Here is a 1,153,433-nt window from a genome sequence, read left to right on the forward strand (position 1 = left end):
ATAAACGGGAAGTACACATAAAGTGCTTCTGCTGCGTACTGAGGTATGATGGTTGTTTTGAGGAAAAGTACTCGTGTGATTGAATTAAAGCTGAACTAGACTCTTTTTTCATGGAACACCATTTTTACTGGAAAAAAAACAACTGAAAGACAAACTGTAGTTATTGAGACATGAGTATTTGGCAGACATTTCCTTGAAAATGAACAAAGTGAGCCTTTCACTTTAAAGAAAACAATCAACAGCCAATCGCTAACGAGTAATTGTGAACGAGTTTTCAAGCAAAAATTAGAACTTTGGAAAATTTGTATCTGCCACCATAAACTTGACATCTTCCCCATACTTAACAACTCTCTGACTAGATGAGTAGTGATATTAACAAATGTGATTTTTTTGATATTATATAATGAAATATATCAACATTTAGAAGATGTGCATAAGTCAGTGAACCAATATTTTCCAAATGAGTAATGCATGATGTTACAAAAGCATGCATGGGAATGGGTAAAAGATCCATTCAAAGTACAAGACAGACCAATGTGTTTTAAGATAAAGAGTACCAAGAGTTCATTGATATGATTTCAGATTCCCATTGTAAATAATCTTTAGGAAACTACATTTATCCAGTTTTGCTGTATCAAAGAATATCCACAAATATTTGAAAGGGTTATTAAAATCTTCCTCCCTTTTCCAACTACCTGTCTGTGCTCAACAGATTTTCTACACATACTTCAAACAAAACAACATATTGTGACCAATGGAATGCAGAAGCAGATATGAAAATTGAGCAGTCTTTTATTAAGCCAGACATTAAATAGATTTGCAAAAATATAAAAACAATGCCACCCTTCTCACTACACTTTTTTGTTGTGGAAAATATAGTTATGTTTTATAAAAATATGTTAACAATTAATGTTTGTTATTATTTTAAAATAATAAATGTTTTTAAATTTCCTCATTTTTAGTCTCCAATATGGCAAATATCAAAAGATACAGGCCACATAAACCAAAGCTCTTTGGGGTCCTAATAATTTTTAAGGAAGTAAAGAGTTCCTAAGACCAAAAAGCTTGAGAATCGTGTTCTAGAAATTACAAATTGCCAAAACTGACAAATTGTCAAAATAGAGATATGAAGGCAAATCAATTACCAGAGCAAAAATTAAGAAAGTTTATAGTTAACCCTCAATAAAACATGCATTCCACCAAATCTTTAAGGCATGTATAACCACATTACTATATAAACTTTTCCAAAACATGAAGGAAAATCTTCTAAATTTGTTTCTTTGACACCAAAACATCAATACACACACACACACACACACACACACACACACAGAGAGAGAGAGAGAGAGAGAGAGAGAGAGATCTAACAATCTCATTTTGCAATACACTTTGTGAAGAGATATTTATTCCAGGAATGCAAGGAAGCCTCAATATTGAGAAATCTATTCACCATATTAATACATGAAAAAGAAAAATCACATGAATATGTGCTTAGTTATTGAAAAGGTATTTGATAAAATTCTAAATTCATTCCATAATTAAATCATAACATTACTACAAGAAACCATGGGGTAATATTTTTAAAATAATCTCAGAATGTGGAAGTTCTTTCTTAGCAATCAATTTCTTGATGAGTCCCAATCCAGTGGGGTATAAACAGGGAAAAGTTTTAATTTTTTTTCTAATAACTGATTTCAACTACATTGTGTCAAATCATCTTTTCCCATGCCTTAACAAAAATCTAGAAAAGAGGCTATGACTTTCTGGTAACTTCAGGTTATTAAAATACAGAACAATTCTGTTTAAAACTCTTAAGTGGATTCAGTTGAAAGCTTTCTACTACCATGAGTTAGACTTGTGCTTGAGTAAGGAGATCATAAAATTTATAATCCAAATTCGGGCACTCTTGAGTGAAAGTTGGCACTAATAATAATGATATTTTGGCCATGTATTGAGGTTGTATATATCTCACCAAACCACATGGATGACCACCCTAGGACAAAGGACTTGAAATGGGAGAGGGGACCCTCCTGTGATATTTCAAGCCTTCTCTCCCCATGGATTCTAAATCTAACTTCTCTGGTGTTGGGGAACATGAAGGAGGGATAGAGAAGACAAGCCATCTTGCATGTCTGGTAATATGTTAGTGGTGAGATATCCTTGAATCTCTTTGGTTCCACACAATAGCTTTTCAAATTTGGAGATCATCTAGTTCAACATCCTCTTTTTAAAAAGAAAACTGAGGCCCATGTAGATAAAATGACTCTTGAGAGGTGGCATACCTCGTAAGTGGTAGAGCTCAGACTTGAGAATGTCCTCACAACTCCTTTCCAGGGTCCGCTTTGCTGTCATACAGCTTGTCACGTGGGGAGTCATGCGGGGTCTCTGGTCCCGCTCCCCACATAAGAACGCAGGGCATGGTGAGGCCAAAAAGGAACACCCATGGAGCCATTGATAGGGGAGTCATACCACTATATTTTCGCTGGCAGAATATTTTAAACAAAGAATTTAAAACAAAGAATTTTAAACAAAGAATTTAAATATCAGGATTACTGACTTTTCCTTCTGCCTTAAGATCTAATAGCCATAGCTTTAGATGTCTAATATTCATCTCAAACTGAACATATTTAAAACAAAACTCTCAATCTCCATCCTTAACTTGTCCCTTCCTCAGGTTTCTCCATCTCAGTAAATGGCCTAGTTCATCAGGCTCGTCCTTGATTCCTCCGTTTTCCTTACTACCTACAACCAACTCATCAGCAAGTCACATATAATCTACTTCCAAACTCTATTTCCAATCTCCAATTGCCTTTATCGCCAAGGCTACCACTCTTGTACATACCACTAAGATCATCCCTGCAATAGCCTCCTAACTTCTTGTTTTCACTGTCCTCTTCTTATAATTCATCTCTTTAAAATGTAAATCAAATCACATCCCTCCCCTGCCAAAAACCTTTGGGCAGTACAGAGGATTGAATAATATCTCCCAAAATAATAACACTCAGTATCTATGAATGCAAACTTATTTGGAAATAGAGTCTGCAGATGTAATTAAGTTAGGAATTTCTGGATAAGATCATCCTGGATTTAGTGTGGTCCCCAAATCCAGTGACTTTGAAAGTGTCCTTGTAAGAGAAAGGAGAGGGAGATTTGACTCAGAGACAGGCTTTGAAGATGGAAGAAGATTGGAGTGATGAGTCCACAGAAAAGAAACTCCAAAAGCTGGTAGAAGAGAGGCATGGAAGGTAAAAGATATGAAATGGATTCGCCCTCAGAGGCTCCAGAAGGAACCAACCTTGCCAACATCTTGATTTGGGACTTCTGGCCCAGAATTGTGATGGAATAAATTTGCTATTTCAAGCAACCGAGTTTGTGGTAATTTTTTATAGTAGCCCTAATAGGAAGCCCTATAGGAACCTAATACAGGCAGCTTCCTGTTGCACTTGGAATAAAATCCTAGCTCCTAGTGCTACTTTACAAGGTACTACATTACCTGGCTCCTGCCCTCTCCGTGACATCATCTCCGTTCACCCTCTCCCTCACTCACTGTGTTGCAGCTTCTTAGTTTCTCAAATACGGCATGCCTACTTCTATCCTATGGAGACTTTGCTGTCCCCTTTGATTAAGAAGTTCTTCCCCCAGATTACTACATGGCTGGATTCCATTACTTCCTGTCATTCCATCCTCTGCTCAAATGTTACCTCCTGAGTTGACCTTTGTTATTCTCTTTAGTTACACAGCTGAAAATGCCAGATACTACTTTTCCAGAAGCTTGGCCATAGCCATATGAGCTAGGCTCTGCCCATCGGATGTTGGCATAAAGAAACAAGGAGGGGCAGACGGGTGGCTCAGTTGGTTAGAGCTCGAGCTCTGGGCAACGAGGCTGCCGGTTCAATTCCCACAGGGGCCAGCAAGCTGCGCCCTCCGCAGCTGGAATGAAGTCAATGAGCTGCTGCTCAGCTCCCGGGTGGCCGGATGGCTCAGTTGGTTGGAGCGTGGGCTCTCAACCACAAGGTTGCCGGTTTGATTCCTCAACTCCCCCAAGGGATGGGGGGCTGCACCCCCTGCAACTAACGATAGCAACTGGACCTGAAGCTGAGCTGTGCCCTCCACAACTAAGATTGAAAGGACAATAACTTGACTTGGAAAAAGTCCTGGAAGTACACACTGTTCCCCCATAAAGTCCTGTTGAAGGAAGGAAGGAAGGAAGGAAGGAAGGAAGGAAGGAAGGAAGGAAGGAAGGAAGGAAGGAAGGAAGGAAGGAAGGAAGGAAAGACAAGGAAGGAAAACAAGGAAACATGCAGAATCCCTTTTGGAACAAATGGTGACCACAGCACTGCATAGATCCAATTTCCAGTGGTAGCAGACACAGTGGCTTCAGCATTGTCTGGTGGCCACTGTCTAGCACAGGTGGAGTCAGAAAAGCCTGTTGCAACATTGGAGCTCATCCTCTGGTCACAACTGGGGCATTGTTCCTGCAGCATACTCTCTAAGTCTGCTTCCCCAGGTTGGCTACATATTCTTCTACTGCATTATAATCTGCCCAAAGTGATCCAGAAGTCATTTCTGTAACTTGTAACTAGGGGCCTTGACTGATGCACACTTCTTCGGAAGACTTCCCTGACCACAGAGCCTCTGCCCTCACAGTCATGTTCCACCCACTTATCCTGTGTTCTTTCTTCATGGAATCTATCTATGCCTGAAATTCTTATGTATCTGTTTCTCACAGCTAGTTATCTGTCCCTTCCACTGAAATGCATGTTCCATAGGGCAGGAATGAAATGTCTTGTTTTCCACTGGATTCCCAGTGCCTGGACACAGTGGTCAGTCCATAATATCTGTGTAATGATTAGCCTTAATAAAAGAGGTAGAAAAAAGACAATAACTAAACTTTAAGTGGTTTTCAAATGACCAATAACTTAACAGTAATTCAAACCATAATTATGAATTTAGCTTTATAAAAGAACTTTAAGGGAGGTAATGCAGCTACTCTGAGGTTACACCTCAGCACACAAAGCCAGGCAGAGGTACCACTGGAGACAAGCACATCGGAGGAACATGCTGAGCTTCAGGATTATGAGGAAGTGCAGCCTCCATGCTATTGGCAGGTAAGCTTTTCACAAAGGCAACAAGAAGGAACTCTGAAGGAAGGTATCTTTTATACCATAAGCCTGGAATTTTACCTTCCCTGCAACAACATGAGAAGTTCAGTATTGTCTAATCACATATAACTCAGGTTGCCCTTTTGGGACTCCTAAATGACAATTTTCATCAGTGTGTATATATTAATACAATGTGTTAGTTATCTATTGCTGAATAACAAATTACCACACATTTAGCATCTTAAAACAACACACAGTTATTACCTCACAGTTTCGATGGACCAGAAATCCAGACTAGGCTTAGGAGGGTCCTCTGCTCAGGGGTTCTCATTATGGCTCCAGTCAAGGTATTGGCCAGTGCAGAGATCTCATCTGAAAGTTCAACAAGTAAGGATTTGCATCCACAATCACATGGTTATTGTGATAAAAGAATTTCAATTCTTTTTAGGCCCTTGGACTAAGAATCTCAGTTCTTTGCTGGTTGTGGGCTACAGGCTGCCCTCATTTCCTTGACATGTGAGCGCCTCCATACTGCAGCTCCCAACATGGTGGCTTGTTTCCTCAAAGCTAGTAAGAGAGAAAGTGTGCAAGAAAGAGAGAAGTCAGAATCTTATTTAATCTATTCAGGGAAGTGACATCCTTGCACTTTTTCCAAAATCTAGTGTTTAGAAGCAAGTCACAGTTTCCTAAACTTAAGAGGAGGGCATTCCACAATGGTGTGCATACCAGGCAGTGGGGACCACTGGGGGACATTTGAGGCTGTCCACCACACAAAAGCAATGCAGCAGAATTAATTAGTGTGGTTAAAACCATAGGTTCCAATCTTCTCATAAAAGAAGGCAAATGGTAGAAATATTTTTTTCAAAGTTGTATGGAAATTATATATAACATGAAAATCACAGGAAAAGGTGACTGATAGATAAATATACCTCTGGCTTCCCTGCATGATGTGAGAATAACAAAAGTGTGGCTACGGAAATCCTCTGCTATTTAGCTGCTAAAGCTCAGAAATGGCACTATGTGGCAGAAGTAGACCAGTAATTTTTCTGATTGTATTTCAAGAAACTCAAATCTGTAGACGTGCAGGCCAGGGAACAGGAGAAGGAAGGGGGTGGGGAGAGTACTAAGAGGCCTACTGGATAGGACATTTAGTTCCCACTCCCACAGAAAATTCTATGAACTCTGCAGTTAAACATGATTGAAAATTACCAAGCAAATGCATGTTCCATATGAGTCATTCTAGTAAAAAGATCTTACTGGGTCTTTAGTTCTGTTCCATTGCTTACTTTAGTGAAATAATTTTAATAAGCAAATAGTCTTAACTGGCTTGGGTATCTATGGAACTTTGAACTACAAAATGAAAGAGTTAAAAAAATGAGGATTTGACCTTATAACACATTAATAGCTCAATAAAATTTCTGATCTCAATTAAAGTGAAATATATAAAGCCCTTATGTGTCATGCTATTTAATATGATTTTACATCTCTCAGATATAGCATTGCTACTAACTATAAAGACAACAGATAACAGATAACATTAATGGTAAAGAGGATTCTTTTTCTTTTTGCTATTCAGATTGGGTGTTTTATGCCACCTTATCTTCCAAATCACTGATTCGATTCTCTGCTTAAGAGTGTTTTAAACTCTTTGTGGTTTTTATTCTTAAATTTTAGACTAAAGAGTTTTAACATAAATTTTATTTAGTTCAAAAATTCTGGAAATAGGGGCCGGCCCAGTGGCTCAGGCAGTTGGAGCTCTGTGCTCCTAACACCAAAGACTGCAGGTTTGATTCCCACATGGGCCAGTGGCCTCTCAACCACAAGGTTGCCGGTTTGACTCCCGCAAGGGATGGCGGACTGCACCCCGCCCCCCCCGCTCCCCCCTGCCCCCCCTCCGCCCGCAACTAGCAACAGCAACTGGACCTGGAGCTGTGCTGCACCCTCCATAACTATGATTGAAAGGACAACAACTTGACCTGGAAAAAATCCTGGAAGTACACACTGTTCCTGTTCCCCTTCCCCAATAAAATCTTTAAAAAAAAAAATGTGGAAATAAAATAGTGTCCAGTCTCGTCCATGTTCATTTCACATTTTGTCTTTATAATTTTAGTCATAAATATACATATGTGTACCATGAATAAAGTAGTTTTAATGGCTGTTAATTTCCTTTTGGAAGTAGTACAATAATACTGTTATTGCAGGAAAAGACCAGTAGATGGCTGTCCACAGAAAACACACATACTTGCAGTAATAGTTACAAGATACTTTTAAAATAACTATAAAAATTAGTGAAGGAAAGCTATGAACAGAGATATTTAAAACATAGTTTGTAATAATCTTAAAAATATTTTTAAATTTTAAGATGAAACGGATATTTAATTCTATTTTTCACACAAAAATCTTTATTATACTGCTGGAAGAAGTATCTATTTGGGTATAACTTTCCCAGAGGGCAACTTACCTAATTATTTAAAACATGCTTATTCTTTAAGCTATCAAAGGGTAAGTATATCTAGTAATTGATCTAAGGCATTAAGAATGAGCTAAAATATTCATTTACATCAGTGGTTCTCATGGGGGGGGCGTAGTTAAGGGATGCTGTGGGGGGGGGGTTAATTTTGCCCCACAAGGAACATTTGACAATGTCTGGAGACTTGTTTGACTGTCACAACTGGAGCGGAGACATTCCTACAGGCATCTAGTGGGTAGAGGCCAGAAATGCCACTAAACATTCTACAATGCACAGAACAGCCCCCGCAACAAAGAATCATTTGGCCCAAAATGTCCATTTTGTTGAGTCTGAGAAACACTGGTATAGAAGCATGTATTTCATTGTATTATTTGTAAGAGTGAAAAATGGAAAAACACCCTAAATGTCTAAAAATAGAGGACTAATTCAAGAAATTATGAATGAACCATCCACACAATTCAATCATTACAAGGGATGTTGAAGAAGTATATCTATTGTAACAAAACAGTCTGTGAATAAAGCAGCTCACTAAACTGTATATAGAGTATAAGCCTTTTTTTTAAAAGAGATACATACACACCTGAAAGTGTAAATAAGTGGTTTATCTCTGAATGGTAGCATGATGTATTTTCTTCTTCTTTTGTGCTTATTGTTAAATTCTACTTTTTCTCCAATCTTACATCTATACTACAACATTACATTTTATATTGAAATTTGGGAACTATAGCAGCTGATAACTTTCAAGACAAAAATACAACAAAATGTTTGAAACTAAACCATGTCAACTTGGAAAATAGTAAAGTTTTTCACGACGTTTGTCTCATATTATTTCAACCAGCTGTTTTCTTAGTTCCAGTCACATGAACAATTTTTCCCATACGTGCCTGGCCATATTTTGCCTTTGTCTATACCAAGATTCTTTTTCTATGGTCAAGGAAGTTAATTTATTCACCATTTCCTCAAGTACTTGAAGGGGAAGGCAAGCCTAAGAATAGATGTACCAGATTTGTTATTCAAAAAAATCACCACTGTACTTCTCGAGCACTCCATCTTTGAATTTCTGATTATTCTTTGAGCATTAGTAAAACATGAATGCTGCTGTAAGTTGTCTCTGAAGATGCACATTCACCTTTGGTACTAATGCAATGGTGGTTGATCACATCTCAGGGAGCTTAGGCAATTGCACTTTTGTCTGTTTTTTGTTTAGTGGTTAGCCATACCAGTAAGTTAAAGCCCTAACTTATGAAGTCACATTTTGGTTACAGCTAGTAAAACAACAATGGAGGTTCTCAATTTTTTTTGCTGCAAATTCTGCTAATATCGTATTTACAGCCAATGGATAACATTTAAAAATAACTGAACTGGACACCATCCAAATTTTAACACTTAAATTAATTATTAAATGTCAGCAAAATCTAGTATATATTCTTTGTGAGCCAAAGAAAGCCAGCTATTAGCCATTTCCAATTATCATCAAATACATAAGTCAATACTGTTTGATTAAAGTTTCAAGTAGAATTTACCTCCAAGGAACAGAAGAGCAAGGTTCAAGAAAGAGCCCTAACTGGAGGGGTCAGAGTTCTGTCATTCACCATTTTGGGGAAATAATTCTTTTGTACCAGAGGTTCACATGCAAAATAATATAAGGTTATTTATTCTTCCTTCTGCCCTGTATCAAAACCCATCTCATCAATTTCATTCTATCCTTCATCTTTAAGTTTATATATTTTCACTATGCTATCTATCCCGGCTGCGTAGGTCGGTTAACCACTGGGTTTTCCCATCGTACTCTGTTCCATATTTGGTTATGCTAACAGTATTAGGGAGATCTTGAAGGGTCTTACTGAACGTTACTTTATCAGAACAGAGAGGAGATAACATGTTTCAGAATTAGGTAGATACTCTGGGTTTCCAGGCTGGGCCTCCAGATGTGCAACACGCTCCAGTATAATCCCGACAGCCTGGCATTTTTGCCCCCCGTTTCCCAGAAGGGGAGATCCCAAGTTCAGGCGCTTTCTAGAAACAGATGAGATGCTTCTACAGGCCTGGGAAGCCAGAAGATGAAATATTACAAAAGGATTATTTCAGGCTATGAAAAATAACTACCTATTAATTAAAAAAAATAATAATAATAACATGCCCAGGTTATCAGGATCATTTTTCCTAATACAGATGTGAGTTAAACTCAGTTACCCACTTGCTCAGAGAACGAGTGTCTCGGTTTGTATGGGAAGCAAAATATGCACGGTAAAAACCACAGAAGTCGTTTTTATTTTGAGGAGGCCGGGGGTCTGCTCACCTAACACGTGAGTTTTTCAGGTTTTAGGCCAAGTTGCTGTCTTTCTGTCATCTTTGCTAGGTGGCTAGCCAGAGGACCTTGGGGACTACGCGGCCAGGACCCCCACCTCGTGTGGCTCTGACTCCCCCGGGGCGACAGGGGGCGCCCGCAGCCGCGCTATTTCTGCCAACTCTGCGGCGCTCCAGCTTCGACTCGCGCAGCCGCCTTGTGAGTCTCCAGTGCCCGCGGGGCTAAGCGGCTTCCGGGGCAGCGCAGAAAAACGTACAGGACCCGGATGCAGACCCGAGCGGAGCTATATAAGCGCCACGCAGCCGGTCCTCCTTTCTCTTTGAGGAAGGCGCGGTCGTGGTTCGATCGTCGTTCGTTTTCGCCCGCTCCTGCTCCTGACTCACCGCTGTTCGCTCTCGCGGAGGAACAAGTCGGTCAGGAAGCCGCGCCGCAACCATGGTGAGGCGGAGTGCTGCGCCGCTCGGTTGTGGCCGCGGCGGGACTCGGCCCCGGGTCTCGCTCTCTTCTGGGGACCGATACCGGGATGGGGGGAGGCGGTGAGTAAACGGCACTCACCAGTGAAGGAATTCCTGAAATGGTGGAGGAACCCGGTAAGGTTTCGATAACGTTTGTCTCCAGAATTGACAGGCTTTATAAAATGTTGGTGTTTTTGTTGTCTGTATAATAGGCTTTTAAAGATACCGGCAAGACACCCGTGGAACCAGAGGTGGCGATTCACCGAATTAGAATTACTCTAACCAGCCGCAACGTAAAATCCTTGGAGAAGGGTCAGTACAGTAGTTTCAGGTTGAGACCTTTGGGTCAAAAGAGAGATGAGTTTGACTTGTTACTGTACAAGATTGACTTCGAATTAAAGTCACAAGTTGCTTAGCTTGAAAAGACAAAGTAAAAATGGTCTACACTTAAATTTTACTGTGTCTTTTACTTCATAGTTGGCGATGAGGAGATAATTACTGTGTTGAATTATGGTGATAGTTTTATACGCTATTCTGAGCCAGCAGCAGTTAAAAATTTTTAAGCGACTTTTGATGGTTTTGAATGAACTGAAAGATGCTTTTATTTCCTTGTAGTGTGTGCTGACTTGATCAGAGGCGCAAAGGAAAAAAATCTCAAAGTAAAAGGACCAGTTCGGATGCCCACCAAGGTGAAGTAAATCATAGGGGCAGAAAGTAGGAGTTACCTATGGTCTTTGTATAAATCCAGATTTTTACCATTTAGGATAAGGGGTTTTTGGCTCCCAAAAGTTTTGTATAATGGTGCTAATGATACAAACCCAAATAAAACTTGCTGGTAGAGATTGGTTCATATTAAGTAAGTAACTTTTAGAGGTAACGGTTGAAGCTTCTTTGCTGCTGTATCTTGGTGTGGGTGCTTCACAGTCATAAGCTTCAAGAGCGGCTGAGTGAAAATGGACTTAGTGTTATAAATTGATAGTATATGGGGACTATGTAGAGGAATGACACCTTGGGAAATTTTCAAATGGAATACTTCAGAGTAATAGTTTTCCAGATGTTCTAGAGATGAGCATAAAACCAAAAATGTTTCGTTTCTTTTGTCTTTTGTTGCAGACTCTGAGAATCACTACAAGAAAAACTCCTTGTGGTGAAGGTTCTAAGACTTGGGATCGCTTTCAGATGAGGATCCACAAGCGACTGATTGACTTGCACAGTCCTTCTGAGATTGTTAAGCAGATTACTTCCATCAGTATTGAGCCAGGAGTCGAGGTTGAAGTCACCATTGCAGATGCTTAAGTCAATCTTTTTAATAAATTGACTTTATCAGTTGTTAAATTTTGTTGACTTTTATTCATAATACTGGCAGATCTTAGGACTATACAGTGTACTATGAACTCACTCTATTTTTCAAGTAGAAAAATCAAAATTAGATATGGTAGTCTATCCTGTTTTCATTATATTAATATTTCGTAGAGGCCACTAAACCAGTTTACACTTGGAATTACAGGACAACTGAATTTAATTAACTAAAAAACAACCCGTGAGACCAGACCACTGATGATCATATAGTGTGGTTTATAACTGACTGTATGTTCTTCCAAAGAAAATGGTCTGCGTCCTACCGCCTGAAATTCTGATTTAATTGATGCTATCAGTCTTCTAAACAGTTTCTGGGGTGATTCTCAAGTATACGGCTATGGTTTAGAGCCTACTGTACTAGAGGGCAAGTAACCAGCAAAATCTGAAATTCCCACCTTGGCTCTGTCAAGTCATTTCTCCTTTTTAAAAAGGTATTCAGCTAATGAGTGAACATAGCAAATTTCAAAATGTTTTAGGAACAGTTGCCCTTAATCAATTTTACGTACATGATGTAAAATTCATTATATTTTAGATTAAACGGTTAAAAAAAATTCTAGTACTAGCTGACATTTAGGATGTATCTATAGACATGTATTTTTTTATATACTTGAAATTCTTAATGTATACAGGTCATTCACTGAAACTTAATTATGTTCACTTTAGGACTGAAAAGCATGTCATAGGCCAAATTCATTTAGCTAAATCCCTGTTGGCACAATAATGGATAACATTAGCTACCAGGCTCTACTTACATGCTTTATTTTCTTGAATTCTATTCCTACTGTGTAGATCTAGAAACTGGCTTTGAAGTTTTTAATTTGCCCAATGTCCTGGAGCTTGATGGTATAATAGTGTAGCTGAGATTTAAATGGGTTTACAGGATAAGAATCCATCTCTAGACACCCCATTAGAGTGTTAAGTTTTTGCTGTAGAATTTATAGTTGGATATCTTTCTAAATAGGTTTATTAGAGAATTTCCAGAGGTACTTCTGCCAAAAGTGTATAAACATTTTTAGAAATTATAATCCCTTTAGAAAATGAAGGCTCTTAATTAGATTAGTCATGGAAGTTCATACCTTTCCACTGGGTTTGTGCCTAAGCCTTCACTAGACTGGTCCACGGGCTTCAGTTACCAAATACATTCAAATTGACTAGGCCCAGAATTCAATTATGTACACTTGTACCTCACACAGCTCCAAAAGTTGGCATGTCAAAGTGGAATCATCTTCCCTCTCTAGAACCCTCTGCTCCCTCCATCCATGGTCCAAGCAGCCACACAAGCATTGGAGTCGTCATCCCTTATCCCTCCCTCTACTTTGCAACATCCAAGTCCTGTCCAACCTTTGTTAGATCTCCAAAACAGATTTTGAACATCAGGGATTTGAGTGGAACTGAATCTGGCAAATAAGCCAAGTACTTTTTAAATGCAAACTTGAACTACTTATAAAAATTTTTTAGGGTAACAGCATTATACCAAATCAACTTTAATTAGCTTGGGAAACGATTTTCATTGTAACTTCAATAAACATTTAACCATAAACATACTAGTTAAATGATTACACAAGTCTGGGTTCCTGAGGCCATTTCGTAGAACACTTGGTGGTACTGATTTAACTCGAGGTGAAATTATTAATCAAAAGCCAGAGTGTGAGCTACTAACCTGTCTCTAGCCCAATTAAGCATTTTCTACCCTAGTGCTAAGAGCACTGCTTACATAGCAGTTAAGATCTTTTAAGTAACCTGGTATTGTGTAAGCAGCCCCCAGACAGAAGTACTTGTAAGCTTGTTTTAATGAACAAAGTATATTGCAACAAAGAAGTCTGGAATACACTCAATATCCTGACAATTGGTTGAAAAACAATCTTCTATGAAAACATTAAAGCCACTTAGGGCTAAACAATAGATTCTTGTGAAAAATGTGCCTCTAAATTGGGAAGTATTGAAAGAACAGCTTTATGGCTTTCGTACAGTTCTGAATTTTATCTGATAGGTGCCAAAGAGACTGCATCAGCTATTATAATTTAACACTAATAGTTGAGGTATTTAAGCTATAGATAATAACCTGCAATACAGCGAAATACTGTACTTTAAAATTTGGGAATTGCTATTTCCAATTCTTTAAACGTTTAAAAATACCTACTTGGAAATGAAAACCCCTACAGGGCCTTCAAATATTGTTAGTAACAAACTAAAGATAGGTTAAATAGAGCTGTAATGATGCCAGTGATTCTGAGAGGCCAGCTTGTCTGGATTAGGGAGGTAAAGGAAGGTTGAAAATGGGAGTCCTTACTCCCAGTCCTTACTCCTTAGTCATATGCAAAATGATAATACAGTATCTAAGGGGCATATGTGGGTATCCCTTTATCTCTCTGGGCCTAGGTGTACAGTGTTTACAAAAGTCTTCAGTAGTCTACAGTAATGTACTAGACCTTCACATTTTCACCATCACCCAGAGCAACTTGCAGTCCTGCAAGCTCCATTTATGCTAAGTGCCCTGTACAGATGTACCATTTTTTAATTTCATGGTATTTTGCTGTACCTTTTCTATGTTTAGATACATTTAGATCCATGAATATTTTCCGTTGTGTTACAATTGCCTATAGTATTCAGTACAGTAACATACTGTACAGGTTTCCAGCCTAGGAGCAATAGTCTATACCATACAGCCTGGGTGTGTAGTAGGCTATACCATCTAGGTTTGTATAAGTGCACACTATGGTGTTTGCACAAGGATAGAATCACCTAATGACATTTCTCAAAATGTATGCCTGTCCTTAATCGATGCATTACTATCTTTTCCCATACTTTTAGTTTTTCAGCCTATATGTGTCCTAGATCCAAAGTGAGTGTGTTGTAAGCAGCATATAGTTGGGTCTTGTGTTTCTTTAATCCAGTCAACCAATCTGTATCTTTTGATTGGGGGAATTAATCTGTTTACAGACATCACTAAAATGAATAGCAACTAAAGTGGAATCACACAATATTTGTCTTTTTCAGACTGACTTATTTCACTGAATATAGTGTTCAAGGTTCATCCATGTTGTGTAGAATTTTACAGGATTTCCTTGCTTTTTAAGGCTGAACAATATTCTGTGTATATACACCACATTTTCTTTATTCATCTATTAATGGGCATTTAGGTTGTTTTCCACCTCTTGGCTATTGTGAATAGTGCTATTATGAACATGGGTATGCAAGTATCTCTTCAACTTCCAATTCTTTGGGATAAATTACTGGATCACACGGTCCACCATCACTTCTTACCTCGGCTATTGCAATAGACTCCTTGCTGGTCTCCCTGCCTCCATCCCTGTGTTCATTCTCTTTTTTCATAGATGCTGAAGTTAACTTTCAAATATTTAAATCATATCATGTTATTTTTCTGTTTAAATTTCAATAAAGACTTCTAGTTTCTGCTTGGGATGTACAAAACTAGTAAGAAAGTCATTCCCACCCTTTCAACAATAACAAAAACTGAACAAACCTCAAGTTCATGATTTTTCTTGAACTCATCAGGGAGCTAATGTCTTCAGGTAACCAACTAATTGAATCTAACGAGAGACAGGCATCTTATGAGACGATGCAAATGTTAACCTAGGGCAGATGCAGCTGCTAAGAGGAATCAAAGTTTTTTCATCCTTTGTAATGTCTTAAGTTTCAGAAACACCTTGAGTAGGGAATGTTGTGTTCTGAAAAATAATTTTACAGGTTACTAAAGTTTGATCCTTTAATTTCCAAGACTTTTGTTTCATCCATTTTCAATGGAATTCTTCTAAAATGTGCTATTTTCCCACTGCTTTATTAAATAGAGTATACCACTTACTAGGATTTTATAGGCTAGAAGATCACTTTGAACCTCAATTGCAATACTGTGCTAGAAGACCATCATGTCCTCAAGGGCCATTGCTCCATGAGAGGCCCTGAAATTCATTTAAAGAGATGCTGTTCTGGCTGTTCTCTTTCTTCAGGAAACCCCTAAAGACTGTCTTCCCCAGTGGCATAATGTCTAGTGGAAAAGCTACTCTTTGGAAAGATCAAGGCAAAAGTCCAATTACCCTAGCTCTCAAATAGAAGGTACCAGTAAACCAAGTAAGAGTAGAGTGGACAGGAGCCCATATAGGTCCCTGGTTGATCTTGTACCTATATGGTCATTGTGGTTAGAAGTGGAATGGAGAGAGTCCTATCACTATTAGAAATTTTCAGAAAGTAGAATCTATATTTGTAAATAGGTTGAATAGTAGGACGAAGGGTAAATGAAGAGTGATGCAGTGTCTTGAGCATTGGACAGCTGATAGGACATTTAAGAGAACATTTAAGGAAGGTTTGGAGGGCTGATTTGACACATTTGAAGTGGCCATGTGACATCCACATGGAGATACATGGTAGATTGCTGGATAAAGTGGATACAAAGATTAGGAGAGGAATCTGAAATGGAGATACAGATGTGGGAGCCTCAGCAAATAACTGCAGTCAGACATAGATGAGATGGTCCAGGAACATGTGCCAAATCAGATAAAAAGGGACTAGATGGAACCGTAGAGAACAAACATCCTGAGAGGAAGGGAACCCGTAAGTGTGTTCAAGTAAACTAAGGGACTATGGAATGAGGTAAGCCAAGGAAAATATTTCAAGAATGAGGAAGGTGTCAACTGGGTCAATGTCACAAATAATCTGGGAAAAGCAAAGCAAAACCACAGTGAGTTATTACTTCACATCACTAAGATGGCTATTATCAAAAAATCAAAAGACAATACGTTTTGGTGAAGATAGGGAGAAATTAGAACTCTTGTACACTGTTGATGGGAATGTAAGATGGTTTAGTTGCTATGGAAAACCATATGAAGTTTCCTCAAAAGATTAAAAATAGAAAAATAGAACTGCCATATGATCGATCCAGCAATCCCACTTCTGGGTGTTTATCCAAAAGAATTGAAATCAGGATCTCAAAATTGGTATGGGCACTCCCCTGTTCACTGTTGCATTATTCACGATAGCCAAGATGTAGATACATCCTAAGTCTTCTTGATGGATGAATTGATTTTTTTAAATGTGGTATATACATACAGTGGAATGTTATTCAGCTTTTAAAAAGGAAGGAAATCCTGCAATATGTGACAACATGGTTGAAACTTGAGGACATTGCACTAAGTGAAATAAGCCATTCACAGAAGGGCAAATAACTGCATGATTCCACTTATATGAGGTAAATAAAATAGTCACTTGCCAACAGGTATATGAAAAGGTGCTGAATATCAGGGAAATGCAAATCAAAACCACAATGAAATACCACCTCAAAACTTAGAATGGCTGTTATCAAAAACACAAGAAATAACAAATGTTGGTGAGAATGTGGAGAAAAGGGAACCCTTGTGTACTGTTCATGGGAATGTAAATAGTGCAGCCACTATGGAAAACAGTATGGAGGTTCCACAAAAAAATTAAAATTAGAATTACCATATGACCCAGTAATTCCACTTTGGGGTATTTATCCAAAGGAAATGAAAACACTTACTCAAAAAGCTATCTGCGCCCCTATGTTCACTGCAGCATTATTTACAATAGCCAAGACATGAAAACAACATAAGTGTCCATTGACGGATGAATGGATCAAGAAAATGTAAGATCACACACACACACACACACACACACACACACAAATGTTATTCAGCCATAAAACAGAAAATCCTGCCATTGGTGACTACATAGATGGACTTGGAGGGCATTATACAAACTGAAATAAGTCAGAGAAAGTCAAGTACTATATGATCCAAAAAACAAAACAAAACAAACAAACTCATAGATACAGAGAACAGATTGGTGGTTGCCAATGACGGGGTGGGAGGGGTGGGCAAAATGGGTGAAGGTGGTCAATGGGTACAAGCTTCCAGTTATGAAATCATTTCTGGGGATGATGCAGCATGGTGACTATAGTTAATAATACTGTATTGTATATTTGAAAGTTGCTAAAAGAGTAGATATTTTTAATTTTTTGTTCAGGAACAGTGTGTTTTCCTGGCCCATCAGCTCCAAGTCAAATCATCCTTCAATCTAGTGGAGGACACAGCTCAGCTACACTGTTTTCAATCTTTAGTTGCAGGGGGCGCAGCCCACCATCCCATGCAGTAATTGAACTGGCAATCTTGTTGGTAAGAGCTTGCATTCTAACCAACTGAGCCATCCAGCCACCCCAAAAGAGTAGATCTTAAAGTTCTCATCACAGGAAAAAAAAACTGTAAGTATATATGGTGATAGATTGTGGTAATTATTATTGTGATGATCATTTTGCAATATGTGCATATATGGAATCATTGCATAAACCTGAAACTAATGTAATATATGTTAATTATATCTCAATTTATTAAAAAATATGCTTTTGGAAAAAGATCAACAAATTCAATTAAACCTTACATTTCTATCTAGTGAAAGAGTTTTAAAATCTGCCTTCATAAATCACATGCCTCTTCTTTATGAAGAAAAGATATATATCAAGCCACAAACATCCCATGTGAGGTAATAATTATTGAAAATATCTATTAGGAGGATAAATGGGCTTTCATATTACTGAGGTGACAAAGCAAATACATCTGAAAAAAATGATTTAAAACAGAAAAGCTGTTCACTCTGCTGAACAAAGGAAATAGCTGACTCCCTTGAGACCCTGCTCCTAGATTCTTCTCCCAAACATCAATCCCTAACCACTGCCCCAACTCCATCAGTCTCAGTCCCCAGATACACAAACATACACCCTCGGTGGGAAGCAGGGATTCAGAGAGGCATGACGCTGCCAGTAGTTTATTTTCATCAAACTACTTAGTACATCAACTACTAAGATGTACTTTTAAGACAAAAAGAGAACTCCACATATTTTATTCAACTTCAAGGAGCCAGTGCCAGAGAAAAGTTATTTTAAAATACAGCACAGAATTTATCACTGTGTTTGTCAACTGCCTAGCTTGCACAAACACCTGAGTCATAGTGAGTAGAGAGGCTGCTATAAAAAGCAGAAGAAAAATCTCTCTAAGACATTAAAAACAAAGGGAAGCCTTGTTTCCTAAACCACATAGCAATTAGGAGTGAGGAGAGTATCTCTTGAGGATTACAGGCACCTTAGCTGCAAGTAGGTCATACATATGTTGGCGCCTCTGATTGGCATCAGCAGAGGTAGATCTCATTGTTTTTATTATAAATTATATATATATATATATATATACACATATGTATGTACATATATATGTATATGTATATATGTACATATATATGTATATATATATGTGTGTGTGTGTATATATATATATATATATATATATATATATATATATATATCTATCTCCAAGTGATAGACCATGAAATACATGAATGAAAGGGATGATGTGCAACAAAGAAAGATTCTGATAATTACATTCTGGCAGAATGAAAGAAAGTTTAAGTATATGTTGATAATCTCATAGCAATATTCAAATTGTGATTTTTATGTATACAAACATCCACAAAATGAGGGGTTGAAAATGACACAATACTTGCTAGCAAAGGATATAGGTTCCAGTTCCTGTTCTTTCCTCTTATTTTTCCTTGAGCAAGTAATCGGACTTTTCTGGTACTTAGATACTTGCTGTTGCCTTACAACTGCCAAACTGTTTGTTCCCCCGCGCTGTTTCCAGGATTTCACAAGGAAGTTCCTCAGCAAACCGAGGCCCATTGGAGAGATATCGGAAAAGCTCCTTTGAGAGGAAGTCTCAGCAAACTGAGACCCAATAGAATCATATCGATGCCTCCCTTCAATGGATTCCTTGGAGTTGTGCGTGTGTGTGAAGGCAAAATACAAGCTGGAACACAATGGGAACTTTCGGGAAGACAGCCAGCAGGCTATGTAACACACAGATCTTGAGATTAACAATCTTTTACCTCCTTAGAAGTTAACCAATAAAAACTATGCATTGGCCCGATTCGGGGCTCAGTCCTTGAGGCTTGAGTCCCTTGACCCACTTGCACCCTATTCTTGACTACTGTCTTTTCTTAGCCCTGCACTGCCCTTCTCGCTTCCTACAGCTCTTGTTGTGCTGGACGCAACATCTGATGCCCAACGTGGGGCCCTGATTCTGGGACTCACTTGTGGAGCTTGAGAAGGAAGGTTGACTTCCAGTTGAAATTTAAAGAGGTTTCACGGCATGGGGACCCAGGAGAGGTCGTGACAACTACTGGAAGAAAGTAGGGTAACTCTCGGAGAATTTAACCAAGGTAAATGGGGAAATTTTTCTCTTTCTATGTGCAAGAGAGTGAATGTGTGAATGTGTGATCATAGTTCCACAGCTACAGCTACGTAGCTTGTGTGGGCCCTAATCTGCCTTTCTGTGGTCTGGCTTATAAGGCAGAATGGTGACTTAGCGCCTGACGGCGTTAACCAGGCCCGGGGTTTATATGGGTGCACCTTAGCCAAAGACCGACTTAAAGTCCCGCAAGGGACGCGGCCAGACAGGCAATGCATTCGGAGTGAAATTCTTCTTTCTCTCTTTCCTTTTCTCTATACCTAATGGGGAATGTTAATAGCCAATATAGTTCTTATATTTGTTTGCTTAAACACCTTCTTAAGGCTGGAGGAGCCCGAGTGTCAGATCAGAAATTAGAGGAGCTTCTCAAAGTAATTGAAACTTATTGTCCTTGGTTCCTAAACTTAGGGACGTTAGATTTAAAAAACATGGGAAAAAGTTGGTATGGAACTCCGTGGATTATATCATAAAGGAGTTTCTTTCCCAGTAACCATCTGGGATATGTGGAAATTAATCCGGTCAGTTTTAGAACCTTTACAAACTGATGAGGAAGATGAAGGAGAAAAAGAAAAGACAGGAATCTGAGGAAAAGGGGGAAGGGTCTCTAGAAGCTCCCACTGTAATTCCCAAGTCATTATATCCACCATTGGAGGACTGTCCTCCTCCCTCAGCTCCTTTGCTTGACTTGCCATTACTGCCTGCTTTTACAGCACATGAATTGGATTCACCCTTGTAACCGGCGAAAAGTACTAATCCTTTTCTCTCTGCTGCATGTGCACCTCCCCCTCCTTTAGGGGGCTCTCACGCACCTCTGTCTGTGATGGAAAAAGGTATAGGGCAGGCTAGACTGGAAGGAGACTTAGAGGCATTTGCCTTTCCTGTTGTCATTCATGAATGCATTACTCCTGATGCGAATCCATACCACCCCAACATTGTTCAAGAATTTCCTCATGAGCCATTTTCGTTTAAACTTCTGAAAGGAACTCAAACAGGCTGTGACTCAATATGGCCCTACTTTTCCTTACACGGAGTGCAGCTGATGGCAATTGATTAATTCCCACAGATTGGAATACCCTGGCCAAGACTTGTCTTTCCTCATCCCAGTTTTTATAATTTAAAACTTGGTGGATTGATGGTGCTGAAACTCAAACTAGACATAATCAGGCTTACAATATAAATATACCAAAGATCTATTGCTAGGGAGTGGCTATTGGGAAACTACCCAGGATCAGTTAGGGATGACTGAACAGGCTATTGACCAATTATGAAGAATTTGCTCAATGGCATGGGAAAAAATAGAAATGGAGGGTAAAGCCTCGATATCATTTCAAAAAGTCTTACAAGGTCCTCGAGAACCATACTCTGAATTTATTGCCAGGTTACAGGATGCTATTAACAAACAGGTGACCAATTTACAGGCAGCTGGGATAATTTTACAAATTGTGGCATATGATAATGCTAATAATGACTGTCAAAAGGCTATAGGAAATATGAAAGGGAAAACAGATACAATGGGATACATCCATTTGTGTCAAGGTGTAGGAACTGAACAATTTAAACTACTATGTTAGCCCAAGCCATGACTGGATTCAAAATGGGTCAAAATAAATTTCCTGGTTGTCATGCAGGGTCTCAGCTCCCGCTTCCCACATAAGAATGCAGGATATGGTGAGTCCAAAAAGGAACATTCACGGAGCCATAGATAGGGGAATCATACCATTATATTCTTGCTGGCGGCTGGGTTAGAGACACAGGAAGCAGGAGCCACATGATCTGCAACCTGCCATCCTCTTTTCTGCCAACCAACCAATCCCACTTGCTAGCTGCAATCCACGCTTGCTAGCTCAGCCACCATCTTCTTGCTATTCTCCCATTTTCTGCTAGCCTAGCCACAGCAGTTATATTAGTGGCTGGTTATAGCTGACGGCCAACTAGCCACAGCTGATGGCCATCCAGTCACAGTTGATGGCCACTTACTACCCGAGTGAGCACCTTTCCACGTGAGGGTGAGAGCCTGGAAACTGCACTCCTAGCTCTATCCCCACACCCTACCCCTACAGGGTCTCGCCTCACAATCTATGCAACAAGCATCTTCAGCGAGGGGCCCTGTGCAAGGAGCCTGGAGGTGAATGCAATATCTTGGACACAGCCAGGCTCTCTGGACACAGCCAGGGTTTCTCAGGGCACCACCAGTCCTTCTGGACACAGCCAGACTTCCTGGGCTTCTTAGGGTAACACCAGTCTTCCCAGGCAGAGCCAGGGCCTCTCAGGGCACTGCCACTCTCTCTGGGCACAGCCAGGGTGTCTCAGGGCACTGTGCTTGAGCAACAGTGGCTCACAGTCAAGGGGCTTCCTCACACTGTGTGCCCTTACTGCAGGGCGAGGGCTCCAAGTCCTCCCCAACCTGGGGGTGAGGGCCTCAGTAAGCACTTCCCAGCCCACGGGGCTACAACGACCTTCGCTTTCTCTGGCCTATGCTGGTCAGAGAACCATCCACATCTTCCCACCGCTCCATGGGGGTTCAGCTCTTCGGCAGCTGCTCCTCCTGGTCTTCCTGAGACTGGGTGTTCATACGCACAAACTGCTCCACTGCCCTTCGGGGAACTTTGGCCGGCACTATACCCTGTTCGCTGTGCCATTTGTCACACGGGGTGTCATGCGGGGTCTCTGATCACGCTCCCCACATAAGAACACAGGACATGGTGAGGCCAAAAGGGAACACCCATGGAGCCATAGATAGGGGACTCATACCACTATATTCTTGCTGGCATCTGGGTTGGAGACACAGGAAGCAGGAACCTGCCATCCACTTCTCTTTGCCAACCAACCTCACTTGGTAGCTGCAATCCACCGTGCTAACTGCAATCCACGCTTGCTAGCTCAGTCACCATCTTCTTGCTAGCCCCCATTTTTTGCTAGCGTAGCCACAACAGTTATATTAGTGGCTGGTTATAGCTGACAGCCAACTAGCCACAGTTGATGGCCATCCAATCACAGTTGATGGCCACTTACTACCCGAGTGAGCACCTTTCCAAGTGAGAGTGAGAGCCTGGAAACCGCACTCCTAGCTCTGTCCCCACACTGGTACTTGCTATAATTGTGGAAAACCAGACCATACCAGAAAAGAATGCAGAAAGAAAAATAAAACCAGTTCCCATTTTCCTAATGCTGATACTGTTGCAGGACCTAAACCACCTGGACTGTGCCCTATATGCCAAAAAGGAAATCATTGGGCTAAAGAATGCAGATCAGTTTTTCATAAGGATGGAACCCTTATTCAGGGAAACGGGAGGTGAGGCCAGCCCCAGGCCCCAATGACAAAAACTGGGACATATGTGAACCAGGCTGCTCCTCAGAATTATCAGACAGTACCTTCCCCCGACTTTCAGTTCAGCAATAAAGTCCTGCTACAAAAGGGAGTGCCGCTGTAGATCTCTGTACAGCGCAAAATATTTTATTACTTCCTGGAGAATCTCCTTTATGTGTGCCCACTGAATTTTTTGGACCAATTCCCCCACGTACTGTTGGACTTCAACTTGGTCATTCTAGTTTAACATCCAAAGGAGTTACAGTTCACACTGGTATCATTGATTCTGATTATGAAGGAGAAATTCAAATTATAATGTCCTCATCTGTTCCCTGGACCACTAAAAAGGGAGAATGGATTGCACAATTACTGTTGCTCCGATATATTCTCCCAGGAAAAAAGGGAACTCAAAAAAGAGAAACTGGAGGTTTTGGAAGCACAGGACAGGCAGGAATTTTTCTAGCAGAAAAGATATCAGAAATTCGCCATTTGTCAAATTGAGATACAGGGTAAAAGACTTACAGGACTCTTAGATGCTGGAGCATATGTTTCAATAATGAGCTCTCAGAAGTGGCCAAAGAATTGGAAAGTACAAGAGCCAAACATTAGCATTGTAGGGGTGGGCCGAGCTTCAGGTGTACGCCAAAGTGTCTGCACTCTTCCCTGCCTTGGGCGAGAGGGACAAAAAGGATTTTTACAGCCCTATGTTGCAGACATTCCAGTTAATTTGTAGGGTCGAGATCTGCTTACACAATGGAAGGCAGAAATTTGGATACCACCTGGACAATATAGTCCTCAGAGTCAACAAATTATGAGTTGAATAGGATATCAACCAGAAAAAGGTTGTCGTGCGGGGCGGCTCCCACTCCCCACATAAGAACGCAGGATGTGGCTAGGCCAAAAAGGAACACCCACGGAGTCATAGGTAGCAGAGTCATACCACTATAGTCTCACTGGAGGCTGGATTCACACGATGTGCAACCTGCTGTCCGCTTTTCTGCCAACCGACGGACACCCCATCCCCAGTGCAGCTGCAGCAGTTATATCAGTAGCCAATTGGCTAACCGGCTACAGCTGACAGTCAACTAGCCACAGCCGATGGCCATCTACTACCCGAGCCAGCACCCCTCCGCGTGAGGCAGAGAGCCTGGAAACTGCTCTCCGGGGCTTTGTCCCAACAAAGGTTTAGAAAAATTTAATAAGGGAATTACATAGCCAATTCAGCCCCCATCCCAACAAGGACAAGCAGGATTGGGATATTTGAGAGAAACACAAAAAACCTTTTTTATAGGGGCCACTGTTGAACAGCTAGGGACTCTGGTAGCCCTTAAATGGATGAACAATAAGACTCTATGGATAGAACAGTGGCCCCTCTCTAAGAAAAAATTAGAGGCATTAACAGAACTAGTACAGATTCAGTTAGAACAAGATCATATAGAACCTTCTACTAGTCCTTGGAATTCTCCTGTATTTGTTATTAAGGAAAAAAATCAGGAAAATGGAGAATGCTCACAGATCTATGAGCTATTAATGTTATAATTGAGCCCATGGGTGCTTTACAGCCTGGGTTCCCACAACCTTCTATGATTCCAAAAAATTGGCCTTTAATAGTTATTGATTTACAAGATTGTTTCTATAGAATCCCTTTACATCCTCAAGATTGTCCTTGATTTGCTTTTTCTGTTCCTTCAATTAACAATAAGAAACCTATAAAGAGATTTCAACCTATAAAGAGAATTCTCCCACAAGAAATGCTTAATAGCCCTACAATTTGTCAGCTTTTTGTAGCCAGAGCATTACAACCTGTAAGAACTAATTTCCAAGATTATTATATTACTCATTATATGGATGATATTCTGTGTGCTGCATCTTCTACAGAGCTTTTAGCAGCATGCTTTGAATTACTTAAAAAACAAACTTGATTTGGCGGGACTCTACATTGCTCCAAATAAAATTCAAACTACAACACTGGTCCAATATTTAGGAACAATTCTGGACCGCCAGTCTATCAAACCCCAGAAAGTTCAAATTAGAAGAGATCAAATTTCTACTTTAAATGATTTACAAAAATTGTTAGGAGATATTAATTGGCTACATCCAACTCTGGGTGTTCCCACCTATGCTCTCAGTAATTTGTTTGCTCTTTTTCGGGTCTCCTCTCAACTAGATAGTCCTTGCACCCTAACTCCTCAGGCCAACAAAGAGTTAGAATTGGTTGAAAAGAAAATTCAAGACGCTCAAGTTCAACGCATTGATCCCTTCTATGCCTTTACAAATGTTAATTTTCCCTACTCCACATTCCCCTACGGTGGTCATTATTCAACAAAATGACCTGGCAGAGTGGCTTTTTCTGCCTAACAACTTTGTTAAGTCACTCCCGAGTTATGTAGAGTTAATCTCAGAACTCATCACGAGCTCGCACTAGGGCACTTCATTTAAATGAACAGAAACACAGTAAAATAGTGGTTCCCTTTAGAAAACAACAAATAATACATTTAAACATTCATTCTGAATCTTGGCAAATTGCTATTGGTGACTTTTTTGGAAAAATTGACAATCATTACCCAAAAAATAAGTTATTTCAGTTTCTCCTAAAAACTAATTGGATTTTACCTAAAAAACTCAGACAGACTCCTATTCCTCAAGGCTTTACAGTTTTTACAGATGGATCTAATAATGATAAAGCAGTAATTGTCAGCAAAAAAGGTCATCAATTTATTCACACCAACTGTACTTCAGCACAAAAGATTGAGTTGGTAGCAGTTTTAATCGCTTTACAAACTTTCTCAGATCCTTTAAATATTGTTTCTGACTCTGCTTATGTTGTTCATACAGTACAAAGTATTGAGACGGCATCTCTTTCTAATAATTCCAATCAATCTCTTCAGATTGTATTTACCCAACTCCAGCAGATTGTAAGAAATCATCACCCACATCTGAGCTCACACTACATTACCTGGCCCTATGACTCAAGGTAATTTTATTGCAGACTCATTAGTAGGAAGTGCCCATGTTATGGAGGCAACACATTTCCATTCTTTGACCCATACCAATGCTGGTGGTCTTTGCTCTCGGTTTCCTATCACTAATAAACAAGCTCGACAGATTGTTCAAACATGTCCGACTTGTCAGATTCTTAATGATTCACAGGAATGCCCTGAAGGAGTAAATCCTAGAGGTCTTGTACCTAATGCCCTTTGGCAGATGGATGTAACTCATATTCCCTCTTTTGGACATTTGTCCTTTGTACATGTCACCATTGATACAGCTTCTGGCTTCCTTGTAGCTATGGCTTAAAGTGGTGAGACTACTGCCCATACAATATGCCACTTGTTTGTCTGTTTTTCAATTATGGGGCTTTCTCTAGCAATCAAAACAGACAATGGCCCTGCATATACCAGTGCCAAGTTTACAAAATTCTGTACTAAATGGCACATTACTCATACCACCGGTATTCCTTACAACCCACAGGTTCAAGCCATTGTTGAACGTGCTAATACCACATTGAAAAAACAATTACAAAAACAAAAATGGGGAGAAATAGGGGACCCTCCCCACAGATACAATTATCAAGAGCTATGTTTACTTTAAATTTTTTGAATTCATCTGGCTCAGATACCAAGGCTCACCTTGGACACACTGCAGCTGAGAGACATTTTAATAGTCTCCAGAGTCCAAAACCTTTAGAAAATGTGCCTATCTGGTGGAAGGACATTCAAACTAATCAATGGCATCTAGGAACTTTATTGACATGGGGACGAGGCTTTGCTTGTATTTCCCCAGGTCCTGAAGAATGACCTTTGTGGATACCTGGTCAGTGTGTTAAACCATACCATAAGCAGCAGCCCCTGAAAGAGATATCGCACTTGGCTGAAACCCTTCACAGGGTACACGGAGACGGTGGAACCTCCAGCAATCGAGATGTCCAACCTCTCCTTCCAACCTGCTCGCCCGACCACTCGTCCAGAGCTCTCAACCCCCGTTCAAACCGTGATTTGATAGATGACAGCACAGACGACCAGTGCCCAACCTCCCACTTGAATGCAACTGAAAAAGTTGGCCACATGGCTGAAAACAGGTTGATTGAAAAGAGAGTTCCCAACACTGACGTCAATATGTTTTTGTCCATGTTGGTGGTCATCTCTGTTGTAAGTTGCCTCCCACTTGGCGTTGCAGCCGAGAATTTTACTTATTGGGCTTATTTACCCAAACCCCCATTATTGACACCTGTAACTTGGAATGATGGTCCTCCTCTTATTTACATTAATGATAGTTCTTGGTTTCCTGGACCAGAGGATCAAAGAGGTCTGGAATTTCCTGAGGAAGAAAGCCAAAATTTTACTCTTTCTGGCCATACAGCTCTAGGCTATTTATATACACCCATTTGCATTGGTCCCATCCCTCTGTGTCTTCCTCTTTCCGATCAAGCTGGGGTAATTCCCAAAGGAGAAGGAAATGACTCTTACAAGGATTTGTCTATTTCATTCTGGTAAAGGATTTCAGACACAGGAGTTAAACACTCATAGTTTTCCTCCTCCCCTTCATCCATGTCCTCAAAATAATAATTGGATTGATACACATTCCCACATTCATTGGGAAGAATGTAGGGGAAGCCTAGATCGGGTGTTTTTTAATAATTCCCATGGCACTGTAGTCGATTGGGGCCCTTATGGGATCGCAATCCATGTATGTTCTCGCTTAAAATGCTCTGACCCTCAGTCACTTAGAGAACAGTTGCTCGGTCAAGGCTTTCCAAAAACAATTAAATCACCATTTAATATTTCTATCTTTTGGAAGGATAAGGTTCTTGCCCCACCTCAGTTAAGAATGATTAAACCCATCCGAGGCCCATTACAAAAAACTTTATGGAAAGTGGCTTTAAGCCTAGGACAGAATAAGATCTGGAAAGGAAATTATACTAAAAATGAAAACAAAAAATATACCTTTAGATTTGAAGAAACAAATGTTTGATTTACAAGTTTGTCTTAAAATTCCTTTTGTCTTTTTATTAGGAAAGTTTACAATTAATCCAACTTTAAAAGTAGTTGAATGGCCTCAATGTCGTTTATTTACATGCCTTACTTCTTCAATTTATAATCCCTCCCACAACCAAATGATGATCTTAAAAAGAAGATGGGGTTTATGTATACCAGTCCAAGCTTCTAGGGTGTGGGAAGGCTCCCTGACTGTTCATGTTGTTCTACAACTTCTTCATAAGATTTTACATAGAACTAAAAAATTTATTGGAATTTTGATTGCTGCAATTATGGGAATTATAGCAATAGCCACAATGGCTGCAGTCTCTGGAGTAGCATTACATCAGACTGTAAAAACAACCCAATTCGTACAAGAATGGCATGAAAATGCTAGTAAGACTTGGAATCAACAAATTAGAATTAATCAAGAAATTAGTGTTACATTAGCTGATTTAGAGAAAACTGTAGTTTTTCTTGGAGATCAATTAGAAAATCTCCATACCATGATTACTTTAAAATGTGATTGGAATGTTTCTCCTTACTGTGTGACTCCTTTCTCCTACAACCAAATTAGGACCCCGTGGTCGGAGGTACGAGCTCACCTCCAGGGACATGCTCCCAACCTTACTGCAGATATTCTATAGCTACAACAAGTAGATCAAATGTCCCATGCCAAGCTCCCACTCCTCCCAGGAAAGGAGATGCTTTCCATGGCTGTGGAAGAACTATCTCATTTTAATCCATTCACTTGGGTGAAAACCCTAGGTGGAGGATTTGCGGGTGTAATCGCATTTCTGTTAATTATTCTTATTCTATTTTGTTTAGTCCTCAGGTGTGGACAACAAGCCCTCCAACGGGCCGTAAATGAGGAAACTGCCAAGTCTGTGTTTCTCCTAATACAAAAACAAAAAGGGGTAGATGTTGCCTTACAGCTGCCAAACCGTTTGTTCCCCCGCGCTGTTTCCAGGATTTCACAAGGAAGTTCCTCAGCAAACTGAGGCCCATTGGAGAGATATCGAAAAAGCTCCTTTGAGAGGAAGTCTCAGCAAACTGAGACCCAATGGAATCATATCGGTGCCTCCCCTTCAATGGATTCCTTAGAGTTGTGCGTGTGTGTGAAGACAAAATACAAGCTGGAACACAATGGGAACTTTCAGAAAGACAGCCAGCAGGCTATGTAACACACAGATCTTGAGATTAACAATTTTTTACCTCCTTAGAAGTTAACCGATAAAAGCTATGCATTGGCCCGATTCGGGGCTCAGTCCTTGAGGCTTGAGTCCCTTGGCCCGTTTGTACCCTATTCTTGACTACTGTCTTTTCTTAGCCCTGCGCTGCCCTTCTCGCTTCCCACAGCTCTTGTGCTGGACACAACAACTTGCTATATAACCGAGACTAAATGATCTCAGAAGTCCCTTTCAGGTTTGAAATTCTCGAATTTCATGATTACATTGAAGAGAAATAGTTTTTCCATGATCCTAAATGGATGTGATGCTAACTTCCTCTGATGGCTATAAAACATAATTAGTAGGAATGATGTTATACTCCATAATTAAAGAGGATTTCCTCTTGTTTTAATCCTGGCTAGAGATCTGAGAATATTGGCTTGGAGAAGTGTTAGGATTTTTATTTTAAAGTGGCTACTGCAAAGAGTCTAGTAATATCCAATAAAACAAGTCTTTTGTAGGAAAGGAGTTCTAGTAAATAATAGATGCTAACTTATTTTTTATTTTTAAATAAATGTACACAGTACGGAAAATCCAAGGGGATGCACAAAACTATAGAGGTAATAAAATTAAAAAAACAATGTGAAGAGAAAAAGAAGTTACTTTGTCTCCTGGCCTTTGTTGCCTTTTATGATATGAGTGTGGCTATCAGTAGCTGTTGCCCATACATCCCAGTTTGCAGGGATAGTCCTGGTTTATGTCTGTTTCCCCCCATGTAATTAATGAAATCGCTTTCTTTTACTCTCAAAAATGCCCTAGTTTGGATGCTATGTAATGAAGTCACCCTACTGTTAGTAGATTCCTTTCTGCTTTGCTTAATTCCTAAACCCACTTCAAAGAGGTTCTTCATCTGGTTCTCAAATGTTTTACCTCTTCAGATGGGCCTTATGAAAATCAATTGCAGCCAGAAGAGTAGATTTTTCCTCTTTCTTTCCTTTTCGTTTCCTAGGTGCAGCATTATTAACATCCAATGTTGATCCAAATTGCTGAAGTTAGAGTGGTTTCTGCTCTGACACGTATAGAGCTCAGAAGTTGTTACTCCCCTCCTTATGACAAAAAAGAAAAAGCTGGTAAACTGAAAATCTAAAACTTTTTCTTGTACCTATCAGAGAATTGAGGTCACAGGGCACCCCCCACCCCAAATCTGTAGAAGTGGTCACAACCAGAAAGATACCTGGAGAGAAGCTGCCAAATGCCAAGATGGTTGGAATATCTAAACAGTAATTTTGACAAATGCTGGAGACTGAGTGTAGACTAGCATGAGAGTGCAAAACTCCTGGAGCCTACAGTTATGGGGTAGGGCCCATACTTTCACAGATTTTTCCTTGAGGGACCCCATCAGGTTTTCACAAGGATTCCCAAAAGCTCCCTGAGTTAATGTCAGGGGTAGAGAAAGAGTAGCCGTGGTGAAACCCTCTCAGAATTGTCTCCCTTACAAAGCCCTGACCTCCAGGGTGAATGACTAAGGAGACAATTCTGAAACATTATCCCATCTAAGGAAGATAACTCAGCCACACTTCAGCCTACTTCAGCCTGTCTGTCTCACCTACGAAATGCTAACTAAATAAGTTTATAGTCAATAGGAATGGAGATTTTGAGGGAAAATTCTGGGGTTGCTGAAGCCAAAAAAAGGGACTGGGAGCACAAGGGGTAAAGCTCTACCGGGGGAAAAAGGACAGAAACACTTCTGAGCCACACTCCTGAGACAGGGCAACTAAACAACTGAGAATTAGAAAATTAAAGAATGCCCTCTCTCCTACAACCTATCACTACTCTAACAGTAATAATAACTGTAGTAATAATGGATTAGAGCTGAGAGCACTGAAACACACAGCAGTTCAAAGAGAAACCCCAAAATCAAGAAGGGAGGAAAAGACAAACCCATCAGAGGAATTGGTAGCCTGTAATGCTTATAGCTGCAATAAACACTAAACACAGCCCAACTCCTAGCCAGAGTAACATAAAGCCTTATACAAATGATCTGTTTGCCTCAACTTTTATTTTATTTTTATTAAAACATATCCAGCTTGAAAAAAAAAATCAAGGCATGCCAAAAAGAAAGAAAAACACAGACCTAGAGATAAAACAACCATCAGAATCAGACCCACACATGACACTGATATTAGAATTATCAGAAAAGTAATTAATAATAATGATGGTGGATATGTTAAATGCTCTAATAGATAAAGTAGATAACATTCATGAACATACAGATAATGTAAACCGAGAGATGGAAACTCTAAAGGAGAATCAAAAGGAACTGCTAGAAGTGAAAAGCACAGTAGCATAAATAAAGAATGTCTTTGATGGGTTCATTGGGGCCTAGACACAACTGATAAAGGAATGAGCTTATAGATAGGTCAATAGAAACTTCTCAAGTTGAAATTCAAAGAGGAAAAAAAGGAAAAAAACAAAGCAGAACACCTAAGAATTATGGGGCAATTATAAAAGTTGTAACGTGCATAACTGGAGTACCAGAAAGAAAATAAAGAGAGAATGGAGAAGAAATATTTTAAAGTAATAATGTCTGATAATTTCCCAAAATTATTGACATACACCAAACTACAAATCCCAGAATCTCAGAGAATACTATGTCAGTTAAATACCAAGAAATTTGCAGCTAGGCATGTTGTACTCAAACTCTAGAAAAGCAAAGCCAAAGAGAAAACTGAAAGAAGTCAGAAAGGGGAAAAATACTTTACCTAACAGAGGAACAAGGATAAGAATTACAGCAGACTTTTCCTCAGAAACCATGCAAGCAAGAAGAGAGTAGAGTAATATCTTTACAGTGTTGAAAGAAAAACTGTCAACCCAGAATCCTACATCCAGCAAAATTATCCTTCAAAAATGCAGGAGAAATAAAGACTTTCTCAGACAAACAAAAACTGAGGGAATTTATTGCTTGCAGACCTACCCTAGAAGGTTAGAAGAAAGTCTTCAGGCTGTAATGGAAAAAGTAGATAACATTCATAAACATATGGGTAATGTAAACAGAGGCAGAAGGAAAATGATATGGGTCAGAAACCCAGATCTACATAAAGAAAGGAAGAATATTGGAAATGGAATAAATCAAAGTAAATAAATTCTTTTTTTTTTAAATCTGTAACTGATCTGAAAAATAACTGTTTAAAGCAATTATAACCAAAACATGTTAGTTGTTTATAGCATATGAAGGAGTAAAATGAATGCCAGCAATGTCACAGGGATGGAGGAAGGAATGGGATTACTCTGTTATAAGGTACCTGAATTGTACATGAAGCAGTATAGTAATATTTGAAGATGGACTTAGATTAGTTGTAAGGTATATTGCAAACTCTAGGACAACCACTAAAATGTGTTTAAATGAGTATAAATGATGGAAGAGTAGAGAGATAAAATGGAATCAAATAAAATGCTTAATTAAAACCAGAAAAGGCAGAAAATGGGGGTTGGGGAAGAATTACATATGCAACAAATAGAAAACATTTACAAAGATGGTAGATGTTAATTCAACTATATTGACAATAATTTTAAATGTGAATGGTTTAAACATACCAATTAAGAGATAGGGATTGTCAGGTTGGATTTAAAATAAATAAATAAAAGAGTCAATGGCCGGATGGCTCAGCTGGTTAGAGCGCAAGCTCTGAACAACAGGGTTGCTGGTTCGATTCCCACATGGGCCAGTGAGCTCCACCCTCCACAACTAGACTGAAGACAATGAGCTGCCCCTGAGCTTCCGGAGTGGCGAATGGGCAGCTCAGTTGATTAGATCGCGAGCTCTCAACAAGGTTGCCGGTTCAATTCCCACATGGGATGGTGGGCTGCGCCCCCTGCAACTAAAGATTGAAAATGGCAACTGGACTTGGAGCTGAGCTGAGTCTTCCACAACTAGATGGAAGGACAACAACTTGGAACTGATGGGCCCTGGAGAAACACACAGTTCCCTGATATTCCCCAATAAAATTAAAAAAAAAAAAAAATTAAGAGTCAATATACTAACCATGTTTCTAGCTTCTATAAACTTGATGATTCATCATATGCCCTACATGTATATACTGGACATGTCTTGTTCTAGACAACCTGATAATATGCCTGAGTCACCTTGCCTTGACTTCCTGCCTCCCTCATCGCCCGCCCCTAGAGGAGTGTGCTTTTCAAATACAAGCCAATAAGTCCACAGTCCACACTCCCAAGCACTTCTTTTATTTGGCTCTCATCTTCTGGGTCATTATCCCCTTTCTCTAATCACCAGGGCCAGGTGCCCCTATGCCCCAGAAACCAATGAAATTATTCAGTCCTAAACTTGCTTGCCCTTCTTTGCTATTTCCTTCCCGAGAATCCACAGTTCCCCTCTCTCTTTGCCTCTTGATTGCTTCCCAGTGTGGCCCACCCTGGCATTGTGTACTCCCTCCACTTGAGGACTATAACAAATTATCTTTTTAATGGCAATTGTCTCCTGATCTATCGGCTTTACTATACCTCAGACTTTCTATTACTGCACTATATTTTAAAACCCTCATATACATAAACAATAAAAGGATGGAAAAACGTATATCATGTTAACACTAACTTTAAAATCTGGAGTGACTATAGTAATTTCAGACAAATTGTACTTACCTTCTGATAGGAAAGGATGAGGGTTTCTAAGCCATTGTGCAAGCACTGTGATGTGCTGAGATTTCTACAATCCCTTGTAATTTTCTTTAGAGAATTTTTACAAGAGTTTATTTGAACCAAAATTGATAATAGTTACTAGGAAGCAAGATCTCAAATGCTTCCATCCCTTGTAATTTTTTTTTAGAAAACCTTTGTAATTTAAGTTTCCTGTCTACCAGCATAAGGCTTCAGGGTGGAAAGGATAATGTGATTGTGTTTTACATTTGGATCTGATGTGTGCTGTGCATAAAAGTGTTAAAGGTAAAAATGGAGATGTTACATGAACTTTCTCAGAGACTGATGGAGGATTAATGATGAAAGCTATGACCTGAGACAAGTAGCATCCAAACAAGTGAACGACCTGCTGGGTTTGATGGGGAATGTATTTACTTTCACACTGAAATAGCTTCACCACTTACATGAGCAATGATTCAGATATAGATAGAATCATTGGATAAAGTTCAGTACTCTCTTTTCTGTGATGCATTACTTGTACTGAAATGCTATTTGACATCAGTCAGAAATCTGAACCAGGTTAAGAAGGTGCCAAAGAAGAAGTATTCTCTTTTTGTGGAAGCTAAAAGGGAAGTTTTATTTCTTAGAATTCAGAGATTCCACAGTGTGTTATAGAACGTCTGTATCCTATGGACCTGTCCACAAATGAATATGCCATCATCATTTGTTTATTCATGTCAGATCAAAGAGGCTAAACATTTTACATAGTGAGCTATATAGTAAATGACATTATTTAATCTATGTATAGGGACATTAACTTTGCAATTAATTATACTTCCCGTTAAAAATTAGCACTAACAAATGTCTTGACACCTTACTTATTTCCCCCCTTGCATATGAATGCCCTTAAATTTCCCAGATATCTCTTGTCTTGACTTAGTTGGCTTAGTATGACTCTTTTGTGATTCTGGAAGTGAGTGGCAGGGTTAATCTTGGGCACCCTTTTTTCTGTAATTACCCTGAAAAAAACCTCAACCTTCCCCAAGTTGGATCTAAAAATTCTATTGTTCATTGGTGGATGTTATTGAATTGATTTAGCCAACACATAGTAGTGCATCAGAGCATGCCTGCCCTGACCTGGCTGCCTTATAAACTATTACCGTGTTTCCCCAAAAATAAGACCTAGCCAGACCATCAGCTCTAACGCATCTTTTGGAGCAAAAATTAATATAAAACCCGATATTATATTATATTATATTATATTATATTATATTATATTATATTATATTATATTATATTATATTATATTACATAAGACCCGGTAGTAAAATAAGACAGGGTCTTATATTCATTTTTGCTCCAAAAGACTCATTAGAGCTGATCATCCTGCTAGGTCTTATTTTCGGGCAAACACGGTAGCTTTCTCCATCCTCTTCTTACTCTTCTACTTTTTCTTTTTTTTTTTTTTAAGATTTTATTGAGGAAGGGGAACAGGACTTTATTGGGGAACAGTGTGTACTTCCAGAACTCTTTTCATGTCAAATTTTTGTCCTTTCAATATTAGTTGTGGAGGGCGCAGCTCAGCTCTGGTCCAGTTGCCATTGTTAGTTGCAGGGGGCGGAGCCCACTATCCCTTGCGGGACTCAAGTTGAACTGGCAACCTTGTGGTTGAGAGCCCACTGGTCTATGTGGGAATCCAACCGGCAGCCTTCGGCGTTAGGAGCACAGGGCTCCAACTGCATGAGCCACCAGGCCAGCCCTACTTTTACTTTTTTTTAAAGACTCCTTTTCTTTTCATTCCCATGCCAGCTCTTCCCTTCTAAAAAAAAAAAAAAAAAAAAAAGGAAAATATTTATAATTTGTTTTTTTCTTGTTGATGAGAACATGAACATAAAGCACTTAACACAGTACCTCACAGACCAGAAATATTAATTTCTTTCTCCTTCTTTAGGGGAGATTAAAACAAACAAAACAAACAAACAAAACTCCTTGCTTTCTGGGTCTCTCTATTGACTCCCTCTTAGAAGAAGGTACATTTGTAAGAACTTGAACAATCTGATTTTATCGAGGGTCCCTTCTTTTTTTTCCTTCTCTCATATAGTTCCTTATCCCCATCCCCAGCTCCCAGGTTGCATCTATCTCATCCCAGGGGGTGTTTTGCTCTTTTTTGAGGACTGGGCTGGTGCCCTGACGTTGGGGCCTGTATTTGGCCAAGCCTACCTCCTTGCTATCTGCCAAAGTGCTCTTCAGATGACATCACTCTCTTTTCCTCAGCTCCCAATGACCCCTCATGGATTTAGTACTAAGGTAAAATTTTCCTCCTACCTTTTTCACCCAGGATAAGTCTTTTGAAAAGTACTTTATTTGGGGGTAGCTGGTTAGCTCAGTTGTTTAGAGTGTGGTACTAATAACACCAGGGTTGCAGGTTCGATTCCTGCATGGTCCACTGTGAACTGCGCCTTCCTTAAAAAAAAAAAAGTGTTTAAAAAAAAAAGTTCTGGTTGCAGCCCATTAGCTCAGTTGGTTAAAGCGCGGTGCTTTTAACAACAAGATTTCTGGTTCAATCCCCACATGGGCCACTGTGAGCTGTGCCCTCCACAACTAGATTGAAACAACTACTTGACTTGGAGCTGATGAGTCCTGGAAAAACACAAATAAATAAAAGTTTTTTAAAAAGAAACAAAAAGTACTTTATTTGAAGATAAATTAAGTTGATGTGGAATTTGGGGAAAATCAAACAAATAACCCCAACTTGTGTGCTGGGATTTTATTTCTTCCCCCACCACATGGACACACACTCTGATCTAAACTTTATCATGGTTTTTGGTGCCTCTTTCCATCATTGAGAAATACCTGTGTCAGTACAGGATTTCCTGTGCTCACACACTACTCTTTTCTTTCTCACCCCTGGGTGGGAAGGGAGGTCTTTGAAAGACAGAGTGAAGAGTCATCCAATTTATGCTCTGATAGTCCTAGAAAATCTTCTATTTGCTCCCTTCTGATGAATATGCAAGACCCTCATCTACTCTATGGTGCACAGTAAGGATCCTCTACTGCCATTGCAATACATATAGTCAGCTGTCAACATGACTGGAGAACTTTTGTTGTCATACAGGTGGACTTGCCAGAACCCTGACAACTACTCAGGCCAACAGGGACCCAGGGAGGGACAGGTAAGCCCACAAGGTAATTCATCCTCTAAAAACAAAGCAAAAAGTCTTTGTACCATATGATTTCATTTATGTGAGATTTTAGAAAAGACAAAACTATGATGACAGAAGGTAGATCAGCAGTTGCCTGGGGGATAGGTGGGTGCAGAGGTGCAAAGGAACATGAGGGAGTGTTTTGGGATAATGGAAATGTTCTACATCTTGGTTGTAATGGTGGTTAGATGATGGCATAGACCTGTAAAAATTCATCAAATTGTACCTTTAAATTTATACCCCAATAATTAGCAGATTTTTTAACAAAAGCAGTGTAAGACACCCTTACTTAAAGCAGATCAGAGAACCAAGAGTGCAAACTGAACCAGCTCCCTCTATTCCTTTCCTTCCATATCTCCTGGGGTTCTCCTTCCTTGGAGATCCATGGTCTGGATGTCCTGGATGTTGACAGAAGAGAAGGAGCCCCACAGAGTGGGGCTGATTGCTTTGCTTATTTTCCCTCTCTTACTGCCCTTGAAGCTCCACAGGTGTTGTGGAGGATAATAGCAGTACATTATAATAATGGAATAAATCTGGAATCAGGTTCAGCTCTCTTCTTCTCCTACCTGGACCTTCTTGAGAACCAATGGGAATCATAACAAAAGTCCCAGATTCCATTTCCCCAGGTCTTTCTAAACACAGGTGCTATGCCATTCCTTTTCCTTTGCTGTTTTGCAGGGTCTAGAGAACACAGCATCCTACCATGCCACTACCTGGCCCCCTGGTGGCATTACACCAGACCTCAGGTTCTTTGCCCTCTCCATCCACCGTTTTTAATAATGTCTCTACAGTTCTTCAGGAAGTTCCAGAACTCACTTATAGCACAATGTATCTTTATATGTTTTTATTAATCCCAGGGATTTAAGATTGGTATGAAATTTATTACAGCAAATTTGAATCATTGCACAATTTAACTGCAACTTTGAAGAGATTTCCTGAGGGAGTTTTTGGTTTTTTGGGTTTTTTTACTTGAAAATTTAATAAAATAGCCCCTAGGTCATTAATCTGCCTGCGCAGTCAGTGGGGAATGTGTTCATACCTGCAGTGACGTATACTTCAGACCTCATTCAATTATAAATCTGTGACTTCAACTTACCTACCAAGGGCACTGAAAGTCATGAAAGTATTTTAAATCTACTCGACCTTAAGGGATATCTTTATAATTACAGTTATGTATAAAATTTTGCAAACTCAGTAAGCAATTCTTGAAGCTACTGAAGCTACCATAAACAAACACAAAAATGATGAGGAGTTGCCTTAAAATTGAAATCCTACTCCATTTAATCAACAAAGAAATGCTTTTCTTGTCTATAATTTTCATTTATTTTTAAATCAACATATAACCATGATGAAAGGACATTTCTCAAAGAAAAGTTGACTAAATCCACCATCCTTTTGATATTGGGAGTGAGTGAGCGAGATCTCTGCTGAAACCCCACTCTCTCAGGAACATGCAAAGGGAGAGCAAATGCCCACTCAGGCTTCTATTTGTTGACTCAGGATTTGAGCAATAGAGGACCAGGGGCCACTATGTCAGGGCTTTGTGACTTCTTATTTCATAATGTCTATTTCTCTATGATAAGAAATTCTTAAAGAAGAAATGGCCTTATATTCATCTTTGGAGAGAGCAAGAAAATGGGAGCTGAAGAGAATCCTGTTTTGGAGAACAAACAGCCCAAAGAAGAGATCCAGTGGTGGCTGCTATCGAAAGGAAAGCATTTTGGGGACCCTTGGCAAAAAAGAAAGGGGAGATCAGGGAGCTGGTGTGGGTTTAAGGTACAGGGGAGTAGAAATTGTCCACTGTGTCATGGCTTGAGAGCTCTTGTTTGCCTCATGGGAGAGTGGGAAAATCATATCGCACTTGGCGGAAACCCCACCTAACACCTGGAATATGCCTATTGGATGCCTAGCATTTCTTACTTGAAAGTATCCTTATCTCATTTTCTGAGCTCTGAAAAATAAAATCTTCTTTGAGTGTCTATTCAGTGCCAGACATTGTACCAAATGTCTTCACACACAGTAGCTCATTTACTCCTGAATATAGTCTTGTGAGGTGGATGGCAGTATCCTCAGTCTACAGGTGAGGTTTAACTAATGAAATGCAATAACAACTGTCACTTGTGCCCTCCATAGATGGTGATGGAGAGTCCCACAGAGCCTCCAGGTCACTGCAGGTGAGCCCCGTGCCCAGCATGCCCATGGGCCTGCTCCCACATATTTGCCTAATGGGGCACCTCTTCTGGCACCTGGCTGGCACTCCTCTGCTGTCTGGGAGATGAATTCGATCTTCCTCACCCAAGGACTCACCATTCTTTTTTTTAAATTAGTAATATTTATTTGTGGTGCATTGCAAGTCGCTCAATTACATCCATATTTATTCTGATTGCTTTGCAAGTTGCTCAGTTATGTCTTTTTTTATTTTATTAATTTCAGGTGTACAAAACAATGCAATAGACAGTTCGCCCCTCACAAAGTGATGACCTCCCTCCCCAATCTATTTTCCCTCTAACATTGTATATATCTATTAAAATTCCATTGACTCTATTCCCTATGCTACACTCCATATCCCGTGACCATATAAATCTCTCTCTCTCTCTCTCTCTCTCTCTCTCTCTCTCTCTCTCTCTATATATATATATATATATATATATATATATATATATATATACATACATATATATATACACATATATATGTATATATATAGATGACATTCATCTATATATATATATAGATGACATATATATATATTATAGTTGACATACAATATTATTCAGCTTCAGTTTCAGGTATACAGTGCAGTGATCAAGCATCTACACTGTCCATGAAGTGGTCTCCCTAATAAGACATGTTCCCATCTGACACTCTACAAAATCTTTACAACATTATTGATTATATTCCCCAAACTGTCTTTCATATCCCTGTGGCAATATTGTAGTTACCAATTTATGCTGTCTAATCCCTTCCCCTTCTCTCTCATTTCCAACCCCCTCCCTTCTAGCAGCCATCAGTTTTTCCTCTATATCTCTGAGACTATTTCTGTTTATTTTGCTCATTTATTCAGTTCTTTCAATTCCACATATAAGTGAGATCATATGGTATTTGTCTTTCTCCGACTAACTTATTTCACTTAGCATAATGTTCTCTAGGTCCATCCATATCATTGCAAATGGTAAGATTTCATTGTTCTTTAAAGCCAAGTAATACTCCACTATATAATTGTACCACCGTTTCTTAATCCAGTCATCTACCGATGGAAAACAACTTGGGTTATTTCCAAGTTTTGGCTACTGTAAATAGAGCTGCAATAAACATAGGGATGCACATATTTTTTCGAATTAGCATCTTGGATTTCTTTGAATAGATATTTAAGAGTGGAATTGCTGGGTCATAAGGTAGCTCCATTTCCAGTTTTTTAAAATACCTCCATACTGATATCCATAGTAGCTGCAACAATCTGCAATCCCACCAACAGCGCACCAGGGTTCCATTTTCTCCACAACCTTGCCAGCACTTGTTGTTTGTTGACTTATTGATGATGGCCATTCTGACCAGAGTGAAGTGGTATCTCATTGTGGTTTTTATTTGTATTTCTCTGATGATTAGTGATGTTGAGCATTTTTTCATATGTCTGTTGGCGATCTGTATGTCCTCTTTGGAGAAATGTCTCCTCATGTCCTCTGCCAATTTTTTAATTGAGTTGCTTGTTTTTTTGGTGTTGAGCTGAATGAGTGTTTTATAAATTTTGGATATTACCTCTTATCAGGTGTATCATTGACAAATATCTTCTCCCATTCAGTAAGACGTCTTTTTGTTTTATTGATGGTTTCCTTTTCTGTGAAAAAACCTTTAAGTTTGATGTAATCAAACTTATGTTTATTTTTTCTTTTGCTTCCCTTGCCCAAACGGATATAACAGTAAAAATGTTACTCAGGGTAATGTCTGCAAATTTACTCCCTATATTTTCTTCTAGGAGTTTTATGGTTTCGGGTCTTATATTTAAGTCTTCAATCCATTTTGAATTTGTTCTCATATATGGCATAAGGAGGTGGTCCAGCTTCATTTTTTTTTTTTGCATGTGTCAGTCCAGTTTTCTCAGCACCATTTATTAGACTGTCTTTATCCCAATGTAAATTGTTGCTTCCATTGTCATATATTAGATGACCATATATGAATGGATTTGTTTCTGGGCTCTCTATTCTGTTCCATTGATCTATGTGTCTGTTTTTATGCTAGTACCATACTGTTTTGATTACTATAGCCTTGTAGTATGATTTGATGTTGTGTAGCGTGATACCTCCCAGTTTGTTCTTATTTCTCAAGATTGCTGTGGCTGTTTGGGATCTTTTATGGTTCCATATAAATTTTAGGATTACATGTTCTATTTTTGAGAAAAATGTCATTGGTAGTTTGATAGGAATTGCATTGAATCTATATATTGACAATTTAACTATTTTAATTCTTCCTATCCATGCACATGGTATGCATTTCCATTTATTTGTATCTTCTTTGATTTCTCTCTTCAGTGTCTTATAATTTTGTGAGTACAGGTCTTTTACTACATTGATTAAATTTATTCCTAGGTATTTTATTGTTTTTGAAAAAATTGTAAATGGGATTGATTTCTTGATTTCTCCTTCTGATAGTTTATTATCGGTGTATACAAATGCAATTGATTTCTGAATATTAATTTTGTATATGTGCCAACCCCCTTGATGCTAAGATTTTAAGATGGTTGAAAGCCTTTAAATCTGAGAAAACCATTACAGTACAAAGCATTTATGATATAGATTCAAAATGAAATGCACCATATCCCAAGATTTTAGTAGACTGATGATAGTAACTCGATATTTTCTTTAAAATGTCTTAGAGTATGAAAAAGAAAAAAGTTGAATCTTCAGAATCATAAAGCCTGCATTGACATAAAATAAAAGTCTGTCTGTCTTTGGTCATCATAAAATACAGACTGTCTTTTACTTCTGGGATCTGGGGTGTCATGAGACGTCTTCTTGTATCATAGGCAGTTTTTGTCTCTGCTGAACATTTGCTTGTCCCTTGGCCTGCTACAGCTCAGGAAGCAAAGCAACATGACCAAATGGTGATCATAGTTCTGACAAGTTCACGTTGTGAAAGGAAAATATTCCCTAAGGACTTAAAATAATTGTGACCACCATACGGTGGCTGGAGGAAGACCCTAGGCCTTTGTCCCCAAGACTTCTTGTGTCTTCTGCTCAATCGCTCTGTTGTGGGCCATCTGTTTCTTGTGCACATACTCTTAAGTCATGTTCCCATTATTTGCACTGTTTAGAGCCTCATAGGCAGAGCATTGTGAATTGCTGCTTCTTGTTTCTACAGAGATTCCCAGTACAGATCAGAGCCATTGTCAAATCAGACTCTTGACTTTTCCGCAAATTCTTATCTTCTGCTTCAGAATTATCACTTCCTTGGACAGCTTCACTTTCTGTTCATTTCTATCACCAGGAAAAGTACATGGCTTTCTCTTTCTGTACCAGGGGAAAAACAACTTTTTTGTTCCATCTTGTAAGTGTGACCATGGATATGATGAGGCCTGGAGAACAAAAAAACATGGCTGACCCAGGATGCTGGACAGTGCAAAGGCACCTGGCTTGTGCTCCTTGCAGCCATGAACCCAGAGTGGATTGAAATGGGGGAGGGAGGTACAGGCTTCCAGATAAGAAGGGGAGACAATTCCCAGTCATCACCATGTTTATCAGTCAGAATCAGTGTCCATATTGTACTGTGATGCATTACTACATAATTCTCTTGAGGCTAAACCTTTTAGGATAAAATATTCTGCAACTCTCTGCTGTGTATTTTACATTTCAGAACATTTTCTATTTTCTGCTGTCACTGGTTTCTGTTTTGTTTTGTTTTTAGTAGCTGTATAGATTTAATATTTTCAGGGCAAAGACATCAACTAATACAATGGGGCAAATAGTAAGTTGCTCATTTCAGGAAAACTTTTGTGTTTTTTTTTAAACAATGTTGAGAAAAAGGATGTTTGTTATTGTGACTTGACCATAAATTGTAATTATCAATTATAAAAGTTACATAAATGCAGGCTGATCATCTTTAAAGTCTCAAAAAGCCAAATATGAATAAAGGACAGACAATAAATTCAACTGAAAAAAGTTTTGACTTAATTCTTTTACATGTTATATGAAATCTTAGGAAGAATCATTGCAATAATTATTCAAAGTAATATTAAAGGTAACACAAGAGATGTTTGGTCTTAAATGTAAATTTAAATGTATAGTGTCTACAATAATAGATCAGAGCAAAAGTATATCTGCAATTTCTAACAGAAAAAATAAGTTAGTTTGCAAATACTGTATTATTTGTAAGAAAGCAGATCAAGGATAAAATGTTGGATAGTCTTATGAACCAGGCCACCTTTTAAAGATAATATTTCAGGGTAGTTAAAATGAGCCACAATAAAGTTCTATACATATAATTAAATTGTTTGTTATACTGAAAGCCAGCACAGTTGATCCCTGAACAATGCGGAGGTTAGGGGCGCCAATCCACGGGGCAGTCGAAAATCCACATATAACTTCAGTGGACGCTCTGCATTCGCAGATTCCCAACCTCGGAAAGAAAATACTGTTTTTGATCCATGGTTAGTTGAATCCATGTATGCAAAACCTAGGAATACAGAAAGCAAACTGTGTATTTATTGAAAAAAAATCCGCATATAAATGGACCCAGTCAGTTCAAACTTGTGTTGTTCAAGGGTTAGCTGTATTTTTATTTGTAGTTTACAAATCAAAACATAACAAATAATTATACATCAGTATTGGTAGGAATACCAAATATTATTTCACGATTGCCACTATGTGTTTCTTCTTCTCTAATGCAATCGGCACAGATCCAGGCTTGCTATGTTTGAGATGATCTGCTCCCTTTCGTTGACGAGATTCTTTCCTGATGTGCTGTTCTTGAATCTCGTGGATTTGAATCTGATAGATTTTGGTAGATGGCGGTGACAAGCAATTCATTTTATATGAGGATGATATTGAAATTTCTCCTTCAACTTCTGGTTATAATTCTTGGCTACTTTTTCTCGTGATGTAAGCACACCCCGTTTTTCAGAAGCATTAGCTTTACACAGACAAATGTTCATTTCATCAGATCTACACATAATGTACTTGCTGTCAGAAGTCCATTTTACATAGGTAACGTGTTGCATTCTTTTTGTGTGATAGACTTCCCTGCTTCTGCTTTTACCCACAGGAAAGATTCGAATAGATTTATCAAAACTGGTGGACACAAACTCCTTCCCAATGGGGGCGTAATCCACATCAAGCACTGCAGAAACATGATCTATGTGGACCATTACAGGAGTGTCCAGTGCATGCATGTCAAAAGTATGTAAGTTGTAATCTTCGTTTGCTGCAGTGAAAATGAAAGCTTCCATTGGGTTCCAACAAATTGTATTTCTTCTCATGTCTAAGATGACCTTTCTCAGAGGAGTAGCTTGCCTCATATCATATAGTACTATATTCCTGTCAGAAGCACAACTTCCCAAGAGAAATGTCTCAACTGGATTAAACTTAACACTACTTATACTGTCAAATCCCCAGGTCATTGAACATATAGGACTGATTCTTTGTTCATCCCAAATGTCTACTTGCTGTCCACATGTGTCAAAAACACCTTCTTTCCAATAATGATCAATTCCTGTATACATTGTCTTCCCTAATATTGTATGCAATGGTTCTTCCTTTTCTCCAAAACCTGGTCCATCCATTTTCCACTGCTTCACAGTTTTGTCATCACCAACAATAAAAAAAGGAAGTCCCACAAAAGCGAGTACATATTCCGCACACAAAACCTTCATGTTGCTTGTATTATAGGATAGTTTCGTTTAGTCAAGTTCCAAATTCTAACTGCTCCATTACATGCCCTGGAAAGGACAATAGCCAGGCTCTTTGGATGCTTTGCCAAGCGATTGACTCCATTTCAGTGACCATCCAGAGAAACAAGGAATGGTTTTGCAAATACGCATTCCAGTTTGATAGCATTTAAAGCTCTTACATATTCTTGTGGAACTTCAAGAGGATGTAAGGTAGGATCATAGTTTGTTCGTACTCACTGTAAGTCCATCTTGGTTTCACAGACATAGTTGTCCGGGTTTCGGCTCAGCATCTTCACCTTCATCTTGGGAGCCAGTTCTCCCCAACTCCACGAGCCTTTCCCTCCAGGTCTGGTTACCGCCGCCTCTTCCGGCGAATTCTCTCAGGAAAACTTTTAAGCCTCAAACCTAGGGAAGTTTTTATGTGGAAAAAAACACAAACAAAAAAACTAGGATAGATTATAACCTGGATAAATTGTTATCAGAGCCTTTAAGCTCTCTACCAACTAAATCTTAGTGAAATCTGAAAAACAAAAACAAAAACCAATCTTACCTGGAAGATGACTTCTTAATACAAGGCTGCACCCCTTAATCCAACGTGTGATGAAAATAATTACTTCAAGGGCATATCTTAATATGTCTTTGTGGTCAGAGAGGGCAAGAAGTATCATTCAAATTACAGTAATCTCCTCTTATTTATGTGGTATATATTCCAAGACTTTCAGTGGTTGCCTGAAACCGTGGATAGTACTGAACCTTATATATGCTATGTCTTTTCCTATATAGACATATCGATGATAAAGTTTAATTTATAAATTAAGCACCATGAAATATTAACAACAATAACAATAATAAAATACAACAAATAGAACAACATATATAACAAAAAAAGTTATGTGAATGTGGGCTCTCTCTCTTTCTCCAGTAATTTGTACATTTTTTTACTCCAAACCTTCTCCTGAATCTCTGTAACCCACTTACTTGCAGTAGATGACTTGGTGTCATTTATTTCAGGTGATCCCTTGCTGAAGTCTTTGTACAGGCTCAATATTTTCTGGTCCAACATGTTACTGTCAATTGGGATTTGTTTTCTGTTGATGTCTTCTATCCACAGATTTAATGTCTTTTCCATCTTAACTAAGTATTTATCAAGCACTGTGGCTGTAATGTTTGAGGTATGACAACAAAATTAGCTCTGGTTTCTTTTTTGTTCTTCACAATTTCATGGGTAGAAGATTTGTTTTTATTGTAGATCTAAACAAACTCAGCATACTCGTTTTTTGTTGCATCCAGTGCAACACTGGCAGTGAGGGTGAGAGAAGGGGCGGCTTGGGTTAAGTTTTTAAGAAAGAAACAAACAGAGACTTAATGCAGTTAAATCTCTCTGAAGGCCAGGGGTCTGTCTCTCAGTCTCAGAGGACTGGAGCCCAGAATAAGGCCAATTGGAGGTTTTTATTGATAGGTATACAGATACAAGAAAGTTACATTGTTTCTTACATGGTCTGTGCGACTCATACATCATATCAGAAAAATGTTTATTTCAATCACCCTTTGTCTGTAAACAGCCGAAGCACAAGGTCCCATGATGTCTTAATTAAGGTATGTACCCTCTCAGGGTCAAGTCTCTCATATTGTAACAGCTCCGTTGAGATAAGTGGAGAGAACTGATCTTTATTGTCTTCATGACTTCTCTCACAAACAGGTGCAAGGGAAAAGCCAGAGCTAGCAATGGCTTTTCCCAGGCAGGGGGAAGGGGAGGCAAGGCCCCTTCCCATATTTTTCTAAGGCAGCTCACTGGGGGTCCTCACTCGGTTCCACCTGGCTTATGTTGTATCTCCCGTGAGATATCTTACCCGTCTTTGGCTGCAAACCATCTTTTGGGGACCAGACAGAGACACATAAGGTGTAAACACAAGGATGGAAACAGAGTCCCAGAAAGGCACAGTCTCACAGACCCTTCTTTCCTTAAGGAAAGACACAGGGTGGGACAGTTGGCTAGGCTGTTGTGTGACTACAGTTTTTTCACTTAAGGAAGCACTTACAGTTTTTCTTTGGCACATACAAATTGCCAGCATCACTATTTGTGTGCTTTGGAGCCATTATTAAATAAAATAAAGGCAACTTGAACACATGCACTGTGTGATACCCGAACAGTAGATTTGATAACCCAGATGGCTACTAAGTGTCTCTACAACATAGAGACACTGAACAAAGGGATGATCCAAGTCAAGGGCTGGATGAAGCAAGATAATTGAGATTTCATCACACTACTCAGAACTGTGGGCAATTTAAAACCTATGAATTGTTTATTTCTGAAATTTTTCATATAGTGTTTTCAGACTACAGTTGACTGTGGATAACTGACACCAAAGAAAGTGAAATCATGGATAAAGAGGGAGGACTACTGTAATAACTGAAGTGGGTTTTTTTCCAGCCTATTCTATATGCCAAGTATATAGGAAATTTGGTGGGGACAAGGGGAGAGGAGGGAGTAAGTTTTTGCCACTTATATTGTAGGCAAACTACTACTTTGGTTATCTGCAGCTGGAAGGTGCCAATTATTTCAACTGTGTTTCTTTCCTTTTATGACATATTTCAAAAAATCATTCAGGTGCAAAACCAATACATATTGACTAATTTGAATTTTTTTAATTGAGATGTTTTAGACCTTAACTGAGCTCATTTTCCCCTCTTTTACTATTTATTCTTAATAAAGGCATAAAACTTTATGAATAATAACATGATATTAAATAAACACAAATTTATTAAGGAAGGAAAGTTTATGTGTGTTTGGTTAAAGTTAAATTAAGTTAAATATTAACTTATAGCTTTACTGTTCTGGAACTGACACTTAGAATTGAGAGCTGTTGTCTTATAAGGTTTAAGTTGTTTTGTAACTTTTAAAAAGTGATCATATTATTACACTTTCTGTGAGTTTGTATTCTGATAAAATCTTTTTCATACACATTAGTTTTGGGTTGAATTTTTGAAAATAGAAGTAGGTATTTTATATACAGATTCTAGGCTGGCGTTGTAAATGAAACCAAGTTATTTCCATTTGATTACTCAAGTTAATTGAGATTATGAGCACTTTCTTGGGGTGCTTTCTTGGGGGATAAATGCTTCAGTTTCATTACTTTTTTCAGTTTGGAAATAGAATTTAAGGTAATGCATTTTCGGGCAAAAGAGAAGTAACTGGAACGACCATTGGTTCCTTTATGCGAGGTAACCCTAGATGGCGCTGTCCCCGAGGGAATTGATTAAAATTGACTACCAAGCTTTTTAAGCCTGTTGCAGGGGTTGATTTGTTATTTTGTGTTTTCCAGAAGTCAGATAAGAATATTCTCTTCAATTTGTGTTCTTAATGAAGTTCTGCCTTTATGAATAAGAATTTACAATAGAAACAAACATGGACTTTTTAAATAATGTAACTGAGATATTGGGTGAAGGTGAATGACCGGATGGTAACTCTTTACGGCTTCATGGTACCAGGAACAGACTTGTTTACCTTTTTGTTGTTGTAAATAAACTATATTTTTAGAACAGTTATAGATTTACAGAAAAATTGCAAGGATAGTGCAACAAATTCCCATATGCCTTGCGTCCAGTTGCTCCTATTACCATTCCATTAGTATGGTACATTTGTCATAACTAATGAACTAGTATTGATATGTTACTATTAACTAAAAACCCCACTTTATTCAGATTTCCTTAGTTTTTACCTAACGTCGTTTTTCTCTTTCAGGATCCCATCCAGATTACCACATAACATTTAGCTATCAGGTCTCCTTAGGCTTCTCCTGGCTGTGGCACTTTCTCAGACTCTTTGTCTTTGATTAACTTAATGGTTTTGAGGGTTACTGGTTGGGTATATTGTAAGATGCTCCTCCATTGGAATGTGTCTGATGTTTTTCTAATGAGTAGACTGGGATTATGGATTTTGGGGAGGAAAACCACAAAGATAGAGTGCCATTTCATCATATCATATTAACACACTATCAATAAAACTAATCACTGTTGATGTTGACTTCTATCACCTGGCTGAGGTAGTGTTTGTCAGGTTTCTTCACTGTAAAGTTACCTTTCCTCCCTTTCCATACTGTACTATTTGGAAGAAAGTTACTGTGCACAGTGAACACTCAAGGAGTGGGGTGTTATGTTTCGCCTCTTTGAAGACAAAGTATGTACATAAATTGTTTGGAATTCCTCTGCATGGGAAAATTTTCTCTTCTCCATTTATTTATTTATTGAACTATTTATTTATACCAGTGTGGATTCATGAATATTTATTTCATACTCTGGGTTATAATCCCATACTATTTTATTTATTTTTTTTACTCAGATTGTTCCAGCTTTGGCCTTTGGGAGCTCTTTCAGTTGGCTCCTTTGTCACTTTTACATACCTCCATTAATTTTTTTTTTAAAAAAATTTGTTTACTTTTTAATAGATTTTGTTCCGTCTACAAATACAATTTAGCTCCATTATTCTGTGAACATTCCTCTTTTCCATTATTAAAGTAATACATAATTATGAAAATTGAAAGATAGATAAAAGCAGAAAGAAAAAAAGCCCAATTCAATTTTTGTTATTATTTGAGTGTGTTCTCCTGAAGTTTTATATTTTTTGTTTTCATTTTTGTCATACTTTTTTTTTTTTTTAACTTGTATTTATTTAAGTGTGTTTTTCCAGGACCCATCAGCTCCATGTCAAGTAGTTGTTTTCAATCTAGTTTTGGAGGGTGCAGCTCACAGTGGCTCATGTGGGGATCAAATCGGCAACCTTGTTGTTAAGGGCACCGTGTCTCTAACCAACTGAGCTAACCGGCCGCCCCTATTTGTCATATTTTTTGACATTTCTTTAAAAAAAAAATAGGTCTAATCATTCTTTGTAAATAATTTTATATTGTGATTATTTATGGACATTTTCCTGGTTTATTACATATATATCTCTTAAATTTTTCTACATATTTCAATTAACAGTTCTTTTATAATTGACTAAAATTGGCCCATAAATATCTTCAGTGTATTGCATAATTCTGGCTGCATAGCAGGTCTTTAATACATACTGACTGAATCAATCAGCTCTTTAGAGTTTCCATATTTTTGAATTATAGTAATGAAATGAGTACGTTTGAGTCTACAAGTTATTTAAGAATTTTTACATTATTTCACATATTTAAGATTTCTAGAAGTTGACTGGGTCCAATAATAGCATCAATATTTTTAAAAGTTTTGATTCATAACGAGACTTTATAAAACTGGGAAAATTGTATGAGGCTAACCCATGGAAAGAAAAAGATATTGTTCAGACTATGCAAATAAGCAAGATGTCACTGGTTGAGAATCTAAACAAAATGAGCTGATTAATGAAAAATCAGACATTTCATAGAAATGATTTTTAATTCAGAGCCTGGGTGCTGTCCTTCTCAGCACACCTTCTCATTTCTATGCTGCGACTTGAGGATATTATGCAGCCGGTTTAATTCAACTTAGTTCAAGGAAGGATAGGGGTGAAGAAGCCATGTCCTGGGAAGTATTCCTCACTAACCCTCCCAAGACTCTGATAAGTGAGCCTAATAGTGAGAATTCATAGTTCTTCCTAAAATCTCTACGTAATTACGCTACTGTGCTATCCAAAATGTTCATTAGAAAGTTAACATAGATGCCTGAAAACACCAGCAGCTAGAATCCTACATCTGATAGGAGGTGGTATATTAAAAGAAAGAAAAGAGATTTCTTTTTGTCATTTTTTAAAAAAATTTAAAATGATTTTTCTCTCAAAGGAGAGTCCAGTTTTGCATCACTTGGTGTAATAACATGGGAGTTTCTTTGTGGGGGTTTCACCTTCACATTTTAAACTTTATGCACATTGTTGAATGTTGATTTGAGGATATGTGTATGGAGGGAGTCATCACTCCCAAATTATCTGTGAGGAGCCTGAGGAGTTTTCACTTCTCCCTCTGCCTCAGGCTTATGTCGGCTCCTAGAGAGTGGGCCCTAATTTTTAAATCCACGACCCTTGTCCCAGAAGTTTGTATATATGTGAATTTATTCCTTAAAGGAATCCTTTGTTATGTTATTGATTAGTAAGGGCAAAAATATTTATTCTGGTCAACTCCTTGGAGTGAAAGTTTTAATCTGATTTTTAAGTTTTTCATACTTTTTTTTTCTCTTTATTTTCTACCACAGAGTGAGCAAATATTTGGAATATGGTTTGGATTTTTTTAAAGCTGTTGATGATGGGAAGCTGCTAATCAGAAAGATAAATGATAACATAAATCACTGTGGGATGTGTGTGGGGGGTGATATTTGTGTCTAGGTCTTCTTTAGTATGAAATATATTCCAACGAGTCCAGCACCAATTGAGTGCCTTGCACATAGCAGGCAATCTATAAATCTTAATTGATTGAATAAATGGATGAATATCTGGTATTTTCTTGTTATACATTTCCCAGAGTTGAGAATAATTTACCTATTTCCTATCCATGAGTTCTGATTTCTTTAGGAACAGGAAATCATTTGCAATGACAACATCAACAACAAAATAGCACACTCTCTGAGGATTGTGGCAAGGAACATTAGGAAAGTGTTCTGTCTCCTGAAATAATTTTGTGTTAAAAAAAACATACATGCGTATTCCTTGGGATAATGATATAGTGGAGGATGATCGCTACTGATGATAATTACTACCTGTGTGTGTGTACGTGCGTCTGCACATGATTGTGGTTGAAACACATGTGTTCATTGTGTTTTTCCATCATAAGAATCACAAATCACTCTGTGGTTGTTGTCGGTGCACCAGAGCCCTGTCCAGTTTTGATTCTCCCTCTGGTGCTCACTGATTGCCTCCGGAAGGTGACTGGGGACCTGTGGGGCAGGTACCCCAAGGTACTTGTTCAAGGTGCCTGCAGAGTATTGGAAGCAATGTTGCTCCTCACTTCTGATGTCTCTCCTCCCGTCCCCAACTCTTCTCTCTAGCTTAAAATGATCCTTATTTTAAACCCCCACCCAACAGCTACTTGGGAGACCACCCCTTGCATGCACCTCCATGCACTGTATTTCTGTCTCAGTAAACTTGGCTTCACAGCACTTGATCTGTTTGAGCGGTGATTTTGGTGACAGCCTTTCTCACTATGACCAACATAGTCCACTGTAGACAGGGATGCACTTTAAAATCATTTTCTCAGTTGATACACAACAGCTCTCAGGCACCTGAAAGAGTAGGTCTTGAGCAAACTAGGGCTCTGAACAGTCGGAACGTCCTCTAAATTGGCCAGAACAGGAGGTGCAAAGCAGCTACAGTGGGAGTGAACAGGCTTTGATATTAGCTTTAGGGAAATAAGGACATCAGACCTGTGCTCTGCGCAGCTAGTGCAGTTAGATGTCATCTCCTTGCCTCTTTAGTTCATAGTCTCTATTTTCTGAGAGACTGAGTATGATGGATGAATTGCATCCCCCCCAAAATTCACACATTGAAGTCCTAATCCCCAGTAATTCAGAATGTGAGTTAGGGTCTTTACGGAGGTAATTGAGTTAAAATGAGGTTCTGAGAGTGGGCGCTAATCTGACATGACAGGTGTCCTTACGAGAAGAGGAAATTTAGACACAGACATGCACAGAGGGAAGACCATGTGAAGACATAGGGGAAAGGCGGCCATCCACAAACCAAGGAGAGGCCTTCAGACCAACCAACCTTGCCAACAACTTGATCTTAAACATCTAGCCTCTGGAACTGTGAGAAATAAATTTCTGTTATTTAAGCCACCAGTCTCTTTAACTGTTTGCAATCCTTTTTCTCCCTCTACTTCCCAGAAAGAGCTGGGGTTTAGAGAGGCTTTTCTAGGTGGTGGGGATGGCACACCAATGGGGTGGGATTCCTGCCCTTCGGGAGCTTATCCTCCTCTCATGGTAAAATCCTTCTTCGCTGTGCGCTGTTTTTTATCCTCTTCCACATTATTGTTACCTTGATACTGTTTGTTTTGTTTTTTCTGTATTCTGATGCTTGGACATCTGGGGCCGCACTGATCCTGGAAGGATGGTCTCTCCCAGGGTTAGCCAATTGCTAGAGATAGTAAATGACTCTCCTATGATTGTACCTTTCATATACAAACCTACCAGTCCAGAGTCCACATCCCCAGCATCTCTTCTATCATCTTTCATACTCAGGGCCACTGTGACCCTGCCCTGATCACCCCAGGACCAGGTACCAGACAACTAGGGTCTCCCCACAGCCTCCTCACATTATTCATACTAGCCAGTCCTAAGTCTGCTCTCCTTGCCTTGTCTCTCCCATAGGAACCACAATAAAGGTTCTTGCTCACATTTTATAACACACTGCTACCCAGCCTCATCCTCTGGACTCTGGGTGACATACCATCTTAGCTCTTCTAGTTTCTGCCTTAACAACCCTCCTTTATCTTTTTTGCTGGCACGACTCAACTCTTCCTAACTGTAGGTTATCCCTATTTTTCTGTTTTCACAATTTTCTCTTTTATCAGCCATATCTGTACTTTCACTAGTCTGCTGCATTAATTTGCTACAGATGCTGTAACAAAGTATCACAAGCTAGGTGGTTCAAAAAAACAGAAATTGATTGTCTTACTGTTCTGGAGGCTAGACATCCAAGATGAAGGTGTCAGCAGAGTTGGTCCTTTCTGAGGGCGGGGAGGGAAGAACTGTCCAGGCTTCTCTCCCTGGCTGATAGATGGCCGTCTTCTCCCTGGGTCTCCTCACATAGTCTTTCTTCCCTCTATGTGTGTTCTGTCTATACCCATGCTGTTCATTTTGTAAGGGCACCAGTTATACTGGCTTAGGGGCCTACCCATGATGTCATCTTAGCTTAGCTAGTTATATCTGTAACAACAGCCCTATTTCCAAACAAGGTCACGTTCTGGGACACTGGAGGTTAGGACTTCAATATCCCATTTTGGGAGGTCACAATTCAACGCATAACAACATGGCAACTCCAAAATTGAATTCCCTAGTTGAGTTTCTCAGGGTTGGAATTTGAATACTTCAATGAAAATCACAGATTCAGAGGTTGTTTAAAACTCTCTCTCTCTCTCTCTCTCTCTCTCTCTCTCTCTCTCACACACACACACACACACACACACACAAGCAGATCTCTGCACTTCAGCCCAAATCTAGAGAAACCCAGTCTCTGTGTGGGGTGTGTGGCCACAGTGTCTTCCACAGCAGGCCCAGGCATCGTTTGGGAGCTTATCTTTCCTCCATTGGGACAGCCATACTAGCTTCTCGTTGGTTTTCCTGTCCATCCATAATGAAATACTACTGCATTTATTCCTCATAACAACCCTGTGGGGTGAGTACTGTTCTCACCCCCACTTTGTGGCTGAGCACAGTAAGCAAGGCTGGGGTCGGAAGCCAGACAACGAGGCTCTGCAGTCTGTGGCAGGGCTCTGTGCTGTGCTTCTTCAGGTGAGACTCTCAAATGTGCGGTGCTGCCACCAGCACGGACTAGTGCACTAGTGAAGTCCACACCCTTCACTTGGAACCCACATTTTCTCCAACAGGTGGCCTCTTCCTAGAACCTGTACATCTAGTGGGTCTCAAAGAGTGGCCCAAAGGCCAGGAACAGGGAGGTCAACTGCCATTCTCTGGTTCTTCCCTACACCTACACCCCAGAACTAGACATCGGGGAGTGATCTGTTGTAACAGCCTTCCAGTTGATTCTGATGCACACTCAAATTTGAGAAAGGCAGCCCTAATTCTACCTGTCTGGGGGGCTCTGTCCTTCGATGCTCCTCTCATTTCTCTGCCCCGGCTTCCTGACTTGCTGCTCCTTGTTGCGTCTTTTTCTCTGAAGCTTCTCTCTGCAGTCTCCTTTTGGGTTTCCAGCACCCTGTGACCCTTCAAAGCCAATCGCTAATGTCACTTATTTATGAAGACTTCTTTTTTTTTCCCGTCCCCCACCCCCAACTCCAGTTAAAGTCATTGTTTTCAGTCTAGTTGTGTAGGACACAGCTCACTGGCCCATGTGGGAATCGAACTGGCAACCTCAGCGGCGTTAGCAGCACAGCGTTCCAACCATCTGAGCCACCGGGCCACCCGAACACTTGGTTCTTTACTTCTCTGCCTGTTCTTGTAATCAGCATTGTGATCTCTCCTTAGAAATATCCTCACATTTTGTACCTATTTTTTCCCTTATAATACTTTTCTTGATCTACTTATATCATCACTGTATTTGTCCCCTTGAAGCAGGCAATTTGAGATGAAATGCCCATATCCCTCACACATCTACTACAGTTCCTGTATTCCGGTAAGAGTTTAATAAAGCATTGTATTGAATGACTACTATTAACCCTCAGAACACCTTATTTAAAGCACATTGACAAAAAAGAGATGACTTACTTTGAAAAAAATCTTACAAAGAAGGACTCAAAACATAATTCTTTGACAGAGCAAATGTTTTTAAATGATTTATCTCTCTCATCAAAACATCTGTCCTGTGACTTTCACAGACTACCTAAAGACTTCTTTATTTGACAGGCTCCCACATCAAAGTGACTTTTCCAGGGTAATGAAGATTTGAGAATCTGCTATTAAGCATTCAGAATTGAATATAATGCTCCCACGTGGACTCACGTTCATGTTATGAAAGACCATCTCTTTTTGTTTGTGGCTTTTTTTGAGCTCTTAACGTAGCTTACTATATTATAAGGCATTCCTTAACTATTTTAACAACCACAGCACACTGGTAGCTCTTGTGGTCAGTTAATACCACTAGGTATTTTTCCAAACTTGATCTGCTAAGTGTCAGCCTTCTCTGAGGTGTATGTGATATGAGATTATATTAATGACCATGTTGTTTTAAAGAGACACATTAATATTTAGCATCTAGGGACATGCCCGCATAACATGGGTTTTGAGAACAACAATCCCAAATGTCCTCCATTTGAATCAGATACACCACTGATACTAAAAGGTCTTGCAAATTCTTCAAGCTCTCTGGGTACAGATCCATCCCCTTATCCATAATTCCAAAGTCCAAAAAAAAAAAATCTCTGAAAATTATTTTAAAGCTCATTTGGTGGCAAAATCTGACCTGAAGCTATTTATAGTCTAATTCATCCCATTTAGTATGAGTTCTGGCATTTTTTCTGCAGAAATGTTTTATTTGATTAAAGGTTTCTTCTCCAGTGTTCACTGAGGTTTTGTTAGTAAATATTCAGTATATTCACTGTATTAACCTTTTAAGTAAAACACATACACACACACACACACACACAACACACACGAGATCAAAAACACATCTGACACTAAGGATAGCAGATGAGGGATTAAGGATTTGTTGTCCAGCTCAGCATAGGGTAATAAACAAAATTCAGATGGTTTTCTTGCTTTGTGATGTGGCCCTTACTTTTGGTGCTGTAAATAAAGCCATCTTTGATTCCAGAAGTTGAGTTAACATTGCACATTGGACAATCCAGATTATTTCTGATTAATACCTTCCCAAAGACCTAGAGATGAAGGCCACCAAAACTGTCCCTATCATTTCCACATTTTAGGAATATACATACCCCAGATTACACAGTGGCCATCTTGGGAATCCTATGACATTTTTGCCATTCAATTCTATTTGAAGTATTTAGATTCACAAGAATATAAGAAATTAAATTGAAAGGCTTTTCTCCTACACATCTATCAGATTAGAACTTTCTGGGATAAAATTTTATCAGTTTAATACATCTTCATGTTATGAAATGGAGCATAAATGTTATCAAAGCATTTTATTCAAAAGTGTAGTATGTGTAACTTGTGTTTTTTAAAAATGTGAGTGTTGAGTTGAATTCTTGCATGACTTTTCTTCTAAAAATAAAATTACCTAGAAGAAATTTTCCCTCACATCTGTGTGAACTCCAGTAGAACATTTTGTAAGTAATTCCTTTGCCCACTTAGAATACCCAACTAAGAAGTCAGGGAGATTCCATTAAAAGATATTTCATTTGCTTTATTTCACACAGAAGTAACATGAAAAAAAAGCCCATCTATTCCCTCTGTGGCCTTAAATGCACCTGACTTCTCAGTTGTGAAATACTGGTAGTACCAATCATACCTTTAAGGCTTGTTATGTAAATTAGAGGTAATTTTTATAATGTGCCAAAGCACAAAAGAGAGCACTGAGAAAATGGTGGGTGTGTGAGTATCTTTGTGTATTTATAATCACTATTTCCATCAGGAAGAATGGCAACACTAGTCTTCATTTAATCTAATAACCTCAGGTAGTCTAAAAGTAGGAGACAGCGAACTGGAGTCTCCATTCAACTAGGCAGAAGTAGAAAATTATGTTAATAAGGGGAAAAGTGGGTAGGGTGATCTCATCTGACAGATGCCCTTGGCTGAGAATACGAGAAACCGACTGGTTGTGGAATGTGGCATTTAAAATCATAATGGCTGAAGAGATGAGCTACAGGATGAACATTTCTTTTAATTCAGTTGAACTTAGCAGGTGCTGGCGTTTCAGTATTGAGTACCTTTTAGCAGCTACTGCCCCATGTAGTTTGTTTTAGAAAAGGGAAAGATAAAGGGAAAGCCATTACCACAGGCAAAATTGGAAATGAGTTTATACTTACATCTCAGTGCCCTTGACCTATCCTGCTGTGTAAGTAAATAAACATGGTCCCTCCTTCTATTGACCTCTTATAAATTCTTGGACAGAGGTCAAACTTCTGGGATGGAGTACCTCCCCCTGAAAGAAAGCCTGGGCAGTATGCTTTCCAGTGGGATTCTGGCAGAATAGAATAGAATAGAATAGAATAGAATAGAATAGAATAGAATAGAATATAGGATAAGCATGCTTGGAGAGGTTACAGAGGCATCAAGCGTCCCCTTCTGCTGAAAACACCAGTGTCAAGTCTATGAGTTTCACTTTAGGTTCAGTGAGCTTCATGTTCATCAGAAAGGAAAAAACATTTTCTCCTTTTTCCTCCTCTACCCCTCCCTTGGGAAACCAAATCATCTGAGGAAAGAGAAGGCTGGCATTGTTTTGAGAAGATAACTTTGCAAAAGGGGTCAAAGCAGAGGAGTGGCCTAAGAATACATTATATTCACCGGGGAAGCTTTTCAAGTACAGTGACATTCATCCTTAACTGCAGAGCAGTGGAGTCAGATCTCAGGGAGTAGCCATTCAATTTTCAAGTTCTCAATAATGAGCTGGGATGTGGTGATCTAAGCCATTCTGCACATCACTGGAGACCCCAAGATTATACAAAAATCTCCTCAGCCCCTCATTTTGCCATGGGAAGGCTGGAATCCTACTGCCCAGGGAGGAGACTGTGCTTGCTGTCCCCTGAGTACTATGTGGCTGGAGCACATGCAGAAAGTAAGTGATGTGGCCTGATCTGATGAAGACACGTGGAGGAAAGGACCACATACTTGACTGAGAGGGAATGCAGAATGAAAAATGGCAGAAGGAAGCAGACTTGAGAGAAGAAAAACAAGGTGAAGACAAATTTAGTAATTTTCTAGAGACTTCTTTTTGCTCTGGGGATTCTTTTACACCTTCTCTTTATGTAACATGTTGGATCATATGTGTGATTCTGAAAAAAAACATGAACAGGTGGATGTACATGAAAAACTTACCACTATGAATCAGTGACTAGCTGTAGAGACATTAAATGATAATAGTATTCTATCTTTGTGAATATGGCACTTGCAAACTGAGAATTTTAGAATATTTTTAAAGGGACTTTTTTAAAAAAAAATCACAGGAAAAGAAGATAAAATTTAGGGAAAAGCAGAATATTTTATCCCTTCCACTAGGCACCCAATGCCTAGCCAACACATACAACATGAAATTTTAGTGGTGCCTGCTAAGCCTATTTGAAAATAAATCTTATTTGGCCCCCATGAGGGATGTTCAGGTATCCAGGCCATGAATTCTTCAGTTCTCCAATCTGAAAATGCCAGTTGAGGGAGGTAGAATTTGTACAAATCTTTTAAATCATGTAATTATATGGAATCACCTTTCATTTTCCCAACTGGAACTCATTTTTATGTTGACAATAGTTGGAAATGTTAAACACAGTAAAAAACTTGAGATGTTATTGGGTTAGGTGTATTAAAATAAAATCAAAAAAATAGAAATATTAGGTATATACATGACAGCATAAGTGAAACATGATGTGACATAGTATTTTCCATTCAAAGTTTACAGTAGAAAAGTTTAGTAAGCCAAACCTCCTGTGTCCCTGCTACATACAGTGGCTCATTAGAACCTCCTCAGTCACTTATTTTCCTTCATATTCTGTATAAATAGTCTCACACACATCTTACACCACTTAGAAAAGATTGCTGAATCACAAAATAGCTCCCAAATATGGTGTTACTTTGAGTACAACTAAAATTAATATTTGCTCATTAAAATAACATTCAAGTCATTTGAAGCAATAAAGAAAATTCTTATGTTTTATAAAGTCCTATGAGGTTCTGCAGAAATTAGAATCTTATCTTTCTTTCAAACTACATTGTCAACAAAAGTCTATATATAAGAAATTGTGGAACTGAAAAGCTGGAGACAGTTTAAAAATTGTCCTTTTTAAGGTGGAGTAGTTTCTGAGGCTCCTTTCCCTTTCCTGGGAGGTCTGGGCAAGGCTCGGCATCAATGGGTTCACGCCGCTGAACACAGCAGCTTTGCATGACTCACAAGTGACACTTCTACAAGGAAGAGACCAAAAAAGCGTGGCTGCTTTATGTTTCAGGGTTCTGAGCAGTCTCCATGGAAGGAAAATGTTTAACAGTCTCAGATTTTAGGGGGAGGGGTGATTACTGAAATATGAGAAAGACATTTTTAAGTTTCTGACTTCACCTGCAAAATCTAACAGGTTGGATTAGTAATTTTTAAACAAATAAGCCAAAGCACAGAGAAAATACAAAGAACTGCCGCAATAGGCTTCTGGTTATTTTACTTTTATAAATGAGTTTAGTTCTGCTACTGCTTGGGAATTATAAAAATGGCCTCTGAACCTTTGAGTCACACATCCAATTGTAAACAAGAGGCCAAAGTGGGTGCATTTTGGATAGAAAAGGTGTTTCCTTCTCAGAGGGCTGTATTCAGATGTTGGTCTAGAAAGCAAGTTGGCCAGCTGGGAGCAGGCCAAGTGGCAGAGCTGTGGGCCTCAGCCTATGAGAAGAGATACTTTTCGACGTAGAGAGTGTTTCTTCCTGAGTAATTTAGCCTCATTTCGGGAAGCAGGGACAGTAGATGGTCTTAGCACATGAAAACTACTGCAACCAGTGATTGTTATTGCTTCTTTTTTAATGAGGCAGCAGTCCCTGCAAACGGCTACGAGTCTTCTTGTGCTCTAAGGCTGCTGCTGATACTGGCCTTCCGTGGCAGTGTAGAAATCATCCAGGACACTCTGCAAATAATCAAACGTTGGCCTCTCTTCTGCCTTTTCTTTCCAGCACATTTTCATGATGTCATAGAGCTCATCTGGGCAGTTCTCCATGCGGGGCATCCTGTAGCCCTGTGACAGCGCGGTCATCACATCGGCGTTAGTTCTCCCTGAAACAACAACAAAAAAACCATACCATTTAGAACACTGGCTGAACAGTAAACATTGCAGTGATCTTTTTGCTACCCACATCCTGCACGACTACTGAGGCAAGTTCTAAAGGTTGCTATGGTCTGAATTCTGTCCCCCACAAATTCATATGTTGAGATCCTAGCCCCCAGGCCCTCAGAACGTTGACCGTATTTAGAGATTAAAGCCTTTCACGAGGTCATCAAGTTAAAATAAGGCCTATAGGGTGGGCCCAACCCAGTATGACAGTGTCCTTATAAGACGACATGAAGACACAGAGACACCGGAGACGCATGTGCAGAGGAAAGGCTGTGTGAGGACACAGTGAGAAGATGGCCATCTATAAGCCAAGGAGAAGCCTCAGAAGAAACCAAATCTGCCAACACCCTGATCTCAGACTCTTGGCCTCCAAAATCGAGAAAATAAATTTCCGTTGTTTGAGCCACTCAGTCTGTGGCATTTTGTTATGGCAGCCCTAGAAAACTGATATGAAGGCAAAGGAAATTTCTGTAAACAACTAAATAATATAAATTTTAATATGAAGGGGATCAAGACAAAATTTAGTTTGCCAAAGGGTAAACAGGCAAATGTGGTGAATTGAAGACAAAGGAAGTTCTCTTTCATAACAAAAGGATATTGGACTTGACTGACCTTTTGAATGAACTACTCAAGCCCAGTCCTAACCCTTAATCTCAATTTCTTTTGTAGTATTTTTTTCAGCTTCTACCTGTAATACATCTACCAAAAAATCATTTGCACATACATTTATTTATCTCATACCAATATTTTTTAAAATATCAGCTTGTTATTGTAAGTTTATTTAAAGAACTCAGGATCCTTAAATCAACTAGATCAACTGATTATATCACTAAATTGTCCCAGTGTTCAGCACAGACCAGAGTCAAAGCTCACACTGACTCTGGAATGTGCATTTTCTCAACACTCTGTAAGGGAACTAGCGTTTTCACGATGCTTACTGAGCTCTGTGAGAGGACTGAAAATGGACCATAGCTTTTAATATGGTCAAATGTCTTAGGGTAGTTCAGAAGCTGAACTTTGACCTTTGTTACTGAAATAGCTTTAAGGGGAAAGACAAGATCATTTAAATAACATATTCTTCCATTATTAAAATGGGATAGAGAAATGTGCTCATGTAGGATTTTAGTAGCACCTCCACATCTGTATGTTTTGCCTATTTTGCGTATACATTTTTCTGCTGAGATATGGACTCCCCTATAGAGGAACTGTATTTCATGCAGAATATTTTCATGTAGAATTTGTACACTATTTGGCATATGAGGAACTCCATTCATCACAACCTATTTCCTTTCCATAGCCATAGATTTTACCACTAGTGTTCAATGGAAAGATTCTGAAAGGTAGCAGAAGCTCTAGGAAAAATATCTCTTACTAGATTTGGAACAGAACTTTCTTTCGAATTTATTTTCTAAGCAGTGTTTTTCAAATTACAGGCCACCACCCATTTGGGATCAACAAATTCATTTTTTAGGGAGCTACCAGTATTTTTAAAAATTGTAACAATAAAAAAAATCAGAATGTACATAGTAAAAGTAAGTGTGGTTTTGTGAAACTTTTGCTTTATATATGGAGTGGGTTTCTGTGTATTTCTTACCATGGGTCATGATCAGTGAACTCTGAACTCTGCCCTTAACTAATCTTTCTTCTTCTAAGGACACAGTAAATAAAGGGCCCTGCCTGGATTTAAACTCCTGAAAGAAGACATGATTGTTTCTGTCTTGGAAGTGCCCTTGGTTTTGAAATTGAAAGATCTGAGCCAACTTTGTAACTGTTAAGATCTCTTGAAAGTTGTTTACATGGTAAATTAATTTTGCTCAAGTCTATTTCTGAAATGCCATCTTCAAATATTTGTGTAACTGGAGTGTTCTAACTGGAAGATTTCATTTGATTCTCATGGCTTGAAGCCAAGGCGCTCATTTGCATCACTTTCTCTATTTGGGGTTCTGGTCTCTGTAAATTTTGTGGCTTTGGCATTGCCCTGGCTCTTGGAACTAGCCAAGCTCACATGGATAAATTTCAGAAGAAATCTCTGCGTTTCCTTCTATACAAGGGTTGTGTGACTGTCTGGGATCCTGGTGAGAGGACTAATATCCAGGACCATAGAAACAGCAGCTGGATCGGCAAACTTTGTTAGGAATTTCTTTTACTTCCTTCCTGGGGAACCCCCAATTGCATAAAAAGTCAGAATGTTCCCACAGAAGATAAATCTTTCCAAAGTCCCCTGGCTCTATTCCAGAGTTTTCTTTCTTGTTCTTTTATGTTCTCCTAATGCTGAAGAACTCTCTCAACGATCCAGATAAAGGCCGCATGCTCCATCCCGCTTGGGGAATTTTATTCGATAAGAGGAATAAAAAGAAGGAACTCTGAAGTCTATCGTTTAATGTACAAGTAAACCAATGAACAAAGTAAGGCCACTAAATGACAAATCTTATGGACGAAAGAAAGTGGGAAAGAGACCCCAACCAGACCCTAAGATTAAACTTGATATTTGGTAATTGGTCTGTTGTTAGGTTAAAGATAGCAAACACCCATTGGCTGGTGATCTTACAAGGCTAGCACTTTAATATTCCATCCTTCATTCTCTCAACAAGCATTTTTTGGATACTTCCTATGGGTCATTAGCTAACACTAAGCTCTGAGATATACAAAGGGAATTACGACAGACTTGTCCTCAAGTGGCACACTTTAGCACAGTGGGGACAATGCCCCCAGGAGAAGGAGGCGGGTGAGCAGGAAGTAAGATCTGGTGTGGGTAGGAATTAGCAGAGACTAAAATTTGGTGAAGGAGCACAGGAAGGAGAAAAACGAAGTACAGCAGAGATTAGAAAGGAACAGGGGGTTCTTGACAGGAGATGGGAGCCCAGTAGCTTCAGGAACCATGACAGTCTTTTTAAAGACCAAAGAGCCCTCGATGTGTGTGTGAGAGAAGAAGTACCAGCTACCATGGGACCGCAGTCTCCCACCCAATAATACTTCCAAAAGGGTAAATTCGTTTTTTCTGAGCACTACTTGTGACCAACATGAGCATTTGCTGCAGGATGAGTTTCCTGGTTCCGATTCACATATAGCACTAAGATGTTACATATATGTGGTAAGACACAGCTAGAAAAGTCATACTGCTTCAGAAAAACTTTGTCATTTTCAAACCCCCTTTCTCTTTGTAAGAGCAAAGCAAAACAAAACCCCAACCACAAAGATCCCCTCTAATTCCTTCAGAAAATTCCTATAATAAGATTGCTACAGTTGTTCTTTTAAGGTGAAGTAAGGACCTTTTGCCCCATCTCTTTTTTTCCTCTAACGCATCCCCAAACAAAAAGAGAACAAGAAACAGAAACTTAAACTCTATCTTTGATGAAACCATGCGACACCTGTCAGCCCGAGGCAGAAGTGGTCTGAGCCAAGAGGAGGAACGTGAAACCACAGTGCCTGCAAGAAAGGGACAGGCAAGATGTTTTATCCCACCAATTCCACCTGGGGAGGTTCCACATAGAGTTACCACACATGCAAAGGAAGGGGTGAGGTCGGTGGCTGCAGTCAGGACTGTATCTAGAGCCTGCCTGGCAGGTGTGCCAGGTTAACGCTGTAGAAACTGAAGGAGAGAAGCTCTACGTTCAGGAACGCCAGGCCCAGTGGAGGTGGGGTAAAGTGTGGGATGGAAGATGGAAATATGGGGAGTGAGAAGAAAGGCTAAACCTGAAAAAGTGATACACTTCTGACATGTGTCACAACATGGGTGAACCCTGAAGACATTATGCTGAGTGAAATAAGCCAGACACAAAAGGACAAATATGGAAGGTAAGATTCCACTTATGGGAGGTACCTAAAGTAGTCAAATTCACAGGGACAGAAAGTAAAACAGAGGTTACCAGGAGCTGGGGGTTGGAGGAATTGGGAGTTATTGTTTAATGGGTATAGAGTTTCAGTTTGGGAAGATGAAAAAGTTATGGAGATGGATGGTGGTGATGGTTGCACAACACTGCGAATGTACTCAATGCCACTGAACCATATACTTAAAAGTGGCTAAGATGGTAAATTTTATTCTATGTATATTTTATCACAATAAAAATATACCAAAAAAGAAAAGACACCGATGCACCCTCTCCAGTGAGCTTCCAGAATGCTGACAGCCAGGCTTGTACCCCACAGGCAAGGCCTGGAAGATTCTCTTCTGAAGGAGCTGAATGGTCCCAGGGAACAAGCCTGAAGATACCCCTGACCTGTGAGGGTGCTGACAAGTAAGTCTCGTGGTCCAAAGGCGCAAGGTAAGCCTAAGGGCAGTACAGAAGGACAGAATGACAGAGACAGAAGAGTAGACACGAAACTCAGACAATCACTCCAGGAGGTCTACCGTCTTACCGGCAAGTGACTCAGAAAGAGAACAGAAAATGGAGAGGAGGAAATTTTCGAAGAGGCAATCTAGTATGAAAATTTTCCAGAATTTATGACTATAAGTTTCCAAATAGAAAAGACAAAACAAGTACCCAATACAACATAAAAATGATGAAAGCACCACACAGAAGTACACTGTCATGAAATTTCAGGAATAAAGTGAGATCTTGAGTTCTTCCACAGAGGAAATGAGATCCTAGACAGAGGACGGATTCAGAAGCCATCAGCCTTTGGCCTAGCCACTTCAGAAGGCGGGCTCAGTGGAAGGATTTGTTCACAATTCTAGGCGAAAGTGTTTTCTGTTTTAGCATTCATAACATAAGCAAATTTGATAAATTGTACTTATTGAGCTACTTAATTTTATTTAGGTTATGAGTCTCTCAAGAAAAAGTCCTATTTGGGAATGTATTCTGTCTTCCAAGTAGAAATTAGAAGCAGAATACTAACTTTGATGTCTCAAATTTTAATGAGGACAAACTCCAAAGCCATGCACAGCAACAACAGGGATAAACTACCTTTACTTATTCAGTGCTAACTTAACAAAGAGAACAAGAAAATACTTGAAGAAAATAATTGGAGTCTATGGGGGCTAAAAAATGTTAAAACGCAACAAAAATTTGTTGAAATGGACCAACAGTAATTGAAGACCAATGATTTTTGAGATTTGCCTGAAGTATAATTAATAGGTACAAAGACTTTTTCTAGAAAGCATGCTACAGAAAAGCATTTTCCTGAATTATATTCTGATGTGCACAGAAGTTCATGGTATTAGAAGTGTCTGCTCAAAGTATCTATTCCAACGAGTAGGACTGCAAAAGGAAAATGACACTCCTATACTATACTCCCATACACATAGAGACTATTAGATTCTTAATAAGTACTTTTTATTGACAAAATTGTATAATTTATTCCCATATTCCCAGAAGGTTGTTCTATGGTGGCTGGAGAATAGGGGTGAAAGGCACATCTTCACTTTGTATCTCTTGAATTTAGAAACACATCACCATATTCTTATTTAATAATAAGTAAAATCAGGGGGAAAAACTTTACTTAAGAAATAATAGTATGAGTATCATAATTAGAACTATGGGCAGCACATAGCAGCGATTTCTTTGAGGAGCATCAGCAAGCATGAGGCCAGAGAGGCAATTTTTCATCAGAAGCCTTTTTGCATTTCTTGATTTTTTCATGTGCATATATTAGTTAGACAAATATTAAAATATTTAATGAAAGCATAATTGTAAAAAATTAGAAACTTCAGAAATTTATGAAGAAGAAAATTAATATAACCTATGATCTCATTGCCCAAGGATAGTAACATTTCGATATACGGTATTACACTTTTTAGTTTCTTTTTCCTATAAAAATAAGTGTTCACTTTATATGGGGCTTTCTTATTTCTTTCTTTCCCCTCCTTTATTTTATTCCCTTTTTATTTTGCAAAGCTAGGCATATAACTTCTAAACCATTAAAAAACACAAAAAACAATTTAACATGCCCAGCCCTTTTCCAGGTAAAGAAAATATTCTCAGATAACGCAGTGATCAGTGGGGTCTCTCCCATGAGCACTTTTATAACAGTGATGGAAATGGCATATTTTGGCAGTGTTCACCAATTTCTATGCTATCTCTGAATCGAGTTTTCTGAGATTTTAGTAAACAGGATTGTTTGATCTGTTCATATTTCTTAATGCTAGAGGACCTCATAACATACAACTCTTGTGACTGGAAAACCTCTTCAATCCAGAACTCCCAAAGGTACGTCACATCCTTAGTCCTTACAAACGACAAGCTAACTGGGGAATAGACCAGTCAATACTACCTGGTTGGTCCCATTGTTTTGTGTGTGTGTGTGTGTGTGTGTGTGTGTGTGTGTGTGTGTGTGTGTGAGAGAGAGAGAGAGATTCTCATCATTTTTGTACTGGTTCTTTTATATTTTTTACAGTTTTCACCCCAAATATTTTCAGATCCTGGGCTTTGAGTACAGTGGGCAAGAGTAAGATCCTGGGAGGCACCCGGGCACAGGGTTCAGAAGCAGCTCTGTCAGGAGCTAGTGACATAGTTCTGAACAAGAGTCTCCTTTTCTGAGCCTCAGAAGGCTCATCTGTCTGTCACAGTGGAACATGTCATACATATCACACAACATCATTTCATGAGGTGATACGTTTATTTGATCAGGTATCAGATTATATATACAATCTAAGTACATAATCTTTCTCCAGAGATAGATATAGATACAGATTATAGATATAGATATATAATGTCAGACATCAGGGTGATCAAGAAATTTTTTCCCTACTTTACAGTAGTGTTGTTCATTAACTCAGAGTCTAGAGCAGAGTGGCAGTCAGAATGTGAAATGTCAGCACAAAGGGGATTTCATGGGCGAGTCAGCTCACTGTACAGGCACCACCTGAAGGCTCCCTGCTCCCAGCTGGCCCCTCACTCCCAGCTCTGTGGTTCACCCCCAAATGGCAGTGAGGGTGATCAGCAGGAAGACCACATCACCACTTTGTCCAAAAGCCTCCCATGGCTTCCATCTTACGCAGAGTAAAATGCAAAGCACTCCCGTGGCCTCTAGGGCCCTACCATCCACTCCACCCCAACTCCAAGGCTGCCTATACCTCTCTCACCACCCACTTTCTCATCCATAGCATGGAGATGATCTAACGATTAAATGGCCTAGGAGTGTCATTCATTCAGCCAATTCTCACTGAAGCCCAAACCACGTGGCCTCTTGCTCCTGTTTGGGGTCCCATGCACTGGCTGTTTCCCCTGTGGGACACTCAGCCCCCAGACAACCCCACGGCTCCCTTGCTCGTGTCACGTCACAGAGTCCCTAACTGTATACAACCAGCAGCCCTTCCCCCCCGACCCCCCCACCCTGTTAATCCCTAAACCACTTCAACGTACTCTCCATAGTGTACTTTATCTGACAGACTGTCGTCTATTTGTCATCAGTCTCTCCCTACCAGAATATTATCTCTCAAGGGCAGGAGCTGTGACTGCTGCATCCGGGCACCTTGAGAGTGCCTTGCACCCTCAGATATTTTTTGAATGAGGGAATGATTTAAACATTAAAGATGTAATTTTAAATTCATCAATGTTATCAATCAATGTTGATAACTTATCAATCAATGTTGTTAAAAGGCAAATATTAATAAGAATGTGAAGGCTTTGGGAGAAATCCCTCTCCTGCACATTCCAGCATAGATCATGGAAAAAGGGAGGACTGACAGAATCGGCCTCCAAAAGCTTCAGGTGTTAGGAATCTGGAAATACTGAATGCTGTTCTCACATCCAGTAAGCGATCTTTCACTGATAAACAAAGGTGGTTACTTCTTGAAGAAGCAGACACTCTAAAATGCTTTATACAAACCTCTGTTTCAGAACAAACCAAAAAGCATTGTAAATCCCCATTTGTATGTGTGCGTCCTCAAGTTCATGGCTTTGCAGGAACACCTGTGTCTAACCCTCTAATCCACCCTCAGATCTGCAACATGCTGCCAGGCACCTTCTAGGCATGAAGTAAGAAGTGTAATTAATTAGTGAAGAAAACGAATATGCACTTAAATAAGAAGGCAAAAAGTGTCTAAGTATATTTTAGAACACTTTGTACTAAAGATAGTCAAAATCAAGTTCTAGCACAAAGGGCTTATTACTCGTAGCTTTTGGACATGTTTTGTTTGTTTGTTTGTTAATGCCTCATGCCTTTGGCTTTTTTCTCATATATACCATTTGAATGGAAATAGGTAAGTAAAGGATACCTGGGTAGGGAATTTTCCCATAGGTGACGATTTCATACAGGAGAATTCCGAAGGACCACACATCAGACTTAATAGTGAAACATCCAAAGTTGATTGCTTCTGGAGCTGTCCACTTAATGGGGAATTTAGCACCTAAGAAAGAAGACACAAGAGTCTTATTTGGACCTCTGAGCTGAAACAAAAAAGTCATGGGCATGTGACCCTCACAGTTCCCTTATTTTTGAGAAAATGTTAATTTTGAATAGGTAATACACACATAGTACAAAATAGAGATGGTACAAAATGTTATAGTTAAAATGCCTGCTTCCCTCCTGTTTCCCTTTTGGGCATTGCCCCCTGTTAAGAAGCAAGGTTTTTTTTGTGTCTTCTACCATATATCTTAACTAGCCCACTTTAAACATGCAAGCACATGACACAGGATATAAAGGCATTTATTCTTAACTTGTACATTTTTGTCCCTTAACACCAGCCTCTAAAGTATATACATATATACAGGTGGTGCCAAAGAAATGTATACAAGTAGATACTTTGGTCAATGTTGCTCAAGCAGTAGTTCGCGTACTCAGAAGTGTCTGGACATTGATGGTAGCCAGTTTGAGCACAACTTGTAATTGCAGAAGTCAAACATGACTTGTATTCATCTTTTCTGACCGGTATATATTGAGTATTACAATTTTTTAAAAAAAATTTTATTGGGGAATATCAGGTAAACAGTGTGTTTTTCCAGGACCCATTAGCTCCATGTCAAGTCGTTTTCAATCTAGTTGTGGGGGGCACAGCTCAGCTCCAAGTCAAGTCATTGTTTTCAATCTAGTTATGGAGGGTGCAGCTCACTGGCCCATGTGGGGATCAAACAGGCAACCTTGGTGTTATGAGCACTGTGCTCTAACCACTGAGCAAACTGGCCACCCACCAGTGGCTCAGCTCCAAGATCAAGCTGTTGTTTCTCACTAGCCCATGCGGGAATCGCAGTGGTAACCTTGGTGTTATGAGCACTGTGCTCTAACCACCAAACCAACCGGCCGCCAAATATTAAAATTTTAACAGTTTTCCTTTCTTGAGATGTGTATACATTTTTTTGGCACCCTCTGTATATATCTTTAGGGCTAAGATTTTCTCTAGTGAACCCATACTATGTGCCTATGGAATATAAATATCTCTTGATGTGTACATTGTTGTGGATAAATCTCTTCAAGCCCATACCAATAGGAACTTCAGCTGCTACTCCAAACTTCAACATCTCATGCTTTCATTTGATAGGACCAAACATTACTACATGTTTAAGAATTGGGTAGGATGATGATCTATCTGCCCAGAATGATACAGTGATGATACTAGGTTTCTTATGAGGAGCTGGTGTGACTAAGGAACACCTAACCACCGGGTCACACGAGAGGCAAACCTGGCCCGAGGAACCCCAGGGTCACTTTGAGAAAAGCAGGGACTCAGGCACAGACTGTCACTCCTACAGCCTGGAAAGGCTAGGGGTTTCCACCAACCACTTAAAAAAGTTTAAAACATATTTGCCTTCATTATGTCTTTGCTTTAGAATTTTTTGGAATGTCAGATCAAAATTGGAAATCCAAATAAGAACAATAAGAACAACAGAAAGCCTGGTGGAGCAGCTATTGGGGGTGTGTGTGGAGGGGCGGTGACTGGAGGGGCACCACTGTCACACATTCTGGCATTAAACCTCCTGTCCCCCAGCCAGAGAGGCAACAGCGACAGGGGCGGGGCGGGGCCCTAGTTGGGGGCTCCGTCAGCACAGCCCAGTTGGGGTTTGAATCCAGGTTCTGCTGATTCCAGCTTGGTGTGACCCTGGCAAGTCACTTACTGTCTTTGTGCCTTCTTGGCACCTTCATCTGTAAAATGAGGAAATAACAGAACCTCCCCCAGGTTGTTTTCAGGGTTAAGTGGGTTGATCTGCATGCTCAGCACAGTGTAAATACCAATGAAAGGTAAATAGCATTACTATTGCCCTGAGATGCTTACTGTTTAATCTCAGAGCCCAAGTTCTCTACACCAAGCCACCTATGTCGTGTCAAAACAGGTATTTTTGTGAGACTCGAGGCTTATCAAATGCAATAAAACTAGTAGAATAAATTCTAGTTCATGTACTTAAAAAAAATTTTTTTTAAATTTGTTTTAAATATTAGTTTTAGGTGTAAGGCTCATGTACTTTGATGCTAGGTCTCCTGGGTTTGAATCCTGGCTCTACCACTTACTATGGGACCTCCAAAGCTGCAAAACCTCTCCTTTTCATCTATAAGGTGGGAACAATATAAGGTGGGTCACATAGGGTCATTTTAAAGATAAATGAGATAATGTACAAAAAGCACTTAGAATAGTGCCTGCCCTACTGCAAATGCTCACTGCATTTTAGCTATTGGTTTGTTTTTTTTTAACTCCTTTTCCTCAAACTGTTCTCTTGCACCTGCCGTTTTGTTGAGGATAATTAAGGCAAAGAAAAAGCAATAACCCATATAAGAGAACATAAGCTTGAAGCAGGAGGAGAACCACCTTAAAAATGATGGACGCAAGAGATGCTAACCAAATCAAAATGATTGTTTTCAATCTGCTTGTCACCTCTGCAAGTCCTGTGGACATCTTCCAGAAATAACACACATGTAGTTAAAAGGAAAATAATCCTTGTTTAACAACTCTTAGGAATGTCAAGAAAGTGCTTGGCTCTTTTGGGAGAGAGAAAGCACTGCAAAAATAGTCACTCAGCTTTTGTGAACGAGACCTTCAGACCTCTCAGATCACAAGCAACATGGACAAGTCTCCAGAAGGAAAGGCCAGTACAGCCCGAGACGTGGCCCCGCCCCAGAGCAAAGTGCCAGGGACTGGGAGATTTATGCCTCTTTGCATTTTTGATTCACATCTATAATATGGAATGTGGGAAAATAAAGGAGTGTAATTTTTGTAGCACTATATTTACATCTATGTGTGTAATAATTTCCATGTTTTAATTTGTAATTAAAAGGCCAGAATATAGAATATAAAATTATTGTTACAAGTATTTTCTCTATACCGTAGCTAAGGAACGTGTACTTCACTGTTTGGGTGAAAAACTTTAACATAAAATATGAACAAAGAATCTTGACCTTGCCAAATCTCTTTTTGCTTTGCTTTGCTTAATTGAAATACAAATGATAGCATTTGTAAACATTATAAAAGTATCATGTGGAGTTAATGAAGAGAGTAATTTTTCAAAGCAATTATTATACTAGAACCACAAACAGTAACTATGGTACATTTTGAATATTTTACCAAATGAGTTCTTTTTTTAAATGATGACTACTGTGATTTTTTTGTTAAAAACAGACAGAAACAAAATAAAACTAAACAATAACGAAACACCTAAAGATCGTTAGGGGAACACACCTTCCCTTGCTGTGTACTCGTTATCTTCAATTATTCGAGCGAGGCCAAAATCTGCAATTTTGCACATGAGTGACTCAGAGACCAGGACATTAGCTGCTCGTAGGTCTCGGTGAATGTAGTTCTTTCTTTCGATGTACGCCATTCCTTCTGCGATCTGAAAACAGAAAAATGTTGTCATTTTCGATTTAGGGTAGGCCATCATAGAGGGCCATCAAGGAAAACCAAAAAACTGATGACTTCTTGAAATCTCGTCATGTATATCGTCCTGATCATCCCAGTTTAAAAAACAGTGAGTAAACTGCAATCAACATTTTAAATCCTTTCTAAAATAATTGCTCCCAAATCACCAATGATGGTAATCACGTCTCAAAATGATCTTTTAAATAGCTACACATCTCAACATTTTCTAATGTGTGGAGAATCTTTTTAAGATCCTACTAAATTCTTGCAGGTAGATATACAGATATTGTTACTCAGTTTTTCAAGTGAGAAAACATGAGCTGAAGACATGCTAATACAAGTAAGTTATTAGGGTATCAAGAACAGGCTGTCCTTGGTCAGCAGCATCCTCACCGCCAGGTTAATCAACAACCCACAGAACCAGGTCTCCAAGTTCTCTCTGCACGTCCCTCCAGGATGACCAGACAGATTCACTATGACACCAGAGCATGATGGCAGGAAAGAATTCAAGATTTAAACAAAACAGTAAAATGGGGAGGTGAAACTACTATTCATTGCTCACTAGAAAATTGGGTTTTTAAGGAAAGCAGTACCAAAATATAAAGATAAGTATCTAAAAGAAAGGAAGGGAGAAAGAGAGGAAGGTAGGAGGGAGGGAAGGAGGGAGAGAGAGAGGGAAGAGAGGGAAGGAAGGGAAGGAAAGGAAGGAAGAGAGGAAGAGAGGGACAGAGAAGGAGGGAGAGTGAGAGGGAGGGAAGGAAAGAGGGGGAGAGAGAGAGAGAAAGGAAGGAAAAAAAAGAAAAAAGAAAAAAAGAAAAGAAAAGAAAAAAGAAAAAGGGAGAGAAAGAAAATGGACGCAGACCAAGTAGCTGTATCTGGTGACAAGTTAGATGGAAACTCTAATTAGGATCATGTCACAGAGGCATGAATATATTCTACCAGGAATTCCAGGCTCAGAGAGAAGACGAGACTACCCCCACTCATTTGCAACAGTATCCCTCATTATGGCTCATTTCAAACTCCAGGTTCATCCAGACCATGTTGCTTAGCAAAGGTGTATCTCCTCAGTACTGGGTATGCTTCTCCTTGACCAACGCCTGGAATGCCTCTTTCCCACCTCGGCCAATCCGTTGGCTCACCTTCTGCCCAGAGGGCCTTCCCTGAACTCCTTTTGGATAAGTTCTCTTGCTCCACACCCAACCTCACTGGTTAATTTGTATGCAAACCATTAGCACGTACTGATCATAGCTGTGTCATTATTTTAATGCTGTTTAATGTGCTTATTGTTGTCATGCCAACATACAGACAGTAAACACCTCTAGGGCAGAAGCCACACATAATATTTCTTCTGTTCTCACTGGTATCTATTAGAACCTTCAAACTTTTTATCTAACCTCTTCTCAGCCAAGGAAAGTTCTTTGCGAAATGTGCTGGGTTTTCAATGCTACCAGAACACTGTGTTGTTGGCACACAGCTGCAGGAATTTGGCAGATGATATTTTTGTAGCCAAACAACCAGTTAGCAGCAGGTCAGTCCAGCACTTTGCATCTGACCTACTGTCCTGAACAGAGAAAATCATAAATCAAAAAGAACAAAAGCGGTCTGACTTCTGTCTTTAGTAGAAAAGACAATTTAATAAAGTACAGCTTCTATAACCAGAAATACCCCGTGTGGCACTCAAGCACTGCCCTACCATGGAGACCAGGCTGCTATGTGATGCTGCCCGGTGATCTTGGAGTCTAGTCACTGCCTAGCCAACTTGGCCAGCTCTCACTTCCGTAAAGGTTGGGCTACCACATTTTAATCCTTTGTGCAAGTCCAACCAGGTCACTCCCTGCTTAAAACTAGCCTCAAGACAATGTCTGAATTGTTGCCAAGGCCCTGCATGACCTGGCCCGTGCTTAGCTCTCCCACCTCTTCCCTGTGACCGTCTCCTCTTCTGTGTCCCGGCTTTCACACCTGCCTCTGCGTGGAACATTTGCTCCCTGCCCCTTTCACCTGACCAATTCATTCTGCAGGTCTCGGCTGAGAGGTCACTTCTAAGAAGCCTTGCCTGACTCTCCTCCTTCTCTGTTGTGTGTGATCCCAGGGCTCCCTGCTCCTCACCTGTTTACCTGTTTATGATCATGGCAGGAATGGAAACCGCTTAGGGCAGGGGTAGTGTACGCACATTTCTGTTCTTGGGCATTTATGTAACATTCCAATAACTGTATGCAAACTGGGCCAGGAACCCAGAAAGAACCAAGGTTGGCTGCAACCCCAATTTAGGCCTGAAATTGCAGTTGACGGAAGCAATGAGGAAGCTGTGCTGGAGATGCCTCTGAGGATGCTGAATGACCCACAGGTGGCATAGTGGCCAAGACATGGGGCCTCTAAGACATGGCACCATGAACCCACATCGCTCTCATTCTTGGTGACGGATTTTAATGATCAGCTCATTAATTAAAGTATTCTGGGAACTTGTGGGTAAGGTTTTAATCACACCTACTCCAGTTCGGCATTTACACAAATCTGAAATGCATTTTTAAAACCGATTCTCTGAAATAACAGACTTGCCACAAGCCCAGTTTACTTTGGCTTTCTTTTCCATGTCAGAGTGCTTCAAGGAGCTCATATTCCAAACAATAATAACAGTATTCACCAAACCAAGATTCAAAACACTAGCTTTAGCCAAGTTGAATAAATAATAGACATGGGAGCAAAATAAAAGCTTTCAGATATGACTTGCCTTTGAGGTCATAAAAGACTACAGTTTTCTTATATAAAAATTATTCTTTCACTGGTCTGTATGTATTGTCCTTTTTTTTTTTTTTAAAAAAAAACCTTAATCTTTTTTTTTTTGTTATATTTACTTTGGCTGAAGTAAATCCGGCTCTATTTTGCAACAGCAGGAAGAAATCAGAGACCACTTTGGCTAATGGAATCTAGGACTAAATTTTCTGTCATGGAATACCTTCTTCCTCCCTGAGGCCAGTTAGTCTAACAGTTGTCAGCACTGCAGACAGAGCTGTCACATAAATGCATCACACCAAGGCTCAGCTGTCCATGGGGACCCAGGGAGAGGGGAGCGCTCCATTAGCTCAGCAAGGCTGATCATGAAGCAAGTTGTGTGGAATTGCTCAGGTCTCATGAGGAATAGATCTGTGATTCAGTAGACTGTTTTGTGCCCACAAGTATTTTTACTGTAATGATGATGCGAGGTAGGCTGATGATTGATAGGTAGGTAGGTAGATAGATAGGCATTAATAATCACTACATCTCCCACTACTAATCGAGCACTTACTATGTACTAGACACTGTATTATATCCTTTATCCCCACTTCATGTTTCATCTGAGTAACAGATCTACCACGTAAGTTTTATTTCCATTGCACAGAGGCAAATGAAGCTTAGAGAAGTACAAGAACCTGCTGAAAACCACAGACTGAAGGAGAGAGCCAGATTTACACCCAAATGTGTCTGGCTTCAATACCCACACTCTCAGTACATTCTAGAATGTCACATCAGCCCAAGTTTCATCCCTTAGGTGGAATCTCCCCAGGTAGAGTTTAGGATATCCATCTCAGAAAGTACATACAAGCATAGTTTGGGTTGTCTTTGTCTAGAACAGTGTTTCTGAATCTTTTTTCATTATCATTCCCTAAGGAGAAAAGTTTAAATTTTAAATTTTAATTAAAGTTAATTTTTCCTTAACAGCAGAAAATAAACACAAAGAACTAAGATTATGTCAGGTAGGTTTGACCTTTGGAGACCCACAGACTATTGTAATATATAAGATTTCCTGATTCGTCAGGAACCAATTTTCACTCCTTTGGGGGCATGCCCCTATTTTGAATGCTTGGTCTAGCAGATGCTAAATCGAACAAAGAATATTTAAAGCCAGTTTTGCCCTGTGACTAAAAAGAGGGAAATAAGATGGATGATGATATATGTTTGGCTTGGGTAAAGTTAACACTCTGACAGAATGAAAACAACCAGGCTAAAATTAAGCAGAAAAACCCTCTTTCATCCAAATAGCCCTATATGTTATGGCATATATATATATATATATATATACACACACACACACACACACACACACACATCTATATATATGTGTGTATATATATATATATATATATATATATATATATGGCAGTAATTGTCATTCCCTTTGCAACTTTGATGGGGCTGAAAGGAAATTGCTTTCCCAGAGTCACACCATAGGTTAGTGCAATGGTTTGGAAGTGAAATTAATTTCCCTTCTGTGCATTTAGTGGTATAAATAAGTTTTAACCCTTATGCCAGTATTTCTTAACTCTGGTTGTGTACGTGGGGAGCTTTGAAACAATACCACTACTTGGGCCTCATCCTAAACCAAGTGAAACTGAACCTAGAGGAGAGGGGCCTCCACAGATGATTCTAACATGCAGTCCAAATGGAGAACTGCTCTAGGCCCTTGCAACACTAAGTGGGGTCCTCGGACCAGGAGCAGCCCTGACATCATCTGGGAGCTCATTAGAAGTGCGGCATTTTGGACTCTGACTCTGATTTATTCCATCAGAATCTGACTTTTAACAAGATCTCTGGGTGATCTCTTTGCACATTAAAGTTGGAGAAGCACTACACTAGATCATATGCTTTTAAACCTAAGCTATTTAGGATTTAAAGTTCTAGATCGATTGGAACAAAATCTTGGTTTCAGCACGTTGCCTACAAACCACCTCACAAGTGGATTGTCGTCCTCAAAATGCTTGGGAAAGGAAGTCCCAGTGTGATTTAGCTCAAGAGAAGGACCAAGATGTGCTCAGCCAGAAGTAAGGGCCCAGGCCAGAAGGTGGTGTCACGTGGGTGCTGGGCAAGGTACAGGACCAAATGACAGAGGTGCTAGGAACATCTCGTTCACCTTGTGCAGTCTGAGTTCATCAACAGCTTGGATCATGTGTCTTGAGCTTCTGTCTTTCCTATAACTTGGGAGGACTCCTTTGGCCTCACAGCTCAGAGGCAGGGGACCCTACTGTCTCTCCGTCTCTATCATATCATGGCCCTGGGGCTGGGTCATTACTTAAAGGGTTTGGCAAACCGATTTAACCTTTAGGTTTTAAATCATCTGAGGTGATTCTCTTCATCTTGGACCATGCCAGCATCACGATGCCAGGCCTGGTGATGTGGGAATATGAGAAAACCTCGGCTTTCTAAATCACCTGCCAATGAGAAAGAAGTTTCGCAACTAAAAATGTCTCATCCTGATGAGCTTATTTCTAACTCTGAAAATTTGAAGTGAAAGGCATCCCCATCACCTAAAATAAGAATAATCATATAAGAAGACAATGTGAGCGATGTTTTGTACTCCTGGTTTAAAGTGAACTGATTTAGGTTTAGATGTGCTTTGCATTTCTTGTGCTCTTCAGCTCAAACAGCATGGCGAACATACACTTCTTAGTTCCTCTTTTTGTAACTTCAGTGGAAATATATGATGACATTTTATCCCTTTGATGTTCATGGGTGTGTGTGTGTGTGTGTGTGTGTGTGTGTGTGTGTTGCTGTCCTGGGAAGACAGAAAGGAATCACTAGGTAAGAGAGTGAGCCACTGGGATCCCAACCTGAGCTCGTAACCCAGAGGGGTTCTGGTGAAATTCCAGGTATCTAGTACCCAGTGAAAGTTCTACGCACACAGAAGATATTGAAAATGATGTTTCCTGAGTTAAAGGGCACAATCTAATCCTGTCAGATGTAAAGAAACAGACTCCCAGTCTCATGCCATGCAAGTCTTCCCGAGAGACCTTTCAAAAGCACTGTGAGGAGAACAGGAGTTGGCTGTCAGCTTCCACGAGCTGGAGAACTGACAGGGCTAGAAGCACACATGTGACCAGAGAGAGAAGTACAGTATTACCGAACGTCTGACCCCAGTATTCAGGCCTGCCTCTCCTACAACTGGTGTAAAATAGGAAGTGTCAACCCTCCCGACAGATGTGGGAGGGACCCCTCTAAGGTCCACAGCAAATTAGAAAAAGGTACCACTTCCTCCAGGTGGAGGTGACCCAGCTATCTTGGCTGATGGGTGAGCTGGACTGGGGATGGATTTCAGTCCCTCATCGGCATCTCCGAGCCATTATGGACACACTCGACATGTTAATGTCACCACTGTTTGTCTATTTTCCGGTATATCCATACCTACATGCATGATTTTATACACACACAAATACATACAAACCTGTGGAAAGTTTTCAGAACCCCAACATTTCATAGCATTACCGCTTCTGCTCCCTCTGCTCATCATTGCCTACCATGCACACACACACATACACTTACATATGTGCACACTTACGATGGGGACAGGGTGCAGACAGAACATGAAATCTGGAGTCCTATTTACTTTGCAAATAAATTTTTTCTAGGGTACGAGATCAGAAACATTAAGTTAGACCAAAGTTTTCAGAAGCATTTGAATTGAACATAAGACATTTATATTACCTCTCCTATATCAATGTTTAAGTAGAAAGTCCGTCCATATTTCCAAAATGATTAGTAAATGTTGTGGGCAGTCTCAGCAGACCATCCTCACATACTCCTGCCAGGACTGCTCTAAGGCAGGCAACATAGGTCCGTCCCTCTCAATGAAGTATAGCTTTGCTCAAGTACATTTATTGAGAAGAGTTGCCAGTGACCAACTAGGGGCTCACAGTACAGCTATGCCTGGGGCAGGAAATACCTAACAACTCAGCCCTGGGATATATGTAAGATGGAGTCATTTTATATGGAATACAACTCTAGAGAAAAAAAAAATCTTAATCATGTTTTACATACCAAGGCAGAGTTCAACTAATGCCCCTTGCAAGTGACTTTCTTTGCGAGTGATGACCTCAGAGGTCACCCATCTTTTCCTGTTCTTCCCAGAAGCCCAACCAGAAACCTGTCAACCCCAGCATCCCACACAGTGCACCGAAGCTATCAGCAGGCTGCCTCCCACACAGACGCACAGGCTCTGAGCCATTAGGCGCCTTCCTTCTCATGCGTGTCCTCTGAAGGATTTGCTCAGCACACATACTGGGCTGCTTTCACTGGAGAACTTGAGTGATGCTTTGGACAAATAACAAAATGTTCCTGTGATGGCCTTGCTCTCCAAGTCTTGCTTTAGTGTTCTTGTGTTCATCCTAATGACTATCACTTTTCTGAGAAATTGGCAAGTAACAGGCTATCTGGCTCAATGAGTTACTCTTTATTTTAATGAGAAGAAACCCACACTTGAGTCAGATGATGGAGGACTAAAGGGATAAAAGGAACCTAAATGAGGGAGTACAATGTGATCTCTCAAGCAAAGCTAAAATCTACCCCAGGAAATTCCAGCCTAAATGAGAAACTGGAACTGAAAACTCAACCTGTCTTAGAATTGGCTGGTTGGAAAACATTTGTCATCTAGACAAGCAGTGATAGAAGTTAAACAAGAAACCTGCCAAAAGACAGGAAAGAATAAAAACCTGGTTTTCTTGTTGCTTTACCTGTCCTATTAGGCATTGTTTGCCTCATTCTCTAGATATGTATTTCCTTCCTATGCTTGAGAAAAGTAGAATTCAAAATATTAATTACTTTTAAAAGCCTTAGGAAGCATATGAAATAATAATAACATTAATAATAACAACCTGAACAAATGAATAGCAATTGGGTAAAACCTAGAGTCTCTTTGAAGGGTCCTTCATACCAAGGAGCCCCTGGGCTCAATCCCAAACTGACCTAAAAAGACCATTTAATCACAACAGAAAATTACAATGTAAAGGAAATAAGGAGTTTGCAAAAAGAAATTTTAAGCAAGAACACATCTCATCTGTACTCCAAATGTGACAACAGTTGTTTTATTTCACTTGACAATTTTTACAGAGCACTTTCCTATCTCTTACTATTCACTGATCCTCCATACTCCATCCCTGCACTCTTTAATCCTTAATTTGGATGGAGGAAGGGATGGAAAAAAGAGTTCATTCTTGCTATGTTTTGGGATCAAAATTTCTTAGAAATTTTGTTTTAGCTTTATTGATTATAATATTCTTCTTTATTTATCTTTTCCAAGCAAAACTGCTAAGAAATAATGAAGTCTATTACTTTGATTATGCTGGTGATGATGATAGCTGCCACATATTGGCTGCTTACTCTGCCTAGAAGTCTTGCTGGGCATTTATTTATTTATTTATTTATTTATTTATTTATTTATTTTTTTTTTTTCTTATTAATACAGTATTTATTTGTCTTCCTTCTGTCAAACCCTGAGCCAACCACTTTCCCCAGGCTGCCTGGGGAGGTATAGGAAAAGGAACATACAGGGCAGACAAGACATGGGAGAAAGAACTATGGGAGGTGGAGACGGCTCCTTCACATGGCGAAGAGGATGAGAAAGGCCACCATCAGGCAAAAGAGCCCCATGGCCTCTGAGAGGGCAAAGCCCAGAATGGCGTAGGAGAAGAGCTGTTGCTTCAGAGAAGGGTTCCTGGCATAACCAATGATGAGGCTCCCAAACACAGTCCCAATTCCAGCCCCAGAACCAGCCACCCCTACTGTGGCAGCCCCCGCCCCAATGAACTTGGCTGCTGTGTCGATGTCCCTTGAAATGGTGCTGGTTTGGAAGCTGCGGCTAGGAATAAATGAGGTCAGGGTCTGTGGGGCTGCCACGCTGCTGAGGCTCTCATCTGTCAGTGTCTCTGGTCGTTTCAGCACCACTGCAGAAAGCGATCGGCTCAGCATCTGAGAGGTGCTCCTGACCAAGGAGGGGGTGGAAACAAACTTGGCGCACGCGTACATTTTCAGGGGATATGGGGCTGTGGCAGGAGAGCTGCTCTCAGGGCAGAGAAGACGGAGAGGGAGCTTGCTGGGCATTTATAATCTTTAAAACAAGCCTATGAAGTAGCCAATACTCGTAGTAAGGTGAGGAAGCTGAGTTTTAAAGAAGCTAAATTTTTTCCTAGATAGACTTGGATTTGAATATAAGTCTGGCTGGTTCCACCAGCAATGCTTTTAACCATTCATCCATATTGGCTTCTTCCTTTAAAAAGAGGAACACACAGTAGAATGTTCACAAGTTGAAGGCAGGAATGAGGGAAAAGAGAAATAAGAAAACTAGAAAATTTAAAAAGTGGCCAAGTTAAAGTTTGCACTCTGTCATACTTTCATAGCTCAAAGATGAGAGCAAAGATTGGTATATACAAACTTAGGGCTGGTTAGGTTTCTGTGACTTGTCAAAATATAATCAATCCAATAGCACACAAGGACCCACAACGCCTCAGGGGGACATGACTTCCATAAAGATAGCTTCACTGAAGAATCACTTTAATCAGTAAGTTTTCATGGAAGGGATTCAACTTCGTTCAAGTCTGAAAAATTTGTCAATTAATTCCCACAGACTTTCTCTAGCAAAAACTTATTGGTCCATTTCACACTCATAATGATGGCTATTATAAAAACAAGCAAGCAAGCAAACAAACAAAACAAACAAAACAAAAAAATAAGTGCTGATGAGGTGTGGAGAAATTGAAACCATTGCGCATTGCTAGTGGGAATGTACTGTGTTTCCCTGAAAATAAGACCTAGCCAGGCCATTAGTTCTAACGCGTCTTTTGGAGCGAAAGTTAATATAAGACCTGGTCTTATATATATTCTATAAGACCCGGCATTATATTATATTATATTATATTATATTATATTATATTATATTATATTGTATTATATTATATTACATAAGACCCGGTCTTATATAATATTATATAAGACTCAGTCTTACATTATATTAAAATAAGACCGGGTCTTATATTAATTTTTGCTCCAAAAGACGCATTAGAGCTGATGGTCTGGCTAGGTCTTATTTTCGGGGAAACACAGAAAAATGGTGCAACAGCTATGGAAAACAGAGTGGTGTCCCACAAAAAATTAAACATAGATGTACCATATGGTCCATTAATTCCACTTCTCAGTAGATACCTAAAAATACTGAAAGCAGATATCTGTATAACATCTAACAGATATATTTATACCCCTGTTCATAGTAGCATTATTCACAATAGCCCAAAGATGGAAACAACCCAAGTGTCCATTGCTGGATGAATGGATAAACAAAATGTGCTACATCTACATACAACGATTGAGTATTATTCAGCCATAAAAAGAAATAAAATTTTGACACATGGTACAACATGCATAAACCTTAAGGACATTATACGAAGTGAAATAAACAAGGACAAAAAAATATTGTATGATTCCACACATACGAGGTACTTAGAGTAGTAATTCACAGATAGAAGATAGAATGGTGATTGCAAAGGGCTGGAGGGAGGAAAAATGAAGGATTAGTATTTAAAGGGTAGATTTTCAGTTTGCAAGAAGAAAAGGATTTCTGGAGATGGATGGTGGTGATGGGTGCAAAACAACGTGAATGTACTTAATACCACTGAACTGTGCACTTAAAAATGGCTGAAATAGTAAATTTTATGCTATGTATATTTTACCACAATTAAAAAATACAACTACCCTGGAAGTTTCCAGCTGCAGGAAAGCAGGAGCAGAAGCTGGCAGAAGCTTGCTGCAGGGAGAGCAGCCAGCACTCGTCTCCCACATCTGTGGCAGTGCGGCTTACGACCAAGGAAAGGGTTTGGCAGCTGGTGGTGGCACACTGGATGTGAGTGCCAATACACACCTGAGCAGGACCAGACCAAACTGAGAAGTGGTCAAAGCTCCTCCCTTATCACTTCTTCCCCCTTAGGCTGCTCCTCAATCCAACCTCAAATAAACCTGGCCATAGTGTGAATATATATAATTAGGGATTGCAGGAAGTAGAGAGATTACTGGCAATGCTTCAGAAGATAGCTGGACAGTTATCACTCTGGATCAGACTTTAGAATGAATCAAGTTGGGTTTATATAAAATGAGGACAAGTTTCTTCTCAAAACCTCAAGTTTTCCACTCTGCAAAATGGTGAAAATAATAATATCAACCTGGTAGAGTCCTGATGAGATTGAAATGGAGAATGATAAAATTCTCAATGCAAGACAGATATTGTTACTATTATTAATATTAATACTACCATTATTAATAATAAAAGGACTAAAATCCATATTTGGTTCATACTGGTGAAATGACAAACAGTAGAACTGATCTTTTACAGCCAAGGCACAGTTGGTGGGAAGCTGCCCACAGGTACACAAGTGCAGCCTCAGGCACGACATCTCCCTTTTGCTGAGTGGCCACCACCAACCTTCAGGACTCTGCTTCCATTTAGTGTGACCAGGCTCCCTTGTACCAACTGCCTAAGTAAAGGGGTATCTGTCAGTGATCCACATTCTTCCCATTCATGAAAGAGACTCACCACTTGTGTACATTCAGGACAGGACAGTGAATAATAAATGACACTGTAGGATTAGAAATCTCCTTTGCTTACTGTCCCCTCTTCTAGCTACTGAAGTGATCTAAATAACCTAACCCTTGATCTGTGGCTAATGGGTCATGCTTGTCACTTTGAAAGGAGAAGGAAGCAAAAAGCTCTCAACTTATTCCACTGATGGAAAAAAAAGAGAAAAGCCACTAGCTCTTCTTTCTATGGTTTCGCAGGATAGGAGTAGAATGTGATCTGACCCAATATACCCTAAACAGCTCAAACTGAGAAACAATTCACTCTGTTCAAATGCCAAATTTTGCTCAGTGAAAACAAGTTGTGAATGTCAAGAGACTTAAAAACCTGACTCTGGGTGGTGAACACACAATGTGTGATACAGAATGATGTATTACAGAATTATACACCTGAAATCTGTGTAACTTTACTTACAATTGTCACCCCAATAAACTTCAATTAAAAAAAAAAGACTTAAAAACATTCATACTCTGATCTTGTTATGTGGCTACTGTGGGATGGGTGGGGTTGGATCCACAGTAAGGAAATAAAGTGAAATAAATAAAGGTTTGTCCACAGAAATGTTTTGTGTTGTTATTTATATTAGTGAAAAATTCGAGATTCTCCAAATGTTTATCTATAAGGTAATGTTAAGGGAATCATGATACAGTGATAGGAATATAATACTATATTGTAATAGGTACATACATGTTTATGAAGAGTTTTTAATAAAATGAAAAACTATAATATTCAGATTGATACATACAAAACAGCACATACAGTACAAACCTAATGTGTAATGAAAAGAAAATTGAAAAGGATGGATGGTGATGTGCTAATGGAAAAAAAATGGGCCAAGGGCTTTAAAGAAAGAGTTTCCAGAAAAACTGTAAAGAAAGACTAAATATAGGAAAAGGTGCATAACCTCATTTTTATTAAATAAACACAAATTATAATAATGAAATACTCAATTTCACCTATCAGACTTGATTAGAGAGTGTTAGTAAGACCCACTTTGGACAAGGGGATGAAGCAAAAGGTACTTTTTTTTTTTGGGAAAAACTTTTAGGAATAACTTTCAAAATTAAAAATGTATGCACACTTTTGGTAAAGTAGATCTACAACTTACAATTTACCCTTCAAACATACCCTTCAAGCATAAGTATACAAACATATATAAAGATCATTACCACACAATATTTGTCGGTAATATAAAAAACAGTAAAAAAACAAAACAAACAAAAAAACCCCAGAAAACAATGCAAATGCCTATCAATAAGAGAAGAATTAAATAAGTCATAGGACACCTATACAGGAGAATACCAAGCAGCTTTAAAAGAATGAGAAGGCTCTCTGTATTGATATGAAAAGATAGACAAGATATATTAAGCTATAAAGTTGCAACATGATTTTTATTATACAATCCCAGCTCCGGGCGGGGAGGCCATAATCTATGCTAGTATCTGGAAGGGTCCATTAGAATTGTTCAAATTGGGGCTAAGGAGTCGGGGTATGCAGTTTTTAGTTCTTAAGTGATAGAATAATTTGACTTTTCTTCTTTTTTAATCCATTATAACGCTAATGTTTTTAAAAAATCATTAGAAAAACAAAACACATATCATGAGAACACAACAGGAATGCTTGTAACAGTTACCTTTGGAATCATAGGATCTGAATGTTATTTTTTTTTTAATTTTTCAACAATTCTATAATAAACACACACTGACTTCTGGTAAGGAAAAAAGAAACCCTATATTTTAAAATGAGATCTGATACAGATTCACATTTTCCAAGAACTTCCCAGAGCATGAACACTTGTTTTATGCATATAGCTTTAAACTTTGAAAGACTTCTCAGATTATTCACTAAGTATATATTCACATTTATGTAATCATATCAATACATACGAGTATATACGCCACAATGAGTTAACAGAAAACAGCTGGGGGTATAATTTAGAGTTCTGGTCACTTGTGGCTTCACTAGGATGCTACGCCTGTAGGACACTCATATATTAAGAGGTCAATGTACTTCTGAGGCAGGGTCTTCCATTAACCTACGAGGACTGTCATTCATTTGTCCATCCATTTACACAGTCCTGCCTGCCTGCTAGGAGCCCAGCCCCATTCCAGATGCAGCAGGCAACTAAACACAGTCCTGCCCTATGAGGTTTACTTCCTAATGGGGAAGAAAGAACAAAAAGAAAATGAACACATCAGCAAATAGATATACACGTCACACAGCTAAGACATGAAGAAAATACACAGTAGGCACATGCATTATATTTCAACTCCAACAAAATACCTTAAAGAACTTGAGTTTTGTTAGATAGAAAGAACTCCCTTGCAAGGCCTGACCTCTAGCTCTGAAAATGATGCGAGTTATTTGTCCTGTGACAAATTTAAAGGAAGTCTGTAACGAGAACGGATAAATTCCAAATATACCTAAACAGATTTACTATAATCTTTATTTATACTTCAACCATTCTGAAATGAGTTTTCAAAATAATGGAGGCTGTGAAGGTTTGCTCTCTACAGCTGCTCATGCATTTTCCTTTCCCTAAGGATATGGGGCAGGAGGTGGATAGGGAGTGCTGGAAATGACCGAATTGGAGGAAGAAGCACTGTCAAGCATTTTGCTCAGCAGGTAGAATTCTTCCATGCCTAATGATATGGGGAAACAATTACTGAGCTTCACTAACTTTAAATAATGAGAGAAGTGTAATTCCTCCCTAGCCGCTACAGCTTTAGGATGAGGAAAACCAGCTTGCCTTTGGAAGATGTAAGACCTAGGAAAAGGCTCACTCACTTCGTTCATCACATTCTCAATGGACGTGCTTCCTAGACTCATCCCAGCCTTCGGGACACCTGCAGCTTGTCCTGGGCCCCACAGATCTATAGATTTCAAACAAGAGCCCAAGGTGAGGCTTATGTGAGGCAAGTAAATGAAACCCTGCAACACAGATTTCCATACAAATAAGAGAATAGAAAATGTATGAAAAGACTGAACTTCTGAAAGATAATCTATGACAAGACTGACAGTGCAGGCGAATAGCCATTATGGTGCCTTCAGGTCATATTCTCAGTGAAGTAAAGAGCAACTGAAGGATTGAGAGGAGGAGGGTGTAGATCTGATTTATGTTTTAAAAGCAGCACTCTGGCTACAGTGTAACAAATGGGCTCTGACGGAAGCAAGAGTTGAAGCCCAAGGCTAGAACCAGGTAATTCATCCTGAGAGAGTTCAACTTGGGTCAGAGTAACAGCGGTAGAGGACTTAGGAATGTGAATCTATTTAAAAAGTAGAATCAGATGGATTTGCTTAAGGATTGGATATGTAACATAAGAGAAGGAATCAAGAATGATTTCAAGGTGTGAGGCGTGACAACTGGAAGAGTGGTGTTACTATTAACGAAAGGGGAGAAGAAGGGGTTGGGGGGGTTGGGGGGGGTGGCCAGTAAGGTGGGAGGAAAACCAGAGAAGGATGTCCCAAAAGTCAAGCACAGTGTGTCTGTGAGGAGAGACCAACTGCACCAAACACTGCTGATGGGCCGCCTGAAAAGGGGCTGAAGAATGACCTTGGACTTAAGTGTCATGGGGATCACCGATGACATGTCAAGAGCTGTTTGATGGAGTGGTAGTGGGTTCAAAAGAGAGATGTGGAGAAAAGGGAAGACTTTATTATAATTCCTATGGGAGTGGTACAGAAATGGGGGGGAAATGCTAATGCAGAATTTCTAGAACAATCTCTTGAAATGGCAAGAGAGCATAGGACCTGGTGCATAATGCAGGTGGCTGTCACAACAGGAAGTTGGGAGTGTGTGTGGGCTTTCTGCAGATGGCTTCTCCTTTCTCAGGGAAAGAGACATCCAGGTAATCCACAGAGAGAGGGAAGGGGAAGGAGGAAGGTCTGGGGACAGAGGAAAAGGAGAAGGTGAGAAATAGTTGCCTAAGAGTGTGTATGAATGGGATTTTTAGGCACGTTGGTTACTGGTCTTGAATCAGAAGTGCAAAAAGCCAGTATGTCACATCAACGCTGGTCACCGCTGTTGTGTGGATGCAGGAGTAAAAGAGGTAAAGAGCTGGATGACAAAGGGAGAGGGGCAAGTGGGTCTACAGAAACTAGGTAAGGAGAGAGGAGGTGGGTGGAGGTGGAACAGGTGGAAGGTTTAATGGCTTAGAAGTGCTGGGAAGGGGCTGCAATTGTTGGAGTAGGAGTCCTAGAGAGTGAGCCAGGCAGCGGGAGGCGACAGGCTGGCATGGGCGTCACGGTGGAGTTATTGGTCATAAGCATAAAGTAGCTGAGGGTTGTGAGGACAGCATCCTGGAGAAGAGGAAGAAACACACAGGCCCGTGTCTGAAGGTCTATCTGCATGACCACTGTGGACAATGGCAGCAGGTGGAGAGGGAGCGGGCCAGAGCCATAGCGCAGCAGCGGGAAGAAGTGCCCAGGGATCCGGGGATGGTGGCAGGGGGGCCTCAAGCAAGCAGGATCCTGGTGGCATCAGAAGATCTGAAAATGGTGAAGAGGACAAAGGATGTATGACCTCCTTGTCATACATCAAGATCTCAGCTAAAACTCACTGTTGATCCTGCTTGCCAATACTAGCGTAAATGTGATCTTTATCAACAAATGTGCAGGTAGTTCTACAACATGGCATTACCCAGATAATTATGTTCTAGACACTGGGGGACATGTGTATGGAATAATTAACAAGAGCTGGAAATCCTAACTTGTCAAAGAAGAATCTGCCAGCCCCATCATCACCCACATTTCAGCATTATAGCCTCTGCCAGCTCATGCAGGAGCAGATGAAGGGCTGTCCCGATGCCAAGGAAAAGGCCACAGAGGACTTGAATGACACTCTAAGAGTAAAACTTGTTCATTTTTGCATTTTTCCCAAATTAAATGCATCCACCACGGGCTTCAGTGCTAAATATTTCATTTATAATTTTTCATTGCTCCTGGCGTTCTTTACAGAGTATGCAAAACAAAGAATCCTCTTTGTCTTTTCATAAAAGCCCAGGTACTATATTCTACATCCTTCTTTTCTCACTTTTACTTTGATCAATAGGGTAAGTTTTGTGTGGAAAAGTAAACACAGAGGAAGGGGAAGAAGAAATATTATCAGGAAAATATTTTATGGGTAAACACACCTGAACAGTGACTGAGAGAACATTAAAAAAACACGTCCTTCTAATTACTTCTTCAGAGCTGTCTGAAGCATAGAAAAAGAATTTCGTGTTTTAAACTGAATATAATAATTTGGCCAATATAGTCATTCAACAAATATTTACTGAGCACCTACTATATACAAGGCACTGTGCTAAGTGCTAGAGATACAAAAATAAACAGGAACTTACCAAAACATTCAAACGGCAGTAAGTGCAATGAAAGAAATGAACAAGAGGCCATGATAGAGAAGCATGGAGTGAGCGGGGCAGGGGATGGAATTATTTTAGGGCGTATGCAGGAGGTGGGGCAAGGCCCGGAGCAAAGGGGTAGTTTCCAGGAGTGGACTGGAAAGAGGAACTAAGATAGGAAAGAGCCTGGTGGGCTCCAGATCTGAAGAAGGCAGGATGCTGGGGAGCTGTGTCCACAGGCATCGGGACTCCTTACAAGTGTGATGGACTCCACTGAAGATGATTAGCTAGGATGCAAAATCATCCAATTCAGGAGGGACCTTGAGTAGTTAAATTCATAGAGACAGGTAATAAATAAAAAACACAGGGGATGCCAGGGGCAGGGGGAGAAGGGGAATGAGGAGTTAGTGTTAAATGGGTGGGGACTTTCGGTTCAGAAAGTTGAAAAAGTTCTGGGAAGGATGATGGTGATGGTTGCACAACAATGTGGACATACTTAATGTCACTTAACTGTACACTGAAAAATGGTTAAAATGGTAAATTCTATATTATGTATATTTGACTATAATAAAAAATGCAAAAATAAATGTACCAAATTGGCTGTTAGGACTCTGTGGAGCTTGGAAAGAGGACAGCAAATAGATAGGAGAAAGGCAGTAAGAGTAGGGTTGCCAGGTAAAATACAAAGGGAATACTTCTATTAAAAATTATTCATAGTGTACCCAAAATTCACATACAACTGGGCACCCTGAATTTCCACTTGCCCAATCCGGCAACACTAGGTAAGAGGCAACTGCAATCGTCCAGGTGAGAGATGATGGGCAGAAGAAGGGAGATCTATTTTGGAAGAACAAAGGAGAAGGTCTGCTTCTCCTTTGCAGGGGCAGAGGGAACTGTGGGGTGGAGGGTGAAAAGAAGAGAGAACCATGGAACCACCAGGGCCCCCATGGAGTCGGGAGGGCCGTGAGAAGCGATTATCCCAGAAAGCTGGCTGGGAGGACCCTATGGGACCGCCACCCGGCCACCAGGACCTCCTGGAAGGAGAGCCGCCCCTGCACACTCGCATCTGGGGGACTGGAGTTGGGGCCTCCCAAGAAGGGGTTTCGGTGTGGGGAGGGACTGAGATTGCATGGTGGCACTCATTGCTGGGGCTCCTCAGGACCCTCTGGCGACCCAGTTTTCTGTCACCCTTGGGTCCCTCGGTCCTTTGGATAAGACCTCAGGCTGTCTGCAAGGCAGAGATGAGGTGACTCAGATAGGGTACCAGGGAGGCCAGAAAGACAATTTCCCAGCAGGGGACACTGAATCAAGGCTCTGCTATACTGGGTGGTGGCTGTGAACAGACCACAATGACACCTGGGAAAATGCATTCCAGGTGCCCAACTGGCCTCAAATAAACTCTTTAGAGCTTATTGTCTTTTAAGACAATAAAATTGTTAAGACAAATAAGTTATTGTCTTTTAAGACAACAGAGTTGTTGTCTTTTAAGACAACAAACTGTCCTTAAATTGGGGACGGAGGTCTACTTTTGGTGACTTAATTTAAAATAATTACTACATTTTATGAAACCCCATGAGCAATGTAACACAAACGTCTTGAAGCACATCTTGCAAGGATGGGGGAAGAAAGATTTTTTTCTACAGAAGACTACAAAGCCATATTTTTTAAAAGACCAATCATTTAAGTAATTCTTTAAATAATTCTATTTCATGTTTTTTCCTTCATAGAAAAAATGAATTATGAACCTGCTTTTAAAAATAAGGACTATATATAATTCCATTTAAGTAACAACAGAAATAAGCTGTTTCAAAAGTGTGGCTGGGAAGTGGTTGGGGAAGGAATGAGGGCGCAGAGGAAGTGGAGGAGAAAAAAGGAAGAGTAACAGCATGAAGAAGAGCCAACCAGGCTTAGAGAGGAAGCTGGGGAGACAGAGAAAAGGATTCAAGGAATCAGGAGCAGAGGAGAGCCAGCAACAGGAAAGGGAAAGGAGGTCAAGAGTTTGGCTTCCATCTAAACCACTACTCTGAAAATGGGCTAGCCAAGTTCTCCAAGGACTTCTTTGTCACAAAATCCAATAGCAGTTGCTCCGTTCTGAACAGGACCTGTCTCCTCCTTTAGGCTGTCTCCCAGGACCACGCCCCTGGTCTCCCCAGGCTGGCATTTGCCCTTGTCTCTCTCGGCCTGTTCCCCAGGGTTCTGCTCTGGGCTGCCTGCCCTCTGCCACCTCCACTCATTCTGTCTGTGTCCTCCTCACACCCCTGCTGACTGTCCACAGAACCAGCCTCCTGGGACTCTCATCAGCTCTCGTCCTTCTTCCAAACCCCAGACTCTTATATTAGAATATCTGATAACCCAGGACATCTGACCTGGGTGCCCGTGACACCTCAAAACCAGCAAACTGATTTCATCAGCCAGCATCCTCCCCACCCACCTAAAGCCTATGCTCATGATGTCAATTGCTCTCCTGCTCACTTCAAACACCCGAGCGAATGTCATTCTTCACTTTCTCTATTTGTGCACAAGTGCGATGTGGAGCACTGACTTCACTCATCCCCGTGCTCTCCCCGGGATCCCTGGATTCTCGCTTTCCTTCCTCCCTTTTTGTCAGGTTTATACACTGTGGCCAGGGCAATCTCTACAGCACAGATTTCATGGTATCACATTCCTGCTTTGTTGTTTAATTGCTCCCCATTAGTCTCAGGAATAAGGAACAATCTCCCGCCCAGCAACCTGCCATGGATTCACAGCTCGGGCCACATACCTGCCTCCTGGGCAACATAGGGAAGCCACTTGGTTGAGAAGTTTAATTCTCTCCAGACTCAGTGTAAACTCCCTTGGATTTAGGTCTCCCAGACCAAGGTGCTCTTGGGCTTTGGGTTGGCGGGAGGGGGCAGGGGGCAAGGGAGGGACAGGAACAGGGCTGGGTGCTCAGAAATCTAACTCTGAATCTGAAAGTTAGAATTCGTCCTGTCCATTTCAGAGTGTATCCTTTAAAGATGAGCTCTGGTTTGGAACACAGACCCTCCCATTCCTCTTCCATTTCATCTTTCCTAGTCTCAAGTTTAGAAAACAAAACAAATAAAACAATGGGGTGGGGGGGGGGCCGGGAACAGTAACAAAACAAAACTGCGGGAGCAGAAAAGCGGAGCACCCTGCGGTTCTCCAATACTTAAAACGGACCAGTTTCTATAGCGAGCACGTGTGTGCGCACATGCGCGGTGGGTGGGGACGCACGGATTCATATCACAGTAAATACAAACAGCAACCACTGACTGCTCAAAGGTAAAAGAAAACTAAAAGAGTAAATATGAGAGATTATTTGCTGAGTATAATCATTTTTTGTTTTTCTCAAACACATTTTTCTCAGTTATCTACAAAACAGTCGACTGCTCCTCCTACACAACTCAAGAGTTAACAATACTTCCAGTTTCCTCATTGTCCATGTCTATCTCTCTCAGTGTCCCTGCTCCCATTCTTTCTACACATTCCCATTTACACCCCCTTGTACACATTTTTTTATGCCCTTATGCACCAAGCTCATTCAAAGACTCCTCCCTACATTCAACTCCTTCCCAGGCTAGCAGGGTTAACCCTGCCTCTTGAGGTCACCTCTTCCAGGAAGCCCACCCTCTTGCTGCTACCCCCACCTAATGAGTTCCATCCTGTTCCACCTGCTCTGAAAGCAGCCCGCAGTGCCCATCCCAGACGCTCTTGCCATGTCCATTGCCCTTGCCTGTTACTTATCGGCCTCCCACACCAAATCATCTGCTCCTTGAGGGAGACCCACATGTTGCTCATCCCATCCTTGGCACATGCCTGGCTGTGCTCAGTGTGTTTGTGGGTGAAAAGGAGGAAGACATACCAAGAGGGTGAGGGGAATACAAGGAAACCAATCCAAGTGCTTAAGACAAAGATAAGCTGGAATTTACACTCTGCCGCTCACTTCAAAGTTCTTTCATTTCCACTTTTAAATTGTGAACACTGGTAAAGAACTCTGCCTGCTCCTAAACTATTTCAATTTAATTCTAGCCTTTAAGGCTCCCATGACGAGTACCTAAAGAGGAAATTATTTTGTGACTTACAGTAGTGCTGACCAGAAATTCCACCCCTGGACAAAATAATACCAAGATATGAGGCAGCTGACACACAGATCAAACGTACCACCACCTCCCCTTTACATTAGCTTAAAGCTTCTTATTGGTGCTAGAAAGTTATCCAATCAAAATTGAAACAAGAATAACTTCTGCCTTATTTGCTATTTTAAACAACCAGTCATGGTTCTTCTGCTTAAATAAGCTAAACACCTTCCTCCTACCATCTACCCTCCCCCCTCTAAAAAAAGTTCCTGTTTTATACTATTTTTAAATGACAGTTTCCTATTTTTTCAACTTTTTCAGATAGAAACTGCATATTATCCAGTATTGAAATTCTGACAGTAACTCTAGTTTCACTTGTCCATTTTGTAAGTTTTCATGGTCAAAGTTTAAGCCTCAGTCTTAAAACTCATTATTCAAAAAAGATAAATGGAGCATTTACATTCTCAACACCTGGATACTACATTCATGTGACACATTTATATTCCTTTATTTAGAGGAATGTCAAAATCTTATGTTGACCGGCCCGGTGGCTCAGGTGGTTGGAGCGCCATGCTCCTAATGCCAAGGTCGCCGGTTCGATTCCCACATGGGCCCGTGAGCTGTGCCCTCTACATCTAAGATTGTGAACAACAGCTCTCCCTGGAGCTGGAGCTTGGTGTAAGCTGCCATGGGCTGCTGAGTGTTGCTGTGGGCTACTGTGTGCTGCCAGGAGCAGCCGGTGGCCAGCGTGAGTGGCTGGCAGCCAGTGTGAGCTGCCATGGGCTACTGTGTGCTGCCACGAGCAGCCAGTGGCCAGTATGAGTGGCCGGCAGCCAGCACAAGTGGTCAGCAACCATTTTGAGCAGCTAGCAACTGGCGAGAGCTGCCGGGAGCTGCTGTGAGTGGCCAAGCCGATGACTGGCAACCGACTGCCTCAGCTGGGGGGAGCACAAGGCTTATAATACCAGCATGGGCCAGGGAGCTGTGTCCTACACAACTAGATTGAGAAACAATGGCTTGAACTGGAGTGAGGGTGGGGGTAGGGGAGGCGGAAGAAAGGGGAAAAAAAAAATCTTATGTCAATACACTCAAAATCATTAATTACAAATTTTGGGTGACGATCCACGTAGGTATTCTAATTGGGAGGAGACTGTCTGAGTCATGATAGAGTCGAGACTGTGGGAGACTTAACCTGTGCCTCTTCTTTCAGAGGAGCAAGGACCTTGGGCCCGTTTTTCCCCAGAGAGGTTTCCCAATTCTCAGCTCAATGCTCTCTCTACCATAACATCACCAACAGCTCCATTTACAAACTGACACTGATATTTCTCATATTCTACAGGCGATTCTCATATTCAATCGTCATGTCTATATTTTATATTGAGAATGGCTTCCAAGCAATCGCTCTTTGATACACACTGGGGTTCATCACATCCTGTTGGCTGTATAGCCCCTTCAGCCAGTGTAGTCTGGCTCAGCTTATTTCATGGAATTAATTATCTCCTTATTGCTGGTCATTTCCCCTTGAGGAAGCTTTTGTGCTTAGAAGAAGAATTGGGAATGGTGCGGGGGGCCCTCAATATAGAGTCAGGTGTGAGAATTCCTATGTAAAGAGGTGAGATTAAATATGAGGTGGGGCGGAGATCCGGTCTGGCATTTTTCCTGGATGAAATGCAAACCAAGTCTGTCACCTGAGGCTTCTACTTGCCACTGAATCTGATTGAGCATCTCAATGTAATTCTTCCTTCAGTTTAAGTCAATTAAATGTGATGACATATCAATCAAAGCTCAATAAAGGTTCAGAAAATAAAGTTGTGACCTTATCATGATATTATTGGGGGAAGGGGTGGAGGATAGCCGTGAGCTGGAAAATGAGAACCTAACTTATCTTTTCAGAACCTTTTACAAAGAGACAAAATAAGGAGACCCACATCTGATAGTATTGGCAAATACTCTAGACACTTCCCCAGAACACCCCCTCCAGACATTTCAGACCTGATTTACCACCAACAGACTGGTGGGTCCAACCTAGCACTATTACAAAGAATTCCCAACCTATATATTGTTTTCTCAGTGATAAGATACTATAATGAGGGAGTACTCAAAAAGCTCTGATGTCAAAAGACCTTCCTACTCAAAAAGGTTGAGAATTACTTGAAGGTAGACTGAGGTTTCCTACCTTCCTTGTTTTACCAATTTCCAACTTAAATGTGACTTAGAATTTAATACTAGGGAACAAAATATATATTGAGCATTAACACTATGTGATGGAAAGATCTATGTCTTAGCAACAGAGATTTTTTAGAGGAAAAAAAAAGCTGAGGATATCATTAATTCTGATAAATAAAATCCACGTCAGCATAGTGTCAGGTACAAAATGATCATAGGAGCAACTCTGACCATAGAATGACAGCGGGGTGCAGAGAAAAGAACCAATTACCTAGAGTCAGAAGACCCAGGATCAAGTCCATCAATTCTACCTACCAGTTCTGTAATCTTGGACAAGCTCAAGGTCACCTTCTCATTTGTAAAATGCATTAAATAACAGTATAAATGCTTTCAAGTTTGTGGGGCAAATTGATGGAAGTAGAAGTGCTTTATCAATTAGAAGGAGTTAAAGAAATGTTACCTGTTGCCATGATTGTAACAACCACTTTGATTTTTCAGTTTTTATTTCAATTTTACTCATACCTAATTGTCCATTTCATTCTTGGTAATATTTGCACTTCAAACTTTGGTTGCCACCAAACAGCAAGAAATGCTTTGATTCATCTGGCCTGAATTATAAGATGACTTATCTGATGTCCATATTGCAACTGTGAATTTTCCACTTTTTTCCTCTCAGTTTTACAAGTCTACTGAAGCTGATTTCATTTCAGCTTCAGCTGAAGGAAATTCCCACATATTTCAACCCCTAGTCTTTCCAAGTTCATTTCTTCTCTTACATGAGGCAAAGGCTGGAAGGGAATTATGCAAAATTTCTCTGTTCTGAAAGTATCAAATTTCCTTTTCAAAGGGGTAACTTTCCTATTTCAGCACAAAAAGCATAAAATTGCTTCATTTAATACAAGAAGAAAAGCACTGGGTAAAGCTGCTTTAGTCGGGGCTGAGAGATGGGTTGGAAGTATGGATTATACTTGGGCTCAAAAGAGTCTTTTAGAACTCATCCTGAGACAGGAAGTGATGAAACCAGCTCTCACATGAACTGAGGTTATCGTGTGCACCCACCCCACTTCCTGTCTCGACTGGCACAGGGGGAGAAGGGTAAGGGGAAAATAGAGCGTGGGGGAAGGGAAGAAGAGGCCAGAGGACAGACTGTGGGAAAAGTCCCAACACTGCCCCTCAGCCCTGTTCCCTTATTCTTTTGGGTTGGGATTAAGTAAACTGGTTTATTTCTACTGTCAATCTTCCATTGTGAAAAACCGCTGAATTGAACTACATTCTTTGTGAACACTCAATTTCCCAACGCTTTGATGCTATTGACAATGCTAATGGAAGAAAGTATAAAAATATTTTATAGCTTACTAGTTGTCAAATACCAAATGGACTTCTTCTGCCTTACCTATTTCCACTCTAAATAGTCAAGTGGAGAAAAGGTATAGGGCAGACTGTATTATTAAGTATCCGGGCACCAGGTATCCTCACATTGCCTTGGGCCAGCTTTATTAATAGCTACTATTCTCATGTTATTTACTATGGAAAAGTGACAAAGTTAATTGGCGGCACATGATGAGGAAAGGGGAAAAATTCAGAGCTGACTTTCTTCGCATAGAGAGATCATTTCAGAAAGGTGTATGAAGGAGAAGGACAGGCGTTGGGTAGTACCAGTCACAAAGGGAACTGATGGTATGTATCACAGCAGGACCAGTTATCGGGTGTGGTGAACAGAAAGCGGATGTGTAAGGTATGTGATTTCAGATGGAGATTCAGGCCCCTTCCTCGTGTTATGGATATTACAGTGAAAATGATAATTAAGGGTGAGGCAACAGATGGTTCCACAAGCTCCACCCTGAGGGAAAGACTGGGGAAGAGTCTGGGTGAGGTTTGTGCCATGAACAAAGATGAACTTAAAAGGAGATGGTATTCAGTTGTAAGGAAAATGCATTTTGTGCTGAACCCACTTGCTTAGGGACTTCCTGGGTGTTGCTGACTGCTGACTCTCCCAATGACACCTAACACTGCAGGCACTTAAACTAGATATTCCACTAATTCTTCCCAGTCTTCACTGCTAGGAAAGAAACCCTGAGACAGAGAAATAAGAGCTCATCCTGCATGAGCTGGATTCAGTACAATGGCTTAGATGGAGACCAGTAGTAGTGGCCTTGATTGCCCCCGGCCTCTCCTGGAACCTACAATTTGAAAGTCATGGTCAATGCCAGGCTCTGTGATACTTTCTCTACTTTGAAAGCTACAAAGGCTTAGAAAGCAACATTTCCGCCAACTCATTTCTAAGTTAGAAAAAGTTGCCCTTTGTAGTAATAATAGTAATTTATGAAGTTAAAGGACACACAGGCCTTGACTTAAAACTTTGACTATATTAAGATAAGGTTTTATGAGATAAGCTATGCAAAATCAAATACAAGTCCTTCTCCAGGTACAGGACACACTTCAATGTGCATAATTTCTACCATCCAGAACTATAGGCACAGATCAGGCCCTCAGGCAGAGTAGAAAGGCTGCGACCACTCAGGCCTCCAGGCCATGTGTCCCACATTTCTATGTCCCTGTCAGCCCCTTTCCCTTTCTGAGGAGCAGGTGTGACAAACCTTTGTTATACTCCTCAGTTCTCTCATCCAATTGGAAATGCCCAAATCACCAGCCTCATTTAGCTGTGCCGAGTGTGGTACGAGTTTATCAGACTCCTGCTTTCTCCATTTCCTGACTCCCTATCTGCATAGTATCAAGAGCTGCACCCATCAGTCATTTTTCCTCCTATTGCAGGGCAATGGTTTTCAAACTGTGGTCCTGAGACCCTGGCAGCCCCATAGAGACTCCAGGGAGCCCACCTGGAGAATTTGAGCAGAGGGGTAAAAAGTCAGGGCTGCTGGACCCTTCCCTTCCTCCATTTGTACCACAGCAATTGTGCTTATTTCCATGTTAGATAGTGGAGTTCCAGATGATATTTGAATTTCCTACTTGGATAAGGAACTTACTAAACTCACCAAGTTCTAGCAGGTGAGATGAGGGCTGAGTGAGATGACGTCATCACATACCTTTGCTGAATGATAAGGAATGTCACCCACAGGATTTCCTCAGCTTCCACAAACAGGCTCTGAAGTGCTTGTATCCAGACAAACTCATGTGATTTGACTCGCAACATCATCTCCTTAAAGTAAGCATTCCCATTCCCACTGGATAGATGAATAAACTAACCCAAAGAGGCAAAGGGCTTCCTGAAAATGTCATGGCTATTGAGTGGCCGAGCTACGACACAAATTCCAGTCTCCGGTTGTTGAACTCCAGCTCTGCCCACGATATTGGATTACAGAGTATGTGTTCTGATCCTACCTTACTTGAATGTACTCCCTGATTCTTTTGATCTCATCTCCCAAGAAGGCCTTGTCAATTTCCCAACTAAAAGAGGGTCTGAGGAAGAAATGGGAGTAAGAAGAAATGAAGATCATAAAGAATTTCTGGAAATCTCTTGTGTTACTTGGGTTTTATGGTATGTAGCCTTCCCAACATGAACCAACACTGAGAAACAAACAAATTACTGAACATAACTAACCAACACAATGAAACTATTCAAAGTCAGTAGCTGGCATCATTCAAATATGTACTTCCTTGATATACCAGGCACATTGCTGGATTTCTGGGTAATTTACCTCTGCTCTTAAATACACTTCTGGAAATGTGATTACAATGTAAACAAATTTGCAACTTCTGGGCTAGTTCTAGAAATATTATAAATGAATATTTCTCAGTACCTTAAAGACATACACAACAGAGAAGGACTTAAAGGGGGGAGTAGGACAGTAATATTGTTCTTTTGTTTCAAGAACCCCGAGGACTTAAATGTATCAGAACATTGCATCAGTAATTTAGATACATAGGCATCATTTAGAAGGTGCTGTGCTTACACTGCCTGGAATAACTTCTCCAAAATGCAGGGCAGGGCCAAGTGATCAATTTAGCTACACTGTTTCTATCACTTGTGCAGACATGAATATAAATATAGAGATTGACTTGTGTTAAAGATGACATCCAAGTCAACATGACACATGCATCCACATTCTCTGTGAAACACCCCGTATTGTCTCTAAGGAAGTATGCTCCTAAATGCTTCTGGGAAGCATTCAAAGGAAATGCCTTCTTCTGGAACAATAATTTCACTGTGACACTAAAGCAGGGAGGTCTTTGCAAATTTACATGCAGACTGGTTTTTTCATACTCCACCTGAGCAGAAAAGTCAATTAGCTTTGGAAGTAGCACTTTGCCCCCTTCATCGCTCTTCAGGAAATCCAGCAAACTGCCTGTTGATAGAGGAGGAACAAGTTAGTGTAGCTCAAATACAAAAGAAAACAAGTCCAAATAAAATTCAAATGATCATTACTATGGGGGGAGTAACCCCACAAAACGACTGGCTTTGCAATTCTGTATGGTCATAGTGCCTTTTCCTAAGGTTGGTCAAACCCAAGCAAATTCTAACCTGTTACTTTTGACCTGATCTGAAATGCACCTGTGTTCTAGGTAAAAAAGGGTGATGGTAGACACTGTTTTTCTTGCTACACTACAAGTGTCTTGAGAGCAATGCTTTTCAGAGCACTGTGTGCCTGACCCCAAGATACATTTACTGCGGCCACCTGATCTTCAGAGCTTCTCTGAGACAAAAACCAGCAAATCACCATAGCGGGCCTGCCCTTAGCAGGTACTCAGCTAGCTTGGCTCCTATCTGTGTCCAGCAAAAGCACAGAACTCGGCATATACCCTACGTGCTCGGTGAGTATTTGATGACCAAGCTGTGCTTAGAAAAAAGTTAGACCTACCTAAAAGGGAGTGTGCCCACAGAAAAACTCTCCTGCTTCCTATGGCTTCATCTCTAAGATCTGCTTTTTCCCTTTAAAGTGCTAACTTGAGGGCAGCCTTGGGCAAGCTAATTGCCTGGTCTAAGTCCCCAGACAGTGGGCATGTCCTAGTAGATATATCAGAGTCCTTGTGAGGATGGATTAAAGCATGTGCCATGGCGCTTGGCAGGTAGTAAGTGCCCCATAAACGTTCTTCTACCTTATTCACAATTCAGAACAATGGTACTTAGCCCTCAGATTGCTGGAAAGATTGAGTGAGATCACCAGGGAAAGCATCGTGAACAGTGGTGTATAGTAAATGCTCAATTAAGGTTAGGCATTATTATCAGGAGAAACTCCTATTTACATTTATGATTAAGAACACTATTAGTTAATTAATTCAACTAGTATTTACTGAACTACTAAGTGTGTAATCCTGAGACTGGTTTCTGGACTATAGCAACCTAAGGCATATGGGCTAGGTCTTTTTTTTTTTTCCTTTTACGAAAAAAGAAAAACAATGTTCTTTATTGAAAGGACTCTGAGTGACTAACATTCTGAAGTATTAACATATATTAAGAAAATATTCATCTTTCTAACCTCTTCAGCTATGGCATCACATTATAATTTCCATTATGCATGACATGATGGTTAATTCTGGATTATTGCTTATATTTCTTTTCTTCCTTCATTCCCTCTGAAGATTTTTAAAAAATTATTTGGCAGTTTATTAGTATCTCTACTGAACTGAAGGAAGAAGGATGGCCTTTTTATCTTTTATTTTTATCTTTTATTTTTATAAACCTTTTTATCTGATGGTGAAAGCAACAGGAGAAAAGATGGTTGCTTAAAACCTCTTCTTCAATGATGCTATGGTTATGGAGGAATTCAACCTCAACAAGTTTTAAAAATGTTAACATTTTGAAGTGACACTCTGAACATTTAGACAATGCTAAAGAGGAAAACAAACTAGTTTTAGGATTCTGAGAACTCACATTTTAAATATGTAATAAAAATACTCTTATGTAAAATATATATTTATTTATTTGACAAATATTTACTGGGGGCCTAGTAGGTATTGGATACTATTCTTAGGGATAATATAAATATGGAGATAAATGCAGAGAAAATAGGAAGACTATTAATTTTATAACATAGATTACTTATGAGGGGGTGGTTTATAAAAATGTTTTGTTTTCCCATATTTTCTGATTTTTCGGTGGTGAGCACGCTGTTTTATAATTAGAATTATTTGAATATTACTGGAACATCTAGACATTTTACTTTTTGAGGTGTAAGCCTTTTAACAGCACTAGGCTTTCGCGGGGACGGGGGGACAGAGGGAGCTCACCCTTGGCCATGTACTCCGTAATGATATAGATGGGCTCCTCTTTGGTGACCACTGCATAGAGCCTCACCAGCTTGTCGTGCTGAAGGGTCTTCATGAGGTTTGCTTCTTCCAGGAATGCTTGCACAGACATAGTGCCTGGTTTCAGGGTTTTTACAGCCACTTTGGTACTATTATTATAGTAACCTAGAAGAAAGAAGGGAGGGCATGCTGTATCAAATCGAAAATCCAAAAACTTCATGCAGAGTTAGAAGAAAATTTAGTTACAGATAGAAGAAAACATATAAAATTCTATATAGTGTTAACATTAGGGGAGGCTGAGTGAAGGGTATATGGGAATTCTCTGTGTCATCTTTACAAAAAAATCTAAAATTATTCCAAAATCAAAAGGTTTTTATAAAGCAATAGTTTTTTTTAAAAATGTTATATGCATTACATCATAGGGACTAAGATTTTCCTCTAATTAATGAAATGTTCTCTATCCAAGATTAAAAAAAAAAAAACCCACACCAAAGCTCTACACACACACACACATTTTCTGAAAGAAAATACGCAAAAATACACCAAATACTGGCTATCTCCAATGGTGCAATTATGGGTGATTTTAATTTTGTTCACCATACCTTTAACTATTTAGCAAATATTCTATAGTGAATATATATTATTTTTATAATCAGAGAAAAAGCTTTGCACTTAAAAATTATTTATATATACGAACTTTAAAGTATAACATACTAGAGTCAAATAAGCATTTCCCAAAGTTTTCAAAGAGAACTGGACTTGGGTGATTGTCCACCCAAGCAAAGGGCTCTGTGCTGATGTCTGGGGACCACTGCCTGCCACACCCTTCCCCCACCCAGGAGATGCAGCAGAAGTATGGAGAGCTCTTCAGTAAAGAAACCTGTCTGACTTGGCTAACCTCAGCATTTCCCACACTTTCTTGACCACAGAACACTTTTTCATGTACCTTTTCACACCCCATGGAGCACACTTAGGGAAATACTGGTTCCTTAACAGAGGTCCCCAAGGCACCACTTTTTTGAGACGTGCGGCAATTATGTGCTTAATTCTGAGCCTGATTTTCCTCTGGGAAAGCCTTTTCTCAGTGTTTTTGGCAAAGCAGAAGTATAGATAAAAACATTCTCCTTTTCTTTCCTCTGTTTGTTTTAGAAGTGTGTGGGGGGGGAAGATGACGAGGGAGTGGCTGTTGGTTACCACCGGGAAGCACAAGCTCCCTGTGCGTTACCTCTACCTGGTGTGTTACAGTTTTCTAGTACCTGCCCTAAGAAAAATACAACTCTAAGAAAGGGTAATGTATAGTGTCTCGTCTCCTTTTTCAGGCCACATAATTATCTGTGATGACTGGAATCATGCTCAGTGAAACATCAACAATGATGATCTAGGGGTGGTCGAATTTGGGGTAACTTTTACATTCTTTTGTTCTATTTTGATTAAATTTGTGAATGAGTACAGTAGTTCCCCCTTATCTGTAGTTTGCTTTCTGCAATTTCAGTTACCACAGTCAACCAAGATTCAAAAATGTTACATAGGAAATTCCAGAAATAAACAATTCATAAATTTTAAACTGTGCACTGCTCTAGTAGCCTGATGAAATCTCATGCTGTCCCCATATCTGCTCCAACGTTAACTGTCCCTTTGTCCAGTGTCTCCGTACTGTGCACGCTCCAAGCCTGTTAGCCAATTAGTAACCATCTTGGTTATGAGATTGACTGCTCTGGTATGGCAGTGCTTGTGAGTTCAAGTCATCCTTATTTTATTTAATATTGCCCCAAAGCGCAAGAATAGTGATGCTGGCAATTCGGCTATGCCAAGTAGAAGCTGTAAATTGCTTCTTTTAAGTGAAAAGTTATGTGTGTATGGGAAGAAAACATAGTATATGTAGAGTTCGGTACTATCCATGGTTTCAGGCATCCAGTGAGGGTCTTGGAACATGTCCCCTGTGGGCTAGGGAGGACTACTGTATGCATCATTTTTTTTTTGAAAAACAAAAAGAATTATTTTTAAAAGGAAAATAAATTATTTCTATTTCCACTCCACCAAATGGGCAAAAAAAAAAGTATTAGTTTATAGCCAACAGTCAACCATAGTTAACAATTTTTCTTCTGATCATTAACACTATTTTCTCTGTTAAAACTTTTCCTTTTAAATCTAACTTTGATTTGTACTTAGTAGCCTGCAGTGACCTACAGCAAAATGAAGAATGCTAAAAAATAAGTGTTAGAATTATGGATAAGAAAATGATAGAAAACTGACAAAAAAAACTGTCATTTTCAAAAGCTACAACTACACAAAATGGAATTGTGAATATATTAAATTGTTTTGCTATCTAAATGCATAATTACAAACAATATAACCTTTCTTATGGCTCTTAAGAGTAAATTTAAAGTAAATGCCACCAACAAGTCTTTTAATGTTGCATTTGAATCAAGAAGATTTCATTATAAATTTGTGTAAAAGTTTATAAATAAGACCTCAGTTACATGAATATATCTGTGGCAAAGCACAGCAAGAAAATACACTTTCTCTGATACATGTAACTGACAAAAACTAGTATCTAGAATATATGAAGAATTCCTACATATCAATAAGAAAAACAGGCAAAGGCTTTGATGAGCATTTCAAAAAGAAAAAATCCCAATAACTAATAAACATATGGGAGGAACTCAATCTTATTAGTAATCACAGAAATGCCTACATGAAGCCATAGGTAGAAACCACCACCCAGCTTGACAAAAATTAGAGTGCTGGTGAGCACATGTCTTTCAGTAGACCAACCAGGGTGGCTCCCCTAGGCCTTTTTTGTACTCTTTTTGAGCACCACTGAAATTCAGTTGTAAAGCTTCTTCTGTCTTTAAAAATATCCCCAAGGGGCCAATGAAGAATGTTGATAAAGCAACCTCCTTTTAAGTGCAATTATTTTGAGTGTCTACCCCACCCCCTTCCACACACACACACACACACACACACACGCACGCACAAGGGCTGTGCCGACCTGGGCCTCCTGTACATTGCTGGTGAGAGTCTAAACTGGGACAAGCACTTGAGAAATTAAGTTTGCAGTATTTAGAGCCAGACTTTTATGATCCAGCAAATCCTGACCTGGTCGCCCTAGAGAAACTCATGTACCCTCGCAGCAGCACAGAAATGTTTAGCAGCATTGTTCAAAGTAGCCACACCCAAGAGCAACTCCATTCCATCAATAAATAGTTAATAAATAAATAATAATAAATAATAAATAAAATAATAAATAAATAAAATAAATAAATAAAATAAATAAATAAAATAAAATAAAAAATAAATAATAAATAAATCAATGAATAAGTTGTTGTACATCTTGAACATAAATTCAACACAATACTATATAGTAATGAGGATGAATGAACTGTAGCTACATCCAAAAACATGAATGAATTTCACAAACATAATGTTGAATAAAAGAGGCAAGACATAATAAAAGAGTACATTTGCTCTGATTCATTTGTGTAAAGTTCAGAAACAGGCAAAACTGAACTCTATTATTTGGGGATGCATACCCCCACATACAAAAGCAGCAAAACTATTAAAGGAAAGCCAGGACCTTATCGCAAAGATCAGAAAAGCAGTTGCCTTTGGAGGACAGGCGTGGCTGTGACTGGAAAGGTATAAGTGGGGGTTTCTGGGTGCTGGCAAGTTTCCATTGTATGATCTCAGTGGTCACCACACAAGTTTTCATTTTGCAATTATTTGTGATGTTGAATATTTGTGTTGTACACACTTTTCTGTCTGTTTGTGATATTACATGGCAATAAAAGAGAAAGAACCCAAACTATTCTCCTATGTCATAAAAGCAACGGAACTCATTGAGATTTTTACATAACATAAAATTATGGGTAAAGGATGAAGAAAAAATGCTTTCCAAAGGTAGGAAGGAAAGTTATCAGGAAATATTGCAGTGGCTAAAGATATTTACAATGCTGTTAAGGAGTTTGAGATGAACAGTGAATAAAACAGCTGTGTCAAACAGCCCAAGAGTGGCAGCAGCTTCCACTTAATGGTGTCTTAGGGCAGTGACATTTAAACAATAGGGCAGGTTTTCATCATGATTTTTATTCAGCACTAAGGATCAAATTGTGCTTTACCAAGATGTTCCCCGGTAGAGTGTAGGTTTAATTCACCTAGTCATGGAGACTTGAGTTGGCAGATGAAAAGTGATTTTAAAAAAATCTTTTGAAAGCAGTAAAGATTTTCTTGTGGAGTGCCACTTTACCACAGTTAAAGAAAACTGATGTGACAATTTGAGAAAGTTCAAATTGTGCACGTGTGACTAACTTGAGAAAAAGCACCTATGGAGGCTGGTTTTAAAAAGATGCATGTAGTTGATTTTGGAAGTTGGTTGGTGATTAATTTCAGTGCAATTGGCTCGAATGAAAATTTATCAAGCAAAATTCAATTCAAAACAAGTTTCCTTTTTTTCACAAACCTTCTGCATAGACCAAGGGGTAACAGGAAACATCATCCTTAGCTTCACTGATCAGTCAGTTCCCTTGGAGTTCAACAATCCATGGAGGAAAAGATGTCACCAAGCCATGTGTCAAGAGGATCACCACACCAAGAGGAAAGAGCTTGAGAAACTCCTCTTTCTTTAATGCAACCCCTTCTATCCTGAGCCCCCAGAACAGGTCACTTCCTAGTATTTGTTCACTGTATTTCAGAACAAAAAAATTCAGACCATAAAATGTGACTGGTAATATATGAACCATTCACATGCTTTATAAAAATATTAACTTACTTGGTTAATAGTGATATAATATTTAATTTGTTGTTCTTTTTCTGTCAATGAGAAAAATTAGCCTGCTTATCCTTTTGAGAAATACAAGATAATTTCTGGCAGCTCTAAATTGCACAGACTTTGCTGTTATACCAGCTGGTGGACAGTCAGAATGAGATGCACAAACACACATGGGAGGGGGGCATCCTCTAACCTCTAAATTGTAGCATAACATCAATAATCACTATGTTTTTCTTTTATTCCCAGTATTTCTCTGATAAATGCATTCAACATATTGATGTTATTTCAATAGCTAAGGAGGAGCTCCCTGACTGATAGCTAAATTTACAGAACCATATCTGGAAAACATCCCGGATCAAAGTTTTCTATTTTTTTCTTCTTTCTGTCTTTCTTTTCCTTCCTTTCTTCATTCCTTCCCTTCCTCCCTTCTCTTCTTTCCTCCCTCCATCTCTCCATTCTTCCCTCGCTCCCTCTCTTCTCTCCTTTCTTTAATACAAGACTAGAAAGAGAAAAGCTCAATTAAAAAACAAACAACTATAACTGTCAATATCCTGGCAGTGATATTGTAATAGTTTTGCAAGATGTTACTACTATTGGGAGAAACTGGGATTTTCCCCCTAAAGGTTACACGGGATCTCTTTGTATTATTTCTTTTATATATATGATAGCTTTTTGAAATATAATTCATATACTATACCATTTACTCAGTTAAAGTATAAATTTCATTGGTTTTTATATATTCAGAGTTGTGGAACCATCACTATAATAAATTATTGGAACATTTTCATCACCCTCCAAAGAAACCCCACACTCATGAACAGTCACTCCCCCAGCCTCCATTCCCCCAGCCTCCATTCCCCCACCCGAGGCAATCACTCATCTACTTTGTCTCTACAGATTTATCTATTCTGGACATTTTATATAAATGGAATCAGATAATACGTGGTCCTTATATGTCTGGCTTTTTTCATTTAACAGTGTTTTCAAGGGTCATCCATGTTGTAGCATGTGTCAGTACTTTATTTCTTTTTATTGTTAAATAATATTCCATTGTATGGCTTCACCACATTTTGTTTACCAAGTCATCAATTGATGGGCATTTGGGTTGTTTACACTCTTTGGCTATCATGAATAATGCTACTATGAACATTCATGTACAAGTTTGTGTGGACACATGCTTTTATTTCTGTATTATTTTTTACAATTGCATGTGACTCTACAATTATTTCAAAATAAAAAGATTAAGTAAAAAAAAAAAAAACAAGAAACAACTTGTGTTGAGTGGGGAAATCCTGGATGATTTCTCCCCTCTCTTTCATAGTCCTTGCTCTAATTTTACCATATTTTCTTTATAATAAAATTAAACATTTCATAGTAACAAGGGTTCCTTGAATGTTGTTGACTGGGCTAAGTACTTGCCTGCATCATCTCATTCAATCCTACACCATCCCTACAAAGCTAGGTTCTATCATAACCCCATTTCAGATGAGCCTCTGCTGCTTCTCTCTGTTAAAACATTGTTGGCAAATCAAACAAATAACCCAATTAAAAAGTGAGCAAAGTATTTGACTCGATATTTCTCCAAAGAAGATATACAGAGGCCAATAAACACATGAAAAGATGTTCAACATCACTAATCATTAGGAAAATGCAAATCAAAACCACAATGAGACACCACCTCATGCTCATTAGGATGGCTATTATAAAACAAAAACAAAAACAAACCCACCAAAACACAGCAAGTGTTGGTGAGGATGTCGTGCAACTGAAATCCTTGTGCACTGTTGATGGGAATGTACAATGGTGTAGCCACTGTGGAAAACAGTGTGGCAGTTCTTCAAAAAATTTAAACATAGAATTGCCAAATGATCTAGCAATCCCATTTCTGGGCATATACCCAAGAGAATTGGAAGCAGGGTCTCAAAAATATTTGTATACTCATATTCATAGCAGCACACAACTTCCAAAAGGTGGAAGCAACCTAAGTACCCATCGATGGATGAATTAATAAACAAAAATGGAATATTATTTGGCCTTAAAAAGGAAGGAAATTCTGACACATGCTACAACATGAATGGAACTGAAAGACATTATGCTAAATGAAATAAATCAGTCACACACAAAAAGACAAACACTATATGAATTCACTTCTGTGAGGTACCTAGAGTAGTCACATTTACAGTGACAGAAGCAGAATGATGGTTGACAGGGGCTGGGAAGATGGAGGAAAGGACAGTTGTTTGAAGAGTATACAGTCCCAGTTTTGCAAGTTGAAAAGAGTTTTGGAAGTTGGTTATACAATGTGAATGTCCATAACAGTACTGAACTGTACCCTGAAAATTGGTTAAGATGGTAAATTTTATGTTATGTGTATTTACCACACACAAAAAAACATTACTAGCGAAGCTGCTCAAATGATAAACTGTCACAAGATTTTACCCTCTTTCAAAAAGTTTAAATAAAAAGTAACATTCTGGAGAAAACAATTACCATATTTTGATGTGTATAATGCACATTTTTTTGCCCAAATTTGTGAGACAAAAATAAGCATGCTCATTATACATGGGTAGTACTAATTCCATATCTATATAAATGTTTTACGTTTTTTAATTTATGTTTATGAGTTAAAAGTGGAACTCTAGAAATCAATAATGATATCCGTTTGCAAAATAATACCCTGGAATATGATAATCGGTTTTGTTGAACTTACCACGAACTTGCAATGAAGTAGAGTTCTTGGCCTTCTATGATGTGTAAATACCATAAATTTGTTACCAGTACATAAAATTTCTTGTATTTGTATCTGTTCTTGTGTTTTGTTTATTTGTTACATAAAATTTCTTGTACCATAATATATTTTTTAAAAAATGCTAAAATTCCTTTATAATACCAAAAACAAGTGCCTAAATGTAAACAAACAAATATTTGAATTAAAATATTAAAATGAAAGATGTTTTCCCTGAAAGTTTGGGCCAAAAACGTGGGTGTGCATTATGCACGGGAGCACATTATACAGGGCAAAATACGGTACATATTTTCCAATGCCTCATTCTCCCCTCTTCTAAATCTTGGTTTCTCCCAGGCACCCCCTGGGTACATGCTAAATAAAAGTGCTAAAAATCAGTCTGAACACTTAGCATGTGGCACGTTGGAAGCCCATGAACAGGAAAGGGTGAGAAACAGGCAGGAGAATTTAATGTATCTAGAATTGGAAGCAAAGAGGTTTTCTCAATCCCAGAAAGGACGAATGTGCTTGAGCTCCAGGTGACAATTTCAGCGCAGGCTTCAGCTACTCATGACAGAACTATGCTGTGCGCAGGTCTATTCAGCCTTGTGACCCTCCCCCCGCCCCTGCTACCTTGCTCTTGCTTTAACACCACCAGCTCACACCCTCATCAGTGTCTTTGGCATGGACGAGTTGGGTTGGCAAGTGGCACCTGTGTGTGCCACCATCTTGCAGCTGGTAAAGAGCTTACCATTCTACTCACTAGTAGCTAGTAGCCCTCAAGAAAATTTTAAGAAGGCACAGGAGGACTATCATAATCTCTTCCTCCTCAAAGTCAAAGTGAGAACTCCCAGACCAGCAGATCTCATCTCTTATCTCTCGGGTGTCAATAGCACATAATTTGATGTTTTAATCATGGCTTCACAGCTGAACATGAGGAGGTTGGCACAAAACTCCAAACCATCACTTCATATGCAGGGCTACACTTTTAGAGCCAACGAGTACACCCAGTTAAGCTCCCTCTATTTGTCCCTTCATGACAGATAAGCAATTCCTTTGTTGGAAAATATCCATAGGAAGGTCTAACTGGAGTATTTGTACTTTAAATTTATGATTAAAAGTGGGGGAAATCCATTGAAATATAGCTTCCAGAGCCTATAGTCAAATACTGTAAAATGAAAATAATAAAAAACAGTGCACAGAGCTAGATTCTGTAGGAAACATCAGCTACACAATCTCGTTTTTCCGTTCAGCAACTGATGAGAATTTTGTTTGTCCATTTTAATGATGAGGAAACTGAGGATAGGGACCTTAAATTAACTTGTAGATAGCTTAGCAAGCGAGTCCAGGTCTCTGGGATGCCAGAGCAGCTGGCTTTTTCACGCCTTGAAAGATGTGGGGCAAGTTGTTTCTCTGGTTCTCAGTGTCCTCATTTCTCAGATGACGTTAATTCTCACAGTGATATTACAGCGAGTACATGAGATAATCGATGAAAATGTATGTAGAGGGTGCACCTTCTATAGAAGGGGGCCTGTGGACACAGTATAGCTGGGGCATTGTTTTCTCTCCTCCTCCCATTCTTCTTCCTCCCCCTCCATATTTTGTCATCTCCTCCCCACTCAAAGTTATGGTAAATACAGAAAGGAAAGTGCACTCAGGTGGACTCAGAGACCTGGAGGACAATTAAATGTAATCATGAACATGTATTTTCCTGCCAATACTCTCAAATAAAGAGACAAGGCTGCAAAGAGGAGGCCAAGGAGAGAAGGCAGAGCCCCTGGTTACCAAAGTGAGCCAGTGGGGCTGGAGGAGACATGGTCAGGGGAGTGTGGGAGGAGGACAAGGATGGTTGCAGCTTTTTAAAGAAGTTACAGCTTCCAAGAGGGAAGAGAATTCAAAATGAGCAGATAATGCTGAAACCATTTGGGGGAAGTTCTTTTGGAGCACAGGATATTTACATAATCATAAAGAACGTCCCCATAGATTATTATTTAATTACAAAAGGGAATTAAAAAGTAACATTTAAAATGGAGAAATCTGGTGGACCTCCTAAAAATCAAAAAGAAATCACCAACTAATATTCTGTGCCTACTGATGGATGCACTGAGGATACAGCATCGCTTAGTACTATCTATGCACAGAGATATAACCTGAGGCAAAACACAGTAAACATCAAAACAAACAAACAAACAAAAAAACCATGAGTGGCATTCTACAAAACAACTGACCTGTATTATACAAAATGTCAGTATCATAAAGATGAAGATGGGCTAAGGGATTGTTTCAGACTAAAGGAGACTGAAAATATGTCAACTAAATGCAAATATATGATTCTAGAGAGCTATAAGGACATTGTTGGGATAATTCGGGCAATTTGAATATAGACTTTATATTACATAATAGTATGTATCAATGTTAAATTTCTTTAATGTCATCACTATTGTGTAAGGTAATGGCCCTGCTCTGAGGAGACACATGCTTACGTATTTAGGGGGCATCACGTCTCCAACTTACTCTCAAGTGGTTCAACAACAACAATAAAATATGTATGTGTATGTGTATGTGTAAAAAAGATAAAGCAAATATTGCAAAATATTAACTGGTGAATCTAGATGAAGGGTATACAATGTTTATTATACTATTATTCCTGCCCCTATTTTGTGGATTTGAAAAACATGTATTAAGAAATAAATACAAATACCTCAGGGGGAAAAAAAGAAGGCAGCATTTTTTTTTAAATGAGCAGCTAATAGCTTGATGTTTCCTCAAAAAGTTAAATGTTGACTCACCATATGACCCAGGAATTTCACTCCTAAAAGAATGTATATACTCAGGAGAAATGAAAACATTTATCCACACAATAATTCATACATGAATGTTCATAGCGGTATTAATCATAACAGTCAAACGGTGGAAACAACCCAAACGTCCATCAACAGATAAATGGGTAAACAAACTGTGGTGTATCCATACAATGGAGTATTATTCAGAACTTAAATCAGAATGGAATTCTGAGACATGGTACGGCATGGATGAACCTTGAAGACATAATGCTAAGTGAAATAAGACAGTCACAAAAGGACAAATACTATACATTTGCACTTATATGAGGTACTTGGTCAAATTCATAGAGACGGAAAATAGAATGGTGGTTGCCAGGGACTGAGGGGGGAAGGCATGGGGAGTGACTGCTTAATGGATACAGTGTTTCTTTTTGGGGATGATAAAAACATTTTGGAATCAGATAGAGGTGGTAGTTGCACAACAATGTGAATGTAGCAAATGTCACTGAATTGTTCACCTTAAAATGACTGATTTTATTACATGCATTTTACCTCAAAAAAAAAGAGCAGCTAGAGAAGGGAGGAGGATAATATATGACTTAGGCAACAGAGCGTGAATGAAAAAAGACCACACCTAGAGCGAGGGAGCGCTCAGCCTATGAATCTGCTGTTTGGAATGGAAGCAGAATGCCTGATATGCACTGTAGACTGGTTCTGAAATATGCCAACCCAATGAAGAATGTGAGGTGTGTAATTATAATTTACCTGAATTCTGTAAATATGTTCACAGAGACTTACAGTGCAGCAAGAATTAATTACATGCTGGGTTGCTATCTGCCATATTTAAAAGACACTCCAGCTAAAGTAGAGTGACCTGGAAAAAATGGGCAAAGCTGGGATCCCAGGGGCCAAGATTTTAGAGGAAACCCTCACAAACCCTGGGATCAGGAAGTAAAATGACCGCGTGGTTGCAACAGGCCGGACGAGGCTTTAGTTTCTGCTCAGCTGGGGCTGGACAGTTTTCAAAAGCTGTCCACCCTTTCTTCTCTTCAGAAATCATGTTTGCTTTCACACATACAAAGCTGGCACAGAAAGAGTGATCCAGTAAGCTGTTTATGACGTAGCATGTTATCCTTTCCAGAAGTAACTGCATTTTCAGTTAGAACCATGAAGAAAACATGATGCTTTAGAAAAGGTGGGGGGGAGTGTCTTATATCACAAAAGAAACTCACATTCACTATAAAAACTTTAGAAAAGATAGACAGGCAAAAGAAATCCCCTGGAGAAAGCCATTGCCATGATTTTGCCAGCCTGGGAAGGCAGTACTTAATGGTAAGAAATGGTTCATTAATGACGGCACCTGGAGCATCTTTAGAAACTTTCTTGGTGAGAGATTGCAATAAATGTGAGGCTTCCTTACACCCACTACCAAAGATGGTAACTAAGAGCACCTTCCCCTGAGATAGAAGCAAATTTCCTGTACTTATAATGTGTGTCCAGAGACTCTGGTAATGAGAGAATCATGAAAGTGGAGACAGAACAGTTAAGATAAATACCCACTACCCTCTTCCTCAGAGACGTTCATTCTAAAAAAGAATTACTAAGTCACAAGGAAGAGGAAGAATCTAATGAAATTATTTTGTAGACCAGTTATTGGTGCCAGGTAGACAGAGAAAAACAAAAGAAGTGATGCTTCTGACACAATTAAGTATTTAGCTGAGAAAAGTGATAGCAATTGGCTTGAGCCCTTATGTTTCCTGTTGTCACCTCCACAGTGGACTCTGGCATCAAGGCCACACACTCACCCATCCAGACTTCCCCGAACTGTCCAGCACCAAGCTTCTTCACCAATTTAATGGATTCCCGTGGGATTTCCCAGGCATCTTTATCCCATGGCTTTTGTGGTTTGGGACTAATGCATGCCTTCTCCAATCTTCTGCACAAGCCATCTGACTGCTCTAATTTGAAAGAGGAAATAAAGGTTAAAAACATCATGCTTTGTATTTTACCAGTATCTATAGAGAAGTTTCGACTATTAGTGTTATTTCCAACTTGCGATAGTCATGAACCTAAAATGCTTATGGGGGTATCTTTTTTGTAATAATGACTTTTGAAACTCTTGAATGGAAGACCATTTAAAACATACTTGATTTTATTCATTAGTCTGGCTAATCTATTAAAACAAAACAAAAAAATATAACGAGCAGATAAACAAAGGCTGACAGGCTGTCACACTTAAAATGTAGTTTCATATTGCTGAGCCCACATAAGCTCATTAGGGCACAATAGCACAGGCTTGGTCATGTCACCAGGGGACCAGAACAGGGCCAGAGCATAACAAGCACTCAACACACATGCTGAACGAATAAGTGAATGGGGATGACAGAGAGGGAGGAGGATTCCACAAAATCTGGAGTACCTTGCTCTCTCCATATTTTGGGGCCTAAGCAAACCTATGGTGCGTGTTCCCTTCGAGCAGGTTGTAGAAATAAGCAGTAACAACAGCGACCCACTACAACAGACTTCAATCACACTGGGAATAAACCTAAAGGCTAGCCATGGGTTCAGTTTAATGGGGCTGGCAGAGTGGCACTGGTGACACAGGACCAATGACATGTCACTTCTAAATATTCTGGTGTTGTAAAAATATGCAGTATGTGAAAATAATATTCATTTTTCTCTTCATAATTCTGAAATACCAACTGTTAAACAGCAGGGACGAGGTACGAAGGACTGCAATAATTATTCACGAAGATCAAATCTGACTTTGAATGTATATGTAATTATAGATGAATTTAGAATCAATTATAAAATATGATCCTTCAACTTTATCCCAAAGAAATATGAATAAAAATATAAATAAAAAATTTTAATATAAACAAGTTTGACACCATATATTTACCATAATAAACATATTTTGTCTGGTCCGACCTTTAGTTTTTACTTACTTTGGTAATGCTTAATCATGTCGCTGATACAAGGAAAAGTGATTCTTGGAGAGATGTAATAACCTCCATTGTCCAGACTTCTAATTTTGTAGTGCTTAATAACATCACCATGCACTGGGTCATAATCTCTGACAGACAGAGAGTAGCTTCCTGTTGGGGAAAAAGTACACGGAAAGGTTATACCTATATCTTATAAGTAAGATCTACATTATACAATACCATAGTACACATGTTGCCATAAAATACATAAATTAAGTATGTACATATATAATTTTCCAAGTCCTAAAGAAAGTCTACATGGTAAGAGGCTAGCATGTTTGCTATGAAGTTAACGAGAGTGCCATTTTCCTTCTTTATGATAGTTTTTTAAATCTCGCTGAATTGAAAAGTTATTTTGATTTCCTTTCCCTTAAAATTTCAAGATTTACTCTAAATAATAATGTAAGAGACTCAGCAAACATAAAGCATGGGGAGGAATGGTCATAATTATGTCTGTTTTCTATGTTACTTTTAGTAGCAAAACTAACAATTTGAGTTTGTTATCAAACTATATTTATATCAAACTATAAACTTTCATTACCAGAACACAGCATATCCTTTTTTTAAAAGAATTCCAGAATAGTTTCTAAGAATGATTTCCTAAATTGCATTTTATAAGAAGCCTTAAGCCACTTCTTACCTTTCAATGTTTCACTTTCTCTGATGAGAAAAGCTCCAGGGCTGTTCCCTGGGGCCAAAAGCTGCCTTTCTGCATCTTTCCTGGTTATATCCTTGAAAAACCACCTGAGAAGATATTTTAACAGTTCATGGGTGTTATGCTCCAGGGAAAGAAAAAGATAACAAATAAATAAGAAATCCAATGCAGCAAACAAAACCATGAAAGATAACATGTAAGAACTCACTCTTCTGTTTCCAAGGTGTTGACTTTGGCTACGTAGTTGCTGGGGATGAAACCTTCTCTCTTTGTTGAAAGGGATTTAGCTTTCCACCACTCTCCATGCCTGGAATAGAAACACACATCAAAGGTGTGTGTGGTCCAATGACTCAAGAACTACAACAGCAATTATCTAAAGGTTTTGTTTTGGGGAGTGAGAGAGGGTGGGGAAGATCCCTGGAACATCAGAATCCAGTGAGAAAATTCACTCCTCTTGCTGAAATAGAAATACGTTCAGAGACTGAAGCAGAAAAAAGGAAAGAAGGAAGGAAGGAAGGAAGGAAGGAAGGAAGGAAGGAAGGAAGGAAGGAAGGAAGGAAGGAAGGAAGGAAGGAGGAGAGAGAGAGAGAGAGAGAGAAAGAGAGAGAGAGAGAGAGAAAGAGAGAAAGAAAGAAAGAAAGAAAGAAAGAAAGAAAGAAAGAAAGAAAGAAAGAAAGAAAGAAAGAAAGAAAGAAAAGAAAGAAAGGAAAACAGCCTCACAACTTGTGAGTCACTGTGCTCAACTCTGCACAAACAAGAGTTGGTGACAATGGTTCCCATCCTGCAGAAGCAAAAAGTTTGTAATCCCCCCCCCAGGATATCTAAAAAATGACTTAAGATTCTTATAGGAATGGAAGTCAAGGGAATAATGAGCCATTGTTCCTATGCTATAAACTCCTTTGTTAAAACATGTAGTTTCCACAGATGGACACCATGGAAAAAAAATAGAAAACCATAAAATAATTCCTAGCAGGTAGCCCTCATCACTGTTGCCCTCAGCATGGAGCTGAGGAGGAGGCTGTGGCAGTGACAGAGAGGGGAATGGATGGGTCCCTAGGAGGCTCAATTATGTTCCCCTTCAAATTCCCACATGAAGACGGGATCCTTGTCTGCAAGAGAAGGAGAACTACAAGTGAAAGTAATCCGTGCCTCTATGTGCCTATACTATGTGTATCCGTATGCACACACGCATGGAATCCTCACATCAACCTATGATGAAGGCACTGTCATTCCCATTTCATAAGGGAAGAAACTAAGGTATTCAGTTGAAGTGACTTGTCAAGGTCACACAGCTATAAGTGGCAGGGCCAGGATTAGGCCCAAGTTCATGCTCAGCCTGTAAACATAAGTGCTCTCAACCACTTAACACCTTATAGTTAATAAGGAGTCTCCCTCCTCTAACCCTGCTTGGCAAGCCAGGGTGACAATGTATGCAAGATCAGTAGGAAAAGCAAGCTAGAATTAAGACACTTGGAGTTCCTTATTCTCAGTACTGTTCTCAACCCCTGTAGTCTGAACAGGGTCACAGGTCTGTGAGACAGCATGGACAGGGTCAAGGAAATGATGATGTCCAAATGTCTTCACAGAAGTACCACACTGCTGAGTAAGGACTTTTCCAAGATGACTGCTGCTTCAGCAGAGAGCCAAATCAATCCACTTGTAACCCATAAACCCAGTCTGAATTTGAGGAATATAGCTAAATAAAAATGGCATTAAAACAACATGCAAATTCCACACACACCCAAACTACTTAAAGTGGCACAGATGGATAAGAAAGAACTTGTTTTCTGTCTTCAAAGGGAAACCTTCTGGAGACTACTCACAGGTAAACTTCAGAGGAAAATTCCTTTGGCCCTATTCCTTCCACTCCTAGCCCTCCTGCAGCAAGGAGGCTGGGAGGCCTCGGGCCCACAAGAGGGGAATCTGGCTATGCTGTGCACGGGAAGCAAAACAGCAGGGACCTGGGGAAAGGACAGCAGGTGCAGAGTGCCTGGTACTTACTCCTCCAGGACTTTCATCTTCTCTCCTTTCCTGAAAGACAAGTCGTCTGGGTGGATGCCATCATAGGGGTACAAGGCTACCACAATGTCTCCTTGTTCATCTGGATCTGAAAAAGAAGGACGCAAATGAAGACCTTTAAGAACCCATCAGAAGAAACATTTTAACCTCATTGGTCACAAAGGATGAGATGATACACTGAAAAGAGGGGCGACTGAAATAATGGTATGTGTTCCTTCCTAGTGGTGCTCAGGGCCTACATGGTGTAGGGCGGGTACCATGCTGTGCACACTGTATGCAGTATTTATCGCAAATACAGACCTACAACTGTAATTAATTCCAACTCTATATTTAAGAAATGGTACACCCACGTTCATAGCAGCACTGTCCATAATAGCTAAAAGGAGGAAACAATCATGTGTCCAGTGACAAATGAAATGGATAAACAAAAGGTGGCCTATATACAATGGAATATTATTCAGCCTTAAAAAGGAAAATCTGACACTGGCTACAACATGGATGAACCTTGAAGATATTATGCTCAGTGAAATAAGACAGTCACAAAAGGACAAATACTGTATGATTCCACTTATATGGGACACCTAGAGTATCAAACTCATAGAGATAGAAAGTAGAATGGTGGTTGCCAGGGGCTGGGAGGAGGAGGGATCGGAGTTATTGTTTAATGGGTGTAGAGTTTTAGTTGGGGATGATGAAAAAGTTCTGGAGATGGATGGTGGTAATAGTTGTACAACAATGTGAATGTACTTAATGCCATTGAACCGTACACTTAAAATGGTTAAAATGATAAATTTTATGTTACGTGTATTTTTCTACAAAAATAAATAAATAAATAAATAAATAAATAAATAAATAAAGACACCCGGGACAACTACTTTTGCTAGTATCTCTAACAGTAAAGAAGAGAGAGGAACCACCATGCTGCTATGAAAACATACCTTTAGTTTGAAACCTCTGTCCTGGTAAAAGCTGAGACTCTGTAACCTAGGAGAGAATATTTGTTAGAAAAAATTTTTTGTTTAGCTTTTCTTACATTCCTGTTGTATGTTATATCATTTTTCTAACTGTAACAAATGAGGCTTATATTTGGTAATTTATTAAGCCAGAAAGAAGAGCAGTACAGAGAAAAAATTCTGTAAAACGACCTGCATGGCTCTTCCTTCTAAAAGTGATCATTTGCCTGTGGTGGCAGGAAAAGAACAGGGCTCTGGGCAGGGGCTGCTAGATGCTTACCCAGTCATCACTCTCCATCTTATTTGGTAATAGAGCCCCAATATTGTTTGGGAGGCAGTTTGCCCAGCAAAATGACTATGCTTCCAAATTCTCTACCATTCTAGGTAGATGGAGGGAAAGAGTGTATCTATAAACAAAATGGTTGTGTGGGGCCTTGGGGCTGGCTGGTCTTTTGCTTTGCCCTCCAGGTAGGTAAAGGCTGGAGTCTCAGCAACCATGGAAACTAGGTACCAGAGACAGCAAAGCAAAGACAGAAGTGATCTGGAGCCCCGGGGACCTTGTGGAACTGCCACCCCAGTCCAGAACTGCTGATCTCCATGTTTCCTAGACTTCAGGGCTCTGTCCCCTGCCCTGAGAACAAGTCCTAACCCATTCAGGCTTTTTATGGCTGACCCTTATTCCATCATGGGGACACAAGTCATTCCTTTTTATTTTAGTTGAAGGTGAATTATTAGGAAGGGTGGTCTGGTGATGCAAAAGGCCACCTCAATTACCTTTTAAATCTATTTTTTTTTTTTTCTGTCAGTGACAGTGAGGAGGATGTAAAAGACCTCTAGGACCCTTTTATGGAAGGTACTGTCAGAGACCTATACTCACAAACTATGTAACTTTTCTCTTTGATTAAAGTGATTTAAGGAAATGGGACCAAAACACTTTGTACTGAAATTTAAATTTCTGATGAAAGTTAGCCCATAAAAATCTCCAAATATGGGGGGAGGAGGGGTTACTATATTTTCCGATATCAGAAAAATCATGGATCTGTATTATCCTTCAATACTTACTTCAAGAATTTTATACTAATTTTTTTAATCATTTAGATTTGCATAATTAGAATGTATATCAATTTTAAATGACTTAGAGGAAATAATTAGAAGATGAAAAACTAATTAAATAATTTTGAAAGGTGATAATTTTCAAATATCAGAGTCTTTGGTTTACAAATGTTTTAATACATCTTTATAAGAACGAAACACATATATGCAACTCATCTAGCACCGCTCTTTTTCTTTAAAATGTCTTTTCCTTAGAGTGTTGTTAAATTTGCATCAGTTCAGCCCCACCCTCTCATCAGAGCTCCTCTTTAATCAATCCAGGCCATGCATTTTGGCACATCTGGCCAGAGCTGAGAATGTCCTCTATGGCCATGGAATAAGGCCAAACTAACTAGCTGGTGAAACAAGGGCATCTGTAACCACAGAAGGCACAAACTAAAATACAGGAATTGAAAGATTTCAAACATATTTACTACTTCTGCTTTCTAAATTAATTTTTAACGTCCTTTACTTTTAACAAGAGGAAAAATGGTGTGTACATTTGTACAATTTTCCTTTACTTTCTTGAATAAAGAGTATCTTCATTCATCATTAAAAAAAAAAAAAAGAGTTTTAAAAAATGTAAAATCTGGTATACGTGATCCCGAAAAAGCCAAGTCCTTTTTATGAGACCTTTGAAGTCTATAATAAGAAAACTATTTGTAACTCCAATTCCTTATATCATTTTATTTTCTACTAATCCTATTTATATAATATATAGTTCTACATCTATACCTATTTATATAATTTAAAAATATATATGTATTTATCACTAAATTATTAAAGCTGTTAATAATCTTATACATTTTGAGTTTCAATATAAAATTACAATATTAATTTATCTATCCAGAAACATCATGTACAATATATTCACTCTTCATCTCCACTTATTTGTAAGAAGGTCAATAATGACTTATCGAATTCAATGATGACATGAGACTTTGACATATGTTATACCTGTAGGATAATGGAGAACAGTGGGGGTAAGGGCTGGCTGAAGGGCTTGACAACAATAATATACTTCTAGAATGCCGAGGCATTTAAAAACATATCAAACAAGAGAAACTATAAAAACACTTAACAAAGGCATTTGGGCTAACTTGGAATAAGCTGCTTCCAGCTTAAGTGCTGAAGAATTCCATTAAAACCAAGCTACAGAATAATATACATATATATATATAGTGACAGAATTGATGGAAAAGATGTAATATCTGAGATAAAGTGCATTTAAGGTTGTAGTTATCCAAAGCTCTGTTCCTCTTTTCCATGAAATGTGATAGTAGTTCTTCCTGTGTCAAGTATTTTCAAATGCATCAAATAGCGCATCACTCATGTAACATTTCTGGTACAGATATTTGCCCAAGGTTAGCAGGTAGAATTAGATGTGTGTGTGTGTTGTGTTTTTTTTTTAATCTTTTAATTACAATAAGTCATGATAATTTCATTATCTGTACTGTTATTCATTAATTGAAGAATGACAAGATCGAATAAAGTATGATATGCCAAAGGTTGTATTGGCGCCTATTTTAGCTTCTGAATAGAATGCAGCATTTCTTTCTGCTTCCAGACCATTGCACTAATCTCACTATCTATTCTAAGTTCACACAAGCTCAGATAGACATGTATATCTTTATATATAAAGAGTGGGTATTCGCACCAGTGCTAGGAAAGATGACTTTCTCTACATATAAGAAAGTGATCAAAGGCCACTTAACTTTAAAATGCCCTGGTTATCCCTCAAATAGTCACAAGCTCTTTAACGGATTTAGTTACAAAGCACATAAAAAATTGAGGCCAAAGTAACTGATGTGATTTTTGCATGCACATGTTACAGATATGGTGTTTAAATTACGCAGCCATGCTTTCATCCTGCTGTGGGAATTCTCCCCTGAGACTATCTACTTACTGGCCTTTGCTGTTTATTGGACGTTGGATCTCTCACATAAATAGTTCGGTCAGTATTACGTACTGGTTGCGTCTTCAAATCTACTCCATCGTCATTCACATTGTCTTTCCTTTTTGATTTTATACATCCCATATTTCCTGTTGGAATATAAAAGCATTGACATTGTTTTACCATTCTAGAACTGGCTTCAAGCCACCGAAAGCTCTCCATTAATGAGGAATAAAAAAAAATATATCCTTTTATTTTTATCTTAGATAGTTTAACATACTCAAATGTGGATATTGCTCACAGACCAGTTTGCTTGTGTATTCATTTGTTCATTCATTCTTTCAACAACTATTTATTGAGCATCAACATTATGGCAGCAAGACATAATCCCTGCTCTAAAGATGCTCATATTCTTGTGGTAAAGATGTGTGAATAAAATTTACAGTACAGTGAAGAGTCAACGATAGAGGATACACTGGACCTAGGAAAAGACATCTAACTCAGGCAAGAGGAAAAGGCGGTGGTCAGGGGAAGCATCCTGAAGGAAATGCTCTGTGAGTCAAAATGGAAGTGATGTCAGCCAGGTGGCAAAGTCAGTAAAGGGATTCCAGGAAGAAGGAATTTCACATGGAAAGTACTCACCCTGTGATAACACAGTCCCTTTAGGGAACTAGTACAATCTCACCCCTTTAGGAACTATTTCAAGTTGATCCCTTCAGGGAACTAGTTCTGTAATGTAAAACCCTGTAGCCAAAGAGCAGGTAAGAAAGGCCAGGAATTGGACTTGGGTGCAAAGCTGAGCAGTTTGTTTGTTTGTCTCCCCACCCCCAAGATGAATGACACAATGTGCAAGGTGAAGTGATGGGGCTTAAGGCTTCAAAGGCAAACATGATTATGAACTAGAATGCATAGAACCTGGCTCCAACTGAATGTGGCTTGGGGCTTGGAGAAATGGTGGTGGTCCTCACCAAGACCGGAAATAAAAGAGGAGACACAGATATGGAAGAAAAGATGCTTGTAGGAACATCCAAATGATCAAATCCAGTAGGCTTCCCAGTAAGATACGTGAGTGTGGAAACGAGGAGAGATGGCAAAGCCAGAGGCACAAATGATGGCATCAGCAAGCCATGATTGTGCATACAACTTCAGAGGAAGAACAGTGGACAGAAGGGGTCTTGTGCTGGACCAGTGTAGAGGGACATAACCATCCTTCTAAATGCTAAATTCTTATTTGTTTATTTAATTGATACTAGGATGTGTACAGCACCACACAAAGCACCCTGGGGACTAAAAAGATGATTTTAAAAATTGAAATCAGACATGATTTCATGTCTTACAGTATAGATTCAGTCAAATCTGTAAGTTGAAAACAAAACAAAATGTGTTATGAACTCCATTAAAAGGTCCTATAGGCAAGTGGTTCCCAAACCTGAAGGAATACCAGAATCACGTAGACTCAACAGAACAGATTCCCTGGACTCTTTCCAGGAAATTCTCTGGGGGTCCAGTAGTGGCAGGGCGCTCCCATGTGATCTGTGTAATTTTGAAGCAGAATTTGGCTACCACTGCCTGGGACTTTAGAGGAGGGGAAAATGATTAAGAGTTTGGGGAAGGGGCAGTAGTGCGAATTAGGGGATACCTCCTGGGGGAGGAACTGTTCTAAGAAATCTCAAGAGGCTCTCTCTTAACTGCTGCCACAGCCCATCTGTGCATTTTTGCATTTTGTCCTGCAGGCTTCCAGTTGGCCCTTCAACTTGTTTATCACTTCATTAGCTGAGGTAGAAGCCTCTGAAGGACAGTCACACCTCTTTCTGAAACTAGCCAGCTGTAGTTCCCAAAATAAAGGGGAAGCAAGTACTTCTTTGATTCAAAACAGCACTTTTTTTTTTCATATGCTAACGTTTCTAAAATGAAAATGGGTTTTAAAGTTGATTTGGAAATAAGCGAGATGGGTTTTGGAGTTCATCTGTAAATAAACAGGCGAACTCTTTTTTTTACCAGTCCCAATCCCCTCTTCCCACCCCCACCCTCCAAGAAGCAGTGCTATATAAATGAGGGAATACGGCACTCCGGAAGGCCTCTCAGCGCGGACCCCAGAACGCACAGCGAGCTCGAGGGGAGGAGCCCAGGCTGGTCGGCTCCGCGCACAGGACACAGGAACCACACCAGGGCCGGGGCTGCCCCATCGCTTCCCCCCAGTCGCCTCGCCTCCCTTGCCCTTTCCCTTCCTTTCTCCTTCTCTCTCGCCTCTCTAGCTCTCTGTTTTCCAGACCTGGACAGAAATGTTACCCCGCCCCCAGACAGATCTTCACTGGTCCACCCGATTGAAAAGATCTCCGCTCTGCCCATTCCCCATGCTTTACAGTCTTATCTTTCTTATTACGACCTACATTCCATTACATACTGGTTTATTTCTGGTCATCTCCCCAACAGACTGCAAGCTGTCGGGGCAGGTCCCATTGGTTTCCTCACTGCAGGATTCCCAGTACCTAGAACAATGCCTGCTCAGAGCAGGTGCTCTGAGAATACTATTTATTGAAAGAATGGATCAAGCAGCTCTGCCTGCTGCACCTGAGGCTTTCTACATGCTCATCAGGACCACTCTTGCTGAAGGTGGGCAAGAAAAAGGAAAGGAGGCAAGCGGTGCCCCGCTCAGTTATTGTTGTTTTAAAAGAGACAGAGACCTCTAGAGCTAACTTCTTCTTTATAGGAAATGCTGAATTAGAGGAACAAAATGAAAAATCCATGATGTGCACTAAAGATAACTAGCCTGGATACTTCAAAAAGTACTACAGGGAGAGGGATGGGGCACAACCATTCCATATTAAGAGAGACTGAAGAGACACAATGTGTGAACATTGAATGAATCCTAGATGGGAGAAGGGAGAGGATGACACATGCTAGGATAATTGAGGAAATGTGAATATGTTTGAACATGGTATTAGGGAATTGTGTGTTTTACAGGCGTGATAATGGCATTGTGGTTATGCCGAGAACATCCATCTCTTAGGAGATACAAGTACATGCCAGGTGTGTGGCGATGAACGCAACTTTTAACACTTCAGCCAAAATGAAAAAGAGAAGGGTGGGGGTAGAAGAGGGGACAAATGTGGCAACATATTAAAGAATTAGTGAATGTAAATTAGGATATTCTTCCATTATTTTCTGATTTGAAATTTGCAAAATAAAAAGTTGGAGGGTGGAAATAAGAGGATATTGTAAACAATTTTACGTAGAAAACTTTTTCAAAACGTTAGAAACCTCTGTTAGTGTGGGAGGGGGGCAGGAAATGAGATTAGAAAAGTACTTTGTGGGGTGTTATTTATGTCATGCCAAGCAGTGCTAGCTTTATTTATTTATAGCTGTAGAAAGGTTTTTAACCAGAGACAGGACACAAAGACATCTCTACTTCCGAGAGAGAATTCTGTAGGAAGTGAGGAGGGGGGAAGAGCTGGAATGGGGAACTCCATGACCCAGACCACTGAAGGGGTCCAGATGAAGAGATGATGGGGATTCCGAGGGCAGTGGCCCTGGAGAGGAGGAAGAATGAAAACAAAAGGCAGGTGGATGTGAGAGGGGTGGTGAGAGTCCATAGATTAGCATTTATTTATGCTTAATTCATGCTTTCCCCTCCCCCGTCACCATGGACAACTGACAACCAAATGCATGTTTTGCAGATGAAAACAATTACAATACTACTCCACCGGGAGAGTCACTTTTGCTCAGGCTGAGCGGGCCCTGCTGAGAGCCCACTGGCACACCAGGTCTTGCAATTCCTTGTGATGTGTGAAGGTACCAGTACAAAATACAATGAAATCCCAACAGAAACTGAGAAAGTGGTTACTTGTTTGCAAATGATATGAGCTATACTTTACAATGATTTATACCTTAGTGTTTTTTAATTAGCGTTTGTAATTTTCTAAGCATCTCGTTTAATCCTTAAAGAAACCCCATGAGCCAGGTATTATTAACCTCACTTTACAGAGGAGTAAACTGAGGCTTAGAGATGAAAAGACTGGCCCAAAACCACAGTGGTAGTGAAGGGTGGCATTGGGACTCATACACAACTTTAGCCAAAAGTCTGAGCCTAAAGTCTGTCCTCTTCTGTTTCTTATACCATGGCTATTTTGAAACCTTTGTTTTATCTATTTATCAATGATGCTGAATGAAGAGATTACTTTTATACCTTACTTCTTTCTCAAAAGGATCTGAAATGCTTTCACACACACAAAAAAAGTGAGTTTAATAAAAAGAAAATAGAAAACCCAAGCCAAAGAAAAGAGGAATGTGGTAGCACAGTGGGTAGCAGATATGCTGTAGCAGATTTCCTGGCAGGAAGAGCCAGAGGGTAGCGTGAAGGGAAGAGGAAGCAGACGGGAAAGTGAGGTCCCGCAGAAACATTCTAAGGTTTCTTATGATGGACTTTACATAAAGTGCTGTGGAAGATGTAGTTGGTAATGCTTTCTTTCTTTTTTTTAACAGTAAATGAAGGCACAATTTATATGTGGAGACTTTGGGTTAATAATAATAATAACTGATGGTTTCACATGCAAATGTGACTCTAGGATGCTCATCACACAAGCTCAACTAGATGGTCTGAAGAGACCTAAACAGCTGGACAACACTTTGCTCACAAAGAGACATCCACCAATACATCCAGAAAATGGGAGAGGGGTGACTTTTCTTTTCAAAATTTATTTCACTGGAACAAATATCCATTAGGGGGGCTCATCCTCATTGAAAGACCTTAGAATACTAAAATCCTTTTATAAATAAACAACCAGAAAACAGACTTGAAGAAAAGACTAATTATGACTCCTCCTTTATCATCCTGCTGTCTCTGCTAAGATCTAATAATGCCTTATCCACCTGCTCAACAAAGAAGCAACTGGACACTTGGAATTCCAATTTGGGGATTTGTTCTTTTTTTTTTTCTAGCTGTATTGGGATATAATTGTCATATCCATTTGTGTAAGTTTAAAGTATACAATGTGATGATTTAATATATGTATATATTGTGAACAGTAAGGGCTCAAAACGAGTCACCCAGGATGTGCCTCTGTGATATGTGGACTGTTTTGAGCTAAAAGCAACTCAGATACTGTGGGCTCAAAAGAAACTTCTGCCCCCACTTAACTACCTAGAAGAATTTAAATTAGGGGCCTTGTCCATAAAAAGAGATTATCAGAGATAACCTTTCTGACCTAATTATACGGCAGGGCAAACTACTAGTTACTGAACACCTGCTCCTCTTATTCTCCTGCAACCACCTTCCTCCCCTCTGAAGCCCTGGGCACCTTACCTCATCCTTAGCTCAGGATACCATATATATGTCTCTGACTCTTTCATGTATGTGGGGTTCCAATATGTCTGTATGTAAGTAAATTTGGTTATTTTCTCTCGCTAACCTGTCTCATGTAGATTTAATTATTAGACCAGCCGAAAGAAACTTGACAGGTAAAGTTTCTTCCTCCCTCACAGAATTATTACAAAAAAGTTAGTTCACACATTCATCACTTCTCATAGCTATCAGGTTTTTGTTTGTTTCTTTCTATGGTGAGAACTTTTAGAGGACTTGTTCTTTAAATACACTGGCACAAGAGCACAAGGATATTCATACTAGCATTATTTATATTATAGACAGAGACAATGTAGATGTCCATCAGTAGGGAACGGTTCATTAAATTACGTCCAACTGACATATTATGAGTGGGATGGGTTAAAAGGAGAGATTTGTATAATTCAGATATTCTTGATCACTAGTCATTATTGACTGAAAAAAAATTTATATGTATCAATTTATATAATCAATCAATAATATATATACACACATATATACATATACACACACATATCCAATAAATCTTGTATATTTAATATGCACAGAAAAAGTCTGAAAGAATACCCACCACCATGTTGGTTAAGTTCTAAAGTCCACTTGTAAGGTGTTAAGATCCTATAAAGAAATATTCTTTTAAAAATTCCTTAAGAAAGACACTATGATTTGCGAAATATTTTTGAGAAAAAAGACTGGATTGCTAAACTCAAATCCTGGGTCCATCAATTATTAATTGTGTGATCTTGGGCAAATTGCCTAACCTCTCTGTGCCTCAGTTTCCTTCTGACAAAAGGAAATAGCTATCTAGTTCATTAAGTTGTTATGAGGATTAAAGAGTTAAATTAATTAATATTTGTAAAGTGCTTAGACATATACTTAAAACAGCACACAGTAAGATCTATATACCTGTTTGTTAAATACATAAATACTGTCCAAATGCTGGATTTTCCTCTAACATTAGAAGAGAAACAGTGCCATGAAGAGAAGCATAAGGATAACCCCCATCTCACCACAAAGAGGGTATAGAAGCACATCTCCCATCTCGGTTTTGGGCTGGCACATGGACCACTTGTACCATCCAAATGGACATTTTCTGCCTCTCTCTCTTCCCTCTTTTGGAAAAGGTAATTATATGCCATGTTACTCTGCTATAGACTTGTATTATATGTTGGCGTGAATGTAAATGTATATATTACTCTGTAATTAAGAAGGAAGAAATTGCACAATGAAAGAGTTTCCTGAGTTTGGATATAACATACATTTTGGGTAATATTTTGTTTTTCATCCTCAGTGTTAAAAGGTATTCCACCACATACATGTCAATCTGAAGTACATACAAATTCACCTCCTTGTCTGTTATATAAAGGTTTTAAATCACTAATTTCTCATATTATCAAAGCTTAAAGAAATAAAAATAGGAAATTGGTTGCCACTTCCCCCTATGAAATCTGAACATATTTTTTTTAACAACTATGTCACACAATAATTGATCTTAAAAATTAAGAACAAAGTTACTAGACTTTAACCCCTCAGAACCTAATTTCTTGCCTTTATGAAGGGCTACAAAAGAAACTGTCTATGTTGGTACCATGTTTTGTTTTTATTATAACTTGTGCATTTTTTTCTGCCTTTATTTCAGCAGCCCCCAAAAAGAAACTAAAAACTTTTTTTTTTTTTTTTTACTTCACCACAACTTCCCAAACTGAATGCTTTAATTAGTATTGAGTTTTCCCAGCAACAAGTGAATTTATCATCTGAAGGCTGGTTCATTGGGAGCTCTGAAGTCTTCCTCTTGTTACTGACTTTCTCTTGCCCGACCTTGCAATACCAGTGGTCACTGGAGTAACCAGAAATGTTTATGAGGGTAGTAGACAAAGGGGGTGATGGGGAAAAGGGAGGAGCATGTAATTGCCTACTTTGTGCCTGGCACAGATGAGGGAAGCAAAGCCCAGACATAAATCTGTGCCAGGTAATCACAGGTCTTAGGTAAAACTAGAACTTGGTCTGTCGCCTTCTTTACCCACCCAAGGCCTTGCCGCCTCTCTGTGGAGGGAGCTTTGTTGCCAAGAGTTTTCTGAATTAGGGAGCTCAGAAAAACAAGAGAAAGTGAAAGAAATCCCCAAGGAGAGAGAGGTGGGTGGTAATGATCCCAAACAAGTGAGCAGAGCTTCAAAAGTAGGTTGAGTTTGGTTCAAAGGTCATTCATAGGAATTCATCCCTAAAATAGTGTCCTCCAGTTATACTTGCATTCCAGGGCCAGTTGTTCACTAATACGATTTACTTTGCCCGCCCAAACCCCTGATTATTTTCCTTCTCACTTTACTTTCAGAAACGAAACTTTAGAGACTTTTCCAGAGAAACAAATTCTATGGAAGAGTTGCAATGTTTTCTCCAAACTTCTTATAAAGAAAAGGGGGTCAGGAAAGTTTCACTGGTATTCTCAGGAGAGCAGAAGAGGAGAGAGCACCTGAATTCAACTCCACAACCAACTCCATCGATTCCTAGCTTAAATGGTTGTCTTTTCTTTTGTGAGTTTTCCCAGATTCCTTTGAAAAGGGTGTAACCAGATTCTCTTTACTTAGGCAGTTACGATGTTTCTCCTTACCTACCATGGTAAACATTTCCAAACATTCTTCATATTTTTCCTCTATAAAACCCCCCAGAAAGCCACTGTTAACACAGCTGGCAAGTTGGTACCCAAGTACACCTGGTTCCAGAGCCTTGCTTTCTTATTTGACCAGCCTCTAACAAAAGGCCCTCCCTAAGTTTGAAATACCATCTGTAAATGGAACAGTGTCTTGGGGCAATTTAATCAATGTCATCATGGTATTTGGTAATCCCTAGCTCCCAGTTTTTGTCCGGGTTCCATATCAAGAGCAAGTCCTTGAAGACTTGGATCACACAGCTGCTCCTATGGTATGGACATCACCTCCAGTCTGTGACTAAGGTTGAGCATCGAGCTCCCCCTAGAAGAAATGGGAGAGAGGAACCTGAAGGAGTACTGGAAGGAGTAAGACTGGAAAAGAACCTGTGTCCCAGGGACCTGCTATCCCCCATCCACTTTTCCTATTATAGGGCCAATTGGCAAAGGTGTTGGGGGGCGGGAGGACGGGAGAGTGGCTCTAAGAGTAGCTAGAGGGTTACAGGTCCAAATCCCTAGACCTAGGCTGCAGGAGGCTCTAGGTCTGAAGGAGGGGCTACTTCTTGTCCCACACAGGGTGAAGTATGAAGGGAAAGGGGGTGTCAAGACAAAACAGCCAGAGTTCTGTCTTGAGGCTCCCTTCACTCAACGTGTTGAAGGTTTTAAGGGGATCCAGAACCTTCTGAGAGTCCTGATGTGGTCCATTTGCTCTCAGGGTGGGTGTCAGGATGGCATTCCCCCAAATCAGCACTGCCCAGTCATATCTCATCAGGCATACCAAGAACAGGAAGAGAATCTGTGGCTTCTTTCCTCCCACAGAAACCTTGTATCTGCCTAGATACCATCTTGGAAAGGAACAGGAGAAGAAGAAATGTAAAGGACTAAGCTCTTATCTTAAAGAAATGGAATCATGATGGAAAAAAGGCTCTTTAAACTGGAAAATTTTCGAACCTTGCTGGCAAATGTAGGGTTGTTTTCCCACCTGTGCTATTCAGAGAGCTGAAGAGAGAATATGTTAGAGGATATGAGGCCTTTCTTTTTTTTTAAACAAATGAATTGCAGTGTGTAAATTCTGCAAACACAGAACAGTGGGTTCTGGAATTAGACAATTGTGGTGGTTTTGTAGTGTTGTGATTATACTACAGACCACTGAATTGTACACTTTAAAAGGGTAAATTTGTGTATGTGAATGACATCAATAAAAAATTAATTAAATAATGCTCTCCCCCAACCCCCAAAAAAGAGAGATACAGAACAGTATGCTTGGTTTTTTTTAAATTACTTTTCTTTATGCCTTTGTGATCAAAATTGGATATAATTTTAATTTACCTTATGTTTACTGATGTCTTTATTGGTTTGAAAACATTTATTCACTATATGCTTTACATAAGCAAACCACAGGAAGACCCAGAGGTTCTGTAGTTAACTATAATGTGAATGTGTAGTGTAAAAATGTAAAGCTAACTTGACACTGAGATATTCTGAAATAATGATGCATAAAAACAGCAAACTGTCTATATTTATGGGAACTTTACTAAACATGCACAGATTTAATCACTGCATTTATTAGAATGAGTCCAGAAAAGAAACACAAGAACATTAAAGAGATATATGAGGGTTTCAAACATCTAGAGGTTTGGAGTCTAGACCAGAGAAGTGAAGAATTTGGCTCTTGCCTGGAAGAGAGCACAAAGGGGTAATGAGAGGTGAGGGAGGTTAGGCATCAGGAAGCCTGGTAGCTGGGTCCAGCTTTGACAATCCTCTAATTGTAGACAAAACCACTCTCCTATCTGGACTCTAATCTCCTCACCATAAAATGAAATCGTTGGGCTTGGCAGGAGAGGGTCAATGATACAATCTAACTTGACAATATACCTCTATGAAAGCCCTTTAAAATGTATGCACTTCTTAACCCAACATTACCATTTCTAGCAATAAATTATTTCTAAGAAAACAACTGGGAAGGTACACAAAGCTCTGCATAAAGATATTTATTCTGGGACTCTCTGTAATACCATACAATCAAAAATATACTTATTTGCCAAATAATAGGTCACTGGCTAAATAAATGTAGACCAGCTCTCAAAATTCATTTCACCCAAAGCCAGTTCTCTGATGATTTTCAATTTATAAGATGATCGATTTACCAAAACGTGTATCTTTTAACTATTTGTGAGGTATATATAATTTCATATTAGGTGGGCTGGTATTAACAGCTTAAGTTTACAACAGTTTGTATTAGTTGGAATGGTTTTAATAGCTTAAGGGCATAATAATTCTTATCAAATGCGATTGTCTTAAAAGCTTTTGAAGATTTCTATGATGGCTTTTTAAGAAATGTTCTATTTTTAAAACTAAGGAGGGCAGCCGGATGGCTCAGTTGGTTAGAGCGTGAGCTCTGAACAAAAGGGTGCCGGTTCGATTCTCGCATGGGCCAGTGAGCTGAGCCCTCCACAACTAGATTGGAGACAAGGAGCTGCCACTGAACTTCCAGGAGGGGCAGCAGGATAGCTCAGTTAGTTAGAGTGCGAGCTCTCAACAACAAGGTTGCCGGTTCAATTCCCACATGGGATGGTGGGCTGCGCCCCCTGCAACCAAAGATTGAAAACAGCAACTGGACTTGGAGCTGAGCTGAATCCTCCACAACTAGATTGAAGGACGACAACTTGGAACTGATGGGCCCTGGAGAAACACACTGTTCCCCAATATTCCCCAATTTAAAAAAACAAAACAAAAAAACAACTAAGGATTATTTAGTCTTCTAGGTCTATAATAACCTTAGTTAATAGTAATTTAGTAGCTTAATTATTAAAAATATTTATGAGACAATTGGAGAAATACTGTCATTGGATATTTGATGATAATAAGGAATAAACATAAAATGGAGACATTTTATGTTTAATGGTATTAAATTTACATTGAAAACATGAGCATTTATCTTTTAGAGACTAAAATTAAAATATTCATGGATGTAATTTAAAAACAGTAATTAGTAGCAATATGAGGTAAGGTTGTTTCTGCAGTTTCCTAGTTCATTTCTTACTTTACCCATCCTTACATTTTAAGATGTTAAATTAATTTCTAAAAATTCTTTAACCCTGGTGACATGTTTTTTTACTTTTGTAGCTCAAGTCTTCTGCTTCTTTCTAGAAATTCCTCTACATACCCTCCTTTCCCTTCCACATCTCAAGATGATTCTATCAAAAGGTTTTGCAAACGCTATCAAATCAGCATGTCCTAATTTCTCCTTAGAGTCTAGAGTTTTAGCATGTCATAGGTGTTGGGAATGTTTTGGTCATTTCCAATTTCTATCTGATGCTTCTAAATTGAAAGTTAAAATTTTAATTTTTTTTAATTGCAGAAACCTCATTTGAAGAACTAGCAAGAGAACATTAAAAATGCACGAAGTTTTTCTGAAAAATAGAAATATTCAAGTAGTTAAAAGAAACAAGTCTTCTGGTAAACTGAAGCATTTGATAAATTCATCAAACTGGCGATCAGGCAATTGGCTTTTAGAAAATTGATCTAGAACATGATACCTCAACACAAAAGAATACTATATATAATTAAAATATTGTACATGTGTGTCTCTATATATATATATATAGACATATATATATTTCTTGACATAAAAAGATACTCACAATATATTTTAGTGGAATAAAATATTTAGTGGAAAAAAAATAGTACAGATAGAACAGCAGCATTTTGGGGAGGGGAAAACATAAATGTGTAGAAAAAAAGTCTAGGAAAAAATATCTTAAACTATCATAATGTTCATCTATAGGTGGTGGGATTGCAGGTGTTTCTGGTTTTGCCTTTCCAAATTTTTAAATTTTATATATATATAAAATTACATATATCTATATCTACAGAGTTTGAAGGACCAAGTCATGTGTTTGGTTACTCTTACTCTAAAATTTAATAGACATTTCCATTTTGTATAAATTATGTACACATAATACACATATATACATGCACAGACGTACTATACAATGTATGTTTATTACATATAATAACATGTAATATATACACAAATATATGTGTGTATTTATATATAAACTTGTGCAAAAATGGAACTCATTTCTGAAAATTTTAAAACAAAGTAAGAGAATCTGAATGCATGGCTTAAGGTCCCTCAAACCCTGATAATCTGTGGGAGTGGGGAACTTGCAGAAGATGTAGGTGTAGCCATAGTCTTCGCTAAGAATTTAAAAGGAAGTGAGATGGAAACTGACAAATCATGAAGATTTTTACCAAGCATAAGGAAAACTGCTTGATGTCCAAGAGATGCAGTGTGCTCTGGAGGGACAGCAAGAGGTGACAACCACTCAGTTCCCCCAGATGTGAACACAAGAGGCAGGTCCAGTTGATAACCTACAAGTAACCTTCTCTTTGACAAGTAGCAAAGTTGAAAGGTCTAAGGGAGGGGAGGAGTTAAAAGTAGAAGAAATGGGTTGTGCAAAGGGCTCATGGAATGAGATATGAAGCAGAAAAGGAGCTAGTATGACCGGAATAAAGTGAGAAAGGACCTGAGTGGCAAGAGAGAAGGCCAGGACCCTGAACTTCTTATGACAAGTGTTCTGCAGACAACAAATACACCAAAGACATAGGTGATATGCCTCCTGATCAATGTGCAGTAAGTAAGGAACCTCTTCCACATGGCTGAACTCCATTTGCATAACTCTTAGTTGAGCAATTTCACACAGAGGAAGACAACAGGGGATTGCTGAAACAGTGGGGTTTTTTGGTTTTGTTTCTCCTGACAATAAAAGGGAACACTATGAAAACAAGATGAGCTCATGGAAACTTACATGTCATAGGGTAATGTGTCATTTAAAGGACCAGAAAGGAAATTAAAACCCGAGTCTGGATTATGGATGTACAACCAACCGAGTATATTAAACATCATTTTTGTTTCTAGCCTCAGATTTTTATGATCAACAATCCAGCCACCTATATTGAGGAATATATATATATATATATATATACATATATATATATATATAAAAATTATGTATTGATATACCACTTTCAGTTAAGTCAGCTTTATATAAATGCATGTAACATAATAGATGCTATTACAAAATCAGGAAAAAGTGAAACTAAGCCCAAAATGGCTAAAAGAAGCTGACTGTTATACCATAAGTTTCTGTACCATTGTTGGATGTGGACTGCAAATCTATAAAAGTCTATCTAGGTCATCTAGAGGCTAAGCAAAGAGGAAAAGGTTCCCACAGATATAAATAAATCTGCTTCTCTACAACAGGGATCCTTAGCCCCAGCGCTATTGACACTTCGAGCCAAAAATTATTGTTGTGCGGGGCTGTCCTGTGCATTGTGGGGTGGCTAGCAGCATCCTTGACTTCTACCTACTAGATGCCAGTAACACCCCTCTCCAGCTCCTCACTACCAGTTGTGACAACCAAAAATGACTCCAAGCATTGTTAAATGTCCCATGATGAAAGCTGCATGGCAGGAAATCTGATGCTTTAATTACAGATAACGACGATAAGTACTGATATTTTCTGTTATAGATTGGGGCCAAACAATATACTTTGTTAGTCATCAGTGAAAAATAGGTTTAATATCCCATTATAAACTGTACACTCTGCCTGTACACACAGACAGACCCAAAGACACACATACAGACCTGGTATCTATTGGAAGAGACCCAGAAACTTTTTGTGAGAAAATCATCACCCTGACTGTATACTTAAATGTAAACTAGTCTCATGAGATAAAATTAGAAGAAATAGTAAAAATGATCTCCTCTACCTATCCCCCCTTTTAGGAAACTAAGGTTCAAGTCAAACCAAGATAAATTACTAATAGATTTTGTGTTCACTGACGGTTACAACAACAACAATAGATTTTGTGTTCACTGACAGTTACAACAACAACCCCTCATTTAAAAGTATATTGTGAACAAAACAGAGAGCCCAGAAATAGACCCACAGAAATACACTCAACTGATCTTTGACAAAAGAGCACAGGCCGTTCAACAAATGGTGCTGGGAAAACTGGATACCCACATGCAAATAGCAATAATAATCTAAACCCAGATTTTATATCTTTTATAAAAATTAACTCAAAATAGATAACTGAACTAAATGTAAAATGCAAAACTATAAAACTCCTAGAAAATAACATAGGAGAAAGTTTAGATGACCTTGGGTTTGGCAATGACTTTTTAGATAGAGTACCAAAAGCATGATCCATGGAAGAAAAATTGGTAAGTTGGATTTCATTAAAATAAGAAACTTCTGCCCTGAGAAAGACACTGTTAAGGAAATGAAAAGACAAACCACAGACTGGGAGAAAATTTTTGAAAAATACAAATAAAGGACTAGTATCCAAAATATACAAAGAACTTTTTTAAATCAGTTAACAAACAACCCAATTAAAAAATGAGCAAAAGTTCTGGACACCTCACCAAAGAAGATATACAAATAATATATACAAAGAAGATATACAAGATGGCAAATAAGCAACTTTTCTCATAATTGTCAAAACGTGGAAGCAACTAAGTTATCCTTCAGTAGGTGAATGGATAAATAAACTGTGGTACGTTCAGACAATGGAACATTATTCCACACTAAAAAAAAAAAATGAGCTCTATCAAACCACAAAAAGACAAGAAGGAACCTTAAATGCATATTAGTAACTAAAAGAAGCCCATTTGAAAAGTCTACATACTATATGATTCCAACTATATGACATTCTGGAAAAGGCAAAACTATGGAGACAATGAAAAGATCAGTGGTTGCCAGAAGTTCAAGAGGAGGGAGGAAGGCAGGGATAAATAGTTGCGGGTTTTTAGGGCAGTGAGCTATTCTGTATGATATTGTAATGGTGGATACATGTCACTATACATTTGTCAAAACCCACAGAATGTACAACGCAAAGGTGAACCCTAACGAAAACCGTGAACTTTAGTTAATAATAATTAATGTATCAATACTGGCTCATGAATTGCAACAGATGTACCACACTAATAATGCAAGATGTTAATAATTAGGGGGAACCTGGAGGAAGGGGTGAGTGCTATATGGGAAACTCTGTACTTTCCACTCAGTTTTTCTGTAAACCTAACACTGCTCTAAAAAATAAAGCCTATTAACTTTTTTAAAAGTATATTGTGACAGAATAGGCACCGGTCCACATACTTTTGTGCCAGTCTTTTAGAAAACAGATCCTCAATTTGGGAAGTACTATTGCCTTGAAATATATCTGCTGAGAAAAACTGCATACAACTATACAATGTGCTTCTTCTTAACACCCAATATTCTTTACAATTATCAAGGGTGGGCTTTTGCCTGCTCTGCCTGAATAATAATGACATAAAATACAATAAATTTCATTAAATATTCTTGGTTTAATTCCCAAACCTCTACACTTTTAGCTTGGGGAAATACATGGTAAAAGCTGAGCCATCTTTTAATGTTTAATAATAACATCATTATTCCTAACAATATGCCTGTAGCCATTTATGATAAACACAAGGTACAAATTAAGCTTATAAAAATCGCGAGACAAAGTACATCGGACAATGTAGGTCTGAGGTTACACACAGATATTTGCACAGTGAACAGGATTTTACCAGCAATTAGTAATTTTGCAGAACCACCACTGTCAACCAATAGTTCCTTAAGACAATTAATAAAAATAGGATGGTAGCAGGTACATAACTATATAGTACCATTCAAGGGACCACCGCAGAGCTGCTGAAATTGAGGGTAAGAAAGTGGCTGGACCTGGTGACTAAAACTGGATCGGGGGAGCTAGCAAGGTGGAGCAAGAGTCTGCTGTTTCAAGCTTTTTAATTGTTTTAGTTTTTAAATTATGTGTACGTATCATCTTGAAAGTGATAAGGATTAATATTTTGAGGATGGCTAAAATAACAATGTAGCCAAATTAAAAATGTCTATAATGTAATTTTTTTAAAAGCAAGATAAAAAGCTTTATATACATTATGATTACATTTGTAGAAAAGGTCTGGAAAGAAATACTAAAATCAAATTAAATCAAAATTTAAAAAAATTGTATGCTTCTATGGTGAGTCAGTTTTTATTTTTCTCCTTCTCCATTGCCAAAATACCTACGAGCTACCATGTTTTACTTTTACGAAATATGGTTGTAAGATTGAAAGCCAAACACAACAAACCACTTATTTATAAAGTCAACCCCACCCATAGTGGCTTCTTTGACATTCCCATTAACTGGGAGACAAGCAACACCTAGCGGAGCTGTTTCTGTCCTGCTGTGATGCCTCGATGTTATAGCCAGCCTCAGGGACATTTACAAATTTCAAGGGAAACACAATGACATGAATGGGGTAATAACAGCACTCATCCACAGTGGAGTTTAAATGGATTCAATGGAGATAAAGGCATAGAAAGCCCTTCTTCCCCACGGCCTGGCACCCATATGAACTTGTGGTAAAGTATGATGGTTAAAAGCCAGGCAATGATTCTAACCTGGAAGACCAGAGATCACAGGGCCAACATTTTAAACACAAAATACATAAGGTAGAATGAGAATTGGAAACCATTCTTTGGACTAAGGTTGAAGACAAAGCAGTGACTTACCAAGTTAGTGTAAGATACAAGTGGACTGGAGAGAGTCACTTTAAACTTACTCCAGGAGTTTAAAAGTGAAAGAGGAAACTGGAGGCCATGGCTGGGTCCCAAGTTACTTTCTTGAAATGGGTGTGGCCAAGAAGTGTCATAAAATTAAGGAAAAGAAAAAGAGATGGTAGAGAACAGGCCTGTACCATGGTTCCCAAACTGTGTGCCAAGGTACCCCTAAGGTGCCACAGAAAATTCACAAGTGTAGCTGGGGATATTTACAAATTTCAAGGGAAACACAATGACATCTATCAGACATCATGAGAACTATTATCTCAAGACAGTTCAGTTTTAACATTACATGGTGCTATATTCCTTTTAACAACCTCATACCTGTGCGGAACCAGGTTTTCTATAGTTGCAGTGATAAAAAGCAAGTGTCACATGAAGATAAATATGGTACAGAAAGTGAGGATGGTGGTGTCCAAATATGATTCCAAGAACTGAGACGTTGTGTGACATAGTCGTGGTCATTTAAGAATAACACAAAACATTTTTGCTTTCAACGTGTGTGTATTTTTTCAAATGGTACTAAATTGTTCCAACAAATACAAATTAAGTTGTTTGGACCTAACTACCTAATGCATGGAACTCTTTGGTATTTCTTCTGCTCTAAGATTGCCATGAAAAAATATTGCTGAGATACTCAGGGTGCTGTGAATCAAAAATGTTTGGGACCCTGTGCACCCATAATTTAAAAAGTGGGTAGCAACAGATAGCAGGTTAGACAGAGCAAGTATGTGCTGTCAGCTTGAGCAGTGAGGCAGAAAGACAGCAGAGGATGGGGTCATTGGCCAGGTGCACCCCAGGGAGGAGAGACAAGGTAGCCTCACCCTGGGAATCCATCATCTTTACATTTCCTTTTGCCTCCACTGCTGTGAGGAGAAACCACTGCTTCTGGGTAAGTATTAATACTGTAGAGGATGTGCTCAACTAGTTTCAGAAACTTTTAATCACTTAAGCAGTATGACAGATATTCTGTTGAATTTCCATCTTTCTTAGTGAAAATTTCTCATTTTTCTTACCATCCTAGTCAACCCAGGCTCTAAAGCTCTGTCATCTTTGTGACCTCCGTATCACATTTCATTAATAGAAGCAACTCTCCACCACACCCTGTCAGTTTTACAATTGTTGGTTTCTAGGCTTAGGAAAAGGCATGGACCATATAAACAATGTATTTTGATATATTTTCCCCCTAAATAAGTCTTCTTTCTCTACTAATCCGTACATGATATTAATTACTAAAAGATCCATTTTAGATTTAACTATCCTGGCTTGTTGCAGTTGACTCCTAGCTTGTCCCTACGGCATCAGTCTTTCCCCGACTCTTAGCTCAACTTTGTGAATTATATTTTCATCATGTCACTTTATATTTGAAACTTTTCAAAGACAGCCTTTTGTTATTTACCTGATTAAATGACTTAATGCATACCTATACAAAGAAACAAGCTTTAAAACTGTGACGTCCTCTTGTTCATCCCCTCCTTGCTCACTTCGCTGTAAGATTTTTCACAGTATTATTACAAGAATCTAGATTTCAAGAGATTACAAGATGTGTTTTATCAGCTGTCCATCTCTCCTCACATGAATGGGAGCCATTTGAGAGCAGAGACTTTTGTCAGTCCTATGGTGTCAGTGCAGAAACGGTGCTTGGCACTTATAAATGCTCTATACATATTCATTTGTTGAATAAAGAGAATAGGAAACCAATAAATGATAGATATTATTATTACTATGACACCATCACCTCTATTGCTACCAATACCACTAAATAAAATCTCAAATATTCAACTTGCCACTCATAGCACCTCACAGCCTAGCCCTCACCATTGCCTGTGTTACTCCAAACAGACGACTCCTGTCACAGATACTTGTATGTATTGACATGGCAGCATCGTCCTGTCTTTGCATCTTGGCTCTTGCCCATTTAGGCAAATCTTACCTATCCTCCATAGCCTTACTCACACCCAATCTTGCCTGGTCCTCCACAGCCCACGTCCTGCTCTCCCTCTGGTTTCTTCTCTCTACAATCAATTTGGAAATTAGCCACAAGCCCCAGGACATCTCTCAATGTGCTGTTTTATGTTTTATCCATCTCTTGAATTGTCTATCAATGCGTGTATTGCTGTCTCCTCAACTAGACTGGAAACTACTGGAGTGCAGGCAATGTTTATTTTACCTCTTTGTAGACCACCCTCCTTCCACACCAAAACATATATAGAACCACCACCCAGTTACGAGTCAGCAATAAAACACCATTTGGTGAATTAAAGTTTAACTTAGAAATCCCATGGACTGTACTTTGCAGCCAAAAGCAAATCTATAAGTAGAACCCATTGTTTTTATTAGGCACAATCTATTTGGCTTATAATAGGTGATCAGTAAATGTTAGTTCCCAAAATTATTTTAGTTTCAGACATATCTAGACTATGGCAGCAACCAAAATGCCGTCATTAAATGAGAATCTGTGATCATTCAAAGAATTTGGGCTGAAAAGCTCTACTTTAAAAAAATAATTTTCCTGAGATGAAGTAGCAACGGGCTTCAGAGTGAGGACACTTGGGTCCAATCTGGTTCCTCCATTTATTAATAGTCATATAAACATCAGTAAGTTACTAAATTAAACTTCAATTTTACTCATCTGTCCCATGTAGATAATACTCCTCCTTAAGGGTTACTGTGAAGATTAAATGAAATAGCATGTGTTAAATGCTTTACCCAAAACAACTGAACAATGTGTTACTTCCTGCTTTCCCTCCCTGTCCCCCAAAACAAGGATAGCCTGATTATAGGGACATCATTGTACTTAAATGAAGGAAGGCTCATGTGACCTTTTGCACAAACAAAATTGTTAAATAAAAATCGCTAAGGAGGCTTTATGAGTATGGATTCCACTAACAACTAAAGCACTACAGTATTCACAGCACCCCAGATACATTCTAATGACCCCACTCCATCTCCGCCTCAATTCTAGTCCTCCCTTTGCTTTACTGAAATTTAAGTGGCCCAGATTTCAGACCTTTCCCCAACTCACACTGGGCTCCCCTCAATTAATCTGCTAAATCGTTTTACTGTATTTACAGCTCACACATTTGGCAGGAAAACAAACTCTGTATTTGCAGATATTTCTTTTTCAATTGGCTTTGATTTTTTTCTCTGAGTGACTTTTTTTCTCAAGCCAGTAAAAAATGAAGAATTCTATTTTTTGGCCTCAAGGTGTATTAGATTGAAGGACAACGGGGCAAACAGCAAGAAACAGCCACCCAGGTCCTTTCTTTTCCCAGGTGTACACAGAATTATAAAGCTGCCTCTAACCAGCTTCTTTGCCTTCAGAGCCATGTTCCAAGCCTCAGTCAATGTGCATTCAGTTTCTTGTCCAAACTGGCACATTCTCTCTCCTCATTACCCCTTCACCTCTTGGATGCCTCCCCAGCCAGCCTCACACTGACAGGAAAGCGACTCAGGACAGGCAGATTAGGGTTTTCAGCAGTCCCAGGAGGAGGAAGTTACTTGTTCCCACGGGCCTGGGTTTTTCTTTTTGTGGGTGTGTTTTCTCTTTCTGAAACCAGGAAGCTCAATTTGCCTAATGGTTAAACCCAAAGGATTACAGATTCTTTCTTCAAGAACCCACAGAGGCCTGTCGTCCATCCCTCCTTATTAAAAGCAATTTGTTTTCAAATCACTCTGACAGAGGAGAGGCTTTCTGGTCTCCTCAGTGGAGCCTATTCTATTCCATTATTTGTAGAAAAAGTACTTCACTGACAAATCATTCAAATTTATGTTTCCCATTCTTCTCACCAAAACTCTAAAAGTGCAAATACTAAATTATATCTCAATTTCCTAAAAAGACAAAAATCAAAATTTCATTTCCCCCTCCTCTAGTTCTTTCTCCTGTCTTAATTAAACTACTTTTAGGTTCAGACTGTCACACACTTACATGCTTCACATTTCCGTTAATGAGCTCTGAACACCCAGTAAATTCTGCTTTTCTTGCAATAATTGAGATCCTCTTTCTTGCTATCATTTTGCAAAAAAAAATTTGTTCTCCCTTGGTAATATACCCCAATACTCAACAGTACTCCCTGTCACGATGTCTTACCAATGTCATCTGTCACCATTAAAGTCACCTCCCTTGATGTTAACTTGCAGACAGATGGGGAATCCTCACCACAGCCCCGGCGTTGGCCCGACAAGGGAAACTGTGAGCTTGTCGCTCAGAATCTCAGCACACTCGGCCCAATGGTTGTGTTGAGTTTGAATCCTGAGCTACTGGTCGAGCTTGGGAAATCATTTAATAGCTCAGCCTTAGTTGAGTCATTTGGAAAATGAGAATATTGCCCCCTACCCCACAGGGCCACTGTAAGGATTAACTGAGATCATACATCCACAGCATGGAGCCAGCACTCAATCTGGGAGGGCTCCTGTCGAGATCACTTATGCGTGGTTAGCTACAAATGCCTTAGTATTTCTTTATCCTTTCTAGATTTGTCATTCTTAATTCTTTTAAACCTATTTCCAGCTGCACTGGTTATAGCAGCATGTTCTGTATTTGTCCCAGCAATATATCAGGCCATGGTTCTTAACGTTGGCTACACATTAGAACAACCTGGGGGCTTGTAAGAAAAATACATGTACCCTGGCTCTACTCCAGACCAGTAAAATCAGAATCTCTGAGGGTTAGGCCTGGGTATCCGTATTGTTAAATCTCTACAGGTAAACAATAGAAGACTTTTAGGTGGTGGTAAGAGCAATGAAGAAAAAGCAGAGTAACGGGAAAGGGACGGGTAGGATGGTCGATCAGCAAGACCTGTGTGAGCAGATCATGCTTAAGTTGAGGCCTCTGAGGAAGGAAACAGCCATGCACACTCACATTTGGAGTAGAGACAGAGCAATGAGTGGGCTGAGCTGAGATGGCATCAGCAACAGGAGACCTGTGAACTGCTGCTATCCCCACAACACCCTGGCTCCTTCCCACTGCAGTTTTCCTTGCTCAGCTCTTCCTTCTATTCGGGGAAATTTTGTGCAATACTTCAGCTTCCTTCCAATAATTCCCCATTTTTGCTTAAGCTAGCCAGAGGAGGTTTCCATGGAAACCCTAATAGAACAAGCTATATGGTTTAAATTAGTCTTATTTCTGTAGTCATATTTGACAGACATGGAACTTCAAATCAGGAAATGTGGGGGCCTCTATTATAGCTTCTACTACTGACTATCCCAGACATATTCCTTAGCTTTCTCTGGGTCTATGTATTCCCCTTACTTGTAAAACAAATTGGTCAAACAAAATAGCCATCTCCACCGGCTCAAATCCTATGCATCTGTGAATCTGCGATCATTTTCACTTGTTGAATGTATTGTAAGAGACACTGGAGGTTGTCTTCCCATACCTATAAGATATGGCCCTCTCCTCAAAGAGCTGAGCACATTATATATTCCTGTTAATGGAGAATAACTATCCAGTGGGCACATATTTAGGGAACTCTTTTCCCTTCCTTCTTTCTTTAGTTCAGATCACCAGCTTTCCCTTCCTCACTCCCTCAACTTCAAGTTTGACAAAATATTATTAGTGTATCCAGTATATAAAAACTTTTAGAGTAGTTTCAAAATCATAACTCTCCCTGACCTCAGTCATACTCCAAATTAACAGAAACTTGGTTTTTTATTTTTCTGTCTAATGCAACACACACACACAAACACATACACCACACACACAGTCTAAGGTAGCATTTAATTAGTCTGCACAGCATACAGCGCAGTGTTAGCATTCCCACATTTCTAGACTAGAGCCAGCGGGAGATCAGTCTATGCTCTTCTCACAGGGGTGGGGACATTGTGACATTCGGTACATGATGAGGGATTTATATCTTCCTTAACATCTGGTGTTCAGGAATTATCATCAAACACAGGATAGCCATTTAGAACAATTGTTCCAGTGTAACAGTCTACACCAGCTGCCCATAGATGTAAATATGTCCCCAGTGCTCTGTGCTCTACATTTTGTACACACCCTTTCAGAGTGGTATCATGTTTGGAAATCTTTCAAAATCTTCCAAAGGATTTTGACAAAGCACCGAAGAAGCAGGAGGTTTGGCCTTAGAAGCATTATTTTTAAATGAGAAGATAGACAAAAAATGAAGAATGTCTACAATGGGTAACACAACCTTATCAGTTCCAATTTACTGACATTAAAAGCACATTAATGTTGAACACATACAATATTTCTCTCCAGTATTCTCAACCCTTCTCCCCTCAAAAAACAAAATAAGTGTTTCTTTAAAACAAACCAGTTCTTCTTTAGCCAATGATCAACTCGATAATTTTTTTTTCTGAAGTCTTAGTTAACAAATGGGACTAACACAAGAAATAATTTACCATAAAGTGGAATTACTGAATTTACTTACTCAAGTTCTGTGTTTTCCTGAATTTAACATACATTGATTTTTATACAATCATTTTATGTACTGTTAAAAAAAAGGGAAAAGAATGACTATCTTTCAAAATATTAAGATGCCATTAACTGTGATTTCAGAGGTATTAAAATGTAAAAATATGCATGTCTTAGAGCTTGTGAAGTGCAGTAAATACATGTTTATTGAATGTCCATTCCTTTATTTTAAATATCATAATCTCTGTTTTATTCTCAATGTCAGTTTTGGGTTTTTTTGGCAGCACTGCTTCACATTCTTTTTAGGTAGGGAGAATTTAATTATTATTAAAGTAAGTTTTAATGGACATGAGTAAGAAGCAGGTCTATCTTTTTTACCCATTTAATTGTGAAAATGAGTAGTATTTTAAAAGCCTGGTTTATGTAGGGTAATTGTATTATCATCTCTAATCCACACTGAACTTGCTTTCCAATTCAAGCATTGCCCTGATAGTAACTGATAAAAACTAACAACTATTTAACACTTACTATGTACCTGGGACCGTCAAGCACTACACGTGAATTGTTTCATTCAATCCTTACACAAGTCTTTCAGAAACTTTTATCCCTATTTAACAGATGAGAAAGTTTAGGCTTAGAGAGGTAAAGCAACTTTTCAGAGGTAACAGAGGCAGTAAATGATGGACTGAGTTGGAATGCTTGCTCTTGGGTAAGCACCATTTGCTGTTCAGCGGGTATTACGGGGGACGGGGGGCTTAAGGGGGGCAAGTCCGCACTTCAGACTGCACAGTGAAAGTGAGGACAGCTGTCCACTGCTGCTCACCCCAGAATGCCTCCACACTGTGAGTGGGGTGCGACCTGGCCTTCAGATGCTGACAGGCAAAGAGTTTCTTAGTGGGTGGGGGGAGCTATTGGAACAGAGAAACATGACCACAGGGGTGAGACTGGAAGAAGGTTGCAGGAGCAAGAAATAATTACAGAATACACCTGTGAACGTTGAGGGCCGAAATGGGCAGATACAAACGTTTGTGCAGGATATGTTTCAAGTCCCCTTTTGATGCTTTTACAAAAGAACATAGAATCAAAATTTTTGAGCTGGAGAAGACTGAAGAGGTCATCTAGACCAGCAACCTCAGCATCTCCTGGGAGCATGTCAGAAATGCAAATTCTCAGGCCCCACACCGGACCTGTGAAATCAGACTCGGGCTGCAAAACCCAGCAAATTTGGGTTTCAGAAAACTCTCCAGAGGATTCTTATGCCTGCGAAAGTTCTGAAACCATGGATTAACTAATTCAACCTCCCTATTTTACAGACAAGACAGTGATGCCCAAGGTCCAGCAGCACGGAGATGGAGAAGTGAGAAAAACAGAACCCCAGCCTTCAGGATCTTAGTCCAGAACCTCAGATACTTCATTCAGGGTTTGGTTCTGATTTCACAGAAGTATCAATTTCCAAAGGACTTGAATTTAATAAAATATATTTAAACAAACTATAGTTAACAAAATTAAATCTGGATATCAGAGGCTTGAGGATATCCGGAATTATGATGTATAAATTCACAAACGATCAGGCAAAGAACAGTAAGAGTTGCAATATGGAAAACAGATAGCATTTAATTCTAGAATTCCAGAGAGACTGGACAGCTGCAACGTAGCATGATGGAAACTGAAATAAGAAGATACATTTTCAAAAGGAAGAACAGATAATAGATAAGGCTTTAACATAGAGTGTGACCTCAATCATCAGCCTATGGTTAAATATGATAACCATTATAAAATGTAACATTTTCATCTAATCAACAAGCCCATTTGTATTCTCCCAGTGTAACTGGATGTTATTAAATTATCCTAATTCAAAGCAGGTGAAACCTCAAGCACACAAACAGATGGTTAAGAGCCAATTTCAAGTTTAGCTGGCCCTGAATCTCACTTGAAACCAAACCATTAGCATTGTTCACCTTTTTTGCATTTTCTGCGAAATGAATGGAAATGGGAGTTAAAAGAATAACTTCCTCAATCTTTATTTTACCAAGTAGTAAATCTACTGGATTTTGTTCTGGATAGTGTTTTCTCACCTCAGGAAGGGGAGAGGAAGGCTGTTGGGAAGGAAGCACAAGGAACACAACCACCACGGTGACTGTTATCCGGAGTCCAAGGAAAGCCTGGAAATGGGAGTTCTCCGAGAGAGGTCCTAGGGCTTGGGCTAGTCACTGAGAGCACGCAGATGGCCGGAAGGGCCGTGGTCTCACCAGGGCCCCTGGTCATAGCAGCTGATAGGGCCTGATGTACCCACATAATTATACCCTGAGCACCAAAGGAACGGAACACTTCTCACACTAGGAAATAAGAACATTGTCTCTTTTTCTTCTTCACTCTCACTTTACGGGAGCATTTGCACCCTAAAGAATGGGGTCCTGTCAACATATTTCATGTTAAATACATAACATGCTTTTAGGGGGCAGCAGGGTTGGCCTCCTGAGGACATGTTCAATTTCCCCCCATTCCCTTTAGAATTAGTCCCTCAGTAATCCTAATCCTCTTCTCTATCCCACTGACTTACTATGGGACCCTATTATATCTCACCATAGCTGTACCAAAATCTCTCCACCTGCATTCTTTTCTCTTGCTTTTCCGGTACCATTATTTCTGTGTCTCTCTGTCTCTGTCTCTGTGTCTCTGTCTCTGTTTCTCAGTCTCTCTATGTGTGTCTCTGTGTGTGTCTCTCTGACACACACACACCACCACCACCACTACCACCACCACCACCACTTTCCACCTGGCACATTACTTTTCCAGTTATCTTTCCAAAAACAACTACAAATCTCTCTCCCCTCTGTTTCCTCGTTCCTCATACTTGGCAAGAGAGCTTAGCAAGTAACTGCCTTCACAATAAGCTACCTTCCTGGTTTTGTAAGCTGCTCATCTCATTCGAACTCATCCTACAGACCAGCCACTGGAAACCCAATCCCCTAAGACCTTTCACACCTCCTCCATGTCTTCGCACCTGCTTCCTTCCTGGAATATTCCACCCTATAAACAGCCTTCCTCTTGTTTGAAATAACCCATTTCAAATACCACATGCTGTGTGGAAAACTGAACCTCCAGGAAGAATTGCACATCCCTCCTTCCATGTCTCTACTTATTTCAGGTGTACCACTTATTCATATCTTAGTCAACTTAGTGTTGTCAGTGTCCAGGCTCTGCCAAGCCCATTAGAAGACATGCAGCAAACTTTGCTGAATTATTTAACTAATAAAATAATTTATGTGCAATGATTTCTCCTCCATCCTCTCAAAAGGCATCTTAGCTCATACCTTTAATATAGTTGGAATTCAACAATTACAACTTTAATCCTTTCACTCAAGCCAGTGTTTTCCAGATTTGCTAGCTCACAAGAATGACCAGAGTATTTGTTTAAAAATACAGATTCCTGGATTCTGCACGAGGCAGATCCCTGAATTAGAACCCACACCGGGGTTGCAAACATTTGTAGCAAACAATACAGGTAATTCCCACAATTATTTGACTTAGGCAACACTTTGTCCCCTAATAAAATCTGAGTACCTTTAGAAAGACAGCAACATAATAAACTTTATCAGCTGTTTATAACTTAATGTGAATTTTTAGTAAAATCCTTCTCTAATAAGAGGGTGGAGAAAAAGAAAACAATGGAATGCATCCAGTTTTGATTTTTGCACAACACTATCTGGATATAAGGCCATTTTACATCCAAACCCTCTGTAATCATAATACTTATCTAGTAAAGTGGCTTCAACAGACACACCTCTCACTAACTATATTACATATGTGATTTGTATTTTTTATATATAGCATCATCTATCCTTCTAATGGTTAAATGCTGGTAATACCTGTTTTAGATCTAATTACAGAATTTCTTTGCTATATAAGAATAAGATCAAGACGAATAAACTTTTTACACAAGGGCTACTTTAAAAGAAATTATAATATTTATAGTCCATTTTTTTAAAAGATACATCTTTATTATCAGGAAATGCAATATTGCCACTGTGCTTCTGTATTCTTGCTTTTTCCTCATAATGAAAGAATTTCTTATTTGGGCTAAAATTTCAGAAAATATTTAAGTGCAATCAGATAACAAAACATCTAATTGTATGGAGTATTATGCAGCCATAAAGAAGAAAGAAATCTTACCATTTGCAACAACATGGATGGACCTAGAGAACATTATGTTAAGTGAAGTAAGTCAGACAGAGAAAGACAAGCACCATATGATCTCACTTATATGTGGAATCTAAAGAAAAGAATAAGTGAATGAACTAATCAGAAACAGTTTTGGAGACATAGAGGAAAAACTGAGGGTTGCTAGATGGGCGGGGGGGTGGGGGTCAAGGGGAAGGTGAGGGGATTAGAAAACAGTCAGTAATCACAAGATGGCCACGGGGTTTTGAAAATTAATTTGGGGAATGTAATAAATAATATTGTAAAGATTTTGTAGGGTATCCGATGGACACTTGTCTCATTTGGGAGACCACCTCAAGGGATGATGTAGATGCCTGATCACTGCACTGTACACCTGAAGCTGAAGCTGAACAATAATGAATGTCAACTACAAGTTTGTATGTATATGGATATATATATATACACACACACACACACATATATGCATGTATATATGTGTATATGTATTTACTTACAAGAAGCAGAGTACAGCATTAGGAATAGAGACAGTGGAAATGTAATGGCTCTGTGCGATGTCAGAGGGATAGTGGATGGGGGAAGGGGGGTTCACACAGTGTGAGGGATATAAAAGATAAACGTCTAAGTATTACTTTATCTTGTGCACCTGAAACTAATAAAAAAAAAGAATTATTTATATCATAGAACAATAAAAAAATCTAATTATAATATTGGATTTTTTTAAATGTTGTGACTAAAACAGTTTGAGCCTGGTAGATCCTGTCTGTCCTTGACTGCCCACATAACCACCTTATTGCAAAAAAATGTTGTGTTTCATTATGCCTATCCCTAAAGATACATTGCAAAAGATGAACACAGAAATCTGTTACACGATGAAATAAAAATATTCTTTAGTTCGATTCCTATGAAGAACATTTATTTTTCCTACCATTTCTCTTAGCAGCAGCCTAACTAGGGGTTAAATGTTCATTTAGGAAGTAGCTCCTCCCAGTCACGCTGTGGTCTGAATTGCTTCTCTTTGCTTCCATTTGAGCAGAGACACACCAGATGAGGGTGTGGGAGCAGGCTGAAAGAGATGGGAATGGATGGTGGAACAAACCACGATGATTTCTAGCTCATTCAGAATCTAACTTCCACATCTGCACATCACGCCTACCATACCCTGAAATAAGACTTGTCCACATCACATGCACACTAGACCCGCTCCTCCCATCTTCTCCATCTCAGAAAGGCGCCCTCAGTCTGCTGAGGTTGAAAACCTAAAAGTCATCCTTCATTCCTTTTTATCTCACTCCCCAAATCCAATTCATCAGCAAGGTCTTTCGATCAACATGTACAACCTATGCCAGCTGAGTCCTCTTCAGCCTCCTCCTGCACGGGTGCCCCAGATGTCAGATAAAATACAGGACACCCCTTTACACTGGAAATTCACATAAACAGCAAATCATTTTTTAGTATAAGTATGCTCCAAATATTGCATGAGACATAATTATACTAAGAAATTATTCATTATTTACCAGAAATTTAAGTTTAACCTGGCATCCTACATTTTTATTTGCTGAATACGTCAACCCAATCTGCTCCCACGTTCCCCACACAGCTGAATCTTTACTTATTGATTAAAAACCTCCCACAGCTTTCTTCAGAATTTAGAATAAAATTTCAGTTCTTTACCAAGGACTTCAGGGCCCTTGGTGGGAGACGACTGGAGAGGTTGGAGATGGCCCTCTGCTTCCTTCTCCAATCCCTCTCACCCTCTGGCTGCAGCCACAGCAACCTTCTTTCTCTGCAGACACCCAAGCTCAGTCCCACCTCAGGACCTTGGTACTTGCTATTCCCTCTGCCTAGACTCCTCTCCTGCTCCTCGTCTTTCACAGCATTCCAATCACAGCTAAAAGAGACCCACCTGGCCAATCTAGCTGAAGTAGGGTCCCCCAACACTCACACACTGTCTCATTACTCAGTCTTATTATTTTCCATAGGGTCCTTCATCCAACCTGAAGGTACTTATTACTATATTGTCTTTTTGTCCCCATGGGCAATGTATGGACCATTAGAGCAGAGCCTTGTCTCCTGTACACCGTCTCCAAAGCACGTAGAACCTGGCATTTAATAGTCCCTCAGTGTCTATTTGCTCATGAGGGAATGAATAAGTATCCCATCTGTAAAATGAGATTTCCTTAAATTCTAAGCAATCTTTTTCACTTTTGCATGTTCAACTTTCATAAGAATACGTTGACATCTTTAAACAACCTTTCCTGCACCCAATCCAGAATTTTTCCCTTCAACCAGCACACATTTTCATCTTTTGCATGGTGATGCTGCCCATCCCTCCAAGTTCAGTCATCAGCAGCGGTGTCTTAATCAGTGCAAGGGGATAGTTGGTGCAGTTAGTTGAGTGCCTCATTGTGTTTTAAATTTGTAATTTTAAACATTTAGTAGAAAGCCAAAAAACCAAGATGTTGACATAAATGCTATAAAAAGCAGAGATGTCATAAACCTAATTCAACTGCAGCAAGATGATAATCACAAGGGAGGCTGAAAGCAGGGTCTCTTTACCCTTAAGCAAAACACTCTTTTTGGTGTAAGCTGGTAGCCTTATTGTGAAGAAAATGCATAAAATTAGAGACAAGGTATGAAATAAATGCTGAACATATATTGAAAATTATGTCTAAACAGGAATGTGCAATGAGAAATGTACAAATTGTTTAGCAGTCTAGGAATGGAAGCCTTTATCACATAGAACTCTATTTTTGGCTTTCAGGCTGAGAAGAGGAAGAAGGGGCTGCCTGTGGACTAAGGCCCAGCTAAAAAGCAATATTGCCAGATCCTCAAACAGCAGCATATGATAATCCCTCCTGTTAATTTATCTCCCTCCTTATTCCTCAGAATTGTTGGGAGTTTCAGAAGGAGAAAAGTGTGACATTCTGTTTCAACTGTTCTGAGCTGCTAGGAGAATGAAATATTTGCAGTGGTCGTCCAGGCCCTTTGGTGTTGTTTAGATAGACAGGCAGGACAGGAAACCACAGCGCACAGGAGGAAGGGAAGTGTCTAGGTCTCAGTGTGGGGTATGGGAATCCATAAGCTGACTCCAGCAAGAAGGAAGAGACAAAGCACACAGGTTAAATAGAAGCAAATGGTTGCAGAAAAACATACTAAATGCTCTCCATTTCAGGATTCTAAATTTTGACATAGTTTATTTAACCATTTACAGATACAGCTGTGAAAAAAATATGCACATATTTTCTTTAAGAAAACCTTGGAAACGTCCCAAGCCAAATTCTGACATGGGAACCACTTGGCATTCAACACTTTCATGAAAGCCTTCTTTACATGGATGCCAGGAAAACGAGGATGAGCAAGGCAGTTTCTACCCTCAGGAGATCAGGGGACAGAGGGAGAACCAGGCAAATCTATGCTAATGATGGTAAGACGTGGAAGCTGCCACAATAGAAGAATGTTCAAGGCTTTCAGGGCCATGGTGAAGAGCAGACAGCCCTAAGTGACAGAGTTGGCTCCAGGTATGCCCAAGGTTAATATAATACCTCAATCATGGCTTAATTGAACCTTACTATGTGACATTATTTCTAGCTTCCTTTTCTTACTGAGGTAAACTTTATATAGTGTTCTGGAGATGGATGGTAGTGATGGTTGCAGAACAGTGTGAATGTACTCAATGCCACAGCACACATAAAAATGGTTAAGATGGAAAATGACATGCTATATATATATTTTACCACAATTAAAAAAAAAACACAGAAAAATACATTTTTATTAACCACCACAAAAAAAATGTACAGGCGCGCGGCCGCGTTTGAACGGTCCTGAGTGGGGCTCGGCCGGGAGCCGAGGGACTCTCTAGGCTTCCGGGCGCAGTTCGTCAGCGTTAGGACTGAGCTGAGGCGCCGCGGTACCATGAGGCGCCGGTATTCAAAGAGATTATGGCATCGGAAACCCACGATGTTAAAAAACGAAACTTTTGTAACAATATCGAGGATCATTCCATGGATCTTCCTAGAAAAAGAATATCTAATTTTACTAATAAGAACATGAAGGAGGTTAAGAAATCTCCAAAACAGTTGGCTGCTTACATAAATAGAACAGTTGGACAAGCTGTGAAAAGCCCAGATAAACTACGTAAGGTGATCTATCACAGAAAGAAAGTTCATTATCCTTTTCTAAATTCTTGTTACAAAAAAAAAACAGTCCCCTAGAAGTGGGGGCTGTGACATGGCAAATAAAGAAAATGAACTGGCTTGTGCAGGCCACCTGCCTGAAAAATTACACCATGATGGTCGAACATATTTGCTTAACTCCAGTGATTCTGGTTCTTCACAGACAGAAAGCCCATCATCAAAATATAGTGGGTTTTTTTCTGAGGTTTCTCAGGACCATGAAACGATGGCACAAGTTTTGTTCAGCAGGAACTTGAGATTGAATGTAGCTTTAACTTTCTGGAAAAAGAGAAGTATAACTGAACTTGTAGCTTATTTGGTGAGGATAGAAGACCTTGGAGTGGTGGTGGATTGCCTTCCTGTGCTCACCAATAGTTTACAGGAAGAAAAACAGTACATCTCACTTGGCTGCTGTGTAGACTTGTTGCCGCTAGTAAAATCACTACTTAAAAGCAAGTTTGAAGAGTATATAATAGTTGGCTTAAACTGGCTTCAAGCAGTCATAAAAAGGTGGTGGTCAGAACTATCTTCCAAAACAGAAATTATAAATGATGGAAATATTCAGATTTTAAAAGAACAATTAAGTGGATTGTGGGAGCAAGAAAACCATTTTACTTTGGTTCCAGGATATACTGGTAATATAGCTAAGGATGTAGATGCTTATTTATTACAGTTGCATTGAGAGACTTCATCTAGTAAAGAGCATTTGATTATTCAAAACATCCCTGGCTTATATGATTTCCAAAATGTCTCATCAGAGAACTGTGAACTATGGAAGAAATCAAAACCTTTTTTTTTTTTTTTTTTAAACCACATAATGAAACCACTAATGAAACCCTAACAATCTACTTCACATTGAAGTGGAAAAATACCGAAAGGAGCAGCTTCAACTTCAATGAGGTGAAAGTGCACTATGGAGATTGTTCACCTTTGCTGCATTTGGGATTTATATGGTATTTGGTGACATTGTTTAAGAACTACTGGATCTTAATGCAATCCTGCATAAGAATATACTTTATACTATGTGAAAAATATAAGACAACTTATTACTAGGAACCACAAAGACCAATCATCATTACTTTTTTTAAGATTGTGTTTTATAAAAAACACTCAGATGTGTGCAGCTATTTTCTTATGCTGTAAAGACTTGGAAAGTTTAAAACATCATAACAAATAATCAATTTGTTTTTTGTCCATCCTGAGATACTGTGTATACAAAATGCCTTAATTAATAAGCCAATGTGTATGATACCAATGTCTGTTTTAAAAAAATTAAAACCAACCATGCTTCTGGCATAATAAAATCATGGACTCAAATCAGGGGTTTCCATTCATATAGAATGTTGTTAAAACTTACTCCACACCATCTTTAAAACTTGAGAATATTTTTAATATCTCTGATTTTTTTTGCCAGAATCATCATGTCATGTATGTATGTGTTATTCCTATGTAAAAGAAAAGGTGAATGTGTATTTATATGAATGCTTTGCTGGAAATGTTCATGGAGTTGGCTAATTTATATTCACTTTCTATTGTATATAGATTTCTAATATTTTCAGTTCTGTATCATTTAAGCTTCCTTCATTTGAGTAAATTCACTAAATATTTCTTAAAAAAAAAAAAGTACATACAGTGAAATGCACCAATGTTAAATGCTATGTGAGATCAGTTTTTATATATGGCTACATCCGCATCCCGCCTTCCAAGGTACAGAACATTCCTATCACCTCGACAGTCCCTTTGTTTCCTTTTCTAAGTCACTCTCCCGTAATCACTTTTTCTGAACTTCATACAGATGAAATCATACCATATGTATTTTTTTCTGATTTATTTCACTTAATATAATGTTTTTCGATTCAACTAGTTGTTGTATGTATCAGTATCTTTCTTTTGTCTGAGTAATATCCCATTTTATGCATATATCATCCAAATTTATTGAACTACTCTTCTGACAATGAATATTTGAACATTTCCAAGGTTTTTAAAAATGTACAATGAAAACATTGTACACATCTTCCTGTGGACATGTTCTTATTTTTCTTGCATAAATACCTAAGAGTGGAACTGCTTGGTGGTGAGGTAGAGGTTGAATTTCATATGAAACTGCTAAAGATTTTCCCACAGTGCCTGTCCCTTTTAATACTCCAGTCTCCCCACATCCTCACCAGCACTTTAGTATTGTCAGTCTTTTTTTAATGGATAGTAATGGCTCATTGAACGACCCTGAATGATGCAGAAAGAGGAAAATAACTCTGAGAGAGGGTTACTAATTTCCTGAGGGCTGTTCCTGTTCTTCTCCCTGGGGCTCAACTGGAATTTGAATGGGGTTCAATTCATTTTTTCCTCTTCTTTTTTAACAAAGCACTTTCACAACCAATCCTGATAAGGAATTCTAACAGATGGCCAGAGACTTTCAGAGATGGGGTCATTCACCCAGAGTTCACAGGGCAGACCTCATCATCCCAGCCCTTGGATGAAACAGGTGCCCCATTTCTGAGCATATCAGTCAACCTATTGTATGTAAAGAAGAAAAGAGAAAAAAAACTACTGAATGATGATTTATGATGGACTTATGCTACTTTATGGTTTCATACTGCATACTCCTTTCTCACTCATTGGTTGCTTTGCAAAAGACAAGACAATGGGAAATCCTCAGAACTACTGAAGCCATGTCCTGGGGGAAGGGATGTGCTCCATCCTCACCTTGCACTTGTGAGATACCCAAGCCAGAATGTGAAGTCCTCAGGGTGTGAGAAGCTCTGTGCACCCCCACACAGAGTACAACAGCCAAGACAATGCTGTTTTGGTGAGTGAGGCTGTCCCAACAGTGTAGTGTCTCCCAGGTCCCATTTCAGATGGTTCTCAAGTGCGTGGGGGAGACTGAGTGGAGCTAGCACCTTAACCCCCTGGGAAACTATTCACCCTCCCTCTTGGTACCCCATTGTAGTCACCTTTCCTCAGGGGATACTTTGACATAGCTTTTCTAGGGAAGTAGCTATTCTAGGCACATGTCAGCTCGTCAGCTCGTTGATCTGAAAAGGACCACCCTAATTAATTGACCTGAACATTTTCTTATAACAGCCCAAAGATTCTAACAATGCTACTTCATGTTTAAAACCTCAAAGTCTACATAAAGGATAAAACAGTTTAAATTCTATATTAATAAACAGTAGGCAGACTAATCATGAATAGAAAACAAATCACTTTCTAAGGGAGGGTCTCAATAAACCCCAGGGTATTCAGATTAGACTCTAGACACAGAAATAAAAAGAACTTAAGTAAAGAAGAGCTTCTTGGGAATAATTTATCCCCTGATCTTAAAGGTAAAATTTAGAACAGCAGAAAATTTCCAACCTGTTCATTTCATGAAATGTGGGCAGTCAATATCATTAGAAGTAATTCTTGTTGAGGTTCAGTTCATCTTTTTCAACTTTACCCCACAGGTCTTGTATACAGAAGCCTAAATAATTTTCAATGTTCTCCACTAGTTAGTTCATGTTGTTCTTTTAAATACTTTAAACAAATACCTCAAAAAAGGGCTCCATTCTTCTATTGGCTCTACTGTGAAGACAGCTTCCCATTTGTTTAAATACATTAACTCCTCACTTTACATCATAGATAGGTTCTTATAAACTATATATAACGTATAATGAAACAACATATAATGAAAACAATTTTGCCATAGGCTAACTGATAGAAACACCACTTAAGTTCCTACAATACATTTCTGGTCACAAAAACATCAGCAAACTTCTAAATAAAGACCCAAAGCACTTCTAAATGTTAAACAGTGAAATAAATGTGAGCTATACATACATTTAGAAAAGATGGATGAAAACAAGATCATTATTTTCCATCTTATTCCAGTTCAGGGTCATGGTGGCTGGAACCTCTCCGAGCAGCTCAGAGCTCAAGGTGGGACCCACCCTGGAACTGACGCCCTTCCATCTCAGGAAGACTCACACTCGCCCACACTCACTCAGCCTGGGGCAATGTAGACACACCATCCACCTCACTTGCACACTTTTGGGATGTGGGAAGAAACCGGAATCCCCAGAAAAAATCCCCAGACATGGGGAGAGTGCGCAAACTCCATACAGACAGTGGCCTTGGCAGGGAATCCAGTTTTTTCCTCATCAGAGTTATAATGAAAGAACATTGAAAGAAAGGACAATATTCAAGGACTGTACGAGACATTTTTTTAATGATGATACATCATCACTGACTCAGTTGGCTTTTCTAAGCCCAGATTCTTTCCTGTGTCTGTCCAGTAATGAATCCATTACTACCGTGGGGTAGTATATTAACCCAAATCACAGTCCTAATGCCCTTTTTGGTTTAGGTTCCTCTCACCTGTTTATCTTTGGTTGAACTAAGAAATGCGACTAGGTGACTTAGCTCTCCCCTTGCTGCATCCAGTTCATCCTCAGAAAGATCTCACGTGGTCGGTCTAGGATGAAGCTGTGGTTCTGTGGTCCAAAGGTTCTTACAGGTCCAGCAAAGGGCGCAAACTGTCAGTCAGTGAGATTTATTTAAGTGTATGCCCCATGATCCTTCTAAATCAGCATGAAAAATATTGATACAAGACTTCTCATCTTTACCCTCAGCCCCACAGAAAGCAAGAGTGACATATCACCTCTGCCAGACGCCAAGACTTAAGCTACCATATTTGGTACTATTAGTCCAGGGAAATCACCAAAAGTGGATTCATTTAAGCTGTGGTGTACCAAAGAAGGACCCTGCCCGAGCCCAAGAATGAGCACAAGGACTGACACTGAGATTAAACAGCTCCTTTTATGTTAAAGTCAATGTCAAAACACTTCCACTTATACCAACTTCCTCAAGACAAGAGAAAATTGGGGTTTTGTTTAAAGAGTCAACTGACACTCCAGTAAAAAAAGGATGTAGAGGTGATCCTAATCCATTTTCCTTTTTAAAGGAAAAATAGAAATCTTATCTGTTTTTCTTTTCACTTCTTTTCAGAAAGCTATCATTCAGAAATGGAAAGTCATTTATAAACCACACCGGAGACATTTAGTCATGGAGTGCCCGAGTACTAAGCAAAAAACACTGGCCATATAGTTGACACTACTACGTACTTCCCGGGGATTAAACTGGTTTACTTCAGGCATCTAAATGCATTGCAACGAATGCCACAAAGAAAAGAGAAGAGGAATAAGCTGAAGATGACTGTACAACTCACCTGATCCGTATATTCTTTGCCTATTTTCCTGCCTTTTGCCATTGGTAATCTGTTAGTTACAATCTTAACAACTTTTCAAAATCCTAACTCTTGTAGCAGCATTTGAAGGTAAAGAGATAGGAAAATAGAAGATACAGTGATACCTCGGTTGTCTAACGTAATCCATCCTGGAAGACTGTTCGAATTCTGAAACGTTCGAAAACAGCTGACAGTTAGGCCTCAGGATCTTGCACTCAGCAGAAGCCGCGTGACATGTTCGACTTCAGAGGAGTGTTCGAAAACCGAAGCATTTATTTCCTAGTTTACGGTGTTCATAAACCGAAATGTTCGTCAACGGAGACGCTAAAAAACCAAGGTACTACTATATCAAAGAGTTAGTGCTTAATATGAAGAATGCACAAGATAGATAAGTATTTAGAAAAAGAAAAATATCTTAGGAAAAGTATGTACTGAAGAAAAGGCTTAATGCAATCATAATTCAGTCTTAGCTAGAAAACAAGTTATTTACTTTGGTTTGCCAGAAGAGGAAAATTACTCTTTCCAAGCAAATGGTGAGAACTATAACTGATATAAACTGAACTGTCAGCTGAAGTGAATGCAGATAAATTCAACTGGCTCAATGATCATGCTTTAAACTCTTGATGTAACGTTTAAATTTTCAGTGCAATTTCAATGAAATTTTTTTTCTCTTCCTCTTTTCAAGCTGTGATCATAGTAAAAACGACACCAAATTGTCAGAATTGGGGGCTCTCTCTTTCTTTGGCTACACTGACTGGGTTTTTGCATTTGAGCCCTTGTGTTCCCCAGGTCAGAGTGACTGCACATTAGATTTGTGTTGAGAACCAGACTTCATCGGTTCAAGTTCCAGCTCTCGCTCCAGAGTAACACAACCTTGGGCAAGTTAATTAACTTTTACTTATCTGCAAAAAGGGGATGATAATTTCAGAAGGTTGTTGTGAGGATTAAGTGAATAAAAACTTGGCAAGTGTTTAGAATAATGAATGACACACAGTGCATGCTCAATAAATGTTTTCTCCATCATATTTATTATTAGTCTCCCAGGAGCAATCGTATTTTCCTGTGTTTACATTTAAGTTAATATATAAAGTGAATTTGATAAACTAAAGTCAAGGACATTACCTTCTACATATTATAATCATGTTTTTTTTAAATAAACTTTTGAAGTTAAATAAAACACATCAGCTTGAGAGTCAAGCTAGCTCGGATTACATTTACTTAGTAGCTAAAGGAGCAAATTATTTATTATCTCTGAGCCTGGGTTTCCTTTATCAATAACAAGAATATCTATAACAAAACTTGTTAGGAATTAGTCACCTAACAGAGGACACACAATAAATGATTGCTATTTTTATTATATTTTCTGTGAAAGATAATTATTGCCTGATACAAAAGTAAAACAAGTAAATAACTGTGGTGACATCATTATAAAACTCTTCCAATTAAGAAAGAAATTAGCTTTCCCTTCTGTGCCGAAATTAATTATTCCCAGCTCCTTTTTCTCTTTGGTCCTCACCCATCAATCTTATGTCTAAAAAAAAAAGACTTCAGATTGGATCCTGCAGCTCATCATTTGCTAGTCTTCAGTAAAACTGGATTTGAGGCCCAAAGAGCTAGAAAGTTCCTTTAGCTCCCTACAGAGACTAAGCAATGCATGGAAAACTTAAGTCATCCTGGCGTGGGTTTCGCCTTCATCATTTACCCAAACATTCTTTCCCTTTTAGCAACACACTGTCCTTCTAAGCTTTAGCAAGCATTTCAAAACGTAGTGCTGGCTCAAGTCCAAGTATGCATCTAAGTTCAGACTACCATAACCTTTGAAAAATCTTTTCACTCATTTCCATATAGTTAGTTGCACAGGACAAGCTCTCTAAAGACTGCAATGGCCAAAAAGAAGATTATTTTAGCAAAAAGAAAAGCAAATATTAAATATTTGTTAAGCCTCTATTATGTTTCAAATACATCCACATAAATAATCACAGCTAAACTTCAAAAGACCTTCTATTATTCATTGTCATGTAACAGATGGCCACAGGGAGATGACGAGAAGTTAATTGATTAGCCCAAGATTATCCCTCCAACAGTGAGAATTCATACCTCCAAATATGGAGACAGGTCATGTGACCAGGTCTTCTGTCTATCATCCCTACATGACATTACCTCTCACAAAGAATTACTAAAAAGCTCTGGCTCAAATGATCATATTTCACTTGATGCTTGTGAGAGCCCACCAGAAGCTATGATCATGTCCATTCTCTAGGTGGGGGAGCTGGGGCTCACACAGCACACTCCCCAAAGTAAACCTGGGAGTTCAGAGCACTGCCATCAATCACCCCTGGGCAGCAGGAAGGGTAGGCAGCAAAAGGCCCACAGTTTATCCTCAGATAAAACTCAGCTTTGTAGGATTCCCTCCCAAATAACTTCCATTCCAATGTGACTAACACTGCCCTTTACTATCTTGGAGGATTCTCATGGAGAGGACCTTTATTTTTCTTAAGTAGAAGATCTAAAAGAGAAAAATTACTTTGAGTATTCTTCTTGAAAAAAGACACAATAAATTCCCCCCAACAATATTAAGCTTTATAGAAATTGTGTTATAAATTTATACCTCACAATTCCGCAAAGTTAAATTAATAAAATTGGAAACAGTTCAGTCTGAGAAACATCAAAAGCCATGAACAGAATATTAAAAACAGTTGTCTGGAATCTATAGAGACAGAAAGTAGATTAGTGGCTGCCTAGGGCAATGAGGAAATGGGGGTTGGGAAAAATGGGGAGTGACTGCTAATGGGTACAGGATTTCTTTTTGAGGTGATGAAAATGTTCTCAAATTGACTGTAATAATGGTTGCACAACTCTGTGAATGTACTAAAACCACTGAATTGTATACTTTAAATGAGTGAATTATACGAGGCCAGACAACTAAGTTCGTGAACTCATCCTAGAAAAAGTGCTACATAACTCATTGCTGAATATCACTACAGTAACGTACAAAGTATTCCGCTTGGGAAGCTATGCACCAACGCCAGTGCAAAATTGCTATGCACCCTTCAAAGCAATTTTGGAACTCTTTTTCTGGAATGGCCATCAGAGTTGTCGTCGTATTACCCTTGATGTCCTGAATGTCATCAAAATGTCTTCCTTTCAATATTTCCTTTATCTTTGAGTAAAGAATGAAATAACTGGGGGCCAGATCAGGTAAGTAGGGAGGGTGTCCCAATACAGTTATTTGTTTACTGGCTAAAAACTCCCTCACAGATCATGTCATGTCATGATGTAAAAGCCATAAATTGTTGGCAAAAAGTTCAGGTCGTCTAACTTTTTCATGCAAACTTTCAGCACTTCCAAACAGTGAACTTGGTTAACGATATGTCCAGTTGGTACAAATTCATAATGAATAATCCTTCTGATATCAAAAAGGTTCGCGAACTTAATTGTCAAACCTTGTATGGTATGTGAATTATATCTCAATAAAGCCGTACTGTAAAAAAGATCACATGTAGTATGATTCTATTTATGTTACATTTTGGAAAAGGCAAAACTAGAGCAACAAAGAATAGATCAGAGGTTGCCAGAGGGATTGGGAGTTTTGGGAGGTGATAGAATTGTTCTGCATCCTTATTATGATGGTTAAATGAATCTATATATCTATTTAAAATTATAAAGTTGTATAGCAAAAATTTTTAAATTGATAAAAAAACAAAAAAACAGGTTTTTCTTAAAATCAAATGTACTTTCATTTAAGTTTTTGTTACTCTTTTTATTTTATTTTATACATTTTTTTTAACAGGACTTTATTGGGGAACAGTGTGTACTTCCAGGACTTTTCCAAGTCAAGTTGTTATCCTGTCAATCTTAGTTGTGGAGGGCGCAGCTCAGCTCCAGATCCAGTTGCCGCTGTTAGTTGCAGGGGGTACAGCCTACCATCCCTTGCGGGAGTCGAACCGGAAACCTTGTGGTTGAGAGCCCATTGGCCCACGTGGGAATCGAACTGGCAGCCTTCAGTGTTAGGAGCACGGAGCTCCAACCACCTGAGCTACCAGGCTGCCCCTTGTTACTCTTTTTATAAGAAAGAATTGTTTAATAATCTTAAAAAGTTGTTCTAATGGCTTAGAGTGCTATATCCCTTTACTGAAGAGATTTTGAAATATTTTGGAGTACATATTAAGTAAAAGGTTTTCCAACTAGGGGACACACTAAGGCAGAGAAGGCCAATTTAAGAGTGAGACAGAGGGATCACTACCAGCCTGACCGTTGCTAGAACTCGAGGTCCTGCACAGTCAAGCTTCTCGTAAGCACCACAGGTAAAGTTAGTCTGCTCAGCAGCCAAAAAGCTAGTTCCTGACCTCAAAGTGTTTTTAATTCAGTAAGATCAAGTACCGTGTAATTTATTATTGAGGGAGAGGGAGAGTACTTTTTAAGATACAATAGAGTAAACTTTCCTCTCCTTACTCTATGACCTGAATTTTCATTTATATGGCATAAGAGTCACATGAATCAAACCCTAATATACTAATGTTTAACCCTCATCTCCTTGTCAGGAGAAAATAAGCCAACTTATTAGGAGGTCAATCAGTAGGTATGAGTGGACATAGAGCATGCAGAAAATCAGTCCTCTGGTCAGTGCATGGTTTTCCATCCAGTTGATCAGATTACAGTTATTTTGCTGCAATGGTGGATGGGGGCATTCACATGGAGGTGAGAGAGCCTGGGGATGCACCTCTACCAAATTAGGTAAGGTACTTATTCACTGTTTCTTCATCTATAAAACTAGCTTTTTAAAAACTGCATTACCTCTCATGCTTAAGGACTTCCTACTAATAAAAGAAAATGTTTTACATATGCTTTTTGCGTGAACATTTTAAGAAGAATGAATTTGCATCTGATGTGTACACCAGGCTCAGTTTCACCGAGGACTGGTGGTGAGGCATGAGTGAATCCAATCAAGACACTCCAGGGGCACCATGAATGGAGAGAGGGGCAGGGAAAGGCCAAAGGTACTAAAGTTCAATCCAATGCAATACCCCAAAGTGTGTCACGAGTTAGATTTCTCTGAGAACTCTCAAGGATGTTACCTCACTTAATCCTTGCAACACTGCATGAGACATGAGACAAGCACGTTATTATTACTATCTCATGAATTAGGATAATGAGGCCTGATGAGATTAAGGAACTTCATCAAATGCCCCAAGACTAGTACGTGACAGAGCATGGCTGAGAGCCCAATTCTTGTCTCTTTGTTAGTAACTATGACATCACACTGCTCCTCAGACACCCCCAGCTTCAATCCATAGCCACACCTTTCCCACAAGCTACTCTGTTGCTACTAATGCACACTCTACCTTCTTCAGCAGGATACCTGAGGAATCCAGCTAAGTTGTACCTCCATCTTTTTCTTGTTTTTAATTCTCGAGTGAGGAATGCTCTTCTTCACTTGAAAATTATCTGCTCTGGTAAGCCTCGTTGGTCTAATCCTCCTATTCCACCATTCCCGGATTCACTCCTTGTTCAAATCTTCTGTGGTATCCATCGGCCTCCAACAGGTAAGTGGTGAAAATGCAGAGATGCCAAGCATCAGAAACTGTGGCCAGAGGAAAATTCAACTGGGGCTGTGGGAAGTCAAATCGTGGACTCAACGTTGCCTCCTGGCTATTCCTAACCTTGATCTGAATAACTAACTTTTTCACAGGAAGATGGCACCTCGGTACTCCGCTGCCTGTGTGTGTTCTTTCAATTTCATATGAAATAGAAATGTATACTCCTCATTCTAGTTTTTCAAATAGTTTAACTTCCTGAGTATATATGGAACAATTCTGCTTTTGAGAGCTAATGGATGTGACTGCAAGTCCTATACATGCATATTCATGACCAGTGAGGATTCAAGAAATGTTTTCTGAATGATGAATAAATGAAGCATTACTTCATGGATTAATAAATTCCACAGGTCAAACTATGGCTCTCTCTCACCCCCAACAAAAATAAATGTCAAAACTACATGAGGCAGAACAAACAGTCAGTAATAGGGGCACTGTGTTCCTTTACAGCAGAAAAATGAGTCCTATTTTACTGAAGAATATCATAACTGAATGCACAAAACCAGTCAGTACTTTCAAATGTCTATGCAGCACAGACTGGCTCTGTGTGCCATAGCAGGATGTTTGATTACATGTGGGTCACTGGAAACCACCCTTATCACACCCATATTTATAAATTTGCATTTATAAATGTACTTAGCTATGCAGAGATGGGTAGAAAAACAAGCTATATATAGCTGGTGCCATCTAATTTTATTTAGCTAATGGTTGAATAAAAAGGTATTTAAATAAGGCTCTGATCAAACTCATCTGTGTGAATTTTAGCAACTGACTAGCCAGGGTATAAAACAGGACAAGGACCTACTCTCTCACTGCACTGCAGTAATTCAACACACAGGGAGATGCCCATCCAGCCAAATCCACAGCTTGGAAATCTGTTTATCTGCCAAACCAAATCGCTTTGCACTGCTTTTCAATCTCTTACACTTTATTGTTAAAAAGCCGACATTGGAAACTAAACTAAAACTAGAAGCAGGATGGTAGAAGCCTTTGAGAAGAGAGTATGTTGTTTTGGGGGGTGCACAGAGAGACAGTGAGTGTGAGAAACATTCTGCTTTTTGATCTGGGGGTGGTTATATGAGTGTTTGAGCTAGCCCTGTCTGTGTTCTATATTGAGCTATGTGTATGGTATACTTAAAAGAAATAAGCACTCCAGCATTGGGAAAACTTTTTAAAACTCCCCATTAAGCCTACTGGGAAGAACTTCATTGGAAATATTTTTTCCTATTCTGTAATTTGGGATCAGTGAGTACGTGGCTAGAAATAACAGAATTATCTAATCAGAAAGCATCATTAAAAGCTTGTAGCACAAGTTAAGCAGATCTCTTACAGGATCTTTTAGAAAATGCTGGACTAGATAATAACAATAACAATGACAACTACTGGCTATGTGCTTCACATGTGACTAGCTCTAAGTCCACTGCATTCTGGAGACCTTACAACCAACTTCTGAGCTTTATGAGGACACTTAGGCACCTGTCCCACTGCTAGGAAGGGACAGACCTGGAATTTGAGCCCGAATGTGATTAATTCCATTTCCTGTGCTCTAACCACTTCACACACTGCCTTCCTTCTTACCAGAAATATTGGCTTCTGTGCACTGATTCAGGTGCACGTGGATCTCCTGAGCAAGAAGGTTATTGTCCCACCCACAACTACAGCAAATTAATTTGTCAACCTTCTGGTCTGTGAACAACCCAGAGAGATTAGAGTACAATAAACTCTTCTAGGTCAGGAACCTCACACTTAATATTTTTGTTTCCCTCCAAGTACCCACTACAATGTCTAACACACAATATTCAATAAATATACATTTTAAAATAAGTTATGGTTACGGAAGCCCAGTTATCAACATTAATGCCACACTAATCTTGTGTGACTAGAAGAAACACAAAGTGGACAACCACATACCATGTACATTACAAATTAGTAATCAAGATAACTCACAGTATTCTCCTTCCAATTTCTTGACTCTCACATAAGGTCTTTTTTCTTTATCTTTCATCTATCTCTCTCTTTCTCTCTTCCCTCTTCCACTCCTTCTCTGCTTATGTCTTAGGACCATCTATGGAACATTGCTTTACTGATTACTGTCCAAAGTATACCCACTCATGAAGCAATCACTGGCAAGAACAGGAGCCTTTGCCCAGTCATGGCCACCTACAGACAAGGATGGGGAAAACTTCTGCCAAAACTTTAGTGGAGACAATGGATCCTGAAATAATCTGAGTTCTGTTAGGAAGAGAGGTGGAATAATGGTACTGAGTGGGCAGGCAGTCAATAATGTCCCTATGCATCCCCTACTTACAGCTACAGTGAATGGTTATTCAGTCAATCCAACAGTGGCTGGCTTCAAATGTGTGAAAACAGTGTCAGAGGGCAGAACTATGGAAATAAAACATTATAGCATGAAAGAAAAGGCTTTCTAATATCCATAACTATGCAAAAATGAAATGGGCCACTTTGGGCAGCAGGAATATCTCTGTTAGGGTGCTTCTCATGAGGTGACTTCCATCATTTGCATTAGAATCACCTGGGACAGACACTACATTTGAGACCCGCTGTTCAAGGGGAAGTGATTACTGGCTAAGGAGTATATGTAAGATATACCACCAAAATCTCTTCCTTCTTTTAGATTCTATAATTCTAATGTTAGATACCAAGGTGGATAGGTGATGTCAAGAGTCCGGCAGTTGACATTTGACACCAGAGGGGGCAATTCATTTGTGAAATTGGATTGTATACTATTACCTTAGTTTAAGACTTACAACTGTAGCAACCATATAACATTTGAGAGTCATTCACCAAAGCAGAATTTTTTTCTACTAGATTCTTGAAACATGAACTACTTAGAAAGAAATGTAAGGAAAATTACAATTAAATACTCATTTAGTGGTTATCTTAATTCATTTAAAACTTTAAAAATCACTGAAAACCATAAAGTAAAAGACATGCAGGCAATTATGAAATTTAACTTGGTAAAATTCCTTTTTCATATACATTTGGCATCCACTAAATTTGAAATAATTCTAAAAGTCAATGTGGTCCAGAGAGACAAAAACCAACTTTTATGGTGCATAGTTGATTATATTAGTCACCATAAAGTCGATATTGAAAAATCATTTGAAGCCAGGGATTGTGTCCATTACTGTGTTTGTCTGCCACTCTCCATATTGTGAAGCCTCTCATTATTTAAGGATGTATTCCATCCCTGTAACCCAGGCCAGGGGATCCCTCACTTTTCTGGGGACCCATCACCTTTCTGGACTCCCCAGGCTCTTTCACACCTTTGCATTTCCCCTTAAGGCCTCCAGCTGGTGAATTCCTCCTTCCCCTGCCAGACCGTGCTCCAGCCTCTTGTGCTCACTGTTACCAAGAGCCCTTCCTTCTGCTAGCGGAGCACTTTGTACTCTAGGACACCATTGATCACACTCTACGAAAACCACATTTAGGTCCCCATGTCCCCAAGACTTAGGGCATCTTTAAATGCAGAGACCATCTCACTGACCCCTGTAGCCTCTGGCAATTTCTGGCATCTCGTAGGCAGATCAAAAAGTCAACTGAACAAACACCTGAGCCTCCAGTACACGGCAACCACTTGCTAGGTAGGATGGTTTATTATTGACTACCCCACTAGACTCTGAACTTTCCCTGGACTGCGACAGTATATAAACTTCTTTACGCAGTCCAATTGACCCTTGAACATGCAGGTTTAGGGGTGCCTACCTCTGTGCAGTTGACAATCCACAAATAACTTTTGACTCCCCAAAAACTTAACTACAGTGATACCTCAGTATCTGTGGGGGATTGGTTCCAGGACCACCCCCCTGCAGATGCTCTAGACCCTTATATAAAATGGCACAGAACATTGTATGCAGTCGGCCCTCCCTATCCTTGGATCCTTAACCGCGGAGCAAAAATACTATTAATCCCCGAATAAGTGGACCCGCATAGTTCTAACCCGTGTTGTTAAAGGGTCAACTGTATATGTTTGTTGATGGAAGGAATGAATAGAGTCCCCCCCTGTAAGTGGGAAGCCCACAGTCTGGTAGTAAAAGCAGCTCCCTTTTATTGTGTGCCTACTGTGTTCCAGAAACAATATTATGAGATTACGTATTAGCTCTATTAACCACCACCACAAACCTAAGAAGTGGGTGTTATTATCATCATTTTATAAATGAAGAAATGGTAAGAATAAGTAACTTGCCTAAAGTCACAAGTACTGGAGCCTAGGTAGGGATGCAGATCTAACGCAGAAGCCCATTTTCTTTCCACCATATTATATGATCTCCCCTCAAATTTAAAATTAATCAGATTACTAATTTATTAATATCAATAATTCATTATTTTTATTAATAGTATCAACAATTAATTTATTAATAGCCTTTATCATTAATAACAGACACTGGGCACAGTAGATATTCAATATACTAAATCTGATTATGCAAGGTAGTTGCATAATTGGCAAATTATACCATTTTGAGCAAGTATTGCCACTAATTATGGTGATGCTTTTAATAAGCTAATTTATATATCAAAAGCACAACCCCAACACCAAACTGCTGCTCTACAGCATACTCTTCTTTTAAATCAAGTGAAAAATATTGATAAACGCCACAGAGACTTAGCCCTCAACTCCACATTCCTTACTTCTTCAGTAGTGTTGCCATCATCAAGAAGATTCAGATATAAGTCTGGGCAAGAGCATCACCATTTGGGGCAGTTATCAAGTACCTACTCGCTAGTGACTGCAAGGTTCAGCAGTAAATTTTATTTTTTAGCCCCCGATCAATCTGTGTGGAAGTCCGTTAGTCCCTCAGTTAACCATCCACCTACTCAAAGCAATGAATGTGTGCTCAATGTCTCTTCATTGTTTGGCAACATCATAAATACCTGTTTATGAAAGAGTTTAGCGAGAAGTTGATTGTGATGGGGTAAAAAAAAAATCGGCTTCCCACGAAAATGCTTCAACGATTCGCCTTTGTTCACACGATAAAATCCAACCTTTAGTTCCGGACAAAGGTCCTCCGCACTCGAACCACAGTCCTCCACGCCTTCTGACAGACCACTCACCCACACGGAGCTCCAAAGCCTCTGAATGATCTCTTGCTCCAACTTCATCTGCCCTTTTTCACACGGCTTCTTCCATGGTTCACACAGCCCTCTCACTTCGGAATTGCCACCAATATCCGCACATTTGCGCCCCAGCTCTGACACTGTGCTTGACTCACAGTGGGTAATCAAGAAAGGTTTGCTAAACTCAATACTAAATATAACGAAACACCAAAGTGGACTCTGCTTTAAGAAAACAGTATCTCTATGTACCTCACTCCTAGCGCATTAGGTCCTCCAGGGGTGGATATGCTTACCTCGATAACCACATAAACGTGATAATGGCCACTTTTGCCTCAAAGTTTCCTGATGCTTCTACCTTCCCTCTGCCTTCCACGTTGTTATCTCCATGTCATTGCTCATTATACCTCTGTTTTAAAGTCATATAAGTGGTGCTCTTTTTAAAAAAAACAAAAATGAAGATGTACAAAACATAAGCCAGCATTCACCCATCCCTCAGAATCACTATTAAAACTTTAGTATAAAAAATATGGATATGCATAGCTTACAGATTGTGTGTCCCACATCTGAATATGTTATTTCAGAAATGGTACCATATATCACCTGTCAGTTTGTGTTCAGCTATTTTTTTATATCCTTCACATTATTTGTACATCAAATGTATATTTTATTTTATTTTAAATTTTATTGGGGAATATTGGGAAACAGTGTGTTTCTCCAGGGCCCATCAACTCCAAGTCATTGTCCTTCCATCTAGTTGTGGAGGGCACCGCTTAGCTCCAAGTCCAGTTGCCATTTTCAATCTTTAGTTGCAGGGGGTGCAGCCCACCATCCCATGCAGGAATTGATCCGGCAACTTTGTTGTTGAGAGCTCCTGCTCTAGCCAACGGAGCGATCCGGCCACCCCCCAGTGTTCAGCTTTTTAAAAACATCTTTCACATTAGTAAAAGTAATTTAATATGATTTTTAAAGATATCTACAAGGCATTCCATTGTATGGATGTATCTTAATTTGTATTTGTTTAATAAACCTCCCTCTTGGGCTGGAGCTTGCTGGGCCTGCCTCTGAGCCTTTTAAATTCTGATCATCTCACCAAGCTGGCCTCAAAAGGTCTGCTCTGAATCACACTCCCCAACCACCTAGGAGGAGCTCTTTCACCTTTTCTTTTCTTTTCTTTCTTTTTTTTTTTTTTTTGCATACAGAAAGATATGCATTCAGGCACAAGGTCAAATATGTTTCTTGATATGGGTTGTGGTCAAAGAAGTTTGAAAGCCACTGCTCTACCCCAAAAATTTAACCAGAAGCTATACCTTAAGTAACTTAAAAAATATCACTGAACCACTGAAGTTAGGATTAAGACATTTTTGTGTTGCCTAAGCACTAAAGGATTTCCAAACACCTACTTAGAGTTTTGTAACGGTTTCCCTGATGAGGAATTTCAAAACGTACATCTTTCTGTTGCTGAAATCTCAAGCATGGCCACCACAGGCTTTGCCAGAGAAGGCTCCACACTGATGACTAGATTCATTCTTCTTTGCTCTCCCCCTCTCCATTCCCCCACCCGCCCTTTTCTCAAGGGCAAACTGAAAATAAACAGAGCAGAAGGTGGTAGAAAGAACCCTGAGGAAAAAGTAGTGTTGGGTGGTAAGAAAGGTGGGGCTGCAAGCGAATGACCAGGCGTGGGGTCTTTGAAGCTGGAGGAAGTATCACTTCCTTGCCTGCCTCCTCCTCCCGGGGGCCTCCTCTCTCAGGCCTCCTGGTACATTTCTGCTCTCCATGACACAGCTTCCCCGTGGAAAGCAGAAGTGATCCTCCCTCTCCTGATGTCTCTGAAATAAGCTTCTCTGTTCCCCTGACCCCCCATGGGGGTTAACATTTCTGGAAGAGTGGAGGCGCCCAGAAGGCCCAAACACCAAGAAGACATCATTGCTCTGCCTCAGTCGGAGGCAGAATGAGTCCAGACCCATCCCTCCAATCTCACAGTGTACTCTCATCAGCGTCGAAAAGTGGGCCCAGAGAATCATTATAGGTCCCAACCAGATGATGTACCAATAGACAGAGGTTAGGAGATGTGGGGAGGAGCTTCCAATTGGCAAAGAGCATACCAGCATGGATTATGGTCAATAAAGAGCAGTGAGAGTGACTGTAGATGCTCACGGAAAGGTGGGAGTGCTGGCAGGCCCGGCAATATTTGACATTATCTGAAGTATGAATTATAAAAAGGAAATGAGACAAACTTAGGAGACCCTCTGAGCTACACGAATGAAGCCTTCTTTCCAGGGGTCTACAGTTCAACAAGAGCAGAGCCTAGAGCATTAAGAAACACCCATTCAGCTAGATTCTGTAAATACATACCCATTTGTGTAATTTTATGGAACATCATTGATATACCTTAGCATTATGAAAAATGAACAGAATTACCATGATACTAACCAAACATCTTTTTCCTTAAAAGATCAACTCCAATCATACCAATTCATGATTTGAAGGCTTTGTAAGATGTTGGGGAAAGAGTTGAAGAGGGGAGCTAGAGAAGGGAGACTGGAAATAGCTGAGGGTTATAAAGCACAGTTAAATAATCAACACTTTGAAAGAGTTCTATACAAATGAAAACTATATCCTGATTGTAAATATAACTTTCAAGAAATAGTTTTTGGCAAATAATGAATGTTGAGAGCTTATTCAGTACTAAGGGAAAGTTAAGTACAGAACAAGACTGCAGAAAATGCCCACGAATATAATGGCCATTATAAGCCCCTGCAACTAACTTCTCAGCATGAATGAATCTTTTAAACACATCATCCCAAGTAATAATTTAAACTTGCTATTCTAAATTACAAGAGAGTCATTCCAGTTAACTTAAGCCAAAGCTGTTTAAAAGAAGGTCCCAGCCTTTCAACTGGCCTATCCAAAAACTAATTCCTCAGTTGGCAGATTTCCATACTATTTTCTACACTTGGGCTTCTCTTCCAAATGGGAACTTACACAAAATAAATTTTAGAAATGATGATCAAGTGAACATTTCACACTTTAAGTATCAGAAAATTAGGCAAAAGAAAAAAAACCCTAAAGCAGGCTCCTCTTCCATGTCCTTCTCTTCATTATCAATCTTAAAAGATGAAGGCACTGTTTATCTATTGTTGGAGTGTGGGCTTAGAACCGCATCTTACTCAGAGCAGGTGCTTAGTAAACAGGGTGCATGTTTTAATGTGCATCCTGTGGGTTCTGTCTCCTTACTTTGTATTTTCACCTTGGATGATGCTTTCACTGATACAACAACCACATAAGGAGGCTCACTGAGTTCATGGGGAGGCACTTCCAGCAGAGGCTGGAGGGAATCCTTTTGCAAAGTATTAGGTGGGTAATTCTGTACCAATCAATAAGCACCTGATAGCCCCCTAGGCAGTCACTAGGGCTGCTCTGACAGCAGCCAGTACACATATCGCCTTGGCAGTTACCAAAGATCCCCCCTCCCCAAGTAGCAAGCAGTAGTACAGAGAGGCACAGAAGCCCATCTCCCCAGTACAGCTTAAGTGCCCTAGTTGATGGTGCATCTACTCATTTGTCCTGAGCAGTTAGTTACTTAGCTCAGACAATTAATAAGTGGTGGAAGAAAATTACCTTGTGGTTCTCTGTTTTTAAAATGTATATTAAATGGTAAATTAATTTCTTTGCTTTTAAGTAATTTGAATACCTACTACAGGTCCAAAGTCAGAAAAGAAGAAATTCTAAAGCTGGAGCCAGAAAATACACCTACTCCACCCAATGGTGCCACTTAACTAGGTCTATGACCTTGAACATGCCACCAAACCTCTTTTTCAATATCTGTCTCTGCCTACCATGAGGGGCCATGAGAAGTTCAAATGAAATCACAGCTCAGGAAGTCTTCAGAGCCCTGGGTAAGCAAGCAAAGGTGCTAGCACCATCATTGTCAAGAAAAGCCCAAAGGAGGAGAAGTCTGACTGACATTGGTCAATGTCCCAACTAATGATTGTCGTGACCTTTCAATGTTAACACTATCTATGCCTGAAGACATTGAGATCAGCAGTGTGAGGAAGCTGTAACAATATTCCATGCTGTGGACGTCCACACACTTACTCTTATTTACACAGATTTAAAACTAGTCCAGGTTTGTTTATGGATAATATGTTTTAATAGTTTTAAATGACAATTCCACATATTCATTTGAACCAACTCGCATCTCAGATGTTTTGGTGATTTATTTTTGAATACAAATATAGTGGAACTAAAAGTCTTTGAAAATCATTGATGTGCAAAACTGCTGGACTACTTTTCTACTAAAAGAATACAAATTCTCCACATATCTTTGCTACACCAATGACTCTAAGATAAAGTGGGTCTTTTGGGTTGCCAAACTACTTTTGCAGGCTATATCTTATACTCCAAATCAAGCCCCTTCTCCAGGTAATACAGCAGAGTAACCAGTCCTGAGTGGAGTTTCCCACTTAGAGCTGGCTCTGAGATAACTTAACAGTCCAAAAAGTCCCTCAAATCCCCGCTTTAGAAACCAGGACAGAGGACCGGTAGGCTTCAAATGCCTTAGGAACCAGGCCTGTTCCTTCTGCCTTGCATAGGGCCATACTTCATTCGTTCTTCCAAGTAATCTCAACTATGTGAGAGGCTCCGGGGCTAGCATTTCAGACAAGACAGACAAAGCTGTAATCATGGAGCTTTCATTGTAGTATACACACGCTAGCAATTCATAATATAACTCTGATTACTTCTATGAAGGAAACGTTGGCTAAATAAATGGCCCAAGTAACTTATCCCAAATCATAGCTCTGGTAAATGGTAGAACAGACCCTACCTCAGGTTTCCTGGCTTCTGTGTTCTCTTCCCTTACTTTGGGGCCTTCTAACCTTTCCTCAGGAACAGGGTTGTCCCACTGTGCATTTAAAAAGGCCCTATCACCAAAAGCCTCTTGTGATCAAGTTAAAGTTCTTCAAGTCTTAAGACATTTACTTCTTTACCTCCAAGTGAAAACCAGGGATTACCTGAATCCCACCATTTGCCAGCAGAGCTCACTTACTGGAAGGACTTTGAGTACTTAAGAACTGCCTGTATTCTGTCGGTGCCTACTCCCGGTGGCACTACTTTAGGTGTTGCCTGTCTTCCTGAACCCTACAGCCAGCTGAGGGCAGCCAATAAATCACAAGTAAGTCAGACATCCTTATTGGCTAGTCTTAGGGTGAGCCAGACTCCTGGGCCCTGCTTTGGGACAGCAAAACTCTGGTATATTTATTAAGCAGATTTATTAATAAGGACAGGTGGCTAAATCAGACAGATAGTCTTAGGTTTAAAATCATCAAATTGCAAAGAACCAGGGAGCCTTGTTTTTTTTTTTTTTATGGAAAGAATTATTTGCAATAAATAACAGCGCCATTCATTAAATAACTACAACAAATAGCACAGGAGGTAGACAGGTTCTCCCAAAGATGAGGAAACTCAAAAAGGGTATTTCAACCACAAGCCCAGGTTCACACTCAGGTGGGAAATTGTAAGGCCTCCATTCCACTCGGGTTTCTGAGACGGCAAAGTAGTTGGGTGGATTTGGGGTAAAACACAAACACACGTTGGAGACATGACCACAGAACCACGCTGGCTGTACAGCATCTAGAAGCCATCACAGGAGGCCAAGATAACGCAGGACAGTGGGAAGTGACGCTTACACCCTTCCCCCAAGGCAAAAGAAAGGCAACCCCTGAATTCTTAAAATAACTCTCGCTTCCTCCAGGCGGACCGAGGCACGGGACTGCTGCTCTGCAGGCCGAGAGGCGCCTGGCTCAGCGGGAGGGTGCGCACCAGCCTCCACCGCACCCCCTCGACGTCACGCTGCTGCCGGGGCTCTGGAGGAGGGCAACTGCCCGCGGGTCTGGAAGAGGGCCGCGACCGAGCCCCACCCCTCGCCTCTGGGGACCTGGGCCCAACGGGAAGCCCAGATTGTGCAACCCGAGGAATCCCCACCAGGGTCCCGGCCAGAATCCCTGCCGCGCCCACTCTGCGTGGAGAGGGGCTTCCCTGTGACGCTCTGGGAGTGGCCGAGTGGGGACAGCATGCGGCCCTCGGGTCTGCGCCAGAGGGCCTCGAGGTGTGTCCGCCCGCGCGCCCGCTCTTCCACCACACCCCTGCGCGGCTCCCTGGAGGAGACACCTGCTGAGCTGCTCGCCCCCGCGTCCTCGCCCCTCCTGGCCCGGTCACCCACAGGCTGAAGGCATCTGGGTGCCCTCACCGCCCGGCCGAGCGCCAGGACTGGCAGGAAGGGGCGTGCGTCCCACGTTCCCGCGGTCCGCGCCGACCCCCGGCCCCTGGCCCAGGGCCTGCCTCACGCCCGAGACTCCAGCCAGTGGCACAGAGGCGGACCCCGCCCGGTCCGCCCTGGAGCCCGCGCTCTTGGTGCTTGAGACTCACCAGCTCGCGGTGAAAGTAGCGGGGCGAAGGGGGCGGCGGCGGCGGCGCTCCACGGTGACTTGAGTTCAGAGCCCGGGGCGCGACGGGGCGGCCCAGCAGGGCTCGCGTAGAGTGGGGCTGCGGGCTGGGAACCGAGGACGAGCGGCGGGGGTCTGCAGGCTAGGGGCCCGGGGTGACGCGGCCGCCCCGCCTGACACGAGCTGGAGGCTGCAGCGCGTCGGTCCCGGAGGCGCCACGGCCGAGAACGAGCGGCGGGCGGCCGGGCGCGGCGGGAGAGGAACTGGCTGTCGCTGGGCTCGGCCGAGAGGTCCCAGCTACTTCCTGGTGCTCGGATTTGCATACTGCGCCCAGGGGGCGGGGAAGTGACCGTTTGGACCCTGCCCAAGGTTTGGATCTTTCGTGTGGCCGTCGCGCGGAGCTTTGAAGGCAAAGAAACCTGGCGTCCCAGTGAGCGGAGCTGCCTCGGGCCCAACATTCTGTTGTAGAGACGACAGAAGGATCTTCCAGTGAGACCCTCTGGAGTCTTGGCACAGACGAAACATCTTGCTTCTTCTTTCCTTCCCTTCCAACCTAGTTCTCAAGGTATTAGGAAGTGGGGTGTCCCTGACAGGAGAGGTGGCGTGCTCTGATCCCCCAACTTTTGGAGTTCTTTAAAGGTAGGATGAGATGTGTTGAGTTGGTGCTTCATTGAGTTCTTAATGAGTACAGAGTAAGCTCCTTAAGGGTGTACACGGTGGTGTTCAGAGTATTGATGGGAGGCAGGGGGCTCCTGAGTTAAATGGCTTGGCAACTACTCAGTTCCTCAAAACTTAGATTTCCTCCTGGGAAAATGGATGCCTACCTCGCAGGGTTACCGGGAGGATGGGCTCACGCTGTGTCTAGCACACATTAATGGTTGCTAACTTTTTATTCCTACTATCTCCACATCTCCACATGTAACACTGTGTTTGGCACATGACAGGTGCCAAACACAGTGTTTGTTGAAAGAATGACTGCGTCTTCAAGTGTGTATTCCAAGTCAGTAAATGACACTTATAAATCCAAGGCATAATATTAGTCTCAGTCACCGTGGATGCGCACTTGTTCTAAGCAAGATTCTGTTCACTGGGATCCCAGCATTGCACTACACTGTGGAATTTACAAGGAAATAAACAGAACCCTGTAGAAGATGTGGTCTTTGTGTTAATAATAGCAAACACTTACATGGGGACTCTTGGGTGCCGGATACAGCGCTAAGCACTTCAGACCAATTACCTTTTATTAACAATGTTCTTAAGAGGCTGGCCCCACCTGAGGAGGCTACAGCCACAGTCCAGCAGTGAGATCAGCCACCTTGAAACAAAATCCCATAAATCAGTCATTTGTTACTGGTAAGAGAATAGAAGGTTTGCAAACTACTGCCTTAAATGAAAAAAAAAATAAAAAGCAAGGTAGTTTATACCTGTGATGTTCACTGGTATGGGTCTGTAGTGGTTAGTTTCCTGCTGAAGAGGAGGGAGTAGGTTGCCTGTTGGAAGGTGTTGATTGTGTGAGTGAAATCTGTCACAGATTCTATGGAGTAATTCACTGCCTAAGTCCCATTTCCTGGACTTTTCATCAGGTTGACCTCTCAAGTACATTGGCCCTAAATTAAATATTTACTATTACCAGTGAGTCCTTAAGATCCTGCTAAAGGTATGTTGGCAATAAAGAATGGGAAACAAAATATTTGGTGTTGGTTAATCCATCTGGAATAACCTGTGGTTTTTGGTAAAATGTCTCCTGGAGTAAGGAACAAAGCATCATCAGGCAGAGCTGGGCTTTCACTCATCACCATTTCTAAGTCCTCACACAAAAGCATCCTAGCTAAGTTCGTCACTTAATTTATCTAGAGCGCTTACAGTGGGAAACAGTCATTTTAAACCAGACTTAGGTACTTTTTAGCATTGTCTACCTTGGTTTCACATGTTAACTTTCTCTCAACTACTGGTAAATAGTAAATCCCTCTTTGGAAGGCATTGCTTCTTACATTTACCCTTTTCCCATTGTATCCCTCAAAAGTCTTCTTAGGTGCTTTAAAATACTTCGTTAGCATTGATGGATTGGTTCTTGATTGATGGACTGAGTTGTCTCAACAGTCTTCTCTATTGAGAATTGAGCACAGAATGGAATGATCAGAGGCAGGTTGCAAATCAACAAAGACCCCTTGACAGGGGAAGCAGGCTTTGCAGAAGGTGAGGGATGTAAGCAAGGAGGACAGAAGGAAGGAGGAGTGAAAATGGCTTCAACTACGTACAATCCATTCTTAGTTTTTTCAGATTCAGATTCCGCATTTGCAAATTTACCTACTCACTAAAATGTATCTGTAACCCCAAAACCAGTACTCACAGCACTTCATAGTCATTTGTGGACGTGAGCACAGCAGTAAAAATTTGAATCTCTCTGCGTTCACACTCCCAGCCAACGTCAAACAAGGCGATGCCCTGCCTTCTGTTTTAGCTCTAATACTATAAACATGCATCTTTTGTGTGGTCTGTGTAGTGCCTTGGTTTTTCATTTCTGTGCTTTTTGTTTTTGATTTCAATGTTTCACTACCCTCAAGTGTAGTGCTGAAGTGCTGTCTAGTGTCCTAAGAGCAAGAAGGCTTTGATGTGTCTTGTGGAGGAAATACGTGTGTTAGAGAAGCTTCGTTCAGGTGTGAGTTATGGTGCTGTTGGCTGTGAGTTCAATGTTAGTGAGTCAACAATATATATTAAATAAGGTGTCTTTCAGGAGATTCACACATAAAACAAGGTCATCTATACATCAGTTGATGTAAATATGGTGACCAGAGAGACTCACAGCAACCCAACCCTGTATTCGTCCCAGGAACAATGTTTCGATGTTAGCTAATTCATTGTTTGTGGTAACTTTATAGATCATAACTACGGCAAATAATGAGAATTGACTGTGATAAGAACATACCATCATTCACTGGAAGAGACATGAAATCTCTGACCTCAAGGAAATTCTCCTTCAACACAGGCTTTCATCACCACACCCCTGACCATGGCACTTGCAGCCGAGACTGGTCACTCCTGGTGCACACTTTCACACCAGCCTACCCCCCCTGCCGTCTGATCTGCAGCCCATCCTACTGCTTAGCTATGGACTGTCCCTGGTGCCCCTTCCACTCTTCTGGGAGCTGCCTTTCCGGGTTTCAGACTCCTCAGTCCAACACAGGGACTCTTTTGGATTGTCTGCACAAGCCTCCTGGTTGGCCTTGCAGGAAGGGGAAGAGTGGAGGATAAGACTCTCCATCTGACTCTTACAAACATGGCTGCAGACCTGGTTCTTGAGGCCCAAGTAGCACATAATACAGAGCAGTGGCACATGAGACTCACCTGCCCAGGTCCGACCCAGATAATTAAATCAAAGTTGGTGGGGTGGGAGAAAATGGGACCCAATAATCAAGCTCCCTGGATGGTTCCAATAAGCAGCCAGGATTGGGAGCCACTATGAAAGCATCCCAACCAAACATCCTGGGAGAATATGGGACATGTTTGCCAAACAAATGGGTTTCTACCCATCACCAGCATTCCAATAAAATACACTAGAAAGACTCTCATCTGACACACTTGGGCCCGATGAATCAAAACCATTGTTTAAAGTGGGGGAAATCATAAAAATGATATAAATGTGCTTTAGACATTTTACTTGTATTTTAACCTAAAGTATATTCAATTACTGCCAATCTGTTGTGTAATGCCAGGGTGTTTCCTCTGAGTATGAGACCCCTGCTTGGTGTTTCTGTGTCACCTTTCTTACCTAAAAGACACCCATGAAAACTCATCTCTGATTTCTAATTATACCTTTGTGGAAGCAGAAGAAAAGCCGGCAAAGCCGTGTCACTCACTCAGTCTCTTACCTTCTCAGCTACCTTACCCACACCTAATGCAGCAGAATTATTTGCTTTTACCATTATTTACCTGTGACTGCTTTCAAATATTCAACTTAGTTTGCATAGCAATAACATCTTCACTCATATTTTTTAAGTTTCTATTTAATTAAATTGCCTATTTGTAGTAGCAGGCACAAATTGACATGAAAACCACTGACTTTTGGAAAAGTATGTAAGTGTTGCCAAGAGGAGAGGGTTCATTTTGCTGGAGGGATAGAGCGGTGTTTCACAGAGGGAAGCAAGAGTGTTGGTTCATCCAGAGTTCCTTGGGAAGAGGCTGGTTTCTGAAGCTTTCTGTCAGAACTACCTCCCAGAAACTGGACAGGTCGTGTTATGTTAAAGCCTCTAGTCAATCCTCACACCAACCAGGTTTTATTTTCTACATTTGATAGACATGAAAATGGTCTCCAAAGGGGTAGGGAACTTTCTCAAATTCACCTTGCTGAAGTGGCTCCCGCTGGATTTGAACCCCTTTCTGTCTGACTGACTGACATCAAAGCTGGAGCTTGTCCCCTTAGTTTGCAACACCTTCTACAAAGTTGGGGCTTCTCAGCCCGGTACATCACAGAAACAGCACACATTTAGCGCCTGAAAGCAAACAGGGCTAAATGTAGGCCAGGGCCTTCTCAATACTTTCACGTTATAAAGGAACATCCATGCTACCTGAACGAGAAATGTTAAAAACTGAGCCAAATTATAATGGTAATAGCTCCCATAACATAATTAGCATTGGAATCTTATCAAATTTATAGCAAAGTTAATTTGTCCTTCAATGATACACAAAATGGTGCTACATGGTAATTAGACCACAATGTAAAACTATGCATAAAAATATTGTCTCATGTAGTCAGATTGGGGGTTCTGGGGCCTACTGGGGAGTGTCTAGCAGGTAAGAGGGAGAATTGATTCTGACTTCATTTCTGTTTCCTTTCTGAGGAAGGAGGCCCTAGTGCCACATCCTCCTCCTTCCCTACCTTCTGATCTTCAGTGAGGATGCCCAGACCCTCAAATCAAGCTGGTCTCAGGACCTTAGTATCTGCCCTGCCCCCAGTTCTAATTCTAGAGGTGCCAAATCTGTTTTCTAGCTGCTCTGAAGGTATCTAGAACCTCATATATTTAGTTTTTCATTTTGACATAATATCAGACTTAGAAAAAAGTTCCAAAAATAGCACAGAGTCACCAGATATCCTTCCGACAGATTCTCCAACTGTTAACATTTAACCATATTTGTGTTCTATCTATCTATAAACTTGTTTGAGAGTAACTTCCAGACATGATGTCCTTTTACCCCTAAATACTTCAGTGTATATTTCCTAAAAGCAGAGACACTCCCTTATCATGAAACTAACATTACTACACTATTAATTAATCTACAAACCATATTCAAACATTAGCAATTGTCCCAAATATATACTTTATAGCAAAAGAACATCCCATGTCATGCTTTGCATTTACTTTTTATGTCTCCTTAGTCTCCTCTTAATTTAGAAGACTCCCTCAGTCTTTTTGTGCTTCATAGCATTGACTTTCTTTTTTAAGTACAGATGAGTTATTTTGTAGAATTCCCTCAATTGGGGTTTATGTAATATTTCCTCATGATTAGATTCAGGCTATGCATTTTTGGCAGGAGTATCACTAAAGTGAAGTACATTAAGACTATGGCAGTTTGAAGGAAGGCAGAGGGGCAAGGTGTCAAGGTGGTGCCCAGGGCATCATGCAGGGAGGTGGGCTTTGGGGGAAGTAAGTCAGTGAACTCTGGAGGCAGGTGCTGGGTAGAAAGGGGTTTCAGAAAGAGACACCTCCCTCACCAGGGCAAACTTGGCCTGTTGCTCTGGGAGTCCAGGGATGACTCCTGCAGACATTGATCTTGAAAGTTGTCTGTATAACTTAATTCCTTCTGGAAGATGCAGTGCTACTAATCACCTCAAAGAGTGGGCAGAGGCTCTCGACCCCATTGTCAGGAACTGGGCAGGCATCCTCCTCAAGTGGGGTAGGCTGCAGACACGGAAGCCGATGAGGTATGGACCAGTGAACACTCACCTGCAGCACTTCCAGGCTCTCCCGGTATGTTTTTTTTACTCCATCTTTTTTTAAGCTGTCCTCTTCCTCACCTTCCAGAAAGCAAAGGCTGCATGAGGTGTGTAGGTACCATGGGACCGTGAATGTGTCTGGGATAAAGGCTGGCCCAGTGGACTGGATTCTGGTCCCAGTGCTGTGGGTAGAGACCTCCAGCCAGGCTCACTTGCTTCTTCCAGCTTAGGGCCTGTGGTCTGACCTTAGCAGAGGTTCTTCCCCTTCTTAGAGACAGGACTGTCCCCTTTCCATCCATTCCCCCTCCATCTCTTCTCCACTGCACATGCCAGAGACTCATGTCTGCTCTCACAGTGGGCTCCTCCATCCCATGCCTGGAAATCTCACCCAGGGCCCCACCACTCAGGATCTCCATGGTTAAGAGAGTGGCATGTACATATGCGTATGTGTGGGTAAAGTGGTAAGTATTAAAAAAATCAAACCTGTGTTGCCAGCCAAAAGGAATGACTTTAGCACAAATGGTTATAGATACCAGGGAATTAATAAATAAGAAAGGGAAAGCATAAAATCTCTCAGGCTACAGAAAAATGTTACTAATTTTCATAAAATATTATTTATGCACAAATCACCACAAAGCAGAATTTCTCAAAATGTTTATTAAATATTAATAGCTGTTACATGGGAAAAGTTTTCATGGTCAAATTGGTTTGGGGACTTTGAGTTGAAGCCAGTCTCAGAGGCTCCATATAGCACAGTGATGTTGCCATGGATCTCCAGGAAGATACTAAAGTGTCTGTGTGTGCAAACTCATAGGCCCAGGTGATGAGTGTGCAGAGAGATGCACTTGGGACCAGCTATCAAAGAGAAAACACAGATGCTCATGTTACTGAAGACCTCCTGCTGCTGTATGGTGCTAGCTGGGCATGGTGGCAGAGTTTCCTGAGACTGTGCTGCTGCCTCGGGCCCTGTCATAGACATGACAGCAAAATAATTAAAATTGTGAGCATAAAAGTGATGCACATACGTAGATGTCTGCACTGCTTTCCCAGTATGAAAACAAACTCAGCTTCTTTCCCAAAGCTTTACATCACTGTATTGACAGAATTGTCCATCAGAACCTTTCATGATGAACTGTCAGAGGCCCTGTCAGTTGTGGTTAATGCCATCACCTCTCGTTTGTCTACCAACTCCTTTGGTCAACCCGTGTTTCCATTCACTGAGTACCTCCTACGGGCCAGAAGCAAGAGGGCGTGCTGAATTCAATTCCAAAAAAGCACTTTGGTAATAGCTGGGGGGTGAAGACATAGGCAGATGAGGATGTTTATGTAAAGCTGATAATGATTTTATATTCTGGTAGCATTCTTTATCTGCATTGACCAATGTTGTATCATTTTTATGTATGTATATATGTTTAATTTGGTCACCATCTTGGATGTTGTTTCTCAGCCGATATTGCCTTTGAAAGAATTTAGCCTCACATGTTATTTCTGTGTTTTGCCCTGGTAGGAGGCATCAGCTGAATCCCTCCAGTTCTCTGTAGAGCCAGCTTGATAACATTATTTGGTTATTAACACTTCTTATCCATATATGGCCACCATTGGTATAAGACCAGAAGTATTTCAGAAGAATGTATAGATTCTAAGTATATGTGAAGAAATGTTGGTGTGCTTTAGTATGAACCTCATTTGCCTGTCTTCACAGAGCATTCAGACCAACAAGCTAATGACATCTTGTGTCCAATCAAAGTGTTAGGGGAGACCTCAATGGCTTCGTGGTAGTCATTTTTCATTCTTACCTCCACCTCTAGAAGAGTCCAAAAAATGCAGAGTGTTCTTATAGGTCACTCAGTACAATCTCAACCATCCTCTAAAGGTAGAATTCATTCCAGGGTAGGTTTATGGTTTTTTTGACTCTGGGTGTGTCTTTTTGTTGATCTAAATAGTTTATGTGTGCTGTTCCTCAGAAGTCCTGTTTATTTTGATTAGTTATTGTTAAGCTCTGATAATTCTGCTGTCCTAAAAATACAACTGCCTATGAGATATAATATTTGGTTTACTTAGGGATTCCTTAGATCTGACTACATGTAGGATTCAAAATTACAAGAGGAAAAAGTCACGTTAATAAAGTTAGAATTTAAGACTATATATTTATTTACCTTACTACCCAATGGGAGAGTTTTGACTGAACTATAAGATTTTGAACCCGAATTGCTCATTTACATGACCCAAGAATATTAGAAGAGGCTCTTCTGTGATTACTGGGTAAATTATACTCAATTTGGCTTTGTTTGGCCATCTGTAGAGTAAGTCATACCTAGCTCACACAAGTACTGTGAAAGCAGAAAAGGGGCCCAGTTTTCCTAACCTATGCATAAAGGAGTGATGTCATGAGGTGGGAAAAGAGATGGAAGGAGGAACAGAAAGCCAACTAATACTTTGAATACACAGAATACTGAGGATATTTTTATGTGGCTTAGGACACCCTGACAGATAGCTTTAGGTCTTCATTTTCACATGCCCTCTTTCCCTCCATCTTCATGTGGCCAATTCTTATCCATCCTTCAAGGACCAGTTCAAATTCCACCTTATCAAACAAGTCTTGTTACTCCCTTGAAATTCTATGGAAAGTTACCTCTAGTTCCTGTTGACGCTTGTCACTTTATACCTTTATTTTAGTATTGTTATTTATCTACATAGAGCTCCTACACCAGATGGTGAACTCCTGAAGGTAGAACCAGGCCTGTTCCTTTTATTTTGCTTTTTGTTTGTTGTTGTTACTCTAAGTACTAAGCACAGTGCACATAAGCAGCAGGAACTGAGTGAGCAGACTGGGTCTGCCAGTCGAAGAGTTAGTATGGTATAAAAGGCTACTGCTGTGCTGGAACCGATAGAAGCAACATTTTGCTTTGCTTTATGGGGTAAACCTATTAGTCATTGTTATGGGTTGAATTTTGTCCTCCCAAAAGATGTTGAAGTCCTAATCTCCAGTACCTGTGGATGTAACCCTATTTGGAAACAGAATCTCTGCAGATGATACAGTTAAGAGAGGTCATGTAGGGTGGGCCCTAATTCAATATGACCCTGTCCTTATAAAAACAATGAAAATTTGGACACAGATAGACTTGCCTGCACACAGGAAGAATGCTGTATAAAGAGGAAGGCAGAGATCAGGGTGATGCATCTATAAGCCAAGGAAGGCCAAATATTGCTAGGAAGCCACCAGAAGCTAGGAGAGAGGCAGGGGACAGATTCTTCCTCATAGCCTCAGAAGGAACTGACCCTACCAATACTTTGATCTTGGACTTCTGGCCTCCAGAACTAGGAGACACTAAATTTCTGTTGTTCAAGCTACCAGTTTGTGGTAGCCCTAGGAAAAAAAAATATTTTTTGCTACATGATAATTATATCCTACCTCTTACTCTGGACTTTGTGTCTTTTGGAGGGTGGATGGGGCCACACAGATGGATTTTCTTTAAGCAGCTGGAATGCTTGAGCTGGAAAGAAACAAGAAGTAAGATGGTAGTTGTGATAATATTGTGGTAAAATAAATAAAACAATATTTTAAAAGTTATTTTAGAATACATTAATTCATTTACTCTCACAAAAAATATTTGAGGTGGAGAGGGTAGATGTGATTTCCACCCCTGTTTTTCAACAATTTATTGAGTGCTAGGTGTTGTTCGAAGTACATTACATGTATTATGTCAGTTAGCCCTGAAAACCCCACTGACATGGCTACTCTGGCCCTTATTCTACAGATGATAGAAGTGTGATAAAGAGAAACTAAGACACTTGCTCGGGGTCACATAACTAGTAAGTGGGGAGCTGGAATTCAACTCTTCTGAGGCAGAACCAGGGTACATCCCACTGGTCTCTCTGCCATTGTTTAAGGATGGCCCACCTCATCAGTCCATTCTCTGCCTCACATGCAGATGACAGACAGCCACATCCCAAGTCGGTGTTCCACTGGCAGGTCCAGGAGGACCCAGAGCTTCTTTAAGTCGAGGACAGTGTTTTACTCACCTTTATATTCCTGTGCCCAGCCCACTGCCAGGCACAGGAAGATGCTCAATGAGTGTTTGTTAGATGACTTCATTTTTCAGTGTATTACAATTAATTTTATAAACAAAATAATTTTATGTTTTTATGTATGAATAAAGCCTAAGTTCTCTGGGATGTCAGCTGGCAATAAAAACCACCTTTCTCTCGTAGAAAGAACATTATATAGGAATTATAAGATCTCAGTTTCAAGCCTAGCCCCACCATTTATTAACTCTGAAACCTTGGTTTCCTCATTTTTAAACTTAGAGGTCAATCTGCATGGCATCTATAGTAACTTCCATGTTTCAGATGCTATGCTTCTGACACTTTCTCTGAACACTTTCATTACCAGTTCAGGGTGTTTTATCTAAGAAAATAATTCATTGTGACCTGGAGCAATTAATTGAACAGTGTAAAGCAACAATTTTGCTTATGCCAATCAGAAGCAGCTTTTCATTTCAACAAAAAAAATCGTTTGAGTGGCACCTGCATACAAAAGAATAAGTAAGAAGATTGTTAGTATTAAGGAGCTTAAACCTTCACCAACTATTACGGACTTTTATAAACCAGTCCAACTAGATGCTTCTGTTAAATGGAAAAGAAGAAAACCTTACAGTGACTAGAACCCGACACTAAATCTTCTAAAGTTCCTTTGTGAACATTTTGTGATCTGAAGCTGAAAATTTAGAATACTGCTAAAGTGCATAGCTGAAAAAGGCACCTTCCTGATAGAGTGCAAAAAGCCGTGAGAGATCATTTGTCAATTTTTACTTATTCTTCTGGCAGGACCTGGTTTAACCCTAAGAGAAAGAGGCCCCGAAGAAATGGGCTCAGGAATTGATTGAGAACTAATAATAAAGCTATAGTAATCAAATACCTCAGGCTAACCACAGATTGAGAAATACAAAATCCAATTTTGGGACAATTTTTTAAATGAAGTTGAAGAGGCTATACTTGTGTATGTGTGTGTGTACAAAATACATACAAAACACACACACATAAGTATATGTATGGCCTGTGTTATGACATATGTGTGACATAAATCAGGAAACAGGAATAAGAAATACTGCCTCTACCCCCACCCCCACCTCCACCCCCGAAGGCCCTATTGGAAGCAGCTGCAGGATTTAGGATGGATTCGCCTACCATCCAAGACAGTCATTGTCAGAGAACTTCTGTCAGGTAGTAGGGAAATTAAAGATGTGATGAGCTTTCTAAAAACTGGATTCTGTTTCCAGTTTTTCCGTGAATTTATATATAATCTTATACACCTGCACTGCACTAATCAAGAAACAGTGGCCTAGCTAACATAAATGATGTTGAATTGGTTAATAAACTAACTATAGGGTTAATGACAAAATACAAATGAAAACTATAACTATTATTGACTCTTTCTGTACTTGATTTTATTCACATTTGCTACACAAAACCTCTTAGATGTCATCTATTTTTAATATATGCATCATATGTATAAAACTATGATCTATCTTAGGGAATACTGCCATTCTTCTTACAGACTTTAAGACTTCTTATATATTCTTCATATATAGATGAAGTCATCTCTATATGGTAATGGCACTACTTATTTTCTCTAACCAATAAAAATCCACTGTTTTTATTTTTATTTTTATTTACTTTATTTATTTATTTATTTTCACTTTAATGTCAGGGCTAAAGAATCAGAGAGCCAGGCAAGACAGGAGAGTGTACTGGGGCTTCACGTGCTTATTCTGGTTTCATCGCACTACAAGAAAATTGAGGGACAGAAAAGAGAAAATCCTTGTCTGATATTAAACTAGTAAATCGGTGGTTCGAGGAGAGAACACAGACTTTTTGACTCCTGAGCTTGTGATCATTTCATCCCCTCCCCCCGCATACACATTTGCTTCGTTTTCATTATGTACTTGCTTTATGCTATTTTATTTACTTCTCTAAACCATGATTTGCTGTAAGTATTGTTAGTCCCTACATTGCAGATGAGGGAAGTAAAGCTTAGAGAGGCTAAAGTAACTTGCCCAATACAACACTGCCAGTATATGGCATGAAAGAATAATTATCAAAGTCATGCATTGCCTTTGTGTAAATATATTAATAACTACAGTTGAATATTTGACCAAGTTCAGTTAATTACATGTTTATCCTTTGGGTTATAACGAGTTCTGTTTTAACTTGAGTTGGATTATAATTTATTTGTGTGATATAGAATGCTTAAGAAATTTAAGGACATTTGTGAAACCAAACACAATTTGTTAATGTTTACTATAGGTCATTGTCATTATTATTAGCTAAAAAAATCATGAATTATATTCTTTCAGTAAAACCTAAATAATAATTTATGAGTTTCTTAATTGTTCATCCTTTTTATACAGGTTCACTGACTTTTGTTGTACTTCCATGAATCCTCAACAATTTAACTAGTGGAACAGTATACTGCTGTCTACTTAACCTGATACTTCTTTCACCAATCTTTTGGGAATATAAAATCATTTCAAAGTAGATATGGGACCTGGGTATGAAATAGCATGTCACCAAAACAAAAATGTACATCCTGTAGCCTTTCAGAGATGTTCCTTATTTCCCAGTAAAAGCAAAAAATAATAGCCAAAACCAAGCACATGGCAAGGGTAAGAATGAGGGGAGAGGAGTGTAGAAGAAAAAAAATAGAAAGGGGATTTGTGCTCTAAAATAGAAATCTATTTTGTAAGGATGTTATTAGATACAGTCCTCCTCCAATAATGTCTTTAAAATTCTCTTTCTTTTTGTACACAATTGCAACTATAATTATAGCATGTTTTAGTATTTGGTTACAGTTTGATTGCCTTTGCATCTCATGCAAAGCCCAAAAAAGAGAAAGAAGAAAAAATTAGAAGCATTGGAAAAACTTCACAGTGACTACAGGATGTCCTGTTACATTTATCTGGTTAGACAGACCCATGACTCACTATAAAACTTGACACATCGGAAATGGTTTTATTGTGCATGGTACTTTTCTCCTCATAAATATTAAACACATAGATTTGAGGATAGCAAGCTATATTTGTCTTAATACAAAGGTATCTGCTATAATTCTTTTTGAAGTGAAAGAAATTTAACTTAGACATGTAGGTGACGACAACTCAGATCATATAAGCAACAAGTCAAGCCTAATATCTGAACTCTCCAAATTCTAGTAGTTCTCCCTTCTTAAGTTGTTGCTAATAAATTGTATGAGGAAGACATCTCTTGATTGAATCTCTCTGTTTTATCATTGTTTTTGCAAAGCTAGGATACACTTGCTTAACTGAAAAAAACAAAACACTTTAGCCTTCAGCCACGCAAAAGTGACATATTGCAACAACTCACGGGTAATCAAATAATAAGAATAAGAACAGCAGTTTCACATAAAAAGGGATAGCAACTTTCTCATTGTGATGAAGCAAAACAAATTCCACGCTCTCAACTCCATAATCCTTTAAAAAGCAAAACAAAGATATACAAAATGAAGGCACAAAGGTGTCTTCTTCCTCCTCTTTTGTAAATTGTTTACACTGTCTTATTTAAGTTGCCTAAAATGTCTCTGCACAAAAATTTCTCAATTATATTACCTCAAAAGTTCTTTCTCCTCTCAGGATGCATTTATTGACAAATTACATTATTTAAAAACAAAAATTTAACAAAGGAAGACAATTTCTCTCAGTCTCATCATTGGAATTATTAAATGATAAAATATAGCCCTAGTTTCTTCCATTTTTCATCCCTATTCAGATATCAGCCTGGTTGTGCATGTGTGTATAGGGTGTGTATGCGTGTGTAGGTACGTGTGTTATATATTTAGGGGTTTGTGTATAGGAATGGTATTTGTAGGTGTGTAGGGGTGTGTGTATGTATACGTGTGTGTGCAGGGTGTGAGTATGTGTAAAAACATTTGTGTGTAGAATGCGTGTTTGTACTCAGGGGAGTGTGTGGGTAAAGATGTATATGTGAGAATGTGTTGTGTTTATGCAGGAATGTGGCTATGCAAGGATGTATGTGTTTATGCAGGGGTATAGCTATGCAAGGATATGTATGTGGTGTTTTGTATGTGTGTTTACAGGTTTGTGTACATGCAGACATGTATCTATATACAGGTGTGTGTGTGGAGAGAGAGAGAGAGAAATACCTGGGGAAGAAGTTTTGAAAAATGGGTCAGCCATGGGGAGGGGTTATGAGAAGATTAGAAAATAAAGAAGACAAGATGGGTTGAGGCCAGATTGTGTGGTCTGAAATACCCAGGTAAGGAATTGTAACTTCATTTAACGACTGGTGGAGTCACTGACCACATTAGAGGAAGAATGACACAAAGATCCTTTAGGGAATTACCGCCTTTGTGCTGGCTCTTAAGGATTGAGGAGTTGGAACTTGATGGTGGGGGTTGGGAAGTGGGAGGTGAAGGAGGGATGGAGACTGTTGATCTGTGTCTGAATGGTCACATCTGGCAGGGACAGGGGCTCAGCTATCCCTCAACCAGAGGGATAGTTATTGGGAAAACTTGGGAAAGTTATTGAATTCACCAAACTTCATTTCTGGTTTTTAAAATGGAAAGAGCAAATTTTCGTATGTCTCATGTAAAGATTAAATGAGACAGTACACAAAAAGAATTGAGCTCATGAGAAATTCTCAATAGATAACATGAAAAGAGAAGGAGAAGAGGCAAAAGAGGAAGAAGAAAATTCAAGGAAATGCAAGGAAAGCTTTGTTTGGGTAGAGAAACAGGAACTATTTTCTTTTTGACCTTTCAAAGTCTTTCTAAAACTCTCAACATAACTCAGATTTGAGGAGCTGGTGAAGAGAAAGAGAACAATACCTGGGAAGAAAATACAGTGCATTTTTATTTTGTATTCACGAAGGAAGGCACACGCTGGCCATCCCAGGTGAGTGTGTCCGCCGAAAGTGCTTCTTACTGTGATGGCACGGAGGGATTACAGACTCACTGAGGTTCAGGAGGAACTCCAAATGCATTTCCAAGATGAAGGACTTGAAGACTGGGTTCTAGTCCAGTGCACAAAATGTAGTAAAAGGAAAGTATGATGGTTTCTGTAATTTACTATATCAGTATAAATATATGGGATGGTTTGTCCAAAAGAAATGGATTGTAGTTCCTCTAATTTTTAACTTAATTTCTTACACCCATTACTTAATCATTCATCCTATATATCTATAAATAGGAATAATAAAACACTACTTATTTCTCTTTTCCTGCTGCCTTTTCTCTTGGTTCTTCTCCTGGGCTAATAAGCATTTTTGAAGAAGATTTTGTATCCTTTAGGCAATGTGCTAAAGTATATTCACAAATTATTTTTTTTGGTAATTCTCACATTTATTCAACAATAACTTATTGTTGAATATTTGATGCATGTTAGGTGCACTGACAGTGGTTATTACTCTCCTTTTATAGCAGAGCAAACTGAATCTCTTTGAGATCAAGAGTCTTGCCCCAAATGTCCCAGTGGAAGTCTGAGTGCCTACACTGCACACTGCCACTCCCTGAGCTTGTTCAACCAAGCCTATGCAGAGAAATATGGTGGAAATTCCTCAGGACAAACATAAGTTACCTTTAACCACAGGAAGATCAAATAACACACTCATATTACCTAGCATAAAACGCAAGTGAGAATTAAAAAAACATATCATCTGCAAATAGAGATAGTTTCACTTCTTCAAAAAAATAAAATAAATAAAATAAAATGCAAGTGAGCATGGTGACATCTTAAGACAATAAGCCTCTTCAGTGACTTTATATAACATTCTCTACCCCAAATGCTGCATTATTAGAAAACTGAAACCAAAGTGGAAAGAAATATTCTCTGGTCTTTTTCAAACATTGTGCCACATGAAGGAGAAAAGTGAGACTAGGAAGAAAAGTGAAAAAATATCTGGTTAACCATAAAATCAAGCTTAAAATTCTTTATAAGTGAAATTATTTTTTTCTAAAAATAACATTCTACGTTGTTGGCAAGTTTCAACGTAATGAATACTAATTTGGAAAAAAAGTGAGATGAAAATAAATGAAGAAGAAATTTGTTTCTGTTCCCATCCAGATTAGATGTTAAAAAAATGACAATACTGTGAAATGAAGAATAAAATTTTTGAGAAGTAGAAATTTCTGAATATTGTTTTCATTTACCTTGAGGGTCAATTTTAAATAATGAATTTTTAATAAGTTAAAAAATCCTAAAAGGACATTTTTCAGGAAATTAAAATAAATTGAATATAACTGTATTATAGGTATTACGAAGACTAGACCTCCACAGGCCTATGAGAATAGCCTAGAAGTGAAGGAGGTCATGAACTGAAGGCAGAGTTGGCCCATTGCACAATTTAGACTGGGCTTCCCCACTAAATTCCCCACTAAAGTGTAGGGAATTATGATCTTACTTGTTTCTTTTAAAAATCTGGATGATTATTTATTAGTTTTGCTTAAACCTGATGTCTCTTGATTTGCCAAATTGCATGTTGATTTTTCAGGTAAATCAATTGTTACTGGCTGAGTTTTATCCACCCCCATCCCCACCCCAACTCATATGTTGAAGTTGTAACCTTCAGTACCTGAGAAAGTGACTGTATTTAGAGACTAGGCCTTTAAAGAGGTAGCTAAGTTAAAATGTGGTCATATGAATGGCTCCTATTCTGGTATAACTGGTATCTTTATAAGAAGAGGAGGTTAGGACATAACACACAGACCAAGAGAAGACCATGAGAGACCAGAGGGAGAAGACAGCCCATCTACAATCCAAGGAAAGAAGTCTCAGGAGAAACCAACCCAGCTGACACCTTGTTCTCAGACTTCTAGACTCCATAACTGTGAGAAAATAAATTTATGTTGTTTAAGTCACCCAATTTGGGGTATTTTGGTATGATAGCCCTAGCAAACTAATACACCAACCAACCAATAAATAAATGAAAACCAGGAAAGAACCAAACTCTCAGGATCCCAAACCTAGTGGCAGCATCTCTCCTATTATATCCTTTTCCAATGAGAGAATAACATGTTAAGGAGATATAGACAGAGAAATAACTATAAATTGTGGTGTGTGTGTGTGTGTGCATGTGTGTGTGTGTATGCATATGCATGCAAGTGCATCCTTTCATTCCCTAGTTCTGCTCACCAAGAGGGCCTGGGAGCAGCACTATCCCAGTAAAAGTGAATACACCCAGTACCTATATCTTGACTCCTAAATAACATTCTCCTCTTAAAAAAAAAAAAAAAAAAAAAAAGGATTCCTTGGGAAAAATTCAGTTCCAGGGCTGGGCAAGGTAAGTAAAGTACAAGATGAGGTTATGAGGTTAGAACATCTTGTTGAGACAGAACCAAGAAAGCACTCAAAAAACAAACAAACAAAAAAATGGAGATCCAGTCAAGATGGCAGAGTAGGTAAATGCTGTGCTTACCTCCTCTCATGATCATATCAAAATTACAACTAAACTGCAGAACAACCATCATTGAGAACCATCTGAAATCTAGCTGAACCGAAGCCCTATAACTAAGGACATACAGATAAAGCCCTCTTGAGACTGGTAGGAGGAGCAGACATGGAACAGGCTGGTCCCACATCCATGTGGTAGTTAAAATTTGGGAAGGATATCTCGGCTGAAGTCCTCCTGGAGGAGCAAGGGTCCCAGCCCCACACCAGGCTCCCCAGCCCAGGATTCCAGCATCACGAAGACAAGTCTCCAGGCTTCTGGCTGTGGAAACCAGTGGAGATAGTTGTTAAGTGAGACTAGGGCTGCTGCAGTCTCAGGCAATAAGCTTACTCACTGATGGACTCACTGACTCTGAGCTTCAGCACTGGAGTACCTGCTTAAAAATCATCAGAAACATACAGGGAGGAACTGAGTGGTCTGGATTTAGGACAAGGGCTGGAGGAACAGCTTTCTCTTGGACAGAGGAGCTGGTGGAAGCCATTGTTTCTTTGTTGAGCCCTTTGCCCTCCTGGAGTGCAGACACAGGCGGCTGCCCTATCTGAGTCTCCATCAACTTGGCTAATACCATTTGTTCTCACTGATTCCCTGAGACTCTACCCTACCCAAATTTCAGGTCCATCTAAGTCTCTTCCAGGGCTTTCCCATATAAACGGCCTGCTTTGGCTCTCATGCTGTGAACTTTCCTAAACTCTCTCAAAAGTTCACAAAACCCAGACGACCAAAACCTGGCTTCAGAGTGTCCTCCACCTCTGGCTGAGCAGCCCTAAGCCCGGCACTAGCCACAACCAGCCTCGGTTCATGGCCTGGCCTCTCTAGGCACCTCCAAGCCATCTAGGCACAGAAGGCAGCCATCTGAAGATTCCTTTCTGGTGCATGCCAGGTGGCCGCAGGCAGGGCACAGGCCATGGCTGAACTTGGCTTACCGTGGGGCCCCTCCCACGAGGCCCCAACGCTGGCATGCCCAGTGGCCAGCTTTGGACCCAGATGGAGTATCACCCGGCTGCCTCTAGGCACAACACAACCAAAGGGCAGACTGGTCAGGCACCAGAGCCTTGCTAAAGCGAATGCAGCTCTGTAAGGTAAGTCCCTTCGCAACAGCACCTCCACTGTAGTCACAGCCAGTTCTCATAAACAATCAGCCTGAGGGTCAATCTCTCCCATTAATGTACAAACAGCAACAAAATCTCAACTACAACTGGAGGGCACACACAGCCCACACAAGATACACACCTGGAGTACCCAGCTCAGGTGACCAGGAAGATAGCACCGTGAGCCCCACAGCATTCTTACTACATATGGCCTCTACTAAGACTGAGAGACATAGCAGTCCTGCCTAATTCATAGAAACAAACACAGGGAGGCAGCCAAAATAGGAAGACAAAGAAACATGTGCCAATTAAAAGAATACAACAAAGCTCAGAAAAATAACTCAACAAAATGGGGACAAGCAATCTACCAGATGCAGAGTTCAAAACACTGGTTGTTCAATGATCTCAATGAGAACTTCAACAGAGGTAGGAAACATGCAAATGGAGATAGAAAACATAAAAAAGAACCAGTCAGAAATGAGGAATACAATAACTGAAATGAAGAATATATTAGAGGAAATCAGCTGTAGATTAGATGAAGCAGAAGATAGAATCAACAACTTAGAAGACAACATAGCAGAAAACACCCAACGGAACAGCAAAAAAAAAAAAAAAGAATTCAAAAAATGAGGATAGTTTAAGGGGCTTCTGGGGCAACATTAAGCATACCAACAGTCACATCATTGGGGTACCAGGAGAAGAGAAAGAGGAAGGAATTTAAAACATATTTGAAAAAAATGACAAAAAACTTCCATAATGTGGCAAAGGAAATAAACTTATAAGCTCAGGAAGTACAGAGAACCCAAAACAAGATGAACCCAAAAAGGCTCACACCAAGACACATCATAATTAAAATGCCAAAGGTTAAAGACAAAGAGAAAATCTTAAAAGTGTCAAAAGGAAAGCAGTTACTTACCAACAGAGGAGTTCCCATAAGAATGTCAGTTGATTCCTCAGCAGAAACTTTGCAGGAGAGAAGGGATTGGCACAAAATATTCAAAGTAATGAAAAACAAGGACCTACAACCATGATTACTCTACCTAACAAAGCTGTCATTTAGAATCGAAAGACAGATTAAGAGCTTTCCAGATGAGGAAAAGCTAAAGAAGTTCATCAACATCAAACCAGAATTACAAGGAATGTTAGAGGGACTTCTTTAAGAGGAAAAAAAAAAGGTAAAAAAATATAAACAATAAAATGGCAATAACTACACATCTATCAGCAACTACTTTAAATGTAAATGGATGAAATGTTGCCATTAAAAGATAGGGTTGTCAAACATATGGTGATGGAAAGAGAACTGACTCTGGGTGGTGAACACACAATGTGATATATAGATGATGTATTACAGAATTGTGCACCTGAAATCTATGTAACTTTACTAACAATTGTAACCATAATAACCTTTAATTTTTTAAAAAAAAGGTAGGATTGCTGAATGGATAAGAAACAAAGACCCTTACATTTGCTGTCTACAAGAGACTCACTTCAGGTCAAAAGACACACATAGATTAAAAGTAAAGGGGGGAAAATATATTTCATGGAAATGCAAATTAAAAAAAAAATTTAAAAAGCTGGGGTAGCAATACTTACACCAGACAAAATAAACTTAAAAAAAAAAAGGCTATAACAAGAGACAAAGAAGGACCCAGTAATCCCATTTCTGGGTTTTTATCCAAAGAAACCCAAAACACTACTTTAAAGGGACATGTGTATTCATATACTCATTGCAGCATTGTTTATAATGGCCAAAATGTGGAGGCAGCCTGTGTGTCTGTTGATGGATAAATAGATAAAGAGTTGGTGGTACATATATACAATGGAATATTGCTTGGCCAGTGAAGGAAGTGGGTTCTTGCTATCTGCAGTGGCATGAAAGACCTGGAGGGTATTGTGCTGAGTGAACTATGTCAGACAGAGAAAGACAGATGCAGTGTGAATTTGCTCATATGTAAATCTAAAGAACAAAACAAACAAATGAAATAGAAACAAACACATAGATACAGAGATTATTTTGATGATTGCCAGATAAGAGTTTAGGGTGAGTGAAAAAGGAGAAGGCATTAAGAAGTACAAATTGGCTGTTACAAAGCAGTCATGGGAATATAGGGTATAGCATAAGGAATATAGTCAATAATATTGTAATAACTATGTAGGGTGTCAGATGGGTGCTAGATTTATTGGTGTGATAGATAGGAGAGGAGTTGGGGGCAGGGTGATAAAGATGAAGGCATTAAGAAGTATGAATTGGTAGTTACAAAATAGTCATAGGGATGTAAAGTAAAGCATAGGGAATATAGTCAATAATATAGTAATAACTATGTATAGTGCCAGGGGGGTACTAGACTAGTCAGGGGATCACTTCTCAAATTATATCAATGTCTAACCACTGTACTGTATACCTGAAATTAATATAAAATAATATTGAATGTCCACTGTAATTGGAAAAGGAAGAAAAAAGAAAAAGGGGAATAAGAGATTCAAATTTCCAGGTATAAAACAAATAAGTGATGGAGATGTAATGTACAGCATAGGGAATATAATCAATAATATTGTAATAGTGTGGTATTAGTGTCAGGTGTTGCTGGACTTATGGTGATCACTTCTTTAGGTAATAAATATTGAGTAACGTGTATGCCTGCTAATAAAATACTGTATGTTAGCTATATTTTAATAAAACTCTTAAAAAAATAATAATGAGACATGTCAAAAAGCACTGAAGTCACATTTAAGGAACTCCCACTTGCCAAATTTGGGGCAATTTGAGTATAAAATAAATAATAAGAATAACAAATTAAAATAGATTATAGGTAACAGATTATAAACTGTTGAATAAAATAGAAACCATGAGTTCATGCTAATATGTACATTAAAAGTTAGATGAGGAACAGGTTATTTACAAATTTACAAATTTCTCCCCAAAGATATATTTGTTTTATATCAAATAAAATAGACTTTAAAACAAAGACTGTTATAAGAGATAAAGAAGGACATTGCATAACGATAAAAGGGTCAACCCAACAAGAAGCTATAACATTTGTAAATATTTATGTACCCAACATAGGAGAACCTAAATATATAAAGCAAATATTAACAGACCTAAAGAAAGAAATAGACAGCAATACAGTAGTAGGGAAATTTAATATCCAACGTACATCAATGGATAGATCATCCAGACAGACAACCAATAATGAAACGTCAGCCTTACATGACACATTAGACCAGAAGGACTTAGATATTTACACTACATTCTATCTAAAAGCAACAGAATATACATTTCTCTCAAGTGTACATGGAATATTTTTCAAGATAGATCATATATTAGGCCACAAAACACATCTTAATAAATTTAAGAGGACTGAAATTCTATCAAGCATTTTTTCTGACCATGGTGGTATGAAACTAGAAATTAATTACACAAAGAAAACTAGAAAATCCACTAATATTCGGCGATTAAACAACGTGTTACTGAACAACCAATGGATCAAAGAAGAAATCAAAAGAAAAATGAAAAAATATCTTGAGACAAAGGTAAATGGAAATGTAACATATCAAAATTTAAGAAATGCAGCAAAAGCAGTTGTAAAAGGGAAGTTCATAGCAACAAATGGGTACCTTAAGAAACAAGAAAAGTCTCAAATAAACATCTTAGCTATACACCTCAAGGAACTAGGAAAAGAAGAGCAAATGAGCACAAAGTTAGTAGAAGGCAGGAAATAACAAAGATTAGAAGAGAAATAAATGAAATAGAGACTAAAAAACAATAGAAAAGATCAATGAAACTAAGAGTTGGTTCTTTGAAAAGATATACAAAATTGACACACTTTTAGCTAAACTCACCAAGAAAAAAAATAGAGGACTCAAATAAATAAGGTCAGAAATGAGACAAGTTGCAATCAACACCACAGTAATATGAAGGATCTGACACCAAAAGCAAAAACAACAAAAGCAAAAAATAACAAGTGTGACTACGTCAAGCTCAAAGGCTTCTGCACAGCTAACGAAACCATCTAAAAAAAATGAAAAGGCAACCTACTGAATGGGAGAAAATATTTGCAAATCATATATTTAATTAGGGGCTAATATCCAAAATATATAAAGAAATCATGCAGCACAATAACAGAAAAAACAAAACAAAAAAAATCCGATTAAAAAATGGGCAGAAGATCTGAATAGCCATTTTTTCCAAAGAAGTCGTACAAATGGCCAACCGGTACATGAGAACTTGAGGTGTAATCAAAAGGTATGGTGAATGTTTAAACTAAAAAAAAAATGTATTACAGTAAAAGACACATTGCCATTAATCCCCCTCAAAATACTCCCCCTCGCTCTGTGTCACACATCACTTCTGCTACGGCAATTTCTGTCAAATAAAAACATTATGGTATGTCTTCATTCACCTTATTCACCAGATCTGGCACCATGCGACTTCTGGCTCATCCCCAAAGTCAAAATGACCTTGAAAGGTGAACGTTTTGAATCAATTCAGGACATCGAGGCAGCCACAACAGCGCAAGTAGACACTCATGAAAGAGGACTTCCCGAACTGCTTCAGAAAGTGGCAAGAACGATGGGATAAGTGTGTTCGAAGAGAGGGGGAGTATTTTGAGGGGGATTAATGGCAATGTATCTTTTATTGTAATGATTTTTTTTATTTAAACATTCACCGTATTTTTTTAAAATCACACCCGTTCATTCCACATCATTAATCATTGGGGAAATCCAAATCAAAAACACAATAAAATAAAAGATATTGCCTCACATCTGTTAGAATGTCTATTACCAAAAGAGAAAAAAAAAAACCACCAAAAACTAGGAGTAACAGGTGTTGGAGAGGTTATGGAGAAAAGAGAATCCATGTGCACTGTTGGTGGGAATGTAAATTGGTGCAGCCCCTCTGAAAAACAGTATGGAGGTTTCTCAAAAAATTATGGCTCAGTAGACATGTGTCACTGCAATGGTCCCTCATGTCCCTTGCAGTCAGCACAGGATGTTGCATGGCCATCCTCAAGTTCTACCTAATTTGCTGTGCTCTCCATGTATGATCTATTGAAACTTCTCTCAGAACCATAGCAGATTGCTCGGTGCCGTGTTAACACCTTTGGCCACTTGGAAAAGAGATGGTCGATCAGCAGGAGCTATCTGTATATGGAAGTTGCCACCTATTTCCTCTCTCTTCTACAACCAGAAACTGTCCCAAAGTTGTGCTGCACTCAGTGGTTGGTATAAATCTAGTATCCTGTAGCCTTTTCTGATAACTATACTACTTTCATAAATCTACAGCTGTCTTTATACCAGGCCCAAATATTTGAATGAAAAGTTAAAACATTTAATCTGTTCTTCAGATTTTTTGGTGTAGATGAAACTGACCATTTGGATGTTCCCAGAATCTAGCTGTTCAGCGTCATGTAGACAGATCCTCCAATCTTGTTATTTCTCTCCCTTTCTCTCATCACTTACCAGGATTGTATCCCCTAAAAAGCAGGGTAAGTCTTATTCCATGGACAAGTCATTGTAAAAGGATTAATCTTTATAAGTACTAAAAGACTGTGAAGTTAATTTTCCTCCTTTACAAGAACCAAAGAAATGTAAATTGAACAGAAATCTAGACAAGATTAGAGCTGAGATGTCTGGCTCTTCAGCATCATTTTCCCTCAGCTCTGCAATGTTGGGCAAGCCACATCCTCCAGCTATGAAAGAGAAGACGGTACCACGAGAACTGTGATTCTTCCCGGTATATACAGCCAGAAGTATAGATTGTCTTAGTAGGGTGGGGCTCTTAACTGTTTAGCAATACATAGTCATCCTGGATGTTACATTTTCTTTGGAAAAGGCCTGAGATGGATATGGAATTACGGTGGGAAGGGATATTATAAATCTTGTGATAGGGCTTGGAGATTATTAGATGGGTAGGTTAGCCTGTAAGGGGAAAGCCATTCCTCCAGTGTGTAGAGATGATCCTATCTGAAGGAGGAAGATCACCAGGGTCTGTTAATTTAGCTCTGAATGAGGTGACTGTCTCAGACTGAAGAGGATAATTGAGTGGGAGGACTGTGGAAGGTGGGGGACTCAATCAAAGAATGTTTGTTTCGGAAGGTTGCATTGCGAGGAAATAGGCAAGGTCCCTGGAGAAGACTCCCCTGCAAGGCGGGAGATAAGGCCATTGTTTGAGCTACAACGCCCAGTGGAAATATGCCAGCCACTTATGTCATTGTTAATGTTCTAATAACCACATTAAAGAAGTGAAAAGAAACAGGCAGAATTAATTTTAATTACCTCCAAATATCCAAAATATTACCATTAAACATGTAATTGATATAAAACAATATATTTTGCATTTGATTTTGGTACTAAGTCTTTGAAATCAGATGTGTGTTTCCACTTAGAGCACATCTCAGTTTGAACCCGCCACATTTCTAGTTCTCCATAGCCACAATGTGGCTGCAGCTGCTGGATTGGACAATGAAGCACAGGAGACTTGCAAGGAACTGAGTCTATGATCCCTGGGATCCCTGGCTCATCTGGAAACAGAGGCATATAATTAGCACTATCAGAAACTTGTTTGTTTTTTTGAGGGGGGACATTGACTATAGTTATTCTCTAAGTAGTTCTTTCTTTGGTCACCCTTCCCTAAGTTTTATAAATGAGAGGCTGCTGTGTATGCTAACTAGAATCCTGGGAGTTCATTTGTTTGGACCCCTCATGGGAATACTTAACAATAATGTAAAGAGAAGTGGCCCTGGGCTGTGAACTATGGATGATGAGGGAATCACAGAGAGATACATGAGGAAAAGAGCCTGCCCAGAGGGTCCCACTGTCCCTGTCCACTCAGAACTCTTCCTTCCAGCGTTTTCTGTGGTTGGGGCCAAGAGAGCAGCAGAACCAGTGCTCTTCTAGGTGTTCAGTTAAGTGGGGCCCGGAAATAAAGAAAGATAGAGGGAATGAAATAAATGGTAATAGATGGAAAATACATTACAGAAACATGAAGCTGTTGTTTGTAATTCAAACCTACAGAAGCCAAGTGCTGGGACTGCCCCTCCATTATTTGTGGCACAAATAACACAATGTGTTGAGAACCTTTGGAAGGAAAAAAGAAGTGTAGATCAATAATTACAATAGAAGAACCCTCCTTGCAGGCCAGCACAAGTAACAGCAACTGCGATGCCTTTCACGGGCCATTCACCATGAATAAATCCCGGGTGGCCTTGAAGTTGAAACACTCAGGATTATCATCACCAGTAATAAGGGCAATACTTACACTAATCAGTCGGTTTGGGCAAAATTTTGACACTCCTCCGATAATCAAAAATAGTATCATAGATAATTTCATGTATAAAAACAAAATAAGGACAAAATATAATCCTGTTGAGAAAGAACATCCTTCTCATACAAACATCATTGCAGACGAGGCTTCTGAAAAAACCGTCTTCAACGGTGTGGGTAGACAGTCATTGTAAATGCTCCTGGGGAGCAGGCCTTGGGATTAAAGCACTGCTTAGAAAACCAGCAATTTAAAACTGTGACAACATGCTGAGAATTTCCAGTCCAGCAAAGAACCCTCAGGCCCCCAGCGACAGTCGAGACCCGCCCGAAGGCGGCTCCCCAGACCGGTCCAGGAGGGTGAGCGCTGTGCGTGTGATTCCTGCAAAGCCAGCGATGATCGCAGAGGCCACGCTGTCCCGCTCTGAGAAGCTCCCCGCGGTGTGCAGTTTTCTCCTCTCTGGGTCCCGCAGAACTCTCCTGAGTTCACGTTCAAGGGGCACAACAGGGCCTTGTTCTGCGAGTCACAATGCAGAGCTTGGAGGGAGACTGCAACACCCTACTGGGGTTTCCCTTTGAAATCGTTCTAGGGTCTGAGACTGAAAACAGGCATCAGCGAGATCGCTGGGAGCTGGGGAGGCCACACAAAAGGCGTTCAGAGACTTACGCTTATCTTCGCTGGCCTCCACCCGCCCTCTTGACGCCATCGCCATCAGAGGCTTCTCCGGAGAACAGCGTCTGAGTGGCAGCTGGAGCCACTATCTTCCCCCTCACTGTCTCCGACCCTGCCCTGGATTCCTCCTGACCCAGCCTGAGGCCATGAGATTAACAATCCAGACGGTGCAATTACTCCTTCCTTAAAGCACATTTCTGCACATTTCAAGTATATGTTCATATAGAGAGAGTTTAATGGAACTGTACAAAATATCATCCATTTGTCTATATGCAGAATATTCTGCATCTATTCAGGCAGACCTTGGAGATGGACGCTGAATGGGAAACAATAAGGTATTTTTTTTTTTTTTTACAAACCCCCAGCCACACTTCACATAGACATCTTGCTCAGAGGACTTCATTCATTTAGCTACCTTTCATGAGACCGCCTTTGTGGGAGATACTGTCCAGGCATTGGGGACACAAAGACACCTGCCAACTCTACCTGGAGGGAAGCCAGCTTTTCATCAAAATAAGGCCCTGTTGAGTTATAGGGTTAAATGTGCCCATTCAGTTAAGGTCTGTGTGCTGCCACATTACAGATACACCTAGATAGGTGTGCAATGTATTTTTAGTGAGTGACTAGCTTAGGGAAATAAAGGTGGAGCACTAATTATGGAAGAGAGTGGGAGCTTTAAGTAGAAGTTGTAGAGCAGTTTTGGATTTTTATTTTTAAGAAATTTGCGAGGCACTTAATATCAGATCCTAGAGACTGACGCTTGACATCTAAAAGGTAATTTAATGATAACCTAAATGGCTTCATCCAAATTAAGAACCAAACCAAATAAAACTAGGAGAGCAGGCAATGAGTTTAAAAGCACCCAAGTTATCCTCATCAAAGTCATAGCATTCTCAGTCCTCCTTGCCCTGACTGTACTATTCAGCTTGCTTTTATTTTGCATCACCCAAGAGCAGGGAGGGCAGGGCGTTAGGTCTTCTCAGTGCCTTGGGGGACTCCTGAGGCCTCATTCCAGGATCTATGGCAGAGATCTAATTTTAATTTATTTTCCCAAATAGTTAAGTCATTATTGGAGGAAAAAAATCTCTTCCATCAGTATATAAAATCCTTCCTTTCTCGATGGTTTAGCAGTCAACTATTACCAGTCTGTTTACTTAGTCTGTGACCAGGGAAAGAGGGCTTGCAGCTTCAAAGACAGGCTGGACAAATCCAGAAGTGCCAGGGCCTCCACAGATACAGCAGCGCTGTCTCATAACAGCCATTCCTGGCTAGAGTGCCTCTTCAGGTCTACAGAGACCTGGCCAGCTGTCAGCCAGCTGGTCAACCAGAAGGAAGCCCAGGGAATAGAGAAGTGAGAACATTTCAGCAATGTGAGTAAGTGCACAGCCACCCTGACCGTGGCCGGAAAACCACGAATGGAAAAAGAAAAAAACTGCCCTGAGAAACCTTTGAGAACTTGCAGTAAGTGCACAATACCAGTACCAGAGCTTGATTTCTTACTGGCATTCAAGCAAACAAACAAACAAACACTGTATAATTACAGAGACCCCTCTCCCTTGCTAGTCCAAGGTACTGAATCTTACAAAGGGCTCAGTTGAGAAAGGCAAGACTTGTAGGTCAGCTTGAGTTTGGTTTTCAGGGAGAGCGTTGGTGAGTTTGGTGAGTGCGGTCAGCCCAGCTGAGAAGATTGAGGTCCATCAGTTCCCTCAGCCTGTACTCTACAGGCCACTGTATTTGCGGATGGCTCCTCTTGGTTCTGTGAGACCCGCCACGTAGTGGGGTGGGTTTCAGCTCAGTTTCCTCATCTGCCAAGCATAGCCAACAGTGGTGCCTCTCGCCCAGGCCGTTGTGAAGTTAATGAAATTAGCTCCGAGAAAATCACTTCGTAAAGCCTTAAAGCAGTACTTCATTCTTTGGTTAATTATTAACTAAAAGAATCAGTTAGAAATGTCAACCTCCACCCCAAACTAACTTTCCCCCTTTCTTTTTTCACTTCTTCTTTTTTACAGAATCAAGCCACATATTTTGTTACTCAAGTAGGTCAATAAACAGTAAATTCTACAAGGACACTGAGCTAAGTTGGTTTGGTTTGAAACGCCCTTAAAAACCTTACTATCGTATCTAGTTGGGAAAAAACATATGAACACATTAAACGTTTTTAAATGATCCTAGTGTCAAATTATAAAAGAACAATGGAAGAGATCTACTGCATAAATAATTATTGTATTAGTTTGCTACGGTCGTCACAGCAAAGCACAGACTGGGTGGCTTTTAAACAAAAGAAATTAATTTTCTCAGAGTTCTGGAGGCTAGAGGTCCCCAAATCAAGGTGTTGGCAGTGTTCTTGAGGCCTCTCTCCTTGGCTGGTAGATGGCCTTCCTTTCCCTGTGTCTTCACTGTGCTCTTTTCTCAGTGTTCTAATCATATCAGGACACTAGTCCTTTGTTATTAGAGCCTACCCCAATGACCTCTTTTAACTTAATTGCCTCTTTAAAGACCTTGTCTCCAAATACAGTCATGGGGATTAGGACTTCAACATATGAATTTTGGGGACATAGTTCAGTCCATAACATTTACCAAATGAATGGTGGAGACTGGGGGTCCATATGCTGCTAGGAGAGTTCTTGATGAGCCATAAAGGGACTTATTACAGATGGCTTAGACAGATCTAAACATGCAAATCCTTCTTTGGTTCTTTTGGTGATAGGCTGCCTACAAATTAGAGCTATTTAAATAATTTTCTATCTTCTAGTTAAATAAGTTCAATGATTCCTGGTTTATTTTTATGTCTATAGGATATTGTATCAAATATTTAAATGAGATAAAAAGTTCAAATAATCATTTGAATAAATGACTTTGCTTGTGAAAAACAGTAAATTAAGTTTATTGCAATTTAATTACTTCAATCTTTCTCTTCTCTTCTTTCCTCATTACTTTGGAATGAGGAGGGTCCACAAGCTGTGGACACTTTTGACTATAATAAGTGAGCCATGGTAACAACAGAGATGGACAATAAATGCTGAACTGTGGCGCAGGAGAGACAGCGGGAAACTTGGTGGTGTGGAGCTTCTTCATAGAGGAGGTAGCTCTTAAACTGGGGACTTGAGTGAATCAATGTATCAATAGATATGACAATCAGTTCTACCAGATTGTCATAATGGCTGCACAGAACGTCTCTACCGAATTTTAGATAGTATTTCTACAATAGTTCTACATAGTTCTAAATAGTATTTCTCGACATGTATGTACCACAATCTGTTTAAAAATTCACTGTTTTTGGATACCTATGCTCTTTTCAGCTCTTTACTCAAAAGAGCACTAAAATAAACATCTGCAGTTTGTTGTCATTTCGTGTTTAAATTCTTACTCTCCTGTAGCCTGACTTTTTTTTAGTACAAACTTTTATGCCCTCTGGACCTGTAACATTCATGGCTTGCTTCCGGCGCTTAGTCATCAGGATTATACTCAGCTACTGAGCTGGTGTGGCTAGTTCTCTCTTCCTCTCTCTCTCTCTCTCTCTCTCTCTCTCTCTCTCTCTCACACACACACATACACACACACACACACACACACACACACACACACACACACACACACTTCAATGATTGGTTTCCCCTGTAGGAAGACACAAGCAGAAGGAAGGAGTAGCAAAATCAAAGGCTAATGAATACAAGCCTGGAGTGTGGGGTTCAGTGGACATCCAGTCTTGTAAAGGAAAACTTTTGAAATTCTAGGTAGGTCTTACTCTAGTCAACATAATCTGGCCTGCCTTGCCCCCAAGTAAAATAGAGAATGAAGGGAATTATTTCAACACGTCCTGCTAAAATCTTGAATAATTTAGCCAAAGCCTCTAATTTCATTTTGTACAGTATCATTTTCAGCTTAATGCCTATTCTAGAACAATTGTTTCTTTCCTTTTTGAATAAGTATTTCAGAGACAATTATGAGATAAGGAATGCTTATTTGGCACTTGGTTTACAGAATAAAGATTAAATATAATACTTTTCGTCATGGTTTTTCCCTTTGGGTCAATTCCTAAATATTTACAGATTAAATTCTGAAATTAATTTTTGAGTTACAGCACTACTGGAAAATCAGAATTTGCCACATTAAAATGGAAGAATTTCTTGTTTTATTTTTCATTTATTTTTGTTAAACGAAATGGAATGGGAACTTCCCAACTAATAGTGAAGATCTGCTCTTCTAGCTTGAAAGCAGCCACAGACAATATGTAAACAAATGTGCTATGTTTCAATAAAACTTTATTTATAGACACGGAAATTTGAGTTTTATTTCATTTTCACGTGTCACAAAATAAAATACGTTTTTTCTTCTTAAAAACTATTCATAAATGTAAAAACCGTTGTTATTTGAGAGGCCTTACAAAAACATTGATGGGCCAGATTTGGCCCATGGGCCATGGTTTGCTGAACCCTGATGTAGCAGAACTAAGAAATTTCAAATATTTTCCCCTTTCCTTTGATTAGGTATAGGGCATTGATGGACAATTAGTGCGCAGAAAGATGAGGTATTATCAGACAGAGAGTGAAGCTTTCTTGCTTTAATGATTTCTACAGTAAGTCTAGAATTGTTGTATCCCCTCCCTGGTTGCACTGGCTGCTTATTGCGTGATGGCTTTCAACAAGGGCCACAACATGTTTTGAATGAAAAAACACCTGCTTAACCATGCTAACCAGACTCAGAAGCAGAAAGCATAGCAAAAGAAATCTTTCCATCCAAGCAGGCTTTTCCGGTAGTGAAACTAGAAAAGCAGCAGCACATACTGATGAATCTGTTTTCACATTTGGTACTGAAGGGCACGACACAGTGACCACACCTGGGAACTCTTCCACTCTGAGTTGCTATGCAGCGGAAACCAGCAGACTTCCCAAGGGGGACGCTGTCTCATGAATGTTTCATGAGTGGGACCATCACGACCTTTAAAGTTGAATCCTAGTTGTTTAAATGGATTTTAAATCTCATTTTTAAGAGTTGTTTAGGAGGTAACAGGAATTATAACCTGTATTTCCTTCGGACTTTCACAACACCTGAAGCATCATTATCCTCAGCCTTCTCACAATCATTCTTATGTTTCAAGGCAACGCAGTGTCTGAAACAGTGCTAAGTGCTGTGAGCCCCTCAGCAACTAACTGTATGAGATCTGCTTACCTCTATGTTACAGTTAAAGCAAAGGCGGTTCAGAGACACTGGGCTATCAACACAGACTTTTAACTGTATCATGACCTTTAACTACTATACTATCCTATCTCTGTTAATTTATCCTCCCAATTATTTTGAAACCAGAAATGTTATTTCCATTTTAAGGAACAAAGTGTCAGAGATACTGAACGACGTGCCCAAACCGGATCAAATTATGGTCTTGTGACCTCAAGATCAATATTGACACTTCTTTATGAATAAGATCATGTGATCAGGAAAGTGAGGGTTTTAGGTTTAGAAACAAGAAGACATAATAACTCTAATATTCACGCCTCTAACTTTACTTACTTGCAAAAAAAATTTTTTTTTTTCAAAATTCTTAGGAAGGTAGTTTTTCTGCAACAAAAATTAACTGACTATCACATTGTAAGCTTCACTATGGAGAGGCCTGTTTGCTGAGGAACTGAAGGCAGCCTTTGGCCAACAGTCAGAGGGGAGCTGAGACCCTCAGTCCCACAATCCACAAGTAGCTGAATTCTGCAGTAAACTTGTGAGAGATGTTGGAAGTAGATACTTTCCCAGTCAGGTCTGGATATGACCAGCCCTTGTTGATGCTTTGAATGCAGCCAGTGAGAGACCCTGAGTCAGAAGACCCAGCTAAGCCACACTTGGATTCCTTCCCCACAGAGACTATGAGATGATAAATATTGTTTTAAGTCACTAAGTTTTGGGGTAATTGTTATATAGCAATAGATGACTAATACAGACTGCCTGTATTTAAATCTCGTCCCTTATTAGTTATGTGATCTTGGGCAATTAACTTGAATTCTAACCCTCAGCTAACTCATCTGTAAAATGTGGACAATAATAATAACACTGTCTGCATAAGGCTACTGTAGAACTAAATGATTAAATACATATTAAAAATTGAATAGTGCCTGGCACACAGTAAATACGCAGGAAATAAATTTTAAAAACTTTTCTCATTAACAATCTAAGAACCATGTTTTTTAAAATTGAGATATAATTGACAAATAACATATTAGTTTTAGATGTACAACATGATGATTTGATATATGTATATATTGCAAAATGATTACCACAAAACGTGGTAATTACCACACAGACACAAATTCCTTTTTCATTGCGATGAGAACTTTTAAGATCCCTCTCTTAGCAACTTTCATCTTCCTTAATTTTTAATAATTGAGATATAATTTGACTTATTATATTTTTCAGATGACAACATAATGATTTGATATTTGTATATATTGTGAAATGATCACCATAATAAGTCTAGTTAACCTGTCACCATAGTTGCAAAATTTTTTTCTTGTGATGAGAACTTTTAAGATCTACTCTTAGCAACTTTCAAATATACAATTCAATACTGTTAACTATAGCTGTGCATTAGTCCCCTGGGGCTTATAATTGGAAGTTAGTATGTTTTGACCACCTTTAGCCATTTCATCTAACCTCCACCCCTCACTTCTGGAAACCATCAATTTGTTCTCTATCTATGAGTTAGGTTTTTTTAGATTCCACATGTAAGTAAGAGTATACAGTGTTTGCCTTTCTCTGTCTGACTTATTCCACTTAGCATAATGCCTTCAAGGTCCATCCATGTTGTCTCAAATGGCAGGATTTCCTTCCTTATTTTTCATGGTTGAATAATATTCCTCTGTGTGTGTGTGTGTGTGTGTGTGTGTGTGTGTGTGTGTGTGTTTGTACGTTTCCATTTTTTAAATCCATTCATCCATTCATGTCAGTGGACACTTAGGTTGCTTCCATGCCTTGGCTATTGTAAATAATGCTGCAACAAACATGGAGGTGCAGATATATCTTTTTGAGATAGTGATTTTATTTCCTTCAAATAGATAGCAAAAATGGAACTGTTGGATTATATGTAGTTGTAGTTTTAGTTTTTTGAGGAATCTCCATACTTTTTCCATAGTGGCTGCACCAATTCACATTCCCACCAACAGTGCATAAGGGTTCCCTTTTCTCCACATCTTTGCCAACACTTGTTATTTCTTGTCTTTTTCATAATGGCCATTCTAACAAGTATGAGGTAGTATTTCATTGTGGTTTTGATTTATATTTCCCTGCTGATTAGAGATGTTGAGCACCTTCTCATGTACCTATTGTCCATTTAGATATCTTTTTTTGAAAAATGTCTATCCAGATCCTCTGCCCAGTTTTTGATTTTTTTGCTTTTGAATTGGATGAGTTCTTTACATATTTGAATGCTAACCCCTTATCAGATATGATTTGTAAATACTTTCCCCCATTTGGTAAGCTGCCTTTTCATTTTATTGATGGTTTCCTTTGCTGTACAGAAGCTTTTTAGTTCGATGTAGACCCAATTGTTTATTTTTGCTTTTGGTGCCAAATCCAAAAAAATAATTGCCAAGATCAAGGTCAAGGAGCTTACCTCCTAGTTGTCTTCTAGAGGTTTTATAGTTTCGGTTTATGTTTATGCCTTTAATTTATTTTAAGTTGATTTTTGTGTATGGTGTAAGATAGTGGTCCAGTTTCATTCTTTTGCATGTGGCTGTCCAGTTTTCCCAAAAGCATTTTTTGAAGAGACTAGCCTTCCCCTATTAGATATTCTTGGCTTCCTTGCCATAGATAAATTGATCATATACGTGCAGGTTTATTTCTGGGCTCTTATTCTGTTCCATTTATCTATGTTTGTGCTAATAACATACTGTTTTGATTACTGTAGCTTTGTAATATAGTTTGAAGTCAGGAAGTGTGATGTCTCCAGCTTTGTTTTTCTCTCTCACGGTTGCTTTGCCTATTTGGAGTCTTTTGCAGTTCCATACAAATTTTAGAATTATTTGTTCTATTTCTGTGAAGAATGCCATTGGAATTGTGATAGAGATTGCATTGAATATGTAGATTGCTTTGGGTAGTATGGGCATTTAAACTAATTCTTCCAGTCCATGAACATGGCATATTTTTCCATTTATTTGTGTCTTCAATTTCTTTTGTCAATGTCTTCTAGTTTTCAGTGTTCAGGTCTTTCACCTCTTTGGTTAAATTTATTCCTAGGCATTTTCTTCTTTTTGATGCAATTGTAAATGGCATTGACAATTGATTTTTCTTTCTGATAGTATGTTATTAGTGTATAGAAATGCAACTGGTTCTTGCATATGAATTTTGTATCCTGCAGCTTTACTGAATTAGCTCATTATTTCTTACAGCTTTTTTTTTGTTTTTTGTTTTGTTTTTTGTGGGAGTCTTTAGGATTTTCTATATATAATGACACCTGCAAATAGAAAGTTTCACTTCCTCCTTTCTGATTTGAATGTCTTTTATTTCTTCTTCTTGTCTAATTGCTCTGGCTAGGACTTCCAGTAATATGTTGAATAAAAATGGTGAGTGGGCATCCTGGTCTTAGAGGAAAAGGTTTCAGCTTTTCACTGTTGAGTATGTTTGCTGTGGGCTTGTCCTATATAGCCCTTATCATGTTGAGATACATTCCTTCTATAATCAGTTTAGTTTTTATGACAACCTTCTTTGATTCCTCATTTTTCCTTAAGAATAATAATGAGCAATACTAGCTAGTCCTTACTACATTCCAGACACACAGAACACTTTACATATATTAACTCATCTAATTCTCATGATCACCCTATGAAATAGGTTGTTATTAGTATCTCTGTTTTTTAGATGGAGAAACCAAGGCATGGAGAGGGAGGCTCCATTTCTAGACTCATTGTTCATCCTCATATGTCTAGGCCATCGAGGGTCCTGTTCGTTAAGTGTCATTTGGGCAGAACGAAATAATTCCAGAGACAGAGTACCTGGGTTCAAATTCTGGCTACTTACTAGTTCTTTGAACTTAGACAAATTACTTAGTCTTCCAGTACTTCAGTTTCTTGATCTGCAAAAATGAGCAAAATGTTCTACCTCAAGAAGCTAATATACGTAGTTAAATGAGTTAATATACAGAGAGCATATAGAGCAGCCTCTATCCATCGTGAGCACTGCATTATTTCGTTTTACCACAGTTGGAGTCAGCCCCAACCCTGATGATGACTTGTCCTAATGTCATCCATTTTCTCATCAGCTTCCTGTAATGATCAAAGGCTGTGCTGGAAAGTGGCTTAATGAGGAAATGATGTAGGTAAGGGCACATTGAAAATTATAGTTTAATTCCCCATTTCTGCCCACCCCCCACCCCCTGGTAACTATTATTTCTGTCTCTATGAATTTAACTATTCCAGATACCTGACATAAATTGAATCATACAGTATTTTATATTTAGATAAATAGATTGAGCACCAAGAACTGTGTACTTGAGTTAGAAGATATCCATATGCTCCACTCATTTTTTTTTTTTTCACATTTAAAAGCTACACTATCTTTGCTTTTTCATGAGAAAAAAAGCTCTCCAAATCTGGGGGGATACATAGACTTTGGGGCAGGGAAATACTGGCAAAAGTAAAGGATGAGCCTCAGAAGAGGAATAACGGAAGTCATTAAGACATGAAAACCATCCCTGTAAAAAAATAGTAAGGTGAAGAAGGTAGAAATCTCTTTCCCCTTGATGGCCCCTCCATTTTCTCATTTTACATTTTATGCATGTTTTTCTGGACTCTTTCTATATTGGTGGAAGTAATTAGAGCTATCCCTAATAACTGTTTTTACATCTTTACTGTTGATAGGCAGTCTTATGGATAGCGACTTGACAGCTACTTAATGTACCTGTGATTATAATCGGAATGCCTTCAGTTGCAAGAAACAAAAAATCTGACTCAATTGATTTGATAACAGAGGAAATTCATCACTAATGTAGAGTTCAGTAGCAGTGTGGTTTCAGGTATGAGTGAACCCAGAGATTTGTTGCTGTGGTTTACTCATGGTTGTAAGATGGCTATAGCTTCTTGTATACATCTTCTCAACCATGTATGACAAGTCTTACTTTCCTGCTGATCGAAGAGACTTCGATTGTGGATCCACTTCTAATCTAGTCGTTGTGACAGGGCAAACGGGACTATGTTGATTGGCTTTGGCCACTGAGGGCCCACCCTTAGAAGCTAGGGTTCATCTACTCAAATCACATGGCAGGGAGATTGAGGATCCTTTAGGAATGACTGGTAGATTGGCAACCACTAATATCCTTTATTAGTGGGTTAGCAGAAAACCATGCGTATTGTACATGTGTATTGTACTTGGGTTAACAGAAAACCACGTGTATTGTACTTCATAGGGCAATTAGGGAATGTCAATTCAGGGCTGAAATTAAAACACCCCAAGTCAAACTTGCCCGAATCATCAATTGACGTGGGGCATTTTTTTTTTAAAGATTTTATTGGGGAAGGGGAACAGGACTTTATTGGGGAACAGTGTGTACTTCCAGGACTTTTTTCCAAGTCAAGCTGTTGTCCTTTCAATCTTAGTTGTGGAGGGTGCCATTCAGCTTCACGTTGATGTCTTTTTCAGTCTTAATTGTGGAGGGTGCAGCTCAGCTCCAGGTCCAGTTGCCGTTGCCAGTTGCAGGGGGCGCAGCCCACCATCCCTTGCGGGAGTCAAACCAGCAACCTTGTGGTTGAGAGCCCGCACTCCAACCGAGTCACCCAGGAGGCAGCTCAGTTCAAGGTTAAGGTTCCGTGTTCAATCTTAGTTGCAGGGGGCGGAGCCCACTATCCCTTGCGGGACTCAAGGAGTTGAACCTGCAACCTTGTGGTTGAGAGCCCACTGGTCCATGTGGGAATCGAACCGGCAGCCTTCGGAGTTAGGAGCACGGAGCGCCAACCGCCTGAGCCACTGGGCTGGCCCCCGACTTGGGGTATTTTAAGTGCTACATTTGACAGCCTTGACCTCTGCCTACAATGTAACTCTGCTTCAGGGACTGAGTGTTGAATCTGGGTTTAAAAGACCCAAATTGAAGTTGTGGCTCTAGCCCTTAATAACAAATCTGCTCTTAGAGCTGGACTCCACACCTGTGCTTTACAGGGTGCACATGCCACCAACAATATATTTAAAGGCACACAGGATGTTGTCCCTCCATTGGTACTCTTGACATGGCTCCTGCAAATGGTAGGGTCAGGTCTGACCAAGGATTCACTGCAACTCTCTCAATCTCTGCTCGTGTGTAAGGGATGATCACAGCACCCAACATCCTCCTGGGACCATCCGGCTGACCAACTGAGATAGTTAGCTATGTGAAGGTATAGGCTGAGCCATAAAAGCACCACACACAGAGATTTATTGCTACAGAACATAGTTCCTGCTATAAATATTCTCTGGGAGGATATAGACTGCTGTACAGGTTTTGTTTTTTTTTCTAAGTGCCCAAATACTGAGTTTTGATTAAAGATTTTTTCAATGATTTATAACTCCTTTCAACTGGAGTAGTTCTCATATTGCGGGTGTCCATAACTCAAAACAAAAAAAATTATTTTAAAAAGAAATTAAAAGCCTAATGTAAATTTTATAATCATTTGAATAGTAAATAGGAAAATTTGATCTTTAAAATTCACCTTTCATATATGAACAGTAAAAAATTAGACAGACCAAAGCTAGAAAACGAGTTCAAAATTGGCACTTTAATATTGATCACATGGTGATGCAAAATCTAATTTTTCATCATTTTTATCAATAGAATAGGAAAAGCGAATTCACCTTTAAGAGTCCTGTTGGCTATGGATTTTTCCAATATAGTGAAAATGTTCATGTAAAAGACTTCCCTAGTCAAAGGGTATTTGGGGCACATGCAGTGTTTTGTAATGTGGGATATGTTACTTTTCTCATAGGCAGAAAGCACAAATCAATGGATAAGTGAGCATGAATGGAGAGAGGAAGTGTTCTTAAGAACTCAGGGCAGAAGACAAGAGATCCAAGACGACTCAGAAGAATTGTATGCACTGACTTTGAAACTGATAATGCGATTGTGGGTCAATTTCTCTAAACTGAAAAATCAGATGACAACACAAATACTTAATTTTTTTATTTTTTTTTATTGGGGAAGGGGAACAGGAATTTATTGGGGAACAGTGTGTACTTCCAGGACTTTTTCCAAGTTAAGTTGTTGTCCTTTCAATCTTAGTTGTGGAGGGCGCAGCTCAGCTCCGGGTCCAGTTGCCATTGTTAGTTGCAGGGGTGCAGCCCACCATCCCTTGTGGGACTCGAACCACAAGGAGTCGAACCAGCAACCTTGTGGTTGAGAGGACATGCTCCAGTCCAACCAAATGAGCCATCTGGCCACCGGGGAGCTGAGCGGCAGCTCATTGACTTCATTCTAGTTGCGGAGGGCGCAGCTCGCTGGCCCATGTGGGAATCGAACTGGCAGCCCTGTTGCCCAGAGCTCACGTTCTAACCAACTGAGCCACCCGTCCGCCCTACTTACCATGTATTGAATGGAGTAAATTGTAAGAATTGTTTGCCATCTTTCCAGGAAAGTACAAAGGATAATGACAACATAATTATTCTAACTGAAGATATGAAAAGCTGTGGGTAATAAAGGGTTTTTACATTTTAGCAGGGTTTTTTTTGCTTAATGCTTCAGCTCAAAGTGGTCCACAACCTGTCATAGGACAGTGTAAGTAGTGCAGGAAGACACAGAAGCTCAGGGGACAGAGAGACTGATCCCAAGAAGAATTGGAAGAAGGACTGGAAAGCCTCCTAAAGATGTGATGTCTGATCAGTGAAAGCTGAGTTGGTTTTAGTCAGGTGAAGTACAGTGTGTTAGGGGAATATTCCAATTGAGGGAACAGCCTGTGCAAAAGCTGGGAAGAACTGAGAGCCATAGGATCAGGGCTAAATGGTGGGATGAGAGGCGTGGAGGGAGAACAGTGTGGCTGGGCAGTAGGCAGTAGTCAGATTCCTCTAGAATTTGTCTGGGTCCACTTCTGAGCAGCCTGAGATACGATATTAACATGTGGGAAGATAACTGAACTGTACATGAAATTTCTCTGTGCTCGTTTTTCAAACTTTTTATGACAGAAATTAATAAAAAATGAAAAGTTAAAGAACAAAAGCAAATAACATGAGATAATGTGCTAAGTTTATATCAATAAACCAAAATCTAAGTGAATGGATATTTTCCAGGGGATTATAAATTATTAACAAAACTTATGATGGCATTAATAAACGTAAATAAAAAGATGATTTAAAAAAATGCTACTATCAAAATGTCTTCCTTAAAAAGGTATCAGGTCTAATATTCCTGGAGTTCTACCAAGGGTTCAATGAATAAATAACACTAAAGTTATTTAGGACAGAGAAATAAATGGAAGACTTTCAAGGCATAAACAAAACAAAATAAACTAACCAAGTGAAATCCAGTAGTGAACTATAATAATAGTGATAAAGCAGGATTTAATGATAAAATGCAGATACGGTTGCATAACTGGAAATTTTAAGTTACTTAGTATTGTATTCAATAAGAACAAAAAAAACTCCAGGAAAGAAAAGTAGTATCTTTAATTTTAATGCAAGCTACATTAATATTTAATAGAAATGCTTCTAACCTTTCACTGCAAAATAAAAAGCAAGCAACAAGTGCCATTATCATAATATTCCCGGCAGTACTAACCAATGCAATAGGAAAAGAGTAAGAATTACGAGGCATACATATTGGCAAAGAGAAAAACTCATGTGGATGTTATGATGGCCTATTTAGAAAATCAAAGTGAATCAACTGAAAAACTATTAGAAGAACTATCAAAAAGAGTTCAGTAAGGTGATTGGATATAAAAAATTAAAAGCACCGTTACATATTATACAAACAATACACGCATTAGAAAATTTAACGAAAAAAATCCCATTCAAAATCAAACAAAAAATGTGAAATACCAAGCAATAAATTTGCAAAAAATATGCAAGATTTATATGGTAGTGCCCCATTATCTGTAGGGGATATGTTCCAAGACCCCCAATGGATTCCTGAAACCTCGAAGGCACTGAACCATATACATAAACATACATATATACATATGTATTTATAAATGAAATATACATATATATGTATATATACATATATATGTATGTGTATATATATACACACATACATATACATATACACACACACACACACACACACACACACACACACACGCCTGGGGTGTTAAAAACATGTATACAAGTGGACACTTTAGTCAACATTGCTCAAGCAGTAGTTTGCCGTAATCAGAAGTGTCTGGATGCTGATGGCAATCACTTTGAGCACCTCTTGCAATTGCAGAAGTCAAACATGACTTGTATTCATCTTTTGTTACTGGTATATATTGAGTATTACAATTTTAATACAGTTTTTCCCTTTTTAAAATGTGTATATATTTTTTTGGCACCATCTGTATGTTTTCTGTTGTCTTCCACACACAAATTTAATGGCTTTTTCATCTTAACTAAGCTCTTATCATGCACAGTGGCCAAAACTTTTGCAGTTTGAGGTGTGACAGCAAAACTATCATGAATTTTTTTGCTTCTTCACAATTTCATGAATAGAAAATTCATTACTGTAGATCCTAGCAACCTCAGAATAAACTTTTTTTCCTTAAGTTAAGAACTTGCACCTTTTCACTTAAAGGGAGCACCTTACACCTTCTATTTAGCATATCTGAATTGTTAGCCTCACTACTCTTGTGCTTTGGGGTCATTAATAAAATAGGGTGACTTGAATGCAAGCACTGTGATACCGCAAGAGTTGATCTGAAAACCAAGATGGCTACTACCATGTTTCCCAGAAAATAAGACCTAGCCAGACAATCAGCTCTAATGCATCTTTTGGAGCAAAATTAATATAAGACTTGGTATTTTATATTATTATATTATTAATTATATTATATTACATTATATTATATTAAAGATCTAGTCTTATAGTAAAATAAGACTGGGGTCTTCATTAATTTTGCTCCAAAAGACGCATTAGAGCTGATGGTCCGGCTAGGTCTTATTTTTGGGGAAACATGGTAAGTGACTAATGGTTGGGTGGCATACAGTGTAGACACCAAAGGGATGATTGACGTTCAGGGACTGCATGAGATTTCATCATGCTACTCAGAACATCGCACAACTTAAAACTTATGAATTATTTCTGGAATTTTCCATTTAATATTTTCGAGTTACTGAAACCATGAATAAGGGAGAACTACTGTACAACTAAAATGATGAAACTTTACTGAAAGACAAAAGATCAGAATAATGGAGGAGGCATGTGAAGTCTTTGAATAGGAAGTCAATTCTGTGAAGATATCACTCTTCCCAAGCTGAAAATTTAAAATCCTAAAGGATTCCAAAAATAGAACTTGATAAATTCAAGTTCATCTAAAAAAAAGTAAAAATACTCAGAAAGAATCAAGAAAATTTTGAGACTGATAACAGGGGAATTCACACGTATCCACACATATAATGAAAATCATAGTAATAAAAAACATATGGCACAGGAATGGACAAGTGATCGATGGAACAGGAATTCCAGAAAACAGAATTACACACACACTTACACACACACACACACACAGAGTTAGATTTCAAATTAATGAAGAAAGGTTAATTCATTTAATAGAAAATGATATAGCAATTAGGTATTCATTTGGTGAAAAAATTAGACTAACACATGCATTTGGCTAATATATGAAAAGCTGCTCATACCTCACTAGTAATCAAGAGACTCAAATTAAACTAACTTTATTGCCAATTAGATTGATAACGTAAGAACTGAAAATATGCAATGTCTTTGAGGGTGAGGGAAACTGGCCCCTTTCATGCGTAGTTGGTGAGAATGTTTTTGAAAGACAACTTGACATGATATACCAAATAAAAAAATAAACATGACCTTTGACCTAAAATTTTCACTTCTAGAAGCCTACCCTACTTAGAAAAATATCTAAAATTACAAAATCTGGGAACAATTTAAATGTTTATAGTTGGGTAATGGTTAAGAAATTCTTACAGACTTGTACTATGTGACTGTTAAAAATGATAGTGCAGGTGTATATGTGCTGATGTGGAAAAATTTGTAAAGACATATTAAATTAAAAACAAAACCAAAATAATATAAGCCCACCATTGCACTGTGTGCTCACAAGCTTTTACTGCATAGGAAAACGTCTTAAAGGATAGATATCAGGGTTAACTGGTGTTGCCTTTGGGAAGAGGAATGAAAATGTGGGAGATGGGGTGGACAGCAAGGGCTTAAGGCAGGGGGTGGGGGTGAAGGGTGTTTACTTTGTATTTAAATTGTTAAAATACATATTCATTTATAAAAATGGCTTTAAAAAGTTTTGCAATTTAATAAGAAAAAAATGATAGAATTGGACGCTAGCAAGGACTGCTAGCGTCCTCACTTGTTTTATGTTAAGCAGCTCCAAGGTTTTTTATGTTTTGCATATTTGGCTTCTCAGTGAGGTTTTATTTGAACACAAGGGTTGCATAATAGACTAAAGTTCTTTTGAACACTAATAATCTATAGACAGGTCTATAAATCAGTTATATCTGCGTGTGATTAGTGGGCAGGAATACTTAAATCTTGGTCAGGTGTTCTACTCATATAAGGTCATGCACGTTCAGGAAGACAAATTAGTTTTAATATTAACAATGTACAAGTAAGACAATGTATTGTGGAAATAGTGTATGCATGAAAGGCTAAATGACATAAACTAAAAATTAACTGATTTTGGAAATCCGCTTTAACCCCTCCACCTACCACCCCAAGTGGCTAAGTCAAGTCACAGTCTAGTACTAGGGGCCAACAGATAGATCTATTTATGATCAATGCTGCTATTATTTAAAAAAATGGTGACAAGTTTATGATACATACCCTAATGCTACATGATGAAAAAGTGTAAAAATAAAACATTAACAGATTTTGATGTTGTAAAACTAATAAAAAGTAATTTAATCCTAATGACCAGTGCAATTGCTCTATATTGCAAGGCAATCAGACACGTTGTAAAGTTACAGCACACTGAAATCAGCATTGCTTCTCATTCTCCAACAAAGGTGTTTATTATTCAATAGTTAATTTTTTCTAGTACTTACTGAAAATCCCCTCAAATTAGTCTGATTTCTCCAGCTCCATCCCAGTCCAAACCATGTTTTGTTTAATATTTAACATGCCCACATTAAAAGATAAAGGTCCAAGATCCCCAATAGCCAGAGTCCTGTCTCTTTAGTTTTACCTACTTGTAAAAATGAGCGAATACAATTTTTATAATAGATGAATAATGAAGCAACACATATTCTTCCTCCTTTCACTGCCATTTTAATAGAAAAAGAATATAAGCCACATTATAAAATATATTTCACATTGCTTTTGCAATGGAAATTTTAAAAACACTAACTTTATAAACTAAAATGTCAAAAAGCAAATTCTAAGGGGAGCAAAGACCTGAAAGCAAGAAAGTTCTAGAAAAAAGCTTGGATAAATGTATTTATATTGTGGGAGTGGAAAAGATCTTTCCCAAGGACGTAAATCCAGAAGCAACAAAGAAAAAAGACTGATAAGTCTGAGTACATAAAAACTTATGGCAAACAAAACAAAACAAAAATACCCACAAAATACGAGGTGTGATCAAACAATATGGTGAATGTTCAAATAATAAAAAAAGTTTACTACAGTAAAAACTACCTTGCCATTAATCTCCCTCAAAGTACTCCCCCTCATTTCAAACACACTTATCCCATCATTCTTGCTACTTTCTAAAGCAGTTCTGGAAGTCCTCTTTTGTGTGTCTTTAATTGCGCTGTCATGGCTGCCTCCATGTCCTGAATCATTTTGACTTTAGGGAAGAGCCAGAAGTCGCATGGTGCCAGAGCTGGTGAATAAGGTGGATGAGGACACACCATAATGTTTTTGACAGAAATTGCCATTCCAAAAGCGATGTGTGCCACGGAGCATTGTCATGATGGAGGATGATTTATGGCACACTTTAAAACACACCTTCTCTCAACTAGCTCACACCCAACTGACTGAACTGAACAAGATGAAACTTGCCACACACTGTTATTAAGATTCCGCACACTGCTTCCTGTATTGAAGATCCCTGCCTTTTGGTTGGATGGCACTTGGCAGCAGCATTCATCGTATGTTTTGATCAGAATGGAAAGGCTCCATGTCACACATCACTTCTGGTACAGCAATTTCTGCCAAATAAAAACATTACAGTGTGTCCTCATCCACCTTATTCACCAGATCTGGAACCGTGCGACTTCTAGCTCTTCCCCAAAGTCAAAACGATCAGGAAAGGAAAATGTTTTGAATCAATCAGGACATCGAGGCAACCAGGACAGTGAAACTAAAGACACGCATGAAAGGACTTCCAGAACTGCTTCAGAAAGTGGCAAGAACAATGGGATAAATGTGTTCAAAGTGAGGGGGAGCATTTTGAGGGGGGTTAATGGCAAAAGTGTCTTTAACTATAACAACTTATTTATTTATTTAAACATTCACTGTATCTTTTGATCACACCTCATAAGTCTAAAGACTAACAACAAACTGGAAAAACATATTTGCAACACCTACTAAAAACAAAGGGGTTTTAATACATATTAGTAAGAAAAATAATCCAAAAGAAAAACTGATAAAAGATAGGAATAGTCAGTTTAAAAGGGCAAAACTATTTTGAAAAGACCAAAATGTATGGAAATATGCTCAAATCTCATTCATAATTAAGGAAACACACACTAACAGTAAGATACCATTTTCCCCACACATGAAATAGCAAAAACTAAGATGCTAGATGATGCTCCGAGCTGGGGAGGGTGGAGTGAAACATGCCACTCTAACCACAGCACAGAATAGGTGTTAACTAAAAATACCCAAAACAGCCCAATTGTCTATCAACAGGGAACTGGTTAAATTATGGTCTATCCAGAAGATAGAACACAAGATGGCCACTAAAAGGAATGAGGTAGATCTGTATGTATATGATGACATGGAAAGGTCTCCAAAATATATTAATAAAAAAACTCATGAAGTAAAAAAAAGGTGGGGGGACTATTGAACAGTGCAGCAATGAAGGGAAAAAAGTGCATTAAGAGTCTACTACAATTCCTTTCTGTCCTCTGAAGGAATTGTAAGATACTGTTAGCCGCGGGTATTTTTAAATGGATGAATGAAGAGTAGACTTTTATTTTTCATTTGGTACCATTCTGTACTGTTTGTGTTTCCATCCTTGAAGGTTTAACATTATTTATTTCAAAAGGGGTTAAATGGGTAGATAGACTATAACTCATTCATTGTTTTCTCTCTGGATTAAAAAAATAACAATAATTGCTTTTTACACATACACACAAAGATGTTACACAAAAATATCTAAAATTTTATAAAGATACAGACATATACACATATATTCACACACATGCTGACTGACATTCAGCACAGGAGAAAGCCTGACTTTTCCATATCAGACACTCACTGTCCTAATGTACAATACATAGTTAATATTACCCAAAGATCTCAAAGTACTTCATTAACATTCATTAATCTCCTGTAAGTTTCCATTTTACATGGTGATATAAGACAAAGGGTAAAAAATATCAGTGAATACAGAAATTCCAGCGTCTCATCTGAATAACATTCTAACCACTACATGATCTTTTTGTCCTTTTATGTCCTTTTACATAACCTTACTGTTATGATTCAGAGTCTGGTCTTCGGATCAGATCCCCGAAATAAGCAGTGATTGTCTTCAACTTATTATTAAGAAAGTTTTGTTCTATTTCCACTTGCCCTCCAGGCCCAGCTAAGGATGCCACCTAAAAAAAGGAACAGAAGTCATACATACATAAGCATGATTTCAAAATAAATATTTCAATCATATGTTTCATCAAATAATATGACGACTCTGGCTTTCTATTCAAGTCCTTCAAATCATGAGGCATCTCAAATGTTCACTCTTACCTTCCAGGTATTAATGCAGTATTTGGTGGCAGAAATGCTTGTTTCAGACACTTTCGATACTACGGATAAGACGATAGTGCTATTATTGTACAGAACCTAATCTTTCTAATGTCAGAAGCTAAAGAACTCAGAGAAAGAGAAAATGAACACATCCTTTCCAAATATCAGGCTTACTAAGATAGAAATTTAAATAACTCACTTTCAAAAGGTGAACACTTTTGTCCTGTTCACCTTATCTTCCACATCTTACCCTCTCAATCGTTCAACAACATGTACTGAGCTATAATATATGACGCATGATACTAGGGATAATACATCAGAGAGCAAGACAGCTATGACCCCACTCTCATGAGAGTTCTGGTTTCCTACTAAATACTTTTTCCTTCTCTAACTGGTCTCTTTTGCTATTTGCCAGCACGGACTTCTTCCTTCCACCTGTTGCTCTACTGTGTGTGTGTGTGTGTGTGTGTGTGTGTGTGTATTTTTAAATCTACCCCTCCCTATTTTATTGTGGTAAAATATATTGCTCTTTTTGAGGTCTACTAGAACACAGTGATGAATCCCTTTATTAGGAAGCTAAAAGCACTACCCTCTCCACCTCCACAGAATGAACATCAAAAGAATGCTTCCCACTAACAGTGCTTTACCCTAAGTTCTTATTCAGGTAGTTTTGTTTTAGTCCCATATTTTTCATCCAACCTCTCAAGTCTATTAATTAGTAAATATATTACCTTCTAACTCATGTTTTCATCACCAGAGATCAGTTTACAGAGGTAGCAGTGAGAATTAAGGGAAAGGAGAATGCAGTGGGAAGCCCTGGGAGTCACAGAATTGGAGACGCTGAGTGTTGGAGAAAGGGATACCCTAAGTACTATCAGGGACAGGGACAAACAAGAGACATGCATTTTCTTAATTAATTCTGTAACTGTAGTTGGCAAAACTGTAGTTGTATTACTTTGCAAAGAGAGGCACTATTGGTCTAGTTTGGTTTGGAGGCTGAGAGAGCTCAGTTTAATTACACGTACTACACCAGCATTTAGCAGAATGAAAGATTTATTGTGCATTCCTAATGAGTGTGTATTTTAAAGCATTTCAACTTCCTCTTAGAAAAGAACTAGCAGATACAGAAATAGGGAAGAAACAACAGGTCATTCTATGGTACATTCTTAAGAGAAAAAAAAAGGCCAATAAAGGCAGTAACAATGTCAACATCACCTCTGCCCGCAAAGGGACACAAAAGAGATGGGTGTGTTCTTATCAATATGAATAAGTGGCAACACGAATCAAACAGAGTATTTATTATAGTGATAAAAAGCACACGTACATCCCACTGTTTGCTAATAAAAATGTCATGATTAAGTAAACCTAGAAATTAAAATAGCCTGGTAGTCTCAGAGTGGCAATTATTAGGAATAATTGTTTTGTTTTCTATTTTGGTATCTTTATGTCAGTCTGATTTTTTTATAAGGGCAAAATGAAGAATTTTGTCTTTAAAAAAGCATGTTGTCTGGTATATCTAAAATATAATTGTTTCACAATTTTTCTTAAGATATAACTTAAGTGAAGTATTTCTCCCATTCCTTTAACTGCAATTTATTTATAAAGAAAGTGAGATTGGCAAACTGAAGTTTTCTTGGGGTGGGGAAGAACAGAGGAGGAGAAAAAAGGAGCGAACAGAAGGGTTAATAAGAGAACCTAAGTAGAGCTGAAACAACAGCAAAATATTTGCTAGGATGGGTATGGTAGAAGAAAAAGCAAAGTCAGAGGGAAATTTTAACACAAGGTCTACCAATAATTTGCTGCGTTGATTTGGAAAGCCATTAAGATAGGCTTTGACTTTCTAAATCTGAAAAATGGGAATACTATCCATCTCCCCCAAAAAGGTATTTTTTTAATAAGCCATAAATAATGTTATATTAAAACAAATCTCTGAAAAGATATGGTAGTTTCTTTTCTCCGTCTCCATTCTTTAGAGGGTTGCCTGAATTTGGGTGCTTTGGATAGAAAAAGGAATAATGATGTGCTTACTTAAATAGAAGTTTTCTGAGGTCTATTACAAAACAGTAAATGAATTATTTTATTCAACAACTATTTACAGTGCATTTATAGGTTTTTGTTTTAGGCTGTGGAGTGTAGCAAAAAAACAAAAAAATCCTCTGCCTTCATGAATCTTAAATTCTAGCGAGAGTCAGATGATGGATAAATAAAACAAGTACTGCTCCTGATACTAGAGGAAAAGGTGAATGAATCTATGTCAAAAAAAATGACAGGGCAAACCCCACATGCACACTTGGCTCCTGCTTTTAGCACGCTTAAAAAAAATTTTGAAAGCAGATCTGTTTAGTGTTTAGAAAGAAATTTACAGAAACTTAACATACTACTTTCAAGTGTTCTAATTAAAAATAATTTCTGATGGATAATAAAAGGGGACGGGATTAAGATGTACAAATTGCCATATAAAAACACTCATGGGGATGTAAAGTATAGCATAGGGAATACAGTCAATAATATTGTAATAACTATGTATGGTATCAGATGGGTACTAGATTTATCAGGGTGATCACTTCTTAAGTTATATAAATGTCTAATCACTATGTTGTACAGTTGAAATGAATATAAGTATGCTAACTGCAAATGGAAAAATAAAAATAATTTTGAATTTTAGCCTTTTTGCACTTTTTCACATTTTTAGGAGTTGGAAAGGCTGTAAAGATTATGTAGTTCAAGCCAATAAATTAATCCTTTGCTTTAAGCGAACTTAACGACATCAACTTCTAGCTGTCTTTATTTTTCACTAGCAGGTTTAACTGACAAAATATTATTTGGTTCCTTCCCCTTTCCTAAAGTTTAATGGAGAGGAAGAAGGGAGGAGAGGAGAAAAGAGGGGAGGAGAAGAGAGGAGAAGAAAGGAAGAGGGAAAAGGGTGGGTAAGTAAACAAATAAAGATAAGCAGTTCTGATTACATGCTATGTTTTTGGTATATTACCTAAATGTATTAGATTTACCAAAAGAAATCCCAATTAGTTTGGACTGCAACCAAAACTAAGGACTGAATGCTCATCAACAAGATTTTACATCAGACAATAAAGTTGTTCTTTGGGGATGCGGGAAGGAGAAACAAGTAAAGATCACAATGAAGGTGATAACTTTAGTAACAGGTAACACACAAGATTTAAGAGTCAAATAAACACTCAAAACTGCATTATTCTTCAAAAGCAAAGTGATTTAAAGTAAAAATGTATGGTAATTGAATGAATGAGGGAAAATAACTTCCAAACCGGATCCTAATGGAAAAACATAAATATTAAGGACAGGAACACTTTAAAATAGGCAGAAAAATTAGAGCATTGAAAAAAAAATCTCCTTTTACTACATGCAAATTATACCAGGTGAGAATTAAGAGTATTTTTTATGGGGCCTACAGATCTCTGTCAATTACAGTGACAGGAGCAGCAAACATGTGAAATACTGGCTGTGATTAGAAACCTAATGTCAAAAAGTTTGTGCTTTACCCAGATGCCTTGTTGTGATCATGTTTCTTTTGTTATGGCCAATTAAGAACCACACAGAAATAAAAGCAAGTTGGGTAAAAATATTTCCAATGAACACTTATCTGGGAGATAAAAAGTATTTTTATCAGTGGAAAACCAGGCAACACTAAAAATTACAGGTATTTATTAAAATTTGTTCCATTTCTTTGCACATGGTAAACAGAAATGAGATTTTTCTATGCTTAAGTGAATAAAACTTAATATTTTTTGCTGATAGTTTTTCATATAACGTGAATGCTACCTCCGGTTCTCACAAATATTAAAGCTTTGTCCCTTACCTGTTCTCAGAAACAGATACTGGAAACATGATGATTATTCTTAAATTCAACAAGTTACATAAACACGATAGACCAGAGAGTCGGGGAGCCTTTGATATTAGCAAAGATCTTGTATGTAGCACTATGTTTGGCATCCTTCTATTCTTTATCTACATCATTTACTAAAAAAATTTACTCAAAGGAGTGAATATAAGCTTCTATTCAGAAACATCTGTGCCTTTGCACTTTGACGTACAAGGCTAGTTCCACAGCCCATCTGGAAAACAACATGCAGTACAAGAATGAATACTGTTTTTAATTGTTCAGCAGCAAACTTTCCAAGGGAAAAGCTGGCTAATAAACATTAAAGGCTGATCAATGGTATCCTTAATTGCAATGTATGATTAAACAGTGGATTTCACTAAGAACAGAGTTGGTCTAAAAACCTGGGTACCGGCTATTAGAAAAGAGAATACCCACGACAGATAAAGTTCAGCAGCAAATGCCTTTCATTTTGTGGTGAATTTTTAGCCCCGTCGTCTTTCTCACCAACCAGGAACGAAATAAAATGATTCAGCAGAGATTCTATATAATTCCTTTTGCTTCTCTTGTCACAACTTCTATTCACTACTCCCAACCTCAAGGTGGGCTAACTCTGTGATAAGAACTGAATCTGTTCCTTTTCAGTAATGGATACCTGTCAGTGGAGACAGCAAAGCACTCTGAACGCTGCTGCCATTGTGAGCCAGGATGACCTAGCAAATCCCTAGTTCACCCGCCAATAAAACCAGGCTCATAACCTGACTCTCTTACTCCAGAGTTGTTATGATGAACAACGAAAATGTGTAGGGAACCCCATAAACTCGAAGTGTGCCATTAAGAAGAAGTATTTACTAAGCTCCCATGTTGTAATACAGATGCAGGGTACTGGTCCTTTGCAGCAGGAATGTGCTTTGGAATGCTCTGAGTTTTAAAGCCTGGGTATTTTCAGGTGAAGCAGTTTTAGAATTAATTATTCCTACATGTACCAGAAGTCCAATCTAGTTCTTAGCCCTCTTTCAACTCTCTCCTGCTTCCGGTGTCAAAACCTGGACTAACACCTGTTGAGATGACTCCATCATACCGACTATATAGGTAGAGTTTTGACTGTATTAGAGTGCTGCCATTAGACCAGATTGCCACCATGGAAATTTCATTTTCAACAATTTGACACAAATTTCTCATTAATCCTAATATTTAGAAAACAGTAAGGTGCCATTTTTAAATTGAATAAGCAAATACTACGATAGCTTGGAACTGATATTTGCAAAGAAATTAATGGTCAATTTTTACTGTATTCAGCCAAAAGCAAACACTAAAAATGCTAATGAACCGAATTTAGTTGTATTTAAAATGTATTTCCAAATAATTTTACCGGTTTCCATATTTAAAATATTTAATATTACAAAAATATTTAGTTTTATTCAAATGTATATAACTGTATTCTTTTGTATGACAAGTTTAAGAAATGTTACCTATAAATAAGCCCTCTCTCTACTCTTTCCCTAATAAACTATTAGAAGTGTGATGACTGTTATAAGTAGGAACTTTTCCCTTCCGAGACATCATGTATTGGCTCCAATGGGAGCCTCAAGAACTCTACCAACCAGAAAGAGATCTCTTGATTAAATCTAACATTAATTTTTATACTTACGATACAACTTAAACAAATGCAGGATAAGTTCTACCTACAGTATTAGGTCAATTTATAAATATTTTCCTGCTTTATCAGGAAATAAAATAGGTAGGTTTTAGACTAATTGTTATGATGTCTATCTGGGTGGAGTCATAGAAGGCTGTAGTACGTCTACTAGACAAGTGCCACAAACTACATGATGCAGGGCCTCCTAGTTAATTTTCAACACAATTCTTAGGGATGATTCTCAGTGTTGTCCTACTCTCTGGTACTGGTATGAACAAATTAACATGGCCTGAAAAGTACAAATGCTGTCACTTTTATGAAGCTAGACATTTTAGTTATGAAATCAAACAAAGATAAGGAGGTACTATATCAAACCAACCAGGAGCTACTCCTCTCACCAATCCTGCGTCTGCCCACTGTTAAGAGATTCCACCTTGGCCGGCCCGGTGACTCAGGCGGTTGGAGCTCCGTGCTCTTAACTCCGAAAGCTGCCGGTTTGATTCCCACATGGGCCAGTGGGCCCTCAACCACAAGGTTGCCAGTTCAACTCCTCGAGTCCTGCAAAGGATGGTGGGCTCTGCCCCCTGCAACTAAGATTGAACACGGCATCTTGAGCTGAGCTGCCGCTGAGCTCCCAGATGGCTCAGTTGGTTGGAGCCCGTCCTCTCAACCACAAGGCTGCCGGTTCGACTCCCTCAAGGGATGGTGGACTGTGCCCCCTGCAACTAGCAACAGCAACTGGACCTGCAGCTGAGCTGCACCCTCCACAACTAAGAATGAAAGGACAACAGCTTGAAGCTGAACGGCACCCTTCACAACTAAGATTGAAAGGACAACAACTTGACTTTGAAAAAAAAGTCCTGGAAGTACACACTGTTACCCAATAAAATCTTTTTTTTTTTTTTTTTTTTTTTTTTTTTTTTTTTAAAAAGAGATTCCACCTATAGGGTTCTAAAAAGATGGGGCCTGACAATCATAGCTTCATAGCTGTGTAGCTTCCTAGGGGAGACTAAACCATTCTATTCCGCTCAGAGACCTCTATGCATATTGTGCACACTTACTACTTAAAAGAGCTTTTCATGGTTGGAAAGCATGACAGACCCAAAACTAGTATTGGCTGCAATTTTACAGTTGTCAAAGGAAAGAAATGAAGAAAAACATACCATGTGTCTCCAAAAATAAGACCTAGCTGGACAATCAGCTCTAATGAGTCTTTTGGAGCAATAATTAATATAAGACCTGGTCTTATTTTGCTGTAAGACCAGGAAATAATATAATACAATATGATATCGGGTCTTCTATTAATTTTTGCTCCAAAAGATGCATTAGAGATGATGGTCTGGCGAAGTCTTATTTTCGGGTAACAAGATATAGGCATCAAGTAGATAAAATACCCAGGAATCTCAGAATTGAATTTAATCTGTTCTCAGGTAACTACAGTGATTTCAGGGAATGAGGTATATAACTTCTCTCCAAAGTGCCCATCACAAAGACTTTTTAAATTATTCCGTTCTTGAGTTTGATAGTGAAGTCTGAGTAACAAGGAATACGTCCTGGAATACCCCCAAACAAAAAGAGGGAATAAAAGATCGAGGTAATAGGCGACCTAGAAAAATATTTTACTAGACTTATTAGACTCATCTGCTATGTGAAAAGCTTGGCAGACAAATTGTATATAGTGCCTATACTCAGTGTAACTACCCTAAATATAGATGTTACCCAGAGTACAAATCTCCTTGGAGAGGAAATTAATGTTCTTTCTAGTCATTTCTATGGAAAAATGTAGCCTGAATTTTAAACAGCAGATTCATAAACTTTGGGAACCCAACCCATTTGTAAGTTCAGGTTGTTGTGAAATTCTAAACATTCTTTAACAAAAAGTAGACTTCTCTGTAACTCTGCTCTCTCTCAATCTTGCAGTAGTACTCTCTTCTCTCATTTTGAAAATCCTACACATAGATTTTCTTCACTTCTAAAAAGAAAAGTTGATTTCTCACTGTAATTTGATCTAAATCCAATAGCAAACAATATACTTAAAACTTCAAGTTTCCTTTTTTTTTTTTAAAGATTTTATTGGGGAAGGGGAACAGGACTTTACTGGGGAACAGTGTGTACTTCCAGGACTTTTTTCCAAGTCAAGTTGTTGTCCTTTCAATCTTAGTTGTGGAGGGCGCAGCTCAGCTCCAGGTCCAATTGCCTTGCTAGTTGCAGGGGGCACAGCCCACCATCCCTTACGGGACTCGAGGAGTTGAACCGGCCACCTTGTGGTTGAGAGGACAAGCTCCAACCAACTGAGCCATTTGGGAGCTCAGCGGCAGCTCAGCTCAAGGTGCCGTGTTCAATCTTAGTTGCAGGGGGCACTGCCCTCCATCCCTTGTGGGAGTCAAGGAGTCGAACTGGCAACCTTGTGGTTGAGAGCCCACTGGCCCATGTGGGAATCGAACCGGCAGTATTGGGTAGGAGCACGGAGCTCCAACCCCCTGAGCCACCAGGCCGGCCCTCAAGTTTCCTTTTTGACTTTTATTATTCTCTAGTGTCATTACTCCCTCTAGAGGTAAAACTACCAACTGTAATTCTGGCAGGTGTTTGAAATAAATCAAAAACACACGTTAAACAAAAAAAGTTAACTTTCTCCTTGGGCTTGTGTTACTTTAACTAGAAAAAATTTAATCACTGTAACTTTTACAATAAATAGTGAATTTCCTATTGTCATTAAAGTACACAGATAAGCTCATCTAATATTTAATATAAGGATCATACACAGCCTCTTTTGAGACTAGTTATAGAGCTATTTACATATAGGAAAAATAAGAATTATGGAATCAACAGGTTCAATCTTATATGAGTCTAAAATGTAGATCTGAGTCATAGATATGAGTAACAGATATCAGGTTTAATACCAAATTTGTTATAAAAATGCATGAAGGGGACTTTTTCCTTGTAACTGATACAGCCTGTCATATTTGGGAGACCTGATGTTTAGACACAATGGCTCATAAATAGATGATATGCAGCAAGATATAATTTCATTTCCTTCTAACTCAGAGAGTAAGAACTCAGGCTTGTTAGTTTTTATTTACTCTTCTTTTAACCCAGAGAATCTTAACTCTGGCTGCACATTATAACCACTTAGGGAGTTTTAAAAAGATTTATGCTTGAGCTTCATTCCCAGAAAATAAGTTAGAATCTTTCCCAGTGGACCAGGGTATCCAGTAGTTTTAAAAAGCTACTTAGCTAAAACTGTAAAACTCTTAGAAGAAAACATAGGGGAAAATGACATTGAATTTGGAAATGGTTTCTTGGATATGACATTAAAAGCACAGGTAGGGGCCGGTCTGGTGACTCAGGCAGTTAGAGCTCCATGCTCCTAACTCCGAAGGCTGCCGGTTTGATTCCCACATGGGCCAGTGGGCTCTCAACCACAAGGTTGCCAGTTCAATTCCTCGAGTCCTGCAAGGGATGGTGGGCTGAGCCCCCTGCAACTAGCAACGGCAACTGGACCTGGAGCTGAGCTGCGCCCTCCACAACTAAGATTGAAAGGACAACAACTTGACTTGGAAAAAAAAGTCCTGGAAGTACACACTGTTCCCCAATAAAGTCCTGTTCCCCTTCCCCAATAAAATCTTAAAAATAAATAAACAAATAAAATAGTTGAACTAAAAAATACAACAAATGGACTATGATAACAAAACATATAAACCTGAGGAATGAACTAGATAGGAGACCAAATTGAGATAATCTTTCAGAAGGAAAAAGCAGGCAAAACTCCAGAAAATAGTTATAGAAGACTAACATCCACATAATAGATGTCCCAGAAAAAGGAAAAAAGATGGTAAGTAGAACATAGTTGAATAAATAATGGAGATAATTTTTCCAGAATAAGATGAATAAAGCTCAGAATGATAGGGTCAGTTCTCAGAGTACCAAATAGGAGAGCAAGGAAAAACCTACACCTAGCAACACTGTAGTAAAATTTAGAATATGAAATACAAAAGATTTTCAACAGAATGCTTATTACAAAGCAGTATATAGAAAGTGCTTTTAAACAAATCAACAAAAGCATGAAATAAAGACACGGTTGGATCTGTATGAGGCAGTTATATCAGATCAAATTCTACTAGGGAAAAAAATAACATGATTAAAATAAATGTTTATGGTAAGAAAGGAGTAAGAACATTTTCATGTTAGTGAAGTGTCTTTTATATCTCAAGACTATAGTTGAAATTGATCCTGGCCAAATTAAGGTTTTATTTAGGGTACTATTTTCAGGAATACCTAAAATTTCTATTCTCAAGGTAGGTTTCAGTAAAGACAAATCTTGGCTAGTTTAGATGTGAGCATTTGAAACAACACATTCAATCATCCTTTCAGAATGATTAAAAGCCCAGAATGCTTAAAAAAGCCCAGAGCCCACAGTGATTAAAAGGCCAGGAACTGTGGATGGAGATGAAGATGAAATAGTTATGGATTTAACTGTCAAACACTTCCAGTTTTCTAGTAATGGTCAAAAAGCCAGACTTCTCATTAATACATTCTCAGAGAAATACTCTCTATCTTTTTCTGCTCATTTTTTATAATAGTTATGGCAGAGGCTCATAGTTCTTCAGTAATGGCTTACCTGGTCAATATCAGCATTTCTTGGAAGAAAATAAACAATATTATTAGTGATCTTCTGGGACAGTCTGAAGATTTTGAAGGTGATAGCAGTTAAGGAAAAGTAACAAAAATAGCAGTAAATTTTTAATCAGAGATTAAGTTCTTTACTTATTATATCATAACCCATATGTATTTTAATATGTAATAATCAGGCACACATTTAAATCCTTTAATGGAACCTAAGAGAATTAAGTAGCAAATTTTATAATTCAGTAGCACGGGTCAGGACCTAATTTTCATTTATCCTAGTGGTAGGCAACCAAGAGTTAGAAATACACACTCTTTTTCTTTCTGCATTTCCTAGTTATTGTGAAAATAGAAACAGCAGGAAAGCAAAATACTACCTCTTTCCAGTAAAGAATAAAGACAAATAACTGTCCATTGTAGTCTACATTCTAAGTTTTAATTAGCAATTTAGAAACATGTTTCCTGTTAGAGTCAAAAAGATCGTTCTTCTGGGGAGTAGAGATAAAGAAAGGGACAAATAATATGAACACTACTCTTTATGAACTAAGGGCTTGCTTCAGTATCTTGGAAGAATAACGGGAAAAATTTGAAGCTACACAGAGAATGAGCACAAGCCAGTGTGAACTGATGAAAAGCTAAGGGACAGTCACCCAGACTTTAGGGACAAGTCTTGAGGAAATTCCCAATTTCCAGACAATAATTCCAAACAATTAATGCTTTCTAGTTCTTGTTTTGTAATGGTAAAATTGGATAGTAACCAAAGGAAATATGACCCCATATTTGCTATAACTTTTGGAGATCCATCACCAGTTAATTTTTACATATTGTACCTGCTTTTTATGTAAAACTAGAATCTATCAAGTGCTATTAGCTCTTCTCCTCTTCACTAATTTCTCTTTCAAACACACACACACACACACCCTTCTCACAACCAGTGTTTGTGTAAATTCTTAGGACGTTTGAAGGATATCCATCAGGAGACATCATTGTCCTAATGTCAAAGGTCTCTGCAGTAGCGTAGTCTGGCCCTCCCCACGGTGGGCTGAGGAACACAACATCGGCCTTTAAATGAGAAGCCAGCAGCAGGAAATCTCCACAGATGAACTCTATCTTGTCCGCTATCCCATAAACTTCTGCATTATTGCGAGCAAGATCAATCTTAACAGGATCAATATCAATGGCAATCACTAAAAATGGGAACAGGAAAGATGAGTGAAATGATACGGATTAGCAGTTATATAGAACAGTTCACCTTCTGATCAGTGTGTTTATTTTCTGTACAAGAATCCTTTTTAAAGATCAAGTGAGATTTGGTCTTATATACCAGAAATAGATAATTTAATTAAAAATTTTAAATCTAAATTACAAAGATTCACTTATGTTGTACCAAGAAAATACGACTGAAGGACATGGCTTTCAGAGTTGTGTCACTCAGCCAGCTTTACCAAAGCAAGCAGCGATAATCACTACCAAGTATCTAAGAGCCAAGTATGTGCTCATCAGCACTGTGCTCTGTGCAGTGTAAAACCCGAGCAGCAAATACTTGGAAAGGCCCGACTGCACGTAAGGCCTATAAATGCTAAGATGTCTGGAAAGACATCTTCAAAGTCTCTTCAAAATGAGGCAACCTCCGAAGAAGATAAATGTGACAACTTCTATAGTAAAGCAAAATAAAACAAATTTTGAGAAACCTACATAGCCAACTTATAAATAAATGTAAAATCATCTGCTGCTGCTGTTTAAAGAGACATTTTAGGTAGATGAAACACGACAACGTTATGTTTTCACCAAAAGGGCTTTCATTAAATTTATTGCAATTTCATAATTAGCAATGCAAACATAAGTTAAATTTAGGTTACTCATGTCCTGCAGTAAGTACACCTGTATGTACACTAGTGTGTTAGCTAGTGGAAATATTTTACATTTGGAAGGGCTAAGTGGAACCCTGATGCATACATCATGGTTGTCAAGGAAACAGCTGTTTTCTAGAAAATGCTGGTTTCAAAATGTTAACACTTTTGAGATGCAATGCAGGAAATAAATCACTAGAACAATGAATACAAGCAGCAATTATGCATTGCAAAATCATGCATTTACAATGCTATTTTTTCTGTTCTAAATAAACTAACATTCATGTTTGTAAGAGAAAGGATGAAAATATCCTTTTTAGCTGTTCAATCTGCTACATTTATAGTACAGAGACAGATGGAAAGACATGCTGACAACACCAAAAAGTCAATGGAAAAAATGACTTTCAACATCAAATATATTCAGTTAATCTTCATGTTTTCATGTGTACTTCCCTTGGAGGAAGACTTTGTTTTTAGGCCTAACAGAATGTAAGCACTCAATGTATCACATAAATGAAATGCTGACGAATGCTGGATGACACTATATAGAACTATAATAATGGCAGCCACCAGCCACATGTGGCTATTACCTTTAAACTGATTAAAATTAAATAATATTAAGTATTTATATCCTTGGTTACACTGCCACATTTCAAATGCTCAATGGCCACTTGTGTCTAGTGGCTTACTGGACAGTGCAGATATAGAACATTTACATCATCACAGAAAATTCTAAAGAGTAGCACTGATACAGAAGTACTGGAAGACACAGAAAAGGGAAAAATCTTTAACAATAGAAAAATGTAAAACTGGATTCTCTAACCATTCAGTTGGGTATATGCATAGATAACAACTATCTGAGTGGAAATAAGTCTAGTGAAAATAAGAGTAAACAGTGAATTCAGGGAAAACAGGAATAATTACTATTCCAGTAAATATGAAGATAGCTCTTACCCAGGAGACAACGACAAGTTAGCACATGTTGTGCTCTGGAGCACAGCAGTGATTGAATAAGGGCACACACAGTTCATCTGCATTGGTCTTAAAATCAGTGTTAAGTTTCACCTCATCATTTTCTACCTTTTTATATTATTCTTTTCAGAACCATATAATTTTCTAGGTAACATTAAAAACTTTATATAAGTTAATGAAACTCAAGTGAAATTTACTGAAATGGAAGCTATATGTAAACTATAAAGACATTGGGGGAAAGAAACATCTTCAGAATATGACTTAACAACTGATGCCTCTAATATATCACATTATACTACACTTTAAAAAGAATTTAGAAAGAACAGGAATATCAGGTTCAGAAAAAAACGAGTAAAAGCCCTGGCTTCACAACTCAGCTATATCTATTTGGGCAGACTATTCAATTTCGTGAAGCCTTCCTTTCCCTGGGAAACAGCACATGTCTACTTACTTGACACAGTTCTTGGCAGATAGACAGTAATAGAGGTTTTCTTTTTTGTGATTCCAAAGTAAAGCTACTACAGGGATGATCTACTATGTAAAAGACTTTTAGTGTCTTAGAATATTAAAGCTGAAAGATATCACGGAAGTTATCTCAAGTTAATGTCTCCTTTAAGGTTAAATGATGCCCAAAGTCATAAAGGTAGTGAGTGGCAAAGCTGGGACTCCCCGGCTACTCTTCTTTTCTTCTAAAGAATAGTTTCCCAATTTTAATATTTTTAGTTTTCTATAATATAATCTTGGCTCCCCTAAGTGGGGTCTGTGTAATCTTAGGCAAGTTACTTCATCTCTTTATATTGCAGTATTTCTGTGAAATGTAGATAGTAAACGGTGTACTTCACAAGACTGCTGACTAAACACATAGTGAGCACTTACATCTGTTTGTGATAGTGTATGCTTTATATATGCTAGTTATTATTTTAAATATTTGGCATTAAGTTAATAATTATATATTAAATTTCAGCAAAGATACGCTGACGCAAAATGAAACATTTACAGAATAAATTGAAAATAAATTACTTTTCTTCCACTGGTGGCTAATTACCTCTCTTTCCAGTTAAGGCAAACTGAATGGTATTTCCTCCAACTCCACAAAATGCATCTACTATAATGTCACACTTGAAGGACTGACTGACCCGGCCAGCAATGTGTTCAGCGATCTTCTCAGGTGTAACTGAAAACCAGCCTTCTGAGAACAAAGAATATTTCTATTAAGAGGTTCAATTTTAAGAAGCCAAGCTGAGCATAAACATAGCAAACATTACTATATGATATACATTTTTTTAAAAAAACAATTTCTCTTTTCAAAAAATTATAAATAACCTAGTTTTAAAGAAAAGGTCTACAAAGCTTGTTATTAGAAAGGAGCTACTGCTCCATTCCCATTCCTAATTTCCACAAGAGCAACCACCTCAATTCTGGCCCGATTCTTTTGCAACGTATCTCCAAAAACTGAATACAATTTCGATTTTTATATTTCAAGTATTAACTATTATCTACCATGGAAAATAGAAAGTTAGCTATTCTAATTGGCCAACTCCCCAAACTCCAGAATTTCCCAATTATTTAATTCCTAATGGGAAAGCAATGAACCAGACTTGTACTGGATACTTTGGAAAAATTCAACCATTTTTAAAGGTTCAGGAAAAGCAAGAAGCTGATAGCAAAAGGCTGCAAAGCTGTAGCAATAGCAGAACTCTCACTGTTTTCAGAAATGAGGTCCCATGCCCACGCCAGAGGAAGGAGTATACTGCCTTCCTCATTTCCCAATAGAAGAAATTTATATTTCTCAGAAAGATATTTCTCTGAAGAAAATGATGCACCAATTTTCCTGTTTTTTTTCCTTACTGAAACATTAAATGGCTCCTCACTGCTGGAAGAATAAAAATATAAAGTCCTTTTACAGAATTAAAAGCTTTTATCCAGTATTATTTCTCCCCACAAATTCCCTTGCATTTTTCTCAATACATAACCTTTTGTAAATAACTATAAGAGATTCATAGACCCTGAAATGCCACCAGTGATTAAGACCTCCTGATTTTGACCGTTGGTAAACACCTAATTTAAGTAGCCCCAATATGAAAATAAGGATCAACTTGCAGAATTAAATAAGCTGTTCAAGGTCACAGCAGGGAAACTTGAGAAAGAATTAAAAGTTTCCAGGTTTAATATATTAAATTACATCTTTTTTTTCTCTCCAAGTCAAGTTGTTGTCCTTTCAATCTTAGCTGTGGAGGGTGCCGTTCAGCTTCAAGTTGTTGTCCTTTCAGTCTTAGTTGTGGAAGGCGCAGCTCAGCTCCAGGTCCAGTTGCCGTTGCTAGTTGCAGGGGGCGCAGCCCACCATCCCTTGCGGGAGTCGAGAGAGTCGAGGGATTGAACTGGCAACCTTGTGGTTGACAGCCCTCTGGCCCATGTGGGAATCGAACCGGCAGCCTTTGAAGTTAGGAGCATGGAGCTCTAACCGCCTGAGCCACCGGGCCGGCCCTAAATTACAACTTTTTGCAGTAGGTATTTCTTCCTCAGATATTCTGTTGAATAATCTATCAGTTTCTTTTGCTATCTATCCTAAGATGCTACAAATACAGACTAAACCTGAGTTTGAAAATTTAAAAACACATATATATCCAAATTGAGAGACACTAGAAAATAACTGGCTGTTATTCTTTGGAAAATGTCAAAGTCATGGAAGACGAAAAAGGCTGAGGAACTATTCCAGATTAAAGGAAAGTAAAGAAACACAAAAATTAGATGCAATACATGATCCTGTACTAGATGGAAAAAAATGCTATAAAGGATGTGATTAGGATAATTGGTAAAACAAGAGTATGGATTGCAGATCACAATATTGTAACAAGGATAAGTGGATCAGAAAAAACACACTAGACACAGACAGACACACACACAGACACACACACACACACATACACACACAGAGAGAAGGATAAAGTAAATGTGGCAAAATGTTAAAAAATAGCTGAATTTGGGTAAAATAGATATGAAAATTTTCTTATCACTCTTGCAAGTTTTCCAATGGTTTGAAATTATTTCAAAATGAAGTTAAATATTACATATATGTTTTACCTCTGTCCAGTTTAATCCCATCATCAAAACGGGAGAAGAGCCTGTATCTCTGGGCCCAGTATTTTGCCAGCTTAGGAACAGCAGCTATCTCAGGAGGCAGACCAATTGCCTTTTTGTTCTTGTTTTTCTTCTTCTTTTTAATTTCAGCTGCAATAAAAGAATATGAAGAATATAGATGCTCACTATGAAGAAAGGATATCACAGGTGAATTTATCTAAAAGTGCAGCCACATCAAACAGTTACAATTTGGGATTCTGCCCCAGAACATGTGTGCAATGACATACCTGGAGAAGCACGAAGGCATAAAGGAAATAGCACTGACTTCAGATTACAGCCTCTATCTTGCTACTTACTGGCTCCCCGAGTTTGGAAAAGTAATCTAGGCTCTCTAAGCTCTGATTTTTTTAAAAAAGGAATGAATGAATAAGTAGTATTTTATGTACCTACTTCACGGATTGTTAGGAGATATGTGAAGGTACTATTACGGTTATAAAAGTTAATACTTCTGCTAGATAAGACACTGTTTTAGTTGGTGAACTATAGAAATCCAAATTCCTTTCTTTAAAATAAAATTTGCTAAGGACTGATTAAGTTCTAACTCTCAGCTACATCAATCCTCTAAACCCAGCCATGACCTAGAAGTCATAGGGCCACTAAGAAATTGAAAGATGGGTCACTAATTACAGAAAAAGATCTCGATGGTAGATGAGGGGAAAGGGGATCAAATATATGGTGATGGAAGGAGAACTGACTCTGGGTGGTGAACACACAATGGGATTTACAGAGGTAATACAGAATTGTACACCTGAAATCTATGTAAATTTACTAACAGTTGTCACCCCAATAAACTTTAATTAAAAAAAAATGATCTCATTCATTCAGAGACTGACTTTTCTTAGATAAACAATTTTTATTAGTTTGGTTGTTTGGTTTCAGTTCTGAGCAGATCAGAAGATGACAACTAAGTATAAGGACAAAAAGTGATGCTGACAACTAAAACTCTATTACATTTAAATGGTCCTCAAGGATAGGACCATGTCTTAATATGGTCATCTGATCATTGCAAATAGATAAAGCTGTCATCAGCAGCAAAGTGCAGCGAAAGGTTCATGAGAAGGAATACTGACATTTTGAGTGAACAACCCTTACTGTGCGAGACCATCCTGTACACGACTGAACCTTAAGTACTAAATGCCAGAATTCCCCGGTCATTCTAACAACCAACATCTTCCAAATGCCCCTGAAATACTAAGAACTACCAGTACTGTGACAAGTGGTGAAGAGGGAAGTAGGGTAGGGTGGGAAAATGGGAGTTAGGAATCAGACAACTTGGTACTGTGTCCTAGCTATGCCACTTACTGGCTGTGTGACCTCAGGCAAACTTCTTAATTTCTCTGAGCTTTAATTTCTGTATTTATAGAACAAAGCTAATTCCACCTACCTCACTGGGCTATTTTACAGATTAAATGAGAAAGGGCTCGTGAAAGTATTTCAGAAATCTGCAAGTGGCACATGAACATCAGTTATACATAAAAAAATTGTTGCACAATAAAAATATTTAACTACCATAAATATGCTGTTTAGAAAGAAAAGAAGTATGTGATGTAGTTATCATAGATCTAGACACACATATGCATGTATGAAGGGAAAAAAAATCAAGATTCAAATGAGGTTATATTCCTCAAATACAAATTAAGGAAGAAATCATCACAATAAATATAATTGTTCCATTAGGGCAAGTCTGAAATAACTCATCAATAAAACTGAATACTATTTCAAATAAAAATTTCTCCCTTTAAAAGCCTCAATGTTTCATTGAATATAATTATTATTTTTTAAATTATAAAAGAACACTTGCTGTAAATTAAATTCAAATAGTACAAAAGCGCATAAAATGAAAATGCTACTCTGTTCTCCACTCATTATAACTAACTACTGTAAATACTTCTTTATGTCAATGTACCATCCAAAAACAAATTACCACTATTCACAGCCACTAAAAAAACAAAAAAATTAGAATGATCAAAATGAAAGGCAGGACAATACTAAACTTCAACAGGGATAAAACGACTGGCCACCTTTAGCCCATGGCAGAGACCAATCTTAATGGCACAGACCGAGGTACTCAAACACAGTACCTGCCATATGCTTTCCCTTTGATTTTATCATGCTTGCTCAGCCAATAGTAAAGTGTGCTCTGGGTGCCAAATCATTGCCATTAGCACATTCCCACTTAATATGTCTTCTTTCAACTTAAATATAAATTGCAGTAAATCCTAAGTGAAAACTCGAAAAACATATCTAAAAAAAATGTATTTATCTAAATCCATTAGGAAATCGAAGCACATTTAGCCTTACCTTCAGTTTCTACCTGAAGAGAGTCTGGTATATCCTGAGCAACACAATCCTCCTTATCTGTAACAGCTGCGACTGTGCTGTCCCCTTCACATTTTTCTGTTTCAAGTTCACCAACTGAAGCGATGGTGTGACACTTTTCAGGTTCTGGATTGCTCTTCTCCAGTGGGTTATCACCTTTTGTAACAGACATTTCTTGTTCTGAATCACTGCTTGTGCAAGTGTCTTGCACAGTGCCATGATAAACTGACTCCTGCGAAGCTTCCTCATCCACTGGTTCATTAACCCATTTCAGGAATTTTTCTACCTGAGATTGTAAGATGTTACAAGAATGAATTATTTCCAATTATAGGGAATATTCCCACCTGCTTTACCATTTGTGCCCTTACTGATAAGCTGCATCACAATTATTAGCTCTGGTAAGAACACTGATTAGTCAAGCTAATGTGATTAATTCCAAGCTAATTGCACTTTGTTATCTGGACATATCATGACCTTATTAAAGGTTACTTTAAGAGGAAGAAAATATCAGATTAAATACAAGACTATGGTCGTCCTGTTATCAATTAACACTAAAAGGACAAAGCTGAACTCTTCCAGTAGTTTTCCATAAAGACTTCTAACAATATAACTGTCCGATGTGGTATTACCATTATAAATGTACCTACCTATTATTGAGTCATTGATTTTAGTTTTCAAATTATATAGAGTTTTCTGCAATGTACAGGATATAATCCATGTTAAATGGTGCTCAGCACCAAAGATAAACTTTAAAAAGATTTTGTATTAATCTGTTTATAAGAATAAAAACCAGTGCTATCTTGGAAAGAATGAGAGCTGCCTTTTAATGAAGCAACGAGAGCCAGTAAGATGATTCCTAAAAACTAAGTTTTTTCTACGAAATGTTAACAAGGCTCAAGATCAGATGATATATATTTTCTTGCAAACTTCTGTAACACAAATATTCTTCATAACAGACCTTCATGACCTTCCTAAGACTTAGGAAATTAGACCAAGAATGGTAGACAGAAGACGGGCATGGATAACCACCAGAATCTTCCTTTGATGCATAGAGATGGTGCCTATGCATCAATCAGATATCTAAGGACACGACACATTTATTTTTTTCCTGAGCAATACTTAGCAGTTGTTTCTATTCTTCATTTACAGATTGAATTATGGGCACTATTACATCCAACACATTATAAAAGGTCCTATAGGGCTGATTGAACTGATATTGGGAATCTGTTCCAGATATAAGTAGGGGCCACTAAAATATTAAAATAACACCAGCAATCAAAACATCTGAAATACAATAAATGTAAAACCAGCTATAAATTTGTAGCATGTTTTGGAAGAATACTGGAGTTAGGAAGGATAATGTACACTGGGGGAAAACAAAGTCGTGATGGGGTCTGAGATTTGGTTCTGTTGACTTAAAAGAACTGCTGAGATGTGACTGATAAAATGGTTCTGCTCACCTAGAAGGTGCTTTTTTTTCTATAATGGGGAAGGATCACTCATCAAACCAAGCAAAAGCAATTTCAATTACTTTTGTTTTCCAGGTAGTTAGACAACAGGTACAGCAAAGTCCAGGAGAGGGAATATGAATATTCTAGTTAACAATGTGAACAATTAAATTAGCCTTGAATCTCATGTCATTAGGATGAACTTGTTAGTGCAAAGTTTAAAATGTCACCTTTAGATGACCACAAAATTAAGGATTACAATAAAAGCTGTATCAGACATTGGACTTCTAGGATCCTACTTAGCCTAAAACAGATGAGAAACTTCCACTGTCTGTTACCACATACACAAGGCAATTTTACCTATTTATGTTCCCAGAAACTACTACTTTGTAGCTTTTAAAACATTCTCTTTTCATATTATCAACTTAATCTTTTCCAAATTTAGTTCACACAATATGTGCCTTTAGGAAGAAAGGGGGAAAGAATTTTAGGTATCCTTATGTTTGGTAGAAGCAGTGTTTCCATTTGAAAACAATTTTAAGGAGTCAGGCTCACAAAATGAAATTATATCTGTAAATATAAAGAAAATTTATACATACCTTACTCAAAGCTTTGCTTTTCTTGAAACATGTTTTTTCTGATTCTTCAGTAAAGAAAATGTGTTTGTTTTGCATATTTATTTGTCTTCTCATGTCCAAGAACTTTGACTTATACTTCACATCTTTCTGTAGATACCTTACTCGCCTACGACTAAAATTTGAAATTCCACCATATCTGTGACCAAATCAAAAGAAGTTGACTGAAATCTTAAGTTTTGAGTTTGTTTCCTTATATGAAAAGAAAATATTTTCACTATTTTTCTATTAGCAGCTAGTATTTTAATTTCCTTTTTCTAACTTATGAAAATTATGGAATAAAGTTCAAAATGCAGAAGTTTAAGGTCTAGTTTGTATGTTAATTCTCAAGTAAATATGAAACACCAAACTTGGATTATCAGCATATCTTACATAGAGCAGAAAGCAGAAATTAAGTAGTAAAATAAAGAAATAGCAGAAAAATACAACACCACTGCAGTTGGAGAAATATAATTTTTTCTTACAGTGAGGTGATGCCAAAGCTCTTTAACACATATCTGGATATGTTCGAATTATCTTAAATGTGGTCACTAAATTCTTAAGCTAAATGAATCTGAACTCACCAAAAAAGCAAACCCATATTATTAAAATAATTAGAGACTGTCTTTTGATGTAACCATTTGCATTTTTCCTGTCCTAAAAGATATATACATGTATCTGCTATAAAACCTTTTTTGACTATATCAAGTCACATTAACTTCCTCTCCTACAGACTATTAGACACTTATGAGTGTAATATATTACTTAGCACTTATAAACTCCTAAACAGTTTGGTTTTAAATGTCAGGTGTTATCTTCTAGCCATATTAAATACTTCTTTGTAAAAAGTGTATCTTATCTTTCCCTTTTAAATAAAACTGGGTGTTCTAAATAGAGAGAGAATAGTTAAACCCAAGGTAAGAGAATAAATCTCAATGAGTGTATACTAGCAAGAGCTACCCACGTAATTTCTCCGTAAAATTACAAATGGGTAGAAATAAACTGCCAGGAATTTAAATGTGACACTATCAGGAAAATCCATTATTTTACTAATCTTTTTTGTCTTTAGCCTTAAAAGACTATATGAACTATAACTGCTGTGAAGTACCATACGGAGAAATAACCGACAGTCTTTTAAAAAAATATTCACAGTATTATAATTACGAGCATGTATTTCTGAACTGATTTGGATTTAATTTAGGTCAACCTATGTCCTTTTCTTGCTGACTTCATAATATGTAGGTATCTGTTAAAGTTTCACAACTAACAAAATATGTCTCAACTCTCAGAAACATCAAAGACCTTAACTTTGACTTAAGTTACTGGTGCAAGCTGACCAGTAGGTAGGTCTTCAGTGTACCTTAGTACGCAGTTTAGTCTTCATGTCATGTGCAATAAACTCTTCAGTTTCCTTGTATTTAATGCTTAGGTATGTAATCCCATAGATCATTTATACTTTCTGTATACAAAAGTTCATAGCAGCATTATCTATAATAGCAAAATACCACATATAATCCAAATGTTCTTCAATAGGTAAATGGTTGGGCAAACTCTGGTACAACAGTATACGATGGAATACTGTTCAGCAATATGAAGGAATGAATTATTGGTACAGGCAATAATCTGGGGTTACCTCAAAGGCATATGCTTAGACCTTAGGAAACTACCTCGCTGTACATACAGGATAGTCAATTAGATACAAGGCCTCACTCAAAGGATCAGGTAAATGTACTCATAAGGCAGGGTGTCATGGTATATTATTGAACAAAAAAAGAAAGCTGCAGACTATGTATAGTATGATTCCATTTTTGTATTTTATAAAGAGAGTAAGATGTGTGTACATGTACATAATCATAAAAACATACATGAATAAATTAGAAAGGATATATGCCAAACAATGCCTCTCTCTCTAAAGTGAAAGGAAAAATTTTCACTTTATACTTGTTACTTCTATTTTGTTTAAGTTTTACTACTATCAAAATATAAAAGAAAAAAGGTTACTGCAGATTTGAACTTTTTATGGCATGTTCATTATATACTTCAGATGTACACAGAGATATGTGAGACACTAGGTCAAGACAGAACCATACTTAGAAGTCTCAAGAGCTGGGCTTGAATCCCTTCTCTTCAGCAAATGATGTGATTGTTACCAAGTCAAACCCTCAGGAGCTGTAATTACTTTCTCTATAAAATTGGAATAACAACATTGGATTGCTATGAAGCGTAACTGCGTTAATACATGTGAATACATCAAATGTATGGTGATACCTCTACAATTCTTACTAACAAGAGAGGTTAGTGTTTTAATTGTAACATCTTAAGTGCTATAAAATATATAATCATTATTAGCTATCTGAATATCAGAGAGCTTTAAGACAGCTGAAGTGTTTAAGATTTAGGGACAATAGCACTTATGTATAATTACTTTTGTCCTGAGCCATGCTTGAATCCTAGAAGGGAACCATTGTCATCAAAGTCTGAATCTGGATTTTCATCGATGTCCAGTTCATGGCTAAACAAATAAACAAAAGGTAAATACTGATAAGCTGTTACCTCCAGAGCCCACCAGTTCAGGCAAACATCAACAAGTACATATAGTCAACCTACGCAAACTTTCCCATCATAACAATCAACAAATCCAGAAAGACAGGAAAAAGAACACTTTAACTAGGATTTTTCCAACTGAGATAAAGTACCCAGCAGTGTTTGGAACACAGTAATAAGCACTCAAATCTTAAAAACGTTAAGTAATTATCTCTATTCCCGAACATGGTACAAATATGGATCTCTCCATTCTCCTTTGGGAAAACACCAGTAAAAGCTGCTGCCTTAAACTAATCTCCTAGAAAGGTATCTCTAGAAGTTTTTTTGAAAAACAAGGAAACATTTAAGTAACAAGCCAACCGAAAAAATTACAAAAGACAAAATAGTTAAGAAGAATAAGGTTGTGATACAAATGATATTAAGTAACCCAAGATCATCCATCTATTGGGGATAACTTCTAATTCTCCCTACTATCTGGGAGACAGTAACAAGTAAACAAAAATGATGAGAGATTATTCGTACAAACTAAGTTATACTCACTGACCATTTATGGAGGACCTACTGGGTCCCAGGAATGCTAGTGCACACATAGTATGCCTTCGGGAACTAATGGAGGAGTTAACAAGCAATGCCTACTATGCAGAAGGAACACAGCAAAAGTATGCTTTTATCTACTAAGTTGCTCAGCCTCTGAAACTTGTTTACTGTTTTTCTAGATGCTGTATGGAACATAAAAGTCTTATGTGGAGCACTTCATATCCTGTCAAAGAAATGTTTCCAACTAACGTCCAAATTCTAATATCCATCCTTTCCTTATATTTTACATCATTAGCTTTTAACCATATGCTACACCTTTTATTCTTTTCTTTTTTTTTAAAATTAAAGTTTATTAGGGTGACAATATTAGCAAAGTTACATAGATTTCATGTGCACAATTCTGTAATACATCATCTATAAATCACATTGTGTTCACCACCCAGCGTCAGTTCTCTTTCCATCACCATATATTTGATTATATTTGATCCCCTTTACCCTCATCTACCACCCCACATTATTTTTTGTTTAATTACTTGTATCAATGGTATACCAGAAAGAGTACTGTCTCTGAAAGAGTTGGACTAAGCTCTAGCTTTTGAGCTGCCATTGTTGCTGTGTAAATCTGGGTAAGGTATTTATCTTTGTTTTGTCTTAGTATTCTTATCTACAGAATGAGATCGTTAGATTTATCTGATATATTTCAGCAATAAAATTCTGTGACAATATATACCCAGAGTTTTGAAAAATTAAAACTTCCTCGATAAAGAGACTACACCTACTTATGTATCTATTACTAATTGATAGCTACTAAGTGTCAGAGATATTACATGTTATCCCAATGATCTCACAAAAAAAGGCATCAGTTCCATTTTATAGATAAAAAATTATCGTAGAACAAGAGGCAGAGTTGGGATCTGACCATGTTCCAAAGCCCCAGGTCTTGCTTTATCTCTTCTCCTCACAGGATTAGCAGTGTTGTAATGTAACAAGCACTTTATAACTACTTACTCGTGGACAGAGTGCTTATGCTAACACATTCTGGAGAAAGGTAACATGCAACTTACCTCCTCTTGAGTTTGCTTGGCTTATGTTCAGGTGGATCTTCTTCGTTCTCATCTCCATCAGTACCGCTGGGGTGTGCTCTTTCTTTGGCTGTGTTTGCTTTTGAAGATTCCTGTGAATCTAAAGCGGCAGAGATAATACTGTCGATTTCCCCCCTTGGTTTGACAATTCTTCTGCCATTTGCAAAGGTGATCCAAATATTTCAGTGCCTTTCCTGCATTGAACTGTATGTGCACATGAGACAAAGTGCCAGACTACGTCTACCTATTCTGTGTATCTACATGCAGAATCTGAGCATAAAAAATTAGAGCAATGTCTATTAAAGTTTAAAAATTTCTATGATGTAACTACTTAAAAAGTGCACTAAAACTACTTTTTTTCCTGATAACTGTTCAAATCTACACAAACTAATCCACAAAGTTACCTTCTTCATACTGTTAACACATTTTGACGGAATTTTCATCTCAATGACTCTAAAGATGGCATGATCACACTGACTAAAATTAATCTCTTTATTAAGAAGCAAATACATCTCATTGTCTCTAATACAGCTCTTAATAATAGAAGTAACAGAAAAATAACCACCACCATTTAAAAAGAGGATTAACTTGCTATGGCTTTGAGGTCATGTCTGTCTTAGTTCTGTATTTCTTCAGACTGGAACAAAGTAGGTGGTGGAACTGGAAGTGGAGAGGTGTTTGCAATATAGAAGTGGGAAGTTTTGACTGTGCGAGGACAGAATATTTCAGGTAAACGTCCAACCACAAACAGTAGAAAAAATACTTATAGAGAAATGCACTATAGACCTCATGTTTTAATCTCAATGGAGAATCAAAAACAAATCAAAATCTAGAATTCTCAAATCGATCCTGATGGCAGTCACAAAGGAACTAATTACAGAAATGATCAACTATGTACATAATTAAGGGAACAGGAAATAGAAATGGTCAATCTATACACATAGCTTAGGGAACAGGCAATAGAAGACAGAGATTGTGAGGTTCACTGTGTGACGAAGAAAAAACGTAGGAAGGTAAGGGAGGATAATCAAATGGAGTAACACGAAGCAGTAAGATAGGGGCCAATGCATTGACCAATATAAACATTTCAACTTTTATTGCCAAAATAAATATAGAAAGTAATTAGTAGAGAATTGAAGAATAGCAAAAGACTAATATAAAATAATCACATAAAAAGGATAACAGCAGCAAAATAGAAAGGAATGAGAATACTGTACTGAAGTTAAGCTCCATTGTAACAGAACAAAGAGAATAAAGTAGATAGAGTTCTTTAATAACTCTCTAGAGGACTCTCAACTAGATGAAGTAAGATCCGCAACCTGAGATGAGCAAAGCAAACCTAACTATTAAGTAAAAGGCCAAAACCTTTTGCTTCATACAGGAATAAGGCTGAGAAGTCCCTATGAACCAGACTTCCAGTACCAAACATCAAGGATGCCAAGGTAACATCTTAGTGGCCTTCAGGAAAAATCGAAGTTATAAAAATTTCCTCCTCTCCCATTTTCCTGGTGCCTTCAGTTAGTAGTACTGGCAAGAGCATTCTTATCTACTCTTAACTTCTCTTAGCACACCTCTTACTGACTTTCTTTAGTCCTGACAGTGGCACCAGTCTGCATGACAATTTTTTTTTTTAATCACTTAGGCAGGAGTCAACCAAGTTCCTTAGCCTAGATATTTTGAGAATCCTGAAATCAACCCTTCCAGTTAAAAATTAACATCATGTCCTGCTGAGATTCCCTATAGAGCAAGACTTCACTTGTCTCAACTGAATTCCAGATAGGACTCCCATTTAGATTTGCCTAACGTCAAACGTGCACTCTCAATCATTCTTTAATGTGCCTTCAGTTCCTCTCCAAATTAGACTTCTCAAGGGATTTCCAAGTTTTAATTCACTGGCCACAGGCATAAGTGGAAGGAATGATACTTTTGAGAACTCTGTGCAAATATTCTTTTTTATTTATATAAAAAGGTAATAAACAACTTGTGATATAAAAATAAAATGCATTACATAATTTCATTATTTATCTATAAAATGTACCTGGCATTATTTAACTCTACCATAAATTATTAATACTAGTAATTTTGCTTAATAGATGCATTTAGTTAACTATTACTTAGTAGATAAATCTTGGTCAGTCTTACCTTGAGCTGGTTGATTTGTGCTTCTGTTCTCAGATAAGTTGTTGCCTTCCTTGGTTCCTCCATCACATGGTTCACTTTGGCCAGAAGCAGGGCATTCTCTTTGGCTGTTAACAGCACTTTGCCACTGATGTCCATCAGAACTTACAGAGGAATCTAACTGGTTCTGTTCTACTTTCCCTGAATTCAGACTTATATTACTAATTCCATCAAGTATTTCATTATGATCTTTATCATTTGAACTAGAGCTTTCACTACCAATTGATGAAGATGGAAAAGAAAGTAAGTCTGTTTTCATGCAATTTTCATCCTTCTCATTGTTAACTTCTGTTTTAGACCCACAGGTGTTTGTATCACAGCTTTGTGAGGCATCAAAAGTCCAACCCTGAGCATCCCAATACTGAAATTGTTCCAAATAATACCAATAAAGTTGACTATAATGTTGTTCCCATTCTTCCTTTGTATCAGGACTGTTCCAAGGTTCACAACATAGGGTTTCATCTGAATGTTTTTCTTGCCAGCTTTGCCATAATAGTCCTCCACCATATTTGTTCCAGTACTTTTCCCATTTCTCTGTAATTTCTAGCTGTGGAGATAATGTATTTTCAACAGGAAGGTTTTCAGTTTTAATGTCTTTTTTGGTTTGAAGTTTACGTGTTTTGGTGTTCTCATACTGTTCAGCTGAATATGGATCATCTGAAGCCAAAATATCATCTTCTTCATATGCTTGTTTCCAAGATTCTCTCATAATCTCATCTAAGTACTTCTTTTGATATTTTTTCTTTTTCTTTTTTATTTTAACTTTATTTTTAGTATTCATAGACACCTGCATGAGATAAATAACTTGAATATGAAATGCATTTCATGAACTAAAAGAGAAAGTAAAACCCAAGTCTATTTAGACATTAAACAAAAATACCCACAACCTCCCTACCCTGGGCTTTTAGTTACATAAACAAGTGAATCTTACTACCTAAATTTCCAAGAGGGAAAAAAAAAAAATCACATGTGGGACATATCGCAGCATTCAGTTTTGTTTAAATTATAAGTACGTACATTGAAAAAGAGGTGGAGTGCTCTAATTCATGAATGTATTAGATTTGGGATAAAAAAAATTCCATGATATTTTACAAAGAAAACTAAGAAATAACAAAATTAATACTTACCTCAAAATTCTTATGTGCAGACATCCCACCAAATTGAAGTGGCAGTCCCATACTTCTCATGAGTTCAGCCTCAGAATCAAGTCCATTTTCATCTAGGCCTATTTCATTGCTATCACATGATTCTGCAGTGTCATGGGAACGACTACCTTCTTCTTCTATAGCTTGGTCTCCTACAGATAGTATGTTAGCTTAATTTTTGAGAAAATTGAGATGCGAGTTTTATCATCATTTTAATGAAGAACCCGAGATCCAGAGTTATTACATGACTTGCCCAAAATAAAAGTACACAAATGTTAGAATTTTTAAGGGGAAGAAATAAAAAAAGGAAAAAGAGAACTGATGGTAATATGGACTAGTAAAAAAACAGCCAACTAAGAATCAAGAGATAATTTCTAGTCTGTCTTTGCTTGCCACTACCATCTAGCTGCTCATTCAACTTATATTTACTGAGTATCTCCTCTGTGCTGGGCATTGTGCAAAGTACTGAGGACATGAGAAGAAATGCAGCAGAGTAACCATAGGGGAAATATGTACATTTTCACATTCCTTATGTGCAATATTACTGAACTAGATCAGTGGATTTAAAATGGTATTTGTAGTTATTTTAGGAGCTGTTAATAGCAGAGGTGAGAGGTATGTCTTTAGGCCCCTCGTGGGTACTTCCATCGCAACTGGATTTACATCCTGGGACTCTATGGGAGAGTTGACTTAATGAAAGTATTCTGCTATTAAAAGTTTGAGGGCTAGCGCGGTGGCTCAGGCGGTCGGTTCGATTCCCACATGGGCCACTGGCATCTCAACCAGAAGGTTGCCAGTTCAACTCCTCGAGTCCCACAAGGTATGGTGGGCTGAGCCCCCTGCAACTAAGGATGAACACAGCAAGTTGAGCTGAGCTGCCGCTGAGCTCCCGGATGGCTCAGTTGGTTGGAGCAGGTCCTCTCAACCACAAGGTTGACGGTTAGACTCCCGCAAGGGATGGGGGGCTGCGCCCCCTGCAACTAACAATGGCAACTGGACCTGGAGCTGAGCTGCGCCCTCCACAACTGAGACTGAAAGGACAACAACTTGAAGTTGAATGGCGCCCTCCACAACTAAGATTGAAAAGACAACAACTTGACTTGGAAAAGTCCTGGAAGTACACACTGTTCTCCAATAAAGTCCTGTTGCCCTTCCCCAATAAAATCTTTAAAAAAAAAAAAAAAAGTTTGAAATCTACTGAAGTGGAAGAAAAACAAGTTTCACTTTATCCTAATACTGGTATGCTGGTTTTAAAAGCCTGTAACTCATGTTGCAGTTTTCCCCATGTCTAAAGAAACATAAAGGATATGTGTGGAAAGGACAAATGGGGTCCCGATAGGGAAGTCTGAGAGAGACCATGATGGTTTTCGGGTAACAAGGTGAGGCTCAAAGTATAGAACAAATTCTATTATTTGATAAAGTTAACACAAATTATGGCCTCTTTATTTCAGACAAAAGACTATGGATGTTCACTTGGAATTTATCCTGAATCATTTATCTGTACAATTGTTAAAGTATTTAAACAAGGAGGCCATTAGATTGAGATGGCTCTAATGCCTTGGTAACCTATCCAAACAAATCAAAACCTAAGCCAGAGTCAATGCACTTGAACCTGAGAGAATGAAATTTAAGAACAAACAATCACAAACATCTAACTAAGTTTTCCCAATTAAGGCAACTGCTTAAACTGCCAACTAAGTTTTCCCAATTAAGGCAACTGCCAATCAAATAATCTTGTTTTGCTTTACATCTTCTCTATAAAAACCCCTCCCCTAGCTCCAGTCAGCAGAGCATTCCTAGCTACCTTTGGTACCGTACTGTCTGATTTGAATAGATGTATGCCGAAATAAACTCTTGAAAAAATTTAAAATGTGCCTCAGTTTATCTTTTAGCACAATAAAATTTTGTTGAAGAAACTATATGCTCTCTATTTTTCAAAGCTTCAAATTTCAAATTGCTTTTATCTAATGGCAACAACTCAGGAAGGAATGCTACACAGCGCCAAAGAAGTTATCTCATGTCCGTGGAGAAGTTAGCTATAGGAAAAGAAAAGATCTGCTTTGATAGGGATTCTAGAACCATGTTATAATAAACAATAAAGACTGTTTATGATTACATTGTTATTTGCCATTTATAATATTTTATGCTGAGAAATTAATACAGTTTTATAACAAATTATAATACAGTATTATGGTTAATTTTATCAAGAAAGGGTTATATAGTTTTATACAGTATTACCTGCATTGTTGACATTGTCTTTAACATAGTAGCCTTTTAATCCCAAATTGCACAATTTTCGATCTCTGTGAAGCAAATTAAACAGTCAATACTGAAAAAGATTATTAAACTATAAATTTAGAGAAAAAACAAGTTCAGGGCAGCACAGATTATTTAAGAAAAACATTAAGGAACAGAAAAAGCAATCGGCTAATACATTTTCCTCATCTGTAATAGAGAGGTAATAATACTTAGCTCATGGGGTTGTTGTAAGGATTGACAGTATCTGTAAAACCTTAATTGCTGAATTGAATTGCAAAACTGGAGACCAGACCTGCATTGTACTGACCCCACTAAGATACTGCTCCTTTAAGAGCCCTGAATAAGCATCTCATCATCATATCTTTGAATACAATAATCATCATTACCATTTTAGGTCTTTTTTTAATCACTGTACCTGACACATGCTAAATAAATAGTTCTTGGAAATTTCTTAAGTACAAATAGCAATTTCTCTACTGCAAAAGGGCTGTGGATTAGTTTCAAGTATAATAGTAATAAAAGGAAGTCCTTTCTGAAAGTGCCGAAATGAGATCACAGAAATGTTATGTGACTTGTCCAAGGCCACACAGCTGATTATTGGTAGAGCTGGGATGTGAAGCCCAGATAGATATTCTGCTCCTAAGGACAATATTCTTTTAAATTCTGGCTCAGGAACTTGTGGGAAAGGACATATCCAATGATTTTGTTGAGTTTATGATTCTTCTGTATATGAAAAACCAGACATCACCACTAGACACTGTCACATAGGTATGACCAGAGATAAATTCAGGCTCTTCAGTTTCCGCAGCAGTTCTCTATCTCAACTAAAATACATTATGTTAAAGTATTTTAACGAGTCACCAGTGTCAGTGACTTTAGACCACTTAAATACCTTAATCAGAAAGATTCACTTATGTTCTAGACAAATTAAAAGACCTCCAGGGCTGCCACTTACCTGACTGGGATTTTTTTTTAAAAAGGCCATTATTGAGACTACGTTTTCTACTAGAACAAAATAAAGATTACAAGACATATCTCAGGGTGTTGCTGGGATGCTTACATGGGGAAAAAAACAGAATGAAGTGTAAAACAATTAGTGCCTGGCACTCAGCAAGTAGCTTTTATTAAAAAAACCTGCCAATTATAAGTGGATATTTTTTAGTTTTCAATTTGCTTGATATTGCATCAGCTTTCCAATGTACTCCTTTCTTCAAACATTTGGTGACAGTATACTTGAGCTTGTCTTCTACCTTTTCCTCCCCTTTTAATCTTCACAAAATGTTGGAATTCCTCAAAGATGGATCCCACTTCTTCCCAACCCCCGCCCCAAGTGCTAAATCAATGGCTTCAATGACTATACTAGAATGGCTCAAGGTTTTAAGACTTCTCTAGAGCTCCAAACCAATATATTTAAGTACCTATGACATTTAATCTTGGATATCTGATAGCTACTCCAAAATCAAAACACAGTAAGTTGATTATCTTTTTATTATCTTCTGCTATACCCCCCAAAACCCATGACTCACTAGTGACCCCTATCTCAGTGAAACACATCAATATAAGCTGGAAACCAGGGAGTTACCCTTGACCTACTCTCCTCTTTCCCATCTTTTACCTTTCCTTCATTCCCCTACATCCAATCCAATCCCCTAAACTCAACAATTTCTCTCCTATATTTCCTCCTTTCTCCATTTCCACTGCCACCAATCCTTATCCACGCCACGATAATCTGTTGCCTGGAAAATGGTTTTTTTAAGTGGTTCTCCTTCTCTAAACCATCCCCCACCCTGCTGCTAGAGTAATCTTTAAAAACGTAATGATCATTTAAAAATGATCCCGTCCTCCAAAAAACTCTGCATATTTTGATCCTGCCTACTTCATTAACCCTATTTTCTATCTACTTCATGAACCCTATCTTCTGTCTTTCTTTCCCAGTCATTTTGTTTTATTTTCACAGGCTTTCTTTTGCTTTCTCAAGGCTTTCAGAGAGTTCTGATTGGGGAATGCTTCCTCCATTAAATAAACATATCCCAGTTTATTTCCATTCACACTTTAGACCTCTTTTCAAATGCTACTGTACTTCCTTAAAGAAATCATTGTCATCTGTGGAGAAAGGTTAGGTTTCTGCCACCACAGCATCCTGTACTTCTCTTCCATAGCACTTATAACTATAATTAATCAGATAATTATGTAACAGTTGTCTTAATATTGATCTCCTTCTCTAGAAAGTAAATTCAAAGGGTGTAGGGACTGGCTGTGTCTTGTACCCCCGTGCCTACTCGTACATAATACAAAGAAGCACAACTAAGATTTGTTGACTGAATGAATACATGCATACGTGAATACAAAAATGTCAATACTTTCACATAAATATAACATAGTGTTTAATTTCTATCGGATTTTCAGATTACCCCACAAAAACAAATGATGAAGCACTGTTTCAAACTTAAATTCTACTACATTAAGCTACATTAAAATTCACTTCTACAAGTTGAATCTAACAATAAGCCTGTGAGATGATTATGGTAAATACACCTGTTTTAGAGATGAGCAAAAATTAAGTGGCTGAACTCACACATCGAATATAAAGAAAACAATCCCTAGAATATAATTCTTTAGGCAGTTTTCCTACTCACTAGTTATCTTCCATGCATGAAAATTTTAACCCAAAACATATATTTTCCAAAGATAAAGACTGCTCAAAAACGGATGTGATTAGTTAAATCTTTTACCTTAGGTAATTACAAGTTCTATGTGTGTGCTTTTGCGCTTTAATAAATCTTAAGGTTTTAAAAATGACGATAACCAACACAAGTTACTCATCTTTCAAACCATCACCTTGTGATGTCACATCCATTAACGAGATTTCATTTTACATTTCACTTTCCCCCAATTTTAAAATGCCCCTGTATTTACAATGAAAATAAAATTACATATATAAGCCACCACATTTTTTTCCTAACAGCCTACAAAGTAGATTTACTCCTTCACTTAACTGCAGTAGGGGACCACTCCGTAAAGTCTGAGGACTTTTACCCCTTTTTCTTAAACATCACCTTGCCTAAGGGTCAAATACTCTGTCCGTGGTTCCAGGGAGCAGTTACAAATAGTCTGCAACACCTACATTTCTGGGAAATGATCGTGCTAGAAAGGAAGAGGAAGACGTTTTTACTTACTCCACAAACGCCCTGGAGCAGAGGCAAAGGATTTTATAATCCTCCTCTAGGTCTTCAATGAAGAGAATCATTTCAGCCACGCGGCTCCACTTCTCGCAGCACATTTTACCACCTCAGAGGAGGCAGCCCTGCGGTAAACGGCACGGGACCGGCCACTCGGCCTCTGCTGGGTTATTGGAGACCGAAAGCAGGCCTCGCCGGCGCGCCCCGTGGTGTAGGGTGAGGAACGGAGATGAGGTCGTTCCCGCCTGAAGCGAGCTGGAGTAACTAGAGCAAGCTACGGAGCCTTCACCGGAAGTGGCTCGGGGAGGGGCACAGGAAGAGGCGGGGCGACGGGCGGTGTAACGCTCAACGCTGCTCGGGCTGCAGCCGCTTTTTGGCTTTTTCTTCACCGAAGGTTGCTCGCGAAAGTAGGCCGCTCACATTTCTCCGCTTCCCTCGGCTGCTGAGCCATCGAAGAGCTGCCGCCGCTGCTCCAGAGTGAGGGCGAGCCCCCTCTGCCTTCTCCCGCCCGAGGTGCGTCGGTCCCTGCTTTGATCTCCACGCGCTCCTCCCTCCCGGGGGCGCGTCAGTCGCGCGGGGCTGTCTGTGAGCCGCGGAGGCCGCGCGGCTAGTCTCCCCCGGGCTGCCCTGGAGTACCCGGCTGGAACCGGCAGGGACCGGCGGGCTGGGTTTCCCGCCGGCCTCGGCGTTTGGCTCCGGCACTCGAGTGCTGGGGAGGGGAGGCCCTGCCTGGGTTACAGCGATCCGGTTCACCTCGCTCCGCATCTCCTCTCGCCGCTCAAAAACACTCAGTTCGGAGTGTTTCACTTCTTAGTGTTGGAGCGAGGAGTCTTCATCCTTACTAGAGGCCTCTGGGCTTGCCCAGTGTGACCCCCCTGATCCCGGGCTTAGAATCGACCCTACTGTGTATGAAAGATAAAAGGATATCCTGTGGTGGTCACGAGTGTAGTTGAGAGGCCGCGTTGGTGGTGGTTAAGTGTGCTCGCATTCAGACAAATCAGACATGGAATCCTGGTTTATGCCCCTTTTACTACCTTTGTGACCCGGGCTAGCGACAACCTTTCTGAGCATCATTGTGATCATCTGTAAAATAGGGATGATTAATAGTACCTGTTCCCCAGGGCTGCTGAAAGGACTAAATGAAATCGTAAATGAAAGGACTAAATCCTACCTCATATGTGCTATTAATAGTTTGCGTGGGTACATTCTTTGTAAGCTCCAGGCACTGTTGGTCCCCCCGGGTGTGCAGCCTGTAAAACAGGTCTCTGCCCTCAAGCGGCTGATTAATAAGAAAAATACATTTGCACATAACAAGGGTGTCGAAAACTGGAACACCACGGCTAGATTTGAAAAAAGCAGTGTTTGGTGTGGAGTGTTGGTTGAGACCACTCAGGCAGCTTCCTAAAAGAAACACGTTCAGATTCGAACGTCGGCGGAGCTCTTAGGACTCGGTTGGTGCTATTAATGCCGAAATGGCATTGGTATGTCTTTAGAATATTTAAAAACCAGGGTAAAAATCTAGATATTTAGAACAGTCGCTAATATTTTGACTGCATTTACTAGCGAGTGGAATGAGAAGATTAATTTTCAAATACGTTTATTCCAACATTCTTACTGCTGCCTTTTATGTCAGATAAGCTCATTTTAGTGACTCAGGAAGTTAAGAGTGCTGCACAGTTACATATACCTCAGTGTAGATGTGCAACATTTTTGGGATGAGGATAGGTTAAGAAAATAATAGTAGAATGGTAATTAACAGAGTGGAAGCTTTTAGCTGGAAGTTGAAGCACATTCTAGGGTTAAAAAAAATAACCGTGAGAGGTGATTTATATCAGAACCTATAGTTTAAAGCTTGAAATCTAAAAGGTATTGTTTTAAAGATAAAGTGATTGGGTTTGCTAGATATCTTTTAACTGATAAACTTCAGCTTTATTGATTGTTTGAAATCGAATGCTTATCACTAAAACTGAGTACTAAAACCCCTGTTAAGCCATTATTAAATATAAAAAAAGTAAAAGGGGACATTAATTTATATTTCAGCAAGTGTTACTTTTAATTGACATTGTCAGCATATTATCAATGTGGCTCATGTACTAAAAGTAAGAAATGGATCTGCTACCATCATGGTGGTAAAAGTACGGTATAGTGTTTAAAAGTAGATTTACTTCCTTAAGGTTTTGTAGAAAACAAACAAAAAATCCTGTGTTCTGATTTATTAGTTTTTGAAATATTCTGATTTTAAACGTCTGTAAAGTCAGTTATAGTAAATGTTCCTCACCATCAGTATCAATGTGGTGATATTTCAACTTGTGAACTTTTTCTTACACATTATATTAGTTGCAGATGGGAAAATTAAGCTACTTTCTATGTGATGCATAGGTTTGTGTTTTATTGTAGATTTTTTTTGATAGGAAATAATGTGGAATTTTTGGTAACTAAAATGTTATATCTCCCCCAAAACACCTTTTAACAACCATAGTTTTTATTGGATTAAAATAAAGTGGTAGAGTCAAGAACAGAACAGCCTGTGGTAGATTGGAGGAGGAGAAGGGCCAGGCAGAAGTAGAGGGAACACAGAAATTGCAATCTTAATATTTTCAGCCTTTCTGTCAGAGAGAGGGAGAGATTAAAGAAAATGTAATGAAAACCAGAATAGGAAGTAGGAGAACTAGGTTTTAATTTTGGCTCTTGGTTTTTCAGTGAATTAGTTTGGTAACTTTGGGCAAGTCAACTTGGCTTACTGTTTGTTTGTTTTTTTGGCTTTCTGTTTTCAACTTTTGTTTTCTAAAAAATTAAGAGGTTGCGTTCATTGAGTTCTAACACATTTTCTCACATTATCAAAAGTATTTTAGCAACTCAAAAGCTTGTTATTCAAACTCCTTTGTTAATTCTCTAGTAGCAAGTTTTAGGGCACTTCTTGGTCCACATTTTTGTCAAAGACTTGGATAAACACAAGTTTAGATCTATCTGTATTTGGCTGGTGTTTGTGCCTACTATGTACCAGGCATATTATTCTCAGTGCTTTACCTATGTTTTCTCATATAATCATCTATTTGTTTACTGATGCATCTCTTTTTCTATCCCTTTTTGCAACAATATTCCTTTGAAGAGTTGTCCATATTTGTGGTTTCCAATTCATTTACTCCCATTTTTTCTTGAACTTATTCCACCTGATTTTCATCTCCACTGTTTCAAAACAGTTCTTATTAGGGCTTCCCAATGCCTCTTTGTTGTAAAATCCAATGATCATTTGTCATTCTTTATCTTACTGGATCTCTGAGCATCATTCGAAACAGCTAAATACTCCTTTCTTCTTGAACCACCTTATTATTATATCCAGGATGCCGCTCCTGGAAGAAGGATGCTGGTTCCTCATTGTCTTCCCAACTTCTAAAATGTTGAGTTCCCCCAGGCTCAGTCCTCGAAGCTATTTTGTATTCACTCCCTGGAGCAAGGGTGTCTAAACTGCGGCCCACGGGCAAAGTGGGCCGCAATCCATTTTTTATTGGCCCACAGCAAATTCCAAAAATATATTTAGTTTACTTAAATAAACCAGGTGAGGCCATATGTACTTCACCTCGAGTGAGTGGCCTGGCTGTTTGTGTATTTTACCGAATATGGCCCTTGGTGAAAAACGTTGAAAAAAGTTTGGACACCCCTGCCCTAGAGGGACCTTATTTAGTTTTGTGGTTTTGGATATTGTCTATATATGTCGCCAGTTCCTACATATATTTCTCTCGCCCTGATCTTCCTGCTAAACTCTGCTGATGTCCAGCTGTATGTTTAACGTCTTCACTTGGATGTCCAATAGAAACTTAACATGTTCAAAACTGAATTCATGATCTTCATCCCATCCCCAAACCTATTCTTCCTGAAACTCCATCTTTTCACAAGCAAGCAGGTAATATGATGATGATGACGATGGTGATAGCAATACTTAGTGTATACATAGTGGGAGGCACACTTCTAAGCTTTTTTTATATAAAATAATCACAACAGTCTTATTAGGTAGGTACTGTTATTACCCCCATTTCATAGATGGAGAAACTGAGGCAGAGAGGTATTAAGTAACTTGTGTAGGTCAAACAGTAAGTGGCAGAGCCTCCCAGGATACAAACCCACGTTGCCAAAAAACTGTGTCGTCATCCCAGACTTCTCTCACTCACATTGTACATCCACTCATCAGCAGATCCTGTTGGTTTTATCTTTAAAATATATCCAAAAACTGATCATCTCTTATGACCTTCATTCTGCCACACTTGTATGAGCCATTTTCATCACTATCTCAATTATTGCAATAATTTCCTATTTGTTTCCTGTACAGTAAATTCTCAACACAGTAGTCATTTAAAATCCAATTCGGGCAGTCTCACTCTTCTGATGCCTTCTTCATCTCCCATAGATAAAAGCTGGCCCACAAATTCTACAATGCTGCCTCTCTCTGCCCATTTCTTACTGCTCTCCCTATCACTCTTCCTCAGCCTGCCTACCTTGCTGCTCCTTAGACCACACCAAGTATACAGCCTTTGGACTTGCTGTCCTTTTAGCTTGGAATTCTCTTCCAGATACTCACATGGTTTGCTTCCTTACTTCCTCAGGTCTCTGCTGAAATGTACTTTTACATGTAGCCTACCCAGACATAGTGACCCCCTCCTCACTCCTCCCTTGCCTACTATAGATCTCCATATTCTTCTTACCCTGCTGTACGTTTTTCTTTAACATCTGGATTGCTGTACATGCTCCTCTTAATATCAGTTAACTGGAGTCAAACACAGGGAGTGACCTCAGTGGTGAAAGGTTATGAAATCAAGGTCAGAGAAATGGTTGAAAGAAAAAGATTCTGACCAGAAAAGGGGATTTTGTAGTTCATGATCGCTATCCTGAAACTTCCAAGGTTGTGTAATGGAAGAGGTTCTACAGGACAGAACTAGATCCAGTGGGGAAAGGTTACAGCGAGGTTCGTATAAGGGAGATCTTTTTAGTAGTTTGATGGATGGTTTTGAAAATCGAATGGGACGCATTTTGAGTTTTCTGTTCTGGAAGGGTTTAAATCAAAATCAAGGATGACCATTTGTGGAGGAAGTTCTTGCATGCAGCACTGGGGCACTGGTAAAGGACTGCTAGATATCACAAAGGTTTCTGTGTAACCTTTCTCACTGGATGTCTGCCTATGCATTCACTCACTGTCCCTTTCCCCTTACTGTGTGTGTTAAGGATGTATAATAATGCGTCAGAGTGTGTTCCAGGCTAAGAGGTGTAGTTCTATTACCATATTGAGTTGGAGGAGGTACTAAAGAAGTTTTTAAAATCACAAGATTTTATAATCCTATTAAAAATCAGAAATGAGGCTAGATTACTGGGGACAGTTGTATTAAGCAATAAGGGTCAAATCATCTAAATGATTGATTTTTACGCCTAGAAAAAGCTTGTAACATATTTGAGAGACTATTATAAATTTTAGTTTATTAACAATATTTAACAGCTCTTTTTTTGAGATATAATTCACCATAACAATTCATTATTTTAAAATGTACAACTCAGTGTTTTTTAGTATATTCACACGTGTACAACCATCACTACTATCTAATTCTGGAATATTTTCATTACCCCCAAAAGATACCTCTGTTTCCATCAGCAGTCATTTCTCATTAGCCCCTCCCCCAGTCCCTGGCAACCACTAATCTTTCTGTCTCTATTCTGGATATTTCATATAAATGGAATCATAAAAAATGTGGCCCTTAGTGCCTGACTTGTTTCAACTTAGTATAATGTTTTCAAGTTTCTTGAATATTGTAGCATGAACCAGTACTTCATTCATTTTCATGGCTGAGTAATCTGTTACATGGTATAGATAGCACTTTTGTTTATCCATTCGTCAGTTGATGGACATTTGGTTTGTTTCCACTTTTGGGCTATTATGAATAATGCTGTTGTCAACATTCATATACAAATTTTTGTGTGAATATATTTTCAGCCCTCTCAGATATACGAGTATACACCTAGGAGTAGAATTGCTGGGTCATATGATAACACTATCTATGTTTAGCTTTTTGAAGAATTGCTGAACTGATTTCCACAGTGGCTGCACCATTTTGCATCCCTACCAGCAATGTGTGACGGTTCTAATTTCTCCACGTCTTCATTAACACTTGTGTTTCTTTTCTTCTTCCTTCCTTCCTTCTTTTTTTTTTAAAATTTTTTTTAAATTGGGGAATATTGGGGGACAGTGTTTTTCCAGGACCCATGAGCTCCAAGTTTGTTGTTCTTCAATCTAGTTGTGGAGGGCACAGCTCACTGGCCCATGTGGGAATCGAACTGACAACCCTGTTGTTCAGAGCTCGAGCTCTGATCAACTGAGCCATCTGGCCACCTCCCTTCCTTCCTTTCTTGATAATAGCCATCCTAGTGGGGAAAACTTTCACTGTAAAAAGTAAGAAGTTTTACTATGTTTCATTCTCAGTGATCAAACATTGGTAAATTATAGTGGTTTGACTCAGAATGTGATGTAAACAAAGCCCAGGCTTTATGTGTACTGTATTCACTTCTGTTAGCATAACAGGCCCAGATTGCTGACAGGTAAATATTTACAAGAAAATTAGACTAAACCCTCCATCCCTGGAAGAATAAATCAAAGTGCATGTCCTGCTAATAAGCCAGTTAGCAAGATAATCTTGGCATAAACACAACATATAATTGCTTTTGTATTTCTGTTTCCCTCTCTCCTCCATGCCTTTCATTCATTCATTTCCTGCCTCATCCACAAAGGATTTGAGATCATTTTCATTAAGATTATGTTGTATGGAATAAACGTAAAATATCTCTTAGAATCAGAACCAGAGAAAAGAAGAATGGAAAAAGGAAATCTTATATAGGAGAACATGATCATAAGGGCTAATATAATTGTATCATTGAATTTCATGTTTGATCATCAATTTATTATCTGGCAAACTTACTAAAAAGAGACATAATTACACATATTAACATCGTACTTTTTCTCCGAAGAAGCAAGGTTTGTTTTTTATATCTCTAAATTAAAAATAAATAGTCTCAGGTGGAACTTTGTATAGTACAACTAAAGAGTGTATGGGGGTGTTCTCACTAAAGCATTGATAGAGTATAATTTTTAATTCTGATACAATGGTGTGGGGCTGTATTCGTATTTGTCACACATTTGTGCATGTCTCTTGCTATTTTATGGAAATTCTAATTCTAGGCATTAATGATTATCTGTTTTTAATCATACTTTTTTCCATTTGTATACTGTGTTTTCCAGAATATATACATTGAAGCTTGGGACAAGATACTTGTCTAATTTCTGGTAGTTAAATGACTTGTTTAGAGAGTAACAAAATAATTGTATGGCTGTATTTTCAGTCATTTAAGATTGAAGAGAAATTTCAGTGACTAGAAGATAAAAATGATAGTGATAAAATTTTTATTAGTACATAATGTCAAAAGACAGCTTTTCTGTAAACCTGCTTATAAAAGACAGTATCCAAAAATGTATGTCATCATTTCCTAAAGATTTGGGTTACTTTTATTGAATCAGATATTGATGTTTTCTTTTGTGAAGGACAGAGGTATCTCAGTATAACTTATTTAAGATACAAATGTTCAGTATGACCCACTTAAGATATAAGTCAAATTAATAAGATCAATCTGAAATTTCATTCTTCATCAACTTTATTTTTCTCTCTCAATAATAGATTGAGTTCTTTCAAAAGCTAAACCTTGAAATATTTCATGGGTTGACAAATGAAACTTTATAATTTTCACATATCGATCTGCAGCAAAGTTAACCATTTACAATCTACTCGTTTTTGGTGTTAAGAAATGACTCTATAGTGTTTATGCAGATAAAAATTTCAGTTTTCAGCTGTGAAGAGAATAACATTGGATTCTTTTTCCCTTCTAGTGGCAAAATTAAAGACCTGTGATGACAATGAAGAAAGAGGCTGAATTTGTCATTTACACCTGAAGAAAAATGATAGACAAAAATCAAACCTGTGGTATAGGACAAGATTCTATGCCCTATATGACTTGTCTGATTCACATATTTGAAGAATGGTTTGGTGTGGAGCAACTGGAGGACTATTTGAATTTTGCAAACTATCTCTTGTGGGTTTTTACACCACTAATACTTTTAATACTTCCTTACTTTACTATCTTTCTTCTCTACCTTACTATTATTTTCTTACACATTTATAAAAGGAAGAATGTATTAAAAGAAGCCTATTCTCATAATTTATGGGATGGTGCAAGGAAGACGGTGGCAACTCTGTGGGATGGACATGCAGCAGTTTGGCATGGTAAGCAAGATTACTTTGAACTCTGTGTGTTGTAGTTCATGTGTGTAGCATAAAAACTATATCATCATTTATTGATTGAGAAGATACTGAAAAATATAATGGAAGGTATATTTACTATTTCTTGTTATCTATTTGCATGCATCGTGCATATACATGTTTTTCTTAAAATGGGCTTTTCTGCACATTAGTGTCCATTAAAGAAAGAACTATACCACAGTATAGACTATTACTATAAGCTAAAATATTAAAATTTATATGTAAGACATCTGAAAGAATAAAAGACTAAAACCGTATAGAAGACTGTTTTGAAGATACTTTAATTATTTGGCATTTACTTCCATTTTGTTCAAAATAAGTTTGACTTTCTCAGTGTAGAGATTTTTTTAAAAAGGAACATTAAATATAATTTGTATATCAAAATTTACCTTATTTTGGTATGCTGTATTTCAGAAGTCATTATATCTTTCTTAGTAAATGAGATAGCAGTAAGTTTCTCTCCAGAGTATTCATTCTTTTCTTTTGTTATTTTAGAGAATGTGATGTTGTACATTTAATGATTGGTGTACATTTGGCCATCATGAAAATTGCCCTCTAGTGGCCTACTTTCAAGGACTTAGTATTTTTCTCTACTAATTTTTACCTTACTTGTTGGTCTCTTTTTGTTTTGGACTATACAAAAGTACAGAGGATTCAATGGGCTTGTAACAAAGATGTGTTTTCTATATCATGTTGTTGAGCATCAAAGTGGTCTCACAGAAAGACATGGAAGGAAGCACAGATTTTGAAATAGACACGTGAGTTGGTGATCACATCATAAGGAATATAAATGGCGAATCACTGTATTGTACACCTGAAACTAGTATAATATTGTATGTCAACTATACTTTAATAAAAAATATACACTTAAGGATATATATGATTGAAATATAAGGCTGCTGTTAGCAAAGATCACTAGTAATGTGCTTATCAGGCTAACGTGTTGTCATTTTAATAGTATATACCACATTCTTACAAATCTTTTCTGAGCGCTTAACTATGCCATACCCATAAAATGGTTAGCATGTACTAATTCTTTTAAATCTTATAACATGACAGACAGATTCTATGTATTGCCTCCATTTTACAGTTTTCCATGAGGAAACAGGAACAGAGAGGTTGTTATTTGCCCAAGGTACACCAGGAAGCTAGGAAGAAGAGCCAGAATGCAACCTCAGATATCAGGTTCCAAGGCCTCTACTTTTGTAATCTGTTCTGTGTGGTAAATTTGTTGGGGATTCAGGGTCAAAAGTAGTGGTATTCAGCAAACATGGGTTTTGATGTATTGAATTCTTAATATTTACTCATTTATTCTAATGCTCTTGCTAATCAGTACAACACTCATACTCTCTCATGGTTGTTTTACATGAGGCAAGATGATACTTTAGCATTCCATGTGTGCACGTCTATAGAAACTGTGTCAATGTAGACTTCTGTTATTCATTGTCTTTAAAATAATGATACAGAAATTCAGTGACATCGTTTACAATACTCATTGGGAATATATATATCTCCCTCCCACATATGCATCCCTTATTTCTCAGGATAACATACATTGTAAGGAATTTTAATTCAAGCGCTAAACTTATTTTGTAGTAGAATGTATAATTTTGAGGTATTTTATTTACCGAGGTAATTTTAAATATGCACTTTTGACTTCAGAGGAACTATGACATACATAGTTCTTAGGCTCTTTTAATGTTTTATTATAACATATTTTATTAGGATAAGTGGTACTTTTAAAAATGTTTTTCTTTATCCTGTTCTTTAGTGACAAATATAAAAGGCATTTGTATGCATATTTATATTTTGTAATGGTGTCAAATCAGTATTATTAATTCATGCTTTCAAAGGAATCTTCAAAGGAATTTAACTATTATAATGTTTATTGTAAAAATGTGTCAAATTAAAAAAAAATAAGAAATTAACAGTTACTTAAAATTTACCATGCATTAAGTTCTGTTAAAATTGTGTTGCGATTATCAGTTTTAATGTCTGTGGCAGACTAGTGGTTTTCATGTCACTCAGCCTTCTTAGGACTTCTAATGTCTACATGGAACTCTATAAATCCTATAACTAATTTAGTCAGTTATCTATTGAACTTTCAGTTATTTATAATTTGTTTATGTGTCTTTGTACAAGAATCTACCCAGTATTTTCTGTTTTGAAGTAAAATTTTGCCCTCATACTATATATAATGTAAGTGCTGAACATTTTTTAGAAAATTCTCTGATTCTTATGTTCTGTGCCACATAGTACCTACACTATCAAGAAACGTTAATTTGATGTTTCTTTAATACCTATATTTCTAGGCAGTTTGCTTGGTGATGATGGGTCAATGAAGTCCTTATCCTCAAGTTGCTTACAGCCTTTAAACTGTAAAAATTTGACTTATTTTTTAAAAACATTTTCCTAGAAAGTATGAATCATATTTTAAAAAGCTGGACTCTTAATATTTAATTATTTCCCCTGGAAATTAATTCGATGAGGAAGAGTCTTCAATAAGATATCTAGATTTTGTTTGTTTGTTTGTTTTTGTTTTTATATTGGAGAAGGGGAACAGGACTTTATTTGGTAACAGTGTGTACTTCCAGGATCTTTTTTTCCCAAGTCAAGTTGTTGTCTTTTCAATTGTAGTTGTGGAGGGCGCAGCTCGGATCAGCTCCAGGTCCAGTTGCCGTTGTTAGTTGCAGGGGCACAGCCCACCATCCCTTGTGGGAGTTGAACCGGTCAGCCTTGTGGTTGAGAGCCCACTGGCCCATGTGAAAATCCAACCTGCAGCCTTTGGCATGAGGAGCATGGAGCTCCAACCGCCTGAGTCACCAGGCCGCCCCTAGATGTTTTTGAGAAAATTTAAACTATATTTTAGGATGTTTGTAAAGATAATGAGGACCATGACTTTTAGTTTAGGGAAGTAGGTAATATTTTATTTGGAGGCTTTTAGTTGTTTGTTTTATCGTGTGTGTGTGTGTGTGTGTGTGTGTGTGTGTGTGTATGTGTGTGTATTATACAAAAGAATATACTTTGTTCTCTGAAAATGGTGTTTATGCTTACCTAACATTAATAGAACTGATTCAATTCATTGCCAATACAAAATTTTGGAAAAATGCAATGGTTTGATTAAGTAGTCTGATCATGTGGGTTATTATTTATATTACATGAGTGACTGATTTTTTTTTAAAAGGACTATAATAGCACAAACTCAATTTTCTTTTACTTTATATTTTTTAAAGAAATAGATACATTTTATTCACTAAAAGGATAATATGAATTAAACTATATGTAGCAAAATCTATGTGGGAAAATTAAATTGGGGTATCAGGAGAACATTACCTCTCTATTTCCGTTAGATAAGCGTTTCCTTTCAACTCCTCTATCTTTAATGCAATGAAGGACTCCTCAGCCAGACTGCCTGAGTTTAAAACCAGGCTCTCCCCAATTTCTGGCTGGGTGACCTTGGCAAGTTATCTAACATTCTTTCCCTCTTTCTTCTTTTTCCCTTTCCTCTTGCTTCCCTCTTTATGCCCTTCTTCCTTTCTCTTCCTTCCTTTTGCAACAATTATGATTTTTTAAAATTTCATTTTGAAAAAGACTTAGAAAAGTTGTTAAAATAGTATTGAGGGTTTCTGTATATTTTCACCCAACTTCCCCAAATGTTAACATCTTATATAACCATTTGTACAATTATCAAATTAACAATTGTACAGTAGTATTAACTAAACTACAGGTATTATTCAAATCTTACCAGTTTTTCACCAATATCTTTTACCAGGATCTGAATACTGCATTTTGTTGTCATGTCTCCTCCAATCTATGTTAGTTTTACTTTTTTTTGGTCTTTTGTGGCCTTCACTATTTTAGAGAGTACTGCTCAGTTGTTTTGTAGACTGTCTCTCAATTTAGGTCTGATGTTTTCCATAATTAGATTGAAGTTACGCTTTTTTGACAATACCGCAAAATTGATGATGTGTTCTTCTCAGTGCATTATGTCAGAGGTTTGTGATGTTGATGTGTCTTATTACTGGTGACATTAACTTTGATCACATGTTAAGGAGGTGTCTGCCAGGTTTCTCCACCATAAAGTTGCTACTTTTTACTTTGTTACTGATAAATATCTTGGAACTACTTTAAAACTATGTAAATAACCCTTCTCCTCAAATGAGATACTTAACTTTTCTGAACCTCATTCTCTTCTTCTTTAAAATGTGTTGTAAGGATTTAGTGAAATTTCATGTAAAGTATTTAGCATAATTTCTATTACATACTAAATGTTCAATATAGTTATGTGCTGCTTAACGATGGGTATACATTCTGAGAAATGCATTCGTAGGTGATTTCATCATGTAAACATCATAGAGTGTACTTACACAGACCTAGATAGAAGAGCCCACTACGCGCCTAGGATATATCTATATGGCATAGCCTACTGTTCCTAGACTACAAATCTGTACAGCATGTTACTGTACAAAACAGCATGAGATTAAATCAAGCACAAGAGAAAATGATGCAATCAAGAGAAACAGTAAATGAGATATATGAGGCTGCTGCTAGAGTAACATGGCATACTGTTTTATAGCAGAGTGTTTTTAAATAAGTAGAGTACACTCTAAAATAATAAAAAATATACTATAGTAAAAACAAACCAGTAACATAGTCATCTATTATCATTATGAAGTATTATGTACTCTACATAATTGTATGTGCTATAGTTTTATATAACTGGCAGTGCAGTATGTTTGTTTACACCAGCATTACCACAAATGTGAATAATGCTTTGTGCTACGACATTATGATGGCTACAGCATCACTAGGCATTAGGTATTTTTCAGCTCCATGGTAATCCTGTGGGACCACCATTGTATGTGGCCTGTTGTTGACCAAAATGTCATTATGCGGCACATGACTGTAAATGTTAGCTATCATAATTATAGAGCATCTTTCTTGAATTGGAAGACACTAAAATACATCATCTGTATGTTGATCATTGTTAAGTTCAATTTAACTTACCTACTGTGTTCAGGGTTCCTAGTATTTTAAGATACAGTTTTAGGCTATCAGATTTTTGACTATTACTCCTAGTAAGAAATACATTTTGCCACCTAATATACACACATGTATATACTGTTTCATGAAAAGTAAATATACTTTGTACATGTGATTTGCTCTATTTTTAGTCTACTCTCTTTTATTTATAAAGAAAAATGTTTGTCATAACTCACTGAAGTGATTTCATAAGTCACTAATAGAGTGCAACCAGCATTTGAAAAATCACAGATAGGTTAGCATGGACATACCTGTAGTAAGAGGTGTGCTATGGGGCAAAATTCAGACTTTGGTGTTAGACAAATGTGGGTTTTGCATCCGGGCCCCACCACTGTGTGACCATGAGTAAGTTATTTGGGCTTTTCTCACTTAGGTTTCCTCTTCAGTTCCCGATTTCTGTGAGGACTAAATGAGAACAATTGTTATGGGCCCAATACAGTGCTTGTCATGTAAATACTCAGTAAATAGTCATTCTGTTTTCTGCAGGGCAAAAAAAAAAAAAAAAAAAAAAAAAAACACTATTCAGAAAGGAGGTAGCTTTTGAACAAGGCTTTGAAGAATGAGTGAGAAAAATAGTTGAGTAAATATTTCATACCACCATATTTAAAAACTAAATGAAATGGACAGTTTTACAGGAAAGTAGAAATGATCAAAACTGGTTCAAGAAGAAGAGAGAAAAAGAACAGACCAATAATCATAAAATTAGTTGGAATAAAAAGTCTAGAATCCACAAGTTATATCAAACTTTTAAGCAACAAATAATGCCCATCTTAAACTGTTTCAGTGTGTAGAAGAAAATGTGGAGTTATAGAGTTTATTTCGCAAGACTAGTATACTTTGCTATCAAAACTAAGGAGAGCACACCCAAAAAGGAGATTTGTAGGTCAGTCTTAGAAAAATAATTTTATAAAATTCAATATATATGATTAAAAAAATCTTAGGAAGTGAGGACTAAAAAGTACTATTTTGAATAAGAAAGGGACTGTACCAGAAATCTTCAACAAAGATGATCCATAATGGAGAACTGAAGAAGTATTAAACCAATTGCAATAAGTACAGACCAGAACAAGGATGCTGTCACCACTACTATTTAACATTGTCCTGGAGGTCCTAGAAATAAGTATAAAGATTAGAAAAGAAAAGATACACCTGAAAGAACCAAGTGAATCAACTAACTTATCAGTTAGTGAATCAACTAACTTATCAGTTATAGTAAGACTGGTTAGTAAGCAAAATGTGCATAAGATCACCATAAAATTAGTAACTATTCATATACCACTAGTAATTCTCTTCAAAATGGAAAGGAAAAACTTAGTTAAAGACTAAAGCTAACAAAAGCATGTAAGAACTTTATGGTGAAATATTTTACAGATGGAATTCAAAAAAGAGTTGAGGAAGTGGATAAAGAATCTCAATACCGTGAAGATGTCCCTTTATACTTTATAGCCCATACTACCAGTTCATCTGTTAATTCGATACAATTCTAACTGATTTTTCATGCAATAACCGAGGCAAGTTTTCAAAAAAACAAAAGTATTTTCCCTATCATCAAAAACGTTAACTTTATTTTTTTTTATTTTTTTTTACAGGACTTTATTGGGGAACAGTGTGTACTTCCAGGACTTTTTTCCAAGTCAAGTTGTTGTCCTTTCAGTCTTAGTAGTGGAGGGTGCTGTTCAGCTTCACGTTGTCCTTTCAGTCTTAGTTGGGGTGGGGCGCAGCTCAGCTCCAGGTCCAGTTGCCTTGCTAGTTGCAGAGGGCTCAGCCCACCATCCCTTGCGGGAGTGGCAACCTTGTGGTTGAGAGGACCTGCTCCAACCAACTGAGCCATCCGGGAGCTCAGCGGCAGCTCAGCTCAAGGTGCCGTGTTCAATTTTAGTTGCAGGGGGCGCTGCCCACCATCCCTTGCAGGACGTGAGGAATTGAACTGGCAGCCTTGTGGTTGAGGACCCACTGGCCCATGTGGGAATCGAACTGGCAGCCTTTGGAGTTAGGAGCATGGAGCTCCAACCGCCTGAGCCACCGGGCCGGCCGAAAAACATTAACATTTTTAATGATTAAAATTATGGTATTGGTACAGGGAAAGGATTATCACAAATAGATCAAACATTAAAAAGTTCAGAAACATGTGAATCTAGTAAATGATCAAAGTAGTTTTCCAGATCAGCAGGAGAAGACCTAGGAAAATATTTGATGACCTCCAAATATAGCCTTAAAAATGAGTTTTTGATGACAAGTTGAGATGGGATCTATCTCAGGAGAAGATTATCCTTATCTGAATTCATGCTGTTGATGTCTAAAGCCAGTAGGCGGTTAACTCATTTACATAATAAATATTGCTGTGGAGATGAGACTACTGGAGCTCCTTGTAATCATCAAATCCTCTCTCCATGGGCTAAGCTATATGGAAAGCCAAAAAATCAGAAGAAAGCTTAACATGGGGTTAGAGCAGGGGAGGTAAATAAATTTGTACTTAATGGCATCAAATAAGAGCCGTATCATCACAGAGTAGGGATGTTGTTATTAACAAAGCCCAAACTACTCAAAATTTGCATATTGAGGCTCCCCATCCCTGGACAGTGGTTGGATGGACATTGACAATAATTACCTTTGTGATTGCTTTCTCTGAGCTTCTTTTGCTCATCAGAAACCCTTAGGATTGGTGATATATAGGCAGAAGATAATGGAGCTACACTTTGAAACTTATATTGGAAAGAGGGTGTGACAGATTTAAGGCAGTTTCTGGAGGTAGAATGTATAGAACTTGGTGACCAGGTGAATATAGTCTGAGATAGGAGGAATTAAAGTGTGCTAAGATTTTTACTTCTGCTAGATAGAGGACTGTTGGACAGGAAGTGCTTCATTTAGATGTAATCACATGAACAGGAGCACAAAGGTGGGAAGGTATATTTAGGAAGTCACCATTAGTCCATGTCATTCATGAAAGAATCTGACTAATATCACTTGATGGGCAGTTGGAATCTAAAAGGCCTTGAAAATGTTGGACTACAGTGATAATCTAATGCTTTCTGTGCAAGAATTGGTATGATCACACCTATGCTTTGAGAGTGACAGTTAAATAGTATTTGGACTTCATGTTTAGTGTTGCTATGGTAAACTTCAGTTTTTGTCAATAATTGATTAATTGAATTTTTCTGCTTTCAACCAGGTGATTTGGTATTATGTAAGTAGTTCAATTATTTCTTAATTCTTTTTTTTTAACGTTCTGGAAAGCAAGAGAGAACCTCAGAAATATTCTGTATAGAATCCCCCACAGAAATATTCTAGTATTCTTTATTTTTCAGAAAATTTATCTGATGGGACAATTGATCCTTCTGGTAATGTCAGATAACCTCAGTGATTGTTCTGTAGAGCTTAAAGTAAATTGAATTACTTGATTAGAATTAGGTAATTGGAAAGAAATTTTAAAAGTATAGAAATACATAAAATCTTGACATATCATTAAATTAAATTTTTAAAAGCACTCTCTTAAGTCCATTTGAAATATTACCAAGTGGTTTATTCTTTCAATACTAGAATCACAGTTACCACACTTAATCTGTTTGGTGAAGACATTATAAACTAATTTAAAAATGAATTTCCTGCACTAAAATTTACACTAAAATGTTTCCAGTATTTGAATGCTTATTTCTTAGCAAACCAAAAAGGGATAAAAACTTAAGGAAAGAAACTGACAGTTTCAGATTTCCATATTCTGGACTTTCTTTTTGTGTCTTACAAAAAGTGTGTCAGTCCTTGGGACAGCTGTTGTGTGTGGGGCAATATGGTTGTAGGAATTTCCTTTCCTTTTCTGCTATAGCTACTGGAAATCTCCTTTTTACCTTTTTTTTTCTTTCTTTGAGCTTAATTCTGCTCTTGGCCTCTGAATGCTTCCTTTTTTCTCTTTTTCTCTCTCTCTCCCTGCCTCCCTCCCTTCTTTTCTTTCCTTCCTTCTTCTTTTCTTCCTTCGTTCCTTCCTCCCTTCCTCGTTTCCTTCCTTCCCCTCCCTCCCTTTCTTCCTTCCTTTTTGGAGAAAGCCTTCCAAAATAATTATATTTAGCCCAATGGAGTATAAACCAGAGATGGTGTTTCATTTATGACATTAAAAAATAGTAACAGACATCTTAATTTATATATTTATAATTTTTTTCATTTTTTTAAATGAGGTATAATTGACATATAACACATAGCATAATGGTTAGATATTTATATAATTTAAGAAGTGATCCCCCTGACTAGTATTATTGACTATACAGTGGTACCTCGGTTTTCTAACTTAATCCGTTCCAGAGGACCGTTCGAGTTCTGAAACGTTTGAAAACCGAGGCACGGTTTCCCCATAGAAAGTAATGCAAAATAGATTAATCCATTCCAGACCTTTAAAAATCAATCCCTGAAACTGCAAATTTAGCATGAATTTTATTATCTAATGATACCATAGATCCATAAAATTTACGGCATTCGTAAACTGAAATGTTCGTCAATGGAGACGAAAACCAAGGGACTACTGTTCCTATGCTTTACTTTACATCCCCATGACAGTTTTGTAGCTACCAATTTGTACTTCTTAATCCCTTCACCTTTTTCACTGGTCCCACAATGCCCCTCCCATTTATCATCCTGATAAATCTAGTACCCATCTGACACCATACATAATTACAATATTATTCACTATATTCCTTATGCTATACCCTACATCCCACTGACTACTTTGTAACAACCAATTTGTACTTCTTAATCCCTTCTCCTTTTTCACCCATACCTCCCAATCCCCCTCCCATCTGACAACCATTAAAATGTTCTCTGTATCTATGAGTTTATTTTGTCCTTTAGGTTCCAACTATAAGTGAAATCACATTGCATCTATCTTTTTCAGTCTAACATACTCCACTCAGCACAATACCCTCCAGGTCCATCCATGCTGTCACATATGGCAAGAACCCATTCCTATCCATGGCCAAGCAATATTCCATTGTATACGAGTATATATATGATCACATGTTAAGGAGATAACTTCTCTTTACCCATTCATCCATTGATGAACACCCAGACTGCTTCCACATCTAGGTCATTGTAAACAATGCTGCAATGAATGCATGGATGCACATGTCCCCTGAAAGTGGCATTTTGGGTTTCTTTGGATTAAAACCCAGAAATGGGATTACTGGGTCTTTCTTTGTCTCTTCTTATAACATTTTTATGGTTGACAGCTTTTTTATAGTTTCTGTTCTTTCTTATGCTTGCTATCTCTGTGTTGAAGTTCTCACTAAGTTCCTTTAACATCCTTATAACCAGTGTTTTGAACTCTGTATGTGGTAGGTAGCATTTGTTTTAAAGTCCATTTTGTCTGGTAGAAGTATTGCTACTACAGCTTTTTTGTTTGTTTGTTTCCATTTTCATGAAATATCTTTTTCCATCCCTTTAGTTTCAGTCTGTGTGTCTTTCAGTCTGAAGTGAGTCTCTTGTAGGCAGCATATGTAAGAGTTTTGTTTTCTTATCCATTCAGCCACTCTATGATACTTGATTGGAGCATTTAATACATTTACATTTAAAGTAATTAATTGTTGATAGATATATGCAGTTACTGCCATTTTATTATTCATATTTTTTATTTTATTTTTTTGTCTTAAAAAAGTCCTAACTTTCTTTTTAATACTGGTTTGGTGGTGATTAACTCCTTTAGCTTTTTTTTTTTTTTTTTTTGTCTGTGAAGCTCTTTATTTGTCCTTCGATTTTAAATGATAGCCTTGCTGGGTAGACCACTCTTAGTTAGGTCCTGGTTTTCATCACTTTTAATATTTCGTGCCAATCCCCTCTAGCCTGCAAAGTTTCTGTTGAGAAACACCTGACAATCTTATGGGAGCTCCCTTTTAGGTAACTAGTTGCCTTTCTCTTGCCAGTTTTAGGATTCTCTGTCTTTAACCTTTGGCATTTTGATTATAATGTGTCTTGATATGGGACTGTTTTGGTTCATTTTGTTTGGAACTGTTCGCACTTCCTGTACTTGTGTCTATTTCCTTCACCAGTTTAGGAAAGTTTGCAGTCATTATTTCTTCAAATAGGTTCTTAATCCCTTGCTGTATCTCCTCTCCTTCTAGTACCCCTATGATGTGAATGTTGTTAACGCTTGATGTTGTCCCAGAGGTCTCTTAGACTATCCTCCATTTTTAAAATTCTTTTTTCTTTTTGCTGTTCCAATGGGGTGTGTTTTGCTACCTGTCCACTTTGATCTGATCCTCTGCTTTATCTAGTCTGCTGTTGAATACTTGTAGTGGACTCTTCTTTTCAGTTACTGTATTCACTTTTGACAGCTTTTTTATGGTTTCTGTTCTTTCTTATGCTTGCTATCTCTGTGTTGAAGTTCTCACTAAGTTCCTTTAACATCCTTATAACCAGTGTTTTGAACTCTGTATGTGGTAGGTTGCTTGCCTCCATTTTGTTTAGTTCTTTTTCTGGAGTTTTCTCCAGTCCTTTCATTTCGGATGTATTTCTTTGTTTCCTCATTTTGGCTGCCTCTCTGTGTTTGTTTCTATGTGTTGGGTAGATCTGCTACATCTCACAGTCTTGGCCAAGTGGTCTAATGTAGTAGGTGCCCTGTGGGCCCCCGTGACACAATCTTCCTGGTTACCTGTACTGGGTGCTCCAGGAGTGTTCCTTGTGTGGGTTGTGTGTGCCTGCCTGTTATAGTTGAGCCTTATTGCTGTTGGCACATCAGTAGGTGGGATTGACTTTCAGGCTGACTGACTGGCTGTCGGGTTTGGCCATGTCCACAGCTTATGGGCTGCTGTGTGTGGGGCTTACCCCATAGAGCAAGATTAGCCCCAGCAGGCTCTGGTACCTGTTGAGACTGCCCTTCATGTGTGCTGCTTGTGGGACTACTTGGGTGATGCTCTGCTGTGGTTTGAAGACAACCTCCAAGTATGTTGGTTCTGGGGCCTCTTGTGAGGGGCTCTGGTGCAGGCCCAGATCACCCATTGCCTGTGACCAGCCAGGCACTACCTGGTGGGAGCTATAAAGCGTTCCACAGTTGTTGTCTGTGCTACAACTGGAGGTGTGTGGGAGACGCCACACTGTGAACCAAGGATGGCTTGCACATAGCTCCACAAAAAGCCGGGACATCCTGAGGCCTGTTGCCATCTGCCAGTTCCCGTAAGGTTCAGCTGCTTATAAAGCCTTGTGTGGTACATGAGTTGGGTGAGGCGGGGTCTCAGGTAGTCACCTGGGTGGGATGAGTTGTGTTCACCAGGTTAATGTACATTGTGGTTTGGTGCCAGTGCTGAGCCTGGAGCTACTCAGCAAAAGTCTCAGAGCACACCAAGCTAGCCACTGCCCATCTGGGGCCTATGGACCTTTGATAGTTGTCGAAGAAATAGTGTGGGTGGGGCTGGCTGTTTGCTGAAAAAGTGCTTCTGGAGTTGGGAGAGGGGTGGGGCAGGGACCCAGGGAGTCACCAGGGTGGAGCGAGTGGAACTTACCATAGCAATTCAGATTCAAATTTGGCCATGGGCTTGGGGGGAGGGCTCAACATAGGAATGATGGTACCCGACCGCCAGCCACATGGAAGAGCGACCCCACACAGGGAAAAATGCAACTGTCTCTCGAGTCCTCACTCTGAAGCCACACAACTCAATTTCGCCCTGTATGTCTCCAAGGCCCACTGAGTCACTGTCCTCCTGCTGGAGCCTAGGGTCAGTGAGCAAGTGAGTCTGTGCATGGGCCCTTTAAGAGGACGTCTGGGTTTCCCACAGTCTTCCACCCAACAGTCAGAATCCCTACTGTTTTTCACAGCCAGGTGTTGTGGGGACTTCTCTTCCCAGCACCAGTACTCACAGCTGGGGAGGTGGGTGTGGGGTTGGGGTCCCTCGTTCCTCTGGGTGCAACCTCCATGACTGAGATACCCGTCCTGACACTCAACCACCACACAGAGGTTTGATGCTGGTTTGTCTGGGTCTCCACCTCTCCTACCAGTCTTGACATGGCTTCTTCTTTATGTCGTTAGTTATAAAACATCTATTCAGCTAGACTTAAGATAGTTCTCCAGGTTGATTATTCTATAATGTAGTTGTAATTTAAATGTGGTCATGGGAGGATGCAAGCAGAATGTTTATCCACTCTGCCATCTTGGATCTTTCCAAAATTTTTCTGGTTTCTTGAATAGACATTTATTGCTATGAATTTCCTTCTTAGAACTGCTTTTGTTCCATCCCATAAGTTTTGGTATGTTGCGTTTCCATTTTCTTTTGTGTCAAGGTTTTTTTGGGTTTTGTTTTTAAATTTCTCTTGATTTTTTTCATTGACCCATTGGTTGTTCGATAGGCTTTTTTCTTTTGGCCAGGATCAGGTGAGGCAATGGTCTGACAGTGGTGAGATGAGACAGAAAGGAAGGTATTAATGACTAGAGCCATGATCGCATTCCATCTGGTCCTCAGTGTATCAGTTCCCAATTCCTGTGATAAAATACTCAGAGTATTTTTCTTCTGAAACATAGGTAGATCTTACTTAAATCTTTTATATTCCCTGCAATTCACCAGCAGCACAGATTGCTGTAAAAAACTATGTTGGTGTTTGGTAGCAGTATGAAGGACAGTAAGCAGGTTAATTTCTTTAGCTGGAGTAGGAGAAAAAGGGTACTGCCAGGAAGCCAACCTTGAACCTTGAACTGAGATTAAGTTAGAAGAAAGCCTCTAGAGATCATTCCCCTCCCCATCTCCATTACCCTTTTCATCCTGTCATTTGCTTTCCTTGCCGAAACCCTTGTTCCTGGTTATGGTGACTTAGAATAGGGTTTATAATGTGGCAGGAAGAGGAGCTAAAGAATGGCAAGAGTCTCTAATGTGTTACCAGAGAGATGTTTTCTTGGTCACAGTTTTTTCCCCCAAAATGTAGTAGTTAGAGTCAATAATATTATTTTTGTTTTTAAAGAATAAAATGGGAATTCGTGAAGAATAATTTATGTTTATGAATTAAATAAAAGTTTTAAAAATTTACAATGCTATTTAGTTATTCACATGTATGTAACAGTTTAAATGGTGGTTTATTTTGTATTGGGTCACTAGTTAAGAGTTCCTGTTTTTATCAGTAATTATTTAATGACTATTAAATTTTACTCTAGGTTGTGTTACCTCATAGGAAAGTTTTAACTTATTTGTTGTCTCCTACCCTGACCCTTTTCACCCACCCCCCTTACCTGTTCTTTGTACTCTTTAGTAACTAGTCTATATCAAGCATCACAGTTTTAGAAGCTTGCAGAGTCAATGAAGTGTGTGCTTCATGTTTCAGAGATGTATGAGTCCTCCGATAACCTTGATTAGCAATAAAAAATAGTCAAAAATAAGGTTCTTTTTACCTTACAGAGTGTATGATTCTCTGATTTTACATGATTTTTCCATAGATGGCAATATGATTGTTCATTTTATTTGTAGACTTTTAAAAAACTAATATTCCAGGTATTGTACTTATTTTCTTAAATCATTTGACTGTAAGTCCCTACATTGCCCTCTCTTTAGTACTTTCAGTGTACATTTCCTACAAACAAAAATGTTCCATTTAACATCACTAAAATTAGGAAATTAACATTGATATATTATTAACATCTAATCTTTAGATCTCATTCAAGTATTTGAATGAGATAGCCTTTCCATTAGATTCATTGTTTTTTACAATTCCCTTCTATGTGTTGAAATTTCTAACCTGATTATATGCCCACTTTTTCTGCTAGATTCTTAACATGTTAAGGGTAGTTATTTTAAGGTTACTGTCTGATAATTTAAACATTTGGATCTGGTTCTTTGATTAAACAATCTCTTGACAATGGATTTTTTTCCTTGCCATTTTGTATGTCTCATAATTTTTTTAAATGAATTCTGGGCATTGTTTGAACAAGAACAGTAGAGAATGTGGTAAATAGTATTTGTCACTGAAAATTGTCCTTTTTCTGTCAGGTCGTTAGGGAGTGGGGTGGGGGTTAATTCAATTTATTCAATAGTTGAACTGGGATTGGGGTTTGTCGTAGCTATAGTTACCTTCAGTTCAGCACACACTTCAAAATCCTTCTGCTGCCTTGTGCATAATGTAGAACCTAGAGTGCCAGAGGGGTTTTTCTCGATATTCCTACTGCACCCTCAATCCTGTATGCCTGTGCCACAGAAGGGCTCTCTCTTCATGCTCCTACTTCTCCTCCAGGAAAAGGTGGCCTTTACTTTTAACTCCATGTGAGGCTTGCGGTAAGGATGGGGGTGGCGGGGGCACTCCTTGATATTCCTGGTTTAGCCAAAATCTTACACAGGCCCTGTAGGCCTGGGGCTTTCTTAATGGTCCTCTCACTTTTCCCTGTGGCAGGCAAACTTTGCCTTGTATAGATGGGGATTTGAGGTTGGGAGCAAGTTTCTTGCCCTTCCTCCTGATAGATCTCTTCTGTGTGTCATGTCAGGACCATGGGCCTACCCTATTCCGCCCAGTGGAGATGCTTTGGCTTCTACCCTTCCCTGGTAATAATGTATTTTTGCCTGAGACTGGGATGGTGGGGCGAGGCCCGAGAGAGGAGGAGGGGGAAAATGGAGCAGCGCTGTCCCTTCCACCATCAGTTGCATATGCCTTTTCCTTCGAAGGGGTGTCAGGGTTTGCTTTTACAAGAGAAGTTTCCAGGAAGTAAGTGGGGTTTTGGTCTCTGTACCCTTAGCAGGGGCTCTCTTGGGTCCCTTGACTGCCCTGCCCCTAATTTTTCTTGAGAGCAACCACTGAGATCTGTGGAGAAATGTTGGTGAGTGAGTGTGGACTCTTGTTTGTATCTGGGGTGCCCAGGGATTCTACACTCAATACTCTTCCACACTTGGCCTTTAATTATTTAACATTTCAGTTGTTTTCTTACCTACTTTTATGGCACCTACTTCTTCCTCCAATACTCAGTTTTTTCTCTCTCATTAGAGGGGCTTGTCACCTTTTGGAGCTCAGTACATCTGATTGAACGACCTCAGCTTTCTGACATGCTGTTCTTTCTCATTTTTAGGGTGGAAGCAAAATTCGCTTACAACTACAGAGTTTATTCTAATTTTTTCTTGTTCTGTAGTTGCAACCACCTTCTCTAACAGTGAGAAACCTGGCTCACATTATTCTTAATATGTAGACTAATTTGATCAGTTCCCTCTATTAATAACCAATCTGCCATCACTGCCACCATCCTCTACCTCTCACGGGTAGCATCTTATCCCACTCGGGCTGTAATACCCTGTACCAGGCCACTTCCATGTCTGGATGTCATTCTCATTTTACTCGGGCTCTGACCCCCCCATGCATGCCCCACCCTTGGCTCCTCTCCTTTTCCTACTCGGCCCCAGCACCCTGTTCTAGGCTCTTCTCCTGTGTGGATGCTCTTGTGGCTGCTTGGACTTTGACTTCCCACTCTGGGCCACCCCATGTGGAATCCATTCTCACTCAGCCTGGGCTCCAACACTCACTCCAGGCCACCCTCCTACACAGGTATCTACTTCTTGCTGGCCCACCTAATGGCTGTGGACTGATTTGTTCAAGAAGGGAAGGAAGGGAAACAGGAAGGCTCATATACTTCTATATGAAAAAACTGAGTTCCTGAGTTAGTAACCATCCTTTAGTATAAATAACTAATAAATATATTTTAAGTATTGTATTTTGTCTTTAACAGGTTATGAAGTTCATGGAATGGAAAAAATACCAGAAGAAGGACCAGCACTTATAATTTTTTATCATGGAGCTATTCCTATAGATTTTTACTACTTCATGGCTAAAATTTTTATCCATAAAGGCAGAACTTGCCGAGTAGTAGCTGATCACTTTGTCTTTAAAATTCCAGGTAAACTTTCACTGTAGATATGATATAAAAATATTTAATTAACACAATCAAATTATGTGGTAATCTATATCTTTTGCTCTCTGGTATCATTTAGAAAAGCTTTTTGCCTTTTTTTTCCCCCCTTCTTCCGCCTCCCCCTGCTCCACCACTTCTGTTCAAGCCGTTGTTTCTCAGTCTAGTTGTGTAGGACACAGCTCCCTGGCCCATGCTGGTATGATGAGCCTTGCACTTTGCACCTCCGCCCCAACCCCACCCCCGCCCCTGCCCCACCCCCTCCCCACCCCACCCCCGCTAAGGCAGTTGGTCACCAGTCCTTGGTCGGCCACTCACAGCAACTCATGGCAGCTGTCACCAGCTACAGGCTACTCATGCCAACCTCCGGCTGCTCATGGCCGGCCAGCTCCAGGGAGAGCCGTTGTTCACAATCTTAGCTGTAGAGGGTGCAGCTGACTGGCCCATGTGGGAATTGAACCAGCGACCTCGGTGTTAGGAACAGGTCGCTCTAACCACCTGAGCCGCTCGGCTGGCCTGCTTTTTGCCTTTTTATGTAACACACTTGGAACTCCAATTTGGGAGCATGTAATTATCCTGTATAGGTTATATATCTAAATAGAAAAGCATTATGGCCCAAATGTTACCTAATTTCTTTCTTTATTAACAGGTATTTAGTCATTACTTTTCAAAGTTGAATCCTGAACTTTTACTTTAAAAAAAAAATAAATTATAACTTTTGCCGAACAATTGATTTATATTTTGGTATAAAATGTCTCTTATACTTGATTTGCCTGGTAGACTTATAACTCTTAATCTTTTTAATCTGTTTATAAAGGCTGTGTACCTTTTAAAAAAGATTAATTAGCCAAATCGTTTCAAACATAGAGTTTAAAAAAAATAATTTTAAAATAAACTTATTGAGATTAAATCTTATTTTCTTCTGTCACTAAGTCAACAGAAACAATCCAAAAAGTTTACGGTTTGTTCCCTGGAATAATAAAAACAAAAGCCACTCAACCAGACAGACAAACCCCAAGCAGTGAATTAAATAACAGTCTTGTCCGTGCCTTTCTTCATAGACATGGTTAATGTTTTGGATATCCTAATGTCATTAAAACTTCATTTGTACTTTGGGTACAAACTAAATTGGCTATAAAAGGTTTTTCTTTAAAAAGTAATATGATCACTTTATAATAAAGTTGGAAACTAGAGAAAAAAAGTCATTATAACTTTACCGCCTTAACCTAACCTTTTAATTTGCATATGTTCACATATTATACAAACCATTTTCATCTTTTTAAAAAAATTAATGTTAGCACTAATATTTTACCACGTTTTATGAAGAATAGTTTTTTTTTTAGTAAACAATAGTTTTAGTGTATGAGTAAAATATTTACTTACCTAGTTTTCTCTTATGGAACATAAGAGAAATGGTTGCTTCCATTTTTCTTTTTATATATAATAGAATATGAATATTTAGCATGTGGCTTTTTAAAAAAATGTTTCCCCTTTATGATATTTATGATCTTATAGTTTAGGAAACCTCCCCTGTTCATTCATTGACTATGAGAATGCATCTAGTTAAGTCAGGGAGCTTTTAATGTAATGTAGGATGAAAATTATTTCAATCCTACTAATAGTTATAATCTTGCTTCAGATCCTTAAACCTATGAGAAGTTTGGTTAGTCTGCACAGTTTTCACTATCCATTTCCATATTTTCCAGTATCAAGGAATAATGTATACTAACATCAGTCCTCTAAAGTTCCTGTTTAGGATTTGGTTAAAATATTTAATTACTTGGTAGGATTGTTTTTTTTCATCCGCAAATAATTGTAATTTGAAAAACTGTATAGTATTAAGACCTGGAATTGGCTGCTCCTGAATCACTCACTTTATTAAAAACTCTTAATAATTTTGCCATTATTATTGATTTAAAAGATTTAATTGTGGAGTTAGCATCATCGAACTTTTAATTTCAGTAGATTTGATTATGGCTTGCAAATTTGATAGGGCTAAGCATAGTCAGATTCATATTCTCTTGAGTGATTCTCTTTCTTATAGGGTTCATATGCTGATGGGATATCATTTCTGATTGCTCTAATAAATACTGTAGACAATGTTCAGCCATGAGATTCAGTGGAAGGAATTTTGGTCTAGATATACCTGGACTGGAATCTCTTCCCTGCCGTTTGCTAAGTGTGTGACTTTGAGCAAGCTACTTACTCTCTGAGCTAACTTTTCCTCATCTGTAAAATGAGGATAAGAGTTCCTTTTTTCCAAGGTTTTTTTAAGTTTTAATTAAGAGTTTAAACATGTAAAGTAACCAGAGTAGTAGGTGATCACTATGGAGGTAATCAATAGTAGGTGATCAATAAGACATAGCTGTTACTTTACCAGCAATTTTAATCTTATGTTAACCTTAAGAATTCTTGTTGATTGTAAAGTAAAAAAGAATTTACTGATTAAGTATGGAGAGAAAATTATGTAGGTTGTGAAGATACTTGCTTTTGAAGAATTGGACAAGAAGTACTTAAGATATGTTCATACTAATGTTTCTTACAGGGTTTAGTTTATTACTTGATGTATTTTGTGCTCTACATGGACCAAGAGAAAAATGTGTTGAAATTCTGAGGAGTGGTCACTTGTTAGCTATTTCACCAGGTGGAGTTCGAGAAGCCCTAATTAGTGATGAAACCTACAACATCATATGGGGTAATCGTAAAGGCTTCGCTCAGGTTGCAATTGATGCAAAAGTGGTAAGTTGTATAAAACTAAAGTAAAAGTTAGGTTGAATTTATAATAAATGTTTAAATAGTGAGCCAAAGTATATAAGAATTTAGATACTGTCATTGCAGTACTTTAAAAATTAGTGTACATAACTCTTAAAAAGTGTACATAACAATAGAGAAAATACCTTGTGGATGAGAAGCCATCTAAAAAAAATCAGTCTGGAAATTTGGCAAATATCCAGCAAAATTTAATTCTACATTTCAAAATCCAGCTTCTTTTAATCAGATTTGTAAAATTCTTTGTATTCCTTCAGTTATACTTTTTAAAATAAGTAATAGTCAGTCTACTTCTATGTATTTTAATCCTTTTGTATGATTGAGTTGGCCTATTTTAATGATGGTTGTTGGTTGGTTTCATTGCAATTCTTTTATCTGTGACCAATTTATATAACAATAGGACTCAAATAATATATGACTCCTATAATTTTTCATCAGCAAATGTGATCAGCTATCTAATAGTATGAATTAAGATGAGAAATAGATATGGGCATAATTTAGATCTTTATAAAAGGCTTTACAAGTGAATTTGCCAATAAAATTAAATGTTCCTTTGGGATTCACTCTAATTATTGTACTTAGTAGACTGAAGAACATGAATGCCATTTTATCCTTTTCTTTGGCTTTGGAAAGTATTTCTCAGCTTTTTGGCTTCCATATTGTACTTTATCCTATGAAACACTTATGTATTACTTATGGAATGTTTCTTCTTTCTTTTCTTTTTGTTTGCATTTTAGGTTGTCTATCAGGAAAAGAAACCGTAGTACCTTTGACAAGGTGGTTTTCTTTTCTAGGCCAATTAGAGACAGCTGCCAGTGCTTTGACATTTCAATTTTTTTGTGTACTCACTGCTGCTACATAAAGAGACCAGTCTTTACCCTTAGCTTGCCTGTTCATTTTGCAAATAAGACTGATGATTAAAAAGGAAAAGATTATGGATGTTTCACTCTAATCCAAGACCAGTATTTGAAGAAGAATGGAAATTTTCTCTTAATTTTTTAATTGCAGTTATAATAAAATAAAATGCATTGAGCTCTATTCTCTCCTGTATGTATATGTAACTCCTAGAAGTAAGTTATTGCTGTAGTACTTTAATACTGTTGTCCTAGTGTAAGAGTTAAGTTACTTGCCCAAATGCTTAATAATAGACAACATAAAAATTTAAACACTACTGTCCTACAGTGAATTATAAACTCTGGGGACAGGGCAATCTCTTTGTATTCTGATTCCTTAGTACAATGACTAGCACTTAGTAGGCTATTTGTATTTGTTGAATTAGATTGATTTTTTTTTTAACACAATGTTAAACACTACTAGAAAGGAGCCTTTTGAATTTAATTTTATGTTACTAGTATTAGTGATATAGAAAATTAATTTGTGCACATTTTATTTTCCAAAAAGTCTTAAGTACTGATACAGAAAACAAAACCTTGGACTATATTAATAATATGGAATAAAAAAGCGTATATACACAATTGTTCAAAAATTAAGGATAATCAATGTAATGTATATTAAAGCAATGATAAAAGCTAAAATCTAATCAAAGATAGTTCAATTTTTAAAAATATTTTGAAAGAATTATTTCTTTTAAGGTTTAAGATAAAAATGACAAATATAGATTTGGAATTACATAGATTGATCATGGGATTATAATTCCTCATCCTTAAATTTACAGTTTTAAGGAACATTGCCTGGAAGAAGGCCTGAAAAAAATTACAGAGAGAAAGGAACTCTTATTCCAATCCTTGAAAGAGTTTCTAGATAATTAAGATAATCTAGATAATATAGTTAAGGTTTTTTTTTTTTACAAAACTTGAGAAAATTTAATAAACAGCCTTTTATGAACAAACAAAAATCTTTAACGTTGCTGATTTACAACATAGCATTGTGAATTTAATAAGTCACGTACCACCCCAACCTTTTGTAGTCTTTTAAAGGCTTTATGTTGCTACTCCTGTGCAGTAAGTAGGTGACATACGTAATTATTCCAATGTTGCAGATGAGGAAATTCAGGCACAGAGTGCTGAAGGGATGGAGGGATCGGGTCATACAGCAAGGCAGAAGCAGAGCAGAGCACACAGTTCAGGACTGCAGGCAACTGGTGCTGTTGCCATCACTAACTGCATTTCACAGTGAGTCTGCTGACCTTGAGATTAGAGGGGCCTTCTGGATATGAGAGGGAAAGCTTTCAGTCAGTATGGATATAGTTGTAAATGGCTTATGTATCCCAGCTGGAAAACCGCTTTATAGGCCTCACAGAATTATCGTAAACTTTGAGTGAAGATTTAAGACTGTTGTTTCAGGATTAACTATATTTAAATTGTGACATAACAAATTAGAGTGAAAAATCAAGATTGTCAATGCAAGTTCACAAAATATTGGTGGAAAATATTTAAGGTTCATATGAAAGTTATAGCTTTTTGATGTAATATACATCATTCTTATTTTGTGAGTTCTTGAGAATTAAAAAACTTTGATAAGAATTTTTAGGTAACTTATCTAACATACCTAAATAACTTGGGGAAAAAATAGCCTATATACTTTAGTTGAAAAACAAATAACAGATGTAAAAGAAAATAACATTTGTTTCAATAAATTTGTTTATATGTACTATCTCAATTTATAGAAGGAAAAAAACCTTTCAAGATATGATAATTATCCCCATTTTAACATGAAAAAATTGAGACTTAGACATGGTAAGTAACTTATCAGTGGTTCCCACATTTTTAGTTGCAAAGTTATGACTCCCAAGATCATGTTAAGCCAATTCTCCAAGAATAGTTTTTAACAAAATGCACATTCTCTCTTGCACACATGTGCACACACATACATACAGAGACACATGTATACATGTAAACAGAATTTAATTCTAGGTGATTTATGCAACTACCTTGTATATAAAGTGTGCACAAAGAAAGGAATGAGTAATTGTACTACAGCATCAAGTTGTGATAAAGTAATGCTTGTGTCTTTAAGGCTGCAGCTTGAAAGCAAATGGCCTAGAATGCTGAGCCTGCTAGGGTGAGCTTTCTCCTGTTTAGTAGGTTCTAGAAATGTCCAGCTTCTGGAGAGCTAGCTATTTAAAGGATGATATGTAACCTGAAGAGTCATTATATAGCGCATACTTCAACACAAACTTTGGAGTTAATTCCAGTTAGTAGACATAAATCCAGCAGTACTGGTCAGAGAAGGCAAAAGCCGAAAGGTTTCTGTTCCTTCTTGGGCATTTGAAGTTCTCAACTCTTAATGATATAACTATTTAAAGCATTAGAATTTCAGCTATCACTTTATTTTATAAAACTGGTGGTGTCCTAGATCATAATCTGAATTTTTTTATTAAAGTGTCAGTGTACTTTGTCTTATTTGTTTGCTTTGTGAATTAACTCCATCAAATTTTAAATTCATCTGACTGCTTTTCTCTTTCGACTTTTTCCTAACTGGTTTTAAGATTGCTACTGCCTGTTTCTGACTCTTTGTGTTCAGAGAATACGAACTAATTCATTACAAACATTGTCTCTCTCTTCTGTTTATTCATTCCTTCTTCATTTTTTCATCACACTTTCTTTTAGCATCTAGTCTATTCCAGGCAGAATTCTAGGTGTTGGGATACAGCAGTGAACAAAACAATGTCTGTGTGATTAAGAGTCTTCCTTCTGGGGGAGGAGAGAGATACAATAAATAAATGCTCAGTTAGTTATATGTGAGGTAATAAGTTTTATGAAGAAAGCTATACCTGTAGTCTCTTTTCTTCAATCCACCACATTTTACTGTTTTCCAAAGCTGAATAGGAATGGCTTTTTAAATGTCAGCTTATTTAAATGTCTCAAACCCTGGTCACTGAGACAGGTCATTCTGTATTAAGCAAATACTGATGGTAGATTATAAGTAAAGTGACACTCACCCCCTCTTCCCAGTTTTATCTATTCTAAAACACTGTTTATTTTGGTATATTTTGTGTATATTTTAAAGTGCTCAATTTTTTAATCTACTTAAGTTCTACCATGGTATAACTTCTTTACATGATCCTTTGTTACTTCATTGTTTTATGACATTTAGTTAAGGTCTTCATTTTTAAATTTATACTTAATTATTGATACTCATGAAAAATAAAAACCATGAACTTGTGAGCAGAAATCCTCTAAAATGATTGATAGAAAGAATTTTCATATATATGCTTTTCCTTTTTTTTGTGGTGAGTCTTATACTTAACTTTTCATTGATGTTGAACATTTTTAAATTTAATAAGCTCACACAAAAAAATGGTATTTTGCTAATTTCATGACAGCATCTTGCCAAAATTTGTCATTTAAATTTATACAAAGTTCCAGGTAAAATCTCTGTCATATAACTTCCTTCAGTGAGGTTAAAAATAAGTGCAAAAACCGCAGTTAATTTTGAACCAACCTAGTAATTAGTAGCCCACTAAAACCAATTTAATTTTCCACATTCATTTTATTTAATGAAATTAATGATTATAATCTTTGAGTGTCAAAGGTTTATGTGGAATGATAGAACGTTGGTAAATTAAATATTATATATTACCACTAGAGGGTAGTGTTTCCTGTTTATATTACTCCAAATGATCTAGTCTGATAAATCACACTAGTGCTAAAAGTATCTTTATTTTTAAAATACCTTATTTTCATAATCTTAAACAGGTCCTTAAAAGTTTACATTAGTGACTCAATGGAGACATTGAATGGATTATTATATTTACTTTTTAATTCAAATTCTCTCTTTAGCCCATTATTCCTATGTTTACACAAAATATTCGAGAAGGATTTAGATCCCTTGGAGGAACAAGTAAGTTTTGGTTCATATGGTTTTTCTAATTATATTATTTACAATGTAATATTTTAAATATTTGGGCTTTTGAATTCTATAAGGGTTCAAAAGTTAGATATTTTTCTGTTTAGATATTTTTCTATTTAAAGTCTAAATGATAACTGGTTATAAGTAATGGCAGTTTTTAGATGATAGGTTTTCATTAAGTCTCATATACATACTGAAGCTTATTTCTCGGGCTCTTTAAAATTACAGAGAATATTATCTAATTTACTGTATTAAAACATGTTATTGAAGGTTAGGACAAATTTACGTATAACCCAGGCTGTCTTCCTAACTCACCCTTGAAGTTACAGCTTTAAAAATGGATGACAATATGGTATTGAATTAAAATGAACAACCTAAGGAGATACAATTTGCCTTGGTTTATTTCTGTTAGGTTTTTTGTTTTTAAAATATTTTAAACCGTGATACATTTACATTGAAAAGTTCTTTTTGCTGACTTTTAATTAATTGATAATAAAATAAGTTCTGAATCTAGTTATAGGGTGATAACATTTAGATGTGCTTTTCTTTGCAATGTCTCTGTTGTTTTCTTTTTATTTTAAAATTATCAGTTTATTGTTATACCCTATGCTTTATATATTTGGTTGATTGTATTTTATGTCTGTAGTGTTTTATTAGTGTTTTTCTATCCACATTCAAGTCTTCTCCCAAAAAACTTCTCTTGCTTCTTTTATGTCCAGTGTTGGTGTATTGTTGATATTCCATTATGTTTTTTAGGTCTTACTTTCTTTTGTTTTTTTGTTTTTTTCCCCAAAAAGTGGAAAGGTGGGTTGATGTGATGTTTAACTTTTCTTGTGGAATTATTCCCATTTTCCATCAGATCATTTCTTCTGAATTTGAAAGTTGCAAACTGAAATTATTCCTAATTTTGTTTCTTTAATTGCAAAGTGGTTTTAAAATTATTTTTGACTGCTTTTAACTTTGATAGTTGATTATCTGAAAAATTTAGTGTCCAGTGATTTTTTTTTTTTTACTGTTACTTTGAGTCTTATGGTGTATTCTGTGATTCCATATGTAAACAGTGTTATAAACTTCCAGTACAATTCATGATTTATTTATTCCATGTTGCTTGCCTTTCTTGGATTCATTTTTTAAAAACTTAGTCATATAATCCATCAGTTTACATTATCACCACTTTTAATCTTGCTAAATTTTATACCTGGTCACTTGGATTAGTAACTCTTGTCTTTGTTACATTATTCCTAATTTGCAATAACATTTTTAGTCTTTACTGAGTTTATTAATGCATTTTAGTCTCATGTTTATGTGAATTTTTTTTGCACTTCCAATTTTTTCCTTTTTTTTTTTTCCATATAAGTCACATATTTGTGAGTTTCTTGACTTTAGCTCTAGTTTTTGGTTTCAGTCTTTACCCTTTGCAATACTAGTAATTGGTTTGCCTTTTAAAATTCTCATGTTTTTAAAAGCTCATCTTTTTAAAAATTAATAGACCTTATTTTTTGACCATTTTTAGGTTTACAGGAAAATTGAGCAGAAAATACATCGTCACTCCCCAGTTTCTTCTATTATTAACTTCTTGCTCATTTGTTTCAATTGATGAAAAACTCATATTTAAAAAAAAAAAACTAATTATCAGGAGATGTCACCTTCCTCTAAGTCTTACATAATTAATTTGAAAGTTTACAATTACATGCTCAGAATATTTAATCAATTAAAATGATTTTGTTTACTTTAAACAGGGTTATTTAGATGGCTTTATGAAAAATTCCGTTATCCATTTGCTCCAATGTATGGAGGTTTTCCAGTGAAGTTACGCACCTATTTAGGTGATCCCATTCCATATGATCCAGAGATAACAGCAGAAGAATTAGCTGAAAAGGTAAATTATTTCTTTCTTAGTCCTTGGATAGATTTTTACTTTCAATTATTATGTTAAAAATTAATTCATTTACTTATTTTCATGCATGTTCTAGATCAGTGGTGATTTCTTCCCCATAGAACATTTGGCAATGTCTGGAGACATTTTTTATTGTCCCAATGGGCAGGACTTGGGAGGTGGTAGTGCTATTGGCATCTAGTGAACAGAAGCCAGGGATAGTAGTAAACATCCTATGATGCACAGGACAGCTCCCCACAACAAAGAGCTATTCATTCTAAAATGTGACAATTAAAAATGTCTCTAGACATTGCCGTATGTTGCCTGGTGTGCAAAATCTCCCCGGGTTGAGAGCTGCTGTGTTAGGGTATTATGGAAGCACAAAGGAAAGTTATCTAGATTAGATTAGGGACATTTCCTTGAGGGAGGTAATGCTTGATTTTGATTTTGAAAGACAAGAAGGGATTAGGTGGGCAAAGAGTAATGAGGTAGATAGAGGGAACTGAATACATAACAGGATGACAACATGAAATAGCATGAAATCTTCAGGGAGCTGAGGGTAGTCTGGTATAGCTAGACAGGTTATTGTAAGAAATGAGGTTAGAAACTTAGGAAGGTTCTGGACTATGATGGCTTATAATTGATTTTGTTTACTGAAATCCAGGGGAGGTATTGAAAGATGAATGATGTAATGGATTTGTATTTAGAAAGATCACTAGAAGTGATATGGAGGCTAATTTGAGTGAGACCAATAGAATTTCAAAGGGGAAAGAGAGTACTTTGCAAGGGAAAAAATAGGAAAGCTTTCTGAATGAGGGCATTTGTAGTGGGTCTTGAAAGATGGGCATGACTTGGACATGTGGATTTGGGACCGGAGGGAGAGTATGAACAAAGAAACTGGTAGGAACTGAGTTGACTGCATTTACCAACAGTGTTGAGCAGTCTGATGTGATTAGAATAGCAAGGTTGGGAAAGACTGCCCAATAAATTCTCCAGGAATTTTGCAAAGCATATCAACATCTTAAAGATTCTAAGAAGCCCTGCAATAAAGAGGTCTATTTAACTTTGTTTCAAAGAGCATTTTCCAGTCTCAGCTGGCAAAAACCACCTCCCTGTTTTTCCTTGTATAGTGCTTAATAACAGCGGTAGAATAAACTTGGGGGGTGTCACTACCTTAGTGGGTACGGTTTGGTAAATGAAACTGGAGAAGTAAGTAGCAGCTACATTTTTAGGCACTTAAATATCAGACTAGGGAATTTGTCTATCAAATATATTTCAATTAGGATAGGCCTCTGTTTGGAAGTGGCTCGTATCGCTTCTACTCACAGTTTTTTGACCAAAGCAAGTAGATATATAATCTCTTCATCTACAGTGGTTTGTGAAAATGATGCTAGCAATTGTGATTGCTTAGATACAAATAAATAAATGTGCGCTCTTTAAGATCAGAGGTTATGCTATGAATTTTTGTGTCTCCAGTTCCCAGCAGTGTTAGATATTTAATTAGATCTCAATACGTGTTTGATGAATGGATGAGTTAGATAATGATTTCTTTATCTACTTGAAAGGGAAAGCAAGGTACAGATTTGAGACTTTACAGGGATGGAATGTACCAGAGTTGAAAACTAATTCTATATAGGTAGTTAGCTGCAGGACATCTATGTATATATGTTTATATACATAGGTTTTGGGAGATATTTTACTGGAGTTTGGGAGAGAAGTCAGAATTGGTGATGAAGTTCTAGAAGTCATTTGCTGAGACAATTACTGAAGCCATGAGCTTTACAGGGCAGGTTAGAGAGAAAAAGGAGGGGTCTGAGGACAGACTGTAGGAGATGTGACATGTAAGGATTGGGCCATGGAAAACAACCAAAGCTGACTGAAAGGGAAATAGCAGAGGGGTAGGAAAACAAGTAAATTTGTGTGAGAGAAATCAGCATCTGAGGTTTTTTAAAAAATAGGAATGAGCAGTAATATTCATTCCTGCAGACATCAAGCAACATGAGATGAGAAAAGACCACTCAGCTTGCAATTACACTTACAGAGAGTATGAAACTACAGAAAAGCAATAAATGTCATGTAATTGAATCACCTAGAAAATGGGATGAATGTGTTACGACTTTTATACCAGCCTTTTGTATACAGTCTGATTTTTTTTTTAAGTTTTTAAAATTGTGGTAAAAACACTTGACAAAATTTATCAACCATGTAAGTGTATGGCTCAGTAGTGTTGAATATATTCACATTGTTGTGAACTGGTTTCTAGAACCTTTTCATCCTGCAAAACTGAATCTCTCTACCCACTGTACACCAACTACCTCTCTCTCTTTTTTTTCCTCTCTTTCCCTCCTTCCCTCCCTCCCTCCTCTTTCCTTCCTTCCTTCCTTCCTTCCTTCCTTCCTTCCTTCCTTCCTTCCTTCCTTCCTTCCTTCTATTTCATATATATCCATCAACACTTTATTTTGGTTCCTAATTATGGGCTACGCAAGATTCCTTTTTTCCCCCAGCTTTATTGAGATATAATTGACATATAATATTGTGTAAGTTTAAGGTGTACAGCATGAAGATTTGATACATGTATATATTGCAAAATGGTTATCACAATAAGGTTAGTAAACACGTCCATCACCTCACCCTACCTTTTTTTGTGTGGTGAGAATATTTAAGATCTACTCTAAACAACTTTCAAATATATAATACAGTATTGTTAACTATAGTCATCATACTGTACATTAGAACTTACTTGTCTTATAACTAGAAGTTTGTTCCCCTTGACCAACATCTCAGCCTTCCCCCACCACCTAGCCTCTGGCAATTACTATTCTCTCTGTTTCCATGAATTCAGCTTTTTAAAATTCCACATATAAGTGAGATCATATACCAACCAACTCCCCATTTATTCCTCCCCTAAACCCTCGACAACCACCATTCAACATTTTGTTACTATTATTTTTGACTACTTTAGAAACCACATATGAGTGGAATTATACAGTATTTGTCTTTTTGTGATGGGTTCATTTCACTTAGCGTAATGTCGTCAGGGTTTATCATATTGTAGTATGTGACAGGATTTCCTTTTTTTTTTTTTATAAGGCTGAGTAATTATTCCATTGTATGCATATACCACATTTTGTTTATTCATTCATCCATTTATTCCTGGGTGGACATCTGGATTTGCTTCCATTTTCTTGGCTGTTTGTATAATACTACAGTGAACATAGTATGCAAATGTCCAAAAACCCTGCTTTGAATTCTTTTGGATATATACTTAGAAGTGAGATTGCTGGATCATATGTGCAAAGGAAAAACTCCAGTTTTTCCCTCCTGTGTAGAGAAAAACCTGTTTTTCCCTACTATATCTTTCTTTCACCTGCGAGTCTACTTTTGCACAGAACACTTCTGGTCACCAACTATGTGAAGGTTTTTTTCCCCCGCACCAAGCAATTCTCTGACACCAGCTGGATGTCTTACAATTTAACTCAATTCTGACACTATTTACCTGGAGATTGTGTCAGATCCCACAGGTTAAGACTGCTCCCACCACACTTCAGATACCAGTCAAAAGAGTAGGTCCCTAGGTTACCCACAATTTCTGTCCGATTTGGCTACAGATTGTAGGTTCCTATGGCCCCCTCCGCATGTTTCATTAATTTGCTAAAGGAGCTCACAGAACTCAGGGAAACACCTTTGCCAGTTTATTAAAGGATATGACAAAGGATACAGATGAACAGCCAGATGCAGAGATATGTAGGGCGAGGTCTGGGAGGATCCCACTTGTAGGAGTTTCAGTCCCCGTGGAATTGGGGTGTGTCACCATCCAGGTGTGGATGTGTTCTCCAACCTGGAAGCTCCTTTCTCCTTGTACTATTGGGATTTTATGAATGCTTCCTCACATAAACATTATCAGTTAACTCCATTTTTATCCCCTCTCCCCGCTCTGGAAAATGGGGAGTAAAGTTGAAAATTCCAAGCTTCTAATCATGACTTAGTCTTTCCAGTGACCAGCCCTCATCCAGGAGCCCACCCAGAATTGCCTCAATAACAGAAGATGCCCCTAATACCCAGGAAATTACAAGGGTTTCAGGAACTCACTCTGTGTCAGAAACCGAAGGCAGGATCAATATATATTTTCTATTATCTCATAATATGCTAATTCTATTTTTAATTTTTTGAGGAATCTCCTCCATACTGTTTTCTATAGTATCTATGCCATTTTACATTCCCATCTACAGTGCACAAGGGATCTAATTTCTCTACATCCTCACCAATACTTTTTTTTTATAGTAACCATACTAATGGGTATGAGCTAGTATCTTCATTGTAGTTTTGATTTGCATTTCACTAATGATTAATGATGTTGAGTACCTTTTCATATGCTTGTTGGCCATTTGTGTATCTTTTTTGGAGAACTGTCTGTTCATTTGCCCATTTTTTTAATTGTATAATTTGGGTTTTTTGTTGAATTGTAGAATTTCTTTATATATCTGGGTATTAACCCCTCATTAGTTATGATTTGCAGACATTTTCTCCCATTCCTTAGGTTCCTTTTCACCTTGTTCATTGTTTGTTTTGATGTGCAGAAGTTTTGGAATTTGATGTAGTCCCATTTGTCTATTTTTGCTTTTGTTGCCTGTGCTTATCATTCTTTTACATGTGGATATCCAGTTTTCCCACCACCATTTGTTGAGGAGACTGCCCTTTCCCCATTGTGTGGTCTTAGCTCCCTTGTCAAAGATCATTGGATTATATGTGCAAAGATTTATTTCTGGGTTATTTTGTTCCATTGGTCTATATGTCTGTCTTTATGCCAGTTTTTGATTACTGTTGCTTTGTAATATGTTTTGAAATTAGGAAATAAAGAGGCTTGCAACTTTGATTTTCTTTTTCAATTCAAATTTATTTTGGCTATTCAGGGTCCTTTGAAATTCCATATGAATTTTAGATGTTTCTTCCTATTTCTGCAAAAAGTTCTGTTGGGATTTTGATAGGGATTTCCTTGAATGTGTAGATCACTTTGGACAGTATGGTCATCTTAACAATATTAAATCTTCCAATCCATGAACACAGGATATCTTTCCATTTATTTGTGTCTTCTTTAATTTCTTTCAGCAATGTTTTACAGTTTTCAATGTATAAGACTCTTTTCTTTGGTTAAGTTTATTCCTAAGTATTTTATTCTATTTGATGCTGTCGTAAATGGGATTGTTCTCTCATTTTCTTTTTCAAGTTGTTCATTGTTAGTATATAAAAACACACTGATTTTTGTATGTTGATTTTGTATTTTGCAACTTTGCTGAATTCATTTATTAGTTCTAGCAGGTTTTTGTGACATCTTTGGGGTTTTCTACATATAAAATCATATCATCTGTAAACAAAGATAATATTACTTCTTCTTTTCCATGTATAGTCTGAATTAATCCTTACATCAAGACCTTAATATCACTGTTTTATCGATGAGAAAACTGGATGATTTATTCAGCTTTGCTGGGTTATGCTGTGGTAGGAAACAACCACAGAATCTCAGAAAGTTAAGACAATAAAAATTACAAAGCTTACTTATTGTTCATGTTATGTTTTTCCTGAGGTCCATGTCTTGTTTATCTGGGACTGAAAAAGCCCTGTGTGAGTCGTTGCCATTTGCATGACCAAAGGAAAAGGTCAGGAATGGAACCATGAGATGGCTCTTAAAGCTTCTGTTTGGAAGTGGCTCACTAACTCCCACTGACATTTTATTGACCAAAGCAGTCACACGGCCACACTGGACTCTAGTGGACCCGGCCCTGGATTCTCGCACAGCGATGGCCTAGAAAAGAGGGGCCTGGTGGGCAGAGGGAAGGAGTGACTAGAGTACACACTGCCATACTGGGACCCGGCCCTGGATTCTCGCACAGCGATGGCCTAGAAAAGAGGGGCCTGGTGGGCAGAGGGAAGGAATGACTAGAGTATACACTGCCATACTGGGACTCAGAACGGCCAGACACTTAGAAAAGAATTTGCAGCTGAACCAGCTATAATGTTATATTAGATGACACTATTCAAATCAAGCAGCTGATACGTAAGTTTCACAAAGGAAACAATGATACATTTTGTGCCTTGTCTATGAACTTCATTCTTAGAAAACTTACGTCTAATTATTCTACTGGTTCTTTAAGCACACTCATAGTTTATTGCTCTCTTTTATCCTGATAGTAAAATCCTATGACACTGATTTTTAGGATTAGGACATGGTCTCCACAAAGCACGACTCTTTTCTTATCCTGCAGCAATGCCTTTCTGAGATGGCTGCAGGAGCTGTACACCAGACTGGGACCTCACCCTGTGACATTGCTTTTGCCCACACACACTTTATTGTTAATATAACACATTTCTTTGCTGCTCCCTAACAGATGCATTCTCCTTTAGGATATAACTAAATTCTGTTTTGTTCTTTTTACTTTTTTTTTTTCCTGCCTATCTATTAGGATTTAAGTGGGTCAGAGCTAGTTAGGAACACTTTTTTACAGAGACTGTCTTCTTTTTATGGTCAAAATAGAAAGTAATGGAGAGAGAGGGGGAAAAAAGGCCTGGCATGCTTATCAGAGGTTTCTTCTAGGTCTAAAATTAAACGAATCATGTTCCCTTATTTTTCTTAGTTAAGGAAAACGTATTACTGATAAATTCCAGTGACTTGATTTTTCATATAAGAGTTTTTCATGAGAGATACCTTTTAATATTTACTCATACTCATATCACAGGTGGAGTTAGATATTTTATATATTAAAAAGGTATATATACAAGGTTTATATGTATATGTTTATATGTATATGTATGTACATGTACTCATATGTACATACCGTGTATCCTCGAAAAGAAGATCTAGCCGGACAATCAGTTCTAGTGCGTCTTTTGGAGCAAAAAATTAATATAAGACCCGGTATTATAATATATTATATTATATTATGGTCTTAAATTATAGTAAAATAAGACTGGGTCTTATATTAATTTTTGCTCCAAAAGATGCATTAGAACTGATTGTCTGGCTAGGTCTTATTTTGGGGGAAATACGGTATGTACATATGGTTTATATACATACATGCATGCATGCATGCATGCATACATACATACCTTACCAATTCAAACCAAATAAGGAAGGAAAGGCCTTTCTGGAGCATTGAAATACCTCAGTTATTGTCTCTAGTTACTTTATTTACTTCATTGTCAATACTTACAGTAATAGAACTAGTCTGCTAAAAGCATAGTTTAGTAGAATTTCTTGAGGGAATTTAAATATATAGTTGCCATATCCATATTTTTTTTATCATAAGTTGTCATTATTGAGCCAAAGTATCCTTGAAATAAAGAGTACTTGAAATTTTCCTTTTGTGAATACATTGTTATGATTTTTCAATCTTCCTTGTTAATAATACAAACATGGACTATAGCATAAGGATCCCTGGACTGTCACAAATTCAAAATTACTAGCATCCAAATTAATGTAGAAATGAAACCTCATTTAAAAAATGGGTGATAGACTGACTGTTCAGACATTTGATTGTGGAGAACCATTTTGTAAATACTATTTCAATCTAAATTAAAATATACTGTACTAATGCTGAAGAGGACACAGGATATTTCCTTCAAGTTCTTTCAGTCTTAACCTGTTTCTATGTTTACAATATCTGTTTCTGTTTGTCTCTTTGCCTCTCTGTCTACATTCTCATAATACACATCCACCTATGCATATACAGATTTATTTTCATATAAATATACATGTATTATTAAGGTGGAAAGAAGATGGAGAGATTTAAGTGGTATTGGGATGGGGCGATACTAATGGAGGCTGCAAATGGATTGGCTACTTTGAATGAGAAGCAGGAGTCATTAGGATGACTCCTTGGTTTTGGCTTACTTGGGTAGATTCATGGTAGTGTCATTTGCTGAAATAGGGAGGGAACTCAAGAAAGGGCAAAGTATAAGCGGGGGAAGAATGTTAGTTTAGTCTTAAATTAAGCAGGTTGAGTTTGAGATACCTTTAAAACATTCAGGGGGTCATATTGAACATTCCTGTCTGAAACTGAGTGGGCTGGAGATATAAATTTGGGAGTCATTAGCAAATGGATGGTAATTAAAGCTGTAGAAATGGATAAGATTACTGAATCTTTGAAGAATAAGTCAGTGCCTGATTTGGGGATTATAAATCTGCAAAAGGAGATTGAAAGGAGCAGCCTGAAAGTTAGAAGAAAACCTAGCTTTTCCTCTAGTGTGATAGTTACAGAGGCAAGATCAGTGATGATTGAGAGGTCAAGTAAGATTAAAAGAAGGTCTATTGGATTTAGTGACAAAAGGGTGATCTTTGCAATGGTTGTATTTCCTTAATGCGAAGCTCTGACATTTTCTTCACCCCAAAATCCTTCTTTGACACCTCAATTCATACTAAACAACGTCCGTACTTTTTCACTTGGTATTTAACTCCCTTCATGGTTTCACTGAATTCTAATTTTAATGCTTTATACCACCCAGCTTATACACAAATACCTGAAACTCCAGCCTAACTCACTAACTTGCCATTCCTTTGAAGTTATTTTTCTGTGGTCTTTTCCCTCATGCTTCTTCCTGCACTGTTATTGAAATTTTACTGGTCCTTGGAGACCCAGACCAAACAGTACCCTGTTCATGTGTCTTTCCCTGGTCATTGCCTACCAAAGGGGATCACAAGTCTGAATTTCCAAATACTTTCTTTTCACGTCTCAGCTGAAAAGAACGTCTCACAAATAATCTTGCATTTTAATTACTTTGTACTTGATTATGCTTATTAAGTTATGAGTTCCTAGAGATTTGAGACTTGTTTCTCTAATGTTATAGCTTCCAAAGCATCTAATATTTTTTGAATAAGTGAATAAAATGTAAAAAAATACTTTACAGAACACAACCTATGTGTTAGTAACTGTGCCAACTACCTGAAGGCATGGTTTCAATTTCATTTAATCATAATAACTGTATGAAATAGTTCTCATTTCACTGATAAGAAAACTTACGCTTTAGAGAGGCACATTTTTTAAATACATCTTTGGGTTAGGGTTTATTATAAATAAAAAATTATATTTTTAAAGAGATGAAGTTCCAAGATTTGTAAAAATAAAGCTCTTTGAGAGGTTAGCATCTAAAAGGAAGTATGTATATATGTGCATGCATGAACCATGTACATACATAAAACATTATTTTAGATAGCCACAACTGATTTCAAAGTAAAAAAGTGTTGAAATTTGTCATGAATTTAATGGGAAACAAATAGTTTTACATTTCCTGATATATCCTACTTAGCTTTTCCATTGCTATGACTTAATTTAAATTCCTGTCTAGAAATTAAGGTAATGAACTAAAGTAAACTGTGTCAGCTCATTCATTCATAGTTTTCCTCACTTTTTCCTTTTGCATTGCCTGATATAATTGTTTGGTGTGTGTGGTGATGAAAGAAAAATGCACAGAAATCTATTATTCATTAATAGAAAGGAGTGAAGCTTCCATTTGCCTGCTAGAAAATTTCCTACTACTTTTTTTCTTGTGATTTTTTTCTTTATTCTTTAAAAAAGTGTTTATTGTGTGCAAGGCCTTGCTGTGCTCAATGCTGGAGAAATACTAAGATGCATCTTAAAGAGCTTACATTCTGGTGTAGAAAATATCTATGTGGACAATGCTGTAATTCAAGCATAATAAAATGAATATAGGAGATGTACTATGGGTGTACTAAGAATGAAATCATTAATTCTGAGAAGAGATGGGTGCTAAATTAGGGACGACTTCTTGAAAGTAGTAGTACATTAAAATCTTTACAAAAGAGATGATCTATATTGAGAACTAAAAGAATAATGGCTTTTCTTTTGTTTTCTTAATAGACGAAGAATGCTGTTCAAGCTTTGATTGATAAGCACCAAAGAATACCGGGAAACATTATGAGTGCTTTGTTAGAACGTTTTCATAAAAACCAAAAGATCAACTAAAAGAGATTTAATACATTTATATTAATACGTTTGTGTCTAATACTGTCTTCTAAATTTTGTAGGTTCTATAATTAGTATTTTTGTAAAAATCATGGTAATAAGCATCTTTCACTGAACTTGCTGAAAATTGTGTTGTCAATTTTGTGTTTGCAATCAATTGTGTCAAATTTTAAACAATAACTCATTACATGCCTAATAATTCAGAGAAATCACATTTCTTTTTATAAATTCCTAATATTGTATGATAAACATAGTAGAGTACTAGAGTTAAGTTTATTAATAATAGCAATTTAAATTAAATACACGTTCCTAAATAATGCATCTAATTTCTGTATCTGTTCTACTGAGCTAATTTTGCAAGATGGTATATAACCTAGGGTTTTGTACAGATGCTTAAGTTAGAAAAAAAAATGCCCTTTTATCTGCCCCTCATTCCTTTCATGCATGACTTTGGGCAAGTCACTGTAATGTTTTTGTGCCTCAACAATTCACTTTTTTTAAACATAATACTATGTTGAAGAATATTATTTTAAATTCTTTATATTTGCTGATATTGAGAACTGTAGAATTGAAATTATAACAATTAATTAAACAATACCAAGATCTTTTATAAGTTCATGTATATATTTTGTCCATTGGATGTTTAAATTATTCCTTTCAGGTATGATGTCAAGTTGCCAAGCACAATGAAGATGTTCTGTTTTTCAAATTGAATAAAAAAGAAATTAGGAAAAGTAAAATTTTTAATATTATTTTTAATATTATATTTTTAACGAGAATCTGTAGACAAACAGTATAGTATGTACTATGCATTGTCAGGCCTGTAACATGGCGTTAAAATTGCTTTAAGGTTAAAAAATCACTGTCGTGCTCTGCATTTCATGTCAGAAGCTGATTCTAGGCTGATGAAAGCAGAGTTAAAGAAAGCTCTGCTTTCGCTCAATATCATGGCTTATTCAGTTTGACTTTGAAGCCAGTCAAATGGTTTATTGTTTCAATAAAAATATACTTTAATGATGAATATATGTGGACACAAAGCTTTCTGAAAAATTAATGACTTTTGATTTGTTGTCTCCTTGAAATCTTACTGTCTCCTTAAAAGTATTTATTTAAACAATAGTACCAGAAATCAAATGCAGTATCTCCCTCTCCCTTTTTTAGATATTAACTTACTTGAATTTTTGTATATGTTTTTGTATAACAAATGTGTATGTATGTAATGTATATAAAATTAAGCAACATAAAAATAAAACTGGATTGTAATTTGTCTTGTGAAATTGCATGTGACATTTTCTTATTTTAAACTGATTTATTTTTTACCATTCATAGTCATGTGTTTCAGCCATAATGAATAAACCTTACTTTCCAATGTAATAAATATATTTTAATTTTAGTTTTAATGAAGAGTCAATTAATGATTATTTGCAGCTTTCTTTCCTTCTAACAGTGAGCAATGTTTGTTTAAAATTAATAAATATTTCCAGAATTAATGAGTAAATTGATCATAAAATGAATGAGAATAATGTTTTTGGGTGACTATTGGGTTTTAAAAACTGAAGAAAGCAACATTCTTTTCTAATGTAGCAAAAGCTATTTTTTTTTTACAGTATTTAAGTTTTACTGCTTTATTTAAAATGTTGTTTGTTGTTGTTTTCTGATACTCAGACTAAGAGGAGGGCTTCCTGTCTTGCTTGATATAAAATCTTTATCTTGGCTATTTGAATTTAAACCCCATTTAGAAGAATGAGGGAACGTGACTAAATATAGAAATATAAATAATAATGGAAAGGGAGTGTTCTTGACCCTTTTTGTATGGAGTGTTCACAGCGTAGACTCTGATGAAAACTAAGGACTCTATCCAGAAGAAGAATATGGCACACTTTTATGAAAACTCTTTCATATCCTTTAAAATACTCATCTTGAAACAATTTCAGATTTACAGAAAAGTTGTAATAGTAGTACATAGTACTCCCATATATTTTGTACCCTGTTTCACCAATTGTTGTGACACATTAGTTTTAATCTCTTCACACATCCCTTATCCTATCTGTCCACATATATATCTGTACAGTTTTTATTCTGAATTATCTGATTATAAATTGCAGATAACATGCCCCTTAACTGTAAGGCCATCCATTAATAGCACCACAGAACAATGATCAAAATCAAGAAATTTAACATGCATAAAATACTATAATATGGCCTAAAGACTGGATTCAAATTTCAGTTGTCTCAATAATATCCCATATCAGTTTCTCCTCTTGATCCATGGTTCATGGCAGGATCACACAATGTGTTTAGTTTTCTTGTCTCTTTAGTCACCTTTAATCTGGAACGATTCCCTAGCCCTTCCGTCTTTAATGATACTTTTTGGAAGAAGACAAGCTATTTTTTAGGGTACCTTCAATTTGTTTTTATATTTCATCATGATTTGATTCAGGTTATGCATTAGTTCAGAAATACTACATAAATGATGCTGTGCTCTTTCCAGTGTGTCAAATCAGGAGGCACACATAATGATGGTTTGTGTCATTAGTAATGGTAGTAACTGATCACTTGGTTAAAATGGTCCCCACCAGGTTTCTGTCGTTTTTTTTTTTCCTTTGTAAGGGATAAGTTTATGGAGAGCTACTTTCAGACTATAAATATCTGTTTCTAAACAAACACACTATCTTTAGCATCCTTTGAATTCACTATTCCTGAAAATATATTACTAGGAGGGTTTCAAAAATGTGATTTTTCTAACTCTAGTCTACATTTATTGGTTGGCATTCTATAAGAAAGAACTTTCCAATCCCCCCCGCCCTCCTTCCCCACACACACTTATTATCAGTATGGATTGTGAAATTCATATTTTTGTTTAAAGGATTGTATATATTAATTACATATAATTAATTATAATTAATTGTATGTATAATTAAGTAATTGTAAATTACTTTTAAGTAATTTAAATATGAAACTCTTGAGTTTAAAACATTTATGAACTATTGAAATAGATGTTTACAGGGGTAAGCGGGGTGAGTTTTTGTATCTGTGTATATAATTACTAGTTTAAAAATTTTTTTGTTACTTTTTTATTGTGTTAAAATAAGTGTACAATTCCCTGGCGTTAAGTACATTCACAATATTGTGAAACCATCCATTTCCAGAGCTTTTTCATCATCCCAAACAGAAACTATCTACTAAACAATAACTTCATTCCCCACTTCACCAGCCCCTGGCAACCACCGTTCTACTTTCTGTGTCTGTAAATTTGCCTATTCTATATATCTTCTATGAATGGAATCATACAGTATTTGTCCATTTGTGTCTGTCTTATTTTACTAGCATAATTATTTGATGTCTTTTTCTGACATCAAATGACAGTTCCAATGCCAGTTCTCCAATTCTCTTGACACCAACTCTATGTCCTACAATTCCATTAAATTCTGACATTACTGGAGTTAGCACAGACCCAACAGGGTAATGGGGCTCAATTCCCATGAGACTACCCCACTCCAGATGCCAGTTGTAAATGGGGTCCTGAGGCTACCCCCACTTCTGCCTCGCTTACTACAAATTCGGAGCTTCCCATGACATCTCCCTACCCCCACTGGATAATTCAATAGAACCATTCAAAAACTCAGGAAAGTGCTATACTTACAGATTCGTTATAAAGACTACAACTCAAGAACAGTGAAATGGAAAAGGGCAAGGTATGGGGTGGGGTGTGCAGAGTTTCCATGTCCTCTGTAGGTGTGCTATCCAGCACATCGATGTGTTCAACCCACAGTCTCCCCCAAACATCGTGGCACGATTCATTGAATCATTGGCCACTGATGATTGAACTCAGTCTCTAGCCCCTCCTCCTTGGAGCCTGGAAGGGACTGAAATTTCTAATTTTCTAATCATATAGTTTTTCTGATAACCAACTTGCATCTTGAAGCTATCTAGTTTTCCCTCCCCCAATGAGTCATCTCACTATCATAAAAGAGGCATTTCTATCACTCAGGAAAATCCAAGGTTTTAGGAGAGTAGTGCCAAGAACTGGGAACAAAGACCATTCTCTCTCTCTCTCTCTCTCTCTCTCTCTCTCTCTCTCTCTCTCTCTCTCTATATATATATATATATATATATATATATATATATAAAATATATATGTATATATATATATATATAAAATATATATGTATATATACATATATTTACATATTATATATATATGTATATATATTATATACAGGTAACCCCCATATAACATGGTTGTTAGGTTCCTAAAAAATGCCATGTTATGCGAATCCATGTTATATGAAACAAAGAACTAGTACAAAAAAAGGGATTAGATTCCAAAAATTAAAAAACCGTTATATTTTTTATAATTAAGAGAAATATCTTTATTAAAGCAATTTTCACCCAAAGTATAACATATCAATATGTATTAAATAATGTTTTCTTCGTCATCACTACTAAGCTTTTATTAACTTCCATGTTGTTCGGGGATTTCCCTAATTTAGAATGAGATATCTTTTGCTCTTAAAAGCTCTTGTTACGCTCTGTGTTGTTCAGGAATTTCTCTAATTTTCAAACTGTGTTAGAGTAAAACTGTTCTAGGATGCCGTATTGTATGAGGGTTTTCCCCAATTCTCGAACCATGTTAGAGTGAAACCACCGTGATACAGAAGTGCTGTGTTATACGGAGGTTACCAATAATATACATTATATAGTACATGTATATTATATATAATATATATAATATATAATATAATATATAATATATAAATATATTAATAGTTTTTTCCTTAAAATATACACATTTTAAGAAAGGAAAAAAATCGTAATATTCATTGTATACCGATAACAAAAGGTAAATAAATGTAAGTCATGTTCGACTTCTGCAATTACAAGCAGTGCTCAAAGTGATTACCATCAATGTCCACACACTTCTGATTACGACGAACATTGTTTCGTAGACTTCTGTGGCAAGCGTGTAAACTGTTCCAACACCTCTGCAGAAGCAGGACTTGTTGCTGTGTGAGGCCTCCCGGATCTGCCCTGTGCACATCACACACAGTACCAAGCGTCTCAAACTGGTAACAAATACATGCAATTGTTAGGCGTATTGGAGGTTCTCTTGCATACTCATGCCTCCATTGTCGTCGTACTTCCACAACATTCTCGAATTTCAAATACCACTTCAAAATGGTCTTGCACTCTTTCAATGACAACCATTTTCTGCCATTTTCTTTGCTTCTGCCATTTTCTTTGACTGTCCTGCCTGTCGCATGGCGACGCTAGCATTCATTTGATTAATACCATCTTTTGAGCAAATGTCATACTACACATTGCTATCATAATTCAAATCAACTTTGAAAAGTAATACACAGATAACATCTCTTAAAATGTATACCAGGGGTGCCAAAAAAAGTATACACATGACTTGTATTCATCTTTTGTTATCGGTATATGTTGAGTATTACAATATTAATAGTTTTTCCTTTCTTAAAATGTGTATACATTTTTTGGCACCCTCTGTATATTATATACATACTTCTGCAATTACAAGAGGTGCTCAGAGTTGTTACCATCAGCGTCCCGATACTTCTGATTATGGCGAACTACTGCTTGAGCAACGTTGGCCAAAGTGTCCACTTGTACACATTTTTTTGGCACCCCTGGTATATATATTTATATATTATATATTACAATATATATGTATTATGTATATATAATACATATATGTATATATGATTACCATTATATATTTTATATATATATATTTATTCTCTTGATAGTGCCCTTTTATGCACAGTATATATATATATATATATATATATATATATATATATATATATATTTGTTGTTGTTCATGTTGTAGCATGTATCAGAATTTCATTCCCTTTTAAGGCTTAAAAATATTCCGTTGTGTGTATATAATCACATTTTGTTTCATGCATTCATGAATTGATGAACATTTGGATTGTTTCTACCCTTTGTGGCTATTGTAAATAATGTTACTGTGAACACTGGTGTACAAGCATTTATTTGAGTCCTTGCTTTCAGTTCTTTTGGGAATATACCTAGAAGTGGAATTGCTGGATTTTATGTTAATTTTATGTTTAACTTTGGGGAAACACCAAACTGTTTTCCACAGAGACTATACACCATTTTACATTCCCACTAGCGATGCACCAGAGTTCAGATTTCTTCATATCCTTACCAACATTTGTTATTTTCAATTTTCTTTGATAATAACTGTCTCAATGGGTGTGAAGTGATATCTTCTTGTGGTTGTGATTTGCATTTCCCTAATGACTGGTGCTAAACATTTTTTCATGTACTTCTTGGCCATTTGCTTATCTTCTTTGGAGAAATGTCTATTCAAGTCTTTGCCCATTTTGAATTAGGTTTTATTGTTGTTGTCGTTGAGTTTTAGAATTCTTCATATATTCTGGATCTTAATCCCTTATCAGATATATGATTTGAAAATAATTTGTCATGTTTGGTGGGGTATCTTTTTATTCTCTTGATAGTGCCCTTTTATGCACAAAAGTTTTTAATTTTGATAAGATCTAATTTATCAATTTTTCTTTTGTTGTTTGTGCTTTTGGTAGCAAGAAATCATTGCCAAATCCAGTAACATGAAGATTTTCCACTATGTTTTTTTCAGTTTTATAATTTTAGTTCTTAAGTTTAGGCCTTTGATCCATTTTGAGATATTTTTTGTGTCTGGTTTAAAGTAAAAGCTCAAATTTATTCTTTTGCATGTGAATGTCCAGTTTCCCCAGAACCATTTGTTCAAGACCGTCCTTTCCATTGTGTGTTCTTGGCACTCTTGTAAAAAAATCAGCTAACCATAAATGCAAGGGTTTGTTTCTGGGCTGCTATTTTGTTCCCTTGGTCTATATGTCTGCCTGTATACCAGAACCACAATGTTTTACTGTAAGTTTGTACTAAGTTTTGAAATATCGAAGTGTGAGTTTTCCAGCTTAGTTCTTCTTTTTAAAGGTTCTTTGGGCTATTTGGAGTCCTTTGAGTTTCTATATGAATTTTAGAACAGGTTTTCCTATTTGTCAAAAAAAAAACAACAAAATAAAAACAAACAACAACAACCACCACCACCACCTAAGGATTTTGATAGAGATTGTATTGAATCTGTAGATTGCTTGGGTAGTTTTGTTATCTTAACAATATTAAGTATCCAATCCATAAACGTGAGATGTCTTTTCATTCATTAATATCGTCTTAGATTTGTTTGAGCAATATTTTATAGTTTTTAGTGTGCAAGTCTTTTGCATCCTTGGTTACATTTAATCTCTTTCTCTTTTATTCTATTTTAAATGGAATTATTTTCTTAATTTTCTTTTCAATTGTTTGTGTATAGAAACACAAATTATTTCTGTGTTAATTTTGTAACAGCAAGTTTGTTGAATTCATGTATTAGCTATAATAGGTTTTTTTGTAGAATGTTAGGGTTTTCTATATATAAGGTCATGTCATCTGTGAACCAAGATAATTTTGCTTCCTCTGTTCCAATTTGGATATCTTTTATTTCTTTTTCTTGTCTATTAGATCTTTTCACACTATGTTGAATAGATGTGGCTGAAGTGTGCCTTGTTGTCTTTATATGATTATTTTTCATGTTAAAAGATGATGCCTGTTTGTGTGAATGTAACTGAAAAAATAGATATGAATTTATGTATCTCTTCTATGTTGCACATGTTAAATTATATACATCAGGCTGGTTTATGGTAGTAAGGTTATTTGGCATGCTGGGTGGCTTTATGGTATTATTTTAGGTCATAATTCAGTATCTGTGAAACATTTTTCTGTGTTGGTCATCTCATTTAATTTACCCAACAGCTGCTATTTACTTATCCTATTCTTAACCTCTTCTCTAATATGTGTTATCTGTGGTGTTGAAAGCCACTCATTATTTATTCAGAACTTTTGTTCAAACACTACACTTAACATTATTTTCCCATTTAGGACTACTGTGCTATAGATAATACAGAGCACGTTAATCAACCTAGTAGGCAAAATCAAATTCCAAGCAGAAACTCTTACTTTAAAAAATTGACTATCTATATATTATCTTCTACAAATCAAAATAATGACCCTAAACTCTATAGCTCTAAATCAGAAGGCACCATTTTCTCAGAGCTATGTGTTACTCTTTGCCTCCCCTCAAAAAATTCTCTAACATAAAGCTGTCTTTGGCTTATTCTGGATCAATATTCTGGTACTTTCGTTTTATTCTGTCTCCTGAAATTTTTTGCTATTTGTTTAGTAGTAAAGGATTTTCAATTATATCTCTCTATATATATATCTATATCTATATCTATATCTATATCTATATCTATATCTATCTATTTATATATCTATATCTATCTATCTACATATATATAAATTCCATAATTCTATATCTATATCTATATCTATATCTATCTATCTATCTATCTATCTATCTATCTATCTACATATATATATAAATTCCATAATTCTCTGCCATTGAAATTGGACTTGATCCTGGTATCCATTAACTTGTGAAAGTAAAACTACACTCTTATTCTTTTTTAAGAATACATATATCAAAGTAGAATATAGGCTGAATAAAGCTTATAATAAAAAGTTGCAGTCCTCTGTCCTTTCTGTTCCCCCACACACACTCCGGACAAATGCTTTCAGTTCTAGCTGCTTCTGATAATTACCTCTAAATAACATTATAGACTACTATTTATAAATTTATTTGCTGACTTTCCTTCTGATTTTCTACCAAGAAATATAGTGATTTAGTTCATTTACATCCACTATTCACCATGCTTCTATTTCCATTATTCCAATTGAGTTATCACAATTTGGGGTTAAGTTAGTATTCAGTGTTATTACAACCATGCAAATATGTTTATAACTGAATCATTTAGTGTACTATGATTAAGTTTCCTTTCCTGAACAGCCTTCTCCATTCCCCTGTTAAATTAGTAATTATCTCATTTTTCATTTGGCTATTTTTCTTTGGGCCTTAATACTTCGTACCCAAGCTTTTCTACAGAACTGTAGAAAATAGTCAAAACAGATTTTATGATCAAGTACATCAGCCAGTTTTTATTTGCTCCACTCTTTTCTTGGTGTTAACTCTGCTGGAGCCTTCTTTACTTCTGTTGCAATCTGGCATAGTTTCTCTAACCCTGCTGTGTCACTCTAGGAATTTTTTTGACTTTTCTCCTTTGGATCCCTGCTTCCTGGATCCCATTCTTCCTTTTTCTTGGCTTATGTCCATTTTTGGTGAGACGTGTCTTCTTGTAGTTTCCTGAGAAAGGTTGCATAAGAGATACATGTTTAAGCTTTTGAGTAGCTTCATACTTGTTTGGCAAATTACCTGAGCATAGAATTCTATAATGGAAATTATTTTCAGAATTTTAAAATCATTTTATATTATTTTTTAGTATCCATTTTCTAGTATTCATGTTCTAGTATCCATTTTCTAGTATCCATGTTTCTCAAAAGATGCCATTTTGATTCTGAGTGATTGACATGGCATCTGCTTTTCTCTCTGGTAGTTTCATTTTATCCTGCCTCTTGAAATTTTTTGCTACTTGTTTAGTTTTTCATTCTTTAAGCTAGGTATTTGAGGCATTCTTTTAATCTGAAAATGTATGTATTTATTTCTAAGAAATTAGCTTTCTGTTTTTGTTTTTTGGTCTGTAAATTTTTTTAAAGATTTTTTATTAAAGTACAGCTAACATACAATATTATATTCATTTCAGGTGTACATCATAATTATTCAACAGTACCCACCTAGTTTTATACAGTGTATTATTATTTAGGAAGTGATCCCCCTAGCTAGTACCACCTGGTACTATACATACTTTTTACCATATTGTTGATTATATTCCCTGTACTTTTCATCCCCATGACTATTTTGTAACTACCAATTTATACTTCTTAATACCTTCACCTTTTTCACCATGCCTCCAACCCCATTCCCATCTATCACCCTGATAGAGCTAATACCTATCTGGCACCATACAGAGATATTACAAGATTATTGACGGTATTCCTTACACTATACCCTACATCCCCATGACTACTGTGTAACAACAAATTTGTACTTCTTAATCCCTTCCCCTTTTCACCCATCCATAACCTCTTCCCATCTTAAAGAAGTCCCTCTAACATTCCTTGTAATTCTGGTTTGGTGATGATGAACTCCTTTAGCTTTTTCTTGTCTGGGAAGCTCTTTATCTCTCCTTCAATTCTAAATGACACTGGGTAGAGTAATCTAAATGCTGAGTAGAATAACCTTGGTTGTAGGTCCTTGCTTTTCATCGTTTCATATTTTCTGCCAATCCCTTCTGGCCTGCAAAGTTTCTGTTGAGAAATCAGCTGCAGTCTTATGGGAGCTCCCTTGTAGGTAACTAACTGCTTTTCTCTTGCTGCTTTTAAGATTCTCTGTTTGTCTTTAACCTTTGGCCTTTTCATTATGATGTGTCATGGTGTGGGACTCTTTGGCTTCATCTTGTTTGCGACTCTCTGCACTTCCTGGACTTGTATGTCTATTTCCCTCGCCAGGTTAGGGATGTTTTCTGTCATTATTTCTTCAAATAGGTTTTCAATTTCTTGCTCTCTCTCTTCTCTGTTACCCCTATGATGTGAATGTTTGTATGCTTGATGTTGTCCCAGAGGCCCCTTAAACTGTCCTCAGTTTTTTGGATTCTTTTTGCTGTTCTGGTTAACTGTTTTCTGCTACCTTATTTTCTACATCGCTGGTTCAATCCTCTGCTTCATCTAATCTGTTGATTCCCTTTGATATGTTCTTCATTTCCATTATTGTATTCTTTATTTCTGATTGGTTCTTTTTCATGATTTCTATCTCCATTTTTATGTCTTCTAGCTCTTTGTTAAAGTTCTTCTTGAGATCACTGAGCATCCTTATAAACTGTGTTTGGAACTCTGTGTCTGATAGATTGTTTATCTCTATTTCACTTAGTTCCTTTTCTGGAGCTGTGTTCTGTTCTTTTATTTGGGACATATTCCCCATTTTGGGCTGCCTCTCTGTGTTTGTTTCTATGTAGTAGGTAGGGCTGCTATGTCTTCTGGTCTTAGTAGAGTGGCCTTATGTAGTAGGTGTGCTGTGGGGCTCAGTGACACAGTCTTTCTGGTCACCTGAGCCATGAACTCCAGGTGTGTCCCTTGTGTGGGTTGTGTGTACCCTCCTCTTGTAATTGAGCCTTGGTTGATAATTGCACATCAATGAGAAGGACTGACCCTTTGGCTCACTGGTTGTGAGGACTGGCCTTGACTACAGTGGAAGAGTTGTTGTGCAGGGGCTGATCCTACAGAGCAGTATTGGCCTCAGCAGGGCTCTGGTGCCTTCCCAATCTTCCCCTTGGGTGTATCATACTTGAAGGCAGTTGTTTGATGCTCCAGCTCATTTTGAAGCTGGCCACTGGGGCACCAGCCCCAGAACCGCTTTGGAGGAGATCCACTATAGGTAAAGTTCAGGCACAGCACGGGCCCCACCTGGGGCCACCCGGCAGGAGCCACGAAGAAATCTGCAGATGGCTGCTACCCGTGCTGTGCTTGGATGTGCTGTGACAGTCCAAGCCATGAACTAAGGCTAGCTGCCACTAGTGCCGAGCTTAGGGCTGCTTAGCCAGAGGTACAGGACATGCTCAAGCCAGATGCTATGTTTCTGGGTTCTGCGAACCTTTGGAGACCCTAGGAAAGTGTGCAGCTTGAGCTAAGTCAGGTGGTTTGTACAAAAAAGCCACTGGAAATGGCTTGGGTGTGCCCAAAACTTGGGTGGGGCAAGGTCTCCAATCACCAGGGCATGGCAGTGAACAAATGGTGGAGACTCAGATATGTCAGCCACCTATGTCAGTATGCCAGGAAGGGGGAGGGCTCAACAAAAAAACAATGGCCTCTGCCAGCTCCTCTGTGTAGGAGAAAGCCGCCTCTCCAGCCCCCATCCCTAGCCAGAAAACTAAGCTCCCCACCATAAGTCCCTGCCACCTTTCCAGCTGCTGCCCCAGTGCTGGAGCTCAGAGCAAGTGGCTCCGTTGTTGGGTAAGTCCATGCATGGTCCCTTTAAGAGGAGCGCCTGGGAGTGTAGCTGCCCTCTGTCTCAGTCACAATCTCCGCTTGTTTTCATAACCAGAAATTATTGGGACTTCTTTCCCCAGCACTGGAACCCTGGGCTGGGGTAGGGCTGGAATCTCTTGCTCCTCTGGAGGCTGCGGGGGACCTCCACAGCCAAAATATCCCTCCCAATCTTTAATGGTCACATGCAGGTGTGGGACCAGCCTGTTGAGCATCTCTGCCCCTCCTACTAGTCTTGAGGTGGCTTCTTCTGCGCGTCTTTAGCTGTAGAGCTTCGGTTCAGCAAGATTTTAGGTGATTCTCAATGATGGTTGAGAGAAGGTAAGCACAGCGTTTACCTACTGAGCCATGTTGGAATTACCTAATTCTTTAAATTTTTTAATTGTGAAATATATGATTTATCCAAAAGTGACTATAATGTATATGAGGTCTGACAATTAAGTTCGAGGACTCATCCTAGAAAAAGTGCTACATACCTCATTGCTGAATATCACTATGGTCACCTTCAAAGTACTCCCCTTAGGAAGCTATGCACCTAGTCCACCAGTGCCTAGACCACCCTTCAGAGCAATTTTGGAACTCTTTTTCTGGAATGGCCATCAGTGCTGTTGCCATATTAACCTTGATGTCCTGAATGTCATCAAAATGTCTTCCTTTCAATATTTCCTTTCTCTTCAGGTAAAGAAAGAGGTAATTGGGGACCAGGTCAGGTGAGTAGGGAGGGTGTTCCAATATAGTTATTTGTTTACTGGCTAGAAACTCCCTTTGTTTTTGTTCATCAGTGAGCTCCTTCCAGACCATTTTTGCAGACACCTTTTTCATTCCAAGATTTTCAGTTAAGATTTTCCTAACTGCTTCTCTGTCAATGTTTACCTGGTCTGCTATGCTTCTCATAGTCAGCCAATGATTTTGATGCACAATTTGATTAATTTTCTCAATATTTTCAATATTTTAGTCAGTTCTGGTTGTTACTGGCCACCCTGACCTGTCTTCATCAGTGACACATTCTCTCCCCTCAGAAAAATGTTTAATCCATTTGTACACTGCCATTTTCTTCAAGGTATTATCCCCATAAACTTGGACTAGCAGGTCCCTGATTTCACTTCCACTCTTGCCCAGTTTAAGAAGAAATTTAATGCTTGTTCATTACTCTAATTCAAGCTCTGACATTCTCGTATCAGCACAGAAAAACACGAACAACAATAATGAATGCCACTCAGCAAGACACCGGGGCACACATTGACACAAACACAACTCTGAGACACTGATATACCAAGGTTATGAAACCTTATCAAGCTGTTTATACAGTCCTGCCAATGTAAGTGCACAGTGGTAAGTTCTCGAACTTAATTGTCAGGCCTCATATGTAAATTTTCCTGTAATTTTTTTCCTCTAATTTTTGTCAGATTTTCATATCAAAGTTATGCTGGGCTAATAAAACTTATAAAATTGAACTTTTCTAGAGTCTGGAAGAATTTCTATAATATTGCTATTTCTTCAAATTCACCAATGAGGTCATCTGGTCTTAGAGTTTTCTTTATGAGAAGATTTTAACACACAAACTCACTTTTTGTAATAGATATGGTTTTTCTATTTGGCAAGATTTTCTATTTCTTCTTAGTAAATTTTGATAAGTTATGTTTATATAAGAATTTATCCATTTTCTTAAAATTTCAAATTATTTTCATGAAATTGTTCATAATATCTTGTAAGATTTGTAGGATAATCCTCCTTTTCATTCTTGCTATTGATAATTTGTAGTTTCTCACTCTGTCATTGTGTCTTTAAATCCCTTTGACTCTCTAATCTCTCTGTCTCTTTCTCTTTTTGCCTTGATGCTATAGAATAAACTTGTCAAGCTTCTGTAAAAGTGTAAATATTGATGATGTTTGCTACAAACTGTCTTATCTAATATAGTGAGGTTTCAAAGTCTGCAAATTGATTGGTTATTTGTTCATTTATCTTACAAATTTTTAATCATCAAGTAGTTTTAAAATGTCTGTTATATGCCCAAGCATTGCTATATGCCAGGGGCTACGAAACTTTTTCTGTAAAGAGCCAGATAGAAAATATTTTAGATTTTGCAGCCCACTTATTGTGACCACTCAGCTCTGCCATTCTATTGTGAAAGCAACCATAGACAGTATGTAAATATATGAGCATGATTATGTTCCAATAACTATTTGGACACTGAAATTTCAATTTCATATGTCACGAAATATTATTTTTCTTTTGATCTTTTCTCAAATATTAGATAGTGTGAAAACCATTCTTAGCTCATGGCCTATATTAAAATAGGTGTTGGGCTGGGTTTGGTCCACTAGATGTACTTTGCCAACACCTGCTATAGAAAATTCAGTTTCATTGTTCTGTTCAAAGTCTTTTTGTTGTAGCTGTTGATTTTCTTCCCATTTATGTTTACTTTCTTTTTCAATAATTTTTGCTCACATCTTCATTATTTCCTTTTTCTACTTTTTTGGGTTTAATTTGTTGTTTTTATTACTTCTTAAGATGGATACCTAAATCATTGGTTTTTCATTTTTTTATTTTCTAATATGTGCATTTATATTTGAATGCTGCTAAGAGTAAATCTTAAACATTCTCATCACAAGAAAAAATGTTTTTTAACTATATATGGTGATGGATGGTAACTAGAGTTATTGTGGTGATTATTTTGCAGTGTATACAAATATCAATTCATTATGTTGCACACCTGAAACTATAATGTTATATGCCAATTACACCTCAATAAAAAATAGTCATAAATTTCTTTCTAAGCTTTACTTTAACTGCCTCTCAATTTTGATGTCATTCTTTTATTATTCATTTCAAAATATATCTAATATTTTGTATTGTTTCTTCTTTGTTTTCTTTATTTTCTTCTTTGAGAATAGGGTAACATAAAAGTATATTACTTGGTAACTTAAAAGTGTATTGCTTAATTTCCAAACGTTTAAAGATTTTTTTTGTTGTTGTTGTTTGTTTTTAGTTAATTGCTGGCTTAATTTCACTGTGAACATACTTGAATGATTCAGTTATTTGAAATTTGCTTTATGGTCCAGGTCACGGTCAATATTTGCTAAATGTTGTATGGACACTCAAAAAACTCTTTCAATCTGGAATGCAGTCTTCTATGTATGTCAATTAGGTCAACTCTCTTACTTTGTAGTTTTATTATTATTCAGGTATGGTGAGGCAATTTGCTTGAAACAATTGCCATTGAAAAGATAGTTTGTGACTCATAGATCCCAAGAGGAGAGAGACACCACCCATGCAGGGCCACAACGGGAGGCCAGAGGCAGAAGAAGATGGGAAATCTGTGGGTAAGAGCCCTTAGTATGGTTTCTTCAGGAAGGAACAGATAAGGCAGGGTAAGCAGGATTGAATAACTTCAGTGGGCTCTGAGGCATAGGGAATATCCATAGTGCCTAATACCTGGGTCTGGGTAATTAAGGTAGGATGGTGACCCTGATGTGAGAGCTAAATTGAGGAGGTGGTTGAGGGTGCGAGTTCTGAATTGGCTGGTTTGCCTTTGAAAGGTGAGGTCCAGGCTAGTTGTTTGTTATTTCTAGAAACTGTCTAACCCTGGAAGGGGCCGACCCTCCAGGATCAGCAAGGCTGTAAGATGTCAAAGCATCAGAATACAGCAAATAAGAAGATATGGTTAAAACGGGGAAACATGAATCCACATGCATGTGTTGAGTTTTTTCAGGTACCTGTGAATCCGTAAGAGGAGAGTTTCACCGGTGGATAAATGCTCATTTTGAACTAGAGACTTAAATTTGGAGACAGCTTATTAGAGGTAGTGACAATTAGGGGTTTACATAAGGTTATTTATGGAGAGGACATAGGAGGAGAAGAGCATAAACACCAATAGTTTAGGGACAAAATAGAAAGGAGACAGAGCGGGAGAGAAATCATATGAGGGTAGTGTCGCAGATCACAGACGGTGACCACACACCATGAGACAGGCACTCATGCAATCTTCTCTTCTTTCAGGAGGAAATGGCGGAGGAAAAAGGAAGTTAGCAGAGTAACTAGTATATTTCTGCCATGGCTCACGCCTACTTCAGTGCAACCTTTTAGTAATCTTCATGCTTTTACCTTCTCACTGAGTTTACCGGGAACTCTCTCCCGCCCTCCTTTTTTTTCTTTAAATAAAAATTGTGGTAAAATACACAACATAAAATTTACCACCTTAACCATTTTTAAGTGTACAGTTAAATACTGTTAAGGGCAGTCACATTGTTGTACAACCTATCTTCAGAACTCTTCATTTTCCCAAACTGAAGCTCTGTAGCCATTAAACAACAACTCCTAATTCTACCCTCCCTCCATTCTTCCACCGTTCTACTTTCTGTCTCTATGAATTTGACTTCTCTAGGTATCTCACATAAGTGGAATCATACAGTATTTGTCCTTTTGTGACTGGCTTATTTCACTTAGCATGATGTCCTCAACGTTCATCCACATTGTACCATGTGTCAGAATTCCCTTACTTTTTAAGGCTGAATAATATTCCATTATATATAAACTCGTATACCACATGTTTATCCATTCATCTGTTGATGGGTGCTTGGGCTGTTTTCACATTTTGGTGATTGTGAATAATGTCACTATGAACATGGGTGTACAAATATTTCTTCAAGACCCTGATTCCAATTCTTTGGAATATATATAAACAGAAGTGGGATTGCTGGATCATACGGTAATTCTGTGTTTAATTTTTTGAGGAACCACCATACTGTTTTCATGCCCTTCTACTTTTACTACTGGTTTGACTAGAAAAGATGTTTTAGAATGTAACAACTATTATAGAAAAAATGTTTTGATTTCTCCCAAAGGGATGGAAGTAAACTTGGTAACGGGAAGGTGCAAGTGGATAAAAAACCAAGGCAACTGTTAAGGGGAATGACATGTGGACGAACAGGAAAAAATAAAACAGCAAAGCTCAGAGGAGCTCAAGGCAAAGAAAAATATTCAGTTTTAGAATAAATATCATGGTAGCAACTAAAAGAGAATGCTTTCTAGATCCCTGTGCTTTAAGGGAGCACAAACAGAGTTAATATAATAATTGAGTCTTAAAAAAAAATAGTGTAACTTATCACCATTACCACACTCATAAATCTTAAAATAAACATTATAAAAGTTACAGAATTAAAAACCCCGAATTTTGGAATCTGAGCAGGGCCTCCACATTTCCCAACCCAAATCCCTTCCTTGGTAGATGAGAAAACATGTTTTTTTCATAATTTGTTTCTCAAAAGGTTAATGGGAAAATAAGGTGTGATCTATAAAACAATCAGAAGACACAAAGTAGAGGAAAAGGAGGTAAATTATGTGAAATTTATGGAACTTGTTTCAGACAAGAATTTTGACACACTGCACATTCAATGTTTGTCATTACATTTAATCTTTAAGATATTTTAAAATAAATTACTTGTTTAAATGTGGAAATGAAAAATAAAGGTCTTCTAGTATGGAAAACTATGACGTAAGTTTAAATTAAAGAATTAATCGGCTTTTATACACAAATCGCTGTGTTTTAAGCAAAGGATTTAAATCACTAACTTGCAGTCCACGCTCAAGCTGTTCTCAATCTTTTCAGTAAATTGCTCTGGCTTTACCCCCTCATCCAGGGACCTTGATCTATGTACCTTAAGTAAAAAGAGGAGCTGCATCTTTCAGGGTTACTCAGGACACAGATTTCAGTGCCAATAATTCCAAAGCAGAGACTTCCATGAAGAGATCACCTGCAGAGCTGTGGGTCAGGTTATGGGAACAAATGGGATGGTGATGTTTGAGACCACCACTGCCAGGCACCACCTGCTACCCTGTCACTACCCTAAGGGCTGAAGGGCTGGGGGTGTGTCAGTGACACATGGTGCTTCCAAACCCAGGGTGAGATGGACCTTGGAGAATGGGCTGCTGGGAGGGCCAGTAAGATACAGAAGCAAGGAATGAGGAAGGAAAGAATACCTACTCTCTCTCCTCCACCCTCCAATTGCCTGCTGGTCCCTTCTTCTGACCCAACTCAATGGCAACCAGTGGAAGGGAGCCTGCAGGAGCTGTCAGCAGGGCCCTTCCTAGGGTACAGACCAGGGCAGAAAAAGGTGGGAAATGGACAAAGAAGGTATGGGATAGGGGCAGCAGTCAGCAGAGTCAGCAGCAAGATTTGCTAGCAGAAAGTGACAGCCAGTGGAACAAAGCTGCTGACCATTCCTAACCCTGACTCCTTTAAGAAAGGACCATTGTGTTCGAGCAAGCCAAATGGTGAAAGTCCATAGAGGACAGCTGAGAGGTTTAGGATGAATGAAGACAATCCATTCTATCTAGGTGACACTTTTAGCATTCGTTCAATAAATATTTATGAAGCACTTACTGCTGGGCCAAGGTGACCGTTAGTCTGGAGCATGGGTACATGTTGCTGCTTTAGGACACATCAACCTGCAGATGTGTCTTGTTTATTATTTTTCTTTTCTTTTCTTTTAATTTATTGGGGTGAAAATTGTTAGTAAAATTACATAGATTTCAGGTGTACAATTCTGTATTACATCATCTATAAATCCCATTGTGTGTTCACCACCCAGAGTCAGTTCTCCTTCCATCACCATATATTTGATCCCCCTTACCCTCATCTTCCATCCCCCACCCCCCTTACCCTCTGGTAACCACTAAACTATTGTCTGTGTCTATGAGTTTTTGCTTCTCATTTGTTTGCCTTGTTCTTTTGCTGTTTCTGGTTTATATACCACATATCAGTGAAATCATATGGTTCTCTGCTTTTTCTGTCTGACTTATTTCGTTTAGCATTATACTCTCAAGATCCATCCATGTTGTCACAGATGTTCCTATATCATCTTTTGTTACTGTCGAACAGTATTCCATTGTGTATATATACCACAACTTCTTTATCCTTTCATCTATCGAAGGACATTTTGGTTGTTTCCATGTCTTGGCCACCGTAAACAAAGTGGCAATGAACATTAGAGCACACCTGTCTTTATGGGTAAATGTTTTCAGAATTTTTGGGTAGATACCCAGGAGAGGGATTGCTGGGTCATATGGTAATTTTATTCGTAATTTTTTGAGGAACCTCCACACTGCCTTCCATAAGGGCTTCACCAGTCTGCATTCCCACCAACAGTGTATGAGGGTTCCTTTTTCTCCACAGCCTCTCCAACACTTGTTACTATTTGTCTTCTTGATGATAGTCATTCTGACTGGGGTGAGGTGATATCTCATTGTGGTTTTTATTTGCATTTCTTTGATGATTAGTGATGTTGAGCATTTTTTCATATGTCTATTTGCCATTTGTATGTCCTCTTTGGAGAAATGTCTCTTCAGGTCGTCTGCCCATTTTTCAATTGGGTTGTTTGTTTTTTTGTTGTTGAGTTTCATGAGTTCCTTGTATATTTTGGATATTAGCCCCTTATCGGAGGCACTGTTTGCAAAAAATCTTCTCCCATTCAGTTGGTTGCCTCTTTATTTTGTCGATGGTTTCTTTTGCTGTGCAGAGCTTTTAAGTTTCATATAGTCCCATTCGTTTATTTTAGCTTTTACTTCCATTGCCTTTGGAGTCAAATTCATAAAATGCTCTTTGAACCCAAGGTCCATAAGTTTAGTATGTATGTTTTCTTCTATGCAGTTTATTGTGTCAGGTCTTATGCTTAAGTCTTTGATCCATTTTGAATTAATTTTGGTACATGGTGACAGATAGCAGTCCAGTTTCATCCTTTTGCACGTGGCTTTCCAATTCTCCCAGCACCATTTATTGAAGAGGCTGTCTTTCCTCCATTGTATGTTTTTAGCTTCTTTGTCAAAAATTATCTGTCCATATTTATATGGTTTTATTTCTGGGTTCTCAATTCTATTCCATTGGTCTATGTGTCTGTTTTTCTACCAATACCATGCTGTTTTGATTTTTGTAGCCCTGTAGTACAAGCTAAAGTCAGGGAGTGTGGTACCTTCAGCATTGTTCTTTTTTCTTAAGATTGCTTTGGCTATTCGGGGTCTTTTGTGGTTCCAAAAAAAGCTGATAATTTTTTGTTCTATTTCTTTAAAAAATGCCATTGGAATTTTGATGGGGGATTGCATTAAATCTGTGTATTGCTTTGGATAATATGGCTATTTTAACTATGTTGATTCTTCCAATCCATGAGCACGGAATGTCTTTCCATTTCTTTGTGTCTTCTTCAATTTCTTTAAAAAATGTCTTATAGTTTGTAGCATATAGGTCTTTCACATCCTTGGTTAAGTTTATTCCTAGATATTTTATTCTTTTTGCTGCAATTGCAAAAGGAATTGTTTTTTTTTTTATTTCTTTTTCTGAGATTTCATTGTTAGTATATAGGAATGCAGTGGACTTTTGTACATTGATTTTGTAGCAAGTAACTTTACTGTATTCGTCGATTGTTTCTAATAGTTTTTTGGTGGAATCTTTAGGATTTTCTATATATAGCATCATGTCATCTGCAAAGAGTGACAATTTAACTTCTTCATTCCCAATTTGGATGCCTTTTATTTCTTTCTCTTGCCTGATTGCTCTGGCGAGGACTTCCAACACTATGTTGAAAAGCAGAAGTGATAGGGGACAACCCTGTCGTGTTCCTGAACGTAGAGCAAAGGGCTTCAGTTTTTCACTGTTAATTATTAGATTAGCTGAGGGCTTGTCATATATGGCCTTTATTATGTTAAGGTATTTTCCTTCTATACCTATTTTATTAAGTGTTTTAATCATAAATGGCTGTTGTATCTTGTCAAATGCTTTTTCTGCATCAATTGATATAATCATATGATTTTTGTCCTTTATATTGTTTATGTGATATATCACATTGATGGATTTGTGGATGTTGAACCATCCTTGTGCCCCGGGGAATGGACTCCACTTGGTCCTGATGAATAATCTTTTTAATGCATTGTTGTATTCGATTTGCTAGAATTTTGTTTAGGATTTTTGCATCTGTATTCATCAGAGATATTGGTTTCTGGTTTTCTTTTTTTGTGTTGTCCTTACCAGGTTTTGGTATCAGGGTAATGTTGGCCTCATAAAATGAGTTAGGGAGTACTGTCTCTTCTTCAATTTTTTGGAAGTGTTTGAGCAGGATTGGTATTAGATCCTCTTTGAAGGTTTGGTAGAATTCACTAGTGAAGGCATCTGGTCCTGGACTTTTGCTTTGGGGAACGTTTTGGATGACTGATTCAATTTCATTACTAGTGATCGGTCTGTTTAGATTTTCCAGTTTTCATGGTTCAGCCTAGGAAGGCTATATGTTTCTAAGAACTTGTCCATTTCTTCTAGGTTATTGAATTTGGTGGCATATAGTCCTTCATAGTATTCTTGGATGATCCTTTGTATTTCCGTGGTGTCCGTGAATACTTCCCCTTTTTCGTTTCTGATTTTGTTAATTAGTGTTTTCTCTCTTTTTATCTTAGTGAGTCTAGCCAAGGGTTTGTCAATTTTGTTAATCTTTTCAAAGAACCAGCTCTTTGTCACATTAATTTTTTCTATTGTCTTTTTCTTCTCTATTTCATTTAGTTCTGCTCTGATTTTTGTTATTTCCTTTCTTCTGCTGACCTTGGGTTTCACTTGTTCTTCTTTTTCTAGTTCTATAAGGTGTAACATGAGGTTATTTATTTGGGATTTTTCTTGTTTCTTGAGATAGGCCTGTAATGATATAAATTTCCCTCTTAAACCTGCTTTCGCTGTATCCCAAAAAATTTGGTAGGATGTATTTTCATTGTCATTTGTTTCTATGTATCTTTTGATCTCTCCTCTAATTTCTTCTTTCACCTAGTCGTTCTTTAAAAGTATGTTGTTTAATCTCCATGTATTTGTGTTTTTTCCTGCTTTCTTTTTGCAGTTGATATCCAATTTCAAAGACTTGTGATCAGAGAATATGCTTGGTATGATTTCAGTCTTCTTAAATTTGCTGAGGCTAGTTTTGTGTCCCAATATATGGTCTATTCTTGAGAATGTTCCATGTACACTACAAAAAAATGTATTGTCTGATGTTTTAGAATGAGGTCCTCTATATATATGTCAATTATGTCCATTTCATCTAATGTGTCATTTAGGGCTGCTATTTCGTTATTTATTTTCTGTTTGGATGGTCTATCCATAGCTGTCAATGATGTATTTAAGTCCCCTAGTATAATTGTGTTTTGGTCAATTTCTCCCTTTAGTTCTGTTAGTAGTTGCTTGGTATATTTCGGTGCTCCCTGATTGGGGGCGTAAATATTGATGGCTGTTATGTCTTCTTGTTATATAGTACCCTTTACCATTATGAAATGTCCATCGTTGTCTCTTGTTATCTTTTTCACCCTGAAGTCTGTTTCATCAGATATCATTATGGCTACACCTGATTTTCTCTGGGTACCATTTGCTTGGAGTGTCAATTTCCACCCTTTCACTTTGAGTCTATGCATGTCCTTGTAACTGAGATGTGTCTCTTGGAGACAACATATGGTTGGGTTTAGTTTTTTGATGCAATCTGCTACTCTGTGCCTTTTTATTGGTGAGTTCACTCCATTTACATTTAGGGTGATTATTGATACGTGAGGATTTCCTGTCATTCTATTTTTAGTTTTCTGGTAAGGCTGTGTCTCCATTGTTTCTTTGCCTTTTTGTTGTTCTCTATTATTTCTGTGTGGTGGTATTCTATGATGTTTCCCTCTGTTTCTTCTTTTATTACAATATATATATTTCAGTTCTGGATTTTTTTTGAGTGGTTACCTTTAAGTTTATATAAAAGAAAGCTTGATATTTAGAGTATTCCATTTTCTTCATCATGCTTACTTTCTCCATTCCCATATTCCGGTTCAGGACTTTACTCCCCGCCTTTTTATGTTTTGGTTGCCACAAATTGTCCCTGTTGATGGTGGTCGAATAGCCTCCTTTAGTATTTCTTTAGTGAAGGTCATGTATTAGAATATTCCCTCAGCTTCTGTATTTCTGGAAAGGTCTTTATTCCTCCTTCATATCTAAAGGATATCTTTGCTGGATATATTATTTGTGGCTCATAATTTCTGTCTTTCAATAGTTTGAATATTTGGTTCCACTCCCTCCTGGCTTGTAGAGTTTCTGCTGAAAAATCTGATGATAATCTAATGGGCTTTCCTTTATAGGTTACTGTCTTCTTTTCCCTGGCTGCCTTGAGGATTCTTTCTTTGTCATTGATTTTAGACAGCTTCAATACAATGTGCCTTGGAGAAGGCCTGTTGGGATTGAGGTAATTAGGTGTTCTATTTGCTTCTTGGATTCGAGAATCCAGTTCTGTCCACAAGTTTGGGAAGTTCTCATCGACAATTTGTTTGCATATAAACTCTGTTCCCTTTTCTCCCATGGCTCACTCCTCTCATGCATTAGACAGGCTCACCCTTGCCCCCGATGGCCTGAGAACAGAACCAAGCTGGGTCTTGGGCTCCAGAAGATGTTTTCAGTGTAGTTTACTTTCCACAAACTGTAACCTTTTTTTTCTCCTTCCATCGCTGCTCTAGCTTCCCTGTTAACATTTAATTGGTACACTGACAACCGACTTGCCCCACGGACCAACATGTTCCTACTTGGGCTGGATCCTTCCTCTGGGTCTGTTCTGGCTCCTGTCTGGGCCCTGTTGGGCCCTTCTTGCTCATCTCTGATCACTCTGAAAGCTTGGGCCACTCCAGACAAGCGTAGACCAGTTTTTGCAGACAGGTTCAGGGCTTCTAGCAATGGCTCGTCAGGTGGCTTTTCTGCCCCCACCTTCCAAGAACTGGTACCACCCAGCTGTTCCCCAAGTCCAGTTGGCCATCCTGTCCAGGCCCACATCTGTAAGGGAGAATTCAAGTTGTTCAACCTCCCCCACACTGCCATCCCACCTAAACTGCAGCAATATCTGAGGAAGGGCTTGGCTCTTAGTAGAGAAGTTTGTCCGTGGGACCTTTATCTGCTGCTGTTTCTAAGTTGAGACCTTGCGTTTGCAGAGCATGGCCTGACCTCATGGAATTTGGTCACTGAGGATGAAAAGAGATGAAATGTTCAATTCAACCCAGGGTTGGAAGAAATCTTGTTTGTTATGCATTATTTCTGGGGGGCGGGGAATATATATATATATGTCCTATTTACAATGGTTACTTTTGGAGAATGGGAATGGTGAGAGGGAAATTTTTACCTTTTCCTTTCTGCCCTTCTGTACTGATGATGCATTTACTTTATAATAAATGAAAACAAGAATGCCCAATATTTTATTTTAAGGTTTAAGGTTCTATAGAAGTAAATCCTGTCCACATCCCCAAAACCTTAGTAAGACCACTAAAGGGACTGGTGTAAGTGAGATTTTAGGGGTTAAGGATGAATTATTTGCTTTTCTGTGGAAATCAAGGAAAGGGACCAAGAGTTATGACCAGGTGAGTTAAAGGTGGTGCCAAACAAGCTCACTGGGGCCTTCTAGGCAATTCTTGAACTGAACAAATTCAGCAGAAACTAGAGTCCAGAGACCATAATAACCAAGTAGTCATGCTCCTGGTAATTTGCAGAATTTGCTCTTACTGAAATTTCCCAGCAACTCTGCAAGGTAAATATTAATATTACCAATAGCCCCATTTTATAGACGAGAAACTGAAGCTTAGAGTTTATAGAACCTGCTGAAGATTACACACAGGGAAACTAGCAGAATTCAATCTACTAAGTCCCCAGTTTCATGACTATGCTATACTTTCACATCCTCTATGATCTCTGTTTAATATTCCTCTTAAAATATAACATCTAAAGTTGATACCATAATTCCCAAATGACTGAACCGGTAGCAAATACAACAAAACTACTCCTTTTGACCTGGGCACTCTTACTAATGAGCTCAAGGTTGGATTAACCATCTGATACATTTGGCTCATAATCAATATAAATTTATAATCAATGTAAAAATCACAGATAATTTTACAAGAACTGTTTTAAAACTACAGTTCATCAGCAAAAGGAGAATGACATAAGAATTTATTGCTTTGAACTAGACATTGTTGATTGCCTACCCAGTATCCATTCTTTCCTTTCTTTCTTCTTCCTAACAGAAACTTCATTTTATTCAGGTATCCACTCCTTTTCTAGGAAGTCTGCATGTCTCAGAGAATGCTGGCCTCACTTGCAATTCCAGGAGTGGTCTAATTGGCCTATAGGTATTCTCATGTCTTTGATTTGTTAATATGTTTCACCTGGGAGATGGAATTAGAGGTGACTTGAGATTTCAGGAAAAATATTTCTCATTTTTTGGGAGGAAGTTCCTGGAAACGATCCTTTCTCTCTTTGTCTGGATTTATTGCTCATGAATGAGAGTCCTGGATAGGCTGTGAGCTTGTCACTCGCAGGGAGGAGAAAAACCAACATCAGAAGAGGCCAAGTAGAGAGACTTGTAGGGACATAGAGATGGAGCCATTAGATTAAGTCAACCCTCAATGTCATTCTACCTCTGAACTTTCATTTTATTACATTCTCTCTTGTTCAAACCTATTTAAGTTGAATTATTTTATTACTTGCAACTTACATATATTGATTAATATGTGGATGGAATGGTATAACATATAATTTATTATATGCTAGTTTCCTTTCTCTCTGACATTGGAGAATATCATTGTATGGTGGTCATGTGAAAGAGCTTTAGATTTCACAATTCTTAGATAGTTTCCTGGGTCTGCCATGTCGCCATTATGTCACGTTGGACAGCATTCTTACCCCCCAAACCAAAGTTCACGTCTACGAAATGCAAGGCTAATAAAATCACCTGTCTTTCAGGTTTGATGAGAGGATCAATGGAAATCACCCCTGTAAAGGGTTTAGCACTTTGTGGCATCCAGGTGCATAATATATAAAGCACAAAGTATAGGGCCTGCCTCATGGTTACACATTTGGTATCCAGTAATTATCTGCCATTATTATCAATTTTCCTTTAGTGTACATTGTGAGTATGGGCAATTTAACTGTTGGACCTATATTAAAACTTCATATGTATCCCTGTTAAATTTTATATTCTTTATTGCACCCCATCATTTCAAAGTGTAGTGATCTCTCTGATTCTATCATCTGATATACCGATATTTCTTTCTTTTAAAATTTTATTATTTATTTGTTTGCTTTATTCAAACAGCTTTGTTGAGATGTACATTTAAGTTTTGATTCATCCAGGGATTTGATGTGCCAGTTTTCTCTCTAACTAAATCCAAGTTGTTAGTAAACCTTTGTCCTGCCATCAGAAGTCTCTAAGTGCTATTTTGACCCAACCTGATTTCAAGCCCCCAAATACTACTTCTCTTCATTGTCCAAGTCACCTGATTCTCACTTGTAAACTCTACCCTTCCTAAAGTCCAAGAGGGAAGAAAACTCACACTTAGCACCTACTATAGGCTGGGCTTAGTGCTAGGTACTTTATATGTTATGCCTTTTAATCCTCACCCTATATGTTGTACAAATGCAGAGGAAACTGGAAACTCAAAGGGATTAAATAACTTGTTAGCAAAGAGCTGATCTGTCTGCAAAAGTTTTTGACTTTTCCACAAGTACCACCACTACCACCAATTTCAGTCATGCTCGTGGTCTAGGTGTGCTGTAGGTGATCTTCTTTGGTGTAGAGACCCACCATCAAGCCAAGTGAAGTGAGCACTATGTACACCACTCATCCCCCTTCAGGACAGAGGTGCTTTCCCTCAGCTGCTGAAGGCTTAGAGCTGGGTGTCTCCCCTGGCATTGCCTTCTGCTGAAGGGGCTACAATATTACTTAAGTCCCAGGCACTAGCCCACATCCAGTTCCTGGTACATGGGGGCAGAACACAGGCTCAATTCAGGATGTCTCTAAAGCGCAGTTCCAGCTCCAGACCTCTGCATGAGGTTGACAGCTGTTTCTTGTAACTTCTCCTCCTGCCAGTCCTATTTTTTTCACTCTCTCATGGTCCAAAAACCATAGCCCTATGCATGCTAATATCCATCTCAAACACCAACCACACTGTCCAGTTCTGAATGTGCTCCATTTCCAGCTCTGACCAGGTTCCTCAGACCCTAGTTCTGATCATGGAGTCCTCAACCCTAAATCCCTCCATCATTTCTCATCTTCAGCCCCAGGTACCTGTGGATCTTCTGCATGCCCACCTGCTGGAGCCATGAATAGCTTGCTCCTAGGCTCCCAGATTTAACATGTGGTTCTCCTAGATCTCTTGTTAAATTAACTTTCTCTAAAAAAGAATCAAGATTAGTAGGGCATAACTAGTTCTTAGTAAATTGATGCTGGTTTTAGCTGATCATCTCTTCCTTTTCTAAGTATCACTAACCATCTGCTTGATCAACAGAGCTAGAATTATTTCATTAAAACAATTCACTTAGCTTTCAATATCTGCCTTTTCTTTCTTTATGGGTCTGATGTTATCAGAATCCACTTTTGCCCACTTTTGAAAATGAAAACATTCATTCAAGTTCTCCCTGGAATCTTTCGTCCTTATACAGGGAATTTTGGTCCAAAATTCCATGTATATTAGTAGCTGTAAATTCTAATTCATCTGGAATTGGAGATTTGAAAAATCAAAAACAATTAAAAATTACTATGTTACCAATATCTTAAGCATCAATTCTTTTGAAGAAAGCTTATTCACACTTTTCTAGTTTTCCAATATTTTCTAATGAAGAAGACCAAATCTAAATTAAAAGTGAGTGTTTTTGCTTGCTATTACATGTTTAGCTTTGTTATTAAAGGTTTTTAGTTCGTTATTTAATGCTCTGTCATGAAATGTTCAGTACTCACTTATTTCATGATACCTGCCATGTGCTAAATTCTTTATAGACATGATTTAATTCTAAGAGTCCTATGAGGTAGAAATTATAATCTCTATTAAAAAGTATATGAAATGGTCACATTTCTATAGAGAAATAGAAATTTAGGTCCTCAGAGATTAAGGAACTTGCCCACGGTCATGTCACCAGTCATGAAAAGAGGGGAGAATCTCCTGCCATCCCTCAGCTCTCTTTGTTTGCCCCAGAGACTATCCCTTTCAACTTCCACACACTGCTCCTCCCTGGGCCACCAGCCTCAAGCATGGGTCTGTCCTCTTCTTGTTGTTTAAAAACCTCTTCCATTGTCTGTGATAGTTCTATGTCAACTTGACTGGGCCACCAGTGCCCAGATATTTGGTTAAACATTATTCTGGGTGTGTCTGGAAGGGTGTTTTTGGATGAAATTAACATTTGAATGGGGAGACAGAATAAAGCCCATTGCCATCCCCAATGTGGGCAGGCATCATCCAGTTCTTAGAGGCCTGAATAAACAAAAGATGGGGTTAGGAAGAATTCACTCCCTCTGCTTGTTTTGGAGGTAGGACATTAGTGTTCTCCTACACTTGGGCTGGAATTTATACCACAGGCTTTCCTGGTTCTCCAGCTGGCAGATGGCAGATCACAGGCCTTCTCAGCCTCCGTAATCGTAGGAACTAATTTCTAATAATAAATCTCTTTATATACATATGTATCTCCTATTGATTCTGTTTGCTGGAGACCCTGATTGATAATAGGATTGGATTGCCGATTTAGAGTTCCATTGTGCCATTTTGGAACTTGCTCTCGGACATTTGTCATTTCTTCCATTTTTCATAAGTGATCTATTAAAATTTGAGATTTCCAGAGGGCAATTTGTATAACTGCATAGGTTTTGATACATGCCCTTTCATTTCTTTATACTTTGTGCTGATATTGGGAGGACTTATGTAACTGTGCAAAAACTTCACTTTTTAAAAATGACTGTTTCTCTTTTCTTTCTCCCTGAATCAAACTGGCCTTGTCTAGTCTAATAGTACTATGACTCACTTCTTTTCTTATCCTTCTGCGTTTGCACATACTACACAACCACTCCCTTAATCATTAAGCCCTTAGGACCTCAAATTCTGGTCAGCATTCAGTCTTTGGAACAAAGCCTCAGGTTGGTTGATCACAGAAACAGAGTTTCAGTCAAACTAAAGATAATATCTTGACCTTGTTACTGGCATTGGGGTTCTTGAGTTCCCCAAGATAGAAATAGAGAGGAAACCCAGAAAAATTTCCAGACAAATTTTATCACGCTTATGCTTGAGCACAAGAGGAAAGAAATGTCCTCCAAACTGAGGGCTGGCTCTGTTTGGCAGCTTTTATAAACTGGGGACAATGGCAGCTTGCACAAAAAAGCAGGTGTTTTTAAAATGGCAGTCTTTTTTAAAATGGCAGGCTTTTTGAAAAAGGCAGGTTTACTTTTACAGCTGTGTTGCCTGGTAACTATGTTTGCACCTATACTGTGGGGCAAGATGGCAGTCTGCTCATTATCTCCACCCCAGGAAGGTCTTATAGCAGTCAAACCTTGATCAACTGTGCATGTGGAATAGTGGTTTCGACACCTGCAAGGAAGGAAGCAGTTAGAAGGGAGATAATAATCAGCTACTTTTGTACTTTTGTGTAGAGAGTGAGGGAGTGGTGGCATTTTTGTGGTCGGCTTATCCCGTGTTCTTCCTGGCCATCTGGTATTCCTTCAGGCCCTGGTCCCAAGTCCCTATGCTGTTTCAACCTCAGTTGTGTTTCAGCTCCAGACGCATGAAAGTGGAACAATCCTGCCAGCCACATCCCCTTGAAACAAGACAGGATACCATGACTGACATCAAGACCTGAGGCAGTGATCAGCTGCCTCATACCCCAACCCTGACCCAGGACCCCAGCTCCCTTAGCTGCCGTGACTGCTGATCTTTCCCCTATGTAACCATCCTCTAGAAGCCATCAGAGAGCCCTGTCTTTGAGCACTAGCTCACCTGTGTCTCCTCCTGGCTTGGCACCATGTCTTTAAATAAAAATCTGTACTTTCTTTGTTGTAAACTCCTGTTCATGTCTCATTTGGCTTTGATGCATGCAGAAAAACAAACCCCCTTTCATTGGGTAACACTTATATTTTGGATCTCTCATTCTTGTCAAGCCACCTTCCTTTTTTAGAATCTCCAGATACAGAAATGTGCCTATTTTTATCTAAAGTCAAGAGTGTCTATACTCAGAATTCCTTTGCTTAGCTTTAAATATATTACTTTTTACCTTTCCAAACAGTTCTTAGTGTTCACAATTAAGTTAGAATAACAATTCTTTGTAATCCACTCTCTACTGAATGTAGGATGTAATTAACTTTATGGCAAGTCAGGATTTATAAACTGCATTTTGTTTGTTTCTTCTTGGTCAAATGAGATCCTTAGCAGAAGTTTTCATATTGTATCATTTTCTATCCATTTTGGGAGGGTTTTTTTTTTTTTTCCCCTTCTCGTCCTCTACTTGAATATTCCTGATTTATAAAGTCTCCTCTCTTCCATTCTTTATTCTGTTACTTTTGAGCTCTTTGTTTTCTTTAGTACTTCAAAGTGCACTGTTTCATTAAAAAAGGAAACAATAGTTACTACAAGGGAAGTGAAAAATAAATCAGGGGAAAATGTTAATGTCACATTTACTTCAACTTGTCAAAATGACATATTTGTGTTACACTTCATATTCATTTTATTTAGGTCTTTAGTGCCTTAAGAGCAATAACTATTTCTGTTGCAGTGTATCTGGCACTTCAAAGGGCCAGTGTTCAATAGATCAGAGTTTGGAGTAAGGAAATGTTATTGACCTAGGAGGCACCAAGAAAATGGGAGCTTTCTATAGTTTCTCAAATCCATCTTAAGAATGCGCCGAGGTCCAGAATCCTATATATCCAGGGAGGGGAGAAAAGTCAGGGAAAGAGAAGGGATGTAAGGAAAAGCACAAAAGCTCCAAATCTTTTTGTGCCTAGTCAGTGTGTTGAACCACCCTCTGATCTGAGTCTGGCCCGAGGTTCCTGTAAATCTTTGATAAATAGTCATTGTTTTACACACAGTTCCCCACCTCTTCAGCACAGACTCCTTCTGACAAGGGGCTGTTTTTCCAAAATACTCAAACCTCAAGCAGAATTCCTCTAGTCAATTTGCGTATCTACAGCAGCAGCTATGAGCCTGAGTCAGAGAGACTGTGAACATTTCACGCTGTTACATTTCTTTTAAGTAACTTTTATCCTCTACTATTAGCATATCTCATATAGACTTTATCCTTCAGTAAATGCTTTTGGTTGATGTCATTAAATGAAAATGAAAATAACGTATCGTCATCCTCAATGGTCTTTCTGAGGTGAAACAACCGACATTTATTCTCTCACAGTTCTGAAGATCAGAAGTCCAAAATCAAGGTGTTGGCAAGGCCACACAAGAAAAGAATCTGTTCCTTGCCTCTTCTAGCTGGTAGTTGCCAGCTTCTTTGGCTTGTGGCCACATCACTCCAATCTCTGCATCTGTCTTCACATTGCTTCTCCTCTGTCTTTTATGTGTGATCATATTCCAGTGTGAGGGCTTCAGTTTTGACTCCAGAGACAAAGAAACACATTTAGTCTGAGTGCACACAGCTCCCCTCTGATGCTTATTGATGAGGTTGAGGATGTATGAGAAAACCAGGTGTCACTCCAGGCAACATCAACATATTATTTTTTTATGACTGTTTCTTGAATCCTGTACTTCTCTGCAGTTCTTTTTTTTTTTTCTTCTTCGCTTGAATATATTGAATTAGTCAGGATTCTTGGTTGCAAACAACGTAAACTAATCCTGGTTGACTTAAGCAAAATAAGATTTATGTAAGGATATTGGACAGCTTGTATGATTAATGTAAAGTCTAGACTCCCGGGTTTAGAAAATGTGAAGTCACCAAGGGAAACTACTTATGACACTTGTCCTTGGGCTGCTCATCTCTGTCCCAAGATTCTTGGCTCTACCACCCTTGTCAGGACTAATCTTTGCTTCATCACCTTTACACTATTTATCTAGATTCAAAGTCCTAGGAAGGAACATCCAATCAGCTAAGTCAGGAAATTTGGCCATGTCTTGGCTATGAGGGAGTGGAGAAGAAATAGTAAATGTTCCTTCACATTAGCTGCTCTACTGGGAGCATCCTATTTCTGCAACTTTTGTTATCTCCAAAATAGGAAATATGTTTAGCTTCTGGGTAGCCAAAACAAAACAAAAACCACAAATATTTGCCACATTTACTATATAGTTTCTTTTTTAAAATTAAATTTATTGGGGAGACATTGTGTAAGAGACCGTTAGCATGAGAACTGCTATCTTAAGGTCAGGGTTGACAGCCCCTGGCTTGAAACACAACCTAATTGTAAATTCCAAGATGTGGGCAGTTGCAGCACGGAGACCAGAGGTCCTGTAGCTTATCTTATACTCTTTGAAGCTATGTAAGTCCTGTAGTTTATCTTATACTCCTTGTTAAAAATGTAAGTCCTGTAGTTTATCTTGTACTCTCTAAAGCTATGAAAAATTACTGAGTGCCTTGAAAATGCTATATAAACCCTTGGCTTTAAGTGTTTGGGGTCCTTGTTAAAACCCGCTGCGTCAGGCAGAGACTTGGACCCCAGCTAGCTGGAAATAAACCTCGCTGTGTGACTTGCATTATCAGGTATGTCCTCTGTCTGTCTGAGGCGTGGACGATTCCAGACCTTAACAATTGGTTAATAAAATTATATAGGTTTCAAGTGTACAATTCTATAATACATCATCTGTATATTGTATTGTGTATTTACCACCCAAAGTCAAATGTTCATCTGTAAACATATATTGACCCCCTTTATCCTCTTCTACATCCCCCGTTTGCCTCTGGTAACCACTAAACTGTCTGTGTTTATGAGTTTTTGCTTTTTTGTTTGTCTTGTTCATTTATTGCTTTCAGTTTTACATTCCACATATGAGTGATATCATATGGTTCTCGACTTTTTCTGTCTGATTTATTTCGCTTAGCATTATATTCTCAAGGTCCATCCATGTTGTCGCAAATGGCTGTATTTCATCTTTGCTTATGTTTGAGTAATATTCCATTGTATGTATGTACCACATCTTTTTTATTCAATCACCTATCGATGGACATTGGTTGTTTTCATGTCTTGGCCACTGTGAATAATGCTGCAATTTACATAAGGGTACATATATCTTTATGGATAAATATCTTCAGATTTTGGGGGTAGACACCGAAAAGAGGGACTGCTGGATCATATGGTAATTTTAGTCTTAATTTTAAAAAGAACTTCCACCAGCAGTGTATGAGGGTCCTTTTTTCTCCACAGCCTCCCCAACACTTATTATTACTTGTCTTGTTGAAAATAGCCATTCTAACAGGTGTGAGATAGTATTTCATTGTGGGTTTTATTTGCATTTTTCTAATAGCTAGTGTGAAGTTGAGCATCTTTTCATATATCCATTGGTCATTTGTGTGTCATCTTTGGAGAAGTATGTTCAGATCCTCTGTCCATTTTTTAATTGGATTGTTTGCTTTTTCTGGTTGTTGAGCTGTATATGTTCATTACGTATTTTTGATATTAGCCCCTTATCAGAGGTGTTGTTTGCAAATATCTTCTCCCATTTGGTTGGTTGACTGTTTTGTCGTGGTTTCTTTTGCTGTGCAGAAGCTTTTTAGTTTGATATAGTCCCATTAATTTATTTTTGATTTTACTTTCCTGAGCTTTGAGGTCAAATTCACAAAATCCTCTCTAAGCCAAGGTCCATAAGTACAGTACCTATGTTTTCTTCTATGCATTTATTGTTTCAGGTTATAAATTTATTAATTTATAACTAAATTTATATTTAGTTAATTTCGAGTTAATTTTGGTACATGGTGATAAATAGCATTCTAGTTTCATTCTTTTGCACAATTTGGCTTTCCAACTTTCCCAGCACCACTATTGAAGAGGTTTTCTTTTCTCTATTGTATATTTTTGGCTCCTTTGTCTAAAGTTATCTGCCCATATATATGTGGGTTTGTTTCTGGATTCTCAATTCTTTTTTATTGGTCTGTGTATCTATTTTTCTGCCAATATCATGCTGCTTTCATTATTGTCATTTTGTAGTATAATTTGAAGTCAGGGAGTATGTTCTTTTTTCTCTCAGGATTGCTTTGGTTATTTGTGATCTTTTGTTTTTCCATGCAAATCTCATGATTTTTTTTTTTTTTTTTTTTTTTTAATTTTTAGAATGAGACTTTATTACCTTTTTTAGAGCCAATTAAATCAATTTCTTTTAAAAAATGTCCTTCCTGTGGTCCACCAAGACAATGAAATAAGCTTGAATTTTCATGCTATTATTCCCCTGGATTCTTTTTTTTTTTTTTTTTTTTTTTTTTTTTTTTTTTTGAGGAGGTTATATTTTTTTTTTTTTTTTTAATTCTTTTTTATTTATTGGGGTGACAATTGTCAGCAGAACCACATAGATTTCAGTTGTGCAATTCTGAATCACATCATCCATAAATCACACTGTGTGTTCACCACCCAGAGTCAGCTCCCCTTCCATCACCGTACATTTGATCCCCCTCACCCTCATCCCCCACCCCCCAACCCCCTTACGCTCTGGTAACCACCAAATTACGTTCCCCAGATTAATTTTCAAACCCCGTGGCCATCCTGTGGTCACCGACTGCCCTCCAATCCCCTCACCTTCCCCCCCACCCCCCACTCCCCCCGCCCATCTAGCAACCCTCAGTTTTTCCTCATTGTCTCCCAAACAGTTTCTGATTAGTTCATTCACTTATTCTTTTCTTTAGAATCCGCAAATAAGTGAGATCATATGGAACTTATCTTTCTCTGTCTGACTTATTTCACTTAACATAATGTTCTCTAGATCCATCCATGTTGTTGCAAATGGTAAGATTTCTTTCTTCCTTATGGCTGCATAATACTCCATTGTATAAATGTACCACAGTTTCTTAATCCAGTCATCTACCGATGGGCATTTTGGTTGTTTCCATGTCTTAGCTATTGTGTATAGTGCTGCAATAAACATAGGAGTGCATAGAGATTTTTGAATTGAAGTTCTGGATTTCTCCGGATAGATACCTAGGAGTGGAATTACTGGATCATAAGGTAGTTCCATTTTCAGAATTTTGAGATACCTCCATACTGTTTTCCATAGCGGCTGCACCAGCCTGCAATCCCACCAACAGTGCACAAGCGTTCCCTTTTCTCCACATCCGCGCCAGCACTTGTTGTTTGTTGATTTATTGATGATAGCCATTCTGACTGGGGTGAGGTGGTATCTCATTGTGGTTTTTATTTGCATTTCTCTGATGGTTAGCGAGGTTGAGCATTTCTTCATATGTCTGTTTGCCATCTGTATGTCCTTTTCAGAAAAATGTCTCTTCAAGTCCTCTGCCCATTTTTTAATTGGATCGTTTGTTTTTTTGGAGTTGGGTTGAGTAAGTTTTCCATAGATTTGTGATATTAATCCCTTATCAGATATATCACTGGCAAATATCTTTTCCCATTCAGTAAGATCCCTTCTTGTTTTATTGATGGTTTCCTTTGCTGTGAAAAAACTTTTTAGTTTGATATAATCCCACATGTTTATTCTTTCTCTTAGTTCCCTCGCGCGAGGGTGTATATCAGTAAAAATCTTACTCCGGGTAATGTCTGAGAAGTTTCTTCCTATGTTTTCTTCTAGGTATTTTATGGTTTCAGACCTTACATTTAAGTCTTTAAGCCATTTTGAATTTATTTTTGTATATGGTGTAAGGAGGTGGTCCAACTTCATTTTTTTGCATGTGTCTGTCCAGGTTTCCCAGCACCATTTATTGAATAGACTGTCATTACTCCATCGTACATTCTTGCTTCCATTGTCGTAGATTAAATGGCCATATAGGCGTGGATTTATTTCTGGACTCTCTATTCTGTTCCATTGATCTATGTGTCTGTTTTTATGCCAGTACCATGCTGTTTTGATTACTGTAGCCTTGTAGTATAATCTGAAGTCAGGTATTGTTATACCTCCCACTTTGTTCTTATTTCTCAAGATTGCCTTTGCTATTCGGGGTCTTTTATGGTCCCATATAAATTTTAGGATTATATGTTCTATTTCTGTGAAAAACGACGTTGGCAGTTTGATAGGAATTGCATTGAATATGTATATTGCCTTAGGCAGTATGGACATTTTAACTATATTAATTCTTCCTATCCATGAACATGATATGTGTTTCCATCTATTTATATCTTCCTTCATTCCTTTCATCAGTGTCTTATAATTTTCTGAGTATAGATCTTTTACTTCTTTGGTTAAATTTATTCCCAGGTATTTTATAGTCTTTGGAGCGATTGTAAATGGGATTGTTTTTTTAATTTCTCCTTCTGATGTTTTATTATTGGTATATACAAATGCAACTGATTTCTCAATATTAATTTTGTATCCTGCCACTTTACTAAATTCATCTATCAGCTCTAATAGCTTCTTGGTGGAGTCTTTAGGGTTCTCTATATATAGTATCATATCATCTGCATACAATGATAACTTTACTTCCTCCTTACCAATCTGGATGCCTTTTATTTCTTTTTCTTGTCTGATTGCTGTGGCAAGAACTTCCAGAACTATGTTGAATAGAAGCGGAGATAATGGGCATCCTTGCCTTGTTCCTGATCTTAGGGGGAATGGTTTTAGCTTTTCCCCATTGAGTATGATGTTAGCTGTGGGTTTGTCATATATGGCCTTTATTATGTTGAGATAAGATCCCTCTATTCCCACTTTCTTAAGGGTTTTTATCATAAATGGCTGTTGGATTTTATCAAATGCTTTTTCTGCATCTATTGATATGATCATGTGATTTTTATTTTTCATTTTGTTAATGTGGTGTATCACATTAATAGATTTGCGGATGTTGAACCACCCCTGCATACCAGGAATGAATCCCACTTGATCGTGGTGAATGATCTTTTTAATGTATTGCTGAATTCTGTTTGCTAATATTTTGTTGAGGATTTTTGCATCTATGTTCATTAAAGATATCGGCCTGTAGTTTTCTTTTTTTGTGGTGTCTTTGTCTAATTTTGGGATCAGGGTGATAGTGGCTTCGTAAAAAGTGTTTGGGAGTCTTCCCTCCTTCTGGATTTTTTGGAAGAGCTTGAGGAGAATTGGTGATAATTCTTTTTGAACGCTTTGTAAAATTCACCTGTAAAGCCATCTGGTCCAGGGCTTTTGTTTGTTGGGAGACTGTTGATTACTGATTCAATTTCCGTGGTGGTAATCAGTCTATTCAGGTTTTCTGTTTCTTCTTGAGTTAGCCTTGGAAGGTTGTACGCCTCTAGAAAATTGTCCATTTCTTCCAAATTGTCAAATTTGTTGGCATATAGTTGCTCATAGTAACTTCTTAAAACTCTTTGTATTTCTGCAGTGTCCGTTGTCACTTCTCCTCTTTCGTTTCTGATTTTATTAATTTGGGTCCTCTCTCTCTTTTTTTTAATGAGTCTGGCTAATGGTTTGTCGATTTTGTTTATCCTCTCTAAGAACCAACTCTTGGATTCATTGATCTTTTGTATTGTTTTTCTGGTTTCTATTTCATTTAATTCTGCTCTGATCTTTATTATCTCCTTCCTTGTGTTCCCTTTGGGCTTATTTTGCTGTTCTTTTTCCAGATCCCTTAAATGTGAAGATAAACTGTTGATTAGTGATGTTTCTTGTTTCTTTAGGTAGGCCTGCAAAGCTATGAATTTCCCTCTTAGGACTGCTTTCGCGGCATCCCAAAGATTTTGGGTCGTCGTGTTTTCATTTTCATTTATCTCGAAATATCTTTTGATTTCTTCCTTGATCTCCTGCTTGACCCATTCATTATTTAGTAATAAGTTATTCAGCCTCCATGAATTGGTGTGTCTTCCCGTTTTTTTCCTGTAGTTCATTTCTAATTTCATAGCATTGTGATCAGAGAAGACAATTGGTATGATTTCAATTTTCTTAAATTTATCAAGACTTGTTTTGTGGCCTAACATATGATCTATCTTGGAAAATGTTCCATGTGCGCTTGAGAAGAAAGTGTATTTTGCAGCATTGGGGTGAAATGTTCTGAAAATATCGATTAAATCCAAGTGGTCCAATGTATCATTTAAGGCTGTTGTTTCCATATTGATTTTCTGTCTGGAAGACCTGTCCCTTGTGGTCAGAGGTGTGTTGAAGTCCCCGACTATAATAGTGTTACTGTTGATCTCTGCCTTTATGTCAGTCAGTACCTGTTTTATATATTTAGGTGCTCCTATGTTGGGTGCATAGATGTTTACTAGGGTTATGTCCTCTTGTCGGATCGATCCCTTTATTATTATATAGTGCCCATCTTTATCTTTTAGTATGTTCTTCATTTTAAAGTCTATTTTGTCAGAGATAAGTATTGCAACTCCAGCTTTTTTCTCGTTTCCATTTGCATGAAATATCTTACTCCAACCCTTCACTTTCAGCCTGTGTGTGTCTTTTGTTCTGAGGTGAGTCTCTTGTATACAGCATATACAAGGGTCTTGCTGTCTTATCCAGTCAGCCACCCTATGTCTTTTGATTGGAGCATTTAATCCATTTACATTTAAAGTGATTATTGATAGGTACATAGATATTGCCATTTTTAAATTTGTAGTTAGGTTGTTTTGATCTCTCTTCTATTTACAGAAGACCTTTTAGTATTTCTTGCAATGCTGGCTTGGTGGTAATAAATTCCTTTAGCTTATTTTTTTCTGGAAAGCTCTTTATCTCTCCATCAACTTTAAATGATAGCCTTGCTGGATAAAGCAATCTAGGTTGTAGGCCTTTGTTTTCCATCACTTTAAGTATCTCCTGCCACTCCCTCCTGGCCTTCAATGTTTCTGTAGAAAAATCATTTGATAGTCTTATGGGAGTTCCCTTGTATGTAACCCTCCGTCTTTCTCTTGCTGCTTTTAGGATTCTCTCTTTGTCTTTAAGCTTTGCCATTTTAACTATAATGTGTCTTGGTGTGGACCTGTTTGGGTTAATCCTGGTTGGAACTCTCTGCACTTCCTGGACTTGTATGTTGGTTTCCTTCATCAGGTTGGGGAAGTTTTCAGACATTATTACTTCAAATATGTTCTCAATCCCTTGCTTGCTCTCTTCACCTTCTGGTATTCCTATGATGCGCATGTTGTTGCGCTTGATGTTATCCCAGAGGTCTCTTAGGCCATCTTCATTGTTTTTTATTCTTTTTTCTTTTTGTTGTTCCGTTTGGGTGATCTCTGCTACCTTGTCTTCTAAGTCGCTGATTCGATCCTCTGCTTCATCTAGCCTGCTGGTAATTCCTTCAAGTGAGTTCTTAATTTCGGTAATTGTGTTCTTTAGTTCCAACTGGTTTTTCGTTATGATTTCTACATCCTTCTTTATGTTTTCTCTAAGCTCGTTTGTTATGATTTCTACATCCTTCTTTATGTCTTCTCTAAGCTCCTTAAACATTCTTATCACCAGTGTTCTGAACTCTGTCTCTGAGAGGTTGGTTACGTCTGCTTCATTTGGTTCCAGTTGTGGAAGCTTCTTCTGTTCTTTTATTTGGGACGTGTATCTTTGTTTCCCCATTCTGGCTGACTGTGTTTATTTTGATATATTAGGTAGATCCCCTAGAGTTCTTAGTTCTTGCTAGGTTATCTTGTGTAGTATGTGTCCTTTATATTTGACTCGCACCACGTCGTCCTCCTCTGCGTGTGCTCCAAAGGTGAGTCTTGTGTTGTGTACACTGTCCCGTTCAAGAAGATCTTTAATTGCTTCCCGCTAATGAGCAGGTGGGGTCAACTCCTGGGCTGACCTGCCGTGAGACTTGGCTCTGCCCCCCGCAGGGCACTCTGCTGCGTGAGGGTTGACCACCCCAATGTGGTTTGGCCTCTATGGGCTCCAGAGCCTGCCGAGAACCCCCTCTAGGTATGTGACCTGCAGGTCAACCCCGGCTGCACTCAGATTTGGTCTGGAGTTGGCCCCCAGATATGCTGAGTCCCGTGCCACCCAAGCTGGGCCCCGGCAGGGAAGTCCCAGAACAAGGCAAATCACCAAGCACAGCAGCAATGACAACCGCAAAGAAGAAAAGAAAAAAAAAAAAAAAAAAAAAAACAGCCGATAACCCCCGCTCGACACAGGCAAAGATATCAAAGATACAAGATAAAGCAAAACAAAACCAAGCAAAGCAAAACAAAGCAAAACAAAAAGCAGCGACCGTCTCGGCCTGAGCCCATCAAGCAATGACCAGGTTGTCCTCTGCTGTACCAAAGAGCCCCCTGCTTATTGCGCAGGCAGAGCCGGTCACCTGGTGCTCAGAGAGACTTTGGGACTGCAGACTTAAAAGCGTGGGCCTGAGGGGTCTGGATGATAGTCTCCACAAAGTCAGTGCAGCTTCTGCCCTTGTCCGCACGTATGCACACCGAGAGGAGCACCACCAGTCCTTTGTCCAGGGCTCGTGAGTCCTAGGGCACTCCTTCAGTGTGTGTGTATGGGTGCGGGCGGGAGATTTCTGATCTGCTGACCGTGCCTCACAAGCTGGGCCCCGGCAGGGCAGTTTCAGAACAAAGCAAATCACCAAGCACAACAACAACAACAACAACAAAGAAAAATATCAAATACGTTCACATGCAAAAACCACCTGATAACCCCACTCGACAGAGGCAAAGATATCAAAGATATAAAGACAAAGCAAAACAAGACAAAACAAAGCAATACAAAAAGCAGCGACAGTCTCGGCCTAAGCCCACCAAGCAATGTCCAGGTTGTTCTCTGCTGTACCAAGGAGCCCCCTGCTTATTGCGCAGACAGAGCCGGTCACCTGGTGCCCAGAGAGACTTTGGGACTGCAGACTTAAAAGCGTGGGCCTGAGGGGTCTGGATGATAGTTTTTACAATATCAGTGCAGTTTCTGCCCTTGCCTGCACAAATGCAGACTGAGAGTGGCACCACCAGATATGTGACCAAAACTCTTGAGTCTTAAGGCACCTCTTCAGTGTGTGTGTGTGAATGCGGGCAGGAGATTTCTGATCTGCTGGAAGCCCAGAGCTGCGCCTGCCTCACTGCTGATCTCCGGGTGTGTCTCGGCCGCTGCACCCACCCCACCCTAGGCAAGCCAGGAAGGGTGGGGGCTGGAGATGGAGGGGTCTTCACTCTCCCAGCCCAGCCGTGCGTCGCCCTCTTCCCGCAGGCCAGAAAAGGTGGTGGCTGGGGGTGGAGGCGTCTCTTCTCTCCTAGCGCAGCCAAAATCACGCACACTGCCCAGACTGCCTGGGTCAGGGCTGCCCGTCAGGCTTCCCAAAGCGTGAGCTTTAGATACCACTTCTCGGTTCAGGGGCCGGTTTAAGTCTCTGGAAGGGCGGGGTAAGATTGGGAGAGCAGGGGGGGAGGGGCCCAGGTATGGAGACTGCGCCCCCCGTCCACCGCAGGGCGCGCCGCCTTCCCGGCGGGAGAAATCAGCCGTGGGACGCAGGGAAAGGGCCTACCCCCGGTCTCTGCGCTCTCCGCTCTGCCTGGGATCCTGCGCCTGCCCGGCTCCGTGGTTTTCGGTCCTCGCCCCCGCCAGCTGAGGCTCCGCTGGGGGCTGGGCTCTCCCGCCACTGCCGGCCGGGCGCTCCCACGCCGTTTCTCCTCCTCCTCTCCTTGCTCCGTCCAGTTAGCTTACCCCCAAGAATTTCTTAGCTTCAAGCAATCCACGAATCTCTCCACTACATTGTGTGGTGAGCGAAAATTTCCTCGATGGGTTATAGTTCCCGTTTGCAACAAGATCTGGAGGAGAACTCAGAAAGTGCGCCCTGCTGCCGCCATTCCTATGACCTCCCCTTCATGATTTTTTTGTTGATTTCTTTAAAAAATGCCATTGGGATTTTGATAAGGATTGCACTAAACCTATATATTGCTTTGACCATTTTTAAATATGGCTATTTCAACTATGTTTTTTCTTCCAATCCATGCACATAGAATATCTTTTCATTTCTTTGTGTCTTCTTCAATTTCTTTTATTTTGAAAAAAACCTTGAAATCAATTAACACAGTGAGTTAGTTAATAATGTCTTGTAGTTTTCAGTGTATAGGTCCTTCAGGTACTTTAAGTTTATTCCTAAGTATTTTATTCTTTTTTTTGTTTTGCAATTGAAAAGGGAATTGTTTTTTTGTTTTTCATTTCTTTTTCTGAGTTTCATTGTTAGTATATAGGGGCACAATGGGTTTTTGTACACTGATTATTGTATCCTGCAACTTTACTGTATTTGTTTATTGTTTCTAATTGTTTCTTGGTGGAGTCTATGGATTTTCTATGTAAAAAATCAGGTCATCTGTAAAATGTGATAATTTGACTCCTTCTTTCCCAATTTGGATGCCTTTATTTCTTTCTCTTGCCTGATTGCTCTGGCTAGGACTTCCAATAGTATGTTGAATAATAGTGGTGAGAGGGGACACCTTTGTTTTGTTTCTGATCTTAGTGGAAAAATTTTCAGTTTTTCACAATTAAGTATGATATTAGCTGAGGGTTTGTCATATATCACCTTTATTATGTTGAGGTACTTTCTTTTTATACCCATTTTATTAACTGTTTTAATAATAAACGGATGTTGTATCTTGTCAAATGCTTTTTATGCATCTATTGATATGATCATATGATTTTTATTCTTCATTTTGTTTATAACACATTGATTGATTTGCATATGTCGAAATATTCTTGCACCCCTAGAATGAATCCCACTTCATTGTAATGTATAGTCTTTTTAATATATTGTTGTATTCAATTTGCTAGTAGTTTGTTTAGGACTCTTGCATCTGCATTCATCAGAGATATTAGTCTGTAGTTTTCTATATTTTATTATCCTTACCAAGTTTTGGTATCAGGGTAATTTTGGCCATATAAAATGTATTAGGAAGTATTGCCTCTTCTTCAATTTTTTGGAAGAGTTTGAGGAGGAGAGGTATTAGATCTTCTTTGAATGTTTGGTAGAATTCACTAGTGAAGCCTCTGGTACTGGACTTTTGCTTTTTTGGGAGGTTTTTGATAATTATTTTACTTTCCTTGCTGTTGATCATTCTATTTAGATTTTCCAGTTCTTCATGATTCAGTCTAGGAAGATTATATATTTCTAAGAACTTGTCCATTTCTTCTAGGTTATTGAATTTGGTGACATGTAGTCTTTCACAGTATTCTTATCTGATCGTTTGTATTTCTGTATATCTGTCTTAACTTCTCCTCTTTCATTTCTGATTTTGTTTATTTGTGTCTTTTCTCTTTTTTCCTTAGTGAGTCTAGCCAGGGGTTTGTCAATTTTATTAATCTTTTCAAAGAACCAGCCTTTGTTGCATTAATTTTTTTCTATTGTCTTTTTGTTCTCTATTTCATTTAATTCTGTTTTAATTTTTATTTTCTTTCTTCTGCTGACTTTGGGTTTTATTTGTTCTTCTTTTTCTAGTTCTTTAAATGTAATGTTAGGTTATTTATTTGGGATTTTTCTTGTTTCTTGAGATAGACCTGTAATGATAGAAATTTCCCTCTTTTACCACTTTTGCAGTATCCAAAAAGTTTTTTTTATTAGTTTCAGGTGTACAACACAATGTAATAGTTACACATTTATCATTTATACCCCTCACAAAGTGATAACACTCTCCCCCAATCTACTACCCTTCTGACATCGCATACAGCCATTACACTTCCACTGTCTCTATTCCTTATGCTGTATTCCACTTCTAGTGACTATACATATATATATAAAATTATAGTTGACATTCATTATTATTCAGCTTCAGATTCAGGTGTACAGCACAGTTATCAGGCATCTACACCATCCATGAAGAGGTCTCTCTAATAAGACAGGTGTCCATTGGATACCCTATAAAATCTTTACAACGTTATTGATTATATTCCCCAAACTGTCTTTCGTATCCCTGTGGCAATCTTGTGGTTACCGATTGTGATTTCTAATCCCTTCACCTTCTCCCCCATCCCCAACCCCGCTCCCATCTAGCAACCCTCAGTTTTTCCTTTATATTTCTGAGACTATTTCTGATAAGTTTGTTCGTTTATTCTATTCTTTAGATTCCGCATATAAGTGAGATCATATGGTATTTGTCTTTCTCTGTCTGACTTATTTCACTTAGCATAATGTTCTCTAGGTCCATCCATATCGTTGCAAATGGTAAGATTTCATTCTTCTTTATGGCCGAATAATACTCCATTATAAATGTACCACAGTTTCTTAATCCGGTCATCTACCGATGGCCATTTCGGTTGTTTCCATGTCTTGGCTATTGTGAATAGTGCTGCAATACACAAAGGGGTGCATACATTTTTTCGAATTAGTGTTTTGGATTTCTCTGGATAGATACCTAGGAGTGGAATTGCTGGGTCATAAGTAGTTCCATTTCCAGTTTTTTGAGAAACCTCCATACTTATTTCTATAGTAGCTGCACCAATCTGCAATCCCACCAGCAGTGCACGAGAGATCCCTTTTCTCCCCATCCTCGCCAGCACTTGTTAGTTGATTTGTTGATGATAGCCATTTTGACTGGGGTGAGGTGGTATCTCATTGTAGTTTTTATTTGCATTTCTCTAATGATTAGTGAGGTTGAGCATTTCTTCATATGTCTGTTTGCCATCTGTATGTCTCCGTTAGAAAAATGTCTCTTCGTGTCCTCTGCACATTTTTTAATTGGGTTGCTTATTTTCTTTTGGTGTTGAGTTGAATGAGATTTTTTAAAAATAAATTTTCGATATTAACCTCTTATCCGATATATTATTGACAAATACCTTCTCCCATTCAGTAGGATCCCTTATTGTTTTATTGATGGTTTCCTTTGCTGTGAAAAACTTTTTAGTTTGATATGATCCCATATGTTTATTTTTTCTCTTACTTCCATTGCCTGAGGGGATATATCAGTAAAAAATCTTACTCTGGGTAATGTCTGTAAACTTTCTTCCTATATTTTCTTCTAGGAGTTTTATGGTTTCAGATCTTACATTTAAGTCTTTAATCCATTTTGAATTTATTCTTGTATATGGTGTAAGGAGGTGGTCAGCTTCATTTTCTTGCATGTGTCTGTCCAGGTTTCCTTGCACCATTTATTGAATAGACTGTCTTTACCCCAAAGTAAAATCTTGTTTCCATTGTCGTAGATTAAATGACCATATAGGCATGGATTTATTTCTGAACTTGCTATTCTGTTCCATTGATCTATGTGTCTGTTTTTATGCCAGTACCATACTGGTTTTTTAAAAAAATTATTATTATTCCTTTTCGGCCGGGACCGCCATCTTCCAGTAATTCGTCAAAATGACCAACACAAAGGGAAAGAGGAGAGGCACCCGCTATATGTTCTCTAGGCCTTTTAGAAAACATGGAGTTGTTCCTTTGGCCACATACATGCGAATCTACAAGAAAGGTGATATTGTAGACATCAAGGGAATGGGCACTGTTCAAAAAGGAATGCCCCACAAATATTACCATGGCAAAACGGGAAGGGTCTACAATGTTACTCAGCATGCAGTTGGCATTGTTGTAAACAAACAAGTCAAGGGCAAGATTCTTGCCAAGAGAATTAATGTTCGTATTGAGCATATTAAGCACTCTAAGAGCCGAGATAGCTTCCTGAAACGGGTGAAGGAAAATGATCAGAAAAAGAAGGAAGCCAAAGAGAAAGGTACCTGGGTTCAACTGAAACGCCAACCTGCCCCACCCAGAGAAGCACACTTTGTGAGAACCAATGGAAAGGAGCCTGAGCTGCTGGAACCCATTCCCTATGAATTCATGGCATAAGTGTAAAAGAATAAAAGACCTCTGTAAAAATATTTCTCTTAATTGAGGAGTGTGGCGTCCCCTCCCCCAAAGAAATATTTAAAGAAAAAAAATTATTATTATTACTTTATTTTATTTATTTTTTTTCAGTCTATTTATTTATTATTATTTTTTATCATTTGTTAACTTTATTTTTTTAAAACTTTTTTTTATTAGTTTCAGGTGTACAAAACAATGTAATAGTTAAACATTTATCATTTATATCCCTCTGACATTGCATACAGCCATTACACTTCCACTGCCTCTATTCTTAATGCTGTACTCCACTTCTTATCAGTATATATATATATATATATATATATATATATGTGTGTGTGTGTGTGTGTATAAATATATATATACTGTAAATATATATATATGCTGTAAGTATATATATATGTGTGTGTGTATATATATATATACTTACAGTATATATATATATACACATACTTTTGTGTATATATATATATATACATACTTTTATATATATATATATATATATATATATATATATATATATATATATATATATATATATATACAAAATTGTAGTTGCCTTTCATTATTGTTCAGCTTCAGCTTCAGGTGTACAGTGCAGTGATCAGGCACCTACATCATCCCTGAGGAGGTCTCCCTAATGAGACAAGTGTCCATCAGATACCCTACAAAATCTTTACAACATTATTGATTACATTCCCCAAATTGACTTTTCCATCCCTGTGGTAATCTTTTGCTTTCTAATCCTTCACCTTCCCCCTTATCCCCAGCCCCCCTCATCTAGCAACCCTCAGTTTTCCCTTTATGTCTCTGAGACTGTTTCTGATTGGTTCATTCATTTATTCTTTTCTTTAGATTCCACATATAAGTGGCATCATATGGTATTTGTCTTTCTCTGTCTGACTTATTTCACTTAACATAATGTTCTCTAGGTCCATCCACATTGTTGCAAATGGTAAGACTTCATTCTTCTTTATGGCTGTGTAATACTCCATTGTATAAATGTACCACAGTTTCCTAATCCAGTTGTCTACCGATGGGCATTTCGGTTGTTTCCATGTCTTGGCTATTGTGTATAGTGCCGCAATAAACATAGAGGTGCATAAATTTTTCCTGTATTAATTTTTCCTATCCATGAGCATGGTATGTGTTTCCATCTATTTGTATCTTCTTAATTTCTCTCTTCAATGTCTTATAATTTTCTGAGTACAGGTCTTTTACTTCTTTGGTTAAATTTATTCCTAGGTATTTCATAGTCTTTGAAGCAATTGTAAATGGGATTGTTGTCTTAATTTCTCCTTCTGATAGTTTCTTATTTGTATATACAAATTTCTGAATATTAACATGTGGTCTATCTTGGAAAATGTTCCATGTGCTCTTGAAAAGAATGTGTATTCTATAGCTTTGGGATGAAATGCTCTGAAAATATCGATTAAATCCCACTGGTCCAATGTGTCATTCAAGGCTGCCATTTCCATATTTGTTTTCCATCTGGAGGACCTGTCCCTCATTGTCAGTGGTGTGTTGAAGTCCGCTACTGTGACAGTGTTACTGTTGATCTCTGTCTTTATGTCAGTCAATATCTGTTTTATACATTTAGGTTGGGTGCATAGATGTTTAGTAGGGTTATGTCCTCTTGTTGGATTGATTCCTTTATTTTTATGTCTTTTAATATATTCTTCATTTTAAAGTCTATTTTGTCAGATATAAGTATTGTTACTCCAGATTTTTTCTCATTTCCATTTGCATGAAATATCTTACTCCAACCCTTCACTTTCAGCCTGTGTGTGTCTTTTGATCTCAGGTGGGTCTGTTGTATACAGTATATGCAAGGGTCTTGCTTTCTTATCCACTCAGCTACCCTATGTCTTTTGATTGGAGCATTTAATCCATTTACATTTAAAGTGATTATTGATAAGTACATAGTTATTGCCATTTTATTATTTGTATTGCTGGTCTTCATTAGTTAGATTGTTTATATCTTTCTTCTGTTTACAGAAGCCCTTTCAACATTTCCTGTATTGATGGCCTTAGCTTGTTCTTTTCTGAGAAACTCTTAATCTCTTCTTCAATTTTAAATGATATCCTTGCTGGATAAAGCAATCTGTGTTGTAGGCCTTCGTTTTTCATCTCTTTGAATACCTCCTGCCACTCCCTTCTGGCCTGCAAAGTTTCTGTAGAAAAGTCATTTGATAGTCTTATAGGAGTTCCCTTGTGTGTAACCCACTGTCTTTCTCTTGCTGCTTTTAGGATTCTCTCTTTGTCTTTAACCTTTGCCATTTTAACTATAATGTGTCTTGGTGTGGACCTTTTTGGGTTCATCTTGGTTAGAACTCTCTGCACTTCCTGGACTTGTATGTCAATTTCCTTCACTAGGATAGGGAAGTTTTTGGTCATTATTACTTCAAATATGTTCTCGATCCCTTGATCCCTCTTTTCACCTTCTGGTATTCCTATGATGTGCATGTTGTTGCACTTGATGTAATCCCAGAGGTCTTTTAAACCGTTTTCATTGTTTTTTATCCTTCTTTCTTTTTGTTGTTCCGCTTGGGTGATTCCTGCTAACTTGTCTTCTAAATCACTGATTCAATCCTCTGCCCCATCTAGCCTGCTGGTAATTCCTTCAAGTGTGTTCTTTATTTCAATTATTGTATTCTTTAGTTCTAACTGTATCTTCTTTATGATTTCTCTATCTTACTTTATGTTGTCATTAAGCTCCTTAAACATTCTTATCATCAGTGTTCTAAACGCTGTCTCTCATAGGTTGGTTGCTTCTATTTTATTTGATTCCAATTCTGGAGGTTTGTTCTGTTCTTTTCTTTGGGACATGTTTCTTTGTTTCCCCATTCTGGCTGACTCTCTGTGTTTGCTTCAATATATTACATAGATCCCCTAGGGTTCTCAGTCTTTGCTGGGTGATCTTATGTATTATGTGTCCTTTATATTTGACTTCCACCACCTCCCTGTTCTCCTGTGTGTGTGCTCCAAAGGTGACCCTTGTGTTGTGTGTAGTCTCCTGTTAAAGTTAAGCTTTAATTGTTTTGGGTTTGACAGTAGGTGGGATTGACTCCTAGGCTGACTAGTTGTGAGAATTGGCTCTGTCCACAGTGGATGAGCTGCTGTGTGAGGGTGACCACTCAGATGAGGCTTGGCCCCATGGGCTCTTGTACCTGTAGAGAATACCCTCTGGGTGTGTCACTTGTAGGTCACACCCAGTAATACTGTGGTTTGGTCTGGAGTTGGCCTTTGGGTCTGTTGAATCTTGTGCCTCTTGGGCTGGGTCCTGGTGTAGGGCAATTTCAGAACAAAACAAATCAACAAGCACAACAACAACAACAACAAAGAAAAAACCAACTACACTCACATGTAAAAACAGCCGGTAGCCAACACTCAACACAGGCAAAAATATCAAAAATACAACCAAAAAAAAAAAAAAGGAAGGAAGAAAAATAATCAATACAGAAAAATGGAAAGAGGGAGGAAAAATAGGGCAGGGAAGAGGAAAAAAAAGAGAGAAAGGGGAATATATATATATATATGCTGAAAATGATAGTAATGTTAAAAATGAAAAAAAAAAAAAAGCAGTGTCAGTCTTGGCTTGAGCCCACCAAGCTACCTCCAAGTTGTCCTCTGCTGTAGAAAGACTCCTCTACGTCTTGTGGAGGTAGAGCCAGCCACCCGGTATCCAGAGTGACCCTGGCACTACATTTCTAGATGAGTGGGGCTATGTGGTGTGGTTGGTAGTTTTTACAAAGTCAGTGCAGTTTCTGCTCTCACCTGCACAAATGTGCCTTTAGAGCACCACAGCCAGCCACTGGGAGGTGGGCTTATTCCCTGTGCCCAGGTCTCCTGAGTCTTAGGGCACTTCTTCCATCAGGGGGTGTGGAAGGCATGAGATTTCTGAGCTGCTGAAAGCCCAGAGCTGACTTTGTCACTTGCTGCTGACCACTAGGTGTCTTTCCACAGCTGTAATTGCCCTGCTGCAGGCAGGCCAGAAAAGGTGGTCGCTGGGAAGGGAGGTGCCTTCTTTCTCCTGGCCTGGCCTCTTCCCTAAATCATAGCTGCAACTGGCTTCTTCCTGAGCACTACAGCTCCTCTGTATTCTGACACTACTCCTCAGTTCAGCAACCAGCTTGAGACTCTGGAAGGGTGAGGGTAGGATTGCTGTGGGAATGGGGGATGGGCCCAGGTATGGCTTTTGCTTTTTTGTCCGACCTATGGCCCAGCTGGAGATCTCAGCTGAGGTTATTACCTCAAACGCTGGATACGCTGCTCTCTCGACAGGAGAGATAAGCTTTGGGACACAGGGAAAGAGCGTACCACGTGGCTCTTGTGATATCTGTTCTGTGTCCTGGGGCCCCCTGCATCTCCGCAATGCTCCCTTCTCTCTTCCCCTGCTTTCCAGTTTGCCCAACTTCAAGTAATCCTCATATGAGTCTCTTAGCTGTTCTGTGTGATGAGCAGAGTCCTTTGATGGGTTATAGATGTTCAATTTGTGGTAAGTTCTGGAGGAGAACTAAAAAGCCTAACTCGCTCCCACCATTTCTATGACGTCACTCCCAAAAAGTTTTGATATGTCCTATTGTCATTCTCATTTGTTTCTATGAATATTTTGATGTCTCCTTTTATTTCTTCTTTGACCCTGTCATTCTTTAGTAGCATGTTTAATCTCCTCATATTTGTGTTTTTTCTGCTTTCTTTTTGCAGTTGATCTGCAATTTCAAAACATTGTGGTCAGAGAACATGCGTGGTATGATTTCAAACTTCTTAAATTTATTGAGGCTAGTTTTGTGTCCCAACATATGGTCTCTTTTTGAGAATGTTCCATGTGCCCTAGAGAAGAATGTATAATGTGGTGTTCTGGGATGAACGGATCTGTAAATGTTGATTATGTCCACTTGGTGTAATGTGTCTTGTAAGACTGATATTCCCTTATTGATTTTCTGTTTGGATGATCTATCCATAGCTGTCAATGGCATATTTGGTCCTCGACTATAAATGTGTTTTTGTCAGTTTCTCTTTTTAGTTCTGTTAGTAGTTGCTTTATATATTTTGGTGCTCCCTAATTGGGAGCATATATGTTAATTAGTGTTATGTCTTCTTGATATATTGTCCCTTTTATCATTATGAAGTGTCCGTCTTTGTCTCTTGTTACCTTTTTTTATATTGAAGTCTATTTCATCAGCTATAAGTATAGCTATACCCATTTTTCTCTGGATGCCATTTGCTTGGAGTATTGTTTTCCACCCTTTCACTTTGAGTCTATACTTGTCCTTGTAGCTGAGATGTGTCTCTTGAAGGCAGCATATGCTTAGGTTGTGTTTTTTGATACAATCTGCTACTCTGTGCCATTTTCAGTGCATTTACTGAGTTCAGTGCATTTACATTTAGGGTGATTATTGATATATGAGGGTTTCCTATAGTTATTTTGTTTTGTTTTCTGGTAGCTTGGTGTCTCCATTGTTTCTTTGCCTTTGTGTTTTTTTCCTGTTGTTTTACTTTAGTGGTATTCTATGACTTTTTTTCTCTCTTTCTTCTTTTTTTATGTTATGTGTCTCAGTTGTGATTTTTTTTGGTGTGCTTACCATTAAGTTGATTTCAAAGATAGTTTCACATATACATCCTATTTCTTTTGCATTCATCTTATCTCCATTCCCCTTTGCAAATTCAGGTCTTTACCACCTTCCCTTTTATGTTTTGTGTTGTCACAAATTATGATATTTATGCTGTGAGTTCATTTCTGAGTTACAGTAGCTATTGTCTTCTTCTCTTTTTATTTATTTTTTTTTTATGTTTTCACCTCCTTTAACCTTTATGGTATATTTTAAGTGTATAGTGCCCTATTCTGAATAAGGTTGCAATTTTCTGATCTGTCTGTCTGTTAGTCATCTTACTCATAGTTTTGTATCCTTTTGCCTTTTTGTTTCAGGTAGAATAACCCTCTTCAGTTTTTCCTGTAATGCAGGCCTTGTGGTGGAAAATTCCTTAGCTTCTGTATGTCTGGAAAGGTCGTTTTTACTCCTTCATATCTAAAGGATAACCACTGGATATATTATTTTTGGCTGGTAATTTTTCTCTTTCAATAGTTTGAATATTTTATTCCACTACCTTCTTGCTTGTAGAGTTTCTGCTGAGAAAGCTGATGATAATCTAGTGGGCTTTCCTTTATTGGTTACCATCTTCTTTTCCCTGGATGCCTTGAGAATTCTTCCTTTGTCAGTAATTTTTGACAGTTTTAATATAACGTGCCTTGGAGAAGGCCTTTTTGGATTAAGATCATTGGGTGTTCTATTTGCTTCTTGGATTCAAGGATCCAGTTCTTTCCACAGGTTTGGGAAGTTGTTGTTGACTGTTTGAACAGGCTCCCTGTTCCCTTCTCCCCCTCTTCTCCTTCTGGTACGCCCACTATTCATGTACTGTTCCTTCTGATGGAGTGAGATAGTTCTTGTGGAGCTCTTTCATTTATTTAACTCTCAAGTTTCTCTCTTTTTCCATCTGTGTCATTTCCAGATTTTTATCTTTGATACCACTAATTCTTTCCTCCATCTGGTCAGCTCTATTTCCTAAACTGGCTATTTCATTCATTTTTTTTTTTTTTAAGATTTTTTATTGGGGAAGGGGAACAGGACTTTATTGGGTAACAGTGTGTACCTCCAGGACTTTTTTCCAAGTTAAGTTGTTGTCCTTTCAATCTTAGTTGTGGAGGGTGCCGTTCAGCTTCAAGTTGTTGTCTTTTCAGTCTTAGTTGTGGAGGGCGCAGCTCAGCTCCAGTTCCTGTTGTGTTAGTAGTTGCAGGGGGCACAGCCCCCCATCCCTTGCGGGAGTTGAACCAGCAACCTTGTGGTTGAGAGCCCATGCTCCAACCAACTGAGCCATCTGGGAGGCAGCTCAGCTCAAGGTGCTGTGTTCAATCTTAGTTGCAGGGGGCAGAGCCCACCATCCCTTGTGAGACTCGAGGAATTGAACTGACAGCCTTGTGGTTGAGAGCCCACTGACCCATGTGGGAATCGAACTGGCAGCCTTGGGAGTTAGGAGCATGGAGCTCTAACCGCCTGAGCCCCTCGCCGGCCCGGCTATTTCATTCTTAATCTCTTGTATTGAATTTTTCAGCTCCAGAATTTCTATTTGGTTCTTTTTAAAAGTTTCAGTCTCTTTGGTAAAGTATTCATGTTGTTCATTGTTTTTATTTCTGATTTCATTAAACTGTCTATCTGAGTTTTCTTGCATCTTGTTGAGTTTTTTCAGAGCTGCAATTCTCTGTCATTTGTCACATATTTCCATGTCTTTAAGTTTATTTTCTGGAGATGTTTCATTTTCTTTCTGAGTTGCCTTGTTACCTTGGTTGTTGTTGGTATTTGAAGGATTATTTCTCTGTCTGTGCAATTATAGGAGGTGAACTCTGTAGCAGGTTAAAAAGGGGTTTTTCTTTTGTTTTTCCAGTAGGTGGCGCTGGAGCATTTTATTTTCTCTTGCAGGCTTCTTGGTAGGCTTCTTGGATCTCTGCTGAGCGATGAAAAATGCCTTTTATTCCCTGGGAAGGTGGGTGTTTCCTATGTGATAGGTCGTCTCAGTCTCAGAGCACTAACTCCATGGGAGAATGTGGTGGGTTGGGGTGATGAGTCCCTGAAGTTCCAGTGCTGCCCCTGCAGCCAGACACAGTGCTGTGCTGCCTCAGGTGTCCCAGCTACCTCTGCTGAGATCAGCTGTGAAGCATAGGAGTGAGGTGGGCTAGGAAAGGCTACTGGTGTTTTTGTGGCTTTGTTCTCCTCCCAGTATTGGCAACTGCCAGACCTCAGCTGCGTTGCCTCTTTATCTCCATCCTTGTCACTGAAGTTAGACACAATGTGCATCTGCCACTCATGAACTGTCTCTCCAGTTCTGAGATGTAGATATTATGCTTTGTAAACCAACACTCACTGCTATGATTTCTTCTGGGGCCCATTGCTGGCTTTGGGTGGGTGTGGGGAGGTGAGCTTTGAGGGGGTGGAAGGTGTTGGCCAGGCTCTGTTACTTTCTTTTCTGTCTGGCAGTGGCAGCTGCTAGAACACAGCTGTCGCACTTCTGTATTTGGTCTTTGCCTCAAGGTGTCTGACCCAATCTCTGGGTTCAGCCATATTATATGCTGATCACTCAGGAAGGAATACTTGGAACCACAGAGAGTGCACTTGCAGACTGAATCCTCCTCTCTCTCAGAACCAGCCCTGAGCTCTGGACTGCATCTATAGCATCCCCTCTCTGTTCTTCTCCCTTCTCCCTTCCCATTTGCCCTGATTTACCCACCTTCAGATGTTTCAATGAGTGTATCTCTCAGATGTGTTTGTGTGTTGCTGATCCTTTGTTGAATTATAGCTGTTCAACTTGTAAGTTCCAGGGGAGAGATCAAGGGGACCCCTCACGTTGCCATGCTTATCCAGTAGCCACTAAATAGTTTCTTTAGTCATCTTTTTTTTTTTTTTTAGTAGGGATGATTGTGTGTTACTTTTTTACATCTAGTCCCATAGAAGATGAATTTGTCTTCTTAATATTTTTAACCTCTATTACCACTTGGTTTGGAACTGAGGAGGAAACAGAAAGCGTGACCTCATAGAATTATCTTGACTAGAACTCACACAGAACAGATTTGTTAGCTAATGCCTATCACTTGGAAAATCCTGTTTAGTGTATCAAATATGTCATAACCAAAATTATTTTATAATTTTTAGAAACTAAAAAAAAACCCAGAGCAGTAGCGCAGATATTTTAAGCATACTAAGTTAGCATGTAGCTTTCTAACAGGATAGAAACCTTGCTCCCCTCCTCAGCCTCCCTTAACAGCTGCCTCTTTCTCCCTTCCTTGGTTGCCAGGCTACCTGCATCATGTTACCTTTTCACTTTTGAACTTTGTTAAAACTTTACACAGAGGAGTGTGGTAATTGCTTTTCTGAGTGGCTGCCAAACGGCTAGATAATGATACCTGGGCAAGGGAGGGAGTTTGCTCCCTTTGAGGTGAATACTGTTAAGGGGGAACTGAGAGATTAAGTGGAAACAGGGCACATGCATTCCCTTTCTCTCTTTTACTCTGGGCGACTCTGAGATGCAGTTCCTTTTCGTAATCCTTCTGGAAAATCATGTGTGATGAATAAACATACTGCTGAGCAACCTGTTTTTTGTTGTCACTGAATGAAAAATAGTAGCTATAGTTACACTAATAGTAGCAGTTACACTAACGCATCCCATTACACTGCATCACAACTCTGCTTGCCTCACTTCTCTTTTTACTTTACCCTCACTGCCCTGGGCTTGCATTTCCCAAATAAAGTATTAGCATCTTAATCCTTGGCAGAGTAAGGATTCCCTTTGAGGAAGGGAAACCTCAAAAATGAGAGACTTTACTTACTTTGAGGAAGACTGATAAACTAAGGCACTCGATCTGGTACAAGTCTGACCTGGGTTCAACTGAACAAGGGGTTCAACTGAACAAATCAGGTGTAGTTCTTAATTTAGGACCCAGGCTTTGCTTTCTAGAGGATCGTGGCAAAAAGCAAGCCATAGATTTTAAGCCAACAACTCTCAGTTTACTTATTCTTTCCACATCTATTGAATATGACTAGTCTAAGGCTCATTTCCATATCTATCCCACTCTAGAAATCCAGGGAAGAGGTAGAGAGTTTGTTTCTTACTCCTAACAGAGATTCCAAACAAATCATCTCTTCCAGAGCATGTGGTCTTGATGGTATAAATTTGTAAATCTGGGCAGCAATGACACATAAAGTTCACTTCTAGTGCAAAGGTCAGAGCAGGAAAAAATATAGGATTTAGTAATATTAAATAGATAAAGAATAATATAAATGACTGTTAACTGGCTGGAATATGGATAGATAGTCTAATGTGGGCACCAGCAACTAGCGAGCACAAGGAGACTTGCCCTTTTCCCATCCTCATCACATTTCTTTTGGGAAACTGAAGCAGTTTTGTAGACTCACATGGGCTAACCAAAAGGTACTTTCTGTACATCTATACAATAATCATCTCAGGTTTTTCTTGTCATTTGTACAATAATTCTGCATTCTGTTAATGGTTTTATTATTCTAGCATGTCTTGATTTATTTTATTATTTGTTTTTTTAATTTATTGCTTTTTTTTAATTAAAATTTACAAAATGTGACAATGGTTAGTAAAATTACATAGATTTCAGGTATACAATTCTGTAATACATTATCTATGTATCACATTGTATGCTCACCACCTGGAGTCAGTTCTCCTTCCATCACCATATATTTGACCCCATTGACCCTCATCTATCATCTCTCTCTCGTGTTACCTCTGGTAACCACTAAACTATTGTCTATGTCTATGAGTTTTTATTTCTTTATTTGTTTGTCTTGTTGCTTTGTTGCTTTCAGTTTTATATCCCACATATCAGTGAAATCCTGTGGTTCTCAAATTTTCTGTCTGACTTATTTCGCTTAGCATTATAATCTCAATATCCATCTATGTTGTCACAAATGGTCCTATTTCATCTTTTCTTACTGCCAAATAGTATTCCATTGTGTATATATACCACGACTTCTTTATCCATTCATCTATCGAAGGACATTTTGGTTGTTTCCACATCTTGGCCACCGTAAACAAAGCTGCAATGAACAGTGGAGCACACGTGTCTTTATGGATAAATGTTTTCAGATTTTTTGGGTAGATACCCAGGAGAGGGATTGCTGGGTCATATGGTAATTCTATTCGTAATTTTTTGAGGAACCTCCACACTGCCTTCCATAGCGGCTGCACCAGTTTGCATTCCCACCAACAGTGTATGAGGGTTCCTTTTTCTCCACAGCCTCTCCAACACTTGTTGCTATTTGTCTTGTTGATGGTAGCCATTCTAACTGGGGTGAGGTGATATCTCATTGTGGTTTTTATTTGCATTTCTCTGATGATTAGAGATGGTGAGCATTTTTTCATATGTCTATTTGCTGTTTGTATGTCCTCTTTGGAGAAATGTCTCTTCAGGTCCTCTGCCCATTTTTCAATTGGGTTGTTTGTTTTTTTGTTGTTGAGTTTCATGAGTTCCTTGTACATTTTGGATATTAGCCCCTTATCGGAGGCACTGTTTGCAAAAATCTTCTCCCATTCAGTTGATTGCTTCTTTATTTTGTCCATGGTTTCTTTTGCTATGCAGAAGCTTTTAAGTTTGATATAGTCCCATTCATTTATTTTAGCTTTTACTTCCCTTGCCTTAGGAGTCAAATTCATAAACCGCTCTTTGAACCCAAGGCCATAAGTTTAGTACGTATGTTTTCTTCTATGCAGCTTATTGTTTCAGGTCTTATGCTTAAGTCTTTGATCCATTTTGAATTAATTTTGGTACATGGTGACAGATAGCAGTCCAATTTCATTCTTTTGCACGTGGCTTTCCAATTCTCCCAGCACCATTTATTGAAGAGGCTGTCTTTTCTCCATTGTGTATTTTTTGCTTCTTTTTCAACAATTTTCTGTCCATGTTTATATGGTTTTATTACTGAGTTCTCAATTCTATTCTACTGAGTTCTCTATTCCATTGGTCTACGTGTCACTTTTTCTGCCAGTACCATGCTGTTTTGATTATTGTAGCCCTGTGGTAAAAGCTAAAGTCAGGGAGTGTGATACCTCCAGTATTGTTCTTTTTTCTTAAGATTGCTTTGGCTATTCGGGGTCTTTTGTGGTTCCAAACAAGTCTGATGATTTTTTGTTCTACTTCTTAAAAAACGCCATTGGAATTTTGATGGGGATCGCATTAAATCTGTATATTACTTTGGGTAATATGGCCATTTTAACTATGTTGATTCTTCCAATCCATGAGCACGGAATGTCTTTCCATTTCTTTGTGTCTTCTTCAATTTCTTTTAAAAATGTCTTATAGTTTTCAGCATATAGGTCTTTCACATCCTTGGTTATGTTTATTCCTAGGTATTTTATTCTTTTTGCTGCAATTGCAAAAGGAATTGTTTTTTTTATTTCTTTTTCTGAGACTTCATTGTTAGTATATAGGAATGCAATGGACTTTTGTACGTTGACTTTGTAGCCGGCAACTTTACTGTATTCGTTGATTGTTTATAATAGTTTTTTGGTGGAGTCTTTAGGGTTTTCTATATATAGCATCATGTCATCTGCAAAGAGTGACAATTTAACTTCTTCATTCCCAATTTGGATGCCTTTTATTTCTTTCTCTTGCCTGATTGCTCTGGCGAGGATTTCCAACACTATGTTGAAAAGCAGAGGTGATAGGGGACAGCCCTGTCGTGTTCCTGAACGTAGAGCAAAGGGCTTCAGTTTTTCACTGTTAATTATGAGATTAGCTGAGGGTTTGTCATATTTGGCCTTTATTATGTTAAGGTATTTTCCTTCTATACTTATTTTATTAAGTGTTTTAATCATAAATGGATGTTGTATCTTGTCAAATGCTTTTTCTGCATCAATTGATATAATCATATGATTTTTGTCCTTTATTTTGTTTATGTGATGTATCACATTGATGGATTTGCAGATGTTGAACCATTCTTGTGTCCCAGGGATGAACCCCACTTGGTCGTGATGAATAATCTTTTTAATGCACTGTGGCATTCGATTTGCTAGAATTTTGTTTAGGATTTTTGCATCTGTACTCATCAGAGATATTGGTCTGTAGTTTTGTTTTTTTGTGTTGTCCTTACCAGTTTTGGTATCAGGGTATTGTTGGCCTCATAAAATGAGTTAGGGAGTACTGTCTCTTCTTCAATTTTTGGAAGAGTTTGAGCAGAATTGGAATCAGATCCGCTTTGAAGGTTTGGTAGAATTCACTAGTGAAGCCATCTGGTCCAGGACTTTTGCTTTTGGGAAGGTTTTGGATGACTGATTCAATTTCATGACTGGTGATCGGTCTGTTTAGATTTTCCAGTTCTTCATGGTTTAGGCTAGGAAGGCTATATGTTTCTAAGAAGTTGTCCATTTCTTCTAGGTTATTGAATTTGGTTGCATATAGTCTTTCATGGTATTCTTGGATGATCCTTTGTATTTCTGTGGTGTCCGTGAATACTTCCCCTTTTTCATTTCTGATTTTGTTAACTAGTGTCTTCTCTCTTTTTATTTTAGTGAGTCTAGCCAAGGGTTTGTCAATTTTGTTAATCTTTTCAAAGAACCAGCTCTTTGTCACATTAATTTTTTCTATTGTCTTTTTCTTCTCTATTTCATTTAGTTCTGCTCTGATTTTTGTTATTTCCTTTCTTCTGCTGACGTTGGGTTTCATTTGTTCTTCTTTTTCTAGTTCTTCAAGGTGTAATGCGAAGTTATTTATTTGGGATTTTTCTTGTTTCTTGAGATATCAATTATGTCAATTTCATCTAATGTGTCATTTAGGGCTGCTATTTCATTATTTTATTTTCTGTTTGGATGATCTATCCATAGCTGTCAATGATGTATTTAAGTCCCCTAGTATAATTGTGTTTTGGTCAATTTCTCCCTTTAGTTCTGTTAGTAGTTGCTTGGTATATTTCGGTGCCCCCTGATTGGGGGCATAAATATTGATGACTGTTATGTCTTCTTGTTGTATAGTCCCCTTTACCATTATGAAATTTCCATCTTTGTCTCTTGTTACCTTTTTCATCCAGAAGTCTGTTTCACCTGATATCAGTATGGATACACCTGATTTTCTCTGGATACCATTTGTTTGGAGTGTCAATTTCCACCCTTTGGAATCAAAATGGACACTGCTGCCTTCATTTCCTGTTCACATTGGTTTTTGTGTGGTGTTTACTTTCTATCTCAATAATTGGAAAGATATAATGTCATTGACTCTTATATTTCACTCTTTCATATCTTGATCACACTCTCCTATCATCCATCACACAGACTTTCTCCTAATTCTTATTTTTCTTTTGTAAAGATCTCAAATTTCCTCATTTTTCCATTTCCTACCAGCTTATTGGCTTTTTTCTGTTTAAGCATTTCCTTATCTAGTCAATCATTCGACTTCTCTGTTTATGTGCCCGGCCTGCCAAACTTTGAAAAGTCCATACAAATTAAGATCAGTAGTCACTAACATCATTAGACCCTAAACATTGTCTGACAATCCTTTACATAACATCTTAGTGGCTATTGCAAAATGATCCCAAAATAATTCCAAACTTTCCTCTTATTTCTCAAAATTACACTATATTGTCTTCTGCCTCATAATTAACAGCTCCATGAACTTTACCAAGAAAATAAACATCAAAATCCTCATGCTAGAATTCACTCAGCTTCCTACCCCATCACCCACAAGCATCTCCATTTCTACTCAGACATCTTCCTCTCATCATAGTTCAGTAAACGAACGTCCCTTCCTTCTGTTAAGGCTAATCCCCCACCTCTGCAAAGATCCTCCATTTGTCACTACAGATGCACATTCCACTCTTCCATACCTTTACTCTGCTCTGGGAAGCCCTCTGACTTCTGGTGGAGTTTTGGCCAGTAAAATACTTTGGCAGGAGACTGGGAGTGGTAGGAGAGGCAGGTTGGCTGATTCAGCCCCTGGGGCCCTCCATGTCCAGCCTTGAGTTGACAGTGGCTGCGTGTCTCTCAAGCTACAGCTGCTACTGCTGGGCGGCCCTCTCTTAGAGCTGGGTTCCTTTCTCCTCTGGCCCCTTCAGGACACAGGTTGTAGTAGCTTTTGCTCCTAGCCCAGGAATGCTCTACCCCTTTGGTTACCTTCACCCCTGCCCATACCGTGGTAAAAAAGTCCTTCATTAGTCTCTCTTTAATCCTCCTTTTGAATGTATCATGTATTTCCTGTTGGGAACTTGATGGGATACAGATCGATCCCATCCCCTATACTTCTTTATGGCAACTCTTTCTAGAAAATACCATTCCCTGGCTAGTGATAATGCTGATATAAACTAACAGTAACAATATATCGACAACTATGATTTATCAAGCAGTTTTATTGTTCCAGGTACCCTGACAACAGTTTAATATGTGTGACTTTATTTAATCCTCACACTGAAACTACGCATTCTGTTCACAGTCCCCTTTTACAGATGAGACACCTGAGATTTAGAGGATAAGCAATGTTCCCAAGGTCACACACTGGCAGTGCCAGAGTTGGAATGTGAGTCCAGGACTGTGAACGACTCACCTGTTGGACAGAAACACGCATTTCTTTATTGTTAGCCCAGATGGACTGATCATGAATTCCCTAAAGCAAACCAGAGACCAGGAAAAGGTCCAATATGATTTGTGGTGTTACACTGATGATTTCTATTATTTTGAGTATTTTTAAATTTGGTACTTGAATCCCTTGGTTTATGAGGAATGCAAACCAGACAGTTCTGGAGTTGCAGGTGATTCTACTAAATTTCTCTTGCAGAGTTGCAGTGCAGTGGGGACAAAACATTTGTGGCAGTGAGCAGTGATGGGTGGAAGGACTACACACATGGACTAAATCTAAACACATTCCTCTTACACCTCATTCCTTTGGAAGAAGGAACACTAGCACCGCACTGAGGAATTCCTTTTATCCTAAGCTCTGCTCTGCCCTGAGACAGAAAAAATTCATGGCACTTGTGGTCAAGTGTTTCCCTAAGGAAGGGACTGACTTAGATCAGCAAAGGTTTAGGAAAGTTCTGTAAAAGAACAATACTGAGCACTTACCTAAAAACTGATCCATGTTCTAAAGTCTGTTTTAGAGCCTCTGCAGAACGCTGTCTCATCTCAGGTAGAAGAACAAATGATGACGTGGGAGTGTGGTGGTGAGAAAGAGTGAAGCAAAAACATTATTTTTTCCTTGCTTTCTATTTCAAAATGTTGGGGATAGTTAGGAAGGAAAAAATATGTGAGTGAAAAACACATAATCCTTATTCTCGTCTTGACCTCTTTAACTTTGGCCATTACTTGAACAATGAAGATATTTCCAGTAAATGTGATTCAAATAAATTATTTTTAAATACCCACCCTTTAAATCCAATGAGTTCCTCCTGAATCTATGCTTAGCTTTCAGACAGAGACAGCACAAGGGGCAGTCCAGACAAATGCATAATTTAGGTTCTTCCATAGAACATGTGCTAAGCTTTAATCTTTTGCTATTCTGGGAAAATGGGTGGACACATCAGAACAAGATCTGTATGTAGTTCTGAGAAGCTCTCTTCTGACTGCCCTTCCTCTAGCCCTTGTCTGACCTCTGGTCAGCCACATCAGAGATGTCTCTAAGCAAAAGGCATCTGGCTGAAGAGGATAGTCTTCTCTAAGTCTTGAGACCAGAAGCCCAGAATTCCTCTAAGCATCAGAGCTACATGTCTTTCTATCCTACTTTCATTAGGTCTTCACTTTCTTTCTGCCGTCCCAGCTGTTTGGCTTTGTGATATATTTATACCTAAGGGTGAGGGCCGAAAGGGGAAATATTGCTCTACCATGTGGCCTACCGTTCCATTTATTGGTAAATAAATGTGGATATGTGTAGTTTTGTGGTCTTCACCAATCCTAAATCTTCTGAACTTTTTTCATGCTTTGCATATTCCCTACTTCTTTCACCACATCTTTATTCATTCCTTCCCTGGGTTCTCTTGATGGGACCTCACAGGAGTTTGTTTGAATGCAGTATATTAGTGAGGCAATGGCCCATAATTTTCTCCTTTTTTTTAAAAAAATATTTCTTTATTTTACTATTTTTTTTATTAGTTTCATGTGTACAAAACAACATATGATTAGACATTTATATACCTCACAAAGTGATAGCCCCAATAAGTCTGTTACCCATCTGACACTGTACATAGTTATAATATTATCGACTATATTCCCTATGCTATACTTTATGTTCCTGTAAATTATAGTTGACATTCAATATTATTTTGTATTAGTGTAGTGGCTAGACATTTATATAATTTATGAAGTGATCCACCAATAAATTTAGTACCCATCTGACACAATACACAGTTTTGGCTCGGGTTGGACTCTAGTAGACTTAAATTATGTACTTGCTTAATAAATGAAATAAAATAAACTTCCATCCTGCATCATTCTAAGGCCAGTGTTGGTATAATCTCTATTGGAATAACTTCTTGAAGTCTAAATACTTTTCAGTATTAGGTTTCTTGGTACATCTACTTCTGATGGCCTTGTCCTTTTTTAGAAACTGTCCAATTCGAGGCATGCCAAACCTTTTATTACAAGTATCTTGTTGGGTGTGCAATCCTTTGTTAGATCTTTTTCTATCCCAGTAGGTCTTCTATCAGTTTTATAAGAATCAACTGGGATGTGCTTGTTAAAATCTCAGATTCCTGAGCCCCACCCCAAACCTATTAAATCAGAATGTGTGGGTTGAAGCCATGGAATTTGCATTTCTAACTTGTTCCCCATATTTGAGAACCTCTGTTCTCAATTACACAGAGGCTAATGCCAGAGCAAAAATGTCTCACTCTGGGCCTAGACCAGTATTTCTCAACCCTGGTTGCATATTAGAATCACCCAGAGTCTTTAAAATATAAAACGTCTGGGCCTTACTCCCAACAAATTAATCAGAATCTTGGTGGCTTGTGTGGTGGTAGTAGAATTTTTTTTGTAGGTTCAAAGTGTTACTAATGTGTAACCACGATTAGTGCTCCTGGCCTAAACCTAGAGGACTAAGAGTTGCCTTCACTGTGTTGATAAACTTGCTGAAGTTGCATACTATACAACAATTGGGGTGGCTGCCTGGCTCATTATGAATAATCCCCCTTCCTCGAGAGGAGTTTTGATTGACAGTGTGGGAATCCAGTGACCAGAGCCCATCGATTCAGCTTAGACATCCAACCCAAGCCAAGTCCCTAGGTACCTTTGTACTGAAAGTTAAATTTTTTTTTTCACTTTTATTTTTCTTTAATAAACTTTTTCTCAAAATAAACAAAACTTTATTTTTTCTTGTAATAAAAATACCACATTAATAGAAATAAATCTGGACAATATAAAAAGGTGTAAAGTAAAAATGAAAATTACCACCACCCAGAGAGAAATCTTATTAACATTTTGATGTGCACCTTGCTATATTTTATCATGCATATGTAAAAAATGTGATCACATTATACATGCTGTTTTGTAATCTTTTTTATTAAATGTAACATATATGGGCCTTTTTCTTTATAATGAATATTGATCTTTATGATTATTTTAAAATCTTTATAGCAACATTCCATTGCTATATTAGAATAAATTCTAATTTATTCAATAAATTCTCTATTGAGAATTGAGAAAACATGCTTTCCATTTTTTTCACTATTACGAATACCATCATAATGAACATATTTGTACATATAACTTTGTATGCCTTTCCAGGTATTTCCTTCAGATAAATTCACAGAAGTCAGATTGTTGGGTAAAAGGGTATGCATATTAAAAACCTGATTACATATTGCCGACTATCCCCTGAGAAGCTGATCTTATTTGTTCTATTACCATCACGGCACAACAGTACGCTGCTCCACACGTTACCGATACCAGCTATTAGTAATCTTAAAATTTTGCCAGTTTGCTAGGCAAAAATTATACTTATTATTTTTTAATTACTTTGATTCCATGATAGGGGAAGCACTGATCAAATTCTGAGTGAGAAATTTTCACTTTAGTCATGGAAGCCATTAGGGTTCAGTTCTGCATTGTGGATGAAACAAGTGACCTGGATCTGATAAAATGCTAAGATGACATCCTGCTGATGATGATGATGATTATTATTATTATTATTATTATTATTATTTTTAACTGTCTGATTTTGAGGTCTATACAATTAAGTTCTAAGAACTAGTTCTAAAAACTTTTCATCCCCACAAAAGGACATCCCACACTCATGAAGTAGTCACTCCCCATTCCTTTATGAGGGGACTCTTTGCCAGTCTGACAGATGAGCTTAGATGTGGACAATCGAAAGAAATGACCGAACATCAAACATGTTTCTTGTGGGAATGAATCTTAGCCAGGAACGCAAAAATCACTTTTTAGGAAGACTATTATTACAAAAAAGGAGCGAGAAACCCAGAAATTAATACGTGCTGGTGAGGATGTGGAAATTGGAATGCTTGTGCACTGCTGGTGGGAATGTAAAATGGTATAGCTGCTATGGAAAACAGTATGGTGAGTTCTTAAAATATTAAACAGAATTATCATACGATTCAGCAATTCTACTTTTGGGTTCATTCTTTAAAAAATTGAACATAGGGACTCAAACAGATATTTGTACAACCATGTTCATAGCAAAATCATTCACAGTTGCTAAAAGATCTTCCACCAAGCAATCCAAGTATCCATTGATGAATGAATGGATAAACAAAATGTGGTATATACATACAATGGAATATTATTCAGCTTCAAAAAGCAATGGAATTCTGATACATGCTGCAGCATGAGTTAACTCTGAAGGCATGCTACATAAAATAATCCAGTACCATAAAGACAAATACGGTATGATTCTACTTATATGAGGTAGCTACAGTAGTCAAATTCAGAGACAGAGTAGAATGATTGTTGCCAGGGGCTGCGAGGAGTGGGGATAGAGAGTTGGGAGTTAGTGTTTAATGGGTATAGAGATTCAGTTTGGGAAGATTAAGAGTTCTGGAGATGGGTGATGGCGGTGGTTGCACAACAATGCAGACGTATTTAATGCCACTGAACTGTACACTGAAAAATGGTTAAAACGGCAAATTTCATGCTATGTATACTTTACCACAATTTAAAAAATTACTAGGTCATCTCCAAAAGATGCGGGAGGCATCTATAGAGGGCAATTTGACCATCAAAAAGAATAATGATTCCAGTAAATTAATACATGTAAATAAGTCATCTTAAAATTTACGTTTCTGACACTAAAAACTTTCTCACTTATCAGTCACTTTTGGATACTGCTAAGGAACCAAGTAACTGATCACAGTATTCTGGAAATGAGCAAATAAAGGTAAAAGAACTATGAAAAACATATATATGTGTAGGGAGCAATAACATTTGCAGCCAGTTTTAAGGAACTGTCTTTTTGGCCTTCTAGTTTTGGTATCTATTTTCACTGAAACTTGGTTATTACCTTGTGTGTGGGCCCCTTGACAACCTGACAGATGAGCTTAGATATGGCCATTCAAAAGAAAAATGATCGAACATCAAACGTGTTTCTTATGGGGCATGAATGTCAGCCAGGAATGCAAAAATGACCTTTTTCCTTGATCTGTAGCTCTAGTTGTTGAGACAATATTATATTATTCTCTCATCAAAACTGGATTATATTGGATCTGTTGAAAATGGAACTTAGAACACTAAAGTTAAAAATCTTTTAAATTGGAATTTGAGTTGTCTACAATATGATATTATGGAAATATGCATAAAATATCCTATTCCTTCTAGGTTTTGTCCACATCTGCTATAGAACTTCACAATAAATTGTTGAATGGATTCTTCTCCACAAACAGAATAACACAAGCAACTATTTAGTTTTTTATTTAATGTTTATCCTTTAATGTTATAATTTATTTAAATGATTAATATTACTTCAAACATTAAACATAAATGACTGATATTCCTCTAAGCATTTACATGTTACTTAAGATGAATAAATCAAAACTTACATTCAACAAATTAAATTACCCCAATGCTTAAGTATCAATTTTAAACTTATTTAAACACTTCCAAGCATTAAATAAAATCACAAATCTCATTTATTTAATGTTTCAAATATCTTAAAAAGCGGGAAAAAATGCACAAAAGTATAGCAATAATTTCAAGACTGATTACCCGTACTCATGCCAGTTACAAAAGTGCCAATGCCATAGATCGATTGATTTCTTATATTTTTCTGAGGTTGTCTTCCTAGAGAAGCAGAGAGTTTTACAAGACCTAACAGAAAAAGATTACTTCCTCAGACTAGCTGAGGTTGCAGAATCTGGTTGTCACGCAATTGATTCTTAGTCAGAACCCATTGTGCCGTCCAAGGTTTTAAATGCACGCTTCTATAAAAAGGCTGAGTCCCTATTTATAATTCAGTTTTTCTTCTACAGCAATAAGACTTTTAAATCCATGTCTTTCAGGGGGCTTTTAATTCTTGAAGCTTCATGTATTTCCAAGAAATAATATATTCTTTACTTCCACACGGTCTGCATTATCAAGCTTATCTTGTCATTATGACCTGATTTCTTAGCATTACTGGAAATTTGGGGGTTGTATGTATTATATTTAATAAAGTCCTTCAGAATTTTTGTCTACACGTGAATGGGGGATAATTCTATTTTTGGGACATTGGCTAACAGATCATCTCGGAACAACTATGTATGACCACTAGTATTCGTGACTTGGTAAATCCTGCTTTCAACTTTGGATCTCCTAGTTCCCTGAGGTTCTGTTGATTTCTTAACATATTTTAAAATAAATATTATAAAAATATGTTTTATATTGGATTATATTAAATATTTTTTGTATTGGATAATTTCTATTTTTATCTTTTTTTATCCTGACATCCTTAACCTGCTCCTAAACTCATCCAGTGAATTTATAATTCCAAGTACAATCTTTGTCAGTCATAGAATTTCCATTTGGTTCTTTTTTCTGTGGTTTCTATCTTTCTGCCTAGATTCTCTCTCTTTGTATTAATCATGAGCCTATTTCTTTTATGTCTTAGAGCATAGTCACAAATGTAGCTTTAAAATCTTTGTCTATGAGTTCTAACCTCTGAATCATCTCGGAGTTAGTATATGCTGATGGTCTTTTATTTTAAATATGCAACATAATTTAAAGTTTAAAAGCTTTCCTGTTGTGTATGTCAAATTATTTTGGAATGTGTCCTGTCTATTGTGAGATACTATATAGATTGTGGATTCTGCTATGTTATTACAAAAAGCATTGATGTTTTGATTTGGCAGGCAGTTAACTTGTTGAACCTCATCTGCAAAGTCTGTCTTCCCTGTTTCCCTCCAGTCTGGAGTTGGCTGTACAAGGATGATTCAGAGGTTGGTGAGGGGTCTGAGACATGTTTATACACAGAATTCGGTCTCTGACTTTCTCCTTTTTGAGAATTTCCTCCTCACTTTCCAGTTGCTAGTTCTGCCCAATCTCAGTCTCTTACTCTTTAAACCAGTAAGACTTGAAAACAAAAATTTTTTTCAATCCTAGGTTTAGCCACATGATACAGACTGGGAACTCCCCTCAGTTTAAAAACCATAAAAATGAGAGACTTATCTATTTGTCTTCCCTTCTTCCTTGTGTCAATCCCTTTCTAGTGTTTTCCTGCTTTTGTTTGTTTTTTAGTGTCTTGGTAGTTGTTTTTATATTTCATCCAGAGGTTATAGTTGTTATTTGTGGGAAGATTGGTTCAGTATGAACTATATAGCCATTGCCAGATATCATTTTAAGGTCAAGGGGTTAGCCTAATTTTTCCAATTTACTATCATATATGTTGCTCTCTCTACTCTTTTTTACAATATGAAGTATCATTGGTCATTAAAATGTTTTACTGCATGATCAGAAACAATTGCAAGGGAAAGATTTCCTCTAAAACGGGAGTACTAAAAAAGTTGGTGAAGTCTTGTATAAATGTAATCCTGTATTATTTTGCAAGAGGTTATGGTGGAATGATCTATATAAAATCTGACTCCACCTGACAAAAACTGAATAATTTGGGGCAAGCCTTTATTTATTTATTTATTCATTCATTTTTTTATTGAGGTTATAATTAGCATACAACATTATATTAGTTTCAAGTGTACAATGATTTGATACTTGTGTATATTGGGAAATGATCACCACAATAAGTCTAGTTAACATCTATCAATATACATAGTTATAAAATTTTTTTCCTTGTGATGAGAACTTTTAAGATCTACTCTCTTAGCAACTTTAATATGCAATACAGTATTATTACTTATAATCACCATACTGTCTGTACATTACATCCCCATGACTTATTTATTTTATAAGTGGACATTTTTATCTTTGGGGGCAAGACTTTTTATTTTTTTATTTTTATTTTTTTTTTAAATTTATTGGGGTGACACTTGTTAGTAAAATTACATAGATTTCAGGTGTACAATTCTGTATCACATCATCTATAAATTACATTGTATGTTCACCACCCAGTCAGTTCTCCTTCCATCATCATATATTTGATCCCCCTTACCCTCATCTCCTACCCCCCAACCCCCTTACCCTCTGGTAACCACTAAATTACGTTTTGAAGATTAATTTTCAAAACCCCATGGCCATCTTGTGGTTACTGATTGTTTTCTAATTCCCTCACCTTCCTCCTTACCCCCCCCCCCGCCCATCTAGCAACCCTCAGTTTTTCCTCTTTGTCTCCAAAACTGTTTCTGATTAGTTCGTTCACTTATTCTTTTCTTTAGATTCCGCATATAAGTGAGATCATATGGTACTTATCTTTCTCTGTCTGACTTATTTCACTTAACATAATGTTCTCTAGATCCATCCATGTTGTCGCAAATGGTAAGATTTCTTTCTTCTTTATGGCTGCTTAATACTCCATTGTATAAATGTACCACACTTTCTTAATCCAGTCATCTACCGATGGGCATTTCGGTTGTTTCCATGTCTTAGCTATTGTGTATAGTGCTGCAATAAACATAGGAGTGCATAAAGATTTTTGAATTGGAGTTTTGGATTTCTCCGGATAGATACCTAGGAGTGAAATTACTGGATCATAGGGTAGTTCCATTTCAGATTTTTGAGATACCTTCATACTGTTTTCCATAGTGGCTGCACCAATCTGCAATCCCACCAACAGTGCACAAACTTTCCCTTTTCTCCACATCCACGCCAGCACTTGTTGTTTGTTGATTTATTGATGATAGCCATTTTGACTGGGGTGAAGTGGTATCTCATTGTAGTTTTTATTTGCATTTCTCTGATGGTTAGTGAGGTTGAGCATTTCTTCATATGTCTTTTTGCCATCTGTATGTCCTTTTTAGAAAAATGTCTCTTCAAGTCCTCTGCCCATTTTTTAATTGGGTCGTTTGTTTTTTTGGAGTTTGAGTTGAGTGAGTTTTTTATAGATTTGTGATATTAATCCCTTATCAGATATATCATTGGCAAATATCTTTTCCCATTCAGTAGGATCCCTTTTTGTTTTATTCATTGTTTCCTTTGCTGTGAAAAAACTTTTTAGTTTGATATAATCCCACATGTTTATTTTTTCTCTTACTTCCCTCGCGTGAGGGGATATATCAGTAAAAATCTTACTCCGGGTAATGTCTGTGAAGTTTCTTCCTACATTTTCTTCTAGGTATTTTATGGTTTCAGATCTTACATTTAAGTCTTTAAGCCATTTTGAATTTTTTTTGTATATGGTGTAAGGAGGTGGTCCAGCTTCATTTTTTTGCATGTGTCTGTCCAGGTTTCCCAGCACCATTTATTGAATAGACTGTCTTTACTCCATCGTACATTCTTGCTTCCATTGTCATAGATTAAATGGCCATATAGGCATGGATTTATTTCTGGACTCTCTATTCTGTTCCATTGATCTATGTGTCTGTTTTTATGCCAGTACCATGCTGTTTTGATTACTGTAGACTTGTAGTATAATTTGAAGTCAGGTATTGTTATACCTCCCACTTTGTTCTTATCTCTCAAGATTGCTGAGGCTATACGGGGTCTTTTATGGTCCCATATAAATTTTAGGATTATATGTTCTATTTCTGTGAAAAACGTCGTTGGTAGTTTGATAGGAATTGCGTTGAATATGTATATTGCCTTAGGCAGTATGGACATTTTAACTGTATTAATTCTTCCTATCCATGAACATGATATGTGTTTCCATCTATTTATATCTTCTTTCATTCCTTTCTTCAGTGTCTTATAATTTTCTGAGTACAGATCTTTTACTTCTTTGGTTAAATTTATTCCCAGGTATTTTATAGTCTTTGGAGCAATTGTAAATGGGATTGTTTTTTTTAATTTCTCCTTCTGATGTTTTGTTATTGGTATATACAAATGCAACTGATTTCTGAATATTAATTTTGTATCCTGCTACTTTACTAAATTCATCTATCAGCTCTAATAGCTTCTTGGTGGAGTCTTTAGGGTTCTCTATATATAGTATCATATCATCTGCATATAAGGATAATTTTACTTCCTCCTTACCAATTTGGATACCTTTTATTTCTTTTTCTTGTCTGATTGCTGTGGCTAGAACTTCCAGCACTATGTTGAATAGAAGCGGAGATAGTGGGCAACCTTGCCTTGTTCCTGATCTTAGGGGGAATGGTTTTAGCTTTTCCCCATTGAGTATGATGTTAGCTGTGGGTTGGTCATATATGGCCTTTATTATGTTGAGATATGATCCTTGATCTCCTGCTTGACCTATTCATTATTTAGTAATAAGTTATTCAGCCTCCATGAATTGGTGTGTCTTCCAGTTTTTTTCCTGTAGTTCATGTCTTATTTCATAGCATTGTGATTTCTTAAGGGTTTTTATCATAAATGGCTGTTGGATTTTATCAAATGGTTTTTCTGCATCTATTGATATGATCATGTGATTTTTATTTTTCATTTTGTTAATATGGTGTATCACATTAATTGATTTGCGGATGTTGAACCACCCTTGCATACCAGAGATGAATCCCACTTGATCAAGGTGTATGATCTTTTTAATGTATTTCTGAATTCTGTTCAACAATATTTTGTTGAGGATTTTTGCTTCTATGTTTATTAGAGATATCGGCCTGTAGTTTTCTTTTTTTGTGGTGTCTTTGTCTGATTTTAGAATCAGGTGATAGTGGCCTCATAAAAATTGTTTGGGAGACTTCCCTCCTTCCGGATTTTTTGGAAGAGCTTGAGGAAAATAGGTGATAATTCTTTTTTGAAGGTTTTGTAAAATTCACTTGTAAAGCCATCTGGTCCAGGGCTTTTGTTTGTTGGGAGATTGTTGATTACTGATTCAATTTCCCTGGTGGTAATCAGACTATTCAGGTTTTCTGTTTCTTCTTGAGTTAGCCTTGGAAGGTTGTACGCCTCTAGAAAATTGTCCATTTCTTCCAGATTGTCAAATTTGTTGGCATATAGTTGCTCATAGTAATTTCTTAAAACTTTTTGTATTTCTGCGGTGTCCGTTGTCACTTCTCCTCTTTCATTTCTGATTTTATTAATTTGGGTCCTCTCTCTTTTTTTTTTAAATGAGTCTGGTTAAAGGTTTGTCAGTTTTGTTTATCTTCTCTAAGAACCAACTCTTGGATTCATTGATCTTTTGTATTGTTTTTCTGGTTTCTATTTCATTTATTTCTGCTCTGATCTTTATTATCTCCTTCCTTGTGCTCCCTTTGGGCTTATTTTGCTGTTCTTTTTCCAGATCCCTTAAGTGTGAAGATAAACTGTTGATTAGTGATGTTTCTTGTTTCTTTAGGTAGGCCTGCAAAGCTATAAATTTCCCTCTTAGGACTGCTTTCGCGGCATCCCATAGATTTTGCGTCGTCGTGTTTTCATTTTCGTTTGTCTCGAGATATCTTTTGATTTCTTCCTTGATCTCCTGCTTGACCTATTCATTATTTAGTAATAAGTTATTCAGCCTCCATGAATTGGTGTGTCTTCCAGTTTTTTTCCTGTAGTTCATGTCTTATTTCATAGCATTGTGATCAGAGAAGACAATTGGTATGATTTCAATTTTCTTAAATTTATCAAGACTTGTTTTGTGGCCTAACATATGATCTATCTTGGAAAATGTTCCATGTGCGCTTGAGAAAAACGTGTATTTTGCAGCATTGTGGTAAAATGTTCTGAAAATATTGATTAAATCCAAGTGGTCCAATGTATCATTTAAGGCTGTTGTTTCCATATTGATTTTCTGTCTGGAAGACCTGTCCTTTGTTGTCAGAGGTGTGTTGAAGTCCCTACTATGATAGTGTTACTGTTGATCTCTGTCTTTATGTCAGTCAGTACTGTTTTATATATTTAGGTGCTCCTATGTTGGGTGCATAGATGTTTACCAGGGTTATGTCCTCTTGTCGGATCGATCCCTTTATTATTATATAGTGCCCATCTTTATCTTTTAGTATGTTCTTCATTTTAAAGTCTATTTTGTCAGATATAAGTATTGCAACTCCAGCTTTTTTCTCATTTCCATTTGCATGAAATATTTTACTCCAACCCTTCACTTTCAGTCTGTGTTTGTCTTTTGTTCTGAGGTGAGTCTCTTGTATACAGCATATACAAGGGTCTTGCTTTCTTATCCAGTCAGCCACCCTATGTCTCTTGATTGGAGCATTTAATCCATTTACATTTAAAGTGATTATTGATAGGTACATAGTTATTGCCATTCTTAAATTTGTAGTTAGGTTGTTTTGATCTTTCTTCTATTTACAGAAGTCCTTTTAGTATTTCTTGCAATGCTGGCTTGGTAGTAATAAATTCCTTTAGCTTATTTTTTTCTGGAAAGCTCTTTATCTCTCCATCAACTTTAAATGATAGCCTTGTGGAAAAAGCAATCTAGGTTGTAGGCCTTTGTTTTCCATCACTTTGAGTATCTCCTGCCACTCCCTCCTGGCTTTCAATGTTTCTGTAGAAAAGTCATTTGATAGTCTTATGGGAGTTTCCTTGTATGTAACCCTCTGTATTTCTCTTGCTGCTTTTAGGATTCTCTCTTTGTCTTTAAGCTTTGCCATTTTAACTATAATGTGTCTTGGTGTGGACCTGTTTGGGTTTATCCTGGTTGGAACTTCTGCACTTCCTGGGCTTGCATGTTGGTTTCCTTCATCAGGTTGGGGAAGTTTTCGGACATTATTACTTCAAATATGTTCTCAATCCCTTGTTTCCTCTCTTCACCTTCTGGTATTCCTATGATGCGCATGTTGTTGTGCTTGATGTTATCCCAGAGGTCTCTTAAGCCATCCTCATTGTTTTCTATTCTTTTTTCTTTCTGTTGTTCCGTTTGGGTGATCTCTGCTACCTTGTCTTCTAAGTCGCTGATTCGATCCTCTGCTTCATCTAACCTGCTGGTAATTCCTTCAAGTGAGTTCTTAATTTCGGTAATTGTGTTCTTAATTCTAACTGGTTGTTCGTTATGATTTCTACATCCTTCTTTATGTCTTCTCTAAGCTCCTTAAACATTCTTATCACCAGTGTTCTGAACTCTGTCTCTGAAAGGTTGGTTACCTCTGCTTCATTTGGTTCCAGTTGTGGAGGTTTCTTCTGTTCTTTTATTTGGGACGTGTATCTTTGTTTCCCCATTCTGGCTGACTCTCTGTGTTTGCTTTGATGTATTAGGTAGATCCCCTAGAGTTCTTAGTTCTTGCTAGGTTATCTTATGTAGCATGTGTCCTTTATATTTGACTTGCACTACTTCATTCTTCTCCTCTGTGTGTGCTCCAAAGGTGACTCTTGTGTTGTGTATATTGTCCTGTTCAAGAAGATCTTTAATTGCTTTTTGCTTGTGAGTAGGTGGGGTTAACTCCTGGGCTGACTCGTTGTGAGACTTGGCTCTGCCCACTGCAGGGCATTCTGCTGCATGAGGGTTGACCACTTAAATGTGGTTTGGCCTCTATGGGCTCTAGTGCCTGCAGAGAATTCCCTCTGGGTGTGTGACTTGTAGGTCAAACCCAGTAGTACTCTGGTTTGGTCTGGAGTTGGCCTCTAGATATGTTGAATCTTGTGCCTCTTAAACTGGGCCCTGGTAGGGCAGTTTCAGAACAAAGCAAATCACGAAGCACAACAACAACAACAACAACAAAGAAAAAAATCAAATACATTCACATGTAAAAACACCTGATAACCCCCACTCGACACAGGAAAAGATATCAAAGATATAAAGATAAAGCAAAACAAAACAAAACAAAGCAAAACAAAAAGCAGTGCCAGTCTTAGCTTAAGCCCACCAAGTAATGTCCAGGTTGTCCTCTGCTGTACCAAAGAGCCCCTGCTTATTGCGCAGGCAGAGCCAGTCACCTGGTGCCCAGAGTGACTTTGGGACCGTAGATTTAAATGCGTGGGCCTGAGGGGTCTGGATGATAGTTTTTACAAAGTCAATGCAGTTTCTGCCCTTGCCTGCACATATGCACACTGAGAGTAACACCACCAGCCCCGTGTCCAGTACTCCTGAGTCTTAGGGCACTTCTTCAGTGTGTATGTGTATGGGGGAGTGCGGGCGGGAGATTTCTGAGCTGCTGAAAGCCCAGAGCTGCGTCTGCTGCTTACTGCTGATCCCTGGGAGTGTCTCGGCAGTAGCACTTGCCCCGCCCTAAGCAGGCCAGAAAGGGTGGGGGCTTGGGATGGAGGGGTCTTCTCTCTCCCAGCCCAGCCGCGCGTCACCCTCTTCCCGCAGGCCAGGAAAGGTTGTGGCTAGGGGTGGAAGAGTCTCTTCTCTTCTAGCCCAGCCAAAATCACACTCTTCCCAGCTTCTTCCCTGGGTCAGGGCTGCCTGTCAGTCTTCCCAGAGCCTGAGCACTACTACGGCTCCTCTGTAATCTGACAGTACTCCTCAGTTCAGGGTCCAGTTTAAGTCTCTGGAAGGGCAGGGGTAGGACTGGAGGAGCGGTGGGGGGGGGGAGAGGCCCAGGTATGGAGTCTGTGTTCTTTGTCCGCCCCAGGGCCCACTAGCCGCCCTCCCGGTGGGAGAAATCAGCCATGGGACGCAGGGAAAGAGCCCACCTCCTGGTCTCTGTGCTCTCTGCCCTGGGATCCCGTGAGTGCCTGGAACTGCGGGTGCCACCGCGGTGTTTGCCGCGGCCGCCACCGCCGCCGCCGCCACTGCCGGCTGAGATCCCGCTGCGGGCCCACGCTTTTTCACTCCGCTCCCTTCCTTCCTTCCCCTGCTCACCCAATTAGCGCACCTTCAAGTAATCCTTCCACGAGTCTCTTAGCTGTTCTGTGTGATGAGCAAAGAGTTCTTTGATGGGTTATAGGTCCCGTTTGTAATAAGATCCGGAGGAGAACTCAGAAAGTGCGCCCTGCTGCTGCCATTCCTATGACGTCATCCTCTGGGGCAAGACTTTTAACTTCTCAAAATTTTAGTTTTTATTTTTATTAAAACAGGACAGTGATTCAGTGTTGCCTCTACATCCACAAAGTTGATATTAGAATTAAGTGATGTGCTACACTTAAAATTATTTTCAAGTGAAAGCAATTATAATAATTTCCTTCACCTGGTCTCACCAAATATTCTGAGTGTTATGTTCTGAGAGTCAGGATGAAAACATAACTGCTTTACCTCACACCCTTGACCTTCCCTAGCCTTCATATGTTGTAAGTAGCAGGCTAGGATAGGGCAGTACTCTCAGGGCAGCCTGATGGCCATAGGATGATGACAGCACCACAGGATGACGTTCCAGAATCTGATCCTCCATTTTACATATCTTTAAGTTTAGTCTTACTAGTGTTTCAGAACTTATCACACTGACTGACCTAACGGAATTCACAAGAGTCTAGGATACACACCGGAAAGTTAAGTTCCTAATTTACAAAAGAGACCAGAATGTTTGTGTCTGATGTACAGTGTGCTCTGCATCGTGGGATCTGTGTTTTGTAAGCTAATTAATAATCCACAGTTGTTTCCTTATATAGAAATGGGGCAAAGAGAGATGAATAGTAATTATAATAACAATAATGATAAAAATATCTGCCATTGCTGAGTGCTTTCTATACCTTTTTGTTAATTTTCACAATAAGCTTGCAAAGAAGATATTATCATTTTTATTTTAAAGTTGAAGAAACTGAAACATAGAGAATTTAAATATCTTTTTGAAGATTGTAAGTCCTGGAAACACTGGGGCCACTTTTGCGCCTGGGTGGAGATCAGATGAGAGTCTTTGCCCTACAAGGAAAAGCAGAGCTCCCTAGTGATTGGGAGACTTATGTCCACAGATTCAATATCTGTGCTGATGATGCTGGATAAAGGCCTGCAAATTCTTTCTCAAATGCCCTTATTATCTAAGATGCATGTTAACTGCCCCCGCCTTCTTTGCATTCCATTGCTTTCCTAATTATGACCAGTACAATCCAGTACAATTAATTTGTTAGTTACATATGCATTCTAGTCCAGCCTCCTCGATATTATGCCAAAAGCCTTGCTTAGTTGGACCAGTAAATGTCCCCAAGCTTTTGGGTAAAATAGTTATATGTATTCACTGAACTGAGACTGTGAGACCCTGCTAAGGGCTAAAAACATTGCTCCTCTCAAGGTGATATTATGTTTTTTTTGTTTGTTTGTTTTTTGAGGGTTTTTTTTGTAAGATTAATACCTTATTATTTGAATGTATGGTTTTAAAAAATTATTTATTTCTTTTTTCAGTTACAATTGACAGTCAATATTATTTTATATTAGTTTCAGATGTACAGCATAGTGTTTAGATATTTATATAACTTATGCAGTGATACCCCAATTAGTCTAGTATACCTGGCACTTTGCAACATTATTGACTATATTCTCTATGCTGTACTTTACATTCCCGTGATGATTTTGTAACTGCTAATCTGTATTTCTTAATCCTTTCACCTTTTTCACCCAGCTCCCCAACCACTGTTCCCTCTGGCAACCATTAGTTTGTTCTCTGTGTCTATAAGTCTGTTTCTATCTTGTTTGTTTGTTTGTTTTGTTCTTTAGATTCCACATATAAGTGAGATCATATGGTATCTGTCTTTCTCTGTCTGACTTATTTCACTTAGCATATCCTCTGCCATCCATGTTGTGCAAATGGTAAGATTTCATTATTTTTTATAGCCAAGTAATATTCCATTGTATATATGTACCACAACTTCTTTACCCAATAGTCTGTTGATGGGCACTTGGGTGGCTTCCCTATCTTGGTTATTGTATATACTACTGTGATGAACATAAGTGTGCATGTATCTTTTTGAATTAGTGTTTTGTATTTCTTTAGATAAATACCCAGAAGTAGAATTGCTGGGTCATCAGGTAGTTCTATGTTTAGTTTTTTGAGGAAACTCCAAACTATTTTCCATAGTGGCTGCACTAATTGCAGTCCTACCAACAGTGCGCGAGGGTTCCCTTTTCTTCTTGTCCTTGCCAACACTTGTGTGTTTGTCATATATGGCCTGTATTATCTTGAGGTATGTTCCCTCTATTCCCACTGTGCTGAAAGTTTTTTTTATCATAAATGGATGCTGGATTTTGTCAAACACTTTTTCTGCATCTATTGATATAATCATATGGTTTTTATCTTTCATTTTGTTTATGTGGTGTATCACATTAATTGATTTGTGGATATTGAATCCACCTTGCCTCTCACTTTGTCATGGTGCATGATTTTTTAAATGTATTGCTATACTTTGCTAATCTTTTGTTGAGGATTTTTGTATCTATGTTCATCAAGGATATTGGTGTGTGCGCATACATGTGGGCGTGCGCACACGAGGTTGGACAATTAAGTTTGCGAACTCAACCTAGAAAAAGTGCTACATACCTCATTGCTGATTATAACTACAATCACCTTTGAAGTACTCCCCTTGGGAAGCTATGCACTGATACCAGAGCCTAGTCCACCCTTCAAAGCAATTTTGGAACTCTTTTTCTGGAATGGCTATCAGAGTTGTCGTATTACTCTTGATGTACTGAATGTCATCAAAATATCTTCCTTTCAATATTTCCTTTATCTTCAGGTAAATAAAGAAGTCATTGGGGGCCAGATCAGGTGAGTAAGGAGGGTGTTCCAACACAGTGATTTTTTTACTGGCTAAAAACTCCCTTACAGACAGAGCCATGTAAGCTGGTGCATTGTCATGATTCAAGAGCCTTGAATTGTTGATGAAAAGTTCAGGTCGTCTAACTTTTTCACACAGCCTTTTCAGCACTTCCAAATAGTAAACTTGGTTAACTGTTTGTCCAGTTGGTACAAATTCATAATGAATAATCCCTCTGATATCAAAAAAATTTAGCAACATCGGTAAAACTAGTTTGTGAACTTTATTGTCAGACCGCGTGTGCGCGCGCGCGCGTGTGTGTATGTCTGGTTTTGGACTCAGAATAATGGTGATTTTGTAAAATGAACTTGAGAGCTTTATCTCATTTTGAAGTCTTTGGAATGGTTTGAGAGGATAGGTGTTAAATCTTCTTTGACTCTTTGATAAAATTCACCTGTGAAGTCATTTGGTCCAGGATTTTTGTTTGTTGGGAGTTTTTTGATTACTGATTTGATTTTTTCAGTAGTAATTGGTTGATTCAGATTTTCTGTTTCTTCTTGATTCAGTCTTGGAAGATTGTATGTTTCTAGGAATTTATCCATTTCTTCCAGCTTGTTCAATTTGTTGGCATATGATTCTTCATAATGTTTTCTCATAATCCTTTGTATTTCTGTGGTGTCATTTCTCCTCTTTCATTTCTGATTTTATTCATTTGGGACCTCTCTCTTTTGTTCTTGATGAGTCTGGCTAAATATTTATCAAGTTTGTTTATCTTTCCAAAGAACCAGTTCTTGGTTTCGTTGACTTTTTAAAAAATTGTTTTCTAAGGCTCTATTTCATTTATTTCCATTCTGATCTTAATTATTTCCTTCCTTCTACTCACTTTGGGCTGTGTTTCTTGTTCTTTCTGTAGTTCCTTTAAGTGTAAGGTTAAATTGTTTATTTGAGATTTTTCTTGTCTTGAGGGAGGCCTGTATCGCTATGAATTTCCCTCTTAGGACTGCTTTCACTGTGTCCCATAGACTTTAGGTTATTGTGTTTTCATTTTCATTTGACTCAAGATATCTTGATTTCTTCCTTAATTTCATTGTTGTCTCATTCATTATTTATCAGCACGTTATTTAGCTTCCATGTGTTAGTGTTCTTTTCAGTTTTTTGTCTTGTAATTGATGTCCAGTTTTATACAATTGTGGTCAGAGAAGACTCTCGATACGATTTCAATCTTCTCAAATTTACTGAAACTTGTTTTGTGGTCTAACATGTGGTCTATCTTGGAAAATGTTTGATGTGCATTTGAAGAATGTATATTCTGTTGCTTTGGGGTGAAATGTTCTAAAAATATCAATTAAATCCTTCTGGTCTAGTCTGTCATTTAAGGCTGCTGTTTCTGTGCTGATTTTCTGTCAGGAAGATCTGTCCATTGGTGTCAATGAGGTGTTAAAGTCCTTTACTATTCTTCTATTACTGTTGATCTTTCCCTTTATGTCTATCAATACATACTTTTTGTATGTATGTGTGCCTACATATGTTGGGTGCACAAATATTTACAAGGGTTATATCCTCTTATTGGATTGATCCATTTATCATTATGTAATGTCCCTCTTATCTCTTATGACAGCCTTTGTTTTAAAGTCTATTTTGTCTGGTATAATTATATAACCCAGCTTTTTTTTTTTTTTTTTTTTTTTTTTTTTTTTTTTTTTTTTTTTTTTTGTCTCCATTCACATAAAATATCTTTTACCGGCTCTTTACTTTCAGACTCTGCGCGTATTTTGATCTGAAGTAGGTCTCTGGTACACAGCATATGTATGGGTCTGTTTTTCTTATCCATTCAGCTACCCTATGTCTTTTGATTGAAACATTTAATCCATTTACATTTAAAGTGATTATTGATAGATACATACTTATTGCCATTTTATTATTCATCATTATGTTTTCCTCACACCTTTTCTTCTTAAAAAAGTCCCTGTAACATTTCTTGTAATACTGGTTTCGTGATGATGAACTCCTTTAGCTTTTTCATGTCTGGGAAGCTCTTTATCTCTTCTTCAATTTTAAATGATAACCTCGCTGGGTAGAGTAGTCTTGGTTGTAGGTCTTGATTTTCATCACTTTGAATATTTCGTGTCAAGCCCTTCTTTTCTGCAGTTTCTGTTGAGAAATCAGCTGACAATCTTATGGGACCTTCTTTGTAAGTTACTAGTTGCCTTTCTCTTCTAGCTTTGAGGATGCTCTCTTTGTATTTAAACTTTGCCATTTTAATTATAATGAGTTTTGGTATGGGCCTGTTTGGGTTCATCTTGTTTGCAACTCTTTGTGCTTCCTAAACTTGTATGGCTATTTCCTTTGTCAGGTTACGAAAGTTTTCAGTCATTATTTCTTCAAATAGGTTCTCAATCACTTGCTCTCTCTCTTCTCCTTCTGATACACCTATGATACAAATGTTATTACACTTGATGTTTTCCCAGAGGTCTCTTAAAGTGTCTTAATTTTTTTGTATTCTTTTTCCTTTTTGCTGTTGCAATTGAGTGTTTTCTGCTACTTTCTCTTCTTTTTTTAAATTTATTGGGGTGACAATTGCTAGTGAAATTACATACATTACAGGTGTACAATTCTGTATTACATCATCTATAAATCCCATTGTGTGTTCACCACCCAGAGTCAGTTCTCCTTCCATCACCAAATATTTGATCCCCCTTACCCTCATCTCCCACCCCCCACCCCCCTTACCCTCTGGTAACCACTAAACTATTGTCTGTGTCTATGAGTTCTTGTTTCTCATTTGTTTGTCTTGTTCTTTTGGTTTTTTTTGGTTTATATACCACATATCAGTGAAATCATATGCTTCTCAGCTTTTTCTTTCTGACTTATTTCGCTTAGTATTATACTCTCAAGATCAAATGTTCAAATCAAGATCAAATGTGACAAATGTTTCTATATCATCTTTCTTACCGCCGAATAGTATTCCATTGTGTATATATACCACAACTTCTTTATCCTTTCATCTATCGAAGGACATTTTGGTTGTTTCCATGTCTTGGCCACCGTAAACAAAGTGGCAATGAACATTGGAGCACACCTGTCTTTATGGGTAAATGTTTTCAGAATTTTTGGGTAGATACCCAGGAGAGGGATTGCTGGGGCATATGATAATTCTATTCATAATTTTTTGAGGAACCTCCACACTGCTTTCCATAACGGCTGCACCAGTCTGCATTCCCACCAACAGTGTATGAGGGATACTTTTTCTCCACAGCCTCTCCAACACTTGATACTATTTGTCTTATTGATGATAGCCATTCTGACTGGGGTGAGGCGATATCTCATTGTGGTTTTTATTTGCATTTCTCTGATGATTAGTGATGTTGAGCATTTTTTCATATGTCTATTTGTCATTTCCATGTCCTCTTGGGAGAAATGTCTCTTCAGGTCCTCTGCCCATTTTTCAATTGGGTTTTTTTTTTTTTTTTTTTTTTTTTTTGTTGAGTTGCATGAGTTCCTTGTATATTTTGGATATTAGCCCCTTATTGGAGGCACTGTTTGCAAAAATCTTCTCCCATTCAGTTGGTTGCCTCTTTATTTTGTCGATGGTTTCTTTTGCTGTGCAGAAGCTTTTAAGTATCATATAGTCCCATTCGTTTATTTTAGCTTTTACTTCCATTGCCTTTGGAGTCAAATTCATAAAATGCTCTTTGAAACCAAGGTCCATAAGTTTAGTATGTATGTATTCTTCTATGCAGTTTATTTTTTCAGGTCTTATGCTTAAGTCTTCGATCCATTTTGAATTAATTTTGGTACATGGTGACAGATAGCAGTCCAGTTTCATTCTTTTGCACGTGGCTATCCAATTCTCCCAGCACCATTTATTGAAGAGGCTGTCTTTCCTCCATTGTATGTTTTTAGCTTCTTTGTCAAAAATTAACTGTCCATATTTATGTGGTTTTATTTCTGGGTTCTCAATTCTATTCTATTGGTCTATGTGTCTGTTTTTCTGCCAGTAACATGCTGTTTTGATTATTGTAGCCCTGTAGTACAAGTTAAAGTCAGGGAGTGTTATACCTCCAGTATTGTTCTTTTTTCTTAAGATTGTTTTGGCTATTCGGGGTCTTTTGTGGTTCCAAACAAGTCTGATGATTTTTTGTTCTACTTCCTTAAAAAACGCCATTGGAATTTTGATGGGGATTGCATTAAACCTATGTATTGCTTTGGGTAATATGGCAATTTTAACTATGTTGATTCTTCCAGTCCATGAGCACGAAATGTCTTTCCATTTCTTTGTGTCTTCTTCAATTTCTTTCAAAAATGTCTTATAGTTTTCAGCATATAGGTCCTTCACATCCTTGGTTAAGTTTATTCCTAGGTATTTTATTTTTTTTTTGCTGCAATTGCCAAAGGAATTGTTTTTTTTATTTCTTTTTCTGAGATTTCATTGTTAGTATATAGGAATGCAGTGGACTTTTGTACATTGATTTTGTAGCCAGTAACTTTACTGTATTAGTTGATTGTTTCTAATAGCTTTTTGGTGGAGTCTTTAGGGTTTTCTATATATAGTATCATGCCATCTGCAAAGAGTGATAATTTGACTTCTTCATTCCCAATTTGGATGCCTTTTATTTCTTTCTCTTGCCTGATAGCTCTGGCGAGGACTTCCAACACTATGTTGAAAAGCAGAGGTGAGAGGGGACAGGCCTGGTGTGTTCCTGAACGTAGAACAAAGGGCTTCAGTTTTTCACAGTTAATTATGAGATTAGCTGAGGGCTTGTCATATATGGCCTTTATTATGTTAAGGTATTTTCCTTCTATACCTATTTTATTAAGTGTTTTAATCATAAATGGATGTTGTATCTTGTCAAGTGCTTTTTCTGAATCAATTGATATAATCATATGATTTTTGTCTTTTATTTTGTTTATGTGATGTATCACATTGATCGATTTGCATATGTTGAACCATTCTTGTGCCCCGGGGATGAACCCCACTTGGTCGTGATGAATAATCTTTTTAATGCACTGTTGCATTCGATTTGCTAGAATTTTGTTTAGGATTTTTGCATCTGTATTCATCAGAGATATTGGTCTGTAGTTTTCTTTTTTTGTGTTGTCCTTACCAGTTTTTAGTATCAGGGTAATGTTGGCCTCATAAAATGAGTTAGGGAGTACTGTCTCTCTCTTCAATTTTTTGGAAGAGTTTGAGCAGGATTGGTATTAGATCCTCTTTGAAGGTTTGGTAGATTTCACTAGTGAAGCCATCTGATCCCAGACTTTTGCTTTTGGGAAGGTTGTGGATGAGTGATTCAATTTCGTTACTGGTGATCGGTCTATTTAGATTTTCCAGTTCTTCATGGTTCAGGCTAGGAAGGCTATATGTTTCTAAGAAGTTGTCCATTTCTTCTAGGTTATTGAATTTGGTGGCATATAGTCCTTCATAGTATTCTTGGATGATCCTTTGTATTTCCGTGGTGTCCGTGAATACTTCCCCTTTTTCGTTTCTGATTTTGTTAATTAGTGTCTTCTCTCTTTTTATTTTAGTGAGTCTAGCCAAGGGTTTGTCAATTTTGTTAACCTTTTCAAAGAACCAGCTCTTTGTCACATTAATTTTTTCTATTGTCTTTCTCTTCTCTATTTCATTTAGTTCTGCTCTGATTTTTGTTAATTCCGTTCTTCTGCTGACGTTGGGTTTCACTTGTTCTTCTTTTTCTAGTTCTTTAAGGTGTAACGTAAGGTTATTTACTTGGATTTTTCTTGTTTCTTGAGATAGGCCTATAATGATATAAATTTCCCTCTTAAAACTGCTTTTGCTGCATCCCCAAAATTTTGGTAGGATGTATTTTCATTGTCATTTGTTTCTATGTATCTTTTGATCTCTCCTCTAATTTCTTCTTTGACCTAGTCGTTCTTTAAAAGTATGTTGTTTAATCTCCATGTATTTGTGTTTTTTTCCTGTTTTCTTTTTGCAGTTGATATCCAGTTTCAAAGACTTGTGATCAGAGAATATGCTTGGTATGATTTCGATCTTCTTAAATTTGCTGAGGCTGATTTTATGTCCCAATATATGGTCTATCCTTGAGAATGTTCCATGTACACTAGAAAAGAATGTATAGTCTGATGTTTCAGGCTGAAGTGCTCTATATATGTCAATTATGTCCATTTCTTCTACTGTGTCATTAGGGATGCTATTTCGTTCTTTATTTTCTGTTTGGATGATCTATCCATAGCTGTCAATGATGTATTTAAGTCCCCTAGTATAATTGTGTTTTGGTCAATTTCTCCCTTTAGTTCTGTTAGTAGTTGCTTGGTATATTTCGGTGATCCCTGATTGGGGGCATAAATATTGGTGACTGTTATGTTTTCCTGTTGTATAGTCCCCTTTACCATTATGAAATGTCCATCGTTGTCTTTTGTTATCTTTTTCACCCTGAAGTCTGTTTCATCAGATATCATTATGGCTAAACCTGATTTTCTCTGGGTACCATTTGCTTGGAGTGTCAATTTCCACCCTTTCACTTTGAGTCTATGCTTGTTCTTGTAGCTGAGATGTGTCTCTTGGAGACAGCATATGGTTGGGTTTAGTTTTTTGATCCAATCTGCTACTCTGTGCCTTTTTATTGGTGAGTTCAGTCCATTTACATTTAGGGTGATTATTGATATGTGAGGATTTCCTGTCATTCTATCTTTAGTTTTCTGGTAAGGCTGTGTCTCCATTGTTTCTTTGCCTTTTTGATTTTGTCTATTATTTCTGTGTGGTGGTATTCTATGATGTTTCCCTGTTTCTTCTTTTATCACAGTATATATTTCAGTTCTGGATTTTTTTTGAGTGGTTACCCTTAAGTTTATGTAAAAGAAAGCTTGATATTTAGAGTATTCCATTTTCTTCATCATGCTTACTTTCTCCATTTCCATATTGCAGTTCAGGCCTTCTCTCTCCCCATTTTTATGTTTTGGTTGCCACAAATTGTCCCTGTTGATGGCAATCGAATAGCCTCCTTTAGTATCTCTTGTAGTGCAGGTCATGTATTAGAATATTCCCTCAGCTTCTGTATGTCTGGAAAGGTCTTTATTCCTCCTTCATATCTAAAGGATATCTTTGCTAGATATATTATTCTTGGCTTATAATTTCTGTCTTTCAATAGTTTGAATATTTGGTTCCACTCCTTCCTGGCTTGTAGAGTTCCTGCTGAAAAATCTGATGATAATCTAATGGGCTTTCCTTTGTAGGTTACCATCTTCTTTTCCCTGGCTGCCTTGAGGATTCTTTCTTTGTCGTTGATTTTAGACAGCTTCAATACAATGTGCCTTGGAGAAGGTCTGTTGGGATTGAGGTAATTAGGTGTTCTGTTTGCTTCTTGGATTTGAGGATCCAGTTCTGTCCACAAGTTTGGGAAGTGCTCATCAATTTGTTTGAATATATTCTCTGTTCTCCTCTCTCTTTCTTCTCCTTCTGGTATGCCCATTATTCTTATATTGCTCTTTCTGATGGAGTCAGAAAGTTCTTGTAGAGTTCTTTCATTTCTTTTAAGTCTCAAGTCTCTTTCTTCTTCCATCCGTGTCATTTCCAGGTTTCTATCTTCGATGTCACTGATTCTTTCCTCCATCTGGTCAACTCTACTACCTAAGCTGGTTATTTCATTCTTGAGTTCTTCTATTGAGTTCTTAATCTCCAGAAATTCTATTTGGTTCTTTTTAAAAATTTCAATCTCTTTCGTAAAATGCTCATGTTGTTCTTTGATTGCGTTTCTGAGTTCATTAAACTGCCTTTCTGTGTTTTCTTGCATCTCGTTGAGTTTTTTCAGAACTGCAATCTTGAATTCTCTGTCATTTAAGTCACATATTTCCATATCTTTAAGTTCCTTTTCTGGAGACTTTTCACTTTCTTTCTGAGCTGCCTTGTTGCCTTGGTTATTCATGGCAATTACTGATTTATTATTTCTCTTCCTAGACATCTACAGGAGTGGCGTCTGCAACAGGTTGATAGGAAGAGGTCTTTCTTTTGTTTTCCGGTACTTGTTGGTAGAATGTTTTATTTTCTCTCTGACTGCAGCCTTTTTTTTTCTCTCTCACACGGTAGTGCTCTGTTTTCTCTGCAGTATTCCAGCTTCTCACATAATGGGGGGATTCCCTGGGAGACGGGCTTCTTCTCTGTTAATAGTTCGCCTGGATCACAGGGCGCAGTGTCCGTGTGGGTATGCGGAGTGCTTTTGAAATTGCAAAGGTCTTTCTGCACCAGATTCAGAGCCCGTATGTTTCAGCAGTTCTGTTTACTCCTGCAGGGATCTACCTAGATAGGTGGGGCCTGGGTCGGGGTGAATTGTGAGAGGTGGCCCAGAGCAATGGTGGCGACCACCACCACAGCCAGTCCTGCTTCCACAGATCCCTCTCCTTTGCCAGAACTACTTGGGCTGTGAATCTGTGTCTGTGGTCCACAGTTCTCAGAACAGCAAATATTCTGTTCTTTTGGTCCGACACTGCTACTGTTCCGCTTCTAGCACCGGGCAGTTGGGGGTGGGCGAGCTCTGGGAGGGTAGGGAGGGGGCAGCTAGTCTCAGTGCCTAGGGCTTCCGTTCTCTGCTCAGCAGTAAGGGCTGAAACCACTGTTTTCAGCCTTCTTCCCTCAGTCTTTACTCCAAGGTCTCTGCCGTGAGTATTGGGTTCAGCCATGTTATATGCTGCCCCCTCAGCCTTGTGGGCTATAAGCAGAGCCCTAGCAGTCCGAGTTCTTTCCTCTCCCGCAGCTGCGGTAGTTCCGGGATGCAGCGAGCTCGGAGCAGTGAGCTAGGTCTGCGTCCTGTGCTCACGTGGCTCCATCTCCGCACTTGTCCCTTCCCTCCTACCCCTCTCATGCTTCACCCACCTTTATGTGAATTCAGTAGTGGGCCTCTTCGTCTTGCCTGTATGCTGTGCAGGGAGTCCTTTGTGGAGTTATTGTTGTTTAATTAGTTGTAAATTCCAGGGGAGCTTTACAGAGGCTCGCCTTACGCCGCCATTTTGATGATGTCTCTACTTTGTCTTCTAAATTGCTGATTTGATTCTCTGCGTAATCTAGTCCTCTGGTGATTCCTTCTAATGCATTCTTCATTTCAGTTATTGTATTTGTCACTTCTGACTGGTTCTTTTTTATGGTATCTATATCCTTTTTTATGCTTGCTTTCTCTTTGTTGAAGTTCTCACTCAATTTCTTGAGCACCCTTAAAACTGTTCTTTTGAACTCTGTATCTGGTAGGTGGCTTGCCTCAATTTTGTTTAGTTCTTTTTCTGGAGTTCTCTCCTGTTCTTCATTTGGGGCATATTTCTTTGTTTTCCCATTTTGACTGCTTTTCTGTGTTTGTGTCTATATGTTAAGTAGATCTGATAGATCTCCCAATCTGGGCTTGGTGGTTTTATGTAGTAGGTGCCCTTGAGACCCAGTGGCACAGTCTTCCTGGTACCCGTGCTGGGTGCTTCAGGGGTGTCCCTTGTATGCATTGTTTGTACCCTCCTCTTATTGTTGAGCCTTGATTGTTGTTAGCATATCAGTGAGTCAGATTGACCCCCAGGATGACTGGCTGTGGTGTTTGGCCATGTCATCTACTTACAGGCTGCTGTGTGTGTGGGATTACCTCTGCTGTGTGTGCGGAGTGGAATTCATTCTAGTGGGCTCTGTTGCCTGCTGATAATGCCTTTTGGGTGTGCCACTTGTGGGGCTAATTGGCTGGTGCTCTGCTGTAATCTGAAGCTGACTTCCGTGTATTTTTTTTCTGGGGCCTATTGGGAGAGGCTGCTGTGAAGGCCTCAGTCAGCCACTGCCCATGACTGGCTGACGACTACATGGTAGGAGCTACAAAACAATTCCTAGTTGGTTGCTGTCTGTGCTGGTCCAGGAGGAATGTGGAAGAGACCACGCTATGAACTGGGAACTGCTGCCACCAGGATCAGGCCTGGGATAGCTCCGCAAAAAGCCCAGTACACCTTGAGGCCTGCTGCCATCTGCTGGCTCCCCTGAGGCTCAGCCACTGATAAAACTTCCTGCAGTATAGGAGTTGGGTAAGGTCTCAGGGAGTCACTAGGGTGGGATGAGTACTCACCAGGTTAATGTAGATTCTGGTTTGGTGCCAGTGCTGAGCCTACTCAGCAAAAGTCTCAGAGCACACCAAGGCCAGCTGCTGCCCACCTGAGCCCCATGGACTCCTGAGACTTGGTCAAGAAAGACCGCAATATGAGTGGTGCTGGTTGTCCCCTGAGAAAGTGCCTCAGGTATTGAGTGAGTTTGGTATTGCAGGGCCCCAGGGAATCACCAGGATGGCGCAAATTGTAGTGAACAGAGTTTGCCAGGCCAATGCAGATTCAGATTTTGCCATGGACGTGGTGGGAACGCTCTACACAGGGAATATGGTGCTTGCCCGCTGACCACACAAGAGAAGGATCCCATGCAAGGAAAACAGCAATAGTCCCTCAAGTTTTCACCCTGCAGCCACACAACTCAGTCTCTCCCTGTATGTCTCCGACACCTCCTGGATCACTGTTCCTCTTCCAGAGACCAGGGTGAGAGCTTGCATGCAAGTGAGTTTGTATGTGGGCCCTTTATTAAGAAGCCTGGATTTCCTTCAGCCTTCTGCTCCACCTGGTGGTTGGAATCCTCACTGTTTTTCACAGCCAGATGTTGTGGAGGCTCCTTTTCCTGGGTCTGATACTCAGGGCTGGAAAGCCCAATGTGGGACTGGTGTCCCTCACTCTTATGGTAGGGACCTCCATGGCTTAGATATCCCTCCTGATTTTCAACCATCATATGCAAGTGCGGTACTGCCTGTTCCATGTCTCCACCGTCCAACCAGTCTCAATGTGGCTTCTTCTTTATATCCTTAGTTATAAAACTTCTGTTCAGCTGGACTTCAGATGGTTCTCCACGTTAAGTGCTTTATAATTCGGTTGTAATTTTAATGTGGTCTTAGGAGGAGACAGGCACTGTGTTTATCTACTCTGCCATGTTGGATTCTCAAACTAGATATTGTATCTTAAGCTGATGTTCTTTATATGTTGTTCAACATCTAGTGAATGCAGGACACATTGATTTTGTATTACTTAAAATTTTATCTTTCTGTATGCTCAAAATAAGATAATGCATTTCTGATATAAACTGACATTTTAGCTTATTTGGAGTCATCTTTCATTTTGGTGTTGCTTTTACTAATAGTTGGTGAGTATAAGTGATCCAGCTCACTAAGGGCAGACGTAAATTCCATTGAAATAATACTTATAATGATAGTAACAATTCCCTGTCACTACTGTACATGCCTTTTTTATCCTCACAACAACACAGAGGAGGAAAATGAAACCATGAGAGGGTAACAAATTGCCAAAAGGTCGCACATCTTATAAATGGATGAAGTTAGAATCAAACCCAGGCCTCTGCCAATATAATGACCTGCTAAGTTAAAGTTATTAATTGTTATGGGATGGGTTGTCTCCCTTCAAAATTCATATCTTTAAGCTCTAACCCCCAGTACTTCAGAATGTTACTATATTTAGAGTAGGGCCTTTAAAGAGGTGATTAAGTTAAAATGAGTCATTTTAACTTAATGGCTCATAATCTAATCTGAATAATGTCTTTATAAGCAGAAGAGTTTTGTACACACAGATTCCTTCTGCTTATAAGGGAATCACCAGGGATGTGTACACAGAGAGAAGACCATGTGAGGACACAAAGAAAAGGAAGTCATCTGCAAGACAAAGAGACAGGCCTCAGGAGAAACCAAATCTGCTGACTCTTGCATCTTGGACCTCTAGCCTCTAGAATTGTAAAAAAAATACATTTCTGTTTTTTAAGCCACCAAGTCTGTGGCATTTGGTTATGGCAGCCCTACCAAACTATCACATTAATCAATCTTGTTCAATGTAAGTTTTAAAGTTATTTCCCCTCAATTTCATTTGTCAAACTATTACCTACGCTTCCGTGATTCTTCTTTTAGCCTTCCTCCCTTCCTTTTTCCTTTCTTCCTCTCTCTTCCTCCTCCTCCTCCTCCTCCTTCTTTTCTCTGTCTCTCTTTGACTCTCTCTTTCCACAATCTTTCTGAACTGGAAGACTTTTTGATCATCAGATTAAAGGGCTTAAGTATTAGATAGAAAAATAAAGTCATTAGTCCTCGTAGAAAGCACCAGGCAACACATCATTGATGCACATTTCTGAGGTCTTTGCTGACTTTTGACCTCTCTCCATCTCCGCACAAACACAGTGCTTTGTGTGGTAAGTATGTGCACATGGCAGTGAGCCTCAATGTGTGTGGACTAGCCCTCATCTCTACTAGAGGGTTCTGTCTATTTTAGAGGAAGTGAAGCAAGTTTACATTCTGCCAGGTGGGGAATCCTGAGATGACTCACAGTACACTTGTGAGTCAGTTTATTAATGCTGATATGCCCTCTAGAAATTAGCTCAGGATAGCTGACTGGCTGGCCAAGTGCTTAATGTCCTGAGGAGCTGTTTTTTCTCATTTAAATTCTCAGTGCCCAGCTGTTTTAATATTATTTAGGTATGGTGAGACCAACAGATCAGGAGATAATCATCATTGAAAAGATAGTTTGTTGCTCACAGTTCCCAAGAGGAGGGCCTATGCCAAGCCACACAGGGCCACATGAGGAAAGACTGGGGTCAGTCAGGAGGCAGAGGGAACAGGAAGGGAACTGTGGAGAAGAGCCTTTATTGTGGTTTCCACAGAGAGGAACAGTTGAGGCAAGATAGCGGGCTTAGGATTGACTGGTGTCAATAATTTCAGTGGGGTTGGGGACAGAGGGGCTGTTCCTGGTTGTCTGTTACCTGTCCCTGGGGTCATTAAGGCACATGGAGAGTAGATCAGAGTGTGAGAGCCTGATGAAGGGCACAGTTGGCGTATGGGCTCTGAATTTGTTGGTTTGTATTTGTGAAGTGCACTGGCAGATGAATTGTTTACTCTCTCTAGGAAATGGCTAAACCTGGGAAGGGCAGTCCCTCTAGGGTCAGCAAGATGACAGATGTCTGAGCATCAGAACACAGAAAATAAAAGACATGGTTGAAACACTAGGACAGTTAGGCTCACTGACTAGTGACAATTTGAACACTAAAACACTGGGCTGCAGTGTTGACATGACAGGCAAGGTATCTGGTCTCATGCAGCACAGCTGCTGGATCACACAAACCTTTTGGGTTTCTCTTACTGCAGATTTAATCTCCACTATTATCACAAGACTTTTTGGAGTGTGAGTGCATAATAGAGGTATAGCAAGGGGATCATTTCCTGGTAACTTCCAGGCCAACATGCACCTGTCAAGAGAGTACTCTGGGCACTGGGACTTCCCACAGAGCAGGCCATAAAAGTCTCCTTTGTCCCATTTCACATGAGGGGGAATTTGTGCACCAGACACTTTGCTAAGTGCATCATTAACACACCTGATTTCATGGAGCCCTCACATGACCCTCTGAGGTGGGTATATTATTTGTTCCAACTCCTCAGATGTGGAAATAAGAGATGAATAACTTGTGCAAATTCACACAAGTAATAGATCAGACGGAATTTGAACCCAGGCTGTTTGAGTGCAAAGCTATATGCTTAGCTGCCATGTAAAGATGCAATGCTATTTCCTAGTGTGACATCTACCTTGGCTCTGAGGAAGCAAAGAAGTTGACTTAGTAAATAAATGCACTTATACTTTTTTACCTCCTCCACCCCACCCCTTCCCCAAACCTTAGGATAGGATTTTGTTATCTTTTGCAATTTGAAGCATCTCACTGCCAGTTTGACTATATGGACTTGGGAGAACTGAGAGGGAGGGAAATCTTATGAGGACTTGCCAGTGAGCATTCTTTACCCCAGATATGTAGGTTTATGAGTTTAGGAAGAAAAAAGAAATTTTGACAGCATATTCCCTGGAGCTTCAGTGCAACCAGGATTTTAGGTGGAAGGTGAGAGAGTCAGGCAGGAAACACCAGCTAAGCTTTCCCAGAAGCCATATTGCGCCAACTAGTGTGCAGTCCAGCCTCTCCTCCCTCTCTTATAGTAGCCAGTAAATCGAGGGATCAGGTCTAAAGAAAGCTGCAGGTGGGGGGTGATCATGGTATTTATTCCGGCTACTCTTTTCTGCTTTTCAAGATTTTAGGGAATTTACTCAAAAGAGATGAAAAAGGAGATAATTTGAGCTCCATCCTTTCTTGCCTGTGGCTGTGTTTTTTGCAGAGATATCCATGTAGTTGAAAGAGTCAGTGAGAAGAGAAACTGGTGTCTCAGCAGGGGTTCCAAGCAGGTCTTGTCCTTTCAGGCTCTGTCAGCCTTATTCTTATGACAAAATGATTTGGATTGTAACCCTTGTGTCAGCAGTTCTGCTGCTCTGAGAGCACAGATGAATATTCAGAGTGTTGACACTTCTCTTTGTTCACATTTCTGCCTGAAAATCTAGAAAACTTACCCCAGTGCTATGGCTTGAAAGCATGATATTCTAGTTTGTCAGGAAAGATTTTACTAAGAAAAGTCAGGCAATTGAAAGTCAAATTCTTCTCCCTGAGGAACTAGCAAATATGGCTTTCTGCAGGGCTGTCCCTGCTGACATGGGGGCTCCCACAATGCCTGTGTTTCCTGGTCGTTCTTCATGCTAAAGGTTTCTACATAAGGTTTGTTTGCCATCCCCCCACCTCCACACTGTTCCCTCCTTGCTTCCTGCAGGTTCTTAGCTTCAGAAGGTCTAGACTTCGTCTTAGGAATCTGCTTTTTAACAAGAAGAAAAAGCACAGGTCAATGGCTAAGTGAATACCCCAGGCCTGGTATAGTTAAGTCAGAGCAGGGCATTGTCTTTACAGACAAGTTGAACATAGTATTAAGTATATTGTCTTATTTTCTGTATTCTTGATGATCTGGTATATGGGTCTAATTGACCATTGGCTCCCTCCCAGGACCAGCTAATTCTTAGAAATAGCAAACAACTTGCCTGCAAGCTCATCTTTGATATGCAAACCAACCAATCCCAAATCCATATTCCCACCCACCCCCTATCCTAAATCACCTCAGGGCCAGGTACCAGACAACTAGGGAAGACCCTGTAGCCCAGGGCCTGCTGAAATTATTCAAACAATGCAATCCTAACCCTCTTTAGCTGCTTACCCAACTTTACCCATTCCTTCCATTAACAACCACAATAAAGTCTTTTGTCCACACTTTCGCATTACTCTTTCTGCCTCCTGATTGATCCTGATGCTTCCCTATGTGGCCCTGCATGGCGTGTTGTGCCCCCTCCTCTTGGGAACTGTGAGTTTGTTACTGTAACAAACTAGTTCTTCAGTGGAGGTCATCTCCTGATCTGTTGGCTTCACCATACCTGAATAATCACAAAACTTACATTTAAAACAGACTATTTGTTAGTGATAATCAATATAGAAAGATTCTATAATTCACCCTGATCTTGTCAATGATTTTACTATCAAATTGGGTAAATATGTAGGAAGCATATCAAAATTTAAAATGAAAAAAGCTTGGAATAGTATACATGTTAGGTCACAATATCAAGTTTTTAAAATATCTTGACACTTTAAATATATCACTAACACAAATAAGGGAAGTTAAACAGAATAAATGTAATGAACTCTATTAAGAAAACAATTGTTTAATGGTAGACCTAGAGGGTATTGTGCTGAGTGAAATAAGTCAGACAGAGAAAGACATGCCACATGATTTCCCTTGTATGTGGAATCTAACAACCAAAATAAATGAACAACAAAACAGAGACAAATGCATAGGTACAGAAAATATTTTGATGGTTTTCAGATGTGAGGGGGGTTGGGGAGATGGGTAAAATGGGGAAGGAATTAAGAAGTACAAATTGACAGTTACAAAATAGTCACAGGGATGTAAAGTATAGCATAGGGAATATAGTCAACAATATTATAATAACTATGTATGGTATCAGATGAATACTAGATTTATTAGGGTGGTCACTTTGTAAATTGTATAGAGGTCAAATTACTATGTTGTAAAACTGAAACTAATATAATATTGTATGTCAACTGTAATTAAAAAATAAAAAATTATTAAAAAATAAATTGACAATACGATTTGGAAAACAAAAAAATTTCAAAGTAAATTTAAAATTCTTTTTGAGCCTATGTTTTCCCGTATTAGACAGTATATACTCCATAGGATGTTGATGTTATTAGTATATTATTATTCTTTTATTATTAAAATACAACACAATTTTAAATGACTGATTATTTTTCTTCAATCGCATTGATATCTCTTTGGAAAAAGAACCATAAATCTTATGATTACACACGGTAAATCTGATTTCTACACTGAAGTTAGTGCTAAAGACAAAACAGTCAGTCTCTTCCTACTTCTTCCCATCCCTGGGATATATGGCTTTGCTTGAGTGCTCAATTTTGTCCCATTCGCTAGCTCTCCATCCTGTAAATCTGACCAGTAAATTACGGTTTTTGGAGAGTGTGGTGAAATGCACCTTTCCAGTTTTATTGCTGACTTTTTGCTATTTGAAGATCTTGAAACTAAGCCTCAACTTCTTTGATAAGTTTCTCTTTCTTTTCAACAAACTGTGGACAATTTAAACTGACTTTATTAATTTCATGACTGGGGAAACTGTAAATCTTTTCCCTCTAAATTTTTGGCTTGACAAGGACCTTCTCTTAGCTTTAAAATAGAGAAACAAGAGACAAAACAAAGGCTCAAGCTGATCAGATTATGAGGTGTCATATGAAGTAGAATTTGGAAGAGGCCATCATAGATTTTATTTTAAACCCATCTTTTCTCCCAAACCCAAGTATAATAAATTTCATGCAAGAGGCTCCAAGTTGGGCATCTGAAATGGATTGATGGCAAAGTGGTGGACAAAATTATAGTGGATACTATAATTTTGTGAGTGAAATTGGCAAAGTGCAGAACTTTTTATTGACACTCTAAAGTCTTCCTTGTCCCAGTTTTATAACCAGGGTACAAAGTGCTGTGAACTTTGCACACACCTCCTTTATTTACTCTGATAATGCTTTCTTATTAATACAGACTCTAAAGTTATTTGAAGCGTCTGATGAGTACTTCCTGCCACATAAATTCTTTGTGATCTGTTATAATTGATGGTTATTTTGTTTATTCATTACAATTCTGTTGGAGTGTTCTCTCTGCTTGGACTCAGGGTAATTTTTCTAGGTTATAGTTAAATCTTTTAGAAGAAAACTTTTTTCCACAGATAGAATCTTACCTAGAAGAATAGCCAAAGAAAACAGATAAAATAAGAGCTATTGTGGCTGGAGCAGTGGGGCAATTCCTGAATTCCAACTTTCTGGTCCTTCTCTTTCATATGAGTATACATATGAACACATTGTCCCATGGTAAAACAGTAAAATTCTTTACTCCCCTAAATTACTTGCCCATTTGGGAAGTTCCATCTAAAGACAGTAGTTTTTCCTTATAAATTGCTCATTTTGTTTCTCAGGCTAGTAAGTGTGCTTTGAGAACTTATTCCACTGTTGATTGTTGTTATGGAGAAATAGGTAACTAAATTGTTCACAGTCTTTGTTGCTTTTGATTTTGGTCAGGAACTAGTCAGAATTAAGTCACTTGAATAGACTATATATTCCAGTTACTGATGTGTACACATAACTTGTAAACTAATATGATTTTGAGATTCAAAAATCAGCAGGAAAGATAGTCTACTGAGAGGTTAGATAAGTATAAGCAGTTTAAAAGAAGAATATATTTTCCTTTCCTTTCACACCTCTTATAAAAATTATACGTTTATGATTTGAACTGCTTTTAGATAAATTAGGTTCATAGTCCTATGATTCTGTGTGCTAATGATGTGGGTTTATAGTCACAAGTAGAAGTGGTCTCCAGAGTGGTCCAGCTTTGTAAGTACTGTCAGAAAGAATGGTTTAAAGCCAACTACTTTAAAATCTTTTAGATCAACATCGATGGTAAATGCCCTTCAAATTTTAATTGGCTGATAGTCAACAGTTATGTGGAGTTGGATCAATTCATTTTGATAACCAGGGGTAAATTTTCCAACTAATTTTGCCCTGGAGGTTTTACCAGGAAATTGTTTAAAATTAACTGTTTCGTGATCCCGTCATTGAGATTTTTATTTTTTTTAAGGCAAAAGCGAGGCATGTTTAAGTGCCTTACATATTTTTTCCAAGCCAAATTGATGTCTGTGGTGTCCTCCAGTGTGAGCTTTTGGGACACAGCCCCGAAGGAGGCACAGAACTCTGTTTTGAAGGAATTTTGGCCCTACCTAACTTAGGAGTATTCCTCCTTGTCCATCATCAAGACTGACATAAGTCTAATTATGTTTTTGACTTTTATAAGAGATTCAAAGCTATTAAAATATATAGCTCTTTTAAAAACCTGCACCAAGAATATGTACTCTGGGCTCTTATTAGCAAATATAACCTTGATCATAACCTACTTCTCCCTATGGCTCCGTTGCAGGGAGAAAGAAGCATTCAAAGAAGGATGTATAGTTTATCAATCCTTCCCAGATTTGTATTCATAAAGTGGTCCATGGGCCTTCAGCATGGAATCACTGAGGAACTCCTTAAAAATGTGAAAGCCCTGGCCTCACCTTGTCACTCTGAAATCTGAATCTCTGGAATGGGGCACAGAAGCCTGCAATTAAACAAACAGTGCTACAGTCTGAATTGAGACCCCATGCTCTCCACATTCTCAGTCTACTTGGGACCACGCCAGATTACAGAATCATTTTTACTAAATTATGTTCTGGCATTAAGCCCTCAGTGATCTTGGATGAAGCCATCGTGTAGAGAAAGCATCCAGTTTTCTGAGGAGCCTGGCTGTTGCAACCCCTCTCTCTTCTCCACCATCATTGTGGATGCTCCCTGCCTGGAGTAGGAGCAACAGGAATTCTTAATGCCCCTCTTTGGCCAGGACTCATCCCCAGTTTTTCCCAATTGGGTCTTAGAAGAAGTTTCCAGTTCCTTTTTTACTTTACAAATTTTATTTTACTTTACATAGAAATGCAACATTGTTGTAGCTATTGTAGAAATATTCTTTATGATGTCATCCACGCTGTCACTCAATGCACAGTTCATCCTTCAGGGTTACCTGGGATAATTTTCCTTAGGTCTGCTTGTTGCTACTGACAGCTGTATACTCTCAAGTAAGCAACACTTGTTCCATCTTATGGACCATGTGAATGTGGTAACTGATCATGTTTATGACTTTGCTTTGGTAACTTGGCAATTCAACATTAAATGCATGGCCCACTTTTAATAACTAACTGTGCAGTTCATTATGGCATATATTTTTATATATTAACTTTCCTTGTTTTTATCTCATTATGTGACAAGGAGGTATAAAATTCTCTCTTCACCATGATTTTTTAATCCTTGGGGTACAATTTTAAAATGATCCAATATATGTTTTTGTGATTCCTTAAATCCTTTAAGAATGAAGGTGTAAATTCAATAATGAATAAATAAAAACAATAATACATAAAAAAATAAATTTTTGTTTTCATTGTGCTCTGCACAGAAAATGCATAATAAATATTTGCTGAATGAATGAGTGATGAATTCTAAAAGACATGTAAAGAAAATCTGGACATATACTATTTGAGCAGAGGATACGAAAATAGAACCAATAGTAATTATAGCTAACAGCAATTGTGAGCTATAGACATGATCTTATATAACCTTCACAAGGAATGAATCAGCTAGGTATAACTGATACAGATAAGGACACTGAGTTATAGAGACAGCAATGAGTTCCCAGGTCATCAGAAGGCAAGTAGCAGAGTAGGAAGTTTTGAATACATGTCTTATAGCCAAACACTTGGTTCAGGTATTGGTAAGATCCCAGTGGCTACAGGATTTTGGTTGGCTTCTGCCTTCTTTGTTCCATGTGTTAATTTGCCCTGACTAACTCAGTCCTGTTCTCTGAAATGAAGACAAGATTAATACAAACTTTGCTTCACATTCTGGATGAAACCCAATGTTTTCCCTAAGATGTCTCTGGATTCCTGGAGGCTTTTGCTCCCACAGTCGATTCTGGCTCAAAGTTCCTGCTTTGATGGGGCTCATGAGCTTCTTTCTCCCTGTCTTTCCTCTTCAGCTCTTCTCTTCTGTCTTCTCTTGCTGACCCACAGTGGAGCCTGGTTTCTTTGGCTGATTTCCACAATTTTTCTCTTGTGATGCACTTGTGTGTGGCAGATTTTAGGAAGGTTTGGGGAGACAGAGACAATTTCCAGGAGAATCCAAAACCATTTAACAGTGATCATTGGACACTCCTGTCCTTAAATATCCTTTGGCTACCTTGCCACAGGAGGTTGCTCATTAGCCACTTTCTCCAGCAGGTACCAGATTGTGTCTCAGCACTTCTCCCTTCTCCCCACACAGTGGCTACACAACTTGGAGTTGGGGAAGTTGGAGGTATGGGAGTGTGTTCCATGTTATGTGAGCATGGAGAGTTTTAAGGTAATCCTTAACTTGCAGACCAATTGACCTGCCTGAAAAGGCCTCTGTGGTGTAGATGTTTTTCTGCTTCTCCTTTCCTACCTCCCATTTCATAATGACCCCCCTTTCCTGCTTTATATTTCCTCCTCCTCCCCAAATTTTACTACAGTATATTGCTCAGAAGTGTTAAAACCTTCATGCGATGGGATCGTTTGCCATACTGGGGTAGGTCTAAGAAAGTGACAGACTCTAGTGATGTGCTTTCCGTTTCTTGGCTTACAACAAAATTGAGGAAGGACTTGATTGAGTTGCTGGCTGATAGATCATTTTAAAATAAATTTTGAGAAAACATAACTATGCTCTATTTTGGGAAATGTAACGCAGAGAGAATTCAGTAGTTGAATGATGATACTATACTAACGTGCCTTTATTCCCATCACTTATTTAGGTGAATAGGGTTTCAGCATTTTCATGTATTAAAAAGCAAAGTCAGGATAGAATTAATGCTGTGCTCTGTGTCATTTTAGTTGTAAATTATAGTCATTTAAAAATATGGGACTCATCAGAAAAAGACCTGTGCAAAATCTATTAAGATAAACATTTCCAATTTTTCTTTTACTTTTCATGTAATATATTTGATCATTTTCCTCAGTGGCGTACTGCTAATATTTGTAATGATAATTCAATTTACACAATTTTTTAAAAATTCAGGTTTTCGATTCATAGGAAATAAACTTGAAATTTTAACTTTCATTCATTTGGGATAATCAATAAAAAAGCTTTCAAAAATAAAAATGCATTAAATTTGAATAAAATTCAATGGCAGAAGTGGAATGTAAATCCAAGTTTAAGGATAAAATATAAACATTAGCAAAGGATAAGATAAATGTAAGTATAAAAAGAAATAAATGAAGTTCTAGTATTTTCCTCCAGTACCTGAGTAGATCATCTTGCACATGTCCTAGAGCAAATGTACCCAAACCACTTTGGAGGGTCCTGCCATAATTCAGTGGGCAGGGGGCATCTCCTTCATCTGCTAGAGGAAGGGAGGTGGGTGAGGATGATACATGACCATATTCCCGCACAAGTCACCAACACGGGTTGGGTGTTCCATATATAATGACCTTGTAGCTATTACTTAGCTTTTCTTTTTTCAACATAGTTACTCTTGAATGAAAAAGGAAATGCTTTACGAATATTAACCAATAAAAACAATCTTATCTCTTCTCCCCAGATGGTGCAATAAAGGCCTAAAAATACCAAGGAACTTTTCTGAAATATCACAAGTAAATGAAAGAAAGAGGAATACGGTCCTTGAATCTTCATTCTGGATTATTACACTGTAATTTGTGACTAGAGGTGTGAGATGAGGTAAATAACTTGAAGATTTTAGCATTATGGTTTATTGTGACTTGTTAAAACAGCCTGCTGAGTAACAAGCTCTTCTTTTGACGTTTCCTAGAATTGCCTTTCAAATCAGGCCTGATCAAGTTTGTTCCTTCACTCAGTTCCCTCAGTGGTACCAGGGTAAAGAATTATAGAACAATATGGAAGTATTGAAGTCAGGATTCTGACAGGGGTATGTGCCTGAAAATTATTTTCATTGGTTGTATTGGTTACTCCCTTCACTGTCTGGAGCTCAAGTGAGGTGAGCACTACAGATGAAGTCAGGAAAACTGCAGGGAGATGTGCCAGGAAGGGTGAGCAGTGTGATGATGGACACTTTTTCTGACTCAGTTAATGCCTTATTCTTGTCTAAGCACCTTATGATCCCCCAGGACACAAGCACCTGTCAATTTAGGGTCCAGTAGCTGTCCTGTCCAAGAAGGATAGTTCACATCACCTCCATTGTGGCCCCATTGAGACAGGTATGAATCCTTGGCTTTGAGAAAGTTGGAGTGGAGAATGGGGGTCTGGGCAACCAATGCCATCTCTGTTTGTTCCCCTTGTGATATAACTCACATACTATAGAATTCAGTCTTTTAAAGTAAACAATTCAGAGGTTTTTAGTATATTCTCAGAGTTGCGCAACAATCACCATTATCTAATTCCAGAATATTTTCATCACCTCAAAAAGAAATCTCATACCCATTAGCAATCACACCCCATTCCTTACTCCTTCCAGCCCCTGGCAACCATTTCTGTCTCTAAGGATTTGTCTAATTTGTCTATTATAAGTGGAACCATACGACATGTGACTCTTTGTGTCTGGCTTCTTTCACTTACCACAATGTTTTTGAAGTTCTTCCATGTTGTAGCATGATTTTGTTCCTTTAATGATTAAATAATATTCCACTGTATGTGTATACCACAATTGTTTATCCATTCATCAGTTGTTGGACATTTGTGTTGTTTTCACTTTTTGACTATCATGATTAATGAATGTTGCTGTGAACATTTGTGAACAAGTTTTCTATTTTTTTAAAGTGCATGTTATTGAGAGCTCCTTTTAGTTGAACAATGCTCATAGATAGGCTAGTCAAGATCCGTTTATGCTAGACCTTACATTTGTCTGGCTAGTTCAGAAGTCATTGAGGATTGGAAGTAAGAAATAAAAGAATCTCTGTTTACTTCATTGTATATCAGGATGTGAAGACAAAAATGTTTATTTGCCTGTGTCATCTACATATTTTCAAATCACCTTTAGAAATTTAGTTCAAAGGCATTACCAGCTAATTATTCATTGTCACTGCCATACAACAATTGCATTTCAGAAATGTCTCCTCATATATCAGGTTGTTTACGGTTTGACTTCAACAAAATCACTAGCCCAGTGTTTCCCAAACTGAGTGCTGAGGTGTCGTTGCGTACCACAAGAAAACCTTAGGGGTGCTGCAGGAATATTTTAAAATTCAAGTTCATGGTACTCAGAACTAGGTACTGCTAGTTAAGGATAGGTTACAGTTTCATTATTAGATAGTGATACATTCTGCTACAGTAATATCTTTGTGAAGCTGGAATTTTGGCAGTGCTCTGATACAAAGCAAGTACTACATGAAAATCAATGTAGAAGTGGAGGTGATCATCCAATTTAAAGGTTTGAGAAGCTGTGTAGTGTCCAGCTGATACACACATCCCCAAAATAAGTAATTATGGTTATTTAAGAATAAAATAGAAATAGACATATTTTTTCTTTGTTGTGACTTAAATGTTATTTAAACCTAACTACTTAATAAATAGAACTTCAGGTATTTATTTTGGCCTCAGGGATGCCATGAAACAATTCCTGAGATACCAAGGATGCAATAAACCAAGGAGTTCAGGAAACTTTGTTCTAATCTTTTTTCCCTTAATTTTAATCTTTGCAGTACTGAACTCGCATTATCTCTAAAACTTGTCCCACCATTTCATAGGGCCATATCCTTGCATGTGTCACTTTAACTTGGAGTTCCCCCTTTCTCTCCATTCTTTTCCCTGAAACACTTTTGTTGCGTCCTGCATGACAAAAGTTGTGGGGAGCAAGAAGGATGGCACAGGGTTAAGAAATACAGTAGCCAAGAATAGAGTGCAAGCGGGGCCAAGGGACTCCAGCCTCAAGGACTGAGCCCTGATCAGGCCAATGCATAGCTTTAATTAATCAGGTGAGGAAGTAAAGTTTGTTAATCTCAAAATCTGTGAATCTCACACGTTATAGTAGGAAACTGATTCAAACCAATCACCCTTGCCTGCAGGCAGCGGAACCATAAGTCTCAGGATGTATGTACCTCCCCAAGGGACAAAAACCTATATGCATATGAATAGATGGAGAGCACATCATTGAGTCACTTCCCCTATAGGTTGTGGGAAGGAATGCAGCCACAGAGGCAGAGGCTCTCCTTAGCCGGGGGAAGCTGGGGAGCTGTGCCCACCTCTATTGACCCCGCGAGTTCTCCAGATGGTCCCCACATAACTGTGTCTGGCTTAGGTCGTTCCCCCCACGGGGAATCTTACCCGTCATTGACTAACCATCCATCCCTTTGGGGCCAAAAAGGGAGACATAAGGTGTAAGCAAAAAGGTGAAGCAAAATCCATGAAAGGATCCATCTCACAGACTCTCCTTTCTTTAGGGGCAGGTACGAGGAGACAGACGGGTAGGCTGCTGGGTGGCAACAATCTTTCAAGATTCTGCTCAAATATCCCTTCCCCCGAGAAGCCTTCCTGGACCTCTCCAGGTGTAATTGGTTGCTGAATCTTCACAATATTGTTGTCAAAATATCCAGTTCCATCTTCCACTCTAATGCCCACTGTGGAGCACTATGCTGTAATCTGTCTAAATTACTCGACTTCCTCTCCCTTTCTGAGTTTCACAGCCACAGAAACCACATCTTGGCACCTACCTCTGTGTCCCCAGTACAGTGCCCAGCATATTGTGAATGACTGGTTAACTGCATGAATGGGCTGAATAATATGAACTATCTATCAAGCTACCTACCACCTCCCCATTAGGATTCACATTTTTCATTGGAAGCAATTACAGAGAAGCCATTTGAATACAAATTGTGGCCGTTTCAATTTCCTGACTACAACCTCAAAGCATGTGTGAAATACAAAAGTTGAGCCAATCTAAGATCTTCAGTCTAAATGATAGAGTTCACTTTAAGATCACTGGGTTTGGGCTGGCCCGATGGCTCAGGTGGTTAGAGCTCCATGCTCCTAACTCCGAAGGCTGCCGGTTTGATTCCCACATGGGCCAGTGGGCTCTCAACCACAAGGTTGCCAGTTCAACTCCTCAAGTCCTGCAAGGGATGGTGGGCTCCGCCCCCTGCGATTAAGATTGAATACTGCACCTTGAGCTGAGCTGCTGCTGAGTTCCCAGAGGGCTCAGTTGGTTGGAACGTGTCCTTTCAAACCACGAGTTTGCCGGTTTTGACTCCCGCAAGACATGGTGGGCTGTGCCCCCTGCAACTAGCAACGGCAACGGGAACTGGAGCTGAGCTGCGCCCTCCACAACTAAGACTGAAAGGACAACAACTTGAAGCTGAACGGCACCCTCCACAACTAAGATTGAAAGGACAATAACTTGACTTGGAAAAAAGTCCTGGAAGTACACACTGTTCCCCAATAAAGTCCTGTTCCCCTTCCCCCCCCCAAAAAAAATATCATTGGGCTTAAGTGAAATAAAATTGATGGCAGATGAAAGCTCAACAGGTACCAGAATAATTAAATACTTGTTATGATAGTCTCACTAATTGGAGCACTAGCTGGATGAACCTCAGCTTCTGGAACTGCTATTAGGATAACTGGCAGACACATCTGTTTGGGATGAATCTGCATATTTGCTCATTTGCCAAAAATGTAAAGTAGAGCTCTGAATTAGTTCAGTTCACTTAATCACTTCCAAGCTGAAGAATCAGCTGAATATATTATATTGCTTCCCCCTCCCCTTAACATGCCAAATTTCATCCGTAAGTGAACATTCAAAAAAGGCAACTTAAAAGCAGACTGTCTAGAATGGTTACACACAGAGATACATACATGCTTCAGATTAATGTATATTACGCTCATTTATCTAAAAAGGAGCCAAGTCCTCACACCAGAGAGGAGACTGTTGAAAGGAAACTGTTTAGAAGCTCTTATTTTCAAGAGTGGGGTGAAACTTGTATTTTCCTAAAGGAAGGCCCTTTTAACTCATATTTTATTCCCTTTGGCAATGTGTGCATTAATAGATAAGTATTTGCTTCAGGGTTTCAAAAGTTGTTCTTCTAACAGAATTAAAGTTTAACCTTCATTAGTTCCAGTGGTGTTCTCTCTAAGATAACTTCCGTCACAGTACGTTAAGGCCATGTTCATGTTATATTATCATGGTTCTTAAAGTATAACAATCCTCCTGTCCCTTAGATTCAGTATAAAGCAATTCCATATTATATTGTACTTGGCAGACTAAGGTTATCTTCAAATGTTCTACAAAAATAAAACTATCAGTCCACAGAGCAGTAACACCACCCAGATGAAATGTGTTATAAAGAAAGGGCTTCTCTTCCACTTCAAAACACCAGTTGGAACAATGTCTCCAATGACTCCTCTTGGTTAATATTTATATAACCTTTATTTCAGAGCATCAGGAGCAGTCAGCCACTGAGTTAACTCTGGGATAGAAATTCATTTGTGTAGGAACTGTCCTCACCTGCAAGGCCAGCTCCACTGTGTTTGGCTGAGGGCCCTCTCCAGGCCCATGCCTATTTCATTGAATTGGGCCACATATCAAGGATCAACTGTATCCCTACTATGTGCCAGACACTTTCCCAGAGACTGTATGTTTAGCTGTAAAGAAGACAGACAATATTTTTGCCTCTAGGAGTTTATAATTTAATGGAAGACAGCAAAAGTAACTTAAACTACAAAAATCAAGATCATTATAAAATGATGATACAGTTGAAACAAGGTGATGAGAAAGGAATAATTTCTGGATATAGGGAGAGTGCTGGTGGTCAAGAAAGGCTTTTCTGAGAAGGTACAATTTAAGATGAAACCAAGGATGAGAAGGAGCCAGCCTAGAAGAGACCGAGAGGATGAACACCACAGGTAGTGGGAACAGTAAGTGCAAGGACCTTGAGGACTGAATAATGCTAATCTCTATCCCTCCACTTCTTACCTCTATCCTGTCTCACACCAATGCTCTCAAAGCTTTGTTTCCATTCGTCTTTCATATGTAAATTTGAGGCCTGATAGACAGCCTAGGAAATTGACAACCCCCTCCAGGGTACAACTGAAGTGCCTCACTGGTTACACAAGTAACAAGTGACTATCCAGCACCTGCAGCTGGAGAAAAACAAGAACCAGTTTCATCCAGCTAGACTGATCCCTATGACTGGGACCTGACCCTTAGCTACTTTTAATGTCATTATAATGTCATTTTCATTGCAGTTACTACAACTCCCATCATGCACCTGATGCCATGATAGTTCCAGAGAACCAAATAAGGAAGAAAAAGCAAGAAATGGAGGGTCCTGCCCAGGGGGAGGAGATGAATGAACTGTGTCAGTGGAATGCCACCAATTCCCTCCCCGGGAGGGATAAAAATCTCTGATCATCTTATATCGTCAGTGCTACTAGTTCTCTGAGTGCAACAACACTTTCCTCTCAAATGCGTACTTTCGCTTTCCTGCATCTTTCTCACTCTTGAACTCTTTCTTGAGCGGAGACAAGATCTCAGTCATCACTGCTGCGGGTTGAGTCCTCTCTTGTACATTGTCGAGAGCTTCTGGTGACATCTCAACCAAAGATTCCATCTGGTAGAAACCCTCAATGAGCCAAAAGGGTCAGAGTCCAAAGAGCCAGTCATACTGAATACCCAGAAAGCAGAGGTCTTAACAAATAATGTGAACTATTATTTGGATCCATGAAAACTAAAAATGTAGAGCTTTTCCAGAAGGCAGCTTCATAGGGGCAGGATCTGTGTTTTATCAGTGAATCATGTGAAGCTTACAGACCTCTAAGATATGCCTGGTTCTAATATTCTGTGAGGTCTCCTCAAACAACCTTAAGTTCTGTACAAAGATGAAGAGTTGCTACATTGCCTGTTTTGTTCCCTGCAGGGTGGTCTCGGCAATGTTGCTAGCCTCTTGGCTTCATTTTGGGTTGCAGGGGGCCTGAACAAAAGCAGAACACTATGGCTGTGTTCTGAGCCTGTGGCCTGCAAGGCATCCCCATGGCTGTGGAGACCCACAGCCATCTCACAATGGTTATGGTCTTCATCCTTCCCATTCCAAAAGGATATTTCCATTGAGAAGAGGTAAAATGAGCACCAAGATGACAATGCATGTAAATAACCTGTCACCATCTACTTGGGGTAAGAAACAGGAGAACACAAAGATGGGAGGATTTTGCCTGGTGGGAATGAGCTGAGGTAAGGGCTAGTGACACTTTCCCATAAGTCTGATGAATTTCTGTTGTTCAAGACCCAATCCAAATAATTTTCTATGCAATTTTGCCTCATGACACCTTATTCCCAGCTCTGAGGGCACGGTTAGTTTGCACAATCTCTGTGCACCCACATATCTTTGTACTTGCCCTTCCCAGTGAACTGAAGTGTATCTGACTATAAACCTAGATACTCATTTGGACCGTGAGCCTGTGTTTTACTCATTTATCTATTTCCAGAGTGCCGACTCAAAAGATCTTCATTGAAAAGATTCATTCATAAATAAATGCATGATATATAATAAATACAGTTCTACCAATGCAATATCGGAAATGTTGACATTAAATCAGTGATCATAGCAGAGTCCAATGCACTATGACACCTAGAGGAGGAGACAGGTGACTTCCTCAGCAGAAACCCTGTCCACAAGGAGATAAGGACCATCATCCACTTAGGATTGCTAATCTGTCATCCATGTAGTCATTTTACTTTCCTTTGCTTTGGAAAATAATAGGCAGAAAATAGAGAGACTGAGATGTTTTGATGAAATTATCTCATTACTTACTGGGTTAACCTGCACACTCTTTGTTGCTGTAAAGTCTGTTCAAAATGTGTGTTTTGACCTCTCCATCTTAGTAACTTAGTAAGTGCAATATTCTCAACAAATTGTAATCTTTCTTTGAAAGTTAAAGCTATTGTAATGCTTCAGGCCATCATAACATCCAGACGCCTGCCCTGGTTTCTTCTGTAAAATGCATAGGAAATACAACCATCTCTGCACTGAAACCAGGGCATGACTGGCACAGTATTTTTTTTTTTTTAATAAACCTTAAAATAATCTGTTTTTCCTATGATCCATGTTTTCCCCCAAAGCCATAAGCTAAGTATAAAAAGAAATTCAGATAGGTTTATGTTTCTGGTTAATCAAGGTTTACTGTCTGCTTTAAACTTAGTGCCAAGTGACGTTCAGTAATCATTCTTTGTTTGGAGCATCCCAGCAGCAGAGAAGTCAAATTCATCACCAAGTGACAGTTGTATTCACAATCCAAAAGAGAAGACTCAGATGCCTCTCATCTTTATTTTCCTTCCTGCACCCCGAGCAGGGAATCATCTAGCCTGATACTTCGACAGAATATGACCTTCCACAATTCTGTAATATTTCTTCAGTTAGTGTGCTTAGTAAGAAGTCTCTGGAAAAATGGACATGGAGAGAGCAGGATGTATAATCCCCGCCTTCCTAGAATATGTCATAGTGATAAATGGATGATGAATGCTGATGAGCACTGACTGCTTCACTCAAACCCTGGCTTCTGGTGTCTGTGTGTGTGTGTGTGTGTGTGTTTTGCAGCTGCTGTCTAGACTATGTTCTTTGTCACTAAACCAGCAGAATGATCATAAATAATCAAAGAAAAAAATTGAAATGACATCAGCTGCATTACTTTACCCGTCTATAATATTAACAATGTGTCTTAACAAAGCACTCTATTTTGCTTTAATAATGTATCAGTGGCAATAGATGTGAAGAGTTTCTAAAATTTCACTCCAGTCACAGTTGTGAACATGTTTTTATGAGTCGAATTATAACCAAACAATTCTTTTGACTACAGAGTATGTAGTGGAAGTGGGCTTCATTTGATAATCAATCTTTTTTATATCATCCATATCTGAAGACAAAAGAACTTTGATCAAATACTTACTGCCTGGGTAGTTTGCTCAGGTTGTTAACCCTCCTAAACATTGGAAACCTGCTGGGACAATAAAGCTGGTGGAGAGTAAGGGTGTCACTGGGGGAGAAAGTTAATCTCTGAGCCTGACCACCAAATTTTACTTCTCATTGGCCTAGTAACGTTGGACAATCACCCAACTTCTCTGAGTCCCACTTCCTCATTTAATGGATGTGGACAACAATATAGTCCTCACAGGATTGTTGTGAAGAATTAGATGGAGATATTTCAACTAAGATGATTGGAACATATAGTAGGTTCTCCTTGGGTGTAAAAGCTCTTTACTCTCTCCTCATAAGCCTGAAGAACTTCTATTCCCCATATAAGAGTCAGATCACATGATTCAAGTCAAATTGCTCAATCAATAAATATTAAATAATAAAAAATGATATGAAAGTATTCTCTCAATATACTATTATTATTATTATTATTATTTTCAGTTGCCTCAATTTCCTTTAATTACTTTTCTTTTGTTTTTAATTTATTGGGGTGACAATTGTTAGTAAAATTACATAGATTTCAGGTGTACAATTCTGCATTACATCATCTATAAATCCCATTGTGTGTTCACCACCCAGAGTCAGTTCTACTTCCATCACCATATATTTGATCCCCCTTACCCTCATCTCCCACCCCCCACCCCCTTACCCTCTGGTAACCACTAAACTATTGTCTGAGTCTATGAGTTCTTGTTTCTCATTTGTTTGTCTTGTTCTTTTGTTGTTTTTGGTTTATATTCCACATATCAGTGAAATCATATGGTTCTCTGCTTTTTCTGTCTGACTTGTTTCGCTTAGCATTATACCCTCAAGATCCATCCATGTTGTCACAAATGTTCCTATATCATCTTTTCTTACCGCCGTATAATATTCCATTGTGTATATATACCACAACTTCTTTATCCATTCATCTATTGAAGGACATTTTGGTTGTTTCCACATCTTGGCCACCGTAAACAAAGCTGCAATGAACATTGGAGCACACATGTCTTTATGTGTAGATGTTTTCAGATTTTTTGGGTAGATACCCAGGAGAGGGATTGCTGGGTCATATGGTAATTCTATTCGTAATTTCTTGAGAAACCTCCACACTGCCTTCCATAACGGCTGCATCAGTCTGCATTCCCACCAACAGTGTATGAGGGTTCCTTTTTCTCCACAGCCTCTCCAACACTTGTTGCTATTTGTCTTGTTAATGATAGCCATTCTTATACTATTATTATTAGTGATAGAATTTAACAATCAAGAGACTTGCTCTCCTACTACATACATCTCTTAAAACTGGACACAATAAATGATACAAGTCTTTTCAAGCATTGGACAATAGGCAGCACTGGTGTCCAATGTCTAAAAACTTATTTCATATATTTTGTCTGGTTTTTAGTTGTTTCAGATGGGATAATAAATTCAAAGCATGCTAGTACATTGTGGCTAGAAGTTGAAGATTGCCAGTGATCAGAGATTAGTTAAGGATGTACCTATTTTAAAAAATTATAAGAAGCATAGCTAAGAAACCAATACAAGAAATAGAATGGAATATTAAAAATTATTTATTAACCCAAATAAAAGCCGGGAGAGGAACAAGAACAAAAAAAATCAAATTAAATAATAGAAAACAAATAAAAATATGGTAGATTAAAACCCAACCATATCAATAATTACATTAAATGTAAATGAGCCAAACAATCTACTTAAAGACAGACTGGATGAAAGTCAAGACTATGGTGGACATGGAGCTGCTCTACCAGACTCCAAGGAAGAATTTGTTGCCCAGGCTGTCAGAAGTAGGTCTTCATCTGTTAGTTCCTTCAAGGTTCACCACTGCTGAGAACTACCTCACACAAAGTATAGCCTTCCCACTGTGGTCAACATCTAGTTACTGACTGAGGCAGGGGCATAAAGACCTGGACATATCAGCCCAATGTGAGACAACTCTGACAAGCCATATGTCAGAACTTCCTGTGCAGTGGGCTGAATCACAGTCAAGACTTCAGTGCAGTTTGACTTTTCCCTCTGCCTTACACTACTTACTCTCTTTCTTTTCTACTGTTACTGATTCCAATAAATATTCTGCACAGCAAACTCCAACTCAGCATCTGTTTTTGGAAAATCCAGCCTATGACAAATTAAAAGCTGTCTGTAAGAGAAGAACTTTAAATGAAAGACACATAAACTAAATAAAAGGATAAAAAAAGATATACCACACAAACACTAAACTTAAGAAAACTGATGTGGCTATAGTCATATCAGACAAGGTAGAATTCAAGACAAGGAGTGTTTCCCACAATAAAGAGAAATGTTTTAATGATAAAATGGTTAATTCAATAGGAAATCACAAAATCTTAAATGTATATGTACCTAATAATAGTTTTAGGACATATGAAGAAAACTGACAGCAATATAGGAAGAAATAGACATATCCATGATCATAATTGGGGAGTTTAATACCACTTCTAGAAGTATAAAAAAAGTCAGTAGGAAATTAAAATGTCTGAAAGCAAATATCAATCAACTTGACCCAATTTTTATTTACAGACTAAATAAGCAACAATGACAAAATGATATTTTTTTCAAGTGAACATGGTATATTCACCAAGATATCATATGCTATCTAGAATATGAAACAAATCTTAAAAAGCTGAAATATTGCAGAGTACATTTTCTGACTACAACCAAATTAAATTCAAAGGCAATAGCAATAAAATATCTAGAAAATCAGCCACATATTGGATATTAAATATTTAGTTATTTCTAAGTGACTCACAGGGAAATTAGAAAAAAGTTAAGTGATAATGAAAACATACATAGCAAAATTTGTGATGTATCTAAAGCAATGATTAGTGTGAAATTCATAGCTTTAAAGGCTTATATAAGAAAGATCTGAAATCAAATAAGTTTCCCCCCAAAAAAAAGATTATTGAAAAACCAAATTACTTCTTTGAAAAGATTAATAAAATTGATAAACTAATCAAGACTTATAAGGAAAAGAGATAAGGAACAGAAATCAACAAAGTTAGGTGTGAAAAGTGGAGATATTACTACAGATCCTAAAGATACTAATTGGATGTAAGGAAATATTAAGAAAAGCTTTATGCCAGTAAATTTAATAATTATATAAAATGGACAAATACTTTGACAAACACAAAACTCACTCAAGAAGGAATAGAAAATCTAACTAGCTCTGTAGTTATTAAATAAATTGACTTTATAATTACAAACCTTCCCATAAAGAGCATTCCAGTCCCAGTGCTTTACCTGAGGAAATTTATCGATTAGTAAAGAAAAAAATAATAACACCAACGTTATACAGTAGCATATTAATCAGTGTTAAAAAGAGATGAGCTATCAAGCCATAAAGAGACCTGGAGGAATCTTAAATGCATATTACTAAATTAAAGATGCCAACCTGAAAAGATTACATACTGTATGATTCCAACTATATGACATCTGGCAAAGCAAAACTATGGAGACAGTAAAAAGCAATGGTTGCCAGGAAGTGGGAGGGAGGGATGAATAGGTGATACACAGAAGACTTTAGAGCAATGAAAATACTCTGTATGATACCATCATAATGGATACATGTCATTATGCATTTGTCCAAGTGTATAGAATATACTACACCAAGAGTGAACTGTACTGTTAACTATGAACTTTGGGTGAATATAATGTGTCAGTATAGGTTCATCAACTGAAACAAATGTACCACTCTGGTGGGGGATATTGACAATAGGGAAGTCTATGCATGTGTTGGGGTATGCTATGTCCCTTCCCCTAAATTTTTTTGTGAACATAGAATTGCTCTAAAAACAAAACAAAAAAAAACAAACAAACAAAAAAAAACCCTCAATTAAGAAAAAAAGAAAAAAATTCCACAAATCATATGATTTATCTAATCAATTAACAGCACAAAGCACAAAAAACAAGGGAAAAGACATGGAGTGTTTTAACACACTTTGGATAGGGTGCAGGTAGGTGGAAGGGCCAACATTCTCTGAATTCTGGGCTATGATATGTTCATAGCCCTGTCCTGTCTCTCCCTCTGCTTCATCAGCCTTCCCCACTGTGATGTGATGATATGGTTACAAGGACAAGAACTGAGGTTTGAGCAAGAAAACTCAGAGACAGATGGTACCCTGAGCCAGTTACACACTCTTGCTCTATTATAGAGATGTAGGCACAGTAAAACTTGGCCATAGGTATAGCTAGCTATTACCTTGTTGAACAGCCATAGGTTTTGTTTTTCTTGAGGCTAGAATGGATGTGACCAATGGGTGGTGAATTAAGGCTTCTTAAATATTGAGTCCCCATGAATATTTAGTATATCCTGAATATTTTGATTTTCTTGTATATTTAGCACCATTTTTTCCTCAGACATGTTGACTATATCATGAATATTTAGTACTTACAGTGTATTTAATGTATAATGAATATTTAGTATCTAGGTGCTGCACAAATATTAGGTATTTTTTGCTTCTTCCATTCTTTTTACCTACATTTAGCACACACATGCTCTACTTTGTAACTCCTTATGTTTACCTAACATATTTTATTAATTTTAACATTTTGTGAATTGTCTATTCTAACAAAGGTTGTACTAAGTTATCTTCACTTAAAACACTTAAAAAATGTTTGCCAATGTTTTACAAACTATGAATATTTTCATGTTTTATAATACAATTGATCATTTTCAAAAGTAAGTGTACATTACATGTACAAGACCACTAATGTCTGAAATTACAAAACATTGTTATGAGTAATGTATACAGGCCTATATAAGTGGAGAGATATACCATGTTCATATTTTGGAAAATCAATATTGACTAAATATTAAATCTTCACAAGTTGATTCATAGATTCAGCACAATGCCTCCCACCCCCCCAACACACAAACACAAACTCCAGCGGTATTTGTTTGGAAGGGTGGGTAGAAATCCACAATCTGATTCTTAAATCTATATGGAAATGCAAAATAATTTTGAAAAAGTAGAACAAAATTGAAGGACCTAAACTACTGATTTCAAGACTTACCTCAAGACATGAGTATTGGATACATGTATTGAATAGAGTCCAGAAATAGAGTCACACATATATGGTCAGCTGATGTTCAACAATGGTACCAAATTCATTCAATGTGGAAAACATAATCTTTTCAACAACTGGCACTGGTTTTTCTGGATAGAAAATGTACTGCAACCCATACCTCACTCTATATTTAAAAATTAATTTAACATGTATTATCACCCTAAGTGTAGAAGTTAACAAGGAGGAAAAAAAGGAGAAACTCCTCATGATGTTGGAGGTAGACAAATATTTCTTAGATACAAAACACTAGCAATAAAAGAAAAAACTCAAATTGGAGTCTACCAAAATTAAAAATGTCTTCTCTTCAAAAGACACCATGAAGACAATGAGAAGGTAAGTTACAGCCTAGGAGAAAACATTAACAGTACATATATCTGACAAATGTCTTGTGTCCAGAACTCAATAATAAGAAGATAAACAATTATTTTAAAAAATAGGTGAAAGACTGGAAAAGAAACATAGAAAAAGAAGACTACAATTGTCCAATAAGCACATTAAAAAATACTCAACATCATTAATTATTAGGGACATGCAAAGTAAAACCACAAAAAGATATAAAATTAAAAAGCTGACAATACCAAGTGTTGGCAAAGTTGTAGAGCAACTAGAATTTTCATACTTTGCTGTAGGAGGATACAATCATGTAACTGCTTTGGAACAGCTTGTGAGAATTTCTTACAAAATTAGATATAACTCTATCTATGATCCAAGAATTCTACTGTTAGATACTTACCTAGAGTGCCCAGGTGGCAGAGAGGGAGTGGAAGCTACTGGTCCACTGTGTTATGCAATTGCAGCTACAAGACTTGGATCTCACTACCCTTTACTTCAAGAAAGATCCTGAGGATTCAAAATAAAATAATTAAATGAAAAGGAATCTGGAAATTATACCACAAAAAAGGTGGCATGAGGAGTGCTTCTTGAAATCTCCCCTGGAAGTTAAAAGAAATTGAACAGCTATAATTCAACAAAGGATAACCTAAGAAACACACAAGAATGTCTGAGAGATTCGTTCATCAAACCACCTGAAGGTGGGCAAATCAGGTGAGGAAGAGAGGAAGGAAGGGTGAAGTGTAGAGATGTGGACTGCAGGCTGCAGGACACAGTCATCTGGAGTTCACTGCAATCTTGGGAGAGAGAAGAATTCAGGCTGCAGGCACACTTTCGTTGGCCCACAGTTCTGCCTGAGGGATCAGCATGTAATATGGCTGAACCCAGTTTAGGACAGAGATCTCGCAGTAAAGACTGAATACAGAAGGGTGAGAACTGTGGTTTAAGCCCTCACTGACAGGCAGAAAACAGAAAACAAAGAAACAAAACCTGGCTGACTACACCTACCCTCCCAGAGCTCGCCCCCACACCCCCCATTCTCCCAGTGCTAGAAGCAGGCTCCAGAAGAAATTGTATCAGTGTCAGATTAAAGAACAGAATATCCACAGCTCTGAGAAATGGAGAGCCTGTCCCAAGCCTCAGACGCAGAGTGCGACTAATTCCTGTGATAGGGAAAGAACTATAGGGGCAAGACGGCTGTGGGCTGGAAGTCGCCATTGCTCAGAGCCATAAACACACAGTCTGCTTCTCACAGCCCACCCTGCCCCCACCTTTGTGGACAGAAGCCTGAGAGGGCAACCAGAGCCACTGAGACACACAGGCTCTGCAGTGGGCTTCAGGGGCAGCATTGGGGCTTCACAACCTCAGAACTCTATCACCCCCCTGAGAACAAGGTGATCTGCTCACAGAGGAGAAGCCCACCTTCTAGAAAATCCGCCATCGCGTGAGAACACAGAACAGCACAGAGAAAATAAAATGCTACAGCATGAGAGAAAATAAAAGGCTGCAGCAGTAGAGAAAATAAAACATTCCAGCAACACCCATTGGAAAACAAAAGGAAGACCTCGTCATATCAACCTGTTGTAGAACCCACTCTTGTAGATGTCCAGGAGGAGAAATAATAATTCATTAACTGCCATGAATAACTGACATAACAAGGCACTTCAGAAAGAAAATAAAATCTCTCCAGAAAATGAACTTAAAAACATGGAAATATGTGACTTAAATGACAGAGAATTCAAAATTGCAGTTCTGAAAAAAACCCAATGAGATGCAAGAAAACACAGATAGGCAGTTTAATGAACTCAGAAACACAATCAAAGAGCACAATGAATATTTTACCAAAGAGACTGAAACTTTAAAAAAGAACCAAATAGAAATTCTGGAGATGCAGAGCTCAATAAAAGAAATGAAGAACAAAATAGGCAGCTCAGGTAATGGAGCTGATCAGATGGAGGAAAGAATTAGTGATATTGAAAACAGAAATCTGGAAATGACACAAGTGGAAGAAGAGAGAGACTTGAGAGTTAAAAGAAATTAAAGAACTCTACAAGAACTTTCTGACTTCATTAGAAAAGCAAATATATAAAAATAACGGGTATACCAACAGGAGAAGAGAAGGAGAAGGAAACAGAGAGTATATTCAAACAAATAGTCAATGAGAACTTCACAAACCTGTGGAAAGAACTGGATCCCGGAATCCAAGAATCAAACAGAAAACCATATTACCTCAATTCCAACAGGTCTTCTCCAAGGCACATTGTATTGAAGCTGTCAAAAATTAATACAAAGAAAGAATTCTCAAGGCAGCCAGGGAAAAAAAGCAGTAACTTATAAGGGAAAGCCCATTAGACTATCATCAGATTTTTTAGCAGAAACTCCACAAGCCAGGAGAGAGAGGAATTAAATTTCCAAACTATTGAAAGAGAGAAATTATGAACCAAGAATAATATATCCAGTAAAGATATCCTTTAGATATGAAGAAGAAATAAAAACCTTTTCACACATAATGAAAGCTGAGGGAATTTTCTAACACATGACGTGCATTATAGAAAATACTGAAGGAGGCTATTTGACCTGAAACACAAAAACCAAAAGAATACAAAACCAACATTATGAACAGAAAGAAAGAAGCAGGAAATGGCAAGCCCTACACAAAATAGGGCACTATATACACTTAACATAAAGGGCAAAGAAAATAAAAACATTTTTTAAAAAAGGAAAAAGTATAAAAAGCAACTTGCTGCTGCAACTCAGAAATCAGCTCACAGCATAAGTAGAGATAACTTGTGACAACAAAAACATAAAAGGGGAAAGAGTAAAGGTCTGAATCTGCAAAGGGGAATGGAGATAGGAAGCATGCTAAAGAAAAAGGACTACTGTGTATATGAAACTTTCTTTCATATAAACTTAATGGTAATCACTCAAAAAAAAATTCCAGAACTGAGATATATAACATAAAAAAAATAAAAAGAAACAGAAGGAAAAATCATAGAATACCATCACATTAAAATAACAGACAGCAACAAAAAGGCAAAGGAAAAATGGACACACCAAGATACCAGAAAACAAGACAAAATGGATATAGGAAATCCTCATATATCAATAATCATCATAAATGTAAATGGACTGAACTCACCAAGAAAAAGGCACAGAGTAGCAGATTGGATTGAAAACCAAAACCCAAACATATGCTGCCTCCAAGAGACACATCTCAGCTACAAGGATACTCCAAGTTAATGGTACCCAGAGAAAAGTGGGTCTAATCATACTTATATCAGATGAAACAGACTTCATGATAAAAAAGGTAACAAGAGACAAAGATGGACATTTCATAATGGTAAACCAGACTATACAATAAGAGGACATAACAGTCATCAATATTTATGCCCCCAATCAGGGAGCACTGAAATACACAAAGCAACTACTAACAGAACTAAAGGGAGAAATTGACCAAAACACAATTATAGTAGGGGACCTAAATACATCATTGACAGCTACGGATAGATCATCCAAACAGAAAATAAATAAATAAATATCAGCCTTAAATGACACATTAGACCAAATGGACATAATTGACATTTATAGAGTACTTTTTCCTAGAACACAAGAATATACATTCTTTTCTAGTGTACATGGAACATTCTCAAGGATAGACCAGGGGTGGGGACATATAACTAGGCTCAGCAAATTAAAGAAGCTTGAAGTTATGCCAACCATATTCTCTGATCACAAAGCTTTGAAATTAGATGTCAACTACAGAACAAAACAAAACAAAAGCAGGGAAAATCCATGAATATGTGGAGATTAAACAACATGCTATTAAAGAACAACTGGGTCACAGACGAAATAAAAGGAGAGATCAAAAGATACATAGAAACAAATGAGAATAAAAATACATCTGATCAAAATTATTGGGATGCAGCGAAAGCAGTAATAAGAGGGAAATTTATATCTTTACAGGCCTATCTCAATAAAAAAGAAACATCCCAGATAAATAACCGAACATTTCACCTTAAAGAACTAGAAAAAGAAGAACAAATGAAACCCAAATTCAGCAGAAGGAAGGAAATAATAAAAATCAGAGCAGAACTCAATGAAATAGAGGACAAAAAGACAATAGAAAAAAATAATGCAACAAAGAGCTGGTTTTTGAAAAGATTAATAAAATTGACAAACCTTAGCTAGACTCACTAAGATAAAAAGAGAAATGACACAAATAAACAAAATCAGAAATGAAAGAGGAGAATAACTACAGTTACCATAGAAACACAAAGGATCATACAAAAATACTATGAAGGACTACATGCTACAAAATTCAATAACCTAGAAGAAATGGACAAGTTCTTAGAAACATGTAGCCTTCCTAGACTGAATCACGCAGAACTGGAAAAATCTAAATAGACTGATCGACAGTAAGGAAATTGATTTAGTCATCCAAAACCTTCGCAAAAACAAAAGTCCAGGACTGGATGGCTTCACTAGTGAATTTTACCAAACATTCTAAGAAGATCTAACACCCTCCTCCTCAAACTCTCCCAAAAAGTTGAAGAAGAGGCCATACTTCCTAACTCATTTTATGAGCCCAACATTAACCTGATACAAAAACCTAGTAAGGATAACACAAAAAAAGAAAATTATAGACCAATATTGCTGATGAATAGAGATGCAAAAACCCTAAACAAAATTCTAGCAGATTGAATATATTAAAAAGATTATATATCACAATCAAGTGGGGTTCATCCCAGGGCACAAGGATGGTTCAACATAGGCAAATCGATCAATGTCATACACCACATAAACAAGAGTTAAAAATCATATGATTATATCAATAGATGCAGAAAAAGCATTTAATGCAACATCCATTTATGATTAAAACACTTAATAAAATAAGTATAGAAGGAAAAATACCTTGACATAGTAAAGGCCATATATGTCAAACCCTCAGCTAATATCATAATTTTCAGTGAAAAGCTGAAGTTCCTTGCTCTACATTAAGGAACAAGACAGGGTTGCCCCCTATCTTCACTGTTATTTAACATAGTATTGGAAGTCCTAGCAAGAGCAATTAGGCAAGAGAAAGAAACAAAAGGCATTTGAATTTGGAATGAAGAAGTTAAATTGTCACTTCTTATAGATGACACGATATTTTATATAGAGAACCCTAAAGACTCCACCAAAAAGTTACTAGAAATAATAAACGAATACAGTAAAGTTGCTGGCTACCAAAATCAATGTACAAAAGCCATTGCATTCCTATATACTAACAATAAAATTTCAGAAAAAGAAATGAAAAAAATTTCTTTTGCAATTGCAGCAAAAACAATAAAATAACACCTAGGAATAAACTTAACAAAGGAGGTGAAGGACCTATATATTGAAAACTATAAAACATTTTTAGAAGAATTTGAAGATGACACAAAGAAATGGAAATACATTCTGTGTTCATAGATTGAAAGAATCAACATAGTTAAAATGGCCATATTACCCAAAGCAATATACGGATTTAATGCAATCCCCATCAAAATCCCAATGGCATTTTTTAAAGAAATAAAACAAAAAAGACATCAGATGTGTATGGCATCACAAAAGACCTTGAATAGCCAAAGCAATCCTAAGAAAAAAAAATTAGGTTGGAGGTTTCACACTCCCTGATTTCAGCTTGTATTACAGATCAACAATAACCCAAACAGCATGATATTACCAGAAAAACAGACACACAGACCAATGGAATATAACTGAAAACCCAGAAATAAACCCACATAAATATGGACAGATAATTTTCGCCAAAGGAGCCAAAAACATACAATGGAGAAAAGACAGCCACTTCAATAAATTGTGCTGGGAGAACTGGAAAGCCACGTGCAAAAAAATGAAACTAGACTGGTATATGTCATCGTGTACCAAAATTATAAGAACTTAAAGTGGAACAAAGACCTAAACATAAGACCTGAAACAATAAACTGAATAGAAGAAAACATAGGTACTAAACTTATGGACCTTGGGTTCAGAGAGGATTTTATGAATTTGACCTTAAAGGCAAGGGAAGTTAAAGCTAAAATAAATGAATGGAACTATATCAAACTAAAAAGCTCTGCACAGCAAAATAAACCATCGACAAAATAAAGAAGCAACCAATTGAATGGGAGAAGATTTTTGCAGACTATGAGTCCGATAAGGGGCTAATATCCAAAGTATATAAGGAACTCATACAACTCAACAACAAAAAGACAAACAACCCAATTAAAAATGGGCAGAGGACATGAACAGAAAGTTCTCCCAAGAAGACATACAAACAACCAACAGATATATGAAAAAATGCTCAACTTCACTAACTATTAGGGTAATGCAAATCAAAACCACAACGAGACATCACCTCACACATGTTAGAATGGCTATCATCAACAAGACAAATAATAACAAGTGTTAGAGAGGCTGTGGAGAAAAAGGACCCCTCATACACTGTTGATGAGAATGTAAGTTGGTATAGCCACTATGGAAAACAGTATGGAGGTTCCTCAAAAAATTAAGAATAGAATTACCATATGACCCAGCAATTTCTTGGGGGTGACAATAATTAGTAAAGTTACATGTTTAAAGTGTGCATTTCTAAAATACATCATTTCTATATCACATTGTGTGATCACCACAATGAGTAATTACCTGGGTAATAGTCGAGTCCAGCACAACATGGGCAGTGAGAGAACGAGAACGGACAGCTAAGGGTTAAGAAAGAAACAGAAATCAAGAGATTTATGCATTAGGGGCCAAGTGTCTCAGAGCCTCAAAGGACTGAGAGCATCAACATCTCCCCATTTTTGTTTTTGAAATATGAAAAACACAGACCACTGCAGATTTTTCATTCATTGCCTGTTGGAGGGCTGTTTGTCCACTTCTGAGGACTAAACAAAATAAACATGAAACAATAAACAGAATAGCAATAACACCAGCAAACCCTCCACCTAAAGTCTTTATCAATTGACAGGGTTTAAAGTAGAAAGTCCTTCTGCAGCCACAGCAAGTGTCTCCTCTCCAGGGAGGAGTTGAAGCTGGGCGTTAGACATCTGATCAACTTCTTGTTGTAGCTGTAAAATGTCCATGGTGAGATTGGGCGTAAGCCCCAGGAGATGGGCTCGTACCTCAGACCAAGGGGTACAAGTTTAATTATAAGAGAAAGGGGTTACAAAATAGGTATATACATTCCAATCACATTTTAAAGTAATCATAGTACAGAGATTTTCCAATTGATCACCAAGAAATACAACAGTAGTTTCTAAATCAGCTAATCTAACATTAATTTCTTGATCTATCTTAACTTGTTGATTCCAAGATTTATTAGCATTTTCATGCCATTTTTGTACAAATTCCGTGGTCTGTACCATTTGGTGGAGAGCTACTCCAGAAACGGCAACTACGGTGGCTATAGCAATTATTCCCATAATAACTGCAACTAAAAGTCCAATAAATCTTTTGGTTCTTCTCGCGGTTGACTCTCAGGCTGGTCTTCAGTGCGTTGTTCAGGATATGGTTTAATACACCGACTGGGCACCCACATAGGACATTCTCCCGGTCCTGGAGAAACACAAGCATAATCTCGCACCCATGTTAACAAGGTTCCTAACTGCCATTGATTAGTTTGAATATCTTTCCACCAAATGGGTATGTTCTCCAAGGCTTTAGGACCATGGAGATTGTTAAAGTGTTGTTTCCGTAGCTGTGCGCCCAAGGTGTGATTCTGTGCTAGAGCCAGAAGAATTCAAAAAATTTAAAGTAAACATGGCTTTAGCTAACTGTACTTGTGAAGGATACTTGCTGTCTCTCCCTTTTTGTTTTTGTGGTGTTTTTTTCAAAGTACAATTAGCACGTTCAAAAATGGCTTGGCCCAGTGGATTATAAGGAATTCCTGTGGTGTGATTAATTTTCCACAGTTTACAGAACTTTGCAAACTTTGTACTGTTGTTATAAGCAGGACCATTGTCTGTTTTGATTGCTTGAGGGAGTCCCATGATTGAAAAACAGATAAGTAAATGGCAACAGGAGTGTGCGGCAGTCTCACCAGACTGCGCAGTAGTGTTGAGAAAGCCAGAGGCAGTATTGACTGTAACATGGACAAAGGACAAACGTCCGAAAGAGGGGACATGAGTTACATCCGTCTGCCAGATAGTATTGGGGGCTAAACCCTGGGGATTGACCACTTCAGGACATTCTTGTGGGGCATTAAGAATTTGGCAAGTTGGGCAGGTTTGAACAATCTGTCGAGCCTGTTTACAAGTAATAGGAAAGCGGGCCCGGAGACCACCAGCATTCACATGAGTCAGAGTATGAAAATGGGTTGCCTTGGTGTCATGCAGGGTGTCATGTGGGGTCTCTGGTCCCGCTCCCCACATAAGAACGCAGGACATGGTGAAGCCAAAAAGGAACACCCACGGAGCCATAGGTAGGGGAGTCATACCACTATACTCTCGCTGGCGGCTGGGTTGGAGAAACAGGAAACAGGAGCCACACAATTCTCAAACCTCACTGTGCAGCTTGCAGGCTCAGCCACCATCTTCTTGCTAGCCCCCATTTTCTGCTAGCGTAGCCACGGCAGTTATATTCGTGGCCAATGGCTCACTGGTTACAGCTGATGGCCAACTAGCCACAGCTGATGGCCATTTGTTCACAGTCGATGGCCATTTATTACCTGAGCCAGCACCTTTCTATGTGAGGCCGAGAGCCTGGAAACTGCTTTTTGGGGCTCTGTCCCCACACTCGGTAACCTGGGCACTTGCTACTAATGAATCAGCAATTGGTGTGCGTCAATGGTCCCTGTAAAGGAGTATGATCGTGAATATGTGTAATAAAAAATGGATGTTGACAGTTTCTTACAACTTGTTGGAGCTGATTAAAGAGAAGTTGGAGAGACGGGTTTGAATTATAAGATAAAGACGCTGTCTCAATATTTTGTACTGTATGTACAACACAGGCAGAATCAGAGACAATATTTAAAGGCTCAGTAAAATTTTTTAAAGCGATTAGAACAGCTACCAATTCTGTTCTTTGTGCAGAGGTACAATCAGTTTGTACAAACTGTTGGTCCGTTTCACTGACAATTGCTGCCTTACCATTACTAGATCCGTCAGTGAAGACTGTGACACCCTGTGGAATAGGGGTTTGTCTGAGTTTCCTAGGTAAGATCCATTTAGTTTTTAGAAGAAACTGGAATAACTTGTTTTTTGGATAATGATTGTCAATTATTCCAAAGAATTCACAAATAGCAATTTGCCAATATTCAGAATGAATATTTAAATGTGTTATTTGTTGTTTCTTAAGAGGAACTACTATTTTACTGGATTCTTTTCCATTTAGATGTAAGATCCTGGTACGGGCTTGTAATATGAGTTCTGAAATTAATTCCACATAACTTGGGAGTGACGCAACAAGGTTGTTATGCAAAAAAAGCCACTCTAACAGGTGATTTTGTTGAATAATGACTGCAGTAGGCAAATGTGGAATGAGGAAAATTAGCATTTGTAAAGGCAAAGAGGGATCAATACATTGAACTTGAGCATCCTGAATTTTCTTTTCAACTAATTTTAACTCTTTGTTGGCTTGAAGAGTTAGGGTGCGGGGGCTATCCAGTTGAGGGGGGCCCCGCAAAAGACCAAATAAATTACTGAGAGCATAGGTGGGAATTCCCAGAGTTGGATGTAGCCAATTAATATCTCCCAATAATTTTTGTAAATCATTTAAAGTAGAAATTTGATCTCACCTAATTTGTACCTTTTGAGGCCGGATGGTCTGTCTATCTACTATAGCTCCTATATATTGTATAGGGGTGATAGTTTGAATCTTATCAGGAGCAATACAGAGACCTCCTGACTCAAGCTGTTCCTGGAGTAACTTAAAACAACTAGCTAAAATGTCTGTAGATGATGCAGGACAGAGAATGTTATCCATGTAGTGAAGGATATAACAATTTGGAAATTTTTGTCTAACTGGCAAAACAGCTCAAGCTACAAAAAACAGGCAAATTGTGGGGCTATTAAGCATTCCTTGTGGAAGAACTTTCCATTGATATCTTTTGATACATTCTTCATTATTTATAGAAGGTATTAAAAATGAAAATCTAGTGCAGTCTTGAGGATGTAAGGGGATAGCATAAAAACAATCTTGTAAGTCTATTACTACTAAAGACCAATTGTTAGGAATCATGGAAGGTTGTGGGAGTCCAGGCTGTAAAGGACCCATAGATTTGATTAGATCATTAATAGCTCACAAATCAGTGAGCATTCGCCATTTTCCTGATTTTTTCTTTATTACAAACACTGGCAAATTCCATGGACTAGTGGAGGGTTCTGTATAGTTTTGTTCCAATTGGGTCTGTACTAATTCTGTCAAAGCCTCCAAATTTTCTTTTGAGAGGGGTCACTGTTCTATCCAAAGAGCCTTGTCATTAATCCATTGAAGAGCTATGGGAGTCCATAGCTCTGCAACAGTGGCCCCTACATAAAAGGCTCCTGATTTTCTGATTTAAATCCTAGTCCTCACGTTCTTGTTGAGACGAGGGCTGTGTAGGTTGAGTGATTCCCTGATTAAATTTTCCTAAGCCTTTTCCTGGCTGATAGCCCATATGACTCATCATATTTTGACTTTGAGGATTATATTGTCCAGGGGGTATCCAGATTTCTGCCTCCCATCGAGTGAGCAGATCTCGATCCCATAAATTCACTGGAATGTCAGCAACATAAAGTTTTAAAAAATCCCTTTTGTCTCTCAGATCTGAAGCAAGGAAGAATGCAAACACTTTGACACAAACCTGAGGCTCAGCCCACCCCAACGATATGAATGTTGGGCTCCTGGTTGGGCTCCAGTTCGCTGGCCATTCCTGAGAGCTAATTATAGAAACATCAGCTCCTGTGTCTAAAAGACCTTTAAATTTTTCACCTTGTATTTCAATTTGACAAACAGGACGAATTCCTGATATCTTTTCTGCTAGAAAAATACCTGCCAGACTGGTACTTCCAAATCCTCCGGGTCCTCTTTTTTGTGTTCCCTTTTTTCTGGGGTGTATAGGGGATCAGAAAGAGTTGAGCAACTCGTTCCCCCTTTTTAGCTGACCAGGGAACAGAAGAGGACATTATAATTTGAATTTCTCCATCATAGTCTGGATCAATTATGCCAATGTGGACTGTAACTCCTTTTGATGTTAAAGTTGAACAACCAAGGAGAAGTCCGACTGTATTTGGAGGGATTGGTCCAAATATCCCCGTGGGCACACAAAGGGTGGATTCCCCTGGAAGCAGCAGAATATCTTGAATTGTGCAGATGTCTACTGCAGTACTTCCCTCAGAGGCAGGAGTTAATTGTGTACTGATAATTTTGGGAAGGAGGCACAGCCTGGTAATTTTGAGGCATCGCCTGGCTCATATATGCCCCGGTTATTGTCTGGGCCTGGGGCTGGTCCTGTCTCCCGTTTCCCTGAAGGAGGGTTCCATCTTTATGATATGTTGATCTACATTCTGATGCCCAGTGATTTCCTTTCTTACATCGAGGGCAGATCCTGGGTTGTTTAGGACCCTGGGGAACAGAGGAATTTTGTGGTTGAGAGCCGTTTTTATTTTTCTTACGGCATTCTACTTTAGTATGCCCTATTTTCCCACAATTATAACAGGTGCTTGTGAACTTGTTTTTTCCTTTTGTAAATCCTGTAATTGCCTGAGCTAACATAGTGGCCTTAAATTATTCTGTTCCTACTCCTTGGCGTAATCGAAGCTATCCTATGGCATCAGTTTTTCCTTTCTGAGCTCCAATAGCCCTTTTACAATCCTCATTAACATTATCATAAGCCATAATTTGTAGAATTATATCTGCTGCTGGGGAATTATCCACCTGTTTGTTAATAGCTTGCTGTAAGTGAGCAGTAAAATCTGAGTAAGCTTCCTGGGGACCTTGTAAACTCTTTTGGAAAGAAGTTGGAGCTTTACCTTCCACCTCTATTTTTCCCCAGGCCAACAGGCAAATCCGTTTTAATTGACCAATAGCTTGGTATTCCATCCCCAATTGATCCTGTGTATCTACCCAATCCCCTTTTCCTAATAATTGGTCCTGATTGATATCAAGATTATGAGTCTGATTATATCTTCCCTGAGTCTCTGCACCATCAATCCACCAGGTTTTGAACTGTAAAAATTGAGAAGTGGTCAGACAGGTTTTTGCTAATGCATTCCAATCTATTGGAATCAGCTGACTGCCATCAGCAATACCTCTAAGGAGGCCTATAGTATAAGGTGAAGTAGGTCCAAATTGCAAAACTGCTTGTTTTAATTCTTTGAGTAATTTGAAAGAAAAAGGTTCATGAACTGCCTCATGAACCCCATCAGGGTGTTCTTCATTAGGGGCCTCGCTTTCCCTAATAACTACAGGGAAGGCCAAGGCATCTGAATCCCTTTCCAGCCTGGCCTGGTGTATGCCACACTCTATGGCTGATAATGAAGAGTGAGTGCCCTTCCTCAGCAGGGGAGGTACACTTTTGGAGAGAAAAGAATTGTTATTTTAAACTACTGATCTTGAAGGCCCCGATGTCTGTTCCCCAAAGGGAGGTGGTGGTGAAGGTAAATGAGACAAGCACTTAGGAGGGGGACAATTGTCCTTTAAACAATCTCCCAAGTTTGGATATAATGATTTTGGGACTACTGTTGGCGCTATCTCAGATTCTTTATCTTCATCTTCTCCATCCTCCCTTTCCCCCATCTGGTCTTCTATCTCTCCCTCTGTCTCCTCCTCCTCCGAGTCTGTCTGAAGAGGTTCCAAAACTAAATGAACTAGTTCCCATGTTTCCCAGATTGAATCGGGCAAAGAGACCCCATTGGAATGTAACTTATGGAGGTCTCGTCTGACATTCTCCCATTGATCTAAATCAAAAGTTCCAAGGTCTGGAAACCAGGAACAATGAGTTTCAATCACCTTAAAAAGTTCCTCTACTTTCTTTTCTGAGGTTTTATGTTTTCCCTTCTTAAGAAGTTGTTTAAGCAGGCAAATATAAGGTCTATATTTACTCTCAGCATTGCCCATGTTAGTAAAAGAAAAGAGAAAAGAAAAGAGTTTTCACTTCAAGTTCACCCTGATGCTCGTCTGGGTGTGTCCCTCGCAGGACTTTAAGATCCGTCTTAGTTAAGGTGTACTCGTATAAGCCCCGATCTTGGTTGGCTAAGCACCAAATCACCGTTTTGCCTTATGATGTGACCACAGAATGGCAGATTAGAGCCCACACAAGCTCCGTAGCTGAGGCCATGGAGCTAAGATCAATCACTCACACAATCACACTCTCACATGTAAAAGTGTTTAGTAAGGTTTTATCCAATTCCCCTTTTCCATGGTTAAATTCTCTGGGACCTTCCCTACCTCCTTACCAGGTAGTTGTCAGATGACGGTTGCCTGGAGCCCTTGCCGTGGCTCCACCGGTTAATGTTGACTCACAGTCCTTCCCTCCTCGAGCCCCACAACTGAGTCCCACAATCGGGCCCCACACTGGGTGCCACATGTCGCATCCAGCGCAACATGGGCAGTGAGAGAACGAGAAGGGGTGGCGAAGGGTTAAGAAAGAAACAGAAATCAAGAGATTTATGCACTAGGGGCCAAGGGCCTCACAGCCTCAAAGGACTGAAAGCATCAACAGGTAATTATCCTAAAAATCTGAAAACATTTATCTATAAAGATATATGTACTCCAATGTTCATTGCAGCATTTTTTATGGTGGCCAAGACATGGAAACAACCAACGTGTCCTTCAATAGATGATTAGATAAAGAAGATGATCACACAATGTGACATACAGATGATGTATTTTAGAAATCCACACTTTAAACCTATGTAATTTTATACGAGGTCAGACAATTAAGTTTGCGAACTCTCCTAGAAAAAGTGCTACATACCTCATTGGTGAATATCACTACTGTCACCTTCGAAGTATTACCCTAGGGAAGTTATGCACCAATGCCAGTGCCTAGTCTACCCTTCAAAGCAATTTTGGAACTTTTTTTCTGGAATGGCCATCAGAGCTGTGGTCATATTAAACTTGATGTCCTGAATGTCATCAAAATGTCTTCCTTTCAATATTTCCTTTATCTTTGGGTAAAAAAGGAAACCATTGGGACAATGATTTGATAAGTAGTGACAGTGTTCCAATACAGTTATTTGTTTACTGGCTAAAAACTCCCTCACAGACAGTGCCGTATGAGCTGGTGCATTGTCATGATGGAAGAGCCATGAATTGTTGGCAAAAAGTTCAGGTTTTTAAAATTTTTCACACAGCAGTGAACCAGTAAACTTGGTTAACTGTCCAGTTGGTACAAATTCATAATGAGTAATCCCTTTGACATCAAAAAAGGTTAGCAACATCATTGCAACAAATTCATGAACTTAATTGTCTGAACTTGTATACACAATAGAATGCTACTCTGCCATGAGAAAAGATGAAATACTGCCATTTGCAACAACATGGATAGATCTTGAGATTAACATGCTAAGTAAAATAAGTCAGACAGAAAAAGTGGAGAACCATATGATTTCACTCATATGTGGGATATAAAACTGAAAGCAACAAAGAAACGAGACGAACAAATAAAGAAACAAAAACTCATACATGCAAACAACAGTTTAGTTGTTACCAGAAAGTAAGGAGGGAGGAGGGATGGTGGAAGAGGGTAAACCGGGTCAAATATGTAGTGATGGAGGGAGAATTGACTCTGGGTGGTGATCACACAATGTGACACATAGATAATGTATTTTAGAAATGCATACTTTAAACTATGTAATTTTATCAATCATTGTCACCCCAAGAAATTTAATTAAAAAAAGAAAAAAAGAAAAAAATTTCTTCTCTCCTCCCCACAAAAAAGAGTAAGAATCTGGTATAATCAGGAAAATAATTTAGTTTCAGTAACAGGTAAATACTTCATTTTTAAGTCTTTGAAGATGAGAATAAATATGAAGAAAGGGGGAAAATTGCCCAAATAATGGAAATGCTTAATTTAATTTCTCTCTTATTGCTTCATGGACATAGTTCATGGATTTCCAAACTAATCCCAGAAAAAGAGTAAGTTGTCTTGTTAGGGAAATATCACTTGATCCTGGTTCATTCATTATTTCAGGGTGACAGAGTGAAACCATATCCATCTAAAGGAACTATAGAAACCCATCTGGTGGAGAAGGGAAATAAAGAACAACTTAGGACACACATGGGATGCTTACAAAATACAAAGAACTGTGAAACAGGAGGTCTGAGACAGTTATGAAAATTATGAGCAGAGGGGAGAATGAGTAAGAGCTCCAAGAAATAAAAAATGAGTATTGCAAAAACTTTCTTCATAAGGAGTTCTCAAATCACTGAGCAGAACAGAGATAAGATAGCATGTCTTTATCAAAGTCGTTTTCAAGGGCTTATTTCAGATTATAAAAGAAATACTAGAGCAATGAAATGGTTACTTTGCATTTGTTTTAGAGAAGGGACAGAGAGAATTAAAATCAATTTCAGATCAAAAAGTCAGTGTTCTCCAGGAGCTGTGGAAACAGAACTAAATAGTGCTTAGAGATAACAAAGCAATTAATGCCTAAGGAAATGCATTGTCCCATTTGCATTTTCTTCCAACAATTAGAGACAGTTAGTTAGAGACAGGGCTAAATATGAAACTAATTATTGTATCATGAGTTTTAGTCCTGCCATTGTTACTGAAGAGGTCCTTGATCTTGGCTAAATCATTTCATTTCTCTGCATCTCAGTGTTTTACATCTACAGATTGAGACTCGTTTGCTTATTCAGTAAGCATTTATGAAGCCCCCATTATGTGCTAGGGTTGTATGGCCCTGCATATCTCTACAGTTGTCTTTAATGAAAGACTCTTCTATTGATATGAGGAACCATTTTTAGCTCACATACCTCAATTAAAAGATGGCTTAAACTGAGACCCAGAAAAGTTAACATCTGTTAGCTAGGAACAGAGGCGAGACGAGAACCATGCCCTCCATTTCTGCACCCCATTGCCAGGCCACTGTGCACTGGTGCAGGCTAGGACGTGGAGGCTAAATTCATTAGGTGTCATGAGAAGCGGAAAGTTCCAGTCTACGTAGTGTTAATGTGGAGTGAAAGTTCCTTTGCTTCATTTGGTAGGAAAAGAATATTAGCATGAAGAAGTTATTCCCGTTTTAAAAATGCATAACAAAACCTCACTGCCTCTGTTCTTCTGAAGTACAAAGCTGTTAAACGAGATTAGATGCTCTCTAATAAGACTAGTCAACCTTTGTGGAATACACACTAGGTGTGGAGAATTGCGTTAGGAGTTTTGTGTTTAGTGCTCGTCAATCTTGTGAGGTCATTATGAGTCCTGTTTATAGATGAGGAAACAGAGACCTAAAGAGTGTAGAAACTTGGCGAGGTCATGGGACTGCCCATTGAGCGTGTCTGTGTAGCCCACTATTGAACCGCTTGGCCCGAGAGATTTGAAGAATCAGACCGAGCTTCTTTAGTCCCAGAATGTGGTCTCACCAGGGAAGAGGCAAGATGAGGCATCCACCCATAGAGGGACTGGCTGAGGGGTGGAACTGAGAACATTGAGTAGTGAGGCCTGCGAGGTGGGGACGCATACTGAACAGGTCGTGGAAGGTGACAGCCTGGAGATCTCCTAGACTTTCCCCGGCCCCAAACTTCAGCCTCTGGGCCCACTACACCAAGGCCAGGGAGGGGTGGGGGGCCATGCCTCTTCCCTCCCACACCTACCCTTCAGGACCTTTGTGACTGCCTTTTTCTTTTCAAAGCTGTTAATTCTATCACAAGTAATACAAGTCGTAATATATGTAACAATATAAAATGATACAATGTTAATAATATTTGAAGCACTTAAGTGTATAATAATGTATTATACATAAGAGCATAGCATAGATTAATAAATAAAATAGGGGCCAGCCCGGTGGCTCAGGCAGTTGCAGCTCCGTGTTTCTAACGCCGAAGGATGCTGGTTCCATTCCCACATGGGCCAGTGGGCTCTCAACCACAAGGTTGCCAGTTCGACTCCTTGACTCCCGCAAGGGATGGTGGACTGCGCCCCCTGCAACTAACAATGGCAACTGGATCTGGATCTGAACTGCGCCCACCACAACTATGATTGAAAGGACAACAACTTCACCTGGAAAAAATCCTGGAAGTACACACTGTTCCCCAATAAAGTCCTGTTCCCCTTCCCCAATAAAATCTTTTAAAATAAAATAAATAAATAACCACCATTTATTGAATGCTTGCTATGTGGGTGGCACTATGAGGCATACTTAAAAATCCATATAAAAATACTAGTCCGTTTTAGGAACTTGCCTAAATTTAAGAACTTGCCTAAGATCAGCGGGATAGGGGTGGTGAAGCCAACATTTGAGCCTAGTCTGCCCAATTCCAAAGCTTCTAGTTCTTAAATTGCGCCCCTCTTCATGGTCAAGAGCAAACAGAAAGACATGTCATTTGCCTCACAGCCCAGGAAGACTGTTTCAGACATGTTGTTAACTGTTAGTGTGTTGGAGCAGGGAAGCTAGTTCACAGGATACCTGGCAGGAGGGACCTTGTGCTGAGCCATCTGCTGTCAGGAGACTGGAATCAGCACCAGCCATTTTATAGAGATACTCAGAATCTCTACATACTCTGACATACTCAGAATGTCAGCGAATGATTGAATGTTTGCATGGGAGTGTGCTTAGAGAGAAGATGTGGTTGGGGAGTCCCAGCCCCCCCCTAAGCTGCACCTGTATCCATGACCACTTCCAGGAATGCCCTTGACCTTCCAGGCAGCCCACTGCTGCCCCATCTCTTCTGTTAAAGAAGAAAGCACCCATGATAAATGGTCTCTGGAAGGAACTAGGAGACTGAGGCTCCAGGGAATGTCTGCTTTCCAGTAGCTTGTTTAGTGCAATCATGGATGAATGATATGCCCTCCCAGAGCCTCCAGTACCTGCCAGTTGGAGGAAGAGGTTGAACCAAAGGCCTGGAATAGTATTTGCAGCATGGCAAAACAGAAAGAATGTTAACTCTGTGTTTGATTGTCTGTTGTGTGATCTTGAACTTTTAGCTTAATGTCTCTAAGCCTTGGTTTTCTCATGGGTAAAATGGGAACAATAATTGTTACTTCATAATGTTACTGTGAGGATTAACTGAATCTTGCCCATCTGTTTTCTATCCTAACATCCACCTAATATTTGATTGAATATGGATATGAAATGCCAGGTACAGTGCCTGGAGAGAATAGGTACTAAATAAATGGCAGTAATTATTCTTTATTATTCCAGCTCTGATATTCTGGGATTATAAAAAACTGATTGCATAGCTGGCATCGGTTGGCACAGATCTTATTGTGATGAGCCTACAAATTTGCACAAATATACACTGCAAAGGCAAAGACTTCCAATGGAGATATGCTGATAGTGTGCCACGTGGTGGGTCTGGGGCATGTCTTGACAGCTAACCTGCTGTGGCTTGCACTGTGCCCCATGGCACCTGTTTAGAGATGTGATGCGCTCAGTAGTGGGCTTACTCCTGCCTGAGCCCTTTGGTTTCTTTCTCTCATTGTCAGTCCCATGCTTGTGCTCAGGAGCCTTTCTTAATTTCCCAGCTGGGTGTGATTTCTCCTTTTTCTCCACTCTCAAAGCACCTCACCTTGTCCTGTATTGATATGGCAGGTGAAAGAAATACAACCTGTGAGTACTGAGGTCCAACTAATTACTCCATGTGGTCATGAACATTCTGTCATGTATGACTGCATGTTATCCCAACAACAACCTCCCCATTTTATAGATGGGAAAACTGAGGCTTGCTCAGAAGTAGCAGAGTCCTGGGTCTATCCTGAGCTAAATTCCATGAGCCTCAGTTATACCACAAGACAAAGTTCTTTCTGTCTTACTTAAGGGTATAGACTCAGAAATATATATTTTTAGCTTTCTGGATTTTTTTCAATATAGACATTGGAAAACAATTTAATGTAGTCAAGTCCTTCTCCTCTTTTTTTTTTTTTTTATATAGATTTTATTGGGGAAGGGGAACAGGACTTTATTGGGGAACAGTGTGTATTTCCAGGACTTTTTGCAAGTCAAGTTGTTGTCCTTTCAATCTTAGTTGTGGAGGGCGCAGCTCAGCTCCAGGTCCAGTTGCCATTGTTAGTTGCAGTGGGCACAGCGCAGCATCTCTTGCGGGGGTCGAACTGGCAACCTTGTGATTGAGAGCCCACTGGCCTATGTGGGAATCGAACCAGGAGCCTTCGGCATTAGGAGCACGGAACTGCAACCGCCTGAGCTCTCCTTCTCCTCTTTTTAAATGGCATCTGGATTTTGAGTTTTTATTTCAAAGCTCGTTCCACTTTGGGATAATAAAACAGATTCCCAAGTATTCCTTTCAGTCCTCTTATAAAAGCTTCGCTTAAAATAAAAGTTGAAATCTTTCAGATAGATGAAGTTTATTTTGGTATAAAGAGGGAGTTATAGATCCAAATTATTTTTTCTCTAATAGCTATTTGTTGCCAGAGATGTCCACTTTTTCCCTACTGATATGCAAAACTACTAAAAGCCACTAAATATTAACGAAATGCTCATCTATATATGGATTTATTTCTGGACTGTCTCTTCTGGACTGTTTCAATCTATCTATGTAGCCATGTGCCAGTACTGTACTGTTAATTTTGTAGCTTGGTAATATAATTAACTCTTTGGAGGTCTAGATTGCCCTATTGTTTTTGTTTTTAGAATATTCTTCTCATTTTTTGCACGTTTATTCTGCAGGTCTTGCTTAAACCTTAACTTTACACAGATGACATATATGTGTACACATTAAACACATTGGTAACTTCACCAGGGTTTCTGGACACAAGGGCTCATGCGCTGTCTTTAAACTGTAATCTGCTGATAGGTAGAAAAGATGCTGTGCTTTGCACTGTCTGGTGCAGAGCTCAGGGCACACGGTTAACTGGGTACAAGTTTCCAAGGGAAAACTTGAAAGGAGAGATACATATAGTTGGGGAGCAATACACAGTCACCTGAGAATCAAGAATATTAGAGTCGGAAGGGGTTTCAGAAACTAACTTTTGACTTGATAGTTGAGGAAACTGAATTTTTGGAATTTAAGTGACTTGGCTAAGATCATACAATTAATTGGTGGCAAAATCAGGATGAGAGCCCCAGTCTTCCCTTTCTCAGTTGAATATTCTTTTTACTTCATGATGTGTCACCCCCTCTAGAATCACTAGAAGGGGTTTATGTTTTTGAAATAAATGAGGGAGACTTCAGTTTCTTCTAGTCCCTCCCCTTTAAATGTTGTTCCACAAAAGGTCCATATTAAAAGAAAATGTACCAGATCTGAAAATTCTGTTGGATTTTTTCTTCACTTAAAACCTACTTAGTAAGTTAATAAGACTTGAAGCATAAAAATGAGACTCTAGAATTTTTTTTATTTACCCAAATTAGTAAGGGTAACTCATACATTTTATATGAATTGCACACATCCTTACCTCTGCTTTTCATTTTTTTGCATTGATAAAATATCCTAAACCATCTGGAGAGAGCTGGAGCTTGACTTCATTTCCGTTTAGCAGCAATTACGCTTTGGGCAGTGAGGGGAGGAGAATGAAATGTCTCTGGAGTAGTCAATTCCTCAGCTAATGACTGCTATGCTTAGAGATAACTTTATATTTTTCTCTACAGTGTTGGAACTGAGTTTGCAAGTGGACCCCTCTTAGAGTTTGTTTGGGAGCAAGCTCTCCTAAATGCATACTCACTGTACAGAAAAATTTGGGATGATATTTCAGACAGCTAAGAAGAGACAGATAGCTCCTAAATTAAAATTGATGAAGAATAACTGAGTGTGCTGCTCAGAGCCCATGTTAATCTTTCAGGGTTAAATTTGAAAAAAAAAATCTCTGCATGTTATGCTTATTACTTTGATGATATATATCTGTTAATTATTTTCTATTTATGTGAACAGCAGTTTAAAATGTGCTAAAATGTCAACCACATGTGTACAGCTTTCCTTCATTTGAAACAATTTTTTTATGCCCCATTTTCTAATAATACATCTTATCCCAGGAAGAAACTGATTAACAGTCTGTGAGTTGCACATCCTAGCTATTTATAATTCTCTATTTTTGCCATGTGTTCTTCACATTCTCTTGTCTCTTATTCTATGTCCTTCTTTTCCTAAAGTGCTAGTTATGGCTCCTAATTAATTTCCAAGTTTTATTTATATTTTTGGCTAGAGCTCCTTTTTGATATTTGATGTCATTCAGGGATTGTCTAATGAAATGTCATTCACTCTGCCCAAGCCCAGATTGTTTCTGCTCTTCTTTGGCTCAGTGCAATATGTCATGCAGCCTCTTTTCTTGGCCTCCCTTGGTCCCAGGGTGCACTAGAGTTTCCGAAAGGGTGCCAGAGGCCTTTCTCTGAGCTGGCGAGTCATGAGGACAATCATTTTTTCTGCTCCTCTTTCCAGCCCAGGCCGAACTGCTTGTTGCTAGAACCACACCATAGTCCTTAGAGTAGCTTCTTTCATCAAACCTGAATCCATTTTTAAACCAATAATTTTAGATGACATGATTTTCTTAAAGATCAAAGAATGCATGTCTCCCCATTTTTTGAATGTGGAAACTGAAACTCAGAGATGGTAAATGGCTTACAGAGGGTACACAAGTTCTGGTAGAATACAATGATTTAATTAGTAGAGTTTTACCCTATGTTTATGACAGATTTAGAACATATAAGTGAGAAGTAAAAATAACAAATCTTACAAACCAAGTAGTAATAGTAAAACTCACGAACCCTTATTAACTCTTGTGATACCTTGTATATTAGTTTACTAGAACTGTCATAACAAAATATTGTAGACTGGGAGACTTAAACAGCAGAGGCTTATTTCCTTACAATCCTGGAGGCTAGCGGTCCAAGATCAAGGTGCCGGCATGGTTTGTTTCTCCTGAGGCCTCTCTCCCTGGAGACAGCTGCCTTCTTGTTGTGTTCTCACATGGCCTTTCTTCTGTGGGCTCATCCCTGGTGTCCCTCTGTGTGTCCACATTTCCTCCTCTTATAAAGACACCAGTCAGATTGGATTAGGGCTCATCTGATAGCTGCACTGTAAATTATCAGCTCTTTAAAGGCCTTATATCCAAATATAGCCACATTCTGTGGTATTGGGGGTTAGAACTTTGGGGACACAATTCAGCCCCAAACATCCTGTGAAGTCAGGATTATTAATGTCCCCATTAACTGATGATGAAAGAGTGATATAGAGATGTTAAATAACTTGCTGAAGGTTGCACAGAGAATAAATGATAGAACCAGGATTTGAACACAGATAATCTGGCTTCAGAAAATCTGCTGAGACTATTGTTCAGTGCTCAGAGACCTCTTAGAAATGATTCATAATGACACTATTATAATATTAAGAATCTTCCCCGAAAGGACAGTTTTTGTTCATTTGTCATGGCTTTTTCCAGTCCATCTGGTTTTTCTTCACTGTATGTAAGAACATCAGGGGTCTGTGTCACCCAAGGAGTGTTTAAACACAGTTGTTTCACCTGAGACATGCATAAAGAGGAATGAAAAATGTATAGGAAGTATCCAAAGCAGATATGATTTTTTCTTTTGAATACCTAATCTTAGATCATCCATAGCTAATTAAATTTGAGATCAAGGGTGTATGAATAATTAATTTTAATCCCAGAATTTTCATTAAGAATACTTGACTACACCTTCATTTTATAAAAGTTTCCTATAGTGTATTATCATAAGAAATGGAAATGGTCCTTTAATAGTCCTATAATCTAGAGAAAATTTCCCAAGGAAATTCAATAACACAACCAAAGGCAAGTTGAATGCCTATTAAAGAATTGTTTTCTGTATTGGAAGGCTGTAGATTCATCATTATTACTGGTCATCATATTATCTAAGGCTGCAATAAGCCTGTCAACTCCCTTCTTAATTGTATCTTTAACACATTTAGTGACAGAAATAGCTGTCCTCACTTCTATAGATCTTCCACAGGAAAAATGACCTGCCCAGGCCTGCTATTATAAAATTTTCATGGTCACTGTCAGCTGGATGAATCCCCACAAGGCAATGTCAGTGAAAATTGCTAAAGAAAGAGTCAGCTAAAGGGAGGTCCAAAATTTAACCTCTACTTAACACTTGTAAGGGAAAGAAGATTGAAAAAAAATGTGCGCAAATTTATGTATCAACCGCAAATTTTTAAATAATATTAAAATAAAGGGAAAGTATTTTCCAGTCATAAAATTCAAACCTCTCAGTGAATAAACAAGAAAATGCATTTATAAATGTATTAAAGTTTTAATCCCTTCACATCCCAACTTTAATAATTAAGTTCAATACAGTAGTCTCTCCTTATCCTTGGGGGGTATGTTCTAAAACCCCCATGGATGCCTGAAACCATGGATAGCACCAAACCCTATATATACTATATTCTTTCTTCTACATACATACCTGTGATAGAGTTTAAGTTATATATTAGGCACAGTAAGAGGTTAACAATAATTAATAATAAGATACAATAATTATAGTAATATGGTGTAGTAAAAGTTATATGAATGTGGTCTCTCTTTTTCTCTCTCTCTGATAACCTTGATGGCTACTGGGTGAGCAACGGGCAGGTAGTGCATACAGCGTGAATACACTGGGCAAAGGGATGATTCACATTCGGGGTGGGACAGAACTTGGCCGTGCGAGATTTCATCGTGCTATCTGAAGGGCGTGAAATTTAAAACTTATGAATTGCTTATTTCTGGAATTTTTCTCTTTTAACATTTTAGACTGATGTTGGCCATGGGTAACTGGAACTGCAGAAATGGAAACCACAGATAAGGGGGAACTACTGTGTTACAAAATAAAATGAAAACCTATGTTATGGGAAAGTTGTCAATGACAGTAGAAGAGATGTTTAATATCCTTATTAATAATTTTATAAAATAAAAAAAATCCAAAATAAAGCAAAGTATAAGTAAATATGTATAGCTCAATTTTAATGGCTAACATTTAGAAAAAATAGTTGTCATTTCTCTGTCTTTCTTTGCTTTCAATGGTTAGCTTCCAGTTCTTTGAGTTGAACCTAGGTATCTCCCAACAGAACCTATCACATAAACTTACGGATTATAGAGTCAAATTCCTGATTCGTTTATGAGGAATTTTAGACCCAGATGAGTGTCATCTGTCTAAATCATGCAGCTCCTACTGTATGCTGATGCCAGGACTAAAATCCAGGTCTCTGGCCTTCCTTGTCAGCCCTCTGTCCATACTTGTCTTTATGGAAAGATGGCACTGGAGAGTGATACAGAGAAGCCTTCCCTGGCATGGAGAATTTTATAGGGTCTTTCAACTCCAGAGAAATTATGATCCCTTTACTGAGGACAGTTTTATCTGAGGTAATGATATCATCTAGGTACTTCCATTAAGCGCAAATATATTCTGCCCTTGCTACTAAGATCACATTCACTAAGATATTTACGATTCTAAAACCAGGTGCAGCTTTTATATCTTGCAGAATAATTAAATATGGGAAGCAATCTGGAAAATTCCAAAGCATGCAGGTTTTACTGCAGCTGCAAACTTGTAAACATAGTGAGTGAATACTTAAAAACAATTGTAGCTGATTAGTGAGAAATGCCAGCACACTTCTTTCTAAAAAGTATTTAAAGAGCAAAAAAATACCTGCTTTTGTAGAAACTTCTACAGAAAATAGGAGACATTTATTACATTATTAAAATAGTGCCTTTAATGAAAATCACAGGTAGATTGGGTCTCTGAACAACACAGGATAGATAGTTTTATGAAAAAAAAAAAAAAAGGCAAGCTCCTGGCATAAAGCACTGCAGCATATTAGTGATCTGAGTTGATGTGAGGGCCTTGTGGTTGGGCTGAAAATCCATTTAGGGTTGCAGAGACCAGAACTAGCCCTTGAAATTTCCCCTGAAGCCTATGTAGAGTGAGCTGTTCTGTAAGAAACGATGTTTTGTCTGGTTGTTCAGTTCTGTTCATATATAGGCTATCTGGTGAGATGGAGCCATTTGCAATTATGTACCATTATCCCATTCAACAAATTATTTGTATTTCAAAGGAAGAGCAATGATTCTGCACGGGGAGCCTGGGGATGTATCTACATAGGTGGAATATGAAAGATTGTCCTTAAAGATAAGTCTGAAGTGTTCTGTCAGGCAGAGCTGTGGAGTCGTTGGGAGAAGAGTGGAGGGGCTTCTAGGGAGTAAACAACTTGAACAAAGGCATAGACATGTCAAAGTGCAGATCCTAGTTAGGGATGGGGAGAGTCCTGTGGAGAAGATATGTGCACGAGGGGAGAGAATAAGGCTGTAACTGGTCTTAAACTTCCAGTGTGAAGGCATCAGAAATAATACCATCAGAGGTGTTTCAAGTCTGGTTCCGTGGCATCACTGCCTTTGATTATTTATCTTTTCTAATCTGTAGATTTGGAGCCATTGGTATCTCACCAAGGAATGCTTGGATTCTGCGATAACAGAACCAAAGTTCTCAAACTAAAATTATGCTCAAAGCAGAAAATTAGCTACCAATGTGCTTTCTATTTGATCCGACACTGTGGTTAGTCTTCTGAAGAATGTACGTCTTTTACATTTAGATATGAGTCAAGGAGATGAAATTATTGTCTTCTAGACCTTGGGTCCCTCTTACATTTGGACCTGGGGCCCTGTATCTGGTGATTTCAGAGAACACTATGACAGGTCTTTTGTGTCTCACACTGAGCAGCCCAGTTCACTAAAGAAGTTGGGTGGTCTGTACATTAGTGTATCAACTTTTGATATGATGCAACCAGATTGGATCCTTTTTTTATTTTCTGCAAATAGTGAAGAAATGGTTCCTAGTGTCACTGAAGGAGTAGAGCAGTGGGAGTGCTCCTTTGAAGTTTCTTCTGGTGAGCCAAGGGCATGAGGGCCTGCCAGTCTGGGAACTATGTATACATATAGCATCCCTGCACATGTGTTCAGGGAGCTATTGATCCCACAGACAAAACACACTACAGGCCTCTCTGAGCCCCAGACACTACTGAGTTTAAATGCTTGCGAGTCCTGTAGTGAGAATAGACGTTTCAAGTTCTATACTTGAGATAGGTTTTAAAAAGTCTTTTCTAGACATTCTAGGTCTTGCTATGGGTTGAATTGTATATCCCACCCAAAAGCTTATGTTGAAGTTCTAACTCCTTGATGGTTAATTTTATGTGTCAATTTGATTGTGATAAGGGATGCCCAAATAACTGGTAAAGACGATTTCTGGCTGTGTCTGTGAGCATATTTCTAGAAGAGATTTGATTTAGTAGAATGAGTAAAGAGATCCACCCTCACTGTGGGAAGGCAACATCCAATTCATTGACGGCCCAAATGGATCAAAAAAGGTAGATTGAAAGGCAAATTCTGTCTCCTTTTTCTGAGCTGGGATAACCATCTCCTCCTGCTCTCAGACATCGGAGCTCCTGGCTCTCAGACCTTTGTCTTTGGACTGGGAATTACACCATGGGCACCCTGATTCTCCAGGCCTTCAGACTCACACTGAATTATACCACCATCTTTCTGGGTTCTCCAGCTTGCAGATGACAAATTGTGGGACTTCTTGGGCTCCATATTTGCATAGCCAATTCCTATAATAAATCTCTCTCTCTCTCTCTCTATACACACACACACACACACACACACACACACACACACAGAGGGTGCCAAAAATATGTATACACATTTTAAGAAAGGAAAAACTATTAAAATTATAATACTGGATATATATTGATAACAAAAGATGAATACAAATCATGTTTGACTTCTGCAATTACAAGAGGTGCTCAAAGTGGTTACCACTGCTATAATTTTAATATAGCTTTTTTCCTTTCTTAAAATGTGTATACATTTTTTGACACCCTCTGTATGTATATATATATATATATGTATATATATATATACATATGTATGTATGTGTGTGTGTGTATATACATATATATATATATATATATATACATGTATATATACATGTATATATATACACATACTGTTCTTTTTCTTTTGAGAACCCTGATTAATACACCTCAGAATGTGACCTTATTTGGCAATAGGGTCATTGTGGATGTAATTATTTAAGAAGAGGTGATACTAGAGAAGGGTGGGCCCTAATGACTATTGTCCTTATAAGAAGGGGAAATTTGGAGACAGAGAACACCATGTGAAAATGAAGACAGAGATGAAAATAATGCACCCACAATGCCAAAGATTTCCAGCAACCTTCAGAAGCTGTGAGAGAAATATGGAACAGATTCTCCCTCATAGCCCTCAGAAGGAACTAACTGTACTGAGCCTTTGATTTTGAACTTCTAGCCTCCATAACTGTGAGACAATACATTTCTGTTGTTTAAAACACTTGGTCTGTGGCAGCCCCAGAAAACTAACCTAGGTCTCAACTGAGGAGAAGACCCGACCCAGAGGAAGCACCTTCCATGGAGAAGGGTATATCTTGAAAGGAGTTTGATGGAAGGTGGTGGTTATTTTTCCAAAGTCTTCAGGGTTTTTTTCTCATAATCACTAACATGACCAATTGCTTTCTCTTTGTGGAGTTTCTGCCAGTTACATTTTATCCAAATGCCAAAGTTTTCCATCTTACGGAGAGGCTGGCTAACAACCAAAGTCTGAACTACCAATATGATATATTTTTGGCTATTTAATTTTCTACTGCTGTTGAGAATCTGAAATTTTTCCTTAGACTTTCCTAAACTAGAGCAGTAGCTCTGAACTAATTACAGTGTTCACACTAATTTATTTTTTATTTAGACTGTGTTCATTGTGGACCTAATATGTGTAATATTTTATTTTGAGTACTATGGGAAATGCAAAGTTAAAGAGAATAAGATCCCTGTCTTCAAATTAGCCTATAATGCAAAACATGAACTATGAATAAATAATGATAAAACAAAATTTAAATTAGTAAGAGCATTAAGTGAAATTTTATTTCCAATAATGGTGGGCTAGGTTATTCAGACCAGTCCTTCTTATGGAAATAATAAGTTATACTGGATAAAATATACTTAAAATGATATCTTAAAAGCATTGAAGAGATGACAAGGTAGTGGGGAATTGTAAGGTAATATCTGAGGGTAAGTGGAACGTTGAACAAGGAAACCAATCCTCCATTTTCTCCCCTTCACTCCCAACCTCCAGTGGCTGGTTCAGAGCACACACTCTATTCAGAACCAATAATGCATATTTCATTTGGGAAGGTTGGGATACTACTCCTTGACTTTTTCCTGGAACAATGAGCTGTGAGATGCTGATAGCTATTAAGCAGCTGCAAGGGGAGAACATCATAGAATGGAGCAAATAATAAGAAGATGGAGCTAGAATATATGGAAAAAGAGAAACCAAGTCCTGGAGACTTTTTTAGAGCCCTGGGTCAAACTGTGCCTGAAGTGTATGTTCAGTTACACAAGCCGAGTAGTCCCCTCTTTAGCTTAAGACAGTTTTGATTCAGTTTTATCTCCCTTATAATGGAAAAATCCTGATACAGAAACCATCTCTGTGATGAAAAGAGTCAAGTCATGATTTGGATGGGTTACTTTTTAACAAGAATGTCCAAAGACAGAAATCTTGGAAACACCTACATTCAGGGTCCAGGAAGAGAATGAGAAGCTGTACACCAAGACCAAGTTCCCAAAGACAAGCACCAGGAGAATATAGCTTCTCCCAATGTAAAGGAGAAGAGGGAGATATCAGCAGTGTCAACTTGTGCAGGACTCAAAGACAATGAGCACTGAAAGAGGCAAATAAGTTTGAGGACTGAGAGGTCATTGGTGACTTCTGGGAGAGCCTTTTCAGGGAAGTCACGTGGGCAGAAATCTGACTGTAAAGGCTCAAGAACACACTGGTGGAAAGAAGTGAAAAAACCAACTTTCTTTCATTAAGTCTGAGAGAGGAGGGATAGAGAGGGAAAGGGTACCAGCTATTGGGGAAAGTGGCCAAAATGGAGGATGTGAAAGATTAAAGGGAACTTTTAAAAGAAGGAAATAGACTACAAAAGTGTTTAATAGGGGAAAGATCAGAGATGCAAAATAGAGGAATTTAATGGAGAAAGTTCTAGAGATGGCAAACAGAAATGAAACTGTGCAAAGGAAGAATAAAGGAGAGTTGCCTCTTATTTGGGAGCAGGAATGAGAGGGGAAAAGATGGAATAAGGAGAGGTGAAAGGGCCACCGTAGTCAACAAATTGGGGTAAGACTTGGTACGAATGAATGTGATAGGAATATTAACTTAAGAGATATACATACATGTAAATTCTCAGTAAATGTGAAGTAAAGTACTTTTAGAGGAGAAAGGAGGGATGAACTGTTATCTGCAGCTCTAATGTTTTGACAATGGTACAAAGGACTATTGTGGTGGAGCTCTGGGCGGCTGAAAGGGACTGGTTTGCATCTCCTCAGGCTTCTGCTCACTTTCATAAAGGCCCCAGGCAGCAGTCCAGGAACTTATTTTTCCATGAGTATCTTTGTAGGCAAGAATCATGCTTAACTTTCTTGAAATTGCTTCTGATTCTATTAATGTGCTCTGAGAGAGATCCTTATGATGGCTGTCATTGGCTGCGTTTCTTCTCCATATTCACTGGAACTTGAAATAATTCCATTGTTAGAATTAAGTAGGAACTTTGTTCTGAAAGGACAGCCTCAAAGGGAAGCTCTGCCTCAGTAGTTGAATGCAGGCCAACCCTATCAGATCAACATGGGTGGGGGAAGATGCCACCGGGACCCCAATTATCTCAAAATTCAGTCCCATGAGCAAAGTAAAAATTCCTACTCAGAATGCAAGATGCACATTTAGGAAGTGCTCATTTTTACTTAGGCAAGTAACACCCACCACCTGTGTGCCACCTTCTGTGACACATGCAGTTTTTAGAAATACATTAAGGTATGAGCTCTGGGGAATGTTTCTATCTACATCTAAGACAATGTTAGTGTTCGTGTCTGAGCATCTAGCTGTGCAGTAAGTTTTGTTTTATATTAGTGATTTTCAAACTGTGCTGGGACAAGCCCCTTTGGGAGCTACAGCAGGGAGAATGTAGGATGTGAGGAAGAAGCTGGGGAAGGGGCTCTACTTTTTCAGATAGAAGTTTTTGGCATCTGAATAGCATTTTATTTGAACAAAAGGCTCTAAGAAAAAAAAGAAAGAAAACCATTATTTTAAATCAACCAAATCCTATTACCAAGCACATCGTTGGCAATTAAGCAAGCAGGTTTTTTTGAAAGGGAAGTTATGATCCTGGTCTGTAAATAAGAACCAATGGGTGATACTTAACAATGCTAATGCCACTGAAATTAACGTTGTTTTTGTTTTGGGTTTTGGTTTTTTTTGGTTTTTTTTGGTAGTTTAAAACATTAGTGAACCACCAAAAGCCATTTTTTTTCCATCTGTCAAAATTCTACTCCTCTTTTTAAAGATATTTCTTACCCATAAGGCCTTGCACAAAATGTAGCTCTTCTAATAGCATATCTCAGATCCCCTGGTTATCATTAATTTCTTCCTTCCCAGTTCTTTTGTAGCATTTGTTACTATTTGTATTATACTAAATATTACAGTAGGCCCCACATTAGATTTGCTTGTGCACAAATTTGTCTTTTGCACAAGACTGAGCCTCTCTGATGGCTTCTCATTCATCTTCATATTCCCCTATTACACCTGTTTCAGCATCGAGACTTGTAGAGAGGAAATCCTAAATAAATGTTTGTTTGTTTTCTGAATTCCTGCGTGGTGGGGTTTGTTGGGGGTCACATTGTGACCATTTAGCACAGACTGACCTAAGTCATCCATTCACACTAGGTAACTGCAGATTAAATTTCTCAGTCATGCATTTTTATAGCATTTGGTGCTTATTGTCTCTGTTCTATCAGACTGCAAGTGCCAATGGGTAGAAAACATGTGGGTCTTATTCAACACCATATCACTGTCAAAAAGCAAGCGCCTGAAACAATATAGGAGGAGGTCTCTCACCCAATGGAATTTGAGTGGGTAGACTATCACATGACACAAGCATGTCCACCTAGGCTGCCCCATTAGCAGGTTTTCTTAGACTTAGCAGACCCTGGGTCAGACACTCCTAGTAGAGACGTTAAGAAGAAGTTTGGGGCAATGTGTCTTTAGCATTAATTGAGGGAACTCAGATCAGGTATAGGAGCATCAAGTCCAAGGCCCATAGCACCTTTCTAATTCCAAAACCATTCCCTCAACAAGCAGTTTTTAAGATGCTCATTCGGTTCCCTAAATGACTCCTAACTAAAAAGAGAGATTTTCCTATGTCAAATAGTATGTGAGTATGAGTCCATTTATATGAGGTATGTAGAGTAGTCTACAGACACAAAGCAGAATGGTGGTTGCCAGGAGCTGGGGGAAGGGGAGAATGGGGAGTTATTGCTTAATGGATATAGAGTTTCTGTTTTGCAAGATGAATAGAGTTCTGGAGGTAGATTGTGGTGATGGTTGCACAGCATTGTGAATGTACTTGAATGTACTTAATACCACTGAAATGTACACTTAAAAATGGTTAAGATGGTAAATTTTGTGCTATATGTATTTTACCACAATAAAAAATTTAAAAAAGAGAAAGAGATTCGCATTTTTGTCAAGTATTATGTTCCTCCCCCTCCCCACACAAATCAATATCATATGGATTGGGTGATGCAATCAGCTCTATTTTTGACCAAATTTTTGACCAATGAAAGGTGCTTGGAAGACACAAGGTATAGTAGGCTGAAAGAAGGCTTTAGAATAAGACAACCCTGAATTTCAACTTGGGTTCTTTCACTTCTTATCTGTCTGGTCTTGGCCAAATTGCTGAACCCATATGGATCTTAGTTTCACAATTTGCAAAATGGTTATAATAATATCGTCTCTTTAGGGTTATAATGAAGACTAAAATAACATAAATAGAATTACCTTTTTCTCCACCCTGCACCTTCTCTTCCTCTCAGTTTATCATCCACTGACTGGTGTTAAGGATTCTTAGAACAGCAGATACAGGCCTTGAGAAAACATATCGTGGTACTTAAAGTGTGGAGACTGAATATGAAACATTTTGGTGACACTAGATCAAAAGATTTTTAATCTTAGGAAAGAAAAAAATTTAAAAACTAGCTTATTGTTAGAATCTTAGTGAAGTTCCTAAGCCAAGAATAGAGTTCTCTATTTATAAAGTGCAAAAATATTAAACACAAAATGAGAATAATGTATCTTAAAAGCTCATATCTACTAACTTGGATGGTTAAGATGCTTACTTGCATAAGGACTCTGTGCCTTTCTTCTAAATGGCTGGAAAATACAGATAAAATTGGAAAGAAACACAAGAACCATTCATGTGAAAGGAAAGACTTATTTTGGTATGGAAAACAACATAATGATAATTTTTATACTTTGTTTCAGTTTTTATTGAAGCACAAACTTGGAAGACTTGATAATCAATTGTCTTTTGAAGCTGACAGTTTGGATTAAGACAGAGTATTCAAGATCCAAATGGCAAAGTAGACATGCATTAGTATGAGTGGCTGAAATTCACTGAATCATACTGGAGAAATAATTTCTACTAGTGCTTTGTCTAGGTGCTCAAAATCTCTCTAGTCAGACAAACCCTGTATCTTGCATTTATGCTACTATATTGCTGTTCATATAGCTTTAAGAACAATTACCTATTGTTTAGTTTTTTTAAAAAAATATTAAAATATAGCTAACATACAGTATTATATTAGTTTCAGGTGTACACAATAATTATTCAACATTTATTTACCTAAAGAAGTGATCACCATGATAAGTCAAGCAATCATCTGACACCATACTATGCTATGAGGTCGGACCTCTTATTCCCATTCACCTCCTACCCCTTTTCAATTTTGCAATTAGAGTTGACATAATATAATTTTATGTTAATTTCAGGTGTAAATCCTAGTGGTTAGACATTTATATAATTTAAGAAGTGATCCACTGACTAGTCTAGTACTCACCTGGTACTATACATAGTTATTACTAAATTATTGATTATATGTCCTTTGCTTTACTTTACATCCCCATAACTATTTTGTAACTACCAGTTTGTACTTCTTAATCCCTTTACCTTTTTCAACCTGCCTCAAAACCCCACTTCCATCTATCACGCCAATAAGTCTAGTACTCATCTGACACCATACATAGTTATTACAATATTACTGATTATATTCCTTATGCTATACCGTACATCCACATGACTACTTTGTAACAACCAATTTGTACTTCTTAATCCCTTCCCTTTTTCACCCCCCTCCCCGCCCAATCTGGCAACCATCAAAATGTTCTCTGTATCTACAAGTTTGTTTCTGTTTTGTTTGTTTATTTTGTTCTTTAGACTTCACATATAAGGAAAATCACATTGTTTTGTCTGGTTTACTCCACTCAGCACAATACCCTACATGTTCATTCATGCCACTGCATATGGCAAGAACCCATTCTCTTCAGTGGCCAAGCAATATTCCATTGTATATATGTACCACTTCTTCTTCATCCATTCATCCGATGATGGACACACAGGCTGCCTCCACATCTAGGCCACTGTAAACAATGCTGCAATGAACACATGGATGCATGTATCCCCTCAAAGTGGCGTTTTGGGTTTCTTCAGATAAATACCCAGAAGTGGGATTACTGGATCCTTCTTTGTCTCTTGTTATAGCCTTTGTTTTAAAGTCAATTTTGTCTGATATAAGTATTGCTATATCAACAAAAGCTTTTTTTGTTGTTGCTGTTTTCATTTCCATTTTCATGAAATATCTTTTTTCCATCCCTTTACTTTCAGTCTCTGTGTCTTTCAATCTGAAGTGAGTCTCTTGTAGGCAGCATATGTGAGAGTTTTGTCTTCTTACCCATTCATCTTTCATGTGTCTTTTGATTGGAGCATTTAATCCATGTACATTGAAAGCAATTGTTGATAGATATGTAGCTGTTGCATTTTATTATTCATAATTTTGAACTTTTTTTTTCCATCTTAAACAAGTCCCTCTAAAATTCCTTGTAATACTGGTTTGCTGGTGGTGAACATCTTTAGCTTTTTCTTCTCCGAGAAGTTCTTCATTTGTCCTTCAATTCTAAATGATATCTTTGCTGGGTAGAGTAATCTTTGTTATAGGTCCTTGCTTTGCACATGTTGAATATTTGGTGCCAATCCCTCTGGCCTGCAAAATTTCTGTTGAGAAATCAGCTGACAATCTTACGGGAGCTCCCTTGTAAGTTACTAGTTGCCTTTCCCTTGCTGCTTTTAGGATTCTCTTTTTGTCTTTAACCTTTGCCATTTTAATTATGTGTCTTGGATTTATTTGTGTTCATCTTGTTTGGGACTCTCTGCACTTTCTGGACTTGTATGTCTATTTCCTTTGCCAGGTTAAGAAAGTTTTCAGCCATTATTTCTTCAAATATGTTCTTAATCCCTCACTTTCTCTCTTTTCCTTCTAGTTCCCTTATGATACAAATGTTGTTATGCTTGATGTTGTCCCAGATGTCTCTTAAACTCTCCTCATTTTAAAAAATTCTTTTCTCTTTTTGCTGTCCCGATTGGGTGTTTTCTGCTACCTTATCTTCCAAATCTCTAATTCCATCCTCAGCTTCATCTAGGCTGCTAGTGATTCCTTCTAGTGTATTCTTCATTTCAGTTACTGTATTCTTCACTTCTGATTGGTTCTTTTTTATGGTTTCTATGTCCTTTTTTATTCTTTCTAACTCTTTGTTGAAGTTCTCGCTGAGTTCTTTGAGCATCCTTATAACCCTTATTTGAATTCTGTGTCTGGTAGGTTGCTTGCCTCCATTTTGTTTAGTTCTTTTCCTGGAGTTTTCTCCTGTTCTTTCATTTGGGGTATATTTCTTTGATTCCACATTTTGGCTGCCTCTCTGTGTTCATTTCTATCTATTAAGTAAATCTGATACATCTCCCAGTCTTGGCTGGGTGGCCTTATGTAGTAAGTGCCCTTTGGGATCCAGTGGCACAATCTCCCTGGTCACCTGCTCCAGATGCTCCAAGAGTGTCCTTTGTTTGGGTTATGTGTGCCCTCATGCTATACTGAGCCTTGATTGCTATTGGCATGTCAGTAGGTGGGATTGACCCTAAGGCTGATTGGCTGTGGGGTTTGGCCACATCCACAGCTTATGGGCTACTGTACAGGGGGCTTACCCCACTGAGTAGTCTAGCAGTCTCTGGTGCTTGTTGAGACCACCTCTTTTTGTGTGCAGCTAGTGGGGCTAATTGGGTGGTGATCTGCTGTGATCTGAAGCAAACCTCCAAGGATGTAGATTTTGGGGCCTCTTGGAAGAGGAAATCCAAGATGGCAGAGTAGATAAACATTGTGCCTGCTTTCTTACCCGAACACATTAAAATGAACAGCTACGTTATAAAACAATTAACCTGGAGAAGCATCTGAAATCTAGCTAAACCGAAGTTTTATAACTAAGGTTATAAAGAAGAAGTGACGTTGAGACTGGTAGGAGGGGTGGAGACATGAAAAGAGCTGGCCCCAAACCTCCATGTAGTGGTTGAGAATCAGGAGGGATATCTTAACTGCAGAGGTTCCCCCCACTCCTCAGAGGAGTGAGGGACCCCAGCCCCACATCAGGCTCCCCAGCCCGGAGTACTGGTGCTGGGAAGAAGATGTTTTCCTACATCTGGCTGTGAAAAACAGTGGGGATTCTGATACTCCGAGTGGGACAGAAGTCTGTGGGAAACCCAGATGTCATCTTAAAGGGCCTGTGCACAGACTCACTTACTCACAGGCACTCATTCTGTGCTCCGTGTGAGGGACAATGACTCCGGTGGCATCAGAGGCATATGGGGGACAGTCTGAGGTGTGTGGCTGTGAGGCAAGGACTGCAGGACATTTGCCTATTTCCCTGTGTTGTGTTGTCCTGAATAGCCAGCAGGTGGGCACCATCTTTCCTCTGTTGATCTCTCCCACATATGGCCAAATCTGAATCTGAATTAGTCTAATGAGCTCAGCTGGGACCCGCCCCACTCAGCTCCCCTAACACCAGAGGCACTTTATCGATCAGCCGCCAGCCCTGCCCACATTGCACTCTTTCTTGGAAAATTGTCAAAGTCACTGGGCCCCAACTGGGCGGCAACTGGCCTTGGTCTGCTCTGAGCCTTTCTCTGAGTAGCTCCAAGCTCAGCATTGACACCAAACCAGAATCTACATTAACCTGGTAACAACAACCTTTCCTACTCTAGTGACTTCCGGAGATTCTGCTTCATCCAATTTGCATACCACACAAGGCTTTATCAGTGGCTGAACCTTAAGGAAGATGGCAGGTGGCAGCATGTCACAGCATGTCCTGGTTTTTTGTGGAGATACCCCACGACTGCTACTGGTGTCAGACGTCCTTGGTTTGCAGTGTGGCCTCTCCCATGTGCCTCCAGGTTTAACAGAGGCAGCAAATAACCATGCATCTCTTTGTAACTCCTACCAGGTAGTCCCTGGCAGTTCATAGGCAGTGGGTGACCTGGGCCTGCATCGGAGCCCTTAATTACCTCTTTAAATGTCTTATCTCTAAATACAGTCACATTCTGAGGCACTAGGGATTAAGGATTTAACATATGCATTTGAGAGGACGCAATTTGGCCTATAACACCTATCAATGAAGTTGGTAGTAACACTTATCACAGAGTTCTCAATGGTTTCTTGAGGATGAAGGAAGAAGGGAGAGAAACAAAGTTGAATCAGACATTGATTATTTTGTGTCTTTCTTGTGCTGTACCCGTTACCCCACCTCATCTCTACCTTCAACTTGTTTAGACCACCACTCACCCTACCAACTGATGTGGCATCTGGAGCAACTTAACATAAAAGTTACTGAGAAGCGCATAATTCTAGGTTGAGCTTAGGCATTAATAGACCAGGTTTGGCCACGCTCAAGATGAGAAGATTTGATAAGACAGGGAGGAAGTTGGCATATGCTTTATTCTGATAGAGGTCAGCTGTTGTCACAAAAATTTTGCACTATTTTCTTGGGACTCTCCTCATGAAGTGCTGTGAAGGTTTATTTCAGAAAGTTGTCTGCATATTTTATCATTAGAAATCAACCATACACATGAAGGCTACAGCAGACAGTAGCATCCCACTAGGTTTCTAACTCCCTGGTCCTATGCTTCCACCTCATCGATATTTCTTCCAATTTTGGTTTGCATAGAGAAAGGCACTAATCAGCATTTATCTTCTTAAGTCCAATTTGAATATATTTCCTAAAATATCATTAAATATCTAGTTGTGTTTAAAATTATTGCTCAAATCAATTTATAAATAAAGGAGCTGCTATTTGGCAAGTGTGGCTGCATTAAATTGTTGAGATACTAAAACATATATGCTATGGGAGTGGGAAGGAGTAGAGAAAAATATTTACGTGGATATTGTTTGAAATATTTTGGGATCAGCAGCTCCAAAATATAGTACCTGTACCTGTTATGACATTTCTAGGACATTATTTTACCTGCCTTAAAAATATATGTATATTTGCTGCTTTTGGCAAAGGCTTTATTACTCCTAATTGCCCTAAATTTCTTTTTTTGTTAAAGACAGCTTTAACAACTGAATCTATTATCTCAGAAATTAACAAGGACTTTAGTTTTTTTAGCAACTGCCCAGCATTGCAGCGTTCTCAAGGAAGTATTAATCCCAAAATCTTCTGTAAAAATATTATATATCTAATTAGGTTCACTTAAAAGACAATAGAATTTCAGTGTTCAGATAGAGGGCTGTAACACATTTTTATGGATTGAATTGTATCCTCCCAACATTCATATATTGAAATCCTAACCCCTAATGTGATGGTATTTAGAGATGGGAGATAAATTAGGTCAGATGAGGTCATCAGGGTGGAGTTCTCAAGGTGGGATTAGTGCCCTTCTAAGAAGAGACCAGAGAGCTCATTTTCTTTCTCTCTACATGTGAGCACACACTGAGAAAGCAGCCATCTATGAGCCAGAAAGTAGGTTCTAACCAAGATCTATATCTGCCAACACCTTGATCTTAGACTTCAGCTTCCAGAATTTTGAGAAATAAACATCTATTGTTCAAGCTACCCAGTCTATGGTATTTTGTTATAGCAGCCTGAACTGATGAAGACGCAAATATTCACACATGATGATCATATTTGAGGTCACTCCACTCCACAGTTCTAAGCTTCCTGAAGTTCACTGTAGGGATAGAATTCAGTCCATGTAAAAAACAGACTCTATTCCTTATTATTGCAAACCTAAATGATGACCAATCCAACTGTGCTGTCATGTTGTTGTAATCCTGTTATTAAAATTAAACCATGAATCAGCAACTTGGGATTGAAATTTCTCTGTGTTCCATGTACCTGGCCCTCTGTGAGCCATTGGGCATGTAATGATTAACAAGACACACGTGGTTCCTGACATCATTACACTTATATAGTTGTTGGGGAGATAACAACAAAATAGACAATTATAATGACAAGTGTTCTGAAGGCAGAAGAACAGCATATAGTTGGAGCTCCAGGAGCCCCTGGAAGGAATATGTAGAGAAGCTGAGAATAAAGGTGGTCAGGAGCAGGGAAGTTTAAATGGCAGGAAGAATTCCCAGTGGAGACCTGTTTTAGAAACTAAAAGAATTTCTTTGTGGCTAGAACACAAACTCAAGAAAGAGTGTCATGAGACATGAACCTGAATGAGTTACCCATGTCCAGACTATGATCTTAGCCATAGCAATTTGAAGTTTATTTTAAGGGCACTGATGATCCACTGAAATTTAATGACAACAAACTTGATCATATTTGTGTTTTAGAAAGATTTTTCTGATTTCTATATGAAGTGGATTTGACTAGAACAAGAAAGGAAGTAATGATATTCAATACCTGGAAAGGTTGTCACAATCCAGAAGAGAGATAACAGAATTGGGCAGAATTTAGAGATATACCGGGGGTGCCAAAAAAAGTACACATTTTAAGAGATGTTATCTATAGTTTACTTTGTGAAGTTGAATTAAATTAAGGTGGCAATGTGTAGTATGACATTCGCAAAAGATGGCATTAATCAAATGAATGCTAGCATCATTCATTGTATTTCAATTTTAATATAATTTTTTTCTTTCTTAAAATGTGTATACATTTTTTTGCTACCCTCTGTACATGAGGTAGACTCACTTTGGTAATCGACTGGATGTTGATGGAGGCGAGGAGAAGGAGAAGTCAAGGAAGACATCCGGCTATCACATGCTGATGAGATAGATCAAATAAAGTAGAGGAGCAGAGCATCTATTAGATTTTGTCATAATAAAGGTCTGAGAAAACGTTGGTGAGAGCCATCCCAATGGCATGGTGGCAAGACTGAAGTGGACTAAAGAGTAAATGGAAGTTGCAGACGTTAAGTCAACCAGGGAGAGCCATTCTTCATTGGAGTACTATTCACTGAAACACACCATTGCGCATTTGACATATAGTATATAGTTGGGAGGGAATGATATGGGGAAATACCAAAAATATCATGTCTCCATGTTTCTGGACTTCTAGAATGAGAATTCTGTGGATTGATAGTATTTCTCATAGTACTTTTATAGGTTGGGGTGAGGTTGGGGCAGAAGACATCTTTGATAGCTCTTCACTTCTGTCATTCCAACATTATTGTGCAAAATCAGATTGGTCAAACTGAGCAAATACTTACATACCAGAAGCTCCAAGTCACTGTTTATTGCCTTGAATTGAATTGAAAATAAAGTCTTTCAGTATAAGTCTTTGTAGAACATCTGGTTAACCAATTCTCTTAGCCTGATCTCAGTCCTAATGAGGTTCCTTTATGGCATGTGTGTTCCTGCTGTGGTCTGTCAGGAAGCCCCTCTGTTTAAGCTCTCAGCTCATTAATTCAGTGTGATTCCTGTCACCCTACTGAGTGGGGTCTTTCTCTCTGCTCTTGATATCCTGATGCTGGTGTGCCTCTTTCTGACCCAGTTTTGATTCTGCTGTCCTGGATTTGTCATGAACCTCTCAGGACCCTGCCCTTGCCCAGAACTTGCTTCTCCATGGCCAATCTGCACACTTTGCTGTGTAGACTGTTGGGTTTCTGGAGAGCTTTATGACTGGCATGATTCAGATCTTTATCATATAAGAAGATGGAAAGTAGCTTAATTCACCTCTTAGCTTTTTATTTACCTATTTATTTATTCACTTCATAATCGTAGATTGGGAAGGCCCAGATATTTTGGTTACATGTGTTTTTGAAAGGTCTCTGCAAGATATTTTTAAACCACCCAGGAATTTGAAGTTTTGGGGTGGGGCAGATAGTTAGGCCAGGGAATGCAAATAAAAGTCAATTCAGTAGTTCTAGAGAGAAATGAGTAAATTTAGTAATGTAAGGTGAGAAATGATAAACATGTAAAGTAGAACAGTTGGGATAGATTTGAGACATTTCAATGCGATAGTCAATAGGACTTGATGACAGATTGGATATTGAACAGGAAGGGGTAGAAGTAGTTGAAGATAACACAGATTTTTAGCTTGATGCGCCATTTACCCTGATGCTTAATGAATGAAGAGAAACTGCACATGATAATGACTTTAGTTCTTTATATGTTGAATTTCAGGTTCTGAAGGAAAGTTGGGGTAATGAAGTTGGGTAAGCAGTCAAAATTATCTGTGTAGGGTTATGGAGACAGATCAAGGCTATGGATAAATACTATCAATCAATTTAGTTTTATTTATTTATTTGCTTGCTTTTATGCTTCCAAATTTCAAAATAAACCAACCTGAGACAGTTTCCAAAGATCATAAAATTGTAGAAAAAGAACATAAAATGAGAAATTCTCAGAGTGGACTTGGCAGTGGAGAACAAAAATGTAAGGATTTAAAAACCCCAAGTCTGCTGCATACACACACTACATAAATATACACACACGTGTGAACTTTTATATTTGCTAGAGGTAGACTTCTCTGAGTTTCCTTTGAGCCAATGCAAAGAAGGAAACATTTGCTACATAGTAGTCACACAATAGAAATGCTATATGAAGTTATAACTATCCTTATTAGTGAGATCTGAAAGACATTGCCTCTATGGGTTTTCATAAAAAGGACATCATGCAATCATAGAGAAAATATTCTTTTCTTTTTCCAAATCTTTTTTCCCCCATATTTCTTGAGGTGACAATTGTTAGTAAAATTACATAGATTTCAGGTGTACAATTCTATATTACATCATCTATAAATCCCATTGTGTGTTTACCACCCAGAGTCAGTTCTCCTTCCCTCACCATATATTTGATCCCCCTTACCCTCATCTCCCATCCCCACCCCCTTACCCTCTGGTAACCACTAAACTATTGTCTGTGTCTATGAGTTTTTGTTTCTCATTTGTTTGTCTTGTTCTCTTGTTGTTTTTGGTTTATATACCACATATCAGTGAAATCATACGGTTCTCTGCTTTTCTGTCTGACTTATTTCGCTTAGCATTATAATCTCAAGATCCATCTATATTGTCCCAAATGGTCCTATTTCATCTTTTCTTACTGTCGAATAGTATTCCATTGTGTATAAATACCACAACTTCTTTATCCATTCATCTATCGAAGGACATTTTGGTTGTTTCCATGTCTTGCCCACCGTAAACAAAGCTGCAATGAACATTAGAGCACACGTGTCTTTATGTATAAATGTTTTCAGATTTTTTGGGTAGATGCCCAGGAGAGGGATTGCTGGGTCATATGGTAATTCTATTCGTAATTTTTTGAGGAACCTCCACACTGCCTTCCATAGCGGCTGCACCAGTTTGCATTCCCACCAATAGTGTATGAGGGTTCCTTTTTCTTCACAGCCTCTCCAACACTTGTTACTATTTGTCTTCTTGATGATAGCCATTCTGACTGGGGTGAGGTGATATCTCATTGTGGTTTTTATTTGCATTTCTCTGATGATTAGTGATGTTGAGCATTTTTTCATATGTCTATGCCGTTTGTATGTCCTCTTGGAGAAATGTCTCCAGGTCCTCTGCCCATTTTTCAATTGGGTTGTTTGTTTTTTTGTTGTTGAGTTGCATGAGTTCCTTGTATATTTTGGATATTAGCCCCTTATCGGAGGCACTGTTTGCAAAAATCTTCTCCCATTCAGTTGGTTGCCTCTTTATTTTGTCAATGGTTTCTTTTGCTGCTGTGCAGGAGCTTTTAAGTTTGATACAGTCCCATTCATTTATTTTAGCTTTTACTTCCATTGCCTTTGGAGTCAAATTCATAAAATGCTCTTTGAACCCAAGGTCCATAAGTTTAGTACCTATATTTTCTTCTATGCAGCTTATTGTTTCAGGTCTTATGCTTAAGTCTTTGATCCATTTTGAATTAATTTTGGTACATGGTGACAGATAGCAGTCCAGTTTCATTCTTTTGCACGTGGCTTTCCAATTCTCCCAGCACCATTTATTGAAGTGGCTGTCTTTCCTCCATTGTATGTTTTTAGCTTTGTCAAAAATTATCTGTCCATATTCATGTGGTTTTATTTCTGGGTTCTCAATTCTATTCCATTGGTCTATGTGTCTGTTTTTCTGCCAATACCATGCTGTTTTGATTTTTGTAGCCCTGTAGTACAAGCTAAAGTCAGGGAGTGTGGTACCTCCAGCATTGTTCTTTTTTCTTAAGATTGATTCGGGGTCTTTTGTGGTTCCAAACAAATCTGATGATTTTTTGTTCTATTTCTTTAAAAAATGCCATTGGGATTTTGATGGGGATCGCATTAAATCTGTATATTGCTTTGGGTAATATGGCCATTTTAACTATGTTGATTCTTCCAATCCATGAGCACGGAATGTCTTTCCATTTCTTTGTGTCTTCTTCAATTTCTTTTAAAAATGTCTTATAGTTTTCAGCATATAGGTCTTTCACATCCTTGGTTAAGTTTATTCGTAGGTATTTTATTCTTTTTGCTGCAATTGCAAAAGGAATTGTTTTTTTTATTTCTTTTTCTGAGATTTCATTGTTAGTATATAGGAATGCAATGGACTTTTGTACGTTGATTTTGTAGCCAGCAATTTTACTGTATTAGTTGATTGTTTCTAATAGATTTTTGGTGGAGTCTTTAGAGTTTTCTATATATAGCATCATGTCATCTGCAAAGAGTGACAATTTAACTTCTTCATTCCCAATGTGGATGCCTTTTATTTTTTCTCTTGCCTGATTGCTCTGGTGAGGACTTACAACACTATGTTGAAAAGCAGAGGTGTTAGTGGAGAGCCCTGTTGTGTTCCTGAACGTAAAGCAAAGGGCTTCAGTTTTTCACCATTAATTATGAGATTACCTGAGGGTTTGTCATAAATGGACTTTATTATGTTACGGTATTTTCCTTCTATACCTATTTTATTAAGTTTTAATCATAAATGGATGTTGTATCTTGTCAAATGCTTTTTCTGCATCAATTGATACAATCATATGATTTTTGTCCTTTATTTTGTTTATTTGCTGTATCACATTGATGGATTTGGGGTTGTTGAACCATCCTTGTGCCTCGGGGATGAACCCCACTTGGTGGTTCATGAATAATCTTTGGTGATGAATAATCTTTTTAATGCATTGTTGCATTCGATTTGATAGAATTTTGTTTAGGATTTTTGCATCTGTATTCATCAGAGATATTGGTCTGTTGTTTTCTTTTTTTGTGTTGTCCTTACCAGGTTTTGGTATCAAGGTAATGTTGGCCTCATAAGATGAGTTAGGGAGTACTGTCTCTTTTTCAGTTTTTTGGAAGAGTTTGAGTAGGATTGGTATTATATCCTCTTTGAAGGTTTGGTAGAATTCACTAGTGAAGCCATCTGGTCCCAGACTTTCGCTTTTGGGAAGGTTGTGGATGATTGATTCAATTTCGTTACTGGTGATCGGTCTGTTTAGATTCTCCAGTTCTTCATGGTTCAGCATAGGAAGGCTATATGTTTCTAAGGACTTGCCCATTTTTTCTAGGTTATTGAATTTGGTGGCATATAGTCCTTCATAGTATTCTTGGATGATCCTTTGTATTTCTGAATTAAATATTCTAATTCAGGAATTGATATGTTTCACTTTTTAAAAAAGTTCTCCTTAAATATAAATTATATTTGTCTTCATATTACAGTAATAATACCTACTCATTGTAGAGAACATACGAAAATACAGACTTTTCTTTTCCTCCTTGTTTTTGGACCTCAGTTGGAGAGTGTTGAGATAATCATACTCTTTTTTTTTGAGCTAATTGCACATCATCGGTCCCTGAAATGCTCTTTTAAAAGTCAGAAAAGTCTAACGCTGCAACAAATACCCCAAAATGTAAGTAGCTTAACTCAGTAGAAGTTTATGTTTGGCTCATGTCCATTTTGGTTAAGCCAGGGTGGTGTGGGAACTCAGCTCCATCTACACATTCAAGGACCTTTCCATGGTGTGGCTCTTTTCCCCACCCAACTCTCTTTTAGGCTTTGTCAGATGCTCCTACTATAGTCCGTACAGATCTCCACTTTTACTTCCTCCACTAAATAATATAACAATTAGTGTATCTGGACTCATTTCCTTACTTGACTGTATTCTTTCAGAAGAAAATGTGTTTTGTTCATAGTTATAACCCCAATAACATGCATGTCAAATGGTTGTAATTTAAAAAAAAAAAATGTTAAAAATCACAATGTAAAAAATATAAATGCTTACAAAAAAGATTGGAAAGAAATATATCAAAATGGTGAGCTTTAAGTAATTTTTACATTTAGTTTGTGTTACTATTATAGTCAGGAAGAAAGAAAACTAATAAATTACTCTAAAAAAGAAACAAGTGAATTCTTGAAATTTTTTCATTTCTTTGCTCCTTCTAATAGTTTTATTTGTTTCTATTTGTTATCCATAGTAGTTTCTACATTTATAGCCAGAGCTCATGTTATACTTTCCTTTGAGTATTTTACAAAGGAAGGCTTTTGTAAACCAGTAAAACCAAAAAACAAAACAAAACAAAAAGAATATTTTAAGAAAACCAATTATATAAAGCATAAATCTTAATTTTGTAGAAGAATAAGGCACTTAGATACATCATTTTTTTAAAGTACTTTTGTTCATTGACATTTTTTTCCTTTTATTAATGTCAAAATAAATTATTTGGATTTTTAGGCCTCTGTGATCTGAAACATCTCTTTACTTTTATAATGGTTCTAGAGAAACATTCTTTAGCACTTCTCAGAAATAAGTAAAACATACCCTAGAAATCAATATAATTTAATTTTAACTTTAGTTCAGATTTGACAACCTCAGTTCTGTTTATTTTAAGGTATAAATTACATTGCCTTGGGACTATGCCTTTGAATATGCCTTCTCCTTCTATCTTCCCGTCTTAGACCCACAATGTCCTGCTTTCTTCCTAGACTTAGAAAGAATCAGGGACTCAGACTTCTGTTAAAATGACCACAGTGTACTTTATTTAATGATTTTGGTACCTTGTGTTGCAATAAAATAAAAAAAAGTCTACAAAATCCAAATATATAAAAATTCAAGTTTTTTTCTTTTTTTAAAAGTTTTACAAGAAAAATCATGTAACGAAGGAAACTTGTTCATTATGAAGCACTACTTTCCACTTCATTTCATCACAAATTGCAACTTACTTAACAGACCAAAATAACCATGGTACTGTAGTACATCAAATACTCCACATACTGTGCTTTCCACTAGAGCACATGGGACCGTGGCCCAGAGACAGCGGTCTCCAGCCAACAAAGACACTCTTACAATCTGAATGCTAAAGGAATGTTGGATATGTGGAACTTGAATATATATATTTACAAGAAGTAAAAATAAATTAATAACTAGTTTAACTCTTCATTTCAAATAAAATTCCAAATACATTTGTACAATGTTCACAAAGGAAAAGCACAAGAACTGCCAAAGTTATCATTCGGGTCCAGGCACTGTGCTCGTACTGGGGGAAATGTCTACACCATTCCTTAAACACACACACGGGGTCTCTCAGACCTTATTTCTGTAATGGTCCAGGAAAGAGAAACACAGGAATGGCAGTTCCGCGCAATCAGAATGTCATGCAGAGAGTTGACGACAGGGAACTGAGAAATGATTGGTCCATTCTCTTCAGTTTGCTGTTCATCTGCAACCTGTTACATTTTCTTTCCAGAGATAGATTTTAAACAAAAAAAAACAAAAACAAAACAAGAACAAAAAAATTGAACAGGGAAAAGAGCACAAAATGTTTAAGGCAAATTAAGCAAATATAGAGCAGCTTCCCTTGGTGTTGAGTGGAAATGAGGATTTTACCCCAAATTGAACTTAGAAACAAATGAACAAAATGAAGTACAACCTCTGAGGTTGAGTTGCTTATGTCATATACAAATTTTTGAAAATTTCTTTGCACCAAGTATCTTTTTGAAATTTTAAATGAAAAACTTGTTGGTTACAAAGTGCATGATTTCATGTTTCTAAATTAAACAACGGTAGCTGAGGTAGTTAGATGTGAAACTTACTTACTTAAAATAACTGGAGAATGAAGAACAAACGTCAGTAGCAAAAATCCTTGTCATTTGGAAGTAGGTTTATGTTGTACACTGGTATAATGCTAAGCAAAATGCTACTATTTTCCTACTAGATGTTATTAATTAAACCAGAATATTAGCGGTAGTAGTATTTGTTTCCAATTTGTTTGGTAAGATGTCCGTACAAAAGAAGCCTGTATCCCCAGTAATTTTGTTTGTAACTCGTGCTTTCACCATTTCCTCATTGAAGCCATAATATAAAGTGGCATTATTTATTATTAACAGAAATTTCTGATCTAAGCTGTAAGAAGAATTTAGTAAAAACTGAGAAAATAATCAATAAGAAGGATGATTTCGTGCTTACTTTTACAATATTTTTGTCTTAGCTCTAAATTCATTGCAATATTTGGCTTCAAAAGGGGAGGGAACCTCTGGCTTATTGGTTACCCTCCTTGTTCTGAGAATGGGAAAAACCAAAGTTACATATCCTTCATTATCTCTCTTTCTCTAGGCCACTGAGCTGCCTGGTAACTGAGAAGAAAAGCAGGAGCAATTTGATAGAGGCAGGTTCTCAACCAAGGTCCTCTCACTTCCTGCCTGACCCCTTTACTAAAGAGAGGCTTCAGGCGGAACCTTCAATAGCAATCGACAAAAAGCTCCATTTTTCAGCTATTTCATATCATTTAGATATGAAAGGAAAGACATTCCTTTTGAGCAAGAGAATTTTCCGTGTTTTTTTTTTTTAACCATTTGTTTATGGGATAAAATATTAACTGGAAGTAGTCATGAAAGTTGAGAACTTACATTTTAAAAAGCATCACACACATGATGATTACATAATGACTGGTTCACAGCTGTATAATCACATTTATCTTTGCTAAAAACTAGTTTTCTAAGAGTCCCTATTTTCAGGGAGGACGCTGGAGAGTTTCATGTGGGCTGGAAAACCTTAAAAAGAGTAAAATGTATGGGGCATTCAAATGTCCTTTTCTCCAGTAATTAGATGTATAGCTTATATCTAATAACATGTTGTCTCCCCTTGATTTTTCCTCTAAAATTTAGATTCTATCATTTCAAAGAATGGTCTAGTTCTAACACTTTTAGGTTTTGTTTTTGTTCCTTTGTGGTAAAATCTCACAACCACAAATTCTATCCACTGCCCTCGTTTCATCCTAGCTTAGTCTACCTGAAAAGTTGTCACACCTTTTCCTATTTCCAGGCCCTTGCATCTAGTTAACTTCAGTTTTCTTGTGCAAAAAACAAAGGAAAGACACGGATATTTCCCTACATAGCAATAAGGATATTCTGCCGCGCTTTTGGTTGGAAAAGCATTGATGCTAGGAACTGGAAAAAAAATCAGAGAAGTTCAAATTATTTTGACTCACTTACTATACTCATATTTTGAATCCAAAAAAATAATAATACTTATCTTAAGTCTGGTGTGATGACATTATTTTTTTTAATGGATCAGATTAATTGCCTAGCTTAAATTCATGCTTCTGAAAGCTTAATACCATGCATTAGAAATGTTTAACCAATCTGAAATTTTAAGCCTTTGATATACCACTGGCAACTAGATTTTGGAATCCCGAAAATAATGAATGTATACATTATGTCAACTCCAGGCACAACATGATTTTAAACCCATTTATCAAGAGAAACTTTCTGAAAACTTATTTCATATTTTCAAGAGCATGCACAGTTGTTTTGCAAAGGAATATAATTATTAAATAAGGGCAGAATGGTAATATTTATGTACAACAACTTTGCTTCATGAAGTCACATCATTAAAACATTATCTGCACTGTTAATATAGTTCACCAATGTATTCTTACTTTACAATATTGCCTCCATGTCTCAAAAATGACAAATCATGTTATTGAGCACTAGCTATTACCAGGATTAGAAATTAAAGCAAGAGAAAACATGTCACTTTGCGGGGAAGTTTTCCAGGATAGTCTTGTGGTAGTTTTCCCACTCTTTGTCCTGTAGCCATACTCCTATCTGTGTACATGAAAGCATATATGCATATGTGCAGCTGAAGCCCTTGTGGAAACACTTCTCTGAAATATTTAAAGCATATTTATAATCTGAAAAATTAATCAACTCAGGAATTCCAAGTAGAAATAAAACTTTACATTCTTTCATTGGGTTGTAAAGGGAGAGAGATGTCATGTTAGGGCTAAAAGAGGATCTCATTGTAAACAACACAAAAATCTAATTTCAGAAATATCTATTAAAACTTTTCACTCCTGGTAGTGAGTGTTCCAGAACACCACCTTGCAATCATTAGTAGTGAGTGAACTCTGGTATCATGCATGCATTCTGAAAAATGTAGCTTGGGATCAAGCATGCAACCTCCTTATTCATCAGAACGAGCCAAGTTTTCTGGACACATTTAATGAAATATTTTGTAAAATTTAGTTTATCTAAAAGGAAAATTGTCATTCTATAGGAAGTTTCTCAATGTTTGTATGAAAGGAGTTAATTTTCTCATTAAAAAGTTGATAATTAGAAAATAATTCTACATAGACCTTTGAAGAAAAAGTTTCACTTTCATTAAGCGATCAAGAATAATTACATGCTTTGCTTGGTGAGTTATTGCTGTTGTGCTCCTCAGTTGGCTTCACCTCCTTCACCATAGTCTATTCTGAGGCCATACACAGATCTCCGTTGTGCTAGTACTACTAGTTATCAAGTGTCGGCACACTTTGAGAACTCTAATTAACCTTCACAATGTCCCTATGAGGTAGGTAGATAAATATTATCTCTCTCTTTTACATATGGGAAAAATGAGCTAGAAGGTGAGTTTCTGAGGCTAATATGACCGACCAAGGATGAGGACTTGAGTGCTCAGAGTCCCACAGTTCCCGTCATTGGACCATGCCCCTCTATGCCTTTGTCTCCAGAAAGAAATGTATTCTATAGTGTAAAAGGATAGTGCCGGGGCCGGCCCGGTGGCTCAGGCGGTTAGAGCTCCATGCTCCTACCTCCGAAGGCTGTTCGATTCCCACATGGGCCAGTGGGCTCTCAACCACAAGGTTGCCAGTTCGATTCCTCGACTCCCGCAAGGGATGGTGGGCAGCGCCCCCTGCAACTAACAATGGCAACAGGACCTGGAGCTGAGCTGCACCCTCCAAAACTAAGACTGAAAGGACAACAACTTGACTTGGAAAAAAGTCCTGGAAGTACACACTGTTCCCCAATAAAGTCCTGTTTTAAAAAAAGGATACTGTGTCATAGAAAATATTTAAGTATATTTAAAAGTCCTTATATTCAACACAGGGACTTTTAGTTTTCTATTAAACCATAAATTCCATTAAATTATCACATAATAATAGATAACTGAACAAAAAACACCTAGTGTTTTTGTAGTTGCCAAATGATTGCCTCTTGGTTGCAAATTCACCTAAACATTGAACTAAACATCCTGTCAATAACATGAAGGTAAAAAGATTTGGAAAAGGATTTAGTGAAGTAAAAATCTCAAGGAAAAAGCAAAACCAAATTGGATTTAGGAGTAGCAGATCTGTCTCCTGGAGCGTTAGTAGACTATGACAAGCCAAAAAGGCCTGCCCTCAAAAGAATTTACAAAACACAATTAGCATAGAACAATGACACCCAGTGGCTGGAGGCCTTTGGTACACAAGGTGGAGTATCTTTTTGATTCCTTGGGAAATTTCTGCATCTGATGGGAGGAGGGACCCTACAAGGAAGGGGACTGCCTGCTCCATGAAGTCGTTCTAGGTTGGCACTAAAAGTAGAATTTGACACAATCAAAACACTACCTAAGAACCTACAAACTCTCAAATTTTCTCTGGAAATCCTCTCATGATCTTTGCATAGCACCTTTCAGTGCTCTGTGTATCTACCTGTCTTCTGTGCCCCGAGCAAGTTCTGCAACATAAGCGCACTTAAAAGAAAATTGGTCTGAATAAGCTTGTCTGTTTTTCTGCCCAGCTTCAGAACAGTAAGTGAGGTAAGCACACAATTTGATTGATGAGGAAATACACACTCATCAATCCAGAGCCAAATCAGATGAAACAAGGAAGAAATGTCCACAAGTAATCATAAATACAAGAGTTGTATGACTATCTCAAACTGCCCTTCTGGTTAGTGAATTTATTTCCCTTCAATTTCATCTTTTTTTTTTCCTGTGACTACAAAGAAAACACTAATATTCCAATGTGTGATAGCCAGTTAGTCCTTGGCAATCAAAATGACATCAACAAACCAAACCAAACTAAACCAAAAAAGTGTATTTTTTTTAATTTGGGGAAAAATAGCTTTTACTTCTATAGACACTATGAAATTCGCCATGAAATAATTGCATCAAGCAGTTTAAACTGCTTTTATGGTTAAAGGTATAAGAAATCCTTAAAATTAAAATTCTGATTTGAAGTATAAAAGTTAACAAATTTGTATTTCCCTTGAACAATTCTGTCAAGTAAACTTTGTGAATGATTAAGAGTATGTGAAGAGCAGAGAGGCAATTATAAAATAATGAAAGATGAGAAAAGAGCTGAATTAAAAGGTTTGTTGCTAGGAAGGGGTCAAGTGGCAGGCCTCCAGGACTGTCACTCTGAAGGAGGTCTGTGGTGCAAAAACATCTGAATACACCCAGGACAGCCTCTCAAACCTCTCCCATTGATGTGTTTGCTGAAAGTAAATAAAAATCAAATAGCATTTGCTCTGCATTATTTATTTCTCTTTGTACAACAAAAAGATTTTTAGCAGCAGAATATCACCAGCAATAGATTACTGCACAAGAAAGTTAAATTATATTACCTACAACACCTGAGTATTTTCTGTCTCTCTAGACAGTACCAGATAACCAGATGAAAACTGCTTGATTCAAACATCCGGATTTTCCTAAATATCCAAATGTTTGACACCACAAATACCAAATTTGCTCCTTGAGTAACCTACTTCTTCATTTTTCATTGGGATATTTGCATTCACATGGACAGTCTTTACTTTTTAATAATAACAAGTGTCTACTGCAGTTTAGTGAAGATGGTTCAGCAATCATCTGGAAAATTCAGATGTTGAAAGCCCCGAATGTAAAGAAACTCTGTGATGAGGAAAAATCAGAGCTTTAGGACTATCAATGGTCTAGTAGTTTTGCCTACATTGACAAATTGCTTAACTGTCCACTCTTTTTCACTTCTATTATTCTGAAAATTATTCTCACAAGAATTATTTTTCCAGTTTAGGGACAGATGCACAGAATAGGTGATAGCAGGATCAAGTTCCGAAGATGTTTAAATGATTCAGCTAATACTTTAAACCTAGTTCAGTGAATTTGAACACAAAGGTTCTTGTGATGTCATGATATATTTACAATGGGGTGATGAGTAAGGCCATGGTAACCCTGAATCGCATTGTTGTTAACATGAGGGATAACTCAATGGTTCATGTTCTACAAGCAAGAGTACTTACAATTCCTTAAAATAACTCATTTTATAATCCATCAGAAGCTCCTGGCATGCAGAGCTGGCTTATGGTGTCGGGCCCAATGACTAAGGAGAACTGTCACACGGGAAAACTCCCGTAAGGACAGTTAGTCTCAGACATGAATCCACTGACATCTCCTCTATCTTTCCACTTCAGTCATGCCTTGGCCTTTCATAAACAGACGCATCTATTGTCATAGTTATAAAATGGCAGGGGCTACCTTGAACCTCTGCTCTATAAAAAGGCAAATATTACTGATCAGCCACTAACAAGTTTCCTCTTCAGTCACCACACCCGGACCTCTACATTAATAGAAAGCTTCTGTTCCAATACCACTCACAGTCACTCTTACTCATGAGCCTATTTTAAGAGGATTGCTTATTGCTCCTGTGTCCACATAGTCAATCAACTCACTGTACATTACAGGGTATCTTTGTGCCAATTTTGGCTTTGGAGTTTAGGAAATTAACATTTTCTTCAACTTGTTAGTTTTCCTTGCCTTGCAATTGAAAATAAGTCACATGGTGGTAGGCCACTTTTTCACCATTAAATTTCAGTACTTGTGCCAAGAGCTAGTTTTGAAAAATGACTTGCCAGAGTAGGGAATGCAGCACAATACTGGCACCTGTACTGGAACTGTCGCTCAATAGCTCTTGGTACATCTTGGAGATAATCACCAAGGAGATAACTTAGGAAGGAGAAACATCTTTGAAACACAAGAAAAATGATCCCTGCTTCTTCTTCTAATTTTTTTGTTAGATTGCTTATTAGATAACTCCGATGACGTTCACTCATTCATTTGGGGTTAACTTCTAGAATTGTTATATCAAAAGGTTAGACAGAAAACTTTATAACAACATATGGATGCCTGACTCCTTGCAAACTCTGAAACTATATTTCTACGTGAAGTAAATTCATTCTTACCTTGCAGCTCAAAGATTTCTTTAAACAGAAGCGATTGGAAAAAAAACATGATTTTTAATTATGAGAGTACCTGTTTACTTGTAATTACATTAAGAATGTGAGATTGGTGATTTTAGAGCTCGCAACCAAGATTTTGCAAGGGTCCGAGAAGCAACAGGAGAGCCAATTCCACACACAAATGAATTTCGGTTTGAAACTGGCAATGTCACCACCTAGGAAGCCAGGAGTCAAATTATTCAATAGCTACATCATGCAGATTTTACCTCTGAAATTGAATTATAAATTCAGCTTTTTTAAACTTGTTATTACAGTGCTGACGATGGTACTCTCAAGAAATGAAGGGCAGCAATTGTACTCAGAGAAATCAATCATTAAACAGATGACAATGACATTTTTTTTTTTTTCATTTCCAAACACAAGTAAATTTGTATTCCTTTAAAGTAAGTCTTATGACCCAGTACCCCTTCTCTGAGCTATGCAAGCCCCCAGGAATCCATTGACTTTTTTCCTTTTTTTTTCAAAGCAGTGCTTACTGGCCAAAACTAATGAAGTGGATGAATATTCATAGCATGAATGATGAGGAAGCAGGTAGCATGAATTCATTAGTGCTCTGCCTCACGGGGGTCTTTCTCTTCAGGCCTGGGCACATCACCGCACGACATGGAACGAAGTGCTCCTTTTCACTAACTGATTAATTTTCCCTTGCAGTAGCTTGGCTACAATATTACAAGTCAAGAATTTGTAAGATTAAAGGGTCTGTTGAATTAATTAACGCAAATCACCTTCAGTAAAGCTTGACAAGTTCCAAGATGGTTCTGTAAAAAAAGAAGGGAATCAATGGCATCAGCAATATGCAGCTTTGTGACAGACGAGGCTTGCTTTCTGAGTGTGACTAGTTTGCTTCCCCACCCCTCCCCCTTTCTCAAGGCAGGAAGAGATTTCTTTCTCTTCACAGAACACCAAGCCTCTGATTCAGACTAAGGAAAATGTTTCACCCCAGGCTTTCAAAACATACTTCAGAGCTCTTTTTCCTTTTCTATGTACAATACATTAGAAAGGTTAATAAGGGAAACTGAATATTTTAGTTGTTTGAAAGAAGGATATAAAATGACAATTCTTTGAGTAGCTGACAGAAATCCTTTGGTTACAGGATGATGTGCTATTGCTCCAAACTTGAAGAGAATAAGAACTCACAGTGGGTTGGACAGAAAGCCACAGGTCGCAGGTTAACTGCTGAGTCAATGTAGCAGTACTTAATACACCCAAAAAGAAGTGCTCGTTTTCCAGAATCACAATGGATTGAAATGCTTGGGTTGATTTAAGACATGTTCTACTGGCTTGTAATCAAAATAGGAATTTCTTAAAATAATAAAAACCTGAAATATATTTTCAGCACACTTAGGGGTGTTTTAGAACTTACTGATAAATGAGTTGATCTGAAATAATTAAGAGTGTAGTAAATAATTCCATGCCAGAATACCACTAGAACAATTAAAAGCTGAAACACAACATCTCCATTTGTTAATATTTGTAGTACTAAAGGAAATAAGAATTTGATTAGTTCTATTCTAAAGCAAATCAAGCAATTGAGAAAGAAGGGGGACACCAGTTTAATTTGGTAGATAGAAATGTAATAAAAACATGAAACCTTACATTTTCTGAAATTTTAATAACAGAGTAGGTGACGGGCTTCAATAATAACAAAAGAGAACATTTTGTGTTGGTACTGTGCTGGTTATATTTGCTTATCAAGTTAATTAATTAGTTTTGATGTTGATCCGTTTTGTTAAACATGATCTTTGCTCTGGAAACATCATACTAGTAACTGTGCTCTTCTTGCCTGGTGCAGTGGCTAGACTAGCAGTAATAGGGTAGTGAACCATTAATGGTGGCATAAACCTAGAAATCATGCCTGGGACCTCGCACCATTATTAGGTCAACTGTTTTATTGATGCTTAATGGGACTCAACAAGGAATTCTTTGAATTATTCTGTGCTTGTAAAAATTAATATGCTTTTTTCGCTCTTTCCTTTTACTCCACCATAGAGGACCTACTGATTTACACATTCCCCAACCAGAATTATTTCACTTAGAGAAAATTAGTTATGCAAGTCAATAGTTATCTTAAACAATAAACTCCTTAGATCTGCGAGAAGCCAGTCACTCTGGGTCATAATGTAGGAGAGACTCGGATTGGGTATAATGGCAGCATGAGTATCCATGCAGGTTGGGTCTGGCTGTCTCAACTCCTCATGGCAATGCAACACAGCCCTGCTCTTCTGGGAATCAGAAGTATGGCTTAAGCACAACTTCTCGTTACAATAACTGAGGTTCATGCCTGGAAAGGTGTTATTCCTCAATAACTGCTATGCTGGAGACATTGTATGTGTTAATGAAAGATGTTTCCTGAATATCAGAAAAGTAGCTTATTTGAAATGTCTTCAGACATTTTAGAGGCATCCTAAATTCATACCTCTTCTTTTAAAAGAAATTCTCAGGAATATCCCCCAAATTTATTCAGTGATGATTTTTTTGAGTCAAATACTATGGGCCAAGAGAGTATTCTCATGTTTTGTTGTTGTTGTTGCTTTGTGACCTTGATTTAAAAATATCTAGTGCTGGAACAGCATAAAAATTTTTTATAAAATTACTTTTCTTTTTATAGGCAGTCATCCATTGTTGATTTAGCTTTGATTTATATCATTACCTTATGTTTGTCATTGTGTTTGGCAATTGTTAATTGTGAGGCTTACATAATACAATCTCGGAAAAGCTTATGCTTCTTTATTGTTCTAGTATAGAATTAAATGTGGATATTAAAAAGAGAAGCAGTGTGGTAGAGAAGAAAAGAGGTAGAGTTGAAGTCAGAAGACTCTTACTCTGCTACTAATAACCAAGTGTGAGCTGCTGGAATGCGAGAATCTTTTTGCACTTGACTATGTATTGGCCATCAATAAGAGTCATAACTTAATAAAGATTGGCTTAAATCTTATCAAAATAAGAAGACAGATGATTGTTTGTATTTTTAATATGTTAAAGTCAGATTGATCATCATCAGGGTTGAGAAAATTTTTGGTTTATTTTTGGCTATCTTTTTAGCATCAGTTCAAACAACACACATAGCTTACTACACAATATCATTGAATGGGTTATAAGTCTGTCTTCCTGTAGAACACAGACTTGTTACATTGAAGGTGAGGAGGGTGATTACTCATCATTTTATAGTCAATTCAACAAATATTTGGCAAACATTTATTATGGTCTTTGCATCTAACCTTTCAAACTAAGATACGGTTCCTAGAGTTATATGATGGGTCAAACTAGTGGCATAAAAATCTTCCTAAATATTAAATTTTGTGACCTGCAAGATACTAAATCAGTAAAATTTAGGGGAAAATTATAGCAATGAAATAAAATAATGTCACGTCAAGGATTTGTTGACCTGTTTTTCTTCCTTTCCTTCCTTCCTCTCTCTCTTTCTCATTCTGGTCAGTGTTAAAGTAAGTAGAGGCGTTTAGTTATTTTTGAGTTTGCCTTACTGGATGACAATAGCATACATATATAGAATACAAGAGAAAACTCTTCAGATTAATTTATATTTATTACTTATTTCAGTCTAGAATAGGGCGAAGAAGAAGGACATTTGTCTGGGATAGAAGAGTAGCATTTATCTGCTTACTAATTCCCTAATTTAGGGGATAAAGTAAAATTCAGTTACAGGTGATACAGTCTTCTATTTCTAATCATTGGATTTTTATTTTCAACTTTTAATTTTGAAAGTCATTTTTGACTTTTTTTATTTTTCAATTACAGTTGACATTCAATAAAAGATATCTTTGACTTTTAAATGAAATTTTTTTGGAAAAATTTGATTGTCAGATTATGATTTTGTTGCTCTTAAAACCTTGCCAAATCAGGAATAGATTCTGGTGGGACAATATTCTTTGGTCTTCTAGAAGAATTTGTGATTGTTAAAAGTTGTGTAAGACACTCAGCTCCACATTTTCCTAGCTGTGGGAACTTTGGCATTTGTTAATATCTCTGAGCTTAAGTTTTGTTATCTGTAAATGGTACTTAGCTCATAGATGGTTGTAAAGGTTAAATGAGATCACATTCATAAAGCTCTTTAGCACAGCACTAGGTACATGACAAGCTCTCCATCATGGAAAGCGTCTCTCGATATGGGGAACTGAACTTAAGAAAATCTAAGAGGAAAAAAATAACCAAAGCAAAAATTTGATTTAGCCAGTGTTCTGACATGTTATGTCAGTATGTTATTTATGTCAGTAAAATATTTTAGCAAAAACAATTAAACACTTCAGGAACATTAAACTACTCCTTATTTAGCAGAACATACGCTACTAAAGGTTGACTGAAGGTTTATATTTCTGGGCTAGATCATTGCATACAATATAACAAAAGCCACTAAAGGTTGACTGAAGGTTTATATTTCTAGGCTAGATCATTGCATACAATATAACAAAAGCCTGATTTTTTAAAAAAATTTTCTTGTGGAATTTAGAGAAAGAGCTTCAGATGGATGGTAAAACAATATGATGCCTCATATACTCAAGGGAGAGTTTCTGAACCTCTTGTTTCTGTGGGTAAATGGCTGTTTGCCACTTCTCCCTGCTGTGAGAGCAGGATTGTTACAATTGGCAAAATTAAATGGCTCATCATGTTTTTATATATTTCTACCCACATTCCACAGAGTTTTACTTCGGAATGAGTAATTATACTATTAAGGCTGTTGACTCAGGCATATATTGAGCCTTTCCATGTGCCCATTTTTAGGATAGCAATTGGACAAGACCCCTGTCCATAGAGAGAACACTGCAGTGGACAGTGCAGTCTGCCTGAGTGAGGAGAGGAGAAGCAGCCCAACTGTAACATCATTTCACAGCCCCACACAGGTAAGGGCCAGAGACTTGGAAATGGGGATCGAGGTGGGGGTGGGGTGGGGTTGGTGGTACAGGGAAATGGCCCATCCTTAGCCATTTTGAAATGCTTCTGCTTTAGATGGGGAGAAGGGGTGTTATGAGTCACAAGCTGGCAGAAGCCATCATTTTGATTATTTTCAAAAGTGACATTGAATTGCTGAAGATAAATGAACATGAGTGGATCTGCATCTATCACTGAAATTATAGAAACAACTTCAGTCCTGCTGTGTTTTCACCATGCACTTCAACCATCCTCTGAGCTATATTTCTGAAAGGCAGTCTGAGCTATTTTTAAAAGGCTTTAAGGACTTCTCCTCAGAAACATAAAAATGCAGGCATCTCCTCCAAGCTTTATATAGAAACAGAAATGGCTTGGGAACGATATGTGAGAATGCAGGGGAGCACATATTTAGTCTAGAAAATGGTCCATTAGATAAAAATAACCTCTGGATTCTTGTCTAAACATTGTGTCAGAATTTCTTTCAACTGAAATGGCATTCAGCACATTTAAAGGCCAATGTGCAACCTTACACAGTTCTAGTAAGGACACCAGAGGTTTTCTTTACTCAGTTCAATCAATTCAGAGAAAAAAACTGAAATGACTCAAAACTATTCTCTTCAGTTGCCTTAACAGATGAGATCCTTAAGGAGTGATAAAGCTTATTCAAGCTAAAGTGCTAAATCATATCTAGGTATTACCAACTGATTTTCACAGGTGAGTTGATGTCTTATAGACAGGGGATGTAAGTTTGGGCTGATGTTGAAAAAGGAGGAGGGAAAAACTTTTTATATAAACGTTCATGTGCCAATAACATACTAATTTATATGCATGAAAGGGAGCATATACTTTACCTTTTAATCTGTTACTTTATTGTGTGTATGATATATAACATACACATATACAAGGTATGACAATGAACTTCACGTATATATGATATTTTTAAAAAACAGTCATTGAGATTTCAATTATTCCCATTCACTTTTAATTGGTCAGTGCTATCACTTCATTTATTCATAGAGCAAAATAAATTGGGCATTTAGAAATTAAGCATAAATATTTCATTATACTTTATCTTCAGATTATCTTTATATTTTATATTTTGCTAATACTTGAATTGCACATTCTTGCCTTGTCAGTAAGAGAAGTTACTTTATTTGTTGAGTTCACAGCATTATCATAGTTGAATAATAACTGAGTGCCTGCAAAGTCAATGTTACTGAACTAGACAGTAGTTCAGTAAGACAATGTAAATATGTAAAGAGAATTTAACGAACATAGTCATTTTGGGGGACCAAACTTTGACTTATATGAAAAAGAATTTTTTCCCCACACAAATACTTAGTCGCGGTGTGGTTAAGATACATATGTTCTTTAATCTTAAATATGGTTTCATTTAGAAATGCTAATTAGAAAGTGAAAAAAATTCGTATTTTTTTTTTTAAGAAAATTTCATGGTCCTACACAAAAAGTGAGTACTAAGAGCAGACTCCTTCTCTTAAAGGAATCCAATACACTCATGCACAGCATGTTGGAGCCCACAGAGAAAAACAATTCAGCATTTCCAGTTTGCATGCTAACCACGGCTTCTTCTTTTTTGGAATCTCCAGTTACTCTGTATGGAGGATTTAAAGGCAGATTGAAAACAAAATCTTAGGAAGAACTAAAATATAAATACAAAAATCAAACTTTGTTTTTTTGTACATTGATGATGTTTCTTTAAATCCTAATACTTTAAACTCTCTGTTATCTGCGTACCTAGAAACTAATAATTTGTTATCACAACACAGTCTAATGGCAGTGCAGTGCATGCTAAATCACGAAAGCAAGATTAAGTCATGATTTACCTTGGAAGTAATTTTTGTTGTTCTTATAATCTTGAGAAAATTTGTAATTGATTACATGTTGGAGATGTCATTTTCTTAACAAGATTTTTTGACTAATTAAAACATCATAATCTTTGAGTATGTTGGATAACAGAGTATTTACAGTATTTGGGAAATCATTAAAAAATTAAAACTTTTTACACCCTCCTGACTGCATTCTCACCTCCAAGACAAAATACAGTACATTATTTTTTATTCACATAGCACTCGTTTTAACTCTTAACATGTTGAATGAAGGATCAAATTGAGAAATAATTTAGGACTTACATGATTGAAGAGTGATAAGGCCTGTTGCATTTGTGTTGATTGACACTATTATACTGTTAGCTGTTATTTGCTCATGGAATCAAAGGTATAGTTCAACTGAGCAACTCAATTTCCAAAGATCATCAATTAGAAGTTGTCTCAGAAATAATAAAGCTAATAACTCATGGCTATGCACAAAAGTGAAAAATTCGGCAGTACAATCATTTTTTCCTTCTACAATGGGGGTAGAATATTTTCACCAATTGCTGACAAGAAGAGTGTCTTCCTGGACCTTTACTGGTGACTAGGTGATCTTTTCACATCCGAACGAAAGATTATTATATTTTAGTGAAAATCTTGCTTGGAGGATCAAATCATGGCGTACTAGGAAAGTATGTCTACCGATAAAAATCATCTATGTTTTAAACATCAATTTGGGGTTTGTATCAAAAGAAGTCCTAGGTTGAGTGCTCTGTCATTTCTTGTGGATGTCATCATGGGGACAGCAGTCTCTGTATGACACACCCATTAGAGGTGGTGGCTATAGAACTTGACTATTTTAAGTGAATTGGACAGTCCCAATAACTGAATAATTAAGTTTAACTGACTCCTTTCTTTCTTTTTTTTTTTTTTTTTTGGTGACTTAACTAATATTTAATATATCAGTTGGGTTGGGTTAATATAAAACCAGGGAAGGAAATTTAAGACATCTTCCACTGTGGTCAGGTTTGTCATAATGGATGGATGAAAGTAATCATTTACATCTTTGATTTCCTGGGAAACAATGGCCAGTCTTGACAAGCCCTTTCTAGTTAAGCTGATTCTCTCATCACCTGATGTTTTGATAGCACCCCTGGCCAGGTTCCTGGGGGCACCGACATTGCAAAGTGGGGTGATCTTGCAAGAGACAAGTGTTCTCAATCTGCCGAGGCAGGCTGATGGAATTTGTGGACCAGTTTCTGACATCCCAAGTATTTATGATTCTTAAAGTATTTTAAACGATTCCAGGTCTATAAAAAAGTGATGATGTCTATATGTATACCCTATATTTTTTATTACAAAAATATTGAAATAATCCATGAGTTATTCCACTCTGCACCAACTATAAAAAAATACTATCAAAGTTTGACCGGCACTTTTAATACAACAAAAAGCACCATGACAGAGGACACTGGGAACAGAAAGAGGGGAACGTTTACTTGCTTGTACGGAGGTATTTAAAACCAGAAGCTTGTTGTAAGAGTGCGACTTTACAAATGATTCAAATACAAATCTTAGCTGGATCTAGTGATAAGCCCTCACTCAGTTCAGAAGGGTTTTTCTCATAGCATATTCACTGCATTTGTCTGCTCATACTTACTAAGAAGTGTCCCAAAGCCTCTAAAAGCCTTTGACCTTGAATTGGTGGATAAGGGGGAATCTGTACACAGTGGAGAACTTGCTTGTTCATTCTACCTTCTGCCTTTGTGGGGCTCATGCCATTCATTCTCAGTTAGTTGTTCAGGGCTTCCATGTCAATCCGGTGGTTGGACAATGTTTGGCATTAGAAAGATGGGGCATGGCATGTTCTGGAAATGCGCCTGCCTGTGGTCACAGAGCCACCATACATTCCGCGACCTGAATGCATCCAGTTACGGCTAATTCTCTCCTGCTGCTCTGCTTTTACGTTCCAATATGAGCTGCACAGCCGGGAAATCAGATGCTCATTTTGCCTTTCTCCCCCATTTCCTCTTTCTGCATTTATTAAATTTTTGCAATTGAATACTGAATCATGATTACCATTTAATTTACATCACTAAGTTATGGAGCTCCTTGGTCTTGCCAAAAGCTATACACGTGCTGCATAGGATTTCTGTCATAAAAGATGTCCTCAACTGAAAATTTTAAATAAAAAAAAAATCCTGAAATGCGTTGAAAACAAACCATTTCATCAATTCTAATACACATGTAAACACACTTGAGTTTGCTGTCCACTGGTTAGGCTTTTCACTCATGGCATGGGTTTCCAAATGAGAACGGTTTGTGAGTTTTTTCTAAGCGGTACTGTTTGTTTTTCTGGAGTCTTGAGGGATCTATTGCCTCTCTCTTTGTTTTTATATTCTTGTGGGAATTAGCACTTTGCATCAAGAAAAAATCACCTAAGCTATTTTTACAGAAGACTGGTGTTGTGTGTGTTAGTGTATGTGTACGTGTGTGGGTATGTGTATGATTGGATATATTTTAATGCAAAGATCAGTTAATTCCATCAAAACCCTATTGATCAGAGGCAACATTTTCCATAATCATAGTACCCTCTGGTGCAGTCACTGAAAGACAATGCAGGAGGAGTTGGTAGCAACCAGGAGTCTACTGAGCTGCCATGTTCCCTTCAGGTGGAGCAGGAGACTCTCGGGGCTGCTGTTTTGAAAGGAGACCAGCAGCAGACAGTCAGCTGATGGAGGGTCAGACAATAATCATGACAATGCGCAGACTAAGAGCATGACAGTTCGTTGCCCTACTCTAGGATGAAGTTTCATTATTGCCACAGCCCTGTTGTCACCCCTACATCTGGAGGTTGTGGCTCCTCCAATTCCTTTTGTTTTATAAAGTGGTTTCATACTCCAACCGCTCCTGAATAAGAGCATCATCCTTGTACTGTAGCCTTGGAGGAGATGGGGAACATTCAAAGGCTAAAATGGCCTTCCGGAGACTTCTGTCTAAAACATGTCTCTCCCATGCTGGGTACCTATTTCTGAACAGGTCAATTTTAATGACAGATTCTTCAATCCGTGGTGGGCGAGATGACGGGGTGGATGGGGCTGTGGGCCTCACCTGAAAGACAGGTACACACCCATCCCTCTCTGCAAATTTCTGGTCACGGTCACTGACAACACTGCGGTTGTTGGAGATGGACCGTAGAGTGCTTGTGGCCACTTCTGGAGGCAGAGTGAAGGCAGCGACTGGGTCCTCACAAGCACAACTTGGTGACTGCCCGAATCTGGGTCCATTGGGATGAAAGAAGGCATAATACATTAGCATAAAAACAACGCCAGTTAAAAAGCTGCTGAACACCACACACAGCGCTGGGATGGCAAACGCATCTGCAATCTGCGGAGCCTTGTAGAGGTACCAGAGGGCACTCAGGGCTGTATTTTCCAAAAGGATCACAAAATAGTAAATGAAGAGCCTGCAGCGTGTCCTGCCTTCCTTGACATTGAACCAGCTGAAGATGTAAATGATACCCACCACCATGTCGAAGACGATCTCTTCCCATTTAGTGATACAGAATTCTGTCTCACAGTGGACAATCCAGAAGGTCATGATGCACCAGTGAAGGACGATGAAGATCCCAAAGTAGAGCTGGAAAACTGAGGCAAAGAGGGCAAAGGTGATGACCCTGGCAGCGATGGTGAAGAAGTGCCAGCAGAATTGGATGACAACAGCCATGTAACTGATGGGCTTTTTGTCATCTCGAGAGTCCCGGAGGGCCTTCTGGTAAGAGGCCAAGGCCCAAGCCAAAGACACGAGGGAGGCTGCTGCTGTGAAACCTACAAGGCAAATAGGAAGACTTTCTGTCAAAAGTGAGACACACTATTGCCTCCTGGAAATAACTCATGTGGAGCTGGGGGCTTGAGATGGGCTAGCTTTGACTTCAGCCAAGCTTGTAATTTCTTTGGGTTTTAGCGGGACTAAACACTCAGATGATGCTCCTACTATCTGCCCTCTACGGGGCCCGACCATACGGAGAAGTCATGAAGCCAATGGGAATGCTACTGAACACCATCATGGGGTGTGGGATCTAGAAATGGGGTGGAGTTTAACTTTCTGTGTAGTTGGTGGAAATAGACTAAGGAGGTACTTTTGTGCAGTGAAAATATAACACTGCATTGGAGTTTGACAGAACTGGTTTAGTGTTTCAACTTTGCCACTAATCTAACACTGGCATGCCACTTTGGACAGTCATTTAAACTGGTGTTCTCATTTATAAAGTAGATGATCTCCAAGGTTCCCTGTCAGCTTTGAGATTCTGTGGTAGAAAGGGATAAATAATCCCAGGAAACCTGAGGGGCTAGCTGGTTTACTTTTCTGCTTCTAAAGAATAAATGTAGTTCAATCGACAAAGAAAGTTGACTGTTTCTTAAAAATAAGAAAATGGTCCATAGAACTGTCTGGGCAGTGTTTCTTGTGATACCTGGTACACAGTTTGTCCTAATACAATCCGATACTCTTCCTACAGCTTTTGTATGTTCCTTACTGCCCTTTCCTTAGAAGATTGTACAGAAATCATTTCTCAACCATTGCTCTTATCATTTTATGAGTCTCATTTGGTTAGTATTCCACCTCAGAGTATGTTTCCAAAAGGTAAAAATTATTTTTATTGCTTCCCTCCACTCCTGCTCCACTTACTGTGTCTGAGACATCACCTCAACGGTCCAGACATGGACAGGGCTCACTAAAAACACACTGGCCTCTTTTAGAAGAGAACATTTTTTAGGGAGGACCACTTTGTCACTGAAAAGTTTGCATAGTTGTACCAAGACTTACCAAGACTAAGAATTTTTTTGTGTGTTTTCAAGTTTTGCTGGCTTTACTTCACCAGATTCTTATACTAATCATACAGGCCACAGTCTTGCCCCCACCCCATGAAAATAATAGAAGGGATTTCTAAGAATCTGTGATGGAATTCGCACTTTTCTTTTTATATTTTGATATAGAAAAGCTCTTGTCTATGGTCCTTGAGAAACAAATTTTAAAAAATGACTCTTGTGGGAAAGAGCAATACTAACTGATAGAAAATAACTTCAACCTCAATAATCATTTCTTACACATCCTACTTGACTAAGATGAACTCCAAAAAGCAATTATTGATAAGGAAAATATTTTCCAACAGTCACTTCTCACATCTACTCCCAGTAAAATGCCAGTATCTTACACTGGACCTTCAGTTTTTTTTCTGGCTAGCACAAAAATCTTTTATTACCATAACTCTCAGGCAATTATGGCAATTAGAGACCATTACACAAAGGAGTTTACATTAATATAATTTCTATGCGGTGGAAACACCTATATCAATTATAAAGCAAATTCAGGAGTGAAAAGAGATGGAAGGAAGAAGTGTTTCAAACAGAAAAAAGAAAGTAAGAGGATGGGAAATAAAGGTGATGGAATTATGACTATGCGAACAATATACTTACTACCAGTTTAGGCTATAAGGACAAAAGGTTGTGACATTTTAATTTCAAGACCTTTGTGTGGCACAGAAGCTGCTTATGAGCTCCCTCCTTAACTGTACTATTAGCGATGGTGTGGATTGCTTCCTGAATAAGGTTGTGTTCTCCTTATGTGTTTAAGCTGTGCACCCATTCCATTGCTGGTTTTCCACTGGCGTGCCCCTCCTTTTTTCACATGCCAGCATACTTTAGGGCAGCGCTTAAGCACAGCGCCACCTTCAGGAAAATGACTGCATTGTTGGTCTGGCCCCAACAAAACGAAGAAAGAGGGAGTGGACTAAGGGCTCAAGGTAGTCATATCAGGGTACCAGTTTGCACAAGAAAATGTTATTAAAGACGTTTTTTCAAAGCAGTAAGAAAGAGTAAAACAATTTTATGTACACAGAATCATACAATTATCTGTTGTCAGATTTAAAAGAATTGGAAAATTAGCTTAGTCCAAAATTCCCCTGTAATTTTCATCCATTTTATTTAATATCTTAAAAAAGTAATTCACCCTGCATTTAACACTCCAGGAACTTGTTAAGACACTATTCTGGCAGTAGAAAAGTGAAGATTTCCCATCAGACTTGCTCTCTATATATCTTACAATTTTATAAGTCCATACCAAAAGCAAATTTCATTTCCATCATGAACACTTCCTTTATGAATTTTCTGCTTTAGCAACAATTAGAATTTCCCTTGCTCATTTGATTATGATTTTCTTTTTCTTCTGTTAAGCAATTAGTTTTCATAAGACAAATATATTCCTGAACAGAAAATATGGGGCCTTTAGAGTTACTCATTACAAATTTATACCTGCCATAAAATGCTTAGCTCTTTTGCTTTTTACAAAAATAATATGAGTGCAATTGTTTCAAATGTCAAGAAAGAGTCCCTCAGCAAGGCATCACATTATTATTGGAGTAGAATTGTCTGGAACTTCTGATGCAACGTGGCACAGCGCTGGAACACAGAACTCTAAAACACTCCTTTAGCTAACAATGTACATTTTAACTTTTAGTTTGAAAATAATTTCAAACTCATAAAAAAATTGCAAGGATAAAAATAGTAAACTGAACACCTATATACTGTTTGCCAGATTGTCATTTGGCCTCGTTTGCTTTATCATTTTGGGTGTTCTCTCTCTCTCTCTCTCTCTCTCTCTCTCTCTCTCTCTCTCTCTCTCCTCTCTCACTCTCTCTCTCTCTCTGAACCATTTAAGAGTAAATTGTATAAATTATGGCTGCTATGGTCTGAATGTTAGTGTTCCCCCAAATTCATATGTTAAAATCCTACCCCCTAAAGGTGATGTTTTTAGTAGGTGGTGCCTTTAGGAGGTGCTTAGGTTATGAGAGTAAAGCCCTCATGAATGGGATTAGTGACTCATGAAAGAGGCTCCAGAGAGATTCTTAGCCCCTTCCACCTTGTGAGGACACAGGGGGAAGGTGTTAGTTATGAATCACCATGAAAAGTGTCCTCACCAGAATGTGATCATGCTGGCACCTTAATCTTGGACTTCCAGCCTCTGGAACTGTGAGAAATAAACTTTTGTTGTTTATAGGCTACCCAATCTGTGGTATTTTGTTATAGCAGCCCAAACAGACTAAGACAATGGCCCTTTACCCTAAAATACATCAATGTCTATTTCCTATGGGGATACTTTCAGATAACCACAGTAAATTTATCAACTTTAGTCAATTTAACATTGATAAAGTATTTTTTTCTAAGCCACCATTAATATTCCAGTTTAACCAATTGACTTTCACAATGTCCATTATAGGATACTTCCCTCTGGTACAGAACTTTGTCTAGAATTAGGTATTGCATTTAATTGTCTTATCAATTTAGTTGTCTTTAATCTGGAATATTTCCACAGAATTTTTCTCTGCCTTTTATGACATTGACATTTTTTGAATAGTACAGTACCTCAAAAAAAAAAAAAGTGTTTCTCTTTTTGGGTTTGTCTGTTGTTTCCTCATAGACTTAGCTTACTCATGCCAAGATGGATACGTAAGTAACACTGAACAATCCTTTCCCTCCCCACATCATTAAAATACTAAAATATAAGGATTTCTTCAGTAGTCCCAAGAAGTATATAATGTGTCTGCCAGTTCTCTCTTTCAAAATAATGAACAGCCTATCAGTCCTGAAAACTTCACTGTAAAATCAAACTACAAAAATACCAACAGAGGACTCAGTGGGATTACATTATTTATTAAAATGTTAAAATAGATAAAAAGACCTCAGAACTTAACTTAGTGCAACGATCTCATTTTATAGAAAAGAAACTGAGTCTTACTTTGAGGTTAAATGATTTATCTCCCCTTCTTCCCTCTACTTGTCTCTGATGAAAATTGTCATTCCAATATTAACCATTCTGCTTCCTAGAGAAAGGGCCCGCCTTAGCTATCCCCTCTCTCTGTGTATTCCAGCTCTTGCTCTGCAAGAACTCCTTCCTCAGTGATTACAAACCTCCTTTTATCCCAAGAAATGCCCTTCACTGGGTTTAATCTCTTCTCCTTTTTTTCAGACTTGTCTCTTTTTGGTTGTTCCTCCCACTTTTTGTTTCTTGCTTCCCTGTTTTTATCTGCTTATCCTTGAGATATCGGCCCTGCTGGTGGTGCTGCCCTGGTCCTCTTCCATACTCAATCTCTGTTGGGTGATGCCACACACTCTCATGCCTTGGACCATTTTCTCCAAATCTCCAACGCCACAGCTGTGTGTCTGACTATTTATCTGAGACCCCACATGCCTCCTGTCTATGTGTGTTTAATGTACACATTATTCAATACTTGGAATCAATCTGGCTGTAGATGACAACCTTTGCTGGAAAGAAGACAATTGTTCTTCTCGTATGCCCCGGGTTGCTGGTATAATACCCTTCTCAGAATGAGAGGGAACATGAGTTTCCAGATAGGCTGTCACAGTTCTAAGAAGATGGTTTTCTGTGCAGCTTGACTGAAATACTGTTTTGCAAAGCCACTCAAATCCGAGTGTTCACAAAATGTGACATTTTGGTGCATTACATCAAAGGCATCCAGAATAAACCACTGTGGCATAAAAATTATTTTGAGCTGAAGGCATTTGAGTTCCCGAAATTCCTTATCTGCCTAAAAGCAGAGCCTCCCAAAAGAACTCAATTGTCATAAATCCTCTCCCTGGGAGCAACTCCAGTTCTTTGGGAGAAGTCGGTACCATCCCCAAACAGACATAGTATCAAAATGATGACATCTCCTATCTATTTTCCTGAAAATGCTTTATCTTTCCAAAAAGTCACTTGTTTTGCCATAAATGCTCTTATTCCTCTTCTCAGTAGTCATTTGTTCTCCCAGAAGCGCCCCTCCCCATCCCCTGTTCAGAGAGTATATAATCCCCAAATTTTAACCATCTCTTTGACTGACGTTTCTTTGTGAACTTCTGTGTGGTACATATGTAATTGCATACATAATTTACATATTTATATACATAATTACATTTGTTTTTTGTCTTGCTAATCTCTCTTTGTCAGTTTAATTTGAACCTAATAAAGTACATGAAAAGTTTTTTCCTCCCAGAAAACTTTTGTCATTTGATTGTTCCAGTTGTTTTTGTTTTCTCACTGCAGTAACACGCAAACAATTGATCTGACTTTGAATAAAACAATTCAGTGATCATAAAATGTGTATGACAGTTTATTCCATCATTTTGAGCTGATTTTATACATGTATATATCTTCAGATAAGGATTGGTAAAGGATATAACATCCTTGGGAATGTTATAATCCAATAATTTTTACTTTAAAATCTCTAAACTAGGAGGGGGCTACTTCTAGCTTCTCAGATCTGTGAATTTGAATTGTTATAAGTACTGCTGAGTAACTCAGACTAGTTTCCCAGAGGAAGACTAAGATATTTGTCCATTTTGAATAAAGATTTCTTTCTTTCTTTCTTTTTTTTTTTTTTAGAGTAAGGGTTACAAGTTTAATACTAGCTAGTTAGCTAACCAGCATTTCAAAGAGAATGGACAGAAATTGATATCATGTGTCCAAGTGAACAGCAAATTTTTGATTTCTTCCTTCTTTTCTCTTTGCTTCTTATGGCTGGATATCTTTTCCCTTTATGATGTTTCCCTTCATGTCCTTTTCTTCCTTCTCTTTCTTCTTCTCTTCCTATAGGTGGTCTCTTCTCCCCTGCTCCCACTCTACTATTCATTCTGTCTTTTTCCCTATTCTCTGCTCCCATTGAACATAAAATGGAATTGAATTATTTTTTTAAATAGTTGTATTAATGAAGTAACATCTGGTATTGCCCAAATCTAACCTCACAAATGTTTCTAAAACTCAAATAAACTCAACATAAGAAAGGAAGTTACTTTAAATGTCAGTGGTCTGCTATGACTACTCTTTTCACTCCTCTGCTCCGAATCATATGGCTTTGCTCCAAATCCAGATTTGTTTTCAAAGTTTCCCACTGCTCCCATTAAAGGACTCATCACTACTAACCCTGTTTTTCAACACATATAACTTTCTTTCCTATAACATTCCTCTAATTTGGATCTAAATGCAATCTTAATAAGAGCTACAGAGAATTCTTTATATTTTATTTAGGGTTATAGAAAGTAGCTTAGAGTATGGTTGATGGGTGCTGTGGGAGGGGATTGTGAGAGTAAGCCTATTATCTCATTTTAAACATTATTTCCTATAACAACAACAACAACAAAAATTAGCAAACATTATTGCCTCTTGGAAATAATGGGTAAGGGGTTAGTATGGTATATAAGATCTTTCGAAATATTATAATCCAAGAGACTTTTTGATTTTGAATCCTCTAGACTAGGAAGGGTTACTTCTGGTCCCTGAATGTAATTAATTCTCTCCATGAATATGTTTTCCTATCAAGTACCCCCTTCCTTCAGACCACTTATCCCAGTTAATAATTATGTTTCATTTTGTGCTTCTTTAATTATTGTTTCTTATTAGAGTGAAACTTTAGGCACTAGAGAACAGTAAAGTATTTACCTTACTGTCCTCTAGTGCCTTGCACAGTGTTTGGTGTATATTAAGAACTGGCATTTAGAAAGAAAGAAAGGAAAGAAAAAAGGAAGAAAAGAAAGAAGGAATTTAAATATAGACTCAGAACCACAGAGAGAATGAGATATTAAAAAAATTTGCATAATTCTTCATTGCTCTCCTATTCTACTTCTTTGCAATTTTGGTCTGAGCCACAAATGCCCAAACACTGTGAAATAAAATCTGTACTCCTCTTGTGTTTTCTGCGGTCTGGGTGTAAACAAGAATTCCTGTGAATCCCCAGAGAATGCTTTATAGAATTTATAGCCCAATTCCTTAGATGTAGGAGGTTCTGAGAATTGAATCAAGTTCTCCAATTCTTTGAGTCTTCCACAAACAGAATGAGCCCATCTCTTTCCTTCTCTTTAAGGAGGGCATAACCACAGCCCTTCCCCCACAACAGGTCAGCCAAAGGTTACAGCCTCAGGGAAACACCTGGCCAGTGGTTCATGTTTACAATCGAATGGCAGCTCGTGAGAAAGAACCTTCTTCTTTTTTTTTTTTTTTTTTTTTTTTACAATTTATTGGGGTGACAATTGTTAGTACAATTACATAGATTTCAGGTGTACAATTCTGTATTACATCATCTATAAATACCATTGTGTGTTCACCACCCAGAGTCAGTTCTCCTTCCATCACCATATATTTGATCCCCCTTACCCTCATCTCCCACCACCTAACCCCCTTACCCTCTGGTAACCACTAAACTATTGTCTGTGTCTAGGAACCTTCTTTTTTAACTTAAAAATGTATCATCATGTAAAATTTCAGACATATACAAAAGTAGAATAATACAACAAATGTACCCTTCATCACAGTCCATCAACAGGCTCTTACTGAGTTCTGAAATTCATTACAAGGAAAGCATGACTTTTGGCCAGCAGGAGGATGCCTCTTGATGGAGCCCTGGATCCACTCCTTCCTGAACCTTCCTGCATCTACCCTTCCCTAAATGCTCCTTTCTCTGTACTGACTAAGACAGAAGAGTTGTATTGAAAGCTAACTGTAATCATCTCCCCATGCTGGTGGTGATGGACATGTCTCCCCAGGAGGGCAGATCTGCATCCACTGACTGACCATTGTGTCCCAGCATCTGTCACTCTGCCTGTGTATCAATTTCTGAAATTAGTACATTTCTCATCCAGTTGCTGTTCGCATGTTGTCTCCCTATCTGACCACTATCTTGATTGCAAACATCTTGACTCCCGTTCCTTTCACCTCATTTCTCTGGTCTGTCTGTAAATTTCAACACTTTTGGAGGAAATTTAAAGTATCTTCTCACCAATAGTTTAGGAACGGATGATGCACTACATAACCCTCCTCAACTATGAAAGCCAGAATATCATATGACCATTTGTAATATACACAATCTTTTCATCACAAACCCTCCCTAAAAGTATAGCCCCTAAACAAAAAACCAACGAACAAAACACTGAATTTTAGATGACAATATAATATTGGCTTCTTACAGTCAAAAAACTTTATGGTTTCCTTAGTGAATTTGAGGCTCATAATCACAGACAAAAGAAGAAACAAGCATTTGTTGGGCTCTTGTTTTGTGCACAGTGATGTGTTAGGTACCTACATCCTTTGTCCAATTTAAATTTCTTGATAACACTTTGAGGTAAGTACTGTTCTGCATTCAGGGAAAGGGAGACCCAAAAAGAGGTTAAATAACTTGCCCAAGCTTATGTATTTAGCAAGGAATGCAGGCATCAGGTTACACAGATCCTACACTCTGTGCACCACAACAGACCGCTTTGGTTATCTGTATCAACAAACAAGGAGATTAGGCATAGACAAGTGCAACGAGGTCTCGAATCTCTCACAATGTGAACTCATGAGACTACAACATGGTGGGATAGAGATGACCCTAGAATAGGACCACCTCTTTAGCATCTGATCCCCAAATATTCAGGCATCTGACCCCAGAAGGGATCCCATTATACCTACTCTTTTAGTCTCAGAGCAACCATAATTTTTCCCAAGTCAAAGGATCCTATTTTGGATTCTTTTCACAAAACGGATCAGAAGTAAAACACCTGGGAGGAAAACCATACTTTTCTCTTCTTCACGTTTTCTGAACTAAAACAACCCTCCTAGTTTTCTTGGATATTTACCTGAGAAAAATATTGCCCAATTTGAATTGATTATATGATCTAAGAGTAGCAGGTCATAAAATAAATATGCAGAACCAGAATGGTTTTCCTTTTCTTTAGCATGTTTAGAGCTTGTCTCTTAGTTACAGATATAAAAGCAGTAGATCCACTTGGCTGGACTCATATCAAATACACCTAGTTCAAAGAATGTAATAATTGAAAAAAAATGTAAAGCCCTCTATGCTCTCATCTGTGTTGAGTGCGGTGAAGGTAAGATAAGTAGGACAAGCTCCACTGGGTCTAAGATGTTCTGAATCTTCTTGCATTGAATCCATTTTATCTCTGTTTTAAACCTTGTAATAGTTCTAACTAAAAATATTTAAATACTTTAATATGTTTAGTTTTGGTAGAGATATGCATTCTTTTTTGTAAGCCATTCTGAGGATTTCAACTTCTTTGCAAGGCAAATTGTAAGGCTGCTAAGGTGTCGATAAGAGAAACACAGAATTGAAATTAAAAAGTGTTTAAAATGAACATAGTTGACAATATTGTTGGGAGAGGCAAAGTGTCACCCTTCCTTCTTAATGAATATGGAAAGTTATTTCCTTCTGATTGGAAAAAACATTTCAGGTGATCTCATATAGCTCCATCCCATTTTTTAATTTTTAGTTTTATTATTTTTAGATCTTTATTAAAACTTCCCAAGAAGACAAACATTTTGTGTGTGGGACTATTAAAACATCTAATGCTTTCTTTAGAAAAAAATTCTGCATATAGGAGAAGGCAAACAGTCACTCTTTTTTGTAAACTATTACGAATTACATAGTTAGATTTATATTGAAAATAAAAGATGATAGAAATGACTACTCAAAAGACATAAAATAAGTAACCTGAGATGCTCAATAGAATCAAACTTTCCTTTAAAATAAATGTATTTTCTATACTTTTTTTTTTTCCATCACACCATTTTGTTTTAAAGTTTTTCTTCTTTGGATGGTAGGGGGTGTAGTGGGCCAAAATGAAGAGAAATAAATAGGGAAACAGGAATAGAGACAGGCAGACAGAAGCTGTGTCCTTTTCTTACTTATCAAAGAGAGACATGGCTGGACAACGGCGAGATTAAAATAATAATTTTAAAGATCCCAACATGTATCAAACATTGCTGTAAGAGTGATTTTTTTTTTCACATTTATCAGCTCATTTATTTCTCACAGCATCATTTCTTTAATATAAGTATTTTGCCCATTTTATAGATGAGGAAACTGAGGCTTAGAGAGATGAAATAATCTTAGCCAGGAGGTAGCAAACTTTTTTTGTAAGGGGCCCGATAGTAAATCGTTTGGACTTTCTGGGCCATAGGGTCTCTTTCACAAGCATGCAGCTTTGCTGTTGTAGCAAGAGACCAGACAAAGACAATACTTAAATAGGTGAAAAAAGGCAGGGGGCTGAATTGGACCTGCGGGCCTTAGTTTCCTGACCCCTCAGCTAACCTGTGGTCACATTTTTAACAAGTAGGATTTATACCCACATTTTTCTGACTTAAGTCCTTATACTTTTCTCTAATCTCATTGAAACATTTTGGGCCAATCATGAAACCTAGTAACTTTGGGAACATTTTGTTAGGTGGTTGTACTGTGATGGTTGTCTGAATTAAAGCCAGAGGCCCTGTGATCTACCAACCAAACGAACAAACAAAACTACAGGAAACCTCTTGGTGTCAGTGTATCCTACACACAGGTTGGAGTTTGGGCAGGAAGAAACCTCTTGAAGATTGTCTCTTAACACCTAAGTTTCCTAATGTGGAACACAAATGCCACACCTCAAAAACTTCTTGATCATTTCAAGGAAAGCAGGTAGGTATTTGCAAAGTGAAGGGCAAAATGGTCCACTGACTCAGGCTGGTCTCCTGAACTTTGTCCTGTTCCTGCCTGTGGAAAGGCCAGCTCCTGCACCTGGCTTGGCCCCCAACCACACCAGCAGAAGTGTGTAAGACAGAATTTTTAGTTGTTTCTCCTTCCTTATGTTCCCAAGTTGCCTTTGTAGTATGCCATGCATGTGAATTCAATGGCCCACATGCCACAAATCACCAGCTAGGGTCACCAGCATTGATAGTTACCAGCCTGTTTACAGGGTCTGTAATTCAGAACATCCATGGGAGAGTGACAGAATCTGGGTTACCAAGGTTTATAATCAAGTGTTAACTCTAATGAGAACTACTATCTAGTCACCCACATTCAGAGTTATTCCTGCTTAGAGGACTTGGATGAGGTCCCAGAAGATGGGAAATGGTGACCAAATGTGACCCGGGGAAATAAAACTAAAGAGAGTGAGGCATACTTGGGGTGGCAGGTATAAAGTGGGTGGCATGGGGTGGAGCCAGAGCCAAGGTTCTGTTGGACGGTCGGTGCTGGCATGAGATGTACATGATGACACGAAGTGGCATAAATATTTGTGCTTAGAGACATCGACAGCCAAAGCTCCTTTCTAGTAGGGCAGTCTGTTGAAATGAGACTCTGCCTACCTTGAGAGAGAAAGACAGAAAGAATGGCCATGATGGTGAGACAGGTTAGTTAGCATGTTGCTAGGTAGACAGGGGGGTCCCTGGTGGAATAAACAAAAAAGCAGCCATATCCTGAAACTCCATGTCCTGGAATGTCTCCTTCACTCCAGGACAGAGACATGGAAATACTCCTTAAGGTTAATAGATAATCTCAAATCCCTTCTGGCCAGACAAAGGAGCAGATCTGATAGATAGGAATGGGTTGGTTCGTTAATCCCTTCAGGATGGCAAACAGGAAAAAACCTAATAGATGAATTCTATTAGAAGGCTCCAACCCTCTTCCCCAAGCAGGCAGGGGAAGTATATAAGTAAAAGCCTTTTGCCTTAGTTAGTGGGCACCCCCATTCAGGACCCTCCCACTCTGGAGCTGCAACCTCTTCTCCTCTAATAAACTATCCTCTTTTTAAAACTTCTTGCCTCTCCCTGGTCTGTGTGTCCATTCTTTGGCTTCATGAGACACGATCCCGGCCCACACTCAGAAACTGCTGGCAGATCCAACATCATCTACATCAATGGGAGCATTTCAAAAGGAGAGACCATGGAGGGAACACGTGGCCATGCCCATGTGTGGAGATGTGTGGTTGGTGCTATCTTCCAACAACAAGGGTTTTGCGCATCTTGAAGACCCAAACTCAGGTCCTCCCCTCCTTCCCTACTTCCCTCTATCCCTCCGCCAATTCTTTCCTCTTGCAAACATTTACCAAACACCTATTAAGTGTCAGGCACTGAGGACACGAGTTTCTGTCTAGAAGGGGAAGGCAACCCAGGAAGAGATGGCAAATGCCCAAGCATGTAGGTGTGGCAGAGGCCAGAGTGAGGTGTTTGAGGAGGAGCAGAGAGCTGGCCAGAGGACCATGGAAACAACGTACCAGACATAGGACTTGGACTTGGGACTCATCCTGCAGGCAATGGCACCTACAATAGCCTTGGGGTAAGGTGTGTGAACCCTGAGGTGGCAGGATGACTAGAAGGGAGAAAGGTCCAGGCAGAGGTGGGAGGCTTTGCAATACACCCAGGGAGGATAGCAGTGAGGTGGGTGGGTGGAGGGGGCTTCATAGTAGGGGGGTGACTCTGAGCAAGTCATTTGATTTTACCTATTCTTCATAGGTTTGAGTGAGAATTAATGAAATAGTGTCCATTAAAGTATTTTGTGAGCAGAAAACTTTCCATATAAATATCAGTCATCCCAAATCCTAGCTTTCATCTTAATATTGCCCCCTTCTATTCCTTAGTAGCTCTTTCATGCCTAGACTTAAAGGAAGTTTTTTTTTTTTTACTATATTTTTTAATTAGTTTCAGGTGTACAAAACAATGTAATAGTTAGACATTTATACCCTCACAAGGTGATTTTGATACAGGTTAGCTAGCATGTCCCTAGGTAGACAGGGAGGTCCCTGGTGGAATAAACAAAGACAGCCATATCCTAAAACTTCAGGTTTTGAAATCACTCCTTCGCTCCAGGACATAATGTAACAAGACCTTGAGGTTAATTGTAAAACTCATTTTGGGAGCTGATCTGATAGATAAAGAGTGGGTTACTTTGCTAATTCCTTTAGGATGGGCAAGCAGAACAAATCTGGTAGACGAATTTCATTAGAAGGCGCCAGTTCCCTTCTCCAAACAGCTCCCCTTCCCCAAGCAGGCAAGGGAAGGTATAAAAGTAAGAGCTTTTGCCTCAGTCATGGGGCACCCCCCATTTGGGACCCCTTCCTGCTCAGGACCCCCTCCTGCTCGGGACCCCCTCCCGCTTGGGAGCTGCAACCTCTTCTCCTGCCTCTAATAAACTATTCTCTTTTTAAAACTTCTTGCCTCTCCCTGGTCCGTGTTTCCATTCTTCGGCTTCACAAGACAAGATCCCGGCCCACACTCAGAAACTGCTAGCAGATCCAACATCACCTACATCAATATTCCCCCTCCCCCAATTTACTACCTCTCTGACATCATATATTGCTGTTACAGAAAGAAGTTTTAACTGGAGGAAGTTGGCTTTAACTGAATAAAAGGGCTGAGAAAGAACAGAATAAGTACAGAGTAAAGAATATTTTTTTCTCTGTGCAGAAATTAAAGAAATTCTTTTAACAGGATACTATTTCTAAAAATAACCTTGAAGTGGGAGGAAAAAATAGTTGGCATTATTTATGTAGGTGGACTATGTACTTCATTTAATTTCAATTAAAGTCCAATAAAATAGAAACCATTCAATTGGAAAGGAGAGGATGTGGGAGTAATGTTTTCAGGGTTTTCAGTAAAGTATGAGGCAGGTACGGATTTCGGTGGCCTGATCTTGGGAAAGCCCATGTGACAGTGACAGTGTTGGTCCATAGGATTTTCCTATTTATATCCAACAAAGGAGGGTTCCTGAAGGAGGGCGTGGCTTGGCTTAGAGCACAGGTGACCTCGAATCCCAGAGGTGACCTCTACCCCAGATGAGTGCCCCCTAAAACTGGAAAAGAGGTAGTGGTGACAGGAAGGGTGCAGAGGAAAGGGGGCTGGTTGGAGAAACAGTGAGGGAGATGGAATGGCTGCCCTCAAACTATGTTGAAGTTCTTGGGAAGGGCAACAGACACTTCATTTATCTGCTTTTGATTACTTATTTTTCCTGGCTTCATTTCTTAAACAATTTATGGCAGAAGTGGATGCCCTTTAAAAAGATCTTCCTTTTTACAGGATGTAGCTTTCTCTAAGGATTTCGAATGTTTAATTTGTCTCCCTGGCCTGCTGGGTTCAAGGAGAGCAGAAAGAGGCAGATTTTGGGGGTGGGGGTTAAAACCCTCAGCTTCTACCCCATTTTCCAGCGTCTTGACCTTTGGGTTGCTTCATTTTTACTCTGTCAATAAAAAGCATGTAGCTTGCTGCTGGGACCATTTAATAACGCAACAATAAATTGTGCTTTCAAGCCTAGCAATGCCTTTCTAGGTGATTTACAAAAAAATGACTCAGTACCTCAAGGACATGGATTTGTAGCATTATCTGTTCTCACGGTTGGATTGGCTCAGAGAAAGCTTACCCTGCCAGGACCCATTTGGGTTTACAAATGGCCCAAAGCTAGGGAGCCCAGGTTCACCCTTCTCAGCCACCCTTCCCCTCACTCTGTCTTCCCCATGCTGGGACCTGAGTCTCTTCTCCTTCCTTCTGGGGGAATGGGGGTGGGGGGTGTCCACACTGCTGACTCTGTGAGACACTCAATGCTTTTCAGAAAGGAGAGATGAGTGTTTCCAGGAGAAGAAAGGCTATGAGAACACCTGATAATCTGATGAATATTGCCTCGGAGAGGAGATAACTAGCTGCTCTTTTCAGGCAGCAACAGCAGCAGGTTCTGAGCTGACACTGCCCAGGATTTAGCATCAGAAGGGGTGGGGGAGAGGGTGGATTAGCAAGGGGCACTGCGGGGCTTTGGGCAATTTGACTCCTTTGAATTCCCATCTGCCCCTCTCCTTACCTCCCCTAGATTAGGACCGCTTCAGGCACAGACTCTTACCCGGACTTTTGGTCTCCATCTCCCTGCTCCCATTGCTTTTTCACTTTCTGGTTAACTTGACCTGGCTGCAGTGGACTTCTGATTAAATTTCTCCCCAGCTGATAACCCTTCATGGGCTTCCTATTGCTCTGTAGGATAAATGAGGTACCAAGCTCTTCCACAAATGGCCCTGTTCACACCCTCCAATTCTCCCGCACTTTCTGCATTGGCCTCAGAGCCCTTCCTCTGTCTTGCTGGGACTCTGTGTCCTCTTTCTCCAGCCTACCTGGTGGACTCCGTGCATTGGAGGCCCCAGTTCACAGGCTCCTGGCTCCAGGTGGTGCCTGGTTACTCCCCACCACCTCCTGAGGCTGTAGCCCTCTGTACTGCCTTCTGGTAGCATACATCACTGCTGGTAATTGGCCAGTGCCCAGCCTCCCCACCTCCCGCCTCACCAGTGTAAGACACAAAGGGAAGACCCATACAGTTGGTGGTGTGGGTGCTTCAGTTTCAACATGTGAGAAGGCTCAACTTTTAACTCCCAGGACTGAGGCTAAGAATATGAGAGGGTGGCTGTGAATGTGCTTTGTAAACTGTAAAGAATTTTACACATATTAGGTGCTGTCTCCATTATACAAAAAATCAAATCCAAGGAAAAGAAACTCACAGTCTGGATTACTGAGGACCATTGTGCAATTTCTTTTAATAAATATCTGGGTGTGAGAGATGCCTTCCTTTCTAAAAGGATATTCTATCAGACCTGTTAAGTGTCCTTCTGGTCTAGAAGTCCTAAATGACAAAATGTCTGGCACTTTGGGGGTCCTCAAACACTTGTGAATTATAACCAGCTTCCAGGTCCTCTGTCCATGAATACTGAGACAAATTCAATCAACCTTTTCTAGTATAACCTTATTTTTTAAATAAACCTTAATTCACCAGCTCAGATAAACTAGTTCTATATGTACCATATTTGATTATGGCAAGGTTCCTCACCATACCTACTTCTAAGAATAGAGGGAGACGCCTTTAGCTGAACTGTTATATTTTTGAGGTTCTCTCTTAGTTATTATATATTAGAACCACAACATTCTGTTTGGGAAGACACATTTACGTGAAAGGACCTACATCACTGCTAATTTGGGATGATTATAGAGATTTACTAAAAAGTCAGTCAAAAAACTCAATTTAGGAATTATTCCTGCAATTCTGAGTTCACAATTAAGTTTTGTCTCTGACAGAGTTCAGGACATGCTACTCCCAAATACAACACCATGCCACATTGAATATTTCTGAAAGAATTTGAGAAGCAGCAGATACAGAAAGGATTTTCTCACCATCCCCTGCAGCAGGTCATAAGGCCCTCATGTAAGAGGTGCCTTCCCTATACCTAGAGGAGAAAGGAGCTTCCTTATCTACGAAGATGGAGGGACTCAGAGAAGAATCTGAATGAACAGGCCTCGCTAAGTTTCCACAGTTTACTACACTGAGCTCCTATCCCTTTTGTCCTGTCACTTTTCCCCACAACTTTCCCATCTGCATCAAACCTAGCATAAAAATGCTCAGGTTTATTTGCTTCTTCGGGTCTTCATTTCCTTATGATGGCTCATGTGTCATGTAAAATTTACACATATAAATTTGTATGCTTTCCTCTTGTTAATCTGTCTATTGTTACAGGGGCTCTAGCCAAGAATTTAGAAGGATAAAAGGAAAAGTTAGTTTTCCTCTCCGACAGCCTTTACAAATCAGCTTTTTAAAGCAATGTAGTAAGTGGTTATGAAAATAACAGCAAGTGAGAACCTGTTTCAGGTGACATGGTCTCCGCAGTGTCTTAAACAATGCAGGAAAAGGGGAGAGACAGTGCTCTTGAAATTGTCCAAATGACTAAAAAATGGTAACAAAGGAAAAAGATTAAATTTCTCATCATGTATATTATTTGCTGTATATATGTGACTAAATTGAGTTAAATAGTATGAATAGACATTCAGCTATTTGATCTCCATCCCACAAAATTTATATATGAAAGTTGGCTTCAAAACTATTTTATACCCACTCCTTTTGTTGAAAAACTGGAAGGTTGCTTTATATTAAACATCATCTCAAAAATCAGGTAATTTTTGAGCTGAACTGTTATATTTTTGAGGTTCTCTCTTAGTTATTATATATTAGAACCACAACATATTCAAACCAGTATGTAGCCTGAATTTGGTTTGTATATTCAAACCAGTATGTAGCCTGAATTTGGAACACATTTAGAGACCCAGATAAATAAGCAGTAATCATCCCTTCACAATCACTTTTCACACTCACCGTGCTTCTTTTTCTGTTCCTTCACACTCACTTGATTAATTCCACAAACACTTACTGGGCGCCTTCCCAACCTACCTTGGGTCTGTCATGGGGCTCTGCTGGGGACGCTCAGGGAGACCCTAGTCCTCCTTCTCTCTTGAACCTTTTGGTTTTTTGACCTGTATCTGCTACATCACATTCCCCTGCTAACTGCTTTGTAATATCTGCTTGAGTCATGCCTTTGGCAAAACCTACTCTGCCCTCTGTCCACTGTTGGCCAGAAGCTCCTCTTCTGTGCTCCCTTACCACCTCTTACACATCTTGATGTTAATTTTTGAGATATTTATTAGCTTTTCTCTTTTTGTGGAATCTGTGAAAGTAGGGACTGAGTTCTGTTCATTGCTATACTTCCAGTGACTCAGAAAATGCCTAACACACTTGATATTTACTTGATAAATTGCGCTAAATTGAACTGAACTGAACTTGGAGGTGTTCTAAATTGAAGTATTGCTTGGATGCCATTCTTGCCTATAACAAAGAGATACAAATGACCTGGATCTGGGACTGTTTATTAGTGTCCTGGGGCTGAGCTAACCCTCAGGGACAGAGCGTATAAAACATATCATCAAGATTCCAATATGCATTACTTCTCTGACCAAGACATGTTCCTAATAGGACAGAAGTAAATTAAATGCATGCCATCAGCAGGCATGAAGGTTTTTCAATTAGGATTTTGTACACTAGCAAGTAAAAGAACAGTAATTTCCCAAGACAGAGACCATTAAATGGAAATGACCAACTCCAGATTCAAAGCTCTCTCCAAATCTTATAAAATTGACCAGAATAAATTATATTAAGCTTTTTAAATACAAAAAGGGGTGATTTTGATTGTATTAAGGGAAATTTAAGTCTGAGTTTTCAACAAAAACTCAGGGATTATACATGTCTCAAATCTTTCAATTAGTACAGTATAAGGAACAATAGAATTTGGAGATATTGATATACAAGTTTTCAATATCCATGACAATTACATAACCATTCTGAAGCAAATAGTTACCATTCATTTATTCTGAATGATAAATTTGCAAAAAAGATTTGACGCAGATAATTATAAAATAAACATATCTAAGTAAATTGATAATAGTGAATAAGAAAAAAAAGAGTAACACCAAAGCCTTAGGCTAATATTATTATTCTAAATGAGGACTGAAATTTTTACTTGAGCTTCTAAGATGCTAAAGTAAAATAAATAAATAAATAAATAAATAAATAAATAATAAATAAATAAATAAATAAATAAATAAATAAATAAATATGTTAAATAATTCTCACTGATGAATATAAGCAAGTAGTACTTGTACTGGTACAATATTTAAAAAGCAGCAAACCAGTATAATCACTGCACTTTTCAATGTGACTGTACTTAATGCCACTGAACCAACCATACACTTAAAGATGATTAAGCTAGTAAATGTTATGTTTTGTGTATTTTATCACAATTAAAACAATCAGGTGCTTTTCCTACTTAAACTTAATAGTTAGTGCAGAAGTGGCACATTAATATGCATATCAATTTTGGCACCACATATATTTAGGTTTCTATATAATTAAAAAAAAATGTACATTTGTTGCTTTAAATTAACAAGTCCTTCCAATCAGCCATAAGCTCCAGAATCCCTTACTATATATACCCCGTGTTTCCCCCAAAATAAGACCTAGCTGGACAATCAGCTCTAATGCGTCTTTTGGAGCAAAAATGAATATAAGACCCGGTATTACATTATATTATATTATTATATTACATTATTTATTATTATATAAGACCTGGTCTTATATTATAGTAAAATAAGACCAGGTCTTATATTCATTTTTGCTCCAAAAGATGCATTAGAGCTGATTGTCTAGCTAGGTCTTATTTTTGCAGAAACATGGTATTATGCCTTGTCTGTTTCACTTAACTCATTACCTGCAAGGGCCTCAAAATTATTTAGATTCGAAATCTATGTAACTCCACTTTGGATCTCTCCTATTTCTATCTTATCTGTTGGGTGAATAGCCGTGCACTTATCTGTTGGGTGAATAGCTGTGCTTGGTTACCTGTAGAAAAGTATGGCTAATGGCAGTAGGTTGGATTTTGGACCTCAGTTTAGACCTAGAATTGAATGCTAGTTCTGCTCTCATCAGGCCTGCTATGCACGTGGAGCTTCAGTTCTCTTATTTGTAAAATAGGACCAACAACATTGATATTGTGGAGTTGTGGAAAGGTTAGACGAGTTTGTAAATACAAAAACACATAGCATGGGCCATCAAGACCTAGAAGGTTCAGCAAATGTCAGCTTCCTTCTTCTCTTTGTCTCCAACAGTGAGCAGTCTTCCTGTGAAAGGGAATGGTGACAGGGCTATGCAATATGCATAGATTAGTGTTGGGGGAGGATGGGAAAAGTGGTTTTGGGTCTCCTGTGGTGAGCTACACTGTAAGATCCTAGAGGAGGACTGGTCATCTTTTGTCTTTTATCAATGGGTCCAAAGTACTATTTAATAAATGTGTAGAAAATAATGGTTGAATTTTGTCAATGTGGTAAACTAAGCATCAAGATGTTTTCACTTAACTTTGACGACAATGTGCGGAAGAAAAACAAAAAAAAAACACAAAACAGGTCATCCTGATCTTTGGGAATAGAATGTGGCTTTCAATACTGGTGAAAATACCTTGTGCTGGCAGAAATCTGGAGAAAAATTAAAACTAGAAAAAGAGGAACTCAAGGATTATGAGCTTACTATTTATTTTTTCCTTCTCACTGCAATGTTCTCATTTCTTTAAGGTTTTTTTTTTGTTTGTTTGTTTGTTTTGGCCCTATTTGCAGGAGTAGATGTTTTTCCCAGAACTTCTGACCAACTTGCTCCTAAACCCTGCTTTCCTCCCTGCAGCACACAGCTTTCCAAAGGGACACATTTTGGGCAGTAACAGTCCTTCCTCTCACCTTTACTCTCAAACTCTAGAGCAGTAGGATGCAAGAAATGAAAGAAGAAAATGAATGGTATCAAATCTATTGCTAAGACAGGGGATTGTGATGGTGGCACTACATCTTCTATTTTTGAGATTTGGATCTCTGGTATAATTCAAATTAATAAGTGTAATTTAGCTTGGGACTTTTTGAAAGCTTTCTTTGGCTCTGCTTTCTGTAAATTTACTACACAGATCAGTTTCAATGTTTCTGTTTACTTAGGCTCAGTGCTAGCCCTATGACTTGGGGGAGCTTTTGCATCGGTATGGGATCCACTCTCTTGGCTCCAACTTAAATCTATATAACATATTCAAAGGTTGCAATAACCAGCTTAACCTCACCTTCCCCCAACCCCAACTACAGGCCAAAGCAATTTATATCCTGATTAGAAAATATAAAACTTGAGACCAAACAAAGACTGAAGGCAGTAGTTTGCAATAGTTTCCAGCAGACTCTGCCCAGCCCACCCTTTTCTTACTTTAATAAACCTTCCTTTTCCTTCTATATTTCTACCTGACTAGTGAATTCTTTCATGGCCTGCGAGTGAGCAGACACATCTATTGTTTTTCTTCCCTTTTACTTTCAAGAGATATTCATGTTCTGTTTCACATAGAAAGGAAGAAGGCACATCTAGGGATTGATAAATTCATAAAATGGAGAAAAATCTCTTGGCTCCATCCTAAATTCCAGCTGTAGTCCAAACAAAACAAAACAAAATCAGAAAGAAGAACTGTGAACTAAAGACAGAGCAATAGCTGGATATTTAGCCAACCATTGTGTAAGTAAATAATTAGAGACCAAACTAGTATGATTAGTGCATGGTGGCTTTCCCTGCCAAAGTGCTACAATCAGTTGCTTTGAATTTGCCTCATCATCCTTGCAAGTTTCAGTTCCATGGCCTGATGGGTCCCATTGATAAGGGCCAAGGAGTAGCCCACTCCCCACTGAAAAACTTTTAAGTTTTTTTTCCTATAGAAATTTTAAGTTTCCTCCTCCTTAAGTTTCCTTTCCCAAAGTTTTTTTAGCTCCTACCCCTGCTTTAGATAATTACCCTAAAACTTGTGATTCATACTTCTTGATTGTAATCATTGAAGCCTAATGTTCTCTCCTACCCATTCTGGGCCTAACTCCTGGACAATTGATGCCACCTGAATGACTGGTTGAATGGCCACCGTCTCTAGAGAGCTGACGGATTTATTAATTAAAATCTATTTTTTCCTTATTCAGGGGCATTGGAGATACAGAGGATACCCCAGCAAGATTGCCAGTCGCAACCAAAGAAGCCAACACTGTCTTCCAGGCAGATCTTGAGACCCCTTCCTCTCATCTAAGATAAGATAGGGCGAGAATTCCACGAATCCCCCAGTAGATAGGGACAGCTCTACATCCCTGTCCAGCAGGAAGCAGATACAGAAGAAAAGAACTTCTGTCCCTCAACTTCCCATAGATATTTAATGGGGATCATGTCTCTCAAGGGGAAAAGGCAGGAAGTTAGAGATAGGCATCAGGTCTCTATTCCTGCATAACCCACAGAATGCGACCCCAGAAGACCTCCCCTCTCTGCCCAAAACTTCCCCTTTTCATTGTGATTTTTACCCCTATCAGGAAACAAATGAGTACAAAATTCCCAACTAGATTAAACTGGCCACTCACACCTGCGCAGTAAAGGCCACAACGACCTTCATTACACCTGGGCCTCATTGTACCATCATTATAATATACATGTTCCCAGAAGTTCATTAATATCATTACAACAGACTGAATTCTGGGATGGAACATGCTCAGTCTAAAAAGATGAGGTAAGCCTCTTGTCAATCACAGGTGTCAATCAAGTGGTCCCACTCCCGAAAGGAAGAGCCCATTCTAGAGAAAAAGGGATAAAAACTCGAAGTCCCTGCCAGTCAGGCCCTTTTGAGCCTCTTGAGCCTTGCCTTTGCTCTGGCCTGATCCAAACCCTTTGGAGTGTACTTTTTCTCCTAATAATGACACCTTGAGCCCCTCGGGCCTTTGAGCCTTGTGATCCTTGCTTTTGCTCAGGGGCCAGCTCCTTTGGAGTGTACTTTTTCTTTTAATAATGAGCCCTTGGGCCATTCTCTGCTGCTTGGGTCCGCTTCTATTCCTTTGGAGTGTACTATCTCTTCTAATAAACTACTCTTTCACCACTTTATTTCTGTGTCTCATTCAATTCTTTGCTCGAGATGCCAGGAACCTGGACACCGAACCGAGAAGAGCCTACTCTCCGGTAACACCATGGGTCTCACAATAGGCCACTGCAGATGTGGAGAGCAAGCTCTCTCTGCCTATTAACTGGCCACACTTCTGAAACACTTTTCAAGTCTTTCCCTTGTAAATTTGTGAAAATAATACCAGAAAAGATATTTTACCAGTTATTATTTTCTTCAAAGATAGAGTTTTCTGTAGCTTTCAGCTCTGTTTCTAGCATCCCAGAGACTAACCAGTGTGTGTCACATGGTAGTAGGGAAATGCTTTTCAAATGGCAGGAGGAATGATATTGAGAGAAAGTTGCTTTAATTTAACTTTAATGGGCCATTTCTTTAACGGGCCCCTATACTCTTGGCATTTAAAATAACAATAATGATTCCTTGATCACAAGTAATGTAACAGTATTTTCACAGTTTCTTCATACATTCTTACCATAGTACAGACTGTGGTTTGATGTTTTTCACATTTAATGTTTAACTTTGGTGCTTACAGTTTCCATAAGATTACTGTCTAGAAGTCAGTCAATACTCCTGGATTCTGAAGATATTTGTTAAAGTTTCCTCATCTAAGGAGAAGGTGACCAAATTTTAAAAATGGCATTTTAGCTTAAGTTGGATTCAAACGCCAGCAGATAAATTTGTGGAGGCTTTATTTATGGCCAGTGAAGACCTCTTTCTCACTCCAAGCTTTGCCACCTAAGAAGGCTCCTGAATAGTCCAGTTTGTCCAAAGTACCGTCTCCAAGGCACTCTGCCTGGGTGTGAATCAAGCTGTTGTGACGTTAGGCTAGTCACTCCACATCTGAGTCTCAATTTCCTCACCCAGAAAATGAGGATTCCGTTATTCAGCAAGTTTTCAGGAATTTTCACTTGTAAATATCCAATGCTAGGGATGTAACAGTGAGCAAACCCCAAATGTCCATGTTGTCCTAGAACTGACATTTTATGGAGGGAGGAAACAATAAACAAATGCCCCTGGGGGTGAACACATTCTGGGGAAAATTAAGCGTGGGGAAACAGGACAGAGAACGATGGACCCCGAGCATCCTATCAGGCCTAGGGTGGGAGACAATCCCCTGATAGGATGGCACTTGGCAAAGCCCCTAGAGAAGTCCGATATGAGCCCTGTGGATTTGGGGAGCGACTGTCGCAGACAGAGGGAGCGGTCATTGCAAATTTCTGGGATGGGGCCAGCCTGCGTGTTAGAGAACAGCGAGGAGACCAGCAGGGCGGGGGCAGGGGGAGCAGCGCAAGATGAAAGGGTGGAGTCCTGGATGGAGCCGCCAACTTCCCCTCCCGCCGGCGGTAACCACATCTCCCAGCAGACGGGAGAGTCCCGGGGACTGCAACCTTGGCGCCACACCTGGCGCGGGGCTTGTGTAAGAGCCTGCGAGATGCTGGGGCCACGCGGCCACTCCGGAGCTACACACGCCCTGCCCAGGTCACCATCGAGAGCGGAGGGAGACCATGGAGCGCGGTATTCCATGGGCGATGGGACCTGGTTGGTCCAATGGGGAGGAGGAAAGAGGGTCTCAGGAATCGGGGGCACAGCGGCGGCTGAGAGCTCATTGCCGCAGATGGGACCATCGGCGTCCAGGCCCTTCCGGCTCCCGCACCCCCGCCGGCAGGATCTATAGACTTTGCGTATCAAAGACACATCCATAGATAAAATTATTAATAATATCAGACAGCGACACAGAGCATTACACCCCGAACTGGGCTCTTCCGAGTGAGAGCAGAGTACCGGACAGTCAGAGACAATAACGGCCAGGGGTTGCAGGGTCTCTTGGGCCTGCCTGGGACTTTGGGGTTCACTCTGTGTGGGGCAGGAAGGTATTGGAAGATCTTGAGCAGAGGGTGGGCGACTCAACCGGGCTTGTATTTTAAAAGGATCACTTCGCAACAACATGGATGGCCCTAGAGAACATTATGTTAAGTGAAATAAGTCAGACAGAGAAAGATAAGTACCATATGATCTCACTTTTATGCGGAATCTAAAGAAAAGAATAAGTGAATGAACTAACCAGAAACAGTGTTGGAGACAAAGAGGAAAAACTGAGGATTGCTAGATGGGAGGGGGGGGGTGAAGGGATTGAAGGGCAGTCGGTGACCACAGGATGGCCACGGGGTTTGAAAATTAATCTGGGGAACGTAATTTAGTGGTTACCAGAGGGTAAAGGGGTTGGGGGTGGGATATGGGGGTAAGGGGGATCAAATATACGGTGATGGAAGGAGAACTGACTCTGGGTGGTGAACACACAATGTAATTTATAGATGATGTGATATAGAATTGCACACCTGAAATCTATGTAATTTTAATAACAATTGTCACCCCAATAAATTTAAATAAAAAAAAAAGGATCACTTCAAATTTGCAATTTGCTAAAGATCTGATGTGAGGGTGGGCGTGAATGAGAAGAACCAAGGATTATGCCAAAGTTTTGGGCCTGAACAACTAGAAGAATGGAGTGCACATTTTCTGAGATGTGATCTTCTTGGGATGAAAATAAAGATAATAAAGGCACCTACTTATTTGGATTGTTTTAAGGGTAAAGAAGTCAGTAAAGCAAAAGTTTAGAACAGTGACATACCACAAACGTTATTTACCCCAAGCTACAGCACATTAAAAAAATCTAGTGAAATAAATAAACTGCGCAAATTTGTTACTATGGTCCATTTAAAAACATTAAAATAATAAAAACAAAAAGTCCACCCAGAACAGTTTTGTAGAGTTCTTGCCAGAGCCTTCTTCATAATTATATTTTGACTAGCACATACAAATTTATAATCAATCTCTGATTTGACTCTCAGTATTCTGATCAAATGCTAAAAATAATAGGGAAAATGGCAATTGGAAGAATGGGCATCTGGGAAATTCTGTTCAGAATTTTGATTTTAGGGCTCAAAATTATTTTTGACTGATCACTGAAGAGAAGGGAGACAATTTCATGGAGGAACTGCATTCATAAGTCAATTTCCTTATCCTGATTCCTATAGGACAAATTACTTAACTTTTAGATATGGCATTGGGGAATTTCCTGGGCAAGCTCTTACAGGTTTCATTTTTCTGGCTGAGATCACTACTGAAGGAAGAACAGATTGGGTAGACTGGCATAAATATTTGACTTTTTCCCCCCCTACAACTATTCAAATCTGTTGAATAAATCCTGATGTATCAAATGCTACTTTATTATAATAGGATTATAATTTATGAAAATACTTCAAACATTTGAGAGGTAGTGTGTTAGGAATACTAATTCCCCACTTCCTCCAGAATTAGATATTTAGTTTTTTGTTTGAGGTGTACTCGTAGTAAGCATAACACATAGATATACAAATATAAAATCACATTCGAAAGCCAAATAGACTGCTTTTTGAAATTTAGATTTCTGCTTTACTTTTTAAAGAAGCTAATTGATCCAGAATTGCCTGTAACTGCAGGTTGGTTTTACAATAAAAATATGCATTACTTATGTGAGAAATAGTATGCTACCTGGAAGCATTATTTTCAATGCCCCTAAGTTTTAAATGAATAATCTGAGGCTCAGGAGGCTGGCTGTTTTACGTGTACTGACTACCCACTCTTTGGAGGAGACAGAATCAGAATTTGAATCCAGCTCTCTGGCAGGTTCAAAGGCAATACTTCTTAAAAACTACAATATGAGGTGCGTGGGGTTGACTGTTGTTCAGACAGATATTCGTGTTACCAGTTCCTGGTTCGGGAACTGGCTGAAATGCTGAATAAGAGATGGTGATTCTGTTGGACATAGAAAGGTTTCCACAGTGCTAATCTTTATCCATCAAGCATTAGAGCCTAGAAGGGTTCTTCTTAACCTGAACAGCTTCATCCACTCACTTATTGCCCTTATTACTATTACTTACCATATATCAAATGACTACAGTTGTCTTGGGTTCCTTACAGAATACATTATCCAAGCTGTCCCAGCAACAGTCAAGTTTCCAGAGGGCCAGCAGGGGAGACTTGAATGAATGGCTGAATTAATTTATCAGCAAACATTCTTGAGTTCATATTCTCAAGTTAATTTGACCTTGATGTTATGCCTGAGGTAATTTTTCCAAAATATTTCTCATATGGTGATTTTGAGGTATGCGAACATATGCATTTGATGAAGAATTTGTTTTACTGTGAATGGATGGACACAAAGTTTATTAATTTATACAGTTTTTTGGGATAAGAAATTAATATCAAGGTGAGCAGGAAATCAATACACTCTTTGTTTTATCCCTCCTTGAATGAAAAAGTGAGAATTGTGTGACTGGGTGGCACTTGTGGGTAAAGGGCACAGTTACCTTTACAGTCTGTTTTTGTAAGCTCAGCCCAGATATAGGTTGGCTTTTCATTCTATTGTTTCTTAACTAATAATAACAAAAACCACATCATTTATTGTGAATTTCCTATATGCCAGACTTTTCTAAGAGGTTTGTAAACTATAGCTCTTTTAATTCTTGTAATAACGCTATGAGGTAAGTACTATTGCTATTTTATGGATGAGAAGACTGAATCTTAGTAGGTAGAGTAGCTGATCTTATAAGCTACCTGTTGCCACAGTCTCATACTTGGCCTTTTTATACTCTCCCCTAAACAAGTGTGGTTGGAAACCTGCAACCTTCATTTTCCAGACTCCCTGCTTAGCTGAGGTCTATGAGAGGCAATGGAAGGTACTCATAACTAACTAAATGTGGGAAGAAAATAGAAACTGCCCTGTTTCTGGCTGTGGTGGGTGACTGCAGACTACTGCAGTAGTTGCCAGCCATTCTAGTACCACTGGAAGATGAACATGGACTCCTGCAGAGGCACTGACCACAAAACCAGGCCTTCTGGAGCCTACATGCTGCAGCAGGGCAGAGTGTGGGCTTACATGAGCACTCCCTCCTCCAGGATGATATGGCTTTCTGCAGTTTCTGATGTCGGGGGACCACCAACCTCATCTTTTGCTCCTTCAGTTCCCAGATTTTGTCTCTTAATTCCCTAATTTGAATATCTTTCTGTTGGAGATACCTAGAGGGGTTTGTATTTTCCCAAATGAACCACTAACATATCCATTTAGCCTATATTGTCTTCCCAAGCCCATTTCTCACAGTCTAAGTGTGGATAGCTAGTACTTTTTCCTAGTCTCAAGTTAGCATATTCACCATTGTCCTGCTCCTGAGGATCCCAACGGTGCTATCTATATCACAGCTTTTTAAGGCTATACTGGCACAGTTCTCACAGATCCATAGAACCCCTGTGTCAACAGAATGACTTCAGATGTTATAGCTACAAGTTTGACAAAGCCGTGGAATATATCTAAAATTCAATTGAATATCAATATATCATCTGTAAGTCTTGAGGCTGAAAAATGCATAATTCCATAGAATTTAAAGATATTCTCTCTCTCTCTCTCTCTCTCTCTCTCTCTCTCTCTCTCCTCTCTCTCTCATCTGTGGAATGAAAAAGTGCAAATTATAGATTAACTGATCAACCTGAGTGGGACTTGCAGACTTCCATGAATAGACTGAAGAATTAGATAATGGGTTTATCTAGAATACATGAATGTAGGCCAACTGGCACTTCTTTTGAGTTATGGCATCATTGACATAGCAATTTTAAGTAGGACTCATGAGTCTCCTCAGCACTGCCAAGAGGAACACACTGTATTGGTTAAGATCTGTTCAGTTAACCGGAAAGGCAATTCTCTTTCCTAATGGATGAGACTTTCAAACAGGATTAAGTATAACAATGGTTAAGACATGTAAAATCAAGGCATTAGTAGTTTGAGATTGAGAAGAGCTATGTGTATACTTAGTATTTAATGTACTTGTAGTTTTTAAGAAAAGATGACCTGTTAGAAAGAAAATCTTATAACTTAGGTAAATTTATAACACTTTGACAGACTACCCAATAGTTGAATTTCCATCTTTCCATAAACAACTGGAAACCTGGACAAAATATATCAAATAACAGTTTCAGATGCTGGAAAATAGGCAGCATAGACCTGTATCTTAAAAAGAAAGAAAAAAATTAAGTGAGACCAACATTTGCCCTGGCTTTTTATCTGGAGACACTTTTTTCTTTTTCTTTTAAATATTTTTTATTTTTCATTACAGTTGAAATTCAATATTATATTATTTTCAGGTGTACAACAATGATTACACATTTATATATCTTAAAAAGTTATCACCCTGATAAATCCAGTGCCCATCTGACACCAAACATAGTTATTACAATACTACTGACTGTATTCCCTATACTGTACATCCCATAACTATTTTGTAATTACCAATTTGTAATCCCCTCCCCTCTTTACCCATCCTTCCACTGCCCCCACCCAACCTGGTAATCATCAAAATGCTCTCTGTATCTAAGCTTGTTTCTGTTTTGAATGTTCATTTATCCTGTTCTCTTGATTCCACATGTAAATTAAATCATATGACATTTGTCTTTCTTTGATTTACTCCACTTAGCAGAATGCCCTCTAGGTTCATTCACGTTGTTGCAGATGGCAAGATTTCATTCTTTTTTATGGCTGAGTAATATTCCATTGTATATATGTATTACCCGTTCTTCATCCATTCATCTAGTGATGGACACCCAGGTTGCCTCCATACCTTGGCTATTGTAAATAATGCTGCAGTGAACATAAGAATGCACATGTCCCCTCGAAGTAGCATTTGTGTTTCTTTGGATAAATATCTAGAAGTAGAATTACTGGGTTCTTCTTTGTCTCTGTTCAAGTCTTTGTTTTAAAGTCTATTTTATCTGGTATAAATGTTGCTACCCCAGCTTTTTTGTTTCCATTTTTTCATGAAATATCTTTTTCCATCCTTTTACTTTCAGTCTGTATGTTTCTTTTGATCTGAAGTGAGTCTCTTATAGGCAACATGTGTAAGGGTCTTGTTTCCTTATCCATTCAGCCACTTGATCTTTTGATTGGAGCATTTAACTAATTTACATTGAAAGTAATTGATAGATATGTAGTTATTGCCATTTTATTATTCATATTTTGTTCTTATTCTTAAAGAAGTCCCTTTAATATTTCTTGTAATACTAGTTTGGTGGTGATGAACTCCTTTAGCTTTTTCTTGTCTGGCAAGCTCTTTTTCTGTCCTTTGATTCTAAATGATAGCTTTGTTGGGTAGAATAATCTTGGTTGTAGGTATTGCTTTTCATCACTTATAATATTTTGTGCCAATCCTTTCTGGCCTGCAAAGTTTCTGTAAAGAAATTAGCTGGCAGTTTTATGGGAGCTCCCTTGTAGGTAACTAACTGCTTTTCTCTTGCTGCTTTTAAGATTCTTTCTTTGCCTTTAACCTTTGGCATTTTAATTATGATGTGTCTTGGTGTGGGCCTCTTTGGGTTCATCGTGCTTGGGACTCTGTGCTTCCTGGGCTTGTATGTCTATTTCCTTTGCCAGGTTAGGAAACTTTTCTGTTGTTATTTCTTCAAATACGTTTTCAATTCCTTGCTCTTTCTCTTCTCTTTTTGGTATCCCTATGATATAAATGTTGGTACACTTGATGTTGTCCCATAGGCCCCTTAAGCTAACTACATTTTCTCACTTATTTTGGATTCTTTTTGTTTTTGCTGTTCTGTTTTGGTGTTTTTTGCTACCTTATCTTCTAAATTGCTGATTCAGTCCTCTGCTTTTTCTAATCTACTGTTGCTTCCCTCTAATGGATTCTTCATTTCTGATTGGTTCTTTTTAAATATTTTCTATCTCTATTTTTGTTTCCTATCTCTTTGTTTAAGCTCTCACTGAGATCATTGAGCATCCTTATAACCAGTATTTTGAACTCTGAGTCTGGTAGATTGCTTGTCTCCATTTTGTTTAGTTCTTTTTCTGGAGCTTTGTTCTGTCCTTTCAGTTGGGACATGTTTCTTTGTCTCCCCATTTTGGCTGCCTCCCTGTGCTTATTTCCATGTATTGTGGAGAGCTGCTATGTCTTCCAGTCTTAGTAAAGTGGCTTTATGTAGTAAGTGTCCTGTGGGGCCCAGTGGCACAATTTCCTTGGTCACCTGAGCTGGGGGCTCCAGGTGTGTCACTTGTGTGGTTTTTGTGTGTCCTCCAATTGTAGTTGAGCCTTGGTTGTTGTTTGCATGCCAATAGGAAGGATTGGTCCTCAGGCTGATTGGTCCTCAGTCCTAGTTGTAACTTCAGTGGAGGAGCCATTGTGCAGGGGCTGACCCTATGGAGCAAGATTCACTTCAGCAGGGCTCTAGTGTCTGCCAATTCCGTCCTTTGGGTGTGTAATTTGTGGAAGGGGTTGGGAGGTGCTCTGGTTTGGTCTGGAGCTGGCCACCTGGTATATTGGTTCTGGGGCTCTTTGGGAAGGGCTCTGCTGCAGGCCAAGTTCAGCTGCTGCTTGTATCCTGACCAGAGCCACTTGATATGAGCTACAAAGTAATCTGCAGATGTTTGCCACTTTTACTGGGCTTGGAGGTTCATGGGAGAGGCTAAGCTGTGAACGGAGGCTGGCTGCCACTACTGCCAGGCTGCTTAAAGAGGTATGGGGCACACCAAAGCCAGATGCTGCTTGCTTATTGTTTGTGAACATTTGAGAGATTTTAGGAAAGTTGCCGCATGAGCCAAGACAGACCATTTGTATGGAAAAGACACTGGACGTGACTTGGTTGGGCCTGCAAGTTGGGTGGGGCAGAGTCTTAGGGAATCACCAGGGCAGGGTGAAAGGTATTAGCCAGGTTGATGAAGACTAAGATATGGTGTCTTCTTGCATCTGCACATTGGATGTGGGGCGAGCTCAGCAAAGGAACAATGTCTTTTGCCAGCACTTGTGTCTAGGAGAAAGCTGCCCCTCTAGCCCTCGCCTTGAAGCCAGACAATTCAGTTCCTCCCCATATGTCTCTGGTGCCTTTAGAGCTGCTGCCCCGCTCAGAGGGAGTGATTCCATCCTCGAGTAAGTCCAAGTGACGTCCCTTTAAAAGGAATGCTTGGGACTCCAGCAGTCCTCCCTCTCACTCAGCCACAATCTCTACTGTTTTTTATAGCCAGAAATTATGAGGACTTCTCTTCCTGTCATTGGCACCATGAGCTGGGGAGCCTGGTGTGGAGCTGAGACCCCTTGCTCCTCAGGGGGGACTTCTGCATTTGAGATAGCCCTTCCAATTTTTAACCATCTCACCAGGGTGCGGGACCAGGCTGTTCCACATCTCTCCCCCCTACCAGTCTCATCATGGCCTCTTCTGTATATCCTTCATTCTCCTTAGTTATAGAACTTCTGTTCAGCTGGACTTCAGGTGATTCTCAATCATTGTTGTTCGTAATTTAGTTGTAGTTTTCAGGTGATTGTGAGAGAAGGCAAGCACAGCATTTATGTACTCTGTCATCTTGACCAGAACTCTAGAGGCACTTACCAAACTATGGCACAAGAAAGGGAAATCATGTAGAACACTGCTCTCAAGCACAGATATAAGTATTCAGGAAAGCTGAGATATCTGGAAGTTGTGGGGAAGAGGGAGTGATGTAGAGAAATAGCTCAAGAGGTCTGCATAGGCACCCCCTTGCTTTTTTTTTTTTCTGAATACTAAGCCATATGTGCATAAACTGAGAAAAAAATCAACCATTGTAAGCGTGACAATTCCCAGGACTTACATGGGGCTGGGAGACTGTACATTCTGACAGGCTAGAAATAAAAGACCCAACTGAACACCTAGAGTATTCAGACAAGACAAGACCCTAGAAAGACCAGGCCTTAAAAAGTAGGGCTAATAGGTTAGCCTTAGAGTAGGGCTAATAGTTTAGCCTTAGAGTAACAGGTACTCTGGATTTCCCTTAACAATGCTTAAAAACAAGCCCTGAAAACATCAAGCTCATTATAAGTAAACTAATTGCTTACCAGGTCAAAATTCAACATTTTTCAAAAGAGGACAACAAAAGTCAGATTCACTATATTTAACGTCCAATAAAAATTGCTGGCCATTTAAAGATGCAGAAGAATGTGACCCATAACCATGAGAAAAACCAATCAATACAAACAGAACCTGAAATGACAAAGATGATGATATTAACAGACAAGAACTTTAAAACTGCTATTATAAATTTGCTCAAGAATGTGGAAGAAAACATGCACATGATAAAGAAAACAATGGAAAACATGAAAAAGACTCAAATGAAACTTTAGAGATTAAAAAATACAATGTCAGAAATTAAAAGTGCTGTGGATAGGATTAACAGAATATTAGGCCTCAGAAGATAAAAATTAGTGAACTTGAATATATAGCAATAGAAACCATCTAAACTGAAACACAGAGAGACAAAGGGCTGAAAAACAAACAAACCAACAAACCTGAGCCCCAGTGACTTACGAAACAATAGAAAGCTTTTTATCATATATATAATTGGAGAGTCATAAGGGGGTGATATTGGAAAGTATAAGCTGAAAATTTCCAAATTTGATTAAACTGTAAAACATGAATCTCAACAAACCAAAGGTGTGATAAACACATAAGCAAATATGTGTGTGCACATGCACATGCATACACACACACACACACACCATATACATTCCCCTAAGCACCATAGTTAAATTGCTAAAAAGCTGTGATAAAGAAAAAAATCTTAAAAGCAAGCAGAGACAAAAGACATGTTATATGCACAGGAATGGAGATAAGAAAGACTGCTGACATTGGAAACAACACAAGTCGGAGGACAATGGAACAGCATCTTTAAAGTGCTGAAAGAAAAACAAAATCACCTGACAAGCTAGAATTCTACATCTAGAGAAAATGTCCTTTCAAAATCAAGGCAAAATAAATACATTTCAAACAAAATAAAGCTGAGAGAATTTGTTACCACTAGAATGACACTATAAGAAATGTTAAAGGAAGTTTAGGTTGCAGGGAAATAATATCAGATGCAAACTTAGATCTACAAAAAGTAATAAAGAGTACCAGAAATGGTAAATATTTGTGTAAATGTAAAATACTTCTTATCTTAAATTTATTTAAAGATAACCAACTGTTTAGGCAAAAATGATTACAATATATTGTGGTGTTTATAACAGATGTAGAAGTAAATGTATGATGACAATAGCACAAAGACTGGGAGGGGTAAATGGAAGTACATTATTGTAAGCTTTTATGCATGGATGGCATAAAGTGATTTGAAGGTAGATGGTGATAAGTTAAAGATGTGTATGTAACAAATTTAATGTTATTGATTTTGACCTGGTTTTTATGTTGAAAATTTACTGTTCATGCAATTTAAAATAACAGATTTTTGTATTTATAAGTGATATATTTCTAGTAATTATTTGAAATTTTTTGAATATGTCAAATCAATGTACTCAAAAAAGAAATTAATTATATTAAATGCATAGATCTAGTTAAAATATTTGATGCATCATCTTTATCTTTTTTTCTTTTTAAAAAAGTTTAGACTGAGGTTTAGAGAGGTTAACTGACTTACCTAAAGTGACACAATATGAAGAGCCAAGACTTCATATTTTTACTCCTAGTTCTATTTTTAAACACAACTCTCCATGGGTTTTTATTTTGCAAAAATATCTCCATGTCTTTATTATAAAAGTTGTTCTTAACAGATAATTAGTACCCAAAACCCTCTTTTGTGGGAAAGCCAATATGAGGGTGGCACTATTAATGTTGTTATATATTTAAAAAAATTAATGTATTTTATTTTTAGAGCAGTTTCAGGTTTATAGAAAAATTGAGTGGAAAGTACAGGGAGTTCCCATAAACAACTCCCCCCACAGATTTCTTTTGTTATTAACATCTCCTAGTAGTACGGATATTTGTTACAATTGATGAGCCAATATTGATACAATATTATTAACTAAAGTCCATAATTTACATATGGTTCACTCCTGGTGCACATTCTATGAGTTGTGATAAATGTATAATGACCTGTATTCATCACTATAGTATGAGAAAGAACAGTTTCACTGCTCTAAAAATCCCCTGTGCTTTGCTTATTAATCCCCATCCTCAATTCCTAGCAACCGCTGATATTTTTACTGTCACCATAGTTTTGCCTTTTCCAGAATGTCACATGATTAAAATCACACAGTATGCCTTTTCAGGCTGGCCTCCTTCACTTAATAATATGTATTTAAAGTTTCGTCATGTCTTTTCAGGGCTTGGTAGCTCATTTCTTTGTAGCACTGAATAATATTCCATTGTTTGGACATACCACAGTTTGTTTATCCATTTACCTACTGAAGGACACATTGTTTGCTTCCAATTTTTGGCGATTATGAGTAAAGCTGCTGTAAACATTCATGTACAGGTTTTTGTGTGGACATAAATTTTCAAACCTTTTGGGTAAATACCTAGGAATGTGATTGCTGGATCATTTGATAAGACTATGTTTAACTTTGTAATAAACTGCCAAACTCCTTCAAAGTGGCTGTACCATTTTGCATTCCTTCAGCAATGAATGTGAGTTCCTGCTGCTCCACATCCTTGCCAGCATTTGGTGGTGTCAGTGTTCTGGATTTGGCTATTATAAGAGATATGGTGTGGTAACTCATTGTTTTATATGGCTTTTAAAATATTATTTACTTAGATGTTACAAAACATGTGATAGGATCATATTCCTGAGTTCTTAACTCAGGTTAGTAAATTCTGCTCCACCGCCCAGAAGCAGGATTGTTGTAAGAGGAGAGTAGAAATTGAAAGGAAAGAGCCAATAACCCTGTGCTGGTAAGGTTATTCTTAGCGAGAGATGAGGTCACTTGGTCTTGGAGAAATGGGGTGTTACAAGGCAGCCGGATGGTCACCTGAAAATGCCTCTTATCTCCATTCAGACCAGCTTGGCACAGATCTTTTTAGCCAGATGGGGTTGTGTACATTTAGAAAATAGGCCATTTCCACCTTTTCTCTTTGCAGCATCTCACAGGCTCTGACCTGTTTTCTTAGCTTGACCACCATAAGGTAAAATGGCACCCATTTCAGACCAGGACAGCAGATTTTTTTCCCTACCCAATGCTTCTTTCTGCTCAGCTCTTGTACTCCGCAGTAGCAGCCAGCCTCTTCCCTGTACTCCAGGGTCTGGCTGACCATTCAAGTGGAGAGAAAAAACATAGAGAATTCAGTGGCCAGTTCTATAACCAATGGGAAAAGAAATATTTTTCACAGCTTTAGCTAATAAATTATAAACATCTTGGTTGTTTTGTTTCACCCCACAAAGGCAAACTTTCATAGGTTGCATGGGTACAGATATACTCTCTAATTCTGTTATTCTATTAAGGCTTCTTAGATTCATTCAGATTCTCTTGTCGACTGGTAAGCATCACTGTGTCCTGCACACCTGGAAGGATATAACTGGGGGTTGCACAGAGTAGACGGGGGCCTTTGGGGGTTCTATCAGAACCCCTCCCCCACTGGCTTAAAAGACTCCAGAGATTTTCCCTTCCTCTACTCTTGAACACCCTTTCAGCTCTGCCTAGTGATCCTTCTGAATCCATTTTCTTCAGGCTAAATAAACCATTTGTTTACACTAATCCTTGTGTGCGCATGATAATTTGTGCCTAATGAACTAGACACATACACATCCTTTGCAGCATTTCTGTTCTATTTCTTACTCCACACAATTCTTACTCTCCGCAGTTCTTTTCTGATTTTCCAGTTCTGTACCAATTCTTCTCTTCACCTCTCCTCCCTCTCCATCATAGTGAGGAGGGTCTCTTTGTTCATTATCTTAATTTGGCATTTCCCTTCATTTGTTGATTCATTCATTAATTTAACAAGCGTTGGACTTCTGCTTTATGGAAGACAGTGTGTTAGGTGCTAACAGCACACAAGACTGATGTTAATTCTTGCCCTCACAGAGCTTGCCAGCTATTGGGGAGGACCAAGGGGGTAAATTAATGTTGATGATGAAAAGCGTTAATAGCTCCTGTGGGCAGGAGTCATACTTCAAGAGCATGGAGAGTGCTGCTTTCAGTTCCTAACTGGAAGAGGTGATGATCTAGGAAAGAGTTCCTGGAGAGAAAAATGACGAAGTTGAGACCTAAAAGATAAAGAGGGGTAAATAGGTGGGAAGGGAAGAATGTACCAGAACAGGGAACTGCTTGTGGGAAAGGCAGGGAACAAGAATGTTAAGAACCTGAAAGAAGTTCAGTGTGGTCAGATCAGAGAGTGCAGGAGAAGAGTACCAAGGGTGGGGGAATATGAGGCCCAGGGTGTAGAGTGTAGTAAACAATGCTATTTGGGCTTTACCTTGAAAGTTATGGGGAACAACTGAAGGAGTAGAGCAGTGACATGACTATGTTTATGTTTTGGAAAGAATTACTGTTGACAGTAGATTGAAGTAAAACAAGAACATTTAAGGTGGTTCAGTAATCCAGGGAAGAGAAGTACAAACTAGTATAAAGACAGAAGAATGGATAGGAGGTGATAGGTTCCAAAGACACTGAAAATGAACTGGTGCCCTCGGTGGTTAATTTGTTGTTAGGAGAGGGGAACTGAATACATTGCTTGTATTTTTGAGTTGAGCAATTGAGTGGACAATGGTGCTAAATGAGGAAGACAGCTGTTTTTTGTGTTGTTTTTTTTTTTATCCCCCCTCATTTTTTTTAAGCCATTGTTTCTCAAGTCTAGTTGTGGGGCCCAGCTCCCTGGCCCATCTGGTATTATGAGCCTTGCGCTCCAACCGTCTGAGGCAGTTGGTCACCAGTCGCCGTTCACAGCAGCTCTCGTAGGCTGCCGGCCACTCATGAAGGTTGCTGGCCGCTCACGATGGCTGTCGGCCACTCACGCCAGCTGCCAGCCAACCCAGCCACCGGCTGCTCACGGTAGCACACGTCAGCACCCAGTAGCTCACACCGACCTGGGGCTGCTCACCACAGTCCAGCTCCAGGGAGAGCTGTTGTTCACAGTTTTAGCTGTAGAGGACGCACATCATTGGCCCATGTGGGAATTGAACTGGCTGCCTTCAAAGTTAGGAGCACAGCGCTCCAACTGCCTGAGCCACTGGGCCACCCGAGGTGGGTGGGTGGGCGGGCGGGTGTGTGTGTGTGTGTGTGTGTGTGTGTGTGTGTGTGTTTGTGTGTGCGCGTTTGTTTTTTTTTTTTTGTTTTTAAATTAATAAACTTAATTTTTTAGAGCGGTTTTAGGTTGACAGCAAAATTGAGAGGAATGTACAGAGAATTCCTGTTCCCACACACACACAACCTCCCCGTCTATCCACATTTCTCACCACAGTGGTACATTTGTTATAGTTGATGAACCTACACTGACACATCATTATCACACAAGGCCCACAGTTTACATTAGGATTCACTCTTGGTGTTGTATCTATGAGTTTGGACCATGTATAATGACAAGCATCTACCTTTACAGTATCATACAGAATAGGTTCACTGTCCTGAAAATGCTTTGTGTTCCATCTACTTGTCTCTTCTTACCCCCAATCATTGATCTTTTTACTGTCTCCACAGTTTTGCCTTTTCCAGGGTGTCATATAGTTGGAATCACATAGCATGCAACTTTTCCAGATTGACTTCTTTCACTTAGTAATATGCACTTAAAATTCCTTCATGTCTTTTCATGGCTTGGTAACTCATTTCTTTTTAGCACTGAATCATATTATGTTGTCTGGATGTACCACAGTTTATTTATCCATTCACCTACTGAAGGACATCTTAATTGTTTCCAAGTTCTGGCAATGATCAATAAAGCTGCTATTTGTGTGCAGGTTTTTGTGTGAACGTAAGTTTTGCAACAAGTTTGGGTAAATATCAAGGAGTGCTATTATTGGATTGTATGGTAAGAATGTTTGGTTTGATAAGAAACTACCAAACTGTCTTCCAAAGTGGCTGAACCATTTTGCATTTTCACCAGGAATGGATGAGAGTTCCTGATGATCCACATCCTCACCATCATTTGGTGCTGTCCATGTTCTGGGTTTTGGCCATTCTAATATGTCCGTAGTAGTTTCTCATTGTTATTTTAATTTGCAATTCCCTGATGACATATGATGTGGAGCATCTTCTCACATGCTTATTTCCCACCTGTATGTCTTCTTTGGTGAAGTGCTTGTTCAGATCTTTTGCCTATTTTTAATCAGGTTGTTTGTTTTCCTATTGTTGAGTTTTAAGAGTTGTTTATGTAATTTAGAGAACAGTCCTTTATCATATACAGTGGTACCTAGGTTTTTGAATGTAATCCGTTCTGGAAGACCGTTTGAGTTCTGAAACGTTCGAAAACAGCCAACAGCTAGGCCTCAGGATCTTGCACTCAGCAGAAGCTGCGTGAAATGTTTGACTTCCCAGTCGTGTTCGAAAACCAAAGCATTTACTTCTGGGTTTACAGCGTTCGTAAACTGAAATGTTTGTCAATGGAGATGTTCGAAAACTGAGGTACAACTGTATGTGTCTTTTCAAATGTTTTCTCTGAGTCTGTGGCTTGTCTTCTCATTCTTTTGACATTTTAATTTTTTTCCATAGAGCAGATGTTTTAAATTTTGATGAAGTACAGCTTATCAATTATTTCTTTTATAGGCGGTGCCTTTCGTATTGAAGACACAGTTTTAAGAGAACTCAGTTCTGTACTTGTCGGATTTGAGTCCCCTTGGTGCTCATGAAGAGAGGCCACCTTTGGCCATCCAGTTGGATACAGCACACTAAACTCAGGAGAAAGGGTTTGGCTCATACATCAGGGTTTGTTTATTTGTTTGTTTGTTTGTTTTTCTTTTTACCTTCTTCCCCAGTGCTCATGGAAGCTTAGTTCCTCCTAAAGTCACTGCAGTTCATGTCACTGTCTCTCTTGGAGGCCTCCTCACACTGCCATTAATGGCCTCCTCTTCAAAAGTAGCAAGACAGCATTCAGAGATTTAAAAAAAAAACACACCAAAAAACAAAAAAAATACTTCTGTTCCTTGGCATTCCAAGACCACTTTTCAGTCTCTGACATTCAGGAAACAAAAGCTTGCTATCAGCACTGTTCTCAGGGGAGAGACTTGGTTTTACACGAAGGGATTCTTGGCTTTAAATTCTTAAATATGGTCTGGGAAATCTGATTTTCAGCTGCAAGATGGTATATGAGAGAGAGATAATTTAATTCGGATTCTCAAGGGGCTTTGGTTCAGATGATCCTGAAATCTATGGACTGACCATAGATTTACATCTCAAAGAGGGAAGATGCAGCATATGAGAAGACAGCAAAACTCTCCCTGGGCATCTATAAGGTTTTAGTGCTTTGCTTCCTGCCTAAAACTAGGGAAAGAGACCATGTCCCAGGGTAGCCACAGGGGAGTACACATGGCCACGTGGTGGCTAGACTCTAGATTGTGTTATCAGTTTCAGCTTCTGAACCTCAGAAGCTGTGAGTAGGGAGAGCCACTAAGGCTCCTGACTTGGATCAATTAATAGCAAATGCGTAGAGATGAAGTGAAAGATGTTGTAATTAACTACCTGAATAGATGCCTCTTCCCTGATAACTGAACAATAGTACTTGTAGGTATTAACCCTAGAAACTTAGATCACCTCCTGGGAGATTTCTAAATTTGACCTAATATGTATCCCAAATAGACAAAGTTGTAAAATAGGAGGAGATGAGTTACAATGAAGGAGTGGGATTAAGTTTTTTTTGTTTCCCTTTTCCCTGCCTTCTGTGTAAATCAAAGCTCTTCAGTAAGTTAAGATGGGTAAAATAAAGTTCCACTGTGCACAACTGATGAAAAGTGTAAGATTTTGTATCTTCTATACAAGTCTCTGTGTCACTTCTGGAACATGAAACTCTTTCTTTGATTCTTCAAGTCCATACTGCCCAATTACAGCCTACTTTCCCTAACTTTGCTGCCAGGACATCATGTCCAATACCAGCCACGAGGTAAGAATCTGTTTATGTTCTTCCCCATTATCTCATTCCCTGACAGCATTTCTAGACATTTCAATATATTTCTGTATCTATGTTGGCCCTTTATTCCTACCTCTAGCCTCACGATTTCTTGACCTTGTCATGACAATCTCTATCTCCAAATAGCAGCCACAGAGTAATAACGTTATTGTTACATGATACTACTCTGTTTTCAAAAGCTTAGAATTGGTATGCTCTTCTCACACTCTTTCCTTTTCTATGACCCTATTTCAGCCATTAACTATTGGGACCCAACCAACCTATACTCTTCAGTAACCTGCTTCTGGTCTCACTTACTACCTTGTCCAATTTAGGTACTATGGTCAGATATTTTTAACTTGTCTTCATCAATATTCCAGGCTTTCCTAGTATCTTGCTGTGCCCAATTTGCTATCATTTTATATCATTCATTCTCATTTCTGCTTCTAGGCTACAGATCATTGCCAAAGAAAATGCTGGAATTTTGCCAACCTGATCTACTACACGTCATCTTAACTTCAATTGGGCATGTGTTTGCTCATCAATCCCATCACTCATGTCTTTTTTGTCTCCCTAGAAGACCACAATGATCTTCTAAACTGGTGTACATCCTAAAATAATTTTGAAAATCTATGTACACACACTTTTAAACGGACATACAAAAAGTTTTCAGCAAAAGTTTAAATAGTTAAAACTATGTACTTTCTGGAATATTGTAATATTGACATTTAAAAATAAAAGTTTTTCCTCACTCCTTTAAATAAATCCAGTATAATAGAAATACCATGGTAATTGACACCTGGTGTTATCCATTTAAAATGAGTATGCTATCCATTAAAAAAATACACACACCAAGAAGCCTTTTTAAAAACAGATTTCATATTATTCCTTTTATTTCTTGAGTTCATATTCCATTCTGCTTCTTCCACATTTTATTCTAATGTACTTTTACGCTTAATGTAGTTTATTCATAACTCTATCAGATGTCTATACAACAAAGTGCTAATGTACTTAATATATTTATTCATTTTTATTTACTATGACTATAAGACTATGCATTAAAACACTTTTTTGCTGGACTGGGTTATCATGAAAATTATCATATGGTAAGTACTGAGTTGTTCAAAATATAAATATGTGGCAGAGTTTGAGAAATATTTATTAAGCAAACATATTAATCTCTTAATTAGACTCTTCTTAATTAGACAGATAGAAATGGGTATCTTGTTACTTAATGAAAGGAACTGTTGAATGTTTCCTTTGTTTTGTGCACCTGAGTTTTTAAACCTGGGCAATGTATGGGATGGATGAGAGATTAGCCTACCTTTGAAGTAAAGGAAAGGAGGTTGTGAGGGGTAGTTAACAGAAAACAGCAAGATGCACCGACCCACAGGGGCTTTCTCCAGGAAGTCATGAGATAGTAGAGGATCTAGACATCAATTTCTTTTAAGCACTCCATCCCTGTGCTCCCAGGATTCCTGGCATCCCACTTTGAAGATCAAGCCCCAGTTCCCAGGCAGTAAGGAAAGTGGTCAAATGAGATCTTCATTTTCCATCTCTGCTACTGCAAATGATCTAAACTCTCTCTATCTTCTCTTCCTTCCTCTTTTTTGGAAGAGATATCTTTGCTGGTAAGTTTCATGTATTCCTTCTCACAAATGTTGTTTTTTTCACGTTTTTAATTGCATTCTCTCCCCTACAATTATCTTCAATTTCTTTCTTTACAAATGCTTTTCCTTCTGCCAATAAACTTGCCAGGTCTTTCCTGTTTGTGTTTTTATTAAAAAAAATTTAACTAAACAAATTTCTTCACTTGATCTTGCTGCCTCATCAATATATATATGCTATTTCCTTTCTCTTTGCAGCTACATTTCTAGAATTGCGTAATCAACTCCAATATGTCTACTTTCTTTCAATGTTTTATCTCCTACTCCCAACCTGCTATGATCAACACTTACACTCCTTCCTAGAATTTTCCCCACTGTTGTCCACTTCCCTAAATTTACATTCTCTAGATTTTCTACCTCTCAAATGCCAGCTAGTCTGTCTCATTTTCCTGTTCCTCCATGCGGTGTGCTCCAAGTATACTGGGCAGCTTCTCTTTCCAAGAGTTTCATCACACTTCTACTCAATGTTGGGTTTCTTCTATGACGGGATTTCTAACTTGCTCTGAAAGGCTGCCTCTTGTTCTGAAGTTCAGTTAATGTATTGTTTAAAAATTTCCCCTGATATTTCATCTTTGACCCATTTTGAAGTGTGTTGTTTAGTTTCCAGATGTTTCCACTTGGCCTCCACTGGCAATGCAAGAGTGACAGGATCAGCTTGGCTTTTAAATCCTCCACAATTTGGCTCAATCTATTAGAGCCCCATTTCCTATTATTGCTTGCAACAGAAACTCTATTTCCAGCCTAACTTAATGTTCCAAACCACTCTCTGAGTATTACTTTGGTCCTTCCTGGCGTTACATTTTTGCTTATATTTAGGATTCTTTTATAATAAGGTTTTCTTTCAGTTTCCCAAATAATGGTTACAAAGTCATTATAAGGCTATTCTATTTCTTAGTTTAGAAAAACATTGTAGTTGAAATTATGGGAATGTAATAAAGAGTGATGATTCTGAGGGAAATGATATAGCCTAAAAAGAATGATTAGATTAGTGTTCAGAGTTTGGGTTCCTAACCATATATCCAATTTGTTTCCAAATACAGAATACCATGCCTTGAGAGTGTATGATGAACGCCTGTGCTATCTGAATGAATGACTCTTTTGTCAATTTCCCACTTCATTTGCTCTGAGAATTTGAGTAAATTCCTCTTGTTTTCTGAACATGGCTAATAATGATTTACTCGCAAAATGCCTAGGGTAATATCTCCTATCTGCAAAAAAATGTTTTATGTACATAATTAATAAGAGCATGGCATGAGGTTTCAGAATATTATTACAGTATTTAATCTGAGAGAACAAATACATCTAATTGAGGCCTATTAAATAGTGAAGAATAAAAAATTCTTTTTGGAAACCAAAATACATTCAATGAAAATTATTGGGTAGCAAATTCAATGCAAACAATTCCATTTTATTATAACCCTTTGAATTTATACTGTACTCCCTTCTCAGTTCAAATAATTTAATTAAATAATTTTTTACAAAATCAACACATAATCATCCAGTAAAATCGACTGGTTAGTAAATGAACCATAGAATAGTACTTTTCTTTGTAAGTTTGATGTGTTTATAATTTCTAACATGAGATTTCACCAGTTAAAATGCTACCTATTTCTTGTTTTGAAAAGCATTTGGAACTTTGGAGGGATCATTTGAGAATTCCTATCCTTTTCATTGTACAGTTTTTTAACAATGTTTGGGAACATTGTGAGCCTTGTTACTGACTCTTCCCCTTGTGTCACACGCATTTGTCTTGAGTGAGCACCATTGGCAGTGGGCCTCACACTGGGGGTTTTTGAACTCACTCTATCATTAGGTGACTTATGAAAATGCAGTTTTCCAGACTTTACCCTTAGCCACAGAATCAGAATATACAAAAGTGATCCTGAAATCTGCTTTTTATAAAAGCACTCTAAGTAAAGTCAGAGCTCATTAAAATATATAAATTACTGGTCTGAAACAAGACAATCCATATTCTCAAGTATGGAATTTGTCTCTACATAGCAGAGGTTGGCTCATCTGCCCACATCCCTAGGCATTAGATATAGTATGTTCTATTTAACATTGCTCTCTGAATCTGGGTGCCAATTTACATTACTTTTGTATCAGCTGGTGAGGACAGAGGTTACTACTTCACTCTTTATTCTATCACTAGTCATCATCCATACCTACTGCCTTGATATCTGTATACTGTTAAGTATCATTGATTATATATTGTACGCTTGTGTTTTGCATGTGTTCTTGGTTATTGTTTTTAGTTGCATAACTTGTGTATATATTTTACTTCCCAGACCATACTTTAAACTCATTGAGGACAGAGAGTATGTCTTGTTTTTTTAATACTCTAGACCAGTGCCTAAGGCCAGCAGCTGAATATTAGATGCATTTTAACAGACTGGTTTTCTACATACACATATTCAGTTTTAGAAGGACAAATATGCCCTGGGAGGTCTACGGTAATGCAGTGACTGGATATCCATGTATAGATTACCTAACAGGATACACAAATACAGCATTAGATTCATGGCTCATTTGACGCCTTATGAGAGGGAAGGCATCAGTCATTCTGGTATAACCTTATTAGCATCCAGGAAGGATTTGTAATTAAAAATGTTAGTGATCATCAGTTCCTAAGAGTCAGGGGAGATTGTTATTCAGCATGTCTTCTCATTATAACTTAAGTACAAAAAAAAGCCTATATTCTAGTTACCTCAAAGTATAGTTAGTCCAGAAATATCTTAGATTAATAGATGACATTTCACTTAAGCCAATTAGCATTTCCTAAAGACCCAAGACCGCTTTAGTTTCTTCTTCTTTAGAAGAACTTTATATGTATTTTTTATATTAAAATGGTAGTGTGTGTGTGTGTGTGTGCATGTGTGCGTCTATACAAGAGTGTGAACACTTAGCAAGGCTTTCCGATTTTTACCTCTAATGGAGAGAGAGCATATTCCTCTAATATGTGCTAGTTAGTGCATAACATTTAGCCACAATGATGAAAACTGAGATATAGCCCAAGATATAATGTGTCATATCCTCGTGATACCTGCTCATCATCAATGATCAGAAAAATTAGTACATGTGTTTGTGTTGTACGTTAGTGTTTAACTTAATATTTAAATGAAGATTTATTAAAGGAAATTATTAGAAGCCACCATCTGAAATGTTTCACTACCCTTGTTTTTAGAAATGCCCTTTATGTGAAGATGGGGATTTGAAGTTTCTTTTAGAATTTAGGCAGGGAAGGAGGTACTTTGGGTCCTTGGAGAAACTTGCACACTTATTTCTTTACAAAAATAAGAACTGCATAATTGACAGTGTCTGCCTTTTTGTTTGGTTGCCAAAAAACTTAAGAGTTAAATTTAAAGCTGAGCTACACCACCTATGTAAACTTAACAGCTGAATATCTATCTTCTTTTATCATCTAGTTTTGACATTCTACTCTTATTATTTTTCAGACGCCCTTACCTAGAATACTTCATGGAAAAATATGGAATTAATATATTAATAAAATAAATAAAATAAGATTTTTACTTTGTGGCTACAAAGGGGAGATATTAGACAAGCCTTACCACCTCAATTGTCATCTGCAAAATAAGCCCAGTAATACTTTCCTATCTACTTCACAGGATAGCTGTGAGGACTAATTTAGGTCAGATCAATTGTAAGGAACAATACAAATGGTATTTTTTTAGAGACAGTCCCTGTTTTAAAGCCTATGCTATATTTACTCTGACAATTCAGACATGTCATTAGGGTATATGGGGCAGGCCAAGCAACACTGTGAAGGACAAGAGGAATCCTAGAAAGGAACCCAACCTAGGTGAAGAGAGGATTAAAGTGAACTCAATCATTGTCTAGGATCAATGGATCATATCAGTGGGTGGGATGATTTTATTTATAGTATGCTAGCCCTTTCATGCCATACTTATAGGAGGGCCCTGGGGTGAGAAAGTATAAAATTTAGAAGAGCTGTTTCACTGAAATTTCTGTAAGATACTGAGAATGTAAGGTGACTCTTTTGTAACCTAGGAACAGTGCAAAGCATAAATCTAATCTTGCTGCTTCCATTTTCTCACCTATTTTTGTTTCAATCACTTCACTCTTCTTAGTTGGTAGGTCAAATTGACCTCAGCTGCTCTACGATGACTTTGAGAAAGTTCCACAATGACTGCCTAAGAGCAAAGTCCAAGGTCTTTCTTAGTGGTTTCTCTGGAATACAGCTGTGTTCATCACTTGCTCTTAGAAATGCTCTTCTATTGCCTTGTGGTATTCTCCTAGTACTTCCCTGACCATTTATTTCTCCTTTCCTCTTGCTGGTTCCTCCCTGACCATTTCTCCTGCCCCCTTGCTGGTTCCTGTGCTGCAGCTCACACACCAGGATTGGAAAGAAAGGGAGTCAGCCCTTACACCTGTCCTCTTTTCACTATACACAATTTAGGATTCTGTGTATTCTGTTTGACAACTTATATGTACTAATAATACTCAGAATAACAGTGTAGGTTAATTATTTATTTTTAAAAATAGAACATGTTCATATCTAACAGACCAAATTTGCATTTTGAGATGATTCCTTGAATAGGAGAAAAAAGAACCCAGTGTGTGGAGAATTGCACCTAAATCTAGAAAGACCCCTCAGTATTTCTAGACACATATGTAAATATCATTTTTTTCTAGAGGAAAAACAGTGAGAGCTAATCCATTCCTGGTTAATTTACCACCTAAATTCTGATGACTCTAAATCTGTATCACCATTCCAGAACTTTCTCCTGATTTATAGACTAACACTTCCAATAAGATCACAATACTAGGGTGTTCCTCAGGAACTCAAACCTATTATCTTTTCCCCTTGAATATGGAGTTATCCTAGGTTCATTTTTCCTCTATATACACATTTGGCCACAAAATTTGCTTGTATTTCTGTACAATTCTTTACAAAATTGTCCCTTGCTCTAAATCTATGGTTTTCACACCTAAGTGAGCATTATAATCCCCTGCAGGGCTTTTCACAACATAAAAGGCTGGGCCCTATTCTCAGAGTTTCTGATCCAGTGTGTCTGGGTTACAGCTGAGAATTTACATTTTTAACAGGTTCCCAAGTGATCTGATGCTGCTGATTGAGGGGGTAGGAGTGGGCAAATCACACTTTGGGAATTACTAGTTTAAGTCTCTACTATTAGTATGTTAGTTTTTTCTCTAATTCTTTCTCACTTGTCCTAGGTAATGGTCTCTTTACTCTCCCTTTGTCATCTCACAAAACTCCAGTGCATCCCCTATACCAGTGTTGTCCAACAGATGATAGAAATGTTCATTTTGTGCTGTCCAATACAGTAGCCATTAGTTACATGAGGCTGTTGAGCACTTGAAATGTGGCTACTGCAACTGAGGAACTGAATTTTTAATTATTAAATTATTATTTAATTTTCAATGTAGGTAGTGGCTACTGTATTGAACAGTGCAATGACATACTGTTGCCAGATTGTCCTAAGACAAGAATCCATTCATATTTCTTTGTTTAAAATATTCTGATGACTCCACATTGTCCACACACTAATGATGGATTATACTGTAATCCACTTTCAGCTTTCAAAGCAGGTGGGCCTGATTCAAATATTATCTCTACTACTTAATAGCTACCTTGCTTTAGGCAAGTGGTTAATCTTTGAATCTCAATTTCCTTGTCTGGTAATGTAAATCACTTATTGTGATCATAGCAAATGATCAATAAAAGGAACCAATTAATTTTAATGAGAAACTGATAATCATTAATAAAAATGATAGTAACAATAATAATTATTCCAAACTCCTTTGTAAGACAATTCCCTTCACAATGTGGAATGTGCTTTCCTTTCCAATTTAAATTTGATATGTCTTATGTTGTGCCTTAACTTCCAGACTTTATAAATTGTTTGCATTTCCCCCCAAATGTCTCCATCTAATTCATGCTCTATGCCATTGGTTGTGTTTGTTCCTTGTTGGTCAACCCTGGTGAACACAACTTTTCTTTTTATATCAAGGCCAAGGGGTTACTTTATCTATGAAATCCTTCTGCTTTCTCCAGTCATATCAGGTAGAGCTAACTACCTCCTTTTGTTTTGTCTGAACAGTACACAATTTCTATCACAGCACCTATCACCTTTTATTACATTTATCTTGGCACATGTATCTCCTCCTCCTAGACTATGTTTCTGGAAAGCAAGGCCATTTTTCAATTTTGTTTTTCCAGAACCCAGTATATCACACGTTACAGGCACTAAATACCTATTTATTCAGAGAATGATGGACCTGGTCCTATGAAAATGTAGGTTTTGATATTCTTTTGAGCTATAGAAAACTGTTCAAATTTTTGGTCTAAGATTTGTTTCTGAGTACCGTATTTCCCTCAAAATAAGACCTAGCTGGACCATCAACTCTAATGCGTCTTTTGGAACAAAAATTAATATAAGACCTGGTCTTATTTTAATATAATATAAGACCAGGTCATATAATATAATATAATATAATATAATATAATATAATATAATATAATATAATATAATATAATATAATATAATACTGGGTCTTATATTAAGTTTTGCTCCAAAAGACGCATTAGAGTTGATGGTCTGGCTAGGTCTTATTTTGGAGGTAACGCGGTAGCTATGTGACCTTAGTAAGCGGATTAACTTGTCGGACTTTTACTGAGGGTGTCAGAGTAGAGACTCTCAAAAGGCCATCCAGCTCTAACACACTCAGCTCTCAGTGTCTTCTGCATAGACTTTTTATTTTAAAGTACTGCTGTATTTCATGGGTATGTAACATACTTTTTTGTCCCAAGAAAAATGAGTTTCTTAAAATGAGTTTTCTAAATAAGGATAAAGATTTAAGATTATTACTTACTTTTTTCCCCCTTGTTTTAGCTAAAGTAAATATCCCAAACATTTACAGATACTTTCAACACTGAATAAAAGAATTCAAAGTCAAACAAAAAAGACAAAGAAATAGCAAAATACAGGATATAATCAAGAAATAGCAAGTATCTTTGGTGGCGAAGACACCTGACATAGAGTGGGAGAAGACAGAGAAATGTTTGGAAAGCAAGGCTGGGAAGATTGCAAAGGGGTTGCATAGTCAAGGGACAATAGGGAACTATAGGGACATCAACCTAGTTACACTGTTTTGGATTAATCATATCAGGAAAGATAAAGAAGATAAAGAATTTTCAATATTGAGTTCTGGAGTGACATACTAAGAGCCTGAACTAATATGTTAGTAAAAACTGAAAGAAAGTTAAGAAGACAAATATTGCAGTGAACAAATGCTCTGGCCTTGGGTACTGATTAAATACAGGAAGAGATAAGGAGAAAATGACCCCTTACTTCATGTCTGTATACTGAGAAGGAGAGGTACAAATCTCAGGAATATGGAAACCAAGAAATTTGACAGATGGCAGAGTTTGGTTTTGGATATATTGACTTGGAGATGTTAATGGCGTGTTTTGCAAGAATGCATAGTACAGATCTGCAAATTAAAAGAGGCAGAACCTGAAGGTGAGACTTAGGACTGGGCATTTGAAAGAGCCAAAGAAAGAAATTAAGCAGAAAACCTTGAGTTGAATATCAAATAGAATCAGAATGTTAGATTTCGAGTAGGAACTCAGATCAGCTAGTTAAACTTTCTCATTTTATAGAAAAGGAAATGTAATCTTCAAGACTTCAAGGAAGGCTTAAGGACTAACTAATATCCTTATATTATGATTTACTCACCTATAAATGAAGAAGGGATTTGAGGCTACTTTTTAAGATAAATCATAAAGTGATTTTGTTTTTGCCAAGGAAATATTTCATCGTTATTTCTTTTAATCCAGCAGAAAGAAGTTATCTTACCTAAAAGGTATATTTTTCTGCGTAATTTGAAGTGTTTTATTTTATTTTTAAAAATAAAACTAGTTGTAGGTCCCAGATTAAAATGGAAATATTAAATACAATATGGAATTACTGCTCAGATATGAGGATAAAACTCAAGCTTTCTCTAAACCTATATGCTTTAGAGAAAACCTGATCTCATCCTTCTGCTTGTTTTCAAATACTCAGAGCTGTAATTTGATAGCCTAAAGATAAGAAAAGAAAAACAAAATGGAACTGACACCCAGTGTCTTGAACTGTTAACAGAATAATGTGATATATTTTCCTTAGCCAAGCCATTAGAAGGAATGATGCATTCATCTCTCTGGCTGGACACCTTAGGTCAAGAATTGGTTTACATAAAAATTAGAAAACTAATGGGTGCGGCATTATCATAAACTTCAGCATTGTACACTATTCCACCAGTCTGAAGTTCCTACCTGTCACTAGAGATAGAAATTGATATTCCATCTGATTCCATTACTTCTCTCTTTTTAGAAATAAAAAGCTAAATAAGTAAATAAATAAACAGCTGAGGAAAACATAGAACACAAAAAAACAAAGAAAAGAACATATAAAGGTTAGTAGGTCTGATTATGAATGCTAAAATGTTTTACATTGTACAAGCCACTGTAACGAAGTTAAAAAGAAAATATATTAAGAGAAAATACTTGCGGGCCTTTCCAAAGGCTCAGGCGGTTGGAGCTCTGTGCTCCTAATGCTGAAGGCTGCCTGTTCGATTCCCACAGGGGCCAGTGCCAGATGGCTCAGTTAGTTGGAGCACCGGCTCTCAACTACTAGGTTGCCAGTTGGACTCCTCGATGCAAGGGATGGTGGGCTGCACCCCGTGAAACTAACAATAGCAACTGGACCTGTAGCTGAGCTGCGCCCTCCACAACTAAGACTGAAAGGACAACAGGTTGACTTGTGTCATGCGGGGTGGCCTGCGGGGTCTCTGGTCCCACTCCCCACATAAGAACGCAGGACATGGTGAGGCCAAAAAGTAACACCCATGGAGCCATAGATAGGGGAGTCATACCACTACACTCTCGCTGGTGGCTGGGTTGGAGACACAGGAAGCAGGAGCAACACTGTTCGCAACCCTCACTGCGCCACTTCCAGACTCAGCCACCATCTTCTTGCTAGCCCCCATTTTCTGCTAGCGTAGCCATGGCAATTATATTAGTGGCCAATGGCTCACTGGTTACAGCTGACGGCCAACTAGCCATAGCTGATGGCCATCCAATCACAGTTGATGGCCATTTACTACCTGAGCCAGCATCTTTCCACGTGAGGCTGAGAGCCTGGAAACTGCACTCCTGGCTCTGTCCCCACAACTTGGAAAAAGTCCTGGAAGTACATACGTTTCCCCAATAAAGTCCTTTTCCCCTTAAAAGAAAAAAAGAGAGAGAGAGAAAATACTTGCCATATGGACCATTACTAGTTAATATTCTTAACATTTAAAATGAGATTATGAAGCAACAAGTGTCAGAAAATTGCCCCTAGAGAAAAACAATCAAATAAATGGATAAACATTTTGCAAAGGAAAAATAAAATTTGTCAAAGACTGTAATAATCTTAATATAATAATGAGCCTCATAAGAACATTTGGTCATCAACAGACTGCACATATGGTGGTCCCATAGATTATAATGGAACTGAGAAATTCCTATTGTCTAATGACATTGTAGCCATTGTAATGTTGTAGTGAAATGCACTATTTTTGTGTTTGTGGTAATGCTGGTGTAAACAAACCTACTGTGCTGCCAGTAGTATAAAAGTACAGCACATACAATTATGTACAGTATATAATACTTGATGATGATAATAAATGACTTTGTTACTTGTTTATGTGTTTACTATACTTTTTATCATTATTTTAGAGTGTAATCTTTCTACTGATAAAAAAAGTTTCCTGTAAAACAGTATGCTGTGTTATGCTGGCAGCAGTCTCATGTATCTTGTATTTACCATCTCTTGATTGCATCATTATCCCTTTTGCTTGATTTAATCTCCTTTTGTTTGGTTGAGTAACATGCTGTATAGGCTTGAAGCCTAGAAGCAGTAAGCTATACCATATAAGTTTGTGTAAATGCACTCTATGATGTTCGCACATCTCCTAATAATACATTTCTCAGAAAGTATCCTCGTCGTTAAGTGGCTCATGACTGTGTTAAGAAAGAAATGCAAGACTTATTCTCTCATAGCAACACCTTTGTACAATAGTTTCAAGCCAGTAATACTTGCTTGTCTTTGGAAAAGATTAAAAATAATGATAATATCCTGTGCTGGGGAAACCAGCACTCTGCTGGTGGGGGTATAAATATTCTTCAAAAAATTTGTCAATTTGAATCATAATCTTAACAAATGTGCAAACTCTTTGTGATAGGTAGACTTCTAAGAGCGTCCAATTTTCCTGCCTCCTGGTGTACATATCTGTATAATCTCCCCTTGAGTGAGGGTGGGACTGTGAATATTATGGGATAGCACACCTGTGATTAGGTTATAGTATATGACAAAGGTGAAGAGATTTTGCAGATGCAATGAAGGTTGTCAATCAGTTGGCTCTGAGTTAACCAAAAAGGAGATTATCCTCAATAGGCCTGACATAATCAGGTGAGTCCTTTAAAAAAGGGTTCGGGGTAAGTGACAAGAAACAGCAGCAAAGCAACATCCTGTTGGCTTGATGAAGCAAACTATCATGCTATGAACCTGGCCACGTGGCAGAGAATGGTGGGTGGCCTCTAGAAGCTGAGGGACAGTCATATAACCATAAGGAACAGAATTCTGCCAACAACATTGAGCTTGGAGGACCCTCTACCCAGATGAGTTCATAGACTTGGCTGACACCTTGATTGCAACCTGCTGAGACCCAGAGCAGAAAATCCTGCTAAGCCCTGCCCAGATCTCTGATGCACAGAAACTGAGAGGTAATAAATTTGTGTTGTTTGAAGCTGCAAAGTTCATGTCATTTGTTTCACAGCAATAGAAAAGTAAGACATCCTTTGACTGAGTAGGTCTAACTTTGGGAACTTATCCTGATGGAATAATCAGACACTCTAGAAAAGAAAATATATAAGGATGTTTATTTTAGCATTATTTGTTGGTGAAAGACTAGAAACAACTTAAAAATCCAGCAATAGTGGATCAATTAAACACATTCTGAGAATGTCTTGTTCACCTTTCATCAAATTTCCTCTGATTATATTTTTCATAGCCATAACGCATTATCAGAATAAGAAAACTGAAGCTGGTGCAATACTATTAACCTACGTACAGAGGCTTTATTTGGACTGAGTATTGGATATTAACAAAGACTTTCTCTACATATATTGAAATGATCAGTCTTCCTTTCCTAGGATAAACCTCATTTATTAGTGTGCATACTCCCTATTGGTTTGCTAGTATTGTCTTAAGGAGTTTTGTATCTATATTCATGTGAGATATTATTCTATAGCTTTCTTGTGATGTTTTTGTCTGGGTTTAATACTAGAGTAATAGTGACCTGATAAAATAAGTTCAGTGTATTACCTCTTCCTCTAGCTTTTTTGAAAGCATTTTTGTAGTGTTGGTATTATTTCTTTCTCATATGTCATCAGAGAGTCCATCAGAACCTGTCCTTTTATTTGTGGGAAGACTTTAAAATACTAACTCAATTTCCTTTTTTTTATTGATGTAAAATTGGTGTATAACTTTATATAAGTTTCAGGTGTACGACATTATAACTCAATATTTGTATACACCTAATTCAATTTCTTTATGTGATATGGTAGGAAGAATTAGGAAATGGCTCCAAATTCCTGCTCCATAATGTATATACCCTGCCCTTGGGTGCTGAGGGGGCAACTGTGAATCTGATTGGATGTCATTCCTGTGAGTAGGTTATGTTCTACAAAGGCAAAGGTGAAGGAATGTTGGGGACATCCCTTAGGTTATCTCAAGTGAGTTGATTCAGAATTTTAAAAAGGTAAGCAGGTATTAATAGGTGAAAGCCCTTAGATGAGGGACTGGGCCCTTACTGAAGAGAAATTCTTTTGCTGGCCTTCAAGAAGTAAGCTGCCATGTTGTGAGAGAATTGGTGACAGAACCATATGGTAGGGGACTTCAGGCTGCCTTTAGGACCTAAAGGCAACTTCTAGCTGACAGCCAGCAAGAAACTGGGGTCCTCAGTCATAAAGTAGCAAGGAAATTAATTCTTCCAACCACCTTCGTGAGCTTGACAGCATGTTTTCTCCCAATCAGACCTCCAGATAAAAATACAGTCCAGCTGCCACCTTGATTTCAGCCTTGTGAGACTCTGAGCAGAGAACCCAGCTAAACTGTATCCAGACTCCTGACCTACAGAAACTGAGGTAATAAATGTGTGTTGTTTTAAAATGCCAATTTTGTGGTAATTAGTTACATAGCAAAATAAAATTAATAAACTTGATATATAGATATATTCAGGTTTGCTATTTCCTCCTGAGAGAGATTTATTAATTTGTGACTGTTTAGGAATTTTTCCATTTTATGTAAGTTGTCCAATTTTTGTCATAAACTGTGCATAATATTTCCTTATAATCTCTGGTATGGTCTATACCAGTATTCTTTCTTTTATTCCAGATTTGGCAATTTGTATCTTCCCTTTTCCTTGTAAGTCTTGACTTATCAATTTTGTTGACATTTCAAAGAAACAGCATTTGGATTAATTGATATTTTGTGTGTGTTTCTGATTTCTATTTCATTGATTTCTCCTCTGATCTTTATTATTTACTTTCTTCTGCTTAATTTGATTTTCATTTCATTTTTTCCTAGCTTCTAAAAATAGAAACTTAGATTACAAAATTTAGATAGTCTTCTAATGTTAATATTTAAAGCTGCAAATTTCCCTCTAAGCAATGTTTTAGAGATGCATCCCAGAAACTTTGATATGTTGTGTTTTGATTTTCATTCAAGATGTTTTCTAAGTTCTTTTATGATATTTTTCTTTAACTTACCTATTATATGGAAGTGTGCTACTGAATTTCCAAATACTTTGAGATTTCCCACATTTTCTTACTGTGGTTAATTTCTAACTTAATTAAACTGTGGTTGAACGTATTTTGTTTGATTTCAACCCTTTACATTCATGGAGACTTGTTTTATGGTCTATCATATAACCTATTATGGAAAATGTTTCTCATTTTCTTGAAAAGAATGTGTATTCTGCTGTTTTGGGGGCAAGATTTCATATATTAAGTCACGTTAAGTCAGTTCAAGTCTTGTATATCATCATTAATTTGCTATCTTGTTTTTTCATCAGTTACTGAGAGCAGACTATTGCAGTCCAACTATAATTATTGAATTTCATTTCTCCTTTCAATTAGGTTGATTTTGCTTATTTTTCGGCTCTGCTGTTAGTTGCAAATAAATTAATAATTATTATATCTTCTTGATTAATCAATTCTTTTACCATTATGAAATATCCCTCTTGATGTCTGTTAATATTTCATTGCCTTAAAGAATATATTGTCTGATGTTAATATAGCATTCTACTCTCTAATGGTTACTATTTGTGTGGTCTTTTTTAAATATCTTTTTTACCTTCAGCTTATTTGTGTGTTTGAACCTAAAGGGTGTCTCTTATTAGACAGATTATAGTGGGATCTTGCTCTTTTATCCAGTCTAACAATCTCTTCCCTATGAATAAAGCATCTATTCTATTAACATTTACCATATTTTGCTGTGTATAATGCGCACTTTTTTGCCCAAATTTGTGAAGGAAAAAATAAGGATGTGCATTATACATGGGTAGTACTCATTCCATATCTATATAAATGTTTTTAATCTTTTATTTATGCTTATGAGTTAAAAGTGTAACTCTAGAAATCGGTAACGATATCCGTATGCAAAATTATACCCTGGAATATGATAATCGATTTTGTTGAACTTATAATGAACTTGCAACAACTAAGTTATTGGCCTTCAATGATGTGTAAATATCATAAAGTTGTTACCGGTACATAAAATTTCTTGTATCTTGTATCTGTTCTTGTGTTTTGTAATTATTTGTTACATAAAATTTCTTGTACCATAATATGCTAAAAAATAAATGCTAAAATTTCTTTATAATACAAAAAACAAGTAACCTAAATGTAAACAAATAAAAATTTGAAGTAAAAAATGAAAAAGAAAGATTTTTCTCTTAAATTAAAGTTTATTGGGGTGACAATTGTCAGTAAAGTTACATAGATTTCAAGTGTACAATTCTGTATTACATCATCTATAAATCCCATGGTGTGTTCACCACCCAGAGTCACTTTTCCTTCCATCACCATATATTTGATCCCCTTTATCCTCATCTATTATCCCCCACCCCCCTTACCCTCTGGTAAACACTAAACTATTGTCTGTGTCTATGAGTTTTTGTTTCTCATTTGTTTGTCTTGTTCTTTTGTTGTTTTTGGCTTATGTACCACATATCAGTGAAATCACATGGTTCTCAAATTTTCTGTCTGACATTTGGCTTAGCATTATAATCTTAAGATCCATCTATGTTGTCACAAATGGTCCTATTTCATCTATTCTTACCACCAAATAGTATTCCATTGTGTATATATACCACAACTTCTTTATCCATTCATCTATTGAAGGACATTTTGGTTGTTTCCATGTCTTGGCCACAGTAAATAAAGCTGCAATGAACATTGGAGCACACTTGCCTTTATGTATAAATGTTTTCAGATTTTTTGGGTAGATGCCCAGGAGAGGGATTGCTGGGTCATATGGTAATTCTATTCCTAATTTTTTGAGGAACCTCCACACTGCCTTCCATAGTGGCTTCACCAGTCTGCATTCCCACCAACAGTGTATGAAGGTTCCTTTTTCTCCACAGCCTCTCCAACACTTGTTACTATTTGTCTTGTTGCTGATAGCCATTGTACCTGGGGTGAGGTGATATCTCATTGTAGTTTTTATTTGCATTTCTCTGATGATTTGTGACGGTGAGCATTTTTTCATATATCTATTTGCCATTTGTATGTCAAATAGCAGAAATGTCTCTTCAGGTCCTCTGCCCATTTTTCACTGGTTTGTTTGTTTTTTGTTGTTGAGTTGCATGAGTTCCTTATATATTTTGCATATCAGCCCCTTATCAGAGGCAATGTTTGCAAAGATCTCCCATTCAGTCGGTTGCCTCTTTATTTTGTCGATGGTTTCTTTTGCTGTGCAGAAGCTTTTAAGTTTCATATAGTCCCATTCATTTATTTTAGCTTTTACTTTCGTTGCCTTTGGAGTCAAATACATAAAACACTCTTTGAACCCAAGGTCCATAAGTTTAGTACCTATGTTTTATTCTATGCGGTTTATTGTTTCAGGTCTTATGCTTAAATCTTTGATCCATTTTGAATTAATTTTGGTACATGGTGACAGATAAGCAGCCCAGTTTCATTCTTTTGCACGTGGCTTTCCAATTCTGCCAGCACCATTTATTGAAGAGGCTGTCTTTTCTCCATTGTATGTTTTTTGCTTCTTTGTCAAAAATTATCTGTCCATATTTATGTGGTTTTATTTCTGCATTCTCAATTCTATTCCATTGGTCGATGTGTCTGTTTTTCTGCCAATACCATGCTGTTTTGATTATTGTTGCCCTGTAGCACAAGCTAAAGTCAGGGAGTGTGATACCTCCAGCATTTTTCTTTTTTCTTAAGATTGCTTTGGCTATTTGGGGTCTTTTGTGGTTCCAATCAAATCTGATGATTTTTTTGTTCTATTTCTTTAAAAAATGCCATTGGGATTCTGATGGGGATCTCATTAAATCTGTATATTGCTTTGGGTAATATGGCCATTTTAACTATGTTGATTCTTCCAATCCATGAGCACAGAATGTCTATCCATTTCTTTGTGTTTTCTTCAATTTCTTTTAAAAATGTCTTATAGTTCTCAGCATATAGGTCTTTCACATCCTTGGTTAAGTTTATTCCTAGGTATTTTATTCTTTTTGCTACAATTGTAAAAAGGAATTGTTTTTTTTATTTCTTTTTCTGAGTTTTCATTGTTAGTATATAGGAATGCAATGGACTTTTGTACGTTGATTTTGTAGCCAGCAATTTTACTGTATTCGTTGATTGTTTCTAATAGCTTTTTGGTGGAGTCTTTAGGGTTTTCTATACATAGCATCATGTCATCTGCAAAGAGTGACAATTTAACTTCTTCATTCCCAATGTGGATGCCTTTTATTTTTTCTCTTGCCTGGTTGCTCTGGTGAGGACTTCCAACACTATGTTGAAAAGTAAGGGGGATCAAATATATGGTGATGGAAGGGGAACTGACTCTGGGTGGTGAACACACAGTGTAATTTATGGATGATGTGATACAGAATTGCACACCTGAAATCTATGTAATTTTACTAACAATTGTCACCCCAATAAATAAAAAAAAAAAAAAAAAAAAAAAAAAAGCAGAGGTGATAGGGACAGCTCTGTCATGTTCCTGAACGTAGAGCAAAGGGTTTCAGTTTTTCACCGTTAATGATGAGATTAGCTGAGGGTTTGTCATATATGGCCTTTATTATGTTAAGATATTTTCCTTCTATACCTATTTTATTAAGTGTTTTAATCATAAATGAATGTTGTATCTTGTCAAATGCTTTTTCTGCATCAATTGATATAATCATATGATTTTTTGTCCTTTATTTTGTTTATATGATGTATCACATTGATCGATTTGCATATGTTGAACCATTCTTGTGCCCCGGGGATGAACCCCACTTGGTCGTGATGAATAATCTTTTTAATGCATTGTTGTATTCGATTTGCTAGAATTTTGTTTAGGATTTTTGCATCTGTATTCATCAGACATATTGGTCTGTAGTGTTCTTTTTTTGTGTTGTCCTTACCAGGTTTTGGTATCAGGGTAATGTTGGCTTCATAAAATGAGTTAGGGAGTACTGTCTCTTCTTCAATTTTTTGGAAGAGTTGAGCAGGATTGGTATTAGATCCTCTTTGAAGGTTTGGTAGAATTCACTCGTGAAGCCATGTGGTCCTGGACTTTTGCTTTGGGGAAGGTTTCAGATGACTGATTGAATTTCGTTACTAGTGATCAGTCCGTTTAGATTTTCCAATTCTTCATGGTTCAGCCCAGCAAGGCTATATGTTTCTAAGAACTTGTCCATTTCTTCTAGGTTATTGAATTTGGTGGCATATAGTCCTTCACAGTATTCTTGGATAATCTTTGTATTTCTGTGTCATCCATTATAACTTCCCCTTTTTCATTTCTGATTTTATTTATTAGTGTCTTTTCTCTTTTTATCTTAGTGAGTCTAGCCAAGGGTTTGTCAATTTTGTTAATCTTTTCAAAGAACCAGCTCTTTTTCACATTAATTTTTTCTATTGTCTTTTTGTTCTCTATTTCATTTAGTTCTGCTCTGATTTTTGTTATTTCCTTTCTTCTGCTGACCTTGGGTTTCATTTGTTCTTCTTTTTCTAGTTCTTTAAGGTGTAACGTGAGATTATTTATTTGGGATTTTTCTTGTTTCTTGAGTTAGGCCTGTAATAATATAAATATCCCTCTTAAAACTGCTTTCAAAAAAAACAAAAAACAAAAAACCAAAACTGCTTTTGCTGCATCCCCAAAATTTTGGTAGGATGTATTTTTATTGTGATTTTTTTCTATGTATCTTTTTATCGCTCCTCTAATTTCTTCTTTGACCATGTCGTTTTTCAAAAGTATGTTGTTTAATCTCCATATACTTGTGGGTTTTCCTGCTTTCTTTTTGCAGTTGATATCCAATTTCGAAGCCTTGTAATCATAGAATATGCTTGGTATGATTTAAATCTTCTTAAATTTGTTGAGGCTAGTTTTATGTCCCAATATATGGTCTATCCTTGAGAATGTTTCATGTACACTAGAAAAAAGTGTATCGTCTGATGTTTTAGAATGAAGTGCTGTATAAATGTCAATTATGTCCATTTCATCTAATGTGTCATTAGGGATGTTATTTCGTTATTTATTTTCTGTTTGGATGATCTATCCATAGCTGGCAATGATGTACTTAGTCCCCTACTGTAATTGTGTTTTGGTCAATTTATCCCTTTTGTTCTGTTAGTAGTTGCTTGGTATATTTCGGTGCTCTCTGATTGGGGGCATAAATATTGATGACTGTTATGTCTTCTTGTTGTATAGTCCCCTTTACCATTATGAAATATCCATCATTGTCTCCCGTTTCTGTTTTCACCCTGAAGTCTGTTTTATCTCATATCAGTATAGCTACACCTGATTTTCTCTGGATACCATTTGCTTGGAGTGTCAATTTCCACCTTGCACTTTGAGTCTATGCTTTTCCTTGTAGCTGAGATGTGTCTCTTAGAGACAGCTTATGGTTGGGTTTAGTTTTTTTGATCCAATCTGCTACTCTGTGCCTTTTTATTGGTGAGTTCAGTCCATTTACATTTAGGGTGATTATTGATATGTGACGATTTCCTGTCATTCTATCTTTAGTTTTCTGGTAAGACTGTGTCTCTATTGTTTCTTTGCCTTTTTGTTGTTGTCTATTATTTCTGTGTGGTGGTATTCTATGATTTTTCCCTCTGTTTCTTCTCTTATTACAGTATATATTTCAGTTCTGGATTTTTTTCGAGTGGTTACCATTAAGTTTATGTAAAAGAAAGTTTGATATTTAGAGTATTCCATTTTCTTCATCATGCTTACTTTCTCCATTCCCATGTTCCATTTCAGGCCTTTACTCTCCCTCTTTTTATATTTTGGTTGCCACAAATTGTCCTTGTTGATGGTGGTCGAATAGCCTCCTTTAGTATTTCTTGTAGTGCAGGTTGTGTATTAGAAAATTCCCTCAGCTTCTGTATGTCTTTATTCCTCCTTCATATCTAAAGGATATCTTTGTTGGGTATATTATTCTTGGCTCATAATTTCTCCCTTTCAATATTTTGAATATTTGGTTCCACTCCCTCCTGGCTTGTAGAGCTTCTGCTGAAAAATCTGATGATAATCTAATGTGTTTTCCTTTGTAGGTTATTGTCTTCTTTTCCCTGGCTGCATTAAAGATTCTTTTTTTGTTGCTGATTTTTGACAGCTTCAGTACCATGTGCCTTGGAGAAGGCCTGTTGGGGTTGAGGTAATTAGGTGTTCTATTTGCCTCTTGGATTCTAGGATCCAGTTCTTTCCACAAGTTGGGGGAGTTCTCATCGACAATTTGTTTGCATATAAACTCTGTTCCCTTCTCTCTTTCTTGTCCTTCTGGTATGCCCATTATTCTTATATTGCTCTTCTGATGGAGTCAGAAAGTTCTTGTAGAGTTTTTTCATTTGTTTTAAGTCATAAGTCTCTTTCTTCTTCCATGTCATTTCCAGGTTTCTATCTTCAATGTCACTGATTCTTTCCTCCATCTGGTCAACTCTATTACCCAAGCTGGCTATTTCATTCTTCATTTCTTCTATTGAGTTTTTAATCTCCAGAAATTCTATTTGGTTCTTTTTTAAAATTTCAATATCTTTGGTAAAATGTTCATGTTGTTGTTTGATTGTGTTTCTGAATTCATTAAACTGCCTATCTGTGTTTTCTTGCATCTCATTCAGTTTTTTTAGAATTGAAATCTTGAATTCTCTGTCATTTAAGTGACTTATTTCCATATTTTTAAGTTCATTTTCTGGAGAGTTTTCACTTTCTTTCTGAGCTGTCTGTTGCCTCGGTTATTAATGGCAATTAATGGTTTATTATTTCTCTTCCTAGACATCTACAGTAGTGGGTTCTGCACCAGGTTGATAAGAAGAGTTGTTTCTTTTGTTTTCCAGTATGTGTCGGTAGGATGTTTTATTTTGTCTCTGACTGCAGCCTTTTTTTCTCTCTCACACTGTAGTGTTATGTTTTCTCTGCACTATTCCAGCTTCTCATACAATGTGGGTCTTCCCTGGAAGATGGGCTTCTCCTCTGCTAACAGTTCTCCTGGGTCATAGGGCATGGTGTCCCTGTGGGGATGTGGAGAGCTTTTGAAGTTCCAAAGTTCTTCCTGCACCAGATTTAGAGCCCGTATGTTTCAGCAGTTCTGTTTACTCCTTCAGATATCAACCCAGATAGTTGGAATCAGGAGCAGAGTGAGTTGTGAGAATTGGCCCAGAGCTATGGCAGTGACCCCCACCACAACCGGTCCTGCTTCCACAGCTCCCTCCCCTTTGCTGGAACTAGTTGGGCTGTGAATCTGTGTCTGTGGACCACAGTTCTCAGAACTGCAAATATTCTGTTCTTTTGATCTGACACTGCTACTGTTCCATTTCCAGCACTGGACAGGTGGGTGTGGGGAGAGCTCTGGGAGGGTAAGGAGGGGGAGGCTAGTCTCAGTTCCTAAGGCTTCCGTTCTCTGCTCAGCAATGAGGGCTTAAACCACCATTTTCAGCCTTCTTCTCTCAGTCTTTGCTCTGAGATCTCTGCCATGAGCCTTGGGTTTGCCATGTTATATGCTGTCCCCTCAGCCTTGTGGGCCATAAGTGGAGCCCTAGCAATCCGAGTTCTTCCCTCTCCCACAGCTGTGGTAGTTCCGGGATGCAGTGAGCTCGGAGCACTGAGCTAGGTCTGCATCTTGCGCCCATGCTGCTCCGTCTCCGCACTTCTCCCTTTTCTCCTCCCCCACTCGTGCAATGGGTCCACCTTTAGGTGAATTCAGTAGTGAGCCTCTTTGTCTTACCTGTCTGCTGTGCAGGGAGTCTTTTGTGGAATTATAGTTGTTCAATTTGTTGTAAATTCCAGGGGAGATTTCCAGAGGCTTACTTTACACCGCCATTTTCATGATGTCCTGAGAAATATTTTTTCTCCTTAAATTTTGGGCCAAAAATGTGGGCGAGCATTATACATGGCAAAATAAGGTAATGTAATTAGTGGTGTGATTGGATTTCTTCCTGCCATTTTAGTATTTGTTTTCTATGTCTTGTATATTTTTTATTTCTCTATTTCTTCTGTGTTATCCTCTTTTGTGTTAAACAAATAATTTTCTGTGTTATATTAATTCCTCTATTAACTTTTTGAAATTATTTTAGTTATTTTCTTACTAGTTACCTAAGGAATGAAATATGCAAGTCTACTTCAGGTTTATGCTGACTTAATTCCAGTGCAACATAGCAACTTTGCTAGCAACATAGCTCCATTTCTCTCCCTCTCTTTTGTGCTGTTACATATATATATATACATATATGTATATATATATATATATGTGTGTGTGTATGTATAAAACATATTCAGCCATAAAGTTTTACAATTATTATTTAAAAATTATATTTTTAAGAAAATTAAGAAGAGTTTAATTTACCTACATATTTCCCATTTCCAGTGCTCTTTATTTCTCCCTATGGATTTTGGTCTGTGTCTGGAAACAGAGTTTTAAGCCTTTAGTACTTCTTGTAGGATAGGTCTGCTAGTGATATATTCTCTCTGTTTTTGTTTACTTTGGAATATGTTCATTTTACTTTCATTTTTGAAGAATAGTTTTTGTTTTGTTTTGTTTTTTGTTTTTTGATTCAGAATTCATGATTGATAGGGTTTTTGTTGTTCTTATTGTTGTTGTTTTGTTTTGTTTTCAATTTAGCACTTGAATATGTCACTCTACTGCCTTGTGGCCTTTGTTGTTTCCAATGATATTCGTCATCAATCATATTGTTGTTTCTCTGTACACAATGAGACATTTATCTCTTGGTGTTTTCAAGATTTTCTCTTCATCTTTGTTTCAGTGGTTTGACTATGATAAAAGTCCAAGTGTGAATTCTGTTTTGTATCCTATTTGGTATATGTGGAACTTCTAAGATTTGTAGACTATTTCTCATCAAATTTGGGAAGATTTTAGCTATTATTTATCCACATATTCGTTTCCCCCCCCTTCCTTTCTCACCTTTTTTTCTGGTACAATCATTTCATATATGTCCGTACACTTAACATTGTCCCACACATCTCTGAGGCTGTATTTATTTATTTTTAATCTTATTTTTTTTTCAGACTGGAACTTTTCTATTAATCTTATCTTTCAGTTCACTGATTCTTTCTCTCTCAAATCTTCTGTTAAATATAACAAATGAAGTTTTCATATTGATTACTGAACTTTTCAACTCTAGAATTTCCATTTGGTTCTTTTTCATAGTTTCTGTTTCTCTATTGAGAATGTCTTTTGGTCAAGTCACTGTCATAATATTTTTGTAAAATTCTTTGAACATGGTTTCCTTTAGTTCTTTGAATATATTTATAATAACTGCCTTAAAATCTAACTTTGATAACTACTTCATTTGATTCTACTCAAAATCAGTGTCTATTGACTTTTTTTCTTGAGTACGATCACACTTTCCTGATTCCTTACATGTTTACTAATTGTTTTGTTTGAAAACTGAAATTTTAAGTAATAGATAATTTATTTGTAACAACTCTGAATTATGACTTATTTTTCTGAGGATTTTGTCGTTTCTGTTTAAGTAACTTCCATGGACTTAAACTGTATAACATTTCTTCCCCATGACATGCAACTACTGTGGTTAATCCTGTGTTGCCATAGCATAGTGGTCAGTCAAGATTTTGGCAGAAATTTTTCTCAAACATTTTGAGTTTATAAGGCTTCCACTCTCTGCTAATTAGTCTTTGTGTGGATCAGGAAGCACATTCAGAATTCTATTATCCTCATCTCTGCCTTTGCTTTAATTTGCCATCAGTATCTCTTGAGTCTTCACTACACATATGCATAGGTTCCCAGTAGGTCAGGAATTTGTGTACAACTTATCTAGTCCTTCTATGGATCTCTCATATCCAAGGTTTCTCTGTTCAATTTTCCATTGTTCTGTAGCTTGTTCCGACTAGGATTACACCCTCAGGCAGGCAAAGCTACAGGTTTCTTCTTTTGTTTCCTATTGAGTTTGCCACTTTTAGTGGACAAAGTCATGGGATTTTGATAATCCCCCAATTGGATCCCCCCGTTGGTACCAAAGTTGATGGTTTCCATGTCCAACCTAAGGCTCGTAACACTACTGTTCTCACTGACTGACTGAACTGGGAGGAAGGATGGAAGTAGTCCTTGAAGAAGGTCATAGACTCCCCCTTTCCTTACCTGAAGCTCTACAAAAATTTTAAGCATAAATGCATCTCAATTTGTTGTCTGCCTTTAGTCAATTTCCAGGGTCTTAAAATGTTTTGGCATTTTTTTTTCTAGTTTTATGCTTTTTCTTTTCTTTTTTTTTTTTTTTTTTTCCTCAGAGGATTTGCTGACATCTTAACATCACCATGGCTAGAATTTCAAGTCATCTATTTTTTATATTAGGGCTACTGGAAAAGTCCAATGAAAAGCACTGTTTAGGGTTTGTAAGACCTTTGATCACAGAGCCACAAGTAGTTGCATATCCTTCTGCTGCCACTCTCTGATTTTTTCATCTGTATACATGGCTATCATGTCTGCTTCACCATGGTTCTTTATAATGCTCTGAGCAATACATAATGTGAATGTTTGGTCTTTAGCCTCTTCCTGTTCCATGAAGCAAAGCGCCAGAAAACTAAGTCGACCACATTACATTTCAGTTGATGATTGTTGTGTAGTCCACATGGAGATCTTTAGTGCTAGAGATAAATGGTGAGCAAGAAACCAGAAAACCAAGAATTGTAATCATCTTATTAAAGAACAGAATCCTAAGAAGAGAAAAAAAATATGTTCTGGCTAGCAAACCCCATCTGGAGACATTCCCCCAAATCACAATCGACCCACTGATTAAAAACGTCTCACTTATGAGCTAAATGAGATGAGTAGATTTTGGTTTACTTAATCAAATTCCGGTAACATAGGTTTGCCTAGATTCGTTTTGATTGCAAAGATCTTTTCAATCAGTGACTTGAGAAAGAAATGTTTAGATTTTCAAGACTAAGTTTTATTTCACACAAAATGGTTTTCAAGTCATTGATTGTTCATTGGACACACTGTATCTCGTTCTCTGGCTGGAAGTCCAGATGTATGGGAAAATGAGCACTTTGAGTCACTCTTTTCCAGAACAGTGACTATTTTATATGAATTAAATGAAGTTTAATAAATTGTGGTCATGCCAGGCTTATGAATAGGAACATATAAAGCATAGAAAAGGAAACCTATTTTTTCCACCTAAAAATACACTGGAACAAGAAAGAAACTGAATAATTGTACAAGGTTGGCTGTTCCTCCTTTTATTCTTCTTTTTAGCAAAATTGATGGGCAGCTTGCCTGCCAGGGAGCTCTATACCACAGTTGACTCAATCTCAGGAGTGAGGGTGGCAGCTCAGTCTCATTTACTTGCTGACTAATATCCTACTAAGAGTATTTGACAGACAGGCACCATTTACTGTGAGAGGTCAATGTTACCCTCCTTCAAAATAAATAGTTTAATAAACCAAACATCAAAAAAGAGTTAAGAAAGTCTCAAAGTCCCCACTCTCAGATTCCCAATTCTTCTGCTAGAGAGAAATACAGATGGAAATATAAGGAGCTTATTATTGGATGTCCCTTAAAATCCTACAGGTTAGAAAAGGTCTCAAGAAAAGAAAAATCTTCCCTGACTTTTATTGCAAACTATATAATGACTGCTGGTGATGAGCAGTTTCTTTTCTGGAAAAGGAGTCCTATGAGGTTGTCTTTTAGATAGTAGAGGATGGATGCTATTTCATCACACTCAACACAGTCTCATTGAAAGAATAATGATAATGGTAGACAGTGATAATAACATAGCAGTAAAATAGTGTCAAAGGACTTTTGGAGTGAAGTCTTTGCTTCCACCCCCTGCTGTTACCCTGGTCTTTTCTTTCTTTTCTTCTTGGCCAACTTTCTTGGAAAACTAGTCTGCATTTGCTAATTTCACTCCCTCCCCTCTCCACCCAGGACAGGAGCACTGGAGGAAAAGTGCACCATGTTTTGAAATGATTTTTCATCATTTCAACCTTGGAATGATGCACAGATCAGGCTTTTCACTGTGTATCTGATTCAGGTCATAGCCTCTTTCTACACTTGCCACAAAAATGATTTCTAATATTCTCTTGTGCTCTCTGGACTTTTAACTATTAGCACATTCTTAGATTTTGTTTTGATTGTCTCATAACTGGCAGATCATACAGATCATTTTCAGAAAAATGGTCCACATCTGTGCGTTTTTATAGTTAGGCGTTTTATTCCCTATTTTAATCCTGGCTTCATTTTTTCCCCCATCAGATAAGCTATATCATCTTTTTTAAAAAGTTGGATGAGATATAAGCCTAAGTATCTTCTTTGGGATTAATGGAAATTAGAATTTTTCCTATTCATTTTTTCACAAAAGAGGGATTGTGGGTTTTTTTTGTTTTTGTTTTTTTTCTTTGACAATAACCTATAAATGGGAAGAACAATATACTTTTCTATAAGGGTCTGCTCCCTGGAGACTAACTGTCCCCTCACTTTGTAGGTGTTGACTGATTCAAGCAAGTGTCCATTTCCTTGGATAGTTGGAGAAATCTCTTCCAGAAGGCACTGCCTGGAAAAAGGCTTTGTTGTCACTGAATAGGGATTTCTTTGATGGTGGTTACATGAAGCCACTGTCCCCACAACTTTATTGCACAAGCTCATTGCAATGGAATTACTACCAATCTCCTGCTGAAATTGGTGAGTTAAAGCAGATAGATTTGTTTCAGTCTAGCTCTTGGATAATCTCCCAATGTCAAAATTGTGGAGGAACTGCTGAGCCTGCCAAGGTCAAGCCCCACCAAACCACTGTAGCATCTAGACATGAGCCCCAAGATCAGTTTGCACTGGGTCAGGTATCTCCATGTGATGGATAAGTTTGATTTTCAGCAAACCTTTCCTCTGCATTCCTAGGAATAAAGCTGTAGATTTGAGGTAGGGGCCGAGCCAGGCATTGGAGTGTGAGGAGGCAGGAGGACAAAGTCCAGACCTGAGGTTGCAGTTGGAGGATAGTAATCTGCTGCTGGCTCACTGGGTCAGTCAGCCCTTCACACAGAAATGTGTCAGAGCCCCAGTTTGTGCCAGGAGACTTTTCTTTGGAAGATTTCCTTGGGCATGCATTTGGAAGCCTTGTCTATTAGGAGACCTGGGCTTATGCAACTGGCACTGCAGACACAGGATGGCAGCGTATGTGGCAGCATCTGTGCACATGGGTAAGAATACGTGGAATAACATTGTTGCTACTCTTACTGTGGGAAGAGTTACTCATAATTGTTTTTCTCATTCCATCAAAGGCTTTGGTGTGAGTTGGGGAAGGAACAGATCATGTCTTCTTATTTGACTAGGGGCAATTATGCCTAATCAACAGGCTAAAGGGGAAATCATCCCATTCTAATCTTCCTCCTCAGCCAGCACAAGCCCTGAGAAACCACTTTCTTTCTGTTTATGGTCCAAAAATGCACCACAGAAGATGTAATTTCAGCCAAAAGTTGAATCCATGACTTCTACGCCCTTTTCTTTTAGGGAAGAAATATTTAAAGAAGCCTTCCTTATTAGTTCAGTGAGGGTCTCATACAAATGGGGCAGATATATTCATTCATGTAGTCACTTTATATAAAATTAAATGTATGTAAAAGAATCAGAGTATAAGCACTCTTCTGTGATTTGCTTCTCCTACTACACTATATACTATATTTTAAAAATTTATCCATATTAATATAGGTTGTGTTTTATTCATTTTCATGGCAGTATAAGATTGCATGATATAATTATATCACAATTTTAATTTTCCCACTTTATAATCAATGGACATTTAGGTTCTTTAGTCATACAGATAATGCTGATATAAATAATCTTGTACTTATCTCCTAATATGTGTGCAAGAATTTCTTTAGTGTATATGCATAGTAGTGGAATTGCTGAGGCACTGGTTGTATGTATATTAAACTTTAATAGCTAGTATGGTAGCACATTCCGAAGTGGTAGTATGGTGTATATTCCTATTTGCATGTATGAGAGTCCCTATCACTCCACTCCCTCGACAACACTTAATACTGTGTAACTTAAATTTTTATCACTTTCTGAATATGGTATTTCCATGTGTAAGGATCTTTTGCAGTTTATTAGGAATTTATATTTTCTTTTCTGTGAAATGCCCAAATGGTTTATTTTTTTTCTATTGATTTATAGGAGTTCTTTAGATATTCAGGTTATTTATTGATCCTTTGCCAGTTATATGTCTTGCAAATATTTACTGCTTGTCTATTTGTCTTATCATTCTTTTTGTGAGGTTGAATTTATGCATCATTTTATTTATGCTTTTCATTTTATAAAGGTTTTCTTATATATTCTCTGATAAAGGTTAAAATTTTGTCTTTCATATTTTATGTCTTCATTCATCTGAGTTGCTTTTATTTTATAAGGTAGGAATCTATTTTAATTTTTTCATACATATATTCAATCCCCAACTCAGAAATAAATTTTCTTTTCTCACTGTTATGAAATACCAGCCTGTCATATATGCATGAATCTATTTCTTGGCTTTTTATTTTGTTTCATCAATCTCTTCATTTATACCTTCAGTATTGCTTTGCAGTTTTAGTCTTGGTCTTCTTATCTGGACATGTTTTGGCTATTCTTGAGCCTTTGTGTTTCAGTGTAAATTTCAGAGTTAGCTTGTCATATGTACAAAACCCAGTAGGAAGTTACATTATATCTGTATATTTGTATGGGGATAACTAATATCTTTACAATATCAAATCTTTTCACATGGATTTATCTGTAGTTGTCTTTTAAAAGTCTTTTAATATTTATGAAGTCAAATTCATAATTTTTAGATAAAATTCTTACACATATTTTAGCTCTATTCTTAGATATGATATATTTTTGCTGTTTTGAATATATTATTTCTTTTTGAGAACTTCATTTTCTATTGTTGCTGAGGGGAAGTTGAATTTTGCATATTGTGTCATATTTATCAATTTTACTGGACTATGAATAACTCTAATAATTTGCCCATAAACTTTTTTGTTTTTTTAAATGTAAAATTTGCAAATATACAGTGTTTTTTTGCTTGTTTGTTTTTTTTTTTGTTTGTTTTTTACTGATTTCTATCGGATTGTAGTCAGAAATATTATCCATGTGAAACAAACTATTTAAAATAGATTGATACCTGATTTATCGTGTCGAACTTGGTCAATTTTCATAAGTGATCCATGCATATTCTAAAAAAAAATGTATTCTTGAGTTGAGTGCAATGATATGTCCATTATCAGATCAAGCTTTAAAATTGTGTATTTTGTTGTTAGCATATAGGAAGGCAATGAATTTGTATATATTGATTTTGTATCATACAACTTTACTGTATTTGTTTATTATTTCTAATTTATTTATTTTTTTTGTAGAGTCTTTAGGATTTTCTATATAGAGAATCGTATCATCTACAAATAGTCATGGTTTTACTTCTTAATTCCCAGTTTGGATGAATTTATTTCTTTTTCTTGTCTAATTGCTCTGACTAGGACTTCCAATACTATGTTGGAATTATAGTGGTGAGTGTAGGCGCCCATGGCTTGTTTCTGATCTTAGAAGAAAAATTTTAGTTTTTCAACATTGAATATGATATTAGCTAAGGGTTTGTTGTATATGGTCTTTATTGTGTTTATATATTTTCCTTATATACCCATATATATATACTAACAATGAAATATCAGAAAGAGAAATAAAAAAATCCCGTTCACAATTGCAACAAAATGTGTAAAATACTTAGAAATAAACAAAGGAGGTGCAGAACCTGTATACTGAAAACTATAAGACATTGTCAAAAAAAATTGAAGAAGCCACAAAAAGAAATGGAAAGATATTCCTTGTTCATGGATTGGAGAACTAGCATTGTTAAAATGGCCATATTACCTAAAGCAATATACAGATTTAATTCAATCCCTATAAAAATCCCGATGGCATTTTTCACAAAAATAGAACAAAAATCTTCAAATTTATATGGAACCAAAAAAAGACCCCAGATAACCAAAGCAACCCTAAGAAAAAAGAAAAAAGCCAGAGGCATCATACTTCCTGACTTCAAACTATACTACAAAGCTATAGTAATCAAAACAGTATGGTATTAGCAGAAAAACACACACAAACCAATGCAACAGAATTGACAGCCCTAAAATAAACCCACTATATGGGCAATTAATTTTCAACAAGGAGCTAAAAGCATACAATAGAGAATGGAAAGCCTCTTCAATAAATTGTATTGGGAAAATTGAAAAGACACATACAAAAGAATAGAACTAGAATTTCATTTGACATCATACAGAAAAATTAACTCAAAATGTATTAAAGACTTCACTATAAGACCAAATGCATTACAACAAAATTCACAGAAGAAAACATTGGCACTAAACTTATGGACCTTAGTCTCAGAGGGGTTTTTGTGAAGTTGACCCCAAAGGCAAGGGAAGTAAAAACAAAAATAAATGAATGGGACTACATTACACTACAAAGCTTCTGCACAGCAAAAGAAACCAACAACAAAACAAAAAGGCAACCAACTGAATGGAAATAGATATTTGTAAATGATACCTCTGATAAGGAGCTAATATCCAAAATGTATAAAGAACTTACAGAACTCAACAACAAAAAACAGTTTGATTAAAAAATGGGCAGAGGACCTGAATTGACAATTTTCTAAGGAGGACATTCAGATGGCCAACAGATATATGAAAAAATTCTCAACATCACTAATTATAAGGTAATTGTAAATCAAAACCACACTGAGATGCCACTTTAAACCTGTTAGAATTATTAATAAGACAAGAAAGAAGTGTTGTAGAGGATGTGGAGAAAAGTGAACCCTCGCACACAGCTGGTGGGAATGTAAATTGGCACAGCCACTGTGAAAAATAGTATGAAGGTTCCTCAAAAAATCAAGAACAGCTACCATATGACCCAGCAATCCCTCTTCTGGGTATCTACCCTCACAAATTGAAAACACTTATTAGTAAAGATACATGTACTCCTATGTTCATCACAACACTATAATAGCAAAGACATGGAAACAACCTAAGTGACCTTTGATGGATGATTGGATAAAGAAGATGGGGTACATATATACAATGGAATAGTACTCAGCCGTAAAAAAGATGAAATAGTGACATCTGTGACAACATGGATGGATCTTTGGAGTATTATGCTAAGTGAAATAAGCAGATGGAAAAGAAAAAGAATCATATGATTTCACTCATACATGGAATATAAAACAAAAAGTAACCACCAAAACAAACAAACACATAGATACAGACAAGAGAATGATGGTTACTGAGGGAAGGGAGAGAACAAAGAGTGGAAGGGAGTCAAATATATGGTGATGGAAGGAGACTAGAATTCAGATGGTGAGCACACAATAGAGTATCCAGATATCATATTATAAAGCTGTGCACCTGAAAATTATACAATGTGATTAACCAATGTTACCCCAATAAACTTAATAAAATTTTAATTGTGTTTTCAAAATTCTATGGACTTCCTCATTTTTGTTTACTCAATCTATTATTTATTGAGAACGTGTTAAAGTCTGCTTTGATGCTGGATTTGTCAATTTCTCCTGATATATCTGAAAATATTTGCTTTTTATATTTTAGCATATTATTAGATTCCTATTAGTTTAAAACTATCTTTTTTTGTGCTTTATTTTTTTAATTGTAATTATCACCTATTGCTATGTGTTTAACTTTAAAGCTTCTATTTTTTTCCTGATAATTATTATCAGGAATAGTAGCAGCTTTTTTTCCCTTTAATATTTTTGAGTCTTTAGATTTTAGGAGTATCTTTTTTGTAGAAAGAATCTAAAAATTCTGTGATTTAAGTGATGATTGTAGGTTATTTACAATTATTGTTATTTTCAATATATTTATATTTATCTCTACCATATAATTTATGCTTTTTATTTGCCCTACTCTTTTGGTCTCTTATTTTCTGCTTTTCTTGCCATCATTTTGATTGATTAATATCTGCTCCATCATTCCATTTTTATTGCTACTAGTTTGAAAGTTACATACACTCTATTCTTATTTTTTTGGGAGTTGCCTTAGAATATCAACATACATATTAACTTAAAGGCTAAATCAGAATTTTTGCCCACCTTTCAAATAATTCTCAGACCATGACTTCTTTTAATTTGAATCACCTTGTCCAGATTATATGATAGTATTTTCCCAGGATTTTAAAATCTAAAATACCCTAAATTAGACATTATTTTTTATTGTTTAATACTAACACTGCTTAGATTTACCTACACAGTGATCTCTTTTCTACCCCTTGTCACATCCCTTCATGTATCTTACATCTTCTTTGTGAAATCATTCTTGTTCTACCTATTTATGTTTCTTTAGTGAAGGTCTGTTGACACTAAATTTTCTGTTTTGTTATGAAAATTCTTCATTAAGTTCCCTGTATTAAAACTTAACTTTTACTGGAAATACACTTCTAGGTTGACAGTTTTTTTCTACCATCATCTGGCTTCCATTCTGCTCTTGAGAGCTTGAACAGCTGTTAGTCTAAAACTAATTCCTTTGTAAATAGTCTGTCTTCATTTTCATCCCCGTACCCCGCAGTTCCTTGTATTCCTCCATTTAACTTTGTTTCTTTGGTGTCCTGGAGCTTCACCAAATATTATTTCTATTTGGGGATTTATTTTTATTTATTCCGCTTAAGATTAATGGTTAGGCTTCTTGAACATGAATTTGGCATATTTAATCAACTCTGGAAAATTCTCTGCCATTATCTCTACGAATATTGCCTATCCTTACTTTTTCTTTGGTTTGTTCTTTTGAAATTACAATTAAATATATACTAACTCCATCTTATACACAGTTTAACATTTAAAAATATTTCCTATGTCTTTGTTTCTTTGTCCTGTGTTTCTTCAGATTTCTCTTCCATTTCACCGATTATTCTTTGGGCTGTATCTATACTGTTGTTCAATCTGTCATTGAGATTTTAATTTTAATTTCAATGTTTCACTTCTAGGCATTCTATTTGGACCTACTCTACCTGATTGTATCTTACTTATGCACTGTTCTTTTATTTCTTTGAAAACATTAAAAATAGTCATTTTATATTTTGACTCTGATAATTCCAATAGCTGCTCACTTTGCAGGTCTGTTTCTGAGGACTTCTAACTCTCACCCATGGTGGCTTGTTTCCTTCTACTGTGTTTCCCCGAAAATAAGACCTAGCCAGACGTTGTCATGCAGCTGCCTGCCCATCTCTTCCCTCATGCCTACCCCTAAAAAGAAAGAAGAGTCTGTGAGACTTATCCTTTCAGGGACTTTGCTTCACCTTTGTGCTTACACTTTATGTCTCTTTGTTTGGCCCCAAAAGATGGCTGGCTAGCCAATGACAGGTAAGATTCCTCAAGAGAAGAACGACCTAAGACAGGCACAGTCGTGTGGGGACCACCAGAATAAGTCATGGGGTCGATAGAGGTGGGCACAGCCCCCCAGCGTCCGCCGTTTAAGGAGAGTGTCTGCCTATGTGGCTGTATTCCTTCCCATAACCTGCTTGGGAAGTGATTCTTGATGTGATAACATCAGTTCTCCATCTCAGCAAGTTTCAGCATAAAGGTTTTGTCCCCTGGGGAGGTAGAAACAACAATTACTAATACATCATGGGACTTTTGGCAGGCAAGGGTGATTGGTTTGAAAAACCAAAACTGTTTCTGGTATGGTGTATGAGACTCACAGACCCTAGAAAAGAACAATGCTACCTCCTTGTATGTGCATCAATAAAAGCCACAAGGTGGCCCGATTCGGGGCTCTCAGTCCATTGAGGCTGTGAGACCCTTGGCCCCTGTTTCAAACCTTCTTGACTTCTGTTTCTTTCTTAACCCTTCGCCGCCCCTTCTGGTTCTCTCACTGCCCGTGTTGCTCTGGACGCGACAGCCAGACAATCAGCTCTAATGTGTCTTTGGAGCAAAAATTAATAAAAGACCCAGTCTTATTTTAATATAAGACCAGGTATAATATAATATAACATAATGTAATATAATACCAGGTCTATATAATATAATATAATATAATATAATATAATATAATATAATATAATATAATGTAAGACCATGTCTTATATTAATTTTTGCTCCAAAAGCTGCATTAGAGCTGATTGTCGGGCTAGGTCTTATTTTTGGGGAAACATGGTATGTTTAGTGAATTTGGAGGAAGTTCATGTTCCTTGGGACTTTATATGGGTCGTTATTTGAGGCATAGATTTAAAGTGCATTTGTGTTTCTTTATGACAAATGCTTGGAGGAAAAAATCAATTCCTGCCACTTTCAATTAAATTTTTAGCTGGAGGAGTTTTATATCTCATGGGTAATGTGAATTTAAAACACACCTCTATTTCAGAATGAGCAGTAGTTGGAAGTTCTTTTTTTTTTTTTTTTTTTTTTTGGGTGACAATTGTTAGTAAAATTACATAGATTTCAGGTGTACAATTCTGTATTACATCATCTATAAATCCCATTGTGTGTTCACCACCCAGAGTCAGTTCTCCTTCCATCAGGAAGTTCTTATAGAAGACATTTTAGTCTCACTTGCTTCTCTGCTCAGAGACTAGGCTGAACCATGCAAGTTCCCCTCCCTATTCATGATCATTTCCTCCACATCCCACCTCCTCTATGCTCTAACTTTCCCACACTTTGAGGTTCTGGCTTTACATGGGGATCTCGGATTGTCCTCTTCACTACTTTGGCACATTAAAAGTCAGTTTCTCAGCCATGGGGGATTAGCAGATGCACTCAGAGTAAAAACTGGCTTTATGCTCACTGCTCTGGATCATGCTTTCCTGTTGTTTTTAACCTTCCTTGTTCTTATTTTCCTGCCAATTCAGTTAAGCCTCAACATTTAAAAAATATATTTTGTCCAACATTTTGAGTTTTTCACCAGAGGATTTTCTTTATCTATGTAATAGGACATATTAGTTGGCATAGAAGACCAACTATCCCTTCTTTAAATTGATTTGGTCAGGCTCATTTCTTGGCACCTTCTTTGATAAATCTCTTTTTTATCCTCTTTTTGTGTTTTGCTTCCTATTTTAATATTTTATTCACCTTCAGGCCAGAAAGGAGCCTGTTCTGAGTTACTGTTCACTGAACGTGCAAAACTATTTTGGTGCATTACTTTAGGTATTCCCCCTTTATAAAATTTTTATTAAATTTATTGGGGTGAAATTGGTTAGTAAAATTATATAGGTTTCAAGTGTACATTTCTAAAATACATCATTTATATATTGCATTGTGTGTTCACCACCAAGTCAGTTCTCCTTCCATTACCATATACTTGACTCCCTTTTTTTCTTCTACTGCCTAGGTATTCCTTTGAATTGAGTTCAGACCTAAGTTAATTTTTTAAATCTGGTAATGTGCCTCTAGTGTCCCACTCACTGAGTCATTCTGGATCCAACGTCTCTCCCTCTTCAGTTACTCTAGCTATCACATCTTCTCTCATGATTATACCCAAGACCTTTTTAGTTTTAATCAGTTTTAAACCATTCATCATTTTTCTGCCCTTGCCTAGTTTCTTTAAGGAGGTCCCATGATTCTTCACATTTCTGCTTCTTTCCTCTTTGTAACTCACTTAAAATTTCCTTTAAAAAATTTCTCATTCCTATTGTTGACACATCTAAATTGTCAGTCTGTAAACCACATGCAAAATAATTCTTAGTCATAAATTTTAATAAACATAGACCTATTATTTGCTTACTTTACTTGGGTATTTTTTATGTGCTGGGTCTTACTTTAATCACTGTATAGTATTATCTCATTTAATCCTCTCAAGTATCCCAAGAAGCAGATATTATTTTAAATCCCTATTTTGTAGATAAGGAAGTTGAAGCATGTACAGATTAACTAACATGGCTACATCTAATTGTTATTGAGTGCTTTAAACGAATTTGACTTAGAGAATTGATTTTAGAACCCATATCTTTACCAGTATGAAACACAGACTTCCAATAAATAAAACAATGTATGTATAGTAACTAGCATTGTCCATGTCACATAGCAGGAACTCAGCAAATGTTTGTTCCTTCTCCTTATATCATTCACATTCTCAGATCCATATGATCTGGGGGGCCTGGTGGGATTTCTTTACAACAAGTCTCTAAAATTGGCCATGTATATAGCTGGGAACCTAGTTACAATGAGGGAAGCTTTGAACTCATGTTATAAACCCTTGAGATTAGATCAGAATCCCTAGACCGTCAGCTGTATTGCTACTTAACCCTGTTTCAAAAATCACATGTAAACTTCTAAATCTGATTTGGGCTAGAAACCTCCCTCCTTAATATAGCAAACTGAATAAGCTGCTTGCTAAGATCATTTCTTGATTTATGTTGGATATCAGAATCCTGCTGTCAGTACCTTCATGCACAACTTACTTCCTATACACATTTTCTTTTTTTTACTATGAAGAACATATATTCAATCTGCAATCTCTGTGTTGAATTCTAAGCATAAACAGCAAGTACCATAACTTTTGTAATATAGGTTTCTTTTTCTTGTTTAGAAAGCTAGATATGGCAGAAATAACAATGAAAGTAATGAAACATTTTGAACACAGAAGTGTGTGTGTGAGAGCCTTTTCATAGTGCATAGACCTTGGCTCAAATGACCTAGCAGCCAGACCTTCTGTGGTATCTGGATCAACCAACTCTTGAATCTTGAAAGATCCATAGAGATAATCAAGTCCAACACCTTTACTTTGCAGAGAGAGAAACAGAGAGTCAGAGAAGAGAAATAATTTGCATGGTGGTCACCCTGAACCCTATGCCTTTTATCACAGAAGCACAGGTATGAGGCACTTTTGTGTGTGTGTGTGTGTGTGTGTGTGTGTGTGTGTGTGTGTGTGGTTTAGAATAGAGAGCATTTAATTGACTTGATTGTTTTTATAAATAGTTTTGCAACTGAATGTGACAGCATAACAAACTGTGTATTATTTATATTTGTCGCATTAAGTGTGCTATCCATATTTTCTTATTTCTCCTACATGATGAAGACTACAAGAGACAGAGGATTTAGCCCAAAACTGGAGACTAATGTTGGCTAGATTTCTGATCATGTGATTGTGAATGACAACTTGCAAGAGGCATGTGCCCAGTTGTCTGCAGTTCAGAAGACTCAGAAGGAGCCTAAGTGGAGGCCAGAAACATGGATTTCCTCTGAGGCTGTCTTAATGAGATCTCCTGCTTAATGCTGCAGTTTTAACAATGTTCCCCATTACAGTGATCTGGAATAACTGCTGCATATAGAACAGCAGTATTTGACCAATTATAATATATACAACTTTAATAGTGCTGCAATTTATTACATAATCTTATTTGAAAAAAAAAATTTTTATTTTATGATTACGTAGAGTTACCTATTTGGCTTCTAGAAAAAAAAAATGTTTCCGTACATCACATGCAGTGGTAGAAATATGAACAATGTCAAGGACCAGGCCGTTTCTGATCACACGTACTTGGAAATAAATTGTGAATGTGTGAGGTTGGAGGTTGAAAGACCATGGGGACAAAAGTCCTTTTTGAATTATAAGAAAAAGTGTGGCATAAAGAAGCCAAAATGTCTTTCCAAAGTAATGGAAAGACTTCTGAGGTCAAATTCGAGCACATGTCAGGAATTTTCCACAATAAACTTCAACTTTTGTGTAACACCATTCTAATTTGGTTGTGGTAAATATAGACTTCTGATAAGCAACTTGTCAAATACATTTATTTATAAATCTCTCTTAAAAGCACATCTGTGGACTATTCTTAGCAGAGCTGTAACATCAATGACACATTCATTTCTTTACTGTAGTAATAAAGGACTCTCAACAGTTAAATTTTGGTTGGCTAAATATTGTCATTTAAAATAGAAGCACTATAAGGTAAAGCACCTAAGTATTCTGTGGGAAGGAAGAACCTGTTAATTTGTCTTAATAAGAAAAATATTTCTGATTGAATATATTATATGGTTCATTTAAAAATCCAATCCATAAAATGTCTTGTGCATTACAGATTATGATAGAGATAATAAATTTGCTTATGTAAGAAAAATTGTGTACTTGATAAATATGTAGCATGTGACAAAAATATGCTGCACTGAAAAGTGATTTGTAGCAGGGCAGCTTGTTTGGGCAGCTCAGTGGTTAGATACTTTTAGAGAATGATGTCTGTTCATCCTCAAACAGAACGCTAGCAGCCCTTTGAAGATCAGCTGGAGGGTTTCAGGGGCAGCTAATTTATCTCTAAGTATATGTTTTAAGTGGATTAAAAAGTTAGGATGCCTGTTAGTTCTAGCCATTGGGAAAATCATGAAATTGACAACATTTGCCTGGAAGTTTATTTCCTTCTGCTGCAGTCTTTCTGCTGTTCTGCACCCCACCCTGAGGGGCTCACAGGATTGAAGAAATGACCTAAGCTTCGAATTTGTCTCCCTTTCTTTCATCATGGGTGCTTTCCTGTATAGCAGCACTCCATTCTAAGAAGGCGACCCCTCCTCTGTTTAGGGCACAATGAGTAATATTGAGTTGATAATTCAAAGTAATCTTAGTTAATGTGTCATCAAACCAATATATTATCCCTATAAGTGGACTGAACGTTTTAACCAAGATGAAATGCACACATCTTCTGAAAGTCCTGAGCAAGTTATACTAATGTTGGGATTGGCACATACTCTGGTAGACTGATGGGGGCACGTTTGGACCAGCTAGACTTCTGGTACCATTGTGTGTGTGAGAGTGGCCCTGTGTTCAAAAGCATGACAATTCATTCAACATTTAGAAGTGCTTGTCAGCATGCATAGGTGTGTGCATAGTGAACTCTTACTGGTTTTTGTGGTATAAGTTGTCTGATGGGCTTCAGGGTAAACCCCACTTTGCATATCAGGAAAGGGAAAGCTGGCCATGTAGTCTTGGCCCCTATAGCCTTTGAAGCCAGACAAAGACAGTTCTGGGCTTAAATAAACAGGCACAGTGTAAAAAAATTTGAATTAAACTGTACTTCCACTGAGCAAATAAGTAGTTAAGTAGAACACAGTGGGGTTAATCTTCACCACACTGAGTAGGTGGAAATCCCATTACCGTGAGCAGATTTACACATGTAAGTCCAATACATCACAGGAGACTGTGTGCAAACATTGTATAACGAATAATAATGATAAAACTAAAATCTTAGGACAGTAATGAGGTGTAGCTTTTGTCTTCATACCACCAATCCCATGATGGAATCTCATTTTCAATCTGGCTTGTATACTATGATTGGATTTTATCCAATTAACTAATATCTAAACAGTCTTAAATGTCATTTGCTCATAACACACACACACACACACACACACACACACACACACACACACGATTACAGACACAAGTTTAGTATCAAGCAAAAATGACCAAAATGAAGGTTTTCAAATTTACATTAAATTCTTTCATGAGATATTTTCAAAGCCGCATTCAATTATTTTCCACTGGTAAGACTATCCAAACCTACAAAAAGTTAAACTAGGAAGACCCCTACGTAGCTGATTTCATTATGTTACAAGTTTTAGAGAACAGAGAGAAAATATACTGTAGTTTTATACTGTGGTTCACTGTTAAATTTATCTAATGTAGATTTTAGTTGATCATATTCCATGTGTGTGTGTGTGTGTGTGTGTGTGTGTGGTGTGTGTGTCTGTGTGTTTATATGTAAGTAAACTGTTTTAAATAAAAGAGAAGCACATTATCTTATTAGGTTTTTCTTGGTGATAATTATTTTAAAAACTCTACTCTTGCTTTCTATCTCTCCATTCTTCATTTAACAAACATTTATTGACTGTCTACTCTAAATTTAGCTCCTTCCTCTCCTATTCAATTTGTTTAATTATGCTTGCTTTCAAAGGATTTCATTCCTTTAAGGAATGTTTTTTTCCTTTGGAGAGATGAAAATACTTTTTTGTTGTAGGTGAAATATAGATTCATAGACCCTCAATTTCTCTTTATTTCCAAATGACCATCAATAGATGCATAAGAAGGGAGAACTTCACTTAAGTCAGTAGTCTTAAAATAAGAGTATAAAAAGTAAATAAACTCAAGTTAATGGTTTTTCTATTATTGTCTGTTCCTATATTAACCATTGTCGTCACAATTATAATAAAAGAAATTCTGGGATTCTATAAGCAGATAACTGTAAAATGCTATCATTTAATAAATTCTGTATAGATTCACTATTATCATATGCCACAATGAAATAAATTCGTTCTATGGCGTGTTATAATCACAAGGCAAAGCTTGTCTGTTAACTAATATTTAAGAAATTATAAGCCAATTGCACTTACAGATATTTAGCTTTTTTCTTCTGTGATATTTTTGTCTCAATATTTGAAGGGAAAAAATAATTCTTGGATTGGGGAAAAACACAGCTACTGTGAGAAAAATACCACATATGCTTATAAAAGTAAATTTGTATTGTAAACTTAAATTTTAATATATTTTGTAAACTACAATGCAATGTTTCTTTGAGAACCAGTTTGTCTCCTTGAAGGTTGCACGCAGAGGGCAGGCAGTGAACAATGATTTAATGTTGGTGAGGAAGGAGCAGAGGTAGATGAAGCTATCAGCTATCTCACTGTGGGAAGCCTTGGAGAAACCACAGAAAGATCATATTGAAACATGTATTCCACGATCTTTTTTTCTTTGCCCTTCTCTGATATTAGAAGGGAGATAAATTCAAGGAGGGAAGGAGCTTAGATTTTAAAGGGCCAAGTATGGCCTTTTCATGGAAAAGTTCATGAAAATACTGTCAAGGGAGGCAGTTAGATAAGAAAGTTTTCTGGAAGAAAAAAGAACAATAAGGATGTAATTAACAATTTGTCTGAGAAATGGAATTTTCTGAGACCCTCTGATTTCCCATCCCAAATATTTTCATATTCACAAAACAATATATAAATGTATATATGTTCAACTACTCACCACTTAGTTTACATTGAAAATTACTGCCAATACCAATGCAGCTTCTTCATACTGTCCCCCCCAAAACCCCACCCACCGCCTCACCATTACTGCTCTTTTCTAATTGGATACAAAGCCAGACTGGACACCAGGATAATACAAGGAACAGGTGATTTACAACAGCTCAGGGGTAAAAAAATATGCATGTATAGAGAGAGTGCTTACGTGTGCCAGGTGCTGTTTTAAGAGCTTTACAAATATTTAATCTTTGCCAAACCCCTAGGGGGTAGGTACTATTTATAATAGTTCTCATTTTAAAGATGAGAAAACTGAGGTACAGAGCGATTAAATAGCTGCCCTTAGGTCACACAGCAAATAAATAGTGGAACTAGGATTCCAACCCATGTAGTCGGGCTCCAGAGCTCATGCTCTTACTACTTTGCAAAGACAACCTTCCTCTCGCCCCCACCACCCACCTCACACACAAGTCAATGTTTAGGTTCCAGTTAACCTCCTTCTGGATAAAATTTAGCCCTCATAACCAAAGAGAGATGACATTTTAAATCATAGAAAGAGCTAAATACCACAATGAACAATATTCTGTGGCATGATTGGAATAACCATCAATGGGGTTGTTCTTCCGGCCATGAAGAAGGAATCAGATGCCAGAATAGTTCAGTTGAACTATCCTAAAAAACGCATCTTATCTGATAATGTGAGTTTCCTCAAACAGTTTGTTAGCTTCTCAATGAATACAGTTTTAAGAAAAACTATCAAAGAAAGTATATAATGATGAAAGATTAATACAAAAAGTATTTATGCCAGGTACTGAAATGTACAATTTCAGATTACTGTAAGTGGCGATAGCACTCAAAAATGCTCATAGGGTTCAGAAGTTGCACACAACCTATATATTAGATGTTTTCAATAAATGCCAGTAAAGGATTCATTTTGACAGTATAGATAAAGGTATGTATACTTCAATCTCAAGAGAATAGATACAACATGAGGAATCCTCAAGCTAAAAAAAATAACCTATATTCCTGAAATCTCAACTGGCCAAGGTAATTGATCTTTAGTTGTGGTGACTGATATTATTAAATACTGGAATTTAAGAGCATTTTTGAAATTTGATTCTGAATTCCTTTAACTTGAAATGAATTTACATTCAATTTATATGTAGAATTACAAAGCCCAATGATGTTTTGGGGATTAAAGAAATTCGTCAATTAAAATCACTAAAAGATTCTTTCTATATATAAAACAAACAGACACACTTAAATATTCTTTCTCTCTTCTAAAAACATTTCGCTTTATGTCAAGAAGACTAAATTTTAATTTGAGTAACCCTAATTACTTCTCCATTTAAACAAGGTCCAATCACTTGCACTACATTGACTTATTACTTACATCAAAACACCTTTATGAGTATTTTTTTAATTAAACTTTTCATTTGGAGTTAATAGTTGTAAGAAATAATACATAGAGCTTGTATATGTCCTTTTCTCAGTTTCCCCCAATTATAGTACAAAATCTAACCAGGCTGTTGACATTGATATAATCAAGATGCACAACGGTTCCATCAACACTAGTTTCCCTCATGTGGTCCTTTCATGGTTATATTCTCTTCCCTCTGTCTCTACCCCTTTCTTAATCACAGGCCACCATACTTCATTTGTATGATCTTGTTATTACAAGAATGTTGTGTAAATGGATCATATGTTTGTTTAGCCATTCACTTGTTGAAGGGAATCTGGGCTGTTTCCAGTTTTTATGAATAAAGCTGTTGTAAACACTTTTATATAGCTTTTTATGTGAACATAGGTTTTCCTTTTCCTAGGATAAATGCCAAGAGTGCAATTGCTGGGTCATATGGGATTTACTTAATTAGCTTTTTAAGAAAATAGTAGGGTGACACTACCATTTTAATTTCCAATGGCAATGTATGTGGGATCCAGTTTCGTGTTATCCTTACAAACATTTGCTGTAATCACTATTGTTTATTTTAGCCATTTTGATAGGCATGTAGTAATATCTCATTGTGATTTTATTCTCCCTAATGGCTAATGATGTTGAACGTTTCATGTGCTTATTTGCCATCTATATATCTCTTTGGTAAAATGCTGTCTATGTCTTTTGCCCATAGTTCAGTTGAATTGTGTTTTACTGTTGAGATTTGAGAGATCTTCATATTTCCTAGGTACTAGTCCGTTGTCAGATATTGTGGTTTGCAAATATCTTCTCCCAGTCTGTAGCACATCTTTTTATCCTTTAATAGGGTCTTCCACAGAGCAAAAGTTTTAACTTTTTATGGAGTCTAACTTGTCAATTTTTCTTTTTATGGATTTGCTTTTAATGTTAAGTCTAAAAATTCTTTGCTTAACTCTAGATGTCAAAGATTTTTGTCTGTATTTTTTCTAAAGGTTTTGTAATTTTGTATTACACATTTAAGTCTGTGGTCCATTTTGAGTTAATTTTCATATAAGTTTTGACTTAGGTTGATTTCTTTTTCCTATGGATGTTTAGTTGCTCCAACACCATTGTTGAAAAGGCTGTCTTTATTTAAATTATTTGCATCTTTGTCAAAAATTAGTTGATTATATTGTGTGTCTATTCTACATGAGTTCAATTGATCTATGTACCTATCTCTTTGCCAATATCAAAGTCTTGATACTGTAGTTGTATAATATTTCTTAAAAATTCACAGACTGATTCCTCCCACTTGTTCTTAATTTTCAAAATTATTTGAGCTATTCTACTTTCTTTGTTTTTCCATATAAATTTTAGAATAATTTGGTCTATATCTAGAAACAGTCTTGCTGGGATTTTGGTAGGAATTACATTAAACCTGTATATCAACTTGAGAAGAATTTGACATCATTACAATTTTGAGTCTTTTTTTTTAATTAAGTGTATTGGGGTTACATTGGTTAGTAACATTATATAAGTTTCAAAGTCTAGAATAATCATGTTTATATTGCATTATGTGCTAACTACCCAGTGTAGTCATTTTTCAAAGAAATAGAACAAAAAAAATTATCAAAGTTGTATAGAGCCATAAAAGAGCCTGAACAGTGAAACGAATCCTAAGGAAAAAGAACAAAGTTGAAGTATCACACTCCCTAACTTCAAATTATACAACAAAACTACAGTAATCAAGCAGTATGGCATTTGAAGAAAAATAGACATACAGCCGAATGGAATAGAATTGAGAGCCCAGAAATAAACCCACACGTATATGGGCAACTAATTTTCAACAAAGAAGCCAAAAATACAATAGAGAATGGAAAGTCTGTTCAATAAATGTTGAGTCTTAAAATTGATGGACATAGCAGTATCGCGCTATTTATTTAGATTCTCTTGCTTTCTTTCATCAGTGTTCTGTAGTTTTCAGTATCAAAGTCCTGTATATGATTATGTTTCATTAGATTTACACTGAAGGAGGAGGGTTGCTTTGTTACTGCTAGGTGGAGGTGGAAGCCCATGTCCCACCTGTAGTCTCTGTTGATATGGGGAGGGGTTGAGACGATGAAACTGATTACTGCCTGGTGGGGATAAAGTCCAGGTTCCTTACTCGTCTTCACTAACGCTACCCTGATGGTGTTACGATTTGGAGTAGATCAGTTTATTATCTAAAAGCTATCTGTCTTGTTAGGATCCAAGACCCTCTGTTGGTCTTCAGCTAGAGACCTTGGTTTTTTTCTTGGGGATTTTTTGTCTGTGCCCATTGGCATTTCCAGATTGTCAGGCTTGAAATTCAAACCTGAGATATATGAGGTATAAATGAAACTCAGGGAACTCACTGCTATGTTGTTTATTTGGTACCAAGGTCCCTATTAAGTCTCAAGTATTCTCTATTCCTTTCAGAGTTTTCTAATGTTTATTTTATATAATGTGCAGTGTAGTTGTATCTAGTGAGAATAGGGATATGGACATATATTTCATCTTCCCAGAAGCAGAATTCCTACAAAAATTTAAGGCACAATAAATGATATAAACCACATCTACTTTCCACAGACTGAAAAAATTATATAACATTCTATTTGTCTCAATAAAATTCAGTTCATATAAATGATAATTTGCACTTAGACACTGCCAATAGCAGCCTCATTATGAGAATCTGAGTATTGGTCTTTCAGTTACGTTCATCTGCAGAATCAGGATAATGATTTTAGGCTGCAAGAGAAGGGACCGTAACTCTTTTACATTATTGTGAACTTGGAACACATATTAAGAACTTAATAAACATTTGTTGGAGGAATAAACAAGTGACATCTCTGGGATGGTATACCCATTAAGTAGATAGAGACTTTTGGAGGTAAACATTTGTTCAAAAACATTTGTTTAAGAAGGCTATTATTTAGTTGGGATAATTAGTCTTTTAAAATTAAATATGGACAATTCCAGAGTTTATTATACAGAGTGTGTATGAAGAATAGACCTTTCTATCATGCTAATTTTATGGAGAAATGGAGAGAATTTTCCTCCTTGTGTGGTATACTTGCCTGTAACCAAAATTTTAATTTATAAGAATTGATTCTAGTTAATAAAATATCAACTTTGTTATACTTGCTCATATCCAACTATAGATACTTTAGAGTGAACACATCATTTATTTTGTAACCATTTTGGTAACAATCATTTAATGTACTTTTTTTAAAAAATTGAAGTTTATTGGGGTGACAATTGTTAGTAAAGTTACATAGATTTCAGGTGTACAATTCTGTAATTCACTATCTATATATATCACTGTCATGCCGGATGTCATGCGGGTCTCTGTTCTCGTTCCCCACATAAGAACGCAGGACATGGTGAGGCCAAAAAGGAACACCCCGGAGCCATAGATAGGGGAGTCATACCACTATAGTCTCACTGATGGCTGGGTTGGAGACACAGGAGGCAGGAGCCACATGATCCACAACCCGCCGTCCACTTGTCTCTGCCAACCAACCTCACTTGCTAGCTGCAATCCGCCTCTCTGCAATCCGTAATCCACACTCCAGCACGCCACACCACCACGCCACAACAGTACACCACACCACTACACCACCACTTTGCTAGCGTAGCCGCGGCAGTTATATCAGTGGCTAATGGCTAACCGGTAACAATCGATGGCCAACTAGTCGCAGCTGATGACCATCTACTACCTGAGCCAGCACCTTTCTATGTGAGGCCGAGAGCCTGGAAACTGGCTCTCTGGGGCTCTGTCCCCACAATGACATTGTGTGTTCACCACCCAGAGTCAGTTCTCCTTCCATCACCATATATTTGATCCCCTTTACCCTCATCTACCACCCCCTCCTCCCTTACCCTTTGGTAACCACTAAACTATTGTCTGTGGTATATGAAATTTTGTTTTTTCATTTGTTTGTCTTGTTTCTTTTGTTGTTTTCATTTTTATATACCACATTTAACCATAAAGACATATCTAATGTACTTTTATTTTCAGCATATCTCTTCCAGTAATTGGATGTCTATTCTATATACAGTGGAGCATTGTTTATAATTGTTTCAAGGTAAATGTTGAACATCAGCTTCAGTAATGCTGTTATTATCTAATTATATGTTTCTATAAATTCAAAAGTGTAGTATTACAGTAATAATCTAAGAGACTGTTACTAACAATTACCATATTTTATATGCAACACTGAGCTAATTTTCTTTCACTACCTGGAAATTCTGATAAATAATTTTCTGTGAATGGCCAACTGTAAGGCAGTGGTAGGAAATTATTATGCCACAAATGTTATTATATCATATGAATTTACAGGAAGTCAGTCATTATTTAAAATATCAATTTATCTGTATGATTAGAAGAACACTATTCCTTTGTCTACAAATTCTAAGACTTTAGGACAAAAAGAAAATGTACCCAACTGCTCAAGCCTTTAACACAATTTGGTTTAGTTTCATTGTTTAAGACTAGTAAAAACGTCATCTGATTTCAAACTGATGGTTTGAGTTGCCTCCAGCTCAATTTATCCTGAATATTCAGACTCCATTTTTATTGTCTGATCCATGTTTAAGTTTTTTGGTATCATTATTTGTTTTCTCATTCATTCATTCAGTAGTTTTGACTACTCTGCTTGCTTCTGGGGATCAAAGAAGAATAACATACAATCTTTGCCTTTAAGCATCTATAAGTTTAGTAAGGAAGCTATAAATGCTAAATACAATAAAAATATGATTTATTAAGTTTGATGGTAAATGTATGGACAGGCACTTAGGGGAACATACATTAAAGGCACCAAACCCAGACGTGTGGGGGGGTGGGGGTGTGGGCTGATGCTACAAGTTTAGAAAAGGCTTCCAGGCAGAGTTACATGAAAAGAGTCTTAACGACTGAGAAAAAAAATTAGCCAGGCAAAGCTGGAAGGAGGAAAAGGAATTGAATTAGAATTGCTGAAACAAAATAATTGCTGAAACAATTGTCTCTACCTGTACCTAACTTTGAAAAGTCAAGTTCTTTTACACTAAGTAATAGACCTTCCATTGCTATATTCATAAACAATTGTCTTAGTTACAAAAGTCTCTACCTATTTATATTTATATTACCCCAGAGATAGCTCTAGTCACTTATCTATTATTTACCCAGGGAACTCAAAGCAGTTGGTGTTGCTGAGGAACCAAGAGGGAAGTAAAATGTGAAGGGAAATCAGTCTGGAGATGGGGTGGGGAGTGGAAGGTGCTGAACACTGAGGATCTGTGATAGATTGAAGGAAAAAGGAGAGTCACATATGGGTTTTAAGCAGCTGGGGTTACCCAATTCCTTTTAATTTTTAGCTTGGTCACTCTGGTGTTTCTGTGCCAGGAAGCCTGGAGAAGCCTTGGATAGAAGAGTGGCTGTTAGAGAGCATCATCTGAGAGCTATGAAGCTCAAAAAAGGAAGCAGCAGAGTGGATGGAGAAGAGATAATAGGCTTGAGAAATATTTAAGACATATAGTTATCAGGTCTCAGTATTCGAATGTGATGAGATAGAAGGGGAAAATTTTCCCAGATTTCTGGTGTTGATGACTAAGAGGATGGCACCACACATGTACACTACAGGGAAAGAGATTATGGAGGAAGGTGCACGTTCAGGTTTGGACATGCTGAATTGGAGGTGTCTCCAAGGCATAAAGGTCAAGATGGTAAAGGAAATGATATATGCGTATAATAACCAGAGGCTCAGGAGAAAGGTCAAGACAGGAGGTCTCCAACTGATAATCATCATGTAGTATAATAGTTACAACCAAGATAGTGAGAGAGATTAGAAGACAATGAACGGAAATGAAATTGGGCAGATAGAGATTATAAGAATGATTAAATTCCCAAAGGGCAAGGAATCAATCTCTAGGGAAGCACGTGAAGTCCAGAATTGACACTGATGCTACTTTCTGTGACTCTTTGAAATCATGGATAGCCTAACGTTAGGCTGGAATCTTAGTTACTCTAGGTCTGAGATTACTGTATGCCTCCAAGGCCAGGCAAATACCATCAATCAGAGGCTGCTTGGTTGTTAGACAATAAATGGCCAACTATTGAGGGCCTCAATACTGATTTAAATACACAGGGCATGATCAGGATCGGCAAATCAAAGAATGTGTGTCTTCTAAAGAGGGCAGCCACAACTCACTTCAGCTGTTTCATGACAGAATACAGGTGGAGGATGCCAGATCTTTCAGTTTTTCATGAGGATTAAAAAATCCAGATTTTTATGTAGAATATTCCACGTTTCCAATCTTGGCAGCTAATTAAAATTTAAAACTCTATGCAGAGACCAAGGGGAAAACAAAAATGGCTGTGGTCTACCACTTCGCACTGTCTGCCATAGGCAACTTGGGTTAGAATGACCGAGAATAGTGCTGAGCGTCACGAAGTTGTGGAATCCCATTCACAGAGAGTGCATTCCATCAATAAGTGCTTATTTTGTGCCTATATGTGCCAGGTTCAAGGGATTTAGTTGGTGAACAAGAGGCAAAATCACGAAAAATGAATTACATATAAGGTTTTTTTCCTTCTGTGGTTATTCTCTTTCTGATATTGACATGTGGTTGAAAAAACCTCAGTGTCTGTGGTGGAAAAGCCAGGTCAGCACTTGGCTGCTGGTGTCAGATGGGTTGTGCCACTTATTTAATGCCGCATATTTGGCTCTGCAGCTATTAGAAACAGACCCTGGAAAGTTCTCGAATTATCTGTGCTTCTGTTTCTTGCCTATAAAGTGTACATATTAATAATACCACCTTATAGAATTATTGTAAGAATAAAGTGAGATGATGTCTATAAAGTGTTAAGCTCATATTAACTATGAAAGAGGTTAGCTATAGTAATGATTATGACACCCTGCCCATGTGTCTGAAACAAGTGATTTACAGAATGCAAATGTGACTTTTGCCTATGGAAGTGTGAGCAGCCGTTTGAGAGGCAACCTTACATTTTTGAAAGCTTTGCTTTAAAGAAATAGATTCCTGGAGTACAGGACAATGCCTTGAAGTGATTCTAAGCAGGTGCAAAATCAAATTAATTGCCAATCAGTTGCACATGCTAATACAAATAAGCTCCCTCTGTGCTAAGCTCCTGGGAGGGCACAGATGTGTATTTGGATCCTGTAGGGACTGGGGGTTGCTCTTGACAATGGTGTTGCCAAGAGTGGGGAAGAGAGGCTTGCTCCCACTACCACAAACTGACAGCTATTGTCTTTCAGGTGAACTGATTCACAGAAAATCTGTTCTTGACCCTCTTTAGTGAGGGTGTACCTCACTAAAGCTGACCTCATGAGACAGAACCTGTGATTTTGATCGGGTCTGATAAGAATTATGCATATCAAAGAGTCTGTCTTGCAATATAAGCATTTCTTACTTCAGTGTATAATCAGTAAACATTTCCTATATGCCAGGAATTGAGCCAGGTGTTGGGTATGAGAACAAAAATGGACAAATTCCCAACCTTCGTGGAATTTATAGTCTAATGAAGAAGGCAGGCTATTATGCAAGAAATAGCATAAGTTCAGGCTCCTTGGATAGCGCATAGGAGGAGCACTCAATCTGAGGGATAAGCAATGGTTTCTCAAAGGAAGTGATGTAAAAAACTGACATTTAAAACTGAGTAACAGGATAAGCCAGACAAGGAAAGATGATGAAAGCTCCAAGAGGAACAGGAGTGAGTGTTTATTACATTACAAAGTTAGGTAAAGTGTCTTTTGACTCCACTTGTCACCATTTCTCAATGATGTGTCAAGATTTCATTTAAAGATAATTTTCAAGGCATTTGTTGTTGATTTAATAGATGATATTATTAAAATACACCCTGAATTTGGAGCACTGTCTTGGACTTACTGCTATTTTAAAATGAGCATACACTCTATCAATTTCATAGATCTCAAAGACAATTGTATGTGTGTCAATGCTGCAGAGAGGTAATCCATCTCCTATTTACCCCTCTCCTTCCCATTGCCACTTCTCATTTAGCTCTTGTTTACCTCTTACTGAACTAATGCCATATTGGCTTCACTGATTTCTTTAAGGTCACATTTTATGTTTTTCCCCCACTTCAATTCCTTTTCTGCTTTGCTGGAAAATTAAATTTCTTGAGATGCAACTCTAATTCTAATCATTTCTGTGCTTGCAGTTTCTCATGGAATTCCCACAGCCTGAGATGTTATGAATGAATCATTTAGCCTGGAATTCAAAAGCTTTCATGTGATTCCAGCTTTCTCAGCTGCTCTTGCATGACTCTTCTCCTTGGGTGTCAACATAGACTGCTTGTTGTACTCCTTTCCTGTTTCCTTTAGCTTTTGTTCATAACATCCTTCAGTTTCAAATGCACTTTCCCACTCTCTACATGTTAAAATACCTACTCATGGACCAGCTCAAATGCTCCATTGATTGTGAAGTCCTCCCCACCGTCCTCACTCCCACTATTGTATTTTCTCCTTCCTTTAAATCCCCAGCCCTACACCCACATACACAGTACCATGTATCTATCTCTTGTATTTCACTTGTAAAAGTATTCCTTATTAGTGTAATGTGTGTATATACTGTGATGTACTTGAAGTAAGGGCTAAGTATTCCTCAACTTTGCATTTTTCTACCTTTTAATATAGGATTCTTCACAGTGTAAGTGATTAATATTCATTGAAGCCTATCAATTCTACTAGCTAGTACATTTTTTTCACTGCTAATTCTATTTGAGTTGAAAAAGACTTGATTTTCTGTACCTGAATTTGGCATGGTTTCAATTCAAGGAACCGTTCATTTCTTATCTTGTATATGTACGATACTTATAGTTTTTAAATGGTTTCATGTTTATGATTTATTTTATGCCCTAAGGCTCATGGGACATCAATACATGTATCAATATAGCATCTTTCTTGATGTAAGCACAGAAGGTAGAAGGGCTTTCTGGAGAAACAAAGGTAGCAGGGAACAGAGGTGGGATTGGAACCAAGTTCCTTCTGTTCTGGGCCTTGCCATTTACCACCTGCAATTGCTTCCCTAGTGTGTCTTTTTTCCTTCTGAAGACCTAGTTAAATGTAAATTCTGTTACCAAAATCAGTATTTACTCACTATACACAGATGTTAATTAAGATTGAACATGGTTGCTGCAGCAACTTGAGATGAGGAACTATAATTTAGCCTGTGTTGGTACTCAAGCGCAAGTCTAAAAACCAGCTGATTAGCCCAAATTATTCAGTGTCTATTCTTGTAGACTAAATTTGTTAAATAATTACATTACCTAATTTTCAATGGGTGCTGTTGCCCACAGACCTATTGCCTGTTGACCAGACCCTGAGGAGAGAGGGAGAGAGCCACGCATATGCAGATGGTCTGGATGGTCTCTCTTGGTGACACTGTTCTTTGTTGCTGTTGTATTAGGCTTCAGAGAGAAGTGATCAGAAGCACTAATATTTGCAGACATCACTGAAGCCCACTGGTTGGATCCAAAGTTTCTTTTTTTTAATTGACCTGCCTCCAGCAAGTAGGCAGTATGGTATAGTAATAGAAAAACCCCTGGACTTAAATTTCAAGGATAAGTTTTTATTTTTCATTTAGCTCTACCATTAATTGCTTTGTGACCTTGAACAATTGCTTAAGCTACTAGAAATTTGGTATCTGATCTTTAAACAAAGTTGTTGTGAGAATCAGATAGGATAACTGATAGGAAATCACCTTATAAACTGCAAAGTGCTTCACTAAAGTGAAGTGTTTTTATTACTAAAAGAGGGAAATAAAGGAAGTCTTTGAATTCAATTCTGTTAAAAAGTTTGAATTAAAAATCTGGTTAACTTACCTGCTAGTTTTTGGGGGGCAATGGGGGGAGAAGGATTTAATAAAGCCAAGGTAGCATAGAGCTTGGTAGAGTATTCTGAAGTATTACTTATAAATAGGGTTTCCGGGCAGGAATTCCTGCCCGTTCTTGGGAATTTTTTTGCTTTCCCATTCCCGAATCCTTAGAATAGTTGGTTGGGAAATCGGGAAAATTGACTCCTTGAACCCAGGTGGTTGGTAGTATTGGCCGTCACTTTGTGGAAACAATTCATCATGGAGAACAGAAAACAGTTTGTATCTCAGGATTCGGGAATGGGAAAGCAAAAAAATATTCCTGAGAACAGGTGGGAATTCCTGCCCAGAAACTCTACTTATAAATGCTTTTTATTTTCCACCTTTATTCATCAGATTTAATAATTAAACCACAAAGAATGATGAGTAGTAATCTTTATAATCTATAAAGATAATTAAATATAAAAGAAAAATGTACCTTAATATACTATTTGAACAACAACAGCAAAAAGATACTTATAAACACCTTTCTGGACTTTTCTTGCTCTAGAGTAGAAAGATAGCATGGCTTCCTTTTATGTATAGTCTTTTAAAATTGTGAAAGTTTGACTCAGTTCATTGTTCTTTTTGCATTCTTAGAAGGATTTAATCTAAAAGGCAACAGCAACCACAAATCTAAAACAAAAATCAAACCACACCAAAACAAAACAAAAAAGGGCTTTCTACATTTGTGGTAATTCTCAACTGAAAATACCAAGCCTTTTTATTAAAATTATTAGAGTGATTCTTATTTCAAAAATCAAATAGCAATAATTTCACTCTAACTTTATCAGGACTTCGTGTTGTTTTCATTGTGTTATTATAAGAGCTGGATATAGGAAGAAGAAATTGGAAGAAAAAGCTGATGAACAATAGAGGAATAGTTTCAAAATCTTCTCCATTCTACTCTTCCAATTCTCAAGTATCCTAAGCAAGAAATAACAATCAAATCAAATCAAAACAAAAAATCTTCCTTTAAGCTTCGTTTGATGAAAATGTCAGTTATAGAGGAGAATGAGAATTTGGCCAATACTGGAGAACAAATCAATCCATTATTAATGTATTAAGTAGTAGGACTCAAACTAGGTCTCAGGAGATCATTTTATTGATTCATTATCTACTTAAGAATGTATCATTCCTGTTAGAAGCCTCAGGGAGCTAAGCTCAATGACATCATGCATCAAAAATATTTGCATACAATAGTAGTAATTACAAAACACTACAATGGAAATGGTTAGAACTAGTATTATATATTGAATTATGGACTCTAGAATGGTCAGTTTTGAAAGATAAGTCTGCTACATCGGACACCATCAATGAGGTATTCTCAGAATTTTGCAATTCGATGTCTCCTTCTTGGTTTTTGTACTGGTTAACTGAACTTGGATCCTATGCCAGGCACTGCTTTAGGTGCTTGGCGATACCCAGTAAACACAATAGACAAAGCTCCTGTCCACCCTAATGGAGCTTATATTCTATTGGGAAAGACAGTCAATAAACACATCTAAAAAATGTGCTGTTTGATGAAAATAAGTGGTGATAAGGAAAAAGTAGAGCAAGGACTGGAGGGGCAAAACATCAGAGGGAAGTATGGCCACACAGGCCTGCTGAGAAGGTGACTTGAGTGAAAGCTTGAGAAGTGTAGGAGTCAGGCATGAGGTGTTGGGAAGGGCCATCCAGGCAGAAGGACAGGCGCTGTTATGACCCTGTGGAGGCTTGGAGCAGCAAGGGGAGTGCAGAGGTTGGCTAAAGGTAAAGATATCCTTCACTAAACTTGGAACTTTGACTTTGTGTGGGTCAGGGAGGGCCTGAGAAGAACTGGGAAGATGATAAAGGCTTTTAAACAGAGTGAAATGAGATGATCTTGGTTTCCATTTAACAGGATCAGTTTAGCTGCTGTGTTGAAAATAGACCAAGAGGACAAGGACAGAAGAAGAGTGACAAATTAGACCAGTTTCTCAGGCTATTGTAAGAATCCGGACAAAGTTATTGGATCAGAATAATGGCAGTGGAGGGAGTGAGATACAGTTGAATTCTGGATCTATTTTTAAGTTAAAACCAACAGGAATTTACTGATAGAAGAAGTGTGGGTGTGAAAAAACAGTGGAGTTGAGGATAGCAGCAAGACTTTTAGCTTGAACAACTAGAAGAATGAAATTGCCTTTAACTGAGATGGGGAAGTGTGAAAACTAACAGGTTTGGGGAGAACTATCAGGAGCTCCTGTTAGGTGCGAAATGCTGTTGGTACTGATGGCTTGTAGCTGAATTCCTCTCTGGGCATTGCCCTCTGAAGGCACTGGCTTCCCCCCCCATGAGTGCACCCTAGATCCAATTCAATGGCTACTGGAGGTGGGGCTAGGAGGCCTCTTTCACTTGCCTTAATGAGGAACCACTGTAAAGCTCCCGGGATTGGCTCAGGCCTCTGTGTCAACTGCATCATCATCAGCTCCTCCCTCACCCCAGTCCTGCTCCCTCACCCTCATAGTGTGATTCCTGAGCACACCCCAGTAAACTGTCTGCATCCAAATTTCAGTATGTTTTCAAGGGACCTATCTTAAGATACGTTCTGTGGGTTCGCCAAATAAAAATTATGTCTTCCTTTTTGGTGTAGCTGATCCCACTCAGTATCTGCTTTGCAAATAACCATAATGACTATCTCCCCAATTAGATTATATTAAGTCCACAGTGCACTAAGCTTATTTCTATATTTTGCTCCTAAAAAATATCAAATATTGAATATTTGTTCTGTGGTTAACAAATAACTGTGATGCCCCAGAACAGAAACTAAAACAAGAAACTTAAGATGAAAAGCAATGGTTTTAAATTAAATTCAGATATGTCTGTTTTCCTTTGTGATGAATGTATATTAGCAAAATCATAATACCCTATAGTGACTGCTTCTTGAAATTTCAAGTAAGTTTGTTAGTATGATGACTAGCTTATAATTAATTGTTTTTTCCTCAGGCTTCTACTTTTGGATCTGCATTCTATCCAAAATTTGAAAAGAGAAAAATCTAGGCAATGATGAGCAATTGTTTTTGTCTACATTGTGCTAGAGAGCTTCAGGTTTGACTACATCCTTTTGAATGGAGTGATGTGTGAACCAAATTTATGAAATGTTTGGCTATTTAGTCAGCCTGTGAAGAAAGTAAAAGAAACATTTCTTGTAAAGCCATGTGCTGGGGGCAGAATGGACTGCAAGGCATTATCCAGTCCATTCTCAAAATGCCCACTAGGGGGGAAAACCCATGTGACTCTTAAAAGCTGTATTTAGGGGGAAAAAGGAAACTAGAGTTCATTCAGTGCTTACCACATGCTGGTAATTCAATGGGGGCTCTTTTATTTGTCTCACTACTACCTTAGATAGAAAGCAGTGGTTCTCAACCTCAGCTGCTCATTGAATCATCTGGGAAGCTTAAAAACCTCTGATGCCTGAGTCCTAACACCAAAGATTCTGATGGAGTTGGTCTGGGGTGTGGCCTGAGCATCAGGATATTTTAAAATTTAAAAGTTCCCCAGGTGATTGTAATGTGTAGACCAGATTGAGAATCACTGCTCTGCCAGGTAAAATATATATTTTGGCTAAAAACAATTGGATGGAAAACTTCTGGCCAGATACAATATAGTTAAAAATAACTGATGGAAGCAAATTGCTTGATGTGATCCGGACCCTCCCCCTGACACCATCCCCTTCCTGTTATCCCTTGTTCGTGATCTTCCAGCCATGAGCATGGGCCAGCCATGAATAAACCACGCTCTTCCTGCTGCCCAGTACAGTTTGTCCCAGATCACTTTCAGCATATTAATGTTGACTGATTTTCTATCAGTAAAATTGATCTCAGCCAAATAATTTCCACTCAGATTCTTGAGTACTCTCCAGTTACTATAATCCCAGAAAATGAGATTGTGAAGCTATGGTTCATACAGGTTAAAAAATGAGCAGTAACTAAGAGGGGAGGCATGTAATTCAAATCCACAATGAAAATACTTCTGAGAGAGATTCTGAAACTTCCTTGTTAACCCAGAAGCTTTTTCTGTAAAAATCTAAATGAAATGAGTAACAGCCATCCTTTATATAGCTTAAGTTAGAAGCCTTCATAGCTTTTTCTTTTCCATACTCTGTAGCTTCATTTCTTGTGGGCTTTTCTCATTGGCCCAATTTTCCAGCCCTTTAATCACTTTCAGTGCATTCCTCTTGAGAGCTCTTCTAGTTCTACACATTCATTTAACTTGCAGGATTCCAGACCAGGACTTTAATTACAAACTTAAAAATGACGGCGGGAGTGGAATCACAATAACCTCAGACTGCTTAGTGCTATGCTTCCTCCTAAGGCCGTCCTTTGTTTCTATTGCGTTAGCTTTAGTCCCACATTACTCTAAGCCATGGGGTTATAGTTATCTTTATCAGTGTGATTATTGTTAATAATAATGGTGGCTTCCATTTACTCTACGGCTATTCTATGCCAAGTACTGCACTAGAGGATTTTCAAGAGTTATGTCGTTTAATCCTCATAACTCTATGAATTTAAGCCTTATGTATTAGGTTGGTGCAACAGTAATTGTGGTTTTTGCATTGTTGAAATTTGCTGTTAGATATTGGTATACATTCTTAAATAAATGTGGTTATGTTATGCATCATTTTAATGCACATTTCTCACTTTATGTTTTTTTGCTAATGACTTATTACTTGCTGTTTATATTATATTTGTTTTAGACTATGGAAATGATATAAGCAATTTTTGAGTCTAAAATCGGTCGTAAAGCAGCGGAGACAGCTCGCAACATCAACAATGCATTTGGCCCAGGAACTGCTAATGAACATACAGTGCAGTGGTGGTTCAAGAAGTTTGGCAAAGGAGGGAAGGCCAGATGTTTCAGTTGGTTAGAGCACGAGCCCATGGGGTGGTGGGCTGCGCCTCTTGCTACTAAGATTGAAAATGGCAACTGGACTTGGAACTGAGAGGCGCCCTCCTCAACTAGGTTGAAGGACAACGACTTGGAGCTGATGGGCCCTGGAGAAACACACTGTTCCCCAGTATTCTCCAATAAAATATTAAAAAAAAAAGAAAAAAAGAAAAAGAAGTTTGGTAAAGACTACAAGAGCCTTGAAGATGAGGAGCATAGTGGCCAGCCATCGGAAGTTGACAACGACCAACTGAGAGACCAATTGAAAGCAATCATCAAAGCTACATGAGAAGTTGTGGAGGAACTCAACCGCGACGATTCTATGGTCATTTGGCATTTGAAGCAAATTAGAAAGGTGAAAAAGCTCGATAAGTGGGTGCCTCATGAGCTGACCGAAAATAAAAAAAACTGTCGTTTTGAAGTATCATCTTCTCTTATTCTACGCAACAACAAACCATTTCTCGATCAGATTGTGATGTCCGACGAAAAGTGGATTTTATACGACAACCAGGGATGACCAGCTCAGTGGTTGGACCCACAAGAAGCTCCAAAGCACTTCCCAAAGCCAAACTTACACCAAAAAAAGGTCATGGTCAATGTTTGGTCGTCTGCTTCCAGTCTGATCCACTATACCTTTCTGAATCCTGGCGAAACCACTACATCTGAGAAGTGCTCAGCAAATCGATGAGATGCACTGAAAACTGCAATGCCTGCAGCTGGCATTAGTCAACAAACAGAAAGGTCCAAATTCATCTCCATGACAACACGTGACTGCACTTTGCACAACCAACACTTCAAAAGTTGAACGAATTGGGCTACGAAGTTTTGCCTCATCTGCCATATTCACCTGACCTCTTGCCAACCGACTACTACTTCTTCAAGCATCTTGACAACTTTTTGCAGGGAAAATGCTTCCACAACCAGCAGGATGCAGAAAATGCTTTCTTAGAGTTCGTCGAATCCCAAAGCACGGATTTTTGCACTACAGGAATAAATGAACTTATTTCTTGTTGGGAAAAATGTGGTGATTGTAATCGTTCCTATTTTGATTAATAAAGATGTGCTTGAGCCTAGTTATAATGGTTTAAATTCATGGTCCGAAACTGCAATTACTTTTGCACCAACCTAATACAAGGTCACAATTTTTAACTTGCAGGGCTATGTTCAAGCCTACAAGTAGATCTGACTCCATAATTTATGCGTTTTCGCCACATAATCACTGTCCTTAAAACAATTTTCTAATGAGGTTTTAATTGTTTGAAAATTAGAAAATAAAAATGTTGTGGACCAGGAATTCTTCTGTAATAGTACCCTTTGAGGTAGTCTAATTGTTTCCAAATACAAAAGCAGATACTGGTTTCCTGTAGCAATAAATTGTTGATGGATATTCAGATTTGTTTCTTTTCTTCATCCACAGATTCAGCACCTGGCCCACAATAGGAATTCAATAAATGCTTGTTGAATACAAGATGAGGACGAAGAATCTATTTCTTTTCCCACATAACAGGAAGATAACTCAGCTGTTATGCATTTAGCTTCTGATGTAATCATGACTTTTTACAACTGTGGGTTTTTTTATGGATTAATACATTCTTTTTTCCAACCTACCTCCATGTGTAGGCTTTGCCCTCTATGTGCCAGTTTGGTGCCTCTTCCCTCCCTGCCTCACACAAAAGTAACAGGGCAATCAGAATTTCTGAAGAGTAAAACTTTTCCTTTATTCCTGATCTGAATAATCTGACATAAAATCATGACTTTGAAAAGCAGTATATATTGTTGTCTAGCATTTCTTTGTTAAGCTGTCTTTAAGATTTCAGTTCTTTCTTTTGCATGATGACAGACTATTGTTAGCTATGCAAGATGAGCTCTGCCTGTTTTGATAGAACTAAACATTCTGAACAAGAACAAAGACAGGAGATGTGTAAGGCTATCCTGCACATCTAGGTCTCCTGTCCTGGAGGCACTTAAACACAATATTACTTTCTAACCCCTACTTTGAGATGGCTGGAAAAACAAATTATGATTCTTTAATAATGTAGAAGGCTGAGGAAGAGACAACATGTTTGTCCCCTTTCCAGCATTCTTATTAGACTTTTGATTCAAGGTAGGTTTAGAAATTTAGATGGGTAACTTTAGACACAACAGTGAATCTTGTTGTCCTTTGCTAGCATTTAAATAGGAAATATAGTATATTTCTCCCACAAGGTAGGCAGCCTATAAGATGGCCCCCAGTGATCACCATTTCATGGTCCTTATGTGCTTGTGTAATGCCCTATCCTTGAACATGGGCTGGACTTAACAAATAGAATACAGCACATCCAAGATTAGGTTTTTAAAAAACTGTGGCTTCCATTTTGGGTCCCTTCTCTTAGACCACTTACCATGGAGGGAGCCAACTATCCTATCATGTGGCAGTTCTGTGGAGAGGCTTATAGGTCAAGGAACTGAGGCTGGCCAACAGCAACATTAGTGAGCTTGGAAGCAGATACTCCCCTCTCCACTCCACCCCAGTTGAAACTTCAGATGAGACTGCAGCCACAACTGACAGCTTGACTGTAAGATTGTAAGACACCTTGAGACAGAGGAGCTCAGCTCAGCCATATCCCAACTTCTGTATGGCCGTAGCTATGAGACAATAAATATTTGTTGTTTTTGTGACAATATGGAGATCATTATGCTAAGTGAAATACGTCAGACAGAAAAAGTTGAGAACCATATGACTTTACTCATATGTGGGATATAAAACTGAAGGCAACAAAGGAACAAAACAAGCAAATAAAGAAACAAAAACTCATAGACACAGACAACAGTTTAGTAGTTACCAAAGGGTAAAGGGGGAGGAGGGGTGGTAGAAGAGAGTAAAGGGGGTCAAATATATGGCGATGGAAGGAGAACTGATTCTGGGTGGTGAATACATAATGCAATATATAGATGATATATTATAGAATTGTACACTTGAAACCTATGTAGTTTTGTTGACCATTGTCACCCTAACAAATTTTAATTAAAAAAAAATTATATTTGTTGCTTTAAGCCTCTAAGTTTTGGGATAATTTATTGAGCAGCAATAAATAATTAATATAATATTAAAGATGCAAAAGCCTTCCCTCTACTAAACTCCAATTGTGTTTTTTGTCCCTGTCCTTTGTGATAAAATACTAACATTCTCTTGTGGCATTCACCAAATTTTAACTGATATTATAGATATGTGTCATTTTTCTGCTTGCCTATAAACTTCTGGAGAACAGAAAGTCACTGCTACTGATTTTTCAATTCCTCTAGGTCCCAAAAATGAGCCTCGCATGTTGCAAATGATGAATAAATATCTGATTTGTGAATATGTGAGTAAATCTTGCCTTTAAAGACCAAGATGCAGCTGGGAAACTTGATGTTAGACAAGGCTTCTATTTGATCTGTTAATCATTTCCTTGATTCTTCATGCATCTTAATGTATTAATAACTGATTTGCAGACATAATCTCTGATGAGATTTCTCTTCTACTGTAGAAGACACAATTAAAGCTCGAGTTAAGGACGTGTCTTCATTATTTCTTTATGATGTAGGGAATTTATAACATGTAATCATAAATCAAAGCATAATCTGTATTTCTGCTATCAAAAGGACATGGTTTATATAAAAATGAGTAATAACTTGAATGTATATGGAAAATGAGCCTGTCTTCACCAGTAATGCACAGAACCGTTACTAATAAGCATCAAAGCAATATTTTCACTTAAAATTTACTCTTATATTCTTGTCCCATATTAGTTTGTTATTATTGTATCTTTTAACAGAAAACATAACTTGTACAAGAAGGAGAAGAGAGTCATCAAGATCAACTTGTAGAAGTGGAAACTGTGGGCCTGAGATACACCGACATTGCTTGTGTAACAGAACATGCCATTCTGCTTATTATACAAATTAGACTGAATTTTGAAGGACTTAAACAGGGTTTTAAAAATTGCTTATATTAAAGGACATTTAAAGGGTGCTTTTGCTGTCATCACTAAAGGAAATAATAAGGGAAAGAAACTTTAATTAATTGAAGACTGTCAGAGGAAAGTGAAGATACGTCATTGGCGTAAGACCAATATAGCAACTCACTTCTTTATTTGCAAAAAGTGGAAACAATCAGTAAAACACTATCATATACATATATACATATATATATACACACACATATATATACATATACATACATATATATATATGACTTTACTCATATGTGGGATATAAAACTGAAGGCAACAAAGGAACAAAACAAGCAAATAAAGAAACAAAAACTCATAGACACAGACAACAGTTTGTATATATGTGTGTGTATATATATATATATATTATTTTTGGAATAAATGTTAGTAACTAAAGGAGCTGGAAATGTCAATAAAATTATCCAGAGTGAATCTGATTTTATTTATTTTGTGATTCCCTCCCTTCAGCATAGACTGTCACTGTCAATGACTTATCTGACTCAAAATGAGGCTAGTTCTGCTGGTGGCTTTAATTACTTTCTCATCAAAGCCACATTGGACAGCTTCAGAAATTTATTCTTTGCCTCCTAGGACACCTTAAAGGACAAATGATTCTCCTCCTTCAGTTGTCCATCAAAAATGGCAGGAAATCATTTGTTTCAGCCAACTTCAGTTTAAGTTCTTCAAGGTCTGTGTGTGCACAGTGGGAATAGAAGTGTGAGGGCAATTCCTGAGTTTTTTCATGTCCTTAACATGGTTTATTCTTCCTGAGCCAAGATTCTCCAATTCAAATCAAACTGATGAGCAAGAAGGTACTCGATGACTCTTTGGTTTCAATTGTTCCAAATATCTTCTTATAAATGAATTTTTGAAGGCTCAAAATGTTTCAGTGTCATCTGTATCATATGGCCTCTTGTGACTGAAGGAAGGGGATAGTGGGCATTGGGTAAGCCAAGGATACCTGGTACAAATGTTGTAAATAAATGAACATTGAACTGCGAGTCAGGGCCCTGGGTGTTATTCTTGGCTCTGCCCTTGTAACTTCATGGATTTTGCATTTTTTACAATAAAAGAGGTTGTTGCTTCCCTTTACTTATCTTTGATCTATTGATTAGTATCACATTTTATAGAATGACAAATTGGAGTTGAAAAAAACTTTGGAAATCATGCAGTTGTCCCCTCCTTCCTCAAATTTAGAGACAAGTGCATCTTTATTTTCATGGTTGATGAAAGCCTATGGAGATCTGGTTTGGGACTCAGTCTATAAACTGTGGGTCTATAAACTTTTCTACTTTCCCTCAGTCACTAGTCAAGGGATTTACGCATAACTCCACGTGAATTAGCATCTACCCTCTGCCCCTTTCCAACTGCCAGCCACAGATTTCAGAATTCCTTACAGTCTGGAGACCTCAACAATTTTCAACTACTTTAAAGAGGTTGGAATGTGATCCAGTGTTTTCCTGAGTAGTTTCCCTATGATTTTGGGGAGACTAAATGTGGATCTCCTTAGATGAGCATCTTCCAGGGAAGTGGGCTTTTCAGGGAAGCCATTTCCATGTCCATGAGCTGACAAGGTGTCTTGTTGCTGTCCTTCATGAGTGAGTGCAGCCTGGGAGTTGTCAGGCAGGTCTGGGCCTGGGGGCCCTGGGCATCCACTGTGATTGATCATTACTGCACCTGGGCCATTCCACTATCCTGGTGTTGAAGTGGCAATAGCCTTTATCAAATTCCATTTCACTCAGCTTGAGAACAGACACGGTCAGGAAAAGGGAGGAGTATGCTGACCTACTTCATGAGGTTGATCTCATTCCCACAGAGCCAAGGAGTTTGCGTTTTCAGTTTTGGTCTGCTTTTCCATTTTGTTTCCTGGGCATCACTATCAGATTGGCAAGTAGTCAATTGACCAGGAACTAGCAGAAACATTCCAACCTCACATCCTTCTTGGATTGTCTACATGTGACCCTGAGTCCCTGGATTTAACAAATTTTTCTTGGAAGAATTCCATTTTGAAAATTCACTGAGTGCTTTTCACTAAAATGTGATGAGGTGGGTCAGTTATGAACCTCATTTTACACATCAGGAAAGTGAAGGGAAAATAATTATGTCACTTGCCCAACAATCCAGAGCTCATTAGTAGTGGATTCAGGTTTCGGGTCCCAGGAGTCCTTGTCCACAGCCTAGCCCCTTAACTACCATCCAGGATGCAAGAAACTTTTAGCTTCCTTGGAGATGGCACTCAAGAAATTTCTAGTCTCAGTAGGCATGCAAATAACTATCATTAGTACGAGGTCTGACAATGAAGTTCGCGAACTCATCCTAGAAAAATTACTACCTACCTCATTGCTGAATATCACTATGGTCACCTTCGAAGTATCCCTTTGGGAAACTGCACCAATGACAGTGCCTAGTCCACCCTTCAAAGCAGTTTTGGAACTCTTTTTCTGGAATGGCCATCAGAGCTGTCATCCTACTACCCTTGAGGTCCTGAATCTCATCAAAATGTCTTCCTTTCAATATTTCCTTTATCTTTGGGTAAAGAAAGTCATTGGGGGTCAGATCAGATGAGTAGGGAGAGTGCTCTATACAGTTATTTGTTTACTAGCTAAAAACTCCCTCACAGACAGTGCCATTGTTGTGATGCAAGAGCCATGAACTGTTAGCAAAAAGTTCAGGTCATCTAACTTTTTCACTCAGCCTTTTCAGCACTTCCAAATAGTAAACTTGGTTAACTGTTTGTCCAGTTGGTACCAATTCATCATGAAGAATTCCTTCAATATCAAAAAGGGTTAGCAACATCATTTTGACTCTTGATTTGGACTGACGGAACTTTTGTGGAGAATTGGCTGACTTTCATTGTGCATTTTGACACTTTGTTTCAGGGTCATAATGTTTCATCATCAGTGATAACCAAAACATCGTCTTACCTCCCAAAAGGTCTTGGCAAACTTCAACTCTCCTTTGCTTTTTTTCATTGGTGACTTCTTTTGGGACCATTTTTACACACACCTTTCTTATGCCAAAATTTTCAGTTAAGATTTCCCTGTTTCTCTTTTGATGTTTACTTGGTCTGCTATGCTTCTCACGGTCAGCTGATGATTTTGACACACAATTTAATGAATGTTTCCAATGTTTTCCTCAGTTCTGCTCGTTACTGGCCGCCCTGACCTGGCTTCGCCAGTGAGGTGTTCTCTCCCCTCAGAAAATCGTTTAATCCATTTGTGCATTACCATTTTCTCCATGGCATTATCCCAATAGACTTGGACTAATATGTCCCTGATTTCATTTCCACTCTTGCCAAGTTTCACAAGAAATTTAATGTTTGTTCATTGCTCTAATTCAAGCTCTAACATTCTCATGGTGGCATCCAAAAACACTCAACAACAATAATGAACGCCAGTCAACAAGACACTGCTATACATCGGCATGAACACAGCTGTGAGATACTGATATATCAGGGTTACGAAACCTCACCGAGCTGTTTGTACAGTGCTGCCAATGAAAGTGCACAGGGGCAAGTTCACAAAACGTAACTGTCAGACAAAATTAAATAATTTTTAAATAGTAGTTAAAGCAATGTGACGGAGGAGCACAAGGGAGAAAAAGCTGGTTCTAACTCAGGGTGCTGCTGGCTGAGGCATAAGCAGAGAATGGACCAAGGCATAAAACCTGGTGGTGGGGTGGGTTTCTGTGTGTGTGCTGTGTCTCAACAAATGTAGTTCTGGGCATGCTGGAAGTGTGTGCTCCATGGAGGCCTAAGGTAGGGAACAACTTGCAATACAATTTGGAAGAAAGTCATGATGGGTTTGAATCCAAACCAATTATGTGGAATTTATCCTGTAGACAAGAGGTACCAACTTTAAATTTTAGAGCAGAATGTTGTGAGGAACCCTGTGTTTTAGGGAGGTAACTTTGTTATCAGTAAGTAGATTCAGGTTAGAGAGATAGGAGCTGGGAGACCTGTCAGGGTCCAGGTGAGAGGTGGGAGAGGTTGAAGTAGAGCAGGGATAGGTGGGGATAGACATGAGGAGAAGTAGAAACATAAACTGGAAAGCCTGGTGACAGCTTCCACACATGAGGGAGAAGATATAGAGCTCAGGTTACCAGCCTGGGTATCAGAAAGGCTGCAGAAGCTGCTGGCCAAGACAAGGTGGTCCAGGGAAAGGAAGGTTGTGGGAGATGCTTCGGAGCTGAGGATTGTGACAGACTTGGTTCTTGTGCATGTGTGAGAATTCCCAGGAGAGCCCAAAGTGGGGGCTTGGAGCCCAGGAAGAGATCAAAGCTGGAATCATTAGTGTATAAATGCAGTAGGTGGATGGTCGAGGAAGGTAGTGGAGAATGAGTGAAGAAGACAACGATAGGATCACAAGCACCTTCCCCCCAGGAGCAGCAGAGGACTTGGGATGGGGGTGCCTGAAAGATACAATGAGAAGGACGGTGAGTCAAGAAACGGGAGGAGAGGACTTCAAGCAACAGAGAGAACTTTTTTCATTTCCATTTCAAAGGCCTTATTTTTCAAAAGGTAGATGATAGAGAGAAATCAACTAGCCATGGCAAATAGAAATAAAGCAATTCTCCATCATCTCCCAGCTCCAGTCAGATTGTTCAACACAATTTATTTCAAACAGATGAAGATATGTTTCAGTGTGGCTGGGACAGTCAATTAAAGAGATTAAAGGCAGAAACTACTGCAACAAAAGTATTTAAGTTTTAGTTTCTTCTGCAGCTGTGCTTTCTCCACTCCTCAGCAATCAGAATTTCCTAACCCTCTGTTCTTTCTGGCTGTTGGAATTGAATGAAAGCTATCTCTCTTCCTCCTATTTTTTCTTAAATCAACAACTACTTTATTTTTCTCCTTGTATTTTTTAGAAAGAGATCCTAGGGCATATATTTCCACTATTTTCAGTATTTATATTATGTGTATCACCCAAGCATAGGAGTGCTTTATTTGTTTAGTTTAAATTACTTTAGCATGCCTAAAGAACTCATCCCTCTATCGCCAATTTATAGCTGAGCAAATAAAAGTCAAAGGCAGCTTAAAAAAACAAACAAAATCCAAACCCTTGTTTCATGTCCCATTGACCTCTCCAGACAAATCTCATTTCAGTATCTGTTCTTGTTGATTCATGACACTTACAAACTCAGAGACTTAAAACTAGAAGGTACTGTGGAAATCAGCATGTCCCAAGTCTTCTTTTTACTGATTGAAGCTCACTCTGGCTAAATGTAACCCAAAATCCTGTGGTCAGAAATTTCTGGACATCACCTGTAAAATCCCACAGCTCCCACAGTTGAAGTTTCTTCTTGTCCCACCTCAGGCTCAGTCCCAATTCCTAGGGTGAAACTTCACTTAGGCAGGAAAGATTTAAGAAACTCCAGGTCTGAGATATCTTTTTGACACCGCTTTGACACACAGCTTTGGCCTCATTCCTAAGAGTATGTCCCCAGTAGCCCAGTTTGAGTAATTGAATATGTTGTTTCTGTGCCTCAGTTTCCATTTTGGTCCTATGTCTAGTATCCTAGTCCTTCCTGGACACCAGGACCTGACTTAGACTCCCTCCTGAGGCTGCAGCTCTATCTTTGAGTTCTGGCCATCTCTCGGGCCCTGCTACCTTCCCACAGGCCCTGAGCTTGGACTGCTCATTTCCTGGCTGCCAAACTTTGCCCACCTGCCAGGAGACCTCAAGGCTCTCTCAGGACCATTGTGTCCACAACCTTTGGAAATACTTCCACCTGATGCTCTGGACTTCTGGTTCCTTTTGTGGCTGTGTTTGCTCCTTCAGGGCCTGCACCACCCCACTCGGAGGGGCTGTTCCTGGGTCCTGCCCCCAATCCCTCGTCTTCCTCATTCTGAGATATTATTAGTGAGTAGCAAAGCCAGGATTCCTAACTTCTGAGTCAACATTTTTTTCAATGACACATGCTTTCTTTCTCTTTTATTTCCTAGATAACCTGGGTCCACTACTTACTAGAGTGTGAATTTGGGCAAAATTTTCCACTTCCCTGGATATAATTTTCATTGGTTGAAATAATAATATTAACTTCCAAGGATTGCTAGGAGGATTAAATGAGACATAAGAGTTTGTAGTATGTAAGTGGCCTTCAAAAAGTGTTTTATCTCAACTGAGGACTTTTCTTTTTTACCACTTATCCTTTTTTCTGTAATTACCTGCATTCTATCTGTGGTCAATAATGTAACAGGGAGTTTACATCAAGATTAAGCAATACATTTGTAGGTATGCTTTGGTGCAGCAATATTAATCTAACTCTAACTTGGTTTGCGACTGAAGTAGCTACTTATTCATGCCTTCACTTACTATGCCATTAATCTGGGTAAGTATGGACATGCTTTTGAATGTTGGTATCACGTCTTCAGGTTAGCTACACATGAGCATCTATTAAAACATCATGAGATGGAATCAATTGGCCCTATATTTAAAGTCCCACCAAAGCCTTTCTTTGCCTATGTTTTGTCTTTCAATAAAGAATGGGGATGATGATACTTCTTTACAGAAGTGTAAAAGAAAAAATAAAAGCAAAACTCCAATATGACCCAATATAAAAAATATATAAAGAACTCATACTCAACAATAAAAAACCAAACAATCCAATTAAAAGTGGGGCAGAGGACCTGAACAGTCACTTCTCCCAAGAAGACATACACGTGGCCAACAGATATAAGAAAAGATGCTCAACTTTACTAGCTATTATGGAAATGCAGATTAAAACCACAATGAGATACCCCCTCATTCCTGTTAGAATGGCTATTATCAACAAGACAAGTAATAATAAGTGCTGAAGAGGCTGTGGAGGAAAGGAACCTTCATACACTGCTGGTGAGAATGACAATTTGTGCAGCCACTATGGAAAACAGTATGGAGGTTCCTCAAAAAATTAAGAATAGAATTACCATATGACCCAGCAATCACTTTTCTGGGTACCTACCCCAAAATATCTGAAAAAATTTATCTGTAAAGATATATGCACCCTTATGTTAATTGAAGCATTATTCATAGTGGCCAAGACATGGAAACAACTGAAATGTCCTTTGATAGATGATTGGATAAAGAAGATGTGATACGTATATACAATGGAATATTACTCAGTCATAAAGAAAGACAAAATACTGCCATTTGTGACAACATGGATGGTTCTTGAGATTATCATGCTAAGCGAAATAAGTCAGAGAGAAAAACTCAGGAACCATATGATTTCACCCATATATGGGTTATAAAACTGAAAGCAACAAATGAACAAGACAAACAAACAAGGAAAAACTCACAGACACAAACAGCAGTTTAATGGTTATCAGAGGGTAAGAGGGGATGGGGTGGTGGTAGAAGAGGGAAAAGGGGGTCAAATATATGGTGATGGAAGGAGAATTGACTTTGGGTGATGAATATACAATGCAATATGTACTATAGAATTGTACACTTGAAACCTATCTAATTTTATGAACCACTGTCACCCCAATAAATTTAATTTAAAAATCCAACATGGAACAAAAATCAAGAGATCTTTTAACTGAAATATTTAGGAAAAAGAAGCAGCCTGTGCAGAGCTTGATCTCGTTAGTAACTTCGAGTTTCTCCAGTATCTGCCAGTCTATGTATGTTAGATCAACTTAGATAAACCAAAGTTAAACTTTCTCATTAATATTCCTGATTGTCCTTATTATAGTACTAACTACATAATTTTACAAGTCTTATTACTGTCAAATCACTCTTATCCAAAGTTCCTGGTTCTAACCAGATGTCCTACATCCAAAGGCTGAGGAGGAAAAGAGACATCTCATTGCTGAACCCAGGGTTGACTGATCAATTGCAAATTAGTTAAAATTATAAAATCTAGGTGTGTTTTAATGATGGCTTAGCATCACATGACCTTGACTATATTCATTGCTGTGTGGTTCAGATGCTGGTCAGTCCTCAGTGCAAACAGAAAGGCTCACTTAGAAAAGAAGACACTTGCCTCAATGTCACTAGGGTCACTGTATGTGTTCTTTAACAGAAGACCTCAGAACACACCACTGAAGTGGCAGCAGTGAAATCATTATTGTAGAGCTACTCCATTGTGGGCAAGTCACACTTTTCTTGGACTAAGAGTATACTTCTGAGTTTACCTCCTTGTCTAGACACCCTGATCATAATCGTATTCCAAAATTAAAGGAATTCAGGAATTGAAAAGCATCACGAGTGTGTGTCATAAGTAGAATGCAATGCCTCACTAGCTAATCAGGGCCAGCTGAGTCCTCAGAGTTAAATACCATATGACTCATGAATTATAGTGTCTTTCTTTCTCAACTTGTTGCTATATAACTAATAGAATTGTGGAAGCAACGGGGTGTTGTCAAGCTGGCATCTCTTAGCTATCCTCACTATGAAAAAGGTGATGGGATTTTTGAAGTTTCAGGAAGCAAATAATAAAGCCAACTAGCTATGCTTTCCTAATGACAGCTACCATCATAACTGTAATTTAAGTTTTTCAGGGAGAAAATCCCAATGTGGGCAGTGGCTTTGCTGTCTACTGCTATTAGATTTCCTTGTCCTTTCTTTTGCCTCTCTCTCAGCTTGCCCATCCAGGCTTTCAGGCCTAATTCTTTGTTACACATGTCTAATCTGACCGTTACAGTACTGACAGCTTGACTTCAAAAGAGGAGGAGAGGGTTTCTCCTCTGGTCCAAAGAGTGTTAGGAGAAGTAGGATATCACTGGTATTTCAGGCAAACAGCTTTTCATTCTCACCAAACAGAGAAACACTTGAAAAGAAATGTCTAAATCATCCAGTGTATTAAGGCATCACATTTTTGAACAAATTATAATAGGCATTTTTTTCCATTGTGGAGAGACAGAGATTTGGGGAAGGTGTCAAGTCACATAAAGCCACAGCACACCACAACATCAAAGATGAAATTGGTGCTTGTCTCTGTGTGGCATCAAGGCAAGTAGGTATAAATATAGTGCTTGAATGAAGTGGACCCGAACACAGTTTATGCCTCTGCCGTGATGGGCAGGTGAATGCCTTGTAAGAGTTATCGTCATTCTTCTGCCCCCTAGATATCTACTTTCTTTTTCTTATCTACAAAGCAGCCAGCAAGACATGCAGGAACAGAGAGTTGAATATGTTCAGAGTTGTGGTCAAAGTCTTACTATTGAGAAATGATATAAGCTTGGACTGAGCAGCTCAGGCATGTGACATGTGGATCTTGTTATGTATCGCTTATAAAAATAAAAATAACAACAATAGAATTAGGATGATATATGGACACAAAGGCATTTCTGTAGTCAGCATGGAAATGGAAGTTTGCTTACTTAATTTTTCTTCAGACTGGACACTCTTGGGGAATGACTCTACCTCTGCCTCCAAACATGCACGACGCAAGACAGCAAGGTTTGCTGCTCATCGTGGTTGCTAAATAAGACTTCAGGTCAAATTTTCTTGTTCCTAATCATGGAGCGAAGGGATGGTACTCTAAAAATGTATCAATTATCTATCTATCTATCTATCTATCTATCTATCTATCTATCTATCTATCTATCTATCTATTATCTGTCTATCTATCTATTATCTATCTGTCTATCTATCTATTTATCTATCAATCATCTATCTTCTATCATCTATCATCAATGTTATCTGTTTCTACACAAACACACACACACACGTTGTGTAACCTTCCTAATATTAACAGATACCAGTAGAAACAGAGCATTAATATTTTGAAATAATATAAGAATACTATGAAACAGTTTAAGGTAATTATATATATGTACACACATATATACACATATATGCATATATACATACATACTGGGTCCGACAATTAAGTTCTCAAACTTGCCACCCTTCTCTTACATTGGCAGCACTGCACAAACAACTTGTAAGGTTTCGTAACTTTGGTATATCAGTGTCTCAGAACTGTGTTCATGTAGATGTGTGGCGGTATCTTGCTGTCATTGTTGTTGTGTGTTTTTGTGTGCCGTCACGAGAATGTCTGAGCTTGAATTAGAGCAACAAACAAACATTAAATTTCTTGTGAAACTTGGCAAGAGTGAAAGTGAAATTAAGGACATGTTAGTCCAAATGTCTGTGGATAATGCCATGAAGAAAATGGCAATGTACAAATGGATTAAACATTTTTATGAGGGGAGAGAGTGCATCACTGATGAAGAGAGGTCAGGGTGGCCAGTAACGAGCAGAACTGATGAAAACATTGCAAAAATTCATCAAATTGTGTGTCAAAATCGTCGACTAACTCTGAGAAGCATAGCAGACCAAGTAAACATCAATAGAGAAACAGGGAAATCTTAACTGAAAATCTTAGCATGAGAAAATTGTGTGCAAAAATGGTCCCGAAGGAGCTCACCAATGAACAAAAGCAAAGAAGAGTCGAAGTTAGCCAAGACCTTTTGAAGAGGCAAGATGATGTTTTGGGCTGTGTTATCACTGGTGATGAAATGTGGGTGTACCAATATGACCCTGAAACAAAGCGTCAAAATGCACAATGGAAGTCAGCCAATTCTCCACAACCAAGAAATTTCTGTCAGTCCAACACAATAGTCAAAACCATGTTGCTAACCTTTTTTGATATCAGAGGGATTATTCATTATGAATTTGGAACAACTGGACAAACACTTAACCAAGTCTACTATTTGGAAATGCTGAAAAGGCTGCATGAAAAAGTTAGATGACCTGAACTTTCCTCCAGCAATTCATGGCTCTTGCATCATGACAATGCAACAGCTCACATGGCACTCTCTGTGAGGGAGTTTTTAGTTAGTAAACAAATAACTGCATTAGAACACCCTCCCTACTCATCATATCTGATCCCTAATGACTTCTTTCTTTACCTGAAGATAAAAGAAATATTAAAAAGTAGACATTTTGATGACATTCATGACATCAAGTGTAATAGGACGACAGGTCTGATTGCCATTCCAGAAAAAGAGTTCCAAAATTGCTTTGAAGGGTGGACTAGGCACTGTCGTTGGTTCATAGCTTCGCAAGGGGAGTATTTTGAAAGTGACCGTAGTGCTATTCAGCATTGGGGTACGTAACACTTTTTGTAGGATGAGTTTGCGAACTTAATTGTGAGACTTTCGTATGTACATATGGATATATGCACACACACACACTACGCGTATGTGTATATACATGCATACACACACAGATTCACGTACATTCAGAAACTACTCCTGTAACTGCTCTCTGCTCTTTTCTTTTCCTGAGGATGGCTAGCAGGTTGGTCGAGGGCATTAAGGTGTCCCAGAAGAATGAGTAATAAAAGATGATGTTAATGTCAAGGTGGAAGATGTGCAGCCAGTTGTGCCCTGGGCATGAACTTCTAAGATGTGCTATTTGCCAGGTCTCAGCACTGAACACCATAAAGCTTTTCACTGGGGAAAAAACAGTTTCTAATTACATAAAGCTGCTTACTAAATGTTTATTTAATGAATAAGGGAGAGGCAGGGGAACAAAGAGAGAAAGAAGAAAGTTGGTGAACAAAGGCTAGGTGGAAGCTCTGACAGTCTGTTTTGACCCCTCAGAAGACTGACAATGTTAAACTGTCTCAAAAAGCAACTTACTTTCAGTGGTTTTGCTTTTAATGGGCATTCAATGCAGACTTGTCAGATAAATACCTGGTGCTGAGACAAATGGAAATGCAACCTTTTAATTACTTAATTGCTGGCCATAAAGTGACAGCTGACTGCGCTGACAAAAGGCTATGCTTGTCTGCAATAGAATGACAGTATGCTAGAAATAAGTATTTCTTTTGTATTTGTCCTCCACTGGCAGTTTATAGTTCGAACAAGTTACTTCTAACTTACTTCTTTAATTTAAATTATAAATTGTTCCCACATAAGTAGCCTAGCTATAAAGTGAGGAAATGTTAAAAAGTTAGGAAAACTGTTTAAAAGCCCAAGTAATAGGAAACAGATCACTTTGAACCTAAAGGAAAAATTTGTAAAGTTAATGGAAGCTGTAGTTCTAGAATGATGTACATAGATATCTTCAAATGCTCAAAGCTGACATGAAATATTATGTTCAAAAATCAACAAAATTTAAGTTAACTACTGATAAAGTTGACTGTAAGTACATAATATGCTATTATAGAAATGATGTTAGATAGATTCCGTAAGGACGCCAGATGGCATGAGGTGGAGCAACCAGTGAACCAGGACCTTGATATCTAAGAATCCTCTCGCTGCCCACAGAGCATTTTAGGATGGGAGCCAAGCCCTGGCCCTCCTTGCCCTTTCTGATTTTGATTTGTGATGCTCTTCACCTTGAGCTGAGTTGGCAGGCGTCTGTCTTCTTGACCATGGCAGCCTGACTCGGACCGGTGGCTCTGGCCTCCCTTTCCATTTGCTGCATTTCCCTGCTGGGTCCTCATCTCCATTCATCTGGCTTCAGTTTATTAACCTGACGCTGGACCCTGCTTGCTTCCCTAGCTTGAAACTTCTGTTTGATGGTCAGTATCCTGAGTACTACCCTGACTGTGCTCAACCACACTGAAGAAGAGCAGGCAGTGCTGGCTGTCTTGCCCCGCCATGTATGAAGGTCCGTACTTGCACAATGAAAATTAAAAGCAGCACATTGTAATAAATGCCTCTAATTATTTTGAACACAAGTTGTGGAAAATAATACTTAGAAGGTGGGGCCTCCGGCTGGATCAGCCTGGTAGGGGAGGAGCTGTGCTTGGCCTCCCAGGGTGTGGCAATCCCACATTTTATGAAGCACTGCCCCGCAGTCACCATAAGAGTGGCAAGGTTGCTCTTTGGGGCCCACACTGGGGCCCACATCCTCTCCTTAGAGAAATCCTCAACCCTGAGATCCTTAAAGTAATGTTTCTAAGACCTACCTGCACAGTGGTTCATAGTTTAAGTGACTGGCCTGCATTCGTGAAGGGGTTCCGGAGTCAACAATGTCAGGGGACCTGCCCAGGGCAGACCCAACCTCCCCTCCCCATGCAGGCTGTGTGCCATAGTGCAGCCCTTCTCAGAGTGTGGTCTAGAGAACCTTGGGATTCCTGACACTCTTGCAGGGGGTGGTCAAGGAAAAAACTATTTTCAAAATAATACTTAGGTATTTTTCATTGTTCTCATGAGTTAACCAGTGGAGTTTTCTAGAGGCTACATGATGATATTGTAATAGATTGAACACAGAAGAAGATGCAAGAATTCTCTATTAACCAGACGTTAAATAGATTTGCAAAACGTAAAACAATGGTGCTCTCATTATTTTTCTTTGTTTTGAACAATAAAGTTATTATTTTTTTATTAAATTTATTGGGGTGACAGTGGTTAGTAAAATTACATAGATATCAAAAGTATAATTCTGTAATACATCATTTATATATCCCATTGTGTGTTCACCACCCAGAATCAGTCCTCCTTCCATCACCATATATTTGATCCCTTTACCCTCACCTACCCCCTTACCTTCTGGTAACCACTAAACTATTGTCTGCGTCTATGAGACTTTGTTTCTTTGTTTGTTTGCCTTGTTCCTTTGTTGCTTTCAGTTTTCTAACTCACATATGAGTGAAGTCATATAGGTCTTGACTTTCTCTGACTTCTTTCGCTTAGCATAATAATCTAAGTTATTTTTCATAAGACAGACTATTTTTGTAATCTGTAATGTTAATTTAAAATCAATTAATAGGGCTGGCCCGGTGGCTCAGGTGGTTGGAGCACTGAGCTCCTAACACTGTGGTTGCTGGTTCAATTCCCACATGGGCCCTCTACAGCTAAGATTGTGAACATCTCTGCCTGGAGCTGGGCTGCTGAGTGCCGCCATGAGTGGCTGGCGGCCAGCGTGAGAGGCCGTGGACTGCTGTGTGCTGCCATGGGATGCTGTGTGCTGCTGTGGGCTACCATGTGCTGCCATGAGCAGCCAGTGGCCAGCATGAGCGGCCAGTAGTCAGTGTAAGTGGCCGGCAGCCGACGACTGACTGATGGCCAATTGCCTCAGCCGTGGGGAGCGCAAAGCTCCTAATACCAGCATGGGCCAGGGAGCTGTGTCCTACACAACTAGACTGAGAAACAATCGCTTGAACCAGAGTATGGGGGCGGGGGGACAGTAGAAGGGGGAAAAATGAATTAATAAATGCATATTTAAATATTTTCTCAGTTTTAATTTCTAAGATGGTAAATAATGATATATATATAACAACAAAAACAAAGGCATTCTGGGGTCCTCAATAACCTTAGACAGTGCGAAGAGGTCCTGATCACAAAAAGCTTGTGAACTGCTACCCTGTGAACTGCTGAAATACATTGGCTTCGAGTCAAATAGACCCAGGCTTGAGTCTCGACTCCTCTCTAAGTGCCAAGTACTTTGTCAAGTTTCCCATATTCCCTGCACTTCAGTTTACTTCTTTTTGAAAGGATGATAGTACTAATCCCCAGGGAGACCCTGCAAAGTAGCTGTGATGTGGCATGGAAAGCAGTGGTCCTACCAGACACTCCTTTGCTGTGCTCAAGGCCACACCTCAGGTCCCTTAGCCGCTGGCTGGGGAGGTAACTGACTGCATCTGCCCCTTTGTCCTCATCCAGACGCAAGGAAGAGGCTGCTTTCGGTGAATTTCAAGGATCTGATTCACTCAGTCATGAGGCTCTTTCTCTTTTCTTTTTTATCTGTCGTCTCCTGAAGATTCATGATAATTAAAATGCCTCCTGCTCACTCTGTGCTTTGGGACAGCAGATGGTAGGAGATGGGCCATTTCATTCACAAAGGGAGGTGCCCTGAGGACAACCACTATAAATGCCAGCTCAGCTGGTATGCCCTCTAGGTTACAGGTGGAGCAAGTGGAGCACTTGCTATCTGACCAATATCTGTGATAAGTGGGGAGTCAGTACACAAATCATGCTTCCTGTATCTCCATTTGGTGGCTGCCCCTTGGCTGCTGTCTTAGATCTTGTGCTTTCCCTGAGGCAGGTACCAGGACTGACCTAATCAAATGTGTCTGGAAAGGCACCAGCAACCATGAGCCTGCCAGTTGGGTGCTAGGTGTGTGAGACTGAGTTGATGCATCACCCACTTGTTTCTCCCACTCTCTGTCTTTAAGACTATAATCTTTAGGTCTTTCTCTGGGAGATTCCACATGGTTCTCAGGCCTTCACTCAGGAGACAGTGTCTTACAAGACTCTCAGGAAACAGCACAGCCTATAGGCAGGCAAAATTGTGAACACAACGTTGAACAGGAAAAGCAAAGCACAGTTACTCCAGATATTGAAAGCAATACGTAAATATGTCCAAATATATATGATTCAGGAAACCATTGCTCACCAGGCTGGTAGAGCTCTACATTTTTGGATTCACTGTTGGAATGGAAACCTCTGGGAATTTGGCTTAGACTATGGATGTGGAAGCACGGGGAGAAAATGACTTGACTGTGCAGCTGACTGACTTGACAGCATTTCTTTCTCTCTCCTTGGCCCATGACTTCAAAGAGAAAATGATCCCACAGGGACTGAATGTTTCTCATGGTTCCTGTTTCATTATGACGGCATTTTGCCCAGTGTGTTCTAGTGATTGCATACATTCTTACTTCAGACAGGCTGCATAAGAATGATCAGGGTGGGAAGAAGGGGGAGCTGCATTTATAAGGCCCCAAGGTAGTTCTCACATAGCCCCAATTTAAGAATCATTGATAATGGTCATTACATATTTCAATATGTGACCTTGATTTAAAGGCACTCTTGCCTGAGCCTATGGGTGGGGTCTTATTTGAGTGTTTTCATTGAAGTTTCCAGAACACTACATAGATGATATCCAGGACTAGGAAGGAATTAATGTTTTGGGGGTACAGTGAGTTGTAATTTAGTTATGAATAGGACACTATATACTGAAATTGGGGGAGGTGTGGGGAATATAAATCTGAACTAGATTTTTTGGTCATTTCCTAGAGAATCACAATAGGGGAGGAAAGTAAGATGGCGGTGGGTGAATCTAAAGAATAAGAAGGAAATTTGAGGCAGCCTGTCTCAGGCTAGAGAATTTTAGGTCTAGTAAAGTTCTTTGCAATTCCTATTGGTTTCCTTGCGATCTGAAACCTGTCATTTGGAAAGCTGATTTATATGTTGGTTGCATTCTCTGAATTGATGTTTTCTTTATTTTCCTTCAGTGTTTATAGATATTTGAGACTTCCAGCCTGTCTGAACTGTGCCAGGAAGGACGTGGTACTGATGAAATTTTATTTGTCCTAGAGAGTGAGTTTTTAATAAGAGTAGCAAATACTTAGCATGTTGGGGACAGTGGAGAAAACCCAGCAGTGTAGAAGCAAACTGGCAACACTGAAGCTTCTCAGTGCGCCTGGCTGAGTCCCTGGCATGCTGGGCTGCGCTTTCTTGGTAGCTTGTGCACTACCTCCTCACAGCCGCACTGTGTCTCTGTGGGGCTCTCCCTTTCTCTTCTGTTCTTGCATTCACTCTGCTCACCCAGCCCTTCTGTCCAGGAAGGAGGCACGATCCACTGTCTGATCCCTGGCTGTCAATCAGCTAAGCTTAGCCCTCTCTGGTGGCTTGACTGGCAAGAGAACCCATGACAAAAAAATGTGTAAACAGTTTCCTTCTCAAGGACAACTGGGTTTAAACCTTTGGATTCCTGTCTGTGCTCTTATTTAAGATCTCAAGTTCTCTAGAGCATTTATACATGTTTAGTGCGTGGGTATGGGAATAGGCACATGTATTTTAAATGACAGACATAAATAGTAAGAGAAGTTTAATAAAATCAGGTAGCAATCAAGATTACACAGATGATTCTGCTGACACAGTGAACATGTAACTTCTGAGGTGTCATTGGGAAGGAGTTAATTTACAAACCTATTGTTTAGCTACTGGCTTGTTCCAGAGAAAAAGTGGCTATGAATGCCGCGTGTACTTTAGGCTGAATTACATCTTTTTTGTTTTGGTTCTTTCTGCTTCCTTCCATGTCAGACATCTATCTTCTATCCATGTGGACAATAATGACTACAAAAAATGCGAGGCCTGGAGAGTTTGAAGAGGCTATGCCATACACTCCTGTCAGGATACATGCAGGAAATCCAAACTCCCTGTTATGAAGTCAGGGGCTGAAGACAGGTTTCAATCTCACTCTGAATAAATCTTTTTCCTTGAGATAAACCAAGACAATGACTCAATAAATTACTCATTCTAGAAAATCTTTGTGGTAGACAGGGAACATGAAATACAGTACTTGTGTGTAATAAAATATTGCTATGATTCATCATAATAAAATTTTGAATTTGAAATATTATGAAATTAAACAGGCATGTGAACTTTCGTAGAAAACAGTTACCATTTCTATAAAGCCCCCAATACACCAAAACATTATTTTTTCAGGTCATAATATTTGAAGGCAACACGAAGTTTAAAGAACCTGTTGTGAAAAGGTCATCCTGGCTGCTTTTGCAATAAACTTGCCAAATGTTTTATTTGGCTTTAAAATTTTAAATATAAATGTCTTCAGATTGCCATCAAGCCCTATTTCCTTACAATCCTGTTGTTTGTTTGTTTGTTTGTTTGTTTTTTCCGGTTTCTAATTCCTGCTTGTCTTCTGCAAATGCTTATGAAGCTGATGCTGGATTATTTTTTCAGGTCTTCATTTTAAAGATGAAAGTCCAGAGAGGTGAAGTGATTGCCTAGGCCACAGAGCCTGGGCAATTAATGCCCAAGCAAAGATTAACACGCCACCCCCATCACTTCCACTGAGTGTTCTTTTTCTGCAGGATGCTGCTTCACTTTAATTTTTAAAACCTAATCAATAAATATCAAATTTATTCTGATATATTTTTACATAACATGCTATTTTGGCTGATATGCAAATTTCTAAAGATGTAAAACGATGTAGCATGACAGCACAGACCAAATCTAAACAATATCTAAATAAGGAGCTTCAGCCACTGGTAAATTTTCATTTGCTCCCTAATTTGGTCAGGGTATGGGCAGGGGAGGTTTGTTGTGGCCTGTTGTTGAAGTCATTGTCACCTCACTTTCTGCAGCAGGTCTGGTGTAGGGTAGCTGGCTGCACTTGGGGTTGCGTCACTTTCGGGGAACACTTTCAGCTCCAAGAAACCCGTTTTGGAGAGAGACGAAGAGAGAAAGAGAGAGCGTGAAAGAGAGAGAGAGAGACAGAGAGAGAGAGAGAGAGAGAGAGAGAGAGAGAGAGAATGGTTTCAAGGAGGGAGGGAAAGTTCTATTTCTCCCATCCTTTCAAAGTACACACATACTTCCTGTGATATACATATGTATATATATAATATATAGTTTTCTACTGCTTATCATGTTACTTGGAAAACTACAGAGGTTTTCACTAAAATTGGGAGATAGTTTGTGTCAGACTGATCTCAAATGATGCTGCAGCATATACATGGGTCTCCCAAAGAGGAAATCCCTGAGTGGTTGGATCAGAGCTCCTCAGGGGAGTTCACACTCTTAGGGGTGTTATGCCCTTAGAGAGGTGCCTGAAATGAGTAGCAGCAGGACCCACTAATCCTACACAGAATCCCAAATCAGGTCGGCTAACTGCTCAAAACATCTAGGGTTGAGTCAAGGTGTTAGGATTTTCAAGGTGTGCAGTGAAGCCTGGAGACCAATGATCAATAAGGGGCTTAGCTAAGAATAAGCTGACTGTGATAATGGGACTTAAAATATACACTTGGCTTGGGAGTGTGTGTGTGTTTGTGTGTCTACGAATGTGCATGTGTGTGCGTGTGTGTCTAGGTGTACATATGGTGTATGTGTGCATGTGTGTAAGTGTGTGCACACATTTGTTAAGTAGGGTAGAACAGCAGGAAGCAGTTTCTAGGAGATAAAAAGAAGGTTGTGCTTCATTAACGGCACAGCTCTGGTAATGGTAAAGTCATAGCCCACTAACTGTATGGTATCGGTCAGGGTTGTTTCTGACAGTGATCATCAGCCACCTCTTACTTTCAGGTCGCAGGTATCCAAACCCAAGCTAACCCACCACAGGCAGATGCTAGTTTTAGCTTCAGTGTCAGACTGCTCAAAGACAGGAAGTGACAGCTTGCTGAATACAGATGAGAAGAGCTCTGGCTTTCTTTGCATTATTCCCTGAAAACCTTTCCACCGAGATTATATAGTAGAGCCAAGAATTATTGTGGCAAGACAAAGTTTAAATAAGACTAGCATGATTTATATACATTCAGTGTCTGGTGAAGAATTTAAGTGAATGTCCACACAATTTACCTCTTAAAAATTTTCAATTGCAATAAAGAGAATCATTGACATAAAAAGTTAATTTTGTGCTGAGTTATCTAGAATATTGCTTTGTTTCTCACTTTATGTGTTCAGACATAAAATTAGGAAGCAAATTGTAGAGAAATGACGGGGAAATATCAGTCCTTAAAAAAAAAAAAACACAACAGAATTTGAAAACTAACCTATGTTTTTTCCTTATCTTGTACTGTTTTATGGGTGCAATGCACAAACTACTCCCTTAAAATAACAGGGGGACAATGATTATTGTTAGATGTTGGGACATATCTTCAGGGATTTCTCAGTAGATTTTGTGCTTTATTTATAAATGACATAAATACAACTCAGCCACTATAACAGTTGGAAAGTCCAAAATAAATACATATAAATTCTTTAAAGCATAGTTTTAGCTATCAATATGTTGTTAAACCTCACTAATTTATTAAAAAAACAAAACAAACCAAATATGGCTGGATGGGAATGTGAACAGACGTAAGTGCATTCAGGATATATTCTTCTTCAGAGAAATCACAACGAAACATTGTCAGTTCTGCTTCACTCTCCCATCTTAAAGTCAGTATCCAAGAGGGAGGAATGAAGAAAAAAGAGGGACAGATGATAGCCTGATGTACAACTGGGACATAGGTGAAACCTTTCTTCAGGCCCCTTCTACTGTACTGCCCTTGTTCTCTCCCACCCCTCTGGGGCTCTAGTGACAGCACACTCTTTCCTTTAGCCAGCCGATGCGCTCAAACTGACCCCGAATTACTCTGAATTTTCCACAACATTGAGTTCATCCCTTGCAAGTGACCTTCCCCTGGCCCTTTATCCCAACAGAATTTTTGTAATGTATCTGCTTAGCCCTGGTTACCAATTACCTACCACATGAGTTCTGTAGTCTATACATCCCGTGGGCTGGGCCCATCCTGCCTTCTTTGACTCTTGTTTGATTACACCCTGGCATGAATCTTGTGCCCTCATGGCATCACAGCATGAGGCTGGCTGTGGCTGGCTTGATCTTCTATCTAGAGCACTAAAACTTTCTCCATATCAGCAATAAGGGTGTTTTGCTGTCTTATCAATTTTGTGTTCACTGGAGTGGCACTTTTAATTTCCTTCAAGAACATTTCTTTTGCCTTCACAACAGGCTAACTGTTTGGCATAAGAGGCCTAGCTTTCAACCTATCTTGGCTTTCGATATGCCTTCCTCACAGAGCTTAATCATTTCTAGCTTTTGATTTAAAGTGAGAGATATATGACTATTCCTTTTACTTGAACCCTCAGAGGCCTGTGTAGGGTTATTAATTATCCTGATTTAAATGTTGTTGTCTCTCAGGGAATAGGGAGACCTGAGGAGAAGGAGAGGCAGGGGAATGGCGAGTCACTGGAGCAGTCAGAACGCACACAACATTTATCGAATATGTTCACTGTCTCATATGGGTGTGGTTCATAAAGCCCCCAAACAATTACAATAATAACATCAAAGATCACTGATCACATGTCACAGTAACAAATATAATGACAAAAAAATGTTTGAAATATTGCAGAATTTCCAAAATGTGACACGGAGACACGAAGTGAACAAATGCTGTCAGAAAAATGGCTCCATGCAGGGTTGCTACAAACCTTCAATTTGTGAAAACCACAATATCTAAATATCTGTGAAGTGCAATAAAGCAAAGTACAACAAAACATGTTATGTCTTATTTTGTTATAGTAGCCCAAATGGACTGAGACAGCAGGATTTTTTTTTGTTTCTAATCCTCTCTGTGTCAGAAATGCATTGTTCTGTAAATAGGACAGTAGAAATTCCAGTTGGTGACTAATAACCTGCTTGTGCAGAAGGGAATTATTCAAGTAGGTTCACAGTCATGATCTCAAGATTTGAGAAAAGAGAGAAAAATTCTAGTTCTCATTTATTTACCTAGAAAAATGAGTCATCTATGTTTTATGATTAGTGCTTTAAGATGGGTCAATCTCTTTAAAAAGAATGCTTATTATTACCAAAGCAGATTCTATGCTCTGGCAATTCCATTGAAACTAGCAGCCAGCCTGTTGACTTCCATTCATGACTTCCTTGCCAGGTACAGTATCATCTGCAACTGGATTGATTACCGTGGAGAACACACCAAGCTAATTGCTCCAAGACATGTACCAAAAAAAAATTATTAAGAAAAGTTTCAAACAAAACACCAGTGGAAAAACTAGTATAATAAGCCTCCATATATCATTCACATAACTTCAGCATTATTAATATTTTGCCACATTTGCTTCATCTGTTATCCTGCCTTCTTTTATTTTTTCCTTAAGGAGTATATCCCATTCGTTGGTCATTCCATCCTTATTTCGAAGAAAAAACAAGACCAGTTATGCTTTAGAAATCCCATGATTTAGAATTTTCTTTTTGATTCATTATGGTATTATTTAACTTGATTTACATTTTTGTTCTTTTCTGGAGAGGAAGTGTTGATGTATCCTTCCTATTGCTTCATTTTAGGAGATATACAATGTCTCATCCCACTTCCTGTGATGCTAAGACAGTCTGATCTCTACATTATAAATTTTTTCATCAACCTTTTATCACATGACTTTATCCATTATTGATCCTTTCTGAATCTATTATTTACTTTGAAATTTCACAATGATGATTTTTCTAATTCTATCATTCTTTCCAGGTTTAATAACTGGAATTGTTTTTGAACAAGAACTTCCCCTCACCAAATGGGGTAACTTGGTTACTCCGAATTGCAGTTGCTATTGGAAAGACAAGGTAGATACTTAATTCCTTATATTTAATTGGCAACTTTTGGAGTAAGAAGTTAACATCTTAATTGTTTCCAAAATGTTTAATAAGCTTTTTTCCCTCTTGAGCTTTAAAATTTTGTTTGAATAACAATTCAAACATTTTAAAACTACATTAATGCACTTCAATCAATTATATACATTGTTATTTTAATTAAAATTGTTTCATTTTGCCAAAGGAAGTCCCTTCATGTTGGCTTTGGTTTCCTTTTAATGTGACCTATGAACCTTTGGTAGCAGCTCTGCTTTCTAGGACAACAAGATATTCCAGGCTCATCTTGTATATTTCCTCCCCTGGGCTGGGATTCAGACTTTCCTTCAAAGAATTCCCTTTTAGTAGGGATTGATATTTAGACTTAACAATCAGGGTTCTTCGTGTGTTAACTGCAGTTTTTCATTTCTTCTATTCCTTTTTAGTGGACATATATATTAAATATATATTTTTGAAAAAAAATCATAAGCTCACATTGTTGCGTTAAATATGAACTAGAAATAACATCTTTTACTTATCTTCTTTCATTGTATACTTATAATTCTTTTTATTTTACAGTGATAATCTTGGTTCCTAACATTAACATAATTATAATTACTCTTTTCATCATTGTTCACCACATATAGGATAGTTTCAAAATGATTAGTACTAATACTACAACTATAAATTTGACTACTTCAGGTTCAGATTTCTTGGCAACTCTATTTTTTTAAAAATTATGATCCACTGAGTTGTGCTGCCAAGATACTCTTTTAAAGACATTTAAAATAAATCTTTCCTTTGTAGTTATGTTATTAACTTGGCCTACAGGTAGATTCATTTTCTATTTTTATTTTTGGCATTTTTATGTTATTTTGTTATTTCCAAAGTCAAATCTATATAACAAGGATTTAGAGAAGTATCCTTTCATTCCTGTCCATTCCATCCTACTCTTCCCTATTTTTATTAATTTTGGTTTGTTCTTCTAGGGTTTCCTTTTGTAAAAATAAGTGTGTAATGTAATTTTTCCTTACATAAACAACTATATACTGTAAATGTTTCCTTAAAAAGTTAGGTTTGACAATATATCTTGGAAACTGCTCCAATTAGAACATAGATTTATTTTTCTTCTTCTTTTCTGTTTAAAGCTGAATTATGCTTCATTGTGTAGCTATATCATAATTTACTCAACCAAGTCTCTTATTGATGGACATTTGGGCTGATTCTAATTTTTGTTATTACAAGTAATGCTGTAATGAATTTACTTGTTAAATGTTGTTTTATATTTAACTTCAGGGTAGATTCTAAGAAGTGGAGTTGCTGGGTCAAGGACAAACGCAAGGATCAGCTTTGTTAGATATTGTTCAGTCCTGGTCAGTAGAATTGTATCATCGTGCCCCTATCATCCATGCATGAGGGCTCTTGTTTCTCCATAGCCTCCTCAACAAGGAACATTGTCAAACATTTGGATTTTTTTCAATGCTATAGGAAAAACGTGATATCTCAGTGGTGTTGCTCTTATTGTAAGGGAGGCAAACCATTTTTGCATGTTTCATATGTCAACAGAGAATGTTGTCAAGCATATGGGTTTTTTACAGTAAAGCACTTAATCAAATTCACCATGTAATCTGCCAATTTGAAAATTCAAATTTATTTTTAGGTTTAAAATTTGGTAGCTGATAAAGAAAAAAGATGAAAATGACTTCCACATTCCTTTTTTTCCCTATAATATATAAAGTGGCTCCCTCAAATAATTAAATCTCTCAGTGCAGCTGGCAATGAAATACAGCCACCTCATTATCACAGTCACCACCATGGCCCTGGGGAACCCACCAGCTCCAGGGGGTTTACGACCAGAAGTTTGTCCTAAATGGAGAATACCAGCAGAGAGAAAGCAAAACAACATTTTGCAAATCACTATGTGAGAAAGTGATTTAAACACTAAGCCCAGGTGCACAGCACAGAGCTTTAGTAAAATAAGAATCTTGCCCACATCCCGACAGCTTAAACTTATTCAAACATGGGTTCTAATGGAAGGAGAAAGTTCCAAAGACTCAATTTTGTAGGTGATTACAACATCAGAATCTTCTGTATGTTAAGGAAAGAAAAATCATTTGATTAAACTATAATGTATGTAGATGGAACAAAATGCAGGGCTTACTTTGTGAAGAATCTTTTTCAGAATTCTCTAATGTGAGAGCGAATGATAAGGACAAAGACTAATATGTTTTTTATATTAAAATTATAATTATTATTAAGGCTTTATATTACTAATTATAAACTTTAGATTGAAATTGGCAAATTTCAGTTTTTTCTTTATTTTTATTTTTGGTGTGATTCACAAAAACATCACGAGAAGCTTAAGGCCAAGAAGTTAACTAAGGGAAGAAGTAGATTTTCTTTTTGTTTTTAAATATACCTTAGCCTGAAGCCTCCCACATGCTCACAAATGAGTAGTTAAATTTATCTCTTGACTTATGGATAACTTTACTGGAAATTGAGGTAACCAGAGGCAAGTTTCTGTTTATCAAAATTTGGTTCTTTCGCTTAGCATTTCCCCCTGGGATTACATGTTACTGCAGAAGCCCTGTACAACTTGAACATAACAATTAGAACATAGACACCAGCCCTTGGCAGGTACTTTGACTGTGAGCCTTGGGTCAGACAGAGGAATAGAGAAATATTAGATGTATGGATTCTAGTAGGCACTGGGAACCTGATGACATGGACGTGTTTCCAAGTAACTGAAAATAGCAGTAACTAAGCAGAGATGAGGTGTGGGTTGCCAGGGACTTAAAGATAGGCTTAAACTTCACTTTATTCCAAAAGATGTTTAATAAGCACCAGGACTAGATGAGCCTGGCAAACTAGAAGCACTCGATAAATATTTGTAAAATGAGTGAATGATTGTGAAACCCTGGAGTAGACTCTACAGGAGATAAAACCTCGCACTGAGTTTATTTTTCTCACATGTACGGCGTATTCATCTTCCTTCTTTACTACTTGCCAGTTGATTTATTCCATTTTCCCTTGAAATTTCATATTAAAATGCTCTTCTTCCGATACATTTTTTGATGTATTACATGAGACAAACAGTATCCATCAGCCACTATATAGGCTTCATCTTATATTGCTCTTTGTTTTAAAGGGTCAATTTTATAATAATCTTGGGCCTTCTGAACATTATATAAATTCTGAGTAAGTTACGATGACTTGGAGTGACACACTAGCTAGCAGGAAATCATTTTCCATCAGTTTGAAGACTGGATTAGTTTGTTAGCGCTGCCATAACAGAGCACCACAGACTGAGTGGCTTAAACAACAAGCATTTATTCTATCCCAGTTCTGGAAATCTGAGATAAAGATGTGGGCAGGACCATTTTCCTCTCAAAGTGCTAGGAAAGGACCTATTCCAGGCCTCTCTGCTAGCTTCTGGCTTGTGGCAGGGTAACTCCAATCTTCACATAGCATTCTACCTGTGTGTGTCTGTGTCCAAATTTCCCCTTTTAAAAAGTAGATCAGTAATATTGGATTAAGTCCCATCCAAAACCTTATCTTAACTAATTATATCTGCAAAGATACTATTTTTAAATAAGATCACATTCTGAGGTACAGGGGCTTGCCAACATATGAATTTTGGGGTGCCACAATTCAACTTATAATAGAGATCTTAGTGTAGAGATCATCAGTGGAAATCTATTAATTTCTATTAAATGCATGAGTGTAACCCTAGGCTGATAGCTCTTACAACGGGATTGATAGAGCCCATTATCCTCCATTTGTCTTGTAAGGTGGATGTAGCTGAGGAAGCCTGTCAAGATGGAAAATTTAACAGTAAAGAATTGCTCTTTTTATTTCAGAAGAAGGCTTTTGAGAGTGCTTCAATAAAAATAAGAGATATATACGTAGCCTTGAAGCAAATGATGTTATTGTGACACCTGAACACATGCATTAGACTTTATAAAGCAACATATTGACTAATATTAAAGGAAACTTTTCTGATCCTGCAATGGAAAGAAGGTAAATATTTATATTGTTGTCATCATTGTGATAACTTTACAGTAAGGAGAGACTGACTTTCTAAATGGCAGAGTTAGGAGCTCAGCTACCTTCTCTCCACTGAAACAACTTTTTAACTGCTAAAAATTATTTGAAAAAAAGAAACACTTAAGGTCTCCGAAAATTGTCCTAAGAGACTATATCAAATGGAGAAGCATCTATTCAAGAACATCTAGTAAATCTCTGTAAAAACAGCAAGACACTGTTACATTTGAGCCTCAACCTGCTCACATTCACTCTTCCTTCCAGCTTAGTATAACAGAAGCTATATTCTGGGTGGGTATGGCCAAGGAGTTGGGGCTTCCTCTCCTCCTATCTCTCAGTCTAGAGTTACAGTTTCACCCTAGGAGGGGCAGGCTCTGGCACCACTCATCACCTGAGCTTCTTACTTTGTACTGCAGAAGCTTCCTTCCTCTACTGGTCCTTTACTTGTAGGACTCTAATCCAGAGTCCTACAAGTAGAGCTTTACTTGTAGCTCTAATCCAGACATAGCTGGATGAAAATACTGGGCCCTGGCCTCCCCTGCACCAGCTTGCTTGTAGGGTAGGAGTTCCATGCTAAGAGGGGCAAGGTGAGAAGAAAAGGCTCTATTATCCCTAACCAGAACCCCAGTAATAGAGCAGGGGTATTGTTCTGAGTAAATTGGGTTGCTGACCCCAGCTCCAGCTCTGGTGAAGTGGCATAGAGACACTGCTTAGGGTGTGTGAAAAGTTGACATAAGTGGAGCCATTTTAAAATGGAACCAGAGCAGCCATTCCTGGGGAACTGCCTTACACATTTTACTCCTTAAACCTTTGGAATGTTTGCACTGGGCAAAATAACCTTTGGACTGGGCCATAGCAACATTGTCTTACAAACAATTGTTTGTGAAGCCAACAGGAAAAGCAGACTCCTTAACATAAGGACTGATGATTATGGACATTCTTTGGGATGAGAGAATCACTAACCAGCCACATATAACTAAAGAGTGAAACAGCTTGTCAGTACCGATAGAAATTTCCTTCTTGTATTCATGTAATTATTCCCTTCCTATTCTCATAAAAAACAAAAACAAAAACAAAAAAACCTTGACTTCACCCTGTAATCATGACACTATTTGGGTTTCTGCCTGAATCTATGCTTCCCAAATTGCAATTCTTTTTGATCCCAAATAAATGCTTGTTGCCTCTCATTTTGGCTTTTTTATTTTTAGGTTAATGGGAGAGGCAGGCCTTAAGAACAAAGAACTCCAGTGTGTCAGCCTAAAGGAGACTAACTTTAACTTTATTTGAAACAGAGTGTGGGGACAGAGCCCCAAAAAGCAGTTTCCAGGCTCTCGGCCTCACATAGAATGGTGCTGGCTCAGGTAGTAAATGGCCGTCGACTGTGATCAAATGGCCATCAGCTGTGGCTAGTTGGCCGTCAGCTGTAACCAGTGAGCCATTGGCCACGAATATAACTGCTGTGGCTAGGCTAGCAAAAAAAATGGGGGCTAGCAAGAAGATGGTGGCTGAGCCTGCAAGCAGCACAGTGAGGGTTGAGAATTGTGTTGCTCCTGGTTCCTGTGTCTCCAACCCAGCCGCCAGTGAGAGTATAGTAGTATGACTCCCCTACCTATGGCTCCGTGGGTGTTCCTGTTTGGCCTCACCATGTCCTGCGTTCTTATGTGGGGAGTGGGACCAGAGACCCCGCAGACCCCGCAGGCCGCCCTGCGTGACAACTGGTCCAGCGAGCAGGGTCTCCCGCAGGACAAAGGGCACAGCGAGCAGGGTACGGTGCCGGCCAAAGCTCTCTGAAGGGCGGTGGAGCAGTTTGTGCCTATGAACACTTAGTTGTAGAAGACTAGGAGGAGCAGCTGCCTGAGAGCTGGACCCCTGTGGAGGGGTGGGAAGATGTGGACGTTTCCCCAACCAGCAGAGGCCGGAGAAAGCGAAGGTCCTTGCGACCCTGTGAGCTGGGAAGTGCTTGCTGAGGCAGCCCGAATGCAGGATGTGTACTCCCAGGAGGAATGGCTTGCTGAGTCCTCCGTGGGAGCTGAGGGTGAGGTCAAGGTCATCCCTCACCCCCAGGACAGCCCTGGCGAATGACTATGGACTATGGGAAATTGCCTTCTATCCCTAATTTAATGGACCACTTAACTGTTTGTTTGGGAACTTACCACCATGTAGTGGAACTGGCGGATGCTTGCTTTTGTGTCTTGACCAGCCACCATTGAGAATATGTGAGCACCTTGACTGTGAGCCGCTGTTGTTCCAGCACGGTATCCTGAGAGGCCCAGAGAGAGTGGCAGTGCCCTGAGAGCCCTGGCTGTGTCCAGGAAGTCTGGCTGTGTCCAGAGAGAGTGGCAGTGCCCTGAGAGCCCTGGCTGTGTCCAGGAAGTCTGGCTGTGCCCAGAGAGAGTGGCAGCGCCCTGAGAGCCCTGGCTGTGTCCAGAGAGAGTGGCAGCGCCCTGAGAACCCTGGCTGTGTCCAGGAAGTCTGGCTGTGCCCAGAGAGAGTGGCAGTGCCCTGAGAGCCCTGGCCGTGTCCAGGAAGTCTGGCTGTGCCCAGAGAGAGTGGCAGCGCCCTGAGAGCCCTGGCTGAGCCCAGAAAGTCTGGCTGTGCCCAGAGAGAGTGGCAGTGCCCTGAGAGGCCCTCGTGTGCCCAGGGAGACTAGTGGTACCCTAAGAAGTCCAGGAAGTCTGGCTGTGCCCAGAAGTACTGGTGGTGCCCTGAGAAACCCTGGCTGTGTCCGGGGAGACTAGTGGTACCCTAAGAAGTCCAGGAAGTCTGGCTGTGCCCAGAAGTACTGGTGGTGCCCTGAGATACCCTGGCTGTGACAAGAGAGCTTGGCTGTGTCCAGGAAATAGCATTCACCTCCAGGCTCCTCGTACAGGGACCCTCGCGGAAGACGCTTGTCACGTAGATTGTGAGGCGAGACCCTGTAGGGGTGGAGTGTGGGGACAGAGCCCCAAAAAGCAGTTTCCAGGCTCTCGGCCTCACATAGAAAGGTGCTGGCTCAGGTAGTAAATGGCCATCGACTGTGATCAAATGGCCATCAGCTGTGGCTAGTTGGCCGTCAGCTGTAACCAGTGAGCCATTGGCCACGAATATAACTGCTGTGGCTAGGCTAGCAAAAAAAATGGGGGCTAGCAAGAAGATGGTGGCTGAGCCTGCAAGCAGCACAGTGAGGGTTGAGAATTGTGTTGCTCCTGGTTCCTGTGTCTCCAACCCAGCCGCCAGTGAGAGTATAGTGGTATGACTTTCCTACCTATGGCTCCGTGGGTGTTCCTTTTTGGCCTCACCATGTCCTGAGTTCTTGTGTGGGGAGTGGGAGCAGAGACCCCGCAGACCCCGTAAGCCGTCCTGCATGACAACTGGTCCAGCGAGCAGGGTCCCCCGCATGACACAGAGCATGGGGAAAGTTCATGCCTAAGGGCATTGTTAAAAAAAATGATGGAGATATTGGTGGTGAGCAGTTAAAAAGGTGATCTATGGGCCACCCAGGTGGCTCAGGTGGTTGGAGAGTCTTGCTCCTAATGCCAAGGTCCCCGGTTTGATTCCCACATGGGCCAGTGAGCTGTGCCCTCTACAGCTAAGATTGTGAACAACAGCTCTTCCTGGAGCTGGGCTGCTGTGTGCTGCTGTGGGCTGCTGTGTGCTGGCATGAGTGGCCGGTGCTGAGCGTGAGCGGCCAGCAGCCAGTGAGAGCTGTCATGAGCTGCCGTGAACCGATGACCGGCGACCGACTGCCTCAGCTGGGGGTAGCACAAAACTCACATCGTGTTTCCCCGAAAATAAGACCTAGCCGGACCATCAGCTCTGATGCGTCTTTTGGAGCAAAAATTAATATAAGACCTGGTTTGTTTTACTATAAGACCGGGTCTTATCTAACATAATATAATATAAGATTGGGTCTCATATTAATTTTTGCTCCAAAAGACACATAAGAGCTGATTGTTCAGCTAGGTCTTATTTTCGGGGAAACACGGTAATACCAGCTTGGGCCAGGGAGCTGTGCCCTACAACTAGACTGAGCAACAACGGCTTGAACCAGAGTGAAGGGGGGGGTGGGAGGGAAAAGGGGGGAAGTGATCTATGACACTTACAGCAAGAGTGTAAAGGTAGAAGTTTACAGAGAAGTTTAGCAGAGAGTTTAACAGAACAGAACAGAGAAGTTCAACAGAGAGAATCCAAGAAAGAGACGGCTGAAAAACCTCCAGGGGTCAGAGCAGCCTCAAAGATTGGCAGTGTCCTGCCCCTGCACAAGAGTAAAACTTTAATCAGACTAAAGGGCAATTTATGCCCCAGGGTATTGTCAGAAACAATAGAGCAATCAGCTAGTAATTAGTGGAGGCTAATGGCCAGATATGATACCAATAGAGGCAGATCAGGCAGAAGCTTATGGGGGAGGTCAGGGAAAGAGACAAACTGAGCCCAGATAAAACCACACTGAAACTGCTGATTTAAGACCAAGATTTGAAGTTGCTGTGACTTCATCTGGTATTTTATGGAACATATTATGTTGTTAATAAGATATTTGCTAAATGGTATGTGTTAGATCTGGAGTTTTTAGAATGAAGGAACTAGAATATATAATACATATTTTAATAAAGTTTCTTCCTAGAAAAGAATTGAAAAATTATTTAAAAACAAAATAAGTGTGTTAGAAGAGAGAACCCTATTAATTTAAAATTAGGTACATTAATTCCACTGATTTGTAAGTTTACCTCCCATTATGAAATACAGGGAACCAGAGGTTGTTTTTTTTATTTATCCAGTTGCATACTTATTTCTTTTTTGCTACTACATCTGATATAGTAAAACCAAATTGCCATAGAGGCAACATGAGCAGAATCACCTTCATTTCCATTTAGGCAGTAATGGGTAGGACTTCAACAGTACAGAAACTTCTTATTGAATCAGCAATTGGAAAAGTGGGAACACATATTGCAAAGATGTCAATCTGCCTGGTCATTATTTAAACGAATGCCTTTTTGACTCAACTATATACAGGCCGTTAGATGGGATTTTTACAAAAAAGTCTTTAATCAGTGCTTTGTGAGGTGTGCTAATTGGCTACTGGAGACAAGCAGCCACAATGAAAGATCAGGACCATAACTCCCTTTGCAAAAACTGTCAGACTTCCCTGCATCATGTGTGAAGGTCATGAATGGAGTGGGTTCTCTGGGGGCAGGCTCAGAAGAGGCTCAGGGGATTCACAACATGGTGGTACAATACATACCCTTATCCCAGGAAAGGGTCCCTATGAATTTGAATGTTACTAAATTTGGCATCATGGATGTTTCAGCTCATGTTGGTGATTATTTGTTCTGCCGTAGTCCTATAAAATGGATAAGTATTTTGATGTCTTGACATTTCATTAAGCTGGGGGTATTCTATTTCAGACAGTAGTTGCTCTGTATTCAGAGTCTATACTTTAGATAAAATATTTTAAGAGAATTTTAAATATTGTACACATGGAAATATCTAAGCAATTAATAGAGAAAACAAAGGCAGCACACAGAATTTGAAGGCACAATTATATTTTTGTTTCTATCCCATTCATTACCAGTTTTTTTAATCCTTTTTGTTGGTACAATGGAATGTCTCTCTTCTTGGTTCTTTCTAATGGGGTAAGCACGATGTGCACATGAATGAGGAAATGTACTTTTAAAAGGTGAGACTAAAGATGGATCAACTTTTTAACAAATATGCAAAAATGTACACATCAAAGATAGATTTATTGATTTTTCAAAGCAATTTTCTTAGAAGGTTGTTCTATCTCCTCTCTTCTGTGATGCTACTTTGTTTAACATTTTCTGGAGTTGGCTTAATTTATTCACTTATTCAGCAAATATTTATTGAGTACTTATTATATACTAGGTATTCTGTCAAAGCTACAGTTACGAAGACAAATAAAACATGATTCTTGACTTCAAAAAACATACAGCTTAGAGAGGACGGGAAAAATAAGGTACGTACATGCCAGTGGGTGTGTTCCGAGTTCTAGTGAGGGTCAAAGACTGCTTTATGGAAAGAAGGTAATATCTGAACAAACTCTTAAAGGGAAGGATTTTGCCAGATTAAAATGGAAAGGATTGAGGATTGAGGCCCAGTAGTAGTAAGTGAAAATCCACATGGGCTCTAGTACTCTAGTACTGAAGCCTGTTTGCTAGCCTTCAAGAAGGTTGTTTTCAAGTAAGGCATTATGGGAAGTGAAGAAAGACTTGGCCAGACAGTAGGCAGGACTTCTGATAAGAAGGGCTTTCGGTCAATGACATCTATCTCTTTCTTCATAATCACATTTTCTGGTGGACCCTAGCTCATATTGCAAATTTAGAGTATAATTCTATAATTTTTACTAGACACAATTCTATAATTTTTTTACATTTTCTAAAACTCACACCTACTCTCAAAGAAAAAACACAAAAAGATATACTATGTTGTATTAAGAACATTCAAAAGCATGGTCACCAGCCGTGATGGCAATTCTCAAAAAAGAGTACCTGGTGTATTTTTAGCCATGACAATAACTCACTAAGCTTATCCATGGAATCTGTTTTGAAGGTGATGAAAATTTTCTTGAAACCTGTATATCAGGTTATTTGCTAAAGAATCAGACCTGTTACATTATAAACACACTTTGTATAGGCTGATAGATGCTTTCATAGGCACCTTGTATTCACTCTCTGCTACTGGCTTCAATTGGTTTTCTTGACAGCCCATACTGTCATTATGCCCAATCAGAATAAATTTAACGCCTTTAGTCATTCTATATAATGGTTCAGTTAAAACCAAAAATCAAAACACAAGGTCCTCACCATAATTGTCATTTCTTTTTCTATCTTTTAGCTATTATTTTCTCCCTTATAAAAATATTTCAACCGTCCAAATTGTAAGTTATAAGGCTACTTTCTAAAACATTTTTTGTTCTGATCTTGCAGCCACTCTTACTTTAACCATGATTTGACATGTTAAACATAGCCAATAAAGTAATGTAAAATAAATAACACACTTGATTTCTTACGCAGTTCCCCCAATATACGCTTACCTTTCCTCCAGAAAAGTATGCTCCCTGAATGTTTTTACCCATGCTTTTTGCTGCCTGAAGGAAGATCTGACTCCAACTTTCTCTTCCAAATTTAGCCCATGACTTCCTATCCTCAACCCTCTTCTACCCTCCAGGCATGTAGAACAATTTGCTACTCCCGAAACATGCCCTCAAGTCCTGTGCTTTCACAGGTGTTGTTTACTCCCCTTGAAAAGTTCTCCCCTCTAATGTTACACTTTTGGTAGCTGCATTCTGCATATCCAAAAACACTAAGGTAACACCAAAGATGATTTATGAGGGAGATTTGTGGATTAGGGCTCAAAATTCTCACTTGACTCCTCCCCTTACTAAATATATGTTAAAATATAAGACAGAATGCGAGGTGACTTATGGGTAAATGTGGTTTGCAGTATAGTGAGTGAGTACACGTGCTGTCTCTACAACCAGATTGCCTAAATTTGTCTTTTTTTTTCTACTTTTGACCTTAGACAAGCTATTTTTCGGCACCTCTGTTTTCTTTTAAATGACATTGGAATAATAAAGCACCTACCCAATCTCAGCATACTTTTATGTAAAATTGGGATAATGCTAGAACTTTAAAAGTCGCTGAGTGGATTAATGAAATTAATATATTAACAATTAGAACATCATTCTAATTAATAGGATAATAGGAATCATTTAAGAAATGTTAACTAATACTAATCTTAGCAAATTCCAAATTAAAGTACCAATTCACCTTAAAAAATCAGTCATACCAAAAAGTTAAAAACCCAAACCAAAAATTCCTGCTTTTCCAAATGTTTAAAATGCGTAAATTGAGAGTGTTTCAGTGGTTCCCTTTACACTTGATTAAATGATTTACTTGCCTTCTCCGTGTCCCTCTTTAGGCACTTAAATAGCTCCTGTAGCTTTCTGCTGTGTGTACTGAGGATCAAAAAATGTGCCAGAAACTTAAAATATGTATAAAACCTCTTCAGGTCAGAGTTGTGATTAAGTAGATCAAAGTCTGGATGAATACAGTTGCTCTTTCAGTCTATTTAGGTTTGAGAATTTGCACGTTCATCTATCTACTCAGCATTTATCCTGTGGTGTATATATGTACATATCTGACTCTCCCCACCATTCTGCCTCTCCACTGGAATATTTTGGGAATTAATGACACTACGTAGCTAAAAGACTGAGTGATAATAAAAAAAAAGAGATGATAAAAAGTATCAAGCGTTAATAAATGGAATTTCCCTGTAGAATACAAGCTGGAAAAGCTTGGTATTAGTTGGGCATCCACCCAACCTTCTGTATAAGGCAATTTTTTACAGACTAATGTTCCACCTTTAGCATGCTATAAGTGTCAATGAAATCAATAGCTAATTGAAATCTCCCAGAATCGAATTTCTGACCTTCCAAATGCCCTCCCTTTCTCCTTCCTTTTATGTCTTCACTGTAGTATTTCGGCAACATTAAGAATCGCCTGATTACTTTTACTGCTGTAAACTCTAAAACAAACCACCTCAGCCATAACAGCCAAAATATAATTATCCCTCAGTAAGTCAGCATCATATTTTATTCTGCTTCTCAAAATCTAGTAGCTAGCATTTTATTTTTTGGAATATATTCACAACTGCTTTTAAAAAGTGGTTATCCAAAAATAAATGCTGCCACTTTATGTAATAGTGTCATGTTCAAAGTGATCTTGTTCTAGGTCAATGACCACTTCCATTCGTTATTGCATATTCCTGTTGGAATAGAGTTAAATACAAGTCATACTCTGAGTTCTTCTACTAAAATATCAAACCTCAGCATCAGACACATAATTATTGCCTTTCTTGACCATTTAGGATGAGAAAAGTTGACAGAGACATCTCCAATTATAATGTTAAAAGATTTAAAGAGTAAGTCTTTCCTTTAATAGTAGTATTTAGAATTTGTATAATTAATTTTTTGAGGAGCTTTAGAATTGAAACACAGCATAACCGAAAGACAAAACACAGGTCTCTTTCTGACCTGATTTGACCTCTCCCCTTAGTTGTAGTGCTTAACCTTCTAGGTTAATACTCAGCTCCCCATTTGGAAAATGGGAATAAGAATACAGATTCCATGTGTAGGAAGAGGAAAAAGCATGATAGAGTGGAAATACTTTGATGAAATGATGCCATAAAAATGTTTATCATGGGTACTTCTACTTAATTTGGAAACCTGTTAAATAACCACAAAAGAAGTCATTTTAGAAATTAAGACACATTATTATTGGTTCTAAATTATTTTCCTTTGCTTTGGCAATAAAAATAAAATCATTCTCAGTTAAGAGAAATAGGCAAAAGAAAGTAATTTGAAATTAATAATAATGTGATAAAATATAAAAGTCGAAAACTGAAATACATCATATGAAGAGTAGTTTTAATTTTTTCTTCTTGAAATAAAATGAATCACATTTTTTCAACATGTCTAATAAATTTGGATTTTTAAATATCTGGCTTTATTGTTAACTATATATACTATATGTATTGCCAAGTCACTTGTAATGGATGTTCAATACATCAGCATTTAATTTATTGTTAGATGTGAAATGGTTTTAAAGGATAATTGTTACCTTCACATTAAACCTACAAAAAAATACAAGTAATAGTAAATGTTTTTTGACTGAAATAAACATACTTTTACCTAATTTGAATCTTAGATTTAGAGATGACCTAGTGTGGTTCTTTCATCAAATGCATCAGTCACCTGTGCAGTATTCTGTTGAGGATCTACCATGTTAACAAACAGTAGGTGCAAAGCACAAGGCCCTTGCTAGAGATATGAACTCAATAGAGCTGTGAACTCCATAGAAGGAAGTCCTGGAAGCACAAGGGTGGGTTGTTAGAGACCTGGTTTTCCTTTTGGTGATGTAATGGATAAAGCTCGGTTTCTCTGTTTGCGTATGCGTTTAAACACTATCTAGTATCCTATAGGAAATTACCTACTAGTTCTCTGAATAAATTGAAAACATTAAAAATAATCAGGAATGAATGAAAGAAGAAAAATCCAACACTTGAAAGTTCACATAAATTGTATGTTTTTGTTTCTACCTAGGATGTTTGCCTAACCCAAAGAATGTCACAGGACTCAGATTTAATTTCTGCAGGGGTTTCGTTTTTCTTTCAATATTTACAGTGAACATATCTTTTCTTGATAATTTTGATTATCACAGGAATAACTTGTACTCTTTACATGTTATCACAGACATTTTGCAAACTTTTCTTATTAATCCTTACACTAAACTCTTATTGAAAGGGCTTGTAGAAGGAAAGTGGCCAAATCACCTTCAAAGTAGTCTCTCAATGACATCAGTCTTTTGATTGCTTCCCAAGATGTCATATTTGGTGTCCAGCATCACTCCCCTTAATTTAAGTGTGTGTTTAAATTTAAATTTGATTATTTCTCAAGGATGCTTGGACATATTAGAGACAACTAGAGGCTGCCAGTTTTCCCTCAGCTGGGTTCTCATCAGAAGGAAGGAAGACAGCAGGCAGTTCTTCTGAGGACAAAAGATTTCCCTTTGAAACGTGACTGTGTATTTAATTATGTTAGAACATTAAGAGGAAGCCCACATAATTTCTTTTTAGTTAATATTAAGTGCCAGGCCTTGAGCTTAGTGCCTTACATGTGTTATACCATAATAAGTATTTACAGTGCTCATTATAAAACTTGAAGTAGTTCCCCATTTCAGAGGGAATAAATTGAACCTTCCAGAGGTTAAGACATTTGCCCCAGTGTTCAGAGCTTGGTGTTCAACTTCAGAGTCTGGGTGGTCGATTCTCCTACAGCTCCCTGTGGGGTTTTATGTGGGGAAACATTAAGGATGTGTGGGCAGCCTGCGTCAGGATGGAGACTCAGGAGCTGGTCAGAGCCAACAAAAGTATGTCCTGATTAAGTTGACACTTTTGTGTCAACTGAAATCACATTTCAGTTGTCACAAAAATCACTTTGACACAATCAGAATTGGAAGACAGGAGCCCAAAGTTATCTATTCTTATTTGGCATACAAATCCAAATGAGTATGAGTGAACGTCAGAGCTTGGGAAATTTGCTACAATGCCCCAGACCACATTTGTAGTAATCACATCTCCTATCTGTGCTCTGAAAAATAACGTAGGGACCAGCAGGAAGCATAGGACTTGGCCCACAGTTGGCACTCTGTAAACACTTGTGGAAAGAATGAGGAAAGAGTATGTTTCTGTTTTCTTGATTTTGCAAACCAAAAGTGAGCATTTCTTTGAACCCCTTTTGGTATGGTGGTTAGTCCAGTCCAAAAAAAGCATAGTTACTTTTGGGGGTTAGTTACTTATGGGGGTTAGCCCATTACCAAAAAAGCATAGTTACTTTTTTGGTAACTTGGGGGAGGGAGAATATAAAGCACTGACTGCACTTGATGAACCGAAATAATCAGATGCCTCTTGAATTCTTTATATTGCTATTTCACATTCAGAGAGGCCCTGAATGACAAGACGAATTGATAGACAGAAGTGTGGAGTGATGATGTCAGACAGGACCTCTGACTCTCACATTGTAAGCCATCTCTGACTTCATAATATCATGCCTTATAAAGACACTCCAAAACTGTGCTCAAGAAAGAGCAGGGCTATTTACAGGGGTTTACCTGGGATAAGAAAATAAAATATTCTGCTAGTCAGATTGAGTGGATGACTGGATAGTAACTGTAGGATATTTTGTTTTACATGATGAAAAGACAGTATTTCCCCAACTCTGAATAATTCAGCAATATTGTATTCCATGTGATAAACAGAGTTGGATTGTTTTCAAGCTGGAAAAACATGTAGTGACAACTTAGCAGGCCTTATTTTACAGATGAGAAAACTGAGTCTCAGCCAAGGTGACATGCTGATCACTTAGGTAGGAGTGAGATTGCTAATCAAGTCTAGTAGTAGGAGACACAAGACTTGAATCCACTGTCCCCAGTCCATTTACTAACCGTGTTCTATTCTCTCTTTCTCTACCTCTTTAAGTAAAGTTTTATCGTGAGTGTGTGCAATGTCTTTGTGGAGTTCCAAGAGGAAAAATAAAGTACCCTTGAACTTAAGAAATTAAACATTACCAGTATCAATGAAGCCCCTTCCTCCCTCCACCTCATCCCCATGGGCAACCACTTTCCTGAATTCAAGGTAATCATTATCTTGTTTTTTTCCAGGGCAGATTACTTCTTTTGATTTATAATATTTCTTTCATTATGAGAGCCAAATGCACAAATGTTTCCTGAAGCACAATGGATATTTTATAGCTCTAATATAAGTTCAGTATTTTAAAGCCATAAAAGTAGCCAATTAGGCTTCCACATCAATCTCAAACTTGCACCCCATTAGTCACCGACTCACTCTCTTTGGCTCAAGATGACACCATCGCTTCTAACCACCAAGACATTGCTTTTTGGCATTTCCACATCCTTTGATAATGTAAATTTATAAGGATAATGAGATCCTTTGGAGGATTCTGTTTCTCTAAACTCATTGCACTATTTCATATCCTACTCATTTTAATGTACTATTGTTTCAAAACCAGCAAATAACAACAAAGCCAGACCTCTTTTCTTTCCAAACAGTAACACTGCTTACAGGAATAAACAAAAAACAGTTATAGCAAACGTTGTCAGTTTTAATTTCCATTCCCTGATGAAGACAATATCTGGCTGGTACCATGGTAACATGTTGCCTTGAGCATCAAATAGGTATTACTCACACACAATCTTGCTCACAAACTCTTTTTATAAGTGTTAGGAGAGGTGTGATCTTCTCCTAGAACTCACTAAATTAAAAAAGGCTGAAGAAATCTAATTTGTGTTTCCAGAGGTGCATTTCTGGGGTCTGATAATATCAAATTACTGTTTCATATTTTTTCCTGTATCCACAGGTGCAGGTGCAGCACATGGATATCCCAGAAGCATCAAGAAAGTGGAGAATTAAGGCAGCACCAGTGCATTCAAGCACAATTAACTCATGGGGTTCTGGTGTGTTTTTTTTTTGTTTTTGTTTTTGTTTTGATGTGTGATATTCAGGTTGTTGAGTTTTCCCCTTTCCTTCCTCTTTCCACCTTCTTTCCTTCCTCCTTTCCTTGAGAGAAGAAGCAGTGATGTATTCCTAATTCCCTGAATTTCTTTGATAGTGCAGTCTTGGTATAAGGTTGATATCTTGGTTATAAATCGTCTGCTATTTGTTGTCTGTACGGACACACCAGAGTTAAGAATTCCCCATATGATAGGAGAGGATGCTTCTTGAGTACCTGCCATATACTACGTATGATACAGGACATTTATTTGCCCTTCATGTTGTCTCAGCAAATTCTTCCTGAAATGCCTGCCCTATGATGTAGGGCTTGCTTCCCCCAGTCCTCTGATGAAAAAAACAGATGTAGAGGGGTAGAGAAATTCACCACAGGTCAAAGTTAGTAAGGGGTGGAGCCAAGATTTACAAGGTCTCTTTGACTCTGAACTTTCAGAATTCTCACTTGACTCCTCCCCTTACTAAATATATGTTAAAATGTAAGACAGAATGCGAGGTGACTTATGGGTAAATGTGGTTTGCAGTATAGTGGAGTGAGTACAGGTGCTATCTCTACAACCAGATTGCCTAAATTTGTCCTTTTTTTCTTCTTATAACCTTAGACAAGCTATTTTTTCAGCACCTCTGTTTTCTTTTAAATGACATTGGAATAATAAAGCACCTACCCAATCTCAGCATACTTTTATGTAAAATTGGGATAATGCTAGAACTTTAAAAGTCGCTGAGTGGATTAATGAGATTAATATATTAACAATTAGAACATCATTCTAATTAATACGATAATAGGAATCATTTAAGAAATGTTAACTAATACTAATCTTAGCAAATTCCAAATTAAAGTACCAATTCACCTTAAAAAATCAGTCATACCAAAAAGTTAAAAACCCAAACCAAAAATTCCTGCTTTTCTAAATGTTTAAAATGCCTAAATTGAGAGTGTTTCAGTGGTTCCCTTTACACTTGATTAAATGATTTACTTGCCTTCTCCGTGTCCCTCTTTAGGCACTTAAATAGCTCCTGTAGCTTTCTGCTGTGTGTACTGAGGATCAAAAAATGTGCCAGAAACTTAAAATTTGTATAAAACCTCTTCATTGTATATATCTATCACAATTCCATTGATTCTATTCCGTATGCTATACTCCATATCCCATGACTATATATATACATATATATACATGACACCCTACAAAATCTTGACAACATTATTGATTATATTCCCCAAACTATCTTTCATATCCCCCTGCCTGCCATATAGTCATATAGTCTAGATGTTAGAGGTAATCTGGGGTCAGAGAATAGAATTAATCCAATAAATGAATCATCATAAGTGATTATATTTCTTTCCGTTTCCTCATCTCTTACCCTTCTCTCTTCTCTCTCTCTCTCTCTCTCTCTCTCCCTCCCTCTCTTACTCTCTCTTTCTCTCTCTCTCTCTCTCTCTCTCTCTCTCTCTCTCTCTCTCTCTCTCTCTCTCACACACACACACACACACACACACACACATATGCACACACACAAGCATACCTGAGGTTTACCTCTCAAACTATAACAAAATATTTGAAAGTCATAATGCCTAATGACAATGATGCAGACTGCCTCCTCAAGAAGCATAGTGGAGAGAAAGTACCATATATGTGAGGACAGTTTCTGGACTCTCCTTTCTCTTCTATCCGTCTATTTGTCTATTCTTATTCCACTACCAGACTATCTTAATTACTATAGCTTTTTAGTAAATCTTCAAATCAGATAGCGTAAATTCTCCAAATTTGCTCTTATTCAGAATTGCCTTGGCTATTCAAAACATTTGAATTTCCATGCAAATTTCAGAATCATCTTCTCAATTACTGAAAAATAACCAGCTAGAATCTTTACTGGGATTGCCCTGAATCCATAGGTTAATTTAGGGAGAATTGACATATTTAGTTCTTAATATTTAGTCTTCCAATCCAAAACCATGTATAGATCTTCACTAGTTTTGACTTTCTTTAAATTCTCTCAGTAATGTTTTATTAGTTTAATGTGTACAAAACTATGCAATAGATATCCCACCCCTCACAAAGTGATAATCCCCCTCCTCTAATCTAAATCTATTGTCCCTCATCCAGCTATGTATTTATGTTTTATGCTTTCTTAAGCTATGAATTATACTTCACAATAAAATTTATTTAAAAAGCAAAAAAAAAAGACTATATGTCAGAAAAAGAAATAAAAAGTGTATAGATTGGGAAAGAAAAAATAAAACTATTTTTGTTCACAGATGACATGATTCTCTATGTAGAAAATCTAAAAGAATTGACAAAAAAAAATCTCCTAAACTAATAAGTGATAATTGAAAGGCTGTAGGATACAAGGTTAATATTCAAGTCAATTGCTTTCCTATATACCAGTGATAAAAAAATGGAATTTGAAACTAAAAACACAGTACCATTTACATTAGTAACCCCCCCCCCCCCAAATAAAATACTTCGGTATAAATCTAACAAAATATGTGCAAAATCTACATGAGGAAAACTATAAAACTCTAATGAAAGAAATCAAAGAACTCAATAAATGGAGAGATAGTCCATGTTCCTGGATGGTGAGACTCGATATTGTCAAGATGTCATTTCTTTCCAACTTCATCTATAGATTCAATGCAATCCAATCAAAATCCCAGCAAGTAATTTTTTGAACATTGACAAATTGATTCTAAGGTTTATTTGGATAAGCAAGATACTCAGAGAGCCAGTATAATATTAAAGGAGGAGAACAACGATGGAGAACTGACACTACCCAATTTCAAAACTTATTATAAAGCTACAGTAATCTAGACAGTGTGGTACTGGCAAAATAAATAAATAAATAAATTGACAAATAGATCAGTGGAACAGAATAAGAGAGCCCAGAAATAGACCCACACAAATATAATCAACTGATTTTTGACAAAATCAATGCAAGGGAGCAAAAATAGTCTATTCAACAAATGGTGCTAGAACAACTAGACATCCACGTGAAAAAATAAATAGATAAATAAATAAATAAATAAATAAATCTAGACACAGACCTTATACCTTTCACAAAAAATAAGGAAAATGGATTACAGAACTAAATGTAAAATGCAAAACTATAAAACTCCTAGAAGATAACACAGAAGGAAATTTAGATGACCTTGAGTTTGGTGATGACTTTTTAGATGCAACACAAAAGCAAAATCTATTAAAAAAAAAAGGATAAGATGGACGTTTTTAAATTAAAAATTTCTTCTCTGTGAGAAATACTGTTAAGAGAACAAAATGACAAGCCCCAGACTGTGGTAAAATATTTGCAAAAGATGTGTCTGATAAAGGAATATTAGCTAAAATATACAAAGAAATCTTAAAACTTAACAACAGGAAAATAAGCAATTCAGCTAAGAAATGGGCCATACACCTTCAGAGACACCTCACCGAAGAAGATAGATCATTGGTCAATAAGCATACGAAAAGAAGCTCTGCACCATATGTCACCAGGCAAATGCAGAGTAAAACAATGTTTTAACCAGTTGTTTTAAACCACACAATTATCAGAATGACTAAAATCCAAAATACTGGCAACATCAAATGCTGTGAGGAACTCTCATTCATTGCTGGTGGAAATGCAAAATGGTACAGCCACTTTGGAAGACAATTCAGTGGTTTCTTACAAAACTAAACATACTCTTACCATATAATCCAGCAATTGCATCCCTTGGTATTTACACAAAGGAACTGAAAACTTATGTTCACGCAAAAACCTGCACACAGATGTTTATAGCAGCTATATTTGTAATTACCCAAACTTCAAAGCAACTAAAAGTCCTTCAGTACGTGAATAGATAAATAAACTGTGGTAAATCCATACACCGAAATATTATTCAGTGGTAAAAACAGAAAAGCTATTGTGCCTTGAAAAGACATGGAAGAAACTAACTGAAAGAAGCCAGTCTGAAAAGGCTACAATTGTATGATTCCAACTATATGACATTCTGGAAAAGGCAAAACTATGGAGACAGTATAAAAGATGAGTGGTTGCCAGAGTTTGGGGAGAGAGAGGGATAAACAGGGGTAGAACAGAAAATTTTTAGGGCAGTGAAACTACTCTGTATGATACTCTGTATGATAATGGTGACTGGATGGCAATATAAATTGCCATCCAAAATATAAAAACCCATAGACTGTACAACACTAAGAGTGAACCCTAATGTAAACTATGGATCTTGGGTGATGATGACGATGTGTCAATTTTGGTTTGTCAGTTGTAACAAATGTACTCTCTGGTGGGGAATGTTGGTAAAAGGGGAGGCTGTGCATGTGTGTGGGCAGGGAGTATATGGGAAATCTTTATACTTTCCACTCAATTGTGCTGTTGATTTAATTGCTCTATAAAATAAAGTCTGTTTTTAAAAATGAAGAAAATGTGGCCACTAATTTTAGGAATTGTATACTTCCCTAAGACTGTAGAAAATCTCAACACTTATGATATGAATGCTAATGAGCTTATGGGAAAAACATTAATTTTGATGTCTGACGGAGTGAAGATGATATGCTTAAAAACTTTAATGAAAATGCAAAACTTTTTTTCTCATAAATGTACATTCTTTCAAAAGAGATCAAGGCTTGGGGCCAGCCCGGTGGCTCAGGCGGTTGGAGCTCCACTCCTAACTCCGAAGGCTGCCGGTTAGATTCCCTCATGGGCCAGTGGCCTCTCAACCACAAGGTTGCCGGTTCAACTCCTCCAGTCCTGCAAGGGATGGTGAGCTGCGCCCCCTGCAACTAGCAACAGCAACTGGACCTGGAGCGGAGCTGCGCCTTCCACAACTAAGACTGAAAGGACAACAACTTGAAGCTGAATGGCACCCTCCACAATTAAGATTGAAAGGACAACTTGACTTGGAAAAAAAAAAGTCCTGGAAATACACACTGTTCCCCAACAAAGTCCTGTTAAAAAAAAAAAAAAAAGATATCAAGGCTAGAAGTACTTTGTGCTAAAAATATAGGTCAGTGGACAGAGCAAAGTCTCAGTGGCATTTGCTAAAAGATTTCTGAGGTTTCAAAACCCTCTAGGATAACTTTGAGATTAAGAGACAAGAAGCACAACAAATAGCGTAGGCAATGGCTCTGGAGGGCTTGAATAACCGAAGGCCAGACAGAGAACTCTCAGTGGGAAGCAAATTAATATTTAACTTCAAGGTTAAATAAAATGAGTTCATATTGGTCTATATCCATTTAAAAGAAAAATAAAATGTGAATTACAAAACCTCATTTCTTAGCAAATTTAGAAACATGCTGAGGGCGCTCTTGCCCTTCTCCATTTAAAACAGGAAGGAAGGAAACAAAAAGATGACACAGGTGGACCACTGAGCATCCTCCTGCCAGACAGGAGGTTTAGGTTCTTTACATGGCTTATTTTATTTGACTCTAACACAACACTGCAATTTAAATTCTTTTCCAGTAAGTGAAGTTAATGCTAAATGCCGTTAAGTCACACAGTTAAGACTGTAAGGTGAGTGAAAGCATAGATTATTCATGACGAATTTCTTCACTTTGAGGTTCTTTACAGATGGGATGAAGCCTGGAACATCAGACCCTGTCCCAGTTCCACCTGTTATTGTGGTATAACCTTTGTTAACTCACATTTACCTTTGTTACCTACTAGGATAGTGGAGCAAGAATTGGATTAGAGAAAGCTCCGTTTCTCAAGTCCACCCTTTAATGGTTCCTTCATCACAGTCTAATCTTTGTTTCTCTCCTGCTGTTTGTGCTCTTAGCCACTTCACTCATTTTATTCTTCCGTTTATGGTCTAGAAAATTTACCCTTGCTACCACTATTTTTTTCTCCTCTAATTTACATTTTTTTTTCTTTTTTCCCAAGCTTCGCACTGGTGTGTGTCATAGCGATGTCATAATTGTCAATCTAACAAACTATATTAACTGATCCTTCATGGGCATTTCTTTGAAACACTGCCTTGGCTACCTTATCACTGTGTTTTTCTGATCTTCCCACTTCTTTCCTGTTTCTTTCTGTTTCACTGGCTCTTCTTCCATCCTAGACTCTTTTTTTCTCCCCTTTTCTTCCACTTCGCCCCACCCCTACTCCAGTTCAAGCTGTTGTTTCTTAGTCTAGTTGTGCAGGACACAGCTCCCTGGCCCATGCTGGTATTATGAGCATTGCATTTCCTCCCGGGCGGAGGCAGTCAGTCGCTGGTCGTGGGTTGGCTGCTCATGGCAGCCCACGGCAGCCCACGGCAGCACACAGCAGCTCACAGCAGCACACAGCAGCTCACGCTGGCTGTTGGCCACTCATGGCAGCATACAGCAGCCCGCGGCAGCACACTGCAGTTCTCACCAACCTCCGGCTGCTCATGGCAGCCCAGCTCCAGGGAGAGCTGTTGTTCACAATCTTAGCTGTAGAGGGCGCAACTCACTGGCACATGTGGGAATCGCACTGGTGACCTCGGCGTTAGGAGCTTGGCACTCCAACCACCTGAGCCACCGGGCCAGCCCTACCCTAGACTCTTAAAAGTGGTGCCCCAATGATTCTGTCCCTGGCCTTCTTTTCCTCCATTGAACTCTCCCTAAGCATTAACTTCTATTTTTAGTGTTTACACTTTCAACTTAACTCAAACTAAAATGTTTAAGAATCCTTTCCCATCCCTCTCCAAATAGAGTGGGTCACTTCCTTCTTTGGGTATCCACTGACCTCTGCATCTACTCCTATCAGCATTTTGCACTTACTCATTCATACGTTGCTTACCATTACTAGGTTGGAAGCCCTCCAAGGGTAAATCATCTTACCTTCATTTTTCTAGTATCCAAATCAGTGCCTGCTATGGATATGTACTCGATAAATGTTTATTCAGTAAATAATGTAATAATTAACGAAGATTTCCTTTAGGTCCTAATTAAAACATTGTAACCTATTGTTGAGAGATGTGTTGCTGGACTTTAAGAACAGAGTGATTTTGAGGATCCTCAAGCTTCAGGATCAAGTTCATGCTATTCCTCTCCTGTTTCTTGGAGATGGCAGTTACAACACATGTGCCTCATGCTCTGACTTCCTCCTCAGTGCTCTGCAGACCTGTGTCCCAAGCATTTCTTCATTTAAATCCATTTCACTCATTCTACAAGGTCCACTGTTTTCTCTTTCACAAAATTTCCTAGCATCATTGAATTTGAAATAAATATCTCCTTCTGTGTTCATAAAACACTTCAAAAATGAAATTTATTTTAAATGGTTCCTGTAGCTACTTCACTTTTTGATGTTGATTTTTTAAATCTGTGATTTGTAAAATCTGTGCATTTATTTACTGTCATTTAGTCCAAAAGTCTATATTAATAATACTTTTTAATTACATCATAAGAGATGTGTTTTAGATATTTTAAAATTTGAACTTTAACTCAGTGTTATTAGCTAACAAAAATCTGGAAGTACCTGCCTTCATAGAATCCTACACACTGAAAACTCCCAGATTTCAATTCTACAATAGAGACCATTGTGCCCTATGGAATTAACTATCCACGTCTTTGAACGGATAATAATACTGTGGATGTTTAAAAAGTTTTGGAGTCTCCTTAGTCTCACAGTCTCTCAGACTTTTTCTATGGGTTGAATGGAAAGCTGTGGAAATTTAGGATCACAATGGAAGTGCTGACAAAACCTTAGACAGGCAGCGCTCAGCAGGCCCTGTCCTTCAGCAATCAGTGGCTCATTGTGAGCTTTGAGGAGTGAATCTCCATGTGGTTTTATTCTAAGGAACGTTTACAAACCAATTGAATCAGTTCTTTCTTCCCCCCTCCTGCTTACATCTGGCGTTGACAGTTTGCAGGGCTCTAGATCTGTTGCATACATATACGCTTCTATGCATGAGCAATACAGTAAAAAAAAAAAAAGTCTTTCTTGAATTATTCAACAGGAAATGATGATCCCAGTTCTTTATTCCTGCTGAGTCATCAAGAAAACATTAGATTACATGTCTAAGGAATGCTTTAAAACTCCTAATTCCAATCTGCCAAATAAATGCAAAATATATTTCTAGAAAGAAATGTACAGTTTAGAATGACAAAAGTTTGTCTATAGAGAACAGGTTTCATAGTTTCATAGTGAAACTATTTAAGTGGTTGTGGGAACTTTTAAAATCCACCTACCCATCAGAATTGGATCAGGAAATCCTGATCACATAACTGTCTATGGCTTCCTAGAAAAAAGTTGTTCTGGAAAATATCACAGTAAGCCATTTTTAAATTTTTTATTAAATTGACCTCACTTTATCTCTGCTCAGTAAGCATTTCGATTATTCAAGGTAGCTATTTTTAATATTTAGAAATAATAATTACAATATGTCGATATTCCGTCAAAGTAAATACCTGCTGTGGGTCTGGGTTAAAGGTCAGGTAAATGGAAAATAAATGTGGGCTTCTGTTTCCTTGAAGGTGAGAAGTGCTGAAAAACTACTGAAATCTGCGGAGATTGGAGGTTGGCAAACAAAGAAGCCATGAGAAAGGCAAAGGAACAGTGAGCGTTTGAGGATACTATTTACTATAGACAGCCCTGTATTTATGTTTGCTTCTCTGTTCTGAACAGGGTTGTAGCAACCACCCTGCACCTTTTCACCAGCTCTCTTCTCTCCACAGCCATGCACGTGCAGTTAATCAGACTATCTGTTCACTTACACCCACAACCCAGTTTATCACCTTATGCTTGAACATGCATATGGTGAGGCTCACTCACATCTCACCGGGAAGGAGAGAGCAGGACAGAGGAAGAATACTGAGTGGAAAAATACCAAGATTTGTGCTTGATTATTCAAGATAATTAAGCCTAACCTAAAAATAGTCAGGCCCTTATTTCATATTATGTTCAAAATGATTCAAATTCAAAACTATTCACAGCTGTGCTGAGGGCTGATCTACTATACAGAGTTGATTTCAAGTGCTTGAATCAATGATAAGCAAATGAAGCTTCTCTCTGTTCTTCAAAATATAACTTGGGGTGATACTATGCCTCAGGGGCTATTGCTGACCAGACAATGGCCTCCTTCTTCTGGTTTGGTGTATGTTGCTATCTTTTCCTTATAGTACATAGTATAGTTAGGCTTCATTGATGACCCACCTTAAAAGCTACCCTTTTCATGAAAACTTCCCTGATTCTACCAACATTCCCTGACATCATCCTCTTTCAAAATGCATGGCATTTCTACTTCCTCTATATCATTTTCCATAAGAGATCATTCTGTGTCACCAGCAGGCCTTAACATGGCCACCAATAGGATATAGCACATTGACTTATAATAAGTTTTTTGGTCTTTCTTTTCCATTAAATTGAATTGAGAGCAGGAGATATGCCATTTGTTTTTGTATCAATCACATCTAGCCCCCGGCTTTGTCACATAGCAGGCTTCTTCCTTGCATTCAACAAATATTCATTGATTGCCTACTGTGTAGCAAGTGTGGTGGTTCCTTGCTTCCACGAAAGAATGTATAATAAGCCTTTGAGTGCTAGCATCAGCACTAGCATCACTCTTGTTTGTGCAGCCTCTACTGAATTTATCAGCACCTGGGAGGGAGGACATGCTGTCTTTCTTTCATCCCTGGTAGGGCTTTGCACTAAATGTTAATGGATAAATTTAATATGCTTATAAAGCCAAAAGAAACCACAACTGTCCACTGTGGAGGTTGCTGTTAAATAATTTTTGTATGGTTTAGCACTTTGCAAGTTTGCTATTGTCAGATTTTTGTCAAGAGTTTTGAGGAACTTACATCTGCTTTCCTTACATTTTGGTTTAAATCATAAATCTCTGGTGAAGCTGTACTTAAAATTTTATTTAATCAGCTGTTGCATAATAGAATAGATCTTAAAAAGTTTGTAAAGGTGGATACAATGAAGTTACAAGAGAAGAAATTAGGGCCCTTCATATTCGAATGCATACTATTATGAGTACTTTTCCAAATCTCAACGGACTTGCCCCAATCTCAGTTCTTAGCACATTTATTGCCCTCACTGACTTTGCAAAAGAAATGTGAGACATTGCAGAGTTCTTCTTAAGAAATGTACTACAAAATTGCCAATTTGACATTATTTGTTAAAAGGCTTGAAATCTTACTTGTCCTTGAATCTAGCAATTTCACTTTTAGGTATTTATCTTTGAGAAATAATTAAGGTAATCTGCAAAGATTTAGTTCTTAATGCATTTAGTTTAGAATTACTTATTATAGCAAATATAGATGATGAAATGATTTCAAAAGCAGGGACTTAATGTAAAACAAAAGGATAACCTAAATGTTTGTATACTATGCAGTCGTTAGAAATGATGTAGAATTATATATATTGTCACAGGGGTATGTTCATTATGTGTTGTTAAAAAAGGAAGTAACAAAATAGTATCCATATTTTAATATAATATATATTAAAACACGAAAGAAGTTTATAAAGGTAAGCAATAAAATATAATCTCCATTTCTCAGTGGCAGGATTATTATTATTTCTGAGTGCCAGGAAGGTAATTTTTATTTTCACCTTTGTGCATATTTGTGCTTTCTATTTTATCTTCAATAGCAGGTGCAATAAAGAATAAAATGTTAATATTTTAAAAATTCCAAATATGTAGAAGTGTTAACAGTACAATATTTTTGGGGGAGCTTTTACCATATCTGTCTGATGATAGTGAGCAGGCTTCCCGATGAGGTGGTGGACCCAGTGGTTGAATGTGGGGAGTGAAGGCATAACTGATCAGAGACTCGTGTGACAGGTGGAGTGATGGGCTAGATGCCCTTTAAGGTTCCTTCTAACACAGAGTCTGTGATTCAGTCAGAACTGCCCCATAATGAACCGTTCAAGCAGGGGCTGTGTGGCCCTTTGTGGGAGAGGGTGAGCTAGATACGCCATAAGGATTCCTCTCATTTTATATTATCCACCTAGAAAATGGAAGAGTTCATTCTGGAATACACCCAGATAAATTTGGTATTTCTAAATATGTTTTGTCATGTTGTTTATAATGTCACATAAACTTTTAATAAAAACTGAACTTTTTTAGGACAACTTTGCAGAGCTTCACACACCATCATGCACACAATAGACAGTCAGTAAATGTGTTAATTAACTAATGAAAATAGCAACTGCAAAGCAAACTGATCTAAAAGGACGTGGAACACATTCCCACTCACAGACTGGCGCTCTCACCTGCACTTTTCCTCCTTTGAAGAAATCCAGAGGTGGAGCCAAGCACTTGCAGAGATGAGGCAATTGGCAGAGGAGGAAGGACTTGGGCCAGAAGGTAGCTGGGTTTCTTCTCTACCTTGAGCCACATAAAGGTACCTGGGCGTGGCTCCACCTGCTTTACTATGAAGCTGAGCAACTCAAAATCCAGTGATTTAGGTCTTTGAAAGTCCTCATCAGGATATGATAGATGAAGTGGTTTTCACACTTCGGTGATGTCTTAGTTACCCTAGTGAGATGGGGACAATGTTTGCCATATGAATGAGGACAACCCTTAACTTCTTTCTGATTCTTTCAGTAGTCTCATGGGATAAGAGAGAGGAAAAGACTAGTTAGAAACTTCTTTCAATCCTCTTTCCTCTCTTTTACAAAGTATTCATAGTACACTGTTGGCAAAAGGGGCAACACATGGGGTTTTTACAATATGAAGAAATCAGAATAGATGTAGGTGTAGGTGGTTTTTCCTATTCAGCAAACACTTCTTGCACAGCTAAATACACTTAGAGTGTGGAATGAGATTTTCCAATAATGATAAGTAAAGGCGGAGATTGGAAATGAAGAACTAAAACCATCAGGAAAAGTGGAAATCTTTGGGTTGGTAGATTGGTACCTACTCACATCTAGTGAAAGTTTGATTTCATTTGTTTTATCTGGATGGTTCCTCTGTAAGGGAGCATTTCTGCATGATGGCTCCACTGAGTGGGCCACCTGTCCATTGAAGCCAGGTGACTGCTGCATGCAGCCTGGGCTGTGCTTTGCACATACTCATTGTGAAGGTTTCATGGTCTGTTGTGGTCCTGCACAATACTCTCTGAGCTGCTCTGTGGAGAATGCCCTTTGTCCACGTGGAGCGCACACTGAGTGATGCTGTGTTGCTAGGGAAAGCCTGTGTACAATTGTTTATAAATCAGTCAGTATCTTCTCTGCCAACTATGGGAGGCTGTGTCTCTGCAACCAAAACTGAGGGTTCAGAGAATCACACTCACAAAACTAAAAGTGACTTTAGAGACCCTTTAGTCCAGCCCGCTCATTTTACAAATTTTAAGGGTCATGCAAAAGTCCAGGTGGGGTATCTTCTGTCTACAGAAGGTGGACAGTTAACTTTCTACCTCTGCTTGCACCGTTTAGATAGAATCAAAGGTCCTGAATTGAGATATTGCTTGAAAATAGGACTGGCAGGCCTTAGACCACATCTTCCTGTAGATGAGTCCTCTACATGGAGACTAATAGGAGTGCTGTTGTCCATTTCTGCTTACCAGGCAGTTTTTCTTCCTCCCTTTCTTTCTCCATCTCTTTCCTTCCTGCTTCTCTCTCTCTCTCTCTCTCTCTCTCTCTCTCTCTCTCTCTCTCTCTCTCTCTCTCTCTCTCTCTCTCTCTTTCTCTCTCATTCTCTTTGCACAGGCTACTGTATTAGGTGCTGTCTTGTCGACTATGTGCCATTTTAGCTACGTGTATACAATTGGAGGTCCTTGAGTATTTGTTATACTCCAATGACAGATATTCCTAAGGAAATTGCAGATCCAAAGAAGAGCAGAAGTTATGTCTAAGGTGACAGTGTGGAGTGAAAAGCACTGGATGTTTGTGTTAAAGGTTCAACTCTGCTCTGATTCCTGGTCTCTGAACAGGAGCCAAATTGTCCTTCCTGGGACAGTACAAACTGAGAAACAATTATACTTAACAGAAACAGTTCTCAATTGAGCCTGTCAGCCTCCAGCACAATGAGGTGTCTCTGATTTAATTACTCAATAATTAAGGAGAACCGAGAAAGGATTTTCATAGCTAACAGTGTTTTTGGGCTACATCAATTTCCATAAGGAGAATACAATTTTTATGCATTAGTTTATAAATATCACATTTCTTGTTTTATTTTCTTATTGGTTTTTAAAGCATGTCCTTCAGAGATTGGTAGATGGTTAAAGTTGGTTAAAAAAGGAATCTATTTCCTATTCTAAAAAATGATTTTAGACATAGTCATGCATGGAAATGACTTGCAAACTTAAGACGGCTCTCTATATGCTAAATAAGAACATTTTAAATATTTAATTCTGAGCTATTTGTAAATACTTCACAGGTTTCATGTCATTGATTATTTGTATTTATTGATAAAGTTGTGTTTTACATACAAATCCCAAGAATCTTTTGCCATAAATACATATGAAAATATATGTTGGACTAGGTTCTATCACATTTATTTTTATTTTCTTAGATGGAAAAAGCTCTGTTTTTGTAATTCACATCAATTTAATTTATAATCTGGTTCCTTATTCAGTGGGATCATCTGTCAGAGGAGGGTTGAACTTAGAAACTCTTTCTGAAGATAGGTATCTTTTCAAAATGCTATCTAAATGCTGCCGTATTTCTCTGAAAATAAGACTGGGTCTTATATTAATTTTTAATCCAAAAGACACATTAGGGCTTATTTTCAGGGGATGTCTTATTTTTTTCATGTACAACAATCTACATTTATTCATGTACAAAAATCTACATTTATTCATGTACAAAAATCTACATTTATTCAAATATAGTCATGTCATTTTCTTCTGGAACATCATCATAACTCTCCAAACCCCGAATTCCGGCTTGAATTTCTTGCGACTCCATTTCCTGTAGTACCATTGGCCTCAATCTCTCATGTCCAGCAATAGAGCGCTCCTTAAATGAGCACTACTTGTCCATGTATCCTGCTCGTAGCGCATTGGCAACACAGTTGTCAGTGATTTTATCCCATGAATTCTTCACTCAAGTCACGACCTCTTGCAGGCTAGGCTTCACAAAGTTTCCATGCTGATTTCTGTCCATTCTATTTTCAATGTAGTCATTGATTTCTATGGGCCAATGGTCCTTGAATGGCTTATTTATTGCAATATCAAGAGTCTGGAGATAGGCAGACATTCCTGCGGGAATCATTATTTGATCTATTTTCTCTCTGCAAGGAAGTTCTTCATGTCTTTAGCACAGTGAGTGCTACTGAATCCCAGACTAGCAGACCTCTTTGGCCACCTCGCAAAACAAGTGGCAGCATTAAATTGACCCATTTCCTTATAACTGCTTTTGTGCACCAGGCTTTTTTTGGTTTCAAAAACATAAATGCCTGTGGTGGTTACCAGAGCGTAAGGGGGTTGGGGGGGGGATGAGGGTGAGGGGGATCAAATGTATGGTGATGGAAGGGGAGCTGACTCTGGGTGGTGAACACACAGTGTGACTTATGGATGATTTGATACAGAATTGCACACCTGAAATCTATGTAATTATACTAACAATTGTCACCCCAATAAATTAAAAATAAATTAAAAAAAAAAAAATCCAAGACACACACAAAAAAAAAAAAAAAAAAAACATAAATGCCTGAAACACGTTCAACCTTATCTTTCTTGCCCTTAATGATGATTAGAGGTGGGGCTTTCTTTCCATCCAGATGAATTGCCAAAATACAAGTAACACTTCCACTTTTGTAACCAGTGGAAGGAATGTAGATTGACGAGGCACCCCTCTGATCAATTGTCGTTTGAGATCCTTGGCCCATAAACACTGCAGTTTCATCCATAGCAATCATGTTGGAGAATTGGTATTGCGATGCCATCAACAAAGGACGTGAATGCAAGTACAGGTTTGACAACTTCAGTATCTTCCAGCTTGAACAGTGTTGCCGATCTTAGAGACAGTTCATATCACTGAAGGAAGCCATCCAGCCAGTGTTGTGATGCTTTGAATTCTTCTGGGGATAGTTCTAACTGTGGTGCCATTGCAAGGGCAAATGCTTGAATATCAGCCCTGTGCACAACCAAAGGCTTTGCTCTCCTGTCAGCAATCCATTCACAGATGATGTCTTCCAGCTCAGGAAATAATGGTTGCTGACTGGATCCACTCTTGTGCTTCTTAGCATTTCCCTCATCTACCTGTTGACTGAGGTTATAGTATTCTGCTCACCATTTTTGGACCATTCGGCCATCCAACTTCTCTTTGCAGAAAGCCGTAAGGTTCTTTCCCCAGAAGTCCTCCACGATTCCTTTCTTGTATTCCACACAATAGATCTTTCTTTTTGTACTCATCTTGTTGGGGGTCAAAATATTATTCCCTTTAAATCTACCATTAAATCAAGTGTTAATTGAAGACTTAAGAGACAGGAGTGACAACAAAAATGATGACAGTTAAGAACAATGGTCCACAGAAAAGCGATGAAACATTGCGAGCACCAAAATTCAGAAAACATTTCTTTATTTCACATGAGTGCATTAAGTATGCCTGTTACAACACACGACATATTGAATTATGAAGATTCATATTAGACACAACCACATCTGTTCGTTATCAAGTGTGCATGTTATTCATGCATTGTGTCTGTATTCCTATTGGTCATTCGGCAATAAGTCTTGAGTTCATCTGTTCACATAGACATTTACCTCATGTCCAAAGGTGCCTCTTTGGGTATTTACAAATACTTAAGTATAATTTATATTATCATTTATTTTAATATTAATGTCAATAATATTATGTATTTATATTTAATTATATATTAATATTATTATTTTATAATTCAATACATCCATCATGTATTGCAACGGACGTACTAAATGCGTCCATCTGGCTGACGATCTTAACTGGGGCTTATTTTTGGGGTAGGGCTTATATTACGAGAATCCTGAAAAATCATGTTAGGGCTTATTTTCAGGTAAATACAGTATGCTAAATCCTTTTTTTAGATAGGGTTGCCTGAGCTGGTTTTCATTTGCTGGAGGTTGTGTGGTTGTTGTTTGCAGTCAGGTTTCCACTCTGGTTTTTAGCACAACTTTCTGCCTACTTTTCTTGTTAATAAATGGCAGCAATAAGATCAACCTAGTGGGATTATTCCTTATCTTGTGCTCCATGACAAGCATTGATTCTAGTGATCTTTGTGTCAACTTGTCTCACCACCTTGGGAGTGATACAGAACACATTTTCCCTATGGTTTTCTGGTTTTGACAGCAAATGCCTTGGCCAAGGATGAGGTCTGCCTCCCAGAGTCCATAGCAAACCTGATATAACATGAGCTTAGTAAGTAAGTTGAGGACACCAGGTGCCAGGGAACAGCCATGACTCTAAGGAACACAAATTTTGATTCTTGTGTTCAGGATGAATAATTTGATAAAGACTAAGATTTTCACCTTTTCTTTTTGTTTTGTTTTCTATAACATTTTACACAAACCTCTCAAACTGAAAAGGTGATCTCATTTTCTTAGGCCCTCTCTCACCTTTGCTCCTCTATCTCCATCATCTTTAGGATAAAAACTTATCTATGATTTTCTAAATCTTTTAGAAAATTAACAGAGTAATCTTGGGCCACAGGAAGATGGCTTGCATCCCTCCACATCTGTGCTTGAAGTTTCCTTTTACAAAGAGTTTTCATTGTGTAATTATACTAAGGAGTAGCCAAGTTGTTCTGGAGATGACTACTAGATTCTTTGACAGAGATTTTGTTTAATGTTGCCTTTCAATTTGTAGGCTCATTTACAGACATTTCCTAGTGCATATATCTGGCCCTATGAGTTTACTGGGCAGTCATTGATGCAAAGATGGAATAGAGTGATCAAGGAGTTTGGAGATCATCTAGTTCAGTTTGTGACCTTTACATTTGAGAAACTGGGGCCCAGAGATTAAGTAACTTACTTGCACAAAGTCTCACAGTAGGAAAGTGAGGTAATCACAGCTAGGACCTCCCTGTGCAGCTTTCACTGCTAAGCATAGTTACCCACAACTAATTTATATGCCTTGCCTTCTTCAAGCTTTTCACTTCTGTTTCTGTTCAAACACCCCACTTTCTTTTTCTTCTAATTTGCTTTCTATCATTTGAGAATCACAACCTATGCATCTCTTTGACCCTTTCCTTAAATTTCTTGGACCAAAACTATTTTAGCATGAGGCCAGGGTTGGACCAGGAATTCATAAATAAATGGGTCACTGGCTACCAGGACACCCTCCATCTTTATTTCCCTATAATATGCCTCCCCCACCTCCAACCCCAATTAAAGCACTCAACCTAAGGTAATGTGTTCCTTGCTATAAAACTTTATAAGAACATTGTAGAATTCCCCAGACCAACCGATCAAGTCTCAAGTTAGAGCATGGCCCAGAACATGACAGCAATGTGTGTGTACATAGAGGAAGTCACATCATACTCTGCTGAGAATGAAACAAAACAAGCACATTATAATACGTTAACTGTTTAATAACATCTATTTATTACCAGGATTGTCAAATTACCAGGAAACTCTATTTAGAAAATTGCTACCTATCTATCATCCATCTACTCATTTTGTTCACCTATCTACCCATGGTCTGTTTAAACTTCTTTCTGCTTCTAGAAAAGATTTGAGCAGCAGGCCCTAAGGAAACATCAGGGCAGATCAATTAAAAAACAGAATAGTTTTACTGATGAGATTATCAGACAAGACAGCAAAACACAAAAATATTAATCTAATAGTAATATTTGACTTATAAAACTCAGTAGTATATAAACAATATATTGTTAAATATTGAATTTTTTTTCCATATGATCTTTTTAAAATATTAAGGTAATCCCTATTTTCTTCTAACCTCTCTCTCTCTCTTTCTTAATGTCAAAAGGAATTGGTAATTATTGTATATATATATAATATTAGGGAGAGAGAGAGCTATGGCTCTATTTCAATTTTTTTTAATTACTCTAGCATATAAACCAGAAAGCCTCAGTTGACTCTATTCTCATATTGACCAAGTGTAAAATAAAGATTTTTTTCCTACCCAGAGGCCACTTGAGAGGGAAAAAATTTTTTTGTCTTTCTGTAAATTAGCCCTGACAAGTGATGGTAAAGAAGAACTTCACGTGCCAATCATCTGACATATATCAAAGAGCACCATGGCCTCTGTCAACAAAGGGTATTAGGACAGTTCCTTGGATTGTAACAAAAGTAGCCAGTCTTTCCCCCAATTCAGAAACCAAATTGCAAGCCCTTACCTTGGAGGGCCTGTAAGCTATGAGTCTGTACGATAATGCAGAGCTGCAGGACCAGCTGTGGAGCACTTTCCAGAAAGGTGGCTAGCAAATGCAGCATACTCACATCTGCATACTCATACACCATTTTCCAGTAAAACCTCCATCTGTCATTCTCTCCACTCTGTCGGCTTCGAATACCTAAATATATTGTGTGGAAGTATCTAGAAAAAAAATATGGAGAATAAGAAAAAGATGAGTGGTAATTTATAATTCAAACACCAGGGCTGTTTTTCTTTTCTGCAAGCTACCATATACAAGCACACACAAGAAACAATTACCCTAGAGGCTTGTAATTTAAGGCCCAAAGTTAGCTGTGTAAGAGTTCCCTTATTCTAAATGTTCACTTTGAGAAGTCATTGCAATTTTGGTCCTCATTATAGGCATTCCATTGAATTGAAATGTGAAGAGTGAGGTGAAATGTGTTGGAAACTCAGATGTAGAAGGGATTTGCTACTTTGAAAATCTACACAATCACTTTCTTGTTAGTTTCTCTATGTCCTCAAAGGTATTCAGGAGATGGATGTCTCCCCGGGCATGAGGCAAATCTGAAATACCAGAATGTATATGCTTGTAAACCCTCCTGATGTCTTTTAAAAAACTTATTGAAAATCTCAAACATATGCAAAAGAAGAAAACATAGTGTATTGAATCCAATATACCCTTCACTGATATTAATTATAAATACATTGCCAACATTTTTTCATTTCTATCTCACTTACTCCCTGTCACTAGATTATTTTGAAGCAAATCCCAGTTATCATATTATTTATCTGTAAATATTTTATTAAAATAATTTACAAACACAAATGCAATACCATTATTACACTTACAAATAAAGATAGCTTGTTAATATTATCAAATACTCAGTGTTCATATTTTCCTTTACCATATTTTTTTACAGTTTGTTTAAAATACAATCCAAACAAGTCCTATACATGGTGATTATTTGATATGTATCTTGTCTTTTTTATACCATGAATTCCCTCTCCATTTCATTTTTATTTCTTGCATATTTTTCATTGTTTCTGTCTTGATTTCACTTGTATAGTGTGGTTAACATGTTATGTGGTTAACATAACATGTTTTCTTCAATTGTGTAGTTAGTGTTAGAATTTTGATCAGATTCACGTTTGATCATTTTTAGTAGGTTATGTTGAGTACTTTCGTGAGGAGGCACTAATGTTCTCTTTTATGATGTCCACTGATGATCATTTCCTAGATCCATTCATTTGTTAGTGTTTGAAAAATGCTGATATTCTGAGTCTGTCACCCTTCTTTTTTTATTGGCTAGAATACTTTGCAGTCCTTATGTCAATATCTCTACGGTATGTTTGGTTATCTGAAGCTTATTCTCTAGTAGATCCTTTTAAAAAGGTGCATAGGGACAATATTCCCTGAATTCTTGCATATTTATAACAGTATGTGGTTATCAATTTTGCCTTGAGTGAGGATAAGTTTCCTTTTGTTATGCAGACCCTAAAGTCTCACAATTTCAATTGCAGATTGGTGCCCATTTCTAGAATCTGTGCAAGAACTACACCTACCCAATGCAAAGATTCTCAGATGCCAAGAGGGAAGGATTGTAGGGCAAGGAAGTGCAAGAGCAGAAAAAGCCCTTTTCACTAGAGGGTCAGGTGGGATGCTGTAAATTCCATGCATATGCCATGCAAAATCCTGGATCTGCAATTTACTTATTTGAGCATAATAAATCTGTTACTTCATTGCTTATTAGCATGGAGTATTGTCATGGAAAAGTCTGGTAAAAATCTGATATTCTTTCTCTTTTTGCTTGGATGTCCAAAGGATATTTTGTTTCTTTTTAAAGACTTTCAGTTTTATTAGAATGTATCTTGATACTGGTTGGTCTGCTTCCAGTTTCTCAGGAATATGGTATGCCTCTTCATTATGTAGTTTCAAGTTTCAGTTTGCAGTTTCAAGTCTTCTCAAACTATAGTATTTAGTACTGTTTTCTAATTCATTGCTTCAGTTTACTTCTTTGGGGTCTCCTACTTAATTATGTTGTGTTTTCTTTATCTTCAATCTCTTTCAGCTTCTCTGAATACTCAAATTGATTTTGATATAATTTTTTTTTCTCCTTTCCATTTTCTTTTTATTTTCTAATTATGGAATTTGAACAGTGTCATATCCCTTCCTATTGAGTTTTCACTTCTGAGCTAATTTTTAAAAAAATTAGAATTCTATATTGAGTTATATCATCTTCTTAAATGTTACTTTTTTCTACTCATTTTTTCTGATTTTTTTTCTCATTCTGATTTTTACTGGTCTTTCATAGCTTTTATAATTCTCTTAATTTTTTTCACCTCATTTTGGAATGTTTCTTTATGGTTTTTATCTGTTTTCTACGGTTTGCTGTTTTGTTTATGATTTTGTCTATCGTTATCCATTTTGTTTATGGTTTTATGTGGTTTTATGTGTTTTTCTGGTATGCTTTCATTGCCTGTAGGAATATCACTATTTTTCTTATTCTCTTTTCCTTATAATAATTTTGATATTTTTCTTGTTGCTAAATTTTAAAAATTAGTTAATTTAGCTTTAATGTATATGTAGGAGGAGTAAGTGGGCTAGGATAGCTTTACTTGTGTCACAGTTCCAGAGTTTACTCCTCTGTTGTTCTCATAAAGTGATAAAAACAATATCACTTACTAACTTTGAGATAGCTGCCTCTGTTCCCCTCCCCTTTGCCTTTAATTTGGACCTTCTCTTTCATTGTTTGTGGTTATCCCTGTCCTGTTCAATTTGAAATCTATTACCAGTAGACTCTTCTCAATCTGGATCCTTTTCTGGAAAGGTCTTCAGTTTGTTAGTAAGAGACCAATCCAACACCATCAATTCTTATTGCATTATGGTCCTTTGGACTCCCTCTTGCATTGGATCATTGGAGAACACACTTTGAGTCACTCTTGCTCCACTAAGATCAGCCCACTGCATTTTCCAGTGAGTACCTATGGGGGATTTTGTGGATTTCCTGTTCTCAAGGCCTTCCCTCTGCCTCTTTCTGAATAGTTTTTGATATCACATGGCTTGTATAAGTTGTCACTAATTTGTCTCTAGGTAATTATGGGGGTATCTCATCACTGAGTTTTATTGCAGGTATTGTCCATGATACTTCAGCTTTGCTCTATTTTAAAGGGTCATTTTGGTAGATTCAAAAACTATGCTGTCACTACCACTATATTTACAGAACAGTAGCATTTTAAACACAAACCAGATTTAATCATTCCTTTCAGTCTTTGATTATGCTCTATCAATTATAAAATGAAGGGTTCTATAGTACATTTTACAGGGACTTGCATGAACAGATCACGGTTCTCCCACCACTCCACAGCTGCAGCTTGTGATTAGCCCAGGGTAAACTGCTAGTGTTTCCTTTCTTCTGCCCCTTTTCACAAACTCATTCTTTTCTTAGATAGCTTGACTGCTTCTTTGACTGGCAAACTTGTTTTTGAACTGACAATTACTGTTCAGTCATCACCAATAATCACTTACTCTTCCACGCAATTACCTCTCTACCTGTTGGTGTTAATTTTCTAGGGCTGCTTTAGCAAAGTACCACAAACTGGTAGCTTAAACAACAGAAATTTATTGTCTCCCAGTTCTGGAGACTAGATATCTGAGATTGAGGTGTTGTCAGGATTGGTCCCTTCTGAAGGCTCTCTCCTAGTTCCTGGTGGTTTGCTGGCAATCTTTGGCACTCCTTGGATTGTGGATGCATCACCCTAATCCCTGCTTTTATGTTCACTTGGTGTTCTGTGTGTGTGTGAGAGAGAGAGAGAGAGAGAGCGAGAGAGAGTGAGAGAAAGAGAGAGAGAGAGAGATTGTGTCCAAATTTCTCCTCTTCATAAACACACAGTCATATTGGATTAGGACCCATTCTAATGATCTCATCTTAACTTGATCATCTGCAAAGACTCTATTCTGTTTCTAACTAAGGTCACATTCACAGGCTCAGGGTATTAGGACTTCAATGTCTTTTAAAGGGACACAATTCAACCAATAATAGTCTTCTATCAATGTTTGATTTTGTTCACCCTATGACTTCTCCTCCCCTGTTTGATGATTTCCAAATCTGCATCTCCCACTCCAAGACTCATCTGAGATCCAAATCTGTATGTACATCTGTTTACCCATATGTCCACATGCTTTCTAGATTTCCCACAGGTTTATGAAAACAAACATATTCAAAATACCTTATTAGCTTCTAAACCTGTCCCATCTCTTATACTGATAATCCATATTTAGTTATTTAAGCTAGGAGCTTAGGGGGCATGCTAGGCTCTTATTCCTCCCTTACTCCTTACAGTTGATAACAGACTATGTTCTGAAACTTTTATCTCCTTAGTGCATTTTTTTCTCCTCTTCTAAAGTCTGATTCTCAGTTTCTGTTTTGGTTCTGTAACCTACTATAGTATGACCTTAGGTTTAACATGTCTCTGCCTTAGCACTTCCTTCTCTACAGGAGAAAGATAACAGAACTGACTGTATAGGTTGATCTGAGAATCAAATGAAAGTGAAGAATTTAGCATGGAGCGTGGTAAATAGCAGTCATTCAATAAATGTTAGTTCCTATTATTAATCAACTTTGAACTCTCTAATGGGTTCTTTCTTTTACTTCCAGATGAATAAATTGAACACAAGCTCATCTTAAAAACCTCAGTGATTCCCCACTGCGTAGAAGATATGCATAAACTCAAACAATGCAAATACAGACCTTTAATGTTTTTAATTTACCCTTTCTAACCTTTTGTCTCTACTCCCTGCCCCATGCCTTATGTCCCCACCATATTAAATCACTAGCTGCTCCTTGGCTATGAATTCACACCTCATACCTTTGCTCCTGTGGTTCTCTTGCCTAAAGAGAATGCCTCGCCACAACTTTATCACCCTGGAATTTCTATTTTATTACTCAATTATCACCTTTCCCTCACTCTCTCTTCTGACCCAGGTAGAACTGGCCATTCCATTATTTATATCCAAACTATCTGTATTCAGACATTGACCAGGGAAAAATAATATTTTTGTATTTATTCATTTATGTGTTCATCTCACATTCCAGAATATAAACTCTTGGAGAGAAAACAATGTAATTTGTCTTTGTACCCTCAACTCTAATTCAGTTTCTGATGATTAATAAGCGTTCAATTAACTTTTGTTGTTTTATTTAATGAGTACATTGAGCACGTGTAATATTTGCAATTTTGTATTGTTTTCTATGGGAGACGGAAAGCCACTGGAGAGTTTTCAGCACAAAGATGAGAAATTTGACTTGCATTTTAACAAAATTAGTTATCCTGTGGAAAATAGAGGGCAGCAGGGCAAAGGGGAAGTAGGGACATTGTCTATAAGACTTGCAATAATCTGGGTGAGAGAAGATGGTGGCTTTGATTAAGCTGCCAGCAGTATTGGTGGTGAGAAGGCATCAGATTTGGATATATTGTGAAGAGAATGCTGCCAGCCTTTGAATGTTGAGTGAACAAATCACTGAATTAAGGCTTAACTTCCTTGTGATTATCACAGAAGTTTTAAATCCAGGACCCCCGTGGCATTGCAAAGAGAACAGAGCTCTCACAATGCCTCCCTACACTATTTTATTTCTAGTTTTCACCTGTGAGGAGATTATGCATACCCTCAGCTCTGTGGCCACGGGCTAAAAAGCTACAAACTGTACTCTCAGGTCTATGGTCCAAAAGGACTTGAACGCTTATGGTGCAATGAAACATTTGTCTTTGTAACACCCAGAGTTCACAGTTAACCTGATGCTGGTGAGGGGTTTCTTCCCAAGGAATAAAACAAGTATCTGGCCTCATGGAGTTTCACATAATAAGACACAAAAACTGAAGTCTTCCCAGAATGCACATGCAGAGTTTAAACACCAAGAATGGCAAGAAAAGCTATTTCCAGGTCCTGAAAGAAGAGTTTTTATTTCTTTGTTTTTTGTTTTAATTGCGGTAAAATACACATAACATAAACATTACCATCTTAATCATTTTAAGTGTATAGTTTAGTATTGTTAAGCACTTTTACATTGCTGTGTAACCATCACCACCATTAGTCTCCAGGATTCTTTTCATCTTGCAAAACAAAACTCTGTATCCATTAAACAACACTCCCCATTCCGCTCACCCCAGACGCTGGCAACCATTCTTTCTCTATGAATTTGAATATTCTAGGTACCTCACATAAGTGAAATTATATAGTAGTTGTCTATATTGACTTTATTTATTTATTTACTTATTTTTACTTAGTATACTGTCCTTGAAGTTTATCCATGTTGTAGAATGTATTTGAATTTCCTTCTGGATTCATTCATTTCTAGAGTTTCAAAATGCCTGAATCTTTGTTTAGGAGGAAACTGCCCTTCCAGATCCAGAAGACATGACCAGGAGGGTCCAGAGATTCAATATGAGTGTTCTTAGAGGAAAACATGGAGAAAATGGAATGAATCCCTAGACTTATATAGAAGATAGCAACTTCTTAATGAGTCCAGGATTACAAAATTGAAATAGGAAAATATTCAACAATAAAAATGCATCCACTATCCTGGAAGCCCTGCTACTAGGAAGCATGGGGCAGGAGTGGTTTGTGTCGATTGCCAGGCTGGTGTCCTGGTAAAACTTTTGCTCTTTAAAAATAACTATAGGCAAAGAATATGTACAAAGAATCCTTACGAATAAGCTACAAGGATATACAGCAAAGCTTTATTTATGATATAAAAACTGGTTAAAACCCAAATGTCCAACAATAGGGTATTAAACAAACTATAGTGCATTTATTTATTGTATATGGTTAAGGCAAAAGGTAGGTTAAAACAGCATATGCAAAGGATCTAATTAGTAATTTTAAACATATGTGTGTGTGTGTGTGTGTGTGTGAGTACAGAATAAAATTAGAAAGTTTAATGATAAAATATTAAAATAGTGATCTCTGAATAAGACGATGGATCATTGATTTTTGGGTTTTTTTGGAAATTTATAAATAATGTTGTAATGAACTTTTACATAGCTAAAGTTTAAGTGCTAATGTAACTTTAATATTTTAAATCTTTTGACATGTATTGTAAAATTGTTCTTTAACCTGACAGAATGTATATGTGTCCTTATTTTCTTAAACCCTTATGTATTATCACTAAAAGAAAAAAAAAGATCATGATTTTATGGGTGAAAAATAACGTTTCAATTAGTGACTCTTATTCCTGCTAAGGTTAAGCATTTGTTAATTTCTATTGGTCACTTGGTGTCATTATTTTGTGATTTGTCTGTAAATTACTTTCAGTTTTTATGTGTTAATTTTTAAGGCTGTGATTCTCAAATTTTATGGACCACAGTAACTAAATCATTGACAAAATCCCGCTGCATATTTTATATTATGATATTATAGCCTAGTCAGAAAGTGCTAACTGAGAGGAACTTAGCGATCACTGGTCCAAAGTTATATGGCTGAGAAATGGCAACTGGACCAAAATCTTAGACATTCTGATGCCAAGTCTCTCAGCCTTTCATTACATTTGCTCCCATTCTAAGTATTCTGGAATTAACCACAGGCAAAAAAAAAAAAAAAAAAGGAAAAAAAAAGAATTCACTATATTTCTTTTGTCTTCTATATAGTTTTAGTTTTTCATTTTTTTCAGTTCTAGAGTCAGAGTAGAACTCCAATCTTGGCTTTGTTAGTTCTAAGACTCTGGGGAATTACTTATTTTCTAAGCCTTAAGTTTCCCTTCTGTAAAAAAGAAAAAAAAGATGAAATAATTTAAAATAAGATGAGATGATGTATGTAAGTTACCTAATAAGCAGTTAATAAATGTTAGAAGTAGTTAGAAATAAGTTGTTTTAATTTTTTCAAGAGTAAAGTCTGGAGTAACAGTGATATCCTAAACTTTAGATTTTCTTTTCAGCTGCCTGGGTCCAAAGTTGTCTTGAGACTCAAAAATATGTGAGGGTCCCCTTATCTCAGAGAACTCAAAGCCTATGAACATTATGTGTGTATCTATCTATCTATCTATCTATCTATCTATCTATCTATCTATCTATCATCTATCAAACTGTTCTTATCTATCATTTATCTATCATCTATCCATTCACCCATTAATCCATCCATCTATTTGTTAGCCTTTCCAAAAAGAAACCAAATAAAACACTGCATGAAGAAAATTTCCTGATAAATAAGCACCATTGTGATAGTAGTAATTGTTATATGCTAATATTTCAAATGTGTTTGGAAAAGTATGAGAATACTTTTAGGGTAATCAACCCTAAAAGCCAGTGCTATTTCTTATTGAGCGTGAAAGGTGCTGTCTCTGACTGGCTGTCACATTATATTTTGAAAAACTTGTGTTTGTTTTCTAACACCACAAAAAAGAAGTCAAATTATCCCACAGGAGAGACAAAGACAAGAGGATACAAAGAAAGCAAAGTGACACGTCTTTGATCTAATTAACACTCTGTTTTCTTGTTCCTTGAGTCATATGATACCATCATTCCTTATGGATATTGATGAGTTCTCAAAAGCTGGGCCTTGAGTACAGGCCAGCTCTGATGGGGAGAAGGTTTCTGAAATTGGTCCTCCCACAGCATCTATCATTTGCTTCTGTTTCATTCACTGAGGGCCATATAGAATGAATTTAATCCCTCTTTTCTGCACAATGTTTAAAATATTAGAAGACAACTTGGAGTCCCAGAGATTTCCATTTTCCTCCCATTCTGCTGAAAGTCCTGGTGTCCTCAGCTCCTCAGTCATTCTTCCCACAATATCCCAAACCCCCGGCCACCCGGGCCACTCTTTGAACATGCATAACAACAATTTCTCCTTCACAGAATTTGGAATTTTAATTACGTCTAAAAATAATATGGAGTTATGTTATGTTTTCCCTCACTATGAGCAAAGGCTTTCGTCTGCTATAATTGTCTTGGATCAAGATTATCATAGGTCAACAGTCCCATGCTGCTTTGCCACAGTTTTAACTTATATATGTAAAATTGGTTTGTATATTTTTCTTTGAGTTTCATTTCATTCATTCATTTGATGAATAACATTTGAAACTCTGATTCTGAGACAGAAATAAAAGGCGATTTTGTTTTCCCATTTTGTATTATGGCACAGGGCAATGGCAGTAGAGAAGGTAAAGAGTACTACCAGAGCTGCTGCTACATGTTTAATGCTAGTAAATCACTGAATATCAGCATTGCCTTCTTGCTTAAAGAAAATTGACCAGACACTGGTCCTAAGAATAAATTTATAGGACTATTTAAAAACCTTTAACTTACATAATGCATGTATGCGTATGTATATTCACATACATACATACACTACATATGTGCATATATATGTACACACACACACTCACACACAGGGTGCAAAAATGTATACACATTTTAAGAAAGGAAAAAACTATTAAAATTGTAATATTAAATATATAACAATAACAACAGATGAATACATGTCACATTTGACTTTTGCAATTACAAGAGGTGCTCAAAGTGGTTACCATCAACATAATTTTAATATAGTTTTTTTCCTTTCTTAAAATGTTTATACATATTTTTGGCATCCTCTGTACACATGAAGTTCATGTGCAAAAGATTTTAGAAGTTTAAAAATTCAGAACATACAAATAATTTCAGAAATTTTAGGCAAGGGAACTGCAAAGGCACAAAGATGGGGGAAAAAAAGCCTGTGGTTCTGAAAATAAGTGCCTTTGCATATATAGTTTCCTTGGCCTGAAATGTGTTTTGCACATTCATGATATCTTTTCTTAGAATGATTTGCCCTCCTTTCTCCACTACGGAAATTTGTATTTGTGGTTTAAAACTCTGCTAATATATCTCTCCTCAGAAGACCTTCTTTTCTGATCCCCAACCAACAACGATCCTCTGCACCCAAATATGTGTGTACCTCCAATACTGTAGGTATCTCACTTTGGGATCATTAATTTACCTGATGACTTGCATTCTGGGCCCTCCAAGGCTGGAGTATGCCCACTCATCATTGGAGCTATATTATTTAGCACTATTTTTTGTTCATGCAGGGACACCAAAAGTGTGTTCAATTGAGATGGGAAAAAAAAAACCCTCAAATTGTATTTCTTCAGTTAGTTATTTTCATGAGGTCAATAAATAGCCTACATCATATCAAATCTACTTCCAGTTGGAAGCACACAATGGTTTAGGCTATTCAACTAAATTAGCACCATTATGAATATTATGAGATATCTGGATAGTTTTCTGCTTTCTCTAAATCAGTAGTGATGGCCATCAGGAGTGTTATGTCCATAACTTCATCATGAAGAAATGTCAGCCTGGGCTTTTCTCAAGTTTGTGCTCCAAAAAACAGTGAGAATAAAGGTTTGCAGTCACAACTAGCTTTCTTTCATCTTGTCAATATGTAAATAGTTTACAACACTTTGTTCATAGTATTTTTTAACTTATTCTTAATCTGCTGCTACCGTGTTTCCCCGAAAATAAGACCTAGCCGAACAATCAGCTCTAATGCGTCCTTTGGAGCAAAAATTAATATAAGACCCAGTCTTATTTTACTATAAGAACAGGTTAATATAATATAATATAATATAATATAATGCCTGGTCTTATAATAATTTTTGCTCCAAAAGAAGAATTAGAGCTGATGGTCCGGCTAGGTCTTATTTTCGGGGAAACAAGGTAGAGGGAAGGTTAAATTAGAAGAGAATCAATGAGTATGACTGTAAACATGTAGTATGTGTCACACAAGTTCCCATTTATTCATCACAACATGGTAAGAAAAACTTGTCCCAGGTCAGTTGGGGATAAAAACACAAATTTGTATTTGAACTCCCATTCTTTCCTCTGACACCTGCCTTCCATTTGTAAAGCAAGCCCCCTGCAGATGTCTTCAGGTCTTCAGCTTTGTTCAACATTTGACAACCATTAAGCAATTTCACACAGTGCTCCCACATATGCCAAGAGGTTTGATTTCAGGGAAATCTGATTTCATAATAACTTCTCAAAACAGAAAATTTTGTCCATGTTAACAAAGAGCCCAAAGAGCTCTGTACTAATTTTCAATATCATCTGTTCTAGAAACAAACCACCAATGTAGAAAGAAAAGAAAGACAGGTAGTATTCATCATTCATTTCTAACAAATGAAGAAAGACGTAGGAAACTTGCACTATGTTTTTTATTTAGTAAACTGCATAGGAGATTGAGAAATAAAATAGAGGAACAGACCCAGTAGTTCCTTTTCTATAGAAATTTAGAAGGACATGAACTGCTGTGTTCCAGTAAAAAGTAGTTGTATTCCTGAAACAGAAGCAAGATTGTCAAGTTTACTCTTTCATAGAGGTGTTTTTGTTTTTTTGTAATAGATACCTTGGAGTTACTTCCTATGTTAAGCATCCTTAGGCTTTAATTGAATTTCAAAAAAAGAAGAGATTTTAAAAGTGAGGTATCTTCTGTAAAGAATTATAATCCCTTTGGTGAGGACTGACAATGATGTGTAAGAGGTAAGGCCTCAGGTCTGAAACTAAACCCTAGGATACAAAGAGGACCCCCTGACCAGGAACAGAGGTATAAGATCACTTGAAATCATAATAGGGACAGAAGGAACCTGAGAGGCTCTGAATTCTACCCTTGGTCATAGACAGATGTGATGGCAACGTTAGCCTCTGTTGTTTGCCACTCCATTACGACCCTTTCTGTGACTGCCTCTGTACATTTGCTCAGTTGATCTGACAAATGCTTCCACTGTGCTCCATCCAACCCACCAATGGAGTCTGGAACTTAGAATGCTTGTCAGAGATGCAGAGCTGTGTGCTGTGGTCACTGAGAAGGGGACAGCTTGGTCCATGTGACACCACAGATTAGCTTTTGAATGGTTCTTGGCAGTAATCTACTGGGTATAGAGATAAGAAGTTCATGGTTATAAGCCTCCCTCCTAACCTAATCCAGACCCTTCACATTGCATTATAGTCATGTGTCTCCTCTGATACTGGAGGAGGGGAAGTCAGAGATGGCCTGTTCTTAGAAAATAACTTTGTATACTTGAAGACAAAGGCCAAGCAGTCTTTTCTGTTGGGCATCTGTATTATTATTTCACTGGGAACTATTTTCTCCCCTCTTGTTCTTATAGCCACTTAGCTTCTGAGCCAAGTTTCCTTATCTGAAGGTAGAGCTAACCCTACCTCCTTCACAGACTGCTGTGAAGATTAAATGAGAGGATGTGTTTCACAGACATGCCTGGCTCATGATGCCAACTCTAATAACTGAAGTTACTTTTATGTCTTCAGTTCTTCTCATTTTCTTTAGGCATTTTATTCTAAGGAGTGTTTTGATCATGTTGGATTTACCCTTTGCCTGATCTTCCAGAAGGGCAAATGAAGATCACCACTTTACTGAAGAACAACTTCTAGCTAGAAGTCCTGAATATCAAAGGAATCCAGGTTGGGGTGTGGGTGGGTAGTGAAGGCGGGGGATGGAGAGGCTCACTAAGGTTTTTCTGCTTAGGATTCTACTTTGCTGTGTGGATGAACGCAAATAGCTCTGAAGAGGGCATGGGTGATCAAGGAAGTTCACAGTTATGAAAAGCCTCCGTTCTTCTTAAATATTCATACAGATGTCAGGGAGGATTCATAGAAAGCCGTATTTACAGCTAAAATTTTAGCATAATTACCAAAGCATAATTTAAGAAGTAAAAATGTTTTAAAGCTTTACCATTGAGCATGAAGTATGCCCTGAACATGAGAGAGCAGTGGCTTAAATACACAGCTCTCATTAGAACTAATGGGACATGTTCTTGATAAAAGCCCACTCTGAAATATCAGTGTGTTATGCCTTCTCCTCTGAGGTAAATACATTCAGAGGACATTTACCATCCTTATTGTCTGTGACTCATTTTCTGATAGGGTTATTCTTATTATTTATTGCCTTGGGAAGTGTAATAATGGAAGATATAGTTTTCCTTATATCACAAAAGGTTACCAGAAAGTCTACACCAACTTTGTTAACATAATCTCAATCCAACAATATCTTGATTTTGTAATTTCCTCAGTGTTAATGAAGATGTACAAACAAACACAACTATATATTTCCCCACTATGCTGTGCACACTGACATGTAGCCCGTACCCTACACACACACACACACACACACACACACAAATTCAATAATTTTCTGAGGATTTAAATTGTATTTAAATTCCCAAGTCTTTTTCATTAATATTTTATTTTCCAGGTGAAAAGAGCAACCTGGACTAAACTCATAGCCTCCCACATCACCAACTTCAGACTTAAACTTAATGTGGCAAAAGCAATCAACTCGGGAATAAAATTCCAAACATTTGGTATTTCAAACCTTATATAGTTAGTATGTGTTTAATGTAAAATTTAATGTGATTGAGACAATCTTTACATTATCTGTGGGGAAATGAGATGTATATAACTCATGTTTCAGATAGTCCATATTTATAATAAATACCTCAGTCCTTAAATCATATTTGATCAAATGTTAACTACTGTTATATCAATAGCTAAATAAGAAATCATCAATAGCTATGAGGATATTATGTGTACATTTTAATATTGAATTTTCTTTATCTTATAGCACATTAAACAGTTTACTTGTTAATAGCTGTTATTTTTACTATCTGAAAAATGCAGAGTAAAAATCTGTGTAGAAGAGCTTTAAAGAAACAACATCAATAAACAGTAATTTCAGTAAGTGTTATTTCCTTCTGTTGCTTGTCTACAACCAAAGCTTTATACTAAATATGTATAGACCATTCTATATCAGTGGGCACTGATAACAAAATTGTATGCTTTGTCATCTTAAGAAGTTCTTGATTGGATAGTGAAGTAACAACACCTTGTTTTAACATCAGGCTTTTGCTGTCTTCATTTATGATGAATAATAGTAAAAATGACTAAAAATTTTGGCCTATATTTTTATGGTGGAAAATTTTCCTAGTGACAATTATTTTAAAATTAGATTCTATTTCCCGTTTACCGTCCGAAGGGGGAAAAATGTGTGTCAAGAGGGAACAGATGAATGGAGTGCCCTGACATTCGACACAAGCATTTAGCGTGTCATAACTATGAGAGGACAGTCTGGGCTTCTTCTTGCTCTGAGAGGACCAGAGTGAGCTGTCACTCTGCATTGGGGACCCACTTCCTCACATTGCCCCACTTTCCACTCTCATAGCACCCCAGGTGTGCCACCTCTCATCAGAAGCCCCAAAGCACTCTCAAATCAATGATGGTGTTTGCAGTATGCCTCTCGCTGTGTGTTTGCAATAAAAGAGAGACAAGGGAATGTATTTAGGATATCCCAAGACATCCTTGAATGGGATAAAAACCTGAACACCTTTTCCTCATTTACCACACTTTTATTTTTTCCCCTAAGGGCATCATTGCTTCTCAAACTAATGAGGCTTTGGTTTTATCTGCATATATTTGACCCAGGAGCTGGATTTCTGTCACCTCTATTTCCTGCTCAGATAATTAAAATTAATTTTGGTCCTCAGAGAATAGTGCTCTACTAGCTACATATTATGGTTCATAGCATTCTAAGCTTATACAAAGTAAAATCATAATGAGTTGGCATATTGTATTTGAGAAAAGTTCTCTTTTTATTGATTTTTATTCTGTGAAAATAAAATTTATTTATGAGATATGCTTATTTTTGGTTTGTTTAATTTTCATACATAACTTTCCTAAAGATACTTATTACATAAATAGGTACTCTTCATGTATTTCCTCAAGAGTAGGGAATAATAGAGTTGTTTTTTGTTCTCCACTAAATAATTTCCCCTGTAATAGGCAGCATGGCCAGGGTCTCTTGGACAATTTGGTAAGTTCAACTGAAACAGGTAAGAAAATTATTGAACTTGAAAGAAAAATTCTTTTTTTCACTCTTAACATCTTATAGCAACTGGTAGCTAGCCGAGAGAGAGAGAGAGAGAGAGAGAGAGAGAGAGAGAAAGCATTTCTTTCCAAAATATTTCTTTAGATTTCTAATATACTAGTATTTTAAGAGTAAAATGTGTGTTAAAATAGTCACTTGGAGCAAATATAGCAGTGACTCTTATGTGACATAATATTGACATTGTATAACTTAAATTGAAACCGTTAAATAATTACGAGACTACTGGTAGAAATTATTAACCATATTTTAAAAAAACAGAATATTTGTTCTTATTACTCAGGAAATTGTGATTGTGATAGAATCAGAACCTTCACTCTAAACCCTGTTGGATTGAATTTATGACAAATGAGGAAAGTTCCAATTTTGTGTGTGTGTGTGTATGTGTGTGTGTGTGTAGTGTTTTATTATTTTTAAAAGACAAGACATTGCCTTGTAGCTATTTAATCCTTGATTTTAGCAGACTCATGGACAGCTATAGCTTTTAAAGTTAACCGAAAAGTCCAGAGGCCTGAGGCATCTGACGCACCACATCTATTTGGTGGTCAAGTGGAGAGGAGAATCTGAGGGGGTGGAACTTGTGCACTTCATTATATCTCAGGGTGTGCTGTTTCTGGGTGTTCTAGGTCCTGCCTGAAGAGTCCACAAGCAGATGTATATTACAGAGATCAAGTTCACCAGCACCACTGAATGCTTAGAGCAGTTCAGGTCTAACTACAATAATTTTGCATTCTCTTTAAGACACTTTATTACTGTTTCTGTTATTGTCTTATTATAATTTTATTATTCATTTATTTATTTTAAAAGAAGAAGAGAGTCAAGTTGTATTTCTCCAGAATCTTGGCAGAATTAGGCAACATGAAATATAGTGCTGTGGAAACATGGCGAACAAAAGAATTGGAGGTCTGGATGGATGAAGTCTAAAGTATTTTAGTGCCCGTGAACAAGAGAGCTTTATCATGAGCAGAAGGTCTCACTCCATTTATGGCATGAGCCTGGCAGGATTCATTTTCCACAGAGGCCATCAGTGATGCCCTGCGTAGCAAGATTCTAAGATAAAAAATCTAAATATTGGCCTACTCCAAGCTTACACTGGCCGGGTTAGTGTAGAGTTTATCAGTCTCACCCTGAGCACCTCATTTCTGAGAATGGAGAGCTGAAAGGCTCTGTGGGCTAGAGTTTTGGAGGTTGTGTATGAATTCAGCAGGAGGAAAGCACAGGAGCTCCCTGTGGTATGGCCAGTGCTTGTCCTAAGACTGGAATGTTCCCTTCTCAGGGTGGCTAACAAGTAACACAATACTGAGGGGTTCATGGATGTGAATACAGGGAAGGGGAAGACCTCTCTCCATCACTATAGATGGAATTATTTGTTATCCTATTTGTTCAGTAATCTGTGTTCTTAAGATGATTTCCCCCAGGGAAAAATGTCATACTACAATTGGCTGTAAGAATTTGGCAAGCGGGATGTGAAAAAACAATGTACTAAATGTGGCAGGGGGCTGATGTGCCATCCAAATAGTTTAACAGCATGTACAGTTCTGTTCAGGAAGACAGCAAAGTTTATGTGACTACTATCTACCAAGCTGGTAGCTACAGAGATTGTTCCCTTGGAACAACAAATTGTGCCTACAAACAGAAAGTTCAGTGTTTTCAAAGGAAAGCCCCCTTTACCTAATATAATGAATACCTTTATTTATTCATTCATTCATTCAATAAGTATTTATTGAGTACTTATTTGGAGATAGGCACATTTCTTGACTCTGGGAATATAGCAGGAAATTATATATGTACTTACATTCTAGTGGGTGAAGACAGGCCATCAGCAAGATAAACAAACACAAGATAAAATATGTAAGCTCATGCTAAGTGCCAAGGAAAAAATAAGTCAGGAAGAAGGATAAAATATGTGGTGTGCTTGTCAATTTAGACCTACAGCCAGGGTTATTCACTGGCTGAATGAAATTTGGGTCAAATTCCAAAGTAGTTAGAGGAAACAAGCTCTTTTTGCTCAAAATCTGAAGAAAATTCCAGACAGAAAGGACAGGAGTACAAGATGCTGAAGTGGGTGGGACCTATGCAATTCCAGGAGCAACAGGTAGACAGGTATGAGCAAGGGGGTAGTAGTAAGAGATAATATCAGAGAGGAAATGAGAAAGTTTGATCATAATGGGCCTGGTGGGCTCTGTGTGGACTGTACGAGTGAGAGAGGAAGTGATTTGAGGGTTTGAATAGGTAAGGGACACAATCCAGTTACCATTTCATGTGAATCCTCTGACAGTTGTGCTGAGAATAGAATGAAGGGAAGCAAGTGTAGAATCAGGGAAGTTATTGCAACAATCTTGGAAGTGATGATGGTTGTTTGGACCTGGATAGTAGCAGAAGAGAAATAGGTAGATTCTGGGTATTTATTTGGAAGTTAGGGCCAATGAGATTTGTTGCCAGATTAGACCAATCAGCTTGAGGGTCAATCCCTCCCACTGATGTGTAAACAGCAACCAAGGTTCAACTACAACAGGAGGATAGATACAGTGCACACAAGGGACATACCTGGAACACCTGCCTCTGATGATTAGGGAGACTGCATTACTGGGTCCTACAGGACACTTACTACATAAGGCCACTCTACTACGATTGGGAGGCATAGCAGTCCTACTAATACATAGAAACAACACAGGAAAGCAGCCAAAATGGGGAGACAAAGAAACATGTTCCAAATAAAAGAACAGACCAAAGCTAAAAAAAAAAAAAAAATAAATAAATAACTACACAAAATGGAGAAAAGCAATCTACCAGATGCAGAGTTCCAAACACTGGATATTATGATACTCAATGATCTCAGGTAGAACTTCAACAAAATTAGGAGCCATAAAAAAGAATCAGTCAAAAATAAAGAATACAATAAATGGAATAAAGACAACATTAAAGGAAATCAATAGTAGATTAGATGAAGGAGAGGACTGAATCAACAATTTAGAAGATAAGGTAGCAGAAAACACCCAATCAGAATAACAAAAACAAAAAATAATCCAAAAGAATGAGGACATTTAAGGGGTTTCTGTGACAACATCAAGCATACCAACATTTGCATCATAGGGGTACCACAAAGAGAAAAGAGAGAACAAGGAATTGAAAACCTATTTGAAGAAATATTGATAGGAAACTTCCCTAATCTGGAGAAGGAAATAAACATAAAGGCCAGAAAGCAGAGAGAGTCCCAAACAAGATGAACTTGAAGAGGCACACATAAAGACATATCATAATTAAATTGCCAATGCTTAAAGACAAAGAGAGAATTTGAAAAGCAGCAAGAGAAAAGCAGTTAGTTACCTACAAGAGAGCATTCATAAGACTGTCAGTTGATTTCCCAACAGAAACTTTGCAGGCCACAGGGATTGGTATGAAATCTTCAAAGTGATGAAAAGCAAGGACCTACAACCAAGATTACTCAACCCAGCAAAGGTATCATTTAAAAGAAGAAAAAAAGACAAAAATGTGAATAATAAAATGACTATAACTACATATCTATCAACAATTACCTTTAATGAAAATGGATTACGTCATCAAAATGGCTGCGTAAGGTGAGCCTCTGGAAATCTCCCCTGGAATTTACAACAAATTGAAAAACTATAACTCCACAAAGGACTCCCTGCATAGCAGACAGGCAAGATGAAAAGTCTCACTACTGAATTCACCTAAAGGTGGGCAAATTGCGCAGCAGAGGACGAGGGAAGGGAGAAGTGCGGAGACGGAGCCGCCCGTGCACAGGACCCAGACCTAGCTGAGTGCTCCGAGCTCGCTGCATCCCAGAACTACCGCAGCTACATGAGACGGAAAAACTCGGACTGCTAGGGCTCCGTTTATGGCCCACAGGGCTGAGGGGACAGCATATAACATGGCTGAACCCAACGCTCACGGCAGAGACCTCGGAGAAAACACTGAAGGAGGAAGGCTGAAAAAGGTGGTTTAAGCCCTCACTGCTGAGCAGAGAACGGAAGCCTTAGGCACTGAGACTAGCCGCCCCCTCCATACCCTCCCAGATCTCCCTCCACCCCCACCTGCCCAGTGTTAGAAATGGAACAGTAGCAGTGTCAGATCAAAAAAACAGAATATTTGCAGTTCTGAGAACTGTGGTCCAGACACAGATTCGCAGCCCAACCAGTTCCGCCAAAGGAGAGGGAGCTGTGGAAGCAGGACCGGTTGTGGTGGTGGTCACTGCAATTGCTCTGGGCAAATTCCCACAACTCACCCTGCCCCTGTCCTCACCTAACTGGGTGGATCCCTGCAGGAGTAAACAAAACTGCTGAAACATACGGGCTCTGAATCTGGTGCAGGAAGAGCTTTGGAACTTCAAAAGCTCTCCGCATCCCAACAGGGAAGCGGTGCCCTATGACCTAGATGAACTGTTAACAGAGGAGAAACTCACCTTTCAGGGAATCCCCACATTGTGTGAGAAGCTGGAATAGTGCAGAGAAAACATAATACTACACTGTGAGAGAGAAAAAAAGGCTGCAGGAGGAGAGAAAATAAAACATTCTACAAACACGTACTGAAAAACAAAAGAAAGACGTCTTCCTATCAACCTGTTGCAGACCCCACTCCTGTGGATGTCTAGGAAGAGAAATAATAAATCATTAATTGCCATGAATAACCAAGGAAACAAGACAGCTCAGAAAGAAAGTGAAAAGTCTCCAGAAAAGGAACTTAAAGATATGGAAATATGTGACTTAAATGACAGAGAATTCAAGATTGCAGTTCTGAAAAAAGTCAATGAGATGCAAAAAAACACAGAAAGACAGTTTAATGAACTCAGAAACACAATCAAAGAAAAACATGAGCATTTTACCAAAGAGATTGAAATTTTAAAAAAGAACCAAATAGAATTTCTGGAGATTAAGAACTCAATAGAAGAAATTAAGAATGAAATAACCAGCTTAGGTAGTAGAGTTGACCAGATGGAGGAAAGAATCAGTGACATTGAAGATAGAAACCTGGAAATGACATGGATGGAAGAAGAAAGAGACTTGAGACTTAAAGAAATGGAAGAACTCTACAAGAACTTTCTGACTCCATCAGAAAGAGCAATATAAGAATAATGGGTATACCAGAAGGAGAAGAAAGAGAGAAGGGAACAGAGAGTATATTCAAACAAATAGTCAATGAGAACACAAACTTATGGAAAGAACTGTATCCTCAAATCCAAGAAGCAAATAGAACACCTAATTACCTTAACCCCACCAGGCCTTCTCCAAAGCACATTGTATTGAAGCTGTCAAAAATCAACGACAAAGAAAGAATCCTCAAGGCAGCCAGGGATAAAAAGACGGTAACCTACAAAAGAAAGTCCATTAGATTATCATCAGATTTCTCAGCAGAAGCTCTACAAGCCAGGAGGGAGTGGAACCAAATATTCAAACTATTGAAAGAGAGAAATTATGAGCCAAGAATAATGTATCCAGCAAAGATATCCTTTACATATGAAGGAGGAATAAAGACCTTTCCAGACATACAGAAGCTGAGGGAATTTTCTAATACACTACCTGCACTACAAGAAATACTAAAGGAGGCTATTCGACCACCATCAACAGGGACAATTTGTGGCAACCAAAATATAAAAAGGGGGAGAGTAAAGGCCTGAACTGGAATATGGGAATGGAAAAAGTAGGCATGCTGAGGAAAATGGAATACTCTAAATATCAAACTTTCTTTTACATAAACTTAAGGGTAACCACTCAAAAAAAATCCAGAACTGAAATATATACTGTAATAAAAGGAGAAATAAAGGGAAACAGCATAGAATACCACCACACAGAAATAATAGACAACGAAAAGGCAAAGAAACAATGGAAACACGGTCTTACAAGAAAACTAAAGACAGAATGATAGGAAATCCTCACATATCTATAATAACCCTAAACATAAATGGACTGACTCACCAATGAAAAAGCACAGAGTAGCAGATTGGATCAAAAAACTATACCCAACAATATGCTGTCTCTAAGAGATACATCTCAGCTACAAGGACAAACAGGCACTCAAAGTGAAAGGGTAGAAATTGACACTCTAAGCAAATGGTATCCAGAGAAAATCAGGTGTAGCTATACTGATATCAGATGAAACAGACTTCAGGCTGAAAAACGTAACAAGAGACAAAGATGGACATTTCATAACAGTAAAGGGAACTGTACAACAAGAAGGCATAATAGTCATCAATATTTATGCCCCAAATCAGGGAGCATCGAAATATACCAAGCAACCATTAACAGAACTAAAGGGAGAAATTGACCAAAACACAATTATACTAGGGGACCTAAATACATCATTGACAGCTATGGACAGATCATCCAAACAGAAAATAATGAAATGGCAGCCCTAAATGACACATTAGATGAAATGGACATAAATGACATTCATAAAGCACTTCATTCTAAAACATCAGACTATACATTTTTTTCTAATGTACATGGAACATTCTCAAGGATAGACCATATAATGGGACATAAAACTAACCTCAGCAAATTTAAGAAGATTGAAATCATACCAAGCCTATTCTCTACTCACAAGGCTTTGAAATTGGATATCAACTGCAAAGGAAAGCAGGAAAAAACATAATTACATGGAGATTAAACAACATACTTTTAAAGAACGACTGGTCAAAGAAGAAATTAGATGAGAGATCAAAAGATACATAGAAACAAATGACAATGAAAATACATCTTACCAAAATTTTTGGGATGCAGTGAAAGCAGTTTTAAGAGGGACATGTATATTCATTACAGGCCTGTCTCAAGAAACAAGAAAAATCCCCAATAAATAACCTCACATTACAACTTAAAGAACTAGAAAAAGATGAACAAATGAAACCCAAGGTTAGCAGAAGAAAGGAAATAATAAAAATCAAAGAAAAACTAAATGAAATAGAGAACAAAAAGACAACAGAAAAAAATTAATGTGACAAAGAGCTGGTTCTTTGAAAAGATTAACAAAATTGACAAACCCTTGGCAAGACTCACTAAGATAAAAAGAGAGAAGACACTAATCAACAAAATCAGAAATGAAAAAGGGGAAGTTATCACGGACACCACAGAAATACAAAGGATCATTCAAGAATACTACGAAGGACTATATGCCACCAAATTCAATAACATAGAAGAAATGGACAAGTTCTTAGAAACATATAGCCTTCCAAGGCTGACCATGAAGAATTGGAAAATCTAAACAGACCAATCACCAGTAACGAAATTGAATCAGTCATCCAAAACCTTCCCAAAACCAAAGTCCGGGACCAGATGGCTTCACTAGTGAATTCTACCAAATCTTCAAAGAGGATCTAATACCAATCCTGCTCAAACTCTTCCAAAAAATTGAAGAAGAGACAGTACTCCCTAACTCATTTTATGAGGCCAACATTATCCTGATGCTAAAACCTGGTAAGGACAACATAAAAAAAAAGAGAACTACAGACCAATATCTCTGATGAATACAGACGCAAAAATCCTAAACAAAATTCTAGCAAATTGAATGCAACAGTGCATTAAAAAGATTATTCATCACGACCAAGTGGGGTTCATCCCCGGGGCACAAGGATGGTTCAACATCCGCAAATCCATCAATGTGATACATCACATAAAATAAAGGACAAAAATGATTATATCAATTGATGCAGAAAAAGCATTTGAGAAGATACAACATCCATTTATGATTAAAACATTTAATAAAATAGGTATAGAAGGAATATACCTTAACATAATAAAGGCCATATATGACAAGCCCTCAGCTAATCTCATAATTAATGGTGAAAAACTGAAGCCCTTTGCTCTAAGTTCAGGCACACGACAGGGCTGTCCCCTAACACCTCTGCTTTTCAACATAGTGTTGGAAGTCCAGAGCAATCAGGCAAGAGAAAGAAATAAAAGGCATCCAAATTGGGAGTGAAGAAGTTAAATTGTCACTCTTTCCAGATGACATAATGCTATATATAGAAAACCCTAAAGACTCCACCAAAAAGCTATTAGAAACAATCAACGAGTACAGTAAAGTTACTGGCTACAAAATCAACATACAAAATTCCATGGCATTCCTATGTACTAACAATGAAATCTCAGAAAAAGAAAGAGAAAAAAAAACAAAAAAAATTCCTTTTGCAATAGCAGCAAAAAGAATAAAATACCTAGGAATAAACTTAACCAAGGATGTGAAAGACCTATATGCTGAAAACTAAAAGACATTTTTAAAAGAAATTGATGAAGACACAAAGAAATGGAAAGACATTCCGTGCTCTTGGATTGGAAGAATCAACAAAGTTAAAATGGCCATATTACCCAAAGCAATATACAGATTTAATGAGATCCTCATCAAAATCCCAATGGCATTTCTTAAAGAAATAGAACAAAAAAATCATCAGATTTGTTTGGAACCACAAAAGACCCCGAATAAACAAAGCAATCTTAAGAAAAAAGAACAATGCTGGAGGTATCACACTCCCTGACTTTAGCTTGTATTACATGGCAACAATAATCAAAATAGCATGGTATTGGCAGAAAAACAGACATTTAGACCAATGGAATAGAATTGAGAACTGAGAAATAAAACCGCATAAATATGGACTGATAATTTTTGAGAAAGAAGCAAAAAACATACAATGGAGAAACGACAGCCTCTTCAATAAATGGTGCTGGCAGAATTGAAAAGCCACATGCAAAAGAATGAAATTGGACTGCTATCTGTCACCATGTACCAAAATTAATTCAAAATGGATCAAAGACTTAAGTATAAGACCTGAAACAATAAACTGAATAGAAGAATACATAGGTACTAAACTTATGGACCTTGGGTTCAAAGAGCATTTTATGAATTTGACTCCAAAGGAAAGGGAAGTAAAAGCTAAAATAAATGAATGGAACTATATCAAACTTAAAAGCTTCTGCACAGCAAAAGAAACCATCGACAAAATAGAGAGGCAACCAACTGAATGGGAGATTTTTGCTAACAGTGCCTCCGATAAGAGGCTAATATCCTAATATACAAGGAACTCATGCAACTCAACAACAACAGAAAACAAACAACCCAATTGAAAAATGGGCAAAGAACCTGAAGAGACATTTCTCCAAAGAGGACATACAAATGGCCAATAGACATATGAAAAAATGCTCAATATCACTAATCATCAGAGAAATACAAATAAAAACCACAAAGAGATACCACCTCACCCCAGTTAGAATAGCTATCATCAACAAGACAAATAGTAACAAGTGTTGGAGAGGTTGTGGAGAAAAAGGAACCCTCATACACTGTTGGTGGGAATGCAGGTTGGTGCAACCACTATGGAAGGCAGTGTGGAGGTTCCTCAAAAAATTACGAATAGAATTACCATATGACCCAGCAATCCCCCTCCTGGGTATCTACGCAGAAAATCTGAAAACATCTACACATAAAGACACGTGTGATCCAATGTTCATTGCAGCTTTACTTACAGTGGCCAAGATATGGAAACAACCAAAACGTCCTTCGATATATGAATGGATAAAGAAGTTGTGGTATATGTACACAATGAAATACTACACGGCGGTAAGAAAAGATGAAATAGAACCATTTGTGACAACATAGATGGATTTTGAGATTATAATGCTGAGTGAAATAAGTCAGACAGAAAAAACAGAGAGCCAGATGATTTCACTGATGTGTGGTATATAAACCAAAAACAACAAAAGAACAAGACAAACAAATGAGAAACAAGAACTCATAGACACAGACAATAGTTTTGTGGTTACCAGAAGGTAAGGGGGTAGGGATGGGAGATGAGGGTAAGGGGGATCAAATATATGGTGATGGAAGGAGAAGTGACTCTGGGTAGTGAACACACAATGGGATTTATAGATGATGTAATACAGAATTGTACACCTGAAATCTATGTAACTTTACTAACAAACGTCACCCCAATAAACTTTAATTAAAAAAAAAGAAAATAGATTAAATGTTTCAATCAAAATATAGGGTGTTAGATGTATAAGAAAACAAGACCCTGATATTTGCTGCCTACGAGAGACTCACTTCAGATTGAAAGACACACAGACTGAAAGTAATGGGATGGAGAAAGATATTTCATGAAAATGGAAGCAAAAACAAACAAACAAGCAAACAGGGGGAGTAATATTTATACCAGAAAAAATATACTTTAAAACAAAAGCTATAACAAGAGACAAAGCAGGACCCAGTAATCTCACTTCTAGCTATTTATCTGAAGAAACCCAAAACACTACTTCGAGGCAACATGTGCATCCAATATGTTCATTGAAGCATTATTAACAATAACCAAGACATGGGAGCAAGCTGGGTGTTCATCAATGGATGAATGGATAATGACGAGGTGGTACATATATATAATGGAATATTACTCAGCCATAAGAAAGAAGGAAATCTTGCTATCTGCAACAACGTAGATGGACATAGAGGTTATTGTGCTGAGTGGAGTAAGTCAGATAGAGAAAGGGAAATGCCATATGATTTCACTTACATGTGGAATCCAAAAAAACAAAATAAATGAACAAACAAACAGAAAGAGACTGATAGATACAGAGAACATTTTGAGGGTTACCAGATAGGAGGGAGTTGGGAATATGAGTGAAAAAGGGGAAGGGATTAAGAATTACAAATTGGTAGTTACAAAATATTCATGGGGATGTAAAGAATAACATAAGGAATATAGTTAATAATATTACAATGACTATGTGTGGTGTCAGATGGGTACTAGATTTATCGGAGTGATCATCTTGTAAGTTATATAAATGTCTCAAAATAATATGTATGCCAATTGTAATTAAAAATTAACAAATAAAATAAATATAAGATTTAATTGAAATTTATAGGGCAGCTTTTCTTAATTTATAGTCTATCACATAATTAAGATGCTGTTTTATGTAGCATGAAACATAAAAAACAGAAGACTGCCTACATCCTTCTGTTGTTTTGCCATTGCCCAGAATTAAAATTAAAATTGCCGACACTAAAAAACATAATAATAATAAAGAAGATTCCATATCACCCAGACTCAAACTTCCAACTTGGTTTTAAATGGTGGCTGCGGTGCAGTTACTTGGAACTAGCCTCAGGGAGATATACCAGTGTATGTGAGCAATTTCAGGGTTTGCTTCTGTCATTCACTCGTCTGGAATGCATGCACATGATCAGGCAAAGAGAATTAACAATAACTTTCTGCCTAAAATATACATGTACTGGATAAAGTGCTTTATTATATACGTTTTCTCAGTCAGTCTTCTCAGATACTTTATGAATGTAGTGTTATTTATACCATGTGAACCATGAGGAATCTTCATCATAAGAGGCTTTGGTCATTTAGGAAGGTCACAACTAGTGAGCAGTTGAGCTGATTGTAGACATAATTTTTTTTGGCCTCCAAACTCCATGCTATCTAGACACAGCCAGACCCACTTCCATAGCATCCTAAGTTATCAAATAACCTCAGGTTTCCAGTCCAGGAAAATATGTCCCCTACCCATGACTGAATTGCCACTTGGTCTTATATTAGAATGGTATTTGGGTCAGAACTATAATAACTAGGTCCCTTAATAGGGAGTTGAACCTGATATATATTGTGGTTCAGAGTAGCCTGTAAAGTATGAGTTTCTGGAACCCTAGGCTGAGATTCCTGTCATGGGTCCTAATACCAACCAGTTGGCTTGTCAACAGCTGCACGACACAGTTGAATTTATTATTGATTAACCTGGCCACAGACAAGCATGATTTTTCTTGAGCATTTTAAAAATTGTCTATATAAATCCACAATATCCAAACACCATATCCTAAGGCTTGACGTGGTTTAGATATCCCAGACTTCAAGTATTGAGGAGAGATTTTGCTTGAATCTCCTCACTGGAGGCTCTGCCTCCCAGCCTCCAGTTCAACTCTAGCCCTTACTGAGTTCATTGGCTTTGCCCAGGGCTAACGACAGCACCTTGCTGAAGCTTCAGTCTTTTCTCCTGATCTCTGCCCCAGGACTACTCACTCTTCGGGCCACCCTTGACCAAGGAGGATAAGAGCAATCATTGGATAAAAGCTTCCCTCTTCCCTCATCCAGGTGTGCCCAGCTCCCACAGTGGTAACCAGATTGACAAAGCACCCTGGGCTAGTGAGCCTTCTTTTTATGTCTCCCACTCCTGCTCCCTGCGATCACCTCCCAAAATAAACCACATGCACACTCCTTCTTGTCTCAGGCTTTGCTTTCTGGTAGATTCAGTCTAAGATGTTTACCATAAGTGAATCTAGAGCTTTATTTCTCTCATCAAGGATTGTTCAGGAGGGGGCACTAGGTCAGTGACAGTTACCCAAATTAAAGATGCAAATTTGAAAACAAAACTTAGGAGAACAATTAGCATTTTTAAAAACAGTCCTTTTTTTTTTTTTAATTTTAAGAGCAGACTTGTCTCACTTGTAATTTTTGTAATGCCTAATAGAATCCTTACATTTTTAAAGTTATTGCTCTATTAACTTTGTCGTACAGGACGTGCCAAACCAGCCTATTTCTGTAATCAGTTTGTGTTTCCAGGTAGCTCAGGCAAGAGACAACACAGGAGACATGCGGTTCATAGCAAAAGGATGACACTTTGTATTGAATATGGCAGCAGGGTAATCAAACATCACACGCTTTACTTTCTTATAGCATAGCGAGGAAAATACTTTGCCTTTTCTGTTAAAAATAAGAAAACTACTTATCTTATTCTCAGAAGGACCACTGTATTTAGAGCTGAGAAAAGCTACCAAAGGGTCTCCCTTTAGAAAAACTTCATCAATGATGTTTTCAGATAATGTGAATTTTTCAGAGCCGTCCCCTTCAGAGCTACCTATTTATTAAAATACCCATTTATTTTACCATTGCGCTTCCCACCACCTGCGAATCTCTTTCTCATCCCCTCCCCTTTTCCCTATCTCCCTTTCTCTAGCTTGTTTTTTCTCCACCTCAATATTTAATATGATATGCCCTTCCTAGATGTTTTTACTCTTCCTCAACACAAACTGGCAATGAAGAGTAAGAAAATATGGCCTGGTGCATTTCTGAAGAGCCTTTATTACACATTTAAGGATTGCAATTACTACTTGAGAAACATGGCCTTGACTCATAAAATACCATAAAGGAATATTAAGTTACATGCAAACCCTCTTAGGGTGAAAGAGGAACATAAGGAAAGTATAAAAACTAGTGAAACAAGAAAAATGTCATTTGACAAATGAGGCCTTGTAATTCAAGAATCCAGCTTGGGTTCCAGACACCGCACATTAACATTTCTAAGAACTATCATTTCTTTTCCATTAAAAGGTAAATGTTGGTGGCAAGAGATACTAAGGCCCTCCTCAGTGATGAGACCATATTTACTCCCCATTTGCTATTTCCCACTGAATTCATGAAAGTATTGATGGCAGTTGCATCTACTGTTGGGTAAGAGCTTGCCATGATGTAACTGCATCACAGAGAAATATATCAGACCTCAACGTAATATAAAGCATGTATTAAGAAAATGTCAACATTTCCACCAAAAAAACACTTGCAAATTTAGGATTTTTTACTGTATGGAGTTCTGCTATGAAATAGATATGTGTACAAGTTGATTTATTTAATAATAGAATGAATGCTCATTGTGCAACTAACACACCTAACACAGCACTATGTTAATCACTGAGAGATCCAGAAAAGACCAATAAATAGTTCTTGACCTCATGGTGTTCATAATCTAGTAACAGAGAACTATAACTTACTCCCCAGAAAATTATAAATCAAGTATTTAAATATACTCTTTAATATCTTTCTTCCTCTTCCTCTACCCACCCCCATTCCCTTCTTCCCATAAGTAGTCATTAAAATTTGCTTAATTTTGCATTCTTTTAATTAGAATCTGTTCTTAAAAACCTTTTCATTCAGAAATAATTTTAGACTCATACAGAAATTGAAAAAATAGTATGGCGATTTCCCATGTGACCTTCTCCAATCTTCCCTTAATGATAACATCTTACATAAACAGTACAATTCTCAAACCAGGATAATGACATTGATATTGGTGCAATATTATTTACTAAGCTGCACATCTTGTTTTGGCTTTCACAAGTTTTTGCAAGCACTCTTTTTTTTTGTTATTGTTGGTGGATAGTCCTATACAATTTTACCACATGTGTAGATTCATCTATCACCACAATCAGAATACAGATCATCCCAAATAGTGCTACCTATTTATAGTTATACCTAACACCAACCCTAACCCTGGCAACCACTGATCTATGCTCCATCACTATACTTTTGACATTTTAAGGATGTTATATAAAAGGGAATAATGCAGTATTTAACATTTTGAAATTAGATATTTTTTCACTCAGCATAATACTCCTGAGAGCCATCGAAGTTGTGGCATGTATCAATCATTCATTTCTTTTTGTTGCTCAGTAGTATTCCACTGTATACATGTACCACAATTTGCTTATCCATTTATCCTTTGAAGGACATTTGGATTATCTCTAGGTTTTGGTGATTATGAATAGCTGTTATAAATATTCAAATACAAGATTTTTTTGTAAATGTAAGTTTCCTTTCTCTAGAATAAGTAACTGTAAGTGGAATTGCTGGTCATATGATATATGTTATGTGTAACACTCTAAGACACTGGCATTTGTTCTGTTTGCATGCATTTGTTTATTAAATGGCATTGTGTTAAAAATATTTTACTTTCTGTACACCCACTGCCATGTTTTTAAGATCCATAGGTATTGTTATGTGTATATCTAATTCATTTAAAGGTTATTTATTTTAACTGCTGCATAGTGTTGCAAGGAAACTTTTCACTTCAAAGAATTCTGTAATTAGTCATTTTGTAAAGCAAATGATTCTTGAAAATGTATGTACCCCATAAATAATTTGTTTAGTGAATTTAGATTTCTACTTTGGGAATTCTTAATATAATGTATATATTTATTGCTTCTGGGTTTGTTTCATGGTTTTATATATTGATGGAAACATGACCAGATACTAACAACAACGATCTAAGTTTAGACTCAGGTCATGGATACAGTAGAGTCCCTATGTTGTCTAAGAATTTTTCAAAGTGCATAGCAGCAGAGTTCATCATTCATGCATGGAGAAGACCCATAGCCCCAGGCTCTTTCTGTAGGTTGTTATCAAGCTCAAGACAGCTGATCTTGGCATCTATTGATCCCAAGCCTATGGCTGAATAACCCAGAAATAGCATGAAGTAATCCAGGAGCAGTATCTTCATTAGCAAAGGGCCCAGACAAATGAGCAACAAGCTTTTCATGGAGGACTAGAGACAAAATTAGTCCTTCAGACACACAAAAATTTCTGATGTTTTGTTTTGTTTTGTGAAGCTTCCTCACATAGAAGGGGGTAATTCTAGGAAGGACTCAAAGGTTACCTATAAATTTATACTTATACCCATCCACGTTTCAGGCTATCACGCCATCAGTTGTTTTATTAAAAATACTTTAAAATTCTGGAAAGCACAGGTATAGGAACCTGATATGTTTGGTGACTATAGGGAGTTGATATTATAGAGGGGCCTAGGAATACTGTTGCAAGTTTGATCAGATCAAATTTGAGCATGCATCAGAATCACCTGGAGGTCTGGTTAAAACATAAGATACTGAGACCTCCCCCACAGTTTCTGATACAGTATATCAGAGATAGGAAACAAGAACTTGCTGATGCTGCTGGATAATGTTGAGAATCTCTCCTGTAGATGGAATGGGACCAGGACCAACACTGGGCTCACAATTAAGCTTGATTAATATACTTGTGCCAGTCCTCCTGATTTAATTTTTATATTTCAGACTCACAGAGGACCTCCATAAATGTATTTGTGAAGTAATTTACCCTATATTTCATTTCTGGCAGCAGCTACTTCTGTTTTCCTACATAGTTGCTTCATAGCAATTACCAAACACTTGAGGTTCAAAATTCCAGGCCATTCACTGCTCTTAGCCAGTCCTCAAGAAATGCCCTCTGTGCTCATATATTAGGGTTAAATAGGAAATGTTATTCTTTTCTGTTTCTATATTAAAATTGTACAATGAGTGATGTCAACAAACTAGCCATCTGGAAGCCCCAGTTCCTTGCTCCCTAAAGGAGACATTAAATAAACAATAAGACTGGCTAAAATAACATGATAGATGTTCTGGAAATCAGTCAAGATCTACAGTAACCAAGTGAACTATCAATCAAGAAAAAACACATTAAAAACAGAATATTTCATGGCAATTTACTTACCCTTACCCCACCCTATTTCTAGCACTATGCAGCACAGTTTGGGGGAAGCAGCAGCTTGGTCCCCAGGTTCCTACCACAAACTGGAGAGAACAGAGCAGACAAAATTTTCAATGTTCTAACCTGTTTGGGTGCAGCCAGAGGGATTGCTCTCTGTGTCACTTAAGCTGGAGCACAGATGGCTAAAGGCAGCACAGCTCAGATTTCAGGCAGGCAGAAGCCATGGGTGACAATGGTCATGGCTTAGGAAAACTGCAAGGGGACTACAGACTCACAGACACTTGCAGCCAGTGATTCTTGTTTAAGGAATACAGTAGAACAGCTGAAGCCTTGAGAAGAAGCAAGGGTAGATTCCTAGGGAAATTAAGACATTTAAAAGCAGTCATGTATACAGAAAAATCAGAAGAAAGCACACACACACACACTCTCTCTCACACACACACACACACACACACACACACACGCCCAGGGAATATGCATACTCAGAAAGGGTCTGAGATGACCTTAAGCCTTCCCATTGGGCTAATTAGTAAAGGTTTCTGATTACTGGCTCTTGCATGGAGCCAGTCTGCAAAGACAGGGAGAGGTGGTTGTTTTTTAAATGCCAAATTTTCAACAAAAATTACAAGACAAAGAAACAGAAAAACCTGGCCCATCCAAAGGAACAAAATAAATCTCTAGACACCAGCCATGAAGAAACATAAGTGCTGGGCTTACTAGGTAAAGACTTTAAAATAACTGTCTTATATATGTTCAAAGAGCTAAAAGAAAACATGGATAAAGAACTAAAGAAAATCAGAAAAAAATGATACACGAACAAAATAAGAATATCAAGAAAGAGTCAGAAATCACACAAAAGAACCAAACAGAAATTCCAAAGTTGAAAAATACAATATCTGAAATGAAAAATTCACTACAGAGATTCAACAGCAGACTCAAATATGGAGAAGAAATAATGAGCAAACTTGAAATAAGGTCGTTTGAAATTATCAAGTCTAAGAATCAAAAAGAAAAAAGAATGAAGAAACGTTTACAGAGTCTGAGGGACTTAAATGATATTATCAAGTGGACCCTTATATGCCTTATGGGAGTCCCAGAGAGAGAAGAAGAGAGCTAGAAAAGAGCGGACAGAATATTTGAAAAAACAATGGCCAAATACTTCCCAAATTGTAGAAGAAAAAAAAATATGTGCACACACACACATACACACACATACACACACACACACACACAAGAAACTCAACAAACTCCAACTAGGATAAATACAAATAGACCCAAACTGATACACACTCTAATCAAACTGTCAAAAATCAAACACAAAGAAAAAATCTTGAAGCAGAAAGAAAATAGTGCGTCGTTATGTGCAATGGATTCTCAGTAAGATTTCCATCAGATGTTTCAGAAGAGATCTTGCAGGCCAGAAGGCAGTGGAATAATACATTTAAAGTACTGACAAAAAAACCTGTCAACTGAAAATTCCACATTCAAAAACAGTGTCCTTCAAAAATGAGATGGAGAAGTGATGTCATCAAAATGGCAGCATGAGGTAAGCCTCTGTAAAGCTCCCCTGGAATTTACAACTAATCGAACAACAATATCTCCACAAAGGACTCCCTGCACAGCAGACAGGCAAGACGAAGAGGCCCACTACTGAATTCACCGAAAGGTGGGAGAATTGCGCAAACGGGGGAGGAGGGAAAGGACAAGTGTGGAGACGGAGCCGCGGGCGCAGGACGCAGACCTAGCTCAGTGCTACGAGCTCGCTGCATTCCAGAACTACCACAGATGCGGGAGAGGGAAGAACTCGGACTGCTAGAGCTCCGCTTATGGCCCACAGGGCTGAGGGGGCAGCATATAACATGGCTGAACCCAACGGTCAAGGCAGAGACCTCGGAGAAAAGACTAAGGGAAGAAGGCTGAATACGGTGGTTTAAGCCCTCACTGCCGAGCAGAGAACGGAAGCCTTAGGCACTGAGACTAGCCGTCCCCTTCCTACCCTCCCAGAGCTCGCCCTGCCCCCACCTGCCTGGTGCTAGAAGGAGAACAGTAGCAGTGTCAGATCAAAAGAACAGAATATTTGTAGTTCTGAGAACTGTGGACCACAGACACAGATCCGCAGCCCAACTAGTTCCGGCAGAGGGGACGGAGCTGTGGAAGCAGGACCAGCTGTGGTGGTGGTCATCGCCATTGCTCTGGGCCTCCTCTCACAACTCACCCCGCCCGTGGCCCCACCTATCTGGGCAGATCCCTGCAGGAGTAAACAGAACTGCTGTAACATACGGGCTCTGAATCTGGTGCAGGAAGAGCTTTGGAACTTCAAAAGCTCTCCGCATACCCACACGAACACTGCGCTCTGTGACCCAAGTGAACTATTAACAGAGGAGAAGCCCGTCTCCCAGGGAATCCCCCCATTGTGTGAGAAGCTGGAATAGTGCAGAGAAAACATAGCACTACCGTGTGAGAGAAATAAAAGGCTGCAGTCGGAGAGAAAATAAAACATTCTACCAACAAGTACCGGAAAACAAAAGAAAGAAATCGTACTATCAACCTGTTGCAGAGACTACTCCTGTAGATGTCTAGGAAGAGAAACAATAAATCAGTAATTGCCATGAATAACCAAGGCAACAAGACAGCTCAGAAAGAAAGTGAAAAGTCTCCAGAAAAGAAACTTAAAGATATGGAAATATGTGACTTAAACGACAGAGAATTGAAGATTGCAGTTCTGAAAAAACTCAACGAGATGCAAGAAAACACAGAAAGGCAGTTTAATGAACTCAGAAACGCAATCAAAGAACAACATGAGCATTTTACGAAAGGGATTGAAATTTTAAAACAGAACCAAATAGAATTTCTGGAGATTAAGAACTCCATAGAAGAAATTAAGAATGAAACAGCCATCTTAGGTAGTAGAGTTGACCAGACAGAGGAAAGAATCAGTGACATCGAAGATGGAAACCTGGAAATTATACAGGTGGAAAAAGAAAGGACTTGAGACTTAAAAGAAATGAAAGAACTCTACAAGGACTTTCTGACTCCATCAGAAAGAGCAATATAAGAATAATGGGCATACCAGAAGGAGAAGAAAGAGAGAAGGGAACAGAGAATATATTCAAACAAATTGTCAATGAGATCTTCCCAAACTTGTGGACAGAACTGGATCCTCGAATCCAAGAAGCAAATAGAACACCTAATTACCTCAATCCCAACAGGCCTTCTCCAAGGCACATTGTATTGAAGCTGTCTAAAATCAACGACAAAGAAAGAATCCTCAAGGCAGCCAGGGAAAAGAAGACGGTAACCTACAAAGGAAAGCCCATTAGATTATCATCAGATTTTTCAGCAGAAACTCTACAAGCCAGGAGGGAATGGAACAAAATATTCAAACTATTGAAAGAGAGAAATTATGAGCCAAGAATAATGTATCCAGCAAAGATATCCTTTACATATGAAGGAGGAATAAAGACCTTTCCAGACATACAGAAGCTGAGGGAATTTTCTAATACGCGACATGCACTACAAGAAATACTAAAGGAGGCTATTCGATCACCATCAACAGGGACAATTTGTGGCAACTAAAATATGAAAAGGGGGAGAGTAAAGGCCTGAACAGGAATATGGCAATGGAGAAAGTAAGCGTGCTAAAGAAAATGGAATACTCTAAATATCAAACTTTCTTTTACTTAAACTTAAGGATAACCACTCAAAAAAAATCCAGAACTGAAATACATACTGTAATAAAAGAAGAAACAGAGGGAGATATCATAGAATACCCCCATACAGAAATAATAGACAACAACAAAAAGGCAAAAAAACAATGGAGACACAGCCTTACCAGAAAACTAAAGATACAATGACAGGAAATCCTCACATATCAATAATCACCTTAAATGTAAATGGACTGAACTCACCAATAAAAAGGCACAGAGTAGCAGATTAGATAAAAAAAACTAAACCCAACCATATGCTGTCTCCAAAAGACACATCTCAGCTACAAGGACAAGCATAGACTCAAAGTAAAAGGGTGGAAATTGACACTCCAAGCAAATGGTATCCAGAGAAAATCAGGTGTATCCATACTGATATCAGATGAAACAGACTTCAGGGTGAAAATGGTAACAAGAGACAAAGATGGACATTTCATAATGGTAAAGGGGACTGTACAACAAAAAGACATAACAGTCATCAATATTTATGCCCCCAATCAGGGAGCACCGAAATATACCAAGCAACTACTAACAGAACGAAAGGGAGAAATTGACCAAAACACAATTATACTAGGGGACCTAAATACATCACTGACAGCTATGGATAGATCATCCAAACAGAAAATAAATAATGAAATAGCAGCCCTAAATGACACATTAGATGAAATGGACATAATTGACATATATCGAGCACTTCATCCTCGATAACACCAAACTATACATTCTTTTCTAGTGTACATGGAACATTCTCAATGATAGACCAAATATTGGGACATAAAATCAGCCTCAGCAAATTTAAGAAGATCGAAATCATACCAAACATATTCTCTGATCACAAGGCTTTGAAATTGGATATCAACTGCAAAAAGAAAGCAGGAAAAAACACAAATACATGGAAATTAAACAACATACTTTTAAAGAACGACTGGGTCAAAGAAGAAATTAGAGGAGAGATCAAAAGATACATAGAAACAAATGACAATGAAAATACATCCTACCAAAATTTTTGGGATGCAGAGAAAGCAGTTTTAAGAGGGAAATTTATATCATTACAGACCTATCTCAAGAAACAAGAAAAATCCCAAATAAATAATCTCACGTTACACCTTAAAGAACTAGAAAAAGAAGAACAAGTGAAACCCAAGGTCAACAGAAGAAGGGAATTAACAAAAATCAGAGCAGAACTAAATGAAATAGAGACAAAAAAGACAATAGGAAAAATTAATGTGACAAAGAGCTGGTTCTTTGAAAAGATTAACAAAATTGACAAACCCTTGGCTAGACTCACTAAGATAAAAAGAGAGAAGACACTAATTAACGAAATCAAAAATGAAAAAGGGGAAGTTATCACGGATGGCACAGAAATACAAAGGATCATCCAAGAATACTATGAAGGACTATATGCCACCAAATTCAATAACCTAGAAGAAATGGACAAGTTCTTAGAAACATATAGCCTTCCAAGGCTGAACCATGAAGAACTGGAAAATCTAAACAGACCAATCACCAGTAACGAAATTGAATGAGTTATCCAAAACCTTCCCAAAAGCAAAAGTCCGGGACCAGATGGCTTCACTAGTGAATTCTACCAAACCTTCGAAGTGGATCTAATACCAATCCTGCTCAAACTCTTCCAAAAAATTGAAGAAGAGACAGTACTCCCTAACTCATTTTATGAGGCCAACATTACCCTGACACCAAAACCTGGTAAGGACAACAGAAAAAAAGAAAACTACAGACCAATATCTCTGATGAATACAGATGCAAAAATCCTAAACAAAATTCTAGCAAATCGAATACAACAATGCATTAAACAGATCATTCATCACGACCAACTGGGGTTCATCCCCGGGGCACAAGGATGGTTCAACATCAGCAAATCCATCAATGTGATAAACAAAATAAAGGACAAAAATCAGATGATTATATCAATTGATGCAGAAAAAGCATTTGAGAAGATACAACATCCATTTATGATTAAAACACTTAATAAAATAGGTATAGAAGGAAAATACCTTAACATAATAAAGGCCATATATAACAAGCCCTCAGCTAATCTCATAATTAATGGTGAAAAACTGACAGCCTTTGCTCTACGTTCAGGAACACGACAGGGCTGTCCCCTTTCACCTCTGCTTTTCAACATAGTGTTGGAAGTCCTTGCCATAGCAATCAGGCAAGAGAAAGAAATAAAAGGCATCCACATTGGGAATGAAGATGTTAAATTATCACTCTTTGCAGATGACATGACGTTATATATAGAAAACCCTAAAGACTCCACTAAAAAGCAATTAGAAACAATCAACGAATACAGTAAATTTGCCGGCTACGAAATCAACATACAAAAGTCCATTGCATTCCTATATACTAACAATGAAATCTCAGAAAAAGAAATACAAAAACAATTCCTTTTGCAATTGCAGCAAAAAGAATAAAATACCTAGGAATAAACTTAACCAAGGATGTGAAGGACCTATATGCTGAAAACTATAAGAAATTTTTGAAAGAAATTGAAGAAGACACAAAGAAATGGAAAGACATTCTGTGCTCATGGACTGGAAGAATCAACATAGTTAAAATGGCCATATTACCCAAAGCAATATACAGATTTAATGCAATCCCCATCAAAATCCCAATGGCATTTTTTAAAGAAATAGAAAAAAAATCATCAGATTTGTTTGGAACCACAAAAGACCCCGAATAGCCAAAGCAATTTTAAGAAAAAAGAACAATACTTGAGGTATCAGACTCCCTGACTTTAGGTTGTACTACAGGGCTACAATAATTAAAACAGCATGGTATTGACAGAAAAACAGACACATAGACCAATGGCATAGAATTGAGAACCCACAAATAAAACCACATAAATATGGACTGATAATTTTTGACAAAGAAGCTAAAAACATACAATGGAGGAAAGACAGCCTCTTCAATACATGGTGCTGGGAGTATTGGAAAGCCATGTGCAAAAGAATGAAACTGGACTGCTATCTGTCACCATGTACCAAAATTAATTCAAAATGGATCAAAGACTTAAGCATAAGACCTGACACAATAAACTGCATAGAAGAAAACATAGGTACTAAACTTATGGACCTTGGGTTCAAAGAGCATTTTATGAATTTGACTCCAAAGGCAATGGAAGTAAAAGCTAAAATAAACGAATGGGACTATATGAAACTTAAAAGGTTCTACACAGCAAAAGAAACCATCGACAAAATAAAGAGGCAACCAACTGAATGGGAGAAGATTTTTGTAAACAGTGCCTCTGATAACGGGCCAATATCCAATATTTACAAGGAACTCATGAAACTCAACAACAAAAAAACAAACAACCCAATTGAAATAGGGGCAGAGGACCTGAAGAGACATTTCTCCAAAGAGGACATACAATTGGCAAATAGACATATGAAAAAATGTTCAACCTCACTAATCATCAGAGAAATGCAAATAAAAAGCACAATGAGATATCACCTCATCCCAGTCAGAACGGCTATCATCAACAAGACAAATAGTAACAAGTGTTGGAGAGGCTGTGGAGAAAAAGGAACCCTCATACACTGTTGGTGGGAATGCAGACTGGTGAAGCCCTTATGGAAGACAGTGTGGAGGTTCCTCAAAAAATTATGAATAGAATTACCATATGACCCAGCAATCCCTCTCCTGGGTATCTACCCAAAAAATCTGAAAACATCTACACATAAAGACACGTGTGATCCAATGTTCATTGCAGCTTTGTTTACGGTTGCCAAGACATGGAAACAACCAAAATGTCTTTCGATAGATGAATGGATAAAGAAGTTGTGGTATATATACACAATGGAATATTATTCGGCAGTAAGAAAAGATGATATAGGAACATTTATGACAACATGGATGGATCTTGAGAGTATAATGCTAAGCCAAATAAGTCAGAAAGAAAAAGCAGAGAAGTATATGATTTCACTGATATGTGGTATATAAACCAAAAATAACAAAAGAACAAGACAAACGAATGAGAAACAAGAACTCATAGACACAGACAATAGTTTAGTGGTTACCAGAGGGTAAGGGGGGTGGGGGGTGGGAGATGAGGGTAAGGGGGATCAAATATATGGTGATGGAAGGAGAACTGACTCCGGGTGGTGAACACACAATGGGATTTATAGATGATGTAATACAGAATTGTACACCTGAAATCTATGTAATTTTACTAACAATTGTCACCCCAATAAATTGAAAAAAAAGAAAAAAGAAAAAATGAGATCGAAATTAAGACATTCCCAGGTAAACAAAAGCTGGTCTTGCTACTAGAAATGAAAAAAATATTATGGAATAAATTAAAGTCATGTGAAAATATAAAGGTTTCTGGTAAAGATAAATATGTGGACAAATGTAAAAGCCAGTATTATTGTAATTTGGTTTGTAACTCTATTTTTTGTTCCGTAGGATCTAATATACAAAGGATAGAACTACATATAAATATTTGTTAATGGGTACAAAATATGTAATCATGTAATTTGTGACATTAAGTGGGTGGTGGATTTGTAAAGTAGTTTTTGTATGCAGTTGAAGTTGGTATGAGTTTAAAATAGATTGTTATAACTTTAGGGTACTATGTGTAATCCCCATGGTAACCACATACAAAAAATTCATAGAATGTACACAAAAGGAAGTAAGAAGCCAATCAAAACATGTCACTAAAAAAAAAATCAACTAAATACAAAGGGAGTCAGAAATAGAGGAAATGAAGGACAAAAAAGCTATAAAACATACAGAATACAAATAAAAAATGACCATAATAAGTCCTTCCTTATCAGTAATTATTATATATGTGAACAGATTAAACTCCAAGCAAAAGACATGGATTGGCGTTAAAAAAAATAAAAAGATTCAACTACATGCTGTCTACAAAGGATTCACTTGACATCTAAGGATAGGTTGAAAGTAAAAGTATGAAAAAAAAATATTCCTTGAAAATAATAACCAAGAGAGAAGGGTTGACGAAAACAGTATCACACGGACTTTAAGTAAAAATCTTTTATAAGAGTCAAAGAAGGATATTATATGATGATAAAAAGGTCAATTCACACAATATATATATATATATATATATATATATATATATATATATATATATATATATATATACACACATATATATATTTATATATATAATTGTTATATATAGTTATATTTGTATGTACTGTTTTTCCTTGAATATAAGACCTAGCCGGACAATAAGCTCCAATGCGTCTTTTGGAGCAAAAATTAATATAAGAACCAGTCTTATTCTACTATAATATAAGTAAATAAGTAGTAAAATAAGACCGGGACTATAATATAATATAATATAATATGTATAATACCAGGTCTTATATTAATTTTTGCTCCAAAAGACACATTAGAGCTGATTGTCCAGCTAGGTCTTATTTTCGAGAAAACATGATATATATATATATATATATACACACACACACATATATATGTATAAAACAATCATACCTATATATACATCAAACATGAGAGCTTTTAAATATATATAAGAAACACTGACAGAATGGAAGGTAAAAATAGATGTTACTACAATAATAGTTGGAAACTTTGATACCTCATTTCCAATGGCTAGAGCACAAGACACAAAAGATTAATGAGAAAATACAGGACTTGAACAATAGTATAACTCAATTACAATAATAAATATATACCTATATAGAACTCCACCAAACAGCAGAATACACATTCTTCTTAAATACATATTCTCCAGAATAAACCATATGTTAGGCTATAAACAAGTCTTAATAAAATTAAAATGATTAAGATTTTACAAAGTATCTTTTTTTATCACAATGAAATAAAACTAGAAATCAATAGCAGAATGAAAACTTGGAAATCCACAAATATGTGGAATTTAAACAACTCATTCTTAACCAATTGTCCAATGAAGAAATCATAAGGACAATCAGAAAATCTCTCTAGACAAATAAAAATAAATAACATACTAAATAATGTTAGAAGAAAAAAAATAAACACAACATACTAAAACTTACTTGAGGCAGCAAAAGCAGTGCTAAGACAATCTGTAGTTGTAAATGTTTACATTAAAAAAGATCTCAAATCAACAATTTAACTTTACAGCTTAAGTAACTCAAAAAAGAAAAACAAACTAAACCCAAAGTTAGGTTTGCAGAAGGAGAAAAATAATGAAGATTAGAGCAGAGCTAAGTAAAATAAACAATAGAATACCAATAAAGAAAATCAGTAAAACCAACAGTTGGTTTTTGAAAAGATGAAAACAAACTGACAGAGCCATAGCTAGATGGATTAAGAAAAGAAGGAGAGGATTCAAATTACTATAATCATAAATGAAAGAAGGGACACTATTGATTTTACAGAAATAAAATATATATATACATATAAGACAATTCTATGAACAATTGTATGCCAACAAGTTGGAAAATAGAATTGAAATGGATAAATTCCTAGAAACACACAACCTATCAAGACTGAATCATGAATAGGAGATCTGAACAGACCAATTACTAGTAAGGAAATTGAATCAGTAATAATAATAATAATAATAATAATAATAATAATAATAATAATAAACCTCCCAACAAAGAAAAGCCCAAGACCTAATGGCTTCACTGGTGAATTCTACCAAACATTTAAAGAAGAATTTACACCAATCCATGTCAAACTCATGCAAAAATTTGAAGAGGAGGGAACACTTCAAAACTCCTTTTATGAGGCCAGCATTACTCTCACACCCCCAAATAGACAAAGATACTGTAAGAAAAGAAAACCACACTAATTTCCCTGATTAATATTATGCAAAAATCTAGACTCAAATAATAGAAAACTGAATTCAATAGTATATTATAAAGATTATATACCATGACCAAGTGGAATTTAATCCTATAATGCAAGAATGGTTTGATATATGAAAATTGATAAAATATAATACATTTACCACATTAACAGAATGAAGGGAAAAAAAACCCTACATGATCATCTCAATTGATGCAGAAAAATCACTTGAAAAAAATTCAAGACAGATATACAGACCAATGAAATAGAATAACTCAGGAAAAAGCCTTGCATATATGGTCAAATGATTTTCAACAAGGGCGAGGAACCCACTTGATGGGGAAAGGACAGTATTTTCAACAAATGGTGTTGGGAAAATTGAATACTTACATATAAAAAAATGAAGTTGAACACTTACCTTACACCAAATTACTTCAAAATGGATCAAAGATGTAATGTAAGAAACTGAAACTAAAATGCTCTTAGAAGAAAACAAAAAGGAAAAGCTGCATGGCACTGGATTTAGCAAAGATTTCTTAATTATGACACCACAAGCACAGGCAACAGAACAAAAAATAAAGAATTTCAGCAAAATTAAAAACTTTTGTGCATCAAAAGATACTATCAAAAGAAAAAAAAGGCAATCCATGGAATGGGAGCAAATATTACGCTGGTGCAGAAGTAATTGAAGTTTTCACAATTGTTTTTAACCTTTTAAATTGCAAATACTTTTGCACCAACCTAATATTTGCAAATCATACATCCGATAAGGGCTTAATATCCAGAATATACACATAAAGATCTTGTAAAACTCAATAGCAAAAAACATGATTAAAAAATGAGCAAGTGACTTCAATAGATATTTCTCCAAAGAAGGTATACAAATGGCCAATAAACACAGGAAAATATGCTGATAATCATTGATCATTAGGAAAATGTAAATCAGAACCATGAGATACCATTTTACACTCATTAGGATGGCGATAATTAAAAAAGAAAAACAACAGAAAATAACAAGTGGAGAAATGAGAATCTTTGTGCATTGTTTTTGGGAATGTAAAATGGTGCAGATGCTATGGAAAACAGTATGACAGTTTCTCAAGAAATTGAAAAATAGAATTACCGTATGATCCAGTAATTTCACTTTTGGGTATATCCCCAAATTACAAGCAACCCAACTGTCTATCAGTGGGTGAATAGATAAACAAAATGCAATATATACATCCAATGGAATATTATTCAGCCTTAAAAAAGTAAGGAAATGTTGATATGTGTTACATCATGGATGAAAGTTAAAGAATTATGCTAAGTGGAATGAGCTAGTCACAAAAGAACAAATACTGTATGATTTTTACTTATATGAGGAACCTAAAGTTAAATTTATAAAGACAGAAGTAGAATGGAGGTTTTCAGGGGCGGGGAGAAGGGGGGAATGAGGAGTTAGTGTTTAATGGGTACAGAGTTTCAGTTTGGGATGATGAAAAGATGGATGGTGGTGATGTTGCACAACAAAGTGAATGTACTTAATGACACTGAACTGCAAAGTTAAATATGATTAAAATAGAAAATTTTATGTTACGTATATTTTACCAAAATAAAAATACTATATAACAGGCAAATTGTCCCCATGGACTCAAAACCTATACAAAATGCAAATTTCCCTAGCCATTCATATATGAGATAGCACGGAAATCTTTTCCCACCCAGCCATCTTGGTCCAGTAAACATAGTTGGTGAGTGATTGAAGGAAGAAGTATTTCATGATGAGGATGTTCTTAATCCCTATTGAGGAAGATAATGAGTCCTATCATGGAAACCATTGGAAGATGCCTAGATATGGACAACTCGGTGGAGATTTCAGAGAGTTTAGAATTGCAGTAAAAAGCTTAGAGTGAGCATAAATTTTGGTAGAAACAACACTCTAAATGCATACTATTAAGAGGATTTAAATGGCACTTAATTTACTGTGGATTACAATATATATTTTTTATAAAAGAGTATGTGTTTCCAATTTTTTTATTCTGAGAGAATTCAGTTTTATGCAAATAATAATTGACTGTTTATCATTTGCCATACAAAATATCAGAGGGATTATTCATTATGAATTTGTACCAACTGGACAAACAGTTGACCAAGTTTACTATTTGGAAGTGCTGAAAAGCCTGCATGGAAAAGTTGGATGACCTGAACTTTTTGCCAACAATTCATGGCTCCTGCATCATGACAATGCACCAGCTCACACAGCACTGTCTGTGAGGGAGTTTTTAGCTAGTAAACAAGTAACTGTATTGGAACACCCTTCCTACTCAATTGATCTGGCCCCCAATGACTTCTTTCTTTACCTGAAGATAAAGGAAATATTGAAAGGAAGACATTTTGATGACAGTCAGGACACCAAGAATAATACGATGACAGCTCTGATGGCCATTCCAGAAAAAGAGTTCCAAAATTGCTTTGAAGGGTGGACTAGGCACTGGCATTGGTGCATAGCTTTCCAAGGGGAGTACTTCAAAGTGACCGTACTGATTGATATTCAGCATCAGTACGGTCACTGATAAAAACAATGAGGTATCTATGTTTTTATTTTCCATTATATCATGTTGTCTCATGTATTGGGGTGCGTATGCTTTTGATGGTTGAAAATTGGCTCAGACACTGAAACACAAAGCAATTTTCTTGATGATAAAATAAGATGATTTATCTTAGTGAGTGGATTTATAAAAGTCTTACCATTTTATAGTTACCTTTTGTATACAACGTTGGGAAACTTCAATGTGTTGTAGAGAAAGAGCAAGGGAAGGAGATCCTGTAAAAAGTCCAGGAACCACAGGCTAGTAATCAGAAATTCAATCTTTAGAACCCCAATTACTAAGTTAAGATGCTTCAAATGTTCAATGTTTTTAAGATGCTTCAAATGTTCAAATTACATTTATTATTTTTTTTTAGTGCACTGTGTTTATTGCTTAGATTTTGTCTATGTAGAATATTCATGTAAACTCTAGAGGTTAATTTGGGATTGTAGACCCTTCTGTCCCTCAACTCTTTCCCTATTCTTTTTTTCTCCCTGATTTTAAATATATCAACTATGAATTCTACCATCCTGGGGCAGGGGCAGGGACAGGACCAGGGGCATGAGAAATTTTAGTAACAAACTTTCTTGGTTGAAGAGAAAATATCATACTATTAAATCAGGATTATTCGCAGATTCTATACATATTCACTGAGGGTCTGCCTCATTGCAGGCACTGATCTAAGCACTGGAGACAGAGCTGTGAATCAGAGGGTCAGGGACCATGGTCTCAGGTGTGTACAAGGTTGTGTAAGAGAGACCATGAACAAATTCATGAATGAGATAATTTCAGAGAATAATAATTTTTATGAAGAAAAGAAAACAGACTAAGTTTGTAGTGGTAGATAAATTCAACTGAGTAGTTAGGGAAGGGTTTTCTTTGAGGGGTTATTGGAGCTGAAATCTGAATAAAATGGCAGTGCCAGACCTGAGAAGATTCAGGGAGGGGGCTGCAGGCAAGAGAATGGTAAGTGCAGAGGCCCAAAGGTAAGCACGGGCGTGGCATGTTCAAAAAGTAGAAAAAAGGCCATGTGGTGGGATTACCATGAGCAAAAGCAGGTAAGTCGAGAGAGGGTGGTGGGCCAGGGCAGGCAGGACTGAGCAACCTCGGCGGATGACTGGTTCTGGCTCTCTGTACAAGCCATCTAAGTGCTACTGTGAGGAGATTAAATTGCAGGGAGTACAGGTAGAGGTTTTTGTGCTCTTCAGTTAAAAGATGATAGTAGTGAGGTTGAAAGGAAGTAGATGGATTGGGGACATAGTCTGGATGCCAAGCTGATGTCATTTTCCAAACGACTAAATGTGAGCAGTAAGGGGCTATATCCCAAGGCAATGTAGAAAATGTGAAACACTATTCAAATGTTATTTTATTATTGGTGACATTCTCTGGGACATTGATATTATGTTCTGCAGAAGGTAGTCTACTTGAAGTTTTCCTGTTCACCATGTAGTGTTCCAGTAACATCGTGGGCCTTCTATTTGTAGCCTACACTTAAAAAATTCAATCTATAGAAATTGGAATGTGAGATGAGCTTCCTCACTGTTCTGAAATCATCTTGTGCAATAGTCCCACATTTGACGGTCGACCATATTCATTTTCTGGCCTCTTTAGGCCTCTGTGTCCTTGTAAATGCAAATTAATTAGGCTTAAGTTTAAATATAATCTTGCAGCCTATGTCCATAATTCAAATCCACCTAACTTTCACAATTTTCCAAACCAGTTCAGGGTAACATTGTGCAGCATTATCTAAGGATCCAGAGAAAATTTATTTATAAATCTCATTAAATCACATAATCACTGTGAAATTCTTCATCTGCAACATGTACAAAATAATACAGATCTTGCTTGGTTATTGTAAGAATAGGAAGTAACGTTTGTTAAGCACCCATGACAAGGCCTGGGACAGTAAATATTAAACAAATGGTGGTCATTATTATCACCAATATACCCATCCAGGTGTATACAGTTTCCTGCAATATACCCCTCTAATTTTCTTTTCTCTATATGAAGTCTGGCGATTAAGTTCATGAACTTGCCATAGTGCGCTTACATTGGTAGCACTGTACAAATAGCTTGGTGAGGTTTCATAACCTTGGTGTATCGGTGTCTCAGAGCTGTGTTTGTATCGACATGTGGAAATGTCTTGCTGACTGGTGTTCATTATTGTTGTTGTGTGTTTTTGTATGTTGACACTAGAATGTCTGAACTTGAATTAGAGCAATGAACAAACATTAAATTTCTTGTGAAACTTAGCAAGAGTGGAAGTGAAATCAGGGACATGTTAGTTCAAGTTTATGGGGATAATGCCATGAAGAAAATGGCAGTGTACAAACAGATTAAATGTTTTTCTGAGGGGAGAGAACGTGTCACTGATGAAGAGGTCAGGGTGGCCAGTAATGAGCAGGACTGAGGAAAACATTGCAATAATTCATCAAATTGCACATCAAAATCATTGGCTGACTGTGAGAAGCATAGTAAACATCAATAGAGAAAGAGGAAAAATCTTAACTAAAAATCTTGGCATGAGAAGGGTGTGTGTAAAAATGGTCCCGAAAGAGCTCACTGATGAACAAAAGCAAAGGGGAGTCAAAGTTTGCCAAGAGGAAACATGATATTTTGGGCCATGTTATCACTAGTGATGAAACATGGGTGTGCCAATACGACCCTGAAACAAAGCGTCAAAGTGCACAATGGAAGTCAGCCAATTGTTCACAACCAAAAAAGTTCCATCAGTCCAAATTAAGAGTCAAAACGATGTTCCTAACCATTTTTGATATCAGAGGGATTATTCATTATGAATTTGTACCAACTGGACAAACAGTTAACCAAGTTTATTATTTGGAAATGCTGAAAAGTCTGTGTGAAAAAGTTAGACGACCCAAACTTTTCACCAACAATTCATGGACCAGCTCACACGACACTGTCTGTGAGGGAGTTTTTAGCCTGTAAACAAATAACTGTATTGGAACACCCTCCCTACTCGCCTGATCTGGCCCCCAATGATTTCTTTCTTTACCCAAAGATAAAGGAAATATTGAAAGGAAGACACTTTGATGACATTCAGAAGATCAAGGGTAATAGGATGACAGCTCTGATGGCCATTCCAGGAAAAAGAGTTCCAAAATTGCTTTGAATGGTGGATTAGGCGCTGGTGACAGTGCATAGCTTCACAAGGGGAGTACTTTGAAGGTGACCGTAGTGATATTCAGCAATGAGGTCTGTAGCACTTCTAGGATGAGTTCGCAAACGTAATTGCCAGGCTTCATATTTATCTTAAACAACACTCACATCAGGTCATTCTGCAACTCAGACATCTTGTGTGGTTTCTATTGACTACCAGATCAAGTCTAAAATATTTGGTTTGGCATTCACAATCACAAGCTGCACAATTTGATTCAATCCACAGTCCATCCTTATCTCTATTCTAAACCCTGACACATTTATGCTTCTGATTTGCAATTTATTATATTCCAGCTTGTATAATAGATTTTTTTTCCCCTGTGAACTAGACTTATCTCCCCAACTATATGTGAATTTCTTAGAGAGGAATTACCAGGTGTATTCTTTAAAAAAAAATATTTCCCTGTAGAATCTATTTGTATAGGGTGTCTTACATAGGAAGTTTCTAAAAAATTGTTCCTGACAATGATAAGGTTGTAGGCCAGGAAGACAGGCAATTATGTATAACAATGATGAGTAAAGTGAACAATATCTTAGTGCTTTTGTGTTTTGTTACCTCTTCTTGAATCCTTCTAAAATTAATTAGAAAAGAAAAAATATTTAAAGCTTTTCTTATAACGTCTTTAAAACTCTTTAGGTTTTAATACATTTTATTTATATTCAAGTACAGAGGAGAAATTTTTTTCATCTTAAAACAAACTGAATACCCCATAGAGTAAATTTTTTGCTTATGCCTGCATAGTAAATCAGTGGGAGGTTTGGGATCAGAATCAGATCTTTCTACCTTCCTATCTGGATACTCAAAACAGAGAGATTAATGGAAAGAATTTTTGAGGTCAGGACATCCTGGAAGCAGATTCAAAGTTTATATAATAAAGTTATATAATATAAAGTTCAGTTTATATAATAAAACCTAATCCATCAAACTCAAAATAAATATAGGCAAGTGTACAGAAACACATTCTTTTCTATTTTTGTTTTCTGATTATAGCATAGCCATATTAACATCTTCCAAATGGACTACTCTTTGTGGCTGCTAGCCAAAACATAGCTAAAATTGTGCCTCATATCTTTTCCTTTGAGTGTGTTTTATTTAATTTTTTAATTTTTTTCAAATCTCTTTAATTTAGCATCTATTTTGTGGCATGTAAATTCCATGGTACGTAAAAGACGTGGTATGTATTTTAAGAGATAAGTAAAAGAAATAGAAGACTCAGTTTTGAATCTCAAGAATCTTTTATTCTTATTGAAGAATTAAGATATACATTAGTCAATGACCCTATAAGATCATATGCCAAGAAATGTGGTAAAATATTTCTACAGGAGGCTAAATGAAAGGCTTTTAAAGTTTGATATGGTAAGGAAAGTCTTCATGAGGTTGTGAAAGGTTGTGGTAAAAGAATAGATTTTTGTATTAGACTCTGTAGAGTCGGAATCCTGGTGCTGACTCTTACTAGTTATGTGATCTTAGAAAAGTTATTTTCTGTCCTCTAGTCTCAACCTCCTCCTATGTAAATCAGGTGTGAACATATCCAGTTCATTGGAGTATTTCTTTCTAACACAAAGTCTTACGCATACCAGGAACTCAATAAATGACAGTTTTTTCCTACATTGAGTTAATCCATAGTAAAATGTGATTCAGTAGAAATGAAGGGGAAGGTATTCTAAGCAGAACATACAGCAAACCTCCAAGGTCAGAGGAAATTGGCATATTTGTATAATAATGAGTACATGTACATTTGGGCTAGAGAGCCTTAGGCAATAAAAATGGGTAGATAAGAGCAGTAGTGTGGGGACATTGGGGAATTTGGATTTGTAAATAGAGGGGAAATATTAAGATCTGAGCTCTTAAAGATGTACCTTTTCTATATTTGGGTATAACTGAAAGTTCATATTATGAACTCTTGTTTTTTGTCTCAGAGACTAGTTTGTTCTTCCTAGATTCTTTTATATCTGGAAGAGTGGATGAAGGGGAGTTGCTACAAAAATAGAAAATAGATTTAGCCATGCAAATTCAGGGGTGAGTGCAGATGAGAGAAGATAAGAAAATACTTTTGTAACATTAGAAGGAGGAGCTAGGCTGAGATAATGAAAACAGAAAACAGATTTGAGAGATATTTAAATATTGTCATGTTTAAGTGGTGGTTTTGAACAACTAGAGGAGTGGTGTTGCCTTTCACTGAAAGACAGAATTTTAGATGGAAAATTGGTTAGCAAGTGTTGTGGCACTGCAGGTCAAGAGTTGAGTTTTAGACATTGAGACTGAGAAACCTTTGATCCATCCAAATAGAGAAGTCAGGAAGGCAGTTTTGTATTTGTACTTGGACTTAGAACAGTGGTTCTCAACCTGGAGATAATTTTGCCCCCTCAGTCCCTACCCAGGAACATTTGTCAATGTCTAAAGATGTTTTGTTTTCACAATTGGGAGAAGTACTATTGGTGTCTAGTGGGTAGAGGACAGTGTTGACTGCTAAACATCTTACAATGCATAGGTCAGGCATCACCCTGCACAACCCCGCCCCCCATACCAAAAAAGGATATGACCCCAAATGTCAACAGTGCTGAGGTTGTTCATTCTTTGGGGCAAAAAAAGGAAGAAGGAACTCCTTCTTAAGAATACTTGTAATATGATTCTATTTACACAAAATTCAGAAACATCCCAAATTAAGCAATCAAGTGCTTAGTGATAAAATTATGTGGTAAACTATAAAAAAGAGTGTAAGAATAAAGCACACAAAATTTAGAATAGTGGTCATCACTGAGGACAAGGGAATGAGAGGCATGGACTGGGGAAAGTCAACAGGGGTTTTCGAAAATTACAAAAAACATACATGTATTTTTAATATGTGGTGGTTTAATAAATGTAAGCTGAATCATGTTTTATACCATCTGCCTATTTTATAAATATTCTTTTTATCTTTTTAACGCTTAATAGGAATTAAGGTAAAAAAAATCTAATGGCGAGGTAGGGATTAATGAGTATAGGAGGCTGGAAATGATCAAGAGGCGAAAAAAACAAAGTGTAATGTCACAGAAGTGAAAGTCATTGTCAGCAGTCTTAAATGCAGCCAAAAAGCCAAGAAAATGAGGACAAAATAGTTTCCATTGAGTTCACTGTCATGGAACTCCTGATGATCTCAGAACAGTTTTGATAAAGTAATTAATGAGTAGAGTGGGTTGAGTTAGACAGTCAAGCTTAGATAATGGAACCAATGAGTATAGACAACACTTACAAGAAGTTATGTTATGAGGAAGAACAGAGAAAGGTTCAGGAGCTAGATATTAAATAGATTGTTGAGGGAAAGTTTTGTTTTATGTATTTTAATGAAAAAGATGAACTGTTTAAAACTAAAAAGAAAGAATCTCATTGAAATAGGATTTGGACCTATCAAATAGAGAAGAGGGCCGTTGGTGGTTTAGGTTTTATGAGAAAACAAGAGGAAGCAATGATAAAAAACAAATACAGGTGGAAGGATTTGTCCTAGGTACAAGGAAAGTTATCAGCAGAGAAGGAAGCAAGGAAACATGAAGATAGAGATTTAATGGAGGGAAACTAACGAAATCCAGTCTGACTCTTCTTTTCTGTGTAAAGAAGGATGTCGGGAGAAGATAAAGAGGTGGATATCTTGGGTTTGAAAAATGTGAAGGTTTGAAATAGTCCTATTTGGATACAGATAGTAGTCAATCAGAGGGCAAGAGTAGGGTTATCAAGTAACATTGGGGAGAGCACGGGGTGGGTAATCACAAATTTCTAATGGCAACAATCTGTCTTGTTGTTGGGACCATTGTGGCAGTACTCAGTGGTGCTTAGCTGCTCTAGTTCTGCTGAACAGCTGGGTTCTTCCAGGATTGGGACTTTGCCAGATGCATGAGATAGGAGAAGAGAGTATCTTGGGAGTTTAGTGTCCTGGTAAGACAATTATGTCAAAGTGAAGAAAAGAGAAAACTGATTGATGGTCCTTTTATTCAAAGAGGTTGTGGCTACCTTAAATTTAGAGACACAAATCAACAACTATGAAACTGATCTGGAAGACAGAAAGAAAAACGTGTCCTCTGCCAGTGAGAGGATGACCTCTGACTTTACAGAAAGAGTTAACTTTGAGTTGAGTCTTGATAAATGATGTGATATCTCTTACATAGGAAGACTACCAAAATAAGGTGTAATGGAATCAGGCAAGATTTAGTGGAGATGGAAAAAGAGGACATGCTCCCCCAAAATAACATTAGGATTTTAGGCAGACATAATGTAACATAATTAATGTACCCATAAGTATAATCCAAATAAGACATTTCTACTTTTGTGAAAAGAAGCCCAACCTCTGTGAGATTCACAGTACTTACGCAAAAAGCAGAACACCCCTCCTTCTTCTACACTTTCCCCAAACAACCAACTTCTACTACTCAGAGCTGCTGATCCCAAATTTGCACATTGGTTCAGTACTAGTTGGTTATTTTCTGATATTTATGGTGAGTGACCTAATCTACACCGAACTTAGATCTTTTCCATCATTCTGGATAGTTAAGGGCTAGGTAAGTACATTAACTCCTGCATATTATAAGGGCAAGTTCTGAGACCAAAGGGTGAGATACTGAAGTTATATAAAAATCAAACAAGTGGCTTGGCTTTTGTTTCTCACTAAGAATATTCATTGTTTGAACCTACTGTTAGTTCTGTTGTTTTGCACTGTTAAACTGCCTTTCATGACTGTTTTTCAGATGGATATATAATAACATTTTCCAGCCTGCCTAGCTTGACATAGCCCATTGCAATGTGCTGGCTGCTAGGTTTTTAAGCCCTTGTGCTTTGCAAGAAATGACACAAGGAGATTAAGTACAGAAATGAGAGAGGAAAGAGGAAGAAGTTAGTTTCATCTTTCCAGAAATAAACTGGGGGAAAAAATCATAATAACTGCTATTAAGGCTCACTTTTATTTTACTTCTTCAATTAATGCTACCTTCTCTTGATCACACTGCTTTACTGACAGGTATCAATTATGGGTCACACGATCATATAGACATGAATTTCATTTTTACCACTGCCTAAGTGAGAAAACAAGGAGGAAATCATTCCATGTTTTTGAAGTAAACTTTCTTTATCTTTAAAATAAAAATAATAAGCTACTCCCTAGTATTGTAAAGATTAAGAGATCAAAATATCTTTAGCCCAGTGTAGGTCTTCAATATTTTGTTATAAGTGTTTTAGAGCTCTTACCATGATGTCTTGAATCTCACAGTTAAGTGTGAGATTCTCACAGTTAAGTACTTGCCTTCTCCAGTAGATTGTAAGCTCCTTAAGAGAAGGGATCCTGACTTATTCTGTATACCAGCAGCACATATAATAGTTTCTTGCCCATGAATTAATTAGGGAATGATTATTTTTACATTTTTATCTTACAACAGAATGACCTTTAGGAGTATGGCAAATAACTTCAGGGTACTACCCTTTTGGTATCCAACAGTGCATGCACCAGAAGAGTGATTTATTTGACATATGAAATGAATTTAGATACTTATATTTTATAATGTGCTATGTTAATAGTTAAGGAATAATGCTTTTGCTTTTCTGTAGTAAAGCTATTTAAAATTTACCAAAGAATCACAAATTACAAAATGTACTTTACTTCTGAGTATCAAGTACAAATTTATGAGTCCAAGTTTTACTTTTCTTTTGAATTATTCTTTGAAAATAAATTGCAGAAAAAATAGGCAATATAAGAGTTCCTTTGATCTGACTTGATTATAAATTTTCCCAGTGTATTTCTTTCTTTTCCCTCTCACATTGTAACATAGGATGTCACAATGACCTCAATAGTTTTCCATGGGGAAAAAAATTATATGCAGAGAGAGCAAAATGACACAAAAAGGAAAGTCATGAACAAAAATCACACAATTTACAATTTCTTGGGAGACACTGATCTTCTGTTTTGACAATATGTCAAATTCTTGTCCTCCAGTTTTAATATTAAAACCAAATTTTATTATTCCGAAACGCTCTTTCTTATTGTGGATCTATATTGCTCAATGTGTTCATTTGTCACATCTGATAACAGAGGAACTTATAACAACTCTTTTCCTGCAAAGCAGGAAGCACTGTCTTATATTTAAGTACTGGTGTTGAGGTTAGGTGTCTGATGAGAGCAGACATGTTCATTCTTAGGGAAATGGTCCATGTGTGTGTCTTCCCTTTTGGACTGTAAACTATTTCAAGCCAGTAACCATTCTGTATTCATCGTTGCATCCCAAGAATCTAGTATGGTGCTCAACACACAGTAGGTTCTCAATAAATATTTCCAGATGGAAAGCATAAATTCCATTTCCCAATTTTGAGATTTCTAATTTAACAAAAAGATAAATTGCCCTTTGCCTACTCCCTGGTGTGGGGCCAGGCAATGAAGAGATAGCTTTTGGATTTTGTTTGAGGTAGAGAACAGAGGAGAAGCACTGATGTCAAAATGGTTTTGTTTATGCCATTATAACCTCCTGCACTTTTTCCAGTTGATAATAGGTGCTCAATAAACATTTGTTGATATGATTATTAAAAAAAACATTGGATTTTTACTTTACTTGAAAATAATCATTTATTGATGATCAAGAAATTTACAATGTCACTTGCTCCGGCAGTCTCAGGATTATCTGTTCTTTTTGTACAAATTTGTCATGATTCAATAAGCTAGAAGAGATGGCCAATGAGTCAGGTTAGTCACGGTAATTTTTAGGAAGATGTTTGCAAAACAGAAGATCATCCTCCTAGCTCCAAACCTAAAATGATCCAGGGTCAGCAGAGACATAATAAACCCAAGCCCAAAATTAAGACAACTTAGCATCAGGTCAACTTTTACTAGGTGTAGTCTGACCCTGAACATCAGTTCTAGTATATGGGATTATTACTTGGTCCCTGCGAATAAATTATATCCTGATAATTACATTTTCGGGAAATGGTTTCGTATCTGATTTTTTTTCTATATTCTTCAACTGCGTATCAAGTGTAGCCACCTTCTCGGGCTCAGGTCCTGTTCTGAAGATCAATCTCTGGGGCCAGGACTCTGCTCTGTTGTTGTTGTTGTTTTTTTTTAATTTTATTGGGAAATACTGGGGAACAGTGTGCTTCTCCAGGTCCCATCAGGTCCAAGTTGTTGTCCTTCAATCTAGTTGAGGAGGGTGCAGATAAGCTCCAAATCCAGTCGCTGTTTTCAATCTTAGTTGCAGGGGGATGCAGCCCACAATCCATGCGGGAATTGAACCGGCAACCTTGTTGTTGAGAGCTTGAGCTCTAACCAATGAGCCATCCAGCCGCCCTTCTGGCAGATCAGCAGCAACTCATTGCCTTCAATCTAGTAGTGGAGGGCGCAGCTCACCAGCCCATGTGGGAATCGAACTGGCAACCCTGATGTTCAGAGCTCACGCTCCAACCAACTGAGCCATCCGGCAGACCCTTACTCTGCTCTTTCTTATAAACCACTTTGCCACAATCAAATTGTACTGCTGAGTGATTTCCATAATGTTTCATGACTACCTGCTGCTCAGGATGTCGACAGCAGTCTCTGTCACCCAGAGGTGGAGTGACCTCCAGATGTTGAGCCTTTCTTCACTGCCCAGCCCGAGCGTGAATGAGATCAAGGTCTGTCATAATCACTGGCTGGAAGGCTTGGGCTGACTCTCAACAAATTATGAGCTGAAAAGTTCATAGTACCATCTCTTACCCATAAAGATATCAGAGCCAATATTTATAGTTAACATGGAAACACTATATAATATGAATCCTGCTTTCTCAGATGTGGTATGAATTTTTTTTCCTAACAGAAATGAAATAATGGAGGGATATTTCAATTTACCAAAGCCTTGTTTAGGGAACTTATACTAATACCCCAGATCAAAGAGACACAATCATCTGAGGTTAAAAAATGATGGCTAATTTGAGGGAGGGGTTGGGTTTTTTATTTATCTGTGTTCAATGTTTCAGAGACCTTTAGATGCAAAACAGACTAATCCATGCTACTTTAGATGTAAGTAATTGTTTTAGCCACTCATCAACTATGATAGTATGCCAAGTAATTCAGATAAATATTTGAAATGACTGACGATAAAATCTTTCAGAAATGAGCAAGCTAAAGATTATCTTAATTTTGTTTTTTTCCTAGTTTGTAGCTTTCCAGAAGAGATGTCTTCATATATCTGGCATAAACAAGATTTTTATTATTTTAGAGGGAAGTAGAGGTGGCAGGCATGGTGGGGGTGCATGTGAAAGGAGGGGGAGGAGAATAGTGGGAGAGAAAATAAAAATTCATTTTGAACCATAATAAATGGAGATATGTTTATTCTCTTCCAGTATTGCACTATTCTGTTCTGCATAATAGATGGGCGGGAGGGGTGGGGGTGGGGGGGAGAGTGAGGGGATTGGAGGGCAGTCGGTGACCACAGGATGGCCACGGGGTTTGAAAATTAATCTGGGGAACGTAATTTGGTGGTTACCAGAGCGTAAGGGGGTTGGGGGGTGGGGGATGAGGGTGAGGGGGATCAAATGTATGGTGATGGAAGGGGAGCTGACTCTGGGTGGTGAACACACAGTGTGATTTATGGATGATGTGATACAGAATTGCACACCTGAAATCTATGTAATTTTATTAACAATTGTCACCCCAATAAATTAAAAATAAATTAAAAAAAATATATATATATATAATTTGTATAATTTATAAAAATTAACTTGGCAGAATAAACAAATCCTCATCAGAAAAAAAAAGAAAAAAAAAAAGAATAATAAGTATTTTAGGGTAAAAGAATCTGGCACAATAAGGCCACATATATTTTTCTAAGGATGACCTTAGAAAGTTTGTTCAGGCAACCCCCTTACTTGGCACATGAAGAAACTGAGGACCGGTAAGTGAGAGCAAGGCACCCCAGGACTAGAATTCAGATCTCTGCAGCTTCTTGCAGGTACTCTGCCCACTGTGTTATTTCGACATTTTTACATAGGTATGTATAGGTCCCTCTCTCTTTGAGGAGTTATGTCAAGGTTTGTTGACAAAACACCACATTTCTAGTAAATCAAATGTTCATTGTCCTGAACTCTTTTCAGGACCAACTCAGTGTCGGAAATGTCAAGGACAGTTTATCTTATGGGAAAATGGCCCAGAAAAGGACATAAAAAGAAGAGGAAAAATGAAAAGTGATGTAAGGATAAAATATAAACGCTTCTTAAAGTTGAAAAATTGTAATGTAGTAAACAGGTGCTTTAAACAAACAAAATTCTGGAGAGCTCTGAGTTATGCACTGAACACAGGCCACCACTGATTCAAGTATTCCTGAAACAATCATTTCATGGGAGGTATGGTTACAGATTTAATTGATCACGTGCCTTTCTTTTCTTCAGAAAAGAAAGATAGGTCCTTAACTATTATTAATATATATAAATTTAATCAATCTCAGGTTATTTTTAACAAAGGCTACACCCCCCCCACCCCTCTAGCAGCCTTATTTTTTAAGCCATAGAAGTAAATGTTTATTAAAAGCTTCCCAGTCAGCTCTTCCTTTTCAATTAGCAGTCCCCTTAAGATCCGATATCCTTGTTATTCCCTTAAGAACCATTTTAGCTGCAATCTGCACTTAATATTGAATTTGCACCAGAGAAATTAATTAGATACAAAGAGTATAAGGAATCTTTTATGCTTCTATTCTTTTAATTTAGTCTAAACCACGGTGCCTCTTAGTCATATCAAATACACATGGGGCTTGAGGTGGAGAATGGGTGGAGTAGAGCAGAACCAAAGGGCAAAACAAAGTAATGAAAGAGGAACTGGGTATTCAGACAGGTTAGTTGCCATACAAGGATAAGGTGGAGCAGGCCTAGAGGAAGGGACACAGGAAAAGAGAGAGGAATGGGATATTGAAGTGGGTTAGCAGCAACACAGAACACATGAATTGTGTAAACCATCAGAAAGATGGTTTAGAAAAAACTAAAGTTTAGAAAAAACTAAAATCAATGTGATTTTTTTTCTCAAGTTCATCTATGAATGATAAAATTCCTTGGCTGAGTTTCAGTTTTAAATAGACTTGAGCTATAATCAACTTTGAAAAAAGTTTATCTGGACAAGTCATAAATTTAATCCTGAATCAAAGGTATGTGTTGTGTCCCTGGCACGACCACATATCAGGATATGTGGGCCGAGCAGTGTGGGATGGACTGCGTGAGGCCGAAGACTGCATGTGACTGATCCCTTCTTCACAGCCTGACATTCGGTACTGCTGGTCACAGGAATAAGGACAGGGACGATTCGGTATTTGGGTGGGGAAATTCCCTCAACAGATGTACAAAAATGAGAGAAAATGCATGTGAACATGCCTTAGAAATTGTAAAATAGCATGAGATATCATTGTTATTTTGGAGGAGGACCCCATAGAATGGTTCATCTGAAATCAGTCAGATCCTTATGTTTTACAGACAATGAATTGAAATAACCAGTTTGAATGACTTCTTGACTTTCTAGCTGATTGTTCGGCTTCATGTAGCCATGAGCCAAGGTCTGAGATTCCAGGATATCAAGGACTTCATGAAGTTCATCAACGAGCTTATGCCTTTAGTTCAAATCACACTAAACCATGAGGGTCAACCCAATTTTTAGGATTTTCGGAGAGATGCTGTAATGTTCTTGTGTTAAGGCTTTTACTTCGTGAATAGCATTAAACAGAGAAAGTACACTAAAAACTCCAGTGTTTCTTTAAATTAGTGTTTCTTTGAATCATGAAGATCCACTTTCTCCTTTTCATAGAATATTGGTTAAACACATTTTGGGGATTTTCTAGACTAAAGGCATGATGAAGTGGTTTTCTAGAATAAACACTTCTTTCAATTTGAAGGGGCTCCTGGTTCTTCCTGGGAATGGCACAGCTCAAGGGTAAGGTCACCTGAAGCAGACCGGTCTAAAAGGTCTCTTTCAGAGCTGGTTAGTTGTTTTTACAAAGCTGTGTGTATTTATTCTACAACATTGCCCAGAAAATGCTTCTTGCTGACACTGACCACGGCTGGACAGAAAACTCAACCATTTATTGCATTTCCAAAAATGCCACGGGAGCCATTGGACTGTAAACTCCTGACATTTAGCATGTGGCTTACTCAGCTCTGTGGCCTTGGAGCTCAGCACAGTGCTGGGTACATGACAGCTGGTCCGTGAATGACTGCTAAAGCTAATTACTAATGAAATTAGAACCTGTCATTTAACATAGGTCTCCCTATCCCATTGCACTCAGGTATAAACTTATCATATTGATCTAACCTGGAATTACTCTTTCACTAGAACACTCAGGAAATGCATTTTTAGTTTTAAAGATTACTAGTAATGAAAATGATGTCATATAATCACCTAGTTCAGGAATGGCAAATGCATGGCATTTTTGCTATCTCTCTCCTCTGCTATACTTGTAATCAACATTGATGGTACATCAGGACATTCCTTCCATGTGGACCTCTTGGACGTCAGAGGTCCACACTTCTTCACACTGAGCTGTCATTGTGGATGAACTGTCTTCCCCTCTTGATCTAGTTTATCTTCACCAATTTATGGATGGGAAAACTGAGGTTCAGAATATTAGATGACTCTCCCAACAGGTAGGTAGAGGGAGAGGGAATTAGCTCTCAGACTTAGGCTCCCAGATTGTTACCATTGTTCTCTCTCTCGTTTTCTCTCTCTCTCTGTCAAATCTTTTTTTGTTACTTTTTTTGGGGGGAGAGGGAGAGTGGAACGTGAGGATAACAGAAAAGGCAAACTTTGCAAAAGTACATATTTTTTTCTCTAATCATGAGGAAAATGAGGGCAAATTTACTTTAAAATTCTTAGTAGAAAAAAAATGCAGGCTTGAAATTATCTTATTTTTAACTCTACCTTAATATCACTTCATAAATACCATCATGGCTGCAAATATGCTGTCATATAAAAATATCTTTCTTTAACAGATTGATGTAGAGAGATTGGACTATATATGAATTTTTACTATGCTCATTGTAAAAATTGTGACAATTTTTTTGTAAAAATAAATTGTAACAATAACAATAATAATAATTAGTATTAGTATTTAACACTTAATGCTAAAAAGAAAATATTATGGTCAAAAAATTCTACTCCTTAAAAGAAAACATTTCCACTTCAAGATCTGATCAGCAATACTAAGCAATCCTCTAGTAATCTTTTGGTAAAAAACAAAGCAAAGGAAAATTTGGCCATCAAAGTCATTTTGTGTCAGCATGACAATTTCCCAAGGAGTTGAATGTCAGAACAAATGGAGCCTGCCTGCTGTTATTCAAGGTCAGTGCCCCAGAGATGTGGGCTTGGGGCAGGAAGGGCATGCCAGGATATCTTTAGCCCAAAGAAGACCCATTACAACTACCAGGTCTCCTGGGGTCAGAACCTCCAGGCCTGGGGCTGGAATGCAATTGAATTACCTCTGGTACAAGGATAACATCCCTGACCTAAATTCAGGTCATTTGTTTGCCAGCGTTTGGCAAAAGCTTAGTCCTTAATTTCACTCACATTTAAAAATTTTAATTGCTGTAATAATGGTGTCTGCCAAGTTCATCGGTTGGCCAAGGTCTTAGAAGAATTCCAACCAAAGGATGGAATTTCCATCTGATGTTGACTGAATCGTGAAATTACTACCACTACAGCTGCTGATCTTCTTTGGATTCATTTATGGAAGGACCGACCACATTTGGAGCTCACCTATAAATTATAAGTTAACATCAATTTTGGTGGCTCTCACTGAAAAGGATTAGTCTATTCATTGGAAAGATAGAAAACTGCAGGCATCAAGGGTTTAAACAACTAGACCAGAATTAGTCATAACTCTGGAGAAAAATTGAGCAAAATGCCTCACTTCTATTCTAATTAGTCATTGTGCGTTGGTTTGTTTCCCAGAGGAATGCCATTCTCAATGAGGAGCCCCAAGGATCAGAAGATCTAACTGGTGATTCTTCCCTAGTCAAATCATTAGAGGCAGCAGGTGGATACAGCAGCCTTGAACTTACTTTAATATTCAGCAGTTACTTTAATATTCCTGTAGAGGAAAGGCATTGACAAGTATGGAATTCACTCTCATATTTCTTTTTGCCAGCTGGCTTATGGGGTATTGACCAGATTGAGTAAGTAGACGCCCCATCCATCTAGTGGCTTCAATAACACCCTGCTCTCTCTCAGAATCTTGGGCCTTTTTCTGGCCAAACATCATGCTGATGCTACATAGCTTGTGCTCTTATTTCTACTGGACCAAGAGAGTGTTCAGAAAACTGCCAAGCATACTGCTTCCAAAGACCTAATGCCACTTTGACCTTTTCCTGAAGTAAATTTTAGCAAATTAACACTCCCTTTATTTCGCTCATTACTCTAATAGCATCCTCAGAATGAGTTGGACGCTAAGCTTGTACAAATCAAGCTTATAGCTCCTTGCCAATTACTGTTTATCCTACCCTAAAATATTCCTCCTACTCATCATAGGAATGTTGTAAAAAGAACACAATGTATATAGTGATTTTATTTTGAAGAGCGAATTAGGGAATCTATCAAAGCACTAACAGACTGGGAAATGCATAATAATAACTTTTCACTTCCATGGGTTCTATCCACCAAGGGAATTATGTATACTTTATATAAAGCACGAGTTTAAAACAGCAATTAAAATGCTATATACCCAGAGAAAGAAAAGAGAATAATGTAACCAAACAACTGTGTCATGTGAAGTTCTTTAAGAAAAACTAACAAATGTTTTGTCATGTTTAAAGAATCTAAATGCAAAACTATCCTAAGGAACGAGATTAAAAGATTCCCATCTAACAACCACAAATCTGGGTCTTGTGTCTTTTTTCATGTCTTATTCCACCTATTAGTTGAAGATGATAGGAGGGGTCTTAGATTTTAACTGGCTTTTGGATTGTAGTGACTAGAGGTTTATCAGAAAAATTTAAATTCATTCCAAAACAGGAAAAAAAATTACCTTCATAAGTAAATAAAGATACTCATGAAATTCATGAAAAGAGAATACTTCTAAACAAGATTCTGATGGGCATTAATTACATTGATGATGGACTATCAATGATGATAGTTCTATCTATTGATGATGGTTCTATCAATGTCCCAACAGAAGGAATACTGGTATCTCCATTAAGTTCTAATGATCATACACTAAAGTGTGGGAAGTTTTGACTATTTAAAGATTTATTGTTCAAGTCCTACCAAAAGTGTAAAACTGTGATCCTAGAATAGGGAGCTCTGAGGTGGCAGATATAATCATGATTTGGGGGTTTTCATTAACTTGTTAAATATACAAAGTAATTATAATGCTGTTGTTTTTGATCATATAATTAAATGAAACAAACATCAAATTTATTAATTAGAAGTCTCATGTAATAAACCTTGAAAAAGACAAAGATTTTATTGTAGGTTGACAAGGTATGAATTATTGGTATTGCCCATAACTAACTTGAGGATATAGTTTAATAATCTGTATCAATAAAAATACCCAAAAGTGGTTTCCTATTTTCAGATGAAAATCTCTGATTTTTCATATCAAACAAAACAAAATAAAACAAAACAAAACCTTAGAGTGGGCACAGGCAAAATCTTTATTGTATTCACACCTAAAAACCACAGAACAGGTTTGGAAGTGCCTAAATTTGCGACTAAAAATCACAAGAGGCTGACACTAAAAGCTTTTTGGAACAATTATCCTCATTTGACCATGAAATTAAATTGTGCTAGAACAGGCTGTTTCAAAGTAAATCTAAACGAGAATCTACAGATTTAATTCAGTAGATGATAGAGTACTCTGGACCACAAAATGGGGGAAATCCATGACATTATTAACATAATCACCATGGAAGCTCCTCTTATGCTAGGTTTCTTTTTTAAGTTGAATTAAAGAGACATTTTTAGTTGTTTTAGGCGGTATATAAATTTTCTTTTGCCTTCCAGTATGCAAAGGATATAAAAAGAATTTTAAACCTACCTAACTTCAATTCTTTAAAAATGATCACATGTCCCCAGCGACTTCTTTCTCTATAATTCATTTATGTTAACAGAAAAATAGGATCCAGTTTACAGGTTATCAACTCTTTGTAAAGTAAGAAATTTGGGTCCTTTTCTTAGCGGACACTTTTCTCAAAGTGTGTATGACCCTAAGACCCTACAAATGGACTCATGTGACTCACTTCATAATTCAGGGGCTTCTCACCCTCCAGCCTCATCTTCAGTCATTCCTCTCTCCTTCAATTCAGTTACAGCAGTCTCCCTCCATCTGCAGTTTCATTTCCCATAATTTCAGTTACCCGTGGTTAACCATGATCCAAAAATACTAAATGGAAAATTCCAGAAATAAACAATTCATAAGTATTAAATTGTGCACCATTCTGGGTATCGTGATTGTAAGGGTGAAATTCAGAAATCAATAACGCAGTTAGACTTAGTTCCTCTGCAGTTTGACTCACCACATAGCTTGCTAGCTAGCCACTTGTAGTTTGCTGTTAGATCCATCCTGATATTCAGCTGTTTTCTCTTTCTCCCCTCCCTGATTGACTTAAAAACTGTTTTGTTCCTTTTCTCAAGGCTACACATACTTTGTTAATCCATTCAATCAACAGAATCCTAACCTGAAAAGAGCAATTTCTTAATCTTCAGGTGCCTGGACACCGGAATCCAATTTGCAACTCCCTTGCAGTTTTTACTGGTGACACATAAAGCCCCAGGCCACCATGGCCAAGTCTGAGACAGTATCTGGAGATAACATTATCTTAAAACAGACTGGACTCCAGGAAGCAATGTCATCCCTCAGACCTGCCTGACTGACAGCCGTTTTCTTTGTTCTTCTTCTTACTGTACCTATAAAACCTTCTGCCCGTTCTAGGAACAAAGAGATGGACTTTGGACAGGAGTCTGCCATCTTCCAGGAATGCCGGCATTCTGAATAAACCTGCTTTTCTTTCCACCAACCTTGTCTCTCGATTTTTAACTCTTTGCAGTGGCAGGCAACGGATCTTAGCACGGCATCATGATGAAATTTTGCACTGTCCAGCTTCGTCCTGCTGGGGACATTTCCATGCTGTACATACAGTACAGCAAGATATTTTGAGAGAGACCACATTCATATAACTTTTATTACAGTATATTGTTATAATTGTTCTATTTTGTTATTAGTTATTGCTGTTAATCTCTCACTGTGCCTAATTTATAAATTAAACTTTATCATAGGTGTGTATGTATAAGAAAAGATGTAGTATAAATAGGGTTCAGTGCTATCCACAGTGTCAAGCATCCACTGGGACTCTTGGGCATATGTTCTGTGGATAAGAGGGAGTCCTGTACACTGAGCTGATTTTAATTCCTCGCATGTCATGTTCTCTTTAGCTTGTTGGACCATGCTCACCTCTCATCACTTTTCTATATTGCTTGGCTAATTCCTTTTCTTCCTTCATTTGCTCCTGAAAGTACCCCCCTAAACCCCTCCCTGCCACCCAAGGCTGAATTAAGGCCATTTTCTCTGTGTTCTTCAGCACACTGTGTGGATCTATCCCCTTATAAATGTGTGGCTACTTGTCACTTTTCCCCATCACATTATAAGTGCCATTAAGAGAGAGAAAAGCTATACCTTGCAGATGCTGTCAATACTTTGTCCATGTCTCCCTTTTTCAATTTCAGCACCAGTTCCCTGTGTGCTTTCACTCCTTTAAAGGCCAACACTTACATCTTTTTGCTAAAGGGCTGCCCTCGGGCAATTAGAATTTGCGGTGCTGGCTCATGCACAGAGCAGGCAGTGCCTGGGAATTTACATGAATGTGGGCTGCATTAAGCAATGATCACCTGGTATGGGGGTATAAACAACCCAGTTCCCTGGCCCCTGGTGGAGATGATACTGGGGATGATTTACATCATCTCTAGTGCTTTCTGTAGGATTGACCCTAAGACACCCTTTGTGGGTCTTCACTTAACCTTCTCTTCTATGTCCCACTTCCCCACCACACTCCCAAGTTTTTCCTGGGTACTCTAGAATAAACCATTTCTCACGAATCCCCTGCTCAGGGTTTACTTCTGGGGAACTCAACTTAAGAGCTTAAGGGATTCCCCATAAATGCTTAGTAAGTGAATTAATGCATCTGGATAACCGATGCAGACATAGAATCACTCTAAATTACAGTTTTATTCTTCTTATTTTATGGATTGAGGATTAGAGGAAACGTGATTTGTACAATCTTACTCAGTGAGCCAATGGCAGAGCAAGTCTCCTATTATAACACCAGTGTTCCTTCCACTAAATTATTCACCCTTTATTCTGTTAGTTCCTTTGAAAATAATAACCAGAACTTTCAGTTCTTTCAATTTTACCCAAAATAGAGCTGATATTTATTGAATTCTTACCAGGTGTTAGGCACTATGCTAAATAATTTATATACATTATTTCATATGAGACTCACCATAAACTATAAAATAGGCAGTATTGTCTTCGCCATTTTACATATCAGAAAACTGAGGCTTAAAAGGGATAATAACTTTGCCAAAGATCACAAACCTAGTACATGGAAGATCTGGGATTTGAAATTTAGAAGTATGACCCCAGAACCCATTCTACTAAAAATTGTACATGCTTTCTCATATTAAAAAAAAAAATGTTTTGTTTATTTTGTTCTTTAGATTCCACATATAAGTGAGATCATATGGTATTTGTCCTTTTCAGTCTGACTTATTTCACTTAGCATAATACTCTCTAGGTATATCCATGTTGTCCCAAACAGTAAGATTTCATTCTTTTTAATGGCTGAATTATATTCCATTGTATATATGTATCACATCTTCTTTATCTAATCATCTATTGATGGGCATTGAGGTTGCTTCTATATCTTGGCTATTGTAAATAGTGCTGCAGTGAACATAGTGATGCATATATCTTTTTGAATTACTGTTTTGGATTTCTTTTGATGAATACCCAGAAGTGGAACTGCTGCATCATAAGGCAGATTCATAGATACAGAGAACAAACTGATGGTTGCTAGATGGGAGGAGTGTTAGAAGGATGGGTGGAAAAGGTGAAGGGATTAAGAAGCACAAATTGGTAGTTACAAAATAGTCATGCGGATGTAAAGTACAGCATGGGGAATATAATCAATAATATTGTAAAAACCGCGAATAGTGCCAGGTGGGCGCTAGACTAATTGAGGAGATCACCTCATAAAGTGATATAAACTTAATATAAATGTTTAAACACCATGCTGTACACCTGAAACTAATATAAAATAATATTGAATGTCAACTATAATCGAAAAAAGTAAAGCAAATGATGCAATTGTGTATAGTATTATGTTAAATATCTGCAAAAATATATTATTAATGTTCATACTTAGTGTGTTTTTAAGGATTTTGTTTCTAAATGATAGGATTACAAAGTTCTAAGGCAATCATTCTTGGTCTTTTTTTTAGGGGGGGCAGTGGAATTCTTTGAAAAATCATAGACTCTTTCAAAAGACACACATACACATATACTACTGAATCTAATTTCCAGGTGAAATAAGGAGCTCTGAATTCACAGAAATAGGATAACTTTCCCTGCTATATGGTACATTCAGACATATCATCATTAATAAAAAGCATTAATATCATATGATGCTGAGAGTGTTAATGTACAAAAGTAATTAGATAGTCTTTCTACCTTCTAGGTATACCTGCTATGAACTGTTTATAGTCATGGCTATATCAAGCAGCAAAAATAACTTTTCTACAATATTCTTATTGAAAATTTTATTGAAATAATCGTATTCACCTGCAATTGTAAAAATAATACTGAGAAATCCTTTGTACACTTCACCCTGTTTTCCCCAATGGGAACATTTTGTAAAACTATAGTGTAATATCTCAATCAGAATATTGACATCTACCAATCTTATTCATATTTCCCATTTCCTGTGAACTTATTTGTGCATGTATATTAAGTTCAACACAATTTTAACACTTGTATAGGTTCTTATATATACCACTACAGTCAAAATACTGAACAATTTCATCACTACAAACACCATTATGTTGATCTTTCATAACAACACCCACTTTCCTTTCATGTCCCTTCTCACTCTCATTCTGAACTCTTGGCAACTACTAAATCTGTCCTCCTTTTCTAAAATGTTGTGATATCAAAAATGTTATCTAAAAGAAATCAAACAGTATGTAACATTTTGTGGCTGGTTTCTTCACTCAGTACCATTTTCTGGAAATTTATCCAAGCTGTTGCATTTATCAATAATTAATTCTTCTATTGCTGAGTATCATTCATAGTGCATGTATTAGTTGTCTGTCACTGCTGTAATAAATTACCACAAACTGAGTGGCTTAAGCCACACAAATGTATTATTTATGGTTCTGTAGATAGGAAGTATTGTATGGATGTCAATGGGTGAAAATTAAGGTGTTGTTAAGACTGTGTTGATTTGTGGAGGTTCTAGGGGAGAATCCATTTCCTTGAATTTTCCAACTTGCAGAGGTGGCCTACACTCATGGTTCATAGTCATCTACATCGATCTTTAAAACTGGCAAGAACCGGCTAGGTTTTCCTGACATTGCATAAGTCCGACATCCTCTTCACCTTCCTCGTCATTTCTGAGGACAAATCAGATTAAATTGGGCCACCCAGAAAATCCAGGATAGTCTCCCCATCTCAAGGTCAGCTGATTAACAGCCTTAATTCCATCTGCAACCTTAATTAACCTTTGCCACGTGACTTACCATATTCACAGGTTATGGGGGTTAGGATGTGGACAACTTTAAGGGGCCATTATTCCGCTAATTATATATTGTATTTATATACAATATATTTATATACTACCTGGGCTGATTCCAGTTTTTGGTTATTCCAAATAAAGCTCCCATGAACGTTCAGGTACAAGATTTTGTGTGAACACAGCTTTTCATTCCTCTAGTATAAATCCTCAAGATTGAAATTGCTAGGTTGTATGGTAGTGGCATGTTTAGTTTTATAAACACCTATCAAGCTGTTTTCCAGAGTGGCTCTATCATTTTACATTCCCACCAGTCATATATTAGTGAACAAGTTTCTTCACATTCTTGACAGCAATTGGTGTTATCATTATTTTTAATTTTAGCCATTTTGATAGGCATGTGGATTTTGATAGGCATGTGGATCTTGAGGAATCCACATCTTGAGGAATCAGCCCAGGTAGTCTTCAACACGTGAATGGAAAAAACTGTGGTAAATACAATATGTAATTAGCAGAATGATGGTGATGATATCTCATTGTGGTTTTAATTTGTACTTCTCTAACAGCTAATGATGTTGAACATCTTTTCATATGCCTATTTGCTATTTGTATATTCTCTTTAGTAAAATGTTTCTTCATGTCTTTTGACCAATTTCTAATTGGATTGTTATGTTTTTATCTGTTGAGTTTGGAGAGTTCCTTATATTTACTAGATACTAGTTCCTTTTTGGATGTGTAGTTTGCAAATATTTTCTCCCAGTCAGTAGCTTATCTTTTAATCACCTTAACTAACAGGGACTTCTGCAGAGCAAAAATTTTCAAGTTTGATGTAGTCCAATTTGCCAATTTTCCTTTTATAAATCATGTTTCTGGAATCAAATCTAAGAATCTGATAGATTGGAAAGGAGGATTACTGGAATCCTATTAAGCTTATTTAAAATTCACTCCTCATGGCCATTTTGAGATATTATTGTACCCAATTTAGAAAGGTAAAGTCTGTAAGTGACCTACTCATGGTACATATAAACTTTTTGAAGTCTTATGACTTCAAGTCCAACATTCATTTTATTCTAATAAGCAGAAAGGCAATTTGGAAGTAAGAGATGAGAAACTCCATGGGCTTCCTTCCTCTAGAACACTGAAGTGTCCAGGAATCCTCACTCCAACTCAGAATGCTCCTTCTAGAGCAACACTGTTCAATAGTACTTTCTGCAATGACAGAAATGTCTTATATCTGTGCTCTAATATGGCAGCCACTAGCCAGTTGTGGCTATTGAATACTTGACATATATATATGATTAGTGGCTGCTTTATGGGACAGGGAGTTCTAGACCTTCCCTATCTCTTCCTATCTACATTGGCTGAGCACAAAAACACAAATAAGTATTTTAAATTTGATTATTTTATTTAAGTGTTCAATAATCTCATTTTTATTATCTCTTTTTTGTTATGAAATTATTATTTTTGCCTCTGGTCATAAAATGTCTGATGAGAAAAGTGTGAAAAATCCTGATGGACTTTACTTCATCACCATTATTAAATTAAAATGTAATCCTCCTTTATTCTTAATCTAATGATACTCTGCTTTTCATTGTTTCCTCCTTCCCACCAAAATTTTGCCTCCTGGAAACCCTATTCCCCAGGAAGTTCTTTTCCAATGGTGTTGTCATCTTTGTTGGGATCATTGTCCTGCCTTAATGAACCTGACTCTGACTTTCAGCCCCTCAAGTGGAAGAATCTTATCACCCTACAGTTAATAAGACCACATTGAAGTGTGGATCAGCATCCTCTCCTCTTCCTACAGCTATTTTGCATACCTACTCTTCCTGCTTCCTGTAATGCCACTCTCTATCTCCTCTCATTTCGATCATTCACTGAAGTCTTTGGTACTTTGTCTATTGGTTTACTTTTTACTCCAAGAGCCATTATCATTCAAATGTTTACATCACTCATGAGGACAATATAGCTAAGACTCAATCATCTTAACCTCAAGGACTTCCAACATCAGCTACCTTAGCTACTATCTGTCAGCTATCCTCGACTTGGTCATCATTCAGAAGTATACTTAGGAAACTCTGAAACAGAAATATTCCAATCTCTGATTTCCACCTCCTACATATAACTCCTTTCTTTTTAGTCAGATACAACTACTGAATCGATTGTTTGACCTATAGCAAATTCTAGACCCGACACTCATCTTTCAGCCTCCATTTAGGTTTATGTCCTTCAATATGCAGCAGAAAGTGGGTCATCTATCATTTTAATTATTCATTTGCCAATATTGCTCTCTCTAACACTCACACTCACTGGTTCAAAGGAACTGCCTGCTTCACCTTCCATATGCCTGAGCCAGAACATGCTGCTGGAAGTCACCCTATCAACATGTTGGTGTCTATGAATTCACAGTTCTCCAACCTCAGTGGGACCATCAATATACTAGACAGTCTTACTGTGCTACCTAATTGCTCTCCATCCCTTCTCCAGGCAGGACTCATTCTCTAGAGGATCTCCTCCAGCCCATGGTTTCAATAACTGTCTGTGAGTTGATGATGCCTGAATCTGTATCTCTGACACAAATCTCTTCAACTGGAGTCCTGGAGGACAGCTCTACTTGGATGTCCCACAGACATCTCAAATGTACTATGCTCAAAATGGTATCCAGCCACTTCGTCCATCCACAGAGCTGCTTCCTCTTCTGTTCCCAATCTTAGTGGATTACACTACCACACTGTCAGTGCACACGACAGAATAGTAATTGTTACACAGATCCTCCCTAGTCTTCATTCTTTACATCAAATCGCCAAGTTTTCTAGGTATTCTACCACATTTCTTTCAATGTGTTCCATCTTTTCATTCCCCACTTTACTACAGTCTAGATCACAATAATTTTAACAGAAATCTCACCCCCTCTTCTGCGCTCTCAATTAGATCAATTCACTAAATTAACCTAAAAACATTGTCTTTCTAAGAACCAAAAATTATGTCCTTGACTAAAATACCCCAATGATCTTCATTACCCTCAGAATCAAGTTCACGTTCTAAACCCTTCAGCACCTAACTCAGAATTATCTCTCTAGTTTCACTGTTTCCTTCTCCCCTCATGCTTTAACGTTTAACATGTATAATACATACATGTTATATACATATATATTCACACACATGAAAGGAGAGGAGAAAAAGATAAAACAAATGTAACAATATATTAAACTTGGTGATTTTAAGGTAACAAGCATAGGAGATCTATGTATTATTCTTGAAACTTTTCTGTTATTTTGAAATTATTTTACCAAAAAAAGTTAAAAAGAAGCTCTAGGATTTTTGATTTCCAATTTTGTAACTGTTGTCAAACAAATATGAGAGATTTTGTTTGCATCATTATTTTTGGTCTAATAGAGCTAAAATTAAATGTGTTATGGAAATTCTTATAGTAGAAAATATTCTATTAAAAATAGGTAAAAGCCAGAAGGATAGACTGTAAGTGTAATTAATCATATGTAATGTTTAGAAAAATTCTGAGTATGTATAAAATAATATTATCATTGGATGATGGAATTGCTGATGAAATTTTACTTGATTTTATTTTTCTTATTCTTATTGTTTATTTTTTCTAATTTAATACAGCCAATAACTGCAAATTAGTTAATAAAATTGAAAATAAATCTAAGGTGCTTTAACAATTAATAAAAAAAAGAAAAGAAAGCAAATAGATTCTATCTCCCATAGCCTTGGCTGATAGAGTCTGGAGTAAAGACCATTTAGACAGAGACTTCCTTAGAAACATCACCTGAGATGTAGGTATGTAGACATGTAGGTATGTACATTGTCTACATACCTAAGGAGTATAATTTTAACTCCCTTGGAGAAAGAAGTATTCACAAAAATTTTATGGATTTAAAAATTATGACAATTATCTAAGTTTCTTTTCCTGATTTCTACCTCTTTCCCAATAAATTGGAGACCCTGGCCTTTGCCCTGTAAGGAAGTACTTTTGTATCCCAATAAATCATGACCAGATTATATGACAGACACCTTATGCCAAATCACAAAATCCTCCTAAATTCTGGATCCTATATACCAATGTTGTATGTTATAGGCTTTTTGAGAATAGGGACCATGTCCGTATCCACCTTTGTTGAATACCCAACACACACTGATTTTTAACAAATATTTTATGCAGAAATAGCAGCATTCTAAGCCATCTTGCCTCAATTGAACATTTTCTGCCCCTTCTAATTTTTCAATTTTAATTCAGTATTGAATCTTGGTTTTAGTTAATAGAATTATAGTTCAGTATTACTCATTCATTAAATTTGATAGTTCCAGTTTGAATTTGGAGCCTCTTTTAAGTGTGTTCCCCAAGCACCTCATTCCTTCTTGTTATTGCATTTACCAGACTGTATTGCAATGGCCTGTTTACTAGTCTGTGCCAAAGCCCCCCAGGCCCAACACAAGGAACATAAGCTCCTTGAAGCATTTATTTACATGTCTAGAATGTTGTGTTGCACAGAATAGGCTTTCAAATAGTATTTTCTGTTGTTGATAAATCTAATTTGACATTCTTATTTTCAGATGAAGAAATAGAGACCTTGGGCAGTTAAACATCTTGTTCAGGACCACACAACTAAATATATACAGACAGTAGTAAGAATTCAGACTTCTTCATTACTAGACATTGCTCTTTCTTTTATAATTCTCTTCTTTTTTTTGAACACCTACATATGTTCATAAACACATAAATGCTTTGGTCTAAAACAAAAGCTGTAGTGAGTGTGAAAATTGCTGATTTTATCCCAGCAATCCGGCTTGATTTTCCCAATCTCAACGTCTCCTCTAATCGTGCCTAAAGTAGGCAATTTCTAAATATCTAAATCTATTACTTCTATCTTCTGATATCGACAGGAATGCAATTATGACCTTTTATGCATGCATAACTGGCTCATTATTATTTATTAACTCTTACATTTTCATTGACATTGGATTCCAATGATAAATTTCTGTGTGGTATCTTCATTTGTTTTCTCCATAGGTGAAAAAAAAATAGTGATATGTAAGGCAGATAGATAAAGGAGCAAAAGGTCTTCATCAATGAAATGACTTGCTTATAATTTTAACAAATATTTATGACAGCAGTTATTAGTCATGGCCCAATATCCAATCCATACTTTTCTTTTAATAACAAGATGCCACATTTTATCTGGTCATATGGACATTTAGCCAAAGATTCCACTTTGCAGTCTCCCTAGCAGTAGCAGATGATAGCGGCTATATGACTAATTTCTAAACAATGGAATGAAAGTGGAAGTGATATGTGCAATACCTGGTTCATTCTCTAAAAGGAAAAGAATGTACCCTCAACTTTTCTCTCTTTCCCCTTGTGCTGGCTGGAATCCTGGTATGTTGGGGTTAGATGGAGCAGTCATCTTTAACATCAGACGGAGAATGTGTAACAAGGATGTGAGAGCAACAAGATTTAAGGAGCCTGGATCCCTGATGATTGTCCATTCCCACACCAGCCCTGGACCATTTATCGTCCTTTTGTATGAGAGAGAAATAAACTTCTATCTCATCTATGCACCATTATTTTGAATTTCTCTATTATAGCAGACAAACTGATAACCTATGAAATACAATCTTCATTTAGTGTTAGTCAATCAAAGTCTTAATAGATTTGTAGTGTATGAAATAATAAAAATGGAATAAACATTAACTAAAACCGCTTGAACATAAAGTAAATACATATGATCAATAAATCTATCCCATTTATAAGCTATTAGGAACAGACAGGTAATTAGTATTTATACTCTATTGAACATTTTAATTAATTTTTTTGGCAATAATATTAGAAGACAATATTCTAACCAAGAAGAAGCTTTAAATCCAGTGACTACCAAGCAAACATACCCTGTAAATCAATAAGTAATTTATCCTTTTCTCAATGATTCCATTTTACATATACACAGCTTTTACTCCTTATTACCTCCCACTGCTTCACACAAAGCATTGCGCCAGCTAAACTGAATTATTTCAGTTTGATTCAAGAATCACTTAAAATATTCTTGCTGTTTCTTTGTTCATGCTAGTAGCACATGCCCAATTAATATGTATGGAAAGAATGGTTAAATATTTTTTTTCACCACAGTATACCTATCCTCCATCTCCAAAAGTCTGTCCAAGAAATATAACTTAAGCCCTTAGCTGGAAAAGATCTCTTTTTTCTGACTTCTTATAATACCTTTTCTCTGTCTTTCATGTCATTTATCAGCACCTTCTGTCAAAGAAATCCATACATTGGCTGGCCCGGTGGCGCAGGCGGTTGGAGCTCCTAACTCCGAAGGCTGCCGGTTTGATTCCCACATGGGCCAGCGGGCTCTCAACCACAAGGTTGCTGGTTCAACTCCTCGAGTCCCTCAAGGGATGGTGGGCTGCGCCCCCTGCAACTAGCAATGGCAACTGAAACTGGAGCTGAGCTACGCCCTCCATAACTAAGATCAAAAGGACAACAACTTGATTTGCAAAAAGTCCTGGAAGTGCACATTGTTCCCCAGTAAAGTCCTGTTACCCTTCCCCAATAAAATCTTAAAAAAAAAAAAATCCATATATATCTCCTCTTCACTCCTATGTGGAGATTGAAAGCAATGGAAGGAGTGAACCTGAGCCAGAATCACCTCCCCATTCCTTGTATGGCCTGCATAGTGTCTTACACTTAGTATTAGTAGTTTTAATTCATATATTTGCGTGTCATCCTTGCGCAGGGGCCATGCTAATCTTCTCTGTATCGTTCCAATTTTAGTATACGTGCTGCTGAAGCGAGCACTTTAATTCATATATTAATACATAGTATGAAATACGTATATTTTGTAAATGCATTTTTATAAATTATCTAAAGTTATTTTTTTGGTTAGGCACGGGGAGAGAATAATAAACAGAAAGAAAATAAGAAAGATATATTAATTTAATACTCTTGTATTGATTTCTTAAAGAATGAAGGGATACTAGATTAAATGATGTTCATTGTGGAAATTTGGTTGGGTAACATTTTCAACTGGTTTTGTATAAATTTCCTCACTGGTGTTCTGAGGGCTTAATTTCTCCCTATGGCATTAAGACAAAACCAAAAATGAAGACTGCAAGTACTCACCTATAAGCAACCAAAGCAAGTGGTCCAAGTGACAGAATAATGCTAAGGAATACTAGAACAATAAAATTTCCAAATCCTGAGATAACAGGTAAAGGAGGAAGCAAGGGATCAAACTAAACCATTCCCCTTCCCCCACCCCCAAAAAAGAATAAACCATTTCAGGAAGTTGTGGGAGTGAAAAGTGAACAATGAATTGTCCTTCTTGATGCCAGCTATTGAAGATTACCTGTCATCTGATGTTGTCTATCAATTTTATAGTTGGAGAGATGTTCATTTGTGTCCAAGGCTCTTCCCAGAGCCCCGCAACCCCACACCTTCCAACTAGTCCAGGCAAAACCACCACTCATGAACCAAAATGGAGAAATTAGTGTGCGTGCGTGTGTGTGTGTGTGTGTGTGTGTGTGTGTGTGTGTGTGTGTCTTAGGGAGGTGGGGGGGGGGGTATGGACATCTTGGAGTGATGATTGCATGAAGGAAAACATGCACTTGACCAATACAGGATTAGTTATTTTGAAATTTAACATCAAGGTGGGATTGCAGGGAATGCCTTTCCCTGTTCAAAAGGGTCTTAGAGGAGATGAATTTTAAGTTAAGTCTTTATGAAGATGGTAGAAAATGCCTGGAACAGAATCCTAGAACGGGAAGAAAACTAGCAGGAATGAGCAAATCATGGTTGGTGTTGTGAAATAGTGATGATGGTGGATAATAAGAAATAAAATTGAAGATACACACAGTAAGTTGTGTGTAAGGGTTTAACGATTCTATATGTGCTCAAATGTTCATATTCCTATTTCCCATTGTTCTGCATATGGGACATTTTAATGAGTTAATGTTTTGAGAAATCAAATTTAGATGTTGATGGAACATTTACGAAGTTAATCTGATGATAACTGGAATTGAGAGTTTAAATTCAGATAAGAACAAATCAAGAATGGATTGATCATTTTTCCTGAGCATTTCCCAACTATTGGTCTAGATTTGCCATATCAAGCTGATTTTGCAGAATGAGTCAAATCAATATCCTAAGCTCAGAATTCTCATTCAACCCTATAAGTTCCCATCTATACAAAAACAAAACAAAACAAAACAAAAAACAAGCAAAAATAGTACACATTTAGTACATAAAATATTTCTTTAGGGAAACAACTTAAAATATTATATTCTCCAAAAAAATGGGTAAAGTTTTACCAGTTTCTCCTTAAGATGGAAATAAAAATGTGTAGCTTTACTAGAATACTATACTTTTTAATAAACAAAACATATAAAATGTTTGTTTTAATAACATGGAAACTGCTCAGATTTTAAGCAGGTATAAGGATAAAATTTACATGACTTCTTTTACATTTTCTTTCCCAGAATGTAGCCTGTTAATCCAGTACAAAAAAAGAACTTCTTATACTAATTATATCTTAAAATAAACTATTGAAAAAATTATTACAACCTAACATTTATGATTTCACATTTGTTCCTTCTTCTTATAAAAGAGCTTATGTTAAACTATTTAGATTTAAAAATACAATTGAAAAAAATGGCATTTGTTTACACTGTGAATATGTTTCCTGACCATAGTGGAAGTGAATAGAAATCAGTAACAGAAAGATAGGAAAATCACCAAACATATAAAAACTAAACAGCACACTGCTAAATAATCCACAGGTCAAAGAGGAAGTCTCAAGGGGAAATTAAAAAAATATGGAGAACAGAATGAAAATACAATATTTCAAAATTTAAGTTAAAGCAGCACTAACAGAGAAATTTATAGCACAAAATCCTCACATTAGAAAAGAAAAAGAAGCTCAAATCAATAATTTATGCTTCCTAAAGAACCTAGGGAAAAATAAAATGTATTATGAACCCAAGGAAAGCAGAGGAAGGAAATAATAAAGATTAAAGTAGATATCAATGAAATTTAAAATGGAAAAACAATAGAGAAAATCAATGAAAAAAGTTATTTTTTTGAAATGATTGATAAAATTGACAAATCTCTATCAAGACTGCCAAGAAAAAAAAGACAAGGCACAAATTATCCTTATCAGGAATAAAACTAGTGATAAGAATATATGCCTCACAGGTATCAAATGGATATGAGGGAATGGTACAATTCTATACATAAATCCAACAAATTAGATGAAATGGATCACGTCTTTGAAAAACATAAACTAATATAACATATCCATATGAAATAGATAAATAGAATAACCCTATAAATATAAAGGAAGTTGAATTAATAATTTACAAGCTCCCCCAAAAAGAAATCACCAGATCTAGCTGATTTCACTGGAAGGAAGGTTTAAAGATTTAAAGTCAATTTTACACAATCTTCTCCAAAATATAGAAGAGGAGAAACACTTTCCAGTTCATCTTTTAAAGCTACTATTACCTTGATACCAAACCCAGAGAGCATGTGCGTGCGTGCACACACACACACACACACACACACACACACACCAAACAAAAGCAAAAACAAAAACAAAAACAAAAATAAAAACTACAGGCTAATATTACTCATAAAAATAAACTCAAAATACTTAACAAAATATTGACACACAGAATTAATACATTTAAAAAATTATATACCATGATAAGTGGAGTTTATTTCAGAGATGCAAGATTATTTCAATATTTGAAAATTGATCAATATAATCCACTTTAACAGACTAAGGAGGAAGAATAACATGATCATATTAAATGATGCACAGAAAGTTCTTAATAAAATTCAACATCAAGTCATGATTTAAAAAAAAAATCCTCAGAAAAATAGGTATATAGGATAACTTCTTCAGCTTGATAAGAAGTATCTCCTAAAAATCTATTTGTTCATATTTGCAGACAACATCAACATTTATATAGAAAATTGCAAAGAGCATAACAACAACAACAACAACAATCCTAGAACTAAAAATTAATTTCAGCAAGATCACAAGATATGAGATAACATACAAAACTCAATTGTAATTCTATATAGTAGCAATAAATACCTGGACACCGAAACTAACATCATTACCTTGGACATTGAAACTAACATCATTACCTCTTACAATCATTCAAAAAATGAAATACTTAGATGTAAATCTAACACAATGTACAGAATTGTATGCTGATAACTACAAAATGCCAGTGAAGAATTCAAAGATCTAAATAAACTGAGAGATATGCTATGCTATTGGATTGGGAGACTCAGCATAATAGAGATGTCAATACTTTCAAAGTTAACATAAAGTTTAAGAAAACGTCCATAAAAATCACAGGAATATTACTTGTAGACATAGACAAGATCTTTCTAAAGATTACATGGAAAGGCAAAGGACCTAGAATAGCTAAAACAATTTTAACAAAAGCAATAAAGTGAGAGGAATCAGTCTAGCCAATTTCCAGACTAACTATATAGCTGTAGTAATCAAGATTGTGTAGTATTGGAGAGGGATAGACACATAACTTAATGGAACAATACATTACCTAGAAATAGACCCACACAAATATGCCCAACTGATTTTTGACAAAGGTGCTAAAGCAATTCAATGGAGGAAAGATAATCTTTTCAAGAAATTATGCTGGAACAATTGGATATTTAAAGGCAAAGGAAAAAAATACAACACTCAATCTAAACCTCACATTTTATATGCAGATTAACACAAAATGGATTCTGGTCCGAAATTTAAAATTTAAGATGATAAATCTCTTAGAATAAACATAGGAAATACTTAGAAAAACAGGATCTAGGGCTAGGCAATAGATGCTTATATTTTACACCAAAAGCATGATTTGACACCAAAATCATGATCTATAAAGGAAGATTGATAAATTACATAAAAATTAAAAACTTGTGCTCTGTAAAAGACCTTGTTAAGAGAAGGAAAAGATAAGCTATGGTCCCGGAGGAAATATTTACAAATCACATTATCTAACAAAGGACTAATACCTAAAATGTATATAGAATTTTCCAAACTCAACAATAAAAAAAAAATCCAATTAAAAATTAGGCATAAATATGAGATTTTTTTTTACCAGTGAGGATTACAATGGCAAATAAGCACATAAAAAGATATTCAACATCTTTAGCTATTAGGCAAATGCAAATTAAAACAATGTGCTATCACTAAATACCTAGCCATCAGAATGGCTAAAATAAAAAGAGCAATACCACCAAATGCTGGTGAGGATGCAAAGAAACTGGACTAGTCATATATTACAGGTGGGAATGTGAAATGCATGGCCACTCTGGAAAATAATTTGGCAGTTTCTTATAAAGCTAAACATGCAACTTCCATATGACCCTGCAATTGCAGTCTTGAGGACTTATTCCAAGGAAATGAAAACATGTTTATACAAATGTTATAAATGTTTATAGCAGCTTTACTCACAATAGTGAAAAATTGGAAACATCTGGGAGTATCTTTCAACAGGTGAATGGTAAACAAACTGTCGGGTACATCCATGCCATGGAATACCACTCAGCAATAAAAAAGAACAAACTGTGGATACATGGAACAACTAGGTGACTCTCCAGATAACTACACTCCATGTAAAAAAGCCAATGCCAAAAGATTGCATACTGTATGATTGCATTAATATAACATTCTTGAAAAGAGGACAGATTAGTGGTTGCTAGAGTTTAAATTAGGGGTGGGAGTGGAAAGAAGTGTGGCTATAAAAGGGCAATGGGAGGGGTGCCCTGGTGGTGGAAAGGTTCTTGACTGCATCCATGTTAATTAAATATCCTGGTTGTGATATTGTGCTCCAGTTTTGTAAGATATTACCACTGGGGGAAATTAAAGGGTACAAGGACCTGTCTCTATTATTTCTTACAACTGCCTGTCAAGCTACAATTTTCTCAAAATAAAAACTGAATTAAAAAATAGAATAGAAAAAAACAGCTGTTGAAGGACACAATGAGCATGTGCTTAAAAAAAAAAAAAAAAATTGCTCTGTTCTGAGCTTAAATATTCTCCCAGTACAAAATTCATTATTATTTGGTGCACTAGGAAGATGAGACTAAAATTACTTTTACATGTGAATTATAATACCTAGTTTCATTCCATAAAGTACCTCAGGCTCCATTGTAGAAGATACTATTTTGAAGTTTGTAAGCATAGCATTCTTAAATGTATTAAATGAATTTTACATCCCTTAATTTTCTTGGCAACACCTTTAGCCATTATTTTTTAATTACTGCAAAACAGCAAAGCCTAAAATTAAGTCACTAGGCATTGTAGTCATCATAAACAACAGAGCTCTTTCCCAAGTCCTTGAAAGCTGAGTTGCAGTTTTTGTGTGAGACTGAATACTGAATGTCCTCCTGGTGGGGACACACTGCCCAGAAAACTGATAGAATTCCCCATAATCTTCTCAGATGACAGAAGAAAAGGACTATGTTTTGTGCAAAGGAAGTTCAGTCAGGTTCTAATAGTCAGAGTTCTGTTTTTTCCTACTAACTTGAGTTAGTGTTCAGAGAAATCCTCTTTTTAAATTTTAGCTTAGCAGGTTTTTAGCAACAATACATTTCTCTGCGAACAGGGCTTCCAATTTCCACTGGCAAAGCCTCTCAGGAATGGCCTGTGTGTGAGGCCCTTAGGGGAAGACTACGAAGGTGGGGTGGGGGGTGGGAAAGGAGGGCGGACTGGCTCATCCCCTCCCCCAAACTGGCGAACAACCAGTTAGTCCGCAAAGAAAGCCACTGGGGAGACAGCTATATCTGGCTTTGTTAGTACAGCAACTTCTGGTAACCACACAGCACATTTCAGCATCCGTTTCCAACGTCTCCCCCGATCCCCCATCATGGAAAAGATTTCATTTTGCTCTGGCTTCCCTGACTGGAATCTTAAGGCCTCTTAGGAGACGTTGAAGCATCTTGGATACTGAGAAGTAGTATTTGGAGATTCCTTATGCCTATTTTCACCAGCACTTCAAGCTTAGGAGATGCACCTGAAGTCTCTAATATGCAAATGTACTCAGATCTAAATTAATTTTCTAAATATGGCCTTGAAATTAACCAACACAGGATTGTCCTTTTGAAATCTCCAGTGACCAGTATCTGATCACTTAGTATACAGATTGTGTTCTGACTTTTGGCACTTATAATTTGACTATATTTTGATTTTGTAAAAATGTAAATTGGTTGAAATGTTTAGTAATTTGTTCTTGTATTTTTAAAATTAAAATTTAAAATTTTAATTGTTGAAGTTTTTATCCAAGAAACATTGGAAATACCTTGATTTGACACTTTAATTCCCAACCTCAAGTATAACTTTCTTTTCTGTGCTTTAAGACTCTACAAAAAGTCAAAAACAGAGAGCCTCTAACCAAGTAGATTTGGTTATTTTTCACATGTTACAGGTATGGGAAGAATGAGAACTAATTTACCTTCAGAAGAATCTGTAAAGCATTTGAAGAAAAATAGGGACTCTGAAAATGAAAAACAATGTAAATCAAGAAGGACCAAAGAACTATGCTGTGTTTTGGGAGGTAATCCCTACACTAAATGACTCTGTGGCCCAAAATATAGTTTAGGAACAAATTTTTTAGAGGGCATTAATTTGTTCCTGAGCAAAAATCTGTCAGGTCACTTCATGTATCTCTCCTTGGAATATAGACCCTTTAACATTTGGCTCTAAATAGTTTTAAATTCTGGTATTTTGAAGAAGGGCTGCCCTATTTGATGTGAGGTGGGTACTCACAAGGAGAAAATTCTGAGATGTTTTAATTAAATTACAGTTGCCAGAAAGTGAGAGAAAGAGACAGAATGAGGGCCAACTAACAAGACTGCTCACATTCCTTCTATGTCTGTTGGAACTTTGGATTAATTTCCAGGTGGCTATTTCCGCAGATTACTTTAGTCAGGCACCATCTAATTCCAGGAGCCTCTGCTTGTTTATTCATGGGCTTCCCAGACTGCTGCCCACAGCCAATCCACCGGAGCAGACATTTCTTTTTCACAGTTTTGTGCCTATCCCAGAGCTGGCCTTGGTTCCCCTTCTCCCACCCCTTTGCCTATAGCTAATGCAGATTCTTTCAGAGGGCTTACATCTTTCTTTCCCCTTTCCTCTACTTTATGTATAAAAATGCTTGCAAACCCCAAGACAATGGACATGTCTTTCCTACCAAGCCATGCTGCTAGTGGTTTAGACTCCATGCCCCCAAATCAGTCTTCTCCTTCTTCTCTTCCTCTTTACCCTCCTCCTCCCCCCCTCCTTTTTTACCCCCTAGCAATGGCCCAATAAGCCGTTTCTTTCAAAAAGATTTTCAGTCGTGAAAGTTAAACTTTTTTGTTTAACAGTACTAATCTCATCTAAGGTAGTTTCCTATCATATACGTTCACTGAAGGAATAAATTCAAAGGCTCTGTGATCCCAGAAAAGAGGAATGGGGCACAACCTCCCAGATGTCATCAGCTTTCAGCTGAAGGCATATTGCCAGAAAGGCCTGTGGTTCTGTTTCCTGGACAACACTAGCTGCTGGCCTCATGCCCAGGGACCTGTGCCAACGCTGCTGTTGGAGGATTTTCCCTCACTCCTGCTTCCCTGTGGGCTCCCACTCAAAGCACAATCCTCACAATAACATATCCCCATGAAGCCAGAACTCATGGCCTCCTACCCAGTGCTCTCAAAGCAATGAGGCTGTCACGTGGCATAATGCCTTTGAAAGCTATCTGTTCTGAGCATTCACAATAGGGACATGGGAGAATAAACGCAGCCTAAAGTCCAATAGTAGCACTGAAGACAAAACACTTTCTCTGAGTGTCTTCTCTCTCTTCCCATTTTCATAAATCCCATGTCTTCCTTCACAGCCTCCCCATCATCTGACTTCCCCAGACAATCTCTTTGTGGTGTCACTCCATTGTTTGTCAGTCATTTTATTTTCAGAACCAGAACCACTCATTTCACACTTGTCATCTTGAGATAGGAGACCTTGGGAAAAATCTTTTTTATTTCACAATACCTATGACAAGTCTTTTTACTTGTGGGAAATAAATGTGATTATTATTCTTAAGCCATGTATTGCAGGGCTTCATGCAGCCCCCTCAGAAGATATATTTATCCATGCAATGAATGAAGAATCCATGCAATGGGTGAAGAATTCCTGCAAGCCTCCTTTTGCTTCTATTAGAAAATAAACACATGCTTGCTTCTCAGTGTCCTAAATGAGGTAGTCAACTGCTTTGAATAATGTTAGAGAGGTATGATAGGCTGACATCAAGGACAGCTATTGCAGGGGTGATAAAAGTTCCAGAGCAATTGTCCCCATGTACCCATAAACCTTGGCTATAGCTAGGCAAAGCCATCTGCATGCTCCCAAACCCAAGGGACCTGTGTCAGCTTGGAGATCTGAACCACCTCTGATGGAGAGGTGGAAGCAATGAGTGTAATAGGGAATATAGGATAAAAGGACAGAAAAACTCTTTGAGTGGGTTCCCTTCCTGTTGTATTCCATTTAAAAGGAATCAATAAGCCCTGCTTTGAATTGTACTGTTTGCTCTCTCTCTCTCTCTCTCTCTCTGACTCACACACACACACACACACACACACACACACACACACACCTCCAACTAGGCTAATTCAATTCTTCATTCATTCACACAAAATTGTATGTTACTACATTTTTTTAATGAAATAATTTTTTCCCCATTCATGTTTTAACTTCAGGGATTTCCCACTTCCCACCTAAGACCTCAGGAATTTCTCCTTTCTCTTCCCCCTATTCACATGAATTCCTTTATGGGAGGATAAGTGATGTCTATGTTTCTGAGCAGTCAATAATTTTGTAGAATTAGATAATCACGACTATGTATGCCTATATGATGTACTAAATTTTGGCAACCCAGTGTAGCTGAGATCAAAAGATCGGAGGGAGAGAAAGTTGGAGATATGTTCAAAGATGGAGCTGGGAGCCACAGGCTTTTCCAACTACTGTAAGAACTTGGACTTCTACTCTAAGGAAGATGGGTTGTAATCTGACCTGTGTTTTAACACGATCAATCTGATTGTGGTATTGAAAATAGCCTAAAGGTTGGAGGGGAGTGAAACAAGAAAATACAATGACTTAGATAAGAGTAGCATTTAAATTAGTATCAGAGGGTTGAATTCTGTATGTATTATGAAGGGATAGTCAACAGGACTCTCTGATAGATTGGGTGTGGATTCTAAGTGAAAGAAAAGAGATAAAGCTGATGAAATAGTTTAAAAACACATCCACACATTCTTACAATCTCTCCTCAGAGGGTAGAGACTAATTCCCTTCCCCTGTAATGTGGACTGGACTTAGTGACTTGCTTCAAATGAATGGAAAGTAGTGGAACTGATGATGTGTGCCTCACAGGACTAGGATATGAAAGGCACTGTAGCTTCCTTCTTGGGCTTGCTCTCTCTCTCAAGCACTCATTCTAGAAGAAGCCAGCTGCCGTGTCATCTGGACAATCAAGCAACCTGAGGGAGAGCACAATATGCTGAGGAACTGAGGCTCCTGCCAAAAGCCAATAAGGAAGGAAATGAGGCTTCTTGTCAACAGCTATGTGAGTTGAACCATCCTAGAAGTGGATCCTCCAGCCACAATCAAGCTTTCAAATGATTCAGCTCTGCATAATATGATCTCAGCAACCAACTAATGAGAGAGCTTGAACTGGAGCTACCCAGCAAAAGTGCTCCTGAATGTCTGACCCGTAGAATTATGGGGAAAAAAAGAAATTTGTTGTTTACAAAAACAAATGAATAATTAAAATTTAATAAAGTAACATTTACAAATATTAATGAGGGTTAAAATTATATAATTTAGTAAATTTATTGCTATAATTCCTATGTTTTTTACATAATAAATGAGAAAATATTACCTATAAATAAACTGAAATATCTGTGTTTGTAAGCACCCAATAACTGCAGAGGTAATCAATTTCAGTGAATGAGTATATGTTACTTTGACATGCTACTTATTTTGGCCAGCCAACCCAGCTGAGATGAGAGAATAATTATTCAGGGTACACCAATATCATCATGAACTTAGCAACTTTTTTCCAAAATTAAGAATAATATTAAAATTCTTTTAGGAAAGTCATTGCCCAAATCCTACAGAGAGAAAAACTAAAACCCAAAGAAGTTCTATGATTTTCCTACAGAAATATCAGTATTTTATTTTCCCATTGGTACATATTCCCATTTGAAACCTGAACCATCATGAATCACCAGTCTTTTCTCCCAGATATAAAGCAGAAGGTGGTAGAACATGCAGTTCTTCATCTAGTGCATTTTAATAAAACTATTAGTTTAAATTCAGAATAAAATCTTCTCAGACCAATCTAAAACTGTTAAATAGAATTTGCTTTGACATTCAATAGGAAGTGGATGCATTTTTAGTCTTCAAAACTATATGTATTACAATATTTTAATGTATAGCATGGTCATAATTTTGTTCTGTTTTTCCAACTTATCAATTTTAATAAAATCACTGATACCTCATATTATCATTAAATGGCCTCTGAATATTTTTTATTTTCATATCAAAATCAAATATTTTTTAAAAATTCCTAAATATCTTACTACTTCAAAGTGATGGTAATTCCTTTAAGAATAATTATGGAAGGTCATGCCAAACTAAAGAGTTAATACACTTATACAAGCATTCATTTTTTAAAAAATGGAAATAATCAAGCTAAGTGTAGGCTTAAGCGCTGCTTCTCATTTACATGGTCTCATTTTCAGTGTCATGGAAAAATTAGGGGAATAGACAGTGCAGATGACTAGAGGGCTACCGGAAGCAAGCTTTCTACTTATGTAATAATGTGGTTATTTATAAGATGATTAATGGTAGGGAGTTAAGCAAACATTTGTGTTTAAGTAACAGGACACCCTGACCTAACATAAGCCTACCTAGTGGGTTTGCCCATTGGCACATTTATTAAATCGCAATAAGACTCTCAATCCATGTCTGATGAGTCAGTGCATACACAGCAAACTCTCTATTGTGTCAAAAGGAAAGAGAAAAAATGACTCTGACAAATATAAAAACACTTGCATTAATTCTTAGTTAGACTCAAAATACACCATTGGATCAGGGATATTGGAATGCTTTTGTACACTCTCCTGACACAAACCTAATAAAATGGCTTTTTTCAAATTTCAAAAGTGGGCAATCCTGTAATAAATAGCTTGTGTTTGAATGGAATACAAAAATACTCGTACATTACAAAGCCAAAGAGAAATAATTTGGCCATCATTAATGACATTGTTATCTTTAGAAATTTGATGCATCTCTCCAAAATCAATTGAGAAAGCTTTATTAACTTTTTTTCCACCTTATGCTGTCATTACTATTGTTTCACGTTTGCAACAAGAGCGGACACATGGCTTTAATCTGGAAAAACGTACAACTGCTTGCATCTATTCCACCTATATCGAGTAATTTCTCAATCAGCCTCCAACTGATAAGCGTCTCAAGGAACAATATCCCAAGCAATTGGCACCACTCTGGAGGAAATGAGTGACTCCATGATGAAGATTAGCTCCCACTGGATGATGAAGTTGAAAGGAATAGCTGTCCCTAGCACACCACTCTGACTCACTCTATTAGCAGTTGAAGAGTTGGCCCAATCAGAAAATAAAGTCTCTTCTCAGACAGTGGCAGCTTTCAAACCAGCGAAACATGACAGTTGGATTGAAACTTTATTTTGTCTATTAAACCACATAATTTGCCATCCTTATCACTACTGATACATCAAAATAGGCTAGAGGATAACAGGTTCCCCTTAACAGCAGCTGGCCCACTTAAAAAGTGGGATATCACAATTGAAACAACTCAAGTGAGTTCTGCCAAGCTGAGAGTAGAGCCACTGAATTGTTCTCACCTCAGCATCATTTGCAAACATACAGACAGACATACAATAGCAGAGATCAATGGTGAAGAGTCAGTACCTTAGAATGTGGGCAAGAGGAGCATGCCCTGGGCTCTGCATTTCACAAACACATTTGTGCTGAACATTTTTGAAACTTTAGGGAGCTACCTCTCTACATGTCTTGCCTATACTCTCTAGACAAAAGGAGACCACAGCTGAATGCCTTCAAGTTTTGTGTTATTTTGCTGCCAAAGCTGATATTCTTTGGTGCATTGGGAAGATTGAAGCAGTGGAATCAACTGGGTAAGAGAAAACTGAATTAATCTTCGAGTCCTTTATCTTGGATGACATGGGCACAATAAATTGTTGAATAATAGAGAATTACTAACCAATAACTACTGAAAGTCCATTTCTTTTATTTGTTTCACTTCATGTTCCAATTTGTGGTTCCTGACATACTCTTGAAGTAGCAGAGTATCTCAAGTGTTGCCCATGGAAGCTGAAGAATATTTTGAAATATTAAACAACTCATTATACAATTAAATTTGTATATAGTGGGTGCCAAAAAAAGTATACACATTTTAAGAAAGAAAAAAACTGTATTAAAATTGTAATACTCAATACATACCGATAACAAAAGATGAATAGAAGTCATGTGTATACATTTTTTTGGCACCTCTGGTATATGTAGGTGTAGCTGTAACATGAGAGAAGTACCAGGACAAGTCTTTACTTAACTATATGGATCCAGCTATTGTTTCCAGAGGTGGTAAAAATCCTGCTTTATGATGATAATTTACATAATGAAATTAAAATATTTTGTAACATGTTGTAGAATAATGACAATTTACCATACATGATCCATTTTAATATTTGGACATGAACATAATTTCTGAATCTAAGAATTGCTTTAAAAATTTCATTGACAATCCCAGATGGTACTTTCTTAATAGAATAAAGTGTCTACAAATTGAAGTGAATGAAAAAACCCTAAAAACTATAATAACCCAAGAAAAATTGCTAGTTTGACATTATTACCTTTACAACAAAAATTGTATGATGCTATTGATGATAGCAACATATTTAGTGATATTATTTAAATAACGTCAACAAAAATAATATTCTGGAATAAATATATAATAATTTGTGAGTTATATATGCTTTATTTTGTTGCATACGAAATACTGCTGATCCATAGTTTAATACTTAAGACTTGTGCTTTAATAATTAAGCTTAATCATTGATATTTAGATGACTTTCAGTCACATAATAAGCAATATAAACAACATTTACAAGTTTTTTGATTTTGACGTTTTGAAGGTATATTTTTCAAGATAGCAGGATCAACAAATAGAACATATTTCATTTAATAGTTGGTAAGATTGATTTATGATTTTTAAATATTTAGACATGATACATGAACCTCCATCTGTATTCTTGCTCCATAGCCTGAAAACATTTTAGAAGATATGTACTCGTATGTGTAAGTATGTACATATACTTACAAAATAATTATCAAAGAGTATATCAGTGGATATACTGTCCTATTTGTAAGACCTTATCATCATAGATTTATAAATAGTGTATAGTAAACAAATGATGATATCTGAGAGATGCATATAATTGAACAGCAATCATTTGGAGGATCATATGGCCATAGCTCTTATTGACCTCCATGGGAGCTGAGTGAGTGTGCTCAAGGGCAGGATCTGCACAGAAATCCTGGGAGGCAGTCATTCTACCAAGCATTGCTTAATAATCCTACTTTGTTTTTAATTGGCTTCTCCAAGCACTGTCAGCCTCACCTATATACAGAGGCGGCTGATGAAGTCTAGTCCTTTGATTTAAATCCTCCATAAATAGTTACAAAAAAACAAATGTTCCATGCTAGTACTGTAATTTACACAGTTTTGCCTAAAATATAATTTATTTTTTCTCTTGTCTGAATGGATTTATTTTGTTCTTTCCATTTCCAGTTCAGATACTGGATGTTGATGTATCTCTGGAATTTGCAAGAAAAATAAAATTGCCTTGTTGAAAAAATTTTTGCAAAATGAAATAACAATCAATGGTTTGTTCCTATCTTGGCATTTCAAAATCAGTAATTAATGTGTCCAATATTTACTAAAGCAGTGTAAACAAATTTATCTGTAATCACTTATTTAGAAAACAGTTAAGAAAAAACTGTTTTCTAAATAAGAAATTGTGGAGTTCTAAAGAATGAATAGGAAGTAGAAATTAATTTAGATTTTTATGTGTACATCTCTATGTACAAATTAATATGAAGCATTGTACTATGGTTTCCTGATATTCAAACTATCTTTTTAAAAAGTTAGAAGATGAGTGATTCTTGATTTCTATATGAAGTTAGTCACTGGTTATTACTAATGTTATATTTGCTATCTATGCTATGACTACTTGAACAAAGGGAATTTAAAAGGCAAGCAACCTTCTTGTGCATTTGTCAGACCACTGGCATAATTATGTTCCAAGTCTGCTGTTTTGGAGAAAGTAAAGTATATTGCTGAGAAGCTTGATTTCTGCAGACAAAAGCACCTTCAGCTTTCCACTGCTTATCACCAAACTAATGTGTTCAAAGAAACTAAGCTTTGTGGATATTCTGTTAAATACAATCTAAGAGAATCAGAAAAATATTGGCATTTTAAGTGCTGTATGAACTGTAGCTCAATCACTAAGGTTGCACTGCGTGGAGTGATTTTTGACTTTCTAGTAGAAGAAGTTGTTTTTACCAATTTCCCAGAGGCCTTAAAAATACTACCAGTAGATTTCCCTTATCCACAGGGGATGCATTCCGAGACCCCCGCAGTGGATGCCTGAAACCATGGATAGTACCAAACCCTAAATATACTGTTTTTTCCTATACATACATACTTATGATAAAGTTTAATTTATAAATTAAGCACAGTGAGGGCTTAACAATAGTAACTAACAATAAAATAGAACAATTGTTACAATATACTTTAATAAGTAATGTGAATGTGGTCTGTCTCAAAATATTCTACTGTTCTACATTCGCCCTTTTTGTGATGATGTGAGATGATAGGATGCCTATGTAATGAGATGAAAAGAGGTGAATGCCATAGACATTGTGATGTAGTGTTAGGCTACTTTAAGGGTTACTTGAATACAAACACTGTGATAACCCAACAGCTGATCTGATAACTGAGATGGCTACTAAGAGACTGATGGGTGAGGAGCATATACAGAGTGGATATGCTGGACAAAGAAATAATTCACACCCTTGGCGGGATGGCGAGGCACTGCTTGAGATTTCATCATGCTACTGAGAATCATGAGCAATTTAAAATGTATGAATTGTTTATTTCTGGAATTTTTCGTTTAATATTTTCAGACCATGGTTGACTGTGGGTGACAAACTATGGAAAGCAAAACCATGGAAAGCACTGTTAAGGGAGGTTTGGAAGCATTAATATGTAAATGAGCCATCAAAATGTTAACATGAATAACCTTTAACATTCTAAAAAGATGAAGTTGAATCTGGAGAAGGACATCTTAGTAAAGCTGGCCCAGGTAGACGGTTCTGGCCAATGGTCCTCCAATGAGGATGAGGTATTTTCAGGGAAATTTGGCAAAGGAAAAGCACTTCACAATTTTACTTAGGATCAATCCTATATACCAGGTGATTTAGACTAACTTGTATAAACTAGATAAACTTGGGGTTAACTCAATAACTGGTGGACATGTGACAATTTTCTGGCTGAACAAATTGCTGAAGAAGAACACGTAGGAGTATAAGCAATATTCTAATGAGATATGAAAAGGTATTTTGTGACAGAACATCAATACTGCAGATGTAGATTCTGTGCTGGGTGATGTATTTCTTCTTAGGATGACCTGGTTATAAAGAAAGACCACTGGGTCTAACATAACTAAGATCCTTCCTGGACATTCTCTAGCTTAATTAGGTCCAAACTACCAATGTTGTTTATGTTGTTCATTCCCAAATGAATATATTTATTATATAATATCTTGGAGAAGTCAAAGATATCCATGTGATTTACATTTTCTTTCCCTATGTAATTAAAAATCTAATTTAATTATCATCTTCCTTTTCTTCAAATAGTTAAGCTGAATCATTATTTACATTTATTACTATAAAATCTATTCACACTATCTTCTACCATAATAGCATATAAAATAGCCTTATGATAATGTTCTATTTTAAAATTACATGCCTTAGAAAACTATTTTTAGATATTTTTTCTAAGCATGTATTAAAATAGAAATATGAAATGACTAATACCTTTACTTTCAAAATTGAAATATTTTAAAATCTAAAAATCATATCTATCTTTCAAATATTTCATACAGACATTTCATTTTATAGAAAAGATTTTCTGCAAAATACATAAACTTATAAAATTTAAAATAAGATTTTAGAATTCTAGTATTCTAATATTTCCTTATGAAACAAGATGTAATTCCAGGTTAGTTTCAATACAGGAGTCTTATGTTTACCCCAAGCACACAGTAAAGGAGCCCGCTTTTACTGCAATAGGCACTTGTTACGAGCTGGATTGTGTCTCTCCAAAATTCATATGTTGAAGTTTTACCTCCCAGTACCTGAGAATGTGACTGAATTTGAAACTAGGACCATTAAAGAGGTGATTAAGTTAAAATGAGGTTGTTAGGGTGGGCCCTAATCAAATATGGCTGGTGTCCTTGGAAGAAGAGGGAATTAGGACACACACCCAATAAATGTGAATATACAGGGAGAAAGCAGCCATCTGCAAGCCAAGAAGAGAGGCCTCAGAAGGAACCAACCCTGCTGACAGCAGGATTTTGGACTTTCGGCCTCTAAACCTGTGAGAAATCTATTCACTATGTAGAAACTGAGAAAGGCATAATTAATTAGTTAGGCATGGCAAAACACACACACAGACACACCAACATACACACATACACATCTTTTTTCTGGATACTATATTGTCTTCATTCTATTCTGTTCCTATTATACTTGTGGGAAAAAACTAAGCTAACAGATACTGTGATGCTTTCTCCTATTAAATGTGATTCCATCACCTTGTCAGATCTCTTAGAGAGGCTGAGGCATTCTAGGCATTGTTGTTGAAATTCAGTTAACTGGCGCAAAATGGGCAATGGTATTCTTTATTAGGAGTTTATGTCCAATAGTTTAGCAATCTCCAGACATGATTAATATAGGAAAGTAAGTCATTCTACAGCTAATTAAAATTTACTCTAAAATCCAATTCTTTAAAGGACAGAATAGAGTAATATACTATTTACAGTAATGGCAGCTAAACATAGAGATGTCATCTGCAGCCAATTTTAATGGAATTAGAACATTTAAATACAACGTAGCACTTGTTATGTTTGCTGATTTAGCATAACTTGGAGGTACTGGAGCCAGAAACTAAGGGAGAGGCAGGTCAACATCAGCTTGTGCAGGTGCAGAAAACAGATTCAGTGAGAGATCCTGGAGGCAAAGCTGAGGCTGGCAGATGGACAGTTAGCAGAAACCTGGTACGAAGTTCTAAGACGTTACAAAGCTGCAATCTAGGAAACAGGCTTCAAACTAAAACTGGTGATTGTCATAAACTCTGTGGCAAATGGAGGGTCCCATAATTGTGTTGAATGCTTTCCCCTTTGCCAAGGCTGTTCTTAATAAGCTATTCCGTTATACAGTGGCTTTACCTGGCAGCATGTTTAGGGCACTACTCACACAGTTCTAAACTTTATTTGCTATCCAATTGCTTATTAATCTTGGGTTACTAATTTAGTCTAAATCCTTTTTTTTTAATATCAAAAGCCTTCAATTGTGTACTTGCTCTAATAGTGGTCATACTTGACCTATTCTTGTATGACGATGCCCCCACAACTTCAGTAGCTGCTTGTCTTATGGAGAATGACATCATTTCTTATTCCTTCCTCTGGTAACAACTGTTTTTCTTAGGAGCTATCTCCACTTAAACACCTCTGTAACAAACTGTCTCCTCCATTCTCTGCCACCACCATGCTTACACACAAAACAGCAAATTCTTAATTCACATCTCTGTCTTGAAAGATGGAATATACAAATGTACAATGATCAGATAACATATAGAAAATAGAACTTTGACTTGCAACCTGCCCAGGAAACCAATTCTTTATCGATGATAAAGAACCCAGGAAGAGAGGGGATGTAAGTCAGACTTGCAGGAAGCCAGCTTGCTACCTCTAGTGACAATTCAGGAAGCTAAACAATAACTTCTGTAACAATCCGCCCCAAATGGCCAGGACTTAATTAATAACTGACAGCCTTTCTAATTTCTGTTCCTGCTTCCAATTTAGGACCAGAGAAAGCCAACTATACTCCCCTACCAATCACTGAATACACCACATCTATTTAGCGCACATATAGCTTCCCCACACCAAAAGCCTTCTCTTTTTTCCACCATTAAGCTTTCCCACTCCTCTGCCTGCCTTTGAGTCTCTGCCAAAATGCATGCAACTTGCCTGACCCCCTTGCTATAACAAGCTCAAAATTGCTTTTCTTATTTGTTTTATCCCCATTTATTTCTATCTTTTCCTTTTCTGCCTTCTCTCTTTATTGTTACTTTTTGGAGCCCTAAAACAAACGCAAGCCATTAAAGATATGTGTACTTAGCCTTGCCTTCCATGATTTTATTTCCCCTTAGGGTCCAAATTTACTTTATTTAGTAATAGTTGCTACTGCTTTCCAACTCCCTCATTCCCTTAGCTTTATATGTATTAATGATTAACTTGAGATATTGTGTTCTCTTGAAGTAGGAAGGAAGCAGTGCAGAATAAAAGGAGACTTGACAGGTCAAGAACATACGAGAACCTAATGACTTTCTATATGGGAAGGGTGAGAAAGAATAATTAGAAGTCAACGACGACTGTGATGTTTAGAAGCCCAATGATGGGGATATAGCCATGCTTTGAAAGCAAAAAGTGGCAGTCTGGAGGAAGGGCCTTGTAGCAGAGAATGCTAGCTGTCTACCAAAATGCATGCTGTCCATTCTTCTTGAGCACACAAATAGAACCCATGTCCCAACCTCCCTTGCTCTTAGGTAGGGTTTCCAGGTGGGAATTCCCGCCCGTTCTCAGGAATTTTTTTCGCTTTCCCGTTCCTGAATCTTGAGAAAAGTTGGTAGAGGAATGGGGAAAATCGGCTCCTTGAACCCTGGTGGTTGGTAGTATCGGCCGTCACTTTGTGGAGATGATTCATAGTGGAGAACAGAAAACAGGTTATATCTCAGGATTTGGGAATGGGAAAGCAAAAATATTCCTGAGAACAGGCGGAAATTCCCACCTGGAAATCCTACTTTTAGGTATGGCCGGAGGATGATGTTCTGACTTATGGGATTGAGCAGAAGTGCTGTGGGCCACGTTGGGCCAGATCTTTAAGGCTGAGATCTACTTCCTCTTCACTCCCTGTTCCTGGCCAAGATGGCCATGTGCAGAGTGGCCTGGAAGCCATATGTTGAAGAAGGAACAAATGGCCTTATGAAGAGAGCCGTCAGCAACATGGAGCACCTATCCTGATCTGTTACCTGTTCCATACTCTACCACTCTGAATAATTTTGAGACTTCTTGGTAAAGCAGTTTAGCCTACATTATCTAATATAGGTAAGTTTGAATCATATATTCTGAGAGGAGTATGATTAAACTCAGACCATACTACTTGAGTACCTGTGATGTTTCAGACATTGTTAGATTCTAGGAATATAAAGCTGGATAAGACATAGTGCCTCTTTCAAGAAGATCACAGTGGGAATGATCACAGTGGCAAGCAATGCAACATAATCAACATCCCAGCAGAACTGGTCCAAAGCACTGAGGACATTCACAGAGGGAACACCTAACTCTTCCTGGAAGAGTGAAGAGGGATCTGAGTTGGAAGCATTTGAGCTGCCACTTGAAGGATGACTAGAAGGTTGCCAAGTAGGCAATATCTCAGCAGGGGCAAAAATAGGAAGTGGAAACTAAGGTAAAAGTGGAATGAGTGCTGGGCCAGCATGACAAGGCACAGAGCAGGGACCTGCACAGAAGCCAGGTGAACTTCAGAGGTGATTTAATCCAACACTTATCTGATGCTCAACCCCCCTTTACATCCTCCCAGGTATGTGTCCCCCTCCTTCTAGGGGAACAACCCCAGTGCAGGGAACTCACTGTCATAAGAAAGGGTCTGTCCTTTGCAGAACATGCCTATGTGTAGGACACTTTCATTTATAATGAAGTTAGGACAAAGGAGCCAGTGACATAAGTGACAATGACTGGCCAACTGTTACAAATAAAAGGGAAAGATAATGACAGCTGTGCCCATGACTCCCAAATAACTTCCCCAAAAGAAGCACAACTGTACCATCAGCACAACATAGTGAACCTCTGTACTGGCTAATTTGCTACAGAACTTTTATTTGCTGATGTTGCTATAATAGGGATCTGCAGTTTACTCCTTTACCGTAAACTTACGTAGGGTCCCTGAGCTCTGTTATCAGCATAAAAAGATGCAAAAACTCACAATGGACAGAGTGTGCAGTCTCCATATTCCAGGATTCCTTTGGCTTTTTGCCCACCAGGTCTGTGCCCTTGGGCAACTGTAAAGAAATGGATTCTTGAAGGCTAATGGTAGCTCTGACCAGGTGATGCTTTATACAGAAGGTCAGCTTCCCTTCTCCCGGCTCTGAACAAGACTGTTTTTAACCAGACACAACCTTTGGATGATAGCTCTCATTCTGATGCCTCCTCCCCTCATTCTTTGTCTGTCCACAGACATATGCAGTATTCTGGGAAAGGAGAATTCACTCCTTCAACAACTCTGGTAACATCACGTGCATGCATAAGTACGTTTTGTCATGGAAGTGTAAGTTGAAGGCTTTTGGAACCATACTGATGATTTCAAATTAAACAATTTATAAACTGTGCTAAAGGTTTAGTGATTATAAACAAATCACTTAAAGTAATACTAATGTTTTCTTCTTGTAGAGTATACAAAACTTAACTATTTTAATGATAGTCTAGAGCCAGAAGAGAGACCAAAATGCAAGCAAGCAAATAACTAAAAGCCCTAGAGTCACCAGAATATATACAATTTGTTTCAAAAGTCTTACTTTGTTTAGAGCAAGTTCATCTGAACTTCATTTAGAGATCATTTAGTCTTATCGTACCCATAATTCCAACCATTAGTTTGGTGCAAAAGTAGTTGAAGTTTTGGCAACTACTTTTAACCTTTTAAACCACAATTACTTTTGCACCAACCTAATATTTTTGGTTCTTGTCAGTCTGACAGCACTCACCATAGGGGCTGTGGTCCCTAAATCATCAAATTAAAACAAAACGTCTGAAATTCACCGTGACTCACCTAAGTTATCAAGGAAAGATTTCTAGAATTTCTCTGTTCTAATGCAACGTGTGCTATGTGCTTAGTCCAACTTGATCCAAAATGTTTAAAACAAATGTAGGCACTTTGAATGTTTATTCATGTATCTGGAAATTTATTTTTGTAGAACAACTTATTCTCTGACAGAGCTAAACACTCTTAGCCTTCCTTTGCTCATCTATAAAATGGGCATAGAAATATGGCACACTTACAGGGTTATTGTGGAGATTAATGATTTAATGCTGGTAAAAACAATTAGCACAGTGCTAAGCACATTGTAAGTGCTCGACAAATGTTGGTGTTGTTATTGCTCTTATTGTCATATAGGTTGTTGCATATGTATTGCCTCCCTAATTAGATCTTTTCCTTTTTTAAACGCAGGGACCATATACTAAAATTCTTTTTATTTCCTATACCAATGAGGACAAGGCCTTGCTTTTGGTAGGTATGTAATAAATATCTGTTGAATAAAAAAACCCCAGAATATATAATATATTAATTGTCCATACCACATATTAATGTATCTATGATGGCACAATTAAAAGTATCAACATCAGTTGCAAACTGTCTTTCCTTTCTAGTGCTAAATCAACATTTTACCTTGAGGCTGCCATTGCTATTATTATACTTATTTTAAGATAAAAATAAATTCCTTTTAAAATTCTTATCTTGTAAAGTTCTCATCTGCTAGATCTCAATTAAAAGGTTGAAAATATAACATTTTCCTTTCTCAACATGAAAATGAATGACTCTAATTTATGGAGAATCTTGTTATTCACTCCATTCATTTTAATCTCACAAAGGTGAGAGTATAATATACTCACGATGGCAAAATCAATAGACTCGTGTACTGTTTTAACAATGTCTATTTATAGGTATATAGTATCCATTAGTTGATGTAATGAACATCTACTATATGGCAGAGCCAAATAGCACTGCTTTTTTTCTTCAATTAGTCTCTCAATCTCACATTTCCATTCATTTCCTTGCCTCGTTTTTTATTCCTCAGCCAGGGTTTTTTTCTAACTTAATATCATTTAAAACAGAAATAAGGTTGTCTCAGTTTACACATAACTACAAACTATTCAGTAATGCCTGAAATCTCTTAATTATGCTGTAGCTAATTTTATCTATCTATCTATCTATCTATCTATCTATCTATCTATCTATCCTCTATTTATCTATCTTTTTAATCTATCTTCATCTATCGCAAGAAATATGCTTCTGTGTATTAAGCCACTTTGGGAATTGTTTGTTTCAGCAGCTGGTGTGCATTCCCCAAAATATTTTGCTTTTCCCAACAGGTTCTGTGTCCTAAAGACTATCATTGAAATTCTTCTGGGTCTCACTTCCTCAACTGATAATACCATACCATTCTACATGGTTGTTGGGAAAAACAAAATATACCTTATATGCAGATGTTCTTTGTAACTTGCACAGTGTCATATAAATGTTAGTTACCTATATTAATCTCCTTGTGTGATTAAATTTTATTTATTTTATTTTTAACACCTCTTAGACATAAGACACCTGCTAAATAGTAATCCACAAATTTTATTCTTTAGTTCGGATAATTCCAATTACACTTTACTTTTGTCTGTGTCTCTAAATTAGCCCTACTTATCTTCAGCTTCTTTCCCCTTTTCCTCCCATCCCCACCTGCTATCTTAACAATCCTCACGAAAAATGCTACCCTCCCCACCCCCTTCAAAGTTCTCCATCTTCCTCTGTTCCCACAGTTATTAAAATATCAACTCCTCTTTGAGAAGTTGATACTTGATGGGAGAAAATGTAGCAAATTCATCTTGACAATTACTGTTAATGTATATGAATCCCATAATTTCTCTCTCGGGCACTACCACACATATAACATGCAATTTATCTCACAGGTTTGTGATGCTGCTGATTTTTAGACATATTAACTTTTTCATCTGTGCTTTCTACCTGGTTTGAATAAGAAAAGCTTAGAGAAAGAGGCCATGTCTCTTTAAGAGGAGTACATTGGTTCAGGGTGGAGTGGGGCGTAATGGGGGTATAAAGATGTGGGGGTGGGGGTGTGAAAAATTGATGGTTGTTCTGGTCATTGCGCTGACAGAGAATCTCAGTTTCCTGATCCTTTAATAGCAATACATGGCCACATCATCCAGAAAGTCACAAAACCTTTCATTTCTGATCTTGTGTTTGAGTAAATTGCTTTTCCCTCTCTTTCTACATATACCCTGTATATGATATTGGTTGAAACTGACTCTGGTCCTTAACTTTTTCAAGGATGTATTGAATTTCTAACTTCTTTTGAAAGAGCTGAACACTCCTCCTTTCTTGGTGTACTATTGTTATCTTTCTGCTCTCTTATCCTGTTCATAGATGACTATGAATCCTATTCATCCTATGACTACCATGACTGTTGACCTTTAAGTCAGGGCTTTCCAGTGCCACGTGACACACTGATGAATAGAGAAGCAGCTCCAAAATGCAGGCCATATTCTGTATAGACAGAAACATTCATACACAGAAGAGGAGTGATGAATAATGATCACATTCATGCATTGCAATTCGCAGGCTAGTTTGTCATTTATGCAAGAGTTTTTGCCTTGATGACAACTTGTAGACCATCAAAATATCTTCCCTTTACATGGTTTCTCATAGAAATTCAAAGAGGTCCATAAACTAAGTACTAACTGTGGCTAAAACTTTGACTTTAACAGTTTATCTTAAGGATAGCTAAACACAGCTGTAAATAAATATACTGACTGACCATTCCAATGAAGCCACAGATACCAGCTAGGGGGCATTTGTTTATCCACCTATTTAGTCATTCATCAAATAATAATAATAATAACAATTATTATTATTATTAGGGAATATTGGGGAAGTGTTTTTTCTAGGATGTCAAGTCGTTTTTTCAATCTAGTTGTGGAGGGCGGAGATCACTGGTCCATGTGAGAATCAAACCAGTGACCTTGGTGGTATGAGCACCACACTCTAACGACTGAGCCAACTGGTCACTCACCGGCAGCTCAGCTCCAAGCTCAAGCTGTTGTTTTTAATCTAGTTGTGGAGGCGCAGCTCACTGGCCCATATGGGAATTGAACTGGCAACCTTATTGTTAAGAGCTCATGCTCTAACCAACTCAGCCATCTGGCTGCTCCACATCAAATATTTAATAAAGGCTTCTATGTTTTGGGCACAGTTCCAGGTACTAGGGGACACAACAGTGGAAAAAACAAAGTCCTTGCTCTCATGAGGTGAATGTATTACAAAAAGAAGAGAGAAAACCCCAATACACAAAGAACCATAAAATCTGCCAGGCAAGGAAGAAATATAAAGTAGGGTAAGAGGAATCAAGGTTGGTGTAGGGATACTGTGTTAGACCCAAATAATGTGAGGGTGTGAGCTGGGATGCCATATCGGGAAAGCCAGGAGAACAGCAACTTCAAAGGTCCTGAGGCCAGAACATCCTAGCATGTTCTTGTAGAACAGAAGGAGGCCAGAGTAATAGGAATGAGAGGAGCAAGGAAGAGAGTGATAAAACATAGCAAGCAAAGTTGGGAGGCAGACCATGTAGTGTCCAGAAGTAATGGACCCTCAGCCATAGTGCCTGTTCTGGATGACAAAAAGGAGCATGCTTTTACAAAACAACTTACGTATGGAGGCTGCTCTGGTCTTCAACACACTGATAATTATTAGTTTCCTAATTTCAATCAAGAAAATGAGAAGCAGCCCTAATGGGTTTTTGAAACACTTCTGCACACCTGAGTGTGGCTTGATGATTGTACTTACTCAAATGTTTGTTGCAGCTGAGCACAGTGTTTCAGTCTACACTAGGAAAGACATTGATTCTCAAATGTGGCATCTATGCTAATTAACTAGCTGCCTATGTTAAGTAACTCAACAAAATACCCCATGATGGTTTGAAAGGTGAAATGGAGAATTAAATCCATGATTCAAAACAGCATCTATAGCACAGTTTAATGGAGGATGACAAGGATTAGAGAGAGAAATCTATAAACTGCTTTGCCATCTTTCGGTGAAAAGGTGTTATATAAATAGCATTACAGTGATTACTTTAAATATGCATTATTTACATTTGCATACAATTTGTTTCAAAATTGTAATGATCTATTTTTGTATTTATTTCTGCCTTTATCCCTTGCAAAGTATGTCTGCTTACTGGATCTGGCTAATCCTCATGAGAAGAGTTGGGGAGGGACTGAGAAGAAGGGCATCAGGTCATGGAAAGAAGACATGGTAGGACAGGGCATAGCGCTCAGCATCACCTTATGATGGGTTGTATTTCCCACAGATATCTTGTGGGCCACACAATTGTCCACCCCAGCTGTTCTCTTTACAGAGGGACACTGCCACTTGCCCTTTGCACCTTGTACCACTGAAGGATTTTAGCAGGAAAGCAACATCAATCATTTTTAGTTTTAAAGAGATCATTTCAGGGTTAGGATGGCTGAAGGGGAAAGGCTGAAGGCAGGATGTCCAAGGGAGACAGGAGGTGCCAAACTAAGGCAGGAAGAGCAGGGGTGGTCAGAAGGGATGGATTAGAAATCATGTACAGAGGCAGATGCTATGGGGCTTAGAGCCTGATGCTGTGAGGGCACCCATGGGGAAGGAGAAGAAACCTACAAAGGTATCTCCCATTTTCTGGGTTTCTACTTTGGTGAGAAACGAGTTAATCTCCACTAGGCTCTAGTTCCTTGGACCACAGTGATCCCAAATCCTTTGGTGCATCCATCTAACCTATGCAAGAGGCCGTTGCCCACGACAGCTTCCTTGATCCCATGTCCTTATCAGCATGGACTTTGAAATCTGACAGAGTTGGTTTCTAATGCCAGCTCTACCACTGTCTTAATCAGCTTAGGCTATTATAACAGGTACCACAGCCCGGGCGGCTTAAACAACAGAAGTTTATTTCTCACAGTTCTGGAGGCTGTGAAATCCATGATCAAGGTACCAGCAGAGTTGGTTCCTGGTGGAACTCTCTCTGGCTTGTAGGTGGCCACCTTCTTTCTCTGTGCATGGATGGCCTTTCTTGGTTAGTTTGTTCTCGGAAAAGAAAGCTCTGGGGAAAGGAGGAAGTGCGGAGATGCGGGCCTGCACTGGCGCAGGAGCACAGATGGAGCTCCTTGCATTCTGGAGCTATAGTAGTGGCGGAAAAGCGAAGAATTTGGACTGCCAGTGCTCCCCTTATGGCTCACAGTCTCCCACCTGAGGGATCAGCATATAATATGGCTGAATCCAACACTAGGAGCAAAGACTGAGGGAAGAAGGGTGAAAATGGTGGTTTAAGCCCTCACTGCCAAGCAGAGAATGGAAGGCTTAGGCACAAAGCTTAGCCACCTCTTCCCACCCTCCCAGTGCCAGAAGCAGAGCGGTAGCAGTGTCAGATCAAAAGAACAGAATATTTGCAGTTCTGAGAACTGTGGCCCATAGCACAAATAGTTTCCGTGAAGGGCAGGGAGCCCTGGATGCAGGACGGGCTGTGTTAGTGATTGCCACCATTACTCACAGCCACCTCTCACGACACACCTCGCCCCCACCTCCACCTATTTGAGTGGATCCCTGCAAGGATAAACAGGGCTGCTGAAACACACAGGCCCTGAATCTGGTGCAGGAAGATCTTTGGAAATTCAGAAGCTCTCCACATCCCACAACAGAGGCAGTGCACTGAGACCCAGGCAACCTGCTCACAGAGGAGAAGCCCACCTTCCAGGGGGTTCCAGGGAACCCCCACATTGTGTGAGAAGCCAGAATAGTTCAGAGAAAATATAACACTGCAGCGTGAGAGAGAATAAAAGGCTGCAGTTGGAAAGAAAAAGCATTTTACCAACAGCTACTGGAAAGCAAAAGAATGACCTCTTCCTATCAACCTGTTGCAGAACCCACTCCTGTAGATGCCTAGGAAGAGAAATAAGAATTCATTAATTGCCATGAATAACCAACGTAACAAGGCAGCTCAGAAAGAAAATGAAAAGTTTCCAGAAAATGAACTTAAAGAGATGGAAATATGTGACTTAAATGACAGAGATTTCAAGATTGCAATTCTTAAAAAACTCAATGATATGCAAGAAACACAGAAATGAACTCAGAAATACAATCAAAGAACAAAATGAACATTTTACCAAAGAGATTGAAATTTTAAAAAAGAACCAAAGAAAATTTCTGGAGATTAAGAACTCAATAAAAGAAATGAACAATGAAATAGCCAGCTTAGGTAATAGATTTGACCAGAAGGAGGAAAGAATCAGTGACATAGAAGATAGAAATCTGGAAATGACATAGATGGAAGAAGAGAGAGACTTGAGAGTTAAAAGAAATGAAAGAATTCTGCAAGAACTTTCTGACTCTATCAGAAAAAGCAATATAAGAATAATGGGCATACCAGAAGGAGAAGAAAGAGAGAAGGGAACAAAGAGTATATTCCAACAAATAGTCGACAAGAACTTCCCAAACTTATGGAAAGAACTGGATCCTCGAATCCAAGAAGCAAATAGCACACCTAATTACCTCAATCCCAACAGGCCTTCTCCAAGGCACATTGTATTGAAGCTGTCAAAAATTAACAACAAAGAAAGAATCCTCAAGGCAGCCAGAGAAAAGAAGATGGTAATCTACAAAGGAAAGCCCATTAGGTTATCATCAGATTTTTCAGCAGAAACTCTACAAGCCAGGAGGGCGTGGACTAAAATATTCAAACTATTGAAAGAGAGAAATTATCAGCCAAGAATATATATCCAGCAAAAATATCCATTAGATATGAAGGAGGAATAAAAACCTTCCCAGACATACGGAAGCTGAAGGAATTTTCTAACATACGACCTGCACTACAAGAAATACTGAAGGAGGCTATTCAACCTGAAACAAAAAACCAAAAGAATACAAAACTATGAGTAGTATAATGAACAAACAGAAGCAGGAAGTGGCAACCCCTATACCAAAAAGGGCACTTAACCAAAACATACAGGGTAAAGAAAGGAAAAAAAAAACAACACTTAAAAAAAGAGGGAAAAGACAACTTGCTACTGCAGTGCAGAAATCAACTCATAGCATAAACAGGGATAATTTGCGACATCAAAAAGCATAAAAGGGTAGAGAGTAAAGGTCTGAACCGGCACAGGGGAATGGAGAAACTAAGCATACTGAAGATAATGGAATACTCTAAATATGAAACTTTCTTTTACATAAACTTAATGGTAACCACTCAAAAAAAATCCAGAGCTGAAATATATAACATAAAAGAAGAAGAAACAGAGGGAAAAAATCATAGAATGCCACCACACTGAAATAATAGACAGCAACAAAAAGGTAAAGAAACAATGGAGACACCATCCTACCAGAAAACCAGAGATAGAATGATAGGAAATTCTCATATATCAATAATCACCCTAAATGTAAATGGACTGAGCTCACAAATAAAAAGGCACAAAGTAGCAGATTGGATCAAAAAACTAAACCCAACTATATGCTGCCTCCAAGAGACACATCTCAGCTATAAGGACAAATATAGACTCGAAGTGAAAGGCTGGAAACTGACACTCCAAGCAAATGGTATTCAGAGACAAGCAGGTATAGTCATACTAATACCAGATGAAACAGACTTCAGGATAAAAAAGGTAACAACAGACAAAGATGGACATTTCATAATGATAAAGGGGGCTATACAATAAGAAGACATAACAGTCATCAATATTTATGTGCCCAATCAGGGAGCACCGAAATATACTAAGCAACTACTGACAGAACTAAAGGGAGAAATTGACCAAAACACAATTATAGTAGGGGACCTAACTATATCATTGCTAGCTATGGATAGATCATCCAAACAGAAAATAAATAATGAAATATCAGCCCTAAATGACCCATTGGATGAAATGGACATAACTGACATTTATAGAGCACTTCATCCTAGAACATCAGGCTATACATTCTTTTCCACTGTACATGGAACATTCTCAAGGATAGACCATATATTGAGACATAAAACAAGCCTCAGAAATTAAAGAAGACTGAAATCATTCCAAGCATATTCTCTGATCACAAGATTTTGAAATTGGATATCAACTGCAAAAGGAAAGCAGGAAAAACCACAAATATGTGAAGATTAAACAACATACTTTTGAAGAACGACTGGGTCAAAGAAGAAATAAGATGAGAGATCAAAACATACTTAGAAACAAATGACAATGAAAATACATCCTACAAATATTTTTGGGATGTAGTGAAAGCAGTTTTAAGAGGGAAATTTATATCATTACAGGCCTATCTGAAGAAACAAGAAAAATCACAGATAAATAACCTCATGTTACACCTTAAAGAACTAGAAAAAGAAAAAGCAAATGAATACCAAAGTCAGCAGAAGGAAGGAAATAATAAAAATCAGAGTAGAACTAAACGAAATAGAGAACAAAAAGACAACAGAAAACATTAATGCAACAAAGAGCTGGTTCTTTGAAAAGATTGATAAAATTGACAAACCTTTGGCTAGTCTCACTAAGATAAAAAGAGAAAAGACACAATTAAGCAAAATCAGAAATGAAAGAGGGGAAGTTACCACGGATGCCACAGAAATACAAAGGATAATCCCAGGATACTATGAAGGGCTGTATGCCACCAAATTCAATAACCTAGAAGAAATGGACATGTTCTTGGAAACACATAGCCTTCCTAGAATGAATCACGAAGAATTGTAAAATCTAAATAGACCAATCAACAGTAAGGAAATTGAATCAGTCATCTGAAACCTTCCCAAAAGCAAACGTCTGGGACCAGATGGCTTCACTAGTGAATTCTGCCAAACATTCAGAGGATTTTATACCTGTCCTACTCAAACTCTTCCAAAAAATTGGAGAAGAGACAACACTCCCTAACTCATTTTATGAGGCCAACATTACCCTGATACCAATACCTGTTAAGGATAACACAAAAAAAGAAAATTACAGACTCATCTCTGATGAATACAGATGCAAAAATCCTAAACAAAATTCTAGCAAATCGAATGCAACAATGCATTAAAAAGATTATACATCACGACCAAGTGAGATTCATCCCAGGGGCACAAAGATGGTTCAACATATGCAAATCGATCAATGTGATACATCACATGAACAAAATAAAGGACAAGAATCATACGATTATATCAATAGATGCAGAAAAAGTGTTTGATAAGATACAACATCCATTTATAATTAAAACACTTAATAAAATGGGTATAGAAGGAAAATACCTCAACATAATAAAGGCCATATACGACAAACCCTCAGCTACTATCATAATTAATGGTGAAAAACTGAAGCCCTTTGCTCTATGTTCAGGAACACCATAGGGCTGTCCCCTATCACCTCTGCATTTCAACACAGTAGTGGAAGTCCTAACCAGAGCAATCAGGCAAGAGAAAAAAATAAAAGGCATCCACATTTTGGGGGAGGGGGAGAAAGCTGTGGTCTCTCATACTTTTCTTATAAGGAAACTAATCCCATTACAAGGGTTTTACCCTCAGGACTCCATCTAAACCTAATCACCTCCCAAAGGCCCCACCTCTTAGTACCACCACATGGGGGATTAAGGCGTTAGTACATGAATTTGGGGGGGGGGACACAAACATTCAGTCCATAACAACTTGTTAACTATTTGGTCTTAGGCAAGTTACGAAACCTCTCTGAGCCTGTTTCCCTGTGAGTTTAATGGGAAAATAATATCTCTTCAGATATTTGTTGCATGGATTAATTTTGGCAATTTATGAATGACTTATTCAGAGAAGGTGCTCAATAAATGTCAGTGCCATTCTACTGAATACGTTTCATCAGTGAATTTATTTATCAACATCCTACCTATTTATTAGTGTTCATACAATATTTACATGTTATGTTTTCCATTAATATTATTCAAAGTCAAACTCGTTTTAAAATTTACCTAAGGCAGTTTTCAGATGACTTGTGGGAAAAGTTGGTTTTGACCTTGTCGATCAAAGTTCCCCAAATTAATACTCTCATGACCTCTCATTTAATTAAAAGTAATAACTCTTTTTAAGGACATAGACAAAATTGATTACAATCTACAAGATACTTTACATGAATATAATTTTTTTCCTTTAGTCAAATGTTCCCTTCTTCATTGGGAAGAACTTAATAGTATCAGAAATGTCTCATATTCCAGAAGAGTAACCTTTTAGCCTGTTAATGACCAAAACCTACTTTTAAATTTATTTCATTTCCCATCCCCCATGAAGAGTCAATGTAGTGTGTGTGTGTGTGTGCACACAGAAGGAAATATGTTAGGCTGCCTGTTTCCAAATCCCTATTTGTTTCAAACTAATTTTATTTTCAAAGAAAGCTTGAAGCATTATTTTGCATGCTTTGCATGAGCCTAGAGAACAAATTTAAAGGTTTCCAAAGGCTACCTTCCATCAATTTTGAAAATCTTGACAGTTTTGTTTCTATTACTCTTCAGAAAATGTAGGGTTTGGCTTTGGTGCGAAGGAACTCAAAATAGAAGCTCCTTAAGCTAAATGTTGTTGGAGAAATACTTACACCTGTGAAAGCAAAACAATTCCTTTAGCAACACAGAAAGAAGCAAAACCTGAAACATGTCCCTGGCACCAGAAAACATATTTTAAGTTCTTTTGAATCATAGCGTGTAAGAGCTGGTTACACCTATAAATATGGTTAGACCTAAAATGATAGACCTTTGGAGAACTTCAAGGTCATCTGGCCTAACCTACTCATTTTCTAGGGAAACAAAGTTCCAGAGAAATTCATTGCTTTCCCCAAGTAATATGATCAGCAATAGCTAGCATTAGAACCCAGATAACCTGACTCCTAGTCTCCTCTCCTTTATATCTTTTTGTTTCCTCTCCTTTTTTCCATTTAGTATAATATGGTTTCCCTAAAACCTTACAACCCTAGGTATGATGAGAGAAATACCAAATAACCTTTTTCATACCTTTCAGAGAAATAAATTTAACACCTCTAAGGGAAAAAACAAGCCCTTGCCATTTATTTGCTAGTTTAACTGAGGTCACAATAAGTGAAGGAATAGAATTGAAACACCATGAAGAGTTTTAGGAGCAAAATGTGAAAGAGGAGAGGTAGCCCGAATCCTGGTGAGTTTGGGTTCTGTGGAATAGTCAGGCTGAAGTGTGGACAGGAATAGGGAAGACAATAGGGATGCGATTATCCGTGTATTCTACAAGTATTCACTGAGCACCAACCACTGAGGCTCACACACTCGTCAGGGACATAGACAGCAAATAAGATAAGTGAGTAAATATAGAGAATCCCAGATATTGATAAGAGCTAAACAGGGTACAAAGAAAGAAGGGCAATAGGAGTTTCATGTGTCAGTTGAGAGTGCGTGTGTGTGCACATGCGCTGTGTAAAATTTTAGACAAGTTGGCTAGGACAGGCCTCACTGAGATGTCATTCGAAAAAGTGTGAAGAGAATCAGGTTCAGTAAAGTTTAATAAAAATTTATCATTTCTAGGTGTAACATAGTCTATTAGAATTCAGAACTATTAATTAGTATAAGCCTTCAAATTCTACACTAAAAAGTGCCATAAAAATGACCACATAGGTGGATCAATAGGCTAATAATTTACATCATTACAGTGCAAGACCTTGGAAGAAATAAATCAGTTCCCTCAACTCTCTGAATGTGTTTCACTCATGGGAATCAAGTGAAGGTCCCTACCCACTCAAGACAACTGTGCTTCCTCAGAGCACAAGTGTCTCTACGGGGCTCTGGATCTCAGGAGAGGTACCTGAGAACAACCGCATCTCACCACTTCTCTAACAGCTCTGTAACCTCGGGCAGATTTCTCTATTTCTCTATACCTCAGTGTCCTCATCCACAACACAGTAGTAAGGACTACATGAATCAATTGATATAATATTAGTTGCTACCACTCATAGAGTTTTTATTAAATACCAGACATGATGTTACACCCTTTATATACATTAGTTACTGCTCCTGATTAAAGCAGGTGTCATCATCATCATTTCACAAACATGGAAGCTAAGGGTTGAAACGGTTAAAGAATTTTCTCAAATACCCCGACCCCCAAACCTGGAATCATGGATCTGAAGCCCCAGGTGAGGTTCACGCCTGGGCTGCAGTCCCTGCTCAGGCATCCTATCTAGGAGTGTAGGTGCTCTCAAAGGGTCAAGCTCAGAAGGTGCTTGATCAACATTAGCTTCATCTTCTCCCATCTCAGGCACTGTGTTTTAGGACATGGTGGCTTAAAGACTCTCAGGCATTTTCCAAATGTGACAGTGTCCTTATGAGCAGACCATATGCACTTGCTGAACTAACCCCTTCCTAGAGGCTGGCGAGTATCTGCCACTAAAAAACGGAATACCCAAGCCGTTAACCTGGCCTGATTCCTCTCCATTGGCATGTGCAGTTTATGCCAGTAAAAGAATGTTTGAGCTTGGTGAGCTAATCAATGCTATGTGCGAGTGTTCAACGTTTGGGACACTTCTTCTATAATCTAAAAAAATAATGGAGGAGAAGACTAGAAAGGTGTGTAGTGATCCAAAACGCACCTGCCAAATCCAGAGTGGAAAGGGTTAGGAGAGTTGTTGAATTTACTAAAATTCGGTTAAAAGCAAACATTCTGATGAGGAAAACATAAATGTAAGGTGCTCCCGTACAATAAGACGGAGAAAAGGTGGAAAAAGAGAGAGAGAGGGAATGAAAAAACAGGAGAGAGGGGGACAGAAAGGCTGATGGAGAGTGAGGAGGACAGAGGAAAGGGCTTGGACTGCTTAGCCACGTAATGCTCCCACCTGTCACCCCCCTCACCACCATTGCCTTACACTCCAGGTACAGAAGATCCCTAGGAAAATCTTCAAATGGAGCCTCAAACCTTGGGCCCCTCAGGTAAATCACTTTCTGCTCCCAGAAATCCATGCAAAAGAAAACAGTGCTTTTACGCAAGGGTCTGTCAACCACAGTCTAAATTCCTTTCCCGTATAGCCAAGGTATGGAAGCAAGCTAAGTGTCCATCAGTAGACAAATGAATGAAGAAGGAGTGATACATGTATACAATGGGACATTACTGAGCCATAAAAAAGAATGAAATGTTGCCATTTCCGATAACATGGATGGACCTAGAGAGCAATATGCTAAGTGAAATAAGTCAGATAGAGAAAGACAAATACCATATGATCTCACTTACATGTGGACTCTAAACCAAAATTAATGAACAAACAAAACAGAAAAAAACTCATAGATACAGAGAACAAACTGATGGTTGCCAGGTGGAAGGGGGACTGAGGGATAGATGGAAAAGGAGAAGGGATTATAAAGTACAAATTGCCAGTTATAAAAATAGTCATGGGGATGTTAAGCACAGCACAGGAAATACAGTTGATAACGTAAGAACTACGTACGGTGTCAGATGGGTACTAGATTTATCAGGGTGATCACTTCGTATGGTATATAAATGTCTAATCATTATGTTGTACACCTGAAACTAATATAATGACATATGTCAACTATAATTGAAAAATTAAAGAAATACTTTTAAAAAAAGATACAGGCACAACTACACTGAGAGGATGGATTAACATCTACAACTGCCCTGCGTGAAGGTCCCTTTTACAAAGGTATGTGTATGTCTTGTATGTCTCCCTAAGTTGGATGGGGAGAAACTTATCTTCTGTGTCCAGAATAAGGCCAGTGTTATAAGGGGATTTCTTCATGGCCAAAATATTGGAATTTAATTTTATATCAACAGATCATCTTGCCCCAGGAAAAGTAATGATAGGGGTCAGAGCATTGCTCCCAGGTTCCAAGTGTAGCCACACTCTGTGGACACTCGGCAGTGGGGCAGGACCTCTATGGTCAGCCCACCTGGGGCAGAACCAGCACCAGAATGGCCTAGAGGGGTCAAGGCCTCTGGTGAGAGCTACGAACAGGGTAGGTAACACCTGAGGTTCCTAGTGCATTGCAATTTAGTCTTTATTCCGTATCCTCAAATTTCAGTCTCATTGTTAGGAAGACATTCAACTTACCATCTGGCCAAGAGAAGGCAGTTTTCTTAAATTTGGGCAGACCCTAAACCAATCTGTTTAACCATGGCAACCTGGTGGCTGCACATTTACTTACTAGCCAGCCTACCCAGTCCCTGGTCATTTGAGATTGCAGTTTATAGGCGACAGCAAGGAACTGAGAAGCACTCTAAAGGCCCATTTCCCATAGGGGTGAAGATTTGATCATTAAAATAATAATAAAATACAAATCACTAATGAATTATTAAATTAAGATTATTATTAATTAAATAAACTATAGAATGTATTTAAATGATAATAATGATTTCTCAATATTTGCTATTTACTCATTACCAGACATTGGGCTTAAGAAAGTGCTTTATCTATGTTTTCCTCCTTTTGCATATCCACATCTCTGAGAGAGAGATGATGACATTGGATTTGCTTTGGAGTTGATATAACTGAGACAAGGCTGTTAGATGCCTTGCATGAAGTCACCAGCTCAGGACCCAGTGCTGGGATTTGAACCAGGTCCGTCTACTCCTGTTCAGAGTCTGTGGCTTGAACCATTTCACTGGCCATGCCCATTGTATACTGCTCCGGCAGGGTGTCCACTGGTGGCAGAAGAAAGCTGGGTGGCCAAGGACCCTCAGAGGAGAGAACAGAGTTTGTGTATGAGGAAACAAGAATGACCTGAGAAACATTTTAAAAGTCAGAGAGACTGAAAGAAAACATCAGACTGCAAAAAACAATCGTTTTTCTCTTTCTAAGCCCTGGAAATATTTCCCCTGTATTTGAGATTGAGTAGTCACTGTATCAATTCAATATTAACAAAGTATCACATACCTGAACACACCCTTCAGAATTTAAAATGGAAACCCATGGATATTTGGTGTACACATATAACATTGATTCTGCATATATTTGCATAAAAGTTTACATTTTTCCCACTTAAAGTAGAACAGAAAGGGACTGCTACAAGATTATTAGTCCATTCTGTAGACAAATGGCCAGAAGTATCCTCACATTCTCATGAACAGGAATTCTCTCTTTCAATGAGCACTCTCTCTTTCTTTCTCTCTCCTTTCCTCTCTTCCTTCCTCTGAATTGCTCTTTATTGTCTTTCTCCTTTACTCTCCTCTCTTCCTTCCTTTTAAAAATGCCCATTCTTTTCTGTTTCTTTAGAAAATTTATTTTTATTTATTAAACTGTGAATATATATTTATTGAATGAACTCTTTTGATGTCATTCTTTATTTTAAAATTTGTGAGTTGACTGCCTCTTATTCTTAAGATAGCCCTAGGAAATTTAAAGTAGTTATATATAGGCTTTGATTCCCCGCCATCCCCACCTTTGATCAGTTTCCTACTTACATTACCTAATCATATCAGCCAATCATGGTTTATGCCAGGAACTACCTCCGACATGAAATTCTGCTCTTCTTGGTACAGATGACCCCATCTTTCTAATCTAAATCTCTTCTCTGAGGTTAAATGTCAAACACCTTCAGCATCCAACAGGCACCTCAGAATCACTCCATCACCTCTACCTCTAAAAACCCATTCCTCCTTTGGCATTCTTGCTCTTAGTGGATATAATAATCTTACATCTAATCATGCAAGCTGAAAATCTCAAATTGTCTTAAACTCTTCCCTCAATTCAACTCCAACATCCCCTCAGTCACCAATTTCTGTTGATATTATTTCCTAAACATTTCTCAAATTACCACCTCTTTTCCATCCCAACCTGCACAGCCCTGGTTTTGTGTTTTTCAGAGCAAACAGACAGTCTCTTAGCTGTTGCCCAGAACTCCCTTCTGTCTTCCTGAAATCCATTCTCTACAGAGCTACCAGGGGAATTTATTTGAAATGCCATATGGCCATGCCACTCCTTTGGCTTAAAATTTAACTATCTACAGAATCAAGTTCAAGCTTTTTAATAAGATCCATAGGGCCCATGTCTTCACTCTCCACTTCCCTCACTCTCAGCTTCATACTCACACTCTAGCCACACAAGGCTCCATGAGGTCACCATCTAATTTTGCAAAATATCCTTTTCCTGGGATATCTTTACCCTGCCCTGTCCCACCCATAGGTCACCCTCCAATATCCCTGACCTCCTGACACTTTTACACTCCATCTTGGCTTCCAGGAAACCCCTCCAGGAAACTATTCCTTCCCCATTCCCTGCTTCATGTGCCCATGGCATCCTGGGCACAGCTCTATCACTGCACTTTTCTCTCTCTCTTGTAATTATCTGACTATGGATCTCTCTTACTATTTGTCTGTAAGCCTGTTAGGGCAGGAAACACACCCTTCATGCACTTCCTACCTCCAGCATCTAGAATTGTACTTAGCATGTAATGAAACTCATTTTTCACGTCTCTGGCTCCCACTACAGGTAATTTGTCTATCGTAGCTCATGTAATTCATGATTTCACAAACTTAAAAATAGGACACTCCTTAATCTCTTAAGGTTAAATATCTCCTATCTGTGTAGTCTTTGTTAAAGGGTTTACTTTAATGTTTAACTGTGGATCTTATACATCTATAGGTGTGTACATTATTATTACTATTAAAAATCACTCTTTAAATGTAGTCATTCATTCATCGTGTACTAATTGTTTTCTTAATGCTTAAACAACACTATAAGTGCTAAGAATCCGAAAACAGAAGACCTAGTCCCTGCCCTCATGATATTTACAATAAAGTATTTATTTACTAATTTGGTGATTTGGAGAAAATAAAAAGTTGTTGGGATATATGCTGGGAATGTGGAGGAAATGATGATGGTAGCTAATAAATGATAAGTAGCTCATTTGAAAAATGCTACATTCATTAAATGCTCATTATTTACCAGACACTCTTGTAGGTAGTCTGTAATTTTATTGTCCGTTCTTATTATAGGCTCTGAGAAGTAAAATAACTTGCCTAAGACTGCACAGCTAGTGAAATTTAAAACCACGTCTCTCAGATTTCAAAATGCAGACCTTTCACTACCCAGAACCAGAAACGAAAATATACATATGCAAAGATCAGAGTTTCTCTAAAAACTAGTGAATGTAATAGTGGAGACATGCAGCTATCTAATGTGGCATATATACTCAAGACAGTTGTGCAGAGTAATTACAAATCTATTAGTTCTGCTCATTTTAGCTTAAATTCTGCAAACTGGGTGTGGCAATGCTAGAAGATCTACTTGGCTGTCATGTATGACGTTGACTGGTAGAGAATGTGTATCATTACTTCAGAACTACAATTTGTTAGTGGATAAAATCTTTCAATACTTGGGGCCTGTGAGAAGCAGTAGTTAAGAGGAGCCCTTGATAGTCAGGATGTTTGTAAATTTCAGATAAGGCAATAGAAAGTTGTAGGAAACACTCTGAGCCTGGACTCCATTTCCCAGGGCAGGGGACAGAGCATGGGGACTGATGGAAGGACAAGGTACTAGGAGGTAAAATGACTGTCTGATTTTAGGTAGCATGTGATTCTCAGGCTCATGGGAACAAGTTTGGCACATCCCTTTCCCAACTTCCAGTACAACCTGAAACCCTACCCAATGCCTCTCTAGCACCAGGGACAAGATTGTCTAGGGGCATTGCTGGTATCAGTGTTGTCTTTATCAAAGTGTGAACATTCCTTTCTTTTTCTTTAATTTTTAAGTATACTTGACATACAATATTATATTAGTTTCAGATGTACAGCATAGAGATTCAACATTTATATACCTTACGAAGTGATCACCACAATAAATCTCCTAACCATCCATCACCAGACACAGTTATGACGATATTATTGACTGTATTCCCTATGCTGTACATTACATCCCTGGAAGTTATTTTAAAACTGGAAGTTTGTACTTCTTAACCCCTTTCTCCATTTTCTGTCCAGCACCCCACCCTGAACATTCCTTTTTTTTTTTTTTTTTTAAAAAGGGATCATTTTTTTCCATGAGATTGTTTTGCAAGTCTTCGAAAAAAGGCCATTTATAGATTTTACCTGAAAAAAGAAAAGCACTTAAAGCTTGTTTTTTATCCTGTGCTCTTTAAACTGGTATAAACCCAATCCATGACATCTGTGTGTAATGGAGACGAACATACCAGTTGTGACAGGATTACATATGCTGATTATTTGGTTGGAACAAGCAGTTCCAGTGTGTTTAAAATTCTTTCAGGCCCATTCTCACAGGTACTGTACAAGTGAATGATAACATTTTATATTTGGAAAGGAAAAGAAGAGCTATGAGAGCAGAAAAACCATACCTCGTATTTCCCTCTCTCTCGCTCTCTCTCTCTTTCTCTCTCTGGCACAATACAGACAGAAGGAAGAAAGGAAAACGACTCAACTGAAAAATTAAATTTATATCAATTTAAGAACTTCACCACAGGAAGCACTTCCACTTGTTGAAGAGAAAGATAAGTTCAAGCAAAAATGGTAGAGAAAAGACAAGGTGTACAAGAGAACATGAGGTGACTTTTGAGAGATTCTCGCCAAACGCAATACTGTGTTACAAAGCCAATAACCCTCTCTCCTGGCTTTGATCTTTCTGAATAAAAAGTGACTTGCTGCCTGCATTAAAGTTCTTCATAAATCTCTGAGATAAAACTCTTGGAACAAGATGCAGTCTATGCAGTGCCCAAGAACAAATGCTATAGAACTCTGCTGGCCTTTTATTTTTCATAAGGGTTAGTCTGAAAAAATTAGGGGGTTGAATATTGTTCTATTGGTACTTTAGTTGTTGCTATAAAAACAAACCTAGTAAAACCTGAACATGAAATTTACCAAAATTATGTGTTTCTCTACCAGAATCTATATGATAAATGGTATAAATCCCAGGAAAATAACATGGTGGTATGTTGCTACTGCTTTGCAGGTGGCTTCCATGGAGGATAGATATTTAGTGGTAACTTTTATCAGTGAGTTGAGGAAGGAATAGAATATTTACATAGGAAGGAAAAAGCAACTGAAATTTTCAGGTCACCCAAATACACCATTTTTTTTTTGCAAATTATTTCTGCATACAAAACTTTTTAACAAAGTAGTTAAAATCAGGCAGATTCATGTGACTTGTGTTTTTGCCTCTCCCCTGTGCTTTCCTGTGCCACATTCTACTTGCTCTGGTTTTAGGAAACCTAGAGACTAGGTTAACTCTTTCCTTTCCATCCCCCATCTGAATAAAGCACAAAACAGGGCAGGCTGCAGGCCATGAGCTCCAGGAATAGCCTGTGCTTATCTCATTTGGTCTGTCCTCTTTCTTATGTTGACTCACGTTCATTCTCTAGTACATCTTCTGCCTTAGACCCTCCAGTTGGACACATACATGAGCTAAATTCCAGCTCCTCATTTTCATATCACCTCAGAGACGTTGAGAGGGGTCTCTTCCTTCCAAGAAGGCTTTCCCATAGACCAATTGATCGTTAAACAGTAATTATCACACTTTCTGGCATAACCAATACATGTTCTTAATTATATATGACCCTTAAGGCAGCTCATCCCAGGAATGGCCCAATTTGGTGAGGGCAAATTCTCAGCGATTTATGCGTTAAGACAGTGGACTGACAAATCTTACAGATATTAGACTACTATTTGCAGCAACTCCTGATTTTCCATCTGTGGCAAATTTGTCCTCAGTGTGCAGCCTCTCGTGCTGTAGCCATTCTCCCCAGTCACTACTCATATGTATTCAGCAGACACTTAAACGCCTGCATTGTTCCAAACTTAGGCAGTTAAGATACAATAATGAAACAAAAACAGTCCCTGCCTTTCAGGGTGCCTGGTTGAGATCCTTCAGTTTGGGGGAAAACAGGAAAATCAGAGGGAAATAATTTGTACAGTACTACATCTGCATTTTGTTTTTTGAATAGGAAATTTTAGCAGACTTCTCCAACTTGATGCCAAGAATCTAAAAGAAGTTATGGACCAGTTTGCTTTTCTTATGCTTAGTGTGCAATTGCTGCTGCTCTGAACAGCTCTTTCTTAAATCACTGGGACAAACTGAATTTAATTGGGGATATTTTGTATAAATGCACACAATTTAAATCTTTCGGAAGAGGAATGACATTTCCACAAAGTTTTATCCATTCTAATCCAATGTGGGACACATACAGATTTTGTTATCTGGGAGGAAACTGATACTTCTACAGATATACAAAGCCTCTGGTACCCAAGGGATTGCTAGTAAGTACAATATGCTATGAAAAAGAAATGACTATCTTGATCAAAAATGACAAACCAACACATATATGATATAAAAACTGACCAGATAGCGGAGTAAGGCAGGCTTGGGAATGAGAAAGCTAATATATTTGTTTTACGTTATATTATATTATATTATATTATATTATATTATATTATATTACATTACATTACATTATATTGTATTATATAAAGACTGGTACACTATGTTGACATATTTTCTTACTGGTGGTTTAAACCAAATATTTTTGAAGTCCCTAAAGGAAAAAGGAATGTTACCCTCATTACATATTTGAGAAGAGGTTATAAGGGGCAAAAGCACTAGACCAATGATTTCACGCTCATTCATATCTTCCTAGGCTACTATTTTAAAAATCAAATAAACATGCCTTAGAGATTTAGAGCTGGATTTTTTTTTTAATTTTGTGGATTTTTCACTCATCAGGTTTCTAAATCATTAACAAGAAACAGCCACTCAGAGCTGTGTTTTCTAGCTCCATAACATATACTTCATTCAATGGTATTTATGTCTAAAATAAGTTAATAGGTTGACAGTGGCAACAAAGACAATATTCCATATAGACCTTGCAGAGGAGCAAGCTGCCACTTACATGCAATTTGAAATTCAAAATCCCCTTTAGGATTCAGCAGCTGAAGGCTGTCTCTGACTCCATTTATCTTAACTTTAAATGGATATGGGTTATTTTGAGAAGTCTGGACAACATCAGAAAGTGATAACATTGATGAGAGCAGGTACAATAAAAGGAGCGTATCTATACCTATACTTATACCTATACCTAGACTTATACCTATACCTAGAGATAATCTATACCCGTAGCTGTACCTATTCCTATTTCTCTAGCTTTGAGGGCATATCTGGTTCCCTGTTGTGAGCACTGCCATTGTGTGCTCAATAAATATTGTGGAATCTATGACTATATTGTTTTCCCAGAAATAAGGATGAATTATGATGATCACAGAAAGTGGTATAACACCAATTTGCTGTCAAAGTGCACAATAACAAGGTTTGCATTATTTTAAGGTAAGGATCATTATTATTTGAATTATTCAAAAAGTGCAAATGGATTGCCTAGTATGAATATGTAGTAAGTCCTGTCTTCATTTCTATTTTAACTCAACACTCTAAAATTGGCATTCACAGTTGATACTACATTTTCTCCATTTCAAACAAGATGATCACAAGGATGTATTAGATATTATAAAGTAAAAATGATGAAATTATACCTATTAAAATTATTTTTAAATAAAAAAAAATATTTTTAATTTAGGAGAATTCATAGCTAATTGGGCCACATAGGCTGTACTGGATGAACCGAAATAATGATTGTGGGTCAGGCCCCTGCAAGGTGATTCTAGGTATCCAAGTGAGAATTAGGGAACTCATCCAGTGCTCTTTGGGAAAAGTCTGTTATGAAGCTCTAAATTTGACATCCAAAGATACAGAATCAGGATATCCAGAGCCAGAATGTGAAAAAGCACATAAAAAAATGGAGACTTGCATGACCTGTTTCTGTAAACATTCCTCAGGATTTATAGATTTCTTTACAATAAATGTGAGTCGTTCTGTCATGTTATTATTGGAAGAAACATAATTTTGGTTTCATGTGTGGAAACCAAACTGCTGCATCCTTTCTGAAAAAAAAAAGTGTCATTTAATTCACATGTTGCTGTTCTTTAGCTGTCTCAAAAAATTCATACTTCTTAAATACCTATAATAATTTTCTAGTCAAACCATTGGAAACTTAAAACACTTTCTCTGAAAGAATTTTGAATTTTTAAAATGGCCTTGAAAAATGTATATTAACTTAAATGCCATTAAGATTTTAATGGATGAGAAAAGGCTCATAAAACCTGCTCACACCAAAAAACAAACAAAAAAAGACAACTTTTGAGATAATTTTTCTGACCCACAAGATATTTTAAAAGCATTAATAAGTAGTCCCTTGGTTATTGAAGTTTTTCATTTCCCACTCACATTCTTATATGTTAGAATACCTCAAAGGAAATTATGGTATTTATTGATGTGTAATTCTATATACAAATGAAACTAGTAAATACGGGTATAAAGTAAGAATCACAAAAGTTGACACAGTAATTTTACAGAATATTAAATCTAAATAGGACATTTAATTTCATGTAGCTGCATCATTGGCTGGTTTTAAACAAAGTCTATTTCACTTTTCAATAGGTTTCTGTGGACATTTTTTGGTGCATCTTCAACTGACGCTTAGTACGATGGAGATCCTAAACAGTTAGAAAGAACATTATTATTGATACATGTCCCTAAAGCTTAAAACTCAAATGGCATTTGAAATTGTCAACCTGGGGTGGACGGGTGGCTCAGTAGGTTAGAGCGCGAACTCTGGGCAACAGGACTGCTGGTTCGTTCCCACATGGGCCAGTCACCTGTGCCCTCCACAACTAGAATGAAGTCAATGAGCTGCCGCTCAGCTCCCTGGTGGCCAGATGGCTCACTTGGTTGGAGTGCGGGCTCTCAACCACAAGGTTGCTGGTTCGATTACCGCAAGGGATGGTAGGTTGCAACTAACAACGGCAATTGGACCTGCAGCTGAGCTGTACCCTCCACAATTAAAATTGAAAGGACAATAACTTGACTTGGAAAAGTCCTGGAAGTACACATTGTTCCCCAATAAAGTCCTGTTTCCCTTCCCCTATAAAATCTTTAAAAAAAAACCAAAAGAAATTGTCAACCTATAAACCACATGAACAGCATTGTGCATTTGGCCCAGGAATGGAGTTATTAGACTACTAGGTGGACAGGGCCAATCATGAGAACAAGGAATTCAGAGATTCAATAGGGAGGTCACATGAAGTCAGGCCTAAGCAGCCATTTTGACTATGTATAACTTGAGTACACAAAGCCAGTCTTCAGAGAGAAGAATGACGTTGCCATGAACAACAACAACGAGAGACAAAAGCTCACAAAGCTCCAGCAAAGGGGCAAAGGGAGAAAGGGCCATTGCTTTATTTCCAATGACTTCTAAATTACAGATATGGTTCTTCATGAATATTGACTATATCCATGTCCTTGAATTGCGTGACATAACTTCTTTCATTAGCTTGAGTGGATTTCATTTTGTTATAACCAAACAATTGCTGACCAGAATACGAACTTCATGAAAGCGGGGACATCACCTGTTTTGACAATGACTTAAGAACCATACTTAGCAATCAACAAAGATGGTTGAATGAACTGACTACATAGACAGAAATATAAACTCTTCCGAAGGACTCTGGGAAGGATAGATGGTGAGGATAGAAGTGGAGCAAGGCCTTGAATACTGGGTAGGACTTAAATGAGAAGAGAAGAGGAAGAAGTTTTAGGCAGATGGTCCCAGCAAAGTGTTTCAAAATCGTATTTGACCAAAATTTAGTGTGTGTCTATGCTCCAGGAATGGTGCTAAGTGATTTCACAGGCATAATTAACCATAATATGCCTCAAAGTCCTAGCCACACCTTTAAAATCCAATAGTCCTTTTTTTTAAGTCTCCACTGAGACATGATAGTGAAGTGGAATATGGAAAGGAACAGTTTGGCTCACAAGTCAGTCTGAGATCACATTGCTCTAGACTACCTGCTCTGAGACTCTAACCTGCCTACCTTTGTCATTGTAGCACTTTATATATATTTCAGATTGATGGGGACAGAGGAGAGTCTGGGAAAAGCAGAAGAAAAAAGAAATAAAAAAATTAACTTATGTGAAAAAATATTAAGTTTAAAAGTATGCTGATACATATATCTACTTGTATAAGAACACTTAAATTATTTACATGCAGGTACCTCTATGAAACATACAAGAAACTGAGGATAAAGGAGGCAGAGTGAATACATGAGTACTTTGAGAAGCAGAAAGACTCTTTATAAACACAAGGAACTATTATGTTTATGTATTATTTTGATATACAATAAAATATTCATCTTTGAATGAGGGACATGGGGAGAAAAGCTGTGTGTAATGTAATTTGACTTTCAAACTTGGCTGACGTGTCTAGTAATTCTGAGCTATGATGCTAGTAGAAGCAATCACATATATGTATGAATGTCAAATGACAAAAATTAAATTACAGAATAGAGGATGAATGCCCTGCAGGGGGATGAATCAGCTATTTAGAAAGCAGATATAGCACTGTATGCCTATGACAAGGGAATATAAAAAATGTTGGAAACTTCAAGATTAAAAATATTGGGCTTCATGTGAAAAATAATAAATGTTCCAGAAGGAAGCTTCCAGGCTCTCTCCATTGGAACTTTCATAGGGGTAAATAATAAGAAAAAAATAATGTATTTCCATCCTGATTACTCAAACTGTAACCCCAGAAGGGCTCTGTCACACATAATAGAATGGGTAAAACACTGTGCTTGTAATTGTGAACTGCAGGAGAAGAAATGAGATCTTTAGTCTGGCAGAAAATGCAAAGGAGATGGAGTCATGAAAGTGACCGAGGAGTTTTAACACTATCTCCCTGAGTATTTAGTGACATTTCTATGTTAAGAGATTATGGGATTTAGAATTGGAGGGACTCAGTTTCCATCTGACTGTACCACTTTTTGGCCATATGGACTCACAAAAGCCATTTGCTTTCTCTAGTAAAATGATGATAACAATGACAAAGCAAAAGCTCTAAGTAAGGAATTTTGAAAATCAAAAGAGCTAATATTGTAAAAGTACTTACTAAATTGGTATTATATAAGATCCATTATTAAAAAATTTCTTTGAGCAGTCTTAGGACAAGGTTGAGGCTGGACAGTTTGGTAAGTAGCTTAAGTGGCAGGAAAAGGGTCACTTTCCCATATGATTCTAGGACCTTTTCTAGCTTATAGCCCCTTGACTTTCCCACTCACACTGCTTGAACTTCTGGCTTTATTTTCTATTTGGAGACACATTTTCACTTTCAGAACATCCCTTGCATTCATATTAACCCAGTTTCTTCCCTTCGGCTTAAACATATTGATGGGGGAAGAGGAAGAAAAGGGAACAATACTTGGGGTGATTTCCCATAGCTCTGGTCTCCCAAAGGATACCCCTGACTTTCCCTCATCTTCTTGGCTTGGATTTTATGTGAGTGACTCTTCTCCAGACAGTAAGATATCTCATCTCTCTCTCTGCATATCTGCACTGAGCTCACCACTAAGGTATTCTCCTCCCAGAAATCCAGAGCACAGTGAATAAGGAGGAATCTCCATGGAGCTCTGAGAGGTAGACTATGATAGCTCTCTTTACTCCCTGTACCGTAATGACCTGCCTCAGGTTGTATCCATTGAGGCATTGAGCAATGGGAGATTCTCGTCTTCACCGACCTTGCTCTGAGTCTTCTTTCAGGCCCTCGCCCATTTCTTCAATGCAGCAGTACATGCCAGATATTGTTAGGTGCTCGGGACACCACAATACACAAAATAGTCACAATACCCAAATAAAAATATGAAAGTTAGAGGCTATCAAAGGGGAGAAAGAAAATAGGGATGGAAAGGTCTGTTGTGTGTGTGTGTGTGTGTGTGTGTGTGTGTGTGTGTTTCTCTGTGTGTGAGCTCACATGTGCACTATTTTAGAATGGATAGTCAGGAAAGTTGAGAGCTGAGTGGACACCAGAGAAATTGAAGGAGTGAGCTGTGCGAATGACTGGAGTCAGAGTCTTCTGGGTGAGGGAGTAGCAAAAGTCAAACTCCTGTAGTGCAAGCACACTGGTGTCATTAGAGAACAGGTGGTGGACAGAATGATGAGGGAGGGGCAAAGTGATGGGAAAGTCCTAGCACGGGTTGCACGGAGGGTGGGCAGATCATGTAAGGCACTATAAGCCATGGTAATGACTTTGAATTTCATTCAGGAAATTAAAATTTCAGATGGGAAGCACTAAGAGGTGGTTTTAGCTTCACCCCCACCCCCCACTGGATGGTTTTGAGCAGAGGAGCGAAACTATGTGGCTCGAATAGGAATGTTATAGTTGCAGGGTGGAGAAGTGACTATTTGGACAAGCATACCAGTCTTAGTGAAGATAGTCCGGGTGAAAGATGATGGTGACTCAGACTTGGATATTTGGAGACAAGATGGTGAAAAGTGGCTGGGTCGAGATGGGGGGTGGGGGAGCGGTGGCATTTCTAAGATAGAACTAATTGGCGCTGATGACAGATTGGCTGTAGAATGTGTGAGAGAGAGAGTTGTCAAGGAGGACATGGAAAGTCATGGCCCGATCAAGTAGGGATCTTCAGTCCCTCACTGAAATGAAGAGACTCTTGGAGCAGCATGTTTCTGCAGAAAATTTAAGAGTTTTGTTTTGGACTTGGCAAACTGGATGGGCCTGCTCGATACCTAAGTAGAGATGCCATCAAAAGCAAGACAAATGGGGTCAGGAAAAAACAAACAAATAAACTAAAAGCCATGAGGAACAATCAGTGACATAAAGAACAAGGGACAGCTGGGATTGATTAGCTGGGAGATATGTAAGCCATTTATTTTAAGTTGCTCTACCACACTGTAGGATTTCTTTTTTATATAAAAGGAGTTTTTTTCCCTTACTCCAAAAAAATAAGGTTTTCTTTTGAAAAACATAAAATACCTAAAAAAAGAAAAGTAAGAATCAGAATATTTAATATTCAGTTTATAGCCATTGCATATTTTTTCCTCAGTGAGCAATGCATAATTATTATACTGTTTATTGAGTGCCTATCATGTGCATGGCAGGCACTGTGTGTGCGCTTACATGCATTGTCTCACTTGATTCTCACCACTACGTGTCAGGTATCAGAGAGATCATCTTCCTTAGCAGAGTTGTCCCCTTAGCAGAAAAGCGACTGAAACTCAGGTTTTCTGATCCCAGAGCCTGGACTTTGCCTACTGCACTCTCCAGCCTTGGAGAAATTAAAATGCACATATTAAGCAATAAGAACTCTCATTCATTGCTGGTGGGAATGCAAAATGGTGCAGCCACTTTGGAAGACAGTTTGGTGGTTTCTTACAAAGCTAAACATACTCTTGCCATCTGATCCAGCAGTGAAGCTCCTTGGTATTTACCCAAGTGAATTGAAAACTTATGTCTATGCAAAAACCTGCACACAGATGTTTATAGCAGCTCCATGCATAATTGCCAAAACTTGGAAGAAACGAATGAAAAGATATGGAAAAAACTTAAATGAATATGACTAGGCAAAAGAGACCAATATGAAAAGGCCACGTGCTGTATGATTCTAAGCAGTAGGACATTCTGGAAAAAGCACAACTGTAGAGACTGTAAAGAGATCAGTGGTTGCCAGGGTTTTGGGGGAAAGAGAAGGATTAATAGGTGGAATACGAAAGTTTTAGGGCAGTAAAATTATTCTGTATGACCCTATAGTGTTTGATACATGTTACTATACATTTGTCAAAACCTATAAAATGTAAATACAACACCAAGAGTGGACCTTAATGTAAGCTGCGGACTTTGAATGATAATGATGTGTCACTGTGAGTTCATCGATTATAACAATAAGAGAGTTTCACGGAGAGCTACAAGGGTAATGCTGCCATTCCAGTAGGCCTGGAGGGCAGAGCATCAAGTCAAAGAGGATTATTCTTGAGTCTTAAAATCTAATGAATTTTGTCTTGCTAAGTTTTGGACTTGCTTGGGACCCATCGCCCTTTACTTCTTTTCTCCTTCTCCTTTTTAGAATAGAGGTGTCTATCCTATGCCTGTCCCATCATTATATTTTGGAAGCACGTAACTATCTGATTTCACAGGTTCACAGCTGGAGAGGAATTTTACCTCAGAATGAATACCTTTAGCTCTCACCTATATCAATTTAAGTGATACTTAGATGAGAGTTTAGATTTTAGAATGTAGAGTTGATGTTGGAATGAGTTAAGACTCTGGGGGCTGTTGGGATGGAATGAATGTATTTTGCATGCAAAGACATAAATTTTGGGCAGTTGGGGTGGAATGTTTTAGACTGAATGTTTGTGTCCCTTCAACATTCATATATTGAAGTCCTAATCCCTAGAGTTGGCTGTATTTGGAGATGGACCCTCTAGGAAGTAATTAAGGTCAAATGAGGCCATAAGGGTGGGGACTCCAATAGGATCTGATAGGATTAATGTCCTTATAAGAAGAGATACCAAAGCCATTGCAATGTGTGTGTGTGTGTGTGTATGTGTGTGTGTTATAAGAAGAGACACCAAAGCCATCGCTCTGTGTGTGTGTGTGTGTGTGTGTGCGCATGTGCGTGTGTGTGCTTGCACGTGTGGGCTCTCATGTGTGCCCACAGAAGAAATGTCATGTGAGGACGCAGCCAGAAAGTGGACATCTGCAAGCCAGGAAGAATGTGCTCACCAGGAACTGAATCGCTGGCATCTTGATTTTAGACTTCCGGCTTCTAGAACTGTAAGAAATAAATTTCTGTTGTTTAAGGCCCTCAATTTATGCTATTTTGTTACAGTGACCAGAGTGGACTAAAGCAGTATCTAATATCTTTTATTTAATTTCTTCAATGTATGAACTGTGTTTTTATATTTATTTTTCTAAATAAGTGTGATGGTATTTGGAGATGGGTCTTTGGGAGGTAATTAGGGTTAGATAAGGTCATGAGCGTAGTGCCCTCATGATGGGATTAATGCCTTTAAAAGAAGAGACAACAGAGAGCTTGCTCTCTCTCTCTCTCTGCAAATGCACAAAAAGAGGTTATGTGAGCACACACCGACATGGCGGCTGCCTACAAGCCAAGAGAAGGGGTCTCAGAATGAAATCTACCTTGCCACACCTTAACCTTAAACCTCCAACTTCCAAAACCGAGAAATAAATTTCTGTTGTTTAAGCCATCCAAACATAGCAATCATTGTAATTTTCCTCAGGTAATGGATACCTTTAAATAGAAATCTTTGGATGTATTTTTGATAAACTATATAGAATAAATTCCTCAAACCAAAATCGCATGCATGTTTCCTTGGCTACTCACTGCCAGCTGTCCTCTAGGACCAGGGGAACAACCAGGGTCACGTTTCAGTGTAGGCACACTCTCCTTCTCTTTCATGCTCACTAACATTCTGAGTTATTACTTTTTAAATTATTACCATTTTGAAAGTGATAATGGTGTCTTACCAATTATTTTATTTGCATTTCCTTTTTTATTATTAATGAATATTTTTAAACATTTTTATTCACTCTAAAATACCATTCCCTTTTGAACTGTCCAAGTGACTAGGAATCATGACTGCCCTTCTTTCTTCTTGCAAAGTCTTATTAAATGTCTCATCTCATTTCCTCTCTTACAGATGATTCACTAAGTTCTGAGGTCCAACCTGTTTCCCTCTGAGACTTTGAGACTTACAAGACAATTAATGCTGATGTGGCAGGGATAGAACTAGGGCAAGGCGATTGTAGGCTGGTTCCCACCAGACCCTTTGTACTCATAATCTTATACATAATATAAGAAGGACACCCAAGAGGTGCTGATGCTGACTTCTATTCTAAGTGGAGTCTCTGAAGAAATGCATTCCATTAGGACAAGAGCAAAGCTATGGAACCCTATGGGGGACTGAAAAGAGATTCAGATGGAATGAAGATGAAAGAAAGCAAGAACAAAGCAAGTATTCAATAGGTGAATAAATGAATGATCATAAGTTGCATTCATCTTTTGGCACTTGATAAATCATTTAGAACATAAGAATTTTTTTCAATAGTAATGTTTCTAAAAAAGATAAGACTAAAAGTTTAAGACTTTCAGATTTTTAAATGCATTTATAGCCAATTTATTATTATTATTGTCAGCATTGCTATTGTTGTTATACATACTGCGTTTCCCCAAAAATAAGACCTAGCCAGATAATCAGCTCTAATGCATCTTTTGGAGTAAAAATTAATATAAGACCTGGTCTTATTTTACTACAATATGAGACCAGGTCTTTATACTATAATATGATATAATATAATATAATGTAATGTAATGTAATGTAATATAATATAATATAATATATATATATTATAATGTAATATAAAAGACTGGGTCTTACATTAATTTTTGCTCCAAAAGACACATTAGAGCTGATTGTCTGGCTAGATCTTATTTTCAGGGAAACACGGTAGATAGGAAATTAGAATCATGTTTAGCGTTTAATCTACACACTAGTCATAATAATTATATATTAGCTATAATAGCTATCATTTATTATCTACTACAATTCCAACATTAAGCACTTTAAAAATTTTCATTTAATTCAAACCAGCTCTGGAACTCTGAAATATCAAGGTGAGCAAGAAGAGAGGTATTTACATTGAGTTCCCTAAGCCAAATATGAAAAACAATGAAGGATACCTAGGCGGAATGATCAGAACTCTGACATTCTGTCATTAAAATTTTGTTAAGAAGAGGATATGAAGCTAGTCCAACCTCTGGGAAGGTCAGAAATTCCCTTTAGGTAGGAAACAAAATAAATATCCAGGGACACTGGCTTTCCCAGGAGTTTCTAGGCCAATCCCCAAAGGAACTATGTTCCTGGGTTAAAAGGATTGCAGCGAAGATAGAAAGACTAGTTTCTAAGGGCTTAAAAGAAAGAACTTTATTCATTCATGGTTAAAGTGCTTGTGCAACTTTGAGAGAAGTGAGCACAGTGGCAATGTAAGGACAACCAAGGTTGCTGCAGGGCAGAAAAATATACCATTGAGTGTGAATCTCAGGACCCAGCTCAAAGATTCATAAGGAGAATTGTCTCTTCATGTCCTCTGCCCATTTTTGAATTGGGTTGTTTGTTTTTTTGCTGTTGAGTTGAATGAGTGTTTTAAAAATTTTGGACATTAACCCCTTATCAGATGTATTATTGACAAATATTTCTCCCATTCGGTAGGCTGCCTTTTTGTTTTATTGATAGTTTCCTTTGCTGTGAAAAAACTTTTTAGTTTGATGTAATCCCATATGTTTTATTTTTTTTTACTTCCCTTGCATGAAGAGACATTTCTCTAAAGAGGACATACAGATGGCCAACAAACATATGAAAAAATGCTCAACCTCACTAATCATTAGAGAAATGCAAATAAAAACCACAATGAGATACCACCTTACCCCAGTCAGAAAGGCTATCATCAATAAATCAACAAACAACAAGTGCTGGCGAGGATGTGGAGAAAAGGAAACCCTTCTGCACTGTTGGTGGGATTGCAGATTGGTGCAGCCACTATGGAAATCAGTATGGAGGTATCTCAGAAAACAGGAAATGGAACTACCTTATGACCCAGCAATTCCACTCTTAGGTATTTATCCAGAGAAATTCAAAAAAGACGTTAATTCAAAAAAATATACGCATCCCTATGTTTATTGCAGCGCTACTCACAATAGCCAAGACTTGGAAACAACTGAAATGCCCATCGGTAGACGATTGGATTAAGAAACTGTGGCACATTTATACAATGGAATATTACTTGGCTATAAAGAAGAATGAAATCTTACCATTTGCAATGATGTGGATGGACCTAGAGAACATTATGCTAAGTGAAATAAGTTAGTTGGAGAAAGACAAATACCATATGATCTCACTTATATGTGGAATCTAAAGATCTGAATAAATGAGCAAAGTAAACAGAAATAGTCTCAGAGATATAGAGGAAAAACTGATGGTTGTTAGATGGAAGGGGGGTGGAGATGAGAGAGAAGGGGAGAGGATTAGAAAGCACAAATTGGTAACTACAATATAGCCACAGCGATATGAAAGACAGGTTGGGGAATATAATCAATAATGTTATAAAGGTTTTGTAGGGTGTCAGATGGGCACATGTCTTATTAGGGAGGTCACTTCATCGATGGTGTAGATGCCTGACCACTGCACTGTACACCTGAAGCTGAATAATAATATATGTCGATTATAATTTAATATATGTATATAGTCACGGGATATGGAGTATGGCATAAGGAATAGAGTCAATGGAATTGTAATAGATACATACGATCTCAGAGGGGCAATAGATTGGGGGAGAGGGGTTATCACTTTGTGAGGGGTGAAATGTCTAACTATTATATTGTTTTGTACACCTGAAACTAATAAAAAAATAAAATAAAAAAATAAAGAGAAATTTGACAAACAGGACAAAAATAGATTCGTAAGTAGAGGGGGCTTGTATGTAAGTGCCACAAGCACAGGGACATAGAAGGAAATACGCAAATAATAGATACAAGAATATACAGGAAATATAAATAGGAATGGACAAAGTGTTCAGTAAATTCTTGTTGAAAGTATGAATGATTGAGTAAATGAATGAATGGATATGGCGTTCTAATAGCAAAAATATCATGGGCTAAGAGCCAAAATCTACCATATATAAAAAAATCCATTGTTTACCCATTGAGGTTAAACCAAAGTCAAATACACTAGTTTTGAATAAATTGCTTTTCTTTAAGTAAATATAAGAACAGTTAGAAGTCTTTGTTCTTAAAAAGACTGGGTGTGTTTGGTCTATGCTGGCTAAAGACTCAGTCTGATTAGCAAGTAAAATAATTTGTTATAATAGAGGACCTAGTGTTTTTTTTAGAATTGCTTACCTTTCCTATAAATCAGAGCACACCACTGAAAATATGAAATTCTCTCAAATTGGAATTGTTTTCATCACATTTGGTTTTCAAATTGACTTCCCTTCTGGTATCAGTTTCCCTGTAGGGAAAACAAGGATTTATTTTCCTCCTATTACCCTCTTTAGTTTGATTAAGCTCAAATAATTCCTAGCCAACTATAGTTTTAATCTTCCGTTCCATTTAATCATGTTCACTCTCTCTTTCACCTCTATTTTTTTCCCATTGCCTCAGGCTTACCCTTTGCAATCTTTTTACCCCTAATATACACAGCCTCCCAACTTCTGGGACCTTTCTCATCCTTCTGTCATGTCATTCTCCTTTGGATGCTGGTCCCCAAGATTCATTAGTATAAGAGATAAAGCCCTCCAGTTCCAAGTCTTTAAGTACAGTTTTTTTGTTTGTTTGTTTGTTTTTTAATGTATCTAGGATCATGCAGAATGTTTCGTACTTGTAGAATGTTAACTTTGGTGTCCAATGTCTATCATTTATCTTCTCATTTTGTTGAGACTGTTTTAGTTTTTTTTTTTTTTTCAGAATAATTTTAAGTTCACAGCAAAACTAAGGGGAAGGTACAGAGATTACTCTTATGCTCGCTGGCCCCCCACATGCATAGCCTTCCCCATTATTAATATCCCTCAAAAGACAGTATATTGGTTACCAATGATGAATCTATATTGATATATTATAATCATCCCAAGTCCATAGTTTACTTAGGGTTCACTTTTAGTGTCATATATTCTATGAGTTTGGACAAATGAATAATGACATATAGCCACCATTATAATATCATACAGAGAATCAGAGTATTTTCACTGCCCTAATATCCTCGGTGCTTTGTCTATTCATTCGACACTTTCCTTAACCCCAAGCAACCACTGATCTTTTCACTGTCTCTATAATTTTGCCTTTTCAAGAATGTCAGATAGTTGGAATCATACAGTGTGTAGCCTTTTAAGACTGGCTTTGTTCACTTAGTAATACACATTTAAGTTTCCTCCATGTGCCTTCATGTCTTGATAGCTCATTTCTTTTTAGTGCTGAATAATATCCTATTGTCTGATGTATCACAGTTTATTTATCCATTCACATACTGAATGACCTTTGGTTGTTTCCAAGTTTTGACAATTATGAGTAAAGTTGCCATAAACATCTGTGCGCATTTTCTTATTTTCAACTCTTTGGAGGTAAATAGCAAGGAGCTTCACTGCTAGATCATATGGTTAGTATGTTTAGTTTTGTAAAAAACCACCAAGCTATCTTCCAAAGTGGCTGTACCATTTTGTAGTTTAACCAGCCATGAATCAGAGTTCCTGCTGCTCCACATCCTCACCAGCATTTGGTGCTGTTTGTGTTCCAGATGTCGGCCATTCTAATAAGGCACACCTCTATTGTGGGTTCAGTTCCAGACTACCGCAATAAAGTGAGTTATAATCTTTTTGCTGGTGAAAGGTCTTGTCTTCAGTTTGTAAAACATGTCACATTTGTGAAGCACAGTAAAACAAAGCTCAATAAAGCGAGGTACGCCTATATGTCATTGTTGTTTTCCTTTGCATTTTCTGAGTGAAATATGATGTGGAGCATCATTTCATATGCTTATTTGCCATCTATATTTCTTTGGTGAGATGTCTGTTAACGTCTTTGGCCCAATTTTAGCTGAGTTGTTTGCTTTTCTATTTTTGAATGTTAAATGTTCTTTTTTATATTTTAAGCTATGTTTTTACACTACTTTTAAAAATCTTTATGACCCTACTATTGTGTGTACTAATAAATATGGTCTTACTGGCCAGCTGACTTATGAGAAATCACTGAGAGAAAGGGCCTGTTCAAGTCAGCTCAAAGTTGCATGCACAAAACTATGTGCCAGGCACTGCATCAGATGCTAGGGAGGGGAGCACAAGCCTGCCTTAAGGGTCCTACACTTTAGAGGAGACACAGAGACATCCGCAAGCTCAGTAAGATATTCTAAGTGAATGATAGAGATGCAAGCACGATCTCTGTGCCCGCAGAAGCAGGGTGTTTCATTTAACCTGGTGGTGTCAGAGATCTGGGGAGAGAGCATTAGGTCAACTGTGACTAGGAAGCACTTTGGGGCAGTGACTTGCAAGCATTATTGCTCTTGGGAGCTTCTTCCAAGTGTCAACTGCCATGCAACCTGTGTGAAAGAGTCCACTTTTGAAAGGTGCAGGATGGAATGGGAGCTTGGATAGAAAACTTGGAGAGAGGATATCAGGAAATCATTATAGTATGCTAGGAGGGGTCATGGCTAGATATATAAATTTGGCAATTTTCTAAATTGTTGAAAAAATGGGAATGGATGGGTTTCTAAAAGAGAATACCCAGCATAAGAAGAGTTCCAGGGCAGAATATTAGAGGAGTGTCCACATATAGAAACCTAATGAGGAAGAAGAGCACAATGAATGATGTGGAAACTGGGAGGAGGAGCGGGAGCACGTGACACAGAAGCTAAGGACAGCACAGGAAGCAAAGTCCACAGAGACACGCTCCAATTCTCAGGGGCTGGACATCAATGAAAAGATGCTGCTTGGTTTTCAACGAGAGAGGCATTTCTAAATTGCTCTGGGCTGAGGCATATGTCTTTTGCATATAAAAAAGCATCATATGGTAGAGCATAGTTTATTGATATTGATCTGTTGCCTTCCTTTTCAATCCAAACACAATTTGAGCTATCACTCATGACCAAACAAGATACTTCATGTATAAAGTGACACAAATTCATGACATCTCTACCTAACACGAAGCAGTGAAGCTAACAGTGTTTTCAAGCTCCAATATCCTAAGAATCCATTGGTATTTCAAACATTACTGTAACAATAAATTCTATAATTGTAAAGAACAAAGAACATTGAAACAGCCCAAATTAGTACAATTTTCAGATAGGTTAATATGAAAAAATAAAACATGCTATTTAACCATTGAAACTGAAAGACAATCTTAAAATTTATTCACACAAATTCATCAGTAATTAGTATAGGAGAAATGTATAGATTTTGAAGCCTATGTACAGATGTAGGATCGAGTGTTAACTCCACCATTTACTTATTTGATATCTATATGAACCTGGGTAAATTATTCATGTCCTCTGAACTTCTTTTATTTATCCATAAAGTGGAACAGAATAGCTTTGTTGCCAACATAATTGGACAATATTTGAGGTTTTAATTTATGTTGTTTTTATTTTTTCCTTGTATGTGACAGACTGCTGACTAGTCTCCAGAATGAATTCTCTCTTTCTCCTTCTAATAATAGAACCACCCCTTCCATCAAGGTTTTAGCTGAGCTCATGGCAGCCAGCTCCTGACCATGTCTTCCTATCTTGCAGTTAGGTGTGGACATATTTATTTTAGGGCAAAGGGAGTGAGCAGAAGTAGTGTGTGTAACTCCAGGTCATCACCTCAGCCACACTTGCCCTGAATTCTGCTTCCTGCTTTCTGCTGGCTGGAAGATAGTGCAGCTGAACCAGCAGCCTTGGACCCAGAGATGGAAGCCACATGTTGGGAATGGTACCATTGACCTCTCGGTGCTCAGCTGTACATCTGGCTGGCCCTCCTATCTACTTTTAGATGGTTTTATGAGAGAGATAAATAAACTTCTATTTATTTCAGCTGCAGTATTTTGTGATTGTTCTTCTATTGATTAATTCTCATTTTCATCTTTGCTCCCCTCAAATCATATTAATTCATAGAATCATTGCCTCAGAGAAAATATGTGACCAAGAATTTGTTTTCCTTTGTTTTCCAACAGTTTAATTCCTTAGCACTTGGGAGATACTTAGAGGAAGCAAAAATAATAGAAAGGGATTCTTTGGTAGAAAAAAGATGTCTTGAAAAAGCAGCAAAAGAATGAGGTTCTTGATCCCCTCTCCTCACCCTCAGCCAAGACTAAAAAATATTTCTCCTGGGCTTGAAGGAGGAGGAGAGATCAAGCAGCCAAGATCATGGCATTATGGCCTGATTTTCTTATAGCCCTCTGGGCAGAAAATAAGACCCGAGAGTAAAAAAGGCAGACAGAACCCATAACACCTCAAGAAGATTTCAATGTCCAGAGTGTGGTCACGTGCAGTGGAGTCTGTTGGACCTGAAAGAACACTTCAGACCATGAAAAGGGAAGTTTCAGCAGATGCTCATGTCAAATAGTTACCCAGGACCAGAGGCCCACAGCACCCTGTGCCAGCCAGTTCTTTGGTGATACCCAAAAACTTGAACAGTACACCACCACAGGGATGGAGGAGGAGGGGACACAGAGTGTGACAGGTTAATTTTTCCACCAGCCCAGAAGCATGAGGGGGTCAGTGCTACAAATCAGGTAGACTTATGAAAAAGAAAAAAAAGTGATTATTTCTTTCATATTTGAATTTCTGGGCTAAGATTTTGACATATGACATCTGGATAAAATGAATTTAAAAATATGATATGCATTCAACAGTATTCATTCCCTTGTTCCTGAGGCAACTATATGTTAAATTCTCTGCTAATGACCAATGTATGAAAGTAGTTGAGATACATTCTCTGTCCCCCATGCAATGAACTCAGCTCAGTAAAGGAGGGAAAAATAGGTACAAGGTTTTCTATAAAGTGCTACGGACTCAGAGAAGGAAAAAAGCTACCTCTGCCTTGGAGTGTGGACGAAGACTTCAAATCAGAGCGACATTTGAACTAGTTGAAACAGAAGTGTAACTAGAGGTGGACAGGGAAAAGGAGAGAATTGATTCCCCATCATGAGCACACAATTTTCAACCATAAATAGGTGATAGATAGGTTGCCATGAGGATAGTTTTGAAGACAGTCATTACTAAAGAAGCAGTGGAAACACAGGGATTGAAAACAGCATTGGGAAGAGACAGAGACAGGAAGACAGGTGCTTACAGGGTGGCTTGGTTTCCCAACAGCACTCACTCTCCTCTATGAAAAGCTGGCTTTTCTTCTGCTTTAAAGACAAATAGAAATTTTCCAGGTGGGACGTTGGGAAGAACAGACGCAAACATCAAGATGGGGAAAGGGCCTGGTTTTCAAGGAATGGTGAGCAGCTATGGTATGAAGGAGCTGAGGGTAACTGGAGGGACAGAGTGGGGGCAGGTATAAATCATGGGTCCATCCAGGGTATTGCATTGCCAATTTGTGCTGGTCATCTACCACATGAGGACTTGATTTGTGAGTCATGGAGTTAGTCAGTGTTGACAGAGAGTCGACCCAAGGCCAGCTCCGTGTGCTACCCACGTGGTTAAACAGGCTCAGGTGATTCCCTTCCCATCTGCATTTGGAAATATCTCCAGCCTTGTCTGGATTGCACTGGAGTCATGTTCAATAAATTATCATATGAGTTAATATGAAGTGCTTCTTCTTCTGGTCCGGGAGACACAAGGGCAGAAATCACTGGAAATCCTGGCCAGTGGGGGGCTGTCTGCAGTCCCGTAGACCCTAACTCAACATTTCCCAAAGGGAAGAAGGAGGGGAAAGACAGCAAAACACTGAATTCCGGCTTTCTGTTTCGCTTGTATACCTGCGCCTCCTTCATTCCTGCCTGCACCTGGGCAGTTACAAGCTGGTGTGTGTGCCCCTCCACACGCCAGACTCATGGAGTCCTGGAAAGGCCATCCTGAGCCTGTATCCTGGGAGCACTTTTTCAGTGCCAACCAGGTATGATGGCTATACTGGTTAGGCGGGCCTGGATTGAGACAAGCTTTTGGGTCTGAAATTCGGTCAGACCACAATTTCATTCCAAGAGACCTGAGCCGGCTCACCACAGAGCCAAACTCAATATGAAAAATCATAGCCCAAAGCTCAGTCAGAGGCAATTTAATTAAAGTGAGTTGGTTATCTAGGCCCAATTTGTAACTTGGCAACCAGCAGCCATGCACTTTTTTGATGGCTTCTTTGTCCTCTTGTTACCCAGGATCAGGCTGTGGATTGGTTTGGCTTTCTTTTTTCTGTGGCAGCATTTTGTGTCAAGGTTTGCTTTTAAACATGGACAATTTATAGGTAAAGGAGATGGGAGATAGGGAGATGGTGTTATGGTGGAAGGTGATGTACTTTACTTATAAATGTACCTGCAACTGAGTCTATGGCAAACAAAAAGGAACTTATTTAGTAAGTGTGATCTTTTTACTTATTACTATAAGTAATTACTGTAAGTAAGCTAAATATATATATACTCTGCTTATTACACACAAAGTACTATTCTAAGCACTCTCTGTCCATTAGCTGATATATCATAACAATCTATAAGGCATGAAGCAGATACTCTTAGCACCCACACTTTGCAGTTGAGGCAACTGTAGTGGGTAAAATAGTGTCCCACCAAAATTCATGTCCAGCAAGAAGCTCAGAACGTAACTTTATTTGGAAATTGGGTCTTTGCAGATATAATTAAAGCAAGGATCAAGATGAGAACATACTGGAGTAGGGTGGACCCTAAATCCAATGACTGATAACATTATAAGAAGATACACAGAGATACAGAGGAGAGGCCACATGAATATAGAGACAGAGATTAGAGCAATGCAGCTACAAGAGAATGAACCTCAAAGACTTCTGGCCACCACCTGAAACTAGGAGAGAGGCATGAAATCGATTCTCCTTCAGAGCCTCCGGGAAGAACCAAACTGACCCTCCAACACCTTGATTTCATACTTCTGGCCTCCTGAAATGTGAGAGAATAAATTTCTGTTATTTTAAGCCACCCAGTTTATGTAATTTGTTATGGCAGCCATGGGAAACGAATATAACAACTAAAGCCATTGCCTAAGAACACACAAGGGGTAAGTACAGAGTCTGCGTTCCTAATCACTCTACTGTGCTGCCTCCATAGCCAAAAGAGTCTGTGGATGTCCTGAGAGGTTCCCTAGAGCCATCATATCTGGTTTTCACTGTACCTTTAATGCATATGATTATTGTGTTCTTGGTGATAAGCCATTGCTACTATGTTTCCCCAAAAATAAGACCTAGCTGGACAATCAGCTCTAATGCGTCTTTTAGAGCAAAAATGAATATAAGACCCAGTATTATATTATACTCGTAGCACTATATTATATTATATTATATTATATTATATTATATTATATTATATTATATTATATTATATTGACTGGGAATTATATTATAGTAAAATAAGATCGGGTCTTATATTCATTTTTGCTCCAAAGAACGCATTAGAGCTGATTGTCCGGCAAGGTCTTATTTTCGGGGAAACACGGTACAAATATCCCCATTTGCTACGATATTCCTGTGTTTGCTTCACTGGCTGCCAGATTACAATGCCTGTTAAAATAAATAGGCTCCAATTACCTTAAAATCACTCAACATTGCAAGTGTTCTTACTGATATAAAACTACTGGAGTGATACAAATTCTAACAAGAGTTTGAATTTGGAAGTAATAAGGTTTTGTGATATGTACAATGTGGAGTGATTTCAGTAGAAGACATTTAAAAATGTCTGGTTCAGACTGAATACATTTAAGTTCAGAGGCAGTCTTAAGACTCACACCTCATATTTAATTTGGGGTGACCTAAAAATCTGTGCCTCTTTTGTTTTTATTTCTTAATACAAAATTCATGTTTGTTTTTAATAAAAAGTATTTTCAAGGTAGTTATAAATGTACAAGAATGGAAAACAAAGTATTTTTTCCAATAATCTGACTCTGCATTGCTATAAATGCAATAACATTTTTTTTTAAAGAAGAATATCCAGATCTATAGGATGGGTACAAGATTGACAGCGTTTTCAGCACTGAGGGGCTCTAGGCTATTAAAATTATACCAGTGTGAAATTGGAAGCTGTATCTATGTGGGTAATGAAGGCTTCTTCATTCTTGGTCCAGAGGAATCACATTTTGTTACTATCTTTCTTGACCACAGTTTCCTAAATTCTGTGTGATATTAATTTGGACTTCAGGGGATCGATAATGGCATTGACTCTGTTACTCACCCATAAGTTCCTTCTGGCTCTGACACACACTTTCTGGGTTTCCCATTTAGGACAAATTTTCTTATCTAATTTTTGTCTTTCATCTCTAAATTTACAAATGTAATCATGATAGTTTCTGAAATACTGTCTTCTGCTCCTATATTTTTTTGCATAGGTATACTCTTGTTACATTTTCTTAACCCAGTATTAAAGGAGGGTGTCTCAATGGGGTTAAGGAGACAAGGGGCTAAAGCAAATGTGGGAAAAGCTCAACTTCGCAATTTTGCAGTTTTCTCTTAAAATCACAGTTCAAGCATTTTCATATTTTGGGGGCATCCCCACCTCCTGCCACAAATAAGCTCTGTGACTGGGAAATCAGGTCTACTTTGCTGTGGCAAGTGTCCTGGCTCTTGGCCATGTAATTAGACATGCTCTGCATGCATGGCATGCGTACACATTTTCAAAGAATCCTCTTCCTTCCAGTGCCTGTGGAGTGAGTGCAGGCATGAGGGTATGCCTTTCTTCTAGCACAGCTTGCTGAACCAGTGAACTTCCTGACCTGAAAGTGAGCATTCCAACTTTAGACTGGTGAAAAAAATGGTGGGCTGAATCAGATTCTTCTATGGGGAATTGGGAATGGGATAAGAGACTGAGTAAGCAACAAGACAGAAAGCAGTAGACACGAAGGAGCACAGATGAATTTCATTAATGGTGGAACACTGGAGTAAAATGCCATGAACTGCTATCAATGAACATGCTCTACTTCCTATCCATTCTGAGGGCAACACTGTGAGACATTTCTGTGCCCCTAAAATGAATTTCCCTTTCCAATTGACTGACTAATTAATTCCAATCAATTGCCTAGATCAAAACAGAGAGTAAAAAGTGACCCATATACAGAACTTTCCCCAAACTAGTCTGCCCATCCTTCATGTACCCACTTCTTCTTCCACAGATACACTGCCCCTCCTTCCTGTCCAGACCCCACTCAGAGTGGGCAGAAAAGACATAGAAGGACACAGCCTGAAAAGGATTCATTCACCTAAAGGACTGTGAAGGACAAAGGAACACACAGAGCCAGAATACAGAGAGTGGGAGAGATCAAGATGCACAAGGCAGAGAGATCCAAGACCATCAGGATACGCCGGGCTGTGGAGAGCTCATCGATGCCCACTGCTGGATCCTTTTGATGGCTGATTTTATGAGTCAACTTGACTGCCAACAGGTGCCCAGGTTAAACATGATTTCTGAGTGTGTTTCTGAGGGTTTTTCAGATGAGATTAGCATCTGAATCAGTTGACTCAATAAAGTGGTTTGCCCTCCCCAGTGTGGGTGGGCATCATCCAATCTGCTGAGGGCTTGGACAGAACAAAATGGTGAAGGAAGGGGGGAATTTGCCCCTTTTTTGCTTCCTGCCTGCCTACTTGAGCTGATCTTCTGTTCTTGGACTGAGATTTACACCATTGGTTCCCTTGGACTCAGGGCAGGTCTTTGGAATTGGACTAGAACTTACACCATGAGCTTTCCTGGGTGTCTGATTGGGTTGAGTCCTGGGGGTAAGGTGTCTGAGTCTTGGGAAGCCAGAAGAAGATGCATGGAATCGAAGGCAAAGTAGACATACTTTATTTACAGGCTTCAGCAGCACAGGCTTCAACAGCCTGTCTCACAGCAGTACACAGCAGTTCAGCTCAGCAGTTGCCCCCGCCCCAAAATGGCTGGATCTTTTTATATCCCACCAACACAAAGGTGGCTTACAGCCAAAGGTGCTTACATGAGGATATTTACATTTACATGTTAGAATGGACTGTGCCTGCGCAGCATCCCATCTTATCGGACTGGTGGGCCAGTCAGGGTCAGCAGTTGGCTGGGGGAGGGAAGCCTGACCAACTCTACTTTCCCACACTGTGTCTCCAGCTTGCAGACAGCAGATCATGGGACTTGTCAGTCTCCATAATCACATGAACCAATTCCCATAATAAATCTCTTCCCATATATACCTTATTGGTTCTGATTCTCTGAAGAACCCTGAGTGATACAATCCCTTATTTCCTTTTTGGAAGTGCCCCAAAATGAGATGGGAGATATGGAGGACAAAACAGATGCTCTCTTAAGAATACCATCCTAAGGTTTTGATACATCATTTTTAATTAGCTCATGAGTAATTTTTAAAGTATGGGTTTTGCATTTAACAAAATCCTATTATGGGAAAAATTCAGACTTCTACATGACTCTCTGTATGTTCATAAAGATAAAAAAGTTTGGTCATTCATCTGATGCTTCTACAGAAGCCTCATGAACAGGGGACTGACCATAATTTTCATTTTTTGTCTGTCTTTTTTATATCTTAGGGATAAAGTATCAAAGTGATTGTGGAGTATGATTCATCATTACATGCTATCCAAACCATTGCAGGTACTGAGAGAAGCACAACTTCTAGGCTGTGAATATATAGCTTGCTCCACATTCCCAAACCATAGCTGGCGGCTAGGTGCTAATGGGCTCTTCCCAGCAGTGCACCCAGCTAATGGCCTCTTCCTGGCACTCAGTCAAGCATCACTAAAGACCAGTTAGTTGGCTGCCCACACCAAAAGTGATAATGTCACTTTCATATCTGAAGAGAGCTATCCAGGGGTCCCTCCATTTGGCCACAAGAGCCAGGGGACTTGGATGTACAGCATAATAGGAAATAACTTTTGAGAGGCAAGATGTGATCTGTGACGAGGAATGAAAAGATGGAGAAGGCATTCAATTTTGAACCAACAATGCCTTGTCAGGGAGATATAAAACTGGAAAAGACAAAATATCTTTTTTTCTAATGAGCCCATTCATCAGTTTAATACTGATGTTAACATCAAAGAAGAATTTGTGAAACCCCCAGTTACACCAAATGGATCTGGAATGATAATTGGTGCTCAGGGTTGGAAATCTGCATATGAATGTATTGCAGTTAAGTATATTACACAAAGTGATAGTGAAACTTTCAAATGGGGTGGAATGCCTAGGGTTGATAAGTACTTCTACTCAGCAGGTGCGGTTTCCACTATAGACACTGTGTCCATATTCTTTTGAAGTCATTTTTCACTCAGGTCTTCCCCCACAGCACTGAAAGTCTACAAAACGGACTCAAGAGATCACACCTATCTGCCAGATTAGGGATCCCAAGCTTCACAATTCCTTTGGTCAAAAAAATCTGCATTGGTATGACTGCTTGATGACCCTCCTCCTTTTTTTTGTCTTTGATACCTGAAATTGAACTCTGCCTTCCTCAGAAAGGGAAGGACATGTGGGGAGGGGTGGGGGAAGGGGTGGCTGGAGGTAAACAAAGCAAAATCAAAGGGATTAAAAATGACAGTGTAAAATCAATGGTTCCTTCATAGCTAAATGAAATGGGAGGGCAGATAGTCTCTCTTTTTTGTGTGTGTTGAATCATTGTGTATATTTTATTTCAGCCACATTTTTATTTTATATTTTTAATTTTACTTTAATATTTTTATTTTACTTATTTTTATACATATTTTACAAAAAATTCTATAGGTTTATAACACACATTTAGCTAATGATATACAGGGAAATATGTCCAAATTATTTGATACATTTTTTTTACAGTTTATTGGGGTGACAATTGTTGGTAAAGTTACATCAATTTCAGGTGTACAATTCTGTATGACATCATCTATAAATCCCATTGTGGGTTCACCACCCGGAGTCAGTTCTCCTTCCATCAGCATATATGTGATCCCCCTTACCCTCATCTCCCAACCCCCACCCCCCTTACCCTCTGGTAACCACTAAACTATTGTCTGTGTCTATGAGTTTTTGTTTCTCATTTGTTTGTCTTGTTCTTTTGCTGTTTTTGGTTTATATACCACATGTCAGTGAAATCACATGGTTCTCTGCTTTTTCTGTCTGACTTATTTCGCTTAGCATTATACTCTCAAGACCCATCCATGTTGTCACAAATGGTCCTATATCATCTTTTCTTACCGCGGAATAGTACTCCATTGTGTATATATATCACGACTTCTTTATCTATTCATCTATCGAAGGACATTTTGGTTGTTTCCATGTCTTGGCCACCGTAAACAAAGCTGCAGTGGACACTGGAGCACACGTGTCTTTATGTATAAATGTTTTCATATTTTTTGGGTAGATACCCAGGAGAGGGATTGCTGGGTCATATGGTAATTCTATTTGTAATTTTTTTGAGGACCCTCCACACTGCCTTCCATAGTGGCTGCACCAGTCTGCATTCCCCCCAAGAGTGTATGAGGGTTCCTTTTTCTCCACAGCCTTTCCAACACTTGTTACTATTTGTCTTGTTGATGGTAGCCATTCTGACTGGGGTGAGGTGATATCTCATTGTGGTTTTTATTTTCATTTCTCTCATGATTAGTGATGTTGAGCATTTTTTCATATGTCTATTGGCCAGTTTGTATGTCCTCTTTAGAGAAATGTCTCTTGAGGTCATCTGCCCATTTTGCAATTTGGTTGTTTGCATTTTTGTTGCTGAGTTGCATGAGATCCTTGTATACTTTGGATATTAGCTCTTTATCGGAGGCACTGTTTGCAAAAATCTTCTCCCATTCAGTTGGTTGCCTCTTTATTTTGTCGATGGTTTCTTTTGCTGTGCAGAAGCTTTTAAGTTTCATATAGTCCCATTCATTTATTTTAGCTTTTACTTCCCTTGCTTTTGGAGTCAAATTCATAAAATGCTCTTTGAACCCAAGGTCCATAAGTTTAGTACCTATGTTTTTTCTTCTATGCAGTTTATTGTGTCAGGTCTTATGCATAAGTCTTTGATCCATTTTGAATTAATTTTGGGACATGGTGACAGATAGCAGTCCAGTTTCATTCTTTTGCAGGTGGCTTTCCAATTCTGCCAGCACCATGTATTGAAGAGGCTGTCTTTTCGCCATCGTATGTTTTTTCCTTCTTTGTCAAAAATTATCTGTCCATATTTATGGGATTTTATTTCTGGGTTCTCAATTCTATTCCATTGGTCTATGTGTCTGCATTTTTGTCAATACCATGCTGTTTTGATTATTGTTGCCCTGTAATACAAGCTAAAGTCAGGGAGTGTGATACCTCCAGCATTGCTCTTTTTCCTTAAGATTGCTTTGGCTATTCGGGGTCTTTTGTGGTTCCAAACAAATCTGATGATTTTTTTGTTCTATTTCTTTAAAAAATACTATTAGGATTTTGATGGGGATCACATTAAATCTGTATATTGCTTTGGGTAATATGGCTATTTTGACTATGTTGATTCTTCCAATCCATGAGCACGGAATGTCTTTTCATTTCTTTGTGTCTTCTTCAATTTCTTTTAAAAATGTCTTATAGTTTTCAGCATATAGGTCATTCACATTGTTGGTTAAGTTTATTCCTAGGTATTTTATTCTTTTGCTGCAATTGCAAAGGAATTGTTTTTTGTATTTCTTTTTCTGAGATTTCATTGTTAGTATATAGGAATGCAATGGAGCTTTGTACGTTGATTTTGTAGCCGGCAACTTTACTGTATTTGTTGATTGTTTCTAATAGCTTTTTGGTGGAGTCTTTAGCGTTTTCTATATATAGCATCATGTCATCTGCAAAGAGTGACAATTTTCTTCATTCCCAAGTTGGATGCCTCTTATTTATTTCTCTTGCCTGATCGCTCTGGTGAGGACTTCCAACACTATGTTGAAAAAACAGAGGTAATAGGGGACAGCCCTGTCATGTTCCTGAACATACAGCAAAGGGCTTCAGTTTTTCATCCTTAATTATGAGATTAGCTAAGGGTTTGTCATATATGGACTTTATTTTGTTAAGGTATTTTCCTTCTATACCTATTTTATTAAGTGTTTTAATCATAAATGGATGTTGTATTTTGTCAAATGCTTTTTCTGCATCAATTGATATAATCATAAAATTTTTGTCCTACATTTTGTTTATGTGATGTATCACCTTGATGGATTTGCGGATGTGAACCATCCTTGTGCCCCAAGGATGAACCCCACTTGGTCGTGATGAATAATCTTTTTAATGCATTGTTGTATTCGATTTGCTAGAATTTTGTTCAGGAATTTTGCATCTGTATTCATCAGACATATTGGTCTGTAGTTTTCTTTGTTTGTGTTGTCCTTACCAGGTTTTGGTATCAGGGTAATGTTGGCCTCATAAAATGAGTTGGGGAGTACTGTCTCTTCTTCAATTTTTTGGAAGAGTTTGAGCAGGATTGCTATTAGATACTCTTTGAAGGTTTGGTAGAACTCACTAGTGAAGCCATCTGGTCCTGGACTTTGGTTTTGGATGACTGATTCAATTTCGTTACTGATGATTGGTCTGTTTAGATTTTCCAGTTCTTCATGGTTCAGCCTTGGAAGGCTATATGTTTCTAAGAACTTGTCCATTTCTTCTAGGTTATTGAATTTGGTGGCATATAGTCCTTCATAGTATTCTTGGATGATCCTTTGTATTTCTGTGCCATCCGTGATAACTTCCACTTTTTCCTTTCTGATTTTGTTAATTAGTGTCTTCTCTCTTTTTAGCTTAGTGAGTCTAGCCAAGGGTTTGTCAATTTTGTTAATCTTTTCAAAGAACCCGCTCTTTGTCACATTAATTTTTTCTATTGTCTTTTTGTTCTCTATTTAATTTAGTTCTGCTCTGATTTTTTTATTTCCTTTCTCCTGCTGACCTTGGGTTTCATTTGTTCTTCTTTTACTAGTTCTTTAAGGTGTCACGTGAGGATATTTATTTGACATTTTTCTGGTTTCTTGAGATAGGCCTGTAATGATATAAATCTCCCTCTTAAAACTGCTTTCGCTGCATCCCAAAATTTTGGTAGGAAGTATTTTTATTGTCACTTGTTTCTATGTATCTTTTGATCTCTCCTCTAATTTCTTCTTTGACCCGGTCGTTCTTTAAAAGTACGTAGCTTAATCTCCATGTATTTGTGTTTTTTCCTGCATTCTTTTTGCAATTGATATCCAATTTCAAAGTCTTGTTATCAGAGAATACACTTGGTATAATTTCAATCTTCTTAAATTTGCTTAGGCTGATTTTATGTCCCAATATATGGTCTATCCTTGACAATGATCCATGTACACTAGAAAAAAATGTATAGTCTGATGTTTTGGGATGAACTTATGCCCATTTCATCTAATGTGTCATTTAGGGCTGCTATTTCATTATTTATTTTGTTTGGATGATCTATCCATAGCTGTCAATGATGTATTTAAGTCCCCTAGTATAATTGTGTTTTGGTCAATTTCTCTCTTTCGTTCTGTTAGTAGTTGCTTGGTATATTTCGGTGCTCCCTTGTTGGGGGCATAAATATTGATGACTGTTATGTCTTCTTGTTGTATAGTCCCCTTTACCATTATGAAATGTCCATCTTTGTCTCTTGTTACCTTTTTTACCCTGAAGTCTGTTTCATCTGATATCAGTTTGGCTACACCTGATTTGTTCCAGATACCATTTGCTTGGAGTGTCAATTTCCACCCTTTCACTTTGAGTCTATGCCTGTCCTTGTAGCTGAGATGTGTTTCTTGGAGATAGCATTTGGTTGGGTTTAGTTTTTTGATCCAATCTGCTACTCTGTACTTTTTTTATTGGTGAGTTCAGTCCATTTACATTTAGGGTGATTATTGATATGTGAGGATTTCCTGTCATTCTAGCTTTAGTTTTCTGGTAAGCCTGTGTCTCCATTGTTTCTTTGCCTTTTTGTTGTTGTCTATTATTTCTGTGTGGTGGTATTCTATGATGTTTCCCTCTGTTTCTTTTTTATTATAGTATATATTTCAGTTCTGGATTTTTTTTTTTGAGTGGTTACCCTTAAGTTTATGTAAAAGAAAGTTTGATATTTAGAGTATTCCATTTTCTTCAGCACGCTTACTTTCTCCATTCCCATATTCCATTTCAGGCCTTTACTCTCCCCCTTTTAATATTTTGGTTGCCACAAATTGTTCCTGTTGATGGTGGTCGAAGAGCTTCCTTTAGTATTTCCTGTAGTGCAGGTCAGATATTAGAAAATTCCCTCAGCTTCTGTATGTCTGGAAAGGTCTTTATTCCTTCCTTCATATCTAAAGGATGTCTTTGCTGGATATATTATTGTTGGCTTGTTGATAGAATGTGTTATTTTCTCTCTGGCTGCAGCCTTTTTTTTCTCTCTCACACAGTAGTGCTATGTTTTCTCTGCACTATTCCAGCTTCTCACACAATGGGGAGATTCCCTGGGAGATGGGCTTCTCCTCTGTTAATAGTTTGCCTGGGTCACAGGGCGCAGTGTCCGTGTGGGTATGCGGAGAGCTTTTGAAGTTCCAAAGCTTTTCCTGCACCAGATTCAGAGCCCGTATGCTTCAGCAGTTCTGTTTACTCCTGCAGGGGTCTGCCCAGATAGGTGGGGCCAGGGGCAGGGTGAGTTGTGAGAGGTGGCCCAGAGCAATGGCGGCGACCACCACCACAGCCGGTCCTGCTTCCACAGCTCCCTCTCCTTTGCCAGAACTAGTTGGGCTGTGAATCTGTGTCTGTGGTCCACAGTTCTCAGAACAGCAAATATTCTGTTCTTTTGATCTGACACTGGTACTGTTCCGCTTCTAGAACCAGGCAGGTGGCGGCGGGGCGAGCTCTGGGAAGGTAGGGAGGGCGCGGCTAGTCTCAGTGCCTACGGTTTCCATTCTCTGCAGCAGTGAGGGCTTAAACCACTGTTTTCAACCTTCTTCCCTCAGTCTTTACTCCGAGGTCTCTGCCATGAGTGTTGGGTTCAGCCATGTTATATGCTATCCCCTCAGCCCTGTGGGCCATAAGTGGAGCCCTAGCAGTCCGAGTTCTTCCCTCTCCCCCAGCTGCGGTAGCTCCGGGATGCAGCGAGGTCAGAGCACTGAGCTAGGTCTGCATCCTGCACCCGCGCAGTCCTGTCTCCTCCTTTCTACTTTCCCTCCTTCCCCACCCTTCTCTCTTCCCTCCTCCCTCGCTCGCACGATTCGCCCACCTTTAGGTAAATTCAGTAGTGGGCCTGTTTGTCTTGCCTGTCTGCTGTGCAGGGAGTCCTTTGTGGAGTTATTAGTGTTCCATTTGTTGTAAATTCCAGGGGAGATTTACAGAGGCTCACCTCCCGCCGCCATTTTGATGACGTCTCCAGATTGTCTCTTATGGTATCAAGGATGACTTTGTTTTTTTTCCTCTCACACTTGAATGATGTGTATGAAATGAGTATTTTCATCATCCTATCCCACTTTACTCATGGTGTTCTCTGCTTTCACAATTTACAGATGTCAAGCTAACCAGGTGGGAAAAAAGAATAGTTTCCATTTAATACTCTGATTGATTCCTCATCTTCTGATAGGAAAGTTCTTGCCTATAGTTCTCAATATTTTGAGTTTACATTACAGAAAACCAGATTTAAATGCACATAGCCATTACCTTTGATTAGGTAAATCAATTAATCAACAATATTATCTTTAGGACTGGAACAAACCAACCATTTTCATCAATTTCAAAATCTTCATTTTTAGAGGAGGAAACAAAGACCTAAAGAGGGCAGGAAACATGTCATATGCCTCTTCAGTAAAACCAGTGCTCAGATGAGATCAGACTCAGTGGCTGCTGGCAGGAGGAGAGATGAACTAAGAAGGGACTGAGAGTGTTTTCTGAGGCTCCACAGGGCTGGACAGCACTGCTGCAGGGATGTTGTCATCAGTCCAAGGAACAAGGAGATAGAGGTGACCAAAGGCTTGAGCTTTTTAATAAAGGCATTGTTTTCCATTTTTGTCTTCTATTCTGAGTTTGTCATTCTTACTTTTTAGGACTAAAATGTCTTTCCCTAAATGCAATAATGGCTATCATAAATGGCAATTTAAAAAACATCTTTCTACGAGAAATAAGTGATTGCTCTCCGTAATTTTTTTCTAGTTTTGATTTTTTTTTAATTGTTTTATTTACTGTTCTATCATATCCTAAATCCTGGGCAACCACTGCCTTAAACCATAACAAGTCACTGGAGATTTCTAAATCAGAGAGTAGCATGAACAGATAAGTAATTTGGGGAAATTAATTGTTCTTCAGTGAATAGTATCAACTTTAGTGGGAAGAAAATAGAATCAGGAAGCCTGCCTAGAAAACAATTGCATCACAGTCAGCATAGAGGAAGAGGAATGAGCTGGCAGGGGGGTAGCAAATGTTGAAACAAAAAGACCAGGCAAAGGCAAAGATGACTAGAAGATTTCAAACCCAGGTTTCCAAAAGGGTAGTGATTTACACAGGGACCAGGAAAACCTGAAAAAGTTAAAAGAAAAAAAACAAACACCAATTAATTTGGTGATAGCTATATTTAGTTTTAGGATGTAGTAGATGCATAATGGAGACTATCCAACTAGGGAATTTGATAATGCAGGACTAAGATTCTGTAGGGAGGCCAAGGGAATCCTATGGGGAAACCCACACGAATGTTATAGTCACAAGGATAAACAATAACGGGACCATGGGCTGGAGAGAGTAATATGTACTTTCTTTACAGAGGGAAGGATACGCACATGGTGATAGAGACAAGAAGATCAACACAAGGAGAAGAAACCAAAAAGAAAGGAGAATTTTAATATGAAGGAAAAAGTGTTCAATTCCTTCCTTCCTTCCTCCTTCCCTCTTTCCTTTCTTCTTTTCGTCTACCTATATATCCATCCATCCATCCAACTATTTATTGAGCATTCACTATGTTCCAGACCCAGAACTATGCTCTGGATAAGCCAAGTGGTCAAGTCTAGGTGTGGAGAAAGCTGAAATGACTAGAGGAAACTATCAGGTTCTAGTGAAGGGTGGAGTGCAAGGTGGAAGATGTACCTTACCTCCGTCAGCTCAGTGACTCCCAGCTTCCTTTTTCCTTTACTATGGTCTTTTGCTTCACAACCTCTGGTCCTGCACAGAAGCATCGGTCAGAGTGCTGAGCCAAAATCAACCAATGTGGACCGTGAATGCGGTCAACCCTTTCAGAGTGAATGGCAGACTTCTACTGCTGCCTACATTACAGGCAGAATAAATTTAAGCAAAGACCATTAGGAGCCTTAGCCAGGGCAGGTCTGCTCTATTTGGGAACCAGCCATGGCTGTCTGACGGCATGCTTCCAGTTGGGGACAGCTGCTGCTGCTGCTCTGCTCCTTTGCAAAAGCTTTATTCAATTCTTTAGAAAGAAAAAAACATGCTTTAATGACAAGAGAAATTTCTGACTGAAGTGAAGTGATTCTTCTTTAAACAATCATCAGTCAAGTGGAAGGGAGCCCTAATGATAAGGGTTGTTTAGAGAGAACATTTTCTTTTAATAAGTTTTTGGATCCAGAATCACAGTTTAGAGACAGAAATAAACATGGGTGTGTGTATGTGCATATATATACATACATACATTTCACCAAATCTTTAATGGAACACACAAAATGAAACAAATAAAATAATTACAACGTGGTAAGCACTGAAGAAAATAGACATGGTGCTACTGTATAAGGACTAACAGGAGGAGGCCTACATGAAATTAGATTCAGTCTCCTCATTTTGTAGATGAGGGTGAAGGCCTTATTAAATTTTTTAAGTTGTTACACATTTTAAATGATTTCTTCAATTAACTTGTAAACAATAACATTACATTGATTTTTTTCTTTGTGGGGATTTTAACTATTGTATTTAATTATTCCATTTATATTTCATACATGTGTCCAAGGCTTCTGAGAAATGAGAGCACTGATAATAAGTGAAATAAATAATACATAATAAATAAGACACATTCTCAAATGAGTTTATGTGAAAAGTTGATTTTCCTTAAAAGTTATCATTTTCTGTAGATGAAGAGTAGTTAGCTTTAAGTGATTTTTTTCTGACCTCTAATATTTATAGCAAATTGAACTTAATGACTGTGTTGTAAAACTTGCTATATTTAGATGTGTATGCCTTGTGCCTCCTATCTTTCATTATCTCAATTCCCACACGACAGGCATGCTAAAGACAGTATAATAGTATTATGTGATGAACACAGAACCAATGAAAGTCATGAATATAAAGACCACACATGAATATACAGGGGGATGGAGAGGAAGACAATGTTGGGAACTATTTAGGAAGTAAGACAGGTCATACTGGATGATTTGTTGAATATCAGGAGTTCTAAGTTCTAAGGAAGAGGAAGGAATATAGGAGGAATCTTTGAAAAATGAGGTGGGAAAATGTATTTTTCACCCAACAGGATGTGCCACTCATTCCCTACCTCCAGCACTGCTGCCATTCTTCTTGACATTTGGAATAAAAAAGTTTCATCCTGTGAGTAGACAATCACTTCTTAGGTTACAGACTGTGCAAAGCCCTCCTTTATCATTCTTTTCATTTTACACCTAACATTTCTTCAGTCTAATTTATATGTTCAGTCATCCTACTGGGTGTGCATTTTCTTTATTTCATGAATTAATACAAAATTCCTGTATATCTAAAAAAGATTTATACTCCTGCCTTAACTTTGAAATTCCTTCAACCACATTTCCTGCTTTTCCTGTTTCCTTTCATGAATCCTTAAATAAATTATGTTTTGCAAATCTTTGTCTGTAAAGATGATATTTGACCTAACCTCATCAGGGTATGTTGAGGTTCTTGATTATATTTTGAAGGACTTTTTTAAATGCTGCTTCATGGATTGTTTTGGCCCAAGCATCCATGTGGACCATGGTCACTTGTAGAGAGCAGAATTATCTGGTTCATAGGGTGACATGAGTCCTAAGCCTTTGGCCATTTTTATTCTTGTCAACACTGGTCACTAAATGCGTCATATATTGCTTCACCTCTTAAGAAAGAAAATGAACTTTCTTACTTTAAAACAGCAAATAACCAAAAACACTTGAGACATTATAAGAATACATTTGATGTGGACTGTCTACTTTTACTTGCTGGTTGGTGCCTGTTCCTAACATTATTTAGAAAACAATGACAATTGTCAGCACCATACAGGGCAGTGTCATTTATTAAAAATAACCAGTCACTGTGCTGGAATGAGTCTGATGTGCGTATGTTGATGGGGGCGCATTTGCTAAGAATGTGATGGTTTCATGCACAATTCAGCCTTTGAATATGAGTCTAGGAGCTAGCATTGTGGGTCACTGTTAAACCCATCACCTGCCTCCATAGGAAGAGAATGATCCGATAGATATTTCCAGGCACAGAATTTCATTAGTATGACCCTTTGTCACGGCATCATGAAGAGGTCAATGATCCTATTGCACAGCCCATTTAGGCTGTAGGAAAGGCAAAAAGGCTAACAGGCAAAGAACACCAAATAGTGCAATATATAGTCTATGCCACTTAAAGTGAAATTTCTAAATATTGCAATTGTGCTATACAATACATATGCTTATATGTAAATAATTGCTTAACTTGTTGAGTTAGTCATCATTACCAAAATAAAAAAATAGCCAAATGCAGAAGCAAAATTGTCATTCAACTTTGTGAAATTTGGAATATGCACAATAACACAGCGTGACTGTATGTTGCATAAATACTAAGTGAAACACATGCACTCACTTGAATAGACTAAGGGAAGCACAGGAAAAGTTCAACAAGAAGGGTGAAGGGTATAATAAGTTTTACACCATGTTTTATTCTAAATATAACATACTAAGTTCAAAAATTATTTTATTTAATTCACTAAATTAAATAAAAATCATTTTATTTAATTTGATGATACTTTTTACTGACATTAGTATGTGTATTGATCTTAATATCATAAATGATAGTTCACCAATATCAGAAAACACCTAATTCTCATTTTTTTAAAAAGATGAGTTTATAGCCCTTCAGTACTTTGAAGTCATATACAGTAAATGTCATTACTTGAAAACAATATTTCTGCAGAATGAGAAATTGCAGAAAGCAATATTCAGATAATCTAACTTAGCATTTTTCCAAAATGTTTACCAGAAAATAAAAAAACCTTTATGATTCTAAAAAAAGAAAAAGAACATGTAGTTAAATAAGTTTAGGGAGTGCGACATATATGACATCCTATTTCAATAACTCTCAAATGCCCTTGAAAAGTGAAACTTGTGTGTTTATTTAACCCAGTACTTTCCTAGGCCAATACGGATCATTAAATTTTTATAAAACTAGAGTTCCTTATAGCATGCTTTGGGAAATGCTATTTTAAAATGATGTTATAGCAGAAATCAATTGTGGAAAGTCAAGAATAATTAAAAGTAAATGACATAATTGAGAGTGAACAAAGTCATATGACACAATCATTGAGTCTGTTCTGTAGACTACACAAGAGCCAGGTATCTTTCCTTTTACTTTTATATCCCAACATATTAGTTTGAAAATTCTACAACTGGCACTATGAAAATGTAATGTATTTTCTTATAGAAACATAAACTTTCACGATACAAATATGATTATCCATATTCATTATTTGAAGATTATTCATATTCTCTATTCTAAGGCTTGCTAAATTGGACTCAGTTAATAAAAATTAATTTTAGAAGGTAAGAAAATTAATATTGTTGGGTGTATGAGGTCTACAGCAAAACAAAAAGAAATAGGATACTCAGTATTTGAGGGAACAGGATATAACATTCTTAGAGAAAGGAGGTAAAAATGAAGAGGAAGAGAAAGGAGGAAAAAGAAAAATTGGAAGGAAGGAGACGATAAATAAATTTATATAAACTTAGTGAAGTAATGTTCTTTCTATTTTACTAAATAAAATATAAATAAGTTTAACTATTTTTTTGTCTACAAGTTCAATCATTTCTTTTAGAGTTATCTTTCTCTCCTTTGATTTCTTTCCTTTTCTACTGGCAGGCATGTATATTATGTATATATTGCACAGGAATAAAGAGAAGTTTGGTGAAAGATCAAGCAGCTTAACCTTATCATGTCACACACCAAACTATCTCTCTTCACCCTGCCAAATCTGTTACCCTCCAAAGACAGGCATACCAAATGCCATGACAGAAATCTAGACTTCATGCTAAATATCTTTCTCTCCCTTGTTCCTGAATGGAATCAATTAACAATTCAAGCAATTGTTTAAAGAGGTTTGGAGTGAAGGTAAACAACTATATTTTTTCATTATAACTACTCCAAAGGATTTAGAAGAATTTTAGCTGCTTTCTAGATATGCAAAAATAAATAAATAAATAAATAAATAAATAAATAAATAAATAAATAAAATGCTATCATTTGCTTTACAAATTTTTAAACATTCTTATATCACTTTCTTAATGTGTCCAATGTCTTGACTTCCATTTGGACTGTACACTGCTGCAGGGGAGTACTTTGCCTCATTTTTATCTTATAAATTTCCACAGTGCTTCATTTATTACTGAACACAAATGGCATTTTAAATACTTTTTGGATAAATTGATCAATAATAATGTTAATATGAAATCAGAGTACAACAGAAGTCCTCTGTAGGAGACCTATTAGTCATATATAGATTTGGAGAAGTGACAGGTTTGTAAGACTAAGAAATATTATCTGTTACTTTAACCAACATTGCACCTTGGCTATCATTAATTCTTGAAAAAATGGAGGCCATAAAAGCATATTCTCAGTGAACATTCATTGGTTTTGTTTTTCTAATCTTATCTGTGTAACAACATCACAGTTTTTCTTTAAATAACTAAGTATTATATGTAGTTCCATTTTCATTAAGGTGCTCTATCCTCTTCTAATCAAGAGCAGGACATGAGATACAAGTTCAGCCAATCAGATGCTCTTTGCTAGGAATTTGAACACTGACTGTGGGGACAGAGCCAGGAGTGCAGTTTCCAGGCTCTTGGCCTCATGTGGAAAGGTACTGGCTTAGGTAGTAAATGGCCATCAACTGTGATTGGATGGCTATCAGCTGTGGCTTGTTTGCCATTGGCTGTAACCAGTGGCCACTAATATAACTGCTGTGGCTGCGCTAGCAGAAAAATGAGGGCTAGCAAGAAGATGGTGGCTGAGCCTGCAAGCGGAGCAGTGAGGGTTGCGAACAGTGTTGCTCCTGGTTCCTGTGTCTCCAACCCAGCCGCCAGCGAGAGTATAGTGGTGTGACTCCCCTACCTATGGCTCCGTGGGTGTTCCTTTTTGGCCTCACCATGTCCTGCGTTCTTGTGTGGGGAACGGGAGCTGAGACCTCACAGGCCGCCCCGTGCGATAAATGGCGCAGCGAGCAGGATACGGTGCCGGCCAAAGCCCTCTGAAGGGCGGTGGAACAGTTTGTGCATATGAACACTCCGTCACAAGAAGACTAGGAGGAGCAGCTGCCAGAGAGCTGGACTCCCGTGGAGGGGTGGGAAGACGTGGATGGTTCCCCAATCAGCAGAGGCCGGAGAAAGAGAAGGTTGTTGCGGCCCTGTGGGCTGGGAAGTGCTTGCTGAGGCAGCCCGGATGCAGGACTTGTAGTCCCAGGAGGAAACACTTGCTGAGTCCTCCTTGGGAGCTGAGGGTGAGGTCAAGGTCGTCCCTCACCCCCAGGACAGCCCTGGCGAATGACTATGGTCTATGGGGAATGGGCTCCATTCCTAATTTAATGGACCGCTTGACTGTTTGGGAACGTACCACCATGTAGTGGAACTGGCAGATGTTTTCTTTTGTCTCGACCAGCCGCCGTGGAGAATATGTGAGAAAGACTGGCTGTGCCCAGAGAGAGTGGCAGTGCCCTGAGAGCCCTGGCTGAGTCCAGGAGGTCTGGCTGTGCCCAGAGAGAGTGGCAGTGCCCTGAGAGGCCCTGGCTGTGCCTGGGGAGACTGGTGGTACCCTAAGAAGTCCAGGACGTCTGGCTGTGCCCAGAAGGACTGGTGGTGCCCTGAGAAACCCGGGCTGTGCCCAGAGAGCCTGGCTGTGTCCAGAACATTGCATGCACCTCCAGGCTCCTCGCACAGGGCCCCTTGCAGAAGACGCTTGTCGCATAGATTGTGAGGCGAGACCTTGTAGGGGTGGAGTGTGGGGACAGAGCCAGGAGTGCAGTTTCCAGGCTCTCGGCCTCACATGGAGGGGTGCTGGCTTAGGTAGTAAATGGCCATCAACTGTGATTGGATGACCATCAGCTGTAACCAGTGAGCCATTGGCCACTAATATAACTGCCATGGCTACGCTAGCAGAAAATGGGGGCTAGCAAGAAGATGGTGGCTGAGCCTGCAAGCGGAGCAGTGAGGGTTGCAAACAGTGTGGCTCCTGCTTCCTGTGTTTCCAACCCAGCCGCCAGCGAGAATATAGTGGTATGACTCCCCTATCTATGGCACCATGGGTGTTCTTTTTTGGCCTCACCATGTCCTGCGTTCTTGTGTGGGGAGTGGGACCAGAGACCCCCGCCTGACACCCCGCACGACAAATGGCACAGCTCTGTCCCCACACTGACTGTAGATGATTTAATCTCATGATGTTGCCCTAAAGAGACAGTCTCCTCTATCCACTACTTTGACCCCTGAAGCTGCCTGGCCCCTGCCATATCTGTGGCATAAATTACCTGATGTTTATTAAAAAAAAAAAAAAAAAAATTTCCCTTCTTAAAAAAAATAACCAGAATTGGGTAAATGAAATTGAAAGAGAAGCATAAAGCCATTGAGAACCAGACTTCCTTATATATAAACATGTAGTGAAGATTTCTGTCATTAATTCAATAATTCAACCAAGACACACCAGGGACTTTGTGATGGGAATAGAATGGCAACAAGACAAAGTTCAGCCTTTGTGGGTCTTTTATTTAAGGACACAGAAACAAGGATATAAACAAATGAATATTATTGTTATTAATGTTATGAAGGGAATTAACAATATTCTATGACAAGTAATATTAATGATCTACTTTAGAGTAAATGATCAGAGAAGGCTTTGTGAGGTGGACAGAAATGTTCTCACTAAAGAGACTATGGCATGGCATGGTAGAATGTCAATAGCTTTATATGAATAAGGTATCTTTCAAACTGTAGTAGACTTATTTATGGGTTAAGAATTTGATTTAGTGGATTGTGGCCATTATTTTTCATAGAGTAGATAGAGTAGAATAGAAATATTAGAGGATAGCACACGTAGTAAAAATGTTTAATGAAACTTGTTTCTATGGGTCATGGTTTACAGGATTTTTAAAAACATGATATGAAAAAGTTCTGAGAAGACAATAATTACACATGCTACAATTAACAATACTAGGACAAAAATCTTAAGTAAGGATGGGCAGGTGGAACAGAGGATACCCCAACCATCTCAGGGATTTTAAAGTGGGCAAGGGACTCACCCTGAGATAGGAAGAATGCAGAGTTCAGAGATTCGGCCTCTAGCACAGGTTAATTGTTGGTGAAATAATTTATTCAAGCTACATTCAACAAACATAGAGTGAAAAGTCTACACAGTGTCTGTTACTCCGTGTCTGGCAAGACAGAGGTGAATTCAACACACCCTGGACTCATGCAGCCGAAGGCGGGAGTGGGCCAATTTATGACCCCCGGTGTTATTCCAAACTCCAGTGGCCAAAGATATGATATCCTCTGGAGAAGGGTCTGTAAGAATGAATAAGTACAATAAAGGCATTATGACACTAGAGCACTCCAAAGAGAGCAACCTTATCCCCACTCCTCACCCAGCTCCATTTGGGGAAACTGGAAAGGAGAGTTATGGTTGGAGGGAGAGGGAACTTCCTGAGCACAGTTAAAGAATGTGAATGACGGCCGGCCCGGTGGCTCAGGCGGTTGGAGCTCCATGCTCCTAACTCGGAAGGCTGCCGGTTTGATTCCCACATGAGCCAGTGGGCTCTCAACCACAAGGTTGCCGGTTCAACTCCTCGAGTCCTGCAAGGGATGATGGGCTGCACCCCCTGCAACTAGCAACGGCAACTGGACCTGGAGCTGAGCTGCGCCTTCCACAACTAAGACTGAAAGGACAACAACTTGAAGCTGAACGGCACCCTCCACAACTAAGATTGAAAGGACAACAACTTGACTTGGAAAAAAGTCCTGGAAGTACACACTGTTCCCCAATAAAGTCCTGCTTCCCTTCCCCAATAAAATCTTTAAAAAGCAAAAACAAAAACAAAAAGAATGTGAATGAGAATGGAAAGAGGGTCACCAAGAAGTAGTGAGAGCACCACAGAAATAAAAAAAGTAATTTCTCCAAAGAACTATAAACCCGGATGTGATGCCCACTTTGTGACCATCAGGAGCATCAGGACAACAAACCAGGACCTTCGGGGTGTGAGGCAGAGACACCACCACACACTATTTGCCAGGGTACTGGGAGAGGCTGCTAAGGAGAGTGAGTGAAGCCTGCTGGGACTCTGCAGGAAAAAAGGAGATAGTCTCACTGGCTTTCTCAGAGCCAGAAACTATAATGGTTGTTATTTTATCCCTTTTTATTTTCTCATACTTGTATGGAAGTTAGGTTGAAAAAATTCACCTGTGACCCAGGTTCATAAAACACATTGTCTGCTTATCTGCTATAATTTTTGTAGTGTTTTATCCACAGGTTAACAAGCAAGGGAAATAAGAAAAAACCTGGAAGACTCCAACCAACAGGGCTGGGATCTATTTTGGTTGGCCAGTCTTGCAAATTCTAGTGCTCAAAGGCCAATTCAAATCTCATCTTGGCTGGCAATGACACCCAAAATATCTGAGCCAGTGAGGGGATGGAAGGAACAATAGGTATATCTTGGGAGAAGTGATAATAGAACATGAGTTGCAGGTAAGGAGAGGTCTGTCCACATTGGACAATTAGTAGTAATAGTATCTACCATTAATGTAGAGTGCACTGTATGCAAGGCACTGTATTAAGTACTTTACAACTAATCCTCATAACAGTCCTACAAATTAACATCCTCATTTTAAAGATTATGATTAAAAAATAAAGTTGACATTAAGTAACTAGTTCAAGGTCAGCTAGTTAGTAAGTGATAAAGCTAGAACCAGATATCCAGTAAAGGATAGAGGTCTCAGTCCCTGGGAAAAGTGATGGCAAGACCTACAAGTTGGAGAGCCCAAACCAAACTGGCTGGGGTTTAGGGAGAAAATTATAGAGTTCAGTGGAAGACTCTTGTGCCCATGGAGCTTTTCTCAGTCATACTGGAACCTCCCCCACTTCGCCAAGAGATGGGCTTGATGGGTATTGGCTCAGGAACAGCAGGTTTCAGTATATAAATCTAGCTTGTGCTAGAGTAACAGACACAGCTGTATCCTTTTAAGCATTTTTTAAAAATTTGTTTTCTATCCCTCCCCATTAAATATTTATGATCACTTTCATTGGCATTGCAATATTTGTATAGAATGTTTAATGTCCAAGAAGATTCATGCTCTTCCTTCCCTTTGTGGCATATAACTGAACATTTTCAGAGTATTTGCCTTTGTTACACTTAATCACTCATTCATTCTATTCATTTGATTATAGAATCCAGTATTTGAAATCTGTAGTTTTTAATTCTATCGTAAATTTTTGATCTAATAATATTAAAAGCCTCGTCATCTGGATGGAAAGATAGATGTTAATTAGATGCATACATTTTTTTCTAGAACTTCCTATTTAAGCAATGGATTTGCTATGGGCACATACGCCAGCATTTTATAGGAGGACGTGCTCCAACTTTTTTTTTGAGAATTTGTAATTTCAGCAATATCTATTTGTTGCTTCCATGCTAACTTTAAGATTCTAGTTTTTGTAATTATCAGTAACTTTACAATTTTACAGAGTTGCTGTAAGATTGCAACTAGGTAATAAATCGATTTATTATTAAGTTCTTCTCTTATAATACATGTGCTAAGTACCAATCATATGCTGGTCATGGGGCAATGTGAGGAAACTATAAAGAAGAAAATATGGTCTCAACCTTTGAGAGCTCATGGTCTTATAAGGATCTAAGGTAAACATATGTAAAAAATGAATAGGAGGAAGGAGCTAAGACGGCACAATAGGCGGGTGCTGTGACAACTGCCTCCCAGGGTCACACCAAAATTACACATAATTTATACAACATTCAACGTTGGGATTCATCTGAACGTAAGCTGAACAGAACCACTAAACTAAGGATTTAAAGAAGAGACCACTGACAAGACTGGTAGGAGGGGCGGAGACCTGAGGCAGGCTGATTCCAGGCCCATGGAGAGAGGATGAATGCCTGAAGAAATACCTCAGTGGCCAGGCTTCCCCTGCTGGGGGAGAGACGCTCCGACCTCATGCTGGGCTCCCCAGCCCAGAGTTCCTCTGCCAGAAGGGGAGTTCCAGGATAGTCAGTGAGGTTTCTCTTTGTTCAACTTGGTGGGGCGGAGGGCGGCTAGAGGCCCAGTCGCCCTCCTTTGGAGCCGGACACAGACTTTCTCATTGGCAAGCACTGACCCAGTCCCTGGCAGAGGGAGTGGCAGGGAGGGGGAAGTGCCCAGGAGACTGTGGGGAAGGACTGAACTGAACGCCTTTGGAGTGGGAGTTGGAGGTTTTGGGACCATTATTTCCCCTGTGTGGAGCCTGCACACAAGTGAAATACAGGAGGGTGCCATTTTCTTGGGGTTAAGCCCTCCCACAGAGGTTCAGGTTCCGGTCCACATTGATCTGGTGGAATTGGCACAGGCATGCACATGCTGTCTTGGGTCTCGGTTCTCCACACTGCATGTGCAGCCTGGCCAGGGAGAAGCCTGTCAGGAGGTCTCCTGGTCCATAGGCTTCTGATTGAGATATGGGGGCACGCGCGCACACACACGCTGCCTTTTGTCCCCGCTGTCACACTGCTTATGCAGCATTTCCAGGGAAAGGCCTGACTGTCAGGCGCTCTCCTCCACAGGTTGAGACAGGCAGAGACTGAGAGTTTTCCAGGGAGTGTTGGGCCAGGAGCTGTGCTGTGGCGCTATCTGGCCAAGGCGTTCATGGCACGTTTGTGAGGGCTGGTTGCTGGTGCAGGAGCGCACACTGCTCTGACTTTGTGGAGACCACTGACCACACCCTGTGGTGCCCTGAGGGCCTGCCCTGCCCACCTAGAGCTGCGTTGCCGGGGCACCCTGGGCCCCTGGTGCCCGGCCCGACATCCATAGGCCACCGAGAATTTTTACAGCAGCAGACAGTCTGCAGCAACCTGTGGGGACTTTTGCCCCAGAATCTACCGCAGCTAACTGCGGGCAGCTCACAGGAGCCTGCGACCCCAAGAGGGAGGCCCACACCGCGCTGGGCCCTTGCCCTCCACACTGCTGGTGCTGAGTCTCTATTCCTAAGTGACCTGCAGATTAGAGCGGGCAGAGACCCGTTTCTTTTTTCTTTGTTTTTCTCTCCTCCCCCTTTTTTATCATTACAATCTTTTTCTTTTTTATTTATTTATTTATTTTTCTGTCACCTTTTTGGTCCTTTTTCTTCTTTTCCTTTCATCTGTTTTCTGTTTCTTTTTTGTTATTTGTTGTTGTTTCTCTGGTTTGTTTGTCTTATTATTGCTTTGGTTACTGTTTTCTGACTTGTTCTATTTTTGTTTCTTTTCTGTATCTTTGTTTCTCCTCTTTGTTCGTTGTTTGTCATGTTTTTGTGGCAGTGTATTTGTTTTTTGGTGGTGTTGGTTTGCCTTGCTTTGTTTCTATTTTGTGAAGTAAGCGTGGGCCTAGCACTGGTCCAGGAGCTGAGACTACACTGAATTTGTACAAACCACCGATCACAGCCTTTAGCCACCTCTAACACCATTTTGCCCAACTACAGCTGCATTGCCAGGGGCACTCTTGGTGCCTGGGTGATTGGCCCCACCCCACAAACTATGGAAAAGGTTTTTTTTACAACAGCAGATTGTCCACAGAGCCCCGGGGACAACTTGGTAGTGTTCAGTGACCCCAAACTTGCACCACAGCCACTTGGGAGCAGCTCTCAGAAATTTGTGAGCTTCAGGCAGAGGCTGGCTGCAATGCCCTTGGGGCACTGTACAAGGGGGTAATAGGCTAGATCTGAATCTGCATTAACGTTGTAAAAACCACTGGTCTCATTTCATGACTCACTTGAACTCCATCCTGCCCGGCTAGTGTTCAGGGCACCCTAAACACTGGGTTAACTAGCAGACACATGCTCCTAAGGAGCCTTTTCAACAGTTGGGCTGTACAGGCAACTAACAGGAGACAACAGGCCCTAGGGGACCCCGGGCCTTTTGCTAAATTGCCTCAGGACGAATACTGGTGGCAGCCAGCCTCAGATCACAGAGAGGTAACCACCACATGTCTCTAGGCCCAGCATGGGCAGCAGACAACTGCATACGACTTAGAGGCACCTACTGGATTGCCAAGGGCCTGTAACAGACAGGGCTGAAACAGCCCTGAGTGGGAGCCCCACCCAAGAGATACCATAAACACACCCAGAGGCCAGTGTCAGACCAAACCAGAGCAATACTTGGTTGAACCTACAAGCAGTGCTCTCAAAGGAAATTCTCTATAGGCACAAGAGCTCACAGGGGCTGAGCCTCCTCTGACGGGTCAACCTTCATATAGCAGCTCATACACTGTGAGCAGAGTTAATTCTCCCAGCTAATCAGCCTGAGGGTCAATCCCACCCTCTGACAAGCCAAAAGCAATTAAAAATCAACTTCAACAGCAGTGACACCTCTAGATCACAAGGGACAGGAGAATTGGGAGACTGTGCAATTCGAGTATAAAAGACACGTACTACATAAGACCGCCCAGCAAAAACTGAGAGACATAGGTGATTTACCCAACACATCGAAGCAATCACAGAGTGACAACCAGAATGAAGAAGCAAAGAAACACATCCCAAATAAAAGATCATAAGAAACCTCCAGAACTAAATGAAACAGAGGCAACCAAGCTATCAGAGATAGAATTTAGAACACTGATGATAAGAATGTTTAAGTAACTTAGTGAGAAGCTTGATAAAGAGACAGCAAACATAAAGGATACAGAAACAAAAAAAATAGCCAGTCAGAATTAAAGAATACAATAACTGAAATGAAGAACACTCAAATGAAACACCAGTAGATTAGATGAAGCAAAGGATCAAATAGTGATTTAGAAGACAAGATAGCAGAAATTACCCAATCAGAAGAACAAAAAGAAAAAAGAATAAAAAACAATGAAAATAGTTTAAGAGACGTATGGGACAACATCAAGCACAACAACATTCGCATCATAGGAATACCAGAAGGAGAAGAGAGGAGGCAAGGGACTGGGAACATATTTGAAGAAATAATGACCGAAAACTTCCCTAAACTGGTGAAGGAAAACGACATACAAGCCCAGGAAGCACAAAGAGTTCCAAACAAGATGAACCCAAACAGGCCTACACCAAGACACACCATAATTAAAATGGCAAAGGTTAAAGACAAAGAGAGAATCCTAAAAGCAGGAAGAGAAACACAGTGGATTACATACAAGGGAACTCCTATAAGACTACCAACTGACTTTTCTACAGAAAGGCTGCACACCAGAAAGAAGTGACAGGAAATATTCAAAGTGATGAAAAACAAAGGCCTACAACTAAGATTGCTCTACCCAGCAAGGCTATCATTTAAAATTGAAGGTGAGAGATCAAGAGCTTTCCAGAAAAGAATAAGCTAAAGGAATTCATTACCACCAAGCTGGCACTGCAGGAAATGTTAAAAGGGCTTTTTCAAGCAGAAGGAAGGGGAAAACAAACTAACAAAGGAAGACCAGAAATATGAATAACAAAATGGCAATAAATATGTACCTATAAATAATCACTTTAAATGTGAATGGACTAAATGCCCTAATCAAAAGACATTGCATAGCTGAGTGGATAAGAAAACAGGACCCATGCATATGCTGTTTACAAGAGACTCACTTCAGATCAAAAGACACACACAGACTGAAAGTAAAGGGATGGACTAAGATATTTCACGCAAATGGAAATAAGAAACAGCTGGAGTAGCAATATTTATTCCAGACAAAATAGACTTTAAAACAAAGACTACAATAAAAGACAAAGAAGGACACTACATGATAATAAAGGAATCAATCCAACAAGAGGACATAACTCTAGTAAACATCTATGCATCAAACATAGGATATCCTAAATATACAAAACAAATTATGACAGACATAAAGTCAGAGATCAACAGTAGCAATATCATAGTAGGGGACTTCAACAACCCATTTCACCAATGGACAGATCCTCCAGACAGAAAATCAACATGGAAACAGTGGCCTTGAATGACACTTTAGAACAGTTGGATTTAATCGATATTTTTAGAACATTTCACCTCAAAGCAGCAGAATATACATTCTTCGCAAGTGTACATGAAACATTTTCCAAGACAGACCACATGCTAGGCCACAAAACGAGTCTCAATAAATTTAAGAAGATTGAAATCATATCAAGTGTCTTCTCTGACCACAGTGCTATGAAATTAGAAATCAATTATAAGAAGAAATCTGGAAAATACACAAATACATGGAGGCTGAATAACATGTTACTAAATGTCTAGTGGGTCAACAATGAGATCAAGGAAGATGTCAAAGGATACTTCGAGATGAACGAAAATGAAAACACAACAACCCAAAATCTATGGGATGCAGTGAAAGTAGACCTAAAAGAGAAATTCATAGCAATGCAGGCCTACCTAGAGAAACAAGAAAAATCTCAAATTAACAGTCTATCTTTAAACCTAAGGGAACTGGAAAAGAACAGCAAAATAAGCCCAAAGGGAGTACAAGGAAGAAAATAATAAAGATCAGATCAGAAATAAATGAAATAGAAACCAAAAAAACAATACAAAAGATCAGTGAAACCAAGAGCTGGTTTTTCAAAAAGATAAAAAATAATCGACAAACCCTTAGCTAGACTCACCAAGAAAAATAGAGGACCCAAATTAATAAAATCAGAAATGAAAGAGGAGAAGTGACAATAGATAACGCAGAAATACAGAAAATTTAAAGAAAATACTACGAGCAACTATACGCCAACAAATTAGACAATCTGGAAGAAATGGATAAATTTCTAGAAATATACAATCTTCCAAGACTAAATCAAGAAGAAACACAAGCTCTGAACAGACCGATCACTACCAAAGAAATTGAATCAGTAATCAACAAGTTCTGAACAAACAAAAGTCCTGGACCAGATGGCTTCACGGGTGAATTTTAGAAAACATTCAAAAAAGAATTAACACCTGTTTTCCTCAAACTATTCCAAAAAATCCAGAAGGAGGGAAGGCTCCCAAGCACATTTTATAAGGCCACTATTACTCTGATCCCAAAACCAGACAAAGACGTTACCAAAAAAAAAAAAAAAGAAAATTACAGGCTGATATCCCTAATGAAGAGAGATGCAAAAATTTTCAACAAAATATTAGCAAACTGGATTCAGCAATACATTAAAAAGATCATACACCACAATCAAGTGGGATTCATTCCTGGTATGCAAGATTGGTTCAATATCTGCAAATCAATTAACGTGATACACCAGATTAACCAAATAAAAAATAAAAATCATATGGTCATATCAATAGACGCAGAAAAAGCATTTGACAAAATCCAGCAGCCATTTATGATAAAAACTCTTAGCAAAGTGGGAATAGAGGGATCATATCGCAACATAATAAAGACCATATATGATAAATCCACAGCTAACATCATACTCAACAGGGAAAGGCCAAAACCTTTCCCCTTAAGATCAGGAGCAAGACAAGTTTGCCCACTTTCACCACTTTATTTAACATAGTTCTGGAAGTTCTAGCCACAGCAATCAGACAAGAAAAAGAAATAAAAGGCATCCAAATTGGAAAGGAGGAAGTAAAATTATCATTATATTCAAATGACATGATACTATATATAGAGAACCCCAAAGACTCCACCAAAAAACTATTAGAACTGATAAATGAATTTAGGTAAGTAGCAGGATACAAAATTAATATTCAGAAATCTGTTGCATTTGTATACGCCAATAATAAACTATCAAAAGGAGAAATCAAGAAAACAATCCCACTTACAATTGCTTTGAATACAATAAAATACTTAGGAATAAATTTAACCAAAAAATGAAAGACCAGTACTCAGAAAATTATAAGACACTGAAGAGAGAAATCAAAGAAGATACAAATAAATGGAATCACATACCATGTTCATGGATAGGAAGAATTAATAAAGTTAAAATGTCCATACTACCTAAGGCAATATATATATTCAATACAATTCCTATGAAACTACCAATGACATTTTTCTCAGAAATAGAACATATAATCCTAAAATTTATATGGAACAATAAAAGATCCCGAATAGTCACGGCAATCTTGAGAAATAAGAACAAAGTGGAAGGTATCATGCACCCGACATCAAATCATACTACAAGGGTATGATAATCAAAAAAGCATAGCACTGGCATAAAAACAGACACATACATCAATGGAACAGAATAGAAAGCCCAGAAATAAATCCATTCCTATATGGTCATTTAATCTACGACAATAGAAGCAAGAATTTACACTGGGGTAAAGACAGTCTATTTAATAAATGGTGCTGGGAAAACTGGACTGACACATGCAAAAAAATGAAACTGGATCACCTCCTTATGCCATATACGAGAACAAATTCAAAATGGACTAAAGACTTAAATGTGAGACCCGAAATCATAAAACTCCTAAAAGAACATGTAGGGAGTAAATTTGTGGACATTACCCTGAGTAATATTTTTACTGATATATCTCCTTGGACAAGGGGATTAAAAGAAAAAACAAAGATATGGAATTACATCAAACTAAAAAGTTTGTTCACAGCAAAGGAAACCATCAATAAAACAAAGAGGCAGCCTACTGAATGGGAGAAGATATTTATTAAAAATACATCTGATAAGTGGTTAATATCCCAAATTTACAAAACACTCATTCAACTCAACACCAAAACAACCAAACAACCCAATTAAAAAATTGGCAGAGGACATGAAGAGACATTAAAGAGGATATACAGATGGGCAACAGACATGAAAAAAATGCACAACCTCACTAATCATTAGAGAAATGCAAATAAAAACCACAGTGAGATACCACCTCACTCCGGTCAGAATGGTTATCATCAATAAATCAACAAACAAGTGCTGGCCAGGTTGTGGAGAAAAGGGATCCCTTATGCACTGTTGGTGGGATCGCAGATCAGTGTAGCCACTATGGATATCGGTATGGAGATATCTCAAAAAACTGGAAATGGAACCACCTTATGACCCAACAATTCCACTCTTAGGTATCTATCCAGAGAAATCCAAGACGCTAATTCAAAAAAATATATGCACCCCTATGTTTATTGCAACGCTATTTACAATAGCCAAGACCTGGAAACAACCGAAATGCCCATTGGTAAACGACTGGATTAAGAAACTGGTACATTTATACAATGGAGTATTATTCAGCTATAAAGAAGAATGAAACCTTACCATCTGCAATGATGTGGATGGACGTAGAGAACATTGTGCTAAGTGAAGTCAGTCAGAAAAAGACAAATACCATATGATTTCACTTATATGTGGAATCTAAAGATCTGAATAAATGAGCAAAGTCATCAGAAATAGTCTCAGAGATATAGAGGAAAAACTGATGGTTGCTGGATGGGAGGGAGGTGGGGATGAGAGAGAAGGGGAGAGGATTAGAAAGCACAAATTGATAACTACAATATTGCCACAGCGATATGAAAGACAGGTTGGGGAATATAATCAATAATGTTGTAAAGATTTTGTAGGGTGTCAGATGGGCACATGTCTTATTAGGGAAACCACTTCATGGACAGTGTAGTTGCCTGACCATTGCACTGTACACCTGAAACTGAACTGAATAATAATATATGTCAACTATAATTTAATATATATATAGTCACAGGACATGGAGTAAAATCAATGGAATTGTAATAGATATATATGATGTCAGAGGGACAATAGATTGGGGGAAGGGGTTATCACTTTGTGAGTGGTGAAATGTCTATTACATTGTTTTGTATACCTGAAACTAATTTTAAATAAAAGAAGAAGAAGAAAAGAAAATCGAGGGGGGAAAATACTCTTGTTATGTAACAGGTTCAACCCCTCTTGCCCTCATTCTAACATGGAAAACCCATGCAACTCACAAGTTATATTTGTTCCCTGTCACCAGTGTGATCATGGGTTCCCATTCCTGGCTGAGGCATCCTAGGCCACCATGTCATTTGCATGAGTCGCTAGCCCCTGAGTTCCCAGTCTGTAAGTATAGTGAGGTCACAACTCGAATCTCACCAGGTGACATCTTATCTGCATGAGTCAGGACACTGTAAGGAGCCCAGTTTTGTCTGATCACCCCATGTGGTCAAAGGCCACCCCCTCTCAAGCCCTTTGCCCTGAGCTTCATGGCCAACACTACCACCCTCAGGGCCACTTGCAACAGGGCCGCCTCCCTGTTCCTTGTGAAGGAGCCCTGTTCATTCACTCTGACCTGCTGCGGGTCAGACCCTGGGACTCCCAAAGCTGGGAAAGCCTGGGGCACTACAACACTCTACTACATGCCTTCCAGTGTCCATGCCCTGGGGCGTGGCTGGCTCACAGAGAGGTAGGTGAGTGAATGGACACCTCTCCCCATTGTGTGAGGAGTGCTGTTCCCCAAGCCCTACACCAGCCTTCTTGGGTCCTGTCACCAAGATCAGGGGGTGGATGGTGGTGATGGTTGCACACCAATGTAAATGTAATACCACAGAACTGACACTTAAAAGTGGTGAATAATGAGGCAAAAAGGAGTTAATAAAAGTGAGCCTGGGGCTGGCCCCGTGGCTCAGGCGGTTATAGCTCCATGCTCCTAACTCCAAAGGCTGCCGGTTCGATTCCCACATGGGCCAGTGGGCTCTCAACCACAAGGTTGCCAGTTCAATTCCTTGAGTCCCACAAGGGATGGTGGGCTCCGCCCCCTGCAACTAAAATTGAACACGGCACCTTGAGCTGAGCTGCAGCTGAGCTCCCGGATGGCTCAGTTGGTTGGAGTGCGTCCTCTCAACTACAAGGTTGCCAGTTCGATTCCCGCAAGCGATGGTGGGCTGTGCCCCCTGCAACTAGAAACGGCAACTGGACCTGGAGCTGAGCTGCGCCCTCCACAACTAAGACTGAAAGGACAACAACTTGAAGCTGAATGGCACCCTCCACAACTAAGATTGAAAGGACAACAACTTGACTTGGAAAAAAAAGTCCTGGAAGTACTGTTCCCCAATAAAGTCTTGTTCCTCTTCCCCAATAAAATCTTTAAAAAATAATAAAATAAACCAAAATAATAAAGGGGACTTTGTTTAAAAAAAAAAAAAAAGTGAGCCTGAAGGGGGACTGCCCAGGCCTACATACCTTCCCCAGAAACTGGCCAGGCTCATCCCCTACAAATAAATCTAAGGTGTCCAAACACTTCTAAAACGAGGAGATAAGACCAAACTCGTTCTAACTGGTTCTTCACACATGCACAAACTGCTAAAACCTTTCCATTACTTGAACTCTAGCCCCATTATAATACAATTAAAATAAAGGCTTGCCCACCCCCTAATGGGCTTTTCTGTATGCGTTATGGGTAAGAGCATGCACAGAAAGAGACTGGTTATATAACCAACATATGTCAATCAAAGGACCTCAGAGGGATGTCATATCTCCTTCTGTAAGAAAATTTACCTACCCATTTCTATATAAGAAAAAGTTAGTCTAGAGCGTGGGGCTGCCATCTCCCTGAGACACTGCCATTAGTTTCCTATCTCTTGACTTTAATAAAAACTTCTCAATTTTTCAAAGAAAAAAAATGAATAAGAGAAATGAAAAAGGAACTTCTAATTCTTCTCTTTCCTTAAAGCTCCCATAGAACAGGAAAAAAAATATATATAAATATATATATTATATATAATAAATGGACTATATGCGCACACACAACTTTATATAAATTTATGTGTGCGTGTATAGTCCATTTATTATACATAATATATATAAATTTATATAAATTTGTGTGTGCATATATAGTTCATTTATTATATATAGTATATATATTTATGTATATTTTTTTCCTGTTCTATGGGAGCTTTAAGGAAAGAGAAGAATTAGAAGTTCTTTTTTAACTTTATTTCTATGCCCTAGTCACCAAAGCAAAGGAGTAGTGAAAGTTATAAGAAAGATAAAGTTTATGGACTAGCTTATATACCTATAAGCCTTAGGTTTGGTTTCTGAGAAAGGGCTATCGGTTTGCAAGGCCTGGGGTCTGGGTATCTTCCTGATTTATCAGAAATTGACTAAACAGAGAGTATCATTCATTATGCAGAGACACGTACTCATCCTTTTCAGAGTCCAGCCAAAAAACTGCGATCTTTTAGTTTTCAGATACCCTTGGTAAGCAGATCAGTTTTGAGAAAGCTTGAGCAGACTGAAAACCACTAAGGCCCACTTTCAACACTCCTCTCAGCCTGCCATGTTCACCGCAGAGCACAGTTAGACTGGAGCTGTGTAAGCCAAGCCATCAGGGAGAGTTTGCCAAGAATAAATTGCTACTCTCAGCATGAACTACAAACATCCACAGTAAAGTGGGAAGAGCTATTCCGAATGGAGAAGGAACAAATACCCATGGCAGGACCATGAATGAATCAGCTATCATTTACTATTTAAGGGCCTGGCAAACAACAATGCTTTTGACAGGTACTTTAGACATTTCTTTCATTTCCTGTAATTATTTAGAGATGATGATAACTGAGCACCTGATTGCTTGGGAAATATCTTACAGAAGTCCAAACTCTAGCAAGAGAGACATGATTTCCCTTCTTTGCAGGGCTCATGCCAGAATAAGATATAAAGAAAAAAAGACTGCTTCTAGAATATGGTGTTGGTGGATCTTACCGTCTTTAAGACTATTGTGTATCTCTATCTGAACCTGGAGGTGTTTGGAATGCCTACTGTTCCAATGCCTACTGTTCACAGCTAGTGTCTCAGCTGTGAGAACAATTCCTGCAGAATGCTAATAGACTCCTCAATAAACCAAGAAATGATTCTGAGCAGATAAGAGAAATGCTCCTTTTTACAGAAATTTAACAACATCTTGAAAATTGTGGCATCATTATCTTTGCTTGTTTGAATGTATGCCTAATTCAAAGAATATTGTAACTTGCTACAAAGGTACCGTGTGACTCAAAACTGAAATGTTCCATAGGAAGGTTTATATCATGAAGACAAATAAGATCAATAGACCCACAAATGTTGGAACTATTTTTAAAATCAGGTTTCAAAAGAGATGTAAAGTATTTCTATTCTTATAACTTCAAAGAGATTGGTTGCAATAATTTTGACAGCAGTTTTTACCCTTTAATTTTAATTTTGGTGGTGATTTTTGTTCATTTTAATCACTCAAAATCTATGCAGAAAAAATACATATGAGGTGATGTCTCATATTCTGCTAGATGGATAACTCCCACTTAAATTTTAGATTATTTTACCTCATACTATGTTTCATAAAGAGTTTAGTTTCTTGATAAAAGCAAACTGAAAGTCCTCATCTTCTTAGGGAAAATGTCATTTGGTTTTAAAGGGTAATAACCACATATCACATGACATAATTGAATCACTTGTCACAAAAATGGATTTTCATAACACAGATGTGAATTCAGAACTTAGTTCTACCAATTTAGAGCGATGTGACATTGCACAGATAATTATACTTTCTTTGCTTTAGTTTTCTTATCTTTAGAGTAAGTAATGTAATATGTAGCTTACTGGTTCTTGTGAGGTGTAAATAAGAATCTTTGTTGAGTGCTGACCCATAGGCCCTGTTCTCCATCTCCTATTACCTTTTGAGAGAGAAAACTTTGAAAATATCTAGGAAAAATGAAGGGAGAGAGGCACGGGAATAGTTAGAAAAGATCATCGATTATGATTTTCATTTGTTTTTGTCATTCAAATACTGAATAGATATTCTCGTGTGTTTATCTCTGCTCCCATTACTTTCTTCCCACCAGAGGTAACCACTATCCTAAAAATTGTGTTTATGATTTCATTGTCTTTGCAAACAGTCTTCTGAGACTATATTACCTATATTTAGATATCTATCTATCTATCTATCTATCTATCTATCTATCTATCTATCTATCTATCTATCTATCTATCATGCATCCATCCATCCATCCATCCTTCCTGGTTTTGCCCTGTGTACTTTTGAGCTATATAAAAAATAGTATTGTACCTATATAGACTTAGGTATCTGGCTTGTATCTACAACTCATCCGTTTATAGTTACAGATGATTCATTTTTATTTCTGAGCAATATTCCACCATTTGAATATACCACATAGTGCAAGGGTATTTCCAGGTTATAGATTCAGGAAAGAAATGGCTAGGTCAGAGACAATTCATGTGTTCAACGTTACTAGATGATTCCAAATTATTTTCTAATATGGTGGTACCAATTTACACTCCCAGTATGTAGGAGATGTAGCAGATCTTATGGCTTCAAATCTCCTCTAGTTTTTGGTATTATCAGATTTCTTAAGTTTTGCTAATCTAGAGGATACAAAATGGTATCATTTTGTAGTTTTAATTTGGATTTCTAATATGCTTATTAGCCATTCATTTACCTATTCTGCGAAAGGACTGTCCATATCTTTTGTGTATGGTTCTTTTGAACTGTCTTAAAAATATTATTTATTTGTAATTCTAATGCTTTCTTGTTTATATGTATGTGACATATCTTATTCCAGATTGAGGCTTGTTCTTCCATTATCTTTATGGTAATTTTACTAGCAGATATTTTTAATTTTAATGTTATTGGACTCATCAAATGTTTTGGCTAACACTTTTTATCGCCTTATTTAAAAATACCTTTCCCTATCCTGGGTTCATAACAATATTCCTCTGTATAGACTTCTAAAAGTATTGCCTTAAATATTTAAGTCTTTAATCCATGTAGAACTTATTTTTTGTATGGTGTGAAGTATAATCCAACTTCAACTTTTTCATATTAATAAACATTCAACTCAGCACCATTTATTGAATAGTCAGTTCTCTTCAGTTATTCTACCTATATCATAATCAAGTGACCACAAATACATAAGTTTAGTTCTGGGGTCTCAATTCTGCTCCATAGTCTAGAAAAGACTATTCTACACTTTCCTGAATATTATAGCTTTATTTTAAGTCTTGATATCAGGTAGAATATGTGCCATCTTAACTACTTCTTCAAGAGAGTTTTGGCTATGCTTGCCCCTATGCCCTTCTATACACATTTTAGAATCACTTTGTTAAATTCCTATGAAAGTACTCTATAGACTTGCATTTGATTTTCCTTGATCAATATGTAGAGGTTAATTTTTAGTTAAATGATAATGCATGATTTTTAATCTTCCTATCCATGAATAGTGGTATATAGCTCTACTTAATTAGTTCCTCCTTAAAAAACTTTCAATAATTTATCAAAATTTTCTACAAAGGTCTTGCTTCTTTCTGTCATACATGTTTTTCTTTAGTAGTTTATGTGTTTAGATTCTACTGTAAATAGCAATTTTTTAGGGAGCTGGGGAGGATAGTTTGCATTGCAGATAATCATGACATTTACAAGAAAACAATTTGGTTTCTTCCTCTTCAATTGTCATAATTATTTTCCTTGTTTTATTGCATTAGTCAATATTTCAAAAAGAATCCTGAATAAAATGACCATTAATGGGCATTTTGATCTTGTTCTTGATTTTAAAGGAAATACTAACATCTCACTAGAAAAAAATAATGTTTGTTATAAGTTTTTGGTAGATAGTCTTTACCAATTTGAGGAAAAATCTTCTTATCTTAGTTTTTAAGACTTTACATTTTTAAATTATGATTAAGTGTTAAATTTTATAATTTTTTAATGCATCTAGTAATATGATTATGTAGTTTTTAGACTCTTTATTATCACAGTGAATTACATTTGTAGATTTTCTAATAATAAATTATTCTTGCATGCTTAAGATGAATCCAGTTTTGATCATTGTTGGATTCAGTTGGCTACGATTTTGTATGGTTATTTTACATCTGTATTATGAATAAGATTGGTCAGTAATTGTTTTTCATACTGAGCTTGTCTAGTATTAATATTATATAATAAATTAGGCAGTTTGTTCTGTTTTATTATTGCAGAAAAATTTATGATTGAAATAATTCTGAACTGTTTAATCCAAGCTTTATTATCTTATACACACCTGAGGAACTTCATTGTAGCAGATTAAATTATGTGGTGTATAAATTTTGTGGCAAGTCATGACAAGAAGCCCCAAGGGGTTCCCTTTAATGTAGTGGGAGATGAATGAGGAGTTTTGACCTATCCCATGTTGATGGAATACTCTTCACCAGTTGAATGAAGGGTAAGAGGAAAATAAATAACCTTGGCCTAGGCTTTAGGAATTGTTTTTATATCATACTCTAAACCAGAGTCAGTTTAAGAGGCATATGATAAAGATGTTAGAATTTACAATATAGAAAATATTAACTGGCAGCAGAATCACATTTTACTATCCTATGATGCTAAAGAAACACAGCCTAGAGGAATAACTACTCGTCTGTTTTCTTCTTTTGTATACAGTTCTGAAACATACATTTTATATATCAAAATTCTCCCTGGTATCATGATAGGTAATTTATTCAAAAAATAATGTTGTGCTTGCCACCAGTTCCAGATGTAAGCATAAACTGCCTTTAGAAATTGAAATGGAAAGGTAACTTCTGTTCTCCTTACTCCTCCATCCAATTACCCGCAAAGAAGTAGGGAACTTCAGCATCAGTGCAAAGCTACTTGAAGCAGGGCCTGGTTGGAACCCCCTTAGTAGAAGCCTCGCCATGTCTCCAGCCTCATCTTTCCTTGATATAGCTTAGTAATAGATGGTCCCCCATGGTTTGAACTCAGAATGTCCCCTGTCACAGTTCCCTGCTTTAGAAAATTACCCTGAAACTTATGCCCCTATGCTTATTAATCACAATCTACTCCCGTCATTGTTCCTGGGTTGCTGAGGGCACTGGAGAGCCATGTTGCCAGAGGGAAGGCTCCATGCAGACCCCCAAACAGTCATATAGCCTCTGGCAGAATGTCCAGATTTTCCCTTAAATACCCCAAGCTGGTCTGAGAATGTTAAGGCAGTTTTTGAAGGTGTTAACCTGCTGCCTTCTCTGGTACTCTGACAATAAATGCTTATTTTCAATAGCCCAACTCCTGTGTCGGTCTATTGGCTGAAGGGTGCAGACAGCACAAGCCCCGGACTTGGTTGCTCTCTGGTTTCATGCTCACTTCATTCCCCCGACCTGAGAATTACACTACAGATTACTATGGTCATTACAGGCATGCAAAACCTCAAGTTCAATGAGATTGAGGGAATTGCTTAAATGATATGAAGGTGTTTTAAAATGAAAAACCACCACACCTCAATTTTGGTGATATCTATGTGCTTGTGTGAATATAATAAATGATAACTGGTCATTCAGGACAAATTACATTTTTATCCATTTACTTATTCTTTACCAACATATATCAAATACTTACTATAGTCAAGGTATTGACCTAAGTATTCTATAGGAAACATAAATAAAATGTTCCATTAAGTAAGCATTTATTAATTACTTTTAAGTACAAGGAACTATATTAAATATTGTGAAAATTATGAAGTTAAGATAGCCTCATTGCTTTGGATAACCTTAGAAACAATATTGCCCTCAACATATTCACAGTATGGCATTTTTATTCACAATATGCATACGAGAACTTTTTAAAAATTTGCTGGATTATATTTTAGTTACTTAATTTTCTGTTTTATTTTGTCTGAGCAGACCCTGTAGTAATAATAAACTTTTATTGATTCAACTTTGTTTAGCGACTCAGCAAATACATGTGGAATGGTAGCCTGCACCAACAAAGACTCAGTAGCTAGAGAAAATGTTTGACACTGTTACACGGGAAATCTTCTCCTGGCTTGATTTCACTATTGAGTGACAGTTAGGAATTGGAGAGATGGATAAACTTTAATCAATTTGGACCTCTATCAGGAAGTGACTCCACCGAAATGTGTATAAAATGTCCTTTCATTGCCACATCTTGTAGAACACACAATGTCACAAAAGACAGAACTTACATCTGAGGATACATAAGACTGACAGCCACTTAAAGAGGACTTGGATTAGTGAGAACAGTGAAGCCAAACAAGCAGACAGCAGGCATTCCAGGGTGATATGCAGGACAGGCAGCCAGAGGTGTGCAGAGTAATATGAAAAGAGCAAATTTCAGTAGGAATCAACTGACAATGACTACTTAAAAGATACAAGCATAAAGAACTATCTCCTCATAGTAAAGACCCTGACATAAGAAAATGATATGTCGGGGTCTTTGATAAATCTCAACTCAAACTTTGGGATCAAGAATTGGATAAAACACCCTGGAGAAAAAAAAAAATCAGCAAAACTTGAGAAAGTTTTTAATTTCTACTGAGAAAGAACTAGAAATTTCCTACCCAAAGTTTATTGGATATTCCCTATTGTTCTGTATGTATGTTTATATTTACTTAATGTATAATACATAACAAATTATTCTTATCCTGCAGTGTAATCATTTTCAGCAAAATATATTTTAATATTTCAACCTTCTTTAATAAGAATATTACTTAAGCTATTCATATATGTTCATACAAAAACTGATCAAACAATTTGATCAAAAGACTATTTGCTCAGAATGGAGAAAAACTAGGAACACATTACCCCTACAGAAGGCTGCTTCAATGAGATTTCCTTCTGTTTGAATTACATGAAGAGTGTCTAGATTAGCCTTTGAATTTTGAAAGCCAAAACAACTAGGGGTAGTTGTGGAGAACTATCTTTCCTACTCTATAACTAAAACCAATAGGTTAATATTTGATTGAGTATGATATACTTCAGACACAACTGTACATGGTGTTATTGGACCTCAGTGGAAGAAGAAGCACAAACATTTTCTTCCAGCTTTGTTGAAATATAATTGACACATTAGCACAAACTCTATTGAAGATAGAAAACAGATGTCTAAATTCTTTCACATGGAATTATCCAATCAAATGTTTTAGTAGTAATTATAAGAGAGACAGAGTTATTTAAAAACTTGAAATTAATATAATAACATACTGTGGTAAAGAGCCAACTTGGGTGGAAAGTATTAATACTCCTTTCCTATCCTGGGATATTCCTGGTAGGCACCTGTCAAAAGGGCTATATACCAAATCTTGATCTATGAAATAAAATCTTGATCTGTGCAATGTTCATTTGGACAAAGTACTTGGCTTAATGAACCTAATTAACTAATCTTTAATCCCAAATCAAATATGGGGGAACAATCAAATTCTTCCCATATATATATATATATATATATATATATATATATATATATATATATAACAAAACAGATATATTAAAGCTTCAGAATAAATAAATGTAGACATACTGTGAATGATGTTTGGATGTTTTAGGACCACCTTCTAAGGAAGTTGTCTCTGATCAATTAGTAAGTTAAGAAACCAATTTGAATCCCTCAAGAATTTTCAGTTTTTCTTCTTGTTATAATTACTTATAAATCTGTCATATCATTCATGGAAGAGAGATGAAAAATATGCAAAAGCTCTGAAGATTGTCATAGAGAGTGATTTAAATTCACCACATTAATTAATTTTGATCACACCTACATGTACCAGATTTGTCAAAGAAGAGAAATGGTAGCTACAAGATCACAACAAAAGAACAGAAGGGGTGAAGACACAAGACTTCAAAACAGATGATAACTGTATTTCTTGGCCTGTCCTGCAATATCAGTTCATTGTTCAACTTTTGGCTCAGTCATTGGATCTTTCCATAAATAGTTCTGCAAAAAACAAGTGCTACCAAAGATTCTATACTCTTGCACCCAAAACACTTGGACTCATGTCTAGGGAAAGAAATGTGGACTTAAAATAAAAAAAAAAGACATGGGTTCTAGTACTGGCCCTGCCACTTAAATTTTACTTGGGAGGGCTAGCAGGAACCCAAGCCACTCATAAGCTCTCTGGAAAGAGGTCCACTGTGGCTGATGGGTGCCACTGGGAGGTTGTGTGTTGTGAGCTAAAGACAAGAGAGATGCCTCCTGACCTGCAGAGCAGAAGCAGCAGCTGTGTCCGTCAACACACACCACGTAGTTCAGCCCAGATCACCCTCAAAGCCATATGTGGGACTTTGGGCCACACTTGCACCTTGAGATAAACCTGGCTTCCATATCAGCATGTCTGCTGAGCACATCATAGCAGGTATGTGAAAGAACTTTGCAAATTCTGCAATCAGGATTGCTGTCCTTCACCCCACCCTCCCCACAAAATTACCTTTAAAAGGATCTTTTAATAGGTTCAGGTAGAGGCTTCACAAAGTAGATTTTAAGAGCATGGTCTCGGAGTCCAACTACCTGGGCTCAAATTCCAGATGTGCCACTAGCTCGCATGAGACCCTCAATGACTAGCAGATTAGCTGATGTCTCTGGGCTCAGCCCACTTGTCTGTTAAATGGGAATGGTGATGGCAATGCCTAAAAGGTAGTTTTGTGGACCAAGTGTGTAAATACATGAAAAGCACTGAACACAATGCCTGCACCTTGGAAGCGCTGAGGGTGGGGGAGGGGGGCGGTAAAAGATGACAAACACACATGAACAATGCTCTCTATCTCTTTTCCTGCCACTTTTCCCCAAATTAAAAATACTCTAAGTGAAAGGCAGTTTAGCTGATAAGCTATTTATAATAAGGATCATGACTGGGCACATTCACTTCATAGAACTGGGTAATGTTAAAGTTGAAATTCACTGGAGCGAACTGGCTTTCCAGAGTTTACCCACTGGTTACTGCAGTGCATTGACTAGAAACTTGGCTTCCTGTGAGCCAAGGGTGGATCTTTTTGGAAGATATTAATTTAAAACGTGAGATTAAAAGAAAAAAGAAAATAAGAAAACCAATCACAGTGCCAGGTTACAGACTACGGATAAGGCAAAACTTCCCTCTTCTCTTCATTTCTACATCCAACTTGTGATGTGCATCTGTCCACCAGAATGATCATGTTACCTATTAGCTGGGGATTGATAAAAGAACAGCATATCTACTCATGTATCAGCCAGGCTTGTGTGGGGATGGAGTGAGGGGTCCCCACGTGGTAGGGTTTTAAGATTCCTTTCATGAAAACAAAACAAACCATAGCAGCAAGCAACTTTGCTCCACTTAATCATTCTAAACTAGCATAATTAGAAATTCTCTCCTTTAGGAAATTTTTTTGAGTGGTTAAGAGGTGTATTGGGGAAAAAACTGAATATGAGGAATTTTCATCATATCTCTACAACTATGTGTGTCATAGTGCAAGCGGATGTAGTTCCATGAACTTGAAGTTCTTCAACTAAAAAACAAGTTAGACTAGAGGATCTCTATAAACTATAGGCTTCCACCATTCTGGTAAAAAGGGAAGGCGACAGGAAGAGTACATTTATGAAGTCTTTTTCCAAAGCAGTTTTCATCGGGGGAGTTAAAGAAGACAGAGAGCTAGAGGAACCTGGGGCCTGAGCAGGATGGGGGTGGAGGTGGGATATAAACCCCAAGACTGACCCACTGGTTTGCTTCAATCTAATCACATTGCTGATGTGAAATTGGTTTGTTCTTTCCCTACTCGTCTTCCTCTACCAAGTTTTCTTTTCTTGTGTGGCCTCACCTTATGAGAAGACGAGCAGGGATTAAGTTCCCAATATACTAAGCATTCCATGGAGGCAAGAGACTGTGTGTGTGTGTGTGTGTGTGTGTGTGTGTGTGTGTGTGTGTGTGTGTGTTGGGTGGGGTGAATTTGTGTTTGAGGAGAATGGAGGAAGCAATAGAGGAAGGAGTAAGGATGGGGGATGACAAGATTATAATAATGATACTTGCTATGACAGAACTCAAAGTGTAATGGGGTTGACAAAAATGTCACACATAAAAGAAACACTGATACAAGTACAATTTCATCCTGGAGGACACAGTTCATGGGATAATCAGGGCTGAGGAGACCACTGAGGAAAGGTATAGAGACAGAGAATGTAATCTAAGATCACATAAAGGGAATTTTTACTCTTTACATTTTGGCTGCTATATTGGGATCAATGGCAACAAACAAACAAAGAAACCACAAAAAAGCACTTTTTTGGCCAGAGTAGATACTTTTAGGTTGGGCATTTATTTTTTCTGATAGTCTTAAGACCACCATAAAATTAGGCAACACTTTAGTGAAAAATTCTTACTGTACTTTTAATCAGTGGTGTAAGTCATAAATCTTCATTTTTCAAAATTTTGCTAAAACCAGTGCTTTGGTGTTGGACATATTCCATTTGAAAGTTTAAACTATAAATCTCATAAGGAGCTTATTTTATCCATTCATTTAATTACATTAAAATTATCACAAAATGAATACCATTTGTCCATAAAGTAACAAAAATCCTTTTTCTGCAGAAAGCTCATTAACAATTGTTGTTGCTGAGGATACTTTTTACTAAATGTTATTAATATACTAGCAATGTATTACCTTATATGAAGGTATATGGGTACACCCCATTAGAAGATTGACAAAGCAAAAGAACATTAGATTATAAACATATGAAAATGCATAAGACAATGATTGAACTGAATTATCACGTGTGTGGCAGCTTTAAAGTTTATTATCCAAAAGCATCAGTGCCATTAGTCATACCAGGAATGGCTGTAGATGAGGCATCCTGGAAGTCTTACTTTGATCTTACTTTAGAGATACTCTGCACCAACTCTTCTACTGTCCAATACATAACATCCATTGTGTGCATGCATGGGAAGCACCAAAGAAAGAGAGGGCCATGCTTTCTTCCTTCCATTTTATGATTTCTTAAAGATTCTAACTCATTCTCCCTCTTTCTAATTCATTCTTGTCTTTTTAGTATAAATCTACATATTACCACAGTTATTTTTTGTTTCTTTTTTAATAAAAAATTAAATTGTTTCCTAATGTTTCCCAGCACTTAAATTACTAAAATAAATCATGTATGGATCCCCATATTATATTTGCTTTTTTTTTTTTTTTTTGCTTTTTTTTTTAAATTAGTTTCAGGTGCACAAGACAAAGTAATACTTAGACGTTTATCATTTATATCCCTCACACTGTGTGAACCCCCTCCCCCCATCCACTATCCCTCTGACATCGCACACAGCCATTACATTTCCACTGTCACTATTCCTAATGCTGTACTCCGCTTCTTGTAAGTATATACATACATATATACTTTATATATATATATATAAAATTATAGTTGGCATTCATTATTGTTCAGCTTCAGGTGTACAGTGCAGTGATCAGGCATCTACATCATTCCTGAGGTGGTCTCCCAAATGGGACATGTGTCCATTGTATACCTATATTTGCTTTTTCAAACCCGTAATCTGATTGAGTTTTTAAGGTTGTAAGAAAATAATGCAAGATGAGATACGAGATGGTAGAGTAGATGAATGTTGTGATTGCCTCCTCCTGTGAACACATCAAAATTACAACTGAATTATAAAACAATCAACCTGGAGAACTATCTGAAGTCTAGCTGAACAGAAGTTTTTAACTAAGAATATAAAGAAGCCACACTGAGACTGGTAGGAGGAGTGGAGACACAAAACAGGCTGGCCCCACACCTCCTTGTAATGGTTGAAAATCAGGAGGGATATCTCAGCCACAGAAGTTTCCCCCAGAGGAGCAATGGACTTCAGCTCCACCGCAAGCTCCCGAGCCTGGAGTACTGGTGCCTGAAAAAGAGTCCCCACTACATCTGACGTGAAAAACAGTGGGGATTCCCACCGTCTGGTTGGGACAGGAGGCTGCAGGAAACACAGATGTCCTCTTAAAGGGTCTGCACACAGACTTATTCATTGGCAGGCATTCACCCTGGGTTCCAGCACAGGGACACTGACTTGGGGGACAACGAAGACGTATGGGGAAAAACTGAGTTGTGTGGTCTCAGAGAAAGGACTGGAGAAACTGTTGTTATTTTCCCTATGTGGGGTCCTCTACCAGTACAGCAGGCAGGTGGGCACCATCTTTCCTGTGTTGGGCCCTCCCCTGATGTCCATGGCCAAATCTCAATCTGAATTGGTCTGGTAAGTCCACCATGATGACTAACTGAGACCCTACCTCACCCAACTTCTATACTGCACAAGGCTTTATCAGTGGCTGAACCTAATGGGAACCAGAAGCTGGCAGCAGACCTCAGAGTGTCCTGGCTTTTTGCAGAGCTACCCCAGTCCTGGTACTAGTGGAGCTATCCTTGGTTCACAGCATGGCATTTCCCACATGCCTCCAGGTCCAGCACAGAAAACAAGCAACAATGGATTGTGTTGTAACTCCTACCAGTTAGTCCCCGGCCAGTCATAGGCAGTGGCTAACATGGGCCTAAACCGGAGTTCCTTCCAAGAGGCCCTAGAACCAACATACTTGGAGGTTAGCTTCAGAACACCACCCAATTAGCCCCACAAGTGGCACACACAAAGGGTGATCTCAGCAGGTACCAGAGCCCACTGGGGTGAATCCGGCTCCATGGGGTAAGCCCCCCACCACCCCGGACAGCAACCTGTAAGCTGTGAATATGGCCAAACCCCATAGCCTGTTAACCTGAGGGTCAATCCCACCCACTGATGTGCCAATAGCAACCAAGGCTCAACTATAACAGTATGGCACACACAACAAACACAAGAGACACTCCTGGAGCACCCAGCACAGATGACTAGGGAGACTATGCCACTGGACCCCCACAGGGAACCTACAAAAGGCCATTAGACAAGACTGGGAAATGTGGCAGATCTACCTAATACGTAGAAACAAACACAGAGAGGCAGCCAAAATGATGATATGAAAAAATGCATCCCAAATGAAAGAACAGGTGAAAAGTCTAGAAATAAAGATCTAAACAAAATGGAGGGAAGCAACATATCAGATGCAGAGTTCAAAACAATGGTTATAAGGATGCTCAAGGAACTTAGTGAGAACTTCAACAAACAGATAGGAAGCATAAAAAAGGACACAGAAACCATAAAAAAGAACCACTCAGAAGTGAAGAATACAATAACTGAAATTAAGAATGAACTAGAAAGAATCACCATCAGATTACATGAAACAGAGGATCAAATCAGCAATTTGGAATCCAGGGTAGCAAAAATACCCAACCAGAACAACAAAAACAAAAAAGAATCAGAAAAAAAAATGAGGATAAGTTAAGAGACCTCTGGGGCACCATCAAGCATAACAACATTTTTATCATAGTGGTGCCAGAAGGAGAAGAGAATAAGCAAGAGATTGAGATACTGTTTGAAGAAATAATAACTGAAAACTCTCCTAACCTGTAGAAGGAAATAGGTACACAAGCCCAGGAAGGCCGACAGTCCCAAACAAGGTGAACCCAAATATGACCACACCAAGACACATCATAATTAAAATGTCAAAAGTTAAAGACAAAGAGAGAATCCTAAAAGCAGCAAGAAAAAGGTAACTAGTATAATAACTTATAAGGAAGCTCCCATAAGATTGTCTGCTTATTTTTCAACAGAAACTTTGCAGGCCAGAAGGGATTGGCATGAAATATTCAAAGGTGATGAAAAGCTAGGACGTACAACCAACAGTTCTCTACCCAACAAGGCTATCATTTAAAGTCAATGGACAGATAAAGAGCTTCCCAGAAAAGAAAAAAGCTAAAGGAGTTCATCACCACCAAATCAGTATTATAAGGAATGTTAGAGGGAGCTTTAAGTTGGAAAAAAAACTAAATATATGAATAATGAAATGGCAATAACTAATTATGTATCAATAACTACTTTGTATGTAAATGGATTAAATGCTCCAATGAAGAACATAGTGTGGCTGAATGGATAAGAAAGCAAAACCCTTATATATGCTGCCTACAACAGACTCACTTCAGATTGAAAGACACACACAGACTGAAAGTAAAGGGATGGAAAAAGATAATTCATGAAAATGAAAATGAAAAAAACAAACAAAAAGCAAACAAAAAAGCTGAGGTAGCAATACTTATACCAAACAAAATAGACTTTAAAACAAAGACTATCAAAAAAACCCAAAAAATAAACACTATCACAAGAGACCAAGAAAGACCCCGTAATCCCACTTCTGAGGTTTTATCCAAAGAAACTCAAAACGCTACTTCAAGGGGACATGTGCACCCATATGTTCATTGCAGCACTGTTTACAATCGCCAAGATGTGGAGGCAGCCTGGGTGTCCATTGATGGATGAATGGATAAAGAGGAGGGGGTACATATATACAATGGAGTTGTTCATCCATGGAAGGGAATGGGTTCTTGCTATCTGCAGTGCCATGGATGGACTTGGAGGTTATTGTACTGACTGGAGTATGTCAAACAGAGAAAGAAAGATGCAATGTGACTTTGCTTGTATGTGGAAATATGAAAAACAAAATAAGTAAACAAACAAAACAGAAACACACTCATAGATACAGAGAACAATTTGATGGCTGCCAAATGGGAGGGGGTTTGAAGAGTGAGTGAAAAATGGGAAGGGACTAAGAAGTACAAATTGGTTGTTACACAGTAGTCATGGGGATGTAGGGTATAGTGTAAGGAATAATATTATAATAACTATGTATGGTGTCAGATGGGTACTAGATTTATTGAGGTGATAGATGGGAGGGGAATTAGGGGACCAGGTGAAAAGGTGAATGGATTAAGAAGTACACACTGGTAGTTACAAATAGTCATGGGGTTATAAAGCACAAGGAATACAGTCAGTAATATGGTAGTAACTATGTATAGTGTCAGGTGGGTACTAGACTAGTCAGGGGATTATTTCTTAAATTGTACAAATGTCTAACCACCATGCTATACACCTGAAATTAATATAAAATAATACTGAATGTCAACTGTAATTAAACATTTTTTAAAGGTGGAAAAGTTGAAGGGCAATAAGTGGTCAAAATTTCCAGGTCTAAAACAAGTAAGTCATGGGGCTGTAATATACAGCACAGTGAATATAGTCAATAATATTGTGACAGCATACTTTGGTGTTAGATATCTGCTGGACTTATCATGGTGATCACTTCTTTAGGTATGTAAATGTTGAACAACTATGGTGTACACCTGAAACTGATATAATGTTGTATGTTAGCTATATTTTTTAATAAAAAAATCTTACAAAAAAGAAAATGATGCAATGTTTTTAAGATGCTCAATTATGAGTTTTGAAAACATGAATTCAAAATTCTTAGAGAAAGCACAACCACAAGGTCATGTGGGGGTTACTATATTTACTACAAATGAGTAAGGGGGAAACTGCCTCTTATAAAAAGATCACTGTTATGAGGCACTATACCCTCCTCTGAACAGCCTAAGAAGGCCTTTTGGTGCCACAGAAGGTATATACTTTGTGTCAGGCTGTACAATGAGCAAGTGACTGAGCCCAGTGCAAGTGCAGGTCTCTTCAGAACTGGCTGCTCTCTACCTCACCTGCTGCTTTCCTGATGTCTGAGGGCAGCATGGGGACGCTGTTGCCCTCAGCTCTGAGAGCTAGAGAAACGAAGTTCTGCTGCAGGGTCTGGACAAGCTGGAGCTATGTCCTTTGGTATCATAAAGCAGACCTAAAGCAAGCCAACCACTCAGCTAACTCACCCACAAAGATTTATGAAACCATAAATTCCTAAGCCACGTGGCCTGAGACTCTGAATGGGCAGGTTTGGGGACATGGCTGGAGCTCTGCTATTGGTAAAATGTAATAACGACCTGAATGTGGTTTCCATGGGTAACCTCATTTAGAAACTTTGGTCAGCTTCTTAAACAGTAGTCTTAATATATTTGCATACTCAAAATAATTTTGAAAATTAGAAACCTCCTCTGACATTTAAAAGTAGAAATCTAAGATTTTTCATTACAAGTTTTAAAAATTGCAAAATTTATGCCATTTAAAATTTTAACTGTTATATCATCATTTTAAATGTTTGCAATGGAATTTAAATATCTGAGCAATTTGATAGCCAAAATTGCCAACTTAAAATTATGTAGACATCATTTTTTAAACAACTAGACTTTTTTATAATTCCCTTTTCTCCTTAAATTTTTATTTTTCCTTTTTATTCCCTTATAGTACTTTAAGCTAATATGCTTTTATTTTGAAAATTTAATTAATCATGCTATTACTTTTGTGAAACAAAAATTATGTATATAAATGGTAACAAAAAATTATCTGACCATACAGCTTTCCAATATTTCTAAAAACTGTTTTATTTTCATTATATTATTGATAGTGTACAATGATCAAAAACATAAATTTAGTTTTGATAGATAATTGTTAACATTAAGAATCAAATTTGACAGTAAATGCATCTAGAAATGAGATGGATAATGCTTTTTTTTTCATGTACTTGTGTGTGAAAATTTATTGCTGGAATTGACAAGGGTCAATATTAACTCTGTTCCTTTTTTTTCCTCTATCTTTAGAATTAAGTGTTAAGACACTTTTTTCACCTAAATAGATGGAAAATGGAAGGAGTTTCCTTATAATGACCTACTTAATTCATTGTATCCTTCCAAGTTGTATGTCCCAAATCATACAGTCATTTTTCATGAAATATAATTTTTAATCATCTATCACCTGACAACTTTCTTAGGTCCTCCTTCAATTTTGTTGAAAGCAAAGACTTGGAATCCAGCTAGTTTATAAAAAGATTTGTTAGCCATAATTGTAACCCATTCATTAACATCACTGATTTCTTTCAACAACAGTATTCGCGTTATCACTTTGTCTTACACCTGGGAGGTACGTGAGCCTCAGAGCAATGAAACATATTAAGATTCCAAGTGGGTATGTCTTTTTTCCAAAGTTGAAAAAGCCTCACTGTGAATGGGATAATAGAAAGGGAGAGCGGTGTAAATTAATTTTAGGACAATGCAGAGGGAAACAGATGATATGAAAACTCTCTGAGCCTGTGTACCTGTTGAAAACTACCATGTTTCTCCAAAGGTATGTTTATGTCCTTAGAAAGACTGCTGCCTTAAAATCTGCAGAAAGACTCTATAAGAGATTGATGCCCATGGGGTGGGTAAGGAAAAAATTGGGACAGACAACCATGATATATGGGCTTAAGGTGCCAAACACTGAATCCTCACAGGGAAGAAGGGACAGTCACCTATCTTGCTTGTGAGGTCCTCGGAGTTTGTCAGTGCTGAGACTCTACATACCATCCAAGTCTCTTCTCAAGGAGGAAAATTTTCTCTGGAGCAGCCAGAGAGAGTGGCACTTCACAGTCATCAAGGTTTATGAGGAGTTGACTAAAAATACCCAGGAACTGCGGGACTGAATGACCTGTCATTTCAGCAGCTACCGGGACACCAAACTGTCAGTTTGTTCAGTTGCAGAATAGCCAGATTGTTCAAGGGGTATTAAGGAGCCATTCTTTCTGAGACATCAGGAAATCCAACCTGGCATTTAGTTCCTTAGTTACTCTGAAGGAGGCCACTTACCCTCTGGCGCAGACCATGAGACAGGTGAGCGCTGCAGGGTATCTAGGGCACAGAGTGAAATGAAAGGTAGCTGAAGTGGGGACCTGAGCAGGGATGTCTGTGACCTAGGGCTTAGTGCCAGGGTAGGCCATGGTAGGGTCCCACGGGGAAGATGACACAAGGCCAGCAAGGAGCCTGTGGGGGCCTCCTGTTCTCGGCCGCTGTTGTTTGAGTTGGGACAGTGGCTGGTCAGGTGGCTGGCATTCCTGACCAGAAGCACAGCATATGTCATTCAGTGATCTCATACCCAGAACCCCCAAACTCGGGAGGGGGACCATTCAGCATAGCACAGAGGCCTGCCTGGGGCTTCAGGTAGCCTGAGCTCAGGTGGCCTGAGGGGGGCCTCCTGCCCTAAGCTGCTGAAAAAAATCTCACAGAGGGCTCCAGTTTTACCTGGGAGCTCTTGGGCTCTGCATCACCTCCAGTCTTTTCTAGCCTGGGAACTCCTGCTTCTGTAGACAAGCAGGTTTGTTGGTCACTACAGGGAAGAACACTAGTAATGTGATCCTTGGTGTGTGGTCAGGAAGGGGAACACAGGTGTGTGGATCCCAGAAGTGCAGATGAGGAGCCTACAGTGAGACCCCAGGCAGCAGCTCTGATGATGCTCCTCAGTAAGAGAACCAAGCCTCAGCTGGTGTACAGGTTAGGGCACAGAGGGTCTGCCATGTGTGGGAAGTGTCCTAGCAGTTCTCTAAGTTGGAGAGAGGGAAAAAATGCAGTGGGGTTGGCAGAGAGACCTAGTGAAAGAAGAGGACATGGAGAAAGCTAAAAACAAAACAAAACAAACAGAAGACATGAAAGGGGAACAAGAAGTACAGAAATTTTAAAAAGTATTTGTAAGATTAATCATCATAGAATGATTAGAATTAAAAGGGAGAAAGAGAAGCATAAATAAATTGTAGGTTTTGCTTCAGGCAGCGCAGTTTCATCACTTATGGGGTGAAAATAGGAGTGTAGTTCTAAACCTGTCCAATATATTCAGATTTCTTCATCCCAAGGGTAATCTAGAGTCTCCTTTGATACTATCACTCCCATTCTCATTGCATCCTTTCATCGTAGTACAAAGGGGAAAGGAGAAGAAGGATGAAAGGAGAGACAAAACAAAATAAAAAAAAACAGCCTCTGTGGGATGGGGTGGGGGCAGTCCCATGTCTGCCAGCCTCTCTCTGGGTCACAGAGCCAGGGCTAGCCATGCTCAGCAGAGTTGCTTACTCACCAGGTGGGATTTGAAGCTCCCCAGCTATGCCCACAGTCCCTTTTCAACCCCAGGACTGCTCAAACCTGAAGTCTCCAAACCCAGCAGTAGAATGTGTTTCCCTCCATCAAGTGAAGCTTATGACAAACAGTCTTGTTAGTTGTTGTGTGTTCTCACCCCTATTTGCCCCCACCAGTCTTACTAGAATAAAGACTCCATTAAAGATGAACAGAGCATTTACTGCATTCTTTTATACTGGGGGAGCCAAAAAATGCATATATGTGACTTGTAGTCATCTTTTATTGTTGGTATATATTAAGTATCACAATTTTAATACATTTATTTTCCTTTCTTAAAATGTGTATATGTTTTTTTGGCACCCTCTGTATATGCACAACATACTTGCACAATACCAGCTATTATGTTGCTTTATGACTGACAACAGAAAACTCTAAAATTCTCCCTCATGGTAAGCCTCAATAACCCAACAGTTTCTAGTTATTCACATGTCTCTTTATTTCAGATTAATTTTAATCCAATGTGAAACCCTTTGGATTTTCCTTTCAATCTACTAGGCTTGATTTTTTTTTCTGCCTAAAGGCACAACATACAAGTTTATAAAATTTCAAAAAACAAAAAATGTACATTCATTTTAAATAATTGTCTAAACTACTAATCCTCAAAATTTCCCCCAATTTGGTGTTAACGTCACCATTTTAAAGTATTTTGATAAAATAACTCCACAACCCTCCTAATTTAACTTAGTGGTTTTATGTTACAAGTCACTTCTGACTATAATTCTTTGTGAAATGGATAGCATGGGTATTTCAACAAAGAAGTTAAGGGTCTTTGTAAGAATTGTATATTAAAAAAAACAAACAAAAAACAAAAACCACTAAAAATGGAAGCATGGAGTAATCCTAAGTGTCACAGTGTGTGTTTGCCTAATAGTGGAATGAATTATTAGTAATCACTTACTTGGATATTAAAGCCATATTCTTTTAATAAATACTTGTGAAAAGAATGGACACATCCATGGAGAGCAGATAATGGTCTTTGGTAAAAGGCAGGTCCTGGACAATGGAAGTTCTAAAGGTCAAATGGCAGAGATCTGGTTTTATATAAAACATAAGTGATAAAATCAGTATGTATAAACTGAACAACCATTAAAACGTACAGAAAGTTGGCCACTATACCATCCTTTCTATAAAATGCCTTCTAGGACAGTTACAGGATTGGGGAGTGGGGAAGAGCTATCCAAGAAGATGGCAAAGCCAACAACAGGACCTGAGGTGATAAGAGGAGGGGGTCAAGGGTCTTCACAAAATGACCATTGTGGGGGAGATTCATCAGAACTCACAAAACAGGACACAGTGTGATTTCTCGAAAGCCTACCTATTCACTCAGGCTTAAAGGACAAAGGGTGTTTTTCCATAGAGCTACTGACTAAGAAAATTCCACTCCAAATCTTAGAAAAGACTAGAAAAGCCTTGTTAACCCAGTCATTCATCCTCATTTTACTTCCGTAAGGCTTTTTAAGGCAAGACATTTAAATAACAGATGATTTTGAAAAAAGATCCAAGATGGTGGAGTAGATAAATACCATGCTTCCCTCCTGTAATGAGCACATTAAATTACAACTAAATTATATTACAATCAACTGGAGAACCATCTGAAGTCTAGCTGAACACAAGTTTTATAATTAAGGATATACAGAAGAAGTCAAGATGAGACTAGTAGGAGGGGCAGAGACGCAGAACTGGCAGCCCCAAATCTCCATGTGGTGGTTGGGAATCAGGAGGGATATCTCAGCCACAAGGGTCTCCCCGCCGAGAGGAGCATGAGACCCCAGCCCAGAGTATGGTACTAGGAAGAGAAGCCCTCACAATATCTGGCTGTGAAAAACAGTGGAAATTCTGACCATCTGGGTGGGACAAAAGGCTGCAGGAAACCCAGACATCCTCTTAAAGGGACCACTCACAGACTCATTCACTTGCAGACACTCACTCTGGGTTTCCAGCAGATGGACATGACTCGAGGGGCTTTGGAAACATATGGGGAGAGACTGAGTTATGTGGCCTCAGGGTGAGGACTGGAGTGACAGTTGCCATTTTCTCTGTATGGGATCCTCATCCCATTCAGTTGGCAGGTGGGCTTCATCTTTCCTGTGTTGAGCCCTCCCCCCATGTTTAAGGCCAAATATGAATCTGAATTGGTCTGCTGAGCTTCTCTTGATCCACTCTGCTGACTCACCATGACCCTGTCCCACCCAATTCTCCAATGCTGAAGGCACATTCTTGGCAAACAGCCAACCCTGCCCACATTGTACTCTTCTTGGACAACTATCAGGCGTCCACAGACCCAAGGCAGGCAGGGGCTGGCCTTGGCGTCCTCTGAGACTTTTGCTGAGTACCTCCAGGCTCAGCAGAGTCACTAAACCAGAATCTACATTAAACTGGTGAACACAACTCATCCCACTCTGTTGACTCCCTGAGACCGTGGCTCACCCAACTCGTGTACCTTAGCAGGTTTTATCAGCAGCTAAACCTTTTGTGAGTCGGCAGATGGCAGCAGGCCACAGGGTGTCCTGGCTTTTTGCAGAGCTACCCCACACCCAGTACTGGTTTCAACTGACCTTGATTCCCAGTGTGGCCATCCTGTGCACCTCCAGGTCCCAAACAGTCAGTACCAAACACAAATTACTTTGTAGCTCCTACCAGGTAGTCCATGGCCAATCACAGGAAATCGCTGACCTGGACCTGTAGCAGATCCCTTCCCAAAAGGTCTCAGAACAAACGTACTCGGAGATTCACTTTGGACCACAACAGAGCACCACCCAATAAGCCCCACAGTAGCACACTCAAAAGGTGGTCTCAATAGGCACTAGAACCTGCAGGGAGAAATCCAGCTCCATGAAGTAAGCCATACAGTAGCCCATAAGCTATGGATGTGGCCAAATACCACAGCCAGTTAGCTTTAGGTTCTATTCCACCCACTCACATGCCAACAGCAATCAATGTTCAATTATAAGAGAAGGGCATGCAACCCAACCAAGAGATACTTCTGGAGCACCCAGTGCAGATGACCAGGGAGACTCTGCCACGGCCCCACAGGCCACCTACTAAATAAGGCTACCCAGCAAGCCTTGGACACATAGCAGATCTACCTAATAAACAGAAACAAACACAAAAAGGCAGTTAAAATAGGGGGGAAATATGTCCCAAATGAAAGAATAGGAGAAAACTCCAGAAAAAGAATGAACCAAAATGGAGGCAAGCAACCTACAAGATATATAGTTCAAAACAATGGTTATAAGTGTGCTCAAGGAACTTAGTGAGAACTTCAACAAAGAGATAGCAGGCATAAAAAAGGACAAAGAAACCATAATAAAGAACCAGTCAGAAGTGAATAATACAATAACTGAAATAAAAAATGCGCTAGAAGGAATCACCAGCAGACTAGATGAAGCAGACTAAATTAGCAATTTGGAAGACAAGGCAGCAGAATAAACCCAATCAGAAGAGCAAAAGGAAAAAAAAAAAAATTAAAACGAGGAAAGTTTAAGGGAGCCCTGGGAAAACTTTAAGCATAACAACATTTGCCTGATAGGGGTATCAGAAGGAGAAGGGAGAAAGCAAGGGATTGAGAATCTATTTGAAGAAATAATAACTGAAAACTTTCCTAACCTGAAGAAGGAATAAACATACAAGCCCAGAAAGCACAGAAAGTCCCAAACAAGATGAACCTAAACAGGCCCACACCAAAGACACATTATAATTAAAATGACAAAGATTAAAGACAAAGAAGGAATAAAAGCAGTAAGAAAAAGGCAACAAGTAACTTATAAGGAAGCTCTCATAAGACTGTCAGCTGATTTCCCAACAGAAATATTGCAGGCCAGAAGGGATTGGCATAAAATATTAAAAGTGATAAAAAGCAAGGACCTATAAACAAGACTGCTCTACCCAGTCCAAATTGAAGGACGGATAAAGAGATTCCCAGATCAGGAAAAGCTAAAGGAGGTCCTCACCACCAAACCAGTACTCTAAGGAATGTTAGAAGGACTTCGTTAAAATGGAAAAAAAATCAAAATTATGAACAATAAAATAGCAATAACTACAGATCTAACAATATTTACTTTCAATGTTAATGGATTAAATGCTCCAATCAAAAAAACCTAGGGTGGCTGAATGGATAATAAAATAAGACCCTTACATCTGTTGCCTACAAGAGACTGAGTTCAGATTGAAAGATACATACAGACTGAAGGTACAGGGATGGAAAAAGTTATTTCATGGAAATGGAAAAAAAAAAAACCACGCAAACAAAAAGAAGCGGTGGGAATAATTATATCAGACAAAATAGACTTCAAAACAAAGGCTATAACGAGATACAAAGGACCCAGTAATCCCATTTCTGGATATTTATCATGAGAAACCCAAAACACTACTTCGAGGGGATGTGTACATCCATATGTTCATTGTTTACAATGAAGCATTGTTTACAATGGCCAAGATGTGGAGGCAGCCTGGGTGTCCATAAACAGATGAATGGATAAAGAGGAGGTGGTACATATATACAATGAAATATCGCTTAGCCATGGAAGGGAATGGGTTCTTCCCATATGCGGTGGCATGGATGGACCTGGAGGGTACTCTGCTATGTGGAGTATGAGTATGTCAGATAGAGAAAGAAAAATACAATGTGATTTAATTTATATGTGGAATCTAAAGAACAAAACAAACAAAGCAGAAACAAATTCATAGATACAGAGTACATTTTGATAGCTGCCAGATGGGAGGGGGGTTGAGGAAGTGGATGAATAATGGAAGAGATTAAGAAGTACAAATTTGTTCTTACAAAGCAGTCATGGGAATGTAAGGTATAGCACAAGGAACATAGTCAGTAATATTGTAATAACTATGTATGGTGTCAGGTGGGTACCAGATTTATTGGTGTGGTAGATGGGAGGAGGTTGGGGGTCATGGTGCAAAGATGAATGGATTAAGAAGTACAAACTTGTAGTTACAAAAGAGTTATGCGGAAGTAAATTAAAGTATAATGAATATAGTCAGTAATATGGTAATAACTACGTATAGTACCAGGGGGGTACTAGACTAGTCAAGGGGGATCACTTCTTAAATTATATAAATATTTAACCACTATGCTGTACACCTGAAATTAATATAAAATAATATTGAGTTGAACTGTAATTGAAAATTTTAAAAATGGGGGAAAGGTGAAGAGGAATAAGAGGTACAAATAAAACAAATAAATGATGGGGATACAATGTACAGCATAGGAAATATAGTCAATAATATTGTGTTAGTATGTTATGCTTTCAGATGGATACTGGTCTTATCACAGTGATCACTTTTTTAGGTATATAAATGTTGAATAACTATCGTGTATACCTGAAATTAAAATAATATGTTATATTGGTTATATATTTTTTAAAAACCTTGAAAAATAACAGATGATTTTGATCCCAAAGCCCCATTTTTCCAATTTCAGTGGAACACATTTACAGAGAAACAAAAAGTTTGTTATTATCAGTAAGTCTAGTCTTTATAAGGTTAAGTGCTGGTAAAGAGAGGGAAAAGGTTAGTCCTACATTATATTGTTTCAAAGATTGAAAAAGCCGCATTTTTAATACCTTCAAAAATAATAATTCTCCGATTTATTAAAACTGTGTATCACATTTGTGTTTCCATAAAGCAAAGTCACTCTGGATTCTAGCTTTCAGTTCTTTTTGCTGTTGTTGCAGAACACAACCTACTTGAAAAATATTTGAAGGCTACCTGTCCTTCTGTTTTAACATATCGTATCTTTCAAAAAGTATTTTTTTCACATACACATTTATTCTCTTGTTTTTTATCTAAGCCTACACAGCAGTGTCTCCTTTACTTAAATGATCATAAAAATCAGTTGAGTTCTTCTTCAAACTATAAATTCAGAGGCCCATCTCCTGGACATTTTGATTTGTTAGTACAATACAAAGCCTCGGAATCTAGATTTGTAAAGAGTACCAGGTGAATTTAGGGAAAGCTTTGGAAAATTGTGATAAAGAATTGTTGGATTAAACAAGGTCTGCTTTTTCTAGCTCATATTTTTGAAAAATAATTTCTTGTCCTCAACCTATGACCACTTGGCAAGGCATTGCTGTCCTCTTATTTCATGTCATGTCTTTGAAGCTCAGTAATTATTTCCCCTAGATCATTGAACATATAAAATTATATGCAGTGAGAAAATGGTTGACAGTGATTCTTGCTCTGAACTCTGCCATTCCAGCCTTCCACTACTGCTTCCATATTTTTGAGAAACGGAAAATGCACAAGCAACCATGGAGAGTGAATCTTGGCAGCTTACATTTATAACACAGTCTCATAAAAAAGTCATTTCAAACGGTTCCAAATACAGATACAAGTCAAAGCTAGTCTGTTTTCCATAGATTTGGAACTTATTAAGTCTAGAAATACGTTTCCTTTGGTTTTTCTCTCTGGACAAGGGAGTAAATGATCCTTTTCACAGCTGGAATTTTAATCTTTGTTAAGGAATACCTTTCTGACTAACAAAAGATGCTCAACATCACTAATTATCAAAAATGCAAATTAAAACCACAATGAGATATCACCTCCTGTCAGAATGGCTATCATCAAAAAATCAACAAACAATAAGTGTTGTTGATGATGTAGAGAAAAGGAAACCCTCATGCACTCTTGGTGGGACTGCAAATTGGTGCAGCCATTACGGAAAACAGTTTGAAAGTTCCTCAAAAATTAAAAATAGAACTACCTTATGACCCAGCAATCCACTTCTGGGTATTTATCTGAAGAAATCCAGAACGCTAATTTGAAAAGGTAAGATATATGCACCCCTATGTTCATTGCAGCGCTATTAACAATAGCCAAGATATGGAAGCAACCAAAATGCTCAGGAATAGACGAATGGATAAAGAAGAGGTGGTACATATATACAATGGAATATTACTCAGCCATAAAAAATGAAATATTTCCATTTGTGAAAAGATGGATGGACCTAGAGGATATTATTCTTATATATAAGTCAGACAGAGAGAGACAAATACTATATGGAATCTAAATAACAGAATAAACAAACAAACTAAACAGGAATAGGCTCATAGATACAGAGAACAAACTGATGGTTAGCATATGGGAGGGGGTTTGGGGGTAGGGTGTAGGTGGAGGGATTAAAAAGTACAAATTTGTAGTTACAAAATAGTCATGGTAATGTAAAGTACAGTATAAGGAATATAGTCAATAATATTGTAATAACTATGTATAGTGCCCGGCAGGAACTAGACTAAACAGAGGATTGCTTCATAAATTATGTAAATGTCTAACCAATACATTGTACACCTGAAACTAATATAAAATAATATTGAAAGTAATAAAAACACCCAAAAGTCTTCAAGGAATAAGAAATCCTATTTTAAGTAATTGAAATATGATATAAATGCCCTCTATGTGTAGTTTTAGGCTGTGTGGCCACCCATTTCTAATTCCCTCTCCTTTTCCTAACATGGGATTCAAATTAATACCAATTCAGCATAGATGATGTTATAATCCAATGGTGACAGAAAGGAGACTTTATAATGAATAGGAAGCATAAATCCTGATAAATACAAATACTCATACATCAGTTGTGCCTTAGGAAACATTTTTAAGAAGCTTCAGAACATTTGCATCTTTGAAAATAAGTTTTAAAAAAGAGATTGTCAGTTGACAGGTAAAGCTCTATCTTTTTCAGATGAATGTACCCTCTTTTATTAGGTATATATCTAGATATGCTTATTCTTAGGAAAAACACTGAAAAAGTAAAATAAATTGAATGGGGGGGTCACAATTCCATTGAAATCTCAATTAACTCATGAATTTAGGTGTTGGGGACCTCACAGAGCAAAGGGAATAGTTTAAGATTCCAATCTTGTGCATATAAACATGTACATTGAATTACAATTCTGTGTTTAGATTTCTAGCTCCCAATCAGGATGACAGAAGAAGTTTGTATATACTATCAACTAGTGCAGAGATGATACTCCATATACTTTAGTTGAATAAAAAATAATGGACATTAATTGAACACTTACCTAAATGAGCTAGATTCTGCATTAAGGACTTTAACTTGGCATTATATCATTTAACTCTTCCAAGAACTCTATAAATAGGTATTATTATTACTGCCATTTTACAAATGAGAAAATTGAGGCTTATCAAATTTAAGTGACATGCCCAACTTCATACAATTAATAAGCATCATCACTTCCTTGTCACCTTCTAGGAGTTGGTGGACAAGGATTTAAACTCTAGTAATTTGACCCCACATCCATAATGCCAAAGCCAGTTGCTGCTTGTTTGGGTTTTGTGAACCTTTGAGAGATTTTAGGAAAGTCTGCAGCATGAGCCAAGACTGGTACAGAAAAGACACTAGAAGCGGCTTGAGCTGTGATGTACTTGACAGTGGAGTGGGGGGGGGGGGTCTCAGGGAATCACCAGCGTGGGGCAAATGGTGTTAGCTAGGTTGATGGAGATACAGATATGGCTATGGAGCCTGCCTGCTTGTGCAGGATGCATGGTGGGAGGGCTCAAGAAAGGAACAATGGCTTCTGCCAGCACTACAGTCTGGGAGAAAGTTGTAGCTCCAGCCCTGGTCCTGAAGCCAGACAATTCAGTTCCTCCCCCTGTGTCCCTGGTGCCTCACAAGCTACTACCCCGACACTGCAGTTCAGAACAATTGAGTCCATCAGCAAGCAAGTCCATGTGCAAGCTCTTTAAGAGGAACACCTGGGACTCCAGACACTCTTAAGTCTCACCCAGCTACAATCTCCATTGGTTTTCCCTGACAGAGTTCTCTTCCTGGCACTGGAACCCTGGGCCAGGGAGACTGGAGTGGGGCTATGATCCCTTGCTCCTAAGAGGAGATCTCTACAGCTGAGATATCCTTCCCAATTTTTAACCACCACACATGGGTGTCAGACCAGCCTGTTCTGAGTCTCTCGCCCTCCTAAGTCTCAGGTTACTACTTATTGTACAGAGTGTGATAAAAAAAAATATGGTTAATGTTTAAATTAAAAAAATTATTACAGTAAAGGACATATTGCTATTAATACCTCTCAAAATATTCCCCTTGCTTCAAACACACTTATCCCCTTATTCTTGCCACTTCCTGAAGCAGTTCTGGAAGCCCTCTTTCGTGAGTGTCTTCAGTTATGCTGTCATGGCTGCCTCGCAGTCCTGAATCAATTCAAAATGTTTACCTTTCATGATCATTGTGACTTTGGGGAAGAGCCAGAAGTCACACGGTGCCAGATCTGGTGAATAAGGTGGATGAGGACACACCATAATGATTTTATTGGACAGAAATTGCCGTATTGGAAGTGATGTGTGACACGGAACATTGTCACCATAGAGGATGAAGAAAACACTCATGTAAGAGGACCAATATGTTTTTTACTGTAATACATTTTTTTTTATTTAAACATTCACCATATCTTTTTATCACACCTCGTATATCCTTATTTATAGGATTTCTGTTCAAGTAGACTTCAGATGATTCTCAATGACAGTTGTTCTATTGTAATTTTGTGGTAGTCATGGAAGGAGGTGACCACAGCATTTACCTGCTCTGCCACCTTGACCAGAAGCTCCCTCTTTTACAGATATCAACTCATGTGGGCTATATCAGGAATTCAGTGTCTCCATTAAAAAAAAAAAAAAATACTCCCCACTTTAAACTAAGAGGATTGATGAGGCTGGGTCTTTTGAACTACTGGACTACTTTGGGAAAGGGTGCACTCCAACTTGGGGTCTTATTATTACTATTTGGCTTCTTTTAATCACCAAGGTTTACTTTGGGCTAACTCTGGACTATGAAATATTCTCAGAGAGTTGTACATTTTTCTTTTAAGAGAAATGAGTAATTACTGATAAATTCAATCCTTACAATTAGAAAGTAAAATTAGTATAAATCAAATCAAACTGATTCCATCATTAATACTAGATGTGTAAGATTATAAATGAGAATTTCTGGCGAAACCCTACTAAACAACTTTACAAGGAGGTTAGTTGCAAGAGGCATTCTATAGATTTAATTCTAGTTGTAACTTAAATATACAGTCCTGTAAATTCCTATGAATCCAGACCCAAGTCTGCATTTCTGAAACTATATTAACAGCATTCCTTTAACATATTATTTTTTGCATTTTTAAGAAAATTACACAGGCACAAGGAAAACATTGCTGTAACTTTTGACTTGCACGGAAAAGAAATTTCCAAGAAGATAGAGATAATTTAATCTTTAAGTGTTTGTGATGGTTTTTATCATTAATATGAATTTTAAAATAAAGGGAATTTTTACAAAAAAAAAAAAAAGAAAAAGAAGAAAATGAGTCTCCTGGACATGTTTAAGGGGACCTCCTTGCAAATTATCGTCCATTATATTCTTTTCAACAGTTGGAGATCTTGTCTTATTTATCTGCATTTGTCTGTGGCTACCATAGCTCCTGTTCTCTATATATGCACAATAAATAAATACACAGAATTATCCAGGATCTGAGAAAACATAAAACATCCCTAGAGATTGATAGAAAATAAGAGCTTTGAGGTCTAGGCATTTTTGCTGAATAGAATTTTTGTAAAAGTTCTATTATCTCTAAGGTAAAATTCTTGTCACATGTGCCAGTCAAAACACAATCTTGATGGCCTAGAAAGACAGATTTCTAAGAAGAGAATACTACAAGACTCGATTCACATGTCTAGCAAGATCACTAAAGTCCCTTAATATTCAAAGTCTCATGCTCTGAGAACTTTGAGAATTCCCAAATTTGATCAAACAACTTCAGTATGTAATTTCTCCCACTGTTTAGTTTTTCCACATTTACTAATGTCTTAGTTCATTCTGGCTGCTATAACAAAATATCACAGACTGTGTAGCTTTTAAAAGGGAGAAATTTATTTCTCATGGTTCTAGAGGTTGGAAGTCAGGCTGTCAGCACGGTTGGCTCTCTTCGGGGTTGCATGCAGAATTCTCCCTGTGTCCTCACATGGCCTAAGGGACTAGGGAGTTCTCTGGAGTCATTTTTATAAGGCACTAATCCTGTTCATGAGGGCTTCACCCTCATGACATAAGCATCTCCTATACTCCTTAACTACTAATGCCATCACCTTGAGGGGTTAGAATTTCAACATAGGAATTTTTGGGGGACACAAACATTCAGACCAGAGCAACTATGTTTCCTTAGTTCCATCACTATCAACAGCACATATTTTTATCTTTTGTTTCTGGACACAGAGCACTCCCACTGAACAAGAGACCCTGCATGTCATAACCCTGGAATTCAATGCCAGGCAGTCTAGGTTGCTGCATAGAAACAGTGCAGCAAGTGATTCATATTCATGTTGTAGAGTTATTATAGTAAGCTAGTGTCCTAGCAGCAGTCATTAGGTTGAAATTGAGAATGTCAAATCCATGAAAGCTAAGGGTTCCTGAATTAAATTGTGCATAACAGATACACGTTCTGTCAGACCTAAACAAATTCTCTGTGGATTAGGGACTGTGTTATATAAATGCCAGTCTTAAAAAGAAAAAAGAAGGCATAACTAAGAGGGGTTTGTCTCACATCATAATTACTTCTTTAGTAATCATAGCTCATATAATTGCTTGTTCCCTAGATACTGGCCATTTATTTGATGACTACATAATTAATGATTACAAATATAATGGTCTATTATTTTATTACTATTATTAGTTTAATCTAGGGATCATAATTTCATTCAAGAAAAGTATGACATATTATGAAGCACATTTGAGGATGCAAAAAGTATATATTCTGTATAAAATATTTCATAGTTGATTATCTCAGATAGATCACCCCTACTTGGATTTTTAAAGCCAAATATTGTTTTCAGATTCTTCCTGATATTGTTATCTCTTTGGTGGCTTAGTTAAGCACTTTGTTATCATAAATGGGGCCTAAGTATCTGCAGAAATCAGAAATTTCCCAGCTTTTTAGGAAAAACACAAATTAGCAATTTTTTTTTTATGAGGATCAAGCTTGTGCCTATACTAATCTTTGCATTATTCTGAAAGGTGAAACAGTTCATTGTGAGCCAGGGTGGGAAAATTGGGTGATTGTTTGCAGTTTGCTTGTATCACACTCTTTGGGGGTACACTGAATGTCTGGAACTTTATAGAGACCCTTTACTGATGTAAATATGAAGCACTTCCTCAAAAGAAACAAATAGTTTAGCAATTACCAAACATTTTTGATGAGCAATTTCATGCTTTGCTTCTATTAACAACTTCATTGGCTTTTTTGGGCCTAAGAAATCCACAGGAAATTAACAATGACTTAGGCATTAAGGCCTTGGGTGGGCAAAGATAGCAGGGGAGTTGACAAGTCGATTACACTCACTAGGTGGAATCACTCGTATACCCTCTTCTACTGATATTTCTACTGTTCATTAAAATGTTAATAATTTGTGATTTCAGCTATATGATGCAGTAGTTCTCTACAGAACTATGTATTTTAACAAGGCACTTTTTACCTAACTATATACAATGTGATGAGAAACACTTGAGTCCAGAGGTTTCGAATTCCAAATAATGCTGAAGTATTTACAACTGCTTTTCATCAAAAATTCACTTAGTTCCATTCTTATTACTCTACATCTTATACTAATGGGTATGCTATCAACAAGGCCTTTCATTATCTTCTGTATTATCTTACAATTACTATTTTTTAGTATCTTACAATTATTAAAAGGTTATTCAAATTGTAGTTATTTTCTATTTGTGTCCGTCAGAAAAGCCAGCAGATAGGAAAAATAGCTTCATAAATGGGAGTTTGTGTACACTGGATGTAAAAAGGAGGTAAGAAAAGAATAAAGCAATAGAAGGTGACCTTTCAACAGGAAATATTGCCTCAATGCTACCATATCAATATTGAAAAAAATACTCTAGGTTATTTCCATAGTGATAGATGGCTTTGGTTTGTAATGGTTTTGCAAATGAGATTGCCTCAAGCAGTGAAAACTGAATCCCCATATTTCTCTAATCCCTTTTCATCAAGCTAAGGTATTAAAAAATAAATTTTCTTTGTGTCAATCACTGCTTAACAACACAATGTCTCAGGATCAGCTTCTATGCAAAAACTATTGTTTGTTTATGCTTTTATTTTACAATTTTAAATTGATTCTCAAATGGCATAAAATTATACAATTAGGTGAACTATAACTAAAAATTGGCATTCATTATTGAATATTAAGATAATTGATATTTATGCCTTTTTAGAGTTAAGTAATTCTTCAGTTGCATATTACCAAGCTGTGACTGATAATGATTTAGCCCTAAAAAAGGTAAACTAAAAGTATTCCTAAGAATTATTTCTATTACCTAAGTACAACACACATTCTGATTGGCAACAGAAGAGCTAAGATTAATGTTAGAGAAATATTGCTTTGGACACTGTAAGTGTGAGTGCTGCTTACCACAGCTATCACTGAGATCATCACCACCCTTATTTAACATGTACTCAAGAGTGAGACCCAGCCTGGCACACAAATTTACAAGTAGTTTGTTTCCAAAAAAAGCACCAAAGTGCAGAAACACAAAACAGAAACACATGAATATGGAGGAGAAGTACATAATTTTTATTGTGAAAAGTCAATGCTTATAAGTGTCCAGAAAGATATAAGTAATATTCTGCCAGCAGAGAGCTTCAAGAAAGCATGATTCCTACAAACAAGGGAAGCCCAATACTATCAGTGAGATGGTGGCAACAACAAAAACAGAGTTTTTAATTGTCAAAAATATTTGTGAGGAATCTAGTTACAGCTTGGGGATGTCAAGAGTGTCACATCCACTCTAACAACAAGGAAAACTGAACAAATAGCAAATGAACAACTTTTCTTAAACCTATGAGAAAACTGAGGTTGAAGAGCAACCAATGAAGATGAAATCTAGGGAAAGAAAGGCATCTACAAGGGGGAAACAGAATCCAAACATTTGCTTACCTGGAGCAAAAGCTGCGAAGAAGAGTCAGCTAAAAATGATTTTATCAAATTGCTAAAGATTGAATGTAGGCTATCAAAAGGGGTTAAGTCCCTAGGGATGCAAAATATGAGGATTCTGCACTCTTTACAGGATTCCTCTCCATGAACCCTACCAAGCACTCAGGTTTGGTGAGAATTCTGAGAAAGCTTCCTTGATGAAGCTGGCAGAGAGGGAAACAGGAACCATCTTAAATACGTACACATTTAACAGATATTCAAATTACATGAGGTAAAAACTAACTGAAAAGAGAATTAAAGAAATCCACAACTACAGTTGAGACTTCATATCACTCCTGTCTCAGTAATCAATAGAACAATTAGGCAGAAAATAAGTAGAGATATAGATGATCTGAACAACAGTATCTGCCAACTTGACTTAACTGACATTTGTAGAACATCCCACCCAACAACTGCATAACAGAGATTTTTCTCAAGTACACATAAAGTATTCACTACAATAGACTATATTCTGGGGTATAAAACAAACCTTGACAAATTTAGAAAAATAGAAATTATACGAAGTATGTTCTCAGATCATAATGGGATTAAACTCTAAATCAATAACAAAGAGATGTATGGAAAATCCCAAGCATTTGGAAAATAAACAGCACACTTGAAAATAACACACAGATCAAAGAGGAAATGGCAAGAAAAAAATTTTTAATATTTTGAATTGAATAAAAATAAAAATACATCATATAAAATTTATGGGGCACAGCTAAAATATCACTTACAGGCAAGTTTGTAGCATTAAGGCTTATAATAAAAAAGAAGAAAAATCTCAAATTATTAACCTAAGCTTCCACAAGAAGAAATCAGAGAAAAAAACAGTTTAAACCAAAAGCAAGCAAGAGGAAGGCAATATTATTCATTTATTTATTAAATATTTGTTAGAGCAGAAATCAATGAAATTGAAAACAGAAAAATAATAAGAAAGGACATGAAACCAAAAGCTGGTTCTCAGAAAACATCAACAAAATGGATAAAACCCTAGCTAGAACAAACAAATAAGAAAGAAAGAAAGAAAGAAAGAGAGAGCGAGAGAGAGAGAGAGGGAGGGAGGGAGGGCGGGAGGGAGGGAGGGAGGGAGGGAGGAAGGGAGGGAGGGAGGGAGGGAGGGAGGGAGGGAGGAAGGAAGGAAGGAAGGAAGGAAGGAAGGAAGGAAGAAAGAGAGAAAAGAAAATACAAATTACCAATATGACAAATGAAGGTGGGAATATCAGTAGTGACCCCAGAGACATTAAAAGAATAATGATGGAATATTATGAACAACTGTATCTCCATAAATTTGAAAACTGAGGTGAAATTGATAAATCCCTAAAAAATATAAAATATCAAAAGTCATTCAGAGGGTGGCTAGCTGGATGGCTCAGTTGGTTACAGCGCAAGCTCTCAACAAGGTTGCCAGTTAAATTCCTGCATGGCATGGTGGGCTGTGCCCCCTGAAACTAAAGATTGAAAATGGCAACTGGACTTGGAGCTGAGCTACGCCCTCCACAACTAGATTGAAGGACAATGACTTGGAGCTAATGGGTCCTGGAGAAACACACCGTTCCCCAATCTTCCTCAATAAATTTTTTTTAAAAAAAAGTCAAACTCTTTCTTTAAAAAAAAGTCATTCAGAATGAAACAGATAATGTCAATAGTCCACCATTCCCAATAGCAACTGAATGAGCATAAAAGCAAGTGTGTAAGAAGAAAATATGTGCAATATTTATATGTTGAAAACTACAAAATCTCATTAAAAAATTTAAAAGTAGTGGAGAGATCCAAGATCGCAGAGTAGATAAACGCTGTGCCTGCTTCCTTCTGTTAACACATTAAAATTACAACTAAATTATAGAACAATCAACCTGGAGAACCATCTGATGTCTGGCTGAACATTAGCTTTATAAGATATATAAAGAAGAAGCCATTTCGAGAGTGGTAGGAGTGGTGGAGACATGAAACGGGCTGGCCCCAAACCTCCGTGAGAACCAGGAGAGGTATCTTGGCCATAGAGGTTCCTCCTGGAGGAGCCAGAGTCCCCAGCTCCACATCAGCCTCCCTGGCCCAGAGTACTGGAGCCAGGAAGAGGAGCCCCCACAACATCTGGCTGTGAAAAACAGTGGGGAGTCCAACCATCCAGGTGGGATGGAAGGCTTTGGGAAACCCAGGCATCCTCTTAAAAGGCCCACACACAGACTCACTCACTCCCAGACACTCACCTTGGGCACCAGAGGAGGAACAGTAACTCAGGGGGTGTCAGAGACATATAAAGGGCAGAAAGCGATGTATGACTTCAATGGGGTGAGGGCTAAAGGACAGTCATTATTTTCCCTGTGTGGGTCCTACTCCTGTGCAACAGGAGGCGCCACCTTTCCTGTGTTGAGCTCCCAACCCCACACAGATCAAATCTGAATTTGATTGTCCTAGAGAGTTCCATGGCTCCACCCTGCTAACTCAGCTGGGACCCTGCCTCACCCAGCTTGCATACCACCAGAGGCATTTTCTTCTGAGTAGCCAGCATTGTACTCTTTCTTGAAAAGCTGTCAGAGTCCCCAAAACCAAGGTGGGTGGCAGCTGGCCTCGGTGTGCTCTGAGACATTTGCTGAGCAGCTCCAGGCTAAGTACTGGCACCAAACCAGAATCTACATTAACATGGTAACCACAACTCTTCCCACTCTAGTGACTCCCTGAGACCCCCACCTCACATAACTGTGTACTGCATGAGGCTTTTTAAGCAACTGAATCTTATGGGAGCCTCCAGGTGACTGCAGGCCTCTGGGTATCCTGGCTTTTTGTGGAGCTACCCCCGGCCTGGTACTGGTGGCAGACATGCTCAGTTCACAGTGTGGCCTTTCCCACACACCTTCAGGGTCAGCACAGGCAGTGAACAAATGTGGATTGCTTTGTAGTTTCTATCCAGTAGTCCCTGGCCAGTCACAGGCAGTGGCTGACCTAGACCTGCATCAGAGCCTCTTGTAAAAAGCCCCAGAACCAACATACTTAGAGGTTGGCTTCAGAACACAGCAGAGCACCATCCAATTAGCCCACAAGTGGTACACCCAAAGGGTGGTGTCAACAGGCACCAGAGCCCACTGGGGTGAATCCCAATCAGTGGGGTATGCCCCTGCCTCCCCCCGAAGTCTGTAAACTGTAGACAGGCCCAAATCTCAGTCAATCAGCCTGAGGGTCAATCCCACTCACTGATGTGCCAGTAGTAATCAAGGCTCAACTATAACAGGAGGGAACACACAAACTACACTAGGGATACTTCAGTAGCACCCAGAGCAGGTGACTAGGGACACTGTGCCAGGACACCTATTACATAAGGCCATCCAGCCAAGAATGGGAGACAGGTTTACCTAACACATAGAAACAAACAGAGAGGAAGCCAAAATGAGGAAACAAAGAAATATGTCCCAAATGAAGGAACAGGAGAAAACTCCAGAAACAGAACTAAACAAAATGGAGGCAAGCAACCTACCAGAGAGAGAGTTCAAAACAATGGTTATAAGAAAGCTCAAGGAATTTAGTGAGAACATCAACAAAGATACAGAAAGCATATAAAAGGACATAGAAACCATAGAAAAGAACCAGTAAGAAATAAAGCATACAATAACTGAAATGAAGAATCAACAAGAAGGCATCACCAGCAGGCTAGATAAAGTGGAAGATCGAATCAGCAATTTGGAAAACAAGGTCGCAGGAATCACCCAATCAGAATAGCAAAAAGAAAAAAGAATCCAAAAAAATGAGGATAGTTTAAAAGACCTCTGGGAGAACATCAAGCTTAGCAAAACTCATATTGTAGGAGTACCAGGAGAAGAGAAAAAAGCAAGGGATTGAGAACCTATTTGAAGAAATAATGACTGAAAACTTTCCTAACCTGGTGAAGGAAATAGACAAACAAGTCCAGGCAGCACAGAGAGTCCCAAACAAGATTAACCCAAACAGGCCCACACCAAGGTGCATTATAATTAGAATGGCAAAGATTAAAGAGAAAGAGAATATCCTAAAAGCAGCAAGAGAAAAGCAGTTAGTTACCTACCAGGGAGCTCCCATAAGATGGTCAGATGATTTCTCAACAGAAACTTTGCAGGCCAGAAGGGATTGATGCAAAATGTTCAGTGTGATGAAAAGCAAGGATCTACAACCAAGATTACTCTAACCAGTAAAGCTATCATGTAGAACTGAGGACAGATAAAGAGCTTCCCAGACAAGATAAAGCTAAAGGAGTTCATCACCACCAAACAACCAGTATTACAAAGAATGTTAGAGGGAACTCTTTAAGATGGGGGAAAAGAAGATCAAATTATGAATAATAAAATGGCAATAGCTACATGTCTATCAGTGATTACTTTAAATGTAAATGGATTAAATGTTGCACTCAGGATAAGGAATCAAAACCCTTACATAAGCTGCCTACAAGAGAATTACTTTTGATTGAAAGACATGCACAGACTGAAAGTGAAAGGATGAAAAAAGATTATTTCATGAAAATAGAAGGAAAAAAAAGCTGAGGTAGCAATACTTACACTAGACAAAATAGACTTTAAAACAAAGGTTATAACAAGAGACAAAGAAGGACCCAGTTATCCCACTTCTGGGTATTTATCTGAAGAAACCAAAAACACTACTTTGAGGGGACATGTGCACCTGTATGTTCATTTCAGCAATGTTTACAATGGCCAAGATGTGGAAGGAGCCTGGGTGTCCATCGATGGATGAATGGATAAGGGGGTGGGTGGTACATATATACTGAATATTGCTCGGCCATGGAAGGAATGGGTCCTTGCAACCTGGAGGGTACTTTGCTGAGTGGAATGTAAGAGAGATGCAATGTGATTTCTCTCATATATGGAATCTAAAGAACAAAATAAACAAACAAGACAGAAACAAACTCATATACAGAGAACATATTGATGATTGCCAGATGGGAGGGCAATTGGGGATGAGTGAAAAAATGGAAGGGATTAAGAAGTACAAATTGGTTGTTACACAGTAATCATGGAGATGTAGGATATAGCATAAGGAGTATAGTCAATAATGTAATAACTATGGATGGTATCAGATGGGTACTAGATTTGTTGGGGTGATAGTTCAGAGGTGGTTGTGGGGCATGGTGAAAAAGGTGAAGGGATTAAAAACTACAATCTGGTAGTTATAAAATAATCATGGAGTGTAATGTACAGCATAGGAAATATAGTCAATAATATTGTGATTGCATGGTATGGTGTCAGATGGTTGCTGGACTTATCATGGTGATCACTTCTTTAGGTATATAAACATTAAATAACGATGGTGTACACCAAAAAGTAATATAATATTGTATGTTAGTTATATTTTAATACAGTTTTTAAAAAATAAAAAGGAGTGAATTAATGGAGAGAGATACCATATTCATGGATTGGGAACTCAATATTATTAACATCTCAATATTTCCCAAATTGAATCAATTGTTTCTACAAAATCCCAATCAAAATATTGGCAAGTGTTTTTTTTTGGTTGTTTGTTTTTTAATAGATATTGCCATGCTAATTCTAAAATTTGTATGAAAGACTGCTCTTCATAAGTAAATGAATAAACTGTGGCACATCTATTCACACAATGGAATACTACTTAGCAATAAAACATAATAAGCAATGTATTCATGCACCAACAGGGATGAATTTTAAATAAATTTTTTAAGTGAAAGAAGTTAGACCCACATAGCTACATATTATATGATTTCATTTATATCAGATGCTGGAGAAGACAAAACTATAGGAACAAAAAAGTGATCAGTCCACTACCAGATTGGGCAGGAGGGGGAGTGAGTGGTTGACCTCAAAGGGGCAGCATGAGGGAAATTTCGGATTTAATAGGACATCATGTATGATACTGTGGTAGTAGATACACAACTCTCTGTATTTGTCAAAACCTGTAGAACTGTATATCACAAATAGTGAATTAAACTCTATTTAAATGAAAAAAAAAAAAAGTCAACCAGGATGTGGGAGGAATCCAAGATAGAATGCAGACCATGAATGCAGAATGCAGAAAAATGAATCTAATTGTATTACATATGTATATATAATCACGCTGAGGGAGTTGGGGGAAGAAAGTTGCTGACCTAAGCCACTTTGGAAAATAGAATTTTTGACTAGATATCATGAGGCTAAAGATAGTAAGAACTGTACACAAACACTATTCTAATTTATAGATTTGTTTCTCACAGGGTTCAGGGTTGCAACTCCGAAATGACTTTACATGTACAGTAAGGCTGAACAAGTAAGGAAATATATTGTACATAATGAGATTCAGGGAGTCAATTTTGGAAAATGAAGCTACAAATTATCATGGTTATTTGAACATCTATCCACAAATTCTCTGTTATTCCTTTCTCTGGGAGGCAGAGCTTCATCTCCTTCCTTTGAGAATGGGCTGGACTTAGTGACTTGCTTATAAAGAATATACTATGCAAAGGGGAAATAGTAACTCATAATATAGGAAGAAATCTGGCAAAACTTCACAAGTATCAAGATCATAAAACAAAGGAATGATAGATGGAGGAACTTTGAGAGACTGGAGGAGACTAAGGAAAATGAAAATAATTTGGGATGTCCCAGATTGGATCCTGAAATAGACAATGGACATTAGTGGTAAAACTTGGAAAATTTGAATCAAGTCTATAGTTTACTTAATAGCATTGACATTAATTGTATTGATTAATTGCATTAATTTATTATATATTCTATATTTATTATACTATATTAATATCAATTTTTAATTTTAAGAATTATACCATCATCATGTAAAGTGTTAGCAATAAGGAATCCTAGGTAGAGGTTATACATAAGAATGCACTCTGCTATCTTTGCAACTCTAATTCATATTTAGAATTACTTTTTAAACAAAAACTTAGAAACATATTTGCAATTTGTACATGGAATTATGATCCACATTATCCAATAACTTGAAAAATTCACAGATGTGGAGTGCGTCTTTTGATGTAAGAAAAACGTACAGAATAATAACTGGTGCATACAGCATTAAACAGGGAGTCAGTCCTCAGGTATCTGCTGAGGACTTGTGATCTGTGGGCCATTATGTGAAAGATCCAATACTGAGCCATGTACAGCCTCTGCCTTGAGGACAAAATAAGTTTTAGATGTTTAAAGTCAACAAAAATGAATAATTTCTTTTTTTCTTTTTTATTGAAGTTTATTGGGGTGACAATTGTTAGTAAAGTTACATGTTTCAAGTGCACAATTCTGTAATACCTCATCTATATATCATCTTGTGTGTTTACCACCCAGAGTTAGTTCTCCTTCCATCACCATATACTTGATCCCTTTTTACCATCATCTACTATCCCTCTCCCCGCTTACTCTCTGGCAACCACTAAACTACTGTCTGTGTCTATGAGTTTCTGTTTCTACATTTGTTTGTCTTGTTCCTTTGTTGTTTTCAGTTTTATATACCACATATCAGTGAAATCATATGGTTCTTGACTTTTTCTCTCTCCTGGGTATCTACCCAAAAAATCTGAAAATGTTTATCTGTAAAGATAGATGTGCTTTGATGTTCATTGCAGCTTTATTTACAATGGCCAAGACATGGAAACAACCAAAGTGTCCTTTGATAGATAATTGGATAAAGCAGATGTGGTATATATACACAATGGAATACTATTCTTCAATACGAAAAGATGAAATAGTGCCATTTGTGAATGTGACAACATGGATGGATCTTGAGATTATTATGCTAAGCGAAATAAGTCAGACAGAAAAACGAATAATTTCAATTCAATATAATGTGATGGAAATCAAGAGAAAGGAGTAATCAGTTCTTTCTGAGGGAGTTTAAAAAGGACTCATGAAGGTCACAACTTTTAAGCTGGTTGTGCCTTCAATCACTCAATGCATGCAGAAACCCTCATTTCCTCTCTGTCCTCATTGCTTCAATGTACACCTCCCCTTCTCCAAAAAAACCATCTCCAATTCCTCTTCATTTTACCATTCAACTTCCTCTCCTTTCATCTTGCTTTTCTTTTCTATTCCTAAAGTCATTCATTATCTTTATCTCCTGCTGGCACAGATGTAGCAGAGTCCTAATAGATTTACCTGCCTCTCAACTTTTACACAGCCAGATGAACCTTCTGAAATGAACATGAATTGTTCCACAAGTGTTTATCAAATGCCTATTACCGTATTTCCCCGAAAATAAGACCGGATCTTATATTAATTTTTGCTCCAAAAGATGCAAGAGGGCTTATTTTCAGGGGATGTCTTATTTTTTGATGTACAACAATCTACATTTATTCATTTATTCATGTACAAAAATCTACATTCATTCAATTACAATCATGTCATCGTCATAACTCTCCAAACTCCAAATTTTAGCTGGAATTTCTTGTGACTCCATTTCCTGTAGAACCATTTGCCCCAATCTCTCAGGTCCAGCAATAGAGCTCTCCTTAAATGAGCACTTCTTGTCCATGTAGCCTGTTCATAATGCATTGGGAACAGCTGTCAGTGATTTTATCCCATGAATTCTTCACCCAAGTCACGACCTCTTGCAGGCTAGGCTTCTCAAAGTTTCCATGCTGGTTTCTTTCCATTCTATTTTCAATGTAGTCATTGATTTCCATGCACAAATGGTCCTTGAATGGCTTGTTTATTGCAATACCAAGAGTCTGGAAATAGACAGACATTCCTGCAGGAATAATTATTTGATCTATTCTTCTCTCTGCAAGGAAGTTCTTCATGTCTTCAGCGTGGTGAGTGCTGACTAAATCCCAGATTAGCAGACCTCTCTGGCCACCTCGCAAAACAAGTGGCAGCATTAAATCGACCCACTTCCTTATAACTGCTTGTGTACACCAGGCTTTTTCAGTTTCCAGAACATAAATGCCTGAAACACGTTCAACCTTATCTTTCTTGCCCTTAGTGATGATTAGAGGTGGGGCTTTCTTTCCATACAGACGAATTGCCAAAATACAGGTAACACATGCACTTTTGTAACCAGCGGAGGGAATGTAGATTGACGAGGCACCCCTCTGATCAATTGTCCTTTGAGATCGTTGGCCCATAAACACTGCAGTTTCATCCATAGCAATCATGTTGGAGAGCTGGTATTTAGAAAAGTCGATGCCATCAACAAAGAACTTGAATGCAAGTGCACGTTTAATAACTTCAGTATCTTCCAACTTGAACAGTGTTGTCCATCTTAGAGACAGTTCATATCGCTGAAGGAAGCCATGGAGCCAGTGTTGTGATGCTTTGAATTCTTCTGCGAGTATTTCTAACTGTGGTGCCATTGCAAGGGCAAATGCTTGAGTATCAGCCCTGCACACAACCAAAGCCTTTGCTCTCCTGTCAGCAATTCATTCACAGATGATGTCTTCCAGTTCAAGAAATAATGGTTGCTGACCTGATCCACACTTGTGCTTCTTAGCATTTCCTTCGTCCACCTGTTGACTAAGGTTATCGTACTTTGCTCACCATTTTCAGACCATTCGTAGATCCAACTTCTTCTCTTTGCAGAAAGCCATAAGATTCTTACCCCGGGAGTCCTCCACGATTCATTCCTTTTACTCGACAGAATAGCTCTTTCTTTTTGCACTCATCTTATCTGGGAGTCAAAATATTATTCTCTTTAAATCTACCATTAAATCAAGTGTTAATTGAAGACTTACGAGACAGAAGTGGCAACAAAAATGATGACAGTTAAGAATGATAGTCCGTCCATACAAAAGTGATGAAAAATTGCAGGTACCAAAATTTAGAAAACATTTCTTCACACGAGTGCATTAAGTACGAGCATTACAACATGCAACGTATTGAATTATGAAGATTCGTATTAAGACACAACCACATCCGTTCATTATCAAGTGCGCTCGTTATTCGTGTGTTGTGTCTGTACTCCAATTTGTCATTCAGCAATAAGTCTGGAGTTCATCTGTTTACATAGGCTCTTGAGTTCATCTGTTTACGTACCTCTCGTTCAAAGGTGCCCACTTAGGTATTTACAAATACTTAATTATAATTTATATTATTATTTATTTAAGTATTAATGTCAATATTATTATTTATTTATGTTTAATTATATATTAATATTATTATTTTATAATTCAATAAGTCCATTGTGCGTGTGGCTGACAATCTTAACTGGGGCTTATTTTTGGGGTAGGGCTTATATTATGAGCATCCTGAAAAATCATGCTAAGCCTTATTTTCTGGTTAGGTCTTATTTTCAGGGAAATATCCTACATATCAGGTAATGGGCTCTGAGATTGTTTAAAACATTTCAATAAAAATTCCCAATACATGTTCCTAGAAGGATAAAAAGAAGGAAAGCAGAAAACAAAGAAAGGGAGTGATGGAGAAGAAAGATCTAGGGAGGAGTATAAAATGCAGACACACAAGGGAAGGAAGAATAGAGTCTTGTGGGAAAGTCATCAGAATGACCCACATATAGGATGCATGTGGGGTATCAGGAAATACTGCTGCTGAAGACTTTAGTGCCAGAATGAGACATATGGAGAGAAACAGTAATTTTGTACTGAACTAATTAATTATGACAAAGAATGATCTTGAGAATATAGATGCTTATTAGTCAATTAAGCCTAAGTTGTAGAAGAACAATATGGAAAGCCACAGTAGAGGTGATGAATAAGACTAGGGCTATTTCCTTGGAATTGCAAACTTACTCCCTTGAGATATAGTAGGCACATCAATGTATTCATAGAAGACCTGCCAATAAGACTCTAAGTCCAAATTAACTTTTTTTAAAAAAAAATTTATTGGGGAATATTGGGGAACAGTGTGTTTCTCCAGGGCGCATCAGCTCCAAGTTGTTTTCCTTCAATCTATTTGTGGAGGACATAGCTCAGCTACAAGTTCAGTCACCATTTTCAATCTTAGTTGCAGGGGACACAGCTCACCATCCCATGTGGGAATTGAACCGGCAACCTTGCTGTTGAGAGCTCGTACTCTAACCAACTGAACAATCTGGCTGCCCCTCCAGAAGCTCAGCGGCAGCTCGTTGTCTTCAATCTTGTTGTGAAGGGCGCAGCTCACTGGCCCATATGGGAATTGAACCGGCAACTCTGTCATTCAGAGCTTGCTCTCTAACCAACTGAGCCACCTGGCCACCCCAAATTTACTTTAAGGTTTGAATTCAGTGGGCTCATCAGTCAATTTACATTAAATGTCAGCATCATTCATCAATATTTCTCTTTAAGAAGTATGCTAATGATCTGTGTCAGGTAACTTCTCCTTATTTGAGAGCAAAATGAATCTCTCTTTGGTAAACAAGAAAGCTTGAAGAGGGAGGAAAAATTATACAAAAGTACATGATATATTTGTACAAATATACAGTCATACTAAAAGAATGACTCCCAAGTTCCTTTGGCCATATTGACTCCCCTGAACTATAAAAGCACAAAAGATGCATAGGGAATGAATTACCTCCTAAATAAGGTAGGCGGGTAGCTTTCATTAGAGCTTTGGAATCTGCATATTCATTTTCTTCGCCAAAAACTTTGATATACCAGCTTCATATTCATCCATTTCATGCTCATTCACATACAGAGGTATTCACACACCACTCCATGCAGCCGTGCCTATACAGAAAATCTCTGATGGATTAACAGTCACCAAATTGTTGAAATATGTGATGCCATCAATGGCCTTTATATTATAAAATACCTTCTGACTCATGAATCTTTTCAGCTATCCAATCTAAGATGATTTAGCTCATCTGAGCCAGTATTTAATTCAAATAGAAAGGTTTATAATCCATGCGTTGACATCATTATATAGCTCATTATGTATATAATTATAATAATATTATGTTTAAACATCACTGCACAAAAAAATGACTATAATCAAGGTCCTCTAGGAGAATACTGGATAATTCTAGTTTCTGCTAGAAGGGGAAGAAACTTCTATAAAGACTTCTCAGAAATTTCTAATTTTCATTAAAAACAAAATATGATCATATTTAAGTTACCTGTAATTTTTATAATACGATATTAATGGAAATACCACAAAAGACAGAAAAAAGGTAAAGTTGAGAGACTTCCTACAATATTCCATTATACCAGCCACATTTTGCTTTTTATTACAATCCATTCTGTGCTATTGCTACACATCTGAAAAGTCAAAGCAAAACTGTATTATTACTGAGGCATTATACAAAGTTGTATTATTACGAAAATAAACTCACACATTTTCTGTTGAAAAATATAGAAAATAAATACCCCACAGCTAACCATGCCTTTGATATTTTCTGATCCGAATGCAAAGCTGAAACTTACTCCCTCAATCTTTACAAAAAGTTCATTAGTAAACCAGATTTCAAAAATCCAATCATTTTAGCCTATAGATTATTTTTTAATGATCAGAAGCACAGCACAAAAACAATTAATTGGTAGAAATCTATGAATGAATACCAGTCTGAAAATGTGAGAGATGACCTGTTTGGGGGACAAAACAATATATATTCCTCTTACTAAAACCGGAGAATTCTAGAACCAAATCAGATCTTGAGAAGTCTTGCATAGCAGCAGGCACTCAGTGCAGGATGAGCTCATGAATGAACATGGAATATCCTCATGCTCTTGGCATTGGATAGAATTGTACTTAAACTGTCTCAGGAAAATTAACCTGTTTTAAAATTTCTAAGGTAGATATTCCAAAAACTGTTTGGTAATTGAATTCATGGCTATTATTGTCAGGATTTTTTCTACTAAGAAACTCTAATATTTTATTTCTCTATGCCAATGTCTGATTCCATGATTTCTAGCTCACTGTGCTGCATTAAGCTCACTCCCTCTTGTCTACTTTTTCAGGGAAAACAAAAAACAGGTTCTCACTGTCCCTCATATTTCCCCAGTGCTCAGATAAATCCACTTTACTTCACCACATCCCACTAACAAGAAGCAAGAAGGTGAACATTCTCAATGCTTTGTTTCTTATATGAGCAGGATTGGATTATTCTGTGGGGGAAGGTGAGACATTTGGGGCTGTGGTAATAACCAAAAGCCTGAAGCAAGAGAAGGTAGATAGGAGTGGCTAGTTTCATATTTGTAGACCAAGACCTGTTAGAGGTGACAGAGTTCTTCAAAGTTTTGTATTTCCTAGTTTTTATGTTGTATATAAGGAAACAAAGGTCAAAAGAAGTTGGGTTAATTTACTAAGGTCATATGACTAGTTAGCATTCTGCTGCGGCTAGAAACCAGGACTAGCCTGGTGGTCAAGAGGACTCTGTCCTCTACCACGGTATTAAACCCTGGCAGGATATTTTATCAGGAGAACATGATAGAGTGATAGAAGAAACCTTCTGCTGGCTAGGGTCAGGAGATCTGTTTTAGTGATAATAGAAATAATTATTATAGAGAACACTGATTAAAATATGACAGGCACTGTACTAAATGCTTGATGTTCAATATCTTTTTTAACCTTCACAGCAATGCAGTGAATTTGATGATAACGCCATTTTACACATGGGAACATTGAGGCACTGAGTTTAAGTTGTTAGATCAAGATCACACAGTAATTGGCATAGCTTGTCCTTGAAACTGACCCAACCGAGTCATTTAACATCTCCCATTTAACATCTCATTTAACATTAGACTAAGCTATTACTTAGTCAACACAATGAGGGGATTGAACTCTAAGGCCACATAATTTGTGAAATAAATGTCAGAAATAACCCTGTCTGCTTTGTAGCAATTTTCCTAGAGTCCCAGTGACTCTTACCTCTATGTCCAGAAATATAAAAATGTGTGTAACTTCAGTAAAACCAGATGGTAATGCAAAAATTGCTGACAGTGGTTTCTCTTTCTGAAAAATCATTGCTATTAAAGGGATTTGTTTTAATCATTGGTAAGACAAATTCCAGAGCCCCTCTGTATGCAGTGTGTCCTGAAGTGAGCCAAAGTTGGTCTTTGGTTGCCTATGTATCTCTGGCCAGTGGGATTTGAGGGGAAGGAACTAGAGTTGAGCAGGGAAGCTGTGGACATCACAGTTAAAAATTAACACACAAAAAAAACCCCTGCTTTCAGGAGATAAAGAACAACATGAAAAATGCAAAACATATCATAACCATCTCAAAATCCGCAACAGCCATGCTAAAAAACCAAACGCTCTTGGAGAGGAATAATGTGACATTTTTAATTTCAGAACAATGACATCTTTTCAGTTGTTGTCAGTGAACACTATTCATAAAGAACAACAAAGAGAAAATATCTTTACCCAGCAGGGGGGAATTTGCCAGGGCTCATGGGCCTGCTCACGAGACCTCAGAGCTAACTCAAGTCAGGGAGAATACCTTCCCAGGACAATAGGAGATCCAGGGTAGACCGCTGAAATTTATGGATTTAAGATTTCTGCTTGTGGTTATTTGAAAAATATTAGGCAATTACATCTGTTATTTTGTAATTTGGCTGAGCATAAATTTGCCTGTGCACAATGAGATCAGTGTTGGTGTGTAGTAGTGAGTTAGCCAAGGAGAAAGGCAACTGATCAACACTTCCACGGCTCAACCCCTCACCAACATCCTTGGCTCATGATTCCCATGAAATCATCAGACCATTATTTATTTGCTGAAGAAAGATAGAAAGGAAAGAGGAAAGGAAGGAAGGAAGGAAGGAAGGAAGGAAGGAAGGAAGGAAGGAAGGAAGGAAGGAAGGAAGGAAGGAAGAAAATGGCTATCTAGTGGGAGAAAATTTTAATAAGTGTGAAAAGTATACCAAAAAATACCATAAATCTTCTGAACAGGAAACACATGATTCTCAACAGAAATAAGGTCAGATCAGTCAGAAGCCTATCCATGTTTGAAAATTTAGACATTTACAAAGGTCGAGAGAGAAAACCCATGTGACTGTCTGGTGCTTACCAAAAATTGAATAGACAGACGTCTTTCAGAAAGATTGGCTTCATGAAGTGTTTGTGAACCTGACAATGAAAATTAACTGGGAGGCTTTCCTACCTAAGGCATGCACATTCTCTCACACACCAGCCCCCAGCCCATGAGTAGGAATCTCTAAGTACATGATGGAGTAGAGGACTCTGCGTTTAAATGTGTCTCTTCTTGAGGTAGTGGTGAGGGACTGTGCATAGCATGCAGAGCTGGCAGAGCTAAATCCATTTTGAGCCCTTTCAGTCGTGAAGGGACCTAATCTGTCTATGTTGCAATGTTAATCTCCAACTCAGGATACTATATTTATAGAATATATAGTTCTGAACTCCTTGAAAAATGATGCAATGCAAGTTTTATTTGCCAGAGATAAATATTTGTGGCTGTGCACAATTTGTTCTTTCGTTCTAACAATATAGATCTGCATTTTGTCACAGACCACCTGCATCTCTATGATTTACTTTATTAGGAAACTTAGGAAGAGGATGCGTGCTTATCTCAAGCTTTAGAAGGGAGTTTCAACTTCGTATCTAACAAGTACAGAGAGAAAAAAGTCATTTTTATGGATATTAAAAATTTCATTATATAGAGTATGAAGTGACTATTAAGTGACTTAACCTATTTCCCTTAATTATAGTAACCAGTAAAAGGGGCCATATACCACCAAACATCTAAATGTACACTTTTCCTAAAATTTATGGACCACTCCCAGAATTAATATATATTTATTTTATTTCTGATTTGTTTTAAATATTTATACACACTGGTATGTTCTTTCTTATCTAGAAGTGACTCAAAGGCAGATAACTTTTATAAAGAGAAACTAAAGTAAAGCTCAATCAAGCATAATGCTTCACTTTTAATCTGATAGTGCTGATGTTTATTGGTGCTTCTATCTCCATGGCATAGGTCTAGCTATTAACTCTTTCACTGCGTTAATTGATTTCAAATTTTGTTTTCAAAATGTGTCAGATATCCACAAAAACCAAAAAGTTGATGTTTTGACTATTTTATGCATTTAATAACAATTTGAGCTGCTTTGTATATAAGTGACATTGTTTTTATGTGTAAAAATTTCCTATTATTATTCATTCTTGAAAAACACAAAAATAAATATAGAAAAATGTGTATCTGCTTCCCTAAACTTCCTTTCTGGGAACACTGACAGGATTTTTTTATATTTTACTATTGAGTGATAATTCTCAAAACAAGGAACAACACACATTGCTGGATTTCCAGGACACACAGAACAATAATACATGGTTTGTTTTGCAAACAACTTTCCCCCTTTTTTGCACATTGTGAGGGCATAATGCTGCACATGCAGCAAATAGGTTGCTTTTACTTAGTCCTCAAATTGCCTAGGAAAATGGCCTTCTGTCATTAGAAAGCCTAATTTCTTTTGGTACAGACATCCTGAAATCCCTCTTCTTTCCATCTTTTCTTGAAAACCCATTTAATAAGCCCTCTATAACTTTTTCCCTGAATTTCTGTTGGCTCAATTTATTGTTATGGTTTTGAATGTTGTAATATATAGCCATTTACTAGAGCCACTTCAATGACAAAATGCCATATGGTTTGATACCACTTTTTAGACTTCCTCTCAAAAGAATACGTGGCACAGAGTTGATCAAAACATTCAATTCCACCCATAAATGAATTGTACAGAATTTGAATATTTGGTTTCAACACAGTTCACATTCCTTTTTTTGATCTTACATGCACTTCACTGACACCATCATTCCTAACACTGGAGATCAAGTTAACTCTCCCTGTATCCTGCCAATCATTGATCAATCATAATTTTCCCACATCACTGGGAGGTCACCACGCTTGAGCTTGCTAATCCTCATATGTGAAGATAGTCCTATCCTATTGGCATGCACTGTACCACATGCTCCAATTTTTTTCAATCTTATACTCTCAAAAAGTGCTACACTTGAATAAAAATTGTCTGTACAAACTACATGTCTCTTGCCTTCAAATCAATTCAGCAAGCTGGACACCACTTTTACTCCCAACCAAACTTTCATATCTTGAGATGAATCTTTGCCTGTATGTATATCAAACCGCAATAGAAATCCTGTTCATGAATCACAGAGTGATAATCTTTATGTTCCACTTTGTACTTGGTTTACTGGGCAGATATTGCTTGAAAAATATATATCCCTTGAATTTCAACATGGACTTATCCACACACAATTCTTTATTGCTAATATAGGCAGAAATATATGTATCCTTCACTAAATCTATTATGGGCTTGATTTTTGCAAGCCGATCAGTTTTTGAAGATTCATCATCATTATTGGAAAAATAAAGGAAGGACCTAATTAGTTGATATTCATCCCTTCTAAAACCAGTGTTAAAACCAGGAGTTTGAGTCAACCAGTAGGTATCCTGAAAGTATGACTCTAATGTTGGTTTGCGTACCAACCCCATCCCAATTTCAACAGCTACAAATGCCTTAGGTGTTTCCTGTTCTTGCACATTGACCGCAGCACTCATAGACTTCTGACGCTGGATTCAAGTGTCTGAGAATATAGTTGAACTCCGCAGTAGAGGGAAAAGTTTTTATTGAGCTCGTGGAGTAAACTAGAACGCTGCAGTCAGCAGATGGAAATATTCATTCGGATATATCCGACTGTCATGGCAAAACGGTTAAGAAACTTGAAATTCTGAATAGGATACTTTCTTCATGACCTAGCATCCTGACATAATTCTGAATATGTAGTAAAGTGCTAACAATGGACTTCTTGAGACATTGAATAACCAAACATAAACTTGATAATTTCAGCAGGAAGTTTTAGTTATAAAACTGGATATTTCAAAAATTATTCAATATTCGTTGTCAGGTAACTGTATCTCTCAACCATGATTCTAGATTTTGGAAGCTAGAGTTTATATTGTTCGTATATTATTTATAATCTACGTAAATTGACTCCATAGCAACCACAATATTGGATACAAAACTGCTTTTTGACAAAGCCAATTTTTATTAAAGACTTGAGTTACAAAACCTAAGCTTCTCATAAAAGAGTCTTAAAAGCGTCTTCAACCATCAGATGAAAATTTGCCTTCAATATCTAATTATTCACCATCTCCTGGGTTTCCCAGAAAATATCATATAGATGTTAATAATTTCAAAATGCTATCTTTGGGTGTATTCAGAGCCAAAATCAGCAGCACTTTATTCCTTGCTATTTTCAATTATAGAATTTAATATTAATGTGTTTGTGTGTACAAAATTTTGAAGTCTACTAATAAAATTACTTTCTTTCAGATTACTACTCAAAGACTTATTGCCTTAGTCACATCTCTCTGATTATCTTCTCATCTAGGAATGAATTTAAGCCTCATAATGACATCCTGGAGAACAACCTGGAGACAAATACGGCCATGTTACAGGATAGTTGCCGGAGACAATCATGCTGTGTCACAGGCCTCTTCTGTGGGAGATGTTTCTGGCACTGTTGAATCAGTTCCATTTCAAACCTCTTAAATGATAAATTACCCCTGAATTATCTTTAACTGGTATAGGATTATCCTGTTAACTGGGAGAGACAAGTGACATTTCCTACTCCAACCAGCTAATAAACAGAGTTGAAAGAGGTCAAAACCCTAAGCCTTCTGATCTTTACCTATGTACTGCCCAACACTTATGACAAGGGACTATTCAGTCATGGGTGGAGGGTAGTAGGAATTAACCTAAAATCACAGGACAGTTGCTTTATTTTTTGCTGAAGAAAGTGTTCAATAAGACATTCAATAAGCATTACTAAATATATGCCAAGCACTGCAAGGCACTGGACTCTCAACTATATGGAAGATATGGTTTCTACCCTTCTGTCTGGTGCAAGCAATATCTTTTTGTTCTTTGGAATGAATTCAATACAGGATGCAAACAGACCGGCCTTATCTTCATTTTAGGTACATATGAGATGCATTTGCAACACAGTTTTTACTGTAAATAAAAATTGACCAGGTGGTTTGTCAACTTAGCGTGATAGGTTTATGCAACAAATCTAGAAGTTTCACATTTTTCTAACGTGAAAAATGAAAATCGTCACTGAATTAAACATCCTCATTCTTAATTGTTGGTATTACTTTATAAGCCAAGCATGTTTGGGCAAAGCTATTATGCTGGGCCCATAACCAAATGTTAGTTCAACAAATTTTTATTTTTATTATTATTATTATTATTTTTACAATGTGCCTGGCCCTGTGCTAGGCAATGGGTTACAGACATGAAAGAAGCTGTAAGAATAAATATCAGCTCCCCTGTGAGGTGACTAGAAAAAGTGTTGGAAGAACAGTGGAGAAGGGCAGTGCAAGAAAAGAGGACAGCACAATTAAAGGCATAAAGTATGAAACAATGTCACATGTTCTAAAGCTATACATATTTCTATATTGATGTGGCATGACAAGACAACGGAGGAAGGGGAAGATTTAGAAATTAGGCTAGAAAAGTAAGGAGGGGTAGGTCATACCGAAAACAACAGCAAAATGCACACACATTCATTGAGCCCATGTGACATGTCAGGAATTGATCTTGGTGTGCATGCATTAACCCATCTAATCCTCACCACAGTGCTCAGAGGGGGACTATCAGCTGCACACACGGGGAAACAGAACAGGATAGCTGCAGGGGCTGAGTATCTGTAGCAGTTCAAAGTCCAAGGTCTAGGAAACTATAAAGGGAGCACCCACAGTAACCCAAGTAACAAAATTATTTGCTCCAGCTGCAAAATGATGTGGAAGCAACACTGACATCATCCCCTGCTGCCATGACGAATATACACATTCCAGTCAGAGGAAAAGAAAACAATCACATTGTACACTGACATCAAACCCAACCAACCAACCAACCAACCAACCAAGAAACAAGAAAAAAGAGCCAACACATCTAGCTCTGGTTCCCCAAATGAGTGAAACCTTGAACGTTTCCTGTAAATTGCTGATAGCTGAACAGAAGCCATTTTATCCTTGGCTTTTCTATTGCTGATGTCTGAAAATTGTCATAGACTTTGTGGATATAATAATCATGTGAGAAAATGACTGTTTTTTTTTTTAATGAACAGACTAATTGTAAATTTGGTAACATTGTATGTGTGTTTTACATACATGTTATTTTAAACTTAACTAGCCTTCTTGTACTGCACAACTGAGTTGCTTTCTTTTTCTAACTGCTTTTTTTTTTTAAATTTATTGGGATGACAATTGTTAGTAAAATTACATAGATTTCAGGTGTACAATTCTGTATCACATCATCTATAAATCCCATTGTGTGTTCACCACCCAGAGTCAGTTCTCCTTCCATCACCATATATTTGATCCCCCTTATCCTCATCTCCCACCCCCCATCCCCCTTACCCTCTGGTAACCACTATTGTCTGTGTCTGAGTTTTTGTTTGTTTTTTGTTTTTTGTTTTTGTTTTTGTTTTTTTTTACTTAGACGTTTATCATTTATATCCCTCACACTGTGGACCCCCCCCTGCCCCATCCACTATCTCTCTGACATCGCACTGAGCCATCCCATTTCCACTATCTCCACTCCCAATGCTGTACTCCGCCTCTTGTAAGTGTATACATACCTATATATACATATATATATAATATTATACTTGGCATTCATTATTGTTCAGATTCAGGTGTACAGTGCAGTGATCAGGCGCCTACATCTTCCCTGAGATGGTCTCCCAAATGGGACATGTGTCTATCGGATACCCTACAAAATCTTTACAACATTATTGATTACGTTCCCTAGATTAATTTTCAAAACCCCGTGGCCATCTTATGGTTACTGATTGTTTTCTAATCCCCTCACCTTCCCCCTTGCCCCCACCCCCCCCCGCCCATCTAGCAACCCTCAGTTTTTCATCTCTGTCTCCAAAACTGTTTCTGATTAGTTCATTCACTTATTCTTTTCTTTAGATTCCGCATATAAGTGAGATCATATGGTACTTATCTTTCTCTGTCTGACTTATTTCACTTAACATAATGTTCTTTAGGTCCATCCATGTTGTTGCAAATGGTAAGATTTCTTTCTTCTTTATGGCTGCGTAGTACTCCATTGTATAAATGTACCACAGTTTCTTAATCCAGTCATCTACCGATGGGCATTTTGGTTGTTTCCATGTCTTGGCTATTGTGTATAATGCTGCAATAAACATAGGAGTGCATAAAGATTTTTGGAGTTTTGGATTTCTCTGGATAGATACCTAGGAGTGGAATTACTGGATCATAGGGTAGTTCCATTTTCAGATTTTTGAGATACCTCCATACTGTTTTCCATAGTGGCTGCACCAATCTGCAATTCCACCAACAGTGCACAAGCGTTCCCTTTTTTCCACATCCACGCCAGCACTTGTTGTTTGTTGATTTATTGATGATAGCCATTTTGACCGGGGTGAGGTGGTATCTCGTTGTGGTTTTTATTTGCATTTCTCTGATGGTTAGTGAGGTTGAGCATTTCTTCATATGTCTGTTTGCCATCTGTATGTCCTTTGTAGAAAACTGTCTCTTCAAGTCCTCTGCTCATTTTTTAATTGGGTCGTTTGTTTTTTTGGAGTTGAGTGAGTTTTTCATAGATTTGTGATATTAATCCCTTATCAGATATATCATTGGCAAATATCTTTCCCCATTCAGTAGGATCCCTTTTTGTTTTATTGATGGTTTCCTTTGCTGTGAAAAAACTTTTTAGTTTGATATAATCCCACATGTTTATTTTTTCTCTTACTTCCCTTGCGCGAGGGGATATATCAGTAAAAATCTTACTCCGGGTAATGTCTGTGAAGTTTCTTCCTATATTTTCTTCCAGGTATTTTATGGTTTCAGATCTTACATTTAAGTCTTTAAGCCATTTTGAATTTATTTGACCACACAAATGGTCACATATTATGGAATACTACAAACATAAGTACAGAAGCTGTTCTCTAGGACTTGAAAAATCAATTTACCCATCATTTTAGGGGCGAGGAAAAGTATGGATTAGGAGACTCTATATGTAAAGAAAATTCTAATTAAGATATCTTAGACTATTTTAGATGTTTATTTGATATTGGAAAGGTGATCAACTATCATAAAGTAGTTCTCTTCATCACAAAAACTCCATATATTAAGGATTTACACAATCCAGGGGGGAAAAAACCTAGAAACATTTTTTTGCCTGAGCAAGTGATCTTCTAAAAAGGCTCTCCAAAATCTTGATTAGAAGTGTCATACTCTGCAATGAAATGCTTGAGTTCTTCAACACTCCGTTCTCCTATTTCATGTAAATTCTGTCTTAATGCAAACTGTATAGACTTTTATAATGAAGGATCTTTTTCAATCAGCATTTTCACAACCATCCCGAAAGTTTCACAGTCTTGTCAGTAAACCTGTTCAATCTCTTTGGTTTTCGATGCTATTGCTTTAGAGCAACTGTTCAGCTGACTATCTTCAAATAATTCTATGTCATCTGTTGCATTTGACTCAGGTTCTTCTGGCTGGTCAATGAACAATGGTGCTGTGGGTCCTGCCTCATACTCAGAAATTTCAGGTAAGTTACTTTCATCTGCCTTCTCTAGCTTTTCCGCAGCCCACTTGCTTGCAGCCTCAGCAAGCTCCTTTTCAGGTAGCCTACTGGGTTTGTCTAGCACCTTTGATGAAGGAACTGCTGAAGAACTTGAGGGTGAAGTGTCTCTTGATGTTTTCAAAGACTGAACAGGTCTCTCTTTACTTCTGTGTTGAGACTGATGGAAAGAATAAGTTTTGCTTCTCTCTGGAGAGTAGCTTCTACTACTGACACTGGAGCCAGATCTGCTGTGTGGAGAATCCTTTCGGCTTACAGGTGACTCTCTGAGAAAAGAACTTTCTCTTTTATGAGGAGACTGGTCTCTCACATAAGGGGAAGGGTAGAAACTTTTTCTTCTAAAGCCATCCCTCGTGTCCCTGTATTCAGGCTGATGACTTGTAGAATGATCATCTCTTGTCCACTTATAGCTAGATTCGTCACTGGGGTGACTTTGCGGAGGTCCCCGTCCTCTCGGAAGACTTTCATAGTCATATCGTCCCTGGGACCACATCTCATCTCTTCTGTAAGCCACAACTCTGGACTACGCGAAGACCCCGTAAATGTGATGGCCCGCTCGTCACCGCTTTCCAGGCAGGCGCTCTCTAACTGTTTTTGATTTTGAGTGTCATTTTTAGTGTAAGAAAGAGGGGGATTAAATTTTATATATATATATATGTATATACACACACATATATGTGTATATATACATATATATAAAAATGTGTGTGTATATATACACATATGTGTGTATATACATATATGTGTCTATATACACAAATATATGTGTGTACACACACACACACACACACACACACACACACACACAGAGGGTGCCAAAAAATGTATACACATTTTAAGAAAGGAAAAAAAACTGTATTAAAATTGTAATACAATGAATGACGCTACCATTCATTTGATTGACGTCCATCATTTGAGCGAACGTTATACTACACATTGCTACTATAATTCAATTCAACTTCGAAAAGTAATACATAGATAACATCTCTTAAAATGTGTACTTTTTTGGCACTATATATATATATATATATATATATATATATATATATATATATATATATATATATAATTTGTATGAAGAAACTCTGAAAGAATGCAAAATATAAAAAATGTCAGATCTGAGAATACAGAATAAGGAGACCTAAAGTGATGGCTAGATAAAATGACATAGTGACCCTGATAACTAAGTAAAAGGACACAGTGAATCTGGGAAGTAAGACCTATGTTGTCCCATTTTGTAGGTGGGCCTATGGAGACCTTCAGCTTTTCAGAGACTTTTGAAAGGTCTACGACTAAGTAGGATTCAAATCCAGGCTTGCCTGGCTCCAAACTCCATTTTCATTCCTTCTCCCCACTCTGCAGTCCATCAGATATAATAGCAGATGCTTGTAAGAATATAATTTTTATCAAATGACTCACAAATAAAATTCAGCTTTATCATCTCAAAATTATTCTTTAATTATTCAGAAGTGATTTTTATTTTCTCTATCATAACTGCTGAAAATTATCTTCACCCTTTCCAGAGCCTTTTTATTGTATAGTGTATATATGTATATGTATATAGAGCCATTTTCCTGCCTTTATCTGAAAAAAGCAATTGAACCTATGAAGTAAATATATTAGCTATTTTCAGTAAACATTAATTTCTAGAGGGTATAATAATCTGATACCAAAAATACCACAGAAGAATTGACAGAAGATTATTAGATAACAGTGCCAGGAAGTAAAAAGTTCACTGCTTAAGTAGGAAGGGTTTAGAGAAATTGGCCTTCTCCGGTCTGACAGTGAACTATAAGCTGTGTGTCTCACTCTTTGCCAGCCATGCACTCACTGATATCTGAAAGTCAGAGGAAGATTTTTGTCCAGAAACTCAAACTGTGGGGGCTAAACACTGCTACCCCACACGCTCTATTTTCTGTTGACTGACTGAAATGTTTCCACAGAGCTTGTCATCACGGTCTCTATGCCTTCCAGATTAAAATGAGTGCAACCAATTGATATAGAAGGCAATGGATGCATATGTCTCATGCATATCTGTAGTGATTTACTATTGCTACTGTAACAAATTACCACAAACATAGTGGCTTAAAAAAACACAACTTTAGTTTCTTACATTTCCATAGGTCAGTAGTCTGAAACAGGTCTCACTGGGCTCAAATCAAGGTGGCAACAGGGCTGTGTTCCTTCTAAAGGGTCTAAGGGAGAATATGTCTCCTTGTTGTCCTTTTAGAGGCTACCCACATTCCTTGACTCATAGCCCCATTTCTACATCTTCAAAGCCAGCTACATTGCATCTCTCTGATGCTTGTTCTGTAGTCACATCTCCCTCTGACTCTCTTTTTCTGTCTCCCTCTTTCATTTTTAAAGACTCTTGTGATTATATTGGGCCCACCTGGATAATCTAGAATAATCTGCCTACTTTAAAGTCAGCTGATTAGCAACCTTAATTCCATCTGTGTTAGTAAACACCCTTTGCTTTGCAGCCTAATTCATGGGTTCCAGAGATTAAGATGAGGACATCTTTGAGGGACCAATATTCTGCCTTCCATAACTATCTTAACATACTTGACGAGTACATCATTTACAATCCAAGAGTGGTATGTTTGGAATATGCTGTAAACTTTTGGGTGAAGTATATAATTATGAATAATATAAATATTCATCTAGAAGGACAAATATTGCCTGTTTTGTTAGAGTATAAGATAGTTTCATAACTCAATATACCTGCAATATTATAAAATGACAGATTTAATAACTAGGGTTAAACTAGGGTCAAGAAGATATTCACTCATTCTGATTATTCTTATAAGAATCAGTATTGGTTAGGAGGAGAGTAAGAACTCCTTATATCTGTTGTCACGCAGCAGACTACCCATCTGTCCCCTCGTACCTAGCCCTAAAGAAAGAAGAGTGTGTGAGACTAATCCTTTCAGGGACTTTGCTTCACCTTTGTGCTTACACCTTATGTCTCCCTGTTTGGCCCCGGAGGATGGCTGGTTAGCCAATGACGAGTAAGATTCCCCACGCGGGGGACAACTCAAGCCAGGCACAGCAGGAGAACTTACCGGGTTGATAGAGGTGGGCACAGACCCCCACCTTCCCCCAGCTAAGGAGAGCTTCTGCCTTTGTGGCTGCATTCCTTCCCATCACCTACTTGGGAAGAGATTCAATGGTGTAATAACATCAGTTCTCCATCTATCCATTTCAGTAAGTTTCAGCATAGGTTTTGGCTCTTAGGGCGGTATATCCTGAAATTGACGGTTCAGCTGCTTGCAAGCAAGGGTAATTTGTTCAAATCAGTTTCTTAGTATAATGTGTGAAATTCACAGACCTTGGAGAAAACAATGTTGCTTTCTTGTGTATGCATCAATAAAAGCCACAGGACAGCCCCATTCAGGGCTCTCATCCCTTTGAGGCTGTGAGACTCTTGGCCCCTGTTTCATAACTTTCTTGATTTCTGTTTCCTACTTTCTTAACCCTTCGCCCACCGCTTCTCATTCGCTCACTGCCTGTGTTGCGCTGGACGCGACATATATCCAATATACAATGTCTCCTTTTTATTTGGGGTTTCTTGGCTATATAAATATCATTATTTGAGGTACAAAACTTAATTTCTAAATAGTAGGTATTTCCATTGTGGATCTACCATTTTAAGTTTCTACTTAATTGAGGAAACAGCTTAATATCACTTTATCTGAAATCAATAAAGTTTAGTTTGATGGAAGAGAAAAATAAATAATTTTGCACACTAGTGTTTCTGAGCACAAAGGAGGAAGGATGTCCTGGTCCTGGGTCCTGAGTGCCCATTCACTCATTATGGTTTTGTGAAAGGACAAACCTTGATGCTGGGTTCTTGTCCATCTGGTATTCTATTGGAAATGGAACATAAAACACAGAGGACCTTGAGAAAGTAATGAGCTAGTGCCCCTCTGTAACCCTGAATTGAAAGGTTGGAAGACTGATATTGGCTTTGGCATTTACTGTTCAAATTCAATCTTCACAAAGAGATGAAATCACTGGTGGGCATTATTGCCATTTTACCTACCCTCCCGTCTTCCTCCTGCAGTTTCAGTCCAAACAGGCTGATTGGAAACCACCCCTACCAGAAGGGCTCAAAGAGCTACGGAGCCTTCCCCAGCACTGAGGCCATATGAGTTTTATATATATATATATTTTTTAAACTTTTATTTATTTAAGTATGTTTTTTCCAGGACCCATCAGCTCCAAGTCAAGTAGTTGCCCCAATCCAGCTGTGGAGGGCACAGTTCACAGTGGGTCATGTGGGGATCAAACCAGCAACCCTGTTCTTAAGAGCACGTGCTGTAACCAACGGAGCCAACTGGCTGCCCTGAGTTTTATATTTTAAATTATATGTATAATATATTAGCAAATAGCACCATGTATAAGAACTTTGAGTCAAGTCAGTATTTCAAAGAGCACATGTCATTAACCTGACTGCTTACTCTTCAGAATTTAGCATGAAACACATGTTTTGAAAGAATAAAAACTAGATAAAAAATATTTTTAAACGAACATGATTTGAAAAAAACCTATTTGTTCCTGAAACGCTCATTAAGAAGCAGTTTATCAAATGTGAACTGGATTTTCCATAGGCCTGCAGTCTGCAAGAACGTTTCCACAGTACCACAGTTAATCAGTTAATTGGATACAGACAGAATGGTAGACTCAGGGAGTTCAGTGTATGCACTTCAGAGTTAATTGCCATGCCCTTATTTGTAAAATAAATGTAAAACTCCTGGAATTTCTTGCTTATGTGAACAAAGAGAGTATATCACCAAGGAGAAGCTGAAAAGGTGACTTGGGAAGGCTCCAAAGTATCAGGACAATCTGAAAGAATTTTTACCACAATTTTGACAGGAGAAGATACATTGGATAGGCATAAAACAACAGAATAAACAAAAACTAAAGCAAATAGATGAGATGACACAGGGTGTGTAGACAACAGGGCATCTGTCTTTCCCACGGTGAAGATCTGTGCCATTTTTTTAAATTACCTTAGAGCAATATTTTCAGAGTGATTTTCCTGACTCTAGAAAATAAAGCACAGGAAAGGAGAAAAGTGTACAGAACTGGAAAATATATGTATTTAAAAATTATTATAAAGTAATAACCTATCAGCCTTGTGTGTAATTTGGATGAAGGATTTGATATCTGTTATTCATCTCTCAATTTAAAGCATTCATTCTTTCCTCTATATCTATGATGAAAAACAACATTACAGACAAAGCAAAAAAAACAATGAAAACAACTCTTCTGTTCAAGGTCCTACCTGCTCAGAAATGAAGAAAAAGGAATGCTTGGTTAATAGAAGAGTTACAGGTTCACGTAGTAAAAGAGAAATGAATATTTCACAGGGCTATCATTTAGAACAACAAATTCCCTGTATTTATTGTTCTTCTCTTCTTAAATAATGGGAATTATTTTTAAAGAGGCTACAGTTTCCCAATTTTTATGGCTGTATTATATTCTACTGTAACATTATCTTCTCTCTAAAAGTGTCTACACTTATAATAAATGACCAATTTCTTACCTTACTTGATCTATCAGCCTCATTTTATAGTTGATCACTCCCTCCTCCTTGAAATTCTCCGTTAGGTGGTTTCTTAGCTATCACACTCTCCTGGCTGTCCTTCTATTTTTCTGGGCACACCTTCTGGCTTTTATGCTGGTTCACCCCGTCTCCTGGATCTCTAGATGTTGGAGTCCTCAAAGAGCAATTATTGGACCTCTTCTCTTTTCATTTCATGCTCATTCCTTCAGGGATTACATCCACTTGTATAACTCTAAAACCCATCTGTAAACTGATGACTCCCAAACATATACCATGTTTCCCCGAAAATAAAACCGGGTCTTATATTAATTTTTGCTCCAAAAGACGTACTAGGGCTTATGTTCAGGTGATGTCATCCCGAAAAATCATGCTAGGGCTTATTTTCCACTTAGGTCTTATTTTTGGGGAAACACGGTCTGTCCAATCTGGATACTGTACTAGCTAGTGAAATACTAATTTTTAATAATAGATAACCAAATCTCAGTGACTTAATGCAACAAAAATTTATTTCTTATTCCCCAATTCTATAATAAGCATTCCTAATTGGCAGGTGGCCTTAGACCTGGTTCTTCAGGGACCAAGCCTTTTATCATTTTGTGGTTCTGTCTTCTTCTATTAGAAGTACACTGAGGATGGCAAAAAAGACTGAAGTATCACACTTGAGAGATTTTTTTTTCTTTTCTTCTTTTTTTTTAAATTAAAGTTTATTGGGGTGACAATTGTTATTAAATACATAGGTTTGAGGTGTACAATTCTGTATTACATCATCTATAAATCCCATTGTGTGTTCACCACCCAGAGTCAGTTCTCCTTCCATCACCATATATTTGAACACTTGTGAGATTTTCACGGGCTATGCCTAGACATGATATGTATTACTTATGTTCACATTTACAGAGTTGAACTCAGCCCCAAAGCCAGACTCACTGCAAGGAGGCTAGGAAATTTAATCTAGCTGGATGCCATGGAAGAAGAAGGTCTAATAAACATCTCAATCTTAGCATACTCAAACACAGAACTCCTAATATTCCTTCTCAAAAAAGTCATTTCCCCCCCCCCCCAGGGTCTTCCCAGTCACTTTAAGTGACAACTCCATTCTTCCAGTTACTCAGGCCAGACACAGAATCATCCCCAATTCTTATCGCTGTCTCATCTCACATTCAGTCCATCAAAAAATCTTTTGATTCTACCTTCAAAATATATATAGAATCAGATCTCTTCCCACCAGTTTGACACTTCTATCTTACTCTAAGCCTCCTTAAAATTATGGCAAAAGCTTTAAACCTCTACCCTTGCCTCCTTGCAATCCATTCTCAACACTTAGCTTTGATGACTCTTTTATTTATTTATTTATTTATTTATTTATTTATTTATTTATTTATTTATTTATTTCAGGACATTTTGCTTTATTGATTTTCCATATAATACATATTTTTCCTTCAGATTCACTATACACAATAGCCAAGACATGAAACAACTGAAATGCCCATCGGTAGATGACTAGATTAAGAAACTGTGGTACATTTATACAATGGAGTATTACACAGCCATAAAGAAGAATGATGATCCTTTTAAAATGTAAATCTGATCATTACTCTGCTCAATATTCTTCAATGGCTCCATGTCTCAAAGCAAAAGATTATCTTTGCTCTGGACACTAGGTGGTACTGGATCGGCTGTCCTTATTCCTGCTCTTCACTCTTTCACTCACTCTGATTCAGACATGTTGAGATTCTTGCTGCTCTTGAACTTTTGTGCAAGGCACAAAAATCCCTCTGTTTGCATTTCCCCCAGATGTCACATAGCTCACTAAATACCATCTATTAAGGCAGATTTAAATCATTCCTCCACTCCACCCAGAACTGCCTCTGCCATTCTCTGCTTTATTTTTTTCTGCACAGTACTTATCACTATCATACATATTATGTACTTTCTTAGTAAAATGTTTAATTCTGCTGTGTGTTTTTTTTTCCCATTTGACTGTAAGACCCATAAAGGCAGAGATTTTAGAGGTAGATGAAAGACAGGCTGTGGAGAGGCAGGGCTGACTGTGAGACAAGAAATCTCCGCCCTTCTGAAACTTATGGCCAGACCCCAAGGCAGAATGGACAGTTGGTGGTCTGGGAGCTGGCTAAGACCAGCTGTGACCAGCTAAAACCAACATGGTAACAGATTTCACCTAGCAGTGACCCTAAGACTCATTATATGCTCATTACAATTCAATAACATGGTAAAAGACACAACCCCACCACCACTGTCAAAAATGGAAAGACCATAAAAGGACACAAAATGGCTGATGAAGCCCATCTGAGAAATCTCCACCCGTTCCCAGAAAAGTCATGAAAATTTCTCCTACAACTTTGAATGTATAGCCCCTAACTAAAGGGACACCAATAATAATAGGCTTAAAACCCAGCAGGAGTGGGGCTGCTCTGTCTATGGAGTAGCCTGCTTCTTGCCTCTTCTCTGTTTTAATAAACTTATCCTTGCTTTACTTTCATTTCAGCTCGTGCTTGAATTCTTTCCTGCTCACTGCCAAGAGCCCAATGCCTAGCCTCCTACAACACTTTGATGTATTGTTTGTTGGCTTGTTTGTTTGTTGTGTCCACAAAACTGGTATAGAGTTTGGTACACAGTAGGTGCTGAAGACATATTTTTAAAATGAATAAATGAAACATTTATCTTTAAAGTCTCAGGGTAGCTTCCTGTTCTAACACCAACCAGCCAGTCTCCTTACGTTCCATCAGCAGGATGACAGTGCTGAAACTTCTCTATAGATTTGGGGACCAATTATCCCTAAGTATTACCTTTGCCATGAAAAGAAGATACCTTCTGTGGCTAAACAGAATAGAGAAAGTTGGACTGGTTGATTATTGCCAATGCAACATTTATTGGGCCACAGTGCAGGCAACATGAGCACTGTTCCTTCCTTCCCCAACCCATTTGCTTGATAGAGACAGTCAAATCCACAGACTTTGCAACACATGCATGTTTTCCCTGCTCCCCATTAATTTTGCTCAAAGTTGTGCCCAAAGTCATTTCTGAATACATCACACTTAACCCTGAGGGTGAAGACATATAAAGAACAAAGGTAAAATATGTCCTGACTCATTTTATTTGTACTTAAGTAGTTTCGTTCTCTCAGTACGTATAAGCATTGACATGCTATTTTTCCACAAATTTCTTTGACTCTCAGCTGCCACATATCATGAGCTTTCAGATAAAGAGATGAAGATTTAAGTCACTTTGATTTTAAGATTTCTCTTTGCTGAGATTGTTTATGACAGCAAAGCTAATTATAGGTATTTAGAATTTAGCAAATGTTTTGAAGATTATTTTCAGTTTTTGGCCTCGTTTTTGTTTTTTTACATACTTTATAATATTTGCAAGTTTAGTACTACCAAAATTTTACATGAACTACTCAGGCAAAAATATCTTATTGCTGGTACTCATGATTAATGTTTCATAACAGTGAGAAAAATACATAATTATTGTGAATACTAATGATGCATAATACCTATGAAGGACATTACATGGTCAAGGAAAGATCTTAAAATAGCTGGCATTTTGATTAGCGCTGATTTCTCTTTTGTCTTCATACACATAGATGCATTAATACACCTCTAACATGTCCTTAGTCTCACGTGGAGAGGTTCTTACAAATCAGCACTCTAATTTCAAATAAAGAGCAGGTAAGCCATTTTGTCTCTACATCCAAAAATAAACTATTGGGAAAAACAAGAATATTGAACTTTCGTTGTCTCACCTTCTATGGGGCCTGACCATCCAACTTCCCAGGGCCATGATACTTCCTATGTGCCACTAGCCCGTAATTTCACAGATTTTGCCTTCTGACAAGAAACATCATGTAAATCCAAACAACTTATCCTGTACAACCAGTCCCAAAGGACACTGGAGAGGTAGGGGTGCATTAGGAATTTGGGGAATTGTAAAGCAGAACACGCCATCTTTTGTTATGAAAAATGGCACTTATTTTCAACCTGAACACTGGGGAATATATGTCAACTTTTATTAGGAGGATTTGGAATAAAACAGAGTAATTTTAAAACTTGGCAGTGTTACTTATACATGGATCACATGTGACTCGGTCTTATCCTGTTGTTCTCCCTGTCTCAGTAATACTTAAATAAGTGTGTTAGAAAATCACCCATGCTCAGCTTTCTCCCTTTTTACCATCCAGCCTTCTCAGGATTGGTCCTGTGGGTATTTGTTTTACCCACATGACTACCCTCAAGGCAAAAACAATTCTTAAGATGTTTAAACATTTAGGACTAATATGTTTAAGGACATTGTGCTAGCAGCTGTGGAGAATACCCAGATTAAAAGCTTTCATCTCTGTCCTCAAGGTACTTATATTTTACTTTTATAGGGATCCACAAGCAAAATATGAATATGAGTTTGTTAGAGGCTGAATCTCTGAGCTCATGGGAGTTGTTTCTATTCAAGGGGCATTTCTCCCACCAAGCAGCAATGGCTGAAAGCATCCTGCCAACCAGGATAGTGGAAGAGTATCAAGGGAAGAGAGATGGAGAAAGAGGGGTGGGTCCCAATGCGTATGGAATACAAGAGAGGTGCTGAGGGGCAGCAGGGACTGGGGAGAGGATGCCCGTGTGTCCTGCTAGTGATACTTGACACTTGAGATAACTACTGTGGGCCTGGTCTGGGGCTGTGGCCCGAATAGAAGAATGACAGAAGTCTCAGTGTGCGTCACAGGAAAGGGTAAAGTAATTATGTGTGTGAGGAGTGTGTGTGCATATACCCATACTTACACTCAAATATGCATTCTGTGTGGTAGTGAGCCAGGCAGGCACTTCTTAGTCAGCTTTGTCACTTTTTTTAAAAAGAGCATTTATATAGTATTTATAATAATGCTAATTATTTGTCATGGTTACCTAAGCTATGAAATCAGGTCTATAGGGATAAATTAAGAATATTTAGAAGTTTACATTGAAGTGAAATTCTACTAGGAAACATGCGTGTCACCTACAAAACCTGAACTTCCCTTTTGCCATTTACTTGCTGCTGTGTTTTCTCCCTCAGGGCAACAGGATCTTCACTGTCTCCTCCTGCAGGCCCTACCTAAACCTAAACACAACCTATCTTAATGGAAGGATCTGAAAGTCACTCTCACTTAAATGCAAATGGCTAACAATAAATAAATCTTCTCTTCCCAGGATAATCTGCATGTTACAGAGATTAGAGCGTTAAATTTAAATAATTAATCTTTAGATGTTCCAGCAGATATGTGTATGTATTGAGGGAGAGTTGGATTTATTTTAGGAAGGGGGAGTTCTCATATTGCTGAAATTACAGCATAAATGCTCTTGCCTGGTGACAGATAAGAGCAGAACTAGAAATGTATACGATGTCTAGGTGTTTTACACACTGTAACATTAGCAGAAAATGTAAAGCATTATATATTATATATTTGCATAATATATATTCTGTAATACTTTGGGTTATTATATTTTTAAATTGTTCAGAGATACATATTATTAAGTCCAGATATTATGCAGAGTTTAGCTCAGAACAACCATTTCATATGGACAGAGATAGTAGTTTTCTTATTAGAAAAAAAAAACAAAAAACCTCCTGGTGTAGATTTTGGACATTTCTAGCTGAGAAGTTAGAATATTAAAAAGGTACCAGTCGTCCAATTTCCCATAGTAATGCCCTAAATTGTACTCTTGAGACCCACTGATGCATGTACTTTCTGTGTGTCTAGCTTGCTTTTAAGGAGGGAGTTTTGGGTAGTAGTGGAAAGAACACTGATTCTGGAATCAGACTCAGGTTTGAATCCTAGGTTTGAAAATAATTATCATAACACTAATATCATTTATTCAGTTATCGCTATGCACCAAGCTGTGAATAAAGCATTTAAATGCATTCTTATTAAATCCTTACAACATTTCTGTATAAAAGATACTCTCTTCATTTTAGAGATGAAGAAGTTATGATTTTAAGAACTTAATAAACATGGTTCATTCAACTACTAAGGTATGGAAATTATATTAACCTTTAGGTCTATGTGATGTCAAAGATCATAGGCTTCCCCATGAACTCACTTATTTCAGTAGGTGTTTCTTGCTGTCGTGCACAGTTCGTGGCATGAGCTAGGTGCTTTGGATACAAAAACAAATAAGGCACATTTCATATCCTTAAAGCCCTTCCATTTTCATCAAGGGACCTGGGTGTACACTACTGTGACCATAATAGATTATGATGAATATTACAAGAGGATGAGAAACAAGGTTCTCTGGGGTTCAGAGGATAATGTTCACAGTCAGACTTTGAGTTAGGTTATGGAGGGATTCCTCAAGGAGGTGAGGCTCAAGATGAGTTCTAAAGGACAAGTAGAAATTACTTAGACAAGGACAGCCACTGGTAAGGGGAAGACCATGGGAAAATATCTTTCCAGGGTCCTGAAACTATATGACAATGTCTGATCAGACAGTAATTCTGTCTGATCAACAGTCAATGGTTCATAGAAGAGCAGAAGGTGAGACTGGAGGCAGAGCAGGGACCAGATCATGAAAGAATATATCTGAAAAATATAAGGAGCACAGCAGGATTTTAAGGAGGGGCTGACAGGAACACATTAGCTTTTAAGATTGAATATTTAACTTTGCTAAGCTCTATTTTCTTACCTGTAAAATGAAGAAAATGACTTAGCAATAATTAAATGAATTAATGCATACAAACCAATAGGTGACATCTCCCAAGACCAATTGTTCAGTGATCCATAGGGAGGAACCAGCACCTGGTAACCAGTTCCAGGTGCTGGCAAGATCCCATGAATCACCACTAATGTGAAAATTTAGAATACAAGTCCTGCTTGAATTAAGGAACCTATCATACCAATTGCTGGTCGCTAACATCTGTACAGAAAGCACTGTCACTCTTCCATTAAAGTGCCCATATACCGTCAAAAACTCCATCCACTAAAATATAACACATGGTACCTTCAAACTTTTGTGTTGTCTCTTTGTTATAGGATTTTATTTATTTATTCAGAAACATTTAATAAATCTCAGTTATATGAGAGACACAATGGTAAGTGATAGGAATATAAAGACAAATATGATATGGTTTCTACCCTCAAGAAGCTCAGACCAGTGGGAAAAAAAACTAGGTTAAACCATATAAAATTGCCTTTTTTACAGGCAAAGAAACTCAAGTATTGGCAATTTCATGTGGTTCCACCTAACATGATGTTGGTGATGATGATGATAAATAATGCATATTCACAAGCCATGATGAAAATGCCGAGTGAAACACATGAACTTACCAGAGAGGGTTAGGGAAGGCCGTGTCAGGATTTTCATTTTGCTAGATGAGCATATCTTGCATACTCTTGCCTTTGAACTCACTCTAGACCTTGTCATTGCCAATAGCTGCATCCAGCAACCACTCTGAAATCTCAGTCCCATGCATCACACTGACTGACCATGACCTTTTTTCCTTCCAGTTCAGACCTGGAGAATTCCAACTCCAACCATACTGGATCTTTTAATCCATTGATACTACCTCCTCTTCACTGTCCCTCACCCTGTCTCTCCTCCTTTCCCAGTTTTATTGCATGTCAAGCCATTTAAACATTCCTTGCGTTGCATATATATTGCTGCATTGTTCTCATTTGGAAAACACCATATCCTGATTAAACCAAACTTTCTACCTACTTCAGGTCTCACCCGTGAGCCGAATAAGGCTGGAGTGAAAATGCATGGTCACACCCTCACAGCTTCTAGACAACACCATACTTCCCTTATCCAAGTATTCTCTATGTTCTGAAATAGCTATTATACAACTTTTCTTCTTCATTCAACCCATACTATCTCCTTCATATCCTTACTCTTATCCAATGATCTCATTTAAAGAAGAATTCAGAGAAGAACCATCACCACCCGAATCCATTGGCAATGGTATGCAGTCTGGTGCCATAGGTGGCCTAGCCCTGCAAGTATCTGAAGCCAATCCCTTTATTTGCACCCTAGATCCCATCCCTTCTCCAATATCTTCAATTTCCCCTTCTTCTGAATTATTACTATTAGCTCCTATTTCTCCCATTTTAAACAAACAGAATCTTATCTTGCCTGCTTTTAATGCTCAGCATTGCATCAAAACTGTTTTGAAGGGTCATCTACACTTGATGTTTCCAGTTCATTCGCCTCCTCATGTTCTCTCTTAGTTGCAGGCTTTCAGGCTGCTATCCTTACTGTTCCACCGAAACTACTCATACGTGTCAAGGACAACATGATGACTTCAACCTTTGCTCAAAAGATAGCTTTTCATAGTATTAAAACTGCATGCTCCCCCCACACTTCCTTATACTCCCTATCTTATTTCTTTTTATAGCATTTATTGCCTTATAACATAAAATATGTGTGTGTGTATACATGTGTGTGCATACACACACACACACACATAATTAATTTTATTATTTAGCTCTTGTCTTCCTCACTAGAATAGAATAGAAGCTCTATGAGGGCAGGATCTTTGTTTTGTTGACTGGTAAATCTCAAATGCTTTGAATTATATGGCAAATAGTAGATAGTTAATATATTTTCATGGATTAAAAGAGTACTTCCAAAAATGTTTTGAATTATATATTTTTTCCTCATATGTTTAGGAGGATAAGCATAATAGTAAGAATTGAAATAATATTCTAAGTTACTAAAACAGATCACATCTCATCTTCTCTAGATGAAACTACACTCCTTTATCATTATTCCTTTAATCCAAAGAGAAAACAATTCCTTCAAGGCAGGAAATGTCACTACTCAAGTTATATACTTGTACTGTTCTATAACTAAATAAACTCCATTTCTATTCATAGATAAATATTCCCAAGAAGTGATTTTAGAACTATATAGACCAAGTCAGGAAAATACATTATGAGGGTTAGTTTAAACATATAAAGCAATATGTTCTAGCTACTATAGTAAACAAAGTTGAACAGAAATCTTCCACATAAATGGTTATATAAGTTATTACAATGCCATACAATTGCATCTTGAACAGGCATTTAAAATATTTAGTAAAGTGCTTATAAAATTGGGAAAATATTTATTATGATAAATGAAAAATATAAGGACACAAAGCACTATGCACAGTGGGATCAGAATTATACAATAAATGAAAAACAAGAATTTGGCTTTAAGTGGTACAAATATAAAAAGATTTACAAGTTTAATTTTAATTTTCTTTATTCTTAAATTTGCTTATAATAGTGCACAATACATTTAATATATGAAAGAAATTCATTTTAGTTTTTTTTATATTTCCCTAAATTTGATGTGACTTTCATGCCATTCACAGGCAATTTAACAATTTTACTTCTGCTCATGCATCCAACAACTAAGCATTCTCAGCAGCCTCTTGCATAACCACTTACAAAAAAGGTAATCCAAAGGGTTATTTCTGGGACTCTGGTGCTCTGTCAACTAAGAAATATTCACAAAAAATTTCAGGACAGGTTAAGTCCATGTTTATCTGCACCCTGTGATAACTGAAGGCTTCTTCCTCCCCTGCCTACTCTCCACCAAAATCTGTTGAAATGATGATCTTGGCCCCTCCAAGGAAGTAAGGAAAGAAATGGCTCTTAAATTGATTTAAAACAACCAAAGCAGATGCCTTTGCCCAACCTTACAGATTACGTTCTCCCTTCTTAATATTCTTAGCCCATTGGTCTCAGCATTCCCTGGTTATACCCTGGATTTAGTTTGTTATTATCTAATATGCATGAGTAGGACTGTGATGCCCGGGAGACATTTCTGAGTGACATAACTCCAATTTTGTGCTCTTACATGAGTAAATTAGCTCTGCCTGTGGGAACCCTAACACAACTCCCTCCCTTGGTAGACTGAGTCATATGGCAGCCATTCTAGGTGATGATTGATGGCCTTCTAGCTGAGATACTTTGGCATAGTACCAGGATTGGTATCAAATTTGAAAGTGGTAGGCATCGTGGTGGCTAACAGGAAAGAGGAAAAAAAGAAAAGGTACCAACTATGAGTTGGTAAATCCACTTTCCACACCAAAACTGTCTGAAATACTTAAATCTCAGATGAATAAAAAAAGCAAATATCTGTATGAATAATATAAGAGGTAGATCACTGTTTGGTCAGCAGATTAAAAAAGTCATTCAACTTCATGACTTGCCCAATGTCATGCAGTGTAGATGGTGGTTTCTTCTAGAATTCCATAGGATGACTGGACCATGAAAAGTTGCTGTAGAAGCTATAGGAGTAGACACTAATATCCAAATAAGGTTGGGATAAGTGATTAATGATGGAATAATCAACACAAATGTGGTGGGAATAGCATTAATTGTAACCAGATAGGGAGCCAAAAGCCAGAGTGAGAAAGTTTTCTCGGGGTACATACCACAGGAAAGGCAATTCATGGTTAAGTCAGCATAAATCTGGATATTATCAATAAAAAAGAGGCAGTACAGCACCAAATGGAATGAGGCAGTCTAAGAATAATAATCAAGTTGTCCTTGGTAGATGAGGTAGTAAGTTACTTTAATTCTTCTTGTTTTTACTTCCTTGAAAATTGGGCAGACTCCAGACTTTAAGTGGCATGTATCTGAAGCCTTCCTAGGAAAGACCACCAGGTTTTGAAAGGACCAAATGTGGGGAAAGAACTTAGGAAATGGATCTTGCATCATGTACTGACAAGCTGAAATTTCAGGTAGAGCCAGCAAAAAATCTAAAACCTTCCATTCTGAGAGCAGTGCACAAGCCAAGAGACACTTGGCTAAATGATAAAGGGATGATTTAATTTTTCAGTTCCCCATGCAGTATGTTTTTGAGTTAAGACAACAGAACAATGAGTTACTAGCTGCAGGAACAGCATGCATCTTAAAACACAATGAAAAATGATTATGTATATTCACTGAGCACCAATTTAGAACATGAAGTAATGTGCCCCTGTATTTGCTTTATATATTATGAGCTGATACTATATTTGGAATTCTGGATATTCAGTTCTGCTCCCTCGCTAGCAATCTTCTTAGAGACTGGTTTACGTCAAAAGTTTATGGAGACATGCTATTAGTGTAGCCCTTAGCCCTCTACCCCATGATGTCAGCCTTCCTATGGGTGGACCAGGCGGGTATGTAACAAGATGTTGACTCCCCGACATTGACACTGCATTCCTTTCCCCGTCTCTTCATTTCTTTAAGGTTTTTACAACTTTTATTAAAGTTTAAACCTATATCATTAAAAAAAATAAAAAAAAAATATTAAGAGATTTACTTGGAAAAAGAGGCGATCTATGTTCCACTCTTTTTTTAGCTTGGATGCCCAATCTTACACTCCAGAGACAAATACTTTCACCCCTTTCAGGTATTTCTTCAAGCATTTATTCTCCAATCTTATGTTTCTATTTGTTGTCTTATGAATTTTAGACATTCTACCTATTAATAACTACCTATTAAGGTAAAGATTTAATTCTTATATCCCACCTCATGTCTGCCTCTGCCTCTTAACTTCTCATATTGTGATGATGTGACTATCACCTGCTGTTCAGTGCACTTGATTACATATCCTTACTCACAAACATTTATTCATTTATTTAAATTAAAAATTGTCTCATTTTTTTTTCATTTATGTGTTTGCTCTTCCCAAGTGTTCGAAAAGATTTGCCAAGAGCCTACAAAAATATTTTTCCAGAGGTACAAAAACAATAGCAAACAGTCTACTTGTGTTCTCCATGGAGGTTCCCTTTCCGTAATTACAAGCATGATTCACAGCTTCAATCAAAACTGGCTGCTTCTGACGGCCGCTCTCCTATGTGAAAAGCCCCATTTCTTGTATCTCACATCTTAATTATTCTAAGGTAATTCTTCTTTTGACTGATTACACTTTGTAGCAACTTTTTAAGATAGGTTGTTTGAGAGGTAATTTTTTTTTTTGTGTGAGTCCTTGCATGTTTGAAAGTATAGTTATTATGCTCTTACACTTGATGGATAAGTGGCTGAATGTTGAATTTTACGTGGAAAATCATATTCCCCTCAGAAGTTTTGGGCATATCTCTACCATGTCCTATTATTTAATATTGATATGAGGGTTCACTGCTATGTCCTGTGGGTGATCCCATTTTTAACACTTTTAAGATTTACACTTTATCCCTCTTATTCTCATATTTACAATGGTTAGCATGGGTATATGTGCACTTTCTTAACTACACTGGGTGTTTGATGGTCTCTCTTAATTTAGAAATCTGTTTTTTTTTATGTGTTATTTCTTAAATAATATCTTCCCTGATGTTTTTTATCTATTTTTTTAACTGCAATTAGTTATATTAAACTTTTTGGATCAATCATCTAACATTCTTATCATTTCTGTTTCTCTTAATGTCTTTACTTTCTGAAAGTTTTATTGATTTCCTCCAAACCCTCAACATTTTGTTTCCTTTCTACCTTATTTTAAAATTCCAAGAACTATTTATTGTTTTCTGATGTTCCTCTTATTACAACAGCCTCTTATTTTATATTATGTACAACATCTTGCCTTTTAAAAATATTGTTATTTTGAATTTTGAAATTTTTTCTGCTCCTATATTGTTTTCTCTAGGAACTCTTTTAGGAAAATGCTGCTGAGGAAGTGGAGAAAAGAGAACTCTTGTACACTGTTGGTGGCAATGTAATTGGTGCAGCCACTATGGAAAACAGTATAGATATTCCTCAAAAAATTAAAAATAGAACTACCATAGATCCAGCAATCCCACTTCTGGGTATTTATCCAAACAAAACAAAAATACTAACTTGAAAAGATATATGCATTTCCATGTTCATAGCAACATTATTTATATTAGCCAAGATATGGAAGCAACCTAAATGTCCATTAATGCATGAATGGATAAAGAAGATGTCACACACACACACACACACACACACACACACACACACACTGAAATACTATTTAGCTATTAAAAGGAAGAAAATCCTGCCATTTGCAACAATATGGATGAATCTTGAGGGCTTTATATTAAGTGAAATTAGACAAAGAAATGATATTACTTATATGTAGAATCCAAAAAAAAAAAATAGGAAAAAAAAGAAAAACCAAACTTATACAAAAGGAGAGCAGATTATCTGTGATTACTAGAGATGGAGGGCGGGGTTAGGGGAATTGGATGAAGGTAGTCAAAAGGTACAAACTTCCAGTTATTAAGAGAAGAAGTTCTGGGGATGTTATGTACAACATGACTATACCCTGCTGCATGGTATACTTGAAAGATGGTGAGAGAGTAAAATCCTAAAATTTCTCACAAGGAACAAACATTTTTTTATAACTATAAGAGGTGCTGAATGTTAACTAAACTTGCAATTCATGTCTGTAAAGTCATTCTGTACTCCTTAAACTTATACAGTGTTGTATATCAATTATATCTCAATAAAATTGAAAAATAAGAACTCTTATTTTTAAATTTTTAGGTCTCATTTTTCACAACAGGAATGTCCTTCTAATGTCTGGTGATTTTCACTACCTGTTCACATTATTTGTGATTTTGTTTTCTTCTGGGGTTCACTTTCTTCTGAGAATACTGAGGCGTATACAGCTAGCTGCAGGCTGTCTGGGAGATGAGTAGGGAGGGACCTGAGGATAGGCATGCAGCACTGCCTTCGATATCTATCCCCATTCTTACAACTCAAACCCTATACTTCCCTAGACCTGTTGACCCAAATCAAGCCTTTCCGATTCGATTTCTCTAAAAAAATCAATTTCTGGTCTGCAGAAAGGGTGAGAAAAGAAAGTCATCTGTCTCCATGGGCTAGAGAAGGGAGCTTCTTGAACTGATCGGACACCCATGTGTTTAATCTGCCATGTGTACAAAGAAAGTATTCTTGTTTAGTCCTCACACTGTACACCAGCGACATTTTCTGATCCTGTGAATATAAATTTTACAGAGATCCTTCACAGTCAATGTGTACTCCCAAATCTCCATTTTATTGACCTATTGCCCTCCTCAATAAATAAGTTGCTTTTAATTATAACTCCTCTCTAATAAAGCATTTTAAGTGAGTTGAGGTGATTTGCAGCTGCTACTAGCCTAATGATGGGAATCAGTTCCTTATCGTTGTTAAAGTGCAGTGTCCTGATGAATAGGCCTTTGACCCCAGTATATATCCAGTGAAAGCTTTTCAGAGGATTTTGCCCAGTACCATAAGTATGGAAAGGATGCTGTGAGGTCTGAGGCCTAAGGCAAACCAAAGGAAGCTGATTAAGCAGTTCCTATCCAACACTGTACATGGCTTGGTGGAATCTAATATCTCACATCACTGACATTAAATACAATTTTCTCAGTAATCTTTAATTTTTTTAAACAGAAACTTCTCTAAATATTTAGAAATATCAACTTTTTCTGGGTTTTAAGGTTGTAATATATATGATAGATATTATACACAAAATATCACAACAAAGATATAAACCTTTCTCATACAACTTTCTCAAAATTTCATTTGTACATGGACTCAAAAACCATGACTTGAATTGTAATATTTAAAATAGTATTATTAAAATCTTTAAAGCATCATAATAAAATTTCTCTTGAAATAATTACTGAATTAGTAACAGAATCGGAAAATAGAATTGCAAATTCAAAAGTTAAGATCAGAAAGATAATGCTACTAACCTTCCCTGTGTATATAGGAAGAGGTATTCAATTTTCTTTTCTGTCATTAAGAGCCCTAAATGCCATCAATGGGCCGTATACTTTCTAACCTGTGCCTAGAGCTATAAGAAATGTCAATAGCAACTGTGTTGGAAGATCAAGGGCAAAGAGTTTATCAATGTGTTTACGCTTCTTGGGAATACATTCTCATCAAAAGTATACTCTAGCTGACATACTTTGTCAATTCCCCAGTATCTTTGAATTGTCTGTATGTCTAATATCTTCATGAATTAACAAGCCTGGCTTTCCTTTCTCCAAGTGGACTTGCATAGACTCAAGACAGCACTGAATTTATAAGTTAGTGACAAAGGAAATATTTGATCTGTCTGTACCAAGGACTTGATCTCTATTTCCATGCTCAGAAGGATGACAGAACTGGGCATTTAAAAGTTAAGATTTGACATCAAAACAAGCCTTTCAAAAGGAGGAAACTTATTTATCTGAGTTTGTTGCCTTTGTATTTGAACTCATGGAATGTTCCTAGGGTTCATCATCTACAGTTAAGTGTGAAAAAACAAGAAATTGAATCTGACCCACATCTCATGTGTTTTATTTTTATCATTAACTGGATATACATTTGTGAAGGCAGTTCTCATAGCAATAGGACTTCTCACTTCCTCTTAGTCTTCTCTCTGGAAGGCTGACATTTTGGTGTATATGCTCTTTGAAAGTCCACTGGTCATAGAAGAGTCTTTGAATATTTTCTCCCATTAAGGGTCCAATGCTTTAAGAAACAACTGACTCTTTCTTCCCTATATTTTCCCTTGGGGGAAAAACTAGAAGATGAAAGCATTGAAATTATCAATTTTTGTATGTTTGTTCCAGTGTAAGTTTTTCTATAGCTCACTTGGACCCAGAATTGTATGTAAGCTAAGTAAACACAAATAACCCATCCCATTTTAAAACTGAGAGACTCTTGAAAGGTCAGTTTGATGCCACTTTTTATGTAGCAGTTAAGACCACTAGTTAAGGTGAACTCTACTGTGTACCTTGAGTCTTGATCATTCTCAAGGAAGCACACTAAACAGAGCATGAGTCTCAACTCTTCCTAGGAAGCACCAGAAAACTACTGATCAAAAGACAGCCCCTAGAATAAGAACTGTTACTTCTAGTTCTTCACCATGTCAACCCCAAAGCCTTGGGTTCATATTTATAAAGAATGTGTACCATATGTCAAGTTGCATCATTCAATTCTCCAATTACATTGCATCATTCAATTCTCACAGTTCAGACAGAAGTGGGTAATTGAGGCTCCTAACCATGAAATAACTCGCTTGGGTAAATCTAGTGAAGAGATGAGCTGGGGAACTGGATCTCAGTCCACAACGTCGTGTGATCTATTCTGCTCTCTGATAAATATCACTTCTCAGTTGGATCTGATTGCTGAACTGACTGCACTTACAGCAAAATAAATCAGTTGATTTTATCCTTCACTTTGTAATCAATAATCTAGGTGTTTCCAACTTTACAAATCATCAGTATTAATAACTTTTTTTCACTTTTTGTTTGGATGAGTACCAGTGCTAGATTTAATATATAATTTAAGTTACATGAAAGTTGGAAAAAAATCAATTAAAAATGCTCTACACATTATTAAGAATTTAGAAATCTAAATGGCAGACCATTCATTTATCATTCCTTGAAGACAAAATCAATTTTTCATAGCTTGTGCAATATTTTCTTAATTTTTGCCTCATTAAATGTTCTGTATAAAAACTGCCATTTTTGCTGTGAACATAAACTATATGTAATGAATATCTTATCGGATTTCAAATCAGTCCTAAAACCCTCTGGAGAGTTCTTTAAAATTATACAATATCTATCATCTAGCTTTAAACAGAGTATGGAGATGTAAAAGATAACAAAACTATCAAAGTTTTTGTCTCAACGTCTGGTGAATCTGAGACATAGAGTTTTCTTTCATAAATTTGGCTTATGTTGAAAGCATCTTATTCTGTTAACATTCCCTTTCCTTGGGAAGTTTTCTAGCTAAGATTAATTCAAAACTAATTTTTTCTATTGTAAGGGTGGAAATTATTTTCATTTAAGTAGACTTTACTGTTATTCAAAGACATATGAGAAAAGATGGGTCAATATGCCATCATTTTGGGAGCTTTAAAATTTTTCATATTTTGACTCACCAGTTTTGTTTCTGGAAATTTAATTTAAAGAAATAAAGATGCATGCAAAAATTACTCAAAAGGTTCTTCATAGTATTTCAACAATAAAAACATTAGGGCAATGGTTAAATAATGATAAATCCACTCATTGTATAAGGCATTAAAATTATATTTTTGAGAACCATGTAATGATGAGGAAATGCTCATAATGAAATGTTAGGTGAAAAGAGGACTCAAAACCATTTACAGCTTGATTCCAAATCTATCTGTGCATCAATCACTCTGTAGTTCAACCAAAGTACATAAAAATATTTATAGTAAGTGCAAGGCATTGAGAGATTTAATCTTTCTTTTTTATACCTTTCTAAATTTTCATAACAAAAAATATTATTTTTATACTTATGTAAAACAGTATCTAAATTGTTAAGTGTACTTTAAACGATAATTATCTGTTTTTTGTCATAGAGCTAGATATCTGTATTAAGAAAGACGGCATAATGCCTGAAATTTTATATGTGGCTTATTCACAGATCATTTTATGGTCGTATCATGTATTAGATGTCAAGGAGAGACATGAGTTTGTGGTGTGATGGGCAGCATGTCTATTGCTTCAAATAAAGTGGACAATAGAGATTCACCTTGCATTCCTGTCATTTTCCCCTCAGTCTCAGCTTCCTTTACTGTTAGACCTGTTGTTAGACCAGATAATTTTTTAAGGTTAGACACTGAATTTTACCTTGCAAACCAGAAATTTATGTACAAATTCTAGATATAAGGTAGTGCTATTCTTGTTCATTAAATATTAATATGCTGCTGTGTGAGATAAGCTGTTGATAGGCAATCTGAATTGGGTGTGAGTAAGTACTACTTATAGCTTGAGAGATGATAAGCAAAAAAAACAGGAAAAGAAAAATGAAAACACAACCTGATGCAGACAAAAAGTACCAATACATTACTATTATTAAACCTTGTTTAAATACTGAATGCATGTTTAGTAATTATTAAATCAAGTACTGTTATTTTCAACTAATTATACCTTGGCAAAGCATCTGTTCATTAAATAGCTGAAATGGAATAGGGAGGGAAATATTAGTTATCTCACTTAGACAAATGCATACATTCATTCTCCAGTCATCCATCTGCTCTGTCATTCTTTCTAATACTGATTTTTGGCCCTTACTGTGCACCAGACATTGTGGAGATCTCTATGAAGAAGATACCGTCCTCTTTCTACGGGTCTCACAGTTTATTGGAGTATACAAGTTTGGATAATGAAGTTCAAGTACTTGTTGCAACGATGCTGCTAACTGTTTTTTGATATCAGAGGGATTATTCATTATGAATTTGTACCAACTGGACAAACAGTTAACCAAGTTTACTATTTGGAAGTGCTGAAAGGTTAGATGACCTAAACTTTTTACCAACAATTCATGGCTCTTACTCTCACGACAATGCACCAGCTCACATGGCACTGTCTGTTTTTAGCCAGTAAATAAATGACTGTATTGGAACACCCTCCCTACTCACCTGATCTAGCCCCCAATGACTTCTTACTGTACCTGAAGATAAAGGAAATATTGAAAGGAACACATTTTGATAACATGCAGGACATCAAGGGTAATATGACAACAGCTCTGAAGGCCATTCCAGAAAAAAGAGTTCCAAAATTGCTTTGAAGGGTTGACTAAGTGCTGGTGTCGGTGCATAGTTTCCCAAAGGGAGTGCTTCAAAGGTGACCATAGTGATTTTCAGCAATGAGGTATGTAACACTTTTTCTAGCATAAGTTTGCGAACTTAGTTGTCGACCTCATAAAAACACACAAACAGTCGTGATGAGTGGTATTATATGAGAGATACTGACAAAGGGCTGTGCAAGTCCAGAAGATAAAACATTTAATTTTCTGATAACATCTGAACTGGGATTTCCAGAATGACAAGAAGTTTGCTGAGCAAAAAAAGAGAAGACGGAGAGAGTGCATTCTAGGCAGAAAGCACGTCGAGTGTAGGGCTCAGCGGCATGAAGACACATGGCCTGCTCATGGAATACTGACTGTCATGATGAGGCTATAGTACAGGAGCACTGGCAGGAGTAGTGTGAGTTGGGTTTAGAAACGAGAGAGTTATAAAGGAACATTCATGAATTGCTAAATATGAGTGATAACTTTATAAAGATCATTCCGTAATTATTGGATGCTTAAATTATATTTCATCTACATAACTGGAACAGCTAAATGTAACCTTCTATTAACAACTTTTTCCCTCCTTCTTCAGCAACTTGTACAGTATACTAAAACATACCAGCATCAATCTGCAATAAATCTGCTGTGTTTCACTTATAAGCACAGATTTAAATGTAAACTGAACCAAAACAAGAAGAGAAAGAAATGACTGAAAAATGCAGCTACAGTTAATAATCCAAAGTGTTTAAGCACGGTTACAAAATATGTTTGATGATGAAACTATTGCTCTGATTAATTTCAAGACTCAGTTATATAAATGAACAATTTTCATAAATAACCCATGATATGGTGTTTATATCATCTTAGAGCTATAAAGCACAATCAAGGTCATATTGTTCCACATTTTACAGATCAGAAAACTGAGGCTTTATGCTGACTAGTTCAGGAATATACGTGTAGGTCTAGAATGGTTGTACTGGATCTAAATCTCTGGGTTCAGAGTGCAGGTTCTTCCTACTACACCATGGTACATAGCTGGAAGGCAGGTATTTCCAAGATAAATAACAGGTCAATATGGTTTCCCCTTATATGGAATTATTACCAATAAACACCTAAGGTTCCCAGTATGGGTTTTGATAGGCAAGCCTCCCTAGACCTAGCACCACATGCTGATATGAAAGGTGTTCTTTCATAAATTGCACATTCAGGCAGCACCTGCTTCTGGAGTAGTTTGCAAAGAACTAGACTCACATACAACAACAGCTGGTTTTTTCCTAATCCCAGTGTGCTGGCTGCTGTCTCACTATGGCCTCAGCCAAGCGATAAATACTCCAAAAGGGGAGCTTGTGACATCTTCTGAAATGCTCTTTCCATTTGATCATCATGATGAGAATAGTCATCCTGTTAATTATCAAAAATGAATCCCATGATGCTGAGAAACCCTGAGGAATATTGTGTAATGTCTAAATTCAAACTTTTTCTCAATTCCAAAGACTCCCCACCACCCCATCCAGACCCACTTCTTTTCTTTCTTTCTCTCATTTGCCTACTTGTGTGTGTGTAAAGCTTTTCAAATGCATCGTCTTTATGCCCGTCCCCCACTCCTGCTTCCTTGCATTTTCTCCTACTTCACACACTTAGGGCACTTCTTTTTCACAATATTGCCATTTTTCCTCTCACTAGCATTTTGACAGAGGGAGTCCAATTGACAAATAGAACTAGTTGACTGAGGTAAGTAAAGAGAACAATTAGATGATTCAGTGGGCAATTTGAATACTTGGGTTAAGCATGTTATGAAGAAGTCACAGAAACTTGAATGGTGTAGACACAGTCAACAAATTCTCCCTGCCTGAGATCCACGACAAGGTACACTTTTCAGTACATAAATAAATAAATTATGAACTAGTTTTTAGGGGAAACAAACTAAATAGGACTTAAAAGTCAAAAAAAGTTACTGTTTCTGGGGTGGTGTTTTTTTGAGTGTCGCCTAATTAAGGCATGGGAGAATTTGTCTTATTTGTACCTGTGTCTTTAATGTTATCTTCATTCTCAAGAATTTAAGGATTAATAGTAGAAAAGCAAATCATTACAAAGGAAAGCCCATTCTCTTTTGAGGACTCTCTGTGTGATAGAGCCAAGAAATTCTATAACCCAGCTTTGAGAAATAAATCACCAATTCTGATATAGCTGCACATAACGTAAATTTCCCCTTAAGCTAATTTATCACTTCATGGGCCTAGGTTTGAGTTTTAATTGTGAACGGAAATCAAGAAAAAATTATTTCAGACAAGTAATAAATTACAATCCTCTAGATAATTAAATTGGATAGAATTCAATGTGATTTGTTGTGGGGAGGGGGTGAAGAGGAAGGCAGAATTTAATTATTTTATGCTGTTACATATTTTACATTATTTGACCTGATGATTTAACAATGACTTAAAAGCAAAAGGTCTATATCGCATTCCAGGTCTGGACACATGAAATAATTCTTATCAAGTAGATAGGCATCATCAGTTCCTGGTTTACCTTAGCACCAGTAATTCTTAAGAAAAGAAAGCTATATGCGTCTATGACATGTTTCCTTCTTAGAACCAAATCTCTTAAAATTCATATCTCAGAACATTCTTATTTATGGAATACTTCGAACCTTCAGTGTTGATGCATTAATGCTGTAACTTTCACCAGTGTGCCTGTAATGAAACCCCCGTTCTTTAAAAAAAAAATAGATTACAGAAACGAGCGATGGGTGTCCAAGTCCACCAGAAGTCCCAGCCCCTGTCCCTTCCCACCTACAGTCCTGTCCTCCTGAGGCAAAAACAGTTAATGACTCCATAAAAGAAAAAGGTGTTGACGCACAAATGTAGTGGCTTTAGTGTTTTTTATTTATGTCATTATCCATTTGGTTATATTTGTCCCTTTGGGCACAATTTCATATTTATGACAGGAAATTATAAAATATACAAAATAGGACCAAAGCACCAAAGCCTAAAGGACTTGTGGTTTTATTTCATGTTCATCAGTGGTAATTTATCAACCAGCTGTCATATGTTCACAGAGATTCTTCCAGTCTTGATGTCAGTGCTCTAATAAACATAGCATTTCAAGCCAAATGCACAGGTTTAGAAGAATGAGAAAAGGACAAGCAGTCAACAAGCTTCCAGGCTCTTCTGAACAGGAGTTTCACAGCAATGGACAGAGTCGCTCCACCCTGAATGACAGCATCCAAGACTTGACTAAGCCACATATTCTGCTCTTGATGTACTGGAAATAATATAGTTTGTCATTTAAGAATTTGGAGCATCTGCAAGGTATGTAAATTAGAATCTGAATCATGAGGCTCAGCAAAAAATCGGATGTTCCTCATAATTAAAAGATGAAAGAGGTTATTAGATCTCTTCTACACATGTCTTTAAAAGTAGGAGAGCTATTTCTCTCTTTCAGTGTTCTCAACTCATTTTTAAAGCTGGTCTAGTTAACCTCTCCAGAGCCTTCCCAATCTCTTACTTATGGTTATTGTACTGTTTTATAGGTCCCTTTATTTTGTTATTTTATGATCAGTGATTTTCCAAATAAAATCTCAGTGTAGTAAATGAAAACAGATGTTAATTGTAGCTGTACAACATAAAATGAAGCAAATATGAATTGATTTTCTTATATACATGCTTCTCACATTAACTGGGACACATGTGCTAAAATAAAAAAATAGATGTTTTACTTGAAAGATTCCCAGCACCTACTTTAATCATAAGCACGAATGTGTTTAATACTGTTCCCCATCAAATCGTATTGCCCTTGACTTCAATAAAGTGCCCAAGTTATCTTCAAAACCAGCATTTTATTACATTGGATATAGTGTGGCTTCTCCTTCTATGGAATGATTATCTCTAAATCACAGCATCTGCTGTTGCCAAAGGGGGGCCCAGCATGGGTAGGTGCTGCCGTGTCCCCTTACCCAAGGGGCAGTGGTATTAGAGGGACAGTAGAAATGCTGGTATTCTCTCTCCTGCTCAGTGTTGGCCCTGCCTTTGTTCACACTGTCCACATCCCCTTTCTCTCTGTAAAGACTTGTCACATTAAGAAAATAAAAAGGAAAGTCCTTTGCTGAAGATATTTGGGGTTCTTGACCCAAATAGAAGAGCAAAAATTATTTTAAGCCTTTTTAAAAGACATGGAAACGGTGTATTTTCCTCCAGAACTGTGCTATCCAGTATGGTAGCCGCTACTGGCTACTTACACTTAAGTTAACTAAAATGAAAAATTCAGTTGCTCAGTCACAATTGCCATATTTCAAGTGTTCGATAGCCGCATTTTGGACAGCACAGAACAGCACATCTCCATTACTGCAGAGTTCTGCAAAGGAACGTGCTACTCTAGAAAACACGGTACTTTGTAATAGTTGGTATTTGTCATATTGGAAACAATTTACACCTCACTGTAACAATTACATGCTATTAACACTGTTTCAGAAAATCTTCATTAATTTGTTGAAAACCAGAAGCTCCCATTTTTCATCCCCACTCCAAGCTGTCCTTCCTGTCAGTTGTTTCTGCTAAGCTTAAAGCAGTTGCTTAGGACGGATCCCGGGGAAAATCCTGGCTTTACCTTGGGAATTGCAATCTTATTTTTGGAGTAGGTAAGGAATACATCTCCCAGAACTCCTAGGACACTAGTAGAGGGTCAGTTTGCAGAACATAAAAGGTATAACAAAAACAGTGTAGCCTTAGATCACATTTCATGCTCTGTGGTGACTCAGGTTACAATGTCATTTCATTGTTCATTTCCAAAGTACTAGCTTTACTTCACAGCTTACCCAATCAATAAAAAATAAAAGTAAGATAGTATCTACATTACCAAGTGAGCCTAAAACATTTTTTCCTCAAATCTAAATGAGTGATAATGTCTTTGTTTCACAAATAGATCTGCTTCCAATAATGAAACTCTTCAGATCTCATTCATGAGACTACTGGATTGAACTGAACAACCAACATGTACTCATTCTGCATTTATTGCACACAAATTTATGTGATGGAAAGGTATAAATAGATGGCCTTGTTCTTAAAGAGTTCATAAAGGAAGTGCAGCCTCATGAAAACACATATAATTAAAAGAGTTTATTTCAAAGTCCAGACTATTTAAATGATTCAGGTTCTTCATAGCAAACAAAACATCTTGAGTTAAAATATATATGCATGGCAACTAACTGAATGGTTGCTAAAATATTTTGATCATGTTGATGACATATAGATTCCATCTCACATTTTATATAATCAATCAAACAAACAAAACAGCTATTGAACACTCACTACATGCCTTGAATTATGACAAATATTTCTGGGCAGAGGAGTGCTACAAAATGGATCTAAAACATGAGAGTAGACAATCCTGTTAGGAGAATTAAGTTTAAAAAATTGTTAAATAGTAGTTGTGGTGCAAGCAATTGTAAATATACAGAAATTAAATATATTCTGTTTAGAAAAAGGAGACATCAATGTATCCTGAAGCATTAAGAATGGCTTCATGGACAAAGTAGGATGTCAGGTGAGCTTTAAAGGGGAGGTCGAAGAGGGATAGGTAGTAATAGGGAACATGTGTGGATTAAATTAAAAAACGGCCATAGCAATGATAGCACATGTCCACGTTCTGTGAAGAAGACAGGATGGGCCGATCTAACTGAAACTAAGCACGTGTGTTGGGGACAATGGGAAATCATGTTAACAGCAAGGGTGGCCTAGCCACTGAGGGTCATAACTGTTTGGATGATGTAAATGCACCTAATTTATTTGATGCAGGCCAAAACACAAACAGAACGTGGGGTCCACACTTCACATACAAAACTTATTATTTCCTATGGTTTTGTCAAGTTTCAACCTCACCCCCCCCAAAAAAAAATACTTGGATTAGATGCCAAAATCTAAATATAAAGAGAATTCACAGAAAAATCTGACTTTCCCAATTCATTTGAAAAATTGGAAGATCTCAAATCCATCATGAAGATGATTGCCTAGAGCTGAATAGTGGCAGATCGCTCTCTTTAAATAGGGACTTCCTGGGTCCACCACTGTTTCCAGTTGGGCTTGGACTGTTGCTGTTCTTATTGCAGAGTGAAAGGGGAAATGAATGCTGTTCTTATTGTTTTAACTTGGTCTTTATCAAATCAGGAAAATAAATCCTACACCACGAGGTGCCTGGATTTCAGGAAAAAAATGGAACGAAGCATACTTCTCTATGGACTTAAAGAATAGTACTAGATACAAAATATGCAAAAACCATATCTTGGCTTTCTGCAGCCATTTGCATTACCAGGCCTCAAATGTATATGGGTTTGTAACTCCTATGGAAGAGTAATGACCAGAAGAAATGCAAAATGAATGTGTTATTTCATAAGGACTAATTCAACCAGTAATATTCTGAAATATATTAAAGATGACAGAAGATACAGTTGAGGAAACCAGCCAAGTTGCAATAATTCAGTCCTGGAGTGGTAAGTATCTGAATTAGGGGAAAGTAATGCAAAGGGAAAGGAAAAGGGTCAATCTGGTATCAATGACAAATTAGCTATTAGAGATCAAGGTCATGTAAGCATCAAAAATCACTCCAGCAAAAATACTGTAGAAATTTGCTTTTCCACTAAGTGTTAAGCTCCTACACCACAATAATCTTTTCTGCCTTCACTAGAAATTCCCAAAATTCTTAAAGTATTGGCCTGCCCAGAGAAAGACACCAAAAATGATTATAGAATTGAATAATAATGAAAAGAACATGGATCATATAAATAAAATACTTTGAGGCAAGTCCTGCCCTGCCACTCCTTCATGGTATAACTACGGTATCTCCACATCCTAAAAAATTGTATTTTATATCTTGAAATGCCCTAGATGACCTCTACAGTCTTTTTTAGTTGAAAAATTCTAATCTGTTCTGTGCTATTTCCTTCTTTGATTAATGGTTCCTACATTTCCAGAAGTGAACAAAATGCAGCTTTTACATTGCAAAGATATTAGCTCTTTTGAGAAAAATCCAAAATGCTGTTATTACGTTATAGATATATTAGCTTTTTTGAGAAAAATCCAAATTTTATCAAACGTTAAATAATTTTTTTACACCTTTGAATCGTTAAGAGGTAAAAGGACTTTGGAGACTACTGGGCAGTGCCCACTAAAGTTGAACGTGTATATGCTTTATGACTCAGTAATCCCACTCCCAGTCAGATGCCCAAGAGAAATGTGCACATATGTTCACCAAAAGGCGTGCACAAGAACGATCACAGTAGCACTTTGTGAAACAGCCCAAACTGGAAATAAATTCCCAAACATCCAGCAATTGTATGATGTGGTAAATTTGAAAGATAAAATACTCTACAGCAAGGAGAATAAAGGAAGCATAACAACACAGAACAAGAGTGAACTTCCTCAGTTTAATGTAAAGTGAAAGAAGTCAGACAAAAATGAATATATATTGTATGATTCCATTCATGTGACATTAATAAATATGCAAAACTAATCCAGAGTTGTCACATCCAGCGCAACACGGGCAGTGAGGGAGCGAGAAGGGGCGGCATTAGGTTAAGTTTTAAGAAAGAAACAAACAGAGACTTAATGCAGTTAAATCTCAGAAGGCCAGGGGGTCTCACAGCCTAACAAGAGACTGGAGCCCCAAGTCGGACCGACTGGTGGCTTTTATTGATAATCATACAAGGAAGTAGCACTGTTTTTTCCACGGTCTGTGAGTCTCATACATCATATCAAAAAACTGATTCAAATCAATCACCCTTGCCTGCAAACAGCCAGAGCAGAAAGTCCTATGATGTCTTAACAACTTGATATGTGCCTCCCCAGGAACAAATCCTTCATGCTAAAACCTATTGTTAAAAATGAAAGCCTATTGTTAAGAATGCTAAAACCTATTGTTATCACATCATTGGCTCACTTCCCAAGCAGGTTGTGGGAAGGAATATAGGCACATAGGCAGAAGCTCTCCTTTGCCGGGGGATGGTGGGGGCTGTGCCCACCTCTATCGACCCCGAGAGTTCTCCTGTTGGTCCCCTCTCGACTGCGCCTGGCTTGAGTTGCCTCCCCCGCCCCGTGGGGAATCTTACTCATCATTGGCTGACCAGCTATCTTTTGGGGGCCGAACAGAGAGGCATGAAGCATAAGCACAAGGGTGAAGCAAGGTCCCAGAAAGGCACAGTCCCACAGACCCTTCTTTCCTCAAGAAAAGACACGGAGGGACAGTCAGCTAGGCTGTTGTGTGACAACACAGAGTGTTCAAAATCATACTAGCGGTCACCCTTGACGGACTGTTGGTTGGAGGAGGCATGAAAGGGGCTATAGGTTCTGCTTCTTCTTCAGGGTGCTGGCTACATAGGTGGGCTCTTTCAGTGAGTATTCACTGAACTGTATTTCATTGTACATACTTGTGTATGTTATGTTATATTTCATGCAATAAATGCTTACTAAAAGACAATAGAAAATATAAATCCAAAATTTATAGCTGCAAGTTCAGAAGATTGGTGGATTTACTTACCAAAACTGGAACTTTAAAGAAAAAAAAAAGGTTTATTGAATACTAAGAATTAAGTCTTTACAGGTTTCACTTTAAAAAATTTCTCTGCATTTAGATCTATGGAGGTCAACTCTCCAAATCTAAGTTGTGAAAGAAAAATCCATCTGTGATATATACTTGAAATAAAAAAAATTTAAATATACTTGAGTTTATATTTTTCAATTAATTGTTAAAAATATAGGAATCTTTTAATTTTGCATAAGCTCTTGGCCTGCCTATGGCTCTGAATCTCTGAGGCTTGCCCTTCAGGAGGACCAGGAGGGCCCACTGGACGAATGAGAACCTCAGCAGTGTTAAGAGGGATCCACAGGAGGGAGGGGTTGGCAGCAGGGAAAGTGGACCCTTAATAAGGACAAGGAGGTAGGAAAGATGGCAATCAGTCAGTAGTCTGAACAGAGCATTGTGCCCTCTACCCCTTGATTTCCAGGAGAATGGAGAGAGAAAGGAGAAGCCTGAGAGTCACTTTCAGTAATATCAAAGTCTCAACTTAGACCAGCAGATGGACATGATGAGAAAAAGTGCTCAGGAGAACAATGGGGATAGTCAGTGCCCTGGGTTTCCTGTGGTGGGAGAATGGAAGTAGGGAGGAGAGAATTGTCTGTTAACAATTCCCCACATACAGCCATTACATTTCCACTGTCTCTATTCCTAATGCTGTACACCACTTCTTGCAACTATATAGAGACAGTGGAAATGTAATGGTTATATGCAATGGCAGAGGGGTAGTAGATGGGGGGAGGGGGATTATCACTGTGTGAGGGATATAAATGATAAATGTCTAACTATTACATTGTTTTGTACACCTGAAACTAAAAATAAATAAATAAATAAATAAATAAACAATTCCCCGGGAGTTGGGAAAGTCACTAGGGGAAGGGCAAGGCCGGAAGGGGAGAAGGGAAGAAACAGGAGACCAGGCTTCTACCTTCAGGACATCCAGGCTCAGGCTCCAGCTTACCATCCCTGAGGATGGAGAGGTAGACCCTGGGGAAGCATCTATGAGAAGCATTGGGCTAAGAAAGAGGTGCTGAGGCCGGCATGTCTGTTTTCAGATCCCTTATGGCTCCCCACCTTGGAGGCCCAGCTTCTGCCAAGTGTGCACTGTGAGACTCCCCCTCCATGCCACTCTTAGAGCTGATTGAGGGACCATTACTGATGGAATGAATGACTAGGAGCAAGTGAAACAGAACAGGCCAGTCCACTGAGGAAGAAAGAAGAGAAGCAAAAACACCAAAAGAAGCAAAAAGGAGAGCCCAGGTCCACTCAGACACAAAGAATGTTGAGAACTGTCACCCACAGCTGCCCAAGTCCCAAACTGCGTTCCCCCAAACTTCCCACACATTTCTCTCCTTTGATTATGTCAGTTTTAGTAGTTTCTGATTTGTGGGACCCAACATTCCTTAAAGCAGATGGGATTTGGGGCTCTACTGGAAATTGAGGATGAGGAGGAATGGAGCAGAAGAGAAATGAGGCATCCCACTCTGGTGAGTGAGGATCTCAGGTGGTGCCAAAGCAGCAACAATGGGGAGAAGGGGATTCAAGGAAGAGAGACAAGAGACAGTGAAAGGGGAGGAACAGTCCTGCTGGGAAATGGAGAAAAGGGACTGTAGACAGAGAGGAGGAGGAAGGGCAATCCTGTAACAGCTGGACTGCCAGGCAGGGCAATCCATACTGCTGAGTTTAAAATAAAATATTTACCAGCACAGAATGAAAATTCACAAATGAACATCTGCAGTTCATCTGAAAGGTCCCTCAAAGTGGCCTTATGATCTTAGCGTTAGCTTTATTTTTATATTTGATGATTAGTCTCATAAATAGGCCATAGTCCACAGACAGGGCACCCTGTGTGAGGAAAGCTGAGGCCCCTCCTCAAGCAACACAGTACAGCACCTTGACCTGGCGCCAAGCAGAGGACAAGCACCCTCTCCGAGCAGGGAGCCACTGCAGCAACACTGACACTGATATGTAATACTCTATATCTTTGTATATATACTTTTATGTCTATTTCAATACGAAAGGGCAAGGGTGGGAGGGGGGGAGAGAGAAGAAGAGGGAGGGAGATAGAAAGAGAGAGAGAAAGAGAGAACGCCCAGAGCATGTGTTTTCTAGGGCTCCTGTAGTGCCATAACATCAGTAATCCTCAGAGGCACTTGGTGAAAAGAGGCAGTGAGAATGACTAGTGTGAAGGTAATGGGTGTGGAGCTAGGAAACCTTTGCGCTAATTGTAGAGATGAAACCATTCACTGAATTGAGATCTTCAGGTGCTAGTATGTGGGACCCCATAAACAGGAACATCTCCGTATAAGCAAATTAAGATGTTTCCCTGTCATACGTGGCATCATAATCTGGTTTTAATAATGGTCTGTGAACAAAACAATGGCCCCCAAAACAAAATTTTTTACAGACCACAGTGGACAAAATTTTTTACAGTCCACTAAGACCACATTCCTTAACTATTACACTTTCATCCCTAAAAGTTGATATGGACTCCAGGATTTGAAAGTAATAATTATTTGAGTCTGCAGATGAAACTCGGCTTTGAGATAATTACAAAGGAAAAAATACTCTGTCAAGGTGGGGTCAACCCAGAATAACTAAGAGGAAATTTTCAACATAAAGAAAGAATTCACCTTATGAAATGGTGTAAAGAAGTAATATTTTCTAATTTAATAAATAAAATAGGATGTGAACTTTCTCAGTAAGACTTTCCCAATTTTTGTGAGCATGAAAACCAACTGCTAGCTAATTGAAGTGGAAAAGAAGCAATGATTTGTAAATACATTAACTTTAATTACTCATAATTTAGTAAATTAAGGGCATGTGCTTAATGATGTACATATTTAATTAAGTAAAAAGGCACCATTTACACTTTTGCTCTCTACTGTGCACAGAGTAAATACAGAATTTAAAGATTAAAACAGAAGGGCAGCCTCATTTCTTATTGAAGGGTGAACACTTAATACATATTCTTGATCTTATTCCTTCCATTCTATTTGAGGACCTGCTTTAACAGTCATTTCCTCTCTTTCCTGCATATTCAAATTATCTTCTCATATGACTCCTTCACAGTGAGTATCAATTCTCTCACCTCCAAAAATAAAAAATAAATTAAAAAAGCAAAACTAAACAAACAAAAGAATAATCTCCCTGAACCCTGCTTCTCTATCTAGAAACTTTTCTATCACCTACCTCAGCACAGTGTCTAGTACATGGTAGGCTCTCAATAATATTTGTTGAATAAATGGGTGAGTTGAATGTAAGCCTCATTTCATAACAGAAAATATCAACTGGCAGTTATCTTTGATTTGCTGCAACGTCTGTGCTTTGGTGGAGCTTAGCAGCAATTCTTAGATGCCATGTTTTAGAAATATATAGGTACTCTTTAGCAGTCATTATAACTTTAATATCCTTGTAGAGCATCTAAGAAAGAAGCCTTTATTTTTATCTATTACCAGTATATCTTTTTTTCTAGAAGATTCTCTATCTTCCTGTGACTTAACATTAAAAACTTTTCTCATCTCTTCATGTTGCCCATATTTCTTCTCTTCCTCATCCTCCTCCTCAGCACTCACTCTTGTTTACCCATCATTGGATGGCAAAAACAGAATGAATTCTGAGACTTACAGATGATCTAAAAGCCTTGTTGCATCCATTGGTTTCAATCAACTCCTCACCATCATATGTTTTAATCAACTTATTAACAGCTAACAAACTGGCCTAAATGAGCTAAATGTCAATAAAGGAAAAAGTGGTGAGACAACCGTAAAACGAAAAGGCATCCTTTGCCCTGAGGAACCATAAACAGAAATTTACTTTGGAACTAGACTCCCTCTCCTTTGTAGTCATTTTAAGACACCAAAGTAATGGCAGGGCTTTAAAGAGTTAATGAACCAGCCTTCTTCCTACTGTCTTTTTAAAGATAAAAAATCTATGCCCCACTCCCCTCAAAAAAGCTCTTGGCTTAAAGATCTTACCCTATATTAGACCTTCCTTAGCTGTGGGAAATTATAAATTAAACATTCAAAAACAGACATTCTTTCAGGATACTAGAACATAACTTCTTAGTGCAAATAATACCATTATATGTGACCTCTATACTTGATATTTTTAAACACTTGATTCAAATTATTCTTTAATTCCAATATTGGCTCTTCTCTCTTCTACAATTTTATGTGAAGTGTCTATGCCTCTTATCATTTTTAGCTTTGGATTATTCATTATTTGGATTATTTCAGGTATTTTTATATTTTATTTCTCTAATTATATAATAACCCTTAAAGGGCTTGAGAAACCCTGCTACTCTTTAGATTACTCTTTACTTTAACTAAATACCTTGATCAGAGCAGGTGCTCAAAACATAATTTGATTGGATAATAACGGATAACTGAAGCAATCACCTTAAATGTAAATTTTAAGATTTCTAGGCAGAGGTTAAGAAGCATGAAAGCAAGGAATTTCAGAAACTCTCGTGTTTATCTCCCTTTTCTCCCCTCTCCTTCCTTTGTTCCTCCACCCATTCACCTCGAAGTCCCCCCAACTGCCTTCACATTTTATATAAATCCTCTGACCTTTTTTCTAACAGATTCTCTGTATATCTTCCCAGGGATTGACAAGAGAGTCAGTCTTAAAGATTATTAGACAAAAAATGCACGCACTATAAGTTCAGCTCCAGGACTTAAAAAACTGTTGTTCTCAGAAATGTCTAACACTTTTTCTTTCTGTGGGTAAGGCCATTCAAAACTGTAATACATAGAGGAAGCCCAAGGTATTTTTAAAAACTGTCTTAGGAGCAAAATTGTTTAAACTTAAGCTAAAATGATTTAACAAGTTTCCTCATTTCTCTGTATAATGGTATAAATGCCATTTTCAAATCTCCATTGCTAATTAAAGAAAAATAATTAATTTGTTAGAACACATCAGATCTATCCTCAGTACAAAAACAGAAACAAAACAAAAAACCTGCAGTTCATTTAACATCAGGGAACAAAAATTATCATGAGCTATAGATTTAAATTACTCCAATTATTATTGTTGGATTACTGGGTACCTTTCTGATAACAGAACTAGTAAAGACTTTCGATTACTCTTGAAAGCATGTATATTATATTAAATATACTATTACCCCACAAACTACCACGTACTCAGAACACTTTGCTGGTATGAGAAAGAAAATTAAAGGGAATGGTCTTTATTTTAAATGCATATATTTACAGAAAGCCTCAAAGCAGTAAACTAAAGAGACACTTGAAGGGTAATCTATTTGGCTCCATAAGGGATAGGCAGTGAGTATTTAGAAATTTTAGATTGTTCTCTCAAAAGATAGAAGATACATCTGTCACTCCAAAAACAATTCCCTACTCACCCCAGGCATATCCAGTAATATGTTCCAATTATAAAATAACAGTGTGTAATTATTTTGTGATTTGTTTGCAGTAAAGGCAAACTCATGAGCCCATTGAAAGAAAATGTAGGAGAAAAGTAAAATAAAAGATTTATATCCAATCTCTTCTTTGAAAAGCCATCCCCGTCCTCAGATAGGTGAGAAGGAGCAGCCAACAGGCAGAAATGCATGAGTGGACCTGCTGAGTGAGTCTGGGATCAGGGAGGTACCCAAAGAAGAGCATAAGATTATTTCATACTCCTTTCTATTGCTAAACCATCCCATTTTCTTTATATTGACTTTGAGGTTGCAGAAAAGAGTCACCAAAGAATGGAAAGCTGATGTTATTGTGCATAATGAGATAAACGGCAAAAGCTCAGCTGTAACTTTACTCTACTGTTCTTTGAAAACTCAACTAACTATTCAGCCAATACATCTGCCCTTGGCTTCTCTTCACCAGATCTCTTACACTATGGTGGCTGCAGAAAGACATGGTGTTGTTAGATTGTGCTTCTTATTATCAATAGAGGGGAAAGAGCTAATATTACAAGTGAAGAAAGATTAAAGCTATTGGTTCAGAAAAGAATTTTAAAGGATCTGCAGGTTTTCATTATTCACAAAACATTGAACAGATATTTATTGCATACCTACTATAGACCAAGAACTGTTACCAAATACAGAGGCATTATAACATAGGGGTTAAAGAGTATGGGACTGAGACTAGTGGTTTTGAAATTGTGTATCATAATTGACTTGCACAATTTAGTATGTTATTACCATCATAAAAACAATATATCCTATTCCATATATAGAAAAGAATATATTTGACACTATATGTATGTATGTGTAATTTGCATCATACAAAGTAAGTATGACCACTGTTTCATGAAACTTTTGTTGCGAATATATGTATATATATATAAATATGTTTATATATATTTATCTGTATTTATCATGGCCATCTGTACTGATTCATCATATAAAATGTATTTCTTACCATGAATGTTGTGAAAGAAAATTAAAAAAACAAACTGTTCCGGATCCCTGCCACTAGAGTTCAAATACCAGTTTCTCCACTTACTGGTTTTGTACCTTCAAAGTTCTCTGTACCTTGTATTCTTCATGGGTATTAGGGCTTGGATTGTGAGAATAATGAGATAAATCACTTAAAGTGCTTAAGGTGGTGCATATGTATATGCTATTTTAACAAAAGATGTGAGCTAATTTCACCAAGCTTGCTTCATTTGGTACAACAGCCTGCCAAGACAGATATTATTATCCCACTTACAAATGAAGAAACTACAATGCAGATACTGTAATTTTCTCAAAGCCATGCAACTAGTAAAAGGCAGTGAGAAAGCCAGAAACCAGGTCTGTGACATTTCATTACACTCCACTGCCTCTCTGCCAAGTATGTAAGACATGCCCATGCATATGGGGACACTACCATGCTTGGGGTGATGAGCATGAAATGAATAAATGAATGAAGGTAATGTCATTTTGACTGTCTTTTTCTGTGCCTTTCTTTTTGTCCTTTCCTAGGTTTTACATGAAAGCAGCATTTGCATGTGAATATATACGTTCAATTTTTACTTCCTTTACCTTTACAAAATACATATTGGCTACTGTCACCTACATAAACATACACAAATATCTTCCCATAATTGCAGGAATATTTTTGGATAAATCCAACCAATTGTGAGAGAGGAAAGGAAAGAAATGTCTCACTCCAAATGGCATCCACCAATCTAATGTTCACCCACTTTCTCTCCTAGAATTTGGATGAACTAATCTGGGCAGCTCCTATTTGGGAGAAAATCTGAATATATATATTCATATTGCTAAAAAAGAAAATCTGAATATATATATGTATATATATATATTCAGATTGCTTTCCCACATTGCTAGAATATATTGCTATCTGTTTTATACATATATAAAACATGTATATATATATAACAGCAATATATTTTAGCAATGTGGGAAAAGTATTTTTTCTCTAATCAGTTGTTATAAATGGTCTTTTACTTTCCTTTCAAAGGTTAAATTTGTGAGTCTCAAGTCTCTGTAACTATTGTGGACTTTCTCATTTTCTGAGCAATCCATAACTGAAAAGGCTCCAACAATATTAACTTTGCTACATCTTCCAGAATATCAAAATATCTCTTATAAATCTTCATCTCCATTATTTGTGATTAAGTATTAAGACAAATTAAGTACAACATAATTCTGCACATCCAACTCTTCATTTTAATTTATGACAGTTACTGGGTGCTGGGTGGGGAAGCAAACATCCATTATGTATCAAAATAGCTATTTCAAGACTTTGACAGCATGGCTAGTAAATACATTCTTAGTTCTCCTATGCCCTGGGGTGTTAACTTATTATTCAGCCAACTTCAGCATGAACTACAAGAATCAGTCACTCTCTGCTTATTCACAGACATAAATACCTCAGCAATGATTCATATTCACAAACCATCCTTTCACCCTAATCTGTTATATCAACCATTGAACTCAATCATACAGATAACATATTCATTCCTGATAGAACTGAATTTGTTGAATTTCATGGGAACTGTATGTGTGTGTGCCTTGGGCAGACTTCCATGCCTTATGCATTCAAACTTGTTTATCCATGCTTCTGTGCAAAATGAAATGTGTGCCTATTGTCTTTGGTCTCAGCACAGAAGTTCAAACTAGAGCAGTTTAATAAGTTGTACTTTCACCTCTGCATTTACCCTTTATGGTAGATTTTTTAAATTATTTCTTGCCTATTCCATTATCTCTTTTTCCATAAATTTGTGGTTGTTTTCCAATAATGTTTCCCACTTTTATCACTATGTATTTAGAGAAATGGAAGGAGCAAGTCACACAAGGCTGTTTTTGTTCAGGCAAAAATGCATTTCTCACTTTCCTCCCACCTCCACCTCCGAAATGTGTCCAAACCTTATCATCTATCAAGGACCAGCCTAGTCACTTAGTCACTTCTCATCCACAGGCCTGACCCCACTCCAGCCAGGAAAGTCTGACTGACCATCACATGCTTCCAACCATCCTCACCAACCTTCAATGGCCGCGCATCCAGTTGCACAGGGAGCTGGGCACGGCTGGGGCACCTGCCTTTCCTTCTACCTCAGTCTATTTTCTATTGCTCTTACCACAATTTTATTCTGGTGATATCCTGGATGCACCACTCCTACCGTACACCTGTGTTTTCCCATTCAAGGGCTCCTCATGGGGCAGGTACATTATCCATTACTAGTAGCCACGCCTCCTTGAAGTTAATGATCTGACACCTCAATGTCTGACATGTGGGTCTAGTGTAGAGGTTAATAATATGTCCTTAAAGCCAGGTACACCTGGATTTAAAGGTTAGCTTTGCCTGTCAATTATATTATCTTAGGCAATCTATTTAATCTTTCTCTCAAACTCTTTGTAAATGAGCAAATAACAGTCCTTATATTGTAGGGGTTGAGAATGAAAGGAGATCATTTAGGCAAAGGACAGTGCCTGGTGCACAGAGCTCAATATATTGAAGCCATTGTCGTCAGTCCCTGCCATCATGCTCTGCTCATCTGGGAGGATGCCCATTGTCTGGACATTCCTATGGTCCAATGGTTGACATGGCAGTGTCACACCCCTTGAGCCCCGTGCTTTATCTACCAGATGAAACTGTCTGGCAACATAGAAATATGATCATTTTATCTCCAAAATGACTTTCATGAAGCCATGAACAAGGCCAAGCATTAAAAGCACTCACTGCAACCAATTTCAGGAAGATGCTGGGAAATCTTTACAAACATCCTTTTGAAAGGCATGCTAATCGTGCACATGAGTTATTTAACTCAACTACATTCAGGGGACGCTAAAGGGAGACATCTGATGTAGCTGAAGTGGTTCAAGCTTCAAGGCAAAAGGACTCTTAACTAGAAAGACAAAATGATCTGGATCTTGCAAGAAAAGATAAGATAAAAAGGAATGATTTCCCATTACACAACTAATTAGATGATGTGTGCTCCACTTTATAACAAAGTAATTATACAAATGTTTCTACTTTGTTCAAAGATAGTAGAGAAGGCCTGTTAGAATGTGCTTAGAACAAGCAGAATCTCAGTAAAATTAATGGTCTTAAGTAGAAAAATAAAAACCCTCCAGTTGATGTTGTCCTTTGAGAATCTCAAAAGCAGAGATTCCCAAGTTTAACATGCATGCAGTTCACCTGGAGATTTTGTTGAAATGCAAATTTTGATTCTAATCCTTTAGATTTCAGGTGTGGCCCAAGGATTTGCATTTCTAACAAGCAGGTGAGGACCAAACTTTGCCTATGAAGTCCCTCAGTCTCTACAATGGCAATGCTAACCTAGAGGTCACTTGGTCATGTCCAGATTGTCAGGGGCTAACTTTAACTTTACCAAGGAGACTTGAGTGTGTCTACACACGCTTGCACACACACACATATGCAGCACACGTTTTGTGAACTCTCTTAGACAATGGGGAGCCTAGTCTTCTGGTTATTCATACCTGCGGGACTGGAGTATAAATAACCCCAGAAACTGGCAGGGCAAAGCCAGAAGCAATGTGCACAGACTGAAGCTCAATCCAAAGGGCCTTGTGAGAGACAATTACAAGCTGGGGGACTCTTGGCCCAGGGTATCCACTCCCACTCCTGCCACTCCAGGTAACTCTGCCTCTGTGTGGGGCAGCATTCCTCTCATGTCAGTGGGCTTGTCTCTCCTTCACCACTGAAACCCCGTCTAGCAGTGCACTGGCCCATAGCAAGCATTAGTATAGTGTGTTGAAAGAATGGAATACATTTCCTCTACATGGCCTCCTACATCACTGACCATAGCCTCGTGTCCTTCCAGGTGGCTTCCTCAAATATCATCAATGAAAGTGTCCCTCAAGGTCATGAGGTATGACAGTTCCTGGACTTCACTTTTCCCAATCTGTTCCCTCCTCTTTACAGTGTATTCTCTAACCATCTGTGATGCATCACTCTTGCAAATGCCCTGAACTTGTGTGCTCCTGTCCTTTGCTCATCACCCCTGGCAAAACCCCAACTAAGGGTAAACTTCATTATCGACCTTTTACAGCCTACATCCACTCACTCAAATTAAAATCCAAAGTCTTTACTATAGCCAACAAGACCCTGGAGTGTGGGCCCATACTACCTCTCTTTCATCCTCTTCTATCACCTGCTCCCTGTGGTCCTGCCACACTGGCCCCTTTTCTTTTGTCAGCATCCCAGGTATGATAGGGCTACTTGGATGCTCTTGTCTCAGATATCTTCGTGGCTAACTCCTTCAGTTCTTTGCTCAAATGTTAACTTATTGGAACACTCTCCCTAACAACCTATAGAAAATAGAATCCCTCCTTCTGCTCTTTTGTCCTGTTTTACTTTTCTTCATAGCATACGAGTATATTACCTGACATATTATGTGCTCATTTGTGTTTTTAGTGTTATCTATATTTCCCCTCTGGAATGTAAGTTGCCATATATTTGGTGCCAATAATACTACCTAAATAAAAAAGCTGATTGAATGCTGGTAAATGTCTAAATATATGTTTCCAAGAATCTAAATGCTGCAGAGAAATATCACATATCAGGTAGATTAGTATTTCTCCAAAATCAAGATCAAACTCAGCTGAGCTTCCTGACCCTTAATCTTACTTGATTTCTCTAGTCAGGTTATTTTTCCACTCTTGAAGTCATCACTTCAACCATAATTTCCTCAAATTTGTAAATCCCACTCTAATGATATACTCACCCCTCCCACAGCAGATGGCCTTGTCTCCTGATTCAAAGAGAGAATAGAAGTTACCAGATGTCCAGCTACCCCTGAATCTGCACCAGTTCTATCTCCTTCCTCCCTAAGAAAGACCATTTCTTCCTGTACTCTGGACACCATTGCTCACTGCTGCTGAGAAACCTGACATGTCAAATCAAACTTGGTCTCATTTTTATCATCTCTCTCTTTCTCTCTCTCTCCCTCTCCCCTTGCCCTCATATTGGATCCTTCCCAAGCATATTCAAACATATTTCAGACTCTCCCATTTAAAATATAAAAACAATGAAAAGTAACAAAAAAGGAAAGAGCAGAAGAGATGAAAACAGAGTTTCTCCCTTCCTGACTCAGATTCCTGTCCAGCCCCTCTTCCAGGCCTCACAGTCAATACTTTCTAGTGTTGCCCACACTCATCTTCTTACTTCCTCACCTCTGATCCAGTCCTCCACCCACAGAAATCTGGCTTCTGCTCACCACACTTCAACAAAACTGCTCTTGCTCAGGTCACTAATGACCAATCACCATGTTAGTATAGTCAGGAACCTCATAATGACATTTCAGTCAATGAGGGACCAAATACATATATATGATGTTGGTCCCGTAAGAATATAATGGAGCTGAAAATTTTCTATCACCTAGTAACATCGTAGCTACCTTAGTGCAATGCAATTACTCACATTTGTGGTGATGCTGGCATAAACAAACCTACTGTGCTACCAGTCATATAAAAGTATAGCACATACAATTATGTATACGGTACGTAATACTTGATAACAATGAAATCACCTAACAACATCTTTCTCAGAGCATATTCCTGTTGTGAAGCAGTTCATGTCTGTGAATCCAATGAACATTTTGCAGCCAACTAACGAGTTAAGATCCACATAACTGAGGTCAAACTATTGTAGTCAGTGAAGAGATCAGTTGGTAAAACTGAAACCTTCCTTTAACCCCACCTCGCTTCATATGGAGGCGCCGCTCTAGGAATACACATAGACCACAAGGCAGTTTTGCCTCCTGGCTTCAGACTTGCAAGAAAGTTTGAAAGAATACAAGAATCTTTTTATTGGAATTTGCCCAGAGGAGAGAAGTCTTCTGAGGACACCACTTCTTTACCTTGAAAAATTCTTTTCTTGACTCAGAATATAGGCTCTCAGAATATAGTGTGGGTAACTAACCTAGTAACTAGAAAGAAAAAACAATAATTTTCACTTAAAACTGAGATCTTTGGGTTATCTTTCCATTTTTCAAAACTCAACAGATATTCATCCTTTCTCAAGATTTTGCTGAGAAATATTTTTTTTTTGCTGTAAATTCAATATTTCCCTATTTTGATTCAAAAAATCTCCTGAATTCAGCTGGAATGTAAGAATAGTTTAGAAGCTTCCAGTTCACCTGGGGTTGTTGCTAATGAAGGGTTCAGAAGCTATCATCACTGGTGAGATGATCCTATAAACTAAAGTTTGTTGTACATTTACCCCAAATTTCAGTTCTTAATCCATCCTCATGACCAAGAACTTCTGTTTCAACACCCTCACAATGCTGCGGCAAAAATAACACGTGGTGCCGTTGCACTTTGATTACCTGTCCCATTCATTTTTTGGAGAGATTTTTTTCCCCACAAGATTTCTCCCAAAAGAGAAAAGAAAATCTGATCAGAAATCTATTTGCTGTATAGGTTAAATATAAAGGGTTGAAATCTCAGGGATTATTGTATGTTTGGTTTGATTGTCTGCCAGAGAAAACCTCCAGGGCCACATCACTAGCTTTGATAAGTTTTAAATGAGCTGAAAGTGTATACAGTCATCAAGACAGACTCAGTCACTGTTGTTCCTGTTTTTTGTTTGTTTGTTTGTTTTTAAGAAGGGCACAGCTCATGGTGGCCAGTATGGGGATTGAACTGGCAACGTTGGTGTTATTAGCACCACGCTCTAACCAACTGAGCTAACAGGCCACCCCGTTGTTCCTACTTCATTACAATGAGGAAGATGCCTTCTTAAAATGAAGTCACTTAATCCCATCTGCTAAGGCCTGCCTATGACAGACTTGACTAAATCTTTCCGAGAAGTATGAATGAAGTTCTTGGCTGAAGCAAAGTCAAGGCTGGCTCAGCAGCCTGTGTGTGTATTTTGTTATCACTCACTGAAAATGCCGGTAAAAGCAGACCTGCAACTAGGGAAGTTCTAGGGGAACACTGACTGTGCCTTAAGGCTCAGACACCTAAACTGAAGTAATGGACATCAATAGGTTTTAACACTTCTTTCCAGAGCATTCTAGCCACCTCATGACAGAATGGTTTAAAAGTGGAGAAATCTTGAGTTTCTCAACCCGTTTATTGCATTCCTCTGTGTTTCCATAGGACTTGGTGTACCCTGCGTAATGTAGAACTAATCTTGTTGCATTGTTCTGACTGGTTTTCTAATATCCAACTGGATGAAATTTCCTGAGACTGAGAAATCAAGTCCTGTTCATCTCTGAATCCTCTTTATTCTTTTAAAAGGATTCCTGTTAAGATTTCTTTTTGAAAATGGCAAATTATTACTTGAGTTTGTATGTTTTAAGAAAAAGACATCGTATAATTCAAAGTACGCTTGAATCCTGTAATTGTGGCTAATTTGGTGAAGCACTTGATTAATATATGTTATTCAACTAAATGAGTAAATGTCTAGAAAATAACATTTTATGAGATTTCAACGGGGAGACCCAAAAGCAAATTTAGCTTTAATTTACAGTGTTTTTTTTCATTTTGTTTTGTTTTTAGCATTGAAGTATCCAGAACTGAAAATCTAATGGGAATTTTTAATGGAACTTCTCTTGGTTTTGATTGGTTTATTTATTTATATGCTTCTATTCTCCCTTCCATCCTCTACCTCTACCCTCTGATTACCAAGACACAATTTTACTGTTGAAATGTTATTTGTTGAGTCCATGCCAGTCAGGTTAAGTATAGAAAGACTTATTACAAAGTATTATGTAGCTTGAAGGATTTCGGGGGTGATCAGGAAACCAAGCCTGGATGTTGTGTGACCACGAGCAGCACAGCTGGACAGTGACTTTCCCCACGTCCTGAAACTGTACTTCCCCAAACTATTGTAGCCACCACCTGCCTCCAGCATTTAGAACTGCAGGAGCTGGACATCACAGTCTTTCGCACAGTTTCTCCAGAAGAACAAAACATTTCCCAGCACATAGCCATCTCCTTAAGTGATGCATTTCATCATTCCAAATGCAACTTTCTGCCAGAACATAGGGTCTCTAGCTGCATGAAAGGATTGAACATTTTTTCTTCCTCCATCCTTCTCTCTCTCTCCCTTCTTTTTTTCTTTTTATAAGCTTTCCAGGTTCTATCAAATAAAACACACTAGAAGGGAGCTGGAGTGCGTGAGTATTCGGTGAGCTAATCAATAATATATGCCACAGAAACAAAGGGATTAAGGAAAAAAAATCTCCACCTCTGCAGGTGAAGACTAAAGAGAGGGTCTGCTTCATGGGTGCAACCTGTGACATAATACAAGACCCTGCACTTGCTTTCAATAGACATAAGGCAGATATTATATATTGAGAAAATGCAAACAGAGCTTGAAAATAAAGATGAATTTCTTTAAGTAAAGTTATTTATCTTTTCGTGTGATTTTTTTTTCCCTGTGAACTGCCTGCATGTGTTTTTGCCCATTTTTAAGTGATTATTGTCCATTTTTTCTTTTTCATTGACGAGAAGATTTTATGTTAGGAGAAATAGTCCTTGGTAATATGTAATATGTGTTACAAAGATATTTATCCAATGTGTCATGTGTCTTTTGACAATTTGTGGTCTGTGTGAGTATGTGTGTGTGTGTGTGTGTGTGTGTGTGTAAGGACAGCAAAACCAGCAAGTTAGTATTGGTGGGCAAATTGTATTTCTTATACATCTCACACACAATCTGCAGCCATCTGAAAAACACCTGTTAAAATGAATTTCTTCATTGAATCCCATCAGGTGTATTTATTTCTCCCATCAACACCATTATTCAGAAAAATGGCTTCGTGTTAAAACTTATAATTTATGAGTGAAAAGTACCTTCATGCGATTAGCTGAGGCTAGGTGTTGCCATGAATGGCTGCCTAGCATTTTGTAGGACCTTATTAAATTCTTCTAATGAATTATTGAATGTAATATTTCAAGCATGGATAGATGAATTATTATTGAAGAAAATGATGGTGATCATGTATTACATTTAGAAACCTCAATCTACCTTTCCAGTTAAACATAAGGATATTAAAAATAGTTTGCATAGTGTCTATGCCTTAGAGAAGAAAATATAAAAACTACAGTTGAATTTCTGTGTTATCCAGAGGCTGAAACCTCTTTTGAAACTCGACACTTTGGTATTATGACAATAGATGAAATTGTCATAAAAATACATTGAGTTTTATAATTTTATGAGGCCAACATAACCCTGATACCAAAACCTGGCAAGGACAACACAAAAAAACAAAACTACAGACCAATATCTCGGATGAATACAGATGCAAAAATCCTAAACAAAATTCTAGCAAATCGAATGTCACAATGCATTAAAAGGATTATTCATCAGGACCAAGTGGGGTTCATCCCAGGGGCACAAGGATGGCTCAACATCCGCAAATCCATCAATGTGATACATCACATAAACAAAATAAAGGACAAAAATCATATGATTATATCAATTGATGCAGAAAAAGCATTTGACAAGATACAACATCCATTTATGATTAAAACACTTAATAAAATAGGTATAGAAGGAAAATACCTTAACATAATAAAGGCCATATATGACAAACCCTCAGCTAATCTCATAATTAATGGTGAAAAACTGAAGCCCTTTGCTCTACGTTCAGGAACACGACAAAGCCGTCCCCTATCACCTCTGCTTTTCAACATAGTGTTGGAAGTCCTCGCCAGAGCAATCAGGCAAGAGAAAGAAATAAAAGGCATCCAAATTGGGAATGAAGAAGTTAAATTGTCATTCTTTGCAGATGACATGATGCTGCATATAGAAAACCCTAAAGACTCCACCAAAAAGCTATTAGAAACAATCAACGAATACAGTAATGTGGCCGGCTGCAAAATCAATGTACAAAAGTCCATTACATTCCTATATACTAACAATGAAATCTCAGAAAAAGAAATGAAAAAAAAAATTCTTTTGCAATTGCACCAAAAAGAATAAAATACCTAGGAATAAACTTAACCAAGGATGTGAAAGACCTATATGCTGAAAACTAAAAGACATTTTTAAAAGAAATTGAAGAAGACACAAAGAAATGAAAAAACATTCCGTGCTCATGGATTGGAAGAATCAACATAGTTAAAATGACCATATTACCCAAAGCAATATACAGATTTAATGCAATCCCCATCAAAATCCCAATGGCATATTTTAAACAAATAGAACAAAAAATCATCAGATTTGTTTGGAACCACAAAAGACTCCTAATAGCCAAAGCAATCTTAAGGAAAATGAACAATGCTGGAGGTATCACACTCCCTGACTTTAGCTTGTACTACAGGGCAACAATAATCATAACAGCATGGTATTGGCAGAAAAACAAACACTAGACCAATGGACTAGAATTGAGAACCCAGAAATAAACCCCCGTAAATATGGACAGATAATTTTTGACAAAGAAGCAAAAAACATACAGTGGAGAAAAGACAGCCTCTTCAATAAATGGTGCTGGCAGAATTGGAAAGCCACGTGCAAAAGAATGAAACTGGACTGCTATCTGTCACCATGTACCAAAACTAATTGAAAATGGATCAGACTTAAGCATAAGACCTGACACAATAAACTGCATAGAAGAAAATATACATACTAAACTTATGGACGTTGGGTTCAAAGAACATTTTATGAATTTGACTCCAAAGGCAAGGGAAGTAAAAGCTAAAATAAATGAATGGGACCATACCAAACTTAAAAGATTCTGCACAGCAAAAGAAACCATCGACAAAGTAAAGAGGCAACCAACTGAATGGGAGAAGATTTTTGCAAACAGTGCCTCCAATAAAGGGCTAATATCCAAAATATACAAGGAACTCATGCAACTCAACAACAAAAAACAACAAACAACCCAAATGGGCAGAGGACCTGAAGAGACATTTCTCCAAAGAGGACATACAAATGGCAAATAGACATATGAAAAAATACTCAACATCACTAATCATCAGAGAAATGCAAATAAAAACCACAATGAGATATCACCTCACCCCAGTTAGAATGGCTAGCATCAACAAGACAAATAGTAACAAGTGTTGGAGAGGCTGTGGAGAAAAAGGAACCCTCATACACTCTTGGGGGGAATGCAGACTGGTGCAGCCACTATGGAAGGCAGTGTGGAGGTTCCTCAAAAAACTAAAAATAGAATTACCATATGACCCAGCAATCCCACTCCTAGGTATCTACCCAAAAAATCTGAAAACATTTATCCATTAAGACACGTGTGTTCCAATGTTCATTGCAGCTTTGTTTACGGTGGCCAAGACATGGAAATAACCAAAATGTCCTTCGATAGATGAATGGATAAAGAAGTTGTGGTATATATACACAATGGAATACTATTCGGCGGTAAGAAAAGATGAAATAGGACCATCTGTGACAACATGGATGGATCTTGAGAATATAACACTAAGTGAAATAAGTCAGACAGAAAAAGCAGAGAACCATACAATTTCACTGATATGTGATATATAAACCAAAAACAACAAAAGAACAAGACAAACAAATGAGAAACAAAAACTGTGTTAGACAGACAATAGTTTATGGTTACCAGAGGATAAGGGGGGTGGGGGGTAGGAGATGAGGGTAAGGGGATCAAATATATGGAAATGGAAGGAGAACTGACTCTGGGTGGTGAGCACACAATGGGATTTATAGATGATGTGATACAGAATTGTACACCTGAAATCTATGTAACTTTACTAACAATTGTCACCCCAATAAACTTAATTTTTTTTTTTTAAAAATACATTGAGTTTTAAAAGTTTGTAATAATACTTATCAAAAGATAAGAGCTAAACCAAACTAACATAAGAAAACACCATATCACCACCACAGCTACCACTAATAATGTCATTAACAGTAATAAGCTTTAAATCTTATAGCAGCCCCGGAGTTCAGAAACAAACTGAAAGGAACCAAAGAGGCTGGACCAATCAAAGCAGCTTTGCCCTGCCTTCGGGAGAAATGTACTTGTGCTCTGCAGGAACTAGAAGCTGGGGTGAAGAAGCATAGATGTAGATTCTACTCACTTCACAGGGAGAGCTGAGGAGAGGGCACAGTGATGTACCAGGTAGTTGACAACAAGTAAATGAATAACCAAGGAGCACAGGAGAAGGGATGACATTTAGAGAAAGCACAGAGGCCAAGTATGGGAAAGGGGGACCCAGTATTCTTAACTCGGCAGCGGTAAATCAGGTGAACCATTTGTAAATTATTTATTAGTTGTGATTATAGCACTGGGGAGGGCGAGAGATGATAACACACAATTAAAACTGAGAATCCATCTGGTTTTATAGATCCTGGTAAAAAAATTAGACTTCGAAGGATTGCTATAAATGAATAGACTTTATGGTGACCTGCAAGCAGGTACAAATGCTGTGATGCTATGATTACTCTTGCCATTTGTTTTTATCTCAGAATCAAGTGTAAAATGTAGGCTTAGGGTCTAAAAGAATGGTGCAAATTGTAGTAGCTCTTGCTCACTGTTACTCCATAAGACAAAATAAGAATGGGACCTCCTGGAGTAATAAATCACGGCTGTCACTAGGAAGCTCTGGGGGATCTCCCCTGCAGGACTTGTACTACAGGAGCGTATTATGCAAATACAGGTTTCTAGGTTGCTTCTGGGAAAGGGCAGCAAACCAGCAGGAACAAAGCTTCTACTTTTTAAGGGCCAGATTCATCCTGGATTTGGGAAGGATGATGCAGTTTTCACAATGAGTATCCACTTCTAAAATGTTCTCAAAGGGAACCAACAGGCAAACTTAGATTATGCAATGTCTTTGCCACGCTGGAGGTTCTGAAGTCCTAGTGCCTACACCCTGGGGTCAATGTCAGTCCTGACTCTTAAGAAGTCCAATCCTTCCAACCACTGGCCAAATGCCAACTACAAAGTTCAACACGGAGGGCACTAGGCATGCTACAGTGCATCATATGCTTTTGTAATCCATGGATTAAATTCACAAGTAGAACAACAGAAATAAGGAATTTATCCAAGTCTTTCATTGGAATGAAAATAAAGTCCTCTAAGAATTTGCTGATTTTCATTTTATCAACAAATATGTATTATACGACAATAATGTGCCAGACACCATTCTATATGCTGGGGACACTGAAGTGCACAAATCAAAATTTCTGCTCTCTCAAAGTGCACATTCCACAAAAGGCCGGAATTTACAAATGAAACTAACTACTGTGAATCTGATAAAAACCAAACATCAATCTAATAACTATATGCCCAAATAAGCAAGAATTATCATTGAAGATGTGCAAGCCAGTATATAAATATTAGGTCCAAGTGATTTCCCAAAGGCGTCTTTAAACACACATCTGATCCACAGGATGCCTTTCCTCTCCTATCCCATCCTCCCAGTTTATCTTCCTCTCACTTCCCTAGGCGGCCCTCCCTGTGACCACAGTAAAAGCCTCAGGTGATTGAAGTTTTAATTAATCGTTTCTTATACAGAAGAACAGAAAGACAGCACTTTGCTACAAGTCACAGAATTTCGATTAGAGTTCCTGTGAACAATATTTATTTTGCTATTTTTATTGCATTTCATCCTTATTCCTAATATGGTGGATTTCGCAGCATTCATGTCCATATCAGACTAAAACTTGATCCTTCCTTTCAAGCACATGAAAAGTGATTCTTAACATTTCTTTGTTAATTCAAAAAAAAAAACAACAAATTGCCCACAGACTGTCCGTTCACAAATCATCCCATTCTGATCAACAGACTTAGATTTATACTCAATGACAGAGGAGGACACACCTCTATCCCTTTCAAAGTTAACAGGTCTCAACCAGATAGAATGACTGATTCTGTTTAATGAACTAAGTAAAGTTTTAGTGTCCTTCTGAGCCAGATAGATTTACTAGAATTGTCATTATACATCATATAAAATTTTGAGTTTCACACATATTTGTATACAATTTTAAAACCCCAAAAGTTGGAGATATGGAGACAAATTTGGGAACATATACTGAAATTAATATTTATGCATAATGCAAAGAAGACATTTGACACTGATACCTAAGTTATTTTTATATAGTACACAGGAAACTTGAAAATTACCTGATTATATAACTTAAGTTAAAAAGTATTAAGATGCTTATCTTATTTGTTGCTTCAGATGAGTTGAACAGATGAGAACAATAATTTTAATTCATTATCTGCTTTTCAGAATTTCAAAAATAATTCAGATCAATTTTAGCTAATACCACAACAATTCAAATAAAAATTCTGACAAGGCCTTTAAAAACGTAGGAAAACCAATTTTCACCATTCACTTATGTACAACTTCCGTTCAAATTCATTGAAGGAAAAGCCCAAGCTTAGCAGAAGTGAGCGAATCAGGTTGCTGCTACCCCAGGGCAATTGTTCAAGTGTTTGGCAGAACTACAGAGTATTTGGGAGGGTGGGGGGGTGTTGTACCTGCATTGTACATTTTTTTCTGAAAAACAGAAAGTATTTATCTTATGATTACATTTAAAAAATAATCACTGAGCAAGTTTATAAATCCATGAAAATCACTAATTTCAAAGGTACATTAAAAAGAGACAAATTTTGTTCCAATAGTTCTTCTTTTACCTATGTAAAACCACAGAGTTGGTACCAGAACTCATATCTAGATGTCAGCAGAATAATTTCATAAAAGTACTTAAATGCATCACTGGAATAATGTAGTATTTTACTGTAATTCAAATTTTTATTATTTTACCCATTTATCATTAAAGAATAATTATGTTATTTGAACTATAAAGCATAGACCCCAATCAGTAAAACCCTCCAAAATTTTAGTTTATCTATAACTCGGACAAGTTTATGGTATTTTAGTGTTTCTAGACTAACGTTTTGTGCCCTGGTTCACTAACTTTGTACCCTCAAATCAGGTGTATTTGGCATATGATAGGTACTCAAAAGTTGTTAAGTATGGGAATGTAAAAATGGTACAGCCACTTTAAAAGACAGCTTGGCAGTTTCTTACAAAACTAAATATATTCTTCTTATAAGACCCATCAATCATGCTCTTGGTATTTACCCAAACGAGTTGAAAACTTATATCCACACAAACCTGCACACAAATGTTGACAGCATCTTTATTCATAATTGTCAAAACTTGAAAACTCCCAAGATGTCCTTCAGCAGGTGAATAGGTAATTGTGGTGCATCATACAGTGGAATATTATTCAGCGCTAAAAAGAAATGAACTATCAAGCCACAAAAAAATATGGAGGAAACCTAAATGCATATTGCTAAGTGAAAGGAGCCAATCTGAAAAGGTAACATGCTGTATGATTCCAACTACATGACATTCAGGAAAAGGAAAAACTAATGACAGAGTAAAAAGATCAGTGGTTGCCAGTGGGGAGACAGAGTGAACAGGTGGAACACGTGGATTTGTAGGGCAGTGAAACTGTTATAGATCATACAGTAATGGTGGATACATCATTATACATTTGTCAAAATCAATAGAATTTACAACACAAAGAGTAAATAAACTCTAATGTAAAAGATGGACTTTAGTTAATAATAATGTATCTGTGTTAGTCTATAAATGAAGTAAAATGTACCACACTAATAAATGAGGTTAATTACAGGAGAAACTGGACCTGAAGAGATGGATATGACAATTCTGTATATTCCATTCAATTCTTCTGTAAACCCAAAACTGCTCGAGAAAAACATAAAGTCTATTAATTTAAAAAAGTTTTTAATTTTCAAAAAGTTAAGTAAAGATGTACTGAAAGAAAAAAGGTCAGTCAAGTCTCAAAAGTACCATCTTCTGAAGAATCTTTACTGAGCATTTGAGTATCAAAGATGGCGCATTTACTATACATATCCAAATCACTTGAAGGACCCCATCCATGCAAGGAATGCTGCCTCACCTACAGAGCTCTTTTCCATGTTGGAGTTCACCTATGTATAAAGAGAACAGAAGTTCATTTCTTAAAGTAAAAAGGGAAATCCTGCCAAAAGCTAAAACAGCATTACAGCCAAGGAAATCAAGGAAAGGGAGAATCAAATTTACAACCAAACTTATTTTAGGCTCAACAAGAAACCCTCAAATGCATAGCAATCAGTCACCTTTGGCTCAGGAGGTTAATGAGGGAGCTCATTACCAGGAATCCCTAATTAACTTCTGTGAAGGGAATTTCTTGGCTAACTGGTGTTGACTGTAAAAGTCTTTCTGACGCAGATATGTTAATGCACTATTGTAAAAGTTCAGGGTAGTTATTACTGGGTTGTCACAGGTCCATTAATTATCCACTATACTGTATTTAGCTTTACTCTGGTAAATCCTATTTAATTGCCTAGCATTTACAGAGCATCTTTATTTATCATGCTTCCAACTCTGTTTATATATGCCTTTTCCAATAGCTTATTAAATAGAGTTCTTAACCAGTCTTATCAGAATCTTTAGTGAGAACCAGCCACGCCCACTTGTGTTTTCATTTCACTCACTCATAACAGAGCATTTTAAAGTTCCAAATATTTTTCAAGTCCACCCCTCACTCGCATTTCCTTTTCCCTGCCTCTGAAGAGTGCGGGAGACTTTCTTCTCCAATATTTCCAGACTGTGAGTCAATCTTTCCCACTGCTGCAAGGGAATTGTTTGAAAATACATATCTGAACATATTCCCTGAGGCTCTATTCATCAACAGAATCAAGTCCAGATTCTTTAGAAAAGCACCCATCTCCCTAGTTACTTTGGACCCAAACTCATAACTCATGTGCTGACATTCTTTCCCTCACACCTACCACTTGAGCCCTTTACAGAACACAGCATGACTATCTCTTGCCTTCTTTTCTTTCTGCTTGAAATTCTCTTAGTTCCCACTCATATGTTACTCCCTCCTGAAACCATCCAGAGAGAAGTTTCCCACCCCTGTCCTACCCTCCCAAAGAATTCAATTCTGGCCATTGTTGATGATGCTTGACCCTCTGAGGTATAAACAGCTATAAGTGAGAGACTGTCTTGTAAACTCCTCTAAGTCAGGGAGTGCATTTCATGAATCTTGGTGTACCCAGAGCATATACACAGTGAATGCTTGGTAAATATTTATTAAATGAATGAATGGGCACCCCTATGTTCATCACAACATTATTTACAATAGTCAAGATATGGAAGTAACCTAAGTGCCCATCAACAGATGAATGGATAAAGATGTGGTACATAATACAGTGGAATATACTCAGCCATAAAAAAGAATGAAAGCTTACAATTTGCAACAACATGGATGGACCTAGAGTATATTATGCTAAGTGAAATAAATCAGACAGAGAACGACAAATACCATGAGATTTCACTTATATCTGGAATCTAAAAGACAAAAAAAAATGAACAAACAAAACAGAAACAAACTCATAGATAACAGAGAATAAACTGATGGTTGCCAGAGGGGAGGGGAGAAGGAATGGAAAATGGGAAGGGGATTAAAAAGTATAAATTTCCAGTTATCAAAATAGTCATGGGGATGTAAAATACAGCAGAGGGAATACAGTCAGTAACATGGTAATAACTATGTATGGTGTCAGATGGGTACTAGATTCATTGGGGTGATCACTTCGTAAGGTATATAAATATCTAATTACTATATTGTACACCTGAAACTAATATAATATTTTATGCCAATTGTAATTGAAAAGTAAATTTAATAAAAATACAGAGAAAAATAGTGAATGAATGAAGGCATTTTCACTCTAGACTATCTGAGTTAATTAAATCATCTCTGCTCTATCTAGCATATCTTAATCTACATGACCACATGATTGAGTGGATACATAAAAGAAAATCATGAGAAAAATAACAATGGTGTGCATGTTTGTTAGAACATACCAGTATTACTTGGGATAAAAAAACCCAAAAAACAGTAAATGAGAACCCATTTAATGTCATGAACATTAAAAAAACATTTAGAAATCACCCAGTATCTCTGGAAAAACTGTACTTTGCAAAGATATCATTGTGCTAAAAAGAAAAATACTGCTTATTTTTCATGGAATGCCACCCCCAAAAATGTTATAATAAGACTATAGTTGGCAAACCCATTCAGAGCAAGTCAAATCCACTTTTGGGGGACATCTTCTAAATAGGCACAGGAGAATTGTTTCCATTTTTAGAAGTGAACATTTAGAATTGCTTTTTAAAAGATTCTGATTCTAAAAATTTTGAATTGTGTGCACTTGAGAATAAATTTTCTAGCACTTGCATATGCTAGATTATTAGAGTCAGTCCTTTGAGATAGGACTTAGGAGTTGAATTTGAAGTTATATCACGTAGTTGTAAATCCTCCTGGTCTCTGAGGGAGAAATATGACTGAAAGTGGGACTCTGCCTTGCATGCCTGCAGTTAAATTCATAATTCATAAACAGATGTGCAGTAGAATGCTAGTGTATGCAAAGCATGACTGCATGGAGACTGAGGATATAAATACAGGTTAATTATACACTATTCACATGGGACTGGAGCCTACTTAGTATTCTTTAGTGTCATGATTTCCCAATGGAAATAACATGTATTTTACCAGTAAGTATCAAAAGAAAGTGACACATTATGGATGAAATGTATCCATAATCTCTGAGTTTGTAGTTCCTTCTGAAATATCAATCTCCTGAGTAGTTTATCAGAAACCTAGCCCAGGTCAATAAAACATGAACATAGTTCCCCAAGAGCATATTTAATAAGGTGTATAAAAAGAGTTGATATGCTCCATTTAGGCACCATGTTTCAAAGATTAATAGATCTGGAAGGGCCTTTGGAAATTATTTGATGTCTCCCACCCACCATTTTACAGCAAAGCCAAGAATCAAATCTGACACCCCTTTATCAAGTGTGTTTGTCCCTTTGCTGGTAATCAGAGGAAAATCCCATCATTGGTTTTAATTAATTCCCACTTATACCACAGTAACATTGAACTCCTTGCAGTTTTCAGCACAGTTGCCAGTCTGAAAGGTCATGCCATGCTTGTCCTGGTGATTCTCTTGGATTAATCGTGGAGTAGAAAGATATCATGGGAAAAGCACAAGATTTGGAAGCTGAAGTCATGAATGTGAGTGTAGGTACTTGCTGCTTAGTAGCTGTGTGCATCTGAGCAAGTCTCCTACCTTCTCCGAACCTCAGTGAGTTCATCTTCAAATGAGAACCATAATATCTACCTTGAGAGGCTAATGAAAAGATTGGAGGGTTTAAAATGAGTGAATGTGCTTGGCAAGCTACAGTGGCTCTTACAAAGATTTAGTCTTTATTGCCATCATTAAATACTACTTACTAAACCACCAAATAAGCTCAGCATGTCACAAGGCCTTAAGCAAGGCAAGGGAAGACAATGGGCTTTACTCACATTAAGGGTTTTATCTCCCAAAGAGTCAGTTTTTACCCTTAGGTAACCTTATTTGCAAAATCCATTAAGTCAACCTGGCTCAGCAGTAAAACCACTGACTGTGCTTTCCCTCATAACTTCTAGTAAAGTCTTATCTTAGTATTTTGAAACATTTGACTTTGGATTTTCCTCTTCTCACTTCTCAAGATCTGAGCTCTGACATTATCAAGAGCAGCTCTGTCCAACAGAAAACTAATGCAAGCCACATACATAATTTTAATTTTCTGGTAGTCACATTTAAAAAGTGGGGGGAAAAGCAACAGATGAAATTAATTATAATAATATATTTTACTTAACCCAATATATTCAAAATGTGATTGGTTCAACATGTAATTATAATATGAATATTATCAATGAGATATTTATTAATGACCCTTTTCTTCCCCCACACTAAGTCCTCAAAATCCCCTGGGTATTTGACACTTACGACATATCTCAATTGGTAAGAGTCACATATCAAATGCTCAATCGCCTTGTGTAGTAGTGACCATATGAAAAGCCTTGCAGGTGGAGAGCCTGGCAGGGTGACCACACCTACTGATAAAGCCAACTGAGAAAAATTAACTTAGTAACTCTTCATGAAAACACTTAAGAACACTGAAGAAAACAGTCACATCCTAGCATATAGATGGGGGAAGGAACCTTAGCAACAAAAGCATACCGTGTTTCCCCGAAAATACGACCTAGCTGGACCATCAGCTCTAGAGCTGATGGTCCAGCTAGGTCGTATTTTCGGGGAAACACAGTAGCAACACCAGTTGTTGTATGAAAGGGAAATTAGAATACTATTACTTTGAAAAGAAGCACTTTTAGGAAGGTCATCCTTTTCTATACTTTTTTTACTGTGAAATAAGGAAACTGATTCTACATCTACACAAATATACATTTTGTAAGGCACCATTATCATCTCTTTATTCTACAATACAGACACTGACATATTTTATCATACTGTTGAATGTTATATTTATCACTTAGGAAGATAAATAGCAAAGTATGAAATCAGGCTGAACTATCATATTGTTTTCTCATGGTACTGCTTGCCTTGTGGGCCTTATGGGGGCCTGTGGGCCTGTGAAGAGCTGAATTGCATGGAGCGGGTTGGGCATCAGAGGTCTTTCCATATTATTTTATAAAAATACCCTGCTAACTCTTGGCAAGGGCCTACTCTTGCAGGCCTGGATTCCTACTTGCATTTTCTTCCATTCCTCCCTTAGTTCCTCTTTCCCATGTAGATACAGAAGTTCTTTGGTCTAGCAGACTAAAGACTGAGGGTGAGGGATGCCCAGCTATGTGACTTCCTGCTCCATTATCCCCAACACCAGTGATGGGTTAGCCTTCATTCATGTTCAAGGCTACTTCTTTTTCAGGTAAGTATGAATAAGAATGCCACAACCAGTCGCTCCACCTGTCTGAGCAATAAGGGCAATCATTATGTCTTGGTAAGAGCTGCCACCCCTGAATTCCTTTCCTCATTCTCTATCCTTGGTGTCTGGTTACTCTGAATCAAATATTTTCCTTAGTGTCCACCTATGCTGAGAAAGTCTGATCATTCTCTCACCACCCATTGTCCACTCCATCCCAAGTGATTGAATGGCACAAGTCCTGAGTACATTATAAAGCTGGGAGAGGTGGGCAGTCAACACTGGATTATTTTCCTAAAGATCAGTTGTGAACAATAAAACCATAAAGTAATGGATTTTAATAAAGATTTACCAAAATCTTTCACTTTCTTTGTTAATGAGAGACTTTATGTTTTTGTTTTAGTATCGTCTATAAGAAGGTTCTTTTGTGCATATATGTGTGTGCCTATCCTTGTTACAATTTCTAAGCACCAAGCCCTGCTATCATACTGAGTGAGCTAACTTGGGTGAGAAAGCCAGTTAAAATGTCTGAAACAACCACATTTTCTGTTAATGTCCAGCGCAAATTAGCCTACCCTGACCATTGCAGCTGAAAGGGACGGCTCCCTCCTCTGCAGCAGAGTAGCTGCTACTCTGCTGCTCATACTTTAATGTGCATACTAATCCATCGGGAGTCCTGTTCAAACGCAAGTTGTGATTCATTCAGCCAGGGGTGAGCCTGAGATTCTGCATTTCTGAGACACCTCTAAGCTGATGTTGCCCATTGTAGATGCTACTTTGTTTTGAATTGCAAGGCAATAGCTCCACTCTTAGCAGGTCACCACAGACAGGTCTGAGGATATGAACATGGCTTGCCTGCTTTCCTAGATAACGAATCTTATTTTTTTTTTAACTTTTATTTATTTTAAGTGTGTTTTTCCAGGACCCATTAGCTCCAAATCAAGTAATTGTTTCAGCGTAGTTGTGGAGGGAGCAGCTCACACTGGCCCATGCGGTGATGGAACCGGCAACCCTGGTGGTAGGAGCATCATGCTCCAACCAGCTGAGCTAACCGGCCTCCCCGACAATGAACTTTTTGAGAGCATACTCTTTATAATGTATGCTTCTCACTATGGTTTTAAGCAGATGTTTGTGGAATCCATGATTAAAAAAATTACTGTTGGCCATTTATTCTTGTCATTCTATTCTCAGGAACTGTTTATAGTGACCAAGTAGTGATTTAGTCAATGAGCTACTAATGAATTTGCACATATCGACAATGTTTGAGTAAGAACCTGCTTTCAATCCCAGCTCTTTGCCCTTCCCTCAGTAGGATTAGAACTGGGCCTCCAGTTTTAGGCCTTACTCTCAATATCTGACCAAGCAGAAATTATGTAATGAGAACATAAATGAAACAAATTTCACTTTAGTTTTACATTTTGAAGCATGAATGCCATGGTTTGCTTTTGTGAAACCCTTGAATTCGGAGTCTCACCTATATTTACTATTAGTAATTTTGTTTCTAGCTCTCAGTTGGATTCCCAGATTTCTAATACTTTCCCATTTGTGATGATGTTGCGGAAAAATGACAAGGACCGAGAAACTCGAGCGGCACGCAGAGATCAGGGAGGACACAGCTTTATTACACCGGCGGGCTCAGCGGGATTGTTCCCAGAGAGGGAGCACTAACTGGGGTAGGGCGCTTTGTTTTATACGGTTAGGCCTCCGGGTTGCGGGGGAAATCTGGCTGGGTTGCCGGGGAGGCCCGTCCCTAGCAGCTGTGATCGCTCAACATTGTTTTGACAGGAAGGCCTCTAACTATGGTGCCGGCCTGAGACAGCTCCGATAAGAGGGGGATGGAGCTCCTAGCGGGGCCCGCAGGAGACAGCTCCGATTAGTATCAGAGGAGGGGGAGATGGAGTTCTTAGTCGTGCCCGCAGGAAAAAAACCGTCCCGACAATGACATACTTTGCTTGGCCTTGAACCTCTGACTGTTGACTTCTTGTCTACTTCTGATTTGTGTGATAACACAGGACTCTCAGGACAAACACCCTCAGACTGCAGACCCCACCAGTGGCCTAATATCAAACTGATCCCATAAACCTGACAATTATTATCATAACTCAAGTTTTGTCTTCTTTGCCCCTAGAACAAACTCATCTAATGAAAGCTTGGTCCAGCTGGTGAAGTCCTGCTTTACGCTTTGCAGCAGTATGTTTTATAATGGGGGTCAATATAGTTATCCCACTCCTCTTCCCAAAGGTTGAAAATCACCCTCTGATTATGGAATAAAATTCTCCATTTTTGTTTGTTTGTTTTTGTGTTATTGTTGTTGCTGTTTCTCTTGTGGCTATTTTTTTCTTTAAGCTAATAAATGCATGTCTTATCTACAACACCTTCATCAGCTATTAGCACATCACAGAATGCAACTCAATAATAGTTTCCTGGGTATTTGGACATGAATCCTTGATAAAAACGGCAGGTTTCCTCCCCCTAACTCATTTGATTCCAACCTATTTTAAAGTAGGTAGATATTATATCCTTAAATAACTGTAACTATTGATTACTTTTCATAAGTACAAACAGCAAATATTTATGCTTTCATTAGGATGGTTTTATGTTCCTGTCTAGAACTCAATTTTTCAAACCCGACCATCACTAAATCAGGAAAAATCCCATAGGATATCTGTGATTGCTACTCTTAATAGTAGTACGTCCTCTGGAAATATGAAATCCTATGGTACATGCTTCCTAATTTGTTGTAATAATAGACCCAAGTATTATAAATCACTTTGAAGAGTCTTCTAGAATTGACTTACATTTAAAAAATAATTATTGCTTTTACTTTGTAAAACAGGAAATTAAGGAACTGAAAATCTATCAAAACAAAAGGAGCCTTTACAAATCCTTTCCTTTGCTTTCCTGAAGGATCATTTCTTCATTGTTATGTTATTGATACAGTGATTATGACATGAACCAATGATGGAAGCTATGGGGGACCATTTTGTTACTGTTACTGCTACAATGGCTGCTTTTGTTTTGGTTATTGACTCTGCTACTGAGAAAAGACCTGAAAAGTAAGAATTCAGCCCAAAGCTGATATCTTTATTCATGACTATTATCTGAGTTACAGAAAGAGGAACTCAGAAAGCTTTTTACATGGATGAAATCTCCCAGATAGGTGGTTCAGAAAAGTGACTTTGTCCTTCTTAAATAGAGTGTACTTGATGGGAAGTCAAATCAAAGTCATTCGAGTCTTTTTAGACTCCTATTTACTATAGATACTACATTTTCTATATATGTATGATTTTTTGTTTGATTAATCCTCACCCATCTCACACACTGACCACTGCTCTGTTTAAATAAAAGATTCCCTTGACAGGAAAAAGAGGGCATGTGCATAAATTAAACAAAAGAAGTAGAACAGATTTAAATAGCCTACTTATGAATCATGGAGATGAGAAAATAGTTTGATATATTTCAGATAATATTAAAATGAATTTTTTTTTTAACTTAAAAATCTGAAATGTTGCCATGAGGTTGAAAATTGTTCAGCTTCATGATCAATCTATAACATACTAGAGATCCAGGCAATTACTATTCAAGAAAGGTTAATGCTTCATTCTCTTCTTCTAGCAGAGTGTAACATATCCCTATTCTTTAACAAGTACAGCCCTGGATATAGTATCTTTGTATAGAGTTTAAATTCAATTTCCATCGTATTAGATCAGTGAAAGTATAACCAGGAAAAACTGTTAATTTCAAAGCAAATCTAGCTCTAACAACAACCTTCTCATTGACATAACAGGTAGTTCTTTTTAAGCCTGTGAAGCATTGTTCCTAGTTGCTAATCATAGCACTCCAGCTGTACATACCTTACTACATGAAATGTAGACGGTAATTTTGGCTTCCCAAGTCTATATGGCATATGTCTTGGAATCAATGATATGTAACAATTTTACCATCAGCTTCAAATACTTAGATATGTGTTTTTGTGAAAATGGTTTTATTAGATTATAAGTAAAATTCTGAAATGACAAAGTAAGTTGCATTATACAAATAAGCTTAAGATTCTCTCTTCATTTATAAATAATACCAGTTCCTGGGGTCCAGACACTATTATCAACTCCAGATAACGACTTACATAGACAGAGAAATGCTGTAACAGTGGCATGAAAAGAATAAGTACAAATTTTCTGGTGCATATACTCTGGCAACTGGGCAAAAAAAACAATAATTTATATTAAGATCAGGATCAGAATTTTAGACCTGCAAATTTTTTTGACCAATCAAATCATACACATAAAAAAACTAAACCCAGTAGTAGGAAACCAAAAGAAGATCTAAACTGTGCTATATCATCTACACATATTGTTACGTGTAACTCAGAGCAGCTAGATGACCTACTGGGGTCTGAACTAGGGAATAGCCAAATCATCTCTTCGACTTTCCATTTGGGACAGCTGCCTCTCTAAATAAGATCCATCATTGACATTATAACCATGACCCTCTCCCTTCATCCGGGGAGAAAAAAAGATTGAACTTTGCCATTCAGACCATCTCCTGCCTTTAGAGAATTTCTGGAATCATTTATTTCCATTTTAACCTTTCTTTAGTTTCCTTTTCAGTCAGTAATTTTTACTAGTTCTACACATATACTAGATGTGGAATTAATGTTTTATGGCGATAAAAATTATGATGAACGGTGGTGGGAGTAAAAGTGGGAGCTACAAACTTTCTTTGAGTAGACAAACAGTAAGACCAAAAATACCCAAAATCATTCTGTACATAAGTGTATTCTCAGACAGCCAAGGGTAGGTAAGGAGTGAAAAATATTTATCCCAAAGCTTCCCCAGTCTGACTCTTCTATCAACAAGAAGAGGAATACAAAGTTCGGCTTCTAGACATATCTTTCTCAAAAGATAACTAGTACTTTGTGAAATTTAGCCCCATTTCCCTAAAACTAGTAATCTAAAAAAGAGCTGGGGTGATTCTAGATAGCATTGCACCTTTTCTGATTCATTGTACCGTTAGAAACTCAAGAAGCAACTAAGCAGCAAGTTCAGCTACTCTCATATAAGAAGAAAGAGTGACACCTGGGCTTCACTCACATATCGGTAAATATTCACTGAGCACATATTATTACATATGTAAGTTCTACACCCACTAAAATAATTTCATGAGGACTTGTGATGGTCTTCCTTTCCAACCATCCATGCCCACAGTTACCAAGGACACCATTATGTAGCTGGAAGGAAGTTACTTGATGATGCAATGCCATTCAAGAAAACATTTCCTGTTGAGAATTGTTGAATGTGTGTCTCCCTGAAATCCATCTACATATTACAACAATTTTATAAAATTATACCTGGTAAGCACTTTCTCATGACTAGCACTACCATACTGCACTTTATAATTGACAATTCATAGGAATAATAAATTCAATTTTAATTTCTAGTCTTGCTTCTATATGCCTAGTTAGTGTGTCATGTAAATTCTAAAGCAAGTCAAAGAAATGTGTCTGATTGGCCAGCAAGTCCATATAAAGTGAATCATTCTATTTATCTGTTACTCAGTGACTGGTGCAATTTAAATTCATAGATAGATTATTTAATTCAAAGTGTAAAATACGGAATGTATTTAATAACAAGTTGTATACTTGAATATTCAGATGTTAAGGAATTTTTTTGTAAGTGACTGAGCAAAGACCTTCAAGGCTACTGATCCAAGGATTTGTCGACACTGTTCAAAAATGTAAAGATACTACAAATCAATGTACAGAGGACTGATTGTATGTGGATTTATATATTAGCTAAGTCAGAGATTTAAATATCAAGCCCAGCACTCAAGGATGTTGCATGAACTTTTGATGCTCCACAGAAGATATTGGGTCCATAAACCAATGAATAGATTTCAAAATGACACAACTGCAGTATTTCAAGCAAACTCCTACTTCTTCATCCACAAAAATAAAAGGTCAGTCCCCTATGTTTAGAGCAGTGTGTAATGATGGAAATTGTCACAACATTTCAGGGCTGGAATATGATCTAGTTCAACACTCTGTATGATAGTTAGAGTCTCTTCTGCAACTCAGCCTACAGTTTCCCAAACTATGCTTAGATACTTACTTCTGTGATGGGGAACTCACTGCTTCTAAATTGTCATAATTGATCTTGGGATTCCCTTGGACCACTTACAAAAATCTCCCTTATATTCATTCAAAATCTTTTCCTATGGATCCCATCCAATATCTTCCAGAGAGTCTATATATAAGACCATTGCCTCTTCCTCATTAAAATCTTTCAGTACTTTCCAGAGAGCTCTAAAGTTTTCAGGTTTCTTTTCTACCTAATTATCTTCAGTCTCATCAACCATTTTTCACATTGTTTTTCCCCCCCCACATCAATATTGAATTCTAGCTTAGAATCTGTACAGAACTATGTGACCCAAAGATGAAAATATTTAAAATTCTCTAAGTTTCCATGTATGCAAAAAGAAAGTGCTACCTCAAAGATTATTCTGAGGATCAAATAAAAAAGACACGGAAGCCATCTGAAAATTGAAAAGTGTTACAAAAATATAAGGAACAAGTTTCTAATGACTAGAAATTTAAATTACAATAAGGTGAAGACCACAGTATTTAAAAAAAAAAAATCTCTTCAAAAAATAGCACAAAATAAATATTTGCCAAGAATTTACTTTAGTATAAATACAATTAAAATTTTCAACAAATCTATTTTTCTGAAAAACAACTTTTCCACCATTTTGGGCCTACTTATATGCCCCACTTACATGCAAACTCAATCCCTTTAAAATCAATGCGTTTTCATGAATGAAAGAGATATGACTGAGTTAGAGGGAAATTGATGACATATCCTCTGAAAAACTTTCAACTTTTTGCTATTCCTTTGGGTAAAACAATGTCTTAACACTTTGTTCAACAACCCCCCTTGTAATCCTTCAATGGTTCCTCCATGCCTTCAGAATAAAATCTAAAATCCTTTCATTGTCTAGCCCAACTAGTACTTTATCTTAATCTCTAGCCACTATAGCTCACTCACTCTCTATTCAAAGCACATACTTAACCTGCATTGTTCTTTCTGGCCCCTCTGCCTTCACATACAGTCATATCCAAGGTTTAATAGCCAATGTCCCACTTTGTTCAGAGAGGAGATTTTTCTCACCATTCAAATCTTTGCTCAAATATCCCCTGCTTTAGAAAGTCTAACCCAAAACACTTAGGTGTTTTTGAGTTTCCTGTTTCTACCACAGTGTTTATTTCCTTGCATTGAAATTGTTAAGTTTTTCTTCTTCCTCATTAGACAGTAGATTCTTTGAAAGAAGATGCATATTTTATTCATCTTGGGATAGTAACTATGTAGCACAGTGCCTTGTATAGAGTAGGTGCTCAATATACAATGACCAAATAAGTTAATTAATATGCAGTAGAGGGAACACAAATGTACAGAAAATGACCATTTGATAAACTCAGTAAAGGGCACCAATCATGCCTGACCTATATCAAAATTCAGAACTAACTCAGAATCAATAAAGCCCGTTCTCAATAGTCAAACTGGTATATTCCCTATTTTCCTACCCATCCCTTATCTTGAGAACCTCTTTATCATTTGCAAAGCACTTTCCACTTGTTCATATACATCATGTCATTTAATCATTAATGTCACTACAAGATCATGCTACTCAGCTGAGATTTAACGCAACAACTTCAGCATGTCCAAACGGTGTAGTAAGAGGAGTACTGGACTTAGATTCAGACAATTTGAGCTCAAGTAACTGTTTTGCCATTTAACTACTGGTATGTTTTTGGAAAGATCTCCTGACTTGTCTAAATTGCAGTTCCCTCTCCCAATTTGCCATCCGCAATGAAGGTAAATTTTTATACATAATTGTTCTTCTTATCCAAATTGGCACTTAGAGGTAGCTAACTGAGCCAGAAAGACTTTAGAGTAAGACAGGCCTGGTTTTGACTTCTAGCTACATCACATAATTGTTAGGTGATCTTGTGCCAGCTGCTTAATCTCTCTCAGCCAGTTTCTCATGTATAGAGATGAGACAGGTTAGTTAGCATGTTGTGAGGTAAACAGGGAGGTCCCTGGTGGAATAAATAAAAGGCAGCCATATCCTGAAACTCCAGGTTCTGGAATGTCTCCTTTACTCCAGGACAAAGATATGAGAATACGCCTTGAGGTTAATAAATTATCTCATAAATCCCTTTTGGCTGGACAAAGGAGCAGATCTGACAGATAAGAAGGGGTTCGTTAATCCCTTTGGTGTGGGCAAACAGGACAAACTTGATACACGAATTCCATTAGAAGGCGCCAGCCCCCTTCCCCAAGCAGGCAAGGGAAGTTATAAAAGTAAGAATTTTTGCCTCAGTCACTGGGCAACCCATTCAGGATCCCCTCTCGTTCGGAGAGCTGCGACTCTTTACTCTTCACTTTTAATAAACTAGCCTCTTACAACTCCTCACCTCTCCTTGGTCTGTGCTTCCATTCTTCGGTTTCATAAGACACGATCCTGGCACAATATCCGGGGACGGTCTGGTGGCTCAGGTGGTTGGAGCACCATGCTCCTAACACTGAGATCGCCTGTTCAATTCCCACATGGGCCAGTGAGCTGCGCCTTCTACAGCTAAGATTGTGAACAACGGCTCTCCCTGGAGCTGGGCTGCGTTGAGAAGCCAGAGGTCAACGTGAGCTGCTGGGCTGCCACAAGCTGCTCTGTGCTGCCGTGGGCTACCATGTGCTGCCAGGAGTGGCCTGTGGCCAGCGTGAGCGGCTGTGGGCTACCATATGCTGCTGTGAGCAGCCGGTGGCCAGTGTAAGCGGCCGGCAGCCGGCAAGAGCCATGAGCTGCTGTGAGTGGCCAACAAACGACCGCTGACCAACTGCCTCAGCTGGGGGGGTAGCGCAAGGCTCATAATGCCAGCATGGCCCAGGGAGCTGTGTTCTACCCAACTAGACTGAGAAACAACAGCTTGAACCGGAGTGTGTGGGGGTGCGGGAGGCGGAAGAAGGGAAAAAAAATATATATCCTACATCATTTGGGGGCTCGTCCAGGATTGAAGGAGAGGTAAATATTATCTGTGCCTTTCTACTTGCCCACTTATAGGACTTCATAAACTTTTGTCTCCTTCTCCTGTCACACAAATATCAGGCCTCCGTCAGCCATTTAAAAGTGACTAGCATGGCTGCCGACCTTAAGCCACGGAGGTAAAGGCTTTGCAGAACGGCTCTGATCAGTTCAGTTCCCTCCGGTACTGAGTCGGGGGTATGTTGGCTACAGGCCAACTGCTTTCTCTTGTAAGGAGGGGAGCCCGAGAATGGAGTGAGGTTGGCGTGAATGATCCTCGATAGCAACTGAGGAACTCTGGCTGTGGCTACTTTACGGCAACTTTCCAAAGGCTCCCTGGGTCTTTCCCCAGCCCAACTGCCAGGAAGGGTGCCATTTGGAGGCTCTCCCCACCTCTCTGCTACTTTCTCCTATTCCTCTGCTGCCTTTTTCCGTTCTGCGAGGAGGCTAAATGCTGGTGCATGGCCAGGCCTGTGGGCCTTTGCAGACAACTGAGGGACCGTGGCTGTGGCTACTCTGCGGTGGGCCCCAAAGTTCTCTCTGGTCCCTTCCCAGCCCGACATACCATAAGGGTGCCAGTGGGATGACACTCCATCTATGCTGCTCTTTTCATTCTGTCACTATATCTCCCCAGCTCGAGACATTGGTCAGGGCTCCCTTCCCTGTGAGACCTCCTCAACACTCTCCAATAACATATTCTGACAAGCAAGCCAGGAGGTAAACCCCTTCTAGGGGATCCTAAAATCTCTCGCTTACTTTCCTATACCTCTTTTGTTTGACGGGTTGGATAGTTAAATGGCCAGTAGGGCGTCCGCCGCTTGAGGACTCCCATGACGGGATAACCTGGTCTTGGAACAGGTCATTGAAGACCTACTGGGCTCAAGACAAATCCAAGCACCAGTGAGTTCTGTGTTTGTATGGCATAATGTCTCTCTGGAGACTTGATTTTTCATCCCCTCTGTTCTTCCGTGATCTCACTGTACTGCTCTGGCCACCACAGCCCACAGGGCTTCTCTGCCACCGGGCTCTGCCCCCAGCTCAGCGCTGCTGCTGCTGCAGCCAAGGGGGAAAAGCGGCAAGAGCACAGCTCTGGAATACCAGGCCACCACCTGGCTACAGCAGCTACTGCCAGGCAATGTTTTTAAGGAGGACCGTCATATTCCGGACTCGTTTTTCCTTAAGGAAGCAGCCTTACCAAAGCCTTTTTGGGCTTTCGTTAGCTGTTTTTGTCCCCCCTCACATATTGGGCTTCAGGGCCTCCTTCCACTCCCTCTTACCTAGGAAGTATACCTTCCCTACAAGCTTTAAGTATGTACTCCCTCCTTTGCTACCTTTATTCAGAAGGCCGCCATTATTTGGATCGTGCTGTCAATTTTCAGGATGCCCAGAGTCGAGCCATACATCCCTCTAATTTAAAGCACCTTATTTTCGGCCACAGCCTTTATCAGCCTTTGGGCCGGCGCCAGACATTCAGGTGGGGACACACACGGATTTGGGCAGGGGTCCACCAGAGGCATGGGCCAGGCAGCCCAGGTAAGCACAACTAACTCTGGCATGCCATGTCTCTCCACTCGCCCCAGAATCGGACATGCGATGTCCATGGCCCACATTTCTAGGGGATGTCCTAGATCAAGTTATGGGAGATGAATTGCAAAGGGACGCTTTTCTGTTCTTCCTCCCTTCCACATGGGCAACAGCCCTCACATGCCTTCATCCCCCTGAATTGCATCTTGAAACATTGGGACAAATTTGACCCTCAGACTCTGAAAAACGGCACCTAGTCTTTTGTTCTGAGGTTTGACCTCAATACAAGTTAGAAGATAGGGAAACCTGGCCTCCTGAGGAAAGTAACAACTATAATACTATCTTACAGTTAGATTTATTTTATAAAAGGGATAGCCAGAAGTGCCAGGTTTCTAGAAACCCTCATTGGGGACATTAAAAAAAGGAACTAAATTGATCAGAAAAAATAAAGGAGCTCCACCCATCTCCTAATTCACCTATAAACAGGAATGCCTGAGGCTGAGGTAACTGAAGGAAAAAAGTGGCACTTTTAAAAACTAAGCAGCTAATTCTCAAGCCAGATCCCTCCCCTTGACTCTGCTGCCCTAGTTCTAAGTCCTGCAGGGACCACCTGCAGTGGGATTCATTGTAAGGGAAATCACCTTTAGACTGGAATCCCAGAGTACTAACATTCTAAATAAGCCTACTTTTAAAGTCATGTTATCTCAGTTACAGAATTTGTCAAGAAAATAGCTTAGATTACTTACTTTGGGATCTTACAGAGTTAGGAACTAATAAAATGTTAGCAGATAAAATTTTTTAGTAATAATACAGTGTGGATGTTTGGCAAGGTTTCTCACCACCTGTTGGCAACTTAAATTTCAGTTTTACTAAGTTGTGACAAATGATAAATTTATTAAATATCTAGGTATTTCAAAATAACAAAATACTGAGGTATTAATTATTAGGTAGGTCTGAGTTCATCTATTTCTGGCTTCTTGTCCCAGGAATGTTAAGAGATAAATTAAGATCTGTTAATAAATATATCTTATATTTTATAACAAAAGCCTATGCTTTTGAAAGTTGCCAAATATATTCCTGGATTTTCCAGTAGAAGTGCTAATTGCTTGCTTGTGGTTGTCAGTAAAAATTAAGGTTCTGATGGTTATGTATTCTAATATGAAAGGAAATGGTGTGTGTTTTCAAGGAAAGTATAAGGTATAGAAATGCATTTTTGAAGGTACTGAAAGAAAGAAGTTTGTCCTAAAGATGGTTATTTCGGAATGAGTGAAAAGAGACAAACTAAAAGGGGCTGGAAAAGTTGTAGAAGGTTTGTGAGAAGTTTTGAGAGCTTTATATATAGTTAAACTAAATGTAATTAACTAAGTAAATTTAAATCTCAAAAGTAAGCTGGTACAAAATAGGAGTTAAGTTTTCTGTCTCTACTAAGATAGTTTGTTAGACTATTGGTCTGCTACTGATATTACGAAAGTTTTTTCCCTAAAAAAAGCAAAGATTATATATGTCACAAAAATAATTTTATGTTTTATATTTTCTCAGTCAGGTCCTTCGTTAATCAAAAATTAAATCTAAAAACTAAGTTTTGCTAACAGTTAAGTAAACTGTATTTTAGAACTGTTAGAACTCATATACCTTCCTCAGTATCAGCTACAGGCCAATATAAGGAAGCTTAGCCTAATGTTTTTCCCTAACTGGCAGGGAATTCTAATGGTTCTAACCCATAGTTACATCCCTGATTAAGACGCTGAGATCTTACGGAAGGCCAGGGATTTGTTTAAATGTCTTTAACAAGCAAGACAGGAAAACGAGGAATAAGGAAACACTGAAACCAGAGGATGAGATCAGAGACAGGCCAGACTTTTGGTCACAGTTATAGACAACCCAGAGCTGAAGCCACCTCAAGACACCCCAAAAGCCCCAGAAAGAAATCGCCAAATAAAGGAGCTTGCTTTGCATGTGGAAAAACAGACCACTGGAATACGGAGTGTCCTAGTCCTCCAAAACAGCCATGCCCCCTGTGCAGACTAAAGGCCTGTACAGGAGGCATGGCTGTTTTGGAGGAGGGAGTACCCCTTGTTCTGAAGGGAATAGGGACCAACTCCTTCCCTCAAAATTGCTGTAATACCGATTGGGCCTTAAGTTCCCAGAGGCTCCCAAGCTATTCTCATCACAGGGGGTAAAACTGCAGGTGACCTTGACGTGGCAGGTAAGCCTATTAATTTTTTAATTGATATAGAAGCCATTTATTGTCTCAACTACTCACACTGGACCTTTTTTCCTCTGAAAACTGCTTGGTTGTAAAGATAAAGACAGCCCCAGATTTGAGCTCATTTCACTCAGCCTGTTTCTTATCATTGGTCTATATCTTAAAGAAAATGTGAAATAAACAAATTAAACTTAAAAAGGACTGTAGAAAAAAAAGTTTTATCAAAACACCTCGAAGCTCTGGCTCTGCTGCCCATACCTTTAGATTCTAACCTCAATTCTGTTATTTCCTATGTTAACTTAAGAAGTTCAACCGTCACTTCAAAAATATAAGGAACCCTCTCCAATTGACATGTTACTGTCTGCGGAGTCACAGACAAGCCAATTACTTCACATGGGGCAACCTAATGTTCTCCCATTCATTCTGAATTATGTCAGAAAGCCCTACTCATCTATTAGGAAGAGACATTATGACGGCGAAGAGAACTATTGTTCTCCTAGCCCCTGGAAGTATTCCTAGATGCCTCCCAGTAGTAGAAACCAATATCAACCCGGATGTTTGGGCATCACCAGGGTCAACTGTCCTTCAGACATTCATCTGAAGGACCCCACTCTATTTCCTTGCTGGAAACAATACCCTCTAAAACCCGAGGCATGGAAAGGACTAATCCCTATAATTAACAGTCTCAAATGACAAGGACTCCTTAGAGAATGCAATAGTCCTTGCAACATCCCCATCTTAGGGGTTCCCAAACCAAATGGAGAATAGAGATTGGTTCAAGACCTCCAGGCCATCAACGAGGCAGTTATTCCTCTACACCCTATATAGCTCCAAATCCTTACATGCTCTTATCCTAGCCCAAATATCTGAGATTGCCAGATGGTTCACAGTTTTACACTTAAAAGATGCCTTTTTCTGCATACCTGTACACCTTAACTCACAATATCTTTTGGTCTTTGAGGACCCTGAAAGCCAGAGTTCACAGCTCACCTGGATGGTCCTTCCTCAGGGCTTTAGAGACAGTCCCCACCTATTTCGGCAGGCCCTTGCTAGGGACTTATCAGAATTTTCTTATGATACTTGTACGCTCTTACAATGTTGACGACCTTCTACTATGTGCTCCGTCTGAAGACCTCATCAGCGGAGGCACCACTGCTCTTCTAAATTTTTTAGCCTCTAAAGGCTATAAAATTTCCAAGACTAAGGCCCAAATGTGTCAGACTTCTGTCAAATACCTTGGGCTAATTATCTCTGAAGGAACTAGGGCCCTAGGGGAGGACAGAATTCATCCCATCTCCATGTGTCCCCTACCTAAGACCCTGAAACAATTAAGGGGCTTCCTAGGCATTATCAGCTACTGACGCCCATGAATCCCAGGATACGGAGAACTTAGGGTTTCCGGGCGGGAATTCCCGCCCATTCTCAGGAGTTTTTTCGCTTTCCCGTTCCCAAATAGCAAGATATAAACTGTTTTCTGTTCTCCACAATGAATCACTTCCACAAAGTGACAGCCGATACTACCAACCACCTGGGTTCAAAGAGCTGATTTTCCCGATTTCTCAACAAACTTCTCAGGATTTGGGAATGGGAAAGCGAAAAAGATTCACAAGAACGGGAGGGAATTCCTGCCCAGAAACCCTAGGAAAAATGGCCTGCCCCCTTTACCAACTGATTAAGGATAACTTAAACTGCAAATACTAATCTGTTACTTTGGAACTCAGAGGCAGAACAAGCTTTTAGCCTAAAACATGCACTTGTTAAGTGTCCAAGCCTAAAGCCTTCCTACAGGAAAATCCTTTCATTTACATATAACAGAAAGGGAATGGCTTTGGGAGAGTCCTAACGCAACCCAGGGGACCCTCACAACAAGCAGCAGGCTATTTAAGTAAGGAACTAGACCTCCTAGCACACGGCTGGCCAACTTGCCTCCAGGCTGTAGCTGTAGTTGCCCTCCTGGTTCCTGAAGCCACCAAGCTCATGATGGGACAGGACTTAACCACCTTTACCGCCAATTACATTCGAGGAATTTTAAATGCTAATAATAGTCACTGACTCACTGATAGCCACCTCCTTCGGTATCAGGCCCTCTTATTAGAAAGTCCTGTAATCCAAATACAGACCTGCTCCACCCTTAATCCTGCCGCATTCCTCCCAGAGATAGAGGAAGAATTAACTGCCAACAAGTTTTAATGCAAACCTATACTGACAGGGCAGATTTACAAGAAACACTCCTAGACAACCCAGATTGGACGCTCTTCAGTGATGGGAGCTCTTTTATAGAAAATAACATATAATAGGCTGACTGTGCGGTAGTTCCTCTACATAATATCTTAGAAAATGCAAGCCTTCCTGTGGGGACAGAGTTCCAGAGAGCAGTTTCCAGGCTCTCGGCCTGGCGTGGGGAGGTGCTGGCTCAGGTTGTGAATGACCATCAACTATGATTGGTTGGCCATCAGCTGTAACCGGTTAGCCAATTGGCTACTGATGTAACTGCAGGGTTGCGTTGATTGGTTGGTTGGTTGGCAGGCACAGAAGTGAATGGTGGACTGCGGATAGTGTGGCTACTACTATGTGTGTCTCACCCAGCCACCAGAGAGAATATAGTGGTATGACTCCCCTACCTATGGCTCCATGGGTGTTCCTTTTTGGCCTAGCCATATCCTGCGTTCTTATGTGGGAAGCGGGACCAGAGGCCCCGCAGGCCGCCCCACACGACAAATGGCACAGGGAGCAGGGTCTCCCTCATGACACTTCCCTCTAGGGCCAGCACACAACTAGCTAAGCTAATAGTTCTCACCCAAACACTAGAACTGAGTAAAGGAAAAAGAGCTGTAACTCCGGCTAATCAATGTGTTAATTTCATTAGCTGCTCCAGCCAGTGCTTTAATCTTTCAGACTGTAACAGTTTAAACTGTAGCTCTACCACCTCTGTGAGTTCTAATGCACATGTCAAATTGCCGGCTAGATGATTTCTCATTTGTGGGAAGATAACCTCCCAGCTTACAGCACCGGGGGACTCTGCTCTCTCGGGAGATGAACTGTCTTCTTACCCAAAGGCCTCAGCAGGTTAAACATCACAATAAACTTACTCTGCACTCCAGCTGTAACAGTGATATACATTTTTTCAGCCCCACTGAGTATGTATCCTTATCTATTTTTGTAGTACCTGCTATAACCATTGCTTTAAATTTAAGGATTAGTCAATTAGTGATGGAGAAACTGACCTAAAATGGTTTCCCTGCCACATGAAACTGACCTAAAATGGTGGCCCCAGCGGAGAGAGAAGTCCCCAGCCTAAGCCCCAGACCACTTCCGCATAACCCCCTCCAAGTCACACCCCGAGCCAATCACCGGACGACACCTACCCCTTCCCTGACTCAAGGAAGTCCCCAACCCATAAAAACCTGCTCAAAACCTTGCTAGGGGCTCAGTATTTTGGGAAAGATCCCACTGAGCCTGCTGGCCTAATAAAGCTGACCTTCCTAACTCTCTGAGTGCCGTTTGGGTTCTTTCCGGTCCTGGTATCCATAATATTCTTGGTTCACTGACCGGGAAACCCAACCACACTGGCCCCTTGAGCCACAGTTTGGGCGAGAGCGGGCCGTCGGGTGGCGGGAGAGCCGAGACGTGGCTAGGCGCGACCTGCTGATTTCAGCAGGCCCGGGACCAGCGACCTCCCGCCGGCTCCGGCCTGTGACTCCCAGCTGGACCCCCAGTAGAGAGAAAGGATAGACAGTCAACCAGGACATCGGACACGGTAAGACCCTGGGGCCTGGACACAGTTAGGCCTGTCTAAGGGCAGAAGGGGAGCCTAGTCATCTTCCACTGAGTCCCACTTTGGACTCTAGTTAGGGCCATTCCGGGGGAGTGCGTCTTTCTTCCCTGAATGGATGTGTGTGTGCATGGTCCTGAACGGGATTCTGTGTGGATCCACGGCCTGTCGGCTATGGAACCCGAGTGAGCCCCAACCTGCGTTCCGTGGTAGCGTCGTAAGGCATAATGGTGATTTGCACTCTCGGAGTGTGACCAGGCCTGGGGCTTATACCGGCACACCTTAGCCAATACGTACCCAAAGTTCCTGCAAGGGACACGGCCAGGCGGGCACCTGATTGAGACCTTTCCCTTGTCTATGCAGCACTGAACATCATGGGAGAGAATCACGGGAAGCCCACGATTCTAGACTGCATGTTAAAGAATTTCAGGAAGGGTTTTGGAGGCAACTACCGGGTCAAAATGACCCCCGGACTTCTCCGTACTTTATGTGAACTGGAGTGGCCAAGTTTTGACATGGGATGGACCTCAGAAGGCACTCTTGACCTCGCCACGATTTGCCAAGTCTACATAGTTGTCACCGGGACTCCAGGACATCCAGACCAGTTCCCTTACATTGACTCGTGGTTGGAAATAGCTCGAACCCTTGCTCCTTGGGTACAATTCTGTTTCAATACTAAGGGATAGTCCAGGATCCTCGTTGCACGGAACCCACGAGGTTGCGCCCAGAAAGACATGACTAAGACCATTTACGAGGGAGACCCTGACGAAGAGCCGCCACCACCTCCCTATGCACCACGGCCAATGGCTGGCATGGCCCCGCCGTTTCCAGACACCCCGCCTCCGTCCAACCCCCCCGCCACCCACCCCGGGCCAACACCTGACCTCTCAAGCCCTCCCCAGGGAGCCCCTGATCCTAAACACCAACCCTCACTAGGGCCTGCTAGTGGACTTCGGTCCAAAGACCCGCCTCTGCTTCAGCTGCCCCTCCAGGAGACCAGAGGGCCAGACCAAGTTGGAGATGATGGGACCCTCCAGCCAGGACGCCCCATCATCTACTACCAGCCCTTCTCCACCACTGACCTGTTGAATTGGAAACATCATACCCCAGCTTACTCGGAGAAACTGCAAGCCATGATAGATCTTATGGAATCTATCTTCCACACTCATCGCCCCACCTGGGAGGACTGTCAACAGCTCCTAAAAATGTTCTTCAACACCGAAGAATGCTGGCAGATCATACAGGGGGCAAGGCAGTGGCTAAAAGAAATGGCCCCCAGAGGAGTCTTAGATGCTGCCATCTGGGCGACCGAGGCTTCTCTGGATGCACGGCCTTATTGGGACTTTAATATTGAAGTGAGAAGAGGTGCAATCAGCCGATTCCTAGATGCTCTCCTACGAGGGTTGCAAACAGGAGCCTGAAAACTAACCAATATGTTCAAAACAGCCGATGTAACCCAAAATGGGGAAGAAACTCCTGGCGACTTCTATGAACATCTCTGTGAGGTGTTCCGAGTTTACATCCCATTTGTTCCAGAAGCTCTCGAGAATCAGAGGATGATAAAGTCGGCCTTCGTTGTTCAGGCAGCTCCTGATATCCGTGGAAAACTCCAAAAACTCAAGGGGTTCGCAGGAATGAATATCACCCAGCTCTTGGAGGTGGTTAACAAGGTTTATTGGAACTGTGAGGTTGTAACTAAACGAGAGGCTGATAAGAGGAGAGAAAAAGCTCCTCTTGGCTGCTCTCCAACAAGAAGGGGATGGGCCCGAAAGAATAGGGCCTCCCCACCCGCAGGCAGGCCCCTGTCCTCGCACCCCACTAAAAGAAGACCAATGCGCATATTGTAAGGAACTGGGCCATTGGAAGAATGAGTGCCCCAGCTGTCGGAAAGGAAAGCCTCGGCCTCCCCGTGGTCCCAACCCAACCAGCCTGGAGCCTTACTTCATAGGGTTAGCAGGAATCAAGTCGGACTAAAGAGGACCAGGCTCCTTCGAACTCGGCCCCCAAGAGCCTACGATTGACTTAGATGGAGGGGACCAACAGTGACTTTTATGGTAGATACTGGAGCAGAACACTTGTTAGTCACCACGCCGGTGGCACCGCTCGGGGACCGCAGAGTCACCATAATGGGAGCCACCAAGGATCAAGCTAAGAGCCGACCGTTCTGCCAGGCTCGGACTTGTAAATTAGGAGGACACACCGTGTTGCACGAGTTCCTCTACTCACCAGACTGCCCAATCCTGCTCCTGGGACGCAACCTCCTTACCAAGTTAGGGGCGCAAATCTTCTTCGAGCCATCAGGCCAAGCCACCATGTCACTGCAGCCCGTCAGAGGGACTTATTCTGTCTATCACCACCCCGAGGGAAGAAGAATGGAGACTCTACGGGACTGGCAATGTAGAACAGAACCCAGAAGCCTACAGGGCCGATTTCCCGGAGGTTTGGGCTGAAGATAACCCTCCTGGGCTAGCAAAACATAAGGCCCCAGTTTTGATGGAACTGAGAACCGGAGCTCAACTCCAACAGCTATGCCAATACCCCATCTCCAGGGAAGCTCGGGCAGGGATTCAAACACACTCCGCCCGTCTCAGAGCAGCAGAGATACTCGTAGAGTGCCAGTCACCATGGAATACTCCCCTCCTGCCGGTAAGGAAGCCTAATGGAGAATACTGGCCAGTACAATATTTGAGAGCGGTAAACCAAGCCACAGTCTCCCTATACCCCGTAGTCCCAAATCCGTATACTCTCCTCAGTCAGCTGCCCCCGGAGGCCGGATGGTTCACCTGCCTGGACCTGAAAGATGCATTTTTCTGCATTCGGTTGGCGCCCCAGAGCCAATCACTGTTTGCCTTTGAATGGACTGAACCTGATACCGGCCGGCAGCTCCAGCCGACATGGACTAGGCTCCCACAGGGCTTCAAAACTCCCCAACCCTCTTTAGGGAAGCGCTAGCCTCAGATTTAGCCACCTTCCCTTGAGAAGAATACCGCTGCACTCTATTGCAATAGGTGGATGATCGGCTTTTAGCCTGTGCCACCAAAACCGAGTGCCAAACCGTGACGCGGGCACTCCTGTCCCAGTTAGCCGAGACAGGGTATAGAGTCTCCTGGAAGAAAGCCCAGCTCTGCAGAAAACAAGTACAGTACTTGGGCTTTGTCATCTCCAAAGGACAGCGGGCCCTCAGCACCGAGCGGAAGAAAGTCATCACTTCCCTCCCTCGGCCTACCAACCAGAGAGCGCTCCATGAGTTCCTTGGGGCTGCCAGCTTCTGCCAGATCTGGATTCCTGGCTTTTCCGCAATAGCCCGGCCCTTATATGAGGCTCTAACTGGTCAAGAAAAGTCCCCCATGCTATGGACAGAAGATCAAGAACACGCCTTCCAGCAGCTCAAGAGCTCACTTGGACAGGTCCCAGCCCTCGGGTTACCTGATGCTGAGATGCCATTCCACTTATTCGTCCATGAAAGAGACAAAGTAGCCTTATGACTATTGGCCCAAACAGTTGGACCATGACTCCGTCCCATCGCCTACCTCTCAAAGAAACTAGAACCGGTAGCAGCAGGTTGGCCACCATCCTGAGGCCCTAACAGCCACTGTGATTCTCATCAAAGAGGCTGATAAGCTCACCTTAGGCCAGAGACTCATAGTTAAAGTACCCCACTCGGTCACCACCTTAATGAACAGTCAAGGACCCAGATGACTGTCGAATGCATGGCTGACACAGTATCAAGGACTACTCCTGGAAAACGCTCAGATCTCATTAGAAACTGTGCGCACCCTGAGCCAGCCACTTTCCTGCCGACTGAGGAAGGGGATCCAGAACATGACTGTATAGAAGTTATCAGCGAGGTCTACGCCACCAGACCCGACCTCCTGGACAGCCCACATCGTAACTCGGACCTTACTCTGTATACTGATGGCAGCAGCTTCCTGAGGGACGGAAAACGTCACGCGGGGTATGCGGTAACTACCTCAGATGAGGTACTCGAGGCAGGGGCACATCTATCGGGATGGTTGGCCCAACGGGCAGAACTATGGGCACTAATAAGAGCCCTTACTCTATCCGAGGGCCGAAAAGTCAACATCTACACCGACTCTCAGTATGCCTTTGCAACCGTCCATATCCATGGGGCTATATACAAAGAAAGAAGCCTTCTGACCGCGGAGGGTAAAACTATTAAAAATAAACAAGAAATCCTACAAGCCATTTGGCTTCCCCAGCAGGTTGCTGTTACCCATTGTCAGGGCCAAGAGAGAGGCAATGAGCCCTCAGCAGTCGGGAACAGGCTCGCCGACACCACGGCCAAATCAGCGGTGATGGGAAGCCCTAGTGAACTACTCTTGGTCACTAACACGACCACCACATTCCTCCCGCAGTACACAAAAGAAGAACTCAGATGGGCAAAGTCAGAAGGGGCCACCAGATTGCCACAAGGGTGGTGGCAACTGCCTGATGGAAGACTCTTCATCCCAGTCCTGCTAGGTCCTCAAGTAACCACTGAATATCACAAGTTAACACACTTAGGAAAAACTGCTCCTGAAAGCCTCCTAGCCAAAAACTTCTACATTAGCCGGCTGTCAGCTCTTTTTGCAAGTCCATCGGAGAATGCTGCCTCACTTGTGCAAAGAACAATCCAAAGTCTGGCCCTAGCCCCATCCCTGGGATTCAGAGAAGTGGTACCGCACCTTTCGAGGACCTCGAAGTCGACTTCACTGACGTGACAAACTGCCGCGGTATTGAGTACTTGCTGGTCCTGGTCTGTACCTACTCTGGGTGGGTCGAAGCCTTCCCCACTCAGACTGAGAAGAGCCGCGAAGTAGCCACGGTCCTCCTCCAGGAGATTATCCCCCGCTATGGGATTCCACTTTCTATCCACAGTGACAATGGGCCAGCTTTCATAGCAGGACTCCTCCAGACGGTAATCAGGGCCATGGGCATCAACTGGAGACTCCATACAGCATACGGTCCACAAAGCTCAGGGAAAGTTGAATGCATGAACAGTACCCTCAAGGAGACATTAGCTAAACTCCATCAGGAGACCTCCCTAGGGTGGGTGGACCTCCTACCACTAGCCGTCCTTCGGGCGCACTGCACCTCTGGCAAATCTGGGTTCTCTCCCTTCAAAATGATGTTCGGGAGGCCCGCTCCCCTGCTAACCAGCCTCTCTGGCGACATTCGCCAGCTGGGGTTCTCTAGCCTCCAAAACCAGATGGCCGTGCTAGGCAAGGTCCTCACAGATGTACGTGCTTACATTCTGGAAAGGGCCCCCATTTCTCTCGGGACCCCGGTACACCCCTTTATCCTGGGAGATCAAATCTGGGTCAAAGATTGGAAGCACAAACCCGTCTGACCCTGGTGGACAGGCCCTCCCACTGTCATGCTTGTTACTCCCACCGCCCTGAAAGTTTCAGGCATCGCTCCGTGGATCCATCACACTCGAGTTAAAAGAGCCCAGCCAGAGGATGACGCCTGGATTGTCCAATCTGACCCGGCCCATCCACTCCGTCTGACCCTCAAGAAACAGCCCGGATGAGCCTCGCCATCATCTGCCCAGCCTCCGTCTTCACTGTTATTGGACTCCTATTGTTTCTACCCTTTGCTGGTCTCGTTGCATCCGCCCACCGAGCTGGTCACCACTGGAGAAGGGACTGTTATGGTTCTACTTCCTGTTCTGGGATCTTTGCCTCCTCTCCCTAACGTGTCTTAGGCAGCAGCCATGATTTGGCTTTTTCTCATACTATCTCTTCCCCGGGGGGAAGGAATCACGACCTCCCCTTCCTGTCCCCCAGGCTGCTGGGGAAAATTCGCTGGCCATCCTACCTTCTCGTACTTTACCATCATGCCCTTGCAGTGTTACACCACAGCCTCCCTCTGCTACGATGGGTCCAAGCGCTGTTGGACGGGGAAAATCACAAGCCCTAACTGCCCAGGCACACTAGGATGACAGGCATGTTGGACCTATCTTACCCACATCGGTCACTCTGATGGGGGAGGAGTCCAGGACCTGGCCCTCGCCCAACAAATCAAAGACAAGGTCCATCAGGTTGCCAACCTCTCTTTAGGGAATCGTCCCCTTTACTGAGGTCTCAACCTAACCTCCCTGCAGAGACTAACCCGAGTCCCTGATACCTCGCTATTCACTCGGCACCTCCTGAACACCACCTATAGCTTGTGGGCGACCACCTGGCTAAACGCCCCTAACCCTGCCTCCACCCCCGCCTGCTGGATTTACCTACCCCTCGCCTGGACCAGTTATATTGGAATCCCAGTTCCCCCTGACTGGAGCCCAGACAACGATACCAGCCCAAACAATGTCACCTACACCCTCGGGCCAATAACTGACCAAATACCAGTGGCCTCCACGCCCAACTATACCTGTGTAGTTTCCCTCCATTGTGACTTCCTGGGGTAAACTACAGCCCTCCTTATGCACCCATAACCTCTCAGTTCCCTCGGGTACCCCGTACTGTGCCTTGCCTGGCATCTTTCTCCTCTGTAATGGACTTGTTTTTCACTGTGTAGATTCCAACCTCACCGATCCTTGCATCCAGATTTTCCTCACCCCGGAGGCCTAGCTGTATACCGACTCTGAGCTGGAGGCTAGGCTTACCCCGTGCTGGAAATGTGTTGCTGCAGCCCTTTTTCTACTCAGGCCTGGGGTCACTTCTGGGACTGCCGGGCTCGGATCCTCTGTCAGTTTCTATCATAGGCTCTCCCAGGAACTCTACGATGACATGGATCGAGTTGCCGATTCTCTCGCTACCCTCTAGTCCCAACTCAACAGCCTTGCAGCAGTCGCCCTACAGAACAGGCGGGCATTAGACCTACTGACTGCCAAGAAAGGAGGCACCTGTCTGCTCCTAGGAGAAGAATGCTGCTACTTTGTCAACCAGTCTGGGATCGTCACCGCTAAAGTTCGCGAACTCCGCGACCGCATCCAGAAATGCAGAGACGACCTCCATGGCTCTTGGGGACTCAATCCCAGCTCATGGTCCTCTTGGCTCCTACCCCTAGCTGGCCCACTCCTCACGATCTTCCTCCTTGCTACTGTCGGGCCATGCTTAGTCAATGCTGTCATATGTCTCATAGAGACCTCGGTCACCCATCGGGCTACAGCCCAGATCCTTGCCCTATGGAGTTATCGTCCTCTTAGCCAATATGATGATCTCTAAGTTGTTACCACTTATGATCATCAACAGGGGGGACATCATGGAGAAACTGACCTAAAATGGTTCCCTGCCACATGAAACTGACCTAAAATGGTGGCCCCAGCGGAGAGAGAAGTCCCCAGCCTAAGCCCCAGCCCACTTCCGCATAACCCCCCCCAAGCCACACCCCGAGACAATCACCAGACGACACCTACCCCTTTCCCGACTCAAGGAAGTCCCCAACCCATAAAAACCTGCTCAAAACCTTGCTAGGGGCTCAGTATTTTGGGAAAGATCCCGCTGAGCTCGCCAGCATAATAAAGCTGACCTTCCTAGCTCTCTGAGTGCTGCTTGGGTTCTTTCCGGTCCTGGTGTCTGTAACAATAGCTTACCCAATAACAGAGGCCCTCAACACTACCTCACAGGCTATCCATGGCATGAGACAAGAGTTAGGACAGGTCAGAGAAACAGTTCTCAAAAACAGAGCTGCCATAGATTATCTACTTCTCAAACATAATCAAGGATGTAAAAGTTTAAAAGGTTATGCTGTTTCAATCTCTCTGATAATTCAGTTTATTAAAGATAAAGTTAAACAAATTCATAATACAGTTTCCAATATTAAACTAAAAACAAGATTCTTTGGCCTAGATTTTTTTTTTCATAATTTATAATACAGTTTCCAGTATTAAACTAAAAACAAGATTCTTTGGCCTAGATTTTTTTTTTCCTTCCTTACTTCCTGGCTTCCTAGTTTAGCAGGACTTAAGGAAACTTTTCTCATTTTTCTTTTGTCCATTATTATAGGTATTACCTCATGCTGTTGCCTACAATACGTCTCAGCTTACAGACTACCTACTGGTTGACTATGATGGCCTACAGGACAACAACATCCTCACCTGGATTTGTTCATCTACCGGGGACCCTTAGATAGGCCTCTGGACAAGCCCTAGCTGCCGGTCTCTTTCTACGCCTCTCTTCAGCCTGAAGTAGCCACAGCGGTCATCGCCCCTATTCCCTAATGGCAGTTAGGGTTACGTCTTCAGAGCGGGGATTGAGACAGTTTAGTCAGCATGTTGTGAGGTAAACAGAGAGGTCCCTGGTGGAATAAATAAAAGGCAGCCATATCCTGAAACTCCAGTTCTTGTATGTCTCCTTCACTCCAGGACAAAGATATGAGAATACGCCTTGAGGTTAATAAATTCCTTCACTCCAGGACAAAGATATAAGAATACGCCTTGAGGTTAATAAATTATCTCATAAATCCCCTTTGGCTGGACAAAGGAACAGATCTGATAAATAAGAATGGGTTCGTTAATCCCTTTAGAGTAGGCAAACAGGACAAACTTGATACACAAATTCCATTAGAAGGCACCAGCCCCCTTCCCCAAACAGGCAAGGGAAGGTATAAAAGTAAGAACTTTTGCCTCAGTCACTGGGAAACCCGTTTGGGATCCCCTCTCGTTCAGAGAGCTGCAACTCTTTACTCTTCACTTTTAATAAACTATCCTCTTTTACAACTCCTCACCTCTCCTTGGTTGGTGCTTCCATTCTTCATTTTCACGAGACACGATCCCAGCACAAAGAACATATCCTACATCAGAGATACTGATGATTTCCTATTCGTTTATTTTAAAACTTAGATGAAATAAGGAATATAAAAATATCTGTAGATTTTTTAATTGCCATATAAAATTGTTATTATTCATTTTTGGCATTTTTAAGAATGGTATAGAACAATATTAATCAAAGTGCTTTGTGTGCCACCTCATCACAAGAGTATTTAATAGGAGTGTTCTTTAAAAAGTTACTGACAATTACACATTAGCTTATTAATGGCTTAGGCTCTGAGAAGTCCTGCTATAGAGAGATCTGTTTAACTCTGTTTAACCGATCATTTTCCCAATGTATTTGAACATGGAACACACGTTAATACCTTGTGGAATAACAAGCATGAGAAGAGCTGAAAAAGCTGATTTTTTCTCCAGGTCTTCCCTCCCCACTTCCATGACTCTCATGGCAGATATTCAGAAACAAAACCTAAACTAGTAAATACTACCCACTTTACCATGCATTGATTTATTGTTTGCAATCTGCCTATTTGATAGAAAACAACTAAATATGTACATACATATACAAGAGAAATGCAGGTCAAATTTTAAGAGTAAGTCACAAATTCTGAAGGAAGAAGACATCTAGATATAATTGATAATGTGTATGAAGACTAAAGATTGTTCTGATTGGGCATTTGTGATTCCCACTGGCTGAAATGCACTCTTAGTGACTTCTGGAATCATATGAAATGAACAAGAAAAAAATAGTTTTTCATTCATTCACAGGCACAGTTCCTTTAAAGTCATAATTGTTTTTTTCACATGGTAGCAAAAGTTCACTATTTCAAATGGCTCTTTCTTAGGATCAACTCCTATGAATTTAAAAGCTGACATTAATTTCCCATTAGTAAATTTTAATTGAAATGATTATGTATCATTGCTTTCAGCAGTTGCATTTGTAATAAATGTATAAATACATTGCATATCTTTTCCAAAATGTTTAAAATAGTAATTTTATCTATAGAAAGCTTTTAGAATCTGGCCCTTACCTAAAACAACTGGAATTTCATGGAAATACAATGAACTGTTACCAACCTGGCTAAAATCTATTTTATTGACCTTAGAAAGTAGCATGTTAAAACATGAATAATGACTTTTGAGCTTTGAACCATTCAGTACCCTTGTGTTTCTGCAACATTTGTGTACAAATGCACTGAAAAGAAAAGATAGAGAGGCAGAGGGATGCTCCTAATTTAAGGAATAATAGTGTTCTAGTACTATAATCTGGGATTAATTGCATTTCACCAGATGCATCTACTCCCCAAAGGTCCATTCAAATAATCTACACTTAGAGAAGTTGAAATAATTTAGGATGCATCTGAGTATTAAATTCCATGAACTTTCTGATCCAATTTTAATTTCCTACGTTAGGCTAACATTGTTTTGTTTTGTTTTTTAACATACTTTATAAAAATAAAATTAGGCTGAGTCTCAGATCATGCTTCCAACAAGTTACCACACCATCCCCAAAATATCTTAACCAGAATCCAGTAATAGTTAGATTAGATAATACAGATTTGGATATTAAACGCATTATTCTGAAAATGTAGACAAATAATATCTGAAATATTTCCAACAATACTTCTTCCCAGATGAACATGCATTAGCAGAATGAACTTTAAAAGTCTTTAAGGAAAACACTGTAGAAATGCTTAACAAAAGGAATCATGTGTAACCCTGTATTTCCAAAGGTTGGTTCAGTTAATGCATTTGTCAGAGAGCCTGTGGTTTTCCTTCTGCTTTCAACCTCACACTTCCATCCTTCCTCCCCTTCGATAGGCTTTCTGGATGGCCAGTTGACCCAGTGGCTGTGGTCTCACTGAGATGTGTTTAGGCCCTTTTCTTTCCTTTTCCCTTCTTTCCTTTTCTTTTCTTATTTCTCACTTTCTGCATTTTTTGTCCTGAGATAATAAACATCATTTTTTAATGGGGAAAATGTTTGATGTAGAAGGTCTAATAAAAACAACTATAATTAAAACAACATCCTCAGTTCATAGAATTTGATATCAGATTTTTCATAAAGTATCAATCTGTAGGAAACATGGATAGTTCTTCAGTTGATAGAATTGAGAAGTGTTTATTTACATAACTCTATAAATTTTAAAGGCGACTAAAAATAAGTGCTTTTCAAATCCTGCATAAAGTTTGCAAAAGTTAACAAATGCAATATTGAGCTTCATTTACCACATTATCAGATTAAAACTGCTAATCATATGCATCTTAGCCACTAACCAATTTCAGTAATTAAAACAAGCATTTGAGTTTTCCATCAAACTTGAAGGGCATCAAGCTGTAAGTCTTCACAAAAATCAACCATGGGAAATATAGTTATCACATTCAACTGGCATTTCAAAAAGTCCTTTGAGTCCAAAATATGGAGGTTTCCAACATCAGCTTTCTGACTGCATATCATATACCACTTTTCCAGAAAGTTTCTGATTAAAAATAAAAGTTTCACAATCTGAAAGATCACTGTCCATGAAAACGCTTACCCTGCTTTACAAATCAATGGTCCCAGGAAAAGTTGCAAAATAACCACACTTGCTCTTCTCAATGAAAACACTATTATTCACCATAAACAAACAAAAGAAAGTTTTTAGTTTTGTTCTACAAATTCTCTGAGTTGTTTCCACATGGGATACCTCAGCATTGTTAATGACTTACAATGTCTTCTATCACAGAAGAATAACTATAAACGAAACGGAAAAGGACACTGGCATAGCAGAATGTAGTCCCATATCAGTGCACTTGCTAGGAAGTTTCCTTATTTTACTTACACTACATACCTACTAAATCATTTTAAACCAAAAAAGCTCTGGGATGTTAGTATCTAAATGCTTTGATACAAAGAATTTGGGTAGGTATAAAATATTACTTCCAAAGCTACTGAAAACATAAAAGTCTGAGGAACACAGTCCTGACCATACTGTTTCATTATATTCCTAAATCCAGGCACTGACTGCTCAAATGAGGGTCCCTCTGCCCAACAAGTTTAGCCTTGTATTCCTGTTTGGAAGTGGAAGTGATATATGTGTAAAAAGACTTGGTAGATAAGATGACAAGTAGCAAAGCAGTCAATGAAGATGCCAAACACGATTAAAGTTTACAAGGTGCACCACCCCTTTTCCAAGGGTTCTTAGTTATATGAGAAATCAGATATGGGGATATTGCAAGGTAATCACAAAGTACACCATAAAAGTAAGTCTGGGTCCCATAAAGTGTACTCACTTATTCTTTGTAGATAGATATAAAGATATAGACATTGATATTTTCCAAAAATGACAAGCTCTGTCCCTACTAAGCTCTTTACTTGGAGGAAGGTACTTCTCTAGCAGTGATAATTAAAATGTGGGTACTTTTGAGAATCAACAACCGCCATCTAAATAGAATTAGCTGTTTTTCTCAGAGAACAAAAGAAGCCATCTAAATTGCAACATACACTTCAAATTCAACATAATAAAAAAGGATTTTTAGATGTGACAGGAATCCTCTCCTACTTACCAAAACAGTATCACTAAATATGGGAGGGGGAGGGTCACAACATATAAAGAGAGAGAAGCTAGTGAAGCAGAGTGGGAAGACAGAAGGGATGAGGCGATCAAAACCACCTTGTTGCCTTTCCCTTGTTTCTCACTTCCCTCCCACGGTAGGCTGTGATCACAAATTTTAAAAATGCAAAACAGTTTTTAAAAAATAACTGAAAGAGTGTGACTAGGGTTACTACCACAGCAACCCTAAACGATTTTCGTGCAGAAGCAAAGCAGTGGGGATGTAGTGGCAGCAGCAAATCTCCCTCTTCCCCGACCCCTGATACGGTACCTCCAGATTTGCCCGAGCTGCAAGATGTGGATGAGTGACTGCAGGAGCCAGATGCAGAAGGAGCAGGAGGCAGACCTGTGTTTGCCGCTGGCCCCGGTGGCCCCGCCGCTGTTGCTGCCAGTGTTGGTAGAGGTGATGTTGCTCTTGCTGGCGTTGGATGCTTGCCTTTGCGGCGTGGAAGGGCGAGGCTCGCCTTCCGCGGCTGCAGACCCACTAGTAACCATGGTCTTACACTCGGCTGCAGGCTGCTGGCAGCTGGAGGCGGCGGCGGTTGTGGCGCTGTCCTCGGTGCTGAAATCGTGCACAAACCAGCGGAAACTGAACACTTGCACGGAGAGGGAGCCGAGCACCACGAAGAAGAGCGTAAGCCCGAACCACCAGCGCTGGCCGCGCAAGTAGTAGTCCACGGCGAGCCAGATGTCCGTGCCCACGTCCGCGAAGTACACGGCCACGGCGGCCAAGATCCAGAGGCAGTCCCACAGCGAGTAGCGCCTCTGCTCCCTGCCCAGGCGCAGGCACAGCGCCGCGGAGCCCGCCCCGCCGCCGCCCGGGCCGCCGGAGCCCCCCGAGCCGCCGCCCGAGCCGCCGCTCCCGGCGCAGCAGCAGCAGCAGCAGCGCGAACAGCCGCCGCCGTCTGGGCAGCAGCCACCCCCAGCGGCCTCCTCGTCCTCGGCCCCCGACCCCGACGGCAAGCCCTGAGCCAATCCTTGCACTGAGCCCGAGTGGTCCGAGTTCTGCAGCGGGGTGAACGCCACGTCGCTGCTCTTCTTCATTTTCAGCCTCCCGTCTGACTTAGCGGCCATGATGCCTCCAAACCTGAGAGCCCTCCTTTATCTGACACCTTTCCCCACTGTCTCCTCCTCCCGCCACCTCCTCGCCTCGCCTCGGCTTCCCTCCCTGGCGGTGCGGTTTCCCCTCCGCCTGCTCCTGCGCCGGCTCGCCCGCCGTCCGCTGCCGCCCGCCGCCCGCCGGGCTGGGCGCTGGGCCGGGCTAGCAGCGCGCCTGGGGCCGGCAGGAGCGCCGCCTGGCTGCCTGCGCCGAGCCAAGCTGCTCGCGGCGCCCCGCGCGCACCCCTGCCCGCCGCCCGCGCTCCTGGTCTCGGCCTCGCGGCTGCTGCCCGAGCCGCCGCCGCCGCCAGCAGCAGGAGCAGCAGCGGCCGCCGCGGCACTCCTCGGACCTGCACATTCCTCTCCTCCCTTCCCGCGCGCTCCCTCCTCCCGCTTCCTCTCCTCCACCAGCTGACTCTGAGGGAGAGGATGACCTCATCCCTTCTCTTCCAGCTGCCGCCGCTCCCACCCCGGCTCGGGAGGGGCAAGGGAGGAGGAAGGCCCCGGAGGAGGGGCTGGGATCGAGAGGAGCGGCTGGTGAGGGTAGGGGGTTAGTGGTTCCCGGGGGCCAGGAAGAGCGGCCGAGGGTGTGCAGGGAGACGATCTAGGGCCCGCGCTCACGGGATTTCTGAGAACTCTGGATGGATTTGACCAACAGTGGGGGCAGAGGAGCAGGAGGGCGCGAAGAGGAGGGTTCCAGGTGTCCAGCCTTCAGAGGGGTCGAAGAATAGTGGGCACGGGCGGGTGCCGCGGCGGGGAGGGCTAGGGAAGGCCTCTTTATATTGCGTTCTGATCTGCCAGGACCTGGAGAAGAGCTGGGTGTGCAGCAGGGGCCGGCGAGGGTTGAGAGAATAGATTTAACTGGGACGCCAGGGCCCCGACTGCTGGCGGCGGCAGTGGGTGTACCCGGCCTTGGGGAGCTGGGGAGGGAGAGGGCGTGCAGGACCTGCGAAGGCGCAGAGCGGAGCGCACTGCCGGGGGCCGCGCAGACTCCGGTGGGCGGGTATGTCTTCCAGGAGCCGCGAGCCGGAGCCCTCAGGGGTAGGAGCAGACTGCCCCAAGGCTCCGGGCTTCTCCGGTAGGCCCGGCGCCCAGGCACGGGGAGGTGAGGAGGGCTCCGGGGCCCTCACGGGGCCCGGAAGCGGCCAAGCCAGGAGGAGCTGAGGGGCAGGCGGGCCCGGCGGCGGCCCTTGGCCGCATCCTCGGGCAAGTGGGAAGCAGCGCTGCATTCCGGCGGCTGCTCAGAGCGCGGCGGAAGGCGGGCCTCGACCCGCGGCCGCGGGAACCTGAGTACTGGCCGGCGGGCGGAGGGTGGAGGAGCCGGGAACTGGTGCCACCTCCCCTACTCCAAAACAAGAATTACCTTCTCTTAAAGCTATAGGAGATGCAGACTTGATGTGTGGTCCCACAGCTCCACAAAGGACGCGAATAAATTAAATCTGTGATCAGAGTGATTCACCAAATTAGATATAAAGAGAATGTAAAATATTTTGCTGCTTGAAAAGAGCAAAAAGATTCTTAAAATTTCAATACATATAAGATCCTCATCTCTCTTTTTTTTAATAAGAAAACTTAGTTTTTGATGTGCTTCACTTAACTGTTGCAATGTAAGAGTAAGTGACTCACATGTTTTAAGACCAGAGGGAAGTAAGGCAACACTTGTTACACTGACACTAAGCACCAGTTGTGATCTTCTAAATCTGGAGGCAAAACATAACACCCTCCCCCTTTCCTGTTGTAGATTCCAGGCTCAGTTTGAACTGGTGTTAAGTGCCATTCTTAATTAGTAACACAGAAATAGGAGTGCAAAAATTTTTCTGCGTGTGGAAATACCCACCCCAGACATCTTGTGCTACAGCTTATTCATAGTTTTAGCACCAACCTGGACAAAATAAAATGTGCCTCACCCCTGGATGCATTGTTCTTTATTCTTACACATTGGCGCCCTGAGCACTGTCTTATTTGGCCTTTGCCTGACACTCTTGGGCCGCAGAACCCATAAAACATTTCACAACATGTACAAATCCAGTATTTCTAGTAGAAGGAATGGCAAGTGGTGAATGAGAGTCAATGCAGTACCACCCAGCCAGGCAAAGGGTCTATTTTTAAATCTAGCTTTAAAATTGGACCCTCTTGGAGTAGGGAAAAAAAAAATTTTTTTTAAACACCCTGGTTCTATTTCCCCAAGGTCCAAATCTAAGATTCTATCTCCAAGACACTACAGCTGATCATACTTTGTGCCAAACCACTGGGGAGAGGAATGATCTCTTAGGTAACTGGGTCCTAAGGGATAGAGTGTATTCTAGGTCAAATGCAGTGCTTTAAATTGCACCAGGCTTGGACTGGCCCTGCAGAGTATCTGAGGTTCTGAAGGCTGAGCTGACCGAAGGTTCCTTTAGAGCAGGGATGTTTCTTATTCAATTGTGTCTTCTGCACCTAGCACAGCACCTGTGCAACTATTTGCTCGATAAATTGTAGTTGAATGAATGCATGAATTTATAGAGAGAACATTCCACAACAGTAAGAACATGACATTCTGTACTAATGTTCCCATGGAAACATAGGAATTATAAAACTTAGCTTGTCAGATTCTAACAAAAAAATAACTAGTAATGATTTCCTTTTTAACATTTATTCAAAACTTATTGGACTCTAAAGAATTTGTCTGAACCATCTCTGGATAGTGATGGTGGAAGTTAGTGGAAGGAGTAGACAAGCAGGAGGTCAGAGGAAGAGCATCCAGGCTCTGCTACTTGCTGGCCCCACCACTATCTGGGAAAATTGCTGAATACACAGGATTAATATGAGGATTAAATAAAATAATGCATATTACTGGGCTTTGTACACAATGTTGTTCTCAAGCGTCTCTAATCCCATAAGCTGTTATTCACATCTCAGGATACGGATTTTAATATCACCTGTTCTATCACAAACACTGCACCTAACATAATAGCTAAGAGCTCAGAGTTTAGACTCAGACAGTGGTGTCGTTAGGCATGTTATTTAACCTTTCTGGCCCTCATGTTTATCATTTGTAAAATAAGAACGATAACAATCTCTGGCACCTGATATTGTTGCCAGGAATAAATAAAATGAGGCATGTAAACGGCTTGACACCATGTCCAGCACATTCAAACACTAGATACATAACATCTGTTAATATTCTTCATGTTTCTTCCACCCCCTCATGTTTTCTGATTTAGCTCTAAAACTTTATGTTCAGCTAGTCCACTCTCCCTAAAATGAGATTTCTTCAAAACACAGTCCTTGGAACCCCTGCATCAGAATCAGTTGTTTTTTAATACAGATTCCTGGCCTATCAGTACTGTGATCTTGCCTTCAATGACAGTGTCTTCTGTCTTATCTCAGAGATTCATTCCTATCGTCATAACCCAAACCATATCCTTATTAGACAGCTTCATAATCTCAATTTCAAGAATCCCACTGTCTGATTAACCCCTCCTAAATAGTTAGCTCACTCCTTCAAGTACTGTTGGACTCAATTCTACCTCATTTTCATGTACCTTAACCCCCTTCTTGCCCTCACCTTTGTCTTTACACAGCTTCAATTCCATCTTGTGCCACCATTAACAGGCTGTCAAACACATCTTCTTCTCTGTTGTCCCTCTTACTTAAAAAAATATATCAATCTGTTTAAACCCTGCTTCTCACCAACCTCAAGTCTGACCCTGTGCAACTGGTTGTGGCTGGAGACAGGTGAGGCTATGCTGACTGTGCTCCTTTTAGGTCCGTAACCATAAACCCAAAGTGCAGCCTAGGGATGCTAAGCAACCATACCTCATCTTCCTAGGCCATTTGCTTTTCTACTCTTCTAAATTATCATTCTTTTCTTATCTTCCCTTCTCAAACTTTAAACACCTCCTTCTCCATCGTTACTGTCAGGTAATGACTCTGCTTCCAATTTCATTGAGAAAAATGAAGCAATCAGAACAGACCCCGCGAAGCTCTCAGCACCCTTTCTGCCCACCTGCACTTGTATTCTCATACCTGGCCTCCTGCCTCTATAAGGGGATTCTACTTGTTCAGCAGCTCCCGTTCCCTCTCACTGCTCAAGAGCACAACTCAACACTAATTTACACAATCACCAATTTGCCATCTCTGCTGGATTATCCCAAGGTGCCTACAAACATGCTCCTATTTATCCACTATTTAAAAAAACAAGATGAAACAAAACTTCATTTGGTTTCATTTCCCTTTGTAGCCACCACTGCATTCCTCTGAAACCTTTTAAAACAAAATTCCTCCAGAGTTGCCTAATCTGGCTTTCTTCAATTCCTGTTCTTCTATCCTCTTGAAGGCTCTCAAATAAACCAAATACTGCTCCACTGAAACTGCTCTTACAAGTCTGCAGCCATTTATCTCCACTTTACTAAACAACTCAGTTCTCATCTTATTTGAACCTTAAAAGGTTTAGCAGCATTTTACTTAGTTGATCGCTCCCTGCTCATTGAAACACGTTCTTCACTTGGCTTTACTACAGTACTCACTCTTTGTTCTTCCCCTGTCTCAAAGCCTGCTTCTTTGCTAATTCTGGGTAACTTGCTAATTCTTTCTTGTTCCCTCTATCTTTAAATAAGCTCAGTCCTCAAATCTTTTCTTATGTACTCTCGCTTCCTCAATAATTTCATCAAATCTTATTGTTTTAAAACACCACCTATATGCTGATGACTCCTATATTTATTTCTTCAGGCTGGATATTTCCCCTGAACCCCAGAATATACCCAACTGCTTTCTCAACATCTATACATGGAAGCCTAATAGATATGTCAAATTTAAATAGTCTGAAACTGAACTTTAGATCTCCCACCACTACCACCCCCAAATCTGGTCTTCCTTCTCAATTCAGTTAATGGCAACCTTATCATTTTAGTTTGTCAAGCCAAAAAAAGAAAAAGTGGAGTTATCCTTGACCACTTCTTTCTCTGAGATTCCACATCTAATCCAACAGAAAATACTTTTGGCTCTACCTTCAAATTCTGTTTTTGTCTGACCATTTTTTTATACTGCCTTCCCTGATACCACCCTGATTTGATTCACAATGATATAGTACCTGGATTCTTGCCTCCGTACTGGTCTTCCTGTTTTCACCCTTTCTCTCCTATAGTCAACATGTCGATCAGGGTGATCCTTTAGGAAAGGAAGCCTGAGCATGCTATTCATCTACTCACATCAGGACTTGATATGTAATTTGTGAGACCCATTTTGTACATTATCAGTACAAAATGATAGTGCAGGACCCCGGCAGGGGCAGGAAAGCCAATCTCTTTTCCCATGAATATCTGTCCCAACCCATAGTGGACAAGCAATCCCTAATAGATTGCAGCCTTCACACTGGGACATGCTGGATCCTGAGTGGGTGAGGGCCTTGCTGAATACACCTGGTGCTGCCAGACCAAGAAGGGGAGGACCACCACGTTATCTTACCCTGAAATACCATGGGGCATATGCTTGACCCTAACATTCCTCACGTCTGTGCCCAGCCCTTCACTGGGGGTGGAGGGCAACAGTGAAAATGGGTGAAAGTGTGAACAAGAAGGCCAGGCAGGGCTGGAGCACCAGGAGGTGGCGAGTGGGTAGCACAGAATTCATCTTAAGGAGGCAGGGAGGTGGGAAGCAGGACCACTTGTGAGCTGAAGTTCCAAGTCCTTGGCACATGCTCCATTGTCCCATTGGACTTCACTTATAAAACACAAATGCAAAGATTAAAAGATGGCAACTGTAGCACATTAAAGTTTGAGGCCCTTCTAAGCATGAAGCTCTGTGTACCTGAACAGGTCACACACCCATGAAACTAGCCCTGACTCATATTTGTCAAATAGCTTATCTTACACCGTGTAATAAGGAAAGTTTCCATATTGACATGCAAGACCCTATATAATCTGATTCCCAGGCACCTAGTTTTCTTCTAACCCTGTTTCCTACTATTCTCCCACTTCCCCCTTGCATTCCAGGTACACTGTCTCCTTATGATTTCTCAAACACACCAGGAAGTTACAGCCCAGGGTCTTTGCATGTACTATTCTTTCTTTCTGGGATGCTCTTCTCCATGTATCCATAAGGCTTGTTTCATTTTCTTCAAGCCTTCACTTCAAATCTTCCTTCATGAGATCCTTCACCTCCAGCTTAGTCTTCTTCATTTCGAGTGGAGGTCTTCTTTTCAACTTACTTATACACTTTAGACTCTCCATCTAAGCTAAGAGAGAGGCCTGGCTCTTTTGTCTGTCTACCTCAGGCCCTTGATCAATCTTGATTTCCCATTTAACTTTCTCCCTCATACTGTGACAACTAACGAGGAGAACATTGTAACCTCCCCATTCTGCAGAGAGCTCACACACCTCTCACTATCCTGAGCTTATCCAGTAGGTTCCAACACATAAGCCACATCCTAATACGCACTAATGCTAACGTTTTCCCAAAAGATTCATATCAGGTGAGTTTGGAGAGTGGAAAGCAGAGTTTGTTAGGGTCCACCTAGGGTATGTTTTCATTTTCTTATAATCTAAGTTTAGAGAGAGAGTATGTGGACTCAATGGAGAGGTAGAGAGTAAAACTAAATTCCCATTCAATATTTAATATTAATATTCAATACTATCTCAGTTTATTTGACCCTGAAAAAGTGGAGGTAAAATAAAGAATTAAGGATTCTACTTGTGGTGTGTTATGGACTGAATATTTGTGTCCGCCTAATCTGCAGTATTTTGTTATAACAACTTGAGTAGACTAAGAGGAGGTAGTTATCCATATTTATACTCTCTGTTATATTTTTGTTCACTAATAAAAGCTTCTCTTGAAAAAAAAAAAAGCTAATCTATATCACCAAAGTAACTGACTGCTACTGAGACAGCTGCATTGATAAATAAGCCTGTGGTATACACGAATGTCTGAGAACCTTTCTTTGAAGTCCATCTAGAAAGCTATCAAATCTCAGATTTTTCACTTAAAGTATCAACCATACTTCTGAGAAGATTATAGAGCTCCAATCATTTCAAATTAGTGCAGAACTAACTTCTGGGACTTTTCTAAGTGTTCTTAGGAACCCATCATGTTGCAGATATTTGCTCTTGTTTACTGGCCAGCAACCCTTTCCTATGTGTCAGGACACCCTTCCTTGCACAAAGCCCGATGTGGGGAAATTTCCTCTCTTCACCAGACATTTGGACTACACTTGCCCTCACCTCACCCAAAGACCCATATTCATAACTAACTCCTATCCATTCCTAAGGCTTCCATTTAAATGACTAGAATGACACATAGCTTTTTAATTTAATATATAAAAAATGAAATAAAAAAGTTTACATCCAAGAGGAAATAAAATTATGTTATAACCTATCATTTTCAAAGACAATTGCCTTAAGACTTCATGACACATTTGTAAAAGAACCCAGACAGACCTTTTAAGAGAGAGAGAGAGAGAGAGAGAGAGAGAGAGAGAGAGAGTCAAATGAGACTTTGAAAGACTGCTCAGCATCACAATTCTTATGGAATAAATTAAGAGAATTAATGGGGTTTTCCTCAAAAACACTATAGAGACTCTTGACACATTCACAATTAAAAAGTGACAGGCAGCCGGGTGGCTCAGTTGGTTGGAGTGCGAGCTGTAAACAACAGGGTTGCAAGATCGATTCCCACATGGGCCAGTGGAGAGCTGTGCCCTCCACAACTAAATTGAAGACAACAAGTTGCTGCTGCTAAGCTTCCAGAGGGATGGCCTGATGGTTCAGTTGGTTAGAGCGCAAGCTCTCAACAACAAGGTTGCGGGTTCAATTCCTGCATCGGATGGTGAGCTGCGCCCCCTGCAACTAAAGATTGAAAACGGCAACTGGACTTGGAGCTGAGTTGTACCCTCCACAACTAGATTGAAGGACAACGACTTAGAGCTGATGGGTGCTGGGGAAACACACTCACTGTTCCCCAATATTCCCCAATAAAATTTAAAAAATTGAAAAGTGACATGACTAGTTTTGCATTTTAGAATGACCATTCTGTCAGCAAAGTAGAGAATTAAAAGGAAATCTTATATAAGACTCTTTATATTTTATGATATGCCATCAATCCTCCATTTATATCCTCTGTGCCCAGAGCCTAGCACAGTGTCTGGCATATCAACAGGCATTTGATAAATATTCTTGGAAAAGATTTCTCAGACAAATAGTCCGCACCTCTTCTGGGAACCATTAGAAGTATAATGATTCTATAATACCACTCAGTGGCTTTCAAAAGGCTAAATCTCCAAAAGCAATAGGACTCCTGAAATGCTACAAAATCAACAAAAATGGCTATTAAACAAAATTTAGAGCAATACTAAGGAATTTAACATTTGGAAGTAAGTTGGGGAAGGAGCAGACAAGTGCTAAGAAATATAAGCACCAAAAATGATTGTTAGAATAATCTGGAGGGTTGAACTGCCCCAATGTTTTAATTTCCAAATTGTCATAACAATACAAGCTGAGTAAAAGAAAAGAAAATGGATGCAATTTAGGTTCTAAAATAAAGTGTCTCAAAAGCTGAGAACACAGGTTTATATTTGATTCAAAGAAGTAGAGGGAGCCCTGGGTTCCTTTCCATATTTCATAATAGTCTCTAAATGATAAGTATGTTTTGTTTGTGAAGTATGTTAGTGAGTCATTAGTTCTTAAAATGCATTTTTCCATTAAAAAAAATGATAAATGGTGAATAAGTCCCTAAGCCAGCCAATAAAAATCTGTTTAACCCTGACATAGATGAAATGTACATTTTCAATAAAAAGGCAGAAAACACATCATTTCCATATGAACACTTACACAAATTTTTAAATTACTATAGTATTGAATAAGAAAGAGTTTTATCTATATTAGACACTGGTACGTGAGGTGGAAATAGGAGAATTGAAAGCATATGAAACCGTTCAGAAGGAGCTTAATTCTTCCCCTAATCCTGAGTGTAACTTGCACTTGTTAATAACTTGCTGCCAAAGAATACAACATGGGAAGGGAAGAAGAGTGATTTTCCAAGGGAGAAACATTCCAGTGTAGAACCTGGCATTCATTTCCTTGGCTGGGTGATGTAGGTCAATATCAGCAGTGATAAATCACATTGATAGCAAGTAACCCTAATAAGATGGGATAAGGAAACTTCTCCTCTGTATCCTTAAAATCTGTAACTGCAGTCTAAACATGAGGAACACATCAGGTAAGTTCCAGTTGAGTTACATTCTACAAAATACCTGACCAGTATTTCTCAGCATCATCAAGGTCACCAAAAAGAAGGAAAGTCTGAGAAACTGTCACAGCCAAGAAAAAGCTAAGGAAACATGATCACTAAATGTAATGTGGTATCCTGGATGGAATCCTGGAACAGACGTTAATGGATAGCCAGCACAATTCAAATAAAGCCCAAAGTCTGGTTAATAGTGAAGTAAGCTGTTAACAGGGAAAACTGAGTGCGAGGGATAAATAGGAACTTAGTGCCACCTCTGTACTTTTCTGTAAATCTAAAACTGTTTATTTAAAATTGGGGGAAAAAAGTACTTTAAATAGATTCATAAAATTGATAAAGTTAAAAATAAGACTGGTCAATATTAGGTGTGAAAGAGGGGATATCACTTCAAATTCTACAAACATTAAAAGGATAATAAAGCATAAAACTATATGCCCCAGCAATTGTAGTATTGGGTATTCATCCCAGAGAAATGAAAATTTAAGTTCACACATAAAAAAAATTTTCATGGCAGCTTCATTCACAGTAACCCAAAACTGGAAACCATTCAGACATCTTTAGTGGGTAAATGAGCAAACAAACTATGGTACATCCACACCATAGAATACCATTCAGCAATTAAAACACAAACTAGGGATATGTTTCAATTCAGGGCTTTGGGGATGTAGAAAGTAACAGATAATATTCATATAAGACAAGGATGACAAAATAAGAAATGAGTGGGGAAAGATTTTTGTGAGGGGTCAGTTCAGATTTGGAAAAGTTCAAGGAAGAAGAAAGGAAAGAATATTATAATGAAGAGCTGAACGTGCATGACAGAGCAACATGAGGCCACCAGCCCTGGACTAGCTTGAGTGCAGAGGGTGTGCCAGATACAACATAACCTCAGGCAAAGGCTTCCTGCCCCTGCTCCTGGATGCTCCTTTGCAAGGTGAGGGAATGGTACAAGTCAGGGCTCTTCTGGGCACAAGAGTCCATTATTCCAGGTGTGCACACATGCCTAGGCGATCAGAGCAAAGCACAGAGGAGGGCAGAGACACTGGGTCAAGGATATATTTAAATGCAGGTTGCCAGGAACTGACTCCCACAGCTTAGGTTTGCTGGCAGTGGAGGATGGCTAAGAAGAAGATGCCCTGGTGGAAAGGGCCAAAGGAGCAGCAGTGAGCACCACACCACTCATGTGGACAGGACTTACAATAAGGGGCACCTTTACAGACACTTTTTTCCACACAGTATAATGGTTTGAATATTGTTCCCCCAAAATTCATGTCCACTTCGAACCTCAGAATTCGACTATATTTGGAAGTAGGGTCTTTGCAGATGTAATTAGGTAAAGATTGAGTTTAAATCATCCAGGATTAGGGTGGGACCTAAATCCAATTACAGTACACTCATAAGAGAAAGAAAAGAACACCCAAACACAAGGGGGAAAAGGTGATGTGAAGACAAAGGCAGAGGTTGGGGTAATGTGGCCACAAGCCAAGGACCACCAGGAGTGCTGGAAGAGGCAAGAAAGGATCCTCCCCTAGAGTCTTCTGAGGGAGCATAGCACCCCTGACAGCACCTTGATTTCAGACTTCTGTCCCCCAGAACTATGAGAATCAATATCTGTTATTTTAAGCCACCCAGTTTGTGCTAAATTGTTATGGCCACCCTAGGAAAGTAATATATACATCTACCAAAAATAGGCGGGGAAGAGGTCATAATGATGTAATTGAATACTGTCTGCCCTTTGGAACTCATTGTGGGTTTGTTTTTGTTCCACCACTTTGATGATGTGTCATAACCTAGAATTAATTCTCTTGTGGCCTCTTGCATTTACTCTCTACTGGCCCACACAGTTTTTTTTTTTTTTTTAATGTACATTTGACCAAACATGTTTTTGTATGTTTGCAAAGGAAATGAAAAGATAACTTGGGAAAAAGAAAGAATACAATAAAGATAAAAGAAAACTATTATTTTAATAAAAGGAGGGGTGCAAGTGGGTGTGTGTGTGTGTGCGTGTGTGCATGCGAGTGTTGCATTTTGGTATCACTGTACCCAAATCACAGCTCACACACACACACACACACACACACAAAATGAAACTCGTGACTTCCTTGTCATAGAGGCATCTATAGAGAAAATATATTTTCAGAGCCAACAATATTATTTGACACAGTATCTTTACTTTATTTAGTAATAACCTTCTCCAATCAATTTTCTAAGTCCTTTATGTTGGGAAAATGTTTTTACATGAAGTAATTTCTACTTATACAGAGTGTGCCAAAAAAATGTATACACATTTTAAAAAAGGAAAACTATTAACATTGTAATACTCAACATCTACCAATAACAAAAGATGAATGCAAAGTCACATCTGACTTTTGCAATTACAAGAGGTGCTCAAAGTGGTTACCATCGGCATCCAGACACTTCTGATTACTTCGAACTACTCTTTGAGCAATGTTGACCAAAGTGTACACTTGTATCCATTTTTTTGGCACCCAGGTATTTTATAGAATGGCAAGAAATCGCATCATTATTGAAAGTAATTTTGTATTAAAAAAAGTAACACATGTGATTAAGTTTGATGTTCAACTAAAGAGAAATACAGTCCTTCTTTAATACATTTATAAACTTTGTTTATATGTTTTTAATATACCTTTGTCTCATATTTTACCTCTGTCTCTCTCTGCCTCTCTGTTTTCTTTGCGTTTTGCACCTTCAGATAATTCAGTGAAGTTATTTGCAATGCTGTTTACCTAGCTCAGTGGGAGTAATAATTTGTTTTGAAATTTTGTCTATTAATTGTCCTGGATGCCAAGTAAAATAATCTCTGTACTCAAACAATATTTTCCTTTGCAGAAAAGTTATTAAAATACAAAAGTAAGAAATAGGAAATTAATATCAGTATTGTCAAAATAAATAAGAGAGCATTTCTAATAAAAATACAAAAGTGGAATTTTAATAAAGAAATGACATCCATGGTCTTTGAAGAGAATACTGACTTTGAAATGAACCACTAGGTTGAATCTACGGATTTATGATTATAAAACAATATAGATCAATTGAATTCAAATTCAACACAATCAATCTCCTTAAAATTTTCTTTCTGCTTTCTGAGGTCTATTACTGTTCTGTGTTGTTCTGAAAAGACAGAAGCTTAGGTTTCATAATCAAGAGGCACTACAGTGAGACTAAAATATCCAGTGCACTGGAAGCCAGGAAGGCTGGGTCCTAAGTGTAGTTTATACCAGGATCCCCTGCACTATGTCTATGACATGAATACAAGTTCTGGGTCACTGAGCCATAGGAGATTTTTGTGATGTGATTTTTCTAGCCAGCATGATGGGGACAAGGCTTTGATGGTCTCCGACCTCACTCAAATAAGAGTTTTGACCAAGGCTTATATGTCAGAAATACCTTCTCCCACCACAATATTTCTCACTCCTTTTCAGGGTTTACTCTTTCTTTGCCCTCTCTGTAGTGGCCTCACATACTCATAGTCACAACAAACCTACATCCCATAACCAGCAGCTTGAGCACTATTAGGAAAACTGCAAGTATAACTTTGACTGCCAAATCTGCTTTGGAAGTTTCATTCCGTATTCTTCTCATGAGTTCTTATCAACACACGCCCAGAGCACGAAAATGTTTACAATGTATTTGGGCTTTATTTCAAACTGGGAGATGCACATAAAAAAGTGGAAAACATGTGCGTCATTTCTTCAAAAAGCTTTTAGTCCATTTTAGGCAAACAGACACAAGTACTAGGAATATAGTATGAAAAACATATTGGCAATACATACAAGATAGAATAAGGATTCAAAGTCATATAATTAACCCTCTGGAATTAGAGATGGCTATGTGGAAAAGATAATGTGTGATGAAGATTCCTAAAGAATTAGTAGAAATTCGTTGAGCAAGCAGAGTGGAGATTCTAATCCATGCAGAGCAAGAATTTCTAAGAATAAAGAGGCATGAAACAGTGTGGCATATTTATTACACTATATGCAATTAAATTTCACAAGAAGATAAGTACACAAGGAAAAGATAATTTTCAAAACCATGAATCTAAATGGAATATACTCAAGATGGCTAGTGAAAAATGGGTCCACCAAAATCTTAAATTTTTTTTTTTTACCCTACACCCTAACTCTAATTCTAACTTTACCTCAATTCTAACTTTACCTCAACTCTAACTTTATTCCTAATTTTAGCACTAACTTTAACATTGACATCTAATCTTGACCCTAACCCTAATGCTAACACTAACTCTAAACCTAACTCAAACCTAATCATGACCCAACCTCTAATCCTAACACTAACCCTAACCCAAAATGTAACTATAGTCGGAGTCATTACTGAAATCTTAATTGTTGTAGTATAAATGTTTCTGATATTGATATGAGCAAATTGTGTTCTACAGCACTTGATCCCCACTACCCTTAATCCTCCTCTAGATTGGCTCCTTGGGCTTTCGTTCTTCAATGGGAGCATAGAGAGCAGATCCTGAAGTGCCCAGAGACCTCATGCTCACCTCCCATGTCCTTCCGCTAAACCACATCAGCAGGAGCTCCATTTGAAGCCCTAGAGAGAACTGGGCCCTGTTCCAGTGGCTGCTGAACGCCTTTTTCCTAATTAAATTTCCAAATTCCTTGAGAAAGAATATTATAGCAAACCGAAGTGATTCATGCATACCTCAGGAAATAAAGGTGTGAAAGGCAGTGGAAATGAAAACTCCCTATTGTTTGTCTAATAAAACTGGAAGTAATTGTAAAACTCAGTGGCTTTACATTTCAACTTAACTTCTTCATAAATTAGATGTAGATTTAAAGTGTTTTTAAGTATTCTGACAAAAAGATATAACTAAACATAAAAATTAAAATGAGTAATGATGGAATAATTCTCTTTTCTTTCATATTGCACTTTCAAAAAAGAAAAAGAAACAAACAAACAAACAAACAAAACCCACCAAACCAAAGAAAAACACCCAGCAACACTCAACCAGAATTATAATAGGTATTTAATGTTTTAATGTTTCTGTTGCTTCCGAAATGCTCTAGTGTATATAATAGATAAACTGTGGAAGCACAATAAACCACTTGTCAGGAAGAATAAAGATGTGATAATCTTTTACATAAATAGTCTCAGGAGAATTTGAATTAAATTAAATTAAACTGAATCATGACAAATTTTTTTAGGGTGATAATAAACAGACATTAGTAAAACATCCACCAAAATATATAGATATTATTTTGGACAATGGGACAATCTTAAGGAATTGCATAAGTATATTAGAAATGTACAGAGGATTAATGTGAATAATTAAATTAGAAAGCATAAAAAGCCTAGCAAAATGATTTCTCTATTCAAATGCAGTTTTTATTTTCTAAAATTTATAAAGGTTAGATCTAATTGTCTACTTCACATAGGAAGAAGAACAAAGGAATTGTAGTTCCCCCTAAAGAACTCTCAGAAGGCAGATTCAAATGAGAAATTTGGTTCACTTAAACTTGCTAGGGAGACATAGTGGATATTGTGTGAACTGCTCACCCATTATAACCTCCCCAAGAACTTGAAATTCCCTGGAGTTAATTACTGAGCAAACATCACATCATGTATTCAACACAAATATGTTTTTGAATAGGAAAATTATAAACAAAATTGGCATGTGCTTCATTCATAGAGACGCTAGTTCCGGTTGAGCCCTAGGGCATGGAGGTTATTGGACTTTATTCTTTGCAAGATAAGATTAGGTTTCCTGCTTTCAGAAATGGAGGAGATCGATTAACTTCTTTGAATTAAGCAAATGGGGAGTCTACAGCTTTTTACATAGGTGATAGGTATGCTACACTAGGTACTTCATGGGGAAGAAAAGGATCTGAGTGGGGTGGAGATAAGGGAAGTTAAGATTTGCCACGCTATGATTCTAGGACCACCAGAAGGAATAGATATAAGCTCTAGACTCCTGAATCTTGTGTTGCACTTGAACCCTGAAAATAAGCCTGTTGGCAATCAAAATTAGCTGAAGCCCTCAAGCTACCTGGTTGTAGCAAAGTATTCCTGTCAAGTCATTCTTAGAGATAGTTGTGTCTCCCAGTGTGTTGAAAACATGGATATAAAGACCTGTAAAAGATGAGGAATGTGCAAAAGAAGACAATGATCTTCACTCAGAAGCACTGGATCAATTACCACGTAGCTAGCTGCTAATCAGAGTCCCCTGAGGTATCAGGACAGAACTTCTCACTCTTCGCCACCAATGAAAAAGCATATCAACTCGTAAAATAGGATTTGGCTACCGTTGTGCTTTTTCAACAAGTCAGGTGAAGCCAATGAGTGAAATTAATATGTATTTTGAAGATTTAGAAACAAAAAACTAAGATACACTGCTTAGCTTAACTTAGCACATTGTACGGAATCACTGATGGTCCCCATACCATAGAACAAATTATTGACATAGTTTCACAATTATGAAACCCTGAGCAGTGTTCATTTTTTTATTATATCAGTAACAACTGTAAAATTTCCAGAGTGGATGTATTTAAGTGTGTATTGTTAGAAAAGACTCAATTGAACAAATTCAATACCTTGTGACATCCTACCCATTATCTAAATGTTATAAACAACAATGGTAATAACTTTCTGGTAGAGTAATGATGGCTAAAGGACAGGATCAAAGTAATTAGAATTGACTCAATAAATACTTGTCATTGTAAAATGCGTTTTTATGACTCTGTAGACTTTTAACCCTGATAAATTTTTAAATCTGCTGACTATTTGTTTCCTGACTTAGATGAACTTTTTGGAGTTATTTGTTTATTAACAATGTCTCATAGTTAAATATATACACACATATGTTAGTATCTATCTTCCCGTCTATATATCTTATCCAGAATCTCCTATATTAGATATCTATGTGAAGTGTTAGAAAGTTAAGAATTAGAAAGAGAAATGGCCTTTTTCCTTGTTAAAATTGGATATCTCATCATTCTTCAGTAAGTGCTTCCTTTTTCCTTTTTAAATACATCATTTTCTACTTATTCATTCAGTTGATTTTCCCAACACTCCATTCATATAAAAAATTTGGAAGTTACTCTCCTCCTTAAAGGCCAATCCCCAAAGACAATCTTTAAAATTAGACAGGTAAGTTGCCACCCTCACTACTTGATCAAAATTAAAATAATGTATTTGAATGAGTTTTAAGGTCAAAATACCTTTCGTACGTTGTTGATCCATAATGGATGAGCATACTGATTAGACAGACAGGTGGAAAGGCCAGCTCCTCAGCCCCAAGAAGTCATATAGCTACTAAAGGAAAGCAGCCAGTAATGGAAAAAAAGATAAGTCAGGGTTTATTTGCACATGAAAATCATATATGGTATCAAAGAGAATTAATATTACACACAATTAATGAAAAGCATGTTAATGCAATAGAACACATAGCTAATCACAACAGAGAAGTTTAGTATAATGAATACTCCCAGGATTGCAGTTAAAATATTAATACATCTGAGCCCTACTATACCAGTACAGAAGGAAATTATGTTTCTGAAGAACTAATATTATGTCATTATTGTCTACTTGGATCCTCTCAGGAATCACTTGAATTATTACTTATTGGGACACAAAGAAACACAGAGGTATTTCCAGGAAGATCCTGTGGCTTTCTTTGGGAGAAAGGCTATAGCCTTTAGAAGATGATCAGTCAACAATCATTCCTGAGTCTGATTTTTAAAAACAAAAAGTTTTCATCTCAATTCTGAAATTAATGTTATCACACATAAACAAATGACTACTGTGAAAACAAGACAAGTCAGGATAAATATTTGGTTTATAGGAAAAATCAAGAGAGCTTGGGCAATATCAGGGTCTGGGTATGATATTTAAAAGTGCCCATGTGTATGTAGAGCTAAGATTTTTCAGGTATATTTTTGTAGTTGATTTTCTCCAACCTCTATAATTCTTATTTCTGATCATAGCAGAGGCAGATGCCAAATCTTATGAGAAAGGCTGTTCACAGGGTATTTCTAGCCTGTCTGAAAATAGGAAGTGCTAGAAATTTCATAGGAAAGTCATTTCTTGTTAGCTTTCAGATTCAATTTTTGCAGACCAAAGTGATTTGGATAATTAAAGCCTGAGAAAAGTGATGATCTCATAATTATTAGCAAAGGTGGTAACAATCAATGTGAGGACGCTGTAGAGCGTAATGAAAGGCCATTGGACAGTTGATCAAAAAACCAGGCATTTCTTTCTAATTCTGAAATTTACTGTGAGAGTTTAGATAAATTAATTTTGTAATCTTCAAGATGAGGATGTTACACTAAATCAGTAGTTTAGATATTTAATGCATAATAGTTTCTTCAAAATAAGTATGTGGACATGGCAAAAACAGGTAAAAATGGAGATACTCTTTTTGAAGACAGGGTGGTTGTCACATAGTATGCGTTCAATAAGTACTTGTTAAATTATTGACTCTCAAACTTCTTTAAGGAGCAGCTGAGGAACTCCACAAAGTACCTTGGCTAAATTATTATTTTTTATTTGAATAAAGATTCTTAGATATCTGGAAGGTTGCATCCATTAGCACGCTTTAGTCACCAAAAATGGAAAGCATAATGCAGACAGTTTGAAGAAACCTGGTAAAATATTGATTAATGTAATAAATCATAGTGTATTTAGCTTCAGAAGAGGCTTCATCCAGACCTTTCCAGATCGTTAAGCTCGGGCGTTCTTTCTCTGCAGTTCTATGCAGCATTGGCTCCCTTTGTGTGTGGTCATCCTCTCTAGGCCCACTCCCCACCTGGAAGTATCATAGCTGCAGCAGTTCAGAACTTAAACCCAGAGCACACCATGCAGATAAAGAAACTCTCTCCTCTGGTAGCTCCCAAAGAAGAAAGAGTCAGCTTCTTTTTCAAATTGCAACATGTGTTCATCCACAGCAAATCCCAAAGGGATGGAGCAGAGCAACTGAGCTTAAGTCAAGTCTCATTCTCCTTCAGTGGGGTATGAGGGCAATTCTACTCAAATGACACAACTGAGAATTTATGGAAAGAGGAGGAGGAAAGGCCATCCAACAAATGTCTCTTCAGCTATTAACATTATAAATTTAATAAAATGTTATATTTATCTATATAGATCTAGTAAAGAATTTTTTTGGAGGAAAAAATTGTGTCCACATATAATCATTACTTCTCATCTCATCTTATTAAAAGTCACATGGATGATCAGCTTTCTGGTAGAAGGACAATGTCTTAGTTCAAGAACTGAGTATGAACTAGTTTGAGTATACCGAAAATATACTCACAGACAACAAACTCACAGCATGAGTTTTCATTTGTTCTTTATTTACACATCATTTTAGTAAAGTACTTAGTATTCCCCATGAATAGGTTATGTATTGAAGATCTTTAAATTCTACAATGCTAGTAAGGTATTTTTTCGACATTCTTCATAAATAATTATTGTAGCCTTACAATTTCATGTGAAGAAATCTGGGAAATAAAGTTAGAATTTGTTGAAAAAAGAGAAGCACCTGGAGAATAACTGCTAGAAAGAAGTAAAAGTAGATCCACTGGTAAAGCTTAATAACAAGGAGTTTATTGCTATCATACTCTGTCAATAACCTGTGTGAGGCAGGAAAAAAAAACAAACATGCTTGTCTCAGGTATAGCCCAACACAAATCCAAGAGGAAGTTAGCAAATATGCTTACTAACTGGAAGGACTAATCCCACTTCATGTGAAACTCAATCATTCTACTCATGCCTAGAAGATGAACTACATTGCTATTTCTAGTATTCATCTTACATACTGGAAACAATCACTGGTTGCCATCTAAGATTTTCCCGAAACCATGCATGCAATAAATAACCATTGAAAAACCTGCTTTTTGCTCCTAGTTTTGTTAGGTGCCATGAGAAGAGAGAAGGGAAAGATTTAGGATTCTTATGAAGAATTTTATTTTATTTTTCATTTTATTTTATTCTTTTTACAAATATTTCTTTGGTATAAAATTCTGTAGCAGGAATAAATATCTGGCTCTTTTAAGATATCAGTTGCGCTCATTATGTAGGTGTATGGCAGTTATTGACTGAGGAATATGAAAATAGCTGTTAAAAATCCAGGGACAGGGCCAGCCTGGTGGCTCAGGTGGTTGGAGCGCCATGCTCCTAACGCCGAGGTCGCCGGTTTGATTCCCACATGGGTCAGTGACCTGTGCCCTCTACAGGTAAGATTGTGAACAACAGCTCTCCCTGGAGCTGGGCTGCCCTGAGCAGCCAGAGTTTGGTGTGAGCTGCTATAGGCTGCTGTATGCTGCCTTGGGCTACCACGTGCTGCCATGAGTGGCCGGTGGCCAGCGTGAATGGCCAGCAGCCATCATGAGTGGCCAGCAGCCGGCTAGAGCTCACAGCAACCCGATGACTGGCGACCACCTGCCTCAGCCAGGGGGAGTGCAAGGCTCATAATACCATCATGGGCCAGGAAGCTGTGTCCTTCACAACTAGACTGAAAAACAACGGCTTGAACCGGAGTGGAGGGGGGCAGGCGAAAAAAAGGGGGGGGGAATCCAGGGACAATATGTACCTTTCTTTGAAAATGAAGCTCAGAATAGTGAGAAAGAAAGCCGAGGTTTGAAATGCATGGCAGCAAAATGCCAAAAGTACATGCAGAACCATTTTGCCAAAGAGGGAAAGTAGCTCTTAGCTGGAGAGCTAAAATGTGCTCATGAGTGAGTGTTGGGTACATCTCAATGATAACTAGAGCTGAAGTAGAGGGCCTGATCAAGTTTCCACAACTATCTCACAACACCTTTAGGTGAAAGTGGTTTAATAAACAGTATGGAATTTTAAAGCTTTGCTAAGGCTTGTTAAGAGACCTCAACCAGCACTGCAGGAGGGTCTTTCAGCAGCAAACAGCTGGCCTCAGCTTGGTTGGGAAACCACCCCCAACCCATGCTGCAGACTTTCTTGGATAAGTCTCCATGGTCTGCAGGCCCCAGGTGGGTGGCGGCTGGCCACTGTGTGCTCCGGGCATTTTGTGGAGTGACCCCAGACTTAACGCTGGCACCAAAGTTGAATCTGCATTAACCTAGTGAATACCACTCACCCCACTGAGGTGACTCCCTGGGATCCTGACCTGCCCAACTTTCGTACAGCCTGAGGCACTTTTGGTGGCCAGGCAACCAGCCCCACCTTGCACACCACAGGAAGCTCTTTCAGCAGCAAAGAGCAGGGCTTGGCTGGTGTACCACCGACGCACCTTCATTTGTGGCAACCATCCCTAACCCATGCTGCAGTCTTTCTTGGATAACTCTTGGGGGTTTGTGGGCCTGAGGTTGGTGGTGGCTAGCCTCCATGTGCTCTGAGACTTCAGCGAGGGGCTCCAGGTTCAGCACTGATGCCATACTTAAACCTACATTAACCTGGTGAACACTTACGCCACCCTGGTGACTACCTGGGACCCTTCCTCACTCAATTCGTGTACTGACTGAGGCTCTTTCAGCAGCTGAGGTTTATGGGCAGCTGGCATGGTGCATCAGGTCTCTGGTTCCCTAGATGTTTCGTTAAGCTGCCCCAGGCCCAGTAATGGTGGCAGCGGGCCTGGGTTCTCAGCATGGACTCTCCCACACACCTTCAAGTCCAGCACAGGCAGTGACCAACTGCAAATAGCTTTGTAGCTCCTAGCAGGTAGCTCCAGGACAGTCATAGGCAGGAGCTGACTTTGGCCTGCACAAGAGCCTCTCTCAAGAGGTCCCAGAACCAACACACCTGGAAGCCAGCTTCTGATGACAACAGAGCACTCACACGTGGCACACCCAAAGGGTGGTATTAACAGGCAAATGATATTGATTGGATGAATTTTCCTCTGTAGGGTAAGCCCCACACAGCAACTCATAAGCTGTGGGCATGGCCAAACCTCACAGCCAGTCAACCTCAAATCCAATCTGACCCATTGATGTATCAAAAGCAATCAAGGCTAACTACAACAGGAGGGTACATACACCCCATATAAGGGACACTCCTGGAACAAACAGCACAGGTGATCAGGGGGACTGCACAACTGGTTCATACTGGACACCTACTACATAAGGCTATATGGCAAAAACTGGGAGACATAGGCAATCTACCTAACACATGGAAATGAACACAGAGAGGCAGCCGAAATATGGAAACAAAAAAACATGTGCCATATGAAAGAACATTAAAAAAACTCCAGAAAAAATAACTAAATGCAATGGATGCAAGCTACCTACTAGAGACAGAATTAAAAATCCTGGCTATAAGGATGTTCAAGGATGTAAAGAGAATGTCAACAAACAGATAGTAAGCATAAAATAGGACATAGAAACCATGATAAGGAAACATTCAGAAAAAAATACAATAACTGAAATGAAGAATGCACTAGAAGAAATCAACAGTTGATTTGATGAAGCAGAGGATCAAATCAGTTATTTGGAAAATAAGATAGCAGAAAACCTACAATCAAAAGAGAAAAGAAAAGAATCTCCCAAAATGAGAATAGTTTAATGGTCCTCTGAAACAACATTGAGCATACCAACATTCGCATCATAGGAGTACCAGAAGGAGAAGAGACAGAGCAAGGAATTGAAAACCTATTTAAAGAAATAATGACAGAAAACTTCCCTAACCTGGTAAAGGAAACAGACATGGGAGATCAGAGAGTCCTAAACAAGATGAATCCAAAAAGGCCCACACCAAGACACATCATAATTAAAACGTCAAAGGTTAAAGACTAAGAGAGAATTCTGAAAGAACCAGGAGAAAGGCAACTAGTTACCTACAAGGGAGCTGCCATAGGCTGTCAGCTGATTTCTCAACAGGAACTTTGCAGGCCAGAAGGGATTGGCACAAAATATTCAAATTGATGAAAAGCAAGGACACTTACGCCACCAAGACAACTCCACCCAGCAAGGCTATCATTTAAAATTGAAGGTGAGATAAAGATTTTTTTCAGAAAAGCAAAGATAAAAGAGTTCATCATTATGAAGCCAGTATTACAAGAAATGTCAATGGGACTTCTTTAAAAAGAAGTGTTTGTGTGTGGGGAAACGAAGACCATATATATGAATGACAAAATGACAATAAATATGTATCTATCCATAATCACTTTAAATATAAATGGATTAAAAGTTCTAATCAAAATAGGTTTGCTGAATGAATAAGAAAACACTAACCATGCATATGCTATCTACAAGGCATCTACTTCTAATCAAAAGACACATGTAGACAGAAAATAAAGAGATGGGAAAAGATATTTTATGCAAATGAAAATTTTTAAAAATCTGGGGGTAGCAATACTTATATTGGTTAAAATAGACTTTAAAACAAAGACTGTAGTAAGAGACAAAGAAGGACATTACATAATGAAAAAAGATTAATCCAACAAGAGGACAAAACACTACAAACATATATGCACCCAATATAGGAACACCTAAATATATAAAACAAATATTTACCAACATAAAGGGAGAGATTGACAGTAATACAATCAACTGAAGGCACACTACATCAGAGGGATTTAATTGATAATTTTAGAACATTTCACCACAAAGCAGCAGAACATATGGCATTTTCAAGTCCACATAGAACATTTTCCAAGATAGACCACTTGCTAAGCCATAAACAAGTTTCAATACATTTAAGGAGATTGAAATTATATCAAGTGTCTTCTCTGACCACAATGGTAGGAAACTAGAAATGAATTACAAGATAAAAACTGAAAAACACACAAACATATGGAGGCTAAATAACATGCTACTAAACAATGAATGGATTCACAATGAGATCAAGGAAGAATTCAAAAGATACCTTGAGAAAAATAAAAACACAATCCCAAAATCTATGGGACACAGCAAAAGCAGTCCTAAGAGGGAAATTCATAGTAATGTTGGCCTAACTCGAAAAACCTGAAATAAACAATCTAACATGACACCTAAGGGAAGTGAACAAAGAACAACAAACAAAGCCCAACGTGAGTAGAAGGAAGGAAATGATAACGATCAGAGTGGAAATAAATGAAATAGAGGCCAAAAAAAAAAAAAAGTCAATGAAACAAAGAACTAATTCTTTGAAAAGATAAAACTTGACAAGCATTTAAACAGACCCATCAAGAAAAAAAGAGAGAACTCAAATAAATAAAATCAGAGTTGAAAGAGGAGAAGTGAAAAAGGACACCACAGAAATACACAACATTTTAAGAAAATACTTTGAGCAATTATATGTGAACAAACTGGACAATCTAGAAGAAACAGATAAATTCCTAGAAGCATACAATCTTGCAAGGCTGAATCATGAAGAAGTAGAAAATGTGAACTGACCAATTACAACTAATGAATTTGAATCAATAATCAAAAAGCTTCCAACAAAGTCCTGGACCAGATGGCTTCACAGGTGAATTTTATCAAACATTCAAAACAGAATTAACACCTATTCTTCTCAAACTACTCCCAAAAATTCAAGAGAATGAGATGATCTGATCCCAAGCTCGCTGTATGAGACCAAAACCAGACAAAAACATTACAAAAAAAGAGAAAATTATAGACCGATATCCCTGATGAACATAGATGTAAAAATCCTCAACAAAATATTAGGAAACTGAATCCATCAACACATTAAAAAGATCATACACCACAATCAAGGGGATTCATTCTTGGTATGCAAGTTTGGTTCAATATCCACAATTCAATTAATATGATACACCATATAAACAAAATGAAAAATAAAAATCATGTAGTCATAGATGCAGCATTCATTTGTGATTAAAAAACTCTCAGCAAAGTGGGAATAGAGGGAATATTCCTCAACATAAGAAAGTCCATGTATGACTTACCAACAGCTAACATCATACTCAATGGGAAAAAGCCAAAAGCATTTAATTTTAAGATTAGGAACAAGAAAAGATGTCCACTTTCATCACTTTTATTCGATACAGTATTGGAAGTACTGGCCACAGCAATCAGACAAGAAAAATAAATAAAACACATCCAAATTGGAAAGGAAGAAGTAAAACTGTCATTATCTGCAGATGACATGATACTATAACTATAGAGAACCCAAAAATTCCACCAAAAAACTCTCAGAACTGATAAATGAATTCAGTAAAGTAGCAGGATACAAAATTAATATTCAGAACTCAGTTGCATTTTTATACACCAATAACAAACTATTTGAAAGAGAAATTAAGAAAACAATCCCATTTATAATTGCATCAAAAAAATAAAATACCTAGGAATAAAATTAACCAAGGAAGTAAAACACCTGTACTTAGAAAATTATAAGACATTAAAGAAAGAGAATGAAGAAGACACAAGTAAATGGAAGCATGTACCATACTAATGGGTAGGAAGAATTAACATCATTAAAATGTCCATGCTACACAAAGCAATCTATAGATTCAATGCAATCCTTATCAAAATACCAATGGCATTTTTTGCCAAATAATCCTAAAATTTATACAGAATCATAAAAGACCCCAAATAGCCATGGCATTCTTGAGAAAAAAGAACAAAATTAGAGATATCCCACTACCTGATATCAACCTATATTACAAGTCCATAGTAATCAAAACAGCATGGTAGTGGCATAAAAACATATGCCAGTGAATCAATAGAAAATGTGATCAATAGAACACATAGATCAATAGAACAGACTAGAGAGCCAAGAAACAAAACCACGCTTACATGCTCATTTAATCTATGATAAAGGAGGTAAGAACATAAAATGGGGTAAAGACAATCTATTCAATAAATGGTGGAATTGGGAAAACTGGATAATATATGCAAAAAAATGAAACTGGACCATCTTCTCACTCCATATACAAGAATAAACTCAAAATTGATTAAAGAGTTAAATGTAAGACCCGATCCCATGAAACTCCTAGAAGAAAACATAAGCAGTAAACTCTCTGACAATGCTCTTAGTAACATTTTTTTCTAATATCTCCCCAGGCAAGGGATACAAAAGAAAAAATAAACAAATAGGACTAATCAAACTAAAATGTTTTTGAACAGCAAAGGAAACCTTCAACAAAATGAAAAGAAAATCTACTGAATGGGAGAAGATATTCACCAATGATACATCTGATAAGGGGTTAATATCTAAAATTTATAAAGAACTCATACAAATCAACACCAAAAAAAAAAAATCCAATTAAAAAAATGGGCAGACGACCTGAGTAGACATTTTTCCAAAGAGGACATACATATAGCCAGTGGACATATGAAAAGATGCCAGTCACTAATCATCAGAGAAATCCAAATTAAAACCACAATGAAATATCACCTCACACTTGTCAAAATGGCTATAAATCAACAAACAACAAATGTTGGTGAGGATGTGAAGAAAAGGGAAACTTTGTGCCCTATTGGTCAGATTGCAAAGTGGTGCAGCCAGTATGGAAAATAGTTTGGAGGTTACTCAAAAATGACCTTGAGTAATTGCTTATGATCCAGCAATTCCACTTGTGGGTATTTATCCAAAGAAATCCAATATACTAATTAGGAAAGATATGTGCACCCTTATGTTCACGGCAGTGCTATTTACAATAACCAACATACGGAACCAAACTAAGTGCCCGTCAAAAGACAATTGGATAAAGAAGACGTGGTACATATGTGCAATGGAATATTACTAAGCCGTAAGAAAAATAAAATCTTACCATTTGTGACAATATGGATGGACCCAGAGGGTATTATGCCAAGTGAAATAAGTCAGAGAAAGATAAACACTGTATGATCTCACTCATATGTGGAATCGAAAGAACAAAATAAACAACCAAAAAAATAAAAATAAAAAACCCCAAACTGTTTCACAGATACAGAAAACAAACGGATGGTTACCAGATGGAAGGGAGTTTGGGGGCTGAATGAAAAAGTTGGAAACATTGGGAAGTACAAATTGGTTGTTGCAAGGTGATCATGGGGATGTAAAATAAAGCATAGGGAATACAGTCAATAAATAACATGGTAATAACTATGAGGTCTGATAATTAAGTTCGCGAACTTGTTGCGACAGTGTTGCTAAACTTTTTTGATATCAGAGAGATGATTCATTATGAGTTTGTATACACAGTTAGACAAACAGTTAACCAAGTTTACTATTTGGAAGTGCTGAAAAGGCCACATGAGAAGGTTAGACGACCTGAACTTTTCACAAAAAGTTCGTGGCTCTTGCATCACAACAATGCACTAGATCACACGGCACTGTCTGTGAGGGAGTTTTTAGCCAGGAAACAAATAACTGTATTGGAACACCCTCCCTACTCACCTGATCTGGCTCCCAATGATTTCTTTCGTTACCCGAAGATACTCAGCAATGAGGTATGTAGCACTATTTCTAAGATGAGTTCACAAACTTAGTTGTCCTACCGCCTATGTATAGTGCCAGTTGGGTACTAGACTAGTCAGGGGGATCACTTCATAAATTATATAAATGTCTAACCACTATGCTGTACACCTAAAGCTAATGTAAAATAGTGTTGAATGTCACTATAATTGAAAAATTTTTAAAAATTAAAAAAAAATAAAAAGAAAGAAATAGTGAAGATGTGCGGGAACTCTAAAAGAGCAGCTCTGCCTACAACCCCCAACCCAGGATGAGAAAGCAGGTGGGAGGCGCTGGAGCTCCATGCCAACCTGAAAAGCAATTGTCCCTTTGGGGCTTGGGAAAGAAGGGGGGAAAAAGTGACTTCACCCTATTTTAAGTGACAAAAATTCTGCAGATTTCAATGTTACTGTTTTGTGGGGAGGAGCATAGGTAACATTCATGCCAGTACTTAAGTCTCTGGTTTCTCAGCTGGCTATATGACTTACCAGTGACTAAGCCTCAGTTTTCTCATCTGTGTTACAGAAGTATTTATACAGTCTCTGTAGAGTTTGTGTAACTTTTAAATGAAACACATATAAAGTGTCTGATGTGCTATCTGGTGCAAAGGTGTTTGGAAAATGTTCATTCCCTTCCATTTCTTCCTGTATTTCATTCAAACTCAGATTAGTTTCTGATTTTGAGCTAGTTGTCCTGGGATGAGATAAAGATAAAAGCAAAGCAAAGAGGTCAGGTGAGAGATTTATTATTTCATTTGTGGGGATGGATTATTTGGATATTTCAGGACAAGAGAAAACCCCTGCTTTATGATTCCTAAAAATGAGCTAGTTCTTTATCTATTGATTTTCTTCCTGATTCATAAACCTTATCGATGGAAGCTGGAAGAGGCAATCAGTGAGGATTTGAGGGCTACACTGAGCAAAGTGAACAGCTGAAGAGGAACATTTAAGGTTTGAACAGCAGCTCATATTTTGTACATGTAGAAAGAACTACTGAAAAAAATTAAAAATTGAACAACATTGGTAACAAGAGCCCCTTCAGTATTGGAATCTCAGTTTAAATTCCCAAGTCTGTTTTTTTGGGTGCCAGGTCCCTCTGAAGGTCATATTGATTCATGAAGGATACAGACACTCATCAGGCAAACCATCATTCTAAAGCTATCTTTATATTAAGTATATTTCTGATTTCATTTGGATTGATCTGTATTATGGAGTGAATGTTTGTGTCCCTACAAAATTCTTGTCGAACCCTGGGCTCCCAATGTGATATTTGGAGATAGGATCTTGGGCAGTAATTAAAATTAGATGAGATCATGAGGGTGGGGTCCTAGTTTAGTGTCCTCATAAGAAGAGACACCAGAGTGTTCTCTCTCTCTTCCATGCACAAGGCCTGAGGAAAGACCATGTGAGCACACAGCAAGAGGACAGCCTGAAGAGATCCATCTACAACCAAGAATTGAAGCTAGTCCCTTAAATCTTAGATTTCCAAAACTCTGGAACTGTGAAAAATACGTTTCTGCTGTTTAAGTCATCAATTTGTGGTATTTTGTTATAGCAGAAGAGTAATATAGCCTATATATTTTAAGATGTTATAGTAATAGAAAATCTCACTTTCTAAAATGTATATTACAAAATTTGAATAGCTGTTTCTTGGAAATTTATTACCACCAGTTGTATGAAGTTCATTGATCCAAAATCCTTAGCCTGACATTAAAAGCTCTCCATGATCTGATCCGAAGTGAATTTTCAGCCCCATTTCTTCCTCCTCCCCCAGTGTGTTTCAGGAAATACAGGCTGCTTCTTTTTGCCTTCTTGTTCTGTATTTATTTGCTCACACTACTCTCTACATCAGCAATGCATTTCTCTCATGCCTGGCAATGCCAAGCCTACCTTCTCTCAAATGTTCCTGTCTTTTTTAAACCCTTCCTCACATCCTTTTTCACCCTAAAGTAAATTCTATTCAAATGTAAAATGCTAGAAAGGAAAAAAACATTGATTTTGGAGTCAACCATCCAGGGTTTGAATCTTCATTCCACCTCTTCTGGTCTAACATTCTATGATGATAGGTTAACCTCTCTGTGAAAATGGTGATATCTAGCTTGGAGAGCTGATAGAAAGGTTGAGTGATGTGCATTCTATATGCTGAGTACAGTACTTGGCAAACAGCAGGAGCTCAACAAATAAATATTAGTTCCTTTCTTTGCTTCCTTCCCCTGAAAACTTACCTTGAAAAAAAAATTACAAGTGCCTGTCTCCTCCTTCCCACACTCCTTTCTAGAAGAATTTCAATGTACATAAAGCAGGTAGCAGCATCTGTGATACCCCCTATCCCAACCTCCACCCCTCCAAAAATAAAAACCCTGCTGGACAACTATTGTCCCTGACCTAAGAGACAGAGAAAGGAATAGAAGTTGGAGATAAATACTTGAGTAGAGCTATCATTGGAGCAGGGCTGGGTGCCTGTTACTAGGTAATATGTCCCCAAAGTCATAAGGGATCAGAGAGTCAGAAGCTGATTGGAAGAACAAGAAGAATGAGCAAACGCCCAGAGAGAAGTAGAGAAAACAAGAGATAGGAGAAGATATAAAGGCTGCTCCCTAAAGCCAACTTAGTATCTGTTCTTCATTCATCCGTTTAGTCATCTAATTATTCAAAAAATATTTACTAAGAGCCTACCGTGGGCCAGTCTAGGGGGAAAGAGAAAATAAATAAACATAAAAGCATATAAAATTGAGGTGTTGAGAAGTGTTACGAAGAAAGACAAAGCAGGGTAAAAAAAGAGATGGAAACAAGTGTACTACTTTACATCAGGTCTTCAGGGACCGCCTGTCTGACAGGTGACACTGAGGAAGGACAAAGCAGGGTAAGGAAGATAGGAACAAGGAAGAGTACATGTGTTGTTTTACATCAGGTTTTCAGTGAGGGTCTCTCTGACAGGTGACACTGAGCAAAGAAAGGCCTAAATAAAAAAGCAGTGACCTCTGCTAGTATCTAGGGAGGGACATTCTCCTGCACAAATGCTTTGAAGGTGGAGGGCTCCTAGCATATTGACATTACAGCCAGGAGGTCAACGAGGCTTGGATGGAAGGAATGAGGGGTGCAGTGGCAGGGCCAGAGTCACAGAGTGGAGAGAGGTGGAAAAGGACATGTAGGGTCTGGTAGAGCCTTCCTGTGCCTTCAGAATCTCTTTTTCCCCCATTGAGTTCTCATAAAACCTGTCTGCTTCCTTTAAAAGACTTTCCCATTTTATTTGAGCAAGTTTGAATGAATTTTATATCCTTGAAATAAAAGAAACTTTTATGGAAACATATCTGTCTTTTAGCACTTTTCAGTTTCTATCATTCTATGATTAGGTCACAGTCATTCCCTGAGGCTGTGTCCCTGGGGTATGATCTTCACAAATGCTGTTAAATTTTGATTACTTTTTCCTCTTTGGATGAGACAGGAAGGCTAGACAGAGTTGAGTTGTTTATCTTCTATCCCTCAGATCAGTTAGGCTCTGATGAAACCCAGTAGTTTAGGTTCTGGTTAAATAGCTTCTCCTAAGGGCAGGCATGGTTGAGAAGAGCAAAGTGTTCTGGCGTATTTCAAAATGGTTCCTTTTCTTCTCCCCCTCCTGGAAGCCAAAGGGGATTTTTCTCCAATCTTCACTGTGATAACTCAGCAGGGCTCCTGGAGATAAAAATCACAAAAATGTGGGGATCTGTATAACCAAGTCTTCTTACAGTTTTAAATTCTCACTCTAAACTCCCAGCAATTTGTCAATTATAGCTTAGATTTCCTACCCTGGAACTTATTCCCTGAAGGTCTATGCTCCTGAGCTCCTGCTCCACTGAGTTGTGAGTCTCTGCTGCCCATCTCTCTCTCCAATTTTGGAGGCAGTGATTTGCCCTGTGTCCACTGTTCTCTGGTGGATTAAAAAAAGTAATTGATTTGTAGTGTGTTCAGCTTTTTTCTTGTTGCATGGATGGGTAAAATTCCTAGAAAGACACAAACTACCAAAACAGAATTATTAAGAAACGGAAAATCTAAATAGACTTATAATAAGTAAACAGATTGAATCAGTAAACAAAAAACATAAATTAAAAAAAAAATGCCCAGGACTTGATGGTATGGGGGAGGAAAAATAATTTTCCTTCTACTCTTTTAAGTTCTTCTGGCTGGTCTAAAAATCTAATTGACGTGAGACAGAATGATAGGAGAAAAATAACTAAATTTAATTATGTACATACATGCAGGGTTCCATAAGAATATGTCTCCCCTCTCTACCCCCAACCCCCAAATAGGGCAGTTGAGGCTTATGTAACCCGGCTGAGTAGTAATTTGGACTTCAAAGGGAATGTAAGCAATTCACAGGTAGATGAAAAAGAGCAAACATTTGGTAAACAAATTTTTGCCAAGCCACTCAGAAACAACAGGACACAGAGGGGAATCTAATAAATGGATTTGCTGGGTTCCTCTCTGTCTGTAACATGTAGTTCATATTATGCTAAAGTGAGAGCTCCCTTCCTGGTGCAGATTTTTTTATCTGAATTTCTTTAGGCAGGTAAGGGAGAAGTAAAAACTCTTCTTGAGTTTGTTGGGTTTAAATTGTGTTCAACTCAAAATAACCTGCATTCCAGAATGTCACATTATGGGGAGACTCATTCTGAACCCCTACAGTTTCTTAAAAATAACCAGCTTAAAATAATAAATATCTCCAAAAAGGCTTATTTTGGGGTGGTAAAACTCTGCTCCCCTTCAATGGTTTCCCAGGTGAATTTTATCAAAATTCTTTTAAAGAATTAGCACCAATACTTTTCAAAACCTTCCTAAAAAACTGGAGAGAACAATTCCTATCTCATTCTTTGAGGTTATTATTTCCTTGAAAACAAAACCATACATTCATTTTTCAGATCTATTTGCTTTAAAGTTATGTATGCCAATAACTCCTCTCCCATATTAGAGTGGAATTGCCCCACTTCAGAGATCATATATATCAGCCTCACAGTCCTCTTTCAAGCACAATACTGGAATGAATGACAGAAATCTATATAATATTTCTTTTGTTTATATGTTTGCACATTTATATTTTTTGAATTTTGCCTGTGTATGTAGGGAAGAGAATGACTGAGAATCGAAAGGTAAAAATTAAATAAATTTTAAAAAGAGCCCAGAAGACAGGCTTGTGATTTCATCTCCTGGATGTATCCTTTGACATTTTTCAAAGCTCAGGTGTGTATTGAATATCTCATCTATATGTGTTTTCTGCTGTCTTTGAGAGATCTTCAAGACACTTCCCTAAAAGAAGGGGGGAATATCAGAGAAAACTGGAGGAAATTGAAAGTTGGGTTAGAGTAATAATTAAAAATTAAATCCCTGTGTCAATATTGGATCTAGAGTGTTTTATAGGGCGAAATTTTGTGTAATAGGATATATAAGTTAAAATTCTGGGATTTTTTTGTATGGGAAAGGGAATAAACTAAATAATAATAATAAGCTAAATTATCAAAATAAGTTTGCATTTATAGAACTCCTTAAGAATATCATTTTCCGGTGTTAATATCTAAAGGATTTCGACAGAAAACAATTCAAGTTACTCCTAAAATGGGCATTATCACTTCTTTTTCTACTTTCTTAGATTCTCTAACTAATCATTGTTGCCTTAGAGCAAGAATAAGTTATTTTCTTTTATCAAAAAGTGCAGTAAGTTTAGAAAATAACTTTGGCTTCTTAATAGTTCTAATCAGGCAGACTTTAATTTTCCTCAACCCAATCTTATCTTTTTCTTTCTTTTATTCTATTCTCTTCCTTCTTCTTAACCTTTCTCTCTCCACCAGGTAACAGCTTGCCAGCTATTATCACCTTCTGAGACAATTCCTGGCAAAAATGTTCAAAATCTTGGTGGCCTACTGAGAATTCTCAGGGTCATCTCAGGCCAATGTTCTCACCTATTATGCCACCTGAATAGCAAGGCCATATTTAGGCACATGCTGGGTTCTCAGAAAAATAGGTCTTTACAGTGTGGTATAATTAAGAGGAAACAGAATCTGGAGTTGAAAACATATGTTTGAATCTTGTCTGTGTGATTTACCAGTTATGTGATCTGATAAAACCACAATCCCACTGACCTTTATCTTCCTCACCTGAAAACAGGATATTAATGACATATAATTCAGTGGGGACTTTGAAGACAAAACAAAAAAATACAAAGCTCTTTTATGAGAGAGTTTTCTGTTCTCATATAACAATGTATATATCAATGTAATACATACTCTTAATCTGAGATGCTTCTCCATTCCAAATTTTGACTCTTCATTCTCAGCTTGAGAAGTAGAGGGAGGAAAATAACAACAACATCAACACCCTTGGTAATAATGGTGACTGTTGCTTGGTAAAGGCTTACTTGTCACCACATGATATGCCACATGCTTTACACATATTATTTCAATAAATCCTCACAATAAGCCAATGAGGTAGAAACTGAGGCTCAGAAAAGTTAAGGTCACAAAGTCACTGAGTTGTCAAGCTGGGATTTGAACCTATACCAAAGCCTGATACCAGAGTTTGTGTTCTATTAACTATGATACCAAAGTCTGTGTCATGCGGGGTGTCAGGTGGGGTCTCTAGTCCCGCTCCCCACACAAGAACGCAGGATATGGCTAGGCCAAAAAGGAACACCCACGGAGCCATAGGTAGGGAAGTCATACCACTATGGTCTCACTGGAGGCTGGGTTTACACGACGTGCGACCTGCTGTCCACTTTGCAGCCAACCGACCGACTCTCCTCCACTCTCCTTCAGTCTCCTCCTCTCTCCTCTTCTCTCCTTCAGTCTCCTCCTCTCTCCTCGACTTCCCTCCGTAGCCACGGCAGTTATATTATATTGACTTGGTTATATTGAACCAATGGCTCAATGGTTATATTATATTGACTTGGTTATATTGAACCAATGGCTCAATGGTTATATTATATTGACATGGTTATATTGAACCAAAGGCTCAATGGTTACAGCTGACGGCCAACCAGCCACAGCTGATGGCTATCTACTACCTGAGCCAGCACTTTCTATGTAAGGCCTAGAGCCTGGAAACTGCTTTCTGGGACTCTGTCCCCACACTCCACCCCTACAGGTTCTCGCCTCATAATCTACGCGAGAAGCGTCTTCCGCGAGGGGCCCTGTGTGAGGAACCTGGAGGTGAATGCTATTTCCTGGACACAGCCAAGCTCTCTGGTCACAGCCAGGGTTTCTCAGGGCACCACCAGTACTTCTGGGCACAGCCAGACTTCCTGGACTTCTTAGGGTACCACTAGTCTCCCCGGGAACAGCGAGGGCCTCTCAGGGCACTGCCACTCTCTCTGGACACAGCCAGACTTCCTGGACACAGCCAGGGCTCTCAGGGCACTGCCACTCTCTCTGGGCCTCTCAGGGTACCCTGCTGAAACAACAGTGGCTCACAGTCAAGGTGCTTACATATTCTCGATGGCGGCCAGTCAAGACACAAAAGCAAACATCCACCAGTTCCACTACATTGTGGTATGTTCCCAAACAGTCAAGTGATCCATTAAATTAGGGATGGAAGGCAATTCCCCATTGTCCATAGTCATTCACCAGGGCTGTCCTGGGGGTGAGGGATGACCTTGACCTCACCCTCAGCTCCCATGGAGGACTCAGCAAGCGTTTCCTCCTGGGACTACAAGTCCTGCATCCGGGCTGCCTCAGCAAGCACTTCCCAGCCCACGGGGCTGCAACGACCTTCGCTTTCTCTGGCCTTTGCTGGTAGGGGAACTGTCCACGTCTTTCCACCCCTCCACGGGGTCCAGCTCTCAGGCAGCTGCTCCTCCTGGTCTTCCTTAGACTGAGTGTTCATACGCACAAATTGCTCCACCACCCTGCGGAGAGCTTTGGCCGGCACCGTACCCTGCTCGCTGCGCCATGTGCCATGCAGGGGATCCTGCGGACTACGCCAAGTGTCATGCGGGGTGACAGGCAGGGTCTCTGGTCCCGCTCCCCACACAAGAACGCAGGATATGGCTAGGCCAAAAAGGAACACCCACGGAGCCATAGGTAGGGAAGTCATACCACTATGGTCTCACTGGAGGCTGGGTTTACACGACGTGCGACCTGCTGTCCACTTTGCAGCCAACCGACCGACTCTCCTCCACTCTCCTCCACTCTCCTTCAGTCTCCTCCTCTCTCCTCGACTTCCCTCCGTAGCCACGGCAGTTATATTAGTGGCCAATGGCTCAATGGTTACAGCTGACGGCCAACCAGCCACAGCTGATGGCTATCTACTACCTGAGCCAGCACCTTTCTATGTGAGGCCAAGAGCCTGGAAACTGCTTTCTGGGGCTCTGTCCCCACAGTCTGTGTTGTAATAACTATGTGACCTGTTTACCAATAGCCATTCTGTCTTCTCCCATCTACATCTCAGAGGTCAACTTCTGTTCTTTGGCAAGAAAGGTGCATCCACGCTTACTCATGGAAGATAGGGAAGTGGAGGGTTCATATAAAGAACAATGGCTAAAAAAAAATCCCTGGTGCTGAAGAAGTGGTGGTGTTTTCTCAGACGGAGGTTAGTCATTACCAGCAGTGGATCATGTCTCTTATCTTTAGGCTATCCTGCTGGAAAAGCTAAAGCCAATTGTGCCAAACTATGGTAGCTGCCATTTTTATCTGCCTAGCACATTTTCCCATCCTTTTTCTGCTTATTTTAAAACCTTCGCTGTTTACAGAACTCCTTCCCATTCCTTGGTGTTCTGATGGAGCTATCAGATACTTTGCCCACTCTCAACCTCCACCTGAAGGGTGGTCATATGACCCAGGCTGGACTTATAACAATCATCCATCATTTTGGCAACAGTTATTAAGCCATGGTTGGGGACTTGACTCAAAAAGACCAATCAGAGCCCATTCCTTAGAATGACATTTGGACTGGGGAGGATAAAGTCTTTTTAAATAAGTGATGCTGTGGGGACAAAGCCCCAGAGAGCAGTTTTCAGGCTCTTGGCATCACATGGAAAGGTGCTGGCTCAGATAGTATATGGTCATCAACTGTGATTGGATGGCCATCAGCTGTGGCTACTTGTCTGTCAGCTGTAACCAGTGAGCTATTGGCCACTAATGTAATTGCCATGGCTACGCTAGCAGCAAATGGGGGCTAGCAAGAAGATGGTGGCTGAGCTGCGTGGATTGCAGTTTGGACGGTGGGTTGCGGGCAGTGTGGCTCCTACTTCCTGTGTCTCTAACCCAGCAATCAGTGAGACTATAGTGGTATGATTCCCCTATCTATGGCTCCGTGGGTGTTCCTTTTTGGCCTACCCACATCCTGCATTCTTATGTGGGGAGTGGGAGCTGAGACCCCGCAAGCCGCCCCGCACGACAGATGCTAAGTGGATATGTTGGAAAGTTGTGAATCTGAGGTTCTGTAGTGCTTTCTACCCTGCCAAAATAGCATAAGCATATCTTCAGTAATAAAGAATCAGAAGAAATTATGAGAAATAGAGAAAAGCTGACCATATTGTTTTCATTCCAGATCCAGCCTTGTGTTTGAGACCAAGCTCCAGCTCTGGCTTCCTAGGCACCCAAACCAACAAATTTCCCTTTTTGGGGTGAGTTAATTTGAGTTGAGAGTCTATCTCTTGCAATCAAAAAAATCTTGATCCAGATAATTTTTTTTTAATAAGTTTACAGGGGTGACAATTGATAGTAAAATTACATAGATTTCAGGTGTACAATTCTGTATTACATCATCTATAAATCCCATTGTGTGTTCACCACCCGGAGTCAGTTCTCCTTCCATCACCATATATTTGATCCCCCTTACCCTCATCTCCCACCCCCACCCCCCTTACCCTCTGGTAACCACTAAACTATTGTCTGTGTCTATGAGTTTTTGTTTCTCATTTGTTTGTCTTATTCTTTTGTTGTTTTTGGTTTATAAACCACACATCACTGAAATCATATGGTTCTCTGCTTTTTCTGTCTGACTTATTTCACTTAGCATTATACTCTCAAGATCCATCCATGTTGTCACAAATGGTCCTATTTCATCTTTTCTTACCGCCGAATAGTATTCCATTGTGTATATATACCATGACTACTTTATCCATTCATCTATTGAAGGACATTTTGGTTGTTTCCATGTCTTGGCCACCATAAACAAAGCTGCAATGAACATTGGAGCACATGTGCCTTTATGGATAAATGTTTTCAGATTTTTTTGGTAGATACCCAGGAGAGGGATTGCTGAGTTATATGGTAATTCTATTCATAATTTTTTCAGGAACCTCCACGCTGCCTTCCATAGCGGCTGCACCAGTCTGCATTCCCACCAACAGTGTATGAGGGTTCCTTTTTCTCCACATCCTCTCCAAAACTTGTTACTAATTGTCTTGTTGATGATAGCCATTCTGACAGGGGTGAGGTGATATCTCATTGTGGTTTTTATTTGCATTTCTCTGATGATTAGTGATGTTGAGCAGTTTTTTGTATGTTTATTTGTCATTTGTTTGTTCTCTTTGGAGAAATGTCTCTTCAGGTCGTCTGCCAATTTTTCAACTGGGTTGTTTTTTTGTTGTTGTTGTTGAGTTGCATGAGTTCCTTGCATATTTTGGATATTAGCCCCTTATCGGAGGCACTGTTTGCAAAAATCTTCTCCCATTCAGTTGGTTGCCTCTTTATTATGTCAATGGTTTCTTTTGCTGTGCAGAAGCTTTTAAGTTTCATATAGTCCCATTCGTTTATTTTAGCTTTTACTTCCCTTGCCTTTGGAGTCAAATTCATAAAATGTTTTGAACCCAAGGTCCATAAGTTTAGTACCTATGTTTTCTTCTATGCAGTTTATTGTGTCAGGTCTTATGCTTAAGTCTTTGATCCATTTTGAATTAATTTTGGTACATGGTGACAGATAGCAGTCCAGTTTCATTCTTTTGCACGTGGCTATCCAATTCTCCCAGCACCATGTATTGAAGAGGCTGTCTTTTCTCAATTGTATGTTTTTTGCTTCTTTGTCAAAACTTATCTGTCCATATTTATGTGGTTTTATTTCTGGGTTCTCAATTCTATTCCCTTGGTATATGTGTCTGTTTTTCTGCCAATACCATCCTGTTTTGATTATTGTAGCCCTGTAGTACAAGCTAAAGTCAGGGACTGTGATAAGTCCAGTATTATTCTTTTTTCTTAAGATTTCTTTGGCTATTTGGGGTCTTTTGTGGTTCCAAACAAATTTGATGATTTTTTGTTCTATTTGTTTAAAAAATGCCATTGGGATTTTGATGGGGATTGCATTTAATCTGTATATTGCTTTCAGTAATATGGTCATTTTAACTATGTTGATTCTTCCAATCCATGAGCATGGAATGTCCTTCTATTTCTGTGTGTCTTCTTCAATTTCTTTAAAAATGCCTTATAGTTTTCAGCATATAGGTCTGTCACATTCTTGGTTAAGTTTATTCCTAAGTATTTTATTCTTTTGCTGCTATTGCAAAAGGAATTGTTCTTTGTATTTCTTTTTCTGAGATTTCATTGTTAGTATATAGGAATGCAATGGACTTTTGTAAGTTTATTTTGTAGCCAGCAACTTTACTGTATTCGTTGATTGCTTCTAATAGCTTTTTGGTGGAGTCTTTAGGGTTTTCTATATATAGCATCATGTCATCAGCAAAGAGTGACAATTTAACTTCTTCATTCCCTATTTGGATGCCTTTCATTTCTTTCTCTTGCCTGATTGCTCTGATGAGGACTTCCAACACTATGTTGAAAAGCAGAGGTGATAGGGGACAGCCCTGTCGTGTTTCTGAATGTAGAGCAAAGGGCTTCAGTTTTTCACCATTAATTATGAGATTAGCTGAGGGTTTGTCATAGATGGCCTTTATTATGTTAAGGTATTTTCCTTCTAAACCTATTTTATTAAGTGTTTTAATCATAAATGGATGTTGTATCATGTCAAATGCTTTTTCTGCATCAATTGATATAATCATATGATTTTTGTCCTTTATTTTGTTTATGTGATGTATCACATTGATGGATTTGCATATGTTGAACCATTCTTGTTCCCCAGGGATGAACCCCACTTGGTCGTGAAGAATAATCTTTTTAATGCATTGTTGTATTCAATTTGCTAGAATTTTGTTTAGGATTTTTGCATCTGTATTCATCAGACATATTGGTCTGTAGTTTTCTTTGTTTGTGTTGTCCTTACCAGGTTTTGGTATCAGGGTAATGTTGGCCTCATAAAATGAGTTGGGGAGTACTGTCTCTTCTTCAATTTTTTGGAAGAGTTTGAGCAGGATTGGTATTAGATACTCTTTGAAGATTTGGTAGAATTCACTAGTGAATCCATCTGGTCCTGGACTTTGGCTTTTGTGAAGGTTTTGGATGACTGATTCAATTTCGTTACTGGTGATCGGTCTGTTTAGATTTTCCAGTTCTTCATGGTTCAGACTTGGAAGGCTATATGTTTCTAAGAACTTGTCCATTTCTTCTAGGTTATTGAATTTGGTGGCATATAGTCCTTCATAGTATTCTCGGATGATCCTTTGTATTTCTGTTGTGTCCGTGATAACTTCCCCTTTTTCATTTCTGATTTTGTTGATTAGCGTCTTCTCTCTTTTTATCTTAGTGAGTCTAGCTAAGGGTTTGTCAATTTTGTTCATCTTTTCAAAGAACCAGCTCTTTGTCACATTAATTTTTTCTATTGTCTTTTTGTTCTCTATTTCATTTGGTTCTGCTCTGATTTTTGTCATTTCCTTTCTTCTTCTGACCTTGGGTTTCATTTGTTCTTCTTTTTCTAGTTCTTTGAGGTGTAACATGAGGTTATTTATTTGGGATTTTTCTTGTTTCTTGAGATAAGCCTATAATGATATAAATTTCCCTCTTAAAACTGCTTTTGCTGAATCCCAAAAATTTTGGTAGGATGTATTTTCATTCTCATTTGTTTCTATGCATCTTTTGATCTCTCCTCTAATTTCTTCTTTGACCCGGTCATTCTTTAAAAGTATGTTGTTTAATCTCCACCTATTTGTGTTTTTACCTGCTGTCTTTTTGCAGTTGATATCCAATTTCAAAGCATTGTGATCAGAGAATATGCCTGGTATGATTTCAATCTTCTTAAATTTGCTAAGGCTGATTTTATGTCCCAATATATGGTCTATCCTAGAGAGTGTTCCATGTACACTAGAAAAAAATATATAGTCTGATGTTTTAGGATGAAGTGCTCTATATATGTCAACTATGTCCATTTCGTCTAATGTGTCATTTAGGGCTGCTATTTCGTTATTTATTTTCTGTTTGGATGATCTATCCATAGTGGTCAATAATGTATATAAGTCCCCTAGTATAATTGTGTTTTGGTCAATTTCTCCCTTTAGTTCTGTTAGTAGTTGCTTGGTATATTTCGGTGCTCCCTAATTGGGGGCATAAATATTGATGACTGTTATGTCTTCTTGTTGTATAGTCCCCTTTACCATTATGAAATGTCCATCTTTGTCTCTTGTTACCTTTTTCACCCTGAAGTCTGTTTCATCTGATATCAGTATGGATACACCTGATTTTCTCTGGATACCGTTTGCTTGGAGTGTCAATTTCCACCCTTTCACTTTGAGTCTATACTTATCCTTGTAGGTGAGATGGGTCTCTTGGAGACAGCATATGGTTGGGTTTAGTTTTTTTGATCCAATCTGCTACTCTGTGCCTTTTTATTGGTCAGTTCAGTCCATTTACATTTTGGGTGATTATTGATATGTGAGGATTTCATATCATTCTATCTTTAGTTTTCTGGTAAGGCTCTGTCTCCATTGATTTTTTGCCTTTTTGTTGTTGTCTATTATTTCTGTGTGGTGGTATTCTGTGATGTTTCCCTCTGTTTTTTCTTTTATTACAGTATATATTTCAGATCTGGATTTTTTTTTTGAGTGGTTACCCTTAAGTTTATGTAAAAGAAAGTTTGATATTTAGAATATTCCATTTTCTTCAGCACGCTTACTTTCTCCATTCCCATATTCCAGTTCAGGCCTTTATTCTCCCCCTTTTTATGTTTTGGTTACCACAAATTGTCCCGTTGATGGTGGTCGAATAGCCTCCTTCAGTATTTCTTGTAGTGCAGGTCATGTATTAGAAAATTCCCTCAGCTTCTGTATGTCTGGAAAGGTCTTTATTCCTCCTTCATATCTAAAGGATATATTTGCTGGATATATTATTCTTGGCTCATAATTTCTCTCTTTCAATAGTTTGAATATTTGGTTCCACTCCCTCCTGGCTTGTAGAGTTTCTGGTGAGAAATCTGATGATATTCTAATGGACTTTTCTTTGTAGGTTACCATCTTCTTTTCCCTGGCTGCTTTGAGGATTCTTTCTTTGTCATTGATTTTAGACAGCTTCAATACAGTGTGCCTTGGAGAAGGCCTGTTGGGATTGAGGTAATTAGGTGTTCTATTTGCTACTTGGATTTGAGGATCCAGTTCTGTCCACAAGTTTGGGAAGTTCTCATCGACGATTTTTTGAATATATTCTCTGTTCCCTTCTCTCTTTGTTCTCCTTCTGGTATGCCCATTATTCTTATATTGCTCTTTCTGATGGAGTCAGAAAGTTCTTGTAGAGTTCTTTCATTTCTTTTAAGTCTCAAGTATCTTTCTTCTTCCCTCCATGTCATTTCCAGGTTTCTATCTTCGATGTCACTGATTCTTTCTTCCATGTGGTCAACTCTACTACCTAAGCTGGCTATTTCATTCTTAATTTCTTCTATTGAGTTCTTAATCTCCAGAAATTCTATGTGGTTCTTTTTTAAAATTTCAATCTCTTTCGTAAAATGTTCATGTTGTTCTTTGATTTGCTCACCTTTAGGTGAATTCAGTAGTGGGTCTCTTCATCTTGCTTGTCTGCTGTGCAGCGAGTCTTTTGTGGAGTTATAGTTGTTCAATTTGTTGTAGATTCCAGGGGAGATTTACAGAGGCTCACCTCATGCCGCCATTTTGATGACTCTCCATGATCCAGATAATTTAACATAATGAAGAAAACTAGTAAGCCTAGAGGTAGAGATGGAAGTATTATCAATAGATTAAGAAAATACAATTTATAAGATTGTTCCATTCCAAGACAAAACAAATTTTTCTACAGACCTATTGCAAAGAAGGAACTGTGTTTTCTCCTTGGACATCTCTGTGATTTCTACTCTAAAAAAGAAAAAGTCATAAGCTATAGGGTAAAAGTATTCAACTGACAAAACATTTTAATATGTTAAACATTCTGATATAAAGATTCTCTTTGTTTTTATTCTTACTGCTGGTCTGAGGCTTGTAGAGAAACACTGCCTGAGAGGTGTTTATGACCATTCTCATCCCCCACACCAAAAGTCATAACAAAAAGCTTTCAGATCATTTTCAAAAGTTATCTAGTGGTGATGGTGAGCATTATGAGGACAACTCTCAAAACTGTGAAGGTGAGTGTTGATTTCAGTTAAAGTACAGTCAAAACAGCTGCTTAGTGAATCACATCAAATTAACAACACGAAGCAACATAAGACCAATTCCTACATTTTAATTTTTGCTTCTTCTCCCACTGCAAAATGCTATTAAAGATTGTTTCTAGAGTCTGATGATGTAAATCTTGACTCTGGCCAGCTAAGACAGGCAGTTATGGGACATTTTATTTTTTTCTGAGAAAAACAGAGATTTCTAAGTAGATTAGATTTAAAGAAGAAAGCTTAGTTCATCACCTTTAGAATTTGGGATGTACTTACTCATCAAATATATTTGAGATATTGGTAAGCACGTAACAATTTTAGATTTCGTTTTGAATATCCTTTAAACTAGCTGTTTGAGGGCTACTTCGTTGACTCAACCATGCAGTAGGAAGGTCATGAACTTGGTCAAAAGATAACTCGCTTTGTGATCTTTATCTCTTTGAGTTCTCATTACTTCATTGATAAAATTATAAAACTGTTGTAAGTTGTTTATACAGCCCCAGTGAACTGTAACTTTCTACTAACACAAACACCAATACTGATCCCAAAGACTAGTGTTGTGTATTTCTCTCACTTGTATTAATACAAAGGCAGCTTATTCTTCATTAATATTTCAGCATAGTTCTGATATTTGATAAACATAAGGTTGTGGGGGGTTTTTAACCTAAATGATCATAGCAGTCTAGTTGATTTGTCTTCATAAAATATAAGAAATATTCTTTTCTGCCACCATTCCAAGGCTAACTGCTGACATGTAATTCATTGATTTGACTTATGACAAAAACACATGAAGAAAACAGTAGACTCAAGTATATTTAAGTGCATTTATAAATGTTCACTGAAATTTGGTCGAAGTGTATGGCTTTCTGCATGCTAATATTTTAGCAAAAATTATTATATTATGGAAATTGGTTCCCAAAGTTAGACAGTCCACCTGTGGTATTTTAAAGTCATATAGAAGGGGGTTCCTAAATATTCTACATACTTTTCCCATGATTTTTAAGCTGCTGAAGAAAGATAAAGATTTCAAATCCTTATCATGATCACAACCAGGAAGGGGAGAGTGGATCATAAAAAACTGATTAAAGCAATTCATCTGTTAACTCTCCAGTGCTGGCAAGATCTCTGTCAGTTGAAACACTCAGAAAACTGGATTTCATAGATTGTGTAGATTTTTGAGAATTTTCCCTAGCTTAATTATGTTTATATGTATAACTTGCATGTATAGTAAATTATATATTTTTCATAGGAACCCTATGATGTAGATACTATTATGACTTTCATTGTACAGATAATTTAACTGAAGGAGAAAGTGAATAGCTTCCACAGGAAACAAGCTCAAAACGGGTAGAGCCCAATGATGAACTCAGGTCAGAAAGCTCCAGCTTGTGAGCCGACATCACAATGCCTCTTGCCATGGGGAGGAGAAGGACTAAGATTGACTTTGGAAGATCTTGTGTGTTTATATGAGTTAGATCATGAGTAGTTTATAAATTGGGTATGAATGTTTTAGAATGGTTTCTATTGAATGCTGTTTAGAGGGAAATGCTGGAGTCCTCGTTTTCTCCTGCAGTGTCCTTAATAGATGAGACGAACATTGAAGCTATATGTGGACGTCACAACAAGGAACATTTTAACTGCTAAGGAGTAATGGATTCAAATGAACAAAGTATTCTAATGACACAGGAGACCCGGGTGGGAAGCGTTGTATAGTCTTTAAAGTCAGTGAATGTAGGCCCCGGGCAGAAATGTCTAGAGCCTGGAGGATTATGCCAGAAATTGCACTCTGTTAATCAATCACATAATAAGGGAGAGTAAGCTGGTGTGGAATAGATGTTATCTATCCATCTACGTAAAGTCAGATATTTCCTTCACCAATTAAGATCCGGAAGTAGTTATCACATTCTGCTCTTGGGGGTCAAGATACCCAATAAGCAGATGACGGTTCACCAGTCAAGATGACAGCCCTTCTGGCTGAGGGGCTGTGGGTAAAGTGAGGAGTAAAGCTGCATACGGTATAAATACCCATGAGATGCTGGGGTTTAAAGCCTTGCAGCTGGGAGGCTTGCATTCACCTCAGATTTCACATACTATAGTTCTGGGCAGTTTAACCAATGTCACCCAAGAGCCAATACCCATTAATAAACTGCTAGATAAGAATACACACACACACACACACACACACACACACTCACACTCACACAAAATGCAGTCTTGGGATGCAGCCAGTGAACTGGCTCTCCTGAAACATTGCTTGCAACTTCTCTGCTGCTCCAGATGTGATGCTAATATATGACTGTGGGTTTGATAAGGAGCAATTGCAGCGATTGAACTGAAAATGGGGAACAGAAAACATAGGAGTATAGGCTGATATACAGCCCCAAGCCTAGGGAAGGTGAACAGCGAGCAGCTAAACATGGGGGCTATTAGAGATGGTGTGACTTTTCCTTTCTTTCTTTTCCTTTTCTTCTCTTTGAAGATGGCGTGATCAAAAATAGCAACAAGCTCAGCAAACAGCCTCTACAGCTGCTAAGGAAAGAACAGCCTTCATTCAAATGCAGTACAGAAAGGACAGCTGGTCACATTGGTCTTTTCAGCCTTCCTTATGCACATATTTAGCAACATAGTCAGTGGCAGGATCTTGAATATAAAAGACACTGATCGCTATCTGGGATAACTCCAATTCAGTTAAATTTCCCTTAAGGAGAACTTACCAAGTTTTTTTCCATTATGCCCAAATTCAATTCTCTCTAGCTGTCCCAGACTCTTTGTTTTAATATAGACTGTATCATCCTTTAAAATAGATGCGGGCTATTAAAATATAGAGAATTCAGAGCATTAAAAGTTGAGATCTTGGCTGGATGAGGTTTTAACTGCACCACAGGATTTTCTGCATTTGTTCAGAGTTAATATTTTCTTCTTTCAGTATGAGAAATGTACTTTCCAGGTTACCAACTGACAATTCTTAACTTTGAAATGGTGTGTACAGCGGTGTGAGGTCCCCACCCAACTACAATTTGACAAATGGACTCAGCAAATAGGCATTTAGTGTCACCACAGCTGTGCACCTTATAGTCATAGAGCCTACAGAGGACACTTTTCCTCTAGGAAGGTTGTTACACTATGACACAGGCAGAGCTGGTGCACAAATAATTTATAATACAAGGCAGAATGAATGAAGTGCATGCGCGTGCGCGCGCGCACACACACACGCACACACACACAAACCTGCAAATGTTCTAAAGGGATAGGAAGAGGGAAAGTTTACATCAAGGAGAAGGACTCAAGAAGTGACTTGGAGATGGACCTGAAAGAATTAGCAGGATTTCGACAGGTAAACATTTTGGAATAGGGTGAAGGCTGAAGTACGAGGTGTGATAAAAAATTATGGTGAATATTTAAATGAAAAAAAAATCATTACAGTAAAGGACACATTGCCATTAATCCTCCTCAAACTACTTCCCCTCACTTTGAACACACTTATCCCATCGTTCTTGCCACTTTCTGAAGCAGTTCTGGAAGTCCTCTTTTGTGTCTTAAGTTGCACTCTCATGGCTGCCTCAATGTCCTAAATAGATTCAAAATGTTTACCTTTCACATGGTCATTTTGACTTTGGGGAAGAGCCAGAATCGCACAGTGCCAGATCTGATGAATAAGGTGGATGAGGAAACACTGTAATGTCTTTATATGACAGAAATTGCCATACCAGAAGTGATGTGTGACACAGAGCCTTTCCGTTGAGATCAACAAATACAGTGAATGTTGCTGCTGAGTGCCATCCAATGAAAAGGCAGGGATCTTCAATATGGGAAGTGGTGCATCGAACCTTGGTAACAGTGTGCGACAAGTTTCAATTTGTTCTGTGCAGGCAGTCGGGTGTGAGATTTGGTTAAGAGAAGGAGTATTTTAAAGTATGCCATAAATAATCCTTCATCACGACAACGCTCTGTGTCACGCATTGCTTCTGGTATACAGCAATTTCTGTCAAAAAAAAAACAAAAAACATTATGTGCGTCCTCATCCACCTTATTCACTGGATCTGGCACTGTGGGAATTTTGGCTGTTCCCCAAAGTCATAATAATTCAGGACATCGAGACAGCCACAACAGTGCAACTAAAGACACTCACAAAAGAGGACTCCCCGAACTGCTTCAGAAAGTGATAAGAACAATGGAATAAGTGTGTTCGAAGTGAGGGGAAGTATTTTGAGGGGGATTAATGGCAATGTCTCTTTTACTGTAGTAATTATTTTTATTTAAACATTCACAATATTGTTTGATCGCACCTCATAAACTTGAGAACCTTAGAGTCATCTAGTTCAGATATAAAAGAAAAAGCCAGAAGGAAAGGCTGAGCCCTACATAAAAGGACTTAAATTTTGATTTGGAGGGTTTGGGGCAGAAAACTGGTATGTTTGGAATAGCAGTTTAAGGAAATGTCCAACATACTCAGATATTTTACTTTTTATTATTTTTGCTCTCTGAACACAGAAAGATCAGTGGTAGAAAAGCATACAATAGGATGAGAGCTTTGGATTTTGTCATGTTGGTCAATCTCATCCCTCTTTTTAGTTTGGAAATTTAAGATTATTTCTCATAATCTGTTAGTAAAGAGATAGCAATAAATTTCAAATTCAAATCTTTATTCTAAACATACAGGAAGCATACAGACAAGAAAAAGTATGGTTCCAAAGACTATGCCAATAATAATTATTTATATAATGCATTATGACAAAAGTGAAGCAGGTTCTTATTATCTTCATTTTTCAGAATGGGAAGCTCAGGGTTCACTCCCAGGTATCACATCCTAGTCCTGTCCCACCACGATCATAGTTTTCAATGGCCTCCATCTAAACCCCTTCATGTTTCTTTCTGGCCTCCTTCTCTAGTAGTTTGTCTAATGGAGCTTTGACATTTAAATATCTTTAGCAGCATACGAAGCACTTGACACGAATTGGGAAGCCCAAGGGCAGGGACCATGCTCCTTGTTTATCTTGTAGTTCCCATAACAAGCAAAGTGCCTGGCCTGGAGTAGGTGTAGGTGGGAAGTATTTTTTAAGCCAAAGAATGAATGAAGGCAGGCAGGCAGGAGGGAGCTGAGGCAGGAGGAAAGGTGAGGCGAGTAGATGGAGAGTGAGGGGAGAGGACAGTGATGGGGACCGTGAGGCTAGGGATGAAGGGGAGAAGAGGTGAGGAGAGGACCAGGGCTGTTCACTGGGCCTGAGTAAGGCTTCCAGACCCTAAGTGGATCTCTCTGTCTTCTTTCTTTATAAATCTATTTTGGGAGACATAGCTTGCAAATGTGGTTGTCAAGGTAAACATTACTTATTAGGGAAGAAAATTTTGAAGGATTTTGGAACTGATTAGCAGTATAATGTGGGAGAGAGACCAAGAAAACAGCCCCATAAAACTCTCACAAACCTGTGTGACTATCAGAGTAATAGCATGGGTATTAAAGACTGAACATGACTGATGCAACCAGAGCAGATATTAAAAGATGTGAGAATTCAACTCTGAGGAACTGGGGTGAATAGTTACCAATCACCACAATATCTTAACTCAACAGCCAAAGCCTCACACTTTTTAAATCAGCCTACTTTTTACTTTTACATAGGTAATTCAGTAGCAAATACTCTTAAAACAGGAAAAATGTAGCTGATGTAAATATCAAGGATTACAAAGGTTTCCTTTATATCAGAAAATGAAGAGAATGATGGTGTTTGTGTGAGTAATGCTCATTTATTTAATACAATGGTCTTATCAAAACTTACCTTATTTTGATTCCTGGTCAAGATGGTGGAGTAGATAAATGCTGTGCTCACCTCCTCGCAGTACCACATCAATTAAAATGAAACTACAGAACAACAATCACTGAGAATTGTCTGAAGTCTAGTTGAACCAAAGCCCTACAACTTTGGACACACAGAAGAAACCATTTTGAGACTGGTAGGAGGGGTAGAGACACAAAACAGGCTGGTCCCACAACCAGTGGGTGACCATTAAAAATCAAGAGGGCTATTTCAGCTGCAGAGGTCCCTCCCAGAGGAGCAAGAGGTCCCAGCCCCACACCAGGGTACTCAGCCCAGTGTTCCAGTGCCAGGGAGAGACGTCTCCATAACTTCTGGCTGTGCAAATCAGCAGAGATTGTGGCTGAATGAGCCCGAGGGTGGCTATAGTCCTAGGAACTTCACTTAAAGGGCCTGCCCTTGGACTAGCTGACAGACTAACCTACTCTGAGCTCCAGTGCTGGGGCAGCAGCTTGAAAGGCACCAGGGACATATGAGGAGAAACTGAATTGTCTAACTTCAGGGTGAGAGCTGGAGGAGCAGCTTTCTCCCAGAGGGAGGAGCTAGTGGAAGCCATTGTTTCTTTGCTGAGTGCAAGACGCAGGCATCTGCACCCCTCCCTGTGTGCAGATGCAGGCAGACACCATACTTGAGTCTCCATCAAAGTAGCTATCACCATGGTCTGCCCCACTCTAGTGATTCCCTGAGAACACAATCCACCTAACTTTTGGGCACACCCAAGCTGCTTTCAGTGGTTTTCCATACAAACAATGTGTCCTAGCTCATGCTGAAGACTTTCATAAAATCTCTCAAATATTCACAGAACTCAAAGAAGCAGCATCTTCAGCATGTCTTGACCTCTGACTGAATAGCCCTAAGCCCAGCACTAGCATCAGCTGGCTTTAATTGGCAGAAAGCCTTCTCAATGCACTTCTAAGCCCAGTGCAAGTGGTAGCCATCTGCAGATTGCTTTGTGGCTTATACAAGGTGACTTTGGGCAGGACACAGGCTGTGGCCAAACTTGACCTTTGGTGCGACTGCTACCAGGAGGCCCCAGGGCTGGCATGTCAATGGCCAGCTTTGGACCAAGCCTGAGCATCACCTGGTTGCTTCCAAAAATGACACAGAAAGGGTAGACTGGGCAGGCACTAGAGCCCTGCTAAAGCAAACAGTGTTCTGTAGGGTCAGCACCTTGGACAACTGCTCCTTCACTGTGGTAAAAATCAATCCTAATAACCAGTCAGCCTGAGGGTCAGTCCCTCGCACTGATATGCAAACAGCAACCAAGGCTCAACTACAAAGGGAGGGCACACACAACCCACACAAGGTACACACCTGGAGCACCTGGCTCTAGTGATGAGGAAGACTGCACCACTGGTCTCACAAGACACCTACTACATGAAACCATTCTACTAAGACTGGGAGGCATAGCAGTCCTACATAGAAACAAACACAGGGAGGCAGCCAAAATGGGTAGAGAAAGAAACATGTATCAAATAAAAGAGCAGAACAAAGCTCCAGAAAAAGAACTAAACAAAACGGAGACAAACAATCTACCAGATGCAGAGTTCCAAACACTGGATATAAGGATGCTCAATGATCACAGGGAGAACTTCAACAAAGAGATAGAAAACATAAATATGGAAATAAAAAACATAAAAAAAGTCAGAAATAGAAAATACAATAACTGAAAAGAAGAATACATTAGAGGGAATCAATAGTAGATTAGATGAAGCAGAGGATTGAATCAGTGATTTAGAAGATAAGGTAGCAGAAAACACCCAATCAGAGAGCAAAAAGAAAAAAGAATCCAAAAATAAAAAATGAGGATAGTTTAAGGGGCTTCTAGGAGAACGTCACCATACCAACATTTGCATCAGAGAGGTACCAAAAGAAGAGAGAGAACAAGGAATGAAAAACCTATTTGAAGAAATAATGATTGGAAACTTCCCTAACCTGGCAAATAAAATAGACATACAAGCCCAGGCAGCACAGAGTCCCAAACAAGAGGCCCACACCAAGACACATCATAATTAAAACGCCAAACGTTAAGACAAAGAGAGAATCTTAAAAGCAGCAAGAGAAAAGCAGTTAGTTACTTACAAGGGAGCTTACATAAGACTGTCAGCTGATTTCTCAACAGAGTTTGCAGGCCAGAAAGGAATGGCAAGAAATATTCAAAGTGATGAAAAGAAAGAACCTACAACCAAGATTACTCTACCTAGCAAAGGACAGATAAAGCGCTTCCCAGACAAGAAAAAGCTAAAGGAGTTCATCACAATCAAACCAGTATTACAAGGTATCTTAGAGGGACTTCTTTAAGACAAAAAGAAAAACATAATAATAAATTTGAATAATAAAATGGAAATAATTACGTATCTATCAACAATTACTTTTGATGTAAATGGATTAAATGCTCCAATCAAAAGATAGGGTGGCTGAATGGATAAGAAAACAAGACCCTTACATACGCTGCCTACAAGAGACTCACTTCAGATTGAAAAGCACACATAGACTGAAAGTAAAGGGATGGGAAAAAGATATTTCATGAAAATGGAAACAAACAAACAAACAAACAAAAAGTTGAGGTAGCAATACTCATACCAGACAAAATGACTTTAAAACAAAGGCTATAAGAAGGAACAAAGAAGGACCCAGTAATTCCACTTCTGGGTATTTGCCTTTGAGGGAACGAATAGATCCATATGTTCATTGTAGCATTGTTTACAATAGCCAAGATGTGTAGGCAGCCTGGGTGTCTATCAGTGGATGAATGGATAAAGAACAGATGGTTTATACATATATACAATGGAATATTGCTCAACCATGGAGGGTGTAGGGGGGTTCTTGCCATCTTTGGCAGCATGGATGGACTTGGAGGGCATTGTGTTGAGTGGAATATGTCAGACAGATGCAATGTGATTTTGCTTATATGTGGAATCTAAAGAACAAAATAAACAAACAAACAAAACAGAAACACACTCATAGATAGAACATTTTGATGGTTGCCAGATGGGAAGGAGGTTGGGAGTTAGTGAAAAATGGAAAGGGATTAAGAAGTACAAATTGGTTGTTACAAAGTAGTTATGGGGATGTAGGTTATAGCATAAGGAATATAGTCAATAACATTGTAATAACTATGCCTGGTGTCAATTGGGTACTAGATTTATTGGGGTGTAGATAGATGGGAAGAGGTTGGGGGGCAGGGTGAAAAAAATGAAAGGATTAAGAAGTATAAATTGGTAGTTAGAAAATAGTCATAGGAAAGTAAAGTAAAGCATAGGAAATATAGTCAATAATATAGTAATAACTTTGTATAGTGACAGGTGGGTAGTAGACTAGTTAGAGGGATCACTTCTTAAATTATATAAATGTCTAATCACTTTTCTGTACACCTGAAATTAATATAAAATAATAGTGAAATTAATATAAAATAATAGTGAATTATAAAATATAAAAGAAAAAAAAAACACCTTTTTTCTTTCAAGGAATGTGAATGTTGCTGAGACTGAGGAGTTACAGAGGGTCAGATGAATTATCTTTTCTAGACAGTCATGTGGACATCATTATCACTTCTTGTTAGCATCATCTGTATACACCTTAATTTGATACTCAATCATACTGCTGCCAGGCCTTTTGCCTCCTGGGAATTAAGAATGATTTCAGTCCCAATCAGCTCTGGTTTTGTTGTTTGTTTTTTTAGTCAATAATGAAAGAGACTGAGATGTTTTTCTTAAATTTCAAGCTTTTCAATGTTCATAATGAACTTTCTGCCAAGTAAATCAATATAAAAATAAGATTTGTTAGCACTTTACCTGGGAAGCATCAGAAAAATACATTAAACTCAGGTGATAAGCTTAGAAATTCGCCTTCTGAAAGTTCCTTGTTTTTCTAGAACTACCCACTCCCCCACCATGGGGAAGAGAAGCTCAAACCTAAAGCTTCCAGACTTAGAGAACCATGAGTCATCTTTGCCCCGATACAGGTTCATCTAAGAAAAGAATACATGGGTGTGAGGTGAAAATTGTGCCCACCAGTAAAGTCCGCCTTCTTTCTATCTTTTTAGGAGACACTCTCCTTACTTTCCAAGCAGGTAACTTGTACCCTCTTAAAGCTGGTGTCAGTTGTGTCAGAGAAAAGCCAACTGCTGGACAGGGACAATGGTAAGTAAGGTAGGAGTGATGGGGGATGCTCGGTCTTTTCAGGGGTATTTTAATTTTAATAAATGTCTAATGAAAGTAATGATTGCTCCATCACTGTGAATCTTTTATTGTGGACTTCCAGGTACCTGTGCAGTGGGGTGGGTGTGAGGGGAGGGTTGAAATGGCAGTGAGTGACGAGGAGAAGTTTTCACCATGAACCCATAAATAACACTGCCTTGGTCTATTATTAAGTCCAGCCCTACCCGGATCCACATACACTGCTGACTCCTAGTCGTCTAGGAGTCTAGGAGTCTAGGGGGGATTGTCTAGGAGTGGGGTGAAGCAAGGGGATGGCGTCATGGTCACTGTCCAATTCAGCTCTGACTCTCACTGCCTCTGTGACCTCAAGATGGCAATTTTGCCTCTCTCAGCCTCAGCTTCGTAATCTATAAAATGAAGATTAATAATGATATTTTTTACTATCGTGATGACAATGTAAGTACATACTGTTAGTTATACATTCTAACATGAGTTGAACCTCTAATCCCTACCCCTCTCCCAATATGATCCTTCCTGTCAATTCCACCCCAAGGAAGAAGAGATCTGATATGGATCAGGACTTATGAGGCCACAGTTTCAGAATAAATATTTAAAAGTGCTTCTATTTAAAGGGATGTTTGATGGATCTCAGACCTTTTGTATTCCTACTAAAAAAATAATTCTCTTCTAGGGTTATAAAGGAGCTTAACATGCCTCTCATTTGGAAAGAAGAGATCTCCTTCATAACCACCCATGCCCACTTTAGAACAAGAAGAAACAAAGACCAGGAAAAAGAGCCCAAGGAACAGGCTTCTTAGGTCTATTCTTAACCTAGTGCAAGATTGCAAATAGGTTTCCTCTCGTGTACCAAGGAGTGCTACGTGGAGAAGGACTTTGAGGCCACATCCTGGTCATGAAGGATTATCAGTGTCTACCGCACTGTCTCATGGGGATGCAGAGACTGCAGACCATGAATTCATTCTCCTTGGTCTAGTTAGATACCACTCAGTTTCACAAGGGTAAGAGTTCAAGTAGAAATTTGAGGCTAAAGCTGTAGCTTAGAAATACAAAATACACTTTTGTCTTTACTGTTCTATTGTGTTAGTTTTTCTCAAGAATTGATTGAGTTGTGGGTATGTTAACCCATCAACAATTTGGGATCTTATCCAAATCTCTTTCCTTAGAATGACAAATCTGACATTATTCAGCATACCGAAGTTCATTCACTGGGGGCTGAGTCCCTTAGGAGCCTCATGTTGCAGAGGCAGATGCACAGTTAATTGACACATTTTTATTCAAGAAAAGAAAGCTTTGGGAGAGATACTAGTTCATAGGTAGGTCAAGGGAGCCTCGTTTATGTGCCAAAAACTTCAAAAGCAGTTGAAGGCTGGTGGGCCATGGGGTCCTCCACTCATCTGGTTACAGGAGAGAGAGAGAGATCTCTCTGGAGCCAAGAGAGCTTGTCTTGGAATAGGCAGAGATCCTGAGGAAAGGCTTCAGTTGGGCCTTTTGGACACTGGTGAATGGAACTTTTGCTTTTTCTTTCTCCCTTTTTTCCCAGGAAATGCAAAACTATGAGCATAGCTTGGAGAGCTTTCTGTTATAAATGCTCACAGGAAGAGATTGTCCTAGATCAGAGTTCTTTTTCATTTCAGAATTAAGGTATCAGACATACCTTATAGGAATGCAGAAGCTAACGAAAAAGGTTAAAAAAAAAAGTGTTGTTGAAATATTTATTAAGGATGCTAAAACGAATAAGAAGAACTGGAGAAGACCCAAGGGCTTGAGTTGCCTGCAGTTAAAGTTTCTAGAGTCAGAAAAATAGTGTTTCTGAAGACATTCCTCTTAGAGGAGGTAGTCTGCATAGTTGTGGGAATATTTTTGCAGTTAACCTATTTATGGGAAACTTCCCTCAAATGCATTTTAAATTCACTGGTGATAGAGTCTTGATACTTGGTATAAACAGAAACTAAAACACTTTCTCTTTTTTTCTCTCCTCCCTTTCTATCTGTGCCTTTCCTTCCACTACCACTGTGTCTGATCTCCTTTACAGCTAATATTAGCACACAGAACTAGAAGGCAGAATGGTTTGGCTTCTGGAACTAGCCTTTTTGTTAGGGAAACATTTACTATGTAAAGTTCTTTTATGCACATAGGGCGTTAGGCTCTGGAATTGAACATTTTTGACATCTTGTGGCTGTGGGGTGGTGGCTGTAATCCTCTGTGATGTTCACTTAGCTCCTGAAACTGAAACAATGGAAATGTAATGATGTTAGCATTGGCTTATTTCACCTTTAAAGGTGTGAAAAGAACTAATTCCAGTGGAAGCGGACTCAAACTTCAGCTACTGAGCTAAACATCCCAGATCACACCAGGCCTTAGAATGGGACCCATTGGCGAAGGCTGAGAAAAAGAAAAATATGAGAAGGGAAAAAGCTTTGTATGTGTCTTGTAACATTCATTTCTCTAAACTAATCAGAGAAAGTCAAAGAATGAGTTTATCAATAGGACAAAATATTTACCAGATAATGGAAAATTTAAGCAACTTATATCAATGTTACTCTATTTTATGGAGAGTGTTACAATCTAGTACACATTGCTTAATTCCAGATAGACTTTTTTGGCTAATGCAGTTCGGCATAACTCAAGATAATAGAGATAGGGTGGTTTTCTGGCCTAGTATGTGACTCAAAGGTATTTTTTTTTCTTTTTTTTTAAATTTCAGCATAATTTATGGCATGGTGAAATACATAGATCTTAATTTTAAAGTTCCATGAGTTTTGGCCAATGTATGCACCCATGTGACCTATACTCTGATTGAGATTCGATCATTGTGAGATAATAGAACATATATACTCCTATATTGGTCTCTGCCCTAGTTTTCTAGGGATCCTAAAACCCTTGTAAATTCCTAAGTGGTAAGAGAACTAAGGCATCTTTTGTTTTTTTGAGATGACTGTGGGTGGGCTCCTGGATGGGGGCTGGGCACTAGAAAGACCAAGCCATGATCAGAAGCTTGAGATTTTCAGCCCGCCCCTACCTCCCATTCTCTAGAGAGGGGAGACGGGATGGAAATGAAATCAATAATTGATCGTGCTTATGTGAGGAAGCCTCCATAAACTCCCCAAGCTACGGGGTTCACAGCGCTTCCAAGTGGGTGAACACATTCACACCTGGAGGGTGAGGCACCCCGACTTCATGCGGACAGAAGCTTTTGCATTTGGGACTCTCCCAGACCTCAGCCTGTGTGTCTCTCTATCTGGCGGCTCATCTGTATCCTTTATCACATCCTTTAATAAATGTAAACGTAAATAAGTGTTTTCCTGAGTTTTATGAGTGGCTCTAGCAAATTAATCAAACCCAAAGAGGGGTGTCATTGGAACCTCAGATCTGTAGCAGGTTGGTCAGAAGCCCAGGTAACAACCTGGGCTTGTAACTGGAATCTGAAGTGTGTATGTGTGGCAGCAGGTGGGGCAGTCTTGTGGGACTGAGCTCTTAACCTGTGGGATCTGACACTATCACCAGACAGATAGTGTCAGAATTGAATTAAACTGAAGGACACCCAGCTTGTGTCACAGACGATTGCTTGGTGTAGGGGAAAAACCTCCACACATTCAGTAAACAGAAGTGAACTGTTTTATGTGAGCAGTAAAAGAGACTCACAGAAGAGAAACAGTAGAGAACGGGGTTTTTCCCTACATAGGAAGGAATAAGAATGGTGTTTTTCATTAATGAGCAACCTAGAAAGCTACTTTGTCCTTCTTTCCACAAAACCTTTCTCCAACAAGAGGCAACCACTGTTCTGATTTTTATCACTATAAATTAGTTGTATCTGTTCTTTAAACTTCACACGGATGGAAACTTACAGCATGTAGTCTTTTTAGGAATCTTGATTTGCACAGAATAATGTTTTTTAAGTGCATCCATGTTTTTGGTGTTGGTTCTTTTTATTATTGAGAACTATTCTATTCTATGAATATATCATATTTCTTGAATTTTCTGTTGATGAACATCAGTGTTATTTTCAATTTTAGGAAATTATGAATAAAGCCTCTATGAACCTTACTGCATGGAAGTCTCTTCTTACAGCTATAGCCATGTGGTTTTGCTTTGTCATCGGAGCATTCTGTGTTTAAATTTGTGTAAAAAGATTCCAGCATATTGCTTTCCAAAATGGTTGTACCATGTACACCCACACCTGCAATGTATGAAAGATTTAATGACACCACGATTAGTAATGTCAGCCTTTTTAATTAGTCACTATTGTGAGATGAAGTGGTATGTCCTTTGGCTTTAATTTGCTGTACCCAAATGACTAATGATGTTGAACAGCTTTTAATATGCTTATTAGCCATTTAGAGATCGTCTCTGAAGTCTGTTGAAGTCTTTTTTTGTTTTGTTTTCTTGTACTTCTTTACTTTAAGTTTTTTTTTTTTTAATGTATTATGGATACCAATCCTTGTCAGATAAAATAATTGTAAATATTTTTTCCTGTCTGTAATTTGCCTTTTAATTTTTAATGCTGTATTTTGAAGAATAAAAGTCTTAATTTTGATTAATAATATATTCATTTCTTTCTTTCTTTTCTTTTTCTTTCTTTTTTCTTCTTTCAGTGTTCTCAGAAATCCTTACCAACCTTTAAGTCACAAATATATCACCCCATATTTAGTTCTGGGAGCTATATATACTTACTGATTTTACATTTAGGTCTAGGTCTATGATTCTTACTGAATACATTTTTTTTTTTATTAAAGTGTGATGAAGGTGCCAAAGTTCACTTTTTCCATATAGTTAATCAGTGGCTCTAATTCCTTTTTTTTTTTTTTTTTTAAAAAGATATACGTTTTCTCTTTGAAATGCTTTGATGCTTTTGTGGAAATAAATTATTAGTGAGACTTTATGGGATTTATTCTCTACTACTTATCTGACAATTCAGTTCGTGCACTCATCTTAGAAAAAGTGCTACATACCTCATTGCTGAATATCACTATGGTCACCTACTAAGTACTCCCCTTGGGAAGCTATGCACCGACGCCAGCACCTAGTCCACCCTTCAAAGCAATTTTGGAACTCCTTTTCTGGAATGGCCATCAGCGCTTTCATTGTAGTACCCTTGATGTCCTGAATGTCATCAAAATGTGTTCCTTTCAATATTTCCTTTCTTTTCAGGTAAAGAAAGAAGTCATTGGGGGCCAGATCAGGGGAGTAGGTGGATGTTCCAATACAGTTATTTGTTTACTGGCTAAAAACTCCCTCACAGACAGCGCTGTGTGAGCTGGTACATTGTCATGATGCAAGAGCTATGGATTGTTAGCAAAAAGTTCAGGTCATTTTTGTCTAACTTTCTCACGTGGCCTTTTCAGCACTTCCAAATAGTAAACCTGGTTAACTCTTTGTCCAGTTGGTACAAATTCATAATGAATAATCCCTCTGATATCAAAAAAAGTTAGCAACATCACTTAACTCTTGATTTGGAGTGACGGAAATTTTTTGGTCATGGAGAATTGGCTGACTTCCATTGTGCACTTTGACGCTCGTTTCAGGGTTTTTATTGGTACACCCATGTTTCATCACCAGTGATAATATGGCCCAAAACATTGTCTTGCCTCTCCAAAAGGTCCTGGCAAACTTTGTCCTTTGCTTTTTGCTCATGGGTGAGCTCCTTCAGGACCAGATTGAATCTCCAGGCAGCATCCTGTCTTTTTGCAACAAACAATGTTTTTTTCTTAGGCTGCACTGTTCTTCCATTTCAGAGCTGGGTGTTGCTGCCTGTCACTAAGTGATCTTTGCCTAGGCTGGAGGATGGGGGCATCTGTCTTTTCTGAAGAATGGAAAAAAGGCCCTGTGTGTCCTAAATAGCGAAGTTGAGCTCCATTGTGGTAATTGGCTTTCTAGCCCATTATGTGTGAATAAAACCTTATGTCCTGTTTTCTTTTGGAGAACTGAGAAGGATTTGTAGGGTTTATGATGCCTAAAACTTCTGCTTTGTGTCCTGAGACTGTACTCTGTGAAAGCAGTCACAGGAGTCATTGAAGACAACTCATATCTAGGGGTCTAAGGTGAGTATCTTTAAAAGCCTGCTTTCTTTTTATGCCCATTTTATAGGCAGCCCATATAGGGTAGGAATTAACCTGGTGAGCTTTGTGGAAACATTTGACCCTTCATGGGACAGTTTGCTTTTCTCACATACGGGGGAGATTTAAAAGTCTGCATATTTGCTAAAAGTTCTTCCCCCAAGCTCCTTACACAAGATTGCCTGGTGAGTTTTAAGAGTAAACATTTTTTTATTCCCTTCAAAAACATAAATAAGCACTCTTCTATGAGTCTCCTTCAGATCTGTGTTCCCAGATCATCTAAGTATAATACAAGGGTCTGCTTGTTTGTATTCTAACTATTTCACACTCCCAAAACAAACTAAGTATTAGTCACAATTACTATTTCTCTCAATACTATGAGAAATATACTTACTTGTCTACATTTGATATAGCTATCAGTTGAATTTGGACAACTTCCCCAAGATTACAAGACTGCTAAGTGATAGAGATGAAATTCAAAATACAGATTCAAATCACTTAATCACTATGCATGCTATCTCCCAGCCTCCCAGTGAATAAGTTTCCCAGGATTACCCAGCTCATCAGTATGGAGCAGAGATTCAAACTAAGGTCTTTCTGACTCTCTAGCCCCACTCTTTCCACTTCATCTTTTTTCAAGATCCAGTGAGAAGATAACAGGCAGCCTTCTGTAGCGATCAGTATTATCGATTGCTGTGCACAAACTTAATTTCAAGGCCCCATACGCAAACCATACCACCATAAACTGGGATGAAAGCGTTAAAGAGTTTTATTAAAAAGTGAAAGTAAGGAAGACAAGACAGAGATTAGGGGAATATATCATCATACTACTAACAAGCAAGGAGGCAATTCATCATACCACCAGGGCCCAGTCAATTAGAGTCGCAGAAGCAGCAACGGCCTTTCATCAGCAGGGGCAAAACATCATACGCAGAAACAGCATCGGCCCTTCATCACCGTGGGCAAAATCCCAGTCAAGTAAAGTCATCAGCACGGGCGAAATATCTTGCAGCAGCCGAGGCGGCCCGGGGAATAACAACTACTGTGTCTGCCTCGGCTTTCTGGGGTTTTGAGGACTTCACTAAGAACAGCGGCAAGGAGCCAATAAGCATACGTGTCAGCAACACAAGGAACTGGTCTCAGATCTGGCTAGGAGCAGGGGCCGGTCCTTGGTACGAGATTAGATGTGTCGGAGCTCGGCCCACCTGCGCCAAGCGGAAGGCCAGGCTCCACATCCTGTAAATATTTTCTTGGTCCTTGGGAGGGTAGCCAGTCCTTAAAAGGCCAAGCACGTACCCCAGCCACTGTGAGAGTTTACATCCCCAAATGTTCCCAGGCAGACCTTCATATATTCTATTCCTTACACCTTCAGAGTAGACTAGTCAGGCAGCTCTGCATAGATTGTTAACTCCTTCCCCAGAAAGTGGAAGCTAAGATAGTTAACCTTTGTTTCACATTATTCATTTACAAAACACTTTCAAATGTTCAATGCTTTCAATGTTCACAATAACCCTGAGAAATAAGAATCCTCATTTCCATTTCCATTTGAAGAAGCCATAGCCAATGGCTCACGTTATTTGCTCAAAGTCATAGTATTCCACTCCAATCCACCTCATCTGTCTCCACACTCTTTGGTGTTTGCAGCATACATTTTTCCATAAACATTTTACCTCTTAGAAACTTGAGTTCTTCCTTTCCTTTGAAGTGAATCAAAGTGTCATTGTGTCCTATGTGAATGTGAAATTTGAATGATTATAGGCATTATTTTCAACCATGCAAACATGGGCATTTGGACTTTTCTTGTCAAAGCACAACTTAAATCCTTACCTGCATTACCTCATTATATCCAATATACCAGTGAACGTGTAAAGATATAAAAGACACAGTATCTGCATAATAACTATTAGTTTCCTTCCCTCTCTTTTCCAAATTATGCTTTTGCTAGGACTGATGAACACTCTGCTTCCCACAACCTTTCACAGAAGGTGGACAAACAAATCCACCAAAAGTGTCCTTCCCACCACAGGGATTCACCATAGTGAGTGTCCATTCCCACTACACTTCTGGGGCTTTCTGGGTTCAGCAGAAGTAGAATCCTGGTAGACTTTAGCTTCCGTGGCTGGGCTATGATTTTTTTGCCTGACGTAAAGGCCGGTCATGTCTCTGTGTTGGATAACTTTCTTTCTTTCTTCCTTTTCTAGCTTACTTAAAGGATACATTTGGTTTGCTAATATAGAAGATAATGTGATGCAGTTTTCCCAGTTCAACAGCTTCCAGGACAAAAACAAACAAACAAACAAACACAAAAAAGACAACAGCAAAAACATCCAGGTTAGTGATCTAGCCATTGAAGAGAGAATAGGGAAAACATTATGATTCAAAGACAAAGAAATAAATGAAATGCATTTCCTAGAGAGAATGAAAGGTAGAATACCTCTCTGCCTTTTTCAAGACATGCTTCCTATTAGAGAGAATTTTTTTTTTTAATTGGGGAAGGGGAACAGGACTTTATTGGGGAACAGTGTGTACTTCCAGGACTTTTTTTTCCCCCAAGTCAAGTTGTCCTTTCAGTCTTAGTTGTGGAGGGCGCAGCTCAGCTCCAGGTCCAGTTGCTGCTAGTTGCAGGGGGCACAGCCCACCATCCCTTGTGGGACTCGAGGAGTTGAAACGGCAACCTTGTGGTTGAGAGCCCACTGGCCCATGTGGGAATCGAACTGGCAGCCTTCGGAGTTAGGAGCACGGAGCTCCAACTGCCTGAGCCACCGGGCCGGCCCTAGAAAGAAAATTTTAAAGGTGAACTCAACTCCCCAAATCAGGAAAATGTCTAGTGTCACCTGACACTTAAATGCTGTGATTTGATAAGAAAAAGACAAACAGATTATGCTCTAAATAGAACTTAGAAATTTTCTTTTAAAAGATGCATTATCTTTTCATTTTAAAGTAACACACCCAAATGAAAGTTGAAACAATTTTCATAAAGAAGTTACAAGAGTCTCAATTTTTTACTTCAATTGTAATGATTGTAATATAAGAACAGTGACAAATTAAATATATTTTATTTCAAAGATCTATAATATGGTTTCATATACACTCTCAGTGTATGTATAGGAATATATGTATGTTATAATATTTATAATATATTAGCGTCTATAAGTATACAGATAACTTTTTCTTTCAGTAAATTTTTTTTTTAATTTTTGAAGCTTTAGAAAACAAAACATTTAAGAGGGTATATTCTGAGAAATAAATGTCAGTTAAATGTTTGCAACGACTATTCAAGTCCATATAGTGTGGAAATTTTATGTATAAATTCAGTGATTGAGTATTTATTGAACTTAATTAAACTTTGTGCCACATACTGTATTTGGTGTTAAGGATACAGAGATAGTAGGTTAAACTATAACTGATGTTTTTGTAAGTTAACAGTTAATGGTAATTTAAATAACAGTTTAATACGATTTAACCTAATAAGTGAAACATGATTTTTGTCTTCATGGGGCTTAGTCTGGGAAGGAAAACAGACTTATAAACAGATATGTGCAAGTGTAGGGTGAAAAACTGGAGCAGGTTTTTAAGGGTAGGTTATATATTTTTTTTAAAGTATAGAGTAGAGTGGGTGCGTGGTATAGCAACAGACGGACTAGGTTGCGGAGGTTAGAACACTGAATATGAGCTGAAGGAGTAGAGACAGGAAATGCAATATGTCATTTTTTAAAGTTTGGCTGTGAAGCTGAGAACACCAATTGTATCTGGATATGGGTGTGGTTCAGGACATATTTGTTTGTTTTTCTTTTAACATGGGAGAGAGATGTTTATGTGCTGAGCGGACAAGGAATCAGGAGGAAGGCTGTGAATAAAGACCCTGAAGAGGCCAGAGAGGAGACTTTCTGGCACTGACTGGGTCCTGAGATTCTATATACTGTGCACATGACTTGGAAAGTAGGAAGCATGCAACAAATGTTTTTTGAACTGCAATAAAAATAGTGCTAGATTTTCCTATCTAATTTTTGATGGTACATTGGTCTTAGGGAAAATACTGGATGAGAGTCAACTCTGGAGGAAAGTCTTGAAATTTTATTTTTGAATTCTTTAAGTAAATAATATTACCAGTATAGGAATATGAAAAGAACAGGAAACAGATATTTAAGAAGACTTTGAATAGAGCCCAAAGCTTAGTAAAAGAACAATTTGGGGTAAAAGCAGGAAAAAGAGCAGTTTTGTATGTGGAGAGAATGAGCCATGCAATAAGGATTAATGAATGAAGACCAGGATAAGAGAAACGTATTAAAGATGAAAAACATTATGAAAACGAGAAAAGCTTTTTAAAGCTCACAGTATAGAAATCTAGAAAAGGCAGCAAGAAAACGATTAGTCCTTGTTGACAGAAAAAATGTTATTAATTACTTCATGAAGTATAACGGCTATTGTGGGGACAGAGCCAGGAGTGCAGTTTCCAGGCTCTTGGCCTCATGTGGAAAGGTGCTGGCTCAGGTAGTAAATGGCCATTAACTGTGATTGGATGGCCATCAGCTGTGGCTAGTTGGCTGTCAGCTGTAATCAGTGAGCTATTGGCCACTAATATAACTGCTGTGGCTACGCTAGCAGCAAATGGGGGCTAGCAAGAAGATGGTGGCTGGCAAGCGCGGATTGCAGCTAGCAAGCAGCGGAGTGAGGGCTGCGGATCCTGTGGCTCCTGTTTCCTGTTTCTCCAGCCCAGCCGCCAGCCAGAATATAGTGGTATGACTCCCCTATCAATGGCTCTGTGGGTGTTCCTTTTTGGCCTCACCATGTCCTGCGTTCTTATGTGGGGAGCGGGAGCTGAGACCCCACCTGATACCCCGCAGGTTGCCTCGCATGACAGCTATCCCTATGTCTGACAAAAACCTAATCCTTATAATGTGTGAATGGAGTTATGTTCTCCTGAGAAGGCAAAATTTAGAAGGAGGTTCATAGTCAGGATGATTGGTAGGGTAAAAATAATCCTAGTTTCTAAATTAACAGGAGCGAGAGCGAGAGCAAGAGCGAGAAATGAACAGTCAAGGAATATAAATCTTTCTAAAATTCTGAAGTTAAAGTAAAATAAACTACAAATTTTTCAATTATTTCAGGTCAATTCAACTCCTATTTCAGAGTGTGTTCCCCCCTGTGGGGACAGAGCCCCGGAGAGCAGTTTCCAGGCTCTCGGCCTCACGTGGAAAGGTGCTGGCTCAGTTAGTAGATGGCCGTTGGCTGTGGCTAGTTGACCATCAGCTGTAGCCGGTTAGGGGATTGGCCACTGTTATAACTGCTGCAGCTGTGCTGGGGTGGGGGATTGGTCAGTTGGCAGAAAAGTGGACAGAAAGTCGCCTGTCGTGTGAATCCAGCCTCCAGTGAGACTATAGTGGTATGACTCTGCTACCTGTGACTCCGTGGGTGTTCCTTTTTGGCCTAGCCAAATCCTGCGTTTTTATGTGGGGAGAGGGAGCTGAGACCCCCACAGGCCGTCCCGCAGGACACCCCCCCCCTTAATGGAGTACTCTCTCGAAAGGACAAAGCTTACATATTATCTCCATTGTGTAAAGAGTAACAAGTGCTGCTCTGCTGGTGGCCCACTGGGACCCAGAGTGCTGACATTTCAGTTCTCCCTCCTCTTCAATCTGTTTCTTTCCCCAACCTCCTGTATGTTAAAACAACTGCATGGATCTCAATGTGAAAACTATTCTGTAATTTATTTAGCCTTTTAAAAATGATCCTTATTTTCGAAAATTCTATTTACTAAGTGTCAAAATAACCCTCCTAATCCCAATATTCCCCTTACCCCCAGGTCTCAGCACTGCCAGCTTCCCTGGAGGCTGGTTCTAGATGATAAGTATGCCCAGATTACCAGTTAGTGTGCACTGGGTTCTGGGTGGTGCCAAGTGTGTGTTTGAGTTATGTATGTTTATTACTACTTCACAGAGGGGCCCTGCTAGTCAGCCCCCACTCTGCCAATGTCTCTCACCTTGTCATCAAGGGGAGGAGAACAGACTTTACTAAGAGTTGAGACCCCCAGACTGCTAACTCTTTGATACCTCGGAGGTCAAAAAGAGAGGTGGACATTCTTAAGAACATGGACTTTGCCTCAGATGGATGTGGGTTCAAATCCTGATAGTGAGACAGGTTAGTTAACACGTTGCTAGTAGACAGGGAGGTCCTTGGTGGAAAAAACAAAAAAGCAGCCATATCCTGAAACTCCAGGTTCTGGAATATCTCCTTCACTCCAGGACAGAGTTATGAGAATACGCCTTGAGGTTAATATATTATCTCAAATCCCTTTTGGCTGAACAAAGGAGCAGATCTAGTAGATAGGAAGAGGTTATTTCGTTAATCCCTTCAGCATGGGCAAACAGGACAAACATATTAGATGAATTCCATTAAAAGACTCCAGCCTCCTTCCCCAAGCAGGCAAGAGAAGGTATAAAAGTAAAAGCCTTTTTTACCTTAGCTACTGGGCTTCCAGTTTTGGGTACCCCATCCCACTCAAGAGCTGCAACCTCTTCTCCTGCTTTGAAAAAACTGTCTTCCTTCACAACTCCTTGCCTGTCCCTGGCCCAAGACACCATCCTGGCCTACACCCAGAAATTGCCGGCAGATCCTACATCAAGGGGGCTTGTGTCCAGGATTGAAGGAGAGGTAAATATTATCTGTGCCTTTGTACTTGCCCACCCTATGGGCCTTCATCATTTTTGTTTCCCCTTCCTATCACACAAACAGTAGGCCTCTGTCAGCCATTTAAATGCAAAAAGCACAGCTGCTACTCTCAAGACTTGGAGGGCAGGTCTTGCAGAAGGGCTCTAGTTGATCCGCTCTGGCACTGAACCAGAGGAATGTCGGCCACAGTCCAAATGCCTTCTCTCGCTTTCTCTCTCAGGTGGAGTAAAGCCCAAAGACAGCACGCGGTTGAGGTGAATGGCCCTTGGCAGCAATTGTGGGAGTCTGACCATTACTACTCTGTGGTGTGTCCCAAAAGCTCCTTGAGTCTTCCCCCAGCCTGACAGCCCATAAAGGTGCCTTTCGCAGGCTTCTTTGCTATTTTCTCATATTCTTCTGCTGCCTTTTTTCTTTCCACAAGGAGACTGAATACTGGTGCGTGGCCAGAACTGTGGGCCCTTGCGGACAACAGGGATCCTGGCCGTGGCTACTCTATGGTGGGTCCCAAAGGTCTCTCTGGCCCCTTCCCGCCCAACTGCCTGTAAGGGTGCCAGCAAGATGACTCCTTTGTCTCTGCTATTCTTTCATTCTGTCACCATCTCTCCTCAGCTTTTGAGACACTGGTCTGGGGTCTCTCCCTGCAAGACCTCCGCAACACTCCCTGCTGACCGCAAGACATCTTAAAGTAAGAACATGGACTTCTGCCTCTATAGGATGTCTCTTGTCACTCAGGACAAGATTTACTGGCATTTAGCATTCCCTCTCATATCATCCTCTTGGGATCTCCTCCAAGCTTTAAAGTGCAGATGGAAGTGTCCAGATCTCTACCCTAAATCTCTCTGTTGTTTTTGTGATCTCTCTACCTGTTGTCGATTCTTCAATAATTGTCTGGTAGCCCAGACTCTTTGGGGGCTCTACCATGGAGTCCCAAATACTTCGCCACTTTCCTTTTACATCTCTGCTTTTGTCAGCCATCTGGCAAAATTCCCAGGGAAGAGTGATACATTCCAGACTCACTTTACCTTAAGGAGGAAGTTTTATCTGAAGCCTTTTGGGGCTTCTGTTTCCTCTTTTTGCTCCCTCTTACCTATTAGGAATCAAAACTTCCCCCTTCGCCTTTCTGTCCAGACTGCATGCCTTCTTTACATGCCTTAGGGAGTATATACTCCCTCCTTAAACATCTTTATTTAAAAGACCACTATTATATTAATCATGCCATCAATTTTTGTGATGCCCAGAGTCGGGGTGTATGCCACAAAGCACCTCATTATCGGCCACAGCCTTTACTGGCTTGTGGGCCAGCACCAGACATTCAGGCAGGGACAAACACATGTGTATTTGGGTAGGTGCCCACTGGAGGTACAGGCTGGGCCGCCCAGGTAAGTGCGAATAATCCTGGCATACTGTGTCTCCCAACCTGTGGCCCACATTTTCTGGGGGACGCCCTAGAACAAGTTGTGGGAGATGAATTGCAAAGGGACGCCTTTCTGTTCTCCCTCCCTTTCAGATGGGCAATCAGCCCTCACATGCCTTCACCCCCCTGAGTTGCATCTTGAGACATTGGGACAAATTTGACCCTCAGACTTAGAAGATGCGGCACCTGGTTTTCTTTTGTTCTGAGGTTTGGCCTAAATACACATTGGAATATGGGGAGACTTGGCCTTCTGAGGGAAGTATTAATTACAATAGTATTATGCAGCTAGACCTGTTTTGCAGACAGGAGGCCAAATGGTCAGAAGTTCCATATGTTCAGGCTCTTTTCACCTGGAGGGACAACCCAGATCTCTTTAAGAAATGCAGACTTGACCCAGCTCTTTTGGCCATGATATCTTGACTCCCTCCTCCTACAGAAAGCCCTTCTAAGGGGACTCCTCCTAAGGAGACTCCTTCTAAGAAGACTTCTCCTAAGGAGACTCTCCCTAAGGAGACCCCCCTAAAGGGAGTTCTCCAAAGGAACCTCCAATGAGATCCTCTTCTCCTGAGGAGGTCCCTTCAACAAACACCCACTCTAGGGATCATCCCAAAACTTTATATCCTACTCTTTCTCCGGAGCCAGTTCCTGCCCCAGCTCCTTCTAAGTGTCCTCCATATCCAGCATCTCCTGTGCAGAAGTGCCCCCAGCATGGAGTAAATCTCCTTCCCTTACAAGAGATACCAGGAGGAGAATTTGGGTCTGCCAGGATTCAAATTCCTCACAAGATCTCAGACAAATAAAGGGAGATCTAGGGAAGTTTTCAGATGACCCTGGCAAATACATAGAAGCTTTCCAAAATTTAACCCAGGTCTTTGACCTCTCCTGGAGAGATTTACATTAATCCTAAATCAGACTCTCATCAGTTCTGAAAGACAAACAGCCTAGCAAGCTGCCAAAAAGTTTGGAGATGATCAGTTTCGAGCATATCATGAGAGCCAGACAGGACAGGACCCCACTCGGGGGCCTTTCCCTACTGGGAAACAAGCAGTACCCACAGAAGATCCACAATGGGATCCAGATACAGCCATGAAACATTGGCAGAGAAGACACTTTCTGGCATGCATTTTAGAGGGACTAAGGAGAACAAGGGCCAAACCAATCAATTATTTAAAACTATCTACTGTTAGCCAGAATTTGGAAGAAAATCCCTCAGCCTTTTTAGAAAGGCTCAGGGAGGCCTTAATTAAATATACTCCTATAGAGCCAGACACCCCTGCAGGTGAAATTCTTTTAAAAGACGAATTTATAACTCAGGCTGCCCCAGATATCCACAGGAAATTACAAAACTTGGCTATTGGTCCCAATGGCACCTTGGACCAGTTACTCAAGGTGGTCAACACCATCATTTATAATCAGAACCAAGAGGAAGCCCAGGACCAGGAAAGGAAAATAAGAAAAAAGACAGAAGTACTAGTAGCTGCCTTACAGGGTGCCCAGGGAAAGGAAAGGTCTGACTGCCACCAATGTGGACAGTCCGGTCACTGGTGAAGGGAATGCCCATGGCAACCAGAGCCGACTTGGAGACCTCAATGGCCCTGTCCCTTCTGTGAAGGGGATCATTGGAAGTCAGACTGTCCCCAGAGGCCTCCACCCCCAAGACCAGCCTCATCCAGTCAGACTCCCACGTGGAACTGAAAGGGCCCAAGGCTTCTACCAGTGGCTCCCTCATCCCATCTAACCATCGGGACTCCCGAGCCCCAGGTAACCCTAGAAGTGGAAGGAAAACCTATTGATTTCCTTCTAGACACAGGAGCCACATTCTCTGTCCTCCTCTCCAATCCAGGGATCCTCTCCAATCAATATGTTACAGTCCATGGAGTCACGGGTAAGCCAATTACTAAATATTTTTCCCAGCCCTTAGGCTGTGTATGGGATGATCTAATGTTCTCCCATTCATTCTTAATCATGCCAGAAAGCTCTACTCCTCTATTAGGAAGAGACATTATGACGGTGATGGGAACTATTGTTCTCCTAGCCCCTGGAAGTATTCCTAGCTGCCTCCCAGTAGTAGAAACCAACATCAACCCTAATGTTTGGGCATTACAGGGAACAATTGGTCGCACCTTAACAGCTGCTCCAGTCCACATTCACCTTAAGGACCCTACTTTTTCTCCTTGCCGGAAAAGATACCCTCTGAAACCCAAGGCCCAAAAAGGATTAATCCCTATCATTAACAGTCTCAAATGACAAGGGCTCCTTAGAGAATGCGACAGCCCTTGCAACACCCCCCATCTTAGGGGTTCCATAACCAAATGGAGAGTGAAGATTTGTTCAAGACCTCTGGGTCATCAACGAGGCAGTTATTCCTCTACACCCTATAGTTCTAAATCCTTACACACTCCTAGCCCAAATACCTGAAAATGCCAGATGGTTCACGGTATTAGATTTAAAAGATGCCTTTTTCTGTATACCCATGCACCCTGACTCACAATCTCTCTTTGCCTTGGAGGACCCTGGAAGCCAGATTTCACAGCTCACCTGGATGGTCCTCCCTCAGGGGTTTAGGGATACTCCACACCTTTTTGGACAGGCCCTCTCTAAGAACCTAACAGATTTCTTGCCTCTTCTTGGTCCGAGACACCCTTCTGGCCTACACCCAGAAATTGCGAGCACATCCTACATCAGTAGTAGCCATTGTCTGCCAAGAGTGTTTAGCAGAGTGAATTCACCTTTCTGAATCTCAGTTTTACCAAAAAAGAAAGTATAATCTCTATGAATAGGGTTGATTATTAGAAATGAGATAAGTAAAATCCCTAGCACTTGGATCAGGAAAACTACTCAATAAATAATAATTAACATTATTTTTATATGGGCTATATTTTCTCATATTTTCTAGAATGTTAAAGTTCCCAAAAGAGTGTCTCAGTGCAACATCAAGGGTTGTGATGAAATGGCTTATGACAGACAATATATCAGTTAGTGTAATGTATACACCAGAGTTGCCTGCTTAAGAACACACTGAAGGTGGGTCGATACTGCTCGCACCGATACTTCCCTGTCATAACATTCTACTTAAACAATCAATAGACAAATAGAAAGACCTTAATGATTTAACATATCATTAGCATAATGCGGTATCTGCTTGCAAAGCAACTTTAAACTACAATTGGAAATTTGAAGCAAGTGATTTTTTTAAAGGCCATTTTGCTTTTTTGGCAATTATCCACTTATAGCATGTTACTTTTGCTTTCTTTGTCAAGCACAGAAAAACAGGAAGCACAAAATCAATTTAGACTGGGGATGGGGATGGGAGAGCTGGCATAGAGGCAGGCTGTTTCTTGCAGTAGGGTCTGATCTACATTATGCAACAAGAGATCACTTTGAACTTGGTCTGAGTCTCCTGTTGGGCTGCTCCTTTGAGCATTTTTGGACACACAGAGAAATTTTTCTGTGTATTTGGAGTTTCTGGATCTCTCCCCAGGATTTGGATTTTTAAAAAATGCCTGCTGGGTGTACAAAAAAGTGGAGTAAATGGGGTTGCAGGGGAGAGGGACCAGAAGACAGACATGGACGCAAACCCAGCTTTGCAATGAATTAGCTATGTGGTCTTGATAAAATATCTTAGCAACCTACAGCATCGTTTTTTCATCTATGAGAGTATTAAACAAGGAGGAGGAGTTTCACAATCTAATTTTGAGTAAAGAATAGACTAGGAAAGCAGTGGAGGTGATTCAGAGAGGCTGGTTTGGGCTGTGGCCAAGGGAATATCTTGTGCCCAATCTAAATACATTCAAATTCTATTAAAAAATAGTCATGTTCCAGAAGAGAACACTTGTTGGAATTTGATCCCTGTAGACCAAATGATGTATAAGGTCTTTTTTTTAGTTATATGATTTGGGCCATGCTGGCACCAGAAAGTAGCACCAAAGAATGGATATTGAAGGATGTGAAATTAGAAGGATTTGCTAAATAATATTTAACTATGCATTATAAGAAAAGCCTCCTGTGTGTAAAAAATAAACGTGCTTTAATTATACTAATTCTAAAACAAAAACCAAATGCATTTCATTTAACTAGAATTAAATCTAAGATAATAGATAGCTTTTCAGGAATATTTAAGCATACCAAAAATGTAGTACTTTGAGAAAATGTCAATTAGATAATATTAGCTCCAGAATCATTTATCATCTTCTGTGCAACTAGATATATACCTAACAGACAGTGCTTTCTTTAATAGCCACTCAGCAGAGACTCTATCTGTCTCCATTAAAAGAAAGAGGACATGTTTTTATTTATAGAACAACTGAAATATCCACTGTTACTTTATTCTGCATTTGAACATAATGAAGAAACACAGATGTTGTTTTCCAAACTGTTCAGCCCAAGTAGGACTTTATTGACCATTCTCAAGTCAAAGGAATACGAACCTAGAAGGCAATGACCAAATTGTCACCTGAGGAGCAAGCATCTCAATTTAAAAAAAAAAAAAAAAAATCACATATACTTTAAAAGGCTCCTTGATTCTGCAACACAGCACATCATATAGATAGTGAGTTCTGTGGAGCACAAGAGCCAAATTAGGATTTATAAAAAACTTTTTGTTTTGAAATAATTATAGGTTCATAGAAAATTGCAAGCAAAGCACAGAGAGAATCAGTGTACCTTCACCCAATTTCCCCCAACTAGTCAGCTCTTAAATGTAGAGTACAATATCAAAAGTACGAAACTGACATTGGTATAAAGTGTGTGAATGTTTCTGTCATGTCATTGCATGTGTAGATTCATGTGACCATCACCACAATTGAAACACACAACTATTCCATCACCACAAAGTTTCACGTAGTACCCTTTTGTAATCACACTCATCTTCTAACTCCCAACCTCTGTAACCGGTGGCATTAATTTGTTTTCCATCACTATAATTTTGTGAGAATTTATACAAATGGAATTGCATAGGAAATTATACAGTGATTAGTGTAACTACATAATAATTCCTAAAATCAAATACACTGACTACTTCTATTTTATTTTTAGTTGTTTTAGCTATTCTAGTTCCTTTGCGTTTCCATACGAGGTCTGACAATTAGGTTCGAGAACTCATCCAAAAAAAGTGCTACAGACCTCATTGCTGAATATCACTACAATCACCTTCTAAGTACTCCCCTTGGGAAGCTATGCACCGACGCCAGCACCTAGTCTACCATTCAAGGCAATGTTGGAACTCTTTTTCTGGAATGGCCATCAGAGCTGTCACTGCATTATCTTTGATGTCCTGAATGTCATCAAAATATCTTCCTTTCAATATTTCCATTATCTTCAGGTAAAGAAAGAAGTCATTGGGAGCCAGATAAGGTGACTAGGGAGGGTATTCCAATATAGTTATTTGTTTACTGGCTAAAAACTCCCTCACAGACAATGCCGTGTGAGTTGGTACATTGTTGTGATGCAAGAGCCATGAATTGTTGATGAAAAATTCAGGTCGTTTTCATCTCACTTTTTCATGCAGCCTTTTCAGCACTTCCAAATAGTAAACTTGGTTAACTATTTGTCCAAATTCATAATGAATAATCCCTCTGATATCAAAAAAAGGTTAGCAACGTCATTTTGACTCTTGATTTGGACTGAAAGAAATTTCTTGGTCGTGGAGAATCAGCTGACTTCCGTTGTGCACTTTGATGCTTTGTTTCAGGGTCGTATTGGTACACCCATGTTTCATCACCGTGATAACATGGCCCAAAACATTGTCTTGCCTCTCGAAAAAGTCTTGGAAAACTTCGACTCTCCTTTGCTTTTTGTTCATCAGTGAACTCCTTCAAGACCATTTTTGCACACAGATTTCTCATTCCAAGATTTTCAGTTAAGATTTTCCTAACTTTCCCTATTGATATTTGCTTGATCTGCTATGCTTCTCACAGTCAACCGGCGATTTTGATGTACAGTTCGACAAATTTTTGCAATATTTTCATCAGTTCTGCTCGTTATTGTCCATTTTGACCTCTCTTCATCAGTGACACACTCTCTTCCTTCAGAAAAATGTTTAATCCATTTGTACACTGCCCTTTTCTTCATGGCATTATCCCCATAAATTTGGACTAACATGTCCCTGATTTCACTTCCACTCTTGCCAAGTTGAACAAAAGATTTAATGTTTGTTTGTTGTTCTAATTCAAGCTCAGAAATTCTCACGATGGCACACACAAAAATACAACAACAATAATGAATGCCACTCAGCAAGACACCACCACATGTGTACACGAACACAGCTGTGAGACACTGATATACCAAGGATATGAAACTTTACCAAGCTGTTTGTACAATGCTGCCAATGTAAGCACATGGTGGCAAGTTTGCAACTTAATTGACAGACCTCATATATTACTTTGAAATAATCTTTCCTGTAACTATAAAAAATCTTGTAGCTTTCAGAAATCTTGAACTTGACAGTCATTGCATTAAACCAGTATATCAACTTAGGGAGAAATAATACCTTTATTACATACAATCTTCCAGTGTGTACACAGGTATTCTGCTCCATTTATTTAGACCTTTAAAAAACTTGTTTTTTTCAATTAAAATTTATTGGGGTGACAATTGTAGCAAATTTACATAGATTTCAGGTGTACATTTCTGTATTACATCATCTATAAATCACATTGTGTGCTCACCACCCAGAGTCAGTTCTCCTTCCATCACCATATATTTGATCCTCTTTACCCTCATCTCCCAACCCCCATCCCCCTTACCCTCTGGTAACCACTAAACTATTGTCTGTGTCTATGAGTTTTTGTTTCTCATTTGTTTGTCTTGTGTTGTCACACAGCAGCCTAATCGTCTGTCCCTTCCAACCTTTCCTTAGGAAAGAGGGTTGCGGGGTTGTCTGCCTTAGGGGTTGAGTTAATAAGTCTCCTCTCTTGGTCCCAGTATGCTGGGTCTACAGTCAAAGACGAGTAAGTTTCCTCTAGGAAGGGACGACTTAAGCCAGACGGGACCCCAGGGACCCCCATGAGTTTGCCCTAAGGCTTAGAGGAATTCCTCCTCCCAAGTTCCCTCACAGGCTGCTGACGCATGTCTCATGTGGCAGGAACCTTGTTGTGCAAGGAACAGTAATTGAGTGAAACCACCTTGCTCCCGGTTTATCTCATGGGAAAATAATGCTGAGACCTGCTCCCCCGGGGCTGGACATACCGCACCATTGGTCATCTGGGAACGGCCTGCATAGGTTGCTTTGGGACACAATGATTGGGTATTGGCCATAAGCTGATTGTCTTGGTGGTGTTAGAGGTTTGCAGACCCTGCCCAGAATCACGTAATGCCCATTGTAAAAATCAATAAATACCCATGGGGACCCGATTCGGGGCTCCAGTCTCTTGTGACTGCGAGTCCCTTGGTCCTCTGTGGCTTTCTTGCAATATTTGAGTCTGTGTCTTTATTTCTTTAATTATTACTTAGCCCTTGCCGCCTCCCTTGTTGTTCCCACTGCTTGTGTTGTGCAGGTCGCAACAGTCTTGTTCTTTTGTTGTTTTTGGTTTATATACCACATGTCAGTGAAATCATATGGTTCTCTGCTTTTTCTGTCTGACTTATTTTGCTTAGCATTATACTCTCAAGATCCATCCATGTTGTCACAAATATCCCTATATCATCTTTCTTACCGCTGAATAGTATTCCATTGTGTATATATACCACAACTTCTTTATCCATTCATCTATCGAAGGACATTTTGATTATTTCCATGTCTTGGCCACCGTAAACAAAGCTGCAATGAACATTGGAGCACACTTGTCTTTATGCATAAATGTTTTCAGATTTTTTTGGTAGATACCCAGGAGAGAGATCGCTGGGTCATATAATAATTTTATTCATAATTTTTTGAGGAACCTCCACACTGCGTTCCATAGCGGCTGCACCAGTCTGCATTCCCACCAACAGTGTATGAGGGTTCCTTTTTCTCCACAGCCTCTCCAACACTTGTTACTATTTGTCTTGTTGATGGTAGCCATTCTGACTGGGGTGAGGTGATATCTCATTGTGGTTTTTATTTGCATTTCTCTGATGATTAGTGATGTTGAGCATTTTTTCATATATCTGTTGGGTTGTTTGTTTTTTTTGTTGTTGAGTTGCATGAGTTCCTCATATATTTTTGATGTTAGCTCCTTATCAGAAGCACTGTTTGCAAAATTCTACTCCCATTCAGTTGGTTGTCTCTTTATTTTGTCGATGGTTTCTTTTGCTGTGCAGAAACTTTTAAGTTTGATATAACCCATTCATTTATTTTAGCTATTTTGTTTTTGTTTTTTGTTTATAACAGTTTTATTCATGCTTATCAAAAAGTAGAAGCAACCAAGATATCCTTGAAGGTGAACAGATAAACAACCTGATATACATCCATACAATTAAATATTTTTTCAGCAGTAAAAATAGTACTAAAGCCATTAAAAGACACACAAGAAACTTAAATTCATATTGCTACATGAAAGAGTCCAGTCTGTAAAGGTCACATAGATATGATACCAGTTTAGTTCATTGTGGAAGAGGCAAAACTGCAGCCACGATGAGAAGGTTTATAAGTTCGGAGAAGAAAGACCACAGAAATAAAGTGCCATTTTCATCACATCTTATCAAGGATAAAGACGACCAACATGGCTTATTACTGTTAATATGAAGCTTGATTACTTGGCTGGGGTAGTGTTTGTCAGGTTTCTTCACTGTAAATTTTCATTTTTCTCTATTTCCATACTGTACTCTTTGGAAGGGAGTCTTTAGGTGCATAATATGGATAGTCCTCGGGGACAGAGCACATGAATTATTTGGAATTCTTTTTTTTTTAATATTTCATTTTATTGTAGTAAGAACTCATGAGATTTACATTCTTAATACACTTTTAAGTATACAATGCATTATTGTTGACTATATGTACAATGTTGTACAACAAATCTCTAAAAGTTTTTCATCTTGCCTAACTGAAATTTTACACACATTGATTTGATTAGTAACTCCCCATTTCCCTCTCCATGCAGCCCAGGGAAACCAGCATTCCATTCTTCAATTCTATGCATATGACTATTTTAGCTATCTCATGTAAGTTGAATCATGCAGTATTTATCTTTCTGTGACTGGCTTATTTTACTTAGCACATATCTTTAAGGTTTATCCATGTTGTTGCTTATTGAGAATTTCCTTCTTTATTAAGACTGAAAAAAATGTATTTCCATGTATATGCCACATTTTATCCATTCATCCATTGATGGGCATTTTGGTTGCTCCCACATCTCGGTTATTGTGAATAGTGTTATAATAAACACCTCTTCGAGATTCCAATTACAGTAATTTTGGATAAATATCCACAAGTAGGTTGGCTGGAACATGTGGCAATTCTACTTTTAATTTTTTGAGGAAACTTTGCACTGCGTTATTTATTTATTATTAGTTTCGGGTGCACAAAACATTGTTGTAGGTTAAATGACCATATACGCATGGATTTATTTCTGGGCTCTCTATTCTGTTCCATTGATCTATGTGTCTGTTTTTATGCCAGTACCATGCTGTTTTGATTACTGTACACCTGTAGTATAATTTGATGTCAGGTATTGTTATACCTCTCACTTTGCTCTTATTTCTCAAGATTGCCAAGGCTATCCGGGGTCTTTTATGGCCCTATATAAATTTCAGGATTATATGTTCTATTTCTGTGAAAAACGTCCTTGGTAATTTGATAGGAATTGCGTTGGATATGTACATTGCCTTAGTCAATATGGACATTTTAACTATATTAATTCTTCCTATCCATGAACATGGTATGTGTTTTCATCAATTTGTATCTTCTTTAATTTCTCTCTTCAGTGTCTTATAATTTTCTGAGTACAGATCTTTTACTTCTTTGGTTAAATTTATTCCCAGGTATTTTAAAGTCTTTGAAGCAATTGTAAATGGGATTGTTTTCTTAATTTCTCATTCTTATATTTTATTGTTGGTATATACAAATGCAACTGATTTCTGAATATTAATTTTGTATCCTTCTACTTTACTAAATTCATTTATCAGTTCTAGTAGTTTTTTGTTGGAATCTTTAGGGTTCTCTCTATATAGTATCATGTCATCTGCATATAATGACAATTTTACTTCCTCCTTACCAATTTGGATGCCTTTTATTTCTTTTTCTTGTCTGATTGCAGTGGCTAGAACTTCCAGCACTATGTTGAATAGAAGTGGAGAAAGTGGGCAACCTTGCCTTTTTCCTTATCTTAAGGGGAATGGTTTTAGCTTTTCCAGCATTGAGTATGATGTTAGCTGTGGATTTATCACATATGGCCTTTATTATGTTGAGATATGATCCCTCTATTCCCACTTTCCTACGGGTTTTTATCAAAAATGGTTGCTGGATTTTGTCAAATGCATTTTCTGCATTTGATCAAATGATCATATGATTTTTATGTTTCATTTTGTTAATGTGGTGTATCACATTAATTGATTTGCGGATGTTGAACCACCCTTGCATACCAGGAATGTATCCCACTTGATCATGGTGTATGATCTTTTTAATATATTGCTGAATTTGGTTCGCTAATATTTTGTTGATTATTGGATCTATGTTCATTAGAGATATTGGCCTGTAGTTTTCTTTTTTTATAGTGTCTTTGTCTGATTTTGGGATCAGGGTGATAGTGGCCTTGTAAAAAGTTTTTGGGAGCCTTTCCGCCTTCTGGATATTTTGGAAGAGCTTGAGGAGAATAGGCGATAATTCTTTTTTGAATGTTTTGTAAAATTCACCTGTAAAGCCATCTGGTCCAAGGCTTTTGTTTGTTGGGAGATTGTTGATTACTGATTCAATTTCCCTGGGGGTAATCAGTCTATTCAGGTTTTCTGTTTCTTCTTGAGTTAGCCTTGGAAGGTTGTATGCTTCTAGAAAATTGTCCATTTCTTACAGATTGTCAAATTTGTTGCCATAGAATTGCTGATAGTAATTTCTAAAAACTTTTAGTGTTTCTGTGGTGTCTGTTGTCACATTTCCTCTTTCGTTTCCGGTTTTATTAATTTGGGTCCTCTCTCTCTTTTTTTAAATGAGTCTGGCTAAACGTTTGTCGATTTTGTTTATCTTCTCAAAAAACCAACCCCTGTATTCCATGATGTTTTGTATTGTTTTTCTGGGTTCTATTTCATTTATTTCCACTCTGATCTTTATTATCTCCTTCCTGTACTCCCTTTGGGCTTATTTTGCTGTTCTTTTTCCAGATCCGTTAAGTGTGGAAATAAACTGTTGATTAGTGATTTTTCTTGTTTCTTTATGTAGGACTGCAATGGTATGAATTTCCCTCTTAGGACTGCTTTCGCTGCATCCCATAGATTTTGGGTTGTCTTGCTTTCATTTTCATTTGTCTCGAGATATCTTTTGATTTCTTCCTTGATCCCATTATTGACCCATTCATTATTTAGTAACATGTTATTCAGCCTCCATGAATTGGTGTGTCTTCCAGTTTCTTTCCCGTATTTAATTTCTAATTTCATAGCACTGTGGTCAGAGAAGACAATTGGTATGATTTCAATTTTCTTAAATTTATTGAGACCTGTTTTGTGGCCTAACATGTGGTCTATCTTGGAAAATGTTCCATGTGTGCTTGCTTGAGAAGAGCATGTATTCTGCAGCTTTGGGGTGAAATGCTCTGAAAATATTGATGAAATCCAAGTGGTCCAATGTGTCACTTTAGGCCTTTGTTTCCATATTGATTTTCTGTCAGAAAACCAGTCCCTTGTTGTGAGAGGTGTGTTGAAGTCCCCTACTATGATAATGTTACTGTTGATCTCTGTCTTCATGTCAGTCCATATCTGTTTTACATATTTAGCTGCTCCAATGTTGGGTCATAATTGTTTACTAGGGTTATATCCTCTTGTAGGATCTATTCCTTTATTATTATATAGTGCCCATTTTTGTCTTTTAATATATTTTTCATTTTAAAGTCTATTTTGTCAGATATAAGTATTGCAACTCCAGCTTTTTTCTCATTTCCATTTGTATGAAATATCTTACTCCAACCCTTCACTTTCAGCCTGTGTGTGTCTTTTGATCTGAGGTGAGTCTCTTGTATACAGCATATACAAGGGTCTTGCTTTCTTATCCACTCAGCCACACTATGTTTTTTGATTGGAGCTTTTAATCCATTTACATTTAAAGTAATTATTGATAGGTGTATGGTTATTGCCATTTTTAAAATTTGTAATTAGGTTGTTTTCATCTGTCTTCTGTTTACAAAAGCCCTTTTAATATTTCTGCTGTGCTGGCTTGGTGGTAATAAATTCCTTTAGCTTATTCTTTTCTGGGAAGCTCTTTATTTTTCCTTCAATTTTAAATGATAGCCTTGCTGGATAAAGCAATCTAGGTTGTAGGCTTTTGATTTCCATCACTTTGAGTATCTCCTGCCACTCTCCTGACCTGCAATGTTTCTGTAGAAAAGTCATTTGATAGTCTTATAGGAGTTCCCTTGTATGTAACCCACTGACATTCTCTCGTTGCTTTTAGGATTTTCTCTTTGTCTTTAATCTTTGCCATTTTAACTGTAATATGTCTTGGTGTGGATCTATTTGGGTTTATCCTTGTTGGAACTCTCGGTACTTCCTGGGCTTGTATGTTGGTTTCCTTCACCAGGTTAGGGAAGTTTACAGACATTATTACTCCAAATATGTTCTCGAAACCTTACTTCCTCTCTTCACCTTCTGGTATTCCTATGATGCACATGTTGTTGTGCTTGATGTTATCCCAGAGGTCTCTTAAACCATTTCTATTGTTTTTTATTCCTTTTACTTTTTGTCGTTCTGTTTGGGTGATCTCTGCTAATTTGTCTTCTAAGTCACTGCTTCAATCCTCTGCTTCATCTAACTTGCTGGTAATTCCTTTAAGTGTGTTCTGTATTTCAGTTATTCTTTAGTTCTAACTGGTTGTTCATTATGATTTCTCTATGTCATCACTAAGCTCCTTAAACTTTCTTATCATCAGTGTTCTGAGCTCTGTCTCTGATAAGTTGGTTACCTCTATTTCGTTTGGTTCCAATTCTGGAGGTTTCTTCTGTTCTTTTATTTTGGACATGTTTCTTTGTTTCCCCATTCTGGCTGATTCTCTGTGTTTGCTTTGATATATTAGGTAGATTCCCTAGGATTCTTAGATTTTGCTGGGTTATCTTATGTAGTATGTGTCCTTTATATTTGACTTGCACCACTTCCTTCTTCTCCTTTGTGTGTGTTCCAAAGGTGACTCTTGTGTTGTTTATATTGTCCTGTTAAAGTTGATCTTTAATTGCTTTTAGCTTGTGAGTAGGTGTGACTGACTCTTAGACTGACTAGTTGTGAGACTTGGCTCTGCCCACAGCAGGATGCTCTGCTGCTTGAGGGTTGACCGCTTAAATGAGGTTTGGCCTCTATGGGCACTTCTGCCTGTAGAGAATTCCCTCTGGGTGTGTCACTTGTAGGTCAAACCCAGTAATACTCTGGTTTGGTCTGGAGTTGGCCTCTGGGTGTGTTGCATCTTGTGCCTCTTAAGCTGAGCCTTGGTGTAGGGCAATTCAGAAGAAAGCAAATCACCAAGCACAGCAACAACAACAAAGGAAAAAACCAAATATATTCACATGTAAAAACAACCGATACACAGGTAAAGAGATCAAAGATATAAAAACAAAACAAAACAAAACAGCACCAGTCTTGGCTAAAGCCCACCAAGTAATCTCCATCTTGTTCTCTGCTGTACCAAAGAGTCCTCTGTGTATTGTGCAGGCAGAGACGGTCCTCTGGTGCCCAGAGTGCCATTCGGACCACAGATTTACATGATTGGGGCTAAAGGGTTTGGATGGTAGTCTCTACAAAGTCAGTGCAGTTTCTGCTCTTGCCTGCACTTATGCACACTGAGAGTAACACAACCATCTCTGTACCCACATCTCCTGGGTCTTAGGGCACTTGTTCCTTGTGTGTGTGTGTGTGTGTGTGTGTGTGTGTGTGTGTGTGTGTGTGTATAGTGGGTGGGAGATTTCTGAGCTGCTGAAAGCACAGAGCTGTGTCTGCTGCTTACTGCTGATCCCTGGGAGTGCCTCGCAGTTATAATTGCCCTGCCTAGGCAGGGCAGAAAGGGTGGGGTCTGGGGATGGATGAGTCTTCTCTGTCCTTGCCCAGCAGTGTCACGCTCTTATCTCAGGCCCGTAAAGGTGGGGGCTGGGGGGAGAAGGAGTCTTCTCTTTCCCAGCCCAGTGGTATCACACTCTTCCCAGCCTCTTCCCTGGGTCAGAGCAGTGCTGCACACCGGGTCTTCCCAGATCCTGAGCACTACAGCTCCTCTGTAATCTGACACTACTCCTCAGTTCAGGAGCCAGTTTAAGTCTCTGGAAGGGCAGGGGTAGGATTGGGAGAGTGGGGGGAGGGGCCCAGGTATGGTGTTGATGTCCTTTGTCTGACCTAGGGCCCAGCTGGAGGTCTTAGGTGAGGTTACTGCCTCAAATGCTGGATATGCTGCTCTCTCAGCAGGAGAGATCAGCTGTGGGATGCAGGGAAAGAGCCCACCTCCTGGCTTTTGTGGTCTCTGTTCCATCCGGGGACCCCCTGCATCTCCATAGCCGCAGATGTGGACCATGTCTCCACTCTGCTCCCTTCCCTCTTCCCCTGCTCGCCCAGTTTGCCCACCTTCAAGTAATCCTTGTACGAGTCTCTTAGCTGTTCTGTGTGATGGGCAGAGAGTCCTTTGATATTTTATAGATGTTCAATTTGTGGTAAGCTCGGTAGGAGTACTCAAGAAGTTCACCGTGCTGCCACCATTCCTATGATGTCACTCTCCTATTTTAGCTTTCACTTCCCTTGTCTTTGGAGTCAAATTCATAAAATGCTCTTTGAAGCCAAGGTCCATAAGTTTGGTACCTATGTTTTCTTCTATGCCATTTATTATTTCAGGTCTTACGCTTACGTCTTTGATCCATTTTCAATTAATTTTTGTACATGGTGATACATAGCAGTCCAGTTTCATTCTTTTGCACGTGGCTTTCCAATTTTGCCAGCACCATTTATTGAAGAGGCTTTCTTTTCACCACTGTATGTTTTTTGCTTCTTTGTCAAAAATTATCTGTCCATATTTATGTGGTTTTATTTCTGGGTTCTCAATTCTATTCCATTGGTCTATGTGTCTGTGTTTCTGTCAATACCATGCTGTTTTGATTATTGTTGCTGTGTAATACAATCTAAAGGCAGGGAGTGTGATACCTCCAGCATTGTTCTTTTTCCTTAAGATTGCTTTGGCTAGTCAGGGTCTTTTGTGGTTCCAAACAAATCTGATGATTTTTTGTTCTATTTGTTTAAAAAATGACATTAGGATTTTGATGGGGATCACATTAAATCTGTATATTGCTTTGGATAATATGGCTATTTGAACTCTGTTGATTATTACAATCCATGAGCACGGAATGTCTTTCCATTTCTTTGTGTCTTCTTCAATTTCTTTTAAAAATGTCTTATAATTTTCAGTATGTCGGTCATTCACATCCTTGGTTAAGTTTATTCATAGGTATATTATTCTTTTTGTTGCAATTGCAAAAGAAATTGTATTTTTTTTTAATTTCTTTTTCTGAGATTTATAGTATATAGGGATACAATGGACTTTTGTACGTTGATTTTGTAGCTGGAAACTTTAGTGTATTCGTTGATTGTTTCTAATAGCTTTTTGGTGGAGTCTTTAGGGTTTTCTATATATAGCATCATGTCATTTGCAAAGAGTGATAATTTAACTTCTTCATTCCCAATTTGGATGCCTTTTATTTCTTTCTCTTGCCTGATTGTTCTGTTGAGGACTTCCAACACTATGTTGAAAAACAGAGGTGATAGGGGGCATCCCTGTGATGTTCTTTAATGTTCCTTAATGTGGAGCAAAGGGCTTCAGTTTTTCACCATTAATTATGAGATTAGCTGAAGGTTTGTCATATATGGCCTTTATTATGTTAAGGTATTTTTCTTCTATACCTATTTTTTTAAATGTTTTAATCATAAATGTTGTATTTTGTCAAATGCTTTTTCTGCATCAATTGATATAATCATATGATTTTTGTCCTTTATTTTGTTTATGTGATGTATCATATTCATGGATTTGCATATGTTGAACCATCCTTGTGCCCCTGGGATAAACCCCACTTGGTTGTGATGAATAATCCTTTTAATGCATTGTTGCATTTGATTTGCTAGAATTTTGTTTAGGATTTTTGCATCCGTATTCATCAGAGATACTGGTCTGTAATTTTCTTTTTTTGTTTTTTATCCTTACCAGGATTTGGTGTCAGGGTAATGTTGGCCTTATAAAATGAGTTAGGGAGTACTGTCTCCTTTAATTTTTTGGAAGAGTTTGAGCAGGACTGGTATTTGATCCTCTTTGAAGGTTTGGTAGAAATCACTAGTGAAGCCATGTGTTCCCAGACTTTTGCTTTGGGGAAGGTTTTGGATGACTGATTCAATTTTGTTACTGGTGATTGGTCTACTTAGATTTTCCAGTTCTTTGTGGTTTAGCCTAGGAAGGCTATATATTTCTAAGAACTTGTCCTTTTCTTCTAGGTTATTCAATTTGGTGGCATATAGTCCTTCATCGCATTCTTGGATGATCCTTTGTATTTCTGTGGCATCTGTGATAACTTCCCCTCTTTCATTTCTGATTTTGTTTATTAGTGTCTTTTCTCTTTTTATCTTAGTGAGTCTAGCCAAGTGTTTGTCAATTTTGTTAATTACTTCAAAGAACCAGCTCTTTGTCATACTTTTTCTATTGGCTTTTTGTTCTCTGTTTCATTTCATTCTGCTCTGATTTTTATTGTTTCCTTTCTTTTGCTGACGTTGGGTTTCATTTGTTCTTTTTCTAGTTCTTTAAGGTGTAACGTGAGGTTATTTATTTTAGATTTTTCTTGTTTCTTGAGATAGGCCTGTAATGATAAAAATTTTCATCTTAAAACTGCTTTTGCTACATCCCAAAAATTTTGGAACGATATGTTTTCATTCTCATTTGTTTCTATGTATCTTTTGATCTTTCCTCTTATTTGTTCTTTGACCCAGTCGTTCTTTAAAAGTATGTTGTTTAATCTCCACGTATTTGTGGTTTTTCCTCTTTCTTTTTGCAGTTGATATCCAATTTCAAAACCTTGTGATCAGAGAATATGCTTGGTATCATTTCAATCTTCTTAAATTTGCTGAAGCTAGTTTTATGTCCCAATATATGATCTCTCCTTGAGAATGTTCCATGTATCTTAGAAAAAAAATCTATTGTCTGATGTTTTAAGATGAAGTGTCTAAATGTCAATTAGGTCTGTTTCATCTAATGTGTCATTTAAGGCTGCTATTCATTTATTTTCTGTTTGGATGATCTATCCACAACTGTCAATGATGTATTTAGGTCCCCTAATATAATTGTGTTTTGGCCAATTTCTCCCTTTAGTTCTGTTAATAGTCGCTTGGTATATTTCAGCGCTCCCTGACTGAGGGCATACATATTGATGACAGTTACGTCTTCTTGTTGTATAGTCCCTTTTACCATTATGAAATGTCTGTCCTTATCTCTTGTTACCGTTTTATCCCTGAAGTCTGTTTCATCTGATATCAACATGGATACACCTGATTTTCTCTGGGTACCATTTGCTTGGAGTGTCAATTTCCACCCTTTCACTTTGAGTCTATGCTTGTCCTTGTAGCTGAGATGTATCTCTTGGAGACAGCATATGGTTGGGTTCAGTTTTTTGATCTAATCTGCTCTTCTGTGCTTTTTTATTGGTGAGTTCAGTCCATTTACATTTAGGGTTATTATTGATATGTGAGGATTTCCTATGATTCTATCTTTAGTTTTCTTTTAAGACTGTGTCTCCATTGTTTTTTTGCCTCTTTGTAGTTGTCCATTATTTCTGTGTGGTGGTGTTCTATGATTTTTCCCTCTGTTTCTTCTTTTATTACAATATATATTTCAGTTCTGTGTTTTTTTTGAGAGGTTACCATTACGTTTATGTAAAAGAAAGTTTAATATTTAGAGTATTCCATTTTCTTCAGCATGCTTACTTTCTCCATTCCCATATTCCAGTTCAGGCCTTTATTCTCCCCCCCTTTATGTTTTGGTTGCCACAAATTGTCCCTGTTGATGGTGTTCGAATAGCCTCCTTTAGTGTTTCTTGTAGTGCAGGTTGTGTATAAGAAAATTCCCTCAGCTTTTGCATGTCTGGAAAGGTCTTTATTCCACCTTCATATCTAAAGAATATCTTTGCTGGGTATACTATTCTTGGCTTGTAATTTCTCTCTTTTAATAGTTTGAATATTTGGTTCCATGCTGTCCTGGCTTGTAGAGTTTCTGGTGAAAAGTCTGATGATATTCTAATGGGCTTTCCTTTGCAGGTTACCATCTTCTTTTCCCTGGCTGCCTTGAGGATTCTTTCTTTGTCATTGATTTTAGACAGCTTCAATACAATGGGCCTTTGAGAAGGCCTGTTGCGGTTGAGGTAATTAGGTGTTCTATTTGCTTCTTGGATTTGAGGATCCAGTTCTTTCCGCAAGTTTGGGAAGTTCTCATTGACTATTTGTTTGAATATACTCTCTGTTCCCTTCTCTCTTTCTTCTCTTTCTGGTATGCCCATTACTCTTATATTGGTCTTTCTGATGAAGTCAGAAAGTTCTTGTAGAGTTCTTTCATTTCTTTTAAGTCTCAAGTCTCTTTCTTCTTCCATCCATGTCATTTCCAGGTTTCTATCTTGGATGTCACTGGTTCTTTTCTCCATGTGGTCAACTCTACTACCTAAGCTGGCTATTTCATTCTTAATTTCTTTTATTGAGTTCTTAATCTCCAGAAATTCTATTTGGTTCTTTTTTAAAATTTCAATCTCTTTGGTAAAATGTTCATGTTATTCTTTGATTATGTTTCTGAGTTCATTAAACTGCCTTTGTGTGTTTTCTTGCATCTGATTGAGTTTTTTTCAGAACTGCAATCTTGAATTCTCTGTCGTTTAAGTGACATATTTCCATATCTTTAAGTTTATTTTCTGGAGACTTTTTTTTTTTCTATCTGAGCTGTCTTGTTGCATTGGTTATTCATTGGAATTAATGATTTATTATTTCTCTTCCTAGACATCTACAGGAGTGGGTTCTGCAATAGGTTGATAGGAAAAGGTCTTTCTTTTGCTTTCCAGTACATGTTGGTAGAATGTTTTATTTTCTCTCTGACTGCAGGCTTTCATTCTCTCTCACACTGTAGTGTTATGTTTTCTCTGCACTATTCCAGCTTCTCACACAATGGGGGGATTCCCTGGAAGGTGGGCTTCTCCTCTGTTAACAGTTCACCTGGGTCATAGGTTGCTGCATCCATGTGGGGATGCAGAGAGCTTTTGAAGTTCCAAAGCTCTTCCTGCATCAGATTCAGAGCCCATGTGTTTCATCAGTTCTGTTTACTCCTGCAGGGATCTGCCCAGATAGGTGGGGACAGGGGTGGGTTGGGTTCTGAGAGGTGACCCAGACCAATGGCCATGACCACCACCACAGCCAGTCCTACTTCCACAGGTCCCTCCCCTTTGGCGGAACTAGTTGGGCTGCGAATCTCTGTCTGTAGACCACAATTCTCAGAACTCAAATATTCTGTTCTTTTGATGTGACACTGCTACTGTTCCACTTCTATCACTGGGCAGGTGTGGGCGGGGCCAGCCCCGGGAGGGTAGAGAGGGGTTAGCTAGTCTCAGTGCCCAAGGCTTCCGTTCTCTGTGGCAGTGAGGGCTTAAACCACCGTTTCCAGCCTTCTTCCCTGAGTCTTTGCTCTGAGGTCTCTGCTGTGAGTGTTGGGTTCAGCTGTGTTATATGCTGTCCCCTCAGCCCTGTGGGCCATAAATGGAGCAATCCGAGTTCTTCCCTCTCCTGCTGCTGCGGTAGTTCCCGAATGCAGCGAGCTCGGAGCACTGAGCTAGGTCTGCGTCCTCTGCCCGCCTGGCCCAGTCTCCGCACTTCTCCTTTTCTTCCTCCTCCCTCCCTTTTCTGCGTTCCCCACGCCCCCCCGTGCAATTTGCCCAGCTTTAGGTTATTTCAGTAGTGTGCCTCTTAGTATTGCCTGTCTGTTGCAGACGGAGTCCTTTGTTGAGTTATAGTTGTTCAATTTTTTGTAAATTCAAGGGGATTTCAAGAGGCTCACCTCACGTCGCCATTTTTTTATTTTTATTTTTTTTTAATTTATTGGGGTGACAATTCTTAGTAAAATTACATAGATTTCAGGTGTACAATTCTGTATCACATCATCTATAAATTACATTGTGTGTTCACCACCCAGAGTCAGTTGTCCTTCCGTCACCATATATTTGATCCCCCTTACCCTCATCTCCCACCCCCCAATCCCCTTACCCTCTGGTAACCACTAAATTACGTTCCCCAGATTAATTTTCAAAACCCCGTGCCCATCTTGTAGTTACTGATTGTTTTCTAATCCCCTCACCTTCCCTCCATCCCCCCGCCCATCTAGCAACCCTCAGTTTTTCCTCTTTGTCTCCAAAACTGTTTCTGATTAGTTCATTCACTTATTCTTTTCTTTAGATTCTGCATATAAGTGAGATTATATGGTACTTATCTTTCTCTGTCTGACTTATTTCACTTAACATAATGTTCTCTAGGGCTATCCATGTTGTTGCAAATGGTAAGATTTCTTTCTTCTTTATGGCTGCGTAATACTCCATTGTATAAATGTACCACAGTTTCTTAATCCAGTCATCTACCGATGGGCATTTCGGTTGTTTCCATGTCTTAGCTACTGTGTATAGTGCTGCAATAAACATAGGAGTGCATAAAGATTTTTGAATTGGAGTTTTGGATTTCTCCGGATAGATACCTAGGAGTGGAATTACTGGATCATAGGGTAGTTCCATTTTCAGATTTTTGAGATACCTCCATACTGTTTTCCATAGTGGCTGCACCAATCTGCAATCCCACCAACAGTGCACAAGCGTTCCCTTTTCTCCACATCCACGCCAGCACTTGTTGTTTGTTGATTTATTGATGATAGCCATTTTGACTGGGGTGAGGTGGTATCTCATTGTGGTTTTTATTTACATTTCTCTGATGGTTATTGAGGTTGAGCATTTCCTCGTATGTCTGTTTGCCATCTGTATGTCCTTTTTAGAAAAATGTTTCTTCAAGTCCTCTGCCCATTTTTTAATTGGGTCGTTTGTTTTTTTGGAGTTGAGTGAGTTTTTTATAGATTTGTGATATTAATCCCTTATCAGATATATCATTGGCAAATATCTTTCCCCATTCAGTAGGATCCCTTTTTGTTTTATTGATGGTTTCCTTTGCTGTGAAAAAACTTTTTAGTTTGATATAATCCCACATGTTTATTTTTTTTCTTACTTCCCTCGCACGAAGGGATATATCAGTAAAAATCTTACTCCGGGTAATGTCTGTGAAGTTTCTTCCTATGTTTTCTTCTAGGTATTTAATGCTTTCAGATCTTACATTTAAGTCTTTAAGCCATTTTGAATTTATTTTTGTATATGGTGTAAGGAGGTGGTCCAGCTTCATTTTTTTGCATGTGTCTGTCCAGGTTTCCCAGCACCATTTATTGAATAGACTGTCTTTACCCCATCGTACATTCTTTCTTCCATTGTCGTAGATTAAATGGCCATATAGGCATGGATTTATTTCTGGGCTCTCTATTCTGTTCCATTGATCTATGTGTCTGTTTTTATGCCAGCACCATGCTGTTTTGATTACTGTAGCCTTGTAGTATAATTTGAAGTCAGGTATTGTTATACCTCCCACTTTGTTCTTATTTCTCAAGATTGCCTTTGCTATACGGGGTCTTTTATGGTCCCATATAAATTTTAGGATTATATGTTCTATTTCTGTGAAAAACGTTGTTGGTAGTTTGATAGGAATTGCGTTGAATATGTATATTGCCTTAGGCAGTATGGACATTTTAACTATATTAATTCTTCCTATCCATGAACATGATATGTGTTTCTATCTATTTATATCTTCTTTCATTCCTTTCTTTAGTGTCTTATAATTTTCTGAGTACAGATCTTTTATTTCTTTGGTTAAATTTATTCCCAGGTATTTTATAATCTTTGGAGCAATTGTAAATGGGATTGTTTTTTTTTAATTTCTCCTTCTGATGTTTTGTTATTGGTATATACAAATGCAACTGATTTCTGAATATTAATTTTGTATCCTGCTACTTTACTAAATTCATCTATCAGCTCTAATTGCTTCTTGGTGGAGTCTTTAGGGTTCTCTATATATAGTATCATATCATCTGCATATAATGATAATTTTACTTCCTCCTTACCGATTTGGATGCCTTTTATTTCTTTTTCTTGTCTGATTGCTGTGGCTAGAACTTCCAGCACTATTTTGAATAGAAGCGGAGATAGTGGGCAACCTTGCCTTGTTCCTGATCTTAGGGGGAATGGTTTTAGCTTTTCCCCATTGAGTATGATGTTAGCTGTGAGTTTGTCATGTATAGCCTTTATTATGTTGAGATATGATCCCTTTATTCCCACTTTCTTAAGGGTTTTTATCATAAATGGCTGTTGGATTTTATCAAATGCTTTTTCTGCATCTATTGATATGATCATATGATTTTTGTTTTTCATTTTGTTAATATGGTGTATCACATTAATTGATTTCCGGATGTTGAACCACCCTTGCATACCAGGGATGAATCCCACTTGATCATGGTGTATGATCTTTTTAATGTATTGCTGAATTCTGTTTGCTAATATTTTGATGAGGATTTTTGCATCTATGTTCATTAGAGATATCGACCTGTAGTTTGTTTTGTTTGTGGTGTCTTTGTCTGATTTTGGGATCAGGGTGATAGTGGCTTCATAAAAAGTGTTTGGGAGTCTTCCCTCCTTCTGGATTTTTTGGAAGAGCTTGAGGAGAATAGGTGATAATTCTTTTTTGAACGTTTTGTAAAATTCACCTGTAAAGCCATCTGGTCCAGGCTTTTGTTTGTTGGGAGATTGTTGATTACTGGTGGTAATCAACAATTTCCCTAGTGGTAATCAGACTATTCAGGTTTTCTGTTTCTTCTTGAGTTAGCCTTGGAAGGTTGTATGCCTCTAGAAAATTGTCCATTTCTTCCAGATTGTCAAATTTGTTGGCATACTGTTGCTCATAGTAATTTCTTAAACCTTTTTGTACATCTGGGGTGTCCGTTGTCACTTCTCTTTCATTTCTGATTTTGTTAATTTGGGTCCTCTCTCTCTTTTTTTTTTAATGAGTCTGGCTAAAGGTTTGTCAATTTTGCTTATCTTCGCTAAGAACCAACTCTTGGATTCATTGATCTTTTGTGTTGTTTTTCTGGTTTCTATTTCATTTATTTCTGCTCTGATCTTTATTATCTCCTTCCCTGTGCTCCCTTTGGGCTTATTTTGCTGTTCTTTTTCCAGATCCCTTAAGTGTGAAGATAAACTGTTGATTAGTGATGTTTCTTGTTTCTTTAGGTAGGCCTGCAAAGCTATGAATTTCCCTCTTAGGACTGCTTTCTCGGCATCCCATAGATTTTGGGTCGTCAGGTTTTCATTTTCGTTTGTCTCGAGATATCTTTTGATTTCTTTTTTGATCTCCTGCTTGACCCATTCATTATTTAGTAATAAGTTATTCAGCCCCCAGGAATTGGTGTGTCTTCCCGTTTTTTTCCTGTAGTTCATTTCTAATTTCATAGCATTGTGATCAGAGAAGACAATAGGTATGATTTCAATTTTCTTAAATTTATCAAGACTTGTTTTGTGGCCTAACATATGGTCTATCTTGGAAAACGTTCCATGTGCGCTTGAGACAAACGTGTATTTTGCAGCATTGGGGTGAAATGTTCTCAAAATATCGATTAGATCCAAGTGGTCCAATGTATCATTTAAGGCTGTTGTTTCCATATTGATATTCTGTCTGGAAGACCTGTCCCTTGTTGTCAGAGGTGTGTTGAAGTTACTATGATAGTTACTGTTGATCTCTGTCTTTATGTCAGTCAGTACCTGTTTTATATATTTAGGTGCTCCTATGTTGGGTGTATAGATGTTTACTAGGGTTTTGTCCTCTTGTCGGATCGATCGCTTTATTATTATATAGTGCCCATCTTTATCTTTTAATATGTTCTTCATTTTAAAGTCTATTTTATCAGACATACGTAGTGCAACTCCAGCTTTTTTCTCGTTTCCATTTGCATGAAATATCTTACTCCAACCCTTCACTTTCAGCCTGTGTGTGTCTTTTGTTCTGAAGTGAGTCTCTTGTATACAGCATATACAAGGGTCTTGCTTTCTTATCTAGTCAGCTACCCTATGTCTCTTGATTGGAGCATTTAATCCGTTTACATTTAAAGTGATTATTGATAGGTACATAGTTATTGCCATTTTTAAATTTGTAGTTAGGTTGTTTTCATCTTTCTTCTATTTACAGAAGTCCTTTTAGTATTTCTTGCAGTGCTGGCTTGGTGGTAATAAATTCCTTTAGCTTATTTTTTTCTGGGAAGCTCTTTATCTCTCCATCAACTTTAAATGATAGCCTTGTTGTATAAAGCAATCTAGGTTGTAGGCCTTTGTTTTCCATCACTTTGAGTATCTCCTGCCACTCCCTCCTGGCCTTCAATGTTTCTGTAGAAAAGTCATTTGATAGTCTTATGGGAGTTCCCTTGTTTGTAACTCTCTCTCTTTCTCTTGCTGCTTTTAGGATTCTCTCTTTGTCTTTAAGCTTTGCCATTTTAACTATAATGTGTCTTGATGTGGACCTGTTTGGGTTTATCCTGGTTGGAACTCTCTGCACTTCCTGGGCTTGTATGTTGGTTTCCTTCATCAGGTTGGGGAAGTTTTCAGACATTATTACTTCACATATGTTCTCAATCCCTTGCTTTCTGTCTTCACCTTCTGGTATTCCTATGATGTGCATGTTGTTGTGCTTGATGTTATCCCAGAGGTCTCTTAAGCCATCCTTATTGTTTTTTATTCTTTTTTCTTTCCGTTGTTCCGTTTGGGTGATCTCTGCTACCTTGTCTTCTAATTCGCTGATTTGATTCTCTGCTTCATCTAATCTGCTGGTAATTCCTTCAAGTGAGTTCTTAATTTCGGTGATTGTGTTCTTTAGTTCTAACTGGTTGTTCGTTATGATTTCTACATCCTTCTTTATGTCTTCTCTAAACTCCTTCAACATTCTTATCACCAGTGTTCTGAACTCTGTCTCTGAAAGGTTGGTTACCTCTCCTTCATTTGGTTCCAGTTGTGGAGGTTTCTTCTGTTCTTTTATTTGGGACGTGTATCTTTGTTTCCCCATTCTGGCTGACTCTCTATGTTTGCTTTAATGTATTAGGTAGATTCCCTAGAGTTCTTAGTTCTTGCTAGGTTATCTTTTGTAGTATGTGTCCTTTATATTTGACTTGCACTACTTCGTTCTTCTCCTCTGCGTGTGCTCCAAAGGTGACTCTTGTGTTGTGTATATTGTCCTGTTCAAGAAGATCTTTAATTGCTTTTTGCTTGTGAGTAGGTGGGGTTAACTCCTAGGCTGACTCGTTGTGAGACTTGGCTCTGCCCACCGCAGGGCGTTCTGCTGCGTGAGGGTTGACCACTTAAATGTGGTTTGGCCTCTATGGGCTCTAGTGCCTGCAGAGAATTCCCTCTGGGTGTGTGACTTGTAGGTCAAACCCAGTAGTACTCTGGTTTGGTCTGGAGTTGGCCTCTGGATATGTTGAATCTTGTGCCTCTTAAGCTGGGCCCTCGTAGGGCAGTTTCAGAACAAAGCAAATCACCAAGCACAACAACAACAACAACAACAACAAAGAAAAAAATCAAATACTTTCACATGTAAAAACACCCGATAACCCCCACTTGACACAGGCAAAGATATCAAAGATATAAAGACAAAGCAAAACAAAACAAAACAAAGCAAAACCAAAAGCAGTGCCAGTCTTGGCTTAAGCCCACCAAGTAATGTCCAGGTTGTCCTCTGCTGTACCAAAGAGCTCCCTGCTTATTGCGCAGACAGAGCTGGTCACCTGGTGCCCAGAGTGACTTTGGGGCTGTAGATTTAAATGCGTGGGCCTGAGGGGTCTGGATGATAGTTTTTACAAAGTCAGTGCAGTTTCTGCCCTTGCCTGCACATATGCACACTGAGAGTAGCACCACCAGCCCTGTGTCCAGTACTCCTGATTCTTAGGGCACTTCTTCAGTGTGTGTGTGTATGGGGGGGGCGGTGCGGGCGGGAGATTTCTGAGCTGCTGAAATCCCAGAGCTGCGTCTGCTGTTTACTGCTGATCCCTGGGAGTGTCTCCGTAGTTGCACTTGCCCCTCCCTAGGCAGGCCAGAAAGGGTGGGGGCTGGGGATGGAGGGGTGTTCTCTCTCCCAGCCCAGCCACGCATCACCCTCTTCCCGCAGGCCAGAAAAGGTGGTGGCTGGGGGTAGAGGAGTCTCTTCTCTCCTAGCCCAGCCAAAATCACACTCTTCCCAGCCTCTTCCCTGGGTCAGGGCTGCCTGTCAGTCTTCCCATAGCCTGAGCACTACTATTGCTCCTCTGTAATCTGACACTACTCCTCAGTTCAGGGTCCAGTTTAAGTCTCTGGAAGGGCGGGGATAGGATTGGAAGAGCAGGGGGAGGGGCCCAGGTATGGAGTCTGTGTTCTTTGTCCGCCCTAGTTCCCACTAGCCGCCCTCTCGGCCGGAGAGATCAGCCGTGGGATGCAGGGAAAGAGCCCACCTCCTGGTCTCTGTGCTCTCCGTTCCGCCCCGGGATCCCCTGCGTGCCCGGAACTGCGGGTGCCACCGGCTGGGACCCCGCCGGCCCCCCCCCCCCCCCCCCGCGCATTTTCAGTCCGCTCCCTTCCTTCCTTCCCCTGCTCGCCCAATTAGCGCACCTTCAAGTAATCCTTCCATGAGTCTCTTAGCTGTTCTGTGTGATGAGCAAAGAGTTCTTTGATGGGTTATAGGTCCCGTTTGTAATAAGATATGGAGGAGAACTCAGAAAGTGCGCCCCGCTGCCGCCATTCCTATGACATCCTGTCACGTCGCCATTTTTATGACGTCACTCCATTCCCTTACAAATTTATTTTATCAATTTTTTGTATTTTTTAACTTACAAGTATTATACATGTTTTGTTAGAGTTACACATAAGTATGTCCCCACAGTTTTGAGAGAAATTGTAAATGGTGTCATATTTTTAATTTCAGTGTCCACCTGTTCATTGGTACAATATAGAAATATGCTTTTCTTAGTTGATATTTTTGTGTTGATCTTGAATCCAGTCATCTTGCTGAATTCAATTATTAGTTCTAAATTTTTTTTTTTCTTTCTTTTTGGTTGATTCCTCAGGATTTTCTATGTATACAATTATGGCATCTGTGAATAGGGAGGTTTTTACCTTTTTAAATTGTATGCCTTTATTTCATTTTCTTGCCTTTCAAAGTGCTAACACTTCTCAGGACTTTTATGAAACACAGTATTAGAACTGGTCATCTTTGTTTGTTCTAGACTTTAGGGAGAAATTATTCAATTTCTCTCTATTAAATATCATGGAAGTTGTAGGTCTTTTGTGGATATTCTTTGTCAGTGAAAAACTTCCCATCTGTTTCTCCTTTTCTAATATTTTAATTCCAAATGGATGTTGAATTTTGTCAAATTATTTTCTTGCATCAATTGATAGAATTTTGTGATTTTTATCTTAATATGGTAGATTACATTATTGACTTTTATATGTTGAATCAGCTTTGCATATTGCCAAATTATATTTACTAGTATTTTATTAAAAATTTTTGCATCTATATTTATGAGTGCTATTGTTCTTTAGTTTTTCTTCGATTGTTTGTTTTGTACTACCTTTGGTTTTGGTAACAGGAATACACTAATTTCATAAAATAAGTTGGAAAATGTTCCTCTTCTATTTTCTGGAAGATATTGTATGCCATAGGTGCTAATTCTCCTTTAAATTCTTTGGTGAAACCATTTGGACTGGAGGTATATTTTTTAATTAAAATTACAGTTTTCTTAATAATGATGGACCTATTCAAATCATCTAGTTCATATTGAGTGAGTTGTAATAGTTCATATTCTTTGAGGAATTCGTCTATTTCATATACATTGTCAAATTTATGTGTGCAACGTTGTCCGCAATAATCTCTTCTTACACTTTTGATGTAGGGTCTGCAGTGATAGCCTATGCTTGATTAATTGACATTTTAATTTGTATCTTTTACCTTTTTTGTGATTTATCATTTGTCAATCTTGCTAAAGTTTTGAAAATTGTATTACTTTTCAAAGAACAAGGTTTTTGTCTCATTGATTTTCTCTATTGATTTAAAAATATTTTTTCCACTCTATTGATTTCTACTTTTTGTTACTTCTTTCCTTCTGATTGCTTGGGTTAATTTTGATCTTCTACTTCTAGATTCTTGAGTTAAAAGCTTAGATTATTGATTAAGGATATTTCCTCTTTTCTCATATAGGCAGTTAATGGTATAAATTTTCCTCTCAGTGTCGCCTGTATTCTACAAATTTTGATAATCTGTATTTTTATTTTCATTCACTTAAACGTAATTTTAATTTTCACCTTAGATTTTCTCATTGATCCATAGCTTATGTAGAAGTGTGTTGCTTAGCTTCCAAATGTTTGAAAATTTCCTACTACTTTCTGTTTTTAATTTCTAGTTTAGTTCCATTGTGGTCAGAGTAGACTTTTTGTATGATTTATATTCTATTAAATTTGTTGTGATTTGTTTTATGGCCCAGGATATGATCTATCTTGTTATTTTTTCCTGTGTGCCTGAAAAGAACTTATATTCTCTTATTGGGTAAAGTGTTCTATAAATGTTGTTTTTCTATATCCCTGCTGATTTTTCGTCTAGTTACTCTGTCAGTTGTTGAGAGTGGGTTGTTGATGTCTCCAACTATAATTGTGTTTTTGTCTATCTCTTCTGTTTTCAGTTTTATTATATACTTTGCATTTCTCCTATTTGGTGTATATACCAGGATTGCTATGCTTCTTGGTGGGTTGACCTTTTGTTATTATGTAATGGCCTGCTCTGTCTCTGGTTATTTTTTTTGCCCTGAAGCATACTTTGTCTGATATTAATATAGACACTCCTGCTTAATTGTGATTCATGTTTTCATGGTATATCTTTTCCATCCTCTTACTTTCATCCTACCTATATCATTACACTTGAGTTTTTTTATAGACAGTATATAGGTAGGTCATGTTTCTTTAAATTTCAATTTGTGAATCTCTGTCCTTCATTTGGTGCATTTATGCCATTTACATTTAGAAGTCCAGTGCACTATCCATTGTGCCATGGAGCTACCTGTTAGATCATTTACATTTAATGTTGTTATTGCTAGTATAGGGCTTACATATGTCATTGTATTATTTTTGGTTTTGGTTTGTTCTCTCTGTTTTATGTTTTTCTGTTTCCTTTTTGTTATAAGAACAATTCCAGTTTTGATTTATCTGTAGTGTTTTTGGGTATATATCTTTAAATAGCTTCTGATAGAAATATTTTTAGTGGATATTTAAGTATTATATGTGCACAAGTTTTCCCAGCCTCTGGTTCTACTAGTTTGAGTGGGGTATAGAAGTCTTTCCTGTTTTTATATTTCTTTACCATCCCCATTTATAATTATGTATGTATATATATTGCTTCTCCATATATTAAGAATCAAATCAGTCAGTGTTGTAAAGTTTGCTTCAATTGTCAAACATAATTTAGAAAACTGAAGAGGAGAAGAAAATGGATTTTCATCCATATTTTACCTCTTTATCTTGGTCGTTCTGTTGTCCCAATATTTCAAAGGTGTTTTATCATTTCATTTCTGTCAGAGAATGTCTTTTAGTCATTCCTTTAATGTAGGTCAGTTAGCAACAAATTACCTACTTTTTTCTTCATCTGTGAATGTCCTGACTTTCCTTCATTCCTGAAGGATGTTTTCACTGGACATAGAATTCTGATTGCCACTTTCTAAAGTTTAGCACTTAAGAATATTATGCCACTTCTCTCGCCCTCTATAATATCTGATGAAAATTCCACTGTCATGCAAACTGGTTTTGCTCTATAGGTAAGAAGACTTTCTTTCTATCATACTGCTTTTAAGGTTTTTCCTCTTTGTTTTTACTTTTTATAAGTTTGACTATAATGCACCTTTGCATGAATTTCTTTGAATTTATCCTGTTTGTAGTTCATTTAGCTTCTTGAGTCTGTAGGTTTATATATTTTATCAAATTTCAGGAATTTTCAGTCATTATTTCTTCAAATACTTTCAGCGACTCCAGAACATAAATAAATATTAGATCTTTATTCTTACAGTATCCCAAATCCCTGAGGCTCTGTTCTTCCCTGTCCCCTCTCCCTCCATCTATTTTCTGTCTGCTGTTTTGATTGGGCAATTTCTCCTGGTCTATCTTCAAGTTCACTGATTCTTTCTTTCTCACCTCCATTTTACTCTTGAGCCCACCCACTCAAAATAAATAGTTTTTTATTTTGGCTACTATATTTTATCAGTGTTAAAATTTCCATTTGGTCTTTTTATTATTTCATATTTCTTTGCTGAGATTTTCTATTTTTCATTCATTTTTAAAATGTTTAAAATTGTTCATTAAATAATTTTTATGACAACTGCTTTAAAATATTTGTCAGATAATTTTAATATCATTGCCATCTCATTATTTTTGCCTATTTTTTTTTCCTCATTCAAGTTGAGATTTTTCTAGTTCTTTTTATGAGGAGTGATTTTTAATTGTAATCTACATACTTTGGGTATTATGTTATAAGACTTGGGATCTTACTTAAATCTTTTATTCTATGTGGCTTCCTCTGATATGAGTCTAGCAAAAGAAAGAGGGAGCACTGCCTCATTACTGCCTCATACAGACAGAGGATGGAAGTGCCATTTCCCTTCTTAAATTGTATTTAAACCGTATGTGATGTAATCATCATTATTGCTGGGTGGGGGGAAGTTTGTGCTCCCTACGAGGCCTTCACTGATAACACTTTTGCTAGGAGTGGCAGTAGTGTCTTGTTACTGCTCCCCAAGTGACCTCACACTATGGGAGAGGGGTGACTATGTTATCCTTGAGTAGTGGTAAAAGTTCTGACTCTGTACTAATCTCCCTCTGATATCACCTCAGAAAGGAGGTGGAAGAGCACTTCATTGTTGCCAGATGAGACAGAAGGTCAGGTCTCCATTGACATCTCGTGGAAGCATTGGTCCTCATTACCATCCAGTAGGGGTGAAAGTTTTGACTTGCTTTTCATTCTTCTCTGATATCACCCTGTCCATGGAATTGGGGTAGCTTATCATAGCCTGGTGAGGGTGGAAATCTAGGCTCTACTCAGTCTCTGGAGGCAGGGGTAGAGAAACAGGCACAGTTTTTTCGTGATGTTTGGCCAGAGTAGAGTGGTTATTGCCTAAATGATTTTCTGCGTTTCTTGACTGCTTCTTCCCAGTCATTTGACTAGAGAGAGAAGAATTTTTTCTTATTTGTTCATGTGTGTGTGCCCATTGGCATTTCCAGGTAGCTCTGTTCTCCAATATTCAGTCTGGGATACACAAGACAGAAAAAAAGAAAAGGAAAGGAAAAAAGAAAAACCTCAGGGAATGCATCTCCATGTTGTTCCCTGGGTCCGATTTTCTTATTCAGTCTTCCATCTTCTCTCTGCCTTTCAGAGTCTACTCTCTGAATATGTTTGTTATACATATAATGTCCAAGGGTTTTAGTTGTACTTAGTGGCAGGGATATAAAAATGTATTTCTACTCCAAAAGCATTTGTTCCCTCAAATCAGACATATTTAGCCCAGATTTTTCACATTCTTGTACGGGTTACTCTTCCACCATTAGGCATATTTTCCTAATATGTACATTCTGACTAAATTATATAAAGATATAATAAATGTAAGATAAAATTGTTTTAATTATGAAAACTGACAGCCAAAATTTCAGGAAAAGGAAATACATTTCACTTTGTTTCAATCAAGCATTTATCTGGACAGCACAACACTCAACAAAGTTTTCTTTCCATTGTTTATATTGTTTCTATTTTAAAGCAGAAAGTAGGTGTCTAGAGGAACTGAGCTGTTTTAGAAATGTTATGTGTTTCTTTTGCAGCTGAACTTGTACAAGAGTGTAATTTAAAACCCAAAAGAAATTGCTCTAGTAAATAAAAATGTGTATTCTTACTGGATAGTATACTCTAAACATATTTCCATTTTTGAATAGCACAAGAAAAATGTCAAAAGACTTTCCTGCAAAGGTAATTCTGACATAAGTATTAACAGCTAACTTATGACTAGATTTAAACTGACTGGCACAATATCAGTGTCAGTGGCATATATGCCTCACCTGATTTCCAATATTGGTGTCTTAGTGGCAAAGGCATTTACTTTTTTGCTTTCCTTGATTTCTAATTGAAAAATAAATCAAAATCCAAATTAATGTTTTGGCAAAATTATATCTAAATGATAATAAGCATATGTATTCCTTTGGGGTTAGGCAGTTCAGTACCATTTAGATTAAGATTAAACTGAGAAATCTACAATGTGATTTTCTACTTATTTTTACCCTCCTAGACACTGCTCTGCGTAACAAGCTGGTTCTAGAACACAAACAATATTTTGGAAACCTTTAGATCTAGGCAATTTTTTTTTTTTAATTATTTTTGCTTTATTTACATAATTACTGCTTTCACTGGTTTGGATGTATCTGAATTATTCAGATACTTCTAATACAAAACTGATTACTTAAAGCATAACAAGATACAATTGTATACAATAAAATGCACCTTTTCTTCTGTGGTTTTGTGGTAAAAACAGTGAAAGTCTTTTGTGTTCCTGGAGTTCATAAAATACTTCATACTGAAGCGCACTATCTGTTGTTCTTAAGAATTGTTTGTGAGATGACATCATAGAAATGGCGACATGAGGTGAGCCTCTTGAAATCTCCCCTGGAATTTACAACAAATTGAACAACTATAATTCCACAAAGGACTCCCTGTGCATGAGACAGACAACACTAAAAGGTACACAACTGAAATCACCTAAAGGTGGGCAAATTGGGTGAGCGTAGAAGGCTGAAGCTGAAAGTGCAGAGATGCAGGCCACATGGGCACAGGATGCAGACCTAGCTCGGAGCTTTGAGCTCCCTGCATTCCAGAACTACCACAGCATCGGGAGAGGGAAGAACTCTGACTGCTAGTGCCTCACTTATGGCCCACAGTCCCTCTTGAGAGATCAGCATATAACACAGATGAACCCAATGCTCATGGCAGAGACCTTTGAGCAAAGACTGAGGAAAGAATGGTGAAAACAGGGATTTAAGCCCTCACTGCCAAGCAGAGAATGGAAGGCTTAGGCACAGAAAAAAGCTGCCCCCTCCCCACCTTCCCAGAACTCACCCTACCCCTACCCTCCCAGTGCTAGAAACAGAACGTAGTAGTGTCAGATCAAAAGAACAGAATACAGTGGCACCTCGGTTTTCAAATGTCTCCACTGAAGAACATGTCGGTTTATGAATGCTATAAATTTTATGGATCTATGGTATCATTAGATAGTAAAATTCATGCTAAATTTGCCATTTTAGAGGTTGATGTTAAAGGTCTGGAATGGATTGATCAATTTTGCATTATTTTCTATGGGGAAGCCATGCCTTGGTTTTCGAATGTTTCAGAATTCAAACGGACTTCTGGAACATATTACATTCGAAAACCAAGGTGCCACTGTATTTGCAGTTCTGAGAACTATGGCCTGCAGCCATGGATTTGCAGCCCAACTAGTTCCAGTGAAGAGCAGGGAGCCCTGGGTGCAGGACAGACTAAGCAAGTGGTTGCCACCATTGCTCACAGCCACCTCTCACAACCCACCTGTCCCCCACCCCACCCCCCCACCTATCTGGGTGGATTCCTGCAGGAGTAAATAGAGCTGCTGAAACACACAGACTCTAAATCTGGTGCACGAAGAGCTTCAGAATTTCAGAAGCTTCCCACATCCCCCAATGGAGGCAGTGTTCTGAGACCTAGGCGTCCTGCTCTCAGAGGAGAGGTCTACCTTCCAGAGAATGCCCCCATTGTATGAGAAGTCAGAACAGTACAGAGAAAATATAACACTACAGAGTGAGAGAGAATTAAAGGCTGCAGTTGGAAAGAAAATAAAGCATTCTACCAACACTTACTGGAAAGCAAAGGAAAAACCTCTTCCTACCAACCTGTTGCAGAGCCCACTCCTGGAAAGTCCTAGGAATAGAAACAATAATTCATTAATTGCCATGGATATAACCAAGGTAACAAGACAGCTCAGAAAGATAATGAAAAGTCTCCAGAAAATGAACTGAAAGACATGGAAATATGTGACTTCAATGACAGAGAATTACAGATGGCAGTTCTTAAAAAACTCAACAAGATGCAAGAAAACACAGACAGGCAGTTTAAAAAACTCAGAAACACAGTCAATGAACAAAATGAACATTTTACCAAATAGACTAAAATTTTTAAAAAGAACAAAATAGAATTTCTGGAGATTAAGAACTCAATAAAAGAAATGAAGACTGAAATAGCCAGCTTAGGTAATAGAGCTGACCAGATGAAGGAAAGAATTGTGACATCAAAGATAGAAATCTGAAAATGCCACAGATCAAAGAAAAGAGAGACTTGAGAGCTAAAAGAAATGAAAGAACTCTACAAGAACTTTCTGACTGCTTCAGAAAGAGCAATGTAAGAATAATGGGCATACTAGAAGGGGAAAAAAGGGAGAAGGGAACAGTGAGTATATTCAAACAAATAGTCGACGAGAACTTCCTCAACATATGGAAAGACCTGGATACTCCAATCCAAGAAGCAAATAGAACACCTAATTATCTCAACATCAACAGGCCTTCTCCAAGGCACATTGTATTGAAGCTGTCAAAAATTAATGAGAAAGAAAGAATCCTCAAGGCAGCTAGGGAAAAGAAGACGGTAATATACAAAGGAAAGCCCATTAGATTATTATCAGATTTTTCAGCAGAAACTCTAAACCAGGAGGGAGTGGACTCAAATATTCAAACTATTGCAGGAGAGAAATTATGAGCCAAGAATAATACATCCAGCAAAGATAACCTTCAGATATGAAGGAGGGATAAAGACCTTTCCAGACAAATAGAAGGTGAGTTTATTTTCTAACACATGACCTGCACTACAAGAAATACTGAAGGAGGCTATTTAACCAGTATAAATAGGGGTAATTTGTGAACACAAAAACATAAAAGCGGGGAGAGTAAAGGTCTAAACTAGTATAATGATATGGAGAAAGTAAGCATGCTGATGAAAGTGGAATACTCTAAATATGAAACTTTCTTTTACATAAACTTAATGGTAGGCACTCAAACAACCTAGAATTGAAATATATAACATCATGAAAGAAGAATCACAGGGAAAAATTATAGAATACCACCATACAGAAATAATAGACAGCAACATGAAGGCAAAGAAACAATGGAGACACAGTCCTACCAGAAAACAAAAGATAGAATCATAGGAAATTCTCATATATCACTAATCACCCTAAATGTAAATGGACTGAACTCACAAATAATAGGAACAGAGTAACAGATTGGATCAATAAAACTAAATCCAACATACACTGCCTCCAAGAGACACGTCTCAGCTACAAGGACAAACACAAACTCAAAGTGAAAAGGTGGAAATTGACACTCCAAGCAAATGGTATCCAGAGAAAAACAGGTGTAGTCATACTGATATTAGATGAAACAGACTTCAGGACAAAAAAGGTAACAAGAGACAAAGATGGACATTTCATAATGATAAAGGGGACTATACAACAAGAAGACATAACAGTCATCAATATTTATGCCTCCAGTCAGGGAGCACCAAAATATACCAAGCAACTACTAACAGAACTAAAGGGAGAAATTGACCAAAACACAATTATACTAGGGGACCTAAACACATCATTGGCAGCTCTCGATAGATCATCTAGATCAACAGAGAACAAATAATGAAATAGCAGTCCTAAATGACACATTAGATGAAATGGGTATAATTGATATTTATAGAACACTTCATCCTAGAACATCAGACTATACATCCTTTTCTAGTGTACATGGAACATTCTCAAAGAGAGATTATATATTGGGACACTAGCTTCAGCAAATTTAAGAAGATTGAAATCATACCAAGCATGTTCTCTACTCACAAGGCTTTGAAATTGGATATCAACTGCAAAAAAAGAGCAGGAAAAACCGCAAATATGTGGAGATTAAACAAAATACTTTTAAAGAACAAGTAGGTAAAAGAAGAAATTAGAGAGATCAAATGATAATAGAAACAAATGAGAATGAAAATACATCCTTCCAAAATTTGGGGGATGCAGTGATAGTAGTTGTAAGAGGGAAATTTATATCATTAGAGGCATATCTCAGGAAAGAAGAAAAATATCAGATAAATAACCTCATGTTACACCTTAAAGAACTATAAAAAGAAGAACAAATGAAACCCAAAGTCAGCAGAAAGAAGGAAATAATAAATAGCAGAGCAGAACTAAATGAAATGGAGAACAAAAAGAAAAAAGAAAAAATTAACTCAAGAAAGACCTTGTTCTTTGAAGACATTAATAAAATTGAAAAACCCTTGGCTAACCTCAGACAGACTAAGATAAAAAGAGAAAAGACCCAAACAAAATCAGAAATGAAATAGGGGAAGTTATCACAGATGCCATAGAAATATAAAGTATCATCCAAGAATACTATGAAGGACTATATGCCACCAAATTCAATAACCTAGAAGAAATAGACAAGTTCTTAGAAACATATAGCCTTCTTAGGATGAATCACGAAGAACTGGAAAACCTAAGTAGACCAATCACCAGTAAAGAAATTGAATCAGTCATCTGAAACCTTCCCAAAAGCAAAAGTCCAGGACCAGATGGCTTCACTAATGAATTCTGCCAAACATTCAAAGAGGATCTAATACCTGTTCTACTCAAACTCTTTCAACAAATTGAAGAAGAGACAATATTCTCCAACTTATTTTAACATTACCCTGATACCAAAATCTTGTAAGGATAACACGAAAAAAGAAAATTACGGATCAATATCTCTGATGAATACAGATGCAAAACTCCTAAATAAAATTCTAACAAATCGAATGCAACAATGCATTAAAAAGATTATACATCACGACCAAATGAGGTTTATCCCAGGGGCACAAGGATGGTTGAAGATATGCAAATTGACCAACGTGATCCACCACATAAACAAAATAAAGGACAAAAATCATATGATTATATCAATTGATGCAGAAAAAGCGTTTGACAAGACAACATCCATTTATGATTAAAACATTTAATAAAATAGGTATAGAAGGAAAATACCTGAACATAATAAAGGCCATATATATATGACAAAATCTCAGCTAATATCATAATGACCAGTTTAAAACTGAATCCCTTTGCTCTATGTTCAGGAACATGACAGTGTTTTTCCCTGTCACCTCTGCTTTTCAACATAGTGTTGGAAGTCCTCGCCAGAGCAATTAGCCAAGAGTTAGAAATAAAAGGGATCCAAATTGGGAATGAAGAAGTTAAATTGTCACTCTTTGCAGATGATATGATGCTATATAGAGAAAACCCTAAGAACTCCACCAAAATGCTATTAGAAACAATAAACAAATACAGTAAAGTTGCCGGCTACAAAATCAACGTACAAAAATCCATTGCATTCCTATATACCAACAATGAAATCTCAGAAAAACAAATAAAAAACAATTCCTTTTGCAATTGCAACAAAAAGAATAAAATACCTAGGAATAAACTTAACGAAGGATGTGAAAGACCTATATAATGCAAACTATAAAACATTTTTAAAAGAAATTGAAGAAGACACAGAAATGGAAAGACATTCCATGTTCATGGATTGGAAGAATCAACATAGTTAAAATGACCATATTACCCAAAGCAATATACAGATTTAATGTAATTCCCATCAAAACCACAATGGCATTTTTAAAAGAAATAGAACAAAAAATTATCTGATTTGTATGGAACCACAAAAGACCCCAAGTAGCCAAAGGAAGCCTAAGAAAAAAGAACAACACTGGAGGTATCATGCTCCCTGACTTCAGTGTGTACTACAGGGCAACAATAATCAAAACAGTATGGTATTGGCAGAGGAACAGACACACAGACCAATGGAATAGAATTGAGAACCCAGAAATAAAACCACATAAATATGGACAGATAATTTTCGACGAAGAAGCCAAAACGTACAACGGAGAAAAGACAGCCTCTTCAATAAATGGTGCTGGGAGAATTGGAAAACCACGTGCAAAAGAATGAAACTGGACTGCTATCTGTCACCGTGTACCAAAATTAACTCAAAATGGATCAAAGACCTAAACATAAGACCTGAAACAATAAAATGCACAGAGGAAAACATAGGTACTAAACTCATGGACCTTAGGTTCAAAGAGCATTTTATGAATTTGACTGCAAAAACAAGGGAAGTAAAAGCTAAAATAAATTAATGGGAGTATATAAAACTAAAAAGATACTGCAGAGCAAAAGAAACCATTGACCAAATAAAGAGGGAACCAACCGAATGGGAGAAAACTTTTTCACACAGTGCCTCTAATAAGGGGCTAATATCCAAAATATGTAAGGAACTCATACAACTCAACAACAACAACAAAAACAATACATTTAAAAAATGGGCAGAGGACCTGAAGGGACATTTCTCCAAAGAGGACATACAGATGGCCAATAGACAAATGAAAAAATGCTCAACATCACTAATCATCAGAGAAATGCAAATAAAAAACACAATGAGATATTACCTCACCCCAGTTAGAATGGCTATCATCAACAAGACAAATAGTAACAAGTGTTGGAGAGGCTGTGGAGAAAAAGGAACCCTCATACACTGTTGGGGGAATGCAGACTGGTGCAGCCACTATGGAAGGCAGTGTGGAGGTTCCTCAAAAAATTAAGAATAGAATTACTGTATGGCCCAGCAATCCCTCTCCTGGGTATCTACCCAAAAAATCTGAAAACATTTATCCATAAAGACATATGTGCTCCATTGTTCATTGTAGCTTTATTTGCTGTGGCGAAGACTTGGAAACAACCAAAATGTCCTTCGATAGATGAATGGATAAAGAAATTGTGGTGTATATGCACAATGGAATACTATTCGGTCATAAGAAAGATGAAATAGGACCATTTGTGACAACATGGATGGATCTTGAGATTATAACAGTAAGCAAAACAAGTCAGACAGAAAAAGTAGAGAACCATAAAATTTTACTGATATGTGGTATATAAAGCTGAAAGCAACAAAACAACAAGATAAACAAATGAAGAAAAAGAAACTCATAGACACAGACAATAGTTTGATGGTTACCAGAGGGTAAGGGAGCAGTGGGGTGGTAGATGAGGGTAAAGGGGATCCAATATATGGTGATGGAAGGAGAACTGACTCTGGGTGGTGAACACAGAATGTGATATAAAGATGATGTACTGCAGTATTGTATGCCTGTACCTTTGCTAACAATTGTCACCCCAATAATTTAATTAAAAAATTAATTAACAAATACAAAATAAAATAAATAAAAAAGAATTGCTTGTAAAACTATAAAACTTATTCAAGATATTTTAATAGCTCATTGTCTATAATTTAATTTGCTAAAAGCAGATGACAATGATTCATTTCCTTTCAAAAAATAATGAAATTAAAGCTAGGTAATTAAAAATTAGATAACTGCACATAGTAACAAACACTGGCAGACCACATTATCACCCTGTGGAAATAATGCAAAGTCATAATCAAAATATTTTTTTTCTCTTAACATAGAAATAAATCATAAAATACATAAGAGATATGCATTTTGCTGTTTGCAGTTGTATTACACTAGGACCTTTTCAGAACAGTATTAACAGATCTAATAAATTTCCAGACTTCAAATTCTAATTGCGTTTCCTAATTAAACAAGAGGAGATTCAAGAATGGTCTGTTCTGTGCATGATGCTGGATCTTGTGTTACGTTTTACATGCTTGGATCATCCAATTAAACCTCACAATCCCTCTCAGTTACGATAGCTAAGAGAATCTAAGTTTTATTTTTGTTGGAGTGAATGTATTATTATCTTTTCCCAAGTTCTTCCAATAACTAAGCTCCAAATTAGAAACAAAATCAAGTTCTGCTGACTCTAGCTTTGCTTGTTATGCTGAGTCTATTCCAAGCACTTATATTTTTTATAAAACGGAAACAGTTATGATGCTCTCTAACAACAAAAATGGTTAGCTATATCACTTCTCTTCCAAAATTAGTTTAGAAAATTATTAACAAATTGATAACTAGTGTAAGAATGATTTTTTAAAAGCAAAAAAATCTCCTGTGATTTTTAGTGTAACTACTGAATATTGTATTCTGTTTCTGAGCAGGTCTGAGCCAGAAATAGCAGTTCCTTTGCAGTCATGGGTGCCTCACTCACAGTCATCTTTTTCAAATGTCAGTCAACGTCTTCCCCCTTTTCACATCCAATGTTTGCAAAAGAATAAAGACAACTGCTTCCATCCTGAACACATGCACCTGCCAGAGATTACATCACGGTTAGCAAGTAGGAAATCCTCATCTGCACTCTGAGAGAAACATGACAAAACTTTCTTTCTAAAAAAAACCCGGTTGACTCTGACTGAAACTGAGTCATAAGCTCCAACTTCCACTCTTTGTGGGATAAACTTGTGTATTAAGACCATTTTGCATACTACTGGACCTAGGAGCTTTTCCAAGAGGGGCATGGTTGACCAATGCTCCCCAGCGTTAGTTTTTATGATGCAAGAAACTCTAAATGTCATGTTCTAAATTTAAGAGCCTTTCACCTTGGAAAAAGTGTTTTCAAAAATCACGAAAACTGCAACCCAATGCATTAGTTTCTTCTTTTAGCGTATACAGGCAGATGACATGCCGCCAAAAATGATGACATAAACAGCCTTGCCATCAAATTCTTTCAATCTAAACTGTTTACTGGTTCAGATTAACCAGAGCAAATTATTGGTGGGAGAAAAGGGGGAGAGAAAAATAAACAAATGTTTATCAAATATCACTGCACATGTTTTTATTGTTTAATCCTCACAACATTCCTGTGAGGTTGATAATTATTTTCTCTATTTTGCCATTGACCACATAAAAACTCAGAGAGATTTCAATAATTTGCCCAAATTCACAAATCTGATAAGTGACACATAAAATAGAGAAATAACACTAACAAGAGGTTTTAATTATTAAGCATCTACTACTGTGCTAGACACTATACATTTAGTCCTTATATAATATAACCCTGTAAGTTTAGTATTATTTTTCATTTGACAAGTAAGTGAGTCTCAAAGGAGTCAAGTGGTTTGCCCATTGTCAAATGGTTACCAAGGAGTCTAAGGGACAGTCCTCCTGACTCCAAATCTCCTTAGTATCACACCAGATCCCACTGCTTTCTGTCTGCATGACTTTCAAGGCATATTTCTTGCCATTATATCACAGTGCCTCTAGCACCAAATACTCATAATCAAAATATCAAATGTAGAAACTTTGAGCTCTGAGAAACAGTTCAACTTAATGTGAAAACCACAAGTATTAAACAATAATTTGAGCTGTTTACTAATAAAATATATGGTAGAGAAATGGGATTCTGGTATGACTGTGTATTGCAACTTTGTGTTGATTTGTTGCTTCGAAGGCCGTTTACCATCTGAAAACAGGATGGAGTTGCAAATTTGGAGTAGTCCTGCCTGAGCTCTAATCTAGGCTAGTCTCATCAGACTACATTTTCTCATCTACAAAATTATATAATTTAATAATTAAACTAAGACCCCAAAACGTTTTTTAAAGGTTGTTTATAATAACTAATGATGCAAAGTTACTGTTTTACCCATTTATAACTGATTTGACCCTGATTTGAAAGTATATGCTTTATAACAACCCTAATATTTTTCAATAAACTTACCAATACAAAATAATAAAAGAAAAAAACTAAGGTTCCTTATAAACTTTGAAAACATTAAGAAAACCACGTTAAGATTTTTTAAAAATATGTATCATTATCCAAAAAAAAAGAAAAGAAAAATATAAGCTGCCAAATATAAACTCATTGCTAATGCAAAGGAAAGATATGATTATTGGCTTATGTTTTAAAGGCATTAGGCAGGAAGTCCAAAGACGTTTTATCAATTTGAAATATTTTCACTATGATGACTTGTCATTTCATATAAAGAATTTCAAAATTAAATGTGGGTTTTTGAGTAGCTTCTTTTATCCCATGGAGTTTGTCTGTGGTTGTCCATACTTCTGCCAGGTGAACCAATGGGTCTCTTCATGACAGTCAGGCCTAATGGCAGTTTATCTTTGAGCGCAGAAAACTAAGAAGGAGATATATGAATTAATGGCCAAATAGAAATGTATGCACATGTAGACATCACATGTAATTATTTAAGCAACATAAAATAAATATTAAGAACATTCCTTTCTACATATTAATTTAAAACACCCAAATGGAGAGCATTTTTAACAAGTAAGAGAAAAAAAATGTAGCCATTTGCTCTTATTTATTTCTATGCTCTTGTGGTACTTAATCACTCAATATATTTATTAAGTCCATGAAGGCTACTATGAGGCAGCCCTGAAGAACTAGACAATAAAAGGAGTCTGAATATCTTCTGAGTTAAAGTATAAACTCAAAATATAATCAAAATGTAATGAATTGAATAAGAGACCCATAAGGTCATCTTGGGGAGAGATGATGGCTGTTATATTACCATGGTACAATTGTAACTGACTGAATGTATGAACAATGACTGAATGTATGAATTAGTCAATAACAGGAGAGTTTGGCCACCAATGAAGACAAGCAGTGAGAAGCCTAGTTTGCTATTTCAAGTTCAGTGACCCAGAGGCAAATATATATTTAGTCTTTGTCCTGATTCCTAGCACAGAGCATCTAAAACCCTTAGAATTTCCTGAGTGACACTGGGATCTTTTATTATTCATAACAAACCCCTTTCAACGATACCTGAGTTTGTGTTAATGAAGTGACACTTGAGGACTCCTAGATAGCTTCAGGATGAGAGCTGGTTGCCAGAATTACCAAGGCATGATTAGAAGGTTGGGTTGGAACTTTCAGTCCTACACCTGCTCCCCTTACTGACCTCTGGGGAGCGGAGAGGAGCTGAAGATTGAGTTCAATTACCAATGGCCAATTATTTAATCAATCATGATTATATAATAAAACTTTCATTAAAGATCCCTTAAACAATGGGAAGAAGAGAGTTTCTGGGTTGATGAACACATCAAGGTGCTGGGAGGAGGGAACATCCAGAGAGGACATAGAAGCTCTCTGCACCTCATCCTTTTATTCCCAAACATTGTCCTATGCATCTATTCTATTTGGCTATTCCTGAGGTGTGTCCTTTATATTAAATATATAAATGTAAGGGTTTTCCTGAGTTCTTGAATCATTTTAGTAAATTATCAAAGCTGTAGAGGAGTGATGAGAATCCCCAAATTTGTAGCTAAATCAGACAGAAGTTCAGGGATTCTAGGGATCTGGGACTAGCATCTGAAGTGTATTATTGAAGCCCTTAACTTATGGGGTCTTCATTAACTCCAAATAGTCAGTATTTCAGTCTAATTGGGCTGCCATAATAAAATACCATACACTGGGTGACTTAAGCAATAGAAATTTATTTTTTCACAGTTGTGGAGGCTGGGAATCCAAGGTCGAGGTGCCAACGTGGCCAGTTCCTAGTGAGATCTCGCTCCTTGGCTTATACAAATTTGGATAATTAAGTTCGCAAACTCGTCCTAGAAAAAAATGCTACAGACATCATTGCTGAATATCACTACAGTCACCTTTGAAGTACTCCCATTGGGAAGCTATGCACCAATGCCAGTGCCTAGTCCACCTTTCAAAGCAATTTTGGAACTCTATTTCTTGAATGGCCATAAGAGCTGTCATCGTATTGCCCTCGATGTCCTGAATGTCATCAAAATGTCTTCCTTTCAATATTTCCTTTATGTTCGGGTAAAGAAAGGAGTCACCCTCCCTACTCAGATCAGGTGAGTAGGGAGGGTGCTCCAATACAGTTATTTGTTTACTGGCTAAAAACTCCCTCACAGACAGACGCTGCATGACCTGGTACATTGTCGTGATGTAAGAGACATGAATTGTTGTTGAAAAGTTCAGGTCGTCTAACTTTTTCATGTACCATTTTCAGCACTTCCAAACAGTAAATTTGGTTAACTGTTTGTCCAGTTGGTTCAGATTCATAATGAATAATCCCTCTGATATCAAAAAAGGTTAGCAACATTGTTGCAACAAGTTCGCCAACTTAATTGTCAGACCGTGTAGACAGACAGTCATCTTCCTATATCCTCACATGGCCTTCTTCCATGAATGTGTGCAGAGAGAGAATGAATGAGCTGTCTGGTTTCTCTTCTGATAAGGGCACTAATCCTGTTGTATCTGGGACCAACCCTTACAACCTCATTAACCTTAATTTTTTTTTTCCAAATACAGCAATACTGGGGATTAGGGCTTCAATATATGAACTGGGGAACACAAACATTTATTCCATAACTGAATATGTTATTATCATAGTTATTGTCTGAGAATTGGAGACTTAGTGTTGGAAAATATAAGATGCATTTGATGTCAGGGGAAAAAAACCATTCAGGAGCAAGCAAAATCTGTCTTTATGAAAAGGTTTATCTTTTGATTAAGAAAGCATTTTCATGGACCTTTTTGGTTCTGTAAATTTATGGTCCAGAATTGGTCCTCAACTCTCTCTAATCTGCCATATTCCACAGAAATTGTTGTTGTTAAGGCCCCCAGACATTATACTACTCAAAGAACACTTTTGTGTTGTTGTTTTATTTTTAAATGAGAGGCATCTGAAGGTGAACTAACTTCCCTCCTGAAACACCTCCTTCTACCACTTTAAGTGGTACCCTACTCATCCTTCTCATCCTCCTTTCTAAGTACACCCTCATCTTTATAAGCATGAAATGCTGGTACTTCTCACAACTCATGTTTAGTCTCTCTACTCTTCATTTTTTACTTCCTTCCTAGAAAATCTCCTCCACCCTCAACTACATTTTCAAACCAAACATTGCTTAAATAATTATAGCTCAGGTCTCTCTTCTGAGCTCAGACTGCATATTCAGCCACTACCAATAATTCGCCTCGGATATTTCAAAAGCACCTCAAACTCATTATGACCAAGACTGAACACATGACTTTACCCTCAAAATCCTGCTCTTCTTCTCCCATTTCAATTTATGATACTTCCATCTTTTCCGGTGTGCAAACACAAGCTTAAGCATTTGTTTCTGGCTTGTCCTTTTACTGCTAATACCCAATCCATTACCAATTCCTACTGATAGTCTCTCCTTAATGATTCTCAACTCCTTTCTCTTATTTCCTCTTCAACTGATAGTTGTTCCTAGTTCTACCATTTATCGTATCTTAATTGCACTGTTTTGTTGTACAGACTCTAGTCCACTTCCAATTCATTCTACAAACTGCAACCAGAGTGACTGATTTTTCAAAAGTTAAATCTGAGTTTTAACAATCCTCTAAGTTCCTACATGGTCTAACCTCTTTGTTTCTCTCTCATTGTGTGCTCTCATACCATTATCCTCCACTCTGTCTGCTCTTCAATCACACTGGATTTCTTTTACTCTTCCAAGTGCTCCAGGTACCTTCTCTCTGCAGTGTGTTCCTCTGCTTGGAAGGCTGTGCCTCACTAGATTCCCCTCTTTCTACATTCTCATTGTCCTTGTCCAATGATCAGTGTTACAACTTCCTGACAGAAGCTCTCTCTGATGCCTGGGCTAGTCCAGAAGATCTTGTTTAATGCTCCCAAAATACCATGTTCCTTTTCTTTACAGTAATAACCTCACTTTGTAATTATACTCTCATTTGTGTATTTTTTTAAAATTAATATTCGAGAAAGCAGGCGATATTTGTTTTTATATCCCAAGATCTATCACAGTTTTTGACACATAGTAGGCATTTAATAAACATTTTCTGAATATGATAGTATAATCATATATAAAGGGGCTAGGATTTTTTTTAATGAGGAATTTTGCTGTTTACCATATAGGCTAGAGAAGGTAACTTAGGAATTTGGAGGCGCAGGAGAGCAAAAGAGAAGATGGAGAAGAGATCACTAATTGGAGTACGAGTTTCAACAATATGCTGGTGGAGAAATTACCACTTAATGGATGGATGGTCTGTGATGGACAATGGCCAATAACCTTTGGGAACAGAGATAGCTGGTGAACTTTTTTTTCTTTCCTGTTTTGAATTTCACTTATGACATAGATTTCTAATAAATTCGTTAACCAGTACAGTCAAGTGTTCCTTTTTGTTTTCCTGAGGAATAAGGAGAAGGTTATATACAGGCGCTGGGACTAAGTAGACCAACAAGAGATAAAGCAACATATTGAGATAGTAGTAAGATGGCAAATAGTGATTAGGGAGGGGGTCTTAGTAGCAGTAGTTTGAAATGAGAGATAATAAAAGACAACTAGAAGAAGAAATTCTCAGAAATATTTGAGAAATGACTGAATGTTTTACAGTCACACCACGTGGGAGCCAAAAAGTATTTTATTTGGATATTAAAAGGAAGGTATGATCCAAGAAGATTTTAAAAGAGGATAATCATTTTACACAAAGAGAAAAAATAGCTCAAGATTCAAACATTGATAGTGTTTATTCACTCAGCCAATAGACTCATGAATGTTATCCCATTGGCAAAATAGAGATAAATGCATCAGATCTTAGTCTGATTAAATATTCAAATCACTTATTGGTTTTCCCTTGATCTGACTCCATGCTCAGCCAGCAAACTTCTGATTATATCTGGCTTCCCACATAGGACTAAACAAGAGACATTGCCTTTTGGCTTTTATGACGTTTCATTTCTCACTGTAAATTAATAAATCAATATTTTGATTTTATCCATCGACCTTATGCATGTGTTTATATTAAAAATAAAACCATTCTCCATTTGCTGTTGGAATCAGTTTTCAAAGCTAACACAGTTAAGAGCTAGCCTCTGTACTATGAAATGCTACCAAAGAACTGTCAACCTTTGGGGGCCTGTTTAAGTGGGATCCTTTCCCAAATGATTCTTCTGTTTCTCATTTGAGCATTTCTCTGTTCATCCAGCCTACATACAAGGATCTAGCTGTGTTAAAAAGCATTAGTTATAAAAATAAGTATAAATATGTTCCCTTATTTTGAGTTTATAGCCTATTTAGGAAGAAGATACATCTCTAGAAATACTTTCATTCATTCCAACTATTTATTAATTGAATAGTACTATCTGTTAATGACATACAAAATAAGAGCCAGAATAAAATTATTTTAAAAATAAAGTAAAATAACTGTATATAGGATTCAAAAAACTTAAACCAAGGCCAGCTAGAGAAATCAAGGAGAAGCTACATGGAGGTGAGCGTTGAATTCGACTTGAAGAATGAGAGAGATTTCAGTAGAAAGAGATTTTAAGAGAGCAGAAAGAACAAAAGAGTAGAGAACAGGGTGTGTTCAAATACTTCAAGTAAAACAATAGCACTTGTTATGAGTTGTTGTCCCCCTTCCCCCTCCAATTCATACTGAAGTCCTAACCCTAGTACCTCAAAGAGGAAGATCCATTTCCTCCTTTTTAATAGCAAGGTCATATATAACAAAAAAATATTATATTTTAAGCTGAAAAACACATTTCTACAACTACTGTTACATATATGCACTGCCTACCTGCCTTATCCTTTTTTTTTAATGAAAATTAATTCTTTAGTTTCTATTTCATATTCCTCAGTAGTACATGGAGACTATGACAGCATGGAAAGTCTATGACAGTCTAAGGAAATGTTTGCCTTTGGTACTATCACCCATATTCTTACGCATTCTGCATCCTTTCCTAGTCCAGCATTTATGACCAGATTAAGTAAAAATTAGAAGGGTTTAAAAAGACCTTTCCTTTTGCCAATAAAATCATATTTCCTAAGACTCTTTTATTCTTTTTAAGCCTGATCAGCTAGAGAGAGTAATAATGTAGAACTGCTCAGACCATTATAAATCCTGCTGTAATTAAACAAGAACAGAAAGTCATCACACCCAGAAAAGAAAAAGCTGGTTTTCTGTCCCTTTCTGAGTATCATAATAAAACTCTGTGGCCTAGTCCACATAGCTCACCCATATAATGTGCATTTCTGTATATTGCTGGGGAGAGAGGTGTTCAAGACAGATTAATATGTAAATACTCTTAAATAAAGAAACAACTTGAACCCAAGCTAAGTTCATTCTTAAATTGAGGGCTATCAGTACCGTGGAAGACTGGTAGGGGTACCACCACATGAGAAACAGAGCCTCATGGAAAAGGGAAAGAATTCACCTCAAGAGAATAGAAAGTTGAAGTGCCTGAAGCTAAGGATCATGGAGAGTGAAGGATGATGTTAAGCCTGGTATTCTGCCTATCATCCAGCTTGACTGCGTGTAGTCCTGAGAAAGGAAGACTGCCATATGAGAATGAACAAAGAGTGTTTCTAGAATCACCCTGGCACCAGCATAAGCAATCACTGTGGCAGCGCCAAAGAGACCCAGGTCTCAGTGTCTGTGGGCATGAGATAAAGGCCACAGTTACAGGGAGGCAGTGCTAAAGCCAGGGTGTAGTTCTCCCTGTTAGTGTGCAGCTCTTCCCTGTTACTTAGCAGGAGCTGTGAACCTTCAGCTCATTGATGAGCATAAGTGCCTTGCTGGGCTTCTGTCCCAGCTGCCTTGCACTGAAGCTCTCAAGAGACAGGAAAGTGATGCACTTTGTTGGTAGACAAGTGTTCTTCCTTTTAGATCCCAGGGGAGACTGCTTCCTGGGGTCTCCCAGACCTGTTTGAGGGTGCTTGAAGACCTGAGTTCTTCGGAAGGGTATGCAGGTGATAAATTGAACTAGCACAATGTTGACCTTGTCTGGCATTCCCTACTCTCCTGCCAAATTGGACTTCTATTGTTCCTGGAATAAGGTATGGTCATTCTCTCTGCAGAACACTTGCACAGCTGTCCTCCCCCTGGAAACGCATTCTCCATGTCTTTGGGCTAGCCTTCCCATCATTCAAGTCTCAAATCAAGTATCAGTATTTCAGAGTCACCTTCCCTGAGTTCTCCATTCATCAAGATGCATCATTAATGAAACAAGCCACGATGTATGAAAACTGCCTCGCTCGGTAGTTTTCACATCACTTACAAATATGGCATTTAAAAATGTTATGTCTACTATATATTACTATTGTTATTTATGACTGTATTTTATCATGTCTTTCCTAGTGAATTCGAGCTCTGAGGAGACAAAGACTGCCTTGCTTTTCCCCTACTCCATCTCTAGTGTCTAAAACAGTATTGGGCAAAAGACAAGCTCTCAGTAAGAACTTATTGACTGTATGAGTCCTAACCTTGTGTTAGGTATGCAGGAAAAACATGAGATACAAATGCAAAACAAAAAGGAAACAAACAAACAAACCTTATTTTGTTGTATCTTATTATAAAGTGAGCATCTAGAATAATCCTGGGACTCAAGGTAAATAGGTATTTGTAAGGTCAAGGCATCATTATTGGGGCTCAAAGAGTGGCCTGGATTTAGGTGAGGGGCCCAAAACATAAAGGCTCATCTGCATCCATCCTCCAGCCATTTCTTGGACTTCAGTGATATGGGGTGACGGTGGTACTCAGATGGCCTGCCTTCTCCTGTTGCAAGGGTGCAAGAACAGCCAGGCATGTAGCCTTGACCAGGCGGTATCTTTAATCTTATTCAAGTGGCACTAAGTAAGTACCTCCTAGGAGCATGCATGAACCTCCCTTGCTAACATTTCTTTGTGCTGCAGTTGCCATGGGACCGACCTGCCTGGCTGACGTCTAAATATAGTGATAAAAGATTTCATCTGCTCTCAACAACTAAAAGACAAATTTGAGGAGCAAAGGATAATAAATGTTCCTGTGCCATTATTTTTTGAGGGTGGAAGATACATTTTTTATCTATCATTTTTCAGATGTAAGGAAGAGAGTGATTTTTAGTTTTTATTTATTTTTAAGAGGTTATATGTTGCATTATCATATTGCTGTGGTATTAAAGTTTGATTCATTTTTAAAAATATCATAAGATTTTTTTGGAGGTGGGGCGTGATTAACAAACAGCTATGTTTCAGAATGACTATTTTAGTAATTCTCAAGTAGGTATAACATACATGGAAATAACCCAAAAGAAACACTTTACGATAGCTCATAATAGTTTAGACTGAAGGGAGAAAAATACATACTAAAGAGAAAAAAAGAGAGGGGTAGAATTTGTCATCCAAAACCATGTATTATAAGACACTTCAGTTTAGGAGCAACAAGGACGACAATCCTTAACAATAGTTATCAATTGTTAAGAGTTTGTCCCTTCCCTTTTCCAGAATAGTGAGAAACAGCTCAAACTTTGAGGGAACCCACAAAACGTGAAGTACTCGGAAAGAAGAGGTAGTATATTAAATCTCCTGAGCCCTCACCTTTGCTCAATACGTAGACTACAATACAGGTATGATGGGATATAAGGTGTATACAATTCCCAGAACTCTGTTAACTCCTCCTTTGAGGATTGCATTCAAGGTGTGGTACCCTACAAGGCAATTCTCATTCCTACCTTGAGCCATTCATTGTCCATGTCATTTCTCTCTCTAAACCACCTCTCCCACCAGTTTTGTCATATCTGTTCAGGTTTAATTCCACCCAAAACCTTCTCCAAAAACTTCACTTTAGATAACTGATTTTCCTTAACTGTCATAATGTTTACAATAGAGAGAATATTGCACAATTGATATTCCTCCTTTTATATAATTCCTTGGTTTACGTTTATAGTTTTGTCTCCCTTCCGCATTCTAAGTGTCCTTGAAGTCAAGGGTCATTGTTTTATTCATTTAACAAGCACATACCCTAAATCATTCATCTCCCTGATCAAGTGGAAGAAAAGGCACTGGACAAAAAAAATACATATAGATGTGATTATAAACCATGACAAGTGAAAAGAAAAACAACCAAATACTATGAAGGAAAAAAAACTATTGACTGAAGCTTAGTGATAGAGGTGGAAATTAATAGAAGACGATGTAGCACAATTTGTCAGGAGGGCATTTATAGCGGGTCTCAGAAGTCACTATCAAGAGTCTAAGATTTTATTCTGAGGACAAAGGAGTCCAGTGAAAGGATTTAAGCAAGAGAGTGACATAATCTGTTATATATTCTGTCACATATTTCTATGAAACAACTATCCCAAATTTAGACATATAGTAAAGTTTATTATTCAGTCCATGTGGAAAAAAAACACAAAACAAAACCATAGAGTAATGGTAATTGAATTGAGTTAGCACTGAAATACCTTTAAATAGACATGCTCAGTAGTGACCCTCTACTATTATAAGGGAACACACGCTGGAAAAGGCTATAACTTGCTGTGTTACATTCTTTTTTCCCTTTCTACTGAAAATTTTATGGATTTTAATTATCTGGTCAATTTGCGTAGATGACTATAGTTACCAAATTTAGAGTCTAACTACTATTTCTAAACAAATCTTATATGGGAGAGAAATTTTTAATGAAAAAGTGATTTCTAACATGTTTAGGCTCTTTAACGAGTTGAAGCAATTTATGTCTTTGTTAGTCGAGGAAAAAAATCTAAACATAAAAAGTATATTATTCTCTCCATATGCTCTTTGAAGAGGCAGCTTAACTAAAATTATAAGATAAGGTTCATCAGTATCTTGAAGTTTCTCTCTCAATCTATTCAAACGTAAAGATCAGCTGTGATGACTTATTTCCATCATTTAATCAACAAGTAGGTATTAAGCAGCTATGTGATGCATAAGGACCTATTCTAAATAATGTTGAACAAAATCCTAGGGATGGACAGTATCACAGAAATGTAATCATCTGCTATCTCTTTGCCTGGCCAAATTGTGGATCCACAATTTGATTTCCATTGTTACTGTCTTTGAATATAAAACTGAATGTGAACTTTAATATTCATTGACCCAAGAGCTGGTACCTGGCTCACAATGGGGAAGATTTATTATTTTCTAAATGAGCTTTCAGTTCATGCCAAACACATTTGAATGTTGATGTTTTCCATTCTCCTGTTTAACTTTGCCAATCTTTAGGGTGCAACAGACCTAATAATTGTGTTCTTGGTAGCTAGGTTGTTATATAAGTAATTTAATATATTTTTCTCTGTTTTTTTTATTAGTTTCCAGTGCACAAAACAATGTAATAGTTAGACATTTATCGTTTATATCCTAACACTGTGTCAATCCCCCACCCCGCACCGCTATCCCTCTGAAATCACACACAGCCATTACATTTCCACTGTCTACATTCCTAATGCTGTACTCTGCTTCTTGCAACTATAAACACACACACACACACACACACACACACACACACACACATACACACACACACACACACACACATACACACACATATATAAATTTGTAGTTGACATTCATTATTGTTCAGCTTCATCTTCGGGTGTACAGTGCAGTAATCAGGAATCTACATCTTCCCTGAGGTGGTCTCCCTAACGAGACAAGTGTACATTGGATACCCTACAAAATCTTTACAACATTATTGATTAGATTCCCCAAATTATCTTTTATGATCCTGTGGCAATCTCGTGGTTACTGACTGTGCTTTCTAATCCCCTCACCTTCCCCCTTATCCTCACACCCCCTACCATCTAGCAACCCTCAGTTTTTCCTCTATGTCTCTGAAACTGTTTCTGATTAGTTCATTCATTTATTCTTTTCTTTAGATTCCACATATAAGTGAGATCATATGGTATTTGTCTTTCTCTGTCTGACTTAGTTCACTTAACATAATGTTCTCTAGGAACATCCATGTTGTTGCAAAGGGTAAGATTTCTTTCTTCTTCATGGCTGCGTAATACTCCATTGTATAAATGTACCACAGTTTCTTAATCCAGTGGTCCACCGATGGGCATTTCGGTTGTTTCCATATCTTGGCTATTGTGTATAATGCTGCAATAAACATAGGGCTGCATAAATTTTTTTGAATTAGAGTTTTGGATTTCTCAGGATAGATACCTAGGAGTGGAATTGCTGGATCATAAAAGGTAGTTTCATTTTCAGATTTTTGAGATACTTCCGTACTGTTTTCAATAGTGGCTGCACCAATCTGCAATCCCACCAACAGTGCACAAGCGTTCCCTTTTCTCCACATCCTCGCCAGCACTTGTTGTTTGTTGATTTATTGATGATAGCCATTTTGACTGGGGTGAGGTGGTATCTCATTGTGGTTTTTATTTGCATTTCTCTGATGGTTAGTGAGGTTGAGCATTTCTTCATATGTCTGTTTGCCATCTGTATGCCCTTTGTAGAAAAATGTCTCTTCATGTCCTCTGCCCATTTCTTAATTGTGTGGTTTGTTTGAGTGAGTTTTTTAATAAATTTGGGATATTAACCCCTTATTGGATATATCATTGGCAAATATCTTTTCCCATTCAGTAGGATCCCTTTATGTTTCATTGATAGTTTCCTTTGCTGTGAAAAAACTTTTTAGTTTGATGTAATCCCACATGTTTATTTTTTCTCTTACTTCCCTTGCCTGAGTAAGATCAGTAAAAATCTTACTCCGGGTAATGTCTGTAAAGTTTCTTCCTATATTTTTTCTAGGAATTTTATGGTTTCAGGTCTTACATTTAAGTCTTTAGGCCATTTTGAATTTATTTTTGTGTATGTTGTAAGGAGGTAGTCCCTCTTCATATTTTTGCATGTGTCTGTCCAGGTTTCCCAGCACCATTTATTGAATAAACAGTCTTTACCCCAAGTAAATTCTTGCTTCCATTGTCGTAGATTAAATGACCATATAGGCATATATTTATTTCTGAGCTCTCTATTCTGTTCCATTGATCTATGTGTCTGTTTTTATGCCAGTACATGCTGTTTTGATTACTGTAGCATTGTAGTATAATTTGATGTCAGATATCATTATACTACCCACTTTGTTCTTATTTCTCAAGATTGCTGAGGTTATCTGGGGTCTTTTATGGTTCCATATAAATTTTAGGATCATATGTTCTATTTCTATGAAAAATCTCCTTGGTAGTTTGATAGGAATTGCGTTGAATATGTATATTGCCTTAGGCAATATGGACATTTTAATTGTATTAATTCTTCTTATCCATGAACATGCTATGTGTTTCCATCTATTTGTATCTTCTTTAATTTCTCTCTTCAGTGTCTTATAATTTTCTGAGTACAGATCTTTTACTTCTTTGGTTAAATTTATTCCCAGGTATTTTATAGTCTTTGAAGCAATTGTAAATAGGATTGTTTTCTTAATTTCTCCTACTGATGTTTTATTGGTATATACAAATGAAACTGATTTCTGAATATTAATTTTGTATCCTGCTACTTTACTAAATTCATTTATCAGCTCAAATAGTTTCTTGATGGAGTCTTTAGGGTTCTCTATGTATAGTATCATGTTACTGCATATAATGACAATTTTACTTCCTCCTTACCAATTTGGATGCCTTTTATTTATTTTTCTTGTCTGATTGCTGTGGCTAGAACTTCCAGCACTACATTGAATAGAAGCGGAGAAAGTGGACAAGCTTGCCTTGTTCCTGATCTTAAGGGGAATGGTTTTAGCTTTTCCCCATTGAGTATGATTTTAGCTGTGGGTTTATCATATATGGCCTTTGCTATGTTGAGATATGATCCCTCTATTCCCACTTTCTTAAGGGTTTTTATCATAAATGGTTGCTGGATTTTGTCAAATGCTTTTTCTGCATTTGATCAAATGATCATATGATTTTTATGTTTCATTTTGTTAATGTAGTGTATCACATTAATTGATTTGCGGATGTTGAACCACCCTTGCATACCACGAATGAATCCCACTTGATCATGGTGTATGATCTTTTTAATATATTGCTGAATTCGGTTCACTAATATTTTGTTGATTTTTGCATCTATGTTCATTAGAGATATTGGCCTGTAGTTTTCTTATTTGTAGTGTCTTTGTCTGATTTTGGGATCAGGGTGATAGTGGCCTCGTAAAACGTTTTTGGGAGACTTCCCGCCTTCTGGATTTTTTGGAAGAGCTTGAGGAGAATAGGTGATAATTCTTTTTTGAATGTTTTGTAAAATTCACCTGTGAAGCCATCTTGTCCAGGGCTTTTGTTTGTTGGGAGGTTGTTGATTACTGATTCAATTTCCCTGGTGGTAATCAGTCTATTCAGGTTATCTGTTTCTTCTTGAGTTAGCTTCTAGAAAATTGTCCATTTCTTACAGATTGTCAAATTTGTTGCCATATTGTTGCTGATAGTAATTTCTAAAATTTTTTTTTGTTTCTGTGGTGTCTGTTGTCACATTTCCTCTTTCATTTCTGGTTTTATTAATTTGGGTCCTCTCTTTTTTTTTGATGAGTCTTGCTAAAGGTTTGTCAATTTTATTTATCTTCTCTAAAAACCAACTCTTGTATTCGTTGATCTTTTGTATTGTTTTGCTGGTTTCTATTTCATTATTTCCACTCTGATGTTTATTATATCCTTCCTTGTACTCCCTTTGGGCTGATTTTACTGTCGTTTTTCCAGATCCTTTAAGTGTGAAGGTAAACTGTTGATTAGTGATTTTTCTTGTTTCTTTATGTAGGCCTGCAATGCTATGAATTTCCCCATTAGGACTGCTTTCGCTGCATCCCATAGATTTTGGGTCGTGTTTTCGTTTTCGTTTGTCTCGAGATATCTTTTGATTTCTTCCTTGATATCATGGTTGAACCATTCACTATTTAGTAACATGTTATTGAGCCTCCATGAATTGGTGTGTCTTCCAGTTTTTTTCCTGTAGTTCATTTCTAATTTTATAGCACTGTGGTTAGAGAAGGCAATTGGTATTATTTCAGTTTCCTTAAATTTATTAAGACTTGTTTTGTGGCCTAACATGTGGTCTATCTTGGAAAATGTTCCATGTGCGCTTGAGAAGGACATGTATTCTGCAGCTTTGGGGTGAAATGCTCTGAAAATATTGATTGAATCCAAGTGGCCCAATGTGTCATATAAGGCCATTGTTTCCATATTGATATTCTGTCTGGAAGACCTGTCCCTTGCTGTCAGAGGTGTGTTGAAGTCCCCTACTATGATAGTGTTACTGTTGATCTCTGTCTTTATGTCAGTCAATATGTTTTATATATTTAAGTGCTTCTATGTTGGGTGCATAGATGTTTACTAGGGTTATGTCCTCTTGTCGGATCAATCCCTTTATTATTATATAGTGCCCATCTTTGTCTTTTAATATAGTCTTCATTTTAAAGTCTATTTTGTCCTATATAAGTATTGCAACTCCAGCTTTTTTTTATTTCCATTTGCATGAAATATCTTACTCCAACCCTTCACTTTCAGCCTGTGTGTGTCTTTTGATCTGAGGTGAGTCTCTTGTATACAGCATATACAAGGGCCTTGCTTTCTTATCTACTCAGCCACCCTATGTCTTTTGATTGGAGCATTTAATCCATTTACATTTAAAGTGATTATTGATAGGTACATAGTTATTGCCATTTTTAAAATTTGTAGTTAGATTGTTTTCATCTTTCTTCTGTTTAATATTTAATATTTTGATATTTATATTTTATAATATTTAATATTATAAAGTATTTTAATATTTCCTGCAATGCTCGCTTCCTGGTAATAAATTCCTTTAGCTTATTTTTTTCTGGGAAGCTCTTTATTTCTCCTTCAATTTTAAATGATAGCCTTGCTGGATAAAGCAATCTGTGTTGTAGGCCTTCGTTTTTCATCTCTTTGAATACCTCCTGCCACTCCCTTCTGGCCTGCAAAGTTTATGTAGAAAAGTCATTTGATAGTCTTATAGGAGTTCCCTTGTATGTAACCTTCTGTCTTTCTCTTGCTGCGTTTAGGATTCTCTCTTTGTCTTTAACATTTGCCATTTTAACTGTAATGTGTCTTGGTGTGGACCTGTTTGGCTTTATCCTGGTTGGAACTCTCTGCACTTCCTGGGCTTATATGTCGGTTTCCTTCACCAGATTAGGGAAATTTTCAGACATTATTACTTCAAATATGTTCTCGATCCCTTGCTTCCTCTCTTCACCTTCTGGTATTCCGATGATGCGCATGTTGTTGTGTTTGATGTTATCCCAGAGATCTCTTAAACCATCTTCATTGTTTTTTTCTTTTTTTCTTTTTGTTGTCCCATTTGTCTGATCTCTGCTAACTTGTCTTCTAAGTCGCTGCTTCGATCTTCTGCTTCATCTAACCTGCTGGTAATTCCTTCAAGTGTGTTCTTTATTTTAGCTATTGTATTCTTCTTTATGTCGTCACTCAGCTCCTTAAACATTCTTATCATCAGTGTTCTGAACTCTGTCTCTAATAGGTTGGTTACCTCCATTTCATTTGGTTCCAATTCTGGAGGTTTCTTCTGTTCTTTTATTTGGGACATGTTTCTTTGTTTCCCCATTCTGGCTGACTCTCTGTGTTTGCTTCGTTGTATTAAGTAGATCCCCTCGGGTTCTTAGTTTTTCCTCGGTTATCTTATATAGTATGTGTCCTTTATATTTGACTTGCACCACTTCCTTCTTCTCCTTTGTGTGTGCTCCAAAGGTGACTCTTGTGTTGTGTATATTGTCCTGTTAAAGTTGATCTTTAATTGCTTTCAGCTTGTGAAAAGGTGGGATTGACGCCTAGGCTGACTAGTTGTGAGACTTGGCTCTGCCCACAGCAGGATATTCTGCTGTGTGAGGGTTGACTGCTTAAATGAAGTTTGGCCTCTATGGGCTCTTGTGCTTGTACAGAATTTCCTTTGGGTGTGTCACTTGTAGGTCAAACCCGGTAATACTCTGGTTTGGTCTGGAGTTGGCCTCTGGGTGTGTTGCATCTTGTGCCTCTCAAGTTGAGCCTTGTTGTAGGGCAATTCAGAAGAAAGCAAATCACCAAGGACAGCAACAACAACAAAGGAAAAAACCAAATATATTCACATATAAAAACAACCGATAACACAGGCAAAGAGATCAAAGATATAAAACAAAACAAAACAAAGCAGCACCAGTCTTGGCTAAAGCCCACCAAGTAAACTCCATGTTGTCCTCTGCTTTATCAAAGAGTCCTCTCTGTATTTTGCAGGCAGAGCTGGTCACCTGGTGCTCAGAGTGACCTTGAGACTGATGATTAAATGAATGGGTCTGGATGGAAGTTTCTACAAAGTCAGTGAAGTTTCTGCTCTTGCCTGTACATATGTGCAATGGGAGTAGCACCACCAGCCCTGTGCCCAGTTCTCCTGAGACTTAGGGCACTTCTTCCGTGTGTGTGTGTGTGTGTGTGTGTGTGTATGTGTGTGTGTATGTGTATGTGGCAGGCAGCAGATTTCTGAGCTGCTGAAAGCCCAAAGCTGACTCTGCAGCCTACTGCTGATCCCTGGGAGTGTCTCTGTCGTTGTAATTGCCCTGCCCTAGCAGGCCAGAAAGGGTGTGGGCTGGGGATGGAGAGGTCTTCTCTCTCCTAGCCCAGCAATGTCACACTCTTCCCACAGGCCAGAAAAGGTGGTGGTTGGGAGTGGGGGAGTCTCTTCTCTCTCAGCCCAGCAATATCACACTCTTCTCAGCCTCTTCCATGGGTCAGAGCTGTAAGCTGGTCTTCTCAGATCTTGAGCACTATGGCTCCTCTGTAATGTGACACTACTCCTCAGTTCAGGGGCCAGCTTAAGTCTCTGGAAGGGCGGGAATAGGATTGGAAGTGTGTGGGGGTGGGGCCCAGGTATGGAGTTTGTGTCCTTTGTCTGACCTAGGGCCCAGCTGGAGTTCTCAGCTGAGGTTACTCCCTTAAATGCTGGATATGCTGCCCTCTTGGCGGGAGAGATCAGCTGTGGGACACAGGGAAAGAGCCTACCTCCTGGATTTTGTGGTCTGTGTTCTGTCCTGGAATCCCCTGTATCTCTGTAGCCACAGATGTGGGCCGAATCTCCACTCCCCTCCCTTCCCTCTTTCCCTGCTCGCCCAATTTGCCCACCTTCAATTAATCCTCATCAGAGTCTCTTAGCTGTTCTGTGTGATGAGCAGGGAGTCCTTTGATGGGTTAGAGATGTTCCGTTTGTGGTAAGATCTGGAGGAGAACTCAAGAAATCATCCTCGCTGCCGCCATTCCTATGATGTCACTCAAGTAATTTAATATTTTGACAACACTTTATTTCAATGGTAAAATATTGTTGCTATATACTAGCATCTTTGAGTCAAGAGAAAGTCTTCTAAGAAGATTTTATATATATATATAAAATGCCAATGGAATTTTAAAAATGAAAATCCCATTTCTATCACCCTCACAAATGCTTTATCTTCTAGTCCTAATGGAGCATTTTTCTAACTGAAAACCACGTGGAACTTTGGCATAAATGGCTAATACATTTTTAAATATCTTCTTCAATTCACTATCCCCATGCCATAATACTTGGTAACTCATTGAATTCATCAACCAATTTAGTAAAATCATCTTATTTTTCACCAGATAGTAATACCTATGCATTTTCTTTTGTTTTGAATGATTTCACTAGTCCCCAGATAGTATAGATGAGCATATAATAGTTCATTATAGCACTGTGGTTAGGAGTGAGGTTTCTAGAAATAGTGGGCTTGGGTTAGGATTGTGTTTAGATTTAGGCTTAGGTTTAGGGTTGGTGTTAGGGTTAGATTTAGTGTCATTGTTCAAACGTTGGGTTTTCTATATGGTAGCCATATTTTTTTGACCAAGAACAAGGTATTTAACTTAATTGTATCTGTGTTTCATCATTATGAAAAGGGGATATTAATAGGGCTTGAATTATGTAATTGTTTTTACAGATTAAGTGTTTGATATGCATAAAGTGCTTAGAAGAGTTCCTGGCACAAAGGAAGAACTCCATAAAATTACTTTTATTTTTGTCAAATTTATTGTGACAACAATGCTAGAACTAGTCAATATTTCCGTAAGACAAATGCTTATTCTGAAATGTTCATGCCTGAGAAGGAAGAGGGAGCCGTTTTGCACCGCCTCCTCTTCTCCCGAGCATGCCCTTTCTGAACTTCAGGCTACAGCAGCTCAGGGCTGTGTTCCTACTACTACCTGGACTCACTCAGAGGTGTGACTCTACCTTCCAGATGCACTGGACTTACACGGGAGGGGGGGTCACTTCAGCACGAGGAGACCCCTGTTCAGAAGCAGGAGATTACAGTTTAAACCTGTCAAGTGATGTTTTCAAGCCCATCTGCTCAAAGCTCGGAAGGCAAGGTTTTGGTCGGGCTCCCTCACTCTGAAGTACAACAGGTTACAAACTAACCTACCTTCAAATTCTAGTCATGTCTTTTATCAGCAACCACCAACCAGGTTGACATGTCTGAATCTGATAGAACAAGGGTTTGAAAATATATCCAGAGGTACTGCAGCCACCCGACATCCTAATAATTTCTCTAAATGTAAGAAGCCAAGGGTTAATATCCTTAAACTGGCTATCATTTCAATCAGCCAAAAAGCCGGAAGAAATTCAAAGCTAAAGACACACACACACACACACACACACACACACACACCCCGACCACAGGAATGTTCTTGTCAAAACTTTCCTAATTAGAGACTCCCTATCCTGACAATGTCCTCTGGTCTTGTAGCTTTTCTTTAATTGACCTCCTATAGTTTGGGGATGGCTTGCATTTATTATCCATGTCTGTGTGTCTCAGGCTTAGGGGCCAGGACTCCTGGAGTAAACTAAGAAGCTGCTAGAGAGGGAGATGAAAGTGTCTGTCAAGACAGGGAAAGGGGAAGAAAATAATATTTGTGGCCTACACAGTTTCATCTAAGAAATTAGCATAAGTTGGTCAGTCTGTTATTCATCCTGCATGCCTTAGCTGTTCTTGATGTCATCTAATTCTAATCAGTTATAACACACCAGGAATGGCCCTATTCTCAGATGTGCAAATGATCTTTCTCAGAGGAAACAAATTATCTTCCAGAGGAAGTTCCTTTTTGAATTTAGAAGTACCAGTGGCCCTCACTATTTAACTCAGGAAGAGTGTCCTTTTGGGACTTGGACATGCTTCTAAGGAGCCCAAATCATTTTCAAATATCATCCCAAGAATCAGGGAAGAAGACACTTACCTTTGGAAGGAGTATAGTCTCATTTAGGCCAGTGGAGTTCTATTTCAATTAATGGGGCAGTGAACTATTTCATAAAGAATGTGACAATTTAAAAAAATTCATTCACCTTCAGAAGGTAAAGGGAATGTAAGCTGGTCCAGGTCAAGCACTCAAAATAGCTCCTGATATAGATAATAATTATTAGTTTTATTTTTCAAGTGGGGAAAACAAGGTACCAGATTTAAATGATTCTGTGTTAGTGCTCAGGATTGTGTGTCTCTTACACCGATCATGGATGTGGCCGAGTGCAGTGAAGACAACTAACACACTGAAGTGCTGGGTAATGCTGGATGCTGTCCTAAGTGTTTTACAAGGTACATTTTCACAAAAGCCCTAGGAGGTTGGTACTATTTTTATCTTTGCTTTATAAATTTAAAATCAAATGTGGTACAGAGTGGTTTGGTGTGTTGGAGCTAGGATTAGAACTGAGGAAACGTCTCTTTGAAGTGCATGTTCCTAACCGAGACTACTGTTCTGAATCAAGAGGCAGAACTTCAAGGACTGGCCGTTAGCAAGTGAGAAGGGAAGGAAAGAAGGTGAGAGAACTATTAGGAGAGAGCATATAAATGGGAGGGTGAGAGAAAGAATGATGCTTTCAGCCTAGAAAAATAAGGTTCTGTGGGGAGTATACTGAGAGCGCTTTGGAAGAGGGAATGTCTGGAAACAGTGCTGTCCTCCTAAGGCAAGATACCTCATCACCTTTACCAAGTCACAGCCACCAAGGAATGTAAGATATATGCTGAAAAAATTATCAATAGTGGAGAAAAGATCTGATACCTTGAAGATATGAGTTGCCTAATATAATATGTTTAAATGTCCATACAAAAAATGACAACAATTCTAAAGAAGCATAAGCAAAAGTCAGGGAATCTGAAAAATTCCCATTTTCCTCTTGGTGAGCCTCCTCCTCCAAGTGGCTGTTGAGGACCCTGAAGTATGACACATGTAATCGCCACAGTGCCTGACCCTGGGGAGGCCAGTAATGATGGAAGGAAAGGCTTCTCTCGTGAAGCAGAATGCAGTAATTATCATAAAGCAAACAATGTTGATGGATACATACCTAAACTGAGTTTCATGTTTAGTGAGACTACTTCACCTGGTTTATCTCCATTTTCAGTGAGAGTTGAGCTACAGCAAACCAGGAACTTTATTTATTTATTTATTTATTTTTTAATTTTTAAAAATATTTTTTATTTTTCTATTATAGTTGGCATACAATATTATATTAGTTTCAAGTATACAATAGCAATTAGACATTTATATAACTTACCCCAAATAATCCAGTGAAGTGATCACCCCAAATAATCCAGTACCCACCTGACACCATACATATTGTTTTTCCCTGAAGATATGACCTAGCCGGACAATCAGCTGTAATGCATCTTTTGGAGCAAAAATTAATATAAGACCAGATATTATATTATATCGTATCGTATTGTATTATATTATGTTATATTAATGTTATATAACACCTGGTCTTATATTATATTAAAATAAGACTGGATCTTATATTAATTTTTACTCCAAAGGACGCACTAGAGCTGATGGACCAGCTAGGTCTTATTTTTGGGGAAACACGGTAGTTATTACAATACTACTGACTACATTTCTCGTGGTATATTCCACATCCCCATGACTGTTTCTTTTTTAATTTTTATTAGTTTCAGGTGTACAAAACAATGTAATAATTAGACATCTATACCCTCACAAAGTGATAACCCTCCCAATCTACTACTCTTCTGACATTGCACATAGACATTACATTTCCACTTCCTGTGAATACACACACACACACACACACACACACACACACACACACACACACACACATATAAAATTATAGTAGACATTCATTATTATTCAGCTTCAGCTTCAGGTGTACACTGCAGTGGTCAGGCACCTACACCATCCATGAAATGATCTCCCTAATAATACAAGCGTCCATCGGATACCCTACAACCTTTAAAACATTATTGATTATATTCCTCAAACTGTATTTCATATCCCCATGGCAATGTTGTGGTTACCAATTGTGCTTTCTAATCCCCTCACCTTCTCCCTTATTCCCACCCACCACCATCTAGCAACCCTTAGTTTTTCCTCTATATCTCTGAGACTCTTTCTGATTAGTTCGTTCATTTATTCTATTCTTTAGAGTCCACATATAAGTGAGATCATATGATATTTGTCTTACTCCATCTGACTTATTTCACTTAGCATAATGTTCTCCAGGTCCATCCATATCGTTGCAAATGGTAAGATTTCATTCTTTGTTATGGCCAAGTAATACTCCATTGTATAAATGAACCACAGTTTCTTGATCCAGTCATCTACCAATGGGCATTTCGGTTTTTTCCATGTCTTGGCTATTGTGAATAGTGCTGCAATAAACATAACGGTGCATAATTTTTTTCAAATTAGTGTTTTGGATTTCTCCGGATAGATACCTAGGAGTGGAATTGCTGGGTCATAAGGTAATTCCATTTCCAGTTTTTTGAGATGCCTCCGTACTGATTTCCATAGTGGCTGCACCAATTTGCAATCCCACCAGCAGTGCACAAGGGATCCCTTTTCTCCACATCCTCACCAGCACTTGTTCTTTCTTGATTTATTGATGATAGCCATTCTGACCTGAGTGAGTTGGTATATCATTGTGGTGTTTATTTGCATTTCAGTAATGATTAGTGAGGTTGAGCTTTTTTTCATATATCTGGTTGCCATCTGTATGTCCTCTGTAGAGAAATGTCTCTTCATGACCTCTGCCAATTTTTCAATTGGATTTTTTTTTTTTTGGTTTTGAGTTGAATGAGTTTTCTATAAATTTTGGATATTAACCCCTTATCAGATATAGCATTGACAAATATCTTCTCCCATTCAATCAGCTCCCTTTTTGTTTTATTCGTGGTTTTCTTAGCTGTGAAAAAACTTTTTAGTTTGACAAAATCCCATATGTTTATTTTTTCTTTTACTTCCCTTGACAGAGGGGCTATATCAGTAAAAATATTACTCCACGTAATGTCTATAAACTTTCTTCCTATAATTTCTTGTAGGAGTTTTATGGTCTCAGATCTTACACTTAAGTCTTTAATCCATTTTGAATTTATTCTTGTATATGGTGTAAGGAGGTGGTCCAGCTTCACTTTTTGCATGTGTCTGTCCAGCTTTCCCAGCACCATTTATTGAATAGACTGTCTTTACACCAACATAAATTTTTGCTCCATTGTCGTAGATTAAATGACCATGGAGGCATGATTTCTGGGCTCTCTATTCTGTTTCATTGATCTATGTGTCTGTTTTTATGCTAGTACCATGCTGTTTTGATTACTATAGGCTTGCAGTATAAATTGATGTCAAGTATCGTTATACCTCCCACTTTGTTCTTATTTCTCAAGATTGCCGAAGTTACCCAGTGTTATTTATTGTTCCATATAAATTTTAGGATTATATGTTCTATTTCTGTGAAAAACGTCCTTGGTAGTTTGATAGGAATTGTGTTGAATATGTATATTGCCTTAGGCAGTATGGACATTTTAACTATATTAATTCTTCCTATCCATGAGCATGGTATGTATATCCATCTATTTGCATCTTCTTTAATTTCTCTCTTCGGTGTCTTATAATTTTCTGAGTACAGATCTTTTACTTCTTAGGTTAAATGTACTCCTAGAATTTTATAGGCTTTGAAGCAATTGTAAATGGGATTGTTTTCTTAATTTCTCATTCTGATGTTTTATTATTGGTATATACAAGTGAAACTGATTTCTGAATATTAATTTTGTATCCTACTACTTTACTAAATTCATTTATCAGTTCTAATAGTTTTTGTTGGAGTCTTTAGTGTTCTTTGTACATAGTATCATGTCATCTGCATGTAATGACAATTTTACTTCCTCCTTACCAATTTGGATGCTTTTTATTTCTTTTTCTTGTCTGATTGCTGTGGCTAGAACTTCCAGAACTATGTTGAATAGAAGTGGAGAAAGTGGGCAATCTTGCCTTGTTCCTGATTTTAAGGGGAATGGTTTTAGCTTTTCCCCATTGAGTATGATGTTAGCTGTGGGTTTTTCATATATGGCCTTTATTATGTTGAGATATGATCCCTCTATTCCCAGTCTCTTAAGGGTTTTTATCATAAATGGTTGTTGGATTTTGTCAAATGCTTTTTCTACATCTATTGATATGATCATATGATGTTTATTTTTCATTTTGTTAATGAGGTGTAGCTCATTAATTGACATGTAGATGTTGAACCAACCTTACATACCAGGAATGAATCCCACTTGGTCATGGTGTATGATCTTTTTAATGTATTGTTGAATTCTATTTGCTAATATTTTGTTGAGGATTTTTGCTTCTATGTTCATTAGAGATATCGGCCTGTAGTTTTCTTTTTTTATAATATCTTTGTCTGATTTTGGGATCAGGGTGATAGTGACTTCATTAAATGTGTTTGGGAGCCTTCCCTCCTTCTGGATGTTTTGGAATAGTTTGAGGAAAATAGATGATAATTTTTTTTTTAATGTTTTGTACAATTCACCTGTAAAGCCATCTGATGCAGGGCTTTTGTTTTTCGGTAGCTTGTTGATTACTGTTCAATTTCCCTGGTAGTAATCAGTCTATTCAAGTTTTCTGTTTCTTCTTGAGTTAGCCTTGGAAGGTTGTATGCTCTAGAAAATTGTCCATTTCTTCCAGATTGTCTAATTTGTTGGCATATAGTTGCTCATAGTAGTAATTTCTTAAAATTTTTTTGTATTTCTGTGGTGTCTGTTGTCACTTCTCTTTCATTTCTGATTTTATTAATTTGGGTCCTCTCTCTCTCTTTCTCTCTCTCTCTCTCTCTTGCTCTCTCTTTTTGATGAATCTGGCCAAAGGTTTGTCAATTTTATTTATCTACTTGAAAAACCAGCTCTTGGTTCGAGTGATCTTTTATATATTTTCTTGTCTTTATTTATTTTATTTCCACTCTGATATTTATTATCTCCTTCCTTGTACTCCATTAGTGCTTATTTTGCTGTTTTTTTTTCCAGATCCCTTAAGTGTAAGGATCAACTGTTGATTTGCGAGTTCGCTTGTTTCTTTAGGTAGGCCTGCATTGCTATGAATTTTCCTCTTAGGACTGCTTTCACTGCATCCCATAGATCTTGCATCATTGTGGTTTAATTTTTGTTTGTCTCGAGGTATCTTTTGATTCCTTCCTTGATCTCATTGTTGACCCATTCGTTATTTAGTAATATGTTATTCAGCCTCCATGTATTTGTGTGTCTTCCAGTTTTTTTCTTGTGATTGATTTCTAATTTCATAGCACTGTGATAAGGGAAGACCCTTGGTATGAGTTCAATTTTCTTAAATTTATTGAGATTTGTTTTGTGTCCTAAAATGTGGTCTATCTTGGAAAATGTCGCATGTGCACTTGAGGAGAATGTGTATTCTGCAGCTTTTGGGTGAAATGCTCTGAAAATATCAATTAAATTCAACTGGTCCACTGTGTCATTTAAGACTGCTGTTTCCATGTTTATTTTCCATCTAGAGGACCTGTCCCTTGTTGGCAGTGGTGTGTTGAAGTCCTCTACTGTGATAGTGTTACTGTTGATCTCTGTCTTTATGTCAGTCACATGAGGTGTTCCTACCTTGGGTTCATAGATGCTTACTAGGGTTATGTCCTCTTGTCGGATCGATCCCTTTATTATTATGTAGTGCCCATCTTTGTCTTATAATATATTCTTCGTTGCAAAGTCTATTTTGTCAGATTGAAGTATTGCTACTCCAGATTTTTTCTCATTTTTATTTGCAAAAAGTATCTTACTCCAACCCATCACTTTCAGCCTCTGTGTGTCTTTTGAGTTGAAGTGAATCTCTTGTATACAGCATATGCAAGGGTCTTGTTTTCTTATCCATTCAGCCACCCTATGTGTTTTGATTTGAGTATTTAATCCATTTACATTTAAAGTGATTATTGATAGGTACATAGTTTTGCTATTTGGTTATTCATATTTCTGGTCTTCATTAGTTAGATTGTTTATATCTTTCTTCTGTTTACAGAAGCTCTTTTAACATCTCCTGCATTGCTGGTTTGGTGGTAATGAATTCCTTTAGCTTATTCTTTTCTGGGAAGCTGTTTATCTCTCCTTCAATTTTAAATGATAGCCTTACTGGTAAAGCAATCTAGATTGTAGGCCTTTGTTTTTCATTGCTTTGAATATCTCCTGCCACTCCCTTCTGGCCTGCAAAGTTTCTGTAGAAAAGTCATTTGATAGTCTTATAGGACTGCTTTTAGGATTCTCTCTTTGTCTTTAACCTTTACCATTTTAACTATAATGTGTCTGTAGAGAAAGAGTTCCAGAGAGCAGTTTCCAAGTTCTCGACCTCACATGGAAAGGTGCTGGTTCAGGTAGTAGATGGCCATCAGCTGTGATCAGATTTCCATCAGCCGACCAGTTAGCCATTAGCCACTAATATAACTGCGGTGGCTACGCTAGCAAGTGCAGATTGTGGCTAGAATGTGGGGTTAGCAAGCATGGATGGCAGATTGCAGATTGTGTGGATCCTACTTCCTGTGTCTCGTCTGGCCGCCAGTAAGACTGGGGTGCAGGAAGACCCCTTGTTGAGTTACTGGCGGATGTTTGTTTTTCTGTCTCAACCAGCTGCCATCGAGAATATAGTGGTATGAACCCCCTATCCATGGCTCCATCGGTGTTCCTTTTTGGCCTCACCATATGCTGTGTTCTTGTGCGGGGAGCAGGAGCTGAGTCCCTGCATGACAGTGTCTTAGTGTGGGCTTGTATGGGTTCATATTGGTTGGAACTCTTTGTACTTCCTGGGCTTCTGTGTCGATTTCCTTCACCAGGTTAGGGAAGTTTTTAGTCATTACCACTTCAAATATGTTTTCAATCCCTTGCTCCCTCTCTTCTCCTTGTGGTATTCCTATGATGTGCATGTTGTGCTTCATGTTATCCCACAGGTCTCTTAAAACATTTTCATTGTTTTTTATTCTTCTTTCTTTTTGTTGTTCCACTTGGGTGATCTTGCTAACTTGTCTTCTAAATCGCTGATTCAATCCTTTGCCTCATCTAACCTGTTGGTAATTCCTTCAAGTGTGTTCTTTATTTCAGTTATTGTGTTCTTTAGTTCTAAATGGTTGTTCTTTATGATTTCTCTATCCTTCTTTATGTTATCACTAAGCTCCTTAAATATTCTTGTCATCAGTGTTCTGAACTCTCTCTCTGATAGGTTGGTTACCTCTATTTTATTTAGTTCCTATTCTGAAGGTTTCTTCTGTTCTTTTATTTGGGACATGTTTCTTTGTTTCCCCATTCTGGCTAACTCTCTGTGTTTGCTTCGATGTATTAGGTAGATCCCCTAGGGTTCTCATTCTTTGCTGGGTGGTTTTATGTAGTATGTGTCCTTTATATTTGAATTGCACCACTTCCCTATTCTCCTGTGCATGTGCTCCAGAGGTAACCCTTGTGTTGTGTGTACTCTCCTGTTAAAGTTGAGCTTTAATTGCTTTTGGCTTGTCCTCAGGTGGGATTGACTCTTAGGCTCACTAGTTGTGAGAATTGGCTATGCTCACGGTGGATGAGCTGCTGTGTGAGGGTTCACCCCTCAGATGAAGCTTGGCTCCTATTGGCTCTTGAGCCTGTAGAGAATTCCCTCTGGGTGTGTCACTTGTAGGTCAAACCCGGTAATGCTCTGGTTTGGTCTGGAGTTGACCTCTGGGTGTGTTGAATCTTGTGCCTCTTGGGCTGGACCCTGGTGTAGGGCGATTTCAGAACAAAACAAATCAACATGCACAACAACAACAACAACAAAGAAAAAACTCCAATAAACTCACATGTAAAAAGAGCCAATAACCAACACTTAACACAGGCAAAAATACGAAAAATACCAAAAAATAAAAATCAATACAGAAAAATGGAAAGAGGGAGCAAAAGTAGGGCAAGTAAAAGAAAAAAGCAGAGAGAGAGAAAGGGAGAAATGTGTGTGTGTTTGTGTGTGTGTATAATATACATATATATGCTAAAAATGATGATAATACAAAAAAAAAAGCCAAAAAAAGCAGCGCCAGTCTTGGTTTAAGCCCACCAAACAATCTGCAGGTTGTCCTCTGCTGTAAAAAGACTGCTCTGCATCTTGTGGAGTCAGAGTTGGCCACCTGGTGCCCAGAGTGACCCTGGCACTACAGTACTAGATGAGTGGGGCTGTGGGGTGTGGTTGGTAGTTTTTACAAAGTCAGTGCAGTTTCTGCTCTCACCTGCACAAACACATGCTTAGAACACTGCAACCAGCCACTGGGAAGTGTGCTTATTCCCTGTGCACAGGTCTCATGGGTCTTAGGGCACTTCTTCCATCGGGGTGGGAATGCGCGAGATTTCTGAGTTGCTGAGAGCCCAGAGCTGCCTCTGCCACCCACTGCTGACCTCTGTGTGTCTCTGGAGCGGTAATTGCCCTGCTGTGAGCAGCCCAGAAAAGTGGGGCTGGGAAGGCAGGTGTGTTCAGTCTCCCACTCCGGCCTCTTCCCTAGGTTACAGCTGCAAACTGGCTTTTTCCAGATTCTGAGCGCTATAGGTCCTCTGTAATCTGACACTACTCCTCAGTTCAGGGACCAGCTTGAGACTCTGGAAGGGTGGGGGTAGGATTGCTCTGGGAGAGTGGGGGGAGGGGCTCAGGTATGGAGTTTGCTTTTTGTCTGACCTAGGGCCCAGCTGGAGATCTCACCTGAGGTTACTGCCTCAAACTCTAGATATGCTAATCTCTTGACAGGAGAGATCAGCTGTGGGTCACAGGGAAAGAGACCAGATCCTGGCTGCTATAATTTCTGGTCTGCATCCTGGGTCCCCGCCTCACCACAGCCACGGATGCGGGCCTCATCTCCACACCGCTCCCTTCCCTCTTCCCCTGTTCACCTGGTTTGCCCACCTTCAAGTAATCCTCGTGAGAGTCTCTTAGCTGTTCTGGTGATAACAGAATCCTTTGATGGGTTATCAATGTTCAATTTGTGGTAAGTTCCAGAGGAGAACTCAAGAAGCCCACCTCACTGCTGTCATTCCTATGACATCACTCCAAACCAGGACCTTGATGTCATCATCAATTTTACCATATGATTTGCTGACATGTAAAGTTCTTTGTCTACAGCTTTGGGCTTAAATATCACTGAAGGTTAAAGTACCCACATTCGTTGTAAGACTATAAATTGGAGTTATCTCTGTTGAAAATATATCATTGTTCATGTTTCCAGCTGTGTATTGGAGTTTATGCCTCCATGGCGATCCCTAACCATGTGTGAGGGCATGGCAGTGTGCATTCATGTGCATAAGCATGCAACTACCAGAGGTGTTAAATGTGCAGTGTTCCATAGACTCGCATGAGGGAGCCACACATGGTTAAAGAAGGTAAAGCAAATAAATAATGGTCCTTTTCAGTAGAAAAAGTGTGGCCAATAAAACCTGAGAAGGGAAATCTGAGTCATTTTCAATAAAAAGCAAACTTTTTTTTTTCATCACAAACATAACCTTTACATGAGTATTGCTGTGTCAACTTTCTGGTATTTACTTTGCACTTTTATAAATGGAGTAAACCTAAGAGTGATCGAGCTGAGATTACCCACTTTGCTGTAAGACAGGCTTGGGTTCCCTTTCTTCCCACGCCACTGACTACCTGTGCGACCCTATGGAAGTTAAAGTCTCTCAGGCTCAGTTACCTTATAGATAAGAAAGTGGTAATAGCATTGTCTCTCTCACCTCCTTTGTGAGGAGGACAAGAAAAGATGCATGGAAAGTGCTGACAAATGTCTTAGCTCATAGTCAGCCTTCTAATGTTCCCAATTATCTTGTAATTATTCACACCATCTGATAGTTCTGGCTCTACACAGATACAATACTTTAAAGAGAGTGGTAAGTTCAGCATTACCAACTGTATTTAAGTTATTAATAAAATTTAGTTTTATTAAAATTAATATATATTTCACTAAAATATCATTCTACTTCTTGTGGAATCCTAGAGCTGTTTTTTTCCCCACTTCTCATCATTGTCAGTTATTTTTTCTGACCTTTCTATTCCTTTCAGTCACTGAGAAACTGAAAACGTAAGATGATTCGATTAGGCAATAAAGTAAGGTGTATGTCCATCAAAACTAAGGTCTCAACATTTGGAATTTGAGAATCACATGGAATACTTAAAATTGAAGCTCACTAATAAGAAGATGACTAATCTGAGATCCACAAAAGTTACACAATTGCCCATGATTCTATAACCCTGTTGAAAAAATCCATAGCAAGGAGCACACCAAATAGTGAGACCAAAACGTTTCCCTAAGATCAAGAACAAAAGAAGGATATCACTGGTTCTAGTTGACATCGTGTTAAGGATTTAGGTAGGACAATTTGGTAAGGAAAAAAAAGATGGCATCCAGATTGGAAAGGAAGAAATCAAATTATCTATTTTTGCATGAGATATGAATTTATATATAAAATTATAAGGAATCCAATTTAAAGAACTTTAGAGGAATAATGTCAGGAAAAACTGGCAGATTAAATAGCTCAAAGGGCCTATCTCTTCACAGAAACCTAAAAACGACAAGCAAAAACTGTTTGAATCAACTTTGTCATGACTTTGGAAAATAGTCAAAGATTTAAAGCAACCAAGCAAATAATGAATCAAGGAAAAGTTAATTTAAACACAGTAAGAAAGATTTGTGGCATGTTTACTTGATCTTGCACACTCCCTCCCTGCCTTAGTGGGCACACAATGTATAAAAGTGTAATTTGTCACAATAACATCATAAAAAGGCAGAGATATATAAAAGCGGAGATTTTATATGCTATTAAAGCTAAGTTAGTATCAATTCAAGTTAAGTTGTTATAAATTAAAACATTGATTATAATCCCCACAGTAACTACTAAGCAAATAACTAAAAAAGAAAAAAAATAGATTAAATTAGTAATCAAAAATCTCTTAACAACAAAAAAAATTCCAAGACTTTACTTTTAATTCTACCAACTATTTAAAGAAGGAATATTAATCCTTCTCAGATTCTTCCCACCCCCCCTAAAAAAAAGTAGAAGAGGGAACAGTTCCTAACTCATTCTACAAGACCAGTATTACCCTCATACCAAAGCCAGATAAAAATACCACAAGAAAACGATAGATTGATATGACATGAGTATAGATGCAAACATTTTCAAGAAAATTTTATAAAGTGAATCAAACATCATAGTAAATTGATTATACACCACAACCAAGTGGAATTTTTCTCAGAAATGCAGGGCTGGTTCAATATAAGAAAATCTATGTAACATACCACATTATTAATAACAAAAAAAAAGATCATTTAAACTGATGCAGAAAAAGCATTTGACAAAATCTTGTACAATTTCATGGGGGAAAAAAAAATACTCAGTAAACTAGGAATAAAAGGAAATTTCCTCAGCAGGATAAAGGGCATTTATGAAAATCCAGCATAACAGTGAAAGATTAAAAGCTTTCACACTAAAATCAGGAATAAGATTTTACACTAAAATGAGGAACAAGACACCTACTTTGTTCACTGCTACTCAGCATTGTACTAGAGCTTCTAGCCAGACCAGTTAGGCAAGAAAAAAATAATAAAAGCATCCAAATTGGAAAAGAAAAAATAAAACTTTCTTTGCAGATGACATGATCCTATACGACTATGTACAAATCCCAAACAATACAGACAAAACACTATTCAAGCTAATAAACAAGTCAGCAAAGTTGCAGGATAAAAAATCAACACACATAATGAAGTTGCAATTTTACAAAGAATGACAATTAAGTTCATGAACTCATCCTAGAAAAAGTGCTACAGACCTCATTGCTGAATATCACTGCAGTCACTTTTAAACTACTCCCCTTGGGAAGCTATACACCAACACCAGCACCCAGCCCACCCTTCAAAGCAGTTTTGAAATCTTTTTGTGGAATGGCCATCAGCGCTTTCATTGTAGTACCCTTGATGTCCTGAATGTCATCAAAATGTCTTCCTTTCAATATTTCCTTTCCCTTCAGGTAAAGAAAGAAGTCACTGGGGGCCAGATCCGGTGAGTAGGAAGGGTATTCCAATACAGTTATTTGTTTACTGGCTAAAAACTTTCTCACAGACAGTGCTGTGTTAGGTGGTGTATTGTCATGATGCAAGAGCCATGAATTGTTGGCAAAAACAGGTCGTTTTTGTCTAACTTTTTCATGCAGCCTTTTCAGCATTTCCAAATAGTAAACATGGTTAACTGTTGGTCCAGTTGGTACATTCATAATGAATAATCCTTGTGATATCAAAAAAGGTGAGTAACATCGTTGCAAAAAGTTCACGAACTTAATCGTCAGAACTCCTATATATAACAAAGAACAATAATAAACTGAAATTAAGAAAACAATTACATTAACATAACATCAAACAGAATGAAATACTTGGGAATAAACAACCAAGGAGGAGAAAGACTTGTATACTGAAAACCACAAAACATTTTTTTAAACAATTTTTTGATTTTTCAATTATAGTTGACATACAATATTATATTAGTTTCAGGTGTACAACATAATGGTTACACATTATATAACTTACGAAGTGATCACCCTGATGAATCTCATACCTATCTAACACCATACGTAGTTATTACAATATTATTGACTCTATTTCCTGTACTATACTTTATATCCTCATAAGTATTTTGTAACTACCAATTTGTACCTCTTAATCCATTCTCCCCTCCCTTATCTCCCAGCCCCCTTCCCATCTGACTACCATCAAAATGTTCTCTGTATCTATGAGTCAGTTTCTGTTAGGTTTGTTCACTTATTGTGTTCTTTAGATTCCAGATATAAGTGAAATCACATGGTATTTGTCTTTCTCAGTCTGATTTATTTCATTCAGCATAATATCCTCTAGGTCCATCCATGTTGTTGCAGATGGCAAGATTTCACTCTTTTTTTTGGCTGAGGAGGAATGTTCCATTGTATATATGTACCACATCTTCTTTATCCACTCATCTATTGATGGACATTTAGATTGCTTCTATATGCATTACTGTAAGTAATACAGTAATGAACATATAGATGCATATGTCTTTTCAAATTAGTGTTTCAGCTTTCTTTAGTTAACTACCCAGAGGTGGAATTACTGGGTCCTTCTTTGTCTCTTGTTATAGCCTTTGTTTCAAAGTCAATTTTGTTTGGTATAAGTATTGCTACTCTACATTTTTTTTTTCATTTTCATGAAATTTTTTTTTCATTCCTTTACTTGCAGTCTATGTGTCTTTTAATCTGAAGTGAATCTCTTGTAAGTAGCATGTGTATGGCCTTGTTTTCTTATCCATTCAGCCCTCTTATGTCTTTTGATTGGAGCATTTAATCCATATACATTTAAAGTAATTTTTGATAGATATGTAGTTATTGCCATTTTATTATTAATATTTTTTATCTTTTTTTCTTCTTAATGTAGTTCCATTAACATTTTTTATAATACTGTCTTAGTGGTGATGAACTCCTTTAGCTTGTTCTTGTCTGGGACGCTCTTTGTCTGTCTTTTGATTCTAAATGATAGCTTTGCTGAGTAAATTAATCTTGGTTGTAGTTCCTTGCTTTTCATCACTTTAAATATTCCATGCTAATCACTCTTGGCCTACAAAGTTTCTGTTGAGAAAGTAGCTGGCAATCTTATGGGAGCTCCCTTGCACTTAACTAACTGCTTTTAGTTTGCTTCTTGTAAGATTTTCTTTGTCTTTAACCTTTGGCATTTTAATTACGTGTCTTGCTGTGGGCCTCTTTAGGTTCATCTTGTTTGGGATTCTCTGCACTTCCTGGGCTTGTACGTCAATTTTCTTTGCCAGGTTAGGAGAGTTTTCAGCTATCATATCTTAAAATAGGTTTTTAATTCCTTGCTCTCTCTTCTCCTTCATATACCCATATGATGCAAATGTTGGTATGTTTGATTTGTCCCAGAGGCCCCTTAAACTATCCTCATTTTTTTGGACTTTTTTCTTTTTGCTGTTCTGATTGGGTGTTTACTGCTACCTTATCTTACATATCACTGATTTGATCTTCTGCTTCATAGAATCTACTGTTGATTCCTTCTAATGTATTCTTCATTTCTGACTGGCTCTTTTTTATGCTTTCTATCTCCATTTTTATGTTTCCTGTCTTTGTTAAAGTTCTGACTGAGATCATTGAGTATCCTTATCACCAGTGTTTTCATCTTTGCATCTGATAGATTTCTTGTCTCCATTTTGTTTAGTTCTTTTTCTGGAGCTTTGTTCTGATCTTTCATTTGGGACATGTTTCTTTGTCTTTGTCTTCTCATTTTGGCTGCTTCCTTGTTTTTGCTTCTGTGTATTAAGTAAATATGCTATGTCTCTGGTCTTGGTAGAGTGGTTTTATGTTGTAGGTGTCCTGGGGGACACAGTGGCCAGTCTCCCTGGTCACCTGAGCCATGAGCTCCAGGTCTGTCCCTTCTGTGGGTTGTGTGTGCCCTCCCATTAGTTGAGCCTTGATTGCTGTTGCCACAAAATTAGGAGTAATTTATTCTCAGGCTGATTGATGAGAGAACTGGCCATGACTACAGTGGAGGAGCTGCTGTGCAGGGGCTGACCTTACAGAGCAGGATTCACTTTAGCAGGTCTCTGGTGCTTAATGAGTTTTCACTTTGAGTGTGTTGTTTGTGGAGGTTGTTGAGTGGTTCTCTGGTATAGTCTGAAGCTGGCTACCAGATTTGATGGTTCTGGGGCATCTTGGGAGGGGCTCTGTTGTAGGCCAAAGTCAGCTGATGCCTGTGCCCTTCACAGGGCCACTTGGTGTAAGCTACAAAGTGATCTCTAGATGGTTGCCAGTTGTGCTGGGCTTGGAGGTTCCTGGGTGAGGCTATGTTGCAAACTAAGGCTTGCTGCTATTTGTGCCAGGCTTATGGTTGTTTAGCAAGGGGTATGGGTCATGCCAAGGCCAGATGCTGCTTGTTTCATGTTTTTGAGCCTTTGAAATATTTTAGAAAAGTCTTAAGCATGAGCCAAGACAGGCCACTTGTATGGAAAAGTCAGTAGAAGTGGCTTGGTTGGGCCAGGAAGTTGAGTGGGATGGGGTGTACAGTATTAGCCAGATTTATGGAGACTCAGATATGGTGCCCACCTGTGCCTGAGCATGTAGGCTGGGTGGAGGGAGGGCTCAACAAAGGAACAATGGCTTCTGCTATCACTTCTGTCTGGGAGAAAGCTGCCCCTCCAGCCCTCACTCTGAAGCCAGACAATTCAGTTCCTCTCTGTATTTCCCTAGTTTCTTTAGAGTTGCTGGCCCAGTACTGGAGCTCACAGTGAGTCCATCAGCAAGTAAGGCTGTGGGCAGACACTTTAAGAGGAATGCCTAGGACTCCAGCCATCCTCCATCTCATTCAACCACTATCTCCACTGTTTTCCCCCCATTTTTTTTTTTTTTTTAGTTTCCGGTGTACAAAGCAACGTAATAGTTAGACCTTTAAACCCCTCATAAAGTGATACCCCCCCCAAGCTACTACCTCTCTGACAACTTATATAGCTGTTACAATACCATCGACTATCTTCCCTATATTGTACTCCCTGTCCTGTCACTATGTAAACCTATATATTTAGTTATAGTTGACATTCAATATTATTCTACTTCAGCTTCAGGTATATAATGCGTTGGTCAGGCATCTACACAGTCTATGATATGATCCCCCGATAAGTCCAGTGCCCATCTGGCACCTTACATGATCTTTACAACATTATTGATTGTATACACCATACTGTATTAATTACCAATTTGTATTTCTTAATTCCTTCACCTTTTTCACCCTGCCCCCAACCCCATTGCCAACTATCATCCTGATAGATCTAGAAACTATCTAGCACCATATCTAGTTATTATAATATTATTGACTATATTCCTTATGCTATACCCTATCTCCCCATGACTACTGTATAACCAATTTGTGCTTCATAATTTCTTCCCCTTTCACCAATCCTTAACCCCCCCTTCCTATCTTAAAGAAGTCCCTCTAAGATTCTTTGGTTTGGTGGTGATGAACTCCTTCAGCTTTTTCTTGTCTGGGAAGCTCCTTATTGTCCTTTAATTCTAAATGACAAAACTGCTGGGTAGAGCAATCTTGGTTGTATGTCATTGCTTTTCATCACTTGGTATATTTCCTGCCACTTCTGCAAAGTTTCTGTTGAGAAATCAGTTGACAGTTGTATGGAGGCTCTGTTGTAGGTAACTAACTGCTTTTCTCTTGCTGCTTTTAAGATTCTCTCTTTGTATTTGACCTTTGGCATTTTAAATATGATGTGTCTCAGTGTTGGCCTCTTTGGGTTCATCTTGCTCAGGATTCTATGTGCTTCCTGGGTTTGAATGTCTATTTCCTTCACCAGGCTAGGGAAGTTTTCTGTCATTATTTCTTCAAATAGGTTTTCAATTCCTCTTCTTCTGGTACCCAGGAGTCAAAGGCCCCTTAACTCTCCTCAATTTTTTGGCTTCTTTTTTCTTTTTGCTGTTCTGGTTGGGTGTATTTTACTACCTTATCTTCTACATTGCTGATTAGATCCTCTGCTTTATCTAATCTACTGTTGATTCCCTGTAATATATTCTTTATTTGTTACTGTATGATTTATTTCTGACTCATTCTTTTTTATGGTTTTCACCTCTATTTGTATGCTTCCTATCTCTCTGTTGAAGTTCACCCCAAGATCATTGAGCATTCTTATAACCAGTGTTTGGAACTCTGTGTCTGATAGATTGCTTGTCTCTGTTTTGCTTAGTTCTTTTTCTGGAGCTTTGTTCCATTCTTTTATGCGGGACATGTTTCTTTGTCTCCCGATGTTGGCTGCCTTCCTATATTTGTTTCTATGTATTAGGTAGAACTGCTATGTCTTCCAGTCTTAGTAGAATGGCCTTATATAGTAGGTGTGCTATGGGGTTCAGCGGTGCAGTCTTTCTGGTCACCTGAGCCATGCATTCCAAGTGTGTCCTTTGTGTGTGCCCTTCTTTTCTGTTAAGCCTTGGTTGATTACTGCACATCAGTGTGAGGGACTGATCCTTGGGCTCACAGGTTGTGAGAACTGGCCTTGACTACAGTGGAAGGATTGTTGTGCATGGGCTGACTCTATGGCTCCAACTTGTTTTGAAGCCGGCCACTGGGGGCACCAGCCCCAGAACCACCTTGGAGGGGATCCACTGTAGGTCTAGTTCAGCCACAGCCTGTGCCCCACCCGGGGCCACCCAGTGGGAGCCAGAAAGAAATCCACAGAGGGTTGCCACCCATGCTGTGCTTGGAAGCGCCTCGAGAGGCCAAGCCACGAACCTAGGCCAGCGCCACTTGTGCTCAGCCAGAGACACAGGACATGCCCAAACCAGATGCTGTTTGTCTGGATTCTGCTAACCTTTGAGAGTCTAGGAAAGTCTACAGCTTAAGCCAAAGCTCTGCATGAAAAAGATGTTGGAAGAGGCCTGGGTGTGCCTGAAAGTTGGGTGGGGAGGGGTCTCAAATCTCCATCGCATGGCGAACGAACAGCGGAGACTCAGAAATGGCTGCTGCCTGTGTTCAGGCGCCGGGGAAGGAGGAGACCTCAACAAAGAAACAATGGCCTCTCTCAGCTCCCCCGTCCAGGAGAAAGCCACTTCTCCAGCCCCTGTCCCAAGCCAGAAAACTCAATTCCCCATTTGTCCGTGCTGCCTTTTCAGCTGCTGCCTCAGCACTGGAGCTCAAAAGTGAGTGATTCTGTTGGTGGGTAAGTTCACACATGGTCCCTTTAAGAGGAGGGCCTGCAAGTGCAGCTGTACTCAGTCTCATTCAGTCACAATCTCCACTGGTTTTCACAGACAGAAATTATGGGGACTTCTTTCCTCAGCACAGGAACTCTGGGCTAGATTGGGGCTAGGATCTCTTGCCCCTCTAGGAGATGGTGAGGGACCCCCACAGCCGAAATAACCCTCCTGATCTTTAGTGGTCACATGCAGGTATGGGACCAGCCCATTCCATGTCTCTAATCTTCCTACCTGTCTAGAGGTGGCTTCTTCTGCATGTCCTTAGTTGAAAGGCTTCATTTCAGCTTGACTTTAGGTGATTCTCAATAATAGTTGTTTTGTAGATTAGTTGTAATTTTGATGTGGTTGTGAGAGAAGGTAAACACAGTGTTTACCTACTTCACCATCTTGGTTCCTCCCCTCCCCACTGGTTTTCACAGCCAGAAGTTTGGGAACTTCTCTTCCCAGCACTGGAACCCTGGGCAGGGGAGCGTAGTGTTTGGCAGGGACCCCCTGCTCCTCAGGGGTGACCTCCACAGTGGAGATAGCCCCGCCAATTTTTAGCCACCACACATTGGTATGGGATCAGCCTGTTTCATGTCTCTGCCCTTCTTACCAGTCTCAAAGTAGCTTCTTCTGTATATCCTTAGTTATAGGACTTCTGTTCACTATGCTTCAGGAGATTCTCAACGATGGTTGTTCTGTAGTTTAGTTGTAATTTTCAGGTGGTCATGGAAGGATGTTAGCACAATGTTTATCTGTTCTGCCATCTTAACCAGAAGCTATAAAACATTTCTTAAAGAAAATGGACTGGGATACTTAATATTATTAATATAGCAATATTGCCCAAATAAATCTTCAGATTCAATGTAATCTCTATCAAAATTCCAGTTACTTTTTTTTTTTGTTGCAGAAATGGGAAAACTGATCCTCAAATCCATAAGGAATTAGAAGAGGCCCAAACAGCCAACACAATCTTGATAAGAACAAAGTTGGAGAGCTTACATTTCCTGATTTGAAAACTGCAGTAATCAATGCAGTATATAGTCCTGGGATAAGGACAGACATCTAGTAAATATAGAATTAAAAGGCAAGAAATAAACCCATGCATACATAGCTAATTGATCCTATTTATATGAAATGCCCAGAACAGGGAAATCTATAGAGACAAACAGCTGACTGGTGGTCGCCAGGTGTTGTTGATAGGTGGGAATAGAGAGTGACTACTTATGGGACACAGGATTTTATTTGTAGTAAATGAAAATACTTTAGAACTAAACAGAGGTGGTGGATGCACAACAATGTGACTGTACTAAATGCTTTTGTGCACTTTAAACTGATTAATCTTATGTGAATTTCATCTCAATGAAAAAAGACTATTAGAACTAATAAATAAGTTCAGCAAGGTTGCAGGATCCAAAATCAACATAAAACATCGATTGCATTGTAATTACACTTCTATGTACTTGTAATGAACAATCCAAAAATGAAATTAAGAGAATAATTGTATTTACAATAGCATGAAACATTATAAAATATTCAGAAATAAATTTTATAAAATAAGTGAAAAACTTATGTTTTGAAAAGTAAAAATTATTGTTTAAAAAAATTAATAACATCTAAGTAAATGGAAGGACAACTATGTTCATGAATCAGAAAACCTAATATTGTTAAGATGGCAATACTCCCCAAAGTGATCCAAAAATTCAACACAATCTCTATCAAAATCTCAGCTGGCTTTGCAAAAATTTATCAGGTGATGTAAAAACTCCTATAGAAATTCAAGGGACACAGAATAGCCAAACAAATCTTGAAGAACAGAGTTAAAGAACTCACATTTTCCAAATTCAAAATTTACTACAAAGTTACAGTAATTGAAGCAGTGTGGTACTGGAATAAGGATAGACATATAGATTAATAGAATAAAATTAAAGAGTCTGGAAATAAACCCTCACATCTGCAGTCAATTGATAATCAATAGGGCAAGGGAATTCAATGAGAAAGGTTGTTTCAACAAATGGTGCTGTGACAATTGCGTATCAAGAAGCAAAATAATGTAGTTGGACCTCGAGCTCATACCACATATAAAAATTCACTTGAAATTAATCAAAGACCTAAATGTAAGAGCTAAAACTATAAAAGCTCTTAGAGGAAAACAACAACAAAAAAGTTGTAAATCTCCATGATTTTGAATTAGGCAATTTTTTGTTAGATATGACACCAAAAGCATAAGATACAAAATCAAAAATTAATAAATGGATATCATGAAAATTAAAAACTTGTGTGCTATAAGTAACACCATCTAGAAAATGAAATGATGACCCACATAATAGGAGAAAATATTTGTAAATCATTTATCTGAGAAGAGACTTATATTTAGAATACATAAAGAATTCATAATTCAATTTAAAGAAAACCCCAAATAAATAACCCAATTAAAAATGGGCAAAGGAGCTGAATAGACATTTCTCCAAAGAAGATATACAAATGGGCAATACACACAGGAAAAGATGTTCAACATCGCTAGCCATCAATGTCATCAAAACTATAGTGGGGTACCACTTCACACTCACTAGATGGGCAAAATAAAGAAGACAGGTAATAACTGTTGGTAAGGATGTGGAGAAATTGGAACCCTTGAACACTTGCAGTGAATGTAAAATGGTGCAGCCATTGTGCAAAATAGTCTGATCATTCCTCAGAAGGTTAGATATAGAGTTACCCTTTGACCTGACAAGTCTACCCCCAGATATATATCTAAGAGAATTGAAAACATATGTCCACACAAAAATTTTACATAAATAACTCATAGCAGGGTTATTCTTAATAGCACAAAGTGGGAAAAACCCAAATGTCAATCAACTAATGAATGGATAAATAAAACCTAGTCTATCTGTGCAATGGAAATGCAGTACTGATACAGTACTGCAGCTGTAGTTGAAGTAGCTACAACATGGATGAACCTTAAAAATGTGCTGAATGAAAAAAGCTAGACACAAAGATTCATCTTGTAGTTGTCATTGGGATGTGAGTGAGTTGAGTAACTTTTCTAAGTAGCTCCACTGTCCCAGATATTAAATTGTATATACTGGAATGCAGCCAGACAAATAAATTATTTAACATGCAGTTAAATAAGCCTGTAACATTAATCAAGTATATGATTGGGAAAAAAAAATTAAAGAACAGATAGGTTTTGTTTTGAATGATTTGTAGAATGAAAACAAACATCAAAAATAGAGCTATGCATTTTGATATTGGAGACCAAAGATAAATTTTGGCTTTGCCTATTATACCAAATTCAGGCAAAAACTATCTATCTCAATTACCAATGACTAAATCACTTGTGCATTTAAGTGCACCAAAGTTCTTTTATTGAAAATAATCAAAGCACTAAAAACAAATTTTTTTATTGGTATTCAGTACCAAAAAACTGAGAATTTCCTTAATAATCAAATTGCAAGTCTGTATAGACAGGTAATGAGTCTTCCATGTATGTGCTCTTGTTCCAAATTTGGACCTTACCAGAAGTTACCCTTCTCCCCCCTAGTTTGTTCTATAATTCCTTGATTTGAGACAGTAGACATTTATAGTAGCTAGTGTTTGAGGGATGTTTACTAGTTTATGCAGCATGTTTATAACTCTTGGCTCACCTAATCTCACAGCAATCCTGTAAAATCAACATTATTATAACTCTAATTTACAGATGTGGAAACTGATGCTCTGGGAAATTTAGTGTCTTGCCCAGAGCTAGTGAGCACAGATCTCAAATCCAGGCTTTGGATCCCTGAGACTGCTCTCCCTCCACAGCAGCCATATGGACTGGAATTGTGGAGCTCTTGGCCGAAATTTCACTTTCGTCCCTTTCTCAGTTTCACTTTCGTCATCACTTTGTCACACTTTCATCATCACCATCCATACTGAGACTAAGGCCCTGTAAACAAGAGGGTGAAAAATTCCTTAAGATAAAGATCTAGTATTCGAGTTATGAATCAAGAGCTGCGGTAAAAACAAAACAAACAAACAAAATCCCCCCACTGTTTTGATTATACAATTTTGTGCTGAAAAAAGAACAGGGCTGGAAAAGACAATTTAGAAGTTTGATAAATGGCTAAGATGTAAATCGTCTTTGTGAGTGTCCAAATGATAAGCCTTGAAGCCTTGGACTGTCTCTGGCAAGACCCCTGTGGCTTTATTATTATTCTATGCGTTTTCCTTTGCTCTTCAGAACATCAGGTGCTCCCAGATGGGTATATTCTATTTTGGAGACAATGAAATGCTGTAGCCGAAGCAACACTGAACATATCCTCCGTTCTAGAAGGCCACTGGAGCAACATCAACCTCTAGGATATGGTCCGCAGAGAGGCTGCAAGTCAATATTGGACCAGGTCACAATGGGCTTCCTGACATTCATGGTTTAATAGTGTCCTCTGATATTAACCCTCAGTTAAAGTGTTCTTGTTTCATTTCCACTGTGGCCCTGTTGCAAAATGAAATACATACTAGATTGGGAGCCAGGAATTCCCATGCAAATCCCCTCCCAGACTTCCCAGATGTGTGGTGATGGACAAATGCCTGCACATCTCCAGACCCCATCTAGTGATCTTACTGTTTTTGTTTTTTAATGTCAGAGGAAGATCAAATCAGCAAGTATATATTCAAAAAATGAAACTGCTAAAAATTGTATCTTTGTTGGCAATTACAATATTAATATTTGAAGACAAGAGCCCTTTGTGTAAATTAAGTGAGGATTAAAAAACCTAAAAAACCCCACAACTTTTGTGGGTATGGAAGAATGATCATACATGTGTCTATGTACATAACACATACATTTATATTATTTTATGCCTGGTATTATGAGTTTGATATTGAATATTCCCAACATTGCATCACACTGAAGCCTGTATGTTGAAATTCTGACTCGGAGGGTATTCATTGCACAGGGCTTTCTGGATAATTAGCTGTGCCTGTGTGGCAGGCACAGAACCCAAATAATATGATTATCTTTAAGCTCTCCAGAGCAGAGCAAGCCATGCAGCAAGACCCTCCCTCTGTGTTTGTTATGAGAAACTCTGACAAACTTAGCAGCTCAAGGGACCAGCAATGCCAAATTGACACACCAACTGTGCAAACTTTTGGGGTTGAATTATGATTACTCCAGTAGCTTTCTTTTAACATGGCTTCAAATCATCATCAGCTTTCACTGAGGGTCCTATGCCAGCAGTTAATTACAAAGTTCTAGCCCTGAGTACATGTGCCCGCTATTGAGTGCTTTTAAAATTGCTTTCAGTTTTACTAACTGGCCTAACGCGCATCTTTCACAGGAGGATGAAAGTGAAATCGGCAGGTGGGCCTACAGATTAATGTTTGCTCTTTGTTTTATTATCCTACCAATTTCAACATTTAACAAATGATAAAGAGGTTTCTTTTGTATTCTTACAAAGAAAAACAAGATATTCTTAGGTGCAGGCTTATAAACTTCCAAGGAGAGTTTTTCCCCTCGCTCTTTTTCTTTACAGCCAGGACAAATGGATCAGGATCTAATCTGCTCATAGTGTGGTACTTGCACAGAGATTTTGATGGGATCAGAGGCTTATCTTCAGCATCTCAGACACTTAAACTATTCATTTCGTTTTTAGTATGTCAACCAAAGCAGCAGATACTTTTGTCAAAAGGCATTTCCAGAGTCTCAGTTTCATACCTCTTGGGGATTATATGTCCAGAACACATAACAGCCAATTTGGAATTGTGCTAATAATCTCTTACAAGCTCACAAAAGTGAAAATGGGTTGAAATGGGATGACTCTGAAGCTTGATTTACATAGGCAGCCACCTTCTGCTCCCTTCTAGTAAGAAATAATTTTATAGATCATCTCATAAAAATCACAAGAGGTCAAGAGGTATGTTTTCCCATCACATATAAAATCTTTAATGCTGAGATTGAGATTTAGCAGGATAAATATATCCTGTGTGTGTGTGTGTGTGTGTGTGTGTATATATATATATATATATATATATATATATATAATATCCTTGTGTAGTAATACATGTCATTACATGTTTTATCATTGAAAAGTAGGTGTCGAATTCTACCAGTATGAAACATGATGCTGGGCTCAGGTATAATTCCTGTCCTCAAGGAATGTATGAAAAATGGCAAAACACAAACACAAGAAATAAGAGAACGCAAATGGTTTAAGTTTTTATTTGATGGCATTGGCAGATTTTTCCATTTGCGGCATCTCTGATGTGCAGACCCACTTGCTTTACAGCTCCTTTATTCCCACATATTTGCACTGCTGTCTCACATACCTGTGCTCTCTGAAGAGAGGCTTTTGGGATCAACACCAGTTCGCAAAGACGGATCACAACAAATTACAAAGGTCAGCTCAGGGCTCAAGTTTGGTAGAAACATCACTAGTCTCCACGGTGATTTCCCAACTTTTTATTTTTTTTAAAGCACAACACAAAAAGATACTCACATTCATGAACTTTGATATACACTGCACTTGCTCCAGGAAATATAAACATAACCTCTCTTTTCAAGTAGCTTTAATCATTCTTTGGGAAGTACCCGAAAAGAGAACAATGGTACTTAGATGCTTCTCCTGTCTCTTATATTGCTATAGAATGATCTAGAACAATGCTTTTCAATCGAAATGGAATATGTGCCACATATGCATTTTTATATTTTTAATAGCTTCATTAAAAAGGCAAAAGAAAAAAGTGAAACTAATTCTAACAATTCATTTTAGATAACACTACTCTAAAATATTATCATTCATCTTGTAATCAACATAAAAATATTAATGAGACATCTTACTTTCTTTACTGTTTGGAATCTGTGGCACTTACAGCATATCTCAGCCTGGACTGGCCACATTTCAAGTGGTTGTCACTGGCAGCTATTATATTACAGCATAGGTCTAGATTGCAAAATGTAAATTTTGGACTTCTTGTGATGATGCAGGTGATGAATTTGATCACATGTATTTTATGCATTATTCATCCCAGTGTTACCATTTTTATTTTTGACTACAGTTGTTTAACTTTTTGCTTCCTCATGGTTTATTTTTTGGGTTGCAATGTTATTAAGTGGTGCCTTCACAAGAGGTGACAAACTCTAATTGAAACAGGCCTTGTTAAGTAAAGGGTGTGACTTTCCTTAAAGATACTTGAAGACACTGTTTGCTTGGGGACATAAAAAGAAATAAGAAGCTTAATTGAGAATTAGGTATGAAGACAAAAACATACAGTTCATCTCAAACTTCTGACTTATGCAAATCCTGCAGAATACAAACTTAGGTTCTTACTATGACTATCTGTGCTTTTCGTCCGATGAACTCTGCCTTCTGTTCCAGCTTCCTTGTTCTCCACTCTCCTAAACTCACCCCATGATCTAGTCATACTGAATTATTTACAGTTTTTCTAACGCGATCATACACAAGCCCATAAGGTCTTGTCACAGGTAAAGAATGTGAATTTCAAGAATAAACTCAAAATGGATTAAAGACTTAAATGTAAGACCCAAAACCATGAAACTCCTGGAAGAAAATATAGGAAGTAAACTCACAGACATTATCCTCAGTAATATTTCTACTGAGATATGCCCTTGGCCAAGGGAAATAAAAGGAAAGTAAACATATGGGATTACATCAAACTAAAAAGTTTTCACACAGCAAACGAAACCATCAACAAAACAAAAAACATTCTGCTGAATGGGGGAAAATATTCGTCAATGATACATCTGATAAAGGGTTAATATCCAAAATTTATTTTAAAAAAAAGAAAGAAAAAAGAAAAAAACTCATACAACTCAACACCAAACAACAACCCAATTAATAAAAAATAGGCAAAGGACATGAAGAGATATTTCTCTAAAGAGAACATACAGATGCCCATTAGACATATGAAAAGATGCTCAATATCTATGATCATCAGAGAAATGCAAATAAAAACCACAATGAGATACCAGCTCACTTTTGTCAGAATGGGTATCATCAATAAATCAACAAACAACAAGTTTTGGTGAGGAGGTGGAGAAAAGAGATACCTCATGCACTGATGGTGGGATTGCAGATTGTTGCAGCCACTATGGATATCTGCATGGAGGTAGCTCAAAAAACTGGAAATGGAAATACCTTCTGACCCAGTAGTTACACTCCTGGGTATTTATCCAAAGAAATCCAAGACACTAATTCAAAAAAATATGTGCACCCCTATGTTTATTGCAGCACTATTCACAATAGCCAAGACATGGAAAGAACCAAGATGCTCATCAATAGACGACTGGATAAAGAAATTGTTGTACATATATACAACGGAGTATTACTCTGTCATAAAAAAAGAATGAAATCTCACCATTTGCAACAACATGGATAGACCTAGAGGATATTATGCTAAGTGAAATAAGTCAGACTGAGAAAGAAAAATACCATATAATGTCACTTATATGTGGAATCTAAAGAATAGAATAAATGAGCAAACAAAATGGAAATAGACTCAGAGATACAGAGAAAAAAAAACTTATGGTTGCTAGATGGGAGGGGGTTGAGGGGATAGGGAAGAAGGTGAAGGAATTAGAAAGTAGAAATTGGTAGTCACAAAATAGTCATGAGGATGTGAAATGCAGTATGGGGAATATAATCAGTAATGCTGTAAGTATTATGTGGGATGCCAGATGGGTACTGGACTTATTAGGGGATCACTTCATAGATTGTGTAGATACCTGATCACCTTGCTGTACACCTGAAGCTGATGTAGAAATATACATATGTATGGTCACAGGATGTAAAGTACAGCATAGGGAATGTAGTCAGTGGTATAGTAACAGTTATATACGATGTCAGAGAAATAGTAGACTTGGGGGGACTATCACTTTGTGAAGGGTGTAAATGTCTAATCATATTGTTTTGTACACCTGAAACTAATATAAAAAATAAAATTAAAAAAATGTTTTAAAACAAGAAGGTGAAATTCAGTGGGGTTAAACGACTTGCCCAATCTCACACATAGGGCAGCCAGTTAGCTCAGTTGGTTAGAACCCGGTGGTCGTAACAATAAATTTGTCGGTTCGATCCCCACATGGGCCACTGTGAGCTATGCCCTCTACAACTAGATTGAAACAACTACTTGACTTGGAGCTGATGGGTCCTGGAAAAATACACTTAAGTAAATAAAAGTTTATAAAAAAGGTGAAGTTCAGTGGAGTTAAATGACTTGCCCAAACTCACACATATGCTGAGTGGTAAAGCTGGGAAATGGACCCTTTGATACCTGCATGGAGCATGTTCCTCTCCATAGGAGGCAAGTAGACTTAGGCTCTGCCACCCCTTTGGGAAGGGCATCTTCGGTGATCAAATGATATTGCTCAAGTAGCCACATCAAGCTTGGTGACTGTTCACTTTTAGCTTGCTGCTCTGCAGGAGACAAAATATTTTATTGCAAACATGTAACTTTTATTTTGCAGTAGAATACTGCAATACATACATATTCACCAACTACAAAGAGGAAAGGAATTATGATTTTGTTTCCATTTTAAACTATACTAAGTATTTAACTGCTGTATTTTCAAAGGCAGATCAGCTTGACAAGGTAATATAAGGGAATATTAAAATTGATGCCTTTGAAACTATTGTTGTGGTTTTGGGTTTTTCTCCTGTTGTTTCCAAAAACCTAGTATTTTATGTGGGTGAATAAAAACTTGTTTTCATTTAGGAAATTGCTGGTATTAAAGGAATGAGTCTGTAGGTTAGCAGGTATTTTAAAGGGAAAGACTACCATTGCTGCCACCATGTTCACTTTGTACATGGTTCTACTGAACAGAGAAAGAGGTTGAGGTGCATATGAATATTTTCACATTCTAGGAAAATTCCACCTGTGTACCTCTTCTTCAGACTACCTTGTCAACAACTATGCAGTCTTCTTTTTCTGAAGTCCATGTCCAGTCTGCCAGTACATTAATCATTGCTCATGAATCAGTATAGATTTGTACTTGAAGCCATCTCTCATTTCAAGCAAAGTTTTCTATCTGAAGTTGTAGCCACTGAAAACACTTCTCTTCATGACTGCCTTTGGGACCACCCCAGAGAGAAGGTGGGACAGAAGTGCAGCAGAGATATACTTTTAGCTGATGCAGATACATGAATAAATCAGGCCTACTTTTTCTTCTTTAGTTAATTGTTCATAGGAAATCCCCATGAGGTCACAACATTGGGATGAAAGGGAGATGGCAAATCATTTGCCAAAAGTATTCTGGAAGTCTGTTACTTGCCAGTACTATTTACTTGTGCCATTTTATAATGAAATGTTTGGAATATGTCTATCTTTATGACGCGGTAAATAGTATAATACCCAGTTCATGACAGTCAGTCCCCTTGATATACGTGGTTGAGCATGCATTCACTACCAGGGACAGGAGCAATCTATGGGATGCTTTACAAAAGGAGAATAACTCTCAGTAGAGAAGGAGAGAGAGAGATCTTTTCCCAAAGCCCAAGAGACTTGCACTATGATTCTCCTTCTGGAACTTGCAACATACCCTCTAATGTCACTGAGTCTGTTGGAACATAAGGTCAATGAGGCAGGGCAGCTGGACTTGCTGCTGAGCTTTTTTTACATTTCCTTGTTGCTTGGTTGGTTGGTTTTACCCTAGGCCCTACTTAAGGTCTGACTTATTAGTTAGCATGTAATTAGGTCAAAGTAGCCTGCCCAAATATAGAATATGTTGCCTCTAAACTCCAAAGGGAACCACCAAACGTTGTATTTTTTAATATATGATGATCAATGCAGGATGCAGCAATGTATCTCTCACTTTAGATGACATATCACAGCATGCCAAAGAGTCTTGGAGTCCTAGAATCTTCACTGGTGTAGCAGATCCATGAATTATTTACTCCCTGGCATACATAAAACTAAATAAGGCATCTAGGATATGTCCTACTTCCTTTATACTGGGTCCAGTTATTTTAATTTCATCAATTTAATGAACCTCTATGATGCTCTGTTGGTTATCAATCAAATCCAGTTTCCTCTAGACCAGCGTTGTCCACTAGAAACATAATGCTAACAGTAAATGCAAGCCACATTTGTCACTTTTAATTTTCTAGTACCCACTTTAAAGAGAACAAAGAAAAAGATAAAATTACTTAGCCCAAAGCATTAAAAATATTATCATTTTAACATGTAATCCACATATTAATAACATTTTACTTTTCTATGCTAAGTCTTGAAAGCCTGGTATATATTTTATTCTCACAACACATGTCTATTTTTGCCAGCCACGTTACTAGTGGTCAATAGCCACATGTGGCTAGTAGCTACCAAATTGAACAGGGCAACCTTAGGCTATATTATAACAAAGAACAGAGGAGTTGATAACGGCCTTCCGAAGACAAACTGTTTCTGATTAGCTATGCTGATATCAATGGGAAAACACAGTGTTTGATAGTAAATAGCTGTCAGGGGCTATGCTTATTTCTGCAATAAAGATACAACATCTGTAACTACAGATATGATTGCATCATAACCTGATAAGTTTGGTAGCAATATTGAATCTTTCCTCATAATCCATCTGTCTTTGTATTGTGTAAAAGGCAAATTAAATGGAGATATGATAGGAATAACTACTCCTGTACTTCTCAATTTGTTGATGGTTACAAAAACTTTGTAGTTTCCTTAGAATGTGGTATTTCCTTTGTTTTACTGCCTTGTAAATACCACCATGTATTCAGGGACTGGGTGAGTAATGACAGGATGGGTCCACACTTCTACTGGACTCTCTCTGAGATGAACACAAGCCAACATTCCATCTATTGCTCAACTTCTATAATCTCCTATTTTGTCCAGTGTACTGCAGGGGGATTTCTAGTCTCTGGCCTTTAGCAACAATTTAAATCCAGCAACAATAATCCCTAGAAAATAGAAGTACTTCCTTTTTCCTAGGACAGTCACCCTGATAAATTGCCAAGGTCCTTGCAGAGAAGGCTTGGGAGAAGAATCACCATATACAGTCCTATTTCAGTTGAGTCTCCTATCAAAAGGCTTCCTATCTGAGAACTGGCTTAGATGTGAGAATTAGATAAATTGTCATAAATCACCACAACCAATCCATTATGATCTACAAGAGGGTGCCACTTTAGATGGGGCAATAAAGACACTGGGTTCCCTCTCCTTCCTCCTTCCAATCTCTTTTCAGTTTTCTTTATTTGTTGAGGCCAACAAGAAACCAGAGGGCAAGAGAGCTCACTGCTGTAGACCATGCAAGTCAACCTCCCAAAACAGAAATCAGGGCAGAGAAGGTTGGAGAACTGATATCGAGAGGCAGACGAAAGGTTGCTAGCACAGACTAAACATACACAAACACATATATACACTGATATGTCTTTTTTTAACACAAATTAATTTCATCTTGCTGTTTTTACTTAATGTACATGTCGGAGACCATTCTATATTACTACACAGAAAGCTATTCCATACTTTTACCATCTATGATACTGATTCATCATAACTTATTTTACTGGTCCCCTATATAAATAGAAATGTTCCAAGCAGTTGTCATTGCAAATAATGCTTCAGTGAATATCTGTATAAATACATTTTACACATGTGAAAGTACATGTGTAAAATAAATAGCTGGGGTATTTTCATTTATAATTTTGATAAAATTCACAGAAAGCACTTCACACTTAATTCTCTTACTGTTTAGAACAGACCTTCTCAATGGGCATTTCACAGCATGTTATATGGTGGCTTATAGATGTGTCACAGGAAACAGGATGAAAGGTGGGGGCTCATCTATATGCTGTATTTAGTATGTAACTATTATTTTCTTTGTGGTCCATGATATAAAAAAGCATTGTGTTAGGTATCTATTATCTAACACGAACAAAAATGAAACCATTATATTTATATATCAACTCCCTTTTCTCTCTTACATGACCCAAATTTCACTGATTATATGATTTGCCTTAGTATTCTCTTTAGGTATTTTCTGATGGATGAGGCAGGTTTGTTTTACCTATGATCCTTTCAGCTGTTTCCCGGTGTTGCAGTGACTTAAAAGCTACAGATTCCATTTTGCAAACATCTTTGTCGCTGGGACTCCAGATGTGATTCAGATTTGATGAACCTGATGCACTCTCATGAACTCTGGGAGGCAGAGGTGAGATGGAAGTTGGACGTCTGCTGTTTCTGCTGGCAAGTTTGGTAGTGGCATATGGATTTTTTGCAGCAGTTCAATGTCCATTAACAGCATCATCGTGTCATGAAGAAGGACATGAGGTATCCATTTTGCTGGTGGGGACCACAGTGCAGTCCTGGGTCTGCCCTGGATGCAGTAGCTCCACTCAGCGTGGCTTTTTCCTCAGAATTGTTTCTTAAGCGTGGGTGGCAGTGTGGTTCAGGAGCCAGTGGCTTCCTGATCGCAGAAGAGGTCGCAGTTCTCTTCTATGAAATATTTAACATGCTCTAAAATGGAATTCAAATCTCTGAGATTTGAATTCCATTTTAGAGCAGATTTGCTTCATCAAATTTGTAAATTCATAAATATGTTGGGCAAAATTTTTGTCATCCTCTTCCAATATTTTTCTAAGTTCTTCAGTTTGTTTTTCTTATCCTTTTTCTCTTTGCTCTTTTTTTTTCTTTAAATGTCTTTTGGTTAGTTCTATTCAGAATAGAAGAATTTTGAAGAGGAAAGTTCTTCCTGGATGAGTAGTAGCGGGACGTTCCCATGAGGAAAGGACCACAGCTTTCAAGGTTTTTAATTTTCAGGCTATCAGGAATTCTCCCTGGTACACAGTGAAGGTCCTTATGACACAAACTTCTGTGAGTCGATGAGGTTTCCAGGTCACAAAAACCAGGCATGGTGTAGCTATTTCTCACATGGAGCCTTTCTCCTCTCCTCTGCCTCAACAACACACTGCTTCCTACAAAAATGGTGTATCTGCATCATTTCTTTTCCAATCCTTTTTGCCAAAATGAGTTCCAGAAATCTCCCTCAGTCAGTTTGTGCACCAAGTTCCCATGATCTTGAACAACAAATATGTTTTTTTTTTCCTTTTTCTTTTTCTTTTAGAATATGACACCTGCTTTGGAAAACTAAGTGAAGAACTGTATCAGAGAATTTTGTCTGAAATCTCCAGCCTCAGGCATTTCTCTCTCAACCTCTGCTGATCTCCCTTTCTATTTATGGTTATCCTTCCTTAAGTACTTTGGTTTGAGTTTACAGATATCTCCCATTTTAATTGAATATGGACATTTTCTTTTTATTTGTTGTTATTAGTAATGTATAAATTTAAAGAGAGGTAGCAACATTTGTATGTGTCTATTTTAGTACTGGAACTTTAGACTGGGGAATCCTAATTGTGCTGTGAGAGGATACAATGCAGGCAGTGAAAATTCAATGCAGAGAGAGTGGAAACCAATGGGGCCACGTTCTGAAGGAGGCAAAGGAAAGAGGTCTAGGACAATGTCTTCCAACATATTTCCCACATAGAGCTTGTCAGAATTTGTGCAACATATTGGAACAAATGTACAAAGCTGCTCACACCTAGATAGCACCAACCTAAAGGCTTTGGCACCATGCTACCTTGAAATTGAGGAGATCAGTACCTCAGCACCCAGTGACCATTTTCAGTACAATGGTTTACACCAGTAAGGAGTCACTGAAAGAGCAGAAGTTTAGATTAGGTGAGAAATGTGATATAGGTTCCTCTTTTTGGGACAGAAGAAGAATAGCAGAAGTCATAAAATATGTGGATTTTAAGGCAGAGAGGAGATGTGAGAATTTTAATAACAATTATAGTATTAGTTGAATCTGATTCATCAGGCCCCACAATCATTGTGAAAAACATAGTCATCATTTTTGACATGGAGAATCAATCTTTCAATCTTGTATTTATTCCATCTTGATCATACCAATGCAATTTTAAATTCTGAAAAAAATTTGCACAGCACATTAGATTTTTATTTTTCCATTTTTAACCTGTTATTTTTCCAAATGAAATTGGATTTTTAGTTGTAGTGTTTTTAGGCTAGTTTTTTCAGATAATTATTCTGCCCTTCTCCTTTGCACATGTGTAGATGAACACATGGCAGCATGTGTGGGTGACATAAAAGAGACCAGATGAAAGGGAGAAGCAGGAAGGTCAATGCTTTATTGTCAACCACTACAACATTCGGGGCGTGCAAAGACTAGACAATGATAGATGCGGCATCTAGTCCACCTTGTCTTTATCTCCCCTGATCTGCTGTCCAATATAATGCTGCCAGTCACAAAACATAGAAAAAGAAAATGTGCAATGAGGAAAAACCAGAATTTATTCCTCTCTGTGTAACTTCAGCTTTTCCAGGTGAGCCTCAAAGAGAGAGCTGATAAATAGAATAGTATAAATAACTTCGTTTTTACACCAAAAGCTATTTTTATCTTTTTAAATCATTAAAAAAAGGATTTTTAAAAATCAGTCTTGATGACCCTTCACTTAGAAAAATCTAGTCTATGTGAATTCTATTCAGATTTTTTTTTTCATACAACATAATTTAAATGGAAGTCTATCATTAGCCTCAGATTTTGGGATAATATTAATCTCTAGTTATTAGACACCAGTGGACATAGTCATTATTTTGAGTGAATTCTCATTATATTTTCCTTCATACCATTATTATTAAAACAGCATTCTATGCATCATGCTTACCTTCTTGGTTTTTACATTTTTTTCAGTATGCAGGAATTGGTTTCTGTAGTATGATTATTGATAACATAAAATTTTCAAATCTGAAAAGTCTTAAGGTGATTAACCTAACATAGATGAAACATTTTTAAAGTAAATATTGGAATTCTCATTTATAGTAATCCTAAAAACTAGGCCAAAGATAATAATAAGTAAAACTATGGTAATATTAAATTCATAGTAAGAAGTATGAACTCTGCAATTTCTGAAATTAACCATTAAACAAGACTGAATTACTTATTGTAATTACTCATCGTAATTATTCATTGTTTCAATTGAATATTATTTTGAGGATTAGGATGGGTGTGTTGTAATTTTCAAAACAGGTAGCTATTTAGAAACTCCGAAAATTATAGTTTACCCCATTTCATATTTGTCACAAAATTCTTATAATTAAGCAATAGTAAAAAATTACTACTAAATTATTGATACTAAACTGATGTTTAACCAACATTGTCTGCATTGCTATGCTAATTCCTGTCAGTTATACTTTATATCCTATTTTAACCAATTTTAAGTAAGCCCATATATATTCCTCATACATATTATGAGAAAAGGGCTTCTTCTTCTTCTTTTTTTTATTAGTTTCAGGTGTAAAATAACATAATAGTTAATGACGGACAATTTTGTACATTCTATAGCAGAAGTAGGAAATGGTCATTTGGTCAAACAATGCAAGGTCTGCTGTATTCCTACACTTAGAGGAACTAGCATTTACATACGAGGGGCCATGCTAAGGGCTTTATATAACCATGACATTTTATAGTCACCGTGACACTATGAAACAGGTATTATTATCTCCAGTTTTTTACAGCTGAAAAAAAAACGAGACAGAAAAGTTCAAGAACTTGTACAAGGTTTAAGGACAAGGATTCAAATCCAGTTTTGTTCCACTACAAAATTTTGCGTTTCATCAATCTTTATTTTAATAATTGACATGGCAGCCATGAAAATGTGCCAATCACATATCTTGTATTTGCCTGCTGGTCCTACTTGTGCCCTGCTGAAATCCTACCCTGTGTTCATTAGGATCTTTTCCAAGGAGAAATTTGGGGGCTCATGGCCTCTCTATCAGCCTGACTGAAAATTTCTGGGAACTGTCTAAGATGCTTACCCAATCCCCTTTCTTCATTCTCTCCTTCCATAGGTATCTTTCCTGTAGCACAGTCTGAAAGCAATCCCACTTTTTCCCCGCTCTTTCTTTCAACACACTTCTTGTATGAACAATCCTGTTTTTGTGCATGCTTTCTGACAGACACAGACTAATAGAGATGTACTGGGAGTTATCCAAAAAAATAATAAATAAGATGGGGATCTGAGATAAGCTCACTCACAGCCTCAACATGTGTGTATACAATCAAAGTCAGTCAGGTGTCTAGCATGGGACACATGGAAACTCATGTTTTCCTTGGCGTTGTAACATCCATAATCTATTTCTGGTAAGGATATTCAGGTCCAAGTGTTTGGATATGTGGGGAGTGCCTTGGTTGGATCAATAATGAGAACTTATGTTGTCTTGAAAAGAGATGATGACCTAAAAATCATGTTCAATAAGATTATGCTGAGACCCAATCTAGGTGACAATCCTGGGACAGGATATTGGGGATTCTTATGTCCCTTCTAGAATAAAGATATTTTGAGCTTGAGATAATCCATCCCTTGAAGGAATCTCATGTGACCCTAACATGTATAAGCACTTCTAAGTGAACAATATATGCTCATGCTCCATGTTTGGTTTAGTGATCCATATTTCGTAATATTAAGGTATATTTGGGGTCATTCCTTAGCTTTTTTTTCTCTCATTATGTCTTTCACAGAAAGGTTCTGCTAAGTGTTGCACCGTTGCATTAATGACCTGAAGCAAGTGGATTTCTTTGATCATAGATACATGCCAAATAAAACGTTAGATTCATAATAAGTCTTGCCCAAAGGGAATAGGTTTTACTCATTTAGAGAAACTAAATATGAATAAGAGTTTATTTCTCTGTGAGTGTTAATCCTAAAGATATGTTTACTTGGAAATACAGATTTTTTTGTTATATCTAAAATTGATCAGATTGTAAATTGAGGAAATTTTTCCTTAACTGGCACCCTGGAAAACTTCACCTCAGTTTCTAGGCATATTGAGGCCAATTACAAAAAAAAAAAAAAAAAAAGTGCAAACAGCAGAAGCCAAGGGGAACACACCTAGGTAGGATTGGATTTTTGAGAATACTTGATAAAAGAAACTGGAATTGGTTAAGCAAGAATTTATTGGTGTGAAGGCATTTTTTGGGACATGAGACTATACTCTGGCAATGACCAAGAGAATGGGAAAACTCACAGCTAGTGTGGCCCTTAGAAGCCTGGAAAAGGTGATAGCCAATGCCAAGCCAAGCAAAAATGCCTGAGGTGGCTTGTCAGATGGTAGTGGAAAGAATGAAAAAACACAGAAAGGTGTGCAGGTTGGAATGAATATTTTATGTGCATCCAGAAGACCCTCCAGAGCTTATGTTCTATGGGAAGGTCCAGAGGATACATTATTCATTAAAGCAGTGAGGAATGTGCTGGTGAGAGGGGCACCAACATCACTAAGGAGCTCAGTGGTGGCTCCTCTGCACCAGGGCTGATGGTAAGAGAGGCAGTTCCAGACTGGGCTCATTCTATCATTATATTTCCAAAGTTATAAAGGCCTGGTCATAGCACACGACCACCAGAAGCCAGGAGGTCACAATTACCATGACTGGCATGGTAGAAGGAGCATCCAGTGGGGCTTGGTCCAACAGTAATTATAGACCTGGTCCACAGAGAATGACATCCTTAGAGATAATACAGGACAGTCAACAAGGATAGTACTTGGTATCTAAAGCCAAAAAAAGCAAGAAAGCTGAGGGCAGTTTCCCCGAGCAAAAAGCCACAATCCATTACTCATTTCTAAGACCTGAGCAGATTTTCAGATTTGGAATCTATTGACTAAAGAAGTGTCCAGGTCCCTAGGAGGAAGGACCCTACAACACTACAAAAGTAAATACTTTAATGGTTCTGTCCCAAAGAGACTCAAGACCATTTACTTCAGTGATACATACTGAGGAAAAGTGAATATCATATTTTGAGTACTACTTGACAAAGGGCCTTAACTGATGTTATAACTAGAGACCTAATATGTCATCATGGTATCTTGTTAAAGTTGGGTTTAGGAAGGAAGTTAATAAAGTCCTGATTGAAGTCTTCAATAAAGTCCGGCCCACAGAGTCCCAGTGGTCTTTTCTCTGGTTCCCAAATGTATGATTAAAATAGATATAATTGGCTGTTGGAGTAATCCTCATATTGGTTTGTTGGCCTGTGAATTAAGAGCTATTATATTGGGGAAGGTCAAGTAGAATCCTCGGAAACTGTCCCTCCAAACCCCTAGCCAAGACAGCAAACTAAAGATAATATTATGCCCTAGGGAGAATGACAGCGATTAGAGCCTTCCTTTAGGACCTCAAGGATACAGGAGTACTGGTATAGTGGGTTGAATGCTACCCCTCTCCCCCCAAAATAGGTGTGCACATCCAAATCCTTGGACCCATGGGATTTAATGTAACCATGTTTGGAAAAATGGTCTTTGCAGATATAATTAAGTTACAGACCTTGAGACGAGATCAGCTTGGATTATCCAGGTGGGCCTTAAACCCTATAGCAAATATCCTTTTAAGAGACAGATGAGGTGAAAACCCACAGAGGAAAAGAAGACAATGTGAAGACAGAGAAAAGAGATGTGGCCACACATATTACAAGGAAGCCAGCAACTGCCAAAAGCTAGAGAGACAAAGAACAAAGTAAATTCTCCACTAGGACCTCTGGAGGGAGTATGGCCATGCCAACACCTTGATTTGGGGCTTCTGACATCCAGATACATGAAAGAATACATTTGTATTATTTTAAGCCACCATGTTTGTGATAATTTTTTATGGAAGCTTCAACAAACTAATACAGGTGGTCTCTATCGTATCTCCATTTAATTTGCAAATCTGGTCCCTGCAAAAATGTGATGGATCTAAGAGGATGACTGTTGACTACCATAAACTCAACCAGGCAGCAACCCTGATCACAGTTGCTATTCTGGGCCTGGGGTCATTACTGGATCAGATTAAGAAGGCTTCAGTTTGTATTGTATCTGCCACTGGTTTGGCAGATGCACTTCTTTCCCCTATTATAACTAGAAAAGAGGATCAAAAATTGTTTCTATTCACATGGATTGAGTAAAACCCTTCACTTACACATTGCCTCAGGGCTTCCTTAAATTTCCCGCCCTCTGCCATAACATGCTCTAATATGCTAGAGGCCTTGGTAAAGCACGTATATTCCAGAGGATAGGAGATGCAGGGACCCACCAATTCAATAAGGCTTTCTGCATCCAGGGCTTGTGTAATGTCCCATCCTAAGTAAAAGACAAATTGCTGCATCCTGCATTTCCCACCACAAAGAAGGAAGCCCAATGCCTGGTTGGCCCGCTGAGGGTTCTGGACATAACACACTCCACACCTGAGAATACTGCTCCAGCCCGTAAACACAGGCTCTAGCCCATAAACACGGTGACACAAAATGTTTGGCTGGGACTCAGTGAGAAATAGCTCTGCAGGAAGTCCAGGGTACAGTCAAAGCAGCCCATGACTTTGTCCATGTCAGTGGTAGAAAAGATGCCATGCACAGTTAATGGCAAGCCCCAGTATAAGAATCATATGTAGGCCCTGGGGAATCTGGAGGAAGGCCATACAATCATCAGCAGAGAATGATATAGTTTCTGAGAAACTTGACTGTTTGTGTACCCTGGTAGAGGTGGAACACTTGATCATGAAACATCAAATAACCATGGCATAGAACTGCCCAATATGAGTAGAATTCTATGAGCAACACCATGTAGTAAAGCAACATGCCCAGCAGTATTCCATTGTAAGGTATATCTGGGATTCCATCTGGTATATCTGGGATTGAACCTGAGCAGGACAAAAGGGCATGAGTAAGCCACTGGAGCAGTAGCCTAGTCGCACACATTACCTATTTTGGATTCATCACTGCCCTCCCCCAGCTCACACCTATGGCCATACAGGGGTTAAGTGTCCCCAAATGACTAATGTAGAAGTAAAGGACAACCTCGGTGTAAAAATAGGTCCACTGAACATGTGAAGCAATATCGCATCCAGCGCAACACAGGCAGTGAACAAACGAGAAGGGGCAGCGAAGGGTTAAAAAAGGCATAAACAGAAATTAAGAAAGTTATGAAATAGGGGCCAATGGTCTCACAGCCTCAAAGGACTGAGAGCCCCTAATCCGGCCTCCTTGTTGCTTTTATTGATGCCACACAAGAAAGCAACATTGTTTTCTCCGAGGTCTGTGAATTTCACACATTATACTAGGAAACTGATTCGAACTAATTACCCTTGCCTGCAAGCAGCTGAATCCGTAGTTTCAGGATGTACCTCCCCAAGAGACAAAACATTTATGCTGAAACTTACTGAAATGGATAGATGGAGCACTGATGTTATTACATCATTGAATCTCTTCCCAAGCAGGTTGTGGGAAGGAATGCAGCCACAAAGGCAGAAGCTCTCCTTAACCAGGGGAAGGTGGGGGTCTATGCCCACCTCTATCAATCCCGTGGGTTCTCCTGTTGGTCCCCACTCGACTGTGCCTGGCTTGAGTTGTCCCCCACCATGGGGAATCTTACTTGTCATTGGCTAACCAGCCATTCTCTGGGGCCAAATAAGGAGACGGAAGCAAAGTCCCTGAAAGGATTAGTCCCACAGACTCTTCTTTCTTTTGGGGTAGGTATGAGGGGTCAGACGGGTAGGCTGCTGTGTGACAACAAAGCAAGCCTAAACTGATGGAGACTTTGTTACCACAATATACAGGAGTAACCTTGAAAGACAATGGAGAGGAAAAAAGTCTGAATTGACTGAGCTCCAAAGAGTGCTCCTGGTCATTAACTTTGAGTGGAAGGCAAAGCAGTCCAAGGAAAAAACATATCCAGATATGACTGGTTAGTGGACAGTGGCCTGGCCTGTATGGGAAAGGATGGGATAGGAGGATCAGAGACAAGGAGGTCTGGGTAGAGGACTGTAGACAGACATGGGAGAATGAGCACTACAAGTCAAGATTTTCATATCACATCTTAACACCTGCCAGGAAACATCCACCAGAGAAGAGGCATTGAACAACCAAGTAGACAAAATGATGCCGCTATTTGGCTGAAGCCAGTTTTTGTCATGAGCACTTTGGAACTAGCAGAACGAGCGTAATGAGCCCATGAGCAGGGTGGCCATGGTGACAGAGGTGGAAGTTAGGTAAGGGCCCATCAGCAGTGACTCCCATTTACCAAGGCTGATCTAGATACTGCTGCCTCTGAACATCCAACTGTCAGAACAGAGACTAACGCTGAGCCTCTGGTAAGAAGTAATCATTCAAAGAGAACAACCACTTGAGCAAATCACCTACATTAAACCCTTTCTGTTTGAGAAATGTAATAATTCATCCTCACAGAGATAGAGACCTATTCAAAGTATAGGTTTGGCTTTCATGACTGCTGCTAGCCATAGCTGAGAGCAGGAAGCAGGACCCATGCTCTGTCCCCTGCAAAGAGTGTGCCAGCCAATACCACTGTCTAGGGCTTCTATGAGGTCTGATCCATAGGCACAGAAGCCCACACAACATAGCATTCATCCAGGGGACACACTTCGCAGCAAAAGAGGTGAGCGTGGACCTGTGGCCAACACAATACTGTACCATGTGGAAGCAGTGAGCTTCACAGACACTGGAATAGTTTTCTAAAAGATAGTTACGTGCCAGCTCAAAGGCAATGCTTTGAAGTATGGAGAGACGTTCTTTAAAGTGTGATACGCATTAAATCAGAAACCTCTATATATTTGTTTCCCAATAGAAAGAATATATGAGTCTATTTTTCATCTCTCCCAATGACCTACTGGGAGATTTTGTGCTTTCCGTTTCCCTAACTCTGTGCTGAAGGTTCTGGATTTCTGTTGGAAATCTACTATCATTATATGCACTGACACACTAAATGAGCATCTACATCTGGGGGCACACACTTTCCAGGAAATTCAGCAAGGGTCCCGCTGCCTGCTCTCAGCTATTACTGGGCATGATGGGGGAGCAAGGCAATCCCATTCTACGAGTGTGGGAAGATATCAAGTGATAACCAGCTGGAGGATTCCACATTCGCCTGGTCAAATCTTTCTCCGAAGTCTGCTGCAGTTCAAGTCTCTTTTTACCCAGTGCTGCCTTCCCAGCCTCCTTCCTGAATTGTATTGTGAAGAATTTCGCTACCTTCTCCTACTTTCTTCCTTAAAAATTCTCTTGCACTTCTGATCCCATCTTGGGGTCTGTCTTTTAAAGAACTCAAACAAAGCAATAAAATTAAAATGTTATCTGTTCTAATGTTGTCTCTCCCAGTTGGTTCCTTTTATATGCTAATGTTACACTCAATGACCATGTGAAAACTATATCGCAAATGTAATTATTCATAAAAGTGAGAGTTTGGGCTGGAAAATAAATATATGTATTGAACTATAGATGTTCATTTGGTTTGCCTGAGCATATAAAGATAACAGATTTGGTGGGAAGGACATTCCGGGGATCGTCAATATTTTCTGTGTTGGTCAGGGCTTGCTGTTCTTGTTTTTCAGTTATATATTTTAGCAGTTTTAACTTAATCAACCTAGAGGACTACTTGTTTAAAATTCAACAATGGAAGCAATGTCAACTTCCATCAATATTTTAACCTATGATTGTTTAATAATTAGCTTTAAAATACAACAGGTCCTCAAATAACGTTCGTTCAATGTTCTTCCCTTTATAACGCTGATGAGAAAAAAAAAATATTCCCAGCTGAGGCCACTGTCAGTTGGAGTGTGCATATTCTCCCCCAAACTGTGTGGGTTTTCTTTGGGGACTCTGGTTTCCTTCCGCCTCTCAAAGATGTACGAGTCAGGTGAATGGTGTACCTACATTGTCTGAGGCTGACTGAGTGTGGGTGTGTGTGAGTGACCCTGAGATGGAAAAACATCCTGTCTAAGGTGGGTGTTGCCTTGAGTACTGAGCTGCCAGGATAGACTCCTACCACCTGTGACTCTAAACTGGAATAAGTGGGTTGGAAAATCATTATCTTACTTGTTTTTATTCATCTTTCTTACATGTATGTCTAGCTCATATTTATTATTATAAGTATTTTGGGTCTTTATTTGGTGATGTTTTGTGACCAGAAATAGGCTGTATGAACTTAATTCTTATTTCTATCAATTAGCCTCTGGTAAAATTGGTTTTGTTATATGTAGTTTCACTTAAAGCCACAGTTTCCAAGAACCTATCCACAATGTTAAGCAAGGACTCACTGCACTTATAATCTGTAGTTCAAGTGCCTTATCCGTAACTGCTGAAGCAAATCTATAAATAATTTCTGAAAAAAACTGCTTGTACTAAAATTGCTTGTAGTTTGATACTGATTATTACCTCCAAATTCTTTTCCCCTGAAAAGTGGAAACTGTGAGATGGTTGGCCCCACTAAAAAGTACATAGTTTAAATGACAAAGATCAGAAAAAGTTGAGAGCATTTATTAGACCAGGAGCAAATTAATTAATCCAAGGAGTTGGGAGAATAACTTTTATAGTATTATTTCAGTGTTACTTGCAATTTTTAAAATATTTTCTTCTTAATATTAGCATGTATTTTCATATCACATTTTACTTAAATTTCAATTTTTCTATATGATTTTTAAAGAATTTCTGGTTTCTTTTATATCAGCAGACCTGTTTGTTTTGACTCCTTTTCCCATTGTGAACTGTGTACTACCTTGTGAATATAGTGTCTATGCTACTTTAAGTTGTTAATTGTTCAATGAGAAATGTAAGTTGAAATTGTTCAATGTACTTCACAGGTACTTTATGCAATTTGTAATTTTTCAAGATCTGACATTTCAGTAAAGCAATATTGCTTTACAGGTTTACTACAATGTCAATCCAAATATCAATATCTAGGAACATCAACAAAGAAATAAAAGAAAAACCCTCCCAATTTAAAAAATCTTCACTTAAAATATTATTAACAAAATATTTTTAAAGACTTATTTTTATAAAAAAGTCACTCTTCTGCACATATTAAAATACAGTTTCAAGTAAATTATTTCTGATTGCTCTTGTTAAAGATGTTACATGCTAATTAGGCTGGGACATAAGAATTTACATTCACAATAACTGCCCTCTGGGGTTTCTACTAAACTTCCCTTTTCTAAAACATCCCTGTAAGCTGCAATATTTTAGTTCTATTTTACTCAAATAGAAGGTAAAGATGTCTTTATTTGTTCCAGATGCTGACTGCACCGGTGTATGGACACTATCCAAGTAAAGCACATTTGTCACAAAATAACTTAGTGGAATAAACTAAATAAGAAACAACCTTAAGTTCATTACTAATGCAAATACTAACAAAGAAGCCTTATTAACAGATAAATATATATATTTCCTGGATTGAGAATTAATACTGGGAAATATTTTGTTAAGGTAATTTTTCCTTGAAATAGGATGAGTAAATCATGTTTGCTTCCTCCAAAACTTCCACACAGATGGTAGAATCTTTATTGAGAGGATTTATAGACTGAGTTAGTCCAATAAGTATTCTCTTATGACTTTACCTGCTCTCATTTTTCTGACGTTTCCCAAGACTCAAATTAGAATATTAATATTCTAACTGATGTTTTTATTTAAAGAATAAAACAGCCCTTCAATTTGCCTAGTTATAACTTACTTTACTTTATGAATGAAAAGAGGAAAATTCACCATGAAGAATTTCTGTTTTCTTCCAAATGAAAAGCATTTTTTATGGATGGTAAAGGAGGTAATCACTGTCCCCTCCAAATGATGTGTTCTGGGAAAAGGGCTCCACCCTTCTGATCACGATGAATTAACATTTTTCATGCAGGACAGTAATTATCATTTAGCATGTTTTCTGGAGGATGACACACACATAACGCATATTCCTTAAGCAGCCTATCCAAAATATTTTAACAAAGGTTGCATAAACTCTCTGTAGAATGAAATGCCAGGAAGCCCCTGCCTATGCAATTTCACCAATTTTCTGGCTCTGAAGCACATTGGTATTACTGATCAGTATTCTCCCAAATGGACATACAAAACCCAGAATCTCCATGGGGCACAAAACTATTCTGTGCTTAAAGTGGAGAAACTAGTATGTACTTGGATGGTCACATCTGATGTGTTGTAAGTTATATGGTCAAAATATTTTTCCATTTGCTCTAAACACTTCTTTTTTTTTTTCCTTCTTGGCATTACATTTTAAAACTGATCATTAAATAGTAGACATTTATGGTGAAAAAAATACAGATTTTTAAAGCATGTTTAATAAATAATGTTGTTGGTTTAAAATAGTAAACAAAGAAATAAAATTGTAACCCCTAATCTCCAAAATAGAGATATGATGAAGTATGCTTAAGATTAAGTGTCCTAGAGAGTCTTCTGCAAGATAGGCATCTTAGACAATGAGGTATAGGACACAAGAAAAAGCTGGGAGAGACTTGGATAGCTAAGCACCAGGCACACTTCCCCACCCAACTTCATCGCATCTGCAGCTAAACTGGCTATCACTTCCTTCATGTACATGTCTTTGAGCCAAAGTACAAGAAAAAGAAAGGGTATATGCAAACTTAATTTAATGAAATAAAAATGAAATGAAATGAAAATTAGATGACTCATTTACTAATATCTTTGGTGATTACAAATAATTTTTTTTTTTTCTTACTAACACTAGATTATGTGTGTCTAGACTTTCTTAGGTAGCCCGGCTTCATGTGGCATACTCTATTTGCTTCTTGGCAGCTTTCTTTAATTATCATTCAAAAAATGCAAAGTCATTTTAAAAATCACAGCCAATCTGATGAATGTCAAGATTCAAAACACCATAGAAATGTTATTTGATATTAGTTATAATTTGTTCACTGTTATATATTTTTATATCTATTAATATTTTATATCTTCCAAAACCAATGTTTTCCTATTCTCTTTCTGTTTTCACTGGCTAGATATAGATGATGCAAAACCATAGGGAATGGGGGAGCCATGTGATGGAAGAAGACGGGCTCCTTAAATCACAACATGGAAGAAGGTCATCTGCTAACCCAGGACTTCTGTACTGGGCGAATTCATGAGAAATAAAGCTCTATATATTTAAGACTAACATTTTTGGTCTATTTGAAACTGCAGCTGGAATTATTCTAAATAACACACATAGTTCAACACTTTCAACACTTATTTTTACATCATTTTGAAGTATTGGTTTTCATGGGGATTCATTTTGATACTTAGATTCCATGGCCATCAAAGCTGAGAAAGATATTCCATAAAATTATATGTAAATCCAAAGGAGGACATGAATCATTGTTTGTGCTAACTGGATTTTAATACTTGTTTTTCAATATCATTCATCCACTGAAAAGGTTTTTGGTTGTTGTTGGAATTCACCTAGTAATTAATCAGTTGTTCTTGAAAACAGGGAAGGTGTTCAATTTACATTTTAACAAATAGAATGAATATCCATTGAAATTATTCAGTTGGAGTGTTTATAGTGATTAGAAAACACTGTTTCCAAATTTTTAAACTCTATATTCACAATATTTTTGTAGGTAGCACATACAGGCAGTTCCTGACTTAATCATGGTTTGACTTACGATTATTTAACCTTTTAATGCTGCAAAAGTAATATGCATTCAGTAGAAACTGTACTTCAAATTTTGAATTTTGATCTTTTCCCAGACTAGTGATATTCAGTACAATACTCTCTCACGATTCTGGGGGCAGCAGCAAGCCACAAATCCCAGTCAACCACGAGATCACGAGGGTAAGCAATCAATACTCTACAGTGTACCATGTTGCTAGAGATTTTTGGATATTGTGTTCTGAGCACATTTAAGGTAGGTTAGGATAAGGTGTGTTCTGTAGGTTAGGTGTATTAAATACATTTTGACTTACAATATTTTCAACTTAACAATGGATTTATCTGGATGTAACCTCATTCTAAGTTGAGGAGCATCTGTATAGTGTTTGTAGCAACTAATATCGTAATGGGGGAAATGTTTCCAGGTAGCCATTTTCAAAATTTTCTTTTGAAGGCATTGGTTTCTTTTGAAAAGTAGTAACATTTTATACACTTTCAAAAAGTCATCTTAATCTTTAGAAAGTGATTAAAGCATTTAATTTTTTCAAAAATTTTTGCTTGGTAGGATAAAAACTTATACTATCTGTACAGAAAACATCTACAAAAATTTTGAATGCCATTTTTTAAATTAAAGTTTATTGGGGTGACAAGTGTTAGTAAAGTTACATAGGTTTCAGGTGTACAATTCTATGCCACTTTTTGATAAAAGAAAAACATAATGTCTTTTTGGTGAAAAACTCTTTTAAGTGCTTTGCCATGAAAGAAGTGAATCGTGTGTTAAAAATATTTAATGACCACACCCTGTTTAATTACAAAATATTGTAAATATTTTACCACATTTTAAAGATCATATTTTAGAATGTATCTGTGTAGATATAAATGTTGTCATGTAGAACTTTCTATATTCCTGGTTTCAGATTCTTTGGTACTTGCCTATGAATAATTCAGTGAATAAATATGATGAGAGGTTTTACTCTGTACCTTACCCTGACATCCTTTTTTATTTCTGTCAAAGCAACTGCTTCATTAATGATTATACTTATACATCTTTTCCACAAAATATAATTTTTATTATAAGGATCATTCACTTTGTATATCTTCTCTGGTATCTGTTTTCATTAGTGATCCACAAAAAAGTGTTTTTTCTTACATTTCTTAATTGTTTTGTAGGCTAATAAATACCATAGCTATAAAATGTAGAAACATTTGTATACTTCCATCTAACTGTCTATTAGCATTTACTCAAAACTGTATAATTTATTCTAATATGTGCTTTTTCAATTTTAAGCAATAATTTCAATGTGTATTCAAACAATATGAGTATTTGTTCACAAAGGAATACACATTAGTTTGTCTTTATGTTGTTATCCATTTATTACTTTAGCCACTTTTAATTACCATAATAGGAGAACAAATGTTACTCTGACAGTATGTGGCTTTTTGTCTTCTGCTACTATTAGTAAAAAAAATCTCAAACTTTTGAACCAACCTTTAGCATAACGTTTGGTGAAGTTTTATAAAGTATGGATTGTGTATTAAATAATTTAAACTTGGTAAAAATATGCAGACATTTGTTTATTTCATAATCTATTTGCTCAGTTTTTAAATGCCTTGCACATTTTCATGCCATGGCTACATGCCTCTTTTTACTTATATTCAAAGATATCATATACACTTTAAGAAAAATTTTATTGTTAAGGCTAGTGAGTGCAAATCCATTTTCTCAGTGGTCTTCTTGATAATTTAGTTTTTGGGGTTTTTTTTGTTGTTATTGTTGTTTGATTATTCTCTTTTTCTTTTTTCTTTTTTTTGGCATGACATCTTGTCAAATTCTCTCTCTCTCTCTCTCTTTTATTCCCCACTTATAACATGGTCAAGAAACACCAGGTGCAGCAGGAGTGTCAATGCAGCTAATTCTAACTATGCCTGACATTATTTTATCTTTAGTCCATGGTTTCTTTCCAAGGTTCTTTTTTAGGTACCTGTTCATTTTGTGAAAGTTCATTTAATTGAAAGCACATAATAAAATACCTAATTTCTCCTAACCTTGTATATTTTATGAAACAGATACAAAACATTTATTTTTATACTAAAACAAGTAGGAAAAAATAGAGGTTCTAATATTTTCGTCTCATATCCCATTGGATCATGTTATAAACCTTTGTTTGTGTTTATCCCTCTTTGGAGACTTTGGTAATATTGGTATTGCTGGCAAATACAACAGCAGAGTCTTTCAAATATCTTTTACTATGACAACAATGAGAATCCATTTTATATTGCAATCCAATTCATATACACATACACACACACACACACACATCCATAAATGAACAATATTTTTATAAAATGTTATGTGTGATACACTCTAATATGTTTTTTGTTTCATTTCATTACAGTGGATTCGACTTAGTTTGAAAGACTGTGCTATCATGTTCTACAAACCATCGTCACTCAGAGGGAAGCCATATTATGTAGCAGCAAAAACAAGTGTTTTGGAGTCAGACTGGTACTGGCAACCCAGTTTGGTGATTAGATAGTCTGAACACTTTAAAACTTATTCAAAGTCTCCTCCTTTCACTTGCCCCATATGTAAAATGAGAATAATTATACTTACTTTGTGATAGTTATGAGAATGAAATAATGTTATGTAAATCCTCTACCACCTTTCCTGGCACATAGTGGGTACACAATAAATAAAAAATAATCATTGTTAGTAGTAGTATAAGAATAACAATATTCCTAACTTTCTAATAAGAAAGATAGATAGGTAAATAGAAACCAGAAATGGGGAGGGGAAAAAGAAAAAAAACAGTGGTAAGAATTGAGGACTAGAGGGAAGATAGGAGAAGACAGTAATGTGGTGGAAATTCTGAATCTAATCTGAGCCAGGTCCTTTGAGGTGCTACTAACAGGATAGCCCCATTGTAGGGTGGTAAGAATGTATTCCGATTCTACCTGTGTTCAGTTTCTATCATCACTTCTACAATGCCAAGTAGTCCAACGTACATTCTCTCTTTAATTTTCCCATAATCCTGTAAAAAGTTTAAGCAGACCCATTTTACCAATGAGGAAAGTAAAGCTCCAAGACATTGGGTTAGTTCCAACAAGAGTGGTAGAAAAGGTGCACAATTGTTGGTCCTATGATTTTAATGTTCATTGCTCTTTCACCCTTAACTTTCTGGAACAAACATGAGACAGTCAGGCTGGGAAGTAGTAACTTGTTACACGAGTCATAATTTCTCGGGACAAAAGGAGCCTTGTTCTCCTAAATTCCAAAACATTCTACGATAGCTATCCTATAAGAAACATACATGGGGAGCAGCAGCTGCAAAACCTGTCTCCTGAAGTACTCAGAAAGGCTTCTGATTAAAGAAAACAAGAGAGGGGACTGGGAGACTCATGCAGGTGAAGTGCATGGCCAGCTAGCACACAGAACCCTGGCTTGGAACTGCAATGCTGCATTCATTATCTGTCAGGAATCAGCTATAGTATCCCGCCTCTCGATGTTTAGTCCTATGCCATCTCGAGGCTATAATGTTTCTGTACCTTCCTCAGTTTTCAGCAATCTTACTAGTCAAGTTGCCTTTGCAAGTTCTCGGCCTTCTTTCTGCTGTTCAAGTTGGATCCTCATTTTATAGAGACACTTCAGTTGTTACCTCCATAGAAATTTTGAAGTTCATGTCTTTTCCATAGGTTTAAGTTTTTCTTAAATGCAGCCTTTCTCCAAAATCATGTGCTTTCAAGTTTTATAATCCATTGCCACATCAGTATCTTATATTGACCTGTTCTGTTAGCAATTTTGCAAATCTATGTATGTCTAGTTAGTACTTTGTTACAATTATTAATCGTAGAGTTACTCTGAGATGTTATCTCCCAGGAAATGAGAGAGGGAGAGAGCATCTCTACGGCTATTTATTTGTACAGTTACTTATATGGACATGTGACTTATTTATCAGTTTATCACTCACAGTGGGACCCCTTTCACCCTGCTATGGTACTGACTAGCAGTGGTCAATTGTTGTTTTTATTCTTAGAACAATCCCTTCTTTTTCTAGAATTATTCAGTTTACACAAAGTTTCCAATGTCTTGCCATCTCTTCTTACCAAGAAATATATATATATATATATATATATATATATATATATATATATATATATATATATGTTATAAACAGATATATACGTGATAGGAAAAAAAATCAAATACTCAAATAGTTCAATATTCACCCAAGTAAAGTTCATTAAAATAAATATGTCTTATGATATTTCTTTCGATTGTATTAAAAGTAGTTCTTATGTATGCTTCAAACTTTTCTCTTTGAATGTTATTATGAATTCACAGCTTTCATAGACAGACTCAACTTGTAATTAATGATAACTTTTCTTACTGATGCTCAAATATTTACATCTTGGTTACTAGTAGCAGCTCTTAGATGGCTCTTTGTCCTTTCAACTTTACCCTGGACATTTTCTTAAAGTGTCTTTGCTTTTTTGCAACAATAAGAGATTCCTGGGCCCTCTGGATTCTTTCCTACTCCTCAGAATGGAATCAGCTACTCTCACAGGGGTCCGTGTTCCTTGATCTGAAAAATAGTTCTAGTGAAAGGTGTGTAATGATAGTTTCACGTGATTACTGCTGTTGATCAGTGGGTTAGATTACTTAACTGACAGGGCCATACAATTTTTTTTTAAATATTAGATTCCAAGTTTATATGATATTTCCAAATTAACTCTAAAATTATTAAATCATATTTTAAAAGATTGTTTCAATATAAAAATTGCAATTTGCTACATTGTTTATATTTTTAACCCCTAGCCTATTAAATCATGAGTTTCAGCTACATGAGAATCTATATTACACTGAGTAGAGAAATTACCTTCATTTCATTGTCAATAAGAAATACCATAAAAGAGTGAAATGCACAGTATCACTCAAAGGCTTTGATCTGTTAATTACATATGCTACATGTATCCATTCAAATGTAACAAATTAATATTCAATACTGAACAGTACCTCGTGTAGCTTAATTCCTTTCTTCAAACATAGGCCAGGTAATAGAAAAGAAACTGTAATTATAGCACTATACCCTCAACATGTAACTGTAAAATGACAAAAAACAAATTGAATAGAAGGCATTATGAACAACAATCTTCATAATAGAATTCAAAGCATATTTGGTTGTTGGCATTTTTCTAAAATAGGATGATATCTGAGCAGTTTTGCTTCCTGTCAATACTGTTCCATGTAACATCACAAAGCCCAGTCTCTGGAAAATGATGTAGAACAGTGAGACTGAATTATCAAGGAGTCTGCCAAGATTCTCTGGTATTTGGGATTTGGCAGAATGTTACAAAATAAATTTTCTTAGACAATTCTGGGTTTTGCTACATACCCAAATGTCTGAGAAGTAATTCCAAATGTTCCTCTGACCACAGGTTTCCCTCCACATCTCTCAATTATGTTACTTTCTCATCTGCTTGGGTTAAAACAGCAAGTCACACAAGGTTGGGAAGAGATCTAATGTCATGCTTCCTTATTCTGTTTTAATCAACTCTTTCAGGTTCTCTTAAAAAAAAAAGCTAACGTGATGAAAATTAATAGTTTTAAAGGTAAACAAAATATGGATCATTGTAAAAAAGACTTTAGTTTTTATAGCAGTTTTAAGTTCACAGCAAAATTGAGAACAAGGTACAGAGATTTCCCATATACTCCTACTGCCACACATGCACAACCTCCCCTATTGTCAACATCTCCCACCACATGGTACATGTTTTACAACTGGTGAACCTACATTGACACACCATTATCACCCAAAGTCTATACTTTACGTTAGGCTTAATTCTTGGTGTTTTACATTCTATTGGTTTTGACAAATGTATAAAGACATGCATCCCACAATGCAGTACAATACAGAGTGATTTAATTGCCCTGAAAATCTAAGTTCTGCCTATTCATTCCTTCTTCCCCATTAATGCCTGGCAACTACTTGTCTTTTGACTGTCTGCGTAGTTTTACCTTTTTTGAAATGTCATATAGTTGCAGTCATATAGTATGTAGCTTTTCAGATTAGTAATGTGAATTACAGATTAAGAAGGTTTTCACTTAGCAATATACATTTATATTAAATATTTCCTCCATGTCCTTTTTATGGCTTGATAATTGACTTCTTTTAGTACTAAATAATATTCCACTGTATGGATGTACTACTTTCTTTCTTTCTTTCTTTCTTTCTTTATTTTAATTAAAATGTATTGGGGTGACAATGGTCAACAAAACTACATAGGTTTCAAGTGTACAATTCTGCAATACATCATCTATATATTGCATTATGTGTTCACCACTCAGAGTCAGTTCTTTTTCCATCACCATATATTTGACCTCCTTTACCCTCTTCTACAATCCCCACTCCCCCCTAACCCTCTACTAGTTTATATATTAATTCATCCTTTGAAGGACATCTTGGTTGCTTCCAAGTTTTGGCAATTACAAATAAAGCTACTATAAACAACCGTGTGCAGGTTTTTGTATGAACGTAGGTTTTTAACTTCTTTGGTCAACTGTCAAGAGCCGTGATTTCTGGATAGTGTGGTAAAAATGTGTTTACTTTTGCAAGAAACTGCCAAGCTGTCACCCAAAGTGGCTGTGCCATTTAGCATTCCCACCAGCAATGGAGAGTTCCTTCTTGTTGCTCCACATCGTCCCAAGCATCTGTCGTCAGTGTTGTTGATTTTGTTCATTTTAATAGGTGTGTACTGGTATTTCATTGTTATTTTAATTTGCAATTCCCTTATGACATATGACGTGGAACATCCTTTAGTTTTAATATGATTGTTTACCATCTGTTTATCTTCTCTGGTGAGGTGTTTGTTGGCCCGTTTTTTAATTGGGTGAACTTCAAAAGTGTTTCTAAATTGTCCTCCTGTCACCAGAGGTTCATGGGGATAACCCAGAGAGGACTCAGTCCAGAGCAGCAGTGATTGGGTTCTTGTCTCCTCAAAATAAAGAATTTAAGAGTGAGAAAAATGCAGGAAAGGGAAAGTAATTTATTGAAAATGAAAGTACACACTGGAGAGGAAAGTGCAGGAGAACTCATAGAAGAGTCATACCAAGGAAGTCCTGAGCATGGGTATTTATACCTCCTGGGGTCAGGTTTTGGTAACATCCCATTGTAGTAACTAAAATGTAAATGAGATTATAATGATATTATAATTAGCTAAAAGTCATATCCTGGTCATAGGGATCAGAAACTGGTTCTCCAGCTGCAGGTCCTGGATACATTCACTTTGTTCCTGGTGTAACCAGTGAAGCACTTCACCTTGTACCCTGTAGAGCATTTTCAATTTCCCATGCTATGCTTCCTGCCTCACTCCCACCACCTTTAAGTAGGAAAGGATGGCTAGAGCTGGCTGGAGTTGGTCATTTCCTTCCTGCCAGGTTGGTTATGCTCTAATAAAGCCCCAACAGGTAGGCTCTGGTTAAACAGTTTACTCCTGAGGGTTGATCTTGTAAAAAAGAACTGTTTTGTAAAGAGTGCTCTGGCATGTTGCAAAATAGCTCCTTTCCCTTCTCCTTGCCAGAAGCATGAAGGGATTTTTTCCCTCCGAATATGTACTGTGAGAAACCGGTGGAGCTCCTAGAGGTAAAACTCACAAAATTGTGTGGGCCTCTATGACTGGGTCCCCTTGGAGTTTTTAACTCTCAGACTTGTCCACTCAGAGCCTCTAGCAATTCATCAATTCCAGTTTAGCTTTTTTTTTTTTTACCCTGACACTGGGTCCCTTCACCTCCCAAGTTTCTGCTCTAGTGAGTTGCAATTCTCTGTTTTTGCTTGTTGGTCTCTAACTTTGGGGGCAGCCTTTTGCCCTGTGACCTCACTTCTTTTACAGTTCTAAGAAGCATTATTTATTTTTCAGTTTGTTCAACAACTTTTTACTTGTTGTTAGGACAAAATGGCGACTTCCAAACTTCTGACATGTGGAACAGAAACTGGAATTCCCTGGGTCATTTTTCAAATGTTTAATGTTCTGTGCAACAGATTTTCCTCTTGTTCCAAAATACTTAACACCACTATGGGTCCCATCATTTGGCAGAAGGATATGTGGACGCTGCTTGCAGTTTCTTCTTTTATCAAAGCAGGATGATTATTTCTAAGCCTTGAAATAATGATTATTCACAGGTGTAAATATTGTTTATAATAGGCAATGCAAAGGAAGCCGTGTTGAGGAAAAGGTTTTTCCCCTCCATATTGTGTCATATAGTATATCCTGGGCTCAAAACACTTTGTAACTCTCAACAAAATTTAAATGTCAAATGAAGGGTAAAGACATTTTGTATTAGCAGAGTTGAGAGAAAGTTAAAAATAGCCACGTACAAGGGAACACAGGGAAGGGCTTTTGAAAGGAGTGGGGCTTGCAACTGCCCTGAGAAATGAATGCAGTCTGGATAGATAAAGGGGGGAAGAATGGACACTAAAGAGATGGGGAGTAGCATTGACAATGAGCATGGCAAACCCAGGAAGTGTCAGGAACTGGTTGGTTGGAGTGAAGACTTGTGTGAGGAAAGAGGTGTGGCTGGAGTAAAAAAAAAACATGGTGCAAATTGTGAAGGTCTATGAAGGACAAATAAGAGAGTTAATGAAAGCAGGTGCTTTCTATGTGCCATACCTCTGCAGAGCATGCTAGATCCTAGCTCCTTCTCACTCCACACCGTGAGAGAGGCATACAAAATAAGAAAACTGAGGCAGCAATAATGAGTAGCTTACCTGGCATTTTTGAGACAGGTTAGTTAGTATGACATCAGGCAGTTAGAAATTCCTTGGTAGACTGAGCAGAAACAGACAAAAACAGAACACAGAGCAACTGTACCAGGACAACCATACCAGGACAAAAATGTCATCAAACATACTCTGGGACAAATGGGTTGGTTTCAATGGTCTCCCCCCAAGCTGAGCAGTAGAGTGAGTCTGGGAAATATTGTATCCATAGGCACCCACATCCCAACATCCCCCTCCCAGATAGAAATAAAGATATGTAAACACCAGCTTTTTGCCTCAGCTAGTGGGCATCCCAGTTTCGGGTACCCCCTCCTACTCGGGAGCTATAACTCTTTGCTTGCTATAATAAACTATCTTCCTTGTGCAACTTTTTGCCTCTCTCTGGTCCATATAACCATTCTTTGGCTCCACGAGACTATGAACCCCGGCATTCACTAAGCAACATCCTGCATCATTTTCACTAGGAGGCAGAAAATACATTTTATAAGATTAAATACCTACAATAAAAATTAATACCTCATAAGACAATTTGATGAAATAGGTTTAAACTAACTGGTGTGGATATTGAACACACTGGTTCGGAAAGGAATCACATAAAATTTTTATTTATAGACATTATATAATGTGCCTTGAAAGCTTTAGGTAGCCCTGGACAGTTAGGTAAATTTGGGCTACAATTGGAAGTTTGTTTTTATAATGGAAACTATATATATTTTTCTAGCTAAATCAAAAAAATATTAAGATGTAAATAACAAGACTGATATTACTTCCAGTGGAATTATAACTTCAGGGAAATCTTTCTTTGAGTTCTTGCTGATCCATTTATAAGTAAATATACGAAAGAAGGTAAAGGTTTGTCCTTCCTTTATGACAATATAATTAAGAACCGATACTTTGTTGAAATACAAGAATGAGAGTGTGTTTACTTCCTGGAAACATTATGAGGCTTTGTCAGAAAATACACCTTTCACATTCTAATGGAAATAACAAGTGAAATAAATTACAAAAAGAATCAAAATAAATGAAAAATAAACTCTTCAACAAACTCGGGCAATTTAATTTGGTGAAACTATCAGAAATGTTGATCTCTATAATCTGCAATAGTCGCATTTCAATTGGTTGCTTTGACATCCTGTGCACACAAAGGTGCACACCTCAGTATTGCTAATTAGAGGGTAACAAGGGTCCTGACTCAGATATATGATGAGATCATTTTAGCCTATTTTCTTTTGACACTTAACAGTAATTTCTTCTTCAACAAGAGGGATATCATATGGCCGGGACACAGTTATCATCACGCACTATTTACTTAGATCTTCTTTGTCCCAAAAGATAAAAGATGTATGAAGATGCAGCCCTTGATTGCTAATTCTAAATTTCTTTAGTATTTATCGATGTGTCAAAGACTGCTAGTCTATTCAAAGTCCCTGATGTTGCTTATGGAAGCAATATGCCCAACTAAATATTTACATTCCCTGGCCTGCTCTGCAAATTAGGGATTGTCATAGCACAGTTCTGGTGAAAGAGACATAGCCACTAGGGTAGGGAGGGTGTTGCTGTTAGGTAAAATGTTTAACAGGAGCAGACTAGCTGGCATAAGCCATCATTTCCCTCATCCCTTTCCCTTATTCTTGCTTGGAACAGGAGATGGCCCAGAACCAATATCTTTCTTTAGACCATGCAACTGTGGAAAGGTGGTAGAGCCAAAACTAGACAGAGGTTGACACCTCTTTCCAATGATACCATGGAGCCACCATACAATCCTCAGGTCACCCAACTCAGGTCTCACCCTTTGTGAGCAATAAAAAAGTGCTCATTTTTTGGTTAAGACAAAAATCAATTCTGAACAGCAACACTGAATACATTGCCATACTTAAAAAATGTAGCAAGTAGGAAAATTAAAAACTAAAAATATGACTTTAAAGCCTTTCTATTTTTTAAATGTAAAATGGTATTATTTCACAAATATATGCATCATGACAAATTTGAAAGAAGCCAGACAAAAGAAACATAACTTATAAAAATGAGAACATGTAAGAAGCCAGATTTTATGTAGCTCTACTGAAAATTTTATGGGATTGACCAAACCGTCAAATGGCAGTCAGTGTGTATCACTGTCCCCATTTAATGGAAATCCTAATAGAGAAAATGATTCTTTGCATTCGATGGTAAACAACTGAGTCTTTAATTTTCAAAATATGCATGGCCAGAAAAAGGAAAGATCTTTTCTTTTGATAGAAAATAACATTATCTGCCAAAATCCTGGAGGTGAATGCCAAGAACTAGATGAGTCAAAAATTTCTGGCAAAAATAAATGCACAAGTTTCAAAGTTAATCACATTTCTGAAAAATGCTTGTGATATACCTTTACTGTTTGTGAACCCTAGGAGCATGACCGTATTATTGAAGCCAAAAGTCACACAGAGTACCTGAAATAGAAAGTTAGATTCTAAAAGCAGAGAAACATGATTATCTCAGTATTTCAGCCTGGATTCATAGTGATACATTTTGCTTACATGGGATAGCCTTCTCCCCTGGGTTACCAATGTACGCAAACAGACTTACTGTTTCCTAATTAGCTGGCAAGAAATCACACTTTCAGGAGACAGAAACTGACCAAAATCCTCTGATGTGAATGAGCAATTTAAAAGATGCATTTGGGTTACAACAGAAGCATCATTTGCTAATCTCTACTCACCGACCACTTTCTTCTTTCATGTTTCTGGACCTTTGCAGTAATATGATAATGTCTCAAAATTATCTGAACTACGGAATCAATCCTTTGTCTAAACACCTTCTTATATTAATATCCAATATGGAAACCAGAATGAAAGCAGAGGAATTCTACACTGAAGATACAGAGTTATAGAAGAGGAAGAGAGAACTTCACGTGTTACATCCGTGAAAACTCCCAATTTGAGTTTTATTTGGCTTTCAGATGTGAAGTGATTGAAATGTAATTCTCCAGGAAAAGGAGATTTTATTTCCATTGTATTCCTCACCTTCAGATACATATTAATATGCATAACAAAATAGCAGGTGAAGATACATTCACACAACAAACTTTTAGAATGCTGAGAGATTCAAAACACTATGGGAGATACAAAGGGGGTTTCTCACTCATGGTGTGTTCCAATCACTGTTGGATTTTTTAAATTTGTCATTCTTAATTTTTAAAAAAATTATATCTTTTGACTTTAATATTCTAATTAACTAGATAACTCAAATATCATTTCTATACATTTTAGAATTAAACATTTAAAAAAATAACTTGGAAAATCAAGTGGATTTCTCAGTCTTCTATTTTTTCACACAATATTTAATTCACTGTTGGATTTTGATTATAGATAAATTGGAATTTTTTTCTAAATACTACTAAGTAATTTCAACAAGTATTTTGATTTATGCGTTATAACACTAAAGCAAAATACATATCTGAAGTCACACAAAATAAATGTCTTGAAGCAGTAGCATGTGTTGGGGTCATAAAGCAGTCTACATTTGGACTCTAATTTTACCAGTCTAAGCCACTTATAAACTGAAATAAAATCAAATACTTGGAAATGATATTTTCTTTATATCTCAAAATTTAAAATGCAGGCAGTCTCAAGTGAAAAATTCTGGAAAGTATTACAAGCAGTTTGAAAGTTGCAGCAATTTTCTTCGTGTTTTTCTTTCTTGATTTGTTACTCAAAAGTGAACCCAAGGAATGTCCATTATCCTTTCTTCAGTGAACACTGATATTCTCTGATAAGGAAGGCCATTGAGATGTCCCATGTTTGAAAATCTACCATCGACTAATTACGAGTGAGGCAAGATATGTAGCCTAGGATATTGACCACCCCAGGATATAACGTGAGGCACCTCACTGGTTACACAAGTGAGGCACCTGCAGCTGGAGAAAAACAAGCAAAAAGCAGTTTCATTCAGCATGGCTAATCCTTATGACCAGGACCATTTGATCTTTAGATAATTATAACGTCATTTAATTTTGGTTACTATGACTCCCATCATGCATTTGATGCCATGACAGTTCTGGAGCAGCCAAATAAGGAAGAAAGAGGGGGAAACTGAGGATCTCACCTACTAGGAGAAAACTGATAAGCTATGTCAATGGGACATTACCAAAACCTGCTCCCAGGAGGTATAAATACCCCTGGTCAGGCTTTCCTCAGAGGGACTCAATCTCTGAGTTCGCTCACACTTCCCTTTCAAGTGTGTACTTTGGTTTTAATAAACTTCCTGTGCTTTCCTACATCTGTCTTGCTCTTGAATTCTTTTTCCTGCAAAGACAAAAACCTGGACAAAACTGCTCTGGGTTGAGTTGTCTTTGGACATCCCTGTGAGCCTCTGGCAACAAGAGTATAACCCAGATCTCCTAATTTATACCATCCTTAAACTCTATGCACTCTTTGGGACTCCATCTCCCTGTACTTGTTTTGAGAAACAGATTTATTGTAATAAGCTTAAATAATACTACGTAAAGACCTTGTAGTAAACCTAGTTTTTTTTGTTTTCTCAAAGGGTCAGGGGTTCTTAAAAAATAAATAATAATAATAAAGATTAGACACTTACAGATTAAATTATAGTAATGAATGAAGTTCTATTTAATATGTTGTTTATATTTCATTATTTTAGAGAGAGAAGAATTAAATTCTGCTTTGAAAATTACCACTTGTATTATTACTTCAGAACAATATGGAATTAATCTAAAATAATGAAAGAAGTTAAAATAGTAAATCCTCATTAAATGCCCCTAATATATTTAACAAAGTGATATGGTCAGCCTCGAGGTAATTATTTTAGATTCCAAACACTATATCTTTTTTAAAACTCAACATAACATGCTGCAGCCTGCTGGATGTACTGCTCCAACTTTGAAAACATCCACCTGCAGTTAAATAACAAGCACTGATAATGCTGAAGGGAAGATGGAACCCTGGAGTGCACCAATTGATTTAAAATATATCTTTCACTCCTCTTTTTGGCAGCTTGTAAATATTTTTGTGTGCATTTAATTTGTATTGATTTCCTTAACTTCTTAAAAATACGACATTAACACAGTTTGAATAACCCTATTATATTTGAGGCTTTTAAGACTCTTTTATAGATGAACAAACTAAAGTTCAAGGACTCTAAATGAGTTGCCCGTGGGTACAGAACTGGTTAGGGGTGAGCCAGAATTGGGTCAGGGTCAGGGTACTCTCAATTCCACTATTATAGATGTACATAGGAATTTTAAGGACTCTCACTGTCAATGATATACAGTGCTTTCAGAAGCTTCCATGCTCTGTTTAAAGTTCCACTAAGCATATCATTGCTTGTCAACTGTTGGGACATACATAACTAAGTAAGATGAAACATGATCCCTTATCCAGGAAGACAGGCAGTGTATCTGAAAGAACTAGAGGCCCCATTAATTATTACAGCCACTAAACACTTGGCATTCAGCCTACATGAGCTCATAGGGCCACACAGAATTATTTAGAATTGATTTTAAGTCTCAGTAGCTGAGAACAAGCATGCAAAGTGTACAGAAGGAACCCAAAACTGTAACTGCTTAATCTTATCATAAACAGGATGTATGAGAGAGGAAGAAAAGTAATGCTTTCCTAGAGGTTTTTTTCTTCAGAAGCAACAAATCTAAAGAACAGAAGAGTGTCAATTAGTAATCCAGCAGTTTGTAGAGGATGAAGAGAAAATATGTGAAGAACCACTAATCTTAGGGTGAGAGAGCTGAATTACTACCAATATTCTATCTCATTCCAATAAAGAGGCTGATATTTTTACATTTTTTCTGTTCTTGAAGCAAATAGAATAGTAATTTGTCCCAATTTCTTTTTTTCCCCTTTTTTTTCCAATTAAAGTTTACTGGGGTGACAATTGTTAGTAAAGTTACATAGATTTCAGGTGTACAATTCTGTATTACATCATCTATAAATCACATTGTGTGTTCACCACCCAGTCAGTTTTCCTTCCATCACCATATATTTGATCCCCTTTACCCTCATCTACCACCCCCCTCCCCCCTTACTCTCTGGAAACCACTGAACTATTGTCTGTGTCTATGAGTTTTTGTTTCTTTATTTGTTTGTTTTGTTCCTTTGTTGCTTTCAGTTTTATATCCCACATGTCGGTGAAATCATATGGTACTCAACTTTTTCTGTGTGACTTATTTCGCTTAGCATAATAATCTCAAGATCCATCCATGTTGTCACAAATGCCACTATTTCATCTTTTCTTATGACCATCAATTAAATTTCTTAGTTATATTAACTTAGTGGTCAATACACAAGGACAGATGTACTTGTTAAATTCCATCTGCAAAAGGCAAAGATGTTATATCCTTATGTTCCTATTACTAGTTCATAATTTTTTATACCTACCGGTACCAGTCTAATTGAACTGTTTTAGATTAAATAAGATGGTACAATTTTAAGCATTACTGTCTATACTAAACCTGTCTCATTCTACCAATTTCAAGGTTCAGTGGATCCGTCCACAACCCCTTGAACTTTTCTAGTCCAGTGATCTTCATTCCGCTCCATTTACCATCTCATGGACAAACTCTGGGCTTAGTCATTATCAGAGTTCGCAATGCTCTGATTTTCAACAATAAGAATTCACTCTCTCACTATGGGCCAAACACAGCCAGCTGCTCATTTCTTCCCACTACTTCGGCTCATTCACACCACTGATCTCCTTAATTTACAGAGGATGCCAAAAAAATGTATACATATTTTAAGAAAGGAAAAAACTGTATTAAAATTGTAATAATACATACTGATAACAACAGATGAATACAAGTCATGTGTATACATTTTTTTGGTAATCCCGGTATTTTTTTTCCAACTATTAACCAGTTCTGCTGGTTTCATTTCATCCCCTAACTAACTTACTTCAGAATGACAGTTAACTGGGTATTTCTTTCCCATCACCCTCATTTTCCTTTCTCATTTTTCCTTCTGCCCCAACTGTTTTATCAATTTCCTACTAAAATTAAAACATAACTTCTGTGCTTACACTTGGCTTTTTTTTACATTAATTACCTGTTTGTTTATACACTTTAACTATTTACCATTTTTTGTTTTGTTTTGTTTTGTCTTTCTTACCTGGATGCTAATGCTAATACCTTACTTTTTATATGAATTGCATAAGTTTAATCTTAACATTAATGTTTTATTTGTAGGAATTCCAAATATGTTTTCTCAGTGCTCATATTTTAATTAACTATCATATATTTTATTTTACAGAAGTTTTAAATTTTCGTATGGTCAAATTTTAAAATCTTTTTGTGTTGATCAAGATATCTTTTCTTAGAGTGAAATAAAAGTATTCACTTATATTTTCTTCTAATACTTCTAAAGTTTTATCTTGCACATTCACTAAGTTATCCATGGTTATGTAATTGCTCTCTATGTATTTAAGCAAAATTTTATATTTTTCAATAGGTTTCTTTTCTTCTCAACATTTTATTAAATTCATCCCTATAACCTTATGATTTTTTCTTTTGGCTTATTATATTTTCTAATAAGTGGTTGCTGGCATATAGGAATGTAGTTGCGTTTTATATACTTAACTAAATCCAACATGATTTCTAAACCTTCTTACCTCTTTGTACATAATTCTCCTGAACTTTCTATATAAATAATCATATTGTCTGTGAAAAAAGAAAATTTTACTTCTATTTTAACTCATATTTTTTCAAACTTTTTTCTTTATTACTGTTTACTATACATTTTTGGTAGATATCCTTATCAAGTTGAGTAAGGGCCCTTGTGTTCCTAGTTTTCTAAGATTATTTTAAAGTATTAGTGGAGGCTCAATTTTATTGAACCTATTGCAGCCTTTTCAGTGATAGTTGTGTAAAGGTGGAGATATCTATGTTTGACACTGATTTTCTACCAACTCCATAACCTCAGCTGTCCTCGTCAACCCAATGAAACATGGGATTGTTCTAAATTCTACAAATGTCAACACTTGCTTTTATTCCTACACCAGTGGCCTACTCATAGTGATAGGTAGATGCTATAGATCTCCAAAATCCCAAAATAGGAAGCTGCATTAAATACTCTCCTGAACTTGGTGCTCTGATGCTCCCTCTCTCTAGCTAATGTATGACTTGTCAGGAGTCAGGAGCCTCCAACAGGTTGTTCTAAAATATATGTTCTACCTTTGTCAAACTATCCCCAAAGGATATCATAAAATCCATTCCTTTTTCCTGTATCTTTCAAAAGAGGAATTTTGAAATGAGTGGGACAGAAATGAGTAGTCATCTGGGGTGTGGCCTGGAAGTTTGGGGTGTCCTATCAGCATATTCTGCTTCCTCCAAATAAATGGGGATGGCTTTTCATCTAATCCTGCAATATCTTCAACAGGTTTTTCTAATGTTAAACCATGCAGGTTTCAGGGAATAGAGGGAACTTGTTTATAACTTATTATTGGCATCATTACTAAACTCAGTCAGTAAAGATTTTATTTAGAATCTTACACTCAGGTTTATATAAATTTATATATGTTTTACACATACAGACATATACATACATATATATATATATAGAGAGAGAGAAATACATACATATGATGTATATACAGTACACAGGACTTTTATATACATATGTTTTATACTTTCTTACATTTATTTTCTTGCCAAAGGCATATCTAGTTTATTAATCCTTTCACAGAAGTACCTTTTGGTTTTATGCGTATTGCTGCTATTATTACTTCTGAAATTTTAAAAATTATTTTCTGCTCTTTTTTCTATTTCCTTCCTTCAACTTTCTTTGAGTTTACATTTTTTTTAAGTTTACATTTTAATTTTTTCCTACTTTTTAAATTGAATGATGAGGTCATTCATTTTTAATCTTTCTCCTTTTAAAATATATACATTTAGGATGATTTATGTCCTTCAAAGGAAATTTTGCTGCATCTAAAAAGATTTGATATATGTAGTTCCTTTTGTTGTTTAGTTCTTAATGTTTCGTAATTTCCATTGTGCTTTGGATCTATAAATTATTTATGCATGCTTTTAAATGACCATATATTAGATTTAAACCTATTATCTTTTTTGATTGCTGTTTCTGTTTATGCTTTTGATTGATAATTTTATTTCATTTGGTAAAAGACTGTGTTCAGTATTCTGCTGCATTCTCGTAATTTCTTCATCTCTCTTTCAGAAACTTTGTCTAAATTTCACTGAGTATATTTTTATTCCTTACAATTCTGTTTGGTCTTGTTTCAAATCTGCTTATTTTTAAAATGGTACCCAATTTATTCAACGAAGTCTTTGTTCTTTCTTTTATCTTATAATCACTTGAATTATTTTATGATGTCTGAGTGTATATTCCAGAAGGGTTAATTCTGATTTCTTTTTTAATGATCTATGCTCCCTCCTCTATCATGACCCACTTTCTTTACATGGTGAGTAAGGGTTTTTAATAGGTTCCCATCTCCACCTGGGTTATATTCACCCTGTGTAAATCCAACGTGCTGAGTTCTGGGAAATCCTGTGTACCGGGTGTTGTGAACACCTTCCCGTTAAGGAGTTTAGCACTTATTCTCATTCTCATTCTCTCGAGAAACCTGTGCTTACCTAATTCAGAGATGAACTGAAGCCACACAGAAGTAAAAGAATATTTTCAGAAAGCTTATTCTTATAGAAAGTGAAACCCAAAACCATAAAAAGAAAAGAAAGAGTGAACACACATACAATCACATACATAAGTATCTGTGTGTCTATGTGTTAGTATGTGTGTGTATGGAGACAGAAAGAGATAGACAGAGACAGACAGTGGTGTTTTTTAGATATTAAATTTAAATTTCTTTCCTACTCTGTTGAGAGAGTAACTTGATAAGCCCCAAAGGAAATCCATCTCTAAGCCATGGACTGCATTGTTACAGTTTCCCACATGCTGCCACCAGGATGACAAGAGGACAGAAAATAAGTCCTGTCCAGAAGACACTCAGTTATCTTTCTTTAAGAGGGAGGAGGATGAATAACTTAATACGATATGAATATTGCTGAATAATCAACTCTTGTATTTTGAGTAAAAATGGAGCTGTTGCCAATGGCTAATGGTCACAGAAGAAGCTCAGGCTACCTTTGGGAGAACAAGCAGACCATTATTCTGAAGGGGGTGTTGCCCTTTAGACCTGGAGATTCTAAGGGAAAAACTATCAGACCTTAGCGGACTGGTGGAGGAAAAGAAAAGGAAAGAAGTGTCAAGCTTCTAGATTGCAGCCTATGCCTGTGCTGACTTTGAATTTCAGGTTCAGCTTACACATACTCAAGGTGTAAGTAGCAGTGCCTGGGCTCAAGATCAGGTCAACTGCAAACAGACATTATGCCTGGCTCCAGGACAGGGGCTGGGGAAGGGAAATCATCCAGCTTCATTCTTCCAGGTCAGTCGCCTCCTCTGCCCTTAGCATTCCACCACACAGATGTCCAGTGATGTTTGCTTTCCCTGACTCCTGAGTGGTCCCTGCCAAGTGCGTGAGACAGGAATTTTCAGGCCAGCCTTACTGTCTCCAGCATAATTTTGGGCCAGGAATTAGGAAGCACTCCTCCCTAATTACCTTAGTCTGTAGCCAAGCACTCTGAAGTCAAGGTGGATTTTACCTGGAGGAGGAGGCACCTGGGTCCTTTGACCACAAGCCATAAAGCTGATGCATACCTATATACCACCTTATAATTTACATGGACTTTCAGACTGATCACATTGCTTGATAGTAACAGTCCTGCCAAATGACATAGAAAAGAGTATCATCCCATTTGTAGATAAAAATATATATATATATCAGATTTAGTGATGTGAGGAGACTTCGCAAAGTGACACAGCTTTTAAGCAACACAGCTGGTACTCAGACACAGTGCTTTAAAATGACTTCTGATGACATGTCATTTTTTAGTGTTTGCTCCCAAACCTCTTCTATCAACAGCTGCAGTTTTCCATATAGCCAACCTAACTTGCCAAATAGTTTTGATCTCCCAAATTTGGAACTAAACTGTGTGAATAACTCCTAAGCTGCTTCTTTTCTGATTAAGCAATGGTCTAGCATGACTGCCATTCACTTCATAGGAACATGAGCTCCCTAAGAGGTAAGTGAGAACCCATGGTGAAATCAATGTCAAAGCACGGTACACTTACTCTGGGCACAGAGCTTCCTCTACCCTCAGAAGGAGGGGAATTGCTCCCAGCCACCTTCCCACCCAGACACCCCTCAGTCTACCCTGCATTCCAAAGCTCCGTGTTCACCTATCAATTCCCTTGGCAAGTACTGACAGCAAAGTTTAAGTTTTAAGAACAACTTCCCTCATGTTGTAGAGATCATCAAGGTTGAGGCCAAACTTTATCTTAATTAAAGTTTAATTTTAAGGAAATATTAGCACAGAAGATAAAAAGTCTTTGTATTTTCAGAAACATAAGTCTCTGAATTTTGTTTAAGGTTAAGTATAATCATACTTCTGCATACAGAACAACCCAAATAGTACTTGTTTTTTTCTCCACTGTTGCTCAGTTATAATTGACACATAATATTATATTAGTTTAAGGCAAACAACATAATGATTTGATACATGTATATATTGTGAAATGATTACTCTAATAAGTTTAGTTAATATCTATCATCACACTTAATTACAAATATTTTTCTCATGATAAGAAACTTTAAGATCTACTTATCAACTTTCAAATATATAATGCTGTATTGTTAACTAGAATAACCATATTGTACATTACATTCACTGAACTTATTCCTCTTATAACTGGATATTCGTAACTTTTGACCACCTTCACCCATTATCCCAACCCTCACCCCCCCGTCTCTGTTAACCACCAAACTGTTTTCTGTTTCTATGAGTTCAGTTTTTTCAGATTCCACATATAAGTAAGATTGTACAGTATGTCTTACTCTAACTTACTTCACTCATCATAGGGCCCTCAAGGTCCACCTATTTTGTCGCATGGATATATAACAATGAAATATAGTTTAAATAATCACAGTATTGTGAAAATAACTTTAAAAATTAAAAATGGAAACTGGGAAAATATTGTAACTTATTTTACCAAAAAAGTTGATATCTCTTAAACATATAGAGTGTCTAAAAATAGAGGAGAAAAAAGTCAATAGTATTATGGATAAATGGGCTGAAAAATGATTGTATAGTTTAAAAAGTGAAAATGGTTCCCTATGAAAAGATACTCAGACTCATTTATAAGGAAAAAAATCAAAACTACATGGAGATATTGTTTATTATAAGATTATGTTTTTGAAATTATAATATTATTATCTATTACCAAAAGGACCCATTTCTTATCTTTCCCAAAAGATTGAGCCAACACAAAAGACAGGAACCATGTTTTACATATCTCAATATACCTCAATAGCATCTTAATAAATATCTGATTAATAAATATATGAGATAATGATTAGGAGCTAATACTGTGAATGCTACTAATGAAAATTTGTTAGTCTTTCAGTTGACATAGCCCTCAGAACTAGAAAAAGGCAACAGAAGAAAGAAACACTGTTATTTTCTCTGCCTTAAGGTAATTTTATTGCTTTGGAACAGTACATTCAGTCATCTTCTTGTCTGGGTACAATTCTGAAAAAGAGTAGCAATTCACAGTTGAAAAAAAATAAAACAGTGCAAGCCTATTGTAGGCTTTTCAGTCTTTTTCTGACCATAATCTGGTATGTTAAGAGAAAGGTTTTTGAATCATGGACCATGTACCTACTACATACTACATCCATTCCTTCAGAATATCTTAGGTTAGCAAAAATTACAAAAATGATTTTTAATCAACTCTGTCAAAACAAAGGTTGAAAACAAAACAAGTTTTAAATTGGATAGGTACAGCAACTGTGAAAGAATGGTGGCTGTTTGGGGGACTTAGTCTAATTGGGAAATTGAGAAGGGGGAGGAGCTAAGGACAAAACAAGATTCCATACATTATTTTGGTTCACAGGTGATAGGAAAAATGTCTCTAATATATTTATTTTTAAACATCTTCTTGCAGCTCTTTTCATAAGCTTTCATATTGAATGATATGAAAGGGCTCAATTCCAAATATTATGACATTTTAAGCAGTCATTATTTAAACTACTTCTAAAATGCCAAAAAGAGCATAATGCTAATGAGAATAAGGCAATTTTGCATAGTCTTGACAAAATTAGAATAAAAAGATAATCCCTAATGGAAGGGGAAGTTAAATCTAGAATTGATATATATAACGAAGAAGTGTAGTACGTAGAAGGATATACATCCATAAGAGAAAAATAAGGTTCTAATTTTCTATGAATTGTAAAGTGAACAAAACTCATAAAAGGGAAAAGAAATTTTCAGTGTAACTAGGAAATTTCATTTTTTAAGTTTTTGTACAAGAGTAGATACAAACATTAAATATGCTATTAATTAAAATTATTTATATAATATTAAAAAGCACCAACCCATACATTTTTAGGGCCACAGTCAACAATTAGAGGTACTTAAACAGAGATTTTCTGAGTAGAGGACTACAGTTATCCCCCTCATAAATATGATACATAGCTTTAGTACTGAGTTAAATGTTTCTCCTTCGGTCATTTAGTTTCTTATGGTATTTATTAGTTTCCAATGCATCTTTGGTGACAAGGGAGCTGAGAAATTGGTGAAGGAGCTAATGGAGTGCTCTGCTGTATTCAGGCATAGGCATCTAAAATTGAATAACCTTGGTGATTATGAAACATTCCTTTTCACCAACCATACCTTATTATTGTTATCAGGAGATGTGACCCAAACATGTTTGTATCTGAAACGTACAAACGACACTGTAGACCAAAGATGAAGCTACTATTGAAAGAAGAATCCCTGTCCTCACAGAACAGAACTCACAGCATTTTCAGAATGTATACTGCAGAGCAGGATTTGATAGATTAAAATAGAGGTGATAGAAGATCGGCCTGAGAAAATCAGACAAAGCTTTCCAAAGGACCTAGACTCTCCTCACTGAATCATGCACCAAGTATGCACTGATTGGCTACAGCATGCCAGTACTGAGCATGGTGCCATAAACAATACCATATGGTAATTAAAAGATACAGATACTTGCAGGTCAGTTTTGGAAACCACTTGAGGTTTGCCTTATCCAGTCCCAGGTGGAGGGGCAGTTACTGATGGCTTTCTGAAGAGGAGAGCTCAGTGTGAAAAATGTGATATAGGGTGGGAAGGAAAGACAGAAATGAGTTTATTGCAGAAAGCATGGTCTAAGCAGAGCCCTGAAGGGAAGAAATGTGGTGATGGAAAGATTGGGAGGTAATGGACTGGGTTATTAAAGGCACAGAGGAAAAAAAAAAAAAAAAGGTAAATCAGTGGAATGAATATTGAATGAGAAGTCCAGCATGCTGAGGTAGAGTATGAAAGTGTGTGTCGGGGGGTAGGGGGTGAGTAAGGGGGTGTTTCCTAGAGATGAGATGACAGGAAAGTGAGAGCCTTGAAAGTCACATGGAGAAGTTTGGTCTTCTTTTCTACCTGAGGGGTAGTCACATGATCAGAGATGCTCTTTAGAATGAAATCTTGCAACAGAGTGAAGAATGATAGGCAAGGGAATGAGTTGAGAAGGTAGTCTGACTAGTTGGGAGCTAGTAAAATATTAGGGAAGTTTGGGTGATTGATGGGGCTAGTCTTCTCCATAGCAGCAGTAAGAAGGTGGGATACTTGAAGATATTGCAAAAAAATAACTGCAGATTACATCTGGCAAGAGGGAAGAATCGAGAGAGGCTGGAGGCTCTATATTTAACAAGATTGAAGTAGAGTGGAGTTCTACAGATGAATATTATGAGTCTGGCTACACATGTAAGACATTCTGCATGCAGGATACAGAACGGTCATCACACCATAGATGAGGGTATTCTGTGCAAAGATGGAGCTTAAGTTTTGGGATTGAAGAAGGTTGCATAAGGCAACCTTCTTGCCATGAGGGTCCTTCTTGCCATGAGGACCTGAGGCAAAGGTCCTCAGTCTTTGTCTCCCCTTTGGCTTCTCTCTACTCCAGATGTATAGTCTCTCCTATATCCAATGACCCTCCAAGTCCTACCAATCCTACCTGGTCAATTATTGAACTATTTTATCATTTTCTGAGAGCTGTGCTGTCTAATACTAGCCATGTATATATATTAAGCACTTAAAATATGGTTAGTCTGAATTAAGATGTACTATAAGTAAAAAAATGTACTTTGTATCAAAAAATAAAAAAATGTTTAATATCTCAATTCTATTTAACATGATTACATGTCGAAGTAATAATTCGGATGCATTTGGTGAAATAAAAATATATTGTTAAATTAATTCACCTGCTTTATTTTATGTACTAGAAAACATTAAATTACATATGTGGCTTACATTATGTTTATATTGGACAGTACTATTCTAGAGTATAATTTTAATATAGTTATATGATATAACTTAAAAGTAAGATATAAACTTTTAAGATAACTTATGAACTAGAACATTTATAACCCCATCTCTTTGAGCACCCTAATTCCTATCTTCTTCCTGTGATCTATGTTACTCCAGTGTGTAAAATCCACCAGTATGGAGATTATGGGTTCTGATAATGACATCATCTAAGCAGCTCCATAGTATGGTGTCAACTGTCTGGGTCCATTCTTTCTTGTAAGTGTTTGAAACAAAAAAAAAAAAAAAAAAAGAGCCCAAATTTCAGACATTTTCCATTTTGCAAATGCTTCTACCATGGCAAATTTCAAGCTACTAATAGCTTATCAACTGGCTTACAGAATTATTGAATATTTACCAGTGGAGTCTTGTGAGTCAGGTTGAATAGGTTCTTACTCTACAAGCACTCTCAAATGCCAAGCCATTATTTGAACCAAAAAAATCGCTCTTACTCTAGAGCACTACAGCCCAATAGAACTTTCTGCTATGATAGATATGTTTTATAGGATATGTACTAGGTGGCTACTGAGCACTTGAGCTATGACCAGTGCAATGAAAAAATTAATTTTTAATTTAATTAAAAAATTAATTTAAATGTAACTACCTACAAGTGATTAGTGCTTGCTGCATTGAACAACCCAGGTATAGAAAGCAGACAGAAAGCTCTGATTTTTTAAATGCAAACAACATCCAATTTCTAGGGAGAAAAGAAAAAGGGAAACAGTGACAGAGAGTGAGAGCATGCATTAATATTTAACTCTCAAAATCTACACTACCTCAGAAGTGATATCAGCCATCACTTCTGCCATCTTCCCCCTGCAAAGAACCCCAATTTTGATAGTCATCCACAGGCAAGTATAGCATTTTGTGAGAGTCAGGGGTCCAGCAAAGTTTTAGCATATCATAGAAGTGAAAAACAAAAACGAAAAACAAAACAAGATTAGATGCACTGAAGAGAGAACGAGGAACAGTTTCACGTTATCTGAATCACTTTTTCCCATATGCAGCCCAGGTCACTTCCAAGAAACATCCCCTGAAGCTGCAATTTTCCCATAGAGGAAAGTAAGAGCATGTGAGTGAGAGCCCAGCATCCCCAACTATGCAGGATGTTGCCAAAGAGGCCCGCTTCTTTCTAACTACATCCAGAATACTGAGGTGCTCTGCATGAGGGGTGGGGAGAGGCTGGGAGCACAGCAGCCAGGACTCAGAAATCCTACTAACCACTTTGCAGACTCCATCAGGAATCCCACCCATGAGCTACTGGGGATGCCTCACTTGCAAAATCCCCCAACTGGCCCATGGCACACCATTCTCCATGCACTTAACCCCCATACAAACACACTTGTGACAAACTCCCTGAGCACACTCCTGAAGTGTGCTGAGTGGTGAGCGCTGGCCTTTGCAGCTGGCTAGTAAGCATGTGTAAAAAGCTGACCCAACTCTGTGGGATTAGGAGAAAGCACACAAACTTGGGCATTCAATATTTCCCTAGGAAAAACAAAAGGAGCCTGTCAGCATCCAGCCTGGCTTCACAGAATCCAGGGAAGTCACACTATCTTAGGAATCCCCACCCCGAAGAGGAAATAAGACATGTGGAGCAGGTGTATCTATTTAAGAAGTCTGCAAAAGCTTCAGAATTCCCAGCAGAACTGACAAGTGAAGGTATTTGTCTCCTCAAACCAGAAGAAGGTGACTACTTCTTCAAATGTGAAGACATTAATGCAAGACTTTAAGGAACATGAAAAATCAGGAATACATGACACCACAAAAAGGACACTATAATATTCTTGTAACTGGCACCCAAAGAAATGGAGATTTATTTTACTAACTGTTCTGATCAAGAAGTCAAAATAATTGCTTTAAGAAAGCTCAGTGGGGTACAAGAAACACAGAAAAACAACTCAATAAAATCAGGAAAAACTGTTAATACATGAACAAAATGAGAATTTTAACAGAGAAATAGAAATAAAAAAGAAACAAACAGGAAATTTGGAGCTGAAGAATTCAACAAATGAATAAAAATGCAATAAAGAGCATCAACAACACACTTGATCAAGCACAAGAAAGGTTCTGTGAGCTTGAAGATAGGTCATTTGAAATTATCCCATAAAAGGAAAACAAATAGAATGAGATATTATCAAGGGAAACAATGTATGCATTATTAGAGTCCTAGAAGGAAAAGAGAGGAAGAAAGGAACAGAAATCTTATTTACAGAAATAATGGACGAGAATTTCCCAAATCTGGAGACAATTATGTTCATAAAGCTCATAGGTCCCCAAACAGGTTCAACTCAAAGAGATCTTCTCCAAGAAATTTATAACTCATTTTTTTAAGGCCAGTGTTACCCTGATACTAAGGCCAGAAAAGAATACTACAAGAAAAGAAAACTATCGGCCAATACTCCTGATGAACATAGATGCAAAAATCCTGAAAAAATACTAGAAAAATAAGTTTAATAGCACAGTAAAAGGATCATACATCATGATCAAGTGAGATTTATGTCAGGATGCAAGATTGGCTCAATACATGCAAGACAATAAATATGATATGTCACATTAACAGAATGAAGAATAAAAATCATATAATCATGTCAATAGATGCAGAAAAATCAGATGACAAAATTCAATATCCTTTCATGATGCAGAAATTAGTATAGAAGGAATGTAACTCAACATACTAAAGGCCATATCTGGGAAAGACAACAGCTAATATCATACTTAATGCTGAAAAGCTAAAAGCTTTTCCTCTAAAATCAAGGCTAAGAGAAGGATGTAGAAAAAGAATCTTCTGTTCAACATAGTACTGGAAGTCATACCCAGAGTAATTAGACAAGAAAAATAAAAGCCATCCAAATCAGAAAGAAATAAGTAAAATTGCCTCTGTATAGAGATGTTAGAATTATATGTTGAAAATCCTAAAGACCCTACCAAAAATCTCTTAAAACTAATAAATGGACTTAGTAAAGTGGCAGGATACAAAAATCAATACATAAAATTAGTTAAGTTTCTATTACTATAATTAACAATAAACTATTTAAAAGAGAAATTAAGAAAACAATTAAAATCTCTTACAATAGTATCAAAAACAAAAAAATATTAAGAAACAAATTTAACCAAGTTGGTGAAAGATCTGTACACTGAAAACTATAAGACGTTGATGAAAGAACTTGAAGAAGACACAAATAAATGAAAAGATATCTTATGTTCATAGATTGAAATAATTTATATTTTTTAAATGTCTATACTATAGATTTAGTGCAATCCATACCAAAATTCCAATGGCATTTTTTCACAGACATAGAAAAACAATTCTAAAATTCATATGGGAATCGTTAAAAAAAATCCTGAATAACAAAAGCAATCTAGAGAAAGAAGAACAAAGTGGAGGCATCACACTTCCTGATTCCAAACTATATTAAAAAGCTATTGTAATCAAAACAATATGATACTAATGTAAAAACAGACACACAGACAAATAGAAGAGAAATAAACACATATACAGTCAACTAATCTGTGACATGGGTGCCAAGGACACACAATAGGGAAAGAATAATCTTTTCAATAAATGATGTTGGGAAAACTTGATATCTGTACATAGAACAATAAAACTACCCCTATCTTACAACACTGACAAAAAAATTAACTCTAAATGAATTAAAGATTTAAATGTAAGACCTGAAACTGTAAAACTCCTAGAAGAAAACATGGAAAAAAATCTCCTTGTCATTGCTATTGACAATAATTTTTTTGGTATAAGACCAAAAATATAGGCAATAAAAACAAAAATAAACAAGTGAGACTACAACAAAGTAAAAAGCTTTTGCATAGAAAAGAAAACAATCAACAAAATGAAAAGGCCATCTATAGAATGGGAGAAAATATTTGTAAATCATATATTTAATAAGAAGTTAATATCAAAAATATATAAGGAACACATACAACTCAAAAGCAAACAAAAAACTTAACAGTGTGATTTTAAAAATGGGCAAAAGACTTGAATCAGCATTTTTCCAAGGAAGACAAACATATGGCCAATGGGTACACGAAAGGTGTTCAATATCACTAATCATCAGAGAAATGCAATCAAAACCACAAAGAGATATCACCTGGCTATTATCAAAAAGACAAAAGATAAATGTTGGTGATGATGTGGAGAAAAGGGAACCCTTGTACACTGTTGGTGGAAATGTAAATTAGAAAAACTGTTATGGAAAATGGAAGAGTATGGAAGTTCCTCAAAAAATTAAAAACAGAACTGTCATTTGATCGAACAATCCCATTTTTGGATATATATCTGAAGGAAATGAAATCAATATCTTAAAGAGTTACCTGCTCTTCCATTTTCATTGCAGCAATATTCACAATAGCCAAGATAGTGAAACTACAACCTAAGTGTCCATCAGTTGATGAATGGATAAAGAAGATGTGAGATTAGATAATTCAGCTCTGAGAATGACAGAAATTGATATGAATTAATCTGGAGGAAATAGTGTTATGTGAAATAAGCCAAAAAAAATAAAAATAAAACTGTTACCTCATTTATATGTGGGATCTTCAAAAAAAAAAAAAAAAAAAAAAAAAAAAAAAAAAAAAAGAACTAAGAGAAGCAGAATAGAATGATGGTTACCAGGCGCTGGGAGTAAAAGGAAATGGGGAGATGTTAGTCAAAAGATAGAAGTCTTCAGTACTATGTTGAATAAACGCTAGGGATCTAACGTACAGTTTGGTGATTATAGTTAATAACACTGTATTTATTGTATGCTTGAAATTTGCTAAGATAGCAGATCTTCAGGATCCTCACTACAAAAAAAAGGTAATTATGTGAGGTGATGGATGTGTTAATTAACCTGATTTTAATAATCATTTCACAATGTATACATATGTCAAATAATCATGCTGCACACTTTAAAAATATACAAATTTATTTTCTAATTATACCTCAATAAAGCTCGGGGCAGGGGTGGGGGGAAATAACCTTCATAAGCCCAGTTCTTGACTTGGATAAACAGGGATAGGGTAAGGGGTAGGGGGCAGATTTACTACAACCTAAAGCATGTTGATCTCTCCTCTTATGAGAAAGAAAAAAAGATAAACTGCTCTCAATATTTTTTGAGTTGCCATGATATTTTGTTTTCTTTCTTCATAAAACTCTGGTGAATATTCCTTGAATTCTAACTAATACAACTTAAGGTCATGAATATAATCCCTGCAACATCTGCCCCATGTCACAAAAGCCACAATTTGTAAAGCAATTTTTAAAGTTCTTAAGTAAGAGCTAATACAACGGCTATGAGGAAGACTATCCCTGTCTTGGTTGTTAAACCTAAGTGCATTCCATGGTCACTTACAGAGTTCTCTGAGTACCAGAAGAGAACTCAGCTATTACCTCATAATCATCTTGGCTCTCCAGAAAGCATTAGACTACTGGTTTAGAACCATGTGGAACTTCCTGCTCTATATTCAGGTTAAAACAACACATGTCTTTCCCCCTTGGAATGAGGTTTAGAAGCAATACAAAAAATCTCATGCCTTATTAAAAGACATATTTGACAATAGCAGGAGGCTTATTTGTCTTAATCACATAAGATTCATCAATCTCATTTCCCTTGTTCCAGATTCCAGATGATCTCACTACCTTGTCAATTGATTCAAAAGTCATTGATCAATGAAACCAGAATTTAGATAGTAGACTGTGATCAATTCTGGTTCCAGAAGTTCATTTCACTGCACTTCAGAAACCTGAGAGTTAATGATTGATCAACATTTCTAAGTTCACCCTACCAAGAAAATCTTTATATATATATACATATATATATATAGTAATTTCCCCCCCACTTTCTCCTGCCTCCCCCCATCCTCCACTCCAGTTCAAGCCATTGATTCTCAGTTTAGTTATGTAGGACACAGCTCCCTGGCTCATGCTGGTATTATGAATGAGCCTTGCACTCCCCCCCTACCCCGGCTGAGGCAGTCGGTCACCAGTTGTCGGTCAGCCACTCACAGCAGCTCACGGCAGCTCTCGCTAGCTGCCAGCCACTCATGCTAGCCGCCAGCCACTCATGCTGGCCACCGGCCACTCATGGCAGCACACGGCAGCACATAGCAGCCCCATGGCAGCTCTTGCCAACCTCCAGCTGCTCACCACAGCCCAGCTCCAGGGAGAGCTGTTGTTCACAATCTTAGCTGTAGAGGGCGCAGCTCACTGGTCCATGTGGGAATCGAACCGACGACCTCGGCATTAGGAGCATGGTTCCAAACACCTGAGCCAGTGGGCCGGCACAATATAGTAATTTCTTAATGGTTTTATTAATTCCAAATTGACAAAAAATATATTAATTGATCAGTAGAACTTTGAATTAAATGAGCAATACTGAATGTGTATACACTTAATGAAGATTTCAAAAGATGTAATTTTTCTTGTATCCTGAAAAAAGTTATTTACAGAAACAAATGAACTTAGATTTAAACATGAGAGTTTCTGATTACTTTTGCTTTAGAATTGCCAGGTAGCACAGGAACAGAAAGTAAGAACAGACAGTATTAATTTAAAGGCAAGTCCAGTAGTTCCAAAAGAAGTGTGCATAAGAATTGCATTTGTGTAAAAAATGTGGATTCCAGGATGCAGGGCCCAGTAATGAATTTTTTAAAAAGTACCCCAAGTGATTTTTATGCAGTCTAGTTGATGAAGACATTTTAAAGTCTAAGAATTATAAAGTATAAACTAGCATAAATATCACGGAAAGCTATCTGCTTACCCACATAATTGACAAAGAGTGTATTTGTGCATTCAATTGCTTAAGTTCTAAACTCAAGCACTGTTCCATAAACAGTACTTAATAGACTTCAAAATGCAGATAATTCTGGACACTTATTACTTAGTAATGTAAAATAAATTCTGGTCCTCAAGTCCAGAACACACAGGAATTTGTTTACCTGAAAAAAAAATCAATGATCTTTGAAGAACTCTAATTGCTGGTCAATACAAGAAGGACATGACAAGATTATACATCCACTAATTGCAGGTATAGCTCAGAAATATTGTAAGTTTGGTTCTAGACCACCACAATAAAGTGAATATGGCATTAAAGTGAGTCACATGAATTTTCTGGCTTTCCAGTGTATATAAAAATTATGTTTATACTATACTGTAGTCTATTAAGTGTGCAATAGCATTTATCAATGTACATGCCTCAATTAAAAATATTTTATTGCTAAAAATCACCTCATCATGTGAGCCTTCAGCAAGTCATAATCTTTGTGCTGATGGAGGGTCTTACCACCGTCTTGATGGCTGCTGATTGATCAGGTTGGTGGTTGCTGAAGGTTAAGGTGGCTGTGGCAATTTCTTAAAATAAGACAATAATAAATAAGGCTGTTCCACTTTCTTATTATTGGTGTGTTCACTGGAGTAGCACTTTTAATTTCCTTGAAGAACTTTTTTCTTTGCTAACTGTTTGGCAGAGGAGGCCTAGCTTTTAGTCTGTCACAGCTTTTGACATGCCTCCCTCACTAAGCTTAATCATTTCTAGGTTTTGATTTAAAGTGAGAAACGTATGACTCTTTCTTTCACTTGAACACTTAGAGGCCAGTGTAGAATTATTAACTGGCCTTGTTTAATATTTTTGTGTCTTGGGGAACAGGGAAGCCCAAGGAGAAAGATGTAGACAAGGAATATCTGATTGGTGGAGCAGTCAGAACACATACAACATTTATCAATTAAATTTGTTGTCTTATGTGGTCATGGCTCATAGCACCCCAAAACAATACAATAGTAACATTAAAGATCACTAACCACAGATTACGATCACAAATATTATAATAATGAAAAGTTTGAAATATTGTGAGACTTACCAAAATGTGACACTGAGACACAAAATGAGCAAACGCTGTTGGAAAAATGATGCTGATAGACCTGCTTGACTAAGGGTTGCCATAAACCTTGAATTTGTAAAAAGTGCAATATCTGCAAAGTGCAATAAAGAAAAGCACAGTTAAACAAGGTATATCTGTAGTGCATTTTTGTCCATCACTTCTTTTTCCCACTTGTAATGATAAGCGGGGAAAAAAGGGTGTGGGGAACACACTGTAGAGTGGCGCTAATGAATTTATTTATCGATATCTAATCAATATATTTAGCAATATGCAATAGCAAAAGACAAATGCAATTAACAGAATGTGCTAATGACAGAAAGTAAAGGTGGTTAAGACTAAACTGTATACATTGATAACAATGTCATGTCAAAGGAGTACAGATACATATAAGTTTAAGAGATCCGAACGTATGTTTACTATTGATCAAAAATCACTTGGCTAAATACACAAATAACATCAGTAAGGAGTATCCAAAAGCAGTAAGAAGCTTTATAGGATAGTAACTATTACAGTAGATGCCAAAAGCTCACCAAATCTGGGGAGAATAGCACTGGAAAAGTCATAAATCAACACCTTGCCAGGTCTGTAGCTGAGAGAAACTCAAGCGTCTCCCACAATGCTGCTTGCTAGTTCCCAAGAATGCTGCTGCTGTTGGTGGTGTCGTTGTTGGAAGTTAGGAAGTCTTCTGATACTGCAAGGTGCAAGCTGCGTACAAGTTCCCAAAGATGCTAGAATGATGAAAATTCACCAACAAAAGAAGTATCTACTGTCCGTTGAGGCAAGTTCCGAACTCTTATTCTGAAACAATCCAATCCTGAAAAGCAGTCCTGAAACAGCAAATCTTCTGAATAGCAATTTCTTGAAACAGTAATCAATCAATCAATCCACCTGAAGTCTGCCTTATATATCTCTTTAGATGCACCCCAGAGACAAGTTTTATATTCCTGCCTCCCTCTCCGGGAATGGCCAGTTCCAGGAGGGTCCAGCAGTTACTGATATGAATGCTGCCCATCCGTC

At 38.0% G+C, this 1,153,433-nt stretch overlaps 9 protein-coding genes, 3 non-coding genes and 1 pseudogene across 24 annotated transcripts; 6 read left to right on the forward strand and 7 right to left on the reverse strand.

The window, feature by feature from the left end:
* Positions 1 to 10,157: 10,157 nt before the first annotated feature.
* Positions 10,158 to 11,670, forward strand: RPS20 (ribosomal protein S20). Its single transcript, XM_033126404.1, has 4 exons — positions 10,158 to 10,318; positions 10,548 to 10,647; positions 10,951 to 11,024; positions 11,449 to 11,670. Exons 1-4 carry the CDS (start codon positions 10,316 to 10,318, stop codon positions 11,629 to 11,631), a joined length of 360 nt encoding a protein of 119 aa, XP_032982295.1. The 5' UTR covers positions 10,158 to 10,315; the 3' UTR covers positions 11,632 to 11,670.
* LOC117034247 (small nucleolar RNA U54) lies at positions 10,814 to 10,880 on the forward strand. Its single transcript, XR_004425059.1, has one exon. It is a non-coding gene; the product is annotated as a small nucleolar RNA U54 (small nucleolar RNA).
* Positions 11,671 to 44,099: 32,429 nt separating the features above from the next.
* LOC117034095 (DDB1- and CUL4-associated factor 13-like) lies at positions 44,100 to 45,444 on the reverse strand (annotated as a pseudogene).
* Positions 45,445 to 59,200: 13,756 nt separating this feature from the next.
* LYN (LYN proto-oncogene, Src family tyrosine kinase) lies at positions 59,201 to 175,910 on the reverse strand. 4 transcript variants are annotated; one of them, XM_033125962.1, is made up of 14 exons: positions 175,137 to 175,268; positions 157,173 to 157,330; positions 121,547 to 121,620; positions 118,471 to 118,516; positions 117,515 to 117,620; positions 115,722 to 115,820; positions 115,499 to 115,602; positions 114,820 to 114,969; positions 113,677 to 113,829; positions 101,578 to 101,760; positions 99,619 to 99,695; positions 72,266 to 72,419; positions 68,879 to 69,010; positions 59,201 to 60,665 (listed from the first exon to the last, which is right to left on the reverse strand). In XM_033125962.1, the coding sequence occupies exons 3-14, from the start codon at positions 121,613 to 121,615 to the stop codon at positions 60,463 to 60,465; spliced, it is 1,476 nt and encodes a 491-aa protein (XP_032981853.1). In that variant the 5' UTR covers positions 121,616 to 121,620; positions 157,173 to 157,330; positions 175,137 to 175,268; the 3' UTR covers positions 59,201 to 60,462. The 4 variants fall into 4 exon arrangements, with proteins under 4 accessions (XP_032981853.1, XP_032981852.1, XP_032981851.1 ...); XM_033125961.1 differs by having other exon boundaries at positions 121,484 to 121,620; XM_033125960.1 differs by lacking the exon at positions 157,173 to 157,330 and having other exon boundaries at positions 175,137 to 175,910.
* Positions 80,726 to 81,271, reverse strand: LOC117033685 (ATP synthase F(0) complex subunit C2, mitochondrial). The gene has a single exon (XM_033125965.1). The coding sequence runs from the start codon at positions 81,212 to 81,214 to the stop codon at positions 80,789 to 80,791; it is 426 nt and encodes a 141-aa protein (XP_032981856.1). The 5' UTR covers positions 81,215 to 81,271; the 3' UTR covers positions 80,726 to 80,788.
* Positions 151,662 to 153,690, forward strand: LOC117033684 (KATNB1-like protein 1). Its single transcript, XM_033125964.1, is given in 2 exon segments — positions 151,662 to 152,837; positions 152,839 to 153,690. Coding segments are annotated over 2 exon segments (915 nt in total). The 5' UTR covers positions 151,662 to 152,585; the 3' UTR covers positions 153,502 to 153,690.
* A 45,403-nt stretch (positions 175,911 to 221,313) lies between the features above and the next one.
* On the reverse strand, positions 221,314 to 255,251 carry TGS1 (trimethylguanosine synthase 1). 2 transcript variants are annotated; one of them, XM_033126359.1, is made up of 13 exons: positions 254,979 to 255,251; positions 251,782 to 251,846; positions 249,526 to 249,695; positions 248,363 to 249,185; positions 246,203 to 246,320; positions 244,483 to 244,569; positions 242,043 to 242,217; positions 239,978 to 240,281; positions 237,620 to 237,766; positions 235,584 to 235,724; positions 232,687 to 232,903; positions 231,712 to 231,790; positions 221,314 to 221,459 (listed from the first exon to the last, which is right to left on the reverse strand). In XM_033126359.1, the coding sequence occupies exons 1-13, from the start codon at positions 255,080 to 255,082 to the stop codon at positions 221,337 to 221,339; spliced, it is 2,553 nt and encodes an 850-aa protein (XP_032982250.1). In that variant the 5' UTR covers positions 255,083 to 255,251; the 3' UTR covers positions 221,314 to 221,336. The 2 variants fall into 2 exon arrangements, with proteins under 2 accessions (XP_032982250.1, XP_032982249.1); XM_033126358.1 differs by having other exon boundaries at positions 235,584 to 235,727; positions 254,979 to 255,250.
* A 90-nt stretch (positions 255,252 to 255,341) lies between these two features.
* TMEM68 (transmembrane protein 68) lies at positions 255,342 to 300,886 on the forward strand. 5 transcript variants are annotated; one of them, XM_033126363.1, is made up of 8 exons: positions 255,342 to 255,494; positions 262,897 to 263,099; positions 263,193 to 263,290; positions 280,026 to 280,193; positions 282,751 to 282,944; positions 284,974 to 285,106; positions 289,526 to 289,665; positions 299,532 to 300,886. In XM_033126363.1, exons 2-8 carry the CDS (start codon positions 262,966 to 262,968, stop codon positions 299,634 to 299,636), a joined length of 972 nt encoding a protein of 323 aa, XP_032982254.1. In that variant the 5' UTR covers positions 255,342 to 255,494; positions 262,897 to 262,965; the 3' UTR covers positions 299,637 to 300,886. The 5 variants fall into 5 exon arrangements, with proteins under 5 accessions (XP_032982254.1, XP_032982255.1, XP_032982256.1 ...); XM_033126364.1 differs by lacking the exon at positions 299,532 to 300,886 and adding an exon at positions 287,717 to 287,777 and having other exon boundaries at positions 262,897 to 263,290; positions 289,526 to 289,657; XM_033126361.1 differs by having other exon boundaries at positions 255,343 to 255,494; positions 262,897 to 263,290.
* A 43,875-nt stretch (positions 300,887 to 344,761) lies between these two features.
* LOC117033959 (60S ribosomal protein L21-like) lies at positions 344,762 to 345,314 on the forward strand. The gene has a single exon (XM_033126502.1). The coding sequence runs from the start codon at positions 344,800 to 344,802 to the stop codon at positions 345,280 to 345,282; it is 483 nt and encodes a 160-aa protein (XP_032982393.1). The 5' UTR covers positions 344,762 to 344,799; the 3' UTR covers positions 345,283 to 345,314.
* A 113,371-nt stretch (positions 345,315 to 458,685) lies between these two features.
* On the reverse strand, positions 458,686 to 947,899 carry XKR4 (XK related 4). 5 transcript variants are annotated; one of them, XR_004424984.1, is made up of 5 exons: positions 947,009 to 947,899; positions 635,716 to 635,915; positions 474,540 to 476,706; positions 466,892 to 466,924; positions 458,686 to 459,365 (listed from the first exon to the last, which is right to left on the reverse strand). XR_004424984.1 is itself a non-coding variant. In XM_033126487.1 (3 exons), the coding sequence occupies exons 1-3, from the start codon at positions 947,809 to 947,811 to the stop codon at positions 475,760 to 475,762; spliced, it is 1,950 nt and encodes a 649-aa protein (XP_032982378.1). In that variant the 5' UTR covers positions 947,812 to 947,899; the 3' UTR covers positions 473,818 to 475,759. The 5 variants fall into 5 exon arrangements, 1 of the variants encoding a protein (XP_032982378.1); XR_004424983.1 differs by having other exon boundaries at positions 466,110 to 466,924; XR_004424985.1 differs by lacking the exon at positions 466,892 to 466,924.
* LOC117034218 (U6 spliceosomal RNA) lies at positions 709,617 to 709,723 on the reverse strand. Its single transcript, XR_004425034.1, has one exon. It is a non-coding gene; the product is annotated as a U6 spliceosomal RNA (small nuclear RNA).
* On the reverse strand, positions 857,390 to 858,591 carry LOC117033951 (periphilin-1-like). Its single transcript, XM_033126488.1, has one exon. The coding sequence runs from the start codon at positions 858,561 to 858,563 to the stop codon at positions 857,868 to 857,870; it is 696 nt and encodes a 231-aa protein (XP_032982379.1). The 5' UTR covers positions 858,564 to 858,591; the 3' UTR covers positions 857,390 to 857,867.
* A 162,229-nt stretch (positions 947,900 to 1,110,128) lies between the features above and the next one.
* Positions 1,110,129 to 1,110,209, forward strand: LOC117034237 (small nucleolar RNA SNORD115). Its single transcript, XR_004425049.1, has one exon. It is a non-coding gene; the product is annotated as a small nucleolar RNA SNORD115 (small nucleolar RNA).
* The last annotated feature ends 43,224 nt before the right edge of the window (positions 1,110,210 to 1,153,433 follow it).

Source organism: Rhinolophus ferrumequinum, chromosome 14 (genome assembly GCF_004115265.2).
Source record: "Rhinolophus ferrumequinum isolate MPI-CBG mRhiFer1 chromosome 14, mRhiFer1_v1.p, whole genome shotgun sequence".
In the NCBI taxonomy this organism is placed as follows: domain Eukaryota; kingdom Metazoa; phylum Chordata; class Mammalia; order Chiroptera; family Rhinolophidae; genus Rhinolophus; species Rhinolophus ferrumequinum.

Excerpts from the sequence above, each read along its gene's own strand:
- LYN (XM_033125959.1), bottom strand. The coding sequence starts at position 175,611 with ATGTTGGGCCCGAGGCAGCTCCGCTCACTGGGACGCCAGGTTTCTTTG. Across the intron at positions 115,821-117,514 it reads AAGATGAAAGTCCTGGAGGA|GCATGGAGAGTGGTGGAAAG; the intron begins GTAAGTACCAGG and ends TTTCTATTCCAG. Across the intron at positions 115,603-115,721 it reads AACACCTTGGAAACAGAAGA|GTGGTTTTTCAAGGATATAA; the intron begins GTGAGTTCTTAC and ends ATATCTTCTCAG.
- LOC117033959 (XM_033126502.1), top strand. The coding sequence starts at position 344,800 with ATGACCAACACAAAGGGAAAGAGGAGAGGCACCCGCTATATGTTCTCT.
- LOC117033685 (XM_033125965.1), bottom strand. The coding sequence starts at position 81,214 with ATGTACGCGTGCGCCAAGTTTGTTTCCACCCCCTCCTTGGTCAGGAGC.
- LOC117033951 (XM_033126488.1), bottom strand. The coding sequence starts at position 858,563 with ATGTGGTCCCAGGGACGATATGACTATGAAAGTCTTCCGAGAGGACGG.
- TGS1 (XM_033126358.1), bottom strand. The coding sequence starts at position 255,082 with ATGTGCTGCGAGAAGTGGAGCCGCGTGGCTGAAATGATTCTCTTCATT. Across the intron at positions 242,218-244,482 it reads AAGCATGGCTCAGGACAAAA|ATATGGTGGAATTTCAAATT; the intron begins GTAATTATACAT and ends ATTTGGTCACAG. Across the intron at positions 231,791-232,686 it reads ACAATGATGTCTCCTGATGG|CTTCAAAATCTTCAGACTGT; the intron begins ATATCCTTCAAA and ends AACTGCTATCAC.
- TMEM68 (XM_033126361.1), top strand. The coding sequence starts at position 262,966 with ATGATAGACAAAAATCAAACCTGTGGTATAGGACAAGATTCTATGCCC. Across the intron at positions 280,194-282,750 it reads CTTTGTCTTTAAAATTCCAG|GGTTTAGTTTATTACTTGAT; the intron begins GTAAACTTTCAC and ends TGTTTCTTACAG. Across the intron at positions 285,107-289,525 it reads ATCACTAACTGCATTTCACA|GGTTATTTAGATGGCTTTAT; the intron begins GTGAGTCTGCTG and ends TACTTTAAACAG.
- XKR4 (XM_033126487.1), bottom strand. The coding sequence starts at position 947,811 with ATGGCCGCTAAGTCAGACGGGAGGCTGAAAATGAAGAAGAGCAGCGAC. Across the intron at positions 635,916-947,008 it reads CAGCTCGGGCAAATCTGGAG|ATACTTCCACACAATATATT; the intron begins GTACCGTATCAG and ends TTTTTTTTCTAG. Across the intron at positions 476,707-635,715 it reads TAGCTTACAGGCCCTCCAAG|GTTTCACAGCAGCAGCCTCC; the intron begins GTAAGGGCTTGC and ends TTTGCCTTGTAG.
- RPS20 (XM_033126404.1), top strand. Across the intron at positions 10,648-10,950 it reads CGTAAAATCCTTGGAGAAGG|TGTGTGCTGACTTGATCAGA; the intron begins GTCAGTACAGTA and ends ATTTCCTTGTAG. Across the intron at positions 11,025-11,448 it reads CAGTTCGGATGCCCACCAAG|ACTCTGAGAATCACTACAAG; the intron begins GTGAAGTAAATC and ends CTTTTGTTGCAG.